The sequence below is a fragment of the Colius striatus genome, chromosome 4, assembly GCF_028858725.1.
Source record: "Colius striatus isolate bColStr4 chromosome 4, bColStr4.1.hap1, whole genome shotgun sequence".
Lineage (NCBI taxonomy): Eukaryota > Metazoa > Chordata > Aves > Coliiformes > Coliidae > Colius > Colius striatus.
The window spans coordinates 31,491,808-32,580,029 of record NC_084762.1 but is presented as its reverse complement, the minus strand read 5'-3'; the positions used below and the strand labels follow the sequence as shown (position 1 = coordinate 32,580,029).

Sequence of the window (1,088,222 nt, the reverse complement as noted above, 5' to 3'; positions counted from 1 at the left end):
CAGGACACATATTTCGTGTAGGGAAGACACAATTTCTGTTTGTAAGTAGGGAGAAAGCTAAATCAGCTGAAATATATCAATCAATACAAAAGCACTGGCTAAAACTATGAGAGATGTGCTACATCTTACATAGAAATTACATGACTACTGTGCAGCCCTAAGAGGTGCCATGAAATGTTAATTACATTTGTTTATTTCCTCTCTCCTTGATGATGTTGTGGGTACCAATGTGAGTCATAGTTGAGTTTCAGAATATCATTAACCCCTTTGTTCTTCATCAAGTCAATATTGCTATCGATACTTGAGGTGATGAAAAGAGTTTCACTTCACAAGTCCCTGAACTTTCTGCACTCCTTGCTTTTACAAAGTGAAAAATGGATTTGCATCAGAGCCACAAAACCTGCAGATTGCTCTAAAAAGACATATTTTACCAAAGCACTTTCTATGCCTAGTAGCATAATCTGTAGTGGACTTATTGTTGATAGAGCTCTGGATATTTATATTCCTTCTAGAATAGCACAACATGATTCTGAATGTCATGTGGAGCTTGACAATAGGATTGCTACTGAAGGAAAGAGAACTGGTCCTGAAGTGTGTTCTGAATTTCAATCTGCATACAATGAACTTTCACACGAAGGCTGAAGGGATATAAGTTACTTTTATTAGTTGAGTTGAATTTTATGGACCGTTTGTTTAATCTTTTATTGATTAGTGACCAGTATCACCAAGATAACTTCTTTTTAAAACAATGTTGAAGTGAATTTGTAGTAACAGTTGTAACATGTAATCTACTTTTAAGGCTCAATTCTTGGAATAAGAAATGTTTCTGTTTATTCAACATAATGTTTCAAATTGAGCAACGGGATATATCACAGTTTTTAAATTCTATTTTTATCTTTGTCATTTGAGGTATTTGAAATGTGCAACACCTATATTACTTCTGCACATTACTTTGAAATACATTTTAGTAGGTGTCCAGCTCTGTGCTCAGTTCAAAAGTGACAGGGAACCTCTGGAAAGAGTCCAGCGGAGGCTTTACAAAGATGATCAGGGGACTGGAGCATCTTGTCTATGAGGACAGGTTGTGGGACCTGGGGCTGTTTAGCTTGCAAAAGAGAAGACTGACGGGAGATCTTACCAGCACTTACAAATACCTAAAGCATGGATGTCGAGAGGATGGGGTCAGTCTTTCTTCTCTAACTCCCAGTGACAGGGCAAGGGGTAATGGGCACAAGCTGGAACACAGCAACAACATGAAGAGAAACTTCTTTCCCGCGAAAGGGAGCCCTGGCACAGGCTGCCCAGGGAGGGTGTGGAGTCTCCTCTGGAAGTTTTCAAAACCCACATGGACACGTTCCTGTGTGACCTGATTGACATGAACCTGCTTTAGCAGGGGAGCTGGACTAGGTGATCTCTAGAAGTCATTTCCAACCCCTACTGTTCTGTGATCCTGTGAAAGTATGGTTTCCAGATAGCTGGAAAGTATGGCTTCCAGTTATTGGTTCCAGTACCCCCAGATACACACCCAGCTTACACTGCTGTGGATACAAATGATATTGCTTGAAATAGCTTCCTGTACATAGCATCTTTTCGTGTTATACCATTTTTAGCAAGAATGTATCCCTTGGAACAAATGGTGGAAGAGCGGTTAAAGTCTCCTTCTGTTGTTATAATACCACAATTCCTCCAGCATAACTACTGCTGAGGTGAGCTCAGAGCCAGATACAGTCAAGGAGAAAATGTTGAAGCTATTCTCACACTAAGAAACAAAGTGCTTTGAATTTGCCCTCCAGAAAGCACATGCACTTTTTCATAGCCTCATCACATATGAGGCTCCCGCCCCACCAGGATGGTTATTTTATCACTGACTCCACTTCCTCTTCAAGAGCAAGACTCATATGTTGAGGTTATGCTGCACACCCACTCTCGAATGTGAAGAGGAGAGGCTTGCTATCAAGAGAACCAAAGAGGCTAAGTCAATGAGTATGTCTTGGAGGCGGATCAGGTGTCCTTCTCATTTCACCACACACCACTAGGCAAGATCAAAATCCAACTTCTATCTGCCTTCTGGGAATCTGCAGTACCCAGAGCTGTCAAAGCCACATCCTCCACTGCCTTTCTGAAAACCCTTCCTGCGAGGCAGATGGTAGGCCAGGAAAAGGAAACCTCATCTGCTGCACAGGCTTTCGTTTGGGGAAGAGTCTAAAAGTTCCTCAGTGGGTGGCTTGACAGGACTCCGTTCACAGCTGAGACAAGTAGCCATGGCAAGGCTCACACAAGCAAGAAGCACTGTGGCTGGCACTTACCAGAGCCACCGGTTCTGACAAATCTGGAAAGAAACAGATTGGTCACATCCCTGATTCATCTTAGTTTATAATTGAAATGAAAGACGCTGAACTGTGAGGAATGTGTAGTCACAGTGATTATGAGCAGCAACAAGTGCACATGAGCATGTAGTTTATTAGAAAATGATTGCTGTAGATGTTCGTTATTTGTTGACTGAGTCCTCTCAGCAATAAACACTGTTCTAAAATATCATTGTCTTCGTGGCAGGCTTTTTTCTCCATTGTTTTAGGATTAAAAGGTTTCAATTTTCAGAATCTCCCTCCAACCAGCAATTATGTGGACTTAGTTTTTCAAAAAGTGTATTCAACTACCCACTTGAAAAAAACATCTGTTTCCCTCAACTATTTAGATACTGAGTTGAAAAGCAGCTTAAAAATACCTGTGTTACATAGGTAGCAATCACATTAATGATATTATTTGCACCTGGACATCTAAGAAAAAAACAATATAGCTGATTTGCTTCCATTGTTCTGAAGACTATTGTGAGAGAAATTGAAAAAATCTCCTATTAATTTACAATATCTGAGAGGAATGATGTGCCAGAAGTCTTTACAAGAAAGGATTAGAAGTGAGATAAATTTTTAATATAGTGATTTTCATTTTTGGTTCAAAAGTTCTTATTTTTATGGCTAGACAAGTGAATATAAATTTCTAATGCTGAAAAAGGCATTTTTCCACTGGAGGAAAGAAATAAAATAATCCAGCAGCTGCAATAGCATGTTGTTGCTATTTCAAATGTCTTGCTCTCAGTTTGAGCTATCTGACTAATAAGATCCTGCATGAGCTTTGTTAGGGAATAATCTGTATAATATTACAAAAATGTAATTAGATAAGGGAATATAATACAAAATTAAGAGAAATGTAATATGAAGATGCAAAAATAGGTATTTGTTATGTGTAGGTTCTAAGATATATTTATGAAATTGTTGACTCACAGATTCACAGAATCTTAAGGGTTGGAAGGGACCTTGAAAGGTCATCTAGTCCACTCCCCCTTCCAGAGCTGGACCACCTAGAGTAGGTCACACAGGAACTCGTCCAGGTGGGTTCTGAATGTTCCCGGAGAAGTAGACTCAACAGCCTATATGGGCAGCCTGTTCCAGTGCTCATAAGATACAAAGGGTCAGTCTCATCTAGAAGAAAAACTTTCTGCATTTGAAGATACTATGATGCCCCTATCGATGTTCCAACTAGACCAGGCTCTACTAGCTAGCATTTGTATATGCTGTGCATGCTAATTCACAAACTGCTTCAGAAAAGCTGATCTTAGAAGAGCAGGTACAAGAAAATTTAGGAATGACATCTGGAAGTTTAGGTAAGCCCTCAGATTAGCATATGTTTGGCAGTATTTTGCTAATGCTTCCAAATGCTCTGAAACTGTGTGGACACTCATGCTCCAAAGAGCCTAGCATCCAGCAGTTTCCAGATCCAAGTTTTCTGGAAAACCTGTCCACTTCCTTTGGTGTCTAAATATTGATAGCTTGATGAACTCTTCTGAAAAATAAGTGCTTGCTTTAGCATCCATTTAAAATAAAAGCTGTGACAAAGACAGTTCTAACTAGCAGAGAAAGGCAACTTCTGTTGCAGCATCTTCCTACCACCTTCCAATTTCTCCTAACTTTGGTATACGAATTTATTCTGGGTAATAATGTTCCAATTATGCTTTCTGCACAGCAGCATATCTTTTGAAGTGAATCAGCAAATTCTCTTTTGTATTATTATAAACTCTGCATGGTAAGGCAAGAAGTGGTGAGACCTTTATTTAAGATAACCAATATTTTTCAATTATAAAATGTCTTGCAGCAGTATTTAAAGAACTGTGTTTTCTCCGTGATTTACTGTTTGGCACCAGGGCAGGCCTTGAGTCAAAGGGTAAGCATCCTTTTTGTTGACTTTACAAAAATGAGAAAAGGGCAAGTTACCAACTTCCAGGCCCTGGCATTTTCCACAAATGAAGTGTTTTACAGTGCCAGAAAAAACACTGATCTGCTACTCCAACATTTCAAGATAGCATTGGGCATGGAGAAGGAAGAGATGCCAGTCAACCAGCTGCCTTTTGTCCCTTCAGATCACCAGAATACTTCTTGGTCGATGGGAGATTTGCCTTGAACTGACTGTGCACAACATAACTGCTCATTTCACTGCACGTGGCAGTGCCTGCAAAAGCCACATCTGTAACTGGAGAGATAAAAACTTGGTGATGAATTGCTGAGGTCAAGGCAGGTTACCACAAAGGCCATGTTCGAATTAGGAGGTACATAGCCAGTGAGAGTAGGTCTGTAAAGGAGATGGTTCAGGGACCTTCTAGCCTGGCAGTACACGTCCGCAGGTCATAGAATCATCAAACCATAGAATGGTAGGGTTTGGAAGGGACCTTTAGAGATCATCTGGTCCAACACCCCTGCTAAAGCACATCCACCTAGATCTTCCTTTATCCAGGTTAAATTTGGTCCCACGAACTGCACACATATTGTCACTTGGACTGCACCTTCCAGTTTAGTTTCATGCAAAATTAATTAAATTCCTGTGTTTGGGAACCCCTCTGTAAAGTGAATCAAAGCACAATCATTAGGGCAGACTGGGAAATGCACTCCCAGGCTGCACTACTGATGCAAACTCAGGTAACAAGGTAGGTGCACTGAAAAGAGAATAAGTGTTTTCTGTGTCTGAAAGGTGCCATTTCTCTCCAGGGAGACTGACTGTGTTCTGCTCCATGGGGAGCAGTGCTTCCAGGAGCACAGTGAAAATCCAATGATGGGTGAAAAGCTGTGGCTCTGGTGCATTGCTGTTTTTCCCCAGCTGAACCCAAATTCTGGGGAGGTGTGGAGAAGTGAAGACTAACCTACTGATGTTTACAAACAAATGCTATATCTTATATCAGTCTGAACATTTGCTTTACTTATTATTTATTAGTAACACAGTGTATGAACCCACAGTAGCAAATGGCATAGCTTCTGAGCTTTGCTCTCTGTCTCCAGGCAATAGCATGAAACGGATGGTGTACTGCCATGCATTTATAGAACACTGTTAACTCCCGCACCCTTATTGATCATTTTATAATGTAGAATCATGTATCATTGTTGCATCGATTCATCTTTTAAAGAGTTCTTCTATTAGGTCTGATAATCATGTTTCCCATTGAAACCAAAGCCCAGCTGATGGAAGGACGAATACATGGCAGCTGTGGCCAAATCATCCTTTCATTTTGAGCTAACTATTCCAGCACCCCTCACCCTGACCTCTGGCCTCAGGAGGATCGCACAGGCTCAACTCAAGCAGAAATGAACACTTTTTAAAGAACTAGCATTCATCAGTCACCATGAAAGCATATCCAAAGTGCACGTTCCCTTTTACTTGAAGCAAAATGTTTCACAGCCCAACACAACACCTCACTAATGACTCTGACTAATATTGTAAGACGCTAATTATGAAAATGCCTATGTGATGCACTCATAATTAGTCAGATTGAAAAAGACAAGCAGATATATTCTTGAAAGATTTGGTCAGGGCCTGAATGACAGAAAATATTTATTTTTCCATTTGCCTGTATAGTATTGGCCTGGATCATCGATTCTCTTCCTTTTCTTTCCCCTTCTTTGCCCTTGAAATGACGTCTTTTTATTATCTGTCTTATCATGGTGTTTTGTCCTTTCATTCAAGTACTTGAAAAACAACATGAAAACACTTCAAGTGGAAATCCATCTCTTGTTTTTAACACTTTTAGAGCGTTTTGGCTTTTTAAGGGTTTTAGCTCAGCGCTGCCTGCGGTCATCACCATAGTTTAGCAGCTCTCCCTTCATGACAGCAGTATCCTATCTCTGAGCCAGTTTTGGACCTGTGCTTAATTTTTCAGGTAGGATCTGATCTCAGTTTTGATGAAATACCTTTGGGATGCCAAAATCCTGCAGATGGGCAAGACGATTAATCTTTTCCCCCACATATTAACATTCTTCTCAGATATGTGCCAGGTTGTGAAACAAATGTAAACATTTCCCTAGTACCAGCTTCTGCAAAAGCTTTTGAGGTTTGACTTTTCCAAGCAGATTTGAACTGTATTAGGCACTTGTATAGAATTTGCATAAGTTATTTAATATATATGTTAAGATAATTTATTTCTCTTTGATTTTATTTGTCAACTTAAGGTAATTTTGAGTTTTAATTACAGATTGCAGGATACTTGGGCTATCATGTGCAAGACCCTAGAATTGGAAAGAAATTGAAAATATGTATCAGCTACTGGTGCCCTGGCACTGGTGAGGGGGCCGCAGGGTGCTCTGTGAAGAGAGGTTGTGGCTGCCCTGTGCCAGACACAGCTGGTTCCAACCAGCTCCAACCCGCCCACAGCTCAGCTGGTGGGGCCTGGGGAAAGTCTGTGTAAGGAAGGGCAAAACACTGCCTGGCAGTGAAGGGTGAGGAAAGCAAAGTGTGAGAGATGGCCCTGTGATCCCTGAAGGAGAGAGAGGTTTTCCAGGCACCTGAGAAGGGACTTCCCTGCAGCCCCTGAAGAAGAGCACAGTGGCACAGATGTACACCCTGCAGCCCCCAAAGGACCCCATGCCACTGCAAGTGGGTGTATCCTGAAGGACTGTGGCCCATGGGAAGGACCCAGGCTGGAGCAAGGGAACAGCATGAGGGAGGAGGAAGGAGCAACAGAGAGAAGCTGTTATGGACTGACCACAGCCCCCGTTCCCCATCCTCCTGTGCCACTCAGGATTAGGGGTGAGGTTGAGGAGTCAGGGATGCAGGAGCAAAGTTGACCCTGGAAGGAAGCAGGATGGGGGAGGCATTTTAACATTTGTCTGTGTTTATCATCATCTAAATCTAATTTAATTGATAATAAATTTAATTCCTTTTCCCCACGGTGTCAGTTTTGACTGTGATGGTAACTGGTAATTGATGTCCCTGTCCTTATCTCAACATATAAGCTATTTCAGTGTATTAGGGGAGCAAGAGAGCTGCTGACCAGGCAGCTGTTAGCCCACCAAGGTCAGCTCACCACAACCAACAAACATCACTGTCCAAGTAGAAGGGGGCAATCTGAAAACTTTAGGAAGCTGAGAGCTAAATCATATGTTGTCATGAAACCTGATGATTTCTGAGTTCATGGGAGTTTGATGCTGCTTTGAGCCTATGGCTGGAAATACAGGCACTCTGTATAATCCAACCTCTGACAGCTACAGACCATATAATTTATTCTAAGATGAAACAAGGAATATTTTGAAGTTTACCAACTGAAGTTCAGTTGAAAGGTTTAGTGTTTCTTATAATAAACATTTTGAAAAATCTTACAAAGCTTAGGGGAAAAAGCTTGCAAAAGCCTTTGGTAGGATCAGTCAGTTTCCAGCTGAACTGAATGTTAGGTAGGCTATTTACATTCTTCTATGACAGAAGGCTCAGTAGTGGCTGACAAGCTGTTTGTGACTTTGTGAGAAATTCAAGAGCAATCTATATGCCAGGGCTACGTGACTGTGACTGGCAGCTGGGCAGAGCTGAAGGAGAGGTTGCTCAGCAAATCCTCAGCAGCATGAGGAAGCAAGCAGGCAAGCACCAGACCCCTCAAGAATCCAACTGCACACCAAGACCACCATTGTTCCACAACAGAGCATCTGGGAAGCCACTGGTTGCTTTTTGTTTGTGTACTACATCTGGAATTTCTGCATCTCACCATCCCCAAGTAAGCAGCATCTATCCTGTAATTGCTGCCCTTGTTGCAAGGCCTCAGAAGATTCAGACTCAGATTATAATTACCACACACACAAAATATGTTTGCATTTGTTTGCTTATTTCATACTTGACAGTGTTGCAGCTACACTGGAAACCTAACTTTTGTATCTGTTGGATACTTCTGAATCCTCAATGAAAAGAAAAATTACAGTTCTTATGCATGAGTCATCATCAATTTTACTGTTTTAGATCAAAGAAAGCAAAACCAGCTGGATTTTGTGGCTTATGTGACTTTCAAAACAATAATAGATCTGATGTCAGTTTGTGCACTTACTTTATGAAAGTTACCTAGGTTGCTGAGGGTTCTAGGTCATAGGAGATGCAATTTTCTTTAGCTGTTGCCGTCTTCATATTTCAGAAACTGATAATTGTGTATAATTCTACTTAGACTAGTATGCTTTTGTTTTCCATTTATACATGAAATGTCAATCATCTCTCCTTTCAGTGGAGGTAAACAGTTATGAATTTTCTGTGGACTGATACTTATGACTGTACAAAGAATCTTTCTTATCCTCTCCAAAAAAACGGTGTTTATTCTGAAATTGTTGATATATATTGTACTTTTAGTGAACTGAGATATAACAACACAAACATATTCTATATTCAGGGAGATAATCAAGTACTTGTCACATGCAAGTTGTACATATTTTGCAGCTACAGAATAAGACACTATTCATCTTAACAAAGGAGAATATAGTCCAAAATCAATAAAAATTGTGAAAATATTATTGATATCTGAGGTTAAATTCTGAGTAGCCAATTGCTCCACAATAATAGTGGCCTTTTCACTTACTTCCTAAGTGAAATCCTGTTAATCAGGTAACAAATAGTAAAGAAAATAAATCCCCTCCTATTTCTATTCTGGATCGGTATCAATAGTTGATACCAGAATATAACACAGAATGAATTTTTCTCTAATGGATTTAATCAGAAAGAGAACTTTCATAAGCATTTCTGGTTTGGTTGGTTGGTTTTTTTTACTTTTTAGGTATCACAAAACTCAGAATTTAAACATAGGAAAGATTATTGCATAGGTAGGCAAGCTGTTACTGACAGGCATTTTAGTCACCTAAGTAAAAAATCTAGTTTCTCCGGGCTCAGCTGGTAATTAGTACCAGAATTACACTTAAGTCCTGCCAACCATTTCACATGCTGTTAAGCCATTTCTTTTCTGTGTCGCTTCTTTAGTTGTAATCCACATTATTCTTCTGGCTGTTGGACCAGAAAATTGGTTTAGTTTCTATAAACTATTCTAGTTTGTCCTCTCAACCCTCCTGTAACGGGCACAGGAGAGGAAGCAGGGTGCAAAGATCAAGTGTGGTACTTGATATTACTAGTTTACCAGTCATGTGGCACGTGGTAATTTGGCTTGACAAAAAAGAAAGGTGTGTGGACACATGAAGAAAATCGATCATGCCACGGGGTACGTTCCTGCCCCAGAGTAAATGTGATATGCCTTTTACAAAGAGGCAAACCACCTCTTGTTTACCATGAGGAAATAGCGTGAGCCAGGGTCACTGTCATGGAGAAGCTGATGCATAATAATTTCTTGTCCTTCAGCAAGTTATTTTTGGATCTGTAATTTCCCTTCCCAAGTACAGTAGCTGCTTATTCCTACAAATATCAGCAAAACCTCATGTAGCAACTGGATCCATCCCAACACCAGCACTTCTGCATGAGACTATAGGGCATGAGGCGTGAGATGAAGAGGACAGGCTTCCTGGTACATGGGAGGAAGGTGGAAAGGATAAAGGAACTAGAGGTTTTGCTGTGTAAAGCGGAAGACAAGACCAAGAGGGTAAGAGTGTGCAGTAAAGAATGATAAAGAAAAAGGATCCTTGGGGCTTGGAAATGGTGAAGTGGTTGCATACAGTTGGAAACCAGGGTTTGGAGGCTGGACAGCAGAGTGGTAAGGACTGGTACGGCTTTTCTGGAGGGGAAAGGGATACGAGAGCTTCAGAGTTGGGATCAAAGCAGATGGTGTTATGTTAAATATTGCTTTTAGAAAACAGAGCTTACATCTCTGGACAAAAAAACCAAAAAAAGGAGGAACACAGGCCTGCCCTGGTATGTGGAACATTGTCATAAGGGCCAGGGTTCTCCACCTGCTCTACTGTACAGCGTAGCTGTGTAACCTTGCTACAAACTATTCTAGGATGGGACTTTCTTGCTTTTTGTCTGTCGTTCTCATTGTTCAACTTTGTGCAGAACAATTCCATCCCTACTAGGCCAAAGAATTGTTATCTTTGCAAAATAAGATGAGTAACCTCCTCTCAGCCAGAGCAGGGCACTGGTCTTCCAGCTCTTTTCTGCAGACTATAAAACTTGTGTTGTTCCCCCAGGTTTAGAACGCACAATATTCTCCTTTTACAGACCTCTGAAATAAGAGTCTGGTTTTTACCTCTTTGTTTCTTGTAGAAAAGGATTAAGTACTTCAAATTAAGGTTAAAATGTTTCAGGTCAATGAAACCCTAAATCTCCGCAGTCTAGCATTAGGTGGCTAAGTGCTAGGGATGGTGCTCCTTAAGAGACTTCTGTGTTTCCTAATAGGTAGATGAAGTGACTGCTGGTTAGAGAGCAGGGTTTTGACATTCTGACCTCAGATACTCATATCTCTTCAAGGAAAAAAAAAAAAAGGACAATTTGTGGAAATGAGGATCTTACAAACTTTTTCTAGCTAAGAATTAGATGTGTTAGTTATCTAACAAACATCAATAAGTAATGTTCAATAAGTGGATATCCTTAAAATGATAGCTCTCGTTGATGTATCATTGTTAAACACCGTACTGAGTCTTTCATATAAGACCGGCTCTTTTGCAGGTCGTGTGCCATTCGAACTCCGTCACTGCTGTTGTGTGAAAAACAGTGCCAAATATGTCAGATTTATGGAGAATAATGTCAGTGTTTCCAAAAAGGAGAATCTTTATGATAAAAATGTCACTATTAACATTTTTAAAGGAAAAAAAAATGATACACTTGAGAGAACTGAGTAGCCAGTTATAATGGCTTTATTAAAACTCACAGCATGCTGAACTCACAGCTTAAGAAATGAGAGCCCTGCTAGTGTTTACAGACATGGGGTTTTCTTTACGAGTATAAAGAATATTTTGTCTCCACACTAAATGATTAAAAAGAAAACAGGGCAGCTAGAGTAATGGAATGGCTAAAACAACCTTTAAAACATTTCAAAGAACAAATGTAACGACACTTCCATTGCTTCATTCTTCTAGTGATGGCAAGCAGGAAATTTCAAAGATTCTTAAAAAAAAATATGATCTTTTTTTTTACCTTAACTGGTATGCAAATCCACAGTCTTATGTAGTGATGTAGACTTCAGTCTGAGATCTAACACCAGATGTTTCATTTAGAACAAAATTTAATCTAATATCTCAAAAGATGCCAGTTAAAGAGCAGGTGTGATTCCACACGCTTTCAAGATTTTCTTACTCACGGCCCTTTTTAAGCATGCTTTTGTCTTTAAAACTATTGACAGATCATATGCAAGTCCCGCCCAAGAATACCCTATATGAACATTTAACAGTGCTGAATCTTTCTTTTCATCTGATATGACAGTAAATGTAATAGCCTTTTCTAGAGGCAATGGGAAGGTGCATGCCTGTGCAGCGGTGACAGTTTTCTGACAACATTGCTAAGCTCTCATTTGCAGCTAGTTTTACACAATCCCCATTTCTCTAAGATGTATGTGCATAGCATAGCAGTAGAATACATCTAACACAGACAATCAGGAAAGTACAATGTGTTTTTTCTAACTATACTATTAGTCATGACATGGTCTCTGTTACATTGACAACTGTAGCATAAAGCTCATTTCTTCAAGATTATCACCAGCTAACATATTCTTACAGATTTTTCCTTTGATAAATCTGGTATACTTACAGACTGCATGTATTAAAACAGGGTCAAAGGCCTTTCTTTGGCCATGTGAGGTCAAATAACGCAGCACATTTCATCTCCAGATGACTCTCTCCTCTTTCTCCAGAGTGGCTTTGTCTGCACTGCCTTAGGAATACTCAGCACTGGTGAAAATCACTCCTCAAACACTGTGTTCAGTTCTGGGCCCCTCACTACAAGAAAGACATTGAGGTGTTGGAATGTGCCCAGAGATGGGCAACAAAGCTAGTGAAGGGTCTGGAGAACAAGTCTTGTGAGGAGCAGCTGAGGCAGCTGGGGATGTTTAGTCTGGAGAAGGGGAGGCTGAGGGGAGACACGATCACTCTCTACAACTACCTGAAAGAAGGCTGTAGCGAGGAGGAGGTCAGTCTCTTCTCCCAAGTGACAAGTGGAAATGGCCTCAAGTTGTACCAGGGACATTTAGCTTACATATTTGGAAAAATTTATTTACCAAAAAGGGTTTTCAAGCCCCACATATTCGCAATCCATTTATCCTCCAGAAAATGTCTATAACAAGAAATCATGTAGGAGCTTGAGGTTTGCTATCAAGCTCTGCACATTGCTCAGTGGTTGAGCCTGGGCCCCAGTGTGTTTTCTGAGTGCTGCTTATTACCCAAGCAGGGGCTCAAATACTGGCTTTGCCTTAGGTTTACATTTGCTCTCGCAAAGATATGTGAGGACACTGAAGAAGAATCCATTTGAACCTGTGGCAATTGGTTCACAGGTACTTCAGAAGTAGCTAAGATCTAACAGATTTTTGATCTTTTAGTAGTAACATGGGATTGTGTCAAGGTCTGGGTAAATCCAGACTGGTGTTTCCACAGCATGGTGCATTTTAGTTATCATTGAGCTGCTGCAAATACCTCTGAGAGGTCTTTGCAAGCACATATTAATTAGATAGGCTATCAGAGGCAGGAGTAGCATAAGCCATTCCCTTATTTCTGTTACCTGATCCCAAGCATACTGAAGTGACTGAAGGTCTTTTTATTGAGACTCAGTCAGCTTTGGCTCAGATCCTGGATATAGCTCAGTTTTGAAAGACAGCAATGATATGATGCTCTTGTGATGATGTAATATTATTATGCAATATTGCAGATATAGTGTATCAGTAATGGATACTGTTCTGCACTTCAACCAAAGTACATATATAACAAACACTGCATCTGGTTCACCCTGCTTTTTCTCACCTCCATAATATTGCCATGCCATAACAGTAAAATTTTGCAATTCCCTTTCAAAGCCTGCTGGACTTTCTGACTCCATGACATTTATCAATAACAAAATGCTTGTGTTGGCTGCAGTATGTCTTTTGTCAATTTTAAATACTCTGCTTTCACATTTGGTGTTCTGCTTTGTTACTTTATTCACAAAGTCTGCTTACTTTACAGTGTTTGATATACAGAACTTACACAATATTCCCCTTTTAAAATTCTTATTATATACAGGTTTCTCTCCTCTCCCACATATACTGTCTTAATTTTCATCACTGCTGTCAAGCTTGTCAAGAGAAATAATCAAATCTGATCCAAGGCTTCAGGCTGCAGATATGCTATAGCAATATAGCAAGTCACGCTTTACATGCATTTCCTTAGGTAGAGTCACGCTTACTGCTTATCCTATAACGCCAAAGGGACTTTGATCTGCTTAACCACTATGAGGCAGGGCAATATGTATTGTACTGCGTGGTTATGGCAGAGCACTGCTCTGTGCCCCTGTCACAATAGGGTAGATCACAGGGTACTGTTGAAAAAGTAGATATGCTTTGTACCCTAAAATCCTCATACTGTCTTAGATTGCTCACCAGACACACTGAAGGATGCGCAAGAGATGCTTTTCTTCCACTACCTCAACTAGGAAGACCTAAAATTCTCTTTCCTATGTTGCTGCTCTCAGCAGGAGAAAAAGGGAAAAAGAAAAAAGACAAAGCAGATTGCCCCTTCATGTTGCCCCTGCAGCTGCTTTTAGAGGGAGAAGGCTGTGCAAAGCAGAGCAGGAGAAAGTGGGTAGGAAAGAAGACAGAGAATGCTGTGCTGTGGAAGATGCGGGATATCTTCATCTTTGGCTTAAATTTTAACATCATCTGTTCTTCTTGTTGAATACAATGTAGCTGAATCTGTGGGGAGTCCACTCCTGCACTGAACTGCATGCATACTTGAAGAAGAGGGCCAGAATGGACAAATGTAGAAGACAATCCTTCCAGAATTTCAAATACATCTATATTCTAACTTCTGGTAAAGGAAAATGCAAAGTCTTACTGCCCAAGCAACATAACCATCTCCTGACTCTGTGAGGATGCTAGAACAAGTCAAAATTAGGAACTGTTCTTTTTGCTCTCCTGTTGAGCAGAGTATGGGGAAAGAAGCATATTATGTCATTCAGTGAAGGCACTGTTCAGGTGCTGGTCACAAGTCACAGGCTTCTGCTCAGTATTTCTTGACAATACTCAGGCAGTGAGTCTACTGCAGGTAAAGGAAATTATATTTCTAAAAGTTACCACTGTTAATCTCTTCTTAGAACTCCTCCAGACTTTCTTTCTTTTGAACAGAACATGTATCTTCTTCAGGGATTTATCTCTGATCCAGGACAGGGTCGGTTGGTATAATTCAGTTTTCTTTTCCCCTAAAAATGTTACACTCTACTTTTCTTACTCTCATTATTCTGATACATGCTGATTTTTTTTTTCAATGTGTAGTTTTAAAGAACAGAAATGGCAGCTATATAATTCTGATACTTTCAGACCACATTGGTTTCTTTGTCTTTCAGGGTTGCCCTATAATTTTAGTATATTTGGGAGTAAAAACTATACACATCAAATCAGATTGCAGAAAATATTAGAGGACAGTAAACTCATCTCTGTAAAAATTACTTAATTCAAGTTATTTTTCAGTTCACAGTGTTTTTACAGAGCTGTGTTTGGAGGGCACAATTAGTTAAATACATTTCTTCTGCTGTGCTACAAAACCTTGAGATTATTCAATTTTTGCTCAAATGAAATGCAAAAATCCTTTTCAGTGACTACTCAGGAATTAGATGGCACTTTTTTCTTACCCATGCTGCATCTGCACTTCCTTTCTTTAGATAATTGATAGAATGGATGAGATAAAATCAGCTGCTCTTCAGTAACACTATTTTTCCTTCAGAGAATATGGATAACTTGCTATACTTTTTTTTTTTTCCCTCAATAATAATGGAGCCATGAATTTAAGCCAAAAGCATACTCATTATAACAGCAGCCCGTTGGCAGATGCTAGAAGGCAGCATATTAACTTATGTGGGGATAACTATATTTAACTAATATTAATGTATAAGGAATAATTAATAGGAAGATCGATATAGCATGTGTAAGTTTTTAGCAATGCCTGTCAGAAAAAAAAAAGAGTGAAAAACCTTGCAATGCTGGACTGCTGCCCTGAGGAAGCCATTAAAAAAATTACTCTAGAAGGGAAAACAAAGAGACCGAGCCTTAGAAAAGCTCATGGAAAGAAATCACAGCACTTCACACAGAGGTGGAAACATCGTGCTCTGCAGTATAGTTCTCCCATGGAGACAGAGATGACAGAGATCTGTTGCAAGTGATTTCTGGTCGAGTGTCCAAGTGTGCTGGGGAATCTTTCTGCTTATCCATGGCCATCAGTCCGTATGTCTTAAGTTGACAGGTTTACTAACCTCATAACTAGAGAAAATAAAAGTGCCCATGCAAAGAGATAGTGAATATGTTCACTTAAGATTTATGAGCTTTTTCATTAAAAAGACAAAAAATGACTATATTCTAATCTGAAAAGCTACTTGTGAATTCTCAGGAGTGTAATAGGCTTATTCACTTGGCTATTGTGCATTATTTGACTGCTGGTTTGTTCTACATAGTTATAGATATGACTTATATACAAATATATACATACTTGTTATTGCTATGAGCAGAACACCAGGTGTAGTTAAAGACGTTTCCTACAGAGCAAATGAGGGAGCAAAGATCCATTTGACATATTCTGAGATTTCTTTGAAATGAGAGAGAGGAGGAGATTCTGCCACTGAATATTCCAAATGGTCAGGTTAAAGGGCTTAATTATGAAGTAACTTTTCAATCATCTTCCTAATGACATGTACTAAGAGATTTTTGGTTAATATTATGACTAAAATTTTTCAATAGCTCAGTTTTTCAACATGTACCACAACTGTGATATGACTTACTAGTAATAACTGTTGTTACTGTAATGTGGTTGCTTTTCTTAGCAAAGTTTGTGAAGCCACAGTTGCATTTGTAATGTAGCTTCAAAACTTTTTCTAATATTATTTATGTTTATATGCATAAACATTACACTTCTATACTTTTAACTAAAGTTATATACTTTCTGTGAATACTTATGTACTGCCCAACCTTATCCTAAAAATCCCCAGTGGTTTGATGGATAAATATGACCAACATATTAAAATTCTTTAAAGAAGTGATATCAATTTGACTGTGATTTGTAAATTTATGCTTCAGTTTATTATATTTTGCTCAGAAATCACTGATGTAGGCCAAGATCAAATTTAATCTAGTTGTTCTAAGAAAATTCACTTGTAATCTAGATATGAAGGATTAAATTAAATAGAGTTTAGAAAAACTAGTAGGAAATGTTAAAGAAAACCTCTGACTGTTAAGCTGTGCTACAGAAAATGATGAAAAATGAGTTTTAACATAGAAAATACTTAGAGGTATACTCATATAGAAAAAGGGGCAGAGAAAGAGTGTTTATTTGATATAAATAAAATTTTATTTGGGTATTTCTGATACCTGGCCAAACGACTTGTCTAGCTAAGATGACAGACACTAAAACACTCATCCAAAGTATTAACCCTACCTTTCTTAGCCCAGATAAATATTCAAAGCTCTCAGAGACTTATTTTAGATTTCATCTGGACAATAACCTGTAATGTATCATTCAGTTGCTATTTCAGGTGGTCACACACTTCACATGTGTAAGAATAATCATTTTGACTGTTACTAAACAGGAATAGTCTAACAATGCTTTGCTTCATTCTCAAGTATTTCACAAAAGCCTCTGCCTTCCTTGGTGTGGAATTACAAATATTGAGTTTATGGCTGAATCCAGCCTCTTTATTGAGTTTATATGACCCATTACTACTTATTCAAGTCCTAACAAATGAAAATTTAAAAGATGTAATGAAAAAAAATGCATGCCTCAGAAATGTATTATTACTGGGCAGAATCTGCTATCAGGATGCTACGATGCATTCATAAATAATGCATGAAATTGTCTCATTTGAACTGTTTCCAGACCTCTTGTGGTGTTAGAGTCCAACAGTCTCTTACCAAGTTCTTATAGGTATTCCACACAAGAAGGGTTTAATGCTTAACAATGAGTTCACCGATTTGATACATTTGACGTTACGTGCCATTTTGATTTAGGAGTGTAAGATAGCAATATGCTGAAATCAAGCACAGTATAGCAATTGCAACATACAGGTAAATCACTAGACAAACAGCACACCTGTTATCTACTCTTTTGGAGTCTCCAGCAGCCTTTACCTCTTGACTTTTCCTTAGAGGTCATGCTAGAGCAGGACTCAGAAAGCTGCAGACTGTTCTTGCTCGGCAGGGTTAAACTGGTACATTAAGATTTAAAAGCACAAATTTACGATTTTTCTAGTTTTTCAATATTTGACTTTTCAATCCAATGGTCCTCTCACACAGTTATTTTAATACAATTTAATATTTACATTGCAGTATTTCTCAGAGGAACCAAGTACCTTCATCATCTCATTGTACTAGGCACTGTCTGAAAGCTCATGAATATACATTTCAGGTCTGTAATCTTAGAGAAGAAGTGACTAGGATATAGATTGCATGTAGATCACATTATGCTAAATGTATGCATTTGCTTCCTAGGCACTTTCTTATTTTCCCTTTTGCAGAACCTTATTCCTGAGCACAGATTTCCAATCCAGTATATTTCCAGAAGTTGTTTTTCTAGTTTGCTGGGCTATCAAGATACCTAATTTCTGGAAAATTACTTTAACTTTTCAAAGGAAAGGTTAAAAACTAGGGGATCTTTTTTATTTTTTAAGGATCTCGAAGTTTTAAGCAATTCATAGTGCAAATTGTATCCTTCAGAAAAACACATTTCTTAGTGTTCTCCTTGATCTGGGTTAATTCTTCTCATACTGTAATGGCTGGTCAGGACTCTACAATTTCTACAATACTAACTCCACTTCAACATCACCAACCCCTCAGTTAAGCCAAGCAATGTCATCATCTGCGACCTCCAAGACAGCCTGTATTCCTCAATCTGTGGTGGTTTCTAATCTAGACTAATTTTCACTTAAAGAGAACGGAAACTAAACCTGACAAGCACAGGTTCTGTTGCGGCATTTGTCCAAGGGAACAGAAGTTAAAATTTAGGACCTCAAGTTCCTCTGTCATGCACAGTCCTCTCTAGTGCACCTTTTCATTTCTGCAGTTCAGTGAAGACTGTTTTCAACATATTATCTTCTAGGTTGTGGTACACCATTCTTAAGCACAGATTTCCTTTCTTCACCCCCATTTCAATGATATTTTCTCAGATTTTTCTTCTCTAATGGTAGTTTTGTTTTCTCTCAAGATCCACGTCTTTATCTGACAAACTTTGAAATTCAACATGAACAAAAGCTGAACTTGGCACCTTTTCCCCAAAACTTTTCTCCCCACTTCCCTCTGTATCTAATGCTCAGGTCATATTTTGGTTTAAACAAGTTGGTGAAACTTAATCAGGGTCAAAATGAACAAATGGAGACAGTACTGAGATGTATAGGAATTATCAGTCTCAAATGAGACATACTATTGGAAACACAGTAGGTATGTGTTGAGGGCAAAGATTCAGGAGTTAAACTTCTGCCCATTTCACTGAGTCACAGAGCCCAGGGAGCAATGAGAAGTGAAGCTGCCCTAATAGCTTCACCTCTCCTAGGCTGCCTCTGAGACACATTCAGCCCTGATTTACAAACTCCTGGCCTCTGGAAGGTGGCAGATAACCTCATGATAATAGTTCACATTGAAAGAAACCTTAGGAGGTCATCTAATACAACCTTCTGCCACCAACTGAGTCAACTATGAAGTATGGTTGGCAGAGGTGCACTTCACACCTCCCCGTTTTGCCCATCTGGAGAGTGGAGGGTGCTCTGGTCTTTGTCCCAGGCCTCAGAAAATGCCCCTGCTCTACCAATCCCCTCCTGTTGCCACATGACTTTGCAGCAATGCTTGACAGTGTCCCTGCAGTGCTGGGGTGTCCCTGTAGATGCTTGACAGTGTTCCTCCAGACTCAGCAGCAGTCTTGGAGGCCTCCTTGCCATCCTGTCCACTGGTGGTATTGTAAGAGTTGTTAAAGGCAACCTAAACTCCAGCTTCTTCACTTGTACATATCATCATGCATCATAGTAGACCAGCATCCTAGGTACCCAGCCAAATGAACCATTACCAGGTCAGAACAGGTTGCTCAGGGCTTTATACACTTGGATTTCAAAAGTGTCTGAGGATGAACACTCTCACAGCAACCTGTCCCAATGCACAACTCTCTTAATGGAGAAAATAGTTCTCCTTACATCAACTCTGAACCTCCCTGGTTTCAGTTTATGCCTGTTGTCTCTTATCATCCTGCCATACACCACTGAGCCCAGTTGAACTCCATCTTCTTCATGACCTCCTTGTATCTATGGGAACAGTGTTCTCAAAACTTTCTCTTCCTCAGGCAGAATGAGGTCTGTTCATCCTTTCCTCTCACAGGGCACACGTTTCAGCTCTCAGCCACCTTGGTGGCCATCCACTGGGATCTCCTTCAGTTTATCCATGCCTTTCCTGTAATAAGAGGAGCAAGATCAGACTTAGTGCCCTGGAGAATGAGTGCCAAGTTACAACAGATAATCACTTCCCTCTATCTAATGCCTATACTGCTGCAAATAGAGCTGGTGATGCTATGGGCTTTCTTTGCTGCCAGGCCATGCTGCTGCTCTGGATAACAGCCCTGCCTCAGAGCACATTCATCAATCTTCCCTGGTTGGTGTCATCAGCAAACTAGAGGATCATTTCCATTGCCTCCTCCAGATGTTCAATGAGACAGCCCCCATGACCGATCCCTGGAGTACTGGACTTGAGGGGCAATACTATCCCTTCACCACTCTCCTCAGAGCCCCATCCACAAGCTGAGGTACCACAATTGACTGAGGGAGGAAATGGCTTTCCTTGCCCCATTAACTCCCGCTTTGCTCACAGAGTGGGGTCTGCTGGCCACTGCCTTTGCCACAAGGCACCTGGGGGCACTGGCTGAGCCTGGGTGAGCCCAGCTGATGTGCTGCACAGCTGCTCCCGCCCCGTGGGCATCAGCCCCCAACTTCTCTGCGAGATCTTGTGTTGGCAGCTACATATAAATGTTAAAACTCTGAAAACTGAAAGAATCCTGGTAAACATAATTAACATGGGGTAAAATCCACACTAAGACAGACAGATATAAATTATTTCAGCCATCAGGGGAGCACATAGTCCACAGTCATTAGGCCGAGGGCTCACCTGTGCCCTGCTACGCTGACTGAGCAAACTGCATCAGGTGTCTACAGAGATGCTAATTCATGTCTGCTTTTCCAGGAAATGTCACTCTTTCTTTCCAAGAAAGCATCTAACCATATTAGTCTAGGCTGTTGTATCCCCTGTCTCCCCACTACTGATGGGGTTTATTAATTTGGAATCTGAACCTGGATATGGGGAAAAAAAATGCAGAAACGAATATAACCAGACTCTAACTCAGAGAAAAGCAAGGACCTGAACTTTTTTCCATCAGGCCAGAAATTCCATGCAACACCTATATAATCTTCCCTATCAAAATTTCCCCAAATCTTATACTTTTACATGAAACACTTTGGCTTTGATAAATAGAAATTTTGAATGAAAATAACACGCTGTTGTAAATGCAACCCAGCCTTCCTTCACTGATTCCTGATCAGACTCTAAGGCTTGCAGTGTTTTCATCTTAACGTTCAATTAAATTAATGGGTCGGTCCCCGGCTCCATTACAGACTGAACAGCAGTCAGGAAATAGCTGTACTCCTGTGGCACTAAGCAGGACACAAAGCCAAGAATAAAGTTGTATGAGATCCAGAAACAAAGAGATAGCTGTTCCATAAATCCACTAAAGACATAGCTAATAGTATTGATTTTACATTGAAGATGACTCCCATAGTCAGCGGTAGTACAGAACTCTTCAGTGACAAAAATCCCTTGACTTCTGTCTTGTATCCTTGTAAAGACTGCTGCAGGTGCTGTTTCTGGGTCGATCAGTGCAAGTGTATACAGAGCAAAAGCTCCTAAAAGGAGCTTCTTCAGGGTCTCCTGTAGGAGTTTATATCAACTTGAGCCTACCTCTCTGGGGCAAGTGTCAAATGCTGTTTGAATTCTGTCTGAATTCGTGGTACAGTAGGCGTGAGACAAACACAAAGAAGCATGTGATGCCTGCTTCAAAGAGTTTATAGCCTAAAAATTTAAATAACCCCCCAAAATGCAAAGAAAGTTTGAATCAATTAGATTGTTGTGAAAATAATGCAGGATATCATTCCTTTTTAATAACGGAGCCAGAACCATATCCCGTATTTGCCCTTAAAGTAGTCTCCATTTGTGTGACAGTGGTTCCTACACTCATCACAGCCTGTGCAGAGGATCCTGCCTACAGCCCTCCTCTCTGACCTGGGAGAATCTTGCTTGAAATGTTTAGTCAAAGGAAACTGAAGTGCAGGTATTTTCTTCAAATTAGTATTATTTAAAAACTAATTGGTGATCTTAGGGCTGTTTTCTCCCTTTAATTTATAAAGTATAATGCAATTTTAACTACAATTTAATTGCATTATGAAGGCAGAAGGTATTTTATGAAAGCACTTGAAGTTTTTTTCTCTTGCTTTTAGGGAATTAATCCCATTAGTATTAATAGTTCATCTGCTTAAATTCCTCATGCATTATTATGAGAACTGAGCTCAAAGTTTAACTATTCTAAAAAAAATGTAATGCTTGTAAATTAAACATGTTCTACTAAATCTTACAGACATTACAATGGAAAGACATGTATGGAATTTCAATGTGATTTTGGCTGTGTTAGAGAAATTGTACTTTTATTCATCTTAAGAAATGTTGCATTCATGTAGGTGATCAAATCTCTCTAACTGAAAATCACTAGTATGCTACTCTCAAGAAAGATTTTCACATTGACAGAAGATAACTCTTCCCTGCCCAGAAAGGAAGCATTCCTATTTACACTTCTCAAGAGAATGAGCTATTTCTTCTCCCCTTGGCCATGATAGGAAAGATTCTTCACCTTAGCTCTTTGGTGTTTAGGTTTAAATGGCTATGTAACACAGTAATCTTTTGAAGGGGAGCATCAGAAAAGTGGCTTTTGGTGTTGGTAAATCCTTGATATGAATGATGCAATTCACATCTCATAGCAGCCATTTCAGGCTGTCTGTCAGCTTAGGTAGAGACATTTATTTGGTTATACATACGTCACAGTTAAGATAAGCCTGTGGGATAGAGATCCATCGGTACAGAAAAAAGGGCAAAAAGTCCACTCCCAAAATCATGACATTCTGGTGCAACTAACTTTCAAAGATGGTGCAAACGGTAAGAAACAACAGATCCTACAATTAATTTTGGCCTAACCTGCAGAGGGAGCTCAGATGTCCACAGTTGGCTATTAGTGGGCTACGAGAAAATCCGTTACATGCTCTCAGAGGAGACATTTCAGAAGACCCAGCAGAGGCAAAAGACCAGCAACATGTTGATCAGAGTTGCACATGTGACTCTAATGGAAATTTAATTTTCCTTTAAATGTACAATGTACAACTGGCTGTTTGGAATGTGAGTCTACGTGCATTCTGAGTGCAGAGTTCAAAAATAAAGGCTGAGTTGCAGAAACAGAGGAGTAAAGACACAAATGCTGGAACTCTCTCAGACAAACACCATGAAGTATATCTACCTCAGATTCCCCAGCTGAGATCACCTAATGTTGAGGAAACCATCTGACTGGTAGAACACACTCTCTTGTTAGTAGCATAACAAGAAAAGCCCGATGCATTTTTCTGAGGAGATGGATGCAAATGAGTGGTTCCTAGTAGAATTTCTAAAAAGTAAGTCACAAAAGCAGCTGATAAAGCTCTGTTCTTTCTTTGTGGATCCAAAGGGAAAAAGTACTATTACAGAAACATTTACCCAGATAAATAAACTTTCCCTCAATTTCTCTAGATATACTTGAAGAGCATTTGCAACAAATACAATTTGGTATTTGATGGAACAGTAGGCTCTGACAGAGACTCATAAATAAGGACAGGTGTTTTTTCATGCAGTCAAGATTACCTCCAAATTTCTCATGCCACTTATGAGGAGCTTCTGTGATGAACAATGCTGGAAGTTGGAAAAGGAGATTTGAAAGAAGTCTGATATGTCCTGTCTAATGAGCATCTCAGTAAAACTGATCAACTACAGATTAGGTGGGAAGTATCCTCCATATGAGAAGGGAGAGGCCTCCAGAGGCAGGTAGGCAGCTATGACTTTCTGTGTCTTGGTGGAGTCTCAGTCTCCTAGTAAGGTGGGAAGTTCTTACAAACCCCCTATTTCTGGGTGCAGAAATCATCTTATTTTAAAGCAGAATACTTAAACTTACTGACCCCTTGTGAATGCGTAGCTGTGGCACACAGACAGACCACGGTAATGGCAAGATTTAAAGCACTGTTGGACAAATGGCTCATTGGGAGTAGTCTGCTTGGTTCCTGCTTTCTGAGAGTACTTCAGAATAACACCAGCTTATGGCTACCTAGGGTAGATCCTCAGGAGAACTGACCTTTCTCCCCATAATTTCTTTGAGACCTCTGGGGAGACCTTAGAAGGTAATCTACAATTTTCCCGCTGCCAAGAATGGCTTTGGAAATGCTGCAGTGCACATCCAAGCAGCCCCATGGCCATAATGGTTTAGATTAACTTGAGGTTTGGTGATGCACTTTTGCTTACAATTTCTTAAGCTAAATCAATTTTGTCAGCTTTGAATGTTTCTAATTTAACACCTACGTCACTATCCTATGAGTAATAAGATGTGAATTGAAATGTAGATGGAATTTATAAACTTTCTGGTAGTACAATAACTCCCATCAGCAAATAGTAGAAAAACCTTTACTGGGTGCATTCAAAACTGCACCGAAGGAAAAAGCTAAGGATTAAATTTCCAGGCATACAAAGTTGATCTTTTCCATTTTCAATTTCTGTGTAATTTGACTGATACATATTTCCTGGTTTTATCTTATATATTGTACTTGATTTTTTGATAGTTATAATTCTGCCTGTGTCTCTAGCAATGAAGGTCATAACTATCCACGAGGGGTCTCTAAATAATTAGGGTGGATAGTTAAACCTTCAATGAATCCAATTCAATTGAAACCCAGAGCAACTGATCTGCAATTTGATTGCATTAGAGGCTATACAGCATGTATACAAATGAAGTAGTTTACCAAATGAATTAACTGCTTATAAATCATGGAAGCACTAAAATAAAATCTTGACTCGGTAAACTTAACATTGCTGATTTATATATAGGTGTGATGAAAGGACAAAATGAGCATCTAACTAGAGTTTCAACTGAATATATTTAATATTCACAGATGACAATGCAATAATAGTACACATAAACATTGTATTTGGTGGTGGCAAAGAATAAAAGGAAATTTTAGAATCATGAGTACAATTTCAGATCATTTTCCTTGTTTTGACTATCAGACATAAATCACCTGAGATTCAAAGTGTAAAACATGAAAAGCACAAGGCATACAAAACCTATGGCATGTTGAAAAACAAATGCAAAAATAGCAATGAAAAAATCGAGAGGACTTTATTTTTAATGAAACACTGACAGAAAATAATGAATTTTCTGTTCATTTGTGTATGGCTCACTCAGGTAATCTTTCTGCCTTTTGTGAATGATCTTGTTGAGTAAAATCCAGAAGAAAAAAAAAAAAAGTGATTCCATAAATATGTGCCCGGACAAACTGTTAGTGGTGATGCTGGATCCATGCAAGAAATGTAGAAAGTGACTCACACACACCACTGAGCTGCAAGAAAGAATTACTAAATTAACATCAGTTGTGACTTGACTTTTCTGAATACGGCTTCTTGGTATTTCTATTATACTAGCTCATTCATCACTTGCTTTCCCTGCACTTTTTACTTCTACATGTATCTCTGTTCTCCCCAAGCTACATTTCAATTTACTAGTAAGGCTATTTTGAGGTATCGCTTCTAGTCTTTAATCTTCGAGAAATCCCTTCACTGAATCATCGCCATTCCACAATAGGGACTCATGATCATTGTAACTTATTGAAGTGAGATAAAACCAAGGCAAGACTATTGATTTTACAGATATTTGAATACAGAGGGAAGTATTGAACCAGACCCACAAGAGTACTAAGGCTTTGAATTTATATTTGGAAGCTTTATTTCCTATGAAACCGGGGAGTGGCTGGTGTTAAACTAGAGTTGAGTGTGTAAACATCCATAAGCACTGAGGACTGTAAAGACTGTAGGTTATAAGATCTGGGCCATCTCCTCAGACCTTCTTCCACTTGTACTAATTTTGCCCATGTAACATTGAAGTGAATTACTCTAACTTTTGTCTTAGAATCGCTTGATGTGCAATTGCTATGTGATTATGCCCTCTCACAAAGGCCATATTCTTTACTTAATCTTTTCACCTTTGCAATCCAGGTTTAATCAAAGCAACACGTTTCTGAATACTTAGTGTTTTATTACTGAAAGCACTACAAAACTTAAGACTTGTATTGACTAAAAGCAACATCCGTACTTCAGCCCTTGTCTTCCCCTTCCATTACCAGAATTTCAGACACAGGTGCAGATTCTTTTCCAATTTAATCTTTTGAGAATGTCAAAAGGGAGAAGAATTTGTGCTTCTCCCTTAATTACATTTTAGAAACTAGCTTTTAAAAACAGCTCACTGAAGTAACTAGTCCAGGGAGAAACAGTGCATCCTTTTCTGTTATCTGGGAAGGTCAGACTTTGGTCTAAGAGCTCCCTTGGTCTCTTATTTTTTTAGCCTCTGTCAAAGCTAAACGGAGATGGTCAATCAAATGCCTGCTTAACTTTTACAATAGAGGAAAAATATAAGATGAAGGGTCTTTAGTACTTCAAGCTTTGAAAGCTGAAGCAATCAAAAAACTAGGAAAAAGTCAATAGGATTTTTAATTTAGTGAATGCGATAAAGTTAGTCGAATCATGATAAACGCTAAATATCAAGAGACATTTCTAGAGAATAAGATCTATTAAAATGTGCATTATCTTAAGTGTAGGAAGAAAAATTTTCACCAATGTAATTAAACCTTGACTAATGTGGAGAGAATGAGGTCTGTAGATGCAGAAGGATAATGTCCCTTCCTCATTTTACTACGTGAATTAATTTATATATTTAATGAATATTTTAAAAACACAGAGACATAGAGCCTGCAAAACCCAGAAGTCAAAAAAAGTGAGGACAAACATCACAAGCTCAATTAGGAGTTTACATTTGTCTGGCTGTATCTTTTTTATCAGAACTTCTACAACATCTATGCTGATACATTACCAGTGAAGAGAAATGGATGACTATTTAAGCAAAATTTCTGGAAAATAAACTTAACTATTTTAATATCTTTTATATTTCTTTCAGAACATGAAGAGCAAGCCTCTAAAAATGTCCAAGGAAATTCATATTAAAAAAATATAGCCATTACCAGCATCTGTTACGCAGTCACAGGAAAGATAATAGAAGTTAAGAATGAATGTGAATACAACTTACTCTTCTGTAAGAAGTTAGCAATGAGTTTCTGGAGAAGCATGATATTGCCACAAGCTGTCTGGAGACCTACAATTGTCTCCCATATAGTTATGGCAAAGAGATGTCTGTAGACATTTCACTCTGACCCTAAGGAGGTAGAGAAGGGCACATCTGACTTTTGAATGCACCTCAGCGTGTTACATGTGTCACTCCTGTTGAAATCTACAAATTAAAGTGTCCATGCTGCTTGGACACTTTCAAAAAATAACTTACTGCACCTCTCTCAATCTCTGTCTAACAGTAATTGGCAATTTATCCATTCTGAAAGCCAGAGTACATACTTTTAAATGAGAATAGAGTACATACTTTTAAATGAGAATTATAAGGCTTAATTAAGTAAACCGGAAAGCTATTTGGTGACCCCAAATGGGACATTCCAGAGAAGAAAAATGTGTTAAATGTATTCAGACAATAAAGCACCAGTGTAGAAGACAAGCCACATCTTTTCAGAAGTGCCTTTATAAATAACAAATTTAATTGGTAGGAGTAAGAAAGGATTTCTCAACTGCTGAGTTTTTGGCCAAGAGTTGAGAATTTTTACAGCAGTCAATGGCAAACTGGTTTTATCTCCTTTATTAGCTTCTAAAAAATTGTGCAGCTTTTCTAACACAATGAATCTGCTTAAGTAAGGGTTTACACTAGTTTCAAATTGCTTTTGTTTGAAGACACTATGTTGATTTAGATACGAACAATGTCCCAAACATTTGAATCATATCATGACTGACATGACCTATGACAAAAGGGTGGTTTTTTTTACCTGCTTACATTTCACATAACTTTTTGTGATGTCTTGCTGTTCTTTAATGTTTTTGCTGCTTCTGGGACTCAAAATGCTGCACAAATTTGCCTTACATTTTCAACAATCTTAGTCATTTTTTAATATTTCTATCTCCCAAAACTACAATTACTACATTTACGGGGTTCATTTCTGTATCATATTATTTCACAGCTGATAACTAGCAGCTAGATATTTGATTGCCTTGCTGTTGCAGTCCAAATACTAATACATTCTTCCCAACTTTTCTAGGAATCACTGATTTAACATACAAATATATAGATATATACATAGATCTATATCTGTATCTGAAAACTGCAAGCATCTTGTCCTGTTTTGTAAAGCAGAACAATGAATTCTGTATGGAATGAAGATTCCTTCTTGATATGCACACAGCATTATTAGATGTCAAGGATTTTGGCAGGAAGTGAAAAACCCTGATCTGTACAATGTACAGTACACAGAAAAAAATACGATTCCTGACAGTTTGTAATTCTGCCAATGCTATAGAAATTTTTATAATGGCAGTAAAAGGAACCTCTCTAACCCAAAGACTCTCTCCTGCCAAGCTTCCAAAAATGTGCAGCTAATAATGATGAAATTGGAGCTGTTAAATTATAACCAGGGTTTTTTTATTACGGAAAGCACTAGACAATCTGAGCTAGAGACTGCTGTTCCTTCTATCACAATGCCTATACAGTAATGACACAATTACGTCAAGCAATTGCTTTTCAGATAAAAATATGCTTGCAAATTATAAATATATGCTTGTAAAAACCCATCTATATTGAATATTGGAAATGAAGTACTTACTTTTACTTTCATACAACGCCAAAGACTTACAAGCTTCGAGTCACTTCTAGACTAAGGGTGAAATTTTTTAACAAATTCTTTTTATGAAAAAAAAAGCGCGTCCTCTGTGTAGCCACCCTTTAAGTACTGGAATCCCATGATGAGATCCCTCTGAGCCCTCTCCTCTCCAGGGACAGACTAACTCTATCAGCATTTCCTCATGGGGCAGGTTCTCCAGCCCTTTCAACATCTTTGCGGTCCTCCTTTAGACCCTGTCCTGTCAGTCCATATCCTTCTTCAATTGTGGGGACCAGAACTGAAGACAGTTCTCCGGATGCAGCCTGACAAGCACCGTGTACTTGATCTTGTGAACGGTACAGTTTGGAATAATCTTTATTAATGAAGATCTTTCTTGCTGTGGCTTCTAACCCTGTTCTTATTGATATAAAAAGTAAGAAAAATATTTAAAAATGGCTCATTTAAAATCAGTGTACTTTAGGCTTGAGAAAAAAGTTTGGGAAGATATGATATGCTTCAAAGGAAATAGTAAACTGTGCCATTGGTAACACACAAACCCTGCAGTTTATATGAAAATACACAGAGAGAAAATGACAACAGAATTGAGAATTGCAGATTTGGATCAACACACACCGTACGACAGCAAAACTGTCTTGGTAGGAAAAAAAAAAGGTTGAAAGGAAAAGAACACTGCTTCATCCCTTTATGAAAACGAAGAGTTGAAACCATCAGACTGTTTACGTGTTTTTAGGAGAAAGAGTTGTTAACTATGGGTTTTTTTCTATGATTGTAGAGAAGAAACCTTCAGTCAAAATAACTATTGCATATGTAGTTAAACACATCACAGATAAACTGCTCTTAGAAGATTTATTTGTAAGAAAAGGGAATTTTAGACGTTGACAATGGAAAGCTACTAAGACTTCTGCAAGAATACAGTATCCAGAATATTAAAGATTGGCAGCAGCTTTTTATCTTCTCTTCAGGAGGTAATATGTGTCTTTTTTTCCCTTGTTCAGAAGCATATCTTCAAGTCTAAAGAATTCATTACCTTTTTACCATTTTTAAAGCAGAAGCTGCTCCTCTGCTTTTGTTTGCAATTTATCTATTTTCAAGGAAGATGGTAGACTTGTTTATTTAAAATCTCAGCTTGTCAGTTCCTAATTATAAGCTTTTGCCTTGTTCAAATGTTTGTATGCATGTTCTTATAAGCATTTACTTAATTCAAAAATTATTATTTTTTCCACAAAAAGGCCCTAAATATAAAAATGTTGTGTCCAGAGTCTGTAAAGTTTAGTTTTTGAAAATAATGCTCAAAACATCTGTGCAGAGACACAAGGAATACAGAGAGCTTAAAAAACTGTATTCTAAAAATTAAAAGACCTTGCCAGTAATGAATACTAACAGTAAAACTGAATGATATGATGATTTTGCAGCTGCATTCTCAGCTGCCCATAATTACAATGAATACTACATATATATAGAACACTAATTATTGAGAATCTGTCTCAACATTGTGCCTCAGCTTCAAATGAACAACATCTTACATGAACTTAGCAGAGTATGCACTCAGGCATAAAGTTATCATCATATAACAGTGAAAATCAACAGCTTAAAGCGTGAGTTACTTCATGATTAACAATGTTATTTACAATAAAATCTGGAAAGGTAAGGTATTCTGTAAATAATACTATGTTCTAAAATGCCCCTTTTTTGGTCATTATTCTATTAGCAACAGTTTTCTATCTCTTTCACTTGGTAACACAGTTGTATATTACTTTATTTTGGTAAGTATGAGAAAGGCTGATGTCCACAACTTGCTGTTATGTGAACAGGCAACCAAAGACCTCAGGTCACTGAGTGGCTACCATGGAGAAAGTTAAGAAAACGTATGCCTGTTTACAAAAGGCTTGACCAAAGGCCTGCAAAGCAAAGTTGTGTAGGGCCCAGGAATACTATCAGACTTCAACAGTCATGTAAATCTCAGTTTGTCCTCATGTATTTTATGCTTTCTAAGTAAATGGTCTGATCCATCACTATGGTGACTTTTCACGCAACAACTTTTGATAGGTTTTGTGACTTTACCATCACCCTTCCTCAGCCCTCAGACTGATTCTTGAATAAGGCACAAAAATAATTTCTACTGCCAGGAAGTACAATATCAAACACTAGGGCTTCCATATTTTGCTGCTGGACTAAATTTCCTGCAGTAACAACTCAGCGGTTAACCCCTTCTCCTGCAGTTCACACAGCTGACAGGAAGATCCTACCTATAGTCAAGACGATTCTGCCAACTTAACTCATACCTTTACATAGAATAATAGAACGTTAGGGGCTGGAAGGGACCTCTAGAGATCATCCAGTCCAACCTTCTGTTAAAGCAGGTTCACCTCAACCAAGTCATACAAGAAAGCATCCAGGTATGCTTTGGAAACCTCCAGAGAAGGGGACTCCACACTCTTCCTGGGCAGCCTGTGCCAGGGCTCCCTCACCCTCACAGGAAAAAAGTTCTTCTGTAAGTTTAAGTGAAACTTCATGACTGACCAAGCTAAAGAATGCTAAGGGCATTGTCCAAATGTGTGTTGAACACTGAAAGGCTTGAGGTATCGACCATCTCTCTAGGAAGTCTGTTCCAGTGTACAACCATCCTCTTGGTAAAGAAATGCTTCCTAATGTCCAGTCTAAACCTCCCCTGGCACAGCTTCGAATCATTCCTGTGTGTCCTGTCACCAGAGACACACTACTTCCACTACTCAGGAAGCTGTAGAGAGCAATGAGGTGGCCTCCCAGCCTCTTTTCCTCCAAACTAGACAAGTACTTAAAATAAAAGTTTCAAGTCCAGTTGAGCTTTGGCTTTTCATGTCTTCTGCCTGCGTCTATGAATCACAGCTTTGTACTCTTCCTGCAAAGCCTGACCTTGCTTCCAGAGATCATACAATTTTTTTTTCTTCTTGAGCTCCACGAGGAGTTACCTGTTTAGCCAAGCTGGTCTTTTGACCACCTTGTTTGACTTATGACACAGTGGAATTGCCTATTCCCATGCTTCTCAAAGGTGCTTCTGACCATCACTTGTGGACTCCTATGCCCTCAAAAGCAGATTCCCAGGGTACTTTGCTCAATAGCTCCCTAAATAGCTTAACTTTTGCTCTTCTGAAGTCCAGGATAGCAACTCTGCTTCCTTTTTTCTCATTACACTGAAAATTTTAAACTCAACCATTTCATGGCTACTGTGGCCAAGACAGCCACCTACCACCACACCTCCCATGAGTCCTTCTCTATTCACAAATAGCAAACCTAAGAGGGCATCTTTCCTAGTTGGCTCACTTCTTGTGACAAGAATTTACCATCTCCTACACACATTGAGAATTTCCAAGACCTGCTTGTCACAGCAGTCATGATATTCCCAGTTGATATCCAAGAAGTTGAAGTGTCCCATAAGGACAAGGGCTATCTACTCAGAAATTTCTCCTAATTGCTTGCAGAATAGCTCATCTTGGCTGGGCAATTGCTAGTAGACACCCACTACAGTATCTTCTTGTTTTCCATCCACCTAACCCTCACCCACAGGCTCTCAACAGCATAATCACTAACTGTCAGGGCTGTACAATCAAACCTCTCCCTCACATACAGCGCATTAACCACACTTCATCTGCTCTGTCTATCCTTCCTGAACAGCCTGTAGCCCCTTCATTCCAGCACCCCAACCATGGAACCTCACTAATACCAATGATACTGTAGCTCTGGGTGCTGACCAACACCTCCAGTTCACTCAGTTTAGTTGTCATACTCTGTGTGTTGGTGTACAAGCATTTCAGATATGCTCCTGAGCCCTTCATGCTCCCAGGAGCAGTGCAAATGTTTCCACTGCAATTGCCACTCCCAGATGATGCCATACCAAAACTCGGCCTACCTACTGCAATGCTCTTGGTGTCTGCCTCCCCTATCGATTCTACTTTAAAGCCCTCTCCATCAGTCCCACCAGCTTGTACCAAAAGAAGGAGCTGCACGTGCAATGGAATATTTTGTTTGCTTTCAAGTCAGCAAAGCTTTGTTTTGCTTTTTGCCTCCTGAAGAAAAAAAAAGCAGTTGCACATGCAAGACATTTTCTTTGTTTTCGGGTACATAAAACTTCCTTAAAAAGACTCAGATGAAGAAATGCCTTTGTGTAAGGAGCAGAAAGTAGTTAGAAAAGCAGATCAGCACATGTAGGTCACAGGAGAAAGTAATGAGAAAAGTAATGCAGCAAATGTTGCTCCAAATGCAGCATTAGATCTTTCTGCATTTTGCATCTTCCTATAGGAGCCTTCTCTGGTTGATGACTGCTGTGCTAGCAATTGTGGAGGTTTTGTCACAAGGCCAGAAATACATGATAAAGTGTGAAATATGGTCCACATGAACACTCAAAAGGTGTTCATCTTTTTGAGTTATTTGAAAAAGCCTGATTTCAGTTTCCAGTTTCATGGTTGTAAAAAAAACCCTGAAAGCAGAGATTGATGAATCTCTAACATTAGAAGTTCACTTTTACTATTATTTTAATCTTAAGAGAGAAGAGCTTTAAGTCGTTCAGGCCTCCTTTCAGCATTAGGATCACTGTTTTATAATACTTGTGATTAGTGATCCTTGGCCTTCTCTTTTCCTTGCTCATTTCTGAAATACTAAAGTGCATACAGATCAAATTTTCATCGTTTTTTTTTTTCCCCCTGGAACTGCAAGAGCTAGAAATGTATTTTAAGGACATGAACACCAATATTCATTTCTAAAGACGTGATTAAATGAGAAGAACTTTAGCACTTTAAAACAAACAGAAAACAAAATTCAAGACAGAGTCCTGTGAACAGGTAGATATTAAGTACTCTGTATCAAATACATTTAATGCAAATTCTTACATGCCTCCATCTCCTCTTTACAATTTAAGCTGTAACTGCTTAGGAGACAGAGCAAAGAGAATACCTGGAGGCCTTTCTGAATCTGCTAAATTTGAGTTAGCAGTGTGAGGCACAGACAATGAAAAAACCACCTTTCTCCTTTTCCCACAATTATGTTGTAAGTTAAACCACTGTTAGTTTAACCATTCTCCCTGAGGGACAGGACTTCTCCCACTTCAGGTCTCACTTTCACCAACTTGCAATAGTTACTCAAAGTTAATCTTTGGACATTGGGTCCAAGTAAAGACTTCAGAATATAGCTCTGTGAAAAATCAGACTTAGGAGAGCTGTGCTGCACTACATTAGCACATGTTTGCTCTCCATCAAGCCAAGGCACCCTCACCAGGCTGGCTGGAGCAGATGGCATAGGCAATGGTTTTCACATTTCTATAAGTCTCTAACCCAAACCTCTGATCTCTGCACCTGGTAAATTAAGCAGACTGGAGGCACCATCCTTTCTCAGTACACCACTTATGAAGGAGGACCAGAGACTACATTTGACTTGTGTAACCACTACATTTTTTTTTCTTCCCTGTTAAAAACATTCTAGTGACGTTTGAATAAAACAAACTCCCCTCACCTGTGAAGGAGGGGGAAAAGATGTGGTCATCTGGTCAATGATTACACAGTGCTCATCTTCTGGATGTGCACTTTCAACTTGATTTATGGACAGGCTGAGAATCTCTCACAGGACTATTTACCATCAGTGCACATTTTGCTTTCTAACAAGAAGTTAATCAGAAAGCATACTCTGGGAGAAAAGAGAAGAAAAAAAACACAAAACCAACAAAACTAGGAAAAAAAAAATCACAAACTGGGTGTCTAGACTATTGTGCAGTAAGCCTAAAAATACCTTTTTCTGATTGCTACCAGTGCAGCAGCTCTGCAAGAGCTCTCAGTGTTGATGATATTGTTGAGCAAAACCAGCAAAACAACTCAATGCAGAAAAAACTGGCACAGGCTTGAACTGAAATTCTTACATACAGTCAGATTTTTCATTTTGCTGTCAAACGCCATTTCCAATATTGTTTCTCTACTTTACACTTGTACAGACATCTTGAAAGCATGAATGGCAGGGGGATTAGTATCTGTTATCGGTTTGAGTATTTTTTAAATGCAAAAGCATTAATGCATTTTTCCTAACTTTGGGTGATTGACTCAGAACTGTGAATTGCACTTTCCAGTTAAGCAGTAGTAACTGGATTACTTTGGAATTTTGCAATGTAGTTTGCTCTCAAGCTGAAGAAAGGAAAACAGGCCACTATCTTATAGCAACAAAGTTCAAAACCAAGTAGGATGAGAAACAGAGAAGCTTAGAATCTGGAAATTTTCTAATGTCCTAAACAGAAAAAAGCACTGAACAAGTCATAGTCTACAACAGAATAGACTTAAGAGACTCCAGATGACTGCACCTATACAAACTCTAGCATTTGAAATAATTCATCAGCATTCCTTTTCACCGAGTTGAAGAACCACCATTCAAGGTACTAAAGGACAAGTTGCTGCTTCTTCCGGAAGGGACTGTTATGAACAAAAACTGCAACAGTTGAAAGCAAGGGAGCAGCTATAGAATTTGACAGCTATGACATTAAAAGTACCCGTGTACTTGCATGTCTGAGGCAAATAATATTGTATCTTAAAAGGTTAAGTTAGGAGAGCATGTTTTACCTATAGCTCTCAGGCCATCAGATCACCTGGAACAAGTCAGAATGAAAAAGCGAGAGCAGCACAGCATTCAGTGTGCTGTCAGCTCCCAATAACAGATACACTACTTACTGAGCTGTGGTTTTGTTGTCATTGTCTGGCAGCAAGATCATTTATTTTAATGACCTTCTGCCATCATGTGAAAGCAATAGCTCTTTTGATTGGACGTGTGGTAAAATTAAAGGCTAATTGGTATTCCACTGACAATATACAGTAGGTGCTTCATTGTGCCGCTGACAAGATGTGACGGATGCTGCTTCAAGAACACACAGGTTTAACGGAAATTAGTTTGATAGGGAAAAAAAAAGCAGTGTCACGATTTCAGGTTATCCAATAGTGTTCTGTTTCACAAGAGATATTATACCATCCAAATTTAATACATAGCAGGCAGAAGAAAACAGAATGACAATAATCCTAAGCAGTATTGTGGCATCTGTCATATGTTGTATTAGGCTATTTTTATATCACAGTTTTGAAGCAAGTGCACCTGAAAACAGCAATAATTTAACAAGATTGAAGACATCAGAGTACCAATTTATCAAAACAGGCAAGTCTCGAGGCCCACAACAGGTCTCCTACCCACACCTCCTTTTTCCTACTAGAAATGCTACAGGAAGTCCTGAACGTTAGAGCTGGGCTGCCAAACAGCCCAAAGCCCTGCATATGCTATGCAGCTGCAGAGATGTAGCATGTTTAGAGTGCCAGAAGTGCTTAAAAGAGTTAAAAGCCAAGAAAATATTAATTTTTTTCAATCTCAAGAAGCTTTCAGGAGTAGAAGTTTAGAAGGATCACAGCGGATGGTTTCTCAGCATCATGCTCATGGCCACTTCCCTGACCACTTACTCATCATCACTTCCATTAATGCTGGGCTTCATACAACCTTTGTGACGAAGCCTTGCAAGAGCTAGTAATGGCAATCAGAGAGACTAGAACTGCATGAATAGCCAGCTCCTTGCTGGTCTCAAACTGGTAAGTTTTAAAGCATTTGTTCTGACAAATACTCAGCAAAGCAATCAAGAAATGTTTGGGCAACTGTAGTCACAACAGTTAAGCAGGTGGTATTTCATAAGCTTGTCCACTTCCATCACAATCTTGATCACTCACCTCTTTTTCAAGCTGAAAATGCCCTCACCTCCTGAAAAGAGAAAAAAATTAGAAAAAAAATCCCAATGAGGACGATTTTTTCATAGTTTTCAATGTACTGTTTTTTAAGTAGAGGCCTAGAGCTACATGTTGTAGCTAAGATGCAGTCTCCTGATGGATTAAGACAGCAGTCAGAACTACTACCCGATTCCCTCTAAATAATGCTTCCTTGTTTGTACACAGGTTGAGAGATTTCTATATATTCATTAAACCATCCACAAATACCTTGTTTAACCCCTGATCACAGACACTCCAGAGCTTCTGGTTGGATGTGTATTCAGACTAAGCCACTAGATAACAGAAAGAGAAAAAAATACTAAGGTGCTTTAATTTTACCACAAAATAAACTTACTGAGATCAATTCAGGTACTGTAAACCAGATCTGACCTCAAGTTTTACTGCAAATAAGTTTTTTAGATGGATTGTTTTTACCAGCATGGGTTCTTTTTGCCTAGCTGATGTGTGTGACTACTCAAATGTTAAAAAAAACCAAAAATAAAGAGAGCAGTTTATCACTGAAGACCAGTTCTGTGTCACCCAAGCTCTGACACTTTGATCTGTAAATGACCTTGACAAGATGTAAGAGGAAACAGCAGATCCAACACAATGAAACAGCCATCAGTGGGTGCATTCAAGAGGCTTGAGAAAAACAGGCTCTCTCATTTAGCAGCTGTAATTTCAAAAGATTTTTTTAAAATAAAAAATATTTTGCAACAATTAAATGCCTAACATTTGCATTTTAGGCATAACTGTTGTGTTACTGAAATATTAGAAAGGCATCTGGTATATAGTGTTCATATAAAATGAACTAGCACTAAAGGAAAAACCTTGCCCACCCCTGCATTTTATAGCCTTTCTCTCTTCCTCTGAGGGAAAAAAAAATAATAAAGAGTAAGGCTGAGTGACACAGAATTTTTTCTGTACTTCAAAAGTTAGTGCATAGAATAAATCCACAATCTTCTGACATGTCGCCCTCTGTTTCTGGATTCATTCATAACACATACTTCCTTTCAGTCCTTCAGTCAGCTGAACTCACAAAGAGCTTTAATTCAATCAGAGAGTTGGAAGCATTAGGCCTAAAGAAGATAGATCTCTTAGCTCCTGACTGACGACCAAGGTGGTACTGTCAAGAACAGCAGACAGCAGAAGGAGAAAGATGGCTGAGAATTGTTTAAGTTGCTGGCGTATCATTCAGGAGCCATCAGTAAAGCCAGATCCTAGGGCAGGATTCAGTGCTGCCTTAATACTCCAGCAAGTTGAAAAACCTTGGCAATCAATCACACCAGAGAGGCCAAATTTCAAAGTCAGCTGGGATGGGCAATCAGAACTGCACCCACTGCACTAGCAACACTAATCAGTGTGATGATGGAAAGTAAAATTCTGGCAGTGGTGGAAGAAGAGGAAATGCAAGAGAGCCTGCACCTGGCACATACAGTGACCACAGCACTATGGCCAGTTAAGAAAAGTGGTTCAGGAAAGCGACACTTGAGAAATAGAGTGTGCCTATACAGAAGAAAGCAACATATTTTCAGAAAGATTCAAGCCTTTCTCCAATGTGATCGCAATCTTTTCTTACTGTATCTTTGTCCACTTTTGCACAGAGGGCAGCTTTCTTCTGCCAAATCATTAATTATAACGACAGTTCAACCAAACAAGGCTCACTGCAATACCCTAGCAGATGTCATCAAAGAACACCATTGCTGGCCATCTACCCCCATGGGATGGGTTTGTGTGGAGCTGCTTGAGCTTGGTAACAGGGAGGGGGCTACAGTGCTGCCCCTGTAAACACTTCCTAAAACTTTCCCTGGCTCTGAGTTTTAGACCCACCTCTGGCCTGGCCAGGCACATCTGGTGTGAAAATTTGTAGTGTGTAGTAGGTGGAAGAGCATGATGAGATGGAGGTGATCACACGGACTCCACAGTCAGGGAGGGATGGATGGAGGAGCAGCGCCAGACCAGAGAATACCCTTGAGCCTCTGGTGAGAGTAGAGCTGTCCCCCTAAGATGCATGGAGGGCAATGGTGTGATTGATAGTTGCCAGCAGCTGTGTGAGGACCCCATGACACAGGGGTTGAGTGTTGTGGCTCTCTAGCAGAGGAGGCAGAGAGAGGAGCTGCAGCCCATGTAGGGCTGCCAGGTGTGTGAGGGACCCTGCTCTGGAGCAGGGAGGGCCAGTGAGGAGCCTGCCCACCCTCAGGAGAGACAAGTAGCAGGAGCTATTGGGAAAGGACTGACTGAAACCCCCATTTCCTGCCCCTCTGAGCTGCTCAGTGGAAGAAGAGATAAAGACACTGGGATCAGGGCTCTGAGCCAAGGAAGAGGTGGGGGAAGGTGGTCTTAAAGGGCTCATTGTGCTCTTCATCATTGTACCACTCTGTGTTGTCTTCTGTTTGTTTTGGTTGGCGGTGGATTAAATTAAGTTAGATTTCCTTCCCCAAGTCGAGTAGTCTTATCTATTTTGTCCAGGACCATAAGTGGTAAGTGAGCCCTCCCTGTCCTTGGGGAGTTCCAAAGGCCCTTGGTACTTTTCCCCATCCAGTCAGGAGAGGGATGAGTGAAAGAGTGGCCGCTTACGGTTCATTGTTCCTGGCTGGGAACCATGACACTACAACCCCTATTTCCAACCAGTTACTCCACTTCCAATTCTTGCTTGCCCATACATGTACTCATTTGCAAGACTAGGAGCCGTCATGCAAAATGCTTTCCAAGCCTCTAAAGGGAAGCTACCACAGTCAGAATTATAGAATCACAGAATCATTTTGGTTGGAAACGGCCCTTAAGACCATTGAGTCCAACCACTAACCTAACATTGCTAAGCCCATCACTAAACCATGGACACCTCACCTATATAGCTTTTCAATAACTCCAGGGATGGTGACTCTTATCACCTCCCTGGGAAGCCTGTGCCTGTGTTTAACAATCCTCTCAGTGAAAAAGTTCTTCCTAATCTCCAAAATAAACCTCCCCTGGTGCAACTTGAGCCTCTTTCACTTTCCTCTTATCACTTGTTACTTTGGAGAAGGGACCGACTCCCACCTCACTACAACCTCTTTTCAGGTAGTTGTAGAGAGTGAGCATATCTCCTCTCAGCCTCCTCTTTTCTAGGATAAACATCCCCAGGTCCTTCAACCACTCCTCATACAACTTGTTCTCCAGACTCTTCACCAGCTTTGTTGCCCATCTCTGGACAAGTTCCAGCACCTCAATGTCCTTCCTGTAGTGAGGAGCCCAGAACTGAACACAGTATTCAAACTGTGGCCTCACCAGTGCCCAGTACAGTGGGACAATCACTTCTTTGCTCCTGCTGGCCACACTATTTCTGATGCAAGCCAGGATGCCATTGGCCTTTCTTTGCCACCTGTGCACACTGCTGGCTCATGTTCCGTGGGCTGTTGATTAATAGCCCCAGGTCCTTTTCCGCAGGACAGCTTTCCAGCTACTCTGTCCCAGCCTGTAGTGTTGCCTGAGGTTGTTGTGGCACAAGTGCAGGACCTGGCACCTGGCCTTGTTGAACCTCATACAATTGGCCTCAGCTCATCATTCCAGCCTGTCTAGGTCCCTCTGAAGAGCCTTCCTGCCCTAAAGCAGATCTACACATTCATCCAGCATGGTGACATCAGCAAACTTACTGAGGGTGCACTCGATCTCCCCATCCACAACATTAGTAAAAATATTAAACAGAACAGGCCCCAGCATCAAGCCCTGGGGCACACCATCGGTAACCAGACACCAACTGGATTTAACTCCACTCCCCACCAGTCTCTGGGCCTGGCCATCCAGACAGTTTTTCACCCGTCTCAGAGCGGGTCCATCCAAGACACAGGCAGTCAGTTTCTCCAGCAGGATGCTGTGGAATGGTGTTGAAAAGGCCTTAGATCACATCCACAGTCTTTCTTTCATCCACCAGGGATGTCTTGCAGTTGCAGGCAGGATTGTGCTGACTCTCAGTTGATTTTAACTCTCATGGGAGTATTTCCCATCTCCCAACAAAATGACATCTTCTGAACAGTACTAAATCCAAGGGTCCATATTTTTGCAAATGAGGATCCCCTGGATACTCAGCCTCCCTCCCCGGTCAACTCTTGCTTATATGCTCTGCCCTTCTCCAGCTGGTACCGTTCCGCCTGAACCCTCCCAAGCCCAGCGGGCAAAGCCCTCCCAAGCCCTTCGTGTGTGAAGAGGGGTCGGGCCGGGCGGCTCGTACAGACCATCGAACCCGCGGAACACCTTCACCAGCCCGTGAGGGAAGGTGAGAGGAGGAGGCGGTGTGAGGTGGGGTGGGGCGCTGCCGCCGCCTCTCCAGGCGCCGGGAGGGGCTCCGGGTGCCCCGCCAGCACGCGCCCCGCTTCCCCTTCGGCCGCCGTACCCGGAAGAGGAAAGAAAGGGGGCGGGGAGCGGCTGGCGCGCGTGTGGGTAGCGGCGGGGGAAGGGTCCGGTGGTGGCGGCGGCGGCGGGGCCCGCCTCCGTCCGGTCCCGTCCCAGCGGCGGACGAGGTAACCTCTGCCTTCTCCTCTTCCTCCTCCCGCGGCAGGTCTGTGAGGCAGCCGCGCGGCGGGCATGTGCGCCTCGTGGTCGGGTAGGGGCCGGGAGCCGCGGGGCGGAGGGGGCCGGGCCGGGTCGCTGGTACCGCCACCAGGTGAGGCGGGGCCGGGCCGCCTCTGCGTCGCGCCGGGGCTGCTCTCGTCCCCGCCCGCGGCGTCCGCTGGCAGCTGCGGATAGCGGCCACCCGCGGCCCGGGGAGTGCCGGGGCCGCCCCTCTCTCGCTCCCTGTGTCAGCCGCAGCCTCGTTGCGCTAGGGGAGCGCGGGGCTTGGAGGAGGCCGTCCGCCGTCGGTTCTGTTTGTAGTGAGGACTGTGAGCATCGGCGTTGCCGCGGGATCCGGCGGCGGTGCTGGGCTTTTAAGGCTTATTATAATCCTCTTGAAATCTCTGGAGTTGTCTAGGCTACATGATCCACTGCGGCCGTCTGAAAAGGGCTGAGGCAGACTTCTTGTTACTGAAAACCGGTTTGGAAGAGACTCTCTAACATTCAATTTAGTATTAGAAGGCATGCGTTGCATTATTTGGTTCCAGGTGTGTGGGAGATTGCTCCTCCTAATGCATACACGCCAAGAGGTAAAAGAACACACCATATATATGTTTCAGAAAATAAACTACCAACCTATTGTCACCTCTCTAATACATATGCACTACAGGGTGACCTCTAGCATGTTTTTGGTGGAGATTTGAAGATCAAGGTCATGTATGTTCAGCATATTCTCCTTTTAGCTCATTACCATACTTAGGGTTGTCAAAAGGGTGTTAACTGTAATATTAATTTCTTAGCTAATGAACCAAAGGCCCAACTCTGGATACTGTGGCCTTGCTGAAATTGTTTTGAAGTTATTTATCTGCTCTGTCCCCTGGTCTATAGCTAAAACCTGTCTCACCACCATAAGAGTCTTTCCCTGATTTTGCAGCTTCCAACTCGAGGGTGTCTGCACAACAGGCAAGCACTGTGTATCAGACAACACTGGTACTTTTGTTTCTTAAACCATTTGCTTGTAATTCTCTCATCACTCAAGTTGAAGTCCAAATCATGCTTGTAAATGAGCAGGGGTCTCTAGGAGACTTACATATATGGAGTCTGGGATCATCTAAGCAAAGAAGAATAATCTTCTTTGTCCTGGTAACACTCTGGCATAGTCCTGCACAGAGCCTAAATACAGGTTAGTTCATGGCCTTGCTACACAAACGACCACACTTATGAACATTTAGTCCACAGCAGAAGTCTCCCTGCCTAGCGAAGGGAGCTGTTTGAAAGCAGGGCTAGAACACAGCTAGAAAGTGACAGTATAAAATAATACTCGTTATGGAGTGCTGAAAACACTATGCTGGCTTTCCAAGAGCTCAGGGAAATCTTGTGAATGGTGATTTTTTTTTTAAGCAGGAGCAGCCATTTATAGTTCTTTTTCCTTAGAGTGAAATTACATGGTTTTAAGAGTGAGAAAAGCCTAACCTAGAAGTCTGTGCACCCTTGAAGATGTCTCATTGTTTAGAGTGTGTTAGAAAACTGACTCAGGCCAAGCTAAACAAAAGTAAGCTTATACCTAGGGGTGTTTAGGGCCAATGACCTCACTGTGATACGCAGCTTCGTCTCCTGGTGCCTGAGGCCACACATCTGTGGAAAAAATGCTGAATGTGTAAGAGATTTAAATGATTCTTTCTGCATTGATACTTTAAGATTTATTTTGTTTAACCAATTCATGAACATCTGTTACAGAGGAAGATGTGATCAGTTGTGTGCAAACTGTTAAAATTGTCATCTTTTTCTAGAGTTTTATTTCTCACTGCTTCAACTGCAATGGAAGGTACAGTGTCAGTCTCTTTCCTTGTGATGTTTTTCATACTACTATGTGAAAGTTATCACCATGGAGTGGAAACAGCTACTGTCGTGCATACAGCAGAGAGAACTTTTCCAGAAAAGGCAGCTGGCATTAATACTGACTTGGCAGGATTAATTCAGAAGTTTCACCTTCAAGAACTCTTTCATCGTTATGGAGAAAACAACTCTCTGTCAATTGAAGGGTTTAGAAAACTGCTACAGAACATTGGTATAGATAAAATGAAAAGGATTAAAATAGGCCACAGTCATGACCACGATCATGACCATGATCATCACCTTCATCATAATCATGTTTCCTTGAGTAAAAACTCTGAGAAGACTGTTTGTCCACACCATGAGTCTGATGCTAACAAAGACCACAGGAACGGTCACTCAAAGGAAGCTCATAAAGCACAGAGTGTAGAACGTCAGCAAAACTTTGTACGCAGCAAGAACACCGTTAATGAGATAACGGAGTCCGTTGTCACAGCTCCCGCAGATGGCCGCTCGGAACTACACAATGTGCAGCCTGGAGAAGTCAAGCCTGTTGCTCGTTTAGCTCTGAGCAGCCCCAATGCTGTTAATGTCACAGGTGGCAGCAATGCAAGCTGGCTTGCTAACAGCAGAGCAAATGAATCTCATACTTCAAAGGAGTTGGAAAGGGGAAGTTACTTTTATTCTAAATTGAAGACCCAAAATAGCCAAGAGGTGAGACCGATTCTGTTGTATTCTTGGGAATCCAGATCAGTCAGGAATGTTGTTATAGCTTATGTTAAGTATAATCATACACTTGGCTTTATTATTATTTGTATATTGTTTAAAAATATGACTAAAACCGAAAAACACTTCAAGTTTAGAACTTGCTATTCTGCCTTAAAGCCAGATTCTCTTGTTTTCCTAATAATGTGGTGAAAGTAAAAAACTATTTAAAATACTGTCATTCTTAAAGCCTCACAAGTGTTAGATAAATCCTATGGCAGGTAGCGTAGAACCACAGGGAAGTAACTAGCACCTTCCTTCTTCAACTCCCTCCCCATCTTCATTAAGATTGTATTTCAAATCCAACTGTGAAAATGATTGCTGCAAAAATGTTATATATTACTTCAAAATCGTAAAAATCAGTGGTGTTTAAAGTCTGTAGTTGTGTTGTAGACAGTGTTCTTAGACAATTGGATCCTTCTCCAGTAAAGGCTTTAAAAAGAAAGTGTCTCTTTGGGGTCTGGAGGCGTGCAGCCATGCTAGGTAATTTAGAGTAGCTGTTGCACCAGTGTAAGATTGTAGGTGCTGATTTCCCAAGTTATTCCTGTGTTATGCACACTCAGAGCAGAAGTAGCACTGTTATTTAAATCTAGGGAGACTGTAGGTTGTACAGGGATGAACTCTTTACTGGAGGAAGCATATGGAGAACACAGACTTTCCAATAGTAATCACTTCTGTAAAAAGGTGTTTGACCTTGTTACTGCTTCCATATGTGGCCTCTAAAACTGCCTGGGAAGTGTTAGGCTTTTTCTGTTTGTGTAGCAAAACATCTGAGCCCTTTGTGTTGAGAAGGAGTGATAATTATGCACCATCTACCAGGACTACCTTTGGGCTAGAAGTGCTGTGGAGGTGCAGCTCTTACTAAATTGTTTTTTTACCAGTTAAGTACAGTTGATATAGCTGTTTTCATGTGATACAACTAACTGCATTTCAGTTAAAATGGAATGTGCAGTTCTCTTGAGATGTGTCATGATTTCTGGTTAGTCTTTAACACATGTTTCTCTCCATAGTGCTCCAGTGCGTCAAAACTGATGCAGTCTCATGGGATAGGCACCCAGGTATTGTTGACTGCAACAGAATTTAGTTACCTCTGTCCAGCTCTTATTAATCAGATTGATGGCAAATACTGCATCGTCCATGCAACTAGTGAAAAAGCTGAAACTCCTCCAAAAAGTTACTCCCTGCGAATAGGTAGGTTGGAGGTTTTTTTGCATGGAATAAAAGCTTACGGGAAACCTTTTTATGTTAGTTGAAATATGTTTTCTCAAATTTATGAAGTTGAAAGAAGTCTGTAATTTTCTTCTGTCACTTGACCATGCCTAGGGAGAAATCTTTGTGCTGAGCCATTTTAATCAAGTGATTAGGAGTTTTTGATAACAGGAATGTTAAGCAAACAAAATCCATACAGCTGTTTGTTACTTTTTTTTCCTGTTTTTTTACCAGCTTGGATCGGTGGCTTTATATCCATCTCGGTCATCAGTTTTCTTTCCTTACTGGGTGTTATATTGGTACCACTGATGAATCGCGTATTTTTCAAGTTTCTTCTAAGTTTTCTTGTGGCATTGGCTGTGGGGACTTTGAGTGGAGATGCTTTCTTGCATCTGCTTCCACATGTAAGTATTAATTACCATGTCATTATCTCAAAGCAGAGCATTTGACACCTGCCTGTACTACTTATTAACATTTTTAATCGCAACTAATTAAGACCTAATTGGTGAATCCTTTCTCAGTCTTGTAAGTTAGATTGTTTGATGGAAAGGTTTCCAATTTGGAACTGCTTGTATCATTCCTTTCACAGTCCTAACACTGTAAGAACTTCACACCATTATCCTTCAGTCTGTTTCCTCTTATTAGTCATACATGCTGTCAAATCACTCTTTGTTCCTTTTGCACAAGAGTTTAGCATAATTGCTTTTAGTCACTTAGTAAAATGCTGCTTCTTTACTTTCTTTTTCCAGTTTATTGACCTTTGTAGATAGCAGAAATTGCTCACTGTAAATATGGAATAGAAAATCCACTCAGCCATCTCTGTTGATTGCTTATCCATTGTAATTTTTTGATCAGAGTCATGCATTTCTGAAGTCCTGGGAAAACATTATTTAAGACTTTGGAGTTACATAGCGCTGTTGTGTAATGTGGACAGTGAAATTGGAACGTGATAGCTAAATTTCTGCTTTTCTTGAAACTCTTAAAAAGACATTTTCCCTCACCCCCCAAGGTAACTTGTTTGAGCTTTCTTATAAGATAGATAAAAAGGACTGCAAATCCTGTGGTGGTTTCTGAACCTTGCCTATAATTTTTAGGGTTCTTTTTCCTTTCAGTTCATTTTGCATTTGCTGTGTGAGGCTACCTAAATCTAAACAAGTGTGAGGTATCCTAAAAGTTGGTAGTTTTTTGATTCTGAACATATCAATAAGCAATGAGCAGGGGAAGAATGTCAGACTTCTTTAAAGAAGGAAATTTACTGCGAAATTCCTTGTAAAAAAAATGTGTTTGATGTCTGTGGACTGTCTTAGATGGGAAAGTAATTGATGCTGATTGTGGCTACTGCTTAAAATGTAGTTTCCTTGATGGTGTCTGGAGTTTTTCTGGGAGCAGTTGTACATCTCGTATGGAGTGGTATGCATGTACCTTCAGTGAGAGGATGAATATCAGGCATACTCTTAGTCCTTGGGGTATTTCTTTTCTATCAAGAGATTTCTTTGTAATCAGAACATTTACCCTATGAAAATTGTCAGGTCTGGACTCCAGACTTGAGGAAAAGAATATGAGTAATACTATCTGTGTTTCTTACATTGTCAGTTCTTTTGAATATAATGACTTTGACCATTTGCTTCTCCCCTTAGTCTCATGGAAACCATCACCATCACCATGAAAAACCTCTGCTTGAACAAAACAAAGGCTCTACGTTCAAACACCTTGTTTTCCAAAGTACAGAGGAGAGTGCTTACCTGGATTCTACTTGGAAGGGACTTACAGCTCTTGGAGGCTTGTATTTCATGTTTCTAGTGGAGCATTTGATCACTTTAATAAAGCAGTTTAAAGACAAGAAGAAAAAGGTAGAGAAACTATTATTTTGATAGTATTAATATATTACTTGATTATTTCTGAATACATGTATAAATGACTTCTGTGATTATCATTTATCTGTCTGAATTTAATAATGATTAATGACTTGATTAGTGTTATTTCATTCATATTAGTGACATATATGTTTTTAAACTGCATAGTAACTTTTTTGTGGCCCTATTATTATAGCTCTGATCTGTTTCCTTAACCAGCTGTATAGTACAGACATGACACCACAGGGAATTGTTTAGTAAGCAAATATCCAATTGCGTCCTTTGTTTTAATAGAGAGATTTAACCAATTACTGTTCGTTATTGACTTCCATCTAGATACTGAGTCACTGATCATAAATTGTTGAGATACAGATGTTAGTGAGCAATGATGAGAGATTTTACTTGGTTTTCTTCCGATACACTAGAGGAAAAAAAACCATACTGACATTACAATGGAAAGAACTAGTGGAATAACTTTTACTAAGTATTTGATGTGTTTTGCTTCTCAGATAAACTTGTCTGCTTATTCCTCATGCAAGAATGTGGGGTACTTATGTATGTGGGTTTATTGGGATTTTTTTGTTGTGGGATTTTTTTTTTCCCCCCTCCTATGGAGCCTGATGAACCTTTGTAGTCATATTGTACATTGTTTCTAACGTTCCTCTTCTGCACTCTTTTTATGGCTTCCATGTTGTCCTCATAAATGTTGTGAGTATAATATTGCTCATATATATCTTGAAAAATAAGTAAAATATTCATAACTACAGTATTTTCTTTTGGAATAAGAAAAAAAATGAAGATGATGGAGAAAGTAAGAAGTTTTCAGCGAATGAAGAAAAGCTAGATACAGATGATCGTAAGTCTTAGTAATATTGCACAGTTGGTTTGGGTCAGCACCATTTAAAAACACCTGATGGATGGCAGCTTGTAGATGTGCTGCTTACTGTAGGCTGGATCACTACATATGTGAATTATTTTCAAAACAAAACTTGTCTGTGCATTGATATGTAGAGGACTGTTTGCTTCTTTCCTTTAAAAAAGATCCATAGGTCAGAAGTAGTGAATTCACAGTTTTGAAACCTTAAGCCTTTTAATTCTGAGTTTAACAGTAGAAGCTGAAGTCATTCTGTGATGCTCTTCTGTCTATGCTTGTTGCAAATACAGCTGTACCTACTGGCTTCTACACTTCTTCAGATTGCTGGATGTTATATACATGATCCATCATTTAGATTTCTGTATAAGTCTGGATTTTGTTAGAGTATTTGTTTAGTTAAAAGGGTGATAATCTAAAATGCTAGAGGCTTCTTGAATTATTTGGACTGTATCTGTCTCAACTTCTAGACTTACTAGTTGCTTCTTTACTCCATCACTTATTCAGCTTGTTTATTGTATCTTTGCTTCTGAGGTGATTTTAAAACAAATGTAATACTAAACTCTGTGTTTTTGTAACAGGGCCTGAGGGCTATCTAGGGACAGACTCTCAAGATCCATCGCCCTTCATTTCTCAGCAGCAAACTATACAAGAAGAAGAAGAAGTGATGATAGCTCATTCTCATCAAGAGGAGGTTGACAATGAATATGTGTCCAGGGGCTGTAGAAACAAATGTCACTCACACTTACACGATACTCTAGGACAGACAGATCATCTTAGTCACCATCACCATGACTACCATCATATTCTGCACCACCACCATCATCAGAACCATCATCCCCACAGTCACAGTCAGCGCTACTCCCGTGAGGAGCTGAAGGATGCAGGGATAGCAACCCTGGCATGGATGGTCATCATGGGAGATGGGCTACACAACTTTAGCGATGGCTTGGCAATTGGTAAGTGTGAGCTTGCACACTGCAAAGCTGTATATGAGCACAGTGCAGTCTCCTTGCTGTCACTTATGTCTTTATTAGGAACAAAACTAATTAGTGGTGGATCTTTAAGGCCTAAACTTTGATCTGATAGCAGCTCTGAATGAATAAGAAAAGTCTCCAGTTGAACAACCCAGATATCAGTGGCAAGCGAAACAGGAGTTATGTGCTTACAGCTGTGTTTCTTTTGGAAGTCCATAAACTTTACTTTATTTCCTACTTTTAGCAAAGTTAAAGCTAACATTTTTCAGAACTGAAGCCAGGCTTATAAAATGGTATTTAAGACTTAGTGATAACTTTGGATTTCGGTGCTCAGCAGTATATGTGGTTTTTTTTAAGACAAGCTTGTCTTTTTTTATCACATGTAAGGTAACTGTGTGTTTTCTACTTCAGTCAGGTCACTAGTATCATCAGATTCTGATTTCTTTTTCCTTTCCATCTTCGTTTGTTACATATCAAGGCCAGGTTCTGTATTGTGCACATCTGGCTTTGCCTGTACTGGGCCTTGGTTACACATCACATGTAAGCTTGCCGAGAGCACTGGTGAGTAGGGAGATGAGACCCTGGTTTCAGTGTGCTTTAACCTGAAGATTACCCAAATAGATTAGGCAATACAAATATGTGACTTTTTTTTTTATTTTGTGCTGTGGCAGGTAGGCATACATTCCTTTTTACTGTAAAGTGAATTTGCTCTGAGACATTGTGTTTTCTAAGGTACTTCTGTGCTTTTGTGTAATAGGTCACATCCAGATTCCTAGATCTTACCATTCACTAAAGGGGGGCATTGCAATTCTTCCTACTGCTTGTACTAACCTTCCAGAGAAGGTCTTTGCTGCTTTTTGTATCCTAGGAATATATGAGTAGGGCATTAATTAATAGGACATTAGTTGGCTATTACCTGTCAGAAGTCTGACTCAGGGAGAAGATACCAATGAAGTCACTGCTTTTCTACAGATTTTTGGATTAATGGTGTCTCTGTCAATCAGAGGAGTGTAACCAAAGTAGATGCCTTTGGATACTCAGTGTGCTGTACTTTCTCTCAAAACAGTCTCTGTCTCTTTTCTTGGGAAAGTATTAGAAAAAAATATTTCTCTTAAACACTGGTCATGCTCAAAAATCTTTAAGTTGGGTCAATTTTTTGTGTTTTTATTTTAAAATTTAAACAGATAAAAACAGTTATTTTACACGTAAACAGAAACATTTTCTTTCTTTTCTTTTTTTGTTGGTCATCTTATTTTTCCCATGCACTTTGTAGCTGTTCAGTCTTTTTTCACAGTGCTTCTGTGAAATATTGCTTTATGACAAAAACCAGATGGAATATTATGTTTTGGATGTCTGCCTGGGAGGTCAGGTTTGAGAAGTCTCTTGTTTTTTCTAGACAGGTTTAAAAGAAAGGTATTTTAAATTTAAAAGATTAAAGTAAATTATAGAAAGTGAAGTCAAATCAGTAGTCTTCAGTTCTCATAAGAATCTTTCATAATCTTGACTTTAGTACTTAAAGACTAATCTTTTTACAGGTATTGGGTTCATTTCCAGCTTGTAGAGCACGCTGGGGTCAGATCAGCAGTGTCATTCTTTCTGTAAGTTTTATTGTAGAAACAAGTTCATACTTGTTTGATGGAAAAACCCAGTAATAACTATTTCATCCCAGCAGTATTTGCACTTGTTCAAATTCAATCAATTCAATGTACAATGTGAAAAGAGACCTACTGATTTAATCTCATTTTTGATGAAAGTTGAAGCATGGGATGTAAATTTCTGAGCAGATCAGCAGTTGAAAATGTGGTAGGAGGATTTCCATACAAATGACACGCAGAATCAATTACCCCTTAGTATTGAGGAGATTTGGGAAGGAGCTATGACTTTATAGTTACGAAGGGAAAAGTGTGAGGAAGGTTGAGTAAAGCTCATTCAACAAGTGAGACCAGTAGCTTTTAGAGGTCCTGCCGTGTAGCTGGTTCAGGCTAATGGAAATGCGGCTTTCCTTCAGTTCTAGAAGTGCTCAAAAGTATCACAGGAAAACATTGATTTGATGATGTTGTGAAAATGCCAATACTACTCTTTTACCTGTACTTAAATGAAGACACGAGCGCTTCTGGGAAGATAGCTTCGGACAGAGTAACCCTTCCCTTGACTTCATTTCATGTGATTTGTTATCCATAACTTTTATCAGTTCCATTTTTCCTCAGATCTGTTGTGCCAATTATATAGGAATAAGATTTTAAAGTGCTTGTTTTTCTGTTAAAGTATGGAACAGTTGCATCTGACTAATTTGTACAAAGTGATCTTCTGTAATTTGAACTTCAAATTGAAGCTTCAAATAACTAACATGCAGAACGCTATTTTTACACTTATCTTGCATATATTTTTTTAGCTCTTGTTTTAGAGAAATGATATCTTAAAAGTGTATTTTAAGATACCATGACACATTTAATCAACTTCTTGAGAGGGAATAATACCAGATACACTAATATAGTCTTCAGTTTGTTAATGTTTCAAGACACTTCTTTAGAAGTGAAAATGAAAAATATAAATTCTTATTACTTAAGCTTTTACTTTGGTTGCTGTGTGTCTGTACAGTATACAGCCATATCAGCCAGGTACTTTGCAAAGCAGTCAGGTTTTGTTTGGTTTGCCGTTGTGCTCCCAAAATTAGATTTACCACGTGTGATTATGATGGATTCTTGTAGTTTTCCTCTAATAAGTGATAAGACTGAGAAAACATTGCATAGAGACAATAATATAGAGGAACTTGTAGATTAGTGAGGCTGCAGGTGTGAGAGAAGGTAATTACCTTCTGCCTTCCTCTGCTTATCTAGTCTTCTCAGAAACTGAAGCCCAACTGAATGATGAAGAATTTTCCTGTATTAGTAGAAGATAACTGTGGCTATCCTGTCTGACTCTCAAAATCTGACTCCAAAGCTATAAAGCAGTGTTTTGAGGTAGGGGAAACAGACCGATACCTAGAGAAGATTGATAGTGTTCCCTAATAACCTCCTTTGCTAGTCAAGTGGCAGTAACTCCTGTCACCTGTTAATAACTGTGTAGACTCCTAGGAGTGAATGTTTAGGAGTGCAGTGGAAAACCCTCCTGCTGAGGGCTCAAGTCAAAAAAAGCTTTTTTCTTTCATTTTCTGCATCTCTGAATTGGCCTTGACAAATAGCCATAGAAATGGATGATCTCTAGAGCTCATCAGGTTGAATCCTCTGCTTGAAACAGCTCTTGGGAGCACTAGATGGGGTCAGTCATAGCTTTTCACGGCCAGCCCTTGGAAGCTTCCACAAGTGGGGAGATTCGGCCACAACTGTGGCTGACCTCTTCTAGAAGTGTTGCACCACTGTCTATTAATAAGGAAAGTTTTATTTAAGTCCAGCCCAAAACTCCCAAATCATGATTTGCAGCTTCTCCCCTGTTGTGCCATATCACTACTTTGAAGAGATAAGCCCCTTCTGTTTGTGACTGCACTAAAGGTACTTACAAGCTGTTTTTAAACCATGCCTTAGCCTAGTGGAGAGGGAAGTAAGTTAAGTGTACCCTGCTTCCTCAAGCTTTTATACCTCTGATCCTCTTGTCAGCCTCTGCTGGGCATTGTTCCTATCCACCTTGAACTGGGACACCCCAAAGTGAACAGAGAATCCCAGGAAAGGCCTCACCAGTGCTTAGAAGAAAGGGGTAAGAACTTAGTCTGTTGGCCTTGCTTCTCCTAAAACTATGCAGTTTGTGGCTCACTGTGCTTGCAATGGGGGAACACTGTTGGATCATATTCAACTTGTCCATCATAATCCTCACATCCTTTTCAGGAAGGCTGCTATTCCAGCCAGTCAGTTCCCACCTTGTACTAATACCTGGGGTTGTGCTGTCCCACGTGTAGAACTGCTCACTTTTCCTCTTTGGACTTTGTAAGATTCTTGTTGTCCTAGTCTTCAAGTTTACCATGGTCTGTCTTGTTTAAAGCTCTAGTGCTCAATGTGTCAACTGAGCCCTTATTTTCTCCTCTTTGCCACTGAACCTAGTGTCATTTGCAAATTTGCTGATGGTACAGCCTGTTTCTGAAGAAAATGTGTGGCAGTATTTGTCTGGGTGAACTCTACTTGTTATTAGCCATCTATCAAGTCCTGTTAGCCCAGTATTCCAGCCAAGGTACAATCATCTGTTAGGGCCATATTTCCTTTGCTCCCAGACAAGACTACTGTAGGAGATAGCGTCAGAAAGTCAAGGTCTATATGTTCACTGCTGTCACCATCTCTATGGTCAGTTATTTCCTCAAACTGGGACTGGGACAAGCATTTGGAGAGGGATTTGAAGAGGATATTCCAACGTGATTTTTCCAGGAACTTGAGGAGAAGCTGACTGTTCCCTAAGTCCTGTTCTGTGCCTTTCTTGAAGATGGGAGTATTGTTATCCTCTTCCCACAGTTCCACTGCGGCCTCCTGTAACCATGATTTTCTGTAGATGATAGACTGCAGCCTTGCAGTCACCTCTATCAGCATCCTTGGCTGAGTCCTGTCCTGGGATGCATCCGAGCATTTCCAGTTTTGTGTAAGTATCTCGGAACTGTTACTTCTCTTCTGTTTGCTGTCCCTTTCTTTCTGGAATGGTGCTGTGATCTGGCATTGTCTATGAAGACTTAGATGAAGGTGGTACTGGAGCTTCAACCTCTTTTAATGTCTACTGCTTGGTTCCTTTCCCCATACATCAACAGACCCAAATTTTTCCTGAACTTTGTTTCTCAGCTAGCATTCCTGCAGAACTGTTTGTTATCCTTGGTGCCTTGTTAGTCTTAGCTCCAGATGGGCTTTGGTCTTCCTCCTTTTTGTTCCACTGTTTTTATCTTCCTTGTTGACAATCTTTGTTTCTCCTTCTTGCATGCTTTCTTTAATTTTTTTTAATGAGTCATTAAGACTCATTAAGACTCAATAATTCATTAAGACACACTCTGCTTAGCTGGGCATGTCTTCTGTTGGAAATCCCAGTGTTTTTGCACAAACAGTGGTTCATTTGTGCACTCTGTTAAGCGTGCTTTACAAATGAGCCACCTCTTCTGGGCACTCTTTCCCCTTTGATTGGTTGCCAGGGTATTCTACCCTGTAATTCCTTAAATAGGTCTTGTCCAAATCATTACAATCAAGAGTACTTATTTTGCTTCTTCCTTTCCTAGCCTCCGTCTGTGTCCTGAACTCAATCACCTCATGGTCACTGGAGCTCAAGATGCCATTTTTTGCTGTATTTGCCATCAGTTCTTCCTTTTTTGTGAGCAGCGGGTCAAGTAGAACTCTAATCCTGGCTGCCTCTTCTATCATTTCTATCAAGAAACCATTGCCAACACGATTAAGGAACATCCTGGACTCTGTGCCCAGTGCTGTTATCTTCACAGCTGAAAACTCTCATGTGAATGGTCATGTGTTGTGTGGTTGGTCATTCACAGGTAGCCTTATCTACCACGTTTTCTTGGTTAAGGGGTTTGTAACCATATTTCTAGTGTTACTCTTACCTTGACCAAGAGGCTCAAAAAGCACAAGGAACTGCATTCATAGGTAGTTTTATAACAGAACTTTGTGCAGTCAAGGAACTCCTTTAGGTAGATATGGTTTGGTAGTATCTCCACAGCATCATCAAGGCAGGCTCCAGTCAAGCAGTGGGCTTCCCTGGGCAGAAGCTCTGATTGGCAGATCTGCCTCTGCTCTCTACACTGCATGGGAGTAATCTGCGTGACCTGATGTTCTGCATGAATACCCTGGGCTAGGAAGAGCTCATCCTCTCATTGCTGCCAGAGTCGTGACTATTTTGTTTAGATTAGCAGCTGCAAGTGGGGACAGAGGGATCTTCCTGTTGTCAGGCTTCACTGTTTCAAATGATACTCATCTGGGAGTTCACTTTTCCTGTTCCAGTGTTGCCTTTCTCTTTAGTCTGAAGGGACTTGGTCTCTTGCCTCTGTAGAAGCTGTTCTGAAGACCCTCTCAATCACCTGTACGTTATGCCTCATCCCAAGATGCCTGCTCACTGCTTTCTTGTATCTCCTTCACTGGATGCCACAGAATGCATTGCAGAGGTAAAACTGCTGCAGTTGTCACTGCAGGGAGGAGCATCAGTCATTTTGTGCAAATGAACACCAGGACAGCAGTGTCCACCCTCAGGACTTACATCTAGGTGGAGGCTGTTGGACTACTGGGGTTGATGACCCCAGCAGAGAGAAGGCATTGTCTCCTGTGGTCTCAGCTGCTGCAGCTCTTCCTGTGAGCGTTCCTCCTGGGTCCCTTACATGACACTTGCTGCAGCGTGGCCTCGTGCTTCTTTGCCTGCTTATCAGCAGCACTTTGTTTGCTGGCACGCTTCTGGTAGCAGCTGAGGAGGAAGTTGGGCATGGTTCTGCTCTCCCTCTCAGTGAGGCTCCATTACAGCCCTCATGCTGTGTGTGAGCTGTGGTTCAGCTCTCCAGCCCTGCTGTGTGCTGCTGCCTCCTGAGCTGCTGCCAAATGAGAAAAATAGGAAGCAACAGGAGGAGCAGAGAAAACAAGAAAGATGAGGCCTGTTGGACTGGTTTAAGGGGTTTTGTGGGTTTTTATATAGTTCACTTATGTGCAAGCTGCCTAGAATGTATAATCTTTCACTGCTGATTTCACATAACTATATAGCCTCTCCTACTGTTGAATTGACTTCCCTGTTTTCAGTGCCTGACTCTGAGGCAGTTGAGTTCTCTTCTTCCCTTTGTATCTTAAAAAAGAAGTGCACTTTCTGAAAGCATTTCCATTTATTGCATTTTTGGAAGGATTGTCTTGTTGAAAGGATGATTAAGTTTGATTTGCTTTAATTGGAGGATTCTATGTTTTGAAATTTATGAATCATAAACAACTGTTCGGTTGAAGTTTAAATGATTCCACAAGCATAAGAAAAACTTGAGCGAACTAATACGTCCTAATGTGATACCTCAAGTGCAGAAGCACTGTTGCATGTACTTGTCTGAATATGCAGTAATGTTTGGGGTGTATTATTCCTGTCTCTTCTTAGGAGCAGCCTTTACTGAAGGATTATCCAGTGGTTTAAGCACTTCTGTGGCTGTATTTTGCCATGAATTACCTCACGAGCTAGGTAAGACACCAACGTTTCCATGTGCTGCTGGCTACAGGTACCTAGAGGTGCCCTGTGGAGAATTAGATTTTATTCTATGGTACAGTAAAACTCTGTCTGTCTTGGATTGTCTGCTCAAGAATACTTTAAACTTATTTAAAGACCAGTTTATTTCTTAATTGGATTAATCTTCCTTTTAAAAATGGAAATATTTCAGCTATTTTGTTTAAAACTGTGTCTCTTGCAGTTACTTGCAACTTATTTCATGTAGTTTGACTGTAGTTTTTATTCTCCTTAGCAACACAAATTGTGAATTGCATGAGAATGCATGTGAGAATTTTGCTTTTCTCACATTTCTGTTTGATTTTGTTCATGTGTTTGTGCTGTTAAAAGGAAGGTCACAGCTAGTCAAACTCCTGTCAACGTAACATTTACTGCTTTTGCATTAAGTCTTGCAAAGAACTGCTGTGGCTCTAAATTAAACTTGGAACTAGATAGAAATCTTTCCTAGAAATAGTTTATCTCTCAAGCTTAAGTGACTTAAATTAATGACTGTAATTTCTCATTTTAATTGCACGTGTCTTATGTTGTATTTGTCCCTTTTGCAAGGCAGCCTGTGAGAACGGGACATAGCTATTTAGTTTAACTCTGAACAAAGATGATCTTTCCAGATGTTGAATTGTTTTGAATGTGCAACTGTAGCTGTAATGGCCAGAGTCATAACTGGTGTATTGAATGAGGAAAGAACAGTTTGCTTGCTCTTGTGTAAGGTTTTAATTCCCTAGAAAGCTGAATGTTCGATCTCGTTTAGTGGAGCTTGTAAATCATGTGCATACATCGAGCTGTTTAATAAACAAGTTTGATATTTGTCTCTACAATAACGTTACACAGAAATACATTACTCTGGAGAAAATGTACCTGATTTTATGATGTGTAAGGAGTTGAGTCTTGTTCACCTTAATATAAATTCCGTGGGAGCTGTGGAACTTATAACACGTATTAATTACACGTACTAAATGTTATTAGTACAAATACACAAAATTTGTGTTATGAATATAATTTTAGATTCAAATCTTTTGTTGATTTTGGAAGCAAGAAAAATCTTTTAAAATTGAAATCATGCTGCTTTTAATCAGCACAGAAACTTGAAAGAAATACCACTTCAACAGAGGACTTGAGGTAGCTTAGGAATACTGAAACAAATGGGGCTAGCTGAGGTTAGCTGGGGCTAAAATTGGATCATTGTGTTGTTAATGCTGAACAATGTTTATAACATGCCAGTTCCTCTTAATTGCAATATCTTGTGGGAAAAGTTGTTGTAACAAATTACTTAGCTTTGAAGGTTGCTTTTGTTTACTTTAGCTACAGATAACTTACATTTTTATATAGAATCAAGTTTATTACCAAATAGTAAGCTTATTTTACTCTCTTCTGAATCTAGTTAGTCTAAACAAACAAACCAAAATCTTTTCTGAGTTATGTAAAACCTGTTTCTGGCTGGTACTCTGCCATTCTTCTATGTAAAAATGAGTTGTTAAGGATCACCTACAGAAAGTAATAAATTGTTTCTAAATTTATGAAACAGCTAAAGTAGAAGTAACAGTTACAGGATAGTAAATGGACTCATCACTATTGGCCTATGCAATTAAGGGGGAATGTTTTATTTCAGAACTTTAATATAGTCATGCATATGGGCTACTGCAGTATTTTACAATGTTGGTTTAAATGCAAACTGCACTAAAAGCTGCTTCTTCCAAAAACCCTGAGACTCGGGGTTACAGACTGACAATGCTGCTGTGTTGTGCTTCATATACACTCTTTAATTTTGTCCCTCAATGAATTCTGATTTTATGGAGGAAATAAATAGGGCAGGTGACAGCATAAAAATAGCTTAGTGATCTTGTAAGATAGGGGAACTCAGGAATATTGCAATAGTTACCTGAGGATAAAGACTTTGGTTTGTTTTTTCCCTGTTGTAGGAGATTTCGCTGTGCTTCTGAAAGCTGGTATGACTGTCAAGCAAGCTGTGCTGTACAATGCTCTGTCAGCCATGCTGGCCTATCTGGGAATGGCGACTGGGATTCTTATCGGTCATTATGCAGACAACGTCTCGATGTGGATATTTGCACTTACTGCTGGCTTGTTCATGTATGTCGCGCTTGTGGATATGGTAAGTGGTGGGACAGGGGCTAGGCCTACTTGAAACTGGGCTCCTCAGCTCAGGAGAGACAAGGAACTTCTGAAGAGAGTTCAGTGGAGTACTACAAAGATAAGGGCACTGGAGCATCTTCCTTAAGAGGACAGGCTGTGAGACCTGGGACTGTTTAGCCTAGAGAAGAGAAGGCTGAGGGAGAGCCTTATCAATGCTTATCAATGCTAAAGGGTGGGTGCCAGAAGGATGAGGCAAGTCTTTTACATAGCTTCCACTATCTGGACAAAGTGTAACAGGCACAAGCTGGAAGATGGGAAGTTCCACTTGAACGTGAAAATAAACTCCCTTCCTGTGAGGATGAGGGGGCCCTGGCACAGGCTGCCCAGGGAGGGTGTGGAGTCTCCCTCTCTGGAGGTTTTCAAAACCCACCTAGACATGTTCCTGTTGAACCTACTTTAGCAGGGTGTTGGACTGGAAGATCTCTAGAGCTCCCTTCCAACACCTCCTATTCTGTGACTCTGTGAATGATATATAACACAATGTAAGAATTAATTATATTTTGATCTCAGAAAATCTTTACTCTCTCAATTTTTTTCTGTACTTGAAGGTCCTCGTGAATATGCAGTGTAAATGTTCAGTTAAATGTTCAGGTGGATGATTGATTTTATTTAGACAACTGTAGCAACAGAGAATATTTCTTCCTTAGTAGTTAAACAGAGGCAGTGAATAGCAGCAGTAAAATGTTGCTTCTGACAGTGGCTAGGATAGCGAGAGCCAGGAAGACTGCAAGTTGCACCCTGTCAGGACCACCAAATGTGCTTTGACTTTTGCATTAAATCATTACTGCCCCACGAGATGAAGACACAACTGTATTAAAACCTATCCTGCACCACAGAGAAGAACCTTAAGTATTTGGTGGATGTTTGTGAAAGTTTAACTAAAGGGTAACATTCTTGATTAAATCAGTTGGTAACTATTAATATCTTGAGGAAATGGCTAGCTTAAGACAACAATCAGCATGGTCATCATGAAACCAGTAATTAGAACGTTACAGGTTCTAAATAGAAAAGCAGATTCTGATAATGTTGCTCATGTTGAGTGACTCCTAATTCAAGGAGTAGTATAAACGCAGTTGTAAGTCTAGAGGAGCAGACTCTGCGGCCTCATGGTTGAAGAGCTGGGTTTGAAGTAACTGTCCAGTTTGAAGGCATTTAACGCTTTCTTGTTTGTTTAGGTACCTGAAATGCTCCACAACGATGCCAGTGATCACGGATGTAGCCGCTGGGGGTACTTCCTGTTACAGAATGCTGGGATTCTGTTAGGGTTTGGGATAATGCTGCTCATCTCTGTATTTGAACATAAGATTGTGTTCAGCATAAACCTGTAATCCTGGTTGCCAGGAAGAGAGCTTGGTCTTAAATTATAAGTGGTAGGTTTTTTCTATTAAATTCCCTAATTGGGAGGTACGTTTGATATAGACTAGATATTTTTATTGGTGTCCTTTGTTGTGTCCCTCCCTTCTCTCCCTGATAGAAATGGACACTGTGAGGGTTTTGGGCTTTTGTTTTTTTCCACTTAGGATTTAGCATTGCATATGGTACTGTGGAAAGTTGTACTTAGTAAAACATGGTGAAAGTGCCAAGTCTATTAAAGTCTTGAGGGGTTAGGGGTTTTTAGTAAATTTATTTACTGTATGTAATTATATGCAACTTTTTTTACTATTGCTCTTGGTTTTGTTGCTTTGGTTTTGTTGGTTTAAAGAAATAAAACAACAGTGGTTTTTATTTTGGCACAATCAAAATCAGTGGATACAAAGCACAGTGAGCAGTGTAAAACAAGAAAAAGACCTATGATAGGTAGCAAGTGTTTATATGGGTGTCTCTGCTGTATCCACCTGGCTTACATATGGTGGCTGATGAGTCCGTCCTTTTTATGGTAGTTCTTCTCTCAATGGCTTGTGGATTCTTTGTGTCTTATTTTAGTTGGTTTCCACTCCAAACAGATTCTTGTGAAATCCTGTTTTTAAGTGTTTGCACCAAATATTTGCCTTGTTTCATCCATTCTGATGTGAGTTGTGCTTCACCAGTTTCTCAAATGAGCAACTCAAGTAGAGCTATTAGATTCTAGAAGTGTAATAGCTCTGGCTCTAATGTACAAGAATTCCATCAAAACAACTATGAAAGTAGTGCAGTACTTGGGCTGCCTGAAATGGCCAAGGTGTATTCATCACGGGGAAGAGTGCTACAAACAGTCAAATGACAGTCATTTACTGCACCAGCTTCCTTAAGTAAAGTGTTGGGAATTCAGCAGAGGAGGAGAGCTGTCTGCTTCCACATCAGTGTGACTGTGCACACACCAAACCAGTTTCTGTTCCGTGCAACAGCTACAGCTGAGAAGGCTAAAATAGCATCATTTCTTTGATGATGTATCTAGGGAAGTGGCATGTTAGGGGTAATTGTAAGTGCAAATTACCCACTTGTGCAAAACACAAGTATGTAGTTTGACCTTAGAGTCTTAGTATTTTAACTACCCTGAAAGTAAGTAAAGGAAGGAGAAGGATGAAAATGATGGTGGCAAAATAAATGCCTTTGCAGGGAAGATAAACGTTAGCTAACTTTATAAAAAGTAACACAGTTATGCTATTCTAAGAGGCTAGCTTTCAAAATCCCAGAAATGTAACACTTAGAAATGATTTCTGATTCAGCTTTACCACTGCTTCAAATCATCAGCAGACTAAAACCTTTAACAAGGAGAAAGTGTTTGATAATACCAAGTCTGACAGGTTAAAAGAGTCTGATATATATCAGTCTCTGTCATACAGTGAAAAACCAAAACTACTCTTACCACCTCAGAAATAGATGTCTGGAATGAAGTGAGAGGTTTTGGGGTGCATTTTGCTAATTAAGAAGTGGGGATTGCGGGACTTTCTGCAAATAGTGAAAGAGTAGCTTTTCTTCCTCTTTCAGTATTTCCTCAAGTTAACGAGAGTGAGATTTAATGTTCTTACTACAGTGCTGAAAATCCTGTCCTTAGCTTTTCTCTGCTCCCCTGGCTTCCCCGGAGGCACGCTTCCTTCTGTTCTGCTCTGCTAATGCCTCCCCAGGGGAACGCCAAGCGGGGAGAGGGGATCTTTCCCATACCACAAGATCTGCCTGTGAGAGACCTGTGTATCTCTTCTTGGTGAGCCATTGTTTGGCGAGAACAGACTGCTTTGGAAGCAGTCCTTTTCACCCCCCTCCCCTTAAATTTCTATCCCTAGAAGCTACTCTGGTGCTGGGCTTTCATCTCTAACAAGAACATGCCAAAACCTAGGTGCATTCCTTCCCTTCATCAGGCACTTGACGTTTGTTATTCTGTGCTACTGTATTTTGATTAAGCCTCTGGACTTCTGTTAGAATCACACCTCTAACAGAGGAGTCCACAGTACGGTAGGTGTCTCTTACATTTTTAGAGCATCTCCTTGGCTTCCCATCCTGTGCTGTTGTTACGCTGTTCTTACAGCAGTTTTATTCTAGTATGCTCAAGCTTGAATTAGTAGTACCTGTCAGTATGATAAAACATGGATATATATCTACCCATTGTTTCTGTATCTTCCGTGCTTTTAAACTGTTAGCTTATTTGAACTCTCTGAAGATAAAGTAACTTGTATTTTTTCAGTCTGAACTCTTCAGATACTTTTGCCCTTCCCTGTGCTGTGTTCATTTCCTGACTTTGTAGCTAAACTCTGCTTAAAACCCACCTGCTGATCTTCATTTTTCCTTTGCTGCTTCTGATGCTTGAACACCATGATCTTTGGCTCGGTGAAAGCTGGCACGTGCACATCAATGCTTTCTTTGGAAAAATAAGTTAAGCCAGGCATATCTCCACCATCCTCACACACACATACACACACACTAAACTGATCAAAATGGAATGTTTTGTGCCTTGACTGCTGCATTTTCCTGTACTGTCTCATTAGGTGATAGTAGAGCCAGGCTCCTCTTGTCTGGCTGTGGGATAGGATGGAGGGAGCAGGTGGGTAGCCTGGTGTGGTCTGAGAAATATTAAGATTAATGACTAAATTATGGAGATAAATCTGCAACTTTCAGTCAGCATTCCCATTAAGTTCTTGCTTAGCTTTCCATGTAATCAACTGACGTGAAAATATCTGCATATCAGAACACATTGCTAATGTAAGAACATGCACAGTAAATTGCCTTTAGAGCATGTGGGCAGAAAGGGCTTGATAAATTAGACACAGGCATATCCCCCCTATTCACTGCTCTTTAATCCTTGTGGCAGAGATATCCCTGATGGACAGTTGTCCAGATTAGTAATTTCTAGTAATTTTGCTTGTAGCAGCAAAATGTCACAACTTTGGTGCTTTGTTGTTTGTTTGTTTCCTTTGTCAGCCTCTTATAAATCAGAATCTGCATCTGTTGCCATGTGCTTGCATTGGAAATGCTCCTCGTTCGGCAAAGTGATGGGGCAGAGCCTCTAACTCTAAGCAGCCTTCTGCTTCTATGCACACATTTTTCTGCAGCAGTTTGTAAAGTGCCTGGTGCTTCTGGCTGATGAGGTGTCTCTATTTTGTGTATCTCCTTGTACCTTAAGGATGGTACAGGCCTTACTTTACGTGCAGTTACAGGTGCCTTATTTAGTGCCTGTGTTAGATTTGAATGAAGAGGATGGGCAGGCAATGGTGGAATCACTGTTCTGGCCTATGTTTGTCCAGACAAGATGTTGTGTAGTTACTACATTCAAGGAGAGTCAAGACACTGCTGTGCAAGTTCTCAAGTGCCTGGGCTGTGAGTTCAGGTGCAAGGTCTAGATTCACTGCGCTGTGGGGCCAAGGCTGTGGGAGTGATGCCAGCGATGCTGTGAGAACTCGGGCTCCCTTGTGTTTATATAAGAGTCAAGGCTGAAAGGGAATTCCCAGGGGCTCTCTTGCTGCCGAACCAGGAGACCAGTACAATCAACATTTCTGGGGGACAACGCTGTCATTCATTCTGTCTGCCACGTACAAGAACCAAAAAGCTGCCGTCATGAAATCTTTACTTAAACTATGTTTCTGGTGCATCGATGGTTGCTATAGTTATTACTGTATTGCTGTGGGCAAGGGAAAATAAACCACTGACCGAAAGCTGGGTTGTGAACGTTTTGCTATAGTCAGTGAAGGCCAGTGCCTGCCTTCCTTTACCTTCTCAGAGAGAAGTATTTCCTCTTGGGCGATAGAAGCGCCTGCTTCATGCGCAAATCGCTGGCCTCGGCCGAGGGGAGCGTTTTGCAGGTGCGCCGCGCTCTCCTCCCGCCCCAAGGGCGGGGCCGCGCCGCCTCGGGGGGACACCGGGGCTCCCTCTGCCGGAACGGCTGCCGCGAGCCGGCGGGGCTGGGGCGGGGGCGGGCGGGGCGGGGGCGGGGGCGGGGGCAGGCGGGGCTGGGGCGGGGGCAGGCGGGGCTGGGGCGGGGGCAGGCGGGGCTGGGGCGGGCAGGCGGGGCTGGGGCAGGCAGGCGGGGCTGGGGCGGGGCGGGGCTGGGGCGGGCAGGCGGGGCTGGGGCGGGGCTGGGGCGGGGACAGGCGGGGCGGGGGCGGGCAGGCGGGGCTGGGGCGGGGCTGGGGCGGGGCGGGGCTGGGGCGGGGACAGGCGGGGCGGGGGCGGGCAGGCGGGGCTGGGGCGGGGCGGGGCTGGGGCGGGCAGGCGGGGCTGGGGCGGGTAGGCGGGGCTGGGGCGGGCAGGCGGGGCTGGGGCGGGGCGGGGCTGGGGCGGGGACAGGCGGGGCTGGGGCGGGCAGGCGGGGCGGGGCTGGGGCGGGGCTGAGCGGCGGCATGGCGGCGGGTGGCGCGGAGCGGTACTTCACGCGCTGGTACAAGCCAGGTACCGCCGGGCGGAGGGGCCGGGGCAGAAGCCGGGGCTGCAGCGGCGAGGCGGTCACTGGTGTTTGTGCCCTGTTGCAGACGTGAAGGGGCGGCCGTGCGAGGACTTCTGCGTGCTGCAGCACTCCAACAGGCGAGTGGCGTTGCGGCGGCGATTGGGCTGGGGGGACCGCCTTTGCCCCCTCCCGAGGATCGGTGCCTGCAGCCAGCCGGGGCCGCCGGGTTCCGGCACCCGGGCGGCCTCGGGCGCGCTGTGGCGAGGGAAGCGCCGCAGCGTTCCGGAAGGACACGAGAGCTCCGCGCTGTGACCCACGGCCGGCCGCACACCGATGGGCCGGGCCCGGGCAGCCCTCGCTCGCCTCTCACCCGCGGCCCCGCCTGTAACGGTCGCTGCAGGTTATCGGCGGCTGAGGCGCGGAACCCAGCGGCACCGCTCCTGCAGAAACGCCTCAGCCTGGCCCCTGCACAACACCCGGCAAACCTGGGTGTTTCTCGAATGTCTATGAAGTGAGGGGGGGTTTCTTTTGCTGTTTTGAATTCTGAAACATCAGGGCCCTTGACTGCCACTGAGCTTTAGACAAATCCTCTACAAAGTATTTTACGAGTATTCTGTATGGGGCTGTGGCTCAGTCTGATTCTTCCAGGCAGGGTAAAATTATCGGTTGGTTTTTTGTTTTGCTAGGTCTCAGCTGCAATCGATGGCAGGTTAGATGATTTGTCATCTTCCCCTTAGAAAGAGGCTGGGGGCAGACGGAGGGGGCTGTCCTAGTCCCCTGGGGCACGCTGAACGCGTCCGCCGGGATCCAGCTCCCTCTCGCGGGGAGCGGCGCGGCAGGAGCGTGCAAAGAGGAGCGCGGGGAGATGGTTCTGTGCCGCGGTTTTCTCTAGTTACTGTTCTGTCACTTCTGGTACATGGTCTAGGTTTTAAACTTTTCTTAAATCTCTGTTCATTGATGGGCAAGTTCTGGGCTCCCCCTGTTTGTGCACTCAGCAGGGTTCTAGCCCAGGAGTGAAGACAGGCCTACACTCTACTGCTGGGCTTGTCAAATGCTCCCATTTCATGACAATAACCCACATTTAGAAAAAGACTAAACACAAACAGCAGCCTAACTGATGTCCCCCAGTCACCAAAAGATTCATCACCTCTATTTGCCACTAAAGGCCTTGAGCCCTTCTGAGAAGTAGTGACAAAACCATTACTCTTCTTCACTTGATCATCTTGCGTGTCTGTCAGCCAGCAGCAGTCCCAGGGGGTACAACACAGGTGAAAGAGTTATAGCTTATTGAAAAGCAGTGGTTCTGCTTAACTAAGAAGTGCTCTGCTTTTGATGGTGTAGTCTGGTATCTGAAAATAAAGCACCTTCTGTGGGGGTTACTTCAGGTCAGAATACAACTTTCAGCAGGCAGAAGATGCCCCAAAGAAACCAAGTCTGACATTTTGGTAAAGGAAACTAAAATTCATGTCTCATGTACAGCCAAGACTTGCCCTTCATTCTCCTTCATTAGCTCAGGTAAATTGTATTCAAAGTTATCCTACTCATCCTCCATGCTGTCACCCAGACCCATCTGTCCTTGCTTCCCCCGAGCCTGGCAGGTACCGGGGTCCTGGGACTCCCACTGCAGTGAGCTGAACTCAAGTTCCTGCTAAAATAAAGAGGGAAGAACATTGTGTTTTGATTAAAGAGTGAAAGTAAACATCACCTTTCACAGCACTGAAAGTCTTGGCCAAGTGAAGTGGTCAGTATCAGTTTTTAATGCCCCGGGTACAGGCCAAGGTTGCACAACTTGCTTAGAGCACATAAGACCATGGCTGCTCACAACTACGGTGTAGTAACTCTGTTTCTTTTTGCAGAATCTGTGTCATCACCTTGGCAGAAGCCCATCCTCTTCTTCAAAGTGGAAAAACAATTAAAAGCATTAATTACCAAATCAGCGCCAACTGTAGCAGACTCCAGAATAAGGTCTCTGGGAAGTCAAAAAGGGTATGATATGGCTTCCTCACGCTTCCTTGCTTTGTTCTGAGAAGCTTATGAACGTGTGTTGCTGATGGCAATACTTTAGGAAGCCCTGTGTAATTAACAGTGTGGATATTTGTTTGTTTTTCAAATGCAGGGAGCTCAGTTTTTAACAGAGCTTGCCCCTCTGTGCAGGATATCTTCATCAGATGGAGAGGAATACACTGTTTATAGGTATGGTTATTTCCCTTCTCACCTTGACCTACCCCAGCGTTTCTACTGAACCTCACTACTTTTGCAGCTGTATCCGAGGGCGACTGATAGAAGTGAATGAAAATATTCTGAATAATCCATCTCTTCTGCAAGAAAAGGTAGGATGCTTTCTTGCTTTCTTTCTTTTCTTTTATTTCCCTGCTAACTTCAGCCTCGTGTTTTAGCCATCAACTGAGGGATACATCGCAGTGGTTCTACCCAAATTTGAAGAAAGCAAGAGCATAACTCAGGGGCTTCTGACACAGAAGGAGTACGAGGAAGTCCTGTTGAAACGTCTTCATTCTTCTGCGTGAAAGTAATGACACCATTCACATTTGTTTGATACTAAATAAGCTCCTTTTATTGTACACAGGAACTTTCATGGTATTCCAAGGCCTGGCACCTGTTTTTAAAAGTGGAACTTAAAACACTTGATTTGTACAAGAATAAACCAGTTCAAACGGTCTTTATGTTAAAACTTGCTTTTTCTTTTTCTCTGAATTCTGTCAGCACAAGTTTTTCAACAAGCACAGATGGCATGTTGGAGAGTATTTATGTTCCACAGGCAGCTTTGCCTCTGCTCAGTTGCAAGCATAACACATACAGGAAAATCATTTAAAAAATGTTTTAGCTACCACTTAATTTAGCTAAGCTAATACATTGTGAGTTTGACAAGGATGAATTGAAAACAAAAATGCAACATAAGCCTATAGACAAAGAACAGATAAACCTGAAAGTACGTATTTCACACCACATTGTATTTTCATGGCATCCTGAAATCAAATAATGCCCTTTGTACAGAAGTTTGTCAGAATCACTATCTATTTTCTTAAATTTTAAATGGTATAATGTAAAGTCTATATAATACTTCAGTGGTTCTACAAAGGCAATTCAGATTCTGCTGAGTAAGTTTTAATAAACAAGGAAGCAACAACTGCCATTGACAAATAAAGACAGTAAAAGAAAAAGGGTTTGAGTCAAGGGTATTAATCACTTAGAAACTGGAATCATGTCAAGGAGGTTAAAATTCCATGTTGCAGCTACTGGAAAAAGTGGGGTTTTTTTCCCTAGAACTACTTCATTACAGTTATAACTGACTCATAACTAAAATAACACCTCAGTGCTTTAGGCCACAGCCTTTCAGACTATATTCCTGATTCTGCTTTACCAAATACATAGACTGAAATAGGCCAGAGATGAGTTCAGAGACTTCAACAGTAGTGTTACATATAGCATATGCAGCACAAGGTTCTTTGTAGAAAATGTCTATTAGCAGCATCTTTGGATTGACACATCCATTAAGACGTACACAAGCGTTAATTACAAACCTGGGACCAAGAGTGAGCATAAGAAAAGCCTTCACATTATAAAAATAGAGAACGATCAGAATAGCTGGTGCAGTTATTGCTAAGTAGAGACATCTATTAGATGTGACAAAGGTCAACAGTTCTCATTCAAATTAACCTGGTTTGACTTTCCACAAACGAAAGCAATATTGAAAATTCAGCAAGTGTTGTTTTCAAGTGGGAGTTCCTGCATTTCTAAGTGCTGTAATTACTTGCTCTCTAAAAACGTCATGTTGGTTACGTGATTTTCTAAAGCCTTGATGCCAAGCGTCTCGGCTTTCCTTTCTGCAGCACGGGCATTTGCACCAGTTCGTGCTCTGTCTTCTCTCCACGGGGGAGCAGGTTTCAGGCAGCCATTTCCTGCTTTATTCTGTATATAGATAAACAATTTCATAAACAAACCCCCAAAGAAACAAAAAACCCACTACAAAACAAAAACCCAACATTAAAATACTGCAGATGAACCAAGTACTCACCTTTCTCAGTAGTTTGCAGCAAAGTGGAAGAAGCTGGCACACCAGAGTCATCACATTCCGTGTTTTGAAAATGCATGCATCAACCTAAACAGGACAATGAAGAGCAGAGCAAGACCACTCACTGCTGCTGTTATGCAACTGGTCAATGCATAAGATGATAATCCATTTCAAGCTTGAATAGGCAATGTTCAAAAAAGGTTCAAAAGGTTTTGCCTGCTGCCTTTGAATTTGTATAGTATGTGTAAAGCAACAGCATTCCTTCTGCTAACCCAAGACTTGAGCTAGAAAGTGGAAGGGAATGACATGCATCCCAGAGAAGGAACTGGTAATATTAAACAGGAATGTGTCTTAGGAAGGAGCTCTTGCCATCTAAGTACAATCCATCACAATTCTTCATAGTTTTATATCCTGTCAACATGATTTAGGAAGCCATGCATCACCTAATCTCTACCTTGGGACGAGTTACACTAGGGGTTGTCTCAATCTTAAAGCATTTGAGTTGATGCCACAAGTGTTCTTCAGAAACCCTGATCTCTATTCGTGTCTCAGGTCTGCAGCTCTGCTTCTCGTGATAACAATGCTGAGACTTTTCTGGCAGCTGTACACACACTCACAACAAGTACAAATAATACCAGAATAAACTCTGGGCAGTCTTAGGGTAAATTACCTACCTGCTGAGAAGCCAGAGTGTACTTCAGTAATAGCCTTTGGGATTTGGAATTTGTTACATTTAACCATCAATAAGAACAGTAACAATAATTATTGCAGTGGCAGAAATACAAATTACTTTCATTAACACTTTGATCACTGAAGTCCTTTCTCAGTGAGGTATGCTTAATTACAGTCACATTTCTCTGAATAAAGCTCTAGTGGATTACAGCATTATTACTGTAATCTAGTGGATTACAGTATTATATACAGTATTACTCTATCTCATGATTCAGCTGAAAACTCTTGCAGCATGATAAAATACCAGTACCTCTCTTTATCTAGTGGATAAGCTGAGAGAGATGATGACAGAAGGTCTTTGAAAAATGTTGTAAGCAGTAAAAAGGCAACATGGAGTAGTGCAAGCCTACGGACATCTTTACACCTATTTTAAAATTTTGTTTAAGAGCAGTCCAGGAACATGGTTTTCTTGAGGATCATCATTGTCTTGGGGAACATTTCTGTTTCACTAACAGTGGAATCCAAACCCCAAACCTTGGTATTTTTAGTAATAGGAAAGACAAAAAAATCCCATTATTAATTTTACTGATTCTTTAGACTCTGAAATTGCTACACTAGGAGCAGATAAACTGTTCCTTAAAATATTGATGTCAATGATACCTCTGTGGCCACTTGGCCAGTTATACAAAACCTGGATATTTCCGCTCCCTAAGGAAAACATTCATATAAGCCTTTAGCGGAATGCTATCCAAGCCATCCACTGGCAGGCTTCCACTTGCGCTGGCTGCCAGTGTGCCATATTTTGCCTCCTGTCCAACTCTCAGCATGAATGGTCAGGTCATGATAAATGCCACTGAGGCCCTTCTCTGGGGGGAGGACAAGAAAAAAGCTAGGAAACAGCACTGAAGAAAATCCCTTCCTGAGCCAAGACAGTGCAGTAAAAGGCTGGGATTACAGTTAGCAGTGAAGGGTGTCCCAATAGACAAAACTTTTTCAGCAAGGGGAACAGTTCTTACTGTTTGTACTTTGTACACCAGCTTCTCAAAACAGGTAAAGCACTAAACAGTTCTTGAACTAAACTCCCCTTCTACATAAGAGACAGCAATGACATATGTCAAGCAAAAATGCTTGCACAACAGCATACAACTTTGGACTTCAGCATTTTTATAGTTCTCTGTCCATCCAAGTTCAGGTGTCGGGAACTGTTTCATATTTTAACAGAAGCATAAATTAGTACATTACCATATTTCAAAACAAGTTAGGTCTTACTTTCAGGAATAGATATAATTTTTACCTTACCTTTGTAAATGTAGCACTTTTACCCTGAACAGAAGTTTTAGCTGTTATCTGGAGCTGCTTGCACATAGAGATCAGTTTTTCAGCCTCCAACAGAACCAAAGGTTTATCATCATCATGTACCTGAAACGTGTTTTGGCAAGACAAAACCACTCTGTGTTACAGACTCTGGTATTACCAGAGAAGACAACAGGACCAGCTTTCAAACACTATCACTAGTGATGAGCTGGATGGCAGTTACAGAGGTCATACATCACCTGATCAGAAAAGGGACGAAGAGCTGAAGCGAGCTTTGTGCCCTCTGTAGCAAAAATCTGAAAGAGGTAAAAAGCATGTAACAAAGTGAGCCACAATCAAAGAGGAGGCTATTTTTCTCTCTTGTTTTAATAAATAGTTTGCTATAAAGTAAAAAAGTAGCAGGAAATGTTTGTGATAGTCATATACTTTTATAATTAACAAGGCAGCAGTTTGCAGTGACTACTGCCGTAACAAGCTATGCTACAAATTGCCATTCTCCCAGTTAACCAAATTTAAAGGTTTTCTTTCCATTTGCATGTAAAAACCCCTGCCTTCTGAGTATTTTTTGCCCTCTAGCAGCTACCAAGAACTGTGTGGGTAGATACCACCTGGCCATGTTTGTTGCCCTGACAAAGGTAATCAAGTCTTCTGTTCAACACAGGCATGCCTCTTGGCAACAGCACACCACATTCCTTCCTTTGGCCCTGTCTTCTGTTAGTGTTATTCAGATTTTTGTCTTCTTTCTTCCTTTCCCATGAAAATACTGCTGCTCTGACTAGGATGGAGCATCCGTTAACACTATCCGGGACTGAGCTAAGCGACACAACGAATACTACTAATGCACTGAAGTGCATTTTATTTGCCCTAACGCCAGTTTGTTATTCCTGCTCCTAACCCTGTTGGTTTCACTAACCAGTAGTAGCTATCCGAATCTACTACTTGAACACTGATAAGCTGGCTTTCAGAAAGTATGTACCAGTTAGGCTGCTTAAGATCTACAGTTGTCAGTGTATTCATGGTACGCTGTACTTATGTGTAAGGAATGAGAGTTTTAAGTCCAATTTCTTCTTCACTCGGAGAGCCTAACTCCTATTTTGTTAAAAGTATATTACCTCTGCTTGATGAAATAAGTCTTGAGTAGTTTTCAGAAGTCCTTCTCCTCTGTGGGAAATAATGAAAGCAGAATATATGCCATGTATAGACTGTAGATTATTTTGTATGCTACTTGCACAACTCACAGTATCTCTCTCTCTACGTTTCCACAGTGTGTTTGGGGTTAGAAAAAGTATCACACATTTAGAAGATACTATGGCAAAACAAGAACTTACTACAGGAGCTGCATTTCAGAACATTACAGAAACACCTTAGTGGCTTGAGTGCTATTGGGAAAAGAGCAATGGTTCAGTTCTCATCAGCTGAACAAGGACAGAAATCCACACCCCTGGCATACTGGGTATGATTGGTAAGAAAAAAAAAATCTCAACTCTTATTAACCAAACCCCCCAAAACCCCAGTTCTTCATATAAGAAAGCTGACATTGCATGGGCAAGTTTCAGAAGAACACCTTTCAGTGCAGCAAACATCAGTAATTCTGATCTATGGTTATATACCTGTGCTTTAATTCCCTTAATTTTGAAAGCATTTATGAACATGCTTCTTAAATGTTTTCTGTACCCAAGAGATACTCAAATAGCTGTTCAGCAATAAAGAAGAAGATGTTTAGCACTATTATCAAGCAGCTTAGAAATTGACAAGAATTTCTAAAACACAGATAGAAATTAAAGCTCCTTTCTGAACTTCTCCCAGTTATACTCAGAACATACATTTGTATTCTTTCTTATAAAATCTGTTAAGGCTCTTCTTCCCCCCAAAATATGCTGCATACCTGGTAAATAAGTACATGGAGTAGGCCATACTTGACATGCCTTGACCGTGTTGCACAATCTCATTCTCCTGATCCTCCCATTTCTCTGTCTCAGAATCTACATCAGATGTGAGCAGATGCAATTCTAATCCAAGCTTTGCAATTTTTGCCTGTTCCTGTAAATGGTAACCAGACTTATGGCACTTCAAAACATTTTTCAGACAAGATTAAAAAAAAAAAAAATTACTAAAATGATGCCATCTTACCTCAGTATCTAGTTTGACTGGCTTTAATGCTTTCAGATTTGCATTATGCTTCTGTTTAAAACAAAAAATAATACTTTTAAATAAAAGGAATTAGTAGCCATTTTACTAACAAATCATCAAAGATGGCCCTATAACTGAGAGACAGGCTTTGTAGGAGAGTTCCAGTGGTTCAGACAAACTTCTCAGTAGAAGCTGAGAAGCCATTCTGATCTGGCTATCCCTCTGGAACAGCACCTGTAAACTGGGCCTGTGCCTACAGACACCCCAAAGTTTCACGGAAAAGACCTCTCTCAAAGTTCAGACTCTACTTCCTCACATAGTATCATCTCTTCCCCTCACCCTCCAAATCCTCAGTAACACCTAGGACTAAAAATCAAGTAGTACTGCACTGATTTGTCTATTGAAGATGATACTGCTGTTACAGGGACTTGGAAGCTGACTTATCTAGCAGCAAGCTGATCCAGAGTAGAACCCAGGTAAAAGGTAGTGGAATGATGCAGCTCATTATTCTGTGCTACTTCGTTGAAGCATCTGGAAACAAATACTGACACCTTGGTCCTTTTTATGTGCTTCCTTCTTTTATCTCCCTTCCTTCGTTTATTTAAGTCATGAACTACCAAAACACTGGTCTGGTTGCAAGCCAAATGTAGTCTAAGATTAAATACTAATTAGTGGTACTGATGTGGGTGGAACTACTTATCTGCCAAGGCAGAGCTTGCCCACTGCTTAACACACATACACAGTAACACACAACTTGTTTCAAATCGATTTGCATGTAGAGAGCAGCAATTCCTGGCATTAACTTCACGTGCTGGTGCTGTCACTGTGCAAAGACTGAAAAAACTGACAGGCACGGGAGCCACAGTCCACATTCAGAAACTGCACTGGAGTGCAGAGGAATGGAAAGTACAAAGCTGCTGTCAGAACTTAGAGAGCTATGAGGCATTGGAGGAGGCTGGGTGATAAGAGTGTAGGACTGAGATCCTTGTCTGAGAATCTGAAAAGAGCTGCTATTCGTTAGTAGGAGTGTTTGGGCAAATTAAGCTCAATAATGCCTGCAGGGAAAAAAAAAAATGAAAAGCACACTATTCATTGTAGACAGCATCAGAAATAAGCTCCAGGTGCAGCCTCCACCTCTCACTTCAAGAGTCTGAACAAAAATAAAGTACTATTATTGAAGTTCTCACTGCAATTTGCTGCTCAGTTTAGCCTTCATGGCATTTTCCCCATCCCAAATATTCTGAATCTTACATCTACCCAGATTAGACACTGTAATTCTACCTGGGTATTAGAAATGCTGATCTGATATTGAAAGATTTAGCAAAAAGTCTAAGAACTGATACTCCTCATTATCACTTAAGTTTGGCCATATTGCATATTAGAGATGTGACTCAAGAAATGCTCGTTTTAAGGCAGAGTCAAAAGAAGAAAGAAATACAAAGCCAAACTAGACTTCTACGTAAACTCAAACTTTGGGCTACAAAGTATGGCAAATAATGAAGCTGCCGAGTAAAGGGTACTCAAGAAAAGTAGGACTCTGGTACAGGCAAGTTTTTCTATCCTCAAATGACTACAGAAACCTCAGGCTGTCAGACTTTAGTTTTCTCCATTCTAGTGTTCACTCACACTATTTGAATGGGAGAATTGTTAAGAATTGCATAAGCAGTTATTTTGCTTTTAAAACATGATTTGACATCTAATACTGTGGAGAAAAATACACTTGGGCATTGAAGCACACATGAATCATCACTACTGCTTTGTTCTCAACTACAGCATGGTCCAGGATGCCACTCATCACCAGCAAACAGCACAGTCGCAATTAAACAGATGTAGAAAAAACATGCAATCTAATTGGATTGACAGGAACAGCCTGCCTTCTGTGCAGGGACTGCGTGGGCACCAGCCTGGCACAGCAGACTTCCAATGGCAGCAGGGAGAGAAGAGGCAGTACCAAAAAACATTAGTGCACCAGGCAAACAAATTACTCTGTGAAGAAACTCTTTTATCTTACAGATGTAACCCACATTTTCCATCTACTTCCAAACTGTAGGTTAATTGAAACTCCCCCAAATTTATGCATCTTGTAAAATTCAAAAGAAGGCAGCAACCTTTCAAACAACAACAAAGCACTGTTGCAATCCTGGGAACAATATTTTTATTGAAAGTACTTTTAAAAGACATATGAATCAGTAAGTGGGAATCTGAATTTAAACTTCTCTCTTCTTTCTATGTTGCCTTTAGTCCAGAAGCTATGTAGCTCAGCCAAACTGGTGAGGGACAAAAACCTTATGAACCAATCTGTTCTCCAGGCCCAATATTTAGTTCCATAACCATGAAATTCATTCATGCTTACACAGCCTAACAACACATTCTGTTTAAATCTACAGGTTGGCTTTATAATGTATGACCTTTTCTCTTTTCATTAAGAGTCTGAAGTAGCATATTGTGTTTGAAGTCAGAATTGCACAACAGGAGACAGAATCATTTTGCACCCAAACTCCTCAACACTACAGGTTAAAGAAAGAACGTAAAGAGAGGAAGAAACAAGCTAGAGCTTATTGTACCTTCTGAGATGATTCTTCCTCATTTTTGTACCCGTGAAAAGATTCAGTACGCAGCAAGTGAATCAAATGACTACTTACATGAGTTTAGGAAGTTTTCTAACACACAGATCTCTCAGAAACACAAATGTAATACCAATTACGACCATCTACGGGTAGCAATTACCTCACAACTAAACCTGGATGTTTGTTGTAGCTTTTTATTTCTCTATAATAAAAAATGAGATCAAAGGAAGAAACAAACTCCCATTATTTGAAGAGCCAACAAGCTCGAACATGTCACTCTACTCCCAGTAGGTCAATTTCAGTAATGTCAAAAAACAAACAAACAAAAAATCAGATTACAAAGATTTATTTTCAGTCTGTTGCAATGTATTCCTACTGTTTTCATAATAATGCTTTTCTTATTTTACAGCATGACAGTTGAGTACATGGCAAAAAACCATCATATTAATGAAGAGGAATTAAAGCTCATGTAAAATCAAAGTGATTAGAGCATATTCTGTAACTGGTTACCCTAGTCTTCTGTATTTTGTAACTCATCTAAAAAACTGACAGAGTTTGATATTTCACTGACAGCCATCTGGTCAGGATGCACATTACCAAGAAAGAAGTTGACTTGTTAATAGCAGATACAGAGTAAATACAACAATCCCAAAAGCAACTTACCCCTGGTCTGGGCAGTGATAGGTAGACACGCTTCTCTCCTATGAAGAACACAGACATTTACACCAAAATTTGTATGCAGATTTTAACCAACGAGATCACATGCCTTACCTGTACATCCTCTTCTTTGAATACCGCAGAGGATTCCCTCTCTGTCTCATGCAACCAGAGACAAACCAAGAGCCCTGTATTGTTCAGATTCGAGCTCTCAGCATCTGGCCATTAGGTAAGCTTCTCTGAACAGTCTCCCTCAATCAGATTTTTAGTCCCCTGCATGCAATCCACAAGTGACTGAGTCACTATCACTACATGCACTTGTTTTGTAGCAAAGTACAGAGCATACCATGGTAGTTCCATCTGAGGTTTTTCTTGGCATGAGTCAGATGGTCTAAAATTCGAATTAGATTAGAGCTCCAGTTACCAGAAGACTTAATTATCTACAAAGACCACAGGTACTACATTTGTTACAATAGATTCAGGAAAGGAAAGTCTGCTAAAAATAAAACAAAATCTTGAGAGCTAGTGAAAAATAGATTTTACCTGAAGAAACAAAGGACTAGTATAATGAATATTGGTATCAGGTTTGTGTAGAGATGATGCATCCCAATAGACAAAGGACAAGCAACAAAACCTGCTACAATTGCTACTTTCTCCTCTTGTCTCATTGCTTCAAGAAATTCCATTCTGAGTCCTCAGCACTTTTTAAAAACTATGCTCTTTATATCCCGCCACCACAGAAAAATCATGAGCTCCATATTTAGGCATTTGACTCCCAAAGAAACCAAATTTCAGTAAGCTGACAAGTGTCTGTCGACCCACTTGATAAGTATGAACAATGTAATATTTCCTTTCTAAGATTGCAAAACTGGGTAGGGGAAGGAAGAGGCAAAGAACAAAATGAGCTACCAGGACACAAGCTGCATCCAAGCACGACTTTTCAATAAAGGCTGATACAAATTACAAGAAGCGATTTACAACATCCTATGTATCAAAACATCAGCTAAAGGGTGTGTAAGAAAGCATGTAAGACATATCAAGAACAAAAGCTAAAATAATGTAGTGCAAAAGATGTCCTTGGTGCTCTGTAAAAATCTGTTGTGACATGTTTAAAAAGTTCAAATACAAAGCTTTGACATAACAAAAGGAATACCAAGTCACACTTAGTGGACATAACACACACAAAATGACATTCAGAATTATGGAAACAATGTAAAGAGGTGGTAAATTGAAATGAGAAAAAAAATGGTTTTGCTCTTCAAGCAATTCCCATTATTTGGCTTTCCAAGTTTTAGTGGCTCACTACAGTCAGAAAGAGAAAATATCTCACTATTTATTTCTCGGAACATTTAAAAAAACACCAAGAAAAAACAAACAAACAAAACCCCAAACCCAAAAACCCAAACAAGAAACCCCACTTCACTGGAGCCACAGATACCAGACCTTCCAAAATCATTGATCAACTCAGGCTAGAGATAATCCTGCTTCATCAGAAAATATATTGGTGCAATCACAAGATTCGTATCTGATTCCACTAACAGAATATATTTTTTTCCAGCTATTTTATTTCCTTAGTTTGCCAGTCAGAACTTTGCTGAAATAGCAAAAGGCTTTTCATCATATTCTGACCTTCCTTTTATACAAGTCTGCCTTTGTTTTTCCTAATGTGTTTTCTACATGTTTTCCTCTACAGGGGGGGTTGGACTAGATGGTTTCTAAAGGTCCCTTCCAACCCTACCATTCTGTGATTCTATGGCCCTCCCAAATCCTCACAGTCATTAACTCCTCACAAATCAAGCAGACAAAAGAAAGAGAGGGCAGAAAAGGAAGTTATCTTCATAAATCATTCTCCCACTTGTGACCAAGTTACAAGGGAGCAATCTAGGGATTATTTGCATTTCTCTCTAGCATGATGAAACCAAAAAGTTGGGGGGTGGGGAGGGGGGAAGATATCCAACAGACCAGATCAATAAGAGATATTTTTGTTAGGTGATTAATCTCACAGAATCATTATGGTTGGAAAAGACCTTTCAGATCATCAGGTCCAACCACTAACCTCACATTGCTAAACCCATCACTGAACTAAATCATATCCCCTGGCGCTTCATCTATGTGTCTTTTGAATAGCTCTAGGGATGGTGACTCCACCACCTCCATGGGCAGCCCCTTTCAATGCGCAATAACCCTCTTAGTGAAAAAGTTCTTCCTAATCTCTAACCTGAACCTCCCTTGGCGCAATTTGAGCCTATTTCCTCTTGTCCTATCATTCATTACTAGAGATAAGAGATTGACCCACACAGGTAGCTGTAGAGAGTGATCATATCTCCTCTCAGCCTCCTCTTCTCTAGGCCAAACATCCCCAGCTCCTTCAGCTGTTCCTCATAAGACTTGTGGTCCAGACCCTTCACCAGCTTCATTGCCCATCTCTGGACACGCTCCAGCACCTCAATGTCCTTGTAGCGAGGGGCCCAGAACTGGACACAATATTCAAGGTACAGCCTTAGCAGCGCTGAGTACAGGGGGACAATCACTTCCCTGGTCCTGCTGGTCACATTATTTCTGACAGAAGACAGGATGCCATTGGCCTTCTTGGCCACCTGGGCACACTGCTGGATCATATTCAGCCAGATGTTGATTAACACTCCCAGGTCCTTTTCGGCAGGGCAGCTTTCCAGCCACTCTGCCCTAAGTGTGAAGTGTTGCCTAGGGTTGTTGTGGTCCAAGTGCAGGACCCAGCGCTTGGCCTTGTTGAACCTCATGTGATTGGCCTTGGCACATCACTCCAGCCTGTCCAGGACCTCTGAAGACCCTTCCTGTCCTAAAGCAGGTCTTGCACCTGCCCAGCTTGGTGTCATCAGCAAACTTACTGAGGGTGCACTGAATCTCCTCATTGAGGTCATTGATGAAGGTTAAACAGAACAGACCCCAACACTGAGCCCTGGGGAACCCCACCAGTCTCTGGCTGCCAACTGGATTTAACTCCATTCCCCATCATTCTCTGGGCCTGGCCATCCAGCCAGTTTTTCACCCATCTCAGAGTAGGTCCATCCAAGCCATGGGCAGCCAGTTTCTCCAGCAGGATGCTCTGGGAGACTGTGTTGAAGGCCTTACTAAAGTGCATCTCAAAGTGCAAGAACCTCAAAGTTTATTTATCTTTATCTATCTATCTATAACCTTTTAAGAACAAACCAACCCCTCCACAGGCTGGACCCAACCTCCCATGTGACAGGAGCCACTCTCACGATGAGCCCAACACTCTTCATCCCATAGCAGCCACTCAACATTCCAAATACCAGCCCTGTACAGAATGGGCCTCCTAACCCTTGGATTAAAATGTTGTTTAGGGTTAATGAAAAGGCAGTCACCTCTACCTCCACCCCACAGCACAGTTCTGCGTAGCACAGAAACACTTTCAAAATGCATGTGAGGGTTACTGGGCTATAGTGTGCTCACCAACCTCTCCCGCATCATGTGCGGCCTCCTCCCAAAGTCAAGCCCATTTCAATGTGGGTGTGATCTGGTGTGATTACATTGAAATTGAGTAAAATATTGCTCCATTTGCAAGCTAAATCTCTGTCTTTGTCCTGTGAGCTTTGAACCTCAGTAAGAGAAATACCTAATCTACTGATAGGAAAGAAACACTTGGTAACAAGTTTTGCAATTGCTTGTAAAAATAAAGGAGTGAGTATAAATTATGTGAATCTTGTGTAATCAGAAAAATGCTTCTTTTATTTGATGTGTCCAGCACATTTAGTTACCATACATTTTTTGCCTCTTCAGCTATGTTCAGAACTCTCTAACCAAGCCAAACATTTAAATTGGCAGTACAAAAATACAAGTATTTAAACTGAGGAGAAAAAAATATATATATACCTTCTTACTGTAATTCTGTCTTTCATTACACACAATCACAATTCTACTAGGAATAAAGCACTTGTTACATTTTAGTCTGTAAAACAAAGACACTTTTACCAACCTCAACATTAAGACAGGTATCATGACAAGAGAAATAAAATCTTATCAAATACTGTGAAACTTGGACACAAAAGTTTTGTGAATGCCACTCTTACAATCACTTGGCAAATAAATATTTTAGTTTAATTTATTTATTGGGTTATCAGTGGTGTTTTTGAAGAGAAAAAAATCATTGAAGGTGGCAAGGTAACTTCAGAGTAATTTCTGGAAGCAAAAAGGTGGGAGTATTTGTGTAAGATTTTTTTTCCTTTTTTTGACGAGTCACTCTGAAGTATAAGAGAAAGCAAGCAAACAAAAAAAAAGATTAGCTCACGATACAAAGGAAAACTTTGTAGAAGATGGGTGCATATATGAGACCAAATTATTCCTACGGAGGTAACTAACAGTTAATATGAAACAATCCAGATTCAAAGATACATCCCTTAATAGGCCAGGTCATGCAATGAGGTAAATAGGAACATAATTTCTTAAGCATAGCTTTGTCAATACAAGACCTAATGCACTGATGGCCATACAAAGAATATATGCTACAGTTACTGTCTTCCCAATGGTGCTATCAGAACTATCCATGATGGAAGGAATACCGAAGAAATGAGAGACTAACAAGAACAGACTCATCTGGCTATGCCAAGCAGGAGAAGATGTTCTTCACTGCTTCCAAGCCCACACAAACACTATAGCCCCCAACATGCTCAGCAACATCTACCCATTCTCTTTTCTTTCCTTTGAGAAAGGACCCCGGGTTGCCTTGCGAAATGATGCTTTAAGGAAATTAGAAAGTATCACTTGTGGAAAATGTCTGTTATTTGCTGTCAACAGACACAAAAGAAGAAAAAATCTTAACTACAGGAGAGGCTGGGAACCTGCCACAACACTTCAGGAGTTATTTGTTTGGAGAGTCAAGTATTTGCTTTGCTGTGGCTGCATATCCTATTATTTTTTAATTTGGTAATATATATATCGTGTGTGTGCATATGTGTGTGTACACACACACACACATATAAATATAGGAAAAGATTATCATTCAAGCCTGCTACACAATTGTATGAATAGGAAAAAAACCCAAAATCAGATACTGCATGATCAGCCCTACAAGTTCCAAATTTATTGTAACACATTAATATTAGAGTAATATCATATTTTAACTCACATTATATAAAACTTAATGCTTTGTTTAAAGAAAGGCAGTATGTCCTTGGCCTCCAAAACAAACAAAAACACCCCAAGGAAAGTTAAAAGGCCTATAAACATGATCTGATTGCTACACATCTTTATAGTGCATTCCAGACCAAGATGGAAGAACAAGCAGAGCAACAATCACATATTTGTCAAACGCCTCAAATTCCCAATAACCTGCACTACATACAATTGCTGTAATACCACTCAGAATTTCCATGTATGTTTTCCTCCAACAAACGTTCAGGTTCAGACACACATTCATCCAGCAAACACATTCACTCAGCAAACAGGAGCAACAACTTAAGATCTTATTTCTGCCCTGCAGTTGGTTGTTTACTGCCCTCACAAAGTTGTCGAAAGAACTGCTTACACAAAAACCTGATCAAGTACATAAAGCTAAACTGCTAAAACAAATTCTAAAAATGAAAGGTCTTACACTAATAATAGCAAGATGAAGTATTGTATCACTGATAAAGTGTCACCTAACTTGAATAAGGATTTTACTTTTCCTGTATCTTCGATACAAAAAAGATGAAGTCCCTGTGTTTAACTAAATCTAAGCTTTTAAACCTGAGTGATTTTCTTAAAAACACAGGACATTCAGTATTATTGTACATCACATTCTATCTGTATGTAATTATACCTTAAAAACTGAAACAAATACATAGACACAAGAAGTATGATAGGCTACACTAAAGACATCATCTGAACAAAAAAGTTATGTTAGATAAAAATGAAAATCTAATTGGCTTCCACTTTAAAGGTAAACTACCCTATGCTAAAAGTAAACACAGTTGGGGTTTTTTTTTCCTGAAGATTACAACGTTTTTCTTCTACATGTTGTACAAATACCAATAAACTTACCAACCAGAGAAAATATCCCAAGATTGTGCAGAGTCGTCAAAGATTCCATCCAGGAGAAAGGACAGCAGTTTGAAAATCAAATAACTACATTCACTATATTATGAAGCGAATACAAGACAAGCTGACAGTAAAGAATATTTTTTCCCAAGAAATACAAGAAATTAAACAAACATGTCACATAATTCATCTTAATTGTCATGAACTGGTGTGTCTTAAACAAACCAAAATGTGGGATGAAAGCCATACACTCCTAATATTCGGACACTGCTGGCAAAGACCTCAGTCCATACTTATGTGTCCTTTGAACAACTGCATTTGATTTTGCTGAACTAAGCACAGTGCAGGAAGTTTCATTTTTCACCTGCTTTTCCTTAAAAAAAACATCTGATAGGCATCCTCACTCGACATCTATAGCAACCCAATATATTTGGGTATTGCTAACCAGATTTCACATTGTCATATGTGACACACGACTGTTTACTGCTCCCTTCTCTTAAGAAAACAGTATTTCCTAAATACTACATTTTTCTATTTGTACATAATAGTCTTACCTCTTCTTCCTTCAAACACATCATTGATCTCTCTTAACAACATAGACATGTCACTCAGTTGAGACTCCCAAGCCTCACAGAACACCTCAAGATTTTCTTTTGCAATCTTGCTAGAGGGATGTAATGCCAGTGTTTCTGCAGCAGAAATTATCTGGAGAGGGAACAAAATATTTGGTATCGAAGTCCTAGTACATAAGTGTTGCACATGCATTCATAAATGCCTTCACAGGCAAACCACAAAATTAAACTGCTACTATTACGTCTTAGTGGTGTATGCACAGGACATTTGCAGGCTTGACCGTCATCCTTGTGCATTTTTTAGCTATTGCCCAACATTAAAGTGTAACTCTTCCTTAAGCTTACTTTGAAGAGTTCAACATTAGGTCCCCAAAAAATTCATACAAGTAACTTCTACTGATTTATGTCCAGTACAAGTGGCCAGAAAAAAGCTAAGCATACCTGTGGGCCGGTGACCTGAAAGGTATCTTCTGCATGAATGCAAGTAATCTCAAGGGGCTCAGTTCCAGAAACATGCCTCAATAAGCGACACATCTGAATAGTTTTCATAAATTTAAAAAGAAAAGAATGGTACAAAATAAACTTTCATTAGTAGTGAGAAAAGGTGCACAAACACATATACACGAACACAAAAGATATTGGTAGTTCTTTCAGAAGCTTATTGGGGACCACAAAGCTGGGTGTTTGTGTCTCGGCAAACATTTACAATAAAAACAGGGAATGTGAAGAAAAGCACCAAGAGAGAGAAAAGTTTTAATAAAGAAAGAAAAATAAACCAACTATTTCACATATCAGGAATAAACCCGGAAGTAGTGAGACATCTACAGAACTTGGAAAATTGGTAGTGTGACTTCATCAAACAGGCTTACTCAGCACTTAGCAACCAAAACTTAGGCTTTTGTCATCCAGGAGACTGAATTATCTTTGAGTGAATCAGCACCAATTGGGTGAAGAAATTCTATTTCCTTTCAGAGTAAACAAAGTGTAGTATATTTTTTCTTTTTTTTTAAGATTAAGAGTGAACTTTGGGCTGAGAAGGAACAAATTTTCAGATCAAAACCAGAATTTAGAAGACAGACAGTACATACGAAACTAATTGCACTGTCCATCCTCAGAAATACCGTAAGGCCTCACATACAAACACTATTTAACCTCATGGTTACACCTGGAAAAAATATAATCAGTGTCTCGCTGTGACTCATTAGTATTTCGGTGAGAAGAGACATTAAAGCCAAAATTAAAACCTCACAGTGTTGGTTTGCCAGTCCCAGAAGTTCAATGGTGTTGCTTCCGCACAGTCATATCCCTGGGATGAATCCTCAAGCCCAACAAGAATTTATTACAAATTAATGAGTATTAGATGCTGTGCAAATACAGCTGCTGGAATCCAGACCCAAGTGGTATATCTTTGCATGTCTCCTACTGCATGTCTCCTGCTCATCCATCAGACAGGACAGCAACAAGGTACAGGCAGCAGGCATCCTGTCCATGCTAACTCCCAAGAGCCATGGTCTCTCAGTAGTCTTGGAAGACCTATTTGTTCACATGTGAACACTACCATACAAAACCATGAAGGTATTAGTGCAGGAAACATACAAACTGCCTTTCACAAGGGAGAAAAGATTTACAGCGGCCATCTTGACTGGAAAAACCTACACAAGATCTTCAAGACAGCCAAGTTCACAGCGATAAGAAACCTAACCTTACATTCACAGCACTCTTAAAATGTGTCTGGGGATTCAGCTGTTGCTGGATGCCTGATGCTTGAAAAAAAAAAAGGGCTATCATCTCTACATGGATCTAGAAATTTACTTTTAAATGAATATTTTAGCCCAAATATATACATATACACATATTAAGTCTAGATCCAGGAGAATTGGGTACAACTGTACATCCCTTTTACAACAACTGTGTGCCAGAGTGACACCTGTGGCTCAGACTCTATCTACTAAGGTGTCATGGTTTGATGTGACAGTCATTTCTGGTAAGGGGGAAGGGGTTGTAAAGATGGCTCCTGTAAGGTGTTACTCAAAACTCTCCCCAACTCTGAGCCAGACCCACTTCTGGGGCTGAGCCAATAAAACGGCTCCACAGTCACTTTTTAAGAAGCCAGAAGAGTCTTTTTTCCTCCTTCTTCTTCCTGTTTCTTCCTCCTTCTCTCCCTTCTTTTCTGGTTGGTGGTGGTGCAAGGAATGGGAAGAGAGAGAGAAGCAACCATGTGGACTCCAAGGTCAGTGAGGAAAGAGAAGAGGAGATGTGCTGGAGCAGAGACTCCCCTGCATCCTGCGGAGAGGACTGGTGAAGCTGGTATTTGTTTGCATTTCATTAAAGACCCCGCATCAGGGGCAGTGACTACGGCCAGAGGAGGCCGTGTCCTGTGTGAGGGACCCCATATTCACAGAAGCTGTAACTGTGGGGAAGAACCCATGCCAAAGCAGCTCACTAAAATTGTGCCCAGAAGAGGCCTTGTCCCGAGAGAGGGACCCTGTATCTGCAGAAACTGCAACCGTGGCAAAGAATCCATGCCAGAGAAGTTCACTAAGGACTGCGTCCCGTGTGAGGGACCCTGTATCGGCAGAAGCTGCAGCTGCTGGGACGATCTCACACCAGAGAAGCTCATTAAGGACTGTGTCCCATGAGAGAGACCCTGTATTGCAGAAGGGGAAGAATGCCAGGAGTCGTCCTCATCTGAGAAGAGCAAAGCGGCACAGCCCATTTGTGAGAGACTGACCACATTCCCCACTCCCTGCCCCCCTGAGCCCTTGTGTGGGGAGGAGGTAGAGATATTGGGAGCAGTGGGCTGGGCCCGGGAAGAAAGGAGGGATGGGGGAGGGAGATCTTAAAGTGCTGGTTGTAATTTTCTCATCATCCTACTCCCTTTTTGCTTTTATTCTGTTCTGTTTCTTGTAGGCAGTAGAACAAACTTTCCTACTTTCTCTAAGTCAAGTACTGGAGTCTGTTTTGCCCAGAACCTAACTGGCAGCGAGCCCTCCCTGCCCTTGTCTTAATCCACAACAACCTTGCATATCTTTTTACTCCCATCTCTCTGGGGCCTCTGTCATCCTAAGGAGGGTGGGGATGGGGCGGGGGGGCAGTGAGCAAGAGACTGTCATGGTGCTTCATTGCTGGCTGGGCAAAACCACAACACAAGGACAACACAAAAGTCAGCAGTATAGCAGGAAAATAAAAGAAAAGCTACAAAAAGCACAGACCGAAACCTTCCTGAAGAAGAGATTAAGACATTTCTGGCCACTCATTTTCTAAGTGCCTTTTGAAACTAAAGCAGCTGGGAACTCACCTCAACAAGTTGTTCTTTCTGCTCTGACAGCTTGCAAGTATATTCTGCTACAGCTTCAAGATTTCCCTCTACTCCTGTAATTTTTAATGCTTTGAGAACCATATGATCCGTATGGTATTTTAGCAGATCTGCTGCCAAAGATGTTGCTGCACTGTGGACCTTGAGTAGCATTAAAAGGAGAGATAAACAGTTGAAGGGAAAAAAAAATGTCCAATACCAAGTCAATAAACTTGAGACAGGTTGATTTTTACAAGTGAAAAATTTACTGCCATGAAAGCTCATATACACCCCGAAGATAATTTGTGGCTTTAATTCTTCAATTACTATTCAAAGTACAAAGATAAAATCTACTGCATTCCAAAACACCTCCCACTCCGCAACCACATATGGAGAGAAACAAAAGAACAGCTGGGTAAAACGAGGACATGAGGACACTGCTGCTTTCTGATGATGTTATAGCTGGGAGAAAACAGGTGCATGCATTTGTGAGGCACCAAGTTCAGTGTAAGCATGGCACAGTGGTCACTCTACTCCTCATGAAGGATGCGCATTAAACTGTGTGAATCAGACTGATGCCACACAGTTTTACATAATATATTAAAAATTAAGTTGCTATGAATAAATTGAATTCTCAGGGATGCAAAGAAAAGTTTGCATATAATCAGCTTGTACACAGCTTTAGGGAAATAAAAAGCGTATTCTTTGCAAGGACAATGTAGATGAAGATGGCCCTTGAAGTCTCAAACACTCTCCCTACACTCCCAACAAGCAAGAAGCTTCCTCCTTGAAACATATCCCTAAATCCAGACCCATAGACCTTCTGAGATTGTGCTTTGAAGGACTCTGCTTGACAAATCAGCGACTGCTGCTGCTAGCTCTACTGACTAGTCACAGCAGATTTACCTATGCCCTGTAATTATCTCCATTAGAAAAACATAGGTCAAACCACGATATCAACTTCTTTATAAACAGCAGAGCCTTCTTATGCTCAAAAGACTATCATGAGCTTGAAGATGTAACACTGTAGAGAAGAGAATGCTTACTAGATCAACATGCTGGGTTTTTCACTTCACTGGGCTCTACCTGTTTTTATCCCCTTCCCCTCACAGTACTTCATGTGCAGTCCAAAATTAAGTTTTCTGGGGTATTTTTATTTGTTTGGATTTTTTTTTTCAGTTTCATACAAGAAACTTGAATTGGTGCCTCAAAACCTCCTGGAACCGTTTTTTAGAGAAAAACAAATAAACTATGACAACTTGTTATCAACTATTTATATAGTGTTGCTCACATGCCATTAAAACTTAGCAAAAACCACCAATCTCAGAAATGAAGTCAGCTCTGTAGAAAGGATGTATGCAAGGCTTGAAATGTTAGAGTAGGAACCGGCATTTCTTAGTTATATATAGACTACACAAAGATTATCTTTTCATTAGAGATTCTTTTCATCCTGAACTAGAAAAAGACACTTCTAACTTAAAGCTGTCTCTGATCATTAACAGGAAAATCATTGCAAGGAAGGAACATATTTTTTCTTCCATGAAGTGACAGAGATGGGAAAGAACTACTTTTAACAAAGCTGTCTTGTGTTCTCAGCCACATAGGCTCTCAAAACCACTTTAGAGTCACAATACTTAAATTTCATCAACAGAGATCCTGGTTGCTGACTAATATACTGCAGCACCCAAACTCAGACTGATGGGACAGTTCTCCTCAGCCATGTACAGAAGCACAGCTACCCTGAGATCATTCCAATTACTACACAGAGAACAAGGAAAATGACATAATACTCTAAATTTACTTCTATAGGTTGCATGAATCCTGTGCATTTTAAAAAGCTCTTACTAAGCAAGCTTTCACACTCTACAGGTCACCAAAGCGAGTCATGAGTAACTTAAGATTTGTTCATCTAGAAATCCCCACACATTCCTTTTTCTCTGTAATTTCTAAACCAGGGTGCTACATTTTTGCCTGCATTGCCCTTAATATGGAGCTACAGCACGGGCAATACAGTATTTTGTATTTTATGCCACCTCTGTTAGCTGGTTTACAGAAAGTAATTTTCTATTATTGTCACCTGACAAAGTTCTTTAACTTAAGTGTGGTAAACATGTAGTCTTTGTTGCATGACATTTCCATAAATGGAAACATGTGGACAGGACAATAAGGTAAGATTTACATTTATACAGTTGCGAGAAAATATAAGATATTAATTATTTCTTTGACATACTATATTCCAGCTACATAGCACGCTAGTTTGACTGGGAACCCTTTGTCATTATTCATCACATGGGAATGATGTTACTCAGTTAAAGCAGCTGAACAAAAATATTAATCAAAGTGCACATATTACATACCCTCTGTTTTCTGAGTGTCCAAGACATCTCCTGACAGCAAAAGCACAAAGCACCTAACTACAACTGAAACAGATTCAAAGCACTGTACAAATGTTCTGGACAGCTGCAGGAATGACAAGCCAGAAGACAAAAATTCTCATTTTGCCTCTATTAAGTATGCAGCAAGATTTTTTTGAGCAGTCAATGTTATCCAGGTGGAATTAATATTTAGCTACCTTTGCCTATGAATAGATACTAGCCTGTTTGGGTACAAGATCCTATATTAAAATGTCACATACAGTAAGTAAGAAATTCAAGCTTTTATTCAATTTATTCTTGCTTAAACTAGACTTACCTCTCTTTTAAGTTCATTCATGCATTGGCATGTTTTTAAAATGGCTACTTCCAAGTCTTCCATGAGATCCTTTGTCTTCTGGTTTTGCTACAAGCCAAAGAAAGCAATAACAAAAACATTACACGAAAAATCCAGTAAATCCCACCTTCATGTCATGTGTCATTACTTCAAGTTGCCTTAGAAGACAACCTTTTCTTTCTACATGTTTTCATTTGCACATCCTGTGTATATTCTGCTTGAAAAATGCTTTTATGGAAACATTTATCACCAAATCAATCTAAAAATAATAGTGATGCAAGCTAACTGACTGGTTCTATCCACCAGGAATTTATTTCTAATCATCACAGATTTTTTTTCAGGAAAAGGGTCTCCTTAAGCTTTACAAACTACAAAAATATTTTATATAAACATCCTAAACCAGAGCAACAGTTTAAGGTATTTTGCAGTATTTCTTTTTAAATATAAACACCCTTTTAAAAGAAAGTGCTACCTAGAACATTAGGCCAAATGTTTTATACTGAATTACAAAAAGGCTACTTAAACCATCCTTCTAAGACTTTAGACTATTGTCTAGGTTAAACAAGTACAGTCTGCTGAGACAGCTTCAGGGCAGAGCTGCCACTTCTGCAAATAGCACCTATCTATGAAACCACTCAACTTGCTGGGGCAATGACTTTGCATTCTCCTCCAAAATATATTTGAAATCATTACCTTAGGTGGGAATGTTAACAAGGCCATAGCTGAAAAAAAAGTTAGCCTCTCACAGTCTAAATCAATATAAACATACACAAAGTGTGTGTAGACACTGACAGCACACCCTCCATTTTATTTACAGGAAAAAAATCCCCAAAACAAACAAACAAACGAAACAAAAAAACACCCAAGCCAACATGATCCTTTTCTCAGGTGCTCTTACCTAAGTCTCAAAGCTACCTGACCCTCAAATGTAATGCTTTAAGTAGTTTGTGTAAAAGTGTAACATTACAAAATCACTTTTAACACAGAGAACTATGTTTAGCTTCACTACAGTGTCCTTTTAATTTCTTTATTTATTTAATGTGCACATTTTTGTTCCTTGTATGCACAACTTAAAAAAAAAAAAGCCAAAAACCAAACAAACAAAAACCCCCAAAAACTACACAAGTGAAGGGAGGTTACAGGAAAACCTAAAGCAGGACAGTAGCTTGTCATCTTCTGAGCTCGAACATACACAGAAAGGATTTAAAAACCACTTAAAATTAGTTCAGCAACATTCGTTTACCTGTTGTACTCTAGCTTAGTTTTCAATAACATAGAATAATACAAAAACACAGAGCAGTTCAGTGATGTCATTCTAACTGAGACTTAACCTAGATTGCAAGACACTTCTGTTTTCAAACACTTTCCTCACTGCAGACACAGTTACTCTGCTTGCTAAAAGAAGGTACAGTGAGTGGAAAGGCAAATAACTGGTCACTGTAAGAGCTCTACATATCCCCCAGTTTATTTATCCCCAAGGCACGATAATACTTTTTCTTTAAAAAATAACAGCCTCACTTGAATTATATTAAGTCCCTCCGAACATGTTCATGCTTCAATGAAGCCACTGGCTGAAACTAAAAAGCCACCTCAGTGAGCTGATGCTATTTTATCTGCTTACTGCTCTTCAGTCACAGCTAAGCTTGGTTATTTATTAATGAAAATACTTAATGCATAAGCACACATGTGCACACCCAAGTACTTTCACGGATCATATATTAGCATGATCGTGTAGGCTCTCATTCCTATCACTTGAAATTTAGCATGTAAATGTCTTAGAGGTAATTATTTTCCACCAGTGAGAGAAATATTGGTATTATATAAAAATACACTGGTTTTGCCTGAAACAAAATTAACTTTCTTCCCAGTGTCTGGTATGGTGCTGGCTTGAATTTGTGATAAAACCAGTGTCGATAAGATGGGGATGTATTAGCTGTTGCTGAGCAGTGCTTACACAGCTGCCTAGCAGGGTGAACTACCAACACCAAGACAAACACAGTTTTAGGTTCTTATGCAATTCTATGCTATTAATATTCTGTATGTGTCATCTTTGTAATAACAGTCTGTATTATCAACTAAGATTTATATGCTCTTCAAATTGCACTACTGCCTTAAGAGCACGTGATTGCAGCATCTGATTCAAAAAGGAAGAAAGGAGCAAAAATGCTTTCTCACAAGTAATACCCTTAGTCAAGTAAGTATCTTATACTAGCACACATCTGACATATTTCAGTTTTGTTAAGATTTTGTGCTATAATTTTCTCCATGAACATGACGGAAAACAAGTCAACATCTGAAACAGAAACTGTATTTTCCATCTCTGCTCTTCCTGCCTCTTTTGCAAGTATCTTCTGTCATTATCAAGAAACAAGGTAAGACAAACGACAGAGGGAGGCTTAATGTGAAAGAAAACTACCATCATTTAAGCCTTGTAGAAAGACAACAAAAATTGCCTGTTAAGTCTTAGCGTCTCTCATCTCTCTCATTCCTCCACATTATTAAAAAAAAGCAGGTTTTTAGGACAGTTTCTATTTCAACAGCTTAAGTTCTTTCTATATTCTGCTGAAAACTATACACAGAAAATGTGGTCACTGCCATGGGATCAAGACATTTGAAGTCTCTTAACTGCTCAACCAAGAGAACTAACTTTTTAGGACTCTGCAATGATACTTCCACTCGCCTTCTTGCTTCTACTTACAGCTTCATTAAAATTAGTCTACCACCACTAGCAGTCCAATTTAGCTGCTAAAGACTTAACACCACTGGGGCAGGGGGAAGACAGAATATATTCAAGTTGCAGAAGCACAGAACAAACTCTGGCTTCCTTGATCAGCTCTCACTGTGAGGAATATACACAGCTCTCTTGTCTTTGACCAAAAGATGCATTAAAAATTTCTTTCCAAAGTAGAGGTGAAAAGATTTACTTTGTTAAAAAGCTCTTACAGCTTGCATCCACACTGAAACCAGCTGCTCTAGTTCCATTTTAGCCTGTTTAGACAGCTCCAAAATGTGTTCTCTGTGCTCATGACTGGTATAGGCAGAGTCTGTGAAGTCCTCTGTATGTTCCAGGATAACTTCCAGCATTGTTGAAAGGTTCTCTTTTGAGAGAAAATAAAGATTCTCACGAAGACCCTCCACCTTATTCTGAAAAAGAAGTATAACAGTTCCTTAGAATGTATGTGGTTATACAGTTGTGAAGTAAATGCAGAAAGCAAATTTCATTTTTTTCCCCTGTACTTTGTTAGCTTATTTTCCAAATAATCCAACAATCTCCTTGTATTGTTGGATTTCAGTTTACAGTTCAGGATTTTTTTTTTAATGTGCTAATACAATCAGCAAATTACTGGCCACTTATCAGAAGTAAGGGCAAGTATATTTCTGTTCTACTACTGTCAGTAAAACAGTAGTTCCAGGAAGTTTCAGAAATACATTGTGTATTCAGATTTTATTTGCTCTTTCCACATTCATATTATCTGAGTATTCTTCTAAAAATGTACATGTAGCAAATTGAATAGTGTGAACATTTCGTAAACATTTCAAGCAAATTCTAAACAGGGACATTTTGCAAACATTTCTATCAAATTCCAAAAGGGGGATGGGAATAAAAAAACAAATTAAAAATCAATAAAAATATTAAGTACTCCAAATAAATAAGATATGGTTGCTCATTAATTGTTCTTAAGTGAGTATGAAATTTTTAAAAACATTTTTCAGGAAAAAAATGACTAAGCTACAATTTCAATTCATAAAATTCCCTTTCAATTAAAGTTTGCTCTTTTAAATGTTTGGATGAATACTTTTGTGTGCAGTTTTGAAAACACTACCAATTGCAAAGCAAGAATTGTTCCAAAAATAACTAATTAACTGAAGTACTGATTGGTATCCAGATACCTTTATCAATAATCTGGATGAAGGGATTGAGTGCACTGTAAGTTTGCTGATGACACCTGCTTGACGGCAGGCAGGCTCTTCAGAGGGACCTGGACAGGCTGGAGAGATGGGCTAAGGCTAACCGAGTAAGGCTCAACGAGGCCAAGTGCTTAGGCCACAACCACCCCAGGCAGCACTCTCTCCCGTAATGAATAATAGGATAGGAGGAAATAGGCCCAAGTTGCATCAAGGGAGGTTTAGATTGGAGGTCAGAAGAACTTTTTGACTGATATGGTAGTTAGATACTGGAACAGGCTGCCCAGAGAGATGGTGGAGTCACCATCCCTGACGATATTCAAAATACACGTAGATGAGGTGCTGAGGGATATGGTTTAGTTTAGTGATGTGCTTGGCAATGTGAAGTTAGTGGTTGGACTCGATCTTAAAGGTCTTTTCCAACCAAATTGATTCTATGATTGATACTTAAGTTTATTAGACATTAAGGCAACACCTCAATGAGTTCTGAATGCATTCTGATTCAGGAGGGGGCGGCAAGAATCAGAAGGTGTATTTTGGCAGTAACAATGAAATTATGATCACCTGTCAGATTCTCTAACATTTTGGGATAGATATTTAAACTAACACTGCTGAAAAGATGCAACTCCTCCACTTGTAATTGATATTTTTTCTCAAAAATTGTAGTTTTGAGGTTAATTTATTAGGCTGAAGAAAACAATATTGTTTCTACTCTTACCTTGAACTCTTTGATGCCAGAATATATGCTGATGGGGGCCATTTCATTTTCTCCATTTGGTCTAGAGTCAGTTACAATTTCTATTACCTGTTCCAAAGCTATTCTCATCCGATGAAAAACACCATCTTTGTTTATACGAGCAGATTCACAGTCTGGATGCCTCAGACAAGTCTTTTTAAAGAAAGGAAAGTAAGAATTATGAAAGAGTATGCAGGTAGTATAGCAAAATAGACTTGCCTTAGCAGGAAGCATTTAAAGATTGTGTAAAAATACGTTAAGTTCTTTCTGTTACACTGCTACTGTGTTTGGTAGAATTCACACTGTTACTCAGAATACAAAGATTTTCCTCTATTCATTCTTTACTTGTACATTCTTCTCATAAAGTTTAAAGTGGGGCTGAGAAAAAAGAGCCAGCTATCCTGTAAGATGCCATACTTGGATTTATCGAAGCTGTATAAGTGTATGCATGCTCACCCACCTTTGAAGCAGTTAGGAGCATCATAGTGCACTTCTCAAGAACAGCCCTAGATGCTGCCATTCGAGCCTTTTTCTTCTCATCCTTCAAATCCTAACACCAAATGAAAAAGTGACCTGAATATTACACAGTATCAAAAATGTTAACTGCTTGTGAGACTAGAAAAAGGAATCTCTCTTCCAGATGGATGGGTTGTGAAAAAGCTTATGTCTGACAATTGCTATTTTCAGCCTAACTCATGATCTAGAACTTGGGTTTCAGACAGATTTTAATTTATGCATTTATTCTTAGCTCTATTCAGTTCAGATTTCAAAGAAGGAAGATCTCTGAGATAGAGTGTGTTATGTAAACTGTCACTAATTTTGTTATCTTTATCACACAGCATTATTCATAAAACAGAAAAATGAAGGGGAAAAGAATAACTAAATAAAACACATTTGCTGAAGTGAGGAGAGGGTAAGGCAGAGATAGAGAATACCAGCTTTTCATTGTACTGCAGTGAAGGAAATGTAAAACAAATTTTTTGTCTACTTGAGTGTTACATTTACTACATACCAGTAATAAAATTTTAACAGGCTCAAAAAGCAATTCTTCTGTATAAAGGCACTGAGCATGGACGCTTTTCAAGAACTCTCCACTGAGAAGGATATACCTGCAGCCCCCTCCAAACAAGGTTAATCAAAAGAAGAATTTAAGAGTCTAAATTGGGATGAGGGGGTTGGGAGGGAAGGAAGAGACTGAGACATGAATCCCTCAACATGCAACAGGCTGTAACATGAAGAAGAACTTAAAGCTACAACTAAGATCCTCTCAATGCTCACAGAGAGATTCAGGCAACTGAAAAGAAAACAGTTTACCGGTTAGAATTAGTCATAATTTACCCTAGATTAGCAAAAAAAAAAAAAGGGGAACAGAAAAGGATCAACAACAGTTGCAGTTTGTTTTGACATTTTTATTAAAATCTTATTTAGCAACTATAGAAAGTTTTTAAGATCAAAATCACCATGTTTAGAAAAAGAAAAACCCTGAACAGCTAACTTCTGAAATTCTGTCATTACATTTTTATAAAACTGACCACACTTGTGAGCTTCTGGCATACTCATTACTAAGAAAAAAAATACTTTTAGGGGTGTTTCCTCCCAATGAAAGTAACAATGTCACACAATAGCCTGGACACTGTAAAGTGAGTATACCGAGAAAGTACTGACACAATTTCAAAAGCAGTAATGAAATAATCTTTCCAGAAGAGTCAAGTAGGCAAGGAAAGGAGAGTCAAAGATCAGTTAACAATGAAAACAAAAAACAGTTGAAAATAATTTTAGTTATGCTTTTCTCTTTCCAAGAAAGAACTGCTATGAATATAGCAGGGAAAAATAAAAAGAGTACATTTCCATACTTCCTTTAATTAAATGTAGCTCTTCCAAAACTGATTCTTTGGTACTGGGCATGTACTTAGTAGGCTTGGAACAGGCCAAAAGCAACAGAAGATGCATGAGGCTGGCCATTGTTTATAAAAATTGAATCCTGAATTTTGTTGAATATTACATAGATACCTGTACACCTATGTCAGACCCTGGTTCGTTTCTGAATGTAGAATTTGATTGCCAAGGGAAAGCAACTAGAGCTTACAGCAGAAGTCTTAAGCCTCAGCAAACCTGCTATTTACATGGAAACGGCAGAAATCTTCCTGCATGAATGAAAGGCTTTCAAAGAGTAGCTGCATGCAAGAAGTAAAAAACCATCATCCCAGCATAAGAAGCTTTGGATGTAAACCTAGGAAAATATTCCATATTAATTTTAAAAAAAAAAAAATCAAACAATAAATCCAAACAAACAAACAAATCTCTCCAAACAAATGATTTACCAGTATCTAAAGACTTCATGTTCAATGCTCTCCAAAATAATTACTCTGCTTTCAAATCTCCCTTTCTGTCAAGGTACAGCAGAGAAATTCTCTACCAGAGTAATAAGCCAGAAAAGTCAAGAACCAAGAGACAGTGATTTCAGCTACAGGACATCTAAAATAGCATGCATGCACCCAAGCTTCTAGAGGATATGCAGATGAATCAAAACCACGGTAAACCTCAGCCTGAGCTTTAAAATCAAAATATGTCCTTTGGGTGGAGCAAGGAGAAGTTAGGTTTCAGAGATAAGACATCAGCAACTGTTTTGTTTTGGAATAGTTCATTAGTCAAGAAGAATTCAAATCTTCTAGTGAATCGGATCAAAATACCTTACAATATCTCTCATGGCTTTTTATTAGTACTTACATTTTGCCGATCTCCAGTTAAATGGGCAAACTCTACCATTTCATTTCCAAACTGGCTGAATATTTGTACAAACTCCTGGAAACTACTGACTTTTTCTAGTTGTTCCATTGTTGCAAGAACCTGCAAGATAAGGGAAGATACTATAGACTATGAAGACATTAAATAGAAAAAAATATTACTAAAATAGGAATATTATTATTTGCAGACACTTCTAAACTGTGTTGTTTAACAAGTATATATTTTGTCACTATTTAAGCACTAATAGACTTGATTTCGAGCTGTGAAGTCCTTTGTTGCCAATCCTCAAAATACCTTTCCCTCACTTTTCCCACTATTACAGGATTCAGTTTCCAGCTATATGAAAAATACCACTGTCATTAAGCTAAAAAAATAAGTACTTGAAATGAATATACAGATTATATCCCTGCGTTGTAATGGTCAGTTATAAAGTTGAATTTCAGATGCATAACTTTCAAAGTCTAAAACCATTGTTGCTCAGTCAGGTGTTTTAATGGCTGTGCACAAAAAAAAAAAAAGCAACAGCATTCCACAAGAGAAAACAAGAGTTAGAAATGAGTTAATACACAGTTTTTATTTTCCCTAAAAACTTACTCTAATTCTGAAGATTTTCATTAGCTTTATATAAAAGTTGTATCAAACTCTTACTTAACAATACACAAAAGCATGGAAAATCAGCATATTTTTAAAACATTCAGAAAAAATTATCATATAGCTTATAAATTACTGAGGCTACCCTGCTGAAGTCACTACAATACAACTTATAACAGAGATTAATATTAGAGTTTTTCAGGTTAGAGGTATAGTTGGTAATCCCAAAGTCATCTTTCAAATGTCTTCAGAAGGGAAGAGGGTCAGAGTTCTTTATTGTGTTTCAGACTGGAGATAGGTTACCACACGAAAATTTAACAAAGTGTACTTGAAAGGGAGAAACTTCAAGTTACTTCTCCTTTCCTGTGCCAAAAGTATCTCCCTCCTGCAACTAAAACAAAAAAATGAGTCTATGTACCTGATTACGACAAACTATCCATTCCCTACAACCCAGGCAAATCCTACTAGAAGCACCCTTCTTTTGTAACAGAGCAGTGGCTCAAACTCATGATCTATGTAAATCCTGTGAATACTGGGGAACTGAGTGCTTTATCATGCAACATTAGCCTGTAGTATCTGTCTGAGTATCTTATGTTATGTATCCAGCTCCACAAAGGCTGCAGAAACAGAAACTTTTCTGATTCGGGTGTTCATGTATGAGTAAGATTGGGGTATAAAGGACTTGGAAGGAAGCCGCACAAAGATGAAGATGTGAAAATATCAGTATGAGAGTGGAAGAAGCAGAGAACCATGTGACTGGGAAAGTGAGGATGTAGAAAAGTGAAAGTGGAGAAAGGAGAAAACATACAAGTTACGGTTCAAATTCATCTTCTAAGAATGGATTTAAAAAATAATAGTACCTATGCTCAGTCATTCTTAGTTTAAGTATAGTACTTATTAAGTATGGTCTTGCTTGCAACCAACTCTGATATGGATATCCTAGAGCAAGTACTTCTGTCATGATAAATCTCTTGTCAACCAAAAGTTTCAGTGAAAGCACACACATTTCCATTACAGCTAACAATTCTAGACATTCCAGGCAAAGATTCTAGGCAGAGCTGACACTCTGAGAAACTACATGCAGAGAGCAACCACATAGACAGCTCTAAATTTGTCTAAAGCTTATCCAAGAAGTTGTTAAAATGCAAAATAACAGTGATGTTGAAGCACATAGTAATTAAAATGTACATTTTAAACCACAAAGTTTAAAATATTTATCCAAAAAAGGCTTTAAAAGTTCCTATTAATATCTAAATTAGAACTTAGCATTACACAGCTACTGCTGCACTATGAATGTCTCCTTTCAGATGGCGGTTGTAGGCTGACATCACTTCAGGGCACATCCATATTTTGATCCAATCTGCATAGTGCAGCAACATCCTCATTATCTGTCACTTCCCTATTCATTGCTCTAGTGCTCCTAATCCAACTGATGACAGTAAGTGGAGCAAGACCTTAAGCTTACTGATGCCGTAACTAAGTGTGATGGACAGTGAAACAAATTTAATAAGGTAGGAAAGTTGTGGACAGGGACTTAAGAAATGCGCACAATCTAAAATCACAGGGACAGTATGTATGATGCAGAGGATGCAAAAGCAGGAACAGGATCACTGGAATCATCAACCAGAGACTGGGTTCTGAAGCAGATCACCATTCCAGAAGATGTCAATCACTTTATCAGTCTATGAGATTGTAAGTCCAACCACCATACTGTTTTTCTATCCTTTGCCCTTGACTGACTTAAATACTTTTGATTCATAAGAGGAAGATGATGACGACAATGAAAATGAGGGCACTTAAAGAGGCAGCAAGAAAACTGGCATTACAAGTTTTAACATTGGGCATTCAGTCTCTAAAATGAAAATGCAGCTAAGATCTTCAGGAACAGTAACCCATGCCAAGAAGCCAGCATCTGCTCCAGTTGGCAGTACTGATGATCCCGATCCCAGCTTTCCATCCTGTACATCGTATTATACTACACTGTCTCCATGTATTTGTACACACCTCTTAAGTCTCTGCCCACAGCATCTCGCTACCCCGGTGTTTCTTACAGGAAGAACTGTTTTGCTATCCATCCTACCAGTACTTGACACACTTTTCAGAAGTGTACACTATAAATATCAGAGTATGCCTAGAAGACACCATCATTTATTTAATTTGGCCCTAGAAAAGTGAACTGCTCTCCAGGTACCATAAACAGAAACCCCCAAACATATGTAGACTATGTGTGGAAAGGCAAATTCAGTAAAGCCTGAAAGACTGCAAAATCTATGGCATTCACAGACACACTTACACAGGAATATGAGACTTCATGTTAAATATCCTCAAAATTAAATCTTGCACCTATGCTTACTATATTCATATCACTGTATATATTACTATAGTTTAATCTATGTACACTGTAAACCATGCCCTGTACATTGTAAACCATGCCCTGCTGCTGAAGGGATACATTCATCCTTACCTTTTCATGACACAAGCACTTGAACACTTGATCTGTAGCTTAAATCTGTGCTAACAGCAGCTACTTTTGGAAAGATGGATTAATTCGGACCACTGCATGGCTGCAGACAATGGCAGAAGAAAAGTTCACAAAAGGCAGCAAAAGATATTAAATGCACCATTCTGGTCTCTAGTGCAACAGAAGATCAAAGTTGCAAAAACACTTCAGGAAATTAATATTGAAACTGCTGTCACCTTCACCAACCACAGGGAGAAGAGTAGAGCACTAACAGAGCAAATCAGTGCTGCTAGGTCTAAAACTAGGCTGAAGCAGGTATTACTGTAGTTTTTGAGTCCTGGACTTACATAAGTGTCTTGGAACTAGAAGCTGCAAAATAGACATCAGCATGTCTGGAAAGCAAATTGGGACAAAGGAAGAGATGTACCGTGTGGAGTTAAAAGAGAAAAGAGGCAGTGCTCTGGATTACAAATTGAAAATTAATGGAAAAACCCAGGCCCTATCAGGCTCTCATTTTTCAAAGATGAGGATTTTCTAATTTTGTTTTAACACATCAGGGAAGGAGAAGAAAGAATGTCCTACAGGCAAGACAGACCAGTATATGAAATAGACTACACTTGAGGTAAAATGGGCCTTAATACATTATTTAAATCACCTCAAGTAGTTTCAAGCTAAGTTTCAAGTCAAACTGCACAAAATCTTCTATTCTGTAAACTTCACTTTACTAGACTTTTATCAGCATTCCTCATAGTTTTCTGCCTTAGATCCCTTCATAATGCTCTCCTTGCCTTGATCCTGACAGTACAAACTTAGCAACTTGAAGTTTTTATTGGCATTTTTACTGACAGACACACTTTCTACCTTGCAAGTTTAATAGCAGTAACACAGTGTCTTCTCCTGCACACTAAGTCAATAGAGCAGCACAGGTCATATAAAATTCTTTTTTTTATTCTGACTTACAGCCATCCCCTCTCAGATATCTGGTAGGTGAGTACATGCAGGACATTCATTTTTATCTCTTTATTTCACACTTCTCCCAGAGATACAATGAAAATACCACTTCATTTACCACCACTCTTTTGCATTGACTGCAGGTATTAGTTAAGTAAAACAAAAAAAGATGCTACAAATACCTTGTTCCTGGAAGTTATAATTTGCTTAATAACAATTCTGTCTGCTAACACCAGCACCTTTGTGACAGAAGAAAGCAACAACCTTGCAGCTTTTACTACACCAGTTTTGTCTGTAAAGATTGTTATATGGCTGTCAGATTCTGGATGGTCTAAGCTTGCCACATCCGTAAGTTGTGCGATTGTTTCACCTAGATGGGAAAAAAAATAAATAATTAACATTACAAGCTTATGAAAAAGATACTGGGCCGTTAAGCATTCTCAACTTTTACCTTCAAGGTCTACCAGAGCTACCTACAACTTTTTTATTTCAATTCATTTCCTTCTCCTGACTGTTGATGGCACTCTCTTCACAGTTAAATTTGGACTATTATTCAGTACTGTCTTACTCTTCCATCTGCAGCATATACCAATTTTCTTACAGAAGTCTGTTGATATTTGAGGTGGTGAGAGTAGAGCTGGGCAGCGTGGAGGGAGAAAACATTCCTGGGAGGTGTTTTTCCAGTTTTAATAGAAGTCAAATCAGTGTCAACACTTGCAGCATCAACCCACCAAGGAGCAGGATGAAGCACATTTCCAAATCTTAGTTAGTATTCCTGCAATTTATGGATTTTGTACTCCTGTAGAAGTCTTCAGGCATGAAGAATAAAGAGATTTCAAACAGTAACTTTTTAACTTGTAGGACTGCAGCATTGTAACAACTACTGCACACTTTGTTTTCAAAGGAGGGCCACCAAACGTGTCAGAGACAAGAGAGAAAAACAGCAAAGAAGCACGGATTTTCAATTCATAAGCACCTTTTTGTTCAACTAGCATTTAATATGATAATAGTTAAATTGGAGTATTTGATCACTTGATTTTTTTATGCCATTAAAAAATCTAGAGTCCAATATAGCCACTTGTCTGAGAAAAATCACAGGCCCCTATCCAATTAAATCTTCTGGAGTACCCTAGATAACAGTGCAATAGAGGAAAAACATACAGCAGTTTCCTATTCCACAACCACAGGACAACTGCTAGGAGACGGAAAAGTCCTTCTGTGCAAGCTGAGACGTGCTCTTTGTTAGCAAGTAAGATAAGATGAACAACCCTCAACTAACCTGTAGATCACTCTTAAAGATAAAATCTAAGACATATGAACCAGTCTGCTGTGACATAACTTCAAAATCTCAACTAAGGTAATTCACCTAAGCAGAGGAGATAATCCAAAAGGCTGATAAAGCCAAAGCTCCCATATGAAGAAACTGAGAGTGGATTACTACTCCAGAAAAAGCACACATAAACACTATGGAACAAGGAAAGGCCTGACAGTCCTTCAGACCACAGAGCTTCATAGTATTTATGCATAGATTTCCCTCCTCTGGCAACTGTAATGCCTTAAAGCTCCTAAATTGCCTTAATAGGTTTTGCCCTACAGTATGGAAGTTCCAGTACTTTTGCAAGGACCAGACCAGGTCCCAAAATCCATATTACAAATAACCAAAGGGTCTATCTAATATAAGTATCAAATTATGATAAACAGATTACACTCTGAGATGGTGAGTTCCACAGCTGAAGGGCCTGAAAATGAATAGAACTGAGAAGAATTATAAAAGGACAGCTATTACCCAAATAGTCAGATGCACTAACAATGAACCTGTAGGACAAGTCTGACAGGAGGCAAGACCATTTAACCATCATTTCTGAATGATCAGAGAGTACAGGTGAGGTGCCTGAGGACTGGAGGAAGGCCAGTGTCACTTCAGTCTTCAAAAAGGGTGAGAAGGAAGACCTGGGAAACTACAGGTTGATCAGCCTCATCCCCATCCCTGGGAAGGTGATGGAACAACTCATCCTGGATGTCATCTCAAAACACATGAAGGGAAAGATTGTTATCAGAGGGAGACAACATGGACTCAACCAAGGGGAAACCCTTCTTGACCAACCTGGTAGCCTTCTATGAGAGTATAGCTGGCTGGCTAGATGAGGGGAGAGCAGCGGATGCCATCTACTCTGACTTCAGCAAGGCATTTGACACTGTCTCCCATAATATCCTCATAAAAAAGCTCTGGAAGCATGGCTTGGATGAGTGGACAGTGAGGTGGATTGAGGAATGGCTGAATGACAGAGCCCAGAGAGTGGGGATCAACAAAACCAAGTCAAGTTGGAGGCCTGTGGCCAATGGAGTTCCACAGTGGTCAGTTCTGAGGCCAGTCTTGTTCAACATCTTCATCAATGACCTGGACCCTCAGCAAGTTCCCTGATGACACCAAACTGGGAGGACTGGCTGATTCCCCAGAAGGCTGTGCTGCCAATTCAGCGGGATCTCAACCGGCTTGAGAGTTGGGCAGAGAGGAACCTCATGAGATTCAACAAGGACAAGTGCAGAGTCCTGAATCTGAGGAGGTACAACCCCACCCACCAGTACAGGCTGGGGATTGACCTGCTGGAGAGCAGCTCAGCAGAGAGAGACCTGGGAGTCTGAGTTGATAATACATTAAACAAAGAGGTCAATGGCATCCTGGGATGCATCAAGAAGAGTGTGGCCAGCAGGTCAGGGGAGGTTGTGCTCCCCCTCTACTCTGCCCTGGTGAGGCCTCATCTGGAGTCTTGTGTCCAGTTCTGGGCTCCTCAGCTCAAGAGAGACTGGGAACATCTGGAGAGAGTCTAGGGATACAAAGATGATCAGGAGACCAGAGCATCTCTCATGAGGAAAGACTGCAAGACCTGGGGCTGTTTAGCCTGGAGAAGGCAGACCTTATCTACACTTACCTAAAGAGCGAGTTCCAGAAGGATGGGGTGAGTCTTTTTTCTGTAACACCCAGTGCCAGGACAAGGGTAATGGGCACAAGCTGGAACAGAGAAGTTCCACTTGAACCTGAGGATAAACTTCTTTCAATATGACGGAGCCCTGGCACAGGCTGCCCAGGGGGGTTGTAAAATCTCCTCCTCTGGAAGTTTTCAAAACCCACCTGGACATGTTACTCTGTGACCTGACTGAGGTGAAGTTGCTTTAGCATGGGGGTAGACTAGATGATCTCTGGAGGTCCCTTCCAAACTCTACCATTCTGTGATTTTTTTGAACAGCAAAACAGATTGGTCATTGCCTTCTGCAGTGGAATTCATTTCAGTTCTTGCCAACTCCTATTTGTAACTGTTCAACTTTGTTAGCAGATTAACCCCAATATCTTCTTTTAACCTCAAAATACACATGACAGCAAAAAAAATGCTGTAAAAACACACTGAGAACAATTAAAGTACATGTAAAGTGCTTTTTGTAACCAAGGAAGACTGCACAACATTTCTTCTGCTGTCGGATTCACCTTCTTGAAGATAAATTATGTCAGAGGTGAAGCATATAATCATACAAAGAGTGATGGGAGAACATAGAAAGGGCTGCAAAAGCTCCATACAGCCCTAGGAACTTAAAACTTCTGACAAAAGAACAAAGGCTTCCTTCTCTGCCAGGAACAGGAAAGGTGTCCTGAGAGTAAGCTATAAGGATCAAGACCTGTTAAGGTAAAAAGACTGAGCTAGGGACTACCTAAGCCAACTAGGTATACGCAGGTCTATGGGCCACATCTGAGATTGCAAAGGAGCACTTTGGTGTCACTGTAAGGATCTAACATAAAGTTTGTGAAGTCCAAGTCCTGCATCCGAGTTAGGCTGACACCATGCAACAGTATAGATCAGCTGCCTACAGAAAATCCTTGTGAGGAAAAACATGGGGGTCCTGGCAGACAGAGCTGAACAGGAGTCAGCAATGATGGCCAGCTGCACACTGGGTTGTTAGCAGAAGTATAACCAAACAGGTTGCAAACATGATTCTTCCCTCCTGTTCACCACATGACAGACAGCATCTTGAGCACTGTGTCAGCTCTGGGCTTCCCCAGTACACTGACATAGTGGAGCATGTGGCATAAGAGGAGAGGTTGAAGGAAGCTGGTTTGTTTCAGCTTAAGAAAGCCAATGGCAGTTTACTGCAGTCTGCATCCATCTATCCAACCACCAGGTATGGAGAAGACAAGACAGATTTCTCCCAGACATGTACGGTGACAGGCCAAGCAGCAACCAACAAGACATAAGAAAACTCTAAGGGTGTTCAAATGCTCTAAGAGGTACACAAGCAAATTGCAGTCTTCAGTCCTGGAGTTCAATGTCCGTTCAAATCGAAGTTATTCTGTGATTCTATTTATCCATTTAAAATTGTTGGGTTTTACCCCTCTTCTGTCCTAAAAGACAAGGCAAAAATAGAAGAGCCCCATTTACCGCTTCTATTTTACCCTATGTCTTTTCTTCAGGGCTATGTAGTCAACTGGCAGAGAACACTGCAAATGTTATGACATTAACTCATTCTTGACAAAGAATCATAGACATGAGTTTTCTCTTTTAAATTAATCAATCTATCTAATTTTAGAGAAAATAAAGTAAAATGAAAAAAAACAACACAGATGGGCATCTAAAAATTTGCTTCTTTGAGTTACATTCCACTACTATACTGTCACTGTAAATATTGACATGGTGAAAGAATAGTGTTAGGCAAAATCTGCTACATGACCCATTGCAGTGTTTTAGGATTCTCTTTTTGAGTCAATCAAATGCCAAGGTTTGTTATGACTATTTCCTTGTAATAAATCTGAAACACTTCAAATCATTGATTATACCCTTCGCAAGAGACAAATACAACACTTGTCATCCTTCAAACACTCTGCAGCGTATGCAGTTGATTTAAAGACTCCCTACTTTTCTTAGCAACTGAGACACTTGATGTTCTAAATCCTTTAATGTCGAAATCTACTTCTAACAAAGTGTCTCTTTCATTTTTGAGGCACAATTTAATTTATTGGCTAAAAAAGAAGTATGAACAGCTCTGCAACATCTTCTGTCCTAAACAGCAAAGGCTTTCTGCTGCCCATACCATCAGAAAATCAGGTTCTTTTATATAAGCCAATATTCTTGGCTCTAATTGGCCAGGAGGTTTTATTGGCTTGCTTGACAACACTAAAGTTTTTCAAAATAGCACTTGAGCAACTGCGTTAAGAGACTGAATTCAGGGGACAGTTGTGGATAAGAATTTATCTGCACAAAGGACTGTCTTACCTTGTCCAACATTTAACAGAGAACAGAGACAACAGTGACACACAATAAAAAATAAAAAAAATCAAACAAAAAAACAGCAGCAAACTTGTTTGATATACTGAATTTCAAGATAGATCTCAAATGGGTAGCTTAGAGAGAATAACTGACCCATACCAAGGTAAATGTGAGGCTTGACGAAAAAGTAAATAGTCTATAATCTTTGCTTCTCTAGACTGAGGTCTGTTACTACACAACAAGAAAAAACACTTTTTCCATCATGATCATTTGGTGGGAGAAAATACTGCAGACTGCTTTTAGATTGAGCTCCTCCTGGATATGCTTATAGGGAGAAAAAGCACTTGACCACAGCATAACTGGCAAGTCAAGAAACAGAGATCCAGACTGCACTGCTCTTCTAAGCAGCTGAGATTATGGACATGAACTTTGGCAATTTTGTTTTGTCAGCACTAACTTGGATCTCTGAAGAGAAAACACATGCTTCACATAACAAATGGAATGTTTTCAAACTAGGACATTTCAGTTTGCAGCCAAGTTTACTGAAGCGACTATGAATTTTGAGTCTGAACACTCCTTCAAATCACAAGATCAATCATTCAACAGCAGCATGTTTCTAAACAGTGCAACTCATTATTATGGGATTTGTAGAGGATTTATTGCAGGTATCCTGTCCAATTCCTAAGTTGGTGTTTTTTGGGTTTTTTTTTACTTACAAAAATAGTACAAACTGAATCCTCCAAAGCTTGAGGCCAGCACAGTGATTTGGAAACATACATAGCAGTTAGAACAACAAAGGGCAAGTTTCTCAGGCTCCTAAAGTTATTTAAAAGATAGAAAGCAAACATCCACCCACAAGTTGACTGTTTATCTTAACAGATCAATTTTAAGCACAGTAAGGAGGAGAATACTACTCCTTTCTGCAGTCACCAAGACATGAGCGTTGGAGGGTGAATTATTTGCCACCACATTTCGAAGATTGTCTCCCTGAAGTCACAGTAAGAAGAAAGTCTGTATTTCAATTTGCTTAAACACAAAAAACCTTCAAGCAGAATTTCCCATGATCTGAAGGTACTAGAAAGAAAACACAAAAAATCACCACCAACAACAAAAGAAACATTTTTCTAGATATCACCTTCTTGAAGGCTGTTCCACAGATGTAAGAATATGCATTTATTAAGAGCTGCTGAAACATTGTGTAAGAAATAGCACTTAAAATCTCAGGAAGTAGTTTCTAGCATGACACTGACTCTCTTACAGCATCAGAGAATGTAACCCGCTATTTGTCTAGATAGAGGCTTCTATAGAGAGGAGGATGACAGTAGGCAACTCAATCATCCATACTTCACATTCAATCCATACACAGAGCAAGTTTGCACAGAAGTTGAATCCAGTAAAAAGGCAAGTGTGATATGATTTTCAGTCTACTGGGGGAAGTCATCAGATGACTGATGTGAGTCACCTTACCGAGTCCTGACGAAATATAGGTTGACACTGACCTTCATTCAGACTTAGAATGCAGTGACCTCAATAGCATAACACTCAAATAACTTTCAATATTCCACTGTTTTGGCTTAAGAGCAATAAACTCTGAAGTTGTATTCTCAATACTGTACTCCTTGTAGTAAAATCATAAAACAAAGAGCAGTCAGGTAATTCTTTGTGGCAAAAGATTCTATAAAAGCCAATACACAATTCCATTCCCTGTTCACAAGATGACTGTAATTTAAGTGAGAAAATCAGGTAACAGACCAGACCTTGAATAAACCAGGAGGGTTAAGCAATTAAACAAAGTTCTTACATTATCCCTGACACTAAGAACAGCATGCCAAAAGTGACATATGCAGTTTCATAAGCAACTACATACCTGCTCTCCTTGCCTCGATGCAAGCAATACTCATTTCCTCTTTCAATTCATGATTTTCATTGGCTATAGCTTCGCCTACTGTAACAAATCTTCCAACTGCCAGGTTAACTGCTTGGCCCACTCGCTGAATTGCTTGCAGAGTCTTGTCTGAACGCTTTGGTTTATCCTTATGATTAATAAGGGTAGTTATCTGGGAACAAGAAGAGTTAATTTTTAGAACTGTATGCAAGAAGATATTTTAATTTTGGTATTAAAGGCAAGTTTTGAACAGAACTCAGGAAGAGTTTTTTACAACATTCTACTCAAAATATAGTGTTGAGCCATGAGGTATCATTTCACTTCAGAGAATGAAAAAAATCTGGTGTATAATAATTAAAAGTTTGCTCATCTGCTGTAAACTCAGCTTATCTCACATCTCAAATGAACAGAGAGAATTTTTTTCTCCACTCCTATTTGCAGTATTAAAATAACCTGCCCTTGGTCTCTCAACAGGTTTTCATGTGACAGACACAGTAGAAGCTGAAGAGTCCAACAGTAAGATGATATCAACATCAATTTGGGTTTGCCAGCATTGGGAATTTTACAAACTTTTTGTATTGTCAGGTAACTGAACACACTCCTGCACTAGGGTTTGGTAGCTTTCGCTCTTTTTACTGAAATAAGCCTTTATAAGTGACATTTTATCCAATTGATTAAGCCAGGCTTTAAGAAAGAATGAGCAGTAGCTCAGTTTTACACAAGAACAACAACCATTTACCTTTCAGAAATAATATGAAGTATTTGAGCCTTCCCCCTTTAAAACATCCACTGTGGAGTCTCTTTCCCTGGAGACATTAAAAATCCTCCTAGATTAATTCCTATGTGACCTACTCTAGGTAGTCCTGCTCTGGCAAAAGGGTTGGACTGGATGATCTTTCAAGGTCCCTTCCAACCCTTCAGATTCTGTGATTCTCACTTATGTGAGTTTTCTAGAATTTATAAGGTTGACATTTAAATGCAAGTTATCCATAAAACAACTTGTGAGGACATTCTTCCAAACTCCATATCCTGTACTGGCTTTTGGGCCTGGCACTACATCACACCACAGATCCTCCTTGGATCACACTGGCCAGAGGTTGGCTGCACCATACTGAAGTTTTGTCCAAAACACCAAACACATCGAAACAAAGAAACAGATCCCCCCCACCCAAAGAAAGAGGCATGATTGCAGAAGTAGCTTCTCAACTAAGGGATTATATAAACATGTGAGCAGTGTGAAATCCTGCCACTCAGAATTAAGTCATTACAAACTGCATTACAAACAGTGAGATGCAGGATGAAGTTGGACTTTCTAGTTTCAAACACCCTAAAACAGCATAGAAGCCATCATTGTTGCCAACACAGATAGTCCTGCCTGTCCTTGCCTCTCTCTCACTTTGCCATGACTTTACTTGATGTAGGTTAAACCTGAGGTGTGGAGAAGGTGAACTTTGTTATTTTAGTTTTTCTCATAACCAGTTGCCTAGTCCAGTTCACTTTTGGTGACAAAAAGGGAAATGGTGCAGACTGGCCAGAAAGATGGGCAGAAGTACTCCTTTCAGCAGCAGCATGATTTAAAATGCCCACAGAACCGCACTGCAAGCCACATCTCCAGATAAAGATATCTGCTGCAAGAATCTTAGAATTGCATGAATTACTGTGGTGGATTGACCCTGGCTGGATGTCAGGTGCCCACGAAAGCCACTAGACATGGGAGAGAAAATATAACAAAAGGCTTACAAATCCAGATAAAGACAGGGAGATGACTCAGCAGGTGCTGTCAGGGGCAAGACAGACTCAACTTGGGAGACATTAGTTTCATTTATTACCAAAAGAAATAAAAACCAAATCTTGAGATACCTTCCTCCCATCCCTCCTTTCTTCCCGGGGGTCTACCTCTTCCCCTTGCAGTGGCACAAGGGGGATGGGGAATGAAAGTTACAGTCAGCTCATCATACATTGTTTCTGCCACTCCTTCCTCTCCAGGGAGGACTTCTCACACTCTTCCTCTACCCCTAGGGTGGTGTCTCTCACTGGGAGATAGTCCTCCAACTTCTCCAATATAGGTCCTTTCCCTGGGCTACAGTTCTTCACAAACTACTCCACTGTGAGTCTTTTCCATGGGGTGCAGTCCTTCGGGAGCAGAGAGCTCCAGCGTGGGTCCCACAGGGTTACAAGTCCTGCTATAGCATGGGCTCCTCTCTGTCCACTGGTCCTGCCAGAAGCCTGCTCCAACACAAGCTCTCCACAGAGTCACAGTTTCCTTCAAGCATCTACCTACTTGAGAACTTCTGGTATGGGGTTCTCTCCAGGCTGCATGTGGATCCGTACTCCCCCATGGCCTCCATGGCTGCAGGGGCAGGTCCTGTCTCACCATGGGCTCCACCACAGGCTGCAGGGGAACCTCTGCTCTAGCACAGTAACTTTCTTCTGCTTCCCAAATGTTGATCATAGAAACACTACCAGCATCACTAATTGGCTTGGCCTTGGCCAGCAGAGGGTCCATCTTGGAGCTATCTGGCATCAGCTCTACGGGCTATAGGGGAAGCTTCTAGCAGCTCCTCACAGAAGCCATCTCTGCAACCCACGTGCTGTTACCAAAACTTTCCTATGCAAACCCACTACAATTATTTAAGTGAACATCTCAGCTGTATCAGCTTTATCACAGATGTGTTTGTCTGTTCCTCAAAAAAACATAAATCATCCTTCAGTCACACATTCTCCTACCAGCCAAGCCTATGGTAGAAGAGCATAGAAGCTGTACTTGTAATGGTCACAGACCCAAGGACAGAGCAGGAAGCAGTGTAGGAACTATTCCACTTCATAATTTGATCAATGCCTAAGACTAACCTTTCAGTTACCAATGTGCTGTATTTCTGGGGCAAAAAAAACCCCAAACTGTTGTGTTTTTTAACACCTTGCTGGGGCTGGTTTGGAATGTCAGGAGCTAGTTTAGTCATAAGTTGAAGCAAGAATCAGCCACTGCTTTAGTAGGTCCATCACTAGTGCCATCTCAACCTCATGAAGTTCAGCAAGGACAAATTAAATGTCCTGCACCTGGTCTGGGACAATCCCCAGCATCAATGCATACCAGGGGATGAAAGGATTGAGCACAGCCCTGAGTAGGAGGACTTGGGGGTAATGGTGCATGAAAAATTGGATGTGAGCTGGAAATGCATGCTTGTAGCCCAGAATGTCAACAGTGTCCTGGGCTGCATCCAAAGAGGCACTGCCAGTAGGTTGAGGAAGGCGATTCTTTCCCTGCACTGCACTCTGTTGAGACCTCACCTGCAGTACCATGTCCAGCTCTGGAGTCCCCAGTACCTGACAGACATGGACCTGCTGGAGCAAGTCTGGAGGAACAACACAGACACAGTCAGACAGATGGAACACCTCTCCTAATAGGACAGGCTGAGAGAGTTGAGCTTGTTCAGCCTGGAGAAGAGAAGGCACTAAAAAGACCTGACTGTGGCCCTTCAACATTTAAAAAGGGATTACAAAAAAAGACGAAGACTTTTTATCAGTGACTGTAAAGATGGCACAGGTGACAGTGGTTTTGAACTAAAAGAGGATAAATTTATTTTGGACACAAGTAGGAAGCTAGTTTTTTATGAGGGTGGTGAGACACTGGACAGGTTGCCCAGGGAGGTGTGGATGCCTCATCCCTAAAGTGTTCAAGGCTGGGGTGCATGGGGCTGAGCAACCGAATCTCTTGAAAGATGTTCCTGCCCTTGGCAGGCGGGTTGGACAAGATGGTCTTCAAAAGACCCTTCCAATCCAAACCATTCTGTGATTCTATGATCTAGACACCCACTGGAGTAGTTTATACATGCAGATTAAACTTGTATTGGAAGACTACAGTTATACACAGCAGCTAAGGCTTTGCCAATAATGAACTCTTAGCTGGGTAATACAATATCTTCCAGACTGGCTGACTCAGGGCCACTACAATAACTATTTTAACATCAGAATGAAGGGAAGTTTGTTGAGCTCCATCATTTTTTTTTTTTTTTTTCCCCCCAGAGACAGTAAAAACTGTATGGACTGCTAGCTGAAAAAAACATTGTGAAAGAACTAAAATAAAAGTTGGTCAACAAGTCTGAAACATAAACAGCTTCATATATTTCAAGCGTTTTATAGTAAGTAAGTAACCACTCTGAAAGAGAACTACATAAGTCATGATAAAAGAAAGAGAAATAGGAAGATATGAAATATACATCAGCTAAAGGAATAAGGGATGTCTTTGGTTCTAGAAACATGAATCAGACATATACCAAATCTAAAGTGCTCAATAACATCAAAGGAATGAGGAAAGTTCTTCAGATACAGATGTGCTTCTCATAACCTGCCACCTGTAAAAAACATTGCTCTGCAAACAAGGAAAATGTCTAATTCAGAGAAATATCTTTCTCTCTCCTTCATGAAGTCTTAAAGGTGACAAGCAGATGCTTAGGCACATCCTCCATTTCAAATAAGCTATGAAAAAGCAGAGGTTTCAGATTCTCTTTGAGACTTAATCAAACTTGTAATTAACATCAGGGTTACAAATCTAACGAACGAGACCTTAACTAAGCAAGGAGAGGAATTTCACTAGTATGTTCCTTCAAACTAAAAGAAACCGATGCTAATAAGCAGCACAAAGATATTTAACCAGTTCAGATTGTAGTTAAAAAATAAAATCCCTAAGCAGCACAACTGGAAGACTGCTGGGAGGAGGCATACAATACCATTTGCTTCAGCAGACAAAGCAGCGAGCAAAGCAAAAGCAAAGGTCAATAAGCTAGGCTTCTAAAATGAAGAACAAGCACAGTTTTTGCTCCTGACTTTTAAAAAAGATATAAAACAAAGATACAAAATTGGACAACTCAAATAGAGAAAAACGACCACCCATAAGAAACCTAAGATGGAACTTTCTTCCCAGTCAACAACCATCTTCTTCCAACGATACCCTAAGAGCCTATCAAAAACTGACTTAGTAAAAACTTGCAGCATTTAAGGATATTTCAAACTACAAAGAATAGTTTTTCCCCTGCAGCCTATTCACTTGGAACCAGACTAGTACTATTACTATTGTGACTAGGGTTTTTTTGGGTGTTTTTAATAAGAATATTATCTAAGCTCTCCTTTAAGCTTAAACTTAACACCTCCCAAATATTTAACCTGTTGTACTCCGATCATGTATCACCTAGTCACTAACATTTGTGGTGTTTGGGCAGGAGTTAACAGTTGAAAAGATTACCTGCAAGTCTCTTGGAACAAGAGTACTACATTACATGCTGTTTACTTAAGGATTTACTGATCAGGTCCTAGAAAGGAACAGTCCTTTTGATGATACTCCTGCTATATTTAATGCGAGCTGTTACGCTACTTCTATGGAATGCTTATCTGAGTTTTAAGACAATCAGTTTAAGGAGTATGCAGTCTCAAGCTTTTGTCTCTTGTTATGAGCAGCCCCAGAAAAATGGTATTTTCCCAGGTACTTTACTGAAATTAACATATATAGCCATAATGGATCAAGATGTACTTCATATTTAAGGAAACAAGCTCAGTGTGGCTATTTTCAGGCAGCTGTTTTCAGAACTTTGAGAGTCTTCAGATACCGACATTTAAGTCATTATACGCTTCACACACAGGAAGCACCATGACAGCACGCTTAGCTAAAAATATTCTAATGTCTATTTATTATCAGTGTAATTAAGTCTTGCATGACAGAATTAAGTGATACTTAACAGACTGGGTTTCAGAAAGTATTTATAGATAACTATAAATAAAATCAGCGGAAACGTAGCTATTTCACAGCCACTGCTACAAACACAGGAGTTAAACTGAGAAGTCATGTTGGAAGACGTCCTATCCACCTCATTCCCTGGTTAAATACTGGCATTGTACATTTTACATGAGACTTAGACTCTCAAGAGTAGTATTTGTTACTGCCTGACACTAACCAGTTTTCATGCCAGAAAAAAAATATTTCAAGATGTTTTCTCTATGCAATGAAGATTAGCCTCCTTGGAGTAACAGCTCTTCTTTTATTTCATGTGTTTTCTGCTTCCTACCTTCCCTTAATTTCCTAACAGTAAAAGATTAATTCCTGAAAAAAAAAAAAGTAATAGCAAGAATGGAAAGCCTTTGCCAAGAAAATGCAATAGTGCTACATACTAGGGAAGAAGGTACAAACCTCTACAGTATAAGTACGCTGTAAAGTAAATTTAGTTGCATTTCATAGGATATGTAGAAAATTAGGTCAAAAAAGCCTCTCCCACACTGTTTTTATACTTGGGGGGGATACTTCTAACATTACATTTTAGCTACTGCCTCTCATTAGGCCTTGTATACTCATTTAATCAGATAGCAGTACACATTGTTCCTACACCCACATCTGCTACCACACATGTGAGACAGCACAGAAACAGCAGCTGGCGTTTGACATCCAGTCCATAACAGCTACAAGCAAAACTGTCATAGAGACTTGTCACAAAAGATGAGCCTCAGGGATTTTGCAGAGAACAAGGGCTACCTGCTTACCTGTCCTGTAAATCAAAAGCCTGTTAAGATTAGATACCTGCCCAGGCACTAATGAAAGTCTTATTAAGCGTTTTCTAAAATTTTGAGCACTAGAATGTTTCTTAGTGTAGATTCTTAGAATTAGAAAGCTTTATTTGCCTAGTCAGTTTTAATTTTTGTAGAAAAATTCCACAAACAAACTCATAGAAACTCAACTCTGAAAGCTTTCAAAGGCTGGAAAAGATTAACTAAAATGAAATGCAACTGTGTTATCTATTAATGTGCTAGTTAACTGAAAATAACCCATACCCTATTTATCCTGAAAATGCTACCTGGGACAACTGCCTCTGCTATATGGACGCTTGAACCAGTTTCTTCTACAAGTTATTATAAAGGGGCAACCACCCTCTTCTCGCAGAAGTTGCACAGATCTCAATGTGTTCATTCAGGACCCTGAGTCACCACTTCTGTAAAGCAAGAGTTTCCAAGAAATTGTATGATCCCACTACCCTCTATTTACGTATTTTCCACATACTGCCCATGCACTGGTGTAGAAGAGCAGTACAAATACACTGCATGTCCAAGACTGCTGAATTCTGTCATACTTGTGGTAGTGAGACTGTTGCAGTTGTAGGTTTACCTGAAGACTTTTAAAAAGCAGCTTCTCATTGCTTTTGTACTTTTACCTTTCATAAAAACCTTCAGGGAAACAAATTATATAAACTGCTTTAACAATCTGTAAACTGGTTCATTTATCTGCAGGCAAATGCTAACATACTTAGAGGAGTCTCAGGCATCTTTCACATGTAGTGTCTAACAAGCTGATAAGCCACCTTTGAGAAAGAAGAAAGAACAATCCAAGACCTGCAGCGACAAGCATCACAAGAACAACCCTACCAAATCAGACCACTGGTATATCTAACCTTGTATCTCATCTCCTGTGGTACCCAAACACAAGCGCCTAAAAAAAGGGCATGAGAATAAAACAAGCAAATGAGACACTAGTCATATTGCAGTAGTAATCAGATTTTTGGTTAACTGCAAGACATACATTTCATTTTAAAACACCACAATATTTAATTGTGCAGTTCCCACCAGCACAAGACCTTTAACATACACAAAGTATCACTAGGAAGTGGCGAGAAAAGTCCTCTTCACATCCTTCAGATCTAGGCTTCAAAACCTCCTCTTTGTAACATTTGCCAAGAAAGACAAGAGTACACAACTTCAAATTTTAACACACGCCTCAGATCATTAGTACCATTGCTATGTACTTGTTGCACATTCTTGGAATTGTTAAGAGATCAAAAGAAAGGATTCTACTTACAGCAAGACTGTACTATAGTAGCAAATACCCTTTATTTGGGCTGAATGCATTGCTAGAAAACCAAGAGCCCTTTAAATTTCAAGATCCAAATCAAACACCATTGAGAGAATAATTACCCAAAATACGATATAGATGAACTTATTCAATTGCGATGCAGTACTTCAATGTCGCTAATTTATTTCCTCCAGTGTGAGTCATTTTGGGTTTAGGGTTTTGTAGGTTTTTTTCAATGTAATAAAAACTCTGGGACCTTCAGAATTCTCTTTTGCAAGCAAGATTAAATTACTTCCAACTCCTTTTTGCAAGTTGCTGTAGAAAAGAACTCCAGAAAAAACACACAAAAAAAGGAATGACTGTGGCTGACAACTTGCAACCTGTGGATCCTTCAATATCATGCAAAGGTTTGAAATACTTTCACAATGTTACTAAAGTAACATTATTGCAGAGGAGAAATACACTTGCTTTTTAATGTTCGCTTTTCACAGATTCCTTGAAACTGGAGACCCCAGTGATCTGCAGATATGAAGCAGATGAGTAACCTGCACTCTGGTCATCTTCCCTTCTTTTTTCCAGAGAGAGAAAAGATGAGAAGGATCACTGGAGAATGCTTAGTGAGGACTGACCACCCATCAAAGCCACCTTGTTTACACTTATTATTGTCACACGCCTTACCAGACAGAGGACCGCCTTGCCTTCCTCCTAAAAAAAATGTCTTCAGAATTTCTATGGAAACAAGGCAATTATAAAGGTCTTCATTTTCAGACAAGTTCAAGCTTCCTTCTCTTTCTTGAAAAGATGTATAGTGGTTTACTGACTGAAATTTGTACCTCTGAGCAACTTGACATGAGTTGACAAAAATAATCTTTCAAACTGGAAGTCCAATTTAACCTCTTCCAATTATATGATAACATGCATCAACAAGTATACTGAACATCAGAAAACATGTTTACCTGGCATAAAACGCATTCAAAAATAAAATGGCCTTTAATGTACTTTTCATTGTGAATTGGCTTCCTAACTCAATTGCTGCCTTGAAGTTTGTTGAAACACACAATTACCTCACACTAGACAAAGTGAACATAAGTTAATAGGCGCATTAATTGGTTTTAGGGGTATGAGCCAGTGTATTTTCCTGCCCTCCTGTTGCCCTTCAGCTCAAGATGTTCTTACTCAAATGGGTAATTGTCATGGTTTGACATTACAGCCATTTACGGTAATGGGAAAGGGGCTGTAAAGATGGCTCCTGTAAGAAGCTACTTGAAACTCTCTCCAGCTCTGAGCCAGACACACTTCTAGGGCTGAGCCAATTAATTAGATGCTTCCACAATCACTTTTCAAGAAGGCAGAAGAGGAGGCTTCTTCCTGGTCCTTCTTCTTCTGTCCCTTCTTTTCCGGTTGGTGCAAGGAGTGGGAAGAGGTCGAGAGAAGCAACCATGTGGACTCCAAGGTCAGTGAGGGAAGACAGGAGGAGGTGTGCTGGAGCAGGGACTTCCCTGCAATCTGTGGAGAAGACTGGTGAAGCTGAGATTTGTTTGCATTTTGTTAAAGATCCCGCATCAGGAGCAGTGATTCTCTTAATTAAAAAGACCCGATGACAGGGGCAGTGACTATGGCCAAAGTAGGCCATGTCCTGTATGAGGGACCCTGTATCGGCAGAAGACGTAGCTGCTGGGAACAACCCACACCAGAGAAACTCGTTAAGTAAGGACTGTGTCGCGTGGGAGGGACCCCATATAGAAGCAGGGGAAGAATGCCAGGAGTCGTCCTCTGAGAAGAGAGAAGTGGCAGAGTCCATCTGTGAGAGACTGACCACATTCCCCATTCCATGTCCCATCGAGTTGTTGAGAGGGGAAGAGGAAGAGATATTGAGAGTAGTGAGCTAGGCCCGGGGAGAAAGGAGGGATGGGGGAGGGAGATCTTAAAAAGTGATGGCTGTAATTTTCTCATCATCCTGCTCTCTTTTTGCTTTTTGTTCTGTTCTGTTTCTTGTAGGCAATAGAATAAACTTTCCTTACTTTCTTCTCTAAGGTGAGTACTGGAGTCTGTTTTACCCGGAACCATAATTGGCAGCAAGCCCTCCCTGCCCTTGTCTCAATCCACAACATCCTTGGTTATTTTTTTTTCCTCCCATTTTGCTGAGGCCTCTGCCATCCTAATGAGGGTGGGGGTAGATGGAAGACACCAAGCGAGAGACTGTTGTGGTGTTTCATTGCTGGCTGGGCAAAACCACAACAGTAATACTACAAGATATTACTCTTTTTCATTCTACACCTAGAAATCCTGGGCATGAGCAAGCCTAAGCAAAACAAAACCAACTCAGAGCAAAGTTCATTGTTTAAAATGTACTTTCAGTTGTGGCCAAAACAGATGCAGGCATGTTTTCAGCACCAGAGAAATTAGAGTCTCAAGAATAAGTCCATTTACTAACACAATTGGATAAACTCAAAGTCAGAGCTGAATGGCAAATGATTATCATGGCTCTCCTCCCCAATGTTAATGTATCTAACTTTCTACTGCTTGTACAAACAATACCTGAGCCAGCTCTGAGCTGCTTACAAAAAAAACAAAAAAAACCCCACCATTATTGTGGAACTAGAAATTCAGCAAAGGATGTAACAGGGACAACACACTGATACCACCTGGAACTGAGAAATCTTTCTGTTCAAACCTGGATTGGCTCCTGAAGATGCAGAAAAAGTTGCTTGGTAGTCCCATAAACAGGCAGCTTCTCTGACATGAATAACAGCCATACAACCCATCTTGCACTGCATGTTGCAGGCAAGAAGGTTCCTCCAGCCTCTTTAGAGGTGGCTTCCTTAGCAACACTTTGACATACCACTTCAATTCATAGCAACACCTGGTATTTCACCTTGAAAAGCACACACTTGCCCTAGGGATTAATAGAGAAGTACAGTGTGCTCTGGAAAATGCTATGCAAATCCAACCACTATCCACCTGCAGGAGTGTAAAACAGAACAAAAACTTCTTATCGTCCAGGAACCATTACCTTACATTAAAGAGCCTGTATATTCTTCTGATTTCTTCTTTGAAGAGCTCAAGGGCAACAAAAACTCATTCAGTTGGAAAATTTAAGAATATTCAAATGTAACACTGAGATACAGTACAGAATCTTTGATAAGTCAAAGAGAACATTCCATATATTGGTCTAACTCCAACATGTTAAGCACTTGCAACTTTGAACAACATGCCCATTCTAATAATAACTTCGATACCTGCGCGTAAAACCCAAACAAAACCAAAACACCACGCCAACATCCAACAACATTACATTACTACAGTTCACAGTAACCATACATCAGTTTAGTAAACTATAATCAGAGTTGGTTGCCATTATTAATTCATAATTCATCTTTTGGGGATTTCCCTACCTAATTTGTCTAAAACCATCTGTTAACTATGCTAATAGAAAGAAAGCTGTTCTCATTCTTTTTGTGCAGGATCACTGTGAGGCAGTTTTGATTTAATAATACTGATTCTGTTGGAGAACTACAAAAATTTGTTTAATCTATAGAGAAGTCATTAATCAGATCTCATAAATTTGAAAGAGAAGATTCCACTGAAAAAGAGCAATTGAGTTTCAGTAAGAAGCATCTTACTTCAGCTACTTGAAATGTTAGTCTGACTCATTTATCACATCAAAGACTGAAGGATTGAACATTATAAAGCAGTAGCCAAGCTTAACTCAAAGCCAATTTCACCATCCAAGATTTCACAAAAATACTCCTCAAACCATAGCTGTTTCATGGTAGTACTGTTGCACATGTGATAAAATGCTCAAGAACAATTTTTCTTGTAAAGCCAAATACCAGTAGTGATATTAACATCATTAATTAGTAACATAACAAAATTATTTCTTTTACCTACTTGGGAAAATCTAAGGTAATCCTGTGCTTCCCAGCATATCTTAAAAAGAACTGTAAATTATTATCTATTTCCCTTTCACTGTTTTGCAACAACCTAGCTTCAATGACTAAGCAGTTGTCAATTAAAAACTAACTTCAGTAAAGGGAAACCTGCAACCACATGGGACCAGAAATACAACTGATACTGTGACTGAAGTAATCGTGTTACCTACGGCCAGATGATAAACTTATAAGATGAATTTCTCTGCATAAATCAAAGAGAAAGAATCAGGTTCATTTAGGGGCACAGAGTACCAAGTGTAGCCTACATAACTGTTGAGTTGCTGTAAGATTCATTTTCCAGAAAAAATAATTTTTTGTCAAGTGGAATATCCGTAATACAAACCACAAGCTCACAACTTAACCCACAATACCAACAGAACCAAAGGGAGGAGAAGAGTCAGTGAGTCAGTGACTAACTGAGACTAATGAGGTGCAACTCTGTACACAGGCAGTACACCATATGCTTCCAGACTTGACAGCAGCTAACGCGTATGAGTCTGCATCCATGGCACAGTTTCTCTGCAGTACAGGATGTAAACTAACAAGAGTTTAGCAGGGGGGTTGCTTCACTCAGTACAAGTTACAATACAAACCTTTACACTGTAATTCATCATTTTATTACTCAGTAGTGCCAAGTCACAAGCCTAAAGTGAGTACCAAATTCATTCACAAACAAGAAAATCTTGGAAAAAGGCAGAAACAGCTTCTCCAAGTTTGCAAGTGTAGAATTTTTTAAGCACTGAAGGATAAAGATCAGTACCCCAGAAGCATTTTAGAAGGAATGCACTCAGACTTTTTTTCCCTCAAATGCACTGAACATGGCAAAGATATCTGACTTTTTGGAAAAAGGAACTTTCCCATCCTCCAAAAAGAGCCATAAGGTTTAAAGTGCAAGCCCCAGTACCATATAGGAGGATTAGCAGACAACAATATTAGAGCTCCTTAGCACCTTAAAGGTGAAAAAGGGAAGGATCTAGAGATACCAGAAAATGCCTAGTGAAACAAGGCAGACAAGAAACTTGCTGGAACAAATCTCCCTGCGCATCTGCTACATGGGAAATGCAAATAAGTTGAAATGGATCAGAGCTTGAGCTGAATCCTGAAGTTCAAGAAAAGAATGAGACTACAGATATTCTTTAATTTTATGAACGCTGTCCACAAGAAGAGATGAGACACTTCTATTTAGTCTCTAAAGGAGAAAGATGAAACATATCTGATTTACAACAAGTTCAAAAATAGGTATGTAACAAGCTTATGTTGCAACACAGCACTACAACAAAAGACACTCAAATATCAGCTTACATACAAGACTGATGTACAATGTGAGGGGAAAAACAGATAGAAAAAACATGGTGTGGATTCCCCCCCTCCCAGTTTTTGTAGACTTCCAAGAATAAAAAGCTAGTGATATCAAGTTAGAAGTCTGATAGTGTTATTAATAGAGGAATCTATGCTTTAAAGCTGTTAATAATTCTTAAGATTACTAGTTTTCCAGCTATTAAAAAGAAACAAACATTCACTGAAAAAGTACCAAGTGTATGTCACATATCATATGTAAACCTCTTATGTAAGTTTTGGCCAACATTGGTGCCACACATGCATCCATCCTTCCAAAAAGCAGGCCTTACAAAGTTCCTTTGCTACATCCAGAGGAAATATCCTTCTGTAAGGAGACATACTAAGGTCCACATCTACAAGAACTGAATGTGAGCTGCTGTTCAGAGTTCTGCTGCTGCTGAGTACAACATGAGCAACCCAGTATTTTCCAGTCATCTGAAGACTTCCAAGCCAACACAAACATGTAACAGCTTCCTCAAAGACACTGGTGGCCTACAGACAAGATTCAAAGAGCAATGTCACAGAACAGTAGTATATTGAACTCCATGTCTACAGTTTTACACATCTCTCAGATCTCTCTTTGACAGAACATGCTTTGTTCAGTTCCATGGAGAATAACTTCAGTCCCACTAAACATACAGTAACTTGCCAGCTATTACTGTTCATTTCTTCAGAGTTATAACCCTGATATACTCAATTACTTCTTGAACACATTTTTTCTCCTTTGACAGAAAATAAGAATAGAGCAGAGCAGCTATTGAAGTGAACTCTATTTCAGAATGTATCTATGTGATGTACTCAGGGAATCCATGTGGAATCAAAATGACTACAGGAGAGGCTATGAAAATATTAGATAAAACAAATAACTTGCCAACATTAGATGTTATTCACTAACATTTCAAGGAACTCCAAGATGCAACAGGTTATATGAACTTTCTCATACAATCTCCTGCTTAAAACTACTTTGACAGTTGAGGTATGGAGGCTGCCCAACACTTGTAAATTGCAAATCAATACAAAAAATTAAGATCAGAAGTAGTGGACAACCAAATAAATACGATGTAGTTGCAATGACTCAACGTGGTGTTAAAGGAATTCCAGCCTCACAAAACCAACAGACTTCTCTGTAGAGATCACATTATATGGATAAGTAGGCACTCTGCTCAAAGAAAAATTGGGAAACAAAGTCTGTATCAAAGGTGTCAAAGGACACCAATCAAGCCTCTGACAAAAATGAGGGGCTTTTGTGTATTTAACTCATTAAGAGGCAGAACGATGGGGGGGCAGGGAGGCAGGAATTCCTTACTTTAATAGAGGGGGATGACCATAGGAGTTTCACAAAAACCTGTGCTGGGACATGGATTACTCTGCACAACCATAGAGAGGGAGAAAAGTAGGCAATAAAATGATGAAAATTTGCTGGTGATTCTAAGGACAGCAAAGATTTAAGTACAGAACTGCAGAAACATCTTGCAACACTGACCAGGGCACAAAATATCAGACAAAAAATTTAATTAAAAAAAAAAAAAATCACTGCAGATCAAAGTGTTAACAGCTGGGAGATCACCATCCTAGCTAGGTCCTAGTTGACTATTACTCCCCAGCAGCAAGACTTACCATTACAATATATACTTCTATGAAAAAAGCCAGACTTGTTTATGATGAAAGGGACTTCCAGGGTTATCTAGCCTAACTCCCTGATCAAACCAGGTCCAGTTAGAGTGTGTTGCTCAGGGCCTCATCCAATTAGTTATGAATATCTCCAAAACTGCAGGCTCCACACATGTTCTGCACACCTCATCCAGTACCTGATCACACATGCATTGGAAAGGCCTTTTCTTAAATCTCAGCACACTTTTCCCTGTTCCAGATTCTAGCCATTGCTTCTTGTCCTATCGCCTACATGTCTGGGATCAGTCTGTCCCAGTCTTCTCCACACCTGCCCATTAAGTGGCTAGTTGTATAGTGCTGTGAATTCTAACATTGGCCAGATGAAAAATCGCTCCAGACTGAAGTGATACAAACGAGAAAGCACGATTCTAGCTTCCCATATGAAGGTTGGGTCCTAGCTGACTATACAGCTCTCTTCTTGAGGTGAAACAAACCCACTTCCTTCAGCCTCTCCTCTTATGTCATATGCTCCACTATATCAGTGTTCTTCTGTGTAGCAGGGAGCCCAGAACTGGACACAGTGCTCCAGATCCTGTCTCACAAGTGCCAAATAGGAAGGAAGAATAATTTCTTCAGCCTCTTGGTTATACCCCTGCTAACAACCCAGTGTGTAGTTGGCCATCATTGCTGTATCCTGTTCAATTCTTTGTCCACTAGGACTCCCAGGTCTTTCCTCACAAATATTTTCTGTAGGCAGCTGATCCCAGCCTGTACTGTTGCACAGTCTCATCCTAGCCCAGATGTTGGACTTGGTATTCACAAACTTCTGACAGACCATCTTTCTTGCCTGTTCTTCTATCTAGCAGCCCTGTCCTCCAGCATGTCAGATGCTCCAGAAGTCACTGTAAGGGAGTTCACATGCCTGTTGAACATGCTGGCCCATTATGCCATAGAGTTCACTAATAAGATGTCAAATAATAGTGGCCTGATTCAGTTGCAGAGGGACAACACTGGTGATTGGCAAAAAAAAATTAAAAAAAAAAAAAAAAGGTCACTGACTACATATGGATGTCTGGTTTGATCCCATATGGCTATTCCAAAGTCATTCCTTCAGTCTTTTCACATAAATAGGAAAACATCAGCTGTTGGCTTTTCTTCATGCTCTAATATGTAACCCCAGAATCTTCTGGAAAAACAGAATACTGGTAGAACATTATGTAACCACATAACACTTACTGAAACAGGAATTATTTTAGCTAGCTTCAGAGAAAGCAAGGAAGCAATATCACAGTAAAGAATGGTTTTGTTCTATCCACCTCAAGGCATGTATCACCATTAATTTATTTAGAATTCAATATAGACAGTAACAAAATTCAAAAACATTGTTATCCTGGGCTTTTTGTAGCTACTTAAACTTTTATTTTGGTTATATAGGTCAAGCCAATTCCAAAACCTCTGACAGGATCTCCTGGAACAAAGAAGTAGAAAAAAACATCTTCATTAACATATGAGCATAGAATCATTCTCCAAAGCACCTACAACAAAATGCACATTCTGAAGGTTGAGCAGTTGGCTGTAAATCACATAGGTCTACACTCAAGATGTTGGGAGGATAGGTTACCTTCAGCTATGAAAACTGACACTGTTCTTTTGGGGAACATATGCAGACAGAGCTCTAAGCTCCTTCTTGGCAAACTTTTCCCAAGTATCTGACTGCAAAGCTTGACAAAAAACAATTCTGTAGTTTCTCAGAGTGCTTCCATAGAACAGATCCAGACAGACAGACTCCTCCAGCTGTGAAGATGCCCAACTTCTGCTAGGATAGCAAACAGGTACATAATGGCAGCTGAGGAAGTCACTGGTGGAGTCACATCCTAGAAAGCACTTTTTCCCTGTCTTTGCCTTTCCTCAACTGTTTAAATGACCTGTTATTAAATGAGTCAGTACTGACCACTTTAGACACCCTTCCTGACTTGTGTTGCCAAAAACTTTCCATAAAATATAAAGTTCAACATAATTAGACCTCAGCAGCAGTGAAGAAGATGTCTCGATTTTAAAGAATGTTGTGCTATTTACATGTGGAACACTGAATTAAAGATGCCTATCCAGAAGGAGAGTTCTACTTGTTCTGAAGAAAATCATGCTGTTTGACTCGAAAAGCTGTATTTTTTGAATGACATGCCACATGCCTTGCACAATACTGTAGAATGATTCTCTTCACAGTACAGACATGCAGAAACTGAAAAAGAAGCATTAGCACTTATGCTTAATACCAGGGCTTAAATCTGCCATCTTTTGTTATTTATGTCACTATTCGAAAAGGACCACATTAGGATATAAACAGATCTAGAGAAAATTAAGATCTAGTTTAATTCTAGAAATACGAAGTTTTAAAACCAAATTTGTTACTAAACATACCCAATAGTGACTCTAAGGGCAATTTCTCCTGCTGGGAAAACTGCAATCTTATACCACTGCTAGCTCTGGTACTACATAGTCTGTAAGAAAAATCAAGCTGCAAAGTGAAATTAAAAAATCCCTCACAGTTGCTGAACAAAAACAAGCAAACACACAAATACAGTATTTAATATCAATTAGGACGGTGTACTTACTATACGGTACACAAGAAGAAATAAGAATTAATCCAACTTTTTTTTTCTCTTAAAGAAAACAGACTTAGCTCCACAAGAGAGACTGAAAGTGATTTTGTCAGACAGGGCACCTTTTGTTTCCTCTTTGCTTAAAACCAGTAGTGAAAAGCAGCAGCAATGTTCTGACCTTTTTTTTTTTTTAACACAAGTATCACATAGCACTTCTCAGCTTTTAACAAAAGGGTAAACTGTGAAGTTAACTTCACAGCAAGAACAACCCCCTTTGAGAATGTATTTCACACAAGCAGAAAAACAAAAGTCCTGAGCTTTACTGTTGATTTATTGCTTATGTAGAACAAAAAAAACAACAACCAAAAAAAAACCAAAAAAAAAACCCAAACCACAAATTTGGAGATTAAGTACTCTATGAATACCCTTTCTGCATAAGTAGCTGGAAAAAGTCAGCCAGTGAGACCTCTACTGAACAACATAGATGAAACAGTACAGACAGAACTGACAAATCAGGCTAGTAAGTGGGGCTTTACATAAGGCAAGTGTAGGGAAGGTACTGTTGCTACCTTCAGAAACTTTAGCCTCAGTCTAAACAGAGCTTAGCACTCAAGCTTCAAGGGAACAAGTTCATCTGAAGTCTAGAATACTTTACCAGGAAAGCAGTGAGCTCTGAGTCTTCACCAATCTCAGATACCTCACACTGTATACAGAGCAAGTGAAAGATGCTTAGCACTTCTGGAGGATGCAGTTTTTTCTGCAGGTTTTTGAAATTGGAGGGGTTTCTGTTTGCTCTTAGGCTTCCTAAAAGCAGTCACCATATTCTATCTAAATTATTTTTGGAGAAAAAAAAATCATTTAACTTTAACCTTGGTCTTACTTTGCTTTGGAACAAGTAGTTTAATCCCTTGGATGGGCTTCTTCTTCGAACTGTCTGAGTTCTTCAGAGAAAGACAAATTACCACGATAAGCACAAAACCACAACTACCCATCCCAAACCCCTCCTGCAGCCCAGCTCTACCAACTAAAAACAAGGCATACAACAGTTTGTTTCCAGATGGGCTACGATGGTATAAACATAACTTGACCTCATCAAGTCTAGTTATTTTTGTGTAATTGTTACATGTGGTTTAAAGATTTTGTACATACAGGCTTTCACTTGCTAACTTCAATAATCTGTGCTCAGAGTATAAAATACTATACAGCAAACACTGTGTCGTTTCCACAGAATCTCAAGAGCCACAGAATTTCAAGGGCTGGAAGGGACCCCGAAACATTATCTAGCCCAAACCTCCCAAAGTTTTCACATATTATTCTTCAAGAAATAAAAAGTTTACTTGGTATATAAAACGTTAGTTTTGTAAATACAAATCTAAAAACAAACAAAAACACCCACCAATACCGAAGTGGTCGGCACACAATTAGTTAGGAGACTACCTGAAAGCCTAAGTTTTTAAAAAAAATTTATTTCCTTTCTAAGCTCCTTTAGCACCGTGCGGGACACATTAAGAGGTCCCCAAGTCACAGCGTGCGTATTATTTAACTTGTCTAAATTTCAGTACTATCCTCGGGTGCCACAAGAGCTCCAATCAACGTAACGCCCAGGCCGGACCGCGGAAACACAAAGCTTCGCCTAATCCCCTGCAAGTCCACCGCTCTCACCAGCGGCAGGCTGTGGGCAGCGGAGAACGATGCCGCGCGGGAACCCATCGGGCACGGAGAGAGTCGTGGCGCCGGGGGAGCTCGGGCGGCGCGGCCACTCGCCCGGGCAGGCGGCACGAAGGGGTCCCGCCGCCCAGTGCCCACCAGCCGACCGCAGTGTCCCGGGGCTCAAACCGCCGACGGCACCGCAGCGCCTTCGTGCTACGGCCGTTACGCAACGCCACCGCGACCTTGTGGGGAACTTCGGAGCCTCTCTCGAGGAGGGACGTGTGAGCATCACCCCGCTGCCCACACGCCGCCCCCTCACCCCAAGCCGGCCGGCGGGATGCTGTGTTGCGGGTTGGGAGAAGCCGCCCTCACCCGAGCTGCGGGAGAGGGGTACGGAGCTCCGCGAGCCCAGCGCGGAAACTTCGTCGTCGGCCGAACTCCGTCCCGGGCAGGAAGGCGGCGGCGGGCCCCTCGCTCCCGCGCTGCGCCAGCCCTCAGGGAGTGCGGGGATGGCGGCGGCATTGGGGGTAGGGTGTAAGGTGGGTCAGGCTCGCGCGGCAGTATTTCTACCTGCGACACCAACGGCACCAGCGTCTGCTCCACGGAGCGCGTGCGGATCTCCAGCCCCGCGTCCGCGCCCAGCCCCGACGAGGACGACGAAGAGACGCCGCTGCTGCTGCACGGGGACGTAGCCATAGCGCGGAGCCGAGCGGGACGCCCCTGCCGCGGCCACCGCTGCTGCCGCCCGTACTCCCTCCCGGCCAACTCCGCTCCCCCCGGCTGCCGCTCGCCTGAGGCTCGGCTCGGCTCCGCGCCCCTCCCCCGCCCGCACCCGCGCGAGCCGGGGCGCCGCTGCCTTGCCGGGGCGCCAGGCGATGCCGCGCGCGCGCGCTCAGCCCCCCTCGCGGCCCCTTCCACGCCCCTTGGGACGGGGATTTAAAGCGACAGCGCCCCTTTCCCCGCTCTCCGAGCGGCAGCTCCCGCCGGCCGGCCCCCTCCCATCCTGGTTCCTCTCCGCCTCCCCCGTTCCCGCGCCTCGCGGGCGCGCGCAGCCTCCCCTCACAGCCCGGAGCCGGTGGAGGAGAAGAGCTGGTACAACTGCCCGCCTCCACCGCTCCCACCGGGGCAGGCGGGAATGGCCAGCGAGGCTCTTCCCGGGTTGTGGAGGCCAAGATAGGTCGGCGACTGAGGGGCTCGGGAGGCCCCAAGGGAATAGGAGTCCGGGCCGGTAACCGGCCCTGGGCTTCAGCGGCAGCGGCTGCCACGAACCTGCGGAAGGATGGTCCCGGCCGGGAAGGCGGGAGCCGTGGCGCGGGGCAAGGAGCTGCTCTCGCCTTGAGGAGCGTTGCAGTCGGGATTCGCGTACTTTGAAAGCATTTGTGAGAGCCGATGGGTTGCTTAAACTGAACTCCATCGTCTCCTCTCGTAGCATCCAACTTGGCCACGTGTGTTTTTATGGCTGATAAAAACAGCTCCAGGCTCGTCTACGCAAAATTTTGGAAACAAAAACGGAGGTCATGCATCTGCCTTCCAAATCACCAAGGTGCAAAGCAGCTCTAGTACGGAGCTGGAGTAACTCAGTGAGCCAACAAGCCCTACCGAGGGTCTGTGCTAGTAATCCACTCTGACACAAGTACTTAGTTTCCTGGTCAGAACTGACAAATTGTATTTGTCTGCTCAGCTCTCAGACAACACTTCGTAAATGTGTCCTTGATGGGTTTTTTTTACATTGTTAGATCAAGGACTTGGTGTTATTTTCTGCCTTCAGAAAGATTTCTGACCTCTTTTACACAAAGCATCTTTTGCACACTTTTGAAATCTAGACATAAGATAAAGGACAGAGTTTGTTGTCCTTTGAAACTTAGATGTAAGATAAAGGACGGGATTTTGTTGTCTTTTGGAGTCCCATGGAGTTATCCATATTTATTAAAAAAGAAAATTTCCAGAACGGCAAGTATAACCCTAGATAACAATATGACCCTGTTTGAAGCTGTTCAGGAAATTGGTTTCCAACATGGTCTCATATTTTCTAAAATGACATCTTATATAACATCAAGTGTTACAGGAGAGAAGTGAAGGCTTAAATCTGCTGTGGTGTAAAAACATCTAAATGATGGTGTGGACTTGAAATAAATGCTAGTCATGCTTGATCAAAGCGGTTTAGAGCACGCTTGAGATTTCTTGTTTTCTTTCTCCTAAAATCTTCATTTTCTTATTATGTCTTTCATTCCTTTTCAATGCTTTTGTTTTCTCTTTGCTTCTCAGTATCCAGATTCTAAGCCTTTGGAAACAATTGTTGTTTTCTTTTACGTTTTGGTAAAAACATCAGATATGGTTACAGCTTCCCCAGGGTTCTACACTGGTACAGGAGACTTCTGGATCATATGAGATGAAGCATACATCAGACAAAGTATCACTAATACACAAACTCCTTTGCCTTCTTCCCTCTGTCCCCTTATACTCCAAAGTTCCTCCATCAGTATCACTGATTTCCGCTCATTAACCGTTCTCTGAGTATTTCCATAATATAACTTGTCTACACAATCACCATCTACAGATAAGAATCTACTCAGACTTTCCAGGGATGACATTTTCTGATTCAAACCAGAGTTAGCGGCAGAGGTTAATTATGAATTTTAATGAATTTGAGTTCACTCTAGTATAAAAGATGGTAGCAAAAATACCATTTTAAGAATAATTCTCTACACAGAGTGGACAAATGATGGGAACTTTGCAATGCTTTTCTACAGACAGAAGTCCTACTCCCAATCTAACATTCTTTTCCTGCTTTTATTTTGTTTTCACTGGAGAAGCAGCATTAGTAGGTGGTGCTAGTGACAACACTGTCTAGTTCTCCCACTTCTCTTCTTGAGGTGCTTGCAGCTGAAATGTGGAAAACATGCCCTGCTTCTGGGTCCTGTGTTGGGCAAACAGAATGTGTGTTGTGATTATTTTAATTTAACACAATTGAAAAGCTCTAGCATGCTGCAGGCTAACATCTTTGAAGACAGCTTGAGGAGATCTTCAAAGATGATAGCCCAGAGCTTAATTGTGCTTTTTAATTATGTTAAGACAATTTGAATGAGCTGGTGTGATAGACTGCAACCACACCTTTGGCACGCGAACACATATTTCAGAGGGAGCACCCTGAATATGCAGTGCACAGCACTAGCATACTATGCCTTTCAGCCCACTTGATGAATTCAGGAAAGCACCCCAAAAGGAGTGGCCTTTGTGCCTGTAGGATGTGAGGACCACTGACCATGGCAGTCTCTAGACAGCTACTACTGTTTAGCTCTACCTTGCATCTGAAAAAGCGTTTGAAATACATGGATAGAGCCTGAGCAATGCTTAATGGACTGTATTTCTAACTTCATAACTTTGCCAGTGGTCAAGGGGAAGGAAGTGATTCATATCCTTGTAGCATTTAGAACATGTCAATCTATTTCTTCTCATATTGTTTCCATACTTCACTCAAGGATGTGACACTTTCTGCTCCTCTGTCCACAATCTCCCAGAAGCTTAGGTCCTCTGACTGGTGACAGGTTCCCACACAGAAGGTAAACCAGTTTTCTCTCATCTAGCTCTTCAACATTGTTTTTCCTATCTGAAGCACCTTTTGTAGGAGAAAACATTGCTATCCAGCACAGTGTTGTGCCAGATTTCTCAGACTTTTGTCTAAGCTAAAGCCCTAACGTTCACACTCTGACAGAGACAATGCTGCTGAGAAGGATGACTGTTTTGAGCCTGTATGTGCAGCTATGCCTCTCACCACGGATGCTGACCTCTTAGCTTTGATGAGAATTATATGAAATATAGTAACAAGTGAGTGCATCTTATTCTATCCACACCATGGCTTGTCTGAAGAGGCCATCACCCTCAGTTTGATGGACTAGCTGACACCTGCTCTTACCTTCCGACTAAGATATGTGTGTTCTCTGGTCTGTTTAGAGGAAAATGAGATGGGAAACAACCTGTCTAAATAGTGGTTTTGCTAATCTGGTCATTGACCAGCATAAGGGAAGTGATGAGGACAGAGACCTTTTCCTTTGTGTCTAACCCTTATGAAACAGGTTGTTGCAATTGTTGCCTAAGTGCTGTTGAGGCACGTGCAGCAAGGCAGATGCCATTTCACCAGACAAGACAGGTTTGAACTTGTGTGCTGTGAAGAGGAGCCAGTTTCTGGCCACAAAGAGCAATTGGTCTTGGAAACACAGACTGCACAGAGAATAAGGAAATACTGGTAAGGGCCAGCTGATGGAATCTGAGGCCTTTTCAGTAAGTTTTGATAATGAGCACTTTTCCATGCATGCTTATAGTGAATCAGATAAGACATAGGAGTTATCTAAATTAATAACACTTTGAGGATGAATTCCAAGAATGGATAATTGCTCTTTCTCCTCCCATAGAGAGCATCTCAAATATCCAGGAGTGTGAGGAAATGGAGTCTCCATTGCTTCTTTATCTCCCAGCTGCAGTCTGGAAAGCAGAGCTGAGTGGGCTAAGTGTCAGATTGCTCCCTTTCTCTTTGCTTCAGGTGAGATTAAAGTTAGAGCAGTGTGGGAGGGGAAAACACATCAATCATTTTTCCAGATGAAATCTAGAAATCCACTCTAAGATTAAATTTTTCCCTTTATTACCTCTGGTTTCCTCTAAAACTTGACAAAGTCTCAATTCTTTTTGTTTCATTGGGGATGTTGTGCAGGCAACGTGTGAAATCAGTAATTTTGAAGATGACTAAAAATTTCAGGCTTATGACAAATGTCAAAAGATGGGAGGCTAACAGTGCTTGAAATGTCTAATCCTGATTATTAGTGGTTATTAACTCTGAAATACATTGCACTTCTTTATAAAACCAATCTTTTCTTTACTTCATGCTTTATAGGACAATTCTTCACTACAATGATAACATTACTGTTTTTTTCACTTAGCATTTTATATGACTACGCACTGGTTATATATTTTTGTCATTTTGTGAGTTGCTAGTTTCACAATGGGATTGCAATGGTAATTACAAGAACTAGGAAGAAGAGGGGAGATGTGAAAATAATGTAGAGACATATCCAAAGGACTATGGCTAGTTTCTGTTTTTATTCTGAATGTTTATCCAGATGCCTATGTGCCCATACAGCCAGAGGGTTTATTTCAAGCAGTGGCTCCCTTTGAGTTCACAAGGTGGTAGCTGTCAAAATCTTCAGCAAGTAATAGCTATTTGTCTGTGCTATCAAATGTGATACCCCTCCAAAACACTTCTGCTCCTTATGACCTTCACAAAGAAAATTGAGAGCCTGGTCTGGATGGTCAGATATTGATAACCCACCATGTCTTGATCACCTCTTTTGCAGAGCACAGAAAAGCTAGTTGCCTGTGCTAGTTCTCCAAGAAGTGTAAGGACTCAATGTGCTTGATAAATTCCAGCACCATCAAGAGACTTCTGTGAGTAGCTTATTTTTTGAGAATACATCTAAGCATAAATATACATTTCCTGTGAAATGCTGAACGCAAAGAGCGCAGAAGCTTTAGTCAACCAGTTGGAATTAAAGAAAGATCTTTAAAATCAGGACCTGAAGAATACTATATCCTACCTTTTCACTGATGTTTTCTTCCCAAGCCACCTACAGTTGTAACAGGTGTGTGTCAGGTAAGTAAGAGTGAGGGAATGATTTACAATCCTGTAAGGTTTCACTTCTTTAATGATAATATGAACATTTACTAGCGAGGAAAAATTTACATTGATGGCTACTGCTAGAGTCAACCGAGGCGTTCCACTTTAACACCCATGCTTTTCGTTATGTATGAATATGCTGAACTTCAGAACTTTGATGTGGTTCTCTAACAGATGTTTATCTCATAATGTTTTGTTCTTCTATTTTTCAGAAGAAATGATATAGCCTTGTCTTTAAAAAAGTGAGATTAGGGGAAAAAAGCATTTTTAATATTAATAATAATTCTTACCATTGTTTTGCTGAGAAGATGCAGCCTCAGCTTGTGAATGTGGAATTTAATGGCACAAATGTAAGTGGGTTGGGACAGTCAGAGAAATGCCCTTTGTTATCTCTGTAATAGTTTTCCTGAATTTAACTGAAGAACAAATTTCTGAAAACTTGTTGTATACATTTTGAAGAATTTATTTTGTAGGCTAGGCAGTAATTTGATTGGTCTTGTTTCTTTTCCTTGCAGTCTGGGAAGTTTTTTCACACAAGTAAGTTTTTTCATGAGGCTATGGATGAGGCTTCTTCATTACATCTAGGACGCTGTTTTAAGCAGGAGCTAGCACAATAGTTTTAGAAGAAGGCGTGAGCAGCTTCTTAATATGCAAATACCTGAAAATCATCCCTCATGACAGTCTTAAACTGACCCATAGTTAGGGATGAAATTAAGCTTTGACACCAAATATTTTGTCTGTCTCAAGTCTCCTGTTGTCCTAGCACTGAGTGGTGGGTTTTTTAATCATTCCTGTGAGTTATAAAATAAATATGGAGGATTAAAGGTTTGAAGAAATCTCTAGCCTGCAAAATCTTTGAGAGCATTTGCCACCTAGCAACAGCAGGAACGTGTGTCTCCTTCCAACAATCTGCAATTGTGTGATTCAGAAGAAACCTCCACAGTGTTTATAACTGCAATTGTAACTTATGTAGGAAGGGAAAATGCAGCAAAAGGCTCCAGTTACATCACTGACAAAAGGATTTCATTACCATAAGAAGTCCCTAACAGGGTGACAAATAATCAAGATTAAAAAGAATGTGTGAGACCAGCAGAAAGGGAAACAATGACATTCCTATTATAGCTGTGGCCTTTGCAATAAATGATATGTCAGCTTTTCCATTTTGAATTGTGCTGAATAACTTGGTGATTTTAATTCATCAGCAAATGAATACTTAGATGAGAAGCTATTTGCTTTTCAAATTTGCATTTGCTATCCTAGTCATGCAATTAATACCACATTCCTTGAAAAGTTTGAATTATCTGTGTGATATTTTTAAATATGTTGCTTATAGATGTTAATGATTTAAAACAACTCACAGCACTCTGTTAGTTTGCGCGGATATGTGAGGTAAGTATGTGAATTATATGAGATGAAGGGTAATGGCAATATGCATGGGCTGGCTGACTATCAAAATCCCATTGGTCTGCATTTTGTGATGCTAATAAGATAATAGCAAAAAAATTGCCCAGATGCTAATACACATGGGTTCTATTTAGATTGCTCTCACGCAGTAGTCTTTGCAACATGTAAGGGTATGTTTCACTGGGTATCAGTTGTCCCAGTTGCTCTATTTTTTTTTTTTTTACCTCCTTAGAGGGAAGAAACTGGGAATATCCAAGGACACTCTGCCTTTCATACCTCCCAGGTCTCTAAACTGTTGATACTTCTTAGAGAGTTTTACCCACGTGACATCATTGTTAAAATAACCTGGTCATAGCATTACATAAAATTCCCTATTGACAGAGTACTAAAAAACACTTTGTTTCAATGTCTGTTATTTTTAAAACATGGGTTGTAGTTTCTGGGTTAACAAACCAACTTAAACTCAACAAAGACTTTACTAATATGCATTACTAACAAAATACTTTTTATGCTAAAACTTAGTGTATTGTTGCTAAATTAGATGACCCTACAATTTGGAGAAGTCATTAGCCTAGCCCCTTACAGGCAGCTGGTAGGATTCAATTCTGTTTCTGGCAGCAGGAGAGTACATGCTGGAGTATCAGAATTGGAGCAGAAAATTGTAAGTGCAGCTGAAATGGAAAGGGAAGCAGCAAGCTATTGCCAAGGGAACACAAGGATTTTTGTAATAAATACATTCAGTGAGTTTATGCTAAATATAAAAAGTTCCAGAAAACATAATGTAAGTAACTGAAAATTTAGAAACCTTTTTCAGTCAAGTTAAAAGAACTAAAAGTGTTTTTTAGAACTTTGCATTTGTACTGAATTACCAGTGCAATACCAACCATTTTTTAAAAATATAGTAACATAGGCAGACAAAAGTATTCAAAGCAAAATGAGGTGCTGAGTATAAGGAACAAGCTGATAGATTTTTTTTTTTTTTGCTGTACTCACAAATGGTAGTCCCTATTGGTAAGACTTCCATTGATGTAAATTGATGTGGTGCCAAACAAGGACTGCATATTTAGGTATGTTCAGGACACTCCACACGTTCCTCTAACAGGAATAAGTTTGCAGTTCATAGGTGGAAGTCACTTCAAAGTCCAAGCTTTCTTGCTTCATGGTTAGTCTCTTCTAGCAATTAATCAGAATGTGAAATCTTATTGTGTGCTTTGGATAAGGAGAAAATAATTTTATAATCAAACGTTTCTTTGATCCTCTTGTAAAGAATGGCAAAAGTCCTGCTTCTCTGAAGACAAGAGAAACCAATTGATAGGAGACAATTCTGTCTTTTCAGAATTTCATGCTTCTTGTCAGCTTATTTATCCACAAGTGGCTTTAGGATTCTTATGACTCCATTTTGTGTCTATACCTATATGTGTATCCATTTTGGTTTCTTAATCCTATGCATCTTAACAGAGCAGCATAATTAGAAAAATATCACTCTTTTTAAAACAGTGTATTTTTTTGAAATTCAAGTGTTACAGAGTAATACATATCTATGATTCCATCCTGATGGAATCGCTCCCTACTCTACCAGTCATGTTCAAATACCGATATGCATTGGGTAGGAAATCTCAGCCCTTTCATTAGGAGCTGTGCAACAACTGTGTTTTGTCTGCTTTGTCCTTCTCAAAAATTATGTTGAAGGTGCTGAGGGAATACAGCAAATGATAATATTTTTTTAGCTCTAGCAGAGCTTGTCCTTGACTTTGAAAGACAGTTGATTAGGATTTGGTTTGTTGTGGTTTTGTTGTTTGATTTTTCTTAAATGGGCATGGCAGGGTTTAGTGGGTCTGGGATGGTAGTGACAAGACAGAAAGTGAAAATCCACATAGGTCAGTGTAGCTTGGTGGCCACATCACACATGAAGCATATAGAACCTGGTTAAAACCTGTGCTCACACAGCTTTAGACCATGGTCTTGAAACTAGATTCACACTTAACGCATGCATGTTCAGATGTGACTGTTTCAAAGTGGTACATTTTGAAGATCTCAGACAGACATTGTTTTCACCCACAATTAATTCTTACCTAAATCTAAGAAAAAATAATGGAGTCAGTACAAATTTTTTTAGGCTTAACATTTTACTAATGTACTTATGATTTACATCCCTTTTCAGTTCAAAATAGAATTGAGCCTAAAAATTGTGCCCTGGAGCAGCTCATATTATGTTTAGCAATGTTCATACAGGTTTAACTTTCATCCGAAACAAATGATGCTAGAGTCTATTTAAGGATTTAAGCATAAATGTTTCTTTCTTCACTAGTAGTGTTCTTTTCAATATCTGAAGATACTTTAAGATATATCCCTCCAGCTTTTTCCAAGTTGAAACAGAATGACTGACATGCATCATTTTGGTTCTTTCTCTTAAAACTTTCTTTAAAAAAGAAAGTAATATGTGAAATACAAGTTTCAGACAAAGTTATCATTCCAAGGGCACATTATAGAAGTCATGAGCACAGGCATGAGCACTTGTCTTCAGACAAGAATTTCATGTGTATAGGCTGATCCCAATAGACTTAATGTGCATGACAAAAATGTACTATAGCTGTGCAGTTTGTATTAGACTGTTACTTTTATATCTCTTATCACTATTCCTTTCCAGTTAACATTCTCCTCATTTACATCCTGAGTTTGTTATCCCTTAGGAGGATTTTTACCCAGCTTTTACAGAGCAAAATGTTCATATGATTAGAATCACCAGTTTGTCACATTCCTCATTTTAATACAGCAAACTTGCTTATAGTTGCTTCTGCTATACTTGATTGCAAACCTCTAGCAAAGAAGAATAAACCACAACAAACTTTCAATACCTTACACTCTCCCATTAGGATTCCACTGAAGAAAATTCTTTGGTGAAAGTCAAAACACTTCAGATGCAGCCTAAAACCATTCCATGGAAGTCAGTTGTCATCTCCTGGGTCCTCTGGGTCAAGAACGGGCCAATAAAAGGCACTTTTGTGAATGCCTGCTTCCTATAGCCCATCTTCTGGTGTTCTTAAGCTCTCTTCTTCAGAGACTGCTGTATTCTTTCTTCCCATCACCTGATAACTGTTCTTACTTATGAAAGTATCCTCTGTTCAATACTATGGATGCTCTCAGTTTTTGTCAGGCTAATGTGGAAAGATTGGTAGAAGGTATTAGGTACAGAGAATATGCATCTACAGAACCTTACAGTATTTTTAGTCATCATGACTCTAGTTTTGTCTTATGCTTTGGGAGCTGCTAATGAGCATCCCTATTTACTCATCTCTTTCATTTCCTTTCTGATGAGATGGATGCAAATGGAGGGGAAGGTGGGGGGTAGGGGGGTGGGGGGGGGTGGGGGGTGGTGATATGTGGAGCAGGCAGGGAGGAACAACCCTTCCCTGCTCTCCACTGATTATATTTCACAGCTGCTCACTCTGAACAGTGCTGAACATCTAGTACCCCAGTAGCTGTATGGACTGACTGCACCTTCTAATGACAAATATCAGTTATGCCTCAGCTTTTCAGAGATACAGATCCTTCTAGTTAAAGATCAACGACAGCCTCCAACAGGGGAGAAGTAGATTTGCTCTGGTCCTGTCTGGGCAGTTTTGCTGCAGAAGAATTGGTCACACATTTTCTGGGGATTTTTTAAAAAGTTTTCCTTTGATCCTAAAAGTGCACTGAAAGCTGATCCAACTAGTTAGTGTTCCTTTTTCTGGATTGTTTATATGAGGCTACTGGGAGTACTGGTGTATTCAGTTCTCTGGCTTTTACTTTCTATAGATCCAAACTTTGGAGAGCATCCTAGGTCAGAAGTTGCAAATGGTATTACTGTCCCATAGGACCTCATACTACTCCAAAAAAAGAGAAAGGATATGCATGGTGTTTTGGTGATTTCTAGTTTAGACACATACACTTTTATCATTTTGCAGTGGATGGCAGACAAAAATTTGAAACTGTTAATTAAAAGGAAACTTGGAAGAGCTTGTTAGGTGGGAAAGTAAGACTGCATTAGGTTCAGCCTGGGTAGAAGACAATACCCGGAACTATGATGACAGATAAAAAGTCTAAATTTAGCCCATTCTGTTCAACTTTTTATCTGAGGTCAAAGTCTTATTGGTAATAGCTGCCTTTCTTTGTACTAAGGCATGCAGTTTAAGTTAGATGCTTCCATATAAAAAAATACCAATATGATTCGACATGGATGTTTAAACTCTTCATACTTTTCCAACCATGCAGCTGTTAAGCACTAGCCACTTCATTGTAACTATTCAATATGAGAGGGTATTCTTCAGCCACCTTTAATATCATTTCATGGGAGAGTTCAGTACTTTCAGAGGCACATTTAAAATCTAAGCCTGTCGGCAAACAGCAGTATCTGAGCCTCCTCTGTTACGCAACATTAAAGTGCAGAGGACAGACAAGGTGGACACAATAAGCAGGTTTAATAGACAAAGCCCTCTTTTTAGAACAATTTCTCTAACGTATTTTGCTAAGCTATAAGTTGAATACACATGACACTTTTTGCTCCAGTATAATGCAAAGTAAGGAACTTTCAGCTATCACCATTTCTCTTCTAGGACTTAAATATTTGGAGAAAGCTCTGCATCACTAAATCCAATATTCGAACAGGAATCTAGAATCCTGTAACAAACTAAGTTCCCAGTTACTCAGAATGAATCTTAATGTTTATAGATACGTAAACACACCTTAGTTCCACAAAATGAAGAGATATTGTATTAACTTATGGTATCTAGTTCTAAGTTACAAAGTTGGTTGTTCCTGAAAACGCCTTTCCATCTCATGGAAACCTGAGCTAGTGGTTACATAAAATCTGAAGTGTCTTTGTGCAGCAGCATTTATTTATGTAAGAGTAATATGTACCAGAGACCTGTGGTATCTTAGAGAGGACGATAAAGAGCATTACTGTTGTTTGCTGGCAGCCTATCATATAGTTTATAACAGGATCCAATTAATATCACTTCTTTCAAGTTTGGGATTTTTTTTCCATTGTAGGCTTTACTGGAATATGGTAAACAACATTTAATTTCTTATATTCTGCTGTTTTCTTTTTGAAAGCCAAAAATTAGACTAACATAATTGGTTCTAGTTTCCCTGGTAATTTCTTTTACTTGGTTGAATATACAACTTTTATCAGATTACTGCAGTGACTATTTTCCAAAGTAAATTCAGAATGACTTTCAACATATTTTGAGTCTGAAATTCATTTTATGCAAACAGATCACAGATAGCACCATTGAAATGATTGAATGTAGAAAATAATATGTAAAATTGATACATCAAAATAAATTCAGTATTTACGGGGGAAATGTATCCAATACTCCTTTCAGCAGATTTTGTACCCTCTCATTAAAAACCACGATCCTACAAACTTTTCTAACTATAGATTGATGTTCTTAAAAAAACCTGTCTTTACATCATGAAGGGTAGCCCTGCAGCTCCCAAGCTTGCTTACCTATTAATTTCTCCTCAATATATATTTTAAAACCTCTTAAATTATTTTCTTTCATCAGCTAATGTGTCTAACCTGTACTTCCTCTCTGTAATTACTTTCTATATTTTCTCTGTAATCATTTTCTGTCATTATCTCAAGGGAAATTGAATAATTCAAACGAGTTGTTTTAATTATACCATTTCGATAATTTCTTTTTTATTTACAAACAGTTTTATGGCTGATGTCATCCAATAATGCAGCCCACAATAACCAATGGCTTCTGATGAAATCTCTGTACTTAGATTAGTTCTCTGACGTCTGTCACTTTTTCCACAGAATGAAATTTACCCAGTGCAACTGAAATATTAGCTGGTGCAAAAAGATTGCTGGAGGACCTGTGCTTGCAGCACTTCTATCATTCAGATAATCAGGTGAGCAGCACATCCATCACTTTTAGGAGATGAGCAGTGCTGCTGCCTTCTGAAGGGAGAGACCTGGAGGGAACCTTACCTGCAAAGTGCCGCTTACACCCACGATGCAGGACTGATCCACATAGGCACTCTTTCCCCAGCACAGCTTGTGACTTTCAACTCATTTTTTAATTAAAAAAAAATACCCAAACTCTAAATATTTCTGACTGATGTTAATTCTGTTTATCATCAGGTGTACTACACTCACTTATAATTGTCAAGTCACAAAAGATCTTTATTTATTCACTATAAGAAAACTGGGGTAGTTTTTGTGTATTGTAAATATGTAAAACTCACGAGTACTTCAAATAAGTGCTGCATCCTGTTCTTCCCAGTTAAACTCTGCTTGATTGCATTTCAGTCTTTACATAGTTCAACTTTTCAATTACCTTTGATGTTCTGATTCTGCAAATTTTATTTTTTTAAAATCTTAATGTGAGGAAAACACATAGTTTTCCCTTTCAGTTAGAATTGTTGCTAACTGAAACAACACAGTTTGTCATTCCCTTCAAATGAATATCTCAGGCTGAAATGTGGTTTGTGCAGTTAAAAAATATGGCAATAAAACAACTAGTCTTATAAATTCAGGTACAAAATGTTCTAAGAATGCAGTCAGAAGAGAAGGAGACAAAGGGGACTGGTGAAGGCTAAAATGCTGTGCAGACTCATTTGCAGATCTACAGTGAATGCCTTTATGTGGCTGGTGCCTTTCTTTTCCCTTCCTTCTCAAAAGCAAGAGATTTCCAGGAGAGACTGAGCTTTAAATTCATTTTGGCCTTTCTCACAGGAAGGAATTTACTAGTAGCTACAGTAAAAAGAGCTGGTGATTTAGGACTAACTTCAATATATTTGCTTTTCCTTTAACCTCTTAAAGGCAAGACTTTTATTTTACAGTGCAACTATGTATTTTTTTTTCTTTAGTTTGCAGACTGAGTTAAGGGAACATAATGATTTCAATTTAATTGGACTTCCACAGCTAATCTGTAGCTGTTGAAAACAGATGCCTGGATTTCTCTGTCCTCTGCTCTAACCATGAGATTCACTATGAATTTTTGCTGATATACATGTTTTAGGTCATGTTTTTTTGATCTGATAGCATTCTGAATAGTTAAGAGGGTACCCAAGTAGAAGCTGAGTCATTGATGGATTCTGTTTTTAACTGATGTCATCATCTTGCCATACATCAGTTTGGTTGTATATTTCCTTGCAGCCCATCCATTTGCTTCTACTCCATTCCTGTCAGAGAGCATTTCTAAGCTGCTCTGCAATACACTCCACTACTTATGCCAATCTCTTAAGACTTTACTGCTTAAGAGAAACTAGTCACCTAAGAGCAACATGAGAGGCAGTTAGGCATCATTTACATCTGCAGGGTAATTCTGATTATAGAGGCAAAACATGCCAAATTTTACATACACACACATGTAGTACACGTATAGTAGATGGCTCCTTAGCAGTTGATTATAGTAAAGTCTAAGGATGCTTCAGGCTTACTTTCACACTGGTAACTATTGTTACTATTAGTGCAGTGAGAAACTATACCAGACAAAAAATTGAATGACTTTTCAGTTTCAAGATATCTAATGAAGTTTCATAATTACAGTACAGAAAGATCACTGCAGAGACAGATAATGGCAAGGAAGCTATCACAGAAGCTGAGTGGAGTCATATCATTTTTTAGTTGTCAAGCAAATTGGAACGTTGACTCATACAACAGTTACACTTTATTGTAATACAGTGCTAAACGGAAAAAAAACACCCTTCAAATGCTGGCATTGTTGAATCTCAGAGGGAGCCACTATGATCCTTGCATAACACAATGAAGAAGTTCTACCACCTTAACCCAAAGGAAATCCAGAGCACATACTTTAAACAAAAGGATTTAACTGTTTCTCTCTAAATCAAATCTGGAACATTGGCTTTTCACCAAGCAATTCAACCTATGTAAAGAAGCAGCACAGTTAAACCACCCTGGTAACTATGACTCACAGAGTTAGGTGTCCTTGTTTCAGAGGGGAAATGGTTTGCACCACCCTTTTTCCTGGCACAGCTTGTTTCCTCCTCTCCCACTCTGGGATGCAGCCCAGCCCACTGACTGGTGAGGCCACAGTGCTTTGTGTACTCTGCCCACCTCAAAAAGAGGATAAATCAACAACTTCAAGCCATCGACAGCTTTTCTAGTTCAGCTTATCTCAAATATATTCTGATCAGGGTGCCAGAAAAGGTATACCTAAGACTTAAATGCATCGAATCTGGTTGCTTAGTCTGAGTGGGTGGAAAGGCTTTTATGCTAGCTCTCCCAAACCTGACCTTCAGTTCTGGTTTACTGATCTCCTCTCCTACCCACTCATGGAATGGGTTAAATTGAAGGTTATACTGTCAGTTCTCTGTAATAAATTTTTAAGGTCAAGTCAGGTCGTGAGTTCAGCTACTGAACTCACTCAGTACCGGTCCTTTGTGGCACAAACTTAAACTTCAGTTGGCCTTCCAAGTCACACAAACTGTAACCAGGTCTGTAGCAGATTTCTTTATTTGGTCCTCAGTTCTCTAGGTTCTGTGTATTGGACTTGATGATCCTCATGAGTCTCTTCCAACTCGAGATACTCTATGATCCTTGGATTTAAAGTTGCACCTCTACCTCTGCAAATCTTCTCTTCCTGTTTTCCTCAAACTTGAAGCACTGTGAAAAGCACTGCAGTTTGACCTGGATCCCATGGCTCTCTGGAATAGCACTCTCTCTCCAAAGCTTGTTTCAAACACAAGGTAACTGTCTTCCAATTTTTTGTTCAGGAGAGAATCTACTCAACTCCCTTCTGTCCAACTCCTTCATAAGCCCACGCAAGTGAACTCTAAATTTCCTGTCTCCTATCTGCTCATTTATGCATCAAATTGCACTGGCACAGATCAAACGATGATAGTGATCCACTCCAGCAAATATCCACAGATTGTCCTTGCACTTCACAGCTCGACTATGGCATCAACCCATTGTGACTGGGTTTCAGACCCAGTAAGACCGTGAGATTATCAGAAGATAGATGGCTTCATTAAGCAGGATATTTCACTGTGAACGAGTGTACCAGTGCATTCTACTCTGCAACAGCTGATTGAGGAGTATGGTTGGGGATTCAGAAGTGTTGCTTTAAACATATAAATCTATCTGGCCCGTGACTTATTTTCATGAGACAGTATTTTCTCTCATATTATGCTACCTTGCAACTGTCACAATCAAGTTAGAGACTTTTAGTTGACGGATCTAGTGGCAATGCTCTTTGTGCTATTGTTATTTGTTTGGGGAAGGAATTCCAAGCATGGTGAAAATTGTCAGTAGTTCCATCCTTGTATTGTGGTTCCTTTCCATGTCTAGATATCAAAACAGTCAACAATGAATCAAGTCCTTCATCAATATTCAATTGCTGTCATCTTTACAGAGAGTTGGTAGCAAGGAGAGTCTCCAAATCTCAGAATCTTATTTGTTGCTTCTTGAGATGGGGAAAACCTCCTTCAGTATTTAAAAAATTCTTTTTCTTCCAGCTTATGCATCTTGTGGACAGATGACTAAAATATACTGTGGATATGGCAATGGCTTCACAGTTACTGCTTCCAGTTTAAATTGTAAAACTTCTGACAAAGTCCATAAAAATATCTTGTAAGTTTTTCTCCAATGGTAAATTTTCATTATAAACTGCTTTGTAAATTCATCATGAACATAAAAGAAAAAAATGATGAAAGGGAAGCACACTATAAGTTTGTAACTAGCAGCTGCACTGGGTGATATATATAACAGAAAAATAGAAACAGAAAAATTAATAGAGAGTGCATATGAATATGTGAGACGTTCTATATCACTAACATTTGACAAAAGATTCATTCTGTGAAGATAACTTTTAAATTATTGGATTTCCTTCACTTTAGTGGAAATTATCATTCATTTGAATATCCTTTTTAAAAAGAAAAAGATTAGAGGAAATTTATCAGACTAACTTTCCAGTTAAACTCCAAAAACGAAACACCTATATAGAGATGCATTTCTTTTGTGATGTAGGTCAGCCTAGTAAAATGAAATTATATTATTTCTTTTCTTAATTAAAAATGTCTTGGCCAAAAAAATTACTCTTATTTCATTAGGAGATTTGAGGGGTGTCTGGCTTAAGCTGGGACAGCTTGATTTGAACTGTTTTTATTTCTTAGATCAAATTCCTCTCAGGCAGGCAATCTCTCCTATCATTAAGCTGGTACAGTGCACTGTGGGCCCATGGGCAATGACAATCTGTCTGGGATGCCCGAATTGTTGAGAAGAATGGGAATATAAGTCACATCTAATGTATCAAGGGAAGGCCAAGGGACAAGTTAATTTCAAACCAAGTAAAAACTATGTGGTTTTACATTTCTCAACTGAAATTTTCTAACTGAAAAATGAATAAATCAATATTTTGGGGTTTGGGTTTTCAACAGTGGAATTCTCAGGAAATACAAATTCTCATTTTTAAGAAATACTATTAAAATACACGGTGAATTTCTTAAATACCTTTTACATGAACAGGTACCTGAATATCTCTTGTTTAGAGTTCAACTCTACAGATCACAGGGGCACAAGAATAATAGATTTCCAAATCGCTCAATTGTTAAGTGCTGTTTCAGGGGATTTATTTCAGATTTGTGAAGGTTCTGGGTCCTGAGCAGCTGGGCTGTCCTGAGTCCTATACCAGTGCTGTGGGTATTGGGATGGTGAAAGAGCCTAGTCTGAGATAAAATGGCAGATCACTGAAGAAAGCAGTAGACCAAGATTTAGGGGATCAGGATTCAAGTTTTTTCTTCCTAGACTTGGCTGCTTGCTGGCTTCCTAAGCCTGTATGTGATTTTAGAAGATAAATTTCATATCCACAATAGTGACAGTCAGTGTGCCTTGTCTGTTGGAACAAGCTAGCTCTGTTCCACGTGCAGCAGTCCCCAGAGGTGCCCAGAGTATTTAGGAACGATGTCTTGGCAAAGAAGTGCTCTCATTGCTACAGGAAAAGAATCCCATTGCAACAATTTTTCTGTTCAGAGTATTTTTCTTCATAATTCTGCCCCTACAGTTTTATTCATGTTCTTCCAGGGCTTTCCAGTTACTATGTTTTCTCTGCTGGAGTAGTCAGAGCTTTGTTATTCCAGACCGTTTGCATTTTGGTGTGGTAATAGTGCATCCTTCTGTTCATAAAGAATCAGAGCACAGCCTGAAATACAAAATAACAAAAAGTTTAATAAATATGGATAAAATCCTATTTTGAAGATTTTTTTTTCTAAGCTGTGTGATACTCTCAAGTATTTCACTTTCTGATATGTACTGCAATACAAGCTCATGTTCATAGACATTGCTGTGAAAGACCACTGGCTGAAACTTTGCTGAACAACATTTAGTCTTCCTTATTTCCATTCAGCATGCATCCTTGAATTCCTCTTTCTATCACAGCTACTATTAAAAATCAATTCCTTCCCCTCACTGTCCTTCCCAGAGTTTCCACAAAGACAAATTCCTGCCTGTTGTTAACTGACATTTCTTTTCTTCCAAGGTGAACTGTTTCTGTTGAGAGAGAAGATGCTTTTATTCTTGAATGTGAGATGCTGACTTCTTATTTCTTTGGATCATTTGTGGTTTTTATAGGACTGAGATAGTGAGAGACAAAAGGACCACTGGGTATGGACCAGCCAAGAGGTTGACTGGGCTAAGTCTCAGGAGGGTCCTGTAGCACCAAAAGTATTGTTAATGTTAGAGGATGGATGAAGATAAGAACTGTTGAACAAGCAAACGAGGAAAAATATTAAAGGCTTGGAGTAGGAGGTACATCTTGGCTTTGTGAATGCAAGGTGTTGGGGAGGAGCAAGAGAGAGAACACAGAGAGGAAGAAAATGAAGAGTGAGGGAAAGGGAAGGGGTAGATGTAACCATTAACTAGCATGTTTTGGCCTAACACACAGCTCATGCTAAAGCCTGACATGTTCTTGGGGACGGTGCCATCAGGTGAAAGTGACAGCAACATGTATGCCAGACACAACAGACAGGAAGAGATAAAGGTCAGCCTGCAGCCGTAATCACCTGCAGCTGATAGCTCCTATAGTCATTATCTCCTGCCTTTTTCCAGCAGTCCCTGTGGATGGTTTTTTTGGAGGGCACTGGCTTATAAAGGTGGTATAGAAAAAATTCCAAGCTGAGAGGTATGTCAGCTCACCCAATAAACTTCTGAAGTGGATCCAAGAGCAGCAGGGTTGTTGAGGCTCTCGTGCTCCCTGGTGTGATACTGTGGATGCCAAGACAGTGATGGGGGAGGAGCACTCTTATCCTTGCCTAGAAACTTGTCTTGCACATAAGGATGCAAGAGCATGTGAGTCATCAAGTTTGTGAGCTAGGGAATTAATGAAATAGTGAACTAGAAACTTAACAATTAGGCTAGTCTAATTGCGGATCCTTGTTTGATTTTTACCTAATGACCCTATGAACTCAAGTTTGGTTCACAGGGTATGTTATCTTATAATCCGAGAGGTCAAAACCAACCGTGATATTAAGACTGGCACATCGTGTTGAGGGAAGACAACTTGTCTTTGTTTGCATGATTAGGGGGTGGTTATTGGTTGATTGGTTTAATTTTACACTAACTGTTTTTGCCATTTTTCTGTTTGATGTCCAGCAGCATTTTTTTCGAACACTTGGGACTTTGTCACTTCACTACTTGAAATTTACCAGTGTTTTATCTGAGCATAATTTGCTAATACCAGATTATTCACCTCAAGCCCACAAAACAAATGGCACTCACTTCCCATGCTCTCATTTCCCTTTATTCACCTTTATTTGTGTAAATGATGTTGTGGAGTTGAACAGAACTTCTTCAGAAGGAGGGATAACAAAGCATGGAGGAACAGAGAAGGAAATAATCAGACCTGATAGTATTTAGCCAGGCAACAGGTGCTATCTTAATATTTTACAGAAATATTTCTTAGTTCTAAGATGCTGGAGAGAACACCATATCTTTCAAATTGCCATAGAGTCTAAAGTCCATGTTTATTTCTGAAATTAGCTTTAGAAAGTCAGAGGCTAGAGGCTCAAAGGATCTGAGGTTTTATTTTGATTAATACCTTATGTAGTCCTATGTTCCTGTTTATGTGAAAACACAAACATCTTGAACTACTTATACCAGGGAAATTAATGAGTAAATGAACTACCCAAAGATGAGTTATTCAGCACTGTTACAACAGATGGAGGAAACAAACATAAGTTTACAAACAAACATATCCCCGAGTTCTTTGGGGATAAGGCACTGGGATACTTTGGAGAAGCATGACTTCTTCCAAACACCCACTAATGTATGAATCATAGAATCAAAGAATGGTAGGGGTTGGAAGGGAACTTTAGAGGTCATCCAGTCCAACCCTCCTGCAGAAGCAGGTTCACCTAGATCAGGTTGCATAGGAACATGTCCAGGCGGGTCTTGAAGACCTCCAAGGAAGGAGACTCCACAACCCCTCTGGGCAGCCTGTGCCAGGGCTCCCTCACCCTCACAGTGAAATAGTTTTTTCTTATATTTAAGTGGAACTTTTTGTGTTCCAGCTTCATCCCATTACCCCTTGTCTTGTTGCTAGCTACTATAGAAAAAAGGGATGTCCCAACCTCCTGATACCCACCATTTAGATATTTATAAATGTTGATAAGATCTCCCCTCAATCTCCTCTTCTCCAGACTAAACAACGCAGTTCCTGCGGTCTTTCCTCATATGAAAGATGTTCCATTCCCATGATCATCTTGGTGGCCCTGTGCTGGACTCTCTCAGAAGTTCTCTGTCCCTCTTGAGCTGGGTAGCCCAGAACTGGACACAGGACTCCAGATGAAACCTCACCAGGGCAGAGTAGAGGGAGAGAAGCACCTCCCTTGATCTGTTGGACACACTCTTCTTGATGCACCCAAGATGCATCAGATCGTTTTCCCTAATGTACATGTTTTGATATTTTTTGTGTATTTGATCTCAAACTACCATTTCTAAGCATTCTCATACTCTTCTTTCACTTCTATCTGCTGTAGTATTTGAAAATCCTTACAGTGGAGCAGAATCAAGAAAATACTATTTGTTAGTATTTTAAAAATCAATGAAGATTTTTAAGTCTAATGTGTTTCTGTATGATTCCAACACACTTCCTCCTACAATGTGATAGTTAATCATAACCTAAATTAATAATAGATGACAGTTTACATAATAATAAATTTCAATTATTAAGGACCATTTGAGTGCCTGCGTTAATATATAATCCTTTTTAGCACTATCCTAAGAATCTCAGGTTTTTTTTCCGTAGGCCTTGCTGCTCATGTCCTTTTGAGTCCTACTGTCACCATTCTCATTTTCTAGAAAGAAATTATCTTCCTGAAACTGGCTTCTGGAAGGACGCTGATGACAATTGAGAAGAACCTCCAAGTCAAAGCGTTGCTACTGATCAGCATCCTCCTTCCCCTGGTGACTGATACTGTTGATGAGTTAAATGGATTTAAAAACTAATCAAAGCAACAAGAATAAGAAGCGTAAAATTACTTATCACACATAAGACGAACAGCTACTCCTCTCATCTCATACTGATACATCTGAGGCATGTGAAGCCAAGATGCCTGCAGAAACTGGTCAGCTAAGAGAATTTCATGGGTTCTTCACTCAGTGTTAGTTGCGGATCACCTATTATTCAGATTTTGCCCTCCTCTTTGTAGTGTGGAGGCCTATCATCCATCAGAATAGGGGAAAACACAATTTTTATGTCACAACTGAGCAGTTTTAGCTGCACTATTGTCTTGTATACTCAGTGCTCTGGGTTATGCTGCTGCAGTCACTGCAAATTCCAGGTGATTTTAGAAAGCCTTCTCAGGATCTAGGATTATGGATTCAATAATCCAGAATGTGATCGTGTTTTCTCCTGCAACTGGAAATACGCATGAAATTGTGAATTTCTTTTAGAGAAAAACAGCTTCTGTTGAAGATTTTGGAAATCTGCCACAAGGTCTATTCAGCAGCTGTTGTGGAGTAGGGTGGGATGGTACAGAGCTGGGAACCGAGACCAACAGCTGCAGAGTTATTTTTTATAGCTATCTCATGCATTTTTTTCCTTTGACATTCATTTTTTGTTTTTGTGGTATTTGAGAACAGTTTCTCATGATAAAACTCCTCTTCTGGCTCTGGGATGTAGAGTGATCACCCACGACTGAAGAGAAGATTCCCTGTTTTTTTGTGATCAACTGCTTGGAGAGCACTTCCACTGGACTGAGAGAAAGTGACATCTCTTCCTAGAGAAGATGTGCAAGAAATAGTCATTGCACTTTGAGACCTCTGGTAGGTGATATTTCTGAGGAAGACTGCCCTGTAAGAAATGAAGTGCAGTCCCCTCCCCATTGCCTGTGTCTGAAGATGTATGCCGTTCAATAAGATACTAATGGAAAGCTAACCAACTCCTGAATTGCTCTCCTAAAGCTGTTGTCCTCAGCTCTGAAATAACACCTGATTAAGGGACCCATCATGCCATGACAGAAACATTCAGATGCCTAGAATCTCCAGGTTTTGAGGGAGGTATTGGTGGAGCCCAAATGTCCTTTGTATGTGCCACATCTCATGCCTTCCCAACGTTCAAAGTTCTAGACACAGGAATGTCACAGTAACTCATTATGATGGGTGTTTGAGGGCATAAGTAGAAGTACCATGCAAGATTTAAAATCTCTGGCCTTACAAGAGTAGTTGAAACAAAGTGATCACCTTTGGGTGGAAGGAAAGAAAGTAACTGAAAAACATCACAAAATGTTTTAAGAGGGAATTCAGTAAGCTTTAGCTATATGTTCACACTTCCCTCAGAGATATAATTCTCTACTGAATCTCTCAGCACATATTATTCTTCATACATATTACTATAAAACAAGCCATTTCAGCCCTTTGTCACATTTCAGCCTTTCAATCATACTATGACACGTTTAAAATTGATTTTTTTTTCCACAGGAGGTAGCTGAAAATTTGTTCACTGACACAAAAATGTGAATTTGGGTTTCTGAGAGCTGAGGTACACTACTGAATTAATCCCCTGTCACACCTTGTGCTTTGTTGTGATGTGTTTCTTAGATAAAAGTTACATGATGACAAAAGAATTTGTCATCTGTTCTTTGTCATAACACACTCCACAGAGAATGCATCATTTCAGAAACCTCAGCAAATGAAACTACACTAAGATTATACCATAAAAAGACTTTTAGCACACTGTAAAAGAAATATAAGTAGCATTCAGTTACCAAAAGTGGTTTTCCATCATCCACACCTTCGTCCTCTTTAACCAATTTAAAGAATGTATTTGATAAATCTTCACCTAACATACAAAGTGGAACTGGAGAAGCTGGAAAAATCTTTTAAGTTCCTTTCAATGGCATTACATAAAGACAATAATTTCTGATGAATAAGCTTCAGAATATTTGTGTGTTGTGCAGACAAAATGAAACATATCCTGAAATTCTTAGACTTCTTGGCCTATGAGAGTGATTAGAAAGGCTTTTTGGATAACTTTGAAATAAAGAATTATCAGTTATGTATATCACTGTTTTACACAGCATATGATCTAAGCAGACAAACAGAAGCAAATATGTTTTAATTTATTCAGATAGATATTAGAATATTCCCCTTGTAAACTTATGTTACTAAATATTTAATTCCAATTATCTAAACCATCAAAGGTCATTGAGAAAGATATGTCCTTTTCATCAAAGTAATTATTTTCTACTTTTAAACCAGAATTTATTATATTTTTTGAAATGTATACAGCTTTTTTTCCTACAGATTATAGGTGAAAGTCACCCACTTCAGATTAAATAATCTACTGTCACAATCACATTTTCTTTACTTAGCACAGTTTTTGTTGCTTCTGTAGAAGTCAATTCTGCTATTTTATCCTTCTTACCAAGAAAACAAGTTGTTCCTTAGCAGAAATGCTGGGATTCATTTTCTGACTTTCACTATGCTGTCCTATGGCTGATGATCCAGCATGAAAAATTGTTAAGCTCTTATCATTTTTTGATCTATAGAGGAATTTTCTACAGGGAAGAGTTCTCTCTTGTTTTGGTGATGGTATGTTTTAATAATCTTTAAAGTTATGGCCATCATGTGTATACATATATAATTAAACAAAAAGAGAAATACACAGCCAACCCTAACTCATGATCACTTACTTGGGTCCTTGGTGCCTATATAGATGTCCATTAGAGAGACAAGCATCACATAGGAGTGTTTATGACATTTTCAGTAGGTAGGATAGTACAATCTTACAGAGGATTATTATGGAAGGTAATTTAGCTGAAGATCTTGGAATTAGACTAGAGCTTTTCTGGAAGACACCCAATGTGTCTTACACTTCTGCAGCAGATGAGGCTTTTCTTATAAAGTTTATGAACAAACTTATGAAATTTTGGGTTTAGGATTTAATTGAATCACAAATCTCTCTAGAAGTAAGCACTCACCATACTTCTCTGAACTGTTCCCAGTCTTCGGAAAACCAAAAGAATTTCAATTTCATGTGTTCTAGAGGGTATTTCCTCCACCTCTTCTGTCACTGGAATGCTCATGTAGTCTTTGTCCTAAGCTCAGAAATGTTCAAGTTCACTTTCCAGTTCCCTCAAAAGGCCATAACTCTTCTTTGTGATAGTGTGTGTGGTAGAATGCATCAGTAACACAGTAGAACTCCCAGTTGCTGAAATTCTCCTTTATTTATATGATGCTGATCCTCTTATGAAACTTCCATAAAGCTTAGCTGATGTAAAAACTTTAAAAAAAATATATCTATAGAAACCAGAACGGCTGTTTTGTTTCATGTTTCTGCCCTTCCCATAGTACCCAATAAACATGTGCAATAAAACATCTTAGACTTCAAACAACATTAAGTATTTTCTGTTCATATAGCCCTTTGTGAAGCCTTTGAAACGTTTTCATTTTTGCATTCCATTTCCTTGACTGGGTTACAAACGCAGAAATAAAAGTGTTGGGGAACATCAGTCTTCAACAGCCAACAGCTGAAATACAACTCCACACCCATGATTTTTATTTCCAGCCTGTAATTCAGAATTGCCACAGAATAACAGAAAATTATATTTTCCCCTGGGCTTTATCTTTAGATATTTCATGTCCTCAGGCTGAACTCCAGCCTGAAACAGGTTTTTAGTCAGCAATTAGATCTGCTGCTTGCCTTGCAAAACTCATGCCAGTAGCATTTGACTGAGTGGTTCAGCCTTCTTCATATCCTTCGGACAAGTGAATGAAAAAAACACATCTCTTACAATTAAAGGTGGACTGTAACAATGGTGAAAAAGGCTCTTCTGCCACTAGGGAGTGCTGCCCCTCATGGGGTCTCATCAGCCTGGGCAGACTTGAGTGCATCAGAATCTGCCCATTGTTTTACATTGTCCTTAAAACCTACCTCTGGTTAGCTAAGACAGCTTTTGTAGTGATTCTCCTGATTGTGTTTGGTTACTATGCCTCGGTTTGCACCACAGAGAGGCCTTGGCATGTGTGGATGAGGTCTTCCAAAGGTCCATAAACCAAACTTGCTTTCAGATAAAACCAAACTAAACGCTGGGTTTGGTTTCACCAAATGCTGTCCTTCAGGACTGCACTAAGTGTGCCACTACTGGGCAGTCAGACCAGGCTTTTGTCCGGACAAAAACTGAAACACATCTAAAGTAAAAGTTGGATCATTATTGCAACCTCACATTCCAATCTGCAAAGGTGGATTCACTCCAACTGCGTCACACAGTTTTCTGATGAAGTCGTAGCCTTGGCAGGAGAGTGCTGTGGAGATGTTTGCTTTTAGAGGCCACAGTAAAACATCTTTTTAGTGGCAAAGACCTACTTTGGTGGTTTATGGTTCTAGTCATCATGTTTCTTGCATTTTCACAATAGATTTTGAAATCAAAAAGAGGGTTTTCGACACAGTAAACTGAGAGGATGCTTTATAGCCTCGAGGTGGCCAAAAACCCCAAGCTGCCTGATTTTGTCTTTAACAAAGCTGTGACTACATCATGATGTCTATGGGCATGTGCTTTCAGATGGGATGTTGGGAACTCATGGGAGACCTGCAAATTAAAATTTCATTTTAAAAAATGGGTCACTTCACTGCCCCCTTAAAAGAGAGCAGCAGTGTGTGCATTGGACCCAGCTTGAATGAAGTGGAAGGTCATTGCTGGCACATGTTTGCACCTGTGCATCTTTGCTGTGAAACATTGTCCTCTCTTGGAAACCAGAGCATAGCTGACCTTCCAGGAATGTGATGAAAACTTGCCTTCCACGTTGCAATGTTACCATCATTAACAGCTTTGTGTTTCCCTCCTTGGTAAAGATTTAAGCAAATAGCCAAGTTCACTGTTGGACTCCTGAGTTTTGATTTCCCCTTCTGCTGCAGTTTGATTTTGCTCCTCCACTGCCATAAGGAGCTTTGGAGCCAGTGATGGGCAATTTTATCATTGGGGAGGGAATGTGATGGGACACAGATATTTAGCATAAAATGATGCAGCATCTTTTTGTCCCCACTAGTATTTAGGTCATCCGTGGTAAAACAAAGGGACAGCTGGATATGTGCAGCAGCTATTTTTGGCTTCTGGAACAATCATTTTGGATTAGAGAAAGCTAGGTGCAAATTAGAGAGAACTATAACTGTCTTAAATTTTTGAGGATTAATGGCTTGTGAGACAGCCCTAAGAAGGGTGAGCAGGAAGATGGAAGATAACCTGTTTTAGTAGAATTTGCAAGCTGCGTTATCACCAGCATTTGTCCAGAAGAAACAGTTGAGCACATCATATTTACAGCAGCTGCTGTGAAGTCTGAACAATTAAAACACAGCTTTCTCTCCATACCCTGAAATCCAAGCAGATCACCCCGAAGGTCCGGCACACAGATGAAAACTCCCAGATATTATTTTCTGTTTATTTACCGTGCCTGTGGAACAGAACGTACCACTACTCCCCCCCCCCCCCCCCCCCCCCCACTCGGTGATTTCCAGTTCATCCTGCTTTGCCTGTGTGGGCAGATGCATCAAGGCTCTCTGGCTGGGGTGGGATGCAGGCTGCTTGCAAGGGCAATGCTGAATTCAGTGCTGCATCTATTGCTCCTGAGAGCTTGTGCTGCCTGTGATGAGAGCCATGATCTCCAGCCTGTGGTCCTGAGCAGATCTCCCATAACAATCCTCCTCCAGGATGAGTGATAAGGAAGAGATTAGTCTTGCAGTGTGATCGTGCTTCTGGCTGTTGGAGGCTTTTAAGAGACTGTGGTGGTGATCACTTATGAGCTAGGATATTAGAAGTAGCTTCTCTTCTTTTAAAATGCAGAGCCACCACTCTGATTACAGTGCATGTGAGACCCACTTGGTTATTGGAGAAGAGGATAAGAACTCACTTGAACTTAATCCAGTCGAGAGAGAAAAATATGACAAAATCAAGCATTTCAAAAAATAATTATGCCACACACAGTAAACTGTGCCCAAAGGACAAATTCTGCACCAAAATTTCAAACCCTGCCTGCTTATGAGCACTCAGGAACAATTTAACATCAAAGCCATTTTTTTTCTTTTATGATGGCTGAGTCAGAAGGCAGTGGGATTTTCTCTGCAGAGAGCTGCACAACTTTCTCTTTAGAGAAACAAGATCTTACATGGTTGACATCAAGTGAAAACCTAGAGAGCTGCTGGATCAAGAGTCGTAAGAAGTGGTATTTCTCATCCAGATGAGCCTGATTGTGTTAAAAACTACCAAAGAGCTGTAGCAAAGTAGTGGGCAAAATATCCCTTAGAGCTTTCACAGGGCTACCACTGGTGGCTAGCACCCTGGTAGAGTGAAATTAAAGGGCATGTTTCATCCTTCAGGGCCCTGAACAGAGCTCAGTGAACAGCATGTTACAATAACTACACTGGCAGCTCCAAGCTGTTAAGAGCCCGAGACTGCTCCATGGGCCATGGGTAAGGTCCCTGGCCCCTTCATTTGCAGCTTAGTCTCAGGTTTCATATGACTGCGAAGATGTGGCAGTTTGAGAAATCTTAATATGCTTATTCCTTGAATAGCAATATCTACTAGCCAGTCTAGTTTCCTAGTAACTCGTGACCTTCTTATCTGGATTACTTTCCTAATACAAATTTTTAAAAGCACACTCATAATTGTTTTTCCATTCTTCTATTGATTTCCTCAGCTCTGTTCACAGGCCTGCAGGGCTGCCATCCCTCTCTGATCATATGCTAATGAGTCATTAGTACTGACTGTCTGTTAATGTGAATAAATCACCCCTTCTTAGTCACTCTTTGTCCAAATAAAGAAGTCTAGTCTGATAACAAAAATGTTACAACCAGCCAAGAATGAGTGAGATAAAATTAGAACAGTTTCTTCCTCAGGGCTGCCAGGAGCAGGGCTCAGTTCCCTCTGCCTCTGCCTCGATGGTCCTCGCTACCACTGCCCTTTGTTTTATTTAAGCATACATGTTCATTTAACCACACTTTGAGTCTAAGATTGCATAATAGTGTTTCAGTCAGATTTTAACGTCTTTAGATGGCTAAGAACAAAAGGTCAACGCTTGTTATTAGCTGTGTAGGTTTACTGAAGTGTGACTTTCACCATAAAATTGGCACAAGGTCACTTTAAGATATTTTTATTCTTTTGTTAGCAAAGGGGAATTACCCATTCACTTCTGGACAAGGTTAAATAGCTGACAATAGCTACAGGTTAAATATTAAACCATTAGTCCTTCATTCAAGTAAGAAATTGCATTTGTCTTCAAAACTACTTGAAAGTTCAGGCAGCATCTCGGAACTGGTACAAGGAAACACCACTTTTAAATAGCACAAGGCAACTCTACAAATTTGGAGCCAGATCCTACTGTCTTGTATCTTTATGCAACTTTGTAAAAGTAACAAAGACCACATCCTGGTCTTTGAAACAGCCTAGTTTTTTCAAGAACAACTGGTGTTTGTGTTATATTCAGCAGGACTGAAGGTGCAATCAGGTGAGACGGCTGAGCCGACTTCACAGCTTCCTGTTGCTAAAAAATAGGTTGTGGTTTGGTTTGGCTTGGTTTGGTTTGGGATTTTGATTCTATATTAACTTCTACCACTTTCATGAGCTTAGCTGCCTCCTTGAAAGGTCAGATAGCACCAAGTTAGCCCAGGGAAGAGCAGGGAACCACTGAGGTAAGGGAGAAGGAAGACACTAGTGACAAAAAAGGAGGAAGAAGAAGAGAGAAAGAAAGAATGTTCTTTTCAGCAGCTCTGAGCTGCTTGGGCAGTTCAGCCTAATTGGTGTGACTGGACCCATACCAAGCATTTAGAATCCACAGTAATAAAATATTTAGCTTCCTTTATTTTTGTTTTTGGTGGTTTTTTTTTTTTTTTGCTAGACTTTTGCTTCCTTTTTATTTGCCTTTCAAAGAGTTTGGTAACAGCTAGGATCTATACCTTATTATCTATGGAATTATGATCATGATCATAACTTTCAAAATACAAACCGAATTCAAGTCACCCCTTTGCTCACAGCTTGCAGTAATAGTTACTGTAGGAGTTAAAAAAACCTTCTTCATTTCAGGCAGGGACTGTGTGCAAAATCACAGTAGGTAATTTGGGCATTTTTTTCTAAAATGTTACTGAATTTGGTATTTGTACATTAAAATGCACCAGCTCATTGCTTTTGGCCACTACCCATTTTGCATCCTTTTGTATGGCCAGGACGTGCTTGCAGCTCAGTTTTGCTTCTTGGTTTTCCTCACATGGTTTGCTAGGCTGCCTGAATTACAACACATAATGCCTGAAACTGCTGAACCTTTAGCTGAGTAAAAGCACGTGCCCTCACTTACTATCCAGCCATATTACTGGCCCTGGACTACAGTGTGCTCTGGCTTAGCTCTTGAAATCTCCTTGGGAATGTGGTTCAGAGCAGAGGCATCCAGCATTTTTAAAGGTCGCCACAACCCATGTTCTGCATGCTGGGTGGCTTGAATGAATAAGTCAGGCAGAAACAGAGGCTAAAAGGTGTTGGTCTGTAAATGCATAGAAACAAAGATATTTAACTGCACTGAACACATGAAGGCTCACAAAGGTCCAAAGTCAAACACATTACCTTATTACACTTAAGTTTAAAATCGCCTTGAAAAGGACTGAAAAAGCTTAAGTGTCCAAGGATGGCCAAGAGGCCATTTAAGAAGGTGAAATGCCTCAGATCTTTTCTGTGATCTCCCAAAACACGTGTTGATTGTGAGTCCTTCTAGTTTCCTTCAGTTCATACTAAAAAAAAAAAACCAAAAACAAAGAAGCTTTCCACAAACTGTAAAATTTAAACTTGTGCTAAGAGGAAGGAGGAACTTCCCAGAGAGGAGACAGCTCTGTAAAGATCACTTAAAAGAGTTTCCTGACTGCACCTCAAATGCTACTTGCTCCTGGCTGCCTGAGTTGTACCTGGCTGTACGCTGGTCAGGGCAGCAGTGCACTGGGAGAAAGGTCTGTACTAAAGCTCAGATGGAGCTGTGTTTTAGTGGTGCTGCAGCTTTTGTTCACTGGTGAAAAAAATTAAAAGCTCACTAATGTAGTGGTTTGTAAGCAGTGTCTACTGTGCTTTCCTTTTCATGACAGGTACTTGGCTATTAATGCAAAACTTCTATGAGGCCTCCCTTATATTGTATTTTATAGAGGCAAGTGCGAGTCTGATTAGCTGTGACAGATGACTGAGGACGTGGTCCACTTTCCAAATGCTGAGAGGTGTCCTGTGGCATTTGTCTGCCACATTTGCCAAGGTTTCGAGGTGATGATTAAAGCTATGGGACTGCTTTTTCTTAAGCAATTCTCTAATTCATTTAATAATGCAAATGTGGTCCCAGCAGTGCAGCTTTACTGCATAATGACTAATCTCTGTCACAGCAGGATGCTGAGAGTGAGTTTCTCTGGGAAGCTGTGGGTATGCATAATGTACAGCTATCTCTAATAAAGTCTTTTTAATCTCGAGTCTTTCTCAGATCAGTTGAATCAAATGAGTTTGCCCTTTGTAAGCGCAAGGATCCAAGATTCTGACTTGTGTAAAACACTGCAGTCAGTGAACACTTAAATGCACTGACATCCTGGCCCTCAGAGGTAACTTTTATGCTCTGATATGTGTCAGAAAAGCCCATATAATTCTATACTGCCCTCAGTTAAGGTACGTGGAATATGAGATAATGCTTTCTGTGTATGTATTTCATTTTCCCTCTGATAACCTTTGAACACAAGTCACAGTCAAGGCCTCTGTATCCGTCAGTATATTTCAACAAAATTTGAAAAAAATCCAAGAGACAGATGTTTCAAAGATGTGACTTTCCTGTATGTTTGAAGAAAGCAGGTGAGAAAGGAGAGAAAGGAAAGCGAGGAGGTATAGTTGCTCTCTGTATGAGAGAGCAATTGGAGTGTATTGAGCTCTGCCCAGGCAGCGATGAAGGGTGGGTGGAATGTTTATGGATGAGAATCAAAGGACAGGGTAATGTGGATGATACTATTGTGGGAGTTTACTACAGGCCACCTGATCAGGAAGAGGAAGTGGATGAGGCCTTCTACAAACAGCTTAGAGCTGCCTTACAATCAGATCATCCTGATATTTGCTGGTAAAGCCACATAGCCAAGCACATGCAGTCTAGGAGGTTCCTGCAGTGTGTTGATGACATTTCCTGTCACAGATGGTTAAGAAACCAGAAAGAAGAGGTGTGCTGATAGACTTCATGCTGACAAATAGAAAAGGTCTGGTTGGGTATGTGAAGATTGGAGGCAGCCTTGGCAGCAATGACCATGAAATGATGAAGTTCAAAGTCCTGCATGGAAAAAGCAGGACACCAGGCAGGATTGTGACCTTGGACTTCAGGAGAGCTAATTTTGGCCTTTTCAAAGACTTACTTGGAGGAATCTCATGTGCTAGGATTCTGGATGGTAAGGGTGCCCAATAAAACTGGTTAATCTTCAAGGACTACTTCCTCCAAGCCCCAGATCAGTATATCTGCACAAGTAGAAAATCAGGAAAAGGACATGAGAGGCCTGCATGAATGAACAAGGAGCTACTGGAGCAACTCAAGGAGAAGAAAGAAGTCTATGGAAGGTGGAAAAACGGCCTTGTTACTTGGGAAGAGTATAGGAATATTGCTAGAGCATCTAGGGATGAAACCAGGAAGGCTAAAGCCCTTTTAGAACTAAATTTGTCAAGGGAAGTAAAGGAAAACAAGAAGGGCTTCTTCAAGTATATCTGTAGAAAAAGATTAGGAAGAATGTGAACCTGCTGATGAGCAAGAAGAGTGCCCTGGTGATGGAGGATGCAGGGAAGACGGAACTACTAACTGCTTTCTTTGCCTCAGTCTTCACTGCCAAAGCCAGCCCTCAGGAAGCCCAGACTCTGGAGGATAGTGAAATAGTTTGGAGAATGGAAGACCTTCACCTGATGGATGAGGGCTCCATTAGAGACCTGTTAGGCAAGCTGGACACCCAAGCTGTGTCCTGATGTGATGCACCTACAAGTGCTGATGGAGCTGGCTGATGTTATGGTTAAGCCACCATCTTTTTTGAACGATCATGGAGCATGGGTGAGGACTGGAGGAAGGCCTCCAGTCTTCAAAAAGGGCAAGAAAGGAAGACCCAGGAAACTACAGGACAGTGAGGTGGTTTTAGCTCTGGCTGAGTGCCAGGTGCCCACCTGGTCGTTCTATCATTCCCCCTCCTAAACTGCACAGGGCAGAGAGAAATATAATAAGAGGTTTGCGAGTCAAGATAAGGACAGGCAGATCACTCAGCAACCAGTGTCATGGACAAAACAGACTCAGCTTGAGGAGAAACAGTTTCATTTATTAATGAACAATCAAAACAAAACAGGGAGATGAGAAATAAAACTGAATCTTAAAACACTTCCCCCCAGCCTTCCTTCTTCCCAGGACTCTCCTTCCTTCCCCCCTAGCAGCACAGGGGATGGGGAATGGGAGTTGTGGTCAGTTCATTACAGATGGACTTTGCTGCTGTTGCTTCTTAGGGAGAGGCCTCATCACACTTCCCACTGCTGCACTGTGGGGTCCCTCTCACGGGAGACAGTCCCTCATGAACTTCTCCAGCAAGGATCCTTCCCATGGGCTACAGTTCCTCATGAACTGCTCCGGCATGAGGCTTCCCACAGGGGCAGGTTCTCACACCCTGCCCCAACGTGGGTCACCCACCGGGAGAACAGTCCTTCAGGTACTGACTGCTCCAGCCTGAGTCCCTCACAGGATCACAAGTCCTGACAGCAAACCTGCTCTGGCATGGGATCTTCTCTTCCTACAGGCTCCCCACAGACTCCCAGGTCTTCCCAGGAACTTGCTCCAGTGTGGGCTTCCCATGGAGTTACAGCTTTCTTCAGGCATCCACCTGCTCTGGTGTGGGGTCCTCCACGGGCTGCGAGTGGATCTCTGCTCCCCGGTGGCCTCTGTGGCTGCAGGAGGACAACCTGCTTCACCATGGTCTTCACCACAGGTCACAGGGGAATCTTTCTTCCTGTGCCTAAGCAACCTCCTCCCGCTCCTTCCTCACTGACCTTGGTGTCTATGGAGATGTTTTCACGTTCTCTCTCCCTGTTGCTGCTGCAATTCAGCAACTGTGCAGCAACTTCTTCCCCTTCTCAAATATGTTACTCACAGAGGTGTTACCTTAATCACTGATTGGCTAGGCCTTAGTCAGCTGTGGGTCCATCTAAGAACTGACTAGCATTAGCCCTATCAGCTACAGGGGAAGCTTCTGGCAGATCTTTGTTTAAAGAAGCCACCCTTGTACTCCCACACTACCAAAACCTGGCTTAGGCAATACCACTGTAGGCCAGTCAGCCTCACCTCCATCCCTGGAAAGATGATGGAGCAGCTCATCCTGAATGTCATCTCTAACCACACAAAGGAAAAGATGGTTATCAAGGGGAGTTAACATGGATTCACCAAGGGGAAGTCCTACGTAACCAACCTGATAGCCTTCTATGAGAGTATAGCTGGCTGGCTAGATGAGGGGAGGGGCAGTGAATGTCATCTACCTTGACTTCAGCAAGGCTTTTGACACTGTTTTCCATAACATTCTCATAGGAAAGTTCAGGGAGTGTGGCTTGGATGAGTGGACAGTGAGGTGCATCGAGAGTTGGCTGAATGACAGAGCACAGAGAGTGGGAATCAACGGATCCAAGTTGGAGGCCTGTGGCCTGTGGAGTTCCTCAGGGATCAGTTCTGGGACCAGTCTTGTTCAACATCTTCATCAATGACCTGGATGAGGGGACAGAGTGTACCCTCAGCAAGTTGGCTGATGACACCAAACTGGGAGGACTGGCTGATTCCCCAGAAGGCTGTGCTGCCATTCAGCGGGATCTTGACCACCTTGAGAGGTGGGCAGAGAGAAACCTCATGAGGTTCAACAAGGACAAGTGCAGAGTCTTTCACCTGGGGAGGAATAACCCCATGCACCAGTCCAGGCTGGGGATTGACCTGCTGGAGAGCAGCTCTGTAGAGAGACCTGGGAGTTCTGGTGGACAGCAAACTAACCATGAGCCAGCAATGTGTCCTCATGGCCAAGAAGGCCAATGGCATTCTGGGGTGTATTAAGAAGAATGTGTCCTGCAAGCTGAAGGAGGTTCTCCTCCCCCTCTACTCTGCCCTGGTGACGTCTCATCTAGAGTATATGCCCAGTTTTGGACTTCCTAGTTTGAGAGGGACAGAAAATATCTGGAGAGAGTCCAGGGCAGGACAACCAAGATGATGAGGGCACTGAAACATCTTTCCTATGAGGAAAGGCTGTGGGACTTGGGGTTGTTCAGCCTGGAGAAGAGGAGACTGAAGGGGAATTTCATTAACACAAGTATTTAAAAGTTGCATGTCAAGAGGATGGTCTGGCACTTCTTTCTGTAGTGTCCAGTGACAGGACAAAGTGTAATGTCCTCTGAGGGTGAGGAAACACTGGCACAGGCTGCCCAGAGAGCTTGTAGAATCTCCTCCTCTGGAGGTTTTCCAAACCTACCTGGACGCATTCCTGAGTGACCTGATCGAGGTGAACCTGCTTGAGCAGAGGGCTAGACTAGATGGTCTCTAGAGGTCCCTTCCCATCCCTACCATTCTGTGATTCTGTGAGATTATATACATTTGTATGAGTAGTACTCTAGTAATTTTTTGAAGTACTAAATTATAAGCAAATTTCACATTTGCCCTATCTTGGTCTGCATAGCTTCCTGTCATGGGGTGGTCTTAGTGTGTATGGAAGTGATTCCTTTCAGATGAAACCAGAAGAAACTGGGAGATACTCTCCAGGATTTTCTTTAATGTGCTTCAGTCACATATGGGCCTGTAGTCCATGAGACTAGGCAAGGGATGCTCGAAAATCCCTGAAATGTAGATAGCAGAGACTACAATGTCCCTGTTTCTCTCTACAGACCTGGTCCTGACAATCTGCACTTGTTGATAAAGACGTGCCCGCAGTGCTTCGCCCAAGACACCCTTTCCTGATTGCCATCAAACAGTCTGTCAGATGCTCTTTCAATGCCTCAGCTTCAGGAAAGCTTCATCTAGAGTTCATACCTTATTAGATGCTGGGGAGCCTCATCTTCCATCAGAGTGCCTTTGCTGATGGCTCCTCAGCAGGGAGACCCCACTGAAAGCCAGGAGGCCTCCTGAGGACTGATGTTCACAAGACTAACTGTGGGAACAGCTCTGCTTGCAGTTTGGGATCTATATAAGTAAAACTGCTAGAAAATTGGTCCTGTGATTCTGGACTGTTGCATCTGTTCTTATGCATGAAAAATCGCTTCAGGACATACATATTTTGTATTTGGGAGGCTGTATTCCTCCAAGGATTTGCAATTGAATGTCACACCGTTATAATTAGACATGAGAATCGGTAAGTAAGAATGGCAAGTTTGACTCCTGAATGTTAAGACCCATAACCTTTAAAAAATATAGATATAATACAGGCATATCAGTCTAATCTTTTATTCATAGGATTACTACCAAGGAAAAGAATCTATGCTTCTTGCTATGACCATTGGCATAACAATATTTTTCAGTCTTGCTCCAAATTCAGGTGCATCTTTTCTTCTTTTTTTTTTTTTTGATGTTAAAGAGAAGGTAAATTTGCTTTGTGCTCTAGGAAGAATAATAATTTAAATTTCCAATACAGGCAGACCCGGGAGAGTAAGATATTCTTTTCCCTTGACTATTTCTGTGTTGACTACAGAGGTCAAAGCAGCCAGTCATAAAAATTCAGATGCTATTGTGGTTAAAGCCACTTTGTAAAAGATGCTGGTAACACCTTCTAAAGCTTTTTACTTTTTTTTTTTCCTACGTATTTAATGAAGTAAGAAAGATAAGTTCTTCTCATGACAAAGATGCAAAGGTGATAATAATAATTTCTGCCTACTTCTAACACCGTTTGCAAATACTGTCCCCCTAGAATTTCACACCAAACAGGTTTTGTAAAAATCTAAGCCTCTAAAATTAACTTCTTCATTTTTTATCACACACAATATGTCTGGCAGAAAGAAATCCTGTAGCCCACTCAGGGACATCACACTGACTCTGCAGTTGTACTGTATAAGCACAGCAGCTACTGCTCCCACTTCGGGGTGGCAACATTCCAGCATAGCAAATCTATTTCTTCTGTTAAAAGAAGGGATTTGCACTTGTTTTCTGGCTATGACAACATGATTCATTTTTTCTCACATACTTATCCAATTTAAATAAACATTATAAAGCTGTGGCTGGCTTCTCTGGCTTTAGAGTTCACAAAGCAGGTCACCTCTAAAATGGGAAATCTGGGATGGTCTGTTGGAGAGCTGACAATAATCCGTCTAAATTTGGTTACACGTAAAGTCATAAAAGAAAACGAAAGGGAATCTCCCTGGGTTATCTTCTGGATTCCTTCTTCCCATGTTTGATGGCAAGCGTAAACCTGAAGACCGTTTCATAAAGCCAGATCTTTTCCCCCAAATTTTTGACCAACTTCTCTGGACCTAGACCTTTTTCCTGTCACACTGTTAGAGAGTGTGTAAGGGAACTATAGCGATGTTTCACCTGATATGATGTTCTGCCAGTGAGCAGCAAGGAAATTTGCGAGAGATGACTAGATAAGGCTCAGAGAAAAATTCATCATAACTTATAAACTTGTTTTTTCCCCTTGAAAAATCATATGTGGGATGCTTGTGAGCAGGAAATTTAGCTCATGAACAGTATTGGAATGTTTCTATTTAAGCACAACCACTATCCATTGATTTGGATGTGTAAAAAAGAGAGAAAGAAAGAGAAGTTCTTTTCACTTCTCCTTTTCTAACTTTTCTCTCACCTGATCTGGGAGACCTTAAGGGGAAAATGGATTTAAAACTACTGTTTTTTAAAATGATAATTGATAAAATGGTCTGAATTTCACATCCATTCCAAGGAGCTATCTGAATACTGTCTGAAAATTAAATAGGTTATTGAGTATATTTCCCATAAAGTGATCACCTTGATTTTGTCAGTGGAGTTAGGTGACCTAAATTATTTTTGTTTGTCAAGGTGTTACTTAATTTAGAATCATTTGTAATGTTGATATTTTTATCTTTACAAACCTACATAAATCTACAGTCCATGTGGGCTAAATCATTATTGCAGCATGAATCAAAGGCATTAGCGTATCCCTTCTCAGGATGGTGTAGGTGTGAAATGTCTACACTTATACTCTAGATTAAATTTCATAATTAGCAAGATGCAAAAAAAATTAAGAAATATAATCACTAAGGAGGATGCCCAGAAGCATTTAAAAAAATATATTCATTATTAACACATTTAAAGACTGACAGTGTGAGTGAAAAAAACAGAGATATAGAAGTTTAAAGGAAATCCTGTCTCTACCCTGTAAAGACCAGTCTGTTCACAGCATGGCCAGGACAACTATTGTGCTTGAGGTGGCTGATAATCATAGATAGGTCTCTCTGGCAGGATACCTGCAGCTGAAGGGAGATACTTGAGGCCCAGTCTTAATGTGAGGTGGGGACTCAAGGACTCCAGTTATGAATCTGGCACAAGGAAAACAGGGAAAAACAAAAAATTCCTGAGAGATGTTCTTTTCAAGGAGATTCATAAGTGTTATTGATGCCTTCGTAAGGCTGATGTCTTTTTAATGCTTCAGAAGTCTCAGAGGTTGTTGGGCAAATTGCCTTGCTTCCACTTTCAGGAACTGCTAATACTGTATTCCTTGGCAAAAAGCATTATTTGGTTTTGGTTTGGTTTTTTTTTCTCTCCTAGAGGCTCGAAGAGATGCCCATTTGGCATCCCAGAGAGTCACTACTCCTACTGTCTGTCATTTCTGTAGATTACTAACACTATTTATCATTATGAACAGGACATGAATTTTGGAGAGAAGGCCAAGCTATGGCAACAAAAGTAATGAAAAATTGTCAAAATCTGTTCTGCAAGCATCCTGCAAGGCACTAAATCTGTGTGGTTGCAGGTGCTGTGCTGCAGGACTCTGAGCTCTGCCTCTGTGCAATCTAGCTGTTTTCCACTTAGTTGCCAGGGAGTCTTCACTGGGGCTTTTTTATTTTCTTGGGCTGGATTATTTTCCAGGTTCTCTAAAATAACTTCTTTTAGGTATTCTTCTCTCTGGATGGTCTAAAAACCATTAGCAGTGTAAAGAAGTGTGAAGAAAAAACAAAGGCAGTGTAAAGAAGACAGCACAAGCACAGTAGTTCTGCTTGTTATTTGGTAAAATGAGAAGAGAGAACTGTGTTGTTAGATTGTTCACATTATTTGAAAAAAGTATTCTCAAAGGACCTTCATCTCAAGAGCTATAACATGGCAGTTCCATTTTAACCCTAGGCTACCATGAACTAATACCACACCTGACCCACCTTTGTCATGGGTCTCTGTATTACAGACATATCAAGGTGAATATTTTTTAAATTGTCACTCCTCAATAAGGTGAGCACTGCCTGTCCCAGCTTTTATTAGATTACAGTAATAGCATGTGTTTGCTGTATTAAATTATAGCCCTAGGTTTTAAAGGAAGTGTACCCATTGTGTGAGAGAACCCATAACAACATCAGCTTTTAGATGGGTTATTTGCCTTTGAAATATTCCAGACTTTGTTCAGCTTTTTCAAATTGTATTGTGGAAGCAAATGAAAATTCAAATTTAAAAATACCTTCACTGCTTTATTGCTGTAACTCATTCTTACTGTATTCTTTTTTGTGGGATATGAATTGTATACTTTACATACAAAGCCGTGCTCTTCAGGAGAGGCAACAATTTCCAGTTACATATTTCTGATGAGAAAAGCATTAGAGTGATAATGGTTCCTATATTTAAATTGTGAAATAATTTGCATTGCGAGATTAAAAAAAGCCTCACAACAATGACAAAGGCAGAACATTGTCAAGGAGTCTCTCCATTAGCCTGTCTGTAAAACTGATGGATGCTGACGCTTCTCAGTTATCCCAGGCTGGGATGTACAGAGGCTTGGTTAGCTGTGAGGAGTAAGGACAAATCTGAACACATGTGCTCTTAGTTTTCCATTGTCTCCATATGGCAGAGGCTTGACTGTTGTGTGACCTCTCCCTTTCTCATATAGCTGCACCCCAAATACTCCAAAAGACAGTGTAAAATTAACACTTTTGAGACTGCGTTGGCCTTGCATGTTGTGGGCAGCAGTTGTGCTTCAGGCTTCAGGCTCAAACTCAATCATACAGCCCACCAACTGTCTTCTGCTCCTAGACACCCAAATTTTTCTCTTGTATCTCCTGAGAACTTTTTTGGCCTCTTTATTCTTCCATCAAGTCCATTGTGATGTTTCTCACAAAGATGCAACATCTATTTTAGATAATAATATTAAAAATGGTGTTTGAAGTTCTTGTGGTTTTCCTGGTGTTAATAGTAGCAGATGGTGGAAATCAATTTGCTGTTAATTTACTTTCATGTCAAACACTCAACATAATTAAGCAAAGTGTCATCTAAACTCTGATTACTTACTTTCAAATTAAAATGATGTGTAAAACAGAGTCCTAATTATTATGCTAATACCTGTGAAATGCTGTTTTCAGTTTTGAAGCTTCATAGGCTTTTTAGTATCAGACTTCAAAGCCTCCTGACAGGAATTATGGGTAGGGAGGTCAAGACTTAAAACTAGATCTGTTTAATATTAGCCTTCATGTGGGAGCTCTCGTTTCAGTTGTTAATTCCCTTTGCTTGATTTCACACATGCAGCAAGGCGTGACTATCGGTGTTATACTCGGGCACCATTTGCTTCACCTGCACACATGAAGAAAAGGTGGTATTCTCCCTGATACTAACATAGAAATTATCCAGGTGTATCACAGGCATGGTTTAAAATCTTAATACAGTATATTCAGAAAAAAACACTCAATCTATTTGTGTTACTATTAATTAATTGCAAATTAGAAGAACAGAAAACCACATCTCACCGAGGAAAACATCATCAAACATCACCATTTGCTTTGCAACTGTGCACATACGTAATTACCTGTTCATATAGATGAAATATCAGAAAGGACTCTCAAGCTCTTTTGTTTTCTATCTGCTTTAGTACATTTTTCCTCAGGAAGTTATTACATCCAAACTTGTTTTCAATGTTTCTAGCTACTGAAAATTATTTTCGCCCCCCCCTCTTCTCCTGGGGAAAACTCTGTTTAATCTTTTACAGATTGACCAAGAAATACTCACCCAGCATTTTTTATTGCTCCAAGTCATCCAATCTGTCCTATGCCTCCTGCTAGACTTCAAAACAGAATTATTATATGTGGCCTACAAACTGAAAACTGAATATAGGATTAGCCATTTTAGCTTTGATCCTATCTGGTAATCTGTGAAGTAGTAGTGGGAGAAGAAACCTTTTTGCAAGTAATAATTTTCCACATAAGTAATGTCTTTTCAGAAATATTGTCTCAAATAACAGAGAAAATCACAACAATCACTGTGAGTAGGAGGGAAGATGATCCACGCAAAAATTCTTTCTCCTTTCAGTTTCTTGAAAAGGTTGGAAAATCAGCCTCAGCTGAACAACAAGGAAGAAAATCAAGGAGTGGGACAAAGATAAGCAAGGCTATCATCATACTTCATTAACAGAAAATATGTGCCTTTGCTGCACAGCAAAAATCAACCTACAGGCAGAAGCTCTTTTCAACAGGGGGAAGAAACAAGGAGATCTGCTTGCCAAGTTTTAAGAAAACTAGCCACATAAGGCTTTGACCAGCCTATGCTGGGACACCACAGACAGCTCATGTAGATAGTACAAAAGCAGCTCTGGGAAAAGTTTCTATAACATCTCATACAGTGTTGGGCAATTTGCTTTTACACAGCTGATAAAACTCAAGACTGTCCCCGGAACTCTCAACACCCCTATGTTCAAAAAAGCAGAAGGGCTTAGCTTATGATTTAGATATTATCTTTATTTCAGTTTTGTCAGTGGCAAAGTTACAACCTCTGTGTACTGTGGTAAAAGCCATGCCGAAGGCTACCACCTTGTGCCCTATATACAGTGTAGCTTGTACAGGGGCCATATCAGTAGATTCAGGGCTCAGAGCACATCACGTTCAGCCATCTTCATTTTCTCCTTTCAGACCTTTATAAATGATGTTCAGCAAAACAAACCAAGTTTATTTTAAACCAAAATATACTCAAACAGAAATAAAATAAAACCTGTGCTTCTTAAGTGCCACCAAAATGATTCATATTAGACCAATGGTTTTTATTAGGTAAAAATATTTGCTGAGCTTAGGAATAGGACAAAAAATACCTGTGTCAGAGCAATAGGTTTCCAGGTAGTGAAGACCAGTATCGTAGCCTCTACGTGGGAAAGCACTTGCTCAAACAGATCAAACCAATCACGGTGATCAGAGACAGGGAGAATATTGGACTTACAGGTAATGGTATGGAATGGCTGAAATCAAGGACTACTTGAAACCAAATTGCTTTGGAAAGAGTGATATGCTTTTGAGAGCTCGATGTTCTTGTGCAAATCTGTGTTACATGTAAGAAGCTGTATAGGCAGTGAGATACAGTGGCTGTGCCACTTATTGGATAAAAATATAATATATATTCTTAATAATGTCTGTTATTGAGATGGGAATGGAAACAAAAGTATGAGATCGTGTTTTAATTGAAAACATGACTGCACTTGTCTTAAAGGAACTCTGCTGCTTACTAAATGTAGGAATATCATACCATCTCACGATAAAAGATGCCAAAACCAAAACAAGTCTGTTCTGAAAACCTGTATCTTGTTAGGTGGCTGCTGAAAGAGAAAACAGTACAGAAAATAATAAAATTTCTGACAGATAAGAAGCATCCTCATTTATGAATGTTGTGTCTTGCCTGGTTATTATATTCCTCTATGAGTTGAGGAGATTGATCAAAAAACTCATTCAAAGCTTACTGCAATTTAGGAAATAACAAAAGGCACCAATTCACTCTGCAGCTTGGCTGCAAGTAACAGCTCTCTAGTGCAAGGCTGGCAGGACTAGAGTGTTTGCTCAGAAATTCAGTGCAAAGCCTGCCATCTTAAGCTGCATTCAGGTTATTGGATTTCAGATCACTTTTGGTCTTGCAGGTTAGTACGTATATCCCTGGCTTCACAGCAGGACAGGACTCATGTGGTAGGGAAAGGTAGGAGAAATGTATTACCTTCCACTGTGCTCCTCTTTCCACAGAAAGGACGTGGGGATAGGAAGGATGGGCAGTGGCTTGTGATACAGACAACTAGAGAACCAGGACTTAGTGTTGTCTATTTTGGCAAGAGGCATAATATTGAAAAAGGAATATGGAGAATTTGTAAAGATTCAAAAGGTTTGCCTCTGGGAAAAGTAAGAAGAGGAACCAGCTTCACTAATCAGAGCCAGAGAAAGCGGATCTAATTAATGCTGCTACCATGAGAGGTTAAGCAACACAGACAGTTCTACGGAGGATTTCTCCTTTAAAAGATATATTACAGGGACCTTTTCTTCTCTTGGTAAATACAAAATTTATTTTCATTTGAGAAAGCTGTAGATGGCTAACTTGCCACTGACTCCCTAAGGGAAGAACTGCAAGTGATCAAACTCAACTAGATTTACAGGATGATAAGCAATTGTCATGCATTGATAAATGCAAAGTCTTTATCAAGTATTTGCTCAGACATAAAAAAACTTGCATTGTCTGGTATAAATTATTGTCTGGGAAGAAGGCAAAATGAGGAATCTCTTTGTAGAAACATAATAATGTAAATCTCTAAATAGGATAGAAACAGGGGAAATAAAACATCATGGGGAAAATGGAAGCTATGGAAGAAAAGAATATGAAGAACGGGCCATGGTCAAGTTTTATTCAGCATCTTGCCTTTTAAAATTCTGTATGAAATATGAAAAGATTTAGAAGCACACACAGATTTGTTGCAAAGGTTTAAGAAGACAGGTTTGGGGTCAACATTTGAGGGAACAGAACTAGCTGAGCGAATGCATGATCAGACATATCACATGTAACAGAGCAGACAAAGAGACGAGGATTTCAGTGAGATAATGTGATGATTGAGAACAACTCATGTCCACACAAACTGGGATTCTGTACCTTTGCAAGGTAGGTCATCTCTGTTTTATGATGCTTGACTTGTATTTGGAGCCTGACTGCATGATCCAAAGATGTGCAAATTTTAAGTTTCTTTAATCTTCCTGTCCTATAACTCAGAAGACACTTTTTCAGATACTTTCTTGTCAAACAAGACATAAATCAATAGAATGATCACAAAATATAAACCCTAACAGATTATGTCAGGTTCCAATATTCAAGAGGACTTTCGAGTGCAATTCTCCTTTTAAAGATACTATAAATACTAAATTATTGCCATATGATTCAGTTCTGTAGGTTAATATATTTTGTAGATGTGTGTAACACTTTTTTTGCCATTAGAACTGATTTAGAGTAAATCTTATTCAGAATAAAGCAGATCACCTAGCAGAACAACAACTAACACTTTTATATTCCTTAGACACAAACTCAATTGCTGACATTTTGAAAGGCCAAAATACATACAAGCTAAAAGCAGAAGGATGTCAATGTACTGAAAAGTAAAATATCCATGTGGTAATGGGTTTACAAAAAACAAAGTAGGACTTAGAGTAACTGGAAAGAAGGGAACTATTATGAGAAAATGTGGACAAAGCAACAAACAAAATGCCTACACTGATTATTTGAACACATCTTTAGGCTCTTCATACAAATAACTTCCTTAAAAACCTAGACTGATATTTTCACTTGTAAGTGAACAGTGATGTCAAGTGATGGTCAAACCTCCATTAGTCATTCTTTATTAAAGCTTCTTCCAATATATTGTCAAATTGCATCTAATGATCTCTTTTTAAAAAAGGAGTAGTTTTGGACAAATGTGCTAATGATATGCATAGTAATAGTGACCAAGAAAATAGGAAAAAAACACTAAGTATTTTAGAAAGATACATGAACATAGGTTATTTTTAATATCTGGAAAGATTTCAATGCAATGATCTGTGATAAAATAGGGAAGGCAGATCCTCTTTGTATTCCATACAAGCAAAAGCAAAAAGACCAACAAACCAAAAAAAAAAAAACGAAAAAAGGAAAAAATATGGCTCAAGAGGCCTCCAATCCTTTTTTAAAATTTCATGAACACTCACCTAGAATTTGTTCCATTTGTCTTTAAACTACGGCACCAAAAAAGACAGATCAAATTCCCAACATTCACAAGAGGATTTTTATAATGTAATATCGCTAAAACAAGACAGCAAAATTGATTTATGTCATAGTTTACTGGGAATATTGAACACCTAACAAAGTGCAGAATAAAATGCTACTTTCTCACAGTCCAGAGCCAAACCCTCAGAAGATGCAAATGATCAGAGATTTGCTCCAATAGAATTATAAACATTTCTATCATCCCGGGATAACTCCTGTAATGCTCAGCATGTCTAGAGAAGATTAAGTTTATTTTAGGAATTCTCTGAATCATGAATTGAGTAAATAAAGGAAAAGAAAATTTTCATGTGTGTGGTGAAAATAGCAAGAAGGAAAACAGATTATCTTCACAGATTCAGGAAAAAAAATCATTTTTTTAAAAAAAAAGATTATATTTAAATCCTTTCTTACTATTTTCTAGAACACTGACATCTTTCACAGTGTACAAGAAAACTTATGTTACCTCCTAACAGATGTTACATATTTGAAAGGAGATCAGAAAATATTTTTTAGACATAACTTTTAATACCGAAAGGGACAAACGTGCAAGATAGACATCCTGACTCTTACATATTCTAAAGGTAATCACTACATCATGTCGTCGTTTTTTTATTCACATTGATACCTGTTATTGGGAGAATTTGGAAAAGGTTGTGGTATACATCTGGAAAATATACCTAAGTGTGACAGAATTATTGCAGATTATATCATTCAAATACAACCAGAAGCTGGCTCTATCATTTCAGAGTGTATCTGCTAATATTTTAGTTTTGCACCTGCTAACATTTTAGTTTTGTACAGCATCATAAAGCAGGAATGTTGGTTTTATTATAATCAATTCACTCATTCCTTGTACTAAAGACTCTAGAAAGATGACTAATATTTGATGCAGTTGGATGCAGGCTGTAAAAAAGTCCAAGTAAATAACACAATTTCTTTTTTGTCTCCAACACAAATGTGCCAGTTTGTTTTTCATTTTTCCTCTAGGCTAAAGATTTATCCTTTTCTGACCATCCTTATTATTACACTCTGGTGTTCAAAAGGTAGAACTTTGCTAGGGGTAACAACACCATCTATTAAGCTCATAGTGTGTGCAGGCTGTTACAAACCACCTCAAGGCTCATGCTTTCTCCTGATACCCATTTGAGATTGTCCTACCGCAGTGACCTTGGGCTGGCTGCAGGCTCAGGGAGCACTCTCTTGCTGGACATCTGTCATGGAAAAATTCCTCATCGAGAACAAAGTTCTGCTGTCACAAGCCTCATGTAACTAGATGAATGAAAATGCCTTGGCTTCGCTGGATCCTGAATGCTTCCAGTACAAGTCAGGTAATGACTAATGACTGTTGGAAAAAAAAAACCCCAAAACCAGGCAAAAGGCAATTGAAAACAGAATAATTTAAAGCCATTCTCACAATGTGTTAAACAAGAATCAGAAAGCAAGTGGGTAGAAGTCATCTCAGCAGCTCATCTTCTGGTTTTTTTGCTTGCTTGCTATATGTTTTGGAGTGACTTGGTAGCATTTATCAAGCACATGTGCAGTACCATGAATAGTCTGGGAACGATAGACAGACCCCTGACTCAGTGTAGCTGGTTTCTGTATGAGGCATCTACACAACCCTTCAGCACAGATGTTAACTTCTAGAGCACTCTTTAATTAATGTTTTTAATAGTATAAACACAACTAATTTAAACAATTTAGGGAATGTACTATTGTTTGAGAAATGTAAATGCAGTGCAAATACACTGAGATGAGTGACAGAGTCTTTCAACCCCCAGTACTTATACTCTATTCTATCTCACTAGGTTCTCATAGTCTTTCTACAGGCTGCCTCTCGGGGCTGTGCGGTGGGAAGTGAGGTAAGGGACAAAGGGTGGTGGGCTGAGGGTGCAGGGTTACAACAGCTGGCACCCGGAATGAGGAAAAGGCAAAGGAGATTGCTCTGCACTGGGGAGCGGGTGATGTGAATAGGGAGAGGGGTGGAGCAGAGCTTGTATAGATGTCAAGAAAGGCCTGACAAAAAAAAAAGGCTTAAGAAAATAGGAGGTTTTGTAAGATAAAAAGAGGAATATAGATAGTGAGTACATCTTACATTCCTTCAGATGCTGGGCACCCCTTGTTCATGCAGCATCAGAATGGAGCCTGGATGGATTTCCCAAGGGATGCTGCACAGAGCAGGTCCTCTCCACTGAGAGTCGCTCTCCCTCTTGATAATTTGAGCTGCTATAGGATTTCCTCCCCCAAAAACTCTATTCCTAAAGGACATTTGCATGAGAACTTCTTGCTGCATGTTTAGATAAAAGCAAGGCCATACAGGAAGAGAAATTGCTGGCACACGGCAGGACCTGCCCGCAGGTGGCTTGGTGGCCGTAATGAAGCTGTGGTGGCCTCATGCACTGGGGACCCACTAGGCCAGCACAGTCCAGGGCCCCAGGAGGCCCACAGTCCATAGACTCCTGCACCTGCTCAGGACAATGGTGAGGCAAGCTACTTCCTCCTCCATGGATAGCCCTTCCTCAGGCAGGGCTACCTGCTGATCTGTACAGATTTTACCTGACTCAACCACATCATAAAGCACAGATTCTCTGAGTAGGCTGCCCAGCTAACAGACAGCTTCCTGACAGACTGGAAGGTTGTCTCCATCCTAACACCCACCAACACAGCTCAGGCTACTGTGGGGCAGCAAACTCCGATGCAGCAGCTGCTCACACTGATGAACGGGCTGCTCAAGCCCTGTGTAGAAGGCCCAATAGAACAAGCATATTCAGGATTGATGGCTCCTTGAATACAACGTCTTCTGCAAGGCATCCACTGCAGAGAAAGAGGTAATGGAAGAGGAGTGGGGAAAAACAGATGAGAAGGTAAAAGAGTTTGCAGAAGGAAAGAACAGATTAAGAATAGGGAGAAGAACATAGAATGTTTCAAGTTGTAAGGGACTCACAAGGATCACTGAGTCCAACTCCCTGCTCCTTGTACGACTACCTAAAATTCTACCATATGACTAAGGCAGCCATCCAGATGTTCTTTGAACTCTGATAGACTTGGTGCAGTGACCATTTCCCTAGGGAGCCTGTTCCAGTGACTTGATCACTCTCTCAGTGAAAAACCTTTTCCTAATGTCCAGTCTGAACTTCTGACACCACTTCATTCCATTTCCTTGTGTCCTATTGCTGATCACCGAGATCAGCACCTCCCCTTCTGCTGTCTCCCATGAGGAGGTTGTAGACTGCAATGAGGTCACCCCTTCTCCTCCTCCAAGATGAACAAACCAAGTGACCTTAGATGTTCCTCAGAAGTCTTGCCCTCAAGACTTTCACCATTTTGGTTCCCTCCTCTGGGCACACTCAATAGTCTAATGTCCTTCTCATGTTGAGGCACACAAAAGTGCACACAATACTCAAGGTGGAGCTGCACCAGTGCAGGGCAGGGATGGACAGTCAACCTCCCTCGACCAGCTAGCTATGCTGTGCTTGATGCACCCCAGAACACAGTTGGCCCTTTTGGCTGATAGAGCACACTGTCAACTCATACTCAACTTGCCATCAACTTAAACACCCAGATATCCTTCCATGGGGCTGCTTTCCAGCCTCTCGTCCCCAAATTTCTATGTATAACTAGGATTACCCCATTACAGGTGGAGAATTTGGGACTTGCTCTTGTTAAATTCCATATAGTTGGTGATTCTCGAAGTCTCTAGTCTGTCCAGATTTTCTCTGTAAGGCCTCTCTACCCTTGAGAGAGTCCACAGCACCTCCAGTTAAGTATCATCAGCAAACTTACTTAACGTATGTTTGATTCCTGTATCCAGATCATTTATAAAAACATTGAGGAGCACTGGCCCTAAAATTGAGCCCTGAGAAGCCCCATTGGTGACTGGCCACCAGCCTGATGTAACCTCATTTACTGTGACTCTTTGAGCCCAACCCATCAGTCAATTGCTCACTCATCATACTGTGGACTTGTCTAGCTGTGATGTGGACATTTTGTCCAGATGGAGTAGGAGAGCTAGATAGACTCAGAATTCCATTGCTGTAGAAAATATAATCAGCTGTTAAAGCAACTATGAGATTCATATGGTGGTTTAGGCTGGATGGGATCTCTGAAGGTTCAACTGCTGTCAAAAGAAATGCTACTGAAAGAAAGGAAAAATTGCACAATAAGGAGAATGTTTAATAAAGGAGGTGATAGAGGCAGCTGACGGATGTGGCAGTTTGTGAAGAAAGAAGTAGAGCAACTCTGCTTTGGAACAGCATCCATATCCTCAGCAGTGGTGGTGATATATTGCAGGTCATGGTCCCCAGCAGACACTAGAGCCACTGCCCTGTAACAGAACCACAGAGTCACAGAATGGTTGATATTGGAAGAAACCTTTGGAGATCATCTTGTTCAGTCCCACTGCTCAAGCAGGGCCAGAGGCCTCAACACAGAGAGAGTTCCAGGAGGATGCATCTCTCCACGTCTTGGGCTGTAGGGGATACCTAGGGCCTCTTGGAGAGGCTGGGGCAGCAGGAGGCGGTCATCTAGCCTGTAGGAGATGTGTGTTCAATGAGGATTTGTGTTGCCAAGTTAAAGAGACACAGGAGGAGGTCAGTAGACTGTGCAGCATCAGAGATGACAAGAAAGAGATGGACTGGATCTTCTCTGAGACTTTGCAGCTTCATGAGCTTGAAGAGACTGAAATGGGAATGGGTGGGTGCAGGTTTCTTCCCTGCAGAAGGCCATCTGAAGCAAAAGGGAAGTTTTGCCATTGCTGAATACATGGATGATGGACTTTTTGGGTGGAAGAAATGGGAGAACTGGACAAGGAACTATAAGGAATGTTGCAATTTGCCAATGACCTCAGTGAAATGACCTTTTTTCATGCAGTCAAAATAAGGTAAAAATTCACTCTATCCTTGTGTAAGCTTAGTTTTGTTGACAGTTGATGCAGCACGAAAGGTGAACATCAACTCTGTAAGTATTTTTACTGCTGACTGTGCAGGCGTTTGCTTCTCATCAGTGAATTTCAGCACACACTGCAGGCTTTTGGTATATGCCCCTTCTACTTTGTTCTTTCACGCATAGCTATTTACAGAATGCCCTGTGAGGCTGACTAGTTCAGGGATTGCTTTTGCCCTCATTCTCTAGACAACCCTGCTGCACTATTTTACTTCTTTAAATGGTTATGTTTGTGACTGGAAGTGTAAAGAAAAATGAAACAAAATAACTTGACACAAAAGGCATTGGTGTGTGAGAGTTAAAATACAGACTTGCAAAGGTCAACTTGAGTTACGTTGTATATGATCCTTTAAACGATTAAACTGAAGCAGCTTTTGTGGTTTCTATAAAACATTCTTTCATATTTCCTGCATTTCATGCTGTTTTCCCAGTGCAAATTCATTTGCACCTTGTAAATACAGTAATGGAAAGAGCAATGTAGATATGATATTTATTGATGGATGTTTTATTAAGCATCAAGATATTTACTCAATGTCCAAAGAGTATGGTTTTATAGAATTCTTATGCACAAGAAGGAGGCTGAACTCCAGCTTTACATGCAAAGTGGAACTCACTACCTTAAATCTGAAGATGTATCAAAAGTTCCTATGCAGCACACTGGTATTCTTCCACTGATTTCTTTGACTAAGGGAAAGAAATTTAGAAGAGAAAAATATTGACTGAACATGGAGATATTTTTCCTTCATGTTCAGTTAATATTTTTATCTTCTGAATTTCTTTCCCATCGACTGTTATTCAGTCTTATATCTCTGTAAGAAGCACTTTTCTTGTTAACAGTGTTTTCTTAATGCTAGTGTGGTATGAAATATTTTCTGAGAAGCTTATTTAAGCTGAGACACATGAAATACACAGCAGTCTTTCCTCCCTTCAAAATGTAATTACTTCCTGTGATGCCTGTGACGTCTGTCCAGGCTGGATCCTGCTATGGGTGACAGAGGGCAAAAATAATATCAATCACTTGTGATGACAACTCTGACCTGAATGGAACAGGTTCCTTCGTGGCCACTGCAGTGGGACAGGTTCAAGCCTTTCTTTCAACGTCATCTGTAATGGGTGGGAAAGTAGTCCATAATTTATCAAATTGTTCAAATTGTCAAATAAGTTGTTGCCTACTATAGAAACTTTGTACACCAATCTATACCAATATTCACATTGTATTTTTAAAAGTAATTAAAAAAAAACCAAACTGTATTTTGATAGAGATTAGAGACTTTTCTGTTATGTTTCCCAGGAAACTAAGTTCTACGCAACATGAGCTGGCAGCTATATGAGCAGTGGATACCTTGTGCCATATTCCCCTTTCCCCTGCAGCTCTGAGACTCAGTAGACACTTGTCTTTGAGCACTGAGCATCAGGAACAGGAATTTCATCATAGAAACCTGTAATGCTGCATGCATTTCCTCCTAACTGATACCCATGACAGCTCCAGCTTGGAGGAGCTAGAAGGTTATTACTTTTCATACCTGTGCTCACCAAGTTATTGGGTGTGAGACAGTGACAAAGAAGCAGGGAAGAGTGACATTGTCAAGATGGTAAAAAAGGCTGCCAGCTCTTGGTGTCAGTATCTGGTCCCCTGATTCAAAGCCTCATCAAATACTGGGAATCTCTTTGATCACCAAAGGCTTTGGATGAAGGCCTTCTGAACATTATTAAATATCATGTAACTTGTTATCGAACTCATTATAAACGTGTGTGGTTGCATGCATATACATGTATATGTGTACAATAAAATCACTCATTGATATTAATTCAACAGAGTAGTTTTGAGTTTTATTTTAATGAGCAGAAGAGATATGTCAAGAGATTATCACAGAATTTAACTTTTGTTTTTGCAAGACATCACTCCATGGTGTGGAACAATACCCCATACAGGTCATACAAGAATTGCTGCTAATAGAGAATGTAAGTGTAAATTACAGTTTTAACTATTCCATATGGCATTTCCACATACTCTTTTTGCGTGTGTGTGTGTACACTTAGGCCCTCTGGAACACATGTCTATTATCATGTTTCCTTTTAGAGCTCTTGCTTCAAAAACATAATGCATAATCAGTTTGATTATGTGATAAAAGCTGTTTCATCATTTTCCTTTTTTTTCCCCTCAAGCAATTTTCTAGGTCATGTTTGCATTAGGTCTTCCTTTAAAAGAAAAAAAAAAAGAGAGGATCAGAGAGATTGTCTGTGTAATTTCTTTCAGCCAGCAATTACAGTCATTGTTTGGAGAGATAATTTTGATTATATTTCTACATAATTAGTTTATTTTTTCTTTGGAAAATCAGAAAATACATTTAGGCAGTGGGAATGTAAGACATTCATAGAATACCCAAAATAAAGCCTTTGAGAAAAACAGAAATAATTCGTTAAGATTTGTTCAGTTCAACTTCTTTACCAGCATCACTCAACCTTCAGTCTTCAGTGAGATGAACTGAAGGAGAAATTTTGTCTCTAGAAGCTTATTCTAAACATTTTACATGCAATCTATTCAAGTGACTATATATATATGTATGTATAAAATGCTTGAAAAGAATGCCACAGCCTTACATTATGCTCAAGATGCATTTTTATTAAACGCAGGACGAACAATTCCAGAATCAATCAGTGACAGCTAAAAAACTAGTCTGACACTCAGTTTTAATGGACTCAAACAGTAACTTTGGTAATGATACAAGTCCCTGATCATCCTTTTAGGTAGCATATTGGCACATGCAGGCTCAAGGCAAAGAACCCCAGCAAACCCATGAGTTAGTAGTGTTCCTCGAGCTTAGAAATTTTCTAAAGGAGTCCCCACAGCTAGCAAAAAGGGAGGGGCTGGATTTGTACTCAAGAGGTCAAAGGCAGTGGAGCTGCTCCTAGATGTTGTATGGGTATCCGCTGTGAAGCTGGCAAATAAATAAGTTAAACTCATCATTATGTTTTTGGTCACTATTGGTTATTATTCATTTTCTCAGTGCTCCAGCTCTGGTCTCTCAGGTGGAAACCTGGCCCTGCAGAAGCCATCAGACACATCCCAGTACTGGAATCCCATTTCCAAGATTCGAAAGCTCACAATCCCAGCCGGAGCTGTGGGTGGTCAGCCCCTCTTGAACGCTGCTCAATATCTTCCACATCAGGCACTTCACCACTGAAGAACTGGAGTGCTTTTGTTATGAATTCTGGTCTAGGAAGAAACTGTCACCTAGAAAACAAAACTAATAATACCCTTCTGCCTAACAGCGATGTTCTGAAGAAAAATGTAATTAACACATTTTTCTGAGATGTTTAGGCACTGTAGTGGTAGAAGTCACACACACACAAGCTATTAGGAAAAGGATAATCCTTGTTAATTCAGTACACAAAATTAGGCCTAGAGTCATGATAAAACTAATGAGGAGAAATTGAAATACTGCATAGCTACCTCATTCATCCAAGTTGCTACTGGAGGCAAACAACCTACAGTAAAAATAGTAGTCGGTAATTTGAATATGAGGTACCTTCATTAATGATTACTTTATAAGCCATGTACACATTGAAGACAAATAAAGAAAGGCTACGTTCAACAACTTACATGAAGAAGAAGGCCCCCAACCTTTGAGTACTTGGCTTTGCTAGTTTAAGAACTTTTAAACATTCTTCCATGGAATTAAACTGCATATAATGAAACTTTAAACCTAACGTATGATTGCTGCTTTTCATAATATCATGCAGAATGACTTGTGTGTGTTAACACAGTATTTTACACCAACAAGACCCTGCCCAATAAAGGAAAGCATAAAACTCTGATTTAATAAAGACCAGATTTCTTCTCCACATGCATTTAATTAACAATACATGCAATATATATCTAACATTGTATTTTCCTCATAAAGCAAGAAGAGAAAGAGGAAGCTAAATACGCTGTATAATAGTTTGGAAACATTCTGTAGGAATTAAAAACATATTTGCAACTTTATTAAATTTTCATGTCACTATTCAGATATAATTAGATAAATATATTAAATACTGTAGGGTTTTTTTTTTACTACTGTTGTATTTTCTCAGTCTCTAGCTGCAAGCTTGCAGAGTTGGGTAGGGCACACATAACATGCATATGTATTGTTCACATGAAGATGACTAAGCCATCTCTCCCTGCAAAACATGACTTGTTGACAGTTTACCATCAAGATGACTGCTTTGCTATTGGAATAACTTCTGTTATTCCAGTGTCTAACTGGTGAATTTATTTTAAGCTTGAAAAACCTTTTGTCAGTAGTAGTATCTTCCTTATGGGAATTTGTTGATGTAACTCCATCGGCAGAACTAAATTGAGGCATGTAAAAAATGAGAGCAAGGCTATGGAGTGGCTTCTGAAGTCTGCTTAGGGTAGAAGTTATTTTCTGGGAATATGAAGGAAAACAGCAAGGACAAATTTGAATTCAGCAAGGACATTAGCTACAAATGAAGACTGGTAGTTGGTGACTAGCCCAGAATATGTTCTTTCCCATCCTTGTAACATCCCTGATCCACTACCATTATTTCCTTATAACGCACAAGTTCATAAAAGGTGTACTGCTTCCGTTACAATTATCCACTATTACAAATTTCTCACACACTATCCTCCAGATATTTCAATTTGCAGATATAAGACCCTGTGATATGGAACTTACAAAAAAAAGCTTTCTTGGGTTAGACCAAAAGCTCTGCATCTCCTGTGACTGAGGACTTGGTCAGATCTAATAGTTATGGAAAGCGTGTAACAAACTGGGCTTGTCCAAGATGATCTGTCTGGATACAGACCCAACCTCCCACGCTTTTTGGCCATACTGCTGTGGTCTCCTTACAGCATTCCTCGCAGTGCTTTCAGGTCCATATTCTGTGTTGATTTATCCCAGTTCTCTTGGTGTTGAGAGGTGTTAGAGTGGCACCAGGGTGACTGCCAGACTTTCATGATAGAAAGGAGGCAATCACTGGCACTACCTTGTGCTAGCAGCCCCCCTCAATATGCTCCCTCAACTTGGCTGGGAAGCAACCATCCTCGAGGTGATGGCCGAAGGCTGAGAGGACCAGACCCACAAAACTGTGCATCCTGGGGGCACAGTGCCCTTGTACCCTCAGGAGTGATGTGCACCTCCAAATCTTTCCAACACAAGCAGCACCCGCGGTCATCCTGTTTACAGGACTTCAGCAGTAGCAGGTTGAATGAACTTTTTGTACCATAGAGGAATCCCCCACTCAAATTTGTCTTGGAAAAGCCTATGCTTATGCCAACAATCACAGCCAGAGCCTGCTTGGTTCCCACAGCAACAAACACCAACTCCTACAACATGCTGCTGCTTTTTGGCACTGCCCCACCTCAGCCCAGCTTTAACTCTGGCAGGGCATGCTGAGAAGGGGGTTGCTGTGCAACCTGACTGCTGTGCAGCCATCCTCCCAAGACAGCACTTCTCTCTTAAAGTATGCTTTGATGACTGGATCCATGCATTTTTTTGCAAGGAGTCATTTGTTCCCTTAGCAGCTAACATTTCTGGCTGTACCTGGTGTGTGATCAGGCAGTTTCCTTCCTCTCATACCCACTGAAAAAGCCGTGCCCAGCAGCAACATTTTTGTGTCAGGTTACAGCTCGCTGCTGACAGCCAGTATTCATGAGCATACAGGCAGATGGGAGATAAACACCAGGCAAGAGAGGTTTAGGGTCCAAACTGTTCCATGTGCTACGCAAAGCACTTTCCCTGGATGCCCGCTTGCTTTCTGATACTTCTCCTTGGGCCTAGTCCCCAGGCCTGAGGAAGCACAGTATTCTTTCTCACTTTTCATGCTTTCTGTTGCAGTGTAGTCCATTTATTTTTCAGCCTGGCCTCTGCTCCAGGGCCTTCTGCATGTGTTGGGGTAGAGTAGTTGGAGGGAGAGTGGAAGTCTTGAAGGTCCCGCTGATACTCCAGCACAGGAGGCTGTCCCTCACGGCCGGAGCCAGGCTGTCCCCGTAGCCGTCCACACGTAGGCTGGCCGTCCCTCACAGCCGGAGGCAGGCCGTCCCCACAGCTGCCCGCCCGTAGGCTGCCTGACCCTCACGCGGCTGCCTCCCGCGACCGCCCGGGCAGGTCCCGCAGCGCCCCGCCCGCGGTGGGCCGGCCCCGCCCCCGCCCCCGCCCCCGCCCCCGCCCCGCTCCATTCCGGCCCCGCCCCCTCGGGCTCGTTGCTACGGGAGCCGCGCGAGGCCGCGCGCGCGGCGGGGCGGGCAGAGGAGGGAAAGGAAAAAAGATGGCGGCGCCCGTGGAAGTCTGTCACGTCGCTTGCTGCGCCAACCGGTCGGGCGGCGGGGCCGTGTCCTGGGGGCGAGAGGGGCTCCTCGCCTTCGGCAGCTGCCATGACGTCATCCTCTACGAGCCGACGGTTAGTTGAGGCGCTGTAGGTTTCGTGTCCGTGTACGTCCAGGGTCGGCGGCGCGGCCTCACGCTCGGTGCTTGCTTTCTGTCTCTCCCGCAGGCGAGGCGCACAGTCGCTGCTCTCCGCGGCCACGCCGGCAGGGTCAACTGCGTGCACTGGGTCCGGCGGCGGGACGGCGGTGAGTACCGCGGCCGTTCTTTCGCGCGTCGTCGCCCTGTCAGGTAGGGGGCGGGGGAAGCGCGTGTGCGCTGGCCGGGGAGCGAGGCGGGATTGTAACAGGTAGCTCCGTAGGAATCTGACTCACTGAGCTGCCGGTGAGCTCTCAGGGGCATCGGTCGGGCTGTCGTCTCCGAGCCCCGCAGTCGACGCCAGGCCGGGAGACTGTTTGCCCCTGGCTTGCGGGGGTTGTGACAGATGAATTTTACCAGGCTAAGCTGATCTGAAAGCATCTCACGGATCCCATTAGTCTCTAAACTGTTTCACTATTTTAGCCTTTAAACTGATTAGAAGTAAATATTTTCAGGGAACTCGAAAATCAAATTTTCACGTGAAACTTTGAGTCCTGTTTAGTTAGATTACTCTTTCATTATTTATTACATTATACCCTTGGATTTGAGAGTCTTGTCAGAGAGACATTTATCCTGTTTGTAAAGAATTGTAAGTATTCCAGTGACTTTTCACTTTATGTTACCTTGGAGAATACCTTTATCCTTAAGCTGTCCTGCACAGTTCTACTCTTATTAGCCATATTTTATTTTGATGGAGACTTTGCTTACAGTTGCTACACGATATTTTGTGAGTGATAACCAATGTAACTGCGTATGTTGTTGACCGCTGTTACAAAGGAATTGTTTGCAGAACTTACTGAAACATCTTTCTTCAGCTTCTGAAACAGAGTTAATTTCTGGTGGATCTGATAAACAACTCATTCTTTGGGAATGGAATGGAACGGGATCATGGCATAATCAGGTAAGCAGGAATAACCTCTTTCTAAAGCGCCCTCCACCCTGCTTTCTCACATACCACAAATTATCTATTTCTTGTTTATACGTTTTCATTTTACCTCAACTGTTGGACTCTGTGTGTATCTCCTTTGAATTGTTGGAATTCTGTCATACTATGTTTTGCTTTAAGTGCTGTTTCTTCTTTTCTGTAGTTTATCTTTTTTAAATGAGTCTTCATTAAGACATTAGCTAACCAGTCATCAGGTGGATTTGTCTAGCATGTCTAGAAGATCCTGTTTATATTTATTTCTTATGCCATTTTTCCTCCATTTTTTTATGTCCTTTTCTAGTGGTTTCCTGTCAATCTGTGCATCACTGTAGTGTTTATACATAGGTAGTCTTACCAAGGTGATGTACAGGTTGGGGTGAGAGTTTAAAAAAATCCCCAAAACTATGCAACAGTTTAGTTTTGTCAGAGAAATTGAGAAAAGTAAAGAGACATGTGAATTTATTATTCATTCTATAAAATATAAGACAAAAGATGGATTATGTTGTAAAGGGGTTTAGTGGTTTTGTCTAAGCCAGGTTTTGGTAGCAGGGAGGCTACGAGGGTGGCTTCTTTAAACAAAGATCTGCCAGAAGCTTCCCCTGTAGCTGATAGGGCCAATGCCAGTTAGTTCTAAGATGGACCCGCAGCTGACCCAGGCCTGGCCAATTAGTGATGGAGGTAATGCCTCTGTGAATAACATATTTGAGAAGGGGAAGAAGTTGCTGTGTGGTTGCTGAACTGCAGCAATAACAGGGAGAAAGAATGTGAGAACAACATCTCTGCAGACACCAAGGTCAGTGGAGAAGGAGTGGGAGGAGGGTGCTTAGGCCCAGGAAGAAAGACTCCCCTGTGACCTATGGTGAAGACCATGGTGAGGCAGGCTCTGACTCTGCAGCCCATGGAGGAGCACTGGAGAGTAGAGATCGACTCGCAGACCATTGAGGACCTCACGCTGGAGCAGGTGGGTGTCTGAAGGAGACTGTGACTCTGTGGGAAGCCCATGCTGGAGCAAGTTCCTGGCAATACCTGGGAGCCTGTAGGAAGAGAAGATCGCATGCCGGAGGAGGTTTGCTGTCAGGGCTTGTGATCCTGTGAGGGACTCAGGCTGGAGTAGTCGGTACCTGAAGGACTGTTCTGGTGGATGATCCACGTTGGGGCAGAGTGTGAGGAGCTGACCCTGTGGGAAGCCCCATGCCGGAGCAGTTCATAAAGAACTGTATGTAGCCCATGGGAGGGACCCATGTTGGAGAAGTTTGTGAGGGATTGTCTCCTGCGGGAGGGACCCCACAGTGTAGCAGTGGGAAATGTGAGGAGGACTCTTTCTGAGAAGCAGCAGCAGCAGGGTCCATTTGTAATGAACTGACTGTGACCCCCTGTGCTGCTGTGGGTGAAGGTGGAAGAGAAGAAAGGATGAGGGGAGGTGTTTTAACATTCAGTTTAATTTCTCATTTCCCTGCTCTTTATTAATGATCATTAATAAATCAAATCACTTCTCCCCAAGCTGAATCTGTTTTGCCCATGATGCTAATTTCTGAGTCATCTCCCTGTCCTTGATTCATGAACCTCTTGTTATATTCTCTCTGACCTGTTGAGTTTAGGAGAGGGAGTGATAGAATGACTTGGTGGGCACCTGGCCCAAGCCAGGACTAAAACCACCACAAAGAACCTTCAGAATGAATAAAATTATTTTTTTCATCTAAATTTCATTGTCTAACTTTTAACACCTGACTTATTATGTGTTGGTTTATGGGTGGCTGTATAGGTGATTCATTTTTGGAATATCTCAAACTAGATTAGACTTGGCATTTTAAAATACATAAGAATGGATACTAGGGAGAATTACACCTAGTTTGATGGGGAATAGTCTCAGAAGTAAGTAATTTCTGCTCCTGATCCATTGTGACTGTTTATGTATTTATTTAAAATAACTTGTATTTCTTAACATTTTCTGCTGATGTGATGCAGAGCCTTATGCAATCTTTGAAAAAGGATGTGGATAAATGTGCACGTTTTAACAACAGTTCCAGACCAGGGCAAATTCTTAAAAACAGGCTAAGTTCTGTACCAGACCAATCAAATATTCTTACTGTGGCCCACTGGGCTTTATTTTGGAAAGAAATGTCGAATGCGCTTATGACAAAGTTCAGATAAATGCTGGATGGCTTCTGATTGAAGAATTAAAAGCTTCTCATTTTGCTCTCTGTCTTTATGAGGAACAGATTACACATGGAATCACCTGTATTAATTCATTAAGCAAGTGTGTCTTAAGTTTAGACTAAATTCAGAGGTTTTGTTTTTCATGTCGGTATTTTGAAAGAGGAAAAAGCTGTTTCAATTTGTGAGAACACAGTGAACGTTGCTGCTAGAGCTGCTGCTTATTCCATTATGTTCTCTGCTCTGTCTCCTTCACCAAGGTTCTGCAAACTTTTATGATATGTTGCTTAGCGTGAGGGGCAGAAGAAGGAGAAAAAGGAAGGAACACTGCTCTTCCTAACTTGTAGACTTTTTCCGGCTTTCATTGAGGAGTGGTGAAGTTTGTATAGTGTACACAGGAACATTTAATTCAGCATTGAACAAAATTTTACCAAGTTAATACTTATCACTGCTTTATCCCTTCTCTGTGTTTCCCTGCAATATGCTATAGCTTAAGCATAGCTTGGCAGTATTACAACTCATTCTCAGTATTAAATTGTTTTCTTGCCTAAAATGATTTCAAAAATTCTCTCAGATAAGTTACTAGACTTTAAAACTTTGTGAAACTTTCTGATGTGTTCAGATTGTGAAAAGTGTCCCTCTCGGAGGCCATGCTGAAGCTGTTTGTGCTGTGGATGCTGTCTACCAGTCGGATGAACAAGATCGAAATCTGCTAATAGCTTCTGCAGCTTCCGACTCTACTGTGAGAATCTGGTCTAGGTGTGGTTCTGAAGGTAACTTTTTTTTTTAACATTAGGGACAACATACTGGCTTAATAAAAGTGATGAATGCTTATCCGTTGAAGTTCTTGGCTAAACACTAACGTCTTCTAAAGCCAACTACATTGATTTCTCTTCAAACTTTGGTACATCAAAACACTGTATTTCTTTTTGAAAGCTGAGGATTGTGCCAGTTTAACAGCTCTAGGTCCGATTTGTTCTGCAGAATGATTGGTCTTTGTTCTTCATCAGTGACGCATTTGCTGAGTTTACTTGTTTCTTTTTAATACGTATTCAGAATCTGATAATCTGAAGCATCATTTTTTCCTGTAGTGTGGGGGCAGACTAGCTAGGTGTGTGCGAAGTAAAAGTACTGCAATGATTAATGTTGGCGTTAGAAAGTGTTGAGGTTAAACTAGTCACTTGTTTGTTGTTGATTTGAGTTCAGCGAGGTTTGGAATAATAGGATGTTGACGTTCTGGTGAAATAGGCCCTTGTATGGATATGTAGGAGAACAGCTTTTTGAAACACATAAGTAAATACGGTGGATAATCTAGATTTGAAGTATTATTTGCTAGTTGAGTTGTACCAACTGCATCTTTCGTCTTTATCTGATATCCTTGAGGATTTTATGTTGCCCTGCCTACATAAGAGAAATAGGTGGGAGTTGCTAATCTTCGGGCCCATGTTCTGGAAGGCATTTCTCATGCTCCCAAAGAACACCATGAAGTCCTGTCCTTTTTTTTGTTTTGTTTTGGTGTGTATGTCTTTCTATTGTGGATTCCAGTGATGGAAGGACCAATTCTGCTTCTGTAGAGTGATTTTTTTTTTTTTTTCTGCTATTGTGTTGGTTACTCTGATCTGGATGGCTTACCAGTTTAACTGCCTGTAGGATCTCAGGGATGTTTGCAGGTTTTTGCTAATCCCTCTATCTGTTCTTGTAGCAAATGGATTCAATTTTAGCTTCCTGTGTAGTGAATGCTGTTGCCACAGGATCTAATTTTCAGTATTTATTGCTTCTGATGTGTGACCACAGTGAAACTGTACAACTGTAACACTCAGTGGAGAATAGTGGCTTATCTTCTAACTTTACTAATTGTGAATGAGTTTCTGTGGCTCTACCGAAGAGAATGTTATTATTTAGGCTTCTGATAGAAGTAGCTTATCAGTGCCTTAAAATCAAATAGGGATTTTTAACTACAAAATGTAGTAGGAAATGACGGTGTAACTGTAATACTTAATGATGAGTGAGATCAACCCTGTCTGTTCTTGTGTTCCAGTTAAATGCACTGAAGTTCTGCAGTTTGGAAATGGATTTGTTATGGATGTCTGCTTATCCTTCTTGCCTGGTAGCAATGGTAAGTACAGCTGCACATCTTGAATATCAACACAGGAAATGTAAAATCTAGGAAATATCTCAAATAGATTTTCATTTGACTCTCTCCAGACCCTTGTGCCTTTTTTTTTTGTTATTTGTTTCATATGGTATCAGCAGAAGCTTCTGCTTGTATCTAAAGATTTTCACTGAACTCTTCTTAGCAATTAGAAAAACACTGTCTGATTACAGGGTCTTCAAAATGATGCTCAAATGGAGTTGTCTAACTCTTGAGATGGATTGCTTAAAAAATGGGTAACAGGGCTGCAAGGGAATGGGATAGGATGATACTGTTAGTTTCACCTACTCATTGTGGTGCTGCTGTGTACACAAGAACCTGCGTCAAAAATTGCAGTTCAACAAACAATATTTATCACCTGTTCAGTCTTAAAAGTGAAGAAATGGAACAAGCTTAACCTGACTGTTCTGTATAGTTTATGTTTCTGTTAACATAAATATTCAGATTTTGTAGTCTGCCACAGACACATTCTTCTATTTATTTTTGAAAACTAAGTGTATCGAGATTGATACACATATTGAATTATGTTTATGTATCTTAGAGCCTTTCATCTGGATGGAAGAGTGCCAGGCTTCCAAGAGAGAAAGTACTGAAGTTTCTTACTAGTTTCTTACTTATCTAGAGTTTTTTCAACAATTCACTGCCTATGTTCCATGCTCCTGTGTTTTTTGATTCTGCCTTGAGAGCAGTTATACAGAAACTTATTCTTTGGTTTGTGATAATTCTGAGAGACATGAAAGCTCTATCAACACACATTGTTCCATTTCGAAATGCTAATGTCTGTTTCCAGAGTGTATCTAATATCAAAAGCAGTATCTGCACTGCTAAAGAACTTTAAAACTCTCTATTTTTATTGTAAGTATACTGACAGTTGGTTGCTGATGAAGTGAAAAGTGTTGAGGTTAACTTAAAATCATTACTTGCAGTGTGAATTTTTGTTAGAAGTGAAGTGTTTGTGGTGACAGTTTAGTGAGTGTAAAATTCATATTGCAAAGCAATAGATTGTTTCTTCATTTATGGTACTTTACAGGTAAGAAATTCCAACTGTAACACTTGAAGTGCATCTGTATATAAGAGATGTTACCATTAACTTTGGAAACAGCTTAAATAAAGATTATCACATTAATTCCGTAAATGATTCTGAACCCAAAATTTTATGGAGTGCTTGAAGCTTCTTTAAATGGTGAAACAGCAAGCATTTTGTTTTGCTGCAAAAAATCTCCCGGAGTTCCCAATACCCATTATCGCTTAAAGTTGCGTTCAGAGCAGGACAATCTTTTGTTATGATCTCTTCTTATCCCACTTCAAATTAGTTACCTAAAACAACAGAGTCCTCATAACATGAAAAAGATTTACTTTTCTGAAATTATTTTCAGATGAGAAGGTTTTACATAGGTTTTGTACAGAAGTTAAAAAAAATCCTGAACATTTAGTGGCAATTCCAATATGAATGGTCTCTACTGCTAACCAGAAGCAGTTTAGATTTTGAAACATAAAGTGTATGATCAGACGTGTTTCCCCTAGAAGTCTATAAAGGGGCTTTTAAGATAGCATAACCATATTCTGTGTCTTTGCCCTAAACCTGGCATAGTTGTCCACACAAATGAACTGATTCTGTTCAGAGGAGTATGTTAATTCTGAAATCCACGTAAAGTAGCTTAAATATATTATTTAAAATCACAGCTGATCATTTTGCTAGAAACATTAATCTGTAATGGCAATTTGGAATTATAATGAGCTTTAGGGGGAAGATGATCTATGATAGCTTTAGGAGTTGTTCTGAAGACTTTAAGAAGGCTACGTTGACAGCTGTATTAAGATTTAAAGAAACTTTTCTCCTGAGAAAAATCTGCAGTTCTCAAGTCAGGAACTAAATACAGAATTACTTTTCTGAAAGTTGTGGACTGAAACATTTACAATAACCTCTAATTTCACCAAGCAAAGAAATTTAAAGCTTGCATTAAGAATTGATTAATACATAATGGATGCTTTAACATTCAAAAACCACTAAAGTTCATGATGCCTAGTATATTAACTGATTGTCCTTGAAAATAAACAACAACAACAACAAAAAAAAGACCATTTTTGTGAAGAAGTCAAATGAGAAAAGCCAACAGACTGCTCAGAAAAACCTGAACAGTCATTTGCAGTTGGACACTGGCAGCTTCTTAGTTAAGAAGTTTCTTTATAGTTATTTTCCAAGTCTTGAAGAAGAGATTCATACTGTTTTGTTTGGTTCGTTGCTTTTTGCTTTTCAGTGTCTGCAGAAACTCTGTTTCTAAAATGCTGGGAATAGGATTTACTATTTTACAGGTCTTGATTAGCTCTTCTATCATATACCACGATTGTTCCTACTTGGATAATTGTGGTGCCGTAGCTTGGCCCCTGAGAAATAAGAATTGGCTCCTCAGAATTAGATTTCAACAGGTGAAAGATAGAGCAATTGAACTTGAAAAAGCTTTTCTCATCACAGTGTCCCTATTGCAATGGGACCACAGTTTCCAGCTCAATTTTTTTATATTTTCTTTGCAGGACTTTAGAATTTGTATCTGATGAAGATAATGCTCTAGAGCATTTAGGTGAAAAAAGATATACTAGTGTGTTTTTGCCAGTTATACATTTCTTGATTGAAGTTTTTGAGTGAAAGCATTTTCATTTGTCTGATACAGCAACTAGACTATAATTTTCTTCTTGTTTTTATTAGACAAGCTTTTATTCCATTAAGTATGTATCGTAATGTACTGTAATGGCCCATAAAGTGTATTTCACAGGGAAGGATGATACTGGCTCCAAGAACATGCATTGTACTGCATTTTGTGGAAGGAAACCTCATTGTTGCCCAATGTCTGTGGATCTGAAGACCAGGTCTTCTTTCAAAACAGCTTGTTGTCTCTGGTCCAAAGCAGTCTCTTTTGGCCAGTCTTTTGTGTAAAGCAAGGAGGAGAGAGAGATGGAAGGTCACTGAGAGGCTGTAGAGAAACAGCAAGTGATGGAGGTGTAAGAATGTGAAATGTCATTTAGAAGTGCTAGAGGAAGAGCAGATAGCTAGGCACAGATTTGGTACAGACAGCATTAATATTAAATTCACTGATATATTTATATATTCTTATCATAGAATATTAGATTTTAAGTAATTTTGAGAATATTAACTTGAGTAATGAAGACTTTCTTTTTTTTCCTTTCCAGTACCAATACTGGCTTGTGGTGGTGATGACTGCAAAATAAGTTTGTTTATACAACAGGATGGTCAGGTAATTAGAGTTTTTGTCTCTTGCTCAGAACATTACTCACTTCTGCATTTGTTCTTCTTGTATGTGCTGCTTTTTTTTTTTTTTGAGGTTCTTGAATAACTACTGTCTGTATCTAGATACCTGTCACATACAACTACTTCAAGTAGTTCATCTGTATTTCTGGGTAATGATGAAATGCAAATACAGAGTTTTGAAGATGGATTCAGTACATGGAAGTATTTAATTTTTGTGATTTTTGCCGTGTGTGAAGATAGCCTCTGCTTCTGCTCCCACTGTTATAAAATAGCTACGACTGTCCTTTATTGAGTATCCATTCATATGGAAATGATGTTACTTTCAGTCTATAAATTCTTGTAATAAAAATGATACGATTTCTGCCTTTGGAATTTTACATTTATTTCTAAGTGTTCCCTTTGTGCTGAATGCTTGTGAATGTCAAAAGAAGTAGTGGAAGGAGGATCCGATCTAAAAGCACACACATTTTTTTTTTAATCTCTTATTTGGAAGCTGGTGAGCTTTAGTTTTTTCGTACGGATAAATGCTCCTTTGGAGCACTGGAAAGGGATTCTATCCTGTCTTGCATCTGTTCAGAAGTTTTGTTGGACTCTAAAGCATGTGTTGAATGACTATTTTCCAAAACAAGTCAATGCCATTTCTTTCTATCACTCCCTTTAAAAGACTCCTCAGACCACAGACACTACCCTCAATGCACCAACGACCATTCAGAAACCCCCATTAAACATGACATATGTAGAAATGACTTTTCTGGATTTGTTCAGGCACAGTCCCCTTAGTGATTAGGTGGTCCTTTTTGCTTTTTGAGAGAGATAAAAGCTACTTTATAGATAATTTTGCCTGTTTATGCTACCATATAAAATAACTGGGTTTTTTGTCCTCAGTAAAATAAATACTTCATCCTTTATCTGCTCAGGTGTCAATGATTTATTAACCACTCAATTGCATTCTTAGCATTTTTTTATCCCTTGTATCTCATGAGCTAAATCAATTTAGTACTATTCTCTGGGAATTAGCAATTGCAGAATGCCACTTGTGATTTTTCAGTGTACTAAAGAAAGATGTTTATCTTGAGGGCTGTGCAGTTTTTTTACTTGTTCAGAATCTGAAACTTTTTTTCCTGTATGGTTCAGATTAACAAATATTATGCACTTTGACTACCAAAAATTTTCAGGTATATATAACATAATTTGCCAGTTGTTGATGACAAGATTTTGAGTATATCAACATTCTTAGCCATTCTTAGATGTAGGCAGTCTGCAAAGGATGAAGGAAAGTAACTTGAATAAACCAGCTCTATCTTCAGCTTCATAAGCAAGTTTATGGTGCTGTCTGTTTTTGAAAGTAGGAAACTTCATTCATACAAGGGGTGAAGAATTTTGTTTTACATGTGTTATTTTTCACACCTTTAATTTTAGTATTTTCACCAGCTGTTCTGGCAGAGTTGGTGTTCGGAGTGTCTCTTTTTAAATAAGATGGGACTTCTGGTTTGTGTTTGTCTTGACTTGTCAAAACACTCTTTTAACTAAGTAGACTTTACAGATATCAAATAGAAGAGCCCAGAATTGATTCCATGTGGAGTCTAAGTGCCTGTGTAGTGCAGTACAGCTATTAACAGAATGGAAACATCCTTGTGAACCTTGTGATGTGAACTCCTTCTTAACTGCATATGGAGGTTCTCCTCTTCAGTCAGGTTTCTCTCAGATCTGTTGTCATTTTTTTAATGGCTTTAAACATATTTGAAGGAAGTGTTATCCTGCCATATTTTACTAGAACTTAGTGTATTTCTGCAAATTTCCTCACTGGTGAGGGCCTGTAGCTCTATCCTCTTAGTTGTGACTCCTGGAAACCTCTTCCTTTAGTTAACATCCTAGTAAAGATTGTATTAGTCCAAAGGTAGAATGTAGGTTCATCATAGGATGTTCTAATGAGATTGGGAGAGCAATATTATACTCTGAGGGAGGATGAGACATCTTCAGTTAGCTGTTTCAGGCAGCCTTTTGGTAAACTCATTAATTTTACAGTTGAAATGTATTTATATGTAAAAATGGCTTGATATTTGAAATCAAGTGGATGGACTTCAAATCCTTTAAGACTCTCTACCCATAGATCATGTATTGTGTTAAGTGTAGGAGAGAAAATGAACTCTTTCCTTTCTGAAAGGGAGTATTGATTTACAAAAGTATCCAGGGAAAAATCTTTCAGAAACCATTATATGTCTTCCTGCTTGAGATATTACAGGCCTGTGGAAGGTAAGTAAGTATAACAGAGAATCAAAATAGAGCTTTAAACCAAAAGATTCTACATTGAGCCTTGTTTCTGTGAGAAGACTTTGTAGTGTGTGATTTTTTTTTCCCCAAAATAATTTGCTCTAATTGAAAAGTGGAGTAAGAAACAAAGATAATTCAGGCTTTTCTAATTCAATGAGATAAACAGCTGGATAAAAGAGAGATAATACATCTAGTGCCTGTTGGAGAAAAACCGAGAAGACTTGCATGTCTGTTCCAAATTTGCCAAACAGTACAACAGCTTGGTCCCAAAGGACATGTACCTAAAATGTGGGCAGAGTTAGCTGTGCAGAGTGTGCTGAACATGTCTGCAGGCAACCTGGCTTCATTAGTTCTGCTGCCTGCAGAGCAACTTCATTCATACCCTAAAATAAAAGTGACTGGGTTGCTGCTGTGCAAAAACATGCAGAGTTAATGAGTTAAGAGGCAAAGGGAAGCCTGGGAAGTAGGTGAGTTGGAGCATGAGCTTTCGTGGTTTGTTGTTACAGTATCTTTTTATGTATCCAGTGAAGACTGAGGGAAAACTGAAAGAGGAAAGGAGCAATATAAAACTATAGGAACAAAATCTGTAAAAATGAGAAGAATGACAAATCAAAGTACTTGTAAATATAATATAGGCAGTAAAAGCTTTGAACAATTTAAAAATGACCATGTTAATCTGCAAGAAGCTTTAAATTGATGCAGTTTTAGATCAGAATACGTTTGTTCAAACGGAATGTGTGATACCAAGAGACTCATATGTCAAAGAAAATGACAAAAGCAATACAAAAAGCCTAAGCAGATGTAACAGCAGCACTACTCCTTGCTCAGTTTCAGTGGACAGTTTTTATGGGAAACACTGTCTTGAAAATTTTGAGTGAATGCTATAGAATAGCACAAAAAACTATATGCTTAACTTAAAGCCAAATAGTGCCTAAAAGACTACCTGTGAAATGACTTAGACTGAGTTAGTATTAATAACCTCAAAGTAATTAGTTTTACTCTCTTTAAAGTGAATGTCTGCTTTTCTTAATACTTCTCTTTGATGTGAGACGATGAGGGTAATTAAAAGAACCAACCATCCTCCTGAACCAGGACACCTTGAAATTGAAAGTAGGGAAATTATTAGAACTGTATTTAGATTAATATTAAAGTCCAATTTCAGGAGCTATGCAAACTTCTTAAAAGGAACCATAGAAGACAAGAATGTTAACAACAGTTAGTCTGAACTCATCTTTCAGTTGGGAATAAATTTACCAGCTAGCCTTGGTGAATGTAAAATACAGAGCATTATGCCAGGTATCGTATAAATCAATGAATTGCTCTATCTATTTTTGAAATTACGAATTTCTAAAAAGATTTTTTTAATGTATTGCCAGAAACATGTAGCCTTCAGGAAAACATTTAGGTTGCTATTTGATTTTTCTTCCTGGGCTGTTCTTGCCTGTACTTATGCATAAGCAGTTGAGTGTTAAACATCTATCTGGAATGCCCCAGTGCATAAGTGCAGAAGTGACTAGTCAGATGAGGCTTAGGTGGCTGTGATAACACATTCTTAAAACCAAAACTTTCCAATGTGGAAGTTTCTGTTAAGCTATTGTGGTAGTGTATCTCATATACAGATCATTCTGTAACATTAAGACTGCAAATGTTGAACAAGGAGAAGCCGAGTAACATCGTTTAATGGGAAGGTGATTTTGGCAAATTTCAGGAACACTGAACCAAAGAGAGAGATACTGATGTACGGGTTGGGTTGTTTTTTTTTTTTTTTCTGTAGTCATTTTTCATAGTCATACAGATTTTTCCTTTGGATGGGTTACTGTTGCTTGCTGTCTCCTTTGAAGCCAAAGGCAGAGAGTTGGGAAAAGGTAACAATGCAATAGTAAAGGTATTTTTTAATACCATTAGGGAAAGGGATCTCAGTTGCAGTCTTATGCTGATAGTAGAAGCTATCACTTAATCTTAATTATTTGTAGGCCTTAGTAAGGGATTTAGCAGAATACAATGCCAGAAATAATGTGATAGTAATTCACACTAAACCATAATATCATTTCAACTGTAATTGTTATTTTAGAGGCTTTAATTCAACTTGGGATCACCATATGTCATGGAAATAGGGATTGTTCTGGGCAAAGAAAAATAGAAATGATTTAAATGATAAGTGGTGAACACTTATACCTTAATTAAATCAAAATAAGATGATAATATATGTTATGAATGAAAATGTGCTTCTAGTAGAGGTTTTTAAAAGGGAATCTGGACTGTGTTTGCTTTCCAGTGTTCTTGAGCCTGTACTCTATGCAGGGCTTCTCATTAGCTGATACAATTCTTGATATATACCTTCCTTAGAAGCTTACTCAAGTAACTTAAGAAATATTGACCCATAAGGAGTATTCTATTACAAATTAATTATTTGAGTGATTTAAGAACGTCTACTCTTGTTTTTACACTTGATTTTTCCTGTATTAATTTTCTGCGTCATCTGCAGTTGCGTCCATTTCACATGTGTGATAGAAACTATTTACCATATTATACTGGCACTCTGTTATTCTTTGAGTACCACTATAGGCCTGAAAAATTAAAATATTTCATCTGTGTCATAGGAAGACTGTAGCCACTCAAAGGTGAACATCTTAAATACTCATTCTTTCCTGCTCATGTATGGAAGTGCTATAATCTGCACATATTTACCTAATGGCAACAAACTCAAAAAGACCTCTTTAGAATCTCTCAGTAAATTATAGTCCTTACTAGCAGCTTATTTTTCCAGTTTCAAATATTAGAAGCTATAAATATAACAGCTTGAAAATCAAAAGCTAAGTACTGGTGCATGTGTGGTAATTAAGTGCTTTTCTGTGATGTAACAGGAATTTTTATTCAGTTTCAGAAAACGTTAATACTCCCTGGCCATGAAGATTGGATAAGAGGCATTGAATGGGCAGTCTGTGGTGAGTATGAAAGATGAATCAAGTGGAATACTGGTTTAATGATAGTATTACTGTTTTACCTCTCCAACAGATGGCTTTGAGGCACTGTAGCATCTAAGCTCTTGTGGTTGTGATTTTATTTTTCTTCTTCTTGAGATGGTGGTACAAATATTAAAAATCCTGTTTAAACATAAACCTGTACTATGTTTATATTTTAGTTATCAAAGTATGGCTACTGTAGGATTGATACAGAACACTCACATGCCTTGTGTTGTCTTTCTTGCTTGCTTCAGGTATGTTTACCTGACTGGTACCTAAATGCAAACAAATGAGAATTTAACAGCTTGTGCTTTTCAATGTGCAAATGCCAGTATCTAAATGAGGAAGAGCTGGCTGCCTTTTCAGAGAGGCGAAAGTAGGGGGAAATAGTACTTTTCTTGCCCCCTCCATTTAAAAATATTTAAGGAGATTAAGAGGGAAACCTCTTCAGATATTAACTAATCAAATAGTTCTTGCAGTGTCAAAAATGAAAGAAATTAGAAGGTGCTACAATCCTTAAAAAAAGGAGGAAAGGAGTTCTTGAAGAGTATTGAGGCTGTTGGAATTTTGAGTGAAGACTGTAAGTGGTACGAAAATATATGCATAGTATTTATTGTGTCTTCCTTGTCATTTCTGCTCCCAAGCAGAAATATCCATAGTCAGTGCATTATAAAATAGTAGAGAGTTTGAAATGGGAGAATGAGTTGATATTGAAATAAAACAGCAGTTTATGATACTGTGTGCAATAGGAAAAATGAGTATAATGCTGTAGTGCATGTTTGGAAAGACGGTAGGTTAGTCTTGGCAGTGGTTACAATGAAAAAGCAATGAAAACATGACTCTGATTATTGTTTTTAATCTTTTTAAAAAGGTGAAGACCTTTTCTTAGCCAGCTGTGCTCAAGATTGTTTGATAAGAATTTGGAAAGTGTGTACAAAATCAAAGCAACTTCCAGAAGCTGAAGATGATACCATAAGACTGAAAGAGAATATTTTTACTGTTAAAGGTTGGTAATAGCATTAAGATTCTCTTGCACAACTTTGTGCTTGTGTGTCTGTTTGTGATTTCAGGGCAGCTAAGAAGGTGCTTATCGTCGGATTTGTTTTGTTTCTAGCGTTAAAAGAATGCAGTTTGACTGCATTATTTTTATTTCAGCTGTTAGAAAAAAGGAGTTACTGTTCTGAAGCCGTGACTGTAAAGCTAATGATGTGTTACAAAAAAGGATAAAGCAGTGAGAGAAGTTAATAACATGCATTGTTACACATATTCTAAATGCAATATATAGAGGTATTTGTCTGTGGGAGGCAAGCTGTTGTGCAGCTCTCCAGTTTAATAGCATACTTTTAATTTTCTTTTGAATTAAATGCATTAAGAGGTGCTACTGTTACTTGGAAAAGTACTGCAGAGAGCAGATAAGTATGTACAGGCTTACTTTATGGTTATTTAACATACTGTTTGAGTGCTGTAACATTAGAGCCTTGCAAGTTGACATCGTAGGCTAAATTATGAAGCAGTTTTAGTAATATAATGAAGTCTGTATGATACTGTTTGTAGAAAGTGCTCAAGCTACTTGTTGTAAACCCTGGTTAATTTTTTGATGTATGTTACTACCTTATATTCAGTCATTTGGAGATGTAAATATGTTTAAGAGTATGGCTGTAGCCAATGTCAGAGCATTTATTTCGAAATTGCTTGAGAGTTCTCCAGGATAGCACTCTGAGACAAGGGGCTGACTTCTCAAGCATCAGCCTTCTACTTGGGGCTTGTGCCAATGCAGGTTTTCAAGGGGCTGTTCAGTGTCAATAGATTGTTGAGATACTGATGGATGATGAAACTAGTTTACTTTTTTCATTGAAGATATCAGAAATGACCTGGTCTTTTTTGGCTTTTAGAAAGAAATGTGCTTTTCTCTGATTTATGGTAGATACTGATAAAACATACGCAATTACTTTGGAGTCGGTGTTGGCTGGCCATGAAAACTGGGTGTATGCAGTTCACTGGCAACCTTCATTTTCCAAAGGTAAAGATACCAAATGCTTAGCAGTTTTATTGTGTTGTACACACAGAGTACAGTCGTATGTGTTTGTGCTGTGTTGGTGTGTTCACTTGTCCCTGTGAAATATGAAAATGTTTAAATTCTGAAAATAATGTCTTATAAGTAAATGGATATTGCCTTTTACTCATGTTTTCTTTATGAATGGAAGGAAATAAAATAATTGAGCTGTACTGGCTTACTTGTAATTGATTTATTGTTTATGGAATACAAATTAGTTTAATCAGTATGAATTAATGGCTCTAATAGTTTACTTTGATACATGTAGTTGAAATCTCTGTCCTTCAAAAGGTAAGCAGGACAAAAGCACACTCCTTTCTTTTTCTTGAATAGAAAGCAACAAATCTGGAGAATTAATCTTCAGTCTTCTGTGCATTAAAATAATATGCCAGGGATTCCTTAGGAATAGTCTTTTCCAGCATGTAGCTTTAAGGCATTAATGCAGACTCATTATAAAAATTGTTTACAGTATAATTTTGCGTTTTGCCTTAGTCGTTCTCTTTCTTTCCAAGTCCTTAAATTCTGACAGCTTTGTTTGCAGTATTGATTTGCTGGAATGTGTCTGCCTAGTGCATAAGGGAAGGTGATTCTTGATTTGACATGCATGCACAATCAGAACGCCCTTGTGTATTTGTATTGGCAAAGATGTCTTTTCTTCTGAGATTTTTTGAGTTCCTGATGGCAGGTGACTTCACCAGTACAAAGCACAGCTTTACCAGTTTATATACAACATTTGAACAGTAAAGTGGAATTAGAATGTCAAAATAATTGTAGTGACAGGTACAGAAATTGCTTTAGAAATACATTTTCAACGTTTTTATTGGAGTCTAAAAAAAAAAATAAATTTTTTACCTATTAAAACAAGGTTTAGGCATAGTATAGGCATGTAAGTCTTGCCAGTCTGAAAAACTGTCCTGTTAGACCATGAAGCTTTCCAGGTGTCTTATATCGTATTTCTGCTTACATACAGCTGCTTGTAAGCTTGTTCTGTGGCCTGCCCAATAATCTTGCGTTTTCCCAAATAGGTTTTTGTCTTTACTAGAGGCAAACTGATCTGAGAGACATGTTCTTAATATAAAAGATAGGAGGTCTGGTAGTGACATAACATACCGTCTTATGAGATGCCCATCAATATTTCTCTGTTCTCAAGAAGGGTTCTTTAGTGATTCTGCTATGGATTTTACAGCTGAGTGATGAATTAGTTCCCTCTTCCCCATTCTATCTGTGTTGGGCAGTTGTCTAGAGTGTTTCTCTGCATTTTGGGGAACAATCCTTACTGTTGTATGTATTACAAGGTGCCAGAGTCTATTGAAGTCTGTAGTGAGTCTAACGCTTAATTTGGAAAAAGAACCCCTGGAGTGAATACTGGCATAGATATTATTTTGTTTTAAACTGCAGATCTTATGGTAAAAACTATTTGAGAAACTATTTGAGAACTGCTAGGCATTCCCTCTAGCTTTTCCTCCAAATTACATTTGTTTCCCTGTCAACTGGGAGTGAATAAACAGTAGGGCATGGTTGTTTTCATGTACATGTTGTACATTTCTTTTGGGAGATTATAACTGAAAAGTAGAATACTCCCTAATGAATGTGTGGTAAAAGTCTAGCATTTAAGTACTGCATTGCACATCTCTGAACAATTTTCTTAGTTTATTTGGATTTCAGTATGATAAAATTCTTTTAGAAACCAAGTCTTGTATGTTATGGGGTAATTGTTTTCCTTGTACTGTAGATGGCAGCATGCAACAACCGATGAGGATACTGTCTGCATCAATGGACAAAACTGTGATCATCTGGGAGCCTGATAAGGAATCTGGAGTCTGGTTAGAACAGGCAAGTGTCAGGCTCCCTCCCAGTTGTGTTTCCAGCATTATAAGTGTGCTGAAGGGAGGGAAAATTTGCACAATGCTGGGAGAGAAAAGCAAAGGCATTTTCTTGCAGAAATACTGTGGTGCTCTGTTGCAAATAAGACTGTATTTTTCAAAAATGATGTGATGTGGTATCATTTGGTTTGCTCCCTTATTGGAGAGTTTCTAAGGGGAGTTTGTGCTCAGCTGTCATGCATAATATAGCAAGTCAGGTGTTGCATAGCAACACTGTGTGATCCAGTAAGAGGAGGAAGAAACCATCCTGAATTATTTGTAGTTAATCCTTGTGGGAATGTGCACCTAAGCAGTCACTACAGACCAGTTGACACAAAATTCACAAGCCTAGTTTAACTTACAATGACTTGTTCGTGGGCTGTGTCATAAGGTTTTTCTTCTTTATGAGCTTGATAATTGTGTTTCACTGTAGCATTTTGAACACTGTTCTAAGGTGGATCATCTTAAATAAGCAAGTAGGACAACTGGATTTATTTCGTATTTTGGTAGGTGTCTTTGTTTTCACTTGACCTCCTTTTCTAAGTTGCAGTGGTTCAGCCAAAATTGTTTGTGTTGGGTTATGCCAACCATTGTTTATGGTTTTTCCTGACACAAAGAAAGTTCTAATCCTCTCTTGGGAGAAAGAAGAGAATTAGAACAGTTTATTTAATTTTCCCTCTGTTCTGTTGAAAAGTTCTTATGCCTTTCTACTTGAAGTAGAAATTAGTTCATTACAGGGCGATCACATAGAGATGCCACGTGCTGTCCATAGCTGTTCAACTTAGTTGTGGCTAAATTTACAACTTCTTAAACAGGCTCTGCAGTAAGGCTTATTCCAAATTGTTACTCTCTTCATTTTCCATTCCATTTCTATTGGTTAGACCTCAAATATGCAGCTTGTAGTTTGGATCAGACAGTTTAACTGCAACAATCCTTTTTGCATGGAGGGAAGGAAACCTGAAGGGAGAAAGAGCACAAGGGGAACATCCCATTTTCTGTCACTTCTGATGTGATGAACGAGAAGTCTTCATAAAATCATGCCCATGCTCAGAGGTGAGACTAGAATTCTGCCTCTAGCAAGGCATATCATTACCTTATAAGCAGTATTTTTTTGGAATGCGTGCTAATAAAATGGACATACTAGTCCATGCTGCCATTTAGAATGAGGTATGGCATCATAGAATGGTAGGGGTTGGAAGGGACCTTTATAGATCATCTAGTCCAACCCCGCTGCCAAAGCAGATCCACCTAGACCAGGTGGCACAAGAACATGTCCAGGTGAATCTTGAAGACCTCCAAGAAAAGAGACTCTACACCCTCCTGGGCAACCTGTGCCAGGACTCCCTCACCCTCGTTTCATTTAATTGTGAACTTAAAAGCAGCTGTATGATAATGCAGGAATTGTTAAAGTTGAACTTGAAAGAATTTTGGTCTTCTCTTGAATAAAACTTTAAAATGTAAGTTTAATAATATTTTGATGTAATTGAAAACTTGGACAAGGACTAGAGCAGTTATTGGATGGGGGGGAGTGTGTGTGTATGCGTGCATGCATACATAGCAAAGCCACAAGGGAAGCACAAAATGCAGACCAAAATATGCCACAGAAAGAATGTGAAAGAAATTTCAGGGATTGTAGTGAAGCTTGGAAATTAAGGGACAAAAAATGTAATTAGAAACCATTGTTCCTTTGGACCTTTTTTCCCCATTTTGTGCATCAGACTAATAGCAAGGCAACAGACAACAAGAAACTGTTGCATCCAACAGACAGGACTGAACCATAGAAAGATTGTGTTCTCATCTAGTGTAGTGTTTTCTTTCCCTTGGGGGACTGAGCAAGATCCTATCCTGAGGTGCTTAGGAAGGGAGACTTCATTAAAGTTCCATGCAGCTTTAATTCCCATGATATTTTAGTGCTTAACATTGCAATTAAAATATCTTTAAATGTGTTTTTGTGTGTAATGTGAACTCTTGCCTATAACTAAATTTTCATCTCATGAGGTTAGAATCAGTTTATATGAATGGAAAACTGTGTTCATGGATATTTCACTTCTGATTATTAATTCAGGTGCGGGTAGGTGAAGTAGGTGGCAATACCCTTGGATTTTTTGACTGCCATTTTAGTCCAGATGGTTCAATGATCGTTGCTCATGCTTTTCATGGAGCACTACACCTTTGGAAACAGGCTACAGTTAGTAAGGTATGTTGGTTTTTAATTGTTTTTAGCAATTAAAAGAATTATTCATATATCACTTGAGGTAGCTTCTGTTGTTAAAGTGTAACAGTACAATTTAACATTAATGATTGAAATAGTCCTGTGAATATAATGTTCTGTAGGAGTCTCACTCCTGCACAGAAAGGACGTTGCAGTCTCCCAGACTCTAAAACCTGTTGCTTCCCTGTGACAACCATAAGGTCAGTGGAGTGAACTGAACTCCTTTGTGGCTGTACTCTCTTCAGAAGCAGCAGCTGAAGCAATAACAGAAGTTTTTTTTAGATTAGGGAATTAAATCAGTGTCTGTGTCTCTTTAGTCACTTTGAGTTTTAATGATTTGCTGTTTTCAAATGTCTTTTTTTTTAATAAGGATTTTGATACTTTTATTTTGCTTAAAATGTGCCAATCAGTCAATTGAAAACTTCTTGCTTCTTTGGTGTTTTTTTCATAGAAAGAATGGTCTCCAGAAGTTGTGATTTCAGGACATTTTAACAGTGTAGAAGATGTACAATGGGATCCAGAAGGACAATTTATCATCAGTGTTGGTTCTGATCAAACTACCAGGCTCTTTGCTCCATGGAAAAGAAAACAAAAGACAGAGGTATGATCTTCAAAAAACTGATTAAGAGGGCTTACCTTTTCTGAGTTTGGAACAAGTCAGCTGGATATAACTGGAACGTTAATTCCCCCAAGCCATGATCTGTTTACAATTGCTTGTGTAAATGCTTGCTTTAGTCATTCAGCATGTTCTGTTTTCACTTAAAAGATACTAGTGGCAGAGTTTTAGTAATCACACAGTATGACTGCTGTTTAATCCTGAGTTCACTTCTAGGTTACCTTCAGTTAGTGTTCTCCCAAGGTCTTAAAAAACAGGCTCTGGAGTAGTTCAGAAGAAGGGTGTGGCTGATTTCGATAACCACCTCTTGCCCTTATCTAACACTTAGCTAAGCACTGCTGTAGGTATTTATAAAGATACTCAATTTCAGTTGTGTTTTTTTACAGAGCAAAATTCTCACTGGTTTTTACACTATTTTCTTTATGACTGTGACTGTTTTACTAGCATGATTATCTGAACTGCTTGAGTGCAGCTGGTACTTCTGCAAGCAGCTTTTCAGGAAGAATTATTCTGAATAGCTGTATGTTCTAAACTAAGTCTAAATTTTGGTGTGGGAAACACTGTCTAGGAATGCAAAGGTTACTGTTTCTATTTACTCATGTGTTTTCTTCACCTACACATACAACTTTTTCTGGTAGAAAGGTACTAATGTTCCATTCAGAAAACTGTCAGAAACTAGACTGATTGAAGTCATGTCAAGCCCTGTGCAAGCTGTACTGCTAGCTGTGAGAGGCAAAGGGTGGCTATTACAACTGTCTCATTGTAGCTTCTGTAGCAAAGACCAGCATAAGATGTCTGGTTTTGGGAGAGTGAATTTGGCATCGATCCGTTAATTTCCTTCTTCCAGGCCATACAAAAGTGGTGGCAGTCCGAGCTCAAGTGCTAAGCTTTGCATTGTGCTGTAGGAAGAACATCTCCAGTATCCTTCCCTGCTTCCTCCCTTTATCTCCAGTCTGGAGAGTACGGCAGCTCTGTGGAAAAGATAGTGTGTTGGATTTGACATGTGGAAACAAAACCCAGGGCTAGCAGATGATGTAATTTGGCAGCATTCAAGAGTTGTCAATATCATATTGTCTGTGACTTACTGAAGTAGCACTCTTCATATGTATACTGCTTGTTCATTTTTTTATCCTGTTTTCTTAAAGCGTTGAGCTTTGTCTGATTTACCTGTGCAGCTGTTTCTGCTGTCCCTCAAACTTTTGAATTAATTGACTTAGAGTGATTGCAGTCTTCATACCTAAGTTCGATGTGAACTCAGTTACTGTACTTCCTGTTCTGACACAGAGCAGCCACCTGACTAGTTCAACCAGATGTAAATCTAAGTAATGTCAACTCTTGGTGCTGCATGGGGTGTAGGAGAAAGCTACAGTGTTCTGTTGGTGGTATGAGGTGGATGTTGAGGTTGGTTTGAAGGGATGTGATCAGGACTTCCGAAAACCAAGTGGTAAGTTTTACTACTTATGAACTTTGACAACGTGGGGTTTAATCTTAGATAATGAAATACCTTACTTTCTTGGCCATATTGAGTTTAGAATCTGAAAAATTACTACATATTATCTATGAAAAGTTAGTATTACACCTCAACAATCACATTTTACTCTATAAAAAGATAAAAAGTGTTAAATGCAAATAATTATCCCTTCTTAAAATCTTAACTCTGATACGGTAGTGGGTTCAAATCCCAGAAATGAGGTGTGACAATCAGCTTCAACTTGTCATGCTTACACCTTTATTTTTCTGGAAAAAGCTTATTGCTTGATTTATGCAGCTCTCTCTTTTATTGTCTGGTTTTTAATTTTTTTTTCACTGCTGTAACATGCTGGGTTCTAAAGTATGAAAAGATATACCCAGTAAAGGGTAAGAAGGGTGTTTTACTTCTTGACCTTTTTTTTTCCATGCTTTTTTTTCTGGTTCACAAAAACCTGATTATTTTCCAAAATATGAGGCTTTGTAGGGTCTTTCAGATGTCCTATTCAGGCTCTATTGGAAGCTTTGGCATTTGAAACTCAGTGGAAGTTTTTAGTGTGATGTATCCAGTTTACAGTCAACATAATGCCTTTCCTTATGTTTGTATGATGTCTCATGCAATGTAAATTCTGCCTTGGATGCAATTTTTCCAGGCATTGTAATATAATAGTAGCCTAAATTAATTCTGATTGACTAAATTAATTCTAATTGTGCTAGCTGTTAACTCAAAAATGCACACTTCATTTTTCCTAACGAAATATGATGCAGGAGTAGTAGCAAATGACACTTACTGAAAACCTTTCCATGAGAGTTTATTTGATAGAAAACGAAGAGGGTTTTTTGTTCATTTGTTTTTATAAATATTCACATGTAGAATATATTACGTTTTTATAAACCCACTTACTAACAGCCTTTGCTTAGTGTGAATAGGAAACTAACCTTCCTATCAAATTGCTGGTCAACTGTTAATTCTGATCTTCTTGGATTAATACTTGAAGCATGTGTGAATATTTCAGGATTTTTGTTTTGGGTTTGACAGTTTTTTGCAAAACTTCTGTAATGCAGCCTCACTAAAATCACGTGTTTAAAGGAGAAGGGAAGTTGCAGCAAATGCAATAACAAAGTGCCTTTAGTAACAAAGGTAAGCAAATCACAGAATCACAGAATCTCAGTGATTGGAAGTTGGTTGCCTCAAAAGATCATCTAGTCCAACCTCCATGCCAGAGCAGGACCACCTACAGTAGGTCACACAGGAACTCATCCAGATGGGTTTTGAATGCCTAAAATGTATCTCTGTAGGAATTGTTTGGTGGAAATACGAGGTGTATTTGATATATGTGAGCATACATTAGTTTTATGAATATCAGTAGAAGGTTGTAACTATATGTTAATAAAGTCAACAGGTCAAATATTAGTACTTTTTTGGGAACTCAAAATGTTGCTGCTTATCTGGATAAGAATTGTTTCAACTGTGTATCTGTTTAGGTTACCTGGCATGAAATTGCAAGGCCTCAAGTACATGGATATGACATGCGTTGTCTGGCAATGATCGGCCGCTTTCGATTTGTGTCGGGAGCAGATGAGAAAGTCCTTCGAGTTTTTTCTGCTCCCAAGAATTTTATAGAAAACTTCAGTAACATCACTGGTATTCCAATGGAGAAGCTGTGCTCCCATGTAAGTGTGCTAAGACAATGCTAAATGAAGACAGGCTCTGTTCATGTAAATAAAATCAATACTTCAGAAAGCATAGAATTGCACTAAACTCCATAAAAATTCTTTTAATAGTTCTGAAACATTAATCTTGTTTTTCCTTTCCCTTCTATTTGCTTTCCTGTCTGTTGCTCAATATGTATTTTTATGGTGTTTTCTTAAAGACCAGGTTGCATTTGAAACTAAATAAAACAGTGTCTGAAGATTGTAAAGAATATGGATAAATTTTAAATTAGTGAGACTAAGTAGACTACTTCACGCATTCGGTGATTTGAAAGCGAATAGTGAAGCCTGGGAATATGCCTCTCCTTAATTTAAGGGTGTAGTAGTCCTTGTCTAGATGTAATTATTGCTGTGTGACTATGTGGTGGTGGTAGTGGTGTTTTTTAATTGTATGCTTGGAAGTAGCCTAAAGCTTTCAGCACTATTGTTAGTTGTTACATATAAATATTTATAAATATGTACTTGCTTGTGCTTTATTTCCTCTCGGCACTGGAAATTTCCTTGAGCCCTTTACATTCCAGTTCTGACTTGTCAATAAGTATACTTTCCTCTTCTGGGGAAAGATAGGACTGCAGAGTTGCCATCCTTTGCATGCTCCCTGTTTGCTTTAAAATCTGTTTGTGTTTTTCCTCTGCATTTTGTAGAGCAGATCTCATTCAGGTGAGTTACCTCTGTACAGTGCCTTGCATGCACCCTGCATTTCTGGCTCAAAAGCAGTGTTTACTGTGCAGCTTCTCAGACATGGATTAGCCTTTCCATTTCATTTAACAATTGAAATATCTGGAAAAAAAATCTATTCCATTTTGATAGCAAGAAGTTACATAAGTAGCTATGTAGTGCTTTAATGTTGTAAGACATTGTAAGCATTTGCATTAATGACATTGTACAAACAATGCTGTGCTTTTATAGTGCTGGCAGCTGTCATTATTTTACTTTTATGTAGACTTTCCTTATCAGCTCTTCCTCTGAATGCTATTTTTTGATCCGTAATATCACAAAGTGTTTCATATGGGCTTTGTTTAAAGAGCAAGGCTTTAAGAGCTCTGATGATACAGCTGCTCTTAAAGAGCTTTATTGACATTGTTTTCTGTGGATGTTTTTTCATTAAAGTGAGTAAACTTTTTCTTAATTTAGCTCAAATGCCTTCTCCCCCAAAAAATAATTAAAACAAAAAAATCCATCATATATTCAAAAAGGATTTAATAGGATTATATTCAGTTCAGACCCATGGGATTACGTTATACTGTGGATTGTAATGGAAAACATTTTTGTTTTAGAGGCCTTAGACGGGTGTATGTGTCTCATATTTTTCTCATCAAATTATGAACATTTAAATAAATAACGTATTATTTTAAAATGTTACCTAAATTATTAATCCAATTGTGTAAAATAGTCTTTCTTTGAACTTTTCAGAGTCTGGAATGAAAGGGGTTTTACAGCTAATAAATATAATCCTTCTGAATCTCTGCAAAAGCAGCTCCAAGTTCACTTGCCCTTTGTAAATTTTTTTTTTTTTTCTTTCCTCATACGTTTATGGAAGGGTTTTCTGTCTGATAGTTTCTTTCCTCTGTGCTACTCCACATAGCCTTGTACTCCAGACACATCTCTCTATATGTACTGGGTCTTGTTTAAAGTTGTGGGTGCCGGTGCTCACTCTCTGTCCCCTTTTCCAAAATGCTGCTTTATTTTTTCACCTCAGCACAGACTATTTCCCAGTCTCATTGTGCTAAAAACTACAGTGCTCCCAGTTGATTGTCAAGTATATCCTAAACCCAATAAAATTATGGAAGAAAACCTCTAATCAGGGATGAAGAAGCATGCTTTGCAGCAAAACTCTTGAGCCTGAGGCCTTAGAAAAGCATGTTTTTCTTGGCAGAGTACTGATCTTCATTTTGTCCAGGATAAGTTCTGAATGAGTTGGGAATTTTTTAAAGTGCCCTTCTTCACTTTTCTAGAAAAGTTACTCTTTATCACAGGTATTCTTTAAACTGTGGCCTTTGAAATCTGATATGACAATCTGTGTGTAACTTTATTTTGTTTTGGTTTTTCCCAAATTCAGCAATCATCTGATCTTCCAGAAGGTGCAACTGTGCCAGCCTTGGGGTTATCCAATAAAGCTATTTTTGAAGGTAAGGCTAATGAGAAATAATGGTGATGGTTCTTCATGTGGAAAGTTTTTTTTGGGTTTTTTAAAAATTATTTTTTAATTGATGTCTTTTTGTTAGGTCTCTTGTAAACTTAACTGAAAGTTTAGAATCTAGAAATAAAATAGTGCAGTGTATTTTTCTCCAGTAGTACCTAAATATGGTACTTAAAAAAGAACCCAAACAAAACCAAAAGTGAGGATCTTTACTCTTTCTCAGCCTTTGGTTTCTCTGCTAAACATCCCTTCATGTCTTGTGTAAACCCAAAATGCTCTTTCCCTGCTTTCTGTACAGTGTCCTGTACCTCTGTAGGAAATAACCCCACTCTGTCTGCACAGTACCCATGAGAGCCTCTGCTGTTGGCTAATCTTGGTGAGTTTCACACAGATGATGAGGCTCATTGCTTTGCTGTGATGGGTCTGGAGTAGCCAAGGCAGGATATAAGAATTTCCCCAACCTGCTGTTGTTCCTCTGTTTTCTCTTTGCTTGCTATTCGTGCCTCCCTGCTATTGAGAAGACTGATGCCTTTTAGCCGAAAAAATTACTCTTCAATAACGTACTGTGGAAAGTAGGCTCAGAGTTGTTAAAGCAGGGCTACCTGTTGCTACTTGTATTATTCTGTAAAATAGCTTGACCTCCAAAGCTACATGCTGGAGTGCTTTTCACACTCTCCTCAAATGTTAGCATCTTTGTAGCAGCTTATGTAAGTAACACTGCTTTGAGAAGAATCAGTCACATTTTCAATACCAGTAAAAACAGCCATAAACCTTCTCCAGGTAAATGGTACTTGGTGAAAGTATTTGGGAAGGAAGAGTTAGTTAGCCAACAGTAACTAATGTTCTGTTGGTTTAAAGACTGGTGAGGCACTAGATGAATTTGTTGGAGAGGTGGTGGGCATCGCGTTGTGGATGAACAAGAAAGAAGGGACAGACTCAATTATAAAAATAGAGTAGGATCTTGAGACTGGAGATGGGACTGGTTAAAGTGTCTGGTAAAAATGCACTTACACTGGAATCTACAAATTAGATCAGACCTGATTTTTATCTGCTTAAAGCTTTATCAGAAGGTGTGAATTAAGAAATGAAGCATTTTTAATAAGCTTTGTCTTTGGGGTCTTCAATGGCAACACAGCTAAATTTTCCTAAATCTTCTGTGAGAGAAAATTAACTTTGTTGTATTTGAAGGAAGTCTTTCAATTTAGTTTGCTAAAACCTCATTTTTCTGCTTTCTCACGAGTCCTTCCACTGAGAAAGGGAACAAAACTTCCTTCTCCTAGAGTATTGTCACACACACACAGGATAGCTAATTTCTATGGGTTTCATGTGGTACATCCAGAAGCAGCACTAGGAGTAGAAAAACTGTCAAATTTTCCTGCATCACCCACCATTGTCCACCCAGTACTGTCAGCATTGGTGGCTTAAGACAAAGCCCCTCATTCCTCTCTTCTTGCTTACTCTGCAGAGGAATCTTCAGAGTGAGCAATGACCAGATAGTAGTCTTAAATTAGATAAATGTTGTTAGTTTAATTTTCAAGGGGAGAGAAGACAGGATGAATGAGAAAATCTGCTTTTTAAACTGCTGTATTTGATATGTATATTTGGCAAAAAGTTAGAGAGCAACTCTTCCACAACTCTGTTTCTTTTTCATAAATAATACCTGCAAAGTGAAGGGCAGAGTTGAATTTTCAATCGCTTGTATCTGAGATATTTGCCTTAAACATATTCAGATACAGAAGGAAAGATTTAACGTTGGAGAGGCACAGGTTCAACTCCTGGTGGCTGCTTCTTTCAGGTGAATCAGTCTCTATAAGAGTCTCTAAAAGAGCCTGTGCTGATGGAGAGAGATCAGTCTCAAAATGAAATTAGTCCAAAGGTTAGACTGTTGTTATTTTTTTTTCTCATGTGCATTAGAATAACTATATTCTAGTATTGATACTATTGTAACTGTAAGCAGAGAAACCAAGTTTTAATTATCTGTTGTTTATATTAGAAAAACATGTATCATATAATAAATAAGTTCTCATATTTTCCTTCCTGTCAAGTATATTCTCTCTAGCTAATGAAATCCTTACTTTGAATAGGAGATATGCCTGTTCAACCAGCTGAGGATGAAGAAACATTTAATACCATTTCCAATCAGTATCCTGAGATTTATTTTCAACCGCTGACCCTGACAGGTATGGGATTCATTTCTATTGTAGGAAATAGAGAATAAGGTTCATTGGTTATAAACTAGAAGCATTACTTAGTTGATGTTTAGATTTTTAGTACCAAATTTGAATATGTTGTACAAATGTCTTTTAGAACCTCCCCCAGAAGATCACTTGCTGCAGAATACCTTATGGCCTGAAATCCAGAAGCTGTAAGTCTTATTTTTCTTTTTACTTCATTTACAAGACTTTCAGAAAGCTGTGGCAACATATTAATGTCTAGTAACTTTTTCTATTTTGCTGACTTGACTTTGTGCAGAGTATTGCTTGTAAAACAAATAAATTATATATATATAAAAATAGTAAAAAATGCAGAAACTAGCTGTTAGAACTATGTGTCACAAAATGTTATTTCACTAGTTGTTTATGCACTAGTGAAATATGTGTTTTTTTTAGCACAAAGCTATTCTTTTGAATTTGTAATGAACACGTTTGCATTGTCCCTTTTGGATATTTGTCATTTGAAGGTCTGTTTTGGGCACTGATCCCTTTTTTGGGTGTTTGGTTTTGTTTTTTTTCCTTTTTGTTCCAAGACAGTAGTAAGGTTTCTGGTTTGCCATAAGAAATTGACATGTTTTCGTGGTCTTACCTGGGCTCTGGAATGTGTTTGACCTCTCTTTCCATGCTGCAACCTTTGTTTAGATCTGCTTTGCTATACAGAAGGTCTGTCTGTGTAAGACTGTGTATGCTTCTTTCTGCTTTGTGATGCAGAGTTGCAGATCAAGTTTGTCTTTCTGGTATGGAAATGAAGACTGAGATATCAAAGGAAGAGCTTCCCCGTAAAGCTTAACGGAGTTGTAATATACAATATATGGAAGCAGCAGCCAAACTAGAATGTGCCAAGTGACAGAGCAAAGTATTGTTGATTAAGGAGGTTACAAATCCAGCTGATAGAGTAGATTGTGAATTGCAAAGATAATACTGTTAAGTGGTCATGACAATTGTTTTGAAATTTCAGAATTTTAGAATCCTTGAGCTGTGTTTTGTTCCTTCTTCCCTTAGATTCATAAATGAAAGGTCACCATTTTATTTGTTCCCTAAGGATTCTGATGATGTTAGACTATACTTCAGAGTCCTCAACATTTTTGAGAATCACAGAATCATTTCAGTTGGAAAGAGCTTTCAGATCATTGAGTCTAACTGTTAAACTACCACTGCCACATCCATCACTAAACCATGTCCTTAAGTCCCACATCTACACGTCTTTTGAGTAACTCCAGGGATAGTGACTCAACCACTTCCCTGGGCAACCTATTCTTGACAACCCTAACATGCAATTTAACCTCCCTTGGTGCAACTCAAGCCTATTTCCTTTTGTCCTGTTACTTGGGAGAAGACACCAACACCTCCCTTGCCACAGCCTCCTTTCAGGTAGTTATAGAGAGCAATAAGGTCTCTATAACTTGCATGAGTGGGTGCATTAGGGGCCACAGCATGCACAAGAGGAGCAGCTGACATAATTCACAGAAATTACAGGGAGGAATTACAAAATGTGCAGATGTGGTTGAATATCCACTGGCTTCTCTTGTAGGTGCACTTTTGAGTACAAAGGGAAGCTCCCCTCAGCTTCCTTTTCCCGAAATGCAGCTCCCTCGGACACTTGTCATAAGACTTGTGCTCCAGACCCTTCAGCAGCTTCCTTGCCAATCTCTGGACATGCTCCAACACCTCAGTGTCTGTCTTATGGTGAGAGGCCCAGAACAGAACACAGTGTTCAAGATGCGGCCCCACTGGTGCCAAGTATGGGGGCTTCCCTGGTCCTGTTGGCCATGCTATTTCTGATGCAAGCCAGGATGCCATTGGCCTTTGTGGCCACCGGGGCACACTGCTGGCTCATATTCAGCCAGCTGCTGATTAACACCCCAGGTCCTTTTCTGCCAGACAGTTTTCCAGCCACTCTACCCCAGGCCTGTAGCATTGCCTGGGGTTGTTGTGGCCCAAGTACAGGACCCAGCACGTGGCCTTGTTGAACCTCATGCAATTGGTCTCAGCCCATCACTCCAGCCTGTCCAGGCCCTCTGAAGAGCCTTCCTGCCCTCAAGCAGATTAACATTCCTGCCCAACTTAATGTCATCAGAAAACTTACTGAGGATGTACCTCATCCCCTCATCGAAGTCATTGATAAAGATGTTAAAGAGAACATACCCCAACACTGAGCCCTGAGGAACACCACTGGTGACTAGACACCAACTGGATTTAACTCCATTCCCCACCACTCTCTGGGCCTGGCCATTCTGACAGTTTTTCCACCTCATGATGAGTACATGTATTGAAGCCATGAGCAGTCAGTTTCTCCAAGAGAAACAGTATGGGAAACAGTACTAAAATATAGCACAAAGAAAATAATCGGCTCAAACTCTAATAGGTTTATTTATCTGAATCTCCTGAAAAAGTGGTCTCAGGCAGGAAAGAGAATAATGTTGAGCCTTTACTGATGATTACAGCTACCTTTATACATTACCAGTTTTGTGACTTCAGTTGTGGAGCGGGAAATAAAAAGCATCAGGAAAGCAATTTGCAGGTTGCTTTCACTTGGCTGAGTGGAGGGTTTTGTGGGAGCTTCAACCAGGTAGTCAATCTGCTTTGAATGCATTTAAGCTCCTTTATTGCATTTGTACTCAAAAGTGCATCTAAGAGAGAAGCCAGTGGATATTTGACCATGTCTGCGCATTTTGTAATTTCTCCCTGTAATTTCTGTGAATTATGTCAGCTGCTTGTCCTGTGCATGCTGTGGCCCCTAATGCACCCGCTCATGCAAGTAGTTTTAATGAGGGATCTTTTAAGTAGAGTCAAGGCCGAAATTTTTCTTCATTTGCTTTTGACATTTTTCACAGTCATGAGCTATTCATCTTTGCTATTCTGCTACAGGAGTACTGCTTATCTGCTTTTATATCCTGCATTCATTAAAATAACTGCATTTTATTATGGTCTTCAGGTGACTTTCTGAGCAATTTTTTCTTTTTTTTTTTTAGAGGCACTCCTAGTGACAGGGATTCTTTTATGCAAAGGCAACAAGATGTAAAGCATTTGTAGACCTTCAAGTTTTTTTGCTCAGGGTGATCTTGAAAGAAGCAACCTGAAGTCGCATAATGTACATTTCAAGTTGCCATAGCAGCAAAAAAAACAATTGTGAGGAACTGACTTACTAAAAATAGCATGTCGCTGACATATATGTGTTCTCAGCTCTAACTTGATACCGAATTTTGAAGGGTTAGTGTTGCATTTTGAAAACTGTTTGCTTGAGTAGGTTTTAGTATGAAGAACTTGCTAAGTTTTTTACAACAGCTAATAACTTTAAGATAAAAATATGATAAAACCTCTGAGAGTATTTTGTGGAGGAATTTCTGTCTGAAAGAAGCCACGGCCTGCTAACAGTGAACAACCCATGCTTTGAGAACTAATGTGCGGATTGTCCTTGAGCCACTCTTTGACTGTGAGAAAAGAAGAAGAAAGAATGTGTACATGATAACAAGCTCAAGCAAGGAGGAGGCTGAAGCAGTATGTGAAACTGCAAGGCTTATTGCAGAAAAGCGCAGCTGGCTTTTAGAGAAAGGACTAATTAGAAGTAGTGTAAACATGCTAGCTTTGCTGCTGATTATAAAAGTCTGATGCTTGTTAGTAGAATTTGAGTTATGACCTAACCATATTGGTGTCCGTCATTTCTCTGGTGGTGCTCTCTCCGACATTATGCCAATATGTAGCCTCTTGGAAAATTACCATGGAGAGTTTACATGCAGCAGACTGAGATTAAGGCCTGAGCGTTGACATAAATATATATGTTTATATGTATATTTCATGTACTATACTTGGAAGTCTTCAGAGATCCTTTTTGGCTCTAGAAATTACTGTCTGTACACTTTGAAAGTCCACTCAGTTTACCTGTGCATAGAAAAATACCATGAATTGCACATTGCTAAGGCAAAATTGCTTGAGGTTGAAAATGGAATTTCACTATTTGTTCATGCAGCTGCTTCTCTGTGTTGTGAACCTGTTTTTGGTGTTGTACGAGATAATGAAGGGATCAGATCATATGTTTAGGGGCAGGGAAAGGGATTGCACTGCAGTGTCTGTGCTTGCAAGGTTCATACATGTTTGCAAAGAAAAAAAAAAGCGTTTCCTATGGCCACTAACTTTATTCTCTTTAGTGAAGACAGCACAGAGCTATATAGGTTGTTGGTCTGACCTATTATAGCCCTGCTCATGTGTTTTTGCAAGAGACAGTATTTTCAGTTTAATTTAAAGGTGAAGATCCCATTTTAATACTTCTATTTAGCAAGAAAAAAAATTGCACACAGAAACTCTGAATATTTCCAATGGGTGCTCTTCAATACTACATTTAGGAGATAAAACCAAAGTTACTGAGGACTTATTTCACAAGTTGTTCCACAGGTTGTTTTTCCTTCATTGAATTTCAGGAAATTTGTGCTTTTCATGGAGTAAATGCTTTTCAGATTGAGAAACTGGACTTTCGCTTGTTTTCACTGCAGAATAGTCTCCATGAGTATGCTTTAAAAGTAAGCATTATAATAAAACTGCTGGTGGCAGAATAAGGGGAAGACACTTAGGTAATACCTTCATCATTATAAGGTACAATCAAATGTGCAAATTAACATTCAAAGAATGGTAGGAGTTGGAAGGGACCTCTAGTCCAACCCCCCTGCTAAAGCAGGTCCACCTAGATCAGGTCACACAGGAACATGTCCTGGCTGGTGTTTTGAAGACCTCCGGAGAAGGAGACTCCGCACCCTCCATGAACAGCCTGTGCCACTGCTCCTCACCCTTACAGTAAAATAGTTTTTTCTTATGTTTAAGTGGAACTTTTTGTGTTCCAGCTTCATCCCATTACCACTTGTCCTGTTGCTAGCTACAATAGAAAAAAGGGATGTCCCAACCTCCTGATACCCACCATTTAGATATTTGTAGATATTAGTGAGACTCTTCTCTAGACTAAACAACCCCAGTTCCCGCAACCTTTTCTTCTAAGGAAAATGTTCCAGTCCCCTCATCATCTTGATGGCCCTGTCCTGGACTCTCTCCAGAACTTCCTTTTCCCTCTTGAGCTGGGGAACCCAGAACTGGACACAGGACTCGGATGAAGTCTCACCAGGGCAGAGTAAAGGGCGAGCACAGTCTCCTTTGACAGACTCTTCTTGATGCATCCCAGGATGCCATTGGCCTTCTTGGCCACGAGGGCACATTGCGGGCTCATGGTTAGTTTATTATCAACCAAGACTCCCAGGTCTCCCTCTGCAGAGCTGCTCTTCAGCAGTTTGACCCCCAGCCTGTACTTGGTGCATCGGGTTGTTCCTCCCCAGATGCAGGACTCTGCACTTGTCCTGTTGAACCTCATGAGGTTTCTCTCTGCCCAACTCTCAAGGCGGTCAAGATCCCACTGAATGGCAGCACAGCCTTCTGGGGAATCAGCCAGTCCTCCCAGTTTGGTGTCATCAGGGTACTTGCTGAGGGTACACTCTGTCATCTCATCCAGGTCGTTGATGAAGATGTTGAACAAGACTGGCCCCAGAACTGACCACTGTGGAACTCCACTGGCCACAGGCCTCCAACTCGATTCTGTGCCATTGATCACCACCCTCTGGGGTCTGTCATTCAGCTAGCTCTCCATCCACCTCACTGTCCACTTATCCAAGCCATACTGCTTGAGCTTTCTGATGATGATGTGATGGGAGACAGTGTCAAAAGCCTTGCTGAAGTCAAGGTAGATGACATGTGCTGCTCTCCCCTAATCTAGCCAGCCGGTTATGCACTCATAGAAGGACATCAGGTTGGTCAAACAGGATTTCCCCTTGTGAATCCCTGTTGGCTCCCTCTAATAACTCTTTTCCTTCATATGTTTATTAACAAGATTCAGGATGAGTTGTTCCATCACCTTTCCAGGGATGGAGGTGAGGCTGACCGGCCTGTAGTTTCCTGGGTCGTCCTTCCTGCCCTTTTTGAAGACTGGAGTGACGTTGGCCTTTCTCCAGTCCTCAGGCACCTTGCCTGTACTCCATGTTCATTCAAAAATGATGGAGAGTGGCTTAGCCATCACATCAGCCAGCTCTCTCAGCACTGTAGGATACATCCCATCAGGACCCATTGACTTGTTAGCCAGGCTTAACACTCTTAAGTCTTTAACCTCTGCGGTTAAATCCAGTTAAGCACAGCCACCAGTCGCTCACCCTCCTAAGGTCTGGGCACAGTTACTACTCACAAAAACACAGTTCATCCCCAGTCTTTCAGGTGAGTGTTGGAGTCTGTCTATGGGATACATACATCCGGCACTGACTCTTCTGGACTTTGTTCAACACAGTAATTTGTCAGATAAACAGCTGTTTTAGCTGGAAGGAAAATTCTATGAACATTAATCTCAAATAAGAGCTTTGCAACAGTCTGGACCACAGGAGTTTATTAAGGGAACTGCCCATCTCTTCAGAGATAGGTATTGAATGACATCCCCACCTCCCTGCAGCTGATATTTAGCTGATATTTGTCCAATATTTATAGATTGCAACACCAATTTTACTCTTACTTCCAATCTGTTTTGTGACTGGTTTTAATTTCTTTTATTCTGTGTGGCATTTCTGTGTATTAGTTAAATCCTAGTCCAGATATGTGAGCAAATTCCAGCAGAACTTGTGCAAAGACTGGTTAAAAATATATTTTGTGAGGAAGCTAGAAGTTTTGTGGTTTTTACAGTGTTTTGCTTTTCTGACATGATTCTTGTCCTGTAGTTCAGCAATGCTTCAGTATTTCAGAGAACAGGCGTCCTTTGGCTGGATTTTTGTGGTGTATTTCGTTGACAATCTTCATGTGTGTGGCTTTTGATTTTTATTGGTAGTGTTAAAATTGCTTTACAGGAGAATAAGAATACATTAAATGTTGCTTTAGTCTGCTTTGCTAATTGTGAGTATAGCTTCTGCACTGCTCATGCTTTAGGTCTACGGAATGGTCTGGAGAGATCATTCTGTGGTCAGTTCCTAAACGTGAAAGAATTTATGCAGATGTTTGTGTTGAATGCTGGACATTCTTACGAATTATTTGGGATGTAATATTGAAACAGTGGTGTGAAGTTCCTGGCAGGTGCCTTTCATTTTTGCAAAGATATTTAAATTAATTTAAGTGTCTTGATACAAACTGCAGAAATGACTATGATGTGTTAAATATCTTTTTTACATTTATTTCAGATATGGACACGGATATGAAATTTTTTGTGTTGCTTGCAATAATTCAAGCACTGTAATTGCCTCAGCATGTAAGGTAAGAAAAGATTCTAGCACCATCTAGTGAAAAATGCCACTAAATTTCTAGGGCCAACAGAACAGGAATCCGAAATGGATTTGGGCTGAATTCTGTTCTTTCACTTAAATGTGATTTTGTATAGATGGCAGTTACCTTGCAAAGGTGAGAGTGAATGCAGATAAGATATTATTTGTAAATTGTATATGATTTATTATAAGGTATTAATAAGATGAATGATAACAAATATTGGTATAAAACATTTTCTTACTGATATATTGTCAGCATTAGTAGTAAAGGTAGTGAAACAATTAGAAACTTCCCAGAAGAAAGCTTTTTCTGACTTGACTGCAAGCCTTAAAACAAGCCTCCTACCATCTTAGCATTTTGAAACCTGTGACTTTTATATTTGCTTTCATTAATTCTCACTGATACTTTTTTCCATCAATACAGGCTTCCAAAAAAGAACATGCAGGAGTTATCTTGTGGAGCACTGCTTCTTGGAAGAAACTGCAGAGTTTGTCATTTCACAATCTGACTGTTACTCAGCTGGCATTTTCTCCCAATGACAAGTTTTTATTAGCAGTTTCTAGAGACAGGAATTGGTCATTGTGGAGGAAAGAGGACTCATCAGAGTCAGGTGAGATATGTACAGTAGATATACACAGTTGAAGACTTTGCTGTTCATTTGATATTTTTGGCTTCACACTATTTGGAAGAGAATTGTTCAAGTATCTTAATGGCCATTTTCCGTACAATATTTAAGAATTAATAGTGTTGTGGGTTCCTGTGGCCCTAAGAAGTGCAATTAATCACAGAATCCCAAGGCCTGGAAGGGACTTCGAAAGATCATCTACTTCAACCCCCCCTGCCAGAGCAGGACCACCTAGAGTAGGTCACACAGACACTCATCCAGGTGGGTTTTGAATGTCTCCAGAGAAGGAGATTCCACAACTCATCTGGGCAGCTTGTTCCAGTGCTCTGTCACCCTCACAGTGAAGAAATTCTTCCTTGTATTTCTTTGGAACTTCTTATGTTCCAGCTTGTACCCAATGCCCCTTGTCCTGTTGTTGGACATCACTGAGAACAGCCTGGCTTCATCTTCCTGACACTCACTCTTTATGTATTTGTAAACATTAATGAGATCACCCCTTAGTCTCCTCTTCTGCAAGCTGAAGAGCCTCAATTCCTTCAGCCTTTCATCATAAGGGAGATGCTCCACTGCCTTAATCATCTTTGTGGCCCTGTGCTGAACTCTCTCCAACAGCTCCCTGTCCTTCTTGAACTGAGGGGCCCAGAATTGGACACAATATTCCAGATGTGATCTCATGAGGGCAGAGTAGAGGAGGAGGAGAACCTCTCTTGACCTACTGCCCACAGTCTTTCTAATACACCCCAGGATGTCATTGACCTTCTTGGCCACGAGGGCACCTTGCTAGCTCATGGTCATCCTGCTGTCCACCAAGACCCCCAGGTCCCTTTCCCCTACACTACTCTCTAAGAGTTCATTCCCCAGCCTGTACTGATATGTGGCGTTCTTCTTTCCCAGGTGCAAGACTCTACACTTGCCTTTGTTGAATTTCATTAGATTTCTCTCTGCCCAACCCTCCAGCCTGTCCAGGTCTCATTGAATGGCAGCACAGCCTTCCGGTGTGTCAGCCACTCCCCCCAGCTTAGTATCATCAGCAAACTTGCTGACGGTGCCCTCTCTTCCCTCAAGGTCATTAATGAATAGATTGAACAGTACCAGTCTCAGCACTGACCCCCGAGGTACTCCACTAGACACTGGCTTCCTACCTGATCATCCAGCCCACACTTTCTCAGTTTTGCTGTGAGGATGCTGTGGGAGACAGTGTCAAATGTTTTACTGAAATTGAGACAAACCACATCCACTGTACTACCATCATCTATCCACCTGGTAACATCTTCATGAAAGGCTGTCAGCTTGGTCAAACATGACTTCCCTTTGGTAAAACCATGCTGACTGCTCCCAGTGACCCTTTTGTCCTTTGTATGGCTGGAGACAGCAGCCAGGATAAGTTGTTACATCGCCTTTCCAGGGATGGAGATGAGGCTTGACCAATCTGTAGCTACTCTGCTCCTCTGCTCCTCGGACCTTTCTCAAGGCTGGAGTGACATTTGCTTTCCTCCAGTCCTCAGGCACCTCTCCTGTTCTCCACGACTTACTGAAGATGATGGAGAGTGGTTTGACAATGACTTCCTCCAGCTCCCTCATCACCTGCAGATGCATCCCATTGGGGCCCATGGATTTATGTACATCCAGATTGCTCAACTGATCCTTGACCCAGTCCTCATCAACCAAACAAAACTTATCCTTTAACCTGACTTCCTCTGAAGTCTGGGGATCCTGAGGACAGTCTCCATTCAATAACTCTGCCTTCTCCATATCCTATGTCACCAGGGTACCCACCTCATTCAACAGTGGGCCTACATTGCTTCCAAGGTTAGTTTTGTCTGTAATGTATTTGAAGAAGCCCTTCTTCTTGTCCTTGACCTCCCTTGCAAGGTACAACTCCAATGAGGCTTTAGCTTTCCTATTTGCCTCCCTACATCCTCTGACAACAGTCTTCTGTTCATCTCAAGTGGCCATCCCTTCCTTCCATGATCTACAGACTCTCTTCTTCCACTTGATTTTGCCCAACAGTTCTCTGTTTAACCATGCAGGTCTCCTGGCTCCCTTTCTTGATTTTCTACCTGCTGGGATGCTCTGATCCTGAGCCTGGAAGAAGTGATCTTTGAATATAGACCAACTATCTTGGGCCCCTTTATCCTCTAATACCCTGTCCCATGAGATGTTCCCTGGCAATTGCTTGAAAAGGCCAAAGTTGGCCCTGCTGAAGTCCAGGGTTGTGATCCTGCTTGGTGTACAGGAAAGCTGGAAAGGGAATTAAAACGTGGAGAAAAATACAATCAGGACTTAAATGCTGTTTGATTGATGGATGTAATGAAGTCTGCTATTTGTTCTCTTGCCTTCTGCTTGTGATTTTATGTTTCAGATTTACTGAAATCAAGTATACTTGGTGTAGTGTAATGCCTGAACATCAGACTGGTATTCTATTAAGGAAAACTTTCATCTCAGTGATCTATGCAGGCTAGGCTAGAAGGTTCACTGCTACCCTGTGTCCTGCATAGAGCTGCCTTGTTCCTCTTCACAGGACATGACATTTTGAGACTCTTGACAGGATTAATCTCTGTCTCTGGTGTAGCTTTCTGATAATCCTGCACAATTGATTAATTTCACTAGTACCATCTCTGTCTGGAAAAAGCTGATAAGATTCAGTTGATTTTCTCATTAAGACTTTGAGCCTTGCAAAATCATGAGAAGATTGCTATTGAACACATTAATGGATTCCTAGAACAGATGCTTATGCTGAAAACATTTATTATTGCACTGTTGGCTTAATAGCACATAAACACTACTGAGCTCTATAGAGTTTTCCTAGAGACTTGGCAGTGAGTTTTGGCCCCTTCAGACAGTGTCCTGTTGTATCCTGGCTTGAGATTTCTGTTCTATTCAAACTTCTATTCTAAAGCTTGGCATGTTGTCCACGGTAGTTACAGAATGTTTCAGGGCAAGGAGTATGAATCCTCATAGGAAGTAGAGGAAATCTTTTCATCTGCTCATCAATAACTTTTCTGTTTACAAAGAACATTGATGCAAAGCGAAACTGCTGGTACTGGTGTCCGAAGAAGTGGTTATTCAAAGTCTGTGCTCCAAAATGACAACCTTTTCTACTTGGGAACATCATTCCCATTTACTGTTCTGCTGATCAGATTTATTGCCTGATTGTATGCATATTGAAATGACAGCCTGTCTCTTTGAGAACAGATTAGTCATTACATTTAGATCATTATGATTTGAGCTCTTGGGATTTTACTGGTAAATAGGAACTGTAGTGAAATTATGGGAGATCTGTGTAGACATTCCAGTATGCTAAAAGTTAAGTCAGTGTTCTTATGAAGAGCTTACATAGAAAGAACCTGAAGGTCTTCAACTTAAAATCCTCTGAAATGGGTATGTGTGTAAAAGATCAAGCAGTTGCAACTATTTTAATGCTGTAAGGGCTGACAGATGTGGTCATCAACAGATGCTAATTATTGTTGTAGTAAATGTTGGAAAAAAAATATTTATTTGGAGCTAAGTATTGCCAGTTGCTTTAAAGATGAGTAGAATAATGTCTGAGTGTTCCAAGTAAGGGGGACGATTACTCTTACTAAGAGTAGTTGAAGCAATGTTTTTTCCTTTATATGTTTTATTCCAGGACCAGTTTTCAGTTGCTGTGCGTACACAGACAAAAATACAGCTGTTCACAGTCGAATCATTTGGTCATGTGATTGGACACCAGATAGCAAGTATTTTATTACTGGCAGTCGGGACAAAAAGGTAATTAATACAAAAAGGATTTAAAAACTCACAGTTATTTTAAATGTACTTTAGATTATCAAATGCTGCTTTCTAATGAGCCCATATTCTAAAAAGCACAAAAAGCTCATTGTGTGTATTACCACAGAAATCAGTGAGACTTTCATATGCTAAATATAGTGCTTTGAATGTGTGTTTACAAGACTGCTCTACCAGTTAGACTTCCTCCTTTCTTTTTTTCATACAGTAAGCCAAGCGTATGTCACATAACTCTTACAGATCCCTCAGAATCTGTTTTTGTTGTATCTTTCATGAAATCAGTGTAAAAAGTTGAATCCTTGCAGCTAGACATTTTTTTACTATTTTAGAGATCATCCCCTTTGTTCTGTGCCCTGGGATTATTTAACTAAATTATTCCTTACAATTTTGTAAATACATTTACAAAAAGGTTAAAGTGAAAAGTTGTAGATGATTCTCTTTCTTTGCAGGTCATTATCTGGGGCCAGTGTGATTTATCTCTGACTAATGAAGGGAATATGTTGGATTCAGTCAAGCCATGTTCAACAGTACTGGATGCTGGGGATTCTGTTACTGCTGTTAGTATCAGCCGCGTGCTTACTCCTGATGGAAGGTATTGCTGTTTCTCTGTAATGCTGTTTTGTCTTGAATTTGAAATCTGTATTTTTTTTCCCCTCTAATTTCTTGTGGCTAAATATCTCCTAAAAGATACTTGTCAAATATTTTTACTAGTCTTTCAACTGAATTAACTCTTGTTTTTTATTTCCTGGCCTTCTGTTCAGGTGTATGGTGACTTCCCCAAACATTGTAACAAGAAAAACAAAAAATGAGGGGAGGGGGGGAATTAACGGAAACAGATTTGTTCTTCCAAGTGTATATTTTGCAGGTTTCTGCTTTGCTCATTTATTATAAACAAGCTTTGAATTAAATTGTTATACTTTCATGAAAGAGTAAATATTGATTCTAAGAGCAAGGTGCAACACAGTGTTTGCAAATTCCTTCTTGCTTGCATGACAGCCAGCTTCACTGAGATGCCTGCTCTAATCTCTTTCAGGACTAATGCAGTTGTTCTCTTGATAGATACATTGTTGCAGTGGGCTTAGAGAATGGGAAGATTATCTTGCACACCTGGAAGCAGAGCGGGCAAGAACCAGCACTAGCTGATTGGACCACATGTGTCGAGATGAGTAACAGGTATGTCTTTTGAAGTAAGTTAGGAGCAAGGAAATACTGTTCTTGAGACTAATAGTGCCAGAATTTTGTTCTTATGATATGGAACTGTTTTATTTGTATATATATATACTGAAGTACTGTCCACCGTTCTGGGCTCCCCAACTCAAGAGGGACAGGGAGCTTCTGGAGAGAGTCCAGCGCAGGGCTACCAAGTTGATAAGGGGACTGTAGCGTCTTCCTTATGTGGAAAGGCTGTAGGAAGTGGGGCTGTTCAGTCTAGAGAAGAGGAAGCTGAGAGGGGACCTCATCAATACTTACAAGCATTTCAAAGGTGGATAGCAAGGGAATGAGGGAGCCCTTTTTTCTTTAGTGTCCAGCGACAGGACATGGGGTAATGAACAAAGGCATCAACAATTCCACTTAAACACAAGGGAAAACTTCTTTCCTGTTGTTGTGGTTTGGCCCATCTAGCACAGCAGCACCAGGACAATCTCTCCCCTTCACCCCCACCCTTGTTAGAATGGCAGAGGCCCCAGTGAAATGGGAGTAAAAAGATAAGCAAGATTGTTGTGGATTGAGACAAGGGCAGGGAGGGCTCACTGCCAATTACGGTTCTGGCTGTCCTGGTTTAGGCCCATCAGGGGACAAAGGAGCACGATTAGCCTCAAGTACCAAAGACCTGAGGACTGACAAAGGGCAGGGAGAGCTTAATTGCCACTTAAGGTCCAGGACAAAACAGACCAGGCTACTCGGCTTGGGGGAGGAAACAGAAAATAATTTAATGCAACACGAACTAAAGCATAACCTTAAAACCCCAAAACATACCAACTTAACACAACACAGAGTGGTACAACGATGAAGAGTCTGACCAGCCCTTTAAGAACACCTTCTTCTCACTCCTCCCCTCTTCCTGGGCTCAGAGCCCTGATCCCAGTGTCTTTATCTCCTCCCCTGAACAGCCCAGGGGCGCAGGGAGTGGGGGTTTCAGTCAGTCTATTCCTGATAACTTCTGCCATTTGTCCCTCCTCAGGACAGGTGGGCTCCACACCAGTCCTCCCTGCAAGTCCGTGGGGTAACTCACACGCATGGCAGCCCTGCACGGGCTGCTCCGACGTGCACCCATTCCAAAGGCTGCAGCTCCTCTCTGCCTCTCGTGTGGGGCTGCTCTGCGGCACACGGGCTTTCCAACATGGCCTGGGCCATGGCCGCCTCCTCACACAGTCGCTCGCCTGTCTGGGTGCACTCACAGGGAGCTGCTGGTGGCTCTCAGTCCTGCCATGGCCCTGCATGGGTTGCAGGGGCACAGCTGCATTCTCACCACGACTTGCAGAGGGGTCTCTGGTCTTGCGCTCCTCTTTCTTCCTCCTTCTCTGACTGTGGGGTCTGCGTGGTTGCCTCCATCTTGTATCACTCTTACACCTCCTGCCAAGCACTTCAAATTCCCATCCCTAAAATAGTGATGGCAGAGGCACCAGATTGGCCCAGCTAGGCTGGAGGTGGGTCTGAACCCAGGAGCTGGGGGAGAGTCCAAAAACTCTTTACCGGGTCTTCACTGCAACCCACTCCTCCTGTTACCAAGCAAAAGCTGCTCCTTGCTAAAATGTGACATGGGCAAAAGACTCCAGTACTCAACTTAGAGAAGAAAGTAAGGAAAGTTTATTCTATTGCCTACAAGAAACAGAACAAAACAAAAAGCAAAAAGGGAGTAGGATGATGAGAAAATTACAACGAGCACTTTAAGATCTCCCTCCCTCATCCCTCCTTTCTTCCCGGGCCCAGATCACTGCTCCCATATCTCTGCCTCCTCCCCCCTCAACGGCTCAGGGGGGCAGGGAGTGGGGGATGTGGTCAGTCTCTCACAGATGGGCTCTGCCACTTCTCTCTTCTCATATGAGGACAACTCCTGGCATTCTTCCCCTGGTCCAACATGCGGTTCCTCCCCCGGGACACAGTCCTTAATGAACTTCTCTGGTGTGGGTTGTTCCCAACAGCTGTGGCTTCTGCCGATACAGGGTCCCTCACACGGGACACAGTCCTTGGTGAATATATCTGGTGTTGATTCTTTGCCACGGTTGCAGTTTCTGCAGTTGCAGGGTTCCTCTCTCGGGACAAGGCCTCTTCTGGGTATAAGTTTAATGAGCTGCTTTGTCGTGAGTTCCTCCCCACAGTTACAGCTGTGGATATTGGGTCCCTTCACTGGGACACGGCCTGCTCCGGCCATAGTGATAAAGGGTCCCTCTCTCTGGACACGGCCTCTTCCAACCATAGTTTTAAAGAGGAAAATCAGCTTTATCAAAGTCTCTACCGCTGATGCAGGGTCTTTAAAGAAATGAAAATAAATCTCAGCTTCACCAGTTCTCTCCATAGAATGCAGGGGAGTCTCTGTTCCAGCACACCTCCTCCTCTCTTTCCTCACTGACCTTGAAGTGACTTTCTCTCACTGTTCCTATTCCTTGTACCAGCACCAACCAGAAGAAGAAGGGACAGAAGAAGGAAGAAACAGGAAGAAGATGGAGGAAGAAACCTCCTCTTCTGGCTTCTTCTTAAAAAGTGATCATGCAGGCATCTAATTGGCTCAGCCCCAGAAGTGGGTCTGGCTCAGAGCTGGGGAGAGTTGTGAGCAACTTCTTACAGGAGCCATCTTTACAGCCCCTTCCCCCTTACCAGAAAAGGCTGTCATGTCAAACCATGACACCTGTGAGTGTGAGGGAGCCCTGGCACAGGCTGCCCAGTGAGGATGTGGAGTGTCCTTCTCTGGAGGCTTTCAAAACTCACCTTGAATGTATTCCTGAGTGACCTGACCTAGGTGGACCTGCTTGAGCAGGGAGGTTGGACTTAGATTATCTTTAGAAGTCCCTTCCAACTCCTACCATCCTGTCATCCTGTATGTAAAATTATTGTTATCCTTTTAAGAGAAGTCTGATCCCTGAAAGTGTAAAGATGTCTTTTGGGAAAACGTGGAAATAAAACTAACTTTTATTTAGATTTATTAAAAAAAATGCATGAAAACCAAGGAGGGAGTTAAATCCCCAAATACTTCATGCTATGCAAATGCTTTGAGAAGTATTACTCTATATGTTGGACTCACTTAAAGCTTAGTTACCTTTCAATGTAAAATAAGGTGATATAAAACACTGAAGGAGGGTGGGGAAAGAATTACTGTCAGTGTACTCAGCAAAATATTTTGGAGTGAGTCATGGCAAGTTATCAAGAGCAGCTTCTAGTGGAAGGCAAAGGAATGATAAGAGATGTGTACTGCTGCTGTAGGGACAAGTAGAGAGAGTCTGAATGTTACACTTGGAGGACCCTTCTGGATTCTTCCTTCACATGCTGGCATCGGTAGGACCAGAAGTGAAAGTTGGTGGTGACTTTGGCCTGCATGTGCTTGGAGTGAATGGGAGAGAGACATTGGGTAACAGGAAATTGCAGACTAAAAGCCAGAAATCTGTCATATCTCAGTAACTGAGATACTAGACCTTCATCTTAATGTGGTAAAACCTGAAATCAATAGCTGTTTAAATTATTGATGAGCGAGAGGATAAAATGTCATTACTGTTAATGGCCCTACTTAGTTTAAGAACTTAATACCTGCTGGTTGTCAGAAGTCAGTTTTTCCTCAGTTGGTAGTGTTAAAAGAAGAGTACTAATTACATAAATGTTGATGTTTGCTCTGGCATGCCCAGCTGTGTTTGACATTTAACAGTTATGTATGGATTTCTTTCTGTTGCAGCCAAAGCCATGCTCTTACTGTGAAACGTTTATGTTGGAGACATCATGTGGGCAGAGCTGGACATAATGATCAGAACAGCAGCGAGTGGTTGCAGCTTGCAAGTTGTGGAGCTGATCACTGTGTTAAGATATTCAATGTCAACAGATTTGCTCTTTAGCAAAGACAGCAGGCCTGTCTCTGCAAAACAGATTTGCAACATTTGATTTCATCTTTTAGCCATTTTGATTCTTCAGTTTCCTGCTTTCTGCTGTGGAAAATGAAACATCTGACATGTAACTTATTAAAGCAATTTTTGTGGTACTTTGAAATGTCAAATATTTTTCTAATTCTGCAGTTCTAGGAATATGTAGTATTTTATATGTTTTGGTTGGTGAATATGCTGGAACTTAGGGATGGGAGGTGAGGTAGGACAAGGGAGCATGATAATGAGACAGGTTTGTCCACAGTGACTCCAAGGGTAGGTGGAAAGCTGCCAGTACTTGGGTTCTTCTGCACTTGGGATTGCAAGTGGAGTACTGAATTGTTTTTGCAATCCTTATTAAACTTAACTGTCGGTTGCCTGCCAGTGCTGATGTTGCGTGTAGTTAACCAGAGGCCAGAGTTAAATATACTGCCTTCTCTGATGGCTTTCTCAATGAATGATATGGTTCTGGTCCAAGTCTTAGATTGCCTTACCTTAGAAGGAGTAGTTTGTGTTTGCATACTTGGCCAGGCCTCCTTGTTTGGTTTTATTCCTTTCTTCTGCTTTGCAGAATGCTGGACTTTTGCTTCTCGGTCATATGGGGCTTAAAGTCAAACTTGCAGACAGCTTAAATCGTCTGGTGTCTCCTCTGTGTACCTGTGAGCCCTCTCTGAGCAGAGTCTTACAGAAGAGCCACGTCTTACTTTGCTTGAGGGCTGTCTTCTACAGTTTGGGTAGGAAAAGTTTACAGATATCACAAGGCAGGAGCTAAAAGGTGGCAGCCATTCCTTACACTGCCTTTGGATTCTTCCTGACTTTGGAGTGCTTGGGTGAAAGCAGATTAACTTAGTTGTGCAAGAGTCTTATAATTTAAATAGAATGATCTCTTCTTCCAAGGTGTATGAGGAGAGATTTGAATTGGATATGAGGAAAATATTTTTCACCTAAAGGATTATCAAGCATTGGAACAGGCTGCCCAGGGAAGTGGCTGAGTCACCATCCCTCAAAGTACTTAAAAGACCTGTAGATGTGACACTTAAGGGCATAGTTTAGTGGTGAATGTGGCAGTGGTGGGTTAATGGTTGGCTGTGATGATCTTAAAGATCTTTTCCAACCTAAACAGTTCTGTGATTCTGTAATAGATGGTGAGTACTTCAGAGAGAAGCCTTCACCTCAGGAGGTGTGTATCTGATTCCAAAGTGTACTCAAGTTATGGGAATTAAATTATATTTGTTCCAGAACCACTTACTACCCAAATTGCCAGAAGTGGAACTTTGTCACACTTGTAACTCTGTATCTTACTTACAGTTTGATAAGACTGGATAATGCTTTCCAGTACAAGTGTGTCTTGCATGCAGTCTTCTTGTGTGTAGGCAAAAGTGAAAGGTCATATTAACTGTTCCTCTCTCTTATTTTGTGCAATGCTGTCATTAAACAAGCATCAGCTCTTACATGATTTAGTAATCCCATTTCATTACTCATGGGATTCTCGTGACTCAACTGCATTGAAGAATGTACCTGGGTGTTCCAACTTTAAATACATCAGATTAGTCTGTTGATCTCCCAAGTCTAAATGTTTGTAATAGAACATTTTATTTTCTATTAAGTTAAAGATTGTCAAGAGACACCTCGACACATGATTAGTATTTTTTTATGTGTGATGTTATCTTTGTTCACCTATCTTTGCTATGCATTTAGTGGGTGTTTTACATACGCCTTTATCTTCTCAGTAAAGCCACTAAAGTATCTTCAAACCAGTATGTAAATCAGCAGTAACAAGTCAAATAATGGCTTAATTATCTCAACTAATATCAGACAATTATTTGGATCAGTGTAAATGATACTAAGGAAAAGTCAGTGTAATTACAGCAATGGTTTTGGGGGTAGCATTGGCTGTTTAGTGAGTAACAGTTCTTTAAGCAGCAATCTGGTACCCTTTAAGATTATTACAGGAATTCCTAGAAAACTAGTTTTTGCTTTTGTTGTTTTTTTTTTTTTTTTTTAAATGTAGAAAAGCCAGCATTTGCCAGTCATTTACTGTATTCTTCCAACTTTGTTATTCTAGTTGTATTGGTTTGATAAATACTGCTGGGATCAAGTGCCTTCTTGCTATATTCCCTTCCCCCCTGCACCTTCCCCCTTCAATTGTCTTAGGTTTTTATTTGAAAGAATCTCCTGTTGGTTTTGTCCACTGACTGGCTATCACTTTTATTTTCTTCCACATGCTTTTCTTTTGTATACACCTACTGAGAGAGTTTCTATTTAATTAATTAAAGATAGTGCATACTTTCATGTACTATTTCATACATTAAAAAAAAAATGAATTGTAGCTTCAGTCACATTTACCTGACTACTGTCCCATTTACCTACCAGGATGTCTAACTGCTATGCATGTGCATTTTTATTTTTCATTTTCCTCCATGCTTCCCTGGTGCTCTGTCATTGCTGTTCTCTCTGGTAAAATGCCTTGCCTGCTTCCATTCTGCCCTGGTTTTGGCTGGGATAGAGTTAATTTTCTTCCTAGTAGCCACTCCAGCTCTATATTTTGGGTTTATGGTGAAGAGAATGTTGATAACAGAGGGATGTTTTGGTTATTGCAAAGCAGTGCTTGCACAGCATCAAGGCCTTTTCTGCTTCTCACTCTGCTCTGGCAGAGACTGGGCTGAGGGGGTGGGGGGAGACTGGTGTGTGCACAAGAAGCTGGGAAGGAACATGGCCAGGACAGCTAACGTGAGCTAGCCATAGGGCTATTCCATACCATAGGACATCATGTCCATTATATGAACTGGGGGGAGCTGGCCAGGAGGGACAGATTTCTGCTTGGGCATCGGTGAGCGACTGGGGAGCAATTGCATTGGGCATCATTTGTCTTTTTCTTGGGTTTTGTTTCTATTTGTTACTATTATTATATTTTTTTTTCCTCCTTACTGTTATTCTACTTTATTTTAACTTAGTTATTATACTTGTTCTTATCTTAACCCACGAGTTTTGATTTTCTTCTCTGATTCCCCTCCCCATCCTGCGGGAGGTGTGGAGAGGGGCAGTGAGCGAGTGGCTGCGTGAGGCTTCGTTGCTGCCTTGGCTCAAACCCTGGCATGTTCCTATCCATACCTTTTGGTTTTGTTTTGTTTGCTAAAAATATCATTATTTTTAATGATCCCCCTTAAATGAAAACTCTAATCATACTCAGCTGCATTTTAGAAGATGGAGTTAGCCTCTATACTTTTTAAGTTGCTTGTATCGCCCATTTTATAGCTGATATTTCAAAGCCATACAATAAAACCAAAGTTCAAGTAAGTGTAATCTTATACATCTCTTCCCATTTATATTCAAGACTATCAAATAAGCCTTGCAAACTCCAGACTTGGGAGGCTTCAACTTTTCACAGCACAGCCTCTGATACTACATTTGTTTTCCCTTAAGAATGTGGTGTGAGGTCATGTTGAAGTGGTTGAAGGTAGAAACTTGCTGTCTGGAATCCTAGTGGTATTCTGGCTTTGCAGTACCCTTTCTCACCAGTCCTAAGGTGAGGTGTAAGGGCAGTATTCAAGTGATGAAGGCCTAGAGGCAAATGGTACACATCACAATGCACTTATCTGTAGCAACATAATTTCTGCATCAATTTTCTAATTTTATTAGTATTATGTATTTCTGAGTTTGTCTTCTGTTAGGGGTTTGGACAAGGACAAGGTGTTACCTCTGTGACCTAGCAGGATACAAAGCTGGTGCAGCATCCTCTCTGAACTGCGTTGCTCCATTGCACTCTCTTTACCTCTACTGTTCAGGGTTTTTACCCAGACTTTGCAGCCAGAATGTGCAGAACCATGTCTGTGCAGGTTGTAAGGTATTTGGCACCTCTGCAGTCCTCTAGTGCTACTTTCTGGAGTACCATCGGCTGATGGATGTAATGTATGTCCCCATGTTACCTTACCACTGAATAACAGCATACATTTAACAAAACATTGCCATTAAGTCCTGATGCAGATGAGGCCTTATTTTTGACAGATTTGGGCCTTTTGCAGATTGAGAGTTTTCATTAGTTTTCCCATCATTAGTTACTTTTTGTGTGTATTTTCATCTCCTGCCTGTGAGCTCAATGTACAGTTCCTTGTCTAGACACTGATGCAATTCTTTTTCTTCTGTTTCAACCCTATAAAATCTGTGGATTTTTACCTTTGAACACAGCCTTTCAAACAGACCTGGATTGAACGTTCCAGTTGACTAAAATAACATATAAGGATGTTTGCCCCTGTGAGTAAACTGAGAGATAAGCGTGTGATATGTGTACTCTGAAGAGACCAGGGTAAAAAACCCTGTTCAGTTCACAAATTTATGACTAAAGCTCTGACAAAATGCCAACACTTGCCTCATTTTTTACTCTGACAAATTAATACTTTAATGTTTGGGGTTTTTTTTTCTAAATGATGGTCTTTATCAATAGATGTAAAGCTTGCACGGTACCAAAAGAAAAACACAGAACATCCGTCTTTAAAATCAGTTTATTTTCTGTCCATATGGTTGCCATTGGAAAATACCACAATAGTGATACCAAGTTCTATCCCAAAATTACAATTCCAGGAAGCAAATTGCCAGCTATACTGCTGTTGGTGGATGAGTTTCAGAAAAACCCCCAAACTATTCCATCTTTCTGCATCAACTATAGCCTTGAATATATTTCAAAAGCCTGTAATCATCCCAGCCTGAATCCCAGTGTTATCTGCTTTCAAATGCTACACACCATAGTGTTTATTTCCACTTAAATTTTCATTGTAAGTGTACATTGCTGCTTTATCTCGCCCTGCCTGATTCAAAGGCAACGTAAATAAGCTGGTGCCATTAGCCTCTCCAAGAAGCCCCATTTAAAGACCACCTGGAAAATGCACCATTAGGAAAGAGAGTGTCAGGGGGAAATCACAATTCTGGCATTTTTACATGGACAAAAAAAGTCGATTTATCTCAGAGCAAAGACATTTAAAGTCTCCTTTAAGCTTACAAGTTACAGAGCTGATATACAGGGAAGACAAAAGGAGAAAACAATTTGTAATTTCCCTGAGGCTTTTTCCTTTGTTTTAGTGAACACTTAAGAGCCCTTAGGCATCTGCTACTGAAAGTGAAGGTCTAGAATTATTGAAAAGCCAAAGCTTAAAAGACTTGACAGTAGTGAAGTAAATAACATTATTTTTTTTACTGATTATTAAATATGCCCTAGAAGAAGGTGTAATAAACCAGACTTTTGGACTAGTCTGATGAAATAGTACTTCAAGAAATGAGCTGTTGGCAAAGTACTGGGCACTCTGAAATTCTCTGCCCACTGTACAGTGCCATTGAGAATGGAGTTGAAAAAATTGATGGGAGGAACTTAACTTTTGCAAAGAATTTTGTGATTTTTTTTTTTTAATATATTTGAAATAAAGATGTCAGTATTTTGGATGTACACTATTAAAAGTGCTTTACTGGCTTTATTCTTGTTTTGAGAAGGCTTCATGGTCAAGGATATAAGCAAACTGTTATATGTAGTCACACGTAGGAGTAGGATTGTCTTGCACTTGTGAAAAAGCAAGCAAGCAAGGGCATGAATCTTGTTGTTTATCATCTGATCTCTGTAACCAAAATCAAATGGTTCTGAGATTATCCAAAGCCATCTTGAATCTGCCAGTCCAGGATGTAGACATTCACAAGCCTGTGTAGGACTGAAGAGGACTGACCTTCTGTGGTGAGGACGCTGTGGAGTGCACCGGGATCTGGAGGACAAAGCAAGCTGTTTATGTAAACTGTGAAGATGAGAGATGCTGACTTTGAGCCCTAGGAACTTCTGCCTCCTAGCTTTGTGTGTCAGGGTCTCTAGTCGCTGCTTCCAGGGGTGAGATACCAATTGTGCCTATTTTTTAGCTATGAAATAGGAAAGAAGGAACAGGCTCCGTACCACGCTAAGCCTTTAAAAAAAGAGAAAAGTATATTCTTCTGCTGTCATCTGCCTTGTGGGCTGGGACTTCAGAAGTAACTAGAAGCTGGTGAAAATTTGAAGGAAGTCAATTATTGAGCTCTCAGCTATTGAAGACATCACTTTGGCAACTCTGAGTAATCTCTATTTTCCCAAATATTTAACAGGAATAAATGAGAATGCTCCAAGGCTCACTGCCGATTGCAGCTATTGCGGAGATGAGGGAAGAGGAGGAAGCAGCTGTGTCCTCATTTGGACTCAAATTTCACTTTAAAGAAGTGGCTGTTGCAAATAAGGAAACTTTAAAATAACTGAAATGGGCAGCAAAAATATTGCTTGCTTTGTTTTAAGGAGCATCTGGAGCCATACGAAGGATGTGACAATCTCTGACAGTACAAAAATCAGAATTTGCCTTTAGTGCATTAGGAAGCTGTTGGAGGTGGGAGGTTTTGAGCATGGTTTAGCAATGCTCTATCACTGCTATTTCACTAGCAGTACTTTGCCAGGACCTACTGCAGTAGTTTTGAGGTGTCAGGGCAGCATGTTTACCCCACGACTTTCCCAGTCTTTGACCATCCAACTGTTCCTGCTTTTCCCTATATACTGTTGCATGCTCATACAATTGTGAGATGTTCCTTTAGGCACTCTTCTTCCTTGGCCAGGGGCTGCCTTTGTGCCCATCCCACCCACCAGATTCCTCTTATCCTGCTTCTCCCTTTTCTGGTAGAAAGCCTGGAGAGTTACCAGCTCCCTCTGGCAGTCCCTGATGCTCATGCTTAAGCACAGCTCCTGCTCTTTGCTTGTGGGACCAGCTCTGGTGACTGTATTTGGGTAACTTGTATTCAATCATCATCTTACTTTCTATGGTAGCTCATCTATGCTGTAATGCAGTAAAATGTTCTCTCGCTCTTTCTGAAAGGAATTTAGGGTAGACCATATGACAAAGCCCAGTAACTTTACCATACTAAAAGGGCTACACCCAGTACCTCAGGGCAGCTGTACCAACCAGGCACGCCCTCGACTTGAAGTCTTAAGAGAGCTGCTCCATGTAACTGGTGTTTGTGTGATTCAGGCAACATTACTGCTATACAGATGAGAGGAGAGGAGGTGTTATGCTTGAGGTAATTGTCATGTTATGGTACTGTTACCGTTATATAGACTCCAGCTGATCCCAACTGAAATAACAAGGGATGCTGCAACCAGACTTTTTTTTTTTTACTGCAGAGGAGCTCTGTCCCCTTGAATCAAGAGCCTGTGCAAACAAGGATACCTGATCTTGTGGGTTTTTCCCTAAGCCTTTTCTCTCCTTAACTCACCTGCTCTTTTAGTCCCTTCTCCATTCTTGCTGGCCCCTAAATCCTCACGTAATCAATCCTTATTTTCTCAGCATCCTCTTTCCTCTTGCTGTTGTTCTGGTAAGATAATCCTATGCTTTTTAATACACGATCCTAAGAGATGCGTATTGACTATAACAGACTCTTGGTATTTTCTCTCTTGCTTTGTATGTCTCTGTGTTTGATTCTTCCTTTGCTGGGCTTTAGGTTTTTGGTATTTACACAGGCTGTCCAGTCTCATTACCTGCCTTTTCTCTGACAGCAAATTACTGGCATTTGTGTGAGCAGCATACCCTTCCTCCCTTGCTAGAGCGTAAGTTGTCTACCTGCCACAGGGGAGGATGTTTACTCCTCTACAAAACTGAACTGAGTGCAGTCCGCACAAGGGAAGCTCTCCTAGCACTTTTTGAGGTAAAGTAATTGTTATATTTGCTTTTCTGTTTCATAATCTTGGAGAGTCTCCATCCTAGGACCTCTCGTACAAAGATGTACCTCTGTGAGAGAATATCTGCACTCCACAGACACTTTTATAGAACAGAGGAGGTTTCTGCTGTTTAAGCTATTTGCTTTGACATGGCAGGCAGTCCTACACAGGGCAGTCGCCTATCGATTCTCTGGATGCTGCCAGTCTTCACCACTGCCCACAGAGAGCACTGAGCTGTAGCAAATGTTTTTCTTTCTCTTCAGAAAAGAATCCTGGGGAGGCTGAAAAAGCTGCAGTGCAGAGAAGCTCCTGAGATGCCTATAGGTTGCTCTGCAGAGGTCTTCAGAGTGGGTCTGTCTGACCTTCACCAGCACTAAATGTGCGATGTAGGAACCTTTGGTCAAACTTCTGCTTCTCTGATGCATCTGTACAGTCTCTCCATATGGCAAATGTTGCTGTGCCTGCAGTAACAGTTCCAGTTCAGATGAGCGCATTGGGATTAATTGAGGGGAGGGCTCCTCCACAGCTGTTGGGCATTGATTCAGGCTGACAGACAGCCTCTATAGTTACAGCCACAAGAAATGTAGTCTGGTAAAGCCAATGGAAAAAAAAAGATGTGAATGCTGCTTTTGATTAGCTACTAGGCAAAGGACAGCTTCAACTTTTTCTACCCATTGAAAATAATTTAGGTATGTTTTGTCATGTAAAAAGTATTATTATAGCTTGAAACAGGGGTTATGCCTGGGTTAGTAGTACTTAAAATTGTTAGTAACAAGCATTTGTTAACTGAAATAAAAACGGCTTGTCGTTCACAGAGCAATAGAGTCATGGGATTATTAAAATCAGGGAGCTCAGGAAGTCTCTAGTCCAAACTCCTGCTCCAGGTAGTGTCAGCTACAAGATCAGACCAAGCTGCTGTCTGGTCTTGAAAATTTTGAAGGATGGAAACTGCACAGCCTTTTGGAGCAATCTGTTTCACTGCTGACTGTCTTCATGGTGCAAATGTTTCATCTTGTATCAGCTCTGAACCTCTCTTGTTTCAACTTATGCCCTTTCTGTCACCTTCCTGTAGTTCACTGTGTAGAGCTGGGCTCCATCTTCTCTGTGGCCTCCTCCTAGGTATCAGAAGGCCGCTACCAGGTGCCCCTTCTCTTCCCCAGGCCAAACCAGTTCAGTCCCTCTGCCTCCTCTCATAAGACAACTGCTCCAGCATCCTCACCACCTTGGCCCTCTGCAGCCCATGCTCCAGTTTAACAACATATTTTCTGTACTGGGAGACCAGTACACATGGTCTCATTACGACAGAGCAGGCTAAAGTCTATCGTGCAGTTTCTTCCCATGTGAAGTCCAAGTCTACAATGCTTGCTTCTTTAAACTGGCCATAGCACGTCCCTTTCCTACAATACTCTTTTGCATGCACTTGACTGTGTGAGGTGGCAATGCAATCCTGAGACTGTGAGCTGCAGACTTTAATACATGTGTCTGCAGAGCTGGTGCCTTCCCAGTACACACTGTGCAGCACACCCTGACCTCTCTGAGAGATGTGAATTCCAACAATGCTCCAATCATGGGACAATGCTGCTTCTTGGAACAAAAGAGCTCCTTTTGTACTAGTTAAGTGTCCTTGCACCACTGATGAGATGGAAAGGGCAGAAGGAAGAGATAATGCCTTGACTCTGGCTGGAAGCTGTGCCTCCAACCAAAGATGGGGCCTCTGCCTGCTCTGAACACAGCACCCAGACCAAGAGGGTGTCTAGAGCCCACAGCAGAGCTGCAGTCTTCTAGTAACCGTTTCCCTTGTGACCTAGGCTGGCCAGGGCATGCATTTATTTAGATAATCGAGAGCTGACTACACAACACACAGTAACTATCATGTTCACCTCTACAAATTCTATATTAAAAAACCACACTAATCTTCTACCTCAGAGGAAAAGAAACAGATACTGTGTAAAATGCCTAAACTATGATCATTTAACTGAAAAACCAGCGAGTGTATTGCTTCCATAGGCCTAAGACCACCAGGTGGCAATGTAAGAAAAAGGATAAGTGCACATTTCCAGCACCTGGGATGCATACCCGAAAAATCAAACTCATTTACAAATACGTTCAAGGACAGGTGTTTGGTCTCCTCTGAGTTGTTTAAATGCAGTGTATCAATGATAAGCATTTCTCAGCATGAAATGCTGATTTTGAAAGTATTCTTTCTTCTGTTTGGTCCTGCGGTTGAGAAACTGTAACTTCAGAAAATGATGAGCACCTCCGAATCACACAGAGCCTTATTGTCTGTTACATACATTCTCCCTCACCCCGACATCTCTGTTACGAAGAGAATATAAAAGGATTGTAATTATCATACTTTACCTTGTAGAAGTTTAAAATGGGACTTTTCTGCATCTGTGTTGCTGTCTGTGTTTTGTGTTCTGAAAGGTTGTCTAACCATTTGGATGCACCAGGAAGGGTTTAAGTATGAAGTCCCATACACTTCATAAAGGTAGCTGTGATTTGTAAGTCATGAGTGAATATATATTGAATCATATGATGAAACTCTCCCAGACTCCAGTGACATATGTTTCAGGAACATCTAGACTAAAGGAAGGATCCTTCTGCCTATCCAGGAATTTCCTTTTGCTTCCATGGGTTTGTCCAACTGCTTTTTCAACAATGCAAACTAATACCCCAAGGATTAGTGGGAAAGAATTCCCCACATAAAGTTTGTGCCAAAAAAGGTGTGTCTCGTTTGTTTTGAACATTTAATGCCTCCTTGTTATTGTGTTAGAAAAGGATTAGTTGTTTTTCACTGTCCCCCTGTCCTTCCTGATTTTATAGACCTCTAGCGTCTTCCCTACTCATAGATTTCTCTTCCACTTTGAAGAGTCCTGCTGTAGTTGTGTGTCCCTTTTATGGCAGATTGTGGTGCTTAAGCCATGGCTGGGTGCCAGAGGTCCAAGAAGTTGTTCTATCACTCCCCCTCCTAAACTGGACAGGGAAGAGAGAGAAATGCAACAAAGGGCTCATGAGTTGACATAATGACAGCAACTACCATCATGGGCAAAATAGACTCAACCTGGGGAGAAATGATTTGATTTAGTAATAAGCAATCACAACAGAGTAGGGAAATGAGAAATAAAAAACTCAATCTTAAAACACCTCTTCCCACCCTTCCTTCTTCCTGAGACTTTCCTGCCTCCTGTCCCAGCGGCACCGCGATGGGGGTTGCAGTCAGTTCATTACAGATGGACTTTGCTGTTGCTGCTTCTCAGGAGAAGGCCTCATCACACTTCCCACTGCTACAGTCTGGGATTCCTCCTAGAGGAGACAGTACTTCACAAACTTCTCTACGTATGTCCTTCCCATGGGCTCCAGTTCTTCACAAACTGCTCCAGCATGGGTCCCCCACAGGTTCACAAGCTATGCCAGACCCTGATCTAGCATGGACTCTGTCAGGTTTAGGTCCATCAAGGGACAAAAGATGACAATTAGACTCAAGTACCATAGACGAGAGAATTCCTAAAGGAATTGCTTATTGCTTAATTGCTGTTTATGGTCCTGGACAAAACAGACAAAGGTACTTAACTTGGGGAAGAAACCAGAAAATAATTGACTCCACCACCACAAAAAACATAAAATGTAAAACCCCAAAACACAACAAACAGAAGAAAAAACCAGAACGGTACAATGACGAAGAGTCCGACCAGCCCTTTCAGGCCACCTTCTCCCCATGCCTCCTCTCTTCCCGGGCTCAGAGCCCTGATCCCAGTGTCTTTATCTCCTCCTCCTTTATCTGCTCCCAGAACGGCCCAGGGGCGCAGGGAGTGGGGGTTTCAGTCAGTCTATTCCTGATAGCTTCTGCCATTTGTCCCTCCTCAGGACCGGTGGGCTCTGCACCAGTCCTCCCTGCAAGTCCGTGGGGTACCTCACACACCCGGCAGCCCTGCACGGGCTGCTCCGACATTCATTCATCCCAAAGGCTGCAGCTCCTCTCTGCCTCTCGTGTGGGGCTGCTCTGCGGTGTGCAGGCTCTCCAACACGGCCTGGGCCATGGCCGTCTCCCCACACAGTCCCTCGCCCGTCCGGGCTCACTCACATGGAGCTGCTAGTGGCTCTCAGTCCTGTCATTGCCCTCCACAGGTTGCAGGGGCACAGCTTACCACGGCTTGCAGAGGGGTCTCTGGTCTGGTGCTCCTCCTTCCTTCCTCCTTCTCTGACTGTGGGGTCCGCGTGGTTGCCTCCATCTTGTACCACTCTTACACCTCCTCCCATGCACTTCAAATTCCCATCCCTAAATAGTGATGGAAGAGGCACCAGATTGGCCCAGCTGGGCTGGAGGTGGGTCTGAACCCAAAAGCCAGGGGAAAGTCTGAGAACTCTTTACTGGATTTGCACTGCAGTCCCCTCCCCTGTTACCAAGCAAAAGCTGCTCCTTGCTAAACCATGACAGGCTCCTCTCTCTAAAAATTCCTAGATTCTGCCAGGAACTTGCTCCTGTGTGGGCTTTCCACCAGGTCACAGCCTCCCTCAGGCATCCACCCACTCTGATGTGGGGTCCTTCATGGGCTGAGAGTGGATCTCTGCTCCCCTGTGGCCTCCGTGGACTGCAAGGGCACAGCTGCCTCACCACGGGCTGTACCATAGACTGTAGGGGAAATCTCTGCCTGGGCACTTCCTCCTGCCTCTCCACTGACCTTGGTATTTGCCGAGATGTACGCACCTTCTCACTCCCTTTTGCTGCTGCTGCAGTTTTGGCCTGGCCTTGGCCAGGGGCGGGTCCATCTCACAGCTGACTGCCATTGGCCCTATCAGATACAAGGAAAGCTTCCAGCAGGTCTTTGTTTAATGAAACCACCCCTGTAGCTGCCAGATACCAAAACCCGGCCTCACAAACCCACTATGCTCATCAAACTTATTGCTTCTTCCCCAGCACTAGAATGTTTCTGCCACTAAAGCGGAATTTATTGCTCTTTTTGCACCCTTTCATTTATTGCTATTTGTCTGGGAGTGCCTAGTCAACCAAACTTTATTTATAGTGCCAGCAAATTATTTTCTTTTTTGTTTTGAAGCAAGTAGAAACTTCCTTTTTTGAAGCATTTAAGGCGTGTGTTGCTGTCTTTTGGATATTCGTGACAGAGTGTGACTTCTTGTCTTTGGACTGTTTTATTCTTTTCTCATTTAAGTCATACACTGATTTTTCTAATGTCATTCTGGTCTACAATGACAAGTTGGAGAGGCCTCAGAATTGCCGCATGGTGTGGAATGATTAGCACTTGCTGTTAAAGGATAAACCTAATGCTAAAATAACAGGGTAGCTGCAACCCAAGACTGAAGGTACTGGCAGCATATGTTTGGGATGTCTGTGCAGCAGCTGACATTATGCCTCCTGCGTCTTTGCAGCTCTATCAAAGAATCAGTCAATCACGGTGGTGAGAATTTCCTTTATTAACTCAGTAAAAAATAGAGGAGAGATTCAGTGAGAGCCTTTCCAGCCACGTTGAGAGAGGGGTTTTCACACTGTGTGGACAGTCTCCCAGTAGATGTGGCAGATGCCGGAAACATTTTTCAGTTGACCTTGCCAACAAAATTAGCAGTGAGGAAAAAGTCTCCATGGGATTTTACAGATTTAAAACCAAACAAATCATTGATTTTTAAAGTCTAGAGTAAAGTGCTGTAGCTGTTCCACTTGTCCTTTTGCATAACACAGGAGGGAATTATTGTACCCTGCTGAGATACTGAGCAGTGCAGTCCACTTGGGTGTTTTTTTTTTTTTCCTGTGGCAGTATGTTGTTAACCAGGAAGATCTTTTTAAAAGCAAATGGAGTTTGAAATATCACCTGATCCTCCACAACTCACTCACTAAAAAGAGGTTCTCCAAAAGCAAGGAAGGGTTTGCAAGATTGTGCTGTTGGTGTTGGAGACTTATTCTGTTACAGTGGTGGTCAACTCTAAGATGCCAAAATATAGTCTCCTAACCATGGTTTACTAATCTCTACTAAGAAAATTTGTGTAAAAAGGTAACATCAGTTTTTCTCCTTTTGTCTTGAGGAAGTAAATGAAAGTTTGGTTCTCTTGTGCCTCTAAGAAGAAACAAATGTTAGGAAAACATTGCCCAGATTTATCCCTAACCCCTCCTTCCCTGATGCCTGTTTGATTGAGGGTGAGAACTAGCATCCCAGACACAGGCAAAGAGTCAGCCCAAACCAGGCAAAAGCATCTGATTTCAGCACAGCTTCAATGTGGCAGATCCACAACAAATGAAGACGTCACAGAGTTTTGAGATTTGCCTAAGAGCTGAGTGGTTGCAAATCCCCTGCCTTGCCTGAGAGCAGGCTGTACTCCACTGTGGCAATGACTATGATGCGTGTGTGGAGCCTGTTCTGCACCTTGTGCTTCTGGGTAGGTGTGGGAGAAAGGTGAACATATGTTTTTGAAGAAGCTCTCGTATCCCTCTTTTCTTCTAAAGGTGCCATATGTACTGTCTGAGTCACTGGTACACAGCTTACCCTGTGATAGGCGTAGCTCTTGACAGTGCTGCTGGTGCAGCAGGCTCAAGAGGTCAATATGGAGGTTGAGGTGCTTTTGGATCTGAGATGCATATTCTGCACCATCCCCTCAGCTAGCAGTGATGACAAGCCTAGTCTTCCCACAGCTGGGCTTCAGGGGCTTTGGGTCGTTCTTCTTTGGGATCTTTTCTCACAAACATCTTCCCGCCTTGTACCGCAGCCTGGTGGAAACCCTTTTTTAGGCCTGTACAATATTTTATCAACAGGGTGGCATCTGAAATTTTCCAGAGTTATGACTGTGATGCTGTTCCCATGTTCAAATCTCAAAAATGTTTGACATGTCTCATGGCAGTGTGTCTGCAGACAACTAATTCACTTCAGCTTTAGAAAGCACACCATGTCCCAGGCAGACGTTCTCTTTTTTGCCGTCAGCCATTGGCTAATATAAACAATATTCACTTCCCGAGTGGCACAGATATGCAAATGAACCTTTCATAGGATAATGGCCATATGAAGCTGTGCTAGCAGGCATTCACGACATGTGGAGGCACGCTGGTGCCAGATGCTTGCAGGGTTTTGGCTCTGCTATTCTCTTTTCCAGTAGGATAGTCAGTACCAGGCTATTTTGGGAGATCCACTGTGGGCCTAGATCAATGATTGGTGCTTCTTTAAAAGCTTCAGGCAATAGTGCTCTCCAGGTTGCCACAGGATTAGCTGGCCCCTACACGGTGACATTCTGTTTCCTAAAGCCCTTGGCTTGTCTAGCAGCTATGAAGTGTTTTACAAACACTGAACCAACGTCATGTTGCAACATCTCTGAGGTCTGATAGTCTTTCATGACACAAACAGAATAATGCATCATTCTTAGTGAAACCTTCTGGGGAATCATGTTGTGATGGGATGAGCTAAGCTGTAGCAAAATCATCAGATTCATTTGTCTTTTCAAACTAGGGTAAAAATTTGCATCACAGTCTTTTGTAATGAGGTAAAAACCAGTCATACCAGCATATATGGAACTGTACAATTTTTACTTCTTTATTTGTCAGGTTAACAGACTGCCTGATATATTGAGGTCTGCTGCTTTACCAGATATTCAAAAACACCACTCTGCTTTCCATTTCTCTTCTTTGAGTCTTAAAGCTCACCTGAAAGAGCTGAATTCATTTTATACCTTGGCCAACAGCAGTTGTACAAATGAGAAGGTTCTGGAGCTGATAACCAAAACAAACTCATAGTCTGTGCTTGTTGCATAGTCTGTCACTTCAAAAAGTGACAAGATCCCACCTTAGCCGTGGAATCTCAGCCTGTCCACTTCCATCCCACTCACTGTGAACATTACAGGGCAGCAGCCATGGCAGGACTAAACAGCTCACGGCTTTGAGAGATCAAAAACTGGAACTGAATCCAAATGTGTGCTGCACAGAATTTCTTCCTCTAATGCACTGTATTATGTTTTGGGAGGGGGAAAGGAGCAGCAATTGCAAGGCAATGTGGTCCATATGTAGTTCCTTGGATGGGGAATGCTTCCCAAGGCATCTCTTACTTTCAGTAAGTTTGTTTTCAGGACAGGTGCAGCCCTTCTCATCAACTGTCTTACTGTTTGAGTAGCCACAAATGAGTTGCTCTGGGGTTAACGTTGTCATTTTGCCCTGAGCAAAATGCAATTATGAGAGTCAGTGGGGACAGCAGGGAAGGCAAAATGTGTGGTGGATTGCATGATGGTTTCCAGCGTACAAAGCTATCTGGAGCTTTGGGCTCTTCTTCATTCTGATTACTGCAGGCTAAGGCTGACAGAAGTTTTTCCTACATAGAGACCTGTTCTACATCACCCTCTCACTGAGAAGATTCCTGTCCTGACACCTCCACTCATGAAGCTGGAGAACCAATGCTTTGCCTGTTTCTATGTGGGATTGTTAGAGACAGAGAAGAGCCCAGAGCGGTTCTGCTTCTCCCTAGTCCACCTGCATGTCCTTCTGTTGGGCAGCCAGCCTGCTACTGATTGTCCAGTGGTCAAGTCCTGCACAAGTGCACTGCTAATACCAGCTCTTTTATGATTACTAATACCCATTCATGACCTTCAGTGCTATTTTTCACTAGATCATGTTTGCCATTTTAAATAGAGCAGAGTTAAGTAGACAGAATGTTTGAAGGGTCTTGCATTCCTGACAACGTGTGCAATTATCCCAGTGGCATCACAACTACTTTGTTTGTCACAGAATGACAGAGCAGGACCATCCAGAGTAGGTCACACAGGAACTCATCCAGGTTGGTTTTGAATGTCCCCAGAGAAGGAGACTCCACAACCCATCTGAGCAGCCTGTTCCAGTGTCAAACACTGATTTATCTCTATACTAGCCTGAAGAGCGGTAGAGTTAATGACATTCATCTCCAACATCTTTTCTTGATAGGCTATTATTGTCCTGAATCAGATTAATTTTTTATTTGTTAAAAACTAGGAGGGGAAGAAAATGTCTTAGTGATCAACATTGGGCTGTCGAGAACAGGCAGAAGTTAATCTGTCATTGGGAAGGCAGAACTACAGCCTTGGTTTTTCATAGTGACCGCATAAAATAAACAGGATGGTCCCCAAGGTTTAGGCTTTTTGTGCTCTCTGCTTCACGTTAGAAACATTAAAATATTAACAAACTTTGATCCCAGTGCAGCTCGATGCTTGCTCGTCTCTGTTTTCAAGCTAGAATGCACTCCATCTTTGGAGTCTGTAGTAAACTTCAGAAAATTTAACCTGAAAGCCAGAGCGTCACCATTCAGCAGCACCTAAACTCTGTCTTCAATTATTTAAAAGGCACTCTTGATAGCCTCTTTGGAGTTGTGTTACAGATATTTGTTGGTATTACTATTTTTTCATTAAAAGACACAACTCTCTGTCCCTCACCAGTTCTTGTGAATGAGACCATTTCTATGCAGCAATCCCACCACTTCATTCTCTCTGGAAACTATCAATATCCTTGTGTTTATGTCACAAGGATGAGACCTTAAATACCTTAAATACCATTACAAGCTAGCTAGTGGTTCTCACACATGACTAGCAACTGAGATCAAGTTTTAGGAAGCGGAAGAGATGAGGTTGTTGAAAGAATATACCTTTTTCCCTGCCCCTCTCCCCCCCTAATATTTCAAGAGGAGTATTAGGTACTAGCCAGCAAAACCTTCCTTGTTCTCACTTGCACTTCTCCCTCATGGCCCTTCTTCCAGGGACCTTGGTGATGGCTGCAGGGAGGAAGCACCTGTTTGAGGAAGACAAATCACTGCCAGCTCTGCCTCCTTGCACTGAGCTGCCAATTCAGTACTGACAGTGTTTTCTTCACAGGCTCCTGCAGCTTTGTTGTATAAGGTTGTCATTCCAACCAGATCTAGGGGGCCCCAGAGAAAACTGGCTGCTTGCAATAGAAGCAGTCTTAGTATTGCTATTACCTGGCAAGTGAGTAGTGAAAAAGCTAGAAAGCAAAGGGAGGGCTACTGGCCTGCCTTTTTTATTATTTTTTTTAAATGTTCCATTTCTCATCTCTGCATTTAAAGGTGATTGTGCTGTGCCTGAGGAAGTTTGGAGCATTTCCGAAACTTCCTTTGTTTTGAAAAGGTCTTCTGAAATTTTTCCACCAGTTATGGCCATGTGAAACCGCACGTTAGAAGGAGCTCTGGTGTTGCAAAATGTCATGCCCATCATCATGTCTATATTTCCCTCTCTGAATGTCTTCCAGGGTTTCTCCTTTAAACTTCAATGATGCCCTCGCCCAGTTTTAATTGTTACTTCCCTTTGATCTTTGCACATCAAATGTTTTTCAGACAGTTTCACTAGACGAAGCTGAAGTGTCTCCTGAGGGTGATGGAGAAGAGAAAATAAGTGCACATCTGGGACAGGCACCTAGCTCCTACTGGCAGTCTTGGGTCCTCAGGTGACCAGTATGTCTGGACTTGTACTTCCTTCTGAGAGGCTGCCATTGTCACTTGCTGTTGTGAGTTTCCAGATTATCAGACAGACATTAAGATGGACGGACTTGCTGTCAATTGAATGAAAATGAAAGAATAATTACAATAGGCAATTATGAGTCTTTTGTTGTCCTTGGCAGGTTACTAGCAAATGGCTTTGGTGACCTGGAGATGGAGAGCCACAGAAGCTGGTGAGATAATCAAGGAGTCAAGGAGATGTAGAGGATAATGCATACAGACCTCCAGTAGGCTAAACTGAATACAGATCACAGCTTTGCTTTATCTCTCTTTTTTTACATCAGAAATTTTCAGCTTCTGTTTATTAAGCTTCTGTTCCTCAGTTTCTCTCAGACAATGTCACTGTTCCTCTATCAGGTCTCTGCTTCAGTAGGGGGACTAGCTGATTGCAATTTCAAAACACTTTATATATTTATTTTCTAAGCAATTACAAGAAGCTTTATTTTTAAGTTATTACTTCCTTACCGTTGGTCTTACAAATAGGCTTGATTGTGTTCACAAAAGACATCTCCTACCTGCAGAGGGATGAACAAGCAAGTTAAAGCTGCCTGAACAAACCAAGTAACATGAATTAGAACATAAACCAGACCTTAGCAATTAGGCTAAGGAAAAAGTACTTGAAAGAATAAAATTGCTGCCTTGCTGGTTAAGCAGCTAGTCTCCATTCAGTTTCCAGCCATGTGAAAAAGTGTATTTGTCAGCCTGGCTTGGTTTTATTAGTAACTAAAATCTTAAGACTGATCACAGAAGTTACAATGTCATGTTCCTGTCAGGGGCAGAATAATGCTAATGGCAGCAGATGAATGAAAACAAAGGGACCTGGCCCAGGCTGGCAACACAGTTTGCTACATGCACACCATCACTTGCTGATGTGTGGGATAACTTTAGAAAGGGCCAGGTGTACGTGCCTGATGGATGAGTGGTACGTGGAGTGCATCACACATTTAAATGCAGCACCAGGGGGATCAGGAAAAGGATAAAGCTGCAATGCAGAATGTGCATAAGCAAAGCTGTAGCTGGAGTGCTGGGGAGCCTGGCTGCAAGGATGCCAGCCACTGCTTGTCTGTGTTCGGCCAGCAATATGCCTGCCCACCTGCCACCTACCTAGGTGAAGAAAACCTCAGGATGACAGGGGCACTGAGCTGAAATCAGCAGGTCTGAGGATCCCTGGCTATGGGGAGGGACAGACCACATAGGAAAGGGAACAGATGTAGCTGCAATAAAACCTAAGGTGTGGCTTAAACATCTTCCCCAGGATCAGGTTTTCACAGTACTTTCCCACAGGGCCTCCCTCCCTCACTCTGGTGAAGTCGACTTGCCTCTGCTCCCTGAGAGATAGCAAGTGTCTGTGGGTTAATGAGTTGCACCTGCTGCTGAAATTAAGCTGTAATTATCCTGCATGTCTATGCAGAGTTGGATTACTGGGCTGTGGGGGTGTTGCGTTTCTGAGGAGGCTCTGGAGGCTGCTGCAGGCTTTGAAAGAGGAAATGTCTTGTTTATCTACAGGGTAAAGCTACCAGAGTGCAGGTAAAAAGCTGTTTTGTTCATTAGGAGCACAGCATGTTTAGGGTGTTCTTGTTGAATGGTTTTCTGTGTCTGGAAAGTCACTCGTGCGTCTAAGAAACCAAATGGAAACTGTGAAATGCGATTTTGAAAAGAATTGCAGCAAGGAATTTGGACAATTCAGTGATTTTGAGAATGGCAAGAGTTGATAGAAGGAATATGTCTTGGCACTGCTATCTTATTTGTTCTGGAATTAGAGTAGTCCTTTAAAGTCCCTTCCTAACATAGGGGGACAGACAGCAAAGATAACAGACATTGGTATGGGAACGCATTAGCAAATAATTTGAAAACCAATACAGCGTACCTTTCTAAAGCATCTTTCATGTAAACAGTGTCTCAAACTGTTAAAAAAAATCAATATAACTTTAAAATTAAGTGATAAAGAAAGTTTACTGCTAGGAGGGTGTCCTATTTTTGGCTTAAAAGTTGAGGCACCCTGATTGCTGCTGCTGTGTAAGTCTTTCAGCTGTCCTTCAAAATCACCACACAAATGACTGTTTCTGGAAACACTAAGAACGAGCTGAGGAAAGAAGCTTAATATTGAGGTTATGAAACAATTAATGTCCTGGTAGGAAGATGCAAAAGTGCTTCCATTTGGAGGATAAAACAAGTAACTGGATTTTATTTGACTTACACAGTTGTATTGGGTATGTGCTTGCAAGTTCCTGGTAGACAGCGTTAGACGTGAAGCTGGGCGTGCAGCATGAAAAGCATTGGCTACATTTCTGCACTGCTCTTTGCTTCCTCACTTTTGTTTAGAGAGCAGAGAAACTGTCCTGGATCCCATCCTGGGAGGGAAGGGGAAGAAAGGGAAAGAAACCTGCTTCTTGCTGGGAGAGCAGGTGGCAAGAGCCACGGATGGGCCTAGCACCGGGTGCTTCTGAGTGAGAGATGGCGGCAGGGGCTGATGGTTGCTGAGCAACTGGCCATGATCTTCTCTAAAACCTAATTGTGATGGGACTGGAGCTGATAGAAACCAGCTCTAAGTCAGTCTCTAAAACACCTGAATCTGACTGCAGCAGGCTGGCAGGAAGCTGTGCTCAGACTCCCTGTCCAGATGAGGAGGGCAGAAGTGGTGTGGTTCAGGAACAGGTCTAGCCCTTCTCAAAACAAGGTTTTCCTGGCAAAACTTTTGTGTGTTATGTAAATCCTTTACTTGAGAGTGACACTGATGGTTATGGTACTGACTTTAACCATCAGTTGATCTTGGAGACACCAATATAGGCTTTGCTGCCTATACTGTTGCCCAAGCATATGTTTTAAATAGAAGTATGGATGCTACATAGAGCTGCTATGCTATTAGCAATTCCCTCGTCCTCAGCAGTGCTCCTTGGCAATGAAATTATCTTGCTCTCCAATGACAAAATTTGTCAGCAGGCTCCTCTGGGGTCTTATCGCCACCTTACTGCTTACACTACATAAACCAATTTTTAATGTTCTTACCTCCTTATTCTGCTTTGCTTCATTATATGTAACATTTCTGGTTGGTATTAAAAAGAAGGAGTAAGGAAGTAAGATGCTTTTACACACCACTAGACAGCTACAGAATCATGTATGAGCTCTCCAACCAGCTATGCCATGTTAGAGGTCCTTGATGCTCAGTGTGAAATCACATCAGGGTCATCATCCAGGCAGCAAACCTATGCCCATGTAGGTGGAAACAATGCAATCTTTTTTTCTTTTCCCGAAAGACTGTAGAAATGCAGATGCAAATCCTATATCTGAATCACTCGGCAGCAAATTAATTGTTTTGGTTTTCTTTAAAAAGATATAAACTGCTGGGAATCTTGCTTCTGTAATCTGCAGTGAGGGATCAGAGCTGGCAGTGACTGTACCTTTGCTATGAGTGAATGAGAAATGTAACGGTTAAATTTTATTTGGGTCGTTTGTAACATTTCATTTTCACAGCCAGTTTAGTTGGCAGAATATTTGATTATATATTTTTTGCATAATGAAGCAATGGAAATCCACAGCAGCCCTCCTAGATAAAAGACAGTGGGATGATACATATTTTAAAAGGCTGCATGGGCTTTCCTGTCTGCGTGAGGCTCGGGAAGGGAGGCTTTTTCTCCCGTCAGAGCCACCAGAGTGGAGATAGGCCTTTTCAAAACTGTAACAGCCCTCTGAGGAAGGAGAGAGATGTGAGATACAGTGACGTGAGGGAGGCAGTAAAAAAACCCCACAGCAAACCACCCTAAAATGCAAGTAGGTAAATGCACGTGAGTGCTGTTCCTCTGAAACAGAGAGCAGACAGTATCCACTTGTTTTGCTGATGGAGCGAGAGTGGATTTACATCTAACTTCTATGATCTTCCAGGGTGGGAATCGGAGCTAAATAAAGGCATCCTGTGCACAAGGGAAGACATCTCAACTATTTTATGTAACAGCTAAGCTTTATTCTTTGGTAGAGAGCACTTGACTGCACTGTACCTTCATCCCAGGGCCTGGCCGTTCTAGGCTGCGCAGCACCGGGGAGATGTGGTGCTGGATGCCAGCCCACCTTAGTGGCTGAAGGCAGCAGCCAAAACCATCTCACTCAGCTATCTGGGGTGGTGGGAGCAGAAGGCAAGCAGGTCACATAAATTCCCAACCAAATGAGTATACTAAGATTGCAGCACTTCTATTTCTTCCTCCTGAGTGTGGGCATAAAAAACCATACATTTTCAGTAGGCAGGGAGTGGGTGTGTGAGAGAGCGGAGCATTTGCTCCCCGTTCCCACCATCTGGGAAGGGGTGGACGTTTCAGGGGAAAGGATCCTGACAGCAGAGTTCATCTTTGATTGGCACATCATAGCGAAGTCACACATTGAGTTGCCCAGCATTAAGTGACTGCAGAAGATATTATGGAAGAAACAGACAAAATTAGTATTACCTGATCACTAGGACTTGAAGATATTCACCTGAGTCTCCTAAAGGAGAATACAAAGATGCAAGAGCTGATCTGCATGCAGCAGTGTGCAACCTCTTGTCTAAAGCTAGTTTGCTGTTACAAGGCTGTTACAAGAGGCTGTTACAAGAATGATGCCAGTTTTTTAAAAAGGTTTTCAAGGAGATAGAGGGGAAACTGTAGGCTGGTAAATTTGACACTTATGCTGAGAAAACTCGTAGGAACTATACAAGTAGGAGAATTAGTGAACAGGCGGTAAAAATGACAAACAGAAATGTTAGTGTGACTTTGTGTCTAAACCCTGTCTCATAAATGTATCAGAGTTCCCTGAAGGTGGGTAAGGATGGGTTGCTCAGTATGATATTCTTGGATTCCCTAAAGACTTCAGAGGACCTGGGTTGCCTGTCAGTGAGGTAACTTCACCTCTGGTTACACTGGACTGTTGGTAAGAGATGGTGGGGCTGATGTGAGGGTGCAGCTAGTGAAGAAGAGGCTACACAGAGGTGCAAGAGGCAAGGTGCAGGGAGGAAGGCATAGCAGAGCAGGGACAGGTACTGAGTGTGAATAATCCAGGCAATGGGACAAGGAAAGAGACCAGGAAAGGGAAAAAAATGATGTGTGGAGACAGCTGTGTCCTGGCTTTTTGCTTTCTAATTAAGAGAAGCTGAAAGTGCCAGGGGGATGGTAGGAGTGATGCTGGCAGAGGTAGGCCACAGGGTCTGCTGGGATCCCTGTGCAGGTGTCACTCTGCAGGACATGATCCCCGGCCGTGACTCAAGCAAGTACCCTTGTCACAGCAGAGGCCTTGACTTGACTTCTTCTCCAGAGGGAGGATGCCATTTCCCAGTGGAAGGAGGAGAGGCAGTGGGCACAAACTGAAATGTGCAAAATTCCATTTATACATTTATTCTTTATGGCAAGGGTGGTCAAACACAGGCACAAGAGGACCCAGGGAGGCTGTGGAGTTTTCCTCCTTAGAGATATTCAAAAGCATCTGGACATGATCTTGTGCATCTGGGTCTAGATGGCCTTGCTTGAGCAGGGGAGTTGGACTAGATCACCTTCAGAGGTCCATTCCTACCTCAGTTGTTCAATGAAGAGAAGGATGAGGCCTGCTGTTTCTCGTGGAGGAGTGTAGTGGGTCTGGGATGGTGGTGACTTTACTCAGCAGCTCTTGCAGTGCTGTGATTACTGTTGGTATTGATAGCACATCAATGTTGTGGCTGCTCTTCGCACAGCATCAGGGCTGTCCCTCCAGCATTCCTTCCTCACCTTCACCAATAGCTGTGAGTGGGCATGATCTTGGGAGGGACCATGGCCAGGACAGCTGACCCAGGCTGACCAAGGAGATATTCAATACCATATGACATCAGCTCAGCAATGTAAACTCGGGGAGAGGAGCAGGAAGCAGGGGCAAGATTCATTTTTGGCCTTCCAAAGCAACCATTACGTGTACCGCAGCCCTGCTTCTTGAGAGGTGGTCGAACATCGCTGCTGATGGGAAGTAGAGAGTAACAGCTTGTTTTGCTTTGCTTTGCTTCTCACATACGTGGCTTTGCTTCCTCCTTATTAAACTGCTTTTATCTCAACTCATGAGACTCCTATCTTATTTTCTCCCCTCCCTGGCTTGCTGAGGAGGGGAGTGATAGAGCGGTGTGGTGGGCACCTGGCATCCAGCCAGGGCCAATCCGCCACAAGGAGCAATGGGAAGAGGATAGCAATGGCAAGGGTAGGACTTTGCTTTATCTCCATCAGTGATGTCTAATCCAACAATTAGGCAAAAGAGGTAATGAAAGAAGAAAAAATATCCTTGTTAGACAAAGAGAGGTGATGGAAGAGATGCAGAGAGACTGTGGGGGTCTTGGATGGGGAAGATGGAAACTGTACCTGGCTAGTCTGTACAACTTCACCAGGTATCAGCAGGAGAAGAGCATGGGTCAGAAACCTGATAGGGCTGAGCTTAGCAGCTTTCCTTTATATACGAGTAGAAGAATGTATCTGTGTTGCTAAATGGTAAGTGGCCTGCTGTTTCCATGTGGAAAGCACTTGTGAGAGAAGCTGCTTTGATGGGGCCTCTCTTTGGTGGAGAAGAGAAACTGAACCTGGGTAGGTTGTTCTGCCACAGTTGGGAGGGCTATGTGGGTGCTGAGGGAAGGCTAATCACGTGAGGAGTAACCTGTCTCTTTTTTGCTTCTTGCAGAGTCCAAACCCTTCCTGGACATCACCCCTCTCCTCTGGCCTGCGGCTCTTGCTTAGGAGGCTTGTGCTGTTTGGGTCAGAGACTGCAGAGGCCTGTGTCCTCTGTTCGAGTTATTTCTCAGACTAGGTTGTACCCAGCATGTCTGGAGGCGGGCTAGTGTCCAACACTGTTTTAGCCAGTGACAGCAACCTGCTTGCCTGGGAGAAGAACCTGTAGGGAAAGAGGTGTCTAGGAGGGATCTTTTCTTTTTTTAAAAGGAAGAGAGGATTTGCACTCAGAATCTCTGTGACTTTCACAAGGAGTACAACCCATCTAAGGAACGACCTGGGATTGCTGTCAGTGGAGGCCCTGCAAGACAGAACAGCCGATGTAATTGGAGTGCAAGATCTGTGGCACGTGCACTTCATAATAACAACAGCAGGTGTGGACAAAGCAATCCTAGCTGGCAATGGACAGATGAGTCAGATCATCAAGGATAGCAGCCTGGAGCACCAGCTCTTATAAGGCTTCCTTACCTGTCAGGGAAAAGCAACATTGGCTTTGTGCAATAGGTTGATCTGTCCCTGACGTGGATTTCTTTGTACTTTGGTATTAAAGTGAGAGTGTGATACAAATGGGAGCAGATCTGGGACGTGATCAAGGCTCTTACTGCTGTCCTCTAAGATGTGAATGCTCTGGGCATTAGGATTTCCTGATTACGGTTTTCTGAACTGATATGTTGTCTTCCCTGTTCTCCCTTTTTGATTGTTTAAAGATCATTTATATAATTCTACTTCTGCATTCAGCTGGTTCTTGAGCTCCCAGAAAGTTCAATTTGACTTCCAGATTTCTAGGTGTAAGCTTTTAGTAAAGGTGTCTCAGAATTGAACCACAATGTATTTCTGCTAATTGGTACCAATACAAGCCTTTTTTAGGAGTCATGATTTACCTTATGATTTACAGCACCCAAATGTACTGTTTTTCCTTGTGTGAATGAGCCCATCAGTTAAATCATGAGTAAGCCCATGTTCTGCATTACATATTGACCTCAAATTAATTCCTTGTTGTTGCTGAAGTGCTGAAGTACTTCAGAAAGTGGTTAAAGTTCTCAAACATTTTAAAGGCTGACTTTTTCTTGAGTCATTTGGTGACCACTACAATTGCCTGACACATTAAAGCTTACATCTCGCAGCTCAGCTGAAGGAAACTGAAACACGTGATATTTTTCAACATAGGAGACCTTGACCTTGGAAATAGTTTTTATGCTCATCCTTCAGGGACTGTACTTGTGCATTTTCAGGTTTTGCTGCAAAATTTTGTGGTGGAGAGAGAAGAGTGAGATAGGTCTTGAGAGGCTGATGGATGAGTGAGGCCCTTGAGCAGTTGATGATGGTTGACATTAGCCATATGCATGGGTGTTTTCTTCTTTTAATATATTTTACCTTTGAACCCAGAGGTTTGGATGACTTTTTAAACACCTGTTTTATGTGTAGTTTAAAAGCAGACAACTTTGTCAGTAAGCCATTTAGTTAGAAACTTTCTTTGACTCCGCAGTTAAAGACACCATGTGGTGTCTTGTTAGAAAGCCTAAGCAGAGTTGCTAAGAGCTAGGTAGGACTGCCAATATCTTTGTATAAAGAGAATTTATTTTCCTAAATTAGAAAGCTGTCTGGAGACAGTGCATCCTGCCTTTCTTGAGAGGTAGACCTCCTGCCTTAACTTTTCAGAAATGATTGGTGGTTTTTCGATTCCCCTGTTTTACATGTCTGATTACAGGCTACTCTGAAAATCAAGCAGTTTTGAAAAACAAAATCCCTTAAACATGCTTCAGCCCCTTCAACTGGTTTTCCCATAGCTGTTAGCTTTGGTCTTGCACTGGTTAAGTCACTCTCTAGGTATGTGTTCTGTTCTTTGTTGATAGTTCTGTCTTTGGGTTTTACTGGGGAATTGTCCGCTTCTTACAAAAGGTTTCAAAAGTACCCAAAACAAAGAAGATGATTGTAAGCTTGCAAAAGCTAACATACTGCCTCTAGAAAGCTATTGTTCTAAAGGCTCAAGCAACCTGCTCTACAATTACCAGTGAAACAACATCAATCAATCAAATAAAACAGTGTTAGCAGCTCTTAAGGCCTGGTTACCTGTTGACCTGCTAAGACAGTCTCTTGCTTTGAGGATGCCTAAGACTACCAAAGCAGCCTCATGCACGTATGCTCCAGCAGCATTGTAATAATACAGAGAAAGTGTTGGCTGTGAAGATATCACCTGAGCATCTTCTGCTAGCTAATGCTTTTTGATTTGAAGGTTGGTTAGGCTGGGGGGAAAATATTTTGGAAAACAAAGGGTACAAAGCACTAATGGACCTCTAAGTCCCTCTCCCACTTGGTGTTTCTCTCTCTAGTTTCAATGTCTCTCATCTCATGCATTCACCAGCAGCTGTTGAAAGAATTAAACATACACACTCATATATCCACTGCTCTAACAGGTCTTTGGAAATAAAACAGGAGAAAACATCTGGGCTCACATATACCACAGCAAACATGAATGAATGTCTGAGGAAAAATTACTTCAGTAATTCATTCAGATTTCACTGTGCAGTCAGACAGTTTGGTGGGGTAGAGGCCTCCCATCTGGCTCATCCTTTTGGTGTAGACTTCTGCTCTGTTCTCTGGATTTGGCCGCTTCAAGTATCTGTAGTGACAGAACCTAAAACTGGTATTTTCATGTAATTTAGAAACCTTCCAGCTGTCTGACAGACTGTTACAGAGGTGAGGATATGTTATAGACCTGTGAATATACAGTAGTCGTGTAATAACAACAGAAAACCTATGTCAATTTTTTTTTCCTCCCATTTGGCAAGACATTTGGCATCTGCTGTCTAAGAATATAAACTTTTTGTAGCAAATCAGTACACTGAAACAAAGTAGGTCCATTTTTCTCATTCCCTTAGTGACTGGTAAAAATCCAAACAATTGCTACTAGACAACAGAAGAAAATGAGAACTATGAGGTCAGATTTATGTTCCTTATAGCATACTTCTGGTAATAATACAGATGTCACATTAGATTTTATTAATTTTTTTTTCATCCTTTAAAGTAAGTAAAAGTTGAGACAGTCAGGGAACAGACCATCTATCTTGCATTTTGGGACACATCTGTTTGTTAGGTTATCCACATGCATTAGAGGAACTTGTATCCAGTGTTGGGGCTGTAGAAGTCTTGAGTTTCCTGGAAGGAGAGGTTTAAGGCTCTTTGGGCAGATCTAGCTGTAGTTGTCATGGAATCATGTGATCTCTAGTCTTGGGGCAAGTTACCTCTGCTTACCAGGAAGCAGGCAATGATCTGTGCCTCACAACTGAGCTAGGAAGTCTGCTCTCCAGACATCCGCGTGGCAGGCAGAAGCCAAGAAGAGATGAGTAACTCCTGGTAGCATATTGCTCTCTGGGTGTTACAGCAACCTTTCGAGTACACTGAAGTGGTTTGCTAGAAGGCTTCAGCTGTGGAAGGAAAACAAATCAAGCTGGAGCTGGCTAGTGGGGCAGAAGAACATAAATTACGTGAATTCTCCATGCAGTAGCAGCTAAGTGGTTAAGGATAGAGTATGAAGACCATGGCTGATTGCTTAGGTCTAGATTGCAGCTGGGGCCAGTGATCTGGGTGAACACCAAGCTTCAGAAATCAGATAGTACAACAGACATAAGTCTCACTACTTCTACCAGGGCAGACAAATGGCAGTGACCTACCTGCTGGACTAGCAGTTGCTGTCTGGGGACTCTGACCTTGCAGCAGCAGCCGGATGTCTTGTTAATCCTTCCTTCAGGGTGATGTAGAAAGCTGTTTGCACCCTTCAGCTGTGAGCTGGAAGGGAAATTTTTATGAGCTGCCAAATCTGGTAGCAGGACAGAGACGAGGCCACTTCAGCTTCATGTCCTCTGGTGAGCAGATATGTCCCTTAGGCACACAGAACATGTGTAAACATGGCTGGCTGCACACAATGGCTTCGACAGAAAACACAGCACCTGAAAAAACCCTGGAAGCACCAGCGGTTTCATCCTATTTCCCTTTCTGGTTGATCAGGATAGAAGTGCTTTAGTGGAAAATATATATACACATATATACAGCATGGACATCTCCAGTACCTGGGCTTAGACACTCAGTCTGTCCAGACCTGGACAGCCAAGCTTCCTCTAACACCTGGACAAGACCCTGAGACCCACTCCAGTGGCAGCTGTTCAGACACACAGGTGGACACTACAAGGCTCTCCAGTAACTGGCTGTAGACCCTCAGCCTACCCAGCTGCCGGCCTTTGGATCCTCTTGCCTCCATCTGCCTTTGGTACAGATATATATATGCAAAGGTCTCTCTCAGTCAACATCCAGAGATGATTTTGGGTTCCCAGTCTCTCTAGAAGCTCCCAGACTCTCTGGTCTTTCCACTATCTGTCTTGGACTTCTGGCTTCTGTAATACTTATCTCCCAGGCCTCTTACCCTGCTCATCAGCTAGTCTAGCTCCATGTTTGCTAGTGATCGCACAGCAATACACATATTCACATAGGCGTCCCAGTTCCTCCAGTTGCTGGCATTATAGAGAAATGATCTGCTACTCCAGCTGATGGCACTTCAACTGTCATGCACATAGAGCAGAGAGCACCTCACCCAGGAAAACAGTTAGAAACGGAGTTTAATGAGAAGACAGGACAAGCTGCAGCAGTGAGGCACAGGGCATAGCCAGAGAAGTGTGATGATAATTTGTTCGCATACAATCAGTTGCTTTTATGCCCTTAGGTTCTTTTCCATGCTTATTCCTCCCAAACCACCTTGGTCCCTCACTGTTGCTACTTCTTGTCCTTCCTCTACACAACCTGTAGTAAGGCTTGAAAAGTTCCCAAGTGCTCTTCCCTTGCATTGCACAATGAATCCCACACTCCTTAAAGCAGTAATCCCCCACAGTGTGTAAGGTGGTCTGGGGAGCCTGTCACACTGACAGTCATCGGAGTAATGGGTTTCCCACCAGGACGGTGAGCTGAGCATCCTCCTGTGATGGGCCTGAGAATAGCCAGGTCAGGGTGCTCCTCTGCATCCGATTAGCATATTGGAGTTTGGCTGCCTGTCACCACTGCTCTGTGGTCCTTTGAGATAGACTTTTGCTGATGTGACTGCTCTCCAATGGTGCCTGGGCAGCAGCCACATCAGGATCCTCTGTTTCTTTCACTTGGACATTGGGGATTCCCTGGTTGTCTTTTGGGGGGTGATTCTTTAACTGCATAATCTAAGACAAATGACACAAATCCAGGCTTGTTTCTGGTAGATCAGTTACAAAGTTGGATTTTGATAGCAAATTAAATATAGATAGGAGAATATGATAGACAATTTGTAGAATTCTACTTTTGTAGGGAGGCTGTACAGCCACAGCTGCCCATGCACTTAAGGGGAGGTGAAGCTAATTAAAATTGCTCAGGGTTATTGCCAGCAAAATTACACAGAAACACTGTATTCATTATTTAGTAAGCTTTGTACTCTAAACTTTAGCACATAGCCTCACCATTATAAATCACAGTACGTTCAAAGAGCAGCTAAGAGGGCTTGGGTTTTGCAATATGCTCATTTCTCATTTGTTTAATACTTGACTCATGAAGCTATTTTTGTTTCACACTCTTAAATTAAAAATGAATTGGCCTAAGGATGTAAATTTGAAGTTAATGACTAAAAAAACGACAACAACAGAGTAAGGAAAATGTATAAAGGCAGGACAATGAAAGCTATTGATGAAGTTAGCTATAAATCTTGGTATGCTGTGTAGTAACAATACAGGAAATCGTAACTACTTTCTGGCCTTGTTCACCCCACGTTCCTGCTTTACAGAAATAGCAACAATTTATAAAAAATGTATCAGCCCAGAACATCCTGTCAAAAATTCCTCACATGATAAGTCAAAATAATATTTATGTAATATTTCTTATCAGGTCATGAATATGGGTTTTTAATTATCTCTACTTCCATGTTCTGAATTTAGCAGCAGTGTGTTTTAATTCTGCCGTATAAAATTACTGTGCTTGTATGTATGCAACCTGCCAATTTGTCCAGATAGCAGTTTCTGATGTAAAACTTTGGTTGGAAAAAATGTGGAAGCTTACTCTGTATTTCTTTATAATTTTCTGGAAGACTAACTGATTTTCTAAAACCGCTTTTAATATATGCATCTATACATATGTTTTCCCCCTTCTCCAGACTCTGTTTTGTTTTGCACTAAACTCTCACCCCCCTTTATGGTTTTCCATCTGGGAAACCATATGAAATAACCATGGTTCAATATTGAATCATCTTCTCCCTCTGCAAGAAATGTTTTCTGCCTGATGACTAGTTTGACCAGTGTTAACAATTGAGGGAGGAGGGGTAGGAAAGTGGTGGAAAGCTCCTCATTACCTACTTTTTTTAAAGTTTATTTGTGTGGTTTCTTTTTCTAGTTTTGAGGTGTTTCTCAGGTTAAGCTAAAAACTAAGTGTAAAAATGTTTTCACACAAGTATTCCCTACTTATATTTTTAAAAATTTTGGTTTCCAGATACTTTCTCATGTTCAGAGTGTTGATTAAAAAATCATAGAATGGTAGAGGTTGGAAAGGACCTCTAAAGATCACCTAGTCCAACCTCCCTACTAAAACATGTTCACCTTGATTAGACTGCATAGGAAAACAAGTAGGATGGTTTGGAAACCTCCACAGAAGGAGATTCTACAACCCCCTGGTCAGCCTGTGCCAGGGCTCCCTCAACCTCACAGTAAAAGGTGTTTAAATGAAACTTTTGATGTTCCAACTTGTGCCCATTACCTCTTATCCTGTCACTGGACACTAAAGAAAAAAATGTCCCATCCTCTTGACATACACCTTTTAGGTACTTGTGTTGATGAGGTCCCCTCTCAATCTTCTCTTCTCCAGGCTGAACAGCCCCAGTTTCCACAGCCCTTCCTCCAAAGAAAGATGCTCCAGTTCCCTGATCATCTTGGTAGCCCTGTCCTGGACTCTCTCCAGAAGTTCCCTGTCCCTCTTGAGCTGGAGAGCCCAGAACTGGACACAGGACTCCAGATGAAGTCTCACCAGGGCAGAGTAGAGGGTGAGCACAATCTCCTTTGACAGACTCTTCTTGATGCATCCCAGGATGCCATTGGCCTTCTTGGCCATGAGGGCACATTGCGGGCTCATGGTTAGTTTATTATCAACCAGCACTCTCAGGTTTCTCTCTGCAGAGCTGCTCTTCAGCAGGTCAATTCCCAGCCTGTACTGGTGCATGGGGTTGTTCCTCCCCAGATTCAGGACTCTGCACTTGTCCTTGTTGAACCTCATGAGGTTCCTCTCTGACCGACTCTCAAGCCGGTTGAGATCCTGCTGAATGGCAGCACAGCCTTCTGGGGAATCAGCCAGTCCTCCCAGTTTGGTGCCATCAGCCAACTTGCTGAGGGTACACTCTGTCCCCTCATCCAGGTCTTTGATGAACAGTGTTGAACAAGACTGGCCCCAGACCTCTGTGTCTTTGATCCCCACTCTCTGGGTTCTGTCATTCAGCCAGCTCTCAGTTCACCTCACCATCCACTCATCCAAGCCACACTGCCTGAGCTTTCTGATTAGGATGTTATGGGAGACAGTGTCAAAGGCCTTGCTGAAGTCAAGGTAGATGACATCTGCTGCTCTCCCCTCATCTAGACAGCCATTTATGCCCCCATAGAAGGCTATCAGGTTGGTTACATAGGATTTCCCCTTGGTGAATCCTTGTTGACTCTCCCTGATAACCATCTTTTCCTTCATATGTCTAGTGATAACATTCAGGATGAGTTGTTCCATCACCTTTCCAGGGATGGAGGTGGGGCTGACTGGCCTGTATTTTCCCAGGTCATCCTTCCTGTCCTTTTTGAAGACTGGAGTGACAGTGCCCTTCCTCCAGTCCTCAGGCACCTCGCCTGTCCTCCGTGATCATTCAAAAATGATGGAGAGTGGCTTAGCCATCACATCAGCCAGCTCCCTCAGTACTCATGGGTGCATCCCATCAGGACCATATCATAAGGTAACAGCCTACTCTCCCTTATAGAGAAGATGAACTTGTTTCAGTAGAGTAAACCAAAGATGAATTTGGTGGAAGAGGCATAATGATGAGTGCTGAGGCACAAGCAGGAAAGTATTTCTTATCTTCAGCCTTTTAAATGATGAATATAAACTTGTTTGTAAAAATAACCAACCTTGTTCCTCACATGAACTAGTAAGGACTGTGCTCTCTTGCTCTGTAGTACTAATGTTGGGGGATGGGAGAAGAGTAGCAGACACATGTTTTTTGAGGCAATTTAATGACTTGACATGAAAGAATTTCATTTTCTTTGTTGCATTAGACCCCATGAAATTATTGTGGGCTTCTGAAGACACCTTTGCTGTACCCTTCTAGGCCATAATGGTCAACAGCACCAGATTTCCTGTAGAAGAAAGGATTCACGGTGAGCTGTTAGTCACTTAATTTCTTCACCAGGAGGAGTTCAGTGGTGGGAGTGGGCTCCTTTCCTCCAGTCCTGGGTTGACTTAAGTGAGATATCTTTGTATCTTCCTAAACCAGTCTATTTGGCCAGTCTTTTCTGTTGGTGACCTAGCTAATTACATGATGATCATTGTATTTTTAGACCTTTACCCTATACAGTTAAACCCTATCACTGCAATTAGCTTCAGGCTAAAGAAAAGAACAAGTTAAGCAGGTGTTCCCAGTCCTCTAGTGATTCTGCAGCCATAGCCAAACTGAGCTCAGAGACACCCATAATGCAACCCAGTAAGTCTTGATAACAGAATCATCCCTTAGTAAATACAGGTAACGTAGCCTGCCACTAGCAATAGCAACACCTATCTACTGGTTTACATCTTTACAGAGATTTTGTTCTTGAGATTCACGACATTTCGCCTGCAAAAAAAGGCTCAGTCAGTATTCTAGCAAATTATCAGAGGGCCAGATGTGTTTTGCAGTTGTGAGGACGCTTTTGTTCACCAAAGAAACCCAGACATGACAGCGAGTAGTCAGAGAATCACAGAATCATTTTGGTTGGAATAGACCTTTGAGATCATCCAGTCCAACTTCTAACCAAACACTGCCAAGCCCATTGCTGAACTGTGTCCCTCAGCACCTCGTCTACACATCTCAAATATCTCCAGGGATGGTGACTCCACCACCTCCCTGTGCAGCCTGTTCAATGCTTAATAAACCCTCTTGGTGAAAAAGTTCTTTCTTATCTTCAATCTAAACCTCACCTGGCACAACTTTAGCCCATTTCCTCTTGTCCTGTCATTCATTACTGGAGAGAAGAGATCGACTGCCACCTCACAACAACCTCCTTGCAGGTAGTTGTAGAGAGTGATCATGTCTCCCTTCAGCCTCCTCTTCTCCAGACTAAACACCCCCAGCTCCCTAAGCTGCTCTCGAGGTGCAGCCTTACCAGTGCTGAGTACAAGGAGACAATCACTTCCCTGGTCCCTGTTGGCCACACTATTTTTGGTATGAGCCAGATTGCCATTGGCCTTCTTGGCCACCTGGGCACACTGCTGGCTCATGTTCAGCTGGCTGTCAACTAACACTCCCCAGGTCTTTTTCTGCCAGGCAGCTTTCCAGCCACTCTGCCCCAAGCCTGTAGATTTGCCTAGGATTGTTATGACCCAAGGGCATCACCTGGCACTTGGCTTTGTGAACCTCATACAGTTGTCCTCAGACCATCTATCTAGCCTGTCCAGGTCCCTCTGAAGAGCCTTCCTACCCTCAAGCAGATCTACACACCCACCCAGCTTGGTGTCATCAGCAAATCTACCGAGGGTGCACTCAATCCCTTTATCATTGATAAATATATCATTCAGAGCAGACTTCTTAAGGTTTGAAAGCAGAAACTGGCACAAACAGGACTGAAGAAAAGCAAGGAGCATGCTAGGTAGGGCAAGAAAGAAAAGTGTAATTTACGGATAGCCAAATGACTGCCTGACAGGTGCAAAAACAAGTTAGCAGATTGTGGGATGTTTTTTTTCAGAAAGGTCTGTCTTAGGGGAAGTACTGCTCTGCCCACAGCGATTGCATTGGGAGCAGTGCCAGAGGGAAGGCATAGTGACAGAGGGCTGTCATCACCAAGGAGGTATCCATTGAAATGCTAAGGCAGTTATCCGTATATTAAGAATGAAGAAAACTACTGTGCACAAAGCGATGTGTTGCTTGATGTACCACAAACATCTAAAATCTCTGCCAATTAAGTAAACACATCACTGAAAAGCACATGATAGGCTACTCTTCTTGTGGGATAATGCAATCTTACTGGGATGTACAAACTATTGGATAGGAAATTTCTCTGATACAGATGCAGGAACAGACCTTAGACCATCACAGTTTACATGGTGACGCTTACAACATCAAATGTAAGTGGAGAAATATGCAGACGTATTCCAAAGAACGGAGGAAGTTCCATAATGAATAAAATCCTCTCCTGAGCAAGGGTGTCTGTCCATTCAGTGTATAGAATCTGAGGGTAAAACCAGTTTCATCGTTTCACTATGCCAGATATGTCAGGAAAGAAGAGAGCAACCTCATGCTATGTAGCAGAGGAATCACGTGATGAGAGTCAAGTGAGGCAGTGGACTCTGAGGAGAGTACTTTTCAGATAATAAGCTGGAGACTGACAAAGCTAAAAGATGGCCTAAAGCTTTGGGATGAGGATCACTGATAACCTCTTCATGTAATGAACTTCCTCCCCCAGGGAGAGGGTGATGCTTTCCAAACAGCCAATTCAAGACTAGATTGTACTTTTGGAGGAATTAATGAGATCCATAAAGCTCTTTCCCTCTGTTATGATGTTAAACACATTTGTGAATTTCCACAATAAACATGAAGTTTGTAGTGTAAGTAAAAAATCACCCAGCTCCTTTTTTCACTCCTCCTTAATTTTTCTTACATGAATACAGTGTACTGCAAACATCGTTTCCCTTTAGGGATAGAAAAGGGGAAAAAAATAAGATGAAGAGTCCTTATTTGCATCACTAGTGTAGTGATAGTAATGTAATCATAATGAAGGTAATCTAACATCTATTTAGAACAGAGTAAAAGAACTGAATATCAGTAAAAGGAAAGCGTTATTCCTAAAGAGAGAGAAATTAATGAGAAATATCTTTTCATCATTTTGAATATACAACATTAAATTAATTTGAGCAAGGTTATCTAAATTCTGGTGCGTTCATAAACGTTTTTCACGCATACCAAGCTGAACTTACCTTGAAAGAAAGAAAAGTGCCTTCCTAGATTCTTTCTGTGTATGCAGCCAGAATAGCAGGGTATTCATCAAAGCCATAAGCAAAGCGCATAACCAGAGATTTAATTCTTGAAACTGCATTTGGCTACAAAACTTTCAAAACCATGTGGAGAAGGCCTTTATGTAGAGTATCTTACTGTAGCTTTAGAGTATGATGAACTAAATTAATTCAAGGAATTTATTGTTGCTTGCAGTTTGCCTGTGATGAGGGCTGGGACTGTGTTTTCTTTCTGGAGCTTGAATTTTAATCTATGTTAATATCTCCACATCAACAGGGTAAGCTAATGAGGCCCAAGATCACTTTATTATCTTTTATGTGACTGAAGCTCTAAGCTTCTACCCCCACAGCCTGGATACGCATTCTGCATGCTGGATGAGGAGAAGCAGTTTATACTTGAGCATTTGTACTGCACAGACGTGAGTGCTCCGTGGTTGGTGTTCTCCATATGGGAAAGTTCATTTTATTTCTGTCTTGCTTGAAAACAAACAAACATTAAATCAACCACATGACCATAAAAAAGAAAAAAGCAGAAAATAAAGGTTATGAAAAAATAATGCAAGATGCCTGTGAGGTTTGAAACAGAGCTGGATGGGCTCTTTTTCTTTGTAGAAGACAATGAATGGTTGATGATTGCTGACGTACACGGGGAAAAAATAGAGAGCATATTTAAATGGAGCCTCTATGAAAATAGGCCCTTTTTAATTCTTGAAACTGTCACATTTGGGACTCCTGAGGTAAGCGTTTGCTCCTAACTCTTTCTCTGGTAGGGACTGACAGCCTTCAGGTCTGAACATACCAGATGTTCCACCATCATAGCAACTACAAAAAAAACAATGGAAGCGGCATGTGGAGTTAAGCTGGTAAAGAATCTGACAACGGGAAAAAACCCAAAAGGAGCAACAGTGCAGCCTTTCTGCATGTTGCATTGCAGGGAAATGTTGTTTGGAGATGGTCTGTCTGTCTGCCAAGCATCCTGACTGCTCTGCCTGTCTGTGGGCACACAGGGCGCAGTAGCAGGGTGGAGCAGTTGCAGGAGGGTAAAAGAGAGGTTTCAGCTTCTTGTCATATTTAAAAAGACTTAGCCAGAAGAGTTTGTTAAATCTGGAAGCAGAGAGTAGTGAGTTTTGCTGCCCTGGGATCGGGTTACAGTAAAACACAAAGAAAACTTCTGTTGAGAGGAATTGATGGACTTGATGATCTTAAAGGTCTTTTCCATCAATAAGGATTCTATGATTCTATGGACATCTGAGGAGGCTGCTACCATCCAAATAATCTAATGCTTGATAATAATGGGGCTTGATGCCTTTGCATTCATCAGTTCACCACTCCCAATCCTCAAATACTGTGTCATGAATGAATTGAATGTTTTTATATGTTTTCTACCCTAATTATGATGTTTTTTGTCCCTAGTAGGAGGAATTTTATATCAAATAGCAATATTGTAAAGAGTTTGATGTGATGGGAGGAGAGGCAGGCTAATACAGCAAGAAAAGGTCTATGGAGAATTCACATGTGCTAAGCTGAATTAAGCAGTTAATTCATTCACTTTCAAAAACTTATAAGCTAGTCTTTGCTGAAATGAGGATTGCTTTAATTCACACTGAGCAAAAACAGGCCCCAGTGGGTGGAGCAGTCAGGTTTGATCCCACCTTGCAGCAACCTCAATCAGCCGCTCCAGGATAACCGAGACTGACTCAATGGGCAATTAAACCCGAGATACATTTACTTGATTTTGTTTTGAAATGATTTTCGTTTTTCATTACTTTCGTTTGAAAGTTTTGAACTTCATCTCTTCCCCTTCCTCCTGCACCTGCTTGACTCTGCTACTACACCCTGTGTGCACACATGCAGGCAGAGCAACCAGGGCATTTGGCAGCCAGGCTCTCCAAGAACTGTTCTTTGTTTACATGGATTATGCTGAAGCAATTCATATGTTTGTTCCACTTTGCTGAGCTTCACTCTCATCATAAATTACTTACTGAAGTTCAAATGTCAGTTAATTCTTAGGTAAATAAATTCTTGGGTTTTAAACTAGGACAAAGCAGTAAAGATAGACAGTTGGCAAGGAGGGGAGGGAAGGGAAAAGACTGAAAGGTCTTCAAAGAACAGGGGCACTTGTTAGACAAATATTCCTTATTACAACAGCAGCGCAACGGATGTTCAGCTGTACTTTCAGCTTGGAGAGTCTATAATCTAAATGGGAAATTCTGTGGAGGCCTCTGAAAAGAGTAAAAATGTGTATACATACAGGGAACAGTGAAATATACCCTCTCCCTGCTCTCTCACTAGTTAGAAACCACATTTCTGTGTTTATGTAAGAACTGTGTAAGAACTTGTAAGAAACAAGTTCTGCAGAATTTTTCTAAGGATGGGTAATTTTCAGACTTCATGCTCCTGCAGCCTGGAAAGCCTGTAAACAGCCTAGGTCACTGAAGTATTCAACTGAATTTAAAACTTTGAGCCTACTAGAAGCCAAGGTCAAAATTTGGAGGAATGTTGCTCCCATTTTAGTTACTAGCAACACTGAGGCTGTTAGAGGTGGTATTGGCTTTGGTTCTGACAATTTTAGCAGCTTCATTTGCACAGCTAGTTATGTGGGATAACAGTGACTATCTTTCGCTAGGGGTGCTTGCCTCTGATATTGACATTGATATATCTTTCTCGGAAGCAACTGCAGCTGAGTACCTTGTTCATTTGCATCTTTGTGACTCTCAAGCCATCATCTTGTATGTATGTGCTGGTTATTTTGATTTCCCCTCTCCCCCTTTTCTCCCATTAGCTCTATTACTTTGCTCAAATAGTGTCTTCCAGTGACCTAAGTATAAGCCAAGGCAAACAGAAGAGGATTTCTTTTCAAAGTTGAGAGTCAGGATGAGTTCTGAGGCTTATGGAATTGTTAATTTAAAGCCTTCACCCTTTACCCCATCACTCTACCTCTGCAGCCCTGGTGTGAAGCTACTGTGTTTGCCCTCTTGTTACTGGTGTCTCTCCACCTGCCATTCATCACATGACAGCCTTAAAGATGAGCAACTAAGACTTGGCTTCCTTTTACCTTTTGTGAGGAGAAGCTGATCTATACTCAGCAATTTGCTTTCTTCAGCAGGTCTTTTAGTGGCCCTTAACTCTTCAAGTGCCACTCAGAACACCCTCAGACAGATGGTCCTAGCACTGCGTCCTCTCTTGGCTCTATCTGTTGAACTGCTCAAGGGATGACTTTCATCTCTGCTGTTTAGTCTGTGAATTCTGCTTCAGATATAGCTCTAGTAGGGGATAAAGTGAAGGATTTCTCAGGTTGGAGGAACAGTTTTGTTCTCTGGGGTAGCAAGAGCTGTGCTGGTGTGTTGTACAGATGTGTCCAAAGTAATAGCAACACTAGTTTTCCTGAAGAGAGATGTTTGTATTCTCAGGCAGCAAGAAGAAAATCCCTATTAAGCAAGCCAGAGACAGGGAGAGTTGGTTCACGGACTGGGCAGTCTGTCCCATCCTCTGTGCAATGGTATGAGAGTGCAGTAGAACCCTACTGATATCCACAGGGTGCTGTGGAAGTGCTGGCATAGGTCTTGCTGGGCTGTCTTCCAGCAGCTGAACAAGCTTCAGCAGAAAGGGACAGAAACACTAATCCAGCCCTGGGGAGAACAGACATACTGCACTGGGATTTGTAATGAAATAACGAGTTTTGAAAAGACCAGAAAAGATTTTATTATAAAACCTTTAAGAAAAAGTGTTACACCTTTTAAAAGAAAAAGCTGAAAAAGTGCCTCTCTTGCTCTTCCGTTACCATCCTTTATTCTACTAATTATTTGAAAGAAGTGCTGCAACATTAATAATCTTCTATGACTTCAATAGCATTTTTTTTTTTATTTTATAGAAAGAGTACTTCTTGTGACTGTGGAAACTCAACAGTTCAAGTAAACTTGGTCCCCTGACATCTCTTAGTTACTTTTTTCTTGACCTCTTAAAGCAATGTTTTGCTTTGTTCTGGTTTCCTATTATTCTCAAGGCACTCAAAGTTGTTCAAATCCTCACACAATTTCTGGCTGAATATAGGTTTCACAATAAAGTCATTCTAGGCCTTTTTTTCTTTCTTTTTTTCCCTTTCTTGAATGAGCTTTGATGTATCTGTTTGAGTTTCTCCTGCCATCTGGTATTCTTCATTAAGATCCATGATCCATGCTGTTAACTCCTCACTGGTATTTTCTTTTTTTGCATGTGTTCAGTCAGACTCCTAAGCTGCATCAGAAATCTATAGGAAACACGTTTGTGGTGGCTCTGAATTCTCTCATCTTGGGCTTTATATCATTTTGTACTGGCTAGAGGATGAAAAGCAAACAACTAAAAATGTTTTTTACTCTAGCTGGCTCGTTACACTTCATTCCCACCCTCCTCCTGTTCTGCCATGCAGAAAAACCTGACTTGAAGCACAAACCTCACCACAGGTGTGAAACTGAATGGGAAGGTGTAGTATTTTCCTTAATGAAACAATTAGTGGTTATTCTCAGAAGCTTCTCATTTGTTGAAGCAGAGACTTTAATATAGAGCTAGAAGATTGACTCCTCTTACTAATTTATGTGAAATAGAAAAATCTTTCCCCTGAATTCACACTCACTGTGGTGCAAGAGAGTATTGCATGTATTAAGTGTGGTCTGTATGCAAGCGCTCAGCATATGTTTTGATTATTTTAAGGCTTAGACTTCACTCACGAGTACTGCAGTAACTGTATTTCAGGACAGAAGCTTGTCTATCTATTTTCTCTAGATGTGAACTACTAGGAACTGCTTTTTGCTACAATGTGGTGTTGCAATAGGATTCCTCCTTCTCCAGGGATGCTTTTATATATATGTATGTTTATATGTACACACACACATATGCATAAAAAAATGTTTATTCTATGGGAGAAGAGGACACCGAGTCAAAAAAGCTAGGTTTTATATATTTTATTCATAAAAACAGATTTGCAACAATTTATTAAAAATTGATCTCATGCAGTATAAGGTTATACAAGAAATTCTTCATTTACATTTTATTCTGGCAGTTCCAGTCTAGTTTAAAGCATTTGTGCACTAACATCATTGGAAAATGCCATTGGGGCACAGCCTCTTCATAAATTTACAGTACATTTTTGCTGCAGTATAAAAGAACAGAAACATTAAATAGCTATATTCACTTGGTTGGTCTTGTTATCTGCAGTAAAGTAAAAAAAAAATGTTATGGGAGAAACTACAGTATCATTGAGACAAAGATGTACTGCATGGTTTAAACCTAATAAACGTCGCACAGTCAGTATTCACGAAGTTACAGACACACACACACACACACACTCACCTCCAATGTTCCAATACTTCTGATTTTTTTTTTCCTGCTAAGTTGGAATAATATTTCTACAGAGATCTTTGTGTATACATTATATACAATATTGTAATTTTCTCTTTTTAAAAATTAACATTCCTTTTAAAATAAACCAGGCCCTGATGATATTAATAAAGCAAGAGAATACTGTCAACACACATTGAGTGACAACGTCAGTGTTTAGTGCTTAAACAGAGAAATGAGTTCTATTTTATCTGTGTTTATACTTACATGATTTTGTTCTAAAAGCTACAGATATTTCCATAACCTCTCTTACTGTATGTGCCAAGTGAAGTATTTCGTGATGCTCCTGATCGTAAGATTCAGATACATCTTCATGTTGGTTTTGGCCAATATGAGGTGTGTTTTATTTTTAATGGAGATTTATGCTAGCTTGTCAAAGCTGCAGTTAATTCCTCAGCTAATGAACCTCTTCAGCTGTTTTTCAGCTATTGCTGATTTGTAAACCTTTGTAGGAACGTCATTCCAAAGGTTTGGTCCAAGGTGCACAGGTATTGGTCAAGGAAAACTTGAGAGCCCAGTGGGTGCTTCGTGTTTTTTCCCGCCTACTCTTAACAAACAGTACTGACACCTTTCCAGTCCCTTGGAAAAAGAAACTGCATGTGTGTCTCACTTGTGCCTGAGGAGGCTTTGACTCCAGGGCTGTTTCAGACCACTATTGTTCCTCCTAATTTCAGGGGATAGAGCAAAAATATAAAAAACATTGCCTTTTTTTTTTTTTCCCCAGTCCTTTTAGGATTCAGATAAAATATTCTATTGGTAAATTTGATTTGTCCTCTCTATTATCCACTACAACTGTCACACACGCAGGTACAAAGCAAACAGTGTATATTCACATCTATGCGCTCTGCAGGCCTCGCCTGCAGCAGCAAAGTGCTGTGCCCTAACCCCTCCCCCCCAAGTTCACTATATGAATTTTATTGTAATTATGTGTGACAGAATTCAAACTATGAAAAACAATCCATCCTGTGACATTAAGACTTCACTACCCATCTGTCCTCAACTTCTTGAGTTATCAGCCGTAGGACTTCTCCAGACAGTTTAGTACATTACGGTTGGTGGTGTTTATCCTGAAATAGGTGCAGAAACTTTGATAAAAATGAAACTGCAGATGATCAGCAGTCACTACCATTATCCCTGGAGAAAGATGAAGTGCTCCACTTCCAACCAGCCACTCTCCAGCTGGTGATAACTTGGAGCTGGAGCTTCAGCCTCTGCTTGGGTTTCAGCTACAGCTGCAAGTTAGAGGTGACCCTTCTCACAGTGCTGCTGAGTCTCAATGATACCCGAGGAATCATTTCTCATAATCCTCCTTTCCTATCAAACATCATCCCTGAAATGAAAACAAGCAAGACTAACCAGTGCAGAATGTTTCCAGCAATTAACACAACTCTTGTAAAAATGAGTGTATCTATTTCAATAAATACGGTATATCTCAACCATTGTTATTTCCTTACATGGATACAGTATAGAATTGCATGTTCTCAGCAGCCACATAAAGCTCAGTGACATTTGAGCGTTTGTTTGTTTTTTCCTAGTGTCTTTTTTGCAAGATCTGTATTTCCCAGCCTCTTTGTTGCTAGTAGAAATTTGGGAAGAAATGTTTTTCTGTGACTTCTATGTGAAGAAATAAAAACTCCATGAATAAGGCTACAGATCATACTCCTTGTGTCCTTCTCCTCTGCCTTCCCACACGAGTTACGCGGGCACTCCTGTGATGATGGCCTCAGCGGTAGTTCCTCTGCGGTAAGAGCCAATGTTATATGTTTGTAGCAGAGTTCTAGGTCAGATGTTCAGTCCAGTCATTAAGTACTTAAAAGCAGTTCAGGAAGCACTGATCTCCCTCTCCTACAGCCCCGAAACCATTACTCGGAAGGAGGGTGGCACGTGTCTGTGCCGAGGACTGGCACTGGGGCTTACACATGGACTGGCACAGCTAGCATCAACTCCTCCTATGGATGGCAAGTAGGCATGATGAAGGATGGGCAGCTGCAAAGACAGCCGACGCTGTATGCTGTGAGACAGAAAGAGGAGCATTAGCCAAGAGGAAAATGTCATACATTACATGCTTGATATGTTTGCAGGTTGCTGCAAGGATATTTTCTGTGCCTTCTCCTGTGATAGAGAGGGTTAATGCCAAGAGCATTTCACGCGCTGCTGTTGAGTGATGCCACCTCAGTGTTATTTCCCCTTGGGGAACTTTTCTGACAGGCTAGACATGACAAAGGATTCTAAGGGTGCATTCTCAGCATCCCACAATTTTCTGAAATTCTCAGGCACTTTCAGAGTAATTGTTAGACTGCTGATACTGGGAAAAGTGAAGTGCACAATGAGGGCATATGGCTTAGCAACCCGCTGCCCCTTGCAAAGTGATCTGTTGCACTCAGAGCCCCAGCTAACTGCATAGACATCCACGAGGTCACAGCCTGAGTTTTAAGCCATGCATCACTTAGCACAAGGATGTTAGAATTAAGGATGTCAGAATGAAAGATGTCATTTTTGCAACTCCAGTTAAGGCAAACACAGGTGCATGGAGGAAGGGAGAGAATTTGGACTGATGGCTTTTCCCAAGTAGTTCCTCTTTGCAGTTTAGGTCTGTGCTTTTGAAGTGCTGAATACTGTTGAGTTCCCACAGTCAAGTGCCATGGGACTGAGGAGTTGGCACTCTAAAAGCAATCTAACCTAACCTCTGCATCTAAATTCAGTGTTTAGGAACCCACCACCCTGTGTCCGATTTTCTAAGCAGATTGATGCCATCATAACTGGTGGGATTTTGTTTTGGTTGGCTTTGTTTGCTTTGTCAAAGGGACACTAAACCATGCTCACAGATAGCCCTACCAACCCTTCTCTCTGGTGACGACACTGCCATGGGACATGGCATCTGCCAGCCCACACTGCGGATATACTGGCACCTTACATAAAACCAAAATCCAGTTCAGGTTTTCAGCGATTAAGATGTTATCATACTAGGATTGCTTCTGCATTTGGAGATATTCTTTCTTGAAACATGGAGGGATTTTTGAAAGAGAAAACAGGTGTCAAAGTGACAGATCTGAACGGAAGACTGGCTTTTTGATTCCAGAAGAAAAATGCCCCCACAAACCCATACAAAGCATTGCACCAGTACAATAGAGTTTTAAATTTATATTTCCCAGTTATCTGATATAATGACTGTGTATAGACAGGCCTTTATATGAAGTGTATGTTTGAAAGCTTGCCTTTGGACAGCCTTTCTGATTCAAGCAACGTTTCATTTCTTTTCTGCTTTGTGTTAGGAAGCAGCGACAGCTACTAAGGGATGCATGCTTGGGGACCAAGCTGTATAGCTTTCAAATGCAAACAGAAAGAAGTGTAATGCTGCCTTCTCTTTACTTTCTTCACTTTAAGCCTTCGTTTTACAGAGATGTGGTGGAAATACTTGTAGTCTACCTAGTGAGGAAACTCTCATTTTTTTTCTCCCTACAAACGCCCTTTAAAAGTTTGATATATTAATCCATACTGTTGATCACTGTAGTGCTGGCAACGTGTTCCTGGGACTAAACAAAATCCATTCATTGTTACTTTGCTACTGTGCCCAGCTCCTTCTGGTGCTATCAATGAACTCATGACTTGTTCCCAAGGCGTGCAGAGGTGGCATGGCTCTCTGCTTCCATGTGCTGAATCCTCATGAGCCTGACTCTGTGGATTGTCATTCTGTCTCTGGTTGCAGGGTCAAATGCAGAATTGCCTGTGCTTATTTTCCCACCAGTGGAAATGCTTACTTTGTTCAACTGTTACAGACTTCTCATTAAAAAGCTTTTTTGAAGCTGCTCCAAAAGAATTCAGTCCCATAATCAAGTGAATGGGACTTTTTTCACCCATTTAAGTGTTAACCATACCATGGACAAAGCATGTTTATTTGGCTATGCTAATGATGGCTGCAGTGGGTGGCAAATCTTGCTTTAACAGTACTTGAAGTTTACTTTCACTTGAAAACTTTGTTCCTGGAATTGGGGCAGAGGCCTCTAGCCTGGATACTTGCACACAATTAAATGTTTAGGCAAAACTCTTAGGGGGAAAACGAAAGCAAACCAAACCAAACCAAAAATTATAACAAGATCCAGACAAAACAGCTGTGTTCTCCTTAAGCAAAAGTAAATCTTATACCTTCCTTCACTTTGTAGTTTGTTTGTTTTTTTTTTTTCCTCCAATATCAGTGTTTTTTTTCTCTGAGAGACTCACAAAACCCTCATCCTGAAGATAGCTACACTTTTCTCTGGCAAGTCCACTGTGCCTGGGTGGTGTGGCTTTGGTACCCAAACCGCCAACCCGTCCTCAGGGAAGACATTGGTCCCTGGACCTGGCACAGTCACGCTGTGCAAGTGCTGAATGACACTGTTCTGATTTAGAAGGACTTTATTAATTGCTTTCCATAAATGTCAATGATTATTCAGATTTTCATTGAACTGCTCTTTGAGACCTTTAGGAAATCTCAGTGTTTTCGTCAGTTACCACTAGCCTAGAGGAAGTTCAGTCATTAGCAAATGTTTGTTGGTTTTGGTTTGTTTGGTGGTTTGTTGTTGTTGTTTGAGTTTTTTTCCCTATATTAAATCTTTATCAGGACAACTGGACTATCTGAGTGTCAGCATTTTTCCTAGCATCTTTCTTCATGGAAGAGGGCGACGTGCAGATGAAGTTGCATTCACACTATGTTATTTCTGAAAAGGGGTGCTGGAAAAAGACAGACCTCTAATAGCTATGCATTAAAGCACTCTGCAAACCTCATAAAGTCACAATAGCTTTCTCAGCGAGAATCTTGCTTGTTTGAAATAACCAGGTTTTCAGTTACCGAGGACATTTTTTTTGGTACATTCATGTGTGTGTATGTATGTGAATTACTTCCTATGCAAGTTTTTGTTGGGAGTTGAGTGCAAGCAACATTTTTTGCTGCACCAGCTAGTGCAAGGCAGCAACTGCTATCTGAAATCAGGTTTGCTGTCACTGATGGAACGTGTGACTCAGTCTAGTCATTCGTTTAATTTATTCTGGTTTTAAGCAAGCATTTAAGTTGCCATGTACAAAATAGGAGTCTGACAGCTAAAAGCTCAGATCCTGAGGAAGTGCTGCCCATGTAACTAGGCTGCAGTGGGAAAATGGCTGATCCAGGGACAAGTGAATACTGCGCTTCCCTGAGCTCTGGCACTCAGGAGGCCCTGCTGAGCAAGTAAAAGGTAGTATGTGAGTGTATTGTACAGCTTCCTGGAGAGAAAAGCTCATATCATAAGACTCTTTCCCTTCCATGAATCTAGCAAGTTCTTCATGCCATCCTTTCCTTGTAGCTGCAGCATTGTTTCTAAGGGAAACCATTTGGTGCAGTCTTTCCTATGCCAAAACTAAGGTCCAGCTGCTATGGCAACGTTGAAAAGCCCTCAGACTGTTTTTATTTCTCAGACAGGTTAAGATGAAAAGAGAATAAAATGACTAGGTATATCATGAACCACTCTGGCTAGCCTATGGAAGGACTTAGATATATGTGCACATACATACCTCCTCTTCTCTCTTTAATATACATTGGTGGTTGGGTATTGTTTGTCCTGTAACTCTCTCCAGAAACTTTAGACATCATGTTACGGATGTTTCCAATGAGAAAAGAAATATAACAGTTTGCTTTTGGGGCACCTTAGGATCTAGTGCCCCTGATATCCCCTAAATTTGGTGGGAAGAGTGAGCTGGTGGCAGGGAGGCTTTACACAGTACAGTGCTGCTGCTTGCTGCTGCTTCAGGAGGTGCCATTCACATCTGCTGCTGCTGCTGGCCCAGGCTTTCTAGAGCTTGATGAAAGGGTTTACAGTGAAAGTCTTCCCATTAAAATGTGTGAATGAGAAATATGGGGCTTGTTGAAATGTAAAAACTAAAATTAACATATTAACAGCAAGGCAGCTGGTGTCCAGGGTGGAATTCATGGCTAAAACTGTAGAAGGTGTTTGTGCCCAAGCATATGCACACCAAAGAGAGCAAGAGGTACCTCTCTCTGTACCAGTATGTAAAGGTGTGTACTTACTGTTCTGGGGAGTTGATGTCTTCTACAGGATCTTTGCTTGTTCTGGAAGGGTCTGATGAGCCCCATTGTGCTGGTGGATTTTGATCAAGATGATTTTTCAAAATAGCTTTCTCACCATCTGAATGGACAACACATTCAATTTTACTTTAACCAACTCACCACTTTATAATTGTTTCATTTAAAAATTTCTCAGATATTCACAATGCTACAAAGTAAACTCTTCCTGCCTGTATTCCAACAGTCTCAGGTTTCCCCGTGAGTCTTTGGCACTCTTACGCTTTTGATGATGTTCACCTTCATAGGAAAAACCACGAAGAAATAGAAAAGGGACAAAACCTCTTTTGTCCTTCTTTGCTTTTTGCTCACCTTCTAAAAAGCCCTGCAAACCAAACCTTGTTGCCTGCATTTTTGTAGCTCCATCATGCTTTCTCATCTAGTCTTAGGCTGTGTCAATACAGAATCACAGTATCTTGCACTCAAAAATATTTACCTTTTCACATGAAAAACCCCTCCTATTTAAATATTTTCCTAGAAAAACATCGCCTTACCGATGTATAAAACTTTGGTACTTTTGCAAACATAGGCAATTAAGTGCTGTTGCTTAACTATCTGCTATCATTTAGCATGGAAACATGATTCATCAGTTGCTCTGGTCCATAGACTGTCTTCAGGAAGCACAGGTAATAATTTCATTAAGCTTTCTCCCCCAATCTCTTTTCTACACAGTGGTAAGACAGAAGATTACAATTTTCCCCATAGGCAGTGTCACTGGATTCCCCCAGGTGTCCCGGGAGTCTCTGGCTAGCTGTGCTGAAGCCTGTGGCATCAGTCCTGAGAAACGTGGACGAACACAACCATTTTGAGGAGGCTGTCTACTCCAGGGACACTTTCTGTTCATGCCTGTTATTCCAAAGTCTCCTCCTGTGTTAAGCCAAATAAAGTCACATGGAAAACATGAGTAATGAGGACAGTGCACAGTTTTCATAAATAATTGCAGAGAAGCTCTAAATCCATCACCTTCAGATGTCTGACTAACACACACTCACAGAGAGAGAGCGAGTGATTGCTGCAGCCATTAAGGCAGCATAGAAAAGGACTCAAAGGTAAACTTTTGAAAAGGACACTGGGGGATTTGAATGTAGAAATGGGTATGAGTGGAGAAAGCAGGAAAACAAGGAAGATGAAATGAAAAGATCAAGAAAAACCCAGTGCATATTAAAGGCTTAAGCTGCTTTTCCATTCTACTAATGCTCCATATAATTCTCAGGTCACAGCATGCTAGGAACTTATATGTTATTGACAAGCACTGGTGGGACAAAACAAACAGCAGAAACAAGGACTGAGGAAAGAAACTGAAAGCAGAAAGAGGAATGTTTTGAAAGCAAACTCTAACATGTATAATTACCCTCCCAGCACAGTCATCCTGTCATTATGTTGTAGCACTCACTTTCTGCTGTGAAAAATCCAAGAAGCAACTTGGAAAGAAGTGAATATGCGAGGATGCAAAAATGTGAAGGCATGGGGATGGCTACAGCTTGGAAAAGTGGAAGAGAAGATTTTTCACATGTTGCATGGAAGAGAAGGGTCTGAATGAGAAAGGAGGCAACCAGAACACATCAAGAGGCTTCTGTTGGGGCAAGAAAACATCAGTAAAAGAGAGCTAAGGAATTCAGTTGTAGCAAAAAGAGTCCTTAAAAGGAAGATATGACAGGAATCAATGATGATTTAGAGGGAGGACAGCAAAGGGTCAAATCTGACAGTGGCTAAGATAAGCAGTGAAGTCTACCAACTCAGGGCAGCCTGAAATTTGCTGGTGTGGCATTTGCTGTCACAAGAGTTCAGTTTTTCTTTTCTATATATTGCATTTCTACGTATATTGAGCTTGACATTTGCATAAAAGCATTCTGATGTCTATAAACAGACTCACAGAAATAACACTTTTTGCTTCCATGATTAAAAACAGTGTTCAGTCCTGTGCTGATCTAAGCTGACAATGAAAACCGTTGACTTTATGATATAGACCTAAGTTAAAATGTGAGTAATCTTTGTAATTAGGAATGGAAAAAGTCTGTGATTTAACTATTTTAGGATTCCAGCTATTTTGTCCACGAGAAGCAATTTAACCTTTTACAAAGATGCTGAAGGTACAATTCTTCATCAAGTGACTGGAAGATGCAACTGTTGGGCTTCAGGTGTATGTGATTTCCTATATTAATCTGTGTTGTATTCCTCTGAAGTGGTTTCTTGTGCTTTCAGTTATGCTGTGAGAGAAGGAGAAAGAGAAGGAGGTGGTCCCTGTCAAAAAGGTGGGGGATTGAAAGTAGAGCAGAATTGCTATATTCTCTGCCTACTCACCCCTCAGCACCAACTGCCCATAAATCACTGTGTTTTATTCTTAATAGACCCTTTCCTACCACTCTAACAGATGACTCTCCCTTAATATACTGCATAACTTTGTGTATACAAGGTTACCATACACAAGTTTTAATGTATACATAAAAAATACAAAAAAAATCCACATAAAACTGCTACCGTGTTGAGGTTTTTTCCTTTTTCCATTGCTTCTTTTAAAATACAAAAAAGTTGGGTAATCCTTATTTGTTAAGCTTTATGGGAGAAGAGTTGTTAGATTTTTATTCTGCAGCTATGGAAACTAAACTTTTTTTTTTCTTTTTTCTTTTTCTTTTTTTTTCCCATTTACCTTTCATTTAAATCATGAAGAGCAAGATTCTCACTTAGTCATATGCTTCCAGGAGCTGGAGCTTAAAGAAAAAACACTATTACCATATGCACTTAAAAATCTTAAGGATGGAAGAAACTGATTTTCTATATGTGGACAACTGAAAGAAAATAAATTACGGGTAACAGTAAAAATCTGAGTTCCCAGTTTCCCCTAGAAGGTGTAGCACTGCTTTTAGTAATTTCCTGTCTTTTCTTCTTCTGTCCATTAAGTATGTCACTTGAAAAATGCCTTTCATTCACAGGGCTGTCCGCTGTTGCAGATGCTACTGAATAAGTTGCCCTGGGATGATCTAACTACCTTCAAAATTGAATTTACATTAGCCAGAAGCACTTTCTAAGTAATTTTCACCTTCACAGACCTCAAACAAGAACTCAGAATTCTGGATAAGTGATGGCTGAGCACTTTCCATTCAAAAACTGGTTGGGGAAAAAAGAAAAGACATGCAGATCTCAAGAGCCTCACACACCACTCACTGGTGGGCTCATTAGACAACAGTTGTTGGTGAGAGCCAGAAGGCTTTAGCTCAGGACCTTTGCTCATCTGCAAGCAGAGAAGCAGCTTCCAGTTACAATGCTCTGGGCTGCAAGAGCACATCCAGCAGTGGCTGTGGAGAGGCACAACAGTGACATCACTGATCCCAGCTGCTCGCCTCTCCCTCTGCCAGGGGTGACGCTTCAGACCTGCAATACGTATAATCACTCCAGAACCTGGTGCTGGCAAAATTACCTGAGCTGACTTTAACGACTCCTGCTCCGTTGCAGGCAGAAAACACCAGGTGACTGTCAGTGCTGCAACTTCATCCAAGATTTGAGGAATCATATTTCTTTAACTAGAAGCTGGTGTTTGTACACTGCAGCTTTATTGAACATCTTCATCATTCTATTTTAGTGGCAATATTCCTCCAATGGCTTACAACTAGATGGCAGAACTGCTCTTCACCCCACATCTTTCAATTCCACTGTTGTTTTCTCTTTGCTAGAAAGCATATTTTATGCACCATAAGGAAGCAAGTGTGGTTTAATAATGACTTATAAGAGCTGGCAGAGATAACCTTGCTGATGTATTAAAGAACTGTGGAAACTCTGAAGCTAGAAGTAGATTTTTAAAATCTACTATAATTTTTCACAGTTCTATTGTCTGGCCTGTGAAACATTACTAGGCATTTTCTGCTCTTTCTGTGAATAGAATGAAAAGAAAGTAAAACAAAAGGAAAAATGAAAATGAGCACATAAACACACAGCACCAAGCATCTAAATTGTGACTTCTGATAGTTATGTTTTGAACAGAAGAGTTTTTAAAAAGAAAAGCCAGCAAGATTCTTCTCTGGTTGATACTACTTTTAAATCAGAAGAAATTCCCTTTCCTACAGATTTATTTCTGTGCAATGAAGGGCAAGTGCTAAACCTCTGGCAGTTTGGTTTCCCTGTTGAAGCAGAAACAAGGTCCAATTTCCATATTGGAGTCTATTTGCTAGGCTTCACAGAAACTCATGTATACACCTCTATATCCAAGGGATATAATCAATTATATTATTTCTTTGAAATGGCATTTTTTTAAAAGAGTTATTTCTGAAAGCCTTTCCTTTGAATCCGTGGTTTCAATCTCAAGTTTAGTGCTTGAGTCACAGTAACTTCACAGAAGCAATATTTTCTCTCTCCCTACCTATTGCTTCACATAAGCAATGTTTTCCCTACCAGATAAACTCAATTTTTTTTCACATGTACAAGCAACACACTTTTAAAATCTGTTTTTCTTTGAGCTGCTTTTATGTAGGAAACACTAGGAAATACTGGAGTGGGGTGACAACTGACAGCATGTAGGCTTATCTGACACACAAATGAATGCTCCCAGCCCATTTACAGCAATGAGTAAAGACTGTTTTCTGTCTCAAAACAGAAAAGGCTTCTGAGCAACCAAGGGTGCCTGCAGGGAGAAAACTTGAAAAAAAAAGGGTTTGTTCATAGGTGGGGACTATTGTAAAGGCTGTCTCTTGCTGCTTATATACTTTCCATAGTATGGCTGCCATTCATTAATTTCCCTGATATGCTACTGTCAAATGTACTGGCAAAGGTAGAAATAAATGGAGTCTCTTCTGCAGGATTTCTTCTGAGCTTGGCTTTATACGAAACTCTTGCAATCTATCAATCCTTCATGTAGAAATAACTTCATGTAATAAAATGTCAATTAGAAGTCAGATAGAGTAAGATAGCAAGATTACAAGTGTAGCAAAATTATCCACCTCCCACCAACCACGTAGTATCTTCCCTCTGTATTTTTCTATTCAATAACTTCTATCTCTTCAGGAACTTGCCCAGTGGAAATAACTTCTACCTTCATGAAGTCTCTTTTGTTCCTGGCACACCGGCTGCATAGGTTCAGCGAGCCCTTTTGGGAAGCTCAGCTCTGTGCTCGTGCCAGGGTATTTCTTCCCTGGATCAGTGTGGCACAACCTTTTTTGCATAGCATCACAGTTACAAACATTTGTTCTCCTTTTTTCCAAATGTCAGCCTGAAAAACTCATCCATGTTTCCAAGCTGGTCTCTCCTTGCTGAATGGCAGTGCCAGTTAGAGGAGCTGCCTGCACCAAGCATTGATCTCACCCACAGCCCATCCCTGCCTCAAACACAGTCTGCAAGGAGGCTCTGCTGCCCCAGCAAGTCCATCAGATCCCACAGATGCTGGCGGAGAAGCTATTGTTGTGCTGTGCATGGAGCCGAGGTTGCTAGCAGACACAATGGCTAAAAATCATCTGAGGAATATATAAAATGAAGTTAAGGGAATGCCCTTTTAAATTTAACTGGAGAAGCCATTTGACATCCCAGAGCTGTGGTCCATGGAGCACACTGAGAACTGCTTGACCACATAAAGCTCTCTAGCACAGACAAAAGCCTGCATTAAAAAAAAAAAGGAATTGAACCATAAACTACAAGCCACATTTTCCAAATTGCTTTTCTTACATAGCCAACAGCTGTAGATGTCTCAGGAACATTGTGTGTTTGTGAACAAGATACTTGGATAGTATCTCCCTTTAAATGTGACATCCTGAAATATGCTGTGAAGGAGTGCCTGTGCCAGCAAAGAGCTTCTGAGCTACACCAGGAGTGGTTGCTGTTAATAACTAACCAGGAATCCCAAAGTTATGAAACTTTGCCTGAAGTCAGACCCTTACAGGAGTGCACAGCTGTGCCTACTGATTTTGACTAAAGTAATTTAACTTTTGTATCTTAAATCCATATTTGATGTAAACGAGGATGTTGGAGAAGGAGGGCAAGAATCAAATAACATCCTTTTGCACTTGGCTATAGGAGTTAGGAATTTTAACTCTGGACAATTTTTACAGATCAGAAACCTACTGAAGTGTACTACGACATTAAAGTTTGATGAGGACTTGTTCGAGGTGCATTACATAAGTAAATCCTATGTTATTATCTGTTCTCTGAAATGCAGTGCCTTGAATTTGTGTAAGCAATAGCAATGGGCATTCTGCATGACTTACTATATGGCATTCTCTATGCAAACTCCTTCAGAACAGCAAGGTATTTTATAAAGAAGATTGACATAGGGTTCAGCTGTGTCCACAATGCAAATGTGGCAAATTATCTCCTATGATTTTTAGCTCCAAGTCAACTGCTATTTTCAGTGTCTCTCATCACTGTCCCACTCTGTCTCTCTTAGCTGGCTTTTTTTTACAGGGTCCAAGGGAGGCACAAACCTTGTCATTACCTTAAAAACAACAATGGACTGGCTTCCCCAGTTGCGTGGTGGTAGTGAGAGATGTGGTCACTTCTAGGTCATGCTAATAAATGATTTACAATTCCAAAGCTTTGCCCAAGTACCATCAAGGACTCATAATTTCAAGGTTCTGTACTTTCATTTACAGAAAATTACATGAAATGCATAGCTACAGAAACTATAGTTATGTCAGCTGGAGTTAGCTTTCCCATAGCCATAAGGGCCAGAATTTTTTTAAGTACCATTTAAGTGATGTCTGTTTGCATCTGCACAGAGGCAGCAGTGACTCAGCAGCATGAATTCTCCAAAGCCTCGTTATTTTGATTGGAATGGCAAATTTAAATTAAGCACATAGGTTGACTATTGGGAATGGATGCAGGGAGAGAAATAGAGAGGCGATTCATATATGTAGCTAAGGGACAAGGAAATGAGGAAAGAGAGAAAAGACAGAAAAAACAGAAATGGAGAGACAGAAAAAGGGTTGTCGAACATGGTGGCTCACAGCCTGGAAGTATGAATATTTGATGTCACTCAGATCAGGATCGGGATACTCCATAATACTTATGCATGGGGCATTCCTGTCAGGCATGAGACCAAGCTTCAAATACCTGCTGCAAACTGGGATGCAGGTCTTCCTCATTTCTAGGTGAATGGATACCTTCACCTACTTGGGATAAACACAGATAAGGGAAAACATCTTTTTCCTCCTTCCTGCCTTTTTCTGTGGAGCTTTATGTGATAGGTCTGTTCAGCGACCCAGCAACTTCAGCATGCAGAATATCTACCCTGTAAATCCCAATAGCACATATTTCTAAGCTACTCTGTACGTTGAGGCTCTGTACTTACAGGTGATTTTAAATATGTACCCTGCAGTAGAAATGTAGAAGTTGAGGGTACTGTACTGGGGGAAAATTCAGGACACAAAATCTTGGATGCTGCTGCTCGAGGCAGCAGATAGGCATCAGTGTCTTTTGTAGATATAGCCACAAGTAAGTGCAGAAAGGTTGTGTTTTCTCCTTGATTTCTTTGCCAGCATCCTACTGCTAATGGAGTGCAACCTGCTTCAGGAAGCATCCCACCCTAAATTTATACCCAGCATTATCTCTTGAGAATCATTTTTATTTCTCATACCCAAACTCAGATGGGCATTTGGCACAATGTAATATATCTTCTCTGCTTGAAATATTATTCATGAGTTATCATTTTTCCTGGAGCATCTGACATGAGTGGAACATTCTATGTGTTCCTTTCAAACACTTGGTAAAACTGTCTCATCCCACTCACTGATGTTAGTTCTTGCTGCTGATCTCAGCCCAATAATCACACGCCTCCAGCAGCTATTTACGTTTTCCTTTTCCTCCTTTCCCCCCTTCTGTTTTTTAATTTTAAAAAGGACACCGGGAACTCTATGGAGCTCTTCCTTTTTTTTTTTTCTTTTGACACATTACACAACCAAGTGCATACTCAAGCTCAAACAAAAGGCGCATGAGACAGTAACCCTACCTGACCAAAATTTCAATAGACTTCAAAAGCACGTATGAACTGTTGCTCTTCTTCTAAAATTATGCTTCGACGACTATATTTACAGGCGTAGCTTCTGTTCCGCTTAACCAAGCTTATGTTGCCACATCAATAGGAAGCCTGAGCCTCACATTACCACAAACATGCAAGCCCATGGCCCTTACACAGGGCAACTAGTTGTTCAGGTGCTATAGTCACATTCAGCTGTACAAAGTAATTTGTCAAAAGTCACAAGGTAATCCCTTCCAGAGTCAGGAATGGAAGCTGGGTGTCCTACCTTTCACTTTATTGCACTATGTACCAGATCTTATTGCTTCCCAAAAGTGAAACAGCTTTAATGGAAACAATTATTTTGCATGTATTACTTCGGGGAGCAATGCAAGAGACACTGTAGAAACAACTTTGGAATATTACAGTTATCATTAAATCCTCTTTTATCAGTTCCTAGGGAAGAATTTTCATACATGAGTGCCTTCAGTCCTACAATTAGAGTCCAAATCAGCACTGAAATATTTACACGCTTCTCTTCTGTGTGCTTGATAGCAGTGTCCAAAAGCAGGATTTGCACATCCTACTCAGACAAGCGCATATTAAACTGAGCTTCCTACTGCTGAAGGCTGGCTCGATTAACTCTCACAAGACCTGAAACATTCTGTGACTTTCCTCCCTCCATGTACACAAAAAACTTGACTTCTGAACTCAAGTATGTTTTTAAAAGTTTCCACTTTGCCAAATGTATTATACACATGGGTGTACAACAGGAGACATGTACAGAGAAATAAGTACTCAGTGGGTACCATACAGCTTATTATGTGAATCTGCATGCTTTCTGTAATGCAACTGAAATATTTAAAGCTCTATCTTACCAAGGTCTGAGTGCTCTGGAACCAATCCAATTAGATTGCTATTCGAAATCTTGGTCGGTTAAGCTACTAATGGATTTTACTAATGGATTCTCACCTTTGCTGTCTGTGAAGTTCCGTATACTAAGAATGTCATTAAGATCCTGATAATGGTTCTGCTTAATATATGTTGTTTTCTCAGGAGTGTCCTGAAGTTGCATTGTGACCTCTTCCAAGTCTTTGTCCAGCTGCAAAACAGAAAGAGTACGAATGCCTAAAATTTCACGAGTCGTCGCTTCAGGTCTTTGCAATAACAGCACGACTTTCTCTAATTGGACTAGAAGGCAGGTGGTAATGCAATTGCCCCACTGTGCCAAATACAATTTTCTTGTATCACTACAACGCTACCTCTAAAAATCATGCTACAAGTAACAAACAGTGTTCAGCTGTGATATTGCACACAAGGTGTATGAGAAGAATAAGCTTAAGTAGTTGGCAGTTTAAGCAGATGTGCTGCTGAATGAAAAAGAAACGGACATTAGAAAAGCCAGTCTGAAAACCTCTCAACTATTTATTTTTTATAAATAAATATGCCACAGAAGTGTGGCATACATAGGTATAACCACTTTATTGAGACCATCAAATTATCAAACACAGATAAGAATATTAGTGACCAACGGCATCAGCGGCAAATCTGGCCACATGAGTGACAGCAGTCAACTCTAACAGCAATGTTATGTTTTTGTAAACATTATATTTACTCTTTGTGCCTTTCTTAGAGACACAGACTTTTTGTTTGTGTCTTTGTGTATGTGAAATTTTGAAGAAAATCCAACTCACGGTTTTTAGTTTTGTTGCTGAGAACACTCTATATCTTTGTGATTTGAAAATTACCCCCATGTGTTACATCTTTTGGGTCTTAAACTGTGTAATCTGGTAGCTAGCACTAAAATGCTGTTGCAGGCATAACTTTCCAAGAGGGAAAAAAATGGAAATGAGGAGGGAGAAAAAAGAAAAATGCCAGTCCTCTCTCTTCCCAAAAGCACCCTTTAAGACTAGAGAGAGAGGGAGAGAACCACAGATGTTTTCTGACTGGAAGAAGAACCACAGCACAAACGCGATGTTGGTGCACACCTAGCTTTTAGTACTGAGCAGAACACAGGGTGCTCTCTCCCCAGAGCCTAACTTATATGTAGCCCCAGGAGAAAATAATCAGATACATGCATTCTAATGGTCATCTGGGATGCTTCCCGTGAGCAGTTGTCCAGGATGTTCAGTGATCAGGGCATGTCCCACTCACTAGTGGCTTAAGTGCATTTTTAAAGTATTTCATTTAGATTTACATTGTTTCCTTATAAAACTGAGACACAGCAACTGAAGATGGATAAAGCAGACACGCAGCTACTAGCCATTGTAGGGCATGCCTCAAATCCCCTTGACAATGAAACTTATTTGGACCTACTGGTTCTGAGTATTTAATTTAATCTATTTAAGTGAAATCTAATAAGATCAGAGGGACCTTGCGTGCACTGACACGACTCAATTGCCCTGAACAATTTTATCGGTGATCGCTGGCATGAGCCTTGCAAAACACAGGCTGAGATCTTGTGAGTTAGAAGGCTTAGCAGAAAAAACTACAGTAGGATAAAGAAACTGAAATTGTGATTAACCAGCTGAGCCTTCAATACAAATTATAAGACTATTAGTAGTCTAAGTAAACAACTTTTGGTTACCTAGCCAACTATTTTTAGTGAAGATCTGGATGAAGAAGTAATGGTTGTAACAAAGTGGCTTTTCTTCAAGATATAAGAATACTTCACAGACTAGGCAAGGTCAGGTTAATGTTTTTGTAAGATATCGATAAGTTATGGTTATCTTGTCTCACAAAACGGGCAGTCTTTGAGGCTGATTTGTCATCGTTTGAGATCTTCTGAGCAAGGATGGATGTAATTAAAAATATATGGGATAGTTCTAACAGAATTAATGCACCCAATGTTACTTGGCCTTTCTCTTGGTAGAGATTGAAGAAACTTCATGGCTTTTGCGCCAAGAGGGTCAGTTTACATGAACATAAAGGTCTTTTCTGCCTTAAGAAAATACAAAATTCTGTTTCATGGCAGATGTAAAAATCCATCTTGCAAGTTTTTGAGTGAACTCTCAGGTTGAGAAATAACAGCAACAGCGGTCTCTGAACTCAGCCACAAACAGGAACAAAGATAGCTCCTAGGTGCCCCTGGGGCTGCGGGTAACTGTTATGCTTGCATGTAAAGGTTACACTTCTAGAGGTATTGCTTTGTGGGGCTCAGCACGTTCATGTGAAGCAGCAGGCTGATGTGCCTGTTACAAACAAATAGGGGAAGTTTCATTTTCATTTGCTAAGGCACACTTTCGTTTTATCACACCTGCTAAGTATTTGCTCTATTAACTAGCTATTCATATAATCTGTTTCCTGTTATTTCAATATTTTTCTATGGGGAAAGCTAATTTTTTCCTCTATAAAGAGGTCACCATTTAAGCAGATTACAGAATTGCACCAAAAGGTTTTTAAAAATTGCCTAGGCAGTATATATAAATAAACAATACCTCTGTGATTTTCATTCTCAAGCGATGATTCTCTGACTGCAGTCCTTCTAGTCGGGATGTGCTGGCCTGATTGACGCTGGTGACTGATGTTGATGTTTTTGAATCTTCTTTCTTTTGATTCTGAGTGAACTGAAACCGTCTGTTCTGTGTTGCTGCATCTGGATTTGTCCTCAGAGTGATGAGCTGGAAGGTTTAAAAGCTTTAAGAAATCCCATCTACAGTTCTATTTTTGCAGCTTTTCTTTTTTGTACCTCAGAATATTGAAAGGCGAACTAAGAGTTCCTTCCTGACTTTCAAGTACAAAATTCTGGAAAGTGAGCTCTGCTTGCCATGTGCAGCAATTGACATGATTTCGGAGTAATTTTACAGAATACACTGAACCAAAGTGATTTTGCAGAGGAATTAAAAAAAAACTAGGAAAAAAGAATTTAAAATGTATTTAACTGGACTGTAATTACCTTAAAGCATGTTTTAATATTTCATCAAACATGTTTTTCTCCTTTATTAATATCTGTATAATTTCAAAGGATATATTTTTTCTATAAGAAAAACCCAAACCACCAAGCCCTTCTCTTCCCAAACACGGCTTTGTCTGAAATGTTGCGTGTTACAAGTAACACCCAAGCAGACAGAGGCATGAAACTGATGTATTAACTGAAAGAGCTCACAGGAGATTGTGCTCTGGAGATAACAGAAACTTAATTAGGTTTTGGTGACTCAAAAGAAACCAAATCTGTCTAAATAAATTAAATAAGCCACTTACAAAAAAAAAGAGTTAACCTTAAACATATTTAATTTATGCAAATATAAGTAAGATTTAACACTCAGTGACAATGTGAAAATATCACCTCAACATGAGGAGAGAAAGCTACTAGCTGTTTGGTAAGGGGGAGAAGACTTCTCAGATTACTCTAGAGAATACAGAATTTATGATTACTTGCCAAGCAGCATACATATATATCTGTATACAGACAAAGCTGAAGGAGCTCCCTGCCCTGAGACTATAGGCATGGCATCACAAATCCAAAGGTGCTGAGCTCTCTGAAAAGAGAGAAGAGACAATAATTTTGTAAGCACAGCACAGACAGATTTTGTGGTATAGCCCCATTTTGGAATTGGTTCCTCTTGTTCTTCAAAATATGAAACTGTTCTGCAGCTGTGGTGGCATGAATAAGGACATAACTTCTGACAGAGAGAGATCTGACCAATCAGATGCTGAAGCACTTGATCTCTGGCATGTATTTACAGACCAACTCTGCAGATCAGCATGATGTCTGAAGACAATAAATTTCCTTTTTCAGGTGATAAAGGAGATGAAAAAGACCGAGATACTCAATGTCTTTTTCACCTTAGTCTGTACTTGCAAAACTTGCCTTCAAAAATTCCAGACCCCTAAGATCTCTAAAGAATTGAGCACAAGTTCACACAACCTGATGAGATGCATCCCTGAGGACTAAGAGAACTGGCCCATGTCATTGCAAGGCCACTCTCAATTACCTTTGAATGGTGACATTGACTGGGAGAGGTTACTGAGGACTGGGAGATAGGAAATATCAGAGCTGTATTAAGAGAAGTGAGAAGGAGAATCTAGGAAAATACTGCCTGTTCACCTTCACCTCAGTCCGTGGAAAATCTGTAGCAAATCCCCCTGGGAACCATTTCCAAACATACTAAGAGCAAGACAGCAATTAGAAGCAGTCATTGTTGATTTATGAAGGGGAAATCCTGCCTGACCATCCTGATAGCTTTCTTCAGTGACATGTCTGGGCTAGTAGATGAGGGGAGAGAATTGCTTTTCTTGACTTAAGCAGAGATTTCAACATTATCTCCTGTCAACGTGCTCACAGTCAAACTGATGAAGTAATGAAGAAGTGAGCTGGATGCTGTACCTCAGCATTGGTTTGCGCTAGGACCAATACTGTTTAACATCTTTACTATTGACCTGGATGGGGAGACAAAGCACACTCTCATCAAGTTTGCAGATGATCCTCAAAGAGGAGGAGGGGTTGATACCCCAGATGACTGTACTGCCATTCAGTGGGATGTCAAGAGACTGGGCATCTAGGCCAATAGGACTCTCTTGAAGATGAGCAGTGGGAAATATCAAGTCCTGCCCTTGGCAAGAAAGAAACTCCAGGCACCCACCCAAACAGGCTGAGTGGTGTTTGGCTGGAAAGCAGCCTTCTCATAAAGGCTTTGCGGATTGTGGTGGATACCAAATGGAACATGAGCCAGCAGTACCCTGGGCCAACGGAGATGATCCTTCCTCTCTACTCATCTTTTGTGAGAGCACAACTGGAGTACTGTGTCCATACTTGATATCCCCAGTACAAGATGGACATGGGTGTACTGAAAAAAGTGCAGTGAAGGGCCACAGAGATGTTGAAAAGTATTGGGAGCTTTATGATACAAGCAGAGGCTGGTGATTGTTTGCTTTGAGATGGATGAGATTGAGGAGGACACTACTCAAGTGTGTAAACATGTGATGGGAGAGAGTAAAATGATGAAGCCTGATACTTCTCAGTGGTGCCCAATGAAAGGAAGAAAAGCACAAATTTAAAACCAGGAAATTTAAACATCAGAAAAAGAACTTGTGTGTAGATGCTCAGAGAGGTTGGGGAGTAGTCATCCCTAGAGGTAATCAAGACCCAATTGCTCAAGGCCCTGAGTAACCTGCTGTAGTTGAATCTTCCTAAAGCCTTCTGCATCTTTCCCATTTCTTTGATTCTAATTAGGCTGTTTCTAATGACTAATGTGTCTAACTCCTAGACCAAAAACTGAACTAAAATTAAGTTAAAGGTGAAGAACAGTAATTACAAGGCTTCTGAAATTAGCAGGTAAAATACAAGATACAAATACAAGATAAAAGCTCCACAATCTGATGTGGTCTAAGTTCAAACTGAATATAAAATTGAAGTATAGCCATCCATCTATTGACTCATCATCTGGGAGTTTATAGCTTAAGACTGGATGTTTTGCCACAAGGATACATGCTCTAATGACTTCATTCACATGGTGTGGATGGAAAGGTCCTTAGGCAATGTTGTTGGATCACTTTGAACAAGGGGTGAGGTTAGATGAGCTTTTTTTCTTTTTTTTTTTTTTTTTTCTGGCCATAAAATCAATGGAACTTGTGTCTTGCTGCCTCACATCTGTGCAGCTTCAATTTTGACAAAGAAAGCTAAATATCCACAAAGAGTCAATGTGAAGGAGACAAACACTGCTACCAATATAGAACATGAATGTTTTAATCCTACACTCCTGAACAAATTTTACGTTGCTGCTCTACAGGAAACTGAATCAGAATTAAAGTGTTAGTGCCATTGCAGCCAAGGATGGTATGCATGGGAAAATTACTTCATGAAGATAGAATACATATTAGGATCTCTTCCTTTAAAGAAGTGACAAGTATGTTGAAAAACACTATAGACGTCTTGTCTCTTAAAAAGGTAACTAGACATAGCAGATAACTTTTAACAGAAAAAATATTAATCATGTATGTTTGAATTCTGCAGATCACTTGTACACAATATCCTTGAGCCCAGAAATCTATAATAATGCGCTATAATGGATATCAACATCTGTATTTGAGGATACCTTTAAATGGAGACAATGACGAGCACTTCTTCCCCTGATTTATCTTACTCTACTGTGGGATTTTCCTCACACTTTTTGGAGGCACATTTTTGTGTAGTGCCACACAAAATGGCAGTGGAAGAGATGGACATTTGAGTGGAGAAGTATAGTAACCAGGCTCTTATAAGTAAAAAAGATTACTAGAACTGAGAGAAGTGGAATTTGTCATATTTCATTCCCTAATTTGCCAACACTGTTGAATAGTTGCGTATTCAGATTCATAAATGAGCTGTGGGGCAAAACTGAATTCAAGCACTGTTGGCCCAGGAGACTGCTGAAGATTAGTTAGAAGTAATGTGTTTTACTCTGTATAGCAGAGAAGTAGAGAAGTAGAACGTGTCCCAAAACCATGTTATGGCTTGCATTTTTCTGGACTGAACTTAATTAAAAAAGAGTGCAATTTTCCAAGTCTTCATTATCATCTCCTGCACTTGATGAGCCACGGGCTTTAGTATTTCACCAGCAATCTTCCTATGTCACCAAAACTGTATTAATTGACTATATAGTTGTTGAAGGCAAGAGATTTGACACCTGCCTAACACTGACATCTTACCTAGATGCACAAACTGGGTGGTTTCACATCTAATTTTCTGCAGGGTCTAGACAGGCTATTGTGAAATCTGTGCTGGAACAAGTTGCAGGAGAGAGATCTTGCCTGCTGTCCTGCCACATCTGTGGCACAGCATGGTGAGAAGAGATATAGGGCAAAACATAAAAGCACAAGCTGTGAAAGCATTCACATGAGCATTAGAAATGCTGCATTCCAGCTTTTTTGTACTAATGACCATTTTTAATGCAAAATAACAAAGCATTTGGAAACTTGACAATACATGGAATGAGATGAAGTATTTCATGCTAGAAGGCTACGGTTCATATTTGTATTTTGAGTAGAGAGAACTGGGAGGAAAAATGAGGGCAGGGTAATTGGGGTTTAGAAGGAGAGCAGATGAAGGGGTTAAAAAAGGAAACAGAAAAGTCAGTTCAGTGCCTTTGGCAGCAGAAAAGAAGGATGGGCAAAGGAGCATGAAAGCAAAGAGGGGAGAAGAGCATGTCACGGCATTAATATTTTCTCTTTGAAGAGAGTTCTGACATTCTGTGAAGGTATTTTTGGCATCAGAGCTTTAATATGCATTTTCATACAGCTTACACATTTAATCCTGCAGTATTTTGAAAAACTCTCCACTGCACGTTTGTGAATGTTCCCTTAGTTTAGAAGGAATTTGTGCCTCTTCCTTAAGACCCGGAATAAAAGTATGATTATATACATCCGTACAGCTTTTTAATATTTGAAAAGTGAACTGCACAACTTGTAAAAACTTCCAGGTTAGTTGGTCCTGGAAAGCAAACTATTTCACCCCTTTTTTTTTTTTCAGATCAGAAGTCAGCTTCTGTTGCTAGTCTGTGCCTCTAATTTCTTTCAGAGGGAACACTTTGAGATAAATTTATTAGTTTTTCTCTTTTACACATATAGCTCTTGGTCCCTCTATTAGAACCATCACCAGAGATGCCACTTAGCAACAGAGCCTATTCACTATAATTTACTCAACATATTGATTGAACATGGACAGTAGAGTCAGAAACTTTTTCACACATTTGGAAAACCTAAAAACAGATCCCAGAGGTGAAAGGATTTCCATCTTGACTCCTGCCTTGCAAATGTTTCAGTCATCCAGCTGCATACACATCTGATTTGGGGTGGTATGCTAGGTTTATGCAAGACACTTAAAGGGAATAGAATTGTACATTTTACTTCAAAATATCAAATACATTCTGCAGAACTTGAGGCTTTGCTAAATTCAGCTTATGTAGAAATCTGTCATACTCCTGTCTATAGCTTAATTCTGTAAGTGAAATGATGAAGTTCCAGTCTTCCGTGAGTGTCTTCTCAATTCTTGCAACAGTGCACAACAAGCACATCGTCAGAGATGTAAAGAGCAAAAAGAAATTAAATCATGTGCCTCTTGGTCTGTGCCTCAGTTCATTAATATACCTGTTAATAACTATTTCTTCAGTGTCAGAATGTGCAGCATACATACAGTTTTCCTCTGAAATACTGATAAAGTCTACTTGAATATGTTAGAGTTTTCAACATAGTTGACCTCATAGCATGCCAGTAAACTAAAAAGGTCTTACTGTTTGTAGATATAGAAGCAGAGATCCCGATAGTCTTACTTAAGGTAAATAAAAAACATAGCAAAGTAGAAAAAGGGACCTTTCTCTCCTGAATCTTCACTTATCACTCTTTCCAAAAAGTCAAAAAAAGTTGGAAATGGAGACTATACCATTGAAAGGAGAGAAAACAACCTATGTTTCCCCAGTCACAAATTCAGTAAAGATATAGCTATTGGAAATCATAGAATGGAAATACATCTATTCACACTCCTGTAACTTTGCATATTCTACTTTCTCCAAAATGTCATGAAGCTTATCTTCTTCCTCTCAAGATCCAGAGATAAGAGATTATAAATGGGCTTGGTTTAGAATTCACACACATCTCCTGTACTTGAAAGGGCAATGAACGTTTACACATTAAATCGCAATTACAAAACCAAAGGAAAAAAATTCAGGCCTATGCTAAACAGATTCACCTACCTTAGGTACAAACACAAGGCAGAGTGTAATGGTGCTGCAGAATATTATGACTAAAGCAACAATGCAGAATTGCACATTGGGTTGATCCCGAGTAAGGAATGAAACAGCAGCACCAATAATGCACATTATCCCCACGTTGTATACACTCATTCCGATGTACTTGCTATCATTCAAAGCAGGAATGCTGACATTTCGTGTCTCCCAGGCTAGGAAACACCCGAATAACTGAAATGATAAAAGAAGGAAAAAAGATGGTAATTATAAGAGGAATTGGCTGATATCCAGAAAAGGCATTAATTTAAAACTGCTAAGGTTTATAAGTTGACAAATACAGATGATATTACAACACAGAGATATACACCTACCTTTTCCTCAATATCTGATTACCTATGTGATCTGTTCTGCTCACTAGGATGGATCCGTCCTCTCACAAGAAGAAAGTGAATTTGGAAATAGTTGTGATGGTAACAAATTTGTCTAAATACCATGGCAATATTTATTTTATACTTTTAGTAATTTTTAAACTGAGTCCTTCCTGCTTGGTTTCAAGGATTGCAGTATATAATGTATTGTTCTTTTAGCTATTTTTAGCAACTGTTCTCAATATACTCTTATCAATTCAGTTATTCATTGTATGATTATCGCTTACATTAATAAACAGAAATGCCAAGATGTGTCCCATGGGAGGCAAATATACAATGTAGAAAGTGCCACCCTAGTAGTTCAGACTGCAATTATTGTGTCTTTTATTACAGAGGGAGTTGGTAATGGCCTTTCAATTGCAGTTGTCTAATGATTTCTGGCATAAAACATTCTTGTGACAATTTTTTGTTTGCTTTTTTCTTTGGTGTATTTTTAAGTTTGAGTTCCTTTGTTATTTGCAATATGCTTTTTCGGTTCAGCCAGGGAAAGTCTTTAGTGTAAGGAAGCCGTCTTCACTCCTTGAAATTTAATTAGATTTTTCTACAACATGAACTGCTGCAAACTATTATTTTCTTTCTCTTGCATTCCTCAGAGAAATTCTAGCAACACAGTAAAATCATAAACGAATTCAAGATAATAGTAACCCAGCCTTCAGTCTAGGCAAAGCCCAGTAAGAGTGTAAGGTGCCCTGGGAAGAATGGCAGCCTATTGAAGTGAAGGGAAAGACAGAGAAAGGAACCATCACTGAGACCAAAGACATGGTTTCTATGTTTTCTAGTTTCTTCTGATCACACTGCAGGGATAGAGAAGAAGAAATAAAGAAAGTGCGCTCCCGTTGACCTTGGTACCCTTCCTTCCAGACCATCTCATTTAGCTACTGAAATGTCGTGGAGATAATCTTCTGTTTTACAGAACTGCAACCCATGCGGTAATCCAGTGAGATAGAGGTCTATGATGATGTCATTTGGGGATTAATTGCAGTTGCCTAATAAAAAATTACCTTCTGATTTTTTTTCTGTGGGGAAAAAAAAATATTAAAAATTTCAAAGGCAAACAACCTGGACTAGAGGAACACCATTGCATGGCCACTCGAGCACAAGAGAATTGGGAACTGACAGACAAACTCAGTTTTGCCCCTATGTGCTTTCAACCGCAGCAACAACTGGGCATTAGGAATTGCAAATTCCCTTGATTATTTGCTTAGTTTTTACCTCAACTGACAATGGTAACAAACCCAACCATTTGTGACTCAGCTGCTTTGCACTCCCACAGAAACTAGCAGGCTGCAGCCACCTACTTCCTCACTCAAGCACATCAAAGCAGGACTTACTGCTGAACTGCCAGCCCTGCCCTCCCTTTGCTGAGCTTGTCTCCTACCTTATTTCATTCTCTTGCCTACAGCGCATATGTTCCCTGCCACATGTTCATGAGCAGACCTGGCTGGAAAAGTTTGGCAGATTAGGCATCTGCTCTCAGCCCATGGAGCGTGGTAGGCTGGAGGTGTTGCCCAGTCCAGGCAAGTCTCTTGCTCACTCACTTTTCAGTGCTGTCATCACTGCTACAATCCATATCAAGATACATAGGCAGGAGTAGCTTTTCCCAGCAACAGCAGCTGCAGTTGTCCTTGCAATCCTAATTCAAGTCTCCATTCTCCATTCTCTCCCTTTCCCCTCCACATGCTGCTGCAGGACAAGGTCCTATCTAGGGCATTTCTTTGCCTCCTTGTCACAGGCTTAGCTCTCTAGCCATCTTCTCTAGTAGGACTAGAGCTTACTTTCAGCCCAGTTCCTTGCTTTTTGTCCTGTCCTTCCCAGCAGCCTAACAATTGCAGGAAGAACAGTAGCAGCTACTACAGGCAGAGCATTAGGAGAGGATTGCTTTTGGGAGGTCAAGGTGTATGTAGGCAGCTACCTGGAGCAGAGAGAGGTCTCAGACCCATTCAGCTAGGGCACTTGAGGCAAGAAACCATTTATGGAGCTGGGCAGCATTGTGCCAGAGAGGCAACTCGTCCCCTAATGCCTTTTCAGAGCCCCTCAAGTAGTGAAGATGATACTTCCAGTAAGGAAGGATGCAGGCAGCACTCTTCTGTGGGTCTGGTACTGTGCACAGACAGAGCAGGGAATGTACAGACTCCTTTACAGGCTCTGCAGAAGTAAATTGTCCACTATATTTACTTGGCTTCTCTGGGGATGTACACTGATCACACCATTTTTTTCAAGATGCAAACCTACTCTTCCCAGACAATCCACCAATCCACCAGGGGCTGCATGTTCTGCGCTCCCTGCACCCTTGCTGCTGTGCAACTCAGCTGTGCTGCAAACTTATGCTTTCCAAGACCAGGCTGGTCTGAGCTGAGCTGCTTCAAGGGGTAAAAGGAATCCTTGTGTATATATCTGTATCGTGTTTTGAAAGAGATGAGACTCTGATTAACTATGGAGAAGATTTCTGTCTTTTCCTGCTATGATTAATTATTAATGAGATTTTTAAGGTTATAGGTCATCCCTCACTCTCTCCCACTTCTCCCACTATGAACAGATTCCTTTCCAAAAGCATTATTCTGGGAATACGGCCAACACACTTAGATGAGGCCAACATTTATTACAAATAATGGGCATGAATTTATAGCTGAGGCAGTTATAAAGCGATCTAAAATATCTATTATAATGGAGAAAGATCATTTGGACAGTTTTGGGGGGTTATGGTTTGGCCCATTCCCATTTATAATTGAGAACAGCATAGAAAATGGTTAAGTGTCTTCCAGATGAAACGAATATATTTATATGATAACTAAAGAAAGGGAGTGGCTTTTTCAGCCACTGTATCTCAGAATGATGCATTATAAATTTGAGGCCATTGTTTTTAAATTTTATTGGCATTTTCAATAAAATGCTTGCCTCAGGAAGAGAGCTTTCCTTTTCTAAAAGTCACATTGCGTCTTTGAAACAAATACAGATAAAAGCTGAGAGATTTCTGCAGCCTGCTGCCAGGACAGTGGTGCTCCTTGTTTGTCTGCTACAGGTGCCTTCAGGGCTCCATGGGGTTTATAAGATTTCTCTTCTGAGATAGACCCCTCCTGTGGGAACATGACACTTTGCTTTTCCTCCATCTGCCTTTGTTATTATCCCACTTCCTGAGGCTCGGAAAAATCTGCACAAATGAAAGATTTACTTTTCTGACTGCAAAAATCCTGAAAATCCCTAAAATGGATGGTTGAGGAATAGGGTGCAGATGTTGCTATTGAAAGGTCCAGATTTCCTTGATTTCTTGACAAGTTTTGAATATGAAACTTATGAACTTCAGTTAAACACACAGAGTCTTAGTACCCCAGTTCAGCTGCCTTTGACTCCTGATACCTAAACCTTAAACACTGATCTTCTCTTGCTATGTAAATCACACTTTTTATTATGCTTGGGAGCACCTAAGCCTTGAGACTGCTCTGCAATTTAAGGGCTACTTAAGGCTGCCTGCTGGTATTTGCAACACAGCTGTCTCTTGCTCTTGCTCCTGGAAGGCTCAAGCTGGTTAAGACTTCTAGTATGTGTCTGCTGGCTTGGGTCCCACACAAACCATGGAGTGAGCCATCTTGATTCAAGACCATGATGCTGGTGATGACCATCACCCCAGTGTAGAGGCTATCTTCAGAAGGAACTCTCAAACTTCTTTCAGAGCTGTCAGATTTTATGCACTGAGAGACTGATTGTCTTAATTATTTGACTCTTGTGTAGGACGTTAGTTCTGATATTTGCTGCAAATTTTGATTAAACAATCTTTAAAGAAGGCATATATGAACACATTGGGATGGAGGCAAGGAGCTCTTGGTGATGCAAATGTGCTGGATTTTGAGAGGGGTAGGACACATATACTTTTACAACAGCTTGTCTAGTCAGCTCCTTGCTGGCAGTTACAACCCTCCTCCTGAGGATCCTGATGTACCTGTGTATCATGGAAGGAGTTTAAAGAACTCAGGGCTATGCATTCTTCAACAGAATGCAGTTATCTAAAAGTTAAGGAGCACAATAGTTTACTCTCAGATCTAATAGTCTAAATCTCTTTGGCAATCTCAAGTCAGAAAAGTTTAGAAGGTAACTTGTAAGGCTTCTTAACACCATCATTCACTTACGGGCTTTTCCCATTTTGGTCCACTAAATACATATATTGTTGATGTAGAAAATGTCATAAAGTGCTGGTTTGTGTTTTCTCTGAAGGTATTGGCTGACTGGTTTGTTTCACCTTTTCTTTGAGGGTAGACAGCTTGTATTTGACACCTCACCGATTTAGAGTATTACCTTTGTAGCAGCTGATATGGTGTGTTTAGGTTGTGTTGTCAGTGCATCTAAAAAGGCTGTGAGACAATTACTGTATAAATTTGGGGAAAACAGTACATTCAAACAACAGGATTATACCATTGTGACAAAAGACAGAATACTGCTCACTAAGAGAAACATATATTAAAGTCTTCGAGGGGTAACAGGACTATGGAGAGGAAAACGTTTGCATTTACAGAGTTTAACAGTCAAACTTTAACTTTTAACAATCTTGTACTGGCTACATTGTGATAGTTGAGAATATATTAGAAGTATTTGTAGCTGAAGTATTGGAAAAATGTTGACATTATTTTTGAAAACTATACTGGCTAGTTAATTTTAAATCTTGTTCACCAGAATTACTGCTATACACAGTAATAATGATTGCCTACTGATCCACTATATATGTTAATAAATACAATCAAATGTCTAATTTGCTATTGGACTGCATAGACCGCCAGATGAGAGGCAGGAAATTATTTATGTTCTATGTTCCCTCTTGCCCTGTACTGCCCTTAAACCATTTTGTCTATATGTTTAATTTCAAAGTCATGTCTGCTTATACTTTGAAGATGGGTTATGAGCAGTATTAGGAAAGAATGATAAAGAAGAAAAGAAAATTATAATAAGGATATCAGACAAGAGCAGAGAAATACCAGAGGATATTTCTCCAATCTTGTCAGAAGTCATGATTGCCAATAACTAAAGGCTACAGGTTTGGAAAAAATGTGTATTAGACTAAGCTGTATCTTTGCAGCTAATTACTGTATTGTAGTAGCACCTCCTGAGCTCACTTGTGGATCACAGCCCTGCTGTGCTGCATGAAAGAACAAAAGCAAGCCTTCTCCTCAGAGATCTGACATCTGGGACCTTTTGGGAAAAAAAGAAAAAATCTGGCTAGGTTACTGGAAGATTTCCTATCCTGTCATCACAAAACAAAGGCAGTTCTGGACTCTGGCCTGTGAAAAACTCTCATCCCTAAGAAACTGTGAATCTGGAATTACGGAGTTTCCCTAGGCATGTTCACTCTTTAAATCCAGATCATCAAAGATGTAGGCAAGTTTTTATTTTAGTGAATTGTCTGCAGATTTTTTTAAATGAGAATTTCCAAAACTAAAAAATAAAATAAGAATTTTGATTTTCAGATTTTCACTGGACAGTTGGGCAGTGAAAAATACAGTCAGTTTTCAGGAAGCTGCGTAAAGAAGGGATTTTTTAAAAAAAGCATCACCAGCACACCAAGTAAGGTTACCAAACTGAAAGACAAGCTATACACTTGTACCTCTCCCAAAATCTGATGTTAAACTGTCACTCTTTTCCCTGATCTGGTATGAGTCAGCTGTGTATTTAGTTCATTTTCACAGAGCTGCTCTGGAGAGATGGTACCAAACGGAAACTTAATATTTCTATTGACTGTTAGGATAATAGCTAAACAGTTTTTTAAATTGCAAGATGCGATATTTAGCTATTACAAAGGGCTTTCCTCGTAAAGGTCTTGGCAAAGTCCTTAATGCTGCAGGGCACTTAGCGTCGTCCTACCCAGGGCAAGATGGAAGAGCAGTGACACAAAGCTAAGGACGCTAACACGCATCCAGATAAAACCTTTCCACTTTATTCTTCAGCCATTCAAATCAATAGGCTAATAAAATATTTTCCGTTGTTTCTATTCAGATTATATTTTAATTTCCTCTGTGAAAATTCTGCTTCATCATAAGACATGTTGTAGTAACTAAGTTGAAACAAATATGCAGTTAATTATTAGGATATATCCATTTGGAACAGCTTTATTATATCGTCTCTGGCATAAGATTGCCACAGACAATCACAAGACTGTAAATCAATCAAACATCTCTGATAAAAACAAGTGTATGCTACAATTTAAATCTATTTCTGCTATATAAAAATGGATTCCAAGAGATATGCAAGGGAATACTGCAATACTTTGAGAATATATTTGAAGTTTCCTTGTGGTCATAGTAGGGAAACATTTATCCTATCAAACCATATGGTAACTTATGTTTTAGATGCTAAAATACCATTAAAGTTATAACTAATATCTGGTACCACTTCCACCACAAAGGAGGAATTGTGTATATTATTTGAGAAGGTTGCAATCCCTTCTAAGTACTTTTTGATCATGATGGGAATTAGGAAAGAATACAAATAAATGTGTTTAAAAATCAAAGGTATATTCAATAAATAATTAGGAATTTTAACATGACATGAAGACTATTCAATTTCATTACACAGAAAATTTAAGAATAGATATATTGTTGATATGGGATCATAAAATAATCAGGAGAGACTTGAGGAAATAATCCAGTGCAACCTCTTGCTCAAAAGGCAGGATTGGCTGCAGGGTCAGACCAGGCTGCTCATAGCTTTATCCAGTCTGGCTTTGAAATCTTCTAAGGATGAAAGCTGATTAGCCTCTCTAAGTGATCTACTCTATTCCTTCACTTCACTCAGAGTGAGAAAAATATTCTTTATGTCCAGTCTATATTGAGTAAATACAGCAAAACAGTAAAAATAAGAAGTGCATGTAACACACCACAGCTGTAACGTTCATAAGCAGCTCCTGGGCTAGACATACAGAGAGAGCTAAGCACCTGAAGTGTTTGTGAGGAACTACATCCAGCAGCCAGCAAGGATGGCCAGGCTGTCCATCAGTATCATTTGTAGGTGCCTGAAAGCTGTTAGTGCTTCCATACATGCTAACAGCTACCTGGACTCTGGCTGAGTATTTGCTTATTAGTGTCTGTCACGCAACCAACCTCTGCTGGAATTCAAAGGAGAGGCATTTCATGCTGGTGAGTACTGTGTATTCCAGTGAAGATACTCTCACCTCCTGCCTGCCAAGGCAAGAGCATCAAGTCATTACTGAAGACTGTGCCACTGGGCACTGACTGCAGCCCAAATTCTAAGCCATGGTACTTAACTCCTTCTGGAAAATCTGCTTCCAAATAAGTGAAAACTTTAGAAAAACAATGTTTATGAATTATCCATCAAGGTGAAGGAAGGTATTGGAGAAGGGAGCAGAGGAAGCAATAGGAATAGTTACAAACAGCAACTGAAAGATATGTGCTGTAAACGATCTGCCCTAAACTTCCTAGGTGTAAAGAAGCTTTACTTCACTTAAAAATTGTTTTGTATTGCCATAGAATTTAAAGCAAACAAGCAATAAATTTGGCTGAAGGCTAGACAGAATGTAACAAAAGTTAAAAAGAGGAAATTAATAATGATGATTATGAATTAAAGTTCTAAAATACAGATAGTGGAAATGGAACTTAAATATATATTAGAAAATCAATGGCTATCAGACTTAACAGTATTCATAAGGACTTCTAAAAATGTACATAGAGAAAAAAGAAACCTAATAATTTATATAGAGATTGAACAATGCATTCACATCTTGCCAAAGCAGTGAAATGCAGCTTATTCCAACGGTGAAAGAGCTCTTGAAAACCCTCTCAAGACAAGCTGTTATAATCAGAGAGAACTGGTGACTTGCATGCAGAAGTTTTAGGACTGCTGGACTTAATTGTTGATATTTATTAGAATTCTGGCAAAGCTGCACTTACGATATAAAGAGGCTATATGGGAAAAGTGAAAGTGGAACATCTTCAGGGATTACAGGGTTATTATGGTAATTTTTATCCTGAGCAAATTAATGAAATGGCTGATACATGAACTCAGGCAATAAATGATTAAAAAAAGAGAAGAGATAGGGATATAATTTAACATACTACGATTGCTTTCAGTGAGAGTGCAACACTGAATAGACAACCACATGAAGCTTGCTTAATTTCTCAGTCGTATTTGTCTAAATGCTGCATGGTATTGTTATTTAAAAATAGCATGTTACAAAATCTATATAACAAATGTAAACTGATTGTAATCTAGGTAACAGATCTCAAGGTGTAACTATTAATGAGAAGCTACTGAAAAAACAGAAAGGTTTCCAAAAATTCCTAACCTAATGTCCCGTATTTGTACATAGATTGAAAGGAGGCTATAACTTAATGGCTGAAAATGATAAAGAGGAAGCAAAGGGGAAGAATAGTAAACAATTAATAAAAGCAATTTTCATACAGCAGTAGGATTTTTAGAAAAGTCACAGAAATTTATCCAAAGTCGGGATAGCTTGCCTAGAAATAAAGGCATGTGGTCATTTTAGAGAAAGAGAGATTACATGCATGCCACCAAGGCTTAAGGTGTGAAAGTCAGAACTAGACAAATTCAACTTAGTGATTAGAGAGCCTCAGGATTCAGAGGGTTCTTTCAGACTTCAAATTAATATTGAACATTATTCCAAAGATATGTTTTAATCAATTATGGACTTGTGTCATGCAGTATGTCAACTATAGTTAGTGACAAAACCAGAATGCTGGAATATGAATCATTAGAAGGCATTATAGTTTTTACTCTTAGTGACCTTTAGTAAGTCCCATGATGTATATGCATCAGTTTTCACTCTCTCCATCATGAAACATTGATTTTTTCACCCTTAGCAAGGTTAGCTAAGGACTGTATATTTAAAAATGTCAGTAATATTAGTTATAACTTAAAAATCCCTCAATTAACACTTACAGTGTAAAAGTAGGATTTGATAACACTGAGCAACAGCTGGAAAATATACCTTAACTTTAAAAGCTTGTCTCTCAGAAACTGAATGATGCTACGTCAGCAACACAATGAAACTTCCAAAATGTGTACACCTTGAACCTAATGTTAACTGAACACATTATCAAGAAGAGGGGAATCAAACTTTAGACAAGTCTAGTGTGTGCACTTAATAAGCAAAACACTCTAGAGGAGTCCAGTCCATCTTCAATCTGCTACTGTTCTGTCTGAGATCAGAAAAATAATTCATACCTCTCAGAAAGATATTAGTGCATTCACTAATAATGGCAGCACTGGCAAATTTGAGATGGTATGATTTCTATTACCCTTTGGAATTTATAAAATAAAGGTACTTTTCAACCATGTCTACATAACCAGAAATCAAAAGCTAGACATACTGCAACCAATGGTCACCATGTACACACAGATAGACCTTAAACTTGTATGTAGCCTTTTAGGAGCTGTAACTGAGATGGGAAAAAAACTGAGTCTCATATGTATGGTGGGATTTGGCCGGAGCCACTGAGAAGACTAATACAATGACAAAGGGAAGATTTAGAATGATCATCTTCCTATTATTCTCTGGTCACCAGTCCTGAGGAATATGAATCCAACAGCTGAGAAGTCTTCATACAGTTAGCAAGGATTTCTTCACATCCCTTCAAAAGGCATGAATTTGACTTTTAATGTTTTACTTTAACATAGTAGGAACCGTTGTTACCTTGAGAGTAATGCCTTCCCTTATTTTATCTTACCTTGCCTTCCCCACCCATCTGTGCTCTGCCCTACCCTGAGTGATTTATTCACTGCATCAGTATACCTAATTTATCAGAACAGACAGTATTGTTTTACATTGTCAATACAAAAAAAAAGTGTTTTTTCAGGTGATCCCAAATTTTGTATGTTTGTTTTGAGACAAAAGGTCATTGTAAATAATTTTGGCCTGAGAAAATCATTAAGCCATTTCATCTTAAATATTGCTTTGTACTGTAGCTAGCTATACTAGCTCTTAAGCATAAAATATGTTAATTTAGAAACACAAATTTTATTATTACAAACTGCAGAATTTTGTATTAGATAAATCTTTATAAAATGACACAGTAACCTGAGAGGTTCTGGTTCTGAAGGCAGAGTACATGTGACGTACAGAAACAACTTTGGTGATGCGATAAAAAACATCAATCCTGTTGTCCTCATCAATTATTTGATTCAGACATATATCTTCCTTTTTCATATGTAGCAATTTGTGTGATAAAAGGCCATTGGAGTAATAAAAAGTGTATATTTCACTGGTGGTTATGAAACACTATGTGCCTGAAATAAGTATAGTGAGTAATGCCAAATGGCATTTGTAAACTTAAATAAACTGAGTCACTTTTCTTGTAGAAAACAATCCAACAGATATGCCAACAAACCAATCTAGGGCAAAGGACTAGTGAGAACCTACATAGTTTGATTACTGTCCAGCATGACTCAAACCTGAAAGAAACTTCTTGGAAATAATCTCTATATATGTTATCTTCCCTCTTTAATTTTTAATTGAAAATATTGTTATTTTTTTGCAGAAAACTCCCCCCATTCATTTGAATACTTCAGTATTTTAAAATTAATTTTAAATTAATTTATTCATTTATATCACTTTAAGTAAAACCAAATATATTTACTTGTTTACCTTTCAAAGAGAACCACAATGAAAAACGTCTTATGTACTTGAACAGGGAACACTGGCAAATTCTACCAGGAAGAACACAAAATAAACTGTTCAAAACTTCTGTACAAGGAAATTGGAAAGTAATAGAGGCATGGAAAACATTGTTCATTTTAATAAATTACTGAAGAAAAATCTTGTGAAATTAAATATACAAAGTGAAAAATACCATCCCATGTGAAGAGCAGGAATTTATTGACAGGTATGTCAAAACAGTAATGAAATAATACACTAGAAAATGGACAAAAAGTAAAAAATTTCACTCCTGAAGAGAAATAAAAGCCCTAACAGATACAAACTATCATCACATTGAATGTAAATATTGCAATATAGTTAAATACTTTGCCAGCAACTGGATATAAAAGCTATGCTTTCCAGTTTAGCTGTATCTCTTTGGAACATTTGGCTTTAAAAAGAGACAAAAGCAGAACCTAGGACTATGCAGATTAGGAAGAATCAACTAAAGAAATATAAGTAGGAATTTCAGAAGCTCTCAGCTCTACACAGGGACTTGCAGACAGGCCTCTGCAGATGGCTACAGGTGTTTTGACAGCCTGAAGAAGTCCTTGCTCTCTTTGATTTGTAGTAATCTGTTTTGAGTTGGACTAGTTCATTGGCGTGCAAGGAAAGTCCACATAAAACATACTGGGACAATTTCCAGTGATGTGCTGTGTTTTTGCATAAAGCATGATGTTTTATACCAATGGGCAGATATATCTTACTGGCAAACTGTGGCCTCAGTCCTGGTCAATGTCATGGCTACTAACTTCTGGTGTCCTTGCCTCCAAACACAAATCCTTCAATGCCGTGCTACATGCCGAGGTTACTGTGAATCCAGAGCCACTCAGAACTGCCCAATAAGGCATGCTGAGATGTGGAATCTCTCCTAATACCTGATCTCTCCTGAAAGATAGAGTAGGTCCTAGAAACTGAGCTTAGATTTTTTTTTTTAATATCTCTCACCCCTTCCTGTTGAACTTCATGTTGCATATTTAAAGATCTGAAAAAAATAGAATGAAAAACAGCAGGACTTTGCAGCAAAGCCATTTGCTGTGGAAAGGAAGGATGAGTGCCTCAGTCACTAGCAGCTCCTTCTCCCCACCTTCTCCAAGGAAGGGCAGCAGCACCAACCACTCCAATTGGAAGCAGCTGACCCAGTCTTTCACAGGTGTCCTAATGAACAGGCATGCTGCAAAACCAAAACAGATTAAACCCTCTGGGCGGTGTAAACTACTGTCTACCTAGTTTTAGGATCCAGATGTGGCTTAACTTAAGATAGATTGTCAGCTGTCAAAATTAGATGATTCTAAAACCTTCAGGCTTAGAAGCTTTTAATCACTAATAGTCACCTTTACAGGTTTGGGTTTTTTTAAAAAAAATGTTATAAAGATTCGGGATTCATGGTTCCTGAGATCCATCTTAGTAACTAAATCTTTTTGTGGAGATGTGTCTCACTGACAAAATGGTTATTTTGATTCAGGCTCCAAAATAATGCATCTCCTGCAACTGTTCCTGAAGGACATTTGCAGCTCAGAAGAAAACATCTAGAATAACTTAGCCTCACATTTTTGGAGAACCTAAGGGAATTCAGATGATCATCCTTTGATTCCAAAGTTGTCTCATTCACAGACTCACCTTTTCGCTACTCAATTTCTTGGTTTGCTGTATATCTATAGTATTAAGCTTAAGTGCTATTGATGTCTTATTTATTTTACCTATGCATATATCCACATATCCACATATGCATATTTTACCTATGCATATATCCACATATCCATATACCTAGTGAACTTTAGAAGAGGTCTGATTACAAGAGATGTATTCAAGGAAGTTTTAACTCACTCCCAGCCATCAGAAAGTCAAATACAATTCAGTTCATGTCTATCAGTAAATAGCAGCTTGAAGTCAGTGGTGTGCAGGACAATCTATGCTTACCATCAGCAGGCCTTTATAAGCATAGACGATCCCAAGCCAAATTGTCATGTGAGTGTTTTCGCAGTGCTCCAAGATTGGTCGGATGGAAATATCTCTGCCTGCAGGGTCCGGCTGCAAAAATAAAAGGTGAAATATTTGTATTCAGATTACATTTGTATTCATACCTCAGGGCTACTTAAATTTATTCTCAGCAGATTGAGGATGTGTAGAATACAGACAATTTTAAACAAACTTGTGATGACTGCAGACACATGAACCTGCAAAGGAGTACAGTGAAAAGCAAAGATCTGAGAAAACAACTGCATAATAGCTACCTCCAGCTGAGGTCACCTGTACTGCAAACCAGAAAGAAAATGTCTGAAGTCACTCTGTCTTAAACAGTGTCAGTCACATTTATCAGCTTTAAGACATCTGGTTTTTTTTCTGCAAGGCAAACAGCTTGAATGCACAGGTATGAAAATAAATATACTTAAAGTCATCCTTCCTTTCACCTGCAGCTCTTGTGTCACTAGCAAATGGCTGATAATATGTGAAACATTGCTATGTTTCAGGTGTTTTTTCACTGATAACCATGAGTTAAATTTACTACGGAAACTACAGCAGTATCTTAGAATCTGGAAAAAAAAAGTCTTTCAGAGCAAATGAAGATCTATACAAAAGTTGGTACTGCTGGAAACTTTGTAGCTTTCAATTTATTTTGAAAAAGAGATGGTATAAAAGTGCTGAATCAAGAGGAGTTGCAGATTGTTAGGACTGTTTGTTTGTATGAGGGAGAACTTATAATTAGAACTCACAGAAATCTGCAAGAACCACCCCCCATGCCCCTAACCTTTTTTGTTGTTTAAATGGGAAAAAAACCAGTTGATACAAAGAGCAATTGGGTACATCTACTATGCTGTCCATGATTAGAGTAGAAAATGGTTATTAGCTACTATGCTGTCTACAATTAGAATATATATTAGAGTCTGGTCAGAATGCTTTTTAATACCGTATGTCATATAAAAACTCAAGGTGCTCCTTGTACGTGATTCCAAGAGATCCTTTCTGAGCTGTGTATATCTACAGACCATTTTGTTTTACAGAAAACAGCGAAATACTGAAATTTATTTTTCATTTCCACTTTGAAACAATGGATCTGAGCTTCAGCTAAACTAAGATCAATCTGACATAACTTTCTGTACCTGTTTGTCCCACTGGGCTTTGCAATTTCCCTTTTTGATATGTAAAATGTCTCATGCAGAAGTATAATGATTATTATATAAGGAAAAAATCACGTTTTCATCAACTGGAATGTAGACTTGTATGTGGAAGGACTTTAGAGAGATCTGAATAATTTCCTAAAACTTATTCTTGCTGCCTCTGATGCTAGTATGAATTTTGCTATAGATTTCAGTGGTCACAGCATTTATCTTGCAGCTCAGTTTCTTCCATCAATCTTTTTGTATGTATGTGAGGCACTGCCTCATAGCTCATCCACTGTAAAAAACACCCAATGTAATAAATAAGGAGGTAGTCATGGGAGAGGGGGAAACCCCAAAACTTTGTTCTATACATGGCACAGTCAAAGGATTTACAATTTTGGTTGCAAACCCTGCAGTAGGCAAGACACTAGCATTTAAAACCTTTCCCTGTCCTGGACTTCTGTAGAAATCCTGAATAGGAGAATAAAGATCTTTGAAAAAGATGTGCTAAAATAAAATAAGATAAAAAACGAGAAGGCAATATTAAGTCTCCCAGAGAGCTTATGACTCCATCCTAATGGCTGTTGATGGCAAGCAAACAACCATTAGCTGAAGAATTGAAATGATTGCTAACATTAAATGGCATCACAGCATTTAAGATGCTATGAATGTTTGTCTGGGGATCAGTTGAAAGTACCTCATTCTGCCTCATAAATGACAAAAACCCGATGCTGAAATTTAGGTGCACTGAAGGGAAAGGACCCTTTCATGTCAAAGTTACAACCTGCTGTGTTCAATATCATTTTTTACTAGTATGAAGTAAAGTTCACCTGACAAATCATTCAAGTATCATCCTGAATGTGTATCTGATGTGTGAACAGGGCTGTATACAGAGATGTTTTTCCAAAATTCGAAACTACACATAAGTAGGTATACTCCATAAAGATGTCTTTTTGTTTTTTTCTTTGAGTTACAGTATGCCAACAGTTGCATTCCTCATGGTCTGGACTTCTGGATAAAACTTAAGCTCGTGGTTATCAGAATGTCATCTCTTTTTTTTTGTTTCCTTCACACTGTGGAGTCAGCACAGGACTGTCTTCATTTTCCTAGCTCTATGTACTTCCTGCCATGTTTTCTCTCTATTTCTGTTTCATACTTCCATGAAACAAGAAAGTCTATAAATCATGTACTCTTCCACTTTCTGTGATGTAGTTTGCTTCCTTGTCCCTGGACTGAAACTTCCACTCACATTTACACCACTTTTAACCAACTACGAGCCACTGGAATTAGTCCTTATTTTGAAGAATATTACTGAAATGAGAAATTCTGTTTGGTCAGTTGCAGATTATATTTTTTTTATTTTTGCTATACGGTTAATTTGTAATGCAAGTTTTCTTCAACACCAGAAAGCACATGTCTTTTCATTCCTCAGAACTGAGAGACCCTGGCAGAAAACCCACAAAAAAGATAATGTAACTTATTTTCAAATACTATTAGAGAGAATGAATTACATAATTTCCTTAGTAGGAAGATTGCCTGATTTTAAAAGGCAACAATAGTTTAAAAATTATGTTAATTAAACAAAATATTGTGTTTAGATTTTCTATATGAGATAAGAAAATCTTGTAGAGTGCCTTGTAGAGTAAGCAGGAAAAGAGAGAATACTTGATTTCAGCATCAGCGAAAGTGTACATGGGGCAGCACTTCTTTCAAAGCACTTTCCAGACTTGCAAGGTGGTAGTATTTTGAACAAAAATTTGCTGAGATCTTGTGGAGTTAAGCATTGGCAGGTAGCAGTAATTTTACAGTGAATTGATTTTGCTGATTACTTATCGCTACAGCAAAATGACATTCCTGTTTTACTGCTTTTAATTTTCCATTCTGTTTCTTCACAGATTTTGCATGAATTAACTAATCACAGCAAAATGCTGGGTTAAAAAAAAATATGATATTTTCCGATGTCAAAAGAATTTTTAAAAACTCTACAATTACAGCTGAATGGAGCACTTCGCTGACCTCTCTAATCATCCACCATTTGTGCACTTTGTTATGGCTTTAGAGAGGATGACAACATAAATGCTACCAGTGATTATATATGTACTGGAAATTTGCCCTTTCCTTTTATAGAAAACAATTTAAATGCCCTTCAAATGTCATTCTCAAAAGCCTGAAGACCTCCCATGTTGTGATTAGGCTGAAGCTTTCCTATGTCTTCTGAAACCTAAAAAGGTTTCTGACACTGACATAAATTTCTGGAGTGTTTTCAGTAGTTGAACATAAACAGTTTAATCTCTTCATTTCATACAGGAGTTGTGTACCATTACCAGTAAAATGCTTGTTTTACATTAGATCTGCTAGGTCTAGAAAGCAATCCAAACCACTAAACATATTACCTACAGTATGGTTATAATCCCTGTCTGTGGATGTTCCTTTTCATTTTCTTTGCTCTTCAGTCTGTTAATAGGCTGACAGATCCTTGTTGTAATGGGTGAGCATTGGCTTAGGTGGGTACTGCCAAAGAGAGGAATGAACCTGGAGCCAGTAGAGAAATTTGCAGGATAGACCAGGGCAGGAGCCCTGGCAGGGACTGCTAAGTGCCTCCCGTCTTCCTATACCTCTTCAAAATAACTGATCAACAACACTCTTGTTTCCTTCATCTATCTATAGATTGAAACACAGAACTATAGGTTTAGTTTAAGATACTTTTCAGAGTGGTCTGCACAACAATGTTTCAAGCGCAAGTGCCATTTTTGTGGAACAATTATCTGACTTCCATTAAGATTTGGCTTTACTTGAGTAAACAAATGTATGCGGTGCAATGGGCAGCTTGCCTTATCTCAGGCTAAGATGTGGGAAGATAGGGCAGACCACCCTGAGGCACCTATGCCTATGGGCATGACATTATTCCATCTATATAAAGACAGCCCATGTCTTCTTTGTTAATTTAAAACTATGGCTTCTTAGTGGCTAGTAGACTGGCCAAAATTCCTTTGGAAAAGACCCTGCACAGTGGGAAGATATTTGTATGACAACTAATGTATCATTGATTTATTTTGTATCTTTATTGTCTTCCCTTGTCTATAGTTCCACATGGATCTTAAAAGAAGGAAGTATTTGTGCTCCACAAGGCATTTCATTCAGTAACTGTGAAAAACAAACTGGACCACTACACAGTATCCAAAAGCCCTTGATATTCTTAGGGTACCTAGTCTACATGGTCACCTCTTTAGGTCATGTTGCCAATACATCAGATGATTCCTATTTGCAGAGTTGTGGTGCTGCTGTCTAACACAGCTCAAGGGTGGACAATTTCAGCAACCTTTCTAAGAACTTGTCATCAGATTTCCAGTGTGACATTTTGACATTTCTACATCTGCAGAGTCATCAATATGAAAATCAGAACATTTGGTCTTAGTCTTTTCCAAAGATAGATATAAAACCTAAGGTAAATGGTTGCAGCTTCTGTTTATTAGGTTTAAAATCAACCATGCAGTTGCTATAATATAGAAAATACCAGATCATACTCTTCCATCACACTGTTAAAATGGTTTTTGTATACCATCCCACTCTTAATCTTCCCTTCAAATGGCTCCATCTAACTGGCATAAAGAATGTATACTATTGGTAATCTGCAGCATGAATTAAGCATCTTTGGCATCTTTAATTTGGCACATTTAATAGTCATATGGAGCCCAAATGTGATTGCTTATCTGAATATCAGACATTGCTAAATTAGATCATTATCCTTACTTCTTTTTAAATTCTCCTTTTTCTATTTTCTGAAGGACGATTATAGCTGCTTTATACTATTAATTCTGCAAGAAATGAAATCTACTTGCACATTGTAACAGGCTCTTTTCTCTGTGCTAAACTGCATTTCTGAATGGAAAGGTGTTCCACCAAAGGATTTAAAGCTTTTGCATGCAGCTTATTGTAGCTAGGCTTTCAATTACTGATGAAAAGAGAAAGAGAAGGATCAGAGGCTGCCTACTTTCCAATTATTTAGTAATTTGAGGGTATTTTTAGAGAAAAACAACTGTAATACAAAAAACAGATTTGCCAGGAAACAGACTCCTTTTGTTTCATATATTTTTTACTTTGTGGAGTCCTACCTTCTATGAATGGAAAAAGGAAATGCAACACTAATCTGGGGTAGCTCACTTGGAATGTGTTCCAATTAAAAATTTGTTAGGAAACCTAGGATAAAAGCTAGTTTGTTCATATGTGAGCTTTGGTTCAGATATGAATCGCATTGTATGTTGTATAGTAGCTCAGCCAAGTACAAAACAGTTAGTGGATTCTTGCATCATCAAGACTAATTGAGAAGTTTGGTCATTTCTGTAATAGTCTTCTGATCCACTTTACGCATTTTTCTTTGATTCAGAGTCATGAGAATATTAGATTACAGAACAGAAAATTAACTTTTAATAGGTGAGCACAGTATTATTTCATATTTTAAGGGCTGTTGTCTAGTATAGGAATAGAAGATTCTGTTACTATAATCAGGATTTCAACTAAATAACTATCCTTACATCTGGCCGCTCCATGACTCCTGAAAGAGAAATGAGAAATGTAAATTTTCTGACCGCAGGAGAGGATAAGGCTAAGGTTCTGAGCAACCACAACATCCATTGTATCCAGTGTGTACACTCAATGCTCAATGCTCTCTTATGCAGGCCTCAAGGAGAAAGTTATTTCAGACTTGAATTTACATTTGGCTTTTTCTAATTGTTTAAATAATTTATGTTTGTAAAATATTCATGGGATCATTCATGGGATCTCATTAATATTTACAAGTACATAAATGGTGGGTGTCAGGAGGTTGGGACGTCCCTTTTTTCTATGGTATCTAGCAAAAGAACAAGGGGTAATGGGACGAAGGTGGAACCCAAAAAATTCCATTTAAATGTAACAAAAAACTATTTCACTGTGAGGGTGAGGGAGCCCTGGCACAGGCTGCCCAGGGAGATTGTGGAGTCTCCTTCCTTGGAAGTCTTCAAGACCCGCCTGGATGCACTCCTGTGCAACCTGATCTAGGTGGACCTGCTTCTGCAGGGCAGTTGGACTAGATGATCTTTTGAGGTCTCTTCCAACCCCTACCATTCTGTGATTCTGTGATTTACAGTTGATGACTAGATATACACAACTGCAGCAAGACGTCACGCTGTATCAGTTCCCATCTGAACACAAAAAATGCTCAAAAAAGTCAGAAATGTTACTTTTTTTTTCTGAGATCTGAAGTGGGAGAAAAAAATTATTTCATGAAATAGTTACCAGTGTTTCAGTCCATAATCTGTAGATTTACTTACTTTGTATTAGAACACTGCTATGGTGCTATAGGAAAGGGAGTTGTTACCTCATTTTTGTACATGAGGAGGAGTCATCATATGAAGGTTAAGCGATTTGCCTAGGAAATCTGAGGGAAATTAATCCTAATGTGCTTTACTTCACTGAGTTAGAAAAAGCTGTTTTCACTTATGACAACTATGATTAATATAAAAATTCTCACTTGTTTTTATTGTTTCAGAGACAGAAGCAGTTTTCTATAGTAAAATTCTAATTAGAAGTTAGAAATAGGAATTCCTAAAACTCTAATTAGAAATCAAAATTTTAATTAGAAATTTACTGGAAAGGTATTGAAGAAAAAATTCTCTAATTGAATCTTTTGGTTTCTTGTTTGGAAATGGATCAACTTCAATAAATTTAATGACTTGAAATTACATTTAAAATCAATTTTGAAAATCTTTATGATGTCTCTTTGCAAAGTTATTTAAGATAAAAATGTGTGATTTTTAAATTGTGGCTAAATTTTAAACTAACATTTATCTATTTATCTATTTATATTCATTGTACAGGTTAAAACTAAATTACCGGCATTTCAAATGAGGAAAACAACAACAAAAAATATGGCTCTTTGTTTTGTGAAAGTTTTAGAAGTCTTAAGTTTGTCTTAGTTTGTAACAGAGAAGATTCCAGACCTTTTAAATATGTTAATGAATGAGGATAAGGGTTGCTTTTGAACTTTCCAATGGTTTCATAGTGGTGATGAGTACTGCAGCAATATAATATAGCATTATTATTTTAAACTGCTTAGGCTCAGGTGGGAATTGTGTGGGACAGAAGTCAGCTTTGGGTTCAGTATGTCCTTTCTTCCCAAATCCATAACAGGCACAGTGCAGAGGAGTCCTCCAGAGGAGGACATGCACAGAGCTGTGGTAAAAAGGGTTTCAGGATGCAAGGATTCTTACCTAGATCTGAACACACATCCGTGCTGCTATGATACGAAGTAAAGGATATTTTTAGGTTATCCAGGGTATTATGGGGTATCTTCAGTATTTTTTTTGTTATACTGAAATTCAGCTCCCTATCTCACCTCAATCAATGTATATCCCTACTTTTTATCTGGTGACTTTGTTTCCAGTTTAGTTTTCTAAAAAGTAAAAAAGATGTAACATATAAGCCAATGAAATAGGTATTAACACATTTTGGGCCTTCAGGTATATTAACATAGATATTCTACATCACTCAACTTGCTACAAACAGAGAATCCTGGTCTAACTTTACAAGTGGATGGGATAAAAGACAGAGACAAAAAAAAGAAAACATGTTAGAGATAACCACTGTAATTCCTACTACCTCAAACAACAAGGTCCGGTAATACAGTCACAGTGATAATCACAGTGTAATATCTTTAAAACAAACCTACTTTCTAGCTCCCCATCTGTCTCATGTACAAATAATTCCACAAAGCAGTAAGCATACGTATTGTAAGTTAGTGTGATTGAAAGATGACAAAATGCCAGATGAGGTATTGCATCTTCTACCAGGAATGTAAAGAAAATCTCTCAGCAGCATTATTTATAAAATCACTTTACCTAATGATTTCTCTTTTGCTGTTTTGGTGCTTCTCTTTTATTTAGATGAAAATGTTTTTTGAGAGCCAAAAGGCTAATAGAGATTTCTTGGTATTTTTATTACTATCATCCCCTAATCCAAACAGTTTCATTTATTTGCATTAATACAAAATATAAAAGAATAGATTAGACTGAGTAAAGAAACTCCTGTGATCCCTGCAAACAAATGCAGACTAGCAATGAAAGGGAAAAGGCAAAATTCTCTAGTATCATGGAGTGTTTTAAACAACTATGAATAAGTCTTCCCTCTCTGCACTCAGTGATTTCTTCAGTAGAAATTTTACATCATATTATTTTCTCAGAGAACGTTACCTGAATTATATATCTAGGGACTGGATAATGAAACATTTCTGCATATGTGCATGGAGGCAGCAAGACAAGTGTTACAAAGACTTAATAAAGCATTCTCAACAGTTGAACCTATCTTTGAAATTAGGGCAGAAGGTCAAGACATGTGAGAAAAAATAGGTTAGAGGAATGAGGACCTCTATTACTATTCAGACCCTCCTGCACTGTACAGATTCTCCAAGAAAGGTGCACTTCTTGGTATCAGCTACACAAATTGAGGAAGAGTATTTTCCCCTCATTTCCTGTGAAGCTGCCCAGAGTCATGGCTGACAAGCTGGACTTGCAGTTTTTCCTAATTTTTTTCCTTTCCTAACTATATTTTCTGTTATGTTGAAGGCCATGCTAATATAACTTGGTGGCGAGAGCAATTCCGTATCTCCTTGCTTACAGTAATAGAAACAGTCAGCATTAATGGGGAAGTATGGCAAATGCAAAAAGGACAATAGCAGAGCAAAACCCCAGAAGATAGACTTGGCCAACTGTTAGAGTGGCCCCAGCAGGAATCGAGGTAAAGGCTCTTTTTGCAGATAATTTTCTAGTGGGTAGGCTTTAACTTGTAAGCAAGGATATGATTTATCATTCTTTCTATGGCACTGTGATAAATAGGATTTAGCACTTTTCCTGTAAGTAAGCCAGATTTGCACCCAACAGTTAACGGAATCTATCATCAGTTGCTCCTCCCAACAAGAAAAGCTCCCTAGCCCCCAGTTGTGGCCAGCTATTTGTGCCAAGAAGGACAACAATCTCATGCCTATAACTGTCTTATATTTTCTGCCTAGTGCTGTAATTCCTTTGATCTCTGTATTCTGACAATATTTATTACTATATCTGTTTGCATTGCTGTAACAGCAGCAATAAATGGACACTGTCTTGATGTAAAAAGTTAAAAATCCATTCTCTGAGAGGATTTAAAAACATATATATGAGACAAGCAAAAAGTAGTGTTGTATGACATTTTCAGAGGCAAATATCAGTGGAGACCACTGTCCCCCTATGCAGGCACTGACAAATTAATAGTTTCTGGATGGTGGCAAATAAAAAAGATTACTTCTCCACATGAAGGACATTTTAATTTCCTCATCTATTCTTTTATACTCTCCAAAATGGTTAGATGATGGTTCATTAACCCGCTACTGGAGGATTTTGTTGCTATTTTTATGGCTGCACTAAGTAATTTAGAAACATAAGATTAATATCTTTTCTTTCTTTTAAAAAATTTTGAGCAAATCCTTAGTTTGTAAATGCTTAGACTAGCTTAATAACTATATTCTCATAATACATCACAGTAGTTGTAGCAGAAGCACCCACATCTCCTCCAAAGTCTTTCTAGAATTAGGTGATTCAACTTCCCCATCACAAAAGTAGCTCAGTTTAAAATCAGCTCCTAATTTCTTATTGATAGTTAAGTGTAAGGTGTATCTTAATACACAGAAGTAGATGAAAACCTTTGTTTCTTATAAGAATTTTGAAGATATAATTTTTTTTCTCCCACCTTGCAACACTAGTAATGTCTCAGATATAAACATTTTCAGGTATCCTCATCCTAACCCTGAATGGATGAACATTTAAATAAATAAATAAATAAATAAATAAATATCAGGTCAACTGAAATATTTTTATTACTTCAAAATAGAATTTGTTTTTCACCTTTTAAAACTGTTAGCCTTATTTATTGGATATAATCTAAGTCCATTTTGAAACAAAAAGTGCTTTTCAATTAGAAAGACACCAATGATTGAATCACACATCTTTACAATTTTTACTGGCAGAATTATGCCAGCAAAGCCTACAGAATGAAGGTGTGTAGAGGTGACTAAAGGTACACAAGATACACCTTCATCTTCAGTAAAGTATTGCTTCACCTGTGAAAGATGTATCCCTCAGAAAACTACAATTACTTTTGGAATCTCAAATCAACACTTTTCCTGCCTTAAAGCGGGAATCTGAAATGAGGCTTAGGATTCCATAGTTACATTGGCATCACAGTTAAATGAGATCATTTTGTTAATTGTCTTATCTTCAGCAAAACACAGGACGTATATTTGTCCTGCTTCAACTTCAGTTTGAAATAAAAAAATCTACAAAAAAACATTCAGAGATGACGAGTCTATCTAACTCTTGCTGAGTCAAGTCTGTTGACTGCAAAGCTCTTGGCTTTCATATTGCTCCTCATTTCTAAAAGGAACTTAGTGTTAGATTCCCTTCATTTGTACTATGTTTTGTCTAATTAAAGACTATATTTCTATGTTGTTATTTACAGGTTATGGACCAGCAAACTCTTAATGTAGTCCTTGATAAGCTAAAAAAAAGGATAAAAAGCCTTATTGCTCATCTCTGAGCCACAAAGATGATGGAGTGGAGCATCTCCCTTATGATGAAAGTCTGAGGTTGCTGGGTCTCCTCAGCTTCGAGAAGAGGGGTGACATTATTAATGTTTACAAATATGTAAAGGATAGGTGTCAGGAGGATGGAGCCAGGCTGTTCTCAGTGATGTCCAATGACAGGACAAGGGTAATGGGTACAAGTTGGAACATAAAAGGTTCCAAAGAAACATAAGGAAAAACTTCTTCATTGTGAGGGTGACAGAGCACTGGAACAGGCTGCCCAGATGGGTTGTTGAGTATCCTTCTCTGGAGACATTCAAAACCCACCTGGATGAGTGTCTGTGTGACCTACTCTAGGTGGTCCTGCTCTGGCAGGGGGGTTGGACTGGATGAGCTTTCCAGGTCCCTTCCAACCCTTAAGATTCTATGACTCTGTGTTTGCGCTTCATTGGACTGTTGGATGAGCATGTTTCCTAAATTCTGAAGAGTGAAATGGAGCACACTATGTTGGTTATGGTTGCCTTGGAGTCATATCCAGGATTAATACTACTGTAGCACCTAAAGTCAAGTTAGACCAAAGTGTATACATAAAATCACAAATGCCATAAAATCTCTCAGTTTCTCTTTATTCTAAATTAATAGAGATAAGAGAGTTTAAAGAAAAGAAAAAGAAAATAGATAATCCTGAAGTCATATTCACAAAGTATTTATCCTGATTTCACAGGAACAGTTGACACGAGTAAGAATCAATAATAGTTGCCCTAAGCTTCCTTGAAAGTTATATGCCCCAAAAACACAAAAAGAATACCAGTTACAGAGATTTTTCCATTACGTCTTTCTTCTCCAAATAGCTATTTCAATGTTGCCACTTCTATTGACGTTACTCAGAGCAAAGCAGGTAGTCATGGGAATTTTTTCTTTCCCTCAGTTCAGTAAAACTTTTATGCAACATTTTTCTTAAATAATTTATCTTCTTTCAGCATCTGTCAGACTAGATTTCATTTAACACAAGTCTGCCACACACTTTAAATGTTGCAGGTCCTTTGATACACAATAGAAGAATTTTCTGTGAATAAGAAAGCAAGACAACGTAAAACAAAATCTAGCAACCATAAAATCCATTTTCTATTTCGACAGAATTGTTTTTTACATTGTTAAGCTCCAAATTGTATGATTGATTTTTTTTTTGGCTTTTGAAACATACATTCGATATATATGTAGTACAAACAGATAACTCAGAACCTACTCCATCTTGCAATTCTGACATCTTCTCACCAAAGTAGTTTATTTTCTTATTTATAAGATTATGTTTCAGCGAATTCTTGTGTTAAATGATCTGGATGAGACAAAATGCTTATTTTCAATCAAAAGAATGATAGGATTATATCATTCCTTCCATTATTTTTTTAAGAATGCCAAGTACCTAATTTTATTTTAGCAGATGAGCATGTGCAATTCTTCTAGAGCATGTCGAGAGCTGATATGAAAGCCCTCAAAAAATCTTTCACAGCACAGCCCCTGACAGCTTACATTTACACTCAAGTTCTCATTTCCAAGATGAAGGCATTGAAAAGAAATAGTAAGTGGATCAATGCCTTTGTTCTTCCATACCACTTTCCACTGCTTCGTGAGACACAGGCAGTGGATAAGCACAGGCAGCCAGAGAAGAATATGTAGGAAAAGCAGCATATTTCCAAATTGTGATGGTTAGCTATGTCTGTCTGACTTGGCATCCACCTCCTTCGCAGTATTCACCAACAGCCAGTAGTCTGTGACACATTTCAGGACAAGCCTCTTCTGTTTGAGCTACTTGAGCAATACTGTGACCATATCCCCTTTAAGGTAGTAGAGGGACAAAAGTTTAGGAGAGACAGGAGTTGCAACCTTCTGTCACCTTGTACTGGACTGCACGTTGCAGTGCTAGAGGACTTCCTTGGAGCAAGACCAGACTACATAGTTGGGTAATGTCAAGCAACAGTGGTATGGTCTCCGGAAATCTCAATTTTTCTGATACGCTTTGAGAAGCTAAGGAAAATGCAGAATGTTCTGCTAAAGAGTTCTTAGTTCATCTTCCCTAAAGTAAACTCATGCTGAGGATCTCTGGAGCAGCTATGGCTAAGTGTCAAATGATCCAATTTGGAAAGTTTAGACATCTTTGCTTCTCTGCTGAAAGAAGCTTTCCTTACCAATGAGAAGCTGAAGTTTGAACTTGTGTTCACAACTCATTTGAGGTTTGAAAAAATGTCAGTGATGACAATCACTTGATTATACGGAAGAGCAGAGTGCTGGTAAATTAATTAGAAGATGAAATAAGGGTCTCAAAAATATGTCAAGGATAGAAATAAACCTTGGGAAAAATTATGAGATCTGATGGAACAAAGGAAATATGGAAATTTCAGATCACTGAAACGTCAGACCATTTTGGTTCAAGAAGACTATAGGGAAGAAATTAAATGTTTTGCCTGCCAAATTAAGAAGAAGGGGAAGAGGTGGCTAAAGAAGAAAGTGGCCAGGTTGCTCTCCCTAAATAGTATCTGCTTCTGCCACTGTCTGTGACAGCTAGTGAGGTATGAACTGACTCAGCATCAATCCCATACACAGTCCCCTGGTTATGTAAACAAAAATAAAGAAATAATTATTTCTATAACTTAATCAGTATTAAAAAAAAATCTTGTAATAAATTTTTATATATGTGATTTTTCTTTTTGAAATGTGATTGTGTAAGTAAATGTCTGTTTTCACAGCAGTAAGGCCTGATGTTCCCACAATTACCTTGACATTACTTTATGAATACATCAGGCATTCAATTCAACAAATTAAACAATAGGAATTTTTAGTTAGAAATGGAAAATTGCTTTATTAGAAGGTGGTTGAAGGCTATGAAATTCACTTCTATATGAATCAGAAACGATACTATTAGTTTAGAAACAGGAACTCCCATCAAGGCAAAATACAGATTTAGTGTTCTGATTTTGACTTAACAAAGCCAGTGTCTACTAGCTTGAAAAATATCCATCCAATGTTCCCATTCAGGGAAGAATGGACAGGGAAAGACATATGGTAGTTATACCATCTGTGTTAGTTATAAGGAAGTGTATCCACCACTGAGTAGTGCTAGGATATCGTCAATGGGATGAAAAAATGTAAAAATTGAGTAAACTGTGACTTAGCTAACCTGTTAAAGCACCAGCATTTACACATTACATAGAGTGAGTAAGTAGCATGGCCTGTTTGCACACAATTTGGGCATTAGAATATCTGTTGTTCATGAAAAGACTTAAAAGCACCACAAAGTGAAGTAGTTTCAAAGTACTCATACAATTATTTTCAGGGAAAAAAATCCCAATAAATTCTTACTTTAAATTTCAGAATATTAAGAGTTTTTGTGTTTTTACCTGGACTTTTTATCTGAGTTAAAAGCTACATGAACTCATTCCTTATAGATACTTTATGATAGCATTCCTCCTGTAAATAGTACCATATTCCATGAATAAGTCTTGCTGTAGTAATTGAGGCTACATGGAACAAAATATAAGTCAAAATTAATAAGGATATCTGAATCCAGTGCTTCAAGAACAGATAGGCCACATTATATAAGTTGCATGTTAAACAGAACCTTAGTGTTTTACGAGCAAACTGTCACGATCTGTCCTTATGCATTTACGTTTTTATGGAGGCATATTAACTTATTGTTCTTAAAATACTTTTTTTTTCTCCCCAAATAAATAAAGTCTACGGTATCTTAATTATTTTATCTGCTAATTATGATTAAATAAAAGGTTTTAATTTTCAGTGCCGTATATTTAAATACACTGCTTTCAAGTACTGTACCAAACATGAGTTGTAATATGCAATTTGGATTGAATCATGCAACCACGAATCTAAACATTGAGGCATGCATCGTTCACATGTGAATCAAATCAAACCTGAGGGTGCGTGTCTCTTGTGACAAGCAATAGCAGCTTCTTCCAATGCTCTCTGATCCATATTTGCTGTGTAAATTCGTTCTTTTTAATTAAAAAGTGTATTCTCGTAATACAGATATTATGGTTTAATTTCTATTCCCAACATATTTTCACAATATGACTCCTGATTCTCTCTTTAATAGGCTCTATGCTGCCAAAATAGTCTCAAAAGAATCCAGTAATGTTCAACTATATGGTTAAAATAACTTGCCTATGTCATGGGTTATGACGACATGGCAAGTAGCTTACAAACTGAAATCAAATCCACCAGGTACTAATTGTTGTTTCTTCATTTTTTTACTTTTTTTTTTTTTTGGCCAGGATATTTTACTTGGTGGAGAATCAACATAAATATATATCTGAAATTCCCTGATCAAACACCTGCCTTTATGGACATAACAGTATCTTTACTGGCAACTCCTGGAACAGGATGTGGGGTTACTACATGTGAATGTTTATCTTCAACCCTTAACATTCTAGCATTATCTAATTAAAACAATAAAAGTAGAAATAACAAATACACAGATGAAGGACAAGACTGAACATACTTTTTTTACCACCGTCCTGCCACTTATAAAAAAATGGTGAACGCTAACATCTGTACAAAATAGTGTTTAAAATGACTGTAAAAGACAGGCGGGTGCAGGCTATGTGAGCAGAGGAATTAACTTTGTGTGTATGGACAGTAGCAAGCAAACAAACTATGATGTTATTAAAGCAAGCCATTAATGCAGCTATCCAGCAGGGTCAATGTGTCTTTATATAAAGAGTACAAAATGGTGCATTTTTCTAACTCTGCAGATAAGTGCAATTTAGAGTATATTATGACTTTGAATCCAGTAGACATATATAAGAATCAATTTCTGTAACTGTTGATTCTTGTCACCCAGCTGCCAGGGCAGGAAGAGTGTAATATGCCTTCCCTAAAGTGAATGAGAATCTTATTTTTCACTTTAGTGTAGTCAGGATTATCCCTGTGATTTTTTTTTTTTTGAGTTTTTCAAGTTTGGTGGGTTCCCTACAACTGCAATTACTTTGAATCACCATCTGAATCACTTCTTGGGCTTGCTATAACTATTCAAACAAAATCCTGTGGTACGAATATCCACCAGTGGATGGGTATTGGGCACACTTTTGGAATACACCTTCTCACCTAATTTCACTGAAAAGGACACCAGGTCTTGTCTTTCTCTGAGAACTATTCCAGAAATGCATTCCTGAATCAAAATGCTTATGCAGACAAAGTTCCTTGTTGAGGGAAATCACATCATAAGTCAAGACTTAGATTAAATTGAATAATTTGCATTATCAAATGTACATGTGTGTGTGTGTGTCTATAGTTTCATATGTTTGTTTTAAGAACCACTTGCGATTCTGTAGTATGTGTGGGCTTTGGTCTGCACTTAAAATGAATTAGAGATTGCGTGTAGAACATCTCACACCCAGAGTCACAGAAAAAACATTCCGTGTCTTATCTTTTGCTTAGTGTTCATGTATATGGCTTTTCCCCTAACATATGTCTCCAATTCTCAAAGTGCTGGGTATACTGAAAATTTATGCATGCTTTACATTTAATTTAAGTGTTTCCATAGCAACTGCTAGATTTTAGGATGATTTACTTTTCTCACAAGATACAGAATATATCCTTCTCAGAGAACAATTTTTCCAGGTTGGGTTTAACCATATTTATATGACATTCAATTCTCAATAATTACCATATCATCTATCAGAAATGAGAGTTTCAACAAACAGATTGACTTTTATGACTTCTGCCATCTCACTCTGGATTTAAACAAGTAATTTTGCATCAAATGGAGCTAATGAACCCTGATTTCCTAGAATCAATGTTTTTGATTGATAGATATAGAGGATTAATAAAGTTCAAGTCCCAACTGACATGTAGAACATTCTCTTTTGGAAGAGATAAAAGATGTGTCTTGTCCTCTCTCTCTCTTTCTCTCTCCCTCTGTGTCTTTTACACAGATGCTCTACTGTCAGGAGACTCTAAAGGATGAACATAGTTACTAGAAGCCTGCTATTCAACCAGTGTTCATCACAGGAAGATAGGTAAAACAAGTCTGGAACAAAATTAAAGGAACTTGAGATGGTGTATGGTGCATGTATCAGTAAAGAACTGATGACCCATACTTCTGTAATGGTGACCTTAATTCACTTTTAAAAACATCACAGATTTAAGCTGTAATACAAAACCCAATATAGGCAAGAGAGGAAATACATATACAAGTAAAAGAAAACATTGGAGGCATGGGAAAGAAGAAGATTTTCCTTGCAATTTTTCACTACTTTCTCATTTGCATTTTGCTTTTCTAAATGTCACCTCTGAAAAGGATTCCACAATTGCAAGCTATCCTTCCCGTCCCTTTGCTGTCACAACAGCAAATTTTCATCATGTCTGATTCCAGTTCCAGAGCACAGCTGGTATAGAATGCATTTTTCATACTAGTATGCCTCCATAAACAGCCAGCATAAAGCACAAATCTAATGGAGAGTAGGTGAATGGAGAATTTAAATTTGCCATCAGGTTACACACGTTACCTTCATTTTGTGCAAGCAGTAATGCCTAAGCCAGGTGGTGAACAATCAGGCCTCCTATCCTGTCAGGCAGCAACCTGACGTTTTACTTGCCTGATATGTCACACAAACCTGAGCTGCTATGTAAACAGCAATAAATAACAGAGAAGTGGGTGGTGGCACATTTACATTTTCAACTTGCACATTTCTTTCAGTCCTATCACTTTCATCGTAGGAAGAAATTGAGGCAGTAAGGAGAGTGGTACTCCCAGGATCCTGGCAGGCTCCAGGATATAACCATCAAATAAACCAATTAATTTAACCCTAATGTAATTATCTGCTTTAGATGAAGGTTGATATTAGCTTTGCTGAATTCACTTATAAGATCAAACAGTTATCCTAATAAGTTTATACCATTCTAAAGGTGATAGTATTCTCAGTGGCCCTGGTACAACTCCAGTGGCTTGAGGGGAGCTGACAGACACTGACATAAATTAGAACAGCTTTCAGTCAAGCAGCAAGGATTTGATTTCCAATTAAGAAATAAGTCCTCAAAAATAAAGCCTATCATTACAATTAAACTGTTGTTGGACCTACAGAGATTACGTACTTGTAGCATTGACATCATGCTCAAGTTATGGTTAGAAGTCTCAGTAACCTTCAAAATCTAAGCAGTTTCCTCTGGTTCCCATGCACAATATGTTGTAACTTGCAATGTACTATTGAATATTAACAGCCTAAAGATTTGCTGGGTTTTTTTGGGTAAAAGTGAGCTTGTGAAGAGGAACAATGTCCATCAGCAAATGCATGGTTAAAAGGACGTGGTATAATCAGCTCATGATCATACAAACAGAAAGACTAAAGCACTTTTCCAAGAGGTGAGATAAGATCCAAGAGAAAAAAATTTTAAGTGTGCATCCCGTATTCCCACAAATTATTAAAGAGATTACCACTGCTGTGATATCTGTTTTGAATCCTCTAATGCAGTCGTCACACTCCAAGAGTGCAAACAAAAGATCAGATGGATGACTGCTCAGTCCATGAACCCTGCCAGAGGTGGCAGAGACTAGCTGCTCAACAGTAAACAAGGCTTAGATACTTCTCTAGAAAGGGCAATTGGGCATCACAAAAGTGTAAGAGCTAGGATTTCAAAAGCCTGAAAAGATGTGGCACCTATACTGGGGTTATGAGAAGGTTTATGTGCACTTAGGTGCCTATAAGGCATCAAGGCAATTAAGAACTTAGATTAACTTGAAGTTCCCCCATACCTCCTGCAGCACTTTGGCTACTGCTGGCGTTCCATGAACAATGACCAGCATGCAACAAATACTACTGCCAGCTCACAACCAACGTCTGTTGTCACCAGCAGCACTGCTTCCCTGCCTACCGTCATAAAATCACAGAATGTTAAGAGTTGGAAGGGATCTTGAAAGATTATCTATTCCAATCCCTTCTGACAGAGCAGGGCCACCTAGAGTAGTCCCATCTTCTCCTCTCCAAATGAGCTCCTTAGCTCTGAACATTTTCCAGGTAACTATTTTAATTATTTTAGTAATTATTTTAATTCCTTGCATCTCTGGCACTTGTGGGCACATTCTCTGTTTATTATTTCCTTCCTTTCTGGTGGTGGGGGCAAGAACAAAACAGCCAGGTTGCTACAAGGCTGAGAAAACCTGGGATGCACTAGAGAGGCAGTCACGTTGGCCGTATGGTCTGGGGAGGCACAGACTGTGGAAGGCTGAGCAACAAGCAATCCTCTACTTCTAGTGTGTGGGAAAGGGATATAGATATCTGAGAGAAGGCTGTACAAGCAAGACTGTAGAAACCTGATAATAATTGTCCACTGCATCCAGAGCTCTCCAATGCAAACCAAAGTTATTATGTTTCACTTCAAAACTACATGTACATTCAGTCCACATGAAACACAAAGCTGGCAGCTTATAATGATGGTCTTGGATCAAAAAAAGTCTATTGAATGTCTAATACCAAAGGACATAAATGGCAACTAAAGCTAATAAAATATTAATGACATATCATTAATATGAATGACACTGCATATTATATATGATATTAAATATTATTAATATATTAATAATCTATTATTTCAGCTATCCACATATAAACTGGTCAAAAGTCACATTGGGACAAGGTTTGGAGAAAAAATCTCTTCACAAATTAAATTACTGCCTCAAGCAAGACCTAGTTCTGAGTACTGAAAAGAAGGCATGAACCTCAGCTCAAAAAATTTACTTCAACTAAAATGAATTTTTACGTTATTATTTTGAACGTATAGAGACTACACAGATTAACAGTAAAATAACCAAAGGTAGTAACTTATTTAATTATTTCAATTCTTGTGTATTTGCAGCTCATTCGACAGTCCTGAAGCTAGAAGCAGAAGTTCATTTTAGCAGTAACTACAATTAAACAATAATTAAAGCAATTTCCTTGGAGGAGAATAGATAAGGATACAATGTAAATCCTATTTGTATCTATCATGAAAATTCAAACCCATCTGTAATACAGCCATTAGAGCATGAAGAGCAAACGGGTACACAGACAGGAACAAATAGCAGGCAATTCTTTTAAACATGTTAAATGGAGGCCATTTTATGAAAGCATTCTCACCGGGACCAAAGATGATAAAACAGAACAATTAAGGCAGAGAGAACTGTCCCACTCATGGCTGTATTTACAAAGGGGACAGGAGTGCTAGGTTTCAAGGATGTATGTCCATCATTTTGATATCACTAATATCTGTGGGGCAGGTCATCTCTGTAAGCATGTGATCTATGTGACATCTCAGTTTCCTTTGCAAACATTTCTATCAGGCACCTCTGTTTCTACAGCTACATGCATGCATGGCATCTCAGGACATTCATTTTTACCTGTTGCCTGTCTCATAACCAGCCTTGCCAGGAAATGTTTCTTAACTAGTTGACTTGTGGAGCTTGATTTGATAAAGCTGTTTAGGCAGTACCTGTCCCTGTGTAAAACACAGCTTGTGGGAAGGAAGGAGAGGCATCCTTTTCTGTTTCTCTTCCCCTCATTCTAACATCCACCTATCAGGACAGAGGACAGAGAAGCTCCAAATTGCCTTCTAACTCCTCAAACTTGAACTAGCATCTTCCACTTGAGTACCTAACCTCCTCGGGTTTACTGTGTAAACACAATAGTGTTTAAAACCTTGTACTCAAAGTGAGAACAGAGAGCATGAGAAGAAAAGCCACCTGCTCATGTACCCTTCACCTCAGAGTGTACTCTACACCATATATAGCTGCCAACCGGAGGATAAGAGATGTAGAAATAAGGCACTTCAAAATTTATTTTGGGGTCAGGAATTCTATTAACTAGTGCATGGCTGAGCAGGTGTAAAGGAAATGGGAGGAAGGAAAGCAGCTAGCCAAGAGCAGGGTATGCAGATGAGGAAGCAGGTTGAGAAATTGAGATGGTGTGCTGGAATATGGAAATCACTGGCCACTGAGTGTCTCTAATCATCTACTTTGATCTAACATTTCATTACATGTGTCACAGAAATCAATCCTTCCAGGTGCTTTTCTGGCTTTAAGAAACGGAAAAAAAAGTTCAAAATGTGATAGAAGTCAAGGTAAATGAAACATTACTTGATAAATCACTCCATGACTCAGCCCAGAAGGTAATAAAGTAAAAGAGGCAGCATGGTCATGAACACTCTGAACTTCCATCACTAGATCTCCTCATGTTTTAAAAATAAAATTATCTCCAGTGCTTTCTTATGCACAGTAAACATATAATTCCTTCTAAACACTATTAATGTAGCATTTCTATAATATTCATTTTAAAAAATATGGCGACGGGAAGATGCATATGTACTATCTACCTCAACTTTTTGAAATAATTTGTCCAGTCAACAGCCAATGCCTTTGTTTCCTGAGGATGAAGACAGCTTCTACATCTAATCCTGACTTTAAGTCCTTAATATTCTAAACTTTCTCATACATGGACAACACATCATTAGTGGTAAGCTGCATTTGGTAGAATATGAAACTGCTCAATTATCTGGCTGGAAAAAAACAGAGGAAGAAAACCATGTATTTTTCACAGGAATTTATAAGAATGACAAGAATTATCACAAACAAATTTTACCATTCATCTCATTATTAAGTACCAAAAAAAAGACACATATTTAATCCCTCCTTTAGAGCAAAGAAATGGTACTCTAAATGGTTTTTAAAAATCAATGTATCTTGTATTGACATTTTCCCACTCCCAATACCAACAGCAAGGTAACTACAATGTATCTTGAGGAAAAGAATTATTGGCCTACTTCAGTGGTGAAAGTTTAAATGGATTGTCCAAAGTCACAGAGGCAGAAACTGCACTGTAGCCTACGTAACTGGAATCCTGAATTAGTTATCAGGCCACTATGCCAATCTACTACACTGGTTATCAATCGCTTTGACAATATTTTGTACTGAACATTGCTGCAAACACTCTTTCATGACATAAATGACAATTGAATTACAGACAAACCTGTTAGGAAATGAAGCTTCAACCTTATACTTTGATGTCTGAAGTTCTTCTGAGAACTGCAGGGGAGGAATGAAATGTATGACCTACTCAGAAATGTCACGACAATATATAAGCAGCACAAACTTCTGCTGTCGTAGTAGAGTGGCTTCATTTACATAAATGGCTGATTAATTGCTGGGTATTTAATTTCATTTAAGTTGACTTTAACTATCACTTCACAGAAAAAGTAAGGTCTTATTGCTGTCACTGCTTTGAAGTAGTGCTCATCTTTCACAAAGACAGGGGTGAATCTGCATTAAAACATAATTTCTCTCAATGTTTTTGCTTTTTTTAGTATAATGACTATATCTGTACTAGACTACAGCACAGACAAATGGACTGTCACTATAGATATGACCGATAACCCAGCTAGTTGTTTCCAGAGGTGCTTTGCAAAGTGTACAAGATTTGCTAGGTAACCATATTTCTTGGAAAAAAAAATCCCGCACTCAAGCTGCTGGATTTGTTTTTCAAAGGGACTGGTAAAATTTGTATTACTTTTATTAAGGTTAGATCCTTTATTATTTTTTTTCTACTGCACCTTTTTCTTCTGTTTTTCTTCCACAAGTGTATTCAACAGGTTAATTATGCATACTCTGCGAAGCACACTCTTTTATCTTTTAAAAATATGTTGATAAAATTAAGGCTTCTGCTGTCACTTTGCTTATGTCTCATTAGAAAGAGTAAGTACACTGTTTGGCCTTTTCCACCATTAAATATTTTATATGCTACTGTCATATTAGCTCCCATGTCTTTTCTGAGTTTTCAGGAAACATCTGAAATGAACTCTTTAATGATTTCTGTTGTCTTCTTGTCATTTGAAATTTCTCTTTTACCTCTCTGTTCTTCCCTTCCTATATTCTTCATTTACATCATTGTCTGCCATAGGCATGTGCCATTGTTATCAGCTATAAAATTGCTCTTAAAAATGGAAACTCTTATATTTTACTTCTCTCTGCTGCCCTTTTCTCAATCCTTAAAAATTGTCTCCAACTGTCCTAAATTTAACTGGATTGATTAACTCGCGGTCAGCTATAAATTTTTCTACCTAAATATTAATGATAACTTATTTAGTATCTGTAATCTTCACACTGATTTTGAGGCATTTCAACTTTAGATTAAATCCATACATTTTAATGTTTATTTCTAACCAGTAAATGTACGAAGCCAGCCTTTTCTGAAATGTTTCCTGCTTGTTTGAACTAAAGTAGCAGAACAAAAGCACCATCCTCTGTCACTATCAAAATGTACGGTAATACCACGATGCATTTTTGGTAACAGAGTAATGATTGCCTGGAGTATCACTTTATATAACACATATTAAGTTATTTTCTTATGATATGCTTACCACTTGGTGTCTTGTGGTAAGAGAGATAGTTACTGCAAGAAAACATTTTGAAAACATATGCAAGTACTCAAGTCTGTATTCATTCAAATTTTGCTGACCTTCCTACTTTTTCTCAGATGCTCTTGAGAAAAGGATATTTCAATATAATACAAGTATGCACAAAGTGCTTCAAAGAAAATATAAAGGACAGGAATAATTTGCTGAGTTTGTGATGTCTGAAAGGAATTGTAATCTCTTATTCTTTCAAAACACTTAAAAAGTGTTTGAAAGTAAGGTATTTCATTTTCTGATGCACTTGAAAACTGAAACTCCAAAGGTATCCTCATTGACTACCATACATTTTATTTATTAGAATCATGTTTTTCTCCAGGCGTCATACTTGAAAGTGAGAGGTTTGTCCTACAAAACTGTTTGAAAGTTTCTACTTTATTCATATATGACTACTAGGGCATGTAGGTTATATTTAGTTTCTGGTTTTCACAACTTGATATAGTGACTCACACTTTGTGGCTGTTCTCTTAATATTCAAAGCAATTATTCCTGAAAAAGTGCTCGTATACTGAGGTTGTCAGGTAAATATTTCTTACATGCCTGAAAAGAATGGGTATCTTTGCAGAAACCCACCATTTGACAATTTGCTAGAGTATATGCTAGTGTTATATTCAATTTGGATTTTAATAATTTCTCTTCATAGGTACTAAATTAATGACATGAGAAATCCAGGACCAAATTAATCCCCAACAAAAGCATAGATTTACTGTCTTAAAGCTAGCCTCTGTTTATTCACAAAAAACCCCATCAAGAAGGAGAAGAAACCTTCAGGAAGCATTTGCTTGAAATGAACTTTCCTATAGTGAGCCTACAAAAAAGAGAAAGTATATTTTAGAGCTTGTTCTACATTCTCCACAAATAAATAACTTGTATTTTAAATAGGCAACTTAACAGTACATGAAATTTGTAAGAATATCTCTTTTAGGGTTTTACCCTGCTGAATTAAAAACTATGACAGCAATAGCAAATTGTCTTGAAGTGTCGTTGCAGACTGAGCAGAAACAACTTCACTTAATATGAATCTTCTATCTAAATAAAATTCAAATAACTTCGTAAATAGCTCCAGAAACCTTACAAAAACACCGTATGGGCTTTAAAATACTTTTAAAAATACAATTTTTTTTGAAAGAATGGTAGAAGCAGAAGCAACCATTCTACTGTATACCCAGCATTACATGAGGATGAGCCAATTCATGAGTTCCTCTTGTCAGAACTTTCTATGACCGTAATTATTTATTTCCAATGTCAACCTTACTGCAGATATTTCCATGTCTGTGACAAGGAGAGGAAACAATATTCTCCTGTGGCTTTAGGGATCATTAGGTATAATCATGCCAAAGCTCCCTTATCAGAACAAATCCAGTTTAGCATGACTTTGTTGGGAGGTCTCCAGAGATGGCTAAACCTTAGAGGTTTTCTCACTTAACTCTTACTGTGTCAATATTGTGTTTAAGTATGTTTCTGACATACTGCTTTTTTCTTTTAAAACAATGTATCAAAGATTCACAGGAAAATTCTAGTTGAAAGGGACCTCAGAGAGCTATCTCTAGTTTAACCCACTGCTGGAAGCAGAGTCAGCTAAGAAATTAGACCCGATTAATGATCCAGTCCAATCTTAACATGGGCAGATATTGTACAACAGGGGCAACTTGTTTTAACACAGGACTGTGTTCATTGTAAAAAAGATTCTCCTTGTGTCTAGTCCAAGCCTCTCCAATTTGTGCCATTTTTTTCTCATCTCCCCACTATCTAGTTCTGAGCAGAAGTTCAGAACATACTCACAGGATTGGAAGGCTGATGTTAAGTCTCCCTGAGTCTTCCTCTTCTGGACACTGAACAAGACCAATTCCCTCAGCCTTTCCTCTCAAATGCTCCAAATAATATCATATTGGCGGCTCTAGGCTGAGCTTGCCTCAGAAATGAGTTTATGGTTGTTTAGAATATGGCAATGCTTTGCTTTTCTTTGATTCATTCTCTACAACTCAAATAAATGGTATTCCAAATAAAATCGCAGCATTTTGAATCACCAGTGATAAAGTAGGCATGCTTATTGAAATTGTAGTCACATGCATTTTATAAACTAACAGCAGGAATCTTAGGACCTCAAATTGCCTCTGTCTTAGCTTCTTGCTTCATCAGACTTAAGATCCCATGTGATCCAGCTCACAAAGTACTGTTAATATTAGAGTCTCTGTTTAATGTGAATTATGGCTTTGACAGGTGGATGTGCATGTTTGTAAAATCAGCAACTCTACTTGAATGATCACAGTGAGTAACTGATTCTGTAAGACAGAACTACAGTGAAAGGCTCCCACACACAACAAACCAGGTGAAAAGTACAAAGCAGTTAAGGTTTATTTTGAAGCATCTGCCATGGTAAGATGCTTTATTTGAGATAAGGATTTTAAAAGTTCACGTCCAACATAACGACTTATCTATTTTATGCCAGCAATACTTTTTGTTTGTTTGTTTCCTTGTGTTTACAGTGAAAATAGTTAGCAGCAAGGTTATATAATAATTTGAAATATGATGGAAGGGCACAGTGAATTCTCTATATTTTTTTTTTCTGAGATGACAAAATGTCTTTTTCAAAGACCTTCTAGACAAAACAGCAGCTCATGTAGAAAGTAGAGGAACTACAGTCACTGTTACTCTGACATTCAGATTTAGAAATCCCTCTGACAAAGTATATTAATATAGGAACGCAATTTCTAAAGTTAAGGAAAGACAAAAGAGACTACAAGAGAATTCTGTTGAAGGATCAATATTCTAAAAGTGGTGACATTTTAAGAGGCTGGATGTTAATTCTGGACTGATTTTTGTTTTAGAAGTTGGGTGCTTAGCCTGTGCTTCTGAGGCCGTGTGCACCCTTCCAGGACAATCATTCACCCCACAGCTACCCCTCTGTGCTCCTGAGACTGATAAAGAAACAGACTACGTGCAGAAAATGTACATCAGACCTTTATGGTGAATGTGCAATGCGATTGATCTGAGGACAGGTAGTCCACCTGACTCTTGAGGAAAAACGGGGAAACGTTATGCATGCACAGTTTAGACATCAGGATCTCCAAGCTCAGATGTGTCCTTTGATTGAGGAGATCTGAATTCCTACTCCCTAGGAAGTGCCTTACTCTGCTGTTATAATGGGCTGTGTGCTTTGCATTTCACCTGTTGATGTTCTTTCACTGTAATAAGAGATATTAAGGATATTAATAGATACTAAGGGTATTAATAGATACCAACTCATGCAAATACTGACGCACATACTGCCTACCCAGTAAAAGTCCCAGACACATGGCTAGATAATCAGTCTCAGACTGCTCTCATTTTTTGTGTTTAACTATGTCAGTACTTAATGAAATGACCTCAATAGGGAAGAGCGAAGAAGCTCTTGTTTAGAATGTTATATAATCTGATTACTCAGAGCCTCCTTCACAGCCCACATCCAGCCTTCAGTCTTGTAGAGGGTGGATTTTAACACAAGTGAATTAACTCCCTTCCAGTCTGCCAGAACCTACAGGTAGTGATACACTAATTCCCCTTCTCTGTCACAAGCATACGTCCATCTGAAGCACTTTTTTTCTTCACATGAAGCTATTTGATGAATTTGGTTTGCATCTGTCAGAGCAAGTGAATTTGCATTTCAGAGTGATTCCCTTTTCTTTTGTTACAAGTTTGTCCAGCTCTGTCATAACAATAAGCCTTATTAGTGAAAACTGTTTGGCAAAGAATAATTACAATCACACTCCTATAAAATCAAACACAACAACAAAATGAAGAAAAAACCAGCATAAAAAAAATAGAAGACCACGAAGATTTTGCAAACAGAAATCCTAAGAATAATAACACAGGAACATTGCAAAAAAAGCCTTTTGGGTCCTGCACGTGAACACAGCACTGCACTGCAGCTAATACCCACCAGGTGTCCCTCCCCTCTGGAGCACAGCTAATTGTAAAAATCCCTTTTCATAGGAGAAAGGAGTTTGCATGTATCAAAATTACTAAGACTTGCTTTTGGATTTAAATATACACCTCAGCTGCTCAACAGATGCTCAGCCTATGAGACTGTGCAAAAAACTCACACTCAATTCTTCTGTTTATTTTAAGGCTGGCATTTTTGGATTATTCTTCTGGATCTGGAAGGACTGTAACCCTCTGCTTACCTAACTCCACACTATATGCAACCGGGACGTATGTCTAAGCTTGCTGGATGCCTGTCTAATGTAAAAAATGTTCCAGCTTGTGGTTTTTCTTACTGGCTGAAACTTGTATTTCTCTGGAAATCTTTTTTATCTCTACCCATAACTGCTTAAACTCTTCCCATGATTTCTCTAAAATAAAGTTCCTGTTCCTTAATCTGTCACTTTATCGTAGTGGCAGTCATTTATAAGATGTTGTTTTCTTCCTCACCTCTGCATAAGTGAGATAACAGCGATTATCAAAGTCATCAAGCGAAACTGAGATGTCATTACTGGGTGACAGTCTGAAAAGGATGCAGCAGAGAGAATCATCTTTACGGGGGCCCAAATTGAAGGACACAGCAGAATGGTTGCTGTTTCACTAACTTTAAATGTCCTTAATCATCTTTATCATTTTAGAAGAAGACACGGTCCTAAACTCCAAGCACTCCATTTTTCCATACCTCTCAGTGTTATATCACCTTTGTCCTTCTGTCTGCTCAACAACAAGGTTCTAGCATTGAGAAACAAGCTTTGTCTGAGAGCAACAGCAGTGGACACAGTTATGTTTGCTTTCTTTCTCATCCTAATTTTTCTTTTTGCACTGTTTGTTCATAATGCTGGCACCTGGACAAAGAAAGAGCACTTTGCAGCTTGGCATTGCTGCTTGTGGGGTTATTGCATAGTTGTCATTTCAATCTTTACAGAGCAGCTGCTTGTAATGTAAAATGTTACCACCGCAGCAAGCTAACAAAAAAAGATTCATTCAGTAAGAACCAAAGTTGTTCTTATAAAAATAGGAATATTTACTGATATTACGGGATTGCTGTGAAATAAGCTAAAGTGGTGAGTATGTGAGGAGGTAATCCCTGAACCAACTCACAGGTGATGCTCAAAATTTGAACCCAAATTTCCAAAAAAAAAGGAATATATCCTTTAGATATAATGTGTTATATAATAACTATGCATTTAGAGAGAGTATATAATGATATCTCTGTAATTATTTATTTTTTTAAAGAAGACTCCTAAATTCAATGCTAAAATGAGGAGCACAAACTGCCTGCAGCTGAAGACTAGGTTCTGGTTTGCCCACTTCTGAACTTACCTTGTCTTGTTACCTTCCTATATTTTACCAGGTGCATCACCAAGAATCATCATTATGGTACATTGATGTTGTGGAAAGTACATAGGCAACCTCCTGGGGAAGAAACATGATACACACTCTTCTGTACTCAAGGATGCTAAGAGAGAGAATGTGGCCATGGCAACAGCAAAGGGATGGATGGGCCTGCCTCCTAGGAAATGAAGAGAAATCCCTCTGCCAAATAGTACATATGTCACAGATGGTGGTAGCATGGACGACCCAGTGATGCTTTCTGCCAGCAGCAAGTGTGTTTCCACACATACACTCAAGCCCACTCTAAGGAATTACAGTTGACAGGTTTTTAAAGAAATACAAGAATTCTCTCCCAATGCTCTTTGTACCTGAAGGTATAAGGACCAAAGCAGAATGTAGTACTTGAAAGCTGTATTTATGTCTCTAGTTTATACTTGCTTTAATCTTAGTTTATGTATTTGTAAAATATATGTGGTATTGACTTCACAGGCACTTTAACAAAACTTTGAATATAGATATATTTTTAATGAGAAGGTTACATATGTCCTAAGGATAATTAAGAAAACAATGAACAAAGTCTCACCTTTTTTTTTTAAATATGTAATGAAGAGCAGGCTGTGCAATGTGTGGAATGAGTTAACTTCTAATTTCAAAGAACTATGGCCATGATGGATATGTTAATCATGAGGAGTATCCTGTTGAAATTAATATGACAAAGAAATAATTTTGAATAAAGAAATATTTTTTTCAGAAGAGGGGATAAAAAAGCTGAGAAAACCCTCACAAGGAGGAAGCTTGTGATAACATCATGAAAAACCCAAGGCAGTAGGCTGACTTTTCTTATTTCCTATGACCAAAATCCAACTGGATTCACAGATACATACCTTACCATCTTTAATACAACCTTGTATTATTTCTGAAGTCAGAGTACTATTTCTTCACTTTCTACTTTTTAAATGCTTTTAAATTTGTGATATGGAGTACAAACACTATTTTTGCATTCATTCTTCTTGTTGCTTTGCATTGCCATGAGGAAAAACAGAATAAGAAAAAACTTTCTGCAATTCTAATCATTACCAACTCAAGAGCCCATGGGCCTTATGTTCACAAAAAACTCTGGATGAGTGTCAAGTTCAGACTTGCCTCTTTTTGCCTTGAGGCATTTTTCTGCAAGGCTAATTCTATAGGGCAGAAGCGCATAACATTATACTCAGACACACAGCTATTTTTAGTGATTAAAGACAATTTTTTTTTAACAATGGAAGCATTACAATTTGCAGAATAATTGTGCTATTCATCAAAGATTACACAGATACCCTGAATGTGCAGAAATGGCATCTTTTTCAGGACTGCACTTGTCTCTGTCCTTGCTGGTGACAGCTTATTTATATTATTGTTTTTTAAAGTGATTCAAGAGTGTCTGAAACACAGTCCCAGTATTTTTCATGTAAAGCAATTCCAGCCATAGCCTGATGTGGAAGAATCAGGTCAAATACAAAGAATGCAATATTTTAATAGTGGGAAAGGCTAATCATGTAGGAAGCACTGTTTTGTAGTGTAAGCACTATTAGGCAGCAAACATTTGCGAAAATTACCACAAGGAATGAACAAAGCTGGGTTTTGAGTACTTATCAAGTGCTTTTTCCATTCCCTGCTGACGTTCATGATATCTCTGGAGATGCTCTCATAAAAAATAGAGCTGGGGAATTTCACATCTCCAGCCAACAGAGGAGTATCAGTCAGGCAGATATCTGTCAATAAAACTGATATTTACAGTAGAACCAAACATGATGAAAACAGAGATACAGATGTATCTGAATTACCCTTGATATCCCAAACAAGGAGGCAGAGTGGAGCCTTCCTAACAGACAAGACTTGCCTACTGATCCAGAAAGATAAGCATTTGCAAAGAGGTTATCAAAAGCCACTTGTGAGCAGTCTTTTCTTCCAAAGCAATTTTCCTTGAGGATACAGGAAATCAAGTGTTCATTGATAATGTTTACTTTGTAAAGGAGTCATGTGGGATGGATTTTCAGATCTGTTTCACCTTTCACAATTCAACCAATAGCGGGGATTTAAAAATGAGACACATTTTGCCAGCTAGGGATTCTTTTGGTACAAGATCCTTCTTTATCATCACAAATAGAGTAGTATCCTACTATTCCTAGCAAAGGAACCTTATTAGAAAGGGTTGTAGTTTTCCTGCACTCTGCTTAGTTTGGCAAACAATTCCTTTAGGCCAGCTGCTGATTAGCAGTCTTCAGAATAGCACTAAATTCTGCAAACACCATAACCCATGCAGAACCATCCCTAGAACTGGGAACCAGGCAATCTCTGTCATGATGATAATGAATGTGAAAACAAGTTTGTTACAAAAAGTCACTTTATGAAAAAAATAGATATTTTAATTTCATGATAATTCTGAACAAATGCAAATATGAAAATATCTACATTTTTTCCAAGACAATTTTCCCCTGCAGCCTCAATAGAGATCCACTGCAGTAACCTGCTTAATGAAGCTGTGTAATTCCTTTCCTGAATTATAAAGGTGATTTGTTTTTGTTTTGCATTGAATATAATGTATAGTTTATGCATAGACACAAAATTTGTGTGTATGTGTGTCTAATTATTGATTTTAAAAATAATTTAAATTTGGGAATAAATATTTGTTTCCTCCAAGTGTCTGACTTATTGTGTAGCAGTTTTGGTCATAATAAATATTTGACTGGATATCATACATTTCTAGTGCTACTGAAAGTAATTTTCAGACAACTCTGATTATTGAAAAAAATATGCTGTCACCAAGAACAATTATGAGTGACTGTTTCTTTCCTGTCATTCTGATTATATTCACTGTTTCCCTTTAGTTTTCTCTCCTGGCTGGCTGGAAAGATGGAAATTGCTGATGCTCTCAATTAATTTTCTCACTCTGCAAATTAAACTTCCTGAAAATTGTTCCCTTAAAAACGAATTTATTACTTCTGCAACTGCAGTCAATCTGTACCCAGATAATCTCATCTTCATGCTCTCTGAAAAATATCTACTAGTTCCAGATGCTTCCACTTTATTATCCTCAACTGTGGATTTAGGATGGTCATGAAGAAATGTGGGAGTGCTGTGGGAGTTCATTGTCCTCTTCATTATCCTGAGGATATACATAGCCTTCCAATAAAAAAATCTGATCCCTATGAGTACGAGTGTGACGTCTGGAAGATACTGACTATGTGGAGCTTCACCAGCATCTGTGAGATGCTAAAAGTTGTAGTCTGCTTGCTGTTGAGGTAGAAAAAGGTAAGTGACATTTGACTAGCAAGATCATTGAACTGAATAGAGCCTTAACATTGTAGACATGTAACCTCTGTGTTACACTAAAAATAAAAATATGGTTTGCATTTTCCTATAAAGGATTGGAAAGTGCCTAAAACAAAGTAATGTGTTGGGAAATGGAATTGGAATTTGCTCCTTCACCTTCACAGAGATTAAGGTGAAGTTGACTAGCCTGTAGTTCCCTGGATCCTTCTGCTTACCCTTATTGAAGGTAGCGGTGACCTTTAATTTTCCTGTCCTCTGGAATCTCCTCCAGTCACCACTATCCTCCAAGGATAATCAAGAGTCGCCTCACAGTGACATCAGCCAGCTACTTTGGTCTTCATGGATGCATTCAGCTGGGTCCTACAGATGTCCATTTCGTTTAATGTTCCTTAACGGGATCCTCCTAACTGAGGGCAAAACTTCATTGCTCCAGACTGGTCTCAGGGGCCTGCAATTGCTTAGAGCAAATTTCATTAGTAAAGAACGAGGTGAAGAAAGCCTCATCCTTTCCATAAACTTTGTCACCAAGTCCCCTGTCAGGCCCTCATTGTCCCTCATCTCCCTTTTTTCTTGGTCAACCTGTAAAAGTCCTTCATGCTGCCTTTTCTGTCTCTCCCACAATCCAACTGCAGATGAGCTTTCTTAATGCTATTCCTGCATGCTCAGAGACTGTCTCTATATTCCTCTGGATTCATCTGTCCCAGCTTCACCTCTTGTACAACTTTTTCAGGTCTGGATTGAGTCAAGAGCTCTTTATTATTTAGCAGTGCAGGCCTGCTGCTTTGGCATGCTTTGGCATTCCTTCCACACTGGCATGAATAATTGTTATGCTTGGAGGAGGTGATCTCTGAAAATCAGCCAGATCTCCTGTCTTGCTCTTCTGTCCATGACATCTCCTGTGCCTTGAAGAGGCCAAAGCCTACTGTCCTGTAATCCAGAGTTGTGCTCCTTCTATTTGCTTCTTTGTCTTTTCCCAGAATTGGGATCTCCATCACCTCATGTTCAATGTAGCCATGACTGTCTCAAACTTTCATATGTTCAACCTTTCCTTGTTTGCAAGCCATTCAGTGCAGTGGAGTGTTGGCCATTGTTGGATCACTGTTCACCACATCTAGAAAGTTTTCATCAATGCATTCCATGTATCCTCAGGATTGCTTGTTTAACGCTGTGTTGCCATGCAGTGCAGGAGAACCAGGGCTTTTGAAAGTGTGGCTTCTTCCCCTTGTCTGAAGATAGACACATTTTCTTCTTGATCAGCCAATCTGCAGCAGACACCTGCCACAACACGTTATGCCCTCTAATTCTAACCTATAAACTATTGACTGGTTTATCGTTTGTCACAGGGCAAGGTTCCTTCAATTCCTTCTATTTTCTAACATGCCTCCACAATCTTCTTCACCTGTCTTTTCTAAACAGCACACATCTATACATGATAGCATTCTGGTTAGTCTCTCAATCATGTCTATACAAGATGGTAGTCTGTGCAGTTGCACACATGCTTTTGATTCCTCCTGGTTTTGTCTAATGCTACATGTGTGCAGTAGTGTGAAGGCATTTCAGAAAGGTGCTCCAACCTATTGCTTTTTCAGGAAGTATGAGAGCTCCCCTCATGATACTACCCTCTTGGTACTTCCTTGTGTTTGTGTGCATGTACTTGAAGTGAGCCTCCTTCACCTTGCTTTGTCATTCTTAAGCTCTATCTTGCCTACCATAACTTTCACATTTTTTGACAAAGCAGACCATTACTTCCTCAGTGGACTGTGTGTCTGTTGGCGGAGATGCTTTTGCCTGAATCCACCGAAGAACTATTTTCTTGAATCCACCTAAGTACTAATTTCAGAGATCTGCATTACTAAGTAGGCATCACAAAAAGCTAGGCTGAAAGAAACCTCTGAGACAGGATGAAGTATACCCAGCTCACTCTTGATTACACATTCATCTGATGTATCCTCAGAAATCTCTGGTAAGGAGATTGCATGGTTAGCATGTTCCAGCACAATCTGTCCCTACACTAACTTTTTCTTAGCATCTAACTTAGCTCTCTCTTGGATACATTCAGCTAACTACCTTCATCCTATCCTCAATGGAAATTCTGATTTCCCATCATTATCATAATCTTAATATTTCATTGGTAATGACAAGCTTTCTCATATTCATTTAGTTGAGAACAATGAAAACACAACAAATCAGATGATCCTCAAACCTTCCCCACAACCCATTTTCTAAACCTCTCAAATCTCTTCTGACTTTCTCATGGACTCTTAGCAATTTGTTTACCTTTTCCTGAAATCCATGCATCTGACACAATGCTCTAGTTAAAATGTTACCCATAAAATAAATTACCTCATATTTCTCATGCTTTACATACAAACACTGCAATTCATCTGCTTCACAGAATCACAGACTAACAGAATGGTAGGCATTGGAAGCAATCTCTAAAGATCATCCAGTCCAACCCCCCTGCAGAAGCAGGTTCACCTAGATCAGGTCACACAAACACTCCTAGCCTATACTGATGCTTGGGGTTGTTCCTCCCCAGGTGCAGGACTCTGCACTTGTCCTTGTAAGGTTCCTCTCTGCCCAACTCTCAATCTGGTTGAGATTCCGCTGAGTGACAGCACAGCCTTCTGGTGAATCAGCCAGTCCTCCCAGTTTGGTGTCATCAGCAAACTTGCTGAGGGTACACTCTGTCCCCTCATCCAGGTCGTTGATGAAGACGTTGAAGAAGACTGGCCCCAGAACCGATCCCTATGGAACTCCACAGGCCACAGGCCTCCAACTCGATTCTGTGCCACTGATCACCACCCTCTGGGCTCTGTCATTCAGCCAGCTCTCCATCCACCTCACTGTCCACTCATCCAAGCCACATTGCCTGAGCTTTCTGATGAGGATGTCGTGGGACAGTGTCAAAAGCCTTGCTGAAATCAAGGTAGATGACATCCACCGCTCTCCCCTCATCTAGTCAGGCAGTTACACACTCATAGAAGCCTATCAGGTTGGTCAAACAGGATTTCCCCTTGGTGAATCCATGTGGAATCCCCCTGATAACTATCTCTTCCTTCATATGTTTAGAGATGGCATCCAGGATGAGTTGTTCCATGACCTGTCCAGGGATGGAGGTGAGGCTGATCAGCCTGTAGTTTCCTGGGTCATCCTGCCCTTTTTGAAGATTGGAGTGACACCAGCCTTTCTCCAGTCCTCAGGCATCTCACCAGTGCTACTTTTTTTTTTTTTTTTTTCCCACAGCAGTACTAAACCGGAGTTTCCCCTTGCTACAATATTTTTACAAATTTTCTGTTTGGGTATTTTATTGCTTCTTAGTAACAGCAGCACCTACTTCATAATCACTGAATGCAATTTTATTGATTTCAAAGTACTTCTCTCATCTACCATGGCTTCTGAATTTTAATCCTGTCCTCAAAAATGTTCCCTTCTTATCAGTGGAAAAAACAAAAATCACAACTTTTTGATGAGCATTTAATGGTTATTAATGAAACTGGAACAAAACACAGGAAAAGTCTGTAAAGCACATTATATAAAATATCTTCCCAGTTTGTTAGTGAATTGTCAGAAGTATTTTTTAGTACATTTCTGCAACAAGTGGGTGCATCCACCAGATAGCAATTTCATCCAGAACATTTCCCCAAGTTGCTTATGAGAATGTGACTGGTAGTTTGTCAAAAGTCTTATTAAAGTCCAAATAAATTGCATTCAGCGTTTCCTTTGTATTCACTAGGCCAGTTATACTGTTAAAAAGGGGAACAGATTGATTTGACTTGATTTGTTCTTGAATTGGTGTTGGCTGTTCCATGTCACTTTGCTATTTTATTATCTATTTGCTTATAAACTAATTTGTTTCAGTAACTTTTTAGCTATTGAAGACAGAGTGACTGTTCTACAATTTGCATTTTGTCATTGGCATTTTTTTCCAAAATGATGATTTCTATTGTAGTCAAAGTATTCTTGAGCGCCAAAGTTCAAAGTCAACAATTAATAATGTAAATATCACACATTGTTTTACCTCAATTACAAATTCTAACAAGAACTTGTGTATCTGTCCCTGCTTTTGTATGTGGGTTTTGCGTTTTGTTTCTTCTACTATTGCAAGTGTGCCTGTTCCAAGTCTGCTTCTTTACTCTATAAAGAAAAGTAATGAGAATTCTAAAGAAACACTTCTGATTTATGCCATAAATCCTTTTTCTTACCCTCCTTCACAGTCCTCCTCAGGAAGATCTTCCTTCTTGATCCTTACGAAGAGTTAGCAAAACAAAAGTAGTTTGCTATGGGCTTGACTGCAAACTCCTAACAATGGTTAGCAAAACAAAACCACAAATTACATGTTTTATCCTGCCTCTGCCAATTGCCTTTGTACATCACAAATATTCAGGAATTGAAATCATCTCACTGTTTGGACAGTGCAGCACGACAGGACTAAACAAGAAATCCAGTGGAATCTATCTACAGCAACCTCAATTACAGATTTGCTTTTACCTCCAAACTTTTTCTTCATATTCAATCAGTATAAATAAACACAGAGCAAGGAATCTGTAACTTCTGAGGGACAAAAGATTTAATTAGCTCAGCTCATAGTACAATGCAGTGCAGCAAAAGATTCTGAGGAATAATAAACTAGAAGGTGCTTCAGCCTCAAGATAACATTGTTTACAAGTGTTACTCTTACAGAAACCTTCAGTAATAAAACACTTAAAGATTGCTGTAAAAAATCTGGATGCTTTGAATGATAGTTTAGACCATTATGTTGTGAACTGTCAGGTCTTGACCATTATTAGGAATGGTGTGCCCTTTCTGTGTGGCTCCCAGGACTGCTCTAGATGGAGTAATGAAGGCAAGGAGTTTCATGCGGTACACACTCCTGTGGCTTCCTCTTGTTTGAAGGTGCTGGATTAGCAGAACATATTATTCAATACATGGATGAATTTAGCAGTCATATGTTATACAGTTAACCAAGTCAGAGATAATATAATCTCAATATCAGCAACTTATTTTATAAACTCTTTTTGGTAACACAAGGTCTTCTTTTTGGCTGCTCCTGCACTCTAATGCAGAGTCCAGTCCTCTTCCCCATGCTGCCTCGTCCCCACTGCAGGATTTGCCAAAATAACATCACTGTAACACACTTTAGAGAAAGAGCTTTTCTGTGATGCCTGAGATGCTGAAACCTGCTTACATGGAAGGATGAGCAGGAGATAAGCCCATTGCACTACTACCCTCATCACTGACTCCTGGTTGAAGTGAAAGGGGAAATTTAAATAATCTGACAAAGATCTAAATAATAATGGCAAAATCCACTACCAAAATCATTATTTTCTACTGCAACCTCTGAGGGTATCAGAGAAGCAGAGTCTCTGCAGAAGATGTGACAGACAGCTAGCATTTTGCCCTTAGAGATCTTTAATTTTACTCTCCTCATTCATTACATTTGTTAACTTTCAGCATGCTGCAACCTTCTTGTATTTCAGAGGAAACGGTAAGATCAAAGTTAAAGAAGATGTGGAACATATTGATGTAGGCATTCAATGGAACACAGAACTATGTATTACGAGTTTTACAGTCAGAGCACAACTGTATGTGGGCACCTACAACAACTGCAGCAAATCAGTATGTCTATTCTTTCCCATCCCAACATCTATGAATATGATCTATTCAAACCTAAAATAAGAAAGTGCCAAATTTAACACTAAAAGTTATTCAAACAAGTTAAATCACATTAATGCAATTTTCACAAGCATTTTCCCAGTCATGTTTCACTCCAGATCTCAGACGTGATATAAAGACAAGACAGTTGATCAAAGTCAAATGTAACTGCCTGTGGTTGAGATTAGGGGGAAAAGTAATAATTGCTAAATGACAGAAGGCACTTCCCTTTAACTGACACACAAAAACCTTAGGTCTGTGCAATTTACAGGTTGGGGGAAGGCTTACATGACATAAACTGTGTGCTGCTTGGCACTCAAAGAGACAGAGAAGGTGCAACAACTAAGTATGCAAAAGGCTTCTTTTGGTAACTTGAATCTAAAGTTTCAATTGCTGTTTTAATCACTGTGGTTAGTAGAAAGGAATTCCTATGAAATAGACTGCCAGGAAATTGACTTGTTTTCAACAGCCTTTACATTCGTGTCAAAACTGAGGTGTGATAACTCCATTTGACAGCCATTTTGCATTTTCTCAGCCTTTTCCTTTCTCTTTCTGCTTCTGCTATATCCAGATGAAAGAAAGGGGCACACAGAAGATACTTTTTCTCCTCCATATCTGCACACTTTTTCCCATAAAATCTGCAATTTAAAAATTCACACAATTTCCACAGAGCACAATATAATCTACTAATTCCTCTATTGTACTACAAAGTGTATTTACCATGTGCTGTTGCTATTACTAGGTACTGCACAGGGAATTGCAGGCATTCCAACACAGAGCACTCCTGAAGTTGTTTTTGCATGGAAAAGTAGTGCAAGCAGTTTCAGATCTTTCAGAGCTGTTGAGCACTGACTTCCATTCTCAAAAGAAACAAGTGTCAAAACTTCCTTCAGTCCCCTAGATAAGCATACTATGAATAGAAGACATGCTTATTTTAAGGCAAATATCTGCAGATTGAGTCAGATTTGCAAAATTAGTGTGTCTGCAAACCATGCAATCTAGAAAAACCATGCTGTTTTTCACAGACCATATTGACATGAGTAGACCATTGTCATGAATTCAAATACACCTTGGAAAAATACACAACGGTACTAGAATGAACACTTTCCTCCAGCTCACCATTTTCCTATCTCAAAGATGTCAAGGAGAAGATAGCAACAATGCAGACAGATGGAGATAACTAGTACTGACACTTCTTACTTTTTAATGACCTTTACACCATATTTTTTGTTATTTTCCTTTTTAATGTTTCCACCTGATATGCTAACTTTGACAGCAACAAGGATTCTGTTTTGCTTGGAATACAGCCTCCTGTAGTGTTGTCATTTGCTGCATGCCTTTGCCACTTCTTTCCATGCTTTAAAACAGACATTGCTGAATGAAATTACTTCCTCTTTTAGACAGACACTTTGAATGTTCCATGACAAGGAGGAAGATGGGGGATGAAGTATAAGAAGAGTAGGAAGCCTGGGCAGTGAAACTGGTGAGAGAGCTGAAAATTGTTCTTAGAAAATTTGGTGAATGTTCATAGATGAAAACATTACCACATTTCACTACTGTCCGTGGACAGGGTCTCCTGTTCTCATTCTTCTAGACGAACAAGCTAAGGCTGAGGCATAAAAGGCAGTGACAGTAATGTCAGTATTTCTGAATGGAGGAGGAGCAGCCTGTGATCTCCCCAGGATTAGAGGGCTACTCTTCTGACTGTACCCTACTCATGAAGAATTTCCACTTAATTAAGGCAACTGAGATGCCTGTATTAGAAGCACAGTGTTCAGATATTGTCTGTGGAGCCTTTACAAAGTAACTGAAATAGCACAAATGCTCCCATAAAAGCTCCTGCCTCATAAGAACCCTTCAAATATGGAAATTCAGATTATGGTTTGTAATCTTCTTTCACACTTGTTGCAGTACGAGGCTTATTGTGAATCAACACAAACTCAGGACATAATTCAGTCTTCTGACTTTGACATACATATCTTGCTATATGGTGATTTGGTGATGTTATTGACTCATCTGGTGATTAAAAATGGATTTTCACACAATCAGCACTTTTCTCGAGGAGTGTTTTGTTATAACAAAGTTTGTATTCCTTTTTAAAATCAACAATCCTGTTAACATAAAACTGAATAACTCAGGTTGATACAGTAATTTGGAGGGTGAATATTAACATAATACATAATAGAAAACTAGAAAGCAGAATTCTTGTCAGGGTTTGAGACAGTTTTTTAAAATTTTGCACTTATTTTGCTAATTTGAAACTAATCAGAACTTCTGCTTACTGAACACTATAAAACTGACACAGAAACTTTTCTGCAGCTTGGCAATGCAATGCATCAACCTGAAATCTATTTTATATCAAGTCAGTCCTTTGGTATTTCCTTATTTTCTATTTAGAGGCCACATAAATAAAATGCAGTATTGTTATGATAGTGTAGGTAAGTTACAGTAATGGCATCCAGAATTTCATGCAGCTCATTTAGTATGTCTCCCCTTTACAGGCATGTGCTAAGACAGAAAGTTTATTGTTGTTTGGAGCTTAGAAATGAAACAATTGCTTCACTTCTGGAGCACATATTTTTAAACCGATTTACCTTGGCAAAAATTAGCTTCTTTTTCTTTTTATAACTTTGCTCATCTCCCTTCATGTGGAGACTGTACTATGCAACATTATTATGGTCTGTATGTGCACACAGTCACACAACACATGCAAGAGAATATTTGCCTAAGTGGATGTATATAGGCCAAAGAATATATGAAGGATATTACATAACTGTAGGTTAGAACACAATTAAAGTGATAATCACTAAAAACAACCAAGTTCAATTAGAATGATAATATCAAAAAGAAGCAATTGTGTAGCCTGATCTGTAAAATGGTATCGTGTACCAGACACCACTTAAAATCCATCCATCAGTGCTGTACTGAACCACTGGATGGCATCAACCTATAATGTAATCACTTGCTGCTCCTTTTATCTTTTTACAGTTCTGCTGATTATCCTACCATTTGCAAATGCCTTATACAATCTGTGCACTCTTCATCTAAAATCTCAGTCCTGTGTGTCCATTCCTTTGGGAAAAAGTTACCAGAGTTTATTATCCTAACAGAGATGCTAACTGTGTCCTTATCACCATTTCAGTAACTGATTTTCATTATACTACAACATACAGCACCAGCTGCACAATACTGGAATAGAAATATTTTGTTCTTCTTTGTACAGTTCATAGAGTCTAATAAGCTTTTAAGGCCTCTTGATTTTTTTATGTTCGACAGACTTAAATAAAAAGATAGTTTTAAAGTGTGAAGCCATGCATTGTCAAATTTCTTGGTTTATTTCTGGCAATATCTGTTGGTAAACCATGAGATCTACATATCTAGTTGTACTTTATGAGGAAGAAATATTGCTTTTTTAATTTCTGAAATTCAAATATGGGAACTGTTACTGAATACTCTTTCTCCTCATGGCTGTGAGAAGCATGCATTGCATGTTCAAAAAAACTCCACTTTTGTCAAAGTCATTGATTTCGCAAAACTGTACATCTGGCCAGAAATTTAATGTTGTCAATGGGAATCTTTGTAGGATGAGTTATTTGCATGCATGTCACACTTTACAGGAATGGGACCTTTATGGACTCAATTCTACCTTCAAGTGTATCTTGAACAACTCTATTTGAAGACCATGAAAATTAGAAAGAACTGAGTGCTGTTTGTATAGTTTGGCATCACTGATAGCTTTCTTCTAAGGAGAGGAAAATGCTTGACTGGGACAGCCAGATTCTTATAGATAAATGCTGAAACTCATTCGTTCTGCTGTTATGCAATACTATCAAACCTGTACATGAATTTGTATATACTATTCCAAGCATGTTATGTACATCTGGTATATGGTACTTACATGGATAGTCATTGCAAAGAAATCCAAACAACTGGCAGTATGTCTTATGTAGTCCCTATAGAGAGGTTTTTCACGGCCTGTTGAGGGTCTACTAGCCAAGTTCTACTGGTAGGAGTCTCCTAGTTCAATATGCCATCTCACGCCCATGAGTGCTTATGCCCTCATACTGTTTGTGCTTTACTTGAGGGCAGGAGTCAGCGTCATTTATCTCTGAAATACTCAACAGCGAGCATCCAGTAACAGTCTTCATAATTTATTTTAGACTGTCTTAAAATGAGATTTATTAGAGAGAACGAATCAAATTAAACTTTAAGCAAAGTAAAAACATAGTCAGATTAATGTCATGATAAATTTAACTCTCTGGACCAGACTCTCTTTTTTTAAGGTTGCAGTTTATTAGATAGATAAGAAGGAGTTTAAAAACTACATTTCATAAAGTTAATTTGCTGCCGCCCAAGAGCAATGTGCTCTCAAGGTTGGATCCAACAAATGTTGATCCCAAAAGAAAGAACAGGAGTGGCTAGCTTTCAGACATCTGTCTTCACAGGTTTGGTGGCTAGATAGGTATGTGGACATAGATAGATATCCTCAATGGGAACTAGAACAGTCTTGAGTGGAAAGTTGTCTAAAGTTAGGCAATAAGATATTGGGATCATTAAATCTTGCCTCTTAGGCACATCATCCAGATTCCTCTTTTTTTCTACAGCATGAAATCCACTGATTAAACATACTTTTGAGCTTTTCTTTAAAAAAAAAGCTAAAAAAAAGTACTCTTAGAACACTGATCAAGGGACAGGGAAACCACTTCCTGGTTCATTTAACAAAGTGCAAAAAAGAGTAACCTTGAGATTAGGGATCAATCATCTAAAAAGACAGTTTATGTCTCCAATCCAATAACGCAAAGTGACATAATTTTCCAGAAGACAAGATACACATTCTTACAAAGAAGGTGCTTAGGACATTGATTGATGAACAGGGAACTTAAGTGCTGAGGAGGGAATTGAAACTAGTGTCTCAGTTCTTGGACAAACAAATTCACTTGTGCTATATAAAGGATTATGTTTTAAAAGGAAGGGTTTTTTTTGAAGTCTAAGTTTGTCAGAGTGAATTAAACCTAGTATCTGGATGAAGTTGCTTAACGAGTGATGCTTCTTTTCCAAGTACCTGTGTCAAACAATGTAAGAGTTTGCTCCATTCTGTCAAGACTGAGTCAACTCATCATGTGCATTATAACTCTGGAGGATTTTAAAGCAATAAATACAGTGTTACTGGTTTAGGTGACAGCTTTTTTCTTCATATTGAATATCATTGCAAAACTAAGAACAAAAGAAAGAAATCAGTGATGTAGGCCCAAACCCTTATTCACGAAAAAGCAAGTCTTAAACCAAAATTTACTCAACCCTAATACACCTCAGTCTGTAAAGCTGGTTGGGCTGATGTTTATGCACAAGAATCCAATATATTTAGACTCAGGAGCATAGAAAAGAGTAGCTTTAGCACTGGCTGATGCAGATATCAGAAAAAGAGAGAAACTGATCTTTCTGGCCCCAGAAATTGCTATTGTGGAGGGATGGAGTCACAGCTTTGGTTTCCTGCCATTGCCACTGCTCGCAAGACCTAGTCATGACTGAAAGGATCTCTGGATATGTCTGCACCAATAAACTTCTGCAGATTAAGTAGTGCTGGAGCAGTGGTGTGTCTTTTGGGTGAAAGGGAATAATCTCCCAGAAAAAACAAAACAAAACAAAACAAAAAACCAAACCACATCTTTTTAGTCTGGTTTGTTATGATGACTGACTTCTGGTGATCCAGAAGAAGCAAATACTGCTCACATGCAACAAAACAGCATCATATCAGCTGCTAAAATGCTTCTCAGTCCAGAATTCCCACTACATTCATTTTTGCAGAGCTCCTTTGGCTAAGCAACTGCATATCACACTAATAACAGTATGATTAAAGACATACCTCTGACTATATGATGAGAGTATTGCTATGAAGTTTCTGGGAAAATAACTTGTTGCCTCAAAAGTCAGGAAAATGCTTTTCTCTGTACATTAAGGAATACCTCCCCATTTCCCCACAGGAGCTATCAGTAGGACAGTAAATGTGCAACAGTTTTAGAAAGTCATCCAGAATGCAGGTATTCATTTTTTAGACTGGATTTGAGACCATTAAGAAATTATTATGGGCTTGTATTTTCATCTCAGCTATACAGTCTTACTCTTATATTATTTATATTGGGTAAGGGAACACAGATTAAAAACAGATTTATATAGAATAGACAGAGACCAGATTAAAATAGCCTGTCTGAATATTTTATCTAGTCTAACTCTTTGGAAGTCTCATCTAGATTGGTTTAGCTATATTGAATAAAAAATTACTTTTCTAGGAAAGCACTTTCTGCTTTTCCCCCTTTGACCCTTTCAATCTGTCATGCTGTCGGTTAGTTCTGGAATAAATCCACTTTTCTCCTCAAATCCCAGTCCAGTAAGTCCATGTCATTTGCTTGTAAAATTCTGACAGAATTCATCATCCTATCAGAGAAACTGATTGGAACTTTATCACCATTCCAGTGATACAGAGTCTGATTGGGTGCTCTGTCTGAATTGGGTAGAATAAATGTTTTTTCCTAGTAGATTAGCCATGTCTGTCATTTCTGCTGACACACACGTCTAGCTCTATTTTACTTCCCAGTTCCATCAAAATTTAATATTTCAATAGCACCTGTCATGCAACTGGTATGTTACCCAGTGAAAAGAGGTCAAGGTGCATGGATCATGGATGACATTTCAATTATTCTTGCCTAAAGTCAAATCATGTGTTTCACATCTGTATCTTAAAAGAAAGGGTTCATAACTCTTAGCTTTCTGTCAGCATGTGTTCTTCTATTTATTAAATGTGAATTACTTATAATTTTTACAGGTTTTTGACTGTCCTCATGTTGAGCATTCTAATGTAAAATATTCTGTTCTAACATTTTCTGAACAAATCCAGATAAATGCTAGCACCTTCCCTCACACCAAAAATAACCTCAAAACAAATAGCAAGCCACTTACCAAAACAGAAAATAAAGACTGTTTTCTGATGTATCGCCTATCACGTGTACTATCTGAATATCCTCCATGGATGATTACTACTTTCCAAAAAGGAGGATGCATAACAGACAATCACTATGTTGAAATTCCAAATTTGCTCTATTAATACTCATTAATTTGTCATAAAGTTCCCAATGCTTTTAAATTTGTGAAAAATTTTGCTACTTAAAACATAAATCTAGAATCTAGTAAGATTAAATAAATCTAGTAAGGACCTCACAAATCACAGAAATACATTCATCTACTCAGGGAAGGATTTTTTAACTAATAAGATAGCTAACTCATTTTACTGGTTATAATAACGTCAACATTATAAATGTCTTTGTAGCAGTGGAATAGCTTAACAGGAATGATACCAACGATTGTAAAGATAACATTCAGATTTGCATACACGTAGACTCCAGAATCATGGAATCATAGAATGGTCGGGGTTGGAAGGGACCTTTAGAGATCATCCAGTCCAACCCCCCTGTAGAAGCAGGTTCGCCTAGATCAGGTCACATAGGAACATGTCCAGGTGGGTCTTGAAGACCTCCAAGGAAGGAGAATCCACAACCCCTCTGGGCAGCCTGTGCCAGGGCTCCCTCTTTACAGTAAAATAGTTTTTTCTTAAGTGGAACTTTTTGTGTTCCAGCTTCATCCCATTACCCCTTGTCCTGTTACTATCTACTATAGAAAAAAGGGATGTCCCAACCTCCTGACACCCACCCTTTAGATATTTATAAATCTTAATAAGATCACCCCTCAATCTCCTCTTCTCCAGACTAAACAGCCCCAGTTCCCATCAGAAGATGGAGAGGTCTTTGAAAACAAATTAAATAATCCAGATTATTTCTATATAACCTCTCCCTCTACCAACCTAAGCAGCTGACTGTTCAGTGAATTTACTATACCCATAGTTTTCTCAAAAATTTGTCTCTATGTAGCCCTTGTATGCAGGGATACTCTTGTATCTCTCATATTCTCTGGCTGGTAGGTACATCTAAGGACTTCAAATGTCTCATCTCAGAGACATCAGAAACCTGTATTCCATCTACAATTTTTAGTCATCCTAGAAGCACGAGAAGGTGATGGCGTAGAGAGGGAAAAAAAAAAAATCGGGTCCACAGAGACAAAACACCTTGAGTCATTTCTTAACAGCAAATAGATGTGGGTTCCTGTAATACATGTTTCTTCGTAAAGATGCCAAAGGGCACCTCAGAGAGTCCTGGAGTGTGGCCTCTTATGGAACAAAATAGTATGTTTTCAACCCATTCTCTCTGTTTTCAACCTATTCTCTTTCTTGTATTGGCTGGATTGGCCTTTTACATTACCTGGCAGCCTGGGGATTGTTGACTGTTTAAAATAGTGTGGTAGGTGGTTGTTTACACCTGGTAACTGCTGTGCTGAGCAAGCTATTTCATGCTGAATGTATAAGGTTGAAAAATTGCTCACTTACACAGTGAATACAATCAGTGTAGCAGGCACAAGGTGATCTGTCAGGATGTGAAGTGTGACTTCTTTTTTAGGAAAACAGAACTGTTGCAGGCAAATTGGATTGTCTGAGTTTCAATACATTTTCAGGAAAAGTGGACAACTGAGGGTCCATATGCCTTCTGTTTGCATGTATTGAGGCATGTGTTAACACTATACATTTGAAGGGAGAGAAGTATGACATTGAGACTGGATGTTCACCAACCCTGTGTGAAGGTAGCACTAGAGAAGCAATGCTCATAAATATAAACAAATAAATATAAATGCCCATATGCTGTTTCTGACTGGCAGCCACCTCAGAGGCAGCCTCAGGTGAAATCATAGAATGGTAGGGGTTGGAAGGGACCTTTAGAGATCATCTAGTCCAATCCCCCTCTTAAAGCAAATCCACCTTGATCAGGTCACACAGGAACATGTCCAGGTGTGTTTCGAAGACCTCCACAGAAGGAGCCTCCACACCCTCCCTGGGCAGCCTGTGCCAGGGCTCCCTCACCTTCACAGTAAAATATTTTATCCTTATGTTTAAGTGGAACTTTTTGTGGTCCAGTTCCTTTCCATTGCCCCTTGTCCTGTCACTAGATACAACAGAAAAAGGGGATGCCCCAGCTTCCTGACATCCACTATTTAGATATTTGCAAATATTACGGCAGAGATCCCTCTGCAGTCTCCTCTTCTCTAGACTAAACAGCCCCAGTTCCTGCAGCCTTTCCTCATAACGAAGATGTTCCAGTCCCCTGATAATCTTGGTGGCCCTGTGCTGGACTCTTCAGCACAGTTCCCTGTCTCTCGTGAGCTGAGGAGCCCAGAAATGGACACAGGACTCCAGATGAGGCCTCACCAGGGCAGAGTAGAGGGGGAGGAGAACATCTCTCAACCTGCTGGCCACACTCTTCGTGATGCATCCCAGGATGCCATTGGCCTTCTTGACCATGAGGGCACATTGCTGGTTAGTTTATTATCATCCCAGGCTCCCAGGTCCCTCTCTGCAGAGAAGCCACTTGGGATAACGATTGTAATCACATCGTGATGCAGGGATTTATGCAGATGAGACTGATGATACTGACTCTTGAAACCTTGCTGAAACTGGTCAGGATCCAACCAAGCTCAAGTGCTGCAAAACAATCCTGAGATCCCACTGAGCCTGAACAAGGCCAATATCACCATTCTGAGCTGAAGATCAGGGAGGTTGACTGAGCTGTATCAGATATATCTTCCCATTTTCTCTTGGATGTGCAATAGAAGGAGACAGAGGTAGCAACAGAAAGTTCTTCTGTAGTTCTGAGATGGAAACAAGCTATGGCAACTGTAAAATGTGGGAAGCAAGACGTATGGCTAAATATGCTGCTTTTTCTTAGGAGAAGATGTCTTGTGTCTTTCCTTGTTTGCTGGACGCTCTCGCATTAAGATCATTACTGGTTTATAAATCAAAAAAGGTCTCCAATATATTTGCCTTTAATTGAAATGTGGGCTTGAAGTCTATCAAAGAACAGATGTTGGGCTTTCACAAAGAACTTTCAGCCTTTCAGTGACATCTGTCATTAACTGGAATGCTTCAACAACTTGTATCTATGAGCCATGATGCATTACGTCATAACTACAGGGCTAGAAAGATGCATGTACATTGATGGAAAAATACATGCAATCTTTTCTTGATTATTTTCAGTACTTCATAAAGAATTCTTAAAAATAAGTGGAAAGTCAGTGTGACTTTGTGCAAGTTCAGAATTTAAAAATTAAAGAAGAGAGACATTAGGTGCGGAAAGCATTCCATAGTAAAGGTATGTCAATTTGATTGACAATGATAATGTCAATTCTGAGTCTAGAGAGATGAAATCAACAGAACTGATAATAAATATCAGATTTTTCAATGATATAGAGTTCCCAACCCACCCTTTTTCCTTACTTGTCTGGTTTGTATCGTATTTTACAAGAAAAATATCTTTATTTAACCAAAACAGCATTCCTACATGCCAGAAAAATCCTACCTTATGGTAGCCATTATCGTTCTACACAGTCTGGATACAGTGAAACGTAGAAAGTGGAAAGTCCTGGTAACTGAATTGCTACACTGAAGGCAGTTTTAATGGTAAATCAGAATATATCTTTCACAGAGACTGAACTCTCTAAGGAGGAAGTTACAGAGCAATTAGGGATGCAATTACAGTAAGTCATCAGGACCAGATGGCATTTCATTCAAGGATTGAAAGGAATAATGTGAAAGAATGTACTGAAGAGGATATTTATTCTGCAGCATCCAAAGAGGCAGACTTCACACTCTCAGCAGAATGAACAGTGTACTGAATAGTCACTGACAATCGTCCACTAAGTTTCTGGTGACATGAGCGAGATCTAGTCTCAGGGTGCTCCATGAGTAAAGGAATGAGTCTTACATTGTAACTCTGAAAGTCAACATTTTTGGACTCAAAAGAAAATTTTACTTTCATATCAAGTGATTTCTGCTGAGAAAACAGTTTCAAGTGGTCAAGATGAAACTCAACAACTTTACCACAATCTCATATAGCAAAATTAATAGAAATGTAGAAGGTATTGTTCCTTCCTGAAATATGTACATCATGCAGTTCAAGCTGGGTGTATCTCTGAAATAATTACAAAACTCTAGCTAGTAAGAGATGTACCAGTGCAAAGGACCAAACTGTTGTTGTATGTAATGGCAAAACAGGTGCAATGCAAGTCTCATTGTGGGGGTGTGCTACAGGATTACAGGATTCCCCAAAGGAATATTGCCCCATTCCAGAGTAAACTCTATGATTCTTCTGAGCTAAAAAAAAAGTTCTTCCCTGTGAATTGTCTCTGAAACTCTCCTTGTTTCTTTTAAGTGTTAGATGTTTGGTGGCTTGTTGTTCGTAAAGAATTTTGTCTCTAGAAGTATGGGCTGGGCTTTGTGCATTTTCTTTTTTTCTGTCCAAAATTTAGCATAAGCTCCTTGTCTGCAACAGTGGAGAAGGAACCTTTAGCTGTATGTAAAGCAGATAAAAACAAACAAATAAATGAATCATCAGAGTATCAGAGTATTTATTATGTGATACCTTATCTATCACAATAATCCGAAGGACATTTTGGGGGATGATTTTTTTAATTGCCATTGTATAAATGGTTAAGAATCAAGCAGCCTTGGGCTTATGATGGTGATAATGAAGTGGACCCAAGTCTGTACAGGTAGCTACACAATATTCTAGTATTCAATACTAAAGACTCAAAAAGGATAAAAGACAGAATAGATGAAACTGTTATTAGCATATGGCATTCATATGTTCGAAACTGCTAACAACTATTTCAAGAGGCAGCATACATAGGATTTTACACTGAATGTGCATATATTTCAACCATACTATGCTGGCCAATAAGAACTGATTAAATATTGAAGACTAAATCAATTCCTAGAAAAGACATGTTCTTTCTTCTTCTGGGGGCCTCTGCATATTGAGCGAGCTTTACTATATATCCAGAAAACACTAGTCATAATCCAGTGCAATTAAACCTACTGTTTATGCAAGTTATTCTTAAAAACATAAAACTGTTTCTAAAGATAGCAAAGTTGCTCCTAAACAGACAATCTTGTAAACTGTAGATGGAAGCAACTTAAATCAGAGCCAGAGAAATTTTTCTGAGAATCTAGTTGATAGGTACAATTTAATATGGTTAAATTTAACATCTGCTTTATCAGATAAACAATAAAAGGAAGCATGAACTTCTACACATTTTGTCCTTCCTGAAGCGTGCCTGTACCCAGGGTACTTTTCTTGTATTAACTGTCTCTGTGGCAACTCTCAGTAGTCTCTATCCAAAAAGTCAGTCTCATTCCTGGATGCTCAAAGTATACCTGATAAATCAATTAAGGGATAATGTCTCTAGCTTTGTTGCAGCACACAACAGCAGACTGAAAGGTCCTTCAGAGTCAATATAAGCAATACTTATTTAATGTATTTATATAAAGAGAGAACTGGACTGTGCATTATTAAAGTTTGCTGATTGTACTAAATGGTTTCAGGCATTAAAATATTACAAAGGACTTAAACTACAGAAGGATTTGCACAAATTGGTAGGATTGGACTGTCTTACACCAGATGTTACAGAAATGAGCTCTTCGCCTTCTGAAAGCTCTATGGCAACATTAGCTAAATCCCCGGAAAAAACTTACTTTGGTTTGGGCCATGCAAGAGTATGAATAAATAGTTTTTACAACACAGATGGGAAAATTGAGACAAAAGATTATGCTGGCTAATACTACACCAGATTTTTTATTCCAGCAGTTCTAGGACACCCATTCATATTCTTCAAGAGCACTATCCATATCCATATATTTACAATTTTGAATGCATGGTTGAAACTACGAGGTGGAGCTGTAAGATAATGCACTTAAATAAGTCTATGCTTTAAAATATTATTAACAAGACCCAAATTTGTGGCTTGCTGGAAGGGAAATAACACTTTGAAGTATTATGGACAATACATAGTACACCAGCCATTTAAACTCTGAAGTCAAACTAAAAATTGCATCCTTTTTATATTTTATTAAAATCCTTACTGTCCCCTCAGAAAAAAGAAAGCTGAATATAGCTGGACTATTTTCAGAACATCTGGGATGTAGAACCTGTCAGAAAACAAGTACATGTAAGCCATTTAATTTCACAATTCACCTGTTTACTACACGATTTGCAAGTACTGCAGATATGAGCAGATGCAATGTTTCTGTGCTTTAATGGTTAATTGGGATGAATCTTTTCCTTTCTGTAATATGCAGAAAGGCAGAGACTGGCTCTGCCACTCTTTTTCCAGGCCTGTGACAGACACAGCAACTTCAAATCCCATCTGATGGAGCCAAAGCATGGATGAGCACATCCATTCTTTGACTTAGTCTTTCCCTATATTTGTTCAGGTGTTTCAGGTTTTTTTAGCTGGTAGGATGGCCTTCAGCTCTCAAGGAGAGTTGCTTGTGGACGGTTTGTTATGCCATAACCCTATTTTGGGTAAAACTACTGTCACCCCTGGCCTGAAACAATGTTTCCTCAGTTACCATTTGTACAGTCTGTTCAGCTCACTCACTAGACAGGTGAAATACTATTGTCAGTCGGATGAGACAGTTATTTGAAAGGCCTGTTCCTGAGACAAGAGAATCTTCCACAAAAAGTACTGAAGGCGAAAGGCCTTGAAATTACCATCCCAGGAAATGTTTTCTGCAACATTAGCAGCTGTAAAAGAAAAACTGATATTGTTGACTCAGTGAGGACTGAAGTTGGATGCCTGAAGATGTACACCCATGCCAAATGATAGCCGAACCACACCTGAAGCAGCCCTTCAACTGCTGTAGAAAACTGACAGAGAAATGAGCTACGGGTAGGAAAACTGGTAAAGGCAACATGCACTTCTGCCATATCTTTTAATTCATACCATGTCAATAAAATAGGATTAAAACAGCAGGGAAGAACAGTAATCAGTGCACCAACCTGGACGAGTAGCTACACATGGCTTCTTCATGGCATGAATTTGTATGCTTCAGGCTAATTCATCAGACTGTGAATTGGCATAGGCAAACGATGTAAATAGATGTCCTTCCAGCTCTCTGCTCTTCTGCACAACAGAACGTAGCTTGTGATCTTCTAATGTGATAAGTGTTGTAACAGATCTGTAAGGTGTTTTTCTTTTAAACTGAAAACTAATAACATGCAAGGAAGGCTAGCACCTCACTCTTCTATCATTGACATTAGTCCCCTGTTTGTACATTACAAGCAAAAAAGATTATATCTTTCTCTCTTAGCTCCAAACACATCAAACATTGCAAATTTCTAAAGTTTTCACATCTGGTTCTACAAGTGCTGTGGTTTGTCAGGAGGAGGAGGATGTCAGGAGGAGGATGTCAGTCTGTATCAAACTATTTAATCCACTCCTCACATTAAGTTTCAGGGTACACTCTATCCAGAAGAAGAATATGTAAGTCTTCATAGTAATGAAAGCAAAATTTTAGCCACCATAAAATTAAAATGGCTCCTGTAAAGAAAGCTGTAAGATTTTAGATGTTCATGTGTGCCTCTGGCTTAAATAGAAACAATATTACTGCATAACTTTCAGGAGTACTGAGAAAAACAATTACAATTATTGTAATTCTTCTTGATTATTTTTTTTTTCCGAAAGTCAAAAGTTAATTACTTCACAGATGGCAAAATGGCAAATGGAATGAATGCAGTCAGCTTGCTAAGAAAACCGGATTCCAGAACATGTGCAGTGAAATGAGACAGAAAAAAGATCTGGCAAATGATAAATCTCTAATTCCTTTTTTTTTTTCTTTAAGTAGACTAAAAGGTCAAGAGAAATACCTGACTGATACTCATCCAAGTAAATAGCAATTACATTACTAGGTATAATGGTCTACAAGCAATCTCTGTAAGACGGATGAGCACTAAACTGGATAGTAAAAGATAGCCCTCCATAGTAATTTATTTCTTTCATATTCTTTAATCAGAATAGATTGAAATAAATAGTCCTAAGGTTCACCAAAATTCTCTCTTATTCCCAACAGTGACAGAGATCAAGTTTTGTTACAGATTTAAGGGCTAGAAAGAAAATACTGTCATGGGTTTTAAGTGTATTATATGTAAGAACAATATATACAGTAATTTTTAGCATTCGTGATCTGCACACACAAAACATTTAGTACCCATAGCAAAAGATTCCCTTTAATTCGTGTTAAAGTTGTTTACTTCAATAAATAACAATTTCACATTGACATCCTATTAGTAGACTATACTAATAACTAGAACAGCTAAGGCATTCTAGAATGAGCTAAACTAAAATATTAGGGAGCTAACACTAGAGACAAAACTCTAAAGCTACAAAAGTAATGTGTCAGTTTTGGCTAAATTTGTTGGGCATGACTGGACAGGAAACAACAGACACAAGTGAGTGCTTGGTTCTCCATAGACCTTAATTTAATCTGATAGGTTTAATTATTTAAAATATTACATTGTATGAGTTTATACCATGGCTGTCAGAGCCTTCCCACAGAAGCCTATCACCTCCACCATACATCTCCTGAGGTTAGGGAGATGGTGTCCTTAAAATCAACTGTGTTTGAAAGACCACACACGGGTGTTGTGAAAGTTGAATATAACAACATCTACTGTCTGAATTACAAAACTTCATAATTAATTTGTTCCTTAACATGGTAAGAGTTCTTTAATTACGAACTGTAAGGAGTCTCAGCTCTGAACTACTGTTGTATGAACTTGGATGGGCTGAGTCTTGCAGTAAAACCTTTGTGATCAGATTTTGTCAGTCAACGTACATGAAGTATTTTTCACATCCACTTTGACAATAACAGCACTTACTTTGCCATCCATGGATTCGTTACAGTACTAATGGAACAGCATGATGCACCATAAGTACTTTTATTTTGATGTGATACTTTGGCACTTGAAATGATGTGATTTACACTCATTTCTAACAGCAATTTTTTCCATTGAACATCCATTGGACTCTGAAGTGTAGGCAGTGATTCTGTTGCATTCAGCAGAACATCAGAATGAAGCAAACAGATGATGGAACAACCAAGATCTACACACAAGCCAGCAAGAAGGACACATCTTAGATGTGTCAGGTACAGCAGCACTTTTGGCACCTGTGGAAACCTAATGGCAGCACGTGGCAGGCTGAAGAGTATGGAAATGAAATCAGCATATTCCTGCAGGGACCTTGGGTGCTCAGCTCAGGATTCATCCTCTATAATAAAACATTCTTCAGCAAACACCTTTTAAAAGGGTAGATCATAGTTTTCATATATGTAATAGTCATCGTCAGTACAGTAATTTGTACCTTTAATATGAAGCCTTTGTCCTGTTGGAATTTTACTCTATAGGTAAGACTGCAAAAGTATCTGAGAGATTAAAGTGTCTGACTCCCATAGCTACCAGCTGGGTCTTCAGCGTATATTTCCTCCACATTACATAAACGTTGTAGTCTGGGGAGAAAAGAGTCTGTTTTGGAAACAGATACACTTAAAAAGTAGTTATAAAAATGAGGTTCTTATTTAAGCACAGCTGCGATTATGCCTGTATTTTTAAAAACTCCAGGGCTTGATCTTGTTAATTCTCGGCCAATAAACCTCACATCAAAACCTGCCAAATAGGTTGAAATGATAAATTAAGCAGAAAGAAAAGCGACCTCAGAGACAAGGCTTGCTGGCACGATCTAATTGGCACAGATTCTGAAAAGGAATTACCTCTTACTTTTCTTTGACTGTAAATAAAATAGTGGCTATGGGAGAAAAAGTTAATATATTTCATTTAAAAATCCATGTTTCTACAGAAGAGATTACTGCAAAGCTGTGAGGTGATGGACAAAATACAGGCAAAATCAATGAACTGCAAAAAGATAATATCAAGAAGCACATGACACAAGGGGTTGATTCCAAATATCTTTTTTAAAAGCCCAATATACTTGTGGGCTGGTTTTTTGAGGATTTTTCATTATTATTTCAAGGACAGAAGATTCAAAGAACCCAAGTATCAAAGGTAGACATTTAAATTCCAAGTGTAGTCAACGATGGATTTACAGTCTCTCTGCAATATCTGGGAATTAATGAAGATTCAAGAGGTCACCAATCTGAGCCATTACCTCTGGCACAGGTTATTGCCACTGTAACAGACAAGGCAGAATGGATGATGTGCTTGCTGAAATTCAATGTTCGCACACTACCTTAAAATCACTGCTTTCTTTTAGGTTAATAACTTCGGTGGCACACACTGGTAGTGAAAATGCCATTCTGTCACTTTTGTTAGTGATCTGGAGACATTGTAGAGATTGGGCTTGGATGTTTGGTGGCAGTAAATTGCCCAGAGACCATCAACTAGAGTCCTGCTGAAGGCAACTGATGGACTTCTAAAAGGCATTTAAAATACTTTTCCAAAGTGGATGCTATCCTACAAGTGCTAAGCTGTGCCTGACCACTGATCCTTCCCAGATCCTTCAGCATATGAATGAAAGTTACTGTCTGCTCAGATACAGAACTGAGAATCCTCCTCTGCAACTACCTGCCTCTCTGTTCAAACAGGAGAAAGACTGTGCCTACAGTAAGCAACAGCCTTGAGTAACAGCAAACTCACTAAAAAAAGGAGGAAATCCTAGTATTACTCTTGTTGACATGGACCTGTCTCCACACAAATGAGAGAGTAAAAATCCACTGGTAGCAAAAACTCAAAATAGAGAGAGCACAGCTGGATTTTTACCCTGTTCCCAGTAGTCTCCGTGCTTTCTATCACATGAATGGACAGTAAAAAGTAATGAAATAAAAAATTAATGATTGGATTATGCTAAACAGGTTACCCTAACAGAATCTCATTCATTTGTTACAGTTACATATAAAGAATGCAATGATAATTAAAGAGAAGCAGTAAGCAATGATATATCCAAATTTAGTCCCTTCAAGGTTAATAAGTGAAATGAACATTGAAAACCTAGTGCTGTTTTGTCACCTGAATAGAAACTCTTTGCAGAGCTGTACAAATAAAGAAATCTGGTTGCAAGGTTGCAATGAAACCTTGGTTACTGTATCAGAACCTGATATTACTCTGTCAGTCTTCATAGAACTCAAATGTCTATGCAAAGCATTAGTAGAACTGTTTGTCCACCCTTCCATTTCCATAGTGAAGACTACATAATATTCTTGTGGTTTTACAGGATCATGCTTTTCTTCTAACCTCATATACATATATAGAAAGAAATCCTCCAAAATACAGCTTCACGGCACACTGACAGAAAATGTGGAAATATGTCAGATGTCCTGTTCTTCACACAGTGGAATGACAGCCATTTTTCAAGCTTTTCCAGAATGGTTTTAGATCTAAATCTGGACAAAAAACACCACCATTTAACCATATGCTTCTTTTTAAGTATGAGTCGCCTGTTTACTTCAGTGTGACTACCCATATGCCGAAGGTGTACAACATACTATAACAGTTTCTTGGTTTGGAACCAAAGTTAGAAACAAGATATATCCATGTTCTAGAAACTTGATACTTTGTAAAGTTCACAACATGAAACACTTACAGATTGTATCAGGATAATGAAAAATAGAAAATAATTATCAATATAATTGGGAAGAAGAAAAATAAGATTACAAAATGACAAGGGAACTTTTGTGGTTTGAATGCTACAGGGCACTATAATTTTAAGTTCCTTACTTTTGCCCATAGTTATTAAATAATTCCCTGAGACTGAGGATCCACCACAGTTAATGTTTTTGGCACATAATCAGGGAAATGCAAGGTTATAATGGCATCCTCAAGGTTAATTCCTAATAAATACCAAACCCCTCAACTCCAAGGCCAATCCCTCAGCTAAATTAATACTATGAAGTTTGAAAAGTGAACAAGCAAAAGTTAAGTCATGTCAGATATTATTCAGAGCACAACTTCAATTTCTTCTCACTGGTCATTTGGGATAAAGTCCTTTAGGGTGAATATAATTCAATCACAGTACAAGCTCATAGCAGTAATGAATTACAGTCGCAAGGGTGTAAAGGTAGGTTTCTTCACAATTTATTTTATGATCAAGGCAACATATTGAAATTAATCCATTTCTGTGAACTCTTACTAGCAATGAAATAGTCTGAAAAATATTATATATAAGACATTATAAAATTCCAAATTATTTTATGAGAAGGCAACATAATTTCAGGTCAATCATGGAAATATTAGTTATGTTAGTTCTGTGAGGAAAACCAGAGTAAAACACTTATATTTGCTTGAGTCAGCTAAGTATCTCACATATAGTCTAAGAAAGAAAACCATCAGATTCCTTTCTTTCTGTGTCATAGCAGTGTAGGCATTCAGCTTTAGTTACATGAACTCTTGACTATATATATATATATACATATATATATATGTATGTATAATGAATATAACAGGTAAATTCTGTGTATTAATCAGTATCTCTTCTATATGTAAATTATTATTGAGTTGATGAACACTATGTGATGCTCAAAGCACAGACGCCATATATCTTCAGGCCAAAAGAGACTGTTACAGAGTTAAATAATCTGCCGTGTTGCATCAATGAGACATCTTTTATCCAGTGATGCCTTCACAGAAAGCACTTTCTCTTTTATTGTGCAAATAGAAATGATCTGCCCTGAAGTACATTTTGGGAGAAAGCTATCTTGTTTTGAATTGAGGGTTGCAAAGAGAGAGGAATTTACTACATGGCCAGGATGGTGTAATGGCTAATTACTGATATATTTAAAATATTCTGTCTTGCTTCTTAATGTTGGCACTGATAATTTTAATTGTCACTCAATACATTGTATTTTTTGTTTGCCAGATCAAAAGGCAAACTCACTTGTATCTTTCCTCTGCCTATAGGTATTTCTGAATTTGCCTAATATTGCATTTGAAAATAAGCAGCCCAGATTGAAGTAACTGGCACAAGAATTAGATCAGGCTCTAAAAAGCACAGAAATACTTCGCAATGCAAGACAACAGGATTATGCATTGTGTGTACTTGGGCATTTTAAAATTGCATTTGACACCTTTTTTCAAAAGCTATTTACGGCTCAGAATAATATTCACTGAGCTGTGCAGTCTCAGCTCTCCTACTTGTGTACGGTAATATTTCTGAACATTCAAACTCCTTAGCATCAGTCAGGGCCTCTTAGTGCTACTCTTCAGGAGTAAGTATGCATCATTCATTTTACTCAGGAGGTTACGTACGGATATATTAGGCAGAGCTGAATATAAACCCCAGGTTTTTAATGAAACAGCTACAATTATTTTCCCTTGATAAACTGTACCACAGTTTTGTAAAAGACATGCAATACCTTTTATCTATTTATAAAAGTGTTGTTCCAGCTCTAGTGTTTTAATGACATAAGAAAGCAGGTTTTGTAGAATGAAATAATATATTTTGTTAGATTTACTGGAAAAAATAAATCAAATCTATGGATTTATGAGCCATTTACCAGGTCTGAAAAGGAAGCAAAAATGTCAAACTATTGCAGGAAGACAAAAAACATTCTCAGTTAGTTTTGTGGTGCCGTCCACTTCAGGAGGATACTAGAGCTGTTTTTGCTTAAAAGACTCAGGAGATGGATCTCATTGGCTGTTGGATCCAACTTCCTTATCCACTGGCATGATCTGCATGCTAACTGGAAAGCCAGAGCTGCACAAATCATTGTGTTTGAAATGCCTACAGAATAAGTTCCTTCTCCCTTCTGGTTTTAATTTGCTTCCAGACCACTGTAGGAGAAAAATTTGCCTTAATCTCAATCTGTAGACATGAAGCATCATTCACCAAGACTGCCAACTGGTACCCTTTCATCAGTACTATCTCTATATGAAAGAAGGTAATCTTCAAAGAATTTCACATTTTCTTTTTTTAAACCTGTAAAAGAATTAATAGTTACTAATAACGCAGGTCACATAACGCAGGTTGCAACTGCAGATAATAGAAAAAGCTGTCTCATTGCCTCGGGATTCTGCACTACAAAGGACATTACACTACCACACTTTCAGAGCACAACTAAAAATCCATTGGATTTTCAGTAGAGTGACTATCCTGTCACATATTTGGAAAACATCCATATCTCTGAAGGACTCAAGTTCTGTTTCCAGGCTTCATTTCTGGTCTCCCCACTAAACTAGATTATTCAGTATGGTTAGAATTGACTGCCCTGCACTCCTCACTGCAGTACATTGAAAATTAGCCTGTTAGGAAATTCCTTTTCCTATCAAGGTTCATTCTTAATTCCCAATGACAACTTGTTCAGTCTCAGGAATGGTGAATTTATATATCCCGACTTCCTCAGAAACTGTCAGAAGTATGTGTGGGGAAGTAAAATTTCTCCTTTCCTAGAAACAGTCCAGATGATTTCTTGCGTCCGTATTAATCTAATACACAAATTTTAAACTTATGAGAGCAACAGACTTCAAAAAAGCATCTTTGAGAAGACTAATTAACTAGTTCTATGAGATGAAGTTTGTGTTTTCCTAGTATATCATCTATTTTAATTAACCATGAAGTCGAATGTTAATTACTGCTGTCATTCCATTTTATACGGTCACATCAGTTTCGGAATGGACTTCAGTGGATGTTACTGAAAACGTATTTCAAAATAAAATATTTGACAAGTTAAAGTGTTTCAAATAAGCACCGTTCAAATTCTATTCTGCAAGTAGGTGGGAAAATAATTTTCAATGCAGCCTAGATGTTGGATGTCATGTCATTGTAAGGAAAAGTCTCTGTGGCAAGGAGATTAACATATACAGTGCTTTACTATTCCACTTAACCAGAATTTTTGGAGTAGAAACAGGCTGAATAGTTATAGACTGGAAAAGCAAAAAGAAGAGGGGCATTTCTAGACAGAAAGCTTCCCTCAAGAAATTGGTAATATTTTCTTGTACTAGCATATGCATTTTCTTATCTGTACTTTGCAGCTGTCTAGCAGACACTAATGAGAGATTCCATGTTCATACCAATTACTTGAAATATTTAATGTCCTTCTTAAGGTGCATTTACACATCAAAGAAATGACTCAGTCCAAGCATCCCACAATGCTGCAGAGGAAAAAAAAAAGTCTGCACTTTGTTCTGTAATAGAAATTACTTTGAGTTCTCCTGTAGCTAAGGCTTCATCATCAGTTTTATTTTAAACCGTCATCATCAGAGGTTGACAACCCAGGGCAAAAACATTGTACCCATACAATCCTGAGTAGATAATGTATCAAGTAAACACTAAAGTCATGCCCTCCTTAGCCATTTTTAGGTGGGTAGCAGCCAGGATCCGGAAAACAACTTGCACACAATAATAGTGAAAGACCTAGTGTGTAACGAGTAGGCAGTTGGACTTTGAAGCAAAATAACCCATCTTATTTTACATAAATAAAGTGCTTGAGATAAATTTTTAAGGTCTGAGACAAATCACTGAACTTCTCTATAAATACACTCTTCTGTAAATAATTCTCTTCTTTTATTGCTTTTGTCAGAACTCAGTAACATTCATAAAATGCTTCTGTGATAAATATTGGGAGTTAATGAACCTTATATTATTTAAGAAAAGACTTACTGAAAAACAGGTTTTAATTAGTGAGAAAACTATAAAATACGTAGGTTACCTTGCTAGTGATGTGTTCCAGTGATGGTGTCCAGTAACTTTGGTAGGAAGCTTCAAATGTCTTATATTTTTTAGTGTACGATTTTTTGTTTGTTTTTTTGCTTGTTTTTTAAATGCCATATCCAGCTATCTCTACCACTCTATAAAAATCTACATGAAACCAAAGAAATCTAAGTTTTTAAGTGAAAGCATCTGATTAATTGTATATCAAACTGATTTTGTGTGCTGCTATCTGACTAAAAAATTCTGATCATGCATCACATGGTGGCTGGTTATAGGTCACTATTGTCTGTTTATGTACTATATTGTCATAGAATCATAGAATCATAGAATCATAGAATGGTAGAGTTTGGGAGGGACCTTTAGAGATCATCTAGTCCAACTCCTGTGCTGAAGCAGATTCACCTAGATCAGGTCGCATAGGAACACATCCAGGTGGGTCCTGAAGACCTCCAAGGAAGGAGACTCCACAACCTCCCTGGGCAGCCTGTGCCACTGCTCCGTCACTCTCACGGTGAAATAGTTTTCTTAAGTGGGACTTTTCATGTTCCAGCTTCATTCCATTACCCCTTGTCCTGTTACTATCTACTGTAGAAAAGAGGGATGTCCCAACCTCCTGACACCCACCCTTTAGATATTTATAAATGTTAATAAGATCATCCCTCAGTCTCCTCTTCTCCAGACTAAACAGCCCCAGTTCCCACAGCCTTTCCTCATATGAAAGATGCTCTATACCCTTGATCATCTTGGTGGCCCTGCGCTGGTCTCTCTCCAGCACTTCCCTGTCCCTCCTGAGCTGAGGAGCCCAGAACTGGACACAGGACTCCAGATGAGGCCTCACCAGGGCAGAGCAGAGGGGGAGAAGAACCTCCCTTGACCTGCTGGTCGCACTCTTCTTGATGCATCCCAGAACGCCATTGGCCTTCTTGGCCACGAGGGCACATTGCTGGCTCATATTTAGTTTATTATCAATCAGGACTCCCAGGTCTCTCTCTGCAGAGCGGCTCTTCAGCAGTTTGACCCCCAGCCTGTACCAGTGCATGGGGTTGTTCCTTCCCAGGTGCAGGACTCCGCACTTGTCCTTGTTGAATCTCAGGAGGTTCCTCTCTGTCCAACTCTCAAGCTGGTTGAGATCCCACTGAATGGCAGCACAGCCTTCTGGGGAATCAGCCAGTCCTCTCAGTTTGGTGTCATCAGTCAACTTGCTGAAGGTACACTCTGTCCCCTCATCCAGGTCGTAGATGAAGATGTTGAACAACACTGGTCCCAGAACCGATCCCTGTGTAACTCCACTGGCCACAGGCATCCAACTCGATTCTGTGCCATTGATCACCACCCTCTGGGTTCTGTCATTCAGCCAGCTCTCCATCCACCTCACTCTCCACTCATCCAAGCCACACTGCCTGAGCTTTCTGATGAGGATGTTGTGGGAGACAGTGTCAAAAGCCTTGCTGAAGTCAAGGTAGATGACATCCGCTGCTCTCCCCTCATCTAGCCAGCCGGTTATGCACTCATAGAAGGATATCAGGTTAGTCAAACAGGATTTCCCCTTGGTGAAGCCATGTTGACTCCACCTGATAACCATCTTATCCTTCATATGTTCAGTGATAACATTCAGGATGAGTTGTTCCATCACTTTTCCAGGGATAGAGGTGAGGCTGACCCGCCTGTAGTTTCCTGGGTCGTCCTTCCTGCCCTTTTTGAAGACTGGTGTGACATTGGCCTTTCTCCACTCCTCAAGCACATAAGCCTTCCCTACAACTATAGCATTTCCAGTTGGTGAGAATGGATGTGATCCATACAACAGGCAACAGATCATCTGCGTTATAAGTGGTGAGCCTGGCAGTGTCTGTGTCAAACACTAGGCACTGAGCAGCTCCCTGCATTGCAACATTAGGCTACCACTGTTTTGCCATTTCCCATCCAAAGAAATTGTTGTTATTGCCAGAGATTGTTGCTCACAAAGACATCTTATTCTCAGCACATAAACATTATATGAATTTAGCCTCACATCCTTTAAGGTCTTGTTAGATCTTTCTCTGGTAAGGAAACATCTCTCACTTAAATTGAATAACATTTTCCAAGAACACGTATTTCAATGGCTGAGTTTGATTCATAGTCTACTGTTTCACTTTATATATACTTCTGTCCTTTTAGGAAATACAAGTCAGTACTGAGAATTCATTTTCAGCCCAAAAATAGCTGAAATCGTAATTACAATTATATTTTGTTTGAATAACAATGCAAATCAGTACAATCACAGATATGAAGTGTTTTTTCCATATGGAAATAATGTTTATGAATAATTTCAGGATTTAAAAATCTGTAATTGTCACCCATTTCTCACTGTTTGGAAGAAAATTTAAAATTTTAAAATTTATGGAAATAAAAATGAAAGAGAGTAACAAAAAGACTTTGTTTTTTTGTTTTTTTTTTTAAGGGAGAGAGCTAATACTCAAAATGCCCTGAGTTTATCTTCTCTATACTAAAACTGACAGTTCTTTTTTTAGCAAAATACATACTTGCCATTCCATTTTTAAAAAATTAGTTGCTGAAATTGGCTGAGAAAAATTTTTAATAGCGTAGATGGTCTTGGTGTATGTCAGATGAAAAAAAAAAAGGTCCCCTGACATTGTCAGTTTCATGTTTAAGTCTTTTCTTTAGTTAGTACTCTCTTAGATCAGAAACTATTAATATTTGTGGCTTCTCAGTATGGTTCCAGATAGAGAATGAAGAACTTCAGTAAGTTTTCTGGAAAATATTTGTATCTGCATTCAGAACCCAAGGATTACACTGTCGAAATGACATTAAAACCTCTGCAAGAAATGTGCAGTTGCAGATAGAAACCTGATAATGATGTACATAATTTCACAAACAGGTGTGTAGGATGGTGGGGTGGGTGGAAAGAAAAATCTATCAAAAGAGGTTACTGAAATGACAGAATGCTAGGACTTCAAAGAAACCAGGAACATAATTGTCACTGGTCTTCAGTAAGGCCTAGGAACTAAATACCTTCAAGTACTTCTTTTGCAAGTTCATCTGAAACAGATACAGGACAGGTGAATAAGACATGATATACAGCCGTAAGTCAGCCACAGACTATACTTAATGCATTTCATAATGTAACTATAGAAAAATTTCTATGTACACCAAATCTGGAGGTTAAATAAGACTGTGAAGTGTTACTATTCCCACAAAAGAAAAGAGAAAGCAAAGCAGACAGGGTACCTCCAGAGGATGATTAGGGCCATGAAATGCAAGAGAATAGAAAGATAAAACTATCCACAGGATATCTGTTAACACCAATGTCAATAAAATCTCTGCAGGTCAGAAACTCATAATATTGAAAGAAGAACTGTGAAGAAAGTGAACCAAGTGGCTAAAAGTTTTTAGTGAAATATTAACAAAATGTTCATCCCTCTACTCAGTTGTAATGGGCACAATACACTTTCTAGAAGGGTCATAATGGGATCATTAGCATATGGCTCTCCCTATTCAGAGACAGCTGACAAAACGGAAGGAACAGTATAACAAAAATGATAGTAAGATTGATAGGATTTCAGTAGATTATTTAGAAAGAAATATAATTAGCATAGTACGAGAAATATAAATGTGTCCTGGACACCTACTTGAAAGAATTTAAAAGGGATATATTTCAAGAAAGTATTTCTTTATATAATAAAATATTTATGATGTCTTTACAAGTAAACTAAGCAAAGGAAAACTCAAGATTGCCAAAAGCAGACACTTCATGAAAAGTGAGGTATCTTCAGCTGTGGAACGATCTTGGAAGTACAGTGATGCTGAAGGGTACTTTCCCTGTATGTGGCTGGTGTTGCTGCATTCAGTACCTCTGAGCACCAGCAACGAGCAAAAGAACTGGCACAGGGAGCAGAGGTGGGAAATGATGACTAACAAGTGCAGGTAGTATCCCCATGACTCAATGAGAAAAGTGGACAGTCTGCTCAGGGAGTTTGGCATGCCTGGAGCCCAACAGCTTGTCTGAGTCACTCATCTAAAGAAGCCCTGCCCTACATCCTGCCAACTTGTCTGATTATCAAACCCATGACTAGATCAGGTTGCCTTAATCTCCAACGTGCCGAAATGGACAGAGCCTGGGAATTTAGTGAGGCACATTCCTGCAATGCACAATAGAGATAGAAGAGATGATTCATGTGCCATCTTTCAGTTTCTGTGTGTCTCAAATTAAAAATGTAAAGGTGGGTTATGCAAAAGGATGCAGGTACAGTGTGAGACTCAGTGTTGTGGTGCCTGACTTTGAAGTGGTTGGCTTCTTCTTCTGAAGTGCAATTCACAGCTCCAAGTTAGCTGCCTGCACTCTCTGCAGTGCCCTTCTGAATGAGATTCAAAGCAGCAGCACACTGAGTAGTGAGCCACAAATACTATTCCAAGGAAAAAGCTAACAGGAGAGGTGTATCTTAAATGACACTCTTCTTCAGCTTTGGAGTCTCAAAAGAGGATTAGCTGTGCTAGGGAGTCATATACTGAATTCTCTCTAGTATGGTAAACCATCTTTCTACCTTCAGAAAAAATACAAGGAAAGACTGCTCAAACTTTTTGGACTGGGATAACTCAACAGTGCAGCTGTAGTAACCTCCACTTGCATAATCATAGAATCATAGAATGGTAGGGGTTGGAAGGGGCCTTTAGAAATCATCTAGTCCAATCCCCCTGCAGAAGTAGGTTCACCTAGATCAGGTTGCATAGGAACATGTCCAGGCGGGTCTTGAAGACCTCCAAGGAAGGAGACTCCACAATCCCTCTGGGCAGCCTGTGCCACTGCTCCATCACCCTTACAGTGAAATATTTTTTTCTTATATTTAAGTACAGGTCTTTATGAGGACACAGGAAAATGTAGATGTTGAGAAGCCAAATCATGATAACACTTCCAGTCCCACCTGAGGAAACAGTTGTTGGTACTAAGAGAAAGCATTCTGGATGTTTCTGATTGTTGGACTACAAATAGAAGGAAAAAGGTATCACAGTAAAAAAGCAGGCTGATGAGGAACATTCCAGTTCGGGAGGCTGAACTAAGAAGTTCCCATACTGCTGGACAGTAAATATGTGGAGAAAGAACTGGGAGTCCTGGCCAATAATAAACTAAACATCTCTAAAGGTCCCTTTCCATCCCTACCATTCTATGATTCTATGAAACATGAGCCAGCAATGTGCCCTCGTGACCAAGAAGGCCAATGGCATCCTGGGATGCCAACAGGTCAAAGGAGGTTGGTTGTGCTCCCCCTGTACTCTGCCCTGGTGAGGCCTCATCTGGAGTACTGTGTCTAGTTCTGGGCTCATGAGAGACAGGGAATGTCTGGAGAGAGTCCAGCACAGGTTCCAGCACAAGGCCACCAAAATGATCAGGAGACTGGAGAATCTTTCTTCCTTTTGAGGAAAGGCTGTGGGATCTGGGACTGTTGAGATTGGAGGAGACTGGGGGCAGACTTCATTAATTTTAAAGGTGGATGTCAAGAGGATCAGGCAATAACTTTTTTTCTGTAGTGACCAGTGACAGGGTAAGGGGTAACGGACAAAAGCTGGAACACAAAAAGTTTCACTTAAATTCAAAGAAAAAATTACTTTACTATAAGAGTGAGGGAGCCTTGAAACAAGCTGCCCAGGGACTTCTCCTTCTCTAGAGAAGTCCTTTCGTCTTCTCAGAAGATGAAATTGAGAAACAAGAGAAAACAGAATTGAAGGAAATTACAAACAAATAACGAAAGGTATTTTCAGTTTGTTTTTTTTTTTTTTTTGTAAATAGTAGTGGTGGAAACAATGGTGTAACTTACATACAAAATGTGAATTTTAGACAAATATAATAGCTGCACTGAGTAAATACATGCTACCAAAGCATGCCCTGAAAGGCTGGAAAGTAAACAATACAACATTAAACAGAATAAGACATGACAGGAAAATGTGAATGCAACACCCAAAATGAAATGAATGGAAGAAAATCACCACTGCTTCAGTTATAAGAGCATGTCAGAAACTGATACAGAATTATATGCCACTGTGAAGAGCACTGCACATGCAGGCAGAATGTTATTCTAAGAGTTAAGTCTATCAAAACCCCTAAATCATAAACTAACGCATATGTATTTAACTAAATGTAAAATTTTCTGAGTTGTAGATCTCATTCATTCACCTTTGCCAGTGACCATAACCAAGTAGCACCACTGCTACACTTTGTTTATATTCTTCCTAATTCTCGCTTGCATGTTCCTCGCTACTTTTGTCCTTGTGCAATGAGGCATACAGATGTACACTGACAACAAGAAGATGCTGTCCTTCTTGTAATCCAGAATACTAACACTAAAGTAGAAATAAAAAGCTAAGGAAAGGAATTAATGTTAACGGCAGAACGACTGACAAAGTAAAGTTGGCATATTCAGTTTTAGTGCATGCACACAATGCAACTACATACAACTTATGTACAAAATAAAAATCCCTGCATTTTCAAAGATCAATACTGTTGCAAAGTAGCACTTAGAACACATGACTTTTATATTTGTGAAAGATTACAGGTATGATTTGGATTCCTACAGTAACTTGACTGTTGTAGCAAACTTTGCTGTTTCTGGTACAGCTTGTTCTGAGTTGAGAAGTCATGACTTAAAACCTAAATCCAAGTACTGCTCAAAACCCCAGGTGGATGCTTGCTGATTAATTGGTTTGTGTAACAATGACATGCAGGCAGGAGGCATAAAATAAATACTCCAGAAGAATAAAGGAGAGCACTATTAACAAACGCAATTTCATCTGCAACAGTAGGTGACAGGTCCTTTCCCTCACAAGTTAGACTCCTAGGTCAGCAACTGTTACTGTCTTTGGTACTACTGGCTTTCGTCTCAGGCTACTAACAGTGCTGACAAACACTGACCTTACTTGATCATCATCATTAACTATATTCACCACAATCAACTTAACAGCATTTCTGTTTCATTCTACTTTCTCTAAACTGTTTCTTCCTGTCTTCTCACTCAAACCTGTCTGAGGATTCCTGTTTGTCAGGATGAATCTCAGTGTGACGTTTTCTCAAATTTACTAAAATGAAAAAAATATAAATCTATGATCTGGCCTGGATGGCTAAAGGGAAGAGTCTCAGCAGTTTGTCAGGTCTGACAGTTCCCCCAGGCTAGAGAAGCAGACATGGTTCTTTCAAAATGTATTAGAGTCCCAAGAGGACTATTAAGAACAGAAAAATAAGAAGGGAAAAGAGTCCACTGGGTACTACTTTCTGAGCATGCAGCGTGGGATAAAACAATTTGTGTCCTAATTTTGGGAGACCAAGGAGAAAGGCAAGTTCTCTACAGAAAAATAAAAAGGTAGGTTTTCTTGCAGTCATGGTTACAGAGCATAGTAATCCAGGTAGTTCAGCTTTTCACAATACACATTTTCTTTAGGGAAATTTTCTGTGTGTCTCAATTCACCTATTAAATTATCAGATGCAATTGTACAAAATTTCACTCTGAAGAGAGTTTATGTGCTAATTTGATACTGTCAGTGGTTAAGTTTGGTGAATGGAATACACAGAGAAGTGAGAAAGAAGAGCTGAGTAAAGGGAAAAAGAGAAGCATCATAAAATATCATATCTTAAAATATCATTGGTTCAAAAGTCTTCCTGCTGTTGGGATGAGATCATAAGAGCGAGCAGTGCAAATCCTGTATTCCAGGGGTGGATAAATAGGGTTTTCTTTAACTGTCAGATGTTTGGACTCCAGTAATGTGCATATATAAGTTAATGGAAAGAATGCAGCTAAAACTGTCAAAGGTGGTTGGCTCTACAATTTGTAATCTGGGTGTCACCTCCAAAACCTGAGTATTTCTTGGAGCACAAACCAGCCTTGCCTGCCTCTCATGAGAGCCACGCCAGTGAGAAGTCGCAAGCGAATTATGATGTTCTTCCATTCAGCAATGAAGATGAAATCAATAGTCCATTGTTCAATGTTAATAATAATTTTTACATAACAGCAATTTTTAAAAAATGACAAGAATATTTATTAAAAAAAAATCTGATTTATCACACATTGAGAATATGCTTTGCCTGCAGCAGCCATCTGTCTATGTACTTCACAGCTCTGTTTTCTTGTAGGAGACAGGCTGTCATATGAAACGTTTCTTTCTGCTGTTTATTTTGGGGTTCTCAGTTTGAAGGAGATCAAGTATTTTGCATAATTTTTTCAGCATAAGAAGACATATTTGAAGGCTGACACATGAATCAAAGTCCCAGAGAATCTGTTAAGCTTGTATAAAAGTTTAAGTGGAAGTGATGACTGGGTCAGATAGCTGGTAAAGCTTTCAAGAAAAGTGCCTTAAAGATAGATAAATACCAGTGTTCAGATCCGAATGAACCAGTGTCCTGAGCAGAGGAGTCTGGACAAACAAGTACACTATCTGCTCCAACACCATACGTGCACTTTTGTCAGACCAATTATGGCAAGAATGCCCTTTTATTATTCTCTCCAGTCAAGCACCTTTTATATGTATGAACATTTATGATGGAGCTCTACTGAGAATTAGCACTGTTAACTATCTAAAGATTAACTCATTTTCTTAGCTTTTTATTTCTATTTCATTGTTAAGATTCTGGAATTTTGTGAGAAGCATAGTGTCTTTCCAGTTGTAGGTGCACATCTATATGCTTCATTATCTATGCCTAAAAAAGGCAGGGTCCTGGTGGGAAAAAAATAGAAGGGAAAAAAAAGATGGTTTCAGAGGCTGATAAAGATCTGAAGCATATTGGATGTAGATGTTTCAGGGAGAAAATAGGCGGTGCACTTTACAGTCTGTTTTGCAGCAATATGCTCAACTTCCAAATTGCAGCAATAAGGAAAAACAGTAGCAGTGACCCTAATGTTTTTATTGTAGAAGCACATTTGGGAACATTTATCTGTGCAAATTCAGCGCATGCCTTGCTAGACACAGAAGTGAAGAAGCAGAAAAGAAAGTACTCTAGTTAACCAAACACAGATGTGTCTTCACCAGAGGAGAAAAAAAGAAACATCTTTCCTTGAAAGAATAGTAAATGCAAGCTTTCAATGGCAAAAGCTGACATAAGAGATATTGTAGGTTAAAATGAATGAATAAAGAGGAAATCTGGAAAAAAAGAGGTAATCTGGAAAGGAGGCAGCTGAAAGAATGAAAATAGAAAATGCAAAATATATGTTTAGAGAGAGAGAGAAAGCAGATCAAGAAATGAGGGGGAGAGAAGAAGAATATTTCAATACTTATCTGGATCTGTCCAAAGACAATAATAATATTTTTCTAATATATTTTTTTAAATGGCTTCCTCAGGAATTGACTCAGGGTTACAAACTGAGTTTATATTTCTATTAGACATGCAACTCTGTGCAGCGAAAGGAACTGCCTATTTCAAGATAAACAGGAATGCTGGACTGACAAGTCTGGGAGAAAATAGTTTTGCTCAAATAACCAATAAAATAGGTTAGAGCATATTCTAGGTTTATGTGTATTTAATATGGGTTCAGATGAAAGACTAAGCAGATGTGGTGAATATGTAACAAACTGTTTCTTTAGTGGTTGTGGCTTTTTGGAATATAAGTCCTTTTAGGACAAGCTGGATCTGGGAGGAAAACAAGAGATAATAGATAATTATGGTACAATTTTGTCACATGGTTGCAATGTAAAAGGAGCAGATGTATGTTGAGATGGAAATGCACACCATAAGGGTTATGAAGTGAAGAAAAGCTTGGAAACTAACTCTCCTTTATGGCTTAGGTGCACAAAATCCATAGTTCTTTCAGTATAGTGACATCTTTTTTGGGCGTTTGTGGGATTTATTGATTCAAAGAAGCAAACAAGATCAAACATCTCTACTGTCAGACAAAGAAGTTTCAGATTCCACCTTCCTTCAAGGTCAAATAAAAAAAAATAACCCTGTAGTGGGTTTGCACAGCAAGGTTTTAATGGGGGAAGTGTGTGTGTGTGTGTTACAAGGTTTGCTTCTGTGAGAAGCTGCTAGAAGCTTCTCATATGTCCAATACAGCCAATGTCAGATGGCTCCAAGATGGACCCATTAGCAGTCACATCTCTTAGATAACAGGTTTGAGAAAGGGAGAAAGTTATCGTGCAGGTACAGAACTAAGGCAGAGTGAGGAGTGAGAATATGAGCTCAACAACCCTGCAGACAGCAAGGTAGAAGGACAAGGGACAGGGATAAGGTGTCCCAGGCACCGGAGCAGAGATTCCCCTGCAGCCTGTGGTGCAGCCCATGGTGAGGCCCTGCCCCTACAGCCATGGAGGCCACACAGCAGCAGAGACTCACCTGCAGCCCAGGGACAACCCCACACACTGCAGCAGGTGGATCTGTCCAAAGGAGTCTGACTGTATGAGAAGCCCATGTTGGAGCAGGCTCCTGATAGGTCCTGTGAACAGAGGAGCCCACGATGCAGTAGGTTTGTTGTCAGGACTTGAGACCCCATGGGAGACCCACGTGGGAGCAGTTCATGAATAACTGTAGCCTGTAGGAGGGATCCATGTTGGAGCAGGGGAAGTATGAGGAATCCTCCCTGAGAGGAAGCAGGAGCTGAGACAATCTGTGATGAACTGATCATAACCCCAATTCCTCGTCCCCCTGTGCCACTCGGGGGAGGAGGCAGAGACCTGAGAAGAAGGAAGGGCTGGGAGGAAGGTATTTTAAGATTTAGTTTTTATAACTCATTACCCTTTTCTGTTCTGATTGGTAATAAAATATTTTCCCCAAGTTGAGTCTGTTTTGCCCATAATTGCTAAATGATCTCCCTGTTGTTATCTTGACCCATGAGCCTTCCATTAGATTCCCTCTCCTATCCAGTCTAAGGAGGAGGAATGACAGAGTCACTTTGGTGGGCACCTGAAATACAGCCAGGGTCACAACACCATAGATCCAAAGAGCCAAATTTCTTTTTCTGATAAGTTCAAAGGAAACTTTGGCTCACCAAAGTCGACAGCTGCAGAGAACCTAATTCAGGGCAAATATAACTTGTAGTGACAGTGACATTTGATAACTGGCAGCAATGCTGCTTCTCCCCCCTTCCCCTATCTGAAAAATGAATCTCATCTCTTTGCTCCTTCCTACTGTCCTCTTTCTATCTGTGTAACAAGTCTGGGGAAAAGGTGTGTGTATGAGGAAAAGAGGGGGAAGAGGGAGAAGGCAGACTTCCCAGGAGGCAACTGATCTGGAAGTTGTCAGGATGCATAATTAATTGCTGAACTGGTGAATCAAAAAACACTGTGGGAAGAGGACAAGCTAGCTAGACTTCTTATAAAAAACATCCAGTGGAAAACTAAAATCTGTAGTATAGCGAAGTTTTCTACAAGTCACTTCAAACCACATTTTCTCAGGACAACAGTCTGTTTTGGCCTCAGAAGAGGGAGTATACAGTCTGGGGACTTCTGGAAAGAGCATTGAACAGGCTGAGGTCCTGCATTGGGTTCCATTGTACTTGCTCTCTGTCACAGGATGCAATTCAGCAGATACATCTGCAGTCAGATGAATTTTAAAGTAGAAGTCATGCCTTCCAAACACCCAGCGTATTTTATGGCTGGGTAATATGTGATAACTACTTTAAGCTAGTGAAAGTTTATGTGTTAGTCATCTCAGGGCCACAGCCAGGAGAGACACAAGTATTGTCACGATGCTAAATAAAAGGGGAAAAAAATACCCCTTTTTCTTGCCAAAATATGAATATGTGGTAAATGCTTTTCAAAATTTTTAAAAGTCAAAATACATAGCAATGTGTTGTGCTTTCAATATTGCTGGATATCAGGAAGAATTCCTGATAACATACATCTGTTGCATTAAAATGACAAGCAAGAAAAGAAAAGGGTAGATTTGTAGTTTTCCTAAACAAAACCCTCTGATCATTTCTATTACAGTTCATTCTTTCAGCAGGTGATATCACTTGCTGCTATAAACCTTATTTCATCAGAATTACCCCTGGGGCAAACACTGGAGCTTAGGGAGAGCCTGATAAATGGCAATCCCTATATACCAAACAGCTTTACTCGGCAAACCTAACTGAGAAGAAGATCAATCAGAGGGTCTTGCAGCTGTTCAGCTGTATCAGCCAAAACACAGAAAATAGGTCACACAAGGACTGAAGCTACACTGTAGATGAATACCTTGAAGACATTCTCTTGGGATAATCCACTCTTTCTAGTGTGAATTATTTTGATCCAAATTTTATATAGGTTCATAACAAATCATCAGAAGGCTGGGTTTCACAGAGTCTATAATCTTTTTTTGATGATCCATGTAATATCCAGTGACTGTTTTTTAGTGGTTTCTGAGTTCCTGAGATTTCTGTTTATTAGAAATTAGTTAGAAAGAAGAGTAAGTAATACAAAATACCTCAGACTACTTGCCAGTTTACTAGTGCTTTTCCTAAGAAAAGCCCCACAATTTTTGGTAACAGACTGTCAATAGAGTTTTCCCAGTAGTTGCCAACTTGACAATATGCCACCTTCACGTTTTTACCCTCTGCAATTGAACTTCACTCTTGGGAGCCCTAAGCAGCACTCTCCTACCTGGAGCACTTCCAGCGAATATTTATTTTCTTTGAAGAGAAGTAGTACAAATAATTTATTTAAAAGATATATCTCACTGCATTTCTCTGAATGGTATTCCATTTCTTACCACAGAATCTGGTAGTAAAAGGAATACTGCATGTGTTCAGAAAATCCACAGTTCAACCACTGAGCACACATCAGTGGCTGTGCAGAATAGCTTGCAGAGTCGGTCTGAATCAGCACTATAACTCGTAAAAAAACAGATGAGATACCAAAAATCTACAATGTTTGTTATGCAGAGGTGCTTCATGAGATGCAGATGATGAAATGCCATTCTATACTCTGCAGGGTGTTAAGGACAGGAATTTCTAGCAGTAGTTTTACCCCACTCTTTTTCAAATACTAAACATTAGGTACAATAAACTTCATGGTCTGCACAGGCCATGTTAATCATCTACTTTGTTTCAGAAAAGTCTTCTACCTAGCTTCCAGGAAAAAATATCTGTGAATGTTGAATATTTTCTTTTAAAAACATAAGCAAAAAGTGATAGAAATTCACCTGTGTGTAGGCCAGCCATCCAAGACTCAATTCACTCTTAAAGAAAGATCTAAATGTTGGATAGTTTCATTGGTCTTATTAATAATCTCTGCACAAACAAAAAACCTTGAAAACATTTAAACTGTATTATTGTGTACAAAAGATATTAGTAACATCTAAGATAACAGGAAGAAACTACTCAAAAAAGTTGCAAAATACCAATTCAGGCAGTTCTGCATTCAAAAACATATTTCAGTTATTTTCTCAAGCATTCAATGAAGTGTGCAATGATTTTTGTTTTATTTATAATCAATTTACCTTATTCAGTTCCTCATTCCCTTGAGAAACTACTTGTAGGCTTCATTACTTGATTTCTTCTGCTTCTCTGCCTTTGATTCCATGGCAACCAAAGTAAAATTAGTAGCTGAGAGGAAATCCCAAGCAGCCCTGAGCTAGAATCTCAGGAAATTCACCTTTATGTTCCATAGAATCAAAGAATCACATAATGGTTGAGACAGGAAGGGATCTCTGAAGGTCACCTAGTGTAACACCATTGCTCAAACAGGGCTTCCTAGAGCAGGTTTCTCAGGACTGTGTCCAGATAGACCTTGAATATCTCCAAGGACGGACAATCTTCCACCTCCTTGAGCATCCTGTGCCAGTGCTTGGTCACCCTCCCAGTGAAAATGTATTTCCTGATGTTCAGATGCTCACTGCCTCTAGTCCTGTCACTGGAAACAACTGAAAGATGTCCATCTGTCCTCTTTGCTCCCTCCCTCCATGTATTTATATACACTGGTAAGATCCCTCTGAATCCCTGCTCTCTCAGCCTCTCTTCATAGGAGAGATGCTCCACTCCCTACATTTTTGAGGCTCTTTGTTGAACTCCCTCTAGAATGTCTATGTCTCCCTTGTACTGGGAAGACCAGAACTGTATCTAGCACTCTAGGCATGGCCTCACCAGTGTTGAGAGGGATCATCTCCCTCAACTTGCTGGCAATGCTTTGCCTAGTGCAGCCCAAGATACCATCAGCCACCCTTGTGCAAGGGCACGTTACTAGCTTATGGTCAACTTGTTGTCAACCAGGATCTCCATGTCCTTTTCCAACAAGCTGTTTTTCAGCTGGTTGGCTCCCAGATTGTACTAGTGTCTGGGGTTGTTCCTCTGCAGTTACAGGACTTTGTACTTTCTCTGTTAACTGCATGACACTCCTGTCAGTCTGTCAAGGTCCCTCTGGACTGCAGCATGACCCTTCAGTTTATCTGCCACTCCTTCCAGTTTTATATCACCAGCAGCCTTGCTAAGTGTACACGCTATCCCATCCTCCAGATAACTAATGAAGATGTTGAATAGGAACAGATGTAGTACTGATCCCTGGAGTACACTGCTAGTTACTGGCCTCCAACTGGACTTGGTACCACTCTCTGGGCCTTGCCATTCAGATAGTTTTTAGTTTACTTTACTCTTTGCTCATCCAGCCCTTACAGCAACAGCTCATCTATGAGGATCTTATGTGAGACAGTGTCAAGAGCCTTGATGAAGTCTAGGTAGACAATATCCAATGCATTCCTCTCCTTTACCAGGCCAGGCATTTCACAGAATCACAGAATGTTAGGGGTTGGAAAGGACTGCTGCCCCATTGTCTTCACATACACCTTCTAAAATACTTGTAAGTATTACTGAGGTCCTCCTTCAGTCTCCTCTTCTCCAATCTGAACAGTCCCAGATCCCACAGCCTTTCCTCATAAGGAAGATGCTCCAGTCCTCTGATCATCTTGGTGGCCCTGTGCTGGACTCTCTCCAGAAGATCTCTGTCCCTCTTGAGCTGGGGAGCCCAGAACTGGACACAGGACTCCAGATGAGGCCTCAGCATGGCAGAGCAGAGGGGGAGAAGAATCTCCCTTGACCTGCTGGCCACACTCTTCTTGGTGCATCCCAGGATGCCATTGGCCTTCTTGGCCACGAGGGCACATTGCTGGCTCATGTTTAGCTTATTATCAATCAGGACTTCCAGGTCTCTCTTTGCAGAGCTGCTCTTCAGCAAGTCGACCCCCAGCCTGTACTGGTGCATGGGGTTGTTCCTTCCCAGGTGCAGGACTCTGCGTGTGTCCTTGTTAAATCTCATGAGGTTCCTCTCTGCCCAACTCTCAAGCCAATCGAGATCCCACTGAATGGCAGCACAGTCTTCTGAGGAATCAGCCAGTCCTCCCAGTTTGGTGTCATCAGCCAACTTGCTGAGAGTACACTCTGCTAGAAGTTAATCCTCATTTTAAAAGAGGGATGTTACACTGAATGTATGGTTTGATGAGCTAACTAGTTCTTTACCAGATTTATGTGGAGTGAAAATTGCTAATAGATCTGTATGTAATGAGTTCTTAAAACACTATATTGCTTGGAGAGCCATCGAGACTAGCAGATTATCAGGAGCTACAGTTTCAGGCCAGTAATTATTAAAACCACTTGGACAGTATTCATTTGAAAAACAAACCAAAAGTAAAAAAGCATGAGCTGGAAGAAACAGAATTGTCATCATTTAAATAGGTTAGGATGGAAAATACATTTCAATCCAAAAATATCTCTAAGTATTGTTTGAACTTCTCTCTGGCATATGAAGGCACTGTGACAAGCTTTGCTCTTGCCGTGACTGTCACTGCCACATGACAAGATGAAAACCTTTAAGCATGAAGTTGCAGGGAACAGCTAGAAATTTCTGTCCTTTTCATTTATCAGGCCATGAGCTAATTAGTTGGAATAAGTAAGAAAACTTCCTTCATGGCATATTAATTCACAATACATATTCATGGGGGTTCCTACTCGTCCTCTCAAGCATCCTGGGCTGCCTACTGAGAGGCAGCATGGTTTGCCCTCCAGTACTGCCCTGCAGAAAAGTGGGTATAACACCACTTACTGTGTTTTGAAGTCTAATTAGCTGTTTGCGAAAAGAACTGAGGTCGGCAGATGAAAAGTGCTTCAGAAATGCAAAATATTATTACCACTATTAATAATAATAATAATAATGAAGAACATGCACCAAATAATTATCATAGGAAAATAACACTGATAATTTTGTAAGGTTCCCAAACTGTGTGAAATGAATATTAAACGGAATTTAGGGAAATGCTCTCTTCTCCTTCAACAAAACTACTTAACTATAATTGTTCTTGTTTTTTAATAGATTGTGTTAATAATACAACCAGTATTAAATGCTATGCATAAACTAGGTGACTTTTCTAAATTGAGAAAATAATATGGCTAATGTTTTAAAAACAAAATCATATTAGGTTAACAAATACTAAATGTTAATCAGGAGATTTTCCAGATTTTCAGGCACTGAATTGCCTGGTCTCTTGAAAAACATGACCTATTTTTAAACACTGATCTTCAAAATGCTCTACTTACACTTTTACATTCAAAGTATTAGGCTGCAAGGTTTGGAACAACCTAAATAATTTATGATCTTCTAATCAAAAGGGACACACATCAAAGAGAAAAAGCTACAGTTCTATTCATTGAAAGACTTAAGCAAACATAAGAAAAAAAAAAGGAATGTAGTGACCAAAAATTTGGGCAAAGAAATAATGAAATCATTACTGAACGTTTTTTACAAGCTACTCCTACCATAAATCCCACAATTTTTTTATGATGAATGATTCAGTTGACAATACCAAGAAGAACTGGATCCCACAGCAAACTAAATTTTCACTTGATTTCCATTAAGTTATACTTTTTTATCCCTTTGTACACAAACTACTAATAAATCCCAATCCAAGTACTCAAATATCTAGTATTTTCAGACACAGAGCTGGGTAAAAGAACAAGATTCCCATCTTTCAACTTCTTCCACCTAGAGTGAGCATGTCTTTGTGACAGGTAATTTGTTAGCCAGGAAATCTGTGAGTTCCCTACATAATAAGCATCACTGGCTTAATTTAATTCAGTAAAAAATATTTCAGTTGCACTAGTGGAAAATTTGCAGAATTAGAGAAAAGTTTTACATTAATAACTGTACACTGTCAAGAATTCTGATGTGATTTAGATGGGTATAAGGCAGGTCAAAATCAATTTAGAGATGTAAGAAAATATGTCCACTTTAGAATACATCTTTATTTAAACCCTCCTAACAACAGAAGTAAAATTCCATGGATTCTAATTTTATCCAAAAGGAAAACAGTATCCATTTTACATAAGTGTGGGATATTTCTAACATAGAAAATTATTGACATAAGTTCACTATGTTATTTTTTTTACTAGATCTTTTAAAGCAAGTGTTCCTTCTAATGAATATTTACTAACTGCACTAAACTGATCCTACTTCCAGACACACTTCAAACCCCACAATTTTAAAGGCTAGACTTCATGATCTAGTCTGCTTTGCAATCTGTGTCTAGAAAAATTATAGTGGTATCTTCTTCATAGGCGTGTCTTAGGTATGCCCAAGCACAGTAATTTTTGTCTTTTTTTCTTTGATGAGGTCTGGGATTTTGATCCAAAGGAATATTCTTCTTTTTTTCCCTTAGGTCACCCTCATCTTCACTCCTGTTTCTTATGTTTTTGGTCAAGTAAAATAAATAGGAAAGGGCTTCTTGTTTTTCCATATCACTGGTGTATATAAACTCTTTTATCATTCAGAAAAGTTTAAAAGATTCTGAATCATCCTAACGTTATTTTCCGAAAACAAGTATGTAGTTTTAAACTTGCTTTATTGTTTAACTATATCATTATATAACTAATTATTTTGCCCTTTCTAGAGCTTTTATACAGAGATTCAATATGGCTGTATTCCCCCTGAGCTGAAAATGGTGTAAATATATGATGGAGAGTCTATGACGTGGGATGTAGAAGTACAAAGAAACAAGTTTGCTTTCATAGAATCATAGAATGGTAGGGGTTGGAAGGGACCAACCATCTAGTCCAACCCCCCTGCAGAAGCAGGTCAACCTAGGTCAGGTCGCAGAGGAACATGTCCAGGCAGATCAACCTCATGAGGTATATCAAAGCCAGAGAAAGGGAAGTCTTGATAACACAATTCCTACACCCACTATTATGACTATAATTATGGGCAACCAGACACATAACTATTAATGCAACAACTTAGGAAAAAAATTTATTATGAGGAAAAAAAAAAAAGAAACTAAATGCTATCCTTTACAGGACATACGTATCTAATGCCTTGTACTATTTGGATTCAAAGGCAAAATTTCCTGCAACTATCTTGCACCTACCACAGATACAAAAAACAGATGTAAATTTTCTTCTAAGTACAATTTTTTTACGTGGTGACAAAAAAAAGGTTTAGTCTGATGCACACATACATGGTTTTCCCTGTTATCCCTCAAAATCACTGTCAGGCTTTGAATAACACCAAAATAATAAGTGGACAGTTCCTCTATCTGTCTCCTCTTTAAAAAATGGAAAATAAATAAATAAATATAGTACAAAAATGACTAATGACCTACTAAGGTATTTTAGAATATCAGGCGCTTAGAATACCAGAGCTGAATGTCAGACACTAAAACCAGATTTTACTCCTGAACTTAAAAAAGGCAAGTTCTTGGGAAGTGTTACAGATTGGACAGCTTAATAGCCTGGTATCTCCCATGAATTGCTCCCAAATACTAAATTCTCCATATAGGAGAACAAGAGTCTAAGGATCTACAAAGTTGCCTGTTATCACATGGTTGAACCTTTATAATAATTTACTGAAGGAAAGTCAGAGCCAGACTTGATTTAATAATGGCACATATCTTTGATTCTTCTCCAAATGAATGAGAATTGGATGTCTTAAATGACATACTAGTTGCCATCTGAAGCTGAATATAGAGGGACCTACTTAAATTGTAAATTTTTCTTTCACTTCAGGATGTCAGCATGACACTGTAGTTGAACAATGAGGGCTTCTGAAAGTGCAGAAATGCAAGATGTAAGGGGAGGATGTTCACTTACAACTCAAGTCTCTTGGCTTGCAGCTCAGTCCATTTCTCATTAGATCTCAAGGTAGCCAATATGGTTCTTTTCTTCTCTACCTGCTCCAAAACAGGGAAGATACTTGCTTTGTAATTAAAGCAATTAGCTTAAAAACTATTCTATTTTCTGTAAACTTGAGAAAAAGCCACGAGAAGTTGCAGCAATATTCGATGGTCAACATGAGATGCATTTGCCAAAGTACTTACTGGTTTGCTTCAAACACAATACTGCTATTAAAATGAAAATGCTTTCCTTTAGCCCGTTCTCATGATTTATTTATGGGTTCCTCACACAAATTAGAACACAATGGTTCTAGATAAAAGATGGCAGCTCTTTGCTGAAGGACTGGTTTGTCGCTAACTATTAAATACGTCACACAGTTGGAAGTGCCTTAATTCTGACTTGAGATGAACACGTTTCTCTCTCACCAAAGGTTAGCCAAAACTTGGAGGACAGTTTGTTGCAAGCATATTTACAAGTCTGTCACATTTTAAGCTAATCTTTTTTTGCCTTCTCTAGCTTCTCCTAATAGTCTCTACAATGCGCTGTGACAGTCTGATAGATTCAAAGCCCTAACAGTAACTCATAGAGCCTTCTTACCTAAAATTAAAATAGTTGTTTCAAATAGATTAAATATATTCACACATACATATATATCTATATATAAAAAGAGATTTTTGAGGTTCCAAGATGTGTATTATTCCAAGTTGGGCTACTGAAAAGTAGCTGTGATCTAAAAGAGACTTTATTTAGCCATGCTTTTATTTCTCTGCATTTAGTACAGCCTTTTACTTTCCAGTCAGCAGTATGCCACCTGCTCTTTCATTTCGTCAAAGTAGGTCAGCAGTCAGCCATCAATCTTTCATCTTCATTACAGCTAAATCCTAAAGCCTGAGGCAAATGAACCATTTTAAAGGAGATGCAGTGATATCTGTGGTATTCTGTCTCTTGTGTTAGCCGTTTGTGGCTAAAAACATCACAAAATTCAGGTGAAGCTAGCCAGGCTTTAACTGGAAAATAACTGGAATGCAAGCAGTTTTCACAAGGTCTTTGTAAAAATCTGGGATCCAGTTTATAAACACAGAAACATGAGTCCAATCTCCACATCATATCATCTCCTTCATATACTTATTAAACTCTGACTTTCAAATATTTTATCATTGTTCCCCTAAAATGAGACAATTCTGAATATTCAATTAAACTAGTGCTTTAGAAACATCATTTCACTTCCAGCTTCTGTTAACTCATCATCAATTTTTAATTATTTTTCTTATGTGTCAGTACTGACATGTAGTTTGAATAGTTCATCTCCCCTCCTGCTCTTTAATATTCCAAGAAATTTAGACATAATAATCATATATCCCCCAATTCTGCAAAATTAAGCAAGATGTACTTTTAAAGACTTTTTTAACAGCAGAGGTTTTCCATTTTGTATTTCTTGAATGTATCTGTTGCTTTATGAGTTCATTTTCTGATCAGAAGTGACTACATTTAAACAAAATACCATTAAACAGAATTGACTAAAAAGTTTGTGGAAATTAGATTTTCTGTCTAATAATTTGCACAGATTTCTACTGAACCTTGAAAGCCTTTTTTTTGTTTCACACAGCACTTCTATTCCCATAAGTAAATAAAGCACAGGTGAAGTTCAGTGAGGAACTGAACAGTTTTCGGAAATACAGGTATCTGACAATTTCATCAGACATAGGCAACAGCTCACTGACATTTTCTTGAACAGCAGAAGACTAGGCAGGGTGAGGTAGACAAGAAAGAGCTTTAAAACAACAAAACAGGATGGAAGGAAGCCCACATGAAGTGAGTGCATGCAAATCCTTGGAGGACGAGGTGAAGTGAACGGTGGCGGGGGAGTGTTCACACTTTTTCTGGAAAGTCACCAGGATGTAGCCTCTCTTCAAAGTGCCTGTACACCAACGCATGCATACAACATGGAGAACCAACAGATGGGATTAAAGGTATGTGTGCGGTTGCAGGACTGCATCCCCACTGGGGACACAGAGCTGGGGTAGGATGGCTCCCACCACTTGAGTGCTGCAACAGATAGGAAGGAACAGACTGTGAAGGAAGAAAGGGAAAGTTGCCCAGTACGTGACATGGCAGTGCGAATACATTAGGCTCTGCCTTGTGATGGATGATGAGCCAGTTCAGTGCTTATAGGTTAAGAACAGAGGGCAGAACAAAGTCGTATATGTTGTGGTTGGTGTTTGCTACTGACCAATCAGAAAGAAGTTGATGAGGCTGTATTCAGACAACAGGAAAAAAGTTTCATGTTTGCAGATCTTGTTCTCATAGCAGATTAACTACCCTGATATATGCTGGAAAGACAACATAGGAAAGCACAGATCCTCAGCATCTGTGGATTGCATTGATCCATCATAGCTTTATGTTTAGTCCCTACTTTTTTTAATTCCTTACATTTGGTTTGCCTTTTGACTCCTACTGAGCATTAGGAGCAGGAGCAGGGAGGTGATCATTCCCCTGTACTCAGCTCTGGTGAGGCCACACCTCAAATACTGTGTCCAGTTTTGGGCCCCTCTCTACAAGAAGGACATTGAGATGCTGGAGAGGATCCAGAGGCCAGCTACCAAGCCAGTAAAGAATTTGGAGCACGTCTCATATGAGGAATGGCTGAGGGATCTGGGGCTGTTTAGTCTGGAGAAAAGAAAGCTCAGGGGAGACCTTATCCCTCTCTACAATTACAATTATAGGAAGCTGTAGTGAGGCTGGGGTCGGTTTCTTCTCCCTAGTAACAAGCAATAGAACAAGAGGAAATGGCCTGAAGTTGTTGCCAGGGGAGGTTCAGGCTGGATGTTAAGAGGAATTTCTTTACTGAAAGGGTTGTCAGGCATTGGAACAGCCTGCCCACAGAGGTGGTGGAGTCACCGTCCCTGGAGGTGTTTAAGAGACCATTGTATGTTACACTTAGGGAAATGATCTAGTGGTCAATAAGGCTGGGACAAAGGCTGGACTTGATGATCTTAAAGGTCTCTTCCAGTGGAAACTGTTCTATGAATCTGTGATTCTAAGATTACATTTCCTTCTAGGTGTGTACTATTGTATCAAGAACTGATTATCGTCTGGCAGTGATTTACAATCAGTTTCATCTGTCATTTAATCTTCACTGAAAACAGAAATTTCTCTTGGGTTTTCATTTTACGAAACCAGTGTCATAGTGACTTGTGGAAATGACTTGTCAAAGTTCATCATTTGAACAGCCTGATTTGAACTTTCATAATTTCTGATATGACTCATTTCAGATTAATTATGAATTTCTCAAAAAAACCCTGCAAACACTGGCAAAAACAAAAAATATCCAAATTATCACACTCCTGCCCCCACAGTGATATTTTCTGTATTGCTCCAGCCTAACTCCTTTGTAATGACACTTCTTATAATGTTGTTTGATGATCTGCCATCACATATACATTCCTATTCTGAATGTGTCTCCACAGTGCTTCAATTGGCTGGTTTTTATTCTATTTTAGCATATGCAAATTAAGAAGATAAAAAAATAAAGTTGCTTTAAAACCTTGCTCACAGCATTATTGTAAGATTAGACCCCAATGAAAACATTAAAGATATGTGCCTTCAACCTATATAATAAAGTTGAAGAACACCTCCATGTTGACTTGACAGCAAGAAATTTTCATTTTGCTTTCATCTGCTGCATAAAGTTATGTGCTAGCTCAATGGTATTACTGAAAATAGAAAATTCCATAGTAAATTACTTTCTATCATTAGCTCTACAGATTTATGATGTAGGTGTTGTGTTGCACTTTCATTTGTAACAGTCCCACAAAATGTGAGGGGACTCATCAATGCTGTTAGATCAAAATTCCCTTTCTGCACAGAAGTAATCAGCAGACAGAAACATATAATGGGAGAATCTGTCTTTTTGCCTATTTTAATCAGAATCACAAGTTATTTGTATTATGTTTGGATCCCATACCAGTCCCTAAGAGATTCTTGAAATTCACATGACCTAGGAGCTCACACAGTGAAGACTGACAGAAAGCAAGAGACATTCTCTGTTCTGTGCCTCTTGGAAAAATACATGCACATCGACTATTAGAAAAAAGTGAAAAAGACTTCTTTAATTGGACATATGGTCATCTAATTTATCCCTGACCAGATACCAGAACTGAAATATCAGCTCTCAAGATATTTTATATATATGTATAGATGTACATATTAACACAAAGAGGTGGCAATACATATATATGTACACCTACATGCAAACTACTGAAATTAAGTAGAGAAGTAAGAATTAAGTACTTAATTCTGGAGTACACGGGAGAAGAGATTATTCTACACTGCTAAGAATTACACAATATTTTGTTAATGAAAAAAGCAGGCATAATAATTTTTAAATGTAAGCAGAGTATGTCCATAAAATGAGAATTCTAGCCTTGTAAACCCTAACCCGATGTAGCAATTAGTAAGAAAGGAATTATCAACTGCTTAAAAAAATTCTCCAATCTCTAAAATTCTTACTTGGGTCACAGATGCTACATAAGGAAGCAATAAAAATACCACAGAATGAATGGAAACTGTTGAATAAAACAGCATGAAAGAAATCAGTACATCAAGGCACTTAAATGCCAAATGTTAGTTGAGGTAATAGGAGTCCCGTACACAGTAATAGGGAAGTTGATACAAAAAAAAAGTTATATATTAGGGAAGAAATGACATGATAAAAATTAAGATGGCTAATACAGGTTTTCAAGACCTAGCAGTTAAAAGACAACACTGAGTTTCCTGAAATGTAAAAATCCATGACATTGCTAGAGTTAAGGCAAGAATGAAGTCTCAGCATTTTCTGGTAAAGAGAATGTTGACCAAATTTCTACATCAGATCTTCCTTTTCAGGTAACAGAAATTAATTACTCCACCAAGATTACAGAAGACCTCAAATAAAATGATACATTAAGTATTTGTTATATAAGGTATGCCCAGAGATAGTACTGATGTTCAATCATCAAAAATAAGATAACAAAAAGTGTATTTTGGCAAAAACTGAGAAAAAGATATAGTCTTTTCATACAAACTGATTTTAAGCCAAAGGGCTGCTCCCACATTTTAAAGGCTGTAAGGGACATGGCATGAGAACAATGTCTAGGAATACATAGAAGCAGTTACACAAGCCCTCACACAGGGATGGACTTGGACAAGGACTTCATAAACAGTGGTGAAGGACAGGTAGGCAGCTGCTACAGGTCACAGAACAACTCCTTTGAGGTACAGTACTCTTGCTGCCTACCGAGCCTATACAGAGAGGGACAAGACATGCTGTACAGACTACCACCACTACAGCTTTGGGAAGTAGGTCTCTCTTTTTAGGAAGCACTTTTCCATATTTCTATGGCACACAGTAACAGCAGCAAGATCAGCTCTTCCATGTCCCTCCCAAGCTCTGACTCAGGTACCTTTGGCCACTATATCTTACCAAATTCTGCAAAACCTCGACCTCAGGGCCCATCCCACCATCATCCATCAGGAACTCACTCCACCACTTCCACATAGTTAAATTAGTAAACGTTTATATTTGATTCTTACCATAAACCATTAAATCAGGTCTTGCTGGGAAGCCTTGACTGTCAACAAGCATGTCAGCACGAGCCTGGTAGTGCCTAAACCATGACTGCTGGTAGTCAGGTCACTGACAGTTTTTAATAGGTGTGCACATGTAGGTACCAATCTAAAACGATGTGCACCTATGCAAGAAGTTTGCTGTCCTTTCACAGTCAGTTTTATCAACAACCTGCAGATTATGGTAAAGTGATCACGAGGTAAGATTTGGTAACCACGAGAGCTCATGGATGTGGTCAATAGAAAGCATTACAGAAAGATGGAGAAGCATAGAAGGCAGGTACACACTTCCCAGAGTACAGATGAAGTTGTTGGAGGTACAAGAACAAAGACAGTTTGGAAAGTAGATTAGAGGGTGATTCAGGCCATTATAAAGCAATGTGTCCCCCCCAGTTTTATAGCTTTAAAGAATATATATGTCATTGAAGCACTGCTAATGCATTTTGGTCCCATTAACAATGTGGTTAATAGCTATTATTTGTTTTTTCTCTTTTCTCTGGGGAGAGAAGAATATATGGCAGCATGTTTTAAAACAAAAATACATATGCATAAACATGTTCTGCTGGATATTGGTGTTGCAGAGAGCTAATTCTGAAACAATCCTTGTTTTTGTAGGAGTGATGAGATTTGTGATAATCTGCAATTTTCATAGAAAAATTCATGCTAGTGTTTGACAGACCCCCAAAAAGTTTCCGCTCACTTACATATGAAATATACATTTGAATTTTTGCAGTATGCTAATCAGAGAAGAAACAATTTTAACTTCTAAAGTGAAGGAATCTTTATATACATAAAATACAGGTATCCAAAGGTCTTGATTTACTACTGTATGAGAAACTCAAGCAGAGAAGGGCTTAAGGCACTTGCAGTAAATATCCTGCACTAGTACTTGCAGACTTTTTGTTCAACATCTTCATCAATGGCCTGGATGAGGGCATAGAGTGTACCCTCAGCAAGTTCCCTGATGACACCAAACTGAGAGGTCTGGCAGTTTCACCAGAAGGCTGTGCTGCCATTCAGCAGGATCTCGACCGGCTTGAGAGTTGAGCAGAGAGGAACCTCATGAGGTTCAACAAGGACAAGTGCAGAGTCCTGCATCTGGGAAGGAACAACCCCATGCACTAGTACAGGCTGGGGGTCAAACTGCTGAAGAGCAGCTCTGCAGAGAGAGACCTGGGAGTCCTGATTGATAATAAACTAAATATGAGCCAGCAATGTGCCCTCGTGGCCAAGAAGGCCAATGGCATCCTGGGATGCACCAAGAAGAGTGTGGCCAGCAGGTCAAGGGAGATTCTTCTCCCCCTCTGCTCTGCCATGCTGAGGCCTCATCTGGAGTCCTGTGTCCAGTTCTGGGCTCCCCAGCTCAAGAGGGACAGAGATCTTCTGGAGAGAGTCCAGTGCAGTTCACCAAGATGATCAGGGGACTGGAACATCTTTCATATGAGGAAAGGGTGCGGGAACTGGGGCTGTTTAGTCTGGAGAAGAGGAGACTGAGGGGAGATCTTAGTAATATTTACAAATATCTAATGGGTGGATTTCAGAAGGTTGGGGCATCCCTTTTTTCTATGGTATCTAGCAATAGGACAAGGGGTAATGTGATGAAGCTGGAATACAAAAAGTTCCATTTAAAAATAAGAAAAAATTATTTTACTGTGAGGGTGATGGAGCAGTGGCACAGGCTGCCCAGAGAGGTTGTGGAGTCTCCTTCCTTGGAGGTCTTCAAGACCCACCTGGACATATTCCTATGTGACTTTATCTAGGTTGACCTGCTTCTGCAGGGGGATTGGACTAAATGATCTCTAAAGGTCCCTTCTAACCCCTACCATTCTATAATTCTATGATTTTAAAAACAGTTTCAAAATTATCTATATTTCCTTGCCCACATGTATTGTTGTTTCGCAGACAATAAGACATAAACTACTAAGACTGCATTGCTTTGCCTAGGTGGGACAGTATGAGTTCAAATATGAGTTCAGGGTATGAGTACAGATATGATATTAGCATTAGTTACAGCTGTATGAGTGCTTAGGAACAGCGAGGAATCCAGGGGAATTAAATACAGAAGTGAAATGACCTATAGTGCATAGCTGTAAAGACAACAGCTTTGTGCATGGAAGTTCTTCTTCAGGCCTTCTCACCAGCACAAAGTCTGTTTTCCATGGGTTAAGTTTCCAACACTACCATCTGCTTATTGCCTCTGAGTGTGCTCATGCCGTCTAACTAGTTCACCAAGTGTCTCCCTCTGTACGCTAGAAACAGAAGTGATCCACGTGGCACTTTGCCTCTAAGTAAAGGTATGTCAGTATCTATTAAGTTTGAGCAGCAGTGAAGTGGTTTTAGTGCAAAGCCAAGGTGTGTCTTTTAGACGAGACATCATTACTCCATGGTCAAGCACTGCATAAAGATCTGTGACAGGTAACTAGATGGCATGCTTCTCCCCACTGAGAGAAGGACTAATCCATCACTGACATGAATGCATTTCAGCACAATGTCTTGGCCAGAAGGACATTCTGGGTGAACAATACCGATTACAATCACTTATATGCTGAGACTTGCCTTCTCTGTAAGATTGCTCATGACTAAAGGTATTGAGTACCACAGATAGGGTGTACAAAGACACCCAGAGTGTCTCTTCTCAGTATCAAACTACTAAACATTTTAAGGCACAGCAAATAGTCTTCTTCCCAAAGATGTATTAATTACATTAGACAGTTTGTTGTCCTTAATAGCTATTTTAACTCAGAATTCATTATCTTCAGAGAAGTCTGGTAGAAAGATTTTATTGGTATCTATTGCAGCCTCAGCATATTTTTGTATTAATTCATTATGTGTCATTTCATCTGCATCAGCATCTGTTTCCTGAGATAAGCACTGAAGTCTGTCTTTTGCTATACAGTGGGGTTTGCTTCCAGAAAACAACAGAGATGTTACAGCACTGAATAATGAATGTCCATGATAGAATGCAACAAGGAATATTAATGAGTTCCTGGAGTCTGTTTTCTGGAAGTTTTTCTTAATCAGGCTTTGGCATTTGATGGAGGGAGAGCTTTCCTGTTTTTCTTGCTTCTGATATTAAGAACTACTCAAATCCTTGACAAAAGAGCAAAAAATGTTCCTGGATGGATTATAATGCCTCTAAATCTTGACACTTAATATGCAGTTCAAGTAAAAATGTGTCCAGAGATCTCTCAGAGATTTATCTCTGAAAACATGAAGAAACCATGTGAGGAAATGAGCTCCTAAGCCCTTGTAAGGGTGGCACTGCTGAATAAATGCTGAAATATCCCAAAGCTAGGTACATTGCTATTTGATAATTAGTTCCTGATTGCCAAGAAGCACCAGTGTTGTCCTATAGTAACTCTATAGCTGTTTGCAGCCTTACAAAGGAGCATAAAATCAATGTTAATTTTGCCTCTTCTTTGAGTCTTCAGAGGAATAAATCTGAATAAATATATCCTATGTATTTGAAGTTTAAAGAGAAGTGCCACTGGGTCTGTCATATATTGGGCCCCCTCAGTGAATGAACAAAACTGTCACAGTGCCTTCTGTGTGAATCAGCCACGTACCACCGATAGACAGTATGTCTGTTGCTTTTAGTAGTATTTAGGTTGTGAACTATTTACTAGTGGTCTCACACTATACACTGCAATCACAGTCGCGTTGTTACCAAAAGCAGTAAATGGTTGCTTTTAATCCATGTGTATGTAATGATTTTACTGGTGTTAGATATCTGCCATCTGATTTCCTTTCCTCCAACAGTCTATTTCTCCTGGGACTGGGGATTATACTTTGAAATCCCAAAGGGAAAATAATCTGGACTGCCAAATGCAGTGGAAAAGATATGTCTTGTTGGGCACCTCTGGTAGCTGAGCCCTCAGAACTGCAGGAGCTACAGTAAAGTGTCTACAAAGCAGCAGTGACATGCCAGAAGCGTGACTACAAAACAGCAGCACAAGTAATAATTATAGACTAAAAAAAACCTCCACCAGTATCACGTTTCTGCATTCTAGAGTAATAATTCCAGTCTCAGAAACATAATTCCATACTAAAATCAGTCTTGCTCAACAGCACAAGCAGGAGAATCTGCAGACAAAAATATTGAGGTTAATTGAGTCTAAAGATTTTTGAGAAGAGTAACTGAGTGGGCCATATGATGACAAATGGAATTTGATTTCAGTAACTGTAAAGCCATTTTCACCTAAAAAGAGTGGAGCTACTCCTACATTTTTTTCTGAGTCTTAATTAGTGCATGGAAGTGATCTGGGAATCACTTTGACAGTAAAGTCCAAAATTTTGTGTAATGATGTACAACAGTGAAAAAGAATACACTAAATACAAGGAACAGGATGAATAATAGATACAACTACTACACAGATCTTCTAAAATATGCCATATTAGTCCTCCTAATTAAAAAGGATGCTCTAGAATTTCTATGTCATAGTAAAAAGAGCTTAATAAGATTAAGACTGTCTACCGAAGAAAGAAGAGGAAAATGAAGTTGTATAGTAAACATGCAGATGCATAGAAATTAATGGTAGTGCAGAAGTAGCTGTGGAAGATTCAGTCCTTTTTTTCCCTCAAAGAAAAAAAATGTAGGTTCAATGAGACTGAAAAGCAACAGTTGCAAAAAGAATTTCTTCATGCAGTGCCTAATTAGCAGCTATGCTGAACTTTGAAAAGTTGGCAAGAGTCAAAACTAACTGACATTTATGGGAAAAAGAAAAGTATTCCAATAGTGAGCATGTAAAACAGTTATGAGACATAAAACTATACATTTGAAGTCCTACTCACTTTGAGCCACAGCCGAAAATTTAAGCATGACTGATGAACTCAGATGTGCATCCACCTCAGAAAGTATTTGTGCCCGTCATTGTTGAAAACAAACCACTGAAGAAGATGAATTACAAGTCTTGTCGATGCTAGTGGTTTCTACATTCTTGAGGTAGGGAAGTAGTGTTTATTGGGAAGTCAATAATGGAGACAGAATTAAAACTGGAATTGCTTACTGAAGAGAAATAAATACCAGCAACCCTTGTTCCATTAAGTAGCTGAAGCAGCAGCCATACATCCTGCCATTTTGGAACTGACCCTGCCCTGTTACTTTATTTTTGCCAACTTGATACGTGTTTCCATGGGAACAGAAGTAGGACTAGCCACCAGCTGAGTCAATCTCAGCTGCTGGCTCCCAGTTCTCACGTTTTGTTCTGTTTCCTTGGAAACTGATGTCAAACTAGAAAGAGAAGTAAACTAGCTTTTGCTCCTTAATATTTACTCTTTCTTTGGACCTGCTCTAGATCCTCTGGACTGGTGGAAGGTTTACAGTTGACTCTAATGGCCATTCATTTTCCTCCTTTCTGGAACGGCTGCCAGCCACCGGTGGGACCCAGCAGATGCAAGTAAGAGTTCTCAGTTTCAGCTACTGCTGGCGGGCTGCCTGCTGTGAGCTACAATGGCAGCATTTGAAAGCAGGCTACAGATTTCAGGAGACATTTGGCTCCCACAGCCTGTAATATTTCAAATTGGAAGGAAAGAAATTAAATTTATTTAAAAAATAGTAGGGGAAACAGATGGGCGTTATGATATTTAGAGAACAAATTGACTAACAAGCTCTGACCTGCATTAGGCTGAACACCCCCAGAAACTACTTCAGCCAATTATATACTTATTTCATAATGTACATTTGACAAAGTTCTTTCTAATCCAGCTGTTAGTTGACTGAATAGCCCAACAGCACAATGTTAACAACGTCCCTGAAACACATCTGTTAATGCATATATACATAACCAGAAAGAGAGGAGAACATGATCTGCTTGTTTCAAAATGGCAAAGAAACTGCACAAATCTACTTGAGCATATGAATGTGAACCAGATATTTTTACTGATTCCAAACCTATGTTACTCACATCCTCACCTCCCCCCCCGCCAAAATAATTTTGGGCCAAAGTATTTTCCACTTTCTTTAGCAGCTGAAAAACAAAATTAAAAAATAATTTTAAAAGAAACAAAACCCCACAACAATATGAAAGAACCCTGGAAAAGCATGTAAACAGCTATTATATGACATCATTTTCTATGAAAATGATCCTTAATCTACAATTGTGCAGTTGAATCACAATTTTCACATGCCTTTTGTTTAAAAATGCAGAGACAAATCAATTGTGCAGGACAAAAGGTTATCCTAAAGAAAAGTTTTATATTTGGTGGCTTCTGCTCTTAATTAACTAGCCTATTAGGATATAGCACCATGCTTGCCTTTGACACGCTTTTACACCTCCTTCTCTTTCACACCTAATACATGAACTTGTTCTTGAGTTTTCTTTACATCACATCTCAGTTATGTTCACACAACCCTCACTTATAAGTGGCCTGGCATTGCTACTGTAACTTCTAGAATTGTATATTGAGTTGAATTTACACACAGTCCAAACAACTTATCTGGAGTATTCATTTCTTCAGGTACTACACCTGGAGCAGTCTCGTAGAAAACAGAGATAACCTAGGAACACCATTTATTCCTCCAGTCTTGTTGCACGTGCATCCATCTACTGAGAGTATACTCAACGTTACTGGGAGCTCACAGAGTTGTGTCAAGTGAGCTAATATGACTTTGTTCTGGGTCAGTTTATCGTGAGGTTTATTCTGCCTTATTCAAAGAAATGTAAGATGTACTGAATATATCTAGTCTATTTAAGGATTTCCTCTAGATGAACTTAAAATCAAAACATAAAATACCATCTTCCTCTATATTAGTATGGCTTTGCATAGCAAATGAGACAATAATATTTAGGTTTGCTGCTGCAGCTGCAATCAGGAAAGACCATTTTACTTTATGTTGAGCTTCACAATGTTCCTCCAGAATTCTTCACAATAGCCCTGATGTTTATTTTCTGGAATAACTTACTATAAACACTAACATTTTGTCATCACTCATTTCATCTTCCACTGAACAACACAGGTCTCAGCACAGAGACTGTGACTTGTCCTGAAGGACTCTACTGACTATATTCCTCCTTCCTGGAAAATGAACTTTTATTTATTCCTTAATTCTGTTTCTTTGTTCTAAAGAATTTTATGTCCATTTGAGGGATTTTCTCTTATTCCATGACTACTTAATTTCCATGAGAGCCTCTGATGATAGCAGAGTCCTTTTTGGAGACTTAGCAGACTGAGTCAGCTTCTGTTCACACACCTGCTAGCTTCTTCAAAAGACTTCCCTGAGTTTTGGAATGATTTGTTCCTTTACAAGTATCATGTCAACCCTTCCCCAGTGTAGCATATTTATTTCTAATTCCACTCCTGATTATAATTTTTATAAATTGGCCTGCTTCAGATATTAACTTACAAGTTTGAGGTTTCCACTCTGTCTTGAAAACATGGCAATGCATTTGCAACATTTTGCTTGGGTATCAAAGAAGTTCTGAGCTAATGATTACATATTGCTGTGAGTAGTTCTACTATTAGTTGTTTGAACTGCTTTAGAAAGCCTGAGAGAATATAACCTGTTTCTAGTGATTTATTCTGATCAGTTTCTCTATTCCTACCAACAACTCCATTCACTCCACAGTGAATTCATCAGAAGGGTTCTAGCATAGCTACCTCCACAAGCTCTTTCAAAAAGAATTTTGCTGAATAAAGGAGCAAAGCAACCATTTACTCATTCTGTGTGGCCTTGTTTTCTGCACGCAACGCTCATATCTTCTGATCAAATGTTGTCCTCAAAGATCCCCCAGCAAAATTCCTGCTACTGATATTTAGAGAAAGATTTATTATTCCTTTTTTTGCCTTTTCAAGACTTTTCTGCCTGCCTTACTGAGTTCTACATTTAACTTACCAGACTTTATCATCCTTTCCCCTTTCCTCATTTGGACGCAACTTTGTTTTTCTGAAGGATGTCTTCCTGCTGTTTCATCATGCTTCTTTTTCCAAATCCTACTTAATGTGTGACATGCATTTACTTTCTGACTTCAATATTATATTCTTAATATTCTCCAAGCCACCTGCAAAGATTTAACTCTCTACAGTGTCCTCTTCAGCATCTCCTTAAGAGGCTTCATCAGTTTTATATTGTTTCCCTTTCAAAAGTTGAGTATCACTCTATTGATCATTTTTGGTTGTTGCTTCTTCAAAGCCATCAAAGGTAAAAATTATGTATTTGCAGCTAGAGAGAAGTCTTTCAGATATCAACACTTTTGAAGAGATTCTGTATGCTAATCACAATTAAATAAAGGGTTAATTCTCTCTTTGTGGGTTCTCTGATCTGTCGAATTACAAAGCTGTCACTACTCCTAAATGAGTTAGTCTGGGCAGCATATTTGTCCAGTTTGCACAGCCACTTTTTGCATTTGCAATGTTTATAACTCCCTCAATATACCAGTCAAAGCTAATCTTCTGGCTTGTCAGTTAGTAATATGTGTCTGATAGCACAGTTATACACTTGGAATTCATAGGAATTCTGCCTCAATCACTGAAATGATAAATTTGTTAATCTGAACTAACTACAAGTTTTCTTTAACAAGCTGCACTACTCTGCCACTGGCATGGCCTACTCAATCTTCCTTGCACATTGATAGTTTTGTTATAGCATTATAACATATAAATGTTATATAAAGCTGGACCTTCTTAGTTTTCACATTTTACTTATATAGCAGTGCTATGTAAGTCCAAATAGGTTGTGCTATTGGCACATTTTTCTCTTCTGTACCTTCTAAAATTGCACTTTGTTTTTTTCTCTATTTCATGTTTATCACCATTCCAGGGCAGTTCTGTGTGAAACCTTCAACACCGGCCTTCCAGATACCAGAATTAAGTTTATTTTTAAATATTGATGATGTTATCATAAGCTTGCCCAAGATGAGACATTGCAAAGATAATTACATAACTAGTACTAAGACCAGGAATGCAATGGTTGCTGCCTTGGATAAACGAGTTTTATAATTCTACAAGAAATATTGCCATCCAGTATGCAAAGCATTATTGTTACAAACACTATATGCAAGACCTTTTCACCTTGGGAATAAAAAAAATCTAGCCCATCTCTTGTAGTGTACAAGTTCGTATTTATTAAACATTATCATTGCTACCATTCCAAGGCCATGGTGATTTAGTCTGTGTCATTTGTGTGGGGAGAAGACAAGCCAATCAGAGGCTTTGATGCTAACTTTGAGCAAAATAATCATTGCATCATTGTATTACAAGTGAGAGGTGAGACTACACATAGTCTACACATAGACTTACTGAACTGTACCAAGGACTTAACTGAATTATTATATGGCTATCTCACTTGGAAAGCAGATTCCACTTTGTAAAAGATTTTGCTGTTTGAGATTGTGGTTTCATTTCAATGCAGGTGTACCAGTGAGCAACTGAAATTAGAGCAAGCCGGTTTCCTATGTATTTTTTTTTCCTATGGCTGGATTCTCTCTGTCTAATTAATTGTGAAGCCATATCAGATAATTTTTAATGTTTGTCTTTAGACAGAGGGATAAACTCACTTTGCTCCCCATCCTTAGGGAAGACACTACCAGTGCCTCTCCTCCACACGCTGTCTGTTTCCATAAAACCTGTAGTATTGTTATGTATTTGATGAAGTTTGTTAGGCAGTAGGAAAAAACACATGGAGCACCCTTGCATGTAAACATCACCTCTTACGAAACCAGGACAAAATCCAGGTGGTAGAGGATCTTCCACAGCCACAGCCACAGCAGCACAGTAATTCCTCATGACCCATTGAGCCCAAGACCATGGCTGGTGGTATGGTGAGGGAGGATGCCAGTTCACATGAATGGCAGAAACTGAAGTCTGGTGGGAACCTAGTTGATATCTGATCATATCTGCAGAGAATTTTAATTATGACAAAAAAGGTGAATTATGATGAAAAAAGCAATTTCACAGTTCAGCCTAGGAAGAAGATAGGGAGAAAAAAACACAGTTGATCTCTTCACTAGTCTGAAACACTAGCAAAAGGAGAAATGTTACAGCCAGTGCAAGAAGCAAAACAGATGAATAGATGAACGTTACAGATTAATTCCCTTCTCTTACACTGCTGCTTGAAGTTGAGAGGCATTTTGTGTCAAGGAAATGCTTTTGTTTTTGTGTATTGTGAGAACCAAGCCTACAGTACTCTGTATGAACTGTATGTAGTGGGAACTTCACAGTTCATCTGCAGCAGGTGAGTGTACAGCTATGGAAATTTTTTTAGGTGGTCCCTGTCTTTATCTGTAACCTGTTTGCTTTTATCCAATCACTTTATTGCCTATATATAATTCATCAAATAACTGCTCTACTGATAGTTGGAGTATCTGAATGCCTTACAGTTTAGCCATTAAAACTTTCAATGTGGTCTCTTATGGCAGCCACAGATGTGATTTTCAAAAGGATATCTGATGTCTATGGTCAGAGACTAGTCTGAAAATTGACAGATCCAACATCCCATCTGATTTCTTCCTTCTGTCAGGGGTAGAGAGTCACTACAAGCACCTTCACTTCCCATTTTTAGATGTAGACTACTAAAAAGCATCCTCAGCTTTTAAGGCATTGATAGCTTGACTTTACTAAAAACTGCAGAAAAGGAGTCTGGACTTTTAAAAAGCACTTAATAATTGGCTGGTGTTGGTATTCAAATGAACTATTTTGTGAATAATGCCAAATAGCAAAAGGCATTGTAAGTTTTTAGGTTTCTTATCTTGGTTACTTCAATTGACATGCTTATGAAAAGACAGTTAATAGAGCACCACCCGATACTGGCCAAATGCAGAACTTTGACACAGGAAGTCAACGAGTATTTGTAATTAAAATGGAGTTCAAATGAGTCATTAGCTAGAATGACTGATTGCCTTCATAACTTTGGAGTCTACATTTAGTTTAGTCTGTATTACTTGGATCAACTTTAACTGCAAGAAAAATATTCTTAAAATTATTTCATAAAAGCAATTGGGACATGGAATATACATGACACGATATTCCTGAAATAAACAGAAACTTGTCTCCAGCAGCACTTATAATGTGGTAAGTACTTTTCAAACACACAAAAGATAATACCTGCTCAGGCAAACTCAAGTAAAGAATTCACTAATGAAGAATGCACTTAAAACCCCCTAAAATTATAAAATCCCCTAATAATTATAAAAGCAAATAATACGAATAATTATAAAAGCAAATACAATTGTTATTTGCTATTACTAAGGCATTTCTGAGACTGGAAGAGGTGTGCTTCGGTAAAGCAAATTGCAGTTCACTTCACTGCTTATATAAAAGAAAAACATATGCATAGTATTTTAATGACCAAATTTGCTTGCATAATACTTTTATTTTCTTCAGTCCCGAAATATATTAACTTAAAAGAACATTCTGATTAACTTACAGTAATAACTAAGTAAAGTCTATGCTGAGTAGTCAAAATATCACATATTCTTGTGCGTGCGTTCAAAGAAACATGTATTTGCATGGGCTAACATAGTTCCAAGGGCGTTTCTGTTCTGATACAAAGTTTGGGCAACTGTGTCTAGACCTGTGTTCCAGACAGTACTAAACATGGAACAAACATGTTAAGCTTTCAGTGGTATATGTTACGCAACCAAAGAATATCCACTGGTAAATTTGGGTGGAAATTGCAATCATTTAAAACTGAATAAAGATTGTTTTTTCAAATATATGGTATTTATAGTTTGATAATTTTACAATTACTGCTGATGTCTGCATAAATTTCACTTTAGTGATTCTGATATCAGAACCTTAAGCTCTGGCTTCCTTCTGATCAGGGAAAAAAGGTAAAAGTCCTTTCACTCATTCACTGAAATGAGCATTATTTCAAAAGGACTTGGTGACTACTCATCATAATACATTTGACTTTATTTAAGCAGTGAAAATGTTAACAGTACTGACTGTTGGATTGCAGCTGTACCAGTTGGATAGCAACTGGAACAAAATGAAGGAAACACGGCTATTTACAAAGATAGAGCAGAAGTGTCTCCAAAAGACAAATTTCAGTTATGTTTTAGAGATTTTATCGATAACTGTAATAACTGGAAAGTTTGGGTTTTTTTTTTTTTTAAATAAAGTTCATACTCTAGTGGTTGACTGAAAGGTATCTTTTTAGACTCTTGATTGATTTCTTGAACGGGATCCTTTGCAGTTTAGGAGGCATTGTTCTAAGATATCTTCTACAAACTATATACAAATTATAAGCAAAACCTCCTAAAAAAATTCCAGAGCTACACAGCAAAGTAGGAGCAAAATAAAAAACAATGGAATAAAATATCATATCTTTTCTTACAAAGGTTAACATCAGAAGAGAAAATAATCTTTTTTTTAACTTACTGATTGCCAAGTATTGGCAATAGGATAACACTTCTAGATTGTCCTCATATAATCTCATTTCAGACATCATCGGTTTCAATGTGGAGGTAATAAACTCGCAAACATTGCTAATCTACATGCAGATTTTTTTTTCTATTTCTTCATTGTTGCTGCCATATTTCTTGCTGTCAGTTTGCTCAGAAAGTTCTGCTTCTAGAAACCTACCAGAATGCTGCAAAATTTTTAAAGATGGCATTATGCTATTACCTCCTCCCTATCAAAATCTCTAGCATGACCTTTCTGGGAATGACATTAAAATAGCAAAAATCAGTATGTATGTATGCACATGCTATTACTGAAAATAAATACAGCAGTAGGTAACATAATTCCTGAACATCTCTACAAAGAATGCAGTCGAAGCAGTGACCTGTCCTGCACTTATCTTGAATGAGCTCTTACTGAAATCTGCTAATGGGTTCTGATAATCTATTATTTATTGCAAGAGAGTCTAATAGAGAGTCTTAGTAGAGGATTCTCCTGTGTTTACAACACTTTCGTCTAAAATCTCTCACAAGTGACAGAAACATGGCACCTTCAACTAGAGATACCATTTCCTTTGGTTGCACCTATTTCATTTCTGTTTGCTTTTAAAAACCAGAATCCTTCTTCCTCCCATATATGCAGCTTGACCTGCTGTCGTCTAACCTAGTGCATCTTTAGCTTGGTCTTACAGAAAGCTGTAGACACTGATACGCAACCATAAGTATTACTTGGGCTTGAGGACATACCTCCATGTTATACTTTTCCACTGTCCTTCTCAAAGGATCCACAACCTGCCAGCAAATCAGGATGCAAAGATCAATCAGTAGCATCCCTCCAACTATCACCAGTAGCTTCTGGTCTTTAATGATCTGGAGAGACAAAAAAAAAAAGGGAAAAAAAAAGGGAGGGAGATTCCCATCAGCCATAGATAGATCCCTGTACAGCTTTGTTCCTATATAGGGAGAAAAACACAGGTTTCTAATAGAAAGACTTTTTAACAATAAATGTAGAAAAGTTTCAGAAATATCAAAAGATGAAAGCAAGAAGACATAATTTATTGTAGTTTGTTTCACAGTTTTTAGAAGTATCTAAAGTGCATTTTGATTTCTAAAAAGAAACTGGGAGAACAAATAGTAAAATCGATGTCTAGGTTTAATATTAACTCCTGAAAATTAAAAAAATAATACCTTTAAGGAGTCACTATTGTGTTTATACACGCAAATGTGGAAGTGTTCCTTACATCTCTCAGAATAGCAGAGTTGAGATAATTTTCACTAAAATTTGCAGAGTTTGATTCTTAATAACCTTCTCAGATGTGGAAAATACATTTGCAAGGCAGAAAAAGACAAGTTAATTTTGGAGGTTTTGTGTGTTTTTTAACATTTGCCTTTGTTACCCAGGGAGCAGAAAGGTACGATGTATTTTTTTCTATATTAAAAAGGTTACACGTTTTTATGCACACACAACTATATGTTTTTAATTTTGCATGGATTTGAAGTTCAAAAAAGAAAACAAGAGTTGCTAATAAAAATAACATGCCAAACCACGTGTTACATCTTGTATAACTGCATGCAGTCCCTATGTTATTTCTACTTCTACGCAAACGAACATAGAAAAAATACATTGCAAGTGCTAACTTCAGTTGCAAAATTCTACATAAATATTAGGCCTAAATAAACTTTACACCAGTCCTCTTATGTCTATGTTCATGTTTTAGAAATTAACACATACTTGTATTGCTAGTGAACACTCATCCAACATTGACAAGATATTGCCAAACTGTTTCAACGTGGAAAAACCTGTATCTTTTTCCCTAGATTTGGTTCTCAGATACAGTTGGTTTGATCCAAATGAAATATTAAAAAATATTAAGCCTGTGCAGCTTAATAAAGCCATGTTTATTTCATCTCAATTTGATAAACTTGTTAGGATTCAGAAAATGCATTACAAAGCCAGAAGTGTCCGCTAATCTTAATACAGACGAGGCTGGTATTCCTACCTAGAATAAATTGTATTTGCATTGAACTCCTACCAGCATAAGAAAACTATAAAAATGAATGTCATTTGAAATAATTTAAGAGAAACTTTAGAAAGTTTGGTTTTCAAATTATTTAGTGTTCTCTAAAGGTGTTTCTGCAATATTGTGCATCACTTTGTTAATCTGCTAGTTTATTTTATAAACCATTTGGAGTAAACTAAGCATAAAATAAAAGATAGCAATCAGAATGATTTAAAGGATTTGATGTTTTATTTTCATTTCCTGAGACCAGTTATGTAGATCCATGTAGCTCCAGGATCGCAAAGGACCAGAAAATGGTGCTTTTCACATGTCTGCACAAGTAATGAAACAGTATGTCCATCTCATCAGAGGTAGCACATGATGCCTGGAGAGGGAGGGTGAAGCATGAAGGTGCAGCTTCATGGTGGTATGGCTGACTGACAGACAGCTTGGCAAGAGGAACTTTGCAAGGAAAAGGTGTCTTGTTGGGGATGTGCAGGAGGGAAGACTGTTGTGAAGGTGTTCCTCATTAAGCTTAAAAGGAAGAAGATATTAAGCAGAGATTCTCAGACACAGCTTAGTCATGTGTCTTCTTTGGGAAAACATAATTATGCCCAACCTTTTAATTGTTTACCAAGGTACAGTCAAAGCTGAAAAAGGATGGTTAATGACTTTACCCAATGTAGAAAAAGCCTATGTGTTTTTTAACCTCTTACCTAATGCCTCTAAATGGGACTTGGGTGAAACATACCTAGTATGAGTGCAGACATATGAAAGAACATCGCTTGGAGTCAAGACCAAACAGAATTTGGATTTATATGTAATTTGGACACCTCAAGCCGATTGTCTTTTTTTCCCTCTTAAATAGCTAGGTAATTTGTTTCATTGGCATAATTTTGCTGGTCTTTCTTTTTAATTGATGTGGTTTATTTTACTGATATTGGTTGTTTAACCATTACGTGTCTAGCCTCTCCCAGCAGTCAGTGAGCAGAGACAGAATCTTCAAAGGGCAATTCATCCCACCAATCTTGGGTACAGTTTCAAATCAGAGCAGTTAGTGTTCTGAAATGTGTGTCTTCCTTCTCCCCCCACCCCCCATCCTCCATGAGGGTGTGAACAGTTAACTTCAGCTAAAAACAAGCATTTGATAAACTTAAAGATATGGAAAAACAATCTGTCAAAAATGTTTCCCTCTGCTCTACCGAAGCACAGAAATTCCTTGTATAATACCTTAACACATCAGTAACAATGTCTTATATTTCTAATGAAAGTAGTGATTTTTTTACGCAGGACAGGTAAAACGTGACCCAAATAGCCTTCTGTCTTCTGAATTTATAAAGACTATATTGATAATGAAATTAAGGTTTCTTCAGATGCAGATTTACCAACATCTGGTAATATTAATCAAACTGGTACAGCAACGCCAGAAGGAAGAGAATGAAAAGGTATTATTAAAAGCAGTAAAACTTATAATCAAAAGAAATTTCACATTAACACTTCCCATTCTGGATCATGCTGCTAACTGCAATCTTTGCTCTCAGCTATGTTTTGTTCTGTGCCTGATCTTGCACTACTGCAGGTCTGTATTCATATTTTAGTTTACATCTAAGTTTAGTACCTTTTTTTTTTTTTTTTTTTCTGCAGGTAATATCACAACAAATACAAGCAGAAATCCAGAAAACAGTGTAGCTCTTCCTTGGATACCTCTTGGAGCTTTTTAATATTGTTATATTGTGAAAGGCCCTTTGCTGTACAGAAGGGGAGAGGCGCATAACAGCAGCTGTCACTGGCAGCAGGTATTATTCATCCCGTACTTCTGCCATACAGCCAAGAGGAATGCAAGCAGAAGAAAGCCTGTGAGATAACCCAAGGACAGGAGTCCTGTACAGCACAGCATTAGCATCTCATGCACCCATTGCAACCCTGCTCCTACTTTGGCAAAACCATTGTGGCCATGCAACTCTGAAGCTGAACTCTTCACCAAAATGATAGCTTTTCAGAGTGAGACATTAGGATTCAATTATTTTTCACTTCTGCCAGTGATTAGCAGTTTGTCCTAACATAAATTTGCTCTGAGAAATGTCATTAATACATCACTAGCAGCATTTCTAAAAGGCTTGCTGATCTCCTCCCTCCGCCCTCAGGAAGCCCTGCTTTCCCTCTCCCCAGCCATCACTCCCACCCACCAGCACTCCTTAGGTTCAGTACATTCACTCCTTGGGAAACACCAGATGTACTGAAGGAGTCTTGACTCAGATCTTGTGAATCCAACAATTTTTCTGTCTGACAAAAGAAAGTCATGAGCAACTGAGGCTCCTTAGAATCAGATATATCATTCTCCTTTCAGAACAAGATTCTTGTTTTTTCCCTTTTCATCTTCCTTCTGGTATACACAGTAAATCAATCTTGGGAGAAATCCACAGTGGCTAATATAATCCATTTTTTCGTAAGTGCTCCTGATTCCTTGCTGAAGCCAAGCTCTCATACAGCAGCATCTGTGAGTACTATTTTCTGCCATCTGTGATTGGATAGGTAAATCTGTCTTATCCTGGCAGAGCTGCCCACTGTTATAAATGCCATCGCTACCAGTCTGGACTATTGATCTGGATAGGAAGCTATCTGTCCTAAAAACAAATTCACTCAGAAGCAAAATTGTTAGCTCATTTCCATCTCAGCAACATCGCTGTTTGGGCAAATTCTTTTTGTTTTTTTCTGAAAATTTGTGACCATGAAGGCAAGTTCAAGATCTAAGTCCTTATCTTCCATTGACCTTGTGGTCTGATCGCAGGAGATAAAACCTATCTAAAGCTCTGGGATGAAGTTTCTGGCCATGAAACTTGGGGATGTCCAAGAAATATCACAGGTTCTACTGCCTGTCATGGCAACTTCAAATGCCCCTTTGGTTATTATTTCACAGACCTTTTGTGGGGCTTTTTCATTTCCTTGCTAAAGTACATCCATTGTGTCTTGCTGGACACCATTCTCAACAAATTATGGGATCACCTGGCAATTTGGCAAATGACAGCAATTAAACATTTTTGCAGGCAAGGCTAAAGAAAACTTTCTGTTATTTCTTACTTTATTAGAAACCAACTCTATAAATGTATATGATGTGGATGTTAAAGCTGAACTCCATTCTAAACCAAGAACAGAGAGTCTTACATATGAAGACTTACTCTCTTCTCCAGGATGCAACATTAGCTTTGTACTCTCTGAGTTCCACAAATAGCTTTCCAGTACCGATTAAGTAGTTAATTTCCTCCTGGCTTTTTTTTCAGAGTTAGTTTCTTTATTACTAGGAATTTCACTTCCCTTTCTCAGATAAAATATTTTTAATTTTGAAGAAAGATCTATTAGCTGAATGTTGGTGATTGGTTTGTTTCAGCTTTGTTTTGGTTTTGTTTTTTAATTTAATTCAGAGAAGCACAGTAAGGCTGGAAGTATTTTTGTATCTATTTTTAGGTGTGGGGCTAAACATATATTTTCTTTTTCCTTGAAAATTTAGGCAACTGTTCAAGAAGGCAATTCTGCTTTCTCTTATGCAGATTGACCTTTCCTAATCCAGCTTACAGACCTGTCCTTTGCATTCTGGCACTAGCTAGATAAACACTTAATGCTATTCAGTAACTACTTTTTTCATTTGTCTCTTCCCTGGACTACTGGGATGGAAACTGTAGAGAGAATCCCTGTTTAAAGGATCCCTCTGTCAAGCTTCCTAGATCTTACTTAATTAAATGAATTAATGAAGCTCTCAGTCTGAAACCCAGTGTTCCTCTCCCTGGTACATGCTGATAGGAGTCCTACCTCTGAACTGGAGGGGAAAAGAGCAAAAAAACCCCACCACTTTTTAAGGAAAAAAAGATAATGTCTGCAAGGCTGGAAAAAGAGACCATATAACCACTGCTAAACTTGCCTTCAGGGTATTCTCTCCCTCCTTTAAACTACCCTTTCATTTTTCCCAGTACGATTAACAGACACCTTAGGGCTAGACCCTTACATTTAGTAGGCTGGTACAAGTGCGGTGGTGCCATGAGGTTGGTGATGTACAGTCAGAGGTAGATAGGTAATTGTCATACATGGGCCAAGGGAGATATCTGTCTTTGAGTTATTAAAGCCATTAATATTTTAGTGAATTATTCTGTGATATTTTCTTAATTTATATTGTGTAATGAAATGAGAAAAAAGAACTATTGAAAACACATTATGCCTTGTTTCCAATAACTCCACAATTTTTTTTTTCAACAGTCATTACAAGTATTTCCTATAAGAGATTCTATGATTAGTATTGGGAATACTTTTCATACTGCAAGTACATTAGTTTTAATGAGTGAATGCTATCATATTAAAAAAATACGTATTTTGCAGGAGTAAGGTTTTTCTGGCCAGTAAGTCACTGATAGTAAAAAGCTAAGCTTAAGACATTTTACTCTTGAGACATTTTATTCTCTTAGAGGTATTTTGATTAATTTGATGAAATATTTGTATATATACTTTAAAAAAAGAAAATAATTTTCTGTGAGGATCCACTATGACATCTGCAGTCTGAGAACTTCATAATTTTTGCTATTTTCCAGGATAGTGGAGTGTGTGGTACTACTGGTGATATTAGGTGATTGGATATGATAATACAAGTTTGGTTTTGAGAACTGAATAGCTACAGTCGCTAGCCTTCTAATGCATATATTTCTAGGATGGTTCTTCTGTGCTGACTCCTGCTGAGGACAATTTCAGAGCATCTTCGGGCACAGCATTGCAAATGTGGATGTGTTGATTCTATGCCTTACTGCCAGGAGAAGCTATTTAACTAGAAGGCATCTTTCCCATTTCACAACTCATACAAAAGAAAGGGAGAACATCCTAGAAGGATGCTCTCTAGGGTGAGCAGAAGATAAGAACTTTGCAGAGCTATAGAAGGAAAGGAATTCAGTGATAGCTTAAAAAAAAAAAAATCCTCATTGAAAGCTTGAGTCTCAATTATGGCGACAACGCATCAGAGAATTGGAGAGATGATTGTTTTACTGACATTGCTAATCCAAACGGAAGAGGCACACAGAGTGATATAAGTTTCCCAAAACTGTCCCAAATGGACAAAAATTAAATACACTTGAATCTTGAAAATCAAAATGGCACTAAAGAAATCTGGCTTAACAGCATTTCAGTTACTTATTATTGCTGTAAAGTTTTTGGAAAACAGTTTTAGAAACAAACCTCAACATTGTGTTAACTTCTGCTCACTACCATAATTAAAATATATGTTGCCCTGTGAGAAATGCATGCAGTCACACAGCAGGTCAAATTCACCTTTGAGAGAAATTGGATCTGCTGAGCATGGACCAACAGTGGCTATAAGGATGGAGGAATTTCTACCAGCAACATGAATTCTCATCTTTAGTGGTAAAAGGGTTTTCAGTCTTCAGAGGAAAAAAAAATATAAGTGCACAGAGGATTTCAATGGTCTGGAAGAAATGTTCTGATTTTGTTTGAGATAACATCAAAATACCTAGATTTTAATATTTTCTTTAATGAAGAATTCTGTGGGAAAGCATACTACATATGGGGTGAATGGGGACAAATAGCTGGGGACATCAATGCACTTGATTACATTTACAATCCAATTTCAAGCTATTCAGGAATAAATTGCCTCATGCTGTATAGCGACATGTTCTTTATTTCTCTGTCATCCATTAGTCTCTTAATACAGAGAAATTACAGTTGTAGCAGCATTTATGAGAAGTTACGTTCCACACAGAGTTTGCATTGTTTTCGTGGCTACTGAGGTTCAGCCTTATCAAACTGTACTGTGCAGAAATTTACATACATAAATTACTTCAAAACCAGATTTTTCTCCTAGATGTACAGTTCATTAGCTCAACTTCCTTCTGTGACAGGAGCCTGAGATTTAGCTTCCCCATCCATATTTGTATGAATGTAAATTTTAGAAATGCGATTCCTTTTGTTCCCTGTCTGGCATTTTGACTTGAATAGCTCTTACGAAAAACATGATGCTTATTTTACATCTAAATATACATTCTAGGATTACACTGAGTATTTTTGAGGCTTTGGACTGAAAATTTATAGTTATAGCTATTTGAGGAAATTATAAAATATGGGAAGTACTATATCTGTGTATTAATAACCCATGAAGCCACACCTGAATAATTTACACTGCACTGTAAGTATCATGGATTACTTGGTCTAGTGCTAAATATGCATAATGAAAAGAAAATAAATCCCAAACATAAGTAAATTGCAAAGTCCTATCTTTTTTCTTACTCTCAAAGACTGAACAAAAATGCTGAACATTTCTTTACGTATCCATATGCTGCTTCATTTTAAGCAGATGGCCCCTAATAGACTCTTGTACTGTTGGTATGGTTACCCAGAGCAAAGTTTTGGATTCTGACACATCTCCTTTTCAGACTTATGATCTCTCATATATACTTAAGGAAATACATGTGTATCCTAGGGGACATCCACCATATAGCTTTTTGTTGTACACACAAAAAGCTTTAGCTAGATTCTGGAAAAATATAAATATTTACAGTCTGAAGACTGACTAGAAAAATAGTTCATAGCAGAAGTTACAGAAAGAACTAATTAGATAATGTGATTTATATTTATGCTAACATAGAACTATGTCTATAAATGCATTTAAGTGAGTAAATAAGATGTGGCCTGTGAGGTTCTGACCTCAGCTCTGTGCAAAAATAATTTGGAAAACTTTCCTTCATCAATTTTTAAATTATTAAAATAACAAGTATCTGTTTTAAAACCTCCTTAGGACTTCTGTGAGAAAGACTATAGACTGGAGAGTTTTTCAAATGAGAGTTGGAGATAGCAATAAACAGAGACAAGCCGTGAGGAAAAGGCAGCAGCACTTCTTTCTCATAAGTGTGTGACCTCCATCTGCTTTCTTCTCTCTGTCGTGTTTGTTTGTTTGTTTTTTTTTCCCCCAGGGACACCCCATGTAATTGCAGGTACCGAAAGCTTCCCTGCAGTTGGTATCGCAGGGTGAGAGCACACAGCGAGATGCTGCCCACACTGACTTGGAGGGGTCAGGATGGGGGCTGCTCAGAACCACTCATCGGCCATGTGTTCTGCTCCCCAGAAAGAGCATGGGTAGTCTCCTACCCCTTCCAGTCTTCCATGTGTCTCAGTTTATGGACCATTAAGTAGATGAATTAGGGAGGTGGGGTAGTAAAATTTCTCTTAGAAGATGAGAGTAGGAAGGCAATGAGCTAAAAAGAATTCCTGCTCTGTTTCACTGGGGTAATAAATTTGCTTCTCAAAAACAAGTGCTTTATTTTTCTGAAAATTGGGCTGAGAGAGATTTCTAAAGCATAACAAATAATTCTGGCAATTAATTATTTTTTCTCATGTTGGCACTTAACTGTCTTACACATGAGACTACCTTTCTCAAAACTCCTACTGCCTTTTTAATTATGCATGTTTTTTCTGGTTTAAGTGAAAAAGTGACTGTGTTGTTACACAGTCCTATTGCCTGTCCAGGGCAGACTCACTATATCTGCTCCATGACACTTGCACTTTATAGAAAACTAACACTGCACTGGTGTCGTAATAATGCACATGGGGGAAAAAATGTTCGTTGTAGAGATCCTAGCAAGCTGTAGGTTTTCAGTAACTGACTTTTTATCTACAACATAAGACTTTTAATATTTTGATGAGCCTAGTCTTTTAAAAGAAAGATAACTCAATTATAGAGAGATCTGCATGCATCAGCAAAAGGAATCTTTAGATCTTTGCACATCTCATCAGCTTGGACTAAAAGAGTAACTACTAGATATCATGAATTGTACAACAGCATAACAGGAAGACAAGGCACATATTTAGCCTTTAGGTTTTACAGACACATAGTCATAGATACTGAACAGTGAAACTCTAAAATCCTGTGTTCAGTTTTTACGCTCTGTCCATACTTCTGGGCAACCATTCTGGCCAGTCCTAATTTCAACTTTTTCTTTCCTCTTTGGCCTTTGCCACTCTGTATCTCTACTATTCAGGCCTGCCATCATACCTCTAAATTTCAATCTTAATCTAATTTTAAATGAGATCTAGAGATCTCTTCAACTGGAGTTTGTCACTTGAATCCCAAACTCAGGTTCTATGTTTCACCATACTTAGCTTTTTTAACCACTTCTTACAGTCTTACCTGCCCCATTCAGCAATTTACTGTCTCTCAATCTTACTTTTACTCTGGGAATTCTTATCCAAATACAGTCTCTTTCCCCAGTTCCTTCTCCCAGTCTATAATTGCAAGATTTTTCCCTATTCTTTTTCTCTGGCTCCTGTTCCCTCTAAAGCCCTTAGCAGCTAAACCAATTTCTCATTATGAGTCTCTTCCCCACTCTAAAACTATTGGTCCCACAGTTCCCCTGCAATGCCAGGCTTCCTTCTCCATGCTGTTGTCAACAGCATGTACAAGTAGTCTGTACAATCTCTTATCCATCTTTGCAATGCATGAAGACCACAACTCCTTCCAGAAGTCTTCTAAAGACTTATGCTGAATAAAAGAAAAAAAGTTTGCCAGATTGCAGCCTGACAGGCATAGCTAAGTTAAGTTAGATTGGTAAGTCCTTTTTCTCTGTTGCAGTTGGTTGCAGCTTTCTAACTCTGCGATGGTACCAATAACTTTCCTCAATACTTGTTAAGCTCTTCAATCCCTTCTCATCTGTGAGAACTCTACAGTAACATAGTTTAAGCACATAGTTTAAGAATTCAAGAACAGAGAGAAGCTCATGGAATATCATTAATAAGCAGAATAATGTTGGCATAACTATAGCAGCACAATTATCAAGATGCTGTCATACATTCCCTGTGCAATTTTATCTTGTATTTACTTTGTAACAACATTGTCAACATAAAGACACATACTACTAGAAGTCTGCAGTGATAGTAATAACTGTGTATATTAACAATACTGTCTCTGAAATTTAAGCATAAAATATCCCTCCCATGATGTCACATTTAAAAGACTAAGTACAAATAGACAAAGCTAGAATGTATTATGTTAAGCTTAACATAACAATGTCAACTCAGAAGTATTGTACTTCCAAATATGAACTGCAACAAGTAACAATGCAACACAGATCATCAGGCTTTATTGTATTCATCTACAAATAGTCAAATACTTGTCTCTGTAGGATCAGAATATATAAAGCTTATGGAGGCTTTAAATAGCACTGCTTTGAATTTGTTACTATTCTGGTATTTGTTGGGACTGAATAGTCTTTAATTGGCATAATGGAGTTGTGCAAGAGTAGTCACTGTGCAGGACTGCTTTAATGCCCCCTAAAACTGGTCTAGTGGTCGATAGGGCTAGGACAAAGGCTGGACTCGATCTTAAAGGTATCTTCCAGTCGAAATGATTTCATGATTGTATGAAAATCTAAGACAGTGCAGTTCCCATCAAAAAAGACAACTTCATAACCTTCTAAATTTTACCAGAAGATCTGGATTCTTCAAATGGTTCAGCTAGCTAAAGCTTCAACAGGACACCATGTGCTCTCCTGCCACTGATATTCTCGTCCCTCTCCTCTTACCCACTGTCAGTCCTCCTGCTGGTGAGGAAAATATAAAAGTAGACCCCACCTCTTACTGAACAGAAGATAATCTGTTGCCTAAATCAACAGAAAGGAGATGTACCAAAACCAGAATTGCACTTCAATGACAAGTGTTAAGAGATATTTTTAATACTAATTCTATTCTACTTTCCATTATCTCTTTTAAACTCTTTAAAACTCAAAATAATTTATTTTCCCCTGCTGATTTTCTCATTTCCATTTGGCAAAAATTGATTCCCTTTCACCCCTGTGTTTCAGATTCAGACAAAATTAAAACAATTTTAACTTGCTTCCTTTGAGCCTTAGCAAGATCAAAGATAGTAACAGAGCTCATGCAAAATTTGTCAGTTAGCAACCTGATAAAAGATGGACTCTATTCTGAATGTTACTGGTGTTGCTTTTTTTTTTTTTCAATAACAAAGGAGTGGATGTATAAATGGGTGAAAATAAAAGATATTTTATGGGAGTTTTATATAAACAGAAGTTAATAAACATTTTCAACTAATTCAAGACACTTCAAATCATGTCATGATAAGTGTCCGGTAAAACTTTGGAAGCAAGCTTGCCCCATCTGATGGAAGATAAATAGATTAACTCATAATATTGTTCTCTCCCTTACTTAATATCCACTTCCATGAAATGAATGAACCACTATTTTCAAAAGCCCCACAGAGATTCTTTCACTCTGTGAAAAAATGTCACTGTCTGGAAAATTTTCCTGATGAAAATATTCAGGATAGGCAAACGTGGTATATCTAAACATTAGGTTTTAGTGTCATAATTATATATAGATGGAAATTAAAAGGATCACAAAGTAATAGCATCCACAGTATTAGAATAATTTTGGAACTTTATACTGCTTGTATTGAAAAGCCCATCTGCTCCATCATGGCACAGCTAATTAAAAAAATAAGAATGTGCTCTTTATGCAGCACTACCTTTGTTTGTTTAGCAGTTTAGATATTATTTGTGAAAATTTCTATTGTCTATATTTCCAGGGATACCAAATACTTTGTCGGTAAACTACATTTGATGAAAATGGAAATACTCTTCTTGTAAGACATAAGTAAAGAAGGTCATGTTTTTCAATCAGCTCTTAAAAACAGTTTCATCTATCCCAACAAATCAAAGACAGAAAAACATTTATCATGGATAGCTGGTTTCTCTTGCATTAAGAAAATTGTTATCTTTTATGATTCATGCTTGTGTTCTGGAGTGGGCTATCCAAATAAAGCAAATCAAGATAATTCTGTGGAACAGCCACTCTTTAAAGCTTGCACAACAAAACTGCGATCTACTTAATTTCAGAATATAGAATAAGGCACCCTAATAGCCTTTACATTTCCAGTGTCACTGAGAGTGATGCATGTCATTGGTCAGCATCCAAATGTCCAGAGGTTTATTGTCCTTATACTTGTCAGTGTCTTTTTAACTTATCTTAAAGCATTTTTAACACCCAACTGTGTATAAACAACGGCATTTCTTTACTTACAAGTATTTGAAAGGAGTATATCAAGGGGATGGGTCAGCCTTTTTTTCTGTAGTGTCCAGTGATAGGACATGGGGTAATGGACAAAAGCTGGAACACAAGAAGTTCCACTTAAACACAAGGAAAAAGCTTTCCTCTAAAGGTGAGGGAGCCCTGGCAGAGGCTGCCCAGCGAGGGTGTGGAGTCTCCTTCTCTGGAGGTCTTAAAAACCTACCTGGACACATTCCTGTGTGACCTGATGTAGGTGGACCTGCTTGAGCAGGGGGGTTGGACTAGATGATTTTTAGATGTTCTTTCCAACCCTTACCATTCTGTGATTCTGTGATTCTGTGATTTTGCAACTGTTGAAGAACAGGCACTATGTTTAATTAACAGACAGTGAAATTTAATATTGAGTAGCAATGTGAAGCTCTGAAACAAAATGTTTTCTAAAAAGCAATAGAGCAAATGCTTAGTGACAGTCCACTGAAGTACCTCTTGATCCCTATTTGGAATAGTATGTATTATAAAAACAATAACATTCTAAGAATAATAAAAGTTAGTAAGTAAATACAGTATGTTGTGTAACTTCAACAATGTACAAAGATGTGTACCGATATAGCTGAAAATGTATTTGCAATATAAAATTCCATTGTTCAAGAACGTAAAATACTGACTCAGCTGTGATTAAAAAGTCTTTAATACATGAAGTGTAAGATCCTTGGAAAATATATACTGAACTTTGGTAGCATAAACTGATATATTACAGTGGTCTCTTTGCACAGGTGCAGAAAGAGTAGTCTCCACTTTCTTCCATCCAGAGTTAACTCATTTCTGGTACAGAAATTTCCTATAATTTTAACTAGTTTAAAGATATTTGGTTTTGACTCTTCATTATTTTTTACATTTGGTAATATTTGAGATTTAATTAACAAATATTTAAGCAAACCTGATATAACCAAATAGTAGAGGGAAGTACTGAATGGTTGTGTTTCTTAAGGTGCTGGAGTACTAAGTCCAGTTCCAGACATGGCACATATTTTCTTAATAACCGGAGCCAACTCTTAGAAACAGTTATCTCTCTTTCTATCTAAAATCCAAACCTTCATAAAGAAAGGTATATCTTGTGGTAACAGCAAGTGCCTACATGTCACAACTGTGGAAAAAAATAACATGGTGCTAATGAAAAAGTATTAATAGCGCTCTTCCATGACCACACACAGAGGAAAACAATTAATGGAATCTGAAGAGGTCTTGGTATATTGTTCTAATTATTTTGGGTGTAAATGACTGTACACCACTTACCAGAATAAACCTAATCAGCTGCATAGAGGAAACACATTTGGCACTATTTCTTACTCTATAACAATATTAAATTTGTTTCTCTGTTTTGTGCACATTTGTCTTTATGTTGTTTTCATAAAAAATATTTCTATTCACCAGTTTTCCCATTTTTAAATAAAACTGTCTGATTAAAAGCACTTCATGTGTGAAAAGAAGCTGCATAGGAAAAAAATCAAACGAAAAATACATACAAGAAATGTTGTACTACGCCTGAGCTGGGCTTAATTGTTTATATAAAGTGTACTGTACCAAAAATGCCACGGACAACTACTGTGGTTCAGTTCTGATCAGTCTTAGGTTACGTTTATGCAATTTCAGTCAAAATTAGAAACATAAAGTTATATGAACAGCACTTTATCTTGCTTCTTCCTACCAATTTATGAGAAACTTGTGTGTATCCCAAAGGGATGTATCTGTATCCCAAAGGGATGTACACAGAAAGCACTTCATAACAGCTGTGAATCTACCAGGAGAAGACCTCTGGATGCCGAAACAACATACTAGGTAAGAGCAAGGATCTGAATTCACTTTGACAGTTGACAGCCTCTCATTATAAATATGGAAGGGCTGATGCTCAACCTCAAGTCTCAGAGACTAAAAAGACGAAAAAAAAACCCAACACCAAACCATTCAGGGCCTTTGAATGTGACACATGATCAGAGTCAGCACAAGCATGGTCATCCAGGAAAAGGCAGCAAAACAGTTAGAAATTTATATTAACAGGGCAATGAGAAAAGAATTTACTTCCCCTCACCTTTTTCTTCATTTTTACATTTTTGAAAATAGCATGAACTCTCCATGTTTTTGCAAACATTGCTCCAAATGCAGTCGTGTATCCCACTGTAAGAATCCATGTTCGGACCTAAAAATATACATACATTAAAAGAAAGACAAAGCCATTTAATCTTCAGTAGACATTGTGGATATCATAATTTCAGATATTTTTTATTTTCCTAAGACCTTGAGAAAAAAATATTCAAGAAACTTCAGAAAAATGTTGACATTTCAGGATTCTCTCATTCATTGCTTTCTTGCTTTTTTCCCCTCCCTCTTCCATCCCCTTTGCAAGTACAACAAATCTGGATGCTGAATTAACAATTTCTTCCATATATGAAACCATAACTCTCTTATAATAGCCTGCATTTTTTTTTAACTTTTGTTTTGTTCTGTGCAGATAGAGGAAGGAACTAGTGGGGGAAATCAAGAGACTGAGACTATAAAAAGTACCCAGGGAGATAATACTAGCAGCAACATTTTGAAGAGAAATGAAGGGAGAAGTAGCAATGTTATTCAGACTAAGCAAGATTGTAGTATGTGAGGTAAGTGTCACTTAATGCATCATCCTGGAGCATTCTGGAGACATGAGAAAAAATTACTTTAAACAATTACACAGGGAAAAATGTCAAGACAGGAACATAGCCATGGGGACAAGACCTGAATCAAAGATGATACCTGCAAAATGAACCTAAGAAAACAGAGATGCTGAGCTTACACATAATGATGGAATAACGGAACCCTGAGCTGGCCACAGCTTTGACATAGAGCCTACTTAGATGTCTTCCTTATACTGTGCTTCCTAGAGAAAATCAGAAGATTTTTAAACTAAAAGAGATATGACATCTTCAAAGTGAAAAGTAGAATGACTTTTTTTAGATGACCTAAAGTCAATATTTTTCATTGGAAACCAGCTTAGTTTCATATCTGACTTTTGGAGAGTTTAGGATTTTTAATTTGTAACTTTAGGACACACGTGTTTGTGAGAAACTAGGTGTTGTGGAAAGATACAAAACTTGGGATCTAAGATAAACATTGAGAATAAACTAAATGTTTCACTTTTAAATACATGTTATCTAGATTTTGCCTTTCCAAACACCTTGTGAATTTCCATTTCTGTATTCAAAATGTGATATTTTTTAACTCAATTTTTCTGTGGAATACAAAATCTGACTTTTAGTAAGCATCAGTGACTGGGTATCAAGGCAGAAAAGAAAGGAAAATATACGATTCATTCAAAAAATATTGATAAACCAACAAGAGACATAAAATTACTTCAATTCTTTAAATTAAATAAATAAGATCTGTATGGTCACTAACGGTGAATTAATAGGAGAAAAGTACAAAAAGAACTGGCACCTTGGGCCTTGGCAAAGAAGAGTGTATAGAAATGGACTCCAAAAACTGCCTGAGAGGGCATGGCTTGAGTGTGCAAGTGTGAATTTGGGGGGTGCTGTCTCACCAGCGTGGCCACTACCTGGTTACAGATCCACACAGAAAGGCAGGGAGTCCATGTCTCCTAAATGACAGGTATGTGTAGGGGAACCTGCATTCCAGAAAAAATAGGTGTGCTGGTAGTATGTACATTTATCAGAAAAAAAATGTGATTATATGTATGAGATCACTTAGATATTTGTATATAAATTTTAACATTTGATTAGCATCTAATGTTGTGATCTGTTGCATTGCTGATGTTGACTCTGAATGTATAGTTCACTAATTGATGGTTAATCTTGCTATTAAAAAAAGCAGTAAACCAATGGTAATGAGATTCGAACCCCATGAATTTTGTCACTTTGTGACATACTTGAATGTGGTACTGAAAAAGAAACCCATGATAAAAAAAATGGGAATAGATGTTTAGGTCAGCAAAGTATTATTTCTAACAACATTTTTTTTCCAAGTCTTTGCTCATTATCCATGATCATACATTATGCTAATAACTTCAGTAAAACCACACAAAGATCAACTCCAAGTGATTTTAAAAATACGTTTCATATCAACACATTCATAGTAGCCAGTTACATCTTTTTTTGACTCCACATTGATTGAGCTGTGACAACCATACTTAGCATTCAATCTTTTTGCTGCTATTAATAAGCATTCAGCTCTTTTGTGTACAGTTTAGTGATATATTTGGCAAAGAGATACACGGTATTTTCATGTCTCTAATAAGACTGTTTTATTCTCACTGAAACATTAATTGCCTTTTGGGAATAGTAATAAATTCAATTATGCTCATAATATGTTTCTAACTTAATATTAAAAAAAAAAGAAAAAGCTTATTTCTAGCATGTCTAGTTCATACAATTTTATATATTCGTGATCTGGATTGTGCAAATTAGAGTAACATAACTATTAGCTATATTGGAAACATTCTAGCTTAAACATAATAGAAGATTACTTCAAAATGAGATCGATGTTGCTAAGAATGAGATGGTAAGTTTCAAATTAAACCAAATTTTTAATTTAGAAGAAAAGTACCTCAAATTTGTCTGATGTAATTCATTAATGCAGCCAGTAAAATGAAAAATTTAGAAAACACCCAAACCCTCTGAAATTGATATATCTGCCCATTTGTATTCTTAAATGTATTACACCTCAAAATCTCACTCCTTTGAAAGAACATGATAAAAATAACACCAATAACTATAGAGCATGACCATTAGGCCATACAATTGATCACTAATTCTCTCATGCTGAAAGTTTGTAGTGATGTGTTTCAACAGCAACAGTTAAGGAAGATCACCATCCTCCCAGTTTCTACCAAATGAGCAGGAACAGCACCTCCTTAAAAGACAGGAAACTTGCATTCAAATCTCTACTCCAAACTAGACACAAAACCTGAAAACACTGCTATGCTTTTACAGAAGCGTGATTTGCAGAAATAGCTGCTGTTTATCTTTTTCATAAAAGGTGAGGTCATTACAAAACTCCTTATGTCTTCAGTGAATTTCAGGATATACCTTCAATTATCTGCTTATATTTCTTGGTTACTTCTTTTTCTAAATAAGATATATTGACTAATTGAGTATCTCCTACAAATTTTTTGGTGTCTATCATTCAAAGACAACTCCCAAGTGTCAAAAGAGAACATATTGTTCAGTATACAACAATTAAGTATGTCTATGCAGATGCTAAAATGTTACTTTCCCATTCTCTTTTCTTTGCACTTCCTACACTATTCTGGTTTAGGGTTTATTTTTGAAACTACTATGTATGCATTCATGATTTGTGCTTTTTATAAATTACTTGACAGAAGCTCTTACAGGTGCATTACTTGAGATAACTGAAAAAGCTAGAAATCATTTATTCAGTGGACAACATAGTTGACAATCACCAAACACTCATAGTGTCTCCTCAAAGAAACAGACCATTATGAGTAATTTTTCTGACTTGGAACAGATACAATGTTTATTTATAACAAACAAAAATTGACCTTTGTAAAATATTAATGTTTAAATAAATGCATTAAGGTTCAGCTAAAGGGTCACTACATTTATGAACAAGATGCTCTTTACATCTTGTAGAAGCTTATTTTTTCAACCTCCATTTGCAACAAAAAAATCTGTTTTAAACTCATTCATAAGGTGCTAAAGTTCTTTAATTTTTTTAGGTTAACGCTATCACTGTTACAGCCTTATATAAAGTTACTTCTGTTTGAATCATATTTCCTCTCAACCTTGAGAGGTTTAGCTATCCAGCTTTAGCTGGATAGCCTATATTTTGAATGCTGTTATTCGATATCCCCACACAAACCTCTCTGGAGCTTTCCCATTATTCTGTTATGTGAATGGTGAAGTGGTTGCTATTTATATACCTGTCTAACAGACCTATAAAATTATTTGAATTACAGCTCATTATTAATAAGAGAAGTCATCTAATTGTGAATGATGAGTTAGTGAAGGGGAAATGACTACATGGTGAAATCATCAGAAACATCCTGAACAAAGAATAAAACGTCTCTCCTTGTTTATATACTCTAAGAATGAAGTCTACAAATCAAACCAATCTTTCAGGTACTATTAAAGTTCAGATAAACAATATTCTTTTAGTTTATTTTAAAGAATTTATTTTAATACAATTAAAATTCTACATAAAATTATAAAATAAGGTTATCTTGTAAAATGAACATTCAGGCACAGTCATGAACTGACAAGGAATGCCTGGGAAGATGTTGAGCTCATGAAAGCAATAATAAGCATTTCAAATGCAGTTGAACGAGATAGTAGTGTATTTTGCTCCTCTGTTAAGTTGAAAGAAAAACCAAAACTGACAACCTTCTGAACTGAATATACTACACATTCTCTTTGTGTCGCAGCTTTAAATTTGCTATACTAATCCAGCTTGCTATTATCAAGTAAGAAGATGGGATTAAAGACCTGGAATGAAGAATAAAGAAAAGCAAATATCAGCACAAACATCTTCCATGTGTGGCATAAAAAGGTACAAACTTCTTAATGCCTCTCCAGGTGACTTATTTTTTTATTTTTTAATAACAGTTGCTTGAATTGGATAGTGAAACAGCTTGGTTCTTTAACAACTTCTCCTTCAGCTAGCAAAATGTTTAGATTGTATTCCAGTAGCCAGTTTTAGACACATACTCCACATGTACAGCATTAGACTGTAGACGAATGTCAGTGCTGATAGGCTTGCTGGCATCTTGCTATTCAACTTAAGACACTTAAAAGTGAAAAACAGGAGAATAAATCATGCTGTGGGTTTAGCCCTGGAGAGCACAATTATCTTGAAGCAGACAATTCTGTTGATTCCTGTGGACTACACAAGTGGAAAATTAAGCACCTTTTATTTTTCCTGGTAAACTAGGGACATAAAGAGTAATTATGATGGACAAAACTGTCATCTGAACAAGTTTTCACTGGGGCTTGATCTCTGCCTCTATTAACAAGTCAAAATCCCCAGTGTGAGCAGAGGCAGGCCCTAAAGAATGAGTTAATCCATTTGAATTGTACTTTTCTCATTTATATCAAACATTTTTTGACACGTTATGACTTTTAACTCATTCTTTAGAATTTGTGTGGCACCAGCACAGTTCTTGTAAAATATAAGTGGCAATAACATTAGAGATTTGAATCCTGCTGTTTTCACATAAATTAAGTACAGTGGTTCTTCACATACTGTGAGACCTCCTGTAGTGAGTTCTTAATATATTTCAGGCCATTTTCCAGAATCAATTCATGGGTAGTGTAAAAGATATAACAATTGCTCCTGATTCCATAAGGGGGCTTTAAAATCTGGCAGTTGTCCTACTGAAGGAAAGGCAAAATGTTCTAAAAATATTACCTTAAATCTCTGTCAAGGTTGTGCTGTATTTGCTTCAGCATATGAAATAATTTTGTTTCAAAGATCTATTCAGCCTTGTAACTTTTGTCTCTACTTTTCTTTTTTTCCCTCAAGAAAATGTCATTTACTAAAATAGAAGCTGATCAGGCTTATGTTAAACTCAGTAACAGAATTGCCTTTGAATTAAATAGGAGATCAGTCTCAGACTGAACAACAGTGAGGACAATTATGGAAGCGATTATACAGAAAAGGGAGATTAAAATTAACAACTAAACAATTAAGCAGGAAATAAACTGAAGAATACATACAAAATCAAAAAGTCCAGACTAAAAATACAAATAAAGGCTATGACAAAGAAATGGATTAGAATCCATTTCCAAAATCCAAATCCTTTTGTAGTGTAGTAGAAGCTGAGTGACTATCTGTTGCTTTTTAATTCCTGTCCAAAATCAAACAATTTGAGGAAAAGAATTAAGCAAATATAAAGTCCAATGCAAGGAAAAAGAACCCCAAAATCTATGTCAGTGCCTGAAGAGCGCAAAAGGTACAAACAAGGACCATATAATCTACCACTAACCAAATGTCAAGGCTAGATGCTGTTTGGTAGCACAGTGTCTAGTCCAAGTGGCTTTTGCCTATAGTACAGCAAGACAGCTACAGCTTTGAGATGGCACTGCCCAGATATTTTCATTGAAGTCAATTCCCCTCAAAATGGTTAAACAGAGAAAACTTGAAGTGACAAGGGAAAACAGAGCAGAAATAAAGAGACATAAGGTTCATACATCTTCCCCCCCCCCCCCCGCTGTACTATTAAAAGTAATTCCCTGCTTCTAGAGCTGCTCTCAGTCAGCTCCATGACTTTCAGAGTTTTAGCCAATTGCCCACCACACCCCTCACCCTGCAGCCTATCCCCATCCCTAGGAACCTGTTCCATAACATCTCATACCTTGCTTTTCCTCCCTGCTCCTCACTGCAGTCTCTCTTGATGTGGTTTTCAGGATGACTATCCACTCTCATACTACCCTGCAATCCTCACCTTGCACAGGTTCCCATGACAAGGTGCTATGTGGTCCATGGAATTCCACCTTGCTGAGTTGTTCTCTCAGCAGGACAGACATAAGACTATGAAAACTCAGTAAAAAAGAACAAAACCTCCATTTCACATTGCTGCAAGACACAAGATCAGAAGTGTTCATGATCCATAATTCAAAATAAAAAGTTGGAAAAAACCCTAAATGATTCTGCTGATCTGGATACATTTAAAGGTCACATTATAAAATATACCTTTGAGAAGATAAAGTTTGTAACATCTACTGTTGCAATGAATGCATATGTTCTCAGGATGCTCAGTTGAGAAAAACACAGTCTGGATAGTCACACCCACTGCAGTAGGTAGTGGACTTTATCAGAGGTATGTACTCTTTCCTTCTTTCTGCTTCTCTATGCCACTCACAGGCTTCCTATACAAAGCTTGTTTCCAAAAGAAATCTGAAATTGAAATCTGAAAGCCTATGCAAAACCTGGGATGGATGAAGGCATTGTTCTGTGCAGGTGTGCAAAAACCTTCATGCTTTCTGCTTACTTTATCCAAGGCAAAATACTGACAGGCCCCAGTGACATCACCAGGAATTAGAGAATATTTGCCTGGTTTTGGCAATACATATAAATGATGATGAGACAAACAAGATAAAGCAGGCTCAATTTTATTGTCACTGTAAATTACAACACTTAAGACCTTTGTAGAACACCTTTGCAGAACTCTGGAGTATGAAGGACACTGGAAGAAAACTAGTATCTCTAGTCTAGGCATCTCCTAGAACAGTGTGAATCCTATATTAAACTATTCCAAACAAATCATTTACCCCTTCCCTATCACTCCAATCACCCTGCACATCACGCTCTAGTAGAAAGTGCTGCTACACATCAGAGCTACCAAGATTGAGGAGAAGCAGGGTTGTTCATTCTACTATTACCCAAGAGACACTAGATTTTTCTGGGTGGAGACTATGGGCATCTTATCACAACCTAGAGTACTTAATCTCAGTCTCAGCTTCAACCTAATTGGCTACATCCAGAGAATCTGAACATCATTTTATTTACCTACTTGAAGCAGATGCATAACAGAGGAGAGGAGACTATGCTCCTCCCTAGGGCCATAGTAGCTCTTCAGCCCATAGCAGTTCCAGCTTGCAAAGGCATTACTTGACTAAAACGTAAAGCATGAAATTCTCAGTAGGATGTATTATAGAAGCCTAAATGTAATGATCAAATGTAGTATTATCTCCATTAAAGTATCTCTATTTAGTATATCAGAGTAAACTCTATTCACAGGATAAGTCACTGGCATTGCTAATTTTGAGTCTCTTCCATATAATGAACATTTTCAATTATTTTTCTACTTGCTTGTATTTTTCCAGTTGGCATCATGACTAATTTCACACTCTTTCTTCTACCTTCTTTTTTACTACGATACCATGGTAATTCTGAGATTTAACACAAAGATAGATCATTATAATTTTTCTCTCTTCCTCACATCTGAAACACTTTCTACTTTGGCATTTAATGAAATATTGTTTTGCTTCTCCTTTTTCTGTACAACTAATAGAGTTTCTATTAAGTAAAAGATGATCTAATGGTTCTATAATACAGTGACCACTTTCTCCGAATTCACTGCTTTGGATAGTTTTAATTCCATGTAATTCAAGTTTTACAACATGGCACCTAATCTCTTATTCTGGCATGGAACTAAATAATGCTATTTTTAGTATTATGAATTCTTACCATAAGAACACAAATTATATTTGATTTCTTTTCCACAGAAAAAAGCATACCAAGATAAAATTAGTTCGGGAACCAATTACCCTCTCTAGTACACAATCAACACTATAATTTCAAAGACTTACATAATACCTCTATTCATCAAATTATTTGACCATATGTTTCAAGTGTTTTGCTGATTATCAAATACATTTAACACTTGTTTCTGTGTTTCAGCGTATTTACTTATTTACAACATCCTTCTATAACCAGTGCCTTACAGAACAGAAAAAGGTGGTACTTATTAAATAAAACTTATTAAATAAATAGGGTGTTACTGGTGTAACACCACTGGACCACATCAGTGTCCTTCAAATACTGTAGCATGAAACATATGCCATATATAGATTTAAGTCATATAAAGGTAAAAAAGACAAGAGACTGAAAAGAACTTCACCCTCTAAACACTGCTAGAAACACTACTGTAGAGGAAGAACACAAAACAGATTTGGAATGTCATACCTACAATTTGGAAACCATTCTTCCTGAACAGACTAAGGGACATTCAAGGACTTTCCTGAAATGCTGTCAAAAAATTATCAGAAAATTAAATAGAGACTGTATATAACATATCTAATTAAATAAACTTGACACTATTCCAGCGAGATCTAACAGCTTTTGAAATATAGAAGACAAAGAAGGTGATTACTTGGCTTAGAGAGGGGATAACACTAATGACAGCTTTTTAGTTTAGCATGTACTTACAGAAACTGAATCCAATTTTTTATTTTCCTACAAAAAAACCTCTCTCCCTTCATTGATATGTCTCTTCTTTGTGCCTGAGATGTAGTTTTTGTATCATATGTTTTTGATTCAATGGCTTTTTATTATAATTTTCCATTGCAGCTGGTTCTTTTAAAAACTAACCACAGTCTTGCACAAAGTGAGAACTTTAAACTAACCTCTATATGGCTATAATGGATAATTAAAATCAGTTATTTCCAGAGAAATGCATGATCAAGAAAGACGTGAACTGGACTGATCGTGTAAGAATTGGTACCTGTAAATCCTTATGAAACACTATTGCCCATATAGAAATATGGACGTTCATAACATGGAGCCACACATACACGTTGTACACGGCACTTAGGGGATTTTTTGGAAGAGAAAGGAGGGAAGACTGAAAAACTACTGAACGGAACAGTTGGCTTGTCTATCATATTTATGAACGTCCCAGCAAAATTTTATAATTGTTTTAATAAAGAGGAGTTTATAAAATGATTTCCTGATAGCTTGACTACGAAGAGTATCTTGTATCTATGAGTGTAATATGAGTCACTGACTGAGATAGGATCTGTAGGATAAACGAGTAGCCATGCACAGGAAAGCATATTCAGAAACACTTCTGTACTAGACTGAAAACCCGTAGACTAGGGAGAAATCTCCCAGAAGCTGCTCTATTGTTATAAAATATAACTATGTTAAAAACCCAAATAATCTCTGTTTAAGGCTTGTGATGATACTGCCTAAACAAAGTTCAGCTTTAAGAATACAGTATACTCGTATTGGTCAATCAAGTAAAGTACTTATCTTATTCAAGTGTCCATCCAAATTTTTCCCTCTACAGCAAACAAACAAACTTAATGTGGCAGATACAAATTAAAAAAGAAAAGAATCATTTTGGCTGGAAGAGATCTTTAATATCATCACGTTCAGCCTTTGTCCCACTCCTATCAACCACTAGACCATCTCCTTAAGTACAAAATCCACCTATCTCTTAAACCCCTCTGAGGACAGTGATTCCACCACCTCCCTGGACAGCCTGTTCCAATGCCTGACAACCCTTTCAGTAAAGAAATTCCTCTTAACATTCATCCTGGTGCAACTTCAGGCCATTTCCTCTTATTTTATTGCTAGTTACTATGGAGAACAGATCTACCCATGCCTCACTACAACTTCCTTTCAGGTAGTTGTAGAGAGGGATAAGGTCTCCCCTGAGTCTTCTTTTCTCCAGGCTAAACAGTCTCAGATCCCTCAGCTGTTCGTCATATGAGATGTGCTCCAAATCCTTTGCTAGCTTGGTAGTTGGGCTCTGAATCTTCTCCACCTTCTTGTAGAGAGGGGCCCAAAACTAGACACAGTATTCAAGGTGTGGGCTCACCAAAACTGAACACAGGGGAATGATCACATCCCTACTCTTGCTGACAATAAAGATATGATAGAACAAAGCAGCTATCACTTAAATTTCTTCGCATTTAGAATATGAGAATAGTGGCTACGTTTGAGAAGAAATTATAGAAAAATCAGCAGAAATGTTATAGCTCAGAGGCACGGGATTTTGGATGTTGGTTCCTTTTTCAGAGTTAAGACTGTGCTGTTTTATATTTAAAGGAGGACTTAAATTTCATTTTATATAGCTAAATCTGGATGGAAACCTGTTCCCTGGAACAGCTCCATGCTGGTAAGTACCTCTGGTTTCCAGTTTCTTTCCTTCTGTTCAGCAGTGCTTGGCTGCTTGAAGAGGAGGATTGTAGCCTAATCGTACAATGGCCTACAACTTGGCAGTGAAGTTAGCAGCTCTGAACACAAGCCTCTCAAGGCTGAGCAGACATTCCAACCTAAAATTTGCACCTCCTGCCACTAGATTTTTCTGCAATGGCAAGTAAGAAAAGAATAGGGATTGACATCATCAACTGGCTTCTTAATATCACTCCTGCTGTTTCACAAAAAAATAGGCATAACTGCTGGATTAAAAAAAAATAGATGCTGGCATCTTCCACTTAATATTGGATTCTATATATTTAGAGAGTTACATACTAGTTTGAGAGAGTTGAACAGGATCATCCTTCTGAAGTCTTTGAGGCATCTCTCCTTACTAGCTGTACAGAGAATTTTCACTCTAGATGCAGGAAAACTGGATATTCTCTCTTTGTCCTTTCTTTTGCTGCTAACATTTAGGTGTCAAAAACACAGCTGTGTCCAAGGCCCAATTATGGAAGTTAAGACTTTGCACAGAAAATCCTGTATGTTTTCCTATACTATATCTTGTAGTGCATCTTGGCACGTACAAGAGAAGTCTGCAGTGTTTTGAAACAGTATAACTGAACCTGATCTAGGTTAACCTGTTTTAGCAGGGAGGTTGGGCTAGATGATCTCCAGAGGTCCCTTCCAACACCTACCATTCTGTGATTCTGTGATTCTGTGAACAAGTGACATGACATTTCATTTCTATAATGGTTCTAATCAGTATGGAAGACTTCAGGTGAAATATTGGGATATATTTGCACCAACTAACTTTAGGCATCCAACTTTCACACTATGAATTATTTTCTAGAAGTAAGTTTTCTCACTTTCCAATCATAATCAGAAATTCAGGCTCCTAAAAAAAGGTGCTGTGTACTGCATCTTTCTAGAGACCTGAAGAACTGAAGATAACTCCTGAGTAAGTCTGATATTCTTAGGCAATGAGCCAAGCATAGTATTAATATTTTTTGAGGAGAAAATATTTGATATATTTAAATGCTGTTTGTATTGGTTTTGGAAGGAATATCCTTGCAGTGAAGTTCTTTGCCTTGCTTTGAAATGGTCTCTGTAAGGCTGGCTGCATATTACAGTGAGCAATTAAGACATTTCAGGCTTCTAGGTGGACATATTTAATTTGGTTTCAGAGTTGCTTGTTTTGATTTAACTAGAATTTAACTAGAATATATTCTATGTGGATATAGACTTGTGTGAGTTTAAACTCAAAATTAAACTTTTAGCCTTGAAATAGTAGTAGAAATCTTTGGAGATTCAGCCAAAAAGACTGAGTAAAAAGATCTCGACAAGCAGCAGTCATGAAACTTAAAATAAATGGAATCTATATGGAAACATAGCAGCTTCACAGATATCACTAGTTGTCATCCTATGAACACAACCTTTAATAAATCATATTTATATATATAATTTCAAAACAAGAAAGCACATCTACTCTTTTAGTCTGGGGTCAAATCCCAGTGCGCCTGAAGCTTTCACTAATAATATATCTTTGTGCATGTTTTATAATTTGGTCCCAGAAAATATCCCAGGAAAGAACTAGGAGAATCAGAGATTAAATGGAATGAGACATCCAACTACTGAACTTTTCTGTTTGCATTTTTTGCAGAGCTTCCTGCAAGACTATGTTCAACTAGAATATATGCAATTACTTACTGTGCAAAGCGTCTCAAATGTCTTTTCGGAGACAAAGGATCCATCAAGACCAAAAAGAAAAATAGATGCGTAAGAAAGCATCCCTCCAAGGATAATAAGGTTGTTCATGTAGGGACTGGACATCTTTATTAGTCTAGGGACAAAAGGTGATAGTGCATTAAAGAAGAAAAGATTACTGCTAGGCTATTAGAGCAATTACAAAGAGCTTTTTTGTGACAAGGCAAACAGATAACCCTTCTTGTAGAACTCCACGAAATCTATAGGCATGCACATTATTTGCGATTTTATAAAGTCTAGCTTCATTTCAGATTTTTCAAAGTTTAGTAGAAAGACTTCCTATTTTACTGATGGATTAATTAGTTAGGGTTAATGTTAATAGCAGACAGTCAAACATAGATTAAATAATTACACTTTCCAGACAGTATAATAGAACTTTTCTTAACAGATATAAAATGTTTCAATGTGAACATAACACACAGTGATTTCAATTAAATAGTTCTAAAATGTCATCCTTCCACAGTTTTAACATTTTCCAGATAGACAGATAGATAGATAGATGACAAACTCTACAAATGTGGCATTTAAATATAAAAGAAGTGATAGAAGTAACAGGAGTGCCTTACTTCTGATTTCTGTTTTTGATGTTGAAGAACAAGAAAGCGCTGGCCATTATCATTCCTAGGATGGTGAGCGCAGATAGGATGCTGTAGAGAGGCAGAGAGATTTTACGTAGCTCCTCTTGTATAATTGTTTTGTCCTTTGGAGGTTCAAGTCCTAGAATGATAAGAACGAAAAAAGGCTAAAGCTAAGCCAGATGTAGAAATTTTGTAGGGGAACTGCCTTCTCTTAATTATTATACCTTGATTTATCAGATCTAGCAACTGTGAATCACATCAGTAGCCGATGAAATCATTGCCTTTGACAGACATATGTTAGTCACATTGATTGACAAGAAGGTCTGCATTTCTGTACCAGGTAAACACACTCTTTGGAAGAAAAAACACAACAATAGTCTAATACAGAACTCTGTAAAATATGTGCTACCTATCCTCATTTTAAAGTGTAAATAAACACTAAAATTCATACTAAGACTGTAAATTTTACCAGGAATTATGCTTTCCTGAAACAAGTGACAGAGCAACGCATGAAAAATACACAGCATCGTTTCCCTGCACACCATCGTTATTACCAGGAGAAATTTAAACAGCTGTCTAGGTATCTACCACTGATGGAGACCAGCCTTGGTGTGGAATCACTGGGGTAGGGACTGATGGTCCTGGGGGAGTTAAATGGAGTCCTGGAGTGTGGGCAGAATCAGGAAGCCTCAGGAGAGAAGGGATGCAGGGCTGTTGGTGCCTTCAAGACTCCACAGATTTGGAACAGTGTGGAAAAATGGATAGCAAAGCTTTTATAAGGGGGGACTCACTTTGCAAATACATGCAGATGTGGACTTAAATGTCTGTACTTCAAAACTATGTTTAAAGCTTTGTGCTTGATTGACTGTCAGCTCCCACTAATTAAAGGCTTCTTGTTTTAATTAGATGATTTACTTTCTGACAGCTGCAATAAATCTCTGTATTCCCTACCTCTCACATTTCATTCTACCTGTTTCCTAAATTTCTTGTTGGGGCAAGGGATTGGCAAAAGGCCTTTTATATCACTGTCTTCCTTCAGAAAGAGATTTTTGTGCCCTATAGTACCTGAGTCTGGCCTTTTGCATCAACTCTCTGTGGGGCTGGAAGGACAACCACATAGGGCTGAGAAGCTTCATTTCACAAAATGGCTGCACAGACAGAACTATGTGGACCTGCTAATCACAGAGATGTAAGTAACTGACTAGCAACTGCCACAGCTAAATTTCATGCCTTCTGCTTTGCATCTAGAATAATCACGAATTCACCCAATTAAATAGCTTTATCTGTAACAGTTAAACTGAAATAACTCAGACAATGGAAACTTGCTCTCCTGTGGTCTTTACGCCCAACATTTCTGAAAAAATAAATGCATTTGAGGTGATCACAATAAAGTGGCAGTCAAGGAACCATTTGCTGATTTGATATCACAGAAAAGTACCTCATATTTTCCTTTTTCCCCTTCCCACCTCACAGTACGTTTACAGTGCATGAAACAAAACTCGGCAACAAGTTACAAGCCAAAAATACAATAAGATAATAGCCTTAATTAAAATAATTAATATTAAAAAAATCCCAAACATAGTATCATAGAATCATAGAATGGTAGGGGTTGGAAGGGACTTTTAGAGATCATCTAGTCCAACTCCCCTGCAGAAGCAGGGTCACCTAGATCAGGTTACACAGGAATATGTCCAGGTGGGTCTTGAAGACCTCCAAGGAAGGAGACTCCAAAACCCCTCTGGGCAGCCTGTGCCACTGCTCCGTCACCCTCACAGTGAAATAGTTTTTCCTTACGTTTAAGTGGAACTTGTTGTGTTTCAGCTTCATCCCATTACCCCTTGTCTTATTGCTAGCTACAATAGAAAAAACGGATGTCCCAACCTTCTGACATCCACTCTTTAGATATTTGTAAATGTTAATAAGATCTCTCAGTCTCTAGACGAAGTAGCCCCCGTTCCTGCAGCCTTTTCTCATACGAAAGATGTTCCGGTCCCCTGATCATCTTGGTGGCCCTGCGCTGGACTCTCTCCAGAAGTTCTCTGTCCTTCTGTTGCTGAGGAGCCCAGAATTGGGCATAGGACTCCAGATGAGGCCTCAGCATGGCAGAGCAGAGGGGGAGAAGAATCTCCCTTGACCTGCTGGCCACAATCTTCTTGATGCATCCCAGAATGCCATTGGCCTTCTTGGCCACGAGGGCACCTTGCTGGCTCATGTTTAGCTTATTATCAATCAGGACTTCCAGGTCTCTCTCTGCAGAGCTGCTCTTCAGCAAGTCGACCCCCAGTCTGTACTGGTGCATGGGGTTGTTCCTTCCCAGATGCAGGACTCTGCACTCGTCCTTGTTGAACCTCATGAGGTTCCTCTCTGCCCAACTCTCAAGGGAGTCAAGATCCCACTGAATGGCAGCACAGCCTTCTGGGGAATCAGCCAGTCCTCCCAGTTTGGTGTCATCAGTCAACTTGCTGAGGGTACACTCTGTCATCTCATCCAGGTCGTTGATGAAGATGTTGAACAAGACTGGCCCCAGAACCGATCCCTGTGGAACTCCACAGGCCACAGGCCTCCAACTCGATTCTGTGCCATTGATCACCACCCTCTGGGCTCTGTCATTCAGCCAGCTCTCGATCCACCTCCCTGTCCACTCATCCAAGCCACACTGCCTGAGCTTTCTGATGAGGATGTTATGGGAGGCAGTGTCAAAAGCCTTGCTGAAGTCAAGGCAGATGACATCCACTGCTCTCCCCTCATCTAGCCAGCCGGTTATGCTCTCATAGAAGGCTATCAGGTTGGTCAAACAGGATTTCCCTTTGGTGACGCCGCGTTGACTCCCCCTCATAACCGTCTTTTCCTTCACATATTCAGTGATAACATTCTGGATTAATTATTCCATCGCCTTTCCTGGGATGGAGGTGAGGTTGACTGGCCTGTAGTTTCCTGGGTTGTCCTTCCTGTCCTTTTTGAAGACTGGAGTGACATTGGCCTTCTCCAGTCCTCAGGCACCTCGCCTGTCCTCCATGATTGTTCAAAAATTATGGAGAGAGGCTTAGCAATAACATCAGCCAGCTTCCTCAGCACTCTAGGATGCATCACTGCTGGACTGGGCTTCCTGAGGGTCAGCCTGAGCTGTAAAGACTGAAGCAAAGAAGGCATTCAGTACTTCAGCCTTCTCTGCATCTTCAGACACCAGGGCACCCTCAGTGTTTAGCAGTGGGTCCCCATCCCCCCTCATCATCCTTCTGCTGCTCTCGCCCATGTTAACTTTGAAGCACCAAGGAATAAAAAATGGCAAGAAGACACAGCAATACAGGCTATATGCCTGCTGTAGACTTTGGGAGCGCTGCTGAGCTGAACATCCACTCTGGCCCTGTTTCTGTTTCACATGAGTTGTCTTAAAGCTAGCCTTGGTATTTTCAAACTCTATTTTCTAACTACCTAAAAGACACCTTCCAAAGTAAAACAAGCACCACCTCATCTCCCTCAGGTGAGATGAACTGGAAGAGTGCGAAACAGAAACAAAATTAGAACATTATCGATCAGTGGAGATAAAATAGAAGACACATCTCTAGCTTGTTTAAACATCAACCAATATTTGCATACACATATAAATTTGAATTTATCCTGGTTATTGGAATAAAAAACAAGTATATGGTATCAAAACATTGTGATGCTCTGTTCAGAATTCTCCTATTTTTTTTAAGAATAGCTCAGTTACCTTTTTCTTTATTCAGTGTCATAGCTTTTTAATGTTAAAAAATCTAAACAGGTTCTTTAACAGCATGTAGTCTTGCAAACTACATACAGCTATCCACATCACTCCTATACCTCTTTCCAGTTTTATCTCCTACCTTGGAACCTGATGCTGTTGTTGATTATTTCCAGTGTGTCAGCCACAGCATTGTACTCTCCCACCTTCACTTCCTTCCTTTCTGCAGAGAAACAAAAGAGTGATTGTTTACGGCAGTTCACACGTTCTCAATTATTTAACTGTTTTTGCCTTCTTCTCTGACAGTACATCAAAAGAAAAATAAATAAGCCTGAAGTTCATGAATTATTAAAGAGGAGTGTCAGAAAGATAACATCATTAAAAGAAATATTTCTGATTCTTTAAAGCAACATTCTTTAAAGAACTCATTTACATAATCAGGGAATTGTTGTTATTGGGCACAGACATCTCCAGCTTAAGGATCATACACTTACGGCTCACGCCATGCTGGACATTTCTCTGGGAGAACACACATTGTTAAACTACATATTCCATCCACTCTCATTTAAACAACTAGGACATCCTGCTTAATGAAGTATTTCCCAGGGGAGACGTAGTTGTAGGTTTCAGCCAGTATGGAGTAGACTGGCTAGTTAATAGATACGCTGGGAATCTAATCTCTTATTCTGACTGGGAATTAGCAACTCATTAGTACCCCTGACTGCAAAACACACTATGTTATATAACTAAAGGCAATGTGCACTTGAGCTAAAATTTTACTGTTACTCTCATCTGCTATTTTGGGACTATTGTCACACACATGGCCTTCTCATACCTAATGCAGGAAAGCAATGTAGATAGAGGAATTTAATTTTTTAGCTTCTGCCTTGGCCACTGTAGCTGTAACTCTGGCAGACATTTGTCTCACCCTTCTGACAACATCTGGCATCAATTAATTTCTGCTATTTCTGCTGAGATTTTGGTATGGCTTAGAGGTGTAGGAACTATATTATCATTTTTATGCTAAAACTTCTACTTTTTGATCAGAGGCTTATAAATCACAGCCACATTGGCTAAAGTTTTTTTTTTTATGAGCTGTCCCAGCAGAGTCAAAAATTTCCTTTTAAGCCTCTATGTCTGGACATGCACAACCCAATTTACATTTAAATTCTGAGCTCATGACCCTGTTTGTGACACTGATTTTAGGAGCTGCTGATCTTGAAATAGATGGCAAATTTGAAAAGACTGTATCTCACTCAACAGCTCCACATTAACCTTTTCTCCTTTCTCATTCAACGTGACTGCCTGTTCAGCTCTACTGAATGGAGCAGCTAGCTCCATTTCACTAAAATCTACAGGATGATTAACACTAATCTGAGAGCTCACAGGAGGCAAAAGTTTTCCTTACATAAACCACACTTCTTATTGTTGAAACTATCTACACTGAATCGTAGACTGGGCTGCAAATCTGGCAGAGATCCCTAGGCATTTCCTATACCCCCATCAAAAGCTGAAGTTTGCAGTTTTGCAAAGTGATTTGCCTTTCACATGAGAGTGATCCAGTTTGGAAGAAAAGCACAATCCTCTCATCTCCAGCAGCAGTTTCACAAAGCCCATCCACACAGCATCAGATACGCTTAGGAGAAAAAGTATGATTATATGTTCTGGCACCAGTTGAAAATCCTCTGTGAAACAGATATATGCATAAATCCTTGACAATCTTAAATGATAAGATCTTCCCAATAGTCATCTAAAACCTAAAATGGCCACTGTTAAAAACTGAAACAATTCACTTTCATCTGCACTTCTGGTGTAACAGTTAAAACATCAAAACACAACCTAGAGAGAACAGAGACATACAATTTGCACATTAGATGCCAGAGAGTCCACAGTATCTACTTACACTAAATGGGGAGGACATGTACCTTGGTTTTGTTCTAGCCACAACTTTCTTGCATCAGGCTAAAGCCCAGTAGCTCTGATGAACAATGAAAAGAGTAATTGCTCCACAAACATTTCTATATGGAGTGCTTACTGGGACTAGATTAGATGTAAGAAGCTGTAGTACGTTTCCGTAACAAGGTTTGGGGGAGGATGGGGGCGCTACAGGGGTGGCTCCCGTGAGAAGCTGCTAGAAGCTTCTCCTATATCTGATAAAGTCAATGCCAGACAGCTACAAGACAGATCCACTGCTGGCCAAAGCTGAGCTCATCAGTGATGGTGGTGCCACCTCTAGGGTAATGGATTTAAGAAGAGGAGAAAGTTACTGCGCAGGTGCAGAACTGAAGCAGAAGCTAGGACTGAGAATACATGAGCAAAACGACTTCACAGACACCAAGGTCAGTGAAGGAGGGGGAGGAGGTGCTCCAGACACCAGAGCAGAGATTTCCCTGCAGCCTATGGTGAAGTCAATGGTGAGACAGGACCTGCCCCTGTAGCCATGGAGGCCACAGGGTAGCAAAGATCCACCTGAAGCCTGGGGAACACCCTATGCCAGAGCAGGTGGATGTCCAAAGGAGGCTGTGACCCTGCGGGAAGCCCACCTTGGAACAGGCTCCTCACAGGACCTGTAAGCCTGTGGACAGAGAGCAGACCACACTGGAGCAGGTTTGCTGTCAGGACTTGTGACTCCGCAGTGGAGTATGGGAAGAGTGTAAGGGGTCTTTGCCCCGAAAGGAAGGAGCAGCAGAGACAACCTGTGATGAACTGACAACAAACTCCATTTCCCATTCCCCTGCAATACTGGGGAGTAGAAACCCAGGAAGAAGGGAGGGGTGGGCTGAGGTGTTTTAAGATTTAGATTTTATTTCTCATTACCCTTCTCAGCTTTGACTGATAATAAATGAAATTAATTTTCCTTTAGTCTGTTTTGCCTATGATGGTAGTTGCTGAATGATCTCCCTGTCCTTATGTCAATCCATTAGCCTTTCATTCTATTTTCTCTTCCCTGTCCAGCTGAGGAGAGGGAATGATAGAGTAGCTTTGGTGGGCACCTGACACCCAGCCAGGGTTAACCCACCACAGGAGCAAGTAATAGGTAGGAAAGCAAACACAAAAGAGAGTAAATCTGTGGTCTAATTAAGGTACTGTAATTGATTTTTTTTTTTTACCCCCATGATTGCTTCATAGGACATGCAAGGCCATTCCTCTTCAATATTTATAAAATCTTACAACGTCTTCCTTTACATATGAAGGAACACTGTCAATGTGCCTATGATCTTTCCAAACCCTACCATCCTGTGATTCTGTGATGATTCTATGATGGTAATTGCAATGGAGTGTAATGTAGATGAGGCAACTTAGGTACCAGGAGCTAGCTCCCGTAGCAATGGAGTTCAGTAGAGCTATTCAGAGAAACAAACTTCCATAGCAGACTGAGCCGAAAAGCAAGACTGTTTTGGACTTAGAAACCCAACAGTGTAGAAACACAACAGTGTACCTTCAGTGTTTTAGGAACAACATTATCAATGCCTCATCCCTTACAAATGGAAAAGCACAGTACATAGAGCACGTACCAACATTTCTTGAAGTCAAGAAAGGACATAAAGATATTTGATATCCTGAAGTAGTTACAACTGTGGAAAGTTGTCTGTGAGAGACATAAACCACATTTTTATTGAAAGGAAGTAGATACTATTCATTTCATAGTATGACTACAGGTGTGCTGAGGGAGAGACGCAAACAGTATTTGTGCCCCTTTGTACTCCCAGTAAGGAGTACAACTACAACTGTTGGTTTTCCAGTTCCCCAAGCACAAGTGATGATCATGGACAAAGCCATTTTCAAATACTAATTAAAGTAAGTAAGGAGGCAGCACTGTGGCTCTGTGTTGTCTTCATCCACCAACACAGCTAAGGATGGGACAGCAGACTCTACTTTTCTATATGTCATTTCCTTAAGTTCCTCTTGGAAATTCTGAATTATTCAAGTCAGTATACTGTTTGCATAACGTAGATAATATCTGTCAAACCTCTGTGTGTTCAACAACAAAAAGACAGGAGGAAGTGCAACTCTTTCAAATTAACAGTATGACGCTAACTTCTTTCAGTAGTGCTTTCATTATTTTTAACCTGATGTTTCCATACTCATGAGAGATTGTATTGAAACCTTCCTGCTGAGGTTAAAATGAGAAAAATATGAGGGAGTATTGTGGGATTTTAGAACTTGAATCTGCAGCTGGGAACAGAACAATATGAAAACCAATCAATACAGAGAAAATTGTCCCAGAAACATGTGACTGAAAATTATGCCTAACATAATTATACAATATATATAAATACATCATATATATTATTATGTAATTACATAATTATATAATATAAAAAGGTCATACAGTGAGAAAATTAGGTCTAAGCCCAGACAGCTTAATCTAGCTTAATCTAGCTACAGCTACAAAAATATAATAAAAAAAGTTTTTATAAAAACACTAACAGTAAAAGGAGGGCTAAGGAGAATCTCCATCCCTTATTAGATAAAGGGATAAACATAGTGAAAAAGGATGAGGAAAAGGCTGAGATACTTAATGCCTTCTTCATATTAGTCTTTAATGGTAAAAGCAGTTGCTCTCCAGGTATCCAGCCCCCTGAGCTAAAAGACAGTGATGGAGAGCAAGATAAAACCTCCATAATCCAAGGGGGAATAGTGTGTGACTTGCTGCTCCACCTCAACACATAGAAGTCCATGGGGCTTGATGGAATCCACCTGAGGGTATAGAAGGATATGGTGGAAGTGCTCATAAAGACATTCTCCATCACGTACCAGCAGTCTTGTCTCACCAGGAAGGTCCCAGTGGATTGCAGGTTGACAAATATGACCATAACCTTCCATCTTGAGTGGCATCACACAGCATGTACAAGACAATGATCTGGCCCAGTCAGCATGGCTTCATGAAGGGGAGGTTCTGCACAGGAGGTCCCCTCCTGTGCCAAGGTGACACATTTAGTGAATGAGGGAAAGGCTGTGGATGTGGTCTACCTGGACTTTAGTAAAGCCTTTAGCACCACTTTCCACAGCATCTTCCTGAAGCAACTTGCTGCCCATGGCTTGGAGAGACATACTCTTCATTGGGTGGAAAATTGTCTGGATGAATGGGCCTAGAGAGTGATGGTTAATGGAGTTAAATCCAGTTGGTTACCAGTTAACATGAGTGTTGGGGGTCAGTGATCTGCACAAAGAGATCAAGTGGAACCTCAGTAAATTTGGAGATGACATCAAGTTAGGCAAGTGTGTTGGTGTGCTTGAAGGTAGGAAGGCTCTGCAGAGCAACCTGGACAGGCTGGATAGATGGGCTGAGGCCAATTGTATGAGGTTTAACAAGGCCAAGTGCCAGGTGCTGCACCTGGGCCACAACAACCACAGGCAACACTACAGGCCTGAGACAGAGTAGCTGGAAAGCTGTCCTGCGGAAAAGGACCTGGGAGTGTTAATCGACAGCTGGCTGAACATGAGCCAGCAGCGTGCACAGGTGGCAAAGAAAGGCCAATGGCATCCTGACTTGCATCAGAAATAGTGTGGCCAGCAGGAGCAGATAAGTGACTGTTGTCCTGTTGTACTCAGCGCTGGTGAGGCCGCACCTTGAGTACTGTGTTCAGTTTTGGGCCTCACACTACAGGAAAGACACTGACATGCTGGAGCAAGTCCATAGACGAGCAACAAAGCTGGTGAAGGGTCTGGAGCACAAGTCCATTTATGAGAAGCAGCTGTGGGAGTTGGGGTTGTTTAGCCTGGAGAAGAGGAAGTTTGGGGCAGACTTCATCACTCTCTAAAACTACTTGAAAGGAAGGTTTGGTGACAGGGGTGTTGATCTCTTCTCCCAGTTTACAGACAACAAGAGGGGCTCAAGTTGTGTCAGGAGAGGTTCAGATTAAGTATTAGGAAAAATTTTTCCAACAGAATGGTTACCAATCTTTGCAGTAGGCTGTTCAGGGAAGTGGTTGAGTCATCGTCCCTAGAGATGTAGAAGTATAGATGTGGCACTTAGGGACATGGTTTAGTGGTGGACGTGGCAGTGCTGGGTTAATGGTTGCACTCAATCTTAAAGGTCTTTTCTAATCTAAAAGATTCTGTGATTCTGTAAACAACTAGTATCTGCTGTTAATTTATTGTCACAGAACAGGTTATTTATATGGACAAAATTATAGGCTTCTGATAAAAGAGAACCAGTCTGCTCTTACAGGTGAATTATAGTGTTTGCTTCTACATGTTTTATTACAGAATTTCATATCCCAATTTGAACAACAGCAGACAAATTGACACATTGTCATTTAATTAGTTAGGTCACATATCACAAAGTTAATACAACAGGCTTTTAATTGTATATTGGGTAGTTACATGTTCCTGTTGAATAACAGCAAAAATAATCCTGCACCTGACATCTGCTAAGTAAAGCAAATCTAACAAAATGCACAACAGTATTATGACTGCCAGTAGGACTATTATCCAGTTACAGTGACCATTTCCAGAAACTATGCTTAGTTTCAGTTCCTTTCACTATATGTTAGAACTTCCATTTCCACTACATTTTTACAAATGTACTCATTCATACCTCATGAAGACAGTTTCTACTGAGAGATGTTTAAGGATGAGAGAAAGCACTTGGAACGCGTAAAAGATGGGACAGATGGATTTCCATTGTTTTCCTCCATTTAGACAATGTTGGCTACAGGGGTTCTTCTTCATTATGTGAGATGGGAGTGACCAGACATCAATACGATGTGCATCGACTCCAAATTTATTGTCACATAATCATCACTTATATACTTTTTCCAAATGCTGTATACGTGCTGCAATTCATGGCAAATAGTTAATACTAAGGATCACGCGCTATGCATAAGGCCTCAAAGTTTCATTTTTGTAACAACTTAGACACCAACCTCGTGTTAAAACACCATCCTTACTGTTCTTAAAACATCAACTTTATTGTGCTTAGAATATCACCCCATCTATTTGGCCTTCAGTTAGTTTTCTCTCACACTAGACTATGGTTATGCTTACCTTACATTTTACTTAACTCTATACCGTTGTTAGTTACATATGTTACAATTTGTTAGTCACATACATGTGATCACACAATGCTTACTTGAATGCTCTATTCTATCTCCTAACAATACTTAGTTTAATGGTCTGTCTTCTTGCTTTGACTTTGTTACAGTCTGTAGTTTCGATTTCCTCCCTGCTCAAGCTTGCTGTCACATAGGCATTCTTTTCTTTACTTTTTCTGCTGCTGAAGGGGATTCCAAGATGAACTGCTAACTTTCTCCGTCTTTGTCTAACTCCATATGGTTCACTATAGCCCAGGCCCCAACAGTAAGTCATCTCATAATGATATGACATTGTCTATATGTAAAACTTGTAGCACCTTCAAGAATGTAGGTCTGACTAAAATAGTACAAATAACCCCAGTAGTGATGCAACTAAGCCAATAAAAAAATCATTACACCAGTATAATCAGAATGCCACCAGTATGGGCATTCTGAAATAACACAGTATCTTATGAAGTTAAAAAAGAAGTATATTTATATGTGAATGCATTCATCAACTCCTACACGTGTAGTTAGTTATATCAAAGTAAAAAAATTATATCTAGACCACCAGAACAGAGAGAAATTAACAGGTCTGCCCTAATGTTACTGTGGGACTCAAACCACATGACTGTAAATGAAAATTAAGGACCTAATAGCTCTAAAGGACTTCTAAATAGCTCTGAGAACCTCTAAATAGCTTACTGCAGCTTGATGCTACGAATACTTTGTTGTCACTGCAGCTCTTTCTAAAAGTTAAAATTCCATGCAAACTACAAAGACAAACATATGCAAGTGATAAGTATTCACTTTCCAACAAATATAGAGTAAATTTTAAAGTAAATTTAATAAACTTACTATGGTCTAGTCTTCAGATAGGTTAAGAGTCATTCATCTAAAGGACACTTAGGCTGTTCTCAACTTAGAAGCAGAAGAAAAAAAGGCATAACCTACAGGCAAAAGCATACACAATATCTAGGTCTTAGTTTGTCCTTAAAACACATCTCTCCATAAAGTACTACTTCCATGTCTCCTTTTGTTTCTCTGTGCAGGAAATTACACTATACTCCTTGAAACCTTTCTCTGATACCAGTTTAACAATCCCTTCTCTTACTCTTTGTCAGCTGCCCCTCTCATTTATCCATTGTAATTCAGTGGGACTGATTAGATGCTTAGGACATTAGAAAACCTAGCTGCATATTCAGCACTCAACACTCTGTCTCAGGATCCAATGTTATTAAAACTTGTGCTACTGCAGCAACATTTTGCTCTTGGGCATTGATCTTCGTCCATGCACTGCAGGCCAACAGGACTACTGGCACCTAGTCATCAGATCTCAGAAAGAATTTTGGAAAACGCCCAAGTGGCCGCCAAAAGGTGAAGCTGAGCATTGACCACACAGACTTGAAGATCCTTAAGAAGAGAATGACAAAGGTGGAAAGATTTTCATTTCCAATTTCAAATCAATCTCCTAGGTATGAATCAAAAATCAAGTATTCACACTTTCAAAGACACATCTAACCTATGTGAAAGTTCACCATTCACAAGCTATTGTCAACTCATTGACAGGTTCAATCCAGAGACAGGGTGAAAAGTGCAGGGACTTGTCACATTACACTGTCCTGAGGCTTGCCTTTCTCTGTATTTGGCTTCTAGTCATATTCCCTTTTAAAGACTGAATGTTTTTCTTTAGCACTTTAAGCTGTCAGTCACCTAGTGATCACTTGTCACTGACAGGCCTCAGCTCTTCTTTCTCATTCACTCTGTTGCCTACTGCAAAAGCTTAGGAAGAACTTGTGTGCCACACTGAGCAATCTGAAACCAAGGTTTTCAGAGAGCAAGTCCCAGGAAGGAAGATAGGTCAAACATAAGCAGTGAAAAACCTTACCTGGAGACTGCAAACTGATGGCAAGTCTGAGAACACTTCCTATATTTCAGTAAGTCCTGTGCAAATTGGCTGCAAAGTCTCTTCTAAACTGTATTACCTTTGTCTCATTCATTTGAAAGCTGTTTCACAACATAACAATCTACCACAAAAGCTGGAAATGCTGTTTTAAATGCCTTTATATTACTGAAATAAACCAAGTATCATGAAAATTAATTCCCTTCCGAATAAATATAGAAACATTTCATGTTGTGGATCCTGTAGACAACCATTTCCAAATTAATGTAATCTTAATTTTCATAATATATCCTTGTCAAATGGGACTGACATGCTTTTCAGTTATCACATAGTGTCAGTAATCAATAGAAGCTGAAGATTCAAATTAAAAGAGAGAAAAAAAGAAATCACAGGAAAAGCTTATAAATAATGAACAAGCAAACCCTTTTTCATTAATTTCTAACCACTTGTAGGCAACCATTTCTTTGTTTAAAGACAGAAATGCCGAGATTAAGAATCACAGTTCAAATAAGGAAGAAAATGTCATGTCAGATAGAAGATTATTCTTCAGCAGAAGCTGCCAGGAAAAAATGAATCAAGGAAGAAAAATGTTACCTTTGCAAGGATTTAAATTACTACAGTTTTCACCCTTGTAATTAGAGTTTAAAATCTATTTTGCCCAAAGAAATATTACCTTCAACTCCTGTAGAACTATTTCCTCTACTTTAAGACTTTGTCTAGAGTTTCATCTCTGAAATCATGGATTCTAGTGTACACAACATAGAGGAAATCCTGAGTTATGAAAGTAGTGTCTATAGCAAGCAATAATTAATCTTCATAGCCAGTTCTCAAGGCCTATCATGTATTCACCCATAAAGCAAAACAGATAGAAAGGTTAAAATAGTCAAAAGCCAAACAGTGTATGTTAACCTTAGAGTCAGAATAAAAGCTAAGAAGTCTTAACCTTGGTCTTATTTCACTATGTTAGTAATGGTATTTAGCCAACAGAACACAGCAAGAAATTAAGTAAGTGGCATATAAAACACCATTGAGTATCACGAACTCCTAAAAAATCTAGTTGTTTTATAGTCCAAGAAGATTTTTCCATAAAAATTCAAGCATCTGAACTCTTAAAAGCTTATAAAAAATAATTTTACTGTTTGGGTTTTTTTAACCTTTATTTTTACCTTCCTGATTTTACATCTATCTCCTGTTTTGCTAGTTAGACTGGCTTCTAACTCTGCACAGAAATTTAGTACTATAGTTAGTTTGGACGTAATACAAGTATCTTAGGTATTTATATATTCTGTATCAAAGAGCTAGGGAATAAAAATAAATAATGACTTTGAGTTTAAAACAATTACTTCTTAAAATCTGACATTACACCTTTCATTCAGGAAACTGAGAAAGGTATAAACAAATACACAATAATGAAGGCAGACTATCCATGAAGTATAACGCCTGGTGTGATGAAACAAATGAAGAGAGCTTATATTCATTCTTCTAAAAAGAAGTTCTTGTTTCTTAAGATGCTTAATAAAATCCATCATTTTGAAAGGAGGCTATATAGGTGATTTCACTTTCTTTTGTTTTAATACTTCTAGCATGAATCATAATCAAACTATATAATCACTGTAATATGTCAGCAAATTGAATTAGCTTTAATTCCAATAAGGAAGTTAACAAATAACAAACAAACATTCATATAAGAACAGTATGATTATATTTTTGGATGTACACAGGTGCAGTAATTGCAACATCTCAATCCACCTAAGGGTTTTTGTATTCTATGCCTATTCCTTTCCTATTGTTCATCCTCTTTTATAATTTGATTAACTTTTCAAAGAATGAAAATCCTCATCATTCTGAGAATTTACTTGCCAAATCAAATTATTGTTTGAAGTCATACGGTATGTCAGAGTGTAAGTACATGTATTTTAAAATATTAATATTTATCTAAATGTAACTTTGTCTACCAACAGCAAATGATAATTATTTCACTTGTCAGTCGGAACCACCTCTTCTTAGCAGAGTCCAAAACCAGTGTGCTTTCTTGACTCAGAAATTTCAGTGGGAAATAGCATTGCATGTGTAAAACTTCTCTCTACACCATTAAAGAAACAAAACTTTATTAATTGTTGTGCCTATTTGCTACACCGGTCCATTTTCTACAGTGGGTCTGTTAGGAAATCAATCCACGCAGATACAGAGGCTTAGGCAGGCTTCCCAGGACACCTCCCAGGAGCTTCCCATGTTTGAAGGGCCATCCAATCAGTGACAGGTTTGGACACGGGTGCCACTGATAGTCAGAGAAGTCCCCTTGGCAGCAGCCCAGGTCCCAGCAACAGCTCCATCTGTCAGAGTCTCTCTGGGAGAGGGATAACTGAAGCAAGGGCTATGCAGGAGGTAGATGTGGCTGTGGCCATGTTTTGTTGCCTCTTGAGCTTGATTTCAGAGTGGTGAACCATCAAAGACCATGAGGCACAATTCAAGATACTGAACTAATTCAAAGATAGGGGATTGCAAACAATAGGACAGCAGTGTATCCATTTGGATAGTCTATGAGACTTCCAAAGAAATCCAAGATGACAGAGCAGAAGGGTTTCCACATCCACGGGGAATAAATGCAATTATTCTCTCTCTGGTATTCTGGAAACCGAGCTACAGTGTACACTATCAGTACAGTCTGGCAAAAGAAAGACTTGACTCCTTATCAAATTGCCAGAGAATGTGTTTTTAATTAACCCAAAAATTACTTGTAAACTTAAGTCAACTTCACCAATCAGTGTCATTTAGGAAGAAACAACTGGGAGAGACACTGTTATCAGTCTTTTCTAACTCACCAGGTTAGAGTTCACCTGTAGCTGAAAAATGCAAGACACCCAAGATTGTAGCCTAATCCCGTCTTCCACCTTCTGGCAGAAGATGTAATTGGTCACCAGCAGTAGATGTCACAGAATCATAGACTCATAGAATGGTAGAGGTTGGAAGGGACCTTTAGAGATCATCTAGTCCAACCCCCCTGCAGAAGCAGGTTCACCTAGATCAGATTACACAGGAATATGTCCAGGCGAGTCTTGAAGACCTCCAAGGAAGGAGACTCCACAATCCCTCTGGGCAGCCTGTGCCAGGGCTCCATTGCCCTCACAGTGAAATAGTTTTTTCTTATGTTTAAGTGGAACTTTTTGTGTTCCAGCTTCATCCCATCACCCCTTGTCCTCGACCATAAAGACAGTCCTGTGGACCTAGATGACTCTAACTCCAGCCTAGCTGCACGCTCTTGTTGGATCTGGTTGATGGAAGATCAAGGTGACCTTTTCCTCATCTGGTATGTTTAATATTCTAGCATTTAATTTGGTTTTTCTTGTCGATGTCCACAAGAAATGTTTCACTACACTTACCTAAACACATTACTTACTTAACTGAAATTTTAAATTCAGTTCAATGTGGAGTATCACTTATTTTTTGTAGTTGAGCAGATAAATTTAAAAAGCTCTAAATCAATTACTTAGAAAACCTTGGATGATTACCTCTGTCCCCAGTGAAGCTTTTCTTGTCAGTGCAGTGATGCACAGCACAACCGTTGACAGTAGCCTCAGTCTATGGACAGCTTCAGCAGACCTGAACACTGCCACCAAGTCTCTGCCACCATGTTTTCGGCAGCTACTCAGACATACAGAACAAGTTGCACTATGCAGTCCTGCTTTTGAGGGTTGGATGGCTCTTCCTAATTTATATGATAACCAAACTCAGATGCATAACATGACAGAAATACAAATATCCTCCCCCTCATAAGATGCCTGCTTCACCACAGAATGGGAGCACAGCAGCATGCCAGCTACGGCACAGAGGTGACAAAGTGACCGAGTGCCTCACAACAAGGTTGTTTTCCCTCCACTTGGCAAGGAACACCTGCTTTCTGGTGACCTCTCTCTCACAACACAGGAATAAAGCAAAGTCTCTGTTATCACATATTTGGATGTATAACTACAATTATATGATTAGGGTCTTCCCTCACCATCTGTTAGGGTTGTGCTTTCCCTCCCCTGGGGTGGGAGTGCTCAGCACATGCTAAGCACCCTCATGGCAGGCAGTGCCTGGTCTGCTCCAGCTGAGAGGTGAGGAAACAAGATGCTCTGCCTTTTTCCTTATGTACTGCATCCTTAAACTTTTTCAGAGTTGAGTGCATTATTTAGAGGTTGGAATTTCACATTCACCATGCCTGAGACCGGAGGAGAGCAGCAGCTGTTGTGCTTATTACAAGTGTTGGATCTGTACTACACACTATGTCCTTGAATATCCACTCTTGCCATTACACCAGGTGGCCTGTAAAAACACTGTAGCACGTAAAGAGCTTTGAATATCTTCTTCATGACTCAGGGTCAAACTCAAAGGCAGAATTCCCACTGTCCTTGTCCTAAGATACAAAATAAGGTAGCTGAGTCACCATTGAACACTTTCATACAAAGCTGCAAACTCTATGCTCTTTTCTGTCTTGTAATTTGTATGGTAACTGTCAGGGTTTTTTCCTGTACAAGAAAGCCAGTTTTGATTCACCCAGGTTAATTTATTCCAGATACTTTGGGAAGTATGGGAAGCATTCCAGAAAAAAAATTTAGAGCAACAAAAAGAGCCCACTTGTGTAATAACCAGCATCTGCAAAAGATCTCTCTCCAAGATATAAAGGAGACTATGATGGCCCCCAAGTAGTTGTACTCCCCTAGATGACTCTTCCAGCTTTCCCTGCTGAGATGAACACAAGACCCATCACTCAAGAGAGCCATTGAAAGCCACAGACATTGAACTTTTCAAGCTCTAAGCCCTCCCCTGACAATCAGCTCCCTGTGCAGAAGCCTGGCTTAAAGTTTAGAGCCACGGGGGATTACAAATTGTATTTCCCTGTCCTCAGGGAAGTATGCTCCCCATCAGAGATGGGCTTGTCACTGCTACATTTAGGGAGAGCACATCAGGGAGCGAGAAAACAAGAAATATTATACAACCCCAGGACACCTATCTAACCTAAGCATTGCATGATTCATGGGGTGAGAAATGTGTGTTGGGAGTGCTACTTTGAGTGTTTTTACAAGCAGAAGTGGCAGCTGGGAAATGCCTTTTTGAAGTCTGTGTTTCTTGTCTGTATTTTTGACACTCAAGAGGCTACCTGAGAAGTTTGGAAAGCTTGGGGTATCCACCGGGAAGAGAGGTGCTATGAGACAGTAAGGACATGTGTAAGGAACCTAAAGCCTAGGGCACTGGCCAAGGGGTGCAGGTGCATGGTGAGGCCATGCAGGACTATGCCTCAATGCACCTGAAGACATGAAATTTCTGTGTGAAATAGCAGCAGCCAGAAAAAATGACCATGCCCTCCTCAGTTCTCACAGGCTTTAAGATACAGATCCAGGAGCTGGATGCTCTCATGGAAGATTGCTGATCTACAAGAGAAGTGGTGGTTTTTAAAAAACTGGAATTTGAAATGATCTGTGTACCAGCCTAGCCCACTAGGCCTCTACAATTATATTTGTCTCTTTATGAATTTCCATTTGATATCCTTTTGTTTGGACACAAGTGCATGTGAATTGCATCTCAGCATGAGGCCAAAACAGTTTTGAAACATAAAATGATAGTAACAGTCAAATCAGAATTTAACCCACCCCAATATATATTTTTCACACTAGTAGAGCTGTTTAGCTTCCTTCAGTAACTACTAGAACATTTTAGTAGGATGTATTCTAGTCTTTAACATTTATCACCACCGCTGTTTACTCATTTTTCTGTTTAAATTATAGTGGTATTAAAACTTAAAAGGAAAAAAAGAAAGCAAAAGAGCTCATTCAGGAAAATACTTTGGTTTGGTTAGGTTTGGAGGTTTTTTTAACCTAAAGGTTGCATTCAGGAAGAAGGAAACATACTCCAACTGGAACTTGTTAAAGATCAAAGTTCCAGAGAAATAACTCCATTTTCCTGCTACTCATTGAACCTCCATTTGCTATAACCTGTTTTGAGTAATCTCTTTGAACTAGTAATCCACTGGAAAGAACAGAAAGGAAAAAGAGCCAACTGTAATCACCGCTTAGTATTAATCAGGAACAACATGTATTTGAATGAGAACAAAGACAGTGGTGTAGAAAGCTGATCAAGACGCAAAGAAGAGTCTTGAAGTCATAGTCCCTGATTTTATCCTTAATAACTGCTTCAAAATTTTTTCCTAAAACATAGTATACTTCATCGCTGTGCTGATTAATTTTAAATTCTGATTTATTTTTCCTTTTATTTCTTCATTTGGTGTTTGAACAGCTAGAGAAAACAGGCCTGTATTAAGACAAAGAAATCTCCCATGGAAAGCTACAGTCACTAAATTATTACTCTAAATAATAAAGGATTTCATAATTAATATAGAGCAGTTATATAATACACCTGACAGACAGCTCTGGAATAAAGTTGCCTGGCAAAGCACAGAGTACACAAGCATTTACACATAAGCATAGCTTTGTTTTTGTAAATAACATTAAATACAGTCATCTTCAGAGAGTTTCCGGAATCAAAAGTGATATTTTAGGTACCTAGAGAAAACAGTTTGACAAAGCACTCATAGTTGGTAAGAATCTGTTCTGTCTGGATAATTGACAGCATACAGCAATAGTTTGAATGTTTACTTGTCACAAGAGTACAGGATTTATGCCTGTAAGAATGAAATACAATACAAGGCAAAAATCCTTGAAAAGCTGATTAAAACAAGAAAAGCAGAAGCATGCAATTTTTTCTCATGTATCACTGTACTGCAGTGTGACAGTGAAGAATGGTACAGAGTTTACAATTGGCTAGGCTTAAAAGACTAGATTAAGTAACCTCTCTAAATGCACAAAACTCTGGAAAACCACTGTACAAAATGTATGTCATCGGTTTTTCATTGTAACTGGAATAAAACCTTGAAAAATTCTAGTGTTTCAAATGTGAGAGATAGTTGTCTCCCTGTTCTAGCACATTGTTTTGCCTTTTCCCTGAGATCATGTTCAAATTGCAGATGTAAGATGAGTAAAGAAAGCTGAGGTTTGTTTGGAGTAGAAGAGCTAGAGGAATTCTGGAAGCAGGAAATTACAAAAACAGTTTCTATAAAAAAACATTTTAAAAAACTTTCCCCTGAAACTGTTAGCAATGTATTATTATAAGAAATCTACAAAAGTCAGATGTCCTACAAACTTTAATTGTAACAAGTCTGAAAGTCAAAACCACAATGATTAAACTCTGAGAAAAGGGATTTAAATCTTATTTGAAGTGAGCGTGTATCTCGGTGCATGTGTATCTAAGCAACTGCTACCAATCCCTTGTTACTTACAACGTTCAATGAAACCTTAAATAAAATAATGTTTCAGGAAGGAAAAAAAAAAAGACTGAAAAATGTAGAATTATAATTTATGTCACATGTTTTACATAGTTAGCAGAAGTACGAAAAGCTATTTGTCCATAAATCTTAAACCCCTCAAATGTTAAGAAACTCAGTACAAAACTATATTATAAAAGATCACTTAGGTAACAATGAAGGGGTCAGGATTTATGATGTTGTATGCCACTGATTAATAGATTTATACACTCGACAGATAAGTTTAATTACCAGAAATCAAGAATCTAATGATTAATAAAGAATATCAATAATTTGATGATTAATAAGAGAATATTAAGGTAAGTGAAAGCTTTAAGAAAAGTACAAATTGTTTTTAAAATTCATTTACTCTGTTGAACTTTGTTGAATTGCTAAGCATGTAGACTTTGCTGAAAGCCTGCAGACTTTGATACTAAAAACTACTATATTAAGTAACTAAGGACCAATCAGAGTGAAGATGAAGGGAAACAAAGGATCACAAGGGGAACTGGAACCAGCTGACTCTGGACTCATGGGTTGGAAAGTAGCCCAACAGCAAGAGGTGAAAACAGTAATGCGAGGAAGACAACGATCTTCATCCCCAATGACCCGAGACAACCAGCAAAGGAGGCATGATGGAGGTGTAACTTGGGTGAACCAAGGTGGGTCTAAGGGCAGAATAAATGATAATGAGTTCTTAGAAAAATTAGAAGAACCCAACCTTTTACTGGAAATGTAATGAATATGTTTTTGTGTTGTCAATATAAGTTGAAAATCTAGAAGCTAGGGTGGGCACGATTGGTGGAGAAATCCCCCGTGCACCCAGCGCTGCAATAAAGAATACCTGCTTAATAGTCACATTGGCTATTGAGTCCTGACTTGCTCTTTCACGGCATCAGCACAACACGTGCTAAGACGGGGTTTGCCTGTGCCAAAAGCCTACCCTGCTTAAATCACTTCTTCACTCAACTAGTCCACAATACTCCTCATTGCATCAGCTGCATGTGTAAACATGGGGCAAAACACAGCTGCTGAACAGAACGGTGCTCATGTGGCATCTTGCTCTGCTCTGGCCTTGCTGTGACTGGAGTCACTGGCTTGTTCTCAATCACGTCATTCACGGCAGAGCACTGCTGTTTGGCAGCGCCCATTTCCCTTGTACAGCACCAACACTGAACTGTAGCTTGCTTTGCCTTGCTCTGCTGGATGACTTCTGGCATGAAGCAGCAGATATATTCCTAGAAACGTAAGTTTCTTACGTAAATGAAAATTATCCTATAACTTCCATATCCTATTCCAGGAAGACTGTTTTTGCAGATGCTTTTTGTACCTGAGCCATAGAGGATAACAGTGTTGCGATTTGCACAACCAGGGTGAAAGCAATTCTCATTTCTGCAGCCACTGTTGAGACCTTGTCAACCTGCTACATCACTTGGGTTATTTCTTTCCTGTGTAGCATGCCCCTATTAATTCTGGAAGACTCTGCTGCTGCTGTTTTATTCAAAGATAGCACGTCATGGGTTTTCTGTTATGTCTTGTGCGTGTATGTGTGAGGGATGTGGGAAGCTACCATGAAAATTTTATGGACCCTAGTGGACTAGCACTTAACAAAACAGTCCTTTTCAGTTCATGCTCCTACTTTCCAAACACTGAATCCCTTCACAGTTTTGACACTCCATCCTCCCCTCCCCAATATACCAAAAATATCATGTTTATATGGCAATATAGCTCAGCTGTCTCTAATAAAGCCAACAAAAAAATTTAATCTGTGCCAAAATTTAATCACTTTTTTGTTTGTTTTTTATTTTTAATTACATTTCTGCAGGGCTATAGGGCTGGAAAAGCATTTTTCAAGAGGAGGACTAGTGGGAGAGACCAAAGAGAGACCAGCGTGCAGGCTAATACACGTACAGCTGCAGGTCATACACAACTCAGTGGTCAGGTAGGACAATTGCTCTGAGTCCAGGGACCAGAAGGCACAAGTGGTAGGATGTGCAGAGAGGTGGTGGGAGGACAAGGACACTACCTTGCCATGCTTCATTACCAAAAGTTACAGCAGCTGATCTTGGAGAGACAAGAGCCTGAGAAGCAGCCACATTGTTGTGGTTTAAGCCCAGCTGGAAAAAAAAACCACCACGCAGCTGCTCAGTCACTCCTCCTCCATAGCGGTGGGATGGTCAGGGCCTTGTGGGTCAAGATAAAGACAAGGATGGATCACTCAACCATTATGGTCATGGGCAAAATAGACTTGACTTGAGGAAGAAAACAGAATCAATTTAATCCTCCACTAATCTAAATCTGAGCAGGTTGATGAGAAATACAAACAGATCCTAAAAACAACCGCCCCTCCACCTTTCTTCTCTTTCCAAGCTCAGCTATCTCCTCGTGATTGCTCTAACTTCTCCTCCCCAGCAACACAAGCAGGCAGGGAATGGGAGTAGTGGTCAGTCCCTCACAGATGGTCTCTCCTGCTCCCTCCTCCTTCATGTGCAGAGGCCTCCTCATATTCCTTCCCTGCTCCAGCATGGCTCCCTTCCACAGGTTGCAGTCCTTCAGAAGAAGACTGTTCCAGTATGGGTTTCCCACAGAGTCACAACTTCTTCAGGTGTCATTACCTGTTCTGGTGTGGAGTCCTCCACGAGCTGCTGGCAGATCTCAACTCCATCGTTCCCCTCCATGAGTTGAAGGGCACAGCCTACCATCTCACCACAGTATGCAGGAGGCTCTCTCCTTTGGTGCACCTCCTCTCCTCCTTCTTCCCTGACCTTAGTGTCCACAAGGTTGTCTCTTTCTCTCCCCACTTCCTCTCAAACACTTCCTCTTCTGCTGCAGATTTTCCCTTGTGAAAGAGTTGTTGCAGAGACACCTGATTGGCTTGGCCTTGGCCAGAGGTGGGTCCAACTTCAAGCCAGGGGAGCTTCCATCAGCTTCTTACAGGCACCAGTACTGCAGTCTCTCCCCTGCTACCAAGAAAGACTCAACCACACGAGCCCAACACAGATGTGAATCCATATCCCTTGCATACTCCCCAAAGAAGTATTATTTACAGGCCTTTTAACTTACCATTAGATCCTTAATCTTCTCATATCTGGACAGCCTAAGTTCCCCAAAACTACTTAACTGATTTGGGCATATGACTGTAATTTTTTAAGTTTTCTAGAAAAGAGTTGTAGGTCTCATTCGACCAGGTCCAGTTCAAAAGCAGTAATTTGCCAGCCAGCACAGTGTACCTACTCAGTTTGTGATTTTTGTTTATAAATTGAGTCTCCTGATTTTGCCTATAAAAATTAAGTAATAAGCAGACAGAAGACATAAACTGATACTGCATTATGGATAATGTTTATAATAATTATGATCATTTTAACTTGGGACATGATGTTCTCAGATGTACTGCTTCTACTTACTTTAGTTGGGCTTTCCCTGTTTTAGAAGAAAATGCTGTAAAACCTATACTGCTGAAAGATAACTGCATCCAATTGAAAGCAAAACCAAATCCATCTTAGGATCTACTGTGTATATTGCCTATTACCTTCAGTAGTTAATACTGCTTTTGTTGAAACTTGTTCACTGCTTTTAGTTTGAGAAATTGAGTAAATCTGTTTTGAAGTGGTCTAATTTTCTGCTCCTATTTTCTTAATAAAAGCTTCCTTCTTTACACTCCATCCAAAACTTTCATCGAGCTTAACCCCAAAATTACCTGCTGTCTGAAATCTAATAACATTCTTCTTAATTATCTAATTCCCATTCATTTGAAACAAATGACAATCATTTATTCTATACCTTGATCTAGCAGAGAGTGTAATTTAATAATCAAGAGAGCACTATACACATAATTTGGTGAAAAATCCATTTGAAGAATCTCGAATTTCTTTGCTTCTTGCAATAGGGATTTTCTTAGAGGAATTTGTCTACGACTAATTTGGTTCTATCTCTGAAAGAAAACACGTCTCTTGAAGATCACAACTAACTGTACAGAATTAACACAACTAATTTTTGTTAGAAGCATGTCAGCTCAGATGCTATTTTTCTAAACTTGTATTACTGTATCTTTTATAGCAATCATAAATAAAAAACAAGTTTTGAAACTTTTTAAAAGGCCTAACTCCAAATTAAGTTACAATTTTTCTCATTTTGTTTTTGGTGGAAACAAGTCATGAATTAATGAAATTGGCTTGTAATTCTCATTACGGTATAAATGATGTTTTCCTTTTTTAAAAAAAGAAATTAATTAAAATAAATAAATAAAATAAATCAAAATAAAATTAATCTTGCCATTTTATCTGATTGCCAAGCAAAACCAAAAAAAGCAAAAGATCACTTTTAAAATAGTTGGATCTCTTTCCCAGGTATTAAACACTATTATTATATTTAGCAACATTTTTAAAATTTTAACAAATATTTAAAGGAAGACAAATTATATTGGAGAAAATAAATATTTAAAATTATATATTTATAGCTAAACACAACATAGTTTTTCTTTTATTGTGGAACTATGACCATCAAAATATTCTGTGTTGATAACAAATTTGAGTGAGACACAGGATTTAGCTCCATCTGTACTCAGGCCACCAGACACCAAACTGGCTTTGTGCAAGTCTAAGACAAGCAGCAATCAGAGAGGTGCTACAGGGAGCCCATAAAGTCTCCAAACCCCAGGTATAACAGTAATGATTTCTGTGCTTTGAAGTTCATTCTGCCACTGAATTCATCAGCCTGAGATGAGATATCCTAGAAGATGGCTCAGACAAGACAGCCTTCTGCTGAAGACAAGCTATTCAGAGTTCACGGTGGAAGGGGTAAGAAGTGCAACAGAGCCTGGCATTAACAATTTTGCCGATGGCTTTCTGGCTTATAGATGGTATAACTGTTTCAAGTTTACCACAATTTGCACAAAAGAAAACTTTATGCACCTGAGTATTATAACTTAGGATGTTTAAGCCTCCTCTTACCCTTTGTCTTGCTGGAATAAGTAATTCAGTCCTATAGTCAGGAATCAGTCTTTCAGTCTTCATTCTCCAAATTACTGTGCTGGGGGGAGTGGGGTGTGAATCTCAAATGAATTTAATCTTAAAAATCGGCATTACAAAAAAGGCATAGTGTGGACTTTCTCAGCAAGGATGATGAGTTCTCAAATTTGCAGATTTAATTTTTTTTTTCATTTACTCTTCATCAGCACCAAAGTATTTTTGTGTGATCTAAACCCAGTAAATATGAGTCTGAAAGAGGTTATTTAAACTTTATTACATGAAAAATGGCTGTAGATTTCAAACCTACAAAACAGGCAACTGAACAGTGCTTGATTTGGCTCTTTATTATTACTGTATTATTACTCTCCCTTTCATAGCCACTACACCATTTATTAGTTAGACCAAGATTTAGTGGGATTCACCTGTCCAATCTTCCATAAGTATAGTGTAGACTTTTATTTATCAACTACCTTTTCCAGACTCCCTATCAAGATACTGTGGAAAATGGGCACTTCTTGCACAGAGTGATTTGCTTTTTCTACTGTAGACACATATCTAAGGATAAGATTGCATTTCATTCTGAATTGCTTGTATCTTTCTTTAAGGTGGACCAAGACAACTTGCCCAGGCACAAATATCTAGGTAAGTTATTTGATTTTTCATGGATATCAAAGGTGAGACAGATTTCATCTTCTGAGATGAGTGTTCTTACAAAAGAAAGATGAATAAAAACAAACATAGATCAAATAAATTATTTCCTTCTTACACAGATTTATCACCTGTAGCAGAATAGCTTTGAAAAGAGTTAAAGAACAAATATTTGGAAGAAATGTTTGTAAAAAGGCTACTAAAGAAAACAATATCTGCTCACAAAGTACCCTGCTTTCAGTTAAACCTGTACAAATAGAGCTGAGCACACAAACAGAAACTTGAGTTCAGCCAAAGATGATTGCTGTTACACTGATATGTTTGGGCTTAGGCTATTTCTGTAAATTTCCTACTGTTTTAACTAGTTTGACCTAATTGTTTATCTTTTCCTGGTAACGATGCACCTCAAAGGTCTATGACTGTTGAAATACAAGTTATGGAATTTCCACTTCTGTTTACAAGTGTGTTGTCCAGCAGATTGAAAGACAGGGCTTAACAAAAATGTAGGAACTGAAAACAAACACAAGTATGGGCATAATTAACTGTATAAATGTATCCTAGAACCGATGTAATGCCTTTGTTGTGACAAGAAAGAGGAATTCCTCTTAACGCCACTCAGCCCCCTAGATCAGTCACAGGAGGACTCCTCTGAGATACAGTAAATAAGAGAATCTTAGAATTTTTTTGATTGGAAAAGACTTTTAAGATCACGGAGTCCAATCACTAACCTAACACTGCCAAGCCCATCACTAAATCATATCCCTCAGCACCTCATCTATGCATCTTTTAAATATCTCCAGGGATGGTGACCCCACCACCTCCCTGGGTAGCTTGTGTCAGTGTTTAACAACCCTCTCAGTGAAAAAGTTCTTCCTAATAGCCAATATAAATTTCTCCTGGCACAATCTGGTGCAACTTGAGCCCATTTTCTTTTGTCCTATCACTCATTAATTGGCAGAAGAGACCAAATCCCACCTGGCTACAACCTCCTTTCAGATAGCTGTAGAGAGTGATCCTGTTTCCCCTCAGCATTTTCTTCTCTAGGATTAAGAAACCCAGCTCCCTCAGCCACTCCTCATAAGGCTTGTGTTCCAGACACTTCACCAGCTTCATAAGAAATCTGAACTCATCTCTCCCTTGTTTTAGATGAATGTTCCAGATCCTTGACTGTCATCTTCTTTGTGAAAAATTAATATTTAGATATTTATAGATGGCAAAAAGATCCATCATGGAACACTTAGACATTCACTTCAAATATATCTCAGGAGCAGTTCAGTAACTTCAGAATAAAAGAAGGTTTTCATGCAAATCCCTTCTCCACATCAAGCAGAGGATGGAACCAAATCTGAATGATGCACCTTTCACATGGGTGTCTTGAGCAAAACCGCACCTGACAGGGTGCTTTCTTGGAACTGCAGACCACGCAGAAATGTAATAATCCATTTTGTCCTGAGGTACTAGGGCTTGGATGTGCCATATTTTAGTGTAAGCCTGGTTTAAATATGGGCATGCAGGGAGTTCAAAACCAGGCAAATATCTGAGGAATGGCTCTGAGAATCTACATTCTTAATCCTGTATAGCAGAATAAAACAATTAAAATCTCTTTCCATGACCTCCACGATGTTCAGTTGCTGAATAAAACAAATTTATCATCCAAACTTGGGTCATTTTCACCTGAGAAGCACAGTGTGTTCATGTGTCAAAACTAAAAACGATATTAAAAATTACATGTGATTAACTGTATGGGCACTTTTGCAAACACCTAATTCTTATGCATACCTTTTTCATTTGTACCCCTGTGAGCAGACAATGCACCAGACTTTCACAAGCCTGATGTATCTATATTTCTTCAAGGACACAAAGATTTGTATTTCATATGTCTCTATAATTGGTTCATTTTTTTATTCTATACCATGAGATCTCAGTAGCCTATGGAACCATACTTGAAAAATTAAACCACTTATAGCCCAAGATGAATATTTAAGCCATGTACAAGACATGCAGACATCTGACATCTGTCAGATGATAGGTTTGATTGCACAGGATGCGCTAAGTCCTGAATGCCTAATCAATTTAATGTTTCAGGATCTACTCAGAACTTTGTTGGATCAGGTTCAGAGTTTACAACAGTACAACTACACCATCTTCATAAAGCACTGCTTAATTAAAATATTTATATACACAGCAGTAATTCATGGTACCATAAGCTACTGCTGATTAAAACCATTAAGCTGGTTTTAAAACCTTGTGCACTCATTATAATCAACAGTAGGAAAGGATTCATAAAGGCTTGACCCACTTCTAATGCAATTTAACCCAATTCAGTGTGATGCAGCTCCATTTATATTTTATTTGTTGATTGAGTTTTATCCATCTAACAGATCAGCTTTTCATTTCTACAGAACAGCATCATTTATATAACCATTCCAGGTAAAAAAGAGTAACACCTATAGTTCAGTTTTGTTTCTCCTTGGCCACTCAATCAGGATTAATTACCTAACATCACGTTTAGTAGAAAAAAAAATGCCAGCCTATTCTGAAAAAATGAAACGTGCATGACATAACCTTCCTGGCAGCCCATCCTATTGCTTGACTGTTACATAGAATTACCCAATGATTTGGCTGACATTTGATATAAATATTCTCTTACGTCTTTATCTAGCCTCATAATAATAGACTAAGAGGTAAAAATCCTGTCCTTCAGAATGGCAGCAAAATTACTGTATGGGAAGGAAACCAACCATGTATACAAGCTAGTAAGCTTTCCTCCTGTTTTAGACCTCTATGAGACATGCACGTCTTTTTGTTTAGGTAATGACTATCAATTTCTTGAACAGCAATTCACAAATCTCAGACAAGGACAATTCCCAGCAAACCTATATCATCTGAGAAAAAGAAAAGCACAGGAGAATATTCTAGACAAAGCACAAAGGAGTTTACCAATGTTTCTGGGACATATTGCTACAGGCCTTCTACAAAGCCAGGAAAATACACACATGGTGGTGACAGAGGGCGTAATATATGTTGTTTATGTTGCATCTGAGAGAATGGTATATGCACATCACTATTTTTTACACAGACAAGTTTCTAGCACTTTTCCCAAAAGAATTGAACTTAGTTTTCAAGATCTAGTTCTCTAGCAGTCCTTTGCTCTGGAAGAATACCAACAAATACAAATACAAAAGGAGTGACAGAGGAGGAAACTCAGGGAGCCCTGTAGTTTTTACATCTTTTCTGCTCATTCCTGTTTCTATATTCATCAAGAAACTATTTGTAAATCCTAAGTGGCAAACCGTTTGACTGAATTAGAGTAACATTATGAAACACTTCAACTTTGTGCTTCTATCTCCATTGCAAGCAATGTGAAACAGGGACAGAATTTCACTTTCTTAATGCAAAGTGACTAAAAGCCACTCTTATGATCTAATCTTTCACCCAATCAAATTTGGGTCTGTCAGCACAGAGTACTCAGTTTCTTTATCTGGACTTTGAATGAGCTTACCTCAGCTGCTTGTAACTTTTCAATTGCTAGAGATTTTCAGCATCAGTCATTTTATAGTTAAGAATAGAAGGAAAAAAACCCAACACTATTTGCGAGCTTTTACCTTTGATCCTGTAATTGCTGACTTCTGAGTGCTTGGTTTATGGCATACAAATGTCACATTTCACTCCCTTACTCCCATCTCCCCCTTTTTTGCTGCTTTTAATAATAGTTGCAAAGCCAAGAAGATAAAAGGAAAGCAAGCAAATGGAACACATCTAGTCTTAAAGCATTTCCTACCCTAAATTTATCCAAAATTATGAGAATATAAATGCCACCTGGAATGAATACTGTTTGAATGAGTGTGAATTACAGTCAGTCATGAAATGAATTATATTGTAATGATGGATAATGCTGAGCCACTTTTACACCTGTTCTTTTAGTCTATGTATTAGTGAGCTGGTAAAAGCACAAAGCAACAGATACCACTAGAGTCTAGAAATTATCTCTTCTCTCACCGTCTTTTGCATCTGCACTGTGTAGATATCTCGAGTTTAGGAAGAGCACTGCAAATTCTGGGGTTCAAGCAAACATAATTTTAATGTATGCCAATTTTAATGCATGCATGGCAGCAGCCTCTAGGCTGAGTGCAGCTTGCTCCTGGTGCCTATGCCTGGCCATGGCAGTGTTTGAGGGAAGGAGGCTGCGTGTAAATCCTCAAATCTCTCGTGGAGAAGGCAGCATGCATTTCTGCTAGTATCTGCTGCCCAGCACAAGGAGGTACATATGCAGATTCTGGAGGCTCAAAGCTATTCTTCCAGTACATCTGTCCACAGCCCTATGGGAAATGAAGTCCTGCCAGAAATGGCTTTGCGTGGGTGTATCTGTAGGCAGAAAAAAGGAGCCTTCTCTTCCAACTTCTCTGTCCACATAAGAGCAGCCAAGGTTTTGTGAAATGGGAGACCTTCAGGCGAATTACCACAAATAAATTGAACCTGACAGATCATTTAAGATAAACTTTTATTCGTTTTAGGATTTCACGCTAAGAAAGTCTCAACATAAAATTCCACAAGGCAGACCTGAGGAACTTTGCAAGGCTCCTACCTAGACCATTTTTCTTTTTTAATTCAGTAAATGAGCAAGCAAACATTATCATTGTTCTGGCAAGGTCTCCTTTGTCAATCATAACAAAAGTCTAAAGGGAGAAAAGCTTGGAGAACTGCCTATGTGCTCAAGTCTTTAGTTATGAAGCTGAGGGAAACACATTTATCAGACTCATTCAACATAGAAATCAGGCTGCAGATTTGCTCCATTTGGGGAGAAGGTATTTTGGGTATCATTTTCAAAATGCCTGACTGACTTAGAAATACAAGTCTCGTGATTCAGGTGTCTTTCCCTGTAATATTTTATCTGTTATATTTCCTACATTGTCAGCCTCTTCTATATGTGTAGATGGGTCATAGAGGGCTAAAAAAAATTAAATTGAACTTTGGTTAAAAAAAAAAAAAAAGGTTAGAACATGAATCAGTAAGGGAAACAGAAGCAAAAGTGCAACTCAAGCCTAGAGGAGGGATGGAATATTCTACTTATACACTGGTCCATGGTGTCATTAGGACGCTCTATGTCCATAGGGCACGTGTATATGTCTTTATGACTTGCGAGCCAGAATCTTTCCTAGAACTCATGCTTCTGTAAACTCCACTAATTCCAGAGCCATCCCACCATATGAGTTATGTGCACCACTGATTTTAGCTATCACAGTACATCATCAGCTGGCCTAAGGCTGCTTGACTCTTGGGAGGCTTTCACTGATTAAAATAGGCCTACAGTGCTGAAAAATGAACCTGTAACACACAGGCAATAATCTAGCATTTGGCTGCAGGTAATCACTTAGATTGACAGATGAATTTATGAAACCAGGATATGAGCAGTTAAAAAGCTTCTGATGATCTATAGCTTCTGTATATTGCTATAACCTGAAATCCAACTTGATATTTTCTGGATGCAAAAATTCATGAATGATTTTTCAAAATGTTTCCTGTCTGAATTCAACAAGACCTTCATGTACTTACTGACCTTTGTGATTCACTCTTCGGGGGCTTTTCATAGTCTTTCTCTTCTGAGGGGGGAAGCACAGATTAAATATGTGAACATCTTCCTCCTTTTTATCAGGCCCTCTGCCATTTACTAACACGACACAACGTTCGCCTGCTGTCACATCAGACTGCTACAACCATGCTCCAAATGTCACATTAGCAAAGTCAGGTTAAAATCATTTTGTGTTATAACACTTTCTGCACTGACCTTTTGAAGGGCCAGAATGGTAGGAAGGCTTAGTTCCCCTTGCTCTGTGCAGGGAGCCTCTCCTTATTTTCTTTCCTCAATGCAACAAGCACATACTTCATATTCAAGAGCCTGCTGGAGTTACCAGCTTTTATGAATGTGCAACATCCCAGTAACCCACCACCTTTCTGTGTCTTTATTCTATAACTCATGTGGTACAAGCAGTCTTGTAAAACAATACAATTGATTCCTCAAGGACTTGTATGTCTCTATATGCTAGACACCTTGTTCTTTCCAATATGCAGGTTGAAGAGCACTGGAATGTGCTTCCCCTGACGTATTTAGCTCTCCATTTTAACACTGCTCAGAATGTGAAGCTATTTGCCTCACCAGGCTTACAAATAACCTGACCTTTTAAAATGGCCAGAACAGGGAATCTGTATTACTAATTTGGGACCTATAGCATATTTTCAACTGAGCCAAGTTTCCAGCGTGGCTTTATGATAGATGGGAATAGAGGTTTCAAACTAATGAAATAATTTACTTAAGAAGAATTCATTCCTTGTCCTCCATAATCATTTAAGGAAAAAATTATATATGCATTCCAGTTGAAGATAACAAATACTAAGATGGATGAAACTTTGAGCAGACATTTTTTCAACAGTCAGCATCTATGTTCTCCCTTTGGTTTTGATTTTTGAACGAATAACTCAGGAATGTGAAAAATATGACTCAGTCCTTTTGTTACAGGGGCAAGGGAATATTAGAGTCCACAGTAAGCTTTCTAAAGATGTTTTGCCTAAGTCTTGAATATCTAGGGAGATTTTTGATTCCCAGAGATTGCAAGAGGAAAGTCTGAAAAATGAGCTTGCTATCAGTCAGCTGAAGTGCTTACAAAGAGTCAATACTGACACTAGAAACAAAGAAATGGAAAGCTACTATTTCCTGAACTGGCATCTCCACTTTGTTTCTCTGGAAAGGGAAGGTGATATATTCATGGTCAAGCAAGTCAGCATGATTCACTGAAAATAAACAGAGAAGCTTATAACAAATTTAATGTAATTATTTTAAATAATGTGATTCAAGACAGAAAATGACAGCTGTGCTGTTGTAGACTGTTACCTAAGGGTGGATATTTAGAAACAAAATTCAGAAGTTTTTCTCCTCCTAAATAGATTAATTATGTATGTTCTTTTCCTATCACTGTGTTTACAGAATAATAATTCATTAATTTCTGAACTAGATTTCAATGATGATACATTGAAACTGATTGTTTTTACAGAAACTAAAATGTCAGCTTAGAGAACACAGCACCAATACAATGACAGCATGATCAGTTATGACTTGAAATTAAATTAGCAGTTGTAATGACAGAACAAAACACCACTATGATTAGGATGCAAAAAGGAAGACTAGTAAATTTGAAATGCAATTTAGTCTTTTTGTACTGGAGGAGGAGCTCATATCTGGATTAATACTGCTGCTGTGCTCTCAAAGGTTTAGTACCAATGCCTGTATGAATTCTGCAGCATATGACTCACAATCACCTCTACAGCGAACAAACCCAACTTCACTGATTTGGAAAAAAATGCTTCGTGTTCATCTCCCTTATACACAATAATTCTGCCTATCATCTTCATTTTCTTATAACACTGTAATAATATTACCGACCATCCTAGAAGTAACTATCTAAAGAAAATTTTTGTCAAGTATTCTTTGTTGTAAAATTTCATCGACTTATAGACCTGTCAGGTGCTACAATCTTATCTAGATATCTCTACGTTGCACTACACAAACTCTTACACACTGGCTTGGTGTACTACTAAACAATATTCCATTTTTGCCTGTTGAAATGCTCTGGTGTTAAGTAATAAATCTGTGTCCTTTTAGCAACATAGATAAACTTCATTTTCTTCTTCTCCATTCATTAAGAATTCAAGTTCTCTTTCATAGTTTTCTGTCTCTTAGGAAAACACTTGAACTTCAGGTTAGAGACAAAGTCATTGCAATAGTCTACATTCTCCATTAACTATGGCAAATGAAATATTTTCCCACCGTATATACCAGAATCAGATAGATTTATTGTAAAACTTCTAGCTCTTTTTATCCCCTTGTGGAAACTGTATTACAACTCCTTCCATTAAAAAAGTATCTGTCTGAGATAACAAAGTGCGAGGCTTGTCAGCAGACAGCTCTGCAGAGAGCAGCAGGTTGGAGAAGCTCCACAGCCCCCCAGAGAGACTCTGCCTCATTCCAAAAGAGAAAGACTGTGAGGTGAAAAGGTGGAACTGAACTGTGCATCAACTGACATGAAACATCTGAATGAATTAACTTTAGCAGATGTAGGATTCTGAGGATCGATTGCAAAACATATGTATTTTTTTAAATTGCAGGTAGAAGTATGAGGGCCTTGAAGGAGACAGATGACAATGATTTCAGGTCCATCTCAGACACCATTTCTTTACCGGGGTACTAATTTCTGTTCTTTCTGGAGCTGGACACTTCAAACTTCAGACGGGATTAATTGATGTAAAATTATTTTTTGTTGCTTTCCAACTTTTTTTCTTTGCTGTTACTTTTGAAACTTAGTCCTATTCCTTGGTACATAAGATAGCTCTTAAGACATCTTTGCATAAAATAGAGACAGAGATTTATCAATTCCTATGAAACACTTTGTGCCTCAGAATATGCCAGATGAACTAAAGGAGAATCCTGTAAAAACTACATCTATTTCTGTAATTACAGAATCATATTATAGTTTTGGTTGGAAAAGACCTTTAAGATCATTGAGTCCAGCCACTAACCTAACACTGTCAAGCCCACCACTAAATCATGTCCCTCAGCACCTCACCTGCAGAGCTTTTAAATATCTCAAGGGATGAAGATTCCACCATCTCCCCATATAGCCTATATCCGGGTTTAACAACCATCTCAGTGAAAAAGTTCTTCATAATATCCAATCTAGACCTCTCCTGGTAGAATCTGAGGCCATCTCCCCCTGTCCCATCATGTGACACTTGGGAGAAGAGACCAACACCTACCTTGCTAAAATGTGTGTGCTTGCCCTGGTAACAATTATCTGTACTGTCCACATCACCTCTCAGGGGATGAACTGCTCTATAAAACTCAGGCACAGACACAGCAATAAATAGGTCTCCCCTGCACCTCACACGTGCATGCCTCTTGTGCCTGGAGGAAAATAATGAATCCAACTCTTCTCAACCACTCTGTCATGCTTACTGCAACTTTGAGTGGCACAGAAGTATCCAGATAGCCTTAAACTAGCTGGCTTGAATGCTGGTAGTTGCAATGCTGTGGTCTCCCACAGATAACCTCTGAAAGGTTACTATGCTTATTTTGCTCCTGTGCAGACTTTGGTCTTATAGTCCACTCCATGTTATTGTTGCTACACTGCTAGCAGCTCCCTAGATATCCTGTTTAAAGCTACTTCAGGTAAAAGAAAATAAGCTGCCGTGACAACCAGCAGCTGCAGTATCAGCATACCCTTTCAGTGTGTACTCCTCAGCCCTGCAATTTATATCCACACAATACAGCTTGTTCCAAATAAGGCAACTGTAACAACTCCACACATTTAATCCCATTAATCTTTCTTTATAAGTAATGCCCTAAGACCCCAAACAATTTTTGTACCTCTTTATATGTCCTTTCTCTGGTTTGACAGTATATGTGCACAACTTAGGTACCTGAATCTCACCACATTATTCCATGTTTATTTATAAAAAACATGGCAAACAAACAACCCTCCCAACTACTAAGTAAATAATAGCAACTGAATACATTACAAAAGAAATAGCTGACTTGGGGAGAACATTGCTGCTAGTAGATATGGAACTAAAAGAGAAATTGAACAGGAAGTGTGTTCAAAATAATCTGACAATGAAAGGGGTAAACAGTTGTAAACATATATAAAATCATAATCTCCTTTCATGTTTTCATCACACAGAGGACTGGTATTAAGTTGCCTGAGATACTGATAATAAAACGACAGGTGACATTTAGTGCTAGTAAGGTGCAGAGCAACATACAAAACAAAAAAAGATCAAATATACATACATAGTGGTGGTTACTAATTAATTAATAGCATCCAGGATGAGACTTTGGCCTTAACTGTGGCTGGTTCTCTGAAAACATCAGTACTCTGCTCACTGGTGGCCAAAGAGGCAAAGAGAGGATGAATATGTTAAAACAGAATATTGGGAATGCAGTTAAAACATCACAGAATATCACACTGCAGGCAGATGTTTCAATGCTATGTGTGGCTCTCATTAAGCTCTTCCAAAAAGGGAGTAAGGGTATCAGGAGAGGTAGGGGATTATTAAAATTATGGAACAGTTTTTATATGGTGAAAAAACTAAAGAAATGGACAAAGAGTTGAATGTCTGGAAATGAGTCATTGATAAGAGATACCTGTAAAATGTGAATGATAGGAAGAAAGTGAGAAAGACACAATTATTCATTGCTTCTCACATTACAAGAAGCAGAGTATGCCCAACAAAATTGAGAGATGACTGGTTTAAAACAAAGAAATAAATGAACAGATGGAAGGGTTTTAATTGTTACATGCATAATTATTTTGTGAGACTCATTGCAACTGGATGTATTGAAGACCAAGAGTAAAAACAGATTCATGAAAGATATGAAAAACTGATAGAGGATAAGTCCACATGCAAGTATTAAACCTGATGGTCCAAAGACATCCTCCAGCTCAAAGAGTCATGAAAACATTTGCCTTTGGGAACTCAGGTGTAAAATAAAGAAAAAAACCCAAGTCTATCTACGTCTGTTCTGATTTTGTCCTCAGTGTCCATCACCAAGTGGATGCAGAGCTGGACAAAGCTTGTAATCTGACCCAATACTGAAACTCTTTATGCGCTAGACATAAAAATAATTATTGTCAGATTCCAATAGAGTATCAGGTGTTACACCGTTAGGCATTGAAACATCAAATCTTTGCATTCCAAATCCCACTGCTTGGTGTACAGACAAGGGAAGAGTTTCATTTTCCATTTGGGGTTGCTAAGAGGCAAATGGCATCTCCTGATAGATCTCTTAATTACCTGTGTTGTTTGTTTTTTTTTAAATGGGCATTTATAGGTGTGTGTGTTGAGGTGGGGAGGAATGACCCATTTCTGCCAAGAACTCACCGGCAATCTCTTCTTTAAAATGGAAGCTGAAGGTGAGGTGCAGCACTTCCTTTCATTTAGTACCTATTCAGATATAAATGGCTAGAAGAATCACCATCTACTTGGGAAAACCCAGCTTTAATTTACTTTCAGCCCAAGGAAAACTGTAATTTTCACTTCTTCCCATTTATGACCAGGTTATACATATGTCTGGATAATGGCTTTCACTATTCATCCTGCTAAAAAACATGGGGAAAAAAAATCAAGACTGATAGACCAGAAGATAAAAAGTAAGAGAGCCTGATGCTACAACTTATTGGTAGTTATGATCCTCACTTGGATGAGGGATCCAAGTCCCAAAGATTACTTAAGCACTTTTAATTCAAAGAATACATTGGATTAAAAGGACTGATGTAGGAAAAGCAACTAAATCTATGTTTCCTCCTTACAAATAACCTAACCACCAGTCGAGGTTTTCATTCTTGTCTAATGTCTCTTACTGGAAACAATTCAAAGAAATACAACAAATATATTAGTAGCATACAGTGGACAAGTACTTGTAAATGGTGTGTCAGAATCAGGTAACAGATACTGAAGAGGAGCAATAGCTTAAGATTAAACATATCTCGCCTAGCAGAGAGTTCAAGATGTAATCATAGAATCATAGAATGGCAGGGTTGGAAGGGACCTTTAGAGGTCATCTAGTCCAAGCCCTCTGCAGAAGCAGATCCACCTAGATCAGGTCACATAGGAATGTGTCCACGCAGGTCTTGAAGACCTCTAAGGAAGGAGACTCCACAACCTCTCTGGGCAGACTGTGCCAGGGCTCCATTGTAATAAAATTCATCTATTTGTCTCAAGGCACAATGAATACATCTATACTACTTTAAAGGTCTGTTTAATTTGTTCTTCAAAACTTCAGGAGGTTGCAATTTTATGCACCTTCCAGACTTCAAATAGCCTTTTCGTTAGAAACTTTTTCCTAATATTTGGCTCAAATACTCCCTCCTACTATTTAAATCCCTTACTGCTCAGCCAGCCGATGAGGGCAGGACAAGCAAACATTTTAGTGGCAGTTGTCACGTATTTTAATCATCTTCTCTAAGGAGTCTACATCTTTTTGCTTTTCATAATGAGCTATGTTTTTAAACTTCTGTCATCTTTACACATTTTCCTTAATTCAGCACTGGACACAGTAGTTATCTGTAGCCTTTTGGCACTGGGCAGATTAAAAAGATACTATTATTTCTACATCCCAGTACAGAATTTTTCTTTTTTTATCGCTTCATGATTTTGCTTATTCATTTACAGCCTATGACCCATTGTAACCCCTAACTGCCTTTACATGAATATATTGGCCTGGTGAATTGTTCCCCATTTTGTATTCATACAGCAGTCTATTCCCAATGTCACAACACGCATTTGACCTAAATAATCTGCATTCTGTTTTTTTTCCTGATTACTTCTTCAATTTTTCCTGATTACTTCTCCAATTCTTTTGGAATCATTGTTTGGTCCTCCTTGTTCTTGCTGTCTCTCTCAGAGATTGTTGTACATTTGATAGTTACACATTCTAGTTCTTAATTAGCAATGACAGTATTCAGTGACTCCAGATTTAAGGCACACCCTTTCAGGACTCTACTTGGTATATTTCTTTGTATTAGGATGCAATTTTTTTAACTGAAATAGGTCTCTAAATTAATTTTCTGGTCACCTTGCAGTTTCATATGGACGACACTATCCCAAATCGCTTAAGAAAGTAGGAAAGAGGGAAGTGGTATTCTGCAGATACTCCACAAGAGGTAGCGTGACTGAAATTCAATACCTAAAATATTTGTTGAATTGGTTATAAGGCAAGATCGCACCAGCAGATTTTTGTATACCATGGGTCAGATTATCAGTGTGAACTAGTATTGAAACATTGGATAGCATGTACAGAACTATTATTTAAGGGGATTTCAATTGGGAGGGACCCAGGTTTGGGTGAGCGGGGTGGGGTGGGAGCATGCTGGGAAATGGCTACTGACCACCATAGGTATAGAATCATAGGTACTATTTAACAGACTTATTTCAACAGGATTGATTGATCATAAAGCTAAAAAACACTGTGGTCACTAAGATATGAACAGCTACAAACTACACTACACATATGCAGATAAAACTGAAGTGGATGTGGTACATCAAGGCTACCAAAGCTACACGTGTAGCTACCAAGGCAACACATTTTTGTGATGGCAGTCAAGCACTCTGGTTAGGATTTGTTAGAAGGAAGTTTTCTGACTCCTTAATTAATTCCCTCTTTTCTGTGCAAAATTATAGTCTTTAATGACAGTGATCTTTTCCAGAAAAATCTGGCTGCCCAAGATAAACAGTATGCAGTTCTGTTTTACATCTTTTTTGTTCAATATATGACACTAGTGATTACTTATTGTTCACTATTCAAATTCTGCTCAGCCAATAGAATTCTGTACTGATTTATTTACTTTTCCCCAAGTTCATATCTGACTATTCAAAGGTACTCCTTTATCTTGATATCACGTATTCTGAATATATGACATAAGATATACGTCATGAAATATTTTCTGTTTGCTGGACTATATTATTTCAACATCATCACGGAAAAAAAAAATCCACAAACTGGTTCTGTGGGGTATATCCTGGACTGACGTTAAGTACAAAAAAAATATTCAAGGGCAACTAATCTAATTGTTTATATGAACCCTTATGGAAGCAAGAACCAAGAGCAGGTAATAGTCTGATGAATTGTATTTGGAATAATAGAAACTTTTCCAGTCTTGAACTGATGGCCTTGGAGAAAAAGCCATTGCTTGTTACAAGTGATTCTGGAGAATTGCTAATGTCTCCTGCATTGAAGTGATTGTAGATCTCAAACAAATCAGAACTAAGTAGATGAACTGAGCTTCAGGAAAGTAATTCTGGATTCCCATCTATCTTTTTCTTGACTGTAGAGTAGACATTTGTTTGACTGTTTCTGTTGATTAAACTCAGAGAAGGATATCTGGGGCTTTTACTGTAGAAGTCATGCACTTGCTCTTGCTTGGTATCCAGATGAGCCTTCAACACTGACAAATGTTGTATCATATTACCTGACTGAGTTGAAATTCTAAAATTGTTCCCAGAAAGACAAAGCAGACGACCACCTACTACTTTCTCTAAGTTTTCTCAGTGTACAGTACCACAGATTTTTCTTCCCATCTACAAGAAGCCTACTTTTCAGTGGTAGCTGTTTACAATTCAGCTTTAATTTTCCTTTTTAACCTATTCCAGCACAGAAGACTCTTTTTCTAATGCCTGACAGAAACAGGAATATTACTAAATATTGAATATTCTCCAGTAAGATTAAACAGAAAAGATTTGCCAAAGCAAAACACTTTGAAGGACAGGAATGTATCTGTTCTTGCAGCCTCTTGCATCCCAGGAATTTTCAATCCCAGTTTTGTTGCTGCCTTCCCTTTTCCTTTTTCCACAAAACAGTTGCCAGGAGCATCTTTCAGCTCTCACTAGCCAAAACAGTTTGGCCATGTATTTAAACTACATGTTTGACAATGAGATTAGTCTTTTGATTGCACCCATGAAAAAACTGCCAATCATTTGAAAAGATGATCAAACATCACTTGGATATTTGAGCTAGACCGACAGACTACTCTTTATTTGCCAGTAAGGTAGGGGAAGAAAATGCTATCACATGTGCTTTGTATCCTCTGCTACATACTAAATCATTCCTGGGTGGTATTCATGATCTATAAAGCAGTAAGTAGCTTGGTCACAGCTCTCTCTGGCACCATCTGTTTGACCACTTGCAAAGCTAACAGGCTGCACAGAAGCTGAAAAAGAGACATGACTAGCATGAGTCTGGGAAAAACTACATCTAGATTAAAAATTAAACTAGCTACTCAAAATTTCATCACAGCATGTCAGGCATACTGCAGTTACCCTCTGAACCCTCACAGGCTGGTTTTCCTTTGCCTCTGGCAGACGTGGCTGGCTGCTTTTTCCATAGCCAAAATGTTTGCAGATAGTCTCATTAACACAAAAGTATCTTGCAAAGAGAAGCAAATGAAGCTCCTGAGTCTACCCAGATGATTTTCTACCCTGGTAAATGCAGAACAGTGGTTTTGGCCAAGGAGTCCTACTTCTGATATATAATTGATTATTTACGTGTTTTATTTTTTTGCAATGAATCATTTGTGATAACTGTGCATTTTAATTCATATTGTTAACAAAATCCCTTTGTAGATGAAGAAATTACTCTTGAGGTTGAGAACACTAAACCCAATGATTTCCAATTAGTATGCTTGCATAATAAGCTACTCATATTTTTAATATGTGCTTATACTCATATCTAAAATTAATCTCAGAAAAGCATTCAGGAGACACCTTTGATGGGGTCTTCTTTTCCTAGAAAACGTAATGACTTCTATTATAGTCTAATAAAAAAGTTTAATGAATGAATTGTATATCTGTCTCAGGCCTAATAGCACCTAACAGCTATCACTACAAAGAAAAATCCATTTACCCCTTTAAGTGCTGGACTTCTTTCCATTATTAGGAACTTCCCCAAGTGTCCAAGATTTGATAAAATTTAATGTGAATGTTTCAGAAAGATTTCTAACCAATAAAAAATTCTTTTGAACAAATTAATAATTTCTACAAATGTACACACATCTTTGTACATTCTTTTCATTTCCAAATTTAGTGAGAAACTAAACAAAACTTAATACCAGGCTTCAGGTGCATTGACAGGCTATTGCTTGCATGAGAGATAATCCTATCCTTCTCCTGCACTTCTCCATAGGATGCCTGTGTTATTTTTTCATGTAGGTTAATTAGAAGCCTCCATTTGATGATCAAAATCTTAGTTAGCAATGTGCCTTAATCCATTCTAAAATAGTAATTTTGTAATTGCAAGGAATCATCCAATGAGTGGCTGTCTCCTATGTTCTTACCGACCAATACTTTACTGATGGTAAAGCCATTGGTGTTAAATAGCACGTAATGTACAACTGAAAACATTATAAAGAAACTCAATTTGAATTGTTGGAAATAAAAATCTATATAAAATCAGCTGTTCTGGACTTCTATTGCTCCTCTAGATTACTTCAGAAATCTATGAAGCTTCGACCCATGATCCCCAATCACATCCGTAATGAGCAGAGGGAATGTGCCAAACTTCCCAAACTTCTAGAGCTCTAGATGCTCTAGAAAGGTACATACAGCTGCCGTAGGCATAATGCATAAGAGCTCCTTCTGACTTCTGAGGAATAAACACCTCTTGTAAAATACCCTTACATTATTTTCTGATGATATTTTCATACGGCTGTAGACGCTGCTTTTATGAAAAAATGGGGAAGGGGGAGGGAGGAGAAAAGAAGAGGAAGCAATCAATATCTATCATTAGTGCTGAGCAAGAATTTTTAAATTGTATTATCATGAGATGATGTCTGTAAAGTTTTAGTGGGCAGAAATGCTTCAGGGAACATGAGTTAATAGCATCAGTTAGAGCTGTGAAAGCAAGAGATTGCTTCAGTAAATTAGAAAGAGTAACAGATCCCCTCAAGTGCATTGCTGTTCATTAATAACAATGTACATAAAGTAGACAATTTCTGTTTAAAGGATGAGCCTTTGTAACTTGGTCAGCAGGATTATGTTTAAAGTGATCTCCTGAAGACAAAGGGAGTGCAAGCTCCTTTCTAATGCATTGACTGAAGAGGATTTGCCAGCTTTCTCACCACTACTCTCACAAGACCATCCAAATGCAATCAGCTCCAGTTTTATCTCAGCCTCAGCCTAGGAAAAAAATCATGAATTGCATTCTATAATCTGTAGGAAAAAATTCTAATGTCTCTGTGAATAACCATTTCTACAGAAAACTCTTTCAAGCCAAGCAACCTCATCCCAGCTTGTAAATCCCCATGGCTGCATTTGTGCTGCTGAGACCATTCCCTGCAGGAGCAGCTCAGGCTGACAGGATTGCAGCACGCTTAGCCAGTTGCACTGTGGAGTGTGTCTCCAAGGGATGGGGTCAGCAGTTTGTGCCCTCTGCACGCCGAGGGACTGACTCCTGAAGCAGCTTTTTGAAAGCAGTTGCAGAACGCCAAAAGTGAGTCTTCAGAGAGCACAAACAGTAACTTGAAAGAGCTTAACAGTAAAAAACCTCTCTAAATTCCTCTTCAGATTCAGTTTTCACAAACAAATATAATAAGAAGTTAATGCTTAGCTTAGGTCAGTAGAATTTTTCCAATGGCTACTAGCTGTTATAGATCAGTAGTTTCTATGATTATGTGGATATTTCTTCTAGAAAAAATCCTGGAAATATCTGGGAATACATCTGAGCACTTAGAGTTCAAAACAAGGTATTTTAAGCAGGTAATAAAGTTTTCTAAGTACTTTGCTGCATCTTCCAAGCAGTTCATTTTCAAAATAGTTGTACATATTTAAAACATTCTGAAACAAATGCAACTGACGCATACATATTCAAAACATCATCTCTAATTACAATAGAAATGAAATTGTTTGTAATCTACCTTGGAACTGTGTAAATTTGATGGTTCCCATCCTTTCTCCATTTCTGAAAACGACTTGACCCTAAATAAAATAAAGAAATACTTTAAAAGTTTTGTAAATGATTCATAATGTAGTTTCATTAGCACTGCAATTATTTTTCCATTTGTTATTAAAATTACCCAAGAAAAGTTTAAACTTTGTAGAAGACAGATTTGACCAAGGTTAAAAGAATACAATAACACCTCCTTAAAGCTTTCTTCCACAGGTTTGAAATGGCCTTAGAGAGTTGCTTAGCATTATCACCCACTTTTCATGGATAGATATGGAGGTACAATAAAGAACTTACCAAATCTCAGACAATGAGAAATATGCAAACAATTGACTGTGACTGACCGTTTTTACTGAAGATCAGTAAGAGCTATCAAAGATCATGCAAGAAAACAATTCTTCATTTAATTCATCATATAGTTCTCCAAATGGCTTTATAATGTACTTTTATATTATATACTTATACTAATTGATTGTGCATACCTGTAATTCTTGTACTACACTAACAAGAATATCCTAGTATTCTTTTTAAGTGTAATGTCTTTAAGTCAGTACTATCCCTTTGTTGTGCTACACATTGTTACTCCTCAAAATAATGGTCACTTAATGCTGAAACCTCCTCCCTAGCAAATTACTCTGATCTTTCTGATTTAAATTAAGAAAAAATCTTGTTAAATTTCTTCCTTACTTCAGTTCTTTCATAATTGAGTATGAAAGAAAAGGTTTTCATTCATTTATGCTGAGAAGTGTTTGTAATATTTTGAACTTGCAGTGGAGTGCTGAATGCTATCAATATAGATTGCTGTTCTACTGTGTATTATTACCGTCCCCATTAATCTTTCTTTGGGCAGACATCAGGGCAAGAGAAACCAACCAATAAGCACATAAGGCCATAATACATTTCTCTATGCAAGCCAATCCCTTATTTGATAACCTTTTCTGGTCAATAAAAGATGCACTGAAGGCAACCACCTTCATTCATGAATTACTGAAATCAGGTCCCTGCAGGGAGTGTACAAGTAGTACAGTACACTCACAGCACATTTCCTGCAAGCCACAAAACACCATTTCCCTTTGATAAATAGAAGACACCTTTCAATAACTGTAAATTTTCTTGTGCTAAGCCTTAAAAGCCAAAAGCCTCAATTCATGACAAAAACAGAACAACAGAAATGAACAGTGGTAATGGGAGAGGCTCTGGTGACAGGTACAGAAGGACTGAAATTCAGTTGAGCTCTCTCTCATCCAGTGGCTGCTAACACAGCTTCAGGAGAGAAAATAAAACATCAGAAGCCAAATTTAAGTGTGCACCTTATCAGCCTTCATTGAGATCTCTTTTAGTTTAGAGAAGTGGCTTTTAATATCTCTTCATTTGTTTGAATATAATTTTAATGCATTTGCCTATATGGTTTAAGTAAAAAAGAGTAGAAAATAGTAAATAAAATGCTTGTTAAAATGTTATGCGAGTGTCACTTACTGCAGACATAACTATGGTGAACACAGTGTTAACCTTACTAAATTTGGGGTTCTGTGACCTGTGCCGGAGAATTCTGTAGTTAAATTTACTGCCTTTCACTTGAACTCTTTCTCTTATTCTTTTAATAGGACTGTAAATCATAGTCTACTAGAGTGCTATTTATAGATAAACATACAGCAAGCATCACTGGTACCACCTATGATGACAGTCATCTATGATTGTCATATTATTGATAGCATCATATAGCAGCTCACAGAATTTTCTAGATTCCCAGTTCAGTTGGTTTTCAATATCATAATTATTTCTTGCAAGACCACTCACATTTTTGTCATTTAGTTGGACAGACATAAACAATATGCATCTAATGACTGGAGATAAATACAGAAATGCTCATTGACATGTTCTGAAACTACCAACAAAACAAATCACATCTGAATGTTCTGAATAAATGTAAAACTTTGGATCTAAAAAAAATTTAAACAAGAGTTACAGAAGTATTTGTTTTTACCGGTTTCCTTTGCTAAGATTTGTGGCTTATACTGATCTAAGCAGTAGATAAATAAAGATTAGGGATGATGATGACGATGAAGACAGACTTAGGGTGAAAATGTGAAAATGTCTTTATTATCTGCAAAAGCATTCAATCATAGTATTTTACTTTCATTAAAGATTACTGGAAAAGGGTAAAAAGTCAAATGCGTCAAATAGGAACAACAATTTCTAAATACTATTTTATGAGGTCTGACATTGTACTGGGGATTGTTCACAAACTACAGAGTCTGTATGTTACACCAACAGATAATAAGAGGAAAAAAAATACATCGAGAAACTGAAATTGGCTACTTTGTGTGTAATCCAACAAATAATTTTATTTTCAAAGGTAAAATCAACAAAAAGCATATCAGCAAGAAGCCTCAAAGCAGGAATCTCTAGTGCAATTCATGGTGATGACAGTACACATTTATTACTCAGGCATCAAAACTGCAACCGCAGCTGCAGCTTCCCCTTGGTTCTCTGCTCCTCAGGAACATGCTGCTTCATAATAACATGTGACAAGCTGCTACAGCATCTCAAGTACCTTAGACCTCTCAAGACTCTAAAATCCCTATGTACTGTGTGAGAAAACATTTCTAGGTTTTTTACCAGGGTTTTAGGCAGCCCCAACAGACATGGATATAGTGTTGCTGTTGCAGTAGTTGGTTTTGCCATCGTGGCAGAAAGGAGCACTCCTTATGAACACTGATGAATTGCATAAACAGCAATCCTTTCACTTCTTAAGACAGGAAATAGATAGGAAACTAAATAGAGTCACTCTATGCTTTCACCACTATTTAATGAAAAATAGGATAGTTACATTTGGGGTAAAAAAAAGTGATACTAATATATTGTAATATATTGCAAATTAGATGTGTTGAACAACAGAAATATAGAATCTTACGCTGTGTGGTATTTAGGAGTTTTGGGAGTTTGTTTTGGGGTGTTTTTTTTAAGATACATCTCTGAGTCCAAGCGCCTTTCCTGTAATAGTTTGGCCTTTTTTTTTTTTTCCCCCCAAATCTCTACAATGCTTTAATGTCCTTTACAAATTATGAAAACCAGAACTGGACCAAACACTTCAATGGTGCTGGTCTCACAAATGCCACAATCAAGGACATCATCTACCTGCTTTTTTGCCTACTGTCTTCTTCTATGTGCTTTGTTTTATAAATCTAACTTTGATTTTTGTCAAGTACGTTTTGATAGAGCATAACTGCATTTCATCTCGTAACTAAAAAAGACAGTTTCTATAATCCCTGGATGTACAACCTTCACCTATTTTCTTGAATCAATGTTCCTTAAGCCATCAGTCCTTTGTTGTCAGAATAAGTCCACAACAATCATCCATTCACACTCAGAAAATATTATCCAATATTAGCTTTCTTTTAGACACATGGGACTTTCCCTGTCATTGCAGCAGTTAGTCATCTGACTAGATTCTGAAATAGCTGTTTTGTGGTTTTTTTTTTTTTCCTGGTGGATAGAAAGCAGTTATCTCTGCTATACTATAAACATGTCATGAAGTTCTTTTTGAGCTATGGAGTATTAGAATTTATTAGAAGCTTTTTTGTCTTATCATTGACAATATAATTCAACTCTGGACATAGGCCAGTTATCTTTGCTATATTATAAACATGTCATGAAGATTCTTTTTGAGCTATGGAGGACAAGAATTTATTAGAAGTTTTTTTGCCTTATCATTGACAATATTATTCAACTTTGGACATAGGCCCACTCCAAAGTTTGAACTCTTTTATTCCTCATACACTGAAATACACTGCCAACACAGCTTTTCATTCATGTCTTTAGCTTTCATTCGTCAATAAAACTGGAGTTCAGTCAATAAAACTGCTCTCTCAGTCAGGGCCGGGTCTGCACTTTGACCATCATTTCATTTACTGTGTATTTTCTTCTGCAAAGTGTCAGATAAATGAATAAAAAACATTTATTTCCATGATTTTCAGTATGATACCTACAAACAGGTCTGCTTTAGACCATGTTTGCTTCCTTCTCCAGCAGTGTTTTCCCGCATGGCATCAAATAATTTTTTATTTATTCAAATTTGTGTTATATATTCATCTAATATATCTCTGTGTTATATAATCATCTATTGCTGATTTAAAATAACATAATTACTCTTTAAAGATAAATTAATAACACAAATACTCCATCAGAAGAGAGATGATGAGTATGTGGACACACACTTCAAAGCTGTATATAAGGCAGTTAAATGCCACACGACCATTTTCTAATGGACCCATACATTTCTGTACTCCGCCTCAGTTCCACTTCCCTGCCCAGGAATTGGGACAATTCTGCCCTACTGGCAAGTGATCTCCCCATACAACAGTGTTGATTAGTTGATTAATGACTTTCCCTGAAACGCCTCAGCCTACACAACTAAATCAGTTTCAGAAGTGACTGTCAGTATTTTTTTTTAAAAATACATTAACTCAGTCACTTTGAGTTTTAAAAAATGATTTCAAGGAATGCATGCAGAAATACCCAAAAAGCAGTGGGGAAAAAAATAAGGACACTGAAACTATATTTTTAATTTCAAATATAGTGCATTATTGACAAAGAATAATGAGTATACATTTAAAACTATCCCTTTAAGTTCTGTGATATCTGCTGAAAACAAGGTGTACTTTGATCCTGTGGTGTCCTTATTGGACCAATTCTGATAAAAATAGGAGTCCAGGAGAGTGAAGCATCACAGGACAGCAAACTAAGAGCTTGCTAACACCCAAAGGGCAAGTATTTCACTCCCACATTGCTCCTAGCTGCACTGTCCTATACCTAATGTAGTGGTAGCTTGGCATCCATGAAGCCTCTGTGTGGGCTGTAGTGGCTTATTAAACCAGCAAAATACAGGCAATAATTTTTTTGTTTGTTTTATTTTGTATTTTTTCTGAATTGCTTCCAGTGCCAGAACCAGAGGCAGCCCAAAGGAGCCCTGGAAGGACACAGGCACTAGCAGAAAGAGCTAGGAGGGAGGGACCGTGACACTCTCTGTTAGTCCCAGCTTTTTTCAGAAGGTTTTCTGTGTTATCATGCAATCCACCTAGCCCATTACTCACGTTACACGTACTTGATTTACTCATACAGGACTCCTTAGCTACAAGCAGGCCTTCCCTGATATGCACAAAACAACAAGCTGGTATTCTGTGGGTCTTGACTTTGCAATTTCTGGATGATGAAGAGCTAGACACTGTAATTCATAACCTCTTCCACCTTCCAAATTCCACATGTTAAGACAGCAGTCGGTCGAACGATATAGTTGAGCGTAACCCAACAAGTTCTTAGCTCTGATAGTCAAACTTCACTTCTGAAAGAAGACAGCAAATTTCCAGCTGAGGGCAGCTTGTGCACAACTCTCCTGGTCTCAGCTGAGCTACACCACTCAGTCAGCCAAAGAGCTAAGCACAAGAGATGCAAGCACAGTGCAAGACAACAATGTATTTGTCACCCCCTGTGGGATAAAGAGGTAGTTTCACCTTTGGAACAGTGACAGGAGAGCAGAAGGAAGACAGTTGATGAAAATTAAAACGCTCCATAAAATGCTCCTGAATCCATGGTTTTATATCCTTATACCACTGTGGATAAAATGTTTCTAGAACATTCGATCAAAGCAGAATCAGGGACTGCTGCTTTTCAAGCCTCAAGACTGTTGTCAGAAAAGGTTTTTCTGTCAAAATTTTCAAGATTGAAAACTAAAATATGAAATATTTTATGATCCAAAGGGATTTCTTTTCCCTGCCTGTTTTCTCTCTCTGAATACTGGTGTCTGAGAGCAATAGCAGCAGAGCAGCTCAAAAAAGCAGGTGTGAAGCACAGCTGAAAATCTGATCTTGGCTAACATTTTCTAAATGAAGCAATACCACAATTTCAACTAAACAGATACTTGTGTTTTAGCTATGAAAGAGCAAGCATAAAATGGCAGGAAAAATGAACATGATTATTCCAAAGAATTTAAAAACCTGTCTGCACCACAGGAATAACGCTTGAAATACATACTCACAAATGAGTAAGTTTTCACAGTTCAGAAACATGTGTTTTGGGGAAAGAAAGTGGGAGGAAAGAACAAAAATTAATGGAACAGAAATGCTCAGAAAAAAAAATTTCTGATAATCATGAGGATGGAAAAGAAGAACGAAGAACAAGTGTTCATCATGTCCCATCATATTGGAACTAGGAGGCATTCATCGAAACTATTAGGACATCAGTCTAGATCAGAAAAAAACAGTGATGTTTTTAACGTTGTTCCTTTTTATCACTGATAATGAACTTCTGAAATTTGCATTGAGTGGAGACTGATTATTTTTTTGTTTTATTTAAAAGGAGAAGACTGGGAGGTAAATCAGTCTGCTGACCTCATGGGGCATTTCATATACTCTTATGTAGCTTCTTCCGTGAACTCTTGGTAGACAGAAAGGTAAATGGAAAATCAATTTTACCTCAGAGTCTAGGAAACATTCATGATTTTTTAAATAGGTTACAGAAACTGCTTCAACATCAGCAAAGTATGGGATAAGCAGCTATACAGGTTCACATCACAGGATATTTGGAAATAAAGAACACAGTAGAGAGACGTATAAAAGTAATGGGCAGAATTATCCAGCAATTTCATTTAAAAAGATGGGCTTAGTGCCTCATATTTGCCAAGAAAAGATCTCTGTTAACAACAGCTGATGCAAGTAGCCTGTAGCATTGGCCAGTTGCCCTCTTTGCTTTGGCACACATCTCCCTTAAAGGCCTACAGAATAAAAAATATAGTGTCTAGAAATTAAAAAATCATCATCATAATAAAAAAATCCCACGTTCCTTTAGAATGCACACTCTGGAATTACAAGTATTCCCCCAAAACAAGTTTCCTCAAAAAAAATGTCTACATCGTGCATCTCCTAGTATCATAACAGGAGTGACAGAGTTCTATTCCCCAGGTGGGCTGGAAGAAATGGCAAGTGAAGACCAGCACCTCAAGTCTCAAATTTTTGGGAAAAGTGATCAAGTATAGCATCTTTATGTGCCTTTCATTCACATACATCCTGAATCTAGGTTTATGTGAAAATACAAAATACTGTAGAGTTTACCACCATAATTTTAGCATGCTGCCACTCAGCTCCCTTCTAAATAAAGAGTTCTTGTCCATTCAGTGTCTTCTTCACAGGTGAGGGGATTTTTTTTTTTTTGCATACCTCCACTCTCTAAGCCCTTTTTTCAATTTTATTATTTATTTCCTGAGCCAGGCTATCCATAACTGAAACACAGATGCTCTTGCTGTGTAGAAGGGTTTCTTTATTCCTAACTAATATCTTGCCATCTCAACTTTATCATATTTTGGGCAGAACTACTTCTCTTTTTCAGGGAAGTGTGGAAATCAGATTGGGAACTGCCAAAATTTCTTTGAGTGAAATTTCTTCCCTCCATTCAGCAGTGTCCTCTGTCCTCAGTTGTCTTTGCACAGAAGTGTGCTGTTGGCAGCACAATGACACGCCCAGGTTAAGCTGTTCCATTAGATAAGCGTTTAGATGCATACACAGTTTTACACAGTTATGGTGAAATAAGACAGCACAATCATAGTGGGTTTTTTTTGGGTTTTTTTTTCAGTACAGCCAGTAAAAGTGTGATTTATGAACACCTGAGCACTCAGTTTTACATACAGAAACACGTCTAGGGAATAACGCTTCTGACAAGGTATCAGCAATTCATATGCAGGTGAAGGTAGAGAAAAAAGGATACTAGCCAGGAAACCAGGCATCAAACAGTATTGCTCTTGCTGGCCATTGCAGGCAAAGAGAGAGGAAACTTTTATGCTTCCTCATTCATTGTGCTTGTATACATTCAGCTAGGCTTAAGATTAGAACAAGGCAAAGCAGTTATGTGGTCTTGTTTACCATTCCTTGTTGAAATGTAGTTTCTTTACCCTGTGATATAGTTTTTCTGCCACTTGAGCCATCTCTGCCAGTATCCATGTAAATTATTTGTTAGTTGCCTACAATATGGTTATCACTAGTAATCTTAGCTTTAAAAGCATCTCAGGAAATAAATTAAAAGGAAATATATATACTTGATTTTTTTTTGCAAGTTTTTCTGAATACTTTGGAAACAAAATGCTAGGTACTGGGTTTGTTTGCAACAAATGCTTTCAAGCCTGGTGAAATATGTATCCAAGCGTTGACTACTAGTGTTTAGTCAGTTTCCTGATCTGTGGTTGGCCTCTGAAGTACAAGGAAAATAGTTCATTTACTCTTGACTCTCCTTCAGATGTGTGCCTAAACACTGATGTAAACAACCTGTCTTTCAAGGTAGCAAAAGAAGAGGAAACAGTCTGAAGCACTGTCATGGTTTGACATGACAGCCTTTTCTGGTAAGGGGGAAGGGGCTGTAAAGATGGCTCCTGTAAGAAGTTGCTCGCAACTCTCCCCAGCTCTGAGCCAGACCCACTTCTGGGGCTGAGCCAATTAGACGCCTCCATGGTCACTTTTTAAGAAGAAGCCAGAAGAGGAGGTTTCTTCCTCCGTCTTCTTCCTTCTTCTGCCCTTTCTTCTTCTTCTGGCTGGTGGTGGTGCAAGGAGTAGGAACAGTGAGAGAAACAACCATGTGGACTCCAAGGTCAGTGATGAAAGAGAGGAGGAGGTGTGCTGGAGCAGAGACTCCCCTGCATTCTATGGAGAGAACTAGTGAAGCTGAGATTTATTTTCTTTTCTTCAAAGACCCCACATCAGCAGTAGAGACTCATTTTGATAATGACCCTGTATCAGAGGCAGAGACTCATTTTGCTAAAGCTGGCCCCAGATCAGGGGCAGCGATTCACTTCATTAAAGACCCTGAGCCAGGGATAGTGACTATGGCCGGAAGAGGCCGTGTCCCGTGGGGGGAACCCAACCATTTCACTGCAGACCCTGAGCCAGGGGCAGTGATTTCCTTCTTTAAAACTATGGCCAGAAGAGGTCGTGTCCGGAAGGAGGGACCCTTGGGCTCCACTACGGGCAGAGCAGGCTGTGTCCCAGTGAAGGGACCCAATATCCACAGCTCTAAACTGTGGGGAGGAACCCATGACAAAGCAGCTCATTAAACTTATGCCCAGAAGAGGCCTTGTCCTGAGAGAGGAACCCTATAACTGCAGAAACTGCAACCGTGGCAAAGAATCCACACCAGATATTCACCAAGGACTGTGTCCTGTGTGAGGGACCCTGTATTGGCAAAAGCCACAGCTGCTGGGAACAACCCACACCAGAGAAGTTTAAGGACTGTGTCCCAGGGGAGGAACCCCGTGTTGGCGCAGGGGAAGAATGCCAGGAGTCGTCCTCATCTGAGAAGACAGAAGAGGCAGAGCCCATCTGTGAGAGACTGACCACATCCCCCACTCCCTGCCCCCTGAGCCGTTGAGTGGGGAGGAGGTAGAGATATGGGAGCAGTGAGCTGGGCCCAGGAAGAAAGGAGGGATGGGGGAGGAAGATATTAAAGTGCTGGTTGTAATTTTCTCATCATCCTACTCCCTTTTTGTTTTTATTCCGTTCTGTTTCTTGTAGAATAAACTTTCCTGCTTTCCTCTCTAAGTCGAGTACTGGAGTCTGTTTTGCCCAGAACCGTAATTGGCAGTGAGCCCTCCCTGCCCTTGTCTCAATCCACAACAACCTTGCTTATCTTTTTACTCCCATTTCGCTGGGGCCTCTGCCATCCTAATGAGGGTGGGGGTGAATGGGGGCACCGAGCAAGAGACTGTCGTGGTGCTGCTGTGCTAGCTGGGCCAAACCACGACAAGCACTAAGACTAGAAACCCTAGCCCTTTTCAGTGTGTGGTAAAAACTGAATATGAACTGCTGAGTTGATGTTCAGAGTTGTTCTTCTGAGGCAGAGTCCCTGATTTGAGTTTCTAGCTCTCGGTGTCTGAAGAAACAGCATAACAGCACATTATCTTCTACCACCACGAGTGTTTTTTCACTGCTTTTGTACAAATGAATCAGAAGAGATGGCATAAAGCCTTTTAAGGACATGGCATTAAGCAGCACTGCTATTTCTACAACAGTGCAATTTCAGATGATGTTCTGAAGTAATTTATTCCATTTTCTTTAAACTACATTAATCCCAGAGAGCACAGGCTGTATTTCTTTCCTTTTTTTTTTTTTTTTTCTGATGACAGCATGAAAACTGCAAGAGCCACTACCTCCTCTCCATGCACTTCTTCCTGCCCAGGCTCTGTCATATTGGCTGGATGCAGATTAGTTTGCTTACTATGTTCTTTTTAATAAGCAGGCAGTCTATGTTATTAGCAAGGACTTTGCATCCCAAGTAGAGCACACTGGTATTACTCACGTGCAAATGCTGAGCACAAAATCTTCAGACTATTATCTAAGTGAGCAATTTTAATTCCAAATTGTCTTAATGAGCAAGGAAAATTTTAAAAGGCACAAAGATCATACAGCTTTACAAATCTCTTTTGAAGTATGAATACCTGCCTTGTATGATTTTTGCTGCTGGTTAGAGAAAAGGTTACAATGGGGGATTCATTCCCAATGTAATGTGGCTACTTTATATCTGAAATGCCCCTGCAGGCAGAAGTGTGAGCTGATGCCATCAGGAAAGACTATTTAGAATTAGCTAAAAGGCTGTGGCTTTTTAGTGAACAGTCATCCATGCCTACAACACAAACACTAATTTTCCCTCTTTACTCACTACAAGCTCTCACATAGGAACTCAGACCTCATTATTCAATATTCATGAAATGTTTCTAGTAACTAGAGGATTTTAAACCTTTCTTTGGCAAGTCAATTAAGGCAGCTCAAGTCACACTGGAACTGTCCAGGATCTTAACTCTCTAATACATATTTCCCAGTGACAGACTCTGAAATGGTCTGGTTTTCCATTTCATAATGAAACAACAATAATTTTTGTTCATCTAAATGTACAGTGATGTTCTTTTATTTTAGCTAGCTGTAGTTTTGGCTTGACAATTGTCAGAACTACTGTGATGTTTAAGATGGCTATTTCTGTAAAGGTAAAAGGCCTAGGCTAAAGTATTTCTAATCCTATGACTCTTAGAACTACTTTTCTTTAAAATTTCAGATTTTGTCTATATTGCTTTCCATATCAGAAAGCACTCTTGAAGACAGCTATGTTTGATGATAATGAAGTATATATTTCATCCTCTTCCACTTTTTAGCGCTTGCATCCCTCCAGGTGATGCTTTCATCAGCATCAAATTCTGACCAAAAGCTGCAGAGAAGAGCATTAGCATTGCTGAGCATGGAGATCCAAACAAGCTTGGCAGTGGCAGGAAGAAGGTCTAAGTAGCATATCCTTCATAAAATCAAATTCATCCCTTTTCATTATCCGTTTAAATCCTTCAGGCTACTCTAATCTGTGCCAATAGCCTGCAGAGAATCAGTGAGATATAATTGTCATAGTTTTGAAACTTTAAAGATTCTCTATTTATATCCTTGTAGCAGTTTTTTGAGGAAAGACAGCACTCTCCATGTTCTTCAAAAAACAGCCATATCCAAAGACATTGGAAGAGGCTCAGTTCAGTTTCTGAATTGTGAGTGATAAGCATCATATACTATCAGATCCTACACAGTGAAACGGCTTTCTAGCTGGTACGTTATCAGAGCTCTCAAAGGTGTAGCTCTCTTCAGAGCCCCTAAAGCAATGTTTAGAGTTACTCTGGGATCGGTTTTCCTACATTTTCAGAAAACTAAATTTAAGGCTTACTGATATTTAAACATTTTCCCACTGTGATGGATGCTTTTAAAAACATCTGTTAAATACTTTGTTGTTTCAAATACATTCTCTGCCTAAAATTACTTTAAAATCACACTAAAAATTTCAGATGTATCTACTCAACTAAAACAGAAACAGTGTATTTTTAAAAGAAACATATTATTTGTAAACTTTTCAAGATTCCTTATGGACATGATAATAGAGATGAAAAAAATGCAACAGATAATATATCTTTGTCACCCCTTAAATCAGGCTAGCTAATTCACAGAAATGAGAAGAAATGCAAGGTATTAGTAAAGTGAGTCCTCTTTTTGCTTTTCTTCTAACTCAAGACAGTGTGAAAAGTACAATTAGTGACATGAAATAACTAAGGGCTAGACATTTCTCTCTCTTCTGCCCTCCCTGGCCTCCCCACAGCATTCTCATACCCAACATAGTATCTACAGTATAAAGCAGGGACTAATTCAGGTGCACCCGTGTGAGTGAACTGGTAAATCTCCATAGGAAAACATGATGAGTTTGAGTCTGCAAGTACAGTCAGATTACAAGTTGACCAAGCTTGGTCTAGCAAATCCTCTTTCTCAGCTCAGACACAATTAAATTGCTTCTGAAAAAAACAACAAAAAAGTATGACACAGAATCACAGAATGGTAAGAGTTAGAAGAGACCTCTAAAGATCATCCAGTCCAGCCCCCCTGCTAAAGCAGGTTCACCTCGATCGGGTCACACAGGAACGCATCCAGGCAGGTTCTGAAAACCTCCTGAGAGGGAAACTCCACAACCTCTGTGGGCAGCCTATGCCAGTGCTCTGTCTCCCAGGTGATGGTTTGCAGGTGCCTTTAAAGTACTGCTCTCAGTTCGAGCTTCAAGAGGAACACAGGCAGAATCAGTCATTAAATTTGGAATCGGAAGGGAATTACTACCCATCAATGAATTTGCAAGGGTTTGTATTAATATCTAAGACTTTTCTCAGAGTTATAAAACTCATCATGGGGAGTTTTTCACTTCTGTCATTTCCATCAGAAAATTGCTTCTGAATCTGAATCGTCTGGTCATTCTAAGTTTTCCACTAGCTTTTAGGTTCCTCTTATTTTTGTCCACATACTTACTTTTAGTCTCGCAGTATGATCTGGACTAAACAGTTTTTTGCCCTATGTTTTTTGGCTAATATATGGAAAGAACAAGTAGTTCTCGTCTCAACATACTAGGTATTCTCTGAACCACCACAGAAAGAGGAAAAAACACATCTGAATTGTTTTTCTATAAAAAAAAATTGGTGTTCCATAGGAGGTAGACTTTCACCTGCCCAGTCTGAAATCCCTCTCTTGTGTACAAATTGTATAGGGAATTCAGTTTTTCCAAAATGGAGGCAGGGATTGAATTTCAGCATCCTGAAAGTGATACCGGAGGAACCATTCTCGGCTGCCGCCATCTGAACCTTGGACACCTAAATTCTCTTTAAATGCTTCTGATACATCTAAACCTTAGAGTTAACTCATTGTGTACTATTATATTTTGTTACTCTTATTTCCTTCAGTATCTCTTACTGGAAACCTCAAGATCTTTTACCTCTTCCTATACAATATTGTAATTGTCCTCTATCTAAAGAGTGCATTTCAGATCCATGTTATCAACAAGTTGCATGGATAACACTCCTACTTATACTATGAAGCATAAATGAATATACTCAGTAATGGAAGTTCCAATGCTTATATTGGTGTCTTGGAGACATTCTGCTAGGGCTGTCCCCTCTCCTAGCCCTTTCAGTCCATCCTGGGGTGACTTCTCTTTCAGCTATTTTCTAGCTGCCTTTTTCACTGATTTTTCTTGTGACTCTGCATCAAATGACTACATGAAATCCAGACAGATATACTCAGCTATATTTCCCATGTGCTCAGACAACCTTGTTGTGAGGTAGAGCAGATTGTGTACTCGGCACAGTCCAAGGAACAGAGAACCTGAACTTCTAGGCTTGGGTTTGATTTAGTACATTTTACTAACATGTAGTTTAAATGATTTGTACATGTGGGCATGTACTAATTGTGTAGTTAGAGTCAGTATTTTGACAGTTGCTCATTGAGTGACTAAGGCTGTCCTCTGATAACAGAATAACACAATTCAGCTATTAAATACTTTAGATACTTTAAAAACCAGTATGTCTCTTATTTTTACTTAGTTCCTAAAAAAAGGAAAAAGAAAAAAAAAAAAAAAGTAAAAAAACGCTGGAAAACAGGACAGCCCCGCCCCCATTTTCTCAAATGGAAAAAGCATCTAAAATAAATTTTCAGATTTAAAAATACTGCATTTGAAAATAAATTGCTGAATGGTTTCTTTTAAAAATGTGAAAATAATTTTCTACATTTTTTGAAGTATTGAAAATATTCAGATATTAAAATTTAAAATAGAACTCTGTGTGTATTAGAAGGCTGATGGTGGCAGAATGTGACTCAAAGGAACAGATAATTTTTTACTGACTCATAACAGCACTCTTTAGAGAACAATATTTATCAATGTACACTAATTTCCCTAACATATTCAGGAAAGACCACACTCATTCGAACACAAGGTGACGTTTCCTTTACCCCAAATTAAGGTCTCCACAGCAAATACCCCAGGCTTACACCCTAATTCATGTGGAGCTGGGCTGAATTCGTGTTAGAGCCCCAGCAGCGGGCTCTAGCAACTGAGTATGTTTATGCAAATCTGCTGGAAGCACTACTGGCAGCCCTTCAGCTCGTGATGAAAGAAGTTCTAAAACTCTGTTCTGTGGAGGATACTGAATTGATTTTAAGGTAAGATCTTTGAAGGCAAGTCCAGTGGTCCAGTCCTTTCTTTGCCCATTTTTCTGTTCTCAGGGAGAGCAAGTTGCCTCATATTCAAAAGCCTTCTGGGTTGATGTCAGTTTAGAAATTGCTGTCTTATCAATGTGGCTGCTTTCCTCAGCCCTGTTTGAGAGATCAGACCTTCAAGGTCTAGCAAGTATGATACTTATAAGACACCTCACTGGAAACCAAAGAAACTCTTGTTTAAATACGCAGTACTCTTCATTTTCCTACAAAAGATCCAACAGTACAAGTTCTAAATAAGCACACAATGAGTTGGAGCTCACACTGACACCTCCATAATTAAAGCATTCCAGCATCAGGCACTTGGCTTCTTGGAAAGGAGTACATGAAGAAAGACAGCAATAATATCTAAACAGCCCGAAGGAAGACAAATGACAGATTCCATTATTTTCTCTGGATATCTCCAGTATCGTAACCTTTTCCTTATCTCGGTCAACACATTCACACTGAATTGAATGGGACTAAATTTCTTTTTAATATTTTGACAAACTGCACTGCTCTGTACAATAGCAGCAAACCCTGTCTTCATAGCTGCCCTTAAAAATCAGTTACCTCTATTTTTTTAATAGTTGTCATCAATCATCTATGCTAATTGGCCAAGTGTATGGCATTCCTATAGTGTATTATGTGTCCCAAAATAACTAATGAGAAGCTTTTTATTTCATCTGTCTCAAATGAAAGTGGTATTAGAATAAGAAAGTATTTCCTTCTCTGCCACTAGCATTTAATGAATATTTATGATATTTTTCTTTATATTGCAGTGATATGACAATGTTGAATTCCATCTAGAATGAGGATACAGCACTTAAAAGGAGATTCTAGTCTCCTCTATCACTCGTAAAAGGAATTAATAACTGCAAAACAGCTAAGACAAACAATTGTTTCTCAAATGGATTTGTATTAAAATATTCTTCATATTCTAGGCTGGTAAAGGAATCTCTTAATTTGCAGCAACAGCTATCTTTAAAAACACTAATAATGTGAATCAATATATTAAATATTTGTTAAGCTATTTTATGCGTAGTACTAATGCTGACTGATCAAAGTGTGCGTTATTAATGGACAAGAAAGCAATTGTTGCAATAATGGAAATCATTAGCATATAAATTATCTTGTTTTCAAAAGCTTAGAATACCCATATAAGGAAGATACTGCTTATATCTGACTGTTTATCTGAAGCCATTAAAACAACTCAACTTCCCTGGAAGGTCCATATATCCGTGTCAAATGGTAACAGAAAGAATTTTATCCTCTGGACAGGAACTCATAGGAAATTATTGGGAAGTATCAATACAGATCTGGGTACCAGGTGGTACTGGTAGGCTATGTTACTGTCCAAGTCAGATAAAGGAATTTATGCAGCATCATTTTTCAACCCTATTTGTATCTCTTCCATTACAAGCCATCAGTTAACATGCATTGGCAATCTCTAGAGACAGAGGGCTTTATCAGGCTCTTCCTTTTTTCTCATCAGAAATCTTCCCTCTGCAATGTGGCATGGGGAATATACAGGAATAGAAGAGGTGATGAAACACTTGCTGATAAGGATGTGACTTCTTCAACTCAATGTGTTCAGGAGAAGGAATTTTACTTGTGGCTTGAAGCCAGGAAAAATTTCCAGTGCTCTCTGATTTATCTCCTGGGGCGGACACAGTCTGTCCTACAGATGAAGACACAATATTCACACTCTTGCCAGGGCACGTTCATACTCTTCAAGAGAGACACAGTGTTCATACTCTTAAATTTTAAAGACTGAACTTTATTTCACTCACTATACAGTAGTATACACATAGCGAGTAGTAGATGAAGTTACTCCTAGTTGCAAACCTTTTTATATCTAACCGCTAAAAGACTATCAATATCATATTTAAAGGCAACATATGGGAAAAAAAATCAATGTCTTCAGTCATTTAATCTGTATTTGATCAACAGTACCATAGAAAATACCTGAAGGCTTCTGCGCACATAAAGTCTACTTTACTCATAAGAAGTCTAACTAATACAGCTTTCTGTCTCATGACAGCATTAATATTTTCTTTTTTTGACAAAATGTGCCCAAATGATGACTACTTTTATCCAAAACATGCACTGCTTATTAATAAAGACCATAATTTAGAGGTTTCTGAGCCTGTGAACCTCTTTAAGATCTATTCTGAGAAGTTGAGCCACCACTCACTTCACTGAGATTTTATTCATGGAAGAATTCCAATAGAAAATAGTGGACTAAATATTCTACATGATATCTAAGCAAGAGAAATTTTCTTATAAACGGCTTTCAGTGAGAAGGATGAGACCTTTTTTTTGTAAGTGGACTATCATAGGCCATTGTAACCTTTTTGTCTAAACAATATGCATTTTATGTGGAGTCACATATCCCCACTGAAATTAAAGCAGAAGCCAGCTGCTGTCTTTATTCAACAGTGCTTAATATACAATTTACACATGTAACATAGCAGTATGATAACTCTTTAGTTACTCCTGAGTGAAAAAGATGGTCAGGTGGATATAAAATATTCACACTTTTATAATGTATGTAAAAATCAGTATGTCCCACATCACAAATATACTGAATATTACTTTTAGGTGAGGAATAGAGAAATGGCAGATAAAGTAGTACCAATTTTGATTGCTTATATTTAAATTAAATATCTATTGAATATATTGAAAATAAATTGTACATTCTATATTGTGATAGTCTAGTATACCAGTACATTAAAAAAAAAAAAATCTATCAACCGTTATGCTAGTCTAGTATTATAGACTTTTCTTCTAAAATTTTTGTTTAACTAGAAACAGTTTAATAAAAGAATACTTTCAATTATGGCTTGAGGTGAACAATTTTTGGTTCCAAATTTATCTAAGGAATCCACAGTAGGACAATCTCCTCGTCAAGTTTTGTGTTAAAATTCTCTGTATATCAAATGTTAGAAACCTCTTGCTCCTAATTCTCCTCTTCTCAATATATATTAGCTATAGCTATTAGCTATAGTTTTGGGTTAGTTCTCCTTTTCTTCCTTTTCCCATTTCACCCACAACCACTACAGAACTACAACAAGCATCACATCCAGCAAAAACTTTCGAGTTCTGTCAAATGTGGATGTTCATTTCTATGCACAACAAATGTAAGAAAAGTTTTTCATGAAGACACACTGTGTGAAACACTATTCATTAAGAAGAAAGATCATGCAGATAGTTGTCACAAGAATATGCATTCAAATTGGCTGCTGGCTACACTTCTAACACACTCTATAATACGTCTTGCTGATCCTTGTGTCTGACCTTAGAAAGCAAGCCATCTCAACATGCAGCAACTAAATCATCAGTGCCTATCACAGAATATCTTTAAAAGGTTATAAATGGTGTCTAGTCCACAGCTGGCTTGACTTGAGTGCTGCTTCCACAGGGTACAGTATGACAATTCACATATGTCAGCACAAGGCTAATACTGCTGCTAGATTACTCCACTTCTACACTGAGAAACAACCTTGTGAGTGGCAAGTGAGCATTAACTTTCAGAACTCCAGTTCCCACCAGTTTACTATCCAGCATAGTGGGTTTGCTGGTCTCCCAAATGTGAGAAGGAAACAAGAGAAAATAGAGGAGAGCTGAAGATCAGGCCTGAAACAAGAACATGAGACATTGGGTTTTAAGGTGAATCATCTTTCCTTCCTTCACATCCTGGATGGATAATCTGAAGAGAATTATGACCTCTTCTGCTGAAGCAAACAGTACTATCTGGTTTCTATGAGGTTTTATTTTTCTTATGTCACCTTTTTTAGCAGTATGGAGACGTATGGCCTTTGAAAAATGGATGTCTTGCAAGTTACATCATCTTTAAACTCACACTTAACCTGTGCTTTACAGTGAAGTTAGGTCAGGTCAGGTTTTGTCTTTGAAATAGATTGTAAAACTAGTATTTGCCAACAGCTTCCAAGAAGCAGCATTAAATATACAGCTTTCCTACACAACTAGTAGGAAAAAGCTTCTGTCTTTCTCATATTACTGTATGATAACTCTTAATAAACTATTTTTGTGTTTGGAGGGTTTTTAAAAGTGGTTCCCACTTCACCCAGACTTCAAATAAAAATATGTCACAATTTCTTTTTGCTGACCCAAGTAGAACATAAAAATGTCAACAATGGCATTGTCAATACTTTTGAGGAGAATGTGACACGTCCAAGTTTTAAAGAAATATTTAATATTTTAATGTTTAAAGTTAAATGTCTGCAATCAGACAATCCAAACACATGCTAATTATTGTACATTTTAGAAGCACTATATAACAAAATATCAGAATTACTCAAAGGCCTTGCCTTGCCTTTATTTACATTACAGAGAGGCAAACTGGACATACTCTCAGCAAAGGCATCCTTGTAGCTCTGCACAGAGGATGGCCAGGCAGGATGCCAGCTGTTCTCTCCTATTTTGATATTACCCTCCCGCAGGTAATTACAAGATTAAGACAAAAAAGCCATGCAGGCTTCAGGAATCTGGACAGCAAAACAGCCAGCATTTATAATAAAATATGGTAGATTTAAACAAACTAATGTGCAAACTACAAACAGGAAAAATACTATTTCCCCTCTCAGATCACAGCATTTAAATCAATGGCCTTCTCATTGCCATGTAACTTCTCAATATATGCATTGGTAGAGGAATTTAAATCAAATTAAGTACATCAGGATAAATTTTCTGGAAAGGATTAAGATCTTTCCATCTATACAGAATGGCTGTATAACAAGTAAAAAAGATATTTCAAAAAATATTTCAAAGAGATAATCAGCAAAGAAAAAAGCCTTTTCATTTACGTACTGCAAAGGTAATTAAAGAGCTATAGCAGAAGCAGGTTAGATCTATACCTCAAAGAAGGTTGTCTAATTAATATGTCTTTTATTAAAGACTTCAAGCTTTGGTTACAATCAGTGGGATTCTGTTGCAAGTGAGATAGTGCCATCTTGCAGTGGAAGAGACATGTTGGTAAAGAGCAAATTGTGCATGCAGGTCTTCAAGGCTGTGCACCATAGCATCTGCATTGTTGCTCTTCAAGGCAATCTGTGCACATTTGATTAATTACAATTAATGTTTAAGTCAAACAGGTAATGTAGTCTGAATTATGAATGTAAACTATGCCTTATTTTGGCTGTCAATTAACAGGAGTTAAAGGGACATTAGCATTGCATTTACCTAAAAGACTGAGGTTATTAGAAGTAACTTTTCTTACTGTTTTAACTGAAAGACGATTGAAACAACAGTAACAGAATCTTGTGAATGTAGCAGAGCTTAAATATTTTACCATGATGAGTTAATTTTTTTCAATAAAAATGGAAAAAATAGTTTAATGGTGACAGAGAAAGATAGTCATCTCTCTTTTCCCTTCCTAAAATATTATTAAAGCATGAGGGGATTGCTGTTTTTCCAGTTTTTTCACTTTTTTCTCTTCCTGTATGAGACCCACTGCTGAATGAGACTACACTAATGATTCATGAGGCATTTGGAGCAGGTCCTTTCCTGGCTGCACTCTCTTATATACTGCCAGACATCATCAACCATTGTTGAAAGCAGTCTGAGATGTTGTTGTGAAAGACACAAGAGAAAATAAGGTTGTATTAGGATTGTATCACATACAACTGCGTCTGGTTACTGAGAGAATTCTATGGTTTATTTATTTTTAAAACCATTTGAAGACCTCAAAAGAAAGTCAGCCTAATGTCGAAGTTATTGTTATAATTTTATTATCTCCATTTGATACTCCTATTTATAACATAAGGTCATAAAATACATGCAGTCTGCAAAAGCCTAACACATTTTATCTGTCCTTGCATTGTAGTTTGGGTTGTAGCACTGCCTTGCATGTCGCTCAGAGAAGTGAAAAGCATGTCACAAACTAGATTTTCAGCCATGACAAGCCCTCAGGCTGTGTCATGCCTTTATTGAAAAACCTAAGTCTGACATGCCTTTAATTTCACTGAGATGCACATTAAACATTGAATAATACTCACATTCTGTATAACGAGTTTATTCTCTCCTACTGTGAGTATTTGGGACATTGCAAAACAGTTCCACATTGGGAGATTTCTAAACATTAACTCTATATGGGAAATGGACCTTTTACTTCAACACGATCTGCCTTGCAAAACAAACTCTTAAGATCTGATTCCATACAGCCCTTCATCAGTCCATTTGGAATACACATGCTTAATATTCTACGTGCTCTTGAGCACTTAAGCACATCAGAGACTAAGAGAAAGACCAATATAAACAGCTTGAAAGCATCAGGAAAAATATTTTTTAGAAATAAAATACAAAATGTAGCTATTCTGCCCCCAATATTTTTAAATATATGTATTGAGAAGTAGAGAAAGAATATTCTACAGTTTTTAAACTTGTGGTTATAAATTATGTTTCCTTGATTTACAGTGGAGAAATATGCAGTTTGGCAATCATAAACGGACAATGGTCAGGATCTTCCATGCTTATTTTATAATTTTTATGCAGTCTGTCTAATACCAGTTTTTTAACACTCAAGTGAGTCTTTGACCAATTTACCAATTATTCATAACACTTATCTAAAATACTCTGAATATATAAGGCAGGCAGTATAATTATCAGTATATACATAAAGTGCATTATTCTATGATTCTATGATCCACTTTCCTGTCAAAATACACTTTAGATTTATTTAAATCAGAAATACAATATGGTATGTTTATGTTTAAATACATACTAAACAATAAGCTGCACAAGAAAATCAATAGTCGAGATCCTTACTGCATCTTCACCTGCCTAAACTTATTTAATAGCTCACATTTACTCACTGATACACCATACAAATACAGAAATCTAAACTGCCCAGATCATAAAAACCCCAAATGCCCAAATATAAAAAATAAACCAAAAAAGAAATAACAGGCAAGGTAGTTACAACATTTTCCCTTCTTTCCTCCTGCCATGTAGATGCTCTTTACAGTAATAGCTACAGAAACTTGCGAGCCAAATTACTCAGATGCCACTACTTAGGTTTTAAGGGAAAGTATGCTTAATATTCATGATCTTCAACACTTCTTTATCTAAGTGTTTTCTGAATCATGTTTGCAGGGATTTCTCTTCCCTCTGCCACAGCCTTTCTTGTAGCCCAAGAGCAGCTGGGATGCATGTTATGAAATGCTCCTTCCCTTCCCTCCCAGGTCCGGAGTGCCTCAAATTGGGGAAATGGCTCCTGCTGTGTCCCTTGGGACTTAACAACTGTGTTATGGAAAATAGATCTAAAGCAGAGAAAAAGTTTAATTTGCTGTACTGCACTGTGATGAAACACCCAGTAAAGGGTTTTGTCACAAACTTTCATCTCACTTTCTGCAAGAGGGAAAACGTTTACACTACCATACGCAGGTTTGAAACATTAGGCTGAAAATTGAGCACTGAATCTTTTCTACAATTCTTATTTGTTGCCCTTTGACCTTTATAGGTAACCTGCATTTTCAACATGGAAACTAACAGAAAACATCATCTAGATACAGAGATCCAAGTTTCCAGTGTCATAATTTTGCATTCAAAAAGCAGACTATAGGGTAAATCCATTAAAAATAGTAGCTTTAAAATCACATTAAAAAAATTGCAAATAATAAACACCTTCAGAGTTTACAATGGAAAGGTCCTTACAATAGCTTCACGATGCTGCTGAGGTTTACACACAATTCACAATGATTAGTATGCCGCCCAGAATTTAATGCTGTGTTGGTTTGTGTTGCACTTATCCAAAGGGACTGGCAAACAATTATTCCTCAGCTGTATGTGTAGATTGAGTGATTTAATTCTAAACGCAATTTAACTGATCTGTGTGTTTTTACCTGAGGCAATTTATATTTTTAATCCCCTATCACATTTTGTGGTGTCATAATCACTTTTTAAAAACTTCTGCCTTCTGTATCAATGAAACTGTCACAAGGGAGAAAAAAACTGTGTAGCCAGACATGAGGAAAAGGTTTTTATTTTTTTCTAAAAAGGGAAAATAACTGACAAGATAGATGTTTTGGGTCTGAAATGCCAAGCTTCAGAATCATTCATAACAAAAGGACTAATAACAAAATTTCTGAGATGTGACTGCAGTCTTAGAAAATTCCATGTTAAGAAAGTCTAATACTTCCAATTAGAAAATATGACTGCAGCCTCTTTTGTAGGTGCTCACATGCTTCTCTAGTATGCAGCAAATGTTTGATTTCAGCAGAACAAGAGCCTCTAGGCTACAGAAGTTCTTCTCTGTCTCACAGAATTCACATTCAGCTGAGACATGCACTTCTCATCACTGTAACTTCTTCCCTTTGTATCTCCTGAAGAACATTTTAACTGAAGTAGCTCAACACAAGCATGCTGAGGCTGTAGCCCCATAGTCATCAGTCAGATGCAGCACCTCCATGACAGTGCACCAGAAAGCAAGTGAAGCAATGGCATGCAGGACTAGAGCGACAGATGAGGAAAGACCGTAAGTTTCTGAGGCTCCACAAATGATTCAACAGTCCTCCACTGTGTGGAGCAGGATCATGTCCATCACTGAGGGTGGCTGAGGGAGGGCTGCCACTGTCTCTCACTCCTGGGACAATACTCTCTGCAATCTCTAGCTGTGGTTTTTAGCTCTGGATATTTTGCATCACTCATAGGGATGACTGCTTATACACAACATAATTCTAACTATATGATCAAACACAACTGAACCACACTGCCTAATTTAGCAGCTAGAATGAAATAGGCAGAATTGAAATTGCACAGGCAGAACTTCACCAGAAGTTTTTGAGCCACAATTTACAAGTTAGATAGGATGTAGAATTTACAAAGGATAAAATATTCCCTAACTGTTTCCTCATTAAAGAGTTGGCTCCTGTGTAGGTAATTTATGCCTACTGATAATAGATTTGACCAAAAAAACATGTTAATCCATCAGAGATGGAAAACCACTGTAGTTTTTTATTATTTTGAAATACAGTATGTGGACAACTTTCCCCTCAAATAATTCTCTATAATCTCTTGGTTTTTGCTGTTTTAATCTAGAAAATTCTTTAGTTTGTTAGCACTATGTTGATAATCAGCATTTTACAAGTCACCACGCAGTACCTAGAGTGTAAGTGAAGAGGAAACATCAGCCCTGGACAGCTTTATTTATATGATCTATGATATTTTTTAACTGCAAGTTCACTCTTTGTATTCAAGTCATGCTGTTTCGGTTAGAGCTGAGTTGTTTTCATCTAAATTGCCCATTATTACACCTACCGATACTACATGAGTGGCACGACACAGAAAGCATGCAGGTTATGCTCAGAGTGAAGGATCACTCAACCAAAAAGTCTTGATCACACATAAGCAAGAGAACTCGGTGCAGCTTTGCTTATCTTAGTCCCATACACAAGATTTAACATTGTCAAAGCAGTCCAACAAGGTGTTGGATGAAGGGAAGAAAGACTCCTTAGGAGAGACAAAGTTTCGTGAAGCTTTAGACAGATCTTGGAGGCTGGATATATAAAAATATAGATGCTATTAAAAGTATCAACAACACAGAGATGTGTGAAATCCTTTTTAGACCATGCTCTAAAAGAGTCATCTGATTCCTGACTGGTTAGTATGCATGGCTATAATTTTGATACATTTGAGATCATTACAAATCACAAAATTGGGAAAAATATTGGCAAGCAGAAAGATTCAATAAGTGAAGCATGAGGGGTCCTAGATTTGATTAAAACTCTTAATGACAAAATAAGAGAACAGACTGCTTCCTGTCCAGTGGATGGATTCATAAGCTGACAAAGTCAGCTGTCACCACAGACCAAAATATAAAGTGGATGATGAGAATGCAGAAAGCAGAACGCTGGGAGTATTTTTGTAAAACTTCTAGAAGAGAAATACAAATTTTTCAAATGAAGTGGTTGGAGGAAAAAAAAAAATCTAAAGTTTACTTTGCTGCCTGTTTTGCCATGGTAGCTCTGAAGATGGGACTCAGCATACATAAAGCATACTGTCCTAGACTGAAGGGGCTCCAGTAAGGGCCTGTCTGCACATTCTGCCTTACATGAGTCCCTTCATGGGAAGAACTTCAAGAGGGATGTCCTGCCATACCATATGCTCTACTAAAGTGTTATGTTACAAAATCTTTTTAAAAAAAGAACACCATCTTATTGCTTATTATATATTGCTTTAGCACAGGCTAGGTAATTAAAAAATGACCTCATTGCCAGTAACAACTGAGGCAACAACCTGCTATGAGAACATGGTGCGGAGAAGAGCAGAAGGTAACAAATACTAAAAGCTGATTCCAAAAATAGTAGAAAACTATTCGAAGATGTACCAATGTCATTATAATACTTTAATTTTCCCATGTTTCACTAAAATGCTTGCAGGCTCCATGAATTCTATTTGCAACTGGAACACCTCTCTAAGGAAGAAAACTAGTTCATCATAGAAATCACGACTGCCAGAAAAGAGGAGCAGTGATGTATGAAAATTTAATCCATTGAACATCAGACCTGACAACCTCAGAGCATTTCCAGGCTAAGTCAGCTAATAACACCATTTTTAACATTACAGGTGGATTCATACTCAGCGAAATGCTACATTCAAGTTAAGGAATATTTTTGCCTTGAGCTGTCATAAAGATTAACAACAGAGAGTATATTAATTGGTGAATCAAAAATCTCCAAAGTTCTACAGTATGAACAGAGAATTAAAATACAGTTTTAAAAGTTTAATTTTTTTTTTTCCTGGACAGCAAGTAAAAACATCACATTCCAAAATATTCCCCAAGGGAAAATTTTGCTCTCAGGTGCACACAAAACTTCACTTCAGGCTGAATTCTAATTTCTCTAACATCATTGTGGGTCACTTTCACTGAAGACAAAAAAGACTCAATTTAAAATCTTTTGAAAATTGCCCACTGATGGGACAACCTAGATGAAAACAGAACATAAAGTTTGCCATGCAACTATTCAGCAATGGAGAGAAGTTATCCAATTAACCTAAATCAACAGATCTTTGCAAATGTTGTAAAAAAATTATCATTAACATGCAGTTCTTCTATTTCTTTTCTTAGAGTATGCAAATCAGTGGTGGAAAGGATAAAACCGAGCAGGTTAGAACTAGCTTTATACTTCATAAATTATTTCTTAAATGAATCTGCTTTAACATTTTTATGTATTTAGAAATGTATTAATCATTTATGTGTTTTAATCATTCTCTAAACTCTCAATACTTGTTGAGAATATTTTAGAGCAGTATAAAAGGTCTTCAAAGAACAGTAGATAACGTATTATTAAGATTTTCACAAACTGGTTTATGATCTTCCTTTTCCTTCAGCCTTCATAATCTTATCTGTATGATTGCTGAGATTTCTCCTTTTCTTTTTTATATATTTCATATGCCCAAATACATAATACCCAGTTAAGAATTACACTGTGGTGTCAAATATTAATATATATAACGAGTGCCACTGATCATTAAAATATTCAATGTTTCTTTGGTTTACATGATCTGCATTAGAACTTGAGCCTTTGATAGACCTCGCTAGATGTTAGTTTTTAAATTGCTATACTCCACCAAATTCTTTTAATTACTCCCAGTTACTTGACATGAGTCATGTAATTTCATATAGTACATTAACTAGAGACATTCTCCAAATGTGCTCGACAAGTTCTTGTCTTTGATCATTCATTACCAACTTACAACTGATCAGCACTCTTAAAAATATTCACTAATTATAGAAAGCGTTTCAGAAGAAGTTTCTTCTAAATTTTCAGTGAGCAAAAAGTATTTTACAATAACATTTTGAGTTATATCCCCAAATTCTTTATTAAAGTGCTTTGCAAGGTAAGGATCTCCTCCTGCTCATGCTGAAAACAGATTTGCCACTAATTCAAATGGGAACAGGATCAGACCAATAAAATCTTACTCTACTTTTGCCTGTACAGTGAAATGATAATAAAATGCAATGTCTAGTAAAAGAAGTGAGAACAAGAATACTAAAATTTTGCATCTTTATGGCATTTACTGTCCCAGAAGATTCCTGGTGTAAAAGCAGTGAATAATAACTTCCTCATCTATCTGAAATCTCAGTGAGAGTTTTAGGTACACAGAATGAAATTACCAGAGTTGGAATGATCCCAAGGCAGCAGGGCTAACATCTGTTCCCGTGGAAAATAAAACAGGAACTGTAATACCCTTAAGCACTCAGGAATTCAGTTTTATATCATTTCTAAAACATGTTATTTGTAAAATCAGAGTGGTTTTTAACCCTAGAATCATGTCTCTCAAACTTTAAGCTATCTCGGGTACTTCTGCAGTTTTCTCTTCTAGGAAAGAACAGAGAGAAAACAGAGGCAGGTCTGAAGAAAGAGTTCTCAGACTGAAGCTGATGCAGGATAACTAATTTTGCTGCTCTGACCACTGTGCACACTGAGAGAATATGCTGCAACTGAAGGCTGCACTATGTTTAGTGAATTTCATCCCCAAGCCACTAGGCAGCTGAGCCTTAGAGGTATCCATTTCACATATTTTTTTTCTTCTTTTAGGGATACCAAATGCAGGAATAACTATGTCACTGAAAGACATTGTTACTCTGGAATGTAACGTCATTGCCTATACGTCATTGAATTATCTGCAGAAATGCACCTGGAAGTATGGTTCAGCTGTGTCTGTGCTAACCTCTACTTGTTTGATTCATATATCATCTGCCAGGTAACCACAAAAGAGTCTAACTGGCTCTTCAGGACCATCATGCTCTATCTAATAAACATTTACACACATGGCCCATGCATATATATCTCTATATTTCCATGGAATTAATATAGTCTGTTAGTTACCTGCTCTTCAACAAGGACAGTAAAATCTGTTTCAAGAAAAGCATAGTCAGGTGAGAAGATATTCACTAAACTCTAAGCACTGTTAATCAGAACAAGAAAAAGAGGCACTAGAAACTCAGTACTGCTGAGTGATCCAAATTATATGCAAGCCTTCCAGAAAACTTTTCCCTTTCAAATTATATTCTCCTAAATACAACTTTTCCTGCAGTCTTCCCTTCTCGGCTCATTTTTTAAAAAATAGTGTGTGGGATTGGGACGTAGTTATGGATTTAATTCCTTTCCCAGAACTCAGACCCTGCTGTCTGTCCCCTCTACATTGAAGGCATTTCTCTCTTGGGTCTTCCTTTACAGGCAACAATACCTGAAAGCGGCTTGAAATACTTTTAATCTGCATTATGTAACCATAGCAGTCAAGACAGTTGTTTGCTAGTTCCTATATTGTTTGTCCAGATTATGTATAGGCTGTTTCATCTTTCACTATTTTTTTTAAATGGCCTTCTACACCAATCTCAGACAAAACCATCAGAGAAGGAAATCACTGTGAAAACTCTTTTTGAAACCAGTGATACTCTCTCCCAGATTAACTGCTGATCTGGAGCTGGACAGAGCTTCAACATTTTCTGAACTTTGTGTTTTCTTTAGTCTCTCATAATTCAAAATAAAGAATATAGAAATGAAAAGAAAAAAACAAAACCAAAAAAAGGACAAAACAAAGGTGGATTGGAAGCAGGCAACTACTAAACAAATCACATTTCAAAACAGTGGTGAAACTACTGAAATGTGTTTCATTTCTTCAGAATTTTGAAGGAGAAACACCCTGGGAAGCACACACCTGCAACACAGATTGCGTTAGAAAACGCATTCATCTTCACTAGAGTTTTGTTTCTTCATTATTTGAAGGGACTTCCTCTCAGAGCACCAAAAGTAGCAACAAAGCAGCTAGTAGGGGATATTATATGTTATGTTAAATATGATCTAGATACCATCAAAAGTAAATATAGGGCAGAAGAAGCTGTTGGCCAGATCTAAGAAAATGTCTCACTAGCCTTCCTATATTAATTTGTTCATTTATTCATTATTCCTATGTTCATTTATTTTCATCATTCCACCTATTAGAATGACAGTTGGAGTAATGAGTGTTCTACAACTTCAAACAAAAACCTTTTTTATTTGTCATGTACTGTAACTATTAAATCATCATCTACTGATTAGCTTGAGGGTTAATCTTGAAATGTCACAGTTAATCTCAGCTCTCACTTTAAAAAGTTAAGATTTCTTTCTGCATGCAGTTTTACATTGTTGGCAAATGAAAACATTTGCACTGAATTTTCCTAATGAGCAAACATTGCTTATGACCTTATGCAAACTTGCTGATGGCTTACTTTAGCACCTCTATTTTGAAGAGTCTCCTAAATTAACGGGCCACGTAGAGAGCAAATTATTTCACCAACACACTGTACAGCTCTCAGCTGCTCATCTAAGTTGGATAATGCACTGGAATTCAGGAATGAGTAGAGATTCACAATGTTTAATTCCACAGGGGGAAGCTCATACTCAAGGTTCAGAAAATCTAAAAAGATGTAGAAGGTCTTGCAGACGGCCAAATCCTAAAGGTTTTTCTTTCTTGTGCTACAGAAGAAACCCTGTGACAGGAAGTTTTGAAGTATCAAAACAAAACACAGAGCATAAAGTTCAGTTGTTCACCTCACTCCAGGTCAGGTGGAAAAAGCTGAGATCTGCCAATGATCGGGTGGGGTTGTGAGCACATATATACATGTATATAATTTCCTAACTATGCATTTTGCTAGTTTATTGAACTCCCTTGAATCACCCAGTTAAGGATAATAGCCAAACGAAAGTTTTCAAATGCTCAAAATTAAGACCAAGTAAAATTCTATGGAATATTCAAAAGCATTTCTCAGGAACAGATATCTTTTTAATCTTAAGTGTTCCACTGCACACTAAACCTACACACACACACACAAAAAAATTAAATGTATTTCCGATTAAAAGGAAGTCATGTGATTAAAATTTCTGCCCTCTCCTGAATATTATTACTGATGCCCTATTTAAGTCAAGCCAACAAAGAAAATTTGATTCCAGGTATAAACAGCTATTGAAGCTTAATTCAGAACTGTTAATGCAAAATTACCTACACTGATCAATGCTACTACAGAAATGTTTGCTAGACTCCCCTATTAAGCATAAATTCACTCTGCTGAAGTCCACACTAATTCCATCTGATTCTCTCCAAAGACTTATGCAGTCCTTAATTTAGTGTACGTTATTTTTCTAGGATGACATGCAATAAATACTTTCTCCTTGTTCCTACTCTTATGCTAACATCTCCTATATTTCTGAGATTCCTGTACAGCACAGTAGCTGCTGAAGTCTGGAAAGTGGAGGCAAGCTCATAGAATCAATCCTCAGAAATAATCATCATCAAAATGCAAAATGAACTCCATATCAATACACATTTTTCCACTGTGAAATATGACTGGATCCATTCACATGCAGGATTCCAGGAACAGGCTTGAACGCTATTTCATGGCTGTGGTTTCAATTGTGCAGCACCTACTGTGATGGAATTTTATCCTACTGTGCTAGAGGCTCTGGCCAGCATAAAAGGAAAGACAATACTGTATTTAATTTTCTTCTCTCCTCCATTGGAATTCTTTTTCCATTACACACAGATAATAGAAGGCCACAAGGATGAGAAATCGATTAACAATTCTGAAGCCTGATTTGTTTTCACAGATAATAGCAATAAACTCAAGCAGCAGAATATCATACTGCAACAGTTACAGGACTTCAAGCAAAAACTGGAGAGAATGTAACATTCATGACATCACATTAGTGACAAAGGTGAAGTGATTAGAAAATTAGAGGAAAGCATTTTTTAAAATAAATTACATTTCTTATGCAAAACAGTACATTATCTCCAATATGCATTTTTCCAATCACCTGCCTACCCTGTGGAACCAATACAAACTTTCACTATATTGAGAAAAAAAAAATTTTGTGCTTCTATAGACTTCTCATAGTAAAATTAAAATAAGTAACATCTATATACCTAGTTTCTGATACACAAAAAAGAAGATTAATCCTGTCAAGTCTTTGGACAGTAGTGTAACCTGTTTTCTAAATGTCATCTCCTATTAAAAAAGAAAAAATAAAACTAGAAAAAAAGAACAGAAAAGTGAACAACATTCTGTGTAATGAGAAACTAGCCCACTTCACTCCCACGCAGTTTTTTCAAAATTGTTTAAAAATTCCACAAAATCCAACTCTTGACAGCAATTTAGTATTTTGTTGTTTATTCTTAATAATTTCAAGGAAAATTAAAATTGAGTAAAAGATTTATTATTTACAATATGACAGTATTTCTGATAACATATTCACAGAAAGCATAAAGATGCTTCTTCTTAATAGATTTTGCATTTTTAGACACTTGTCTACAGTTTTTTCTTCACCTTCTCTGCTTACCTAATAATAAGCAACATATTTTACTATAGCATCAGATGAGTTTTTTAATATTGATAAAATATAGTCCTTCTATTTCTTCTTTTTTCAGAAAGTCATTTTATAATTGGCATAGATACTCTAGAATAACTAATTTGCTTTTCCTTTTTAGAATAAGTTTTTTAAAAAATAAATTGTAATAATTTTATAGTAAAATACTTTTTTCTGGAAATAAAATGAAAAAGAAATATGTCACTCCAAGTCCTAAAGCTTAACATTCATTGAAAGTCTTAAATTAGGTCACAATTGAAAGCAGTGTATTAGATTGAAGAATTAAAAGTTTAAAAATCTTTCAGGCAAGATGCAATCTGTTCCTTCAAATTTCTGAACATTTGAATACAAAACTTTTAATATGTGCTATAAAACTCTTCTTATAGTGTCTGGAGAAACTAGAACATTGTTTGTCCAAATTATATCCTAGGTAGTAGCTGCTATACATCTTCTTCTCACCATATCTTTCTGATTAAAGCATTTTTGTGAATGTACTACCGGCACAAGAAGCATGATCCTTGCAAATACCATATTCAGGCCGTATATTGTCATGATGACTTGGTCAACCAATCCTAAAGAGAAATGTTTTACAAAGCATCTCAGACAACTGCTAAATGCAGTTGAATAATTGTGCAGTAATTTGTTTAAAAAAATATTATACCTGGGGAAATAAAATAAGTAAATATGGATGAACATGCTTGGTGAAACTTCGATTCATTCTCTCCCTAAAGGGATGCAATTCATATGTGAGGTTTTCCTGGTGACCATGAAACTAATTAAAAATAGTCTTCACCTTAGAGGTCTGGTTTTGTTTTTTTTATTGCAAGGGAAGAGCAGTGAAGGGCAATTAAGCAGTGCTAATGAAAGCTATCAATTTTACCATAATTGTCTGTCCAGGCTAAACAGCAGGCAAAAGTGCTAAGAAGGGGAAAGGAACAGAAAGGAACTACATGGCAATATAAAATTTTGTATTTCACATTGACAGATACTGTTCCAGAGTAACCTGGGACAGGGACGTCTGAGTCCTTGTAGAATCTGGTTCATAGCTGCTGCTGACTGAAAGGTTTATCAAAGGTCCAGTCCTGCTATGAATGAAATGGGATATCCAGTTCTTTTACTGAAACCTTTAGTCAAATTCAGTACAAAAAGAAAGCAGAATTCATATTGTACCAATAACTAGATTCTAGTATTGTCTTGCCATATGACTTTTTTTTATTTACAAATCCAAAATTGGTTTCAATTGTACTATGATACAAAACACAGACTTCTTCAGCAATTAATAAGAAGATCAAAAAGTTAAGCCTATGGATATCTGTAGAATCACAGAATCACTATGCTTGGAAAAGACCTTGAATATCATCAAGTCCAGCCACTAACTTCACACTGCCAGGCCTATCACTGAAAGGAACCATATCCATCAGCACCTCATCTGTTTCTTTTAAATATCTCTCTTAAATATCTCTAGGGATGGTGACTCCACCACCTCCCTGGGCAGCCCGTTCCAATGCTCAATAACTCTCTCAGTGAAAAAGTTCTCCCTAATGTCTAATCTAAACCTCCCTGGCACAACTTGAGCCCATTTCCTCATGTCCTATCATTCATTACTAGAGAGATTGACTCCAATCTCACTACAACTCCCCTTCAGATAGTTGTAGAGAGTGATCATATCTCCTCTCAGTCTCCCGTAGGCTAAACATCCTCAGCTCCCTCAGCTCCTCATAAGACTTGTGCTCCAGACCTTTCACCAGCTTCATTGCCCATCTCTGGGCACACTCCAGCACCTCAATGCCCTTCTTGTACTGAGGGGCTCAGAACTCAACACAGTATTTGAGGTGCTGAGTACAGGGGGACAATCACTTCCTTGGCCCTGCTGGTCACACTGTTTCTGATACAAGCCAGGATGCCATTGGCCTTCTTGGCCACCTGGGCACACTGCTGGCTCACATTCAGCCAGCTGTCGATTAACACCCCCAGGTCCTTTTCCTCTGGACAGCTTTCCAGCCACTCTGCCCCAAGCCTGTGGCATTGCCTGGGGTTGTTGTGGTCCAAGTGCAGGACCCGACACTTGGCCTTGTTGAACCTAATGCAATTGGCCTTGGCCCAGCCTCTGAAGAGCCTTCCTGCCCTGAAGCATGTCTATGCTCCCACTCAGGTAGGCGTTTCCTCCTTGAATAAATTTGTAACATGGATGCCAACCTTTAGTTGTGCTATTTCAACATATTTTGAGATTAACTGATATCCAGGACAATATAAATTAACATGGGGATAGAATCTGACAAGCTACTGCATAGTGGTGAAAATTATGTCAACCTTCTGAATGCTCTTGCAGCAAAGATTTGCCTAAAAGCAACTCTGCTAATGACTAGAAACAATGCCAATTTAAAAAAATTACTATGAAGTTATTACTACATGTGACCAGTTCTTAAGGTATAGACAACATGCTTTGTATTTGACCATGAAAAAATACAAATTGTAAATAAACCTAAACGGCAAGTGCATTATCAGAATACCTAGGACATACAACACTGAAGTTGTAGGCATTAGTCTGCTATAAACTAGTAACAAAAATAAATGATGGGTGGAAAGAGGAGGCATTTCGAGATCCCTTTCCAGCTACTCCTCAGCAGTTAAAACAGTCATGTAAAAGGTCACTGCAGCTTACAACACTTGTGTTTCCCTTGAGACCACTCTGAGTTGTTGAGACGACATCCATACTTAAAAATCCTCAGATACCTGAGGAACTGTACAGTGTCATCACTTGGCATCAGAAGACAGGTAATAAGCAAGAGTCTCAAGACACCAACATTAATTTTTAAGATAAAGTTGAAATGTGGAAGCTCTGAAGATGTAAGAAATACACAAATGTTTCTTTTGCAAGAGTATTTAAAATTTAATGCTTGTTTCAGCTAGTGACATAAAATCACAAGCCTTGTCCACCTCACAAGTATGTTTAGGACTTACCGTGACTCCGATGAAGTTGGTTTCATTCATAGCATCCAGAAAAATTTTGCCAAGTTTGTGATTTGTGTAGTTAAAATCTTCAATTTTTTGGTGCTTGTTGGTAGCATTCAGATACTTCATTGCCCGCTGCAGGGTCTTGGCAATCACCCATATTCCATCATAGGCATAACCATGAAATTTGCTGGATTGTCCATCACCACGCTTAGCATTGTATTCATTTTCATATTGCTGTGGAGTCTGCAAAGGAAAAAAACTTCCATTTCACTTCAATACTTGACATTTTACAGAGTTGCATCTAAATCTACACCTCAAATTGCACCCTCCAATTTAGAGACATGCATGTCTAATATAGAAAATGCGTAAGAAAGAAACTAAAATTCCAAAAGCATTCGTTGTCTGACTTCTCCTCTGTATGAAAGATGTCAGTTCAATTATTGCTAACAATGTATTGGTGAGACATAATACTAGAGCAGAGAATTAGTCTGTATCCCTGCAAACAAGTTGTCTGATTATACTTGATATTGTAAACCAAATAACCTTTACTTGACCAACTAATTGCTTCATCTGAAACTGAGTGGAAATTTGTGTAAGTTTTACAATTTTAGTAGCTCTTTGTGGTGTACTATCTTAGGATGAGTTACACAGAAGTACAGAATGATTGGGGTTGGAAGAGATCATCTAGTCCAACCTCCTGCTAAAGCAGGTTTACCTCAATGAGGTCACACAGGAACACATCTGGGGGTATTCAGAAACCTCTGGAGAAGGAGACTCCTGGGCAGTCTGTGCCTGGGCTCCCTCACCCTCACAAGAAAGAAGTTTCTCCTCATGTTCAAGTGGAACTATCTGTGTTTCAGCTTGTGCCTGTCACCCCTCGCGCTGTCACTGGGCACTACAGAAAAATGGCTCGCTCCATCCTCAACAAGTTGCCTTTTTGTAAAGCTATTTTTTATGCTCATTAAGGAAGGCACAAAAGACAGATGAAAAAAATTATGAAAAAAATGATGAAAAGCAGCAAAATCAAATGTTTAGTCACTGGCCAGAGTTTGAACCAATTTGTTCTATGATTAAATATATGTACTTTATGGAAATACTACACATTTAAAACAAGCCTCAATCCCATCCCCTAGTTCTGAGAGGCTCAAATCATCAATGAAATTAGCTGTTTGTAGGATAAAACATAAATAGAAAAAAAGTTTGTTTCTGTGATCAGCTGGTTGACTTGACATCACACAGAACATGATATTGCAGACTATAATTCAAGCTTTACTGTACATTAAGCTGTAATGTTCGTATAGGGAGAAGATGACTGCTTCCTTGCCCTGTAGAGAATTAGACTTGTTTCCCAGACATTTAAAAACTGTAAACCAGTGGAAAGATGAGACTAACCATGATGACTGCCAGCCTTCTTTGCTGAGGAACTCTTTAGCTTCCCCTCCCTCCTCAGTCTTTTCCTGTGTCAAACATTGATGAGACAGCTGATGGTACAATTAAATGGAGGAGAAATACTCACCCTTCCTGATATGGTCTTTACTGTTTTAGAGCTGAGAGGCTCAAAATCCACTCCAATATAACCTTCCATGGCTGCAAGAAGATTTTTGCTAAGACACTGTGAGGAGTTAATCCATGATTCCCACCAAAGGTTTTCATACCACCCTGGAATAATCCACTGATATTTGCTACCATACATTTCTTCATCATAAGCCTACAACAAAAGAAAAATAGAAAAACTAACAGACATTGTAATGAACATATTAAACATAAAAGTAATTGTTATTTGTTCATGTTTTATTAATGAAATTACACTGTAATTGAAAGACACACCAGTATTTTGAACAGTTTAGAATAATTACTAGTAATGAAGACTCCATTATTGAAGATTCCTGTCTTTAAAATTCAGGTCATAAATAGAAAATTTACTAAAACAAATTTTACTTTCAATAGACCATTAATTCAAAAGCAGAAAAATAAAATCCTGGTTTCTAAAACCAGGAGAGATAAAGAGGAACACTGGCAGTAGGCAAAGCGTTGCATTGAAAATTCTCCATAACACAACTATTATATGAGTGGTAGGACCATCCTGCTACTACATTTAAACAAAGTTGTTATTATCCTAATACCCTCTTAAAGACCACATAAAACAGAATAAGGTTAAATAAGAAAACCATCAAGTCACAACGTTGCAAATATTAATTATGTGGCTGTGCTATAATGGAGACCGCGGAGACCTGAAGTAAGCAGCTTCTTCTGAGGAGCAGGAATCAATAGTAAATTGTTTAAGAAAGAAAATCTCCGTGATTTCTCTTTCTCAGCAACATGTTTCTTCAGGTGAAATTCTATATTGTCTGAATACTGAATACAGCCCACTGTACTCCAAGATACTGAGATGAAGGTTATCTCATCTATTTCAATGCATAACAGATACATATAACAGGAAACAGAAATATTTTATTGGTCAGGCTCTTGTGCCTAAAACCTTGTCTATTCACAAGAGATATTCTGTTTCATTATGAAGAGTGTTCTAGGATTAAATTAGCAAATTTTACCTCAGATGTTTCTCTCACTATCCTATAACTAGATAATTTTCTTTTGACACTTCAGTCAGAGTCCATTTCAAAACAACAGATTTCATGCTTCTTTGGCTCCTAATATAAGCAATGCTGGAGATATAAAACACACTTACAAGTTAAAGATTCCAATTTTTAGAAATATTTGGTGCAACCTGAGAGCTTTTAGCTGGAAAACTGCTACATCTGCACAGAAAATGTTACAGGAGGAAAATATGAGAATGCAAACAGGACATATTAGTCATTGGGAAAATAACCCTTTTGAAAATTATCCCAAGGATCATACCAGAAGCCTATCAGATAAATAAAGATGAATAGCAAAAAAAACAAAGTAGCCTCCTAAACATGTTAATACTCAAATTAAAAATGGGCTTTAAATCTGTGAAGGCTATTATAATGGTGCCAACTTAGTTCATAAATGCATTGTGCACAAAGGAGATTTGTTGGCCCATGGTTGTAGGAGCTTTTGTTTAGACAAAATCAAATTTCATGCATTTGAATATAATGCTACTTGAAAGTGGTCCTGCCTGAAACCCAGTTTCTTGCATCTCATATGTTACTTTTTCCATAATCCACATATTTCTTTTTGTCTTTCTCTAGCTGATTAACTCTACACTTCCAGAAGGATATCTGCTTTTGCTCTCCTATCCACCTCCACTCCTGCTACAGCTGGGGCAACACTACATTCCAGGTCCACTTGTGAGGAAAACGGCAATCCCATCCTGCAATACTTACTGATGACTAGAAGAGTTTTCATTGCACAACTAGGTCATTCAATACCTTTCAGTGATATAGTGTCTTGTCTTTGACAGTTTTCAAATCACTGAGGACACAATTGACACAGAATAATGCTTTTAGAGAATGATTAATCTGCTGTACCTCCCCCTGCTCTATATGGATTAAAGTATCAAATCGTGTGTTGTGAGAAAGTATCGTCTGTGAACTATTCAGAATTCAGAAATTTTATGTTTGCATAAGCACTTGAGCCTGTTTCCTGTATAATCTCTAAATGTCTTGGGATATGGGCTGAAAATTGGAAGCATCAAAATAGCCAGAAATTCAATCCTGGAAATAAGGGATCATTCCCAATGAGCTTGCATTGAAACTTTTATATTCCTGCAAGAATTAAAGAAAAACCTAAACCAACAAACGCTTTAAGAACTGGCAGCTCTTCATTTGAGATCTGATGGAATAATAGGGCTGGAATGACAGTTTGGGGAAGGCAAAAGAAGGAACAAAATGAGCTACTCCAAAGCTGAGCACCATGATCATGAAGGCACTTTTCTAGTGACAGCACAGTTATTCAGGCATTTCAGTGTTTGGGTTCCAGATGACTTATTTCAAAATAATGCTTTTTGCCACCACTCCCTTCCTGTTGATTCTGGTAAATGGAGATGATTTTGACATAACACATTTCCCACATTTCCTTGCAATATCCAGGTCTTTCATGAACTGTTTGAATGCACACAGGTGCACACAGGCATTCTTACAGGTTTTAGTTTCTAAGAGGATGATTTGTTGGCACATGAGCAAAATGAAGGTTTACAAGTGCTTTCTCATATGTGTTCTCTAAGCTTTTCTGCAGGCCTTATCTAGGCTGTAAACCACTGAGTTGCAATCAAACAGCCAGGAAACTGTCCTTAAATTTTTTTGCTCTCTTTAAGATGGGATTTTTACCTTTTTTTCAAAGATTTCATTTTTGCTGGAAGCCATAAAGAGATGCTTACTTACAACAAAGACATTTCTGTATGACACCTTTCAATCTGTAGTAAACATTTACCAGCAGTTTGTGTAAATGGGCCTGCAAAATCTTCCATCATGTTAGCATGGACACATCCTGTTTCCTACCCCTACAAGAATGCCTGTAGACTTCTGAATTGCAATATACCTTCACCTGTTTCTCACTAAAAATCAGTAGTGCTTTTCATTCCAAACCAAAGACTCAGCAGTAAGATTCTACCAGCTCAAGGAGACCAGAGTCCAGTCCTTTGATATCAACAATGCAGATTAAGCCTGTCTTTAGTTATCATCAAATATTTACTAAAAGAGACACTGAAAGCTTATGCAGTGCCCTATTCATAAAAGTAATATTTTTTAATTGTCTTCAGAGAATTGTATCAGCTAGGTATCAGTCATGGCTATATTTCATTATCTCTATGTCTTAGAAATAGTATGTGCAAAAAAATCCCACTAATGTTTCTTTTCTAAATAAATTTTTCTGCAGAACTGAAGTTTTCATTGGGAAGACACAATTTCATGTTAATCCAATTAATTCATGTTAATCAAATGAAAAAAAACCCGAAAACTATGTCTATCCAACACAGCTGACCATTTTGATTGTTGAAATGTTAAGTTTTGAGCAAAATATCCTATTTTCTATTCCATGAAAAATATCACATTCATCCTACTGAGGTGAAAACAACATTAGAAAGCTAAGATTTCCCATAGAATTAAAATTGCTAACTGTTTTTGACACTAGTGTAAAATGAATAGCTAAGCTTATTTAAATCATCATAGGAAACACCTGCAAACATTCACTTTGGCTTCAATTAGTCCTATCATGCTTTTAAATTTTGTCACTTGAATTAGACTACATTTTAGTCCATTTACTTTTGAGTTGTGTGCTTTGCGTCTCTTTTGTGTGTATGTGTGTGTTGATAACCAGGCAAAATGAAAATGAGCATATCGTGTCTAAAGAGAAGCCGTGAGCTATCACATCTAAAAAGAAGCCATGAGCTGGAGAAGGGTCTGGAGCACAAGTTTTATGAGGAGCAGCTGAGGGAGCTGGGGATGATTATCTTGGAGAAAAGGAGGCTGAGGAGACTTTATCACTCTCTTAACTACCTTAAAGGAGGTTGTAGTGAGATGGCGGTCGATCTCTTCTCCCAAATAACATGTATTAGAACAAGAGGAAATGACCTCAAGTTGCACCAGGGTAGGTTTAGATTGGATATTAGGAAAAAATTCTTTACTGAAAGGGTTATCAACTACTGGAGCAGGCTGCCCAGAGAGGTGCTGGAGTTACCATCCCTGAAGGTATTTAAAAGACTTTTAGATGTGGTGCTTAGCTTAGATGTGGAACTTGGTGGTGTTAAGGTCTTTTCCAACCTAAATGTTTCTATGATTCTATATAAACTCTAATGGATGTCTCAAGGAAACCTCACAGCATATGATTGTTGAATCCAGACAGAAAATTTAGGCAAATTTTAATGAGTTTCCCACCTACATAAATCATTAGCAAATAATATTCCAGTTACAACCACTGTCAGAAAAGAAAACCCAAAACCTTACAGTAGTATGATAGCACCTTCCTTTAACAAATTCTAAGCCTTTCTCTAGCTAACATCAGTCACTCTGCAAAATACAACAGGGAACCACAAGTGAAACCTATCTGAAGATACACCTGGAGTGGCAGGTTAAAAACTTGACATATTTAAATTATAGCACTCTTAGACACATAACTGTGGGAGTGCATGAGTCAACAATGTTTTTCATGACTAATAACAAGCTTACTGACATATTGCAGTATACTAATTTATAAATGACCTACTTTGAACTGCCCTCTCCTGCATTCAGTCTCTTGCTGAAACTCATATAAATACATTTATACAAGCCTAAATACATGACCTCTCAGATTTCTCTAGGCTCCAGAAAAATCCACCTTATCATTTTTGACACTAATGTACTTTAGAGGCAGCCATCCCTCTTTAAACCACTCTGAGTTAGGCACACTTCCCATGTTAGCACCAAACCTTTGCTGCAGAAAGCTGCAGTGGGTGTTCATGTGAAAGAGACATCCCCCACCTAAAATCACTCAGGCTAGAGCAGTGCAGATGAGACAGCACCCTGCCCCTGGTATCATTTCCAGGATTTCTTCAGTGGCCTCACATGCACACAGACTTGGAAAAGAACTTGGAAAAAAGAAAGGCAACCAGATACTAAGGGCAGTGGCACAAGCAAGGCCAATCTTTTGTCTAATGTTGTGTTGGAAGACAGTTCTGACCACGATCCCTTAGCTGGGGAAAAGCAGCCCAACTGCAAAAGATCTGAGGAGAAGCTGGGCCATGGAAGGGCTATGCTTTCTTCTAGGAATGGAAAAATGGGAGATTTTCTCTCTCATTCCAAAATAAATGCTGGAACAAAAAAACCTGTCTACAGATTTCCACCTGACATGAGAAGAATGAAAAAGAAAATAAAACTTTCCATTGCCTTTTGGATACAACTGGATTTTTTTTTTCTTCCTAATATATTCTACTATTTATTTTCCAAATTTTGTCAGCAACGGGGACAGCTGTTGAGTATTAGCCAACATGTATCTTAGGCACATGTAGCTCTCAGATTTTGAATATCTGTCTTTTCTTACTTTGCTTGGGTAGGTAGCCGCCTCTCTAAGTGAATACTAGAAAACATCCTCTGAAATTTAAATGCCATCATGCTTTTCAATTAAATTTGTGTTCTTGGCTCATACAGAATCAGATTAATCTCATTATTTAGATGAAAAATTCAGTACCAATACAAAATTTAGGCCACTAAAATCTGCCTTTTTTTTTTTTTTAGCAGATATAAATAAAGATCCAAATTTTAATCCTGCTACTTTCAAGGGTGATCACATGGTGCATGTTTGCATCACATTCACACATATAGCTAAAGGATGAAGGCAGGGAATTTTATCTATGCTGGTCTTACTGTATGTTTTTTAATTTTAACACTTTATTTTTTACAAACTAATATTCACTTTCATGTAAAATATGTCAGAAAGGACAGCATCTTGAAGTGAATGTCAACTGTACAGCTAGCAACATTTTGAGTAGTAATAATTACTAGAGTTCCTTAGTTAGCCTGTACAGGAACTGCTTGCATTTCTTACTCTTTCAAAGCAAAACAAGCAAAATCACATACATGCAGACACTACACGTTGCTATTGGACAAGATTCAAATCTTGCAGTTCTCTGTATCTGCTTGCTACATATATAAGTGCTTTCCTGGATCTGACGTGAAGAGAAATGCTTAAGCTTGATTTGGCACTTAATTCCACTACAGGAAAGCAGTAAGAAGCTAACCATGCAGTGCATACCTAAAATCCACTGAAGTCAAGTACAAAGTATCCTATTCAAAGAGAAATGGAGCTAAGCATGTATAACCTCTCTTTAGGATATAAACCTTGACAAAACTGAACACAATGAAGAAATGTTTATGCTCAAATTATTTCCTATTCAAATGTAACACATTCTTTATTCTGATATGCAATTAAATCTATTTACTTACACAGCAGAAAACTTTCACAGCCATTTCCTCATCAAACTGGCCAAGGATTATCCGAACATCATTACCCTGCAGATTGAGTAAAATACATTGCAGTTAAATACAGTCACAGTCTTTCCAGAAACCACTTCAGTTGGCCATTCAAATCCTGTAGAGGGTTAGCACAGATTACAGCTGAAGACAGCAAAATTAATTCAGTGCTATTTTATTCTCTATAAGTTCCAGAACTTGAAATATTGCAAAAGAGAGCAGCTGAGGTGTTTGAAGAAAAGTATTAAGCAAAAGCACTAATGGCAATAAAACTGCAATATTTATATTTTCAAATATTACTCTCCAATAACACTAAAATATCAAATATTATTTCCATCCCTTTCAATATTTCCTTTAAAATTTTTCATAATAATAATACCAGCTGAAAATACATGCTTCTCACTACTCACATGAACTAATGCTGTGAAGCTGAGACACTTGAGATTTTTAAGTGAGATAAAATGCTTTGATATTCTGCCTGCTTTAGTAATTATTAAAGGCTATACTCATACAACATCATCTCTATAGTCACTATAACACATTATCAATGCCTCTTCTCCTCCTCCCCACATCCACACATTAAAAATAATCATAACACTTTAAGAATCTGACTGATGTCAAAATAGATCATTTTACTTTCATATTTAGAAACACATTAAGAAAATATGCCTAAATTCAGGGGCATATGCACAAAAACGTTTGTTTGGGAAAGTTACTATCTTTTTCTCATGTGAAAAATTGCTGCTAACATCTATAAAAACCAGAACAGATAGCTTTTTATGACAATATTACCTTTTATTTCACACAAACGCCGAGTTCTCAGCAAAAATTTGAGCAAATCTAATTTTTCATTTATTTTATAAAACACTGTTAGTATTACTAACAGCTCTTTCTCTCTCCAAGGAAAAAAAGAAATAGATGATTCAATGTGAATGTCGGTGGCAAAAAAAATCTGTTTTAATTAAATCAATTTATCAAAGATTTTCAGTTTAGATATTTTGATATTTATTTCCTGATCAGCAGAAAATACTATGATGGACAGGGCAAAAAAGATAGTAGAATGCTTATGCAATTTATATGCATGAAATTAGTACTATTCTCAGCACGGTTAAAGTTGGAAAGAACGTTTTATGCTTTGCTCATTTTGAACCTGTGCATTTCAGTGAGCCTTCTCCTCTTTGCTTTTATATTTATCCACAGACTGATAATGTAAATCTTACTGAAGCGGATTAGAATCTTTTTAAACAAATTTAACAAGGCCATGTGAAACTAAACAAACAAATTACATAAATTACAACAGTAGTGTTACATTTTTTGAAAGGACAATAAATAGATTTAGGAATTATGCAGAAATAAACCCTCTCATCCATTATTACTTTTTTTCACATTTTAAAACTAATTTTGTTTACTCTTGGAACTCTAACTCTTAATTTCTTGACCTCTCTGAACATAAAAAGACAGACAAGATTTGAAAAAAAAAAAAACCAAAGCACCTGATTGTTAAACTTCAAATTGAATATATTACTTTTCAGTTTATATTATGATGAGAAACAATTTAAAAAAACCCAAACAGATGATGTGCAGCCTTATAGTTTATGAGTGCCAGAGGCTGCAGGCAGAGTATGGAGACTAACCCTATAGTGCATGTGCAGCAGTTCTACCCATCAGCTGTGCAACAACCTTCAGACTGGAGTTGCAGCGTCTGTGGTGTGTGGTTCCATGCATTAAGATGTTACTTCCATCTTATTATCATATAAATCAGAGTACATTTCCCACAGTGAAAATCGTTTTGCTGTAAAACACTACAAGAAACATATAGTCCATTCTAATTTTTCTTCTCAGAAATACCCTATCTCATTTCAATAACCTTACTGTCTGCAAGGATTGTCTTATACTAATGTCATTGTGCAATTAGTTTGACAATAGCACTCATACCCAAATCTTGCACATTTAGCCACGTGAGCATCTGGCTCTACAATTCCTTTAGTCTATAGGCATGCAAGCAAATGGGCACACAAGAAACTCATCTTGAAAATGTTTTTCACACAAGACAAAGCAGAGTATCCATTCTAATACTGGCAGTAAATCCTGTTTTCCAGATGCTCAAGCATCCAAGATGGGTGTATTTGCTGATTTGCCCAGCTGTTGGCAGATCCCAGTCCTGAGTATCTGGCCATCTAAATATCTGAATGAGGATTTCATGGAAGCTGGACTTTTTGTCTCCTGTCTGGATTTTCCAGCATGGGCTGAGCTTTCAACACCAGGGAAATGAGTCTGCAAAGTGACAGATCCACATCTGAACCAAGTTCTTGAGAATCTGTCATGCTCATAGAGGCAGCTTCACAGCCTAAGTTCAGAGATCAGCTATGGCTCTAGAACTTGACAATCCCTGATGTTCTGTCATCCTTTGGATGTATGATTGAGCCAAGATGCACTACGTAAATGTTCTTTTGTCTAAATTAAAGAGTTTCCATGTTAACACATAAATTACAGGTTTCGAAGCACTCAGTACAGTAAGGGGGACATTAGCATGCCTGTTTTCACTAAAAGATTTGGATAGTATCCAAACACAAATGGATTAAAGATCAAAAGAAATATCCTATTAGCACCTATTAAAGAAGTCATGAGTCTTCCATCTCAAGTACTATGCCATTTTTCTTAAATTCGTTCCTGAAGAATTGCATTGTGTTAAACAAGCCTAGACACATCTGATGCCAGACTTGGTTCTGCTAGGTCTGTCCTGCATAAGACACACTGAAGCTTCAAATTCATGCAACAGGACATAGCTCAGATTCCTTGCAGAGATTATATTTAGATGGATATTGAGGTCTGCACTGAAGTTTATCAGAGTTGAGTTCATGTCAGCACTCATGTATCCAGGTATATGTCCACATTACAGTCTCATGCAGAAAGATACATCTGACACTTACTGGGACATACCTTTTTCCCTGCTTCAGTCACTGGATCCCAGCAAGTGTCAAGTACTCTTTCTCAAAGAGTTGTAAATTGCTTGCATGGAGCTAAAGTGACAGAAGAATTTTTAATTCATGGAACTAGACAGGTGATCTTTGAGATGATTAAAAACACCCCAGGGGGGGAAGGCAACTCCCCAGACTGCACTTATATAAAAAGACCAATGTTTAGACCATTTGCCAGATGGTGAGCTGTCATATTTACTCTTCTCTGAGATTAGAGTAGCAATATCAGCATTTAAGCTTTGCCCCTCAGTAAGCAATACGTATGTTCCCATATGGACTAAAGTTCAAACAAGAAAATGAAGAACAGTTACATCTCATTTACCCACAGTTGTGGCAGGGTCTCCATAAAAATATGTTTTATAAATGAAGACTCAGCCTCAAAAATGAAATGACTCCTGTGCTCCCTTCTTGCTTTCATTGGTAAGGATATTACTCAGCTGCTAAAAATTAACTGTACTGCTGGCTGTTGAGTAGTATAAACCCTGAAGATAGGGAGGGTGAAGGTATTTAAGATGCTTCACTGAGGGATGGAGAACATTTTGCTTCTTCCACTGCCATGTCTAACAGCCTCGGATACAAGGCACTATTTAAGCTTTTCAGAGTTTTTGAGCGATGCATATTATGCTGGAATAGGTAGTTTTCTGGGGTTTTTTTCTGGCCTGCAGAGCTTCCCTTCTGTGATCAGATTTTAATCTGTTTCATTACTAATGAATAACACCACAATGTTGTATTACACAGCTTTCCAGAGAAGGATTGCCACAATATCTCATCTGCCAGGAAAAGTCAATGTCTTGGCAGGCTCTTTATGAAATATCTAAATTGAAAAGCTCAGATACTCTGTCTTATTCTCTACCATGTATCTGACAGTCCAGATGTTATCAATTAATCTACTCAAAGCTGGGTAATTTTGTCAATAGAGGTATTCACATGTTCTGCCTTCTAAATGCCTGGACGTCCATTTGAAGAACTATAGTCAAACCTCTGACCTTAGCTATGGAATCACCAATAGTGAAGGTGAAAGAGGATGTCAGCTCCCACCATTGTGGGATGCTGGCAAAACTTGCTCATGTCTGTGTTAGTGTACACGTCACTCACTTAGATTGAGGCTGCATCCAAATCTCTTCATGGCTCAAAATTTAAAAAATTGTTTAACTTGACTGTTAAAATGAGAGATCGTGTTCAGTCAGTATCAAACCACCTAGTGTGGTTGAGAAATCAGATGGAAATAATTTCATTGATTTGCAATTAAAATATTGCAACTCTTTTATCCTATGTGCACAACATAAGAAAGTGGGAAGCAGAAATGCCATTATTGCTGATACAATTTGTCTGGGAATGCTTAGAATTTTTAAACATTTAAGTTGATATACAAATACATGTCTTCCAACATCCCTTTCCCTGAAAACAAAAATTCATTTTAAAGATATCTTTCAGCCCAAATTTACCTTCCAACCATGATTCAAAGAGGCTGTGGTCAATGCAGTAAAAATTAAGGAGCTGCTGGAAAAAATATAAAACATGTATTTCTGCAAATCATACCAGATATTTCTATTTTGTATTGCAGAATCATTAATTCATTTAACTTAAATTGTGCTTACAAAAACGGACCCACTGGATAGCAGCTCTGCGGAGAGAGATGTGGGAGTCCTTGATAATAAACTAACCATGAGCCAGCAATGTGCCCTCATGGTCAAGAAGGCCAATGGCATCCTTGGATGCATCAAGAAGAGTGTGGCCAACAGATCGAGACAGGTTCTGCTCTCCCTCTGCTGTGTCCTGGTGAGGCCTCATCTGGAGTACTGTGTACAGTTTTGGGATCCTCAGCTCTCTTGAGACAGGGAACTTCTGGAGAAAGTCCAACACAGGGCCACCAAGATGATCAGGGGGCTGGAACATCCTCCATATGAGGCAAGGCTGCAGGAACTGGGGCTGTTCAGCCTGGAGGAGACTGAGGAGGGACTTTCTCAGTATTTAAAAGGTGTATGTTAAGAGGATGGTGCAACACTTTTTTCCCGTAGTGTCCAGTGATAGGACTAGGGGTAATGGACAAAAGCTGGAACACAAGAAGTTCCACTTAAACATAAGTAAAAACTTCTTTACTGTGAGGGAGCCCTGGCACAGGTTACCCAGGGAGGATGTGGAGTCTCCTTCTCTGGAGCTTTTCAAAACCCGCCTGGATGCATTCCTGTGTGACCTGATTTAGGTGGACCTGCTTCTGCAAGGAGGTTTGACTAGATGATTTTTAGAGGTTTCTTCCAACCCCTATCATTCCGTGATTTTTTGATTCTATGATTCTTGTCTATTTGAAACACAAGTAAGCAGATACGAGTTAACCTATATTAGGTTTACATCTTGAAGAAAGAAAAGAACATTTTTAGAATTGAATAGCTAAGTTGTGCCTGACATAGATACTTAAGGAAAGTCACCTTATATTCCTGTAAAGAATAAATGATTGTCTAGATAATTGCTTATTTTTTGTTGTAGTAATTTGCTTTGAAGAAGAAATCAAGAATTAACTCTAATATATTGTCTATTAGAGTCTACAGGTTTTCTCTATGAAATCAATAGTGTGTTGTTGACATAGAGGAAGGCTAGAATATTTTTGTTTCTTCTAATTTTCACTCTAGACATAAATATTTATATGTAAATATACATGTTCATATGTATTTTTTCATGTTATCACATCACCCATTAATTTAAACAGCTCTTCCTTTAGATTTGTTAGTTTCCTGATGGCAGAGGTTAAAGAACTTGTCCAAAATGTGAACTTATAACACATACTGGAGTTTTTTCAATGCTAGATAGGAAATAGAAACTTGCTTAGACTGGAGAGCCACAAGCACCTTCCTATAAATATCATCTTTATCTATTTAGGCTTTAAACATTCAGGCTTGCATCTCTAGACGGTGGGAATAATAAAGCACACTTAGGTGACCATGCTTCAGAACTTTTTTGTGGGGGGTTTTAGCCTGTTTTACACATACTAAAGTATTTGCAGGATTTGGGCTTTGGCTGTATGTGGTACATATTTATTCAAGCAATGATTTGATCTTTGCCATTTAAAAGTTCTTTCCCTTGCTGTTCAATCTTTTTTCCATGTTCATATGCAGTTTAGGATTCATAACTCCTACGTCTGGTTTATTGCTGGCTGCACACCATGGAAATGCTAAAATACAGCTTTAATTTTATGAGATGCCAGGAACCTAATAAATCACAATAATAAGAGAAGGATGGTAAATTATTCTGTTATCAAATTTATTTTCCTTTTTTCCCCCATGATTCGTATGAAATAATGTACTTTTGAGGTCCCTTCCAACCCTTAAGATTCTGTGATTCTGTAATCTAAAATGAGTAATGGATCTCGTGGAAAGATGATCAATGTTTTTGCTACAGGATAATTTACCTTTGGTTCTGGTTCCAAATCTCAAGAGCTTTCACATGTATATCACCGAGACTGGTGCTTTAGGTATACACATTAACAACTTGCTTTACTTATTGTCCCTTCAGGAACTATACAAATATTTACTATATGCATAGACATTCATTGACTTAAGCAGGACCTCAAAATTGCCATCTGTTGACTTTATTATTCAATGTAATGCAGTAGTATACTTTTCTTAGGCAAATTTTGGTTTATTAACCTTCTTCAAAGAAAAAAAACATCAAATGCAAGGAGATAATGACCACTTTCTCTTCATTCATCAAACTGCAGCACATACCTTAAGCTTCTTTACACTTGTGCAAGGATCATTGGAGAAACTCTCAGTATCTGAAATCTCAATGTCTTCACCATACAGGACACCAGTCAGATCATTCCTCACCTGTCAGAAGTTGTGAAAAAGGCAAAACAGTGAACTGAGACTCAGTAAGAAGGAAGCAGATGGACTATATTTATCACTGTAATGACAAGCAATGATCTCAACAGTGATATATGCACTCACTTTTTTTTTTTTAAAAATCCATTTCACCTGGAAACTGATCAAGGCACTCTTCTTTTAAGACCACAATCTACTATGAACAATGTGCTACTTAAAGTTTTACTATATGTGACAAAAACTTCACAGGGAGCTCCCACTTTGAATCCCAAAAATGGACAATTTTTGTGTTTTTCCAGTGCTGTTAACACCAACAGCTTTCCTGTAGCCACATGGTATAAAGGGAAAAGATTCACCAAGGAAACTCATTTATTCTCAGTGCTGAGAACTGATTTGAAACCACTGTCAGCTAGTCCTAGCATGAATCAACAGAGAGTAGCTTACATCACTTAGCGAATGGTAAACCCTAATGAACTCCTTTGTTCCCTCCCCCATTCTTAGAGCATACAATTCATCATGGGACAACGAGTGATATGGTTTACTTAAAGGTGATACACGCTACCATGTACCAACAGATTTTCTCACCTGTTTTTTTATAGTGGCAAGACTCTGACCTCTTTGAGATGCTTAATAGCACAAGGAAACACTCCAACTTTAATTTAATAAAATTATTATCACATTCATTGCACTGATCTATAAATCATAAGCAGGTACTTTTCAGTGATCCTCTCTATGGGTTGTTTGACTTATACATTTTAAATCTCCCTCCTGACTCTCCTCTTCCTCGACCTCCTTTGAGAGAGAAGCATGGGAAACTCAAACCTGAAAATATTTTATATACAATAACACAGAGAAGTAAAGAAGAGGAAGTAGTATCTGTACTTCAGGAGAAGGAATTTTCATCTGAACAGGAATAGCCACAAAATTTATATGAGAAGACACTTTATCCATCCAAAATTAAGACTCAGTTTCCTCTGCTGAAAGTCTATCACACCCATGCCTAAGTATACAGTAAAAGAGAGGCGATGCAATGAGATATAAAAGGTTGCAGGTGGGACTTCTGTGTTCTGCTGGAAGACTTACTTTCAAGACAAAATAATCACATCAGTTATCCTCCAGCCTTTCTTTAATATATGTTAGGGAGCATCCTTCCAATCTATATATTTTAGTGGTTCCATTTAATGTCCTTTTATGTTTACCATGCAATTAATACTTTTTTTTTTTTTTGTATGCTGCTTGATTGTTTTAGATACCAACACAGTTTTTCATAAAAAACAAGAACACTAAAACTTTCATTGTACTTTTGCAAATCTCTTCAAGACAGGGAACCATAATCTGTTTTCTGGTATGTAGTAATTGCATTAACTGATCCTCAATCAGCATTCCAACTGTTTGCTGTTCCCTTTAAACTGATTTTGCCAAGTTTCTTGATTGATCGATTAAGTATTGCCTCAAGATCATTACTGCACTGGCTGCTTTAATTACTGCTTTCATGGACTGTGCTTACTCTTATCCCTTTTAGTCATGCTTTAAGATTACTAAGACATTTTACAATGTTAACCTTTTACAATGACTAAAAGAGGTGGATATATAGCTATTTTTTAAATTAAAAACTATTTTATTTTACAGAAGCAACAGTCAGAATGGTAAGTCCCTCAAGATTTGAGTTACAACCTTAAACTTTTCATGATCTTATAGTCAGTTTTTATGCACATTCTGCGAAAATATGTTCACTGACAAAAAATTATCAGTGACTACTTTTTCTGTATAGGAGTAAAATTAATGATTGATATTTTATCTCCAGCCACACCATTAACGGCTCCTTATAATAAATGTTTTTCTTGGTATGAATAAAAATTGCTTTTCTGAAACAAATCATCAGTGATAACAAAAGAATACAGATCTCTCTTGATCATAGTTTAGCTAATGTCCCAACTACCTAGTATGAAAGTTTACTACAAATATAATATATTACTTAGAAGAAATAAATTTTTCCTTGGCTAGCAGAACTTTCCAAAGGCATACAATTTCCTATATGCTTCTACTCCACACTGTCCAACTTTTTATCAGTAAAATGAGATTTTTTTTAGTTGCAGGTTTGCTTTTTTGATATTTCCTTAATTTTTTTGTTTTTTCTGGAGCCATTTCTAGTCATTCCTTTAATCCCAGAGAGACCAGATTAACAATATTCATCTCATCTGAGTAGAAAACAGTTGAATCACCAAATTCTGTTTAGTCAAATTAGACCATTATTAACATGAGAAAAAATACTACAAATATACATTCAATATTATTACAGTAGACTAACACTTATAGATAGGCTTCAGTGGAGGACACATGGCTGACACTTGATTATAAAAATTACACTTCAAACTACACACTGACTTGCTGTGATTCCTTCCCTTCAGAATTTCTTGATGAACTCTGCAATTAGATATGATCTCATTTTTAACAATATGATTCTTTTAATGAGCAACATTTATTTAAATTCTGCCACTGAGAAATTTCTTTGACATCTCCCTGCCCCAATTGCTAGAAGCCTGGTACATCACTCAGAGCTCTTAAGACTTCAGTTAACTACTGATTAACCTCTCAAAAGACACATCTTATTAGATTTGGTGCCACAGAAGTTGGAAACCTTTTCCCTTCACGGTCACAATCAGATATTGGATGCTTTTCACATGCATCTGTTGTGGAGGTTTGATCCAAAGAAAGGTGTTTGTCGACCATTATCATAAGAAAATATCAGGAGTTTTATGAGAATTCACAAGCTTTACATTGTTTTTCTAGAAGGCAATAGTTTTCCTCCATTTTCAATGCTATGACTATCAGTCTGACACATCTCATCTTGTGCCTGGTCTGTAGATATTTTCACTGCATTTTCCAGTCTTTGTTTATTGTTTTCATAATTTTTTTCACCATTCTCATGTTTGGGGGGTTTTTTGGTTTTTTTTTTTTTTCTTCTAAATATTGGAAACATGTGGTTTTCTTCCTACAGAAGTTCTTAACTTCTTTGAAATAAGCTGAACTACATAATCTTGTTTTGGATTTGTGTCAAATGTCAGAATTTGCACAGCCTCACCTCCAGCTCCAGAGTTGCCAATTCCTATAGCAAATGTTGCAATTTTGGATTAAGTTTGTGAAACTCAGAATACAAAATGCTGAATGTGTTGTTTTAGCAGATGCTTGCAGTCCTGGAAAGCATAACACCAGCAGTACAAACAGTTTTAGAGCTCAGCAGTAATTGTTTAATTCCACCAACTCTGAGTAAAGAAAACTGTAAACTACCATGCTTCTGCTTCTTTATTGTGTAGAACAGGATAATTTCAACTGGAGGAAACTACTGTAGAAAGTTGTAACAAGACTGCATTAAGCTCTTGTGGGGATCCGCAGTTCCTAAGTAAATCTTGCACTGACTTACAATACAGAAGCAATATAATTCTATGTAGTTTTTGTCCCTTGTTAACAATTTAATGAAGGCTGTAGCTCTATGTCTGTTCATATAAATTTTATGCACATTTTACACCAACATTTCATTTTCTCAAAACAGGAATTACCAGACCTGATCATCAATAAACCTGGAAGGTTTCACAAACCATTGCTTAGAGACCCTACACCTTGATTCACAGCAAAATAGAGCACTTTACACTGCTCTGCATACAAAGCTAGATGAAATCAGTATTTCACCATACTGCATATTTAATAGTATGTGCAGTCAACTTAAAAATCTACTGGAATGCAAAGATATTTACGTATACGAAAGCTTCAAAGAATGAAAGTTTGTATCATGTACAAGGGATGTGGTTGCAGGGAGAAAAGGATGGACCCTGTGCTTGAGGCACAAGGGAGGATGGGATGCAAGAGAACTGACTCTTACACTTCATTCTGCCAGAATTGCTCTGTGATATAGCCCATAAGACTGAATTAAGATTTTCAAGTTTGCCACCAAGTCTGGCTGTATCTTTTTTTTTTCTTCTGTGAAGTGGATGGCAGCAATACTTGCCTACCTCATAGATGTTGTATCAAAGTCACTGATGTTTGAGAGGCAAACAACAAAGTCCCTGACCTTGCACCTGTGAAGGAAGAAACATAGGGGTCTTGAGGAGCCAAGAATTTGCATTGCTAAGGAAGAAATTAAGTACTTTAATCTCTAGCAAATTGAGAGGATAGAGAGAATGAATAAATGGGCTGTTAAAAAAAAAAAAAGAGTGTAGATGAAACCAAAGTTTAAGGAAAGGAAGGCTGGAGAGCAGCATGGGCCATCTGCTCCCTAAGAGAGTGAGAGATAGACAAAAGTGCAAATAACACAGCCCCTGGACCAGAGTCCTCACCAACCAGCATCCCAGGAAGGGGAGCAGGACAGGCTTGGAACCCCAGCTTCAGCCATGAGGCTACACCTCCAGGCAAATTCACAGTGATAAGGCAGAACCAAGGTACAGCTAGGAAGCTCATCCATGAGTCTGGGTCTGGTGTGAATAACCACGGCAAGACAGGGTTCTGTGATTGCAGGGCAGGCCTGTACCAAGAAGACATGTCTGAAGACAAGCCAAGAAATGGGTCTAAACCAATAGCGTCTGTGCCAGGTATGGCTATCAAAGTGAGAGATCAGCACTAGGGGAGGGACTTGATTGCATCAAGCTGAGCTGAAACAAAGTCCTGAGTCAGGGCTGGTGGGGCAGCTTTGGGAGGCCAGTCAGGGGCAGAAGGGGTTTATGGTGCTCTCAGGGCCTTGACACTGAATTTCAGCTGGTGGCATATTTTCTATTTCCTATACGGTCTCTGTATGATGATTTGCTGTGTACAATATATAAACAATCCCCTACTCACCAGGATACAGAAGTTGCACACACTCTGATTTTCTCTTAGGAGAACAGATATTGCTCATTTCAGTGGGATTATTAGTGCAAGCACCTACTCACCACTAGTAAATAGCTATCATCCAGTTGGCCACAACATTTCATTTTTATCAAGCCTATTTTATCCCTTTTTCCAAGGAAAATAGTGAAAAAAGGCAATACTCCCAATGAATGGACAATCCAATGATCATAGTTTGGATTTATAGGTCTCCACTGCCTGATGGTTCAAACCAGGTTTCAGATTATACATCTAAAGGCACATTTCACTCATTTAATTCTGATAGTTAAAAAAAAAAATAGATTAATCATACTAGTTTGCTTTTAATAGATATTTCCAATGACCTTTTGGTTCACTAAAGCTGCATGTAAGTACTGCAAATTAAATCCTTGTTGTTCAGGGAAGTCTAATCCTACCAGATGTTGAACATAAGAGACTTCTAATGGGTGAGAATTGGTCAAACCAGATAGATTATACAGTCAAATATTTTACTAAGATTTCCCTTGCTGAGATTTATACTGAGTATTTTAAAATTTTGTACTGTAGTAGTTTCAGTACAGACATATAAATATACATGTACAAAACAAATGCATGAATTATAAGAAAAAATATTTACTCATTACATGGACAAAATGTAAATTATGAGTAATTGCAAAGGACAGATTACCATTTCTGGGATTAGTAAAGCTAGAGACATCTCACTATATACGATGCATTACAAGCAAACATAATTATTCCTATTTTCATTCCAATGAAATAAACACATTACTCACTTTAAGAGGCTTAGAAGCACTGAATGAAACTTACTCTCAAGAAATATTGTATCTGGAGAAGAGAAATTGTGTAAAACTGATACTACTCATTGCCAGGTATAGAAGAAAACTGAGATATATATTTTCATTGATAAACACATCATTTGGGACTACAAAAATGAAAAAGGAAGTAGAAGCTTATTTTGAGCAGAAAGAAATGCAAAACAAAACAAAAGAATACATAAAGCAAATTAAACAGTATAATGTTATTTTAGGTATTACAAAAGAGTCTCATTTATGGGAAAGAAAAAAACCCTAAATCTTTCTTATTGTAAAAAGGAGAAATAAAATCAGAGATGTGCTGGATTTCCATTTTTGTTCTAAAGAAATCAGTTTGGCTTTTGTTAAAACCACACATTGTGTGTGGGTTTTGGGGTGAGAAAGGGAAGAAGGCACACTGGGATAGTGGGTTTTTACTTGGGAAAACCGTCAGTACAGGCTTTCAAGAAAAATACTCCTTTTTTTTTTTTTTTCATTGGAGTAGGACTCTAGCACATGGATGTAACCTGGAAACAAATGCTACTAAAATAACTCTGGCCTGTCAGAAGTGTCTGTTTCAGACTGATTGTTTTAGACTAGAGTAACAACAATCATAGAACAAAAATAGGATTTGGGGCTTATAAACAAATAAATAAACAGAACACTAATTCACATAAAACCTACATATGCATGACTACCACACAGATCATACCTATTTAACTGCAAACTTTTGCAAAGTCCCATATAAAATGTTCTCACTTCCCCTTAAATTTTCCTAAGTAGAAAAATTTCCTTCTCATGTTTTTTGGTCATAGAAGCTAAATGTAAACATGAACTCTGATGTTAAATCTAACAGTTGAGGGTAAAAAGAATTAACAGGAATTTGGGGTTCTGTGGGTTTTTTTTTGTTTATTAGGAGTTTTTAAGGTGATTTACAAACATTTCAAATTAGAAAGTGATTTCTCTATGCAACAAATAGATAAAATTAATCTATGTTAACAAGAAGTGGATGACTTGCTATCAGATACTAGAAGATGCCAGCATAATACAGTGACATAAAACTTTAGTTAAGAAAAAGAAACAGGGATCTGCACTATGTCAAATTACAAACAGTTTAAATTCTACTTAAGCTACAAGCATGTTAAGAACCCGCACAATAGATTCTGTGATTCTATCATTCTGTAATAGGTTCATCAGGAGTTTGTGCAGTCCAAAAAAACTCTTCAGTAAAACTGGACACCAAGACAAGCAAACATACAACTCAGGGAGAGAAAAGTCATGGTACATGACTTGTTATTGAAGCAGGTAAATGCAATAGGACTACGGAAAGTTGGAACAAGCATTCAAGCAACTAGGAGTGCTGAAACACTAAACACTTTTCTTGGAGGGAATGTAGAGGCAGACAAGTAAGGGAACTCTGTATTATAACGTGTGAACAGTATTTGTAACACAGAATGCACAGAAGAATTTCAAAAGGTTTAGAATATATGTTTAGACAAAAAAATCCTTAGAGAAAGAAAACTCTTTTAAAAACTACTTAGAATACATAGTGAATATGCTTTAAATTGAACAATTTGGTCTACATTAGGAAATAAGAACACAACAAAATAGACAGTATTATGCTATCACATTAAAAAAGAAATATCCTAGAAAGCCATCATTATTTTGAAGAACAAAGTATTAGATGATTCTCAAAAATATTTCTGTAGTGGTTTTCATAAGGCAAATCAGATGTTTAATTTTTGAACCAAAAATTAAAGACTCAACATCTGATTACGTTACTACAGGTGGATGACGTATAGTACTCATTTGTAATTCTTATATACACACACATTTCCAATATATTTATCACTCAGAATGAGCCTATTTGCCAAAACAATTCTGAGCACATTTCATGGAGAGGGGTAATTCAAACAAAGCAACATGACCAGTAATTAAATATTGTTTAAGATTATGTTATTAGTGCCAAAAGAGCCATGATTTTTAATTACAAAAGGAAGCATCTTTATGTAAAATCCTCCTTGATTAAGCAGAATTAAAGCATCAGTAACATTTACACACTTATAGTCTCTCCATCTATGATGGATGAAATATTTTTTATTCCAACACTAACTAGTAAAGGTGTTACACAGATATTGCCAAAGTTAAGATAAATGGGCATCTCTATGGAATGATAAATGTCCTCCATAAATAGATGTCTAAAACAGATGAGATTAATTGCACCCTGGAAGTGCTTCTCTCTTTTCTCCATTAACTATAAATGGAGCTTAGATGACTCTCAGATACAGTTACAGATTGCTGAACTGTAGCCAAATCCCAGGTCTCAAAATCTAACCCTGCCTCAAAATGATGTTATAGTATCAGTGACATCCACTGAAACTTAGACACTCCAAAGATCCTGTACCTTCATGAAATGTTTTCATGACAAAGTTAGAGGAGTGGGCTCCTTCTCTGCATCCTTTCTCAATGTGGCCACCTAGCCACTGAGGCAGAACGCACAGGTTCTTTTACACAGGTTCTTCTTGTCTGAGTGTTGTGAAAAGCCTGGAAGTCTTTATGTGGGATTTTTGTTTTCAGAAAGCCTGGGCCAAGTTTGAAGTTTTACTGTGTATTCAGTTGCTGTACAGAAGCTATAGTTATTTATTCATGTTTTCACTTCATCAGAATCAGGGCCCTACGTCAACATTTATTAAAAACTCTGTATTCAGGAGGAAGTCTTGTTATCAACGTAAAACTATGAGTACAAGCCCCACTGGGAAACTAAAAAGAAATAAATCTTTACCCAGTATAAAAATTGGATGACATTTTGATGAAAGGGAGAGTTTAGAAAACATACCTGTGAGAACACAGCCGCTATGAAATTATTACTATTTCAATAATCCTCTAAAATGGCAAACCACATTCTGCAGACTTCCTAAATGCAGAAAGGTCAGCAATATCAAACTAAGATTTAATTGATTTTATGCCTGAGCTATGGGAATAGTTGTCCTCATTGCAATCCACTGGGGTATTTGGGCTTTAGGCTTTTTAGGAGTAGAGGGACAGATTTGTTTAAAATTTCAGACCAATTTAACAAAGTGTTTCATTAACTTACTTTCCACTTGGCAATACACTGCTCCAAGCAGTTTCGTTTAGATCAACTTTGTAAAAAATTCTTATGGTTTAAACTTCATAAGTCTACATTTTTTCTTCCAGGTTAAAAAGGACAAAACAGACACCACTTCAGGGATACAAGATCATCACATGATAATGTTGCATTAAATTATAATACTAATAAAAATGAAAATTTTACAATAGGAACTATGCTTCAGCCCCATGTTCATTCCTTCTGAAAAAATACAGAAGTTACTTTCTGACCCAAACAGATTCTGCTACATTAGAATTAACTGGAGTGGTATTAGTAAGCAGAGATTAAAAATAAAAAAAAAAAAAAAAAAATCTTCTTTTTCTTCAGTGTGTATCAGTTACATTCAAAGAACTTTTATCACTTCCACTCATCTATTAAATTGTGCCAACTTTTTTCTGTTTTTTTAAGATTGGAATTTTGTTGTTCTTTGTATTGAGGACTGTAACTTTAATCCATTTGAAACTAAAGTTAGAAGAAACTAAACTTAAGACACATGATGATAAAGTTTTCATTAATTTCTTACAGTGTCAAATATTGACATTTCATACTAATGTTTAATTTTAAAAAATAATTGAAATATCTTTTTGAGTCTTTAATTTAAGAAGCATAACATACTGATTAACTCTGGTTTATATATTCAGATGATCACTGGCATTATCATCTGAGGAAACAACTGATTTGCAAACCCAAATATCCAACTTCAGCACATGCAAGCACTGCTGATCTGATAATTCTAAAAAAATGCCTCAGCATCAGTTCTCCGGGAGAGACACCACCTTTGCTTGATTAATTTTTATAAAACAGAAAAGCAAAATAATTTCACAAATATTTATGAAGCATGATTTCCTTTCTCATACTCTGTCTTTGTGGGACCCAGCCAATCAGCAGCAGCTCAGGCCTTCCAAAGCAGAAGTGTGAATCTGGCTGTAATTGTTAGCATCAAGAATTTGCACTCATTCATCTGTACTTTAGGACAGAGGAGTTATGAAACCATGAAGAACCTAGATACTGTCAGCATTACAGGAAAGTTTCTTTTCTTCTTTCAAGCCTACAATCCATAGAAGTTTGAAATCCAAAGTTTTAGTGGTGGCAGTCTTCACAATGTGAATCACATACATCCCTTTGGATCTCCTCACACTAGCTCACATTTCAATGCTGAAGAGCATCTCTGCAGAGAGAGACCTGGGAGTCCTGACTGATAATAAACTAAATATGAGCCAGCAATGTGCCCTCATGGCCAAGAAAGCCAATGGCATCCAGGGATGCATCAAGAAGAGTGTGGCCAGCAGGTCAAGGGAGGTTCTTCTCCCCCTCTATTCTGCCCTGGTGAGGCCTCATCTGGAGTACTGTCTTCAGTTCTGGGCTCCTCAGCTCAAGAGGGACAGGGAAGTGCTGGAGAGAGTCCAGTTCAGGGCCACCAAGATGATCAGGGGACTGGAACATCTTTCATATGAGGAAAGGCTGCGGGAACTGGGGCTGTTTAGTCTGGAGAAGAGGAGACTGAGAGGAGATCTTATTAACATTTATAAAAATCTAAAAGGTGGGTGTCAGGAGGTTGGGACATCCCTTTTTTCTATAGTAGCTAGTAACAGGACAAGGGGTAATAGGATGAAGCTGGAACACAAAAAGTTCTGTTTAAATATAAGAAAAAACTATTTCACTGTGAGGGCAACGGAGCCCTGGCACAGGCTGCCCAGTGGGGTTGTGGAGTCTCCTTCCTTGGAGGTCTTCAAGACACACCTGGACATATTCCTATGTGACCTGATCTAGGTGAACCTGCCTCTGCAGGATGGTTGGACTAGATGATCTCTAACGGTCCCTTCCAACCCCTACCATTCTATGATTCTATGATTCTGTGATTCTGTGATCTCATAGGCTAACTGAAAAACTCCATAGGCTAGGATATGTGGGGAAGAACATTTTTGCCTGATGCCCAGCCAAGGGTTAATCTACAGAAAGGACTCCTGTAAATTCCATCTGTAAATACCAATTGATGCCCAAATCTGTTAACTTAGCTGTTACTATATTCTGATCTATATATTTTACGTTACTTTGTACAATGAGATAAAATTTCTGGTAAGAATACTGGGTAAGTTTAATTTTATTGCCTTTTGATGCTTGCAAGAAGGTTCAAATGGCCAAACACAACCAATATATTTTCTATTTGGAGAATTCCTTATTCAGTGCAGTAAGTTCTGATGAAGTGTCACTTCAGTGTATCTAGGTATTCAGTGTTCTGAATATTCACAGAAACTCCTATGGTATTCATCCAAGTAAAACTGTTCCCTCTGTCTTTCGAAGACATCCTGTAGTGAGAACTTAATGCTACAATCAGAACTTTTGTAGGATGTAGCTAGACCTGCCCTTAGCCATATGAAAAATAAATCCCTCAAAAAGTATTTTCATGAGTTTCACAGCAATTTTGAGGTAGAATACTGCTTTAAGAAGATGTCCTTGATGACTTTACATTACCAGCAAACATACACATGATGGGAGTATGCTGTCCTACTTGAAACTACTATACTTCCTTGAGGATGGGTCTTAGATGAAAATATTGACTTGTTTGGAAACTGGAGCTGCTTACTAGGTCACCCTTGGTATTCTGACAGTTACCAAACAGATTCTGCTGGCTAAAAATGAAGGCACTGTTCACAACAGTATAAGAATATAAAAGAAAGTAATACACAATTAATATTTTTTTTTATGAAGACACGGAAATAGGATGACAGATGATTGACCACTTTCAACAGCTCCAAACTCCGACGTTTCTTAGAACATTATGTATATATGTAAGATTTTCTATGGCAGAGGAAGCAGGCTAGGAGAAACAAATGGCCCAGAAAACCAAAGTATCAGGGTATACACCCTTCATATAGGCTTAAAGCATACTGCAACAGAAGATTTTCTCTAAGAGATGAAGATCCAGATACCATGATAGCTTGGTTAAAGTAACCCATACGATCTATGCTTTTCCCTTTTCTGTTCTTAGCAATGCACCCAACAATATCAATTAGGATTTTAAATAAAATAGGAGTGTACTTTCAACACAATTTTTCCTCTGTCTCATCTGCAAATTAAAATCAAGAGTTTGTTGACTCGCTCAATTAAGAGCTGCTAATTAGCTCTTTGAGAAAGCAAGACTATCCTTAAGAACGCTGAAGCACTGATTTCTGCAAAGCCATCCCTGAAGAAGGAAGTAACAGCAATATAGGAGCTTTATGTCTACGAGTCTGAGTCTATGCACTCACCTTTGACTACTGCTGCTATCACATAAGGACAGCAGTGGCCAAATTCTGCCCTATTATTAATCTGCCAACTATTAATTATTGTACAAAATGTCACTTGAGTCTACCTATCAATCATTGCTTCCTGTAGAAGTATCTTGATTTTAATGTTCTGTTTCCAAACAAACAAAAAAAATTTTAAAAGTGAGGGAATCCTAGAAAATGTCAAAAAAGCACATGAAATGGAAGCAGATCATGTGCAAAATTGTTATCTAACATTTAGTTAGCATGATAATGCCACCCACTGCCTCAGGAAAAAATGAAAAATAAAGCTGGCCAGCTCAAGACTAATAAAAAATACCCAGGCATATGATTTCAACTACTTAAATATGTTTTGTAAAGGTGCCATGTACTTGATACAAAACCAAATTGTGCTTTTCTGAGAAGCCTGTGTGTGATGTTATCCCCATCTTTTATATGTAGTGGCATGTTGAAATTCAAGGCTGCTTAAAGGATTGAAAGTTGCTAAAAGTCTGAAATAGAAAAAATAGTTCCTGTTTAAATGGCACTTTGGTGAATAGTGGAATACAGTGCTTGCTGTCACATAAGGAGAAGGAAGTTATAGGCTAAACCTCTTCTGTCTCCTCCTTCTTCCCCCTAGGAACTTATAATGGCACAATCATCGATACATTGATGATTGTCCCAAATTCATCATGAGAGATATTAACGTCCTCTGCTGAAGGCTCTGGAGAGTAACCACTTCTGTTAAAAAACCCAAGTAACTTAAAAATATTTAAAGCCCATAATCACATTCTTTTTGGAAAGCAGGAATTTAGATAAGCAAGCTTGTTAATAGCGCAGTTAATCTATGCTAGTTAATTAATCCAGTTAATATATGCTATGCTAACTTTAAATTACCTTCATTTTTTAAGTCAAAGCAAGGTAGAGCAAGAGAAAGCAGTAGCCCTATTAGAGCATTTTCATCCTATTTTCTAGCACTACTAGAAGACTAAAAAATATTTTAGAGTTTGGGGACTATCCCATGGTCCTCCAAGTTTAAAGGAAATACAGGAGCTGCATTAACATTTCTTTGAATATTGAAGAAAACCTTGCAGCAACATTTCCTATAATGGTGTATGACTGCTATTTCACACTTTATTTACTTCAGAATCCTCAGAAGGATGCCATATGGTGGTGATAATTTACTGTACTTGAGCATCTCAGTTTGATTCACATACTTCCTCCACTGAGATTTCAATTGTCAGCTGAAACTGTACTCCATTTACCTGTGAGAAGTCCTTCTAGAGAAGGAATTTTCCCCTGGCTCTTGTACATATCTTTTGGAACCCTTTAATATATTTGTTAATTGCTCTTTCTCTTTTTTGGCAGGCTTCTATGTTCTGAAATATCTTCCTTATATTATTTTCCCGAAGTTTCTTAAATAACAATAATTTTTGGTATATTTTATATCACGTCCTTTATAAATAAATCCTGTACATTATTTTAAGCTATTCTGAACAGAATTCTGAATAGGCATTATGCTGCATCCTGGCATATTGTCTTAAGCAAGCCTTACTGTGGTTGTATCCATTCTTACAGCAACCTATTTAAAAACACTATGGTGGCATCTCTTCCTTTCATTGGCTTCACATTCTTTCTACTGCAGAGGAATCCTCCAGAGTCAAATTAATGCAAGTTCTTTGTCTTAAGAAAGTAAAGCAATTTTTATCCATATCTGGAAAATGATATCAAAATATAAGCAGTTTATCAGTACTGTCTGAGATTAAGTCTCTAATTCAGTATGGTTACCTGAGAGTTACTTGAAGTGTTTTATGCTGTAAATTAAGCAAGCAATTTGATTCTCCATCTTTGGGCAACTTGTTGGCAACTTCATGTTGTGAAAATTATGTCTGTTCGTTATGCACTGGTGACCACCTCCTTTAACACGTGTGATAATACTTTTTACTGTCACTGACCTTTTCATTATAACTTTATGGATTGTCTATGAAATTCATGGAACACCTGCAATTACACTTTAGCCTTCTATATCTCTACAAGAACTAAAAAAACTCCCATGAAAAAATGTTCTGTACTTTCATAAGCATATCTAATGATTTGTTTGAGGTCTCTTAGAGAGGAGAGAAAACACATCGCATGATTAAGGGTTATGCATTTGACTGCACCAGAAATGAACAATCTCCTTAAAGTAATTTCTATCCATTTCTGAGTTTTAAATAAATTCTATGACATTTACTGTATGTTTTTAATTGGTTCAAAGGATAATATGCATTTAGCTTTTTAAAAAAATTATTACTAGTGTCCTGTAACATTAATCTCCCTCCTTTAAACAAGCAAGAGACCTAAAAGCACAGGGAATAATCCCACAAACGATATACAGGCAAGAGTCTGTACTGGACAGGGAGTCAAGCCCTGCAGGCCTATTTAAATTTAGAATTGTTGAACCTGTAGTCTGAATAATTCTTTAAAATTTCATCTATTTATTAATTTTAGTGCTCAGAAACTTTGGTGGATGATACGTGGAGAAGATTGCCTTCATAAAACTAGAGGCACTCCAAAATGTCAGAAGTGTGGGTGGGATGATCACCACGATATCTCTACAGGAGGCATTTCACCATTTCTACTGATCATTCATCACTAACCTGTGTGAATAAATGTTTTCAATTTCAATCAATTGACATGGAACCAGATTCTCCTCCACATTATATGAGCATATCAGATTAGGGGGAACGTAAAAGTTACTATTGACATTTCGGTCTAAAAAGGTATAATTGAGAAAAAAGGAAAGGAATCCTTCCTCTTCTGCCTGCCCTAATTCCCTAGATCACAAGATGATGTGATACTACCAAGTATGGTTCTAAAGGAGAAGAGAAATTAAGAAAATGAGAATATTTTATAATACAGTGCATCTCTCAGTTTCCAAGCATTTCTTCAAACTGCTATATAATAGAGTTTAATCAGCTTTAATCGGCTTTACAAAGAGAAATGACATGCAAGTGTCCTCATACAGTATCATGGTGTAAAAAGAACTTGTAGGAATTGAGCAGGACTCCCCTTGGATATGCTATGCTGGATTCAGGGAGTACTTGGATCACGTAAAGTGTGGAGCCCTTACTGTGAACCTGTGTAAAACTCATGACAGAAACAGAATTTTTCATGTTAAGGCTCTCATAAAAAAGACGAATTTTCTTGGATTTCTAAATAGTGTAAAGAAGTGACAATAACCTCACGATACAGACAAAAAGTATTGTACTGGAGTTTTTGTGAGCATTTCCAAGATATTTTTCAGACAGATATGAATGTTCTCTGCTCATTCATTTAGGCAATGAGCAAGAATTTCAGCCTATGTAAACGCAATGAGATGCAATAGGGAACTAAGCACTATGGCAGTGGTCTCCAAACTTTTTTGATCATGCACCCCTATCAGTAAACACTGTTAAGCATGCATCACCAAAGTATGTATATTTATTTATTTTTAAATCATATGCACGTTCCTATTTCTTCACTTACACTTATTATAACACATAAACAAAAAAGAAATTAAAAAGTATTATATAAAGATGAAATAATATTTTAAAAATTATTTATTAGAAATATAGCTGAAAAAAAACTTTCTTGCTCTCACTAAAGAAATGGAATTGAATATCCTTCATTATTTTTTAAACTCTTGGTCTAACAGTGATAAATCGATTTGAAGGTCTGGTTCTAAGTCCAGTTTATTTCAATACTGGGTTTTTAATGGCTGCTAGCTGAAAATGGCTGCTTTGTACTTCACAAAGTTATACAGATCCAAATGGAGGTCATATATCACTGACTACACTTACTAAACTATAACATTCATTTTTAAGTCCCATCCACCAACTATGCAAAGGTTTTAACGAATTTTTGCTAGTAAGTTTCCATCTTACCTTATGGCAATCAGTTGTTCTTGTAAACTAACTAGAAAGTCTTGCATTTTTATATATTTGACAATTGAGTTCAAAATCAACTGAAATTATTGGTAAGATTTTTAAATAGGCTAAAAAATCAGATTCTATGGGTTTTAAGTGTACATTTTATTAGGTGACTGGCTTGCATCATTTTTTGCAATAAATTTGTGTAAATTTGTATTTCCATACATCTGTTTCCAAAATGTTCTCTCCATAGCACAAGCTTCCTCTGAAAAACAGTGACTTTCTTACTCATTGTTAAAGCATCACTTCCATGTTAAAGAGACACATTAAGAGGTTTAATTTTTTTTTTCAAAATATCTGCTATGGAGAGCTTCCTGTCATCACAGAAAAGCTCAGTGAGTTCAAAACACCAGACTTTTGGTAAAAGAAAACTATGTAACCTCAAGTTCACAACTTTTTTAATCCCTTCACCAGTGAACTTCTGTAAGGTACAAAAGATTTTCATTGTCACTTCCATCTCATTACAAAGTTTTGCAAATAAAGGTCTTGTTTTTTGTTTGTGGATTTTTCAAATAAATGAGCTTTGCTAATACATAAAGGGCAGGTGTCAGGAGGATGGAGCCAGGCTGTTCTCAGTGATGTCCAAATATAGTACAGGGGGCAATGGGTACAAGCTGGAATGTAAGAGGTTCCAAAGAAACACAAGGAAGAATTTCTTCACTGTACAGGTGATGGAGCACTGGAATGGGCTGCACAGATGGGTTGTGGTGTCTCCTTATCTGGAGACATTCAAAACCCACGACGGTGAGTTAATATGTGACCTACTCTAGGTGGTCCTGCTCTGGTAGGGGGTTGGACTCGATGATCTTTTGAGGTCTATTCCAACCCTTGAGATTCTGTGGCTCTGTTGTTCCGTGCTATTTTCTTCTTGCTTGCTTGTACTGGCATTCTCAGTATTACCTTAAATCTGTGGTTCCATTACATAAATCTTTTTAACCCACTTGCCTATTTTGTATTTTAGTAAAAACTAGATTATATAAATCCACTTAACTGGGCACATATAAACTTTAATACATCACAGTAGGCTGAAAGTGGATGAATGAAGTGGATGCCACTGTCAATCCATCCATGTTGTGAAGTACCCACTCCTCCCTCGGAGCACCTCATGAACCCTACATGGTCATCAGATATATGGATCAACTAAGTGCACCAGTGTCAATCCGTATATCAAATGTTAGCAAAGCTTAATTTCTTCCTTATTTTTTTAGATAAAAATAAATATAAATAGAAGTTCAACAATTTTCTTCCTGCACTCTAAAAGATAATCTTGCACACACCCTAGGGTTCACATACCCCTGTTTGGAGACCACTGCCCTATGGGATCATTAGCCCTACTCCCACTTTAACTGGGCACAGTTCAGAGTTTGGCATCATCTATCCAGATTACAGCAGGGATAGAAGGCAACCTGCAAAAAGGCATACACTTCAAGACATATGCCTATTAAAAAAAGACATATGCTTAAAGTACCTAGAGTTCCTATACACTTCTCTCCCAAGACTGAAAAAATCCAATTCTATCCAGTTTTTCCACTGAAAGCAATGCCAAGAAAAAAACCTCAAAATTTAGAGGAAAACCATAAGATTGATTTGCAATTTGGGAATAGACTATACAGTAAGAGACTAAATGAGCTCTAAGATGGATTAAGACAGAACTGAATCGTGATGATACAGTCTGTACATGATAAATTACCTACTTAAGGAGATTTTCTAACTTCAATCTCCTTAATCTAACAGAAAAAATACATAAAATACAGTGACTGGAAGTTAAAGATTAAATAAGATACATTTTTGAATGTGCATCTCTACCCATTAGGACAGGGACAAATTTCCTAGCCTTCTGATGTTATCAAGCATAAATACATGGAAAACAACAGGTTTATACAAATATGAATTTGATTCTGTATCATTTTTCTCCAGTAAACCAAGAAAATATCTAAATTTTAATTATGAAATAATGATTTAATGCTAGAGAGATAACCAAGCTTTCATATTTCGAACCTCTTACTGGCATCCACTCTAACTTCCACTCCAAAAAGATACCCTTCATTTATTTGCATCTCAGTGTCTATATTGTAAAAAATGAGGATAAATACCCACAGATAATAAAAAAATATCAATTTCTTTTTAATACTTTAAGATCTACTGATGAAAAACACTAATGACTTTCACTGGCAGCAACCCGAGCACAAAGCACTAACGTGATGTACTGTGTCTGGCTGGTATGAAATTATGAAGTCAACTTTCTTGACAGCTACCTATGTGGTGGTGTGCTTTACATTTGTGGTTAAAGCAGTGCTGGTAACTCACCAGTTTTTTGGCTATTGCTACTTCCCACTACCCCCAAAGATCAGCAAATTGCGATTAGATATTTTTACACTATACTACACAACATTGTATTAAGATCTACTAGTATGTAGCAGGCTTCTTAAAGAAAAATACCAAGATTTTAATGCCAGAAGAAAATGTATCAATCACTCAGTCTGAACTCCTGCAAAATGCTTTGGTCAGAAAGTACTGCATCTAAACCGTGTAACAGAAGCTGACAGAATCTCAACCTTAACATAATCCTTTTTGAAAGTCCCTTTTGTCTTGGAGACAGGTGAGAATTTCTACTTTTTATTACAAATATATTCTTAGAATTGCATTTCTAATCTCAGGTCCCAGAGAATTTAGCATTTGCTTATCAAGTAATTGCATTTAGCTTTCTTTTTTCACATATAAAGCACTGTAGATAGGCCTAACTGAAAATGTTTTTATTCTTTCCATTGCTGACTGATATGCAAACATACATACATCTGAAAATACTTGCATTATTTTTCCTTGCCTGTCTTTCATTCTTACATTAAATTTTACAAGAAAAAGGTCTTTCATCATTATAATTTAAAATGAACATGCATTCAAAACTAGTGTACGGTTTCATTTTAAATTGATGTAGAATTTCTACCATAGTGTCAAAGGATCTGGGAGACTTGAATAAGGTTACTTGGATTTTTAGCAAATGAAAATCACTTCATCATGAATTATCACAGACTGCTAAACATTCATTCAGCAGAACTGACATTTCCACTAGAGAAATTAAAGTTAATTCATTTAATTGCATTTAACTGTTTTCTTCTCATGCATATATGTTAACCCAGTATTAACATCCCAATATGATCCATATTTCAGCCAGAACTGTCTGATTTGTTGACTTTGATTACTCTAACTAAACTCCAATCAATGAGAATTGTTTTCCCAACACAGCAATGCTCTACTGTATTTTTTGGTAAGGGACTATAGACAATGGAGGTCAGAAGTTATGAAATTGATGGAATACAAAGATTGATGCATTATCTGCCTTTTCCTGATAGATAATGGTGTGTTTATCTTTCCTCCTTACTACTAAGCATGTTAAAACATGGATCCTATAGGTTCCAAAAGCTTCGGGCCAGAATGTGTCGCTATCAGCTTTATGGTGATTTCTTCCCACACTCCTCAGCTTTTAGAATCACAGAATGGTAGGGGTTGGGAGGGACATCTGGAGATTATCCAGTCCAACCCCTGCTAAAACAGGTTCACCTCAGTCAGGTCACACAGGAATGCGTCCATGCAGGTTTTGAAAACCTGCAGAGAGGGACACTCAACACCCTTCCTGGGCAGCCTGTGCCAGGGCTCCCTCAGAGGAAAGAAGTTTTTTCTTTAAGTGGAACTTTTTGTGTTCCAGCTTATCTCTTTGTAGTGGTTTTGTCTGGGCCAGGTTTTGGTAGTGGAGGGACTACAGGAATGGCTTCTTTAAACAAGAAAGCTGCTATAAGCTTCCACTGTAGCTGATAAATTCACTGCCAGTCAGTTCTAAGATGGCCCCTCTGCTGACCAAGGCCAAGTCAATTAGTGATTGAGGTAATGTCTCTGTGAGTAACATATTTGAGAAGCTGCTGTGCAAGTGCAGCAGCAGCAGCAGAAGTGAGTAAGATTGTGAGAACAACATCTCCACAGACACCAAGGTCAGTGGTGAAGGAGGAGGTGCTTAGGCACTGGAAGAGAGATTCCCCTGTGAACTGTGCTGAAGAACATTGTCAGGCAGGCCCTGCCCCTGCAGCCCATGGAGGCCATGGCAGAGCAGAGATCCACCCACAGCCTGAGGAGGACTTCACGCCTGAGAGGGAGGATGCCCGAAAGAGGCTATGACTCCCATGGGAAGCCCACATTGGGGCAGGCTCCTGGTAGGACCTGTGAACCTATGGAGAGCGTATGCCAGAGCAGGTTTGCTGTCAGGACTTGTGATCCCATGGGAAATACACACTGGAGCAGTCTATTCCTGAAGGATTGTTTTCCCCATGGATGACTCATGTTGGGGCAGTGTGTGAAGAGCTGCCCCCATGGGAAGGATCCATGCTGGAGAAGTTCATTGAGGACTGTTTCCTCTGGGAGGGACCTCACACTGTAGCAGTCGGAAGTGTGAGGCTTTCAACTGAGAAGAAGCAGTGACAGAGTCCATCTCTAATGAACTGAATGCAACCCCCATCCCCTGCGCCGCTGGGGGGACAGGAGAAAGAATCCTGGGAAGAAGGGGCAAGGGAAAGGTGTTTTAAGATTTAGGTTTTATTTCTCATTTTCCCTGCTCTGTTCTGATTTTTCATTAATAAATCAAACCATTTCTTCCCAAGTTGAGTGTTTTGCCAGTGACAGTAATTGCTGAGTGATCTCTCTGTTCTTATCTCAACTCATCAACTTTCCATTATATTTCTTTCTCTCCTGTCCACTTTAGGAGGGAGAATAACATATAGCAACTTGGTGGGCACTTGGCACCCAGCCAAAGCTAAACCACCACTACAGTCCATTACTCCTTGTCAGAAAAAACACAGAAAAAAGTGCCTCGACATACATCTTTCAAAGACTTGTGTTAATGAGGTATCCCCTTAGTATTCTGATTCCTAGATCCTCGTAAGATAGATGTTCCAATCCCCTGATCATCTTGGTGGCCCTGAACTGGACTCTCTCCAGAAGTTCCCTGTCCTTCTTGAGGTGGGGAGCCCAGAACTGGACGCAAGACTCCAGATGAGACTTCATCAGGGCAGAACAGAGGGGGAGGAGAACCTCTCTCGACCTGCTGGCCACATTCTTCTTGATGGATCCCAGGACGCCATTGGCCTTCTTGGCCATGAGAGCACATTGCTGGCTCATGGTTAGTTTATTATCAACCAGGACTCTTGGGTCTCTCTCTGCAGAGCTGCTCTCCAGCCTCTCCTCTGATTCTACCTAACCCTCAGCCAGGCTGTTTTCTCTCCCATAGAACAGATCTACATGTCCAAGCTGCTTCTTCACAATAAAGGTTAGTACAATTCTCTTTATTCTTTGCCTATGTTTCCTGTTGAGCTTGCATCCATTTACTGTGGCAGACCAGCCATGTAAATTCTCCCATTGTCTCTGTTACTCCAGTCTTGGAGTTTGCTGACTGCACATGCAGCTTGACTTCGTCCTGCGTGTTTGCCATGCTGCATGCATTTTTGCATAATGAGGCAGGTGTTTCTTCACCCTGCTTTATTGTTCCTGAAGTCTCATTTCTTCCCATCAGCCTGCACCCTGTGCTTTTGACCTCTGCCAACCACTATTTCGCTCAATCGTGGGTCATAATCTCCATCCCTTATGGATCCTAGTTTAAGTTAGCCAATGGAAAGCAGTAGAAATCTGGACAGTATCCTATTTTTTTTTCTCTTGAGACACCCTAACTTGGGTTGTCGACAAGTTCTTGCTTTTTGCCTTTGGCAAGCATTTTTCCTAAAGTGTCTAATACGTAAACAAAAGCATACATGAAACCATGAGTGATGGAATCCATCACAGAAACCTTCAAAGCAAATACCATACTTTTTCATTTCAACAAGCTGGACACGCAAAGCAAAACTGGTCTGAGAGCAGACCTCAGGACTGATTGCAGAAGGCTGACAAGGGTAACATAGAGCACTTGTATGCTCCACCAGTGCAAGCAAAAACACTTTTGCAATCATTAGACCTGACAGAGACCAAAAAAATGAGACTTTACTAAGCTGTAGGCAAATCAGTTTGCTAGTACAGCACAACATCGTACAGGCTGAAATTAAACAAATAAAGCTAAAGTGAGGAAAATGACTGGAAAGCAAAATAAGAGCTGAAGGCTACACTGCAGCATATCATAATCAAAAGATAATTCATATATTTCTCTCCTGTCCTTCCCCAGGGCATACTATTTCAATGTAACACAGACAGCCTACAACCTCTGGTGCTGCGAGGAGTATAACTTTTCAGTATAGTCACAGAAATTTATCAGAGCAGGGATCTTTGCAAGCAACACACTGCACAGCAATTTAGATCAGTGCTAGGCTGGGGGTTCTTGCTGTGATTGTCGGGACTAGATTAAAAAAATTGCACAGTAAAAATGCAGATTTATGTAATTTGTTCTAAGCATTTTGAAACAGATATTCCTCCTCCTTCATACCTTCCAACTAGGGATTTTAATGCTGGTATCACTTACTTTTTTACAATCTAAGAGAGAGAAGACATCTTCAAAAGATGCATAGACATCTTGAAGCTAAGCAATGACAAAAAGCACCTGGAGGAAATGAAGGGATCCAGTTTTCACTGATAAAAGTTGCTGCAGATGGATCCTGCAGTCCCATTCGGGGTAAAAGAAGTATCTCTCATACCGAATCACTTCAGATAAAAGATACACTAGACCATATCTCCACTACATGCAATCTCAACAGACATCAGGATCACAAAGCAAAGTTTTCAAGCCGGAGGTATGACAAGATTTAGAGGAGTTCAGCACAAAGCAAGGCGAGAAAGTGGCCAAGTAAGGTCTGAGGAAAACATTCCTACTTCCTTCTTAGTGACTGCAGACAAACAGTTTGTTGTGTCCTGTGCTTGAAGGCAAGAAGAACTGTGGTTACCCATGTGTATGGTTCTATATTGAGTAGGAGGTTTGTTCTATGAATGGATTTTTGCTTCTGTAGAAGCCATGGTTTCAGCAATCACCATGCAAAACACCACACCTGAAAACTGCAAAGCCATAACCTCGTGTTTCCCACACATACATATTAACTAATGCATATTTCTAAATACTCTTGTTTGCTTACTTGTTAGGAAAGGTAACTGCATCCTAGGATGTGCAAATGAGATGGCTGAACAGCTCCCCTCAGTCCCTGGATACCTTTTTGTTCTGTCTGGCAAGTTGCACTTGATCACAGTATTATTAAGGAAGCTTTGGCCTTCTGGCTAAGACCTGCTGATGCTATATATTTTCTTGTGTCCGATGGTGCAGTTTTAGTTTTTCTCCCCCATCTAGACTGGAGGTGCAGAACATGGCAGAACAAATCTCCACTATGTTTATACACTGCAAACAAAGGCATAATAAAGACACTCCTGCTCATGACACATTACTGTGTATACAAGGAATTACTAGAACAGTCTCTGCAGAAGCCATACCAACATCTGCTCATTTCTTACCACCCAAAAAACTGCCAGATCAATTTCCATACACAAAGTGAACCTTAAAAAAGTTTTGTAAGTGAAATATTCTCTACAACACTATTTAATTCTGTTCTATAATTCTCCTCCCTTTAGTGCATGTGTAATTTGCAGAATCAAGTACATGTTTCACCACCCACCTTCTTCCCTCAAAGCAGTGCAGGGCCAATATAAACTTTTTTTTTTTTATGCATCTGTTTAAGAGTATGTGGACACACTTCTTTCCCACCTACACCATTCCCTTCTGGAATGGGCTGTGCTTCAACTTATTACAGTAGTGAAAGTACTTGGAGTTACTGTCAGAAAAGGATGCGGATGACTTCTACTCTGCTGATTAGGGTTCCACCCTGGTGGCAGGATGATGTAAGTTTGAATCCCTTTCAGAAGATTCAAAGAGAAGAGAACAGAAAAGAAGGAGAAAGAACAACTAAACTCCACGGGTTTTGGAGCTAGAGACAAGAAGCCGAAGCAGTTTTACAGACCTAGCTTTATGAGCCTCCTTAAGGCATCCTAGATTGTCAAAGCAATTGCAAAGAGCTCTGGAAATGAAGCCAAGACAGCCATTGCAATACCATTTTAAGTGAATTTAATTCCTATTTAATATGTATGCAATTTAGTTTTTGACATTTACAGAAAGGGTTGTATCAGGTTTTCTTTAACTGTATTGACTGCAGACAAAATTTAGAAATGTGTGTGCTGGAAGCACTCATGTTTTTTCAGCCAGGAGATGTTAATACAGTATCTAAGTAGTATGTCCAACCTGGATTGAAAAAGAGGCATTTGGCAAAAATTGTTACTAACGAACTTGTAACATCTTCAAGCGCATCTTCAATGCATAACAGTAAGATTATTATCATAACATTTTCAATAATCGTCAGAGTTTGATTAATTCAGTATTTTGTAACAAAAAGAAAAAAAATACATTTTTATTAAATAGGTTCTCCATCAACTGATGGAACACTGATTAATAAAAATCTTCAAGTGTAGAAGGAGCTCATGGTTACAATTCTGTTTGATTAGATCTAGGAAAGAACAGGGAAAGAAGATTCTTGTTAAGAATGAACTGTGTTTAAAATCCACAAGAATTTACCACCGAAAGGGACTGCCTGGGATAACCAAACATTTAATATATAGATTTTTAAAATTCACACATAGGAAAACTTTTCATGTGCTGTAGGCTGTAAAAAACTTTCCAGAACCTAAGCTTAAATCTGTAATAAAATATTGAAGGCTACATCTATGATGTTCCAAAGGAAGAGAGTTTAAAACAGAGATAACTTGAAAGCATCACCAATGTCTTAGGGTACTGCAAAAGCTGGGATCTGTTAAATTAAAATCCTGAAAATTCTAGGAAATTCATTACACATAAAGCCTACCACATGTGAAGTTCTACACTTAATTTTCTAGTTCCTATTAATAAGACCATACAGACCATCCTTTATGATTGTCTGTTTCTTCTTGTTATGGCAGTTTCTTTATTCCCTGTGTCATCTACAACTTTCATAAATTTACATATTGTTCTCCAAAAAGAAATTCATTAGTACATTGAAAATAATTGCACTCAGGGCTATTCCTTAAAAAAAAAAAACAAAAAAACCAAAAAACCTTACTATCAACTTCTCTATCCTGTATAATACTCTTTGTTGCAGTCTTCCCTCTGGCCGTGCCCCTGAACTGCCTTAGAATTTCCTGAACCCATCCTACAATTTCTGTTCCACCCATCTCCATCAGGGCACTGTACCAAACAGTTTAAATTTGAACATTAAAATGAACTCTAGTAGTTCTAAGAAATCAATTAGTCTTACCACCTCTGCAATAATATTCCTCTGATAAAACTACACTATGATTTATCTTTCCTGCTCTCTGTCTCCCTGTCTATTCTTTCCTTCAAGACTGCATGCAGACAGTACAGCCTGTGCAGCAGTCTCTGGGCTTTGGTTTGGGATCCTTCAGGGACTAGGTCCATGATCATCAGGGAACTCCTGGAAACCCTCTGAGAAACTTGAGAGTGCCTGCTGCAGTCAAGCAAGGACAAGATAAGGGGAGCCATGAGGGTGCAGGTGGCAAGGAAGCTTTAGCAGCTTTCTAAAGAGCATCATCAGATGATCAGACCCAAGGTGCCTGGAGTCTTTGTTGCAGCTGCCTTCTAATTACAAAGGTCAAAAACCCTTTCAGCTGGTACTCAGGCGAGGCCTATATAAGAACGAGAACCGGAACCCCAGCCCAGCAACAGCACAGCATTCTACACAGCTTGTGTAGAATGCTGCAAAGAAAAAGGGGGAGGTGGAAGAGAGAAACAAGTGTGTTTGAACCATCATAAATAGTCCCAGGTATGGCAGTAACACACCACAGAGTAGTGTCCCACCAGGTTTTGGACCAGTTCATTTTGCAAGGGTAGAAGCTTCAGCCTGCACGGTGCTTTTGTTGGTAGATGCAGCCTGCACAAAGTGCCTGAAGCATCTCTCTGATGGTCTTCCAGAAGCGGCAGCATCAGGTGGAATAGTTGCAAGAAACTGCCTGTAGGCTCCATAGTACTGGAGGATCTGCTATGGAGATTGATAGCTGGTTCCAAAATCATGTACTTGTATCAGACACCACTGAAAAAGAGACATCTTGGACCCTGGTGACCCAAAAAAGCAGGGCTCCACTTCGTTAATCAGTCTCCAGTATCCCATTCAAAAGTAAATACAAGGCATTAACAACAGCAAACTAAACATGAGCCATCAATGTGCCCTTATGGCCAAGAAGGCCAATGGGATCCTGGGGTGCATTAAGAAGAGTGTGGCAGCAAGTTTGGTGAGACACTCTGCCCTGATGACACCTCATCTGGAGTCCCGTCTCCAGTTCTGAGCTCCCCAGCTCAAGAGAGACAGGAAACTTCAGGAGAGAGTCCAGCACAGGGCCACCAAGATGATTAGGGGATTGAAACATCTTTCCTACAAGGAAAGGCTTGTGGGATCTGGGACTGTTCAGCCTGGAGAAGACTAAGGGAGGACTTCATTAAAGGTGTATGTCAAGAGGATGGGGTGTCACTTTTCTCTGTTGTCTCCAGTGACAGGACAAGGGGCAACAGACACAAAAAGCTCCACTTAAACATAAGGAAAAACTTATTTATTCTTAGGATGAGGGAGCCCAGGCACAGGCTGCCCACGGAGGTTGTGGAGTGTCCTTCTCTGGAGTTTTTCCAAACCTGCCTGGACATGTTCCAGTGTGACCTGATCTAGGTGGACCTGCTTTAGCAGGGGAGTTGGACTAGATGATCTTTAAAAGTCCCTTCCAACCCCTACCATTCTGTGATTCTATGTTAGGAGAGGTGGATCTCTATCCTTCAAGAAGTGTGCTGTCTTCGAAGGTCTGTGTATCAAGTAGAAGAGTTACAAAAGAGTATGATCAGGTTGCATAAGACCAGAGAAGATGGGAAACATGGGTCTTCTTGGAGTTTTAATAGTCTTGGACCTCAAGCTGCAGTGAAGACGCAAGTAGTATCCATACCAAGCTGTTGACCTGTGGCACAAAGAGGAAGCTTTGGAAGCTTTGTAAGTCTAAAGACTTACAACTGTGAAAGAGATTCACCACCCTCAAAGCTGAGGAGCCAGATGTGCAGTGTATCTGGGTCAATTGATCCTAAACCATGCAAGACCACCAGAAAGAAGTGAGAAGAAACATTAAAGGGTGGATCACTGATGTAGAGAACAGAAGCACCCATCTGTGCATCTGACCTATCATTTATCTTGGGGACCTGGATCCTGGGTGTTGTGGGGAGACTGCTAAAGCTTGTCTAACCCTCTGACTGTTACCCCCTGCTGTTCTTTCCCATGTGCACCAATGATGCTGCTCAGAGAGTATCAAAAGTGACTTCAGAGCTCCAGGGGCAATAGTCCAGAACATGGAGACACAGACAGTGCTACCAGCGGATAGCAGTGTACCCCAGGGGTGAATACTGGGTCCAGTTCTGTTTATCACCTTCATTAATGATCTGAAGGATAGGGCAGAGCAAGTTTACTGAGGACACAAAACTTAGCAAAGAAGGCTAATGGTACCTGGACTGTATGACAAGGAACATTGACAGTAGGTCAGGGGAAGTGATCCTTCCCCTCTATTCAGCACTGGTGAGCCTACACCTGAGGTGACATGTTTAGATCTCTTGTATTCAGGAGCACAGAACTGACATGGACACACTGGAGACAGTCCAGCAAAGAGCCATAAAGTTGATTAAGGGACCAGAGCATCTCTTCTATGAGGAAAGGTGGAGAGATTCAGGACTGCTCAATCTGAAGAAGAAAAGCCTCATGGGGGAAATCTCATACCTGAAAGGAGAGGCAAAGAGGATGGAGCCAAGTTCTTCCAGGACTAGAGACAATAGGCATAAACTGAAACACTAAAGGATCAGGAAACATTTTTTAATGGCACAAGTTGCTGTGGAGTTCCACAGGGAAGCTGTGGAGTTTCTGTCTATGAAAATACTAAAAGTCTGTCTGGACATCGTCCTGGGCAATTAGCTGTAGGTATCCATGATGGAGCAAGGAGTTTAGACCAGATGACCTCCAGAGGTCCCTTCCAACTTCAACCATTCTGGAATTCTGTGAACTTCTAAAACACTACAAGCATTACCTCAAACAGATATTGGACATTTTCAGATACAGTTAACTAAGATTTAAAGTCTTACCTTGTGCTTTAGAGAAATAGTTTAGGTTTCAGAATGCTCCTCTAACCCATAGGTGTGTCTAACCTGCTTTGGAAAATAATGATTTTGTGGGACTTGGAATTACACTTGAAGGTTTGAAGGTTTTTTGGTGCAAGACTTAAAGTATAAAATTTGGAAAGAGAAAATGTCTGCTTGATGTGTCCTGCATTTCTAGAAGTTATGATACAGCTCAGTAGTTCAAACTATTCTACTGTTCAGCAACAAGGTTGATTTTTGTCAGCCACAATTTGGAACAATTTTGCAAGCTATGCCAGTGTTTACAAAGTAATCTTCATGTACACCATTAGCCAGGAACTGAGAGAAAACAAGCTCAGAACATGCCAGCAGCCAATAAATTCTTAAGTAGTGGTAATGAAGAATGTCATTAAATTTAGCAGGTCTTATATCTCAAAGACACTTTCTCACTCAGATAAAAAACATTGTGTTTAATGACACCTACAAATGATAGCATACTGTATAGATGAATGTGTACAGACCATTTCCTACAAGAGGTACAAATCTAGGCTAAAGTTCTATCTCTCTGCTTTCTCCCCGTTTCCAATATCACAATCTTATAACCTTCTCAGTCTCCTGGCCTCTAAATATTCATAAAGACTTAGAAGAACCATGCTAAATCTAGTACTTCAGTCGTGTTCAAAGCCTCTAGAAGTCCTACTGTAACTTTGACAACTTTTCTCTGTTTCATTTTCATCATGTTGTCATCATTCTTGCAAAGAACAAAGGAAATTCAGAATGGAAACATTTTTCTAGCAAGCAGAAATGCACTGATCTGCTATATGCCCCACTTCCTCTTGGAGGTGAACAAATTTCTCAAAACCAAAAAATAAGTATCTTGAACACTGGCTTTCACACTCCTACCACAGAAAATCTTCACTCTCCACTTTGAGTGATGTCCAATAAATCTCCTTGAAAGTTAAATTCCCAATTTTCCAAAGAACATGAGAACTATAGTGAAAGCTATAACCACAGAGCCTGAGTCACCCTGCAAAGGGATGATTAGCTTTGGACAGATGGGCTGATTCATGACACAATGGAATGCCTGCTAACATCAGGTGAAATAGAGAAGGCAGAAACGGAGCAGGTGGCAAGATCTGCCCCTTTCATCAGCAGCCTGCAGTTAAACGAGAGTAAATAAAACATGATACAGCACTGGAAGCCAAACTATATGCAGATAAATCTGCCTGCTCCAGACAAATGAACAAAGACTGGCCAGATGTTAATGGCCTACATTCCTATTTCTCTGGGAGACTGCTTGCCTGAGCGGTATTCTACAGAGAGGTCCACATCACCAGTTCACTCAAGATCCCCAACGTAACTCTGCAGCACAGATAATTAGAGGACGAATGTTATTCTATTGATGGCAGTGCACATTTATGTTCTGGAGATAACGGAGAATATGTGAAAAAAACCCTAAGAGTACTGTTAATTCTCATCTTGGACATTTTCTTCCTTTTCTAAAAGTAAATTGATAACACAAAACAAAGTCAGAATTGTGACTGTGTAACACTACATATATGCTCCTACATTTCTAGATCTGAAATCCAAGAGGGACAATTGAGATGTCGTTTCTTAAACCCTTTTCTTAGGGAAAAGGTATCTCTCAACCTGCAAAATTTCTGCTCTCCTCACAGGGCACAAGAGATTCTGCAATCTCATGAAAGTCAATCCTGAATCATCACAAAGCCATCTAAAAGAAAGAACGAAGACAGAGAAAAGATAGTATATATTTGTGTTGGACATAACCATAATAATACAGAAATAATCACAGTTCTTAGGAAAACAATACCAGTTAAAAAAATCCACGGACAATAGCACTGAACAAACCACACAAGAACACTTAAAAATTACTCTCATACTCTGACCTAATTCAAGCTTTCGTTCATAATGAAAATTACAAGACATATTTTTGAAATCAAACTGAAGTAACGGCCCGAGTCCTGCACATGCTAACTTCAGTTTAACAGCTGTTTTACATTCTTGACTTGAGTGCTTGCAGATTACCTCTCACAGGGAATGGATTTAGTTAAATTTGCAGAAAAGTTTATTATTCCAAAAGACATTCCACGACTTTTCCAGGATCTTATTTTAATCTCTTAGAAATCAAGACCCTGAATTTTGACAAATTGTTTCAGAAATGGTTATTTCAGTGAAGTGAGCTTGTTCTTTTCTGATTTGGACAATATCACATTTTCCTACCACTCATTTACATCATGTGCACAACTGTGCCCACTTTTAAATTTTATCACTGCACCATCAATTTTAATTTGAAAATATCCTGCAATTGCCTGATGAATGGAAGATAATTAGATACCCAATCAAAGCTATTGTGTGTGGGGAGTGCTTGCAAGTTAAATCAATGTTTAGAATCATATTTCATCCTTGTATTATCGTTTTCTAAAAAACAAGTATCAAAGCATAGCAAAACCCAAAACAGAACTAGGACAATGCTGTGGTATAAGCAATAAAATTTCAATGTGCAATAGTAACATCTGTTTCAACAATCATTGTCTTGGAACATTCTTTTCAATATAATATAAATACAATTTTTTTTTCTTTTGAGTCTGGATTAGTATTGGTTTCAGAAAAAGTAATGATTTTTATATCAAAACCATTAGGAAACACTTAACTATATGGAGTTCCTCAGCCATGAGGTATTAGAGATATAGAAAGAAGATAATTCCACTTCTTTATTTTGTGTTGCAAATGCCAATCTAACACACATGCACAATATAAGGTTTTAAACAAATCTAAAGTTTGATTCAGTTTTGTTCAAGAAACTTGAAGTTTTGGGTGGGTTTTTTTTTTTCTTTTATAAGCTAAATAATTTCAGAAGTTTATTTGAAAACAGAAGAAAAGGTGAAAAATATTGAATAAAATAAGGAGAAAAAGTTTCCTAGTGTGAATTATGTTTGCCCAACAGGCCACAAAGACACTTATGCATGCTCTTCAGAAAACTAATAACTTATTTGACTTGTAGTTGGCTTTATCAATATTGCTGAATACTGGGTAGAAGTTATCTGTTTATTTTGTCCTGACTATAGCAATCTATGTTTGAGAAGATTATTCCTTCCCCAAAAGCAGCTGGGCATATGAAGATGAGAGAAATTTAAGGGTAGAACCAGGGACGTAAAGGCATGGCAGAAAAAGTTCTTTACCTTTAGAGACAAAAATATGAACCATCAAAAGGAATCTGAAAGGCCTTGTGGAATGAATTTAATGACACAGAAAACAAACAAAAAGATGGATAGAATGTAAGAGGAAGACATAACACCTTGGTAAAATAAGAAACATTAGGAAGAGATAGTTTCAAAAAGTTCCACAGTTAAACAGTGACATTTAAAATGCTCTTACTCTGCTCTTTTCTCTCCATGCCTTTTCCCACATTATTCTTTTACTGCCTTCTGTGTCTCACATCTCTTAGATTCTGCCTGGTTTTCCTACTTTTATGCTCTCAAAGTTGAAGGCACGGGGCTCCTTCTAGGATGAAATCATTGGATACTATTCACAGCTTCCAGCTTAAACATTGCTTTTTTCTGGTAAATTTGATGCTTCCAATCTCACTCTTTGAGAAAAAGTATTATTTTTCTTGCTGCCCTTAAACCTCTTGGCAACTGTGATGGCGAGTAGAAATCTTGGCTCTTCTGTCTTTCCTCAGAAGCCAAGCCTGAGAAGTCAAAGAGCAATAATCACATCTTGAAATCTGAAATATGTATACTTACAGCCATCAAAAACAAGTGTCTTAAGCTTGTTTTCTGGCTGAAATGTAAAAGGTCAACAGATACCTCATTTCTTATCCCTGCCTAATCCCTCTTAGCCTCTCAATAACTCTTCTCATTGTTACTGCTTGTCCAATGAATTCTTATCAGAACTGATCATTAACTCAGATCCTAGTTTGCAGACACAGTGAGAGAGCAAGGCTACAATAAACTTCTAGGTTAATAAGACTTCTATTCTGCTTTCTCTACAGGGATAGACATATACTATGTTGAGAAGGCTTGCTTACTAGCTGCTTTTCTTTGGAACAATTTCCTTTTTTCCAGTATTACATTTTCTGGGATGAGAACTGGAATGGTTTTTGATGGTTTTTGAAGCTGACGTTAGTTTACAAAATGTAGCACAATCTTAAGCAATCCCAAGAGTGCTAATCATTTCAGATATAAAAAGTTCTGTTTTGCCCGTGTACAAGAGTTGTTTCTCTTTAGCTTTTGTCACTAAGGTATTTTTAGGTTATTAAACTCAATGAAGATTGTGACAGAGTCACAAGAGAGAATATTTTATCTTTTATTTTCCATACTGTTAATCTCTTTCATTAGCTTACTGCACCCTTCTCATTTCTTCTGTCTCTTTGAAATGCCACCTACACTGATAAAATTACATTAGGAGTTCTCAATATTTCCAGGAAGAAGCAGAGAAATCACATAAAGAGATGACTATTAAGAAGTAGAGAAAAACAGAGTCACTTGAGACAATCAGAATTTAACTTGTTTTAAAAACAATTCCAGACAAGATCATCAGTGGGAGGAAAATCTGTATTTTAAAACATCTAGAAATATCATGAACGTGCCACCAAATGTGACGTTAAAATGCAGTTTCACTTAATTTTAACATGACAGGGAGGCAAAAAGAAACAACTGAAACCAGTCTAGAGGAAGTGTTCTATCACAAAACAAGGAAGTCAGAATCCTTCTTAGTGTACCAGTGGGCAATCAAGTGCCAACTTTAAGTCTGAAACATACTATGAATCAAAAATGGGTATAAATAAAATAAGTAATATGTAGGGGAAAAAAACCCAGTAAAATACTATAGCAAGATAAACTAGAATTACTGATTAGCAGTGTCACCAGCTAAAATACGTGATTATACATTTTTCTGTTTCACAGTGATCTTCTGAAGTCTTTACATTTTCTACAATACTGGTGGCTCCCAACAGTTTTGAGTCATTGGTAACTAAGAAGGACTTAATTCTCATGACGGTTCCCACCAAAAAATAAAACATGGTATATACAGACCACAGGAATATTGCTTGGTTTGTCTAATTCAAAATAAAACCCCAAACAGGTAGTGCTAGACAGCAGCAAAATTGGAGGCATCAATTGCTCCATAATATCCAATCAGCGGAAAGCTCACTCAGGAACTGGAAATAGGACATGGTCAAGACTTTTCTAAGAGCTGTTGAGTGCAATAGCAATAAATCTTCAGTGATGATAAACATTAAAGCTAGCCTTGCTTTGAGCAACAGGTTGGACCAGACAACCTTCTGAAGTCTCTGAGTCAGGTGAGATTTAATTATCAGGATATAAAATCACAGTACATATTGCAAAGAGAAAGGAGACAGTGATCCAGCTAAAGATAAAAGTGATCAACTCAAAAACCCAGAAATTATATGACAGCTGAAGAGATGTAATTAGAGTTCCCGTTGACTACACTACATGGGTATGAAGTCTTCTCTATACAACATGAAAAAGAAGGCAATACCTATCTGTACATGTTTTAAGGTGGAAGAAAAACTGCAGGAAATTCAGACAGATATTCAAATTGATGGGTTTTTTGAAGACATTTGTCAAATTGATATGATGTTCCTGAGAGATGGAATAATGAGAGAATTTCTCTGTCTTGCTGCTATGAGTAAAATGACCTGAGTTGCTACACAGGCTTCTCTAAAGACCTCATAAATTTATTTCTGCTTATTTTGTTTTATATGGGAGTAATGAGAGATGGCACTGAGTTACTTCTCACCTAGTGGCTTGCAGTTGATTTTCAGCATAGAAAAGAAGAATCGTATCCTAAACTCAGTGGCATTTTACAAAAAGGAGGTAGGTTTTAGATGCTATTCAACAATTTTGTCACTTTCAAAAAATATTAGAAGGATAGTTTTGCCTGATGTTCCTTGAGAGAGAAAATAATTGTTTCAGTGGATGTACTTACGTCAGCACCTGGAGGACAATAACAGGCCTTAAAGGCCCTTCTCCTGGGACCTCCACTCACGACTTTAGTCCTGTGCCTTCAGTCTCCGCCATCGACCTGCCCAGCAACCACTCGACCTGACCCTGACACAGACCTGCATATCAATTTCCTAGCTTGGCTTTACACCTGCCAAATTACCATGGACTATCTTGACTGATGGTCTGCATAATTGACTGAGCCTGGCCTTGACCTCTGGGCCTGCCCTTCTCCCTTTCAGTGGGTCTAGGCTTCTGCCTGTCCATTGCATGTTCTCCCCCTCTGCTGTTTGTGGCTTTCATACCTCAATGCTTCTGGACTTCTAATTAATTATTTCCTCCAGTTTCTCCTGTGCTTTCACTGTCTGCACAGGGAAGAGAGAAACTGTATGGAGCTAAGAAAGGGAACGATGGAGTTTTAATATTTTCAAAGACTCAGGACTCAACATGCTTTATAAAAATCACTTGATTCAAGGAAGTTTTAACTGTATCTTGCATTACCTGAAGGCTTTAATAAAACACAATAAAATGAGTTTGCAGTCTGACACAGAAGGTTGTTGCTCTTGCTTGCAAGAAGAATAGAAAGACTTTGAACTCAAGTGCAACACTCTAGCAAAACCTTGAAAGCTGCAGTTTTATCATTTAAGTGACCCTAACAGACATGAAGTCCATCCCTTTGTCTAAAACAAAGACCAAGAAATCCCTTTGTTGTGTTCTTTTAGTCTTAAAAATATCTTCATGATGAAGGTTCAACAATCTACTCAGTCTATTCCATGTTTGTCACTTTTAATCTTTCTCATAAATCCTGTTCTTAGATTACTGAACTCTTTTCTAGATTCCTTCTTGAAGATGATACTAGACCTAATGTTCCAACTTACATCTAATGTAAGTAGTGTTGAAATTTACTCTGTATGTCTTAAGTGTCATTATTGCATTACATTGGTGGTGGTGAAATGAGACCTGTTTGCTTCCTTCCTGCTTTTTACAGCAGGTCAAGCAGTTCAGTCTTCTTGACTCTTACCCAGTTTGTGGTTCACTTAAGTGCTTCCTGTATTTTTCTCTGGAGATCTGATGCATAGATAGCCGTTTTGCACTTTTCCACTTACATATTATTTATATTAAAAACTTTCTCTACTTGTCACAATCATTCTGAAATCTAATCCTGTCCTCAACAAAGTGCTTGCAGCTTTTCACAAGTAGGCACCAACTGCAGATATAATAAACATTTTGTTTATCCCACTATCTTGAGAAAATGTTATCTCTTTCTAGAGAACACCACTTGACAGAATCTCATTCTTCTTGTCTGATAGTGAACTACTGATAACTACTCTGAAATTATAACTCCAAGACAGAGAAGAATAAAGTATATTGTACTATTTGGTAGCTGTTTTCTTTTGTATTTCTTTTAAAAACAAATATTCAACCAATCTGATGGCAATTAACCTTGATGTCAGGAATACTGGCTAGAGACTGCTCTTACAGTACCTTCCTCAAGATCAAGTTTCCCGACTTTTCTTTAGGAACATCTTTAACATTTTTGTAAGTCACAAAAAATCATGCTTATCACTTGCCCAATCCCTTTGAGACCTGTTACCTTGTCATAGAGAAAAATTAGATGGCTTTACATGATTTATGCTTGACAAATCCATTTTGGCCATTATTTAACATCTTTTTATCTTCTGTGTGACTGCAAACATTATCTGCTCAAGTGCCTTTCTAGGAATTAAATTTAACCTGAGTGGTCTAAAATTCCCTAGGTCTCTAGGAAAGATAGGCACAAAGGTTTCTTCACACATAGACACATCCACACACATGCACACCCCCAGTTCATTTGCTTTTTTTTAACTTCAATTCTCAAAGCTTATATAGGGACACTCTAAGATTTCTGAAGTGCTCCACAGTGAATTAATTGTTCCAGACAACTGGAAAATATCTGACTCATCCAGGTAGATTCTAGCATGTTCTTGCCCCTCTTCACTAATTTTAATTACACTAATCTTCAGAACACAGGCAACCTTTTTTTTATGAATGCTGAGGAAAATAACCCAAACAAACTACGAAACTGTCTCTGTCAATTACTGAGCCCACTCTTTCCCTTGCCCTGCTCTGATTAGCTACTTCTAGGATGTTTTCTTTTAACTAGTCTATTGTTAAAGCCATACTTAAGGCATTTGGCCCACATTTCATTGCAATTTATATGACCAAAATGGTATGTGAACTTAGTTCCCAGGGCTTCAGTCATTTCTGTCTCAGTGAGTTCCTCCAACATTCTCAGCCACAGGCTTACTGGATTTTATTCCTCAATGTTCAGACCAATGCTTGTAATAAATCAGAGCAATAAATTGGAACACAAGGAAATTATGTTTATTCTCTCTTTAAGTGAACCACTGTCAGGATACAAGCCTCCCTCAAAATCATACACTTTTGAAAGTCAATAAGTAGAAAGGAAACTTTGCTACACAAAAAAAAAAAAAACCAAAAAACCAAAAAACAAAACCAATCAAAACCCTAAAGAGAAAAGAGGTTATTTTGCACTTTGGTGCAATGATTTTGGGTGTTAAAAGCAGACAAGTGAAAGCATGGCAAGTTTTTACCACAGACAGTGAAATAAACACCAGGAGGGAATTAAGTATATTCAGCATATCAAATGTGACCTAAGAAAGCCAAAGAACACTGAAACAGTGAGTCTATTTGTTTTTACTTAATTGCTAGTAATGTTGGAACTAGCTCCTTGGAATTCTGATATCAATAGCTCTCTTTGTGTACCAGAAATTATGCAGATCTTACCTCAGAGAACCTTTGTACATCCTGGGTCAAAGTTCCCACTCTCTTCCACTGATAATATTTGAGTAACTTCAAAATTGCTGGATTGACCGCATTATCAGATGGCACTGTCCGGAAGAAATAAGGATATTTTTTCTTATCAGCCAACTCTGGAGTTGTTGCTGCAAACGAGAGCTGAAAAAAATCAAACAACAAAAAAGTCACCATAAGTCAAGAGAAAAAAAACACAGAGAAAAGAACTTTCAGTGCAACAAAGACGTAATCCATGCATTGTGGTCACACAGAGAATTTTCATCATCATACAGCTTAGAAGTCCTACAGAAACATTTACTCATTTACTTTTAAAGGGATTTTTGAGATACCTTAGCTCTATATACCACTTGATGAAAAATTAAACTAGGGAATCTTCAAAGCCAGTCGTGTAAAATCTCTTTGAGATCATGCGTCATACACATTGTGCAGAGCAAGAAGATCTCAGGGAGTAAATTTATGATGAATTCCTCATTGACTGCCTTCTGTGTTCTCTTCATAAAGGTTGAGAAGAGCTCCAAAGGGATATTTTCAAACTCTTATACATCTTTAAATTAGAGAGTGAACTTCTAGTAGCACTTCCTATCTCCAGGTAAGAAACCAGCTCTATGTAGCAGAAAAAGATAAAATAATTATGGCAGCCAGAAGTTTACTTGGCTCCCTGTTTCCTCCACCAAAGCAGCCCCCTGTTATCTGTGTTATTGTTCAGTAATTCTACATATCTGAAAACACCAGAATTTGTATATGGTTTGAGAATGTTGATAATGAAAGAAGAGGAAACATGCACCTTCACACAAAAACAAACACAAAACCTTCCTGAATTCTTCTGCCCAAGTTGAATGCAGTATATTTTTGTGAATAATTTTCAGGCATTGCTATGAATGGAATGCCTGTACATTCACATTTTCAATATGCTTCTATTCCAAAGATACTTGTAGTCATTCCCTTCAGTATTTTTTTAGTTTGCTAGAAATGTGTTTCTCAAGCACTTTTTTTCAGCCATGTATAGCAGCTGAGGGGTTATTTTCTTTAAAGTACTCATTTAATGCAAATTGGTTTAACTGTTAAAAAATACACATACTATTTGTATGTATTTATATTTTATGTATATATTCCTAATACAGTCAGGTTAAATCTTTCAAACTCAATAGAGAGTCACAAAACACTGGTGAATTCAAGCCTACGTAAGTGCCATTGTATTAAGTTTGCATTTTCTTCAATCAAGCAATCAGTATATTTAGGTTAGATATCCTTTTTTGACATTCAGAATAGATTAATTTAACCTGAAATAACAGATCACACTTTTATTCATGTTTATAAAATATAGATTTAGCCTGGCAGAGATAGGACTCATTCTCTGTCTGATTTTAGACTCAAAAAGAAGACATTGCATTGTTATAAACTCCCAAATATAGTTTGTTTTCCTAATTAAAACTCCTGAAAGCCAAACAACTTAAAGTGTACATAACTGGTACATCATGTAGTCCAAAAGGGAACATTGTTTGTTTTCAGTGGTCAGCAGTTATAGAATATTTTATATTATGTGTATTACAGTTATTATACTTTAATTTTATTTAAATTATATTACATTTGGTTTATTTGTAATAATATTTTTATAGCAACTTCTCTTTTATTATATTTTGAAGTACAGTAAGAGGTATTGTGATACTATCATACTGATTTTCCCTTACCATACTGGTTGACTCACCTAGAACTTCATAAGTAATCAACCATGAGCTTGCAAAGAGCTGACTTCAAGGAAAAAAGAATGAAGCTAGCTTTTCTGTCTAGCATTGCAAATTTAAACATCATATATCCACTATACAATGAAAGTGGAAGTAATGACTTATATCTTTGACTAAAAGAGAAAATTTAACTTTAGAAATCTAGCATGAAGAGGAATGCTTCTCAGCAGCCTGGCTGCTTGTAACCTGGTGACTACAAAGGACATGCACTTAGTAGAATCATGGAATTATTTAGGCTGGAAAATACCTGTAAGAACATTGAGTTCAACCACTAACGTAACACTGCCATATTCACCACTAAAACATGTCCATAAGTGCCACATCTACATGTCTTTTGACTATCTCCAGGGATGGTGACTCAACCGTTTGCCTGGGCAGCCTATTCCAACATGTGACAACCCTTGTGGTTAAAAATCCATTTTCCTACTACACAATCTAAACCTTTCCTGGTGCAATTTAAGGCTATTTCATCTTATCCTTGTAATTGAGAAGAGACCAACACTCCCATCACCACAATCCCCACAAACGAATAAATTGAACAGTACCGGTCCCAGCACTGACCCCTGAAGGACTCCACTAGATACAGGCCTCCAACTAGACCCTGCCCCATTGATCAAAACTCTCTGCCTTCTTTGCTTCAACCAGTTAACAATCCACCTTATTACCTGATCATCCAGCCCACACTTTCTCAGTTTTGTCATGAGGACGCTAATGACACGTGAATTACAAAAGAATGTTCCTCTTAATTTTCTTTTTGAATAAAGGCTTTATTAAAATATAAAGCAATTCTTGGAATATAGGATATAGGATAGGAATATGACATATGTTCAGTAGCCTTTCTTTGAAGCATCACATATACCATGGTTGTTCTCATTCCTCATCACTTTGTCATTTTAATAAGACACTCATGACAGATGGACGAATAACCTGAAATATTTATTTCAGCCCTTTTTCTTTTTCCCCTTTTTACTTACAAAAGTGAATTCATTGAAACTAATGATTCTATTATTCTACTTAACTTTTCACAAAATTGTCCATATAAGAGCTTAGGGACATGCAATGAATTCAACTTAACAGTCATCAGCACTCAATATTCTGCTTTGAGAGGGACAAGGAGGGAAAAGGAAGAAGAAAAAACACTATTGTTTTAAGAAGTGATAATGAAAAGCTCTTGTTAAGAAATAAATTGACACAATGTAGGCTTATTGGAAAAGTAAATGCTTCTGAACTTAAAATGAGTGTATGTAGGGAAACATACATAAGATTTCAGAGGTGAAATAGTTGAAAATTTTTAAATGGAAAACAAGATAACATCTTCCATTCAAGTATGAATATTCACTACAGTACAAAATGAGAGCCGAATAGACCAAGGTATTGAAAACCAAATATTTTCCTCATAAAAAGCCAGAATTTAGCAAAAGTTCTGCTGCCTTAATATGAAAATTAAATCTGCTCAAATTTTAAAATAAAATACTTAACAGCTAAAATGCACTATATAGATTATAGTTAGCAGAATTTCATCAGAATGCTTTTTGCTGCACTTGTTAAAGAAAAACAACATTAACAGATACAGTCAGTACAAAAGGAATCTGTGCAAAAGAACTTTCAAGTACATCACCTGAAGTTCATTCACTTCTGAAATGTTTAGCTTACTGTGTTGTTCTCCCTGTAATATACCACACAGATGATCTGGGAGAAAAAGCACAGCTAACTAGAAAGGTCCATATAGGGTGGCTGCAGGCCATTTGTAATGGGCTAACCCTGGCTAAACATCAGATGCCTTTCAAAGCCATTCTATCACTCCCCCTCATCAGGTTGACATGGGAGAGAAAATAGAATGAAAGGCTCACAGGTAAAGATAAGGGGTTGTGGTCAGTTCACCACACGTCTCTGCCACTCCTTCCTCTCAGGGGAGGACTGCTGACACTCTTCCCCTGCTCCAATATGGGGGTCTCTCCCACAGGAGACAGTCCTCCATGAACTTCTCCAATGTGAGTCCTTCCCACAAGCCACAGTTCTTTACAAACTACTCCTGCGTGGGTCCTTTCCACGAGACAGATCTTTATGAACAAACTGCTCCAGGTGGGAGTCACAAGTCCTGACAGCAAATATGCTCGGTGTGCGCTCCTCTCTGTCCATGGGCTCATTGGTCCTGCCAGGAGCCTGCTCCAGTGTGTGACCCACGGGTACACAACCTCTTTTGGGCATCCAGTCCAGCGTGAGGTCGTCCTTGGGCTGCAGGTGGCTCTCTGCTCCCCTGTGGCCTCAGGGCTGCAGGGGCATGGCCTCAACATGGGCTGCACCACAGGCTGCAGGGGAATCTCTGCTTCAATGCCTGCAGCACCTCCTTGCCTTGCCTTCTTCACTGACCTTGGTGTCTGCAGAGTTTTCATTTTCATATATTCTCGCTCTTCTCTCCAGCTGCAATTGTTACACAGTTTTCATTTCCACCTTCTTAACTATGTTATCCCAGAGGCGCTACCACTGTCACTGATGGGCTCGGCCTTGGCCAGTGGTGGGTCCACCTTGAAGCCATCTGGCATTGGCTCTATCAGACACAGGAGAAACTTCTGGCAGCTTCTCACAGAAGACACTTGTGGTTTTGTCCAGTCAGGGACAAAGAGCTACGAGGGTGCTCGCTTACTCCTCCCCCTCCCAGTGGAACGGAGAGGGGAACCAGAGAAAAAGGGGAAAAACCCGCACAGCTTGAAATAAGAACAGTTTAATAGAACAACAATAAGAAGAAACAAGTTCAGGAAAAACCAGTTATAACAGTAAATGAGGGGAAATACAAAAGGAGTGGTGCATACCGCAGTTGCTCACCACCTGGGACCCGACACGACCACTCCTGACCGGCAGCCAAACCCGCAGTTCTGCAGTGCCCCCTCCCAACTAGCTCCCTGCCTATATGTACTGGGCATGATGTCAGTATGGTATCGAATACCTGTTGGCCAGCCTGGGTCAGCTGCCCATGCTGTACCCCTTCCTACTTCCTCATCAAAGTTAACCCTATCCTAGCCAAATGAGGACAACACTTCTGTAGCCCTCTCCACTACCAAAACCTTGTTACCCAATCTCAATAAATCAGTATTTCAGACAAAGTCCCAACAACACTGACGTCAGTGCCAAAACTTCGACCAACTTCCTTAGAGATGAGATTTCAAGCCTGTGATCTGAGTAGTTGGAAATCAGATCTAGTTAGTTAGATTTAACTACACCAGTATAATTGTAACTCTATGGGTCATCCTGACATTTTGCCTAGACTCAGATCTGTAGTCATGCAGATCCTTCTGGCTAAAGAGTGAGCTGAGCAGTTGTGTTTCATTCCTACCAATGGAGAAGCAGAGCAGAAACACAGCTAATACTTTCTTACCCTGTAAACAGAAAACAAGCAGCTAATAACAGTTCTGGAATGGGTCCAAAGCAAAATAACTCAGGATCTGGTGAAAAAAACCCAACAAAACATTAAAGATTATGCACAAAGAACCTGATAGCACTATGTGTGTAAAAGTGTTTCTTATGGTAAAGAACTTTGATGCCATAAAATGTTGGGTGTTTTTGTACTTTAACAAAAAAAAAAAAAAGAAAACCAACTTGGAAGCTATTAAAAAATTGGAAAACGTAGTGAGGAAGATTTTAACTTCACATTAAAAAACAAAATAAAAACAAAAACCAAACCAACTAAACATTATTCTACAATGGTCTAGGAAATTTCTTTGGTCATGGAGAGGACAGGAGAGAAGACCATGTCATACAACTCTTATGAGAAATGATTCAGCCTGACAGATGGATAGGTTGAGGAATTTGAACTGGTAGACTTTGCTAAAAAACGGAAAAATATACATAAGGATTTTATTAAGGAGGTTTTGGGGTGTCACGGTTTAATCCCCAGGTGTCAACTAAGCACCATGCACCTGTTTGTTCACTCCACTTAGTTGGATAGGGGAGAGAATCAGAACAGCAAAAATGAGAAAACTTGTGAGTTGAGATAAAGCAAAAGCTGCACACACAGGGAAATCCAAACAAGAAATCCATTCCTCACTTCCCTTGGGCAGGCAGGTGTTCAGCCATCCCCAGGAAAGCAGGGCTCCAGCATGCTCCAGCATGATGACTTGGGAAGACAAACGCCATCACTACAAATGTGTGCCCCCAGTTCCTTCTTCTCCCCCCAGCTTTATATGCTGAGCATGACACCATATAGTATGGAATGTCCCTTGGGTCAGCTGTCGCAGTTGTGTTCCCTCTAACTTCTTGCGCACCCCCAGCCTGCTTACAGGTGCGGTGGTTTGAGAGGCAGAAAAGGCCTTGACCCTGTGAAAACATCACTCAGCAGTACTGAAAACAGCTCTATTATCAACACTATTTGTGAGGACAAATCAAAAGTATTACTCCACACCAGCTACTTTGAAGGAAATGAACTCTATCTCAGCCAAAACCAGCCTATGGGATTAGGTATGTTTGGATTAATTACCTTTTATTCAAAACAATTACCCTTTTTGAAACAGGAGGACATTAGATTTGCTGAAAATTCATGCATTTTCACAGAAGGTTTATGATCAACATTAGATAGAGTGAGATTAAAAAAAAAAGTTAAAAGTGTAGAATGAAACAATTTCGGGAGGAGTAAAAGCTAGATCTGTAACACTATATGAAGTTGAAATTAGGTGTGGTAGACTAAACAATGAACATAATCCAAAGTGCTTTCAAGTTTAAGCAAGCATGCTCTCATTGAAGGAAGTAACAGTGCATTGCCTTAAGAAAGGTTGTACAGAAGTGGGAATGGAAAGTTGATAAACTCTAGCATTTGTTTAAGAAAATGGGATGCAACACTAATGAAATCAATGGAAAAGACTATGAAAGGATACTAAAGAGGATGGATATTAGAAGGATGAAACAAAATTAGAAAAGGAAGCAACATTATACATAGAGAGTATACATTCCAGTCCTCTGGGACTGGAACATCTTTCATATGAGGAAAGGCTGCGGGAACTGGGGCTGTTTAGTCTGGAGAAGAGGGGTGATCTTATTAACATTTATAAATATTTAAAGGGTGGGTGTCAGGAGCTTGGGACATCTCTCTTTTCTATAGTAGCTAGCAACAGGACAAGGGGTAATGGGATGAAGCTGGAACACAAAAAGTTCCATTTAAATATAAGAAAAAACTATTTCACTGTGAGGGTGACGGAGCAGTGGCACAGGCTGCCCAGAGGGGTTGTGGAGTCTCCTTCCTTGGAGGTCTTCAAGACCCACCTGGACATGTTCCTATACGACTTGATCTAGGTGACCCTGCTTCTGCAGGGGGGTTGGACTAGATGATCTCTAAAGGACCCTTCCAACCCCTACCATTCTATGATTCTATGATTCCATATACAAGACTAGAGGTTGGAAGGTGGAAGGCTGAAGTCACTCTGCTCTCCCAAGGACTGCAGAGGAAAGGGAAGCCATCAGAAATAACAAACAATCTTCTCATGGTTTATTATCTTTTAAGAAGTATTTGTGTTTAATTTTTTTTCACTGGAATAATGTACAGAAGTCTGGGAAAAATAAAAGTGCCGAACTGTCCCTGGGGTAAATAGTCACCCTCATTTAAGACAAGAGGTGTTATTTAAGAGTAACATTCATTTAAGAGAATTGTATCTGCTAAAGTAAATCAATAACAGAAACCCTTATAAAAGTCACTTTAAGTCCATAAAATCAGTAGGGCAAGAAACTGCACTCCTTTCATAAAGCAAAGTGTGGCCTGTGGAGCAGAGTGGCTAGAAGATGGGAAGCATCTCCCACCACAAACTCCTCAGCAACCTGAAGGACCCTGATGTTTGGCAGGAAGTGCCAGAGCATCCAGATTTGTTAATCCTAAACTGAGGAGTTGTCACTCTCACCACTTGTCTCTCCAAAGTGGAAGGCTGCACACACATGCACATGCTGTGTGCAGGTAGAATTATACATGAGAGGGGAAAAAGGAAAGTGCCTTAGGTAACAGGATAATCTCCCTTTAATAAAATGTCATCTGAGAAGACAACTGATTCATGTTTACAAATGGGGAAAATTAACTTATTAAGCATCAGAGAGATTAGTTTGGTTTTCCTGGGCTTCTGCACTGTGGCTCATAAAACTATTTTATTAATGATACCTAGACACTTAATGCTGCTCCTATTTCTGCAAAACTAGTCTTGACAAAAGATTTTTTATATACGGCAGATATCACCAGTATTTTCTGTACCTTTCCTAGAAAGCCAAATTATGCTGATAAATCAACATTGCTAAACAGGAGGAATCAATTGATTGTTGATATATTTTATTATCATCACGAGTAAAGATTGCATATCACTAACTTAGAAAGGAACTGGTATTTTCTGCAGAAAAGGAAAATGCAAAAAGAGGGCAGAATGTCAAAAATCTCAATAGAAAATACTCCTGCAGAGGTACAGCATTGCACATACAGAATCTTGTCCTAGGAAAATAACAAGGGTGAAACACAGCATTCCTTTGTGTGCCTCACCAGGAGCTCAAATGTTTTGACAAGCCTGTGCCAACAACAATAATACTCAAGTGTGGGCATCTGATGATTTGATGGTCCCAGGAGTTAGAAAGACCAGAATGGAAACTAATGAATAATGAAGAGTTAAAAGATTTTCCTGCTGCAGCTCTTGAGACAGCATTAGATGATGTCACATAATGGGTGAAACAATATACCCTTAACTCAGAGACAGAACAGATTGAAGCATAACAATTAAATTGCATTTTTAGCTGAATGGCAATTGATGTTTCATAATAAATATTAAAAGACATAAAATATAAAGATTTTAGTTAAATGTTAATTCACTGCTCAAAAACTAAAAGTAACTTTACTATACAATCCCATTTGGCCAGATGTGTAGCCAAACTACCACTGAACTTAACACAAGTTATGAATAAATTTTAATATCATAACAGTATTTGGAATAAGAAAATAGTGACATATGAGACTACTTCTCCCCATTCCAATGCATAAAATGTATCATCTAATCAACTTTGATGGATGACTTAGAGAAAAGATATGTAAAAATAACACCATAAAGATGTTTGCAAAGATGTATGTATTCGGAAAATATTTCAGCATAAGAAGCTAAGTGCAGTAATTTCATTGATGGAGGCACTGAATACATCTTCAAAGCAGGTGAAAGCAACACACAGTAATAAAGATCGAGAAACAAAAATAATGTGTTTTGACAATTTGCCTGCACAGCTGCTGGTGATAAGACTGCCTATATACAGACAGTAAAGAAGATGGTCCTGCACCAGACCTAGAGATCTAACTGGAGTCTTCACTACTAGTTATACTCTTATCCTGATCTCCAGAGAGCATAGGTGATGCACTAGCATAAGCTGACAGAAGAAAGAAGGAGGACTAAACAAGAAAATATTAACAAGAAATTATGCTTTTCCAGCAGTGGTAAATCAGCTACATTTTCACCTGTCATAAATACTCTTAAATATCCATTTGGATGAAAGACTCCATCATACTTACATTCAGAAGTAATGAGATTGGACCAACTGCAGTGGTTCAGTAAAACTAGCAATCATTAAAAAATGTATATAACTGTATGGACTTTCATTATGACAGTTGCAAGAGCAAAATAAAAGTCTGGGAGAACATCTATGATGGCTCACTTAGTGGTATATGGACAGGATGCCTTGTCCAAATGAGAACATAAAAACACACATTGTATTAAACACACTGGACAATAACAGATCTTGTGGACAAACATTCCTTTCAACATCCACAACACATTACCCATCTGATTAGAGCTGCTGTTCCTTTTACAATCAGATGTTTTGCCAAGTACTCCTGCCCAATACGATCTGTCATTACCTTCATTAATTCTGTGTCTGAAATTGCTTCCACTGACTGCCTTTTGGCACCTGGGAGTTTCCACAAAAAGCCCTTCCAGCTGGTCTCAAGGTTGGAAGGCACCCGTCCCCACACGGATGGCATACCAGTGAATTAATCCAATCACAATAAGACTGATAATCAGCTGCATGATCCTCTGGAGACATTTCAGGAAGCAATTCTAGCTAGTAAATGAATTAATATTTTTGAGGATAGAAATCGGTTGAGAGAAAATCCATATGAAAAGTACTTCATCTGAAAAATGTGTGCCTATAGGATAATGGGAGAGTAGCATTCAGTCCTGTTTGCTTCCTGCTTGGGTAGCCTGACCTACTCCCAACATGTCTCAGTAAGAACGGTAGATGTCTGAATGCAAATCAGACTAGATGATCTGGTTTGGTCTTTTGGTGTTAAAATTTTCTACTCCCATAAAGTCTGTGTGTTATGTTGAAGAAATTGAACCAATGCTCATCTGAGATTTTTTTTTTATCTTCAAGTAATGGAGAAGGTAAACACTAGCTGAAAATTGTAGCAGATCTGATGAAAACAAAATGAAGAAAACAATCTAGACATTAGCATTACTGCTTCACCTGTCTCTTGGGCTGAAAGATTAAAACTTCTGCCCATCTGTTCACTCCAGCCAGGAACTTTGTAAAAAAAATAGAAAAGAATTCCTAGCACAACACTTCAGGTGAAAAGAAAATAAAACAGTTATTAGTGTTCAGAGCAGAAAAAAGTTGCAGATCATATCCAAGAACAAGTAGTAGCATCCACGGTAAGTTCTAATAAACACTGTCTAACATACCTAATGTATTCACCTTACTTCTGAGATCACAGAATCAGAATCACAGAATCTTAAGGGTTGGAAGGGACCTCAAAACATCATCTAGTCCAATCCACCCTTCCAGAGCAAGATCACCTAGAGTAGGTCACACGTGAACTTGTCCAGGTGGGTTTTGAATATCTCCAGAGAAGGAGACTCCACAACCCATCTGGGCAGCTTGTTCCAGTGCTCTGTCACAGTGAAGAAATTCTTCCTTGTATTTCTTTGGAACTTCTTATGTTCCAGTTTATATCAATTGCTCCTTGTCCTATCATTGGACATCACTGAGAGGAGTGTAGAGATGTGTCAAGGAAGTATATCATGGAGTTATGGAGAGCTTTTTTAAATTAAACAGTTAACGGTGCAACCAGTACTGTTGATAGAGACTTTTTGATTTACAGTTTCAGTAGGTAGACAGCTGAACATCAGCCAGAATGATCTCAAACAGATTATACCATCCAGAATTCAAAATACAACATTAGGCTTGATTCTTTCATTACTAATGGAAAATAAACAACTGCCTTCCCCTTTTCATCATATAGTCAAATGACCATACATTTGAAAAGATCTATCACAGCTTGATACAGATCTCAAAAAAAAAGGACTATGGGAATAAACCTGGCAATCATTAATTGATTTTTTCTTTTACCCTTCAGAAATATTTTCTGATCTGGATTAGGTAAAAATAATTTACCTCTAACACAGGTGTTCTGCTTACTGCTAGAGGCTGACCAGAGCATTGAAATTAAATGGCAGTTCTACAAAAGTTGCTGCAAAATTTCTTTTCATTTCCAAATGGAATAAAAGACAAAATCTTTTGAATATTTTCATAAATGGAACCCCATTGCGAAAGAGGATTGTGTATCTTTGTCTGTTGCACTTAGTTGCTTCGTATTTGGCTACTGTCCTGGATGATACCAGAATTCAGCTTCAGATCCCTGCTCTGCTTCAGTCACAGCATAATTGATTATACCAAATCAAGTAGTCTCCTCCACTCATGCTCTTACTACCTAGCTTGCTTATCTCTTCTCTGTGACAGATTATCCTTAAAATTTAGTGAAAACCAACAACTTAAAAAAATATTACACCTTTCATAAAACACTGAAAAACTTCCATTGAAAAAAAACCCAACCCAACCAAAACACAAAAGACCTCTTTGCAGATCTATTCACAACAGCGTGTTCCTGGCAGTCTGCCCAAAACTATTATCGTTCTATTAGTATTGTTTGTTTCTCAGATTTTATCCAGCTAACATATGTTAAAACTACAGCTGTTCTGTCTACATTTGGATTATATGCCCCCCCTTTTGAAAAGGAGGGAAAAACTTCCCCATTACAAAGATACTTTATTTGTGCAATATGGAGATGTTTTGTTCTTGAGAGCAAACGAACCCTTCACTACATTGGAAATGGAGAGATGGACCATTGGTGTGTATTAAGATGAGAATTTCCCAGTTCTTCTGTAGAATGGGCACTCTAATACAGTCCTAGCTCTGTCCTTTCCATCTTTTACTTCTTTTACTGGAAATATAGCAATGTTAAATCACGATTCATTGAAATCCTTACAAAAATATTTTTTTGCACAGCCCTAAGTCACAAGTGATTGGTTTACTTTTTCATTCTCTGATTTCAAATCTCATCAAGAAATCCCAGAGTTTTCGGGCTAAAACAAGTGATATCCTCACTATGCAATGTAGTGAAACATAAAGAAGCTGTTTAACATGGAGCAGCACAGCTCTGAGGTGCCTAATTGGGTCCTGGGAACAATACCTCTGCACTAATTTTGCACTCTGCCTGGGCTATTTTTTGCCTTTTCTTTCAGCTCTGTAACTCTTCTGATAGCTCAATGCTGCATTCTGCACTTACACCCCACCAGAAGTGTTTAGAGAGTACTTCAACATCAGTCACTTGGAACTACACCTTCTGTAATAATGGATAAAGAGGGCTTAAGCTACAGAAATCAAGGGCTTGCTGGAGGGGAGATGATGGAGGAAAAAAAAAACAAAAACAAACCAAACTGATAAAAAGTCAGGGAACTTTCTTTGCCAATAGACTTTGCCAGCAAAAAAAGTACTGCTTGCCCAGCAGCAAGGACAACTTGGATTACATTGCCATTAAAAACTTTCAACAGAAATGCCAATCACAATTATGATGATAATATATTTTACATTAAAATTTCAAATGTGTCATTGGTCCTCCTCTAAGGAGTAACCAAGATAAGGCATACTTTACGGTTTCCTTTATCTGCTGTCAATACAGATGCTCTAAATAGAAAACTACATGCACCAAACCCTTCAGTAGTGTATGCAACTAGGAAATGCTCATGCAGATACATTCAGGCAACCTAAAGCAGAAAACTATTTGCCAACTTAAAGGCATATTCTGTGGTTTCAAATTTAGGAGTGGGCCGTAAAAAAAATCTTAGGCATTACAATCTATTTTTATAAAAAAAAAGAAATGGCAAACAGCATTGGTCTGGGTACAGCTACAAAACAAAAATCCCCTCTCAGATGTCACTTAAGGAAGTGGAAGAAAGCCTGAGCGTTTCCTTCCAATGCCTCCGGGACATTGCCTAATTGCTGCCTGAGTAACCCTCAACGTGTTTTTCTCAATACCTATGCCTTGCAGGTCACTTCAGCAGTTACTATTAATTTAATAAGTGTTCCTTTATGTCTGTGTTTGATTTTAATTACAGTACTTGTCCTAGTCTTAGAATGCATGATGGGTAGAAAGCATTAACATTATCTACACCATTTAAGATTATGCGCACTTGAATTAGATCTCTCAACCCTTTTTCCTTAGTTGCTGCCATCATCCTAGTTCCTGCAGGCTGAAAATTGAATGTTTTCTCTAGACCTCGTTAGCTTTTTTGGCACTTACTCCATAAAACTGTTCACTATAACACCATCTCTTGCTGAAAACAGTCCTTATCAATCTGCTCTTCGTACAATATTTTCTATAACTTACATCCAGACAGGTGAGATAAAAGCTGTGGTAAATCACTCCACATCCATATGTAGTACTAAACCAAACGTAGCCTTAATTTTTCAAGTGCAAGGAGTATCTTTGTGCTTGATCTTTGTCACAGAGCCAGGAAAGTGCTTAAGAATATAGTTTAATTTTAAATATTTCAAGAGTTATATTGATTTCAGATATGGAACTCATATACGAAAACTCAGTATATGCATTAGAGTTTAGTAGTGCTTATTAGTTTAGAAGGCTGGTTTAAATATGATCTTTTCTAATTCAATCTCATGTAATTCATTATTTATTACTCACTTCTCATGTGCAGTGATTAACTTCTAATTTTTAAAGTAACTTCCCTCTTCTCAACCATTTGCAATCCAGTGGGGTGTTTTTTAATTGCTGTTTATTTTTATACAACACTTCTGAGCATACTGTTGTCTCATTTGTCCTCTTTTTGGGGTACTTTTTTCTTCATTTTGTTTTAGTTTTGTTTGGGTTTTTTAACCACATATGGTTTGTCTGGTTGGTCTTAACAGTTTACAAACTTTGGCTTCTACTGTTTTGGGTACTCAACCACCACTCCTGGACATATTCCTGCCAAATGAAAACTTGCCTGCTATTTTTATTGTATCTACATGGGACAAACATTTGATGTAGAACCAGTAGAGCAAATGGAAAGCATCTTTGACAAAGTTTACCAGTGTGATTCCAGATCAGACCACTGATTTTCCACTTTCAGTAAAAAAAAATGTACGAAGAGATCAAACCAAAACAGACAGATTCTGTGGGCAGATACAGTGAATAGGAGTAATCTTAGCCTTATTTGGAACCTGCTGAAAGCCTGGCTTTGTGAGTACTTGAGTTAATATATACAAACACAAGCATCTAACCAGCTGCATGATTACATGTTCAGTGAAGGAGTTTCAGAAGTCTACAGCCACTGAAAAACGTAAAGTCACTTGGACCTCAGAGAACAGTAAGTAGAGGATAGCATACACTTTCTAAGACTTTTCTCAAGCCTACCTGAGGAATTTTACCTCCCAGTATATTTACAACAGTGTAAAACTTCAAGTTTGATGTGATTAATATTGGTACATTATAACTTGTATTGACTTGCCTGGCACAAACTTAAGGTGAGATGAATCACTCCCTAGAAGCATCTGCTACTCACTACTGTAGGCACTAATGGGAGACTATCTGACTGTATCACATGCAGCCACCTACGCTGCACTTGGTCAAATGAATCCCACAAAAATTATCAGATCTATATAGATATGTAAGCATGTCAAGAAGGCACATAAAAAACACTTCAGTCTCTTAACCTCTGAGGACTTTTAGGTACTTGATCTCTTTAAAAGTTTAATCCAAATGGATAGTAAAACTAATGGTGTCTTAATTTTAAAAAAATCATATTAAAAGGCAAATACAGATGTCACAACATATTCAAGTGGATCCATATCCTCACTGTCTGGAAAAATTTTATCATCGTGCTAAGGTTTAAGGTAATTGAATTTTCAATGTAATTTCTCTCAGCCTTAAAAATACTTAGAGATTCAGGTCAGGTGTCCAAAAGATTCTGAACTCTGTCGCTACCACATCTTTTTCCACTTTAATACAAACAGCATAAAGCAACTTATGGGCCAACTGTGTACTTTGGTGAATAAGAGACGCCATTTGAGCCAGTAATTTTTTTGTACTGTCACTAAGGATCTAGTGTCATTAAGCATATAGTGTCATCATATGTCATGCCCACACAACATCCCTCTATGACCAGCAAGCTCATTTACCTTAAATCTCACACAATAACCAGACAGAACAATGCCCACATTCTTGAATCTGCTCCTCTAAAGCTTTTGTATGTACATCCACACAGCTAAGGCCACAGGCAGATCTATGGTACATACAAGATGAGTCAAAATCTGCTGCTGTGCTTCCATTAATACTGCCACTTTTTGGGTTAGGCCAATGGTACACGCCCCTGTGACATCCCAACTGCTGCATGACACTTGAGCTCTCACAAACACTCAAGGAGCTAAGCATTCACTCTGCCTCGTCAGTTTTCTGCTTGTTCTGCCTTACCAAAAGACAAGCTCAACACCGCTGAAATATAAGAGGATATATACTTCAAATTATTATATCAAAGAGAAGGGACTACAACTTAAACTCACCTCTTTCTGTACTAAACTGCATGGCTTTGCAGAAGTGTGGCAAAATTTAGGGAAAGAGGACATTGGAGAGATACTGTAGCCATATTTAATCCATTTTTGGTTTGCAGAGTCAGGCACAATTAACCCCTTATGACAGTTAAATATGGAAGAGAGGCAGATGGGTTGAAGACTTTCTCACTGTTCTTTTGCACATCATGGTTATGAAGTTTCTCTGGAGATAGGAGGAGTCACAATAAAAAAAGCAAAACAATGTAAAGCCTCTAAAATATATAATCTAGAAATGTTTTGAATTGGTGGATCTAGGAAAATGAAAAATATATGGAAATCTTATACTCTTCCTTCCAACGACAGCTATAAAATATGTTGAGGGTGTGCCCTGTCCTATCATCCAAGTCATTACTGAAGATGTTAAGCAGGATTGGCTCCAATATCAACCCTTGTAGTCTAAAATACTAAATAATATATTTTAAATATTAAGTATTTTAAATGCTTGCATAAATACTTGAATTCCATGCTTCCCAAAATATTATAGATAAATTAAAACAGAAAAATAAAACCAGTGAAATAAAAGTCATAAAGATGACTTTTAAAAACCACTCAGGTGCAGTCATGAGTTAAAGCTCTAAAGCAGAATGGTATGTATGGTATATTGCTCTACTTTCCTATTTACCAATAAATTGATAGAGCAAACACATTATTCCCTATGAATGATGCCCTCTAGCCCTATTATTCCTACACAGTTATACAGAAAATATCTTTACTAAATCTGAATCAACAGCGTTCAACCTTGATCCTGTGTGTTATTCCTGTATATGCAGTTATTGTGCAGTATTTCAAGCTCAGGTAGACAGCCTACTGTAACATTATTTAGATAGCTGTCATTGAAAAAAACAGTGTTTAAGTCACATAATCCCAATATACGATTTCACAAATGCAAACTCACAAATCACACAAATGCAGTTATCTCATTGCTTTTGCACTCAGAAACTGCCATCCATTTAATAACTGCAGATAAGAAAGTGGCTTTAGATTTCACCTAAGATAATAATAATTTGTTACTGCTTCATTTCATGAAGCTTGAAGGCTGATATTCTGAAGACATGAATGGGAAAAATCCACACAACATTCAAACGTATTAATTCAAATCTATTTGGTCGGGCTGTTCACGAAGGAAGACAAACACCTATGCTGGGGTCCACTGTGCCTTGACCACACACGTAAGTTAAAAAAGCTTAAGAGCATATCAGAGCAGCAGCCACAAAATGTCAAAGCAAAGTTATACACTGCTATTCTCTTCATGTCTGCACCTGCTCTTCCCTAAATATCTGCTCTCAGAACGGTTAAAGACATTCCTAAAGGAACTCCCAACCTCAAGAAACCTGTGGTTCCGTTTTCTTCTTTCTTTTTCTGGACCTTTCTGTTGTCCTTGTGGTTAATATTCCCCGTGATTTTTTTTTCTCCTTCCATGAATTTATCTAGATCAGCTACTTTTTGAAGTTGTATTATTTGGCCTGCATAATAATCAACAGCAAAGAGATCCACAGCTTAATCATACTTTACAGAATCATAGAATCTCAAAGGTTTAAGGGACCTCAAAAGATCATCCAGTGCAACCCCCATGCCAGAGCAGGGCCACCTAGAGTAGGTCACACAGAAACTTGACAAGGTGGGTTTTGAATCTCTCCAGAGGAGACTACTTGAGGAAACATCTTTCCTACTTTGTTCCTGACCTGCTTCTTTCATATTATATTGCATAGGTCTTGCTTAGAAATGAGAATGAATAAGCTACTAGCTTGGTAAAAATTATGACCACACCATTTTGACTACCTGAGCAATACAGTGTGCTCATTATAACAGTAACTAATATTTGTATTTAACAAGAAACTCATGATTTCAAGATCTGAGTACAGTTACTTAGAAGTACAAGGACTTGTAAACAGAATTCTGGTGGAGACAGTAGAAATATTCTTTTTACAAAGAAAAAAAGTAGGTGTTCATGGGTAGATATTGTTTTTTGGCGTGTTACAATCCTGGACTAATTAGTAATTCTGTGTATCCTATTGGTAATGTTATTATTAGCACTTCTACATAGCAACATCACACGTTAAATATGTAGAATAACTGGCCTATGCACTGACATTTTATATACATACAGAATGACATCTTTAAACATTTTTTTTGTATTACTAAATTTTCATATACTCACTTCAGCCTCCCACACAGACAACAAACAGAGGGCAGGAGCTTCTGACACAGTGCTGCAATTGTGACAATTCTTAGTTGGAAGCTAAATCTCTAATCCTCGGGCTGCTTTCAATTATACTGAGATAGGAAATCACGTGGAACTGCTCCCAGGATAAGAATTTTATAAGTGGCTTCGTAAAAGCCCATCCCCACACCCAAGCAATAAACAGGGAGTATGACCACAATAAGAATCCATTCTCTTCTTTCTTGAAAATGCAAGAGCACCTCTAAATTACAAAAAAAAAAACCAAAAACCAAATTTGGTATTTTCAAATAATAAGTCTTATCAGCTGTTTCACCAGAAAAAATAACTACACAGGCATTCTAAAATTCTTCAGGTTTTATCTTGGTAATTACATGTCACCAGAGCCAAACAAGACGGACAAAAGGGAAGATGCTGTGAATCCTGTATTTCAGGGTTTGCAGCTGTTGCACATATTGCCAGGAAGTCAGCAAGGCTTGCGGCTCTCAGCAGCCCTGCAGTTCAGAGTTCCTGGGTGTTACAAGCTCCGTCAGGCAGCCAGCAATGCTTCAAACTGACATTAACCACTGACTTTGGGGTTCACAGCTATTATAAGCAGTTCCAGCAACTTGTCGGTGTTACTAACAATTTATTTCACTTAGCAGCAAATGCTGGCATATGGGTGTTGCTTATAATTTCTAAGGACGTTTTGCCAACGCTATTAACTTCCACTGTCAGCTGGGGCTGCAGTAATGGGAGATTTAATACATTTTAAGAACATTTCTAACAGTGCTGTCTAACAACAAAGAGTACCTTTGGCTACAGTAACTGTGCATACAAACATTGCTAATATGTTGGCAACTTTCCTAATAATAACGAAGTGCCTGATACTACCTACAGCTGTGGAACCGTTAGTGCTTCAAAACGCTGCTGCTCTGTCAACAACGTGTATAGAGTTTAGCAAGTTATTCTTACAATATCTGGAGATATTCTGCCAGAGCTCTGTGTTGCAGCTAAGTCCCTCAGCAGGGTATATTAGCTCAGGCTCAGCACTGTGGTAATAAAGTCACACAGATTTTGAGCAGTATGAAAATATTGAAAGCTACACCACCGAGAACACAGGATGTCAAATACACAGAAAGAGGCTCTGCTTCTGAATACCAGAAAAAGTGTTTAGCACAGATGACAGTCTGAGTAGAAGATTTTAATTCAGATATCACTGTCATTATTCATTAAGTTCTCTGTAGACTTAAAATAAAAATCAAAATAAAAAGGAAAATCCTCAATGCCTTATAAAAAAAGTTGTGGATTGCTTCTCATTGAAGAGATGTTCAAGGAAATATTAAAGTGAAATAATTCCCAAAATGAACATATTATGAAACCTATATCGTAATTCAATCCTTGACTCCTATAATATTAAAGTGTATTTTAACATTATGTCACTACAGAGTGGGGAAAAAACCTGCCAAATCCTTCCTTATATTCAAGTTTCACCATATCTGAAAATTCCACAGGAGAAAATGTTTAATGTTTTTACTGGCAGAAGAAAAACTCTAAAAATTAAAGACTACCTGTGAAATTATTTTTTCAACTCTTCTTAATAGAAAAACTGTATTACCTTTAATTTCTTCATTAAAAAAAAAAAATCACATCTTATTCAATTATTTGGTTCAGCTTGGTTTGCATTTTATATATCTAAATATGTGACATTAAAATTAACAATTTGAGATGCACGAAAGTATCTTATAAAAAACATGTCTAAAGGTAATTTTCATTAAAAAAAAATCAGACAGATGTTGAAGTACACTATTTTACTGCATAAGTGACTATTTTCAAGTGGGATACCTACACAGCCAAGCACACACAGTCCAGGAGGTTCCTACAGATTGTTGATGGCAGCTTCCTGTCGCAGGTGATCGAGGAACCAATGAGGAGAGGTGTACTGCTGGACCTGGTACTGACAAATAAGGAGGGCCTGATTGGGGATGTGAAGGTTGGAGGCAACCTCGGCTGCAGTGACCATGAGATGGTAGAGTTCAAGATCCTGTGTGGAAGAGGCAGGACACAAAGTTGGACCGTGACCCTGGATTTCCGGTGAGCTGAATTTGGCCTCTACTTGGACGGATCTCATGGAATACGATTCTAGAAAGTAGAAGTGCCCAAGAAAGCTCATCAGTCTTCAAGCACCACTTCCTCCAAGCCCAGGATCAGTGTGTCCCAATGCACAAGAAAGGAGGAAAAGGAGGTAGGAGGCCTCCATGGATGAGCAAGGATCTGCTGCATCAACTCAAGCAGAAAGCAGCCATCTATGAGAGGTGGAAACAGGGGTTGACTTCTTGGGAAGAGTATAGGAACATTGTCAGGGCATGCAGGGGTGCAACTAGGAAGGCTAAAGCCCTTCTAGAATTAAATTTAGCCAGGGAAATTAAGGACAGTAATAAGGCATATGTCAAATACATCAGCAGCAGAAAGAAGACGAGGGGAAAAGTGAGCCCACTGCTGAACACAGAGGGTGCCCTGGTGACCAAGGATGCAGAGATGATCAAAGTAGTGAATGCCTTCTTTGCCTCAGTCTTTACAGTCAAGGTCGGCCCTTTGGAAGCCAGTCCAGCAAGGATAACAGGATGGCCAGGACAGCAGAGGACTTGCCCTGGGCGAAAGAGGAAGTTAAAGACTTGTTGGCCAAGCTTAAGGCTCATAAGTCTAAGGATCCTGATGGGATGCATCTAGAGTGCTGAGGAAGCTGGCTGATGTTATTGCTAAGCCTCTCTCTATAATTTTTGAACAATCATGGAGGACAGGCGAGGTGTCTGAGGACTGGAGAAAGGCCAATGTCACTCCATTCTTCAAAAAGGGCAAGAAGGACAACTCAGGAAACTACAGGTTGGTCAGCCTCACCTCCATCCCTGGAAAGGTGATGGAACAACTCATCCTGCATGTTATCACTGAACAAAGGAAGGATAAGATGGTTATCGGGGGAGTCAACATGGCTTCACCAAGGGGAAATCCTGTTTGACCAAGCTGATATCCTTCTATGAGTGTATAACTGGCTGGCTAGATGAGGGGAGAGCAGCGGATGTCATCTACCTTGACTTCAGCAAGGCTTTTGACATTGTTTCCCATCACATCCTCATCAGAAAGCTCAGGCAGTGTGGCTTGGATGAGCGGACAGTGAGATGGATCAAGAGCTGGCTGAATGACAGAGCCCAGAGGGTGGTGATCAGTGGCACAGAATCGATTTGGAGGTCTGTGGCCAGTGGAGTTCCACAGGGATCGATTCTGGGGCCAGTCTTGTTCAACGTCTTCATCAACGAGCTGGATGAGGGGACAGAGTGTACCCTCAGCAAGTTCCCTGATGACACCAAACTGGGAGGACTGGCTGATTCCCCAGAAGGCTGTGCTGCCATTCAGTGGGATCTTGACCACCTTGAGAGTTGGTCAGAGAGGAACCTCATGAGTTTCAACAAGGACAAGTGCAGAGTCCTGCATCTGGGGAGGAACAACCCCACACACCAGTAAAGGCTGGGGGTCAAACTGCTGAAGAGCAGCTCTGCAGAGAGAACCTGGGAGTCCTGATTGATAATAAACAAAACATGAGCCAGCAATGTGCCCTCGTGGCCAAGAAGGCCAATGGCATCCTGGGATGCACCAAGAAGAGTGTGGCCAGCAGGTCGAGGGAGGTTCTTCTCCTCTACTCTGCCCTGGTGAGGCCTCATCTGGAGTCCTGTGTCCAGTTCTGGGCTCCTCAGCTCAAGAGGGACGGGGAAGTGCTGGAGAGAGTCCAGCGCAGGGCCATCAAGATGATCAGGGGATTGGAACATCTTTTATATGAGGAAAGGCTGCAGGAACTGGGGCTGTTTAGTCTGGAGGAGACTGAGGGGTGATCTTATTAACATTTATAAATATCTAAAGGGTGGGTGTCAAGAGGTTGTAACATCCCTTTATTCTATTGTAGCTAGCAACAAGACAAGGGGTGATGGTATGAAGCTGGAATACAAAAAGTTCCACTTAAATAGAAGAAAAAACTATATAACTGTGAGGGTGACAGAGCAGTGGAACAGGCTGCCCAGAGAGGTTGTGGAGTCTCCTTGCTTGGAGGTCTTCAAGACCTGCCTGGACATGTTCCTATGCGACCTGATCTAGGTGACCCTGCTTCTGCAGGGGGGTTGGACTAGGTGATCTCTAAAGGTCCCTTCCAACCCCTACCATTCTGATTCTATGATTATTTTTCACTTCTCACTCCGTCATAAGCATAAAAGGCAAATCATTCTAAACCAGTCAGATCATGTATTTTCGCAGAGAAGTAGAGAAGAAACTGTATCTGAAGGAGCCACACATTTTGTTTTTAAAAAGGCCTTTAACACTATCGTATGATATTTTCTAAGCAAAGTTACAACTATCCTATGTGGGCTGTATGACTATTCAACTGGTACATAACTAGCTAGAAAAGTACAGAAGAAAATTATCTACAAAACTTTCACAGGATGTCATATGGTCTGCTCCAGCTTCCTACAGTCTATTCCAGTTCTGTTGTCTTATGGGGTTGAATGATGAAATAACTCGTAAGCTATTACACTTACAGATAACAGTTCAGAGGGGATTCAAGATATAGAACTGCAGTTGTAGAATTCAGAACAATAGTGAATGAGAGAAACACTCTGGAAAAAAATAGAATGGAATTCAGTAAGAAGAAATTAAAAACCTTTACACATTTAGGAACAATGAAACCCATATCACTAAAAAAAATGGCTAAAACACAACTGTCTAGTCTTGCACAGGAAGAAGAAAAAAAAAAAGAGATCTGAGCATATAGCAATTCACAAGGTCAAATGTGAATTGACAATGGCATTCTGCAGGAAAAAGGGCATGCTGTTGTGCATGAACAGGAGTGTTATCTGTACTCCAGTGGCAGTGGGCTTTGTCATCTACTGCTGATATATGTCAATACAGCAGCTGAGTCTATGAACATATTGCTGTTACGAGTACCAAAAGGAGGAGAGGTCAACTCTTTCTTTTGTGCTGCTTTCCAGAGGTTATATGTAAGATCAATGCAGAAACCCCAAGTGATACAATTACTTAAAAAGCAACCATTTTCATACAGTTGGTGGCATATAGTCAGTATAACCTGCTTACTGTAATATAAAACTAGACCTTAATTATTAAATCTCATTTCAGCAATGGCAGGATACCGTGTAGTAAGAAGCCTTTAGAGAACATATGCTCCAATAACTGAAACCCACAAAATACTCTCTTTAATACTCACTTTAAACTGAAAACTTGTAGTAAAACCTCTATCAAGACAGCAATGATGTGCCAAAAAATAGAGCATAGAAAGATGAGAAACACTACCAACGCCCTTGACCTACACAGAAACAGGGAATTCAATCTCTGAAGCAACTAATGACCTTCGTTAGAGTTGCTGAATCTGGTGGTTCAACAGAGGCAAGGCTGCCACAGCTCTGTGCCCTCTGGACTTGCCAGTAACAAGGCTGAGCAGGTATTCTGTATAAAGAGAATACACACAAACACACACACACATGTATACACATGCACACATCCATATGGCTAGCCACACAGATGAACACAGACAAAAACCACAGGGCTCATAAAACCCCACACCATAGGCCTCATCCTGTTTTCCCTTCCTGGATGATTAGTATGAAAGTGCTTTAATGGAAAATATATTTGCATGTACACAACATGGGCCTCTCCAGAAGCTGGGCTATTCAGTTTGGACAGCAGCTGTCCCTGGACAGCCAGGTCTCCCTAGCTGCTGGCACATGGACATATGAGACCCACTGCCCCACTCTACTGACTGGTGCTAGGCATATAAATCATAGAATCATAGAATGGTAGGGCTTGGAGGGGACCTTTAGAGATCATCTAGTCCAACCCCCCTGCAGAAGCAGGGTCACCTAGATGAGGTCGCATAGGAACATGTCCAGGCAGGTCTTGAAGACCTCCAAGCAAGGAGACTCCACAACCTCTCTGGGCAGCCTGTTCCACTGCTCTGTCACCCTCACGGTGAAATAGTTTTTTCATATGTTTAAGTGGAACTTTTTGTGTTCCAGCTTCATCCCATTATCCCTTGTCCTGTTACTATCTACTATAGAAAAAAAGGGATGTCCCAAGCTCCTGACACCCACCATTTAGATATTTATAAATGTTAATAAGATCATCCCTCAATCTCCTCTTCTCCAGACTAAACAGCCCCAGTTCCTGCAGCCTTTCCTCATATAAAAGATGCTCCAGTCCCCTGATCATCTCGGTGGCCCTGTGCTGGACTCTCTCCAGCACTTCCCCATCCCTCTTGAGCTGAGGAGCCCAGAACTGGACACAGGACTCCAGATGAGGCCTCACCAGGGCAGAGTAGAGGGGAAGCAGAACCTCCCTCGACCTGCTGGCCACACTCTTCTTGATGCATCCCAGGATACGATTGGCCTTCTTGGCCACGAGGGCACATTGCTGGCTCATGTTTTGTTTATTATCAATCAGGACTCCCAGGTCTCTCTGCAGAGCTCTTCTTCAGCAGTTTGACCCCAGCCTTTACTGGTGTGTGGGGTTGTTCCTTATCCCAGGTCTCTCTGCAGAGCTGCTCTTCAGCAGTTTGCCCCCCAGCCTGTATTGGTGTGTGGGGTTGTTCCTTAAAATAAATGCACACTAAGAGCCTCTCCAGTAACATTCCCTTGAGGTCTCCAGTTGCCTCAGGCATACACACACACACAAACAGACATACATATACAAAACTGTCTCTCAGCTGTCCCTTGAGGTCTTGAACTCTCCTTTGTAGCTGGTTTTGGCTTCCAGGTCCTTCCAGCAACCAGCTCTTGGACCTTCTGATCTCTCTACTATGCAGCCCAGACTTCTGCCTGCTTCAATATGTGGTTCCCAGGGCTCTTGCACTGCTCACTGATTGGTCTAGCTTGTTGTTTACTATTGATCATACACTGAGTACATAACTGCACTTGCTCCAGTATCTGGCACAGCCGGCACTTGAGCCCTGTGAGTTATGGGCCCACTCCAGAGGCTGCCACTTAGACCTCCTTACACACATGTACACAGAACAGACAGCCCTGAGCCAGCCAGAAAACAAGTTAGAAATGGACTTTAATGAGAAGACAGGACAAATAGTGCTTGTCAGGTAAGTGTAGTGTATTGACCAGCAACCTGTTTACACACAACCAACCTCTTTTAATCCTTTTCCCTGACTTTTCCTATGCTTGTTCCTCCCAGATTTGCCTTATTTCTCTCTCTTTTTCCCTGCTTGTGATTTCTCCTCTAAACATCCCATTGCAGGTCTCACACATTACCAGGACACTCTTCCCCTGCATTCCATAATAATTCCAACACTCTATAGGCAGTAACCTCCCTCTTTCAAAGGCGGGTTCCCTGAGACCCTCTCACAATGATTGATCTTGATGGGTCTCACACCTGGACAAGGGACCCATCACTCTCTTGCAGAAGACCTTTGAGTAGCTAGGACAGGGTACTCTGTTTCCCTGATAAGCTTCTGGAGCTCCTCCACTTGCCATTGTCCTTCTTCTTGTTTGTGCTCATGGAGACTAACCTTTTATCTCATATGGTAACAACCTGAAGAAATGGCTACATCTCACCTGGCCGAGGAGGAGAGAAGGAGGATTCATTATTAGCCTGAGGTGGCAAACTGGTGATCCTGATCCCAACCAAGGCAGCCACCTGCACTCATGAACAGGGCAAGACACACCAAGTGAAAGATACCATCATGCCTTGCTCTACTCTCTGTCTCTTTCCGTAGTCAGTTTCTAATCCTTAAAAGTAAGGCAATAAACAAATAAATGAACAAGCAGAAAAAAAAGCTTAGAAATCCTCCTGGTCCTTGAGGGTATCTAGCAGAAAACCTTAAGTAATATGATTATTTATGTGATATTCATATAATAATTGTCCAAATCATCACAACCAATAGAGCTCGACCTCTTAACCCCTCCTGGGTTTACCAACCAGTCAGATACCCAGTGACTCGCTCTAAAACTAGCTGTTTCACCACAAACTCTCTACAGTTTCTTGTGCTTTCCCTATATTATCACTGTCTACAGCCAATCATTAAATATTCCCTCTCTATCCCCACCACCTCCTTTGATGTAGGCTGTCCCAGAGCTTCGCTCTTTGGACACATAGAAACTTTTTTTTAAAGTTCTAATTTAAATACTTTATGATCACTGTACCTGCATTTGCTCTTTCAGCAAAGAATTATTCTTTCTCCTTGATAACTAGCCTCAAAGCCAGTTGGAAAATATTCATGTACTCTCATCATCATTTCAGTAAAAAAGTTGTGACATTTTTAATCTCTTCCCCCAAGATATATCTTCCATTCTCTTATTCACCTCCTTTGGGTTGTTCCAGTTTAAATTCTACAAGAATTTTGGCCAGATCTCTGCAGAATATTCTAATGACCTCATGAGGTATTACCAATGTCTTATATGGTAGGACCAATTGTTTCCCATTCCTATCAAGAATCCCTTGCCATAACACAACTGAATTAACTTTTGCATACATATCACACTGGTGGTTTACAGTCATAGGTAGCTCAAGCGCCATGTCTGTAGCACAAATTTTTGTTATTAGTTTCAAAATGCATGATTTTGCATAATAAGTCCTTCCTTATAATTTTTATTGCTCCTTTTAAAAGTGCATATCTTTCCTCTGGAATTCAGTAAGAAAGTTCCTTCAGTCATGCAAAATGTGACAGCTGTGATAAAATGCAATGGCAACTTCCCCCAAACTATTGAACAGATAACAGACTGATTGATATGGAACAGACTGATGCTTTAGGGGGTCTTTGTGAGAAGGTGATAGATATGGGTTTTAAATCCTTCAGACAAAGGAGGGCAGTAAATCTGCATATAGCATGCATATGATTTCCAAGCAGTTCTAAAAAAAATGTGTGCCTGTACATGAGCAGATGGGAGGAGTAAGGACAGGAAACATTGAGGTATGTGTGACAAACTTATTGACATGTATTGCTATTCCAGAGAAAGCATAATTTATTTATTGGGATAGTCTAACTAATGCTCTGTTTTGGGGATATTCTGCTTTATCTGGCTTTGTTATTTAATACAGGGCACAAAGACAGCAATGGGCTGATGTGCTCTTTTGTCTCTGATTTGTGTGCTAATAATTTCCTTCAGCAGTATAATCATGAACAGTAGTCACTGAAGACAACAGAAGGTACAACAGAGAAAAGATGAATAATTTTTAATACTAATTAATTAAAAATGACCAATTAGAGGATCCATTAATTTCGTTTTGTGGCACCAAATCAAATTGCCTGTGTGTAAAGTGAGAAGAGTGCTTCTTGCAGGAGCAGGAAAAGAACGAAGCCATTAGGGTATAATCTGTTAGCTTTCACATGCACAAGTCCTAGAGAGGATGAAGAGAAATTTGTCTGGCATTCGGTGGCAAGATCTGTCCCAAATTTGCCTAATTGCTTCATAAGTGCTATTGAGACAGGAAACATAGCTGCTACTGCAGTTATAAAATGAAAGGCAGAGAAGGAAGATGGTTATTGAGGCTATTTTTAAGTATGAAAAATGCACTCGCCTAGTACAATGATGTAGACATTCAGACACACCAGAATGGAAATACGACTAGCACGGTGAGAGAACTGGCCTGCATTACATTTCAAGAAAATGACAACCACCCTAGACCTACATGCTATAAAGACACAACGGCTGAATAGCTTATACGGTTTAAAGCTTAGTAGAAGCATCCTACAGATAATATGTAATGTGTAAAATACGCTTTTGAGACTTTTATATTATATCGTAGTTTAAGAACCAGAGAGCTACTTGTTCTGTGACTTCACATAACTTAAAGGCTTTTAACACTTTCCTGATGTCCCGTTAGCTGGAGAAACAACTGACCATACTAACAGTTGCGCTTCTAAACAAAAAGTGTGCATTGTGACTTTCATTTTATGTCCTGTTTCAGTGACAGAAATTTTTAAAAAGCACTCCTTCAAGAGCCAGGTAGCCTCAGAAGAGACAACATTTTTTTTCATTACAGCAGGAGGAAAATCGCTCTAAGTTATACCAGGATTTGGTAAATCGGTTGTATAAGGGTAGTACTGAAATGCCAAGCCACGATGATGGAAACGATGGATGAACTTTACCACAGAGCTAATCTTGCCTCGAATGGATGGATGGGGCACAGCACTGACATGGTGTAATGCCATTGAAGCATTTCCATTTATAATTCAGAAGAGTGTTTAAAGAGCAACTGCCTACTGAAGACAGATCACAACCTCCACGTGGCTAAAGCAAAACTTTGCTTCTGACTGGTTTAACTGGGATGGATCTCAACCAACATTGCAAAAAAAAAAACCCAGGTATTTATAATGAAGATAAGTATTATCTAAAAGATGCCATTTTAGCAATTAACCTATTACAATTTGTCTACCACTGCTGATAAAAAGATAAAGAAAACACAGTAATTTTTACAGTACTATCACATTAAGCATAAAAAAAAATTCCACTTGTTGCTTTCCTCAATTAAAATGATATTAAAAAGAAATCACAGTGACATTCTCTTTTTCTCACATCTGTTCTCTAAGGTTCATACTTCAAGCTTGACCTACTCATTTAGGGAGGAAAAAAGAAAACAAGAACGTATTTTTGCAGGAAGGATGGAGATTCTTGCATAACAACAACAATACAGAAACCAAAGCATTAAGTGTATCACCAAATATCACAAGTCTATACTTCACAAGAATCCTGAGGGCTGATAGCTGTGTTCAGTCCATGCCTTCGGGCCAGTGTCAGCTGACAAAGTTGGGGCTGAAAATGAGGGAGTTTGTGTACAAATGAGGATCTGATATGTATCCACTGACTAGCTTGTGGGTGATGACTCAGTAACTGAGTTTGTTGATCACTTAGTGAGAATAAGACCCTAAATAACAAGTTAGTGTGAATATGGATTTATTGCTTTTCAGCAGTCACCAAATTACAAACCTAAAACTTATGTATTAACAAACAACATCAACAAAAATCTTTAAAAGAGCATGGGTTTGGATTGTTTGGGTTTTTTTAATTTGGCTAAATAGTGAAATTCTGTTAACCCTTATCTTCCAAAGTCATTTACCCAGATTTCAGAGATGTATCTTAATTAAATTAAAAGAACATCTCTCCATAGATGGTTATCCTATTTGTGAGCTCTTGAGAAAGTGTCTGCTTTCTTCACACCTCCCCCAAACCCTGTGTCCATCAGTGGCTCTTTCAGATTCAACCACAAATTATTGTAATTTCAAAGTAATTCTGACAGTTCTCAAGACTCTGCCAGGGTAGCTGGAAATCACAGAAAAGTGGAAGACTCTCAGTCAGGAACTATTCACCACTTTTCCTTTACAGTGTCACCATGAGTTGGGAGACCCAGGAATAACAGACATGAATACCTTCAGACTAGCAGTTCCTAATCCTTGTGCAGGTGTATGGCAAAGAGACAGATATGGCCTTTGGCTTTCAGCTGTCAGCACATGAGAAGAGTCAGACACCTCAGAGCATTCATCTGTGTAACTGTCGGTATCCACAGGGAAATGGCAAGCAGGAAAGCAGGTATGAAACTCTGCCTTTCTGCCAAGATTATGTCTATCTTCTCTCGGCAAAAGCCTAGCAGACAGGATTTCCAGGATGTACACCCCTTGAATTCCAGGTGTTCACATCTTTCTCTCCCACCATCCAGGGTATCACTGTAATCACAAGACCACAACTGCACCAAAGAAAAGCATACTACTTGCACCATACAGCAAAAGGGCACAACAAACTATGCAAGGCATTCATACCTCCCCTTCCTGGCCCAATCTCCTTCTCTTGATACATCTTGGAAGAAATTGTAAAAGCTTAGTATTTCCTAATAGGCCTGACCTTATTGATATGGCATATGCACTTTCACAGCACGAGTTCTGGTCACTGCTGTTAGGAGATTTATGTAAAAAAAACAGGTTTAAGCAGAAACCAGGTGTGACAGGACTCATTACAGCATGTGTTGTGTACAAGCAGAAGAGTCAGTGCTGGCAGAACTTTTAAGTAGGGACATGCCAATCAAATGTATATAGAGATCCCATGAAAATTCAATTTCTACAGCATTTGGTTTAGGTGCTCAAAGCCTTCCTACATCCAACACTAGATATACACAATCCCATGTTTGATTTATCCCACAAAACTGTTGTAATGAGCTGTTTTATATCAGAAGTGGGTTTCTGTTGACTTGGGAGTGTTTAACAGTTAACTATTTATGCTGAGAGCAGAGAAAGAAGTTTGGCCTCTGACTCTCCATTTGCTTTGTGACAGGTTGTGACCTTAAAACTCAAACCATGTATTTGTGTGGTGATTAAGTAGACTGAGAAAAACAGTAACTTCATAAATACTTGGCAGAATATATCCTAATACATCTTCCACTGAAGAATTTCAGTCTTTACCACTGCAATACTCTGATGCTTGAGAAGAACACAGAATACAATACTTGCTTGTAAAAAAAAAATTATCTGAGATTTCTAATATCACTAAAACAAAGTTTAAGCTTATTTTTGTCCATTTTATGTCTCAGGTACTACTAGAAAGAACCACTGAGATTCTGACTTAATTGACTTAAAACAGATCCAAAGAGAGATGCATGTGTTCTGACTATCAGTATAAAAGCTACAGATAAGATCACTCAAAAAGCACATCTAGGAAGAAGCAGAAAATTTCCACCCATCAGAGGAAGAGGACTATATCCACCAAATGAGACACAGAAGGAAGAAATGGTCACACTAGAATCAGGATAGTATAAGAAGACTATTAGCTGGTTTTATAAATGCTGTAAAAGTGTAAAAATGGAGTAAAGAATCTGTTGCTTTGCCAAGAGGGATTTGTTTGCATTTTCCTGCTGTGAATGGGAATCTGGTACAGCACACAAAGCAAAAATTGCTTTGGAGATAATCAGAAAAATTGTTTTCTGAAGAATATTAGTGAGTGATTGCAGACTTCCTGTTAAATGAGGCTAGAAATTTAAAAGTATTTTTCCATGGAGAAAAAATAAAATAATTACAAATGCACCTACAGGACTGAGGAAGAGACTTTAAACATGCAACAGTGGGAATGAGACAAGGAATTAAGTCAGAATTGGGAGAACTGTCTAACAGAAGACAAGTCAGAGAATCCTACAGCGGGCTGAAAAGGGCCCTAAGCTCTTCTAGCAGACAGGCTGCTCCATTTCTTTAGATAACCTGAGAAACACTTAATAAAGTTGGAAAGTTGTTCCTGAAGTCTGAGATTAATTTTTCTCACTGCAGTGGAGGAAAGACCTTAGCTCTGCTCTCTTCCTCTTGGTAGTCACCTCCTCCATGCTTGAAGCTTGTCTTCATTTTTCCTTCCCACTCCTCTTTGAATGACTTTGGTTCTTTGGGTCTTTCTCTGCAGATCAAATTTTCTGGAATAATTCTCACTGCTCACTGCTGAGCATGTAACCTTCAAGTGTCATGCTCAGATGCTGACACAGGCTCTATCGATGTTGAGTGCTTATCCCATTATCACATTTTCCCTTTTCCTCCTCCTGTGGATCAGAGAGCTGAGCTAATTCTTTGGGCCTTATTATGTTGTTTCCTTTAGGAAGGTAATGACAGGGTCAACCCTTGCTGGTTCAAGCTATACTAAATTAGATGAACACAGAATGACAGAGCTGAAAAAACTCATGAGCTTATTAGTTTCTGGACTCCTTAGGGTCATTCTTCCATGTTTCTTCAAAAGCTAGTGTGGTTCTTGCTGTTTGTTGGCATTTTTGCTCTCATTTTTAAATGCTTCAAATTCCAGAACTGCCTTCTGTCAGAGAAATTGGCAAATCAGAGAAAACTTGGAGTGGCTGCTTATCAGTAAGCAAAGCTAAGTCAGATGGACAGGGAGGCTACAGTAAGCGCAGCCATGAGATATCAGGAAATGGAGATTCTTCTGGAGATTCCTATTTCTTTTTATGCCACCGCTACGCCACTGCTACCTTTGTATGAGTATGAGACTGTTGTTTTAACAATTCAATAGCCTTCAGACACAGAGCATATGTAATCAAATCATCGGATAGCCTTGGTAAAAATGGGCTGTGAGCAAATTAAAGGTGAAAATTAGAACTTATATTAAAATTCTCAACAATTTGAAGAAATAGCTTGAAAATAAATCAGGAATTCAACAGAAATATGGGTAAGCTATCACATTTCCAAGCAGAGCACTTCTGGAATATTGTGTCCAGTTTTGTGCCCCTCAGTTCAAGAAGGACAGGGAGCTGCTGGAGAGTGTTCAGTGCAGGGCCACAAAGACGGTGGAGTGGAGCATCTCCCTTATGATGAAAGGTTGAAGAGCCTCAGCTTCCTCAACCTTTCATCATAAGGGAGATACTGCACTCCTTTCATCATCTTGGGAGCCCTGTGCTAAACTCTCTCCAGCAGCTCCCTGTCCTTGGAAATGGGAAATAGATGTTTTTTCAGAGAAGAACATTTGTCCCATTGAGGGAACAGCACTTCAAGTAGGCTGTGGACCAAAGAGAGAATGCCCAAAGATGAGCATAAGGAATCACGAGAAACAACATTTCTAGGAAAAAATTACGGGTTAACCTTGCTGGAAAAAGACAGTAGATCTGATAAGAGTTTTTAAAAATATAAAAGGCTTCTGTCACAAAGGCAGTGACCATAATTTTTATTCTTTTTCAAAAAGAAAATTATGAGTTTAGTTGGCAGCAAGAAATACTCTGGTTAGATCTGATGAAAAAAAAACAAACCTGCTAGCCAAGCATGGGAGAAGGCAGGTTGCACAATTACCATTTTGAAAAGCTTTTAAACTATATTAGTAAAATAACTTTGCCAGTAATTATACAATTTTTTTAACTCAAAGTCCTTTCCAATTTGGATTGCCACAGTGACAAGATAATGATTTCTGGATTTTTTTCTCTGTTGTGACTTTTAGGTTAAATAGTACCTAGTAAGCAATAACTGGTTAGTCTCTAACTGAATATATACAATAGGTTTAAAAAAAACCAAACGTGTCAAATATTTCCTTCAGCTTCCAGTTTTTCACATCTGATTTTTTTTTAGCAAATAAAAGAATAAAGAAGATTGCTACCAATGTGGCTCAATATGATTGATAGTCACAGCAGATACACTCAACAAAATACCCTAATTGCTGCATATTTTTACAAATACGTTACCCAATGTAATTGGTCTTACAAAACATATTTTTTTAAATGTGTAAAAAGACAGATTTTCTTTAACATGTTTTTATCTATCAGAGTAAGAGAAGTGATTTTTTTAAGTGCTTTGAAAATATCATGCATGTTTTACTTTCCCATCTGCCTGCAGGCGTGAGTTGGCATTTTCTCTACTGCAATGCCTGTGGTAGCCTACTGAGTTGCCATCAGGTCTGCATAGGATGTTATGTCACATCAGGCCAATAGTAAATGCAACCAGACTGTTAATTAAAAACAGCAAAACCAAAGATGATACTTGTATAAATGTATACAAAATGAATAAACACATACACAAAGAAATAATCCATTGAAGTACAGTCAGGGCTTTTTTGGTGTTTCTGCAGGGGTGTAGAGTAGGGTGTCGCAGTTTTGCCCAGACAGCAATGAAGCACCACAACAGTCTCTCGCTTGGTGCCCCTCATTCACCCCCACCCTCATTAGGATGGCAGAGGCCCCAGGAGAGGAAAAAAGAGAACCAAAGTTGTTATGGATTGAGACAAGGGCAGGGAGGGCTTGCTGCCAATTATGGTTCCGGGTAAAACAGACTCCAGTACTCGACTTAGAGAGGAAAGTAAGGAAAGTTTATTCTACTACCTACAAGAAACAGAACAGAACAAAAAGCAAGAAAGGAGCAGGATGACTGAGATAATTACAACCAGCACTTTAAGATCTCCCTCCCTCATCCCTCCTTTCTTCCTGGGCCCAGCTCACTGCTCCCGATATCTCTACCTCCTCCTCCTTCAATGTCTTGGGGGGGCAAGGAAGGGAGGATGTGGACAGTCTCTCACAGATGGGCTCTGACGCTTCTCTCTTCTCAGATGAGGATGACTCCTGGCATTCTTCCCCTGCTCCGATATGGGGTCCCTCACACAGGACACAGTCCTTGAAGAATTTCTCTGGTGTGGGTTGCTCCCAGCAGCTGCAGCTTACTGCTGATACAGGGTCCCTCACACAGGACACAGTCCTTAATGAGCTTCTCTGGCATGGATTCTTCCCCACAACTGCAGCTTCTACAGATACAGGGTCCCTCCCATGGGACATGGCCTTTTCTGGGCATAATTTTAATGAACTTCTTTGGTGTGGGCTCTTCCCCACAGCTACAGCTTCTGTGAATATTGAGTCCCTCACACAGCCTCCTCTGGCCATAGTCAGTGCCCCTGGCTCAGGGTCTTTAACGAAGTGAGTCACTGGCCCTGATGTGGGGTCTTTAATGAAATGCAAACAAATCTCAGCTTCATCAGTCATCTCCGCAGGATGCAGGGGAGTCTGCTCCAGCAAATCTCCTCCTCTTTTCCCTCAATGACCTTGGAGTCCACACTGTTGTTTCTCTCTTCCCACTACTTGCACCAGGACCAGCCAAAAAGAGGAAGGACAGAAGAAGAAGGAAGAATCCTCTTCTTCCAACTTCTTCTTAAAAAGTGATTGTGGAGGCATCTAATTGGCTCAGCCCCAGAAGTGGGTCTGGCTCAGAGCTGGGAGAGTTTCGAGCAACTTCTTACAAGAGCCATCTTTACAGCCCCTTACCCCTTACCAGAAATGGCTTTGTGTCAAAACATGATATAAGGTTTTTTTATTTTCCCTATGCACCTTTCTGTTTATGTTTGGATTTTAAATAAATCACAGAATCATAGAATGGTGGGGTTGGAGGGGACCTTCCTTACTAAAACTAGTGAACAAAAGTAATGCTGTCTGTCAATTCAGGCTGAAGAAGTACACTGTCCATAAACTCCAAGCTCCGTTTAGTCCATTTAGGAGGACGTCTTTGTGATTCGATTTCCTTTAAAGCCTGCAATCTACTTGGTATTTTCAACAAGTAATAGCAAAACACATGTTACTTCACAACTTGCCACATTTCCCAAGACCTCATAGCTTTTGGATAAACTATCTAAAAGGATCTACCAAAAAATCACTGCCAAAGTCACGCTAAAGGTATTGCTTTAGCCTGCAAGTTTGATGCATATGGGGCACATATTGCTTTTGATATTGTTAAATACAGATCCTTCTGTGTGTTGTCATTAGCTACTAGCAAAGCAAAATAAATGTCTGCAGAAATTATATATAGATATATACATATAACACACAGACTCCAACAATGCAAACACTTTGGAAACCAATTCCTGATCGTTAAAGCACAGTAACACTGAGCACTGAAGGTCACCATGTCATAGAATCATAGAATCATTTCAGCTGGAAGAGACCTTTAAGATCATCACATCCAGCCTCTGTCCCAGCCCTATCAACCACTAGATCATGTCCCTAAGTACAACATCCACCCATCTCTTAAACCCTTCCAGGGACAGTGACTCCATCACCTTCCTGGGCAGCCCATTCCAATGCCTGACAACCCTTTCAGTAAAGAAATTCCTCTTAACATCCAGCCTGAACCTCTCCTGGTGCAACTTGAGACCATGTCCTCTTGTTCTACTGCTTGTTACTAGGGAGAACAGACCCACCCCCACCTCGTTACAACTTCCTTTCAGGTAGTTGTAGAGAATGATAAGGTCTCCCCTGAGCCTTCTTTTCTCCAGGCTAAACAGCCCCAGATCCCTCTGCTGTTCCTCATATGAGATGTGCTCCAAATCCTTTACTAGCTTGGTAGCTGGCCTCTGGATCCTCTCCAACACCTCAGTGTCCTTCTTGTAGAGAGGGCCCCAAATATGGACATAGTATTCAAGGTGCAGTCTCACCAAAGCTGAGTACAGGGGAACGATCACCTCCCTTCTCCTGCTGACAACACTGTTCCTGATCCAGGCCAGGATGTCATTGGCCTTCTTGGACACCTGGGCACACTGCTGGCTCATGTTCAGCCACTGTCAACCAACACTCCCAGGTCTCTCTCTCTGCCTGGCAGCTTTCCAGCTCCTCCTCCTCAAGCCTATAGCACTGCTGGGGATTGTTGTGGCCCAAGTGCTGGATCCAACACTTGGCCTTATCGAACCCCATGGAATTGACCTTGGCTCAGCTATCCAGCCTATCTAGATCTCTCTGCAAAGCTTCTGTACCCTCAAGTAAATTGACATTTCCACCCAGCTTGGTGATATTTGCAAACTTATTAAAGGTGCACTCTATCCCCTCATCCAGATCATTAATAAAGATGTTAAACAGGAGTTGCCCCAGCACTGGGCCCTGGGGAACACTACTCATGACTAGCCACCAAAAGGATTTAACTCCATTGACAATGAATCTTTGGACTCGATCATCTAACCAGTTTTTCACCCAGGAAAGCGTATGCCCATCCAAGCCAAGAACAGCCAATTTCTTTAAGAGAACGCTGTGGGAAATAGTGTCAAATGCCTTACTAAAGTCAAGGTAGACAACATCTACAGCCTTTCCATCATCCAACGAGTCACTGTCATAGAAGGAGATCAGGTTTGTTAAACAGGATCTGCCCTTCATAAACCCATGCTGACTGGGCTTGATCACTTGGTTGTCCTGCATGGGCTGCATAACAGAACTTAGGATGATCTGCTCCATGAGATTCCTGGGCACTGAAGTAAACTGACAGGCCTGTAATTTATCAGTTTATCCTTCCGCCCCTTCTTATATATAGGTGTTGTATTGTCTGACTTCCAATCAGATGGTACCTCCTGAATCAGCCAGAACTGTTGATAAATGATGAACAGTGGTTTGGCAAGCACCTCCACCAGTTCCCTCAGCGCTCTAGGATGTACCTCATCCAGCTTATTGTGCTACATCGTGCCTAAACACTCAGTACACTGATGGAGTCTATGCTGCTTGTGACATTCATCCCTGAAAAGACTGCAGAAAAAGCCTGTGTGCTTGTCTTCCTGTAAACCTCTAGTCATATTGTGCATCCTTCATGATGTAAGGGTGTTACCGAAGACTTAGAGAACAAAATGGACAAAATCCGATCTTGCAAGCTTGACTTCATAGTAAAATAAAATAAAATGAAATATTCACTTATTTCTACAGGAGTGAATTACTAATGAATTTATATTTAAATTGCATTTACAAACAATCATATCAGACAAACAACTTCACAAAGACCATTAAATTTCAATATTTAATGTATGTACTTAGGCAGAGTATCTGTCTCCAGGAGTCTTGTCTGTTCACTGAAATGATTTTCAAGGCAATTTCAGAAATACTGAGAGACCTTGACTGAAGATTAACGATAAATCACAAATAACACGGCAGCTTTTGTTGCTGCCTTCTGATTCCTTGGTGAGAAGAAAACAGATTAGAAAATCAGTAAGACATGATTTCCCTGAGAAATGTACCTGTATACATTACCACCTTTGATAAAAAATTAATTAATCGGAGCCAGCCAGAACACTTCTCCTTCTCCTTAGCCAAGCAAGATTTTGCTGGATATGGTGTCTGAAGAACAGCTCTTCCCTCAGGTAATACAAGGACAGGATAGACCTTCTCCCACTGTGTTAGGAGCATAGGACATACAGTGCTGCTTCTGACATGATGCTGCACAGATCTGCATCATGTTCTATTTGATTAAATGCTTTTAATAAGAACTTGAAAGAAGAAGCAATAAAAGCACACGTGATCCTTCTCAGACGTTGTGAAGGTATAGGAAAAAGGTGAGCTGTAACAGCAACAGCTCAGATCCTCAAGCAACATTCTATTCAATGTTTAGATTCTATCTTATCTACTGGGTGCAGAGTAGTAATTTTAGAGGCATTTGAATGTAAACTTAAATATATTTTAAACAGCATGAAATAGCAAAATGCTAGGTGTGATAATCATTGTTGTCTTAACATCTTTACCTTACCAAAACTGGTGGTGGCTACTGTATTCTCCATTTTTTTGTAAGAATACATGCTAGTCAACCCTTTTAAAAGACAATGATTTTATCTACATTTGACTATTCCAATCATTTTTAAGCATTTAATGGAAGTGCTATGTTAAAAGTTCTTTTTTATAAAAAAAAAAAAAAAATCCCACTTACATCATACCTCCTTCATGTAGGATTTATATGTCCTTGAAAAGGTTAATGCACAGAGCTGCAAATGTGTTTTATTAACATACTGAACCATTCAGATTACAGTCACTTGCACATGTTAAATAAATGATGTGCTAGTGTGGATGCCCTCTATCATTAGTGTCTGATAAGGGAAAAACTACGGACCGACTCTTCTTTTTACACAGAAGGGAGAAGCAGATGTATTTAGCAGTTTTGGGTGCCTAGGCTACAGGGAAATTAAAGACCTGTATCAACAAGTAACTAACAGTGGCATTAGGCTGGCTGAAGGTGCACCCTCATCCCTCTTAATGGAGATTATGGCACAACAGTGGATAGTTACCTACAGTGCAGTAAATTCAAATTATACATTAAAATGTCATCAGAAGTAGTGAAATTTAGAGTTGTTGAAACAAAACATGAGAACCCCAACAACCACAAAAAAACCTCCCAACAAAAATGGCTTTGGAGGATTTATTTATCCATTTTCTAAATATTTTTTCTTCCCAGGAGTATCCTACTTCAATATGTACATTTTCTTCTTTCCTAGAAGACTTTTGAATACTGGCTAATTATACAACAATGGTTTTTAACTCCTTTTTAATAATAAAGACTAAGCTTGGTGAAGGATATATCTCATGGTACATCTTTTTCTCAGAGGGCACATTTGCAATTGGCATCACAGGAATGGCATTTTATAGCCATCCAAAAAAAATCTTGAATTGCCTTTCCTGGGCACAAGGTTTTAACTAAGCAGCAGAATTAATTATGCCTTTAATTTGTAACAGGAGCTGAGAGGTTGAACAATGTCTGGAAGCTAAGAAACAGAGGGTGAATGAGGTCTTTCTTCTTGTCATTTAATGACAACCTGTTTGTTGCTTGTAAAGAGCTGGTTTCAAAGAGTTTATTTTCCCCTTTCCTTCCCCCATCCAAACCATTTCTTTACAATACTCTCTCCTTGTTTTCCAAGGCTATCCATGATCAGGTTTTGCTCACTGCAACAGATTTTGATATGTCAACAGAAAAATGGGGGCATTGCTGTGCACTGTTTCTATATAAATGTTATATTTGAGATGCTTAAATTTATCATGATAAGGACTTCAAAAATCACTATTCCTAAGCTGACCTTGACACTTAATTCATAACCTTTATTTCAGTGCAACCAAGACAGTATAACTAGAAAACAAAATAAAGATTAAACATATTCACTTACCTGAATTTCCTTCTGTACAGATACTGTATTTCAGCAGATGCTGTCAAATGGCTACATATTCAAACAATATTTTACTATTACATCATCATAAATATTTTACAGATTTAAACTACTTATGGTGCAACTTGCAGCCTTTCCATCTTGGTGGCATTTATACTTCAGTCTCAGCAGAAAATATCAAGTTTTTTAGGAATAAATAACAAAATATTTCAAACCATCTATGCAGCAGTTCCCGCTTATTGAAGACAAACATAACATGAACCATCAATGTGCCCCTGTGGAAAAGAAGGCTGATGCTTCCCTGGGTGCATGAGGAGTGCTGGCAGCAGGTTCAGAGAGGGGATCCTCCTCCCTACTCAGACTGTTGAGGCCACATCTGGAGTACTGAGTCCATTTCTGAGCTCTAGTGCAAGACAGACGTGGACACACTGAAGAGAGTTGAATGAAGGGCCATGAAGAAGATTAAGGGACTGAAGCATCTCACACGAGAGAAAATGCTGGAAGAGCTGTTCGGCCTAGAGAAGAGAAGGTTCAGGGGAAGTCAAATTGCTGTATATAAATACCTGAAGGGAAGGGGCAAAGAGGATGGAGCCAGGCTCCTTTCAGTGGTGATCAGTGACAGGACCAGAGGCAGTGGGTTTAAACCAAAATAAGGGAGCTTCTGGCTGAGCATCAAGAAATACTTTCTACCTTGAGGGTAACTGAGCATTGACACTGGCTGCCCAGAGGGACTGTGGACTCTTAGTTCTTGGAAGTATTCAGAAGCTGTCTGGACCTAGTCCTGGGTAACTGGCTCTGCGTCACCCTGTTTTGAGCAGGTGTTTGGAGTAGATGACCTCCAGAGGTCCCTTCCAGCCTCAGCCATTCTGTGCCTGTGTGCTTATACATGTTTTCTATCAGTTATGTATTTTAATAATGTTGAAATACATAGCATGGTGACATATTGATAAAATACTGTAAACCAATTGGAGTCTTATTGGGTAACTTTCATTTAGGGCTCGTACACTTTCAAGAGAACATTTTTGTTAACTATCTCAAACTGCATGTTTACTTTGTTGTGTCAAAAAGCAGCACAGTTAATTCTTATTAGCATTTGGACAGTTAGTTACAACTTTTCTGAACTGTAACTTATTTACTTTCAGATGTTTTTTAACAACTTTCTTCCACCTCCTAATGTATTTGTCCATTTTTCACTATTACCAAGTATTCCAAAACAAATAAGAGCTGAGAGCAAAAGGGGACCATGTGGAAGATTGTCTTAGCTTTCAGCGTAATTGGTTGACTATACTTTTTTTGTAACACAGAACAATGTATATTGTATTTTAAACTGACTGATGGCCTACTGGAATTTTAAAGTAAAATAATAACACAAATTTTTAATATCTGTATGACATCAAATTTCATCCAACTTCTAGTGGAGCTGGAGAAGTCTTGATTAAATATTCCAGGTGATGTTGAGTTTAAAACATCACTATGCGCCACTGAGTAATTACAGTTTCTGTCAAGAATTTCTATTTAATTCTTAATTTGTTAATTTTACTTTTTACATATTGGGTACTCACATTTTTCACAATAAAGGGTCTTTGTATGCACTTACAAGGCCACAGATGAGTCATCTCTTAATAGGCACACTGATTAAGCAAATAATATATTGTACTTTATGCTGTGGTATAAAGATCACAGAAAAAAAAATGTACAGGACTTTTAAAATTATTTAGAGAAGACATGACATTCTTGGTCATACAAAGACACTGAGTAGTGGACCAGATGAACTCTTCAGCTTCAAAAATCAAATTAGTTTCAGTGGCATTTTTTTCTGGACCAGCCTAAAGAATTGCAGTTCTTAAAAACAGTTTATTCAGTATGAAGTCTCTTACTTTACATTCTCCTTTTGAAAAATTGCACGTCATTGTAAAGTGTATACACTCAAGAATACAATCAACTAATAACTTTACGCATGAATACTAGGAATAGACACTTAGATATCTACCATGCTAAATTTGGCTTTAAGCTGTTTCATGAGGTTTTTAGGTGAAATAATATCATATATGTTCTGTAAAAAGAACAGTTCTGGTGAACTCTGGACATTCTCTAGGATGTGACAGAACTTAAGCGTTTTCATATTACAAATTCTCAGAAATGTCTGTTTACTACTGGGCACAACAAGAAGAGCTTTCTAAAAACCACTCAGGAAAATTTCTGAAAAATATCTAAGAAAATTGTGGAATTTGAAAAATATACTTTCCCTAAAGCGTACCTTCTTTTTTCTTTGAATTAAATGGCATAAGATAGAGAGCCTTTGAGTTTCAAAGCAAGACTAGCCAAAACAAAAGTGGTACATGTTTTTCCTTCACTGAGGTGAAAATGTTACATGTAAGAAGCAAGTGCTCTGAGAAGCTAAACGGAGTAATTATCGGAAGATTCTAGGATATGAGGTGAGCAAGAGGAACAATTATATTCTTCTGAGACAGGTAGAGATCTTTCTGCCAAAATAAGAGGAAGGGCAAAATATTGCACCAGTTACCTTTATGCAACTGAAAGGACTCATACTTGCCCAGGACCTGTTTTGCAGACATATATATATAGAGCGAGAGTATGGTAGGATTATCAGATATTAAAAGACAAATGCTAATAAATCGCAGAAGTATCTTATTCAATGTTGCATTGCAGATACTCAAAATTTTCCTAAAACTGATATACTGCAAAGACAGTGAAACCTCTTTTCTGTCTGACCAAAGTATTTTTAAGCTTACGATGAAGTCTACAGTTTCCATGAAATTCCTTCCTTGCTGTTAGAGCAATTAAGTGTCTTATCCTAGTGCCTAGTAAGACATATTAACACATAGACTGTAAAAAAATATAAAATATTTACTATATTTTTTAAACTAGTATTATTTTAGTTACTTTGAAATATGTATATATTTCAGTTTTAAGAAAAATATCAATATGGAATTGCTGTGATGCTAGAAGAAACATTAACTGTTAAAAGTGACAGTGGAGTAGAATGTGGTTAGATTAGAATAAAGAAAAGACCAGAGCAAGAACACAGATTATACTGCACGCTAAAAAACTGTTGTTAACACAGATTTAAATCTCATTCATGGGCATGTTTGTAGGGAAAACAGCTATACTGAGATGCACAAAACCACAAGGTATAACCTAATTGATACATCTCATCACCCTATGTATAGACAACATGCACAAGAGCACAGAACCGTGAACTCATTTTGAACAGCCAAAGTGCAGTGCTAGACAGCAGTTCTTGCTCAGGTCCTCGGCACACTGAAACCACCCCCACTGCAACACTAAGCTAAATTAGCCTGCCTCTCAATAGGAAAGAATTTGTGGGGAAAACTGCATGCTAACACAGCCACCGAGTAGCTCTGCCATTCCCTGCTCCAGAATTAGCTTAGTCATAATATTCCTAGGACTTTTGGACCTCCAAGATGGCAAGGTCAAATTGTGTCTTAAGAAAAGGTGAATGAAATAAGAAAGATGCAGATGGATGGGAATCATTAAGGTTGTGCTGAACCAAGAAGGAAGAACAGGACAGTTATCTTACAAGACATTAAAAAAATATCAGAAAGAGAGCAGAAACTGTACCTCATTGGAATCCGTGACTGGGGAAAACTTGTTGACCAGGAAAAGGAGCTGCCAGGAAACAGCTGGTATGTAGAGAGGTCAGCAGTGGAACAAAAAGTGGCAGGCAGGTCTCCTGGGGGAATGTCCATAGGGAACTTTATGCAACATGGAGTTACAGTCTTATGGACAGACTGACTCTTATCTCTCAGGGGACAAAAACAGCAGTTATAAAATATTCTTCAACTCTACCGGTGAATTGAGTATTATGCCATTTTTTTTTTTTATTCATTGCCTTTATTTCTGGCATTAACATCTCATTTAGGCAAATCCAGATCCGTTCTTTTTTTCTTTAGCCATTTCTGCTTAAGCTTATCACTACTTTGGTTGCATTCATGCTGCAATTTCCTTTGTCTTTCTTTCTCTGAGGTTTTACATTTCTGTAAAATACAAAGTCATCAATCTTGGCTATTGATGTGGAACGAAGTTTCCTAGCTATTAAGGAGACTTTTAAACAATTCGGCACCTATAATCAGTATTACACTTTTAGTCCTTTTGCTTTCAGTAATGGGTTACAGATCCATAAAGGTTTGAGGTACAGAACCTCAAGTAAGACCTTTCCACCTGACAGATGTTCCAGACGTATCATATAGGTTGCAGAGGTGTACAGAAAAATCACAGCATTTTCTGGAAGGCCAATTTTGCTATAGATTCACATTCCGCTCAGGTAGATTTCTGAGTCCAAGCCCTCTGAAGGGTTTCGATTGCTCTGGAAGGATCAGGTTGAAGAGGCTGGGTTGAGAGCATGTAAGACTTGCAGCAGTTACAAGACTAATCATTACTTTGTAGAAACCAAAGAGAATACTGTGCATCTATTTCTTAAGCTAATACAGCATCTGAAAATCTGTTTCTATTTTCTTTTACATCACTAATTACAATATCATCCTGTTGACAGCTTATCAGAACAAATCACTCTCTAGGACACTGTCATTAAGTTTGTAAATAAAAAGCCAACATTACACGTATTAATAAAGTCTATTAACTGAAAGAAGTTTCAGAAAGTAACAATAACAAACTAGTGTTTAAAGAGAGCATCTTTCCTTTTTTTTTCATCCTGATAGGAAGAAATTCACTGCAAATTGTACTTCAAAGTTCCATCTGCCACACCTGGAATGTTCTGTCCTGAAGGTCAAAATTAAGATTTCATTTAATTTCTAAAGTGAAGATAAGGCACAAGATAAATCTTGATGCATTTTAAGTCTCTATTACAACTCTCTGTTAAAAAAATAATAACATTGCTATATTTAATGTGTTTGATTTTATTCAACATTCCACCTTTGAATAAGACATAAATTACCTAAATGTTATTTTCTATTCAGCCTTTGCTTTATGTTCATCAACTAGAACAGTCTGTAAATCAAATAAATTTTAAAAGGCAAAAGAGATTTTAAAAACTCAAAAAATTAAATTTAGTCTGCTGTCTGAAAAAGGCCAACATTGGATCATCAGAGACAATGCAAGAAATTCAAAACCAGGCTATATATGAAGCTTACTTTATATTTCTTTATTCACCTCAGCTAGTGACATATTGTGGCCTGAAATTTAAGGGGTTGCATCACCTATTTTACTGTGTTCATTTATTCTTCTCTGAAGCCTGTGAAACTACTCTCAATTTTTTAAAATTCTATTAAGTGATTGCTTTTATTTGTAATTTGATTCAATACATTTTATTGAGTGTTAAAATTAAGGTTGAAGGAGGAGGCATTGGACCCAGCTATGCATTATAAATAAGCATTAACAGTGGGAATCAGAACGTGGGGGACTTTTGGTGCTGTTGGTAGGATATGGGTGCTCTTTTCTAGGTCACAGTTTAAAGGGTGCGAGTGATTCAGAAATAACTTATTTAGGTAAAGGAAGCTGGTATTCTCTGGTAGAATATAGCACTGCTGCCTCATCTTATATAGGACAGTGTTGTTTTCTTTCAGCTGACATTAATTGGGTGGAGTTGTCCAATGTCTTTGTTTAAAGCAAATAAAAGACACTTTGAGTTTCAAGTCTTGATTGCTGTGGCTTGGCTGACATGAAGCCCCAATTTTAAGAACAGTACTTTTCCGTTTTACTTGATATACATTTGCAGACTTGTAGAGACTCCAACTTTCTGCATCAAGTCAATATCAAAGAAAAACTAGTACAGATTCTAGAATTAGGTTTCTGTTAATGAAATAGCAATCTGAAAGAAGACTCAGTTGAATACTAAGAGAGTGAAAGTAAATTAACATTTGTGAAGAAACAGGGCTGCAAGACAGATACGGACTTTGGAAATAAGTCCTGCAAAGGGCAACAAAGACAGTTAGGGGACTGGAGCATCTCTCCTATGAGGAAATGCTGAGAGATGTGACTGTTAAACCTGAGGAGAACTTTTAGGGGAGAACTTACCAATGAGTACAAATACCTGATGGAAAGGAACAAAGAGGGAGACAGACTATTCTCAATCTTACCCAGTAACAGGACAAGAGGCAATCCACCTAAACAAAAGCATGGGAGGTATCATCTGAACATCAGGAAACACTTTTTTTACAATGAAGGTGACTGATCACTGGCACAGGCTACTCAGAGAGGTTGCAGAGTTTCCATCCTGTGTAATGGAAACTCATTCTCCAGCCACCTGGACATGGTCCTGGGCAACCAGCTCTATGTGGTACTGTTTGAGCGAACGGGTTGGACTAGACAATCTAGAGAGATGCCTTCCAGCCTCAAGTAGTCTCTGAATCTCACGAAAGTGACCAGAGCCCTTGGATGCTAACCCTACAGCATTGTGTCAGAAACTTACCAGCTCATACCAAAGGGAAGGATAATTAGTTAAATGATATCAATTTCTAAATCAGTAGGTGGGAAGAGGCTAGAGATGTGTTATGACGATCACTGGATTAAGGAGTTAATTATATAGGAGGGGAGTCAAAGTGATGACAGTAGAAAAGTATGGATTTCTTTGCCTAGAAAGACCTTCCAGGTGGTGTTTTAGGTTAATTTATTTCAATTGAATGTTTATCAGAAATCAATTCAGACAAACATAACTAATACAGAAAATGACATCTGGCTAAAACTCTGGAGTTCTAAGCAACTTTTGAGTTAAATTGAGCTAAATTTGAGTTTGCATTAAATTCTTACTTTTGAGCTTTTAAACCTCTTAATTTCCTGTCACTCCAGTGGTTGCTTAATCACAGAAACAACATTCATAGGGCTAGTACATACCATTACAAGGTAAAAGTCAACACTGGTACAAAATAAATTCTTATCAAAAAAGGGTGATCAACCATCACTGTAACTGATTGCTCTCCTAGAACTGATGTCAATTGATAATACCACTGCTCTGCAGCTTACATCTTAAACTAGAAGTTGCTGCAGCCTCACAGAAACCATTTGCAGTGAAAACTGAGAAGGCAGATGCCCATTCCCACACTGCTTGCAGTACTGGTTAGAGATTGGACAAGAAAGCAAAGAGTGTGGCAAGCACCATGATGAGTGAAAAGGGCCAGTATTGTTAACATAGTGGGACAATAGTTTTCTTCTACTCCATTTGCCAGGACAAAACATTTCTTGTGACTACAACTTCTCAAGGAGCATTAAGTAGCATTAAGGAATCATACACAGGCCTGACAGGCCAAACCTTCTTTTGAGATATTGTTCAAATTACCAAATTTGGACACCTAAGTCCAGAAAAATCACACTTTTCTAACCTTGAAAGTTGTCTTGCTGCTAGGATGTGGGATGACTTTACACTTGTGTCGTGGTTTTGCCCAGCCGGAGCAAAGGGGAAGAAAACCGCGACTCCTCCCCCTCTCGACGGAGGGAGGGGATCGGAGAGGGAGGAAAAAAAAAGTAAAAGAGCCCGCCTAAGTTGAAATAAGAACAGTTTACTGGGGAAAATTGAAGAGTAACAACTATAACAAAGATAAGGGGATATTACAAAGAAAACTGGTGAGTGATACAGTTGCTCACCACCCGGGACCCGACGTGAACGACCGCTCCCGACCGGCGACCCAGACCCGCGCCCCCTGGAAGAGCTTATTCCGGGGCAACAGCTTGTTCCGGCCAGCCCCCACCTGTACCCTGGGCATGACGTTAGGATGGTATCGAATACCTGCTGGCCAGCCTGGGTCAGCTGTTCAGGCTGTGCCCTTTCCTGGTTCCTCACGGGAGTTAACTCTATCCTGGCTCAAACCAGGACAACTTGCTACTTCATTTGCAGTGATTTCAATTCTCATTTAACTGACCTGGTTCAGCAATGCTGCTTTTATCTTCTTCTAATTGAATGTGGTAAAATATTCAGTCTACAACTCACAGCTGCACAGGTGGTAGCATAACGTGCAATAACTACGTTTTACTGTCTCAGTTGTTAGTAACACTTGTATTCAAAGTTACACATAGTTTTCAGTTGTCAGCTTCAGACTTAAGGTCGGAATATCTGTGCTAGTAACTGCCTTTTAGCTGCAGATCAGGGTTTTTTTGCTACCTTATTTGCTAACAAATTATAGCTCCCTCTGTCCACATATGACATCAAATTGTACCATAAATATTTTTCTATTCTACAGGCAGGTCAGCAAGTCTAAGGTGGACAAATTAAACCATATACATGTAGTAAAATCAAACAAAACCTGCAGCTCTAATTAGGTGCATACAAAGTTGTGTTTTAGGCCTCTGTAGACATCACATTAGCATTCAATGGTAGATAAATATTGCAACAGAATACTAAGAATTTCTGGAAAAAGATCATAGCACAAAATAGAGAATATCCTCATGACAACATATTTATGTCCCTGGTGTCACCCTGCCTAGAACACTCACTGTTTCCAGTTCTTTTTTGCATGCTCCACTTCAAAAATGAGACAGTAAAAACAAAGTAGGTACAGAAAAAGTGTGCCAAACATGATCAAAGTCATGGAATGATTCCCACAACGTGACACTAAAGAAAGCTGTGAGACATAAATGAGTTTGCAAAGGAATTATGAAAACTTAAATAATAGTGGAGAACATGGTAAGAAAGAAAGTGAGGAAAAAAAACAACAGGAAAAGTGAGAAAAGGACAATAGTTTTCTAGATTCTCCAGGTACTCTTCCAGTGTATATTTAAAGACCTAACCTTTCAAATATGCAAGTTAAGAAACCTCAAAACAACACAAAAACAAGGAAAAAACCAAAACCAAATCATTGTTTATATGACCCTTCTCCCACACATTTTATACTTATGCAAGAAAAAAAAAAAAACCACAACAAAAAAGAAAAGATAAATCATTCAGTCCAACATCAAACAACGGAAGTAAAATCTTGGCAGATGTAGCATACCACTGAATTGCCTTTTTGTTGTTTTTTCCGGTACATCACCTTACAGCACATCACTCTAACTGTGAGCTACGGCCCCTCAATGTAGGACAAAGAACACTGGAGAGAGAAGTTTCCAGATGACAACAGCACTCTTTATATTTCAGCCATATCCTTGTGGTTATCCAAGTTTAGTCCAGAAGTACTCTATAATATGGGCCTTGAGCTCCTAATTGCTGTGCAAAGGCCTAATCCAACGCCAAGTGAAGTCTTTCTGTTGCCTGAAGCAGATCAGATTCTTTGAACACAAAAAGAAGTAACTACTGTCATTTTTCTGCCTTTTCTGTAGGAGATAAGTTGTTGCATTAATATTTAACAGCATTTCAAATGAAGGGCATGTTCTCATCAAAAAAATGTTGAGTAAAATAAACACAATAACAATTTGCTTCCTCTGCTGTGAAAGACACTCTCATACCATTCAAATTAAGGTTTTTCCATTGGAGTTTGCACATCTCTTCTCTTTCAATTCTATAAAAAGAAAAATCACTAAGGAGCAGCTGCCTGTTCTTCAAGAGCAAAAACCTGCAACCTAATCTAAATTCTGGTTTTCTTGCTATGTAAGCATTTTCATTTCTTGACTTGCATTTTAAACTCATCTAGCAGTAAACATACATTTAAAAAAGAAACTAAACGGTCAATTTTCCACACAAGCAATCATAGTAAGTGGTTTAACAATGGAAAAGGACAAAATACTTTCAATATCTAAAAGCTAACTGACCTTCAGCTAAACTTTATGTATTGTTACTCTCAGGTGTGATTGGGTAGATATATGTCTGTTGCTGTCTTTATCTACTTATTTTTATTAAGTATCTTTAATGCAATCCTTGCTAAGACACCCTAGAGTAAATTTTTATTAGTGCAATTCTCACATGGATTCAACAAAAAGCTTCAGAAGTGCAACTTGCTTTACTTCTAAAGCTCCTGTAAGTGCAAACTTCTTTAAAAAAACCACAAAGGTAGAAGATATGTCATACTTGTCATAGAGCTTTTCAGACCCCAAAAGGTTGAGTGTCAGAAATGTTTGATACAAATGAAGTACTTTTTTTCTTTAACTGCCCAGCCTGATTCAAGTTAGAAAAGATCAGAAATTCATTGTTACTACTATAAACTCTTCTTTTAAACCACTTTTTCTTCCTTCTAAAATAAAGATGTATGCACTCACACATTCTCTGTATTTTTCTACCTTTGCTAGTTCTGCAGCAACCTTTGTGCACTGCAACAGCCTTACTTGCTGTAATGATTTTTTTCTGGTTATTTTTGACAACTTTTAGCTCTGTAGCTCTAACACAGCACACATCTTGAACCATTAAGTCCTTATTGTTACTTACAAACACAAATTAATTTTCTCTGAATTGAAGGTCACACAGAGTTGGAAGACAGTTCTTGTTTTACTTAGTTCCCTATAGTTTTTAATATTATCATACATTATCTTTTTTTTTTCCTATAAGTTCAGGAACACTAGTTCTTTCAACTGCTTATGGTTTTATCTAATAATATTTTCTTTATTTTTGGAGATCTTCTCCAATTTGACCACTCCTATTTTGTAGGTATCTATCTACTGTTGTAGAAATACTGATTCCATTCAGTGCAAAAGTGTAATAAAGAAGTTATTTCGTTAAAATAAGTGCATGAACACTATCAAAAGATTAAAAGCCTGAAGACTGTAAAAGTAGGGTCCACGACTTATGCATTTTAAAAAGCTAATGATCTGCATGAACTATGAATGCATTAAATTGCTGAAATCTAAAAGCTCTATTTCTATTTTTACCATAAAGTCATTGACAGAATAAAGAGACTAAAAGTAGTTCAACATTCATGAATGATTTAGTAAGAGGAGATGATGCCAATTGCATCAAGATTCAGACGTCACTATTTGTCAGCCAAATGGGACAAAAAGCTTCTTATAAATGAACTCTTAAAAACAGCTGAAATAGAAAATGGAAGTGCTGTCAACCTTTTTAATTCACTATCCATAGATAACGCAAATGTCTGATATGTTGTTCTTGTATCTCATAATATATTTTCTTCTGTTTATTGTATTCTTATAATAAGACATAAAAAAGTATCTCTAACACAAAAAGAACAATCTTCATCTGACTAAATTTATCATCTAAACATTCTCTACCTCTGCATCCCTAGTCACTATAAAATTGAATCACAAATATTTAAAAAGCACGAAATTAAAGCATAAAAAGCATTAAAAACACAATTCAAAGTACAAAAAATGTATTAGATTCGTCTCTGTAGAAGTCTGACCATGTCTCCCCACCATGTACTTCTCAACAGAAGCGCCTGGACCACGCATAAGATTACAACGTAGTAGCACCTTTCACAACTTTTTTATTCTAATGATGGCTTTGTAAAATCTGGTCCAAGACACTCTAACCTGGCCCAAATAACCTTAAGTAGGGAGTTTTTTTATAATTTTCATTCTGTTTGAATTTCATTCAAAAATGGAAATTAGACTCTAAAAGAGACAAATTAATTACTCAGCAGCTATAAAATATCAAAGTTTAACTGCTGATACAAGTAGCATGCATGACATATACTGACTCAAATTTTTCTTATCACATAGGGATTAATTACATTCCACTAAGGTGCACACTCTTCAAAAAGAATTGAACTAAACCAGGTATGGCAAACAAACTTAGAATTAAAATGATGCAAAATCCCAACAAAATCTGCTGCAGAAAGATTCGCCAATGGAAAAAAGTCATTGTAGCCATCTAAGGTCATGGTAGGTTTAATGATACTAGGAAAAAGTAAATTCCATGCCCAGAGAAGTGGAAATGCAAATATCTAAAAATTCTTGAAGGAGTAAGGGAAATTTCAACAAATTCGTAAGAAAAGAAAGCGGCATGGTGTACACTGGATAAGCTGAGGAACTGAAGCCATTAATTTATAAGAAAATAGATCCTAACATGGATAATAAAACCACTGAAGCATCTTTCCATTTTCTGTAGTGATAAGCTAAAAGCAGAAAAGAAGTACTCCATCATACCATCACTAAGAAAATCAGGAATAGAAGCAGTTTTTTCCTAATGCTATATTACATATCAAGAATTTAGTGATTCAAATGGAAAGACTTTAAGAGATTTGGTAAGGCAACAGACCTAAGTAGCTGAAAACATGCAGCACAGCATTCTGTAGGTACTTCAGTAAAGTAGCTGTAAGCTGAAGAAACGTGCAGCCACTTTTGGATACATCTAAATGGAATATCAAATCTTGTCTTAATGCCTGCAAAGCAACACTAGGTAATAATCCAGAGATTCGGTGAGTTTTATGAATTACTTGAATCTAACACAATCTTTCTCTAGATTCATAGAGTACATCAGAGGAATTAATTGTTCCATCTAACCAATTCTGAATTATCTCATAAAGTGAAAGAAACATCCAAACAGAATGTCTGTAACTCAATATGCATTATGGAATCAGCAGTTTGAAGATTCTTTCACTTTCATAGGCTACAGTTTACATTTTAAAATAGAATCCATTTTGCTCGTTGCAGTGGTTAAGGCTAGTGAATAACTACCCAGCAGCTGACCAAAGTGATGACACTTGTTAGTTGGATTGCATTGTGATCAGCATCAAGACACAGAGCCCATTTTTTAACCATATTTGTGTTGCACGCTAATTACATGGTGACAGAAATAAAGTGCTTCATAATAGAATACTTTCATTTGCATCTTTCAACCCAAAAGGCATTATTTTCCTTCCTCAGAATAGCTGAGGCAAAATCCTCTTACCCTGTCTCAAGAAACATGACAGATCTCCATTTAGTATCAGTAGGAACAGTAAATTGACAGTAAACAACCACTATATGTAGTGACAGAATTTGGAAGATGAATTATGAAAGAGTATTCTGGATAACTGCAAAGTTACGAAATGTGCACTTCTGTACAGAATCTTATTTTGGGCTAGCAAAAAAGTCTTTTTTTTTCATTTACACTTCTTATGTTTCATTTGTATAAAACAAAAGAATGAGAAATAAAAAGAGTTTCAAAATGTTGGTGAACTTTATTTTTATAAAATATTTATATTATTAATTTTGGTTTATCCCTTCTGATCTCCCATGAGTTATGGTAAGCAATTAAGCAATTCAACTAAATCACATCAATGTGGATAGATTTGAGATGACAAAATTGAATTTGAATACAGTGAGGTTGTTTTCAGAAAAAAACTTGACCTACTTTGGCCTTAAAAGGTACATGAAAATAAAACTGCTAAATGTAGAATAAGAATGGAAACATCCATAGGTAGAAACATAGCATGCCACAGAATTTTTTAAAAGAGTACAATCATAAACAAACAAAAACTACCAACCGCAGTTAAAGAAAAAAATGAAAGTTCTGTGAAATCACACTTTCAACCAGAATTTCCAGTTCTTTCACCTATAATCTAGAAACAAATATTGAAGAGTCAGCACAAAGATGACAAGTAGGCTCATATGCTGAAAGTAAAGAGACATGTTTCCCTGGGTTCTTCTTTCCTTGGGTTGTGACAGTAAACAGACCAGCAATTCAAAATATGGATCGTGGCATTCTCTTTTTGGTAAGGGAAAACTTTTAAAAAAACTTCATGGTACAAAGAATAAAACTCTATAGCTTCTATTTAAACAATATAATTTTAAATGAGTCATAAGACAAAAATGTCCATGATTGAAAGCTAAAACTTGCAATGTAAACAACTAAATACATACATACATATACTTCTACGGAACAATTAAAAGCAAGTATGTGAAATCTATCTAGTTGTACTAAGAATATATCATACCTAGCTTATTGTAGAAGGTTTTATGTGCCAGAGATGGCTGATTTTTATCAAATAATTCTGAGCATGGGTTTATAAAGTATGTGTAGTGCATATGCAATTTTAAGTTGTACTTTCAGGAGCTGTTTTAAACTAAATACTACTAACTGGGTGTGCGAGCCAGAAAGAGTGCCAAGCTCCTTTTAAAATGAACAACATGCAGTAAGAGGTTATGCAGTGTTTTACTGCCTCCCATGCAAATGATCTCTACATTTGTCTCAAAAACAAATTCAGAAACACTTTTTAGTGACATTCCCATATTAATTGAGACATTCAAGGAGAAGATATTTTCTCTAGAAGCCAAAAAGCTATAATATAGGGATGAAAAGGTTGTGCAGATGGAAGGTGAATTTATATCACAGAAAAATCTCCAACATGTTGATATAATTAAGCCTTCCTAATGAGTTAGCAATCCAGGCTAGTCACAAAAGCTATTTTAGCTTCTCTAGCCTTCTTCTGCAGTCGATTGAGAAAGACTTTTCTTGAAGGCAACACCTGACTCGGAAGCAGATCCTGTTCTCTAGAGGGCAGTCTCTTGCTCTCTCTCTTTGCACTGACTACAGAAAGAAATTAGAAGGATTAGAAATTAGCAGCATCCCTTTGTTAATAACCTCATTCCAAGCTAAGTGGTGCATGGAAAGATTGGCAAGAGCAATTACTTTGAGGAATTGAATATTGTCCCAAGTATAAAGCTCTACTGAAATGTTCTGAGTTTAATAAAGAATCCAGGATTACTGTTACTGAAACATCAGCAGCAGGCTGGAAGGTTTCTTTCATGATGATTAATCATTGACATATTTTGCTAAACAATGACTAAAGCAAAGTGAATTATTATAAATAAATATAAATAATTATAAATTAACTAATACTAGAAATTTTTCCTTATTTTTGTCTTTATATTTATCATTTGAAATTTACTGAAGGCAAAACAAATTACCATTAGGAAATACTCTATAGGAATTCTAATGCAAAGGTCTATTCATGTTAGTTTAGAGTTTATAAAGTAATGCAAGCTTGCAGAAGTAGTCCTAAGAATATAATACTATGCCAGTAAGAAATTATTGCAGTCAAATTTCAAAGGCATCTTTCAAAAATGAAATTAAGAATGGGAAATTTTAAATTACTCTCACACCATCCTGCCCTACAAAAAAAAAAAAAAAAAAAAAGAGAGAAAAAAAAAAAGAAATTATAAACTCTGAAAAATTCCATAGGGAAACACTTTTTCAGGATCACTGACTCTGAAATTTATGCAGATTACAGTGGGAAAATTCATTTAAGTCAGAATCTAACTCGCTTTTGACTCAAAAGCAGAGTTAAGCCTAGAGGAGATTATTTAAAAACTGTTCTGAGCAAATGAGAGACTATATTAGGTATTAAATAGTGTTTGGCAACTTGCTGAAATGGCAGCCTGCTCTAAGGATGTATATCTTCACTATCTCTGAACTTTGGCTGAACATCTAAATTTTAAAAAAAATCAAACAAGCCATAACTGACTTTGCATTTTTAGGACACTGCTGTAGGCAGAAATAACTTGTACCACTTCCTTCACTGAGGGATGGACTAAAGGAAGTTGGCAACAGGCAAGAATAAGATACAGAGAACAGTAAATGCTCAAATACAAGAATGCACCTCAGAAGTTCAACATTTATTCTGCCCATAAGAAGCAATGGAAAGAGCAAATCACATTCAGTGCAAAACCTCTGAAAGACTAGTCTGCGCCCGTGTGCTGGCTATCACTGAACTTTATCATCAGAGGGGAAGGGAAGGAGGAGAACAAAAACCAAGCTATCAACATGTGAGCTGGTAAAGGTAATGTTGACCTCTGTTCCATGGCAGTTTTAAGTCTTGGTCCTGATAGCACTTTTTTTGAGGAAGAGAGGTGGGTGGATGTGTTTATATATATGCACACACACATTTTATTTTTACATATATATCTATATATATGTATTTTTCCAACACTTCGACAATAAACTTGCCTAGAGCTTTAAAAAAAAGCCCAGACCTTAAGTATACACAGTAGAGCTGCAAAACTCTTCAGAAATACTTAGAGCTTGATCAGGAAGGCTAGAAAAATAAAACACACAGGTTTTCGCTGGAAAAGTGTCATGCTTAAGGCCCATCTAGGAAAAAAGGATCATGATCAATCATAAGTACTAAGGGCTTTCAGACCCTCTAAAGACAGGGAGGACTCACTTGTCACTTATTGTACTCAGCAAAACAGATTAAACTACTCAACTTGGGGATTAAAATGAAACTTAATTTAATCCACCAGAAACCAAAACCATAACAGAAATAATACCCAACCAAAACCAACACAGACTAGGGCAATGATGAAAAGTACAACCAGCCCTTTAAGACCACCTTCCCCCCCACCACTCCCCTTCCTAGGCTCAGGCAACTGATCCATGTGTCTTTACCTCCGCCCCACCTGAGCAGCTCATGGGGGAAAGGAGTGGGAGTTTCAATCAGTCCCTTCCCAATGGCTCCTGCCACTTGTCTCACCTCTGAGCAGATGGACTCCTCGCTAGTCGTCCCTACTCTAACGTGAGGTCCCTCACAGGCCAGGCAGCCCTGCACGAGCCACTCTGTCATGTGTTCATCCCGAGGGCTACAGCTCCTTTCTGCTTCCTTTGGGTCAGGGTCCAAAACACTTGCCTCCTCTGGCACAGGGTCTCCAATTCTCACTCCCTCTTGCACGGAGACCACTACACTCACACCCCAGGGCTGCTGGCGTCCATTAGTCCTGCCATTGCCCTCTGTGGGCTGCACAGGGGTTCTCTGGTCTGGTGCGGTTCTTCATCCCTTCCTCCTCTGACTGCAGGGTCCACATGGTTGACTCCATTTTGTCCTACCCTTCCACCTCTTCCTGTGCTCTACAAACTTTCGTTCTTAAATAATGATGGCAGAGATGTCAGATTGGCCAGGCCAGGATGGAAGTGGGTATACCTCAGAGACAGGGGAAATTTTGGGAACTTTTTATGGGGGCAGCACGGAAGCCCCCTCCTGGTGTTACCAAGTACAAGCAGCTCTACACAAATCCATCACAAAAAGTAACCTTCTTTCTGTATCAGCCACGTTGGTTAAATAAGAGAAAGAAATTTTAGTGATGGTGTGTTATCTTTTGAGACAAAGCACCATGACACTTGCTCTCTCTCCAGTATCCTGTGTTGCTCTGGAGGAAAACTGCAAATTCTTAATTGAATTAATTGAAGGATTCTTCTTCACAGGAAGATAGTCATAGGTATGGATTAATTACTGAACATTCACCAAACAGATCAGAAGGACTGGTTACTGTTTTTTACTCCTAAGAAGGCTTAAATAGCTATATCTGTTCATACTCAAAATCTAAAAAGTAAAACCCATGAAATCCTCTCATTTCTTCTATTCTACTCTAGCAAACAGCAAGTGTCCTTATCCTCTAAAGGCAGAAAACAGCGACATCATCACCAGCATGGACTTTATGGTCCCAATTATACATTGCAGTGCTATGTCTGGCAGAACGTGGGAACTGTTTGATGTTCTTTTGTCTTCCTGAGTTGGCAGAAAATAAAAGTCTGAGACATGAATTTCCCTACCCTCGGTTAATCTAATTGGGTTGTTCACTCATTTTAAGTGCCAGCATTAACTGTTCAATGATCCTGTTTTGGAAGGCACTTGTGAGAGGAAGTGGAACTGAAGCACAGGAAGATCATCTGGGACTTCTCAAAAGCAATAAAACACAGAAGGAAGAAGTAAATGAGAAACAGAGATGAACTGGAAAGAAAATGCTAAGAAAGCCAGGAAAGAAAGAGAAAGAAGATAAACAGCAGCTCTAAACTTGTCTTTTCTGATCTTTGTAATATTCAGTCTGAGACATTTACTCTGTACCAGCTGCACATTTAGATATTATGATTTATTTCATCTTCTTAAGAACTTTCTTCTCACCTTACTGGAAAACCTGTTGTGGAGAAGGGGAAGTGGATAGTTCGCAGCATGCATATAAAGGTAGAAGATGGCCTTCTCATGAGGATATGTTAGGTCTCAATTTTTAATGCAGAAGCCCATTTTAATTTTTATTTAAGTGTAAAAAATAATTACAAATGTTTACAGCGATCTGAGTGTTAAGTCAAGCAATATGTGCTTTTGGGAACAAAAGCACTGTCTAGTCTGGAGCATACAAGAACAGAGAAGATATAATCAGCTCTTGGCTTTAAGGGTAAGTCAATGCGTAATAAAGAGTACTTAGTTATCTGTGATAAGATGACATGCAGAAGAAAATAAAAAACTATATTATTACTTATAGCGAAAATTAAAAAAAAGGTGGAGTGGGTCTGTGACACCAGTTGCAAAATCCTGCATACTGGGACATGTTATTGGTACAACATAAGAGGATTTTTATAATGTTTACTAGCAATTTTATTTTTGATACTGCTGACATTACCAGTATGAGGATAATCAATACTGCCTAATAACACAGTTATTGTTAAGCAATAAGAAGAAAATGAGCTAAGTATTTTAACATAAATCAGTAGCAGGCATCTTCCAGATGTTTTATGCTACCATGAGAGAAGCCGAATAGTAGACACTGAAAAAGAATTTTTTTAATCACTGTGAAATGAAAGGCATTCCAGCAATTAAACGCTAACCAAATATTGCAGAGAAACAAGCATTAACGAAACATTCCTCACTTGGTATTCATTCAGTTTCAAATATTTCAGACTTCAAAGTTTTGTTAATTATTAAAAGGAATGGCAGCTAAACCAGGACTGATCTTGTTTGTAAAGAAAGTAAGTCCTGATTGTCATGGGCATATCTTTTGGTACCTTTGCTGTCAGAAATAGAAACCTTCCATTGTGAGTACTAAGCTACAGCACTGAAAACAAAGTGTTTGAATGAGGGTAACATAACCTACCACTTGAAAACAGGTCTGACTAAAAAAGGCAAATCTACTTTATCGAAGTAAACATTTAATTACTGGTAGAAAAAGGAGAAAAATAATGATCAAGATTAACATTTACATACATGGAAAATGAATAAATGTATAAGTATCCTTGTCTATAGACTTTGTTTACCTAAATTTAGTATTTATATGGTACTTTTAAGAAAACAGGTATGATTAAAATATTTCGAAATTCTTAGAGTTAAACAAAGGCCATCAGACATAGCTGATTATAAAACATTGCATTATGTTTTACACTGATTCTTAGGTAATTATTTCATTCCAAGTAAATTCCACATTATGTTAAAAAGCAAATATACATTAAACTTTATGGGTGTAAAGGGAGAGAAACGAGAAGAATGGAAAGTAAATCCTCAAAAACTCTCAAACACACACATGAATAATTATTTCCTTCTTCATTAGGATCTTACCATGACTGGCCCTTTAATATCAAGTCACCCCAGCTAATTTCCTAGTCAAAAATACTGAGAGTATTTCTGGTAAAATAAATAAAATTAAATTAGGTTTCTTATAAACATACTGAAAACAGGAATGAAAATTAAAAAAAATCTCACACAGTCCTTTCATTCACTTTCTCAGAGGAGATTCAAATATCACAACAGTGTAAGTATTCCTCTGGTGAGAACAATAGACACATATTAATAACCCCCATGCATTCTTTAGCCTGCTCTGCAAAAAAAAGAAAAAAAAAATCAAAAACCAAAAAAATTAATACACCTATTTAACCACATGCTGCCTTGTTCTCAAGAAAAATTTTTAAAATCCAAGTAATTTAAAGTTACATGAAAAAGGAAAATGGATAAAGTTCCCTGCTCTATATAAGGAAGAAGTTAACAAAACTTATTTATCAGAAATTCATTCCATAAAGGAGATTTAGTCTACAGTGCCAAAATATTTTGTAAAAAAATTGTGTGCATTTTAAACATTTCTTTACAAGGGGAGTAAATTTTTCAGTGGGGAAAACAAGCCTACAAACTTTGTTTAATTAACTAAAATTAGTTAGAAAATTAGTGGAAAAAAATTATATCACTTTCAGTAGATTTTCTGTCAAACTTAAAACTATGGTTCTGTTTATCCTAAATATACTACCACAAAAGCAAACAAAAAAGTAAAAATTCTGTAGAGCAGTAAAACAGTTTAGGTATCTAAGCAGTCAATAGAAAGCTAATACTACTTTTCAGACTTTATTTGTGGTAAAGTTATCATCGTAAGAAAACTTAGTAAGGAGCACTTGAAAGTCTTCCGATGTAAATCCATTATCTTTCCTAGTGTTTTCCTAGCAAGCTGCTTTTCCTTTTTCAGTCTTTTTACTTGCCAACAAAGCCCTTTTTATATTCTGTTTTCACTATAAGAAGGCCAACAATACCTGCCTAACTCTCCTGCAATTACCAAAGGGTTGTTTCAATGGCAGATGCTGAAAACTGACAGAGGAAATGAGACACATTTAAGTCTTCCCCTTATAAAGTACATAATTCACTGGTTGTGAAGTCCTTGTCCATCAACTATAATAGTTAATGGTCTAAACTATTTTCTTCATATGTAATCATTACAAAGTAATACAGAGAATAACCAGTATAACTTGGACTTCAAAAGCCTCTAGCTTTTTCAATAGAGAGCAATGCACCTTCTCTGCTGTCACAGAAGTTGTGAAAAAAAGGCATTGGAAACAGACAAGCAAACAGAAGCACCGATTTCTAATTTCAAGTTTTCATCTCTATGCATCAGTGGCATGGTGACAAACAGTCCCTAGAGGGTTAAAATGAAGAACAGGTAGGCTGTGAGGCCCAGAGGAGCACCAGAGGTCCTTATACCTGGCTCCTCTTGTAGAGTAGGCAAGAGAAGGTCATACAACCCTAGCCACACAGACTTCCAACCCCTCAGGTTTCACCAGTAATATATTGTTTGGCAGACTTACAGTAAGAAATAATTCTCTCAAGTTTTAGGAAACTGCAGCTGGACCTCGCATAGAAAGATGTCTCCCCATACATACATTTGAATTTTTGAAACTGAGCATGGAATCACATTCTGTTTTGTCTGCTAAGACAGAGAATGCCAATACCATTCTAAATTATCTCCTTTCATACAAATCAAGTTCTCTAAATCTTTATTTGATCTCAAAGAAACGACATTGAAGAATGAACATTAAAAAAAACCTACCAAAGCATTCCCAGACAGTTAAGGCACCACTGTCATAAATTTAAATTTTAAGCACATCTAATACATGTAATACTCAAGTTCTCAAACTATTCTTCCTACAGTTTTTGCAATGTAGGTAAAACAGATAATCCAGTAGTTCCACTTGTGCTGGAGCTAGAAGTAAATCCACTGTCTTCTGTATTTTATTTGCTTTATTAAAACTATGGAACCTTGTGTTCAGTTCATCTACCAAGACTACTCCAATGACTTTGAATTCACTGATATTCTTTATAAGTTATTAAACTTGATATGCAAAATGTATATACATAAGCTTTCCACATCACTTCATCAAATGTCAATAAAACTTACTTCCTTCTACATTGAAGAAGAAATTCTAGACCCCATAATTCTAGATTCCACATTACATGGGTGAAGTTCAAGGGAAATCAGACTTGGAAAACCTACTATAACAGAGAATGGAAAAGGCAGTGACATCAAAAGCTATAGAAAGGTTTGAAAAGGTTTGGAAAGATTTGAAAAGACAAAAATGAACACTATGAAGATGATCTTGAGTATTCCATGCTTTTGGATATACTTTTAGCATGAGCTTCAATCTAAAAAAAAGAGGTATTCTTGTTTTAAAGATCACAAGCATTTCCTTACACAATTAATCTTCTGTCACAGAAGGATACAACAGAATTACTTTTTTCATAAAAAATTAAGTCCTATAATGTTGGACTATAGCTCAGCAGGTACCTAATTCCTCTCCTTTTAATAACATACTCAAATCAACAGGCAACAAGGAAGCTAAATAGCAGTGAAGAAATTGAATTTGTAGCACAAATTGGTACGCATGTTCTTCATGCATTTGCCAAATTGACAGCTGTGAATGGTACCTTTTCTCTGCTTGCCTCTTCCCATATTTATTATATTGACTTGGTAATTTCTGATTTCACTATTTGGACAACACCATAGACTGTAGAGGATCTTGCAAGTCAAAATCTAGTCCCTTGCTGTTACAGGTCTCACTGCTCTAATTAAGAGAGAGGTCCACAGCACCACTACTCTGCTGATGACAAATCTTCCAATTTTCAAAATAAATATATATTAAAAAAATGCTTAAACTAAAAGCTAATGCTTTATCTTCCCAATTCATGTAGAGAAAGCAGATAAGATATTCCTGTTTGCATCTACCTCTTGAAGATTCAGCTGCTAAGCACTTCTAACTACATTACAAGGAAAGGCTCAAAAAGATGGGAAGCAGACACTAGTGTTGGGTTTGCAGAGGGAACAGCAAGAGATGGAAATATTGGCCAATAGCTTCTGACACACAAGCTATCTGTTCTAAGGAGATTCTTACACTACATATTGCACCACAGACTAAACCTAATGAACAGAGTAGTAGTACAGGCTTGTGGAAATTATGCAGAAAAGCTCTACTAACAGGCTTCAAACTCAGTCTATTATCTGGCACATGGAAAAGAGCAGAGACTGTGTGCCATCCCAGTGATCGAAGTCTAAAATATGTGGCCATGCTACTTAGAAAGTACTTGAAAGTAACTGTTGAACATATTAATCCAACATAAAGTTTAACTATTTTCAGATAGGAGTCATATTTTGTGTCTTTGTGAGGGGCAGAAATGAGGAAAAAGTGTATTACTTAGCAATAAAATAAATTGGTATTGTCATGGAATTTAGTGGCTGCTACTGCAAAACACAGAAGTTCTCATCAAATAATCTGATGTCATTGTGCAATGGAATACAAATTACTTCAGTCACATTTCAAACTATCTGGATGAAAAACATCAGTTCATAAATTGCTTGAAAGACCTACAAATCTCACATGTGCATTACCATGCTCTGACCAGTTTATTTATGAAAAGACATCATCATTCAAATAAAAATATTTCCTAGTAAAAAAGATGGAAGATCATTCTATTTATAAACAAAACAAAGCTACTCACACAAGCAGAATTGTGAATAATCAGCATATAGCCTTCAGCTTTTCTTTTCATGATATTCCGAGCAGATTCAGACAAAAATCAAACCATGAAAATAAAAAAAAGAACCACCACCATCTACCATATAGAAAACACATTAAAACTTGATAAGAATTGTGATTTTTTTTTTTTTGAGATCTTCTTCAACTGGGACTAGTACAAGGAAACAGAAAGACCTCTTTCAGAAAAAAATCACCGCTGCTTTGTTCCCACATACAAATAAGCAAATACTGTGTACAAGAGGGATGTTAATAATGACAAAAATAATGTAAAAGGGATAAAGATGAGAATCTAGATGGAAATACTGGCTTATCTTCATTCACAGTGGTTTTGAGATTATGGAAAACACAGGAAGATAAAAGAGGAATTTAGCAATAATTGAAACACAATTAATAAGCGCACATGGACAGAGAGCAAAATGGAAAAGAAAGAAGTAGTGGAATTAAAATAATTGAACTCTGCTGGGTTTTTACTAATGACATGTGATCAAATACCTTGATTGTTTGACCACCACTGTTATCTAGGAAGCTGAAAATTTTGTTGAAAATAAGTTTACTATAGGTCCATAATTACTGAAATGCTTAACCTTGCTAAAACAAACAATGAAACCAACCAGCTAATTACAAAACCGCAGAATCTTAAGGGTTGGAAGGGACCTCAAAAGATCATCTAGTCCAAGTCCCCTGCCAGAGCAGGACCACCTAGAGTAAGTCACACAGGAGCTCGTCCAGGTGACTTTTTAATGTCTCCAGAGAAGGAGACTCCACAACCCATCTGAGCAGCCTGTTCCAGTGCTCCATCACCCTCATAGTGAAGAAATTTTTCCTTACATTTCACTGGAACCTCTTATGCTCTAGCTTATAACCATAGCCCGTTGTCCTATCCTTGGATATCATTGAGAACAGCCTGGCTCCATCCTCCTGACACCCACCAATAGTTAATGTCTTTGCTGAATCAGGACCTTATGTAACGAGTTTATTTTTATCAGATTCAAATCAAAGAGTATAATCTTAAAGAAAAATCTGAATCTGAATGCTAACAGCCTGGCTTCCCTGACTTCAAAACTTCCAGACTTGATAGTTTATTTATAGAAAAATTATGAAGACAGGCATATCCTTTGTTTGACTAAAAGGAATGAACTAGGTAATAGAATAATACTCGTTTAAATTTTGTGACACAATACACTGTGCTAGAATGTGAGATATTATTTTTTTCTCTTACCTATTAATTTGCATTGTTTGTACATTGGCTTGTCTGATGTAGGCAATATTTTGTAATGGCTAGAGAACTGTGAGACAAAGTGCAAGTGAATGAAAATGAGTTGTTTCCTGATTGTTAGCATCTTTCTGTGTAATTTTCAATAAATGCAAAAGCCATGCCTCAATTTACTCATTACTAAAAAGCAGTGGAATTAATTTTAGGCATCACCATCTACCAAAATGGACCATCAGACAAAACACCAAGTTGTCAAACAGAGTTTTAGTAACCAGCAATAATGAATACAGGTAGTTTATTGCTCCATGTCAACAAGGCTACCAACTTCAATTACTGGTTCAATAATGTCTCACATGTAGCAGCTGCTTAAGTGATACGGTTAAATGGGGACCTGCTGTCTGTTTTGGGCCTTCCTGCCTAAGAAAATGAAGCTCAGTTGGTCTGGCCATTTATCGTGTTTTTCTCCAAACCTCAAAGACACCGGTTTTCAATAAGATTCCAACAAGTCCTCAGCCAAGTGGAGGAGGGAGCTAGTGCCAGCTTCCTTCAGTGACACAAAAGCCGAAACACTCATGTAACTCTGTTTGTGCTGTTCCTTCATAGAATCAAAGAACTCAGAGTGGAAGAGATCCCTGCAATCATGCAGGGTCTTCTAGAGGAGGTAGCTCAGAACTGTGTACAGACAAATTTTGAGCATTGCCATGGACAAAGGTTCTAAAATGCCTCTGGGAACCTGTTCCAGTCTCTGATTATTCTCATGGTAAAAATCAAATAAATTTCTTTAAATCTAAGTATGGTGCAACTTATGTCCATCACCTCTTGTCCAGGCATTGTACACCTCAGACTGCAGACTCTGGCTCCACTTTCTCTACATTTCCCTTTAGGTTTTTCTAATTTTTATCTTTCAGGCGAAAGACCTTTAGTTAGTGACAGTTGCAATAGGAATGACTTTCTAATGACCAATTTCAACTGATTTTTTTTTATTATTTAAATAACCATATTTTGCCTCTGAAAATGACAACATCTGTGAGGTAACAAAAAGGAATGCTATTCCAGGCTTTCTTCATTTCAGTTCTTGGTCATGGTTTAACAAAAAAGCTCTCTCCAACTCTTGCAAGCTCAGTATAACTGTACCATAGACAGAACAAAAAAGGGTACCTCTGCTTTTCCTGGTACTCCCCTGAAATTGGAAAGAATTGAAAATAAAATGAGGGTTTTAATTCTGGTTTCTTTTCTTAAAAATATATTTTGAAAATGTGTGTTGGTTTTACTAAAGTATTTTTGCAAAGACAGCAGTGTCTCAGTTTTCAAGCACCTATGTATTAAAAGATTTTTCATCAGCAAGCAGTTCCCTGACATACAAAGGCACAAAGACGAATGACTGGAGACTGAAACTAAGCAAAGTCTGACTGGAAATATTTTAAGAGTGAGCGTAATTAATCAATGAAACATCTCACTTAAGGATATGTTGGGCTGTCTGTAGAACATTTTAAATCAAAAATGGGTGTAATTTATAAATATATTGTCTAGCTTAGCCATAAATTACTGAGCTGTACAAAGATGTACAGTAGATGAAAAATTTTGGCTTGAATTTTAATTGGATGTCAAATTAAATGTCATAGTTGCTTCTTCTGACCTGAAGATTCTGGACTCTGTAAATAAATTATTTTCAACGTCTACAAAACAGCAGTTTCAATAAGTGTTTGAAAGGCCCAGAGTGTGGAAGGCCTCAGATACACAACGGGATAAGTTGAGTGTGATAACTCTACCCACACAGTCTCACCACCCAGCCCTGTGAATATTGGGGATTCTGGTTGCAGGTCGACTCTTTGGACTTGTGAAGATGCAGAAGGAAAGAATAGAGAAACCTTTCAGCTGCTTAGAAGCAATATTTACCAAGCGAAGATGATATCAGAAGGCATCATCCTTTCCTCCTCAGGAGCTTATGCTGTGCTTGACACAGAAAGGGAACAAGCTTCTGCTGCATGCTAGCGGTTCTGTCAGGCTATGTGAACACCAGTGAGCAGTGCAGAGAAAGAAGATATGATCTGCTTTGCAAACCAGTTGGTCCTGAGGACCCAACTCACATTGTGTCTACTACACTGCACAGATTATATACAGATCAGCTCTAAACTCGTCCTGTGTGTGAGCACCAGTTTCTAGAGGAAGACTAATTAGTTTTGTTCCCAGAGCACACATGGCTGTTGGTTCTTCCTTGTGTAAGCTAGATCATGCACTCCTCCAACACATCCCCTCATTAAGAACCAAAGTGATCACAATAGTAGTATGTATTTCAAAACCATACTCCAGATTTCAACTAAAATGCTAATGTAGGTATTGTCTTAGAGTCCTAGCCAACTGGGCTGAGACTTAAAAAGCAGAGGACAATTTCCCTGAGAGGGTACTTTAATGTTTTGATGGCTGCAAAAGAATCCATTAGATCTCTAATCTTTCAGGGCACAAAGTTTTCTTCACAATACAAAAGTTAGACAATTAATATGATTCTCTTGAAGACACCGGCTGCCCGTGGCTTGGATGGATGTACTCTTCATTGGGTAGAAAACTATCTGGATGACTGGGCCATCCATTCTGGATGGAGTTTAATCTAGTTGGGGGCCAGTCACCAGGGGTGTTCCTCAGGGCTCAGTGTTGGGGCTTGTTCTGTTTAACATCTTCATCAATGACCCTGAGGAGGGGATTAAGTGCACCCTCAGTAAGTTTGCTGATGACACCAAGCTGGGTGCTGGAGGGCAGGCAGGCTCTTCAGAGGGACCTGGACAGGCTGGAGCGAGGGACCAAGGCCAATCACATTAGATTCAATGAGGCCAAGTGCTGGGTCCTGCACTTGGGCCACAACCCGAGGCAATGCTACAGGCTTGGGGCAGGGTGGCTGGAAAGCTCTCAGGCAGAAAAGGACCTAGGTGTGTTCATCAACAGCCAGCTGAAAACAAGTCAGCAGTTTGCCCAGGTGGCCAAGAAGGCCAATGACAACCTGGCTTGTATTAGAAATAGTGTGACCAGGGAAGTAATTGTCCCCTTGTACTTGGCACTGGTGAGGCCACACATCAAGTAGTGTGTTCAGTTTTGGGCCCCTTACTACAAGAAGGGCACTGAGGTGCTGAAGTATATCCAGAAACAAGCAACGAAGCTGGTGAAGGGTCTAGAGAACAAGTCTTATGCAGAGTAGCTGAAAGAACCAAGGTTCTTTAGCCTAGAGAAGAGAAAGCTGAAGGGAGACATGATCACTCTCTACAACTACCTGAATGGGGTTTGTGGCAAGGTAGAGGTTGGTCTCTTCTTCCAAGCAACAATTGATAAAGCAAGAGGAAACAGCCTAAACTTGCATCAGAGGAGTTTTAGACTGGATATTAGAAAATAGTTTCTCACCAAAAGGGTTGTTAAACAGTGGAAGGGGCTGCCCAGGGAGATGGTGGAGTCACCATCCCTGGAAGTATTTAAAAGATGTGTAGATGAAATGCTGAGGAACATGGTTTAGTGGTGGGCTTGGCAGTGTGAGGTTAGTAGTTGGACTCAATGATCTTAAAGGTCTTTTCCAACTGAAACGATTACATGAAAGTGAAATCTATCTTCTTTTTTATGTGATTTAAGTAAATAGTGTTGAAACATTTAATAAAATTCTTTGGTTTAATTTAAGGAAAAAATAAATTTATATAATTCCTTCCTCTCCCAAAGTAATGTGATTTGGAACACTAATTCCTTCCTATCTTGCCCCAGAAAATAGATTTACAGTTTTCCAGTTGAAGATGAAAAATATTCTGTTTCCTGAAAAGGTCAAATATTTTCTCTTACTGAAAGACATTTGCCTACCTGTAGACTGTCCTCAAAAGTCAGGAGGGAGTCATTCAAGTTTTTAATTTTGGATTTCTGTCAAAAAACTTTCTACCAAATTATTAAAAGATTTGAGCAAAGAACTTAGTCATGCTTTCTCTTTTTTTACCTCAAAACTACTTTATCTTGTGTACAATGAACAGTTAATATCCCCTACAGTTTCACTTTATGTAATTTCCAGATGAATAATTTCCTACTAATACTTTTGCCTCAATTTAAGGCAATAAATAGCTTTCTTCATTATCTAAGGATGGTTTTCTGACTTTTTTTTATTTTCCATGCTTTCATAATACAAATGATAACACTTCAATTTTCCTGTAAAAATATCAGTGTTCAGCTGACTTGTAGATAAATTTGGACCTGGTACTTTGAGGACCTAGGACTGCCCTGAATTACATTTTCTTACCCTACAGCATAGTTTTGGAAAAGCATTTGCTACTGATGTAGAATTGAATGAAAACTTCAGGAAATTGTTTTACTAAATATCTCTGCTGTTGAAAATTTATGCCTTGTTTCTAGCCTTATTTTGTCTAGCTTCCATGTTGAATTGTACTTGATATTCTTGTTTTTAGTCTGAAGCGGTTATCAAGAGCTTTCATATAGTTCAGGTGACAAAATTTCACCACAATCTATCTGTCTGGGAATTTGAACAAAACTCTTGGAATCTCTCCTTAAAAGGAAATAATTTTACTGCATTTTAGATGTTAGACATTATGGCATAGCTGTTCTCTGAAAGTTTTTGAAATTATTTATAACTTCTGATACAGGCACTAGAACTGGACACATAATTTCTTCTGAAAATTTCCCTATTTATATCCCTATCCATCCAAGAATCCTGTTTTGTTGAGTACAGTATCACACTGATGACAGGATAGTTATCTACCAAGATTATAGTCCTTTTCAGGAACACTGCTTTCCAGAAAAAAAGCCTGTAGCTATCTGGTTATGGAGTAATATTATGAAACAATTCACAACTATAAACTCTGTTAATTTAAACATAAACCTCTATGCTCTATGTTCAATAGTCTTTTTGTTGTTGTCATTAAAAAAGTTGACGTATTTTATTGACACTGAAGTTCTCTATCATATGTCTTCATTTCCCCCTCTGTATATCATAGCTACATCCTGAGTTCATCATTTTGTTTTCTAGTGTGATCTGATGGTTGCCCGCAAACATCAGGAAACAACTTTACTTTAATCAGTAATACTGATTACTTGCTTCATATTGATGATCTTTTAAAGTCCCTTCCAACCCTTAAGAGTATGTGATTCATATTTATCTGACAGTAGTACCTTAAATATTCCTTTTCCTTCAAGAGGTCACTGACACAGCAACAAGAAATGCTATTTTTGAGTGCTCCCTCTTGACTGTTGCCCACTTGATCTTTCTTAAAGAGACTGAGACTGTTGAATTTAACACTCTAATCACATCACTCTTTCTAGTAGGATTCTGTAACACATAAGGTTGAATTTATGTCTATAGATGAACAATTATAGTTCTCATTTGAAACTCAAGTACAGCCAAGAATGTCTTGAGCATTGATATCATGACCAACTGTGCAAAATATCACCATTTTGCATTAAAATGGGGGCACTTTCTCTCTTCCCTATATTCTTTTTTACTTTCAGTGCAGTGATCCTCTAACCATCTTAGTCAATCTATGTGGGAAAATAACAGATTAGCAAGGAGGATTTTAAACACACTCAAGTGACCTGCAGCTGGCGTGACAAAAAACACAGACGCTAATCATTGCTTAGCCCTGTGGGCTCAGCAGGTAGAACATCCCTGTTTAGACAACATAGGCCTGTGATGGACTCAGAGGCACCTATCAGACATTCTTTAGATTCCTGTCCTGCTATAGGAAAGATCGAAGCACAGTGGAAAATTACACTGGAAAAACACTCCCTGATTTACAGGCAAAAGCAGCAGGTTCGACGTGTTTGCCTTTTTGCTTTGCTGCTGGCAGGACCAAGCTCCACAGTGCCTGTGACCTTGCTTGTGTGCCTCTGCCCAGGGTCTGTTTCGGAGATCACTGAGGTTGTGAGGTACTCTTGGAAAAATAATTGTAATAAATTTAATCTTGGAATTTTGTCCATGGTTCTGTGTTTTTTACTGCATCCTGCATGTGTCAGTTCACACAACTTCCTTCTAAGTTTCTATCCTTCTTTTAGTGAAGAGGAAGCCACACAATTTATTCAGTCTCTGAAAATGTTACTGCCTGTCATGTTTTTTGATTGTTAGGCTCATTTGGTAACTAAACAAATACGCCTAAGAAGTTTGCCTTTAGGACAATAGTTTGAACACTACTAAATACCAAAAGTCATTTTGGCAAGAGATGTTTTAAGTTCTGTTTCTCTGCACATAAATGTTATTATTGTAGTTTTTTTGAAAAGTGTTTATTATCAGCTGGGAATCAGAATGTTTTCAGTACTCTGCAGTTTCCGGAAAGCAATATTAAGCCAACATCACATGCTGCACACCTTTTAACAGTCTACCTGCCACAGGGAGATTTCTGAAATCCTTTGAAATACTTTGACGAGTTTTCAGTCCTCTTGTCAGTATGTGGAGACCGGTGACAAGTGGCATTCCTCTGGGGTTGACATTGGGAAAAATGCTGCTTCATATCTTTGTCAGCAAGATGAACAGTGGGTCTGAGCGCACCCTCAGCGCACCCTCAGCAAGTTCACCAACACCACCAAGCTGTGTGGTGTGGTTGACACACTGGAGGGAAGGGATGCCATCCAGAGGGACCTTGACAGGCTTAAGGGTTGAGCCCATGCAAACCTCATGAAGTTCAACAAGGCAAGTGCAAGCACTGCAGTACTGCATCCCGCCCTGGAGTCCTCAACATAGGAAAAACATGGACCTGTTAGAGTGGGTCCAAGGGAGGGACATAGAAATGGTCAGAGAGCTGGAACATGTCTTATCTTGTCTTCAGCTCTTTCCTAAGAGCTGGGGTTGTTCAGTCTGGAGAACTGAAGGTTCTGGGAAGGTCTCATAGCTACCTTCTAGTAACAACCTTCTAAGGCCAACAAGAAAGCTGGAGAGGGACTTTTGGCAAGGGCATGTAGTGATAGGACAAAGGGTAATTGCTGAAAGAGGGTACATTTATGTTAGATATTAGGAAGAAATTCTTCACTACAAGGATGGTGAGGCACTGGAACACGTTGCCCAAAGAAGCTGTGGATGTCCCATCCCTGGAAGTGTTAAAGCACAGGTTGGATGGGGCTTTGAGCAACCTGATTCTAGTGGAAAGCGTCTCTGTCCATGGCAAGGGGGTCGGAACTAGATTGTTTTAAGTTCCCTTCCAACCAAAACCATTCTGTGAGTCTATTCTCAGCAAGAAGTTATATCCTCCATATCCAGTCACAGAAGGCCACATTTCAATCCAGAAATGAACATATGCTACTAAGGCAAACAAATACTTTCCATATGCCCCAACTGCAGATCATAAAGTAAGCAATTCAAAACACCTATTTTATTTTTGCACATCTTTGTAGTGTAAATTACTAGTTTGGATACTAGATAGGAGTTGTACTTAACTCCTGGTAAATCACTATGATTTCCACAGTTCCAAAAAAGTATCAAAAGTGATTTCACAATAGATACTTTGCTTCTTGAAAGCCATTACAGTTGCACTTCTCTGCTGGAACTACTTCAGGAGTTACCTAGAAAATGGCACTAGATTAAAGGTTTCATAGACCTGATGGCCAGCTGAAAGAAAAAATTATGCACGATCTCTTACAGAAAATGAAATTCATTACTAGAAGAGTTCTGCATAAGGACATTATCCCTAGGTTTAGAGATTATTCCCCTTTCACCAATACAATCAGCACAAAAATAATTACCTCTTCTATAGGAAAAAAATTAAAAATCATATCACTATGATAAAATAAATCAGTTTATATGTGAAAAACAAGCAAACAGATCAACTTGCAAAGGCCCTGCTATCATCTAGAAATACACGAACCCAGAATTAGAATTTTCAGTGCTCTGTCAATTGCCAATAATGCCAATGCTGTCAGAATTATGTGTGAAAGATAAACCATCTTTAGTGTTCTAAACTTAACAGGAAGCACCATTGCTCAGCAGTTTCAGAATCACAGGATCACAGAACAGACAGACAGATCAGAAGATCAAATAGTCTGACCTCCTGCTTAAAGGAGGGTCACATCAATGTTATTTGCATTATTAAGATCTTCATTTTTCAGAAATACATATTTGTGCATGGAGTCGTATTCAACTCAACACAGAGGTTATAGTGCTCTGTTTCATTATTATTACTTCTAAAGCCTGAAGGAAGATTTGGGGAGGGAGGTGGGGAAGGAACAATAAATGCATACTGAATTAAACAAGATTAAAATAAAATCTGGTTGTCATTTTCAGTTGATAAGAGAATCTGTAGTGATTTCAGCCTATCAGTGTAATTTCACTGCTATTACTTATATTTTTTAATACAGTACAAAAGTCAAAATGAAGACTGGGGGCTACATTTACAGGATCACAGAACAGCTGAGGTAGGAAGGAACATCAACACATTGTCTAGTCCAACCTCTCTTCTCAAAGCCAGGTCTACTTAAGCATGTTGCTCAACTGGACAGGGCCTTTGCCCAATCACGGGACAGACTTTCCACAGTTTCCCTAGGTTTGGTCACTCCTACAATGACATGGCATTTCCTCCCCTTCAGTTTGTGCCCATTTCCTCTTGACCTTTCACTGAGCACCACTGAGAGGAATCCAGCTCTGCCTTCTCCATTCACCCCCATTAGGTATTCATACACACCACTATGACCTCCCTAAGCCTTCTCTTCTTCAAGTGAAATAGTCTCAGCTCTCTCAGTCTCTCTTCATATGGCAGATGCCCTAATCTGTTCTTCATCTTTGTGAGCCTCCATTGGACTTACACCAACATGCCCATGTCTCTCTTGTGTCAGGGAGCCCAGGTCTAGATACACTAACACACCATTCCAGATACACTCGCACCAGGGCTGAGGGGAAAGATCACCTCCCTCAGCTTGCTTTTACAATCTGCTCAATACAGTCAGGACCAGGGTACTGAATATTTCGAAGGATGGACACTCCACACAACCCCTGGGAAACTTGTTCCAATGTTTAACCACTCCTATGTTAACAAAGATTTTCTGGTCTATCTACTCAGAAGTTCCTTTGCTCCAATGTTAAAGTATCCAGACTAGAAAACATTTAAAACAGGATCTCATTTGTGCACTGCAAATATTTCCAGGACATTTTTAGAGAAAAATTAAACTTAGGGCCAAATAGACATAAGACATCAGTGCATTTTTGTAAACTCTGATCACAATACTAAAGCATTTTTCTGTGAAAGAACCACCTTTTCAATTTTTTTTTGGACAGAAAATTATTAATTTACATATTCATCAAAAAGAAAGTTATATACACTAACAAAAACCACAGAATTAGAAATATTGACAGAGTAAAGGTTTTAATTTTGCTCATTTTCATCAAATGATACCTATTTTAATAAAACTTTCAATATTTTTAGCTCTCATTTGAATGTTCTAACACACTTTTGAAGTGCAGAATTTTGTACTTTTTATAATCAAATAAGAAATAGACATACTATCATGGAAAAAAATTCTGGAGATTTATAATATTTATTTACATATAAATAAAGTAGTGCATAGGATCTATGAAACTAGATAAGTATCTTCAAAATATGAAGATGGTGAAGACTCACTACAGTGATTCTGGAAAACGTTTGTGCTGAAGTTCCAAAGATGGAGTGTAATCAATACCTGAATTATATAATATTCTTCTCTTTTGAGTAGTTTTTGAACTGAAGGTTTCTGTTACTTTAAAAACACAATTTCCAGTCACTTGTTCCTGGAAGACAGATAATTCGCATGCCCTATCCTGAATGGACTCCAAGGAACTGACAATATTCTACATGGACGTGGACATAAGTTCAGATGTATGAAATGTCACATCCTACATTTAATAAAAGTTAAAGCTGAAAAGATCAGTTATATATTCTTTAAGTTATATCTTCAGGAGATGGATTGTTCCTCTGTACATGTCTAGAATTTTTAAAAAGAGCCCTAAGCTATAATCAACAAACCAACAATTTTTTTATTCTATCTTTACCATGTGTTTATATTGTACAAAGGTAACTTCAAGTAGCATAGTGAATACAAACTGAGTTATAGATAAAATTAAGTATGCCAGTACTAAATACAACTTGTGGGCAGAACATAACTTGTGGGAACCCTGTGCCAGAAGAGGATCCTGGACTCTGCACACATTTAGCTTCCTTATAACATGAACTAGAAGTTACAGTGGTGCTAAAACACAGTCAAAAGCAAACTATATGCTAAACAGAGCATATTTAGCTGATAGGAACACTGACTGAGGGTAATGGTGAGTGCCAAACCCTTCTCTGTGCAGGCTTATGCACATCAGCCAAAGCAGCAGATCCCTACATTCATTCATGCAGATCACAGGCTGAAGGAGAGCACAGATATATGTTCTGCCATAAGCAGTTGGCTACAGCTCATTGTTTTCCCTGGATACCCTGATTGCCAGAGCACAGGAGCACTCATTTTAGAGCTGGGAACAGCCTGAGACTTGTCCAGCAGAAAGGAAGTATAGATGGAGTGCCACCCTCTGCTTCAGCCTCTGGGGCTGTCTTTACCATCATGAACTATCCCATGCAATCTTCTTCTACCTCATGTCAGCAGTGCCAGCTGCATGGCAAAGTACTTAAAAAACCAGAACATGTGAGGGGCAATGACTCTGTTGCCTACTGGTTATGGAACTCAGATGTGATTTTGCCTGTCTTAGGGGAGAATTGGAAACCTTCAGATTTCTGGGCAAGTGTTCTAACTGTATTATTTGAAGAGTCACAGGCATCAGTATCTCCTTTACTATCTTATCTACTGGAAATATCTTAAAGAAAAATAGTGTATTTTGTTAAGGTCTACTTCTGCTGTTAAATGATAGCAATCTGCACCAACTAGATACAATGCACAGAAGCTAATTCATACATATCCAGCATCTGGAGCTGAGACAAAAAAGCAGCTGCCTCTAGACATTCCTAAAATCAGGCAGAATCTCCATGAAGAGGATTTTTTTCAATCAGCGTGTTGGTCATCAGTGTATAATACTGGGTTAAAACCTCAGTAGAGTCATAGAACTTCCTCCATATTGAGCCCATAAAGCTGTTATAACAACTTTGAATAGATTTCTCTAGATGACTATTAGATTGGAGCACAGGAAAAAGGATTTGGCTAATAACTTTTCATTTTGCTCATTACAGCCACTTCCAAAGCAGCCAATTGTGTTGTTAAAATTAGAACTTCTATTTAATATATGGTGATTAAACATAGTGAGCAGTTGCAGTATGATGAAAGAGAGACATGTTTTCAGAAATACCTGGCAAACACACATACTCTGAGAACACCAACAATTTTTCAGATTAATGGAATACAAAGTTGGGATCTTAAGCTCTCTGTACAGCACACAGAGAGAGTTAAGTGCCCCTGGATGGGACTAAAACATATCAGGCATGCTAGGCAATTGAGGTGGTTAGAGCTAGAGCGATGAGCCATTCCAAGTAGAAGAGCGCATCTGAAATCCCACAGGGCTTAGGCAGAAGACTTTGTAACACCATGCTCTTGGGGACCAAAGTTTGCTCTGAAAGTGTGTACACTTCATTCTTTTTCACTCTTCAGTTTTCAGGTAAACTGGAAAGGTGGATATGCTTAGTATTCCATATTAGTATTAGTTAGAGCATCCAAAGAGAAGTGGAAACCCATACCTTCTCTTCAGTAACACAGGTACTCCCTTGGAACTTAGTTGTACCATTTGCACAAAACAAGAAGCCCAGATAGTACTACTTCAAATCCCTATATGTTAATTTCACTAGGGTAAACACTGAGCTAGGGCCATTTGAGAAAGTTCACTGCACGTTTGATGTTTTGCAGCAAGTCAGAATTGCCTTCCTCAAACACCAAAAGCAAAGGAGGTACAAAACCGGAAATAGTTGTATCAGCAACAATAATCTTGATGACAAAAATGACGTTTGTCTTGATCTCTCTTCTCATTTTTAAAATAACAGCTGTAGAAACAGCAATCTAAAATACTAGTAAACTCACAAGTGGTATCGTCTGGGACCAGACCCTTCCTGACAGAAAAAAAGCATGTCACGGAAGTTGTTGTGGTTGACTACCATGAACACATGCAGAACAAGAGACATTTACACTCTGAAGCAGGGCAAGATCAAGTGCAAATTCTGGTGATAAGTTTACGAGATGAATGCTGGGACTGGGTCTCAAGGTGTCCTTGTGTAGTGGGATTACCAAAACTCATTTCCTACACAGACAAGCCTGAAGCTCTGTAGGCTTCATGTGATCCATATTTCATTATTCATGTAGGGATCTGAGGCAATAATGTAACACTGGAGGGTGAGGTTTGCTTTCTGGGGCCATGCATTTTATAAATTTAGCTTTTGAGGAACACATTTAGGAATTTATATAATCTCTGGACAGGCTGCTAAGACTTCTAAAGTAGCACTCCCAGTTAACTTACTCCCTGTAAACACAAATCGTTAGATTTACTGCACAATGCCTTCTGCCCTCTTCACCTATGCTAAGAATGCCATATTCTGTGTGAACTAATTTGTGACTGGAGACACAAGATGACTTTCCAAGGCAATTGTAATACTATAATAATCTGCCCTTAAAACAGTGGAATACTGAGCAACAACATTTAAAGTTCCTTTTTCCTGGTTTACATCATCTGTTAGACCACTGAACCAACTATAAAATTACACCCTATTGGTTCATCTGCAGTAATAAATGTGGATTTATGGACATAAAAATAAATGCCTACTGTTCAAATGAGGAGCCTGCAAGCCATGACTAATTGGCAACATGTTGCCTTTAAGTCCTTCTAGCACTAATTGTGGCAATGGGAAACTGAAGAGTTAAGAATTAGGCTAACAGAAAAAGTAAGACAGAATTATTTGTACAGAGATTATTACTCAGTTATGATGTTGTCTGTTCTAATCATTTATAATTGGAGGAAAAAATAAACAATAAACCACCTTCTTTTAAGGCTACATAAGTAGCAGAATTACAAATCTACTACGGTCTAGCTAATTAACAGTGAATAGGACACATCAAGACAGTGCAAGCACATTTGTTATAAGAGAAGATTTGTGTTACAACTGAGGATATGCCTCACACAACCTTGAGTACAGTCTATGTGTAAGGTGACTCTATGATAATTATAGCTGCAAAAACAGTAGCTTGAGGTCTCGATCAATAAAAGTAGATGTGCCTGGCAGTGAAACTTAGGGCCCTATAGTTGCACCTTTCTGCCCTTTAAAACAGGAAAAGTAAAGAAGTTATTTTCTGCATTTTCTCTCTAACTCCAAGTCAAATCCAGCATAATGAGAGAAATTTATTACATAGTCAGAAAGACTTCCAAAAGCAAGGAAAAATAAACAAATAAATAAATAGATCACATTGGTTACAGGAGTTTTCACACTGACAACTCAAAGGACTTATCATCAACATGAATGCTCATGTCATTAAGCACTGAGATTTTGCAACTTCCTATTACTGAATTTTAATAGCTAAGACGTGGGGTTTGAAAAGATTGCATGAAATTTGCTAAGTAAAAATTGTTTCTTAAACTTCTGTATCTATAGCCAAATTTCTTCTGGACTGGTCTGATTAGAGTCTGAAATCTGGAATTTTTATTTCCTGTACTAATACTCACAAATAACATATAGGATCTTTATACAACAGTCAATTATTGGTTTTGATCCTTCCTTCTCTTTCAGATTTGTAAATCAGATTTTTTTAAACTTCTCATAAGCAAGCAGAATAATGAAGAACAGGTGAAGGGCAGGAACAACTGGAGAGCAAAGTCAGAGGAAAAAAAATTCCAAACACACTGCTTATGTAGCACCCACCTACATATGTCAGCAACATTTATGAATGAGAATTAGACCTGATGCCATATAAGATGTAATTACATTTATCTGAAACATGACAGTGCCCCATCAGCAACAGAATGATTCATAAAAAGGACCGAAAACACTTTTAGATAATTCTAAACACATATATGTATGTATACATAGATAGATAGGTTCACACTAGAGAGAAACAGCCCTTTAGTCTTCATACATTTTATTGCTTGATTTTCCTACGTTAATAATGAGCTAAACATAATTCTGATCTTCTCTACTGCTTGCTCAGTCACTCTGCTTTTCTCAGCAGCATTCGGAGACTCAAAAGAGACTCAATAAAAATCTGTTTACCTAAACAAATCTTTGGATTGATTGTTTAAATTAAACAAGAGACATTAGGAAAATAATCTCTTTACCATGAGTGTGTCTTCCTACTGAAAAAAAACCCAAAACGTTATTATCATCTATCTATCCCACTTCTCCTTCTAGCTATGTATTTTCTTAAACAGAATAGTGGATCCAGTTTGGGAGTTCATTTACAAATGCAAAATCTTCAGCATCCAGAGTTCGATTCATAACTGCAGACTATTTCAAATTGATGCTGCATTCACTTTTTTAAAAGGGTTACAACAAAGGACTTTCTTGCTCTGTTTTATAGAAAACAACTAAATATTTCTTTATGTCAAGACGTCAATGCTTAATAATTAATATAAAGTTGTAGCTTCCAAGCAATTCATGAAATAGAGTGCTGGGGATCTTTTACTCCCCAGTCACATATATTCTTGTTCCCTCATCTGAACACTGAGGGATTTGAATGAACCTTTCAGAAGCTATGCCACTAATCTTTTTACTTTCAGGAAGCAAACCAACATAATGAATTCACATCCTGATACATATTGTACCCTCAGAGTAGCTTAATTATAAATAATCATAGAAGTTTCCTAGCTTAGTGTTATAGCATAATACAAGCAAAGCTCATAGCAGTTATATTGTCAATCCTGCTGTAGCTTATTAATCATTCTGTGATAGGCTGTCTATTGGATAACAAAGTCTAGTGGATCTCCACAAAATAAGGGAAGATGAGGACCACACTTAACTGGGGAAATGTTTTCCTTCACTCTGAGAGAATTAGGAGTCAAATGTGTTATAGCTTAAGACAGAGTTCAGGAATTTCAAGCTACTCATCTGAAAATGAATGAAAGCAGGGCAAGACAAGAAATCACAGTACATAAACTATACTTCAGAAGTAAAATACAGTCAAGGAGGTATTCTGAAATACTAGAAAAGTGCAATTGGGAATTATTTTTCAGTTAATTTTAGACTCAGTTACTCAAGTTTTCTATAGCTACAAGTCTTGAATGTGATGAGAAGGAAAATACCTTATTACAAGTTTAGGACTAAAAGTTGTGAAAAATGTTCCTGTTCTCAGTGTAAACCTAGGACCAAACCTTCTTACTCTAATAATGGATTGTTTCAGCAGCAATTATGTAAGCATTTATTAGTGCTTTTCCAACAGTGCTTGGAAGTTAAGCTATAGTGATCATATCTGTTTTCCCTTACACTTAGATTCTGGTTTTGCTATCTGTGATAAACAAGGCTAAAAAAAATTAACATGTTTCTGAATCACTTCAAGTTCAATTAAAATATAAATATCCCTTGTTTTATAGGCCTTATTTTTCTCTCATTCTGTTAAAATCTAACTGATGCCAGGAGAAAGCAAGCAGCAAGAGCTACACATCCCCAGGAACTGCTCTAGAGGTATGGAGTATGGACAGTACCAAGAAATAAGACAGATGCCATACTGATTATAATACTAGATAAATCACATACCAAGAACACTACAGTGCACTTGAGAATCAGGCCCTTAGAACAGCTTCCATTGTATATGGATTTGTACTGTAAACTTTATCAGCAATATATTACTTCTTCAATGGAGCATAATTAAGCTTATTCTTGTTTTAAAGGCCAATTTTTTTTTTCAATTTCAAAATTCTGTGAAGGTGCTTTTTTGCAACTGCTTGATTCATGAGTTTGTTCTTCAATCTGTGCCCCAAGAACTCCTGTTGCTGAATTTGTATGAATTATGCTATCCCTCAAAGTAAGTAATTAAGTAACTAATGTCAAAATAGCATTCAGGGGAAAGTAAGTTACTTTACCACGTGGGAGAGCTTTCCTTGCCCTATAATGGGACAGTAACATGAAGGAGGACATTGAAGTCAGAGGGAATGAAATAAGAAGTGGAATTAAGACTCTGGGATTAATAGTATAAAGCAACAAAGTTTATCATAACAATTTGCCTTGATTTAGCTGTATTTATCTTCTTACCAAGGACAGCAACAGCTATGCCAGAGGGTGCTACTTTATCTAGGACCACTCAAGCCAGGTCAATTAAAGGAACTGGACAGAAAGCAATCCCTGCGCTTTCCAAGGTGGCTGTTGAGAAACAGGACAGCAAGCCAAAATGATCAGCTCCAACTTTCCAGAAATAAATATGGTGAAAATAATCAGAAGGACCACATTTGGGAAATTGGTGGTAAAAGAAGTTTGAAATGATCCTGTTTCTAGAATATTTGAAGCCTTGCAATAGTCAGAGAAATACAATACAGTATTCTGAATATTTTGGAGTAAATTAATAGTGATTGCCAAGAAACAACAAAAAAGTGACAAAGTTGTATTTTCAGCAAAATATGTTTTAAATCAACATAACCTTTAAAGGAGAAAAGTCATATACAGATGGGCAACCAATTAGTATCTGATTTCCTTGACAGACTTTTTAAATGAGAAAAATAAAACTAACATTTGTGTTAAGTCAGGCACAGGGAAAAATGCAAAGGGGAGCTCAAAATTCAGTGCTGCAACTGCCGAGAAATTATAATGCTCACAGTTAACAATGGCAGACCTCAAGCCAGGTTTGTGGGTCACAGAGTAATGAAAACAATAGGATTAATGAATCAAAAGGTAATTCTTTGGGCTGGCAGAACTATGAATAGAATAAAAAACTATCATTAACGTGGCACTGATATTACACAGGTATAATATTCCCACAAAGAACGTAATATCCCCTAAGGAAGTCAAGATAAGACATGCCAACCAACTATGGGCTAGAAGGAAGTTTAGTGGTGTTCCTGTCCAGTGGGTTGGACCATACAGAAAACAGCAATCAGACAGAGTATGTGAAAACATAAAGGAAAAAAAAAAATCTAAAATCTGAAAAAAAAAAATCATCAAGAGTCTATCAGAGTCCTCCTCATTCAGCATAGCAAAGATGCTGAACCACAAGTGATTCCTCAAAGAAGTTAACCTTAAATCTGCCTATTGTATCAGGACAGGGAGAAGGAGAGAAGAGATGGCAATCACAGCCACCCACCTACTTCTCAAAACCACCTCCAGAAAAAACAGCAGCAAATAATAATAAACCAGACTGGGTGGGCATAAAGGAACACCTTCTGTAGCAGTGAAGAAAGCTGCAGTAAGGTGCAATATTGAAACACTTCGATAACTAAGATTGTACCTGGCAGGTCTATCTTAGCTGGGGGGCTGCAAGACACAAGAAAAGACTTCAGTCCTCTTGTACAGAAATTACTGAAAGGTAGGGAGGAACAGATGACAACACCAGCACTGACACAGAACATTTTGATTAAAATTACACAAACAAAAAAAAAACCCCGCCAAATTAACAATCACAGTCATTATTTATTCCAATAATAAATTAAGATGGATATTTGAAACACCTTACTTCACAAAAAAATGGAGCTAGCATTAAAATGCAAGGCTTTATGTTTGCGAAAACATCAATGCTTGTATGTTACATTATGGGTTGGGGTGGATGGAGGTTATGTATTGTATTTTTCTTCAAGAGACTGTTTAGATTGAGGAGAGGGAATATCTGATTTGTCTGGAATTAAATGTATTTTCCTAAAACCAAAGTATACTGCATGACCAAGTGACACCCTTGCTTTTACCATCTGGGTCTGTTCCTTAGACCATCCCTCATTCATCCCAAAATACTGATCCCGCAATAAACAGAGGTGAATGAATTATTATGGAAAAACAGCAAAGAACAATAATGATTTTTTTTTCTGTTAGCACACGCAGATAAAAAATAAATACATAGGTTGTTTTCAACAGCTTTGATCTAACTTAAATATAGAAAAATATTGCTTTTTTCTAACTGTAGATATACAATACAAACAAGATAAAAAAGAACAGCTAATCATATTTAAATAAAATGAGTACTGGATAGAAGCCAATATCAAATTGATGGAAAGAGAGATTGAGTCATATAAACAAATTTCCTACATTTAAGTAGAAGACAGAAAGAAGGGAAAGGAAGGTCTAACTAAATCTTGCAGTTCATTGGAGTATGGATACTCATTTCTTTTCATAACTCAGCCTGGAAATTTTCAATTTAAACTTTGTGGACCAAATTTTTGCTATTAACAGCAAAGTAATGCTGACATCTCCTCTGGGGGAAATAATGCACTAGGAATCAGGGACAGTGTTTTTATCACTGTGAAAGAGTTTTAGTCACTAAATTAATTCTTCTGCCCTAGTCTCTCCTGCTGCACTGCAACATTAATTTCTCTAAGTTTAAGGGTGACTATACAACTGCTTTCCAAGTCTAAGTCTGCTCTACCTTGTGCATGTATGCATCCGTCCATGCAGAGAGATGCAGTCTAATTAGGAGGTATGATACTGCTGATCTGTTTCAACTCCCCATGACTTTTCTTTCCAGTAGCAATCAGGGAGCTTCAGGAGGGTGACATCAATAACAGCAGAGCTCCTGCTGGCAGCTTGTATCAAGGAGAGGATTTACAGACCTAAAAGGTCTGTCTGCCTCCAAATTCACCAGAGGTTCTCTCAAATGAGGAGAAACTTCACATGAAATTCTGCCTGAAGGTCAGTCCTGCTGTGTTTCTTCCTATTTGTGAGCTCCTGGGTATTCCTATGGTGAAGTGAGCAAAACTTCCGTATGTGTTCAGTTAACTCCTGAAAGCAAGACCAGAATGTCATCAGGTTTACACCTCAAGAGGTGTTTTCCCTTGCACACTTAAGTACAAGTACAAAAAGTCTGTAAAATCTCTCCAATCCCAGGAGATAAAATAGAAAAGCAAAGAGAAAACCCCCAATATTATGATGATGAAGCCAAAGACTAGTTTGATGGTGCATTGGGTCATATTCTAGCAGGAGAAAAGCCTGTTCAAGTGGGACTGCCTGCATCTCATAGATAGAAGTAGCTAATCTTCTTAGCCAAATACTAGTTTGAATGCCCTTTTCATTGCTCAAGCTAATAATATATGGAAATTGTGCAGCAAATGCAGAAGTAGCACAAACTCACTGTACTGGAACAAACGTGACAAGGAGTATAAAAAAGCCAAAATGTATTGTTTATCAAATGTTTATGTGCCCATGCCAGAGTTCCTAGCATGAGGATTTAGAAAATTCAGATAGTAACAAGAAAAAAATTGATGCAATTGATGCAACACTATAAACCTCTGCAGCCAATCCCCTTTCTAGACATAGCAGCTGGATAAAGTGCACCACATATTATGGCTAGCTCAAAGTTCTCTGTACTCACTCTGCAGCCTCTCTGTTCATCTGAATCCCTCCTCAGCAACTCATTTCCACAGAAATACAGAAAAAGAAATTGTTTGTTAAAAATGTGGTTGCGATTGGCCAGTGGTCAGAAATTATCGTGAGAGATTGACAATGCAGTCACATCAGCCTTGCTTCAAAAGGAAATCAAAAGCTAGAAACGTCACTGATTTCCTTGAATACCAGCAGTCTTCTGGTAATTTGCAGATGGGATCTTGAATATCTGTGGATCTCTGGGATAATAAAACAAATCTCAAGGTAGGTTCTTCAATACTCAAGTGCATGAGCTAGAGAACTAAAGTCTTCCTTTAACATTACTTTCTAACTCGTGAACTGGCCGTATATTAATATGGCCACAAAGTGAGTAATACATTGCAATTACAGTACCTAATAACATTCTTAGAAATCTCTCCAACGTGAAATGCGGAATCCAAAACACATCAGCTTCTGGTTAATTGCCTAATTACTGGATCACCTGCAGCAGTTACTTGCCTAGAAGCCAACAGTTATGAGTAGATTGCAATAAATATGTAGAAATGGACGATATTCCAAGGAAGCACTAACATTTACACTTTTCTGGCAGAGGCTTATTTCCAGTGCTAAAGGAAATTGCAAGTTAAGCAGGCTGTAAGAGAATGTAAATGGCATAATGAAAGAAAACAACAACTCTCCAATATGGTGAAAGAGTTCCACAAATTAAGAGAGGTGATCGGTTTGGTCGAAATCCTCATCCTAGTTAAATGTTTTTGATTTGCCAATCGGGAAAAATAAAAGAGACGACAACGGAAAATAGAAGAAACAGCAATCTATACAACTTTCTGCTGCTGATTTTAAGTAAATGAAAATTTGTCAAGATAGAGGAGGAAAAGTACCTTCTGTTTAGATATGATACAGAAAGAAGGAAAGTCACCTTCAGACTGAGACTCTTAACCTCTGAGAGTCTTCCCTATTTCACATTAATGCAGGCTCTCGGTGACTGAATTAACCACCTGAGTCAAAAAGAGACTATTATTATCAACAGTATACAGTAAGGAGAGTAGAGACTGAAGCTGCCTAGCAAAAAATTATGTCCTTTTTTTTTTTGCCCTTCTCATCACTACTACGATGTTCCAGAGTAGCAAATGCAACGTGGTAATTTCCAGCACATTTTGTTTTCTTGTTTGGTTTTTACAACTTCATGCTGTAAAGAATGAAGAGACAGAAAAAAAAAACTACCCCAGAGGAAAAGCAGTCACCTAGAAACTTGGAATTCAGGGCTAAAAGGTTTTCAAAAAAATTTTGCAGGCAGCCAGCCTCACACTGTATTTGCCAAGGAAAGTACTTTTTCAGCTGTTATAGTCTGTTGTTATTCTTTTCTTCCCTATTCCTCCCAGTACCATCAGTATCGTCTGGTATTTCTCTTACATGGAAGACAGTAATCTCTTTTCTCAACTGCATGACACCTGCATAAATCAAATCAAATCAAATACTCCTGCTAGGGTTAAGAGCTATCTTTTTGTGACTGCCTGCACAGGGACAAAGTGATGGAGTCAGACACCCAAATGCTAATCCTCTATTCAATAATACAATGTCATTTTAGTTTTTGTCTATATGCTGTTTTCCCTCTACTTGACTGCAATAGAAAATGACTTCATCATGATCACAAAATTTATAACTATATGTGTGAGTTTGCTGTGACTCCTTGAGGTGAAGTTTCAAGTTTGGAGGGAGGACAGTCTTATATTCTTGTCAGGCTGAATATTATTGCTCAGCTTCCAAGAACTATAGCATACTATTTCTATTCCTTCTGTTAGAGTTGTGATTTTAATCAAAGCTGCTTATGACAGTGGATCCTGAGGAGCAGAAGGATTTGTACACCACTTCCCCCCATTTTATGCACACTACATCTCATCTGCTGATTTGCAGATACATATATCGCTGTCACCATACCACACAACGCTTTCACAAACTGTACTTAGGCTGTTTCCATTGCTGCTATACCATCCACTAAGCCTTGCCACACTTTCTCAGTCTGTCATTTCTGTTCTTTCATCATTCAGTCAATCAATATATAAAATGAAGTGAAGTTATGCCATGTGAGGATTTATCTAGTGTCTGCAGGATACTAAGCCCAAGCAGCAGAGAATCCCCTGATTTACTGATATCATTAATAATGTTTAAGACTTAGTCACAGCTGTACTGCTTAAATACAAAGAAATAGATGCTGTCTGGTAGGAATGATTCATATCATTATATGATAGTTAACACATATATTAACAAATTCAGACATGTAAAAGCAAACAGAAGGTTTCTAATTGCCCTTCCTTATTGACTGAGCAACTTCATCACACATTGATTTTCAGACCTTAGCAAAACTTGACAGCAAACAAAAAGGATTTTGCACAATGAAATATAACTCTTTAAAACATCCTCTGTCATCTGACCATGTTCCATGTGACCACTTTAAAAAAACCCAAGCTCCAGCCACATACTTCATTAGAGGCCATGTACTAGACCCATTTTTGAATAGTTTCTAACTTTCTGTTGTTTTTTCCCTTCTCCCCAGAGACACACTATTAAAAAAATCCTGAAGTATAAGAAAAAAAGAGCTGATATGACAAGCATTGCAAACACAGTTAACAAGCTACTTTAATTATCCTCCTAAGATTTTCCCATTTGTACTCTGATCATCATCATCTTCACAAACTTAATTATGCTTCATTTGTTCATTCTGAACTAACAGTGGGTATTCCAGGTGGAAAAGAGTAGTCTGTCTGTAACTGAAACCTTGGGTAATCGTTATACATTATTATTTTATTAATTTACTAAAGAATGTTTTCTTTATTTTTAATAAAAATAATACAAACTTAACTTTGGGCAATGTGAGTATTGACTAGGAAGCCAGGGCACTTCCACATCTAAAAAGCAAAACTGGCTGGCATGAATAGTCATCAATCCAGAGATCATCATTGGACAGATGATTGAAAATTTAAGAAAATTATGCTGTTCTTATCTGCATTTTAGAGATTAGTATTAATAAATTCAATTCCTCAGCAGAGGAAACCTTTCCACAAACTTGACCTTTGAGAAAGTCAGACAGAAGAATATCTGGGAATAAATGTGCTTTGTGAGTCCAATACTGAGATATGCACCCAGTTACTACTTAAAATTTATGCACTTCCAACACTTTTAAAGTCAATAGAAATTATTGCATTATGACCGAGTAGAGATCAAGTAAAGACCCCAATGTACCATAATTTAAGGCCTGATGAGTTGTTTTCTCTGTCTTTGGATAAGTGTTAGATTTGCTTACCTACCATGACTGAACTTCATTTCATTTAGTTTGCTTTTTGAGATACATTGAATTAATTTTATTTAACTAATCTACTGAGACAACTGCTGCCTCATACTTACAAGCATCTTTAGTACATGCCAAACCTTAAAATCTAGTACTATATAGAAGTAACAGTTCTTTACATATAACTTTATCAACTTCCAAATCTGAGATATACTAATTACACAAAATGTTATGCTTAAAAAGCATCAAATACTAAGATTCTAAATTTAAAATAAAAGATACAGACGTAGCAGATAGTCAGCATTTTAATACATTGTTTCACACCTTACCTGAACCAAATTCCATCCCTTTAGAGATTCAGCAATAATAGAGGTAACCGTTGCACATACGCCACCAAAAACCATCAGATGATTAGGTCCATATTTTATTGCATCATAGAAGGCTTTGAGTCCTTTTGCATTGTCACACTGGAAAAGAAAGAGAGGTTGAATGTCACAAACATGATTATGTAAGAAATAAATTACTAAACAGGAAAAAAAAAAAACAGGTGTTGCACTGATGTAAAAATTCTAAAATATATAACATCTTGAGACCCAAATGTGAAAACTGGAACACTCTATTCTGGAGCCCAAACAAACTGCAGTGAAAGAACAGGAAAACTCTACCTTACATTGTTCAAAAACCTATATGTCTTCCTTCCAAGTCAAAGCTGCAACATCTGAATTTTGGTACCATCATTTGACAAATAATTAAAAAGTCCCAACACTAAATGTTTCATTGAATTTTCTTCTACATTCAGAGCTATCACTTCTCAAAGCAAAATTTGTAATGTAACACCAGATGTCAGCAGGACTTCCATAGCTGGAGGAAAGTTTTACACTACTCAGACTCTGTAAACAAGGTTCTATCTCTAATATTAGAGACTCCTAAGTAACCTCTCTTTAAAGTCCAACCTCAGTATTCTCTGCAAAAATACATAGTAGAGAGCCTGTTATTTAAAAGAAAAAACAGTCTCCAAAAATATCAAAAGAATATTATTTTAAAGTGTTAAGGATTGATTGCTCGGCTCTCTCAGCTCACCCTGCTTTCAGCAGAAGACTGGACTAAATGACCTTCTCAGATGTCTTCCAACCTGACTTGGTCTGGACTTATCTGATAATGAGTTTTATCATTATTTCAGGTTTAAAGAAGTTTATGATAAACTGAGGTCAGGACTGAAATCCAAGAAACAAAAGGTGATGCTAGTCAGTACTGCAAAAGATGTATCGATCTTTGAACAGAGTATTATCAATCATTCATAATAACTTATGTAGTCTTGGCTTAATTCCTGAGCTAGCAGCAGACTTAATAAATCATGTACCTGAAATTAATAATTTTATTCCAAACCATACTGGAAGTAAGGAGGGCCAACAGGTTCTAAGAGGTAGCTGTGATTGCTCCACTAGCAGTCACTTCTTTGTCTCTCTTTTTGAAACAAAATTTTCTGCCCTCTTTTGCCTCCTCTACAAAGTCTCCCTCAAATACAGTCTTTAAGAACTATCAGACACCAGCCTCCAATATTTCATTATGACAATTCAATAGAACAGTTATTTTACTATCAACATCCAAGTAGTAATTGTATTGCATTCTGTAGAGAGAATAAAGATTTTGACTAAGGAGTTTGGAAGCTTATATTAATCTCCTTACCAGATTAATATGTTAAAAGAAAAGTTATTCTATTTGCATTCTATCTGCAAGAATAGAATCATTGCTCCCACTTATTCAAATGGATACATTTTTACCACATAGACTTTAAAAAATTACATAAAATAGCACACTACTTTCTTTTCTATTACAGAAAAATAAAAGTCCAAACATTCAGTATGGCAGAGGCTCCCTAGTCAGTTTGACAGACTGATGGCAAGCTCATATTGTGAGTGAATTACAAATGTGATTACGGGAACAAGCAGCATCCTCCATCCTACTCCTCCATACCCTAAAGACCAGTTTAAGCACAACTAGAAGGCTTAGCTACTTCTTTACTTTTATAAGCAGTCGAGGACACCAGAGCTTTAAATATCTGAACTTCAATGACATTTAGCCAAATCTTTGCTCTCATCCATTTCAGCATTTGAAGTTACAGCAACAGAGATTGTTGAGCTGGTTTTCATATCAACTTAAATCCAGGTCTCATTTTTTTTTTTTTTTTTGCATTATATCACTTTTAAATGTATCACCAAGTAACAGTTTAATAAAAATACGTCATACATGAAATAAGAAGAATGTTGATGGTAAAGTACCAGCCAGAAGCTATAGCCCACAAAGGGCTACATACATAAAAGTTAAGGAGAAATAAAATTCTGCATTCTAAATGGCAAAGACTGTCATCTGAAGAAAAATTCATACTAAAGTTCACCTTTACATCACAAAACACTGATGCATTTTTAACTGATTTGCCTACAAATTCTTTCACACTGCAGTAACCTTATGCAATTACAGATCCCAGTATTGGTATTATGAAAAGCTTTTTCCTTTCATATTTATTTCATCTGTTAGCATTTATGCAGATACTTTCATGACAACAACCCTTTTTCAATCACACAGTGACTCTCTTGGGAAGGTATGCTGAAACCTTTGTTCATCTGTTCCAAAGTGAAAGGTTCCCACTGTTGAGATATATTACTGATCAATTCGAAGTATGTACAATAATATGGGGGCTTCTATTCAGTGTGATTCAGTTGAAAGCCTACCATGTTTTCATCTTCATACTTTCTTTCTGACTAGTCTCATCTCTCTCTCTTTTAGGCCACCACAAATAATTAGAGGACTCTACTCCTTGGGCAAAACTGCCAAAATAGTCCAACATCTGTCTCAGAGATAAAGAAGCAGAGCTTAGTACTGTGGCTGGCCACAGCTGGATGGAAACAAAAGGAAAAATGAGAAAGACAGGAGAAAGCAGACTTTCATATTTGTTTAATGTCACATTTCACAACATACACTGCGTATAACATTCTTCCCTGCAAGAAACAGAATAGTCTGTCACAAGCATTATGAAGTAAACATGCAAAGAATAATAATAGCCCTACCAAGCCAAACAGACAAGCAGTTAGAAAAGGGTTTTTTCCTGCCTTGAGCCTGAGGAACATATCCGTAGTGAGCTCCCTTTTAACGACTTTTTCCAGAGATGCCAGAAGTCTACCATTGCTGCTCATGATCTTCTATTGCCAAACCCTACATATATAATCTTAAAAATGGGGAACACTGAAAGACAAGCACAGACATCACCAAAATTCCCAACACATAACTACCAAATGACCTTTTGAATTATTGTCACCAAGTGACTACAACTAGATCCAGCAATCTAATTACAGTATAACAAAAGACTGCATAAGAACTGAAATCCACATTAAAAAGCAGAGGCCACTTTTTTTAAAGTCCTGGCTACCTGTGGATGACAAAAATCTGACTGGCTTATTCATTGGAGCATGACTAAGAGCAACAAAGGGGAAAGAATCTCTCATAAAAAGTCACAAACTTAAATAATGAAAAGTTTCACCCAAAGAAGTCAGCACAGCTTTTGCTAGCTAGTTTTGCTCTTTCACCAAAATTGTGATCAACCTTTCCATTTCACTGAGCTAAACTGCAGCCAGCTCACTTTCAACTCATATATAAAACCAGACAGCCATGCTTTACTGCAGATCTTGACTGTACATTCCAGACATCCACAGTGTTTCAATATCTTTCACTGAAGTAGTGTAGTTTAACCATAACTGGAATTTAAAACAGGTGATTTTGTTCAAGCTACAATTTTCTTCAGAATGGGCTTAGAACTACAAACACATTAATTGCTGTGTTAAATCTCAGCCAAAAGCTAGTAAGAAGACACATACAAACAGGAAACATACATATCAACAGAATAATTACATTAAACATATCTCTTAACACACTACCTTGATCAGATTACATGGACAATTCACAAGAAATACAAGGAAATCACCAAGCAAAGGTCTGTGGAGGGTTCTACCTCTCACTTTGACAAAGACAGATTAATATCACAGGTGTGACCTGACAAAGGTATAGTTTCCATTTCCAAGGACACAGAACCACTTATTTTAATTAAGAAAAATAGTCAGATGAACTGCTGCATAGAAAACAAATCAAATTAATTTGGTGACTGAAGTGTTAACCTTCCTAAATCTTCTTTAGAGGAGAGGCTGGCAAATAAAAACTGTCAACCTCCACACCGAAAAGGATCTGAATGCTCAGGGAGAAAGTATTGCCTGAAGCATAAGGGGTGCACAAGGACAAGAAATCTTTCTGAAGGGAACAGTACAGCAGCCAAATACATGAGAGAGTCTGCATCTGAGACAAAGGATGTCCCATGTGAAGGACACACATCACTGAAGTGAGGAGAAGCAGCAGAACTGACTTTGTGAGGGTTGCTGGCTGTCAGGAAGGCTGTCTGGATGACAACAAGAAAGATAACAGGCCGTGTACTCAAACCTTCACAGCCATAAGCATAACACAGTGCAAATCCCTAGTGCTCAAAACGGAAATTTGAATGGGTCTGATACACAGACCTTTGCTGACTTCTATAACATGGACCCATTTGAGTAATTACAGGGCTCAGAACTGAATATCATTGAAAAGAGAAGCAAATGCTTGTAAATATCTGATTAGATTTCCTTGAATGGAAAGGACAGAAGTACAAAGCCTAATTCCTACCCTCTGCAGAATCTTATTTGGGAATTAGCACTGTGTTAGACTATTGTCTTGAAAGGAGCTAAGAGATGAGAAACAGCAACAGCTAATTCTGTTTAAATTTCATTCAATTCTTTAAAGACATCAAGCAATACAGACAACTCAGTGAAGAGCATCTGCACAACTATTCTGAGATACAACAAAGGTCAAGCAGGTTAACATCCTCTGGCTGGGTTTATTAGCAGGACATGCTTCTCCTGGGGTATCCTTTCTGTTTTCAGGTATCTGCAACTTAGGTATATTCAAAGACAGTAGTTACATTTTTTCATTTAATCACTAAGTGGATTTTCTTTCCATGATTTTGACAACCACAACATCTGGTGACAATGTAATTATCCATTGAAAGAAAATCACTTTCTTTCATTTGTTCTTAATTTCACACCATGCAAAGTAGGTGTGAAACATGTATGTTATGAATGTTAAAAGTTCACAAATACATGACAAGATATTGGACTAGTTCATAGGCCAAATCACAATACAAAACTTCTTAATAGAGCAATTTTCTCAGGAAACTACTGAATCACAGATTGTTGGTGGCTAGAACAGTGTTCTGGAAAAATAGAATTAAAAGCCTGACATGTCCTGCCAATCAACCATTCCAGGACAATGCTGAGTACTTGCACCAAGGCAGATCTGAAGCACTCCCGTGTTCTGCATTCTAAGAACAAAACCGACAGCAACCTCCTCCAATAACTACAACAAACTTCCGTTTCTTAAAACTGAAGTTAATTCATCCCCAACTGTGGACTCTTCTGTAAATGATTTCTCTAACATCTTTTCATTTTAACTATTAGCAATCAGATTTCATTTTGGTTTAGAAGGCGTGTAGGCATAAGAGGAGGACTTAATCTATTCAGTAAAATATGTCCAAGTAAATTAACCGTTTCACCTTGACACCTTTTGACACACTTTGAGAGTTTGCCTAGCAACTTCTTTATCTGATCCTGCCTGCTGTACAGGGAATGGTTCACAGAGTACTACCACTAAGATACTGGTGCTTAGCATCCCATTTAACAGATTGTATTCTGCCTCAGGTTCTCAAGCATATTGGAACAGGCTGCTGGGAGAAGTGGTTGAGTCATCACCTCAGGAGGTATTTAAAAGACATGTATAACTGGCACTCATGGACATAGTTTAGTGGAGGACTTGACAGTGCTGGGTTAATGGTTGGACTCCATCTTAAAGGTCTTTTACGACTTCAACAATTCTGTGATTATATGACTCTACATGAAGGGTGACCACTCACTCTTCTGTTGCCTCATTTCCTAAAAGACTGTGTAATCACCTTGTGAAAGCTCAGCTTTTTGCTCAGCATCATTTACTTTTTCGTGGTTCAGTATTTGGGAACTGAGTCCACCTACCAAGATAAATAAAAATCTCCTGTCTCTCCTTATAAGAGGAATGTATGTATTTTCTCTATTCCATTATTTCCATTAATCCTTTTTTTTTCAATTTATTTTACTTATATTTTGTGTCTCAATACTATTTATTTGACCATATAACATTTACATTGGATTATTCCAATATGAAAGAATTCAAATATAAAATGGAGTTGGAGTGTAGCAAATAGACAAATCCTGTGTAACCAAAACCAACTCTAAGTTTTCACCATGATTAAATATGTAATAATAGTAGTGCATTTTATTTAACTCATTCCCTTCTGTATCAGTTCAATAATATAACATAAAACAGTCTGAGGTGTTTTTTAAGTAGCAGCATTGATTAAAAAGGATGAATGTTCACACAAACACTGTCACCTTGAATTAGAAATTTTTCCAAGTACCCTTAAAGTTGCATGTGGACATTCACATTCACAGTTTTATAGCATTAACATGTAAAAGGTAAAATTAAGTCTTAGCACTGATATTGCATATCTCAGCCATTTGTATTTTGTTGCATTCAGTATTAACAGTGAGCCCAATGCCTTGCTCACTTTTGCTCTTTATCCCTACATAATCTACACTGTTCCATTGCTATTATGTTTTAAGGAAATAAGTGGAATTATGGAAAAGCATAAAAGTCCAGAGAAATAATGATGGAAAAATAATATATTTGAAGGTGTTTAGAAAACAAATAACATGCCCTGATGTTGAGAATAAGTTGTCTCAGTCTTCTCCAGCTTTTGCAATTTTTACCAAAGATGTTTTGTTAGAAACCATTGTAATATTGAACAAAGAATTAATTTCAATTATTCAGCAAATGAAGAAAATATCTCTGTTCTTTATTTGCATGAAAAGGCTTTTTAAAATTCTCCTAGGAAATTAGTTGTGGTTTTGCATTTAAGTAATCTCAAAAGGTGCTAATTGTTTCAGACACTTGAGCCCCAAGATCATTATCACTTGAATTTATTGTTGCAAACTACTTACTATTTTGTTGCCTCTCATTTTGAGAGAAAGACATGTGCTGCAGTAGATTTACAAGGCATTTGCCAGTTGCAGCTCAAGTACAAAATGAAGAGCTAAGGGAGATAATTTTGGCAAGCTCAACACTCATGTCAATTGTTCAATTTTGCACTTGTCTCGTCTTTTTCTTCCCTTCATTCATTACCATTTATTTTTTACACTACTATAAATAGCCTATGTTTTCATAGTCACATGCTGTTGGACTGTTCAGTTAAGATTTCCTTTCATTCCATTTCCTGTGCTTTTTAAAATATAGGGAAGAAGTCACAACAATGAAAAGATGTGTGATTTAAATGTTATTTGGGGTTCTTTTCCAGATCTAGACTGCAAACGTTGCAGAAGATATGACTTTCAGCATGAACAATCAAAAATAACAAATCAAATTTCAATACAGAAGTACTTCATTCTATGTTTAGTGAAAGAAATTTTCTGAAATTGCCTTTAAATAAAGTCGAGTGTTACAAACATTCTCTTTTTCTTATGTTTACTATAAAGATTGTACTTAGTTTTAATAGGAGGATTGTGGGTTTTTTCCCCCTCAAGTCATTTTATGAGAAAGAGAAGTCACCTAAGGCAGAGAAGGGTCATCATCTCTGAACTGTTAACTCTCCTATTTTCAGTACACTGAAAATTGTTGTGTACTGAAAATGTGAAATTCATCTTAACTGCAGCTGTGCCTTTTGCAGCAAATAAAAGGAGGGACTGAAATAACGGAAGAAATCCAAATTTATAACAATCAGGAAGCACTTATAGATGGAAGAGAATGGAAGAGTAATGGTGTAAAATATTTGAAGTAACAGCAATATCCATCATAGTATGTCTGGCATCCCACTCTTGAGTACATAAGCTGCAATTGCAACTGAGATAGGAGTGCAATGATGTTTTGAAAAAAACAATAACGAAAAAAATCACTTGTACCTCAGCAATCAGCAAGAATCAGTAGTGGGGAAAGTCTGCTCTAAGAATTCTTTCAGGACCTACCCGTTTCTGGAGACGACTCTAGTTTTATGAGGGTAAAAAAAAAAAAAACCAACTTCTTGATGCTTTTCTGACATTAAATTAAAATAAGATATCTTCCCAAGTGTGAGAAGATATAGAAAAAGATCTTCTCAGTATATTTCTGGTTAAGAATGCAATGTTGAAATAAAGCCTCTCATATGTTCCTTGGTCAAAGGCAAGAGGTCCTGCCTCTCAGTGCACACAACCACAAATGTTTCTAAACAAACATACTCTGGGGATGACAAGAGGCACAGGTGATTCTGAGGCTCTTCAGAATTGTTCTTACAGCTTCTGAAAGTCACCTACCTGGAAAACGTGAGAAGAACCCTTAAGCTAGTGCAAGGATGTCTGTGGTGTTCTTGAGAATTTATTTGAATTTCAATAAAAGGTCAGAAAGCATCTACTATTTTTGGAAAATAAAATTAAGCTTTATTAGCTGATGTTCTTCATGAAGAGTGTTAAGCAGTACAAGTAGCTCCCAGCATGGTTTTTTTCAAAATAATATTGTCTGAAATTTATTTCCTTTTGGAAACACAGACATGGCGCAGAAGAAAAATACAATGGAAAAAGTAAGAATTCAAAAAGGGCTTAATTAAGAATAGCAACCCAGAGAGCAAGAAAATCTGGTGTAACAGTCTTCATCACAAGTTTATGATTTTTAATTAAAGTATTTTGTGATGTAAATCAGTTGAACTTTGTCTGTAGTGAATGAAACTCTGCTAAGCTAATTTATTTAAGGAGGAATAACGTGATCATTTGGATAAGCTGCCATTTACATTAGCCCATAAAAGCCCAATAAAACCCATGGTATGTTTTATTTCGGCTACAGTATGGAGTCCCTCCCACAAGAGATAGTCCTCCATGAACTTCTCCAGTGTAGGTCCCTCCAGCAAGTAAAATACGCCTATAATGGCTACAACACTCAAACTTTCTCCTGACTCCACTGGCAATCATATTTCACACAGTGCACATTGTTGCAACATATTGTTATTCACAGGAGAGCTACATGGTCCAAACAGCTTACCATTTTGGGGAACATTTTGGAAAAGAGGGGTTTAAAAAACAATTATTTAAAAAAAAATGCAGCAAAGTGATGTTCAGTACCTGACAGACCAAATGTGCTCCTGGTTCAAACCATGGCTCACAAATCATGTAATTGTGTGTGACATCATTGTGCCACAATGGTGCACTACACATTTCTCACTCACACAAGCACTTCCTGAGCCCAGAACAATGGGATAAGGAAGGCAAATAGAGGTAGAGATATTCCAAAAGGCAACCAGCAGACTAACACAAACCTGAGGTGCAGACTCAAAATTGAGCCTTAAAGGCAAAGGACAGAAGCAGTACTTCCTTGAAAGTACAGTAGGAAATTGGAATGGAAATAAGTTTTTAAAGGATTCAAACGCCATAAACCATATGGGCATGGTTACTGTGGGTATTTCTTCAAGCTTTTTACTTCAATTGCCCAACTTCATTTTAGTTCTCCCTAATTAATGGCTCACGTTGATCCAGTTAGGTTTTATATTCCAGGGAAATAATTAGTAGAGATAAGGAACTTCAAAAACATGGAATGGTAGACCTGTCTGACTTGTGGTCATGGTGCTGTCACATTCACATGTGAACACTAAATTTTGCTGGCTTTAAAGCAAAAGTGAAACAGAGCTTGGTTGTATACAGGTGAAATGCTCACAGAGTGCATAGATCAAACCTTCAGTCAGTTCCAGACCAACTTCCCTGATGTTTGAAAGCAAATACATTCACTGTAAGTTTGGAAACTGCAAACAATCCAAGACCTACTAGCTTGTCCATCTCAGCCTAATTAGGTCACCCTAATTCTCTTCCTTAGTTACTGTAGTTTGTTAAATATGGCGCTTTTTTGTTGTGCATGCTTATGACACAAAAAATTCATTTGGGTTTCAACTCCTTGCCTAATTGCCCCCCAACATGAATTATAAGAGTTGTAACACACACACACAAAGATGCTTTTGTCTCTGTGCATGCTATTCTCCTTCATAACAAAATCCCAACATGATCTCTTAGACAAATCTCACTGAACTAGTAATCCCTACTGGTTATGTATGACTAAACTACAGAAATTTCACTGACACACCATGAAAAAGTTTAAAATCACGAAATCCTTTGCCATTTGTTCAGTTACCTTTACACTGTGGTTACATTTGGCTATTAGTTTGGCACATAATGCTCTGCTAGCTCCTGCTACTCTGTAGGCAAAGCTCATCTGCGTAAGTAGAATTCATGGCTGTGTAAATACACTTTTTTGACTTGTCTAAACTCTACTAAAAATGCCTCGACTAAACTCTAAATGACTAAACTGTACTGAATCATCAACAGAGGAAAATTCTCCGACTACTTGAGTACCTGAGTAGACAAACACATCATTTTTTCCATCTGTCTTTAAAGATGTCCCTGCCTCAAAAATCTCCATGATTTTGCCAGACTCTCTCAGTCTTAACTTGCCCAGATTAAGTAGCAAAACAAAACAAATCCAACTAAAATTCATGCAAATATCAAACTCCTTGAGACAGCCTGCTTTCTCTTACATTACATACTCCAACAGACCTAAATTGCTTTAAGATTACAGAGGGAAATGAGTAGATTCTTGACATTCCTTTGCCAAATAATCACTGACTGTCATTTGTAGTCCAGAATTCCAACAGGTTGAAATAGTATAAGATGCTAAAAGGATGATTTTAACTATATTTGTCAAGCATGGCTGACACTACATTGTCAATGAAAAAGTGTATGTTGTAGAGCTCTGGATCAATTTTATTTCTTACTAAGTCACCATAAAGGTAAAAGAAGTTATGTGAATGAGTTAAAGCTTTCTTCTTGTTTTTTAAGGTAATACATCGAGGGAAAATGTGCAAGTGCTGAACAGGCAAAATACTAAATTGACAACAACTCTGCCCAAGGAAACCATTATCCAAATGAAACAGTACTCAAAATATCTGAGTAGATTTCAAATATCTTGCTTAAATACAAAACTCACAAGTGCCTCAGGGGCATTAAGTCTTCTGTGCAGTAAAAGAGACCTAAACTGATTTTCTGATGGTTACCTGTTGGTTACTTGAAACTGCATAAAAATTGACAGCTGTGGAAAGTGCTTGTGCAAGAGAGAGGCACAACATCTGTTCCAAAACCATCATGAGAATGCATACTAACAAGCCTGTATCAGGATTTCAGGGCTTTGAAACAATATGAGAGCACATTTTAGTGCTGTAGACCAGATAAATGGTACAGTAGTGCCAAGAAAAAGAGTCAGAAACCATCACCTAGCTGCTACTCTTCCATTCTTCAGTGAAAAGAGTTCATGTGAATGGTTCCCACTTGAGGTAAAGCAAGCTAACAAATCACAGACAATATTAAAAGTTGTTTAAATACAAGTCTTCCAAACCTCATGCTGAGGAGGATGAGAAGAGTTATCAACACATCTTCTCCATTTCAGCAAATCAGGATGTGTATGTGGAATGTGTGTGTCAGTGCATGCATGCAGGGACAGAGGGAGGACAATAATGTTGCTGGTTGCCACAGATCTTCCTGCAATGCTTATCTAACTGTTATGCTTTGAGGGTGAATGACAACACAGTAGTCAAAAGGAGATGCTCTTTTCAAACACCTCATCTTGACTTCAAGAATATGACAATTTACAAACAAACCACCCCACCGATCTCTCCAGCAAATGAAGCTGGAGGCACAAGTCAACTTGCTGAGCTAAGCAGCATGTGGTGATAAACAACATCTCAGGTGCCAGGTCATGAGACCGTGAAGACCCTCTATCTCAGGCACAGTGGAAACTGTATTCCTTAGGAACAGTAAAACCAGTTGAACAATAGGAATAGATTTTCTCACTGCCTTCTACTTACACTCCTAGATACCACTTGTTGAGAGACTGAGGGAGTTCTGGCTTCCAGTGTGTTCAAAATGTAGTTTAAGTTACTGTATGAGCTGGAAGATAGGAGACTTACACCCACACCAAAGAAGAAGAGAGACAGGCAAAGATATGTATTAATCATAAAATGCACAATATTAACATGGATTTGGGTGGCATATGGTGTGTTAGCATGCAAACATGTGCTTGAGTTGTAAAAAAAAAAGTCGTGTGATTCCCAAAACCACAAAAGCTTATTCATCTCTCTAAGCTCAGCTTAACAGAATTTTTCAATAGGTATCAGTTAGAAGCAGATATGACAAAACAACTACACCTCCAGGTTTCAGAATGCTTAATGCTTTACATTCACTATGATAAGAAAACTCTATTGAGGGAAGGAAAATACAAAATTTTTCCACTGCTTTCTTCATTGTGTTTCTGTGAGTTTAGTTTATTCATAAACTATGAACAGTGTGTGTTCAAACATAAATATTAGAAACAAATAACATAATTAACTGAAATCACACCAGAAAATAAATTTAGAAAAACTAGACTACAACAGTTTTTTGCAGTGTTACACAGATCAATTATTTTTCAAGTTTTTATTTGAACATTCAATACAACATACAAAAGGCTTTTTTTAGTACTTACGACATGGTACATAGACTATTGATAACATGCTGCCACTCTGTACCACAACATAAGGGAAAAAGAAATTACCTCACAGTTAAAGTAGTAGTTCTTCTGACTAGCTCCTGACAATTGAAAAGACACTCTTCAGAGACTAATTTTGCTGTTTTTTCAACTTATCTGTGCATTAACTCCATCAGGTATAGTAAGAGCAACTTTATGCTAGTCACCCCTATAATCCTCACTGGGTAGAAATAATTTTCCTTTTAATGCAATTCTTGGTTTATCACCGTCAGTGATTTTGCACAAACACCTTGTTAATTCAAAATCTAGTTTTCAAAAAAAAAATATTTAGTAGCATTAGTTCCAGTATTTTCTCATCTTCAGTAAATATCAGGGAAGTTCTTAACTACAAATTCTTAGAGTCCAGCAAATAAGATGTTGTGATTCTAAAGGCCATTTAATCAAAAGCCTGTAAAACAATATTATTACCTTATGAAAGATTTATGTAAATTAATCTGATATGAAGTATTAGTTCAGCACAGAGACATTTCTTTTTTTCCACTAAATCATATTTTTATATCTGTCTTAAAAGCAATGGACAGATTGTGCAAAAGAATGAAAACAGCACTGCTTTCTATTTAGAAATAATAAAACAGAAGTGATATTGGCACAGATTTAATCTGTTATAAATAATTTAATTGCCTGCCATTTGCAAACAACCTCCATTTTACAACATTACAGAGTTTCTGTAAGCACTCCTATTAACATGACTCTGGGACTTCAAACTTTTAAGAAAATATTTATGATTCAGTAATATCTTCTTTTTTTTTCTGCTTAATGAAAAATGTTTATTTTGTGGGGAATGATTTTATTTCCTTTTAAGTATAAACTACAAACACAGGCATCAAGGACCCGAGTAGAAGTTAAATTTTTTCAATTTGAAAATGAAAACACAAAGAATTTCATGACACCTTTAGCAGAAAAGCAGAAGCATACCTTGTCCAAATCACTGTGGGACTGGCAGTTAAAAAACTCCTGAGTGGCAGGACTGAACTACTTCAAGCTGAGAAAAGACACAAACATGAGGCTCTAAATATCAGCTAATGCTTTAAACACAAAGGTCAAAGTCAACTAACCCTCCTTCTATGCTGAGTCCAAACCCTGTCAGCAAGTGCTTGTCAGACTAATCCTTTTTAGATTCAAACCTAAATGCAGTAACTCCTTGATGTCATTGATCTCTGAAGAAAGAGTTTGTTGTTTTGCCAACATAAAACCCTCTTTTGATGTCATTATTTATATAAGAAGCCAGTAAAGCAGAGAATATTCATTTAGAATTCACTAAGTTATAGTAATGACTCATGAACTCCTGAAAAACTGAATGAGGAACACCAAAGCATCCCCATAAACTGTGGAGAAATGCAGAAAACGATAAATGCCAAGACTTCATCTTACTAGATCTCTGAAAGACACAGCTTTCTCCTTTCAGATAAGTGGATGGGACAGCAAACTGAAGCACTTTGCTCATATCTTATTTACCTAAGCTCAGTCGAGTCTAATTGTTACGTTTGCACACTGGAAGGCTCAGTTGCCCTTCAGTGAGTGGGGTCTCAACAAGTCAAAGATATGGGTTGACATCAGCCTCATCATAGCGAATCCAAAATCTTGCACTCAGTAGAAAATACCCCTATTCAGCAATTCAGGCTGGGGACCAACAGGCTGCTAGGTAGTACCCTTTGAGAAGGGAAAGTGATAGTCCAGTTGTCATGGTTTCAAGACCAGCTAGGCACAAGGACCACACAGTTGCTCGCTCAGCCTTCCCTTGAGGTGGGATGGGGGAGAGAAAAGGTAACCAAGGGCCTCATGGAAATCCTCAAGGACAGGGAGGGTTCCCTCACCAATTATGGTCCCAGGCAAAACAAACAAGACTACTTAACTTGGGGAAGAAGACAAAAATTAATTTAATCTGCCTCCAACCAAAAGTAGAACAAACAGAAAGCAAAAATCGTGTAGGATGACGAAGAGTAAGATCAAGCCTTCAAGAGCACCATCCACCCACCCCTCCCCTCTTCCCAGGCTCAGACACCTGATCCTGCCATGTCTACCTCCTCCCCCTCAACAACATCGCTGGGGGGCAGGGAATGGGGGTTGCAATGAGTCTCTCACAGATGGCCTCTGCCACTCCTTTCTCCTCAGGGGAGGAGGAGGACTCCTCAAATCACTGCCCTGCTGCAACATGAGACCCCCTTGCACATCAGATCTCTTAGACATGGGTCTGTCCTGAGGGCTGCAGCTCCTCATCACCTCCCAGGTGAGTCTCTTCTATGACTGGCACTTGGCCCAGCACAGCTGCTCAATCGCTGCCTCCCCATACAGTCTTGGCCCCTCTGAGTACGATCATCCCCTCTGCTGTAGAGTCCTCCACAAGCTGTGGGTGGGTTTCAGTTCCACAGTTATGCTCCATGACAGCTGCCATCTCACCACAAGATGCAGAGGAGTCTCTGCTCTGGCATCTCTCCTCCCTTGCTGATTTCAGAATCTGCATGGCTGCCTCCCTTGCATTCCACTCCTTCACCTCTTCCTCCCACTGTAGATTTCACTTCTTAAGTACTGATCACAGAGGCCCCAGACTGGCCTGGCACAGAGCTGGGTCCAACTTTGAGAATTCCTTACAGGGCCATCACTTTAGCCCCCATCCCTCTGTTGCCAAAAAACCCCCAAACAACAGTTCCACATAAACAAGTTAAACATGAGTCAGCAGCAGGCCTATGCAGTAGTGAGTACTAACTAGACTGGTGGGCATTAGCAAAAGCATAGCCAGTGGTTTGATGAGAGTGACTATTAACAATAGTAACAAGAAGGGAAAGTTGCATTTCAAGTTGTGTGCTCATTTTTGGGCCTTCTGATACAAAAGAGATACTGATAAATAGAGACTCCAAGGAAAGACAGCAAAATGGTGATGGAGCACATGATGCAAGAAGAACAACGGAGAAAGCTGGGCTTCATCAGCCTTGGGAAGAGAAGGCTACCAGCATCTCTAATTTCAGTCTTCTAGTCTCTAACAGAGGGAATACAGATGGACCTAGACTCTTCTCATAGATGTCCGTGGAAAAACAAAGAGGTCACAGGCTCAAGCTGAGGTAAGACAAATTCTGGTTAGGTTTAAGAACTAAAAGGACAAACTGCACAATCAAGCATTGAAACAGGTTAACTCGAGAGCCTGTGAGAACTCCATCCTTGGAAATTTTCAACACTGAACAGGACAAAGTCTTGAGCAACCTTGTATATCTTTGAAATGAGTCAGTCCTACTTTGAGCAGGACATTGGACCAGATGATTCTCAGATATCCTTTTCAATCAAAATTAATTTTTGGTACTTCAATAACAAGTAGCCACAAGAGCTAAAGCAAAGCAGGAAAGGTAAAATCAGCCTCACAAGACCACATCCAGTTGCAGCAGCCTCCAATGCAGAACTAATTCTAGCTAACCCATCAGTAATTCCAGCATTGATGTAACAAAGTCTGCAAAATTTGAGCAGCCCCCATGAGCTCTGAAAAAATAGGACCTTCACTTCATTTTTGGGATGAACCTGTGCAGTTAAAGGCTGTAAGGTTTCTAGGCTAAGGCTTGTACCACACCTTTCCATCAAGAATAAGAATGACTGCATTGAGAAACCTGAAGATGACTTTGTCTAGCATTTACTTAAGACTGCAAAAGAACATATATAAAATGCTTGTGAAATAATGGCATTATTAATTACCACAGAACAGCATGGTCTCTGGCTCTTGTATGAGATTTGATATCTTGGGTTTTGTTTTGCTTTTTTAAATTAGATTTCCATCATGATTCGTTCTCCACTAGCATAAAGAGCATTATTTACAAATTGCTATGGATGGTTGAACAATTGGTATCATCTGCTGTTTTCTTTGTACTTACATCATTGTTTTGCTGCAATTTTTCTAACTAGATGAATTTCAATTTGTCTAGCTAAAACCTTTTTTTTTTTAAATATCATTTAGTCATCAAGTGATATATACGTTCTTTCATTTTTATCCAATATATTCATCCAGTAACTTCAAACAGGTGAGGAAAAATACAATATGACAATATTTAATCCACAAACCCAGAATGTATCACGTTTTGCTGAGGTCCTAAAGTAATTCCTTGCAAGTCAGAGTTTGCAAAAGCTCAGTGAAAGAAATGGTAGCTTTTTCCCTGGTATTCACTTAAATGAATTACTGAAATACTACAATAATTTAAGGTATTTATAACTTAATGTAATTGCAACTTCCTCTAGAAAACACCAGATTGTCTAGCCTATATTCCTGGAAAGAAGGCATCTGCTAATCTTGGTAAACAGAGCAGAAAAGTGCGATCTGATTTAGAATAAATATTCTTAATATCTATTCATTGCTTTTCTCAGGACTATTCCTTGAACTGGTACTCGCCTCAGACGTTACCAACATACAACCTTTGCTGCTCATCACAGCCATAGGGTGCAGTGTTTCACACCGCGGTTACTGCTCGTCAGAAGACATACAGAAAACTGCAGCTACAAGAGAACAACACTTAAACATAAATCACGAGTTTCAGCCTCAGGATCTTGTCTTTTAGGCAAGTAGTATACTCTAGTTCCAGGAGGTGGAAAAACAGTATTGAGAAGATTTAGTTTGGGGTAGCAGGTGGGTGGGAACAGAGATACGGTGAAATTAGGAAAAAAGGGGGCCTGAAACAATCCTGGCAGATAAAAATAACACTGAGTCAATCTGTGCTAAAATACTCTTCATCCAAATTGTGATTATGAACCCTTGTCCTTTAAAGACAAGTCTCATTTGAATGACTTCCTTTAGGTAATCAAATAAAAATTTCTTACTATCTAATTAAAAAGGCGTGGAAATAGCAGATGACTGTTGTGTGTGCAAAAATGGCCTATCATGTAGAGTTCCCACTTCTTCCCTGAGTACTCCATAACCCTAGTAAAACTTCTGCCCTAAGATGACCTAATTATTTTTACTCTAATCCTTCTTCTTCATACTCTGTTGAAAATCTTTACCTATTCATACCTTCTGCATGCTCTTACTCCAAGGCTAGGCTTACTTACAGAGCCCACAAAAATATCAACATAACCTTTTCTGTTAAATAGTGACAGAAATCAGTCTCTGCCTATGCAACTTCTGTGTGCTCTCATTGTTGCAGATACACAATTATTTTAGTTAACAACTTATCATCACAATAAGTAGTCAAGTACTTGTTAAGCACTTGTTAACCACCTACTAATAGTTCAATCAATTAGCTAAGCACTTGCAAATAACTCAAACACCTATTGATTAAGTAAGTATTCATTTGAATCGCATAAGGATCAAGCTGCAAGAGTTACATACCACACCTGATGGGGACCTGTTACCTTAGCTACAAGACCCTGGTAAATGTATTCATTAGGTTACCTTGGCTGTTACCTAAGGTTACTAAAACAAAGGGACTGATATCTTTTTTTGACCAATCACTGTGATTTTGGAAATTTTGTGTTTGTTGGGAACCAATCAAGGTGAAAGGCTAAATTGGATGGACATTTTATGCATGCTTGTGTTGGCAAATGGGATTCCTTTGTTTGAGCTGTATAAAAACCCTGAAAATGGTAACTAACAACAGAGGAGCTATCCCCTATGTTTTCCCAGCGCTGCATAATAAAGAAGTGCCTGCTTATCTGCATTCCTGTGTAGTTAAGTTTTTCGAGATTGGGGATCCATCAACACCACGAGTATCCTATAATCTCCTGCATATCTCACTTCCACTAATACTTGGTCCTGAGCTCAGACCTGTGTCTAAACTAACACTTTTAGTACCTTATCAATACTTCTGTCTTGCATTCCTACTGACTACCTCTTTAGAGGGTACAGCCTGAGGCATCTAAATAAGTACAAGAGTTTGGGCATGCTACCACAGCAGATGTACGTATAACAAATATCCTCTAAGAAGCCACTGAAGTCACGGACTTCTAAGAACTGATTAAATACTTTTGTAAATAAGACAGCCTTGATTCACTGCTAATTTAGATTTCTATCAGACATCCAAAAGTCTTGTACTGAGCATTTAGTATCATTTTCACTTGGGAGAACATCATGTATGTTGCCTCATTATTGTATGCTGTTATTCAGTGTACTTTACACAATGCTTTTCAGATCTAGCATTCTCAAATGTTGGCATTCAAATAGAAAGGAAGTGGTCCAACACATTGCACTATCAGTACAGAAAACGTATTTTAAAGGAATTTTTAATTTGAAATTTATTAATACAAGGCAATGAAAAACAGAAAATGCTATCCCTATAGTTCATATTGTACTATCAACATAACATTTTGGGTTTGTTTTTGTTTTACAGTAAATATTGAGATTTCAGTCCCAAATATGAATGCATTAACATATTCTTTTGAGTGTAACATAACTGTATTGATTTGACTGATAAATTACCTAGGAAAGATAATTTAGGCACTTCAAGGGAAGTATCTCAGGCTAGATGACACCTCTTACTTCTTCCTCATGTTTGTCCTAGCACATTGACCTGACCATAAAGAGCAGGAGATACAAACCCTTGCATCAAACTAGTACAAAGCTGCTGTAATAAAAGGACCTTTAAGACCATCACCAGACAATTACCTCAGCAGAGAAAAGCAGCCTGCAGCCGTTAACAGCTGCTGTACAGTTCTCCATAGTGTTCAGCAAACATTTATAGGACCAGAGAGAGAATAACCAGGATGTTCTTACATGTTAGGAACACTCAGCTTCCTATCAACCACCTTGTGTTGTTAGGACATGATAAAAAAATTAAGATATTTTAAAAATTTAATTAAAGGACAAATAAGGAGTAAAACCAGTCAACAGATGGGTAGTAGAAGAGTGTGGTAAGCCCAGCATTAAACCCCAGTCTGCTAGACTACTATGTATGCATTTCTTTGCCCGAATTATTCTCTACAAGAGAGGAGGGTATGTTGTTGCATTCCTGATTCTCATATTGACCCATAGTTCATCTTTAGGGCATCCATTTTATTTTTATATAGACTCTGAACTGAATTGGCTAAAACTGGTTTTTAATATGGTAGATTCATGTTCCACAGTTATGTATAGGGTCTTAATTCATTGCTAGACTCATCAGCAAACAACAGAATAAACATTTTTCTGAGCCCAGAGTAGAAAATGAGTTTCTACAACTCCTAACATTTTTTGTTAACAGTAGTGATTAATCACAGGCAAAGTTAATTCCTGTTCACACATACAAGAAAATAGTTTACTTCTACTACCAGTTATTCATAGTTCAGCAGGTAAAAAATTGTTTTGTAAATGTTCAGTTTCTGAATATGATGCTGTCTCATCAGGAGCCTGCACTTTGAGTTGTTTAAAGTACAAAATAAAGTCCTTTTCAACCTATTGCACAGCATTATTTACGAACAGTCAAACACACACTGAGAAGATTAGATGTATCCAGACCAATAAATCAAGGCCTATGCTAAAAACTTTTCTGATAAAACAATAGGGGGAATGCAAGAGGAGATTACAGAAAATTTGACATTTTTCATTTAAGTGATGAACAGAGAATGAGAAGGGTAAAGTACTGTCAGTCATCACTCCATTTAGCTGTCTTTAAGATGCTGTGAGGACAGATTGAGTAGCCTACGGATCATGACAGTTTCAAAAGACTGAATCTTGCTACCATCCAACCACCTCTATACACCCTGAAGTTGCACAAGGAGCTAGGGTTGGGAAAGTCTGACCAAACTGGGCAAGAACCACATACATGGTAAACACACAATACTGACATCTTCTCTGCCTTCCTTTAGATCAGGAACACATACAGAGTGCCATCTATGATGTGACTCTCCAGAACTGTTTGTTAACCTTCTGCTGCTTCAGTGTCTCATGTCCAGCAATGTTCCCCTCACAAGCACAAGATTTTAATTAAATTGCTGTGAGCCTGTCCTCAAAAAGGCAAACTGAAAGCACTTCAGGTCACTAAGATCACCTCTGAGGAAAGTCTAAATGCTCACACTCATCCATGGAGAGAAATACTCTTTTTTAGGGTGAAAGTTACCTCATATGGGAATATAACCTTTGCTTTTGTTTTCAGTCCATGTTTAGAAGTCTTGGCACTTACTGAAAAATGTGAAGCTACAGTGAGCAGAAAAAGCCTCAAAGCTGTTATAAAAATCCATGTGTACTTTCTTTACTCATGACCTTAACATAGCTAAGGGTACAGCTGATCCCAGTGACTGAAGTTGAACTATATTACTGCTGACGAGAGCAAGAATCTCTGACCTTCTGCTCCTGTCATCCTCTCAGCAAATTTGGTTTTGAGTGTCATCTGATCCCACAGTGAGTATATTGAAACTATAAAAGAGCAGAATGAGTACACAAGTGATTGTTTTCCCCATAGTCAGTGAGTTAAATCAGGTTACCCTGAAATCAGAGGCAAGCAGGTGGTGGGGAAGTTCATACAGAGAAGGCGAGATAAGTCTCCCCTTCTGCAGGTAGCTAACTGGCCACACTGTGAGCATGCTCTTGATAACTGCAAAGCTTCTTCTCCAGTGTATTTCATTACAAAGGGCACACATTTTCATCTACAAAGGCCATGCTCTCAGTTTCTTCTCTTGTTCATTTGCTGACTTTCTATCCTCCCTGTCCTAGTTTTTGTTTGAGTGCTCACATACACATAGCCTTTCATCATGTGCCCTCAGCTTAGAATTGTAATCAAAGATGATCATAATATAAGAAGAATCTGTCTTTACTAGGCATCCAGCTAACTTCTTATCACATCTAGGTATCACTGTGAAAAAAGGATACTTAATTCCATTTTCATTTAGCTTGACTAAAATGTGATTAAAGTAATAACTTTAACCAGACCCATGATTGCAGATGCATCAAATAGGCAGTGGATGATAGCCATTAACACAACCAACAGTAACAGGGACTTTTTGCTGGCAGCATTGCTGAAAGCCTTGTCTTGTGGCTTAATTTTTAAGTTACATTTTTCAATAGTTCCTTGTAAAAGCAGATTCATGAAGAATTCTTTTGATATTGCACATACACGCCTGATCCTCGTCTTCCTTACAGCAGTTATTTGCTATAGTAATTTCACTATCTTCAGAGGATTCAGTTCCAACTACATTAATAAAAGTTCAAAAGTAGGCCATGGAAACAAAATGAAGTATGGGCAAAGTGCAAAAACCCTTCTAATGGTCGCATTTGATTTGACATATAAAATAAATATGGATTTTATTCAGGGTTGTATTGTCATCTTCAAAAGACTGTTAATCCTAGAAGTCATTTTAGAGTCTTTGGTGGGTGATTTTTAAGCAATAATTTATTTCAATTAAATGACAGTATCTTTTAATCTCAAGGAAGTGACTTGGCAGACAAGCAACTCTGTCTTTGGAGCTTTCATACATTTATTCATCTGCCTAAATTTCCTAAGACTTCGGATTTCAGTTGAAGATTCATCTTGAATTAACAGTTTGAGGGAAAGAAATCTGTTTTGTTACAACACATAAGAAATGAAACAAGGTGAATTTTAGGAGGAGCAAAGGTAACATGATAACTTCAGACCTGAAAAAAAGCAGCTGCAAACGCACTGTAATCATTGGCCAGAGCACTTCCATATACCAGAGTTAAAATTAGCCCACAATAGCTACGATTTTTATGTCAATAAAACCATAGCTTTCTCTCAAAATGATACATATTTCATATAAAGCTGTTAGTCTTTTGAGCAAGCAAAGGTGTTAAACATTGCTCATACAGTTAAGAAGTATCTCTGTGCCTGTGAGGTAATGTGTAACTTTACTTAGTTGTGAAATCAGGTAAAATAAACAAACTCAGGCACCAAAATTTGGCACCCAAAGCAATCTGACCATTCCAAACAGGGCTTGAGAACATATAAAGTTCCATTCACTTACCCCAGGCTGCCATGAGTGACTGTGCCCTGTCATAACACCCCATTTTTTAATCTTTTTGCCTGCATATCACTAGAGAAATAACAACAATGCCTGAAGCTTTTTGAGAATATTTTTGTTTTCCCCATTGTATTTTCTTATTTGGAAAGAGCCCTCATAGCTCCATGTTCTAGAAATGGATGTTTTCATTTGACAGAGGAGCAGCCCTTAGACACTAGGATACTCTCTTTTTTTTTCTTTGTCCCGTTGAAAATTGCTCTGGTGGAGTGCATCAGGAATCATTGAAATCTCCTTACAGAGTTTATCACATTTGCTTTCTTCAGCCAGCAGTGAAAATAAGTTAAAAATTAAAAATATAAGCCAGCCAATTATAAAGAAGTTTCACATTATTAGACCACATTGCTGTGATAATAAAAAATCCACCCAAAATTCCAATTAATGGCCTTGCTAAAACATTTGTTTTGTATATTATACATCCAGATTATTGATCCAAACTAGGTAGTTGCTGTGTTACCTTGCCATCTCCCAAGAACACAGTTATGAAATATAAATAAATGGATTTCGAAATGTGCAGCATTACTGTCCATGAAATTGTTTACTATGCGATAGGATAAAAGCATTTAACAAGGCTCTGACCACATCTCCTGTGCTCAATCCACAAATACACCTCCATACTACTTAGCCTAACAGCCCAGTTTCTATTCTGACCCATACATTTGTCACAAAGAAGAAAAAACAGAAAAGAAAAAGGAATTGAGTCAATCTACCATTAATTTCCTCCTCCCTGAATAAAGGATTTATCTCCAAGGTATGTGCAAAGCACTGTGCAGCACTTAATTCCTGAAGTGTAAAGTTCATTATGTACAGAGGGGCAAGAAATAGGTACTTAATTTGCTTGATACATTGATGCAATGATTTACAGATGAGCTATCTTAATCACCATACTATATCGCTAGGATCTCTTTGCTCAATCTAAACAAGCAGTAGGAGATTATCTAGGGGGAAACTATTTTTAAACTCAAGGTCCAACCAGTAGACAGTCCTATAAAATTTTACCTTAGTAAAGAGGTCATGGAGCTTTGACACAAAGGGGGGCAAAAATAGAAAACCAAAACTCCAAACAAAAACCAGTCATCACTTTGAGAAACTGCTATAGAGTCTGAAACCTAGAGAGATCTACAGCTTTTTGCTGCAGTAAGCAGCTGTAGTGAAAAGAGGTGCAAAACATCCTACAAGCAGGATGAAACAGTTAGAACAGCCATTGGGAATCTCACTTTGGTGCACATATATTAAGATGAATTAGAAACTGCTGTGCTGAATAAAGAAAATGAACTTTCTTATGTCTTTAACATAGTTTTAGAATATCTGTGCTTATTTAGACAGTTGTCATGGTTTGATGAGACAGCCTTTTCTGGTAAAGGGGAAGGAGCTATAAAGATGGCTCCCATAAGAAGCTGCTCACAACTCTCCCCAGCTCTGAGCCAGACCCACTTCTGGGGCTGAGCCAATTAGACACCTTCACGATCACTTTTTAACAAGAAGCCAGAAGAGGAGGTTTCTTCCTCCATCTTCTTCCTTTTTCTCTGCCCCTTCTTCTTCTGGCTAGTGGTGGTGCAAGGAACAGGAACAGTGAGAGACTGTGAGAGACCATACGGACTCCAAGGTCAGTGATGAAAGAGAGGAGGAGGTGTGCTGGAGCGGAGACTCCCCTGCATTCTACTGAGAGGACTGGTGAAGCTGAGATTTATTTTCATTTCTTTAATGACCCCATATCCGGGGCAGAGACTCATTCTGCTAAATCTGGCCCCAGACCAGGGGCAGCGATTTACTTCGTTAAAGGCCCCAAGCCAGGGACAGTGACTATGGCTGGAAGAGGCCATGTCCTGTTGGGCGGACCCAACCACTTCCCTACAGACCAGGAGCCAGGGGCAGTGATTTTCTTCTTTAAAACTATGGTGGGAAGAGGCCGTGTCCCAAAGGAGGGACCCTTTATCACTATGGCCAGAGCAGGCTGTGTCCCAAGGAAGAGACCCAATATCCACAGCTGTAACTGTGGGAAGGAACTCACGACAAAGCAGCTCATTAAACTTATGCCCAGAAGAGGCTTTGTCCCGAGAGAGGGACCTTGTAACTGCAGAAACTGCAACCGTGGTGAAGAATCACACCAGAGATATTCACTGAGGACTGCGTCCCGTGAGAAGAAGCTGCAGTTGTTGGGAACAACCCACACCAGAGAAGTTCGTTAAGGACTGTGTCCAGGGTGAGGAACTCCATATTGGAGCAGGGGAAGAATGCCAGGAGTCATCCTCATCTGAGAAGACAGAAGTGGTAGAGCCCATCTGTGAGAGACTGACCACATCCCCCATTCCCTGCCCCCCTGAGCCGTTGAGAGAGGAGGAGGTAGAGATACGGGGAGCAGTGAGCTGGGCCCAGGAAGAAAGGAGGGATGGGGTAGGGAGATCTTAAAGTGCTGGTTGTAATTTTCTCATCATCCTACTCCCTTTTTGCTTTTATTCCATTTGGTTTCATGCAGAGTAAACTCTCCTACTTTCCTCTCTAAGTTGAGTACTGGACTCTGTTTTGCGCAGAACCATAATTGGCAGCGAGCCCTCCCTGTCCTTGTCTTAATCCACAACAATCTTGCTTATCTTTTTACTCCCATTTCACTGGGGCCTCTAACCCCTAACGAGGGTGGGGGTGAATGGGGGCACCAAGCGAGAGACTGTCGTGGTGCTGCTGTGCTAGCTGGGCCAAACCATTACAACAGTGTATTTGTAAAACCAAGAACTTTAATCTCTAGAGTAACAGACTTTTCCAGGTTCAGCTTGTAGGATAAGTCAGAAATTTTATTCTTTGCAACTCCAAGTATTATCTTGATTCTCTCATGGTTACAACTCTTAGTTGCACTGGCAGCTGGAGTACCTGGAGATTTTGCACACTCATGGAATAATGAGAACATTTAAACAGTGTTAACGAGCATTGCCATCGGAATGGCACTGAAACTAATTAGGTCAAAGTTCAAAATTATTTTCTCAGCAAACTCTGAGGTACAACTTAGAGAATTACCTACAGTTTACTTATATTTTAAAGGCTAACTTATTTGAAAGAGGGATAAGACAACAGCTGATGGAGACAGCTAATAAGACAATTAGCTGATGGCTAATTTTTCTCCTACTAAGTTATTCTTTTGCCAGTGAATATGCTTTAGCCTGGGGAAAAATACCTCTAAATTGTGCATTAAAACATTTCTAGTAAAATGTATATAGTATTCCATGCATTTTATCTACATCTTTATGTGTATTCCTGCATTATATGGTAAAACTATTATCATTTGGTAATAGGCAGGTCTCTTCCTCTTTATAGGCTAAAGAGTTACATAGTTTCAATGGCTATTATATAGAGTATTTTCTGAATGTATAAATACACATAAATAATTGCAAACTCTAAAAATTAGGAGGTTATATTTACACATGTATCTTGACATTTAGAAACTTTTACATATTCTAATTACTTTTCCCTCTGTACAACATTTAAACATCTCAAGAGATTTCACTATGATGATTTCCATATATACCAGACCATATTTAACAAATCTCAGAAATGCAAAAAATATCACCACCTCTGTGAGTCATTCCAAATTCAAGTTTACTCAAACTGTAGAAAAAAAATACGTCTCCCCATTCTTTCCCAACAATTACATTTGCTTTTACACTACTTTAGCCTAACATTAAGAGGGATAAATGAATAGTTTCTTCAAAAACTATCTGTCTCACACTTCTGTCACTATGTAAGTACATTTTACTCACATAGAGAATCAAACAGTCATTTGTTTTCACATCTGCTATTGCATAGCACCCATAGGGCAATCACAGAAGGTTATTTGTACATTAGCAGAATACCAGATTATTTCATCTGTGTTTCGATCAGGTATTGCATTTGGGCCATTTTTTGTTTGTTTGGATTTTTTTTACATCTGTATTTGCTCCTTTGTTTTCTTCAGCTGGAGAAAAGCTGCAAATCAAAACCACAGCACTGTTACATGCAAAACCCATGAGTGGCGTACCTTCCAAAACACAAGTGCTGCCACTTACCAAAGCAAAGTGTTGGTATAAAAGGAATTGACTGAATTGGGCCTGTATATTGAAATACTGAAGTATTCAATATTTCAATATTGAAGCCTGATATGTGTATATATATATAGTATTTACTTCTCAATCTAGTTAGAAAAATTTCCACCTCGAGTAGCCCTAGAGATAAATTAATGGTCAAGAAAAAAAGTATTTATAATTTAAGCTTTAAGCCTCCTGCGCTCCCCAATTGCATTTTTAAGTTCAGGTTAAAATAATGAGACTATGTGATATTTTGCATTAAAACTGCAGTGCATATAGGATGAGTGGTGCACATTTAAAACTGTTTAAGCTTGTGTGGTTCAAAAAGGCAACAGACTGCTTCCATGGCAGTCCTAAACACACATTGCTACTGCAGTAGATAAGACTTTGACTCTCCAGAATGCAAGAGAGTTGTGCAACGGCAGAAATATAACTACCTCCTGGCACAGGACTGCATACCACACTGACTGTTGCAAATAAGACTAAGAAGAATAAAAAAACCTACCCCTCCCAAACCTTCTACAATGAATCTGTGCCTTTTTAGCCCTAAATTTATGGGTCACATTTTTACGAGCATGGCTGTTTGCACTCCACTCTTCCTGTGCAAAAAATACCTTTAATGAAAATTTGGTCCTTTGCTACCATAAAAATAAAATCTATCTAGGAAAAAAAACCCTAAAAATCACACTGCCATTTAATCCTGTAAGTGTAATGCGTTAAGCCAGTTAGCTTATGATGGATGCTGTACTAAATGAGGATGTATTATTACAATATGCTTAAGTTGATGGTCAATATTTTACCAAATTAAACCTAAAGTTGTACTGATTAATGATGTACACAGGTCACATTAATCTTTCAAGCACACCTAGACAGTTATCCCTTAATCCTTAAAATTAAGGACAGAAGAAATACAATGTTCTTTCTCTGACTCACTGCCAACAGTGGAGTCCTTCATAGAGCAGCTCTCCAAGTTCTACTGAAAAAGAGAGAGTATTTTCATTGAAAACCTCCCAGGCTCTGACCCAGAATTACCTGGGATAAGGACTATCTCAAAGACATTCACAGCAGCTGCATTTTGCATCTACTAAGTAAAATGAAAGATAATATTTTCAAATGCCTCCTCTTCCCTTTCCCTCGGGCTGTGTTGGCCTCCCTACCCAACCACTCTGTCTCCCACACGGGTGATGCTCCAGCATTGCCACGTGGCACTTGAACATAGGGCTCAGGCACTTGGCCCTGGAACTGACAGGCACACACAACAAAGTTAAAGTAGGTTAATGCTAAGAGATTGCTGAAGTCAAGTTATCATCTCAAATAGATTTCAGTGAGGAGAATTGATGAAGTCCACTGTTTCTCTTAATAGCACTGCTCTGATCTTGTTTAAGCACTGAATAGATACACTGACCTCTGTGTGCCTGTTAGCTGACCTGAAGGCACCACATGAATCTATCTCTGAATGAAGGCTCTAGTCTCTTTGCATACAAGTGATAATGCTTTTTCTAATAAAAGAAAGGTACTTTCTTGTTGAAATTGATGCCTTTGTGAGAACCTTAACTACACTGCCATTATCTCCATTTACTCAAACCAGTTACTTCTATCCATAAACATCAAAACTCTTTTCCCCAGAGACAGGTGGCGGTAGACTGTCAGATAATGGGGTGAGAAAAAAACCCAACAAATCTCCTTTGTTTGATATAATCTGCTTAGAAATTTATTGCAATTGTCTTTCATCTCCTTAGGTTTGTAGTGATGCTTACATTCACACCACGAAAAATAAGAATAACTAGAGAACCTACGCATCAAAACCAAAAGATTAAAGACTATATCCAGTTAAAAGAAATACATTTCTTGTGAAGCTGAATCACACAAAGAGTTGCTTCAGAAAGAGAAAGGCAAAGAAGTTGTGTCCTATTACCGCAGCTTGTCATAAAAATAATATGTTTCACTTAAAATAGTAATGATCAGGTTTGGTTTTTTTAAAGGAAAAAACCATTTAATTAATTTTGACCTTGTATAGTGTTATTATACAAGATAACAGAATTAAACAGCTTTATTGTTGTTGATATCATGTTTTTTATGTGTCTTCTCAATAAGATTAAGATCTCATTACTCATTTGGATTAAAAAACTTTGATGTACAAAACTAAAAAACAGTCCTCAGTTCACTCACAGAAAGCAGCTCTGAGGTTATACTATGACAACAGACCACAGCCACATCAATGAATCAGTGTTAGGTAACAAAACAGAAAAGGGACAGAGTTCCGTTGCACATTAAAACTACATCAGCCAGTTAAAAACTGACAAATGCATGAAGGGATGAGATAATTAACACCTCCTAGTTCCCTTTTTGGTCTCTAAATTATAAACTTCTTCCTCATGCTGGCACACTATTAAGAGTAATTTTGTTCCTGCAGTAAGTTAGAGGTCTGATGCAGCACTCCCCACTAGTGTCACAACACTATAAAGACTAGAGATGTTAAGAAGACTCAGGTCAGTCACTATCAGTGTTGTTGAACGGATGATACCAGTTTACACAGGCCAATAGCATTATTCAACATGTCTCCTAGATTTTGCCACTGTCCAATTTCATATAGTTACTGTGGGGAGATGAAGAAACCTACTTCCTGTCCCCATCTTACAAGTCTTAACAAATCCTCTCTTTCATAATTGAATCCTTCCTCAGCAAGGATATGCTGGAGGGTGTCAATAGGGTTTTCCTCTTTGCTCATCATCTTTCCAATTATACCAGTTTAATTGGTTCACTTGCCTTTTCAGACAGGAATCCAGGCGATTTTCTGCCGAGGGTTCTTAATCCAACAAATTCGGTTGATCACGTCGGGGTCACCAAATGTTGTAGTGGTGCAAGCTATATTCATTCAAAGATGTAGAGAATCTAGGTAATGCACGTGCAGAGACGTACACAGGCAACATAGTACAACCAACAAAGTTGACTTGAAGCCACCCTTCCTTTGCTAGCTACTTGCTTATATGCTGCTTCCACCCACGTGATCACCCAGGGCCCAACTGATTACCTTGCAGCACCTGTTTCTGATAATTGAAAGTAGCTTGCCTACTGCATTAACTTGTCCCTACCATCTTTATTCAAGCTGGCTGGTCCAAACCACATTTGTGCCTACAATCAATTCATATGAGAATGAACATTCGTAGGGCAGAAAAAGTTGTTGCAATCTTAAAAATAACCAAAATGAGGAATGAACCTGAAGGCTTCCACATAGTGGAAATGAAGAATTTACAGCTAGATGTTTTTAAAGTCTTAAATATAATTTTTCGGAACTATTACAGATCTTGCTGCTGTATCTCCAAACTGACATATATGAGGGCACTGACCATCGCAGAGTAGGGCTGTATAAACTATGAAAAACAAAGTGCCCCACAGTCCCTGAAAATTTCAAAACATCAGAAACAAACAAAAAAACCCCTATAGTTTTTAGAAATTTAAAGTCTGGATTTCTAAATCATGCCTCTTTTCTAGTTCCTATGTTCAGCATTTGAAAGCAGCATGTCTCTGGTACCACATACAACATACCCAATATCGTTCTTTCTGTCTCCATTCATCTCTTGTTTTAGTTTTCTTGCTCTTCTACCATGTTTCCATTCTAAATAATGGAGTTCTAGTTGCTCGAAGACATGCTTGCATGGGCAAACATCCTCAGAAAAGAGGTAGTTTGATGTAGACACTGAAAGCACTAAGCACATTAGATATCAGATATTGAACACATATAAATATTAAGACTTAGAACTAGAGAGTCTCCTGGTTATAGCTGCAATGACATATGTAAATTTGTCTCTGTTAAAACATCAAGTTATGCTGCACAGTTTAAATCTGACTTCAGTATTTTGACTCTTGCAACTAATTCTTCCTATTGGTGAAGCAAAATTAAGCAGAGGACTCTTCCGTGCTTCCTGTACAGTATATATGCTTCCTATAAAAACTTTATATTTTCATCTCCTTCCCTTTACCTCCTAAGTGAATGGAAGAAAGCAAACACTGAACAAAAGAAACAAAACAATAAAGTTAAAAAAAACCATCTTGAGAGATCCTGCCATCATTTTGGAGGAGGAAATGGGCCATGGGAGGCAGACCACCCAGACAAGGAACTCCTTTGGGACTGATGGTCAGGATTCCCCTAGTTTGAAGGCAAGCACATGCCCTGCAGCAAAGGGTTGCACTACATATGAATGAGCAAGCTAGCTTTTATCAATTTAGCTTGCACAACATAAGTCTGCCTTGTTCGGTCTTTTGTGCTGAGTCTATGCATACTAGCTCTAGTAACTCAAGCTTTTTGCCCCAGAGGAGCTCTGGCTTGCATCCAGGCTACGTATTTAAACCTGCTGCAACTGATCTTACCTAGATTCAAACACACATCAGACTACAGCAGGTACCAGAACTGTTGTGCTAGCCCAGAGCTAACAACTTGACTATATAGTATACCTGTACATGCTGCATATGTAGGCAATCAGTAAAATTACTTAACCTGCAGAATCTACACAAAACCAAATATCAGACATGAGACACTATCAATATTTAGGCACACCAAAAAAGGCTTTTCTTTCTAGGTGACTTCAGGCTTTCCCATTGTGCCTTGTGACTCACTACCCAGGAAGCATAGATTTTATTTTCTTACTTTAAAAGTGGTATATCAGTTTTGTATTTCAGATATGCTTTCTTGAGTTGCAATACTTTTAACAGTCCACCTTGCAGAAGGAAACACTAGGTTCTTTCAGTAACCACAATCATTTTTTGCCTTCATCATCACCTATTCTGCCACATTCCATCATCTTGAAGTTCTCCCTAAGTGTGAAGGAGCACAATTAGAGAGTGAAGGACAGCTAGGGTTTTGGTTTGTCGATTGTTTTACTTTTTCAGCCAACACTGGTGAAGTCCCTACCTGGGCTTCACCACATAGGCCAGCACCACCAGCCCTGTGCTAAGCAAAACAACGGAGAAGTAGTTCTTATGGATTTTCTACCACACCATGTTATATAAGGTATATGTAAATTTCCTTAATAAATTGAACCACATTATTTTACATATTTCAATAGTCTATTCATTAAATATTAAGACTTTAAGGAATAATGTAATGAAATGCTAAAATTTAGTAGCGCTTGGACATAAACTTATAAACAGGTAAAACAGAAATACACACTTTAAGTCTGCAGCTTATTGGCTGGAACCAGAGGGGGGGAAAAAAAAAACCTAAAAAACTGATTCCATTTACCTGTGAAAACATCAAATGTAATTTTACAGATTTTCTACCATAATGTTTCCAGACATAGATGGTAAGTCAAGAAGGACTACCATGTGCATCTCCAATCATAACATTCAAGAACAATTAAGTCAAAGTGCAACCGATGCAGAAAAAGACTTCTAAAACAGGGATGGGAATGGAAGGTCTATCTTACGGGAAGGCTGACTGAGCTTGAATCCCAGAATCACTGAATTTTGACCCATAAAATAAAATATACAGAGAGTAGTCCTGCCTCTTTTCCAGTTACATCAAGATGGAATTAAATGTGATTGGTAACTTAAACTGCTGACAATTTTTATTCCCACAGTCCTTTTTCAGCATCCTGAATATTCCAACTTTGAACAGTATATGTTTAGATCACAGGTAATGATCTTCATTGCAACCCCAAAGATGGGACATTACTTTCTTTTTTAAATGGTCAGAGTATACAGATATATCATGCAGATCAGACCTGGTCTCGTATGTGAAAAGCTTTCCACTTTCACATATGGTTACAAAAATAATCCTGAATCACATCAAGCTGAAACCTAAAGTCAAAGACATTCAGGGATATGCCTGACACAAGCAGAGGGCATGAAATGGGAGAACTGGAGACTGAAGTGACAAAATCTGAATGTAACTTTATATATATTTACAACACTAAAATACATAATAAAGTTAAAACAGATTCATGTGATTTTAAAGTATAACTTCTCAGAACACTGCATTCATTATCTAGAAAAGCAATTTGTATAGTCATGTGATTTGTATAATTTGAACATATGAAGATTTAAGCACACTTCTTTTCACAAAAAGAGTGAAGTGCAATATACTGCAAACAAGAAAACCACTCAAATTGCTCAGCTTTCCTTTCTGTAAAAAATATCAGGAATATTAACTGAAACACTTTAGTGGATGCTTTCCATATGGAGATCATCCAGATGAATTATGTGGGTATAATATGAGCATTTATTTCATTTTACACTTATTCTAGTTGTCATATAAGTGTTTCCGTAAGATGTGTTCTTATCTTGTCTTCTGGCAATAATCTACTTCTAGAAAAATCTCATTTTAATACCAGTTATAATCACAGGATTGGCTGGCTGAATAGACATGTTGTCATTATATAGCACACATTCCTCCTGCAAAGTGAGATAATATTTATGAATGATTTTGGAAGGCTTTGTAAATGGAGGGAGTCTTTCCCTAACCCATCATCCTGGGAAATTATATACATATCATCTCTATCACAAACCAGCTTCATAGAAGTATTTTTAATGGAGTATTGCAATGACACTTCTTGCAGAAACAAACTCATGTTCTGTTTTAAATGCACAATTACCTGGTTCTTTGCACATGGAAAAAAAAAAAAACAACAAAACTCCACATCTTAAAATATTTACCTGTACCTATATTTTCACATGATCGTTAAAGTCACAGAAACAGTTTCACTCTCTGGAAAGACAATTTAAAAAAATTCCCCGCAGTTGTCATAGCTTACAGTTTAAGGAATTGTCTGTTTTCCTCTAATTTAAAATCAAGGGTGAGATATATAATAAAAAGGAGATGGTTATATATTTTATTGCTATGTTAAGGTAAATAAATTAATATGTAAATAACAAATTTCCAATTGCTTTAGCAATCACACAAGCAGGCAAAATTTGTAAATATAAAAGGAATTCAGCCCTGGTGAAAACTGGCATACTTAATAAATGTGTATTTTTAGAAATGCATTTATACTATTTCTGTTAACACTTTGGGATCCATACAGTACAAATACACCTATTTCCATATTTCCATATTCATTTTTTCCTAAATTCTCCTCTATCAACAGTTTTCAACATGTTCCTTCAAGGCTGGGGCTAAACCATGACAGTGACTTCCTAAATGAACCGGTTGTTTTCAGCCTGGCTTTAGCCTGCACCTCCAGGAATTCATCTTCTCCTCCTAATCATCATTCTCCTTTCATAATTCTTCACCTTTCTGAAGTACTAAAGGATTATTTTTAAATTGGATAGAAACGAATGATCAATTAACAAGAAGATGCAAACCACAAGTGCTCTAACTTGTAAAGTGACACAGCATCACAAGCTGAGTGAGTCATCCATCTCCCAGTAACTGGTACACGGGCACCATCTGACCACACACAAATCCCTCATTAGCCACAGCAGCCTCTTCCCAAGATATTAGGGAATACAAGGTGGCTGGCTGTGCTATAAAGGCTGAACAAGGACAAAAATCATAGTGGAAATAGAGAAAGATTGAAATAATATTTACCACAGAGACCAAGCAGAAAGACAAAAAACTCGAATCTCCAGGACCTTATCTTTTTTTTTTTTTTTCCACAGAAAAATTCATTTCTAATTGGATTCTACACATTTAATGAAGAGTACACTGTGGCTACTCCTTTTCTCCAAAATTACATTATTCAATTAAGTTACTGAATACCAGGGTCTTTTTTTTTTCTTAGAGGGGAAAAAAACCTCTAGTTCCATTTAAGATATCTTTGGGTACTTGCTGAGCTTCTCCCATTAGTTGCAATAAAACTAGCTTACTAGCATCAGAATCCTGGACTGTATTATCTGGCTTTATAAAACAAAACATGGCAAGATCACTGTGCCCTTCTGAGCAGATACACAATGAAATCAACTTCTCTTAAGAGACTGCACAGAATCAATTAAAAGAGAAACACAGAAAGAGGAAAATAATAATGGTGGGAGGCTAAGAAGTTTCCATTAAATTCTCCAAGAAATTTCTTTGCTGCGAATCAGCATAAGGTAAGAGTCAACAAAAGCCAACATCTTGTCTAAAAAAATACCCTGGTGATCCAGTGTGAAATTCCTTCCAGTTGCATTACTAGCTCTTCCTCTTGTAACTTTACAGATAGCAAACAAACAACCCTTTACATGATCCCCAAAGTAGCCTGGCCATTCTACGCCACTCAAATGACAACATTGAGTAAACTGAGTTTTTCACCACATCTTAACAATGAATTCCTGATTTTCTGGAAAATAAAGATCAAAAGGCAGCAGTTTCTTAGCTTAGCTCTATTGTCAATGCCTACTTACTGAAGCAGAATTTAAGGATGATGAAAATTTCATCTTAAATGCGCTCATACCCCAAGAGAGTGGTAGTTATTTAGAAGCAGCAGGCCAATTTCTTGTATTTGTACAAATTAATACCTGGGGAGCAACTCACCATCTCTCCTCCTATCCACCATTGTTTTGTATGAAAACAATACACATCTCTTCTACTATGCCCACATTCTCTCCAAGTCCACAGGTATTTCATAGACTCATACAATGGTAGGGGTTGGAAGGGACCTTTAGAGACTGTCTAGTCCAACCCCCCTGCAGAAGCAGGTTCATCTAGATCAGGTTGCATAGGAACATGTCCAGGCAGGTCTTGAAGACCTCCAAGAAAGGAGACTTCACAACCCCTCTGGGCAGCCTGTGCCAGGGCTCCCTCACCCTCACAGTGAAATAGTTTTTTCTTATATTTAAGTGTAACTTTTTGTGTTCCAGCTTCATCCCACTACCCCTTGTTCCGTTGCTAGCTATGATTTGATATTAAATAGTACCTTAATTATACATTTTCAGATTTTCTTTGTATATAAACATATCTTTTTGGAAACTCCTAGCTACCAACTTCTGTGCTTAGAAAGTATCTGGGATGCCAACAAATAGATCCAATCCTACAGTTTTGAGTAATTAGCATGCTGTGTCTACACCACTGATCAAGCCATGTTTTGACACAAACTGTCTACCAAATCTCAAACCTGTCTGTTTTGATTAAGGTCATCAAGAAGGCAGAACCATTCCTGAAAGCAAATACAAGAATCTGTTGGAAAATTTGCAGGAAGGAAAGGTTAAAAACCAGGTGAACTGTTAGTGATAACAGCTCTACACAGCTTTCTGGAACACAGAGATGAGATGAAAAACACAAGCTCCATTACTGTTAGACCAGCTTACTTGCCACACAATCAGGAACACTCAAGGGGAAGGATTGCCCTTGAGAGGTGCTAACTCAAGATCAAACTTTGAGACTGCTGGAAGTATACAGACAAGTGGTAGCAATTTCTGCAGATGACAAGACCTACTGGGGGAAGCTTCACCACACTGCAGACAATATTTTGCTGCCATTTCCAAGAAAGACAGGGTAGGAGTTCCTCACAAACAAAATGAGTAGCAGGCAGTATCATGAGAAGAAGCTTTCTGTTGAGTGCAGAAGAGGATGCCACATCCCAAATTCTGCTGCCAGAAGAAAAGTGTGCACAGGGCACTTGGGATGCCACTCAAGCTGACAGACACTCTGACTTTTTGCAGTTTGTAGGCTGTACACAATCAAAGTGAGGAAGGACATAGTATTTGAGATTATTTTTGGAGAGTGTCAGAGAACTTGTTGATATAATTGCAGGACTGGCCAAGCAGACATGACACACATCTGGATCAGCCACTCTCTAACAATGGAAGAACTGAGTGGGCGTGGAATAATCATAGAATCATAGAATGGTAGGGGTTGGAAGGGACCTTTAGAGATCATCTAGTCCAATCCCTCTGCAGAAGCAGGTCCACCTAGATCAGGTGGCACAGAAACACATCCAGGCAGGTTTTAAAGACCTTCAAGGAGACTCCCCACCCTCCCTGGGCAGCCTGTTCCAGTGTTCCCTTGCCCTTACAGTAAACCAGATTTTTCTTATGTTTAAATGGAACTTTTTGTGTTCCAGCTTCATCCCATTACCCCTTGTCCTGTTGCTAGCTACTATAGAAAAAAGGGATGTCCCAACCTCCTGACATCCACCATTTATATACTTGTAAATATTAATAAGATCCCCCCTCAGTCTTCTCTTTTCTAGACTAAACAGCCTTTCCTCATAAGGAAGATGCTCCAGTCCCCTGATCATCTTGGTGGCCCTGTGCTGGACTCTCTCCAGCACTTCCCCGTCCCTCTTGAGCTGAGAAGCCCAGAACTGGACACAGGACTCCAGATAAGGCCTCACCAGGGCAGAGTAGAGTGGGAGAAGAATCTCCCTCGACCTGCTGGCTACTCACTTCTTGATGCATCCCAGGATGCCATTGGCCTTCTTGGCCACGAGGGCACATTGCTGGCTCATATTTAGTTTATTATCAATCAGGACTCCCAGGTCTCTCTCTGCAGAGCGGCTCTTCAGCAGATCAATCCCCAGCCTGTACTGGTGCATGGACTCTGCACTTATCCTTGTTGAACCTCATGAGGTTCCTTTCTGCCCAATTCTCAAGCCGGTCAAGATCCCACTGAATGGCAGCACAGCCTTCTGGGGAATCAGCCAGTCCTCCCATTTTGGTGTCATCAACCAACTTGCTGAGGGTACACTCTGTCCCTTCATCCAGGTCATTGATGAAGACATTGAACAAGACTGGCCCCAGAACTGATCCCTGTGGAACACCACTGGCCACAGGCCTCAAACTCAATTCTGTGCCATTGATCACCACCCTCTGGGCTCTGTCATTCAGCCAGCTCTCGATCCACCTCACTACCCACTCATCCAAGTCACGCTGTCTGATCTTTCTGATGAGAATGATGTTGGAGACAGTGTCAAAAGCTTTGCTGAAGTCAAGGTAGACAACATCCACTACTCTCCCCTCATCTAGCCAGCCGATTATGCCCTAGTAGAATGCTATCACGTTGGTCAAACAGGATTTCCCCTTGGCAACTCCCCCTGATAACCGTCTTTTTCTTCATATGTTTAGTGATGACATTCAGGATGAGTTGTTCCATCACCTTTCCAGGGATGGAGGTGAAGCTGACTGGCCTGTAGTTTCCTGGGTCATCCTTCCTACCCTTTTTGAAGAGTGGAGTGACACTGGCCTTTTGCCAGTCTCAGGCACCTCGTCTGTCCTCCATGATTGTTTGAAAATGATAGCAGCTTAGCAATCAGCCAGCTCCCTCAGCACTCTCAGATGCATCCCATCAGGACCCTTTGACTTACGAGTGTTAACCTTGACCAACAAGTGTGTAACCTCTTCCTCTTCCACCTAGGGCAAGTCCTCTGCTGTCCAGACTACTCTCCTATCCTTGCTGGACTGGGTTTCACGAGGGCCGGCCTTGACTGTAAAGAGCAAAGCAAAGAAAGCATTCAGTAGTTCGGCCTTCTCTGCATCCTCTGTCACCAGGGCACCCTCTGTGTTTAGCAGCAGGCCCACATTCCCCCTAATGTTCCTTTTGTTGCTGATCCACCTGAAAAACCCCTTCTTGTTTTCCGTAAATTTCCCAGCCAGGTTTAATTCTAGAAGGGCTTTAGCCTTCCTGGTTGCACCCTTGCATGCTCTGGCAATGTTCCTGTACTTTTCCCAAGAGTTCAGGCCCTGTTTCCACTTCTTGTAGATGTCTGCTTTCTCCTTGAATTGTCCCAGCAGATCCTTGCTCATCCATGGAGGCCTTCTGCACCGTCTTCCCACTTTCCGATGTGTTGGTACACACTGATCCTGGGCTTGAAGGAAGTGGTGCTTGAAGATTTTCCATCTCTCTTGGGCACTTCTACCATCTAGGATCTTATCCCATGAGATCTCACCAAGTAGGCCTTTGAAGAGGCCAAAGTCAGCTCACCTAAAATCCGGGGTCATGGTCCTGCCTTGTGTCCTGCCTTTTCCACACAAGGTCTTGAACTCTACCATCTCATGGTCACTGCAGTCGAGATTGCCTCCAACCTTCACATCACCAACCAGACCCTCCTTATTTGTCAGCACAGTGTCCAGCAGCACACCTCTCCTCATTGGTTCCTCGTTCACCAGTGACAGTAAGTTGTCATCAACAATCTGTAGGATTGGCTGAGTGGCTTTGCCAGCAAATACCAGGATGGTTGAAGTCCCTCATGAGGACTAGGGATTGTGACTGTGAGGCAGCTCTCAATAGTTCGTAGAAGACCTCATCCACTTCTGCCTCCTGATCAGGTGTCCTGTAGCAAACTCCTACAACAGTATCACCTACCTTACCCTTCCCTTAATTTTCAGCCATAAGCACTGAACCTGTTCCTCATCCCCACCCAGGCAGAGCTCTATGCACTCTTATTGCTCTCTCATATAGAGATCAACTTCACTTCCTTGCCTCATTGGCCTGTCTTTCCTGAACAACACATAGCCCTCCATGGCTGCAGTCCAGTCATAGCAGCTGTCCCACCATGTCTCTGTAACCGCAATGACTTTGTAGTCCTGCATCTGCACCCACATCTCCAGTTCCTCCTGCTTATTCCCCAGGCTGTGTGCATTGGTGTAGAGGCAATACAGAGGCTTACTTGAACACACAGGTTTCCCTGGATGGATGCAGGAGGATCCTCCCCAGTTGGGCTCTCCCTCAGGGTGGTCAGCCTTCTGCATCACAACACAGTGTGCAGATGACGGGTAGTTATCATTGCATTCCCTGCCCTGCCCTAATTCCCTGCTAGACAGCACAGCTTGTTCTATGTTATTTTTCCCCCCACTCCCACAAGTCCTTCAGTTTAAAGTCCTCTTGATGAAGTTTGCTAGCCTGTTCCCAAATATTGCAGTGCCCTTGTGAGAGTGATGAATTTCATCTTGCCCTATCAAGTTATAGTCCCCAAAGGATCTGTTGTCATAAAAACCGAAACATTCCTGCCCACATCAGCCTCTTAGCCAGGAGTTAACTTGTCCAATTTTTGCATTGGTGACTTCCACTTTACCTCTGGTGGAGAGGATGGAAGAGAAAATAACCTGTGCCTCCCTACCCTCGTTTGTTTCCCCAGTGTTTTAAAATCCATTTTTGTTCTGGAGATATTGTATCTCATTACATCATTCATCCCCATGTGGAAGAGGAGTAGGGGACAGTAGCCCTGATGAGACATGGCACTCTCTCAGCCACATCAAGGATCCTGGCTCCCGGCAGGCAGCACACCTCTTGTGACTCCTTGTTTGATTGACAAATGAATCTCTCGGTACCTCTTAACAGTGAGTCACACACAGCGAGCACCCATTGCTTCTTTTAATGGTGCCCATCACCCGTTGGTGGTGGAGCAGCTGATGGTGAATTGTTTGCTGGGATTTCCCCTTCTGGATCTTCCACATCTAAGTCTCCTATCGCCTCATACTTATTCGTAATTGACACTCTAATGAAGGGGACTCCTGCTTTTTTTTGTTACCAGAGTACAAGGCATATCAGACTCACTGGAGGCCTGTACATGATTGTAGAAGCCTCTGTCAATCTCCACCTCTGCTCTTCTAATACTACACAGTCTATTAATGGTTTCCTGCAGCTCTTTCACCTGATGCTGCAGCTCTTGAAGGCATCTATGATACACACTTACCCCAACAGCATATGTCCCTAAACATGGTAAACACCCCTTGCACTCCACCTGGACTGAAGCATCCTTGCTGACCACCTCTGTCTGGGTGGATGCATCGATCTTCACCAGGGTGTTGTCCATCTGAGCCTTGGCTTTAGCCTTCAGGCGAGTGTCTGCCATCCTGTTAGCTTGAGGCAGGAGCACTTCTCTGACTTCCATCTCTCTGTGTGGGCTGTGGGATCATTCCCTGCCCATCTTCCCTGCTCGCCCTGCCTGCGTGAACTGCGGCACAAAGTGCCGTACCACGCCACACCCTGTTTGCCCATCCTGCTCACCACACTCCTGGTCGCTTGTCCATTTAAATCAGTAGCATTTCCTATCATCACCCTGAAACAGAGTTCAAGATTCTGAAGAGAGTGAAAAAAACAAAGTATAGACCTCATATCTGGGAAAATAATCTTCTTGGAACACATTTCTGGGCACGTGAAGGAGGAGGTGATTGGGAAGGATCAGCAGGAGTTTGACAGGAGTAGATCTTGCTGGATCAACCCCACTGTCTAACTTCAAGACCCAGAGAAAGAGTGGATGGGTGAGAATAACAGCAGAAATGTGCCAAAACCAAAGAGATTTGTCTGTAACAATTACTAGTCTTGCTTTTTCTACAATAATCATTAGACTAATAATATTTCAATTGTAATAAGAATAAATGGTTGGCTTTGCTTCCATAAAGTATATACTTATTTGCCTACCTATAAGCATTCTCTTTGCCCATAAACAAGGTTTTTTTCAGAGTAACAGAAGGTCAGTTTCAGCCCCAGTCCCCAGTGTCCACAGTATTCACTTGAGCTGCTGAAGTTGCGGATTCCCACATCAACCTTTGTGTGCCTTGGCTTTGTAGGAACATTTCTTGGGAACTTGCCTTTTAAAAGGCAAAAATTCTGTACCAGTTCTGTACAAGATCTATTAGATATAGTACACGTGTCTTGCAGTTACAGATGATAAATATGTACTGCGTTATTTATGCATGTGTAATACAATCTCATGTAAATGAAAACCAGCCTTTCACATATTCATGGTGTGCCCTTCTGGGCTTCCAGCTGAATAGGAACGCCTTGTTCCCCAGAACTGGGCCACCTGAGCTGCCACCTGCAAGGGCAAGCCAGGGCAGAGTGTAGCCAAAGTCAAAAAGAGAAAGAACAAATTGAAAATCTGACGGAATAAGGTTCTGTCATACCCTCCACCCCTCCCACATCTAACTTCAAGAAGAAAGGGACAAAGAGATCAGACTAAAGAGGAACTGAGGCAAGAGGGACATATGGTTATACAACTGAAGTAAACTTGGAGTCCCAAGGTGGAAACCCCTGAACGTGGCCTGTGCTAGTCTGCCTCCTGAGCAAAGCTCCTTGCTTACCATGCACAACTTCTCCTGTGTGGTCCCCCTCCCAGGCACCCCTAGACTTCCCCTCTGCTGCACTCTTTCCTTGAGAGCAGTGCAGCATGCAGCCTGTGCTTCCAGCAGAAGGATGTTCTCCTTCTTTCCCAGAGCACAGCATCCGTTGCTCTCGTAGCTGTCCTCTGCCATCCAGGTCCAGTCAGTAGAAAATATCTTCCCCCTCCCTACTTAAAACACAAAACTGAAAAGAAACAGTATTGCAGAATAATTTATCAGCATGAGAAAGAAGTGGGTATCTTTTGATTATATACTGGCAAAAAAAAAGAACAACCCAAATCTGCAGAGAAGCCTCCACTGCGGGTAGTTCACTCTCACCCTGTTTCAGAATATGCATGGTCAACACCCTGAAAAGGTGTAATGTGCAGATTAGCCTTTCATCTAGGTGTCACAAGCCTATGAATAATTCCACCTGATATGGTAGGGGCTTACTTCTCATACATGGCTTTCTAAATAGCTGACAGTCCCATCAATAGAGCCAGTCATTGTGAGATTGTACAAGTGCAAGCACAGATGCAGTTCTCAAAAAAACAGCCCTATCTATTCACTTTTTGAGCAAAACAATTTCTCATAAGAATATGCTGGTTTGTATATTTCAGGACTCTGAGTGCTCTCCTCCTCCTGCCTGCCTGTTACCCAGGGAGACTATATGATGGCATGGTCACCATGGAAACAGTGGACAAACTTAAGATGTTTTCATTGCTGTAGATAAAAGCCATCTGCATTATTTTTTCCATTTCTGTTTCTCACACTGCCAGCACAGACTCCCAGGCCAAACCGTAGCAGCTGTGGTGCTGCATAGCAGCCAGGAAACACTGCTCCCAAAACCTGACCCCCACAGTGTCCCTGTGCCTGATGGTGGGGAGCAGGGCAAGTCACCTACAGGTAATAACTAAATGTGATGGCACCAGCAAGCAGCTTGCCCTTCTTCCTTCCCCTACGAGCCTACTTGGAAGATATTGTTACTGAAAATTCTCTGACCTCATTCCAATAGCGAAAAAAGTACATAGCTTGCCTAAACACTGTTCCTGTATGTTTATACAGAATATATTCCAACTCAGATTTTTACTGTTGTTCTGGGTTATTGAAAAAGATTTTTTTTCTCCCAAAATGATTAATTTCCATTCCCACACCTTCATTCAAAACATAGCCCCTTTCTGGCTCCACAAATTTCTAAGTTTTACTTCTAAGATGTTCTGTTGCAAATGGCTTTACTGCACCAAAAGATACCATCAGATCTTACCCTGGACCTTTACCATGCTATAAATTGGGCTACAAAGTATTTGTTTAGCTTTTACTAATACAGGATTTCAAGGCTGCACCCAAGCCTTGAAAATTCAGAGTGAAAAAATAACTTCATTTCCATCTTTTTTTCCCCCGATTTAGAAATCAGCAGTCACCCCAAAAGGTCTTGTTCATGGGTATTATTATTATTGATGCCATCTCTCTGTTTATTCAGGTACAGTTGATCAGAAATTCATAAATAATTCTTTTCATGATACTGCTGTAGAAATTCAGTGAGCATTCTTGAAGCTTTGCTATTTCTCTGTGGCCAACAAAACTTTTTTTTTTCCCCTCTGGAGTAGGCTGGGATGACTGAATACAACCAGGAATATCTATTAATTAAAGCATCAAATTAAGTTTCTGCAGTGTTTTCCTGACAACAGCTGGATGTTCTATTATGCATAATTTATTTACTGGATGTTGAGTTTTGGGTTGCTCTTCCTACAGTGGTTTGGTTTTTCGTTCCTTACCAGAACTTTTGGAAGCATCTGTTTTTCTAATAGTTCAGCCAAATTTGTGACTTTACATGAATATACCTTTTCCTTGTACTAAAATGTCTTTTTTTTTTCACAATGGCACTTCAGTTAAGATGACAGACATCTCAGAGGATGCTGCTTAATTTCTGTAATCGCTTGCAATTCTATTTTTGTCTTTCAATGGGTAGAAACATACTGTTTAAATGTTACATGCCTGTCACCTGCTTATGCTGTCTGTAGCCTTTAAATCATCTGACTCCGATCAAAACAACAGTACAAAAGAATTTTCTTACTGGATTTTATTGAAGTTCAGAGTTTCCTACCAAATTAAGAACTTCCTGAAAGTTAAAGACAGTCACTGAGGGGACAGCTGGTGTTTTGGACAGGAGTTCTTCCCTGTTTGTTTAAAGCCAGCTCCACCTTGCACAACAGTCTCCAACACAATCCTGCCCCAGGCTGTGATGAGGTCATTTCTTAAGCAGTTCTTCATTTTTCAAAACGCTGCATCATTGTTATTGATTTTTTTTCCGTAATCTTTTACATCTTCTTTGTTGAGTAGATAAACCAGAACTGAGTATACTCTGGGAACAAAGGCCTGAATGTTCAATTACGAATAGCTATGAAGTGTTCTTACTACCACTTGATAGTCTCATGCACTGAAGAACCACAAATGTTTGTTCAGTCATGAAGTGATCCCCAAGTCCTTCAAGTGGCTACAGAGATCACCATTATACCAAATTTTTATACCCAATATCCCATTGATACTGTACACAAAGCATGAATGCCATCAGCTGTGGTAGCTAAACACTGAATTAAGAACATAAGTAAATTGCTCTTAGTTGATTTTAGATCACATTATCAAAATATAACTGATTTTTTAAAGTTCAAAATCTATTAGACTTTCATATCAGTGAAAGTGAAAACCAGCTGACTATCTAGCTTCAAGAAAAAGTCAATATAAGCTATAGAGAGACAATAACTGAGATTGGGGAGGGGGGGAAAAGGAAAAATGTTTGCAACCTTTCTGCCAAGATTTACTATTTCCATATCATTTTGTTTAAATAAATGGAGGCAAATGAAGGAAAAATTAAAGCTCTAGTACAATGGAGTGGTGTTTTCATTCACAAAAAGAATCCAACAATGGCAGATGCAAGACACTGGGTGTTTTGTGTTTCCTTACCAGTCTTGTAAGAGTGCAGCATTCAAAAAAACCCAAACCTGACAGTAGCAGAAAAATAGCTGTGAGATACCTGTGAGCAGGTTTTCGTCAGTGTGAGACTTCCATTTCCATAGGCTCCTGGAAGACTCTATCTATCTTAAGCAAGCAGAGATCAGAAAGAAGAAAATTAGAGTCTCTATAAGATGTTCTAGACTTTCTTCCAAAAAGACTTCTAAAATAAAAGCTGACCTTAAGAAAGATCAGACCTCCTGCAATGCTATCTAGCCAACTTTTTTTATTGGTTTGGGGTTTTTTAGCTTTCTCAAGCATAGGGGACAGAAACAGGGATATTTATCATCATTTTTGTGGACAGGACACTATAATTATGACCACTCTCACTAATTTGATCTATCAATTTATTAAGTGAATGTAGCCTATATGGGCCAGAGTAGGTGGTCATGTCTAATAAGTTTAAAGATCTCTTTCCGTTTATCTTATCAATAGTGAAATCAAGAGGCATTTTGTCACAATCTGCAAATGTCTATAGGGAAGAAAGGATTTATTTTCAGACACCAATCTAACAGACAGAGTTTAATGAAATCTAATGGCTGCGAGCTGCAAAATAATACAATCCAGGGCTTTCTGGGAGCTTACAACTACCTCAGTGCAGCAGAAGTGATATGAAGATTCAAAAGGGAAACATTTTGATGAGGTTTAGTATGTGATTTGAAATGCTACCTGTCATTTGAAGTGTAATAATTTCTTGCTCTTCAACAAAATTACTCTACCACTGCAGAGAGGAGGAATGTTTACAAATATTCTTTGGGATATAGACTAAATCAAGACTCATAAATACAGTAAAACAAGTTTGGAGAAAAAGTAATATCTGGAAAGCCAACTGTGGAGAAAGAGAGTATAGGAGAATGGATTCTATCTATATTTGGGAAGTTTGGTGAGGTTCAGAGCACCAGAAAGCAGAGCAAGATGGGACGAGCAGAGAGGACAGGGAAAGGAGATGACAACAGAGTAGAAAGGAGGAGGAATACCTGAGGAACTATTTTTAAGAGAGGTAAATGAGGCAAAGATGAAAATCAAGGACACTGTAAGCATGTCAAGGTAAGATAATGTTTATGGATACACTACACTGGAAGGCCTGGAGCAGAGTGCTGGAGAAGAGCTGTTGCCAATGAAATAGCAAGATTAATACCTTTACTTTAACAGACCTCTGCCTTATTTTGTAAGTAAAGATACTTCTGGATACAAAAGATATCCATCAACACTACAACTAATTCTGGGAACTCAAAGGGTGAGAATAAGAGGATGTTTCAGTAGTATTAGAGCTAGGCAGCTCTGGGAAAAACAAATCCAAACAGTTATACTGAAGTGCTCTTTTTCACCTGAGATGTACATGCTTGCTATTAGAATAAGGTGACAACAAAATTGAGTACTTTTAGCCAAACAACAGGTTTTTTCTGTTATCTTTTATCAGACTGTATTTACTTCAGACCAAGCAAGCTCCAAATCTACCTCCTCCCATCTATTCTTCCCAAAGAGCAGAGTTTCTCTGTTTATCTTTTATTATACCCCAAAGCAGATGATGTTGAAACACATGCAACAGTTGGTTGGAAAATAAAGAAAAAAGGAAAAGTTTTTAATTACTGCATAGCTCCCCAAACCAGCACTTCTGGATCTACCCAGGATTCCAAAGACATCCTCATTCTCAAGATGATCTTTACATCTATCTAGTTCACAAGGATGCTTTCAGAAATCTTCTAAGGATATACAGCTCTATGAGTCCTGAAATACAGTGTCATTACTTTCAGTGATAATGCAGGCTTGTGACTTAAAAGGACAGTCAAGCCTTTAATCCTTTAAAATTATAAGATGAAAGAGAGGATTGAAGAAATATTTTAAAAAATGTCAAAGTGATTCACATGTCTAGTTTTCTCCTGAAATTATGAGTATGTAGGCTTTAAAGTTAACAACTTAAAGGGCCACAAATCTCTAAATAGTAAGTATGCTCCAATTATATAAAAATGAAGTAAGAGAGCATGCTCAGAAGCAATTCTTAAAAAGTTTTTAAGAAATTCTTAAAATTTCTTGAAAGAATTAAAGAAATCAGAAAATGTAGGAACAGAATTGGTCAGAGTTTTCCAAAATGTCAGTACAGAGCAGTACATGTATGTTTCTATAATTGAATGTCACACATGTGACAGAAGTGTAAATTGTTTAGAAAAAAAATTTGCTTTTTATATTTGGAATATATGCATATTTATATTCAGAAAAGTTACAAGGCTACAGCTAGAACCATATCAGCCCACTGAGTACCAAATAACAAGGGAGAAACAAAGAAACCTCAAAACTAAAATGTCTCCAACACAACAATAAAAAAAAGAAGCTTCATATTCTTTCATAAAATTTCTTTCTTCTGATTCGTTGATTTACTCATCCCTCCTAACAGAGGTAATCTGAATTTCAGATCTCAGGGCACACAGCCTTCCCTCATGCCATCTGTTGAGCTCCTTATGGGCCAGCTCTCCCTGGAACCTTTATGTAGGAGTTTCATCCTTCACCTCAATACTCCTAGTCCTGCCTGACGTGAGAGACAGCCTGGCTAGTCTCTTAAGAGATTTTTCCCTTCCAATAGGCATGCAAAGTATTTCTTGACAACACTAAATGTTATTCCCTGTGCTGGACCAGTTACTAAGCAACTCCTTGCTGCCATGCAAGTCTGAATTCTTGCCTTCCTTTCTGGTGGCTGTTGTGCTTTATGTGGTAGCAAGGAAGGCATCTTTCACCAAATCTGACAGTTTACATCACTGTAAATAAAAACACCCCACACAGTGCAAATAAGTTAGTAGGTTAATTGTATGTAGTTTGTTATTGGCCCTTGACTGAGACAAGGTGTGATGATAACTAGCAACGTGAGGTGCCAACAGCACTGAGGAGATTGTACACCTTCTTTGGAAGACAAGAACAACCTAAAGCTTATGACGTGACAACATTCTACATAAAAACAATGCTGACAAGAAAGCAGTTTTTTATCAATTGTCCTACATACTGCATTTTTCTGTTAAAAGTATAAATATAGGTCTTTTTTCCTACACATTTCTAACCAGTCTAAGAATCTGGTTAGACCTTACCAGGTTGTCATCCAGGATAAATCTCTATATGCCATAAAGCTTATGTCTATTCACTTACACAACTTACCTTCATTTACCAATCTACTAGGTCTACAGGTCCCCTATTAGGAGGAAATCACATCTTAATGCTATGTGAAAGTCCCATGTGCTGAAAAGACATTTGATTTTTATCTTGCATGGGAAATCAAAGGTAATCACCCTTACTATTTGAAAAAAATGAAAACAAGAAAAAAATAATTCTTAAAACCAATCAATTCTTAGATCCTAGTTTGACAGAATATTGAATTTTAATAAATTTTATATTCGTTATAAAATCAACTGAATATAAATGTTCCAATAGATAAATTTAAAATTTTATCCCAGAGAAATAATATTGTAAAACATACCTCACCTAGTTTAGAGTTGCAGGACTAAAGGACCTCACAAGAATACCTACGTAATCCCTAATGGGTGTATATTCTCAGCTTTATATATGTTCTTGCACAAATACAGAGGAATAAGAGGAGCCCTATTTCATATATACATGAAAAAGCACAAGACAATTCTGTATTAGTTTGTCTTCTTTCCACCATTTTCCACAATGTAATTTAAAACTTCTTGTCTGAGCTATTTTTAAATGTTTCACTTCGTTGCTTCCACTTGTTTCCATTAAGCAATTTTTTTCTTTAGTCTGTTTAATCCAATTATTAAACAAATGTTAAATTTAAAAGGCTAGTCAGAGGATTAGGATGGCAGAAAAAAGACTGTCTAGCACTTTATGTTTCCTGTCTAAGTTTTCATTTGCATTATGTTTCACTCTATAAATATCACTGATGGCACACATCATGTTAGGTCTACCTAAGGTAAGATTTCTATGCTTTAGACCAAACAGGTAAGCATTATTCCTCATTTTCATCATATTTCATTCCAAAAGCTACTCAGGAAGAAGATGCAGCTCCTGTGTTTGCAGGGTACTGAGTCAGCTGCTGGACTTCATACAGCAGTGCCACACTGTTTTTACTCAGACTGTATAGACTGGATCACGTCTGTCCTGAAAGTGGACAACCAAGGAGCAAGGTTTCACCCACAGCCTAGACCTCAGCTTGTAGAAAGTAGCAGAGCAAGAGCATGGTGTGCCAAGCACACCACAATGGCAGGGAAAGAGCACAGCTTCTGCTTGTTAATGCATCAGGCAACAAATCATGCAAGACTAGAGGACTGGAAGGGCAATAACTTGTCTCTGAAATAAAGATATTAGAAACTGGGAAGTCATAACTGGAAATGAGAGTAAAACTCTTATGGATCTTTTGAAGAAGCACACAGCTCTTTCTACCTATAGTTTACTGCATGGGCTTAATTTAGCCTTTACATAAATTACCATCTGCAAGATGCCCCTAAACTTTTTTTTTTTTCCCTTGTCTTTGCAGCTTTCCACATATAGTTCATTCTGGACAATACATTGACTAGCTATGCAAACATTTTTCCATCACATTTATTAGCTGGTATTGTTTCAGAATCACTGCTAGTTTGTTTTCCAAGTACATCATTGCACCACAGCAGGATTTAAGAGCTAAATTGCCACACTCAAGACCAAGATATTAAATCCTAGCTCTACTCCTGAGTTACTGGATTATTTATCACAAGTTGCTCAGTTGCCAGCACTTCAACTTCCCCATCTTAAATCCTGTTATCAGCAAGGTTGGACTCTCTCCTTAAGGCTGAGATCCATAGCCAATAACTATAATTCTTTCTAAAATCTTTGCAAACTCATATGTATTTTTCTACTTAAAATTTGAATGTAGAGTTTAGTGAGGCAGATCAGGTGAGAACTCTGCCAGGCTCACCCCACTCCCAATTGAGCGCTTCATATGTTTTGGTTTAGCTTTCTCAGCCCTGGCTCAGGGGTTCACATAATCCCTTATGTACTAGGTGTATTGAGGATACGCAGAGCTAGGTAATAAATTGCTATATCAACACTGGGGCTAACAAACAATTGTTAGTGCAGCAAAGATAAACGCAAATGTAGAGAATAATTGTTTGCCTGCATAAGAAATAATAAGTTTACTGAGAATACAAAGGAATTTTCACACATTCACTGCTAGCAACCCACAAACCTCATGTAGCACATTGGAATCATCATCCGTAAAAATGGTAAAGAAAGTCACAGACACAAAAAAAACCTCTTCAAGGTCTTCTGTCTTTTCTTTCTTTGCTCATGTAGTGGTTCAATGGGACTAACAATGTTGTTCAGTAAATACCAACAAATAGCTAATCTTTTTTAATCTTCTAGACAAAACCAGTCCAATATGGTGATAAATTTGCAATGTTATTTTTGACAATGCCACCCCACACATATGGGTCCACATACTATAAAAGAAAAAGATCTACTAAAAAAATAAGTTAAAGATATTATTTTGAAAGATGGGTTATCAAACTGTTTTCTGAAGTATCTCACAAATTCCTGCTCTGAACTAAAGATACTTCTTTCTAAGACTTTGTTTCTGACAGCCTAAAAATTGGAATTTGCAGATGACTTCCAGAATATCATATCCCAAATGTCACTCAGCTGGGAAACCAACAGTATGCATGGACTCAGAGGCAAGTCTTTGTTAGGAAGTTTAACAATTAAATAAAGCCACAGAAGACATAGTCTGTAGGTGTATAACAGAGATAATTTCTACTCTGAAGTAATATGTCCAGCATATGTGCATGGTTTTAAATACTGGGTGAACAGATATGTCTTCTCACTGTGACTGGGCTTCAGGACAGCCAGGAAGAACTGTGTAGCAGAGTATTCCTAAATTCTCACCTAATATATTTTGAGTTGATCTTCTAATGTTTCATCTTTAATATGTTAGAAATAATATATAAACCTAACACAACCAATATCCAACTGACTGAAAATTATCACTTTTTGTTTGTTTTATGCAGGAAAACAAACAAAAAAGAGTAGCCCTTCACACTGAATAGCTTAGTTTGGCTAATGTTCTAGGGGCTCCCATTAAAATCATGGCCCTCTATTTTAATACAGTAAGAACAAATACAAATCTTACCTTTTCAGAGCTATAGATGTAAGTTAAACTATTATGCCAGCGAAAAAAAAAAGAAGGGGGGGGGGCCGGGCACAGGGAGCAGGCACTGATCTCAGCTGATGAGGTATTGCACAGTTAATTAAAATAAAACCCAAAAGGATCATAGCGTAATATAGACAATACTTTTCCTTGCATAAGAAAACTAGAGCAGTAGTTCTACTCTGTGTGGCACCAGCATATCCAGTTGTGGCTGGTAGAACTGAAGAAATACTCAGACTGTCCTGTCTTTGGGCAAGTAATAGGACCAGGCAGAACACTGAATAGTACAACTTGTAAGGAATGGTTAGAGTTGTGACAGTTCACCCTGGAAAGTGAAAATTGGTAATCATTCGTCTTCAAGTATTTAAGCAGTAAATTAAAGGAGCTGAGTAAAATTTTCACCTCCATGTCAGCTGGCAGTGAAGTATGGATTTGCATCCCAGATTTAAGGTAGAAGAAGTTTCCTGTGCCCAACACTGACAGCTAGAATACATGACTAGAAGAGAATCTGAATCTCCATCACGGCAGGTTTTTAAGAATAGGTTAGACAAACACTTATGAGAAGTAAGTTACAATCAATACTTTTAAATTTGGACAGATATAAGGAGAAAACAGGCTCTCAAGGTCCTTTCTGGCTCTCTTCTCTCCAATTTGCCTGTCAAGGACTTGCAGAGCTTATATCACCATCAGAACTTGAACATCTCCCATTTTTCCCACACCATAGCCAGTTTAATGGCAAAGCATATGCAGCTTTCAAGAAATTATTGTCCAGGCGAACTGGGATAAAAGGCAATGAATAGCAGAACTAAGACTCACCAACCAAAGGAGCAGGCAACAGTATTACACTGCACCGTGTTTTACCATTCAGAGTTCACAGACCACAGCAAATTAGCTTATAAACCCAACAGTAACAAAAAGGTGAAGGAAAACATTTAAGATGTGCAAAGATGTGGCAGGGTGTTAAAAAGCTCCCGTCTTCACTGAATCCCAGCTGCCTGCCAAGGGTACTACAGGCAGATGTAGAGAAATAATGATTCAATCCCAGTAGGTGCTTTGAGCACAGGCCAGGACTGGAAACCAGCGAGAACCGTGAAGCTCAGTTTACAAACAACTGACCTTCAAGCTCTGACAGATTTGGCCAGTATGAAAATCTCACAGGGACAAACATCAACAAAAAGCAGAAACAACAGGAACAAGAACAGCCAGGATTTGAAGAAATTTTACAGGAAGGGGTGCAACTTACTACTAAAAATGCCAGCATGTAGAAATGCCATATGCTGACGTAACATTATACACATTTCTGAGCAAGGCAGTGGGTGTAATACAATATTTTTTTAATTATTCTATGTAGTTTCCTTTCCACAACCATTACAGCTACCAGGGAGCCATGTAGCTCCTGATTAGACCTGGGCAGATAAACCTCTGCTTCAATTTGAATTGGGTCAAACCAGATGAATTGATGGTGACTCATTTCAGAGAGCATAGCTTAGCAAAGTAATAGGAAAAGCTGAAGCAGCATTATTACTAGGAGTTAAAAAGCCTCCTTCACTTGCACTTTATTGAAACCATGCAATCCTTCTTGTAACTATGCTGTCCTAGTTTTCAGGTATTGTCATTGTGCTGCATGGGGCGATGCTAGGAATTGTTTAAAAGATGAAATCCAGGGAAACAAAATCCTGGTCTTGAAACACTGAGTGGCAGGAGTACTTACTCAGAACAATTATTCAGGGTTTAAGGTGGCCTATGCAGAAAACTCCTAAAGTATACTGTTTGCTGATAAATCTTTTCTCCGCTGGTTTAATGGTATCTATATATGGGGTTTTTTTTTTTCTTTTTTAACTGTTATGTACTAGATAACATTGAGTTTGACTTCTTAGATTGAAAAATTCTGATACTATATCCAATGTGTTTATGAAAAAATGCCAGGCTTTAGAAACCATTCTCTAGACATCATATTTTATTAGGCATCAACTTCAGTAGGAGCACTAAACCTACATTGACTTTTGTATTGATAATGTAGGAAGATTAAAAAAATATCACTTCATCAATCTGTGGGCTGATATTACAGCACCAATAAAACTTTTGAAGCAAGAAAGGGTGAGTGGACAAGAGCTTTAAAATTTAGTACTGGAGTCTGACACTTGGGTGCTAGTATAAGCCCCAAATATAACTGCTGTACCCCTAGCTGTACCCCTAGGGCTGAGAGAACAAGATATGAGCTTGCACTTCAGCTCTTCCTGTTCATAGTCTGGCTTCTTACCAGAAACTCACTCTCAGTAGTACTTCAAACTAATATCAGTTAAGAAGTGGAGACTGAACCACCGATACTTGCCTCATTCTTCTGACTACAAAGAAGATGGTAATTTCCAACTGCCATGGAAAACTTAAATCAGTACAAGTACATCCATCAAAACTCACCTTCCAACTTTTAAACTAATTGCAATGCAAAATTACCAAAGTCCTAAGCACAAACAATCATGAACAGCGATGCTGTTAGATACTACCCAGAATCACCTACATTTCTTACATCAGCCACAGCTATGCAGAAGAACGAAAGAGAAAAACTTCAAGGGTTGCTTATCCTTTCCTGAGTCACTCTTTCCCCTCTAAAATTTTAACAAACAAAAGAAAACGAGCAGTTCAGGCATACAGTTGGTTTCTCCTCCTATCACAGGAGATCACCTTATTAGACCATCTCATCAATTACTCTTTGATACGTCTCTGTCTTCACACTATTTTGATAAAGCAAAAACATCAGTAACCACAGAAGCCAGAGATAACCATTATGCCATGTTTTATGTACTGACAATACTGTTATTTATATGCCACCACAATTTCTGAAGCTAAGGCTTTGACTACAATGCTCACCTGACACTACAGGCCCCTTGCTCGAGAACTAATTGCTCATAATAGTCTATGTGCACTTACAGACTACATTACATTCTCAGACAGTACAGGGCATCCCTTTGCAATGAGGAGAAAGACTTATAGAATCATAGAATCACTTTGGCTGGAAGAGACCTTTAAAATCGAGTCCAGCCTTTGTCCCAGCCCTACCAACCACTAGACCATTTCCCCAAGTGCAACATCCAACAGTCCCTTAAACACCTCCAGGATCGGTGACTCCACCTCCTCCCTGGGCAAGCTGTTCCAATGCCTGAAAACCCTTTCAGTAAAGAAATTCCTCCTCAGATCCAGCCTGAACCTCCTCTGGTGCAACTTGAGGCCGTTTCCTCTTGTTCTATTGCTTGTTACTACGGAGAACAGACTGACCCCTACCTTGCTACAGCTTCCTTTCAGGTAGTTTTAGAGAGCAGTAAGGTCTCCCTTGAGCCTTCTTTTCTGCAGGCTAAACAGTATGAGACTACATTCTTTCAAGATATTTTTCTTCTCATTTACATCATGGTAACATAATAGTAATTCAAATGAATTACACAAGATGGAGATACCATACCTGACCTTATGGTTTCCAGTATACATTTAAGTCATTTTGCCTCATTCTGAAAGAGAACAAGACAGAGAAAAGAGAAAACAACAGCTACTCTTAGCCCTATCCTACTTGACTCAGCACACAGCTCTACTTTATTCTACTTCCCTGAATTCTCTTTCTGCAAACTCACTGAGAGTTGATTCTGAAAACAGTTACTTCTGCGGTTTCTCTGGAAGCTCATTATGACTACACCTATATGTTTTAAATACTTTAATGAATTTTTTCCTACAACATACATACAACAAGAACAAATCATCTCATCTTTAACATTTAAACAAGGCCCAAGGAGAAAGGTTAAAAAAAATCTCTCAACACACTTACTACTAATTTTGGGTGCTCATTCTGAAAGTGCTGAAAACTACTTTTTCAGGACACTTGTTTCATAGTACTCTTCCCTGTTGAAAGACCAGCTACTATTAACTCAGCTGCAGCTGCAAGTACTCAGCGCTTCTGCAAATCAAATACTGAGGTCTCAAGTCAGCAACCCAGAAAATGAGAGCCACCTGCAAAAAGCTGTGTTTCTCTGCCGTGACTGGCGCTGCATTGGCAGAAACGCTTCTTCACAGCTGTTCAGCTGTGACTAAGGCTAGGCAAGATAGCTGTTTGTTTTGTGAAGTTAGGGGTTTTTAAAATTTATTTTATTCTTAAAGACAATAGTAAATTATTTACAAGTTCAGGTTGAATACAGTTAATACAGAGCTTGACAAGTGGGAAAGCTCTTCACATGCCTTTCCTCTGAAGCAGCCCTGGCTGAGAGGTGGAGAAGTGCCTGGAGCTGCCAGTCGTGCTGCCATGTGGCCACCAACACTGCAGGGACTTGGGCTGGCTCTTGATCTGTGAGAAGCAAGCACCTGCCATGTGCCGTTCCTTTCCATGAGGAAGCAGGTTGTAAGGAGTTTATTCAAGCTCTCGGAAATAATTCTTATTTCCTGACTGTGAACAATTTCCCATTTCCCTGAAAAGAGGCGATGGTCTGAACAGTGGTGAGCCATGGAGCAGGAGTTCCAATAGCCCTGTTGGCCACTTGCCTGCAGCATCTTGGATCCAGCATGCCCTGCAGGATCTGTGCCAGCTTGCAGGTGTGTGGTTTTGCTTCAACACTAAAAAATTGCATTTGGGACACCTGAAAGAGGTTCAAGATTCAAGAGCCACAAAAGGTCCCATTCAAGGTACAGCAGTGACAAGCTAGCCTTTCCGAGTTAGCTGCTGCTGTGGGAGCATCTGTGATAATTCTCTCTACAAGGTTGGGGGGGAAGTGTACATTAATTGAATGTAAAGTCTGCAGAGGTTTTTAGACCACTTGAGACCACTTTAACTCATTATTTTATTCCTGGTGATGTTCTTCATTTCATGCTTGCCTTCAGGGTACTTCTATGCTTTCATTTTTATCTTTCTTGCATCATTTTTGCCAAGGCTCGAGTCTTTTAGTAAGTAAACTATCCTCATAACCAGGCCATAGGAATAATTTAAATCGCTTCCTGAGGACAACAGTTTAGTGTTTATTCTTTCAGACTTATGGTTGTAGAGGAACATGACTTGCATTTCCATTATATATAACCTTGCTGCTGCTTGCTGTATTTATGTCTCAGCTATAAATCTCTTGTCTCTGTCGTTAAGTGCTGGCCAGTGCTTCTGGCCACATGCAATAAGGAATTACAGTAGTAAAACAGGGCTTACTTCTGGCAACATGCTGAAAGTAAAATGTTCAGAGCAATTACTTTCAGTTCAAGTACCTGTTTGAAGCTTATGTACCATCATGTAGTTTTATCATCTTTGCCCCTTCTACTTCCATTCTCTCTATTAATTCCCTTATTATTCATAGTTATATATAACAAAATTTTGCAAATATCAGTTGCATAAAACACACAGACTAATGAACAGCAAAGCATTATTTCATCCTAGTAGGCTTCTATCCTTTACATTAATTGATTTCATAAAAGACACAATGCTCTTATTGGAGTACATTTAAATCTTTTTCTGTTGTAAATAAATAAAGCAAACTGTAAACTTTCTATCTCTTCATAGGATTTTTATTTTGTTACTTTTTAAATAGTTTTCAGACTGCACCTCTCTTGGTAAATTGCCTGGAATGATTTTACTGCCTTACCTCGAACTGCTGAAGAGCAGCTCTGCAGAGAAAGACCTGGGAGTCCTGATTGATAATAAGCTTAATATGAGCCAGCAATTTGCCCTCGTGGCCAAGAAGGCCAATGGCATCCTGGGATGCATCAAGAAGAGTGTGGCCAGCAGGTCGAGGGAGGTTCTGCTCCCTCTCTACTCTGCCCTGGTGAGGCCTCATCTGGAGTACTGTGTGCACTTATGGGCTCCCCAGCTCAAGAGGGACAGGGAACTGCTGGAGAGAGTCCAGCACAGGGCCGCCAAGATGATCAGGGGACTGGAACATCTTTCATATGAGGAAAGGCTGCGGGAACTGGGGATGTTTAGTCTGGAGCAGAGGAGGCTGAGGGGTGATCTTATTAACATTTATAAATATCTAAAGGGTGGGTGTCAGGAGGTTGGGACATCCCTTTTTTTTCTATAGTAGCTCGCAACAGGATAAGGGGTAATGGGATGAAGCTGGAACACAAAAAGTTCCACTTAAATATACGAAAGAACTATTTCACTGTGAGGGTGATGGAGCAGTGGCACAGGCTGCCCAGAGGGGTTGTGGAGTCTCCTTGCTTGGAGGTCTTCAAGACCTGCCTGGACATGTTCCTATGCGACCTGATCTAGGTGACCCTGCTTCTGCAGGGATGTTGGACTAGATGATCTCTAAAGGTCCCTTCCAACCCCTACCATTCTATGATTCTGTGATACCTTGGTCGCCTTGTCTCAACACATATTGTTAGGTAGCGGCTGGACCAGTTACTTGTACATTTGAATCTGTCACTTGTTCTTTGTTCATAGAAACCAGTCTTGCATGTGAGTCTTCTTGTGCCCTTCATTCCTTACCTCATTTTTTAGATGCTAATTGCATTCTTGGGTAGCAAGAATATTGGAAGTCCCAGGAATCTGGCTAACTTTGCACAGTAATATTTTATTTGCTACCACTGGCTTCATGCTTCCAATCACATTTTCAGCTGCTGCTGGCTTCAAAGCTTCATTTGCTATGAACGGGATAGTTCATATATGGTGTGACATGAGCTATACTGGAAGGCTGCCTTTGCTTTCTGATGATGTTTTTCTCTAGTTTACTAATGCTTTCTACCAGCCTTGCTATTCTGACATGTGCTCCCACTTACCTATCCCTCTCCATCTGGAGGAGGGGGTGGAAAACCAAAGCAAACCAACAAACAATGAATCAAACACAAAGTCCTGTTTTTTTGGCAGTCCTGACAATTTTTTCTGCCTTGTCACAGTGGAAGCTGTGCTGCAAAGAGGATGAGATATGTTCACACTTGTGACAAGAAAACTGAGGCCCATTAACTGTAATAACACTTGACACCTTCTGTTGTTCATTATGCTAGCAGGTTACAATCAAGAATTTCCTCAGCCAAATGATACAGTGTCATCTGCGCTTGTATCTAACCCCCCTGAGGCCTCATACTAATGTCATTGGCACCACTGTGGAACTAGGTAAAAAAGCAAAACGTCCTTCAAAGCTGGGTGTATCAGACAAAAGGCATCCAGTAGGTCAAAAAATAACTGTTTTCCTTGTAAACTGATGCTTGAAAGCATTCTAAAGGGAAGCATCTCACACTGAGTCTCTTGCTTGTGTGACTGCTAGCTTTTTAACAATTTTCAACCAGGAATAATTTAATATGAAGTAAAAAAACCAGTGAGTCACTAGCTACGAATTTACTTGTGTTTCTCTAAGTTATCACACTGTTGATTCCATCTGAAGATCACATGATCTTATTTTAAAGCTTTTCTTTCCTGCACACTATCAATTTGTTTTGACTTCTTCTTCCAAAGACACTGCTGTTGTAATATTTTTGCAGGGGTGATCTCCAAGTGATATTTTCAAGCAAATCACTTGGAGCCTTTTCCTAATGTATCCGGGTTTTTTTATAAAGGACAACCTACATTACCGCATGAGGTCAGAAGTGTTTCTATACACAGAAGACATTCATCATTATTAAAGTCACAGACCTGGATAGTACTGATATTGGACTACTACCCTATTCATTCTTTTCTCTCTGTGCATTCTGTAAGATTTTAATTTCTTAACTGTGAAATTGATGTTCAGATCTTTATTTGTCCAAGTACTTTTTCTTCTTTGTTTTACAGCTCCACCCCAAGGAGTAAGAAGCTTATACAAGTTGAATTCACTTCCCATGTAACGTAAACTTCATGTTTGCTTCTGCTAGTAAGGGAATCACTTTTTTAACCCAGACACTGTACAAGCAGATTTACAAAGCTGTCATCCAAGGCCTGGCCTTCTGAAAAATAGGATTCCCAGCAAGAAAATTGTTTTCCTGTTGCATTTGCAGAGATTAGCCTCATTGGACATAGCAAATAGCATCACAAAGCAAAAATAAGTTATCTAAAATGGCTGAGTGGCTTGCATGACACAAATTTGTTACTTTGCCAAGTCAGAGAGGGTTATAGAAATATAACTTGTAACTTGACCTTAAAATCTGAATCTGCAGTAATGCAGATACTGTTATTTATTGATTTCTAAGACCTAATTGGCATTATATGTATGTTCATATACTTTCAAAAAGATGCTGAAATGATGAGGAAAACAACAGGCAGTGTACTAGTGTTTTCCATTCCTAGAAGATAAACATTATCCTAAAAGACAAACATTTATTAAAAAAAAAGAAATAGCTTTGATTTGGGGCAAAAAAATAAAAATGACAAAACCAAAACCTACACACATAAAAACCCCCAAACAAAAAGAACAAAAAAAAAGGAAACCACATCTGCCTTAGTAAACTAGGTTCACTTGCCCCTCACACCAGCACTTTGATACAAGCTGAGCTGTTGGGTCAGCCCAAAGACCTGCTCAGGCCAATAACCTGTATTAGGCAGTGTCCAGGATATTTTGCAAGGCAAACGTAACTTGAGATTGGCTTTGGTACACGTTCAATTGGAAGACCACAATATACTAGAAGTTAAAAAATGCAGTAAAGTCTTATCAAACTGCACTTAAAACTTTTTAGGCACAATCATTCCTCTTTTCCCTTTTTCAGTCTTGTTAGCAAAACATTTTAGATAGCCAATGTTAGGTTGGTTGAATATATGTACTAGAACATTTTTCTATGAAGAAGCACTGAAAGAGCAGGGAGTTTTGTAAGATGCATCCATTAATATCCAACCCATGTCATTTTAGAGTGAAATGGGGCTCAGGGTGCTCTGTCCCGGCAGTGCTCTTGTGCTCCAGTTTCTGGTGGAAGGAAGGCTGAGCAAAGGGGGCTCCATGTACTTTGTCAGGCTATCCCATCTGTGTAATTGCAGTGTCAGTGCTTAACAGCATGAAGCAAATACACTTGTTAGCTAGCACACAGCCTGTAAGTGCATTACTGTAACAAGGGGCTGTGCTAAAGAGGTGAGTACCTTCTCAAAAAGCGGTGTTACCTTCACTTAAGGCATTCCAGACTCTACTGGGATGTTTGAGGTGGTGGAGAAAGCATTGGTATTGTACCTTATCTCAGAAAGAACCATGAACACTGTGACCATTTTTCAAAAGAACTTCCCATATCGGGCTTCCAATGAAGATTCTGTTTCTTCCAAAATAAATGTAATCTGGAAAAATTATCATAAGACTGTTTTCAGTTATCCTTTTTTCAGTCACTTGTTTTCACCAGCAGCTGAAGTTATGGATCTGCACTTTTAGTGGCTACTGAAAACAATAAAAAACCATAAGGTTTTTTATCAAATGGAGATTTCAAGGAATAGATTGAGAAAGCAATATTAAAAAAATATTTTTTAAAAAGCCAAAACCAAAACACACAAAGAAAACATTTCAAAATATCAGTAGTTGCTATTGCATTGGAAGCATCAGTACTCCAAGTCCAAAGATGTTTTGTTTGGCTGGTATATTCAGATTCATGAGCAAGGCTGCATGGTTTTGGAGCAGGGGAAGATCATCTTGAAAGCTACAGCGACTGCTACATCCCAGGTATAGTCTACATCAAGCATTCCAGAATTGGATTATTTTATATGACAGAGAAAACGATGATAGACACAATTTACTGACTAGTTATGTAAGTGACTTTATTTTTATAACTAGCACTGAAGTGTTAATACAAAAGCAGAGTTATGTTCTGGAAAGAAGTAATAGCCTGAAAGAGATGTCCTCATCCATTGGAAATCATCAACATAGTTGGGAGAGAAAACTTCTGGATCTGCTTCAATTTTATTCTTCTCACAACAGCAAATGTATACAGGTCCTTGTTCACAGCACAGTCTTGGCCAACTCAGTGACTTTCTGAGCTGCTGGAAACTGTGCCCAGCCTTCTCTCTCTGTAGGAAATTATTTCTGTGATTTCTTTCACTGGTGCTCTGGTCCCTGCTTCTCTCCAGAGCCTCCTGGATGCTCTTCCTGTTCTGCAGGCTCCCTGCCTCTTGCTGCCACTCTCCCTCTGGGCAGACTTCTGTTCATCTACCCCAAGTAGAGCAGCCTCCTATCTCTACCAAGGTCCTGCCCAAACAAGTCCTTCCAACTAAAGAAGAGGCATAAAAAAATAAACAAAGCCATCAAAACCAACCCAGTACTCTAAACAAAATACACCTCCCAGTCAGGTTTTATTCCGTCCCCTTCTTGCCTACTACTTTTTCAGGCTCTCAGCACAACTGAAGTATTGTTTTTTCTTTCTCAACCCCTCCACCTCATCCACTCAATCCAGAAATCCAACCTTAACTTAATTCAACCTTCTCCAGCTCTTATCTCTTCATCTTTCTAGTCTTCCCTTACCCTACAGCTTGCTCTACTCAATATGACTCTAAACACGGTCCTCCTTAACCTAACACTTGATCCTGCCTGGCCATTCAGTTACTTCCTCCCGTACATGAGATTGTGTGTTATGTTGAATTTGGCAGGATTTTTTGCAGGAAATTTGCAAGATGTGAGAAAACCGTATTTGCTATGCAGTGGGGAGATTTCCCTGTAAAAAGGGAAATGTTCACTTTTTGCTCTGAACCAAGAGGGAGGAAAAAAAGAGTCCGAAGTACAATTTTTTTATTCCATCCTCCTCTCATTGAGAACCTTTCTTTTTTTAGTTTTTTTAATTATTATGTCTAGTTCTTCACTGTTACTCATGTTACCTTATTCACTGGGGTTCCCCCTTCAGTGCTGTTACAGTTTAAAACTCCCCAAATAATTTTAAAAATATTTAATGCATCAAGTCTGTCTCTCCAATAACAGCAGCTTTTTAAGCCCAATTGTCATCTTTCCTACAAAAATCTTCATGCTTCCATGTGTTAACAGAAAAATGCCTCTGCACAAAAATACACTTTCAAGTACTTCCTTTGAAACTGTCCCAATAGGAACACTTAAAAAATCCTTATACACCTATCAATCTGTTTTAACATTTTTTCTTACACTAATTGCTTGTACTCTTCTACCACATTGGCTGCAGGCCACTGTTATCATACATCATGTACCAAGCGAACAAGATTTCCAGGACAGGAACGTAATTTTGGTTGTTAAAGTTACATCACATGAAAAAGTACTCTTCTCAGGACTCTTCTCGTTACTGTAACATTAAAAAAAATTAAGCATTTTGGACACCGACCCCTAAGCTAGTTTGTAATTACAAGCAGATTTGGCCCCGCCTCTTTTTGCCAAGTAATATTTTATTGAAACATCAGTTCTGATCTAGTTGCTCAAAATTAATACATTTCTAAAGGAAACCAATATCTTTTTAAAGTTTATTGGGAAAAAAAGCAAGCCAATCAGGAAATATATTTCCACTTTTTTATTAAAATTAGAGCTGTTGTAAATGTTAAACTGGACAAAGGACTACAAAGTCAAGAGGTTGGAAGCAGTTACAGAAGAGATTCTCATACACCATTTATACATACAAACTTATGCATTACTTAAGAGATGAAGTTTGTGACAGGATGCATCTGCTGTTTTCTTAGTATCCTTCAAAATGAGAATGTGTACTATATGGAATTAAGATGGGTTGCTATTAAGATTCAGTTGCTATTTTTTTTGAGTAATTAATCATCTCTGCTTTAAAAATACAGTTTTTTAATAATATTACCAGTTAACTATACACATACAAGTGGATAACAAAAGTAATAGTGATGCAAATCCCTCGTATCGCCTTCAATACCCTTGTGGAAACCAACAACATCTCTTTTGGAAGAGATGAAAGGCATTCTGCATGCACAGAGATATCACAGATCTCTCTTGTGCTGTCATTCCCAGAGACAACAATGCAAAAAATGTGTATGCTGTGGATACTCACCTTGTGAGTTTACAGCCAGAAAGCAAAGGTGAAACTAGCCTGCAATCACCTTCCATTTTGCCTTCCTTCTGCAACTTAATCAGGTATGAACTCAAACTTAAGTCTGAGGAAAACAGGCTTGGCATCTTAATTTTTTTTTTGTGATCACAATAAGGAACACTCATGCATTGATTTCTCAGAACTACGTAGTACTTCTTATGCTGGCAAGACTTCCTGAAAGCATACCACAATTTTTGTGGGTCTTGTAAGAGAAAATATCTTACTGTATTTCTCAAACATTTCTCAAACTCTATGACATGATGCAAATAGCCTGTAATGTAATTGGATGTAATTAGACTATAAGAGGGAGGATTTTATTGTCTTCTATTTGGCACTGTATCTGTAATAATATAGCTAGCTTTGAGTCTCCAGAAAAAGTGTGGTTACCAGGCTGGTCAGCAGCCCCTAGCACGCAGCCCAGCACAGAGAGGTTAAAGGAGCTGGGCTTGTTTAGTTTGCAGGAGAGCAGGCTGAGTGGCAACGTAACAGTGCTTGACATGGAGCTACAAAGAGGACAGTCCTAGATGACGGTGGAACGGTGGGCAATAGCTACAAACCGCCACTGGCAGGACAGCACTAGAGTAGCATTAGGGCAGAGGCTGCAAAGTCTCCACCCTGGAGGCTTTTGAGGTTTGGCTACTTGAGCCGTGGCTGACCCACAGTAGTGTGGGCAAAGAGGGCTACTTGGAGCAGGAGGACAGACTAAGCAACCTTCAGAGATGCCTCCAAACCAAAATGCCTGGGATTTAATGAAGCATATGCCTCACCGGACCGAGCTCATATTATGATGTTTTAAAACACAATCCTACCTAGAAGTTGACTGTACTACCAATAGCTCTTTGCAAATATGTTAAGAAAGCTGGTGAAAATGTCTCCTCAAGTGTTTTTGTTGTAAAGATTTTTTTAGTATTTTCTGCACTTATCAGCCAGTTTAACCATTTAGCTGTAGTCACTTCAGCTTTTGTTTGCACTGTGAGGGTGATGGAGCAGTGGAACAGGCTGCCCAGAAGGGTTGTGGAGTCTCCTTTCTTGGAGGTCTTCAAGACCCGTCTGGACGTGTTCCTATGTGGCCTGATCTAGGTGGATCTGCTTCTGCAGGGAGGTTGGACTAGATGATCTCTAAAGGTCCCTTCCAGCCCCTACCGTTCTACAATTCTATGATTCATCTAATGGCACAAGGTAGGAAGGGACCCAAGAGAACATTTAAATCCGCTATAGAGCTTGACTACCTGAAATACAAATGCACCTTACCTTTGACCAATCCTAAAGACGTACTTTGAAAAGTGAGCACTCTCTAAAATTATTAACTCTGTTTAAAATTAAAGTGGAATACAATTGATCTGAATCAAAACTGGAGTTATACACCTCCTCACATTGATCCTCATTCAGAAAGAATGAAAACATATTTATATCTTTCAATGGTAGTACTTTCTCTGAAGATTGATTCAGATATTTACATAAGTGGTCTACTCACACTCTCAAAGCCAGTTCTCATCTGTATTTTCTACCTTAAACTGCTTTATTTTTCATTCTTCTTTTTAAAGGGGGTGTGTGTGGGGATGAGATACAAATTATATTTCATTCCTATCACATCATGGCTTTGCCATCTATATGCTGTTCAGATTTTAAAATAAAATAAAACAACAGGACAACTCACTAGCATAAATCCAAACAGTATACATTTGCAATTGATAAAAAAGAGTAGGAAAAAAGAAGCATGTGCACTTTCCTTGGTAAAGCAAGGTAGTATATTTTTTTGTATATATTACCCATGTGCTACCCTTAAAACAAAAAAAAAAGCCTAAGTACACAACAAAAACCTTCATGCCAGCAGTACTAAAAGCCGAAGACAGTATATATTTCAGAATGTTCTCTGGCTAATATGAGATGATAAGAGTTCAAGATCCTGTGTGAAGAAGCAGGACACAAAGCAGCACCATGATGCTGGATTGGAGAGATCTCATGGAATAGGATCCTAGATGGCAGAAGTGCCCAAGAGAGCTGGTCCATCTTCAAGTGCCAGTTCCTCCAAGCCCAGAATCAGTGTGTTCCCTCATGCAGGTAAGACAGAAAAGGAGGCAGGAGGCCTCCATGGATGAGCAAAGATCTGCTGGGGCAACTCAGGGAGAAAGCAGACATCTATGAGAGGTGGAAACATGGCCTGACCTCTTGGGAAGAGTAGAGGAACTGTCCTGGTTTGGGCTAGGATAGGATTAACTTTGATGAGGAAGTAGGAAGGGGTACAGCATTGGCAGCTGACCCAGGCTGGCCAACAGGTATTCAATACTATACTGACATCATGCCCAGTACATATAGGCAGGGAGCTAGTCGGGGGTGGGGCTGCGGAACCGTGGGTTCAGCTGCCGGTTGGGAGTGGTCGTGTTGGGTCCCGGATATTGAGCAATTGCTGCACGCACCATTCCTTTTGTACATCCCCTCATTTACTGTTATAACTGTTTTTTACTGAACTTGTTTCTTCTTATTGTTGTTCTATTAAACTGTTTTTATTTCATCTTACACAGGTTTTTCCCCTTTTTCTCTGGTTCTCCTCCCCATTCTGCTGGGAGAAGGAGGAGTGACCAAGAACCCTTGTGGCTCTTTGTCTCTGGCTGGACAAAACCATGACAGAACATTGCCAGAGCATACAGGGGTGCAGCCAGGAAGGCTAAAGCTGTTCTAGGATTAAACCTGGCCAGGAAGGTTAAGGAAGACAAGAAGCGGTATTTCACGTACATCAGCAGCAAAAGGAAGGAGAGGGGGAATGTGGGCCTTCTGCTAAACACAGAGGGTGCCCTGGTGATAGAGGATGCAGAAAAGGCTGAAATACCAAATGCCTTCTTTGCTTCACACTTTACAGCCAAGGCCGGCCCTCGGGAAGCCCAGTCCAACAAGGATAATAGGATGGTCTGGACAGCAGATGACTTGCCTTGGCTGCATGAGGAAGAGGTTACAGACTTGTTGGCCTAGCTTAATGCTCATAAGTCAATGGTTCCTGATGGGATGCATCTGAGACTGCTGAGGAAGCAGGCTGATGTTATTGCTAAGCCATTCTCCATCATTTTGAACAATCATGGAGGACAGGGACGGGCCTGATGACTGGAGAAAGGCCAACGTCACTCCAGTCTTCAAAAAGGGCAAGAAGTATGACCTGGGAAACTACTGGCCAGTCAGAGCCCTGGAAACGTGATGGAACAACTCATCCTGAAGGTTGTCACTAAACATGAAGGATAAAATGGTTATCAGGGGAGTCCACCTGGACATGTTCCTGTGCAATCTGATCTAGGTGGACCTGCTTCTGCAAGGGGGTTGGACTAGATCTCTAAAGGTCCCTTCCAACCCCTACCATTATATGATTCTATAAGTCATCATGGATTCACTAAGGGGAAATCCTGTTTGACAAACCTGATAGCCTTCTATGAGAGCATAACCGGCTGGCTAGATGAGGGGAGAGTGGCACATGTCATCTCCCTTGACTTCAGCAAGGCTTTTGACACTGTCTCCCACCATATCCTCATCAGAAAGATCAGGCAGTGTGACTTGGATGAGTGGATGGTGAGGTGGATCAAGAATTGGCTGAATGACAGAGCCCAGAGGATGGTGATCAATGGCACAGAATCGAGTTGGAGGCCTGTGGCCAGTGGAGGTCCACAGGGATCGGTTCTGGGGCCAGTCTTGTTCAACATCTTCATCAATGGCCTGGATGAGGGCATAGAGTGTACCCTCAGCAAGTTGGCTGATGACACCAAACTGGGAGGACTGGCTGATTCCCCAGAAGGCTGTGCTGCCATTCAGGGGGATCTCGACCGGCTTGAGAGTTGAGCAGAGAGGAACCTCATGAGGTTCAACAAGGACAAGTGCAGAGTCCTGTATCTGGGAAAGAACAACCCCATGCACTGGTACAGGCTGGGGTTGAACTGCTGAAGAGCAGCTCTGCAGAGAGAGAGACTTGGGAGTCCTGGTTGACAATAAACTAAACATGAGCCAGCAATGTGCCCTCGTGGCCAAGTAGGCCAATGGCACCCTGGCATTCATCAAGAAGCACGTAGCCAGCAGGTCAAGGGAGGTTCTTCCCCCTACTCTACTCTGCCCTGGTGAGGCCTCATCTGGAGTCTGGTGTCCAGTTCTGGGCTCCCCAGCTCAAGAGGGACAGAGAACTTCTGGAGAGAGTCCACTGCAAGGCCACCAAGACGATCAGGGGACTGGAGCATCTTCCTTATCAGGAAAGGGTGTGGGAACTGGGGCTATTTGGTCCGGAGAAGAGAAGACTGAGGGGATATCTCATTAATATTTTTAAGTATATAAATGGTGAATGTTAGGAGATTGGGGCATTCCTTTTTTGTATTGTATGTAGCAACAGGACAAGGGTTCCATTTAAACGTAAGAAAAACTATTTCACTGTATGGGAGCCCTGGCACAGGCTGCCCAGGGAGGGTGTGGAGTCTCCTTCCTTCGAGGTCTTCAAGATCCACCTGGACGCGTTCCTGTGCAACCTGATCTAGGTGAACTTGCGGGGGGGTTGGATCATCTACGATCTCTAAAGGTCCCTTACAACTCCTACTGTTCTATGATTCTATGATAATATCTGTCATCTCCCTCCACTCCTCCTCAATCTGCTGCTTCCAGATTACTTAGCCTCTCTATGAATTACTTGAGGGTCTAAGCTATCCAGAGATCTTCTTGTCATAGCACATCTAAAAGACTGTTGATAAAATACCTGAAAATCTTATTTTAAAGGGGAGAGAGAAAGAATCTGGTCATCTCGGGAGATCCAGCAAAGTCACCATTTCAAAGAATCTGAACAAAACCATATCCATACCTGATGGACACTTTTTTTAACTTCTGTGGTGTTTTTGGTTTTTTTTTTTTCCAGTAGCAAAGCATTTGAGAAGCAGAGAAGAAATCTTGAGGGATCTGACTGTTATATGAGAAGCATGGGTAACACTAGGCAAAAAGTGGTGGTAAGAGAGGGAGCTGATCCTGTGTGTATCAAACAACTCAGAACTGTGTAAGCTGTCGTGAGCTGTCAGTAATGACAATGTAATGGAGGCCTCCAGCCTCGCTGAGCATCATTACTGTGGATACAGAAAATATCTCAATTCAAGTTTTTTGTTGAGTTTTCTTTTTTCATTTGGACAGTAAAGTGCTTGCTGTGCTTCACTGCTGAAATCACAGAAAGTTCTATATCATGTTGCACTGCAGCTGCCAGACATAATTAATGCTGGAGTCTGATACATAGCAGTTCAGCTAGAAACTGCCAAGGGACAAAGAAGGAAAAAAATCAGCGCTACGTTTGGAGATACTCACATAATTGCATGTTGCATGTAAGTGGTTCCTTTTCCTCACATTTCTATATATTTCTTTTTGAAATATTGAAATTTGCACCTAAATTATATCAATAACAAGCTTAACATTCTCTTGTCAGGCAGCAACACCTGGCAATTTTCTGATAGCATCCACTAATTAAAACTTTAAAAAAATGTTCATATAGTACATATATAACTAATATGTTATATATATAATTATTCTGTATATGCTCTGTACTGATCTGTAGCCTTATCTCCCCAAGATACATCTTTGCCTGTGCCAAGAAATGACAAGGTCTTCTGTGTGTGAGCACGTATACGTACTTTAGCAAAAACACCAATGAGGACATATTTTTTCTTGTATACATCACTTCAGAAATGCAAAATGAGATATCCACTTGGATGATGCAGGAGCTGAAGTGCAGTCCACTTACTGCCACATGTTATCACAGTGTAATATTTTTCCCCAAATTAATCTGATGGGCAATTTTAGTGCAGAATAGGAATGAAGTAAATTATCCCACCTCCCTCATACAGATAATGGAGCAAATCATTACCCCCTGTAACTGAGTTTTAATTTGTTACAGTGGAAGAAGACAATTACAGGTCAACCTGTCAAATGAGTAATTTGAACAACTAAAACTAGTTGACCTTTCTGGTACACTGTTCCAGGACCAGAATCGCTCCCCTGCTAAGCAGCAGCAGATGGCCAGATCTCTGCAGTTCTGCTTCCTGGTGAAAAGTAATTTGTTTTTCAGGATTGTTTGGTATTTAAAGAAATAAGGAAGACACAGGCAAGCCCTTATTTAAGAATCTCAGCCCAACACTGAAGTGCATCTACAAAAGGGGCAAGCAAAGTGTCTGGCTGCTTGGGGTTCAGTTTAACTGAATTCACCTGCGACGCACGCAGCTGCTTGGACTCCTGCACTAGCCTGGGGCGTCCAACTTGACCACGGCTGCCCAGAAACCCTCGTCATAGAATGCTGCACGCCAGGAACAGCATGCACCAGTGCTACAGCACAAGAAGGAAAACAGTGAGAAAGGACATCATGATCAAAAAACATGAGGAAAAAAGCATGCAGTCAAGAAGATGAAAACATTATGGGGGAAAGAAAATTTCATTTTGTAACAGTGACCAAAAAAAAAAATGAAAACCTGAGGTTGTGGAAGAACAGGGATAAAATCTCTTCAGCTTGGCTAAACAGCTTTCTCTGACACATTGTGGATTCAAAATAGGAAATCTGGAAGAAAAGTCTACAGCAAGAGTGTTGCTGGTCAATTCCCAAAAGCCAAAGAACAAAAGAATACTTCTGTCCTCATATATTAAAATACAGGATCTGATCCACCCCTCTATTAGTCTGGTTTTATTCTGTTCAAGTATCTTTTATTTTTGCTAGCATGAAAAAGGAATAACATTGGTGTATTAGAGGAAGCTTTTACAGAGGAACACTTACACTATTGCAAATAACTTCTTTTTTTCTTCTTTCCCTCCCCCAGAATTCTTAAGGCAAATCCCTTTACAGACCACCTTAAACACGAATCTTCTTGAATGTTTGTGTAGTATACAGAATGCAGAATGACAGCGCGTGCTCGTACATACCTCTATCTTAGGTTGCCCAAAAAGTACTGAATGCTAAGAAAAGATTCATTTCTGGGGATAACTTTTCAGAAGTCCGTAGTTACTGATAATGTAGATATTTCTTCTTTAAGTATCCTGCTTTTTTTTTTTTTTCAATGTGAGCTGCAGTTATACTGCCATTTGGGCAAATGGCATTTTGTTAATATAGTTGTTGAATATTTTTTTAAGTCAGTCAGAGCAGGTTCTCTACAATAACTTGTTTAAAAAGAATTTGTATTCAACAGTGCTCATAAATAAACAGAGCTTAAAAAAAAATCCACTCATTAGTGGTGAGTGGGAAGCCACTAATTCCCTGTTGTAGGTCCTAAGCCAACAATTCCTGCTAGTTTTAGGCTTTCATTTTTAAAGCTATTAAGATTAATCCTGTTGAAACAAATAAAGCATTTCAAATGAACATATGAAAACCAAAAGAGCAAGTTCTTGATTCTGCAAAGAGTTTATGCACTATGCACATTTTTTCCCAATAAATTAAAAGCTTCTGATCAATTTTGCTGTTACTCACTTGAAGATATCCAAAGGAAAAAACAGTTAACAATACTCCTAATATTCTACTCTGGTTTCAGATGCGATAAAGTTAATTTTCTTCTTAGTAGCTGGTACAATGCTGTGTTTTGGATTTAGTGTGAGAATAATATTGATAAAACACTGATGTTTTAGTTGTTACCGATCAGTGTTTATCCAAAGAGAAGAACCTTTCAGTTTCCCATGATGCCAGCAAGGAGGTGCACAAGAAGCTGGGAGGGAGCATAGCCAGGACAGCTGACTCCAACTAGCCAAAAGCTATTCCATACCACAGGACATTATGTTCAATATATAAACTGGGGAGAGTTGGTCAGGCGAGGCGGGTCACTGCTCAGTCAGCAAGTGGTGAGCAACTGTATTGCGCTTCACTTGAGGCTTTTTGTTTTGGTGTTTATTTTCCTCTCCTTGGGTTTTATTTCTCTCTCTTTTTAACAGAATCACAGAATCTTAAAGGTTAGACGGGGCCTTGAAAGATCGTCTAGTCCAACTCCCCTGCCAGAGCAGGATCACCTAGAGTAGGTCAGTTGGGTTTTGAATATCTCCAGAGGACAGTCCACAACCCATCTGGGCAGCCTGTGCCAGTGCTGTCACCCTCACAGTGAAGAAGTTTTTACTTCTGTTTCTTTGGAACCTCTTATGTTCCAGCTTGTACCCATTGCCCCTTTATACTCCTTTTCATTATTATTATTACTGTTGTTATTATTATTACTATTATTGTTAGTATTCTATTTTATGTCACTTCAGTTATTAAACTATTCTTATCTCAACCCATTAATTTTACTTTTTTCTTCCAATTCTCCTCCCTATCACACTGGGAGGGGGTGGAGAGAAGGAGCAGCTGGGGCATAATATGCCTTAGACACACGCACCTGATGTGTGTACAACATGAGATTAGTTAGGAAAGAGGCAAAGAAATTGAAGTCTTGAATTTGAACCTCTTAGCTCTCATGGATGATCTATGAGCTAGCATCAAGTCCCTTGTTTACACTTAGCCTTCCATGTAAAAGGCTAATCTGGCTATATGCACTTTTGGCAATCTCTGCCCAGACAGATGAGTGGATTTTCCAGAAACAGGTGTTAACCAAACATTTATGATCTGCTGGCAATACTTACTGGGGTCAAAAGTCCAAGAAGTTTCACTTTTTGGAATGATGCATCAGCTTAAATTTATGCTAAAAAATCTTACTACCATGGACTTTATAAGGCATTGTGACCCAAATTATTGCTGTATGATGAATCCCTGCAGAGTGATCACAGACACTAATCTCACTAATTCCTCTTGTGCCTGCATAAGACTTTACATAGTGTAGCTCAAAAAAGCCTGTCTGTGTTAAATTAAATTTATATAGCAAATGTCTGGCATAGAATGATCAACATACATGACATCTGGTCTTAATGACAGAAGACATAAATAGGCTATAATATAAACTTAACCCATTCTGTGATTAGCAAATGTGGGTTTTGTAGCAAAAAATACTGTCAAAAATGTATGAAGTCTGTAAGCCTGTATACATGTATGTGTATGCTTGCATATACCCACCCAGATGAAGTGCTCAATCTGAAAATTAGTTACCCAAGAATTATGCAGGTGGTGCATGTTGCTTTAATTAAAACTTTTGCCATAGAGGTGGCAATTGGAAGAGTCTGTTTCAGGACTTGACTTTAAGAAAATTCAGAGATATTGCAATTGAGGAGCATTAAGGCATTACATACAGTCTTTGTTCTCTGACTTAGTTTTCTTTGCACATATGAGCCATCTGCTTGGAGGAAAATGGGAAAATGTCACTTCTAATAAACATACAATGCCTGTGGCAAATTAAGATTGTATTTGACAATCCTACAAAAGTACAGAGGAGGCAAGTTTGTTAATGCTGATTATCTTCCAGATCTTCAATAAATTTTCAACAGCCATTAAAATAGGCATCTTCAAAGAACTTGTCAGGGGAAAAGTAAAATATGGTTATGTGGAACAAATTCCCTTATACAAAGATATTTTTGTTACATGGTTTTCCTACCCAGGATTTCAGTCTTTCTGCAAGAAGAGGAGAGTGTTTTGGATCACATTTTCTATTGCATATGAAATCATTATTATTTAATTTTGTGACAATATTCTCTTAATTGCCAAACCTTACATGTCATGCATTTCTTATTGCCTGAGCGAATACACTAAACCTTGTATTTTAAATCATCTATCTTGAAAGTAAAAGGGTATATGAACTTTAAGAGACTGTGAGACAAAATTATGCCACAATTTGGTAACATACAATTAAATTATTATTAATGAGTTAATTTTTTTAAAAAGCCATCACAAAGGTTTTTACTCTTGCTAAATAACTTGGGCCTGGAGAACAGAGCATAGGACATAATGAATCTGTGAGGTCACATTATGCTACAATGTCTGCCAAACCACTCACCCATCTTCTACCAAAACCTTTGATCTAAGTTCCATTAGAATTTCCACTTTATAAAATAATTTCTCTCTCATACATTTATTAGAATTAAGATTGCATTAAACCAAAACAGCAGGATGAGAAAAGTGTTGAAAACCAGCTCTTGTTCCACATCACCTGAGCGTCTCAAGTTAGGTCTCTGTAATTCAGACAGCAGCCAGCAAACAACTACTGAGTAGCAGCCTGCAGAAAGGAGACTTCTGCCCACAGTATGCCTCACTTGCACTGAAATTGCTCCCAAAACAGCAGAGCACAACTGGAGAAAAGATTTCCCTTTGGCAAAGAGCCTGACTGAAGACATTTTAAAACACCAACAAACCACTCAGAAAACACTCTCAGATCAAAATCAAAGCCTACATTCTCAAAAAAGACATCCTGGACATTCCTAAAATAGAAAGATAATGGATAAGTTCTCTATTGCTGGCAGATGAATTGGTGCATGAGCCTAGCACTGCAACCTGCTGATGTAATTGCTCTTCTAGCAATTCAGGGAGTTTATAGTTCTGACACCAAAAGATCCAGGTTCAGCCTCCAAAACAGACCTAAAGGAAGCTGTGCAAGGAAACTGCAAAGGAGAACCTTACTGCCACCCAGGGCAGGAGTGGGAATAAAGTGTTCATGGGAAGATTTTAACTTGTAAGAGGGAACAATGATGCAGATACTTTTGGATGCTGCTGGTTTTGTCAGACTTGCTTTCTGTTTTCCCAAGTTCTTCCTTTCTGATAACCAATGGATTATCCACGTCCTTGATATTCTCCTTCCATATTCAGATCATCCCTGAATGAGTTTCCTCCTGTTGGTAAAAAAGCTCTTTTGGCTCTCTAATGCCTGTTGTTGGGTAACAACATTTTGGAGATCATACCTGCTTCAAAACACACCATTCTAGCTGCATACAAAAGGAAACTCAGTTTTGGTAAAAAATAGAATTGTAATCACCTATGAGCCATCCTGCTGTATTAGCTCATGTCTATATCCAGAAATAAAAAATACTCTGAACGAGTTCCTGAAAGGTGCTTGAAGGACTGAAGCCATCTCTGTTACTGTTGTTTCAGATCACTATTATAATAAACACACTATTCATGGTGTATATACCATACTATTATTATATCTTCAGCCATATATTTATGTTATTGAGAAGACAACACACTATTAATTGCATTATAAACGACAAAAAAAAAGTCGTGAAAGCAATGTAGTAAATGTCTCTGCATAAAGCTCTGCCTGCCACATCTCCTCTCTGCCCATTACTTTAGTCTTGTGGGTAAAGACATTTGGGCTTTCAAAAGAGCTGTCTGGCAACCCTCTGTAGTTCTGATTTAGATAACACTTTCCATGACTTAATATGATGAAAGCCATTTCTATGGAGACATACAGCTCTAAAAGCTGATGTAAAGTTAGTGGCTGAAGAAGACACATCCTTTGTTGTACAGATCTTTATACAAAAATTGATACAGATTAAACAAATCAGATTTTTAAAAAATAATTTGCTGTTTCACACCAAAACAAAACCCATCTTGTGCCTAGGGCTTAAGTTCTTCCATCATGGACTAGAATAACATATGAACTACACTTATGTCATGTACCAGGCTACATAAAACATAAACCTTCATCAGGAAGCAAACAGTTGCCTCTTGTGGCAAGAGGCAAGGCACAGATGACTTCTTTCTTGCTGGTTTCAGGAGACTTTTGTTTTGTTTTAACTAGTGTTTCTCACTGTCCATTCCTCTGTAACACCATGAGGACACATGCTACCCTAAGTCCAAGACACTATGAAGAACTGTTCAGGAGCAGCAAACACAAGGCAACCTCTTGAATAAGGTTTGTTTGGGACAGAGTACTCATTAGCTACATGGCACAGAGACAAGGGTTTCCCATTTCTCCTGTTCTGCCAGGATTAGGGGCTGAGAAGGAAGAAAGATTCAGAAAAAGAGGCCCTGGCTGAGGTGTTTTTACATGACTAAGATCAGTGAGATGGACTGTGGATATGTGACACTTGTGGAGCATGATATGATACACTAACAAATGAGAACCAATATGAAAAAATGGGCAAAAGAAGAGGAAATGATAACTAGAAATTTACCCTAGGTCCTTACTTGGGATCATCACTCCAATTCTCCCACCTCTGCTAGCCCACAGCTTGGACTTTTCTGGCAGAAATAAAGCCTTTGTCATTTGGTTTGACGAGCTGGTAGTTCACTACGCACAGCTGGGAAGCAAGAACTATGATTGCCGTGTATGCAGCCAGACCATATTTTCTAGTTGAGTATTATATTGTTCTGGTCAACTTCTCCACAGTGGACGAGGGAAAAGTAATCTAGCAGGACTTCTTGCTTTAGAAAAGGTTTTGCTCATGATACCTAAAAACATCTAAAACATCTCTACAGGGTCAAATGAATGCAACAGGCACTGCTTGAAAGACATATGGTCTCTGGTAGCAGCAAACATGTATAGGATAAATGCATAAATCTTTTCAAAACTCAGGAACAGAGTCACATGCAACATGAAAAAGAGTAGATGCAGAGACTTTCAGAAGAAATTAAGAGGGAAAGGTGAGAGTGGAGATGAAAGCATTTTATATATTTACATAGATTAAGCTGGGCAAATTGACAAATACACACTTATGGCAGTGGCTGGCAGAAACTGATTACAGCAAAAGGAGGGGAGGAAAATCAGAAATTTGCAAGTGTTTATAGGATATATGTGTCCATGATTCCCCAGAAGGCTGTGCTGCCATTCAGCAGGATCTCAACCAGCTTGAGAGCTGGGCAGAAAGGAACCTCATGAGGTTCAACAAGGACAAGTGCAGAGTCCTGCATTTGGGGAGGAACAACCCCATGCACCAGCACAGGCTGGGGGTAGAACTGCTGAAGAGCCGCTCTGCAGAGAGAGTCCAGGGAGTCCTGATTGATAATAAGCTAGATATGAGCCAGCAATGTGCCCTCGTGGCCAAGAAGGCCAATGGCATCCTGGGATGCATCAAGAAGAGTGTGGCCAGCAAGTCAAGGGAGGTTCTGCTCCCCCTCTACTCTGCCCTGGTGAGGCCTCATCTGGAGTCCTGTGTCCAGTTCTGGGCTCCCCAGCTCAAGAGGGACAGAGAACTTCTGGAGAGAGTCCAGTGCAGGCCACCAAGATGATCAGGGGACTGGAACATCTTTCATATGAGGAAAGGCTGCGGGAACTGGGGCTGTTTAGTCTGGAGAAGAGGAGGCTGAGGGGAGATCTTATTAACATTTATAAATATCTAAATGGTGGGTGTCAGGAGCTTGGGACATCCCTTTTTTTCTATAGTAGACAGTAACAGGACAAGGGGTAATGGGATGAAGCTGGAACACAAAAAGTTCCACTTAAACATATGAAAAAACTATTTCACCGTGAGGGTGACAGAGCAGTGGAACAGGCTGCCCAGAGAGGTTGTGGAGTCTTCTATCTTGGAGGTCTTCAAGACACACCTGGCCATATTCCTATGCAACCTGATCTAGGTGAACCTGCTTCTGCAGGATGGTTGGACTAGATGACCTCTAACAGTCCCTTCCAACCCCTACCATTCTATGATTCTATAATTCTATGTGACAAGATGGAACAGAGGAAGAGAAGAAAGTGATTTTCCAGATTCACAAAGAAAATCTCTTTAGGAGAACATCACTTGTTTGGCCCTAGGGAGAACAGAAGTTAGATTACACATACACACTCTATCCTATGCAATGAGGATAATATAATACTAAAGAAATGGGAAGCTGACTTTGGTTCTGGGGATCATGTAAGCCATCTTTTTTACTGCAACTTTGTCACACATAAACCTAAAATACACTGAAATCAAACTTATTGGTTTCAGTCCTCGTTACTGTGAAGCAAACTTTATTTAAGACCTGCTTTGCACGAAGACTTGACTTAATCTTCTGAAGAAAAGCGCTTATGCTTACAGAGTAAAGTGGCTTGAAACCTATTCTTGTATCCGCACAGGTGGGCGTAGTCAGAAAGGTACCATCCCAGCATGCTGCAAGAGGCAGAGCTAAAGGATAATTTAAGACTAGAAATAGGCAACATAGAGACAAGGATCATTTATTAACTACTATCTTGAGACTGGCATAATTTTTTTTGTCCATTTCCTGCCTTCTTGCTGTGTGACAATCTGCCTTAGCTGTGACTTGGCTACTTGGGCAGGTCACTTCTCAGCCCACACCCTCTCATGTTGTTATCAGCCTTCTTCTGATACCTAGGAACAGCCTCTCTACATCAGCAGCACTTCTAAATAGCATGGTGAAACCCTTCTTTAGGCTCTTTTGTGTCATAAGACTCATGGCATGACTCTTCCTTGACTAGTGTGCTTCATCAGAAACTTATCTTGGAAGGTTCTGAAGAAAAAATTTATTTACACATGCTCTGTTTTGGCTGACATTTCCACACCCATCCAGGAATGTGTCAGAGGTTCCCATTCTTGCAAAGTAGCCTGTAACAGCACTCTAGACTTTCTTCTTTCTTAGGGCAAACCTCTAAAGTCATGACAGACTTCTGTATTCATACTTTTGCCCCAACTTCATACCTCCCTATGTTTTTTTTTTCTTTTAACACCACTGCAGGAACGTCCAAGAACTAGTTTTGTGTTCATCTCCCGCAGCAGTAAGCCAGACTCACATGTCAGCCTGTGTCAGCCATTCCAAGGGTTACACACTTACTTATTTAGTTAGTTTGTTTATTTCTCAAAAACATCAATTGTAGGAAAGAAACAAGAAAAAATAATAATGCTATAGAAGATTAGAGTATAATACTGAAAAAAAAAGAACTAACTTGCTGGTCAAAATGTCATCTTTGGTCTACTCCCCACTCTGATGCAGACTCTCAATTTAAAAGTATGTTGTTTATTATGAAGTCATTTACACTAGTGTCTTGTTCTGCCTATGAAGATAAAGAAATATACTTCTTAATGTATGTAGATTTCACTGTTACACACATTTTGTTCCATAAAAAGCTAGCAGCTGGATAGATTGCTGCAGTGCTAAAGGAAGCACACTGTTCCCTTCTCTTCCCAGTTCCTTAGTTCTAGCAGGAATCTCTCATTTGACCTTGGGCAAAGCATTTAAATTCTCTGTGCCTGTGTTTCCTCATCTGTAAAATTAAGGCTATAATGCCTACCTACTTCAGAAGAGGGATAGAGTTAATGTATTAATGTTTTAAAGTGTTTTCAGACAGATGGATCAAAACTGCTTCAGAATGTAAGTTATTATTAAATTATGCTTCACTGAGTTGATGCTGTTGCATTACCGTATCTGATTAAATAAGGAAAAGTATTCAAGTCACACCTCCTGGATTTTTTACTTTCCAGAAGATGAAACTGATGTTCTTTCACCAGTCTGCATACTGGACTGCAAGGCTTATTTTGTAAAAAGAAAGAAGGCAAGGAAATGTAATAGTCAACAGAAGTGAAAGAATCCTGCAGAGCAGATGATTACAAGGGCATTTAAAGCAATTGCAAGGTAGAGCAGAAGGTAACTGCGCCTTGTGCCCCACTGTGACACATCAGTCTCTGGTAGCAATATCGTCTCTGTTCATCGCTGTGCCAGTGGGACAGGAACACTCCCTCCGTACCATCATATTAACTGCTGCATTTGGCCTCTGCTCAGAGAAGTGCAAGATATGTTGCCTGGAGTTGCTTTCCTGGTGGAGCCGATCACCTCGCAGGCACAGTTCACATATACTTTGAGTATGTTCAGTCACAGCAGCTAATCCATCTGTGATGAACGTGGCACATAAAAATGTCAGTTATAAAAAGGGGGATCGATTGCAGGAGGGTTGTTCATACCTGGTGCCTCTCCTACATCTCCTCTTGACCTGCTGCGCAGATGCCTGGTCTTGTCCTGTGTTCTCACATCAGGATCTTGTTGGGGGGGGTGGGGGGAAGGGGAAGGAGTGTTTAGAGCAAGAGCTGCAGGAAGATGAGAAGGGTTTTTGACAGCATGTTGAGTTGGATGTTGTACTGGTGTTGATGCCGCTGGTCCCAATGCCATCAAGGCATTTCTTGTGGATGACAAGGAATCTAGGAAAGTAGCGATTAACATGCATATCAGTGTGATTGACAAGCTATGTTGTCTGCTTTGTCCTAATGTATGGTATGGACAACACCTACTCTAGGCATATCAGAATCAGCATATAGATTTAGAGAACATAGTTAAATCAGAAATATTTAGCATCTTTCCCAATGAAGAAAAACTGTTTTGTGGATCTATCTGCCCAATAGACAATGGAGATCTGGTCTGTCTGGTGAGGGAACGTTTTTACCTCACAAAAATCTATAGTAGGTAACAAACAAACATACAGCAGACAATATTCTTTCAGATTGCAGAAAGATTAAACTCATTCGCGTTCCCATTCCTCCATTCCCAGTTTATCACTCCAAAGGCAAGGAAAAATTAAGTACATTAGGTTTGATAATCTTCTGACAGTAGTGTGCTATTAAATACACACAAATCAGGGAGCTTGAAAAAATATAAACAGGGAGCATATTGTCTACCTTTCAAATCTTCCAAAAAGATTGAGATGAAGGTTGCAAAGTCTAAGGTCATATATATTTTATATTCTTCCTGAAAACATTCTGCATACATCAAAGTATCCATTCTTTTTTTTTCCCCCCTTGTCAGGTCTGCAGAGAGGCTAGACTACGTATATTACTAGCATACCAATCAAAGAGCATGCTGCTTTCTAAACAACAATGATGCCACTTCAATTTCTTGAAAAAGATCTGTGGGATATGAAAACTTAACACAGTAGCAGTGATGTTGCTTTTGTTTGCTCAAATCTCTGTAGAACTGCTGCTGGGTAGAATGTGTGTGGTAGCTCCTAGGGTTAACTCTGCATGTTAGCTACTTTCTGTTGGTATTACATATAAACGGTCCTTCCCAATTTTCCTCTCTTCACTGAGCCACATGTATGCCTTTCACAATGACTTTGCTTTCTTCCCTCCACTTTGTATTTTATGAAATCTAAGTCAAGTGCCTGAAGATGATTTCATAAGATCTGTTTTATTTATTTGCTTATTTGGCTGACTGGTAATTTTTAAGTAAGTTCCTCATATAACTCTAATACATGATCATCCAGAATTAACTTTCAGCTGCCAAAAATTACCCGTGCCCTTTCATTGAAAGATCAGCCACTTCCTTCGGCATTTTTATGCCAAATGTGAACTCTGGATCCTCTATCAGCAGAAAAGAGGTAACATTTTGCAGTCAGTTACACACAGAGTAGGCTACTTCTGCATGTAACTGCTATGAGTCGATGAAGTGTAAGGATCTGAATAACCACATTCCAGAGTGGTAAGCGTGAAAATGTATTGTCAGAATATCTTCAACTAGAAGATCACTACCTGATCACTACTGAACCAAGTGGTTTCTTCCACCTCTAACTTCAGCGATGTCATATCTTCTAATATTTACAATTCTACCTTACAGGGAGGTTGGCTGGAGGAATGCTGCTGGTTTTGGCTGGGATAGAGTTTAATTTCTTCATGCTAGCTAGTACTGGGCTGGTTTGGATTTCTGCTGAAAACAGTCTTGATAATAGACAGATGTTTCTATTACTGCTGAGCAGTGTTTGGTGTCAAGGTCTCTTCTGCCTCTCACACCATCTCATCAGCAAGAGGGCTGGCAGTGCACAAGTTCAGAGATGACACAGCTGGAAGAGCTGATCTCAACTAACCAAAGGGATATCGCAGACCAAATGGTGTCATGTTCACTGTATAAAGCAGGGGGAAGAAGGAGGAAGGGGAGAATGTTCAGAGTTACAGCATTTGCTTTCCGAAGTCACTGTTATGCATGATGGAGCCCTGATTTCCTGGAGATGGCTGAACAGCTGCCTGCCCGTGGGAAGTGCTGAATTAATTCCTTGTTTTGCTTTGCTTGTGTGCATGGCTTTTGCTTTACCTATTAAACTGTCTTTATCTCAACTCATGAGTTTTCTCACTTTTCTGATTCTCTCCCCTGTCCTACTGGGAGGAAGTGAGCGAGCAACTGTGGGGTGCTTAGTTGTCGGCTGGGGTTAAATCATGACAAGGAACACTGATTGGATTTATGAATGAAAGCCATTTACCCAAAATAAACTACAGTAAAATAAAGTATGCTCAAAAGTATAATTCAAGACTATCATTATCGTGAGAAGATAAAGCATGCAAATTTGTGTCTCACTTAGGAATAGTGCAATAATCAATGCTTCCATTAATATTTCGACTGATTCAGCAGGCTGTTGCAGGGCATTGGGGCTGTTTAAGTAGGAAGATAATTTCCTGATATTATTTTTATGCACAGAATATAAAAATGTATAGATAATAATTTGTCTAATTACACAGGCAAGGCGAAATGGCACTGTGTGTGAAAGAAAAGGTATAGAGAAGGAAAGCAAGAAGTAGATAGAGCAATTCAGCAGATATGGTGAAAAGTAAAGATGTCAAGTCATGAGCAGAGTGAGAATGCATGGGGTTGCTGTCAGAGACAAGAAAGGAACAGGAGGAGATGCAGAAAAGATGATCACCCTCTAAACAGGTAAAAGCATAGCCCCCTACTGTGGATTTTTTTTTTTTTTTTTATGATCTAGAAATGAACCGATTTGAGAGGTTTCCACGTTTCACTACTCCTGGCACAATAAACGCCCATTATATGTAATACTTCAAGTTTCAGAGATTGAAAGGTCTGTTCCATAGTTTTTTATCTTCTTCCTAGCTGTTTCACAACAGAAAAAGGAGATGGAATATGGGTTGTTTGCTCAGTATGATACAGCAAGTACATTTATACCCCTGGCATTTCCCTTGTTTTGGCAGCTCCCCCACAGAACGCCCTGCACACGGAGAATATAGAAGCAGTAGGACAGAACATTACAGTAATCACAAAGCTCCTGTGTATCTGAAGCTGAGATAGTATCATCTCCAGCAGCGAAGCTAAGAAACTATTTCAGTGACATCTGGCAGAATTTGCCAGATGTTAATATGTGAACTCATGCATGCTAAGACAGGAAGAAATGCAGATCTTCAGTGAATGAGCTGTACAACACTGAAGAACTGAGAAAAAGCAGCAGAAACGAGTCGTAAAGGAGATAAACAGAGAAAAGGTCATTCATGTGACCATTTCTCAAGCATATTTCAGATTTAAGTGACTTGGTTGTAGATCTTTGTTCTGATCAGATGACAACTTCTTTTAAGATTTTGATGCATTTAAAGTAAGAGGTCTTGTCTATACATATATAAAATAAATAAAAAGATATATATTAATGGAGACTTAGGGATTCTCTGAGTAGCTGATATGTTACAGTCAATGTAAATATGTGACAATTGGTGGAGAAAGAATTGATAGTCCTAAACCCTCTCTAAACATCTTTTTGTTACAATGTATGTCCCCTGAACAGTAAGGAACAAAGATTTGTTTAGCCTTTTACCCAAGACTGAGTATAACTGCCAAATTAAGTCACATGCATCAAAGACCTAAAGACAAGTAAGGAGAGTATTTAATAACTTTGTCTCTTGCTAAAGCTGAAACTCTGTGCATTTGAATTGTACATATTTTTTCCAGACTGTTTCTCCAATTCATCACAATCATGTTAAATTTTAATTCTATTCCCCAGCTAACACTAAGGAAAAAAACATCAACACAAATTCACAGATTGTGTCCTGAAGTTCTGTGATGACTTCAGATAGAAAGAACATGTTGCATTTTTTATTTTTAGACTCCAGCAGAAATTTTCACAGGTTATGGCTCCAAGTTTTCCTGCTTCTGACTTTCAGAAGGATTTAAAAAATATTACTCTAAACTACTCAGTTTGCTTTAATAACTATGGAAGTCCTATCACAAAAGCAACTTGAAGCTACAGGATATCACCAAAAGTCAATTATCTTTCTGTTACATGGAGCCTCCAATAAAAAAGAAACAAAGCAGCAATTTTCCTACAGACTCTGCTTTGGACTGAGAATTCACTGGACAGGAGGAATCTACAGGTTTGCAAGCTCTGGTCACACCATCAAAATTTCCTTCACACAGTTTTGCGTTTGTTTTGTGTTTCATTGATATACCCGTTTCACTCTCCAAATGCTGCCCATGCAGGCTCCTACCAGACCTGAATTCTCCTCCTGAGGTGCCCCACATAAGAAGAATGTCAGATCCTGCCTGACATTGTACCAGACGATGGCACCTCCAGTGACACATGCGAAGCACTATATAACTTTGTAGACCTCAGTGACCTATGAGAAAGTACATGGGAGTATTCAACCAAGACACTGCTTGCAAACTGACACCTGACAGTATTGTTGCTGTCGAGAGCAACTGAACGGTACCTCTCTAATGATTCAGAATGAAGGGGAATTTGACAGCTGCTTCTCATCAGGACTACATGTTGTACAAGAATACATTACTGCTACTACTACTACAATTCCTCCTCCTATTCTTGCTATTACTGCCAGAAACAATAAATATGTAATAACGATCTCCCTATATCTGATATTGTTTCAGATGCAAAACAACCCTGGCTTCCACACTGGTGACTCTTTCATAATAACCAGAAAAGTTATTTTTCTTTTTTGAGTAAAATACTTTGTTTTCAAGTAATAAAGATTCTTCCACAGTTTTTTTTCCCTGATATATCTTTAAAATTCCACTCTAAAAACATTTGGAACCCCATGATGAGTAATTGTGATTCTACCACTTTTAAACTTACATATAGATTGACATTTGAGTCAGGTTTAATATAACAGATGAACCCAACTGCTGACTGGTTCTAGCTATGTTAAGATGTTCAGTGACTTGTACAAGTTGCAAAGCAATTACTTCTCTGGAAGGCTGAGGAATTAACAACATACTGAAACAACACTTCTAAGGTTGTTTGCTTTGCAGAGATCTTCTCATCTGTTTGTTATTAAAAGAAGTTGTTCATCTGCCAGATGACTGCTGCAACACAGGGAGCAGCAGTACTGAGCAATTTACTTATTTAATTCCCTGTGCTTTTGCAAAATATTTATGGCTAAGTGAAGATTTGCCTAAATATTGGTGAAATGCAGGTTTGCTCATAACTGATTAACATCAATCTATTTTAATTTCTACTGTTCTTACAGAATTTAAGCTATATATAGATTAATAGAATGTAATGTCCCACCCTGTATTCATTTCACTAAGTATTTTTCTTCCTTGTCTTGCCATTTGTTTAGGTGTTGGGTTTTTATAAGCTGTATTATTTCACATTACTAAGACTTCACAATTTTTAAGGTGGAAAAGGAGTGAGGTAACATGCATGACTTTGCTCCTGTGTGGAACAGGCAAGACACAAAGTAGGATCATGACCCTGGATTTCAGGACAGCTGACTTTGGCCTCTTCAAAGACCTACTTGGACAGATCTCATGGGATATGATTCCAGAAGGTAGAAGTGCCCAAGAAAGCTCATCAATCTTCAAGCACCACTTCCTCCAAGCCCAGGATCAGTATGTCCCAATGCACAAGAAAGGAGGAAAAGGGGGTAGGAGGCCTCCATGGATGAGCAAGAATCTGCTGGGTCAATTCAGGCAGTAAGCACCCATCTGTGAGAGGTGGAAACAGGGGCTGGCTTCTTGGGAAGAGTATAGGAACATTGCCAGGGCATGCAGGGGTGCCACTAGGAAGGCTAGAGCCCTTCTAGAATTAAATTTAGCCAGGGAAGTTAAGGACAGTAATAAGGCATATGTCAAATACATCAGCAGCAGAAAGAAGACGAGGGGGCCCGCTGCTAAACGCTGAGGGTGCCCTGGTGACCAAGGATGCAGAGAAGGCGAAAGTACTGAATGCTTCCTTTGCTTCTGTCTTTATGGCCAAAGCCGGCCCTCGGGAAGCCCAGTCCAGCAAAGATAATTGGATGGCCAGAACAGCAGAGGACCTTCCCTTGGTGGACCCGCCTGGACATGTTCCTATGTGATCTGATCTAAGTTGACCTGCTTCTGGAGGGGAGTTGGACTAGATGATCTCTAAAGGTCCCTTCCAACATTCTATGATTCTACGATTCTTTAACATGTTTAAGTAAAATATTCAATAGCAATTTGAATTACCTTTCAAGTTTCCTATTATATAGTAAATGTAAGTAACTGCAGCTCTTATACAATGATTTTCTCTGCAGACAACAAGGAAATCAACAGTTTGTCAACACTTCAGATATCTAGATATTCTTAAAATTCCTTCAATACTTGCCAATCAAGCTCAACTTAGCTCATCTTGCTAGACAATCACAGAACCACAGAACTGATGAGGTTGAAACGAACCTATGAGGATCATCTAGTCCAACCCCTCTGCTCAAAGCAGGGTCAGAAAATACAAGTTGTCCAGGACTGTGTCCAGTTGTGTTTTCAGTATGTCCAAGCATAGAGACTACACAACATCTCTGGGCATTGTGATCCAGATACTGCTCTTACAGTAAAAAGAAAAATAAATTCTTATCTTCAGATAGAATTTTCTCTTCTTCAGTTTATGTCCATTCCCTCATGTCCTCTCAATGGGCATGAATGAGAGAGACTGTTTCATCTTTACATCCTCCCATCAGTCATGTATAAACATTGACAGGTTTTCCCTTGACTGTTTTCACAGAATTACAAGGGTATGTTGCTGGCTCAAGGTTAGCTTGTTGTCCACCAGAACCCCAAAGGCCTCTTCTGGAAAACTGCCCTCCACTGTGTACTGGTGCCTGGTGTTACTTCTTCTTTGTACTTCCCTTTGCTGAACTTCATAAGGTTCCTGTCTTGCCATTTCTCCAGCCAGTCAAGATCCCTCTTGCACACCCACTTGGTATGTCAGTCATTTCTCCCAGTTTTGCATCGTTTGCAAACTTGCTGAGGGTACAGTCTGCCCAATCATCTTGATCGTTAATTAAGAGGTTAAGCAATACTAGCCCAAATATTGATGCCTGGGGTACACCACTAGTGACCGATCTCCAGCTGGGCTTTGTAGTACTGATCACTAAAGTCTGCCAGTTCAGGCTGCTTTCAGTCCACTTCATGTTCCACTTCACTAGCCCGTACTTCATCACCTTGTGAGCTCCTTGATTTCTTGTGTTACTAGGAAGTCATCATCAATGCCCCCCAAAATCACCCTGAGTTGCTTGTGTCCTTTTGTTTTATCCCTCCAGAAGACACAGAGTAGCACAAGTTGCCTATGAGATGAAGAGATGATACCTCAACATGGTAGTTGCACTTTATCTTCACGCTAAGGATTCTTTGAATATCATTTGTTTTGCTTCCCCTTACACAGAGTATTTCAAAGCTAAATTTTAAATGAAATTTTGGATGTCACGCTCCAAACCACTTAGCCATCTTGATAACTCTCTGCTGAACTCACACTATTATGTTAAAATCTTACACCCAACCATTGCTAACTGCCCAGTCTTCTCAGTCTTTGGGAGGAACATGGTTAGAGAGACAACTTCTAAGTGACATGTTTTAGAACTGAAAAAGCAGAGATACTAGTTGAAATTGTGTATGTATCAGAGCAAGTAATTAATAAACAAAGAAATAATTTGGTCAGATAAGAGTGTCCAAAATTTCTGAAAACAGAACTGTAGTGTAATAATACTTAAATTTTACTACAATGAATGGATTTTACAGGTCAGTAAAAATACAGGGACAGATCCTAAAATTAAAAAAACCAATACTCTTTTTCAGTTGTAAAGCGTGTCAACTTAGTGGAAACAAACAGACTCTTCTAGGGCAGGTTTCATCTCATTCTAAAGCAGAATATCTAAATGTCCTGACTATAAAAGCTGACCAGCTCAGACACACAAATCTAAATACAGGTGGGATGAATCAGACATCTTTGTATCTACCATCAATTACCTCAGTTCAGCTTGACAGGTCCTATCCATACATACGGATCCTGGTTATTGATCAGGTCTTAAGAAGGGAGGGGAAGTATTTAGGACCTTTATAAGGCTAAACTAGCAGTACTTACATAAAAGTAAGAATTAAAGTATTGTCCATAATGATCAAGGCAGAAAACCCTAAAAGTCTATTATAAAGTAGTTGTTTAGATTAAAAGTAATGGGAGTTTTAAAAGTACCATCAAGAAATGTCTATAATGAGATATAAAAAAATGTCATATGGGAGAGGTGAAATCCAAAGCAAGAAAACAGTCATTCTATGATTCTATGACTTGGATTTTCTATTCAGAAATAGCCACAATCCCACACTTTTTCCTATACTACTACATAGATACATATATTTACACATACAGGCTTTTCAGGTAGGTTTAAAGCCAAAGTATGCAACATGTCTGTCATATAATTTCTATCGAGAGAACTGCATATTTATGTATGCAATGATCTGTAAATAAAGATCAACATTCTTTCACTGATTTGTGAAACACTTTAAAATCTTAAAATATCCTCAGTTGCTCATGATAACAAGGCGGTTTTGTGATCAGAAAGATGGTATTCAAATCTCTCAAGCAGAAAAGGTCATACTGTGGTTCTGTCTATCAAGAAAATTCAGACTGAGACAATTACAGTTTGAACTGCTTACACTTTATGAAGGCAGACTGTATCTCACCCTTATTCCAAGAAGGGAGAGTAAGTACTCTCTACATGTTGACAACTCAAGGATATGTCAAAGTTTCTAGAGACACTTTTACCTTCATATACAATTTTAAAATAAATATGGCTTTTTCTCCCTATATCAGACAGGTATCCCTCTTGTTCTTTGGACCTCAGCATGTCAGGAGGAACAGCAGAGACAATTGCTATGGGAACCAGGCTTGTACAGCATGAGGGTGAAGTAGGAGTCAAGTAGGGGAAGGGAGAATAGTGACACTTCTCTGTTCTCTCTCCAGAAAGCTAATTCAATGAATGATGTAACTCCTGGAAATTCTGCCTTGCAGCTAGAAAATAAAAGCACTTCATTTGTTTATCACAGTGGATAGAAAGTAGTGAAATGAACACGATCAACAGTCAGTATACAGAAATGGCAATATGATCTTAAATCTAGCAGAGATGTCATTATATATTGCAACTGAGATATGAAATCAGCAAAGAAACCAGAAATAACATGTGAAACTGCTTATTTGCACAACTTTGCAAAAGATGCAGTAATTTCTTCACCCTTGGACAACTCTGAATAAAAATTACATGTTTTTCAAAAAGATAAATTACACTTCTGAAGGAGACTGGTGAAGCTGACCTAGGAATCACTTGATGGACAGGGTAAACTGTCCATGGAAGTTTGGGCTAAAGAAGTCAAGATTACCAGGTATCGCAACTCTACTGGTAGGTTTTGACCAAGTTAGGACAGGCAGCAATAACAACAAAAGTTAGAAACAAAGAATTAGCAGTTCTTGTTACAAGCACAGCATACATTCAATCGGCGGGACATGCAATAGCGGCAAGGCTCGGTTTTTGCAGCTGAGTGGCCGACTGAGGTAATGCAGGGGTTCCTGGAGCAGGGGGAGTGGAGGATAAACAAGGAGACAAGCCAGAACCCTGCAACTATTATAAGGGGGTGGTCCTGCTGGAAGGTGGAGCCGCAGCAACTGCAGGGGATTTAAACGACCCCAGGGAGATTGAGCGACCAGGAGCGCAGTGACCAGGACAAGCAAATGGCCTGGCATGGCAGTTTGCGTGGCAGTTTGTGCAGGGAGGATGGGCAGGGAACAATCCCACAGCCCATACAGAGAGTCGCAAGTGTTCCTGCCTCAACCTAACAAGATAGTGGGCACTCGCCTGAGAGCTAACGCCAGGGCTCAGATGGAGAATACCCTGGTGAAGATTGTTGATGATGACTTCCTGTTGTAGTCCAGGAGCCAACAAGGAGGTTTGTGCTGCTGACACTTGTGCTAGCAAATACAGACAATCTAGTTGTTGAAGGTTGGAGGTAACCTTGGCAGTCACCATGAGATGGTAGAGTTCAAGACCCTGTGTTGAAGAGGCAAGACACAAAGCAGGACTGTGACCCTGGATTTCAAGCAAGCTGACTTTGACCTCTTCAAAGATTTGCTTGGAGACATCTCATGGAATAGGATCCTAGATGGTAGAAGTGTCCAAGACAGATGGTCTATCTTCAAGTGCCACTTCCTCCAAGCCCAGGATTAGTGTGTCCCCTCATGCAGGAAAGCAGGAAAAGGAGGCAGGAAGCCTCCATGGATGAATAAATATCTGGTAGGACAATTCAGTGAGAAAGCAGACATCTATGAGAGGTGGAAACATGGCCTGACCTCTTGGGAAAAGTACAGGAACATTGTCAGAGCATGCAGGGGTGCAACCAGGATGGCTAAAGCCCTAATAGAATTAAACCTGGAAGCCAGGAAAGTTAAGGAAAATAAGAAATGTGGCCAGCAGGTCAAGGGAGGTTCTTCTCCCCCTCTACTCTGCACTGGTGAGGCCTCATCTGGAGTCCTGTGTCCAATTCTGGGCTCCCCAGCTCAAGAAGGACAGAGAACTTCTGAACAGAGTCCACTGCAGGACCACCAAGATGATCAGGGGACTGGAACATCTTCCTTATGAGGAAAGAATGTGGGAACTGGGGCTGTTTAGTCTAAATAAGAGGAGATTGAGGGGGTATGTCATTAATATTTGCAAATATGTAAATGATGGATGTCAGGAGGTTGGGACATCTCTTTTTTCCATTGTCTCTAGAGAAAGGACAAAGGGTAATGGAAAGATGCTGTAACACAAAAAGTTTCATTTAAATATAAGGAAAAACTATTTTATTGTGAGAGTGAGGGAGCCCTGGCACAGTCTGCCCAGGAGGGTTGTGGAGTCTCCTTCTCTGGAGACATTCAAAACCCACCTGGACACATTCTTGTGTTACCTGCTCTAGGTGGACCTGCTTTGGCAGGGGGGTTGGACTATATGATCTCTAAAGGTCCCTTCCAACCCCTACCATTCTATGATTCTAAGATACTCGGCTTACCAACATTACCATCACCACGCCCACCGTGGCCAAGATTACTGTACTAAAACTATTCTTGATCTATCCATATCTACATGTGGGTAACCCTTTCAAGGCCTACATGTTTTGGTTCACTTTTCAGTTATCTAGTTTTCCCTGCTGTTTGGTATGTATGTAGGTTGTGCTACAAAGGAGAGTCTTTCCAATATTCCTGCCAGTTCCACCTGTGTCTTCCCATATAGACATTTCTCTATACAGCCTCTTATTACATGGATCTTAGTCCCAAGGATAAAGGCTTGGCACTTGGCTTAGAACCATGCCTGTACTATAGCAGCACTTTGACTTAAACTTAAGACAAATGACCCTCTGACCTTTGTACCTTACTGCTTATCTACCAATTCCACAGGTTAAATATGTTATGCATAATGTTTTTTCAAGTTTTGCAGAGAGAAGTTTACACTAAAGCTTGTTCTTCTGACTCTGGCTGTTGTTTCTGTCTATGCAGACTTGAAGACCAGACCTTTTTAAGGCACCTTTACTTTGTCAGGATCCAGTAACACAGTCCTTTGTGTAAATGAGAATCAGATGGAGACTATTTTTGCCATTGTAATACAACTACCTACATTACTGCTTCTATCAGTAAGGTTTTAATAATTTAATAGGTGTCACATAAATATTAGAAACCAATTCCAGCTCCCTGTCAGATCTTCGTGTAACATTTCTTATATATTGAGGAATTCTTGTGGGGTTATCAAGCATTGGAATAGGCTGCCCAAGTTAGTGGTTAAGTCACCATCCCTGGAGGTATTTAGAAGACATGTAAATGTGGCACTTAGGGACATTATTTAGTGGTGGACTTGGCAATGTTGGGTTAGTGGCTGGATTTGATGATCTTAAAGGCTTTTTCCAACCAAAATGATTCTGTGATTCTCTGATACTACTTGTGTTGGTTTGGAACCACAGAATCATTGGAACAAAATGATGAATGCAATTCACAGTCCCTACCTTCCGAGTAAAAATGAACAAATATTTAATTGGACACCATTTAATGACAAAACTGAGAAAAAAAATACAAAGTCCTCATGATTTTCCTTAAATGCTACATTTAATATTCTTTTAAAAAAAAATTCAATTCCAGCCTGCAATATACAAAATACACTCAGTAAAGTACTGTAGCAATACTGGATCCACTCCAGAATCCACTAGATTCTCTCTTGCTGTTGTTGAATATGTCTGAAGTTAACATCCCTCACTACAGCTTCAAACTCCACTTCTTCAAATACAGAACTATATTCACATTTAGGTCTTTGTATTCTTGTGGTTTAGATGGTACTAAGCCATACACTACTAAAGAATTCCTGTGCTTGGAAATTGCTCATAAAATATTGGGGTGACACTTTTCCCTGTTCCTTCTCCTTTTAAAACCCTATGAAACGCCCACATCCTCTTCACAACATTTCACCAGCCTCCTGTTGATGACTCCTCTCTTCTGGATCCCTGCCTCTCCTGCTTATTGTGGGCAGATGATAAATCACAAAGTGCTCAGAGTCAGTGGTCAAAGGAAGGAGAAAGGAGTTGGTGATGTAAGCCCAGATAACGCATATGCTAACTGCGAGCAAGAAGATCCCTGCAGTAGGAAATGTGGACAAGAGCCGCAGACAGAAGAAATGGACAGTAGGACTGAGTACTTTGACTGCAATGGACACAGAGATTTGCAGAATAACCAGAAGAACTGGATATGAGCAGCTTCGAAGAACAGTGCTTCATTCAATTTTTTCATTGCAAATTCCTTCTGTATATTTAAAAGATTCACTATGCCTCTGTGTCAAACAACAAAAGTCTTCTAATGGTATGGTATCATTTGGTATCTGAAATAGATAGATGGTGCCTGAAAGAGAAATATATTTTCATTTTAAAAGACTGCCTAGGCAAAATTGAATAAACTTTAACTGTAACGCAAACCCAAAATGTTTAATTTATCAGTGGAACTACTCCAATCAGTCAAGTGGCCTGACTACCTTTTCCTTTGAAAGAAAGCCTGATTTAAAAGAGGCATTTTATGAAAATTTTACAATAAAGATTACAAAATACATATCTGTGTAGAATTTGATACAGGCAAAACTTACATGAGGAGACGTGAGCAAGGAGGTGCAAAAGAGAAGCAAGTGATTTTGTGAAGAACTTTGCAAGGACTTCTCATGTTATTAGGAACAGAAAAGCCTAAACATTTAATTTCTCCATGAAGGAGAATTTTGAAAGTCATTCATTTTGTGTTGACTGAAATGTTTAATCTTCATAAAGAGAGTAATTTACATTTTGACTTTTTTAAAAAAATTGAATTTCATTGTGTAATGTTGTTTGAAACTCTCTTACCATCTCAACTGAAATTAATTTTGAAAGGAAAATGTAAGTGCATGCAATTTCAAAAATTATGCCAAGTCTACCTAAACTGTCCTTCAGCTTTTTAAATTAAGCCTTGGTGACAGTAATGTGATTTCAGAGTCCTTGTGATTTTGAAAGAAATTGCACTCTTCAAGAGGAGTTCTCACAATTTTCTCCTTATACCAGAATTAAAAACAAGACTAGAGAGCAGGGTAGGTTTCCTCAGCGTTACAAAATTTCATCTACACAAAAGCTACAAGAGGGAAGGCATACCCACACCACAGCCATGCAGCACAGGGCAGCAGCAAGCCCTTCGTCAGCTCCTGTGAGGGGTGGCACGGAGGAGCTTCCCACTCCTCACTTCTGGCCACAGGGCTGCTGCCACCGCAGCACCCCACACACGGTGTGGCTCTGCTGATCTGGTTTACAGGTTTTCTGGATACACATGACAGGTAATGACATATTTTTTTGTAACCAATAAAGATGAAGTAGAGGTGGTAGGATGCGAGTTCTCTGGACCTTCTGCTGAAATCCCATTGAAAGCCAGAGATGATGGAAAAGCATTGCTATGACAGCTTTTTACACTGAAATTTCCACAGTAGGCTCTAGCTGATGCAATACAGATCTCCACAGAGGAGATATTTACATCAATACTAGCCAGCTGACGCTCCCTTTATGCTTCACGGAGAGAAATAAGCTTTCTCTAGGATATAATTCTTTTTTTCTTAAAATAGTCACCTAAAACAGGTCAGATTAATTTTTCCACACAGAAATGCCTTCTCCTTGATGGTATAAAAAATCCTGCCACACTAGCTGAAGGGAGATATTCCCATACCAGATCTCTAAAACTGGGTCAGATGAAGCTCAGTCTTGGCAGAGCCCTTCTGCCCTGTAAACATCCTGGCTTCACATTGCCAAACTCCTTTCCTGGATATTCAGCCCTCACTGGATCCACCAGCCAACTCCTTTGCTAAATTCCTTATGGTTCATAAACAGTAACAAGGAAACAAAAAAGTGTCAAGCCCAAATAATTTATCTTACATCAAATGTTTGAATGTGCACCAGCCATATACATACAAGCTGCATTAAACTGAGCAGCTTCAAAGGCCTGAAATAAATGAAGAGTGACACTAAACAAAGTAAAAAGGCAGAATTCCATCAATAAATAAAGACTGAGCTCTTTGGGGCCAAAAGGTAGGGAAGACTACATTTCTTTTTGCTATATGACAATTAGCACAAATAACATTTAGAAAAGGTTATTATGAGGTTAATAACATTTAGAAAGAGTTAATATGAGGTAAAACTGTTTGTACATCTTTGAAACACTGGAATAAAACTGAAACTGGATACCTTTCATGACAGTTCACAAGAATAGCTTACAGGGAATTTAGCCAGGCTCATCTACTTATTCCCTTTCTTAAATATATGATTTAGAAAGCAAAGAGCTAATGCCAGGAATTATAATAAAGACTTCAAAAAAAAAAAACCAAAACAGATAACAGAATAACTTTTCTTGTTTTCAGTTAGACAGTTCTAATAATAGGGATAGTGATATGGCAGTTTAGGAAAGCTAAAATTAGTATTTGACAAGTATTTAATGGTTCGCAATTTTCATGCCTACAATACTGCACTGAAAAACTGTATTCTCTAGGAGGCAAGATAAAATACCTTGCTTATGTGAGTGTTAGATGCTAAGAACTGACTTACGAAACAAATGGTCTTCTAATAACTTCCTAGGACACCAATTTACAAAAGTTTTCAAAATGGCAAGTCTTTACCAAACATGAATGACATGATGCTTTTGTTTCCTATGCCTGTTCTGGCAGATTATTTCAATAGAGCATATCTCAGAAGACACAAATGTACAAGGTGGAGTTAGAGATCATATGCAATGACTTCCACTCTTGAAAACCAGCAGCTATTTTTTCTTGTTTATGAAATACTCTAATTTAGTGATGTTATATATTAATGTAATTGCAAAATGTCTTTTTTTTAACTTGTTTTTAAGTAGATATTCCTGTACACATACAATAAAAAATTGAGCCTAAAGTAGAATATTTTTTCTTATTTAAGTAGGTTAAGAAAACAAGCACACATTGAAATTTTCACTATAGAAATAATTTGCTTATCAATGTCACTTCAAGTGACTGTTTCATCGGTGTTGGGGGGGAGATGGTGTGTTTTTTTTAATAAGCACATAAAGATATACCTTAAAGAAGCTGACACACAGCTATCATGTTATTTTGTCATTCCATTAAAAAGGAACCAGTTTATTACCAAAGAAAAGACAACCAACAGAATGGGACATGTATCATCCCTGTCAGAGATGATGCACATTAGCATAGACTCAGACAAGTGTCAACAAGCAATCTGAGTGGAAATCAGCACTATTCAGAAATTCCCAATGGTAGACTTAAGTCTATTTGTATGTTCTTCAAGCTATGTCCCTGTTGCAGCATGTGAATGTTTCCTGTTAATGTCATTGCTAATCAAAGTACAGGCTTCACCGTCTTCATATTATCTTATAGAAAGCCAGGTAAGAAGAGAAGAAGAATTCTGGAAGATCAAAATATTGCTCTTCATCCACGTTGCATTATTTTTAGATTTGCCCACGTCTGTGCAAATCCACCAGCCTGGTCACCCCGGGGATGGCATAGAAGAAAAGCCTCCAGATGTCAGCCATATGGTGAGTGACAGAAATAAAGTGACACGCAGACAGCTCAATTATACCTGGCTGCCCACTTCCACAGGCATAAAAATCTCAAAGGCATACTTTCCCCTAGTACACTAAAAAGATGCTCCCTTGTTGAATTCACAAGTCTCCAGAAGCAGGTTTTTTTGCCTTCCCACACCCTTTATCCAACACTTCAAAGGTTAGTGCTCTCCACACAACACAAGGTCAATCTTGCTTCAGTTAGAGGGGGAAAACACATCACACTTCTCTCCAAGATAGCCTCTGTTTGAGGTGGCTAGAAAAGAGGGACATATCAGTCCTGTTCATACAATCCTTCTGGTACAAATAAAAAAGCACTGCAGATATACTTGTACCATCTAAGGGATAAGCAGCCACCTACCAATCTAGAAGATCATTTTCACTCTCTTGCTCTTCATTCTCAGTGAATATTTAAGCATTTTTTAACGTGAAAGTACTACATCATGAGTGTTCATGGGAGTCCCACTTCCAAGGAACTGACAACACAATAACGAGGAAACACACATTAAATCCTAAGAGACCTGAAAGAAATCAGTCAAAGAAAGCATTCAGTTCTCAGCTTAGTGCCAAAGCCACTGGGTTATAAAGTACTCTGCTGAAGAAAGTTTTCCCAAAGGCTCCTGCTGAAACAGCTAGATTTAATACAAAGAAATTAGTTCTTGCAAGAGTGTTCCCTTTGCCTTACAGCCACTGTTCACATTCTGGAGTAATGACAGCTTAACTAGTTAAAATAAAACAGTAGCAAAGCAAAAGACTGAGAACACTCCCCAAAACACTCTACCACGCAATAGGACAGTGCTCTCTCATGAGAGGTAGGTATGGATTCAAAACCCCAGGGGCACAAGACAGGGTGCAATCCTGCTCCCCTGTGCTCATGACTGCAGCTATAACACTTCAAGTCCTACACAACACCATATACTGGGTTCTGTGGCTTTCTGTTTCTTATTTCAGCAAAAGCAACACATATTTTTTGGCCATAAATGTTATTATCTCTCTTCCTAGCTAACTTTGCCAAATAGTCAATTATCTGTCCCACTCCTGAAAGATCCGGCATCCAAAGTGTTGAGCATCTGTATTTTCTACTTAAAAGAAAGTTAATCAAAAAACTTGATAAGGTCACGTATGGCAGATCTGGGCTCACAACACTGATAAACAGAATCAGTTCTCTCACATCCGTACTGTCCCTGAGAAAGGATTAAATCCAAGGACCTGTGTAGCTTGTCTGTAATCAGACTTAAAATTGTACTTAAAACTTGAAACTGTATGCTCTACTCTCAGAACAAGGAAGGAAAATCAGAAATCTCAATGACCTATATTTTGTTACCGTCTTACAAGTCATCATGATATGCCTTTTTCCAGGGGTTGTTTCAAAAAGATAATTACAGATTAATATTTCAGTTCAAATTGTAGAGGCCAGTGCAACAGACGTGAAGTTCTGCAATTCAAATCTATTGAATGTTTATTGGAGAGAAAAGTATTTTAGGGTTTCTCCTGGAACTGGTAACTATACAAATACAATTAACAAATAAACATCGACCTACACCCTCTCATCCCAAATAAAATAGGATTCAAAGCACTGAATCTGAGCAAATGTAAGTGGGTTTAATTGCTGCCCACTTAAACTCACATCTACACTTTCCAGTTATTTAAGCTGTTATTGAAATGTTACTGCACGTCTTCATGTTTTTAAGTGAGAAACTAAGACGTATGCATTTTTCAGGACTGTATATCTATAATTACATTTCCAGTAGGAATTTATAAATGAAAAAATAAAACAGTGAGTTGTAGTAAAAGTAATTTACATGACATTTTCTTAATGACTATATGCAGTTGATACATTTGTGTTACATTATTAAACATGGAAACTATCCTCAAGTAACTTTATAGCAAATGAGAACATGTTTGTTATATGTTAAGCGCTGCAAAAATTACACACAAGTGCTTATGAACCAAATGCACAATTAAGATTGTATTATAATTCCTCCCTTGGATAATTTTCTAGAGCTTCAAAAGAAGACCTACAATACCTTCTTCATATTACATAGTGCAGTGCAACTGTAATTGGTGTAATAATGTCAAATTTTAATAACTAAATCATAACAGTGTAGCCCATGTTTAAAGGCTTACAGATAAGCAAATATGTTTAGGTGCACTATTTTACAACTTCAAAACATTAAGCAGCTTACTGCCGTATATAAAGCCTGTATGCACATATTCATGTACGTGTGCAGGAGCCTGAGGCTAACTGATACGCAACACATCTCGGATACAGAAGACCGAAGTTCAAATCACAGAAAAATTTCCTTTAAGGACAGGTTTACAGTCCCAGATCACCCTGATATATGTCACTCTTAATTTTGTCACAGTTGTTTTGGCCAGTCTAAAAGACAGGCCATAAAAATTAATTGTCTTGATGGAATTTCTGCACAGAAGATAAAGAGATATCTCAATCCTAAAAGTAAAACACACATCTTTTCTCAAATTTTAAAGCATTATTATGGCAGATATCATCATCTTTATATGTAGCTCCTCAGAATCCTCACCTCTTGTAGCAGTACCTAATTTTTCCCTGAACCAGCAAGCGAGGCTTTAGACAAAGACCATGCCCTGATGGCGCAGAACAGACCTCTCCTGTTCACGCAGAAGCAGAAGACAGTGATCTATAGAGCAGGAGAAAGCAGAAAGAGCAAGATGCAGAAGATAGTGCAGAAGAACAGAGTAACCCAGCAAGTCATGGTTTTGAGGATCGATTTCTGGGTACCTCAGAAACACCAGGAGAGCCATAGGTGTCTGCTGTCCCTGCTAGTTCACACAATCTTTATTACTGCTTGTAGCATCAGCAGGGCATGACTGCCTCACAAGATCCCCATCACAGTTAGGCATCCACCTAACAGCCCAGTCTTTTCCAGACAGCCACATTTGCTGCATTCCAGCAGCAATTTCAGGATTCACCAGGAAGAGATTCCTTCGCAAGCATGATACCAGAGGAAGCTCAAACGTTACACGACTCTACACCTACGACCATTTACCTGCGTGTCGTGGAATAATACCTGAAGTTCATAGTTCTTCAACATCCACGAATGTCTGTATAGATGTTTCAGTGCTATATGGACAGCGGGTAACACACCTGCTGTTATATTTCTCCCATCAATCAGGCAGCTGGTGGGTGAAAGCCCCAGAAGAGAAAGGCGAGTACGATCCCGTTCCTCAGACCACCTGATTATTAGTAACACAAACAGCACCAGCATTTCTAGTTTCCTGTTCCAAAAAGCCATCTTTCTTGGTACTTTTCTCTTTTTTCCTTGCCTTGCCCTGCAGCCCACATATCTGAAGAGCAGGCCTTAGATTCCCTGCTTGCCCGACATTTTGCAGCTTTACTTTGCTTCAGTCAGCTGTGTGCCTCTAAGAAAGGAGATAATTGTTATTAAAGGATAAAGACCTCTCTACGGCTGGCTTTTCCAATTTGGACAGTAATCCAGCTCACAGCAGTGCTGTGAATCAATACTTCACAAGAATAATCTCTAGGCAAATTGCTCTGCCAAGTCTAATTTTAAACATGTGTAATTTTAAACATTTCTAGCAGAAATATTCATTCATAGGTGACAAATCAATAAACAAACTAGTATGATTCCTTTGAAAACAGATATTCTAGGGACTGATCGAAGTGGTTGCGTGCTGAACTCATATTTGCAGCAATTTGAACAGCATTGGGTCAGAAGATTGCTTCAGTTTGTTTCATCTTGCACAGATCACATTTTCAATTGGTTTCATACAGACCAAATAGAGAATATACAGTCTAGAGTACTGATTATATATATATATACATATATTATAAATAGTATATATATTTCTATTTCTGCATCAGCTCAAAGCTGTATATCCACTGCCTGATTCAGCTTTTCTCAGAGACACCATGCTTCCCTTGAAATCAATGGTAGTTGTGAGCAAATACAAAATCCAGTTCTTCCCATGTATTTTCATATCACTTTTGATAGGCATTTCACATATTGTTGTACCTAGCTAAGTAATTTCATCACAGTATTTGCAGTTTTCCAAGTAATATGCCAGGCTAAGGAATGAAATGGATGCCGTGCATACAGGAACACAAAGAGAAAACAGCAAGGCTGGAGAAAATCTTTGCTGCAGGATAAGCAAAACTTATCAAGGTGTGAAGGGGATACCTACAGGGCTATCACACCAGAGGAGAATCCACACCTCTCTGTTCCCCAAGCACTCGAAATCTAACTCACCCCTTAGCCAAGCACCATCCTCTCTGTCCCCTTCACAGCAGCAATACCACTCTATTCTCAAGTAAGCAGCCACCTGGGTGACTCCTTCCTCCCACTCAAGCAGCCAGCATTCCATGCACAGAAAGCCCCACACACCTACTGAGATGCTGTGACAGACAAGGGAGGGAAATGCAAGCTCCAAGACTAGGGACAGGGAGATGGCATAGAAAATGGCTGTTTGTTCAAGAATAAAAAAAGCTCTGAGTTTCAGCACAGGGTCATTATACATGCAGCTTAAATAGCAAATTGTCTTGCCATCTTGTGGAAATTCAAGATTTCAAAAGAAATGCCCTGTGCCAGGCTGGGATGGAAACTCAAAACCTCAAAGGTTTTCGTGACTCAATAATCTGAAAAGGAAACAAATGGAAGGGCTCAGAGGCAGAAGTTTAATTTGGTTAAAATCAAGTTTGAAATTATATGTTCAGAGCTTGGCAATTTATTTTGTGAATAGTTGACATTTCAAAACAAGGTATTAGTTTGCTGCAGAAAGTAAAGGTGTTTTTTAAAATTTTAATTTTCAAAACACAGTGTTCCAGGTCAACAAATTATTCTGAAGCTGACATGCAACTAAAAAGCTTCTACACAAAATCTCCAAATAAAGCTTCATTAAAAACATTCTCATTTATAATTACTATCTATATATTGCATGACACGAAGGCAGGAAGTAAATAGATAAATAAAAATAAAGAGTAAAATAATATTGAATAAGCAACCAATAAATGTCTGCCTTTGGCCCAAGCAGGAGATACGCTCAGTTTATTACTAACTGTTCACAGTGACTCTTGAATTATGTAACTGGGTGTTTACCCAATGAATTATTATTCCTCTCCCTGCATTCTTGGACACAAAGACAAGAAGAAATAGAAATACCTGATGCATAACCCTTGCTTTTCTTCATCACTATTGCCTATAGTCATAGGATCATAGTTTCATAAAATGGTTTGTCTTGGAAGTGACGTAAAGATCATCTAGTTCCAACGCCCCTGCCCAGTGGCAAGCACACCTTCCACTAGACCAGGTTGCTCAATACCCCATCCAACCTGGCCTTAAATACTTCCAGTGATGGGGCATCCACAGCTTCTCTGGGCAACCTGTTCCAGTGCCTCAACACCCTCACTGGAAAATTCTTCTTAATTTCTAACCTAAATCTCCCCTTTTTCAGTAGGAAGCCATTACCCCCCTGTCCTATCACTACATGTCCTTGTAAAAAATCCCTCCCCAGCTTTCTTGTTGATCCATTTTACATACTGGAAGGCTACTCTAAGCTCTCCCTGGAGCCTTCTCTTCTGCAGTCTGAACCACCCCAACTCTCTCAGTCTGTCTTCACAGGAGAGGTGCTCCAGACATCTGATTATCTGTGCAGAGCCCTTCATGTGGTGGAGCAGATACTGATTTTCCTCCTGTACAAGGCTGTGCCCAAATCAAATGCAACAGGGTGAAAATTTATTATGGGAATTCCTTGGACTAAGAAATTTAGCACATTATCTGGCCACAACACTACACAGAAAGCACACTCTGGTAGTATAGTCCACTATAGCAGCAATTCAACACAATGACTTCATCAGTGTATTCTGTTTTTTAGCCTTATGATTCTATAATGTGATTATTGAAAACATATTTTTTTAAACATAGGATGAAATTCTTCCCTGAGCAGAGGGACGGTGTAGGCCAAGATGTTGCTTAAATCTCATTTAATACTTTTCTTAAAGGCTTAAACAGGATTTTGTTAGTGAATAGTCCTTGAACCAGTGTTCTTTACCAGAATTATTTCAGCAATGAGAGAGGAGGGGAAGAAAACAGGAGGCATTTATGCTGCCAAACCTCAGCAGCTAAGGTGCTCTGAACTGCTTTTCTTCATTTGCCTAAATATTTTCACCAGCTAAGCAGGACCATGGGGCTCCACGAGTCACAATCTTGGCTCATATGTAGGTATCAAAAAAAATGTGTCTGGAATAGCTAATATTCTCTCTGTGTTCAAAATACAAATCTTCAACCACACCTCATTCAACTCTTGTGGCCCAACGAACAGCTTTAAATTCGTGAGACCACAATGGTGCATCAGAGGCTATGAAATAATTTTCAGCATCATATGGATGGACATTCATTTTAAGGACATACATTTCACGGAGCATCACCTTATTCTATAGATATGTGACTGAGACCAGTCTTTTTTGCTCCTTGTACAGCTTTTGGATCTCCTCAGCATTGCTACCCCTCCCTAGCAAAGGAACAAACAAGATCTTGTATTACTGCAACATCATCCTACTTGCTTCCTTACAGAAACATTTAACTATCTAACCAGACAGTTGTTTCTTACCTAGTATTCTTATCACAAATTAATCCTGTAATACACCATCAAAACATGCCCACATGTTTTCATCTTGATAAAAAAAAAAATATCTGTGTTTGCTGTCATGTTTTGACACAAAGTTGTTTCTGGTAAAGGGGAAGGGGTTGTAAAGATGGCTCCTGTAAGAAGTTGCTCACAACTCTCCCCAGCTCTGAGCCAGACCCACTTCTGGGGCTGAGCCAATTAGATGCCTCCATGATCACTTTTTAAGAAGAAGCCAGAAGAGGAGGCTGCTTCCTGTTTCTTCTTCTTCTGTCCCTTCTTCTTTTTGGATGGTGTTGGTGCAAGGAGTGGCAAGAGAGACAGAAGCAACCATGCAGACTCTAAAGTCAGTGAGGGAAGAGAGGAGGAGGTGTGCTGGAGCAGAGACTCCCCTGCATCCTGCAGAGACCACTGGTGAAGCTAAGATTTGTTTGCATTGTGTTAAAGACCCCACATCTGCAGCAGTGACTATGCCCAGAAGAGGCCATGTCCTGTGGGAGGGACCCCTTATTCACATAAGCTGTAACTGTGGGGAAGAGCCCAGGTCAAAGAAGCTCATTAAAATTATGCCTGGAAGAGGCCATGTCCCGTGAGAGGGACCCTGTATCTGCAGAAAATGCAACTCTGGGGAACAACCAATGCCAGAGATATTCACTAAGGACTGTGTCCTGTGTGAGAGATCCTGTATTGGCAGAAGCCGCAGGTGCTGGGAAGAACTCGCACCAGAGAAGTTCGTTAAGGACTGTGTCCCAGGGGAGGAACCCCATATCAGAGCAGAGGAAGAATGCCAGGAGTCGTCCTCATCCAAGAAGAGAGAAGCGGCAGAGCCCATCTGTGAGAAACTGACCACATCCCCCACTCCCTGCCTCCCCAAGCCATTGAGAGGGGAGGAGGTAGAGATATCGGGAGCAGTGAGCTGGGCCCAGGAAGAAAGGAGGGATGAGGGAGGGAGATCTTAAAGTGCTGGTTGTAATTTTCTCATTATTCTGCTCTAGTTTTGCTTTTTATTCTGTTCTGTTTCTTGTAGGCAGTAGAATAAACTTTCCTACTTTCCTCTCTTAAGTCGAGTACTGGACTCTGTTCTGCCCAGAACCGTAATTGGCAGCAAGCCCTCGCTGACCTTGTCTCAATCCACGACACCCTTGGCTATCTTTTTACTCCCATTTCACTGGGGCCTCTGCCATCCTAATGAGGGTGAGGGTGGATGGGGGGCAGTAAGTGAGAGACTGTCGTGGTGCTTCATTGCTGGCTGGGCTAAATCACAACATTTGCCATGCATGTAATTGATCATACAGGTATTATTTTCAGGTTTAGGATACATCTCCTGAGGCTTCATATCTACAAAAGCACAAAGTTATGCCCGTGACACATATTTCATTATCAGGTCTTTCAACTTAGTTTACAAAACACCTTCAGAACTTAGTACCAAAACATAACAATTGTGAAATCTTCATCTGATAATTCAACTCATTGCATCTTATATGTATTTCTCAAATGTGAAACCGAATTTCCACAATTATTTGAAACAGCACTAATTTTGAAACTTGACTTCAATGTCAGAAAATTAAGGCCATTTCATTTTAAACCTTGCCTTCCACACTATTTTGTATTCTTTACAAAAAAGAATAGTTCTTCAGCACTGTAAGGATCACTATAGCTTTTTGAAGAGCTAGCTGAAAGCCTTAGGACAGAGCTGGTGACCAGATGACTCACTGTTGGCATCTCCTTTGTGAGATCTGCACAAACTGAGTAATTTTCAGAGAGAGAAACTGTAGGAGGAAACTGTGCTCCCTCATAGAAGCACAGTCTCTGAGAACTTGAAAAATAAAAAAAACCCAAACACCTGGCAAAAATGTATTGCTTGTAGCTGATACTTTCCAAAGGCAAAAGGAGAAATATTTTCTGTGTTGTCCTCCTTCCCACACTGTCATCTGCTTTTATAGCATTTTAAATTGACTTCTGAATCCCCTGATCAGTATTTCAAAATCATAAATCACTTAAAGAGTTATTAATTCACGTAAAAGGTTGACTATAGACTGTATTAACTGTGTTAAAGGCAGAATATATATTTAAACTATCTGTCACCTCACACCTCCCACACAAAACTTCCTCCCCCTTGAGTAACACCCATTAACATTTATAGGATGTTCTAATACCAGCCTCAAATGTTAGTTTTTTCAAAGTAGGTTATCATTCACCCTTCTTGTCCCAAGTGTCTTTGCTCTTGCTGCTTAATCGCTCAGTGTAATTAGAGTACAGAGCACTCACACATAATAAGAAACCTTGGTAATGCATTGGAAACTATTATGATTTATTCTAGGTGGTAACATTTACACCAAGCCTCTACCTACGCCAAGTGCAGTTTCAGTGTTGAGACACTATCATCTGCTCTAACATGTCCCATGGTTTTAAGTAGGTGGTTGGTCAGCTAAAATTATTTACCTCCCACAGAATCACCCAAGTGACCACATTATCTGCTTCCAACTACCCAACAAGACTGGACAGATTTGCTTATAGCTAGTGAGATTCATCTAGAGAAGTCAAATGAAAATTTGGTTTTGCTGCAAACCATGGTGTCTCACTCCTCATATGTAGCCTGAAAATCATATTCTCTGCTTCCTTTCCCTCATCTCCAGCACCGCAGCACAAAGATCAAACTAATTTCCTCCATTCTGAACAGAAGATTTGAGGAGGAGAGATAAAATTACTAGTATATCAGTGAGATTATTCCTGAAGTAATAGAACAAATTCTAGTGGCAGCACTTTGAGAATGAAGATGACAAACTGTAAAATGTTCAGAAGAAAGCCACAGAAATGAATAAAAAGCTGGGGTGGGGTGGGAGTGAAGCTCAGTCTATCTGTTTTAATGTTCAGAGGCAATTTAATCTGTAACTTGCCCTATAGTGGCTTAGAAAAAGGGTTTCTAATAATACCAAACTTTAGAACCCATTGGTGAAGGAAAAAACACCTTCTACCTTTCAGTAAACTACCCCCTTTAAATGGACTAACCTTTATTAGATCAATTTTAAAGAGTTATTTGCTGCTGTAACTGCACTCAGGGCTTCTGCTGACATTGAGATAACTCCTCCTGATACCCACCAATGACATAATTGTGCCAGCCATATAGACCTGCCTGGAGTAACAAGGCCCTAGGGACATAGTACTCCCACTGTGTCACTCCTTTTGTTTGCATCCTACAGGGTATCATTTTGGCAAGGTCAAACACATCCTTTCCAGATATCCATTAATTACAAAAATAGCTATTTTTTAAATGTCCAGGTTTTAAAAATGCCAGTACCTTGCATATCTCTCAACTACAAACATCTCTGAGGTCTAATGATCTAATTTTAATGAGTATTCAATTCTGATAATACTGACACCGATTCTGAAAGGGTCTGTATTCCAAAGGCTGAACAAAATCAGCATTTTATTCCATCAGGCAATTTGGAACTTTGAAGCAAGTAACTATGAATGTCTTTGTTCTTAATTAAAAGTGGCAATTCTAGGTCTCCTTCTCATAGAAGCACACTGCATTTTCATAGGTGGGCTGGCTTTCTAAAGTGAGAGCATTCAGCAGTTCTCACTGATGTTGACAGAAAATGCAAATCGCTCAGTGGTTCTGGAAAGCAAATCTTCAGTTCAGGGACCTAACTTGAAAAGAAAAGAAAAAGCTGATAGTGTCAGCATTCTTCACGGCCAGAAAGGAGTAGCAGAGGGGTGTCTTGCTAAGTTGAAAGATCTGGAATGCAAAACTTTGTATTGCTTCCTCTGCTTAGCAGTAGCTATTGCTATTTCATTTCTTTTACTACGTTGCATAAAGTCCTCCTGCCACTAGCACATCCCTCCAGATGACTCACACCAGCACCACAGAATTTGGTCCTACTTAAAATTTTTAGAAATGCAGAAAGTGGAAGAGAAAACAAATAGAAAGGCAACCTCCTGTACATTATAAATACTTAGGGCTCTCTGAATTCACAGGGGAGAGGGGAAAGGCAAACCCAAAGTGCTTTTACAGAACCTACAGAAATGCAGAGCTTAATATTTTTATACTTTATGTGTATACTAAAAATCTCTCCACATGATGCTGTTAAGATACACAGAATGCATGTCTGATAATTACAGTGCTTGGAAAATGTTTCATGTTATATTTTGTACCACATTAAGTGTTAATCTGTTAAAAATTGTCACTTTATATAGAGTAAAAATTGTAAAGATACATGCTCTTTGCTAGAAAAACACTAAATTCCCTGTGAAAGCGGGAGCAGTAAACAGTGGAAAGGAAGTTAATTAACATCCCAAAGGGGGCCTCTTACTACTTCTCCCTGGAGGTTTTGGATGTAAAATGGTTACTTAGACACCTATTGTGTGTATGAATCTTCACATAATCCCGTAGCTGTGAAGCCACAGCAGAAGCTGATGTCTGCCATAGGTAAACAGTAAATGAAAACACATAACTATTTTAAGTAAACAAAAGATTGAATAAATATATTAAAGACATATGAAAGTGATTCTTTAATGAAAAAAATATATAGTCTAGAAATAACTCCACCAGACAGACAGGATGAGCTTCTCTAATCGGGACTGTGGCAATACAATCTTATGAAAAAGGCGAATGTAGCGAACAAAATGGGGTTCAGCCAAGAAATCAGAAAGTACTCTGCAGAAATCAGCTACTCAGTGAAGGAGTACATGAATCTGGCAGACCCAGCTTTCCAAGGCTTTCACTTCTGGTCTGGGACAAAATTTAGAATGGAAAAGACTTCCAATTCCAGCAGGATTTAATCTATCAGGGCTGGATCACCTGGAGAGCCATAAAAAAAAATAAAATCAGAAAGCCTTGGTCACAGTGCACAGTCCAGTCGCTGGTGGTTTCCCAGCTCTGCAGGGAGAATGGTGTATGCAAAAGCTAAGAGCTGCTGCTCTCACAATGTCAGTGGTTACAGGGTCAGCAGAGTTTAAGCTGGAAATAGAAATCGACTTTACAGGGATTTCAAGCAAATCACAGAGAAAAGTTTTCCAGGGAGGAGGATTCTAAGGGATCCTGAAGACAAGATTGAAGGCCTTTCTAAAGCCCACATTCTAGTTGACCGTGAAGGAGGCAGAAATCCCCAAGTGAAATATATGGCCTATATTGTAAGAGCTGGATAATCCTAATGGTCCTCTGATCTTAGAATTCGTTAATTATTTAAGAGAAGTACCATGGCCATAGTAGGAAATCTAAGTTTTCTAATCCTATCCCTCAAATGATGTTCACTTTAAAGCAATTAATCCATTATCTGGGCCTTCATCTCTCAGGAGCCTCAGTAACAGCAGTTTGGGCAGCCCTGCTGAATCAGCCCTCATATTCTTCATTCTTTGTGATGATTATTTTCAGAGAGAAGGTGGATATTTGCTTTTAATTTGTTAACTTCAATTTTTCACATTTGAGAATACCTATTTGGAAAATACTATGGATAAAACTGTCAGAACTAAAGGCCAATGTTAATGAAAAACTAATGGCCCATAAACTGGACATCCATCACTGAGTTGGCAATGAGATTACATAGTTACTCCAAAACAAGGGGGGAAAAAAAAAGGAAAAATTTTGTTTGCCAGCCACTATGTCACACTTCCACTCAGAAAGCAGTATCAAGAAAGCCCCCACCAAAATCCAGCAGATCTTACCTGCAGCAAAACACACTGCAAATAGAGAAATGCTCATCTAGAAAACAAGACATCTCACAAGTTTCAGTGGCATGACAGGGGGAGACATAGCAGACACAGCATGACTGAAAATATGTTTCAACTATTCTTTGGGGCATTACCTTCTCTAAGTCAGAGCATGCTATGGATGAACCAGCTTGCTACAGGAGTCAGGCTACTGGTCCATTAATCCTAGAGACAAGGGACCAGGAAAGCACTGCAAATCTCACTTCTAGCTCAGCTAGACCCAGAAACCAGAGAACAGTGACTCTGGCACTGATATAGTTCCAGGATTCCTAGTACCAACATAACTTCTTTAAAATGTGATATATGTGCACTGTATCCTTTCAGTTTGGAATCCTGCAGTCTGAGATACAGCTCCTGGGATATATGGGGCTGCTGCATATCAACACACATCACAGGACTAAGTCATACCTGTGCTGGCTGGCCTCAGTGTATCTTTCTGCTAGTCCCAGCTGCTCCAAAAATTGTATGAGCCAAAATGGATAACTGTTAGCTTTCTCCAATTGATTCCCTGAGCCAGACCCAAGTATGCAATGGTTCAACACTTCCTGAGGAAAAGTATCTCCTTTCCCATTACAGCAATAACCTCCACTTGAGTTTCATGAAAGAGCTGTTTGTCTCTCAGCTTCAGTAGTCTGCTCAAATGCATTGTTCTTCCATGATATGCCATGAAAACACCCATAAAGCAATGAAACTGAAAGTAGAGAAAAAAGTTTGAGACACACATGCACCATCATGCTCAGATCGATAATGTCAGATGGTGTTTTGTAGCCCTGATATGCGATGCTACTTATGTAATTCCAAATGTTATGTGTATTTAATTAAAACAACACAAATATTACATTGGCTTTTTTGTGTGTGTGAATGCCATCATTAAATCTCTCTCTTCTAGCTCCTTCCTCTCCCTTTTCCTATAGCAAATATTTTCTTCACAGCTATCAACAGGATATTACACCCCATCTTTTCCACAAACTTGAGTAATTCACCCTGGTTGATAACTGTATCAGATAGGGCCTTCCCTCTCTTTCTTAAAATGTAAATGGAAATTCCTTCCTGGATTTATTCAAAAAATAATTTTTCCCTGCTGACAGTGTTTGGCATTTGAACCAAAAGATTCCATAACGGCATGTTTTGCAGTGTGTATAGAATAAGTTATACATTAAATTGCAAGACATATGCCAGAAAATTATACATTGGCTTTAATCTCTTCACAGAGATATTTAGAGGATGTACATTCTGCAGGTCTGGGATCCGCACCCAGAGGAGTGGGTGCAGTGAATACATGATTTCTCTCCTCTCCCCACCCACATCTTAGCATCAGCAGAGAAACCAGCATAGAATTAACATCAACACTCAACTTTTAGATTATTCCCTCCAAGTTTACTAAACTTTGAAGCAAAAAGAGGTTATGTCGCACATGGAGCCATATTACGTGAAAGTCAAAGGGGACACTGACTATTTAAAGAAATATGTCCCTTCCAAGCAGAATGTCACCAGCAGAGTAGACAGTGATCATCATCATCATCCATACACGTAGTGTACTGCATTTTAATGCTACACTCTTTGCATGTATCAGACAGCACAAGTACTTGGTAATATTTAAAGGTAAGAAATTACCCAACTACTTCAACATATGCCAGACACAAGCTCAGCTGGTGAGACAAGAACAAATGTCTGCCAGTTCAGCCTGCTGCTTTAAAGACCCTGCTCTTTTAGACCCTGACATCTCTTGTATACTCAGCAGACTGTCACTCCTCAGATGACCACACAAACACCACCTTATCTGTCCCAATCTGAGCATTACTTTTAAAATTAAAATAAGGCTACAGGCAACTTAGTATTCAGAGCACTCACAAGTGTGTCAGAGCTCACACCCGGAGTCCTGACTTAGCTTTGGCACTTAATTACAGAACAGGAGAAGGCAAATATGTATTAAATGTCAATAAGTTCACATTTTCCTTCAGATTTCATGGCGTCCTGTGCATTTTCAAGAGCTCACCCTTCTATGCCAATCTGCTATTTAAAGGCATTAGAATGTATTATTACACAAAGATGAGATTATATCAGGATTATCACAAATTATTTGTAGTAGTTTGAGAAAATGAAATAATCTCATCCCCATACCATGAATAGTCTTCCCCCTCTGTAATTATATGTATAGATACACCCCACTTATTTCTGGAACATTTTTTTTTCAGCTTGTCAAGACTCACTGTGATCTCCAGAAACAAGTGTCAGAATTCTGACTTGCATATACAGTTTCCTTGACTATACGTGCTCAGATTCAAAACAAATTCTGCCTGTGTGTGCACCACTTGCAGCACTGTTCCTGTAGGAAGTCAGAAAATACAGTTAGTATTTGAGGGAAGATGTCCAGATGCAGAAGGGCATATATCTGACTTCCATTAAAACCCTTGTCTTCTTCCACTGTGGCTCTTCCTCTAGTTTCTGCATGGTCAGTTTTCACCTAATGCAAATAAATACTGTTGAAATTGATAATACTGTCTACTAGAACATCTAATTCCATTATTTTAGGGTTATTCTGTTGCTTTTTTTTTCCTGTAACAGATGTGTGTCAGGGTGCTTAAGCAGAAATCACCTTTCCTGATAAGTTGTGAACTACATCTAGTGTATGTAGAGCTTTTTATTTCATTATTTTGTAAACCATTTCCTTGCATTTCTGACAAACTAGACATGGACAGGAAGAAGAAGAAATATTACATCATGGCTATTGATCCAAAACCATAGACTATCAAGCATCCTTAACTTCTAGGACCTGGTCCAAGGGCCATTGGAATCAGTAAATTACCGCCATTAATTTCAATGTGCTTTAGATTAGACTCTTTACAGATGATCACTTTATAAATTCTGTAGTTTCTAAAATAGCATAATTATGAAATTTTGCCTAAGAGTCTCTCCTAGAGTTTGCTCCCACTCACATTGAAATGAACGGCACATACCGGAGTCACTAACTTGGGCCAGCGTTCTGCAAAGGCCTACACCCTATCTTTGCTTTATTGACTGAGCCGACATAGGAATGCCCAAATAAAGACATGCCCTTGGGGTGGCAAAACAGAGTTCACTGAACTGTATCACTCCAAATACACTTAAACATCAAAAACATTGGAGAAGGAAGTTTTTGTATTTTTATGTACTTGCTGTGTGGTCACATTTTGTAACAAAGACGAAATCCACACAATCGCAAAGGGTTGTGACATAGACTAAGGATTGCACTTAAGTGCTTAATTCAGTTTAAATACCTTGAAAAACACTAGGGCTTGCTGCTCAGGTTCTCAAAGGTTAGGGAGTTTAAGTGCTGACAAACAGTAGTAGAACTTAGAAGGCAATTCTTGAGATGGTTGGTCAGAAAGTAAAGGCATCATAAAGCTTTGTTATCCAAAACAAAAAATATCAAGAAAATTGAAACATTCAGCTCAATCCTGACAGAAAACTACCTGAATGCAAAATTTAAAAAAAAAATCCAATTTGTGTATTTTCATTATTTTTTCATGATCTTTTTGTTAAAAGATAACACAAAATTGCAACACAAACATCAGACTGCAACAATGGAAGATTTTTGAAAGGCTTGAGAGAGAATATGTGAGTTTCTGAATCTCTGTCATACATTTCCTAAGCCTTATACTACATATAATAGCCTTATACTACAATTAATTCTCAAACTATAAAAAAAATTCCCATGTGTTCAAGGCTCCACATTCTCTTTTCAAGAGCCAACAATGTCACAAGCACCACCTGGGAAGCCCTGAGAGGGAGAATTACTCCCTTGTCTGTGATTATGCAATGATAAGGGATCCAGGCCCTTCAGGCACAGATATTTATTGACAATCTCAGAAAATAGGCTGAGGACCAAGTGGGCATGATGAGCCATCTACCCATCTGCTTACTGTAAGTGCACCGAAGGAATAAGGTAATGTCTGAACTGAGTGAAGAAGTTTGAAGTGCTATTATGTATTTAATGGCTGTTCCAGCCATTAGTCTGTTCTGTTCTGGTGCAGTCAATCTAGTGCTCTTCATGAACACTGAGTTATTTACTTGTCACTACTAAGCATGCAGTAATGATCCAACCATACTCCAAATATATATATATATATATATATATATATATATATATATTTGCCTGACTTAGCATTCCATAACCATCCATTTATTAATTGCTTAAAAGCATTCAAAGCTACATGGCAAGCTGGCAACACAAGCCCGATTCTTTTTGTCCCTAGAGTACAAAACAGTAAAAATGCAATTTTTAAGAAACTGATACTCATTTCAGAACAAACAGGGCATTTTTCCCCCTGAATATTTTCATGCTAACTACCTAGTTCAGAACCCCAAATCTGTATTAAGAACTTCAAAATATTTTGACGGCAATGAAGTGCAGCACCTTCTTGATTATGATGTTACTGTATGAAGAAGGGAGATCTCGCCTAAGCTTCTCTACTTCCTATGTATGCATTATTTTTGTAACATTTCCATCCAAGGGAAGGATTTAAATAGAATAATGTAATGAAAACAGGATTAGGAGAATTGTGATTTTTTTTTTCTAACAAGCATCTCACTTTATGAAACAGGTAATGCCATTCAGAAAATCCCCCATAATTCTTTTCATTACGATTGCAGAGTTCCCTGAGCTTCATGGTTTTTTTTAAGGAGCCAAACAGCTACTCTAGGCTGATCTTGCCTGTATCCCCTTTGGATACCTGGGCTTGTTCACACAATGCCACACAATGGCAGCATGCATTCTCGCAAATTATATCTTCAGCAATATTGCCCTCCATGCATTTCTGCTCTGTCTGGGAAAAAAAAAATCCTATGACAAATGTATGTCAGTAAAGAGCAGCCAGTCTAGAAGGAGAGGATTTTGTACTAATTTTGGGGACAGAAACACTATCACCAAGTAGTACAGCCCACCGTTGCTGCTCCTAGCTTGCTCCCCCCGGATCCTGAGAATCGAAGGGGAGAAGACAGGGGGCTTCCTTAAATCACAGCCAGTTAAGATTTTCAGTAGCCACTTGCTTTACCGGAGGTTGTCTTGGAAATGAGCACCCGGCGCCAGCATTGCACAAGAAGCGACTGCCATCTTCAGGGGAGCCTCGATATCTACGCAACACCTACCCTCCGCAAACACATCGTAACTGAAGTTGTGACCAAACCCGAATGCAGTTGTGGGTGGCTAGTGATGTGAACCAGCATAACAAAACCCTCGCCTCGCTCCCTGCCTCTCTCTCCCCCACTCAGGTAAAGGACAGCAGTTTCCCAGCGCGGCACCGCGCAGGGTTCCCCTCGCAGCCCAGCGCTCCCGCCGGCCGCGGGCAGCGCTCCGGAGTGGGGCGCCTCGCCGGCATCATCCATCCCGCCGGCCGCCGGCCGCTCCGCGGGGTGAGGGACCGCAAATTTAACTCTTTCCGAGGAGCGGTTCCGCTCCCCGCCGGCTCCCGCCTGCCGCGCACCCCGGGGCAGGCTCCCGGCGGCTCCCGCCGCCCCAGCCGGAGGAGAGAGAGGGAAGGCGGGAGACCGGCGAGACCCCGCGAGAGCCTCCCCGCCTCTTCCTCAAGCTACGGCTGCTGCCCTTCGCGTCCCGGCGCCGCATGGGATAAATAGGGATGGCAGCGTGTGCGTGCCTGTTGGCAGAGAGGGGGAGAGAAGTGGCCGGCGTGCATCTGTTGCTGAACAGGGTAGCAGCTGGGAGAGGGATGCGGCCGCAGCTCTGCTGGGCCAGTGAGAGCCAGCCAGAGGCAGCCTTCCTTCCACCCGTGTACGTGCGTGCCAAGGGCAGCGGATCCCCGCCGCCACCAGACGCCCTCGCCACCCTGCCGGGCCCACCCCCGCGCTGCGAGCGGCCCCCGCCGCGCCGGGCATGAGCCACTCCCGGGGCAGCGGGGCAAGCCCCAGCTCGGCTGCCGGGGGAGCCGCTCCGGATACGCCGGGCCAGCGGGATACGGCCCGCCAGCTTCACTTCGTCTCCCCCCGCCGCCGGTGTCCCCACGACTGCCGGCGGCCCGGGAGGAGCGGGAAGCGCGGTGCACGGCTCCGCCGGCAGCCGCAGCCCCGGCCCGAGCGTCCGCGCTGCCCTTGCGCCCTGGCACCCGCAGCGCCCCGGGACTGGGCGGCGGCGCCTCCCCCTCAGCCCGCTGGTGCGGGCTCGCGGCGGTCCCTACCTCCGTGTCGTAGAGCCGCAGGTCCAGGAAATAGGGGTTGAGTAGGGACTCGTTGCGGATCTGATCCATGGCCAGCTGCACGGCGGGAAGCACCCCCCGGCCGATCTTGCTCTTCTGGTCCTCCTCGGACTGGCTCAGCGGCATCAAGCCCATGATGGAGATCGGCGTGGTGGCGTTGGGGGGCAGCCCAGCCGCCCCTCGGGAGCTGCCCCGCGGCCAGCCCCAGCCCGGCGGCGCCCAGCCCAGGCACAGGAGCAGCAGCAGCATGGCAGGGTTGGAGGTGGCAGCGGCCGGTCTCCGCGTAGAGGGATGCATGCTGCTGGGGCGGGGGAGGGGGCGGGTTGGGGGGGAAGAGGGGGAGGACTGAGGGGAGGACAGAGCGGCGGAAGGGAGCCGAGCCCCTCTCTCAGTCCGGGCGCATCCCCCGGCGGCAGGCGAGCGGGCGGGAGGAATAGAGCTGCCTGTCTCTGCTTCCCCGTGAGCCTCGAGGTCTCCTCTCTGTTTCCCCCGTTCCTCTCCCCTGGCAATAATCCTTCTGGCAATGGCGCCTACTCCTTCCCAGGTCTGCCAGCTGCAACCACCAGGAGCAATAAATAAATAAATAACCCACCACCACCACGCACAGAGAGACACGCTCCCCACCGCCCTCCTCCTCGCTCCCCGGCAGCACAGCGAGGGAGCGGGACCTGCCTCTGCCTCCCCGGCTGCTCTTCCTTCCCCCCCCCCGCTCCGCTCAGGGGGGGACAGCACCTCTCAGGCGCGGAGAGGGGGCCGAGCAGCCCTCACTGAACCCCTCCCTCCTTCCCCCCTTCTTCTCCAAAGAAAAATAAATTAATACAAGGGATGTTCCAGCAGAAAACGCCGAGGAGGAAAAAAGCTCCCCCCCACCAACTAGAGGCGGGGAGGCGGAGGAGGGGGAGCGGTGCCGAACGGAGCCGGGGCGGGGGTGCTAGTGTCGCATTCCCCGGGAGCCGGGGCAGGCCCCGCCGCGGGCGGGAGGTGCCGCCTGCGCCCGTCCTTCGGGTCGGGCAGCGCCGCGGAACAGGCTGCGCTGCCCGAGGCCGGGGACAGAGCGAAGTGTGCGGCGACGGGGCTGAGACCAGCCGAGCCTCCCTCAGGACACTAGCAGCCGGTGCCCCAGGGCCGGGCACCTTTGCCAGGTGTGGGCCGAGCCGCGAGGGCGGGGTGTTCCAGTGCCGCTGTACCTTCGCGGCTGCGGGAGGCCCCCGCGCGCGCGCACACACACCCGCTCACACGCGCTGCCCCGGGCGGGCTCCGCGCGCGCTCCCTGCCACAGCCTGCCTTCCCCCGCGCGCGCGCCCCGGGCGGCGCGCGACCGCGCTCCCGCCTCCGCGCGCGCGAGCACGCGCCGGCCGGGCCGCGGGAACTCTGCGGCGCGCGGGCGCCCCGCGTTTTGCGAGAGCAGAAGCCAGGGGGGTCGGGGGTTGGAGTGTTTCGTTTTGCCCGAAGAGCTGCCGGCCCTCCGGAGCCGGGGCACTGCTCGCGGCTACAAAGCGAACTGGGGCTGCACCAGGACGCCCGCGAGGGCTGGCACAACTCCTATGCATCGTTCTCCCCGAGTCACTCACAGCAAACGTTTGAAGATTAACCTCGTGCATCCAGTCTGTATCGCAGACGCGGCGGTGCCACCGTGGAAAGAATGAAAGAATCTTCATAGATTAATAAATTCCAAGATCATCGTGATCTGACCTTGGGCTGAAAAAGCAATCTTGTAACGCTCACAGCTTTACAGTCTTTTCCTCGGAAAGACATTCAGCAGTGCTTACTTCAAGACATCTGTAATGAAGAGTCCACCATATCTCTTGATAAATCACTTTGTTCATTAATTAGTTCGCTAAACGACGTATCTCACATTCAGTAAGAATTTGGCTTATTCCAGCTTCCAGATTCTGCCTTTCCTGATGCCTTTCTCAGTGTAAGGGGACATCAGTGTAAGGTGATCTTCTCCCAGGCACATGGGCTAAGGTCAATCACTGCATTTTGCTGTTGCACTCACCTCAGGAATCATTCTTGGAGGCATTTCCAAGGCCCCTCTCCTTTACGTGTGAATTTGGCCATTCTGACAGTGCAACCTGTCGGAGCGAGGCCACCAGCATCATCCTCAGCAACCACCCGTGGGCCAGGCAGGTCAGGAGAGCTAATCTCTACAGGCAAACCAGCCAGGTTGTTATCCATGTGGGGCTGCCTTTTTATCAAATAACCTACACCATGTTTTGGATCTGCACTGCCTTAAAGCATGACCTACTTCTTCACTCCCGTGCATCTGACCTTGCATTACGATATACCAATGTGCTTTGTGTGTGACCTGTCCAGCTGTTTCTTTGTCACCTGCAAACTTCGCAGTAACTTGTTTTCCTTCAGCAAACTGATTATCATGACACCAAGAATAGATCTTCCTAGGATGCCAACAGGAATAGATGCCATATTGATTTTGTATAATGTTATTTTTAATCAGAATTTCATATGCTAAATGATGTTTCACCATTCTCAACCTGATCTGCAACAGATACCAAGTTTGTCAAAATCTGTTTCACAGAAAATCATTCCTCACTCCTTGTATCCTGCATCACTGTGATTTTCTCCAGTACTTGGCTACCAAGACTACAGCTACTTGGATCACTTTGGTTATCACTTTACAGTATTGGCACTGTATTAACACATGTACTCACGCTGTCTCTGGAATGTCATCAGCTTTCTAAGCGTCTTTCTTTTTAAAAGCAATTTCCAGTTTTTGAGAACTCAGTCTTTCTGAAAGAAGGCTTGAGTCTGAGTTATGTGGTACAACAGAATTAATACCTTGAATATTACTAGCAATGGCTCGACATTCTTCCTTGTTGCTGATGTGGCAGCAAACATAACTTTGTTGTTTTACAAGTCACATGCACCTCCTTCCTTCTTTCCAAACACAGCTTGGAGTCATTGCAGAGCTCCATTTGGCATGAAGCTGGAGGCTTGCCCTCAGGCGGGAAGCAGAGCCCAGTGCTAGTGGTGCCCACATAGTGAACTGGGAAGTCAGATACTGGGGAAGTGGGTCAAATACACACACCTTGAAAGTGCTACGTCATGGAGCTAATGCCTAGTATGGAGTGCAAAAACAATTCCAAAATCAGCCCAGGAAATCAAGATTTACCCGTATTTGCCCAGAAAGCTAAGGCTGGCTTTTCAGAGGTAGTCTCTAATGATAGCTTCCCAATTTTTGGGGCATGTGTCAGGACAGCTGCATCATTCTGCATCTAACAGGAACCCTGGGGTGATAGTTCCTCTGTATATGCATTTCTGATTTGAAGTTTGGTTTATGGTTTGAGTTAATTTTGGTTAAATGAATTCTAGATCCCATGTCTGAACTGCACAAGTCTGGGATGTGGCTGGATATCCCTTAAACCAAGCAAAGCTACCCTTCAAATCACAGTAATTAATAATGTGGTGCTTCTGAACTTAATAGCTTTGCCGCTGTATTCCCCATTGGTAAAACAGGGGTGCTTGTCCTTTATGGTCATAGTGTAAAGACAGAGTAATAAATACTTGGGAAGCACTAAGACACAGTAACATCCAAGTTCCATATAAGAAACCTAAGAAAATTATCCTTTATTTTTCAGGCTAGGGATTTACTATGGGGAAGTAAATAAGGCTATATATTGAACAATGAGGATTAGGCAAAATAAGCCTCTCAAAATCCTTCCTGTATACTCAGTGATGCATGAAAAAGACAGTTTCCACAACTTTTGTTAAAAAAACAGGGAAGATAATGCAAGAAAATAATGTAGTTAATGACAATAGTGTAACTGATGCACTGAGGCTAAATTTAGATTCAACAAAGTATTTCTGACACTTTAAAGTATTTCCTTTGCAATCCTATAAAACCCTTTCTTGTTGTACACATATAAGTTTTTAACATGATGTATACATTTTGTAAACCCAGCTTCTTTCCAGTTCTCAGCACTGACAAATTTCTTCTTTCATAGCTGCTATCCTTTGTTTATGCAAACAGATGCCCAGGTAACAGCTCATTTTAAATAAGAGGATGCCTAAAGGAGAATTGTACTAAATTGCTTATTACAGATTGTGTCAGACACAGCCACCTGCCCAGCTGCTTTTTTTATTTCTTTAGAAATCCTCAGAATATTTTGCTACCATGAAATTGGTAAAGTACGTTCCCTAGGATGAAATCCTCTAAAGTAGCACACATCCTTTATCTGATATGAAAAAGGCTTTCTATTCTTATTTGGTGGTCTATACCAGACATCCTCTATCTGTTTATCCTTTGTTGGCTAAAATACCAGTTCAGAAGAACTGGAAATCCTTTTTGCTTTACTCAAAAATAAAATGTTGCTTTCTTCCTGGCCACTGTTACCCAGTCACTCAGCGTATCTATCATGTGAATCTTTCAACTGTATTTCAGTAAAAAACATTTGTGTCAAATATCTTCCTGCTAATGATCATTTCCAGTTTCTCCCAATTGCTACTAACTGTGTATGCACAGCTAACATTTTCATTCTTTCTGTATGATTTATATTCACTTGTCACAGAGTACTCTGTTCACAAATTTCAGGTCTAAATATCTGTACTGGTACAACTCCTTTGACCACTTTTTTTTTTTTAGCTGGAAGCTTCAAAGCACAGATAAGTCCAAGAAACCCATAAAGCACATTTTCCCCTTACCACCAAGAATGAAATTGCATCTGCTGCAAGTCCCACTCTGAGAGATGGTCTGATGCTACATGAACATGTCACACTACCTATCAGGCCAGTGGCTCACTTCCTGCATCTTCCAGCTTCTTGTTTTTGGAGTTAAGAGAAGCCACTGAGAAGGTCCTGCCCCATTTTTGTCTGCACCTCCCATTTGGAAATCCTGGAAGCCTCTGAAAGTATGTCATCCACAGCCATGTCATTCCTGTCGGCACTGACTAGGACTGGTCTAAACAAGCTTTGTCTATTCCTACAAATGTCAGTGAGTAATGGATTGAAAAAAAGATTGAAAACTGTCAATCCAGACATAGTAATTTCAGTACTGCATATACATACATAATCGTTTTCCTCTGTAAATGGGAAGTGTAAGAATACTGCAGTGCTCCAACTGAAACAAGCTCCTGTTGTTACAGTCAACCCCTAGTGCCCTCACAAAATGGGGGGATAGATCTGCTATCCCTCTCCCCTCCCTCTCAAGGGCCTTCCCACCCACCTCAGCTTAGTTGTTAGCAGAGTCAAAATTTTCTGTTACAAACCTACACAGCATTCTCAAGCTGACCCACAGCTCCAAGTGTATGTACATAACGTGATCCTAACCCTGTAGTCTCTCTATAGACATCCTGCTTGCTATGTCCTTATACCAGAACAAAGCTCAACTTCAAATTAGTCTCCCAATCTGAAGGCTTTAAGAGAGTCAAATAAAATTAAAAGAATATCAGATTTTGAATTACCAGCCCACTAGCATCACTGTCTAAGTGCCTGTGTTTTCATTCATAGGGAAAAGGCACACAATCCCGTCAGTCCTGCTACTAGCAACCAACATGAATTTCCCCTTCCAGCAAATCTTCCCAGAAATAAAACAAGAACTGAACACAGTTCTGAGTCTCTATTTCAGCAGAGCTAGTAAGAAATTCTGCTTCCAATTCACATTGACTGATGAATCTACAATGACTCTTGTTCCTGGGTGTTTGTGTGAACTGTAACAATCCCTCATAAAAAGGTTCACTCAAGACTGCACAGACAGAGAGGTCTTGGTAGTTTATGTCTTAGAAGGAAGGTGAAAATCCAGTAAAAGTTCTAGCCTATGTCAAAGACCCACAACGTATTAACGACAGAATGGTAGAAGACTAAAAGGGAAAAAAAAAAAGCAAATATTTACCTGATGAGTTCAAAGAAATATGATAAAGATTTAGGCACCAGACTGCAAATAGGATCACGTGTTTTGTTTTCTTTTTAAGGCAGGAATATAAAGACTAAGAAAAAAGTGTTTTTTTAATGAAATTTTTAAAAGATCTCTAAAAATAAATCAGCAAGTTCATTCAGTACTCACAACTCCACATCCTCAGTTTGGGAATAATACAGTCAGGCAATTTATTGAAGACTCCTTGCATATTGCTATTCCTCTCACAAGGTGTATTCAGCACAGGATATGGACAATTGATAAAACATGTTGCATGGTTTAGTTTTCTGAAATACTTCTCCTGGCTTTATCTTGTGCCTCAACCACACCAGATATACCTCATAGCTAGGTACATCCAAGGACATCAGACAAAGTGAAGGGAAGGAACCCAGAAGAACGCAGACTCACACTGATCCAGTATAATGCAAAAAAAAAGGGGCAGTGAACATGGGAGAGATGGTACTTGCAGGTAGGCAATGCAGACCAAAATCCATTTGGAAGACAGATTTCTTCCTCTGTAGCTTAGAATTTTATATGGTGCACTGTGCCACTGTGCATGGGGATGATATGTTCTTCAGACAATCTGTATATATTTTACAAATGTCCTTGGTTGAAGAAAGTGATGCTAAAAATGGAAGAATGACCCTTGGGATTTCCAAGTTTATGCTGCCCGTATCCCATTATCATAATCTAAGGTTATTTATAAACTACAGTTGCAAGTTTGGGGTTTATGAGTGCTTCATGTAGTTTAGTGGCAAAAGGGAAAAGAACCATGTGGCTCTAAGGATAAAAGGAAGACGAATAATGAAGAAAGGAGGAACCTACTGGTTCTTGATTTAGACCATGTGGCAAGCTTTGCTCTCTCTTTTTCAAAGACAGCCCTAGGAGGCTAAAACCAAATGAAGTCTTGATTTGTGATTGAAGTTCTGCTTTTTTTTTCATTTCTGTGAGGCATCCAGACCCTTTTCTGCTGAGGAGATGCCCAAAGTCCATTCCTCAGCAAGTTGCCTTGACCCCCTACAAAAGGAAGATTGAAGATGCACGTTGTGACTGAGATGCTTGATGGAGTTCTTCACCCTCCAAACCTGAAGCTAACATTAATGCAATTCCAGTGAGTTGAGAAGAAGAAAAGAATATTGAGGAGGAAAAAAAAGGTAAGTAGATGGACTGAAAGGCCAATGTAAGGGGTGCAGGCTGGTGACATTGCTACGTTCAGTGTTTGTCTTCAAACTCACAGAAATGTGTTTGCCTAACAAACATTTAACCCAGGTTTGCTGGTATATGCTCAGCTGCATGTAACTAGAAGCCCAAAATCTTGATACTTCCCTCCCAACATGTGCAGAGTGGGAAGATATACAGAAAATATTTTCCAATTACTGAATGTCACCTGCATACCACCACCTGATGATGAAATCTTGAAGTCCCCAAACTAAGAAAACCTCACTGACCATGAAGGTCTACGACTATAGTAGCTCGGCTCTCTGGCTTGCTAATGTAATTCAATCAATAATTAAGAAGACAAGGCAGAAATGAATAGAAAATCCTTGCTGTGTGGCTGGAGCTCTAATAATTCTCTTATGTGGCCACCTCATTTTGATTCATAGTTCTCAAAGTACACACCACTGCTGCTTAGCAGGTGAACAGCACTACTGAGTTCAGGAAAGAGAATTTGAGAGATCAGGAAATAAAACTCTTTTCTCCCAAGTGCTGCAGGGATCACAGCCTAAGAGATCAGAGAAATGATTAAAAGAAAACCAATGATCACAAGGAAAATAAACCCAAACCCAACTTGTAAAGACAGTTCCTATTCTACAGAATCACACAATATTTTATTAATTCTAACATCAATTTCATCGGTCCAGACCACAGACAGACAAAACTTGCAATGTGCTCACAAAAACATTCTGTCTACATGGGTTTAAAAAGACCTTGGGAGAACCTACAAATACATCTCCTACAGGGAAAAACCCTCCCCCAACACCCTAATCATATAAATAGGCATGCCAAAATGGCATAAGCTTATGAGGATTCAAAGAAGGGGCTGTACATTTTTTAATATTAGTCATGAACAAAGGCAAATAATACAATACATCCAAACTAATCCAAACAGATGCCAAGGCTTGTGAAGGGAAAAAGGTTGACATTTTCATGTTTCTACACATAAACATACTTCCATCTGACATAGGAAGAAGCTTTCCTTACCAGCTGAAACCCTTTTATTAATCAGCCTTGTAACAATGATCATCAATGACCGAATACATTGCTATACACGTTACTTGTCTGATAGGGTATGGCTGACCCCACATACCATGGCAGAAGACATCTTGTACCACCATGACATTAAACCTCATGTTTTCAATAGGACCGTATGTGTAGACACGACTAACATCAGAAAAGGGCTTCCCAGACAAAATGCAAGTTATATCCAAAAGGCAATTCTTTTTATATTAATACCAGCTGCCTATCAGTTGCAAACCCATCTATGTTCATACTATCACTTTTATGTAAGCCATTACAATTTCATGAAAGATACAATTTCTTAGATTCATTTTCCCTACCCGTAATTTGAAATTTGTCAAAAGGCTTATTGCTAGGTCTGATCTTGTAAGTAATATGCATGTTGAAAATCCACATGATGTTAAAAGTTGTGCAGTCTGGGATACAGATGCCTAGCTAGATCCATGAGAACCTAAACAGCTTTTCCCAGAGCATAATCTTTAAACATTGTTGCCTTATTTAAGAAAGATGAGAACATCCCCATTTTACTCCAAAACCAGACTTAAGCATGATTAGAACCTTGTCAAGTGCCATGAGCATCTAAAATTGTCACAACATTTAATGGATGGTATGTATTGTCTGTCAAGCACGTGCAATCTGTATGCATCTAGATTGTTATTTGTGCAAAAACATGCAGATCTGCTCTGCCTTCATGTGCAAATCCACACTGTCTTCAGAGAGGGTTTTGGGGTAGTCACTTACGGCACAATCCGGCCTACGTTTACCTTCTCAGTGTTTAAAAGACAAGAGAAATTATTAACCATTACCTGTTAAAAGACCCCACTGAAGAATGTTTTAGTAGAAAAATAAACATTTTAAGTTATTGGCAGGTAACATTAGTGCAATTATTTTGACTGCCTTACTTTCACACAGGAGATTAAAAAAATAAATTGCCACTTGTGAAAATAACCTAAGACACTTCAGAAGCAGTTATGTAGCTGCCAATAAGAAGAAAAGAAGAGGAGCATTTTCTGTGGCATGATATAACCACTGCACTTAGTTTACATAGCTCTCAATGCTTAGTGCCTTTCAATGCTCCAGAAAACAAAATCCAAGGCTTGTAAACTAATTACAGTTCTTTTCATACAAAAATATATCACTTATGTGATTTTCCAAAAGCCGACTAACTGCTGACTAGAAGGAGCACATTTTCATATTCAGCTGCATCCTAGATGACCTCTGGATCAACTTCTTTCTTTGAAGAACCATTTTTGGTAGTCCGAGTTGGCACACGGTCGTAACAATGGTGCTGGGTTACCATTGTAAGCATTTGACTCAGCTTGTATGCACTTCTGCGTTTGTAGATGAAACAAGGTGCCATCCTACAAAAGACAGAAACAGCTTTTGCTTTTCAGCTCTTAAAAATTACAGGCATACCATTGTGTTTTAAAAGCAACAGAAGATACTTGTAACAAATAAATATCACGCACATCCTTCTCACAGAGCCACGCAGTGAAGCCAAAGTGCCTAACTTCATCGCTTTAGAGTCATCTAAGCATGTCAAAGATGTGCTAAATTAATTCACTATTGTTGCCTTTTGTTACTGCACCAAAATATGGGTAGAGAAAACCAAAGCCAAGTACAGGCATTACCCAAATTCACCAACTTACTGCACATCTTGTAAGTAAAACGTAAGTGCTGTTAGTTAAGCGTAGGTATTGGACATACTCCCTAGTAAAAAGAATTCTTCCTCTTTCTTCACAGGGTATATTTTTAGTGGAAAAGGCAAAAATATTCAAATGAGCCCCTTGCCTGCAGATGCATGTGGATTTAGCTTGCTTGCTGGAGGACAGCGCAGCTGCCTCAGAGATGAAAGGTCTGACAGGTCTCCACAGTCAGATTCCCTAAAGAACGTACTTTGAGGCCTCAGGCTCTCCGATTAACGGAGTCTCTCTAAGAACATTTCATCTACAGTTTGTGTTGCTTGTTCCGGGCACACTGTCAACTAGGACAGCAAGCTGTGAAAAGGCAGAATAGCCAGCTGTGGAGAACTACCCTGCTCCGAGACCATTCCTTTGACCCAGGTGACATTCCCACACGTAACTATTTCCAAACCCTCCAAGGGGCTTCAGAAAAAAATGCCAACACTTGGTTTCTGAGCATAACCCTGACTCCTTTGAAAGTCTGCTCCTTCCATCGTCAGGAGCGTTGAGCTAATTGCACCTCAAGCTGCAGCTCCTGATGTCCAGCCGTGTGTGCTTGCTCATGGGCTTGTTGGCAGACTTGGCTGCTGAATGACTTTCCTGCTTCCATCACGATAATTCAAATTTTTGAGTGGACTAATCAATATCTGCCTCACTTATTTTTGACTCAGTGCCTGTAACAACTTAATTCTTGCCAGGCTGCTGGGAAGGCTGTGCAAATCTTTGCTCGTGCTATATCTATAAGGACAGCTTTTCCAGTGTCTGACACTTCTCTGCACAAAGCAAGAGAAATGTGGTACTGACACCTCACCCATCACTTGCCTTGAAAGGTGAGGGGACTGGTGATTTTGATTTAAGGCAACAGAAGAAGAAAAACTGGAGCAGGGAAGCAGGCTCAAACCATACACAGGCATAGAGCAATCATGAGAAGAAAAGATTTAAAGTAATTCCTAAAGTTTCAAATGCTAAAAGTTAATGGTTACGGATGCAGTGGAAACAGAGGAAACAAAACTGTGTTGGAATTCAGTGGAAAAAGAGAAAACAAAACTGTGTTTTCTCAGTTATTTCCTGAAGTGACTGTGAGTCATCTTAGGGAGTAATGCATACGGCCTTGAAAAATTTTGTTAAAAGTCAGCATTAAAAATTGCAACATCATTTATAAAATGAGCCTTTTAAATATTTTGCTTTACTTGGTAATATCACCGAGTTTCAATCTGGATTGGATTCAGTGAATGGAGAGAAGCTTTCATATTTTTTCTTTAGAATTTACTCTGCCACCTATCACTGGTGGTAGTAGCTAAGCATGGAATTTGTCAGCCGTGGAGCAAACCTGGAGAGTTTAGATGCATTATGCAGACACATTATGTAAATATACCATTTTGATATATTATGTGACCTTTTCCCTTAGCCAAATAACAACACTCCAGAACTTGACCAAGGCTATCATTTTTCAAGTTATTTTCTCTCAGGCATCCAGGCACCCCTTCAGAGATGAAAAATTGCTAAACACAAGGTTTTCTAAGATCATATATTATGTTTATGAAAAATTCTTCATGCTTCCCAGTACTTCTCCCCTTTGGGAGTAGGTATTAACGTTGAAGAGGAGAGGTACAGATTTGCTGAGTCCTCACAGCCTGTGAGACACATCCTGTGTAGGGGCAGGAGTAGGGTGGAAAGTATGTTTTGATGGTACATCAAATTATGCAACTGTGCGGTCCACTGCAGAAAAGCTCAGGGAGCACTTCTGGTGCTCATGGTGGGGGTCAAGAGAGATAGTTTGCATAGGACAAGAAGCAGCTGCTCAAAAACAGGGAAGAGTGTAATGGTGGTATGTGAAGAATCATGGATATATGGTGATATAAATACTGGGAAATAGATGAAGTCAATGGAAGGAGAGTGGAAATAGGCCACCTGTGAGATTGTCTGGAGAAGGGGTATACAGAGGCACCTCAGCTTCTCAGAAGTCAATAGGTGTGAGATGTGAAAAAGAACTGAGCAGCCTGCAGAAAGCACTACATATAGACAGAGCAAAGAGAGACCTCTGATAACCTTCCCAGCTCCTCAGAGGTTAAGAAGAGTGCTTTCCTTCCTCTACTCTTTCTGTTCTTTATGACTGGCAAACCCCACCTGCGTGCTGCTGCAACCCTGCTTCTATGTTTAGATATTAAAAGCCAAGACCAGGTATTTCTCTCCAAGACCTACATCAACGTTGTGGCCTGTATGATGTGTAGGCAGCAAGATAAAAAGACAAAAAATCAAAAATCTTCCTTCCACTCACCCACACCCAAAAAAACTCAAACCCAAAACCAAGCAGACACACTTACCTCTCTCAAAACAAACTTCTGGTTTTCAGGAACACTGTGGATATTTTCTTGACACAGGTACATTGTCAAGTAGTCGGTCCCTGAGTCAACTGCTGCACAGACTTCTGGCTGCCGGGTGTTGTAACGTATTTCATTATGAGACGTGTACTCGAAAAACTGCAAAACCAAAGAGAAGAAACAAAAGACAACAGTCATTTCATGTGTACACAAGTATTTATAAAGGAGGATATATGAATATACTATAATTAAATTCACATATTAAAGTTGCTTAATGTGGAGGGAAATTCTGCCAAAAACATTCAAGAAGCCTTAACTTCTGCTTTTTGCTTACTATTTTACAGAAAATCAATTTCACCACAGCACTGCTTTATTCCGGTAGCACTTAAAATGTATGACATGATGAATAAAAGCTCTGGAAAACAGATGTTCCAGCATTAAAGAACTTTCAAAATTTGTCTGTAATATTCCACTTTCACATTCTAGATCACTCTTGAAAGTAGGATGGAAAGCCTGACGTTTTGCCTTCTTAATTCAGATGTCGCAAAGCAATGTTACTTTTAATTAGGGAGTTGCTCACTGCATAGTTCAAATGCAGTTTGGTCAAGGTTCATTTCCAGTTACAAGGTACTCAAGATTTTATTATATAACATTTAAAGACATTATTTGAAGCAATTTACCTACACTGCTTTTAATCACCAACCAAACGTTCTTAAAGACAATTTACTGTCTTTGCTTGTTGCACAATATTCTACAGAGGTGAATGTGCTCTAAAAATCTTGGCTTCTGTGGCAACTATGGTTGAAGACTTCCTTGAAATTTTTATATTTATCATGGACAATTGCCAATTTTTTGGAGTTTCAGAGTTGTTTGTATTTAGCACACTTGTAAATAATTTAGATGACTATAGTGCAGATGCGTGTTTAGATCCTATTTAGATTATTCTCAGTGGAGTAAAGGAGAGCTTTATACACATCAGAAAATTGCTTGCTACCAATAGCACAGCTGCATTAGTGGAAACTAATAAACAGATAAAGGAGAGAAGAAATCCTCTTTTGTTTTGTTTCACCCCTGCAGAAAGAGAATACAAGGCCCTAAGATGGGGACTCTACTGATTCAGAAATGTCATATAAACTTAAGCTTACCACAAAACCATTCTTAACAACCACCAAGGGTAGTTAACCTTGAAAGGGGAAACTGGAAATGGAGTTTTAGTGTAAACAGGACCATGTGATTAAAAGTCTGCAGTCACTCATTTCCAGGTATAAAAGCTCTGACCTGGACTATGCTGATGATATTTGTTTAATGAAATCTGCACCTCCTTTTATAACAATTAGGAATTTCTCTGCCAAGGTGGCTGTTGCAGCCATACAAAGACCAGTGCTGCACACTGTATCAGTTTGTAGAGCTTCATTGATGTTTTTTTTCAGCAGTGGAACATAAGAAGTTCCAAAGAAATACAAGGAAGAATTTCTTCGCTGTGAGAGTGACGGAGCACTGGAACAGGCTGCCCAGAGGGTCATGGAGTCTCCTTTTCTGGGGACATTCAAAATCCACTTGGACAAGTTCCTGTGTGATCTACTCTAAGCAGTCTTGCTCTGGCAGGGAGGTTGGACTAGATATTCTCTTGAGGTCCCTTCCAACCCTGAAGATTCTGCGATTCTGTGATTGATGCAAGTGACTGACATCTCAAAATCAACCTGTTTGCCACCATTCAGTTGTGATAATCTACAAAGAGAGATGAGTCTTTCAAGAAAGCAACTTCAAGTTTGAAATCTACTTGCTAATGTAACACCCAGGAGACTCTGATTTCTCTTTGACACCTAATGGTAAGACCTGGTCTGTGATGTAGGCTGCACTGCCTTCACAACATTTACTTTACACCAGAAATGTCTCATCATCAAAAAAAGTAAACTGTGATAATACTGACCCATTAATACTACTACTACTATTATTATCATCATTATTACCATTGTTACCATTATTTCTTACCCTAATAGGCAGGGGTTACTTCAGGCTTTGGCTCCTACGCTCAGTATTTGGTTGGACTGTTACTTCATGTAAAGCCTGTTACTTCAGGCACCACATTGAGGCATAACAGCACTCATTTTAAGCCTATGACTCACGAAAAAAGAAAAACTTTCACTCCTGCTCATTTATGTCTGGATGGACACTGTTTTTACAGCTGCCACTTCTACAAGGCCACATTTAGAGCCTTTCTCATTAGCAGATTTATAAGACAGAATAACTCTCCTTAGCAATTAGTATTTGGTATCAGTGAAAGCCTGCAAGCTGCTGATTGTACCAGGTGCAACAAGAGTAGATGGATCAGCTACTACGCCAGACCACTCTGTACTACTAACAACTTTCATGAGAGGTCTGTCGAGGTCTCGCAGCAGATTTTGGAGAAGAGTAAGTAAAATGGTTAATTTCTAGATAACATTAAGTACTGGGGCTATAGTATTAGCAACCAAGCACTCTCACCTCCTTGTTCAATAAACATTATACAGTTCTTTACCCTGAACTGCTTCAAATGGAGTAAACACTTGAGGCTTCAGACTTTTTCAAGCTCTGGCAATACATGAGAAAAATCTCTTCCTCCTCAAAAGGTGACGAGTTTTTTAGTGCTCTTTAGTGCACAGTGGGTTCTGTAGGCAGAAAAGGAAGCATTTTCAAACTAATCCATGGTCCATTAACTAGTAGTCTTACTGCTTTTCTTTCCTTCAGAGAACTAGTGGATTCCCTTAAGTGCTATGGGGAAACCTGATGAGGCATTTTACCCAGTGCCTCCTTCTTCTGGGCAATCTATGGGCTATGCCCCAGCTGCATTAGTGATCTGTGGTACCACAGATGAAGGCAGACTCTGGCTACCCCATCAGACCCTGAAACACACTCTCTTTTCTCTCCATGCATGGCTGCCACTCTTCTGCACACAGGAAGCTTGAGGTTGATGGGCAAAACCAGCAGAGGTCAGATACCCCATTAACCCAAGAGCTCTGTCTGCCTCTATCTGCCTCAAATCTATCAGCTGCAAGTGGGAATATTGGGTGGAGGGGGGGAGAACTGTCAGCCAAAGGAGGCTGCTCAGTGGTTTCCCATCCTTTTACCACATCAGGTCAGTTTCCTGCCATCACACACAGGTGCCCCCTGTACTGCTTTCCAGTATTTTCTGCCTCTCTTCCTATACACTGAGCTCCAATCACTGCAGTTGTATCCTCTTCCTCTTGCTATAATGAACATGCTAGTTTTAAACCACACAGAGTTTGCATTCTTACTGCTTACACAAAAGCAACTCAGAAGGACTGAAGGGAACTTTCTCACTTTCGCCATGAATTCAAGGAAAAACAAATTACCAGAAAATTCTGAAAAGTTTTCTGAAAGTAGTTTTACTTACTGAGACATAAAATGAGAGCAGGTGCTGGACTTCATAAATAATCGAGAGCACAGAGCTCTCTCCTCTCGGCACAGCGCACATAGATATTCAGAGGTCACTTTAAGTGGAGAATTGCTTCCAGTGAAAAGAGCTTTTGCAGTCATCCTCTACATAAGCAGCCACCTGTCACTACCATATCATGCCAGAGGATGGGTGTACTGGAGTGTAAGTCACATATGGCTTATCAAGTTAACCTTCATTAATGTTAAATCTTACCAAATTGTTTCGGAGAATAACTTTACTGAGCTGTATTCTGGAGAATGAAGTTTTATTTCCTTAGCATGCTTTTGGATTATCCCTTAATATTTAGAATGGTAGGGAGTGGATGGGATCTTTAGAGTTCATATAGTCCAACCCCCCTGCAGAAGCAGGTCCACCTAGATCAAGTCACACAGGACAGTGTGTGCAGGTGGGTCTTGAAGACCTCCAAGGAAGGAGACTCCATACCCTCCCTGGGCAGCCTGTGCCAGGGCTCTGTCACCCTCACAGTTAAATAGTTTTCTTAAATTTAAATGTAACTTTTTGTGTTACAGCTTCATCCCATTACCCCTTGTCCTGTTGCTACATACAATAGGAAAATGATCATCTTTTATGCAGAGAGACAATGTGAACATGCAGCAGTGAGTACTATTTGAGGAGGAAACTGATGAATGGTGGAACAAACTCTGCAACTGGAGGAAGAGATGAGAAGACTAGAAGATTAAAAACAAGAGCTAGCCAGGGAAGAAGAAAGGCATGTTGAAAAGGTGTAAAACGTGACCTGGTGTGTGTAGTAACTTTTGGGAGGAGTAAGTAAGGGGAAAGAAAGCAAGAGCTTTAGGGAAAGACTAGGAGCCAGACAGCATGGAAAAGAAAGTGTTACACAGCATGGAGTGGAGAAATTGGAGCTGCCTGGGACATGTGGTGCAGGACAGGGTACTGGAGCAAAGCTTTGTAATGAGGGTTTGCTGCTGAAGCTCTATATGTAATGAGAGCAGAAGGAGGAGAGCAGGCAGAAAAGCTTGGAATAGGATGACAGATTCCTTTCTAGGGACAAAACAGAAGCTAAGGGCTGCCTGTTGTCAGCAAATATCTATAAAACTCAGTGGTAAAGTGCCTTGCTCTCCTTAGCATTTATGTAACTACAAGATGACCAACCTTGATACCATCAGCTCCATCAGCTGACAGAGATGAATGTGCATGTGGGAGATTTGACAGTTTTGGCCCTGCCACTGTCACCTGCCAACTGAGCTATGGAATTCACACCGCCAGAAGCAGCCTGTTACCTTTTAAGAACAACTGTCAAAAGGGCACAGGGAAGGGAAGAAAATGGAGAGAAATATCCTGATGGTAAGTTTTACAGCTATTTGTAAGCCAGAAAAAGTACTTGCAAGTTCAGCAATTCTGATTTCTGTTTCCCATCTCACATGTGCTTTTATGACTAGTCTTATTTTAGTTTCCCTGTCTTTCCTTACCTGCAATTCTTCCTGCTGTCCACTTCTTACCTTGCAACTACTACCTGTTAGCCCTACTTATGCCCCCATTTGCCAAATGGTATTTCTGCTCCCACATTCCGTTCCCCTGCCCCTTTCCACCAAAGGAGACTCCAGTGATTCCGCACCCTCAGCTACAGCTGCTAAGTACTCCTTCCTCTGGCACACGTCCTGCTCCTCATCTGTTCCCCTACCTGTCACCAACTTCCTTCTGTCACCTTGTCCCCCTTTCCCTGGCTACTGCCAGCCTTCCTACGCCTCATGTCCATTTCACTAATACTAGTTTTGCCCCTTTCCTGTGTTGGGCCTTCCTTCCTTCCTCAGGCTCTGCAATTCACTTGTGCCACCTAGTCATTTCTGCGATGGGTTTCTGTAGCAGCAGAGCGGCTTCTCCGTCTCTCCCTCCCTCCCTCCGAGTGCCAGCAGAGGGAGCGCCAATAGCGCGGCTCCCGCAGCATCCCGGTCCCGGCAGCATCCCAGGATCCTGCCCCAGGGAACGCGGGCACGTTGCACCCGTGGTGCGCAGGTATGAGCACTGGTCACCTGTGATGCGGTACCTCTGCAGCCAATTCAGACAAACTTTGAGTGCTTGCTAAACAAAGGCTAACTGTGACAATGTCACCTCACAACAATTTCTCTCTGAACTGTACTTCTGCTTTCAGCTTTTATCCTATGTCTTCCTTTTTTCTGCATGGAAGAGATGTAATTGAAATGAACTCCCCTCCATCTCCCAAGTACAAAAAGATTCAACCACTCTCCACTCTATAATCTGTAATACAAGGGGAAAGAAAAAAAAATCTAAATGCCTTTTACATGTGAGCACACAATACACGAAACACTTCTTAATCTACAAAATTGATCAACTCTTCTTCATAATTAAATGTCTTAACTAGGTGATTTGATTATTAACTTATCTTCTATATAGGTATGTAGAAGTATGCTTAACTTCTTCAGTTCAGCTGGTGCTGAACCCATGGGTGGCTTGACATGCTTTGGCATAAATCTGTCAGTACCAAGATCCTTTGGCTTTTATGACACAAGAAGCTCCTCCTACCCTCCCCTATATCTTGGTGTCTAAGATAGAAATATTAGGAAAATTAAGACATAAACTAGACATAAACTAATAAATAATACTAAATAATAGTTCTAATACTTAAGGCAATGAACTTGCTGTAACAGAAATAAATCTGCTTCAAGATCTGACACACAGTGCTCAGGTTCTTTGTTTTCCTTTTCTCATTTAAAACACAGTTCATATTAGAAGCTTTCTCGTCAATGACAGACTTGTTTTTCACTCCTTGAGCTTTTATATTTTTTCAAGCAGAGTTCAGAAAGGTAACAGATACACTGCTTATCTGTCACATCTCTGGTTGTTTTTCCTTTCCTAACTGAATGTATGGATTAATTTCCTTAAACAAATCCAAGCAGTGAAATCACTCAAACTGTCGCACAGTTCCGTACTCACTCTCAGTAAGATCCTACATATCTCTCTACCCTTCTTTATTAGGGGTATGCCTTATAGTCTAATCTGGGTTAGAAGCCAAAAATCAAACTACATAGGCAACTACATGTTACATACCACACAACAAACACCAAACATCAATTCTAGAAGGTGGCCACTCAAAACCATGCAAAACAGCCATTGTAGATTGGCACACAGTGCCCCACAAAACTTCTACCATGGCATCATGCAGAGTTTTATGGGTATAGTAACTAACCACTGCTACACACAGTTCCAATCAGCATGGAGAAAGACATCAGCAAGCATTTTCAGTTTCAGAAGTTAAGAGAACAAGAATGAAAGTGTTAGAGGGTATTCCTGCTCTCCAGGATTCTGGAGCCTGAGCCCAGGAGGACATTTCTGTAGAGCAGTGTACAGGAGAAGATGCTGTCCAAAAACTATCGCACAGTCAGACCAGCACCAAGAGGAAGAGGCACAGATATAGATACAGACACAGGCAGAGCTATGTGAGGTTCAGTAGTGTTATTAAGGGCTTTGGAGACCGGAACAGACAAAAGCTCAAAGATGTGCTCGTCTGCCCAAGACCAGCTAGAGATGAGCAAACACTGGGTTATAAGCACTATAGCTGTGCTGCTGTGCTATTAACCCCTGCTAATGAGCTCTGTGGAAAGGTATAATTAAGGTATGCATGAGTTCCCTCATCTGGGTAGATGCATCTTCAGAATGAAGAAAAGGTGACCTGATGATGCATCAAAATTAAAAGCACTGAACTGCAAGAATCAAAATTAGATCTAAGATCACATCACTGCTGCAACATACTCTCTCAGTCCTACTGCAATGTATTTACCATAGATTTCACATTACAACCATATTGGTAGTCAAAATGAAAATAAAACATGAATCTTACCTGATTTTGTCCCATGCCATGACATGGGTACAGTATGATCCTGTGTCCAGTTAGCTGATGTTCATTTGTAGGGTTATAATCAAAACAGAAGTTTGCCATTCCTCTATTCTTCAGCTAATCAAAACAAAAGAATATTTCAAAGTATTAATCTAAAGTAAAGAAGATATGCTGTAGTCACTTTACACCCATCCTGCTGGACTGCAAGGTTTAAATCTCAGAGCTGGTGCAAATTAACCGGAATATATCAAATGGATCCACTGGCAACATCCCATTGACTACAGTGAAATAAAACTGTTGGGACCATCTTGACTTTGGGCATTGAAGCAGATAGATACAATGGCTTCCCCTAGAAATGACACTATGTTCCAATGTCTTTGCAAATGAAGCAGGAAGAAACTAGGAAAAGCTGTGTTGAAACCCAGCAAGACACTAACTCACACAGAATGAAAAAGTCTGCCATGTCTTTTTTGTTTTTCCCCACGATCTGCTTGTTAAATTTTCTTATTAAGAGAAGACTTGCATACTTTTCCTAGTTTTTCAAATGAGAGATGTTAGAAGGATTTGGTCTTGAAAAGACTCCATTACCCTCTTGAGGTTGAACAAGAAGACAGATATTAAGACCAGAGAACATGAAAGTGGGTAAGATATATCCTTGGAAAGAAACACTAAGTGTGGTATTAAACATTCTTTACTAGTGTTGCTGATCTTTGACACAACAGGTGCATAACTTTTTGATTAAATTTAAAAATACAAAGCTATCTGGTTTTAAAAATATCAGGCTAATTAACAAGGATTTGCTTTTAAGTACTCGGGGCAAAACTAACTGAAAATAAGTTAAACATGTCAGAACAATTACTAGTTTTTAGTATTAGTCCCTTAACCACACTTAAAATTAGACAGAGCAAAACAGGTTCTGTAAACAGGTTCAAGCTGAATGCCCCTGTTACAGACTCTAATTATATCACAGACAAAAGAAATAAATAGAGTATATATCAGAAGAGTTACTTCACCAAGGTGCAATTTCACTGCACTTCCCTAGTTGTGATAACTATATCCTCAAACCTTCCATGTGGAGAATGAATGGACATAAAGGGATTGCAGAAGGCTAAAAACAAACAATCAAGACAAACCTCGCAGGCCCCAAACTCAACACAGAGTAAACCACACAGGCTGGAAAATTAAATACTTCCATTCTACATATATTTTGCTTTCACAACTTTTACTTTCATTGCTAGCTGATTCCTACTTTCCGCTGTTTTGTGCCCACTCCCGCTGAAAGACGGTCAAGCTCTTGGCACCCTGCACACCTGGGCTGCTGGTCCAAAGAAACAGCAATACACTGCTGGGCTGGGGAGGACCACCGAGCCGCCACGGCTTGGGGCCACTTGCAAGGCTGCAGGGTCTGTGAGGCTCTCTCATTGGAGCCAAATGTATAAATATAGGATTGAAGCCCTACCCTTACAGGCTTTGCCTCTTAATTCCTCTCTCAGCATATTTCCACTATGCATTTGGTGCAATTTTTCAGTACAGGATAAATTAATATGTGAATATGGTGTACAATAAAATTCAACCTTAGTTTTAGTGCCCACGTTTACCAGAAGCAAAATAAAACCCCTGGGCATCCTTTCTACAGAAAGCACTACTTACTTTGATGGAAATGCACTAGACCACTGCACCACTCCTCAAACTGTCAGAAGAAGACATTTTGTTTGTCTTCATAACACTAGGCAAGGATCACAGTTACAAAAACAAGAAAGAAAAGTGTCTTTTACAGATGATTTTTAATACTACCATGGAACTACAAAAAACAACCAACATGCTTCTCATGTTTCTACATTTTACATCAAGAAGTGTCAATTTAAAGTCATAACCACTTAAAAATGGTAATTGTATCTTTAATAAAATAAATCAGTTTCAGTTGTTGCCAGTGGCTGTCCTCAGGATCAGAGGGTCTCTCATTAGTATGTTTAATAACGTGTGACTTTGCCTGACTGACTCCTGTCTCCAAGGGAAGACATACACAGCAAAGCCCTTATCTTTGGTGCCCTTTCAGATAACTCAAGGCCCTTGTTACTTCTCCAAGTGTGTGCTTTTCACAGTTAGCCCCCAGCATGTACTCAAGCATGTGCTCCCTTTTGTGGCCTAGAATTATAAACAAACTATTTCAAAATGCCATTTGCAGGTGTACTCTACCATTTAGCTACTAACCTGTTTGGAGGCTGGGACAAACAATAAACAGGAACTACTGAGATATTCACCTCAGACCTTCACCATCAAAACTACAGTAGCTCTCCTACACGTTACTCAATGCCTACAGACAACAAAACAAAAGCTGTGTAAAGGATTACTAACTTAAGCTTCCTTTCAGATGGTTTAAAACTGAGCCTGTACTCCCAGGATGCTACCACGTATGTTCGCTCATCTTTCCCTTTCATGCATAATAAATGCCTGTGATACATCCAGACACATTCCTAAACATACATGGTCCATATTTTAACCTGGTTCTTTTAGTCTGTTTTATCAGACAATGACAGATGTTCTTTTATACCCACACTTCATCTCTGAATAGCTCATGGTAAGCTCTTAAATAAACTGATCTGAAATGACAAAGAACTGAAAATACTCAGATTTGCAAATCTGATCTTGGTACCATTTATTTTTAAAGAAATGATAAAATAAAGAAAAAATATCCACCCTCTGTTCCAAGGCAGAAAAAAGTATAAAAGAATTTGCAAAAGTAGTATTTTTCTCTTGTTAAATGAGAATGCACAGTTTAAGTTCCTTTTATGTGCAACAGCTCTATCAAAACAGTAATCATCCATTCATTTCTGAAGCTATCTTTGTTCCCATATCCACCATAAACAAGTCATGCAATAAGAACAAAATTTTCTCCATGACTTACCTTAATTCTTTTGCAGAATGCTGCATTAGAGAAACAGAAGCAAGAAAAAATGTTGATCACCTTGCCATTAAAACACACAGTTCAGTTTTCAAAAGTTCTGCCAACTCAGGATTACTGTCTGCATCTTTCTATGTTTGCCTCCTACTGGGACGTGGCAGGTACACTCTACAATGCCATTTAGTTATCACTCTGTTCAGAAGCTGGGACAGGCAACAAACAGCAGCTTGAGATATTCACCTCAGATCTTTACTCCTTACTGCTTGGAGAAATTTAAATCTGTTGCTTCCTAACATCTGGACACTTGCATATAATGACACAATACAGATGGCATTCTGTAAATAATTCTTAGGTTTTGGGTGTTTTTACATGAAATGAATTTTATCTTGACATTAAAACTCTGTTACATTAGTTGATAAATACAGTCAGTGGAGCACAGCCAATCTTTCTCTTAATCCACAAAATATATCAGAATCCTCTTTATTCTGCTACACTAGCATTGGTGCTGATGTATTAGTGGCATGGGCAGATGATACTCTGAGACACAGCAAGACACGAATTTGTACTAAGCCAACAGCTTCATGGTACTGACCAGGCGTAAGCTTTTACCTTAAAGGTAATCTGAGCAGTCTCATGGAACGATTTCACTTAGTGTATGCTGTTTTCATAGAATCCTTTTTGGAAAAACAAAGAAGTGAATATCCTCATATTTCTGTTAACATTTGAAGTTCAATGCTGAAACGGGTACAAGACTAAGATCCTTTGAAGGAATCAATGAGACACTGCTGTTAGAATCCAGCTAGTCCACCTCAGCAAGTTCAGATCTCCCTGATAGGCTCAAGAAGACACAAGCACATGTCTCAAGCAATGGTGTGTAAACCTGAAACTAACATCAAACACTTGAGTTTCTCTCACTTCCTTTTCAAAAGTCCATCCCATTCTATGATTCCTTCAGAGGCTGTACAGCCAACAGTGGTGCATATTTTCCTGTGATGGCCCCCAGATCTCCAAGTCTAGTCAGTCTCGGGTATCAATTCAAGTGGTAGCTTTACAAACTGTATTGTAATGAAGTTTTAGAGGAGTATATACCCTAGAGGACGCTGTTCTGGAGCCAGATACTTCTGAGAACCTTTAACATCAGACATGAAATAGTCTTTTTGATTACATAAATTGTCACATCGCTGAGACCTCGTCTTCAATAAGCCTGTTCATATATATCATGTGTTCTCTAGATAACTATCATGTCACAACAAAACAAAATTCTTCATAGTTTCAAAGCTTTAATATCTTTCTAGCTAATTTATGAGGTTATATCTGCTCTAAATTAAAAGAAAATTATTATTAAGCATTTCGAAATTCTTTGAAGATGAGATGATCTTGGAGGCAAATGTGGAAGGCAGTGGCCAGTAGAACAAGTCAAGTTTTTGACCTCCCAACCGATCCAGTCAGTCACAGATGCCTTTAAGGACAGGTGGTGAAAAGTGTCATTGGCTAGATAATGATAATAGATATCTATCATCTTAGTTGCTTCACACTCAGCTGGAAGAAAGATCACCTATAAGCCTTTGAGAACAAGAAAGAAAAACTCTAGTATCAGAACATAACATAGCCTCACTGTCAAGCAATCAACCTTAGTGAAAAGGCGAGATAAAAATCCCGATTTTTGTGTCAACGTGGTCTTTTAAAAGCAATCTGGATACCAAGTTCAAAGTCAAATTCACTGACTGACCATTATCTTTATCTTCAGATATGCACCCTGAATGCCAGCAACACTTAGTGTACATTAGAGTGTAGAGGAACCCTGACTATTCCCACAGTAATCAATAACAAGAAACGATTCCAGAGCTGCCCAGGTCCTCTGTCTTAGCTGCACAATGCAGCAATGTCACAGTACTAATACTAAACACCAGAGATGGCTCAAAGTTCTTCTTCTAGAGGTGCCCACACCATCTCTTCAGGGAAGATTTTTAGCAGACCTAGTCTGGGCCCATATAGGTGGGCAATCTGCACAGACTTGGGGTTCAAGTTTTTTTCAGATTTTCCACCAGCTGAAGCACACATGCAGTATACACTTCATCGGTAAGTGCATGCCCGAGGACAGACACATTGGATTTGAAAATACATAATTAAAGTAAAAAAGTTTAGTTCACATCCCACAAAGTCCTAAAGCTGCACGGAGCCCAGGTACAAGTAGAGAAGATACTTCCCCCATTTCTAGGCCTCAGGCAGTTTATAAGAATGCAATCAGAGCTCAGACAAAAATATTGTAAATTCAGTATGATTAAATAAAATTTTAGGCAGATAACTTTTTGAACAACCAAGCTTAGTATAGATATTTTTAGCTACATATCAAAAGAAAAAAATTAGTACAAGTGTCTACTAGCGCATGGTACTGAACGCTGCTCAATAATTCTTGCATTTATTTCAATAATATATGGCTGACCTATGGATAATCTTAGAAAGTTTATCAACTTCAGTGTAAAGATTTTCAGGGCAGGGAGAAATCTTCATACCCCTTTGAAAGCTCTTTGAACAATTAAGTAACCTCACACTAGGCCGAGCTGTTAAGAAAGCCAACACTTTTAAACACAGTATTTTTGTAAACCAGAAAAGCACTACATGGATAAGGCAGGAGTAAAGAACACAATCAATGATTCACTGAAGTTAGCAGATAGGACTCAATATCCTCAAATCAGTTTAATCAGTAGATGTCATTTATGCACTGTCACTTTCTTAGAGTATAGCTATACTCTAATCATATTTTAAATTCTTCCTGACAAAAAAAAAAGGTGTATTCTTATTATGCTCACAACAAAAAGGTGTATTCTTATTATGCTCACAACTAGATGACAGCATTTAAGAATTGTTTTTAGAGAGATACATAGAACACACCTAAATTATATGATAGAAAACCTCAAGCAGCTCTGAGCAAGAATTATTCTTTCTAGGTACTGTCAACACCTTTCCTGAGAATGACATGTGCAGTTAAATCGTGAAAGAAAATGTAAAAATCCTTCCCCTCCCCGAGCGGTTGAAGTGCTATCACTGTCACCAGTCTAGGCTTTCTTTTGGAGGGTGAAGGATGGGAGGGGAGGATAAGGTTACTGAAATGCTCCTGGAAGGTTAAGTCTTATTATCCCTTAGCATCTCTGACATTGCCAGTGATGCAAAAAAAATTAACAAAACCAGACCAATGCTGTACCAGGGTCTGTTCAAGGTACTAGATAATGGCAGCGATAATGCTAGTGAGACACGAACTCAAGTGCAAGCTCCAAGACAAATGGAGGAGGATGGCTACTCTCTCAGAGGCTCCCAAGGGCTTTGCTGCCAACCGATGCATTCCCTATGGGAGCTCCTACAGCTCCCTGTGGGAAATACAGCTCCCTATGGCAAACCACAGCATTTCCACATTAGGGTCTTTTTTGCTCAACAGACCACAAAGCTATTAGGGAAGACTGCAGTGAGACTTGGTTCTTCTATATTTTGCACGCCCACAGTGGTCAGGTTTTTTCTCCCACTGAAGAGGATCCAACAGAGACTGAGTAACTGAAGCACAGATGGCAGCACGACAAACTGTTGTAATGCAGGCTGGATCTGATGCAGCAGCGTGGGAACGCAGCTTCGCTAGGTCTGCAGAGTGATCAAGTTACTAGCAAAAGTACTATGTCTATGTGGCATTGGTAACCAGGCAGGCATTTTACATGTCTTTGCCTCACAGAAAGGTGCAGTCTTGTCTTCTAAAGACGCAGCAGGTATGAGTTGATTTTTCAGAGGCAGCAGCTACTTGCTGCATCATCTCTGGCTCTATCCCTTCCAAATGAGATTACAGTGATGTGATACACATGGAGCTACACTTCGTATCTATTTGTAAGCTGCAAATAGGATAAAAAGTTGTAAACGCTTAAAAAAGAGGATTCTGATACTGAACCAACGAAAATTGCTTGTGAACCTGTGCTGGTCTAAAGTGAGCTCCAGATTAAAAATTAACATGTTGGTTTTGACATAAAGAACCTTGTATGATTTTAGAGTGCATAGTGCCAGCTCTCTTTCCCATCACAGTTTTCATCATATAAAATGTGCAAATACACATTTCAAAGCGCACTCTTTCTATCTTAAAGTGGACAACTGAAAACTAAACCCCTTTGGTGCTCTTTTTTTTTTTTTTTGCTCCACAACATTTCAAGAAATAAAGTCATCCTTTGATGCCTTTAACACTCCCAAGACATCACTTGGAAGGTGGAATTCATGGCAACATTACCTGTTTTCTTTCCCTTTCACAAAACTCCTTTATCAACAGCAACCTCTAGAATAAAGATTCTGATAGAAACCACATTTTACAGCCTACCAATTCTAACTGAATCCTATCAAAATCCCAAACTGTTTTCAGCATCAAAATACCTTCATACTGAGTTAGTAGGAGAGTTCAGAGAACTGCGAGGGGGCCCCTTCTCAGCAGCCACGTACCATTCCAAAAAAGCCCGGTCTGTCCTCAGGTACATGAAGCTCTGGGTACACGTTCTCTAAGAACCATTTGAAGTTCTTACATTTCAGCTTCTCTCGAAGGAGTCTCCTTTCTGTCACATCTCCATATGGTTCCTGAAAGAAAAAAAAAAAAAGAAAAAAAATGAAAAAAAAACAACCCCAACCAGAACAGATGCTCCCTTTTAAATTATCTGTATACATTATTAGAAACCATATGCTAAAGCAACGAGTAGGACTTTTAGCCAGGAAAAATCCTCATGTTTGGGTGCTGGATTTGATTTCGTTATCCTTACATTTGTTAAATGTTGACAAAAAAGAAATGGAATGGTGCATGTGAAACTTTAAAATATTCTAGAACACAGTTTTGTCCCAGAAAACTCACCTACATCTGCAAGTGAGGAAGTTCTTGCATGCAGAACACTGGCAATTGAGAAGGCATATTGGAAAACATAACTTCCTTTAAGTGGATAAATGAAAATCTCAAAAGCAGTGGATGAATCTTGAGAATTTTATATTTTTCCATTATCCATTTGCAAATTTCCTGTACAGACAGTTTTACATTGAACTGATAAATTTGTAAAATCTGCTCATGTCTCCTTCAAACTTCATAGTTTTGTGAGGTGGGGAATACGAGATCTTAAACCTCCAGAGAAAAGCTTTCATTGAAGACTTTTCTCTCTATATAGATTGGAGCAGAATTCACATATTTTCATGTCTGTCTTAAAAAATATATCTTTATATTGACTAGGGACTTCAGACAGTCAGATGCAAGATACCATTTGGAGCCCCCAGATTTTTACAGGTTGCTTGACAAACTCTTTCACCTAACCACAAATATATTTGCATTTCTCCAAGCTGTGAAAATATCACCAAAAACACAATGCAGATGTAAAATAAAGACAGAGATGCCTGCCTGAATAAACAAACTGCATGAGGTATTAGCTCCTAGGTCCGAACATTAATCTTGAAGTGAAACTTTATGGAACCAATTTCTGAAGCCATAACATCAATCATTTTTCCATTATGCTGTGGAACTGAATACCTGGGTTAGATGAAGTAAAAATGTCTGAACTCAACCGCTGCAACAAGTGGTGCACAGAGTATTACTGAAACCAGAGTGCACTGGCATCAGCTTTGATATGGGTGAAAAAATGCATGAACCTCATCTTACACTCACCGAGTTATAAAAAGATAATATGTAAAACTTCCAATACTAACCCTTAGTATCCTTTACAGTAACAGTTCTGTCATCATGGACATCAAGAGCCCAGAACTTTACAAGAAAAACTGTCAGCATTTATTGCTGTTTCCTCTTTGTGTATGACAAGCATAATCAGTCTGGCATTGCCTGTGAGCTCCCATCTTTGAATATACAAATCCCATATTTCTCTAAAAGTCAGATGCTAATAATAAAACCTAAATGGCTTTTGTGATGTCTATTACAAATGTGTGGACTATAATAACCTAATTACTCAGTTTAATTCAAAGAAACATGAGATGGAAACTAACCAAATTCAGCTTCCTCACTGTCCTTCAGTGTATCCTTTAAAACCCTAATGATTTTGAGAGCAATTTTCCCCTGGCACATCTACTGGGGTAGGCGACTGAAACTTGTGAGGAGATTGGTCCCAAAGCTCCGGTCCAGTGTAGCCAGATGCAGGTGCCCAGCAGTCCACCACAGAGCAGTTCTGCCCACTCACAAAACCAGAAAGTCAGCATTTAGAAAGCTCTTCATGCAAAGAGAAATGCCTGAGGAGATTAAGTATCTCCAGAAACAAGCAACAGCAGAGAACTATTTTTTTAGGCCTGAATTTTGGACTTCATGCCAGATGTTCATTTAAGTAATTTCTAGACACTGTGAGGATATTTCACTATTATTGTCTTCCATCGTACAGACTCTTCATGATAAATATATCCAGGCTATGAATTTGCATATTGCATTATTGTTTTGATCTGCTCAATTTTCACAGTATTCATCTCCTGAAAGATTCTGAAAACAAATGTTCTTATATTTTCTTCATCACAGAAAATAAAAATATTAACTCTTTTTTTTTTAAAGAGAACAGATACTTCAAACATTTTATTAGGAACACTTTCATATGAATTCCCAGGACTGATTTTAATTAATTTAATCTTTGTAATATTGATTTTGTTGTTTTGGGGTTTTTTAATATCAGACATTCTGCAGCAGTAAATCAGAGAAATCCATTTTGTTTTATGTGAGTCCAAAGTCTTACAATTATCACTAGACAAGTAATTTTGCTTAAGATTATTACCATGCTGTTCACTCAAAGATCTACTATCCGTTGAAAGTCGTTGATTAGCATTTGTTAATTGTCTATCTGTTTTGTAATTCCTTATTGACAGAACCTGTATCGGCTGTTTCATAGAAGTGGACACTTTAGGCTAAACAGCTCCTCCACTCTTGGGTTACCTTGCTTAACATTATTCTTTCATTTATTCATTAATTTGTTTAATATTGACACAGATTTGGCCTTCATCTAGTCTTAGAGCATTTCAAGGAATTAAAAATTAACTATTTCTACACTTATTACACAATTGGGAAAAGGTTTCAGAAGACATAAGGAATAAACATAAAAAGCACTCCTTGACATATATTAGCTACATTTATAATTATTTCATTGGAAACAAATTGTACTCAAATTCCAAGAACAATGGGCTTGAACTCACCAGGCGAGCATGTGGGTTTCGGTGGTAATAAAGTTCTTTATATTCATCCATCCACACCTCAGCTGCCCGTACGCTGTTTGCCAAAGCTTTGGACCGTGAGTACGGAGCTTGTTTGGGAAAAACGTGACCTACATGAGAGCAAGGGTGGATCTCAAGACTTCCTCCACATTGCCATATCTAAGCAAAGAATTGACATTGTGCACTGTTAATTTGAATCTTTTCAAGTAGGATCCAGTAGCAATAAGCCTTTGTAAGGATAATAGCTTCTCAAGGATATCACAGCATACTGTAAGTAACAAATAGAATAATTTTGTGTCTTACTTGAATAAGCTGGATAAAATGACCTCCTTGTGAACTCAGCAAATCACTTGGAGTAACAAGGCGATAACCCCATCTCTGGTTTTATCTGGTGTGCAATTATCCCTTTCTTACCTTTAGTTTCTTTGAAAGCATAATACAAAACATTCCACAATATTTCTGCAGGTCTAACTGTGGTCTACGAGTCAAGTTATACAGGCATTATTTAAAAAAAAAAAAAAACAAAAAAGAAGAAAAAGGCATATGTCTTGTAAACATCCACCATGTAAACAGCAGCCTCAGACGGAAACCCATCATTGGTAACTGACTTCTAACCAGTCAACCAGTCATCTTTGTCCATATGCTACTGGAAAGGTGACTTGACAGAACAGGTAAGCTTGTCATATCATGAAGAATTTCTTGTCCTGGTTTCAGCTGAGATAGAGTTAATTTCTTTCCCAGTAGCTGGTACAGTGATGTGTTCTGGATTTAGTGTGAGAATAATGTTGATAACACAATGATGTTTTTAGCTGTTGCTAAACAGCGCTTATTCAAACACAAGGATTTTTCAGTCTCCCATGCTCTCTCAGTAAGGAGCTGCACAAGAAGCTGAGAGAAAGCATGGTCAGGACAGCTGACCCCAACTAGCCAAAGAGTTATTCCATACCATAGAACATCATGCCCAGTATATAACCTGTGGGGAGCTGGCAGATCACTGCTTGGGCATTGGTCAGCAGGTGGTGAGCAACTGCATTGCATATCACTTCAGGTTTCTTGGGGTTTACTTCTCTTTTTGTTATCTTCATTTTCATTGCAAACATGATCATATTTTTATTATTGTATTTTATTTCGTTTTAGTTATTAAAAACTTCTTAACCTATGAAGTTTACTTTCTTCCCTTTAATTCTCCTCCCCATCCCACTGGGCAGGGGACGAGTGAACAAGTGGCAGCATTGTTGGCTGGGGTTAAAACATGACAGTTGTGTTCACGTTTCTATATTCACCATTTCAAAAGAGAGCCACGAGGGTCTGGTCATAAAATAAAATTAACCTTTTTCATCAGACAGCTGGGAAATGAACCCAAGACCCAACACATGAAAAGAAAAAGGAAAGTAATTCTGTAGCTAACTCATGGTGGTTCAACCCATGTAATTGAGACAACTTCCCCTATCTAAAGCAACCTTCCTACTTGTCAAGGGATCTAGAATCGGCAGAACTCATGCCTCTGGCTCCACAGGTCAGGAAATGTATGGCCCTTGAGCTTCAGCCTTCTGTGCATATTTTTCTAATTATACTCTTCTCCTTTGAAAACCATAGACTTCTGGCAATTAATCCACACAGCTACTTTCCCAAGATCTCAAGAAAGGAAAGCATGACTAGATGTCTCCTGTTTAATACTGCATGTGACCACAATGTGTCAGATACTGTTTCTGAAACAGGTTTCTGAAATCTAGTCAGATGGTAGGAAAGGCAGGACACGTTGCTGCACTTGAATAAACTTCAGGCTACCACTAATGGCTGTGATAGACTTTACACAGAAGGCGGAGAACAGGCACTCCAGTGAGCCAATTCTCCTTGTGTATTCAACTGTGCATAGGTGCCAGGCTCATCTTGCCTTTGTAAATGGAAGAAAAAGGAAATTAGCAGAGGTTATCTTCAAGGGTAGAGGTTTGCTGGCTGACAACCTTGTACAATACAAACATTTTAAATTATGTATTATTCTAATGAACAGCAGGAGTGAAAGCTTTGAAGCAGTAAATAAAACCTCTGCACTTAACAATGACAGGAGAACAGCGATGGGACTTTTCCCGTCTCTTTCTCTCCGCAATACTTTTAGAGATCTAGAAATTAACTACAGTTGGAGGCTTTCATTCAGCACACACAAGACCAATGTTGTCTTCAGACTGCTAATTGTTTATTTATTTCTCAAACTTCTTAATTTAGAAGTCAATGAATTTGTCTCCATTGATTTGTTTTTCGATAATATTAGACCTTTATGTGTGGCATAACACTGTGCTTAATAGCACTCTAAGATATATATTTATTGTTTAAACAAGTGGTTTCCTTAAAGGTATAGGTAATTTATTATTCAGCTACAGGCAGCACTGGATAATCTTTACTTCCTAGGTTCCAAATTTTAATTACTTGCTTCTCAGGTGAGCTCTCTCTTTTCTTTTTTGTCGTTTTTCAGGGAAGCAATGTATTTGTTGCTGGAACAGAAAGATGACTTAAGGAAAAGAAATCTAGAATTCTGTACTGATGATCATTACACTACTGCCACCTTGAAAGCTGCTATAAACCCAGCTATTCACTTTCACTTTAAGACCTCAAAAAGGGAGACTTCTTTCAAAACAACAACTTTCCTATATTATTATTTCTATATCCAAGATTAATGGTTTTTAAGTAGAATTTATCATGCAAAATTTGTCAGTAAATACTAAGCATCATTAAATTTGTTAAATTTCAATTATTTTTGTTATATTCCATTTTAGCACTTTTAATTGATCATTACTGTTTTGATCATTCTGTTTTTCAACAAGATGAGTAACAGCCCATAAAGACTACTAAAGTAAAAATGTACAATTGAGAAGAAAGCACATTCTTCTACTCTTCCATAAGGAAGTTTGATTTAAATGGAGTAAAACAGACTGACCATACCTCTATTAAATTGCTGACAAAATGAGAATTCCCTGACAGCTGAATTTTCAATAATTAAAATGATTAATTTATCTAAAAAAAACACTGTAGGTTGCTAGGCAATGCTTATTAAATTCTGCATTTTCACTAAAACTTCTCATCTTCCTATTACCAAAAAAAATATACTCCAATTAAACAATTCCTCAAAAAGTTTACATATTTTATTTTAATGGAAAACATTTTGATCGCTATATAAAATCAGGTACAAATGAACAGGCATAAAATAAACCAAATAATTCAACAGAAAAACTAAACTCAATTACTAAATAAGTGACTCCAAAGAGAAGATTCTCCCTTAAAACTGTTACAGAGAAATATAATGTATTTCATATATATTTTGCATGCTCTTGTGCATGAAAGTAAGTTTCTTTTCTACCTTGCAGCTCTCATTATAAAAGTCTGCTTTTTTCCTTCATCACAATTAAGAAAGTAAGACAACATTCCTTTTTACTTTCACTTTTATTTTGATGCAATATTCTTTTATTTTCAGAGACAGGCTGTGGCACTATGAAATGCTACAGTAAGTGTTCAGATTTTGCCTTGGGAAATTCACTCCTGACAAGGTCTCTGGACAACTGACCTAATGTTGGGTCAAATGAATGCTAAATAAGAAACACTCTGTAAGGTCTACTATTTCTATTTTAACATGGTAGTAGGACTCCGTAAGAAATAAAAAATTAAAAAAGAATGCTATCTCCTGAACAAAGGCAAACTGTGGAAAACATTCAGTTCCAGCCTCTCCCTCTGCAGAAATTTTGCTTGCTGGCTTGTGGCTGAGCCCCGCAGCGTGGTGCTCATGCATGATCTGCTGGGAGATGGGTGGGCTGGAGGGGCCTCCTCAGCTGCAACAGTCCATTCTGTGTGCTCCCACCACAAGATGGATTTCCAGATCCAGACAGAACAGAACTATACAAAAAGATCAGAAAAAAGACTCCAAGCGACCAGAAGTGTATCAATCCAGGCTCATCGGCATTGAAATTTCCAACAGAAGAAAGGACTTAACAGTAAATTATTGTGTCTTTTTGCACATACGTGGTTTTCTGTCATGCTGTGGTGGTGGGGTTGAAGGAAAGATCACAAGTGTATGGAAGCATTGGTCCCCAGGAAGAAACCTACATTGCAGTGCCTCTAGCAGGACAAAGAGCAGAGGAATGGATGGAGGAAAAAGCTGCAATCAGGTTTCATTTGCTCCACGTACAGGAGGATGAAGAAGAAAGGGCATGCTTTGCATCCCTCAGAAAGAGTAGTGTCAATGCCCATCGTGGCCATAAAGTGAAATTTTATCCAGTCAAATGCCATTAAGCAATCCAAAATCAAGGCACATTGACTCGATCCTGCATTCAACACAGCCTCTTAGTCATCATGTTTTCAGCTGAAGCTTTGTCCTTGCTGCACCTCTCAAAACCACAAAGAATTTCTTCAGTTCAGAATAATCAAAGTATAAGAAAGAGAAAGCCTGAGGACAAGTACTTTCATGTCATTGGGAGAAGGTAGTGTTTTCAGAGACAAGTAGTACAATAAATTAATTTACAGTATTTTTTCAGGATCCTTACTCCTAATTTTCAGGTCTGGAAGGTCTGAAAACCACAAAGACAACAGAATTAACACTGATTTATCCCTCTTGACCTTCTTGAGCACCGTGGGCAGTCAGAAGAACACTGTGAAGCAATATCACAGCACTCTGCTCTCCTCCACAGAATCCTCACAGCAGGAAGCACTAGTACAGGGGCTCAAAATCAAATAGAGGAAAGCATGTTACGTAAAATTCCCAGGTCCTACTGGCAATCTGCACTAGTAAAAATAACAAGGGTATATCCACTGGTCATTGCACAGTCTGTTCTGCACAACTGTTGACCTCAAGTCACTTGGGCTACCTGCAGGCACCTCACCTCACTCTGGCCTCTGCCTCCTTGTTTAGATGCCTTGTCCCCCACAAGACAGGTACCCACTCTGCTGGGGAATTTGATGCTACTCCTTTGGTGCTTGTCCTGTGTGCTGGGCAGTCTCTGATGCTTCCTCCAGCCCACAGGCAAAACACATTTCTCCATGTTCAAGAAGCAATGACACTGCTCATTCACACTGCTACACCCCATAGGGGTCAAACACCTGGTTCTGAGAGACTGGTAACATGAGAAATAAAACTTGCAGCCAGAGCCTGATAGAAGTTAATGGCAATGATAGCTTGGGTTTAACGCAGCAGGCAGTGCCAGAGCACTCCACGTGACACAGGGCACGTCAGGCTTGTCTCATCTGCAAACCTTGGTCTCTCAAAAACTGAGGCATGAAGAGCAGAGAGCCAAGAGCTTTACACTGAGAGGGCTTTTTACAGGCTTCTTATAAGCAGCTGTAGAAAGGTCCTTGTAGAAAGCCCCCACAATCCATCTCAGAGGAGAAAAACATTGCCATCCTATTGGTTAGGGGGTGATCATTTTGGTGTCACCAAATCTGTGGCAGCAAGGGTCATATAAGACTGCAGACATTTCAAAGAACATGAAGTAGATCCCATGATATCCGTTTCTGTCAACTGTGGCTCGTTGCTGCTTTGGGGGAGGTGCAAATTTCTCGTGAGAAGTGGAGTATATAGTACTACTTTCAAAAGAAGCATCCTCTCCACCACAGGTGCTTTGTCTGGTTGCACACGCACTAGCAGACATAAACAAGTGCCTGCAAGAGCCAGTCTTGCTCAGGAGATGCACATATCCAACATGCTTGCTACTGTTACACTACACGTTTAAGGGAGTGGTGCTTTCTGATATAGCTTGTTGTGAAGCTTACAGTCTCTCCTTTTTGCTTATTTGTCTGCTGCAGCAGTGTCCCAGCTGAGAAAGTAAGTCCAAAAATGCCAGTTAGCTGGGGAGGGCCTCCCAGGAGCTTTCTGGCTTAACCTACCTTGGGTTGTGACTGATAAGCACAATTATTTCTTTGGGCCCTCAAGAACAAATACAATCTATTACTACTTGTAACTCCCTAAGCAGGCTCCCAAAAGGACGTATAAAAACAACTTCATCAAGAACTATTTCCTAGCTCCCGATCCCACAATGAAATCATTATCTCATAGAAAAGAAATCCTTTCCAGTGGAAACAGGGAATCACTGCAACATACACATTAACATGGGGTATTCCCAGCTGGAGCACACCCGCTTCAGAAGCTCACAGATCTGATGGAGATGAGTAAACTGCTTTGAACTTCAGGCAGAGACCTAATATACCGGCCTAGGCTGTCTGGACATAAGTGCCAGAGAAAATTCCATATGTGAGGTGGTCATCAACTCTCACCAAACAGTGGTTTCAGCTGAGAAATCCCCCTTCAATAAGAAACCATGTAAACTGTAGCTCTGTGCTTCTAATCTTCCCTAATTCATTTATTTTTCAATTTTTGTGCCCTCTTTGCTAGGATTTCTGCGTTACAGGCAGCAGGAGACAGGAACAGCAGCGAGGAAGACCCCTTGCTTCTCTAGTTAAACAGGCAGACACCTCACATGAAACAGTCTGGTGATGCTTCATTTCACATGAGATTGATTCTGAAGCATCAAAATACTATTTAGAATAACAGAATGGGTTGGGATGGAAGAGACCTTTAAAGATCAACTAGTCCAACCTGCCCTCGAATCTTTACTAATCCCCTACAGTTCCTGGAAACTTTCCCCATCGCCTTTTATAACCTTCCTACAGACTTTTTCTGAAATGAAACAGAAGGAATCCTTCAAGAAGTACAGTGGCTGGCTTGTCCTGTCCCACTGGTAACCATCATCAACTTCCTCCTGATCACTCCATCAACCGCTGTGAGAACTCCAGTGTCAAATTAAAGTATTATAAACATTTCTTTCCAATGATCCTCTTCCAGTCACAAAATGTAAAGTTCATCCGCTAATATCACACCACAATTTACATTTTATACTGGCATTCAAAACAAAAGACATATTTTTAAAAAATGTTCTAAAACAGCTACTCTGAAGAAAAAAAGCACAGCTATACTGAAGACTCAGAATGAGGAAAAGATTCATAGAAACATCACCCAAAATATTCTCTTCTTAACACTTGCTCACATTACAGCTATCTCATTAACTAAAAGAGAAACTTGGTTTTGTTCTCAGGAAAAAGAAAACCAACCAACCAAAAAACCTCAACTTTTCACTTGAGTCACTTACCCTAAACGAGAATTCAAGATTTTCTCCTCCCCAGACTTCCATTCCTGTGTCGTATGAACCAAGATAATCAAAATACTTCTTGCTCACAGAAAATAATCCACCTGCCATGGTTGGAGACCTATAAAAGAGAATAGTAACTCTGAATTGAAGAAAAATCAAAAAATACTGAGCCATGGATCAAAAATACTGTGGTTTGGTTTGTTTTCCCCATTTTCTCAGTCTTTTCTGGATACAAAGTCACACTTAGCCATTGATTAAGTAACACATTGTCATGTCATTGATATTTCAGTTTGTAGTAAAAGATTGTATCAGAAATGAGCTTCTGAATGTATTAAAATAAAAATAACAATGACATCAAAGAAGATAAAGATTCTGTTAAGATAAAGTTTTGCAATTGCAATGTCTTTGTGAGTGACCATAAATAACTAGCCTCTTACCTTTACATAGTAGAACACAAGCTTTTTTGGTGGCAGAATTATTTCAGTTAGCTCTGGAATTCTAAGTGCAGTATCCTTACATATTTCACTTAGGTAGTAAGTGAACACATTTGTGTTTTAGTAATTAATAACAACATTTCTGATCTAATTAATATCAAGTAGAAAAACTCTCAGACATCAACGGAGCAGAATTAAGTAAACAGAACCCCTGAAGAGATTTTCTTCTTTCTAAGATCTGCTCATATGTGTTTCTCTTTTTTTAAAATTGTTTGCTACATTTGGATGAAAAATGAGAGACCAAGAGACCAAGACCTCACTAAAGACCACACAGCCCAGAGCAACAGCACACTTCAGGGACGCTCAGTAGGAAGAAGAGAAGGGATGAGAAAGAAGGAAAAAAAAAATCCCAAACTCCATAATCAGTCAAGCTCTTCTGTCTCACTCCAGATCTTGACTTTGCAAACACAGCTGTTGGTAATACCATTCTCAGCACTGCTGCTTCTCCAGACACTTGTCAAGCTCACAGTCCTCAGGCTAACACGAAGTTTTGTCTTCCCTCATTTTCCCCTTAGCATGCTACACACAACTCTTCTTGTCATGGAGAAGAAATGCATCATATTTAAACTAAAGGCTTTACAAATATTTACTCAAATTTGAAACTTTTTTTCAGAAGGATTTGGACTGATACATGCTGAGAAGGACTAAGCTGCTGCCTCACCTTTCCCATTAAAAAAAAAAATTAAAAGGTTATCTTCTCTCAGTTGAAGATAAGTCCATTAATATTTGCGAAGTACTAGCTATTATTACCATGATAAGCCAAAAAAAGACAGAAAATTCTGACAGAACTCTGCATTTGTTGTCATCTATAATAGACTAAATAAAAGCAAGGATGTGATATTAAAAAGGACAAATGACTTCTTAATTTCTTACAATACACTACAGAAAGACAGCAGCTTCCAAATTGCATGTAGCAGATCTTCAACTCAGGATTTTGTCTACAGTGTCCATTTTCCATATACATTGTTTATACTTTTACCTTACCTCTCCTAAAAATACAGTATGGAGTGTCAGACAATACTAACTTGTCTTAAAACAAAACTAAAACTCATAAGGAAGACATCTGCATGAGCTCCTATGAGTTAGGCCTTCACAGAAACTATGGTGGGTTGAGCTGTATCATCCCAATGAAGAACTGACAAACTGGTTCACCTCTCATGAAAACAGAACAAGGCACCATCCCCGCTATCAGCACAGCACACATAAAAGTTTTCAAAACTACTTCCTTCTTACTGGTTGATGACTTTTCCCTTGTTCTTTGTTGACCACAACAGATTTTTTTACAACGTGGCGCTCTGCTATGTACCGAGGATATCCTTTCGTGCTAGTTAATCAGTTACAGCCTTTCCGTGTGTGGTAAGCATCTGTGGGAGTCTGTCTGCAGGAGTCCAGAGACTGTGTGTGCAATAAGGATTCCATATGGAAAATTACACAGGCATTTCAGCTTTTAGAGCAGTATTTTTTTCAGAGGTATGGTGAGCAGTAGCTATTTCAGAAACAAGAGGAACTAAGCAAGATACACAAATTTTCAGTTTCTCGATTGTTTTTCAGCACCTTGCACTTCCAAGTGAAGTCAAAAGCACCTGTAACATTCAGTTTCACAAGCTGCACAAAAATTAACCTGATCACATCTGTTTTGGACTTCCTCCGTTTCTGTTCTCTTTCAGGGGTAGTATGCCAAGTGAAGACCAGCCTCCAGTCAAATCCACCGATCTGTGGCTCACCAGCATTTCCCAAGTACTCAAATGTATTCCAGTCGATAACATCAATAACGGGGCAAACAACAGCTGATTCTTCTTCTGCAATCCTAATATGATTTCAAAAGAAAAAGAATACTTTCATTACAAGTGTCTCTCAAAAACTGGAACTTTCAAGAGCAAAGAATGCTTACAAATACCAAACACCAAGTTTTGCTTCTTTTCAACTCCTGCTGCAACATAAGGAAAGGACAGCTACAAGAATAATCACCAATTTCATGAGGAAGGTGCATCAGGATAGACTCAGCTGTAGGCAGCTGATAAACATCAATCTTCCTGGACAGTGGAAGTGAGGTATGCCAGATGGCCAGAGACAACACATTTAGCGTCTGGCTTAGTGGTTGTAGCCAGCATCACATTCTCAACAAAAACATGATTTTGTTTTGTACAGATAGCTGGACTCAAGATATTTAGAAAAGATCATGACTATAATTCTGTAAGGACAAATAAGGTAGCTAGGCTCTTGGCTTATAGTTGTTCTTATAACTGATAATCTGCAAAAAGTTAAACTGAGCACTACAATTGTAACTCAAAAAGAAGCCATGAGCTTACACAGAAAACCTCCACACAACAGAGAAATTAGACCTCCAGTACTAAAACATACATGAAAGTAGTGTCCAAAAACCCTGAAAACACAGGAGACAAACAGGAGAAACAAGATAGTACTGCAGAATGACATACCAATCAGAAAGGCTGATGAAAAGACAGTTAAGATCTTTATCATACTAAGAAATCATTAGAGCTGAGGATGTTTCTTGCAGGTGTACTTCAGTAAGAAGATTATCTCTTTCCTCCCATTTCTAAGTACCATGCAGGGTTTTCTGGATTCCTTTCCAAAAGTACTTGACCTTACAAAAGGCCATGGGAACCTCTGCCTTCACCTCAGCCTCCAGCATGCAGACTCAAATTAAGGTTTTTTTCCTCAATCATTCTTCAGCAATTTTCTCTACACTAGGCTTAGACATCTCCTGTTAGTGAAAAACTTATTTATTTAACTTTAAAATGCTGGTACTTGTTTTATTCTTGCTTCTTCTGATCCTCTGTAGAGGAAATGAAAAACTGAATATGTTATATTGCCAAACAAGGAATGGATCTGATGTATCTGTCATGCAAAGGGAGACAATTCCTCATGGCGTTATTAAGCTTAAAACCCACAGGCTGACCAAAGGGCTGACTTCAAAATTAGAGCAGCTTGTGGTTGTTAAACACAGCAGAGAAGAACAGCAATTCCAAAGTATTGTCTGAGCTGAGAAAGACTGCCTTAAATATGAAATAGTCCTTTGTTGCCAGAGGGAAGATGTGACAGAGCTGTTTTATTCTTTATGATCGCCCATTGAAATCCTGTTATTGCTATCTCCTGTCTGGCTTGCATAAAGCTTGTGTACAAAGCAATGAGAATGATATGTACACAGAGGGAAAAAAAAATCCCAATAAAATGTAAAAATGTTTTGTTGCTTCTCTAAAGAAAAAGGAGGGAAAATTAGGTATCTGGAATGTAATTCCAGTTATTAAAAGAATCAGGTAAGTGAAAAGCCATCTCCTTTTCTTTAAGTTAATTCTTAACTAGATGGTACAATACACAGGCAACTTAAAACTACGGTTACACTGCAAAATGCAAACACTGTTATACTGCTTACATAGATTTGAGTCGAGATATGCCATGCAAATATCCTCTGCATCTGCAGCAAGAAGCGCAGCAATTCCAAGACACATTCAGGGCTAAGTTTTTACAGAAGGTGACTTATTACACTTGAAATTATCCTACTCCTTCCTCAAGATTGCCATCTAGTGGTTTATTAAAGAAGTGAAGAAATTACAGCGTTGCTGCCACAGTTACATATTGTTTCTTGAGAAGACAGTTGTTTCAATCATGGTTATTCTTTGATTATTACCTCTTCACACTATCTATACTGTTCATATCTAACTCACAGTTATAAGGAATATACTTGGTACAGAATCTAGAAACAAGTTAAATATGACAATTTCAAAGAAAAAAAAATTAAATACTATTCCAGATAGAAGTTCAAATGGCCTTAGGGAGTTCCACTAGGAATCAAGAAGACTCACATGTCTCAAGACAGAGTGTGCTTTTGGAAATCCCCCTCTAGTTGGAGATGGATTAGCTCAGGACTGGGAAGAGAGAGTTTATTGACTTCCTATCTGCTTATATGAATCACAGAACTGTAGAATGGTAGGGGTTGGAAGAGACCTCTAGAGATTATCTAGTGCACCTCCCTGCTACAGCAAGACCACCTAGATCAAGTCACACAGGAACACATTCAGACGGGTTTTAAAAACCTCCAGAGAAGGAGACTGCACACCCTCTCTGGGCAGCCCATGTACATTTGCAATAGCAGATGTCTCAGGGGAGGCATCTCTGCAGATCTTCTCTTTCACCACCCATGCTGACAGAATTGGCTTCCTTTCTCAAAGTAGTTTCATAGCTGGGGGAGAGTTCTTCTTCCTGAAAACAAAAGTTTCCCTTCTCTGAAGAAAGATGGTAGCCTGGTCCTAGGGAAAAAACAAAAATTCACCTCTTGATCTTCCATTCCCTGCCCCATCACCGGAAGACACTCCCACAGTGCCTCAGGAGGAGGCTGTGGTAACCTTCAGTCAACACCTGTGAAAAGCCATTTTTCTACTGCAGAAGTGTGGCAAACTGTCTCCTCTCCTTCTGCAGCAGGTCAGGAAACCAGCCCAGAGAGTAACCTCACCTTGCCAGCAGTGGCTCTAGCCAGCCCTCGTGACATTCACAGTGGCAGTCCAGGAAGGTCAGGATGTCTCCTTTCGCCACAGACGCCCCCAGCAGCCGGGCTCGAACCAGCCCCTCTCGCTTATTTGCACGTATAAGACGTACCTTGTGTAAGCCAGCCACGTAGTTTTCCAAAGTCTCCTTTAAGTGTTCTGTAACACAGACGACAGGAAGGGAGGGAAGGAGGGGAAAAGGGGGGGGAAAAGGGGGGGGAAAAGGGGGGGGAAAAGGGGGGGGGGGAAAAAAAGAGAGAGAATATTTCTGAACGATTGATTTACATCCTGCTACAGCAAGCTCTTTTTTTTAGCAGCCTACTACTTAAAGCAATGCCTTAAAGTTATCTGCATTTTAAACTCTGATCCTGCTACACTGTCAATGCTAGAAAAGGACAAGGAAGAAGCAAAGAATTTTGACAGACATAAATCACAGTTACTTTCAAGAAACTGAATGTTTTGTATTTGCCTCTGTAATTCATTTCCATATTGTTAAGTGCCTCTTAATTGTTACATAAAACTTCTGCCATGTAGACGTTTTATTCTAAACACAATTTATGTGCACTAGCATTGTCTTTGTGTCCCATAATTCAAAGGAAAACAATGACGAGGTAGCTCTCATTATATTAGACACTAGGGTAATTGAAGTAATTGGAGTAATTCAAATTTTCTCAAATTAGGAACCCTGAAATGGTCTAACCACAACGTAGTTGATCTACATATCCAACCATTCATGTTACAACACAGTAAACACACTTCCCCAGTCTAAACTAAATTAATCCAGAAGTCAAATTTTTCATGTTCATACTATAAGGAAGAGCTATTTTCTGATTAGATGGCCATGTCGTACGATTTCATGGTACGTTGCTCAAGCAGCCTATCTCCTATCTTTTTCTCCTGCAGACTAGCTGACCAAAACCCATGAACAATATATATTCTTTTAAATTATTCTTCTCACCTTTGTCACTGTAATCATCTACCAGGATAATTTCTTCCAAAAGTATATCTGGAGATGTCTCAAGAACACTATGAACAGTTCGCAGAAGTGTTGACCAAGCCTCATTATAAAAAGCAATCACAACGGAGGTTTTCGGCAGGCTATAATAATCATAGCTCTTCTCTCTGCACCTGTAAAGGAGGGGATTATGTTTAGTATGAGTGCAAAAGCATTCAAGAATTTTCAGAAAACTGTTCTCAAATTAAGATCTTGCATACTATTTACTAAGAAGAATACATAAAGGACCTTAAAGGAACTGTATGTACATGGAGAAGTCATGCAAATGCTTTCAGGAAGCTGGTCTTCCAGAAGCGCCATTTCTGCAGCAGTATTACGACTAAAATTCTGCAACCCCTCCCCAATGTATAAAAAGAAAAATAATACAAAGTATTTTGGGCTACTGTATGTGCAGTAGCTGCCTTTGCACAATGCTACCTCAAGTAGAAGAACAAGCAGTGGCCAAAACATGCCTCAGATTATAGGGAGGAAAAAAAATACATAAAACGTAAGTGTGGTAAAAACAGTAGCATAAATTGCTTGTGCTTTGGAAAATGAAACAACTGCTAGACAGTAAAAATATAATTGTGAAGGAATAGCAACATATCAAGTGAAGGGAAAAAAAACCCAGCAACAGAACTGAGATGTATGTACACTAAAGAAGAATTTGGGAAGGCCATAGAACTGCCAAAATATAATAGTGAAATCTACAAAACACACAGACAGACATAGAAATGTATGGTTTTGGCTCTATGGAGAGCCAGGAAGTTTGCAAACCTTTGGATTAAGCTCCAGAATGTATTTCCTGTAAATATATATATATATATATATATATATATATATATATATATATATACACGAACTTCCCTAAACGAACATAAGGATGCCAAGAAACTCACAGCTGAGCCAAATGTGTAAATTGCTAAAGATTCCCCTGATCTGAAAGAACTTAAAAATAATGACGGCATTTATTATCATTTCTCCCCTTTTCTTAGAGGACTCTGTAGAAGCAGTTTTGTTTAAAAACAACAGAAACGATTTAGAGATGTTTGAATTTTCTTATGCTTCCACCTTACTGCCTTGAGTTACCGGTGCTTGCAAGGGGCAGAAGGATGTATTTCTGTAGCTTGCTAGACACCAAGACAGGTAGAACAGCCCTCCTACCAAAAAAGAATAGCAGTAAGTTCTCCCAAACCTATGCTACAGGGAGTTGAAGAGGAAATCAGAACCAATCAGTAGAAAACATGACAGAAAAATCCTTTAGGTTTAGCAGAACTGAAATTCCCCAATTCATACAGAAAATGACATTAAAAGAAAACTGCTTACCTATAGCACATTGAGAATGTATTTACTATTTAATGCTGTTGTGTTTGCAATTAGAAGACTTCTAACAGATTTCTTTGAAGATTAGGCAATACCTATTAAGATCCATGGTAGAGAAAGGAAAAAAAGAAGTCTGAATCTGAATATCCTAAAATTAAAATTCTTATGAGGAAAAAAGTATAGTATTGTACAGTACTTTTGTAATAAATACCTGAAAATGAGGAAACAACGAGGAGAAATGACTGTTGGGCAGAAGAGGCACACAGAAGGCTGCTTCTCAAATGTGAAAGGAATGCTGTACAACAAGACTCATTGCATATATACACCACACAGTGAAGTATAGAAATGCCCATCCCTCCAGGCTGTAACTTGCACTGAGGCAAACAGGGGCAGTCACACAGCGGACTGCCTCACACCAATGGCTGGTAACTGAACTGATTTATTTTGCCAAATGTTCATGTATTAACACATGACAATAAAGTGACATTTTAATTAACTTAAAAAAAAAAGAAGCACAGAAAAACCTACTGTAGTAAGCCAATTTTTGAAACACCTATTTACTTTAGTCTATTGAAAAACATTTATGCTCAGTACTGCCAGGAGAAAATTCTTTTTATACATCACAGTCACTTGTATCAGGTAATTTCAGTTCATTTCTTGATAAAAATGGGTAAAAAATGGGTCTTGATAAAAATAAAACCTACCCATTTTGGAAAAATGAAGAAAAAAAAGAATAAAAATAGAAAATCTCTGGGAAAGCTTTCTCTGGAAAACATGTCTAAAAGACTGATGGAATAAGAATGATGTATTCCATTATTTAAAAAAGAAAATCCAAAAGGTCTAAAGAAGCTGATAAGCCTAATTATAAAGACTTCTATGGATTTGCTTGAAAATTACTGGAGATGGGAAACAGAATTTGGAACAGAGCAAGACAACCCCCAAACTGTGACTCACTGAGTGTTGCTGTCTCCTTCGTTGAGCAAACCCTACGTGGTGAAGAAAGGTCAGCCTCCTACAGGACATACTAGAGTATGAGTTTCTTAGGTTTCTGAAGTCAAGTAAAGAGGTCAAAATTAAAAGAGGTGTTTTATTTACTAGCTGCTTGTTGGAAGGTAGTCTGCAAGTGCAGAGAAGTGGCTTGCCAGGGCGGCCAGGCAGGCTGCTGACCGGCACAGCTGCACTGCCCCAGTGGTGGCCGCGCCCCCTGCAGCCTGTTTCTCCCCCGCAGGCCACCTGCACAGGGCTAATAACCCCACAAAGGACGACCAAAAGCCTAGCTTTTTGATACAGCAAGTTTATTTTGGGGAGAACAGATAATCACGTATAGATCAACTAAAATTTTTAAACTTTTCCTCTTAAAAAAATAGGGGGAAAAAAAAGTTATCCAACTTCTACGGAGATTTACATGTTTATCTCAGAAATTATTTCCAAAACATACATTCCTTACTAGATTGCTAAAAGATCTCAAATGTTCAGAGTCTCAAATGTTGTTGCTAAAATGAAGCATGCTTTTCCTTATCCTTCTGTACTGAAAAACATTTCAAAGAGTTTTTGTCAAATCTTAAAAAATAATCCCACTGGGGAAATTAAAAGCCTAAAACATTTAAACCTTGGAAAATACTAGTAGTGTAAGAAAATCTTAAAAAACCCTAATGAATCCCTGCAATACAAAGGCTCAGAAGTGTTCGTCAATAACAATCAAGCGGCATGCGTATGGACACTAAACATCATCACTTCACAAGACACACAAACTTCAAAAAACCCACTGCAAATATGAAACCTGACTTAAAGCCTAGTGGTCATAACCTGGCTTTTCCATTCCTTAAATCTTACTTACAATAGAACCACTTTAACAGTGAATCTTCTGTATTCACCTTTGCAAACTTCGAGATGTATTTTTATTCTCTTTGTGTCAGCCAAGTATCCAAGCTCCCACTTTCCAAGTGAATCATTTCACACCTACTTTGGGTTATTCAGAAAAATAAATGTGTATCCGTTACACTATGTCATTAAAATGACAGGGAGGATATAAACTAGTGACAGCAGTCCCAAAATATGTTTTTATAGGTACTGGGAATGTATATTTATACTGCCTATACTGCAGGCTGCTTCCGGCTTCTGACTAATGTGCTCTTTAGTGCCACCCTCAAACGTGTAACACTGACCTTTTGCAACATAAAGGATCACGGTAAGACAAGAAATAATTGCATCTCACTGTTAGGCATCTAAGAGGTAGGTGCTATTTTTGAGCTAATCATCTGCACTCTGCATGTCCCTAGAGAGAGATCCAGAAGGCGATTCACCTCACTCTCCTTAAGCCATTTATCTAGCACAAAGAGACCTTTGAAGGCCCCCCACCTCCCCCTCCTCTGTAGAGGTTTAACTATAGAGCAGATGTTTAACTGTTCAACAGCTAGAATTAAACAACAGGAAAATACCTACAGTCCCTACTAGTGGCTGCCTGATACATCACCTTGAACACAGTTATCATAACTACCAGTTAGTTTAAAACAGTAAAATATAAGCAAGGAAATGAGTTGCCTTTAAATGTGACATTTCCAAGCACAGGCAATAAATGCAGCAGCATTGTCGTTTGAAGTCCGACACATCCTTTCACTCCTCTCATTATTTTAGTCAACCATGGGAACTTTGCAGTTTAAATAGATAAACATTTTCTATTAAAAAACAAACAAACAAAACAACAAAACCTATCTATGCTAAAAGTGTGTGGAAGTTGAGTGGGTTTATTTTCTTCAGAGAAACACACATATCTTTAGTCAAGCTGACTTTGGAAAAAGTTACCAGATGCCACAATTAGTCACTGAGGTAAAACCTATTGCCCACACATGTGAACAGTTTTCTTACAGCCAACAAAAGGAAGGCATAAAGTTTACAATAGGACTCAGATTTCACTGAAGAATGGTGACATATAATGGATAATGATAACTGGTAACATGATGCAAAGGAGCAACACCTGTCCAGTCTTTGCCTTCCAATGGCTCTTGTTCTCTGCAGCTCCACTAGAATATGCATAAGAATTCTTGTGCACAGTGGAGTTGCACTCAGAGACAACACAGCCAGGACTGTCCCTAACCATTCCCCAGGGAGTGGGACTGGGATATTGCCCTGCTCCAGCAGCATCCTACATCTCCATCCTTGTCTATTTCCCCCGGCACTCTGCTACTCTAGGTGGATGTTCCAGGAATCCTCCTGCTTGATTACTGTGGCTTGCAAAAACAGGTATAAAACAAGAAATGCCAAAAGACAAAGCTTTTGTTTAGCATTTTATACAAAACCAAACATTTTAAAATTCTAGCTGTATTCAACTGTGAAACTTTAAATCCCTAGACAGGAAGCAAGACAATAAGGCTGGTACATACCCAAACATAAACTTAAACCCATGTTCACTACGTACCTACCATCTTTCCTGGACCTTGCACTACAGCATCTACTCAAACATCTGATGCCGCAAAGCATGTAAATGTATATCATACATCCACATTCCTATGGGGTATGTGGTTCTTCCTTTTTACACTGTTTGCAAGTCATGGTTAAACACGACTATAAGGCTGACAAGTTTAATAATTTAACCTTCGAATCTATACACTACAAGTTCTTCTATTAGCACGTTTTACAATAGGTTATTTATTAGAAACTAAGGAACCATCAGTCAGGCAATGCCTCAACAAAATTAAGTGGGCTATTTTGCAGAACATTGGTGTCAATTAATGTAATCACTCAATTTATTTCATTCTAAGGAGCTGTTTCTCTTAGAGATGTGTATCTATACACAGGGAGAGACAGCATTAATGTGTGCACACCAGGCATGCTGCCATGAGTTAATTAGGAACAGTTGCTGACATACTTCTATGCAAGACTTTGAATAAAACTGCAAGAATATAGCAAGGGAAAATACATTTTTAAACTCCAAATGTTACGCTCTTTATGCACAGTTACTCAAATTTTAAGAAAAAATACGCAATGTTTTGTGAGTTTGAGGAATACAATCTGTTCATAAGTTATTTAACTATTTCTAAAGGTAAAAGTTTTCCTTTTGAGGTTTCAATGTGAATGCCCAAGAATAGAAGCAACTTGCATCACTTCTCTCAAGCTTTTCTCAAAACAACACATTGTCACTGCTATATCCAATTTAACGTGATTCATGTGACTACAATTACCTCATATGGACCATCATAGTCTCCATCTAGCGAACACTGCTAGGGTCCTACTTCAGTCTGGGTTTCACACAATGGGCTAGGAACCAGGCTTGCTGTGTTTGTTACTGTGGCCATGGACATGCCAACTCACAATACACTCCCCTTTCTTCTTCCTAATTTGAATGGAGTTAAGACATTGAATCAAACAGCAGACGTCCTATTGGTTAAGAGGTGTCTTCCAACACGTAAGCAAATGTAAGCAAATACAGTCGATCTGGACAAATGACAGCAGCCATGAGCATCTCCATTTAGTTGCACCTTCACCGCTCCCATCCCATAAAATGCAGTCAGTGAGGTGGACTCTGGGGTCTTCCAGCTATCTTTACCCAAGAGAAAACACCTCACAAAGAAGATACAGCTGTACTGAGGTCATCTTCTCCTTCTTCCTTCCCTCCCGCTCCCAGCAGCAGCCCAGGGTTCAGCAGGTTCACCCAGCATCCCAAGCTCAACAGGACAACATGGGTTGCAGCGCTAGTTTCTGAACCATCCTGCAGCTACTGAGACCATGTTACCTTCCCCAGGCTGAACATGCACTTCAACAGCCACTCCTCATCCCTCCTTTATCCAACCTACGGATAAAATACAGCATGTAAGCCAAAAGCAATATAGTCCTACTACATCTAAACCCAGGATACAGAGGTGAAACATGTCCTGTGGAATTAAAGAATATGACAAATCAGATTATTCTTATCTCCTTCAAGCACTACACAACTTTTTATGCTAGCTTATTTTCTCACATAAAACTACCTTGAACCATCAGTTCTGGGGATCTTTTAGGAAAAAAAAAAAGTAAAAGAAAAGAAGAAAGGTCTGATCGAACCATGGAAAGGCTGCACCTGGTTTTCTATACCCACACACCTCATGTGTGTTTGGATATTACTACAGAAAAAGGTGTTGACGTTTATGGAAGGCGTGTCTATGGAAGGCAAAGCAGATAGCAGCGGCAAGGTGCTGATAACTGACAGAATGGCTGAATTATTCGGGGCAAGGCTGGAACATGCAATCAATGTAAGTTAAAACAATGCTGGTCTTCACTTATCTGCTATTTGCTCTCAGCCCAGCAGCATGCAAAATGCTCCTTAAATTGTTTCTGCTGAAATAAACTGTATTAGGAGAGAGGTCCCCTGTACAGTTTAAAATATCGCAATATAATCAAGTGTCTGAAAACAGAAGCTAGCTAGATTGTGGAATGGTTTTCTGTATTATTTAATGTTTTAAAGAATGATTCTCACAATGACAATAAGGTGTTGACAAAACAAATCACCAAACACCATTTTAAGATTTCAGATAATACAGTACTGTGATGGCCAGTATAAAAGCATTGTGAGGTACAAGGAAGAAAGATGACATGTCTGAAATAAAATATTTGCAAATATTTTCTTATATGAAAGAAAAAAACACAAATCTGTTTAAAACAGATTAAAAGTACATTAAAATACATTAATTTTTTGTATTCTAAAATCCACAAATGTGTGAAATCCATACATGTTCCTAATTCCAAATTGTTAGAAAAAGGCAATAGCAGCCCTGATTGTGGATGTGGGTATGAGAAAGAATTTCTGCACGTGTCCATGTGGAAAAAAGAATTTTTAATTTATTTTGCTGATTTGAAACAGTGGTTTCATTTTGCTTAAACAGTTACCCCCATCTGCAATTCTTTTCGAAGGTACTCAGATACACTTAACATCTGCACAGAGCCACATGATTTCCTACACCGACATTCAGAAACTTACTTTTATGTGAGCAATTCGATTTTGGAAAAGAAAAATATTTTTAAAAGTAATACAATAGTGGAAAGAAGTTATTGTAACCATCACTAATACTAGAGTGTGGACACACCTGGTCCTTACAGAAAATTGTGTATAGTAAAAGCAGTGTTTGAATTAACACAGAAAAAAAAAGTATAATTTGTGGTTCATATCACTGATTTGGGAACTTTGTCAAGTTAAAAATAAAATCAACTGAAATCACACACTCATCTATATGCTGGAAGCTGAGGATTTCTATCAGAAGCTGTAAAATGGTCAAAAATCAATCATGTGAGTTCTTCTGGAAAAATGTTTGCAGGTGACTATTAAATTAAAGCATAATGACAAAGGAAACTGACACATTTTTACCAGAAGACAGGAAATAAAAAGAGTAAAATATCCTAAATACCAAAACGCTTGTGGAAGCATTGCTGTATTTTGCACTATTATAAAATGCAATCCTGCTTGTTTAAGAAAACAAAACAAATTTCAAAATGCTGTCCATTTACTACTCCCTCAACTGTATGAGGGAGGAATGAGATGTCTCAAGCACAGACTGTTTTGCAGGTTTAAACCCTGTTTATAAACGCAAGGAATCCTGACAACTAACAATAATGACTAAAAAGGTTACTGGTAACTACATTCATTGTAATAAATTATTCATTGGAGAAAACCTCAGAAAAAAAAAAACAACCCAGCCCCAGTAACCTTAAGTTGGGAAACTACTAAACCAAATAACACCTACAGGAGTTTTACAGAAAACATTTGCTCATATGTAGAAAAGTGTTGTGTCTTCTGGGCTGTGATCAAATGTAAAGCACGGGAATGAATCCCTGCACTGAAGTAGGCCCTGCAAGGTCAGACTGCTGCAGATAAGCTCTCTGAAGAGTTCACTTTTCCTCTACACACTGCAAAATGAAGTCAGTGCAGTTACTTCACCTTTAGATAACAGATGAAAGCGAAGCTTCTGGGTGAAGCCAGGCATTAGCCCTTTGCTGGGGAGGAAACACCCAGCTGCCTGGCCGTTTCCTGGAACAGGGCCACTCCTGGCAGGAGCAGCAAGGCCGTCAAAATGAGATGCCGTGATTCTTGAAGAGGGACCAAAATCTAATCTTGATGATTATTCCAGGAATTTGCTAGCACGATGCTATAAGATGAGCAGCCTGCATAATTTGGTATTTACAACCCATTATGCAAAACAAATCATGGTAGCAAGTGAGACTGTAAATGAGTCGCATTCAAATCCTGGAACAGACAGGAAAAGCAGTTTTGAAACTTGGAGAAAATCTTGGCACAGATTGTTATGCTAAACTCAAAGGTAATATCCCCAAAAATAAATATTATAAGCATAAATGACAAATATTATAGGCTCAGGTGACAGAGAAGTTTAAGTATTTATATCTACCTATATACAGTTATACACAGACACAGATAATACACACAAAAACATAAATGTTTAAAAAAATAAAAAAAGCTCTCCCTCCAAAACACACAAAAATTATCTAGAATTAAATAACAAACCTCTAAAACTTTTATTTTAATAGCTGCTAATTATTATGCAGACCACAGTCAACATTTGGAGGCCTTTTGTGGCTCCTCAAAATCATTTGCCAGGTAAGGAAAGACAGGAAAGACTTATAAATCCATTTGCTTTTAAGCACAAGTGAAATGAGGCCCAAGGGCCAATTCAGGCTTCTACCATGAAAGACAAAACACAGAATGCTAACTCAGCACAAAAGTGCTTATCCCTGCCTTGTTCCTTTTGTAACAAGAGTCAGACGAAAGAAGGCTGGTGTGATCTTACAGAAACCATCCCTGAAATAAATGTGCAATGCACTCCTACTGTGAGAAATATAGAAAGAAAGGGAAAAAAGATAGAATGTCTAAAATCAGGAACAATATCCGAGACAGGTCCTTCATTGAAAAGAATAGAAAAACTGGAAATGTATTTCTTACACACTGTAATAAACTGTAAAAAGGACTAAGAGATCTCATCAGTTGTCTGCCTAACCCTCCAGTCCTGTAAAACGAGTGCACAAGAGGCCCAGCAGGACAGGATGCAGCCCTGGTGCTGCACAGGAGGAAGGCAGAGCTTCAGCGGCCAAAATCCATGGCCCAGAGCCCATTTTGCTGAGCTTACAGGGCATCAGCCCAGCACAGCCCCCCATAGGTCAATATCTGGCAGAGGATGCTTGCTTGTTTTAAACATGCTATAATGGTTTGTTCCTGTATGTACAAACTCAATAAATTAAGTACATACATTGGGAAGACAACCTGGGCCATTCAGACAGCATTATGACTGCAGGGGAGTGGAATTTCACTGTGGCAATCATGTAGCCTTGAAAGAGGTGCTCAGAGAGGCTGTTGAATCTCAGTCCTTGGAGACTTTCAAAAGCTGACAGATCAAAGCTGGCCTTTAGCAACATTCTCCAACACTGAAGTTGCCCTGCTGAAGCAGGAGGTTGGACTAGGCTCCTTAGAGGTTCCTTCCAGCCTCCATCATTCTCTGATCCTATGACATATTTCACTTCTAGCCTTGTACAAACTGTATCACCATTTAGTAATTTCCTTACATTCTTATACACAATATTTTACCAAAAGACTATTTTTAATAGTTTGTTTATATGTACATTTAAATATATCCATGAGGAATTATAAACACCATGAGAAATGTAGTTTTGCTGAGGGACATGGTTAGTGATGGGCTTGGCAGTGTCAGGTTAGTGGTTGGACTTGATCTTAAAGGTCTTTCCCAACCAAAATGATTCTACGATTTTATCTGTGTATGCAATATAAATATGGGTACCTTTCTATACATACTATATATACACACACACAATTCTAGCTGCTAAAATATTTAAAAGTTTCTGTGTGATGAAATATGTTTACTATCAGTTGCAGACCTCAAGCACAGTCAGTTAAAGGAAGCAGGAACTGTCTAAAGAAAACGATAGAAATTGTCGACTTCTCCAGGTCTGAGTTTCCATTGAAACAGGATTAGTTCTCAGAAAAACATGTCACAATGGTCTGTGAGAACATGAAGGAATAAAGGCCTTCTTGCATATTTACATTGACGAGAGAAACATCTATATTTAAAGAAACTTTACTATAAATAACACCTGTATAGGATTCATAGTCAAATATCATCAAGCAATACATTATCTGAGTGAGTATTCTCAGTGAAACTATTATTCTTCTCTTCCTGCACAGTATTACCAGACATAGGTATTAGCAAATAACTAATGCTGTTTTTCTGGTTTGGTAGCAGGTCCAGGATGTACAATACATGGCAGTGTGAAATTTTTTGTTGTTTTTAGTTTCCAATAAAAAAATGCCATTTATACATAATTTTGTAGACAGAATTTAAAGGCTTGCCGGGTCACAGATTCTCAGTCTTATTAGCAAAATTCTAGTTTTCACTAGATTCACCTTCATGATTTTCACAATTTATACCCTGAGAGCAAGTTTAATGATGAATGTGGGAAGGCATTAAGGTCAAAAGGAGCAGTATGGCACCTTGGTGGTGGGGATGTTGCCTATCTCTATTTCCCTTTCTTTCCTTCTCCCGTTTCTCTGGGTTATAAAATTTCCATACTCACCTCCATACCCATAAATATATGCTGAAACAGAACAAAAGTCCGTATCCCAGAATAATGTCTCCAAGCACAGTACCTGTTAATGTCCCATGAATTCTTGATATCGATTTTATAGTAGATAGAATTCCTTATATTTTACAGTTAATGGAGTTTTGGAACAAAGAAGTGGCAGAATTTGTATTAACCACTTCATGCAGTGACTTAGAATTGCAGCAGCTCAGTAAGAGGCACCCTCCCAGTAGCCTGTTTGTCTTCCAGAGTGAAAAGCTGTGAATTAATTGGTCACTTCTATATGCAAGCCATGCCATAGCTGAACAACACTGAGTCCAGCACAGATTTTTGTGGAATTTTACCATTGACCCTACACTATCAAAAAAACCCACAATTCCCCAAAAACAAACAAAAAAACCCAACAAGAACAAAACTCAAACCCAAGTGCTTCCAAGTATTTATCCAATTATTTATAAATGCAAGGGATTTCACAGCTGTTTAAGGAACTCATCAAAGCCTCAAAACGCACTTGCTTATCCATATAATTAGGACCTTCAAAGAACTCCAGTATGTTTGTGAGACACGTCATCCTTTACAAAGGCCAAGCTGACTCATTCTCAATAGATCACACCTACCTATCTGCTACTAACTCTCTCCCTTACCACAGTTTGCAAATAATATGCCTGGAAGAGATCCAAGGCTTGCCAGCACACAGTTCTCTGGTTCTCCTCTGGGACTCCACTAAAAAAATGGTGTCACTTGTGACCTGCTGGTCTTCAGGTATCAAAATTTCATTTATCACATCTAAAAATTTAGCTTTTGCATAATTTTTGTGGACAGCTGAAGTCTAGTTGAAGTCTACCATTACATTACCACTTATTTCCTACCATTCTAGTCTCACCCACTTGCCATTTAAGTTTAGGAATGGTCATACATTGTGGATACTGTTTTCAAGACTTTTCTTTTGTTATTTTTACTCTGATTTCTTACATGTTCTTCCTTCTTAAGAAACACAGCTAACTTTACTGCTAAATAGTCTTTGGAGAAGTTTGTTTTTTGTTTTTTTTTTTACATTTGCTGTGTGAGCTGGATACACACTCTGTGATATTTCATTCAGATTTAACTATGTGAAAAGACATTCAGCACCTGCCAGCAGATACAACAAGAGTATAAAACAGCCCTAGCTTCAGAAACCAATTATCTCTGAGACTATGTCATTGATATCTTCAGTCTTTTTTGGTTTGGATACATTTTGTCATTTCAACATCCAAACATTCAAATTAAAAAAAAAGATATATACAGTAGCAAAATCCATCTGCCCATTTATATTACTTTCATTTCAAGAATCACCCTTCCCCATCCGTGATATCTCCTGTTTAATAACTGTGATCTTCCATTTCCTCCAACATCCTGTCTGAAAGAAATGGCACAAGTCCAGAATAATAGCAGCTCAACTAAAAAGGTCCTTTTTAATCTACAGTCTATAGATTGTTTCTAAGGAGAGAGTAAAAGATAACTAAGAAAAACAAGCCTACTATCACGCTTACATTTATGATAAAAAAAATCTTTCACTGCAATTTTTTAAGGGCTATCATAGGAATCAGCCTTTAGATTCAGCACTTGTAGCTAGAGTTCAGTGAACTACCAGACATGACACATTGATGTGAAGTGAACCCACAGTAGAGACAGAACTCTCTTTTTTTCCACAGGTTTTTGCTGCCATATCACACAAACTTGCTGCAATGAAAAAAAGTGACAGATATCAAGCTGAGGTGAAACACAGGAGAGGCCTCTGCAGCCATGGCTCTGACCTGACCTCTTTGTCTGAAGGTGCATACCTGTAACTACTCAACTCTTTCCTGTCACCAGCTAACTGCTCACTGACAAGCCAGCCCAAGCTGAGGTCAACCACTCCACTAAACTATGTATTTGCATTAGGCCTCATCACAGTCAGATTCACTGAGTGGCACTGACTTCACAATTGTGCTTAACTACAGTCATCTGATCAAGCAGAATTTAATCCTTAGTTTACAATTGCTCATGCTGTTGTCTGGCATTAGTGTCATAATTGTAGATGCAATTTGTAAATGTGAATTGCCCCAGCAACTAAGTATCCAGGAAGAAGCAAAGTTCCTGCTTGGAACGCTATACATCTCTGGAAGCATTTCTATATCACTCCTGTATGGCATAAGTCATTTGACTACAATGCAAAGCTGAAGTCTGGGAAGTGTAATGTTGGTAAAGCTGGGAGTGACTGGAAAAGTATGCTGCTGCCTGCAGTGACCTATCATGGGACAGCAGGCAGGAGAAACACGGCAGCATGTCACTGCTTAAGGGCTCAAATCACACGGCTAGGACTACCAGAGGAAAACAACCTCTCTCAAGTTGCACACGCACCACCTACATGCCACTGCTTCTGCCTTGTGGAAGAGCAGGACCGAGGAAAAATCAGCGACGGTTTAAACTTTGGGATCTGAAAGCTTCTGGGAGAAGAAAAGATATTTTTTAAAGCCTCCGTGTTTCTGAGTGGGCTGCAGCTGAGCCACGACTATCCCGCACTGGCCGCGGCCACCACACACGTCGTGGTGGTAGCGCTGCGGCAGCGGACTTGGGCCAGGGGCAGGCGCGGCCCCTTCGCCCTCAGCGGCGGCGGCAGCAGGTGGAGTGGCGGGTACTCACAGCGGATGCCAGCGCTCCGGCAGGCGCCGGTGCAGCGAGATGCGGTCACTCAGGTAGATGTTGATCTGGTGCCGGCGGATGCTCTCCTCCTGGAGCCGCTTCTCGGCCGGGCTCAGCTCCAGACGCACTGCCCGGCCCAGCTCGCCCAGAGCCCCTGGGTCCAGGGCCGGCTTCGCGTACACCGGCTTCCGCAGCTCGGCAGTGGCGGGCGACGGCGGAGGAGCGAGGCGGGCGGCGTGGTTGGGCGGCGGGCCACGCCGCCAGGCGAAAAAGCCGACGGCAGCCAGCAGACCCAGGGCCAGCAGTGTGCTCCCGCCCCGGCAGCCCCGGCCCCGCTTGCCCCAGCACATCCCGCGGCCGAGGCGGCCGGCCATGCCGAGCACTCGGCGGGGTCGCGGGTAGCCTCTCCCGGACACAGACGCGGACGCGGGCGGACTACAGCGAAGTTGTCACAGACCTGCCCACGCCGCACCGCTACCAGCGTTGCCGCCGCCAGGAAACCCGCCCGGCTCCTCCGCCGGCGGCTCCTCCCCGCGCCCCACCCCGCTGAGCCGCCGGCCGGCCCGCGGGGCGCGGCGCGGAAGAGCCAGGCAGAGGCTTTGCTGCGGGACGGGAAGCGTCTCCTGCTGGCGGCCTGGGCAGGGAGAGCGGCCTGCGCCTCAGCGAGGGGAGCTTGGGCTCCCGCCACCCCCAGCCCGCGCCTCGGCGGCCGTGCGCCTCGAGCTTACGGTGGTCGACAAGCTGGTCGGTCTCCAGGGCCCCAGGGAAGGCCCACACCTCCAGCTTGCCCCGAACTCTCCACAACCGCTGGAACTAGTTATGGTCCCGACTCAGGCCTGGCCTCCGGCGGGGCTGGGAGGAAGTGGAGCTGAGCCAGCCAGGTGCTGCTGGGTCGTGCACCGTGGGGTGTGGAGAAGGAGGAAGGCACTTGCCCTTTGCACACTTCACAGAATCTCAAGGGGTGGAAGGGACGTCAAAAGATCATCTAGTCCAACCCCCCTGCCAGAGCATGACCACCTAGAGTAAGTCACACAGGAACTCATCCAGGTGAGTTTTGAATGTCTGCAGAGAAGAGACTCCACAACCCATCTGAGCATCCTGTTCCAGTGCTCCATAACCCTCACAGTGAAGAAATGCTTCCATGTATTCATTTGGAACCTATGCTGTTAATGCTTCAAGTAAGGGATTGTCTGAACACCTTGAAGCTTGAGAGACCTTTGTGAACACTGGTAGCTGTGTGGCAGATGTAGCCACCTGATGTTCCTGTCAGATGTACCTCACAGAGGTAGCCAGGGCCCTGGCAGGTTGGCAAGTTATTTGTCATGAAGGGACTAGAAAGAGATTTGAGGCTGAAGGAAACAAGTTGGTAGGAAACCAGGCTTCATCCATTCTGCTGCTGCTAAAACAGCAAGTGCTTCAGAAGTAAACAACGTGGGTCAAGCAGCCATAGAAGTTATTTATAAACTCCTTGTTTTTTGTTGAAAAAAAGACCAAAGTAAACCAATGTGGCCTTACATATAGAAGTCCAGAAGAAATGTGAAAACCTCGAATTTAATACCCAGATAATGAGCAGTCTCTTTCATGGCTTGACTGTATCATGAGGAAAAAGCAGTTGTGGCATTTAGTTGAAACTTTATAATTTGCTTCATACTCAACAACACATCCATACTGCTTCTTCACTTCATCCCCTATCAGGATGCAGCCCTGTCAGTCTAAACCTCAGATCTTGCAGCCATGAGATTACATGAGAATTTGTGAATTTGCATTTGAAAAAACTTAACATAAGCATAACATAACTGATACAATTTCTCTCTTGCGGCAGGGAGGTGAAGCTCTGGTTTTGAGATGTCATATGCTCCATGCATTTTAGAAAGAGACTGTTTACTACACTGTCCTCTGCTGTTGGAGGCCTGTCAAGACCAACCCAGCAGAGGACTCTAGTTATCCCCAGAGAGAGACTTTGGCCTAGTAAGCAGTACTGCATAGTGCTCACCAGCATTCCTTAGGGCTGGATGAAAACGTCTGACACTAAGAAAGGAAGAACCTCATCGCTATCAGACAGGGTCACAGCATACAGCTATGAGCTGTTTCTGATTTTGCATGATAATAAATGTTATCTGTGACAACAAACACAGAGGCTGACCTAGAATCAGAAACAGCTGAAAGAGACCTTTAAAATAAAGTCTAGCCTTTGTCCCAGCCCTATCAACCACTAGACCATTTCTTTTAAGTACAACATCTGCCCATCTCTTAAACTGCTCTAGGTTTGGTGACTCCACCACCTCCCTGGGCAGCCCTGTTCCAATGCCTGACAACCCTTTCAGTAAAGAAATCCCTCCTAACATCCAGCCTGAATCTCCCGTGGTGCTAGCTTGGTAGCCCATCTCTGTATCCTCTTCAGCACCTCAATGTCCTTGTAGAGAAGGGCCAAAAACTGGACACAGTATTCAAGATGCAGCCTCACCAAAACTTAGTACAGGGGAATGATCACCTATTCTACTGACAACACTGTTCCTGATAGGCCTGTCAGGTTGCCATTGGCCTTGGCCACTTGGACACACTGCTGGCTCACGTTCAGCCATGATCAATCAACACTGCCAGGTCCCTCTCTGCCTGGCAGCTTTCCAGCCACTCCTCCCCAAGCCTGTAGCACTGCTAGGGGTTGTTGTGGCTCAAGTGCAGGACCTGGTACTCGGCCTTATTGAAACTCATGGCATTGGCCTTGGCCCAGTGATCCAGCCTATCTAGATCTCTCTGAAATGCTTCCCTACTCTCAAGCAGATTCGCACTTCCACTCAGTTTACTTACAAAGGGTGCACTCTCTCCCCTCATCCAGATCATTAATAAGTAACTCCTGTTAAAAGGAGTGGCCTCAGCACTGAGCTCTGGGGGACACTGCTCGTGACCAGCCGCCAGCTGGATTTAATGGCATTGACAACTACTCTTTGGACTCAACCATCTAACCAGTTTTTCACCCAGGAAAGCGTATGCCCATCCAAGCCAAGAACAGCCAATTTCTCTAAGAGAATGCTGTGAGAAAGTGTCGAATGCCTTACTAAAGTCAAGGTGACAACATCCACAGCTTTTCCTTCATCCAGCAAGCGGGTCACCCTGTCATAGAAGATCAAGTTTGTTGAACAGGATCTGTCCTTCATAAACTCATGCTGACTGGGCTTGATCACCTTTTTGTATAAGGTTGCAAATTACAGACAGCAGGGTAACAGAAATGTTAAGCATGAGGACACCAACAGTACGGTAACAGAAATGTGGAGAATGAGGACACCAACAAGGACTTCCTGAAATGAATCAAGTTGAAACAAATCCTCCTGGTTGTCCAAAAGAAATGATTGGGGGAGACTGGGAAGATGTAAAGAGCAAAATGTAGGAATGGGAGTTAAGAACAGCAAGAAAGAAAACAGGAGAGTTCTGCTGCAGGAGTTCATAAGTATTTTGTGTATGTAATTTAAGTATTACAGTGGTATAGAAGAAACACAAGAGGATGATCACATATGCAAAGAAATTTTGAGGTTAAAAAATGGAAAATGGAGAACAGAACATGACAGGACTGCAGGAGGCACGCTCCAGTGGCAGACAGGATGAGATCAGACAAGATCGTTGAAGAAGGTTACCAGTCTGGCTACCTCTTAATTGTGTTTTTAAAAGGAAGAAAGGGCTTGAAGAAAAGGTAAGAGAGCATCAGCTTGCTTCCACAGAAGCAAGGAAGGTTACAGCTGGAGTGAAAGTAAAAAAGGTGGCTCTCAGTAGTAACAATGCCCTTAGAGCCCAGTAGCTGGGAAGGCTTTCTGTTATGGTCACAGTGAAGATTGAAAGTAACACTAGTAAATGGCAGTTCCCTGGGGATGATGTCCAAATACAGCAAGGGAAAGTGCAATAATGGTATTAAAGCAAAAATTATTAAGAATAAATAATTTGCATCCACAATGAAATTTGGACATGATTGTCCAAGAATGTGAATGTAAAGAATGTGAATGACACTTTTTCTTAAACCTTTTTAAAAGTTCATGTGGTTTAATTAAGATGGGAAGACTGAAATTTCTGAACTGAAATACTTAAACTATACTTACTTCTGCTCTGAATGTAAAAATGCACCTTGGAGGAAAAAAATCTACAATTAATAGGGCAAATGAGTTTCCTGCTATCCATAAAGCTTGTAGCAATATTTTCATGGAACAGTTAGTTTTAAGCAATTCTGGTAGGGGTTTTGGGGGGGGTTAATAACAATGGAAGTTAAAACAATTGGTTTTGAAGCTTTTTTTTTACAGATTAGTAATACTGAGTGATCAGTTGCTTCAGGAGTTTCAGTCAGAAATTAGTAGAGTAACCAGATAAATCTTATAAAGCCTATAATTACTTACCTGTAAAGATCTATTGTGCCCTCAGTTCTCAGGATCAAAGCAGAAGATCAGTGGGATAATAATAAATTTGAAGAGTTTCTTTTTGAAAAGTTAAATTGTATTTTTCCACTCAAAAAAGAAACAAAGTCTTAACCTTTCAAAAAGTACTAGGAGAAGAAAACTAATCACAGCAGGATATAATTGCCCATAAGAACTTCCATTAAAGTGAATGTAATAGCTGAAATTAAAAGTATGTGTATTGCCCACTGAAATTTCCATTTGAATTGCAGGAAGTATTTAATTTACCTAAAATACATGAGCTTATTGAAGGAATTGGTCTACAGACAAAACTTAAATTGGTAAGTCAAGATGAACTATTTTACACATCTGTTTTTATTAAAATTTATTCTTGTTTTGTAATGATGAAACGTACATTACAGAAAAAAAGGTATTAAATTTTGCAAAAACTTTAAAATTTACCTCATCCAATGCTTTATTTTAATTAAACTTTTTGTTAGATATGAATTTTAAGTAAAAATGGAAAAAAAATCTAAAATGTAAATGGGGTGTGGTGAGGTAGCAGTCAATAGAGATTGCATTTTTTAATAAACCAAAATTAAATAGCTTCCTAAATTCATACTTTCAAGGGAAAGTACAAAATATCATGTTCCAGAATAATGTTCCTAGTTTTAGTAACAGCCAACGCTTAAGTATTCTAAAAAAAAAAAAAGGGAAAAAAATTATCAGAGGAACATGATGTACAAATACATTGCAGATAAGACGGGAAGTTTGTTCAAGGAGAAGAAGATTCAGCCAAGTTATAAAACATACTCAGTGGAGATAGCTTTGGACCTACGGATCATTGTTCACCATCACTTTACCTGGGTATAAAATAGCATTGCCCTGCAAAGAAACAGCCTTCCCTCAACTCCCACCTTGGCTGCTGTTTTTCTCCTTTGTCAGCACAGTGTACCTGTATTTTTAAAATACTATTATTCAGCCCATTGTCCTCTCAGTGCCAAAGATCTTTTTATTAACGTGTTTAAAGCTTCTTTATGTGAGACAACTGTGTAGCATAAGCAAAAGATGAAATGGGCTGCACCCTACCTTCCCAGTTGCAAGTCTGCTTTGAAGGGTGGATGTTGAAGTCCTTGGTGCTTCAGTGGGGACCCTGTTTTACCATGCAAGCTTTGGGTCAAGAATGAAGCTGGGTGCAGAGCATATCAGGCATTTAGATGAGAGGAAGAACAATGGGTGAAGAGGCCTAAAAATAAAATAGATTAAAAACACAGGCTTGATAAGCGAGACAGAAACTGTCAGCTATTTTAGCAATCTTCTGTCAGACTTGTGAATACTGTGTAATTCTTATAATGACACTCCAATAAAAACAGTGGATTAGTTGGGCAAGACCTAACTTGTACCAGTTTGCAGATCTCTGAAGTACATGTATGTTCAGATGTACATATGTACAGTTGTATGTCTACACATACAAATGCAAAATATCTTTTTCAAAAGGTCGTATGCAAGCTAGGATAGCTTCAAGGTAGGAAGGATATGCCAAAGGCATTGATCAGTGTATTTCTGTGCTACAGTTATGTATGGTTGGTACAGCAATAGCTGAACAGCAAACATGAACTACAGGCAGTGAAAGAGATATTGTACATGAAGAAAGCCACGGCTAGCAAGTTTAGCTATCAAAACCTATTGGAACAAAGCTACGTTTCTGTATATGGAATATGGTATGATGTGACATATTACTGAACATGTCTGTTATCTTGGAAACTTGACTGATTTTTCAGATGTGCTTGTGCAGACAGTGAATTAATACTGAGTTGGAAGTAATTTTTGAAAGTTTGGTCAAAATGGCATATTCTGAAACATAAATGAAATAAATTCCTCACAATGATACAGAAGTCATCTATAGTAGACAAAATGGAGACCTGCTATATACACCATGATTAAAAGAGAACTCAAGGGGACTTTTACAGAGTGGAATTAATCTTGGTCATCCTATACTGTAGGTACTTACCACCATTTTTTATTTTTTTTTTTTGTCAAGGTCATTTCTGTTTCTCTGCCTGAAAAGACCAAAGTTAACATTATGTAAGTCTTGGTGGCCCTGCGCTGGACTCTCTCCAGCACTTCCCTGTCCCTCTTGAGCTGAGGAGCCCAGAAGTGCACACAGTACTCCAGATGGGGCCTCACCAGAGTAGAGGGGGAGAAGAACCTCCCTCGACCTGCTGGCCACACTCTTCTTGATGTATCCCAGGATGCCATTGGCCTTCTTGGCCATGAGGGCACATTGCTGGCTCATATTTAGTTTATTATCAATCAGGACTTACAGGTCTCTCTCTGCAGAGCTGCTCTTCAGCAGTTTGGCCCCCAGCCTGTACTGGTGCATGGGCTTTTTCCTTCCCAGGTGCAGGACTTTGCACTTGTCCTTGTTGAACCTCATGAGGTTTCTCTCTGCTCAACTCTCAAGGTGGTCAAGATCCCACTGAATGGCAGCACAGCCTTCTGGGGAATCAGCCAGTCCTCCCAGTTTGGTGTCATCAGGGAACTTGCTGAGGGTACACTCTGTCCCCCCATCCAGGTCGTTGATGAAGATGTTGAACAAGACTGGCCCCAGAATTGATCCCTGTGGAACTCCACTGGCCACAGGCCTCCAACTCGACCCTGTGCCATTGGTCACCACCCTCTGGGCTCTGTCATTCAGCCAGCTCTCCATCCACCTCACTGTCCACTCATCCAAGCCACACTGCCTGAGCTTTCTGATGAGGATGTTATAGGAGACAGTGTCAAAAGCCTTGCTGAAGTCAAGGTAGATGACAAGCGCTGCTCTCTCCTCATCTAGCCAGCTGGTTATGCACTCATAGAAGGCTATCAGGTTGGTCAAACAGGATTTAATTTAAATAATTAATTTAATGTAATTAATTAATTGAATTTGCTCATGTGTCATAGTATAAGGATATGTCTGAATGTGTTACATACATCCTCTTGCTATAGGATTTTTTGTCATGTTACCTGGCCAATTTGTAGTTCTACATCACTCCATGTTTGCCATATTATACTTACTTTACCAGCTCCATAGGTACATTACATGCCTTAATGGTTTCCTAGTCTTTGTTTTGCAGATGATGGCTTATGTCTCTTGCAGAACGATGGCTCTGAGTTTATCTCCTTTATGTCACCTTGTATTATGAGTAGCTTTGACAAAGCATACATTGGCCCATTTATCTCCCTGCTGGTGTTTCGATATCATTGGGAGTGGAGACTTCTGTTAGAAATGTTTCAAGTGTTTGCTTTTGCCTTACCTGTTCTGCTCTTTGTGGTGGGCCTGTTCTGTTCCGTGCACTTTCCTCATCTCCTTCAGTCTAAAGTAATTTTTTCAGTCATTGGGTTTTACTCTGTCATTTTTAATTGTTTTAGCCACAGAGCAATCCAATGCTGACCTATACAAATTAGCACATTGGTGACGTGAAGGAATTTCTTGTCAAAAGTGATGCGTTTTTCACTGATGGGACAAACCAGATGCAGTCTGGTCAAGCCTTCTGAATGACTAATGCACAATCTGCACATGAGAATTTTGGTTTTGTTTTATTCTGTGTTATCTTCCAACCTAAACTTTCTCCATCATTTTACCCTAATGAACAATTTGAAAGGTTTAGGCTGTTCTTTCATTGGTGAAGAAATCAAGTCCTTTTCCCAGAGAGCTTGGTACTGCATCATCATGAGAATATTCTATAGCACTTTATTCTTTTCAGAAGAGATCTTGCATAATGATATTTTGATTCTTAATCAGTGACAAAAATCACCAAGTAGTCATATCTCTCTAAATGCCTAGGATGCTGACTGAAGATAGTAATGACCATTAGATAACAGCAGCATAATTTAGCACCAATAATTTCCTCTCTTGTTTTGTAAACCCCAACAAGTATTTCCTATTGCTTACTTATGAGTTTCTTAAAATAAGAGTTGCTTCTTTTGCTGTTAGGTTTCTAATTGTATTCATGATATCTTTGCCTGGAGTTTTAAACCATTGGTTTAAACCATAATCATAACATAACATAAATTTGTACAATCAACATGTTCTGTAGATTATCTCAAAGATAAACTGGAGTGATCTTGTCACTCATTTGACTGTATCTAAGCATGCACATTAATATGCTAAGTATGACTCAGTTTTCTTCAATCATGAATAGTGTACTGCATTAATCACTCTTGCCATTCCCTGATTCCAAGCTTTGAAAACTTACACAAAGTGAATTGCAGCGTCCAGCTTTATCAATAATGGCAAGTTCCTTATACTGTCATAATGTAAGAATGGTTGTACTGACTAGACCACAAGTCTACCTAGCCACATATCTGGCCTCTGATACGAAGGCCATTTTAAGCATCATTATGCTTAAGGAAATTATTTAGCGTAAGTGTGTATGTTAAATATTTATATATTTTACACAAGTTAGTACATGATTATCTATAGTGGAGGAAGCATCACTTAATATTTACCATCTAGGAATCTCTGCTATTCTTTCTGTAATGATACATTTACAGAGATGTTGAGTCATAATTTTTTTTCTTTGCTGTGAACAGAGGACTTGTTTAAATGGCCATAAACACAGACAGTGTTTGCTAGAGTCTTTCTCCAGGTGTGACTTGTTTGGCCCTTTACCATGATGATCTGGCAATCTCTCTTTGAAAATTGATCAAAGGGAAAAACCTATATAATTTTGAAGATATGGATGCCACTGCCTAAAAGCAGGGGATGGCTTCATTTTAGTGGCATTTGGTGTTTTCACTACAGTCTTCTCCTGGTCCTCTTGTTCCCAAACCCGCCACCACTGTAATATTGAAGTCACTGACATAAGCTGGAACACAAGAAGTTCCACTTAAAAACACAGAAAAACTTTTTCCGGTGAGGGTGAGAGAGCCCTGGCACACAGGCTGCCCAGGGAGGGTGTTGAGTCTCCTTCTCTGGAGGTTTTTCAAAACTCCCTCGACCTGTTCCTGTGTGACCTCATCTAGATGGTCCTGCTTTAGCAGGGGGGTTGGACTGGATGATCTCTGACAGCCCCTTCCAACCTCTACCATTCTGTGATTAATAACGACCTGCCCAAACTTACAGAGACATAACACAATATTCCTAAGTGATTGGTCAGCTGCAGTTTCTGAGTTATTTTATCAGTGTGTGTGTTTTTTTAATTTTTTCCTCACTTTGTAAATTAATATAACCTGGAAAAGATTTCAGCTTAGCTGGGAGAAGATACTGAGAAATACCCCAAGAAATCAGTGTTATGCTCAAACACTTTAAACTGAAAGCCTGACTGGTACTGTCAGGTACTATTTGGGATTTTAATGGAATGACTTAATTGCCAATCCTGTCATTCAGTGAAGGAGGAGACTGGTTTTGAGGTCAAGGGAAAAACAAGGTAGGAAGGTACAAGTAAAGTCTTGAGTATCATGTAGGCAGAGTGGGACCACACCAGGCTGCAGAAGTCATGTCACAAAACAGGAATAAGGGACTGTTGTGTCGTGGGAGACTGAATGTGTCCCACCGCGAAGGCTTGCTGCGATGATCCCAGGCAAAAACCAATGTAATGCATGGGAGCCAGTAATGGTGGTAGGAACATAAGAGTGGAAAACGGCTGCAGTCCAGACGCCAGGAAACACCTGGGGATAGGGGGCAGGAGCCCCGGCGACCTAGGCGCTGCTGGGACGAGGAGTGGTGACACCGGCGGGGAGCGACGCCGAGGCCGCCGGGCCCGGCCGGGCAGCCCCTTGCCGACTCCCTGCAGCACCGGACGCCCGACCCGGCCCCGCCGCCCCTCCCCGCCTTGCAAGAGCGGCCGGGTCGCTGCGGCCGCCCTCCTCCGGCCTCCTCCCGTCAGCCGAGTCCCCTCCTCCCCGCTGCCTTCCCGGCGGCCTGCGGCGGTCGCGGGCGGCCGAGCTGCTCGGTGCTTGCCGGCGCTGCCCATGGGGGAGTGCGGGGTCCCCCCCCAGGTCCAGCTCTTCCTCCGCGCCTGCGAGCAGGGCGACTGCGAGACCGCCCGGCGGCTGCTGGGGCTGCCTGGAGGCGGCCCCGCCGATCCGACGGCCCCCTCGTCCTCCTGCGGTACGGAGGAGGCAGCGGCGGAGCCCCGCGGCGAAGGGTCCGCTCCGCCGACCCCCAGTGTTCCCGTGGATTGCACCGACGAGGCCGGCAACACGGGGCTGCAGTTCGCCGCGGCGGGGGGCCACGAGCAGCTGGTGCGATTCCTGCTGCGGAAAGGGGCCTCGGTGCAGAGCAGGAACCACTACGGATGGAGCCCCCTCATGCAGGCGGCCAGGTAAGGGGAGGGATTGAGGCGGGGAGGATCTTCGGCCGCTAGTCCGGCTCACCGTGGGCCACCGGCCTAGTCCGCGACAGGGCGGCTACCGCGCCGGCGGCAGCCTCAGGGCGGAGAAGGGAGGACCGCTGAGCCTTGTTTCGGTGGCCCTCCCTTCCCCGCCCCAGGGCTGCCGCCGGCGCTCGGCCCGTTCAACCTAAAAATCCCGCACCACAGGCCGAAGGAGGGCGCCCAGGAGCGCCGCGGGGATCCAGGCGGGGATCCAGGCGGGGATCCAGGCGGGGATCCAGGCGGGGATCCAGGCGGGGATCCAGGCGGGGATCCAGGCGGGCCAGCATGTGGGAGAGCGCCATGTTGTAGGCCGCGGTCCCTTCTCCCCAGTATAGCGGGGTGTGGGGGGCATCAGAGTGGTCACCTGTTACCCCGGAGGTGGACAAGATGTCGTCGATTGGAGCTTTGGGTATATATTATGATGGGGCATTAGGCTTTCACTCTCCATCTTAAGAAGGTGATGACTGAATCTGTGCATGCTGTTTCTTGGTTAAAAGACAGTGCAGAATTGCAACCAGAGGTAACCTGGACATGAAAACACTGCTCCGTTCTTTCCCTCTGTGGAAATGCACACTGTTACTTAATTTTCTGCCTCTTTAAAAAATTTTGTATGAGTGCATATTGACTACTTGTGGAAAAGTCACATCTGACAAAACATACTGAAGGAAAAAGAATTAATTTCATTTGGCTTTTCCATGTGTTACTAAAGAGCTCACTGGAGGGTATGGAAAACTATTGCTGAGGGTTTGAGTGACAAAACTGGGTTGTCTTCTGCATCAAGGATGCTGTGCTGGGAAGATCCCTGTATTGCTAATCCTAGTGGTGTGCTTATACTTACGTATACAAGTACTGGGTTTACAGACATGTTTTGCAAGGTTAGAGGGCACTGCTTTCCTGGGATTTCCTTTAATAGTTGAATACTTAATTAAGAGGAGGAATGTGAGGTTGTTTTGGTGATGATTTTTTTTTTAATAACAGATTAAAATACTTGGAATGAAAGAGTCAGTTTCAAAGTCAACATTTTTCTTTTTAATTAAAGCCCCTAGAAAGTTCCCAAAGAATGAGTCACACAGCTGGTTTCCCAGTAAGAACAAGGAAGACAAGGTTCAACAGTTTTGTTATTTTATGAAGGTTAAAAAAAAAAGGAAAAGTTGCAGAAGCATTCTTAGGGTTTTTTTTTTTCCTCCTTAATGAAAACCATACATTCCTTTTCTTAAAACAATAGACTCAGATCACTCTAAGCCTCTTGCTTTTTTGAAGAAGTGACTTTCTGACCTTTTAAAAATACGGTATATGACATTGAAACCTGTGGAGAAAGCATAAAGTGGAAGAATATGTTTCTTTTTTAACGGTTAACCAGAAAGGAAGCAGAGTTCGTACAAATGTAGGTTTCGAACTATGTACATGTTTAATTTTCTGGCTGGAGTTAGTCCTGTTGAAGTTGGACAGGAGATAGTATATAGGCATAAAATTCATCATATGCACAAGGGTTGCATGCTCTATTGATATGACACAGTTGAAGGCCACCAGGATAGCTCTAGGGACTAGAGCTTCTAGGGACTTGGAGGCTTCCTTGTGCAACTATATACTTTCTGAAAGGAAACTAGGGAGTTTTGGTCTTGTGTCTGCTGTTAGTGGTTAGCAGTATTCTTCAGGATTTCCCCAACTAACTTTTGCTTTGCTGCAGTATACAAAGGCTGCTGACAGGATCAGTGTTTGAGTGTGTTAAACACTGCACAGCTACATAGTAATGCAGGATACATGCAGCAAGAGCACAAGGAACACATCTTTGGCAGGGAGTTGAACTAGATGATCTTTAAAGGATCCTTCCAACCCCTAGCATTCTGTGATTCTATGATCTTACCAATGTATTATTTTTATTAAAATGTGGGATTCCTAAGGTGAGGAACAGTATGAGCTTTCAGTTATAACAGCGTTAGGTAGCTGGTTGAGTGTATGGCTTGCATTATTGTCTTTTGTTTACTGGCAAAATACCGGAGTGATAGTAAAGTGATACTAAAGCTGGGTTACTGCTGAAACTGGTATCAAGAGTTCAATATTCTGACCAAGTTGTTTTAGATATTTCCCACAAAGATGGTTTAATGCTTTAATACTAAGCTTCCTTATTGGAAGATATTTGATGTTTTGGAGGATTTTAATTTAGCCTAGTGATACAGCAGTCTCCTGAATTCATGATACAAGCCTAACATAGCAACTGCAACACACAGTTGAACCACAGCATAGAGTCATAGAATTGTTAGTTGGAAAAGACCTTACATTGCCAAGCCCACCACTAAACCATGTTCTTCAGTACCTCATCTACAGGTCTTTTAAATATCATCAGGGATGGTGACTTCACCCGTTCCCTGTGCAGCCTCTTCCTATGTTTAACAACCCTTTCAGTAAAGAAATTCTTGGTAATACCAGTCTAAAACTCCCCTGGTGCAACTTGAGGCCATTTCCTCTTGTCCTATGACTTGTTACTTGTGAGAACAAACTGACCCTCACCTCTCTACAACTTCCTTTCAGGTAGCTGCAGAGAATGATCATGTCTCCCCTCAGTCTCCTCCAGGCTAAACAACCCAAGTTTCCTCATACGATTCTCATGAGACTTATTCTCCAAACCCTTCACCAGCTTCGTTGCCCATCTCTGGACAAGTTCCAGCACCTCTATGTCCTTCTTCTAGTGAAGGGCCCAGAACTAAAAACAGTATTTGAGGTGCGGCCTCACCAGTGCTGAGTACGGTGGGACAATCACTTCCCTGGTCCCGCTGGCCACGCTATTTCTGATACAAGCCAGGATGCCATTGGCCTTCTTGGCCACCTGGGAACACTTCTGGATCATTTTCAGCCACTGTTGACCAACACTCTGAAATCCTTTTCTGCCTGGCAGCTTTCTAGCCACTCCTCCCCCAGCCTGTAGCGTTGCATGGGGTTGTTGTGGCCCAAGTGCAGGACCTGGCACTTGGCCTTGTTGAACCTCATACAACTGGCCTCAGCCCATCCATCCAGCCTGTCTTGATCCTTCTGAAAAGCCTTCCTACCCTCAAACAGATTTCTTCACCTGTCCAGCTTGGTGTCATCAGCAAATTTACTGAAGGTGCACTCAGTCCCCTCATCAAGGTCATGGATAAAGATGTTAAACAGGCCCCAGCACTGAGCCCGGGGGACACCACAGGTGTCTGGCCCCCAGGTGGATTTAAACCATTCACTACTACTCTATGGGCTCGGCCATCCAGCTAGTTTTCCACCCAATGCAGACTAAGTCCATCCAAGCCATGGGCAGCCAGTTTCTTAAGGAAAATTTTGTGGGAAATGGTGTTGAAGTAAAGCCAGGTATACAACAATCACATCATTCTCTTATCCACTAAGTGGATCACCATGTTTTAGAAAGAGATCAGGTTAGTCAAACAGGACCTACCTTTCATGATGCCATGCTGACTGAGCCTGAACCTTTGGTTGTCCTGTATATGCCTCACTGGCTTTCAGGATGATCCATTCCATAATCTTCCCTGGCACTGAGGTCAGGCTGACAGACCTGTAGTTCCCAGGATTCTCCTTCTGTCCCTTCTTGTAGATAGGTGTCACATTTGCCAATCTTCAGTCCACTAGGACCTCCCCAGTGAGCCAGGACAGCTGGTAGATGATGTAGAGTGGCTTGGTGAGCACTTCACCAGCTCCCTCAGCATCCTTGGGTGGATCCCATCTGGCTCCATGGGGTTGTCTGTGTCAAGGTGTAGCAGCAGGTCACATACTGTTTCCCCGTGGACTTCATTCTGGTCCCCTTCCCTGTCTTCCGGCTCAGGGGTCTGCATACCTGGAGAACAACTGGTTTTAGTATTGAAGACTGAGGAGAAGGCGGCATTAAATACCTCAGCCTTTTTCTTATCCTTTGTCACAGTGCTTCCCGCTTTGTGAATTAATGGGTTAATTTAGCTCCTTAGCTCTCCTTTTGTTGCTGATAGATTTATAGAAACATTTTCTATTGTCCTTCATATCAGTGGCCAGTTTAAATTCTAGTTGTGCCTTGGCCCTTCTGATTTTCTCTCTGCATAACCTCACAACATCCTTTACAGTCTTCAAGAGTGCCCTGTTCCTTCTTCTGCAGGTATTAGGCTCTCTTTTTTTTTTTTTTCTCCTGAGCTCCAGCAGAAGATCCCTGCTCAGCCAAGCTGATCTTCTGCCCCGCTGGCTCATCTTGCACAGCTTGATCCTGCACCTTTAAAATTTCCTTCTTGAAGAGTGTCCAGCCTTCCTGAGCTCCTTTGCCCTTCAGGACTGCCTCCCAAGGGGACCCTGGCAGCCAGCTTACTAAAGAGGTCAAAGTCTGCCCTTCAGAAGTCTAAGGTAGCACTTCTGCTGAACCCCTATTTGCTTCTCTGAGAATCAGGAACTCAATCATTTTGTGCTCCTTACCAGCTTTTGTATGTGCATCATGCTGAGCGTCTCCAATTGTGGGGGAGGAATATGTGGCTGGAAGCTAGCTCAAAACCCTTTCTATTTTCCAACTTTATTTTGTTGGTTGCCCAGTTTTGGTGCTCTTTGTTGCACTGAGCTGTGTAGATATTTTTTCCATGCTGGTCCACCTGACTTAGGAGGATGATACTTTAATGGAGTTGAAAATGAGGCTAGCATATTTCTGCTTTCACCAGGATATCCTCTTAAATAGTTGTCTGTTTGAAGACTGTGGTCACTGGTACAGTTTACAGTTCTCAGCTGTTGATTACTCCCTTCTGGTAAGGTGACCACTGTCACATTCAGTGATACATGCATGAATTAGTCAATAGGCCAATTTGGTAAAAGTTTTCCATGTTCTGAGTATGTCTGTTTTCTTCGAGAAGCCTCTGCCATCCAAGGTATTAATTCTTCTCCTTATCTTTCTGAAGGTTTGGACATCTAAGTGTGGCTCACATCCTGCTGGAGAATGGTGCAGATCTCAATGCACAGAATAAGTTAGGAGCCAGTGTCCTCACAATGGCCTCCAGAGGCGGCCATGTCAGCATGGTGAAATTGTTGCTGGAATCTGGGGCTTTTGTTGACAATTACGACCATTTTAGCACAAATGTACTGAACAGCAGCAGGGATGACCTTCCCGATATCACTCCCCTAATGGCAGCTGCCCAGCATGGACATGAGGCAGTGGTACATCTGTTACTAGACTGGGGAGCTGATTGTAATTACACTCTGAAGACCATGGGTTGGAGTCCTTTAATGCTGGCAGCTGTTAGTGGAAAGGTGAGCTTGGCACAGCAGCTCATGGAGAAAGGAGCCAATCCTGATCACCTGAATGTACTACATAAAACACCTTTTGAAATCTCTGTTGGCTTCAAACACAAAGACATGAAGGATTACCTGGAATCTCTCACAACGATCAGACCCCAGGCAGGTATGGAGCATTAGTTTTGTTTTGCTTTAAGTTTTGATTTCCTGTTTAGAAATTGAAGGGGTTATTTTGTATGCAGATGATGTTCTTTATAATTTCCAACTAGACTCTTTTGCAAATGTTGGCATAGGTATACCCACCTTGGGTGAGGCAGGAATGTCCAGCTTCAGCAAATTACCTCCACACAAGTATGATGAGATTCCTGTTGGGCAGTAAAAATAATGTGAAATTATAAATGTATTTGTTTTTCTTTTTTTCTTTTAAAACCCATGATTCAAGTGCTCATTTAGAGAGAAAATTACAAAGGCCTGCTTGAAATGGCACTAAAGAAGACACACGAAAAACAGGTGGGATATCAAAGAAAGGGTATTGCAGACTTGGAGAAAACCTGGAAGATAGATAATATGGAAAATCTGCCTTGTAAGAAGAGAGTGAAGAATGGGTTGGTGAAGAGGTGTGATTAGTTGGGTGTCCATGTTAAGGACAGGAAGTCCCAATACTAGAGGGCCTTTTTACATGACAAAGAAAAACACTTGTCAGTGTAAGGTTAGAAGAATTTGAATGGGAAATAAGACACTGTATTTTGTGGTGAAGCTTAGACCTGGAGTGACTTAGTAGAGGCATGCAATCTCTTAACAGTTGTGATGAAGGTTAAACGCCTTTCTAAAACTCATAATCAGATTGTCTTCACTAGATGTGACATGCAGAAAAACAGATGAAGTTAACCTAACGTTTTCCTCTACCAAGTTCTGAGTATATGAAACTACCTCAAAGTGCTTTGATAGTGGACTGTAGTCTAGGAAAATGAAATATTAATGTGGATAAGTAACAAGTCAGCATATCCCTTACTTTTCTGTTCCTTGCAGAAAAGCATAATGCTTATTTAACTTTAGGAGTTCAGCACAGGACCACAAAGATGATTAAGAGAGTAGAGCATCTCTCTTATGATGAAAGGCTGAGGGAGCTGGGGCTCTTTAGCTTGGAGAAGAGGAGACTGAGGAGTGATCTCATTAGTGTTTACAAATACATAAAGGGTGGGTGTCAGGAGGATGGAGCCAGGCTGTTCTCAGTGATGTCCAGTGGTAGGACAAGAGGTAATGGGTACAAGCTTGGAACTTAAGAGGTTCCAAAGAAACATAAGGAAAAACTTCTTCACTGTGAGGGTGATTGAGCGCTTGAACGAGCTGCCCACATGGGTTGTGGAGTCTCCTTCTCTGGAGATATTAAAAACCCACCTGGACGAGTTCCTGTGTGACCTACTCTAGGTGGTCCTGCTCTGGCAGGGGAGTTGGACTAGATGATCTTTCAAGGTCCCTTCCAGCCCTTAAGATTGTGATTCTTTGACTTAATAAGATTTATAAAACAATATTATTTCAATGCAAATCTCAATTAAAATGAAGTTAAGAAATGATACATGTATGGTTTTTAATTTTGCCCTGTAATGCATTCATTATATCCACTGAAGTAAGATGAGAACGGATAAACATTTTGTGACGGTGTAATTAAAGAAAATGCCATGGTCATGTGGCTTTAGCAATGAGAGTGGAAGGATATAAGACCAAGATTTTGTAGAGCAAGGTAATACCTTGTACTGGGGCATCTGAAGACTTAGGAAGGTATGAGTCAAGTTAGACTACAATATTTTTCTTTCAGTCTTAACCATTATATCCAGCATCATACACTCAGCCGAAAGGACAGAATAGTATATGATGTGTTTCTACCAGTAATTTTGCAAGTTTTTTAATTATTAAGAAAATGTGTATTGTGTTGACTGTTTTTTGCATGTAATTTCCTATGATTTTTACTTTTATTTAAGATAAAACTGCTTGCCATCGTCTGTTGGTTTGAAAGTTAATCTAGTTTAAAACATATTTTACTTACGGCAAATATCTCTCACAGCTGTCTTTCCAAATTTGCTTTCCTTTCTAGCTGGATCTGTAAAAGTGTTATGAATGTCTTAATGTTAGTTTTGTTAAAGTATTGTGGATTTGCTTCCCTTTCCTTCTCCAGAAATTTGTTTATACTGATAGAAATTTATTACATTTGTTCATGAGATAAGTCAGTTTGGTTTGAATGTTGTATTGGGCGTTTGTGTGTCCATATGTAATTTCAGAGACTGAGACCTTATTCTGCATGTGACTGTTGGTAGATGCTTTTTGAGGTATTTGTGTGTTATGATGCAGACCAGTGCTGGGAAGTGCATAACAAAGGAGGTTGGAAGAAATGCATCTGGATTTTTCAGCTTTGCAGTATTTGCTATGAAATCTAATGTGTCTAGCTCTAGAAAGAACCTTTTCTATGTGTTACCACCCGTCCAACCATGGTGGCAGAAAGCCTGTAGGGTAGAATAGTCTTTTGTGAGCTTACAGCCACTTGTGATACCCAAGTAGACTTATTTCAGTCTTTAGTAGTTACGTCTATATTTACATTTGTTGTCATTCCAGCAAATAAAACTTCCTCTCTACTTTAAGAAGCAAGGACAAAAATCTGACATTTGTTTCTGTTTCAGAGGTGTTAAATCATATGTTGACTCATAAGTTGAGTTAGAGCTAGGACTTTCATACAACTGCACTGCTAGACAGAACTATCTGTCTGTAAACATTTTCTCATGCCCAGTCTCTGAGGAGTAGATGTTGGTTACAGTGCACAGAGAGAATTGGACATCTGTGGATTTCACTAGTGCGATGCTTTACACCTTGTCCATACATTCAGAGAACTTAAGTGCAGGCAGAGTTTTCTTGATGAGTACTGAAAGTCTTCTGTAGTCATATGATTTAAAGTGTTGAAGAAATCTATTTAAGCTAGGAGAGTGGACTTGCTTTAAAGCAGGTGAATGTTCCTGTTGTCTCTGCTGAGGTGGAGTATCCATCAGCAGAAGAGTAATAACTAATTGGGACAGAGAGGGGGTAACTATGTTAAGCTTTGATATGAATTTCTGCATTGGCTTTTGACCATGGCTTCAGTCTCCTCCTGGTGCTGGAGTCCTGTGTATCTTGGAAAGAAGAAAAATAACCTTTCCCTGATATGGAAGGCAGCAGTAAGTTTGCTGATGATACTACACTGGAGGAGGTGGCTGACAGACCAGAAGGCTGTGCTGCCATCCAGTGAGACCTGAACAGGCTGGAGGGTTGGGTGGGGAGAAATCTAATGAAATTCAACAAGGGCAAGTGTAGAGTGTTGCATCTGGGAAAGAATAACCCCATGTACCAGTACAGACTGGGGAATAAACCCTTAGAGAGTAGTGTGGGGGAAAGGGACCTGGAGGTCTTGGTGGACAGCAGGATGAGCATGAGCCAGCAAAGTGCCCTTGTGGCCAAGCAGGCCAATGGCATCCTGGGGTGTGTGAGAAGGGCTGTGGGCAGTAAGTCAACAGAAGTTGTCATCCCTCTCCTCATCTTCCCTCGTGAGACCACATCAGGAATATTGTGTCCAGTTCTGGGCAGTTCTGGAGTCTAATCCTTTACTAAACAAGTTGTTTGAAAACTGTTGATGTTGTGTATGGTGCACACATACACAGTACCTTCTATGAGAGCAGTTTCTGAACCAGGAGAAAATGTAGGACTCTCTGCTTTCTTTGCTAGTCCTAAGAGTTTCTCATGTTTTTGAGGGACTTACAGCAACTGTTTTTTTTTTCAGCATTTTCAAATTACTTCCTTTGGAGTCAAGCTATGAACATTAACCTTTTCTGTGTTATCACAAAAATGTCAGAATCAGCTGAGGAACTCTATCAATGGCTCCTTATTTTCCTCAAAATCTTTTTAGCCCATTGATTCTGTAGTGTCATTAATGCTTTGGAAGATGGAGGAGGATATATTTTTCTGGCTTGAGTAGAAGGTGCAAATTATGTCACTGTTTTTTCATCATTGTACATAATGTCAGCAGTTTCAGAGCACTTTGAAGGCACATCAAAGGAATGATCCTTCACTCAAAATACTAAATTTGTAATAATTACAGTTCTTAAAATGAGAATGGTGATCTGGGAGCACAAACAGCGAGCTCTGTAGTTAGAGAATCACTGTTTTTGTGACCTTCACAAATTTGTCTGGCAATAGTCAAGAGGAAACAAAAATAGAACAACTCGTAAAACTCCTTTTGAGTCACTTTTCAAAATGGTCCTGGACTACTTGAGCGTTTGCTGTTGTACAGAGTATTACACCAGACCACAGAACCATGCTGTGTTTCTTTAATTGGTATTTTAGTCTTCCAGGCAGGAAATACGGAAGTTTCCAAGTACGATTTCCTGATAGAGCATGGAAGTTGAATGGCAAAAGCCTATACTGGTGCTTCATTATAGTTTGTAGCTTTAGCTCTGCACAGAGAACCATACAGGTAAGTCATTCTTCCCAAAAGGAATGAAGAAGTTATCAGTGCTTTCCTTGTTGTTATTAAATGTATGTCTAAACCTGTTTTACAGTACCTTTATGTAAATTTTAAAACAGTTTTTGCTATGAATTTTTTGGGTTTTTTAATGATTGATAATAGAAATATTTATATTTCTTCCAGATACAGAAAAGAAGCAACCTGATGTTTTTCATGCTTTGAAATTGGGTAAGTACTGACAGTATTATTCTACTGTGTCTGCTTCATGTAACTTCAGATCATGTTTGTTTGCTAACACGGGAAACGGAAATGTGTTCTTTTTTGGGTTTTTTTTTCCTTATTTTTGTTTGTGTTTTAATTAATACGTTTATTTCTGTAGTTTATATTCATTTTTCTTCATGTTCCAATATGAGAAAATCTTTATGAACTATGAATTCCTGATTATGCTCTTCATGCAAAATGGTGTGATAACAGTAGTTCTAGTTATTCCAAGATCATGCTATCTTTAATATTATTTTTTCCCCTTTCTTCATAAACTTCAAGTATGAAAACGAAAGTGCTAATTGGTGCAAAAAATATACTGGCCTTTATGCTGTATGAGCATCTGTAATTGCTCTTTAAAGTTGCTTCAAGAAAAATGTGTCTCAGATCTTGCCTGTTCTCTCATAAGCAAGAGTGACTTTGTTGAGCACTCAACTGGTAAAAGTGTTCTATGTCAAACTGAAAGAGCCAGAGCCATCCTGTTGATTTAAATTTGATCCAGGCTTTGATGGGTTGCACTCATGGTGGGTGGCAAGCTGCTTTCTAGTTACCTATTTTCCTGTATCTTCAAGTATAGGAAAAAGTGCTAAGTGAAGAGTTTGACCTGAGGCTTTCTATCTGATGGCCTTAGCGTGGGAAATAAGGCTATTCACTTTCTACTGAGGTTCCAGATAAGTTTACAGGTCATAAAACTCTGCTGTTTACAATCTCTTTGACAGATTAGACTGATTCAGTATTTGAACCTTACCTGATTCCTGCTCTTATAGTTGGGTGGTTTGCCATTTGAATGTTTTTAGCTATTTGATAGCATGTTTAGCCTATTGCCAGCAGTCCTAGCCATAGAGGGTCAGAGAAAAAAAACCAACAGTCACTCAGTAGTAAAGTTCCTGATGGATCATTTAATATTATTTAAAAAAAAATACTTCCTGACTGTAACATAATTGTGAAGCATTTGGTATGGTTCACCTTCTTGCTTTCAACAGGGAGCTGGAACCTGAAGGGAGCTCTGAGTTAGAAACTTTAAAAGTTTATGATGGATTTTTAGATCTATCTTTATTATCATTATTTGTAAATGAGTAATTTTTTGTGAAGGAAAATGCCTTTTTCTTTCTAAACATTTATTCAAAAAGATTTAAGCAATGCATGTTTAAATTGACACTATCCAAGTTTCATTGTTGATGCATTCCTATTGAAAAGTTAGAGGTGTGTTTTAAAGCCTGGCCTTGGCATTCAGATCTCATCCTGGATTTTGTACTACAGTTTTAACAGCTCATTTCAACCAACCATTGTAAGTCACCTGCTTGGGAACTTCACAGCTTTTCAGGCTGCCAGAACTGGAAATGGGAAGACATAATAGTGGAGAAGAAAGAGGTGATAGGTAGCAGTAGGAGGTGATAGGACCTCTCTTAAATGTTTACTTCACACGTAAGGTACCAAAACCTTTTCCTGGGAAAGCCTCAGGTCTCCTAGATTTTGAGAGTTCAGCTGCCCTTCTTTTACCCCTGTAACTTTTATCTTGACATTTCTAGTGTTGGATTGAGGGGGGGAGCCAAATGATAAGTGTATTTTTTTTTTCTTAAATACTTGGCAATGGATAGCAGCACTGTTGAAAAAACAGCTCACCAGGTTAAGAAGTGTCCAGGCCAAAGTTCAAAGTCAATTCTGAAGTAGGTTCTAGGGTTTTGTTTAGTGAAGTCTGTGACATGAGTGTGTGTTAAAAAAGCCACCTGCAGTCTTTTATTAAGGGACATAGAAAAGTATAGAAGTACTTCTTGTATCTTGCCTGTTCCAAGAAATCAGGTGAGTGGTACTGGTGGGATGTTAGTTTCTGCATTCAAGACTGCATTCAAGTGCCTGCAGGATTTGTCTAGGATTCTGGCTTGGCTTTCCAAGGAAAATGTTCATGCTTGTGATGGATTCAAGGCAGCAGCCATCATGAGGCAGTATACCATATGAAGGTCTTTTTAAAGATGAGATTTTTCTGTTTGCGTGGCAGCTGATGATTTGCACTTTTTGCCTCTGTTCCTACGGTGGTATGTATTTGGTCACAGAGATGTTTTTTTCCCCTTCTTCCTTGTTTTTGCTTACTATATGTCATCAAAAAAGTAAGGGAAGTGGGTAAGCTTAAGCCCTCTGCTTAAGATAACCGTCACATAAGATAACCCTGACTCCCTCATATGTTTTTTTAAGAAGTGCTTGTTTCTACTTTTTTTAAGATTTAGAAAAAAACCCATGATGTGGTTACAATATGTTCAGTAGCGTATTTTGTACTACTTTTTATAATCTAGAGAAGAACTCAGTGATTACCAGGGTCTTTATGTGGAAACTTAAGTACTGGGTTCACTTTTAAAGAACTAGAAAGATGACAGGAGTAATGCATTTCTCTTGAGCAGGGAGTAGGGAAGTTTTGCGTTGGAGATTTAGTGTAAATATTGGATGAAGAACTAAAAAAAAAATTTAAAAAACCCACCTGTCTTTGTAAATATAAGAAAGTTAAGCAGTGGAATAATTAATTCCTTGAGAGGTTGTGGAATTGTGCCAGTAGAGGATTTTAGAATCAGTGAACCGTCTTTGTAAGAGGAACTTATGGGTCAGTGTGAAACTTGGCATGTTCTACCTGCTTAAGAAAAGATTTTGCCTCCACAACCTTTCAGAGTGCCTTTGTACCCACTTTCTGTGATTTTAAAATTATTGCATTCTGTGATTTCAGCCTATAGAAATGGAACAAGGATCTTCATCCTGCTGAAGGACATGTCATGGTGTCTCAGTGTCATCAGTTTTCCTTGCACAACATCAGTTATGTCAGTTTAATAAAAATATTCCCTACTATGTCTTCACATGTGAGATGTGCTGCAGTTTATACAGTCTTTATAGCTTAGTCAGTCATTTCAGAAACAGATTCTTTTAATGGAGTTTTACTGGAAGCTGGACTAGATGATCTCTAAAGGTTCCTTCTAACTCCTACCATTCTATGATTCCATGGTTCTGTGAAATTACAGAAATTTGTGTGCAAATAGGGAATATGAGGGAAACAGTGCCTCATGCTTATGCTACAATTTTATATAGCCTGAGAGGATTAAGTAAAAGACCAAAGATCAGTACAAATGTTTAGCTTTAGTGTTGCACCTTCTCTAGTACTTTGTTTTTTCTGCTTTAATTCCACTAAATGTAGATCAATATCAGCAAATTAAAATACATATTAAATCAGTGGCTAATTCTCTGTTACTAACGTGGAATGTTTTGTCTCTGTTTTGCAGGAAACTTTCAGCTGGTTAAGGAGATTGTTGATGATGACCAAAGCCAGGTCAATATTAGCAACGTTGATGGTGCCTCCCCATTAATGATTGCAGCTGTAACTGGGCAGCTGCCCCTTGTTCAACTCCTTGTTGAGAAAAATGCTGATATTGACAAACAAGACAATATTCATGGCTGGACAGCACTAATGCAGGCTACATACCATGGGTAAGATATATGCTGTCTTTGAGTCTAGCAGTAAAGAAATTTCATTCTTATTACATCACAAGACAAAAAATCTTTTTGATACTGTTTCTGGAAGCAGTGGGGTCTTACAAGAAATACAGAGACTTGTGACCTAAGTTTTCCCTGACTCTTGCACTGCCCTCAGCTTTTCAGAGCAGCCCTGGAATGCTGTTTGCATTTTGAAATGAGTGGCACATTTGGAAACTTGACTCCTGCTCAGTAAGTGCTGGGAACATAGTGCTTCATGCAGGCATTAGGAGCTTTGGTGGAAATTTCAGCCTCATCCTTTGATTGTTTTTTAGTGTTTTACAGGATAGTATCATCTCCTACCAGAGTTACAGCCCTGCCTCAAGTTGTGAAACTTAAGGCAATCTCCCTACTATATACCATGCTTTCAATTTTTAAACCCCCTTTTTATTTGTTCCTCTATTCAGCCTTTGGCTTTCAGGGAGTTTTCTGAACTGTGCCAACTGGAGAACTGCTTGTCATTTTCCCTAAAGCTGCTTTATAAATGCAGGTAGGCACTTAAAGGGTCAGACCCCAGTACTTCATATGTTCATGGCCTGGTACTTCATGTGTGAACATTTTCTCAGAGGTAGTTCCTGAGACCTACATGAGATGAGATTCTCTCACCAACTGAGAGCACTAACAGTAGTGATTGGAGAAGTGCCTGATGATCAGTTTTTCTGGTGCATCCGTTTACCTTAGCAGCAGCCACCCCAGCACACAGCTGGAGTAGATGCAGCCAGCAGGAAGTGATTTGCAGGGCTGTGGGCACATCCCCTTGCAGATGGGTACTTGGGCACTTGTAACAAGAAATATTACTCTGAAGTGAAGAGATAGAAGTCTGTTTTTCAGATCTGATACTGGAGTTTGCACTCACCTCTTGCTGCTGAGCATTTTTGCTGTGTTGCTTACGAATGTTGGAATTTGTTTTTACACAAGGTTGGCCTAAGCTCAAGAGGAGTTTTGTATTAAATATATTTTCACCAGCTTTGTTGTCTGTTTGCTTATTTTGTAGGCTGAATTAATGTATTGTTTTTAACTTGTGAGGCACGTCCTGCTTATTTATTCAAATGTGTGAGGGGAGCTAATGGGAATGAGGTGATGAATTCCTCTTACGACCTAGCTTGTGCAAGGTCTGTTGGAAGATGTTTCTGTTGATTATTGTTTAATGCTGATTGTTTTTGCATTTTAAGCATCTCAAGGAAGTACTAATATGCCTTCTCAATTATATACCTTATATGTCTAATTAAGTGAAGTACTATTTCAAGTTTTATAAATTATCTTCAGCCCATTTGGCTTTTCTGTATGCAATTTCTTACCTATTCTGAACATGAAATTGTGTTGAGGCCTTAGTGATGGCATACCATGGCTACTGAATTTACTTTTGCTTTTCCAGCTGCTTTTTTGCCCTAGGCGTTAACGGCCTTTCATTGGAAAAGTCTTTGGCAACAAATTCCAGAGTCAGTTCCAAAGGGTGAGCTTAAGAAACCAACTATTCAAATTAGGTTTTTTAGGCTGAATTTATGCATGTTGATTAGTGTAATTCATAGTGAGTAAATAGTGACTGATGAAGGGATCATGAGAGATCTGAAGAGCTTATGAACAAATTTTAGATTTTGTTAGCTATAGAAAAGGTAAGACTGTGTTCTTTAATTGAGGATCAATGGTATGAAAGGATGAAAATCAGTATTAGAGGTTTCTTTTTTGTTTCTTTTATTTTTTTAATAACACGATCCATGCCTTTTTTTCTTCCCTTAAAGAAACAAGGATGTGGTAAAATATTTGTTAAATCAAGGAGCTGATGTCAATCTTCGAGCGAAAAATGGATACACAGCTTTTGACCTGATAATGCTGCTGAATGATCCAGGTATGCTATTTCAAAGAGCATGGAGCAAATGTACCATATAAACAGATAAACAAAGCATCCAATGTAGAAAATGCATTAAAATTGCTAGCAAGTATCCCATGACGTCTGGGCTGGACTGAATAAAAAAGGATACTGACTGAAAGTGGTGGGGTTTCAGTTAATTGGTTAGATGAGTATAAACATTTGTGAAATAACAGATTTTGTGAATTCTTTTTTCTTTTGAAGAAGCTCCAAAATGTGGTGTTTGTGTCACTGGAGTCAGTTCAGTGGCATTTGACTGTGATGGCCCAGGTATCCTGTAGTACAGAGCTAATAACTGAAGCTAGAAATTTCGACTCAGTAAATAGCAGTAAAGGGACAGGACAAAGAAAGTGCAATCAGAACAAAACTAGTCAAGTGCTGTCTGCACCTCCCACTAGGTCTGTAAAGGCTGAAAATAAATTGCACTGCAGGGTTCAAGTTGTTTTTCTGAGAGTGCTTTAGAAAAAAGCAGCATGTTTTGGGGAGACTTCAATGAAACATATTTAGTGTTTATTGTAATTTGTTTAGCTTACACAATTTGTTACTGTTAATTTTGCCTTGTACTTGAATTGCTTTATTTGAAGCCAAAAAATAACTACTGATAGAATTAATGTTGGGGTTTTTTCTCTGTATTACTCATTATGATATGTTTGGTCACTAGCAGATACCTTTTCTTGGTCAAAAGTAGATCACTAATAGTATGAAGTTTTAGAAAATAAATACAATTAATTATTTTATAAATAACTTCTTGTAGGACAGAAGTCCTACAGTAGTTTGTAGTTTGTCTTATTACCTGTTTCGTATGTACACATAAGTGGGCTAGTTCTGTCTGCCCTTCTTAAAGCCTTTCCTAACTTTTATATAAAATACAGATTTACAGAATTTTTTTTTGCTTTTCTGTCCTCATCTCATGCTCATTCTTTTTCCTTCCTCTTGCTGTCATTTTTTTCTTACTTTTTTTGTCCAGCTTTTTTCTTACCATGTCTTTTCAGTCCCTTCATTGTCCAGGCTGAACTTCTCCTTTCCCTTTGGGATTTAATTTTAAGCTTCTTTTCTGCAACCTATGCTTGAAGGAAGAATATTCATTTTTCTCTGCTCTCTTCTGTGTCAGGTGAGAAAAGGGAGCATCACACTGTCATTCTTAATTTCTACAAAGTGCAAGAGGAGGCAGTTCACTTGGTCACACGTGACTGATTCCAACTGAATAGCATGCTTGTTTATGTTGATAAGTACCTTTAGGGAGATGATGGTAAGACTACAGCCCACTGTGTGGGGAGAAACTGTGGGAAATCTAGGTCAAGAAAACAGGTTTTTGGGATTCATCAACTTTAGAAGGCAGATCAGTTACTACTTACATGGGATTAATGTAAGCATATCAGTCATAATTTGGGAAAGTAAAAGAGACAAAATATTATCTTAATTTGTTTTCTTTTAGACACAGAGCTTGTACGATTACTGGCATCAGCATGCATGCAAATAGACAAAGACAAGAATAAACTGAACAGCAAATCATCTTTGCCTTGTTCCAGAAGTAGGCAATCGTTAAATGTCCCAATGTTGCCAGATGACAAAGGAGGTCTAAAGGTGAATATATTCACTCCTAATAAATAAACAATGCATAGTTTCCTTTAAAGTGTGAAGCAGAGAAAGTCATTGCTAAGAAGTACTTGGATGTAATCTGGAACTGATTTATTTGTGTTTGTGTGTCACTAGTTCCTCATTGACAATGCTTCCTGCTTATATGAAATGTAGCATGCGTTCACCTTTCTTTTTGTCAGATGGCAGGCAAAGGGAAGACTTTTAAGGAAGAGTTTGAATCAAAGCATTTCAATGCCTAGAAATAGATATCATAATTAAGTTGTAGAAGGTCCTGTATTCATAAATTTGGTACTGAATTTCCATTATAATCTTAATTTTAAATCTACCCTTAAAATCCAAATGTACTCCAATTTTAGTTGACTATTTTTATAGTCACTGCTATTTTTTTTTTGTTTTTTTGAAATTGCAGTGGATGTGTTCTGGGGATTTTCGTAGCATCTCCCAGCTTAGTGAGAAACTGCCTATTTGTATGTATGTAGGGATAGCAGCAGTAGTTCTTTTGTTTTACTTTTATGGTGCTTAGTAGACTCTAGAAAGAAGGATAATGTAGGAAGGAAACTAAAGCTCTGGTAATATACTTGAAAATACTCCTGGGACTCTTGTCTACCTCTAGGACCTAGGGCGGATTTCATTTCAATCATAAATGGAAACACTCTATTTGCATTTAAAATTAGGAGGATCACAGCAGAGATTTTAATATGAAGAGTGGAAGAATGTGCATTTCAGGCTCATATGTCCTCTGGCATGCTTTATCCTTAACTTGAAATTGGCTGTAGTCCAGTAGGGAACAATATCAGTTTAGGGTGGACCTTTTTAAGAATGCTGTTATTTAGATGGGAGATTATCAGAACAGCTTTTGGCTTTCTGGAATATAGATCAACAACAGGTCAAATTGCAACTCAAGCAGTGTTATGATGCAAAGGTTTGAATTAGGGTCATAAAAGATTATGAAATTAAATTTTAGAAAAAGTATAGGATTTGCTGAAGGTGTACACGTGGGTACTGACACAAATTTAATGTTTTTATGTGGGAAATGTTTAAGTATTCAGTGTCAAAACTTCCAAGTATTTCAGTGTTTAAAACTTAAGTCTTAATTGAGCACTTTTTCAGCAGAAATTGTCTTCTGCATTGTTCTCTGATATATACATAGACTGAAAGCAAATGTGACTCTGTCTTCCATCACTGCTTAATGCTTAATTAACTGTTCTGTCTGACCACAAATATGTTACTCATCTTACTCTCATTAAAAATGTTCAGAGAGGGTTAAAATGAGCTTTTTAAATTGGCTAGAGGGATGTTATCAAATTAATCTCTCTTTGGATCAGCATGTGAAGAGAGTACTGAAGGGAGGGCCCTCTCCTAGGTTTTGTAGCAACAGGGCTTCCGTGTGGACCATTAATCTGTGCTGAGCCATGACTGTAAAGACACTTATTTTGACTCATCCAGTACATAAATTTTCTGTCTAGATCAATGCAAATGCAGAACGTGGAGTCTAAAGAAGCATGGAAATGTAAAAATGAGAGAGAACTCAAGAGGTTCATCTGTCTTTATATAAGGAGACAGAATGAACCTGCCAAGAGCATCTTTAATGGAAGTTTCTGTTCTCTCTTCCTTCAATGTGGTGAAGATCTCTTGGTCCCATAGTCTTTGTCAGCACCCTCTTCCACTGCATGTCACTTCTTGTGGTCACAATGTTTTTCCCCTGATGTAATCTGTATCTCTCTTGCTGTGTATTAGGTTGATCGAATCTTGTTCAGTGGCCACCTTCATTTTTATAAGAACCACATAAATAAATCTTGGGTTTTTTCCTCTAGACTAAACAAAAACAATGCATTCATATTTCCTTGTTTTGTAAACTTCTTGCTATTTCTCATTTGTCTGTATCTGTCAAGGTGAGGGATCTAAAACAAGTTACGAGATTCCAACTAGGGTCTCAGTGTCATGTATTGGTATATAAAACCTACTTGCAGAGTTTGTTTCATGCTGCTACCAGAGAAATTCACCTTTTTTTGCAGCAGTAGGTCACTGCATCCATAGGTTGTGGTATGTTATGACTTCTTTTTCCTTTAGTACAAGTGCTTTGCTACTTAGTATTTTTTTTTGTATTTGTACACTTGATGATTTCTTCTTCCATGTCAGCTTTCCCCCCACTGAATCATGTCAAAATGTCCATTTTTAAATTTAGACTATCTAAGCTGCTTATGAAACTGTAGAGTCTTCCACAGACTATGCAAAGTTATGTTATTTTTTGTTGTTGCTGTAGTTACTGGACGTTTCCAAGCTCCCCTTTTGCTCCACGAAGTACATCCTCCTGAGTCGAGATAAAATTTTTGGTAATTTGTGTCTTAATGCTTTTTTTGACTATGGTGTTTTCCCTATATTAATTTTACTTGAATTATGTTTTCCTCAGTGTTTGATGAATGTTACATGGAATAGTGATAAAAGATTTATGAAAGTCAAGCACTGTTACAGTATTTCCTCCCCTCTGCCCAACTGACCTGTTATTCTGTCAGAGAGAGAGATTGATTTGATGGGATTTCTTCTCAACAAACCCCTGCTAGCAGCCTCTTACAAGCTATGATTATGTACAAAGTTTTTTTCAATGATATGCTTTCAAGTTAAACTTTTTGATCAGTAAATTTTCAGATTTCCTTTTTTGGGTTAAGAGTGGTTATGTGTTTGTCTTTTGCTTAATTTCTGTGACTTCCATCCTCTAAACTTTGAGTTTATCTTGAAGACAATCAATATTTGTTCAGAAGTCATGTTGTCTATAATTACTCTAGGGTGATTTTAATCAGTCTAATCTGGTTTTAATTTGTGTAAACTCATTTAAATATTCTTATTCTGTTAAACAAATAGACATATTTTCATATCTTCCTTCTGTTAATGGTATTCATATCAAAACATCCAATCACAAGTGAGCTACTTTTGAGGTTTAAAAACCCAAACTGTCTTCCAGTGTCTCCTGTTTGATCACTTTTTTCATTAACTAGGAGACTTTTTATTTTGTTGCTTGTTTCTTTTATTTGTAATTTAGGCATAATACAGGCCATTGTTCCTTTACCTACCATTATGTAGTGGATAATCGTGGTCTTATTCTTAACCCCTTTCATCCAGAACTAACTGCTTTGTTTCTCAACATTTTGTGGACTTGAAAACAAAGCTGTGCCTTTTCTATACACAAAAAATTTATTTCCTATCTATTTGTGTTTCTTCAGCAAGTTATGCTCTCAAAGTCCATGTTAGAGCAGTGTGAATTATCACATTGGTTTTTTTTTATTATACTTGTTTGAGGGCAGAGATTTCCAGTTCTTCCTCTTACTGTTTTCATCCTTAATATTGTTACAAGAGGCAGTACCATTTTTCTGTTCTTTGATACAATTACCTTCTCTTACTGCTTCTAGATTTCAACATTTTGACAGACACTTTTTTTAATCACAATTTTTTTTTTTTTTTAACTTGACTGCTTCAGTCTGGTTTAAAGCCCTTTGTTCCAACTTGTGTACACGTGTGACATGGTAGGGTATGTGGAGAAGCCAAAACTTTCTGCAGCAGCAGGCCAGAATCTACAGATCTCAGAGCACCGTACTGTGGAAACCTGATGATAATGAAAGCAGAGATCTACTGTCATTCCTTTCTTATTGGGGAGCGGTGGTTTTTTAATATGGTAACATAGTGGCTGTACTTGCTCCGTTTTGGGTTAGTTTGTGGTGTGAGCCTATGATAACAAAGCAGAAGCACCATGAAGAAGAGCAACGAAGATGACAGGAACTTGAAAGTGTTCTTTGTTAGAGAACCAAGCTAGCTTCAGTGAACAAAGTCAAACCACATTGTGCAAGTGGTCTCTTTTGTAAGGTCATTATACTGTGTGCTAAAGCTAGATGGATTTTTTTTGCCCTTTCAGTTCCTTTTGGGAGGTGAATAAATGCTGAACTATTGTTGTTTTCTGGGAACTATTTGTCTTTCTTGCCTATTTCCATCGGGTCTTTGTTGCTAAAAGTAATGTAAATCTTTATTAGTTATGACTCCAAAGGTCTGAGAACTCCATCCATTATTAATGCTTTGTGCAGATTTAAAATCTTTTTAATGATCATCTGCTAGAGGAGTTGATTCAAAGGGAATAAGTTTACAGTTTATGTTACTTACTTGCACTGTATGACAATTGGGAAGACATATATCAGTAAGCAGTTGAAATATGTTAAAATGCCAGGGACAAAGGGGAATATGTGTAGTAAAAAAAATGGCTAATAAAAAACTTGTGTTACCTGGCTTGGACATCACATAAAGCTGCCTTGATGAAGTATCATCACTTTTACAGGACACTTTTTTTTTTTTTTTTTTCCCAGAAGGGGAAAAAGCAGCTTTAATAAGAAGTTATCAGAAGTTATTTATAATCAGACTTCCTTACCTACAAGTGATGCAGTCCTTAATGCAGATTGCATAGGTCTCTGTAATACAGCCTTTAGGTCTTGTGTAGTCTAGAGAAATGTTATGCTAAATACTTGAAATATCTTGCACTGTCTGCATGTAGAAATGTATAAATCTGTACATACTTGGATAAATTTTATTTTAAGCAAAGGGAGTCTTTCTATTTAACAGTTTCCATGTATGTGATACTTGTATGGATGGAGCTTGTAGGTGCGGTATTCCTAAGGTTTGTGGTGTTTCCACTCCTGATATTTCCTTGCCTTGCTCTTCCTCAGTTTATAGTCCTTCCAGTCTGTTAGGATGTAAGTTATCTATATAGCAGCACTGTATGGATTGTGGATCTTAGGTTTAACAGAAATACTGTCAGAATGTCTCAAGACGGCTCCCAAACCGAAAGGGCTAGGAAGGCAGAACTTCACTGGCTTACAGACTACCTTAGGACCTCTTTAAATGGCCAGGAAACTTAGGGGCTGGGTGCTTTCCTGTGTCCGTAACTGCCTCAATATTCACTGAATCTGTTTCAGCTGTACCTTGGATTTTTCAGTGAAAGAACTCTTTCACTTAGCTACTGATTTTGAAAATGTTAAGAAGCAGCTTTCATGCAGATTGGATAAGCTTCTATACGTGCCTCTAAAAAGCAAAAATATACCTGCAAGTTCATTGATGTCAAAGGGTGTACGAATGGATGGTGAAACTGGAAGTTAAAGAGAAGATTAAATGTTTTCAATGTTGCTGTAAAACAATTGGAATTGCCCTAATACTTTTATCTAGTTTATCTTTCCAGGTAGTATGGAAAAATATCATAAGGCATTACCAGGTGAAAAATAAGGAAAGATAATAATCTTATGCATAAAAATTATGAAGGGTTTTGTTGATAATAATTGCAAGCCACTTTAACATTGCTTTTGTAGTTTCTCTCAAGAACTCTTTGCTAGATTTATCACTACTGTAAAGATTACTTAATTGTGCATTTTCTTTCCTCTTTTCTTTTTCTTTTAGTTGGAACTAAATTGTTGTGTCTTCTTATCAATCTAGTCCTGGTGGAGCAGGATGTCCAATCGATTCCGCAAGCTGAAGTTAACTCAGACGTTGCGCCATGGATTTCCTTCCAATCAGTTTGTGCCTTTTCCTGATGAGCCTGAACCACCATTAAATTCCACCTTAAAAGTAGTTTCACAGAGTGATATGGACACCTCTCGAAACCTTGATGCTGCTACAGCTTGGATCACAAATAACAAATCTAGTGGTAAAGCCAGGGTTATCTTGAAGGAAGTGAGCTCTTGTGGGATGGTCAAGATAGTACTATTTGTAATTTATTCATTTAGCTTTTATTTAGGTTAATATGAGCGAAAAGTACTGTGTTTATAGTATAAAAAGAGATGCTTGTACTCCTGACTTGATCATGCTAAATGCTGAGTGCAGCAACGTTTCAGTAGGAAAATGCTAATATAACCATGTTCTGTAAAAAGTACAATTAAATTGGACATCTCAAAAGTTAGTATCTTTGATAAACAACTTTATGTAATGAAAACCCATTTATTTAAACAAATAGTTCTGAGAAGAAAGAGAGATTGGAAAAGCCCAAATTATAAAGCTCATGTACTGAAGTCATACAGCTCTTCATGCAAAACCTCCACAGTCTGTGATGTGAAATAAGATTATTGGCTTAACTTCAATTTAGGTACATGACAGTGTCACTGGAAATTGTGGTTCTATGTGCTTATTTAGGGTAAAAAAGTTGAGTGTTTGAATACAGTAAGCCATTCTTGAGAAGAAAAGTAGGAGCAATAAACAATAAAGCATTATTTATATATTTTTCAGGTGTAAACACTGAAAAAGGAGGAAAGGATGATGAATTACTGACAACCATGGTATGTCGTAGTGTTCTTGGTGTGTTCAGCCCAATTCAGAAAGTTATGCAACTCCCTGAATTTTGAGGTTTTAAATAATTTTACCTCCTATTCAGATTACCATTAGAAAGAGTTATGTGTTGATAGTCACTGGACAGGAACTGGCAGGCTGTGATACATCAGAAGTTCTTAGACTGAGAAGTACTGGAAGTAGTATGGTATGGAAACTGTTGACAAGCACTGACATTTTTTCAAGACTTAGTAATATCTTAATATGATTAGCAATGAATTAGTAAAATAGCTCGAACAGATACTTAGTTGCTGACAAGCAGTATGCTGTGAAGAAAACATGGATGGAACATGGTACAATGTAAAAGTAAGAAATCACTAGAAGAAGCAACTGTGTGTTTACTTGAAGATATTTCTTTGTATTATTCTGTTTCTTTTTTTTTTGTTATGCTGTAGCTTTAAATTTCCCTATGCTGTAATCAGTGGAGATGTTAAATTTGACTGGTTATCCTTTATGTTCTTTTTTTAAGATTGATTCACTTTTGATGTGACTGACTGACAGAACTCCAAATCAGTTTTGCTGGTTTTTTTTGGTTTTTTTCTGGAAAACACGTACAGTAGGCAGTTAGTTGGTATTTCTAGGTGTCTCGTCTGGGAATGCAGAGGGGACTACCTTGTTATTTCTTTGGAAACGAAGCACTGACATTCCCGTTGAAATAAATTTCAAGTAAGATTCAGCCCAATGAAGGGCCACTTTCTGCCACTTAATGAACTGTATTTGTTGTATTAAATGTAAGAGCATACTGACAGGTGCCAGAATGTCCATTATATTCTCTCTATTACTGTTTTCTGTATCTTCACAAATACTACATTTGTATCTCAGTTCTGTTTTATTTGATTAAAATTGCACTTCTCTCCATTTAATTGAACTTAAAATTTTGAAATTACCTAATCCTCTCACAGTAGTCTTTCTTAAGAAGAGGCTCTCTTCCTTTTCCCTCTCTTTGTTTCCCTCCCTCAGTTGAGAAGCAGTGCTCCGTTTACCAGGCTGCCCAGCGATAAGCTCAAAGCAGTGATACCACCTTTCTTACCACCCTCAAGCTTTGAGCTTTGGAATTCTGACCGAACGCGACCCAGCAAAGATGGCAAAGCTGAACAGATGAGAACTGCCTGGCCACAGAGAGCCATCAAGCATGATTTTAACAGCAGTGGGAACTCTGATATAGTAAGCAAACAAAATGTCTACAAAAATACAGTGTGTTATGTCCGTGCCATACTGACTGGTGAGCTGTACTGTATTTCTGTTTAGAAATTACTGAAGCTCTCTGTTTCAGTAATGATTTGTCCTTCAAAGCTCGACTGTTTAGGAAAATACAGTCCTCTGTGCCAGGAACACAAATGAAACAAAAGTGTTTTATGAAATCAAACCAGTTGTTTGCTGTTAAGCTAGAATAAAGTCGAGCCCTAAGGAATTCACTGCAAACTGCTCAAGTGGCTGATGGTTCCACCTATATATATTTTAGTCACCAAAGTAGGTGCAGTCATTGGAGTGTGGTGGAAACTGCTCTGATTCAGAAGAAGACTAGAGGCAGAAGAAAAGAACGAAAATTTATCTGTTTTTAGAAACTCAGAGTAGGGGAAGAAGTATCAGAGACAGAAATACTATAGACATTACATTCTGAAAAAATAATAATAAAACTGTAGCACTTAGTGATCAAGTGGGCTTGAAGGCATACCAGCCTTGAAGTGCAAATACTGTAAAAAAGGGAAAAAAACTTAATAAGTTCTGTTTTTTAATAGAAGAAGCTTGCCTGATTCTACAAAACACAAAAGTAAAATAGCTGGTTTGTCTTGAGATGGGAAGCAAAATAACATTGACCACTTTTTCCTTTGTAATTAGTAGAAAAAAATGATAAGTACTTACTCCCTGACTTTAGATGCTCGCCAAGTGTAGAGAAGAGTTTATTTAAGTGGTTGAGAACTGTGTTTCATGTCAGTCCTAGAAGTGGCACAGTGAAGACATTTTAGAAGGAATTTTTTTTTCTGTCATCCTTTTTAAGGTGAAAGATAGCTTAATATCAGTAGAGGTGATTTAGATGGAATAAGCTGAGGTATTGGAAGGGAAGTAATAGATCACAGGAAGGTTCATCATCCTTAAAAAAAATGATTTTGTTAACATAAGTGAATAATTGGCACCTGTACGTAAAGTGAAGAGCTGGGAAAGTAGGTAGGACTAGCCATTGATCCTTTTGTGGGGAATGGTAGGTTTTGCTGAGAAGTAGAGACACAGTTGACAGTGACTGGTGGTGTAAAAAAAAAAAAGAGTTGAAGGAGGATGTGGATGGGGCTGAGGATTTGGCTAGCGTGTAGCTAGGTCATGAGTGTTTCAGTTAACAATAGTCAATAAGATGGTGCAATGACATGTTTAGATTGAAGGGGATATGAATGTACAACTGGAGGAGAGAAAGTTCATGTCACTTGTTAGTAATATGTAAATGTTGATATGTAAAAAGTAAGTGGTACCTATTTTGTAAGACAAGAGAAGCAAAACCAGATTTCTGCAGGAAAAACATTTCCTGTGTGATAATTTGTTTTCTTCCACTGCTCATAGTATTGTGTATATTGTATCTTAGGTGAATCATATATGCTCATTTTCTATTTGCCAAAGGTAATGGAAAGGTAATACCTTTTATAGAATCACAGAATCATAGAGTGGTGAGGGGTTTGAAGAGGAAAAAAATCATCTAGTCCAAGCCCCTGCTCAAGCAGATCCACCTAGATCAGCTCACTCAGGAACGCATCCAGGCGGGCTTTGAAAACATCCAGAGAAGGAGGCTCTGCATCCTCCCTGGGCAGCCTGTGCCAGGGCTCCATTACCTGAACAATAAATAAGTTTTTCCTTGTGTTTAAGTGGAACTTTTTGTGTTCCAGCTTTTGTCCATTACCCCTTGTCCTGTCGCTGGATACTACAGAAAAAAGTGTTGCCCCATCCCCTTGACATACACTTTTTAAATACTTGGCGTTAATGAGGTCCCTCTTCAGTCTCCTCTTCTCTAGACTAAACAGCCCCAGTTTCCGGCAGCCTTTGCTCACAAGTCACCTGATGATCTTGGTGACCCTATGCTGGACTCTCCAGCACTTCCCTGTCCCTCTTGAGCTGAGGAGCCCAGAACTGGACACAGGACTCCAGATGAGGCTTCACCAGGGCAGAGTAGAGGGGGAGAAGAACCTCCCTTGACCTGCTGGCCACCCTCTTCTTGATGCATCCCAAGATGCCGTTGGCCGCCTTGGCCACGAGGGCACATTGCTGGCTCATGTTCAGTTTATTGTCACCCAGGACTCCCAGGTCTCTCTCTGCAGAGCTGCTCGCCAACAGGTCAATCCCTAGCCTGTACTGGTGCATGGGGTTGTTCCTTCCCAGGTGCACTTGTCCTTGTTGAACCTCATGAGGTTCCTGTCTGCCCAGTTCTCAAGCTGGTTGAGATCCCACTGAATGGCAGCACAGATTTATGGTGTAGTTTCTTTTGTTGAATATATATATTAAATGTATATTTATATAAATATACACTCAGTGTATCTTTCTGATTAACATGTGATTGTTTAAGATAACCCTTTTTTCTTCAGTGGAGTTTTCAGAGCTTATGATGAATACCGTAGCAGCTGAAATTTTATCTTTGTTTTGCCCAAACAAGAAAGATGAAAATGATTTTTATTTTGTTTTCCAGATATCTGTTAACAAAGGTACTAGACCAGTCAAATTACCAACATTTCCAAGAAGACCTGCATCTCCTTCAAATTCCAGCAACTTCAACCATTCTCCCCATTCTTCTGGTGGATCCAATAACATTGCAGGAATTAATAGACATGGTGGAGAAATGCATAACAGATCAGGTATCATGCTGGTTTTATTTTTAATAAGAAATTAATTTTTATTTGAATCAGCTAAAAAAATAGTGTTTTGATGATGGTAGAAGATACTAAAACTTTTCTGAGGGCTCCTACTATATAAGCAAAACTTGTATGAACAAAAACTATACATTTGTTGGAACAGGATTGGACTTTGGACACCTACATAAGGAAACAAAAGGCTGCTTTCTGTTACAGAAGTCTCATAGTTTAGCTCCTGTCTCAGAAAGAACATGTTGATTTCATTGAGTCCACACTTCATGGATCAGGTGAACGCTTGTTGTTTGCAACACGTTTCCTAGAGCTGTGTCTTAACTACGTTGCTAGCTTTTTATTTGAAAGAAAAACTGGTTTTCAATTAAAAAGAAAGCTTCAAGCATTCAGTCTGTCAGCTGTAAGGGCAATATTGCTGAAGCAGCTTGTAAGACCTATATCCAAGAGTATGAAAGTCAGCTCAATGTGTTTATAGACAAGTATGGTCTGTTTCTTCTCCTGCGGTGTTCCCCTTCCTGAAAGCTACTGAGTAGGTCTGAATGTTACAATTCTCTCTTACTTCACCTAGTCAGTTTTTAAAAGAAAGTGGTTGGTGGAGAGAGGTGAATTGAGAATTAAAAAAGACTTTAAAATGTTGATTTTCTTGACTCTGTTTTTATTTTATTTTTATTCTTTTAGGTGGCAGTGCAGATAATGTTTTGTCTCAGATTGCAGCCCAAAGAAGAAAAGCAGCAGGCTTACCTGAGCAGAAACCCAGCCAACGGCATAGTCCGGTTCAGTCAACTCCTTCATCCACTCTGTCTGATTTGCAGTGTGCTCAAATTGTTGGCAATGGACATGTAAAGGTACAGGGAAATGTAAATTTTTGTGCTTCCAAACTGGATAATTTCAACAGATCATGTCTCACTCATGCATAGTTAATAAATATCACAGCCTAAAATGAATACATGCCTATTACAGTAGTGGAAACTTTTCAGCTCCATAAATATTCCTTTTAATTACATGTCTACAAAAGATCAAAACTAATAATAAAACTTGATTTTGCTTTATTATTAATTTCACTGTATTTTAAAAATAGTAAATATAATAGTTGATTTTAGGGTAGATTTTCACTGGTTTCTCTGTTTTGGTTTCTCATTTCTTTCTATGGCCCTGATTGATTCCAGTGTTTTATGTTAGTTATTCCTGAGCTTTAATCTGAAGTGGTGTAACTAGTTTCCCTCTAAAAGCACCAGGATCTGTCAACCGCAACAATGTACATGTATCCAGTCTGCTCCACGAGGTGTTATTTTTAAACAATATGAACATTAAATTGCCATCACCAAAGTCAGTTTCTGCTCCTGAGTGCAGACCATATTATCTGCACTGACTTAGCTATCAATGCCCTGAAATAGCTTTACCCTCATGACCTGCCCATTTTTGTGTATGTACTTCAAAGTTAAAAATTGCTTTGTACAAATTTTTTAAGGATTAAGGTTTTAAATCTTCAAAATGTGCTGACACAAGTTAGAGAGCAGCATCATAAACAGAAGATGTGATTCACTATTGCAAAATGTATGGACTTATTCACACAGGGGAATGTTATGGTTCAAAGAGCATGTAATTTGGGGTTTTATTTCTAATGTGTGGTATTCTGAAAATGTTAGAAGACAATGAGAGTAAAATTTCTCAACTTTTTGCTTGTATAATCTTGAAACAACTCATTTTGCTTTTTTTTTTTGTTTTCTTTGCATCTTTTTGTGAGTTTCTTCTTGAAGTCTTTGCCCAAAGAAGCAAAATGGCCAGAGTATAAGATTATTACACTTGCTGTTTCATTCTGTGGTATCTTATATGTCAACAGTAAGCAATATATATATTTTATCAGTAAAATGTCAATGATAAATGAAGTTAGAAAGTTGTTCAGTGATTTAATTGAAAGTTCTGGAGGACAAAAAATCAGATAAAGAAGAATATGCCTACCAATGCCAAAACAGTTTCCAAGAATAGTCGCTTTGTCCCTGATCTATCAGTCCTGATTCTGAAGGGACTACTGGTTGCTGTCAAAGATGAGATTGGGAGCTAAAATTTATAACTCTGCTGGACTCCTAGAAGCTGTGGACTCATACTGATTCTTTGGCACATGATAATCTTTTCGCCCTTTCTATACCCTGTGTTATAAATGATCTGTCTTTTTCTTTCCTGTAGATAAAACTACTTTATTATCTTCTTCCCTCGTTAAAGTCTCCTCTACTAAACAGCTACCAAATGCTTTTTCTTTCAGAGATGATCTGACATTATATTTTTAATGAAACTCTCAGCAGTTTAACACACAAGAAGAGCTGCTTGTGTACCTCTCATAATCTTAAATTTCTCCAGTTGTATTAGTTAGCACATTAAGAGGTAATTCCTGTCCCTGTGAGCTTTGAGCTGCAAGTCTTGGACCCTGTGTTGTTAAAAAAATCCTGCCACTAAGAAGTTTAAATCTTATTCCCCCTCACATTAGAAGACATTGGGGAATAAAGAAGCAGTGAGGTGCAATGCCCTGCAGATCATCTTATGGGAAGGCAGTTTATCACACCATTGAAAAGATGATGCCAGTATGCTGGAAAGGCAACAGCACTTGAGTGCTCTTTGCTTAGATGTTTAGATGAATTTCACTCTATCCACCAATAAGAACGCATATAATCAATAAAGATCTCACTACAGGTGTTCATATATCACACATCTGAGGTGATTTTTGGGACAGTGGTGTCTGTTACGAGTACACAATCACATATGGGTCCACACTGGCTGTAAAAGCCTACTTTGTTGTTGTAGTCAACAACATAATCATTGAGAATTTAGGGTCTGTATCCATTGAGGAAATGCTTGTGCCCTCCCATTAGGATTGTGCTGACTAATCTTGGAAATAACCAATCTAAAAATGCAACAATGTAACACTGATCAGCTTCATAAAAGGTATTCATTGGGATTGTACAAGCCTTAAGGGAAAAGTAAGTAACAATTTGTAGGTTGATGTAATTTAAATAAATGCAGACAGTGGGCTACAGGGGGAAGACCATTCTGAACCACAATTGGCCAATAACAGAATACAGGGAAATTTGAAGCAAAAATGGCAATTTTACTCTTCAGAAACCTTTTTTTGTGATGAATTGGTCACTTGGAATAACTCAGTATTTCTGCAATTATTTTAATGTGAATCAAAGCAGAAGTTTCTAGTTGTGGCTACGTGCTCTACAGAACTGATGTGCAACTGAAGTAACAGTGAAGCATCATATATAAGTGAACATTTTTTTTTTTAAAAAATGAACTGATTGTATCATTAACTACAGCAAAAACTTGAGATGAACAAAAGGCCTCCATCTGGGACTTCATCAACGTCTAAAAGCACGTCACCAACTCTCACACCTTCCCCATCACCCTCTCCGTCTCCTAAGGTCCACAACGCAGAATCTTCTCTCTCTTCATCTCACAGACAGGCCAAGAGCAATGGTTCCAGCAGTGGTACTATTACAGAAGATGGTGAGTAGATCACTGTAATCAGAGGAGGTTCTTTTATCAAGAGTACAAAGTGTTTAAAGCTATAACTGTACTAGATTAGTGTGTATCTGCATGAGAGAGAACTTTTTTCTTACAGAAAAAATATCCTGGTGCTTCTTACTGTGAGACTGGCATTCACAGTATCTTAAGAGTTGGAAGGGACCTTGAAAATTCATCCGGTCCAACCCCACTGCCAGAGCAGAACCTCCTAGAGTAGGTTACACCAGGAACTCCTGCAGTAACTGCCTGTTTCTCTCCCAAAAGCTGTGATTCCTTCTGTTTAGAGGGAGCTTATTAAATACACTTTCTCCAGATTAAGTTTTTTTAAAATAAATACAGTGAAGCGCATCACTCCAGAAGTACGGTTTGGATTCATAGCAAATCGTAGCTACATGCAAAGGATTTTTAAGAGCTGTATTGTATTTTTTTTAATTGCAAAAATAGCCTTATTTTGACTTTTTTTTTTTAAACTTTGTCATAAGAAAAGACAATAACGTTATTACTTTTCCAGTAAGATTGCTGCCTTTTAAGTTGAACTTTCACGTCTGAATTACGTTATATTTTAAAAAGTCATGTTACTGCATGGAAAAAGTGAATTAATTTGTTTTCTTCTGTAACTATCTCAAAAAATAAAAAGAAAAAATGTACATGACTCTTTAAATAAGAGATGGAAGTACCTTTTATCTGGTTTCTGCAAGAGGCACTTTGTACTACTTTTGGGTTGAGTGTCCATATTGATTTTGATTTATTTTCAGTTATGTTAACTTTGTCGTTGTTAACACTGTACTTTCATTTGACACTAAAGACAGGTGGTATTTGACCATGTTCTCTCTGTTTGCGTTGGTATAGCTGTAATGTGTTGTACTGACTGCTGGAGAAAATCCTTTCACATTTTAGTGCCGTTTTATAATGCGTTGATAATGTAAGAATTGTCAGAAATATATAAATGGAAAAGAACTTGCTTTCAGATAGCTTGGGGAATTCCCCTTGTTATCACCCATGCTGATCTTGCCTGGAAAAGCCAGGTTTTGTGACTGCACTGCTTGTGCCACGATACAATGGCTTTTCTCTAGCAGAGGGACAGGTTGTCAGAAGCCTGAGTAGTTCTGGGTTGGTTGAGTTTGTGAGCTTGCATGGTTAAGCACTCCTTTAATTCAAGGACTTCTCTTACTGTGATGTGATTCAGCAGCAACGGTACAAAATGCTCATAGGCACAGTAGTAATCAGAAGAGTAAGTACAGAAGGCCTGCAGTGTTAACTTTTCTTTTTCTTTCAAGTAAAGTTATATGACGTAGAAAATTGATTTGCATTGAATATTACAGTGAAGTAACAGTAGGCAACAGGGTTCAAAGTTGTGCAATGGTTTCTTTTTAGGTAACCACTTGGTGGACCATCAACAGCTTGTCCATATTCTGAAAACCAGTGATGTAGAGAATCATGAAAGACGAAACCATGTGAGAGTAAAAGGAGGCTCTGAAAACATGGAGAAAGGTAATCTTACCCTACTACTACAGAGTAGCACAAAAGGACTAATGTAGCAGAAGTAGTAAGTGCTCTGAGAACTTTGCTTTCTGCAGAGATGTTGGTAAGGAGACAAGATAAAAGTAGAGAAAAAGACAGTGAAAAAGCAAAAGAGAAACAATATGTTGTGCGAGAGTGGTAATATTAAGATGTTTCAGGTTTTTTTTTCAGGACCTGGGAGAGGGAAAGAGGAAAAGAAAACACAAAAAGCCTACAGTTGAAAACATTGTGCGTGAAAAGTGTTATATGTGTTAGTTGTATATTACATCAAGTCTCTGGACTCAGAGATGGTGAAAATTTCTTCCCATAGAATTGATTCTATGATTCCTATCACAACTATAATTTAAGCACACCAGTGTGATGAAAAATGAGAAGGCCAACAACCTAAAAAAAACCCCCCAAGATTCATAATATATCTAAAGGCTTCTAGTGAAGCTTTTATTTTATTTCTTCAAGATGACATTTTTCATCAAACTACATGGAAAGGTTCTTGTACTGTATTTTTAAAGCTGCTTGCCTTTTCCTGTGGATTAACCTTAGTTAGGGTACTAAAACTTTTAGACTGAAATCATGCCAACCTCTACAAATTTTGTGAAGTGTACCAAATTAATATGTCTTGAGGTAAAACACCAAAACCCTAGCAGAAAATAAGACTCAGCTAGAATTTTTCACTTTGTTTTCTCTGGACTCTTCTATGTAAGAAGGAGGCTTCCAGAGTGGTGTCATAGAGAAGGGTATCTATCTCAAGATACTTCATGTCTTTTGAGAAGCTTAGAGAGTGAGATTCTCTTTTGTGTTTTGTGTCAAAAGACAAAGAAATGAAATAAATAAATATATATATTTGGGAATGGAATAGTAACGTCTTTACAATGAAAGTGAGTTTGTATGGGGACTATTAAATATAGTTTGATTGTGTAATGTAGTCATTCATGTTCTTCATTTTGACTTTGACTACCTAGTTTAGCTGACCACTTTGGTACTTCTGGGGAAAACAAAATTAGTCACTCGTTACAGCAAAACAAAAAATAAGCATAATTCTTAGTTGAGAGAGGTAGTGTGTAATTAAGAGAGGTAATGACAGGTTAATTCAAAACTGCACTTAAACTTTTTAACTGGCTCACCACATACTAATTGCATGGAAAGAGTCACTGTCAGATCCTCCAACTTTTCATTTCCTTAGACCTTGAGAGCAAACCCAGTATCCTGAGCTGTTAGACTTTGAAGCTTCTGAAATGTAGACTCTGTCCAGGTTTCATCTCTATCTGGGCATCAGCTGTCTATGTTCAGGATGCCCGGATGTCAGGCACTGAGAGAGAAGGGATTCAGATATACCCTTGTTTGATCAGCATTTTGAATCAGCAACTGAGTGGTTGCTTGCTCTACATTTGGACTTCCTAGATCATGACATGGAAATAGGCCAGTTCATTGTCCTCTTGAGGAGATTTGTTGTCTTACCTGCATGATATGTGTCAGCTATCTGGGGTCAAGAACCTGTGTTTTAGGCATCAAAATGTCTAAGTTTTCCTTAGCAGTTTGATTTTTTTTAAATCCTTTTAGTAAGGAAGAGTGGGCAATACAACAGATTTTATCTTCTCAAGGTAAGACTAGATGGAATTAAAATAAATGGAAGTAGGTGAGAACACAATAAACCAATATTTTAATTTCTGATGCAGAGTAAATGTGATTGGGTTTTTGTTATATATCTCTATGGAATATACGTTTTAGTATACATTTTCATCATTTAACAATGCCGTGATCACTAAAATATTTCCTGATCCATGGGGTTTATGTTTTCTTTTTCTTTTCTGTTATTACAGATGAGCTGACTGGCATCCTTAAAAAATTGTCACTTGAGAAATATCAGCCTATTTTTGAGGAACAAGAGGTATATATTTTTAAAAGATTGAGTTTTTACTGTTTTAATAAGAGTGTGACACATTGCATCAGAATTGTGATCCAGAATCTCAAATTTAAAGTTCCACAGCCAATTCTGATTGCAGAGAGAACCTTCAAACATGGACCGAGCAGTATTTGTGGCATTCTCCAGGATACTGCAGATATTAGTGCTTTTTACACTGAGTCTACAATTGTTACATACATAGGTGCTTCAGACTTTTCCCCTGTCCCTGTTTTTACACTGTGCTTTTTGTATCTATGTCTATATCCAATGTGGCCAAAGAGTTTATAGGATGTGCTTTATCATCCCTGAATCACAGCTGGAACCTTGTTTGCAGATGGAGAACAACAGAGTATGAGTCATTGCTGTCTCTTTTTTATCTTCTGTGAATAAGTGACAGGAGCATTAAATTGGGGAACATAAGAATCATTGTAGAAGAGACCTGTTACTGTGACTTGCTTTAAAGACACAATGAAAGAAAACATTGCTGAAAATAAGTAAAATTAGTTCATTACAATGTTTAAGACAGTGTCCCATGTGAGGACTTTGGCCAAAGGCAGAGGAAAGTGAATGGCCATAAAATAAATTGACATTGCTGCAGAGTTCAGGGTTCAGCACCACAAACCCAGATTGTTTAGGTGCATCACAATACACTGGACTTACTATTGTTCCCCTTCGTGATAGGTAAGGGAGCATTTTGTAGAAATTAATATTCTCCATGTGTGGCAGAGACATTTCACAGAATCACAGAAGGGTAGTGATTGGAGGGAAACTCTAGGGATCATCTAGTATTTGTTCTTATCACAGCCTTATGGGTGTGGTGATATAAGAAGAGCTGATATATGAGCAAATGCTAAGTTCTCCTCAGTAGACTCTGAAAAAATGCACACAATATTTTGAAATTCCAAAAGTACTTTAGTGGGAGGAGGGTGGCAGGAAAAGTCTGCTATCTACTACTGTAAGTAGAGGAATTTTTCTGCAGAGTATATCTTTTTTATTGATAGAGCTTGTCTGGAAATTCAGAGCTCTTTCATGTTTTAAATAGACTATTGTAATTAATTATTAACAGCAGATTTAAAACCTGACACCAGAGTGATAAAGTGGGTGTCATTTGGTGCTGGTAGTTCATTAGAAATTTCTATGTGCACAATATTTACAGTGACTGTGCAATAAAAAAACCCCAAACTCTCTTAACCTGTAGTAGTGAAACTTTGCCTAGGGTAAATTTCTGGTCCTTTTTTTATGATCATATGCAGGTGGATATGGAAGCCTTCCTTACACTTACTGATGGTGATCTGAAAGAGCTTGGTATTAAAACTGATGGATCAAGGCAGCAAATTTTGGCAGCTATTTCTGAACTGAATGCAGGAAAGGTACGTTTTGAATTACTGTACTTAGTAAATTAGTTAAAGATTTGCTTATATTGTTAACTCAAAATCTATTTAAAAATTCAGTTCGAGATGTTAGTTAGAAAAGCCAAATGAGTGTTTTCCAAAGAAAGTGTTTAATGTGTTTGATTATTGAAAAATATCTTTCTTGGTGGTATTCCCTGTTCAGTAATTATACAATTCTTTCACATATTACTGGAAATTATATTAGAAGCTAGTGGTAACGTAAAAATTGGCAATATTGAAGTTACTGAATATTGATTCCAGGGATCCTAAAACAAATCACCTGGCAACCATAGTCCAGCTAGAGAAGATAATGTAAAAGGAAAGCCCTCCTTTGTTTTACCTAACAGTTTATAGTTTCTCCATGATTAGGTAAATAGAACTTTTCTCATTCCTCACACATTTACAGCCTTTTAATTATATAATGACATAAAGAAATTTTCAATGTTCTTGTCAGAGGGATTATGAACTGGAGCATCTCCTTAATTAGGCTTGCTGACACTTCTCAGCTACCTTTTCAGTTCTGAGGTCTCAACCACAATAAGTGATGAGACTAAAAATGAGAGATAGTATTCCATCCTATAAAGCTAGTAAGATAATAATGAAAATGTTTCAATTGCTGTCTGGTAATTTCAGGAAAATATTTTCTACATATCTGAGAGGGTAAAGGTTTGATGTTATTTCTTATAGTACACTGTGACTCTCTGGCCACAGGCATGCATATTTACACTTTTTTTTTTAACTGTTAGTAAATTCATTTTTTTAACAGCAATTTAAGATGATGTTGTTTTCATTCATTGTGCTTCTACAGGGACGAGAGAGACAGATTTTACAAGAAACTATACACAACTTCCACTCTTCCTTTGAGAGCAGTGTTAGTAACACACGACCTCCAGGTCATTCCCAGTGTAAGTAGCACCTGAAATTAACTGAAAAATATATGGATACTTTCAGTTAATACTGGCTAGAAGACAGAATGTGACAAACAAGACAGTTAACTGCTTTCTGGGTTAATGATTGATGCATATCTCTGTCTTTTGATGAGACTGTAGAGAAGATTTCAAGTTAAAAAAGGTAGATACCTGTAAGGTTTTTAGACACTTTAGTGCTATCTGAAATAAGATTTTTTGTTATGCATTGCTAAACACAGAAAATGGATGTTAAGTGTAGCAAGCTACAGTATAGAGTATACTATATATATAGTGTGCATATTTAGCAACAGTGGGACATGCATTTCTGTATGATGCATAATTTACTTTTGAATACTCTTTATAGGAGGCAATTTTCTTGAGTGTGATCAAGTAGATTAGACATACTCAAGGTTTCCAATCTAGTATACTGGCTTAGATAGCTATGTTAATTATGTATTCATATATATATGTCTTTAGTTATTTTGTATAGGTAATATTTCTACGTGATTGTTGTTGATTTCTTCTCCCTTCCAACCACCAATGTTAACTGCTAGCCATTGGTGAAGCCTTTTAAAATGTGCTGTCTATAATCAAAATGTACAGAAAGATACTGCTGACCTGTAAAAAATGAATCCATTCACTACAATCCCCTATAGATAAAAAAGTTGCAAGTCTCTGTCCTGCTAGCCACCTGAGCCAAAGCCAGATATGCATCTGTTACTCAAGGTTAAAGGTATGGGGCAAAACCTCGTGTGTGTTTCTGAATCCCATTTTTTTAGGATGAACACAAAAGCCATTGAATGACCTTGAGAAATTCACCATGTTACAGTGCCTCTTAACTCTCCTTCAGTTGCTTATTTTGCTGCATCCGTCCACACAGAGAATCACTACATTTGTTTAGTGGTTATATTAAATAATATTTTGGGTATTGTATGCTTTAGGAGGCCTATGTAATGATCAAATCCTGGTTATTCCAATCTCAGACAGCTGGATATCACTAGATATGTGAAAACAGGTGCTAACGGTAGTCCTACTGCTGTCTTTGAGAAAACTGGGCATTGTTGGGGTAGTCAGTGAGTGTGAGCTACTTTCTGTATTCTGTATCAGCCACTATATGCATTTTGCAGCTGACTTACCATTCTTAGAGTAGTCAGCATGTGCAGGGACTTCTGGATGTTCCTTGATAATATCCCACACTTGAAGAGCTTCTTTTGTAGGTACTACTAGGTGAGCAAAAGGTGCTATGTATGATTTGGTAACATGGTGCAATGAACTAGGATTACTCAAGAACTGAAGCAGCATACCAGTGTAAGCAACTCCAAGCAACTTGCTGTGACTAGCCACTGAGTTTAGAAGTGTCTTGGAGGCAGCCAAAGATGGTAATGGTGCCACAGAGTTGGGGAGAACATCCTTTTGAACAAATAGAAGCAAGAGTTGCTCCTGTTGACCAGTTGACAAGATGCTGCAAGGAAGCTGGCATCAGAAATCTGTCTTTTGGGTTCTTGTGTGTTAGAGCCCCATGAAATAGATTTGGCTATGAAACAGCAATAGAAGCACTAGCAGAGGAGGAAGAGGAAGAGAACATGTAGATATTAGAAGTTTCTTCACCAGGTAAGCTTCTTTTTAATGTAAAAAGTAGCAGTGGGACTCTTATGCAGCCTCTCTAACTTGAAATAATTTCCAGGAATGTGTAATATTTTAGAGCATAGGAACAACTGTACAAGTCACATGCAAGGTCGATGCAGTTGTGCTGAGGTTTTTCATCTGGTCTCACTTGACATTGGTGTCAAGAGCTGCTTTCTTTCATTTGCTATGAATTTGCCATGTCTTGACTACTTTTGCTTCATCCTACTGGATCAGAAGATACAGTGGACAACTGTTCACACTTCACTGCCTCCATGCCACTGGTTATTTTCCTGATATATGTGATACTCTTGCTCAGGCATGTTTTCTTTCCAGACAGAAAACTTATAAGTGGCTTAATCATTCCCTGTACCATAGTTTTTCTGACCTCTATTCCTTTTCTACTATATCATTCCTGACATGGAGATACCAGCCTAGCGTGCAATATTCAAGGTGTAGGCATACCATGGATTTACACATGTCCAAAAGATGTTTGCTTTTTAGTTGTGTTCTCTTGTCTTTTCCTAGTTCTTTCTAGTATTTAGCTGTTTTGGCCATAACTGAAGATGGAATGGGCATTAATTGGAACTACCTCTTATAACCCAGCTCATCTAATGAGTTTAAGCTCAGAGCCTGTCATTTTCTATAACTGCTCGTGCATTGTTTTTTTCATATGTCTTACTTCATATTACTTCATATCACTTGATATCTATCTTCATCAAATTTTGTCTGCCATCTTATTGTTTAGGCACTGATAATCTCATGAAGTCCTTTTGCCAGTCTTCCATTTCCCTCTCTTTTTATTTACATGGATAACTTAGTGAAAGTTTGTCACTTCATTCTATATGCCTTTTCAAAATCCTATATTCAATATCTCAAGTCCTCATGCTATGAAGTGTCCTCATCCCTGTGGAGTACTAGTGGTGAGTCTCTACTGTGGAAAAAAAATTACCATTTACTCCCACCTTCTGTCCTCTGCCTTCCTAACCAGTTATTTACCCACAGAAGAAATTATCTTTTTATCCTGTGGATTCTGTATTAAGACCTGGTCTCAGACCTTATAAAGTGTCTTGTAAAGATCCAGGCACCAAGGAGATCTCTTTTTATCTACAAGACTGTTGGCACCTTCAAGGAATTCCAGTAGGTTGGTGAAGCAAGACTTTTCAAATCCTCTTTTGATTGACTGTTTTCCACATAATTTCAGATTTTTTCTTATAGTTTATGCTAATCTGCCTGGCACTGCTGGCCATCTCACTTATCTATGTTTCCCTGGATCTCCTCTTGAACCATTAAAAAAAATTAGCATAATTTTTATCACTTCTGAGTTCCATGGCAATTTAAACAAGAACCTGTGCTCTGTACTCAGCAGTTCAGCTGCTTAATCCTTGTGTTCCTCTAGGACATCTCACTAAGCAATTTGTTATTATTTAATTTGTGTATTTGTTTCATAACCTTTTCTATCAATACCTCAGGTTAAGATACCTTGGACTGCCCCATAAAGAAGGCTTCTGAAATGGGAACCTTCCCAAGCTTTTTCATGGTGAATACATTTAGTTTTTCTGATGTGAACATACTTCTCTAGCTTGTTGCAGTCTAATCATTGTTGTCACACCTATCATTGTGACTTCCTCAATATTTCTAGTCGTTTTAAAAACTCAGCATCTGAAACAGAGGAGCTGCTAGTGTAGCTCTGTTTTTTATGAAGTTTCCAGCTTATAGGGGTGTAAAGAAGATAATGAAATATGATTAGAGTATATCCATCAGACTCTGAAATAAAAAGACAGGGGAAAAGTAAGTAAATCTTCACTTTCTGGAAATGTGGCTTATTTATAATTGTGGGAGATCTGTAGACTGACTGCTGTCACCATGTCTGCTGATGTCTACAGCTTCTACACCTTTCCCCATCCATAGCTCCAATGCCCACCTAGCTTCAGTTCCCCCCTAAATGGCCCAATCCACATTGCCCAGGCACAGTTCCTCCCTTACTGCGACTGAGTTAGAAGTTGCTGAGTTGCTGCTCATCGAATCTGGATGAGTGTTTTTAGAATGGAAAAGAGAAATGCAGTGATTATCTACACTTACACTTTTAAAGAATGCAGTAGAAGGAAAACAACAAGAGGCAGAAAAAGTAAAAGCAAGATCATCAGTAGAGGTTAGGTGGCATAACTGATTTCACACAACAGGCTTATTTAGGAAAGATACTGCAGTATCTTCTTGATAGGTTTTTTTTGTCAGTTTAAAATGAATTGCTGGCTTAAATCTTCAGCTAGCTTCTGGTTGATTCTGCTTTGCAGAAAAAGGGCTTTGACATGCATTTATTCTCTGTCAGAAGGATATCAAGACTGCTTCTTTGCCACTCAATGCCAGTGATACTAGGTTAGGCTGTGGGAGCTCCATATCACAATCCTTGCTTGAATTGCATAAGGTAGATGACCTTAACTGCAGCAGAAGTTATTCGGTGGTTACTGGACCTGTAAGCCATTAGGTTAAGTGACACCATAGTTTTTATGGCTATTCTGAATAGGCAAAGAATACTTGCACTGCCTTTGTCTCCCTTTTTTGAAGGAAATGAATTGATGACCTTAAGAAAATTCTTCTGAAATTAATTCATTCAAAGAGTGAATCTTACAGGGGTTTTTTGACACTTTGGTAGTTTTCAGTGCAAAAAAATATGGCTTGGAAAATTGCCAATGCTTGCTTATCATCCTGTCCTGATAAGAGAAGCTACTATGAAGATACAGCTTTTTTATAACCCAGTGAATTGTGTCAAACAAACAGAGAACTGTCTTGCTCCTTCACAATTTAAATTTAGAGCAGATGAATAGCCCATGGAGGCATGAGGCAAGGTGACTACTCTGAGGAAGAAAATGCTTCTCTTCTATCTGGACTCCAACTTAATGAAACGGCAAGTGGCAGCACAAAATCCAGATTTCTGAGGAAACTGGATTTAAGATCTTATAACACCCCAGGAAATGTTTATGTTTGTAGTTTGATGTGGCATTTTTGCTTATAGAATTCTAGTAAAAAGGTGAATCAGACTTTTTGAATGCCTAATTATAGAACTAATTGTTTAGGGTTTGGGATTTTTGGAGTGGGCAGTGGGATTTGTATCAAAATTCATGCAGTCATCAAGCGGATAATTAAGGGGTTGAACAGATCTGGCAGTGGTCTGCAGCCTAATTGAAAGAAATGACAGTGAGGAGAGTGAGTGAATCTCAACACAGACTTGCCAAATCAGAAGAAAAAAAAAAGTAAAAATCATGTAGATTCTCTGAAACTCTATGGACAACAAAGGAGTAAAACAACTGAAATTATGTCTTACAGAAGAGTAGAAATAAAATCCCATATACTTAAGTAAGGAAGCATTATATTTTAGATCTGCAATAAAAAATGGAAACAGTTGAGGAGTTCCCCAGCCCAAGTCTGGGGCTTGTAAAAGAATTTGCTGTTTCTACAAGAACAACATGAAAAAAGCAAGACAGTATCCAAGGTTTATATTCTGAAGGACATAGTTTTCTTTTTCTCCTGAGGTGTTTCTTAACCTCATTATGGAAAAAAGATGTAGCAGAGATTTGTTAGAGGTAAAGCTAACTGCTAATCACCTTAGTTTATATTCTAATATCAAATGGATTGAAATACTTGAAAGAAAAAGCTGAGCCTCATCACTTGGTACAGACATCTGGCTGCTCTCCCTCGCCTAAACGTCACACTTTTTTTACAACAGGTGAAAAGAAAAGAGAACACTCCAACATCTATCAGGGGCACTGATCAAAAGGAAGGTTCAGATATCAAAGGAAAATGAATATTCTCCAGATACAAGTTAAATGAAGATTAACTATGTGTACGATGGAAAGAAAATGCCATTCAGTCTCTGAGTCTGAGGAAATTCTGGTCTTCCAGTTTCTCTTTACATATGATAGTATGTTGCATATGGATACATACTTAGATATATCTATCTGCAGATTCCTATATAGGTATTTTAAAAGACAGGACAGAATAAAGTGGAACAGAGTGAGGAGTTGTTTGTGTATTGTTTCCCACCTCTGGATTCAGAGTCAAAAATATCCAAATTATCCAGAGGAGAGACTTGCAGAGATTGTAGAGTGAGAAGTGAAAATAGGAGCAAAGCTAGTATGGGCTTGCAAGTCAAAATCAAACAGGATTCAGGGAGTCACTGGAAAGTTAGACATTTTGAAAAGAGAGTGGAAAGGCAGTAGATGATCTTTCCACATGGAACTTTGACTTTTCATACCTACTGTATACAGAAGAGGATTCAAGATGAGTAAAATGAATTACAGAGTCAAATTGTTAATTCTGGTTTAACAATGATATCGGGAAATGTGAGCCTGTTCCTACTAGTTGTGGAATTATTGTCTGTTTTAAAGCTGTGAATCTTGCTGATTGCAGTTTTTCAGATTCTTTTTTTTTTTTTTCCCCTTTACAGCACCTGGCTGCTCTATAAAACCACAAGAAGCTGTTTCTCCTAAAAGGTAGCTACTGGAAAAAAAAAAGATTTATTTACTTATGGTGAAGTTTGGCATCTGGCTGAATAAATCCAAGTGTACGAATGAAAATTTGAAAACTTAGTCCTAACTACATCTATGTAGGACTTTCTGCAGTACTGTGCTTAAAATGAATAGCCCACAAAGAAAGAAAATAGTAAAGAGATTGCTTTTATAGATCACCCTAAGTGTTGAATTGTCCAGGATGTCAATGGTCTGGATTTGAGAAGAGCAAAGAGCAGGAAGAATGAATGACCATACAAGAAGATGATTCAGACTTATGTTCTACTCTTGCCCATAGATGAAGAACTGATAGGAGGCCTACGTGGCCACAGTCAAGACCAACAAAAGTATGGAAAAAGGGATGCAAAAACCACCACGAATGATGAGAGTTTCTACATGGAGAACTATATAAACTGCATATACCTCTATTGAGTGGATACAGATAAAGGAGTCCAATTGAAAATGTAATGGTTTCATAAGAACAAATGTAAAGGAAAAGTAATGCGGCATTCCTTCATTAACCAAAGTACACTTTTAGCTATTCAATATTAAGAGATAAGAACAGCAGTAAAAGTAAATATGAAATACCTTTTTGCAAAATCAGCACTTTATTTAAAGAAATGTGTAATCTGACAGCAATATTTAAACAGAAATAATGTTGAAATATTTTATATTGGTGATTGATTGTTTTGAGAATAAAACAAATGAATATTGCCTGGGTCTTTTTGAACAGTAACACTAGCAGATACTTAAAATATATTTTTATAACTTGGTCTTTGTGATAATTTTGAAAGGACTAGTAGCTATAGTAATTATAAGTGGAAATATTTTCTGCTTAGTAAACACAAATTTTTGATGAGCAATGAAAATGCAGGTCATCAGAAGCCTCTGACAGTGTTACCGAAAGCTGTGTCAGGAAACCACTCTTCAAGACAGGTTCTATAGTTTAAAAAGCCAATGTTAGTTTGTCACAGGGTGCACAAGGGATCATTCCTCCTAATGCCTGCACTCCAAGATGTGAAAGAGCACTCCTTATGTAGCTTAACAGAGAATGAACTGCCTGCCTACCCATTAAACATGTGATACAGAATGACGTTTAGCAGAATTTGGATGGAGAGGCGAGGAACATAGTCATACATGTTTAGCCTGATCTCCTTTCAGTTGATTATCATATTTAGGAGTATCAGAGTAGTGTTAACTGCAGTATTAATGTTACAGTTAGTGAAACAAAAGTCTGTTGAAAGTGTTTTGAAGTTATTTGTCTGCTCGGTCCCACTGGCTATAGCCAAAACCTAACTATCTTGCTGCCATAAGATGACCTTAAGGCTCCTTCCTTCCACTGCTTCTCATGCTGATTTCAAAGGCCTCCTGCTCACAGATGTCTGCACAATAGGTAAGTGGGTACTGGCATTTTTAAATACTTTTAACTGTTTGCTTGCAATTCTCTCACCATTCATCACTTAGTTCAAAGTCCAAATCATGCTTGAATGAAATAGTAAATGAGGATGGAGATTGTGGGGCAGGGAGTCTGTCTATGAATGATGAGAGGTAAGAATCTGAGCAGGGGTCTGTAAATGAGGAGGGATCTACAAATGAGAAATCTCTGGAGTCTGGTATCATCATTATATTTGTCTTTCTGAAGACTCACAAATATGTAACTTTACCACTGGTTGAATTGAGCCTGAGTCTAGGAGTACTAATGCAGGTAAATTCAAGATCTTACAGCTCAAATGCAGAGGAGCGATCTCAAGTAATTACTTTGTACGGAACTAAAGATTCTGCATTTCCGTACTGAACTGGTTTTAGTGGAGTTAAGCAAATATAGGAATAGAAGTGTGTGTAGGGACAGAGCTAACAGCACCAGTGAAAGCAGTGATGCCCCAACTGTCCCTCAGGTGCCTCTGGTGTGTCAGCTGGTTCTATGCTGCCTTCATTGGTTTGGCCATCTCAGGTGCTGTTCTGGGTTGCTGACAACAAAGAGGAGGGCAGCTGAGCTGCACCAGGTTACGCATCTGGGTCGTATCAGAGCTGACCTTTATTACAGATAGCTAAGGAGGAAGAGGAGAAGAGTTGACGGGAGGGTATTGCAGAAAAAATAAGACCTGGTTAGGGCAATCAGAGCCTGTTAGTACCCTGAGGTCCTTCACCATCATGCTGTGTTTACATTTTGGGTATCAATAGTATAGCCACATGCAAAATATTTTTTGTTCCATTTTTCTTTTTCAGTACACGTCAATAAAGTTATGCTATCAACACTTAGCATGATATTTTAGGTTTCTGACATGTCTTATGCCCAAGAAAATAACTTCTTATGCAGAACTGTGCTGCAGGATTAATTTCAGCTTTAGGGTAAAAGTATGTAATTTCTGCTTTCACGGTTTTCAAAAGCTGCTACTAGAGATGACACAGCAGGACAGACCTACAGAAATTATGTGTGCAAACCACATGGAATTAAGCTAATGTTCCTGTCCTTTCCTGAAAAAAAAAATCAATGGATGGTTTCAGTTAAAATGCTCCAAAATACAACAGAGAAATAATTGCAGCTTCTTATTAAGACTAGGAAACAGTTGTTTCTTCTGAGCCAAAACTCTGCTGTTGGTACCTTGGAGCCCCTATCAGTGTGACTGGGAATAAGTGATCGGGAGTGAGCTGAAACATCTCACTTACTACCTAGTGCGTATGGCCTTTATGGCAGCACAGTTTCTTTGTACGGTTCTGTGCTTTTAATGTTTAGGTGGCAACCTAAACATCGAATGCAGTCCACAGAGAGTCAACTCAAGCCTGCTGATAGGGAAGCTTGAGGGTGAGCTGGCTTCAGCCATTCATGTTGCTTCCGGTCTTATCCTTTGGAAGGAGAAGTACTCAACCTGCAATAAGTTGATGGGGTGAGTGTTTTCTTTTCCTTGGGTCCTTTTCAATAAGACATTAAGCAATAGTTCAGTGTGAAAAAAGTAGAGAGATACATTTTTTTTTTCTACCGATCCAAGAGATTTCAAATTAATAAATACTGCTGTCCAGAAGACTGTAGGAACCTCAAGACAAAGTAGAGGGCATACTTTGTGCTTCTGACTGAATCTGTTTTCACTGTGCAGAAAATAATTTGAGCTTCATGGAGTATGGCCCTGTAAGACACTAGGATGGGGAAGGGTCGGGCTTTAGTTTGTCTAGTTAATAGATTCATTTACCAATTCCAAAGCTCCATAGTAACTGAGGATAAAATACTGCTATAAATTTGGGAATATTAACGAAGGTGCATCAAAGAAGGAGTGGCAAAGAAATTCAAACAGAACACAACATTGTCAAAGGAAACTGACTGATGCACAAATGTAGGTTCTTTGTGTTTACACAACAGAAAAGATTCCTCACACTGTCCCATCAACAGGCCTCACTAGCTAAAGAGTTAGCTTTTTGAACACAAGAGCAAAAGGTAATGAGTTTAGAGTTTGGCAACCTTTCATATTTTCTGGTGCACTTATTTTTCAAAGGTGCTCTGTTCCTTCTGCCTGATGTAGTTGCCACCGTAAGTGGAGAAATGAAATGGGCTGCTTACCTTTATTTTCCTGGCTCTGAGAGGAGGTAAGTTTGAGATTGACACCTACAGTTGTGTCTATGTGCAAAAGCTGATACATGTACCTGTATGACTACTGTAGGCAGTAGAGGTCTGGTGAGTGCAATCACTGAGGCTTCAGAGGCCAGTGTCTGACCAGCCTTGAGCAGAAATTTGATGCAGTTATCCAGACATCAAGTGACACTTGCATGCCCTAAGGCACTGAAAGCACCCATAAGGGGTGCCAGATATGACAAGTGAAGGTTATGAGCAGTTTGTTTTTTGAAAGCAGTCAGTTGGACAGAGAGACGAATCAGAGATGGAGACTATCATTTCATTGACCAGTCTGGATTTTTCACAGACATTCAAACGTGAAAAATGGTTTCCCAGTTGCTGTTCATTTTCCGTGTCCTCCTTTTTTGATTCAAACGAAGATCTTTGCAGGGAAAGTTCGCTTTCCTTACCATGAAAAGCAATACCTTCTCGGTTTTGCTGAAGAAGTAAACAGCAAACACTACAAGAAACAGTTCTTGTCCTGATTCAGTCTGAAATGATGGACTGGAGTAGTTTTGATAAGGGTTAACCACAATAAATATTTTGATGAGGAATACTGTTATTTTTAAAAAGGCTTTGATTAGGTTATTTGGATTTAATTTTCTTTTTCTCTACACTTTGAGCATTAATTAAGGTCAGATTTTAAATAAAGATACATCGTTATCTGGAAATGATTCAAGCAGGCATCTGTAGAATTTCTCATGCTTCAGCAAATGCGTCAGAAGCCAGGTAGCTTCTCAAGGGAACAACTTTGATTTCCAGAGTGAAGATGAACATAAGAGTTCATGCAAACAGGTTTCTTTAATACCAACATCACCTTAGTTTAGAGTTGCTTATGTGGTCTGACTCTGACACTAATAGCCTTGAACTTGCCACTTCTAGAATTTATTTTATTTCAAAGCCCTCTTGGCAGTACAAGGGAACAGGCTTTGTCCATTAAACCTGAAACTTCTTATGCTATATTTAAAGCTCATTTGGAATACTTAATTTCCAACCTCTCAGAAGTTTGTATTATTGAAATAAACTACTAACTCAGTGTCCTCCTTAAAGTATCACAGCAAAGAATTTTTTCAAAGTGGTTTTAGCCACTTGCCATTCACAGCATTCCAGTCTGCATTAAAACTTAATGGAGTTAACTTAGAGACATAAACCCAAAAGCAAATAGATTTTTCAACTTTGATTACCATATTCGCAACATTGCATCTATTGCATTTTAATTGGCTTCGTACTTCTCTCAGTTCTCATCAGTAGGTATGTACAACTCTCAAAATTGGTCTGTCTGGTCTTAGGAGAAGTGCCATATCATGGCTGTTAGCAGGGTGACTTGTGCTGTACTGGAGCAGGATTCTTGAGGAAATGAAAGGGTAAATGTGAATGTAGAAAAACAGACCTGTTCAAGACAAAAACAGTCTAAAAGTACTCTGTGTTCACGGGTGTACTTGATGTGGCTGTGAGTTCTTGTTTTCAGTAAGCCTAAGCGATTTGTAATGCAACAGAATTGGTGGCCTGCAATTAACTAGAGCAGAGATTTCAGTTTGGCTGACTTGCAGAACAAAATTGCTTTGCCCAGAGAGCAACCACTAAAGTGCAATGGATTTGATTTGATTACCATGGGCCTGATTTCAACTGTTCTCAACAGATTTCCTCAGATATGTTTTTTCCAAATCACTCTGCTGCCAGTTTATCCTAAGAAGTGGAAGATGGAATAACAGGAAAAAAAATGAACAAAGTTACTGTACAGATACTATTTTTACTAGATTGTGATTACTGGTTTTCTTTCGAGGATCTGCCTCTCCTTTAGACTGTTTCTTGATTAGTCAGAGTTAATATTGAATGACCCAGGGCTCACTTTCTTCAGCAGCTCAGGACTCCAAAGCACTTACTTTTTATCAGACTCAGTTCAAAATTCATTGTTCACATTCCTTTACTCAGAACAAACAGAAAGCATCATACTTTGTGCTGATAATTAAATGGTGTATACAGAGGTCCACCTTTCCAGCCCTCTGGGCCACAGAATACGAAATACAGCTCCGATGTATAGATGTTCCTAATACATTATGTCGTTTATCTCCTACCATATGTTTTAATTGCCAATATGATATGTGTGTCAAGCACACACATGAAAACTCTAGTCCTTAACAGTGCCATGGATGGATTTCGCAGCATCACAGAATGGCCAAGACTGGAGGGGACTTCTGGAGATCATCTTGTCCAGCCTCTCCCTGCTCAAGCAAGCAATGTAGAGCTCATTGTCTGGGATCCTGTACGTTGCTTTCCCGTCATCCCGTCATAGAATCATAGAATGGTAGGGGTTTGGAAGGGACCTTTAGAGATCATCTGTCCAACCCCCCTGCAGAAGCAGGTCCACCTAGGTCAGGTTGCATAGAAACATGTCCAGGTGGGTCTTGAAGACCTCCGAGGAAGGAGACTCTCTACCCTCCTTGGACAGCCTGTGCCACTGCTCCCTCACTCTCAGAGGGAAATATTTTTTTCTTATGTTTAAATGGAACTTTCTGTGTTCCAGCTTCATCCCATTACCCCTTGTCCTGTTGCTAGCTACAATAGAAAAAAGGGATGTCCCAACCTCCTGACACCCACCATTTAGATATTTGTAAATATTAATAAGATCTCCCCTCAATCTCCTCTTCTCCAGACTAAGCAGCCCCAGTTCCTGCAGCCTTTCCTTGTATGAAAGATACAGGTATGAAAGAGACCTCATATATAAATCTGGAACACAAAAAGTTTCACTTAAGAAAAAGCTTCTTTACTGTGAGGGTGAGGGGGCCCTGGTACAGGCTGCCCAGGGAGGGTGTGGAGTCTCCTTCTCTGGAGGTTCTCAGAACCTGCCTCAATGCATTCCTATACTACCTGATCTAGATGGACCTACTTTGGCAGGGGAGTTGGACTAGATGATCTTTAGCGGTCCCTTTGCAACCCCGACTATTCTGTGATTCTATGATATCATACAATATATCTTGGAATACCATGTAAGGATATTTTGTCATCTGCCTGTCTCCCTCTGAATATAATGAATGTTCTGCATACACTTCTGCTAGTTCTTGAATGGCTGATAGACCTCCTCTTATAGTGAACTTCATAGTAGTTTGTCATCCATATTCCAAGCATCCCATCATTTCAGTTGCATAGTGATAGTATTCATAGTTCCCATTCTTCAGACATGCTGTGTTGCTTCTCAGCCTGCACAGTAATCCATCAACTGGGATCCTCCTTCCAGTGAGTGAAGAAGTTCCAGCTAAAATTTACCAATGCTTTTTTTTTTTTTTTGGTTATCAGCATTCAAGCAAGCCCAGCATCATCATGAAGCGGATGAGAGTCCCTTTTAAAATATTGAGACTTTGGTGGGCTGTGAATATGCTGAGAAAAACCCCTAGTACATACTGAAGACTACAATACCCAATATTTGCTAGACTGACCTAGCATCACTCTTGGTACTCACCATGTTGATGAGTACAACAAAATAAATTCATTCAAATAAATGCACAGATAGGAAACAAGCTATTAGATTAGAAACAGACAGCAAATCCTGCAATAATAGAATTATTAGTACAGTCACAGGTGCTTTCCTGTGTTTTATCTAGATAACAGACTGTGAAGTCATGCTGACTTCATGAAGTCATGACTAGTAGCATGACTCAGCTAACCATCCAGCAGACCCTAGTCCAACTCTCAGGAAAGCCAGTCGCCCCAGATGCTCTTTTCCACACAGCAGTAATTACTTGCAGCCAAGCTCTTCCTAATTTCTTCTGCCTGAGAAGAGATGTACTTTCTGAAGTATCCTGAAATGTTAACCTTGATAATCAGACAAGGATATTGACTTACAATGTTAATATTGTCAATTTGTTTCTCAGTTTAGAGGCCAATGATGTTATCAAATGAGGCAATGCCCCTTGACAGCTCATAGCCATACTGGGTTTTGTGATAGCACCGCTTAAACATGATAATGGCTTCCTGTTTGTGGCAAATCTACTTGCTGAGAAGTTCTAACAAAAAAGAAACGCCCCTATGTACCTTCCAGTAAATAAGTAATCAACTAAAATGCCAAAAGCTAGCCTGATGTGTATGGGTGTAACTCCACCAAATCCAAGCTGCTTTGTATTTTAGTCCGGGGAACTGCAACAGAATCTGCCTCAGATAATCTAGAAATGGAGCATCTCACCCACCACACTGGACTGCATCATTTCTGTGTAAGCACGATGTGTACACAAGGAGGCTGTAGGTGTGTTCTTAGACAAGTAAGTGAAGTTGTGTGTCTGTCATATTGCTTTAGTTTGTTGGATCCTCACTTCGCTGTCGTCACTCACTGTGCTTAGAATCATTCTATGATTCTATGCATTTAACACCTTGGAAGGCCCTGCCACTATCATCCTGTAAGTAACAATTTGATAAAATGTGTATTACAAATGTTAACAACAGACTTGGTTTATATTACCTTTCTTTTCTGTTGGACCAAAGCAACACAAAGAGCAATTCACATATAGAGATGAGGGACAAAGGGGACAAAAGAAAAATAAAGAAGCTCCCACCAGAAAACCCTGACTTGTCTGGATGTAGCAACTGGTTTAGCCTGTTTATTATGTGGAAATTAGCAATAGCTTTGTCACAAATTAGCTATTAGGTTCATGTGTATATTGTAAATTAATTTGTGAGAGCTGTGCATAAGCACAGCATGGCTAACACCTTCTGTCTGTCCTGGAGACAATGTGCAATATAGGCAGGGTCACAATTGTTTCACAAAAGCATATTTGGCTTTCTGCTGTAACCTGCTGCTTCCTCACAGGCAGGAAAAACCAAAGAAAAAGCAAATACAGAAGACGGAGCTGATGATAGAATGGGAATACATGTTATGCTATTTTCACTTTCTGTGTGTGGTTCCCAGTGTTATGTTGGATTCCCTCTAGTGTACTTCCGCACAGACACAGATTCTCTGGTTTGTGCCTTCTGGTGATTTCTTAGATGGAACAAGGACAACTCAGAAAGGGAAAAAGAAGAGAAAGACATTCTCCTTTGTGCATTTTCAAATTAAAAATTGCATAGAAAGTTTTAAAACATGAATGTTTTAAACATTGAGATGTAGTGTTTTTTAGACGTTGAAATGTGGTTTTTTTAAAAGCAAACAAAAGCCACCGACATTTAGACATTTCCCATAAAAACCCTAAATAAGAATTTTTTACTTTCCATTTCAAATTAAAATATTTTTGCCAGATTTGCTGTTTCCAGTTCATGTACCTACTTTTTTTCAGTTTATCATTCTAGGTTTTTTTAACATTCCCATTGAGCTTGTGTTCCCTGTAAGTGCTTATTTTCAGAGCTAAGTGTGTGTTGCAATCCAGATAATTCATTGTGGCTTTTTTTCTGTTGTAAATTAGATGTGTGACTTTATAATCCAATGAAACTTCAGGCTGAGATCATGGATGGAAGGGATATTTATTTGTCTCATGGGTTTGAATGGAAGAGTATGTTCTTGGCAATAGTTGTCATGTGATGAATTTGAGGATGAGTATGTGGCCAGGAGGGAGTACATCCTGACTTTTACTCCTTTCTTGACAACAGTCACATTGTGTGATGTTAAGTAAATCAATTTTCTGCCAGTTTCCTTTCAGCAATAGACAGCTGGTAATATTTCATCTTTAGCTGATTGTGCAGTGACCAGCAATGACAACAGAAAGCTCCAGGAAGAATTAACATCGACACCAGTGGTAAATTGCTCTTTGACCTGCTCAATGTATTCTGGGAGTTGAAATGAGAATGTAAAACCACACATTTGCAAGTGTTGGTCCACAGGCTTTGGATTATGCTTCTTCCCAAGATTCATGATGAAAGCTGGGAGCAACAAGCGAGTGGGAAGAGCCATGATGAGTTTACCAACTGCCTTACCAACCTCAATGCTTTCTATGATAAAATGTCTAGATTTGTGGATGCAAGGACAGCAGCTTGACTTGAGCAAGGGTTTTAACCCCGTATCTCACAATATTCTTATCTGCAAGCTGAGAAACCACAGTTTGGATGAGTGGACAACTAGACAGGATTAAAAAATGGTTGGATGATCAAACTCAGATAGTAGTTAATGGTTCATGCTTTTACCTGGCAGCCAGTAGTAAATGGAGTATCTCAGCTGTTTGTCCCAGGACCTGTCCTGTTTAACATCTTTATCAGTGACCTGGAGAAGGGAATACATTGTTTGCTCTTCAAATTTGCAGGTGACCTGAAACTGTGGGACCAGTCAAATGCTCAAGGGCAGAGCTGTCATCCAGCTGGGTCTGCATGGGATGTAGGAATGGGCCAGCAGGAACATTACAGAATTCATCAAGGACAAATTCCAAGTTCTATACTTGAGAAGGAAGAAGTCAGTGCAACAGTACAGGCAGAGTGGTGGGGCAGCAGCTCTGTGGAAAAGGACTTGGGAGTGTTGCTGGATGTAAGGCAGCAGCATGGAGTTTCTGCAAAGAAGGTCAACAACATCCTAGGTTTGTAGTAGCAGCAAACTGAGAGAAATGACAATATACCTTTACTCTCTGTGTTAGACCTCAACTGCATCCAGTTCTAGGACCTGCAGTATAGGAAAGACATGAATGAACTGGAGTGAATTTAGCAAAGGGCATGAAAATAGCTGGAGACTAGAGCTCTCACTCTGTTAGTAAAGGCTGAGGGAATGGGTCTTGTTTAGCATGGGGAAAAGAGGACTTCATGGGACCTTCTCGTAGCTGTGAGGCTAGGGAAGGCAGGAGCCTTCTGACTTCGACAAGGTCATTGAGAAAATGGAGCCAGGCTCTTCCTGGTGGTGCAGGATGGGAGAGCAGGAGGCAAATGTCATAGGCTGAATTGAAACTGGATATCAGTTAAACTTTTTCACCATGAAGCAAGTTCCTCATAGGTTGTGCATTCTCCAGCCTTGCAGGTCTTCAGGACCAGAGAGGATGAAGCAGGCTGCTCTTACCTCTTAGCTGGCAGGGTGCTGGACTAGAGCATTACACCTCCTGAGGTCCCTTTGTAGCATGGATTTATAATGAAAGGCTTCCACAAAACAGTGTGCCACCCACTCACTCTTGCCTTGTGTCAGGTCTGTGAAAGGTGACATGTGGACGCCCCTCCCGCCTCCCATGCAGCTCTCCAGCAGTTTAATGCAGGTGGGGTGTGTGGAGAAGAGACAGACCCCATTTCACTGCAAGGGAATTGAATTCTCAGAAAAGGAGAGGGTGCATGAAACATTTTACCACTTTTCTGGCCAAAAACTGCTATACCAGGGACAGATGATACAGAGCACACGTCAGAGATCTAGTTTAACAGTTTCCCCTTTACTTTCGAAAAGTTTGAGTCTCCTCTAATCTCTCGATACCGTTATCGAGGGCAGCTCAGCCTCCGGGACAACGCCTCTGAATTATTCATGGCTATTGACAATCACAGAAATTAACGTTCCCTCAGCAAAGCCTACAAGAAAGCGCACTGCAGCACCCTGATAATAATGATCAAAGATGAAGTGAGATTACCAGCGGTGTCCTCAGTGCCGGGGCTGCCCCGCGGCGCTCCCCCCGCGGCCCCCGGCCCCGGCGCCGGCCAGGAGGGGCGCTATGACGGCAGGAGCCCGCCAGGGGGCGCTGCCGACTCGGCGTTGGAGCGGCGGCGGCCGCCCACAGCAAACAGCCGAGGCGAGGAACGGCGGGTGAGGGACGGAGGATTGCGAGTGCGGAGTGAGGGATAGTGGGTATGAAGTGAAGGACAGCAAGTACAAAGTGAGGGAGAGTGGGTACCAGGTGAGGGACAGCAAGTACGAAGTGAGGGGCAGGGGGTATGAGGTGAGGGATAGCAGGTATGAGGAGAAGATAACTGGTACGAGGTGGGGATAGCTGATGTGAAGTGGGGATCGCCAAAGACTGGTGTGGCCCTTTCCTCAGTAATCTGCTGTGCAGCTAGTCGACTTCACCTTGCCTGGGCCGGTTGTTGTGCTGTGGCCCTTGCGGAGCCCTGGTGTTTTGCTGTGGGCATGAAAGGAGGTGACAGGCAGTTTAAACACACTGGGTCTTCAAAATACAGTGAGGGAAGCTGATGGGACTCTTAGCCCCAGGTTGTGCCCCGAGGACTGGGCAGGAGGCTGGGGAACTGTCGCTGTGGCTAAGGCCTGTGGGTCTGTCAGCAACGAGGAGGCAGTGCTCAGCCGGTGTCATGTGCCCGGGCAATGACAGCAGTGGCTTACGGTGGTGAGAGTCTCACAAAGCATTTGCAATGTCTTATTTTGCAGTACCCTGAACAGAGTCCCAAAGTTTACTGAGAGAGGGCTGCTGAGTAGCCAGCTGCTTAATGCCACCATCTGAGCGTTTCTGGCAGTTGCTTTCACATTTAACATAATTGCTTCATGTGAACTGATTGGCTGACAGCTCCATGGGAAGCTGGGTGAACTCACCAAACTCTCTCTGAAACAGATGTGGGGATCTAAGCTTCCCCCTGTTTATGCACAGGAGAGGAGAACCTGCAAAATAGTACTGGTGAGTGGCAAACCCAATTTTAAGTACTATCTAAAACTGTCCTTGTGCATTCTCAGGTCCAGTCATTACAGTATATATTTACTGTAGAAATAGAGTATGAGTATACAAATTCCAAGGAAGGAAAACATGATGGGAGTGGCATGTTCTCATGTAGGCCTCAAAGCACACCATCATTATTCTCCATTGCAGTCAGCATTCCCATTGCAGTGGGAAGAAGTTTAACTTGTCTGAACCCTACAGATTGAGTATCTGTCAGTTTAAGGCAAATGAATAAAAAAAAAAATTTATGATAGTGAAAAATCTCTGATCTGCTTAAATTCTTCCAAATTTAGGATCGAGGTTGAGTCATCATTATTTCCTGTCAAATGGTTTTGTGAAGTCACCCAAAATAATGAGATGTCACTTGCCTGGATACATTAATAATTAGAAGGATTTATTGTAGCAGACATCATGGGAAAGTGTAACTTTCCCATTAGATGTCCTTAATTAGAAAAGAATGTGTCAGATTTCAGATCAATGTAGGGGAACTACAACTATCCATTAAAAAGAGGAGGACAAATAATGCAAGTGACAGCCCTTGCAGAAGTACAAAGATTTAAATACTTTATAAATTAAGGGGATTGAAGGTGCTCATTTTCATCACTAAAGTGCTGTGACCTGTCTTCATCATCAGAAGGATAAAGTCTCTAAACTGAATTAAATAACGTAAAGAGCAGATGCTGTATATAATTCTGACAATAGAATATTTGTGTAACCAGCAATTATTCCTCTTTGTGTCTTTCAGCAGCTTCTCCTTAGGGTGGGTCAAACTGCTCTGGAAAGTGTTCAATTATGCTAATAAGAAAATCTTATAGTGACAGTTGTATCTCCTGAACCACAGAAACCGTAGCTAGTACATTTGTTCAGCTGGTGGCAAGATGTAGGATAGAGGAGTGGTCTGACTGGCTTTTAGATAAAAATTGGAGGGCTGTTAGGTTATTGTAATGTGTGGGAGGCATTACTGTAAATCCAAGCAGAATGAGATGCCTAAAACTACTTGGCCACGTGTAAAGAATTAATCATTTTATGATTAAATTTTATCATTTTAAACATTTACTTAGAGCCATGAATGGAAACAGTTTACACTTGTATTTCTGCCCAGTACTTGGTTAACAAACAGGCATGCATTTTATTTATGCAGTCTTAAAATCATGCCATCAATGACATCAAAGCAAGAGTGATTTCAGGAGAGGGAAAACATGTTCCTTAGTTTCTTTCAGCTTGTGAAGAGATGATGTTCTAAGATGGGGAGACTAAAATTTTGCAACATAAGCAACCTACTATCTCTGGGACATTGGATCTATTAATTCCATGTCAGTCATACCTGAAAGGTACTATAAGCTAATGCTTTTTTTTCTGTGACCGTCAGTAACATTGGACCAGTGCCTAACACACAGGTGGCCACATTACCAAGTTATCAGTTTGTTTGCTAGTCTTGATAAGTGTTTCATTAGGGCTAGTTTTGGTAAGAAAGATGAATGTTTCTCATGAGGAAAGGAAATCCTTTAACAAAGAGACTGAGCTGCACAAACAGGCCATTATTAGATAAGCTTTTCAGTTTGCTCAAAAAAAAAAGTTTCTATTTTTTATGACTTTATCTGAAGCATAATTTTGAGCACTAGGTTTGTATTTAGAAAAGGGTAGATCTAGTTTACCAGAGTGCTTGGTGTAGATAGGTGCTCAAAACTTGCGTAGTTCAATAACATTGAAAAACGTGCACATATTTCACTCAGAAATTAATTAAAATAGAAACTGTATGTCAAACCTTAGAGATACACCATAAATGTCATTTTGACTGATTGAATGGAAGCCCTTTTTATTGTTAATTTAGCCTTCTCTTTTCTAAATTGAACCTTTCATCACGTATTAAATCCTAAGAGGGCTAAAGAACACAGAGTGTTTTCCAAAGGGATACATAAAAATCACCTTACTTCCATAAGTCGTTAGCATCCAGCATTTGTGCTTTTAATGAGATGAAATGAGAAATCTTGTAAACTAATTTGAGCAAACTACAGTGTCTTAGTCACAGCAAGATACCTCCAACATCAATCAACTCTTGAAAGTTTGTTTGTGAGACAGTTCTGTAGGAATCTTTCATCCTAAAAATGACACTTGAAAACTCTGCAACAGATCTTGACGAGATTCACACATGAGTGCCCAAGAGATAAATTATGCTTTTTTTTTTTTTTTTACTGTGGAAGATGGTATAAGTATTCCGCTTCCAAAGCTAGGTCTAAGCAAGGCTTACATGCTCATTAAAACACAATGAAACCTGATTATTTTACATACTGTTTTGTAAATGAAATTTCCTAAAACACATCTTGATTTTCAAACCTTGTCTGAAAAACTTCTGAGGATAAGCCAAGTTCACTTCTATAACAAAAACATCTTTTTCAGCTTTAAGAGCTGGAATGCCTCCCTCAGAAGAGTGTTATGTAGGATGGTTACATGCCATACCCTCACTGGGATTGACTGTTCTTTTGGTAGTGGTAGTAGTATTTTTAGTTTTAAATGAAAATCTGCCTGAAGCCACAGATGAGTTCTCAGCTCACTGCTCTCTCAAAAAGGATACAAATCAAAATTGTCACTTTCCTCTGAAAGCCACTCTGAAGGTTAGCTGTCCACTTGGACTGAGTGAAGCATCTTTGACTTCAGGAAGACTGTCGTGCTGCAGGTGCTTGCAGGCCTAGAGTGCTCTCAAGCACTTCAGAGCAAGAGGCTGCCACTGTACCATGCAGTAGCTGTTTCAGCTCTTTAAAATATGGGACACTATGCTAGAGAAAGAGACAAAGAAACAGACTGAAGCCAGACGACCACCCATTTATTTTTTTTGCAAGTAAGGGTCTTCACATATCTGAATGTAACAGTCTTGAGAGTTTTTGCATTTTAAGAACCCTTGTCATGTGAATTCAGATTGATGAACTAACACACCTGTTTGATTCTTCATGTCTTAAAACACATGCCCAACTTAATTCTATCAGTAAATGCAATGTTTTGAACAGATCCTACAATGGAAAAGGTACTCAGACCACATAGATGATTGAATTATACCTGCAGAGAACTGAAATTCAGTCATTCAGACAGCTTAAGGTACTAAAATATGCAGGTAGATCTTTCAGGAGATTATGAAATATGCTCAATGCCTCTTGAAATCAAATCCAGCATGCTGAGTCAGTCTTGCTTGTTTTCAGCAGTATACCCTGTAAAACAATCGTGAATAAATATATATGTAATTTTTATGGGTAGCCATCTATAGCCATGACCAAAGTAATTACTCAGACACCAAACACCTTCCTGTTTACTGGGCTTTAGGGAGCTTGTTTAATATTAACAGTGGTAAGAATGATAGCAAACAAAGTCAGCAAAACAAGGCTTATGCAGGGTCACCTCAAGCATTTGCACATAAGCAAGGAAATGCTTACAAAGCATCGTTATGGAAAAATCCCAGACCTTTACGAGGAAGTCATCATTCTGGGGTGTCTCTCTGAAAGTGAGTGTATGCCAATGCACGCAGCATGGGCAATAGCCACAAGGAAGTAGAGATCTGTGTGCAGCTGAAGGGCTGTGATATTGGGCTCAAAGAGGCAAGGTGGGATTGCTTGTGGGACTGCAGTGCTGCAATGGAGGGATACAGGCTAGGAAGGCAAGGTGGTGGAGTTACCCTTTATATGAGAGAACAGCTGGAGGATGTAGAGCTCTGCCTATGGGACAGATGAGCCAGCTGAGAGCTTATGGGTATAAGTTGCTCAGCAGACCAATATGAGTGATATGGCAGTAGGTGTATGCTACAGGTGCTATAAGCAGGAAGAACAAATGGATGAGGCCTTCTGTAGACATAATTAGCCTCATATTCATGGCTCATGGGGAACTTCAGCCACTTTGATATCTGCTGGATGAACAACACAGATGGTCACATGCAATCTTGCAGTTCTTGGAGAGGATCGAAGACAACTTCCTAATCCAAGTGATAGAAGAGCCAATGAGGACAGGTACTGTGCTGGACCTCATAATTACAAACAAGGAAGGACTGGTTGAGGATATGAAGATTGAAGTCAGCCTTGGCTGCAGTGACCATGAGATGGTGTAGTACAGAATCCTAAGAAGAGGAAGCAGAGCAAAAAAAAAAACCAAGATCACAACCCTGGACTTCAAGAGAGCAGACTTTGGCCTTTCCAGGGATCTCTTGGTGGACTCCCATAAGATAAGGCTCTGGGTGGAAGAGGTGCCCAAGAAAGCTGTTTCATATTTGAGGATCACCTCTTCCACACTCAAGAGCTGTTTCTTGCAACAAGCAGGAGGTTGGGCAAAAGTGCCATGAGGGTTGCAAGGTTCTCCTTCCCTGGAGGTCTTCAAGACCTGCCTGGACATGTTCCTATGTGCCCTGATCTAGGTGAACCTGCTTCTGCAGGGAGGTTGGACTAGATGATCTCTAAAGGTCCATTCCAACCCCACCATTCTGTGATTCTATGATAAAAAGAAGAGGCATTGTCTAAGCATGCACAAGCACTGTTGGGAAAGCCAAAACTCATCAGTAATTAAATCTAGCAAGGGATGTTAAAGATAACAAGAAAGGCTTCTCGAAGTACATAGATATCAAAAGGAAGACTAGGGAAAATGCATACCTGCTGCTGGGTCAAGGGCTCTGGATATGACATGGAAGAGACTGAGGTATTGAATGACATCTTTACCTCAGTCTTTAAGACCCACCTTCAGAAGTCTGAGGGCCCAGAGACCGAGGGAAAGATCTGAAGCAAGGAAGACTTACACTTGCTGGAATCGGATCAAGCTAGAAAATAGTCAAACTGACACACTTAAGTCCATGGCCCTTGATGGGATGCACCCATGAGTGCTGATGGAGCTTACATCATTACGAGGCCACTCTTGATAATTTTTGAGCAACAATGGTGACTACAAGTGTCTGAGTTCAGGACAGCAAATGTAACTCCTGTCTCCGGGAAGGACAAGGAGAACCCAAGGAATTACAGGCCAGTCACCTTCACCTCAGTCCTTTTGAGGTTGATGCAGCTAATCTTGGAAACAATTTCCAGGCATATGAAGGACAAGAAAGTCATCAATAGTCAGCATAGATTCACCCAGGGGAAGTTATGCCTTACCACTGTGATAACCTTCTACATGGAAATGACTGACTTGGCAGATATAGGGAGAGCAGTGAATATTGTTTACCTCAACTTCCATAAAGGCTTCTGGCACCCTCTCCCATAAGATTCTCATGGACAAGCTGATGAAATATGGGTTGGCAGAGTAGAAAGTGAGGTGAACTGAAAAATGGGGAGAGTCTAGTGAATGATCACTAAGGGAATCTCATCAGCGTGTACAAATATCTGAAAGGAAAGTGCAAAGAAGACAGAGCCAGGTGGTTGTGAAGTCTCTGTCCTTTTAGATATTCATCAGTTGGTTAACGTGGATGTGGGTAGTTTGTGTGGAGCTGCTTGTGCTTGGTTACAGGGGGAGGGAGCTGCAAGTAAGCAGTTCTTGAAACTTTCTCCAGTTCTGAGTCCGACCCACTTCCAGCCTAGCCGGGTCAATCTGGTGCTGCTGCCATCACTATTTAAGAAGGAAAATCTGTAGTGCATAGGAGGAGGAGGCGACTACCCAGATCCCACAGTCAGGAAGGGAGGAGGGGAAGAGCAGTGCTGGTCCAGAGACTAACCTGCAGCCCGTGGGCACTGGTGGGACTGATAGCCACCAGCAGCTCTGCGAGGACCCTGTGACAGGAGTGGATTGCTGAGGGCCCAGTGCCAGGGCAATTGTTCCTGACCAGGCAGGAGATTGTGTGAGGAGTCAGCCATGGCACAGGCCATGCTGGAGAGCCTGCAGGCCTCAAAGACCCACACAGGAGATATAGAGGAGCTGCAGCCTTAGGGGTGAAGGCACATTGGAGCAGGCTGTGCAGGGCTGCCTGGCCTATGAGGGACCTTTTGCTGGAGCAGGGAGGACTGGTGAGGAGCCTGCCTGCCCTGAGAAGAGACAAGAAGGCAGGAGCAATTGGGAAAGGACTGACACCACTATTCCCTGTATCCCTGGGCCCTTCAGGGAGGAGGAGGTAAAAATACTGGAATCGGGGCCCTGAGCCCTGGAACAGGGAAGAGGTGAGGGGGAAGGTGGTCTTAAAAGGCTGGTTGTGCTCATCGTCATCCCACTCTGTTTATGTTTTTGGTGGGTAGTGGATTAAATTAAATTTTGTTTTCTTGCCCAAGTCAAGTAGTCTTATCTGTTTGGCCTGGGACTGTAAGTGGCAAGTGAGCCCTCCCTGTCCTTAAGGACTTCCAGAGGCCTTTGGTACTTTTCTCTCCCTTATTCTGTTGGGAGAGGGAGGAGTGAGTGAGTAGTTGCTTGAGGTTCTTTGTTCCCAGCTGGGTCAAAACCACAACAGAGCACAGCCAGCTTTAGGTGGCCCTGCCTGAGTGGGATGTAGGGAACAAGACAACCTCCAGAGGTCTCTTCCTACCTTAGCCATGCTGTGACTCTGAATTATGCCACATTTCTATTTCAGGTATGAAGATAGATTAAAAAAAGAATTCTAATTAATCACAAAGTGTAAAAGCAAAGGGAAGAAAAGAGCTACAGTAGGTCAAGACACTGAAGCAAGTGAAAACTAACCAGTTTGTCTCACTTTGGACCTGCTTTGAGTATGAAAACTAAACAATGTCCAAAATAGTGGGTAATTAAACACCCAAATGAGAGCTATATTCATTACTCTCAGTTATGTAAAGAGAATAAGCAAGATGTGGAAGACAGGCCAGAGGGAAGAGACAGTATTTCCTGGTAAGGCTTGGTGTTGCATCAGAGTTCTTACCTGTTGCAGACACTCAGCAGAGCAACTGCAGATCTTTTTCCTGCTATGCAAACAGAGCCACTCTTACCAGTCACTGACCCAGGAGCTCCACACCAGGATTCTGGAGCAATCTGAGGACAGGGCAAAAGTCTGTGTGTTTGCGCCTTCCCTTTAGTCTTGATACTGCTTACAAAAGCATTTCAGTTTGTGTTTTTACAATGCAGAGGCGGTCCAAAAACTGGTCACAGAGGAAGATTTGTGTAGCCATATTGATACAGAAACACTTGAGCTACATCAGTTTGCAGTCCTCTGCAAAGAGGGCCTCAGACTGAAGGCCAGATGAAGAAGTTAGGTGCAGATGGGAGTTGGTCTGAATTCCGTGAGAAGTGAATTTAAACATCTGCCTTGATCCTGTAGAGCAGGGAATATAAAAAGAGCTTCCTGAAACATTGTGGGGCAAAAGAGAGCCATGTGAAAAGGATTTTGCAGAGTCTGTCTTCCTTTGCACTAACTTGTGAAGTCAATAGCTCCTTGCTCCCCAACATGCTGGCCAAAAATGGTCTCTATTTAGAGGTGGAGGAAGTTAATGGAAATAGTTAACATGTGCCCAGGCTCTTTTTATCTGCCTGACTATAAACATCCATGGATATTAGCACAGTTTTTGTATATTTTTTCAATTATCATGGAAGTGAGCATTGCTGCAGTGTAAGCATTTTCATCCATTTGTCTTTTGAGAAAAAACAAGAAAAAATAACCAATACCAGAACATTGAAAACATTGCAAAGTCAGTAAGTGTTCATTACAGCTCATGCAGATGCCCACTTTGACATGATTAAAGTTTTCTGTATTTTGGCAGGCTTCTTTTACCTGATTTCATTATCATTTTAATCAAATGAGATTTCATCTGTGTATTTTTTAAATTGTATTTTAAAGCATTTGTTGTATGGGGTTTGTTGTTTTTTTTTTTTTTTTGCATGTACAATATGAATGTGATTGGAAGGATTGTAGCCTTTTAGTGTATCCACTAAATGTGGTCTGAATTGTCTTTATATACAAAACAGCCCAGATATTATTGCAAGTATAGACAAAGTCACCAAAGCATTTTCTACTCCATCTGACCGACAGAGCTGAATTGGCTATCACTGAGCTTGATGACTGAAGCTTCTTCTTTGCATCCTCCATTTTTTCAAAGCATAATGCAATTTCTATTTCCCTGTTGTTATGATTGTATGAGACAATCCCTAGCTTTAGAAAAGGCGGCAGCAAGTCAGGGCATTAAAATTAAAGGGGAAAAAATCTACACAAACCACTTAAGCACACTCATTATTATGGCCCTTGCTACCTCGGGCCACTGGAGAACTTATAATTTAGTCAGCATTATGCAGTTTGAAGTGGTTTATGTTCTGCATGGGAGCAGGCTGCAATTCAAATATCAGTGGCCATGAAAAATATGCACATACGTTTAGTATGAAAATCTCCAAGGGCATAACAGAAGAGATGGGCACATGTAGCTGCAGTGTGATGGAGAATTTCTGTGAATTAATCATTTGGACATAGTTTATCACCATTATATATTTTGCCAGAGACACTGCATCGCCATTTGTTGGGAAAACTTATTATACATGCACGTCTCAGAAAGATAATAAGGCCAAAGCCTTTGATGCTTAAAGGCAATAGGCTTTGTTAGATTCTGTTATGACACAGACAACTTCTCCACTGACAGAGCCATTCAGATAACAAGAGTAATTGCTTATTTTATCGAGTTTAGGGAATTGTGCTCCATTCTCCCTTCTTGCCTATTACATCAGCTATTATGACCGATCTTCTACCACAGTTTAGGGGGAGTGGAGTATGTGCATTTTAAAGGTTTTCTTGAAAGAATAGAATGCTGTATTTACATGTTTCCTTTATTAGCCCAAAGTACAAATACTTTAATGTATTCCTCCCCAAGAAGCAGGGTGGCATGCATGTGCATGTCTGCATCTGATTACGTACCTAGGTGGTTGTGTGTAGTCCGGAGTTGGTGGGGGAATAAGGAGGGTATATTTTGCTGTTTCTTTATACCCTCTTTTGACTGGACATTATAAACAATATTAGCAAAACTACAACCGGAGCAATCGCCTCTGACACTTTGAAAGAACTTTATTGACATCTCTAAATACATGGGGAATTTTAAAGCAGAACTTTTCTGATTGTAAGGCCTGATATGATCAAAAGCCTGATAGCAGCTCCAGATTACTGAAAATGAGACTATAGACCAGACTCCAGCTCTTTTGGGGGAAAAAAAAAGCCTTAAGTTTGATTCAGCTTAGTCCCCAGAAAACTATCAGAAAACTAGCATTGCAGGGAGGTAATTAAAAAAAAAAAAGATACTTTCAAATTTTATTGCCACCCAAAGATTTTGAAAAGTACAAACCCAAAATTTAAGTGTAGGATTCAATATCTTAAAATGCTACTGTACTGTATAGTTTTATTAAAGAGAATAACCAGTTTTCCTGACTTCTAAAGTAGGAGTTTTAAATCTTGACCACTCCAACAAAGTAATGAAATGGTCATAGTCTGACTTCTGAAACAATACAAAACAATACTGATATTAACAGACTGACAACTTTCAAACGAAAGTGGGAAGTTAAATGGAAACCAAGGTGAGTTATACCTCTTCCATGATATAAAAATATAAACATTTTCCAAAAGCATAACCAAATGTAGAGGCCAGTCCTGAGCAAATTCTACCCACTATTTGATGAAAAAGGAGTTCATGACCATTTCCCCCAAACAGGAAAGTGCACTTTCACCCTCCAGAAGCACTAGAGATTCATAACCAAGAATTTTGTGTGCACTAACGTTTGGTTTCCTGGTTCATGTCAATGCTGTGATAGAGTATCTGAACTCACTCACCTGGCATGACTGCTATCAGCTGGGTAGACTGGATGCTAGCATCATTTCCTTGATGCTTGTTTTGCTTGTATTTCCATGGAAAGGGCCTGTTAGTACCTCCACCTTTGTGCTCATCATACTTAAATGTACAGCCAAGCTCTTAGTTTTGCAAGGACCTTTCCATCACCTTTTGAAGTCACTCCATGGGACTGATAACAAATGAGAGCTTTACAGCTATGGCATGGGTATTAACAATGAATTTTCCACAGCAGACATCCATGTGTTTGTCTTGTGGCTGGCTGGGAGAACACAACTGTGTGCTGCATCTCAGTGCAGCAGCTGGCAAGATAAGCAGAGTGTCTGGATTAATGTCCTCTGCTCTAATTAGCTCTGTAAAGAAGCAATTGGCCTAGGCAGAAGGCTATGCTGGAGTAATGAAAGTACACTTTTTTCAGAACACTCTCTCTGCATAGCAATTGTTTGTGTAGGTAGACCAAGTCATTTGGGCCAGCTTATTTATGATTAAACTATGCACCATTTTTCTTTCCTGCTTTGTCATTTCCAGCTGCACAGTGAAGAGTGTCATAACACTTCTCTAGACTTTATATCCTTGGCAAAACTAAGGAGATTTAACCACCTGGTATGCAAGCACTTTGACAGGACTTTGGTATTTCCTTTCACATATACTCCATTGCTATTTGTCTTTATAGGGAATTCATTTGGGTTTGTTTCCTGCAATGGTAGCTGCCACTCTCTACACACCATAACCATTTGGGTCAGGAATATGTTGAGATTTAAAGGCAGGGTTGCACTGTCTCCAAAGGGCTGTCGTACTGCCACCCTTACATCAGTTGTACCTAGTCAAGTCAGTGAGCCCTGCAGCCTGGCGGTAGTGCAGCTGGGACTTCAATTGCCCAGTAGTGCGGCAGTTAGCTACGTGCCCTCACACACAAATTGCTGTGCACATGCAGCGACTCCAACGTACAGGCTCACTGTGCACGCAAAGTCTGTGTGTGCAGCAAATCTGACACATTGTGGATTTACTGAGCTTGACTCTACACTTGCCCTTGATGAATTTCATTAGATTTCTCCCCACCCAACCCTCCAGCCTGTTCAGGTCTCATTGAATGGCAGCACAGCCTTCTGGTGTGTCAGCCACTCCCCCCTGTTTAGTATCATCAGCAAACTTGCTGACAGTGGCCTCTGTTCCCTCATCAAGGTCATTAATGAATAGATTGAACTGTACTGGTCCGAGCACCGACCCCTGAGAGACTTCACTAGAAATAGGCCTCCAACTAGACCCTGCTCCATTGATCACAACTCTCTGCCTTCTTCGCTTCAACCAGTTAACAACCCACCTCACTACCTGATCATCCAGCCCACACTTTCTCAGTTTTGCTGTGAGGATGCTGTGTGAGATGATGTCAAATGCTTTACTGAGATCAAGATAAACCACTGCACTACCACCATCTATCCACTTGGTTACATCTTCATAAAAGGCTATCAAATTGGTCAAACATGACTTCCCTTTGGTAAAGCCATGTTGACTGCTCCTAATGACCTTCTTGTCCTTTAAATGCCTGAAGTCATTCAAGTCCTACACAGAAATGGCATCAATAGCTTTTTAGGTTTTGTAAGAGTTAGTCATGGCTTCTGTATCAGGATGCCATTTTATAGCAAAGCTACTTGAAGATTGAAGTGTTATTGATGTTTTATTGCTGCTGCTGTCAAATTATCTGAGGTTGTCTGGAGCACATGCTTCACTGTTTACCTTCTCCACTTTCCCACTTCCCACACAGGTCTGCTTCCCCTCCTCCTTGCATGTTGCTTTTGTTACATACTATTTCCTGTTTGTGCTTATTGCTGGTAGAGAGAGTAAAAAAACATCAGCAAATGAGTATTGATTCAAGTCAGAAGCAGTGTGGGATTTACCAGGGCTAGCCTTTTCCAGGCTTCCCAGGAGAAGGGCAAGGAGGACTGGACAGAATTTTTGATGGAAAGGCCATGACGAGGGTATTTCTCTCTGCAGGGCCAGGACATATTTCAGAGCACTCATGGCTTGTGTACGGTCTTTCTCTTTCAATATGGATTTTTCTTTTTAGAAACAACAGCCAGTTAATGTATTTTGAACAGAAATCTCTGAGAGTGTATTAATTTTTTTGTTTTGGCACATGCTTTCCAGTTTGTGTAACCATAGCCTCCCTGTTGGGAATTAATTCTTGCTCTCTCAGGTCATTGGTCTTTGCTGCTCAGCTTCTCACTGTTAATTTGTTCTCTGTTGGTTCAGGCTGGTCTCTAAACAATATTTTATGCCTTCTGGTTACAAGTTTGGCATTGTATGTTGTTGTTCCTTCTTCTCTCCAAATTAACTAACTGCTGCTTTATGGATTCTCTGAAAAAACGAAAATCCATGTCACTGTAGTCTAACAGAGCACAAGGCCTAACAGAGCAGAAAGCCTGTGGCCTAACTCTGTTGCTTAATCGAGGTTATATATATATTAATAGCAAAAAGTGCAAAGGTAGAAGAAATTGCAAGTAGGAATAGGCAAGATCAAAATGTCTCTGGAAAAAGTTATTTTAGTCAGGTAGGATTTTTTTTTATTTATTGCTTGGGACAAAGTATGAACGCAAGCTGAAATTGCAACAGCAAATAACTCCAGAGCGTGGCGAGTTATACTTAGCTAGCATTAAGGTAATGTCATGTAGAAGCAGAATATTTGTGGTTAGCTAAAGTGACAAAAATACAGCTGCACTGATATTAATCCTGTATTAATCTTGTAAAGAGATGGGATTTTGAGAAATAGAGGTCTCTGGAAGGGATCTACCTGCTTCCTCTGCATACACCAGTTTTCTCTTTTTAGGCATTAACTAAACTTATTATTCTGATTTTTGTTATTGATAACCCAGCTAAGTAGAGAGCTAAGCATTGCTGCTCACTTATCTGTGAGTTTTATGAGTTTATTTTAAATCCTTGTAATAGCCCTTAAATTACACTCATCATTAGAGGTCCCAGCTTGGGAAGTCTACTTATGTTTTAATAACTGGTCAGTAATTCAACATGTGTTTTTAAAGATGCAGCTGCTGGCTAAATACTTTTTGATTACAGTGTGAAAATCTGCGTGAGTATAATGTGGTTTCATAGAACATGGTCTTAACTCAGTTAAGGATGAAATATATGCTTCCAGTTATGTGAGTACATAGATAGCAGTTAAATGTTTCCAACTCTACCATATATATTTTAAAAACATACCCTGGCTTGAAAGACAGCATTGCAAGTGGTATAACCATTCTGCAGAGGGCAGTACTATCTGTATCCATGTATCTAATGCATAGTTATCAAAAGTATTAGCTTTACTCATGATAAAGAACCTTTCACTCGAAAATAAGGTGTTAAATCATGTAGTAAGTAACTTATTCAATATGGCTACAAAATGTGTTTTTGCTGAGATATAAACAGGAAAATTCTATATTTAAAGTAATTTGCTGTAGAAACAGGCTAAAGTGAAGACAGATCATGTGATTTATACAGTGCTCTGATATGGTATACAAAGTAGATTGGAACTGTAGTGTACTTCCAAGTTTTTACTTTTCTGTTGTTGGCATAGGAGAGGTGCATTAAACTGACCTTGAGAAGGGTCTTTATACATTTGAAACAGAATGTTTTTACTCTCTACTAAGGGGTTACTAGGATCCCATTCTTTTGTCATCTCTTCACATTTATCTTAGTTCTTCATTTCCCTGGGAAGTGCTTAGGTGAGAAATGTTGGTACTGAAGTGGAGACAGCTTGGGTAAGTGTAGAAACCCTTGAGCTTACATCACTAGACATCAGCCTTTCTGACTAAATAACTACTGAGCAACATTTGCACTCAGTGGAATTTTTTCCAGTACTAAAAGGGGAGGAATCATGATCTTCAAGATGTTTATAGCTTTAACCAATGTCCTTTTTCCCTTTTCCGGTTTCCACACATGCCACTGTACCTTTGGATCTTTTTTCCCCTGGACAAACACACTCTGCAGTGTTTAAAACCTGTCTGCATTGCAGTTCTATGAAAAATCTGATTGCCTCAGATGTTATAGTTTTTGTACTACTGGATTCATGGTTATTGTGTTACCGGATTACAAAAATAGACTGGTGATGAATACTAGGGCGTTCAGGACTCTTCCCCCCAGGGAAATACAGTGCTAAAATGTGATTTCCTTTTAGCAAAGCAAATGTTGCAGGAGTTTTCAAAGGGAAATTACAAAGTAAATTTGGGAATTCTCATGCCTACACTGTCATTTTAAAAATTGTAGCATGGATATCCAACATGGATGTTAAAATTGTATCTCAGATAGCAATCCTTGTGGAATTAAAATATTACAGAGGGAAATGCTATTTGATTTGGAGTAAGTGCCTTAGATTGTATCCTCTATAGTTTAAGTGAGGTAACTGGTAAGAGAATATTGCATAGCTAGCTGTTTCACATGGTTTCTCCTGCAGTCTTAGCTGCTAGGGAATGGTACAACACTTGATCTAGGGGGATTTTCTTCCATGGAGATGATTCATGCTTTAGCAGGATGAGAACATATTTTAGGCAGTTTTACAAAAAGAAAAAAATGTACAAGATTTTTTAAGGTACTAGTGCCCTTTTTGCCACTTTCTGACCAACTAGAGATACCGATAATTGCTCAAGTGGCAGCTTTCTGGTAGTAGTGCAATTGATTTCTGAGTTCATTTATTGGCTGTTCAAAGGCCATTAGCATCTTTCCTTGATTTTCACATGCACTGCTATCTTGCATAGGGATTGCCTACTCCAGTTGGTTTCTGTTTTGGTTTGTTTCTGCCAAATGATATGCAAATTCTGGTGCTATGAATCTACCACTTATTTTTAATTAGGTATCTTTAAAATGGAGAAAAGAAGAAATGTGGTTATAGGGATACTGTGGTAAAAATGAGCATATGCAGATAGTTATTTGAATGGCTATATTCCTTTTTTTTGATATGGGTTTGGGTACTTGCCTGCTAGTCACTGGCTTCTCCAAAAGATGAGGAAGAGCATTTCCCTGTTGACAGAAGAAGAGGATGGTGAGCGGCTTTGCTTTAGTCTTTGGAACAGATATGGTAAATAGCTTTCTTCTCACGGAGCTATTCCTTGCTGATCAGGTGGGAAGGAGAGGAGAGATACTAAGGATTAACAATCAGATATGTCTGCAAATTGAGTCTTCTGGAGGGACCACTCATGTAGAGTGAGTAAGGAAATCATTCATGTTCCTTGACCTCAGTGTGACTACAAGATGAGTGATTAAGTTGTCACTGGCATTGCTCTTGCAAAAGAAACACTTATTTGAAAACTGGAGGAAAATTTCTATTGACTTCAGTGGGGATTGCTTTATGCTCTGAGAGGTTTGGTGGGATAAACAGAGACAATAAGAGAGAAAACAACAGAGAAAAACCCGGGAACGAAAGTTTTACCATCAGTTCCCTGACTCCAGATGTACAAAAGGCTCTGCAATGCTGACCTCTCCCTGCATATGGTCCATTCAGGTTTGATGTAAAAGCCTTGGCGGAGGAGCCTCATGTCAGGCTGCACCCGCCCTGTAGCTAAAAAGAGATGTGTTTTTTCTCAAGAGCTGTCAAGCTATTGCCGCTCATAAGCAGTAAATTTATACAAATTAATTTTAAGAGATGGAAAAAAGTTGAGTTTGCTCACAGGTAATACATTTAGACTTCAACAATGTGAAAAATTTAAGAGCAAGTGAAAAGAAAGAGAGAGAGAGCAAGCCGTATTTTTTCCTTAGATTTAATGAAGCACTATGAATTTCTGGCTCTTTGGGAAAGGTGTATTACTAAGAGTCATTAATGGAATCTAGGCTTAAAATACACTCAGCTGTATTGCTGACTGAAGAAATGTCTGTGTAAAACTTAATGTTTTCCTTTTTGTGAATATTTTAGAATCTTTAAAAAAAATTTTGAAGAAAAAAAAAAATCAATGTTACACTTCTTACCATTTGCTTTAAAAAGGATTTTCCACTTGCTCATTTCCAGAAGGTCATTTCTGAGATGTACAAGCTAGCCCTTCATTTAGGTCTCCTCTTACATTCATATTTAACTTTCTTTCATTCTGTGGCCTTTATTAGCTGAGCTCAAGGAGCTTGTAGCACATTTTAAACAGCAACACTGGGAGGATGTAAATGCAGAATAATGTATCAGGACTCAAATTTGCATGGTCAAATGTCAAAAAAATTAGGCCTTCCCCAGAACCATGTCAAGAGAAATAACATAAGTGGCCAGCTCAACAGCAGGCATGCCATTATCAGTTAGTTCAACTTGTCATCACTGACTGGGAGTGGAAGCAGTGGTCATTAGCTTTAACTCTGCCAGGGAAGGTTTAACTTCTTTTTATTTTATTATATATATTTTACGCCATATGACAGTATTTCACAGAGCACCACAACGTTATGGTTTCCTCTTTGACAGGGGAAGGAGGGGGAGGTGTAGGTGAGGAAGTAGAGAAGAACACTTGCAATCATCTGTTGTCAGCTGGAGGGGGCAGGAATTGCATTGCCTATCGGATAAATACTCATTTAGAGTAATCACTTTATTTCAGTCCTGTAATGACATTAACAAGCTTGGAATACAGGGAATTACATGAGTCAGAACAAATAATTGAATATTCCACTGCTGGGGAATGCAGCACAAGTCTGACTTAATGTCATACCATCTCTGAAGCCAGCACTAGCATGCAATTAGATGATAAGCTTAAACAGCATATAATTGGCACCACTATTACGAAAAACATACTATTAATTGTTAAATTCTTACCTGCTTGTAACTTTCACGAAAGAAAAGTATCTTGTGTGTTTTTTTAAACAAAAAGAATCAGAGAAAACATTTCAGTAATTTTTAAAGAAAATAAGGATCGTGAGCAAAGCAGAGGGGAAGAAATGGAGTCCAGGATCTAGAAAGAGTAACTTCAACATGAAAAACTACACCGCTTTTTTTAGTTGGTTTTTTTTTGGGGGGGAGGTGTTGATTAAGAAAAGGATGAGCATTATTTAATATGTCAACTTGATATCATATTTTATATCCAAAGGGAAAGGTCTTCATTTGTCTTTTTTTCTTCAATACCTTTGGTCAATTCACTGTCTTGTCTTGAGCTATTGTTGCCCCACAAACTGTGATCTCACAACTCTGAGCACTTTTTTCAGTCACTTATTGTTCTTGGGATGTGGTTAATAATACAAAACCCTTTTTGTAGAAATATGCCAGAGTATCCAAAACTATTCTGTGCTCTGGCAAATGAGGAGGCAGAGAAATCTGCGTGATTGATTAATACAACACCTCATAATCTCTCTGAATCACTTGACACATTCTTATAACTTCTCAAATCAGCATAATTTGCTAAGTTCCATTGTTTTAAACATCATCTAAACTAACTTATCCTTCAAATTATACACTCTGTGGTAGAATATTAAAAGGATTCAGTTGCATCTGTTGTATACATTGAATAATTTGATAGTAGTTACCACAGACAGCACAATTCCTCAAGTGTATGCCAGTTTAAGTAAAGACTAATGGTGGACAGATTGAATGTAAATGCAGAAACAGCATTGTCACCATTGCTTACCTAGATTAGCTCTGAAAATCATAGTCTTATCCAACAGATAACACATTCAATTTGCAATGCTGAACGAAACTCAGTGGAGAACTTCTCACATTTATTATGAATGTGAAAACATTAGACTCTCCTAAAACTAAAATCCTGTTCTGGATCTTTGACTATTGATTTCAGCAGCATTGATGCTTCCTTATAGTTAAAACAATAATTAGCTCTGCAGTTGCTGTTTGCTTTTTTCGCTAGTCTATCATCAGGCCGCTGCTGACTCCTCTGTTGAGGAGTACTTTGCTGCATGAGTGTGGCAGGCCTAGGGAAGATCCCCTTTTTCTAGAGGAGATTTGTAGGGAAGCCCAAGCCCTGTGCAGCGGTTCAAGCTGGCAGATAGTTTTTTTCTTCAAAAGGAGTGAGGAATCGAAGCTGACAGGGAATTGTGGGTTCTGATAAGTGAGGCTTTGCATGGCTAGCCAGGTCTGAGGGATCTCAGACTTACTTGTCATGTTGAACACTTATTCCTGTTTTCTTAACAGAAGAGAATGACCCCACCTCTTGCTTTCCTGAAGATAAGGCATTCTGGGTGATTGTGCTTCCGATTATCGCTGGCGTTTGGAATATGTGACCCATGTGTTTGACAAGTTGGCTTGAAGAAACACTGACTGTAAAATAGCAAGCACAAGCTTTAGATTAGAAGGTCAGATGAAATATCTGCTATAAAGGGATGTACTGGATCCTAGGATGAAATCCAGGTATGCTGCTCCCATAATGGTGTAGTTTTGAAATATATGAAGCTTTTTTAAAAGGAAATAGTTGGTACATTGCTACTAATTGGTAAAACAATTTTAATAACATTTACATTAGGTTGTTTACTCAACAGATGGTAAACTCTCAAGTACTTTCATTTATTCTATCAATAAGGATACCTGCAAACCTCATCTCTCCTAATTTTAGTAATGATACTACAATTAGGGAATGCATCCACAACTGACCTATTTAACAAAATCTAGCTTACTAAAATGGTATTAACAGTTAAAAACATTGCAATTGTTATCAGAAGTCTGAACATTTATATTCATTTGCTATAATTTTCTAGATGTTTTTATGTGTATTTATTCCTAGAAGGCAATATATTTAGTATATTAGTATTATCCATGCATGTGCCAGGATTTTATATGATGATGCTATTTCAATTGTTTCACCTTGGAACTGTATTAACCACCTGGAGAGGCAAATAAAAAATGTTTATTTGTGCTAGAGTAGGGATTTGCAGGTAATATTTATAAATCTCACAAAAATATTAGGAGGTACTGGAGAAAAGCACTGGCTTCTACTGGCAGCCTGGGCTCAAGGTCAATGCTGATATGATGCAGCTGCATGACCTTGAATCCAACTCTATGAAAGAAGTTATATAGAGAGTTGTGAGAACACATTGTTGGAGTTTGTTCCCTTTTTGCTTGAGTGCTCTATTTAAGCTCATACCCTTGCTTGTTGCTGCTGCCTGACCTTTATTGCAGCTGTGCCTGTGCTTGAACACATATCCCACTGAGCCAGACACCGACTTGTTGACTTGCCTGCCTTATTTGTCCATGTACCTGCCTCAGCATTACAGACTCATCCAGTAGTCTGGTCCTCTGCTTCTGATTCCTGCCACTAGACCCGCTTTACTCTTCTCTTTTAGGTTCTGTGGGCTTGTGTGTCCTTGCTGATGCAGCCTCTGCCTGCTTTGCTGGCTCCCCTTCCCTTATGGACCAGCCAGATGTTGCTCCCACCCATTGGTTGCCTGAGACCTCAAGCTCTGAGTTAAGCATTGTGGAGCCTGGCCTTTGGACCATGCAAAATGTCTCCCCCACCATACAATGTGTGCTTATGGTCCTGACAGCTTTCCTAAATCCTTAACAAAGAAGATAACATTCATGGCAATGTACATTTCAGAATGACTTCAAAAAGGCCAGCTAGTGTGTTATTCACAGATAAATACACCTAACTCATCCCTTACAGATAGCTACGTAACATTTTCTTCAAAAACTTTAATGACTGAAATTCTGCAGCCTCTCAGGCAGCATTATACAGAGTGGAGTGGTTCTTAAAATTTTGCCTGAGAGCTGACCCGAGTCTCTTCTGCTACCATTGAATCGGATTTCTTTTTATTTTGCTCTTACTGAATATGAAAGAGTGTTGATAATTTTATATTGTACTGCAAATCTTACAATCTTTGTAGAGATTCTCCTCACTACTTTTTTTCCAAGGGTGAACAAATGTAATTCCTTCCATCTATCTATCTTCACAGGCCATGTTGCCTAAACCTGTCACCATTCTTCTCCTGAGCATTTCTCTCCTCTCTCTGCTTTCTTGAAGTATGGTGCCAGGAAGTGGCTTCAGTGTTCCAGCCAGGGCTGACTGAATGGAGTAGAAAAATATTTATCACTTTGGTCATGTAGGTGACTATCCTACCTCTATATGCTAAAAAAGATTTTTGTTTCACAGCAGCAACAGCACAATGTTGAGTCTATCAATTTATGGACCATAATAACTCCTCACTGCTCCAGCTGTGCAGTTATTATTTATCTCACGTTATGCACTTCACTTCTTCAGGCCTCAATTCTTTCCATTTGCCTGTTGAATGTCTTCCTGACTTATTAGGTTCATTCTAACACCACTTCTATCTCTGGTGTGAGGCTTTCCAGATCAGTGACAGCTGCAAATTTTCTTTTCTCTGCCATTCAAGTTTTAAAATAATGTGTTGAACAGAGTTTGGCCAAAGATAAATTCATGTTCTACTCCAATTGAAATGTACTTCCAATAGAACACTGGTATTCCTAATGTGCATGTTTTCTACCAAGTGAGTGGTCACTCTGTTGTGACTTAATCTCTTCCACCATTGCTGATTCACTTATGAGCCTATCATGAGGGAAAATACAAAGTTAAAAAAAAAATGACTGTATTACATCTGCTGTTTCTCTCTTTCCGTTATGCTAGTTACACCATCAAGGAGCATAAGTGGCTTGAACTGATGCTATAGGTTTTTCATGTGTTGGCAATTTTTTGTCTTCTATGTGCTTAAAGGCTGATTGCTTAATATGTCATTCTAGAGTCTTGAAATTGGGCAGTTTTGTACTTCTTTACATCTTGCTTTTCCTTCCTTTTAGGTACTCTGTTTCACTTTTGATACTCTTATCAATCTTTCTAAGTTCTCAAAAATTAGCAATTCAGAGATCACACTGACTCCTAAATGTTGTAGGGCACTCATTCCTCACCAGGGAAGCCAGTTTTTCAGTAGGCAGTCACAGATAAGGCAGCAAGGATATTCTGAGGCTGCAGAGATCAGGTACCGATTCTAAGCTAAGAAATCATTGCCAGAAATATTCTTGTGGTAGAGGAAGCACAGCAGCCATGCTGAGACTGAGATAACAAGGGAGGAGAGATGAGGAGCTCTCCCTGCAGAAGTCTGCAATGGTGCTAAATTTCTCAAATATGGCTTGATTACAGAAAGACTGAAAGTCTGTTCTCAGATGATTTTGGCCAGGCTCTGTAGATTTGAAAACATGTAATTTATTTTTCTCAAGGTTTTATTTTTTGTTTTTTGTATATTTTTGGATTTTTTGGGGGTTTTTTTTGAGAATCTAGTATTATACCTTGGATGAGAATTAAGTGTATTTACGTTTTGGAATGGCTGAAGTTATTATGAAGAGGTAGACCACGCTCCCTTTAGGGGAACTGATGCAAAGATTCCTGGATAGGGAATTAATCTTCCCTCCCTCTTTTTGTTTTGATATTTTTCAGAGAATGTTCGGATTTCCTGCTATTTCTCCACCTCTCCCCTGCAGTAAGCAACCAGAGCAGCTTTGCTTTCTCCTTATCCTCTGATAATTCAGCATTCAGTGGACTAATAATATGGGTATTGAGGAAGCCTGGAACAGAAAGTCTGCTTGCTGACAAGGCATAAATAAGCTTTAGCTTGCTACTTACAGACAGATGTGTATAGCAGCTGGATCTGAAAGATTTGGAGTGCTCAGCACTTCACTTTGAAGGCTGCGTCCATATATGGTTTTCATGTCTGGATGAGCAGGATTTTGTGTTGTCAAATACTGCATGAGGAAGACAGGGAGATATGGCAACATTCGGCATTTAGCTGCAAGAAGGTACTGATGCCAGAAAATATTTCAACATCAAGAATAGCTACATTTCTTTAAAGGGCTTGAATAGGACCCAAGGATTCAAAACTTCAGATTCTTATTTTAAGTCTGCAGCTTTTGGAATAGTGGAAAAGGGACATCAACACAGGACCATAAGAGCTTTACGTTTATAAATTAAACTTTCCTTATATTTGAAATGAGCTGTGCCATATAGCGTTATGCATGATTCATTATGAATCTTGTCTATCTCTTTGGCTCCTGGTTTTTATAGATTATTTTTAAAGAGAAAGAGCTTTTACTCTACATACTTTGTTTATTGCTAAGGTGTCTATACTCTCATGAATGCAAGCAACTAGACTGATCACATACTACAATGTAAACAGGGAAAAAAGAAATTTTTAATTTTGTATCTGAAGATGGGATGATTTCTGATACAGTTTTCTACAAGAATGGCATTATCTTAAATTGAAAGACTACGCAGTTATGCTGTTATGACTAGCAAAGCCAAGTTTTCTTAAAGTTCTCTTTACCACAGAGGGAAGTGACAGTAGACTCTTCCTTCTTTCTCCAGGAAGGAAGTAAAGCCACTTTTTCTTTTAAACTCCTCAGATGGTCTTAGCAGATTCTAGTGGTTTGTTCATCAGCTAGCCCAGTCCACTATTACAGTTGAGGAATGTGAATGTAACCACAGACCCAGTTTTCTTTGCAGCTTTCCGAAGAATCATTACAGTGGAGACTTGCAGAGTGACCCCATTGTCTGTATCTCCATATAGGAAGCTGGAGTTCAGGGGAGTGCCTGTCTGGTGTTAGGGGTTCTGTGGCAGCAGGTTTCCCCTGCAAGAAAGGAGTTTTATGTATCAGTGTTGCTGTGAAATTATGAGGATTAGAAGAATAAAAAGAAAAATTGTTTGCTTTTTTTTCTTGTTGTTTTTTTGTTGTTTTAAAGGGGCCAGAGACCATGACTCTAAAAACTTAAGAAATCTTAAATCAAGAGATTTGAGTGATTCCCTAAAGGAAAACAAATCTGACAGAGGACTGCCACAGAAAAAGCCGTGCCTACTGTGTTCAATAATGATTCATCTGGTACTTAACTTTCTTGCTGATAATCATTAAAAACACTCCCAATAAAAAATAGTTTCCACTGGGAAAGGGTTATAATACCTTCATACATTTACAGTATATCATATCAACTTAAAACCCCAATAATCCAGTTCCATGGTACAAACAATATGTGTATAATGATTATGGAGCTTTCGGTGCTCACAAGGACTTTGGATACATTTCTGAATAAGGACTGGAAGTGGCAATTTTTACATCAGTGTCAGACTGACAAAGGGCTGGTGAGATGAGAAACCCTCCTGATGCCTTTGCCCAGACAGATGTTTAAGAAAAAGGCATTTCAAAGACATCTGCATCTCTGTGGCATTCTGAGGTTGTGCTGGTCTATGGTTGTTCTGCCTGCTGGTTCAAAGGAGGCTGACAAGGTAGATAGGTACAACACTTGGCTTACCTGGTCTTCTATTTTTCGTCACCTTGTAGTTTATTTTAAACACTTCTCTGACCTTGAGAAGACTTGGGAGAAGAGATTTTAAATGTTGCAGTCCTCATTCTGTCAGGTTGAGTGACTCAGTGAATATTTCTGCAATTGCCTTTGATATGTCATCCCTTAAAACCTCGATATGTGTATTTTTCACGTCTGTACCTTAACATAGGTGCTGCTTCTTCCACTTTGCAAATTTATGCAAAAACATAAGCCATCTTTCTTCCTTTTTCTATTCCTGTGACCAGAAGAATTTTCTAAAACATATAATACTAACCCCCCCGCTCTTAAGTTGTTACCTATGTAATCCGAAGGGATGCAGTATTTGTCACATTCATAATTTCATTAAAGGTATTTTCATACTCTTTTCTAGTATAGATCTGTGGAACATTAAAACTGGTAATATGTGAGTCATGGTCTGTTTTGTATAACTTGTCCCTGGCGTTACAAATTTAATTCTGTGGCAGTGTTAACTATAAGTCCCGGCCTTGTTCGTGATTTGAAGTGGGTTTTTCTGCATAGGAGCTCCAACACTTATCCATAGAATTCAGGGTAGAAGACATAGTGGTTTTATTTATCCTAAAATCCAGACCATAATTAAACTTGATTAAGATTCAGCAGACCATTACCTCTATTCAGTCATACTGATTTCACTGTATTTATGTAGTGATTTGTCCCCTTTGAGATCCCCATGTGTTAACCTAGAAACCATGTTTACAGATTGTAATCCTTTGTGCTCTACAGGCCTGAGTAATCAGATTGTAATAAATCAATTTTGAAAGACACTTGCTGTTTAAAATGAACAAATCTGAGACAAGAATTTGGGACCAAATTTCTCATTAATACTTTTCCAATGAATTGTTGAACAGTTGTCGTAGACAAGACATTGCTATGGTGACCGATTGCTCAAAAGGTGAGCAATTCTTCTCAAGAGGAATTACGCAACCTGAAAAGGCTGTCTGTTAAAAATAGATGTTTTTTCATTTGTTTCCCACACATGCTTGTGTGGAAGTGCTGTCTGGGGATATCTATAATAGCTGTAGGGTCCTTGGTGTTTGTGATGGATTTGTATGCAAAGGTTCCCAAAGAATAGATCACAATATATATGCAATACCCTGAATATTTAGGGACATCTTCTGACTTCACGAAATCAGATGTTAATATGGAGGTAAGAAAATCTTCTTTCCACTGCCTCACAGTTCCAAAAAGAAAGAAGGAGGACATCCAGAGTTTTTTAAACGTTGATAACACTGGTGTCCCATTGCACAGAAGTTTATATTAATAAATACAATAGGGCCAGGGTACTGGTCCTTTAAGCTGTACACTATTTGTACTGCTGCATATAAAAAAAATCCCAAGTCCCCAAACCCGCACATTTCTTTTAATGTTTGAGAACATGTAGAAAATAATACTGATGATTTGAAAACACAATTTTTGTTAAGGGCCCATGGACAACCAAAACCTTTGGTAGATGGAAATGAGATTTTTAGTTAATTTTGAAAGCACATAAACCACATTTCTGTGTTTTTACAATTCAATATTGTAAAAGCCCCCTTTGGGGCTATTGCCTTATATGTGGCCCTTGCAGTTGCTTTCATTGCAGATGAGGAGGCTGAGAAGTACCAGGTACAGTTCAGTCTTTCTCATTAAAATGTGAGATCCTTTCAGGTTATGCTGAAGAAATTCAGGGACTTTCACCCATGAGTAGCCTTAGAATGATGTCCATTTTTTCAGTACTTAGTTTCCCATCAACTCTATTAATTATTAATTATTATATTTTACAACAGCTGTATTTTTCCAAGTTAGCATTAAAAGGAGCCTTACATTGTCTTTCTGTGGTTTTGTTCAGATGATTAACTGGTTTATTGTTATGCCATCCATTTGAATTAACAATCTGCAAAGAAAGCAGATAAAATGCTTCACTTGTCCCATTACTGGGTTAGTAATAGTTACTCAATTAGGCACAGCTACTTCATTTTCCAATCTGTTCTTTAATGATCAACACAAGACATTAATTTAAAATTAATTATTATTAACCAACAAAACTATTTAAAGAGTTATACATTAATGATGAGAAAAACATGATGGTTTACTCAGTAAGCATCTGCACTGCAATTTCTGTAATATCTATGAAGCAGTAGTGTCACAAACTTTCTAATCATGACCTCTAGTTGCAAGAGTATAGTCTGATGCATTGTCCCTTGGCTTTCACGGGCCATGAATTAGGAACATTTCTGAAGACTTTTCCCCATCCTGTGGACAGCAGGGGTGGTGAGTTGAGGATGGGGACAGTCTGTGTAGATAGTCTGTTTGCTATAAAGTTTAGCTAACATTTGATATATTTTGGGAACACTGTAAAATAATGGTAAAAATTCATCTTTAACAGCTATTTAAGCAGCTGCTATGTTAGTAATCTGGTAACAAAACAGGTTGTAGGGAACACAGCTCAGAACAGGGAGACATTACAAATACAGTTTAGTGACATATAGCAAGTCCTGTTCTTAAGCATTAACATTTTTATACACTGGAGAAAAATAAAATGAAATATGCTGAAAAAACTCAGTCTTTCTGTCTCAGGAGCACTACTACAGAGCTGCATTTGTACCTTAATATGCTTCCAGTAAATTCAACGCTGCATTAGCAAAATGGCAGCTTTGACTTGGAGAAAAGCTGGAATGTTCTGTCTCTAAAATGCAAAAAGCATCACTCATAAATGATTTTATAAAAAGTGAAACTACACTCCATTTTTGCCACTTTGACAATGTTGCAAACATAGGAAATCAATTATTTTGTCTCAGCAACTGATAACTGGAGAAACATTTTGTGATTTATTGAAACTAAAACATATAATGAAATTCTGTGATGAAATGGAAGGAAAAAAGAGTTAAAGCTCCCTTGAAAAGACAGATATTGTGAGATCAAATCTGCTTTTGAACTTATTTCCCCATTGTATCCTAACAGATGTATTTTCAAAGTATGTTCTTTTTATCAAACACCCCATAATACTTTGACTATGAAATGATTGGTAGCATTATTATTCACAATTAAAGCAAAGCTGTGCTTGTCAAAATAAATGAACAAAGTATGCTCTGTGATGCAGTATCCTTGACTTTTAAAATCCTGTTTGTTTATTTACACATTAATTGCAAAAAATTGATAATCCACATGAGGTCACCTAGGTCCATGCAAATGAGTTTTTACTGTATGTTCTGATACTGTAAATATTTATTTAGGTGTCCAAGTTATTTGAAATAATCACTGTAATTTTTCTGTAAAGGACAGATTTCTCTGTAAGAGCTTCCTGAAGGGGTAAAGACAGCAAGACAATTATTGTAGAGAGGTTCTTTTTAATGTTAACATGCAGTGTTATGTATATATTGTATAGCTACAGAATTGGATAATACAATCATCCACATATATGATGGTATAATATACTATGACATAAGCGATCTTATTTGCAGTGTTCAGAGAACTGGCAGCTCTAAAACAAGTTGCAGTTGATTTTTTTTTTAAATATATGAAAATATATTTCTACATTTTCCACTGAGTCACTTACTAGGTGCTGGACAACCATTTTTAAATGGACTGAGGTAGATACACTCTCAAACACTGAGGAATGTAACCTTTTTATCACAAAGTTGCTTCAAGTGCCACATATATTCAATGAACATACACTGATAATGTCAGTAATTATTTTTAATAATAAATAATTATTTACAAAAGTCATTAAACTTTTGTCATGCTTTCTGTACACACTTATATCTCAGCAGGTTGGAGTTCTATAGATTTGGAAATGAAAAGGCTTATTTAACCTGTGTGATAATTATCTTCAACATTACTGTTTCAAATGTACAAGGTAAGTTACACTACGTGGTTTATATTAAAATGTATCTATAAATTTCACATGCTTATTGTCTCTGAAATATTTCAGGCTTCATTTGTGTAACAATGCAGAAGTGAATTGGCTTCAACTTATATTTATGTCTCTGTGCATACTCATAAATGAATTCTTGAAGAAACTAGAGTTTTTCTGTTAAAAAATGTCATATCTTCTTTGGTTTCAGAGAGTTTCAACCAGTTTCAGTCTCTTGTTTATTAAATACCATTCAGAGCTGAAACGTGATTTAGACAATTGGATTGTTTAGTAATTTTGCTAAATAAAAAAAGGGAGGAAAGCATAGTAATACAAATGCAGTTGCACTGTTCTTTGGTTGGAAAATTCAGATTTCTGAATCTACATCTTTGTACTAAAATGCAGGCCTTAACAATTCTATGCTTCCACAAGAGAACCACAGATACTAGCCAGATGAGAGTACAACACATAAGAGCTCACTGCTTCAAAGTCAGTTCTATATGCAAATATTTTAATATAAGCATTTTTAAGATTTAGGTTTATTTTAATTTAATTTTAAGATTTTTATAAAAACACTTTCACTGCATCTGCATTAAAATGTTATATCTACATGTACATTAGGGAATATCTGCATTCATACACAAGACTGCTGTCATTCTGTAAAGTAATAGCTGCGAATCTCTAAGTATTCAGATATTGCCTTTAGTGTTAAAGAGGAAAATCTTGTGTGAACTCAGATTTGTTAAGTGGTAGAGACATAAACAATTAGGCAAACACTGGCATTTGTGAATATGTTCCTTAATCTCTAAATATCACAGAATTGTTTATGGTTAGGTTTTGGTTTGAATTTGTTGCTGATAATAGCAATTTCCTTCTTCATTTTGGCCAATAAAATATATTTTGAGGATGAAGCATACACAATGATTTCTGTTGTTACATTTTTGAAATGTAATGTTCTTGACATTTCAAGTTCCATATTCAGTGTCCTTATTTCATATTGTTAACATGCATTGGATTCAGGTGCCTGTCTTTAACCAAAAAAACTTTATTTTTTTTTTTTAAAGAAAAAGATTTCTGGTGCTTTTTGAACCATAAGCAGACAAGATCCTCCAATCATTTTCAGAGATCATTGGATATATGTTGCCTAGTCCTGAAAAGACATGGTACTATACGATCAGAAGTGATGTCATGCTTCTTGACACTGCAACCTAATATAAACCAACAAAACTCTATCATATTTACATCTGTATAAGCTTGATACATAAAAAAGAATGCAGTTCCCATCTTCCCCTTTCTCCTCTAAGAGGATGAGGGTGCTGGGGAACACAGTGCAGAGAACCATTCAGCTGAAACTTTCTGGAGGAAGGGGAACTGAATAAGTAAATAGCAACAGTAACATGCTGAGATGTCATTTTTTTTTGCAGGAGGAGTCACGTCACCAACTTACTTGTTTTTTCTGCTGATTTTACTGCTTTTCCTGCAAAAGATTTTAATTTTCTAACTTGAGATACCACAGGATGATAGTTATGGGGATGAGACTGTAGACATTTCTTTTGCTGTCTCAGTAGTATTGTGGTTTGTTAGCTTTGGTTTATTACCTGTTGAAGGCACCTCTCAAGCCAGAGGTCTGCTCTCTGTGTTAATTCTGACACAGTGTTGATCTTTGCGTGCTTCATGCTTTACTTGACTAGAGGAGAGTTTGCCTGGCTACCATTACTGCTTGTTGTCTCCTTGCAGAGATAGCAAGTTCCTTGAGAATGCTCTATTCTTATATGTTGACCTTTTCCTCCCTCAAGTCCAGGTGCGGCAGTCACAGTCCTCTTTCTGAAGCTTCTGAAGTTAAATTCTTGGAAAGTGGTAACGTGCATAGACTTCAAATCTTCATCTCCACTATTCCATCGTTAGCAATGTCTTAGGTCTTTTGCTTCTCAGTTGTAAAGATCAGAGCTGTTCAGAATAATTTCTCATATATAATTCGTTCCACAAATTCTGTTTGCAAGTCACAGAGTGCAAGTTGCTTGTTTAAGGATATGATTTGTTACATGGGTAATTTTATATGAATAGTCTTTGAAAGTGAATTGATTAACTGTTTGCTTCAGGTGTCCTCTGTGCTATTCATTCGTCTTGCTGAGCGAGTGGCCACCTCAGATGCCTTGGTCTGAATTCGATCCCTGAATGACTGAAACTTTCAAAATGCAATCAGAATTGATTTTTTATACATATATATATATATATAATTTACACATATATATATCTCATTATATATTATTATATATATTTTTTATATCATTATATCAGGATAATTTTTATATATATATATATATATATATATATATATTTAAAATAATGTTCCTCGGGAGGAACAACTCCATCCACCAGTACAGGCTGGGAGCTTGCCTGCTGGAGAGCAGCTCTGCAGAGATAGATCTGGGACTTCTGGTTGATAATAAACTAACCATGAGCCAGCAATGTGCCCTCGTGGCCAAGAAGGCCAATGGCATCCTGGGATGCATCAAGAAGAATGTGGCCAGCAGGTCAAGGGGGGTTCTTCTCCCTCTGTACTCTGGCCTGATGAGGCCTCATCTGGAGTTCTGTGTTCAGTTCTGGGCTCCTCAGCTCATGAGGGACAGGGAACTTCTGGAGAAAGTCCAGCACAGGGCTACCAAGATGATCAGGGGACTGGAACATCTTTCTTACGAGGAAAGGATGCAGGAACTGGGGCTCTTCTGCCTGGAGAAGAGGAGACTGAGGGGAGACCTCATTAATACTTGTAAGTATTTAAAAGGTGTATGTCAAGAGGATGGGGTGCCACTTTTTTCTGTAGTGTCCAGTGACAGGATAAGGGGTAATGGACAAAAGCTGGAACACAAAAAGTTCCACTTAAGGAAAATCTTCTTTCCTGTGAGGATGAGGGAGCCCTGGCACTGGCTGCCCAGGAAGGTTTTGGAGTCTCCTTCTCTGGAAGTTTTCAAAACCTGCCTGGACACATTCCTGTGTGACCTGATCTAGTTGAACTAGATGATCTTTAGAGGTCCCTTCCAATCCCTACCATTCTGTGATTCTGTGAAAAGCTCATGTTCACACATGGATAGCATATATGGTTTGCATACAAACATTGGAATTCAGATTGTTCTCAGCGTTTTAGAATCTCTCTAGGCATGTCCTGAGAACAGAAACTCTCATAGTGCGTTATTTTAAGCATTCATAACACATCACTGTTAAGTGCACATTCTCCATCAGACCTTTCATAGTCCTGTAAGTTTTAATAGGCTGTTCTTTGTTACCATTGAGGAGACATATCCTTCATATCTCAACCCAGTTAATGAGATTACGTTCAGGTTTGTTTCATAGTAGGAGTTGGTACTATTGCTCCTTAGATATACAGGGGTGAGGACGACATCAGAGATCAGGTGGAATCATGACTTTTAACTAGTGAGTTCAAAGTGGTATGTGGCATTATCTTCCAGCAAAGACCATTTCTTGCATTACCTCAGAGGAGAAATCTCTTTTATAAAATGGCAGTAGTGAATTTGCCTGCACCTTAAAATAAATAAATGTTACTCAGTGCAAACATCTAACTACATTGTCACAAGTAATGGTGTTTTTCTCTTGATGTCCACCCCGATAGCTAGCAAGGCACATCAGGGAAGGTATGCAGTGCCTTCCCAAGATTGCTGAAGTATGAAGATGTTCCTTAGGATCATATAGCTCCTGATGCCATCCTTATAGGCTGATATTTTAGAGGTCTGAGCTGAGCTTCAAGAAGCTGTCCTAGAAATGCTTCATTCAGTGCAAGTTTGCAATTATTTTGTCTTGGAATAAATTTTCCTGGCTCATCACGAAATCTTGAATCTGCAGGGGAGGCTTGTAGCAAGTTAAAGAATCTCTCAACCAGTTTGAATTGGAACACATGCTTCAGTATGTGTTCAAGTTAGACTAGAAACCCAACTTGAGAAAATGAGACAAAAGTGCATGGTGAGAATGCTCTTTTCACTGCCTCTCAGAGAAGAAGCAACTGGTAAGTGACAGAAGAGAAAAGAGTCAGAGGTTTCAACATTCTGTCTCAGTAGAGTAGCCTTTGCCTTCAGAAGCTGGCATAATAATGTCTATGGAAGCTACTTCATCTGTTATAAAGAAGACTTCAACTTTTCAGTTGATGCAAGTATGTTCCACATTTTTTGACATTGAGGTGTTTTAAGTTGAAAAAGGTAACTGAGCCTACCCAGAACATCTGCATGCCCCATGGCATTCCTGTGTTCTCACCATCTCTCTTTATGAAGAAATCTACATGATGCTCTACATTATACTTACTTATATATGCATAGTGCCAAATAACACCTTTAATTATATCAGCATAAAAAGGGATACAACAGCTATCAAATATCAAAAGTTTTTACCATCATGTGCATTCCTATCACAGCTATCGTGTGCATTCCTATCACAGCTATCTGTTGACCTCTTGGACTGTTTTTCCTTAGTACAATATATCTATATTCCACATGCAAATTCCACTGTGAGTGATTTGCCTGTTTTGTAAGCTAGACTGCACCTGTAACATGTGGGATTGAGTTAAAAATGACAAGCAGACAAGCACAAGGCACATTATCTTGACAAACTCAGCCTCCGAAAATTAGCCTGTGCCTGAATTATTAAAATAACAAGGAATATTTCACTCAGCTGTAGAGAAATGCTCCTAATTGTCCACTTTAGCCAACTTCTTTCAGACTTCACGATCGGTCAATTTGCGGTAGCGGCTTGCAAATTCCTGAACTCCCATTAGAGAAAAGTGCAACAGCGGTCCAACACACCCTCATTTATTTTAATAACCTGCCAGGCAGACATGAAAATGTTAAAGTTGGAAGGCTATAACATGACAGGAACCTGACTTGTCACAGCCACATTATAATCTAGTTAAACTACTTTCTTTCTGCCTTTCATGTCTTTTCAGGTAAGCGGAAAACTAATTGTCAAATTACTAATTTTGTTGGCATTAATATCAATACTAAGGCTAGAGAAGCATGAACAGATAGATCTGTGTTTTTTCTTCCTATTGTACTTGGATGCTGGAAAGCATTCTGAAAATACAGAAGGATTAAATCATAGCCCAGTCTTTCTATCAACATTGACCTATTTATATTAAGAACCATCGAAGCTCTAAGAAAAGGCTTGTTGAAGTCTCTGGGTTCTTTTATTATTATTTAATGCCTGTAGATCTTGTTTACTTCAATCTTGTTTCCTTTATGCATAATAGTGTACCTGATGAAACAGAGACAGTATTCACATCTAAAGTATTAATGGCAGAGTCTGATCTTGTAGGAGAATACAAGGAACTGCACTACTGAGAAAAAAAATCTTCAACACTTTCAGGGTCACACTATCTTTCAAAATCAAGCATAAGTAGGTCATGCTTCAACGGCAGGCAAGGTTGAGTATATTACTGCAAACAGTGCTTAGGATAGTTGAGGAGAATGTTGAGTGAGTTGGAGACCTAGCTGGAGGTCTAGAGGACTGGAAGGAGGAGCTGATTGTGATGAACTTGGAGATATGAATCCAGCTACAGACATGGTACTAGACCCTTATACCTACAGGGAAGAGAGGAACCTCATGAGGTTCAACAAGGACAAGTGCAGAGTCCTGCACCTGGGAAGGAAAAACCAACCCCATGCACCAGTATAGGCTGGGGGTTGACCTGCTGAAGAGCAGCTCTGCAGTTAGAGACCTGGGAGTCCTGGTTGATAATAAGCTAAATATGAGCCAGCAATGTGCCCTCGTGGACAAGAAGGCCAACAGAATCCTGGGATGCATCAAGAAGAGTGTGGCCAGCAGGTCAAGGGAGTTTCTTCTCCCCCTCTACTCTGCCCTGGTGAGGCCTCATCTGGAGTCCTGTGTCCAGTTCTGGGCTCCTCAGCTCAAGAGGGACAGAGAACTTCTGGAGAGAGTCCAGCACAGGGCCACCAAGATGATCAGGGGACTGGAACATCTTTCCTAAGAGGAAAGGCTGTGGGAACTGGGGCTGTTTAGTCTGGAGAAGGGGAGACTGAGAGGAGATCTTATTAGCATTTACAAATATCTAATGGGTGGGTGTCAGGAGGTTGGGACATCCCTTTTTTCTATTGTAGCTAGCAACATGACAAGGGATAATGGGATGAAGCTGGAACACAGAAAGTTCCATTTAAACATAAGAAAAAACTATTTCCCTGTGAGAATGATGGAGCCCTGGCACAGGCTGCCCAGAGGGGTTGTGGAGTCTCCTTCCTTGGAGGTCTTCAAGATCTGCCTGGACATGTTCCTATGCGACCTGATCTAGGTGAACCTGCTTCTGCATGGGGGTTGGATTAGATGATCTCTAAAGGTCCCTTCCAACCCCTACCATTCTGTGATTCTATTATTCTATGATTTCTTGCCGTATGTGACAGAAAGGCTCCCAGGTGCATTCTCAAGGCAGGACTTAATCTATTATTTATGTCTTCAATCTATTTTTCTATTTGTTTTTTCAAGGATTAATTGTTTGCTTGCTTTCTTGGTTGGTTGCTTTTCTTGTTCATTTAATGGTAACTTTCTGGGGCACGGGGCTTGGCTTCATAAATCACAGAATCACAGAATCTTAAGGGTTGGAAGGGACCTCAAAAGATCATCTAGTCCAACCTCCCTGCCAGAGTAGGACCACCTAGAGTACGTCACACAGGAATTCATTCAGATGGGTTTTGAATGTCTCCAGGGAAGGAGACTCAACAATCCATCTAGACAGCCTGTTCCAGTGCTCTGTCACCCTCACAGTGAAGAAGCTTTTTCTTTGTTTCTTTGGAATCTCTTATGTTCCAGCTTGTACTCATTGCTTCTTGTCCTCAGTGACTGGACATCACTGAGAACAGCCTGGCTTCATCCTCCTGACACCCACCCTTTATGTATTTGTAAACATTAATGAGATAACCCTCAGTCTCCCTTCTCCAAGCTGAAGAGCCCCAGCTCCCTCAGCCTTTCATCATAAGGAAAATACTCCACTCCATTCATCATCTTTGTGGCCCTGTCCTGAACTCTCTCCAGCAGCTCCCTGTCCTTCTTGAACTGAAGGGCCCAGAACTGGACACAATATTCCAGATGCAGTCTCATGAGGGCAGAGTAGAAGGGGGAGGAGAACTTCTCTTGATCTACTCACCCTTCTAAAACACCCCACGATGCCTTTGGCCTTCTTGGCCACGAGGGCACATTGCTGGCCCCAGATCCATTTCCCCTACACTATTCTAAGAGTTCATTCTCCAGCCTGTACTGGTATATGGGGTTATTCTTTCCCAGATGCAGGTCTCTACACTTGCCCTTGATGAATTTCTTTAGATTTCTCCCCGTCCAACCCTCCAGCCTGTCCAGGTCTGGTTGAATGACAGCACAGCCTTCTGGTGTGTCAGCCACTCCCCTCATTTTAGTCTTTGCACAGATTTTACTGTGCCATCATGACACAGAAGCTTTCTATGAATAATAAGCCTTCCACAAAGAAGAGTGACAGACCTTAATAACAAGAGAAGCCCAGACTTTCCCAAAACACATGGGAGGTTTTCCTACCAGGTACTTACCTTCGCCTCTATTTTGTGTGGAATGAGCCTCTTGTAATGAGTCAAGGGTATAATGGCAAGTCTTATTAGCTGTGGCTTTGCAGGCAACTGAGTGTTGAGATTGTTGAAATGTTACCGTTTCTTGTACAATTTGGGATAGAAGTTATTTTCCAGTGTCTTTTACCTCCTCTTTTTCTTTTTTTCCTCTGCTGAAAAATATGCAGAAGCTCATTCCTACAGCCTCTTAGCACGTCAGTTCTCTCCCAGCTGGAACCAGGAAGTGTAGCACCAGAAGATAAAACTCTTGATGTTACTGACAATTAATAAGAGTGTGATGGCATTCAAGTGAGTCCTGATGGCTTTGTAAATATTTCCTTGTGGAGGTTATGAACATAGACAAACCCATAACAGCACTGAGCAATGGTAGTTTTGTATGGGACTGAAAAGGGAAACTGAAGGATTATGTCTGTCTTCATCCCCTCCTCCCTTCTTACCACTCTCACCACAGTTCACCCAAAATGAATTGACTAGGTTTGGGCTATAACACAACAATTTGAAAAGTGGTATTATTGCAATGATTAGGAAGAGAAGAAGAAAGGAAAATTAAAGTAGATCTGCTGGAGTTCAAGCAGGGGAAGATCAAGATAAGTGGTACAGCTAGCTTTTCAGTTCCCACAAGATAACAAGGATCATGTGCAAATTTCAGATGGTAAATGATGCAGCTAAGGATATGAGAGTGGCCAAGCAGCACTGAGACTGGGTCTTATGACTAATTTTCTGGTGTTGCTGGCAGAGCAGAGAAAGTTTCTGTTGTCTCCTGGAAACAATTTCACAGGGGAGCAGCACTTACTGAGCTTCACTCAGAGTAAAATGATAGCTACTTTGGCTTTTCAGAAAACTCGGGTTCCCAGGAAGACTGATGATTTGAGCAGGATAGAATTTTAACTAAATAATTTTCCTGCCTAATTAAAGCTTTTTTAATAATTAGAAATTAATAGAAATACAGTGATCTTATGTCACTGATACTGCCTTTGTATTCACATGCATGTATGTGAATCGCATACTCCGCTATACTTGGTTCATCCTTTCAGCAGCCTACAAAGTACTTATAAATATGCTTTTTACTTTTCCCACTGTCTGTTTTAAGAATATCTCCGTTTGAGAAGACAAGACGACAGCCGTGAATGTTTAACTTGCCATTAGCATCTATATTTTATGTTTGAAACATTTAAAAGCTTCTGTTTTAAGTGAAGATAAACACATCCCCAAACAGCTGTGCAATGCATGACACAGAACAATTGAGTAAGCTTCAAAGTGCTTAATAGATACAACAGTGCTGGATGTGGTAAAATAAACAGGACTTAATCCCTTTATAACCTGAGTAAATAAATGCAGCTTTAATTCAGATACAGTTTTGCCTTTAGGTTGCTCTGTTCTGTTAACACCTATCTGTCAGCAGTAATACCATGTAAATGAGCCACTCTGAGCCTTTCCCCTTGCATCTTGTTTAATCCTCTTCCATTCTTCTAATCATTCTACACACAGAGGCCAATATCTATTTTCATCTGGCAAGATAGGATCTCCTAAGGAATTAAAGACGGTTTCCACTTAGCTCTGCAGTAGGCAAAGGCTGGACTGTGATCTAGGGCTTTAGGGACTTCTCATAATGCTCTGGTGCTTGCTAGATCGAAGAATTGAATTCTGACTACTGGATTTTTAATCCTCCTGTGGCTGATGTTGGGAGCTACAGTGATTTAAGATCTTTGATTACTCAGAGCTTGGCCCTTTGATTGAGTGAACTTCTGAAGACAGCGTGTGACTGATTTCAAGTTAGTGGTTTTAAGTAACTACTGGAAAAAATAGATAGGAAAAGCCCTGTGATTAAGATGCATTGTCTCACTTTTTAATTGACTTCCTGAAGCTATCTGGTGCTTTACTCTATATAGAAAAAGAAAAACTGTATAGATCAGTATTTGTTCTAATGAAGAACTCAAGTGTCACAATATTTATCTGTACTTGTTTTCATGTCTGTTAAAGCTGTAGACTAGACACTGAAAGATATGTTTTAAAAACATACTTCTCACAGGGCATGTATTATAAGTAGCAGCAAATATAGCCTTAATACACAGGGCTAAGTAAAGCAGTCAATATCATTTCAGTTTGCAATACATTTTCAGATACTATATACTTGCCAGCAGAAGAGCTGTACATGCATAGAGATGGGTACGGGTCATGGAAAGCTGTGTTGGCAATTTGTGAGACTGAGCAGAGATATTTTGATACATCTAACCATATTCTTGCAAAAATGTTTAACAGAAGTCATTCTGAAGCAGACACAACTTCTCTGCCAAAAAACATTCCAATAACATCTCCCTTCTTTGGAAATAAGCCAGCTTTTTCATAATTTTAGTGGTTAATGTGAATGTGGTCCTCAAGAAAAGAGTGCAGTCATTGGCTGTGTTTTGTATGCTTGTTAAAAGCAACAATACCTTTTTTGTTTAGAAGGAGAGATGAAATGCAGTTTTGGTGGGAACATTGCAGGAAGCTCTTCAGTTGTGTTTCTTGTTTGAAGATCCAGCACCTCTACCTTGGGAGATAAAAGAGAAAGTAAGGATAAGAAAATCAGCTGAGAAAAATAGTAAATACACAGCAGTCAACTCAGCTTGCCTGTTCATCTTAGTGGTGAGCTATCAAATTAATAAGAGGCATTAGTGAGCTATGGAAAAGTCCCAGATTTATTTTTGTGTACTCAACAAGATTTTAAATGTGAAGCGAATGAAAGAGGCTATGTCTCCAACTTACCTTTATCAACATAATTTAACATTTAATTTTGCATCTAAGGAAGCCTGAGCTCTGATCACTCGGAGAAGAAAGGGAAATTGCTGGGAAGAATTCCACCTTCCCAGTGGAGGACTTGGCCATGAGAGAGCAGAGTGCACATAGAATTCTCTAGAAAAAAAAAGTACATTGTTTTTTTCCCCCCAGAAACAGAACATCATGGATGCACCAAGTATCTAGGCAAGAGTAGCTCCTCTGTAGTATAAAATCTTATAAGCTAAAGCTGGCCCTTATCAGAGCATTTCTGTTTGTTTGTTTTGACATCAGGATTATGACATTAGGATCACTTTGAAGAGACCTCACACGTTTCTTTAATGATAAAGCTTGGGCTTCTAAGTAGGACAGTGGGTGGGAACTGAACTCCTTTGCTAGCTGCAAGTTGAGTTTTCCCTCTCCCAGTGTTACTTGCCACTTAATTATCAGGTTCACAAAACACTGCAGAAAGATGCCACTTTTTTCTCAGTAAGTCAAACATGGGGTATTAACCATGTTTCAAGACAGATACAGCAGTTATAGATATCATTCTTATTCACTGGGTATGCAATTTCATTCTGTTTCCTAGACTTCTCTGCAAAGACAATAGCATCAGGGTCTTTGCCTTAAAGCAATACAAACATTTCAGGTGTGCACCATGAACAGCTGGTTGCTTGAAAAAGTGTAAATAACACTGCATCTGTTTACTGACCTCGCAGATGAAGGTATTTTTGTATATACTCATATAGGGCACTTTGTGTATTCTGTATATATTTTGAATATATTTCTAGCTATAAAAACCCAAAACATACACATCCTCCCATTCCCATATCTGTGTTTATATGAACATGGTAGCTTCAGGAAGTACAACAATGGTTATAATTTCTCCTTAAGCAAAGTAAAGTCTTGCTTGTCTTCTCAGGTGTAGGTTTCTGGTGTATTCCCTTCACTTAGCTGTCTGCTCAGAGCACAGTGTCAAGTTTCCCTCCACATTTTACTCCCTTGTTGCTTTTGCTTTGTGCAGTCTCTGTTAGCTTACTGTTTTGGGTGCCCGTCTCACGGTAGTTTTATATCTTTCCCAGAATTCTCTCTCACAAACTAATGTTTGCAGTCCTCCCAGATTTCAGCTTTTGCATGGGAGCTGCACTGACTGGAGAATGGAAGTGTTTGATGCTGATACTCTTTTGTTCTGTGCAAACATCCTCTGTAATCTTCTTTAGCAGGCTTTAGGGAATACACAACTTTGCTTTTGCACTTGAAACTGGGCTGTGTGAATATGCTAATAAACTGTACATATGAGTTTGTGAATCTCATCTGTATAGCGTAGACTGTTCTGCTGAATTTCTGATGGGCACATACTTGGCCATTTGGGCATGCTTTTATGTGTGCTCATGATGTGGTAAATCTGCATAACCAAATATTGAACAGTATAACACTCCCTGTGTAATCATTCATTAATTTTATTAAAGGTGGGCTGGGACTGGAATGAGGATTAATTAGAAAAAGTAAAAAGCATAATTAGTAAAATACTTTTTCTCTCACGGCTTTCTTTTTCTCTGAGTTCTTTTTCCCGGTGCCCTAATTATTTCTCATCTTTTAAAATTCGCTTTAATTTCAATTTAACTCTCCCTGGGAATGCAAACTTGACAAGTGGGGTTTTTTTCCCAAAGATTGATTGACAGCAGTTTCGAAACTGTCACAGTGCTAATTAAAACCTTGACTATGTGTCTTTATGAAGCCTGAAACACTCTGCACTGCTGCAAAATCCTGGGTCTTGTGTTTTGAAGGAGGTTTTTCAACAGGTAATATAGAATCATTATAACTTGCCTTTCCTCAGGCTTCATATCCAGCTCTCTCCTTCACACTTTATCTATCACTGAATTTAGATCTTATGTTGACAACATGAGAAAGAAAAACCCTCTCAGGCAATGATACCTGATCTGTCCAGTCAGTACAATTTTGCACTTTGCCTTTTCTGCTTGGCAGAGTTGGCCTTTCCCAAAGTGCAGCACTAGTGGGATGGGGAGAAGAGTTGGAAAAAAAAGTAAACCTCATGGGCTGAGATAAGAACAGTTTAATAACTGAGATAATAATAACTGAAATAATAACAACGGAAATAACAATAACTGAAATAATAATAATAACACCAACAATAACAATAACAATAACAATAATAATAAAGAAAAGTAATATAACAAATAGAGAGAGAGAAATAAAACCCAAGAAGGACAAGTGATGCACAATGCAGTTGCTCACTGCCCAATTCCCAAGCAGTGATCTGCCTCTCCTCACCAACTCCTTCCAGTTTATAAATTGGGTATGATATGGACTAGCCTTTTGGCTAGTTGGCTAGTTGGGCTCAGCTGCCCTGGCCATGCTCCCTCCCAGCTTCTTGTCCAACTCGTCCCTGAGAGAGCATGGGAAACTCTAAAACACTTGTCTTTGGATAAGGACTGATTAGCTACTAAAACATCAGTGTGTTATTGTTATTCTCACACTAAATCCAGAACACAGAACTGTGCCAGCTACTAGGATGAAAATTAACTCTATCTCACATCACAGGAAGACACCAGTAAAATAGAGAAAATTATGTGGAGGCAGGGTGTGTGAAGCTGTGTGAGAAAATATCCTGCAGGAATCATAGTACCAGTCCTGGTCAGAACATCAAGAGCAGATCTTGCCACTTCTCATGGTCACAATGACACTTTGGTACCCCTTTGCAAGTGCAGTTAATTTAATACAATAATACTTAGTGTGACAATATTGATTACATGAATAAACCAAATGAAACTGGCCTAACCACTTCATGTTTTAAGAATCTGCTTACATATGTTGCACAGAGGCATTAGACTAAGTAACCTGTATTATCCAGTTTCAGATTTCTGAGGAGAGATGCGTTTGAGTTTGTTGTTCATTGTCTGACTATAGGCATGTGATATATTGGGATTTTTTGCAGTCTGACTCAACACTCAAAAATGGGCTTGTTTTCCCTTTCTGTTTCTTGCCGACATAAGCATTTTGAAAGAGTGTTGTATTGAAAGAAACTTTTTGATACAAAGTGATCAACAAAGTGTTTAGCCTAAGTGTTCTTGTATTGAATTGTGTGACAACTTAACATTGTCTTTTTTGAGTTAAGTTGTTGTTGCTACACGTGATTATTCTTGCAGAAAGAAAGTAAAAATTTAAAGTTTGGCTGAAAGTTCTTTCACTCTCTTAGATGCTCAACTTCTGGTTCCTTAGCTTTAGCAGTCTTGTAATTGTTAGTTCTGCCAGCCAACATGCTGTTTAGGCCCTGATTTCCCTATTCTAAACACACAGCAAGATCATCAGGATCACCTGCTGGAGAAGATGCTGGGTTTTCAGTGCCTGAGACCTTTCTGAATGTGGTGTGCTCTCTGTCAGACTCAGATACGGCATCTGTGGGCCTGAATAACCAGAGCAATTCTTCTAGTGTGAGTGCTTTTTCTCTCTGTCTGAATGGCTTTCATCCTCGTCATCTTCCTCTGCTGAATCAAGGTCAGCAAGACCATCCAGAGGGAAGGACAGAAAAACAACCTAGAGTTAGCAGAGCTCAGTGTGAATTGATTTGTGAAGGATGATTTCAAAAGATCTCAGCTGCTGTAAAACCAGCCACTAAAAAAACCCCTGCATCTCCTCTAGTTGATAAGGATGATCTGACTCTTGCCTCTCCATCCCCCACCCTGTGCACACTCTCCCTATATATTTAGAAGGTATATATTTCTTAAGTCCCTGCTTGCATCACTCCTCTGTCACAGTAATTTTCATGGGAAAAATTGCTTTCCATCAATTTGTGAGCTGTTGGACATTTTTAGCAATACATCATAAGCATATCAGGGTATAGAGAAGAGAAGTGAAAATGCATTTAGCTCTGGAGGGCAAAAAGCAGATATCAGTGATACATTTTTCCCTGCCCTATGCAAAAACCTTTCTGGCAAAATGATTTTAAGGAGCTAACACACGGTTATTCTTAAGTAACTACTTTTACCACATATATTCAGTCTTGGATAGAATGACTATTGCTTACACTTCTGATTTTAGTATGAACATTAGCTCAAGAAATTACTTCTGGTGATAGCATCTCCCTTCTCTGGCAGTGATTGTACCTAATTGCAGACAGGAGATATCCATAGATCCATCCTCAGTCAAAAGCTGCTCATTCTTGTCTCTTCTGCTCACAGAGGTGGAGGCGATTATCAGATTTTGGCTCATTTTTACCTCAAAGGAGCCTTTATCAGTCCCTGAACACTCTGCACATTTTCAAATTAAAAAAAATAAATCATAATTGTTTAAATGTAAAAGTAGGAATTTTCTTTTCTCCAAATTATTGGCAGTACTTGTAATAAAAGTGCCTCGATTAAGAAGTGCTAGGCTCTGTACAATGTGTAATATAAAAATTCGTGTCTACAAATGCTTATAAGGTAATTTTATGGCAAGTAAAATAGGTTATAACCAGCTAAATACAGTATGGGAAGGTGGTAGGACAGCATAATGATTTTGTTTTGCATGAAAAGCAATAATACTAGCTGATCACACTCCGAGCCAGACCATAGTTTAAAAGACATGAGTAAGTGTAAATAAGACAGAACATGGTAATTTATTTTTTCAGAGCAGGACTTTCTTATCAGCGTGCAGACACTGGAGGCTCCCTTCTCTTCCTGATGGGTATCAGAGTCCAAAAGGTCTAGCTGATAAAATTCTTTAATGATCTAAAGGTAACTTTGGAAAGTAAAGGATATCAGATATTGGAGGCTGAATGAACTATTGCTCTCTGTATAGTAGCAGTGGCTTATCTTTCATACAGGGGAAAAAAGTGAGCAAAGTTTGAGGCAGAATGACTATTTTTTTTCGCTTTGTAAATCTGGATTTAAACAGCAGGTGGAATGGAGAGAACAGAGCAGTGCGAACCACTGTGGCTTTAATCTTTCCTCAGTGAATTTGTTTCTGTGGTGTTCTGGGACAGAAAACAAAAAATTATGATATTGTTATTAGTCATATTTATTATTGCAGTGGTTAAGGGTCAGTCAAATTTTGCTAAGGGTCAATCCGTTTTGCTAAACCCTGTACAAATGCAGAGTTGACAATCTAAACAGACATGTTGCAAGTAATGTAGAGCATAGCTGGAGTAAACTTGTCATAGAAATACCCATCTTCTCTCCACAATTAACTTTAATAGGAGAAGGATCTTTCAAAAAGAAAAGGAAATTAGTAAGAGTGACTGAAGGGTGGTAAAAGGAAGAATGTGGAAAAAGCCAGTTTGTGTTGAAGTCATAGAGCTGCTTACAAAGCAAGAACTGCATTATTATAAAGAAACAATCAACTACTATGTAGTCATCTCTAAAACAGAAAGTCTCACAATTGACATTACATGTGTTCAGAACCTCATTCAAACATACATTTCTTGAGAGCAACATTTTTTTGTGTGTGTTGCCAGCATGCAAGCAACTTGATTTCACTCATTTTTACAACATCATGTGGTAACATCCCAAACAGCTAAAGGGACTCCAGGGCTGATTACAGCTTTTTAGCTCCTCTCCATCCTGGTCTTGTTTTCTTCAATATCAGTATAAGACAGTTTCTAATTTTCCTGATTGATTATTTTGTATCACTGACACTATTCTGCCCCTTCAGACTAGGACATGCTAGGTCACTTCTACAGAGGTTCTGCTGGGTCAAGGGTTATGGAGCCTTGTACTCTTTACTCCTGTGGGAGTGCCACTGTTTCTGTTTGTAGCCCACTTCTTGGGAACCCTCAGACTAAGCAGTCCTGTGTGACATGGAACTCTGCACCTCTTACTGCTGGAAGGAGAGGAAATCCTAATGTCCCAGTGGCTGTCAGCCCCCTCCCATTGCTTGCACTGTTTTTCTAGTGTTGTTACTGCATTAATGCACTTGCACAGTTTGCCTGGACAGGTTGTGAAATACCCATCCTTAGAGAGCTTCAAAATGTGATTGGACAAGGCCCTAGGCAATCTGATCTAGCTTTGATGTTAAGCATAGCTTGAGCCATATGTTCAACTGGATGGCCTCCCATGGCCCTTTCATGACTAAATTACTCTGTGATGACCCAAATTACTCTGTCAGTACATCAGTAAAATCTCTGGGAAAAAAAATTTAATTTGATCATCTTTTAAGTATTAAAGGAAGGATGGAAAAGATGAGGCCTAGCTGCCTCCAGATGATACCATAGATCTTCAAAGCTGTACATGAAGCAACTCTGACTGGTCCAAAAAGGTTGTCATTGATGTCAGGGTTTTTTTGATTTACTTTTATTCTGTGGATTTACCTTTAGTTGTCCATGCAGTTTAAACAGCTGGTGCACAATTCTTCTTCATAGATGATGTTTTATTTAAGGTCTTTAGTGGATTAACAGAGCTCTCCACACACCTTAAGTTTAGATGATCTGTTTCACAGGACTTTTACTAGTCACTTCTATATACCTCTTTCAGAGTTTCAGGAAAAGATATTTTGGTTTTTTTAGTTCTAAACATCTACCTACTAACAAGTAGTCTTTTCACAAAACACCTATAGATCATCTATCAATAGATATATATTTCTATAAAAAACTACCTTAATTATTTCCTTTCCTGAAATAAATATGAAGAACTTTTGTGTTTTTAACTGAAATAGATTCATTCACAATGCATCCAAATTTGAACATTTAGTTAAAAATCTTCTCAATATTAACCTGTTTGTGCCTTTCAAACCTAGCTTTCTAGAGTAATTATAAAATAACTGAGAAAATCTTTTGTGTATGCAAGGTGTTAGCTACTTTTTTCAGTCTTATTAATGACTATAAGGAAATACAGACTGGACACAACATTACAGTTTTGGTATCCTTATTTAAGCAAAGGGGAACAAAAACCGAATCGTTGATCAGGTAAATACAATGATATGTGGTGGTATGTGTGTGTGTGTGTGTATATGCAAATATTGAATACATATTAGATATGCATCCTGTGCATCCCTTCTTCTTTTATTGTGCTATATTCAAATATGCTTTAAACAGTAATTTACTTCAGAAGAATACTTAGATTTTTCTCTTATTACGTAATATTTGAGCAGTATGATAGACAAAAATTCCACTGAAGTCAATGAAACAGGCCAGCTTGAGGGGTCTTTCATTTTAGGTTCTAATGACATGTTGACAGTAACTTAAATGCCTGTTTCCTATTCAGCAATGTGAATTGTTTATAGAATAGATGAAGAACAAGTGCGTCTTTCATTGAGTGTCTGCTTCTAGGTGGAGCTGTATGAAAACATAAGAGCAATGCTGGAGTTTGCTGTGTGCTTGATCAACTTGATGTAACAATACTTTTTATCAGTTACTTTGTCAGATAAATTGCTTCTGGCTTCAATGTGTATAAACGCTACAGCAACCATATGTCCCTGTTCCTAGTTATTATGCTATTGCCACTACTGTTCTTTGTCCTCTGCATTGGCTTCCTATCTGGTTGTGTGTTAATTTTTAAAATTTTGTCATTGACTTTTAAAGCATTTGAGGGTGAGACCTTTGCATTGCCATTAACCTGCAAATTTTCTCAGACCTGTATAGCTGTGAGCTGGGATTCATGGAAGGTGTTAGGAGGCCAAACCTTAACTGGAGTTGACACCTGTGCCAGATGTCAAGCGTAACAAGAAGAACTTTTGTTGGCACATGAGTAATAAAAGCATGAACAAGGAAAGTGTAGGCCCATTGCTCAATTGAATGTAATGGATGATTTAGTAACAGCATACACAGATAAGGCTCAGGTACCGAGTATCTTGTTTGCTTCAGTCTTCACCAACAAGATGTCCTTGGCCTCTGTGCTTAGTGAAAGAGTTAAAGGAAAACTACCAGCAGTGGATGTAGATTGAGGCAGAGATAGCTTGAGATAACTCAACCCATACAAATTCATGGTCTTTATCCAAGGCTGTTGAGAGAGCTGGCAAGTGCTGTTTTGAGATTGCTTTCTATCTTCAGAAGAATTTTGACACTGTGTCCAACAAGATCCACATAGAGAATCTGATAAAGCATAGGCTAGATGAGCAGACAGGGAGGTGGACTGAAAATTGGGTGAATGGCCAGACCCAGAGACTGGTGATCAGTGTCACAAAGTCCAGTTGGAGGCCAGTAACTAACAAGGTACCCCAGGAGTCAATACTGGGTCCATTCCTGTTCAACATCTTCATTAATGATCTGGATGATGCATCAGAGACACAAAACCAGAAGGAGTGGCTGATACGCCAGAGGATTGTGCTGACATCCAGGGGGACCTCTGCAGCCTGAGGAAATGGCCTTACAAAGTTCCACAAGGGAAATGACAAAGTCCCTCTGCTCCTGAGGAGCTACAAACCCATGCACCAGAATATGCTGGGGGCTGACTGGCTGGAAAGCAGCTCTACAGAAAAGGGCCTGGAGGTCCTGGTGGACACCACATTGAACATGAACCAGCAATGTGCCCTTGTAGAGAAGGCGGCTAATGGTATCCTGGGCTGCATGGAGTGTTTGAGAAATGTTGCCAGCAGGTTGAGGGAGATGATCTATTTAGCACTGGTGAGGTCACACCTGGAGTGCTGGGTCCAATTCTAGACTGCCCAGTACAAGAGACACATGTACATACCTGGAGAGAGTCCAGTGAAGGGCCGCTAGGATGGTTAGTGGACTGAAGCATCTGTCATATGTGGAGAGGCTTAGAGAGATGGGACTGTTTAGCCTGGAAAAGAGAAGGCTCAGGAGAGATCAATCTATAAAATACCTCAAGGGAGGGTGCAAAGAAGACAGAGCCAGTCTCTTTTCGTTATTGCCCAGTGACAGGACCAGAGGCAATGGGCTCAAACCGATACATGGGAGGTTCCATCTGAAAGAAACACTTCTTTTACTTTGAGAGTAACTGAGCACTGGCAGAGATTGAGGAGTCTCCCACCTTGACTGTGGAGTCCCTCATTTTGGAGATATTCCAAAACTGTCTGTATGTGATCTTGGACAGCTAGTTCTACGTTACCCTGCTTGAGCAAGGTGATTGCACCAGATGGTCTCTGGACGTCCCTTCCAACCTTAAGCATTCTATGAGTCTGTGAATCTATGTCTTTTGAAAAGATGTGGAGATTAGGGAAGATCCCTTGTGACTGGTCAGATCATCAAGCTCAAAGAGCAGTGGTTATTTGGTCATAGTTGAACGACAAGAGCTGTGGTGATGTACTCTGGAACCTGTCTTTTTAAGCACATTTATCAATGATTTGAAGAAAGTAACAGGGTTCTTCTGAATCATGAAGATGGCACCAAACTGGGTGACAATGATGAATTGTGATCAAGGTGAGGGCTGCTGTTCAGAGGCCCCTGGACAGACTGAAAGAATGGATCAACAGGAACTTTTTGAAATTTATTGGTTTCCTGTGTATATGGGAAGGGAAAACCCTCTGCAAGAATATAGGCTAGGGAGAGAGTGACAGGGCAACAGCTCTACAGAAGCTGGACATGAGCCAGCAGTGTGTCCAGGATGAAAAGAAGATCTGGGGCTATATTAAAAGGAGAATAGCTGGTAGCTGGAGTATTCCCATCTGTTCAGCACTAGCAAATCTCAACCAGAGAAATATATTGATAAAGTGGAACAAATTGCAGTTGGGCTAGGTGATTGTTGTAGGTCCCTTTCAACTGAACTATCCCATTATTCCATTCCATTCCATTCCATTCCATTCCATTCCATTCCATTCCATTCCATTCCATTCCAAAGTTCAACAGAGGGCACAGAAGTCCCTTCTAATCTGAGTTATCCAAAGAACCTATGCTCTTGTTTTAAGAATCCTTTCATAGTGGACAGTCCCAAATATGTTCAGTCCTTGTAAATAGGAGTTTATGTGTAACTTTAACCTAAAATTTAATCAAGAATATTAATAGTGATCCGAGCTTAACAATAAGTTGGTTCCTTTAGTAGGAACTTGACTGAAATTCTTGCTTTTATTTTATATGGGCTCTATATGAATGCTCTTCCTATGTGCATCTTTTCTTCTGAGAAGGATGAAGACAGGAATGTTTCTTTATGCCTTGACGTAGGTAAATTTACCCTTCTTCCTCTTCTTGTTTGACTCTGTGATTTTCACATTCAAAGAGGCCTGTTGCATCTGCCATTTCACGTGCCCAGGTGAGCTTTGTCTCTTATGACTCTCAGCAATGAGTAATGTTATAAGGTTTTGTCTGACTTTGCAGTTTCTGTAAGCAAAATGAGGTACAAAATAGATACTAGAGAAATGTACTCTTTTTGAGCACCTTTCACTTTCCCTTTTAGCTTTTTGGGCAAAATCAGGTCTCAGATACAGCAGTGAGTGGTAAAATAATTCTAGGGGCAAAGCCTCAATGAATGAGGGCAGCATGTGTCATATAAATTTACTTCAGAAGTTTATGAATAGAGGGGAATGGTATGTTGGATTTCTTTGCAGATTTACAGAGTTCCCAGGCTTTTCCTTCCTGAGGAGATACTGAGTCATGCAGAAGGTGTTGTTTAAAAGATGAAAATACCATAATTTTCTTTGTGAAAAAATAATAATGGCAAAACAGGAAGTTTAAAATTTAGGTGTCTAATTCTTTATTTGACACATTAGTGAGTGAAATTTTTTTCCTTTGTAAACAAGTTGAATGTCTGAGCACAATTTGGCTTCAAATAAACTTCTTAAAACAGGCAATTTTACTTCACATTAGTGTACTAGACACTTAATGATTATACATTATTGATCTGCGCAGTCAGTCTTCAAAACTGCTATTAATAATCTTTGTATGGAAGCATTTTTTGAAGAGAACATAGTTTTACTCTTTTTAGGGAACTAGAAGCAAATTCTGAATTTGCTTTCTTATCATGTTCATACTCTGGCTCTATAATAGGTTATTATATGTTTCAAATTCTTGGGGTTTGGATATGGTAAGAAAAAATGTAAGTGTCACTTCTGGAGTATACAGGAGGTAGTTTACTTTGTAAAAAGCCAATAACTCAGCTTTTTTCTTCTCCCACCAAAATATAGGTGACAGGTTATTTATAAAAACAGATCTTAGGCGAGTAATTCAAATCTTAAATTTTTTTATTCCTTCAAGCGTCATTTTTTCCCTAAAGGCTGTTATCAAAATAATCTAAATCACTTTCTTTATATTAATCAAAGAATTACAGCACTTAAATTTGTAGTTGTCACTCACATAGTTTATGCCTAAAGCATTTTGAAATTGTTTTGTGTGGTCTTTTCAATCACTGTGTTTCTTTTTTTTTCTCAAGGCATTGTCAACATGTGCAGAGAATGGAATCACAATTGTAATGAATTTCATTCCTTTGTAACTTTGAAGGTGAGGTGTAATCTGATCTCCAAGCGTTCTAACAAAACTAGTCATTGTTCCAGGAATTTTAACATTAAACACAGTGAATAACTACTCAGTCATGGAACATCTTTTCCAGCAAACTGAAAAAAAGCAGAAACAATGGTTTCGTACTCAATTCAACAAAACCTAATGAGGTGTGTAAACAAGCATCTTCAATAATTTAAATACGGAAAGTTCAAAGACTGCTAACACCTCATCATTACTTTGGATATTTTATAACAAAATTCCTAAAACAGCACTTGCATTATGATTTTAGATTAGATTAGATTAGATTATTGTTATCAGTAGGAAATTTTTGTTCATGTAGTAGCAACTTGGAAAAGCAGAATATTGCTATATTAGAGAACAAACAAGCTTCTTGAAATAAGTACTTTTGTCTCTAAATAACAGGGACTGAGAAAAAAATTAATAGTTCAATGACTGATGGAATAGATGCATTTGATTATTGGGCAGTCATACATAAAACAAATGTGAAAATAATATCTTTTGTATGGGCTAATGTATACAGTTTCATAATTTTAAGTGGACTTATAAATTAACTGGACATTGTTGAGGTCTAACATATTTATCTTTGTGTGTTTTCTTAATGGGCTCAAATTCAACAAACAGGATTAATCTAAAGATTTATGGGATAAATAAATAAAAAATTTAGCACAGTATCTTGGATAGATACTTTCTGGGCTGATATAGACTTTTAAAATTTTCTCTTGGTGTGTTTGTGAATTCATCTGTAACAGAGAGGAATACTATTTATTATGTATTAATATAACATTATTTCAGATATCCAGAAAAGTCTGCTATACAGTTTCATATTTTGCTTGGCTCACTCTAGTTACAACAGTTAAGAGAGATATAATTCATAAAAAGGAACAGAAATTTTTGATATTTAACACTTACTGTGGTATGTTTTTGTAGAGCAAAAGAAATACATGTAAATTATCCATTGAAGTGGACCAACACTTGTGTTGTCACTAACATCCAAGGTACTTATCTGTGACATGTAATCTCCTTAAGTGGCACTGAATTAATTTAAAAATTAGACAATAAAATTAACAGCGGTAGGAAAAGCCAAGAAGGAAATGTGTTTGTATTTGGACAAGTGCATTGAAAGAAAGGAAAAGAAAAATGAAGGAAATAAACCTGTTCTATCTTTTTCATTTTATTCAAAGAACAGACAGAACTCCTGGGTAATTTTCTCCACCTTTTTGACAGCCCTGACAGAAGTGAATGTTGTGATTTGATGCCTTTTTTTTTTTTTTTTTTTTTTTAATCAGTAAGAGAGCAACTAAGAATTTTACTCACGACAGCAAAGAGTCAGAACAAGACAAGAAAGGTAGATTTCCTCTGGTTACTTATAGTAAGTTACAAGCAAATCTGCAAATCCTTGAAAACTTTTCCTAAGATTTTCCAACTATTTTGTAAGGGGATGGAAGGGACCTCTGAAAAGTGTTGATAACATAATAAAAGTATAGATTTGGAGAATTAAAAATAGATTTCCTAGATAATTTGCCATTTGTTTTAATTCTGACAAGAATTAATGAGATGTTGAAGGTAATAAATTACTTGGTTTAAATGGGTAAGTTTGAAAACATTTGGCATATTACTGAAGAGATGGGGAATTCCACTTCTCAGTTTTAGCTGAATCTGAGACACATCATAGAATCATAGAATCAATCAAAATAATATGAATAGTGTATTTAAAAATATTTTTATTATTTTATTTACCATTTCTTCTTGGTTTAGTAGCTCATTTACGTTTAACAGGGTGATCTTGCTTTTTTTCTTGATTTCTCTATTTTGTTTCTTCAATGATGCCTTTGATATCTCTGGATGCTTAAAGCAGGGAGAAGGAAAATGAGAGAGAAAGTATGGAAGTTATAGTATTAATTGAGGGACTAAACAGACTTTAGTGAAGAATTGTGTTTAGTAGGTGGCTTGCATCATGTTATCCTCTCCCCACACACATCCCTGGACTGTTCTAGTGTATTTTAAGGAAAATATCTGAACTCACACAAAGAACTGAAAGATCAATAAACTAGCTTAGTTACTCAAGCAGTAAAAAATCAATTTTGTAGTCTCTTGTTTTCTAAGCAAAATTTGTGGAAATATACTATAATTACAGTCAAAGCATGCAATAAATTCACCTCCACCAAGGACTGAAAATATGCAATTGTAATTTTTTTCCTGTAGTGATCAGTACTAAATTCTATTCTCCAATGGCATTTTCAAACAAACAAGAAAGGTTAGCACTTAGAGCAGTTTTCTGTTCAGGAAATAAAACAGTTAATATTATTTCATCATATATTTTATTTCTACTATTGTTGAATGTGTACGTAACAATATGCATTCATCTTCATCCTTTGTGTGTAAAGTGGGGGAGAAAAATATGTGTCTTTGATTCCAGTATTTACTCTAAATTGAAAGACAGACCTTCCTTGTCATGAGTGGAACAGATATGCTAAGGGGGCCAGTGGCTGCTTTGTTTTCAGGGTTTTTTTTGGTCAATAGGGAATGCATCCTTAGCATGTCACATCCTTTTATGTGACAAAAACAGGGTCACATAAAAAGTCTAGATCTCAGATCTGCTGTGTACAGTGAGAGACTATCCAGTGATTTGAATTCAGTGAACAACTGACTACAGAGGTTTACATCAAGTGCTCTATTTCTATATTTCAAATCCATCCGCTCTAGAAGCAACATGTAGGAAGGTTAAATATGCCTCACTCAGTCTAGGCATATGCCACGTCTATTTGTGAATCTAAGATAATGGCTGCTAAGTGACCAGTGTGGGCTTCAAGGATTCTGCATGTCTTCACGGCAGGCAAATGTCAAAACTCATGTTACTCATAGGGTCACGTTATAGCAGACTACTTCAGAGATACAAGTACTAGTCTGTAGGCTGTACATCTTCAGGGTCTGCTCAGCATTTTAGGAGGAGATGAGATCCCTTTTAGTACGATTAAAGGATTGTCTTGTGACCTGGCCTGCCCAGGAAGAGAAAAGACCGTTCTTAAGTCTATGCCAGACAAATGCTATGTCTGCTAGGTAAAAGTTAGATATTGTATATGCAGCACGATTACATCTAACCATCATGCTTTATATGCAGTCTGAGAATAACTCTTCTCAATTATGTCCAATGATAGGACAAGGGGCAATGGGTACAAGCTGGAACATAAGAGGTTCCAAACAAACACAGGGAAGATTTTTTTCACTATGAGGGTGATGGAGCACTGGAACGGACTACCCAGATGGGTTGTGGAGTCTCCTTCTCTGGAGACATTCAAAACCCTCCTGGATGAGTTCCTGTGTGACCTACTCTAGGTAGCTTGCTCTGACAGTGGGGTTGAACTAGCTGATCTTTCAACCTCCCTTCCAGCCCTTGATATTCTATGATTATGTATAATACAAAAATAGTCAAAGTGCACCATAGGAGTGAGATAGGCAGAGATGCCCCTAGCTTGAAATTCTGACTGACGTGTGAAGAATGGCTGCAAGAGTGCTGTGTGCCATCTAGCTATTTCATGGCTGGTAGAAAAAGGAAGAGAACAGTATTAGCATCACTGGAACCCCAAGGGACTTCTGTATCTTCATATTTGGCAGAAAAAAAAGGAAGGGGCAGGTAAATTTAATATTTGAATTTTAGAGTGTGGCATGGCACTGAGAGTATTGAAAGCTAACACAAGACTGATGTGAACGAGGAAGCTCCCTGTTCCCATACAGACAGTAATGCATGCACTGTGTACTATATCCTGCAGCCACAGTGTTGGAGACTTTTGTCTCATCGGGCTCAGTCTTTCTCCCTGTCACACTTGCATTACTGCTGCAAGAGCCAGGAAATAGCTGTGGCCTTCTTAGATCTAAGCGCTCTGTTCCTCCCATCTAGTGCTATTTTTCCTCCTAAGAAATTTCTATCCATACAACGTGATGGAAGAAGGCTAACTACGGATGAGATTCAGAGTTCTAGGCAAATATTTCACATATTGAAAGAAGTGGATAAATTGTAGCTATCATAATGTTTCAAAAGTCTTGGAAGTCTTGTTGCTTATGTTTTTAGAATTTACTTAAACTCCAAAAGGATTTTTACAGAATGCAAGATTCACAAGTAGCATTTCTTAGCATCTAAAATTAAAGAGATCTGCTCAAGCCAATATATCAATGAAAAAGCAATGCCAAACTTGCCTTTTAGAGTCCTTTAAACAGAAAGACTTATTTTGATTGTAACAAAAACACCCATAAATCTATGCACATATATATTGATCTTTCTTTCCTCTTAAAAATGACTCTGCCTCGGTAAGTTGGCATATTTCATAAACAAACCAACAAATTATTGATCCATCATATACTCTAAAAATCCTGTGAAGAATCTAGGTTGCTTTTAAGTTCATGCTGTACCTAAGGGAATGAGAAACTCCAAAATGAAAAATAGGTGTTTAAAAAGAAGCACAAATAATAGAAGATGTATAGCTACTTTTACTTCTGCTTAACTTTTCATTGTAATTCTTTCTCTGTTTATATTCTTTATGAGCTAATAGATTATGTAATTTGATAATACAGTTCTTTGTGGTATTAACTATACATCCCTGCAGATATCCCTGTTCTTTTTTGGCAAACGTGCATATTTTCTTAAGCAGGAATTGTACAAAATTAAGTCAGCCTAGCACATTGTTGTGGAAAGCAACATTGTATTCAGTTTGGATTAGAAATGAATTCTAGTCATATGATCTTTTGAAAACGATATAATGGAGTAGATTGCAGATATTTAGTAATACTAAGTTTATTAACAATGTTATGAAACGTTAGACCCAGGTAGCTTTTCAGTTATTCAACCCATCTTCCCTGCACTTTTTTGAGGAGCCAACATGACACACAGAATCACCAGCAGCTTAAGTGTGAATGACTTTCCAATGTGGGATGCCAGTAGGCTAACATTGCCTTTCAGAAAGGAGATAGAATAAATGGTATTAGTTAGTGGTAAAATAAGCCATTATTAGTGGCTATTTATGCAGTCACCAATCCGTTAATCACAAAGATGCAGTTCTTCTCTGTTGAAATATAATAGCAGGGACTATTTTTGCAAAACAGCTGCCTTGAAGTAGCTGAAATTCCTGTAATTCAGCTAGTATCAGAAAAAAAGCTCAGACAACTTGATGCAAAACTGTGATCTGAAAAAGACTTTCCTTTGCAGCTGTCTAATACTGGATATGCTTTCCAGACTGACTTGAAAGTTCCTCATGTTCCTGCCCTGCTTCTTTTATGCCTGCCCTTTTGTAATTGCTCTCACTTGTACAGGTAGGTATCTTCCTCTGCTGGGACAGGAAACATTAACTCCATGAGCAGCACTTTAATCCCCTGTTCAGTCACTCTGACAGGGTTGGGCATGAACCCGGGCAAGAATCACTTGTTCCTATCTGCATAATGGCATAGCTTCGTAGGGAGGAATAGAAAGTGCATACAGCTACTTTCTGCCCCCCATTCCTTTAATTTCTTGTCTGAGTCAAGCAAGCAATGCCTTACTTTAAGGGTTTTTTTGCTATTTTGTTTATTATGTGAATAAGAGGAAAGCTGAAAAGATCAATCAAACATTTGCAGAACAATGTAGGAGTTGATTAAAGATGTTTTCAACAGTAAGTGTAAAGAAACCTCAGGCACCATGCAGGGTCCTTATCCTCTCCCTCTGTCCCTGACCCAGCCACAAAACACCCTAAACCAAAAAACCAGAAAAATAAAAGACTTTTTTGTACTGAAACAACAGCACACTGAAATTTATGCAATACAAATTATAGAGCTGATTCATGACACTATACTTGTTATACATTTTTTCCCCTCTCTTGTGTCACAGCAAGGTAGAGCTGTGCAAGGAAAAAAGCCTTTGTGACTAACAACCATGTGAAACGTGAATATTTACTGTTTGTGTGCCCTCCGTGTTTTTATTGCAAAGACTGAGGGAGTACTATGAGTAGGGGAATCGCCAACTCCTCTGATTGAAGCTTTAACGGTCAAGGGCCTTACTAGAACTTTCTGAATTCTAATTTGACTTTGCCAGCTTGTATATTGAAGGAAACGTCCAGCCTTTGTGGAGCTTCACTCTACTGTGCTGCTGCTGAGGGCAATGTAAAGAGGAGTTTCTCAGTTGTGATGTGAAACAGGGAAAACAAATTGGCTTTTTCTGAGCTTACAATAAGGCCTAGCTGAGGTTTTCAGAGAAGTGTGGTGGAACATGTCCTTCAAGTTGGATATGGACTCTTTCCCTCACTTGTCTGAATGAGGAAAAAAAGTCTCAATGCAAAAAACAGGGAGAAGTATTATTAGTATTCACTCCATCAGGCGGACATCAGAATGACTCAAACTGAGCTAGAGCTCTGAAGGCTGCTTTATATTCTCAGCCCACCTAGTCTAAGATCAAGGCTTTCCAAAAGCAGCACTTTACTCTCATAGGCTTAACATACTTTATAGTTGCACTGGCTATTTTTTTCTAAAAAAAGGATCTTAAGTTAAAAAAAATCTGAAGCTATGAATACCACCATTGAAATTCAGAAAGATAAACTTGAAATGTACTTGTAGAGCAGTTGTTGCATACTCAATGTGTTAGATATCTAAAGATCTTCATATCATATATGTCATATTGTGTTTTATTGTATTGTATTTATTTATTATGGGCTACCTTATTTATATTTGTCATAGTGGTTTGTCACGGGACACGATATTTTGAATGGTTAGTTCAGTACACCATATATTCTGTAATAGAATGATAGAAAGCTGACCATAAGTAACATTTAGGTGTTTTGATTAGTAAACAAGATATGAATAAATCATAACTTTGACAATAAATGTAAAGGTAAAATTGTATCAGTCTTCCTTCAAAAACAGAAAGACTTCTTTGAACAAAGGAAACTTGGGGAGATATTTCGAAGTACAAAAACATCAAATGTTTCTGATAATTGTTGTGTATAAAAAAGTATAAACTATAAAAAGTATAAACTATTTTTTGTTTCATGACTTTTGAGGAGAAATGTTACATTTTCCAGAAGGATGAAGAAAGCATTTTTTATGACAAATTTTACAGTGATCGAGAAATAGTTGCTTAATTCTTCATGAAAGACTGCCATATAAAAAAAAAGCCCCAAACAAAAACCTATACATAAATAATAAAAGTAATTTTTGTATAGTTAAGAACACAATTATTGGAACTATGTTACTAATACGTATGCTACCAAAGTCACTCCTACATAGGATCTATACATAAGAATAGTTTAATGAGTGGTATAAAGGTATGTTTAGGGAAAAAAATCTGTATACTGTTGACAAAATGCCAGTTTGCAGTGGTTCTTCTTCATTATGCGAGGCAGGAGTGACCAGACACCAATATGATGTGCATTGACTCCAAATTTATTGTCACATAATCATCACTTATATACTTTTTCCAAATGCTGTATACGTGCTGCAATTGATGACAATTAGTTAATACTAAGGATCATGCGCTATGCATAAGGCCTCAAAGTTTCATTTTTGTAACAACTTAGACACCAACCTCATTGTGTTAAAACATCATCCTTATTGTACTTAAAACATCAACCTTATTGTGCTTAGAATATCACTCCATCTATTTGGCCTTCCGTTAGTTTTCTCTCACACTAGACTATGGTTATACTTACCTTACATTTTACTTAACTCTATACTGTTGTTAGTTACATATGTTATAATTTGTTCGTCACATACATGCAGTCATACAATGCTTACTTGAATGCTCTACTCTATCTTCTAACAATGCTTAGTTTAATGCTCTATCCTGTCTTCTTGCTTTGACCTTGCCTCTGTTACAGTCTGTAGTTTTGGTTTCCCCATTGCTCAAGCTTGCTGTCACATAGGCATTCATTTCTTTTCTTTTCTTTTTGTGCTGCTGAAGGCAATTCAAAGAATTACTGCTAACTTTCTCCGTCTTTGTCTGACTCCATAGTGTTCATTATAGCCCAGGCCCCAACACCAGTTCCTCTTTCAGATGAGGAAACAATAATTAACTGGGTTGAAATGTGAACATTTTTTATTGCTACTAATACTTCAAAACAATTGAAATATGTAATGTTTCCAACAATAGACAAGAATAATCCACCCTTTTTAAAGACAGAAATCAAACGGCACTAGAAATATTTGATAATGTAAGAAGTTTAAGTGAATTAGAGGTTTTTTTGGCAGTTTTTCATTATTTACTGCCTACCATGCTACTGTTAATTTTTGGAGGAAAATAGTTAATGATAAGTAATGGAAAATATTTGCTTCTAGCTAATTACTTAGCTTATATGCTGCATATCTATATGATAGATCAGTCATCATTTAGTCATGTAGAAAACATTCAGTTACATTGTATAGCAATGAGTTTTTTGTTTTTCTTACCTTAAATATGTGGAAATACTGAGCTGTATCACTGTAAGATTATCTTTATGAGGTTGACAGATTCTTGGTTATTTCTCATCTGTTAAATAACAAATGTCAGATGAGACTGAGATTTCTGAGTTCTCTGAGTATGAAGAAATGGGAATGATGGGTTCACATCCAGTGCCTTGAATACTAATTATTTATTTTTCAGCATATGTTAAAAGATAAATCAGGAAAAAATGTAAAGTGTCTCTATTTAATGATATACATTTGCTTTCAAATATCTGATTTAACTTTTTGATTTGGCAAACAAAACTACCCTTACCTGATCCAGTCATCTTTTGAAAAAAAAGCATTAAGCGTTCTTGAAGGCTCGGTGATGAAAAAGACAGAGTATAGAGTGTTTGTCAGGAATATTGTAGTGAGATGCTTAGTAGAGCATGCATACAGCTTCAAAAGTGTTGTGTTAGGAAACAACATTTCAATCTTCAAATCCTGAGTATCTTAATTACTTAAACCTTGGTGAATTTTTGTTCAGTCTAATACAACTGTAAGAACAGTATTTCCTTGGGCAAACAGGCTTGCTAAGAGTATGAATATCTGATAAACATGAGTTCTGCAGAGACTGTTTAAACTTAAATTTTGTACATTGAAAAAATTTTAGGAATTTATTTACAGTGGCTATTTGCATGAAACTGTAATAAACAGGTATCAATTAAAGTTTAAAACTACTATACTGAGTTGTATGTTTGAAGTAAAAGAAAATGAACGTGTGCTCACATATACATATGAAAAACATGATAAACTAAATAGTATTTCCTAAAATATTCCTTGGAATAAACTTTTCAAGGAAAAGCAGTTGTTTTCTTCTTTATAGTCTTTTGATCAAACAATGTTTTTAGGGGTACAGATAGATGATGTTTTAATCCCTTTAAATTGCAGAGATCTCAGAGAAGATTCTACTGCTTCTTGGGCGTGTGCTGCAATTGCAAGGTGGAGTCTTGACTTCTGCATGGCCTGAGGAAACCTTTCAAACACCCTTGGAGACTTAGAGCTTAACATGCAACCCTCATTTTCCCAGGTCTGATATCCAACTCAGCACAACCCCATGCTTGCCGTGTGCTCATTTCTCTCCTTCTGCTCCTACAGTGAAGTACTGCATCTTCCTGGCTATCTGTAAGTCTGGGGCTTCCTCAGGTAGCCAGTGTTGCCCTTTGTGGAGGGTTGAGGACGAGGAGATGATTCACCAATTACTGTCACGGGAAAAACAGACTCATATGAGGAAAAAAAAAAGATTTAATTTATTACTAATCAAAGCAGAGTATGATAACGATAAGTAAAACCTAAACCTCAAAACACCTTCCCCTCCCCATTCCCTTCTTCCCGGGCTTAACTTTTATCCATATTTCCTCTACCTTCTCCCCTGAGTGGTGCAGCGGGATGGGGAATGATGGTTGTGGTCAGTTCATCCCATGTTGTCTCTGCTGCTCCTTCATCTCAGGGAGAGGACTCTTCATACTCTTACGCTGCTCCAGCATGAGGTCACTTCCATGGGAGAGTCCTCCACAAATTTCTCCAATGTGAGTCCTTCCCATGGGCTACCATTCGTCATTAACTGCTCCAGCTTTAGTCCCTTCCATGGAGTACAGTCCTTGAGGAACAGACTACTCCAGTGTGTCCCCCATGGGGTCATAAGGCCTGCCAGCAAACTTGATTCAGGAGAGGGTCCTCCCTGTCCATGGGGCCACAGGTCCATGTGACATAGGGGAAACTTCTAAAAGCATCAGACAGAATCCACTCTTGTAGCCTCACTGCTACCAAAACCTTGCCATGCAAACCCAGTATATCCTGCCACCTCCTGCATGTAGCATACAGAATAGCCAAGGACATTTCAGCACAGAGGACATATCTTACTAGAATGAAAATTAATGGAGATAGGGCATGGTGAGGGGTCCAGGCAAGACCTGGCTTCTTATCCAGTTGATTCTAATAATTCATAGAATCATAGAATGATAGGGGTTGGAAGGGACCTTTAGAGATCTTCTAGTCCAACCCCCCTGCAGAAGCAGGTTCACCTAGATCAGGTCGCATAGGAACATGTCCAGTCAGGTCTTGAAGACCTCCAAGCAAGGAGACTCCACAACCCCTCTGGGCAGCCTGTGTCACTGCTCCATCACCCTCACAGTGAAATAGGTTTTTCTTATGTTTCAGTGGAACTTTTTGTGTTCCAGCTTCATCCCATTACCCCTTGTCCTGTTGCTAGGTACAACAGAGAAAAGAGATGCCCCAAACTCCTGACACCCACCCTTTAGCTATTTGTAAATGTTAATAAGATCTCCCCTCAGTCTCCCCTTCTCCAGACTAAACAGCCCCAGTTCCCGCAGCCTTTCCTCATATAAAAGATGCTCCAGTCCCCTGATCATCTTGGTGGCCCTGCGCTGGACTCTCTCCAGCACTTCCCTGTCCCTCTTGAGCTGAGGAGCCCAGAACTGGACACAGGACTCCAGATGAGGCCTCACCAGGGCAGAGTAGAGGGAGAACCTCCCTTGACCTGCTGGCCACACTCTTCTTGATGCATCCCAGGATGCCATTGACCTTCTTGGCCACGAGGGCACATTGCTATCTCATATTTAGCTTATTATCATTCAGAACTCCCAGGTCTCTCTCTGCAGAGCTGCTCTTCAGCAGTTTGACCTCAAGCCTGTACTGGTGCGTGGGGTTGTTCCTTCCCAGATGCAGGACTCTGCACTTGTCCTGTTGAACCTCATGAGGTTCCTCTCTGCCCAACTCTCACGCCGGTCGAGATCCCACTGAATGGCAGCACAGTCTTCTGGGGAATCAGCCAGTCCTCCCAGTTTGGTGTCGTCAGCCAACTTGCTGAGGGTACACTCTGTCCTGTCATCCAGGTTGTTTATGAAGATGTTGAGTAAGACTGGCCCCAGAACTGATCCCTGTGGAACTCCACTGGCCACAGGCATCCAACTCGACTCTGTGCCATTGATCATCACCCTCTGGGCTCTGTCATTCAGCCAGCTCTCAATCCACCTCACTGTCCACTCATCCAAGCCACATTGCCTGAGCTTTCTGATGAGAATGTTATGGGAGACTGTGTCAAAAGCCTTGTTGAAGTCAAGGTAGATGACATGTGCTGCTCTCCCCTCATCTAGCCAGCCGGTTATGCACTCATAGAAGGATATCAGGTTGGTCAAACAGGATTTCCCCTTGGTGAACCCGTGTTGACTCCCCTTGCTAACCTTGATAATTATTTCTACTTAAACAAGAAGTCCCACATCTTATAACTTACAGCACTGTAAATGTGTCTGTGAACACAATATTGTTCTTGCATTAGCAGAGTACTTTTTTTTCCATACCTTCTATGGCTTTTTTAAAACTATCCTTCAGATGTCTGTACCAGATATGCCAAAGTCACTGCAGAGAATTTGTGCCCATTTTTTTTTTGTGCCCAATACAGCCCAAGAACAGGAAAAGCTATGTAGAATGCCCAAGGTCTGAGAGGCAAAGATCCTCAGCCACCTATCTCGGGTAGTTGTTATCAAGGCACTGCAGGAACCTCATGGACTGTGCGTGATAAAGCACAATGTGATAATTATTTTCCATAAGTTTTTATGATATACCATTACTTCCCTCCCCAACTCCCCCCTTGTGAAACTTCTTGAGTAGTTTTGAGAATAAATGTTACCTATTCTTTGTACAACGTCTTGTAGCTTTTTCCTTCTCCATTCTATGCTCTTACTTGAAATCCTATCTAAGCTGATCTCTGTAACTGTATGTGAAACATAACACACATTGTGATTGTTTGCTATGTCATCTTGCTGATCACATAAGAATTCTCAGCCATCCATTGATGTGGAAGAATCAATGGGCACCTTTTAGCACATTTCTACTTTGCTTCATTTATTATAAAACCTTTTCCTGATACTGTTGTTAGGCCTTTACTGATGTGCCCTTGACATGTTTCATGAATGTTTACCAGTCTTCTTCCTATTATTGCTGTCTGAACAATAGGACTTTCAGGACCAGACTTTATCTTAAATCCTGTAGCTTTTACCTCCCACTTGTCTTTTGTTTTAGTGGGTATTTTTTCTCCCTGAAGCATCCATTCAGAATTTTGATCTCCCAGTGGTTAATCTCATTACAGATAATCCCATGTACTGAAAATCCTTCCAACAGGATAATCTTGTGAACAGTTTTCCTGTGCTGCCTTGTCCCCATTCTTTCAGAGTTGAATCATTTTAACCTATTAAATAAATGTATCTCACCTATCTATACATAGTTTCCCACCTAGTTTTCCCACCTAATCAGTTGATACTGAAGTACTAGCCTCACACTTTGTATTCAGTCTACCTTTTTTGCTAGGCCATGGAGATCCAAAATCATGTTTTGGTCGCCACTGTCATATATGAAAGAACTGCATGAGTATGAATTTATACTTGTATCTGTATATGTACATACTGCACAAAGTACATTTGAATCATAACATTTACTACAATGTTAAAGTGCATTCCATAGTGTATTGGGTTTGTGTGGCAAGGTTTTTGGTAGTTGGGCGGATTTAGGGATGGCTTCTGTGAAAGGCTGCTAGAAGCTTCCGCTGTGTCCAATAGAGCCAATGTCAGATGGCTCCAAGACAGACCCACCGCTGGCCAAGGCTGAGCCCACCAGTTACAGTGGTAGTGCTTCTGGGATAAAAGATTTAAAAAGGGAAATAAAAAATGCAGCCAGAGAGAGGAGTGAGAATATATGAAAGAAACTACTTTGTAGACAACAAGGTCTGTAAAGAAGGAAGGGGAGGAGGTGCTCTAGGCGCCAGAGCAGAGATTCCCCTGCAGCCTGTGGTGAAAATTATGGTGAGACAGGCGCTGCCCCTGCAGCCATGGAGGCCATGGGGGAGCAGAGATCCCTGCAGCCCAGGGAGGACCTTACATTGGAGCAGGTGGATGCCCAAAGGAGGCTGTGACCCTGTGGGAAGCCCACCCTGGAGCAGGCTCCTGGCAGGATCTTCAAACTTTTGGAGAGAGGAGTCCACACCAGATCAGGTTTGCAGAGCAGCAGAGAGAACATGTGAGGAGCTGACCAAAATCCTCATTCCCTCTTCTCCTTTACAGCTTGAGGGGAGAAAATAGAGAAAAGTGGATAAAAGTTAATCCTGAGAAGGCGGGAGGTGTGAAAGGAACAATTTTGAAGATTTATGTTTTATTTATCATTATGATTTGGTTGGTAATAAATAATTTTCTTTTTTTCCCCAAGTTGAGTCTGTTTTTCCTGTGATGGTAATTGCTGAGTGATCTCCCTGTTCTCATATTGATCCACGAGCCTTTTGTTATATTTTCTCTCCCCTGTTCACCTGAGGAGAAGGAGTCACAGAGTGGCTTTGGTGGGCACTTAGCATCCAGATAGGGTTAACCCATCATACATAGGAAAAAAATCACACAAAAATTGGCACAGTAAAAAAATATGATGTGTTACATCGAAATGTGATTAATTCTGATAATTAATAAAAAAGAATTTACCTAATAATTTTTGTATTATATTAATGGGCTGAAATGTGAAATGCACAATTGTATAGAAATCTCAAGGTACAGCATTATAGATATGTACATAACTTCTTTCAGCATATATTTTATGTGTCTTGGCATGTGTAAACAGTAATGAAAATATGAGTTTAAATGTCCATGCAGTCTGAACCTGCTCTTGTGTCTGAGTTATCCAGACTTCATCTGGGAACTGAAGAGTTAGTCAAATGCCATAAAGCATGTACAACTTACTAAGAATAAGGCCAATTTTTGTAAACAGACTTTTAATTATTTTTAATTAGCAATGTCTTAGATTTTATTGGAATTTAGTGAGCATGTCAAATACTTGAAAAAATATTCCTCATATAAATTATTCAACAAATATTGCCATTATATATTAATTAATTTATTCAGTGAATAATATTCAGCCAGCTACAGAATTGGTCAAATGCTGCTAAAAGCTACTTGCTGAAGTACTTTTTTTATGAATAACAGGAATAGTCTTTGAATAATACATTTGACAAAGACTACCTGACCAGTTCTATTTTTATCAAGTTAGAGATTTTGAAGTCTTACAACTGAGAAGGCACAGAAACTCTATGTCCACAAGATTCATGTGAAACCCAGTTGTTTGAATAGTTCTTCCTAATACAGTGAACTAGGAAATGGTGAATGTTTTGCAGCAGTTTACACACCATTAATATCTTCCAAAAATTAAGTTTATAGGACTGCCAAATCCACAGATAAAGCATCTGATTACTCTGTCTGTTTAGTGTAATGCTTTGTAGACTTTTGTTCTCTGATTTTTTTTTGGAGTGCTTGGCTACATCCTCCTGGAGATTCAGGACTTCTGCCATCTGTCTAGCAGCTCCAAGATGACAGTGAAAGCTACTGAATTCTTAATGATTTTTGAAAAACAAGGGCATCTCTGGTCATTTAGATCCAGAATTATCATGGACCTGACTTCAGACTCTCAAAAATGTTAGAGGTGTGGAAGAGTTAGGACATGCTGTGCTGACCTGCTAAATTCAGAAACAGTGAGAAGTAGGGATGAAAGAGACATACAATCATTCCAGTCACTGATGATGAGATTTAAAGGGACTGAAACAGTATGAATGAAAAAGTTTAGTGCAGGGCTTGTTGACAGGAAAATGAATACGGCCTGAGAAAATGAAGTGGGGATGGTGTGGGGGTGAGTGGGTGTAAAACAGGATTTACATGATTTAGCCCTGGAGTGCAAAGCTTTGAGCTTCATTCACTACAATGCTTATAGACTAGGTAAACTGTTACATTCAGAGCAGCAGTAGGGTTAATGATCCAGTCTGGTTCAGGCTATGATTGCCTGGCTATTCAGCACTGTGCTTGAATTTAACTTAGGATATCAAGACTCCTCGTATTCTACTTCCTACCCTGTGCAGATTTGTCCTGACCAATCTTTAGAAAAGTTCTGATTGCACTCCATGCATTTGACTGATACTGAACCATTGTTTGAACTATGCTCAAAGTTTGTGGATAGAACTATGGAAACTCAATTTAAATTATAAAACAGATAAAGTAAAAATCACCAGGGAAATAGGGTACTTAAACACGGATCTGTGCCTTGCTAGGCTCCAGCTGCCCAGACTGTCCTGTTGTTATACACAGCACTCTACTGCTGTAGCCTTATGAATCTATGTAGTAAAAGCTTAAGTATGTCATGGTGCACTCCTCAGAAGTCGGACCTATAGACACACCTTCACAGATTATGTCAATACTGATCATTAAATTAGTTTAGTGTAATTGGAACAGCCTTCTAGGGTTAAAAGATCCAGCATGCTAACTGTGCACATTCCTGTGGAGTTTACTTTCAGGCAGTTCTAGTCTGATCTCGTGGTCTGAATGCCTGGTTTCATCTGCTGTGCATTAGGTGTGCTGTTGAGGAGCGAGCATCTTCCAGTTTAATTTCATCCAGATAGACTCTCTGAGACTGCTACACAATATAAATGAAAACACGGAACTTCTGTGGATTAAGAGATCTGCTTTAAAAGTGCATTCATCAGTTGAACAAAACACTAACATAGGCACACTCCTTATTACTCATGAAAGTAGTCTGGCTGTGTGTTAAATTTCAGACAATCATTTAACTAAATTAGAGTTTTATCATACTTTCTCATTAAAAAAGGCAGAGAGAAAAGCAACTGCAGCTTTCTTAACCCTTCATATTTCTTCGAACAAGCTTGAACTGATGAGTGGCTTGAGCAGAAGAGCAAAGTGAGATGTTTAAGATTTCAGAAACATATTTATTCCAGAAATTACAAACGTGCTTGTATTTGTCCAAGTCCCACAGCATTGCATTTATTTTTAACCATTAAAATGATTAATATTAGCATTTCTTGTTGCTGTGAGCAGTCAGTGGGGTAGGCAGCTATGGTAGCAACCTGAGTAAAATGTGTTTTTCAAAAAAATGTGGTGACCCAGACAGAGGTCCCTTGTAAACATGTAGGTGTCCAGGTCTCTGGCTGCAGGGAGTGCTGTGGTCTGGCACTCTTAGCAGGTGATGTAAAAAACAACACCTGTGTTTAATGTGACCAGGTGAATGATCTGCTTAGTCTGGTGGTTGAACTCAAGGAGGAGGTGGAAAGACTCAGGAGCAAGAGGGAGTGTGAGAGAAAGTTAGATTGGTGGACTGAGAATCTCCAGTCTCTGAGGTGTAAGCAACAAGTCAAGCCTTCACAAGAAGTACAGGAACCCCTACCATCTTCTAGCTGGGTTAATAGAGGAGACCTAAGAGATGGAGGGAAATGAATACAGGTCCCTTCTCAAGGAGGCAGGTGGATCTCTTCCTGGTCTTCCATGCCTCCCCAGTTGCCCTTGCACAACAGGTATGGGGCTTTGGAAGTTGAGGGCCAGGCAAGGGAATATGAAGATGTAGGGAAACTTGAGGAGGCACACAGGGAGAGTCAGTCACCCTCATGCCTTCAGACTGCCTCAATTAAAGAGAAAAAGAAGGTTATAGTGGTAGGTGATTCTTTCCTGAAGGGAACAGAAGGCCCCGTATGTTGACCAGACTCATCCCACACAGAGATCAGCTGCCTCCTTGGGACCCAGATTAGAGATGTTGCCAGGATCCTCCCTGATCTGGTGCGGCCAACTGACTGCTACTCACTCTTGGTAATGCAGGTTGGTACTGATGAGGTTACAGAGAGAAGTTCAAAAGCTAATAAAAAAGATTTCAGGGCATTAGGGAGAATGCTAGAAAGCTCAGGAGCACAAGTAGTGTTCTCCTCCATCCCTCTCGTGGCAGGGGGAATACTGAACAAATAAGGAAAGCACAACTGATTAATAGGTGGCTCAGAGACTGGTGCCATCAACACAACTTTGGGTTTTTTGACCATGCTGAAATCTTCATGACACCTGGTCTGGTGACAGATGGAGTTCATCTGTCTCAAAGGAAGAGAAGGATCCTTGTGAACGAGTTAATGAGGCTCATAGAAAGGCCTTTAAACTAGTTTTGAAGTGGGAGGGGATAAAACCAGGCCCACTGGAACTGAGTCTAAGGATTACAAGCCAGTGTTGGGTGTAAATCCTTCAAATCAGCTTCTTTCTTGAAATGCCTGTACACCAGTGCACGCAGCATGGGGAGTAAGCAGGAGGAGGTGGAAGCCTGCGTATGGACAAGGGGTTATGATCTGGTGGCCATTGCAGAGACAAAGTGGGACAGCTCAGATGACTGGAATGTGGTCATGGATGTCTATGCCCTTTTTAGGAAAGACAGGCCAACAAGGCAAGATAGTGGACTTGCTCTTTGTATGAAAGAGCAGCTGGAATGTACTGAATTCTGTCCAGGTGAGGATGAGAGGCAAGTTGAGAGTTTGTGGGTTAGAATTAAGGGTCAGGCTAGCAGGTGTGACACTGTTGTGGGTATCTATTACAGGCCACCTGATCAGGATGGGGAACTTGATGAGGCCTTCTATAAGTAGCTGGGAGCAGCCTCAAAGTCACAGGTTCTGGTTATCATGGGAGATTTCAACTACTCAGGCAGCTGCTGGAAGGCCTACAGAGCTAGTCACTTACAGTCCAGGAAGTTCCTTCAACGAAAACTTCTTGATGCAAATGGTGGATGTGCCAATGAGGAGCACTACTGGATCTTGCACTCATGAACAAGCAAGGTCTGGATGAAGCAGTTTGAGGGCAGCCTTGGCTACAGCAACCATGAGATGGTGGAGTTCAGGAACTTGTGTGGTAGGAACAGAATACCAAGCAGGATCACAACCGTGGACTTTAGAAGGGCCAACTTTGGCCTTTTCAAGCAATTACTAGGGGATACTTTATGACAAGGTATTGGAGGATAAAGAGGCCCAAGATAGTTGGTCTCTGTTCAAAGATCACTTTTTTCAGGCTCAGGATCAGAGCATCCCACTTGGCAGGAAATCAAGAAAGGGAGCCAGGAGACCTGCATGGTTAAACAGGGAACTGTTGGGCAAAATCAACTGGAAGAAGAGAGTCTGTAGGTCATGGAGGGAAGGAATGGCCACTTGGGATGAATATAAGATGGTCATCAGAGGAGACAGGGAGACAACTAGGAAAGCTAAAGCCTGGTTGGATTTATACCTTGCAAGGTAGGTCAAGGACAACAAGAAGGGCATCTTCAAATACTTTGCAGACAAAAGTAATGCTAGAGGCAATGTAGGACTGCTGTTGAATAAGGCGGGTGTCCTGGTGACAGAGGATACAGAGAAGGCCGAGTTACTGAATGCCTTCTTTGCCTCTGTCTATACTGCCGGAGACTGTCCTCAGGAGCCCCATTTGTGGAGAACAGGAGAGGTGCCTGGGGACTGGAGGAGAGCAAATGTCACTCCAGTCTTCAAAAAGGGCAAGAAGGAGGAGGCAGTTGACTACAAACCGGTCAGCCTCACCTTCATACCTTGAGAGGTGATGGAACAACTTATCCTGGCCTCTGTCTTCAGGCATACAAAGGTCATTAGGAGCAGTCAACATGGCTTTACTAAAGGGAAATCATGTTTGACTGATCTGATAGTCTTTTATGAAGACACAACCAGGTAGATAGATGGTAGTAGTGCAGTGGATGTGGTTTAGCTGTTATTGATTCTTTCATCATATCTTTTCCTGTTTGGTTTATATTTGCTGTAAGAAACAAAATAGTGAGTGGATGTTACTGGGTTTCTTCTCCCCAGCTCCATAAGTGGCAATATTATAGAGAGGGATTTTGATGTTTCTTTTGATTTCAACTTCTGAGTACGCATTGGTAAGGAATTGAAAACTATATAAATGAGTATACAGAAACCCATGCTTCTTGCAATGCATGGGCCTATAATCTCTGTGGGAGAAGAAAGAATGAGCTCCTACAGTCAAAAGGAGATGGCTGCTGAACTGAGTCAAACACTGCTTGTAAAGTGAGAGATTATAAAGTAACAGCCCTTCACTTAGAAGGTTTTATTTCAGCTGTTCAAACCTAGTGAAAAAACAAAATTAGTGACAGTTGAGGAAATAATGACCAATGTTATACTGTCAGAGATCTGGTAAAGTATAAGTAATAAGCAATGCTGAGAAATTGGGGATTGAACCTCAGGATGCCAAATGCAGTGTATTTGTAGCACTGGTGATACTGAGATGCTGGGAGTGGTACAGATTGTCCTCTTGTTAATAGGATTGAGTAACTCAATGGAAAATGGGCAAGTTCGGCTGAAAAATAAGGCACACAGATGGAGAAAGAAAGACGTTAGACTAGTGAGTGATGCAAAGTCTTCAAATCAAGACTGGCTGCCGTTTGGAGGAAGGTGTTCTACAGATGAGTGTAAGCTTCTCACCAGTGAAGGGCATAACTAAGTGCAATACTTTGTGTTATATAGAGCCTTCTGCTGGTTTCTTCTGGCTGTAGGATGTGTAAATTCTCTTCGTTTTGACTGTACCACCTTCAGGTGCCCCAGCGCTGTTAGTGAGAGCTGCGAGGCCTCTGTGAGCAGAGGCCAGGGCTGTCCCCTGCTGGACACAGCTGGTTCCAGCCAGCTCCAGCCCACCCACCTCAGTGCACGGCTCAGCCCCGCAGCCAAGGCGGGGCACCTCGGGAGGAAGGGAAAAAGTATTTAGGAATGGGGTGAAAAACACTACACTGGCAGAGGAGGAGGGAGTAAAATAAGCAGTGAGAAACATCAGAGGGAACACTGAAGTTAGAGCAGGAGAAAAGTGAGGTGTTTCATGGCACTGGAACAGATATCTGCTGTACCCTGTGAAGAACTTGTGCCAGAGCAGTGAATGCTTCCTGGCAGGACCACAGCCCATGGACATCCTGTGCCGAGCATGCTTTCTTTTCTTGAAGGACTGCAGACCATGAGAAGAGCCTGTGATGGGGTAGGGGAAAAATGTGAGAGGGAAGGACCAGCAAAGAGGGACAGCTGTGTACTGATCACATGCTCTCCACCATCCCCTCCCGCTCTGTGCCAAGGAGGAAAGGTCGTATAGGGGTAGGGTATACTTCTGAGCCATAATCTTTTCAAGGGATTACTGCAAAACCAATGTGCTTGAGATGCTTCCTTTTGTCAGATTTTCTCTAAATTTGAAACGTGGATATCGCTTACTGAATTAAAAAGGCTAAAAACATACATTGACATTTTATGTTCAAGGAGAAGTAATGTAGGTAGATAACCTAATAGAGGAGTTTGATAATTCTGAAACTGGCTCAAAAGTGGGAAGGTCTAAATTTTTCTTGTAAGAAATTGCCAAAAAACCCCATTGCTATGACTATGAACTAATAATAATGGCTGAATAACTTGATATTGCAGGTCAGTACCTGTATATTTCCATGTAGGTGAAAGAGTATAACTACAGATTGTAAACAAGATGGATGAATTTGAGCAAGTGAAATGACAAATGAGAAATTGTCCTGCCTGTATGATCTGGAAGCAATTGTATAAGTTCGAACCTCTATTTATCTGTGATTTTGGTCTGTCCACTAGCTCTTTGAAAGAGGTATTAATCCATGTTGCTATTGTGTTTAATCCAATTTGAACCAAAACAGCACTGCAATGTGGGAAATTTTGATAAGAAAACCTAATCAGAACACAGTTTAATTGGTATAGTAATGATCTTATAAACAATCAACCACTAAAAAAAAAGAAAAAAACCCACAACATTCAAGAGAAGTTTGAGTGTGATTTTGCATATTTAAAGTTGAGGTTAAGTTTTGTTGGTTAAATCTATACTGCTTTTCTGATAAGTGGCCACAAAAGTGATTGTGACATGATGTGTTCTGCACTCTGTCCACCTCCTGGGCATTGCAAGCATCTGAGGAAAACCTTTCCTGGGTATGCCTGGCAGCATATTAACCGTACAAAGCTTTTGAGAGTCCTTAGGGAAATAGGTTTCTGCGTGTTTTATAGGATGGCCTTCTGCTTTGCCTAGGGCTTCATGTCTGGAGTTGCCACCTAGATAAATGGTGAATCTGGAGTTGAAGGAAGAGACCCTTTCAAATGACAGTCTGGATGTACTTGTGGGCACCAGATTTTCATCTGGCTGGGATGGACCTGGGATCTCTGCAATGGTTCTGACAATGAGCAGTATTGTGTATGTGATATTAAAGGTTATGAACCTAAAATGCAGTGTATTATCTGCTAGTCACAGCCATTTATTTTACAGTTTTGTCAGGTTAGACACCGTAAGATGTCTATTGCACTTAGTGGCTACTCTAAAATTATTTTGAGTTTCTTGGCTCCTAAAGGATGACAGTAATATGTTGCCCAGCTGATACACATGTGCTGCAGCAGCTGTAGCAAAAGACATTAACAGGTATTGGAAAAAGCAGGGAAAACAGAAGAAGGGATTCCAGGTGCTGGAAATGATATTAAATACAAAGAAATTATTACTGTGTTCACGTGTCAATTTTGCCTCTGGAGATGCATATATATGGCATGCTTCTAGGGGATATGCTAGCACTCATTTTGTGAGTGCTAAAATCCAGCAAATTTTTGATACTATCTCCATCAGACTTCAGTTTTCTTTGAGGAAGAGAATTCTTTTTAGCACTGTAGCTGTTAGAAAGGGATAAAGAAGAAATGTTCAAACAGCTTTAAGTACCTGTCTCAAGTGAATTGAGCTTAAACTGTCATTTAATCTCTGCTATGCTGAGACTAGAGGTCTGAGAAAGCATTTTTGTTGAAAGCAAAATTGGTGAATTTAGATTTTTGTTCCTTTGCTGTGAAGAAAAAATTAGTACATGCTTCCAATGCCATTGTGAAAAATAACTCGCATATTTTGAGACCAAAAAAAAAAAGATGGTTGTAGATACAAAGTTTAGTTGAAACAAAGCCAGTCTGTTCTGATAATACTAAAAGGAACAGCTTGAAAGGCAATATCTTGGGATTCAGAAGGACAAATATAGTCTTCATGACCCTTGTCTTTGTTTAAAAAAGGTTTCTTTTTTCTTTCTCCTTCCAAATATTATAACTCTGTGTCTTACCACTTTCTTATATTTATGTAGGTGACTTTCAGTATAGTTGGACCCTGCAGCCAGACATCATTAAAATAACCTGAAACCCAAGGATTTGCGGTTTTACTGTTATTAACCAGAACTCAGCTTCTTAGGGAGAACATCCTAGTTGCAACTTTTGTTTTGTTTTTCCTGAAGCAATTTTTTCCTGCTTTCATAAAGTAACAGAGTATAGCCTTTATTAAAACTCTTCCATGTAGGCACTGTGAAAACACATGTGCATCGATATCAATGTGCTAAACCCCTTTGATATAATGGTAATAGATACGTAGATTTCTCCAACTGTACCCAAAGACAAAGATCACAGACTGTGAAAGTAGGCAGTACTTTGTGTCAGACGAGCTACTTGCATGTGTTTTTTTTCATTGCTAACAGTGAAGTGCAATAGTAGATATTGCCACATTGCAAATCAATTGGCAATTACCAAACAGCAATAGTTGCACTGTTGTGGTTGGTGCTTAAGATCTACAGCTCTTGTCTGATAGATGGTTTCTGCTTGTGTACCTGCTAAAAGTTCATACATGAGAACGCAGCCAGCTCACAGTATGGAGGCAACACAACTGTTGCTTCATTGAGAGTGTAAGTAGTAGTAGGAAAAATGTGAGTCTGAAAAGAGTGATTATCACCATCAAAATGGGAAAGCGGCTAATGATGAAGAGATTGAGGGGGCTGAGAGACTGACATGTCATGCTGAAATGCTCCGAACTACAGGCCTCCAAAGGAATTTCCTCCCTGACCTTCTATATGGCCAGGGCAGGTATTTATGGCAGACAATCTGGAGAGATGCATTAAGTTTGGCCTGTTTCTTCTGCCTGTTGTGTGTGCATCCACTTATAAAAAACTCTGTTGCAGTGACAATCTGCCATAAAGGAGGATTTTCAAAGCTCTCTTCCCACCATACACATTACAGGTATGGCAGAATACATAACACCTCCCCACCTCCTCTTCTTACTGTATGTAACAATGTGTATGTAGTCTAACTAGCTGGACTATCCTTGCACTCCTCAGCCTCCTGTCTTTCTAACCTGCTTTTAATTTGAAGCTCTTCATGGCTCAGTCACCCTTTTATAAGTATGGGAGTTGTCATGAAAATGAATCCTCTGTAGGGTTTTTTAAACACTGTATAGTCTGTGCAGTGTGTTTGTTCTGGTGTGTGGACACATCCTTCTGTGCTGGCATGTAATGCACCAGTCAATGAACATGTATTATAACAAAAAGTGAGCAAATGTATTTTACTAGGTTAATTATAGCAGCCCCTGAGTTGTCAAAGTTATGTCTTGGAAAATCTGTCTTTACATGCTCTACTTCTGTTTGAAGGAGTGTGATTAAGGCCCATACTATGAAATTCTATTTGTAGAAGTTTATTATTGAACTCTTTGTAACTTGCATAGTAAAAGCATTTATTTGGTGGACAATTCAGTGAATTTTATTTAAGTAAAGCTTAATGTTTTGGCTTTTTTTTTTCCCTGAAAGCTTTTCAGGCTTTTCTAGTTTATTCATTTCTTTGATCTTCTTTTGTAATAACATGATATTCTCACATTTCAATAGAGAAACTGGAACTAAAGTATACATGAAAAAGTCCATAACAGCTCTCTTGCTGTTTATTTCAACAATCTTAATTAAAGAAAAACCTAATCCTACAACAGACTTGTGATTTGCCTTTTCTTTGAAGCACAATTAGTTTTCATTCATATCCCTTGATGTCAGTGAGGGAAAACTATTGGCGGGCGCATCAGTGCTGATGGGGTTCAATTAATACTTTTTTCCCTGAAACGTATCTCTCAGTAAAACCATGCCCACCACGCACATGCAGACACACACACACGAAAGTAAGCTCTGTATTCATACTGCCTGCAAAGCCATGTCTAAGTCTCTCTTGGCTGCTCGCCAAGGTCTCTAAAACCCATTAAGGCTATTAGAGAAATTATTTCTCTTCCTTTGTGAGCTGGGTAAATTTCACAGTTATCATTGCAGGAAGAAATGAATTGGGAGTATATCTGTCTGGGGATGGTTGGCCCTTCCGTGGGAATTAAGCCAACTCAATGTAAAACAGCAGCTGTGTGTGTCAGTGTGCACTTGCAGGAGAGAGTCAGTGGATGGCACTGTAATATAACTATTGTGCCAAAAAAATTCTTGGAAAATTTTAAGTGCTATCTGGCCTTTGTGAGTAAATTCATATCTTCTTGCAGTTACAGGATTTATTGGAAATCAGCTTTTGCTTTAACATTATAAATAAACCAGTATTTCCCATGTGGTGTTCAGATGCAGGAGAACTAGGAAATTCATTCCCAAAATGGTGCCACAGCATCACACTGTATGATGACCTTGTCAGGCCATAATAACAATACAAAAACATTCAGTATAAATTCAGATTTACAAAGATGACTGGACTTGACCTGTGTCCTCTTTTATGCTTCACAGTTTTAGCATTTGGAATTACTAGTTCCTGGGAAGTTCTTGATTGAGGTGAAAGCTGGAAGCAGCAGAATTTCCTTTGTATTTTGGAGCTTTGGTAAGTACAACTTATGCAGTCTGCCATGTAAAAGTTCACATGAGAGTAGAATTGCTTTTCCTGTTTTTAAAATCTCACTTTTCAAATGCTGTGAGCTGAAACTTTGAGTTTCTGGAACCCATATGTCAAATATATGGTAGAACAAGTACGGTAACCCAAGACAAACCTTCAGCTTTCTACTCAGTCGCACAAAAGATTTTTGTCTATCAAGTGTAACAAGCAAGATATGTTTCCAAACTTCTTGCCAGTATTTGTATTAGTTATTTGTGAAGGAATCACATTTCCTTCCCACATCATGTACTCTTTCTGAGAGAATTTGTTTATTTGTCTTCATTTTGAATTTCCTTCTCTATATCCTGGCCTACTTTCTTCATCTGTTTGTCTTCCTGGTGGCTAACAACTAGCCATGGTCTGTGCAGAACTTTTTTGCTGGTCTGCTTTTAGGTGCTGCAGGTAACAGAATTATGCAGACTATCTCAAATTACGTCCTTTGTGCCCTCTGATCTTGTAAGATTTTTCAGACTCTATGACAGTTTCTTGGAGGGACTTGCATGTTTTTCAGGCTTCACTTGTAATAATTCTCTACAACTACACAGGACTCAAAGGAGCAGGACAATGACAATTGAGCAGAAGTGAAATCCTCAGATTACATTTTAAAATGTAGAAGTAGATAAGTCTTTCCAAACAGTGTGTACTTTTTGCAAGATACGTTATAAAACTACCTGTTTCATCTAGGTCTGATAGCAAGATATTATCGCAGTGTGAAGACTCTTTTTTTTTTCCTCCAAAAGGGTAGGAGTAATAGCTAGAGGTAATGAAATTAAATGTGCGAACCAGTTAAAAAAAAGTAGCCATAAGTATGGCTTCTGCATACTACTTTGTATGATATTTACCGTGACTATCTTGTCTGTTTTTTCTCTGCATCTATTTTTTTTTTCCTTTCTTCTTGGAGTTCACTGGTGAAATAATTTTTAAAAGTTTTCTATATGATTCATATGTTCTTTAACATAGAATATTTGATTATTTACACTTATTTTCTCTCACTGGTTCACCTTCTTTTTTTCAGCCTGTACTCTAGAAAGGTGTAGTAAAACAGCGATAATTTCAAAATAAGTCACCATGGCCAAATGGTATATGTTTGAGAGTTTTGAAGGACTTTTAAGTATGACTCATCTGAATTTCTAACAAAAATAACTTAAATATGTTTTTTGTAACTTAAATATACGTAAATATGGGCCAACTTGATGGATAATCGAGTAGAAAAGCTGACCATATCTTATATAAAGGTTCTAGAGCAGCCCTGTGAGGCTACCTGCTGATAAATCTTACTGGGTACTTAGCTGGAGTAATAGAAAATAGAAAAAAAGGTTCAAAGGTAAAAGACTACTCAGAATTGCTAGTTCTCAGGTTTTTCTCTTAAGTCATGTATTACCTGTTTCTTTTAAATTCTTCATTATGGAAGTCAGGAAATTTAATGAGAAGTTTTTGTAATAAAGAAAATGTTCTAAAAAAAAGAGAAAAGACCTATAGGCTCAGGAATTAAAGCTCATGATCACGAAATTTGACACCAGGAGAAAGAGAATTGTTATTATGTTTTAGTATGTCATGATTTGTAAGATATGTGACTCTGTGGCTAGTCATGCCTGGGTTTTGGAAAGTTGTGGATTCATAGTATTTCTCCCCAAAGAAACCAAGTAGTCATGAGGCAATGTAATATCAGGAATCAAAAACTAGCTGAGAGGCAGGAGACAAAGCAGGAACAAATTGATGGCATTTTCATCATGGCAAAAGGTTAATAGCCACAAGTTTCTGTACTAGGTCTGTTGTGTAACATGTTTATTAGCTGTCTGGAAAGAAGAAGGAGAAATGTGGCAGCAACACCACATTATTGGTAGATAAGTTGCTTGTAGGTTTCTTGTTAATCAAGTCCAGAGAAGCCTTAAGGAATTTCACATGGACTCAGATTAGGTAACTGTGAGGTATATTCTTTTTGAAGATACATAGAAAAAAATTAAAGTAATTGCATAAACAGTGATTGTTTCAGCCACCAGTGTGGTGTTATATACAATTATTAGGCATTAATGGAAAGCCCATTTTGGAAAAGAATATTGCAAAACTGAACAGGCTCATGTAAAATAGAGAGAAAAGCTAGTGACATAAAATTATCCAAAGTGATTGCTTACCTGAGAATAGCTCAGATGAGAGTGAGAGTGATAAGATATGTAATGCAGTAAAGGACCAAGATCAGGAAACTACAGTATTACCTGTGACTTAATAAAGAAGCAGTTACCAAAAGATGCCTACATAAACTGTGGATCTCATTGACTCTGGGTGAAGATGAAATCAAGAATTTGGCAAGCTTCAAAGAGGGAAGGGGATATGGATAGCAAGAATACTCAGAGTTATGATAGTAATGTTAAGAGATCATTTGAAAGGATAAACCCTCTCATGCAGCAGGATTTAAAGGAATCTATAACTAAAGGGATTAGAATGAAACCTTCAAGGGAGACACATTACTGTGCATCTGTGGGGGTTTCATGTATCTTTCACCAAAGCATCTGGTGCTGACTGCTGCTGGAGACAGTGTCTTAGACCTGCTGGGTGACAAGTTTGATTCAGAACAAGTCCTGTGTTCATATCTGAAGAATACTTAGAGTGTATTGTCTTGTGTTTGTGCCTAATTTCCACCAGAGTGGGCCTTGTCTTCCATTTATTTGCATCAGAATTTTGTGCTAGGTTAGGTTTATGTTTCTGATGATACAATATGTGTTTCAAATAATTGCAATGAAGAAGCTATACGAGTTACAGTTCAAAGTTCACACAATCGCAAAGGCTGGAAGGGACCTCGAGACATCATTTAGTCCAACTGCCCTGCCAGAGCAGGACCACCTAGAGTAGGTCACACAGGAACTTGTCCAGGTGGGTTTTGAATGTCTCCAGAGGAGACTCCACAACCTGTCTGGGCACCACACAGCTTCTGAGAAATCATTAACATGATATGCAGCCAGAGGAGAGTTTTTCAGTCTTCTTCCCTACTTCTCCAAGTGCAAAAAAGGAAACTGTAATGTTTAGTTCAAGGGGAATTATCAAGGGGAGTTGTCAGATATTCTTTGAAAGTTATCATGAAGTGGTATAGTCATCACGATTATGTCCTGACTTCTTGCCTAGGACTGTGTTTTGGTTATTCATTTTTTTGATGTACTGAGCAAAATACTTTTAAAATAATGGAGAAAACTGTGTTCTGCTTATTTCAGTTTGGGAATACAAATTTTAAGGGCAACTGAGGCTGTTTTGCAGGAACTGGGGTTGTTTAGAAAAGAGGAGACTGACAGGGAATCTTATTAATATTTACAAATATCTAGAGGGTAGTTGTCAGGAGGTTGGGGCATCCCTTTTTCTCTATTGTATCTAGCAACAGGACAAGGGGTAATGGGATGAAGCTGGAACACAAAAAGTTCCACTTAAACATAAGAAAAAAACTATTTCACTGTGAGGGTGACGGAGCCCTGGCACCGGCTGCCCGGGGAGGGTGTGGAATCTCCTTCCTTGGAGGTCTTTTAAGATCTGACTGGACATGTTCCTATGTGACCTGATCTAAGCTGACCTGCTTCTGCAGGGGGGTTCAACTAGATGGTCTCTAAAGGTCCCTTCCAACCCTACCATTCGTGATTCTATCACATTCTATGATTCTATTTCTAGTTATACATGTGGTAGCTGAGTCCAGCACTGGCACTTCAGGACAGTTTAGCCTTTGGTAGCTTGCAGTTTTGTGATTTCTCCTCAGTGTCTTTAGTAAAGATAAATAGAAATTAAAAACCTAGTAGCAAAAGAATATTCTAAAAATTTTCCCATCTATCTTTATATTTCATTCATTGTGTTTTTCTGAAAACAAAGTATACATCTGCCTGAATTCTGTGGCTGTTTTTTAAGTTTCTGTCATAAAATGGATTTAATTTTTTTTGCCACTTCATTTACCAGTGATCCTTGTCTTTTTTATCTCCCTTTTTCAAGAGTATTTTGCCATAATTCCTGATTATTTTTTTAAATTGACCTTTAATTATAATGTCTTTGACTTAAAAGTTTGGAGACTTGTATTTTAAGGGCTTTGTTTAGCCCATGGCTCAATAAGACTAGAGTATGATTTTGGATGCAGAATCATAAGAAATTTTTGAAATTCCATCAAAGAGATAAATCATGGTGCAGTCATTTATTGCACTATGTTTTTATGCAGTAGTATAGCAAAGTAAGTTAGTGTTGACCAGGTAAGTTTTCTATGTCCTGGATTTTGTGAGACTTTGAAGTACTTACATCCAATGTGTGATGTGAATTAATTCTAAAGGTATCACACTTAATGCACAAGATAATTGAATATCATATTTGTATCGGTTTGCATAAGAATATTTACAGATTCTTACAAGTTAATTTATGCATTTAACTGCCACGTCTGAGAAGCAGTAGTGAAGTCTGGCAAATCATTTTGTAAAACTTCTACAAAGAGTGAAGCAAGTTCACCTTCTATGAAACTGTTTTACAATGACAAAATTAGTAAAATTGGAATTTGTTTCACTTTTAACTCTATATCTGTGCAGTGGTTCATTCAACTATTGCAGTCTGGGAAAAATTGTGGATCAGCTGTTTCACTGAGGTGTATGATGTCTAAGCTTTACTATAATTGACTTGAACATGGTTCAACCTACTGTTGGTAAGATTTTAGGGTTGTGCAGTCTAATTTTACAGCCATTTCTACTATAGATTAAACAGTAGGTATTACTTATTGGCACAAATAGTCTTTGGAAATACTTGACTGCTTTTTGGAAAACCTACTCAAACCTCTCCTCTTCCTAAGTCTTTCGTGTGTTTGATGAAGCCAGATAACATGTCAGTAGATTGTGCTGAAAAATGGCAAAGCAATTGCACCAAAATAGAAACTACTTCAAAAGTTTTACCTTTCTCATGACGTAAAATAGACCAACTTTTATCTGATTATTTTTTTTTCCATTTGTGGAAAACACTTTGCTGAAATGACAACATCAAAATTATATATATTATATATATATATATAAAATATATATATTATAATATATATATATTATATATATATACTTTTTCATTTATATCTTTCTTCTTGCAATGAAATCCATATTATATGTCACTTAGTCTCTTCCTTTTTTTCCCTTTACTGCTCTGCAATTTCAGAGCCTTTTTGCAGTTTTAGAAGTTGCAGAATAACAATTAAAAAAGGAGTGCAAATATCCAGTTCTCATTTTTTTAAATTGCTTTGAATAGGGGAAAAAAGAAGAGGTAGAATAATGCCAAACTTGAATATAACCTTCCAACAGCTCTGTGTTTCTGTGGAGTCTGAGAGCTCTGGGAGTTCTGAAAGAACTGGAAGTCCTTTACTTTACCTTACTTTGTTGTATACACTATTTTTACCCTGAGTGGTTTTCCCATACTGATGGATGATGACTTTTGGCACATACAGTAATCCTAATTTCATACAATTCAGTCCTGTCCTCACTGCTTCAGATTATCTGTGTGTCACTTTGCTGTTTCTGCAACAAGTTTCTCTCCTCTGATTGTTCTGGACTTTGGGGAAAAAACCCCAATCCTATATTAGTCATTTCTTCTTCGAGACCATGTTTTGTCCTGTCTGTGACTGATGAAAAGTAAAATGTTTTACTCTATATCTCATCTTTCTCAGCTAGGAGCTCTTGTTCATAGTTCCTTTCTTTAAGGAGAATCAGCTTTTCAGCTGGCTTCACCCTCCCACTCAAAGCCAACAAATTTTAACAGCTCTCCAATGTCAAGACGAAGACTTAACCTTCTTAGAAATACTCAATCTGAGAGAAGCTCTGTTGTAAATCCTGAAATATTTTTACTGTGATGAGCACACTTAAATGATGTTGTGGGGCATGGCATAGGCTACCCATTGCTGGTATCAAATGACTTGGCTGCAGACCAGACTTTGTCAGTAGAACTAAACAGTGGACATGAGGCATGCTAATTCTTATACTATGCTTATGGGACAGTGCTTTATTTATTGCAGTAGATACAAACAAATTTGGAGCTTACTCAGTGCTCTCTAACATGTGCTTCATTGTGCTGTGTGAACATGCTTTTCATCACCTTGGAAATGTGAACCTTTCTGAATCATGTTTCTTACTCTATGTAAATAGTTTTTCTGTTACTGCCTATGGCCTCTTCTACTATATGCAAAATTTCCCTGATTTGCCTGTGAAGTGGAAAGGACCTGTGATTTTTATGGAGGTGTGGTGCTCCAATTATAAAACCATAAACTAAATGAGAACCTTAATTATAATGGAAAACAGATTAGAATATTGTCATTTGACTTGCTGGGGAGCCAAGGGGAGATTAAAAAGCCAGTGGCCTAAATTTATGTTATTTGTATTTCTGTGAGTCAAACCTCAATCGTGAAAACAGCCAGTAGGCCTATATTAATGGGAGAGGCCAAGAGAACTGAATCTCAAAGGGCTGTTGCCCTTAGGACATGGTACATTATGATAATGTGATGAAGAATAATTACCAAATGTGAAATATATATTGTCAAACATAGGAGCGAGCTAGTCCTGACTGAAAATGAGAATGTGAGAAAGACAGTGAATGCCAGTCAGCCAGGGCTAGGTTTCTAAAGGCACCTCCAGTAAAATTGACTGTCAAGGCACTGAACTGTTTGAGCTCTCGCAGGTTGAGGTAGATTAGTTGAATGGAATAAGCTTGTATTGTTTGTGTGAAAGCCAGATCTTAAATCTTACTGAAGAAATTACAGATTATACTTATGTCAGAGATAATAATAGCATCCCTGGTGATGACCGTTGTTACGATAAAGACCACTGAATGGCAGTGGTGATAAAAGTGTAAGACATCATCAAATGATATTAAAAGATGACACAAAAATGAAATGGCAGCATTTATGTACATGATATTGTTTGTTTTCTGACAAAATACATCAGTGCTTCCTTTTTCTTTTTTCTAAGTGTGGTAGGACTTTTTTCAATAGCTTTTTTCACGGCTATTGAGAGTGATGTTTTCTGCAGTAATATTATATGCTTGTGACATGCAAGGTGGGATGCAGAGCATGAACAGTCTTCTGGCAGCTTTCATTTTCATACTTGTGTGATGCCAGGCAACAATATTGTCTCTGTGCCCTCCTTTCCCTTGCCTTTTTTCTTCAGGAAAGCCATACTATGTGTGCTGAAAGATTTGCTCTTTGTTCCTCAGCCAAAACAGTATCCTTCTGAATGGTGTGGTGTAATTGGATTAAAGCGCAGGGCAACCTTGCAAACTTGTGACTTTGGTTAAAGGGCATATACATTGGTATAACCTTAAACATATAGCCAGCTGAACTGAGTTCAGTGACATTATTTTCACGCTTCAAATTATGCATGAAGTGGTTTGCTGGATCAAGCTTAAATTACAGGTGTGTATTCTGAATGGAATCTGCCTCTATAAACTCAGGTAACAGTGCACCTCAAAACAAGTATTTCCAGCTAAGTTGGTGTGGAGGTCATGGACCAAAATCTATTTGTGATAGTGAGGCACAATTATTTTTTAATTAATTTTCTGTATCAGGAGAGAGACTCATTTGGCATTGGATCTAACTAGACCAAAACTGTTAGCAAATTTGTCAAGTGTATTTTACTTGTTTGTTTGCCAAATACCATACTTGTGAAGTAATTTCTCCTTGAGATATTGTCTGGTTTAGGTGCTCTATTGATGGTAACCTTGCAGCTCTCGAAAGCTGCTAGCTGTGTGTCATGTAATCTATAATATCTGTATCTATGCATGATAGAGTGAAACTGCTAGCCTGTTTTAACCATGGAGATGTAGCATTCAGATCAGCTTGCTCAAGATCAGATATAAAATTTCTGTCAGAGAAAACCACCACTATGCTTCAGAATAGTGTTCAAAGTACTGCTTGTTCTGTTTCTTTGTCTATCTGGAAAATAAATGACATCAATACATCTCCAGAAAGGTTTTATTTCCGTTAAGCTAAATAGCTTCTCACTGGCCCTGATGAAAGGTTTTGTAACTCTGAAGAATTTTTTTTGCATGTCACTGAAGGAAATATTTTAATAATTTAGAAATCTTACTACTAAAGAAAAATACACAAATACATTTCAGTACTTTCAAATTCTAGTGATAACAAATCTTGGATTGCCAAAATTTATAAATCACAGGCTTGACTTGTAAAATAATGGAGCAATCAAAGTTAATGAGCACTTCTGAAAATACTGCCTTTTTGTAAGCAAGAGGTAGGTATATTTAGTATAAATATGGATAAACCTTAGATTTAAACTTCATATTTTGTAAACTATAGGGAAAAAAACCCAAACAAATTCTTTTTTAAAGACTGTGTCAAGTGTACACATTTTTTCCAAACTCACTCTTCTGCATTTCTTCTACAAATTCTCACTATACGACCTTTAGCTAAAACGCTAAACAGTAAACTCTGAAACGTTCTCCTTTTTATCTCTTGAACTTTGTAATGGGTAAATGGGATGGGTAAATCACTGGCTCAGTCCAGCCTTAACATGCTTGCAGGAAGATCCAGATCATTTTGTTTTTCTTGACTTGAGTGGGAAATAGAGCTTTTGTGTTCCAAAGACTTCCAAAGGTTATCATACAGCTGAGAAAGATAGATGTTGAATAAAAACATCAGGAACCATAAAGTTTTGTCCAGAAATCTGTTTCTCTGCAAGGAAGAGTACTAAAGCAACAGCTGTAGTATATGCTTTGGTCTGAAACCATCTCTCTCTCAAATTTGCCCTTAGGCCAATGTTAATTGCTGAAAAGCCAAATGGTATGAGCAGGTTTTCAGAACACAGTAGTGCTGAAAAATAAATATGGTAAGAAAACAAGATAAATACCCAGTGCTAAGAAATGATGGTTCTCTAGATTTCCTCAGTCAAGCAATATTTATCAGATGCATTGATTTAACTAGCGGCTATTGGCAGTTACAAATGGATGATGACAGGAAACAAAAAACCACCTTCATTTGCCATAAGGGGGCTTTTCATTTTAATGTAATGCCTCTTGGAATTACCAGCATCCCGACTACATTTCAAAGATTAATGAACATCATCCTGTCAGGTTTAATACATCATACTTCTCTAGTACACTTGGACAGGATACTGCTCCCTTAGAATCCTGGGGTTTTTAAAAACACTTATGAGATTTTTTTTTTTAAAGATATAACTTGGAGAGTAACTAAGTATTTAGGTGTTTCATTCCAATATGGATACACAGTCAATACTGTAAAATTCATTTATGTCTGAGGAAAACAAAAGCCTCTTAAAATGAAAGGGAGCAAAAAAAATTACTCTCAGACATCAACTATCATTTGGCAACCTCAGTAAGGAACATGAACCTGTCTTAGAAAAGTGGGATTGAACCAGGAAAATGTGCACTTCAGTTTTTGTAATTTGAAGAATACAGCACAGTTGGTTGAAGAATTGTTATTGAAGTTGATATTAATAAACAAATTAAAGTTGGAAAATTAGCATTCCAAAGTTATTGTGCTCTAAGCTTAAAATTATTTTGTTTCAATGAATTTACTTGACTGTCCCATAAGCTCAGAAAGCACACGAATGTAATTTTCTAATATAAACTACACAATTTCTGCTGGTATGATGAAATAGCATTGAGCTCACCTTCCTACAAATGGGAATAATTTACTTTTTCTTGAATAAATACCTTGAATGATGGTCTAAATACCATTAACCATTACTTATTTTTGACATATATGAAAGCATATTAAAAAATGATAAAAAAGAAATCAACAATATTTGTTACACTTCACAAGCAAATACATTTTTTTTCTTCTCTTATACTAGAGAATATCTTCATTTTGAAAGATATTCCCTAGTGTAAGAGAAATGGGGAGATTTTTTCCTGGCTTGTTATGTCTCACAGGTCTCATTCATAAAGCTGGTATTGAGAAAATTTGTTTCTACCAGTACCTCATAGTGTAAACAAAACTTGATCTTAGAAAAACAATTTCCAGTGAATAGATAGCTTTCCAGAGTTATTGTAATAGATTTAAAATTAGTTGTGTTATAATGGTGTTAATTTAATTCATGAGTGATGCAACTATTCCATAAAGAATGCTTCGTTAGGATCTTGTAATCCAGGAACAAAACAGGAAAGGGATATGCAACACGATACTAAAATTAACTTTCATGTTAATACTAAGGTTCTATTTCAGGGCAGATTTTCATGTCAACAGTACACAGAGAGCCCCTGGTGTTCTCTTGTTAGGACTTGCATATGTCTACTGATCTTTTAGAACTAGTAGACACAATCCTAGCAAATTCCAAAAGGTAGAAAGTCCAGTGCACATTGGTAGGAGTAACAATAGAAACTAAATATATAGATTTAAGAAAAATAAAATACTAGCACATAGTAATGAATGTGGCTGAATTTTTGTCACTAGGTTTTAACTGTAATTAAAATCAACTTTCACTTAACCACAAATTACTACTCTTGGTGCAGAAATGGTTCTGTGCCATTGTATGGTCTGTCTAAGGCAGGAAGTTGAAATATGAGGTCATAATGACTCCTGATCTGAGATCATTGAATAATTCCTTTGCTTTGATTAGCAGAATATAAATACCCATATGAATGAAGAGTTTGCTTTGCAGGGGTTTTTGGGAAAGCTGAATGATAAATAGTGAGGTACTTGAGCTGATTTGGTTAATTTTGCCATCTCAAATTTTTGTGTAAAAAGAAAAAATTGTGAAAACCTGTTTATCAGCTGGCACTAAATTTTATACTGAAGTCCAAGTGTGATTTTGTTTTTTTTTTTTTTAGAAATTAATATTGTATCATCAGTAAACAAAAAGAATCTGCAGTCATCTAATGAAAGCTGAAACTTCTAAAGAATATCTAGTGCAGCTGAAACTGGTCAGTTGTGTTTCACTTCAAACTCTTGAAACTGTTTTTTGGGATTTTTTTGAGTTTTGAAATTCCTGAGGAAATGCTGGAGTTAACAAAAATACCTGGTAGAGAATTCTCACCCTGAACAAGCTGTTTTGTGAGATGTATGAGAAACAAACTTTGTGTCTTTAGGCCACAATGTTGCTGCCTTAGCTAAGCATCAATGCAAAATGTGATAAGACTGATCCACAGGTGGCTAGCACACAGTACTACTCATCTTTTTTAGATGGAAAAACACTTGGTCCTTATTCTTTTTTACAAACATTGGTTTTTCAGAAGACTCTTTAGCATTTTCATGTTTTTCATATTGAATTCTACTTCCAGATTGGCTGTTGGAAATGTAATGGAATAAGATGGCTGGGAATGAGGAGGCTGATAGTGAGGGCACATAAATTTAGTGCTTCACATCTGGCCTTTTTTAGCCATGTCTTGTTCACCTCTAGTCTACATATGTAGTATTACTGTGATATTAGTGATAAGCTTGCTTCCTATGCTGTGGTGCTGTACTGTTTCTCAATCTTATGCTACATAGCATGCCAGCTGCTGAAATCTCTGCATACTGTGATTGGGTAATTTTAACTCTGGGAGGCTTAACTTCTGCTCTCAGACCTTCCTTATGTTTCTTATATGACCACAGGCAAACCTTGACCTGGTTTCTCTGAGTTTTAAAAGAGGAGTTAAACTTTAGATGACTATCAACTCTTAAACATAATGAAGCAGAGCAGGAAATTGAGTCTTGCACTTGTCCTACCATTTCCTCCTCTCTTTTGCCAAAAAGTATTTGCTCTTTTTACCCAGAAAGCTGAGGTCATCTGCTCACATTTCTCAACTAAATTGTTAAAAATCTCCTGTGTAGATAAGTGACTGTTTCTAACTTTTGTGCCTTGAGCAGTGTGACTATTTCTAACTTTTGTGCCTCGAGCTAGTGTACTGTAAATTCTTCTGGTGTCTTATGGAGCCCTTTGCAGAGTTAGTCATTATTGTCACCAATTCAGTGGTGCTTCGAGATGCTGAAGATCTGATGTTATCAAACTGAAGTGAATTTATTATGTTCTCTAGTTTCTTATTAAAGAAACAAGTCTTGGAAAATATTAAAGTACAAGAGTGTTTTGTTTCTTGGACTGATTTTGTCTTTCTCTTCTGCAGAGTTCTTTGGGATTTCTATGTTGAGCTACAGTAAAACTTTCTGAAGTTTTGTGCATGAGTTTTTAAAGCTGAACGATTTTATTTGAATAACAGAGAGCCAGCAGGCTGGACTGAGGGAGGATCACTTTAAAATATTTTTCTTGATATGGCCATGCTTCCAAGTGTACCTCTTTGGGTTGTATGTTTGTTAGGACTGTTGCACTCTATTCAGTTAAACTGTGTTTAGAACAAAGACTTTAACTGGAATATGACTGGAAGACACGGTGGGAGAACAAGAGGTAACAAGCCCAAATGGAAACATGAGAGAGTCCAAGCGGATGTAAGGAAAACCTTTTTCACCATGAGGACTATCAAGAATTAGAATAAGTGTCTTAGAGAGGTTGGGCAAATTCTGTCCTTGGCATTTTCAAAACTCAACTGGATAACATCCTGGGTAACCTGTTCTGACCTCCAAGCTCACCCTGCTTTGAGCAGAAGGTTGAGCTTGAAACCTCCTTAGGTGCTTTCTGATTATCCAGTTCATTCACGATGAGAGGTTCCTCCAAAAGTGGGAACTGTTAAGAGTCCTGTAAAGTTCTCATACTACTTCATTATACAGTTATTAATTTCAACATTTTAATACTCACTTAGAATTTCTACAGAGTTTTGAAAATATACTAAGCAAAGTGCTTTTTCCTCTGAGCCTCTTTTTACACATAAATCTATATAAAAAAGTAAAGTGGAATTAAACATAACAGGAAATACTTTGTTTGGGATCTTGGCCCGTATAAGGCAAACTGAATGTTCCCAGATTTAGCTCAGAACAGTCACCAATATTTTTATTCAAGTTCAGACATTGCAGTAAATAATATGTGTAAGCATATCAATTATGTATATCTATACTGTGCACATTGCCGTTTCCCTAATATTAATAATGATTGGAGTGAATAAACATGTGTATATGTAAGTTTCCTGCATAAGTCTAATTAATGTGGAATATGTGACTGTGTTACTCTTGTATGGTGTTGCATTTGGTTGCTGTATGTCTGTTCAGTGAGCAGCCTCATTTGCTTATGGAACTGACATTACAGCATTCTGCTTTGAAATGCTTTATCCATCCCAAACAGAACATGAACAACATAAAAACCTAAGAAAATGATTCTTCCCTGAAAGATAATGCCACATAATTTAGTCTCTGTATAGGTTGTTTGGAGACAGTAACAAAGAAATGTAAAACAGGATCCCTGAAGCTGGTACAGCTTGTAAAATCTTGTTAAGCCATGTTAAAAAAAAATACATTAATGTCCCCATTAGAAGCCGCAGTTTATTTATTGCATCCTATTCTTTAGCCCTAGTAGGCACAGGCTTTTTTTAATCATCCGCCCGTCCTTCCCCCTCCCCTTTGAAAGTGCACTCATTGAACTCTTGGCAATTAGTGTAATTGAAATTTATTGACAATGCGGCTGTCTGCTGAAGCTTCATTGTTCCGAGTGCTTAGTGCACAGCACTATTGAGCAATGCCATGGCAGTGTCAGACAGCTCATACCTTGCTCAATTATATCAATGGACCAGTGACTGCCAAAGGTTCCTTTGGGGGTACGAATGTTACTTAGTGATAAGAGCCTTTCGAAACAGAATCCCTGGGCCCCATCTCTAGTGGGAGATGGAAATGAAATATGTATTTCTCTGCTGTGGAAAATTAATGTAATTGGCTCCCTTAAAAAGCTTTGACAAGTTGACCTGTTTGAAATCTGAGGAGGGCTTATACTGCGGTATCATATTATCTCCAACATAAAACCCCTCCTTTGGTGGCAGTGACAGTGGGATAAAATGGAATTTGGATAGTAATATTAAACTTCAGCTCCATTGAACACGTTCATATGTTTTTCCATTTATAGCTGCAAGATGGGGTCTTGTAGAAATTCTACCTTTTTTGTATTGACATCCAATCTTTTTTTTGTTTTGATTTATAATAGCACAAGAGAGAAAACAATGTGTGTGGGTAAGATCTTTGTACATAGCTTTTCTTCTAAGATGTATATTGATGGAAATTTAAATGATATGTCAAATGAGAATATTTTATTCAGGCTAATTCTGCAATCAGAGGTAAACTATCAGGCAAATTAATATATTCATTGCATGCATAAAGGTTTACACACCAAAAATAAATAGAAAAGCTTGGCACAGCAGCCAAAGAACAAAGTTGAATATCCAAATAAATATTTTATCTTGTGTTTGAATACAGATACATGCAACATTTTTGTATTTTATTGGAATTAAACTACCATGATAGAACAGGAAGCATTTGCAATGAACCATATTATGCCAAGGCTTAAATATCATGCATTTCTACTGAGCTCACTGCAATAGAGTTTGCACATTAGGCAGAGTTGAACTAGCTTTTTATTTTTTTTTTAATTTCAGATAACATAATGACAATTTCTTCACTAGTATATTGAAAAAGAAAGGAGTTTCAATGGGAAACCTCCATATAGGATCCCAGGATTTTATTAGATTATTATTTATTTGCCTTTCTATTCACTTTCTTTTCAAAATCAGAGTATAGTCTTTGTTAGTAGGAGATGGGGGACTAAATTTTTGCAATATAGTTTTCTTTTATCTTCAACACACAGATGAAGATCTACTTCTCTTATTCATGGGAGTTCAGGGAATAAAGGATTCTGGTTTTCATATACAGGGTCTTTTTGTGGTAAAATCCTTTTTTGTCACTTGAAAAGATTTGCCAGTAATGAGAAGATGCATCTCTGAAAGACTGGGACACCTTGCAATGGCACAATCTTGAGTGAGAAAATTGTAAGACAGAAGAGAAGGCAGACTTGACTTAATTTGAGATATGAAAAGCTGCAACAGAGAAATAGATAGTAAAATACTTGTAATAGCTCTTTAAAAAGAGAAAGAAAAAACCAACCAAAAATCAGATAAAACAAAGTAATCAAGTTTCCTTTGAACTCTGTGGAGACAGAGCTTGGTGCTTGCTTTGTGATTTGAAGTGCATCATCTGAACCTATCACTGCTTCTTTGTTTACCATTGCCTCTTAAATTGGAAGAGCTCATTTCCTGGTTTTGGTTTGGATGCTGCCAAAAATCTATTGAGAATATCTATCAAGATATAGAGTACTGTTAAATCAGAACCAAATTCTATCCAGGATTTGGTCTCAGGCCTGGAACAATCCTACTTCTCTTCCAAATGACTCTTCCTCGTCTTATCGTTGCTCAGAACTTAGTTAATTGAAATTACCAATACATTTATAGTGTTAAAAGCTTCACAAATATCTCCAGATCTAAATAGCCTAAAATTTATCTCACTAGGTAGAAAATACTTTAGCAAATACGCTTCAGTGTCCAGAGTCAGCAACCTTTTATATTTAAAAAAAAAAACATGAGGAAGGAATGGAAGAATTTGAGGAATTCAATTGTCAGTGTTTGAGTGAAAATACTTAGAGTAAATGTTTTTAAATGAGGAAATAATAATTTAAAAGAATGTATTTTTTTAGTATTTGGTATGGTCAGTATTGTTAGCATTTAGTATTGTCGCAGCATTTATTTGTATTTAGTTGACTAGAAGTCTATCTTCATATGCTAGAGTTTTGTATACAGTCTCTCTGAATCTTACACTGAGTGATTTCTTAATGTAATTATCACCTCTTCTTTTCTAGGTTAGTTAGACTGCTAATTAGCAAAAGACTAATCTTTTATCCTTAAAACACAAGACATAATCAAGCTCAGTCATCAAACCTGCCTTCCAACCACATTCGTCATCTTCTGTTTCTCCGCAAGAGAATCTTACAGAAGATAAACATAGGTAATACTATACTATTTGTATAACTTCAAATAATTTCCTTTAACTGTATTAAACTCAGTGAATGTGGTGCAAGTGATGGGCTTAAAGCTTTCATCCTAACTTCATAAAAGTTCTTTCAGAACCTGTACTAGAGAATAATCATTCTGAATTGCTACTAACTAATATCAGCATGCAATTATTTTAAATGTTTCTCCCAGGGATTCTCTTGGTAGAGTATTTTAAATTCATATATAAAAAATTAATGACAATGTGAGTTTAACTTTCTCTGAATGTGGGATGACTAGAGTCATTACATAGAGAAAATTAATCAAATGTCTTTATTTAAGGTACAGTATTGAGATGCATCCTGTGATTTGCTTAATAAGTTGCTCTTCTAAACTTCATAATATTGCCATACAGTGAAACACACTTTACCTTTCAAATCAATAGGTTACCTAATATTTATTTAAATAGTCTGTATTTACTCTTAGGAACATGTATTGCTGCTTTCCTTCATGCAACCTACATATTGGCAGATACAAGGTTTAGGCAACTTTCTAGACACTTTAGGAGGTAACTAGGGTCTGAAATGATATGCAGCAGGGCTGAAAGCATTTCAAATCACTATTTTTTTTTTTTTAAATTACCCCACTGCTGAAGACAGTATTTTAGGCATTATTAAGGTGTCTATGGCATTATCAGCTCAAGAAAAAAAGGGAGGGGAGGAGCAAAAGAGAGACAGAGATATGAAACTAAATATGAAAAAATATGAAACTCTTGTACATGAGTACGTGTACATCTGGAAGAAGAAAAGGATCCCCATAGCTCTAAAGCTGATTACATCTGTTCTAAAACCTCATAAATTTCATCTTAGCAGTCCAGCTGGGCAGAATCTTAAAAGAACATCAAATAGATACTCATCTTGATAAAGCAATTATGTTGTCAGTTCCCTTGATCAGCAGGAGCCTGACAAAGCATGCTCAAAACTTGTAATTTTAGCCTAGAGCTCACAAAACTTGAAGAGATGATCTATGGAAAGGAATGAATTAACTGAAGACACGGGTTTTCACAGCTCATTCCTTAAGCACCAGATCTTGGCCTGTAGTTAATCAAAAGTTGGGCCGTACCAGCCCTAGGGTGGAGAGAGAAGGCGGCAATGTCAATGTCAGTCCTAGCTGACAGCTCCATACCATGTGTCAGCCATGACATCTATCTTAAAAGTGTAGCACTTTTCAAGTTCTTTTTTGTCTGTCATTCAACTGTGGACATGCCATGTGAAGTCCTGGCCTTTCAAACAAAACTCTTGCTGACTACCTGGATTTCATGTTGTCTGTGTGGAGTACATGAGAGGCTGTTCCTGTCTTGTGCATTCCTCACACTGCATCCCAGGCCTGAAAGATTAGAGTCTCCAACCAAGATGGACAGTGACATGAGTTAAGCAGTTGTGCAGTAAAAATGAGAAGAAAACTTTGTATGAGTCTTACATTTTGTGCTTGGACTGGTCCTGGAGTTGGCAACTCACTCTTGTTGCTTTGGGCATCAAGGGAAGCTGGAAAGCATGAAGGGGAAGGATGAAGCTGGTAAAGAGTCTGAAGCACAAGTCTTATGAGGAGATGTTGATGGAGCTGAGGATGTTTAGCCTGGAGAAGAGGGGACTGAGGGGAGACATCATCATTCTCTACAACTACTTGAAAGGAGGTCGTAGTGAGGTGGGGATCAGTCTCTTCTCCTGAATAACGAATGAAAGGACAAGAGGAAACGGCCCCAAGTTGCACCAGGGGAGATTTAGGTTGGACAAGAGCATTAGACACTGGTGCAGGCTGCCCAGGGAGATGGTGAAGTCATCATCCCTGGAAATATTTAAAAGACACATAGATGAGGTGCTGAGGGACATGGTTGGTTTGGTGGTGGGTTTGGCAGTGTTGGGTTAGTGGTTGGACTTGATGATCTTAAAGGTCTTTTCCAACAGTAAAGACTCTGTGGCTCTATGAACTCCACAGTGCTCAATGAAAGAGAAAGGAAAACTATAGGAAACAGCATGAAAAATGTAATGTATAATCATGAGATCTGTGTGAAAAATGCCAAGAATTTGTCAGGGAGTAACAGGTATCCATGTAGTTATGCATTAGTTAGTCTAGGTTTTGTGTGGCAAAGTATCTATAACTGTTATCATCATTGTGGAGGTTTTATTGCTTTGTTTTGACTTTTCTTCCTTCTGGAGTTGGAAAATAAATTCCTAATGGATTTCAAGTAAAAAAAAAAAAGTTCAAATTCTGTTTTCTAGAGTTACATAATTGAAATATAATTCTCTAATTTTTACTGGTCTTATATAAACATCATGAAGTTAAAAATATTTATGGATTTTGTGACCTGTGATATTTTCAATGAAAGATGGCAACTTGACAGAGATACTCATATTAGGTTAGAATAGTACTGTCTGTTTTCCTTGAAGTTTTGCTAATTCATTACCTAGTGCTTTTTAATTCATGCTTGTACATAAATTTGACACATTGAAGCATTGAGTATTCAGCATTGGGTTTCTGATAGAGCAAATGCAGTCCCTTGGCTGTCTAAGAGTATAAGTGGCTTGAAACATGATCACAACGCCTGGGAGAAATCCTTCTAATAGACACTAGAGAGGGTTGACATTTTTAAAGGATAAAAGCATAAGGTAGTCATACAAGAAGGTGCTCCTCTGAGACAGAATTAACATGAGATATTGATAGTAGTTCTTTCAGATTAACATGTTGCATGGTCATTACTAGTTTCGCTCACATTTACTTAATGCATTACTTTCTCAGTAGGGATTGTCTTCTAATAAACACTGTGACCAAATGATGTATGATATAAAGTATGTTCCAGCACATTCCCTGAAAAACATGCTGAAAGGGCTGAAATAGCATTGCCCATTATGAAAGTGCAGAAATAATCTACTGGAAGATTAAAAAGTCTGTGGAGTTCTCTGTAAAGGGATATAAAAAACCCTATAGTAAAGCAGAATAGTGGGATTTGTAAGAATTTGTATCTTTTGGCCTCCCATCATTGGAGTAGATTTTACATGTTTGCCTGTGCCCTTGCAAGCTTTATTTGAGCACACTGTTAGAGTGGTCTTTGGCAGAAGGAAATGAGAGGTGCAAAACCCACATCATGAATTTTACAACAAAATAAATGTTTTGTTTAGTAAAATGTTGATAATATTTGTTAAATAATGAATTTTGCATTCTGGAGTCTAGGACAAAATTTGCCAATTAATCAAACTTAACACAAGACAGCTGATTTATAATTTGAATAACAGCAAGGTTTAGTACACTTCTTCATATTCAAACCTTATTTTTAATACAGATATTTAAGAAATATTGCATTGGCCTGAAAAATATCCTGATGTCTTCATGGTAAAATACAAATGGAAAAAATGGATGTAAATGAGTTGTATTGCTATAAAGATAAAAATGCTACTGCAGTGCTTGACAGTAATCCAGGTATCAAAATACTAAGTCATCTTATGGGAACTACTTAAGCTTTTTAAAAAAAAAAAAAAAATGTCCAAAAGCCTCAAAAATATGCCTGGAAAAAAGTGTACTCTATTTAGTGAGACACCTATTCAAAACTTTGCTGTTAACATGAAATCTGGACATTATTTTAAATCTTGCATGTTCATTTGAGTGAAATAGGAGAAATGATTCTATAGCATCCTACTAGTGAGATGGTTTTATTTTTTTTTTTCCCTTGTACTACAGATTCTTTTTGCAATCTGTGTCCTGAGTTCCTGTCTTCTGCCCTATTTTGGACAATCAATCCTAAAACTCTGTTAACACAGAATCCTGAACCCTCATTTCTCTGACAGGGCAAAAGGAACAGGAACTGCATCCCAGACAGGGACTGTCATGCATTATGTAGGGTAATAATCATTGTGGAAGAGTAGTAATAAAAACTGGAAAAGCAAACAAACAATCCAACCCCTCTAGTATTCATAAATCCTACGAAGCCAAACCAAAACAAGCCTGAAATAAGCTAAATAAAAAATAATAACAAAAAAACAAGACCAAAAAAACCCCGAAACAAAACAAAACAAAAAGTGTTTGGCTTGTTTGCTTCTTAGGCTGTCCAGGGCTATTGTTCTGTAACTGAAATTTTGGTCAATCACCATCTGTGCTAAACAAGTGTAATGAAAAAACCACATCTAATGTGAGTTTGGGGTGATTTTGGGTTTTTTGGGGAGTTCTATCTTCTGTTTTGCTAACTCTGATAGACTCTGAAATAGTTTTCTTTCCAGTTTTGTGCTGAGAACAAGAAAGCTGTTCAGGTTTGCCACACAACTACATCATCACTTTCTCTATAACTTCCAGCCATAATTTGAAGAGATCTTTGGGGTGTATTGCTTGCCATAATATAAGGTAGTAAAAGCCACTGGTTTCTTTAGAGTGTGTCTGTATTTGCTATTACATGTTTTACAAGATGCATTAGCAGCATAAAAAATATTGTGTGTTTTCTAGTATATAAGGCAACTAATGGTGCCTTTTGGTGTTCCCCTGGTTTAAGAAAAAATGAAAATGTGACTTTTTTGTGGAGTTCTGTCATCCAGACACTTTAATTTTTTTTAAACATTTTGTAGAAGAAATCAGAGGTCTGAATTTGTAAATCACATTCAGTTAGAAAGGTTTTACCTAGTCTTACTCTCACTAAAGCAAGTCAGTCACAATGCTGGCTGCTTTGTGGGAAGTAGGAATAGTCTATTATACTTTGCTCTGTTTTCCCTACAGAGTCACTGGAGAAACACAAATAGTTAGAAAGAGGCAAATGAATCTAGAAATCCTGAAGAGGATATTTATAGCCTTTTCTTAGTGTACAGGATTTTTATATGAATTAATATAAACAGTACTGGTTTGTGGAGATGTGGATTAGGGTAAATTTACTGATTGTATATACAAGTAGTTTCACTTATGTGGGAAAACAAATGCATGTCAATGTGACTAACCTACTCTGAAATTTCTCCATGTCATTCTATAGGAACTATAAATATTAAGCAGGGTGACATTAACCTGATTTTTTTAATACCAAAGGCAGCAAGTGGAAAAATGTCATAAAATCAGATTTTATATGACTGTCACAACTTGTCACCTACGTAATTTATGCTGTAAAAATATGAATACAGCAGGATGCTATACATGATTTATAAAGATATAAATAGTAAACAGTGCTTGAAATATGTATATTTTTTATTGCTAGCTATTTTCTAACTCCTTTGTGTAATGCTGAAAATCGAACTTGTTTCACAATTTTGAACTTTTTGTCTCCAGAAAATCATTCACATTGGAAAGGGGCATGCTGAACTAACAGATAACTATGAGACCAGCTAGATTCCAAAACCTAACAATCAGGGAAATTTAAAGAGTCATGTAAATGCAGCCTTAAACTATTAGTAGGCATTGTTGTCATATTTTAAACCATAAAAATCTAGAAAATGTAAGGTCTTTTTGACAGGTAATATTTTGTCTGTGTTGAAGAATTCTGGCTGTACTTTTGAACAGTGTGAATTTCCTAAGTCTTGGGAGGAAATTGAAAAAGATATATTTTGAGGACGAGAGGACAGAGGAAGAAAATTGCCATAATTTTTAGAGGTGCAAAACTTCATTTATTAGCTATGAATGTGCTTTTTTGGACAGTAATTGACAATATATTGGTACATATAATATTAGATGTGTCTCTGTATACTGATATACAGCTACTGATATAATATCAATTGTGAGATCTTTCATATCAGAGATAGGTAGATATGTCAATAAGTAAAGTTCGTTCACTATGGTTCCCGTGTGAGTCACATTACTGATTTCTACCCAACCTTTATATGCCTTTATTTCCCCCTTTTTTTTTTTTTAACCACTCTTTAACCAGTCTGTCTGGGCTGCATCCAAAGTCAGAATGAATTAATTTTTTATTTTTTTTATTAGGTTTCTTGAACTAGGGTATCAAATGCTGTATATCTTGGGGAATATTTTAACATCACATTATTTCCATCCCTGGGTAATCATCTGTCACATTAAATACCAGTGTCAAGTAGAGACTCCAAGTCCCTCAGGCCAAAAATCTCATGCTTTCCTCCACTATAAATTGGGGCACATCAGGACTTACCTTCTCTTACAATTTGCTTTTTATCCTATTCTTGCTGATGATGACCACCCGAACAGGAGATCTTCCTTGAGGTACCTAATATTTAGTAATTTTCCAATTTCTGGAGTAGAAAAAGGAGACTTGGATGATACCCTGGTATTTGGAAGAGGCCTAAGAAAACCTCCTGCTGTCTGTCCCACAGCTGCTTCTGTAGCTGCAGGCATTGCTACACTGGATTGCTTGTTCCTTGCTAAGGAGAGACTCCTAACACAGACTGGCTTATTGTGAGGTGCCGAGAGTGGTGATGCCAGTAAGGGGATCAGTCACCTGACTTGATGACACTTGCTGTATAAGGAGTATTCCAAGGTCTCTTTTTCAGATCTCTCTCTCATATTCATAATCCCATGTTGAAAAACAGCACAAGAGTCATCATGAAGATAGTGTGTTAGTATTCATTAGTTATTGCAGATTAGTGGAGGTACTAAAATTTTAAGTGTGTAAGACAGCAAACCTTGTGAACCTTGTTCAAAGCTGCTTTTAGAGGAGACTTTTTTTTTAACCATATAAGAACAAATTAATTTCTGTGAAATTCAAAAGACCTGAAGACAATCATTTACGTGGCTGCACAGAACTCCCCATCCTCTGAGGAAGAGTGTTTGCTAACATTGCACCTCTCTTGTCTCACAAGGTGTCTGTCACAGCTGTCATTGCTCAACTTTGATTTTTGCCTTTGCTGCGGGGACCATCAGAGAAGTATCAGCCTCCATGCCCATAAAGACCTTTCACTTCATTGCCTGATAACCTCTAGTTCCTCAGTTTTCATGGAAGGGATGGCTAGTGAAGGTCATTGTAAAAGGCAAGTATAGGTTATCCTTTCTCACTTTCCCATAAGCTGAGCCTGGGGAGAAGAGGATAATGGAGAATCCCTGAAAGCACAGGAGGAACAAGTACATTGCTCTCATATTGGGGTGCAAATCCATGTAAGAGCCATTAAGATGAACCATGAGGCAGAGACGCTTAATACAGTTAGCCATTAGTTCATGAGTAGCTGGGATTTGGTAAGATATTGTAAGTTCTGTACTACCTGTTAATCAGCAGGAGCTTCTCCTCAAATGAATATGACAGAACACGGCAGAATAAGCCAAACAGCTAGATTATTAGGAGTCAGAAAACCTGTATTTATCCTTGCCCATTCTTCTGCTTTGCTTTTTGGCTGCTCTATAGCAGAATACTGAGTCTGGAGTTCCTCAAGTGTTGGCTAGATATGAACACCGGATGTGTTGAAAGAATTAATGTTGCAGTATAGTATTTATACTATTAGCCAAAATGAATTGCTGGTGTTTAAAAAAAGCTTTACATGCCTGTATTAAGAATAAAGGCTACCTCTGTGGTGACTGAATACAATGTACAGAGTTACCTAACTGTAAGTGTTACTTATTGAAGTGTACAGTTACTTAATTGTAAATTCCACATGATTACTAAGCAACATACTGCTTGTACAATAATGAGTTTTATTGTTATCTCCATGTTAGATGTATATGTATGTATAATATGTATATGCTAATGTGTTTTGAGTTGCCACAAATTTTTTCAGCATGATGCTCCATGTGTCCTGGGAATAGATTACCTGAAGAGAAGGTGTTTCAAGGACCCAAAAGGATAGTGGTGGGATTTTGGTGTGGCAGCCTTGGAGAGAGAAGAAACTGAACAGCTGTCCAGCCTGTTTGCTTTCACTTGGAAAGGCATCCAGTACACCTGGAATGGATTGCCCTAGGGGTGGAAGCACAGCCCTACCGTTTGCCATGGACTAATATAGGCTACACTGGAAAAGGGTGAGGCCCCAGAACACGTACAATATATGGATGACATTATTGTGTGGGACAATTCAGCAAATGAAGTTTTTGAAAAAGGAAAGAAAATAGTTAAAATCCTACTGAATTCTGGCTTTGCCATAAAATGAAGCAAAGTAAAAGGGCCTTCGCAGGAAGGAGATCCAATTCTTGGGAATAAAATGGCCAATACTGTACCTCTATACTGACTTATGGATGATGGCAAGTGCTTTGGCGGGGTGGCTACAACAATGGAAAGAGAATAACTGGCAACTCCAGGGCAAACCTGTGTCTGCCTCATATGTTTTCTGGCAACCTTTTGCCTCGAGCATGCTCTTCAGGAAGAGGTGATCTCATGCAGGACATGCACCCAGAGCTGAGACTAGAGAAGCTGAAGCAAAGGGTTGATATAACCTGAGCAGGAAACCTGGAAGACTGCTATGAGAGATGGAGTCCAGAGACAGAGAGATGGAACAAAATTTTTAATATTGTCTTTACCTGGTCTGTGACTTTTTCATGGAAGTTCTTACAGTCTGGAACTCAGGTATCTAGGCTTTCATTAATGCTGCCAGCAGATAAGCCAAAAGCCAAATAAGGAGATAATGTACTTATATTGTCTCCAGTGAATATTAATATCATATTTTCATGGTCTGAAGAGATATAGTTTCAAAAGTATTGCTGGTGTCAAGAGAAAGTTGTCCAAGTGACAGTTTATCCCTTCTCCTGATGTCTTCAGCTAAGGAAGGGTTGATAAAAGCTGTTTTTTCAGGACAACCATGAAATTGCTTCCTGACTCCTCAAATCACCATGGCACAAGAGAAATCTTAAAGACACCATGTAAAAACATACTAACGTGTCAGAGGTGCATACTCCGTTACTGGAAACAGCACTGGAAGCACTGTAACCAGGATGAGTTGATCCTGAAGAGGTATGTTTTTGGTCCCATGTAGACCATTTCTTTTGTCCACCAATGGAGGAGTTTTGGTGTGTGTAGTAAGGAAGACTAAATGAATGATTCAAACTGAGCTAATGGTCAGGACTTTGCTCACCACACAGATTGGTTTTGTGGTCCATAATTTACTTGCATAGGCCAGCCACTTGAGATAAAAACTTGCCTCCATATAGGCAAGTTGCCTCCATATAGGCAGATTGAAGGCTACTGTATTTACAACACAAGGACAGGAAAAAGCTATACAAATGACAAGCATAATACTTTTGTATATTGTCTCCTCTAGACCTTATACTGAAGCCCACTAATACTATAATAAAATTCACTTTTGTCTTCTAACACGGAGATAAGATTAGGAAGACATAAGGTGCTCAGGATTCAGGTATTCTATGTGCTGTGGAACTCTATTTCCCATGTATGTTTAGCCCATATTTTGGCTGATTGTATAAACAGCATAATAGTTTAAATAACTATTTAATATAGATTAAGTATAGAAGATTTTTGGACATCTTCCAGAGTAAATACTTAAATATGTACTTAATTATTTTTTTCCCCTAGATATGTGTGTGTGTTTAAGAGAGATAGTGCTCTGTAGTAGATAATTATAAGTCAGTTTGAATTTTTCCCTCAGGGGTTTAAAAATGCTAACACCTACTGAAAGAGTATTAAGAACCATTGTCTTCATTGTCTGAATATTTTGTAATCTATCTGAGCCAATCTTCAACTTAAAGATGGTTTGTTTTGTACATCTAACATCAAAAGAGTTTTCTTTGGTGATATTTAAAATATGTACTCTGCTTTTTTTCTTTTCTTTTTTTTTTCCCCCCACTGGCACATTGTTTTGTATGCTAAAATCATTTCAAGCCAAGATGTTCCCTTTAGAAACTCAGTCTTCATACAATGCCTGAAGTCAAGAAAAGCGTACTACTGTTTATTCCATTAGATCACACAGCCAATTAGTCAAGATTTGAATGAGTATCAAGATGTAGCCTTCATTCTGTCTGCTTATTAACTTTCATTATGTGTAAATCTAAGGTGTAATTGTTAACAGGATGGATTATGCTGTAAAGTTGGGTTTTTTTTCCCCTATAACAGCATTCCTTCACAGGTCCCCTTATTAAAGTATACCCAGGGTGATATATTATGTTAAGAAGGTTTAAAACATAAGGTGACAATGACCTTCCCTTTAATTAACTATGATGGAAATAAAGGTGAGAACAATGATGATGAAGCTCTGCTGGAGACCATAAATCATCTGCTGCTCTAGTTAGACATGACACAGCTACAAAAATAACCTTGCAATTCACAGGTTAAATGGCTTTTCCATTGCACTGCATTCAGTATTGTTTTTGTTTACATATATACAGATAACTTTAATTTTGTGACAGTGTAAAAAATGTCTTTGATCAAACAATGAAATATTACTCAGTATTCCAGCTTTTAAATAGCGGAGTGATGTGTGCAGCAATGGAAAGTTGGGTTACTACTATGTTTTCTGTTACAAACCCATGCTGTAAAGTACAGAAGGCAGTCTAATGTTTTATTGAAAAATAGTTCTTTGTTTCTCGTAATAATTCTGGGTTTTCATCACACTATGCAAGATGAGATTGCCACGTATATTTTCTAAGGTCTGAAAATAGTTTCTAACTTATTTAACTGGGTTTGAGACCATATCATATATTCTTAACAATAAGACTACTTTTTCTGAATACATCACTTTATCTGAGACCTTTGAGTTTTAGTACTTCAGAGTTTGCATTCAATGGGAACACTTAAATTTTAATTACAATTCAACAGAAGTCATAAATATATTGAGTAGTATCAGCTGCTGCACAGTAAATAAGCAAGAGTTTTGTCACAGTGATTATCGACATTGCAGAAAGTACATTAGGGGCTTCCTGTTCAAACTGATTTGTATTAGATAATCCTGTAATATCAGAATACATTCAGAAGCCTTCCTATTAGATTTTTAAAAAAAACCAACTAAACCCAAACCAAAGTAGTGAAAATACTACAGAATATTTTATGCTTCCTTTAATTTATATATCTTGATTTCTCCATGAAGATCTACTCTCAGTCTTTGAGACTAGTAAATCTGGTGGAAAAAAAAATAAGCGCTAGAAGATTTCAAAATGGATGTTAGTAGCCATTAAGCAACAGAATGTTGCGGATATTTTTTCAACTGACACGAAAGGGTTAGGTTGTAGAACTGAAAACATCAGAAAGAAACAAGTACAAAAGCAGAAAGACCAGAATTTACTGTCTATTCTTTTCTGTGTTGTTATGCCAGCAGTCATGGCTGGGGTATCATCAGTCCCAAAAGCCTTCAGCAATATCAGGGAAGCGATAAAGCAAGATCCTTCCAAATGATCTCAGTAATACTGTGTTGGGTAGGACTGGAAGTCAGACAATGATGGTGATGGGTCCTTCTCAGCACACCTTTAATACTCGGTGTGATTACTTGCTATTTAACCAAGAAATATCACACTGTGTGGGGAATGATGCTCAACATTCATTGCAGCTCATTCTTTCACATTACTCAATAACATGCCTTGGTCAGTAGACTGTCTTCGATGCTTCTAGCCTGCCAGCTCTACAAGCTGTTGACCATAGAACAGAGGATTTGTTTTCATGCTTTGACACAGCATAGAACCACAAATGTTCAGAGCATCTTCTGGACAGAGAAATAATACAAGAAAAAATATTTAAGTTAGGCACAAAGGTCCTACCTTTGCCCAATACCCGCAGGCTAACCTCTTTCTAACGTTATCTACACACTTACTGTGAGTCAGCCCCTTTGGATGTCATTGATCACCTTGAAATTCTGAAGCCTTTTTTAAAAATGAGTTATTCCACATTTCCATGAGAAGAACTGCAATCTCATACTGCTTATCACAGTCTGGATCTTATTGCATATCTTAATAAATGTTTCCAACTGAGAATGTTTTTGCCATATGGGTTGTAAAACAATACTTTTGAGTTAGTGGAGAAAAATGCTGATGTCAGAGCACTGGTGAGTTAGTGATGGGGTAATATGCTGTAATGGGATAGAATTGTCAAGTACTAAGGACAGACTTTTTGAGAACCAGAGGGAGATCCTATCTTGGCTTCTTCCTGCAAGAACAGCAACAGACTCCACAGTTTCAGGCAGAAGGCAACATTCGTTTCCTCAGTTTAATTTTTTTCTGAAGTAGCTGGTCAGTAGTCAGTCTCCCATAAATAGTAATAAGGGGAAGACTTTGAGGAAAAATGAGAAATTACTTTGGTGCTGCTGCAGTCACTTCTTCTCTGGGTCTGAAAAACTTTTGGCTGTTGTGACTAATTTTCACTCAATCATTTTAGGAAAGAATGAATATTTTACCACTAGTGCTAATTCATAATAAGAGTGCTTAGGTGTGGTTCCCTCCTACCACTTTATTGCCTTTTGTTTTTCGCCTTTCTACTAGAAGGGATAGCTTTCTACAAGATGCTTTAATTACTTGTTTTTCGTACTCTCGCATTCATGCCCTGACCTAATTAGGTGTTGAAGTTCCACAAAACTTGCTTGGTACTCCATAGGCCTTCCACAATGGCTTACTAATTTTTTCTTGTCTGGACATTGTCTCCACCTGATCCCCAAGTTTTTTTTGGTGTTTTATTTTCCCATTCTAATACGTACTCCAAGACTCATACACACATTGGAGACAGAAATAATTTGTAATTAATGTGACAAAGATGAAAACTTTTTGTTTTGTTTTTTTTTTCCTCAGTACTTCTTTTGACTTTCATCTTTTCAATGTGAAGGGCGATTGTTGCTGACTTTACATAGGAAATTTGGAAGATACATTGATAGTACTGAACAAACAATGAATAGGGTAAAGAGGAGACATGAACAAAGGGCAAAGATCAAAAATGGGGAATTGAGCATAAGTGAAGCTACTTTTTCAAGTATCAAGTTGGCTTGTTCATGACAAGGAGAGGGTAAGGAAAGACAGCAAGAAATAGTTGCAGGTTTGCTCATCTGATGACCGGTAGAAACCTAGGAAAAGTTCCCATGAAGATGTATAAGTATACAGTTCAGAAATGTGGTTAGACTTAAATCTAAAATAAACATTGCTTATTGTTTCTCTGTCAAAGAAGAAACATTTCTTTTAAATTACTAGATTCTTGTTTATTTAAATTCTGATTTTTTTAAAAAATGAATTTCAATGGAAATGTCTTGTCTTACACTAGAATCCCAACTTATTCAACACTTAAAATTTTGGCCAGCCAAGCTGAAGATATATTTATAGGCATATTTAACTTCCAGAAGGTTTTAAGGAAAAATCAGATCTGGGAATCTGATTTGAATCATGTCATGATTTTTTTCCCGTAGAATCTGAAGAAACATGAGCTACATACACAGTCAAGTGGCAGAAGTGTGTTTTTGTAACATTTTAAATGAAAGGGGTAACATATTTTCATTTTTATAAGGGTGTAAAAGTTCTAAACAAACTTTTCAGTGCTATGCAACGCACAGTTGCCTAATGTTGTTGACCACACGTCAGTGTGTTGAGTTCCTCCTGTAAAGGAAGTGTCTCGGACAGTGAGCTGAGGACCCAATACGTGCACTGTGAGCTTGATCTATGCAACTGTGGAGAGCACACCCATTGAAACTAGATTTTCAGTACATTCTATGCCTTTACTGTATCTACGTCTTTCTGATTACTTAAGAGGAATTAGATGCAACCACTATTTTAATGATGAATTAGGTTCAAGCCTATTTTCTTTGGTAAAATGTTACTAAGAAATGCCACCTACCTTATAGAATTCTGTAATGTAGACTCATATTTAAGATTAATAATGAGATGAGAAGTTTGTCTTTAATACTGTAGAGGGAGCAGGGAGATGGCTATGCAGGTTTGATGCTGTGGTTTTTTTGGCTTCTGTTGAGTCCTATTTAGAACAAGCACAAGAGGAGTTACTTTCATAGATTAAATTCTAGAGATCATTCAGGTAACTGGTGATCTTTTCTTACAATCTTCTTAGGTTATAACTAAAAATAAAAAATGGAGAGTTAGTATTTAATTCATCAGATGCATCCTGTCCCCTTGAACTTTCTGAAATATGGTTAAATTTGGTTGTAAATTTTTGTCTGGATTCCCCACTAGGATGAAAGAGAGCTTTATGGTTGTTAATGAAATGAAAGACTATTGAAATAACTGACTTTGGATCAATCTGAGATTTTGAAATCAGGAATTTTAGGGAATTGTCAAGAAAGCTTCTTTTTTTTTTTAGTTAAGGAAGTGGGAAAATGGGAATGTCCCACTGACTGTTCCATCTAGGAAAAGGTTACCCTTGCAAGACATCTAGTGTAAAAGTTTCATCCAGTTTCCTGGCTTTGGGATGAAAAATGTTCTAGATCCTCTGTCCAGAAAAGTTTTCAAAGGTCTGGGAGTTTATCTTAGGGAATTTAGTTATTTTGATGAAAATATGCTTAGCAAGCCTAGTTGTTACCCAGTATAATGGCTAAAGATTTTGGTTTACACGCTGTCTTTTTCTGTCACAAGCTTGAAAGAGAATCAGTCAAGTGACTTTTAACAAGAGAACAAAGGGTGACATAACAGCATGATTAGAGAGTCCAGTACATCAAAACCTCCCACCCAAATACTCAGTAAAATTATCTGCATTATAGTATTGATAACTGTCATGGTACCAGTGGATTGGTAAGACATTCTATTCTAAATTGTTAATTAAAAAACCCAAACACAGCAAAACAAAGCAAAGCTTGAACAAACCAGGACTTGTAGCTGGGAAAGTGAAAGTCAATTCAATTTGACTGGATCTTTTTAAGAACAGATTTTGCTTGGTTTGTTACCATTTTATTTTTTTTCCATAGTTGCTGCTAATCAGGCATGACAAATAGGCTCACCTTTGAACACACTTTGCACTAATAACGTCATAAAGTAACTCCCTTTAATTGGTACCTCAGGCCACTGTCATCAAACAAGCTCATAAAAAGAACCTAGTGACAGCTTTCACTTCTGCTGGATTTATGAAAGACTTCTCACCTATACCAAACCAGTGTGTGTTTATGTAACTTTTCCAGGTTTGACCTTTGATCAAAGAAGCAATATATTTTGTGTTCCATAGTGAACTCGCAATGTCACTTCAATTCGGATATTTCTTTTTGAAATACATGACTATCATGAAAATTTTGCACTTACAAAATATAAAGGGCAGTCAGTGTCGAGTCAGATTTGCAGTTCACTGTAATGTGGTAAATATGTTTCAGAGTCCGATATATTATTTAAAATTAATATTCCAAAATGTATAAACAAAGAGTCCCATACGTGCTCATTATTCAAAACTATTCACCCAATAACTTCTGTGAATAATTCTTGGTCTTGGTGTGTAGCTCATTCTCAAGGATATCATTGTGAATATTTGATCATCAACATTCCAGCTCAGTGAGTCATCACCTAAATCATATGCTATGCCTCTGCCACGATGAAGGAACACAGTCCTTAATTTTCTACTTAATGATTCAGAAAGTGGTGTGCACTTGTCCTCTGAAAGTCAAAGCCTTTTATCAAATATCCAGAACTTGAGGTCCTGTCTTAAGTCATTGGTTTTAGCAGATGTTGGAGGTAATATCGAGTAAACACAGATATGACATGATTTTTGTAACTACTGAATTTTGGATTAGATACTTTGATGGTTGCTGCTACTTTAATGTTCTCCTTTTTTTCTGCAAATATTCTGAATAACTAGCAGATAAGAGTGAAATTATTCAAAGTATGTTTCTGCAAAACTTAGGATTTATAGTAGCAGAAATTGCTGCTAATGTCCACTAATACCTGCTCATTAATTGTATTATAAAAGTAAGAATTTATTTTCAGCTTTACAATATAATTTTGTCTATCTTTATTTGGAATGGTTCACAGTAAAAAATCTCAAGTGAAATCTTGATTCATGACTAATTTCAGAGAATATCTAGATTTTAATTTCAAGATTCTACAGGCATGTACTTGTCAGCATGATTCCTTTCATATTAGAAAGCCATAAAAAAGGTTTCTATTTCAATTCTAGTTCAGCTGTGGTTTTCTTCTTGAAGAATACTAATTGTTCCAATGTTAATTTGGTTAATGATGTAAATTTTGTGTGGACTGCATTTTGCCTGTGGAAATTCTTTCTCTTGGTAATGAATATTGTTAAACTAGAACTAGATTACTGTACATGAAGGTGGTTTATTTGATCTCTCCATCCCTTCGTTTTGGATCAATTTGCCTTCTTTCAGACAAGATTATTTCAGGAATTTTCAGTACAGTGTAATGTTTAGAATGAACAAATTCAGCAGTGACAGTTACGGTTCATAGAAATGTGCATTAGGAGTTAACAGTGTGTTTGGAGAATATCTGTTAATAATTTGCCCTGTACTCAGGTCTTTATAGTTGACATTTCTGTGTTTCAGGCTTTCAGGGTTGATAAGCACATAAATAAGTACAATATGAGCAATATCAGAAAGGAACCGATGATCCTCAGAGTCTAAGTTCTGACTTTTTCCTCCTTTCTATAGCAGCGAGAAAGTTATTTCAATATTTTCTGGTTTACATATGCATCTGCCTTTCTCCTGACAGTCTGTATAGATCACTTCATCGTTGCTGATACATAAGTTGTAACTCTACTAACATCTTTAAGAGAAGATATTCCCTGCCAAATGTATAAATATGCTATCAAAATGATATGTTACATACTGTACTGAATGTTGTTTATAGCATTTTATTCTCCATCAGTGACTTCTGTTTTATAAAATTCCTGAAGCTGCTGTAATTTCTTATTTGCTATATGCGTAAACTGTACATCCATCAAACTTTGACCTAGTTTTAAGCAGAACTATCATAAAACTATGCTAATGAATTAAAACATTTTGGACATGTTTTGCAATCATGTAAAAACATTTATCTACTCATTATGAAGAACATGTAGATATATTTAAGTAGATATATTTGGAACATTGTGCAACCCACAGTGTTCAGGAAGGATAACAAAAGACTTTGCTCCAATTTGAAACATTTCTAGTTGGATTTTAATGGCGTTTGGAGAAAAGGTGACATAGTGACTTTAAATGAATGTTGTAAAAATAGCTTGTAAGTTACTAGACGTTCCACCTTAATATAGGTTTTATTATTCTTTTTTTCCCTGTGGGTAAAACGTTTATGTAAAATGCTATCACTTGCACAGTTTATACTTAATAAAAGTTTCAAGCAATATTTTGCCATTTTTCGGCTGTGTGCAAAAATCTGCAAACTAGTCAGGTACAGATACTCGATATGGCAGTAGACATATTTGAGAAAAAAACCCTCTCAATAATGCCACAAAATACTATTTCCTAATGTGCTCTGAGGTTTCAAAATCCAGCCTTCTATATATGTGAAAAGTCAGTATGGAATAGAAATATCTAGTTTTTCATACTGAAAAATTCAAAATATGCAGTTAAATAACAGTTGCCTTTAGCTAGATGAATTCATTTGAATAACTTCTTTCTCAGATCCAATAATTCCCAAGTGGTTTTTTGGTCTGTTTGATTTGTGATAGATTTAGTGAAAAGACTGGAATAGTTTAAGAAATTATGTCTTCTCTTATTTTTTTTCCTAATAAATTTCCTTGTTCAATGTTAGACAAGATTGACTGTTTTCTGTTGATCAGTACAGTTTTCAAACATGAGGTTTGTCTTCACCTTCTAGCAAGTAGATAAGAGCCAGTGCAGTGAGGGCAATGCAAAGCTGCTGCTTTGGACTGGGAGAGAGGAAGATTAGAATTTTAAAAAAATAAAGTTTAAATTCTCACTATAGGAAGCAGCAACTGTAGCTATCAATATAGAAGGTATATGGCAAGCAGCTTGAAAGTGACCTCAGTGTGCAAATTTCATGCACCTCTCAGGGCTTCTTTCTAGAGAAAAAGAGGATGGAAAGGGACTGCTAAGCATGAAGAATAAGGCATTAACTTCCTGCAAAGCCACTAGACAGGAAAAGAGGTAATTTTCCCTGAGTCTATCCTGCTTCACTAAGCCAAGTGGTTTGAAAAGGTACATTGTACTCTTATGTTTTCCTGTTCTAATTTATTCAGTTGACGTGGGAAATACGATAAAGAAATCAGTCAAGGATGCTTTGCTTTGTAAACAATGCAATAACAAAGTGTTTTAAAGGATTTATAAGTAGAAGGTTGTGTGTTAGTTTCTTGTCTCAGTTAATAGTCACAGTTAATAGTCAGATCTCAGCCTTTATTAGATATATGAAGAACTAGATTTGTGTTAGTTTAAAGGATTTCTCTAAATTGCTCCAGGTAAAAAGAGATATTCTAAAGTTAATATATTAATGCCCTGGGTTTTGATTTTTTTTGATGGAGTTTAGTAGAGATTTATCATGAATGTAGGATATTTTGGGCATGAAGTTAAATCAAGGTGAAAAAGAGGAAAAAAAAAAAAATCTCTCCTCCTCTTATTGAATCTTTCCAGAATCAGTTTTCCTGCTGGGACAGATGGTTCCTTAACTGCAGAGCTGATGCAACTTCAGGTTATAGGAGGAAAGATTTTTGGAGGAGAAAATCTCACCAAACAGATGATGAGCCTTTGGAAAAAAGAAAAAAAAAGATTTTGAACATCCTGATATGTCTGCAGGACAGCAGCAGAGAAAGAGGCATAGATGGACCTGGCCTTACTCCTCTTACTGGGGAAGATTCTTACTGGTTCCTGGATTTCCATCTTTCTGTCTTTTAGGGTAGTGTACAGCTACAGGTGTGGCTTGTGTAGCCCTAGTAGCTGTAAAAACTACCTGAAGGAGAAATTCCTTTCTTCCAAAGCTAATGTGATCTAGTTTTCTGGTGGTGTCCAGAAAAAGAATATGCGCCCTTTGATGTTTATAATTACATATACTTAGAATAAAGCTTTCAAACTCCTTAATTGTAAGAATTCCCACCTTAAGTGTCTAAAAATTGTTTGCTTTGATGAGTGTTAAATATGATAAAGCACTTTAAAGTATGTTAGCATTCAGAACTACCGTAAACTTGCTTAAATACTGTATGCAGTGTGTATGAATAATTTTTAATATATCTATAGTATGCTTTTAGAAAAGATGGTCTCAGTGTAGTCTCTACATAACAGTTTAAGCATATTTTGCATCCCACACTTGTTCGTACAAGTGACAATTTATACAATTAAATTCATTTATTCTAGTGTAGTACTGTGAGAGCTCTCTATCAAAACTACTACTTCGTATCCATTATTTATAACTACTTTTTTGCCTTTTCTGTATTTTTGCTGTGTCATGAAGAAACTCAAAATACAGCTCAAAGTGTACATAATTAAACATCGAAAAAAATGTCTTATTGTTAAAAATGTTTTGTTTTTCTTTTTTTCCTCTCCTGCTGATGACAGATGCTTTGGATTGTTTTTCTTGTTTTCCAATTCTGGTTGCCTACCTATGTTAAGGGAAGTGTCTTTGCCCAAAATTTAACTCTTTTCTTTCTGAATGTGTTTCTGGGTTTGCAAAAATATATGTTTAAAAAAACCCACAGCACACAAAACATCAAAACCCCTCAGAGTAAGCAGAATAGTTGACAGTAACAGGTCAGGATGGTTCTTTTTGTTTAAATCTGCAACCCCAATAATCAATAATGAAGGAACATTTTTAAGTGGGTTTAGTGTTTTTACTCAAAGCTTGTAGAAATTATTACCTTCGTCTCCACAAGTGTCAAAACATTAATTTGTGTCAAGAACATATGCTTTCAGGACTTAAAACAAGCTTGGTTTTGTGCTGTTGCTCTGCCTTGTTAGTTCTTACAGTTCGATTGTCTGGAAAGGTTGCCCCTCTCTACTACACAAAACAAGGGCCAGGCATAATTTCACCACTGATTGAATGCACATAGTGAACAGTCATTCCTGGCAGAGAAAAGCTGAGCCTCCTGCCATTGTTCTCTTGACAAATAGTAAGTGTCCTCCCTTTCCACTGTCTGACCTTGACTAATTGTGTAGAATTGGTGCAGCTGTCCCTGGCTCTTTCAGAGCTGCAACGCAAGAGCATGTAAGAAACTTTAAGCTGCCATCATAAAACTCCAGTTTGAGAACTTCATCACAATGCACAGTGCTCACTTTTTTTTTTTTTTTTTTTTTGTTGTATGTCATTTAGTTTGTTGCTGTTTGCTTCCTCGGATAGCGTGTTTTATAGTCAAACTGTGTTTTCTTCTCACTTGCTTTTATATATATTTCAGAAATCTGTAGACTGGTAAGGGAGTATTTCTAAAACAGCCAGATAAAAGCCACATGGAAAAAAATACTTATAAAACGATCAATTAAATAATGATATGGGAAATTAAGCTTATCTAGAAAGTGAATGGAAAAGCATATTTGTGCTTTTCTTTTTCCCCTATTACTGGGCACAATCTATTGTTGGAAATTCTTTTGGTAGAAAGCTTCAGTATATTAACTTGGAAATTGAATAATATAATCAGAAAAAGAAGTATGGTGTGCATATTAATACAAGGATAAATTTTTCTGCTGCTTTTAAATATCAAGCCTAACTGAATATTTTCATAACTGTGTATATTAAAGCAAGAAAAATATTTTTTCTGTACGGGCTTATTTTTTCTATTGCAGGTAGTGGCTAAATATGTATTAGGCAAATATAAGATAATTTATAGGTAATGTAACCTGTTTTTTTTTTTTTCCTAGAAATCTCTTGGGAATTTTTATAATTTTATTTGATTAATTAGGGTGAAAATTTGCCTTCTGAAGAGGGAAAATTCAGTTTGTCTACATAATTTTAAAACCACACTTAGATTTTTGGACTTGTGTTTGAATGGTAAACAGGTCTTGTAATTGGGAAAATATAGAAACCACTGTTAGTTTGCTTTATTTAAGGTTGAACTCAGTTCAATAAAGTTTGTCATTTACTGTGTCTTTTTCAGTCATACTGCTTCTCAGTGACAGATTCTTTTGACATAAGCAAATTTCTTTAAAAGCATCATACAAAAATTAAGGGCCTGCCCAACCTATATAGTAAATCTCTCCACAATAAAGAGAACTTCTGGGTCCTTGGTTTGTGTTACTTCCAAGAGAATGAATGTTTGAGTTAGATACATGAAAAAGATTAAAAAAAACCCTGATAAAACCTCCACAAGAAGAATCTGCAGAAACGTAAGTCTCAGATTAAATGGTGTAACACTTGTTTAAAGAGTGCAAGCAGTATATGAATTTTTGGAAATTATGAGTAGTGTTGACTTTCATTGACCTAGGCATGTCTAAGTCAGACAAGACTGACAATATAACACTTTACCCCAGGGACTATTTTCCTGGGTCTGCTGCAAGGAGTGTGACTCGCCACAGTGAGTAGAAAGACTTACATAATTGTGTTCATGAGTTCTATCTTCTACAGTTACTCTGCCGTTGTTAGCCGTGTTGACAAGCAAATCAGATGTTCTGCTTGACATGTGGCAGATATTTTAAATATGATTGTTTTGAATTCCTAGTATTCTCTTTTAAAAACCTCTCTGTTTTCACTGCCACACAGATCTATACAGGGAAAGCATTTAGTGCCAGCTTGTGACCTCTTTGAAACACTTCCAGTGAAATTAAAATCTAGGAAACGTGCTGATTGTCTAAAAAGTCTGGCCTGAATGAAACTTATTAGTCTCACAGCAACGTTACTGAACTGTGATGTGCAAATCCCTCTTTGGTTTGATTTGAAGGCACATGATGGCCCTTTCTCCCCTCTTACCCTTGGGAGAGCTTTCTGACAGACTTAATCTCTCTGTAACTTATTATGTAATGAAAATGCAAACTTGTGTTACTTGGAAGCCTATTTTTGGTGTCTAAAAATTATTAACTCTTATCTGAAACTTGAAGAAAGCCATATTAAGAAGTACGTTGCCAGTTGTCAAAGGTTGTTGAGTTGTATTTTGATAGCTCACATGTAGAAAACAAAACTTGCTTCAACTTGTGTAATAGCAACAAAGTAAAATACATATGAAGAGAATTGTTGATATTCACAATTATCTGTGATATCCCTTAAAAGCAGTCATAACATCAGGGTCATGATGCTGGAGGTGAACTGACCACCTCGTGCCATGCTCAACTTCTCAGGCTCACACCTAGTTTCCCAATAGACAGGTGAATAGCGTGGCCTTGGTTGTAGATCCATGCTACATAGTCCTTTGGCAACGATGCCAGTTTAGGTCCTGCTTAAAGCTGTGGGTTTTTGTTTTTGCATGGCAGTGTTTTGCCCTTCTGCTTGTGCCAGTATAGACATTGCAAGCAGTGAGCTGGCTTAGGAATGTATTAGTAGCTAGTGAGTGAAGCTTGTGCTTACCCTATTCTTATTTTATAAAGAGTTAAAAAAATGTTAAAGACTAGAATATGCTCAAAGACAAGGGATATTTTCAACCCTGGTCACAGGGAAGGTGTTTTGAAGAAGAAATCTTTAATCTGACTTTGTTGCCAAGCACTTTGTACTGTGGAAATGCACATACTGGATGGATTTACCTGTCTGTGTTTTAGACTTTCCATTGTGTGTAGTAAGATGTCATCTTCATGCTGCCTGTCTTAAGTCTTGTGTGTATCTTGATTTCAGGCACAGAGAATCTGAAGTGGTATGAAGGAACGAAACAGAGTGCCAGATTTTTTGCTTTTCCCACTTCTTTCTGCGCAGAAGCAAACTAATATATTCAAGAGAAATAAAGAAACAAAGTGACAATATTTCGGGGTTGTTGTGTTTAGGTATGCCTTTGTATACTTAGCTGTGCCCAGCACTGCAGTACTGGCTGAGCAGTATCTGATTCAAGCTCTCCCACTTAGTTTCCCAGGAATCTTAGACATGTAAACCATCAAATGGGATTTACTGGCTTGTGCCTGGGAAACAGAACTCCTTGAGATGCTTATCTCTTTTCTCCTCAGAGCATATGGAAACTTGAAGTAGTGCTTCCAAGAAAACTTGGAACACAGAGGAACAGACAAGTTAGATATGTTATTCAAGAGAAGGTGGGATAGGGATGACTTTTGAGCATATGGAGGTAGGATCTTTCTTTCTCCAGTGTCTTTTCTGCTCCTTTGCCCTTGGACATCACTTCATTCATTCTTTTCATTCTTTCCTTTTCTGATTTCCTCTCCCAGCCCCAGTCAGAGGGCATCTTCAAGTCCTGTTTCAGCTTCTCTAATGTCTCCCTTCTACAGGAGGGAAGAAAGAATGACTGGAGACCAGAGCAGCAGTGAATGCAGGGTGTGGGCAGTGGTGGAACAGCTACCATATTTTACAGCTTGGCACAATGTAAAGTGTATTTTTTTTAAAAAATAAACCATTTGAAATACAGGGTTTTTTTCTTCCATGACTCTGAGAAACTTGTTTATTGAACTACTAACTCACCTGCTTCTGAGTGCCTGGCTTAATTCTTCAAGAGTCTGGAGGAGCACTGCAATCCTTCTGTAGCAGGACTTCAGAGGGGATCTCCAGACTCTCTAGTTGTGCTTGGAAGTATTGGTGGAAAATATTCCATGGCTGAATTCTGATTCATCATCGGTGAGCTGAATAACCTTCATGAATGTTGATTGCTGTACATGTGCATGTCTTCTTTATGTTTGAAAAGAAACCCAGACAGAATGGCTTTCAGAACACAACACAGAAGTTGTAAGCTAAAGAGCTTAGGTTTTTATTTAGGAATGAACGTTGGCATTAATTGGTTAGGCCCTGAATAAAATAACAGGTTTTGTGAGATTACTGTGCAGCTGGGCACATCTAACCTCTCCTATCCTAAATGTTTTAGAGAAGCTTTATCAAGCAGAAGTAAAAGTCAGGAAGATCACATTATTTTTCTTGGCATTATACAGCCTGCAGTATTTATGACATCCCATGCACACAGACAGATATGCATACAAAAGGAGTGATAACATGCAAAGGATTACAGAACAGCTAGCTAAACTATTTCATTTTCATATGTACAGGCACATGACAGGACATGACTTTAGTACAATGAATCTATTCCTTAAAATCGTACGCACCATATTAAGTAGAAATTCAAATAAAGCTTTGCTTTTGCTTTCAAATAGAAGAGGGATTGGCATATTTAGATTAAATGCTTCGAAGTTCTCGGGAAAACAAAGCATCAAACAGTCTTGGAGTGCAATTTTCTGAGTAGGAAGACAATGCTGCTCAGAGACAGAAGACAAATTATTATGTGTCTGATTTCTGCAAATCTTGCTTCACAGGAATTGTAAAAGCCAAGTGCTGAGGAAGAAGTGCAAGGGTTAATATGATTTCCATTCCAGCGAGTTTTGCTTGCCATTATTTTCTTTTTCTTTTCTCCCTTTTAACTGATTCATAGCATAAAATCTTCCTGGACACCTAATTATCAAGCCAGCTCACAGTCACAGCTGTCTGCTTGGAGAACCCATTAGATGCAGCAGTTGAAGCCTCCATAATTCCCCAAACTTCCCGGTTGTGAATATTAAGAAAAGATTTTTACATGTCATATGCAATTCGGAGGTGGTGTGAATGGCGTTGGAAATGACGAGCTCTGAATGCTTGTCCATCACTCCATTCACTGGTTACAGGTGGTCTCATTTTCCACTTTCAGATATCGGCTAGCTATGACAGCAGGCACTTAATTTGCATGTTCGACAGACAACAAACGGCCCTGTGCATGTCAAAATAGGTGGTGATGCGTGACAGTTCCTACACAATACTGTCTCCTCTTTGCTTGACCTTTGACCTCCCTGCATGTCTTCTTTCACAATCAGAAAAAAAATGCACTTTTCGGCTTCAGAATAAATTTGATACCAAATTGATTATTTTCCTTTCTTCTTTTTATTCTTCTTTTTCCTCCTCCTCCACTCTTAAGGCGTGCATGCATCCAGGCTTTCATCTTAACGGCTACAAAACTCTGCCAGAAGAGTCTCATAAAATTTAAAAATAGGTAAGCAGTGAAGACAGGAAACTGCCTTGTTAAAATTCATTGTAGTTAAATTGCTTGAAAGGTCTTTGTAAATGCAAATGTAACCTTTAAAAGAGACCTTAAGTTGGGTTAATATTTGTTTAAAATAAAACTAAGTTTTAAAAAATAATCACAAAAGTGCTTTATGTTCATTTTTTCCTCAGGCCGTTTATCCATCTTTATATTTCCGAGTTGAGTAGTTTAGTACACATTTGATCAAGACATTCCTCCAGTGTTTTTATGGCTGCTGGAACTTGCACTAACATTTAGTAACAAGAATCAGTCCTCTAACATCATTAGAAGCACACTTAAAGTTTAAGGTTTTATTTAGGTCAAAACGCTGAGAAATGATTAAAGTGCAAAAATGTTTGAAGGATGGCAGATCTGTGCAGTTTATTGGGTTATTCAATGTTTGGTTCCTAGGGACTGTAGCTTTTTGTGTGTGCTGCCTTCTGGTTAAATCATATCAAAGGGAAAACTAAAACAAGTTGGGTTCAAGCACAGCTCAGCATTGCAGCGTTCATCCAAGCACCTGAATTTTAATTCCAAAGATACAAGTTCCCCCTTGTCTAACCAAGAATGACCATAATCCTCTCACAGATCTTATCTGAGCTGCAGCTCTTGTTTTAATTAAGAATTAAAGCATGACAGCAGATAATCACACCTCTGGGGTGTTACAAGATTTGAGATGTGGTTACTTACCCAATACCCAAGGGTGTGATTATTCCGTGATAACCCCACCCCTACCAAGTTGTCCTGTCCAGGGCCTTACTAATGGGAAAGCACATTGCTGGTGGCTTCGAACATAGAGCTGGATCAGCAAAGCACGTTGGGCTGGTCATAGGTGATAATGCACTAACATATCTTTCCTGTTGGTTTTTAATACATCTCGCTTGTTTTCTGTAGGCTTTTTAGACCATTACAAGACTTGGCAAGTTGTAGGCGTTTTTTTTTGCCTCCCTAAAGGAAAATCTCCTTCATGAAGCAGCACCTGGTGAAATTTGACAGATATAGAACTCCAGTGTTAATTTAAGATATGAGATGATCTCTTTGTTGTTTAGTTGAAGTGCTTACAGCATTACTTTGGTGAGCTTATTCTGATTTTCTTGTTCCACAGCACCTTGCTGCCAGCTTGAATGGTGGCTAAAGCTCCTAAGGAGCGCTGAAATATTTGAATAAAATTGATCAGTTAAGAACTCTGACTATTAAATGCAACTGACATACATCAACCGTGCTATTGACAGGTTAGAGCCTTGTTTTAGGTATTGACTCATCTAAATCCTTGTTGTGTAAAGGAAAGGAAGAAAGAACTGCTGCTGAGAAATGAGGCAGTCTCAGTTGTGAGCTCCAAGAGGCCCTGAGACAGAGTGACTGCTCTGTGTGGTCCAGTCAGTGTGTACAAACCCTGGTTTCCTTTCAACAGGAAAGTTATTCAGGAAGAGCAAAATGAAAGGGAAGATAGGGTGTTCATATCTCCTGTCAGTCAGATTGTCCTCTGATTACTCAGGAAGGCATTTTAATCTTTACCTTGTCTCTATCCATTGACATTAGCAAAGACATTGACTGAAGGATCAAGTGTTTTGCTTTGAGGGAAACAGTTGTTCAAGATGGGCTACTCTTCAACAACACCAGAGCTGACTGAACTGCTATCTCTGCTCTAGACCAGGCAGAGACTTATTTCTAAAGGTAAGTCTTAGACTTTGAGGTTAGATGACCTTAGTAAGACTGCAGTGATTTGTGACGGGGTAAATATTTTGGAGAAACCAGATGCGAGGCATCTGGAGTAGCTTGCTCTGCAGGTCACTGAAAGAATGGAAAAGCTTGACTTACAGTAGAATTGAATGTAAGCTCTCACTTTCAAATCTTTTACATAATTTTATTCTCTGTATGCCAATATGTTAAACAATAAGATGGTTTATCTGATATATTTGCTGCTTATCATGAATTTCTGAGCAGAAGTTTCATAGATGCCTGTATCACCTTAATGGGCTTCACAAGAGCAACTGATGAACAAAGTATTGCAGACTGAAACAGAGCTTAAAGTATCTGCCTGTGTGGGCATGAGCCAGCAGTTGTTCATCTCTCAATAGGACTTGCCAACTGAGCTTCAGTGCTCTGCTAATGACTGTCCAGCTTCTGGATCTGACTTGTGTCCAGCCAGATCAGAGCACAGGCAGAGGAGAGGGGCAAGCACATGCTATGCAGTAGTCCATCCAAAGTGATCATTAAAATAGATTACAGAATTATATCCTTGGAGTGGTCAAGGTATATTCAGAGAAACAAGGAAGGGCAAATAGCTTATTTTTCTCTCCCATCTCTTCCTCTCCCTGTAGTAACCTAGCCAAAGGTCAATTAGGTAGAACATCAGTGATGAGATAAAATCTGCAATGATATGCAAAGAACCTCTCTCAATTCCATCCATTGTGTTTCCTTTGGTATGCATCCTGAGGTGATCTGGATAAATAATTTGCTTTCCTAGTAGAAATTCATGCCTGTATTCCATAAAAATCATAATGAATGTCCAGATCTGAGTGAAATTCCAAAGAAGAGGGGAACTGCTTTTCCAGAAATCCCTTCCAAGATGTTGTGATATCCAACTTCTTTGTTTATGAGATTGTATTTATCATGCAAATATTCAGGGACACATGCCTAACACTTAGCAGTCCAACTCCTACATGCGTGACCATTGCTTGAAGATCTGTCTACGTATAATTTCCAGGCTTGTAATTTCTCAGCCTTGCTTGTGATTATCTGACTCATAAAGGTCCAGGATTTTAAAGTTCTCTTGAAACTCTCTGGATGTCTGAGGCTGTAAGGTAATGATTTTTTCAAAAGTATGAGGGACTTAGGCCTTATTATTTTAAACAAAAACAAAACCAAGAAGATAAATTTACTGCTAATTCATTAATAGAAAGCAATACATTAAAGCAATAGAAATCAAGATTAGTCTAGTTTCTTTTCTCCTCGGATCTCTGGACTTCAGATATGTCACTTAAAAGTTCTTGGTAATATTTCAGCTACAAAAAGACACCTTTATTGCAATGCTGTATTTGTTACCATTTAGTGCACCGAAATGGAATATTTAGTAGCATTGCATTGCTCCTGAATATATTTGTATATGTTTGCTTTTCATTGTGTACTTTTGATACTCATTAAAAGAGGGCAAATTTTATAGTCAGCTTACTTCAAACATTATTATTTTTCTTTCTAATGTAACCTTTCCAATTAAATACAGAAGGAAGTAAAATACTGAGGTCTGGAGTATGCAGTGACTATTCAGCACCTTGGTCAACTGAGCCCAAGATCTTGAAAAACTTTTAATCAGTGAGAATAGTCTGAAAAGTTGCAACTTGCCCTTGAAAACTGGCCTACAGCATATTGCTCTATCAAAAGGAAAGACTGTTTTTTCATTTGCTCTAGCATAGTTGAGGTTTGTTTTCACTTGTTAAAATGATAAGATCATCTCCACTTGTCTTTATTTGTATATATGTTGTGACTGAAGGAAGTACTTCTGTTCCTCTTTCTTCATCTCTCTGTGTTTGATGTAGGGACCCTGGAGCATCACGCTTAGGATACCAAATCAACTGTGTAACAGCTTTGGGATACTGAACAAGATCCAGAAAACTGTATTGTGCATGGATGGGACTTACCTAACACATTTTATAATCCTGTGTCAAATTTAAGTTCATTAAGCTCCTTCTGTAATCAGAAATCAGAGTGTCATTTGTTTCATAAGAGGGTCAAAGATACCTGAGATAAATCTGCCATAGCCTATTGAGGGAGTGTAAACCACTGTCTCAGACTAGGTGCAAAACATTCAGATAGGTGTTAGATATACTGAAAACATTCAGATACAAGTTCTCTCACACATATTTATTTTCAGTGTAAACTGTTGGCACTATCTGTAAGGAGAAAGTTCTGAACTGAGTGTGTGACAGAGCTTGTGATCATAGAGACAAAATAACTTGTTGGTCTCCTATGGATTAGGTTAGAGACCTGCATGAGGGGCATGGGAGAAACAATCACAAAATGGTTCAGAAAGGGCAAGCAAAAGACTGGTGTAAATTGCATTGTTAAAATACTCCTTCTAGGGTTGTTGTGATGTCCAAAATTCTGATAATATCCTTAACGAATTCCCAAAAGAGATGGAGACAAAGGACTTCTTCTTTTTTGGGTATGCTCCTTCTCTCATGAGTGAAAAAAACACAAGTTTTGCAGGTTGCTCTTCCCAACTTGAGATGTAGCTTTATCACTGTCCTGGACCCCATATCCAGCTGACTGAATTAACAGTATATAACTAAAGGAGCCTCTCACAAGGGCAATAGTTCATATATGTGATCTGTAAAGCCAGCTCCCAGTTCAGAGGAGTGTTTCTGAACCTTCACCTAAAAAGCACCATGAGTTTCATGGATGAGTTTCACCAATTCAATGTTTGTTTGGTTTTTATTTGTTGCTTTTTGAAGCAAGGCTCCCCTCCTCATTTTGACAGTACATTTAAATTATGGCAGCCCTAGAGCTAGTCCAAACTTAGTTGCAGGTATTCTGCTTTTTCTTTGTTTACTCTTTCTTGACTGTTGATGTTTCAGCTGTCAGTATGCATAGCATGAATATATTTTTGTTTCTAAAAAATTGAAAAGGAGATGGAAGCCTACTTCTGACTTTATTTTTTTTTAAAGTGTGATATGTGATGACAAGTAGATCATGTAAAAGTCAGTCTGTGGTCAGCCACATCTAAAACTCAAAATCTTATGGCTTCATATTGCAGGAGACCATGATAATCTTGCTGAAATAATCTTTAAATGCATATTCTGTTTATGAGCTCCCAGGAGTTCTCTTCTGTGACTATAGCATTGCAGCTTATTTTCCATTTGTATGTGGTCATAGAATAGAAAATTGCTCTCTCTCTATATATATACACACATATGCACTGGGGCTACCTGCTCTTAATCTTTTTGCAAGGTGCTGCAAATTGGACAGTTCTGATTTCATCTTTGCCATCTCAAAAGCTATATAGAGTAAATTTTGTTTTTCATCAGATAGTGCCGTCTTTATACCAAGACATGAAACCATAGCTATCCAAAAGGCTTTTTTTTCAAGCTGACCATTTTACATTGGTGTAAATTTTAGCATGAATTAAAAGTTGCCTCTTTCCTTACGTCAACCAAGTTATGAATTTTGTTTTTTCCATAATATGTCAGACTTTACGTATATGACCCAGTGCAGAATTTGAGCACCTGAGGTCGGATCTATACACAAACTCTCTGTGGCACCATGTCATCTCAGATTTAGGCCTCCTCTGCTATATGTCCACTTGTGTATAGCATGGAGTTCTTGACATTGCCAGTAAACTCTTACTGGCACAGATGGGGCCTAAACTAAATGCCTAAATCTCTGAGGTGACCATATGGCTGATGAAAAAAAAGTCATTTACTATTTAATGATTGCCTCACACAGCCTCTAATTACGGGAAATCTGATAAGGAAAAAATAATCAAACTAATTGTTTAACAGTAAAGAAAACCTCACAAAAAATATCCTTCAAGTCTTCTCTGGAACTTCTAGTGGGATTTATTGCAGTTCTATTGAGCACTAAAAATATATATCACCAAAAATTAATAGTTCTTCCAGGCCAGTTTTCATTGCCTACTGCAATTCCAGGATTAATTTTAACCCTCAGAAGCTATTGTGATACCAAATGATTTATTAGTTGTCTTTTGTTTTTCAAAGAGCAAGTAATTTCTAAGGGGAAAGTTAAAATCTCATCATACTGTGCAATGTAAATGTGAAACAGAAATCTTAAAACACAAGATATTTCATACTACTGGCAGCTAACACCTGTATCATATTTGAATCAGAAATAAACAGTTTTTCTGATTCCTAGGTTTTACTTTTTTGTTTCTCTTTTATTTTCACAGTAAATGCTGCTTTTCCTATCAGAAATTTGCTCTCTCATCTTACAGAGTGCAGTAAATAGATATTATTGTTCCTCCTTTTCCCCCCCTTCTATTGGAAAATATCAGTTGCAAATGCTGATATTAAAGTAATAAAGATAATTGCTCTTATTTCCACTGAAAATATTAATGAAATATCTAGAAGCTCTAAGTAGGGCTACAGTGTTCAGGGCATTTTTAATAATTAATGTCTGTGTGATAACACAGACTGTAGTGTTGCAGACACCTCCACAATCTGTTTATAAAAGTGTTTTCTGTAGTAATACCGAAGCATTGTTATGTTGAACTCCTGGAATCATTGTAGAAAATTTTATTATATACCAAATGTAAAACTAGAGATTAATGAGAAATTCAAAGGCAACATAAACATAGCCCAGTCACAATTTCTGCCATTTATGTGTCATTGGGTTCAACAGTAGAAAAAGTAAAAGAGATAGTATGCTGTTAAACTACTCAAAATATCATAAATATTAAGAGGTTACAAGTGCTGTCCCTCATACATGTTATACGAGAACTTTGTAGCCATATTTTTTGTTTTGTTTTGTTTTTCTGTGTACTTTATGCTTCTAATTTTTATCAAACCACACTGGGTCTTTTGTATCTCCATGTGTAGCACTGAATTTGAAGAGTTTGCTGTAAAGGCATGCAAAATGATCACTTAATAGGTAGACTGATCCAGTCAGGTCACTAAAAATGCCAAAAACTTGAATCAATCTGCATTTGGAAATGTGTGTGAGTTTTTATCAATACTGCTTTATACTTTTAAAAAGCAATATTTTTAAGCTGAAGTATGAAGTGTTGGAAGTGTAAAATTTAGCACATGCTGGCATCGCTTAAGGAATACTCTTGATCAATAACTGGGGAGATGAGCTGCAGGGATTTTATCTTAGAAAATAATTTATTTTTTTTTTTAGTCAACATATTGTCACCTGGAGAGTGTGTGTGTGGAGGGAATGCCAAGATGAGACAGGAGAAGAGTTAAAGCAGTCACAGAGATGTGAAAACAGGAAGTTACCAAGGATCTGAGCCTTGACTCCAGCAGGTACTTCCAAATACCTGGTGGAAGCCTGAGTTATTATATTTGTCCTTTTAGCTCCTGGAGTGAATAAGAGGGCAGAAAAGTTCTAGAAGCCAAATAGTTCTCATCAGCTTATATGGCAACTCCTGTGAATCAAGTGAAAGTAACCTCAGGCTTGCTTTCCAATTCTGTGTTGTGTTGTTACCTGCATTTTGTTTATAGTAAACCATAACAAGGCTGAAATCTGAAGTATCAGAAGGTACAACACATTAAGGCTTTGCAATTTCTTTTTATTAAGCAATCTTTATCACTTTCTCATCTCCTGGACCTCTCCTTTGCAGGAGCTGGTTGCCTGCTGTTGTTTCCCAGTGGTGGTTGTGGTTTTCATTAGCCTTTATTGGGTAATAGTAATGTTTGACCTATGTCAAAACTACATAAACTTAATTTGTTTGTGCAGCTCACCTCTTAATACAGCCTTTCATAAACCCAGTTAAACAAACATAATTTCAGCCTTTTGATCTTTTATCTTCTCTAATCCTAAATACTTTTTCATCACATAAATAAGAGTTTCTTTCAGTATCTTAATCTCAAATATTCCACTCCTTTTTCTGCAGCTGTCACTGTGATTTTTGTTTTATTTCATTGAAGGCTATTTAATGAATACCCTTTTCTTCCTTTTTTCTTATTTGTACTTTCATGTGCACAGATATTCAGCATCAAGTTCTGAGATAGCACTACCTCATAGAAACTTGCTTTTTACATTATGCTATTTCTCTATGCTTGAAACTTTGCAATATGGTGCTCTGAAGGAGGAATCGGTTTTTGTCTGCTCAGGCTCAGTGATTTTGTTTTTTCTGAGAAGGTGCAATATTATATAAAACCATATTTATTTCACATTTCTTGTATGAGATTGGGGGTAGGAGATAGCAAATGTGTACGTAGTCTCTCCAATCTCCTTTGTAAGAAGCTTATCCCCTGTTGTAAATTATATGAATGTGTACTAAATGAATGATGAAATTAACACAATACTTAAAAGATGGTTCATAGAAAGAGAAGAAAAAAAAAAAGTTCTTTTAAAGTTCACTTTATTGAATAGATTTCATTAGATGCACTTAGTGATTCTTACCTATGGTTCCTGGCTATCAAATGTACAAAGTTGGTTTTACACCAATTAATGAGATTTTAGCACAGAAGGTATATCCAACAAGACCTATGCCATTCAGTTCTTGTGCTAAATCTGACCTTCTTATCTTCAGACTGTGAATCTCCTGTGTAAGAGAATGAAGTGTGTGCTCCCTAGACCAAGGCTGCCCTGATACTGGACTGAGAGCCCTCCCTAGTTCCTCAGCAGTTAGCCCCTCTGTTCCTCATCTATTAATGTCTAGACGCACAAAGCTTCAGCTCTGCTGGTATAGGACTGCAAGTAAAGAAAAGGAAAATTGAAGTGTCTTGGGTATCTCACTAGCATTATTAAATATATTATTATATTCTCATATTGTTAAATATAAGAAAAAACTATTTCACTGTGAGGGTGAGGGAGCCCTGGCACAGGCTGCCCAGAGGGTTTGTGGAGTCTCCTTCCTTGGAGGTCTTCAAGACCCGCCTGGACATGTTCCTATGTGACCTGGTCTAGGTGAAGCTGCTTCTGCAGGGGAGTTGGACTAGATGATCTCTAAAGGTCCCTTCCAACCCCTACCATTCTATGATTCTACGATTATTAATTAAACAACACTTGGCTATGGCTTCCTCCCTGCTCCATCCAAGATACCTGTCAGAGCTGTAGGAACAGTAGCTCTTTGGCAGGTGTGTGTTGATGAGATGTAGCACCCATTCAAAGTGCTTCTCATGCTCCTCTGAGTCTGTAGTGACTGCATCTTGCCAGTCCTTTTTACATAGTCCTATGCAAAGCTCGGCTCTCCAGGTACACAGGACTGATTTATGATTTTGGCTTGGCTGCACATTAACAAAGCTGTAGGGAAGAGATGTATACAGTAGACTATTGCTGTAGACTTGCACTTTTTTTCACTGCATGCTCAGCTTCAGGACTGACTCTTACACACCAGCAGTGGCTGACAGCAAGACTTCTTAATTTTGACTCAAAGATTTTTGTTCTGTAGAAAAGTTTCTGAGGTGCATCTAGGCAAGACTTAAAAAAAAGAAAATCTAAAGACTTGTTGCTTATTAATATTTCTTCAGTGCAGAGGATTTTTGTTGTAAGGATGAACAGCCAATTTTCTGTTGCGCTACATTAAATCAGAATAGTGCAGACTTCTGTTCTGATAATGCACTGGCGTCTGATATGAAAGAAATATCAGGCAATCAGGCAGCTATTTTGAGTTGTCCTGCAGCACATGAATCTTCAGTGTACCAGTTCTTTACCTTTATTGTAATTAAGAAGCTGAGGAAGAAATTCTTCAGAAATAACTCTTTGTAATAAATTACATTCCTAATATGATCATTCTAAACCAAATTGTTTCTTTATCTATGTTGTATCTGCATAAAAAAGCAATTGCATAGGACTGCCAACCAAAACAAATGTGGAAAAGAACTTAGTAGTAGGTGAACTTTATAGTAGGTGAAACTCTACTATAAAACTAAGAAGCTGTGAAACATCTTCCCCCCTCCCCATTTCAAATGAAACATTACATTGTTATAACTTTTTGTATTTGGTTCAAGGTGAGGTCTTTGGACTTGTTTGCTTGGAGATACCAAGTATCTACTGCTGATGTTTCTGTTTATATTTACATTTCACACAGTCATGTTTTATGCTTTGTTAGTTGTGACTCTGCACAAGAAAAATGTTTGCCCCTCATTTGCCATTAATTAACACTTGTGCACATATTATTTGAAAATACATTTTGCTAATAGTGCATGTTTTAACTTTTCATTCAGGTTTTTTTGTAGAATATCAGTCTTATTAAGCCTCGGTAGTTTCTTTGTGGTGGGATTTTAGTTTTTAAAGTATGCTTTTAAAAACACGTTTTTAAAGCAATTTAGTTTTTGAAGTTTGTCGGCTTCCATTTCACACGTGCTTACCTTCTTGAAGACCTATCTACTTCTTCAATTTCATCAATTAGTGTAATAAAAAAGATTGAAACAGAGCCTATGATTAGGTGGTACAAAAGTGGTGAAAACCACAAGATAACTAATATGTTTAAAGGAAACCAATAAACCCAAACTACTGAATAAACTTCCAATTTAATTTTAAAATATGCAACAGTGGGAATGATGAAGAGGCCAGCATCAGTAAATGCTTCACAAGAATAGTGATTGATAATAGATAATACTTCAGATTGTGCAAGGCATTATTAAAAAAGGGCAAATTGGAAATTGCTCAATTAAGTTTATCTAGGTATGACTCTTTGTAAAATTTGAGACTGCCTTTTAAACTTTACTTTTTGACAGATAACCACATCCTGAACTGTCTGCATTACTCAGGCAATTTCCATATGCATTAACTATTGAATGAACATCTGTTTTAATCAGAGCAGAAACCAGGAAAAACTAGTAAGATCTCTTTAGATATAAGATCTCACTGAAAGAACTTTCTTTGGAAAACATGCTTTCCTTAGCAATACCTGTTGCAGCATCAAACTTTTGTCAAATGTGTGTATAATGGACATCAGAAGCAAATCACTAGTAAGACAATGAAGAAGGTGAGGTGATTCAGTAGTATTCTTGGAAACAAAGTAGTCAGGACACTCAAGGCAAGTGAGTGTCTCCAGGCCTGTATGGACAACATCCATCCCTGATATTAACTTGAGGTGTCTCAGAGTTCTGAACAAGTAATATTCATTATCTCTCAGAGAAAGTTGTAGATTCCGCTTTGAAAATGTATACAGGGGGTTATAGATGTCACAGAAAATCAGATTTTCTGCGGCTTCTAGTATACAGAAGTCTGGATTTTTTTGCATTGAACCAGGCCCTTAGCTAGTAAAGAAAAGCAGTTTAAAATGTACTTTGGCAGCTTTAGTATGCTCAAAATGTACACTTATTGCCATATCATATCAAACACATTTGTAGCCTCTTTCACGCTAAACTTTTCTTAATGTGCTTTACAGAAACAGATCAACATATTAATGGGACACTGTCAAGGCTGTTAGTTCTAAAAATTGGCCTACTTTGACACTGGTCCCATATTGAAACCTTTACCTCAGAGGTTTGTCCTGTGTACTTCTTCCTAGATAATTGTTCTACACAAGGATTAGATATAAAAATATACATTTAAATTATTTTTTTTATTAAAAAGAGGAATTTGAGAAGAGATGGTGTTACAGGCAAAGTTCAATTTTGGGATCTTAAGCAGTGTTTTTTCTTAAAGTTCAGATGCAACCGTTGTTACATGAGATTAATGAGGAGATCCCAGTGCAAATATGTGTGTCTGAGAGGGCTGAATTTTTATGTATTGGCAGATTGATACACACAGCAGTGACTAAAATATATTGAATGGCTGCATGGAGTAAGATGTCCATTCAGACAAAAAGTTTATTCTGACTTCTCAAACTTAATAGTAATCTTCTCAAGGATGACTTATTTGCATTAGTTTGGAGCAGATATTCTCTGCTTTCCCACACATTAGGCACGATATTAGAAATGAGATCCTAATCAACCACTTAAAGGCTTGGACCTACCAGGAGCTTAGTTTATGTGTACTGATTCAGCAAAGCATTCATGCAGCTCATTGCTTGCCAGAGTGGTAAAAATAATATCACAGACTGCTGAATTTATTGCCATGACTATCTTGCCAAAATCCTAACTCTTCTCTGGTACTTTATATTCTATGAGAATATTCATTTAAAAAGAACCCTGAGAACTAAAACCATACTCTTGAGATAAAGATCTGTAAAGAAAATGAAATAGGGTGATATCCCAGCAAGTCTGAATTGACCATGAGTACCTAACTCACTTGCTGTTTTCCTTCTCATTGTCAGTTGTTTCATAACAACAAGTATTCTGAAGTACAGGGTGGATATACTTTTAAGTATAACGTGTACTCATGTGAAGTGTGGACATCCATTTCAAAATCCAAATTCCATGTTTCTATCCTAGACTACTGTGTTAAAAGAAAATCCAGTGATGAGTGCATGTCAGTACATGACTGACATCTCATCCCCTCTCTATTTGTATTGGTTAGTAATAGTAAGGAAAGAAATTACTCATAACTGATGTTTTCATGACAACAGACCTGACATTTATACAGGAAAACTGGCATTTGTAAAGTCTTGTGCCAAATCCCATGCCAAGTCCCACGTTTCCCAGGAGGTGTGATCTGGCAGTAGTTTTGTTGGATCCATACCAAAGAGAGAATTTAGCATTCTCTTGCAAATAATTTGCAAGCCAATGTTACTGGAAAACAAGTGAGTAGTACCCATTCATCTGCATTAACTGGTTTAATGTATTTAGTAGAGAAACATTTAATTATTCAGTCATATTGCTTCTCTGTCACATCTATGTAGCTAGTAGAAAGACCCACAGTTTGTTCCAAAAATCTAGTTCAAAGAAATAGAACAGTGTTCCTGTTTGTTCTGCTACTGTATTTTTTCAGTGCTTCAATATCTAACAATGCTTCATGATACTAATATTTGGGGATTTGACTGTCATCAGAAATGAACTGCCAAGGAAGTACTTATTTTAACAGAGATAGTGTATTGAGAAGGGTATAGACTTGCGCTTCATTTTGTAATGTCAGAAAAATTTGCTATGTTTGATTTTTTTTCCTTTACTCTCTTCTTTGGGGAATTAATTTCTACAACAAATGGACATTACAGCTGGATTTCAGAAATGATTCTGTGCAGTTTTCATGGACGCCTCTGGCTAGCTGAAGGCTGCCATTGTATAACTGCTGCTATCAAGCAGGCTACTTGGTTGGTCTAACTCCCGTTTTCCCCCTTCCCCTCAGGAAAATTCACCGAAGTTTGTATCCCTCCTGGCTAACCCTGTAGCTGTCTTAATAACCTGAAGCCTGTCCTCAGGCTAGCTGTCTTGGTGCTATCTCATCCTCTGTCTTGCAAACCCAAAAGTAGTTAATGTGACTTCAGCAGAGGGTCAGGATTATTCTGGGTCCGCTGTCTACTCTCCTCTCAGTTTGTGAGCTGCTTTTGGTTCTAACACAGGGCTCCAGCAAGTGACTTGTCTAATTTCCACTAATCTCTACACACTAATTCTGACAGCTCTTCTGTGTCTACATGGAATGTGAGTGGTTGCTTAGCACTGGGAAAGAAAACAGTGTCAATACAGGCTTCAGATATAGCTTTGGGCCACATACATAGTGTGAACCTAGAACTTCACTTGGAATACCTCTTAGGGTGAATGGAGTTGTGTGGTTATGCTTATGGCACAGAGGAGAATCAACATGCTATTTAGCTCTCTTTACCAAGTCTTTTGAAACCCTGGTGTATAATCTCCCTAATTTTGAAAACTTTATGTATATAATAAACCCATAACTGAACAAACCCAAAGACAGATGACAGGGCATTTGTTTGAGATCTGTTTTCAGTTATTTCTGCTTATCATCAACTTTTCTAACTCCATCCAAGTGCTATGGACATTATTGTTTATCCTGTGATTTCTCCTCCTTTTATTCACCACTTGCCAGAAAGAAAATCTTTCTTCAAAAAGACTTTTTGCATGGTGTCTCTAAATGGTTTTGTAGTTTACTGCACACACAAACTTCTATGTATCTGTCTCATTTCTATTTAATTTCTCAAGAACTTAACATCATATCTCCCAATTTGTAGTTCCACTTTAAAAAAAAAATTCTTCTGACTTATTTTGGTGCTATAGTAATTGCAAGAGCTAGCAATTCTATAAAACATTATATCTAAGAAATCTGTTGTAGGACAGAAGGCAGCATGTTTTCAAGTTTTTTCTGCTGATTTTTCAGAATATCAATATTGCCTTCAGCCCCACAACTGTAAGATCATGTTGTGTTACAACAACTTCCCTCAGCTACTGGTTCTCATAGTTACTCTCCAGTGATGACCCACAAGGAGTTTCACAAGAAGAGGTGTTTACTTGTACCTTATAGGTAGAAAACCCACTGTAGAATCAGAGAATAATTGAGCTTGGAGGGGAATTTTGGAAATTGGTCAAGCCTCCTGTTCAGAGCAGATCGAACTTCAAAATTAGTCATGCCACTTCCCTCTTGCTCTTCGTATTACTTAGAATCATAGAATCATAGAATGGTAGGGATTGGAAGAGATCTTAAAAAGGACTATATTATCTAGTTCAACCGCCTTGCAGAAGCAGATCAACCTAGATCAGGTCACACAAGAACGTATCCAGGTGGGTTTGAAGACCTCCAGAGAAGGAGACTCCACACTCTCCCTGGGCAGGACTCCATCATCCTCACAGGAAAACAGTTTTTTCTTAAATAGTTTAAATGGAACTTTTTGTGTTCCAGCTTCATCCCATTACCCCTTATTCTGTCACTACATTCAAAAGAAAAAAGAGATACCCAACATCCTGACACCTACCATTTAGATATTTGTAAATATTAATGAGATCCCCCCTCAGTCTCCTCTTCTCTAGACAGAACAGCTCCAGCTCCCACAGCCTTTCCCCGTAAGAAAGATGCTCCAGTACCCTGATCTTCTTGGTAGCCCTGTGCTGGACTCTCTCCAGAAGTTCTCTGTCCCTCTTGAACTGAGGAGCCCAGAACTGCACACAGGATTCCAGATGAGAATTCACCAAGACAAAGGGGGAGCAGAACCTTTCTTGACCTGCTGGCCACGCTCTTCTTGATGCATCCCAGGATGCCATTGGCCTTCTTGACCATGAGGGCACATTGCTGGCTCATGGTTAGTTTATTGACAACCAGGACTCCCAAGTCTCTCTCTGCAGAGCTGCTCTTCAGCAGGTCAACCCCCAGCCTGTACTGGTGAATGGGGTTGTTCCTCCCCAGATGCAGGACTCTGCACTTGTCCTTGTTGAACCTCATGAGGTTCCTCTCTGCCTACCTCTCAAGCCGGTCGAGATCCTGCTGAATGACAGCACAGCCTTCTGGGGAATCAGCCACTCCTCCCAGTTTGGTTTCAAGTCCTCCCAGCTTTGTGTCTACTGTTTATATACAGAACACTGGGTAGTGTTTTATATATGTAATGTTTCCTACATAGGTCTTTGGTCCAGAAAAATGTAGGAATGTCACTGAACAATTTTAGTGGAAGGATGTACACTGACACACTCTTCAAACTGTAGTGTCTCCCTGTAAAAATATAAAAGATGATATAAAAAGTGATCAGTTTACTTAGATTGTGAAAAAATATTACAATAATCCTGGATGTTACTGTTTTAACTAAGAATTTTCAATTTTTTTAGGTAATTTCTTTTATTATTTCATGACCTTAATGGACAATGGCCTTCACCTAAAAGGATTTCCAAAATGCAGGGAGATGCATTTTATTACTTGTCTGTTATTTTTTCCTGATGCTTTCCAAAGTTCATCAGTTATTAATGATATTTCTCTTGTTGTCTGTAATGAATTTCTTATTTTAACTTTTCTTTGAGTTCCAGGTTGACCTCTGCCTTGTTGCTGGAACATGTCACTTGTGAAACTAGAGTGCCAGCCAATCTTATTTGTGCCTGTTATTTTTGGCTTATGGAATGTCCAATCTTCCTATTTGTTTTAATGTAAGATGCTTTGCCGATTTAATTTCATTTTTCTATGTCTGTCATATTTCATTACTCAATTGCTTGAGTTTTAATACTTTTTTTGCAGCTGGACTGGAATTAGCGCTCTCCTGAAGTGGTAAGAATGCACAGTACTGTGTCTCCATTGCTGATATATCCACAGGGATTCATAGGAAAAGCGAGGGCATTCTCAGAAATGGCAGTGTACTTAAAGTAATCCTAGCTGAAGTATGCTTGCTTGTGTTCATACATTTCGAGTAGAGAGAATTGTTGTTTATATTCTAATGGAAGGAGTAAGAGATGTTGTTCCAATCATGCCATTCAGACAGATGTTTCTCTTTCAGTAAAAGTAGTCTGATGGCTCTTCGTGACAGTGGTGATATAAAAATGCCATTTACTTGATTTTTAATGAAAGCATCAGGTACATATTTCACTCAAAGAGAAGAGCTGTCTTGGTTTTTCTATCCTGTGTATTCACAAGGAAATATGATTGCATTGTTCTGAGGTCTGACTCTGCACTTTTACCTAATCAGAGCAATTTTCCTACTTGTCATGCATAACATTACTACAGCTTTAAGAAATTAATTGGATAGTTCTGTACTAAGATATCCCCAAACTGAAGACTCGTGGAGCATAATAGATGAGCTGTCTGCATCAGAACTGCAGCCTTAAAAATGACAACCTGCAACGTCCAGCAAAATTTCTTTCCTGAGTGGCAGTCCTTATTGCTGACATGTATTTGATGTATGCTAAGCACTATCCACTGCGTGTCAGTTTATAGACCTTTACTTCTGCAGACTTTTCAAATTTGTTTTGAAATTCTCAGTGCGATGTTTAGGATAAAGCCTCACAGACTGAGATCCCACACAGCTCTGCTAGAAGATTACAACCTCATTATAAACCTTGTTTTAGAAAAAAGTACAATCTGGGTGTCTTTGTCCAAGTTTTCTCATCTTATCATGAAATATGCTGTGCAACAACTGGCTGTCATTCTCAGCTTGAAGGAGCTGAGTTTGTTTCAAGTACAACATAACCATTTCGGTAACAGATGGCACATCAGTAATGGTGAAAAATGAGACATAAAATGATCCAAAGTGTAAGGGTTAATTTATCAAATAGCTGAGAGTTTCTATGTAAGTAGCTTATGGAAAAAAAATCTAAAAATTTCTGCAGCTACGGAACAGAGAAAGGTCTATCACTGTGGTGCCTGTTTGTATATCATTGGCCTTTCCACCACAGGTAAAAATTAAAATCTATCAAATATAAAGAGCAACCAATCCTCCAAACTCAGGTGGTGTGTAAACCTCTAATTCCAAAACTTTCAAAAACAAGCCTGGAACATATTTAACCTAGATAACAAAACTGTTAATTACTGATTATGAACAAATGCAATTATTTTAATCGTTTTTATCATTAAAACTTCTCTTTTGAAAGTCAATAAGCCTTATTAATATCATGAAAGGTCAAAATTAGTAGTTTATATCTGGGCATTACTGCCCAGTCTTTCATGAAATTTGATTACATGGATTAAGACTCTGTAATTTGATTATAATGAGTGGTAGCTTTCCCTATGTATCCTCATGAGTTACACAAAACAGCTAAGAGTAATTGAATACCTGCATTAGAGTATTAGAAAATATGTCAATCTGCTTTTTCTTTCAGTCTCAGGTGTCTTAGGTATGCTGCATTGTATTCATGTTCTCCTACTAACATTTTTGTCATTGTATCATAATATATTTCAAATCATTCATAGGATAACTTCTGTATTTTTCTTATTTAATACAGTTATCTTGTGTAGTGTCTTGTAAATGTCCTACTTATTTCAGCTTTAAGTAGGCTAAAAATAGAATAAAACAGTTAAATAGCCAGGAATGTATTTTGGATGCATATACTGGGACTTTCTCCTTTAATTCTTACATCTGTGGTCCGTACAATTGCAGATTATTGTGAACTTTCCATCCAAATACTTCACGCATTTAATTAAAATCATATTCATTACAGACTGCAGAAATTTAAGGAGTTACATGCACTTAGGGTAGTTAGCTCACTATTTTCTCCCCTTGCTAGTTCTGGCTTAGGCTGGTTCTCATGTTCCAGGATAAATGAGATTGTTCTGTGGCCAAGTGGATGCTGAGACTGTAGAAAAGGATCTAGCTGGACTGCTGAAGTCCTGCCCAGAGAACTTAAAGCTTTCCAAGATCCTGATGTGATTTCTGAGTCAGGTAATATCCTTTCCAATACAGCCATTTAGGAGCACAAAGTCTTTTGAAACTCCTGATTGAGAGCAGCCATTGTTACATTAAATTGAGTTCTTCTCAGCAATTAACACGCTGACTGGTTTCAGCAGAGCTCATCCCTGGCTTTATAGTCCTGTGTTTAGGAATTCCGATGGTGTTTGCTGTCAGACAGGATGGATCAGTTATGAGTAGTGGAGCAAAAATTAGAAAGTGTGGAGAAAGGTGCTTTTTCTTTGCTTTGTGAGTTAGATGTGTGAGTAAACAAAAATAAAAATGTTTTAAAAACCAAACAAACGAAAAAGTAAACCAAGTTAAAGCTAAGACTCACCTGACTGTGATACTTACCTTACAATATCAATTTTTGTTAAAATAGGTTTTTCTTAATGGAAGCTCCAGTCACTGAGGAGGCTGTCCAGTGTGGCATACTGGAAGTCTTCAAACTAATGGATTTGCTTTATTTGGCAGTTCAACCAGAATTTGTGCTCTCCTTTGCCTTCCTGGTATCTCTGGGTTTGTGTGTCAGGATCTTCTTGCCCTGCTTTTCCTTAGTAGAAAATGCTTCTTCAAACTGCGGAAGTATTTCTTGATGCTTGTTAGAATTCACTGAGTCATTCCCTTGGGATTTAATTTGTGACAGGGAAAAGAATAAGACAGTTACCATCAGTTAAAAGTTTAGGAGTGAACTTCTGATCTTCAGGAGAGGCCAGACAGCAGACCAACTGTGCAGGCAGACATTTATTTACAAATAACAATGAAATATGGGCAATGAATGCCACAACAATCTAAGTGGGCGCTCTGTCAGTAAGAAATGCCCTTGGGTAGAGGCACTTACTGTTCTTGCATAACTGGCACTTGTAAAGCTATTTTTTTCGATTATCTTCCTGCTGCAGGTCAGGCTACTCAAAAGATCATAAATGTCACTTTTTCTCTTATAACCTATATGGCAAAGCCAGACTTATGCACCTATCTTGTTTCGCCATCTAGTTGGCTACCTGGTTTTCTGGTGTTGCTAAGTATATGTTAAACTGCAGAAGTACAAACACTAAACGCCATTCAATAAATAAATAAATAAATAAAAATAAATTAGATAAATAAATAAATAAACAAATAAACAAATAAAGAAATGGAATAAATAAATAAATAAATGAATGAATAAATTATCCCTTCTTATTACACATCCTAATGGGCAAGAACAACTCATATGCTGTTTTTTCTGCAAGCTTCAGATTTATGGCACTGAAATAAATCTTTATGTCATCAGACAGCTTAAGGCCTACATTGCCATCTCTCTTCAGGTTTGTTATGCATAGCTACTGCTTATTTTTCAGGAATAATTTAATTTACAGGATTGGCATGTGTCTGTTTTCCTGTCCACAAACAAATAGGAGAAAACTAGTAGCAGCAGGGAACAGAAACATTTATGTGTTGATTAGCTAAACGAGGGCATGAATGATCCTAACTAATTGTATTTGTGCCTTGTTCATATTAACAAAAAATTAGAAAGACACCTTAGTGAAATTACCAAAAATGTTAAGAGCTAGAGGTAAACTTTAAGAGTACAGCATCTATTGCAGCTTGCAAGAAATTTTTTGTGATAAAAGGGATAAATGTGTGGTACTGACATCCAGTACCACAGAAACAATTCTAGTAAGATTATGAATATTATAAATTTTAGTACAAAAAACATTAAAATAACTTGTAAAATAGTTTCAAGGTATTTTAAAGAAAACATTTTAATAAGTTTTCATTGTAAGAAATGTGTTAATAAGTTTTCCAATTGAGAAATCTTTTTAAGAGCTGAAGGACAATAGGCTCTTTGCAGATGCACCAAAAATTCAGAACGTACGAATGCAAAGCTGTTTCTTTGTTTTCAGCTTTTAATTTTTAAATAAATTCTATCACTTCCATGGAAATTACCTTTCTCTTTTTATTTTATTTTATTTTCTTAAGAAAGATAACTGGATAAAGTAACAGAGGAGTTATTCTTAGGTCTCTGAAGTGCTTAAGGTGACCTAAGCAATTCAAAAGACTTGGGACTGCTTCCTGTGGCACGAGGAACCCACACTGGCAGATATCTTGCGTTCCCATGAACGCTCAGACTGGCTGAGCAGTGTGCACATTTTAGCAAAGACTGTTAGGCAGTATTACAGTAGAAAAAGTTTTGTTGTGTGTCACACTCCAGAATCTGAGTATGCAAGTGATTGCTGGCAAACTGGCTTACTTAAGTAATCACTGATGCCTGAATAAAAGTACCATAACATAGAAAGAAGGGAAGGAAAGGGAGAGAAGATGAATTAAAAGTAAATTAGCTACCTCTTGGCAGAAGATATTAATTAAATTTGGTTTATATCAACTTCTTGCAAATTAAAGCTCTTATGAATTGCTTAGCTGTGATTAATCATGGGGGCTTTTCTGTGACTGTAAACATTGCCATGAACAGGAGAAACAAGTAAAAGGTTCCCTTTCAAAAAAAGAAAATGAAAAACCTTTGTCCCTCACTTTTAGATTGCTGTGGAAATTGAGAGGAGAATCATTAAAATATACAAAAGTGTCGAAAACTGTGATTTTTTAAAAAATCTCATTTTCTCTACATGAGTTGTGTCTTTCAGTGTTTAATGTTAGAAATTATTAGTGCTAAATCGTAACCAGTTTTTTACTTATGTAAGAGACTATATATCATACACCATGCTCTTAGTATTTTCATAATACTCTGTGAATAGTAGATGTTTGACCCATTTAAGAGATCTATTTGTAAAGGAGTGAGTATTCTTTTATTCCTTAGCACAAATGTTTTAAATGTCTCAAGTTATTGAGCAGGTTAACAATTTGTGAAATAGGATAGAAGAAATTCTGCAAAACCCTCACATGGGAGCATTTTTTTGTGGGGGAATTGGTGTGGAGAACATGAATATTTAAGGGCATTTTCTGACAAGCAGTTTTAGAGAAAAGCCCAAGAAAGGGAAAAGGAAACATTTCAGGCTTTGCTAGTACAATAATGAGCAGCATTTGTTGCCATTACTGTCAACTTTTATAGTTAATATACAATTATTAATAAAGTAGAAACTTTCCATGTCAGTATTAAATAATTGTAGCACTAGTGCTTTTTTTGCAGGGGTGACCTCTCTCTTGCTGGTGTTACCTAATCCTCCGCCTTCATACATTGTTGCAACCTACATTTTGCTTTTCCTGCTTTGCTCTGGCAGGAAGTATTTGTCATGTATCATTTCTTTCTGCCCCTGCCTCACCAAGAGAAATTCAATCGATTTGCTATTTTTATTTGTGCACGTTGTTCTTGTCCAGCTGCTCTATAGCACCTGACACTTTGCTTTTCCCCTTCCCCTTCTCTGTCTCCTGTAAAGGACTGAATTGTGTTTTATACCTTAATCCTTTCAAAATGCTATGTACCTTTCTAAATAATGGTAACCCTTTGACATAGCAAGAATGAGAGAAAGCTGGAAGCCACATCAGGAGGACCTGCTATGTCTGTTGTGAGAACAGGGGAGGAATACTCTGACTTGTGCCATTTAGGTCTGAAAGCACTTGTGCTGTATTTCTGACAGAGGGAGAGAGGGTAGAGACCTCAACTGCTGGTCCTGCCCTGTGCTGCCACTCAGTCTAGCATGCATCCCTCTTCCTCCCTCTCCTCCTTCCCGTCTCTCTTCCCTCTCCCTTCCTAACAGCCAAAGAAAGGGTAAAATAGCAGAAGGCTTTACTGAGAATTATGCAATTCATAACAAAACAGGCAAATTACCCTTTCCTGATGGAAAAAGCAGAGAGAGAGAGAGAGAGAAGCTAATTTGTGCCTGTGTGTGTGTCACAGCACTGCATTCCTAGGTGCCAGCCTAGTTCAGTTGTTATTTTAGTCCTGAATTCACTAAAGAAAAAGCAGCATTTTTATTTTATTTTGATTTTTTTTTCCCAGTGAAGTCCTCATTTACATGAAGCTGTCAAATGTTATGACAGTTAATGTTAATAATACTGCTTTCATTATTTTACTGTGTGTCTGCTGCTTTCTTATAAGAACTGCAGGTATGAAACATAAGTGTTTCTGATGGTACTGTCATAACCAGGGACACTGAAAGAAGATCAGCTAAGACACCTGTTATGGGTACCACGAGAAGGACAGATGCCTTGCTCTCTCTGTCACTCCATTCTTGTGGGGCAATGTTCAAACCATTTGTTCTTGCATTGCAATAATATTCTCTAATGCCAATCTCAGAATCCTACATGAAGTCAGCAGTGATAACTATGGAAAAGAAAACTTAAACTGAAGTACTCAGCCACTCTTTAGATGTTATTACTGAGGAACAGAAGGAGGTCAGCTTCAAGACTAAAATGCAAAATCATAATCTCAAGGATTTTGTTCAATCTGCAAAGTCCTAAAAAGAAATTTGAATGCCATTTTATTGTGCCAGAACTTCAATCGTGAGCCAAATGGAATGTATAAAATATATGCAAACCTAAACACTGATAAATACAGATTTTGTTACTGTCATCTTAAGAAAAAAAAAAAAAAAAGGCTCCTTACATTGTTTTTCTTTTGGAAAACTAGGCAGTTTGGAACTTCTATTTGCTCTGTGCAGCAAGGCATATGCAACATGTTATGACTTAAAAGCCCCAACAACTTTCTTGTGATGGATAAGTAATTTCATTTGTTTCATCTTAGAGAAAGAGAAGAGGATGATCAGCAAAGTTAAAAAAAAAAAAAGCAAAACAGTAATAAATCTGGGATTATAAATCAATAGTTTTCTTATTGTTGTGTTCACTCTAGTATTTTAACTACTCCAAGAGAGACACTGTCCTCATAAAATTCCAGCGCAGGTTTGACAATCCAGGTATCCTGAATAACCGTAAAATTTTACATGCTCCCTTCTAAGGGAAAGTTCAAAAGACTTAGAGGTTTTGTGTAACTGGGATAAGCAACTAGAATTTCATGCTTATCCAAATAGTGCTAAACCTCTTGGTCTTTGAACTTTTTCTTAGAAGGGAGCACCTGAAGAAAGTTAAAGGGACGGGAAGGGGCGTACATAGAGGGTTTCAAAGAAAAAGAAAGTACGGAAAAAAAGGAAAGAGTAATCATGCATGTGTGTTTGTCCCTGTGTGTGAATAAGGAAATGTATTTTGCAGTGCTAGGGAAGATTTATCTTGAACACATTCAAAAAGCAAAAAATTGTGGAAATATTGCATGTATAGTCTGGTGGTGTACAAGATCCAGACATTAGGTACAACCTTTCAAAGGAGCTGAACTTCTCTTTCAGCACATAAACATACTTAGTAAGTTTATTAAAGTGCTTGAAAATCACTCATAGTCAGGTTTTGGTAGAGGAGGGGTTACAGGGGTGTTTTCTTTAAACAAAGATCTGCCAGAAGTTTCCTCTGTAGCTGATAGGGTCAGAGTCATTCACTTCTCAGGTGAACCCCACAGCTGACCAAGGCCTGGCCAATTAGTGGTGGAGGTAATGCCTCTGTAAATAATGTGTTTGAGAAGGTGAAGAAGTTGCTGCACAGTTGCTAAACTGCAGCAGCAATAGTGAGTGAGAATGTGAAAACATCTCCACAGACACCAAGGTCAGTGGAGAAGGAGGGGGAGGAGATTTCTTAGGCCCTGAAAGAAAGACTCCCCTGTGACTTGTGGTGAGGACCATGGTGAGGCAGCTGTGCCCCTGCAGTCCATGTATGACCATCAGGAAGCAGAGTTCCACTCGCAGCCCATGTAGAACCCCACACCAGAGCAGGTGGATGCCTGAAGGAGGCTGTGACTCTGTGGGAAACCCATGTTGGAGCAAGTTCCTGCCACGACCTGGGAATCTGTGGGGAAAGAGGAACCCACGCCAGAGCAGGTTTGCTGTGAGGACTTGTGATCCTGTGAGGGACTCAGGCTGGAGCAGTTGGTACCTGAAGGACTGTTCTCCCAGTGGATGACCCACTTTGGGGCAGGGTGTGAGGAGCTGCCCCTGTGGGAGGCCCCATACTGGAGCAATTCGTGAGGAGCTACAGTCCATGGGAAGGACCCACACTGGAGAAGTTAATGAGGGACTGTCTTCTGTGGGGAGGGACCCCACAGTGCAGCAGTGGGAAGTGTGAGGATGCCTCTCCCTGAGAAGAAGCAGCAGCAAAGTCCATCTGTAATGAACTGACCATAACCCCCATCCCCTGTGCTGCTGGTAGAGAAGGAAGGAGAGTCCCGGGAAGGTGGTGGGGGGGGGGGGGGGGGGGGCGAGGGGAGAAGGGGTTTTAAGATTGGTTTTAGTTCTCGTTTTCCCTACTCTGTTTTGATTTTTCATAAACAAATCCAACAATTTCTCCCCAAGTTGAGTCTATTTTGCCCATGATGCTGATTGCTGAGCTATCTCCCTGTCTCAGCTCACACACTGCTTGTTATATTTCTCTCTCCTCTGTCCAGTGTAGGAGAGGGAGTGACAGAATGACTTGATGGTAGTCTGGCACCTAGCCACGGCTAAACCACCACATCAGTCCATGTACAATAGATTGGGACCAGACTTCAAGTAATACTCTGAAAATAGAGATGATCATTATTCAGTGGTAACCTGATTTTCTTCCTTGTGTTGAAAACAACAAGGTGATTATGCTATGTGCTAGTAAAATAACTACACTTAAAGATTGTTTTTCCATTAGCATGTTTATCACAAACGCACACTGTTTGCAAAGAAATATAGGCTTGATGATTATTAATCAAAACAGAAATTGTAACAAAGTGGTTATACGCTCATGTGTACAGTGACTAAAAGGATGATTTCGAGACAGGATATAAGAAGAAATAATACATCAAATAGAGTAAAAATTATTTTTAAAAGGAAAATATATTCAATTCTCATATAAAAAAGAATCATGACTGCTTTACTGAACTCTTTGTTAATTTGCCGGACAAACTGGAAGATCCAATGAAACCTGTATCTGCTATTGGCAGAATGAAAGTGATGAACTAATTAATTCATAACCTTTAAACTATGATTTATCTGAACAGTCATTTAATGGAAATGAATTCAATTTAGTTGAAAACTGTTTTCCCAGGTACTGTTTGTTCACAGCTAATCCTGTTAGTACCATCCATTACTCACTGACAACCTGATTCTGATTTTCTTCATGTCATTAACAAGGCTTTTGTATCTTTAATGTCCAAAACAGTTTATAACTCCAAAAAATTAAGCAGTTCAAAACCAGCACAAAAGCAACAGCTCACATTTCTTAGGATATATATAAAGGGTGCTAGGTCTTCTTAAGTCTAACTATATGTTAAAATTGGTGAATTCCTAAGTTAAAACTCACAAATGTAAACCTAAATCTAGAGGACCTGACAGATTCATGTGACATAATAAATTACCACCATGAGAAAAGCCTCTGGCTGCTTTTAAGTATGGATGCTTTAACTTATCTTTTTTATATTGCTATGGTGAAATAATTTAAATTACTCTGTTCTCGCAGCTCTGCTGCTTACTGATTTAAAAATGTAAAGGTTTATGAGTTGAAACTTGTTACTGAGATTTAGGAGTGTAATATACTTAAACTAACTGTACCATCAACTCAGTAAATTAGTCTAGATAACATAACTTCAGTTGCCTTGAGCATTGCAGGCTCAAAACCTGCCTCAGAAATTTAAGAAACCAGTTGCAGACATAATGCTGTCTCTAGACTGCTTCTGGTGTTGGTGCTAGCTACTGTAACATTTACCTACATCTCTCTTCAGTAGTCAGTGCAACTGCAGGGGAGATATGCTCTTATACATGGATTTTTAAAGTAGCTTAAGGTATTTAGACACTCAAATGTTATTAAGAGTTTGAATGCTTCTCTGCAAAAGGCTTTTTACTTTTTTTTTTTTTTTTAATACCTGCAACTAGGGTATCTAGTGGTATCTTTAGTGGCCATTGCTGGTCTGTCAAAGCATCAGTCTCTTTTCCATCATATATAACAGTTGATTGTGGTGGTCTGAAAATCTGCATGATAAGAGCCTGTTAGAACATCAAGTAAGCTTCATGTGAAGTGACTGGATACAAGCTTCAACACATGAAAGATTTTATGTTTCAGCTTCTGAGAGAGAAGCAGGAAAACTTTTCATCCTTTTTCTACCAGCACAGTGTTGCTATTAAAATTACTCAAAGTCCTTTAACAATTGAATATCATGTGTCATCCTACTCTGATCTCAAAATTTCAGCAATTTCAGAAAGCGAGACAGTTGTTTTGAACTTTCTTTACTGGGATCTTGTATTTTGCACCCATTAGGTCTCTGTTCATCACAAAAATCTCGGTGTTTTGCACTGGCTCAGTGATGTAAACTTGCTGTGAATTCCATCTAAATGGGTAGGTTCTCTACCACCAAAAAATAGACTGAAGACAAGAGAGTCCTTGATACAGTCAGTGACGTCAAATCAGTTGACCAAAAGTAGATGTCTACTAAAGTGCATTGATTACACTGTTTTGGGATTTAAGTTACTTGCCTAAAAGCAGGCTTCTGTTGTCATTTTAAGGAAGTTCAGGTAATCCCAACATGATTTTTACTGTTGTACAGAAAGATTCGGCTCTTGCATAGGACCTATATCATATCTACCTCATAAATATCTCAGATAATGCAAACAGCTCTAGATGCCTATGTTTAGACAACTGAATTGAGACACAGGTCTCCTCTGACAGAAGCTCAGAAGCCCATCTCACTTGTAGACTCTTAGATGTGCAGACTCCTAAATTTAAACCAACAAATGAATCTCACCCAAAATGTCTTGGTGATGATAGTTTTCTTCTTCTGTTAAATGGTTAATAATAAATGCTGTGAGAGATAATCAACAAAGTCACTGCCTTACCAAGCAAGCAACATATTGCATGCATACACAGAAAAACTTCTAAAATAAAGGAGAATAGATCAAATATGTCACCTCTGTTGAACCAAGGCTCAGGTACAACTGACTCAAATTCTGCACTGCTTCACAACTCACAAAAGAGGCATCTTCACAACTGACACAAGAAGAATCTGCAGGTACTTTACATATATAAGAAAGCTGACCCTTTGTGTAATTCTTTCACATCCTGAAATTGCTGAAATTTTGGGAGCAAAGCGGAATGTCACATAACATTCAATTATTACAGGATTTGGGGTAAAATTAATTTGGGGATTTACCTATTTTTTAACTCCCCCCCTTTTTTTTTCTTAATAAAAGCATTTCTTATTAAGATGATATGAGTAAAGTATAAAAGTTCTTGACGAGGTGCAGCATGTCTTTCTTCATTTCAGATAGATATCCTAAGTGCACAGTAAATACCATAGGAGTGAGGGGGAAATGATACCACATATTTCACTTTTTCTTCATCATTAATACCGGAGTGTACTAGGTGAAGACAAAACTTTCATCGGAAAGAAATTAAATGTATTGCCTCAAAATTTCATTTAGCATTAGGTGTCATTTCTAGTTCTAGTTAGTTGTTTGGTACGGTAAGAGGAGCCAGACAAACATGAGGTTGCTATAGACACCATGGAATGTATATAATTCCTTATCTAAAGAAGGCATGACCTTAGTACAGAAAATAAGACAAATAATGGGAAGAGGGATAGGACATCCACTTGGTGATAGTAGTTGAGGATCACTCCAGCTCCACAATAAGAAAAAGCCTTATTTTCTGTTGTTTCATTTTCAGGGATGATTAGCTGGACGGAAAGCAGTAGAGTGAGAAAGGAGGCAGGGAGAGGAGTAGGTTAGAAGAGGGAAAAAAGGTTTCAGTGCATTTCCCTTCAGGCTACTTGGCAGTCTTTAGGGTTTTTTTCAGATTCAACGCTGGAGCAAAAAGTACTTTACAGGAGTGTGCTTGTTTCAAAACAGTATCAAGGACCTTTGAACATCTCCCTCCCTCAGCTTGCCATTGGCTCCTCCTGCTTCCCTGTAGTTGTTTTCCTGAGCATCAAAGAAGTGGTTGCAGTATTGCTGATGCTTTTCTTTATAATGCTTCAGACAGAAATCATCTGGCTTTATCCCTATCTCATTTTGGAAAGGAGTGTGTGACTAGGACAAAGATTATTAATAGTTTAGCTTAAGGTATTTTTGATCTCTCTTTTTATCCAAAAGCTTGAAGACCCTGCTAAATTATTGCGATAACTGGACGCCTATAGTGTGGAGATTTATCACTGAAGCTCTGTATCCCAGTGAGATGGCTCCTCTTCAGTATTAGTCTCCCCTCTCATAAGACAGTGTTTGCATGGAAAGCTCCTCGGAGAAATCTGCTGTGATACATACAGATCACGTATCAAAATAAGATAGATATAGATATTTCCAATCAGCTAGGAATACTTTACTTCCATGGTTAAATTGCACATCTTCTAAATAAGACAGCCACATCAAATTGCTGAAATTATTTTGCTGAAAATTTACTCGTGTAGAAATAGCACGTCTTTACAGTACTCTTGGCAACAGACACATATTTAATTGAATTTCATACTTTGGTGGAGTTTAAATCCAACAATATTAGTATCAGTCTGTTCAGAAAGAAAAATAGTATAGATGGTGATAAGGTGATGAAAGGGTAAATTTATAGTCAGAATAGGGTATTTGAGATTGTGCATAAGAATAGTCCACCAAGAAACAGAGATATTTCTTTGTCTTTAAGATGTGCTGGACTATGGTTTCACTTTTATTTCATCCATTTTTCTTTCTGGATGTGTGGTGATACTTATGGTAAGATGATTAAAAAACCCCAAGCATGCACTGAATTTTACCCATCTTCTGAATTTTTCGTTTGTGAAATGATAGTGAATTATAATGTGTTTTACAGAGGTGAGGCTGTGTCATACATACTGACAGAAGAGTTTTTTCTAGCTGGATCGGGAGGATGACCAAGATAGAAGATTATCATTGCTAAATAGTATTAACCTTTAAACATATGAATATATGCAGAGTATTAAACCTCCTACCAGTACTTAATAAAACCTAAACATTTTTGCATGCATTGAAAAAGTTATTGCATACATGCTAACAGACATAAAGGCATTGAAAAAAGGAAACGAAAAGCTAGATTATCTCCACTATTTCAGGAAGAAATGTATTTTGTATCTTTTTTATTATGCACATGCCCCATTATGATCTTCCTTCTCCAGCAACATGTTACTCTTCAAGGACTTTCACACACTACTTTTACCATCCAATTTATACAGATCTTTACAGATGCTTTTCATCATCATGTTGTCTAACAAGCTGCTAATCCATTTTTACTTCAGGGAATGTTTTTGTTATGCTATTTTTATTACTTTATTTCTCTCATTGTCATATTCCCATTTTCTCTTTAATTCTTTTTTTGTTTCGGGTGCCAGAAATTAGCTCCCAAGATAAACGAACAAAAACAAAATGAATCAAATATGATGTCTTATTTTCCCCTGATGAAATTAGTTTACTGATATTTTAGTGTGGGTCATCCACTTTTAGAAGTTCCCAAACAGTACTAGTTCTGCCAGACTGCATGCTTGTATACTACACAGTTTATTACAGGCTGAAGCATCTCAGTGTTAAACTTACTTTACTTACCCGGTGTTATTACTTACTTTAATAAAGTGTATAAAGTAATGTCAATTTGATCAAGTCTGAAGATTTAGTTTCATATACAGCTCCAATTTTTAAACCATAAAAATGAAATCTGTAAGGATATATAATTGATTTTTCTCTGTTGCTCATTAGGGGTGAAGGGAAGACAACTGAGAAACAGTTGACATTGTGGGGACATAGAGATTGTAGGATACAGTCTTAGCTAAAAAAACAATGCTAATAAATTTGCTTGGAACAACAAGTTTGAAAATGAGGTTTCTAACTTATGGATAAGTAAGATTTTTTAAGGTTAGTGAAGGCTAATCATCAGACACATTTCAAAGTAAGACTTCTTCAGCTTTTGGAAGAAATTATGTGAAGTCATTTAAGTAGATTTGATGAGCTTTGATAGTAAGACCTAGTTCCTTCAAGTCTTCTATCTTGCTTTAGCTCTAAAGCTTTAATAATTTTGTTCTAACTTGAGAATGTAAATTCACAACAGACGGAGCATAAGGAACAACATAAGAAGAACACATGTGATATTACTTATTGGCTATATTCTTCCACCATCCAATAACTTATAGCACAGGACCTTTCTAATTACATCAGTAATGCTCTGTAATGGTGTGTGGTAACTTTATCTTCCATGGATTGACTTGGTAATTTCTTATATGCATGTGAATTTTAGCAGCTACAATATCTTCTGGTACACAGTTTAATATGAGTAATATGAGGAAATCTCTTTTGTCATTTCTGTATTGAGTATGCAATCTAGTTACCCCAGTTCTTGCCCCTAACTCCTGTACTGATGAGAAATGATGAGCAACTGTTTTCAGTTCATCATTCTCATCCACTTTTGATTTTATAGACCTTTTTTATATCCCTGTGGTAGTTTGAGCCTGGCTGGATGCCAGGTGCCCACCACACCGCTTTACCCCCCACCTCCTCAGCAAGCCAGGGAAGGGGAGAAAATAAGATGGGAATCTCGTGGGTTGAGATAAAAGCAGTTTAATAAATAAGCAGCAAAGCCGCGCGCGCGGGAAGCAAAGCAAAAGCAGATAAAGCTGTTACTCTCTACTTCCCATCAGCAGCGATGTCCGGCCACCTCCCGAGAAGCAGGGCTTCAGTACGCGTAGCGGTTGCTTTGGGAAGGCCAGAAATGAATCTCGCCTCCCCTTCCTGCTCCTTTCCCCCAGTTTATATTCCTGAGCTGACGTCATATGGTATGGAATATCTCCTTGGTCAGCCTGGGTCAGCTGTCCTGGCCATAGTCCCTCCCAAGATCATGCCCACTCACAGCTATTGGTGAAGGTGGGGGAAGGAATGCTGGAGGGACAGCCCCGATGTTGTGCAAGCGGTAGTCATAATATTGATATCAACAGTAAGCACAGCACTGCAGGACCTGCTGTGGAAAATCACTACCGTCCCAGACCCACTACAGTCTCCACCCCTTATTCCATACCATTTATGTCATGCTCAGACAAACCATCTTAACAATCCATATACATTCTTATATACTCTCATTAACCAGTACCCCCACTCTTCAACAGACAAACATCATTCTTGTATTCCCTCTTGCATCTTGCATCAAACAAACAAACAACATTCTTATATCTTTCATCCTCTGTAGATGTTCACTGGAGCAGGCCATAACTTCTGTCTCATCCATCAAGATGAATATCCAGGCCAGGGGAAACAGTATGTTCAGTGTTGGGCACCAGCACCGGCTTGGTTTGTCCACTTGTTCGGTTTTTCTTGCAAAGTTCATCTACAACAGATAACTCACATAACAGGTTATTTTTCCCCCAAGGTTAAGTCTCCTTGAGGTACACATCGAGTTTCCCCATCCTTTCTCATCACCCACCAAGTACAGCCAGGCCCTTGAGCAAAGACAATCCCACGAATGGGCTTGCCTTTTCCCATGGGAGGTGCAACCCATACTGCCTTCCCCAGCCATTTCCCTGGGTGCACTACGGGGACCTTATCTCCTCCCACAGTATGTAGTGGTTTTGTTTGGGCAGGACCAGGACGGTTAGTTGAACCTCTGCTATTGACCAGCCAAGTGGCTTCTGCTAAATTTTTATCCCACTGCTTCCATGCCCCATTGCCCAGTGCTCTCAACATGGTCTTTAGTAACCCATTATATCTCTCAATCTTTCCAGAGGCTTGTGGGTGATAGGGGATGTGGTATATCCACTCAATGCCATGTTTCTTTGCCCAGGAGTTTATGAGATTATTTCGAAAATGAGTTCCATTATCTGATTCAATTCTTTCTGGAGTGCTGTGTCACCACAAAACTTGCCTTTCAAGACCCAAGACAGTATTTCGGGCAGTGGCGTGGTTGACAGAGTATGTTTCCAACCAACCAGTAGTTGCTTCCACCATGGTGAGTATATACCGCTTGCCTTGATGTGTTCGTGGTAGTGGTCCAACATAGTCAATTTGCCAGGCCTCACCATACTGAAAACCCAGCCATCGGCCTCTGTTCCAGGGAGACTTGATTCGTGTGGCTCGCTTGATTGCGGCACATGTTTCACATTCATGGGTGACCTGTGTGATGGCTTCCATGGTCAAGTCCACCCCTCGATCACGAGCCCATCTATATGTTGCATCTCTTCCCAGATGTCCTGATGTTTCATGGGCCCATCGAGCTATAAATAGCTCACCTTTACGCTCCCAGTCTAGATCTACCTGAGCTAGTTCAATTTTAGCAGCTTTATCTACCTGTTGGTTATTCCATTGTTCTTCATTGGCACGGCTTTTTGGCACATGAGCATCTACATGACGTACCTTCAGAGTCATATTTTCCACCCGAGCAGCAATGTCTTGCCATAATGCAGCAGCCCAGATGGGTTTACCCTTGCGCTGCCAGTTGGTCTTCTTCCATTGCTGTAGCCATCCCCATAGAGCATTAGCCACCATCCAGGAGTCAGTGTAAAGATAGAGTACTGGCCACTTCTCTCGTTCTGCAATCTTTAGAGCTAGTTGGATAGCCTTCACTTCAGCAAACTGACTTGACTCACCTTCTCCTTCAGTGGCCTCAACAACTCGTCGTGTGGGACTCCACACAGCAGCTTTCCACTTACGATGATTTCCTACCACGCGGCAGGATCCATCAGTAAACAAAGCATAATGCCTCTCATCTTCTGACAATTCATTATATGGTGGTGCCTCTTGGGCGCGAGCTACTTCCTCAGGCAATGCTCCAAAATCTCTGCCTTCTGGCCAGTCCATGATTTCTTCCAGGATTCCTGGGCGATTAGATTTCCCCAGCCGAGATCGTTGTGTAATCAACGCCATCCACTTACTCCATGTAGCGCTGGTTGCATGATGTATAGAAGGGGTTTTCCCTTTGAACATCCAGTGTAACACAGGCAGACGTGGTGCCAAGAGGAGATGAGCTTCTGTGCCAATGACTTCTGAAGCAGCTCGAAGTCCCTCATATGCTGCTAGTATTTCTTTTTCAGTTGGGGTGTAGTGGGCTTCCGATCCTCGATATCCTCGGCTCCAAAACCCTAATGGTCGACCTCGGGTTTCTCCAGATGTTTTCTGCCAGAGGCTCCAGCTGAGACCATGCTCTCCAGCGGCAGTGTAGAGGATATTCTGCACATCTGGTCCTGTACGGATGGGCCCAAGGGCGACTGCACGAGCTATTTCCTGTTTAATTTGTTGAAAAGCTTGTTGTTGCTCAAGGCCCCACTCAAAACAGTTCTTCTTTCTGGTGACTCTAAAGAGAGGGCTCACAAGCTGACTATAACCTGGGATATGCATCCTCCAGAATCCCACAAGGCCCAGGAAAGCTTGTGTTTCTTTCTTATTAGTCGGTTGAGACATAGTAGCTATTTTATTCACAACATCCATAGGCACATGCCGACGCCCATCTTGCCATTTTATGCCCAAAAACTGTATCTCTTGTGCAGGTCCCTTTACTTTGTTTCTTTTTATAGCAAAACCAGCTTTCAGGAGAATCTGTATTATTCTTTTCCCTTTCTCAAACACTTCTTCTGCCTTGTTGCCCCATACAATTATGTCATCAATGTACTGTAAATGTTCAGGGGCATCACCCGTTTCCAGCACAGTTTGGATTAGACCATGGCAAATAGTAGGACTATGTTTCCACCCCTGGGGCAATCGATTCCAGGTATATTGGACACCTCTCCATGTGAAGGCAAATTGTGGCCTGCACTCTGCTGCCAATGGAATTGAGAAGAATGCATTAGCGATGTCAATCGTAGCATACCACTTGGCTGCTTTTGACTCCAGTTCATACTGGAGCTCTAACATGTCTGGTACAGCAGCACTCAGTGGTGGTGTCACTTCGTTCAGGCCACGATAGTCTACTGTTAACCTCCACCCTCCATCAGATTTTTTTCACAGGCCATATGGGACTATTAAATGGAGAATGAGTTTTGCTAATTACTCCTTGAGCCTCCAGTTGATGAATCAACTCACGGATGGGAGCCAGGGAATCTCGGTTCGTGCGATATTGCCTCCGGTGCACTGTCCTGGTAGCAATTGGTACCTGTTGCTCTTGAACTTGCAGCAATCCCACAACAAAAGGGTCTTCTGAGAGGCCAGGTAAATTAGAGAGTTGTTTGATTTTCTCTGTATCTACAGTGGCTATACCAAAAGCCCATCGATACCCCTTGGGGTCTTTGAAGTACCCTCTCCTGAGGTAATCTATGCCAAGAATACAAGGGGCCTCTGGACCAGTCACAATGGGGTGTTTTTTCCATTTGTCCCCTGTTAAGCTCACTTCAGCCTCTAATACAGATAATTCTTCACATCCCCCTGTCACTCCAGAGATCCAGACAGAATCTGTGCCTCTATACCTTGATGGCATCAATGTACACTGTGCCCCTGTGTCTACTAAGGCTTTATACCTTTGTGGGTTTGATGTGCCAGGCCATCGAACCCACACAGTCCAGTAGATTCGGTCATCCCTTTCCTCCTCCTGGCTGGAGGCAGGGACCCTCTATTTCTGTTCTTCATCAGAGTATTCGCTATCTGATCCTTGCAATTGCAGACCTGAAGTCTCCTCATTGGCTTCGAAGGAAGTAGTTGCAGTTCTTCTATGTCTTGGAGATTGTTGATTGTCCTCTTTTGTTTTGGCAGCCACTCTGCTGACAGCCCTCTTGGGCGGTCCTTTTCTAACAGCTGCCTTCCCCCTTAGTTCACGTACACGCGCTTCTAGCTTAAAAGTGGGTTCACCATCCCACTTCCTCATATCCTCTCCTTGGCCACGCAAAAAGAGCCAGAGTTCATTTTGCGGTGTACTCCTGCGTCTGGGACTTCCCTTTCCCCTGGTCGGGACAGTGGATGACTGAATTCTTGAGGCAGATCTAACAATCAGGCCATCATCCCACACTGATGAGGAGGTGCAGAGGCTCTCTTCATAGTTCTGTAACCAAGAAGATACCCTCTCCACTGTTGGTATGTCCATGTCTGGATGATACACCATTGCCAGGATATTAGAATATGTAGCTGGGGCACTCTGGATCACTTTTCTCAACATGGCCCGTGTACACTGGACATCGTCTGGATCTGTGGAGGCCTCGACATTATCCAGATCACCATAGATGACTTCCAACACAGCTAATTCCCTTAGATATTGGATCCCTTCATCAGCTCTAGTCCACTTTCCTCGGGCATTTACAAGGTCTTCCTTGAATGGATATCTTGCCCGTACACTTGAGAGGAGTCGTTTCCAGAGACTACAAACTGAGGTTTTCTTTCCAATGCCTTTATCAATTCCCCGGTCCCTAGCAAGAGATCCTAGCTGTTGGGCTTCTCTGCCTTCCAATTGTTGACTGTCAGCCCCGTTATCCCAGCATCGGAGCAGCCAGGCACCAATCCGCTCACCTGGCTGGCGACTGTAATCTTTTCGCATATCTCTAAGTTCTGTTGAGGTGAGGGACCGAGTAGTTTCCATTTCCTTTTCGATTTCTCTCACTTCTCCTGATCTCCTTACCGAAGGACCAGTTTCTTCTTCTAGCCTTTCCTCTTCCTCCTCGTCTGCCCTTACTAATCGATGATATGGACTTGACCTCCTTATCCACTGCTTCTTTTTCACTACTGGGGCAACCACTGTGGTTGTTGTTTGGTTCCCTGACTCAACCATGGTAGTCTCAGGTATAGTTTGAATTTCCACCTCGGCCATAGTTCTCTGAGAGGGCTGGACTGCGACTGACTCAACTATGTTGGTCTCAGGTATAGTTTGAATTTCCACCTCGGCCATAGTTCTCTGAGAGGGCTGGACTGCGACTGACTCAACTATGTTGGTCTCAGGTACCGTTTGAGTTTCCATTTCAATTACAGTTCTCTGAGAGGACTGGAATGCAGCTCGGTAGGCAGAGGCTAGGCCCCAGTATAGTGCCTGAACCTGATGGGCCTCATTAGGGTAGGTAAGACACCCTTCTATCAGGTAGCGTGTCAGTAAAGCAGGGTTTTTTATCTGTTCAGATGTAAAATCCCAGATTACAGGAGGTGATAACCGTCCTAGGAATTTGCCTAAATTCATCCACATACCCTGCCACCCAGGGACTGGCCGCTTCAGGGGGCATTTTAACATGTTTCCATCGCAAATTTGTACTCTCTGATACCCAGATGACTCCAGATTCCACAAGATATATAATATACCAACCATGTTAATTAGTAATATTAAAACTCTCGTATAAGGGTGACTAAGGACCTGGGAAGTCTGTGTAACAGAATTGTCTAGATCAGTCCGAGCTTAGGAGAAAGAGGTGCTTTGCCCCATGGCCTCCACAAGATAGCTCCCACAGCACACTAAATTCATCAGTAACAGAATGAGACTTGCTATTATTATTTGGGCCATCATGTTCCCAGGCCCTTTCATCCTCTTCACAAAATTATATAGCCAGCTTAGCAAAGCTATTAAGGTTAAAGCACAGCCGAGAGTCAATGTTAGGAGCATCATGTTCCCAAACATTAGAAAGTGTAAGATAAGCTGCATAACAGCAAGGCTCCGTGACCAGCACAGGAACTTTGCTCTCATTGGTTTACTGTAATTGCAATGCAGTTAATGTAAATCTGCTATTATCTCGCCCCACGTTGGGCGCCAAAAGGGCTGTGGTAGTTTGAGCCTGGCTGGATGCCAGGTGCCCACCACACCGCTTTACCCCCCACCTCCTCAGCAAGCCAGGGAAGGGGAGAAAATAAGATGGGAGTCTCGTGGGTTGAGATAAAAGCAGTTTAATAAATAAGCAGCAAAGCCGCGCGCGCGGGAAGCAAAGCAAAAGCAGATAAAGCTGTTACTCTCTACTTCCCATCAGCAGCGATGTCCGGCCACCTCCCGAGAAGCAGGGCTTCAGTACGCGTAGCGGTTGCTTTGGGAAGGCCAGAAATGAATCTCGCCTCCCCTTCCTGCTCCTTTCCCCCAGTTTATATTCCTGAGCTGACGTCATATGGTATGGAATATCTCCTTGGTCAGCCTGGGTCAGCTGTCCTGGCCATAGTCCCTCCCAAGATCATGCCCACTCACAGCTATTGGTGAAGGTGGGGGAAGGAATGCTGGAGGGACAGCCCCGATGTTGTGCAAGCGGTAGTCATAATATTGATATCAACAGTAAGCACAGCACTGCAGGACCTGCTGTGGAAAATCACTACCGTCCCAGACCCACTACAATCCCCTTCAGTTGGATTTTCAAGATGAAGAGCCCTAGTCTATATATTTGGTTTTACTCACAAAATTTTTGGCACTGAGCTAACATTTCCATAGAGTTTCCAACATTTTCTCTTTTTTTTTTTTTTTTTTATTTATGGGCATCAGTAAGGCAAGATACTATTCCTGTATCTGACTAAAGAAAGTTCTTCAGCTCCTCTGCATTTCTTATGTTACTCTATCTTGAAATTCATCTGTCATCTGAGCACTAAGTTTAATGAGGTTAGCCTATAGTTATTATCAGACAGCCCTGATGAGAAAAAATAAATTTTATATAATCTCTATCTAGTTACCTTTCAAGAATGGTTTCATTGCATAATACAGTCCATGGCATAGCTCTTGTCAGACTTCAGTTACAACCACTTGAGACAGTAAAAGCTGCTCATTGTTTCCTGCATTTTAATTGATTTTTTGGTTCTGTGCACAGATACACATAATCCCACTCAATTTTAAGATCTTTAAAAGTCTGTAAAAGTGAAGGACATAATCAAATAATCAGCCTCATAATCAGCCTCACCTCCATCCCTGGAAAGGTGATGGAACAATTTATCCTGAATGTTGTCACTAAACATATCAAGGATAAGATGGTTATCAGGGGGAGTCAACATGGTTTCACCAAGGGGAAATCCTGTTTGACCAACATGATAGCCTTCTACGAGTGTATAACTGGCTGACTAGATGAGGGGAGAGCAGCACATGTCATCTACCTTGACTTCAGCAAGGCTTTTGACACTGTCTCCCATAACATCCTCATCAGAAAGCTCAGGCAATGTGGCTTGGATGAGTGGACAGTGAAGTGGATAGAGAGCTGGCTGAATGACAGAGCCCAGAGGATGGTGATCAATGGCACAGAATCGAGTTGGAGGCCTGTGGACAGTGGAATTCCACAGGGATTGGTTCTGGGGCCAGTTCAACATCTTCATCAACGACCTGGATGAGGGGACAGAGTGTACCCTTCCTCAGCAAGTTGGCTGATGATACCAAACTGGGAGGACTGGCTGATTCCCCAGGAGGCTGTGCTGCCATTCAGTGGGATCTTGACCGGCTTGAGAGTTGGGCAGAGAGGAACCTCATGATGTTAAACAAGGACAAGTGCAGAGTCCTGCATCTGGGAAGGAACAACCCCATGCACCAGTACAGGCTGGAGATTGACCTGCTGAAGAGCAGCATTGCAGAGAGAGACCTGGGAGTTCTGAATGATAATAACTAAATATGAGCCAGCAATGTGTCCTCGTGGCCAAGAAGGCCAATGGCATCCTGGGATGCATCAAGAAGAGCGTAGCCAGCAGGTTAAGGGAGGTTCTTCTCCCCCTCTAGTGAAGCCTCATCTGGAGTCCTGTGTCCAGTTCTGGGCTCCTCAGCTCAAGAGGGATAGGGAAGTGCTGGAGAGAGTCCAGCGCAGGGCCACCAAGATGATCAGGGGACTGGAACATCTTTCTTAGAGGGAAAGGCTGCGGGAACTGGAGCTGTTCTGTCTAGAGAAGAGGAGACTGAGGGGGGATCTTCTTAACATTTACAAATATCTAAATGATAGATGTCAGGAGGTTGGGGCATCCCATTTTTCTATTGTAGCTAGCAGCAGGACAAGGGGTAATGGGATGAAGCTAGAACACAAACAAAAAGTTCCACTTAAATATAAGAAAAAATGATTTCACTCTGAGGGTGATGGAGCAGTGGAACAGGCTGCCCAGGGGGGTTGTGGAGTCTCCTTCCTTGGAGGTCTTCAAGATCCACCTAGGCATGTTCCTATGCGACCTGATCTAGATGAACCTGCTTCTGCAGGCGGGTTGGACTAGATGATCTCTAAAGGTCCCTTCTAACCCCTACCATTCTGTGATTCTGCGATAATGCTCTGTGTTAACACTTTCACTCATCCACATGCCTGTTTTAATAATAAATGTAACCCCCCTATTATTTTATAGGCAATATATGTTTTATTTTATTTCTTATTTTTCAGTATTATCCAGATTCATGCTTTCTACTTTACTGAATAAAGCTAAACCACATTCTGCCTTAGTTAATGCTTTTCTATCCTGTGAAAAGGATTGAGTCCTTTTCCTCTCATTCCAAGCCCAGTAAGCCTAGTAAATGAATCATATTCTGCCTCCTGCAGGTTCATACTGATTCCTGAGGACTACGAAACATAAAGAAAGCCTCAAAGTTGGGTTGTTAAGACAAGCAAATAGTGGGAATTTTAGATGTAGAAGCAGTTGCCAAGGGATTTGCAAAGTTTGCAAGAATTTACTCTCTTAATAATACCTACATTTTTCTTGTTTATTTGATTGTTTTTATTAACTTTCCAATCTTCTGTCTCCCAAGTACAAAGGTGATTAGTGACTTGACCTTACAAGTTTATGCCCTCAAGACAGCACTTCCAGTAACACAGATCTGCTAGTACATTTCAGCAAACTACAGTGTTAGTTTTATGTTAATTTTAATAAAGTCTAAAGCCACAAATCCAAAATTCTTTGTTTCTGTTTCATTTTAGATCTAAATCTCCTTGGGAATATTTTTTTTTCTGCTTGCTGCCATTGGGGATGAGCTAATAACCCTTCCAAGAAAGCAAAACACTTAATTACTTACATGAAAAGCAAGCTCTTTGGGAGAATTCTCAACTAAATCCACTCCTTAGAGGAAAATAGGAAGGGCTCTGGCAATAAGATAAGCTGCACTTCAGACATGAAAAAACACATTTATCAGATAATTAGTAGATACTTTCCTAGGTATTTCTGGCTTTGAGATCCAAAAGCAGTACTAAGGCAGGTAAGCACTGATGAGAAAAGCCCTGTGGCTGCAACAGACTACTGACTTGAGAGGGAGAAATGCTATGTATTGTATGTAACTCCTTGCATGCTTCAGACAGTGTTCTTTGTCTTGAGTCACTGTCTTCAGTCAGTGCTATGTGTTGTCCTCCCATAAACTGGGAGGCACAAAATGTCACAGAGAAAAAGCAGGTCCTGTTAACTATTTGCTTCTTGAAGGAGAGAAACCATACCTTGAAGAACATGAAAGAGGTATTTTGGGTAGAGTAAGATAAGTGAGCAGATACATTGATCAAAATTATCCAGAAATACCTTCTAGTTCATATTTCTTCTTGGAAACAGGGACTGTGTATACTATATTAATAGGATAAATAGTATTTTTTTGGTAGAAGTAGGAATTTACTGCTGAGATGAATGACTCAAAATGGTTGACAGTAATCTCTGAAGCCCTCTGTATTTTTCTCTGTCTGGACCACAAGAGACTCTTGGAAGCAAATCCTGTAGTGTTTTTGTATGGAGAGAGGACAGTTAACATGTTCCTAATGATAAGAATATTCTGTTAGTTGGAGCAGATAGTGATGGAGATATTGTCTACTCTGCCAAAGATGCTGACGAGATGTAACTTCTGTGTTCCTGTTTGTGTATACATATGTATAGATGTTCACATAAATATAAAGAATACATATGAAAAGAGTCACAGAATCTCAAGGGCTGGAAAGGACCTTGAAAGATCATCTAGTCTAATCCCCCTGACAAAGTAGGACCACCTAGAGTAGGTTACACAGGAACCCATCTAAGTGGGTTTTGAATGTGCCTAAAAAAGGAGACTCAACAACCTGGGTAGCCTATTCCGGTGCTCCGATAACTTAGAGAATGATCCTTTTAATGATCAGGCTATTAAAGGACTGGAAATCTAAGTGACTGAAAGATTGATGTTTTCATTTGATAAGTAAAACCTCCCAGGATAATCAATATTATTGTGAATAAATTTATTTTTCAAACTACAAAGCACTTCTAATACTTCAAGGAACAAGTTTATGAAAGAGACTCTGAAACGTTCTTCCCCCATTAAGTATACACTTGGAGAAAGTTATTAGAAACTTTTCTCAATGATCAAAATAATAAAACACAATCACCTGAAAATTTTGACATGGTCTCTAACATTACTGGCTTTTTCTTCCAAATCTTTCTGAATATATGTATATATTTGTAGACATGCACATTATACAACATATATAACACATGCATATCTAATAATATGCAACTGTATGACTTTTGTTGACACTTAGAACTAAGTGACATATTTTCATGAGTATAGGTATAGCATTTAAAAAAACTTTTTCAGGAATAGTTTTAGTTTTTATTCTAATTCAGAATGAACACTATGTTCAAAAAGTAAACCCTTAAAAAATAATGGTAATACCCGTTTCCCAACTTGTTTTATGAAATACACTCACCATACTGTGCATAGTGCACTATGTTGGAAAAAGACAATATCAAGTATTAAGTTGCAAACTGTCCTCCAAACTACCTTAGAAATACATTTCTTCATTTGACAAGATTTTAAAGTATCTCAGCATGCCTGACTTTAGTCTTCTTTTATGTTATATGTTATGTGCTATATGGTATATGTTACATGTTATATGTAACATATCACATATTACACTTCTGGAGAGATTCCAGTGCAGGGCCATCAAGATGATCAGGGAACTTGAGCATCTTTCAGGATAAGGAAAAACTGCAGGAACTGTTTAGAGAAGAGGAGACTGAGGGGAGATCTTATTAACATTTACAAATATCTAAATGGTGGGTGTCAGGAGGTTGGGACATCCCTTTTTTCTATTGTAGCTAGTAACAGGACAAGGGGTAATGGGATGAAGCTGGAACACAAAAACTATTTTACTGTGAGGGTGACGGAGCCCTGGCACAGGCTGCCCAGAAGGGTTGTGGAGTCTCCTTCCTATGCGACCTGATCTAGGTGAACCTGCTTCTGCAGGAGAGGTTGGACTAGATGATCTCTAAAGGTCCCTTCCAACCCCTACCATTCTGTGATTCTATGATTCTATGATGTTATATGTTACATGTTTTATGCTATACGTTACATGTTATGTGTTATATGTTATACATTTTATGTTTTATGTTGTAGTTGTATGATGATCATCAACCATGAGTTGCACAAAACTGAGAGTTGGTTGTAATTTTGGCACTGCTGCTGAAAACTGTTTCCTCCAGAAAGCAGCCTTCAAAAATCTTGGTGTCATATTTACCCTCACAGAGTGAACAACAAATAAAAATTTGTAGTTCTCAAGATTCTCAGTAGAATCTCTCCCATGTGTGCTGCCCTAGTTTCAACAGTTACACAGCAAATACAATAATACTATTTTTCTCACAGGGATGTTTCATTAGTTAATGTCTGTAAGGCTTTCTGAGAGTCACACACAGAAGGTATCATGAAAATGCCTATGTATGAAGGCAATTAGTATTACTCTAGCTTTGTGGCTTTATAGATACCATAACATGGAAATGCTTTGCTCAGATGAACCAAAGAAATAAGGGTTGCCTTATTTCTTCTGTGAAGAAAAATTTAATGATATTGGGAGAGACCTGTTACCTTCCTCACATGCAACTGTAAAGGAGTTTCAAGACACAACTTGTTTATTGTGCTTTTTAATTTAATTTTGGAAGAGGAGTTACAATACTTAATAAACTATCAACCTCTAAATATCTATTCAGAATGATATTTATTTAATGTAATGTTAACTGTCTGAAAGCTAGACATCTAAATGCACTATCATCAGCACAGAAAAATATGCATCTCCTGAGGGCAGTTCTTCCTTGGTATACATCAAAACTAGGTGAGATGAAACACCTCCTTGAGATGTCTATCTGGATCCATTAACTATACAGGGAGACTATTTTAGATTAGCTTTATCTATTCAGAAGTTAAAGATCTAATGGGGCTAAGACTCTCCCTTGCTGCTCCATTAATGAAATATGTTGCCAAGGCTTCCAATTATTTTCCAAAAAAAGAGGCAATGAGACCCCAATCCCAATAAATCAGTGACTCCACAAACTTCAGCAAGGTCAGCACTGTTGCTGGCAGGTTCAAGTCTGTTTATGTGTGTGCAAAATATTCAACTTTGGTCTAGTCTTTGAATAAAAGTTATGATTGTGTGAGATGATTTTACAAGAACAAGGTGCTGCAGCTGCAACATACTGAACCTTAGAAAAGCTATAATCTATGAAATGTTTGTGCATTACTAAAGTGAGTGTTTATTTACTGCCTTTAATTCTTTGATTACACAGTTCAAACAAATGCCTGAATATTTCATGCCTTTGTTCAGCTACTTAAAATACTGATAGTCTGCAAATGAAGGCAAGAGTGGAACTGGTAGGCAAGTAGAGATAACTGTGGACAGCTTTAGGCAGAAAGTGAACACGAATAGAAGATGGGACCTGCTAAAACTTCTAAAAACTTCTGCCTCTTGTGAAGGGTGTTGATAACCAGAGCAGGAGCAGACACCATGTCTGACTTAAGCCTGTCACAGACAAGAGTCAGACTTGTGGCAAACAAACAGAAGGAGATAATGGATTTCTACAGTACTGACTATCTGATAACTAGAGAGATGTTTACACCTTTACAAGTTCAGCCAGTATAAAGCATTACTCATATCAAAGGATATCTCTAAAATGGGAAACGTTCTTGAAACACAGGAGATAGCAATGTCAGATGAAACAAGAAGTACTAAGAAGGAGTTTAGAATTTACCTGTTCACAGAAGGAATTAAGCCTGTAGTAACTATCGACCTCAACAAAAAATTTCAACATGAAAAGATGTATCCAGTATTTGCTGAAGAAAGGAATTGTCCAGTAATGTGCACTGATTTTGATAGTTCCTTAGCTGTGCCATGGGTATCAAGATATTAAGAATATTGACTGCAGATGGTTTCAGACTTCTTTACTTCCATGTTATTCTGTCCAATAGAAATAGAGTAGCAGTACAAAGCTCTTTCATTATATTATAAAAACCTCTTAGTTCTAGGAGGCCAACACCAGTGTTTGTTTGTTCCTGGCTACTCTTTCCCTTTCTTCAGACCCAGATTGCCTCAGTGGGAAATGCATGTGTCACACTCTAACGCATCCCTTATTCAGTATATTGTTATCCTTATTCAGTTAATGCATCCTTTATTAAGTGTTTTAGAGGTTTCTTGAACTGGCTGATTTACTGTGTTTTTGACAAGATGGCATGTCATAGCATCAAAGCTTGCTGAAGCTTCAGGTAGCTTGTGAAAGGTATGTATATACTCATGATGAAAGAAGCTAGTCAAGTAAAAAGTACTGGATGAACTTAAAGGTGATGGCACCAGTTTTATGTATCCTTAAGCAAGCTGAAACACTCTGCCTGTTTTAGATTTCTACTTATTCACCTGTAAACACCCCAAGAATATACTTAGTATCTGACAGAACAAACACAAATATTGCAGTTTCTGGAGAAGCCTTATTTTGTAAGAAAACACACTTTTTAATATTTTCAATGGCTTGGAGATCTCAATAGCAGGGAGTTCACACAGGTTTTTCAAGGTGATTTTTTTCTGAGAATGGACTTGTCTTATCTTTAAGCAATACCAATGATAACTGTCAGTTTTGATGATGTTATTTATCTTCTATCCTTCTGCTAAGCTGGATGCTCAGAGAAATTCAGGGCAGTTGTAGGAGTCTTTTTTTTTTTTTTTTTTGCTCCTTTTGTGCAGACCTTGTGAGGCTCTTTAATAGCCTGTGCTCCTCAGCAGCAGATTGTACAGGGTCAGGAAGGTCAGGATGATTTGCAAGCTCTTCCTTGTGCGACAAGTTAGTTTTAGCCTCAAATGCACTCAAATACCGTATTACGGGCCGATGGCTTTCTGAAGTTGTTCTGCCCCTGTACACTGAAGAAGATGGATTGCTCATGATCTGTGTGTGAGATGCTGCTGCTGTAGTCTGTCTTCAGCTCCAGCTCACATATCTCACCTCTGGGCAACAGCACTGTGTAATTGATGTTCAGTATGCCTCAAGGGGTTAAAAGATTAATGCACCACAAAGGTATCCTGTAAGCTGCAGTTTTAAGGAGCTAGAGTCTGATCTGCAATGTTAGGTTTCATTAAGAGGCTAAAAGAAAAGTTGTACCAGAATGTATATTAGACCAGAAGCTGTAAATACTCAAATGGAGTCACAACTTCTGAAAGTTTTTGTTGTTTGTGTATATGATTTTATCATAAACACTGAGTAGGATTATATTTGATGGCAATATTTTCTTTAATAGAGTCAGTGAAGCAGTATGTAATAATGGTTGCTCTTTTAAGAATTTCAGAACAATTCATGTAATTGCAAGAATTTAAAAACACAACTGAATCCAGAAGCCCTGATTTCACTGCTTAGGGTACAGTAACTTCTTCTGACTTCAGTGAAAAGTTGTAAATGTCCAAAGCAGAAAAAGCCAAAAAGTCCAAGTGTATATATGCTTGTACATATACTTACACATCTGTATATAAAAAAAAATATATATATATATATATCTCCTCTCACTCTCATTTCTGGTTTTTTTTTCTGTAAGTAATTAGCTTAATGAACATTTTGTCAAGGACATTTGTAATAGACAGATAAAACATTATTGCAGTGATGGTATGGAAAGCTGAGTAACATTAAACTTCGAATGTGAATGAATTTTTTTACCAGTAACAAGCTTAGATTTCATATCTGATTCAAGCTTAACAATAGTGGTATAAGGCAAAAGAGAAAAAAACCTTTTATGTACATTCTGTTTAAATTAACTGTTCTACTTTTTAAATTAGATGTGTAGAAGTTATTTCACTGAAGCTGTCAATTAGATTCACTGAAAGCATTTGGCTATTAGCATAAGTATCGTAGAGGAAGATAAAAAAAAGACGTTAAGAAATGGCATGACCTGAATAAGCCATTAATATTAAAGCTGCAGTTTGGCAGATATTTAAACAATGGTGAACATCACCCTTCTGGCCTGTCTTTCTGGAGAAGTCTTCAATAGAAAGTGTTTTAGGTCTTCTCTGAGTCTAGACTCAATTCTAACTATTTATATATAACAATAATGTGGTTATATCCAGTGTAATTTGTTCTACATTCACAGTGAAGCATGAAAGACTGCTTTGTAATGGGTATCCTTGGTCTTCAGCCCAAGAAACTGAAGCAAAGATTTTGTTACATGTGGGCATAAACCTCAAAGTTGATTAACTCCCAGATCGACCAGCAGATCTGTTTTACCTCTGCTTCTCATCTGCAGACATAATCCACATTCATGTCAAAGTCTGGTCTGTTTATAGGCAGTTACATGCTTGTACAATCCAGGGATGATGGGAAAATGTGTCAGTTTGAACTGAAAAGAGTTAATTTTTTTTTCTTTTTCAGTGTTTAGCAGATCTGAACAGACCTGGACCAAAACTGAGCAACTGATCTGTGCATAACAAAAATTAAAACACTGATCTCACTGACAACAACTGACATTCAAAAGGTGCAGTATTTGGACTGAAACACTGGGGACAGGTTTTTTTCCTCCTGGTTTCTGCTGAAGAGTGTAAGTGGGCTTGAAATAGGAGCAAAGAACAGATGGTGTGGAAGGGAACAAAGACTAGGATATAAAAAAAGAGACACCAAGAAAAATTTTAAAAACAACGTAGTGACTTATGTAGGGCTTAGTGTATCTAGACATGTCAAAGTTTTGCTGATAGAAGCAAGCTTGCATGTATCTAGATTTTTTTTGGTTTTGAGAATGTACAATTTATTCACAGAAATATTCTGGTTGGGAGGTTAGAGAATTTGCCATTATGCTTTTAAACATGCTGATCCCCCTCAAGGCTGACTCAGCTCCCACTTCAGTCTCCCAGCTATGACAAATGAGTTTGCAAGCCCTCTAACCATCATAAACCTTCACAAACCTTCAAACACCACATAGTTTGACTGTGTCAAAAGCAACATGTGCTACTTTGTGGTAACAAGATGGGAATCGTAACAAGTTGCTGGAAACAATGGTAATTGCACTGTAAGTTAATTACACAATTATCAGGAGATAACCTGCCAGCAGTAATGTGAATCATATCACCACTATAATGCCAAGGGAAATTGCAATCTGGTGTTAGCATTAAAAAAGCACCAGAATGTAAGCATCTGAGAAGACAAACTATGGAAATTAAAATACCTTGAAAAGATGAGTACCACAGGACAAAAGGGGATCTCTGCATGATAACAAATTTTGTCTAATCTTGTCACATTGTTTGGAAAATAGATTTTAAAGGCATCATTTGGTTTGAATGACAAACTACAAATTACACAGAAAATGGAAAAGTGAACCTCGATATTAGCAATAGTTAGTGTCTGACTTGTTCAAGCTTTATTTTCTCTTTTTAATTTTCTTTGTTCTAATAGTAAGAATTGATCCTAGCTTGCTCATAAAATTATACACTTATGTGACATCACCCAAGCGATTAAAAACCCAGACCTTTACCCTAGAATTTACTTTGCATTAAATGTTCAAGAACCTTTTAACAGATCCCTCATTAGTTCATAAGGCACTAGTGCTGAAAAAAATAGACAATCACAGAATCACAGAATCTTAAGGGTTGGAATGGACCTCAAAAGATCACGTAGTCCAACTCCCCTGAAAGAGCAGGACCACCTAGAGTAGGTCACACAGGAACACGTCAAGGTGGGTTTTGAATGTCTCCAGAGAAGGAGACTCCACAACCCATCTGGGCAGCCTCTTCCAGTGGTTTGTCATTCTTCCAGTGAAGAAGTTTTTCCTTGTGTTTCTTTGGAACCTCTTATGTTCCAGCTTGTACCTATTGCACCTTGTCCAATCATTGGACATCACTGAGAACAGCCTGGCTCCATCCTCCTGACACCTGCCCTTTACATATTTGTAAACATTAATGAGGTCACCCCTCAGTCTCCTCCAAGCTAAAGAGCCTCAGCTCCCTCAACCTTTCATCATAAGGGAGATGCTCTACTCCATCACCTTTGTGGCCCTGTGCTGAACTCTCTCCAGCAGCTCCCTGACCTTCTTGAACTGAGGGGCCCAGAACTGGACACAATATTCCAGATGTGGTCTCACAAGGGCAGAGGGAGAACCTGTCTTGACCTACTCACCACAGCCCTTCTAATACACCCCAGGATGTCATTGGCCTTGGTTGTGAGGGCAACATTGCTGGCTCATGCTCATCCTGCTTTCCACCAGGACTCCCAGGTCCCTTTCCTCTCTACTACTCTCTAAGTGTTCATTCCCCAACCTGCACTGGTACATGGGGTTATTCTTTCACAGATGCAAGACTCTACACTTGCCATTGTTGAATTTCATTAGATTTCTCACTACCCTCCTCTCAAGCCTGTCCAGGTCTCATTGAATGGCAGCACAGCCTTCTGGGGTGTCAGCCACTCCTCCCATTTTAGTATCGTCAGCAAACTTGCTGACAGTGCCCTCTGTTCCCTCATCAAGGTCATTAATGAATAGATTGAGCAATACTGGTCCCAGCACAGAGCCCTAAGGGACTCCACTAGATACAGGCCACCAACTAGACTCTTCTCCATTGATTCCAACTCTGCTTTCTTCCCTTCAACCAGTTAACAATCCACCTCACTACCTGATCCCATGAAGCCCTGAAGCCCATGCTTTCTCAGTTTTGCTGCCAGGATGCTGTGGGAGACAGTGTCAAATGCTTTACTGAAATCAAGATAAAACACATCTACTGCACTACCACCATCTATCCACTTGGTTACATCTTCATAAAAGGCTGTCAGGTTGGTCAAACATTACTTCCCTTTGGTATAACCATATTGATTGCTCCTAATTACCTTCTTGTCCTTTATATGTCTGGAGACAGTGCCTGGGATGCGTTGTTTCATCAGCTTTCCAGGTTTGGAGGTGAGGCTGACAACTCTGTAGTTACTGGGGTCCTCCTTCTTGCACTTTTTGAAGACTGGATAGATATTTTCTCTCCTCCAGTCCTCAGGCACCTCTCCTGTTCTCCACGACTTTCTGAAGATGGAGAGTGGTTTAGCAATGACTTCCATCAGCTCCCTCAGCACCCGCAGATGCATCCCATCGGGACCCATGGATTTATGTACATCCAGACTGCTCAACTGATTTTTAACCCAGTCCTCATCAACCGAACAAAACTCCTTCTTTAACCTGACTTTCTCTGGAGTCTGGGGCTCCTGAGGACAGTCTTCAGCAGTATAGACAGATTTTGAACAAACTCAGCTGTACCTTGGAGTGAAATGAGATAATATGAATTGTAGTTTATGCTTCTCTTATATTTGGTCTGATTTAGCTTATACTGCAAACTCTGCACTGAGGGCTGTTTATTACTATGGGTAGAGATGATGCCCAATCTCACCTGGGGCCTGTAGGTGTGATTATAACAAAGAAGTAATTACAATAACATTAAAAAATATATTTTTAAAAAATTTCAAATGTAATCTGTCAGATGTTTTGAGATTATTTTACAGGAGTCCTTCTCAGAACTGGTAAACTTTTACATCCATTGCTGCAGTACAGAAGAGGAGAGGGTGGCTTTTGAAGAGCATCACTCTGGAGGCTCTGTGAATTGTAGCAATTATAAGGGCCATGGCTGAAGGAAGAGTGAATATAGAAGGAGCTGGAAGCAATAAAAGGAAGCTCAACATGGGCAGCAAGGCTGTTCAAGGAGGAAAAGTGTCTTCTGACAACATCAGGAAGGAAGCTGGAAAAGCTGGAGAAAACTGGAGTCTGTTGAGGAATTCAAGTTGAAGAGGAAGAGTCACTAGAGGAAGACAAATTCCTTCTGAGGTGAGGAGAGCATACTGGCCTGTTCTTAACACTGGTGAGCAGTGTGGTGATGCTGCTGTCACTCATACTTTTGGCACTGAAATGATACAGTGATAATGTCTGCAAAAAATGTTATGAAACTTGAAACAAAATAAAGGACACAACAACAGCTTCCATTCCTATCTCTAGAGTCACTACCAAGCAGAACTCTTTTGTTAATATTTTATTGTTATTAGTCCTAAGCACAGCAAGGGAGCTATTGCAAGTGAAACACTAGAACAGACTGATCTGACAGTAAGCTAAAACATGCCTAGGGCAACAAACTATTTATTTTAGTGTTATGACTTTCTAGTTTCTGCTTGTGATGAATAATGTGTCAAAAGAGTCTCTAAACTCTTTTACTGATTACCAAGGTTGCTTAAAAAATGATCTGGAAAGCAATCTAAATTTGGATTGATTCTTTGAAATTACCATTCTCCTTTTGTTAGACATTTTGTTAATCTGATCTTTCAGATCCTTATTTCAAGTACTGCCTACACATTTACTTTTCCGAAAGACGCCAAGCTCCTAACAAGAAGGTTGTGTGTATTTGGAAACCTCAGACCTGTGAAGGTCAACAAACACTTTTCTTCTCTCCACTCATTTTATGCTCTATCCCAAGTTGAGTAAATGTCAAATTCTAACTCCTCATGGGAAAATGCTGACTGCTCTCCAGTTTGGGTATTGCTGGAATGTCCATGTAAAGAGCTTTGCTTTCTTTGTAAGGAAAGAGAGTTTGGGTTGTTTGGCCTGAAGTAGCCTCCAGGGAGATCTTACCTGGAGTTTCAATACTTAAAGGAGACTTATATGATGGGAATAGACTTTTCAGTAGGACCTGTAGTGATAGGATGAGGAGTAATAGTTTTAAACTTAAAGAGGATGGATTTAGATTTAGATTTCACATAAGGAAAAAATTCTTTATGATGAGAATGTTGAATCATAGAACAAGTTACTTAGAGAGGTGGTAGATGCCCCATTCCTGGAAATGTTCAAGGTCAGGTTGAGGACACTGAGCAACCTGATCTAGTTGAAAATGTCCCTGCACATTTGTGGTGGTTTAGCCAGGTGTTCATCAAGTCATAATATCACTCCCCCTCCTAAACTGGACAGGAGAGAGACAGAGAAATAGAATGAGAAGTTTGTGAGTTAAGGACAGAGAGGTCACTCAGCAATCAGCATCATGGACAAAACAGACTTGAGGAGAAAAAAGTTTGATTTATTAAAGGAACAATAAGAACGGGGAGATGAGAAATTAAAACAAATCTTAAAACATCTCCCCCCAACCCCTGCTCCCCCGCCCCCCCTTCCCAGGACTCTCCTTCCTTCCCCCCCAGCATCACAGGGGATGGGGAATGGGAGTTGTGGTCAGTTCATTACAGATGGACTTTGCTGCTGCTTCTTCTCAGGGAGAGGCACCCTCACACTTCCCATGGCTACACTGTGGGGTCCCTCCCATGGCATACAGTCTTTCATGAACTTCTCCAACATGAGTCCTTCCCATGGACTATAGTTCCTCATGAACTGCTCCAGTATAGGGCCTCCCACGGAGGCAGCTCCTCACACCCTGCCCCAACGTGGGTCACCCACCAGCAGAACAGTCCTTCAGGTACCGACTGCTCCATCCTGAGTCTCTCACAGGATCACAAGTCCTGACAGCAAACCTGCTCTGGCATGGAGTCTTCTACAGGCGGCAAGTGGATCTCTGCTCACTGGTGGCCTCCAAGGACTGCAGGGGGACAGCTGCCTCACCATGGTCCTCACCACAAGTCACAGGGGAGTCTTTCTTTCAGGGCCTAAGAAACCTCCTCCCCCTCCTTCTCCACTGACCTTGGTGTCTGTGGAGATGTTTTCACATTCTCACTCACTATTGCTGCTGCAGTTTAGCAACTGTGCAGCAACTTCTTCGCCTTCTCAGATACATTATTTACAGAGGCATTACCTCCACCACTAATTAGCCAGGCCTTGGTCAGTTGTGGGGTTCATCTGAGAATTGAATGAAACTCACCCCTATCAGCTACAGATGAAGATTCTGGCAACTCTTTGTTTTAAAGAAGCCACCCTTGTAGCTCCTCCCGCTACCAAGAAACCTAACATATGTGACTACTCATCACAGATCTCCCTGTTGTAAGTCCATATTTTCTACTATTGCCACGTTGACTCTTTTTTTCCCATTCAGACTCCCATAGTAATACCTGAGTGGGCTTCAGGAAGGTTTCTGCTAGCTTCCGGCAGTCAAATGGAGTCATTAATCTACTGACGAAAATGTGATCTAATAAGGTTTGAACGTATGGGTTTGTCAAGCCATATTGCATCACAGCTTTCTGGCCTTCCCTTACCAACTTCCAATCCAAAGGTGCCCATTTTCATTGTGCAGAATTATTATGTACTGTTATTACTAGAAAGACTTATGGAATGAATTCTCCTTCAATTACTGCACCCCGTATGAGGCCTCCCCATTTCTTAACTGGATCATAGTCATCTGGCTGGGGGTCTCTGACCACCTGTGGGGATGAAATTTTAAGCTCTGGTTTATTGAATTCGTTAAGCCATTTCAGTTGATTAACTGTTGCTTTTGGCTTTTCTATCAGTTCCTCAAAGTGGGCCAAAGTCCATTTCATATCTTTGTGCCTTATTAATTCTTCCTGTAACAGCTGTCTTTGTTGATCTTCCCCTTCACTAGATGTTGGAGGTGATGATGGAAGAGGAACACAGGCATTGATGAGCTCAGGGGCAATGGCAGATCCATAGTATTGTAGGCAAAGTGTACCTTTCATTCTCTGCCAGGTACTCCTTCAGGCATGTCAGCAGGATGAGATGGGGCAAGACGATGAAGGGTGGGTGGAAGAGAAGGAGAAACAATGCATGCATTCTGTTCCTGGAATGGTGCTCTAGGGAGTTCTGGGGGGGTGGTGGGCTCATATCTATACTTTCCTCCTCTAGAGGTGGAGTCAATGATATTATCGGAGCCGAGGGTATTATGAAATTATCACCTCCAAAGAATCTTTCTTCTAGAGGTGATGCTGATGGCACTATAAAGTCACCACCTCCAAAGAACCCTTTAGTGTCTACTGGGAACACAGATGACATAGCATTTTCTGCGTTCACAGCAGCAGCGGTAGCCCGCTCAGCTTCTAGCTGTTGTGGAAGGGATCATACCAGTTCCCACAGGCCAATAACATAATTCAACATGTCTCCTATATTTTGCCAATGTCCCATTTCATATACTTCCTGTGGGGAGGCAAAGAACCCTGCATCCCTATCTTACAAGTCTTCAGTTGTCTCTTTCATAGTTGAATCAGCAAGGATATGCTGGAGGGTCTCAATAGAGTTTTTCTCTTTGCTTATCACCTTTCCCATTATACCGGTTTAGTTGGCTCACTTGCCTTTTCAGACAGGAATCCAGGCGATTTCCTACTGAGGGTTCTTAATCCAACAAATTTGACTGATCACATTGGGGTCACCAAATGTTGCAGTGGGGCAAACTATATTCATTCAAAGATGCAGAGAATATAGGACATATAGGAGAGAATCACTACTGCTTACTATATCCTTTTGAATCATATATCTTTCATACTTCACTACAGTTAGCCCTGTCTGTTGAATGCTGTGAAAGGAAGAGCAGACTGATGTTAGTGGAAATAAATGACTTTTAAGTGTAAGTAGTACAAACTGAAGTGCTCGATAAAGAAAGGACATTTTTTTTTCACAGAATCATAAAATGGTACAGGTTGGAAGAGACTTTTAAACACCATCTAGTCCAATTCTCCTGTTAAAGCAGGTCTACCTAGATCAGGTTTCACAGGAACATGTCCAGGTGGGTCTTGAAGACTTCCAGAGAAGACTCCACACCCTCCCTAGGCAGCCTGGGCCAGGGCTCCCTCACCCTCACAGTGAAATAGTTTTTCCTTTTATTTAAATGAAACTTCTTGTATTTGAGCTTGTTTCCATTACCCCTTGTTCTGTCAAGTGAAAAAAGGGATGTCCCAACCTCCTGATATCCACCATTTAGATATTTGTAAATATTAATGAGATTCGCCCTCAACCTCCTCTTTAGACTAAACAGCCCCAGTTCCCACAGCTTTTCCTCATAGGAAAGATGCTCCAGTCCCCACCTTGGTGGCTCTGCACTGGACTCTCTCCAGAAGTTCTCTGTCTCTCTTGAGCTGAGAAGCACAGAACTGGACACAGGACTCCAGGTGAGGCTTCACCAGGGCAGAGTAGAGGGGGAGCAGAACCTACCAGCCCGTTCCAGCCCTTAAGATTCTGTGATTCTGTCCATTCATCCAAGCCACATTGCCCGAGGTTTCTGATGAGGATGGTGTCAAAAGTCTTGCTGAAGCCAAGGCAGACAACATCTGCTGCTCTCGCCTCATCTAGCCAGCCAGTTATACTCTCACAGAAGGCTATCAGGTTGGTCCAACAGGATTTCCCTTTGGTGAATCCATGTTGACTCCCCTGATAACCATCATAAGAGTTGCTTTTTTCAGCTTAAGCCATTATCTTCTATGAGTTTTTAAGGGAGGATAGTACAAAATATATTTCTGTTTTTTCACTGATGTGAATACTGTTTCCAGTAATAGAGTTCTTGAGGGAACTGAAAATGACCTCCCTGGACAGAATGAATCTTGCTTTCTGCATCAGACAGCAGCGTGATTACAGAAAAGAAAAAACTATTCTCCAGAAATTGAAGACATTTGAAGCATTTCCATATGACTGCAAAGAATGAACTATTTTCATAATATGAAATAAGAAAAACATTGTTAACTTAAGAAGGGATAAAAAAGGAAAAAGAAATAAACTATCTGGTTCATTTTTGCATTATATAAATTTTCAAAGGAGCTTATCAAAGATTTATGTTGGCTGGATGAATTGTTGTGAAAGCCATTATAAAATTTTATTAAAAATACAAATTATATATCACTCAAAATTTAAGAAGAAAACACGGGTGAAAAATTCTTCCAACTAGCATAGCTTTTACTCATTCCTTCTGGTTTCTCACAGGTGTAGAAAAATTGAGTTTTTTGTTGCTTAATTGAGTGGGAGTGGGAGAGAGAGAGAAATCTTCAGTGAAGAAAGTCAAATAGGCATAGTAATAAATCCATTCCATGCGATTAAGTAAGGAAACAAATATAGGCAGCTGCTTTATTGTTACTAGTGCTCTCACTGTGTTAGTAGAGTGTCTCACAAATGAGTCAACAAATTAATGTTTACAGTTTAAAAACATATTGCTTGTCCTTCTGTTTTGGGAAAGATTTGGTTACGTTTAATCCTTCTAATCTCTTGATTGTACAGAATTATTCTAAGGTACCTTCCTCTCGACTGAACTCAGCCAACATATCTTGCTTTTCCTGTAATCAGAAGCTAATGAGGACGATACAAACTGCTCCCTTCCCTCTACTCATTCTTCTCTACCTGCCTCTGAGGCAATCAAGCTATATACTCATTAGAGAGACTAATTGAGACAACAGGATTAAGATCCAGAATCTCACTGTAAGCCTGCACCGAATAGTTATCTCTAAACAGGCCAAGAATAGATGCATGTCTAAGTCAAAAGTTCTTTAAGAAAATCATAGGTCAAGTATGAAAGAATGAAGTAAACTTGGTTTTTGGTGATTACATTAGCTTGTGTATGGGACTTCAGCTACAATACAGAGATCACGTGTGTTTCCTTTTTTTAAGGATACTTGTTTTTTTAAAAATCTACCATCATTTATATTTGTTAGTTGTTTGAGCTGTGTTTCTTAGCTGTCTCACAGGCATTCATTGCTCTGTAAGAATTCTATTTGTATGTGTATGTAGTGATGCTCCGGCAGTAAGCTTTCATGTGTATGAGTGCTTATTCAGCAAAAGATATTTCAGAACCTGAAGTGCAATGTGTATTAGAAATATTCAAAAGCTTTGTGATATGTAAGAAACAACATAAATAAAGTGCAACTTGAGAAGAAAAGGAGTACCAGCTCCTAGTTCTCTGTGTGTTTGAGAGAATGCATCCACGTAGGAAAGTCAGTCTTTATAAAAATATTGTTTAAACATGAAGAGATGAGCTTTGCAGACGAACTGAAGGAATTAAAAGGAAAGAAAGGATCCACAAGAGGCTGAAGGAAAAGAGCTTTCAGCTGCTCATTGCTGAAGATATTAAAACTAAAGAGTAGTCTGGATTGACAAAAAATCCTTATAAACTTATTTAATAATTTAATTATTTTTTAAGAGAAGACGTGTTTATAGTTGGTTATATTTCTAAAGCAAAATAAATGTATAACAAAATCTTTAAGAGAAAGGAAACCAAAGATATAGAGTTCACTTTTAATCTTATTTTAATAGGTCACATTAGCCTACATATACATTTATGTAAAAGAAATGTTTCTAGAGAGAGAGAGAAAAAGTATATGGGATGTGTGTGTGTCTGTGTGAGAATGTGAATGTATGTTATGTGAATGGAAGATATTGATTGTGTATACAGTAGTTGCTAATGGGCAGTACTCCCTAGGTACCAATAAAAGATGCAAAGTTGTTTTTTGTTTTTTTAACCGTAATTAACTGGTGATTTATTAAACAAATCTGTCCTGGTAATTCAATAAATTCGTTAATTTAGTGCTAGTGAGTTTTATTTGTAACCATCAAATGTTTTACCACGCACATCTGTGTCGTGGAGGATTTTGCCAGTGTGTTATTATTTCACTCATTTCAAGAAATTTGTTATACAGACATCAAGAGGAAAGAGTGACTGGGATGTTAGGAAACTATGGAGTTGCTGTACTAACATGCGTAGACAAGAAAGAGTATTGTAGGCTCTGCTGAGCATTCCTCAGAGGTGTTAACGACTTTAAGCTGGTCAGGAATGTCTCCAGCTTGTACAGCAAAGACAATTCAACAGTTTAATAAAAAGGTGTAACATTTCCTACAGGTGAGCTCAAGTGATCAAAGGATCTTCAATTCAAAGAATGCATTCTGGAGATTAACCTTTGCTTTTAATGTAATGTCATCTTTGAATGCTAACAGCCTTTTCTAGGAAGGATTAAATTGTTTGAAGTCTTTTTTGGTCTTTATTTAGGACCTGGCTTTGGAAACTAAAGAAAGTGTGGAGTAATGTGCTGTAAATTATGGAAAGACTTGAGATAGTAATATCTAGAAGAATAACTGAAACTCCTGAAGGAAAAAGTCAGGACTGGGTGGCTGGATTTGATCATACTAGGTTTATGTCCAACATAGATATCTAGAGTTTACTTATATGAAACCACCTTTTTGGATGAAAATATTTGTGAAATGGCACCAACTGATCCATTTTTGTGAATATAGTGTACCTACATTCTAGGATAAAACTTGCAGCACAAGAATTGAATAAGTAACCAGAAGCAGATAACTACAGGAAGGCTGAAGCTGTGCAGGCCCAGTACTCCTCCAACCATCTGACAGATGTTTCTATTCTTGAGGCTGAGAAATATTATTTTCTCCTAACCCATCACAGATTTCATCTCAATATATATACTAGTATTGCCAAGCCTATGACAATGGCTCCTGATTTCCTATGCATAGTCTTTGCACTCGGGGTGGTAAACATGTCATGGCTGGCAAGGAATGGTGACTTTTGCCATGTCATTTGAATCCTACTTCAAATACCTGTTAGAGTCCCTGGTCATACTTCAATTGTATTAGCAGATGCAAAGGTAGAACACATAACTTCTCTGGGTTTTCCCAGTTTTGCAATGTTTCTAATACACAATCTCTTCCTCTATACACACAAAAAAGCAGTGCAGTAAGCAGAACACCTTATTGTCTTACTCTGTGCTGGTACAGGGCAAAGCACATACTGGAAAGTATTATGAGGAGACCTGACTTTCAAATAAATACATTCAAATAAAGTCAGATGTAATGCCATCTGAGACTGAAAAAAATACATAGGAAAAATGAACAGAAGTGACAGCAAGAAAGAGATTTTGATGCTTTGTTTCTGAGTAATGAAGCCAGATAAGCAAGGATGATTAATTCTAGTTCTTATTACCAATTAATTGGTTACCTTGGCCTGCAAGTACTAATATACCTCCTTCTGGCATGAGGTGGTTCAGACAGTAGCTGCCTTGATAAAGAAAGCAGAAGATTATTGAGGGTTACAGAATGATTTTAGGCAAGGTTGAAAGCTGAGGGAAAATTCAGAAATGGTTTTCATGTTTTGAACCATTTGTCCTTGAGGCAGACAATTGTTCTAGATTACCGGAGCGTGGGAATGGTTAGGGAATAGGTGTCTTGCCTGATTTTTGGTTCTCATGTCTCCTCCAGCTTTCCAATACCAGAGACCAGATGATCAGTCTAGGAAAACAACCATAAGAGACACATTTCAGGTTGCCAGAAACAAAAGTGTTGTGGTATGTTTTAAAATCCAGAGTGATATTCCCTCTCAAATCATTGCCCTTGGTGAGCATCTCATTTTGCTACAAATAGTGGCTTCCAATAGTTGCTTACAAATAGTTGGCACTGGAACTTCAGTTAAAATTAATAAGTCTCTGGTTGTGCATCAATACTTGTCCACTGCCACAGGTTCAAAATGTTTCAGAAATAAGCAGTGGAATTTATTTGTGTCTTTGAAGCATTTGCACATAATCAGAATACAGATATTACACTCCATTCAACACTGCTGGCTTGGGAAGGTGCACACTGATGTGTCAGAACAACAAAAACTGCTGAAGCATTGGCATAGATGGAAGGTACACTGCTGAGATGTTGCGAGTGAAGGTGACAAGTAAAATGCAGTGCTATTCAGATAACAGTACTCTTCAAAACTGATTTTTTTTTTAAGGCCTCATTTCACACACAACTTCTCACCTGCAGCTTTCCATTGGGGAAAGGCTCTTTCCTCATAAGAATGAATCAGAGAATCACAGAATGGTCTTCAAGGGAAGTTCTTCAGGTATCTCTGGAGCTGAACTGCATCTTCAGTCATTGTGGGACAATGCTCCACATTTTTCAGACAAAGACTAGAGAAAAGTATTACAAGGACTGGAAGAAAGGTGGGCACTACATGACTCTTCTTGTGCAAGAATTATGAGACTCTTCAGATACATGCATTTAGTCTCTTGGAGGACATCAAAGGTGAGGTGAAGGGATCCAAAAGGGTTATACTGGACATCCAGATGATACTCTATTTCTTATCCGCTTTTCTCTTAGAGAAAACATGAAACATTTTAATATGGTGTGCCATAAATCAAAACAGTACGGCATAATATTTTTAATCAGTGAAACGAGAAAAAATGTTCCAAGAGTAAAATTTTTTTCAAGGAGTTAGAAATTTCGGCAGAATGGAAATTTTTAAACTGAATATAACAGCTATGTATACTATTTAGTGCATGTATATGTACCTATAGAAGAGCATAAATCATTCAGCAATCTGTTCAATAAATCTTTAGGAGGGAAATTCTATTTCTATAAACCTTTTTTTTTTCTTTTCAATACTGTGATTTCATTCCTGTTCCTCTAGCATTTAGATTGAAATTGACCTTCCTGAGTTTGAATATCTAATATATGTTTTGTCCGCTCATGCAGACAAGAGCAGTATATTTAAGGAAAAGAAACCTACCAAAGTTAAGGTATGTAGGCAAATATTAACACATGAAATAGATTAATTTGTATTTGTAGCATCTCTGTTCATAGATATACATATATATAATTTTCATAATAGATGAGGGAAAATCCTATGTCTCCTGAATCCAGAAGCTGCAGGATATCACTCTAAAAAGATTTCTTCATAGCTCTTTTGCCAACATCAGATCGCTTACTTACCATCACAGACATATTGAATACCGGAGAATAAATGTAATGTATGTGTATATGTATGAGAGATCAAAGCACATGTATTTCCAAATTCCTCGTCCAAGGGAATAAATTTTATTTCTGTGATTTTCAAAAAGTCTCCAATATTTTGATTTATAAGGTAGTATTCCAATGTAGTATTGTATGTTGTTTAAGTTGGTTTTTTTTTTTTTTTGTGTGTGTATGTGTGTCCCTAATATCTATTTCCCAAAATATATCGCACAATTTATCCAAAGCTATTCAATTGCAATCCTTGGTCTTTGAAAAATTTCACGTTGTTCATTTTAGACATTACTTCATTTCCATTTCCGTAACCATTAGAGAAAATAGACCTCTACAGGATTAGAAATAAATTAACATTTATATTGCTGTTAGCTATGATTCGAGTTCTTGGGTAGTGTAAATTTAAGTTTTAGAACCACATATTAAAATGTGTGTTTTGTTCTGGTAATACTGGCAAATCTATATAAGTACTGATCAAACAAAACAATTAATTTGTGAATCAGAACTTCTAGGAATGATACTGTTTTAAATTGAGACATTATTAGCCAGCATATATAATGATTCATCCTCATGAAATCTCTGAGTTTCGTCACTAGTGCATTTGTTTTTCCCCATTTCGTTAAATGCTGTAGTTTTTTTTCTGAGAAGAAACTCCCCATCCTCTCAAACTATTTGAGAGAATAAAAGAAATGTGTATCCTGAGTTAATGTGTTAGCTGTTTTATGGACAAAGCCATGGTATAATTTTAATTATTAAAGCATCAGTGAATATGAAGCAGTTTTTGCTTCTTTACATCTTTACTCATTAATGATTAAAAGTGTGGCTGATATTCCTCCCCAGACAATAGAAAATCCTTAAAAACAGTTGTAAAACTTTCTTGAAGTCCACTACTATTTGCTGCTTTACTACGACTGCTGAGAGAAATGGTAGTGGTTCATATTTATATGTTTTCTCATATTTATTGTTAAAAAAAAAAAAAAAGTTTTTCTGTAGTAATTGTCCTTAAACTGTACCACAGGGATATTTTGTTTAGAAATTACTACCCAGTGGAAGAGTAACAGTTTTTCATTATGGAAATTCCGATAACTACATTTCCTGTAGAAAAGCAAATTAACCGACTGGAATGTCCCACCTTGTACACCAAATGGTCATTTTATTGTCCTTTTTGATAGTTCTGCTGGTCACATGTTTTTTTTTTTTCATTATATAATAGAAATAATGTGTAAATAATGAAATATGCTTGTTTACCAGACAAATCTGCATATCTCCAACCGTATAATGCAAGAGCAACACTTAAGTAACTTACTTAGCGTCACACAGTGCCTTATGGAACATCTAAGGGAGAATGAGGTTACTGCTCTTATTAACAAGAAGAATTGTGATCGTTTATTTTGTTTTGTTTTACTTCAAAGTTGTAAAGAGATTGTAAACACTTTTTATTCTCTGAATGTGGTTCTAGGGAAATCTAATGCCAAAATATCATTGGATAGAGAGGAGAAATTGTGAGAGTTGAAAACTCCATTGTTTATCTTCATAGTGTAAAATTAGAGTTCACTTTTTTCCTTTCTATAGGTATTTTGGGAAAACATATAGAAAAGGTAGAAACTTTATGGCAGTGTAGATTATTAAGGTGTGCATACTCATATCAGAAGTATTTTCTTACTCATGTTACTTTTCACGGACTTCTCAGTTGGATTCTTTTGAATTTGAAGATGAAATATGAAGAAAGTCCTAGACTTATCTTTGAGATTTTTATGGTCCATGCTCTACAGGTAATGACTTACATGCTTTTCTATTGCAAGAAGAGTTTATTTCATATCTCTTTTCCAAATCAACATCTTACATAGAAAGTTCAACTGAATTTAGCAAAATTATATCCACTGGAATTGTTTCTGGATTTTTAACAGAAAAAAACCCCCAGAAAATCTGTGGATGTTCTTTCATAGTTAATTTTGGGGTTAAATGATCAAAATTTGACAATATGTGAAATGCAATATTCTGCTTGAGATAAAAAATGTACGTATGCATTTGGCACTGTGTAGTGCTTATGTGACATGAATTGGTTTCCAAATCTTTCTTTTTGTTTAGAACCCAAACTTCTGTCAATTTTTACTTCAGTTGTTGCCTGAGGTTTTGTGTCAAAAGAGTGGTAAATGAAATATATGATATTTCTGGATGATGTTCTTGGACCTCTAACATTTCTTTGTGTATGAATAAAACTGACCAAATTATCAGAAGGTGCTAGCAACATTAGAGCTCTCTAGCTCTCTCTAGCTCTTGTCTTCTGTCTGCTTTTGAAGATCATGTGATTGATCTTTGTCTTTCTGTCCTTGTTTTCAGTCATTCTACATGCAACTGTTCTCCTGGGTCTTATTAACATCCAATTTTCAGCAGGAAACTGTTTCCATACACTATCAAAGTTGTATTTAGGAACATGAACATTTAATCTTATATGTGATGGAAAATCAAATCTAATTAAAAGATGATATTTAACATTTCTATTGTTAATCAGATATTGTCAGTTCACCTCTTAGTGAATAGAGAAACATAAAGTAAAGATAGATTTTAGGTTTTTCTGTGGAACCTCAGTTTTTCAGAGGAGAGGCTGCAGGCTGAATGAGTGTATACAATTGGTTATCCTTTTCTTCCTCAAATTTGTTCTCCAGGTTAAAACTAGCAAGCTATCACAGGAAGGCTCATATTCCTTTTAGGCAGACTACAACTCTTGGTATCGAAATTATGTGGTTAAATTTCAGTTTAGATTTAGTATTTCACACATTTTGACTATAGAATATATTTTATTTCTCATTATTATTTCTGGAATTAATGATGTTAGTCGTTCAGTTTTTGTTAAATCATGACATTATCTCACTGTTGTTTGTATAAAAATGTAATTCATTTTCAGCAAAACTACACCCCTATAGAACTGAATAAAAGGAAGGGAGTTAGACCACATTCTGCCAAGTACAAAAGAAGAAAAGCACTATGGAGATGAAGCATACATGTATGTATGTGTTTATGTATGCACAGAGCACGTAATGCTTCACAGCAAAAGACTAGGGAAGGAAATATCAGGACAACAGCTTTACTGAGATAATTTCCTGGGAGATAACTTAGCCTAAAGAAGTTCAACAAGAAATACTGTAATTGGAAAGCATTTAACTATAGATGAATGCAGTAACAGTTATTAAACAGGCACTGCATATGTGTCTGATTCCTCCAATAAAGGTGAAAAGAACACAGAAGTACACAGAAATTCAAGGCCATGGCATTTCTTTGCTCATTTGCCATTTTTACTAGAGTACAAAATTAGGCAAAAAAAGAATAGATTTTCAGTCTTGTAAGTTAACAATGCTGTTAAGAGACTCATTTGTACTGGTGCTAAGGAATTTCTTGCCACAGTTGGTTCTGGGGAATCTGTAGTAGGTTTCAAACATTGATATTAATCTGATGCTTTCATCATTGTATTAATTTCTGGTAAAAGTAGTATTTTGGAAGACATAGTGTTACAGCAACACCAATATTTTACCAATTACCAAAGGAAATAAAATTACATGCAGGAGTCTGATCTGTGGTATGTCACAGAATCACAGAATCTTAGCGGTTGGAAGGAACCTCGAAGAATCACCCCCCTGACAGAGCAGGACCATCTAGAGTAAGTCACACAGTGATTCATCCAGGTGGGTTTTTAATGTCTCCAGAGAAGGAGACTTAACAACCCATCTGGGCAGCCTGTTCCAGTGCTCTGTCACCCTCTGTTCCGGTTTAGCAAGGAGCAGCTTTTGCTTAGTAACAGGGGGAGCGGATTGGGTTGCAGTGAAGACCCTGTAAAGAGTTTCCCCCCTCCCCGACTCCTGGGTTCAGATCCACCTCCGGCCCGGCTGGGCCAATCTGGCGCCTCTGCCATCACTATTTAGGGGATGGGAATTTGAAGTGCTGGCAGGAGGTGTAAGAGTGATACAAGATGGAGGTGAACATGCAGACCCTTCAGCCAGAGAAGGAGGAAGGAAAGAGAAGCAATAGACCAGAGACCCCTCTGCAAGCCGTAGCGAGAATGCAAGCTGTGGAGACCCATGGCAAGACTGAGAGTTACCAGCAGCTCTGTGTGAGTGAGCCCAGATGGGCGAGGGACTGTGTGGGGAGACGGCCATGGCCCAGGCCTTGTTGGAGAGCCTGCACGCCACAGAGCAGCCCCACACGAGAGGCAGAGAGGAGCTGCAGCCTTTGGAATAAATGCACATCGGAGCAGCCTCTGCAGGGCTGCCATGCTTGTGAGTTATCCCACGGACTTGCAGGGAGGGCTGATGCGGAGCCCACCTGCCCTGAGGAGGGACAAATAGACTGACTGAAACCCCCACTCCCTGCCCCTCCCCGAGCCTTTCAGGGAGGAGGAGGTAAAAACCCCGGGATCAGGGCTCTGAGCCCAGGACGAGGCTCCCCTCTTGTGTGGCAAGAAGGTGTTCTTAAAAAGGCTGGTCGGACTCTTCATTGTTGTGTTACTCTGTGTTGTTTTATTTTGGTTATGTTTTGGGTTATGTTTTAATTGATGTTGCATTAAATTATTTTCTGTTTTCTTCCCAAAGCAGAGTAGCCTGGTCTGTTTTGTCCTGAACCTTAAGTGGCAATTAAGCTCTCCCTGCCCTTTGGCAATTCTCAGTCTCTTCGGTACTTCAGGCTAATCGTGTTCTTTTGTTCCCTGATGGACCTAAACCACACCCTCACAGTGAAGTTTTTCCTTGTGTTTCTTTGGAACTTCTTATATTCCAGCTTGTACCTGTTGCCCCTTGTCCTATCACTGGACATCACTGAAAAGAGCCTGGCTCCATGCTTCTGACACCCACCCTTCACATATTTGTAAATGTTAATGAGATCACCCCTCAGTCTCTTCCAAACTGAGTCCCAGCTACCTCAGCCTTTTGTCACAAGGGAAATGCTCTACTCCATCACCTTTGTGGCACTGCACTGAAGTCTCTCCAACAGCTCCCTGTCCATCTTGAATTGAGGAGTCAGATAATTTTGGGTGAGCTGCAAGTAGGCATTTTTCCTCTTGTTTTCAAGATCTTGTAATACCTGAGGAAGCAAGGCATCTTCTTACAATCCCTCCATTCACTAGATGTTGAGTGGGACAAAAGTACTGATTCAAAATAACAAAGTACAAAACTGTTCCAGCTTTGATGAGAAGATCTTACTGAGTCTAAGCCTTGAATGATGCGCCTCTTTTTTATACGAAATGTAGGATTGCAAGCTATGGTTGCTTCCAGTGCTGAGGGACTGGCTTCTCTGGAGCCTGCTTTATATCCATAATATCAATACAGTCTCCTTCCTTGGAGGTCTTCAAGACCCGCCTGGACATGTTCCTGTGCGAACTGATCCAGGTGAACCTGCTTCTGCAGGGGTGTTGGACTAGATGATCCCTAAAGATCCCTTCCAATCCCTACCATTCTATGATTCTACTAGGTTTCTCTCCTCAAAGAGGGCAGGCAGCAATGCCTAGAAATACGATTTCATAGCTGCTTTTACCCCATTCGAGCACTGAAGGAAGAGCTTTTGATCGCCTCTCTGATCAATCTGCAGTCTGCAGGGGGTCAGCTAGTTTGCAGAAGATTCTTCAAGAAGTGTTTATGACATAGTCATTTGCAAAGTAGGATAAACGAATCTTTATACTATTACTTGCTCTTATGAGATTTTAACTTTTTCAAGATGCAGCCTCTAAATATATCACAGGAGCAGAACATGTCACTAAGGGGAGGGTTACATGATTACATCAAATCTCTTCTTTCACCTGTCATGTGCTGCAGACCGCACTGAGTATTCCTTCAAGTGCATTTACTCACTTCTATCAGACAGATTCAGTAACAAACTCAGGTTTTAAAATAATGGTATTACCAACCGTTTTGTGCCACAGCTAGTTATTTAGCTCAGAGGTTTTGCTAATGTTCGTAATGTGAGAGGAGTCAAATCCTGTTATAGTAAATATCAAGGACCTTAGACTCATTGTACCTGATAAACAGAAACCTATAAGGCCTGAGAAGTTGTATTGAAGTGGCTTGTCCTGCGACATAAGGTCTCCCAAAATCCCAGTACAGAATCTTTTTTTGAGGAGAACTGCTGTCTGATTGTAATCTTGAGATGTTGTATATTTGAGAAAATGTAATAAAATGTTTTGGGTCATGAGAGAGTTTTGTCAGGAGGGCAGAATAATGTGGCCATGTATTTGTTGTCCTAAATTACTGTGCAACTTTCATGTTGTTAAACAGCTGTTCTTCTGCAGACTGGTGCTGTCTTTAAACAAGCAGCTCAGTACTTCAATTGATGTTGCTAACCAAAATCCTGATAGCATTAATGGGAACAGGATAGCTGATAAAGCTTCTAATGTGCTTGGGATCCCCTGGGCTAAAAAACAGATGTTGAAACTAAAGTTTAAGCACTAGTTGACAAGTTCACCAACCAGTGTTCACTAATAGTGGTAATGCACCTTTTGAAAAACAATAATTTGAAAGTAGCTGCCTAGACACTGTTTTATGTGTTCTTAAGGAAATTAAAGTGAGGTATTCATTCAAATTAGGTCATCCTAAAGAGATTTTCATCATACTTGCTCTCTGACCAAGTAGGGCAATTCTGGGTAATGTGAAAGGATAAGAGGAGATGAGAGATTATAAAGCTTTTCACCTGGAACAGAGGATTTTTTTTTCCTGTAGTTGCGTTAAAACATGTTTTCGGCTTCTGTGAGTTTTCCTAATCCTGTAGGTTCCTTTCAGCTGCTTCAGCATGCAGAGCATGTTCACAGACAAGATAATATAGGCAGGACCACTAACTGGTTATACGAGTTATTCAAAGATCTCTGCAAATGTAAGGATAAACAGAAGAGTTTATTTTTTTGACAAGATCCACTGTTTTGTATTTAGATGGAACAGGTTTAGTGTGTTGTCTTAAGCCAACCCTTACAAATATGATATCTTTTCAGCAAATACCTTGCAGTGGATTCAAATCTTAACCTTTTGATACTGAATTGTGTCTTAACAGAAACTTGCTACAATGCATAGCTTACAAAATTTGTTTTGAGACATATTTTTGAAAGTTTCGGACATGTTAACAAATGAGCTTCCCTCTCAGAACAAGTGAATATTTTTCTCTAAATAGGAATCAGTTATGCTCACATAATGAAGAGTGATGTTCATGGATACGGAGTGTAAATACCTGTTCAGATTTGTAGTTAATAGTTTACTAATCCATATAAGTAGACAGAAGAAAAGTTGCCTTTGCCAAGGAAATGTCTTATTGTACACAAAAACAGGATTTCATGGAATAATCCACAATTCCAGAAATTATTTAAAATTTGCTGAGTGTTAAGTTTCAAGCAGGCCAAGAGGATGTACAACTGAATTCCCAATGAAGCCAGTGGTAAAACACCATACCACAAAGCCTGGCCATTTTTTTAGATGTGTCAGAAAACCTTTCTTTCCAAAGTGTAGCAAGCCTTGCTTAGATTTTAACCTTGTGCACATTGATTATAAAAGCTCTTTCTTTCCTTGTACAAATTCTAGACTAACAGACTTGACCCTTTACTGTTTTCTGTCTGTGGATCTCTTATTCTCTTGTCCAGCAATGGAAGAAAACTATTGATGTGCAGTCAGCAGTCTGGTATGTGATATAGCAGAGATTATATGGGTAGCAAACCACAGCTTCAGAGGTGGCATGTGAATGATTGCTGTTGAGCTGTTGGAGATGCCAGTCTGGCACACAGGGTGATGCCTGTGGAATAGTGCAGCCATGCTACGAAAAGTCATTATTTCCTTCCTCGTCTGTACATAGGGTGGCGAGATTCCACTACCCATTAGGCTTTTTGTTCACTATCACTATCACTCATAAGCAGCTGTCACATATCGTATTTTCCATCCTTTCAAGCATCAGATGTGGTACTACTGCATAGCTGCAGCACGTTGATTCTGGAGCGATGGTTACGCTGGGTTGCTGAGTGACTATTAGCTGTGGCAGGTCGACAGACTTCTTTCCAGTGGTACTCCTAAGGGGGTCCTCAGAAAAGAGGCAGAATGATTTTTGAAGTTTCTTTTTCTATGTAACTGCCAAGAGCTTCCAAAAATAACCCCTATTGCTCCTGCTATTAGAGCTGAGGCTGGAGCTATGCACTTGGGGAGCATTCGCTGGGCTCAGCGTGGATCCTGGCATTTCAAAGCGAGTGTTGCTCTATGTGTAATTCAAGCAGAAAAGTACTTACACCCCTTGCCCTGCAGTAGTCTAGGCCAACTGTCCTGATGAATTTACAGGCTTTAACGTTTCACAGCTACTTAACATTAAGCATGACTCCTTCTGACCGGCAGCCCTTCCAGGTTGGAATAACCTAATTGGTAAGGCAAGATAATAATTACAGTAAAAGAGATACAAAGACAGATCATGCTTAAATGAACACAGAGGAGCTTAACCAGCAGGAATAAGAATAACTAAGATCTTGTGTCTATTGTTTGCATAATATCCTATTTTTATAAATGCAGCTTCCTATCAACACTTCAGTCATCCTTACAAATGCACAGAAAAGGATGAATGCAGATGCTTGTGACAGTAGGGATGACTGTACAACATAAGCTGAGCTGCTATATATCTTTTCAGAACAAGAGGAAAAAATGCTGTACACTTTTTTTTTTGGTCAAAGGCCTTAGTATAGAACCTTTTTTTTTTTTTTTTGAAGTGGCCAATTTAACAACAGAAAGGAAATAAAAATTCATCTTTGTACATCTAAATTTATTTTAAAAGTGACTCTGCAGAACGAAGATCTCTATAACTCTTATAAAAGCAATATTCTAGTCTTTTTTTTGGATTCCTTAAAAGTGCTTATCAAGATGAATGAGAACAGTGGTGTGTAATTTCAAAAATGTAATTGCTTTTCTCTATAGTTTTCTCTAAGCATTGTCAAGGTCACCCATAAAAAGGGACAGATAAACCTATAATCCAAGTCTTCTCCTGGCGTTCCATGCCAGCACATATTATTCCCAAAATAAAAGTCTTCCAACTTCTTGATTGTTCTCTTCTACTTTTTCCCCCTTCTCAAAAGAAAACATGAAATTCCTACCAGTTTGCGTATCATGCCATAGCACTAAAACTCTGAGTGACCATGAAGCAAAGTATATTTCCATGTATTTTGAAGAACAGATGTAAATGGTTGAGAAAACTAATTTCCTTGTCATTCACAATGTGTTTCAACTATTTTGCTTCTGGTCCTGAGTTTGGCTGGGAGAGGGCTAACTTTCACAGGAAGGCATGAAGATGCATGGCCAGGATATTGGATACCAGAGGGAGGGTAGGTGGGAGCTGTTTGGTAGTAAGCCAGGCTTTTCAGTGGGACTGAGTGTAGGGTTCCAGGAGGCAATTACGTTGTGTATCACTCACTTTGTATATTCCTTTATCGTTGTTATGGATGTTTCTTCTCCCCTTGTATTGTTCTATTAAATTTTCCTTACCTCAATCCACAAGGTTTTACCTCTTTCTTTGAACTCTCTTCCTCATCCTGCCAGCAGTAGTAAGGAGAGGGACAGGGGGAGAAGAAGTGAGAGAAGCAGCTTCTGATTCTTTTGTTGCTTTGTCTAGGCATAAATCACAGATTTCTTCAGTCTCATATGCTATGAATGAGCCTGTTGAGGGGCTGCAAAATTGGAGCTTCTGTCTCCTGCATGATATCTGCAGACCTGCTTGAGAAGATGGCTGCCAACCAATGAGTTTAACCACCCTTCTGCTTGGCCTACATTCAAGCACCTGCTGTGATTTTCATTCTCATAACAGGATTCTTTGGAGGGTCTCAGCAAGGCAGAACCCCATTGCTGCAGTGTCCCTATAACTGCCTATGCACAACTGAGAGAGGTCTCCCAGGACAATATCCCTCACTGTGCTATCAAACTGGAGACTTTTGCCAGACCATGACAGTGGGGATGGAGTGCAATAGGAAAGGGAATGTGTGGGTGCCGAGGTGAGCATTCTTTGTTTATGTAGAAAGTATGACAAAATATCCCATAAATATTTACACAACTTCATGCCACTTCTTTCCCAGAGGTAGTGGTTCTAGACCCCATTTCATTTCAAATAGTACCAAAGGAAATGGTGAACCTCTGTACAGGAAGGGAAGATCATCTGTCATTTTCAAGATGATCCCCTTAAATCTTATAACTGCTTCAATATCAGGCCTAAACAGCAGTAATTGCCTCTACTCCAGAGGATTTGCAATATATTTAAAGGGATCTGAAGAATAAAATTCCAATTTTCCCACAATATCTTTACATCACAAATTAATGCACACCCTATGCTTATACTTTGGTTTAACTTTGGTAGTCCTTGGAGAGTGTGACTGGTTACTTGTCTTCTGCCTGCTGTTGTAAACTGCTATGTGCTCACACAAGGAGGCAGAAGGGAGAACATTTCTCTGCTCACTTGGCATTGCAGAGCAGCTGCTACCACACCAGCACTCAACTGTCCCCACCACTTAGGTCTATTCTGAACCTGTGACAGTGTGCCTTTGGTGATGTTGGCCCATAAAGATCTCTCTTGCCGGCTGCTGCACCCCTCTCCTGAAACATGAAGGTATTCTCCTCTTCCTGACAGGGAAAGGGTTACCAAACTAACCTGGAAAGCAAAGCACAGACACACTCATTGTAGCCGTTGCCTCATGCTCAGTAGCCCTGTTTTCTGAAATCAGGCAGAGAGAAGACAGGAACAATGTTCTGCTGATGATTCTTCTAGGAGTCATTGGACTGTTCCAGGAGCAATTTCATTATCTGTGTCCTACAAAGGCAGAAGCACTTTTATAGCACTGTAATTTTCAAAGTATTTGTCAATGTTGCTGTGTCAGTCTTATTTCTGAATAAACATGGGTAATCAGTACAACTATATTGTACACATATCTGTTTTTCCAGCACTTTGTATCTGCAGCTTTCCTACGTGATAAAGCCATGTAGGAAACCTGAAGACTTGGTTAGGAAGGCAAACTGGATAGAAATGAAGTGGAAACAAAGTAGATTTTTCTAATAAGATCCCTTTGTGGATTTACTTCTTTGACTGAAAATAAACTTTTCAGAGAATCGTATTTTTGTAATCGAAATTTATGCTCAGTTTCAGAGTTCCTCTATACCAGCTGATGTGAGCATCATCATCTGAAGGACCTATGAGGAGGATGTGTATTGCTATCATCAAACATCACATCTCTTGTACTCCAGAGGTAAAAGAGGACTCAATACCCTATATTAGGCTATGTCTCTTGGTTATGTAGAACATATTGTACTGTTACCAGTTCTTGTACTGATGACCCTTCTTGTACTTGGCTTTTTATTCTGGATTTGCATGTGAGCTGTTATTTTCAGTGTGCTACTTTCCAACAGAACAGTGTATATGCACTCTTACATTAAAAAATATATTTATTATGGAAAGAACATAATTTCCTTTGGGACACACAGACACACATTTCAAGCCAACAAAAGGTTAAAAAGAATTAGCTGAAAAGATACCCTACTTTTAGTGTGCTCTCATGTAGAGATGAATGAAACTCATACATACCATGATAGCTCATGGTTCTCTGGCTTTTGCAATGAATTAAATGTAATTCATCCCTCCTGGTGTGGGTGAGTAGACATTCTGTCTAGTACTATGAGGGACTATGCATTTTCTGTTCAGCTACCTGCATGTCCATAACTGATACCACATAAAAAGTCTAAGTTACCTTTAGCTACCTTCCAACCACAATTAAACAAACAAAAAATTTCAGTAAGACAACATATAGCATCTAAGGATTGCTATTGGCTTATTTTTTCATTTTGTAGTGCACCTCTAAGTCCACTTCTCCTCTAGGAATCTTGGAAATGCTAAATATTCTTCAAAGTGAGGGTATGCTTCAGCTGTGATCAGCAAAGATATTCCAAAACAAACTCCATTGACTAAAACCACATGTGTGGACAGGCTACTGGTGAGGTTTCTTCTAGAGAACTACTTGTTCCCAATTTGACCTATCAGAAATATGATTCATTTATCTTCTAGACACACTGGAAAATCCCATTTATTTCAATAACCACAGGAGAATAGAAATGGTTGAGGGTCCTGATTATGATTGATCTTTGTTAGGTAATCTATGGAAGACACTCTACTAAATTATGTTATTGACAGTATTTGAGTTTGTAATGTTCAATTAATTTTTCAAGGGTTCCAAAGTCTGGATTGCTGTCGATTAGCATTGTTATAAATGGATATAAATATGTTCCACAAACTGTAGCAAATTGAACTTTCATATTTTTGTCAGTGAAATTATTCCTAAATCAATTATTCATAAGTAACTCAAATGAGATCAAGTTTAATGCAATGCCTACTCAACAGAAGTAGGAGAGCTACTGAGAAAGCCTTTGAGCTATTTGAAAAGCCAGTTTGCCTTGTTTCATGGTGTTCCTAAATTGATTACTGGCCAAATTGCTCCAGCTTTCTGTTATATTTCATTGTTTTTTATTATGTGCCTTATATTTCATTGTTTTTGCTTATATGCCTTATATTTCATTTGCCAGCATAGATTTCTATTATAGATTTTCACAAATCTGGAAAATGAAGCACAAATAATTCTCTCCCATTGTGGTTGTAGCCAAGGGGATCCTTACAAATGGAAACAGTCAATAATTTTTAGTATCATTTTCCACTTCCCTGGAAAGCTATTGCTCCTTTAAAAAGAGGAGATTTAGGGATCCCTACAAAACAAAACCTTTACGGTTTGATTTAGGAGTAGGTGTGAGGCCATTATGTGGAAATCAGCTACCCTTCACAAAACTCTGGCATTTGGTCTCAATCTCCATTTTGAAGTCTGTAAAATGACTAGCACTTCAGGAAGCAACGTTAAGTTGTCCCTTCTGTGTCTCATGGCAAGCACTGTAATGACAAAATAGTGCCAGTGGATCTCTGGGGGCAGGTGTTGCAAGAAGAGAGGATGGCACCACTGTAGGTATCATCCATTCTATCCCTAGTCATGTAGGGGTAAGAACCTAATCTATTTTGTCTAAAGGCCTGTTAGTAGAAGGGGGATTTTTTAACAGCAATGGCATTTGCAGGGAATGTCTTCAAGGTTGATGAGGGACTGAACTGTGTACATTCCATGTTTTTCAGAACATTCAAAGCTGTTTCCAATGCATGGAAATTATTTCTTATCTGGGGCTGGTGAAAAGAAAAATTTCCACCTCTCATTAGCTTGGCTGAAAAGGAGCTTTTGTCTGAGATGTTTCCCATGTTAGCTGGTAGTATATTAACCCTAAATAAAGAAGGGACAAGAACACACTGATATTCTATCTCTTGCATATTTGTTCACCTCCAAAATCAGATGACACAGTGCACCTTCTCAAGCCAAATTAATCACTTTAATTATGAATATCTTGAGGGGTTTCATTCTATTAGAAAAAGTCTGCTTACATCAAGCTTTTCCAAAATAATCCTATCAGTGCACTTACTTAAGCAGATGAATCTTGAGATGTCCTCTGGGCTTCAAAAAAATATGTAATAACTTGCTGTAATAATACTAACAGAGAAGAGGAGAAAGGTTGAGTTACTAACACTACACAATCCACCTCGAACTTTGTTTTTTTAATTTTTTTTTTCAAATCAGAAGTGTAATTTAAGGATAAGACATTGTTAGCTATCCTGCCTTGCTTGGGGCTTTGTTGCAGAGTGACAGGTCTTTCTTCCTCAGTAGAGTGAACGCTCTAATTACACCTACTGTAAGTCAGAGCTACACTACTACAGCATCAATGCAAATGTCAGATGTCTTTTCGCTTTAATCTGTCTAATCTCTAATAACAGTGTCTCACTTTCAGGAAGAGTTTTTAGGAAATTTCTTTATATTTAGATACCCTTTATTTGTCTCCTTCATCTTTATGTCACTAATTGTGTTCTATATCATATTTCTCTTCAGAGACCTGAGTGTAGTTCTTTGAAAGTTTATATGTTAATTGCCAAGGTCAAAAGAAAGAGAAAACATTCTCTGATTGTTTAATGACAAGTAGTGTGATTCAAAAAATGAAGTTTAATGGAGTGTTCTTTGTCTGTTAATAAAAAGTACTAATTCAGGAACACTGAACATCTTCAATTTAATCTAAATCCAGTCAGTATACTGATTTAAAAATACTTTTTTTAATACGATTTCCCCCCTTCTCTCCATGCAATTTGAAAGCTTGGTGAAAGTCTCACAAGCAATTTGACCTGATCATGCAAGCCTTTGTTCAAGAAAGTCATCTACAACACCACTCTTGCATATGCTTGTAAAGCTGTGCTCTTTGATATCTTTTTTTTCTTTTCTTTTTTTTCTTCTGCTGCTAAAAGCCAGTGTCTAAAGCACACAAATAGATTTTCTTGCCATTTCTGCATCTCTGTCATGTATGACAACTACCTTTGGTAAGTATTCTGAGAATTCAGAATTGGCTTGTTATCATTTCTAACTAAGAACCTCATCCTGCCCCCACTGAAATCAATAGTGATTTTCAATACCTCAAGTAGAAGCAAGATCTGTACTGCTACATAACATTTCATTACATTGCATAGTATTGAATAAACTTTAAAACACTGCCTAGAATCATAGTGTGTTTTGCAGAACAAGAACATTTTTTATCATAGCCGATTCTCCTCTCGTTTGCTTCCTGCAAAACAATGTAATTAATCCAGTTTCTTGACTTATTTGTATCTGGTATCCAGTAATAAGTATATTTTGATCAATACACAGATCTCTCATAAAGTATTATCTTACACGTATGTGAGGAGCAATTAAGTGCTGCACTTTGAACTTGTCTAAATGCTGGGGTATTTTTTTGGTTTTTTTTGATAAATATATCTCCAATCTGTGTACTTAATAGGAATGGTAAGGTTCAGTTTGAATAAATAGCACTCAACACCCTTCTTAAAATGTTTCATCTTGTTCAGAGTGTTAAATGCAAATATTTTCTTGTGTATGTGCAATATCCATGTGTTAGAGAACTGTATCTTGTTCATTCTGTTCATGGCATCTGAGATTAATTTCCAGAAAATAAAATACTTTTCTTACTGTGTTTATTCTCATTTGAACTATGGTTAAATTCCATTCTCTTGTTCCTTGCAACTGTCTCATTACTTTGACTTTCAATCTCAGGTATTAATATTTGGGATTAAATTAATGGAATTTTGATTTGTTTTTAAGAAAAAGAGACCATTCGCTTGTCTTTCAGCCCAAGTAAATATAAAATGTGGTATGAAATGCTGATATGTAAGAAAAATGTTGAGCTGATCTTCCGCTTTCCCTATCTAATGCAACAGCAAGCAATTCCAAACCTCAAACAGCTGACAAATGTCTGCCATTTATGTATGGTAGATATTACCAGTTAGTCAAGATAGATCTCTCACTGGCCTCTGCTGCAGGTGTGGCTTTGGAAGTAAGTCACTGCACCTTTCACATATCAATAATCCTGACAGCAGCTCAGAATTCGTAGCCCCCAAGTTCTGTCTGGCAAAATGAAATTGTGATGAAGTCAAGTACTTTTCATTCAGAAAACAATTGTTTATTTACAAAAACTTGGTTATATTTCTGCAAGGTTTTGGTAAAGAATTCCACTGACTGGCAATTTCTTGAGAGACCATTGTTTATTACTATCTACCATTGTTCTTGCATAGCTTTTAATAGGCAACAGGAAGCTTAGTGTTTAAAGCTAGACAGGCTCTCAGCAGCCAGTATCTTTAATTTTCTGTAGCACAGACAGAAGATTATATTTGACCTTCCTTTAATTTTTAATTTATTTCCTAGCAAATATTAGTGATCAAAAATAGATGTTTTGCAGTCATTTGCAGTCAAGAACTGCAACTTTCATTCTTACATCTTCATTTTCAGAAATGGGAAATGCCATTAAAATTCAGTATAGAGCTGGCTTCCGTTGCCTGTCACGTTCCTCCCAGCACCACTTCACGTCTTGAACTGGGATGAGATGCAGATGTGAAATTTAGAGTTGATCGCACAAATCAGTCTTATCTGAGCAAGGAAATATTCTGTTCTGTATTTCTAGTCTGAGTCCTTTTTAATCTTGGAAATCAGAGGCAATAGAAGTCGTGTCCTTCCATTTGGTGTTATGATTGTCAAAGCAGATAAAACTCATACTAGCTGTTAGTGGCTCAATTACAACTGTTGACAAGAAAGAATTTTCTCAGAAACAACAAAAAAATGAACACTCTCTTGTACACTAGTAGATATCAGTTGAACACTAGTTAAATGACAAATTTAAATTATATATAATGGTGCTGAAGCTGAAGTGCAGAAACCTACATTAGCCTACAGATTTTAAACTGTCAGTTGATTAAGCTATTAGAATATATTGGAAGCTTAGCAGAGGGTTAAGATTACTGGTATTTTGCTTTCTTCATGAAAAAGAAAACTGATCTATACGTACATTTATTATTATAATATACATTTGTAAAGAATATTTAGTCCACAACTTCATAACAGCAGGTAAAGGTCACCTTTAAATGCTAGTATTGTTTTGACAGCAAATCTTAATATGTTAATATATCCTATTTCTTTGAGAAAGCACCATGCAGCTCACTAGAGATTTTATATATGTGAAAACTATGAGAGTCATTGGAAAAACCTGTCTTTACGTTTCAAGTGGGCAAGCAGTTTCAGAGAAAAAAGCAGCTGGCCGAGAGATTAAAGATCACATCAGCTAACCTGAGCAACAGCTCAACTGTGCCATTCTTTGCACTTTAATGGTACTGTTATGTAATTTTTAAACAGCCACATCATTATGCAAATGTTTTTTTAAAATGCACACCCTTGGGTACCTTAGCTAACCATCAGAGCTTACTCACTGCTGGAATTGTTACCCTTAGTCTATCTGTCCTATAATGATTAAACATAATGTAAGAAATTTAGAGGTTTGGGCCAAATAATTGCTACAGAAGGTCCTCCAAGGGCACCTTCTCACTGTCTCTTGCTCTACATCGGACATGATTTTCTCATGATTAAAATTCAGGTGCAGAGTCCTTAATCAGGCACAAAGAAACAAGAATTATGCTTGTGCTGGGCTCATAGCGTGGGAGAGCTGGTTATTTTGCTCTGAGGACAGGTACTGTTGCTGCTACCACATGTTTCCTATAGGTTTTGACCAGGATTGTAGATGTAGGTCAGTGCAAACATTTGCACAGGTAGGAGCCTTTCCTTCACTTGGTTATGTAAAGATGGTTTGTCTCTTGCAGTTGAAAGTTGAAAGTATGCTATGGCTTAGTGCTAAGCTTGATGATGGTATGTGCAATATTTGAACATGAACATTCAGATACATTTTCAGGAAAATTCAGAGAACAGAGCTAAATTAAAACTTGTGTTACACATATAATTACACAAAATCAAGATTTTGAGGGAGAAGCATCAAGGTAGTTGTTCCAAAACACCTTCTGACATTTTTCAACAGCTACTTGAAAATATGGGGGGGGGGTGTGTGTGTGTGTGTGTGTGTGTGTTCTGGGAAGGGACAGCATGTATAGGATGTACTTAACTGGTGAGTTAATACTGAGGGTTCAAGCAGAGATTGCCCTAATCAAGCAATTCTTTGGAAGGAACTTTGCTTGCGATCTTTCTTCAGAGAGAGGTCCCAGGTGATGTGGATGAACTGTACAAGCACAGAAACAGTGTGAGTGAGGCATTGCAAAATCCCTGGCAAAGCTGTCCCTGGTGAGAAGCAGCTTGACAGGTCATAGATAAGTCAGGAAGCCATCCCAAAACCCCCAGTGAGACAGTGGCAAGTGTCTCCCTGTGTCTGTGACATCAAGGACTGTCCTTGTGGTGTACTCTTGGTTCTTGCTGATTGAGAGGCTCTTGCGGAACCGTCCACCATTCGGGCATGGCTCTTGAATGAATTGAAGAGGTGGATGAGGCTGTAGTAGATGCCAGGCTGCTTTGCTCACTGCTGTACAGTTGAGCAGCAGGAGTAGTTGTCAAAGTGCACATCCTGAATTCAGCTCATCTCTCCTTGATGCCTGATAACCAAACATACAGAACAATCTATAATCTGCAATGAGAATGCTTTGATCATATTTTTCCCCCATTTTTTAGCTTGAACTAGATGAATTGTCAAAAAAAGTACCAGTAGAAAATCACAGAGAGATTATTTCTTAAATATGGCTAGGGTACATTTATCTTTAAAAAAACCTCCTTTTATCAATCCTCTTCCCTATATGCACATTTGAATGCATTTATACATGTCTGTGTAAATTTCTGTGCAAAGAGGGCTTACTGCTGTTACAGAGGTTTTTGTTAAGGTAGCATGAGGTAGAAGTTTTTGTGTATTTATGAGAGTGACATTGTTATAGGAACCCCATTTTTCACAGTCTGAAAACTAAGCAACAAGGGGCATGTTGGAAAGGAGTATACTGTAGTTTGCAGAGATATAAATGCTGGGATTGAAAGCTCTGTTTAGAAAATAAGGCTATATTTAATAAAGGTGAGCAATAGCTGTCTAATATTTTTGTTTGCCTTTCCAGCAACTGCAAAATATGCAGCTGCACGCAGTTCAGGGGATTATCAGCAGAGAAGAAGATGCCAAGTTGACCCAAGTAGGTCCTGTGCATGTGTGATAGTCTCAGTAAGTGAGTTATACTTAGAACCAGCAGGCTGGGAGAACAGAGCAGCCTGGAAGTGACTCTCGGCATCTGGTGAGACCTCGGCAGGTGGCAGCATCGTCACAGGCCTGGCGGCGTGGTTGGGCCACCACTTGCCATCCTGCCCCCTCCCAGTTTTACATATGGAAAGTTCTTTGACCTTTCATAAATTTATTGTCACCCTGGTTGAGTGGCATTAGGTTCAAGTAGTCCACCCCTTTTCAGTGTTTGCCTGTGACTGGGTCTTGTAATTAGAGATTTCCAGCTCTCCGAGCTGCTTGGCTCATTTGTTCCACTCCTTGTTTTTACTACGTGACACAAGCTAAATTCTTCAGCTTGTATTTACATGAGTTGGTTCTCAGCCTCATGCAGAGAGGAACCAGGCTACAGTCCATTATAGCTGTGCAAGGATGGGTTCATGTGAAGGAGATGGGAGTGGAGGGGAAGAGGTTTGGGCTTATTTGTGACTGTCTGTAATGAGCCAGAGTTTGGTGCTAAGAGCCAACATTCAAGTACTATTGTTAAAAGCAGTAACTGTGTAGATTTTCAAGGGCAGTCTTTTAGAGAGATTCCTAAAATAACCTGAGTGTTTTGTTTCTGCTAGCACTTCTGACTGATAAACACATGCATAAATGTAAACATTTAATAGAGGTAGCGTTATACTGTATACTCGGGAGTGAACAGTCCTGACCTAGACATTGTAATGAGTCATCTATTTCTGATGCCAAATAGCAGCTTTCAAGGAGTTTTTTCATTTTTTTTTAAATTTTTCCTTTTTCTTTTTATCCCTCCTAATATGAAATACACTTTCCAAAGAAGGGTACTTCTTTTCAGGTTTTGTCAGGCTTGGGAATCAAAGGTCAAACCCTAGATAATTGCTCCCCCCTCTCCCTTCCAAATTTCAACTAGTCAGTTCACAGTGAAGTTCATTTAACTTCAACTACAAACCAATTAGACTTTCACCCCGACACACTGATGAAGTGGTAGTATTTTTTTTTCTTTGGATTATTTTTAATGTGCTACTGTAGACACAGAATTATTCAGCCTTGATTAAACATTTTCAAGCTGTCTCACCAAGCCAATCATGTGCACATACATTTTCACACATGTTTGTCACAGTAAATTAGTAACAATTACTTACATGGTTAATAGTTCAGAAAATGAAGTTCTCCCTTCAGAAGTGTATTGTACTGCCATAATGTACGCCCCAAATTGACACTACATAGTTGTGTATGCAGGTTCTACTTGAACTGATGGTAGACTGAAGCACCAGGATTCATTAAATCGAGCAGAGTTTCTCATTAAATGTGTAGATTGACAGTCAGAACTGACTGTCATTTGGGCTTTTGCTGCTGTTTTTTCATACCATCAATGCTTTATTTAGAGTCAAACTTTACCACCCAGTGTCTGAGAGGTAACTGGTTTGTAGGGGGAAATAAACAAGTAGAAAAATATTTTGCATTATTATTTTTCTGGAAAAGACAACTGGAAGCTTTTCAGATTTAAATTAATTTTCTTCTCCTTATTTTTTTTCCCTGTGTCTAATTTATGCCCCAAACAATGTATGTTATCTGGTTTGCAATATGTAGTGTATAGATGTAAGTTTGTTTTCTAAAGGGAACTCAGTTCTCATCTATTTTCTAATATAACCTCCTCTGCAGAGGTGTTAGCAAGTATATTTCATTTTAACTGTGCCCTATAAATCCTTCATGGAAAATTCCAATTAATATGGGTATGCAGCAAGCTGGGCCAAAAAATTAACTGATCTGTTCTTGCTCAGAAAAATGACTTGATGAATACAGTAGTGGAACAGATTCAATACAAAAATACTGTTTCTCTTCAAGGAGCTGGAGTCACCAGGTGCCACTATTTTGCATCTTAACATAAAAACCTATAAGACTGCACCTTCTGGTATTAACAGATAACACCAAAATGTTCTACCCCATGGCAATTTGCTGAGATGCAAGATATCAATGCCCTGAGACTCTCAAAAGATTTTTTTTCTTTCCATAAACATGGGATCTCAATCACTGAAGAGCATAACTTGAGGAAGGCTCTCTCACCATGAATCAGCCTTCAGGGAGTATGCTGACTTCCGGAAGTGAAATTATTCAGAGGGAGACATTCATGAGATGGAGAGCTCAGGACAAACATCCTTGTGAAATGGAGGGAAGTCTTCAGAAAGCACAGTCACTTTGTTAAGGACATAATATGAACTCTGTGGAACACTGAGTAAGCACATAATCTTGTGAGGAAAAGTCTTCAGGTGAGTGGGAAGCAAGGACATACATCCTCTACCTCACATGCCATAGCCTGATAGCCTCCTCTTGAGTCCAGGAGAGTTGCATATAAAGTTTATCTTATGTTCTATAGCCATAATTCTGACTTGAGATGTATTTTACAGTATCACAGAATAATTGATGTGGGACAGGAACTCTGGAGGTTCATCCATTCCAATCCTTTGGGTCAAGTAGGGCAACCTAGGCCAGGTTTCCCAGGACCATGTCCAAATAGCTTCTGAGTATCTCCAAGGATGGAGATTCTCTAACCTCTCTGGGCAATCTGTGTCAGTGCTTGATCACCCACAGAGGCAGGCCTCCTGTGTTTCTGTTTGTATCTATTGCCTCTGATCCTGTCACTGGGCACCACTGAAAAGAACTTGAGTTTCTTTTCTTTACACCCTTCTTGGGTGTTTATACATATTGATGAGATTCCCACTGGGCTGCTTTACTCCATGTGAACAGTCCCAGCTTTTTCTGCCTCTCTTCATAGTGAAGATATTCTAATCTTCCCCATTTTTATGGCCTTTTGCTCTACTTTCTCCAGTAACTCCATCTTTCTTGTACTGGAGACAAACCTGAACACAACCACTCCAGATGTGGCTTCTCTAGAAGGACCACCTCCCTCAATCTGCTGGTACCACTCCTTGATCACTGTCACCAAATAATCTGCAACAACAAATTGACAAAGGTGGGTACTAGGCAGTGTAAGTGAGCTACTGTTCCTGGTTCAGGTGAAGTATCCGGAGGCTTCTTTCTCCTACTCCTGTGCAGCTCATGGCCGTGAGCTGTACAAAGGCCACAAATTAACTTGCTCATATCCAAAGGTGCTCAGAGCCCATATGAATGACAGGAGGATGAATCCTAGTCAAAAGTCTTCAACATCAGAACTGCTTCCACATACCATTTCCATACAGCACATATATGGGACAGAGTTTTGATTTAGTTTCTAATAGAAGATCATTGAATCATAGAATCATAGAATGGTAGAGCTGGAAGGGACCTTTAGAGATCATCTAGTCCAATCCCCCTGCAGAAGCAGGGTCACCTAGATCAGGTCGCATAGGAACATGTCCAGGCGGGTCTTGAAGACCTCCAAGGAAGGAGACTCCACAACCTCCCTGGGCAGCCTGTGTCAGGGCTCCGTCTTATATTTAAATGGAACTTCTTATGTTCCAGCTTCATCCCCTTGTCCTGTTGCTAGCTACAATAGAAAAAAGGAATGTCCCAACCTCCTGACACCCACCATTGAATTTTCATTTAATGTTAATCTTCTAAATATTCTGAAAAAGTATGGCACCAAAGTCATATGTACTTCTTTTGGTGAAAGAAGCTTGTTGACATTGTGGTCATCTTATTGTTCCTGGCACAATTCTTTATGGTTTTAAAATTGGAATTTTTGCAAAATCTTTCAAATCCACAATAAAGGAAAGAAAATACTTCTTTTCAAAACTTTTCACATAAAAAAAACAAGAGTCAAGTTGAAAAGAAATAATTCAGGAATATAAAAAGCCTATTCCACCTGAAAATGTCCTTATTGGAAAAGAAATTTTGCTCAGTTTCCTATCAAATTTCATCTGCCCTTGTGAGTTAAGTGTAGCTGTGTGTTAAGAAGTCAGACTGATGCTTAAAACTATTCCATTGATATTGGTCATACTTTCTCCTAACAAGATTTGTATTGGCACAAAATATAAATGTTAATTATGTGTTTGTAATGCTAAGTCAACAAAAATAATAACATAATAAAAATATTATGGTCTATGAACATAATGCAAACAACTGAGAAAACATATACAGAATATCTTCTGAAAATGTCATCATTGGGAAGTGGACATTTTATGGAAAAAAATAGAAAAAAAAATATATAATACTTAGAAATTGAGTAACATCCTTCAGAAGTAGATTTCAGTGTGTTAGTTTAGGTGTCTTAGTTTCTTCAAAATGACCAGAGCTGTTTTCATTATCTTAGTGAGCTTTAAGAAAAAGTGTCTGAGCTGAACCAAAAAGTGGCTTAGCCTACATATGTTCAAGCTTACAATTTTTATGTCACATAGAGATGCAACATAAGTACCAGGGTTCTGGAAAGGACTCCGTTTGCTTATTGAAGCTGGGCAACAGTGCAGACATGAATGCAAAATCCTTGAGTTCAGAGCAAGTAAGCACAAGAGGGTGTATGGCTCAGTAGAATGGATCCAGAAGGTTGTATTGATAAAGGGGAATTGCTGGGATCCTCCAACTGGGTACTCAGGGATCATCCGCCTTCTGCCCAGGACTGGATGCATCATGGTTCTCATAATTTCTTATTGATAATTTCAGATTATTTTTTGTTTGGTTTCTGGAATTTGTGAATTTGTTTTATAGTGTTATAATATTTTGCCACATACACACCCTTTTAATATTGAGGAGTGGGCTGCTTCAGTTTTCATTGACTCCACTGCATGTTTTAGCAACAATAAATTTAAAAGTGCTGTGAAGCTTCCTTTCTCTCCCCATAGGAACACAAATTAAAAAGAAAATATGTACTGGAAACTTGGAAAACACTGATAATATTAAGAAGAAAAAATAATTTCCTTAATTCATCTGATGTATAGTGAGTACTGTGCAAACATCTCAGAAGGAGTATGATTAGCAGAATTATCATCACATTTCTACATTGAGTGAAAAATTGAGGGATGTCTTTCTAAAATGCTTTCAAATACATTGATGCTAATTTGTTACAGCTTTTTAGGGTCTTAAATAAAGCTAGCTGTAAAACTATTATTGTGTCTCCATGTCTGGAAAGGATGTGCAAGTCTATTATCACATAGAGATTTGTTCATCTATGTAAATATTTTTATATCTTCCAGTAGTTAGACTACACTGGACACTGTTTTGGAAATCAATATGTGCCATTAGCATATTACAAAAGATAAGACACTCCAGGCATTTCTAACAATAAGAAACACTTATTATATGGACTTTTCATATATAATTGCACATATACCAATCATATGTTGTTTAGTTTGGAAGATTTTGAACCAGCTTACTGGGAAGAAAAAGTGACCTAAAGATTTCTTTTTTAAAAAAAAAAAAAATATCATTCTATTATCCTGCTTTCTTTGTAAAAGCTGCATGGTTTGTGTTGTTGATCTTTAGGTTACTGAAAGAATGATACTAGAGAGTCATTGCAAGAAGTCAGCATTTATTCAACATTTATTTAATGTTTTACTAACAGTTCTCTATTTGGGCAAGTTTGTTGTAAAGCACAGAACACACTAATGAGGCCTACTTGGAAAAAGGTGATGGGTCACTGTTCAGCAGAGCTGAAACAAGGGTCACTCTAACTTCTATCTACCTGAAGTACAAATGTTCTCACCAAAGAAACATCACGCCTAAAGAAATTTTGACAAAGATTGTGTTCACCTCCACAGCACAGAAACATGTAGAGCTTTGAGGTCTCACAGGTCATTATTCTCCTGTGCATTTCTGAATGCATGGCACTGCTTTACCGGGATTGTCTTAGTGGCCAGTACATTTCTTCAGTATGTATCCCACTGCTGCTCTGGAGCCAGTGCCATCATGAAGGTACTGATTTCATGTCTTGTAGACAAGGTCTATTGCAGAGGAGGAGATTGTATTGTGCTGGATTTTGATTTATTTCACAACTAAGTAAGAGAACCTTGTCTTCAAAACTAGCATAGCTGGTTTATTTTATTTTATTCTGAAGAGTTATATCTGCACAGATGCCTGGTGAAATGTATTTGGTGACTTATGCTATTATCACGCTTTCCTCAAGGGTTATTTGGCTAGGCAGCATGCTCAAAGAAACCAATTTACAGCCTGTCAATATTGCTGTATTTGTAAGGTATTCTGGAAGTCTGACTTACTTTTTAGGCCTTAGCACATCTGCACATCAGCAATTTGCCTCAGGATCTGGCTCCTTAAAGATTATGGTGATGACTACAGCTTTTAAGTAAATGATCTCACACTTACATTTCTAGATGCAAGCTCCAATTTTGTGATAAATCAAAGCAGTTCATGCTCTGCTTCCTAGAGGTCAGAGAAAAGCTAAAGTGGATTTGCTTCATTTATGGTTACTGAGATATGTATGCTGTGAATCTCTGTATTTTCCCCTTCCTCCCAGTGCACCAGCACAATTGGTGGATTCATTACTCATAAATGGTGCTTGCACACAGGTGGGCCAAGAAGGATTCCAGTTTGCAGTAAGTACATTTTAATAAATACTATACTCTTTTAAGTTGCCTTTTTTAATATTAGAAACTATGAAATAAATTCCTTTGTCATTTCCATGAATACACAGAGCTTTGGAAGGAAAATGGGAGGGAGGTGAAGTACATGGCATGACGGTTATTTCATACCATATTTTCTATTCATGACTTTTCTGTCCTACCCATTGCCCACAGAAAAAAACATCTAGCCACACGCCTCAGAACAGAAAACCCCTGTTTGAGAGGGCAGGATTATGCCAAAGTTTTGATTTTAATTAAAAAGAGAGGCAAAAGGACTCAGACAGAAATATAAAAATCTTTCCTTTAACAGGGCAAGAATATGTTTCCTCAACAGATATAGGCTGTGTGTGAAGTGCATAAATACCTATTTCTTATTACTGAAGAATTTATACAAGGTACCTGATTGATTCACTCGAAGGCATTTTTTTACTTTAATGGTTGAAATATATGACTTCTCTGAGGGAAAATGAATCCACAGTTTTCTATAGGGTACCATGGGATAAAGTAAACAGTGCTTTAATATCTCTTCTACAAGACATACTATAAAAATAAAAGTGACACATTTTTTACTTGTTTTGAGTGTGCAATTTTTCACACCACAAGTAACTATGTAATTTATTGGAAATTACACATTTACTTTATTCATTAGTAGTTGTAAAAAATAATTGAATTACTTCTAGCCTATTATGGTTTAATGGAAAATGAAGAATGACTTGATTCAAACATTATTAACAAATTAAGTAATTCTTTACGAGGCATTTATTTCTAGGCTGCCAGGACTTTCAACTACAAATAAGCCCCTTAGACCAGGGTAGAGATTAATTCAGTGAAAGCACAGAGATTCCCATTCTCACTTTATAACATTCTTCTCGTTAGATCATGCAAGATCTATAATTCTCAGTAACAGAGAACAAGAAGTAAAGAGAGAAGTTAGAGATAGCGAAAGAGAGAGTTTTCCTTTATATGTGAGAAATATGTCAGGCCAAATCTTGGTAACAGTAATGTAAAACAACATGCTTGCCAATTAGAGAAGATTAACATACTCTGCTAGTTTGGTAACAGCTCACTCTGTCGCTCTTCCATGTTTTGCTATTTACAGATGTGCTGTAATATGAGGGCTGCTGGAAAGTATGGCAGCATACCACAACAACCTTTGGTAAAAGTGTTGACTGATCACACAGTTAGCACTGACCAGTGTCAAGGTGGGAAAAAAATAGTCTACAGTAGGGAATCTGCTTAAGGAATCTGTAGATTGGCTGAGGCATGAAGAGCATTAGTGGACATGAATAGAATAAAAAAATAGTTCCTGACAAATTGAAGAGATAAAGATACTGAATCAGCAGAGTGCTTTGCTTAGATAAGAATAAATAGCTGCAAGAACAAATACAAGCTGACTAGGCAAGAGGACTAAAGAAGAGGATCTGGGGGGTTGTAATGAGCCCCAGCCTGAGTCAGCAACACTAGTGGTTTTGCAAAAAGGCAATCACCACCTTGGGCCATCAAGAGTATACTCTGAAAAACATGTGAACTAATGTTTCTTCCCTACTCAGTGTTTGAATGGCCTTAGCTTGTTGATGCTATACTTTTTGGGAAAGTGAAGAACAAATTAGTAGATGAATGAGAAAGATCAGAAATGTAGAAAATGTGAACGATGAGTAAAGGTCTACTGAAATGGTATTATTCAGCTTAGAGAAAAAGAGACATAACTATAGTTTTGTTATATGGTGTGAATAAACTCTTCTTCCTTTTCAGCAAAAGACACAAGTGTTCAGTATTAAAATAGACAAAAGAAAAATAAAATCCTTCTCCTAAAGTAATAAGTGTATTGTTCTGACAGCAAGGTTGTAGGATGTCTATCATAGGAGTTTTCAAAAAGGGTTGCAACAAGTTTCTGTCATGAATGATAAAAGTAGAGGTGGTTCTGAGCAGGATGACCATGCAGGTTCCTGTTTCCTATGATTTATGTAGGAATGGGTGAGTGAGTAAATTCATGACTCAGTAAATTTTATTATGACAATAAATCATGATTGCTAGAATCAGAGAACTACTCATAGACAGGGAGGAAAAAAGCCCTGAAACCTAATTATAGTTTTTTGCGAGACCTTTTATACCATCCTGGTGAAACGAGATCATAGAAATGTAAAGAAACTATATAATCAGACTGAATCTCACTTTTAATATTGTATGTCACTGCATTGCAATTTGTAGGTCTAATATTTTAATAAAACATAAATTTTTAATCAAATTTTCAACTGTTTGCAGTCTCAAAATAGGATCTGTTTTCCAAAATCAGTCACAACGTACTGAAAAAGGATAAGAAGAAAATTAGCCACATAATTGCTAGTCGTGCCTGATATACAAGTCTGAAAGCATAAAAGCAAGAATGTTCAATATTCTTTACTGCAGAGATTAAAATAAATAAGGAATATGTTTGTTTTGTTTTATAATCATAATGTACCTGTGTAATAGACTGCATGCATAGGCAATGTATTCTTTAAAAAATCCACTTCAAAAATCCATTGTAAATGTAAGAACTTCAGCACTGAAACCCAAGTAATCTTTTGTTGGCTAAGTGAGCTTGCTTAAGACATATCTTCAGGTAAAACTCAGTCCCATAAAATGCCTTAGGTGGACAACCAGGATTAACAGCCTGAGATTTCACTCTATTCAGAGCTGACAGACCTCCATGAAATTCTCTCTTAAAGTCATATTCGTGTCCAACCCCTGCTGTTACACAGGTATTTTTGCAGAATACACAACATAATTTGGGAAGAAACAGAATTTTAAATACATGCTGCTTCTAGCTGAAGATTCCTGGAGGCCACATAGCTTGGATTCGTGGTTGTTTTTTTTCTCTCTGTATTTTGCTTTTCTTGCTCTCTTGTTCAAGAGAAGTCCAACTGAAAACCCTGTTTCCAGCTGTATTTTTGTCAATTGTTATTCTTCTAAGGGGTAATGGGTTGACTCCAGCATCTTCAAACATTTGGTAGTCAGCATGTCCACAGCAAGATGTACTTTTTTGGTTGGTACAAGGTTTGTATTTCTGTATCCGAAAGTATCCCATGGTGCAGACCACAGACAGACTTTATGACCAGTATCAGTGTGTATGTTTTGTGCTGTGCCACAAGTTTAGTGATTAGAATATTTTCTTAGGGCTGTGTTCATCAATCATATGCTTTCTACAGCTAAAGGCTGACTATAAGACAAGGTAAAAGATGTAGCATTTAATTGAAATAAATGGAAGATTTGGAAAAGATTGTGCGTAAACATTGTGTGATGTGTAGGGAAGGAAATCTGCCCTCTTAAGTCACTCTGTGATGAACACTATATCATGCAGTTTGAAAATGAATTTACATTATATCTTTAGCTCACCAGTGGAGGAATAGGAAATGGGGATTTTTTAAAAATTATTATTATTAAAAATTATTGATCCAGAGATTATTTGCACTGTAGCAGGATTTTAGATTTGAGAGAAAAAGTGGAAAACACCACATTATTGGACCATGTTCGCAAAGAACAGATAAAGATACTGCTTAGCAGAAAGGTTGCCTTTAACCTCATCCTGTCTTGAAGGCTTAAAGCTATAATCTGTGCTCTTCTGCTTACAATTTTACTTAAAACTAGGTTATTCTGTGTGAAAGTGTTCTTTTGAGAATGATTATGCTCACAATTCCTAATTTCAACATTACTGCATTAGTGGCTGAGGATCAGATTGCCTTGGTTGCACACTTATTGCCACCATGAAAATTCAGCCTAGTATCTTCTCCCTAAAGAAGATATTAGAGCAGATAAAATTGGAAAGTGGTTATGACATCATAAATTCAAAACAGATGCTGTCTGTACTTCTGCTCCCCACTTATTTGTGTCTTCTCAAGAGGTTTCCCCAACAGTTTCCCACTACTGCAAGGAACTGTTGTAATTCTGCAGATGGAGGAGGCTATGCAGGCAAAGTTGTGGATTCCTCTTGGTTTTGTGCTTGTTCTTCAACTTTTCAGGTGTCACAGGAAAGTGTAAGATGGTGAGTGCAGGTGGGTTTCTTTGTTGAGATGCAACAGATGCTGTCCACAGGAAGCTGTAATGCTGTGTCTGTCTCATGTTGTGGCCAGGCATGCAAGCAGTCTAATCAATCTGCCTGCACATGCTCTTCCTTACAGGTTTTCCAAAGGAAAAATGACTAGCTTTACATAACGATTGTGTCTGAAATATTTTAATGACATAACAAAATTTCTTGTTCAGTACAAAGGATCACTCTATGTTGAGATCATCGAAGGAAGCAAAGAATTAAATGAAAAATAATTAGGCATGCTATTCTGTATAAATATTCCTTTTACAGTATTGTACATATTCTGTTTGCCAAAGATTATATTAAATGCTAACTAGCACAGAATCCCCAAGAATCATCTTTCACCTTTGTTAATATTGTAGAAATCAAGAAATATCTTGTCCTGGCTTTACAAGTCCATGTTAAATGTTATATGTTTTTATAAATTAGAACTATATGTTCACCCTAAACCCCACAATTTCTTGTCTCAGACATTAATATTTCACTGATAATAGTCTTTTCATAAATCTTGGCATTGCTGTTAAATTATTCATATGGTATTATATGAAAACACATGACAATTTTTTAAAATGTATCCATCAAGCATCTTGCAATCAGCTAAGATGCCACTGTGCTGGTTATTTTTCTGAATCTTGCCATCTGAATGCTCTGAATAAATTTTATTTTACTCAATAAGTTTCACTCTTGTTTCCAAGCATTTCTTTTATGATTTCTACAGCTTCACTTATATTGTATTATTCTGCCATTTTTTTTTTTTTCTTGTCTTGATTTCCCTTTCTATCTGCCATATGCTCGATTTTACCATTCTTGCAATCTATCATTTTAGCTTTGAAAAAGATATTCCCTATTATCTGATCTTCCCTGGGTGTACTTAACTTTGTGACATTCTTCTTCTCTGAGTGACCTTTGTAATATAAACTTTCATTGCTGCCTCCTGAAAGTGTATTCTGACAGTAATGGCTGGCATGCCTTTAATTCTTAAATAAGAAACCACACTTCTTGACATTACCATACCCTCTCTAATGCTTACATTTCAGCAATATGACAATTACATAGTATTACTAAGTTGCATTATGCATTTTATTTTTCCTTTTTTGAATTGTCATACATTATTCCTTTGGTATTTATCTAGAATACGATGGAATACAGAGTGGATTTTCAACTAAGAAAGTAATTCAAGGCCAAACAAAACCTCATATCCAATAAGAATAAGATTCTTTCTTATTATGAAGTTAAATTGCAAATATCTTTTGATTATTTCAGGCACAGATCTCTTTGGAGCTTATTTTCAGAGTTATTCTCAAGAATCAGAAGTAAAGCCTGATGTGGTGTAGGCTAGTTTTACTTTGTAAAACACTCAGAGCATCATGAATGGAAAGAGGAGCAATTAAGGTAACCCAAGTGATCTTTACTCTCTCCTGGCCATGTCATTTTGAGAAAAGTAGTGAAACTTCAGAGAACTCTATTAGAGTGCTAGTTCTGTACACTCCAATAGTGATCACAAGCCAATATGATGGCATAAAATAGGAGCCTGGCTGCATAAAATAGGAGCTTGTTATAGTATCAGATTATACTTGTAAGATTTTCTGTAACAGACTGTTTCGTACTCCTTGAAATTTCAGAGTGATCACTTTATTTAATTCACTAAAGTTTGGATTAGTTAAAATATGCTGGTAAAAGGAAAATAAACAAAGAAATCAAGACAGTCTAAATAAATTTCAAAGTACATTTCGCTTTATGACTTTTTTTTTTTTTTTTTTCTGGAAGAGCAGTAACTTCAGACTAGGTTTCCAGATTATTATAGAGGTGTGGTAAATTGGTCTGAAAATCCCCAGTGATAATCCGTGCATCAGAGTTTGTCACATGTCTCTTAAGCATGAAGTTAACATGAGTAAGACTTAGGTTTAACTATTTTATTAAACAGGATGAGTAGAGAAAGAAAAGTAAATAAAATAAAAATATGGACAAAAATAACTTAATTATCCTGCCTTCGGCTTTAAGTGAAAAGTTTAATGAACATTTCAGTAATTTTATTGAAAATACTATAAAAATCAGAACTATAATCAACAAGACAATTTTAATGGTTGGTTTTCAGAAAACACTTTTTTTGTCCAATTAATCATGTTTACAAGGTCCTGGGCTTCAAAAAATACACAGAACTGAGCCAATGAACATTAAGCTTTTTGATAATTTCTCTAGATTGGCACAGAATATCCTAAGACATTCAAGATATCAAGTCGTATTAGAAATACCGGAAATATATATATATGTATTTTTTTAAATGATTCCATTGTATCTAGCTAGAATTTTCCCATGAACATCAACTGACCAAAAGGTAATTTATTGCTGCAAAGACCTCCAACAGGTTATAAATGTAGAACTGAAGTTTTTTACTAATTTGTTCACTCCTTGCCTCTCTATTTGAGTCACATTATTATTTATTTGTGACATATCAACAAGCTTAAATTTATTGCACTTGTTCATTCAAATAATGTAATTCAATAGTGCTATTCACCTGAAATAGCTACTGAAAATGTAATAAAAAATGCTTGTGGGTTTTTTTTCATAAACTATGGTATTGATTACATAATTAGTTTCAATAATCATTTTCTAATCCTTGAGAAAACACGTAAAAATATTTAATAAGAGGGTTGTGAAAATTTTAGGTAATACAGCAAGCAAATGAAAAGTCTATTTGAACCAGAAAAACCCTGACCTCAAACATTCACTTTGAAGGAAAGCCATTTTAGAGGCAAAACTTCTTTTGAGTCAAATCAGTAAACTGTGTTATATTGAAATGATAGTAATGGATATGCGTGTAATATATTTTTCTCTAGTAGGTGCCTTTAGCAGATTAGGCATCAAAACCCTTCAAAATTATTCATTTAACACATAGCATACCATTATACTGAAATTCGCTTCTTTATATTGGGATCAGCTGGGTTTTGAAAATCAGTTGGCTTTGAAAACCTCACCCTAAAGTTTTCAGGTCAAACATTATGACTTAGCTGTATTCCTTAGATATTTGTGTTAACAACTTGCTTTAAATCAAGGTGCTTGAGATAAATTTAAACACATTATCTCAAACATAGTTATCATTTTTATAATTGAATAATCACTAAAAAAAATTTCAAAAATATGCCAATTTATAAAAACATATTCCAGGTTAAGTTAGTAGTTTCTAAATCTAAACAAACTCCTTTTTAATGGAAAAGAATAATTCCTTCTAGTTCAGAAACTACTCAGAAAAAAAATGTTTTAACTTAATATCAAAGGGAATTACTTTGGGCAAACATAATGAGTCTTTCTGGCTTTAACATTTGCAAATGTGTTAAAAGTTTCTCATAATCAAAAACATAATCCAACTCTTTTGTAAGTCTATGGCAAAACAGGACTTTTCAGCTTCCCTAAAAGCTAACAAATCCTCTCTTGGTGTTCAAAGAAAGCAGGTAAGAGCAACAGAGAACACCCTGACAGCAAAACTTTTGTTTTATAACCTCAGAAGACAAGAATATAAAGTTATCGTATTAAGTCAGGCTAAATGTCCATGTAACTCATTATTGCATCTTCACTGTATGCTACTACAGGGCATTTAAGGTCTCTTTACAAACTTTGACCTTCTGTTCACTTCATAGATTACATATCAAGCTTGAAAAAAAACCTGAAACAACCAAAATCCATCATTTAATTGTTTTGCTATTAATTTTTATTTTCTTTTCTTAATGCTTTTAGGAAGTTATCCCTCAAAATATTTTTATTTGACTTTTTGTGGTTTTATATGTTATTTGTCTCTATCTGTGCTTTTTAAAAACTTCTTCAGTTGATTATGACTAAGGAGGATAAATTCCTTTTTTGTCAGATTTGCTATTGCCTCCTTTACTTTTTGTTTTTCAGCCATGTGGTTTCCTATGGAACATATGAGAAATCTTTTTCAGTGTTGGGAGGGATTCGTTGTTACTATGAATGTCTGATAAATTGTCTTTTAAACCTTTTTTATATTGCATGTAGACACTTTATCTTTTATGTTGTTCCTTTTAATTTAATTTTAACCATCAGTCTTCTTTTTAGAGACCAGTTTGTTATTTTTCTGCTCATCTAAGCTCCAGCAGGAGAAAAAGTCTCAGGTAAATGTACCTGAAACAATGTAACACTCTGCTAAGTTAATGTAATTGGTTCAAATCTCTCAACTTTCTAACTACCCCCAGAAAAAACATCTCTACAAAATTTTAGCTATTCCCACACAACTGTTGGCAACATTGTTGTTCACAGGACACCAAGCTTTTTGTGGGATACACTAACAAGCAGACTACCTCATTACCAATTACTTTCCATTTCTATTTGGTCTCAGCATAAGGCCTAAATGGCGAGTGTTAAGAACTCAAGAATCTTACTTGATGAAATATTTTTTTTTGAGATTAAGTAGACCTCAGAATAATGACAAAGGAATTTTATCATGGACAATGGTAATAGACTCTTTAAGGTTAAAAAGAAGTGGTTAGGTCTTGCCTCTTATCCTTTACTCCAAAGGGCCTTCTTCATAAGCCATATTAAAAAGATTTATGTGACTCATCCAGAGTTCCCCGAGGAACTATCATCTCAGCTACAATTCAAGCTGAAGACCAGAGGCTGCTTCCAAATAAAAAGTGCTTCAAGTAACTGCATGTTAATATAGGGTGAGCTAAAGACAGATTAAAAAAATTAGGGCCTTCCCTAGTTTCAGGCCTTCCAGTATAGCCTCAATGACATTTTCAGTTAAAGTCTGGAAACTGCCATTTCTCTGTGATTTCATGTCAAGATATAGGAAAGAACATGAATCTTCCTGGTTTTGTCTCAGAGTGAGTTAGGGGGTGATTGGTTTCCATGAGATCAACTGTCAGATCTGTTTCTCTCATGTGAAGGAAAAAAATCAGGGTAAGTTAGTGATGATCAATAAAAAACATGACAGAGAACTCTTGTTTGCTAACAGCTTCATTGAAGAATATTTAAAGGGAAACTGCAGGGCCAGAGCTGCTAAGACTCCTGGTGTGTTCCCTTCCAGCTTCCCAGTAGAATTATGTTCTGCTCCACCGCATTGGTGACTAGCTGTTGTGGAAAATTTAATAGTGATGTCTTATGCAAATAGTGTGCTCTACAAGTAAAACAAATAAAAATGAGGAAATGTACACATTGTACCTTTGAAAGGTTGCAAGCAGTGGCGCAGAAGACTTGGGTTACAATAACATTTGAAAAGGGCCTGGGAGTGGGAATGTATCAAGGCTTTTTTCAAAGGGGAGCCAGTTCACTAAACACTAGAGTGATTTAATGCACCATCAATTATTTCCTGCTTGTCACTTAAACAGGCTCCGCATATGCATGGCAGGTCCATGAGTGCAAAGAGGAGGTAGAGAGCATGATTTATGAGCTGGGGCAAACACCTGCGAATTAAGCAGCTCAGAAATTAGCCACAAGTAGCATATTAGTGCAGATAATCAGGCACGGTTCAGTATTTCAGTTTCTTGATTTGCCCATAAATAAGGCTGTATGTGGCTGCCCGGGGGTGTTCTGGTGATTAACAGCCCTGACCTACAGTAAAGTGTGCAATCTAAACAATTTAGTGGGATCTGCAGGTGTACATTGTAGGCTTGTTGCTTATAAGGCTGCTACATTCAGTATGTAGAAAGCTCCTGGTATTTGGGTGTCATGTTCTTATGTTTTATCACACCATTAAATGATCATTTTTTCTTTCATTCATTTACCAGAACCTGGTAACATTAACAAGTCTTAAACTACGAGGCACTGATGCACAACTATGAAAGCTGGTTGTCTTCTTTGCCTTATTTGGATGCCAGAAAAACATAGCTCTTTACAGTGCACTTTCATATCTCACATCACGGTTGCTAACTTCCATCACAACCGAAATGACAGATTTTGCAAAATCAGAACATCAGATTGCTGACGGCCACTGATATAAAAGCATTTTATTTCGCATGTTGTCATATCAGTATATTATATAAACTCATATACTTGTAGAGAGGTAGAGAATTAAAAACATAAAAGAAGATAACAGAAATAACAGATGTAGTTGAGAACTGTACAATGTTTCTATATACTACAAAGATGTCCAAAAGAGTCACAAGGTGCATGTGTGAGTGGAAAAACTCAAGGGTTTTTGCAAGTATTGATAACAGAATAAAAAAGAATCAAAATGTAATGTATAATCTAGAATAGAAAGATGGCAGTGCAAGGGCAGAATCAGATCTGTTAAGATTCCTCAGATGCATCATAGGATTTCAGACTATGTCTTTGGAAAAGTTAATGTTTGAAGGTGTATCTATGATTTTTGAAAAGTGTAGAATATCATCAGATCACTAAAGCGTCAGAGCTCTTGTTATAAAACAACTTTTGCTTTTTAGCAAAGGGAATGTTAAATTTAAAATACAACAAACTCAAAATGACTACATAAACCCAAGCACAGGTTAAAAAAAGCAGAACTATTGTGAGAACTCTGAAATGATATCTAGATGATCCCCTGAGCAGCCCTTGAGATGTCAGAGATGATAATACAGTAACAACATTTGGGAAGTATTTCTAGTTTTACACTTAGCCTTTTGGCAGGAATTTATTAAGACAGAATAAGTCTGTGACTTTTCAATTCCAAGTACAATTTGTTTCTCTAACATATCTGCAGGAGTAATGTGTGATGGAATTTTACCTTGGCTGGGCCCAGTAGTTGTGGGTGATGATGTGCTATAATAGGTTCTCACAGGCCATATCTCAACAAGATAAAACACAACACATGTACATCTGTGGCCCAGTGTCAATGCCTTAAATGTACATGAGAAATGCATTAAATCTTCTGATTGCTATTTTGTTTGTACAGCTTGTTGGTTCAGAGTTTCCTCTGTAATGTAACTTGATGATTACCTTGAATTATTGGTATATCCTTGGTAGAACAAGCACACCTTGTTTGGAAATATAGCATTACAGATGTGGCTTCAATATTTTTCTTTATTAGTAGAAATAGAAGAAATATTCTTCAAGTTATTCCAATATGCTTCCTGAAAGCACATGTCTCAATCAACTGTGTCTATCAGTGCTTTGGTCCAAAAGGAAAGACACGTGATACTGCATTAGAAATGTACCCACACAGTTTGTTTGTGTCCATCTGCACCTCTACCTATATATAATGACATAACAGTGTAGAAAATAAAGTATCACAGACAGCTATGGAAAATGGTGGATTGGAAGTGGCACTTTTAGTTTTGGACACTCATTCTGGGCTAAATTCTTGGATGTTTTAAATCTGTACATCTCACAGCTTCCTTGCTTGTATGTGAGACTTTTCTTCTTGAAGAAAGAGAATATTTTAGAAGTAAGCTGTAGCTGAACATTAATGGAAGCCATAGTGTTTGATAAAAATGAAATAAACATATAAACCCCAATATTATTTAACACTAACCAGCTTTAGTCTCTAGTGTTCCCACAATACCACTTCTGAGCTAAGATGGGCATAGAGATACATTAGGGTATGCATCCTTAGGGTGTCAGTTCATGTCTAATCGCCTTGTAATGTGTGGCAAGATGGTGACTGCTTTTGTAGATGCAATTTCCTTTTTTTCCATTTGGTCATCAACGTTACTTATGAGTTGTGAGTTGTGTCTCTATGCT

At 38.9% G+C, this 1,088,222-nt stretch overlaps 7 protein-coding genes across 13 annotated transcripts; 4 read left to right on the top strand and 3 right to left on the bottom strand.

Annotated features, from left to right (window-relative positions):
- The first annotated feature begins 40,631 nt into the window (after positions 1–40,631).
- Positions 40,632–62,593, top strand: SLC39A6 (solute carrier family 39 member 6). Of its 3 annotated transcripts, none has more exons than XM_061995808.1 (10): positions 40,632–40,708; positions 42,530–43,286; positions 44,348–44,528; positions 44,781–44,950; positions 46,184–46,396; positions 47,186–47,255; positions 47,852–48,229; positions 55,271–55,351; positions 57,310–57,500; positions 58,717–62,593. In XM_061995808.1, the coding sequence occupies exons 2-10, from the start codon at positions 42,558–42,560 to the stop codon at positions 58,867–58,869; spliced, it is 2,166 nt and encodes a 721-aa protein (XP_061851792.1). In that variant the 5' UTR covers positions 40,632–40,708; positions 42,530–42,557; the 3' UTR covers positions 58,870–62,593. The 3 variants fall into 3 exon arrangements, with proteins under 3 accessions (XP_061851792.1, XP_061851794.1, XP_061851793.1); XM_061995809.1 differs by having other exon boundaries at positions 40,638–40,746; XM_061995810.1 differs by lacking the exons at positions 55,271–55,351; positions 57,310–57,500; positions 58,717–62,593 and adding an exon at positions 51,841–51,906.
- Positions 62,594–63,280: 687 nt separating this feature from the next.
- ABITRAM (actin binding transcription modulator) lies at positions 63,281–66,009 on the top strand. Its single transcript, XM_061994993.1, has 6 exons — positions 63,281–63,337; positions 63,418–63,469; positions 65,189–65,318; positions 65,449–65,525; positions 65,593–65,662; positions 65,729–66,009. The coding sequence occupies exons 1-6, from the start codon at positions 63,289–63,291 to the stop codon at positions 65,855–65,857; spliced, it is 507 nt and encodes a 168-aa protein (XP_061850977.1). The 5' UTR covers positions 63,281–63,288; the 3' UTR covers positions 65,858–66,009.
- On the bottom strand, positions 65,878–125,644 carry CTNNAL1 (catenin alpha like 1). Its single transcript, XM_061994992.1, has 19 exons — positions 125,347–125,644; positions 105,803–105,992; positions 98,866–99,053; positions 94,663–94,782; positions 92,396–92,485; positions 91,918–92,088; positions 90,237–90,437; positions 87,276–87,362; positions 84,588–84,746; positions 81,731–81,823; positions 81,272–81,422; positions 74,709–74,746; positions 71,479–71,529; positions 71,234–71,388; positions 70,461–70,509; positions 69,588–69,644; positions 69,334–69,453; positions 67,366–67,449; positions 65,878–67,259 (listed from the first exon to the last, which is right to left on the bottom strand). Exons 1-19 carry the CDS (start codon positions 125,470–125,472, stop codon positions 67,098–67,100), a joined length of 2,292 nt encoding a protein of 763 aa, XP_061850976.1. The 5' UTR covers positions 125,473–125,644; the 3' UTR covers positions 65,878–67,097.
- Positions 125,645–180,686: 55,042 nt separating this feature from the next.
- Positions 180,687–227,254, top strand: ELP2 (elongator acetyltransferase complex subunit 2). The gene is made up of 22 exons (XM_061995450.1): positions 180,687–180,842; positions 180,936–181,014; positions 181,720–181,805; positions 184,606–184,756; positions 186,022–186,099; positions 189,322–189,386; positions 194,550–194,616; positions 195,506–195,640; positions 196,559–196,654; positions 198,420–198,520; positions 200,615–200,746; positions 201,213–201,362; positions 204,330–204,518; positions 206,617–206,686; positions 208,782–208,877; positions 209,005–209,062; positions 216,095–216,167; positions 216,600–216,786; positions 220,430–220,551; positions 221,019–221,161; positions 221,629–221,742; positions 225,452–227,254. Exons 1-22 carry the CDS (start codon positions 180,711–180,713, stop codon positions 225,606–225,608), a joined length of 2,481 nt encoding a protein of 826 aa, XP_061851434.1. The 5' UTR covers positions 180,687–180,710; the 3' UTR covers positions 225,609–227,254.
- A 41,676-nt stretch (positions 227,255–268,930) lies between these two features.
- GABBR2 (gamma-aminobutyric acid type B receptor subunit 2) lies at positions 268,931–756,619 on the bottom strand. The gene is made up of 19 exons (XM_061995459.1): positions 756,305–756,619; positions 643,584–643,721; positions 557,331–557,501; positions 520,355–520,456; positions 513,631–513,696; positions 507,312–507,503; positions 505,802–506,038; positions 471,884–471,944; positions 432,700–432,780; positions 428,843–428,993; positions 428,220–428,352; positions 415,948–416,055; positions 401,548–401,670; positions 303,765–303,875; positions 290,772–290,996; positions 284,544–284,726; positions 282,079–282,208; positions 273,123–273,240; positions 268,931–269,096 (listed from the first exon to the last, which is right to left on the bottom strand). Exons 1-19 carry the CDS (start codon positions 756,617–756,619, stop codon positions 268,931–268,933), a joined length of 2,811 nt encoding a protein of 936 aa, XP_061851443.1.
- A 7,379-nt stretch (positions 756,620–763,998) lies between these two features.
- GALNT12 (polypeptide N-acetylgalactosaminyltransferase 12) lies at positions 763,999–812,969 on the bottom strand. Its single transcript, XM_061994962.1, has 10 exons — positions 812,465–812,969; positions 798,875–799,044; positions 797,886–798,075; positions 795,036–795,221; positions 792,921–793,038; positions 785,779–785,955; positions 783,070–783,201; positions 775,707–775,820; positions 768,436–768,591; positions 763,999–765,790 (listed from the first exon to the last, which is right to left on the bottom strand). Exons 1-10 carry the CDS (start codon positions 812,836–812,838, stop codon positions 765,653–765,655), a joined length of 1,755 nt encoding a protein of 584 aa, XP_061850946.1. The 5' UTR covers positions 812,839–812,969; the 3' UTR covers positions 763,999–765,652.
- A 9,751-nt stretch (positions 812,970–822,720) lies between these two features.
- On the top strand, positions 822,721–866,351 carry ANKS6 (ankyrin repeat and sterile alpha motif domain containing 6). Of its 5 annotated transcripts, none has more exons than XR_009818654.1 (18): positions 822,721–823,145; positions 828,083–828,582; positions 833,083–833,127; positions 836,418–836,622; positions 838,407–838,513; positions 839,970–840,118; positions 845,597–845,807; positions 846,383–846,432; positions 847,442–847,645; positions 850,146–850,311; positions 850,999–851,165; positions 853,632–853,821; positions 855,214–855,330; positions 857,178–857,245; positions 858,514–858,630; positions 859,460–859,556; positions 864,907–865,101; positions 865,627–866,351. XR_009818654.1 is itself a non-coding variant. In XM_061995500.1 (17 exons), the coding sequence occupies exons 1-17, from the start codon at positions 822,793–822,795 to the stop codon at positions 865,674–865,676; spliced, it is 2,796 nt and encodes a 931-aa protein (XP_061851484.1). In that variant the 5' UTR covers positions 822,721–822,792; the 3' UTR covers positions 865,677–866,351. The 5 variants fall into 5 exon arrangements, 2 of the variants coding, with proteins under 2 accessions (XP_061851484.1, XP_061851485.1); XR_009818655.1 differs by lacking the exon at positions 864,907–865,101 and adding an exon at positions 862,655–862,722; XR_009818656.1 differs by lacking the exon at positions 865,627–866,351 and adding an exon at positions 862,655–862,722 and having other exon boundaries at positions 864,907–864,976.
- Positions 866,352–1,088,222: the final 221,871 nt, after the last annotated feature.

Excerpts from the sequence above, each read along its gene's own strand:
- ELP2 (XM_061995450.1), top strand. The coding sequence starts at position 180,711 with ATGGCGGCGCCCGTGGAAGTCTGTCACGTCGCTTGCTGCGCCAACCGG. Across the intron at positions 200,747-201,212 it reads AACAGGCTACAGTTAGTAAG|AAAGAATGGTCTCCAGAAGT; the intron begins GTATGTTGGTTT and ends TTTTTTTCATAG. Across the intron at positions 216,787-220,429 it reads AGAGGACTCATCAGAGTCAG|GACCAGTTTTCAGTTGCTGT; the intron begins GTGAGATATGTA and ends GTTTTATTCCAG.
- ANKS6 (XM_061995500.1), top strand. The coding sequence starts at position 822,793 with ATGGGGGAGTGCGGGGTCCCCCCCCAGGTCCAGCTCTTCCTCCGCGCC. Across the intron at positions 850,312-850,998 it reads AGAAATGCATAACAGATCAG|GTGGCAGTGCAGATAATGTT; the intron begins GTATCATGCTGG and ends TTATTCTTTTAG. Across the intron at positions 858,631-859,459 it reads CTGAACTGAATGCAGGAAAG|GGACGAGAGAGACAGATTTT; the intron begins GTACGTTTTGAA and ends GTGCTTCTACAG.
- SLC39A6 (XM_061995808.1), top strand. The coding sequence starts at position 42,558 with ATGGAAGGTACAGTGTCAGTCTCTTTCCTTGTGATGTTTTTCATACTA. Across the intron at positions 47,256-47,851 it reads AAAGCTAGATACAGATGATC|GGCCTGAGGGCTATCTAGGG; the intron begins GTAAGTCTTAGT and ends TTTTTGTAACAG. Across the intron at positions 55,352-57,309 it reads TGAATTACCTCACGAGCTAG|GAGATTTCGCTGTGCTTCTG; the intron begins GTAAGACACCAA and ends TCCCTGTTGTAG.
- ABITRAM (XM_061994993.1), top strand. The coding sequence starts at position 63,289 with ATGGCGGCGGGTGGCGCGGAGCGGTACTTCACGCGCTGGTACAAGCCA. Across the intron at positions 65,319-65,448 it reads TCTCTGGGAAGTCAAAAAGG|GGAGCTCAGTTTTTAACAGA; the intron begins GTATGATATGGC and ends TTTCAAATGCAG. Across the intron at positions 65,663-65,728 it reads CATCTCTTCTGCAAGAAAAG|CCATCAACTGAGGGATACAT; the intron begins GTAGGATGCTTT and ends CTCGTGTTTTAG.
- GALNT12 (XM_061994962.1), bottom strand. The coding sequence starts at position 812,838 with ATGGCCGGCCGCCTCGGCCGCGGGATGTGCTGGGGCAAGCGGGGCCGG. Across the intron at positions 793,039-795,035 it reads TCCAAAACAGATGTGATCAG|GTCTCCAACCATGGCAGGTG; the intron begins GTTAATTTTTGT and ends TCTCTTTTATAG. Across the intron at positions 775,821-783,069 it reads GACCGGGCTTTTTTGGAATG|CTGAAGAATAGAGGAATGGC; the intron begins GTACGTGGCTGC and ends TGTTTTGATTAG.
- CTNNAL1 (XM_061994992.1), bottom strand. The coding sequence starts at position 125,472 with ATGGCTACGTCCCCGTGCAGCAGCAGCGGCGTCTCTTCGTCGTCCTCG. Across the intron at positions 74,747-81,271 it reads TGTGTTTGAAGGAAGAAGAG|GAGAGAAGCGTGTCTACCTA; the intron begins GTAAGACTATTA and ends TGTTCTTCATAG. Across the intron at positions 70,510-71,233 it reads TCCATGTACTTATTTACCAG|AGGAGAAGGACTTCTGAAAA; the intron begins GTATGCAGCATA and ends TATTTCCCACAG.
- GABBR2 (XM_061995459.1), bottom strand. The coding sequence starts at position 756,619 with ATGCATCCCTCTACGCGGAGACCGGCCGCTGCCACCTCCAACCCTGCC. Across the intron at positions 557,502-643,583 it reads AGGGATGGAATTTGGTTCAG|CTCTCGTTTGCAGCAACAAC; the intron begins GTAAGGTGTGAA and ends GATTTTTTTCAG. Across the intron at positions 284,727-290,771 it reads GCCTTGTGTTTGTACCTAAG|CTCATCACTCTGAGGACAAA; the intron begins GTAGGTGAATCT and ends TAAACCTTCCAG.